We start from the raw sequence: 935752 nt of genomic DNA on the forward strand, positions 1-935752 counted from the left end.
TGTAAACATCTGTTCACACACACATTATGTAAATATGTTTGTCCATTCACACACCAACACAATATCAATGTACGTGTGTCCGTTCTAACACATACAATCTAAAAATCTGTCTATTCACTCAAAAATACGTGCAATGTGAACGTGTCTGTCCATTCACACAGACACATGCATTTGTCAGTCCATTCACACACACACTCGAACATGTGTCTATGCACTCCCACACAATACAAACATGTCTATTCACATAGACACATAATGTAAATATGTCTATCTATTCACACACAATATAAACGTGTCTCTTTACAGACAAATAAATAAATAAGTCGGTCCATTCATGTATAAGGGTCTGTTTGTCCATTCACAGAAAATATAACGGAAATATTTATCTGACCATTCACACAGACACCAAAAATTGTCAGTCCTTTCACCCACATAAAAAAAAGGATCTGTTTGTCCATTCACATAAAATATAACGGAAAAATTTATCTGACCATTCACACACACACCAAAATTTGTCAGTCCATTCACACACATAAAATAAAGGGTCGGTTTGTCTATTCACAGAAAATATAACAGAAGCATTTATCTGACCATTCACACAGACACCAAAATTTGTCAGTCCATTCACACACATAAAATAAAGGGTCTGTTTGTCCATTCACAGAAAATAGAACGGGAATATTTATCTTACCATTCAGACAGACGCCAAAATTTGTCAGTCCTTTCACACACATAAAATGAAGTGTCTGTCCATACACAGAAAATATAACAGAAACATTTATCTGACCGTTTACACAGACACCAAAATTTGTCAGTCCATTCACCCACATAAAATGAAGGGTCTGTTTGTCCATTCACAGAAAATATAACAGAAACATTTATCTGACCATTCACACAGAAACCAAAATTTGTCAGTCCATTCACCCACATAAAATAAAAGGATCTGTTTGTCCATTCACAGAAAATATAACAGAAACATTTATCTGACCATTCACACAGACACCAAAATTTGTCAGTCCATTCACACACACAAAATAAAGGGTCGGTTTGTCCATTCACAGAAAATATAACAGGAACATTTATCCGACCATTCACACAGACAACAACATTTGTCAGTCCATTCACACACATATAATAAAGGGTCTGTTTGTCCATTCACAGAAAATATTACGGAAACGAATATCTGACCATTCACACAGACATCAAAATTTGTCAGTCCATTCACACACATAAAATTAGCATCTGTTTATTCACACACAGAATATAAACATGACAGCCGCTGTCTTTCCATATATGCTTACAAATGAGCATCTGTCTGTCCACTCGCGTACATAAATATTTGTCAGTTCATTCACACATAAGCATATACTAACATGAATGTCTATCCTCTCACACACACACGCGCAACATAAACATGTTTGTCCATTCCCAGTCGCAAACAGACTTAACATGAACGTTCGTCTGTCCATTCTCATAACCTCCAAATGCTGGGATAGGCTAATTAAGACACCCTCTTGTTAGCACCCTCTTGTTTTTTCCACGATCCTTTCTTCAAAGGTAAGAATGACATCATTCTACACCATCACAACATTCTTCGAACATTACGTTTGCCTTTGACATGTCCAGTGACCAGGGTCCCGTCTTTAGGGGCGGTTGTCAATACCATGTGACTTCTGGTCGCTGAAGGATCAATAACAGTTTGGATGAAGCTGCCATACTTGTTGCACCGACTAGCGCCTCCAGCTGTTGGCTCGGGTGCCATGACAACTTACTTCTCCACAGTTCAATGGAAAGAACGCAAAAAGTCTATATTCAGTTGCAGCCAAAGGCTTTGTCGGATTTCAGGATTTTTGCCACCAGCTGCTTATAATGATCTGCCAAAAAATTCTGATGCAAATGTCCATTTCCGAAATTTCTCTTCATGCATTTTGTCCACTTCCAAGAGAGATTTTTTGCCAATAAAACCAAAACATTTCAAGTCAAAACCCAATACTTGACGACAGTACTGTAGTTCTGTCCATTCACATACATCCATGTCATGTCCATTCACATACACAAACGGTGTTTGTCTACTCACATACTATACACACCCAATGTGAACTTATCCATCTACGTATTCACATATACAGCATATACAGCACACTAAAGTACACAATTCAAATATATGTCCCTTCAATTACATATTCAATGTATACATGTTTGTCCATTCACATACACACATATAACCCAAACACATCATATGTGCTTATCACTTACTTCTCCACAGTTCAATGGAAAGAACGCAAAAGTTGCAGCCAAAGGCTTTGTCGGATTTCAGGATTTTTGCCACCAGCTGCTTATAATGATCTGCCAAGAAATTCTGATGCAAATGTCCATTTCCGAAATTTCTCTTCATGCATTTTGTCCACTTCCAAGAGAGATTTTTTGCCAATAAAACCAAAACATTTCAAGTCAAAACCCCAATACTCGACCCCAGTACTGTAGTTCTGTCCATTCACATACATCCATGTCATGTCCATTCACATACACAAACGGTGTTTGTCAACTCACATACTGCACACACCCAATATGAACTTATCCATCTACGTATTCACATATACAGCATATACAGCACACTAAAGTACACAATTCTAATATATGTCCCTTCAATTACATATTCAATGTATACATGTTTGTCCATTCACATACACACATATAACACATGATCTAGAACTCATGTGTGCTCATCATTTACTTCTCCACAGTTCAATGGAAAGAACGCAAAAAGTCTATATTCAGTTGCAGCCAAAGGCTTTGTCAGATTTCAGGATTTTTGCCACCAGCTGCTTATAATGATCTGCCAAGAAATTCCGATGCAAATGTCCATTTCTGCTACCATTTTTGTCCACTTCCAAGAGAGATTTTTGCAAATAAAACCCAAACTTTTTAAGTCAAAACCCCAATACTTGACCCCAGTACTGTAGTTCTGTCCATTCACATACACTTAAGATGAACATGTGTCTGTCCTTTCACACACTGGTGCAGAGAAATATCTGTGCTAGCGTGTGGTCCATACAGTATGAATACCAAAGACATTTTGGTTGACATTTTTTGCAAGAGGCTTTCTCCGCGTTTGAAGCGGCTGGTTGGCGTAGTCGTGTGTGATCGTGCTCCAAAGCGGACGACCGCCTGTACAAAACAAGACAAATTTAGCCTTAGCCTTTTTGTATGTGTGTGTGTGTGTGCAGGAAGCAGATGGTTATGGAATAATGTTGACGAAAAGCGCCGCTGATGACTGCACCAGCATTCAGCCCACTCGCCATCGCTGCTCATCCTCCAAACACCAAAACATAATGGCTCCTTTTTGGGCGCACTCCACACTTTTAATGCCGCCACTATTCTCTCTCTTTCTCTATTTTATTGCGCTCATCCCTTCAGCTCCGCGCTAATCCTGCGCTTGGCACGGTCCGAAAAAAACGTCTATACGCAGTCCAGTCGAGATTTGACTTACCGCGGCTGCGGCGCTTTTAATCTGTAAACAAGACAGATGTTGTCACACTGAAACGTCCAAGGATCACGCGGCTTTAACTGGTCACTTCCTGTGCTTTCACGCCACTGATGGCGGAAACATTGGAGGAGATTTTGGCCTGAATTCCCGAAAAAAAACGGCGAGCACATTGTGCTCTGCCTGACCAGAAGATGGCACTATTTCTTTCTAAGTGGTGGTTCGTAAACTCAATTTACCTGGGGGCCACTGGAGCTGGGTCTGGGTGAGACTGGGCCGCATCAGGTTTTCCACAAAAAAAAAACAAACAAAATAAATGAATTTTTATTAATTTTTATTCTTTTTTATTAAAAACAGAAAAATATACAAAATTTTCAGTGCTTTGGTTCCGATTTTCTACAATAAAAGCTTTGATAAAACATTCCACTGTTCTCAAATATCTTAATTTTTATTTTTCTGCACAAAATAAGATGAAAAATGATAAATAAACAAATCAAGAATAAAGAAAATCAATCAGTAATAAATAAATATAATAATAATAATAAAAACTTAAGAAACCACATATAGTTGGTGGGTAGAAAAATTATTTTTTTCAGATTAAAATGAACAAAGCATTATTAGAGCCCTGTAGACATGACAAAACACGACTATAGTCACATTTATACTCTTTTTATTTACAACATATTGCGCAACTGCAGGGTCTTGAGACACATGCTAACTCGCAAACTAGAGAGCTAGCGACCTAAACGGTAGCCTCCAAGTTATTTCCTTTAAACTTAAAAAAGCCAAAAACTTACCACTTCCACACGGATAGGGAGGATAACTATTAACAGTTATTTAACCTTTAACATGAACATTAATCAAACGTAATAATTTTTTCTGGGTACATGATACCATACAGCATCCATATCAAACTTGCGCGGGCCGCACTAACAAACTAGGGGCCTCAAACTAGTGTCCTGCGGGCCACATTTGGCCCGCGGGCCGCATGTTTGAGACCCCTGGTTTAACATAATAAAAATAATGTTACATGACAGTCGCGTTGACTTTTCCTGTTCTCTTTCTTTTCCCAAATGTGGATTTATATTGAATGCAGAGCAACAACTCTCGTAACTAATGTATATACATTGTCATAATCTTTATGCTTAAGTGTATGCATGCTGTATACACACAATGTAAAGAGTTCTTGAACAATGCAAAAGTATAAATATGCATACATTGCACCTTGGGGCTAATGTTCACTTTGCTAAATAAGTATATGAATAATGACGGAATCTGCCTAGCAACAATGACATCACCAAAAACAAAATAGTCAAAACAATGTGAGCTATTCCGTCAGATCCTCGTTGCCGCGAGCTCCATTTTTTTGTCGCAATTGTGCCGTTTAATAATGAACGATGTATTTATTTTTTGTCTCTGCCATTTATTCAAAGGCAGTAAGCCACAGAAGCGATACAGTGAACGCACCACCGTTTGCTTTTTAGTGGCTTCACGGAGTCGCTGCAGCTGCAGAAGGCGGCTCGTCTTTGACTTTCACACAGAAGGAGGATCAACACACACACACACACACACACAGGAATGGTACGAACCATGTGACATAACAGTGGAGGCTCATGGGAATTGGGGGGTGGGAGGGTGTGAGGAGGTTGCGCTCCTGTGCAGTGACAGCAGCCTCATTTGCTGCATGATTATTGACTGGCCTGTTGAGACTGAGGGGAGAGGCTGCCTTCACACACATACACACACACACACACACACACACAAAAGCCAATCATGCAGGCTAGTAACCTGCCATATGGCTTCTGCTCGCTGTGTTTTAGATGTCATTAGAAGATTAAGTCACATCTTTTTTTTTTTTATCTTCAGCTTGCACTTTCTTGCCAAAGATTTAGTCACATGACCATGTATGTAAATTGCACAACACAGCGGCAACAGAAGCAATATTGTGAAAAATATTATAGCAGATGGCAACAATACAAACAACAATAGCAATATTTTTAAAGCGCACGCAGAGTTAGATAAATGTGCTGTGGAAGCATCAGGAGGTCGCCTACAGCCGTATTAGCTAATTACAGACGCCGGCGGTTATCTGTCGACCGCACACACTTGTTGACTGCTTAATTAAATAGAGGTGGCAATCGCATCGTTTCATTTGATGGACAATAAAAGCACGCAATTTGCTTTTCTTTTGTACAAATGTGTGTTGCATTGAGGAGAAAACTGCATATTTCTTATGGAATTAAAAAAAGAAAAAAAAATACTTTATATAATTATATTTAGGAAAGCAGGAAGTGAACAAATGTTAAAATAAAATTAAAAAAATTCAAAAATAAAAAAAAATAAAAGTTAAAAAAAAAACAAAAAAAAAACCTTAAACAATATTAGGAAAGCAGGAAGTGAACAAATGTAACAGTTACTGATTGTAAAAGTACCAGATGGAGGGGTAGGATTTAATAAGCTTTGCTTCTTCCTACTCCTTTTGGACATGTGGAACTGGGAACTGATTATGGGATGCATTCAATTGTAATCTGATGCATGTTCAAATGAAATTCAACCATTACCAATTAACATAGCATGTTTTTGGAATGTGGGAGGAAACCGGAGTAAAAATAAAATAAATTAAAATTAAAATAATAGTAAAAATAAAATAAAATAAATAAAAATAAAAAAGTTTTTAAAAAAAACGTAAACTATTTTAAGAAAGCAGGAAGTGAACAAATGTAAGAGTTACTGATTGTAAAAGTACCAGATGGAGGGGTAGGATTTAATAAGCTTTGCTTCTTCCTACTCCTTTTGGACATGTGGAACTGGGAACTGATTATGGGATGCATTCAATTGTAATCTGATGCATGTTCAAATGAAATTAAACCATTACCATTACCAATTAACATAGCATGTTAAAAAATAAAATAAAATAAATAAAAATAAAAATAGTAGTAAAAAAAAATTAAAAATTAAATTAAAAAATTAAACAAAATAAAAGTTAAAAAAAATAAAACAAAAAACAAAAAAAACACCTTAAACTATATTATGAAAGCAGGAAGTGAACAAATGTAACAGTTACTGATTCTAAAAGTACCAGATGGAGGGGTAGGATTTAATAAGCTCTCACTTATTTTCTGTCATGCCTCCCCCCAACCCCCATATTGAGTACCCTAAATGTGTACATGTTGGTAGGTCTGACAGCATCTCACTCCCCCCCTCCCCCCTGACATTGATATCATTATGAACAACTTTATTCCAATCCTCCTTTGGTACAGTATCCCCCTGCACAGTAGAATACGTGTACTACTACTAATACTGTTGGTTTAGTACAGTAGACCAAACAAGCAAACAAACAAACATTATTGTGTATTATTCCACCTGTGCAGACCTCATCCGGAAAGCGAGTCAGGGGAAATAACGGCGGTCAGGATGGTGACAAGACAAGTAAATCTTGTTAATGGATCGCCTCCTCTGTGAAACAACAAACTACTGTATATATGTGTGTACTTTTGGGGGGTCGGGGGGGGGAGATTCATTGTTTGTGTTAGCTCTAAGCTCCAGTATGAGCAGTTTTCACTGAGAAATATGCAAATGGTGGACATTTTTCCTGTATAAATATTTAATTGCCCATTTTTTCTAGGAAACATTGCAGGGAGAAAGGGGGCGGAGTCAAACCCAATGTGTTCTGAGGGGTTGTGCCAAAAGTGACGAAAAGGGAACTGATTTTTCACCATAAGTCAGCTGGGATAGGCTCCAGCATGCCCCTGTCACCCAATTGAGGATAACAGAAGATAGATGGAATTTTTTTATTCAATTTATTCTTATTTTAAGTCATAATTTTACAGGAATAACATAATATCATAGGCAGAAAAAAAATGTAATTTTAGTGGCTTAATGGTAATACAAGGGAAAAATACTTTTTAAAAAGTATGTATGAAGTTGGAAGTCAAAATATTCTCGGGCAAAAAAAGCCATAATTACAAGTTTTAATTTAAATTTTAATTTGTATTTTTATGGGATTTTTATGGGGATGGTGATCTCTTTTAAATTAAAATTAAATTTAAAAAAATACATAATATATAGTAACATGTGTTTAATATGACATTGAATTGCGTTATTTTGTGTTTTTTTATAATGATTGAATACATATAAATTATTATTGTAGTTGCTAGTGATTTTTATGGTTGACAGTATGGGTTTGATATTTTCTGTATTTGATCATACTGTATTATTTATTTAAAATGAATTAATTCAAATGATTAAATAATTATAATATTTCTTATGTAATAATAATAACTAATAATAAATAATACAAAATAATTAACTAAGTAATTAATAAGTAAATAATTGAAATTGATACATTTCATTCTAATTAAAATATTGTAAATTTAATAAATTTAATTAATTTTAATAATTATATTTTTTACCATTTTTTTATGACATGGAAGATACTTTTACTACTATTTTTTAAATTATTTATTAAATTATACAATTATTTAAGAAATGTATTCACAATTTTTTTATTATTTTAATTTAATTTAAAATGAATTAATTCAAATAATTAAATAATTATAATAACTTTTTATGTAATAATAATAATAACTAATGATAAATAAACATTTATTAACTAAGGAATTAATAATTAAATAATTTAAATTGATACATTTCATTATAATTAAAATATTATATATTAAATACATTTAATTATTTTTTATAATTATATTTTTTACTAATGCTTTTTATTCTTTGAATTATTTATTAAATTATACAATTATTTAAGAAATGTATTAAATATTTTTTTATTATTTTAATTTCATTTAAAATGAATTAATTCAAATAATTAAATAATTATAATAACTGTTTGTGTAGTAATCATAACAAATATTAAATAATAATAAAAAATTATTAAGTACTAAGTAATTAATAATTAAATAATTTAAATTGATACATTTCAATATAATTAAAATATTATATATTAAATAAATTTAATTATTTTTTATAATTATATTTTTTACTAATGCTTTTTATTCTTTGAATTATTTATTAAATTATAAAATTATTTAAGAAATGTATTAAATATTTTTTTATTATTTAAATTTCATTTTTTCGTCATGTAGTTTGCTGTGTTGTAACAAAATTATTACAAAGACAAAATGAAACACAATTGAGGTCAAATCCCCAAGCTGATATTACACAATGCACACATCTTTGACACCAGATTTTAACCTTTATTTTGTTTTATTTTTTATTTTTTCAGCCATAACTGAGGTCACATACGTTAAGCCTTGGAGCAGGAACAGTGCCCTCTGCTGTTGTCTGGTGTGTACTACACTTTGCTGCATGCAACACAAAGCCAAGAGCATCCAGGTAGACATTGAATAATTAAAGTTATTTTAAATAATTTGTCATTGAATCAACACTGTGGGTCAGGCGGGCGTGTTGATGACAGGACACGGCTTGTGGGGCGTTAGTACACACACACACACACACACACACACATATATATATATATATATATATATACTGTATATATATACAGTACATATGTCTGCATGAAACAGTTGTGTGCTGTTAATAGCAGTCTGGCCCACTTTCCACATCCTGCCTTTTTCCTTCCCTTCCAACTCGCCACGTCTGTCTCCTACTTCCTCACTCCTCCTCCCTTCTCTGTCCGTGTTTTACGACTATTTTGTCACAAAACACTAAATGTGCCGTGATGTATGCTTGTACTTTTATTAGAACTGCTTTGTCAGGACAAAAAAAGCCACAAAGTATGAAAGCGACTTTGTTGATGTGTTTGCATTTGCGCTGTTAGCTGTGATTTATTACGATTAGCATTATTTTTCCTGGTCATGTTCATATGCAGACACTTGTTGCCGGGCAGATTACATTTCGTGTTATGCTAACCTTGTTATTTAGTTTAGTTTGTTTTATTTGTATATGCACATATGTATAGGTATATTTTTCATCTATTTATGTTCAAAATAACTTCAAGTTGTGAATGGATTGTTGTGAAAATTTCAGGAATTGCCATAAAGGGGATATGGAAGAACGTGTGATGTGGATCCGGGGATTTTTTTTTTTTTTACATTGTGAGTTAGTGCCATTTTTGTCATTAATGCGTATAACTCCACAAATATTAGTCAGAGTACTTGGAAAAAAATACAGAAATTCTACCAAATATCAAAGACCCATACAGATACTGAAATAATAATTCCAGATACTATGATCCAGATTATGCAACAAAAATAGGACAACTTTGGAAATTTCATCATAGGAAGACAACAATTTCCTCTGTTGCCCCACACAACATATTGGGACGGACAGGGACAGTTGGCAGGAACGTCAGATATAATTCTTAAGAAATTTACCTTAAAACAAAATTTAAACAAATTTAAAAAAATTTAAACAAATTTTTTTAATGCCACAATTTTAAGTAATTTTCATTTATTCTGCTTTTCATGTAAAATTATTTTTTCTCTTTTTATTGGTAACAACTAGCCAACCTTAACAGCATTGACAGCTCATGCAACCGTCTTCCTTCGAGGTTAAAATGTCCGAGGCTTTTCAAAGGCTGCGTCATGTCGAAGTGTGACTTCCAGGCATTTAATCAATACTACCAAGAATGGAGTATTGTTTCCCATCCAAATAACACGGTTACACTTAAGACAACAAGACTCCATGACGTTGTCCTTTTATGTTTTTTTTAGGCTGGATATACTTTGATGGAAATCCTTACTATGTTTGCTTTTTAATCAACATGACAGAGGAGAGTTCCCAGCTGTGATTACATGACCCAAAGAAAGCAATGACATTTTGGAGAAAGAGCCGTGTGGGAAAGGTGAAATAAGCAATCGATATGTAATTAGTATGCTGCCTCACTTCACTCCACTTTGGAACCCGACATACATACGTACTTTTATACACCTTATTTTATTCATATGTATTATGTATTATGTTGGTCTATGCTGGTCTCCAAATTTATGGACCTGATCTCCTTCCAAGACAAAACTGGCAAAATCCAATTAATCTAATTAATCTAATTAATCTAATTAATCTAATTGATAAAATGAACTAATGATAGGGGCGGTCAAATGGTTAGCGCGGTCAAGTGGTTAGCTCCTCACAGCTAGGAGACCAGGGTTCAATTCCACCCTCGGCCATCTGTGTGTGGAGTTTGCATGTTCTCCCCGTACATGCGTGGGTTTATCTCCGGGTACTCCGTTTTTTCCTCCCACATTCCAAAAACATGCTAGGTTAATTTGCGACTCCAAATTGTCCATAGGTATGAATGTGAGTGTGAATGGTTGTTTGTCTATATGTGCCTTGTGATAGACTCCAGCAACAGTACCCCCACCCCCACCCCACCCCACCCCGCGACCCTCATGAGGATAAGCGGCACAAAATGAATGAATGAATATAAAAAGGACATACCACACTATGGAGTGTTGTTCCATTTCAGCACCACATTCAGCACCACATATGTGGACAGCTCCTGTGCTATCCAGTGTAGATGACATCTCCCCCAACTGGAGACGAGACATTCATTCATTTTCTACCGCTTTTCCTCACGAGGATCTCAGGGGGTGCTGGAGCCTATCCCAGCTGTCTTCGGGCGAGAGGCGGGGTACACCCTGGACTGGTGGCCAGCCAATCACAGGGCACATATAGGCAAACAACCATTCACACTCACATTCATACCTATGGACAATTTGGAGTCGCTAATTAACCTAGCATGTTTTTGGAATGTGGGAGGAAAAACCGGAGTACTCGGAGAAAACCCACGCATGCACGGGGAGAACATGCAAACTCCACACAGAGATGGCCAAGGGTGGAATTGAACCCTGGTCTCCTAGCTGTGAGGAGCTAACAACTTGACCGCGCTAACCACTTGACCGCCGTGCCGCCCCTATCATTAGTTCATTTTATCAATTAGATTAATTAGATTAATTAGATTAATTAGGACCTATGGACCTAGGACCTTAATTAGGACCTATGGACAATTTGGAGTCGCCAATTAACCTTGGAATGTTTTTGGAATGTGGGAGGAAACCGGAGAAAACCCACGCATGCACGGGGAGAACATGCAAACTCCACACAGAGATGGCCGAGGGTGGAATTGAACCTTAGTCTCCTAGCTGTGACATCTGCGTGCTAACCACTCGACCTCCGTGCCGCCCGGAGACGAGACAGCTCTTTTAAAAAAATTCTTCCTGGTTGTAAAATCCGCATAAAAGTCCAACACGTGGATATCCTGTTATTACCTCCACCAAGGATATCTTTGGTTCTTTGAACATTTGAGGAACACATGCTAACATTAGCGTATCCTGACCTGACAGAACAATTTCTATATAAGTGCAAATAAGAGTGTGGTAGGGGTTCAGGAGGTAGAGCAGGTCATCCAGAAACCAGAAGGTTGGCTGGTCGATCCTTGCTCTTCCACCCAGTGACTGTGTCTTTGGGCAAGACACGCCTTGCCTCGGGTGCTGCTCACACTGGAGTATGAATGCAAATGAATGTTTGGTGGTGGTCGGAGAGGCCTCAGGCATGAAGTACTAAAGATGTAGAATAATGGCTTCAAAGGCGCTATGTAAAATCAAATCCATTATATTATTATTACTATACTAATACACATCTGCAAGTTCATATATTATGTGCGGAGTTCCCCAGGGGTCAATACTGGAGCCAAAATTGTTCAACTTTTACATCAATGATATCTCCAAAGTTATGAAAGACTTAAAGCTGGTATTATTTGTGGATGATACCACTGCTTTTTGTTCCGGGGGGAGTACAGACTAAATCATTAGAAAGGTCAGAGAAGAAATGGTCACTAAAAAGATAGTTTGATTATAATAGATCAGGGGTGGGCAAACTTTTTGACTCGCGGGCCGCATTGATATAACAAAATTTCCGGGGGGGGGGGGCAGACTATATATTTTACACGTAACAGTCCGCCTGGTATTATTGTATCTGTAAAATTGTCATGCAATCTGCTATTATTATTTATTATTTTATATTTATATTTAAATATTTTCAGAATAATAAAATATTATAATAATTAAAATAAACTTAAAATAATAATTATTATATTATTATTATGTAAAATATGCAAATATAACAATATTATTATATATAATTAATATAATAATTAGCATTAATATAATAAATATAATAATCATTCATTCATTCATTCATTCATTTTCTACCGCTTTTTCCTCACGAGGGTCGCGGGGGTGCTGGAGCCTATCCCAGCTGTCTTCGGGCGTAAGGCGGGGTACACCCTGGACTGGTCGCCAGCCAATCACAGGGCACATATAGACAAACAACCATTCACACTCACATTCATACCTATGGACAATTTGGAGTGGCCAAATATAATAATCATAATAGTTATAATAATAATATAATAATTATTATTTTAATTTTTATTATTATTATGTGCTTGTGTCTCTTTTTTCAGGAGCACTTTGTAAACAACAGACCATGTCAAACAACGAAATTGATACAACCATCAAAAGGTTGGCTCAGGCCATGATGCCAGGTTGTATGTTGAGTTTAAATTAAATACTTTGGAAAGATTGGGCGGGCCGTATTCAAACACTTGGCGGGCCGGATGTGGCCCCCGGGCCGTAGTTTGCCCACCCCTGTAATAGATTGTCCTTGAACCTAAATAAAACTAAAATCATGCTGTTTGGTAACAGCAGAAAGGACAGTGTAGACATTAAAAGGGTGAACAAAAATATATTTCTAGGGATCACAATAGATGGAAATATGAGCTGGAAACCTCATATTACAAATATACAACATAAGGTGGACAGAAATATTTCAATATTGAACAAAGCAAAAATTTGTTCTCAATCAGAAATCACTCCACACTCTTTATTGCTCTCTGGTTCTACCATATCTTATTTATTGTGTGGAAATATGGGCTATAAAATAACTATAAAAGCAATCTTCACTCGCTAAATGTACTGCAAAAAAAGGTCAGTAAGGATAATTCATAATGCCGCCTATACAGAACATTATTGACACTTACTTATGGTACCCATTATGTCATTGGATGCTCATATCACCTCGTACTTTGGTACATGACAAAATAAAAAATAAAAAATAAAAAATAAAAAATAAAAAATAAAAAATAAAAAAATTAAAATTTAAAAAAATACATATTACCACACATATAACATATAAAATAAAAATATATTAAAAAAATATTAAATTAAGACTTAAACTATATTAGGAAAGCAGGAAGTGAACAAATGTAACAGTTACTGATTGTAAAAGTACAAAAATAAAATAAAAAACTGTTAATGATTTTTTTTAATTTAAAAAAGAATATTTTTTATTAATTAATTAATTATTAATTAAAATAAATTTAAAAAATGTAAAAAAAAAAACTTAAATTATATTATGAAAGCAGGAAGTGAACAAATGTAACAGTTACTGATTGTAAAAGTACCAGATGGAGGGGTAGGATTTAATAAGCTTTGCTTCTTCCTACTCCTTTTGGACATGTGGAACTGGGAACTGATTATGTGATGCATTCAATTGTAATCTGATGCATGTTCAAATGAAATTATTACCATTACTATTGGATGGATGGGTGGATGCTTTATTCATCTCCGATAGAAATTCACAGAGAAAACACAGGGGGATGGGAATGCTAAAAAACAAGGGAATGGTCCAATATAAAGTAGTAAAATAAAATAAGAAAATAAAATAAGTTACAAATAGCAAATACAGTAGAGCAAAAATATAATAGCAAAGCAAACATAATATAATGCAAAAAAAAAAAAAAGTTCAACAAGTGGCACAGACTTATATAAGCTGCACTTTGCCCTCAGTCTCCTCTTGGATAAAATGTAGGCGGTGAATGCTTCTGCTTCATTGTTTGTTAGCTCATTCCGACTGAGCCTACAACAAAGAAATCATCACTCGGACATTTCTTTACCATGAAAAAACTGTTTTGTGGACTCCCACCAGCATCCAACACAATGAAAAAAAAAAAAAAAGACTTGTGATATAATTACCCTTGAGAAGGTCCTGCATTACTTCAAATAGCTTGGCTCCGGGCGAGGATCTACCTCTTTCTCCGTCTCTCTCTCACGCTTTCTTTCTTTTTTTTCCCTTCAATCGCTCAACGTCTGCCTCCATCACCGCCACGTCCATCAAGCCTTACTTCTTTATCTCTCGGGTTAACTGCACACAAAAAAAAGAAGAGAGGAAAAAAAAAACGGCTATAAAGGGATTTAATTTTATGGCTCACTTCAGAGGACTTCATTTGAGTCTGGGCGCTTGATTGAGAAGAGAATCTATAACTGCTGAGGAGCAGCCAGCTGAAATGGAGGCGCCTTCTAGACCGCATGTCATCGTGAAATATGGTCAAAACACAAGTAGATAGCATGATGTATGTGCGGACCTTCTTATCTTCACACCGCATACATCTTGCCTCCAGGGGAGAAGCTTTTTAATGAGTGACTACAGCGAAGAGCACACAATAAACGAGGAGCTGCATCCAGCTATTAGAGGTGCGGCGGTAATTTATGGCACAACAAGAGATGACAGATAGCCCAGTGTTTGGTCAGAGTGGTGTTGTTTGGGTAATGACCTTTTTTTTTGTTACACTCAACAGCAATTATAACCAGGGGAAAAAAAAGGTAAATGACCGTTTAAACCAGGGGTCTCAAACATGCGGCCCGCGGGCCAAATGTGGCCCGCAGGACACTAGTTTGAGGCCCCCGCCTTGATATGAAAGTTTAATGTTAGTGCGGCCCGCGCAAGTTTGACTTGTTAATAGTTATCCTCTCTATCCGTGTGGAAGTGGTAAGTTTTTGGCTATTTAAGTTTAAAGGAAACATTAGTGCGGCCCGCGCAAGTTTGATATGGATGCTGTATGGTATCATGTACCCAGAAAAAATTATTACGTTTGATTAATGTTCATGTTAAAGGTTAAATAACTGTTAATAGTTATCCTCCCTATCCGTGTGGAAGTGGTAAGTTTTTGGCTATTTAAGTTGAAAGGAAATAACTTGGAGGCTACCGTTTAGGTCGCTAGCTCTCTAGTTTGCGAGTTAGCATGTGTCTCAAGACCCTGCAGTTGCGCAATATGTTGTAAATAAAAAGAGTATAAATTGAGTAAATTGGGTAAATTGGCCAAATTTGGGGAGGGAATAAACTATTTCCCATGACGGGCCCAAAGAAGCAGAAATCTGAAGTGAACACCCGACAAATTGCTGCTTATTGTAGAGCAGGGGTCTCAAACACGCGGCCCGCGGGCCAAAAGTGGCCCGCAGGACACTAGTTTGAGGCCCCCGCCTTGATATGAAAGTTTAATGTTAGTGCGGCCCGCGCAAGTTTGAATTGTTAATAGTTATCCTCTCTATCCGTGTGGAAGTGGTAAGTTTTTGGCTATTTAAGTTTAAAGGAAATAACTTGAAGGCTACCGTTTAGGTCGCTAGCTCTCTAGTTTGCGAGTTAGCATGTGTCTCAAGACCCTGCAGTTGCGCAATATGTTGTAAATAAAAAGAGTATAAATTGAGTAAATTGGGTAAATTGGCCAAATTTGGGGAGGGAATAAACTATTTCCCATGACGGGCCCAAAGAAGCAGAAATCTGAAGTGAACACCCGACAAATTGCTGCTTATTGTAGAGCAGGGGTCTCAAACACGCGGCCCGCGGGCCAAAAGTGGCCCGCAGGACACTAGTTTGAGGCCCCCGCCTTGATATGAAAGTTTAATGTTAGTGCGGCCCGCGCAAGTTTGAATTGTTAATAGTTATCCTCTCTATCCGTGTGGAAGTGGTAAGTTTTTGGCTATTTAAGTTTAAAGGAAATAACTTGAAGGCTACCGTTTAGGTCGCTAGCTCTCTAGTTTGCGAGTTAGCATGTGTCTCAAGACCCTGCAGTTGCGCAATATGTTGTAAATAAAAAGAGTATAAATTGGGTAAATTGGCCAAATTTGGGGAGGGAATAAACTATTTCCCATGACGGGCCCAAAGAAGCAGACATCTGAAGTGAACACCTGACAAATTGCTGCTTATTGTAGAGCAGGGGTCTCAAACACGCGGCCCGCGGGCCACACTAGTTTGATGCCCCCGCCTTGATATGAAAGTGTAACGTTAGTGCGTCCCGCGCAAGTTTGATATGGATGCTGTATGGTATCATGTACCCAGAAAAAATTATTACGTTTGATTAATGTTCATGTTAAAGGTTAAATAACTGTTAGTAGTTATCCTCCCTATCCGTGTGGAAGTGGTAAGTTTTTGGCTATTTAAGTTGAAAGGAAATAACTTGAAGGCTACCGTTTAGGTCGCTAGCTCTCTAGTTTGCGTGGTTTATTTATGAATATTTCCCCCTGAAGTTAATCCATTCATTAATTTTTCCCCATTTAAAATACTTTTTTTGTGTAATCCAGCAGCCTCTTATATTATATTGGCTCTCAAAGTGTATTGAAAAAGAAGATGCATGTTCACCTTTAGTTTCCATGTTGGTCCTGCTGTGTGCGGAAATGAAGTGTGTGTATCGCCAGTGGCATTTAAAGAAAGTGTGATTGCGATGGCGCCGACTGTCTGCAATAATCGCTTTGTGGTCTTTTTTGTTTGGAAGCCACGTAAACACGACCGCCAAGAGTAATAATCACAGGTTCTGCTGTTCCTGACATTGTAATGTTTGCTTTTAGTGTCACTTTCACCACTCGCCACATTTAGAGGCTTGGCTTCTTCCTGTTGGAAGGCGGTTGGACGGCAATCAGTATGGCCATTTAAGAGGACACATCAACGCCACTTTTTACGGAAATGTACAACAATGCTTTTTTTTTTTTGTCATTCTGACTTCTTTGTCTCACACAGTGGATTCTTCCAGCGCTTTATATGGTAACGTGATTCATCGCTCATCTTTCATGACGGTTATGTTTTTATCCTCACAATTTACTGTGTAACTTTCTTATTTGTTGCAAGTGGAAAGAAAAAAAAAGTCAAAGATCCTCTATATGACAGGACCTATCTGCTGTTTTTCAGGAACTGCGGTCAAAGATCCTCTTTATGATGGAAACACTTTTCTCTTTCAGGATTTACTGCAACAAGACTAGTCAAAGATCCTCTATATGACAGGACCTGTCTGCTGTTTTTAAGGATGTACTGCAAAAACGCTAGACAGAGATCCTTTATATGACAGGGGGACACTGTTGTTTTTAAGAACACCAAGTCAAAGATCCTCTATTGCATTTTTTAAAGAACTTACTGCAACAATGCTTGTCAAAGATCCTTTATGTGACAGGAATGTCCTGTTCTTTGAAGGACATACTGTACTGCAGAAAACACGAGTCAAAGATCCTCTATGTGACATTTTTTTAAAGAACCTTCTACAACAATGCTTGTCAAAGATCTTCTTTAAGACGAGTGATTTTTTTGTTTAAGAACCCCCTGAAAAACATTGGTCAAAGATCCTCTATGTGACAGGAATGCTCTGTTGTTTGAAGGACATCCTGTAGTGAAAAACGTGCTCGTCAAAGATCCTCTATGTGACATTTTTTTAAAGAACCTTGTCAAAGATCTTCTTTAAGACAAGTGATTTTTTTGTTTAAGAACCCCCTGAAACACTAGTCAAACACTAGTCAAAGATCCTCTATTTGACAGGAATGTTCTGTTGTTAGGATATACTGTACTGCAAAAAGCGGTAGTGAAAGATCCTCTGTGACATTTTTTTTTAAAAGAACCTACTGCAACAATACTTGTCAAAGATCTTCTTTAAGACAAGAGTGTTTTTTTTGTTTAAGGACCCCCTGCAAAAACACTAGTCAAAGATCCTCTATGTGACAAGAATACTTTGTTGTTAGGATATACTGTACTGCAAAAAGTGCTAGCCAAAGATCCTCTATGTGACATTTTTTTAAAGAACCTATTGCAACGATGCTTGTCAAAGATCTTCTTTAAGATAAGAGTGTTTTTTTGTTGTTTAAGAAGCCCCTGCAAAAACACTAGTCAAAGATCCTCTATATTTCAAGAGCTCCCTGCTATTTGAAATAACTTACTTCAACAACATGTCTAAAGATCCTCAACATGACAGCAAAGTGGCCCCTAATTGTTTTTTGTGTTTCAGGAAAGCCAAAGAACAAGCAAAACAATCCTCGTTGTCCGGTGGCGCTGTTGTATATTCCAAATTAAAAAGATGTCGGCCCCAACGGTGACAACACACGTGGTCATAAATATCCGGGTAAGAGCGGGAGAGAGGGCGGCTTTGACAGCATTAGTGGGCCTATCACTTCCTCCTCGTCTTATGTGCCGTTCCTTGAATGCGGACAAATGCTTGAGTCCAAGGCTAGCCCCGAGGCACCCAATCCTTCTAATCCCTAATCCAAGGTCTGAGGCAGATTAAATAGGAACCCTCGTGAGTGCATCCCTTCAGGGAGGACAGCGGTGGAAAAACACATGATTGTGGCGGATTGGGGGGGGGGTGAATGTGATTGTGATGTCACAATGGGTTATGGGTAATTCTTGTTTTGTTATCATTATGGCTAAAATTAAGATAGCCATATCTTAATATTATGATTCATTATTCGCTAATTGGGACATGTACGTTACATTATGTACAATGTATTATCAAAGTATGGTTATAGTTCATATAATAGAGGGTGGTATGTCCATGAGGAAGGTTTTTCCATTCATGGTGTTATGTCATAACTTCAAAAGCAAGCATTTGAACGTCTCTCAAAAGTAAAAAATAAATAAATAAATAAAAAAATGAATGAAAAAAATGAGACATTTTACTTCGAACTTCATAAAAAAGTACATTTTACATAAAAGTGGACCTTTACGGTAAAGTAGCAGTCAAATGTATTATTGAATGAAAAGGTGGCTGCACGGTGTAGAAGTGGTTAGCGCGCACGCCTCACAGCTCGGAGACCCGAGATCAATTCCACCCTCGGCCATCTCTGTGTGAAGTTTACATGTTCTCCCTGTGCATGCGTCAAAGATCTTCTTTAATAAAAGAGTGTTTTTTTGTTTAAGAACCCCCTGCAAAAACACTAGTCCAGGGGCCTCAAACACGCACCCCGCGGGCCAAATGTGGCCCGCAGGACACTAGTTTGAGGCCCCCGCCTTGGTATGAAAGTTTAATGTTAGTGCGCCCCGCGCAAGTTTGATATGGATGCTGTATGGTATCATGTACCCAGAAAAAATTATTACGTTTGATTCATGTTCATGTTAAAGGTTAAATAACTGTTAATAGTTATCCTCCCTATCCGTGTGGAAGTGGTAAGTTTTTGGCTATTTAAGTTTAAAGGAAATAACTTGAAGGCTACCGTTTAGGTCGCTAGCTCTCTAGTTTGCGAGTTAGCATGTGTCTCGAGACCCTGCAGTTGCGCAATATAGGGGTACACCCTGGACTGGTGGCCAGCCAATCACAGGGCACATATAGACAAACAACCATTCACACTCACATTCATACCTATGGACAATTTGGAGTCGCCAATTAACCTAGCATGTTTTTGGAATGTGGGAGAAAACCGGAGTACCCGGAGAAAACCCACGCATGCACGTGGGGGACATGCAAACTCCACACAGAGATGGCCGAGGGTGGAATTGAACCCGGGTCTTCTAGCTGTGAGGTCTGTGCGCTAACCACTCGACCACTGTGCAGCCTGTATTCATTCATTCATTCATTTTCTACCGCTTATCCTCACGATGGTCGCGGGGGTGCTGGAGCCTATCCCAGCTGTCTTCTACACCCTGGACTGGTCGCCAGCCAATCACAGGGCACATATAGACAAACAACCATTCACACTCACATTCATACCTATGGACAATTTGGAGTCGCTAATTAACCTAGCATGTTTTTGGAATGTGGGAGGAAACCGGAGTACCCGGAAAAAAAACGTGTAGAACATGCAAACTCCACACAGAGATGGCTGAGTGTGGAATTGAACCCGGGTCTTCTAGCTGTGAGGTCTGTGCGCTAACCACTCGTCCACCGTGCAGCCAGTCCTATTGTGCTTCTCTTCATCAAGTCAAGCCAGACAGACCTCCCCTCTCTCTCTCTCTCTCTCTCTCTGTCTCTCTCTCGCTCGCTCGCTCTCTCCTTCCCACTCGCTCTCTCCTCCACACACACATTCACACACAATCAGGAACACCTCCTCTTTCCCCCTTCCTGCGTGCACGCCGGGCTTAGCGCGAGTACCCGCATACAGAGTGCGACTGACTGAGGCTGTGTGCGCATCCTCATCATCCTCATCATCCTCATCAGTGAAGACATCCTCTTCTGGGTTTGGGATTTTGGGAATATGCTACCTCTGGTTTTCTTTCGGGACTAAGAAGTGGAAGTGACTACCGGGGGAGAATCATCCTCGCCAAATGGGAACCATGGAAGTTTTGCTCCGTTGAGGCTCCTGTTGGATTGTGTTGTGTTGTGTGTGTGTAGGGGGGGGGGGCAACTGCAATAAAGCGTGATTATATAGCAGGGAGCTGAATGTTTCAGCATTGCCATCGCAGGCTTGCAGATTTCTCCCTCCTCCTCCTCCTCCTCTCTCCTCCTCCTCTTTTTGCTTATCCGCTCGGATGCTGCTCGCCGTCTGCGGCTTTCGCGCCTCTCCTCTCGGACACAATATGATTTAACCCAAGGAGGGAGCACTTATCCCCCTTTTAGACTCCTCTTCTGTACTGTAGTGAGGAATTAGATGGACTAAAAAAAAAAAAAAAAAAAAAAGAAGATTCCCTCTTTTTTTCTTGGATCTGCTTTTTTTTTTCCCCAACAGGGAGGAGACTATATCCAGTATCTTATTTTGGACAACATGAGAGTTGTTTGGGCTATGTTGCTTATGGCTGGCATTTGGAGCCAGGAGTGGAAGTGTGCGCTTTCGGACTCCATCATCCATATCGGTGAGTTCTTTCATTTTTTTTTATTTTTTATTTTTTTTTGTTGCAATATTTCGCCGACATGTCTGTTGTACTTTGAATAGAACTTAATATGCAGGAGTTCCATTCAATGCATTGACTGGTCAATACCAGCCCTGCAGGGTGCGACGCATCCAAAAAAAAAAAAAAAAAAAAATCTGTAGTGAACAATGGTGTACATGACTAATGAAAAAATGCTTTATTATTATTATTATTATAATTTGTGTAAGTAGTAAAGAAATAAAAGGAGAACTCCCACTCCCACTTTGCACCCATCGCCTTCCTCTGCAGTGCCAGCACAGAAAAAGGAATAAATCTTTGCTGCCTCCCGCCACCACTCGCAAAGTGTGGCACTGTTGACTGTGATGGGCGCAGTTAGGGAGGTAGAGGTGGTGCGCACATTGTGATGACACAACTTTAATGGCCTTGAATCATAACGACCAGCACCGGTTCACTGCAAAAAAAAAAAATGGCATCTCCGCATGAAGTGGCTTATTCCCATTGAAAATTGTGAAACCAATTTAGTGCACTGCAGTTTTCCAGAATCAGTGTAAAGGTCCTGTCGCCTAATTTGGGGACAATCTTTGGATTGGACTGACCAGCAATTCTCACAAAGAATCGCACGCCTCACCGGTGCGACTCGTCGTCGTCATCGTCGTCGTCTCACAGCACAGACTCACATGTGGAAAAGTGTTCGAGCTCCTTTTGAAGAGACATGTTTCTTTATAAGGCGAAGAATGAAAAAGCAGGCCAAGGTCGTCTGAATGTGTGCATCATATGGATTGGTGGAAGAGGGGGGTTGGTTCAGCCCTGTGGCGCTCCTAAATGTGGGGGCAACTAGTGGTGCTACAACCTCTTAGGTGAGCTACACACTAGGGAAAAATTTTTTTTTTTTTTTTTAAGTATTTAAAATAGATGCCAGGTTTCCAGGAAAGAAAGGACAGGAGAAGTCGGCAGGAGACATATAAACACACATGCACACACAAACTACAGAAGTTACTAAAAATATCACAATTATCATTATTATAGTGCACTTATCTTCATTAATGCAATTATTTTGCTAATAATGTAATCGGACAATACTAAATATACTCAAATATAAGACAACCATAAATATAAGACCATAGTTTCATTACCTGTTTGTATTTTTAAATCATGTTTTGTATCAGTATCATATATTAATGTCACTATTGTATGTATATAATACAAGCCCGAATATAAGACTATCCTTTCATTAGGAAATGTCGACTTATATACGGGATATAAAGATTTATACACGGAAACCAATATGTGGCACCATATGGCTTTATGTATCGTACTAACCCAAATATAAGAATAACAATAATATGTTTTTCCTAGAAAAAATGTGTCTTATATGCGGAAGTAAAGAGTTATACACGCAAACTAATAAGTGGCACTAAATGACTATTCTTTCTGTCACTCACTCACACACACTCTTATGTACTATACTAACCCGAATATAAGACTATCCTTTTCCTAGAAAATGTCGTCTTATGTACGGGATGTCAAGATTTTACATGCAAACTAATCAGTGGCACCAAATGACTATTTTTTCTGTCACTCACTAACACACATCCATATATACCGTACTAACCCGAATATAAGACTATCCTTTTCTTAGAAAATGTCGTCTTATGTACGGGATGTCAAGATTTATACACGCAAAGTAATAAGTGGCACCAAATGACTATTTTTTCTGTCACTCACTAACACACATCCTTATGTAACGTACTAACCCGAATATAAGACTATCCTTTTCTTAGAAAATGTCGTCTTATGTACGGGATGTCAAGATATTACACGCAAACTAATAAGTGGCTACAAATGACTGTTCTTTCTGTCACTCACTAACACACATCCTTATATACCGTACTAAACCGAATATAAGACTATCCTTTTCTTAAAAAATGTTGTCTTATGTGCGGGATGTCAAGATTTTACACGAAAACTAATATGTGGCACCAAATGACTATTCTTTCTGTCACTCACTAACACACATCCTTATGTAACGTATTAACCCGAATATAAGACTATGCTTTTCTTAGAAATTGTCGTCTTATGTACGGGATGTCAAGATTTATACACACACACTAATATGCAACACCTAATGACTATTTTTTCTGTCACTCACTAACACACATCCATATATACCATACTAACACGAATATAAGACTATCCTTTTCCTAGAAAATGTCGTCTTATATACGGGATGTCAAGATTTTACATGCACACTAATCAGTGGCACCAAATGACTATTCTTTCTGTCACTCACTTACACACATCCTTATATACCGTACTAACCCGAATATAAGACTATCCTTTTCTTAGAAAATGTCGTCTTATGTACGGGATGTCAAGATTTTACATGCAAACTAATAAGTGGCACCAAATGACTATTATTTCTGTCACTCACTAACACACATCCATATATACCGTACTAACCCGAATATAAGACTATCCTTTTTTCTAGAAAATGTCGTCTTATGTACGGGATGTCAAGATTTATACACACACACTAATATACAGCACCAAATGACTATTCTTTCTGTCACTCACTAACACACATGCTTATGTACCATACTATCCCGAATATAAGACTATACTTTTCCTAGAAAATGTCGTCTTATATACGGGATGTCAAGATTTTACATGCAAACTAATCAGTGGCACCAAATGACTATTCTTTCTGTCACTCACTAACACACATCCTTATATACCGTACTAACCCGAATATAAGACTATGCTTTTCTTAGAAATTGTCGTCTTATGTACGGGATGTCAAGATTTATACACACACACTAATATGCAACACCTAATGACTATTTTTTCTGTCACTCACTAACACACATCCATATATACCGTACTAACACGAATATAAGACTATCCTTTTCCTAGAAAATGTCGTCTTATATACGGGATGTCAAGATTTTACATGCAAACTAATCAGTGGCACCAAATGACTATTCTTTCTGTCACTCACTAACACACATCCTTATATACCGTACTAACCCGAATATAAGACTATCCTTTTCTTAGAAAATGTCGTCTTATGTACGGGATGTCAAGATTTTACATGCAAACTAATAAGTGGCACCAAATGACTATTATTTCTGTCACTCATGAACACACATCCTTATGTACCATACTAACCCGAATATAAGACTATCCTTTTCCTAGAAAATCGTCTTATGTACAGGATGTCAAGATTTATACATGCACACTAATATGCAGCACCAAATGACTATTTTTTCTGTCACTCACTAACACATCCTTATATACCGTACTCACCCGAATATAAGACTATCCTTTTCTTAAAAAATGTTGTCTTATGTGCGGGATGTCAAGATTTTACATTCAAACTACTCAGTGGAGCCAAATGACTATTCTTTTTGTCACTCACACACATCCATATATACCATACTAACCCGAATATAAAACTATCCTTTTCCTAGAAATTGTCGTCTTATGTACGGAATGCCCAGATTTATACACACACACTAATATGTGGCACCAAATGACCTTGTATAATGATCCTTATATACGGTACTAACCCGAATCATTTTCCTTGCATTAATTTCCACTTTATTTCCAAGTCATTTGAAGCAGTGCATTATGGGACTTGCTGTTCCTCCTCTCTTGCCTAAATAATGAATGGTATCAAGTGCATATGTATGTGTGTGTGTGGACAAAGGCAACTTTTTTTAAACTCCTTTTGGCCGTATTCCACTTCCTCCCATGTAATCAATAGTGTATTTCCCTGCTTTGAATCCCAACAAAAGGTTATCACTCCCCTCCCTGTAAAAAGAAAAGGTAACACTGTCTCTCTCCTTGCCTTGCCAATCCATCTTGTCTTGCTTGGTCAGCACAGCACCTATCAGCCACATCTTATGCGCCACTACCATGAGGGCAAGGCACGCACAGTTAGCAGGAAGTGTTTCAAGGAAGCGGACGTGACATTGAGGAGCATGTGAGGATTTAGCATGGACCTCCGTGTCTTTGTGTGTGTCGTTCGCATGAGAAAGAAGAGGTTAAAAAAAAAAAAAAAAGTAGCCAGCAGGCACATCACATTGACATGTCAGAAGTAATCCCTCTTTAATCTCTTTGTTGCTGCTAAAGACGGAATGAGGGAAAGGGAAGCCAAAGAGATGTGTATCAACGAGGATGCAGGACAGAAAGTAAAAAAAAAAAAAAAAAAATGCTGTTATTTTTATGATATGTGGACAGCGTGATGCGTTAAAACGCTTAAATATGAGCCATAAGAGGACATCAGAGATCAGTTCAAACCTTGGAATGAACGTTTTTGCAGCAAAAGTACAGAAGATAAAGGTTATTCAAAGGTTAAATAACTGTTAATAGTTATCCTCCCTATCCGTGTGGAAGTGGTAAGTTTTTGGCTATTCAAGTTGAAAGGAAATAACTTGAAGGCTACCGTTTAGGTCGCTAGCTTTCTAGTTTGCGAGTTAGCATGTGTCTCAAGACCCTGCAGTTGTGCAATATAGGGGTACACCCTGGACTGGTCGCCAGCCAATCACAGGGCACATATAGACAAACAACCATTCACACTCACATTCATACCTATGGACAATTTGGAGTCGCTAATTAACCTAGCATGTTTTTGGAATGTGGGAGAAAACCATGCAATGCACGGGGAGAACACGCAAACTCCACACAGAGATAGCCTTGAGTGGGATTGAACCCTGGTCTCCTAGCTGTGAGGTCTGCGCGTAATTTGGAGTTGCCAATTAACCTAGCATGTTTTTTTTGAAATGTGGGAGGAAACCGGAGTACCCGGAGAAAACCCACACATGCACGGGGAGAACATGCAAACTCCACACAGAGATAGCCTTGAGTGGGATTGAACCCTGGTCTCCTAGCTGTGAAGTCTGCGCGCCAACCACTATGGACAATTTGGAGTCGCGAATTAACCTAGCATGTTTTTTTTGGAATATGGGAGGAAACCGGAGTACCCGGAGAAAACCCACACATGCACGGGGAGAACATGCAAACTCCACACAGAGATGGTCAAGGGTGGAATTGAACTCGGGTTTTCGAGCTGCGAGGCCTTTGCGCTAACCACTCGTCCACTATGCAGTCCCAGGGGCTAGACTTATTTAAAAAAAAACACAGAATATCAAATAATTACAAATAATTTCCCCCCCCCCACTGATTCGGTGAAGTGAATTCTTAAGGTTTGAGGGGGCCTTGCATTGACGCACATGAACTAAAGATGTGTCCGCCTATGCCTGCCTAAAAAAGTGATGTGAGCAGCTGGGGTGGGGGGGGGTGGGGGCTGGCCATCTCTCTCTCTTGGTGATCAGCATGCAGAAGGAGGAGGAGGAAGGGGTGGAATGGACTCGCCTGGTGTCCCTGTGTGCATCGTGTGCTGCATGGCAATGCTGCCCCCCCCGCCCCCCCCCCCCCCCCCCCCCCCCGTGCCCCCCTTTTCCTTTTGCTTTATGGGGGCCGCTGGTATTGACACACAGCAGACAGACAGAGAGCGGCGCTTGTGTTGCTTCTTGATTAGTTACACTGGAGTGTGTGCTGATTTATGCAGACACATTAAATCCTCACTACAGAGTCAACAACACCCCCCCCCCCCAACCGATGGTGGTCATGCATTGGATAACAGAGTGCCATCTATAGAGCCCTCACATGCACAGCAATAACATTTAAATGCAAAGTGTTGCATCATTCATCCCAGCCTGTACATCCGGCTGAACATCCCATCATGGTTTATTCCCAAAATGCCAAGTGCACAGAATATTCAAATGAGATGGCTGGAGTGGGGAGCTGCGTATGAGAGGTAGTGCTCTCTTCCTGCTACTGAATTCCCATCCTTTGATCAACCCATCTATTCAATTTCTCCACCATCCATCCTGATCAGTGTCATCAGGAAGTTGGAACATGTCCTCGGTGAGACCCCTGAACTGATCACCTAGAAACCTATTTTACTCTTGATTTAGAGCAGGGGTCTCAAACATGTGGCCCGTGGGCCAAATGTGGCCCGCAGGACACTACTTTGAGGCCCCCGCCTTGATATGAAAGTTTAATGTTAGTGCGGCCCGCGCAAGTTTGATATGGATGCTGTATGGTATCATGTACCCAGAAAAAAATTATTACGTTTGATTCATGTTCATGTTAAAGGTTAAATAACTGTTAATAGTTATCCTCCCTATCCGTGTGGAAGTGGTAAGGATAAGCGGTAGAAAATGAATGAATGAATGATATTGTCCATAGTTATAAATGTGAGTGTGAATGGTTGTTTGTCTATATGTGCCCTGTGATTGGCTGGCCACCAGTCCAGGGTGTAGTCCAGTCCTCTAACCCGAAGACAGCTGGGATAGGCTCCAGCATCCGCCGTGTTTGATGTGGTATGATGTTTAAAGTGCTCCTGAAAAAAGGGACATGATAACAAAATAAAAATTAATAAAATAAATATAAATTTAAAAAATTAAATTAGACAAATAATACATTATAATAATAATAATAAAAAATAATAAATTAAAATTAAAATTAAAATTAAAATTAAAATTAAAATTAAAATTAAAATTAAAATTAAAATTAAAATTAAAATTAAAATTAAAATTAAAATTAAAATTAAAATTAAAACAATTACAATGAAAACAATTACAATTAAAACAATTACAATTAAAACATTACAATTAAAACAATTACAGTTAAAACAATTAAAATTAAAACAATTAAAATTAAAATTAAAACAATTAAAATTAAAACAATTAAAATTAAAATTATAAGCATAATATATTGTGTGTGTGTTAAATATATATTCTGGCCCCCTGGACAATTTTGTTAACTCAATGCGGCCCATGAGTCAAAATATTTTCCCACCCCTGATGCAGTACAACAACAAGTGTCCAATATGAATGCGTTTTCATTGAAAGTCCAGTGTCCAAAGTGGAGCCTTTTCCGGCCCACCGCTTAAAAAAAGTTAATAATAAGCTAATAATAACGCACTGTTTTGTCTTCTTAAGACATAAAAAATGTGTACAAAAATGATTTTGGTGGAAATGTTTGGACACACCTGAGACTGACAATGACAAACTATGTGCAAAGAACAGCTCTAAACATGGAAATCCACGAGGCAATGAGGCGGTGTTTCACCATTAAGACGAGGTGCGCAGGGCATGCCGCCTGAAGTCAAGGTTCCCGAAACCCTAACATAGCTTAATGCACCTTTCCGTCGGAGTTTCCAGTTCACAGTTCTTCGTTAGCGTCTGCTCCACACATGTGAATCAATGCTTTTGTCCGCAACTTCCCATCTGTCAACGCCAATGTTGTAAATTTCCTTCTGCAGCTTATGCCCCCAACGTGAGAGGCGGCTGCCCAGCCACTGTGTATTAAATATGTCACGTTCTTTTGAGTTATGCATCTGTGAGTGCTGACAGATGCGCTGGTCCATGCTATCTTTGACTGGCAAGATTTAGCACCTCATATCGCTCAATGCTTGTACACCATTCCGTTATTTTTTTTTTTTTTATGTGTGCACGCGATTCACAGAGGTGAAAAATGTGTCGGCTTTGCGTATCGTCACGCGGTTTGCTGCCAAGCGACAGCACTGTCTGTACCTGGTCACTCAGGCACATCTCTGAAGCGGAGGAAGAGACACAGTGTGTGTGTGTTTTTTTTTGAGGATGAGGCGCTCTGACGTGAAGTACGAGTACACCTGTAGTCGTCTCCTTCCCGACCAAGGTGCTCCATCTTCATGCAACGGTCGCTGGTGCAGGTGGATGAGCCCAGAAGGCCGGGGAAGGACCACACAGGCTCTTTGTGTGTGTGTGTGTGTGTGTGTATGTGTGTGTGTGTGTGAGCTTTCACACACACATATATACACAAAAGTGAGACAGTCCAGAGTGTTGTCATTCTTTTTATAGAGACTGACTCAAGGCACGCAACTAAAGCTACAAAACGTCACATTCAGGCTGCAGTAATGGTAATGGTAATGGTAATGGTTTTATTTCATTTGAACATGCATCAGATTACAATTGAATGCATCACATAATCAGTTCCCAGTTCCACATGTCCAAAAGGAGTAGGAAGAAGCAAAGCTTATTAAATCCTACCCCTCCATCTGGTACTTTTACAATCAGTAACTGTTACATTTGTTCACTTCCTGCTTTCCAAATATAGTTTTATTTTTTATTTTTTATTTTTTATTTTTTATTTTTTATTTTTTATTTTTTATTTTTTATTTTTTATTTTTTATTTTTTATTTTTTATTTTTTATTTTTTATTTTTTATTTTTTATTTTTTATTTTTTATTTTTTATTTTTTTCTATTTTCTATTATTCATTTTCTATTATTTATTTTCTATTTTTTATTTTTATTTTTATTTTTATTTTTATTTTTATTTTTATTTTTATTTTTATTTTTATTTTTATTTTTATTTTTATTTTTATTTTTATTTTTATTTTTATTTTTATTTTTATTTTTATTTTTATTTTTATTTTTATTTTTATTTTTATTTTTATTTTTATTTTTATTTTTATTTTAAGTAATGTAAAAACAAGTAATGTTAAAAACAACACAGCAACCACACCTATCATATAGAGGATCTTTGACAAGTTTTTGCAGTAGTACTGCACAGTACTTCACAGCAATACACATATACCAAGCCATTACAGGAAGAAGAAGTAGAACACAAACGTGGTGTAGCTGCATTAGCATAATGTAAATGTGAGCTGAGTGTCATTTGCATTAGTTTTTAGGCTATACTTGACTTGCAAACACAGAAATGAGCAGCTACTCATGATATGCTAAGTCTGTAGTAATCATCCATCTATCCATTTTCTATGTCGCTTATCCTCACGAGGGTCGCGGGGGTGCTGGAGCCTATCCCAGCTGTCTTCGGGCGAGAGGCGGGGTACACCCTGGAGTGGTCGCCAGCCAATCACAGGGCACATATAGACAAACAACCATTCACACTCACATTCATACCTATGGACAATTTGGAGTCGCTAATTAACCTAGCATGTTTTTGAAATGTGGGAGGAAACCGGGTACTCCGAACATGCAAACTCCACACAGAGATGGCTGAGGGTGGAATCGAACCTGAGTTTCCTAGCTGTGTGGCCTGTATGGTAACCACTCATCCACCGTGCAGCCTTAAAATTCAATTTCAATTAAAAGTCATTTAAAACCAAGACTGCTTTGCTTCCGGAACAAAAGTAGTGACATTTTTCTTGGTTTAGGTCATTGGTTTAGGGTACACCCTAGACTGGTGGCCAGCCAATCACAGGGCACATATAGACAAACAACCATTCACACTCACATTCATACCTATGGACACTTTGGAGTCGCTAATTAACCTAGCATGTTTTTGGAATGTGGAAGGAAAACGGAGTACCCGGAGAAAACCCACGCATGCACGGGGAGAACATGCAAACTCCACACAGAAATGGCCGAGGGTGGAATCGAACACGGGTTTCCTAGCTGTGTGGCCTGTGTGGTAACCACTCGTGCAGCCCCCAGTTTATTTACTTTATTCTAAATTTAAGAAAGGTTTAAAAAGGAGTGTCAAGAAAAACAAAGAAGCTAAAAAAAAAAAACACCACTTCCACACGGAAGGGGAGGATCAAACTCTCAGTGTTCTTCAGCGTGAAAATTGTCGTACTCGTGTCCCTTTTAGCGCACATCTATGTCCTATGTGTCTTTGTCTGCTGCTCATCCATTCTTTATCATGCTACATTTGCACTAACAGGATGAATATTTACAGCTGCTGGCTTTGCAGGAACAAAGGGGCGTCAAACAGGAACAAGGCAGCCAAAGGGTGCCCTGATTGTGCATTAAGTGGGTTTCATGTATGGCCCTTATACGTATATGCCAGTGTCTCAGTCATGCATGTGCACCAGAGAGCCCGTCCATGCATTAAGCATGGCAAGCTCTTAAAACGCTCTCTCTGCAGGCGTACTGTAAGCGTACTACAGGTTGGGCTCATGCCGGCCTGTGTGGGTGTAGGCGACCTCACGCATGTGTTTTTTCGAGGCTAATTGTGTAACATGCTGGCAGCGCCTCGCAAGCCACTGAATTATTTCCACAAGAGCCAATCACGGACTGTATACAGTGAGTGACTTTCTTAATAGTGTCTCCATGTGTGTATTCATTGGAAAGGACCAAATGGGATTGCCAGGGAACATTTTTCGAGTGTTGCTGACACACGCATATCTTGTCCTGCGTAATATTAATCCCATTTTTTGTTTTAATTCAACACAAAACATCATTCATCCCCTCCAATCAGATATTGCATATTAATCCCTTAAAATAAATACACTTTCTAAAACAATAAAGCTTCTAATGTGGTTATGGGGTGGACACAGTATAGCAATTATCGTCAAAGATAGATGGCAATTAATTATTAATGCTGCCACGGGGCAAATAATCATACTTAGATAAAGCAGAATTTATTTATTTTTTGTATTTTATGACATTGTAATTATGTAGATTTTTTTTAAACCTAAATTCAGTTGTATAATATGTATAAATTGTGGACTGCTTATGTAACATTGAAAATCACATTTAGGGTAATTGTTCAAACATAACAAATATGTCATTTTAGAAATAATTAAAAAATACAATAATTATTATAAGTAATTATTTTATCTTCTTTTTTTAACTTTTGAGTATGATTATTCAAATGTATTTAATTAATTTCTCTATTATTTTAATTTTAATTTTAATTTTAATTTTAATTTTAATTTTAATTTTAATTTTAATTTTAATTTTAATTTTAATTTTAATTTTAATTTTAATTTTAATTTTAATTTTAATTTTAATTTTAATTTTAATTTTTGTCTATGTCTATGTCTATGTCTATGTCTATGTCAATTTTAATTTTAATTTTAATTTTAATTTTAATTTTAATTTTAATTTTAATTTTAATTTTAATTTTAATTTTAATTTTAATTTTAATTTTAATTTTAATTTTAATTTTAATTTTAATTTTAATTTTAATTTTAATTTTAATTTTTGCATTATATAAATTTTGTATTTAATATTGTATTTTTAATAATGTTATTTAAATATAATATATTTAAGAATATAATAAATATAAATCAATAGTAATATATACAATATACTATAAATAATGAAAATAATATTTAAAAATTAAAATTATATTATTTACTTATTTATACATTTTGCTAGTCCTTTAAGCATTATGAATATGTACATTTTCACAGAAAAAAATCTACATAAATGAATTAATGCGCCTATGCTTTAAGATTTAGAACGCTTATATAGTACACTGGTTTGATTTATGTACTGTATTTGTATATATGCGTCTGTAGCATATTGAGGTCACACCACTGACTTGGTTATGACCGCTCGTTCGACCCCCTCAGTGTTGGGAGATGAGAGCAACTTGGTGGTGCTGTTGCTCAATGTTGCTGTCGCCAGGGAGGAGGCCAATAGATGTGAGCAAAAAACCTTCATTTCCATATTACACAACACAATTATCTCTTGACTGATACACGCTGTGACTCTGCTATTTCCGCGCATCGAGGAGGGAGACGCTGCAGCAAGCGTCGGGCGTCGTCACAATGGTGCAGCAGCATTGTGTCGAGGCAGGAATCTCGATATTCCTCTCCATACCATCACCCCCCAAATCCCATCCCTCCCTCCTCTTTTGCTATGAACTGTGAGGCGGCGTTAAACACTTGGCTAATCAGCGGGATGGGATGTCGACATGTTTGTTTCTTTCTTTCTGACACACTTGGCAACATGTCTCAAAGCTGCTCGCATGCGCCCATCTGGATTGCGGCTTTGGAGCCAGAACACATTTGTGCTCCTTGAGGACGACAAGAAACTTGAACATGGATTAAGCAAAGATGAATCGTTTGGCATGGTGTAATGTAATGAAATGACTTCCTATTGAAGTGCTTTGAGAGTTGATGCTTGCTTTGTATACATTATGTACGGTACTTATGATGCTGTATGTATGTCAAGCATGTGATTACAATGAAGTTGAATGACATTACAGCACATTTATTACAGTATATCTTCTCAAGGGACAATACCAATATGAAGTTTGATATATATAGGCTTGTCTGTGGAGAACATATACTGTACAGTCCTCTCAATAGTTTTCAAAAATTAATAACCGTAATTAAAAAAATTATTGCTGTTTTGTCGTTGACGATGACATATTAGGCATATTATTAGTCAAAAATATCAAAAAGGTACATGTAGTATTCTGGTCACAAGGCTTCATTAATGTTCCATTACTGAGGATTAGATTATATTAGATTACATTTGATTACTGTCAGCATCACTTCCTGTCAGCCATGACATGCACGAGACTACACAGTGAAGAAAAGTTATCCTCCCCTTCCATGTGGAAGTGGTGTTTTTTTTTTGCTTCTTTGTTTTTCTTGCCACTCCTTTTTAAACCTTTCTTAGAATTAGAATATATATGTCTATATGTGCCCTGTGATTGGCTGGCCACCAGTCCAGGGTGTACCCCGCCTCACAGCCGAAGACAGCTGGGATAGGTTCCAGCACCCCTGCGACCCTCGTGAGGAAAAAGCGGTAGAGTAATGCGGTAATGTTCCATTACTGAGTCATAGCATTAGATTACTGTCAGCATCACTTACTGTCAGCCATGACATGCACCAGACTACAGAGTGAAAAGAAGTTATCCTCCCCTTCCATGTGGAAGTGGTGTTTTTTTTAGCTTCTTTGTTTTTCTTGCCACTCCTTTTTAAACCTTTCTTAAATTTTATAATAAAGTAAATAAACTGGGGCTGCACGGCGGTCGAGTGGTTAGCGCGCGGACTTCACAGTTAGGAGACCATGGTTCGATTCCACCCTCGGGCATCTCTGTGTGGAGTTTGCATGTTCCCCCTGTGCCATGTGTGGGTTTTCTCCGGGTACTCCGGTTTCCTCCCACATTCCAAAAACATGCTAAGTTAATTAGCGACTCCAAATTGTCCATAGGTATGAATGTGAGTGTGAATTTGTTTGTCTATATGTGCCCTGTGATTGGCTGGCCACCAGTCCAGGGTGTACCCCGCCTCTCGCCCCAAGACAGCTGGAATAGGCTCCCGCAACCCTCGTGAGGAAAAGCGTTAGAAAATGAATGAATGAATAAATGTAAATAAACTGGAGGCTAACTAATTAGCTTGTTAGCTTGCTAACTGTTAATGTCATGGCCGTCTCTTGTCTCACTCTAGTAATCCCGTAATAATAGGAGTGTAAATGTAATTAAGGGGGTGTTATTTGATGTCTAGGGCTGCACGGTGAATCAAGTGGTTAGTGCGCAGGCCTCACAGCTAGGAGACCCGAGTTCGATTCCACCCTCGGACATCTCTGTGTGGAGTTTGCATGTTCTCCCTGTGCATGGGTGGGTTTTCTCCGGTTTCCACCCACATTCCAAAACTGGTGACTCCAAATTGTCCATAGGTATGAATGTGAGTGTGAATGGTTGTTTGTCTTTATATGCCCTGTAATTGGCTGGCGACCAGGGAGGGTGGACCCTCGTGAGGATAAGCGGTAGAAAATGAATGAATGAATGAATGAATGAATGAAATGTGTGGGCTGTAGTCCATTTAGTATATTTTTTTTCCATTTTTTTTGGGGGGGGGGTACAGCCGAAAAAAATGTTAGCATACAAAAAGGCATAAAAATAGATTTTCTTTAAACTTTTTAATGGCTTCAAAGTGCATACTGCCACATCATTTCCCATTCCCCGGGACCCCGTATTGATTTGTGAGTGAAGTATTAACGCTGGCCACTTTAAATATGTATCGTGCATTGCGGTCCAGTTCTAAAGAAACACATCAGACATCAGAAAAAAACACAACACCACCCGATGGTAACAACAATCCCCAGTGCTGTCTGGACTTGTGTGCCTGCAGTAATTAAAGCTCCAAGCCTTTTTGAAGCTGGCCACCGTAAGTCTTACAGCAAGTGTGTGATCAGCTTAAAACTGCAACCATAATCAATATGCCCGCCTCTTTGCCTGCACTCCCCGTGGCATCCATTCTTGTAAATAACAATGAAGTTTTAAATCGACCTGCTGGGGCATGCACATTTGTAAGCCATTATGGCGCTCTTCATCATGTCACATGGGAAGGCGGCGCGTGGAGATCTATTGGAGTATTATACGCAAGGTGGCGTGTATGACCAAATACTGCACAGCATCATGGTGTGGTAATTGTGATGCTATGTATTACAGGACATCAGTACATCATATATATTACATACAGTAGAGCAGGGGGCGTCCATACTGTTTCCAGGGAAAAAAATGAACTTTAATACATTTTAATACATTCGAGATGCTTAAACCAATCCAATCAAAGTCGATATAAACGATCCTAAGCTATTCCAACATCCACGGCTTTACTTTCTGTTAAAGCAGGGGTCTCAAACACGCGGCCCGCAGGCCAAATGTGGCCCGCAGGACACCAGTTTGAGGCCCCCGCCTTGATATGAAAGTTTGATATGAAAGTTTAATGTTTGATATGGATGCTGTATGGTATCATGTACCCAGAAAAAAAAATATTACATTTGATTCATGTTCATGTTAAAGGTTAAATATCTGTTAATAGTTTTCCTCCCTATCCGTGTGGAAGTGGTACGTTTTTGGTTATTTAAATTCAAAGGAAATAACTTGAAGGCAACCGTTTAGGTCGCTAGCTCTCTAGTTTGCGAGTTAGCATGTGTCTCAAGACCCTGCAGTTGCGCAATATGTTGTAAATAATTATTATATATATATATATTTATATATTATATATATAATATTTTCATCTTATTTTGTGCAGAAAAATAAAAAAATTCTGATATTTGAGAACAGTGGCAATGTTTTATCAGAGCTTTTATTGTGAAAATCGGAACCAAAGCACTGAAAAAGTTTGTATATTTTTCTGTTTTTAATAAATGCGCTTTTTTTTTTTTTGGAAAACCTGATGTGGGCCAGCCTTGCCCAGACCCTAGCTCCAGTGGTCCCCAGGTAAATTGAGTTTGAGACCCCTGTGTTAAAGCAAAAAAAAAAAAAAAAGCTGTGTGTCAAAAGTGCCCCCCTGACCACAATTTGGACACACCTGCATAATACATGCTCTCTTCTGCCATGGCATTAGCTACGCTTGTACATGTCAACATTGCTAGCGGCTAATTAGCTGGGTCTGCGCAGATGTGAATTATTTATTTATTTGTGTATTTTTTGCACAACCAAGGCTGACTCCAAAAGAAGGAGAGGCCAAGTTTCCCATAACTTGAACTTCTGAATGGATTTGGATTACATTTTCAGGAATATTCCGAAATGGGATATGGAAAAACTGATCAAATTCTGGCGGTGAGCCAGATCATCGTCTGGTTCCAGGAATTTTTGAAAGGATTCTTTAACATTGTGAGATAGGACCATTTCATTCATTTATTCATTTTTGACTGGTGGCCAGCCAATCACAAGGCACATATAGACAAACAACCATTCACACTCACATTCATACCTATGGACAATTTGGAGTCGCTAATTAACCTAGCATGTTTTTGGAATGTGGGAGGAAATCGGTGTACCCGGAGAACATGCAAACTCCACACAGAGATGGCCAAGGGTGGAATTGAACTGAGGTCTCCTAGCTGTGAGGTCTGTGCACTAACCACTTACCCACCGTGCAGCCAAATTTGTGTAGAACATCATAAAAATGCTCATAGCATAGTCAAAAAAATATAGCATTATTATTTTGGTGTGAAGCAAAATCCTCATGAGGTTCACACGGGTGCTGGAGCCTATCCCAGCTGTCTTCGGGCGAGAGGCAGGGTACACCCTGGACTGGTGGCCAGCCAATCACAGGGCACATATAGACAAACAACCATTCACACTCACATTCATACCTATGGACAATTTGGAGTCGCTAATTAACCTAGCATGTTTTTGGAATGTGGGAGGAAATCGGAGTACCCGGAGAACATGCAAACTCCACACAGAGATGGCCGAGGGTGGAATTGAACTCGGGTCTCCTAGCTGTGAGGCCTGCGCACTAACCACTCCTACACCGTGCAGCATTTGTGCCACCATAATAAAGCTCAGAGCACTGACTGAGTCAAAAAATGTAGCATTATTATTTTGGGTCACAGGGGTGCTGGAGCCTATCCCAGCAGTCTTGGGGCGAGAGGCAGGGTACACCCTGGACTGGTGGCCAGCCAATCATAGGGCACATATAGACAAACAACCATTCACACTCACATTCATACCTATGGACAATTTGGAGTCGCTAATTAACCTAGCATGTTTTTGGAATGTGGGAGGAAACCGGAGTACCCGGAGAACATGCAAACTCCACACAGAGAGGATGGAATCGAACTCGGGTCTCCTAGCTGTGTGGCCTGCGCGCGAACCACTTTTCCACCGTGCAGCCCCCAAAGCAAAATTAAGAACAGTGGCCAGTACTGGGGTTGAACCCGTGACCTTGGCATTATTAGCACCACGCTCTGACCAACTGAGCTAACCGCCCATGCATATGATTCACTACAGTAAAAATATAGCTTTAATTTGTTAGGTAGCACAATATCAAAACAATATATTAGGAATCAAATATCCTGCATTATTATTTTTATTATTATGTACAGTACATTATATATACATGGTTTAAACCAGGCGGCATCCACGTGTTCCTCATGAATAAACCACTTGTGATACCGTTACGGTGTTCTCTACTGTACTCACTGTACTGTTTGTTCCGTGGCAGGATGATGCAGAGGTTACATCTCTCTCTCTGTGAAATATGGAGGAGTGTTACTTTTTCTGAGCTTACACACTGCTTGTGCTGCCTCCTCACCCCTTTATCTTAGTCACCATGGAAGCTGTCTGCAGCTTGACTCTGTTAAATGCGGACATTGTATACAAAAGATCCAATACGCTGGAGCCTTTGTTTGTGTTCATGTTCAGGCAATGTGATTAATTTGTCATATTTATTATTTGTCATGACCAAGAAACATCATTTTTTTTTTTGGAAGGTGTAATTAATTCTGGTTTTTTTTTTGTTTTTTTTGCTCTCCTCACGCTGCTTATCCTTACCCCCCCTCCCTGCCCGTCTAGTCTTCACTGAAGAAAGTGTCTCATTGGTGTATATATTAAATCAAAAGCAACAGCACATTAATCCGTATGTAAATGTCTTATTCAATTACACTGTGCTACTGAGCATAAGTCTTGTAGCTAAATCTTAAAAAGTTAAGCTGCAAATCCTCTTTTAGTCTGCACCCCCCCCCCCCCCCCCATCCCCCCAGCTCTAATAATCAGGATATTGTTGTTTTTTGGTTCTATGAATTCCACAGATTTCCGGTGACCTTTTGCATAAGAGAGAGCGAGAGTGTGTGTGTGTGTTTCCGTGGGTGTGAGGGATTGGAGTGGGTGTTTTGTTTTTGTTTTTTTTTTTAAACCCATCACATAAAAGCTCTTAAGAAAAGGTCACGTGGATTGGTCTTCTATTATCAAATTAGGCAACAACAATGCATGCTAAAATACAAACACTGATAATGGTTTCCAGACCATAATGCATGCCGTTAAAGTCATCCCGGCATGGTTCATGAAAGGGCAACATATCCTGTATGCCTTAGTTCCACAAATTAATTTTAAATTGATTAAATTTTATGATTATTGTATGGTATTCACATGAAAGCGTCACAATTTTAATTCAGTTAAATGGTATCAAAAAGTGTTTGCATGTCTGTTCGCACTTAAATATTTCAGATCACCAAACAAATTGAATTAGTCAATGACAACACAACTGAACATAAACTGCAGTTTTTATATGACATTTTTTATTATTAAGGGAGACAAATCCAAAACAATATGGCACTTTGTGAATACATGATTGTTTCACACCATTATAACATTCATTCATTCATTTTCTACCACTTTTTCCTCACGAGGGTTGTGGGGGGTGCTGGAGCCTATCCCAGCTGTCTTCGGGCGAGAGGCGGGGTACACCCTGGACTGGTGGCCAGCCAATCACAGGGCACATATAGACAAACAACCATTCACACTCACATTCATACCTATGGACAATTTGAAGTCGCTTATTAACCTAGCATGTTTTTGGAATGTGGGAGGAAACCAGAGTACCCGGAGAAAACCCACGCATGCACGGGGAGAACATGCAAACTCCACACAGAGATGGCCGAGGGTGGGAATTGAACCCTGGTCTCCTAGCTGTGAGGTCTGAGCGCTAACCACTCAATCACCGTGCCGCCCACCATTATAACATAACTGAGATTAAATAAAATCTATCAGTATGGAAAAGGCTATACAGGCATTTCTAAAGCGTTGGGACTCCTGCAGACCACAGTGAGAGCCATTATGCACAAAGGGCAAAAACATGGAACAGTGGTGAACCTTACCAGGAGTTGCCGGCCAACCAAAATGACCCCATGATTACAGCGACGACTTATACAAGAGGTCACAAAAGACCCCACAACATCATTTGCCTCAGTAGAGGGCACTGTTCACTGTTTGTGACTCCACTCCATGAGAAAGGCACTGGGCAAAAACTGCTGACAGGCCAAAACCCACTGCTGAAAAAAAATAACATTTAGTCTCTTCTTCATTTTGGCAGAAAACATACTGATATTGAAAACATATCAACATTTAGGAAAGTGTGGTGTAAAAGTAACATCAGAAAAAGAACATCACACCAACAGTAAAATGTGGTGGTGGTAGTGTGATGGTCTGGGGTTGTTGTGTTGCTGCAGGAAGACTTGCTGTGATAAATGGAACCATAGATTCTGCTGTCTGGCAAAATAATGTAGCCACTTTTATTTGCGGCTGCACGGTGGATGAGTGGTTTGCCTCACAGCTAGGAGACCCAAGTTCAATTCCGACTTCGGTTTCCTCCCACATTCCAAAAACATGCTAGGTTAATTGGCGACGCCAAGTTGTCCATAGGTATGAATGTGAGTGTGAATGGTTGTTTGTCTATATGTGCCCTGTGATTGGCTGGCCACCAGTCCAGGGTGTACCCCGCCTTTTTGTCCAAAGACAGCTGGGATAGGCTCCAGCACCCCCGCAACCCTTGTGAGGATAAGCAGTAGAAAATGAATGAATGAATGATATTGTCCATAGGTATGAATGTGAGTGTGACTGGTTGTTTGTCTATATGTGCCCTGTGATTGGCTAGAGACCAGTCCAGGGTGTACCCCACTCACCCGCCTCTCGCCCGAAGACAGCTGGGATAGGCTCCAGCACCCCATAGTGTGTGTACTATGATACTAGCATCCGAGTGGCTTTTTAAAGGTATTGCTGGAGTAAATACATGTTGTGTAGTATGTGTGTTTAAAGTTGTTGTTGCTGTTTTACGTTATATTACAATTTGTTTAATTCAAGTTGCGACTACCATCCTAATGTGTTTGGCTACTTAAAGTAGGAATATGTGGCAATTTTCAATTCTAAAGATCATGTTGACGACACACCGCCTTGCTATAGCAGCTTCCACATTCCATTCAAAGTCTATAATATTGCTTAGAATGCAAATGAGTTATGATTTGTGTGTAATTTAAGTGTCACATTATTTATCATTCCGGGCACAGCCTTAATCACTAAGTCGGTATAAGTACAGTCAGTACTTTCACAAAACTGAGGCAGCCAGCCCCATCTTTTACTAATGCAGACAAGCACACAATTCAGCAACTACACTGCGCTTCCAACTGCAGGCTGCACTTTCTGGCTGCACATCTCAACAGAGAAAGCGAATATGAGGACGGACAAGTCTTATTTTTCCTTCTCTGTGTTGCTGCCGAGGGTTATTCACACTGGACAGCCGTCTAACACACTGCATTACTGTGCAGTCAAATCAAATCAGCTGTGCATGCAAGCTCATACTGTATGTGAGGATATACAGGGGTCTGCAAAGGTTACGTCAGTACACACACTGCTGTGTTAAAGGGTGTTGGAAGATGTGTCTCTGTGAGTTAACCTGCCATAAATGTCAGGAACTTGTGTGTGCTCTGTGCCAAACTGTGTGTTTTGATGATAATAATAATAATAATAATTCAAAAAATGATACAAATTGGAATGAACAGTCGATATTTAAAATTGATAGCTTATATTTACCGTATGTCTGTGAAAGCAGCAGTGGAATATTACTGTTGCTACAGTAACCTCTGCTATCTATACTCTTGCAGTTCAGTTAAACGGAACATGTAGTCTCAAATTACCGGTGTAAAAACACCATGAATTGCCAGGCAGGAATGTGGGTGGCAATTACAGTGAAATAATAAACCAGTTTTATATATTAATGAACGCTAATGCACTGTACTACAATGCAATCGTGACGATTTAATTTACGGGATGCGTGTGAACTCAGCACTATGTTACCTTTGCTGACCTACGAGATTCAACTATTAGGTGAAAATAGATACATTATCAAGAAATACAGATATAAGAAGTTGGGTAGTGTACGGTAAAATGTCAGGTTAGAGGGTAGGAGTGTTATTAGAAAAAATAAATTCACTCGTTTCATGTGCTAAAGTCATGATTGGGTGGGGAAAATATAATTTACGTTGTTCAAGTGAAAGCAGCACGGGGGTGGGAACATTCCCGAGTGCTTTACTTGCACTTACTACCTGCAAACTCGAACATTTTATTATACATAACAGTGCAAAAAACTAATCTTGACAGCTTTAGTCGGTGACGGTGATGTAAAAACTTTACTTTTTACATTACTTTAAAAATTACTTGATTGTTGCTGAGTTGCTTCTTGAGCAGGTGTGTTGCATTAGGCCATTGATTAGTCGCCATTTTTAAAAGACACAGGAAGCAAGATGGTGTACTTTTTGCTGCAGGCTACTCTTAACTGTCTAGCTAGGCATGTGGACTGGACTGTCAGGGGTCTGGAATGTTATATCCCTACCTGAGCTGCCTTGGAATTCCCAGAATTTGACCAGAAATTCCACAAGAAATGTCATGTATTTTGCTTGTGCCTATGACCTCGAGACGCCACAGAAATAAGGTAAGAACAACGAGCCTTCCTTGTGTTTAATGTGGCTGCTAGCCTATTTAGTTTTTTTTTAGGATATTAATAATGTCTAGGATGTCAATATTCTGTCAACATATTTCATGCTTGGCAAACGTTCAACTGAGTCATGCACAAGTTTCCTGTGGAGGAACATCACACAGGAAACTCCCAGCAGATGCCAAAAAGGCATTAGCTTTATAACAGGAAATAGCTAGCCCCTGTCGGAGGTGAGTAATGCCGGTTTTAAACGCTTCATTGAACACCTCGAACCTTGCTATACTCTATCATGCCTAACTGTCGCTACATTGTGGATAAAAGTACACCTCACGTTCATTAAGGAGTAAATGGGTGACTTTTTCTCTGAGTCATAAAAGACGGTAATGCCTTTTCTAACATCCCGCACTTCAAAATAAAAGCATGCACTGTATGATTCATGTTGATATTGCATCAATATGCCGGTATTCAAGGGTATTGATCCAGACCGCGATGCTTATAAATATACTAACTAAATACTAACTATAAATAAGACATATATTTATTTTGGCCTTTTAAATATGGTTAACATGATTAGAGCCCCCTAGACATGAAATAACACCCCTATAGTCAGCTTTACACTCCTATTACCCAATATAGTTGACATAAGAGAGACTAAGACATAGAAAAGCAGTTTATGGCCTTCTAAATATGCTTTTTAACATGATTAGAGCCCTCTAGATATGAAATAACACCCCTATAGTCAGCTTTACACTCCTATTACCAAATATAGTTGACATAAGAGAGACTAAGACATAGAAAAGCAGTTTATGGCCTTCTAAATATGCTTTTAACATGATTAGAGCCCTCTAGACATGAAATAACACCCCTATAGTCAGCTTTACACTCCTATTACCCAATATAGTTGACATAAGAGAGACTAGGACATAGAAAAGCAGTTTATGGCCTTTTAAATATGCTTTTTTAACATGATTAGAGCCCTCTAGACATGAAATAACACCCCTATAGTCAGCTTTACACTCCTATGACCCAATATAGTTGACATAAGAGAGACTAAGACATAGAAAAGCAGTTTATGGCCTTCTAAATATGGTTTTTAACATTAGAGCCCTCTAGACATGAAATAACACCCCTATAGTCAGCTTTACACTCCTATTACCCAATATAGTTGACATAAGAGAGACTAAGACATAGAAAAGCAGTTTATGGCCTTCTAAATGTTTTTTTAACATGATTAGAGCCCTCTAGACATGAAATAACACCCCTAGAGTCAGCTTTACACTCCTATTACCCAATATAGTTGACATAAGAGAGACTAAGACATAGAAAAGCAGTTTATGGCCTTCTAAATATGTTTTTTTTAAAACATGATTAGAGCCCTCTAGACATGAAATAACACCCCTATAGTCAGCTTTACACTCATATTACCCAATATAGTTGACATAAGAGAGACTAAGACATGGAAAACCAGTTTATGGCCTTCTAAATATGGTTTTTAAACATGATTAGAGCCCTCTAGACATGAAAGAACACCCCTATAGTCAGCTTTACACTCCTATTACCCAATACAGTTGACATGAGAGAGACTAAGACATAGAAAAGCAGTTCATGGCCTTCTAAATATGCTTTTAAACATGATTAGAGCCCTCTAGACATGAAATAACACCCCTATAGTCAGCTTTACACTCCTATTACCCAATATAATTGACATAAGAGAAACTAAGACATAGAAAAGCAGTTTATGGCCTTCTAAATATGGTTTTTAACATGATTAGAGCCCTCTAGACATGAAATAACACCCCTATAGTCAGCTTTACACTCCTATTACCCAATATAGTTGACACAAGAGAGACTAAGACATATAAAAGCAGTTTATGGCCTTCTAAATATGTTTTTTTTAACATTAGAGCCCTCTAGACATGAAATAACACCCCTATAGTCAGCTTTACACTCATATTACCCAATATAGTTGACTAAGTGACTTTTTCTCTGAGTCATAAAAGACGGTAATGCCTTTTCTAACATCCCACACTTCAAAATAAAAGCATGCACTGTATGATTCATGTTGATATTGATATCAATATGCCGATATTCAAGGGTATCGATCCGGACCACGATGCTTATAAATATACTGTAAATCCAGGCACACATTTCGGTTAGCCGACCTCATCTCCGCCACGTCCCTGAGGGCAGATCTTCCAGTCCCCAACTGTCAAATGTCATGTTCCACCTGTGATATGAAATGTGGAGTCATGTCACAAAGCATCCGGTGTAGTTCCTGCGACTGCCAGCTCAGGGCTAGTGTTCTTTTTTCCAGCCCCTGATAGATATCACATTGTGTCACATTTTTGAAGGAACCTCTGTCCAACAGCTGGTGAGAGGCCACGTTTTCAGGTCATCTTTGTACTCTCGAGGCAGGAACAGAAAAAATTAGGCTGATTTGATTTTGATAAAGCCTTGAGGACCCAGCCTGTGTTATTCGCTTAACACGCATTTAGCCTGAAATGAGATTAAATAATGGCTATGGATGTCCTGCCACCCTCCATGTTTTCAGGCAGAAGAATAATCAAGCCAGTTGTTAGCTTTACACTGCAGGATGAGCTTTGAGGCAAATACCTTGAAATTGGGGGCGGGGGATCATAGCTGACACATCATAATGTTGTACAGGATTAGTGGTAGGCCTGTTGTACATTATTTGAATATAGAACAAACATAATAGACATAGGGCTGCACGGCGGTCGAGTGGTTACCGCGCAGACCTCACAGCTAGGAGAACAGAGTTCAATCCCATTCTCGGCCATCTCTGTGTGGAGTTTGCATGTTCTCCCCGTGCATGCGTGGGTTTTCTCCGGGGACTCCGGTTTCCTCCCACATTCCAAAAACCCTGACATTCGCTCGAAGACAGCTGGAATAGGCTCCAGCACCCTCGTGAGGATAGGCGGTAGAAAATGAAAGAATGGATAATAGACATAATGGCATATGGTTCCTACTTGAAAAAGTCAAGTCAAATACATGAGGTTTTACCTGGGTCATGGGGCTATGCTGGAGCCTATCCCAGCTGACTTCGGGCAAAAGCTGGGTTACAAATTCGACAGGGGCTTGTACATTGATGTGGAAAATTTGTCTAAATGAACTACAGTTCCCATGATGCTTAGAGTCACAGCTTCGGATGCTAATACAGCGATTGTGTTTTGGTTCGGAAAGCTAACAGCTTTTGTTTAGATTGTTGGCCACCAGTCCAGGGTGTACCCCGCCTCTCGCTCGAAGACAGCTGGGATAGGCTCCAGCACCCCCGTGAACCTCGTGAGGATAGCCAGTAGAAAATGAATGAATAATAGACATAATGGCATATGGTTACTTGAAAAAGTCAAGTCAAATACATAAGATTTTACCTGGGTCATGGTTATATGCTAGAGTCTATCCCAGCTGACTTTGGGCAAGAGGTGGGGTACAAATTGGACAGGGGCTTGTACATTGATGTGGTAAATTAATGTCTAAATGAACTACAGTTCCCATGATGCTTAGAGTCACAGCTTCAGACGCTAATACAGCGATCGTGTTTTGGTTCGGAAAATTAACAGCTTTTGTTTAGACTGCTCGGATTGCCAGTAGATTTTGAAAGCCTGGGCTACAGCGTGATGGAAAGGACAGCTGAGGGTAGCAGGGTTAATTTGCTTGAGATGAGGGAGACAGACAACGTGTGTGTCAAAGGAATTATGAGGCTGTTGAATTGTGATGCTGAAGAAAACTGCTTTAAAAACTCTGTTATTAGTCAAAGGCAAATTTCAGGTTTACAGCAGCAAAAGTATCATAGCACATCATAATTCAAAATGTATATACTGGTTGACCAAGTCACAGGTTTATTGCACAGTTTATTGCACGGTTATTGTACAGGATTCTTGGAGCAGTTTATATTAGTCTGCCAGCTTGGATGCATCTTCCACTCACTAATGGAACTCCTAAGTGCAGTGGGTGTTTGTTTGAGGGGGTGGGAGTCTTTGTTCATCATGGAGGACCGCTTGGCTGTCATCCTCCTCATGCCCACCTCCTCCACCTGTTTTAGAGGACATCCCAGTACAGAGCTTGCCTTCTTTATTAGTTTATCCCAGCCTTTTCCTGTCATGGCAGAGGCCATCACAGAGTCATGAAAGGTCATCAGGAGTGACCTCGGCTTTCTGAGCAGATCCAGTCCAGGTTATGGTTCTATGTGTTATGAACACCCATGTACTCACCATCTCAATGTCCCTTCTCCAGATGTTCACTAGTGATTGGGGGGGTAACAACAGTCCACAACCAGTTGCTTGGTCTTGCTGGCATTTAGGAGGAGGTGGTCATCCCCATCTGTGATGAATCCAACAATGGCAGAGACGTCAGAATTTCTGGAGGTGGCAGGCAGTTGACAGTAGTTCGAGTTCCCAGGACAAGGATAGGGATGGCGACTGATTTTTCAGTTGGGGCTACTGTTACATACTGTTTTATTTATTCAATAAATGGTCAAAGTAGATGTTTTGTGTACTAAATATCTGAAGCTTATGGACTGGTGCAATCTAATGATATGTGCACATTTTTTTTATCAGGTCTGATATGAAAGATTTCATCAAGTGGTATTACTCAGATAATTATAGTCTGCAACAGTAAGTATGAGGAAATACTGACCCATTTACTTGATGCATTTTATCGACAATAGGCGTAATTTAACTCGATGTGCTCAATAAAGCAGACATTCTTCATCTCCGACAAGGTCTGACTCCTTTCTGACATGTCGCTATCCTGTGGGAAATACTCCCGCTTTGCAAATGTGTCAAACAGCGGTGGGTGTTTTCAGGAAGCCCCGGTGTTGCAAAAAAATGCCTTTTTTGGGACTTGAATGAAAAAATACTGCTACATGATGACATTGCTAAACATGCTAGCACATGCTGTTGTGATCACGTCATAAAAATGCATTGCGATTGATTGGTCCACTTCTTTAGGGGAATGATAAGTACATAAAATCTGTAAAATCGGAGCAAGTTTTGCTGGGGAAAAACATGACAGCCATCAAGCCAAACATCAGACTTTGCAACTAATTAGCCATAAGTCATTGACCATTTGTTTAATGGTTATAAAGCTTTGTGGATGTCTTACAAATAATTGACCACAGCCTGTCCTTTGCAATAAAGTGAAAAATGAGCACTGACAGTGGAACACCTCCTTTTTATTAGTTTCTTAAAGAATTTGCCAATTTTTTTCTCTTCGTTCTGTTGCGATAAGACGCAGGATTTATGACATGAGCTGGAGTTCTGTGATAATACTATAAAAACATGTTAGTGTTATTTTTTTTTTTTTTAAAGATAATAATCTTTTTCTTTCTTTTAATCAAACTTTTTCTTGTCTTCCGCAAAACACCCACGTGGCAACTTGCACAGAAGATATTCATGGTTGCATTAATAAATCAAGCAGTGAAAGTCAGCCGGCAGTTGAAGGGGAAGGAAATGAAACCACAAAGGCGAGGGGAATGTAAAAGAGAATGGCAACAAGAGAGATTAGGACTTTGCTGATGCCGAGCTCGTCATGCACATAAGATGAGCTGTCACATCCGATAGCGCACAAGTCCGTCACGATGCATAATTTCACCCCTCCCAAAAAAAAAAAAAAAGTGGTGTTGCAGTCCGATGACACAGCTCATGAAGTGAAAACAGCTACGGGGCAGAACGAGAAGGTGGAGTGCTCACTGGCGTGGTTTCCATTCTTGGTCAAGTTTAACGGAGAGTAATATTATGACTGACAAAGCCGGAAACTTTAAAGCAAAAAAAAAAAAAAAAAAGCACATGCCGTCCTCTTTAAAAACTCCAGAGAGTACTTTTAATATATGAACAAAGAAACCCAACCTTTGCATTGTGTGTGCACTTTTCCCATGTACAACATTGGGGGGGTTGCATCAGAAAGGGCATCTGGTGTAAAAACTAAGCGAAAACCACAGCCGTCTGGCCCGTTTATATGCAATACAGGCAGATGCGATGTGCGCCATGGCCTACAGGGGTCACCAATATCTTGACACACAGCATTTTAAGACCCTCAGGTGCAGTAACGTTTCTGGGTCTAACACTCAACCTATTCATTCTATAACCTTCAGGATCTTCTAAGTTTCAGTTGGCTCTCACAGCAGCAATGGTGCACTGCGGTGGCCTGGACTGTGCAACTCAACAATCCAAGAGAGAAAGCTTTTTTTTGCCTTTGCCATGAAGGAATATTTGAAAATTTTTGGCAAGATTTTAAAGGCTGTGGTCTTAAACGTTTAATCAGCTCCTCAAAATGGCCGCATGGTGGGCTAGTGCAGGGGCCGCCACCGGGTCGTGCCCTGTGGGGCCGAATCGAGCTTCAGAAAACTTTCAGGCGCAATTAAAATATTTTCAGTAACTAAGTACATAGACTCCAAATTGTCCATAGCTATGAATGTGAGTGTGAATGGTTGTTTGTCTACATGTGCCCTGTGATTGGCTGGCCACCAAAATCCAATGTGATTTTTTTTTTTTAATTTCCTCAGCCAATGAAAGCAGACATATTATCATTCTGTTTTAGGCTAAACAATATATTCACACACACATACACATGTGATCTTTGACATTGTGATTGACATTTTTGCCTCTTTTTTATTGATATGCTGGAAACCAACTCACTAACTGTTTGCCTTTGGTCTTTCTTGATATCAAGTTCGACTCCACTCTCTGCCATTTCTGTGTGGAGTTTGCATGTTTTTCCCCGTGCATGCGTGGGTTTACTCCGGGTACTCCGGTTTCCTCCCAAATTCCAAAAACATGCTAGGTTAATTGGCGACTCCAAATTATCCATAGGTATGAATGTGAGTGTGAATGGTTGTTTGTCTATATGTGCCCTGTGATTGGCTGGCCACCAGTCCAAGGTTGTACCCCGCCTCTCGCCCGAAGACAGCTGGGATAGGCTCCAGCACCCCCAAGACCCTCGTGAGAAAAAAGCAGTAGAAAATGAATGAAATAAGTACATAAAATGTTATCTCCATCCTAATATTTATATGTTTATATTTATTTACGTATATATTTTCCCAAATTGTTTATTCTATAATTACTACTTTAAAAAATGTCTCTTGTTCAATGTGATTTTTAGAATGTGTCGAGAACCGACATTCATTCATTCATTAATTTTCTACCGCTTACCCTCATGAGGGGCGCTGATGTGCTGGAGCCTATTCCAGCTGTCTTCGGGCGGCGAGAGGCGGGGTACACCCTAGACTGGTGGCCAGCCAATCACAGGGCACATATAGACAAACAACCATTCACACTCACATTCATACCTATGGACAATTTGGAGTCGCCAATTAACCTAGCATGTTTTTGGAATGTGGAAGGAAACCTTGCAATGCACGGGGAGAATATGCAAACTCAACACAGAAATGGCCGAGCGTGGAATCGAACTCGATATCAATATAGACCAAAGGCAAACAGAGTTGGTTTCGAGCATATCAACAAAAAGAGGAAAAAATGTAAAATGTTTTTTTCTTTTTAAAGAAAATTTAATCGGCTACCACAAGTTGTCTTAATTAGATAATTAATCACTTTTAACTGTTACAGCTCTACTGATGCACATCTATCGCCAGAGTGTGGGAAAAATATGGAATTTTGAACTGTCAAATCTGGGGGACATTAGTTGTACATTTAATCTTTTAATCTAATATTTCGCTAGCTGTCAATGACCTAGTCAGAAAAACACTCCCTGTCTCCTCAATATTAGCTCATGCTAATATCAGCCAACACTCACATGAAAGAGGTTGCAACCAAAATAATGAAGAGAACCTCTAGTGCAAGTGTGCAGGAGTGTGCAGGGCATTTAAGCATCTGGTGTCAACGTGGGGTAAATTGGCCAAATTTTGGGGGGAATAAACTGTCTCTCTGGAATCTGAAGTGAACACCAGACAAATTGTCGCTTATTGTAGAGCTCCAATGGTCGTTAATTAGCAATAAAATCAACATTGTACAGTTAACAGTCTTATTGTATTTAAAATTGAACTATTCTAAACCTTCAATATGTCCCGCTCCAGCGTGCTTCCGTAGAGTTTACATAACAAGATTTTACACATTATCAGCAATCCTGACTCAAGACTTGCGAGGAAGGTGCTGGCGGATGAACCCAATTAAGCGGAGAGTAATTGCCTGTAAAGGACACTCTGGAGGTAAAGTGCGTGCGCCTTCGTTTAATTGGTCAACGGCATACCGGGCACCGTGCCGGCCGCGCAGCGTTGACAGAATTATTGTGCAGAAATATGTGCAGAGCAAAAAAAAAGCATCCAGATGTTAACCTATCATGAGGGCCGTGCACTTAAAAAAAAAAAAAAAAAAAAAAAGAATTTAATCCTGCTTGTTGAATCCTCCCCACTGTGTCCCAACAACATCAAACAAATCTACTGGACCACTGGTTATTATAATTGTGCAAAAAGGAATAACTTTGGAGATATTACATTCTTCCAGTTCATCGTAGCCATAAGATAAATTGCCATTAGATTTGCTCGTCCATTTGCATCAGGGGTGGGCAAATATTTTGACTTTTGTCCGGCGGGCCAGAACATATTTAACACACACACTTACTATGTTTTGCTTATAATTTTCCTTGAATTATTTTGTCTAATTTTATCTGTAAAAGTATTATGTTATATACTGTATATGTTAAAAGGTTAGTACGTATCCCATAAATATGATATCCACTTCCTGGTGGGACAAAAACAAGCTTCCAACTAACTGCATTGCTTGTTTGTTTTTAAAAACAAAATGTAACTGTGGTAAAAAAGTCTCCAAACTGCGGCTCGCATCTTAGCGTTTCACATCAAAACATGACTTTCAGGGCTATATAGGGTCACGCTAGAGTCAGACGTAATCTGTACTTTATACAAAAAAAGCAATCCACACAACACAACACATTCATTCATTTTCTATCGTATACCCTCACGAGGGTCGTGGGGGTTGCTGGAGCCTATCCCAGCTGTCTTTGGTATATACCATCCCAAGAATGCAATAGTGTGCATTGTGTCTGAAAGTGGCAAACCGTCGTCCCTCGCTACAACTAACATCACCCCTCCCACTATCGTGGTTTTTCAAACAATTGATCGCTGTTTCGTGGTTTACTATAGCCTATTCATTTGTTCAGGGTCACGGTCACATTCATACCTATGGACAATTTGGAGTCGCTAATTAACCTAGCATGTTTTTGGAATGTGGGAGGAAACCTGAGTACCCGGAGAAAACCCACGTATGCACGGGGAGAACATGCAAACTCCACACAGAGATGGCCGAGGGTGGAATCAAACCCTGGTCTCCTAGCTCTGAGGTCTGCATGCTAAGCACTTGACCACTGTGCCGCCACAGTTTAAGTTTAGAGTAAGTAGGTTCTGGAGCCTATCCCAGCTGTCTTTGGGCGAGAGAGGCAGGGTACACCCTGGTCGCCAGCCAATCACAGGGCACATGTAGACAAACAACCATTCACACTCACATTCATACCTATGGACAATTTGGACAATTAACCTAGCATGTTTTTGGAATGTGGGAGGAAACCGGAGTACCCGGAGAAAACCCACGCTTGCACGGGGAGAACATGAAAACTCCGCACAGAGATAGCAGAGGGTGGAATTGAACCCGAGGTCTGCGTGCTCAACACTCGTCCGCCGTACAGCCCAATTCATTTTAACAGTTGTTGTTCGTTTACTAAATAAGACATGCAACTTGCAAGTCATGTTTGTATGTTAAAAGTCGAAATACTGAAAAATCAACTGGCGGGCCAGATTCAAACGCTTGGTGGGCCGCATGTGGCCCCTGTGCCGTAGATTTGCATAGCGCAACTTGGGACTCAACCGTAGTGCTTTGTTGTGTTGTTGTCAGGGCAATATGAAGCAGCCCATGCTAGTTTTTAAGAGGTGTCTAAATACTCTTTTGTGTGTGTGTGTTGAGGGCAGATATGCCAGTTGCAGAGTAAAAAGTAATTCAATCCGACAGCTCTACCATGCATTGTTTTTTTTTTTTTTAAAGCTTTTTTATTTGTTGTTGATGCTGTCATAAAGTTTGTGTGTTGAGTGTTTGTGTTTTCCCCAGTTTTAAAATATAAACTCTGCTCTTTTTTTTTTTTTTTTTTTTGCATATTCGACATCAATGTGTTTGTTTCCCCGAGCCAAATGCAGCACCTCTGTCATGTCCCCGCATCTGTTTTCTGTTCCCTTCCTCTGCGAGTCTCTGCTGTTTACTTTCCAAAGATTTCTGAGCGTCGTAATTTTTCAAAGCCAAGGTCGCCAGCTTTGGGGCAAACGGTGATGGTAAACAACATCAAAATTACTTTTTTTTTTTTTTGCTTTTTGTTCCCCTTAATATGAGATTCTTTGACATGAACTATGAAGCTTTAGAGAACACACTTAATCACTATGGACTAACGCTAGCGGGTTGATGATAAATGCAGACGAAATGTAAACACAACATTTGCTTACTTTATTTTTCCTCCAGTCTTAACCTGCTTTTTCGGTGCCTCTGTTCTTTGTCTTCCGTGCCCCTATATTATATTTCAGGCATTAGCTGTAAATTATTACTTGTGAGGTCTCATAGAGGGTTCACGTAAGCTTAGTCCGAGTTCAGAGCTCACCGTATCAAACAAAAAAAAAATTGTGATTGATTTGAATGCTTGGAGAAAATTGGTGTTGAAATCAAGAAGTAGATTTTGCTGCACGTTTGCATTCTGCCAACGTTGCATCACTTGAAATCGATTAAGAGTTTGGTACCGTCGGGTACAATTACACACCTACTGTTGCAGTCACACTGATGTTGACTTTGAAAACTGGCAACAGATGAAGTTACCTTGACTTGTGTGCGCAGGAACCTTGTTTGTGATATTGGTGTGTGTGTGTGTGTTTATGCCTCCATCGGGGTGGGGGAATGAAGGTTTTATATGGTCTTCAGTGCCCAGAGAGAATTGTAGTGACAGCAGATAATTCTTTCGGAGGAGTCAATTTAGAAAGGAAGCACAGAGGAATCAAACCTCGTCACAGCTTGGGGGTGGCTTGACTAAATATAGTCGTGCTAGAGACGCCCAACCAAAGGTGGACGATTCCAGCTACTCTGGCTTAAAGGTACATTTAGACCCCATCAGAAAACATTTTATGCTTGAGTTGCTTTTTTTTTGTTTGTTATACAGTAAACCTCGGATATATCGGATTCAATTGTTCCCACTGGTTTTGTCCGATATAAGCGAAATCCGTTATATGCGTATACCGGAAAATGTCCTTTTTACACATATATCGGATTTATATCCAGTATATGCGTAAATCGGATTTTATCAGTTATAAAAAGGCACTTCCTTGACTATGTTTCCAATGTACCTGGACGCGCAGGCAACGCTGCAAACGACGTCGTATAGCGGCCTGTCACGATTCGGCGAATCGGAGCGCCACGATGCGGCCATCCGATATATGTGAGGGAAATTTAATAGAAATGCATTGGAACGGGACTGGAGATTTTGTCCGAAATAGGCGAAATCCGTTATAAAAAATCCGATATATGCAATGAATTTTTATTGGAAATGCATTACAGAAAAATCGGTTCTTTTTTATCTGTCCATTGTGAGCGAATTTCCGATATATCCGAGTCCGATATATCTGAGGTGTACTGTACTTTACACTTATTTTACCGCCACATTGTGTTCTAACACACCCAAGCTAAATGAGCCCGGTCTGCCCACTTTTGTAAAATATCCTAAAATAGATCCCTGAGCTCTACCAACTGTCTGTCAGTCAGCTCCAGACATGGTAGTTGTACATTCGATAATTCTGTTTTTCTTCGGTAAATAGGCTAACGTAGCCCTGTACTCTCAGCAAATCCAGGAAAGTGACATATTCACAACAATAACAGTAGCCACGTTTACATGAGTTCCTCTCTTTCCGAATGGAATCTTTCTGAAAACAATGGTATACATGGAAAGGAATATTCCAATCTCTTGTCTACATGCGCCGCTATAATCCAACCAGAATAGTCAATGGGGCATGCGCAGTAAAACGTAAACATCAACATCACGTGATACCGACTTCCTCGAATTTTTCTTTCACTTGTTGGAATAACTCTCGTATTGCCAGTTTTTCCTTCGTCCGGTCTTGAAATTTAGTTTGGATTAAAAAACAAACTATCCGCAGCAGTCCAGTGCCGTTTGCTGGCCTCCATTTTTAAAACCAAAGAACGACTCAAGCTGCGTTTAACGTCATATCGGAGCATGCGCAGAAAGAACGCAACCGGGAAAAATGTAAAATTTTTTGCTAATATTTTGTAATTAAACTCCGTACATTTATTATATACGTAGATATAGATTTTCTGGACTTATGAATAATATATAGAAGGGTTTAGATTCTGTTCCACAGATGGCGCTAATGCACACGAAAGCTGCTTGCCAACCGCCAATAAACAACAGAAGAAGAAAAACACCACGAAGAAGAACTTTCGTTTGAGTGGGTACAAGATACCTCAATCGGATTGGGGAAAGGAATATTCCACCCCTGGGAATCCGATTATATATTCATTCGGAATGGCACTTTTTTTTTCGGAATGAGGTGTATACAAAGGTTCAATTCTTTCAGTTTCAGCAAATAAACCGAATGCAATTGGAATATTTGGGTCCATGTATACATGGCTACTGACATCTCAAAGCACACTGCAATATACGAGATATATATATCTAGCCCTGGCATGGAACCCCATACTATTATTCTAAGTTTCACAGCATAGATATCGTAGAAAAATATGGATTTACTTACTGAAACTGACAGATGGACTGCAAGAGACTAGTAGACGAATGACCAAGACATGTTTGGCAAGCAGTTCACATCAAACACTTTCCAGGCGGCAACCGTCACGGCCAAGCTAGTTCCGAATCAACACTTCATCAGCCCAGCAACTAGGCTGGGCTACTGTACAGAATATTAACAATAGTAGCAAACATCTCTATTGATGATCGATGTCCATGGTCGAATGTCTTGTGGGTGTCGGGCTGTTTGTTTTCCATTTGCATAGAAACAATGACTCTGTGAAGCCCCGTCCGATAACGGTTCTTAGTGGCGTTGCAGTGGTTGTCATTGGATAGAGACAATACCCTTTGTGTACTTCCTGGGTTTGCCGACTGCCTGTTTCTTTGCTCGTCAGTGCCGCGGGGTTGAACAGAGTTGGCAGCATCTCCATCTCATTACAGCACGTTTGACTTCACCACACTTGCCAAATGGGACAGGAAATGCAAGCAAAACAACATAGTAGTAATAATTAAAAACAATCTAAATATACTTTATGGCACATTCAGTCAATGTTTTTTTTTTTTTTTTTTTTTAAGATTGTTCGTAACTTGATGGGTCTTAATTGTTCAAAAACTCGGAATCTGTTTTTTCTCTTGGGGGGTGGGAAAAAAAAGCGTGGAGTCTGTTAATGCAGCACACAGCCGCAACCTTCAGGTCATACGTATTAGTCGGCACTCTTCAACCAGAAATTACTCTAACGTTACAGTGTGTGTGTGTGTGTTTGGGGGGGTGGGGGGGCGGTTCAGATTTACAGTCTGTGTGCTATCAAATCTTTAAATCCAGACATGGGGGCATAAACATCTGGAAGGTTAGCTGTCGGTCTTCGACCATAAAACTTGTATCTCAGCAAGATAGTTTGTTCACTTCCTGTGTTTAAATGTTTGTGTTACGATGTTCTTATATGGGCAAAAAGTGTTAATAATAAGTAATTCATTAAATCATATATTGTATAACACAACATTGAAATGAAGGGCTTTTTAAGTTAACCTCCAACATGATCTATGATGTTCATTCATTCATTTTCTACCACCAATATTTTGACTTGAGTTAACAAAATGGTCCGGGGGGCCAGAACATATATTTAACACACACACACACACACAATACTTTTACTTTTACTTTTTTAATTTTAATTTTAATTTTAATTTTAATTAAATTTTTTATTTTTTAAATTTATATTTAAATTTAATTTAAATTTTTATTTCTTATTTTTATTTTTTAAATTTATATTTAAATTTGTATTTCTTATTTTTTAAATTTATATTTAAATTTAATTAAAATTTTTATTTCTTATTTTTATTTTTTAATTTTATATTTATTTTATTAATTTTTATTGTCCCTTTTTTCAGGAGCACTTTAAACATCATACCACATCAAATTCATTCATTTTCTACCGCTAATCCTCATGAAGGTCGCGGCGGATGCTGGAGCCTATCCCAGCTGTCTTCGGGCAAGAGGCGGGGTACACCCTGGACTGGTGTCCAGCCAATCACAGGGCACATACAGACAAACAACCATTCACACTCTCATTCATACCTATGGACAATTTGGAGTCTCCAATTAACCTAGCATGTTTTTTGAACGTGTCTTGTGTCGAGGGTGCAATTGAACTCGGGTCTCCTTGCTGTGAGCCCTGCCTGCTAAACACTCAACCACTGTGCAGCCTTGATCTATGATGTATGAAATATTACTTGAAGGATGAAGAGAAAAGCCAAATTTTTGTTTTTTTGTTTGCACAGTCGCTGCCTTCAATTAGTCTCACAGTTCCTCCCTAAGAGTGAGTTGTTAATTCACTCTGCCAAAAGAGTCTAATCAACCAGGAGGCAATCAACGTTTCTATTAACATTCATGTTGCTCCCCCCCGAATAATCTTAGTGGATATATCTCAATGTTAAATGTTATTTTTGTTCAATCAGCATTGTTCATTCTTTGATTGGATATGAAACTAGCATTGAGGAATCAACAGCAACAATAAACAAATGTAGCAACATCTGATCAATCCATGTCAAATTCAGATTAAAAATAACAATATCTTGCCTCTAGAAAGGATTGGGAGTGGAATGGGCTTTTGTGGCGTCCATTGATTCGGGTTGTTAAGCATGACTTGGCAGGAAACCAAGCCTCTGCAGTCACATTTTGGATTGGGATAGCGCTAATTCTAACAAACGCGCCGATAGTCGGCCCAACTCCTGACCAGATGGTGCCATTCAGAGCTACCTAATGCTCTCACATGCACCATAATAATCCTCAGTCAACACAGCCAAAAATAATTGCCAGATGATGGGGAAAACCAAACAAGACAAGCATATATATATATATATATATATATATATATATATATATATATATTATTTATGCCATAACCTATAATGCAATACGATGACTTTAGACCAGGGGTCTCAAACACGCGGCCCGCGTGAAAAAAATAATTTGTCTACCCACCAACTATGTGTGGTTTCTTAAGTTTTTATTATTTGCCGTTTTATTATTATTATTATTATGGACTTGCTCAGTAGCAAGCCCCATAGACAGCTGCAAAGCAGCAGTCTATGTGGTTATAGGACAACCTTGGTCTAAGGCAGGGGTCAGCAACCCGCGGCTCCAGAGCCGCATGTGGCTCTCCAGCCTCTTTGTTGCGGCTCCCTTTGCAATGCTTGAATATTTTTTAGCACCCGTGTGGTGAAAATGCACGTCTTTGTTATGAGTTTACAAAAATCCAACTTTGTGTGAGACCATGAATGCATCCTGACTGAGTTCTGACTGGTGACTGAATGAGCAGACAGGATGCTATCCAGTTCTCTCTGACAGGTTAACATGAAGGGAAATGAGTAATACTTTGAGTTATTTGAGTTATTAATTATTATTAATGAGTTATTTGACGATTCTAAAAAATAAATTAGAGCTCATTTAAAAACAAAAGTTTATCTCCAGTACTAGCAAGAGTACTCCAACTCGTCTTTTTTTTCCCCTCCAATGTTGTTTTAAACATACAACGTTTTGCGGCTCCAGGCTATTTTTCTTTAGTGGGCAAGTGGGTGAAATGGCTCTTTTCATAGTAAAGGTTGCCGACCCCTGGTCTAAGGTTATAGGACAACCTTGGCACTTTCTAAACTTGAGGCTCTCTTGCTAGGTGCTAGCATGGTAGCCGTTAGCATGGTAGCATTTAAGCTAATTTACTCATGTCTACAGACAAATACACACATGGCATGATGTAGGGAGGTTATAGGACAACCTTGGCACTTTCTAAACTTGAGGCCCTCTTGCTAGGTGCTCGCATGGTAGCCGTTAGCATGTTAGCATTTAAGCTAATTTACTCATGTCTACAGGCAAATACACACATGGCATGATGTAGGGATGTTACAGGACAACCTTGGCAGTTTCTAAACTTGAGGCCCTCTTGCTAGGTGCTCGCATGGTAGCCGTTAGCATGTTAGCATTTAAGCTAATTTACTCATCTCTAAAGGCAAATACGTGGAATGATGTGGGGATGTTACAGGACAACCTTGGCACTTTCCAAAGTTGAGGTTCTCTTGCTAGGTGCTAGCATTACAACTGTTAGCATGCTTGCATTTTAGCTAATTTACTCATGTCTAAAGGCAAATGCACACATGGCATGATGTAGGGATGTTACAGGACAACCTTGGCACTTTCTCACCTTGAGGCTGTCTTGCTAGGTGCTAGCATGATGACTGTTAGCATGTTAGCATTTTAGCTAATTTACTCATGTCTAAAGCCAAATACACACGTGGCATGATATGGGGACACTATAGGACTGCCCCAAACTTTTCGTGACCTGAGGCTGTCTTGCTAGGTGCTAGCATTATGAGTGTTAGCATGTTAGCATTTTTGCTAATTTACTCATGTCTAAAGGCAAATACACATGTGGCATGATGTGGGGACACTATGGGACTGCCCCAAACTTTTCGGGACTTGAGGCTGTCTTGCTAGGTGCTAGCATGGTAGCCGTTAGCATGTTAGCATTTAAGCTAATTTACTCATGTCTACAGACAAATACACACATGGCATGATGTAGGGAGGTTATAGGACAACCTTGGCAGTTTCTAAACTTGAAGCCCTCTTGCTAGGTGCTAGCATGGTAGCCGTTAGCATGTTAGCATTTAAGCTAATTTACTCATGTCTACAGGCAAATACACACATGGCATGATGCAGGGAGGTTATAGGACAACCTTGGCAGTTTCTAAACTTGAGGCCCTCTTGCTAGGTGCTAGCACGGTAGCCGTTGGCACACCGGGCCCGAGGTTCACAGCACAGGTGGCAAGTCCATCAAAATTTCCGCGGGAATTTTCTAGTATTTATTACTGATTGATTGATTTTTCTTTATTCTTGATTTGTTTATTTATTTTTCATCTTAATTTGTGTGGAAAAATAAAAAGTAACAGTGTTTTATCAGAGCTTTTCTTGTAGAAAATTGGAACCAAGGCGAAGTTTTTTAAATTTTTTTGTTTTTAATAAATGCGTTTTTTTTTTTTTTTTTTTGGAAAACCTGATGTGGCCCCCAAGTAAATTGAGTTTTAGACCCCTGCTTTAGACGTTCCATAGTTATAAAATCTTCCTGAACATTGTTTGTCGACTGCAGATTTCCGTAGCAACGACAGCCTTATGTTCAGCATCCATGTCCTCGGAGAGAAGCTAAGCTACCAAACAACGTTTTTCATTCCAAAATGAAATACAAAAGAATGTGGAATGTGAAAAATCCTTTCATCAGGCTATTAATTTGTCTTCTGTTCCGGATAAATGAAACAAGGGAGATTGTCTGGCATTGTTTTAGGCTGTCGCTGGCATATACCGATACTGTTCTGTTTACTTTTTAATAGACTTTATAGTGCATTGAAGGCACTGTAAATCACTGGGATAATTTTATGACTGCTGATTGTTAGTCAACTGATTTTTAATTATGGTGGAAATTATACAGTAATACACAGCATGGGGCATTTTTATGTCTGTTTGTGTAAGCCAACTGTTCTTCTCCTGAACCACTTCACACACACAAGGGTGAACGTTTGTCACACACCCCTACGGTGTTACCTGTGCTATTTAATTTTTGGATAAATAGACCACACAGCCGGGCTGTTATTACGGCCCCAAAGTTTGACCCCATAAGTCTGCTTACACATGTCAGTGTGCTCTACAAAACACCCACTGTAACTTTAGAGTTTGTTTCCAAATCACCAAGGTACGTTTGAAATGTTTTCTACACTTTTGTTTGTGAAACTATTATTTGGTAATGGTTTCATTTCATTTAAACATGCATCAGATTACAATTGAATGCATCACATAATCAGTTCACAGTTCCACATGTCCAAAAGGAGTAGGAAGAAGCAAAGCTTATTAAATCCTACCCCTCCATCTGGTACTTTTACAATCAGTAACTGTTACATTTGTTCACTTCCTGCTTTCATAATATAGTTTAAGGTTTTTTTGTTTTGTTTTGGGGTTTTTTTTGTCCGAAGTACGAGGTGATATGACCATACAATGACATAATGGGTACCATAGTAACCGTCAATATAGTAATATATTCCATAGTTTGATTCCACATACTGAAATGCTATGGCTTTTTAACGTAGTCCTAGCATATAAGTGTTTCAAATGTAGTTCTTCCCTGAGATCATATTTCTCCTCTCTTGTAGAGAAGTATTGGATGACATTTTTAGCTAATTGGTTATTTTTAGCCTCATGCATTATTTTAGCTGTTTGAAGATGAACTATATCAGCAAGTTGAAGTATTTGTGATTTTAGAAATAAGGAGCTAGTATGTTCTCTGTGGGCGGCATTATGAATTATCCTTACTGACCTTTTTTGCAGAAGAGAAGTATTGGATGACATTTTTAGCTAATTGGTTATTTTTAGACTTATGCATTATTTTAGCTGTTTGAAGATTTGTGATTTTAGAAATGAGTTAGTATGTTCTCTGAATTATCCTTACTGACCTTTTTTGCAGTACATTTAGCGAGTGAAGATTGCTTTTATAGTTATTACCCCATATTTCCACACAATAAGTAAGATATGATAGAACCAAAGAGCATGATGAATTGCATGATTTCATCTAACGTTTCATATGAAATCCTAACAAGACGTTGTACATGAAGTGTGTGTATAATGAACACGGCATAGCTATTTTGACTGACATACTACTCCGGTTACGTACATAATTATTGCGAAATTAATGATAGCAACCATTTTGACATGTCAATTCAAACTTTGCACATACAATAAACAATGCTGAATTTCTAATGGACACTTCTGAATATGATATACAATATAGTTGTTGTACTCAATTAATTAAAGCAAATGTAGTTGCAAATTGAAAAATGCTTTGCAAACGTTGTTTTTTGCATGAAAATGGTGATAAATTCTTCAGAAAGGAGTAGAAAAATAGTCCTCTGAGTGATTCAGGCATGTCATGTCTGGATGTTGATTATAAAGAAGCCATTGAGATGTTGTTGAAGTGTGTGTGTGTGTGTGTGTTTGTGTGCCCCACACCTCAAGTTCAACAAAGCAGGCAGACCGTAAATCTGTATTGATTGTTTGCAAATTGTTTTGCACTTTAGCACACAAGGCGCACTCCCTCCCACTTGGTGCAGAAAATGACGCTTAAGGCAAAAAAAGGGTTGATAAAGTCAATAAACACAGTGAAAGCCCTGTATGCAGAAGATTGTTTTGTGTAGTCCGCCTCAAGAAAGCCAGAGCATTTAGGTATCAGGAGCGAAGAAAATGTCTGATCTGAAGTCGTATGTCATTTGCTTCTCAACGAAGCAACTTTTGATGTATTGCCTTCTCTGTGGCACGGCAACCATTTCTGTGAACTAATAAGATGCAATTATCAAAACCTCATGATGGCCTCCCTTAGTTAATGCTTTCAATCCCTTTCTGTACTGTTTTTTTTTTTTTTTAAATCTAGACCCTGATTAAATTATATTATGCTGCTTACTACCATAATCAGCCTGTATCTCGGAGCCTATCCCAGCTGTTTTCAGGCGAGAGGCGGGGTACACCCTGGACCAGTGGCCAGCCAATCACAGGGCACATATAGACAAACAACCATTCACACTCACATTCATACCTATGGACAATTTGGAGTCGCTAATTAACCTAGCATGTTTTTGGAATGTGGGAGGAAACCTTGCAATGCACGGGGAGAACATGCAAACTCGACACAGAGATGGCCGAGGCTGGGATTGAACTCGGGTCTCCCAGCTGTAAGGCCTGCACTAACCGCTTGGACACCGTGCATCCCAAGGTTTCATTGTTTATTTTTAATTCTATTGTTGCCATTTAGGTTTTTGTCTTTGGTGTATTAACTGCAATACTGTTGTGCCGAGGTATATACACACAAAAATGCTAAAGAAAAAAAAACCCAACTCAAAACCAGTTTGTCAAGACTTTTGAAGTATATTTTTCCAAAATGTAACCTAAAATTGCTGGGTTCCACCAGAGACATTTGCCATGACTGGAATAATTAGGTATCTGTACTGTCTAGGAAATCTCAGTCTTAATATTAAAGTCATTTAAAACCAAGACTGCATTGCTTCCGGAACAAAAGTAGTGACATTTTTCTTGGTTTAGGTCACTATTAAAGAAAAAGTAGGCGGGGTACACACTAGACCAGTGGCCAGCCAATCACAGGGCACATATAGACAAACAACCATTCACACTCACATTCATACCTATGGACAATTTGGAGTCGCCAATTAACCTAGCATGTTTTTGGAATGTGGGAGGAAACCTTGCAATGCACGGGGAGAACATGCAAACTCGGGTCTCCTAGCTGTGAGGCCTGCGTGCTAACCACTTTTCTACCGTGCAGCCCCAGGTTACATTATGTAACTGGAATATCGTTGTTTTTGTTCGAGGGATTTATAGGTGGAATAGGTGCCGTCCGATTATGTGCATTGTTAGCTCTCTCTTTAGCTGTTTTTATATCTTTATATCATGTCTCGCATAAGGATTGTGGATGATAGGCACATTTTTTAAAACCTTCAAATACAGTTTTTCAGATTTACATAGTTTGTATCATGCACTGTGAAAGTGAAAAATCCGACTTTTGAATCCACGTACCCTTCTTATGACCCACAGAGTGTGTTGTACACGAACATGTTTGGGACAACAAATGTCTCCCTGCCACTAAGTGGAGCACTTTTTTTTTTTCCAAGTAAGCTAATTATTTTGGAAGAACCATAAGAAGATTCACCAAATCTCTTCAAAGGAATGTCGTGATAAATGCTTTAGCGGTGCAGAATCTCCATCTCTGCGTGCCAGTCCCAGATTACACAGCCGTAGAGTGGAAACATAAGTGTCTGGAATTAGAGATGTAGTAATGACATAGTGGGGCATCTTCAAGCTTCAATGTGTTTGCTGCCAAAATGGAGCTGTTGTTCTTCGGCCTTCACCGAAAGTTAATTCCCTTGCTTTAAAGTCAATAAAACTTTGGTGTTGCCTTAAGATTTCCGAGGGAGAGTCTCTACCTCTGTTTTTATTTTCAATGCTTTTACTGTTAAATGAACCTACAGTAGGTGATATTTGCCAGAGATATTTATTTTTAGAATTGTCGAACTTCCTCAAAGGTCAAAGGTACACACAAACAACACATTTGTATGTACCTGCAAAAAAAAAAATCATATTCAAAACAATTTTTCATCCCACATTTATCTTAACGTAAACTAAGACAAACAGTTATGTCAAGATTGCTTTCAATTTGTATTTTGTATTTGTCCAACAGATGGCACTCCGTTTTCCCATTCAAAGAACGCAGCAAAGTTTCTCATAGTTTTTACTGCAACTGAAATGACAGATGTGCCACTTTTGTATTGACTGCTTTTTTTTTTTTTTTTTTAGTTTTAAATATGAAGGGTAAAAAAAATTTATGAAATATTGCTAGGCAGGATAATGTGTGTATTAAAAAAAAACAAACGCATTAAAGTGGGAAAACTATAGTTTTACTGCAGTTTTGGGAAGCTGATATGTTCTATTCATTAGAACGTTGTGTGTAAAAATCCATGGAAAAACAATTTTTTGCTAACATTCGTTCATTTTCTACCATTCTTATATTCTATACCCTTCCTCATGAGGGTCGCGGGGGGTGCTGGAGCCTATCCCAGCTGTCTTCGGGCGAGAGGCGGGGTACACCCTGGACTGGTGGCCAGCCAATCACAGGGCACATATAGTCAAACAACCATTCACACTCTCATTCATACCTATGGACAATTTGGAGTCGCTAATTAACCTAGCATGTTGTTGGAATGTGGGAGGAAACCGGAGTACCCGGAGAAAACCCACGCATGCACGGGGAGAACATGCAAACTCCACACAGACATGGCCGAGAGTGGAATTGAACTCGGGTCTCCGAGCTGTGAGGTCTATGCACTAACCACTCGTCCGCCGTGCAGAAATTTGTGCATAGAACACCATAAAAATGCTCAGTCAAAAAATGTAGCATTATTATTTTGGTGTGAAGCAAAATCCTCATGAGGATCACAGGGGTGCTGGAGCCTATCCCAGCTGTCTTCGGGCGAGAGGCGGGGTACACCCTGGACTGGTGGCCAGCCAATCACAGGGCACATATAGTCAAACAACCATTCACACTCACATTCATACCTATGGAGAATTTGGAGTCGCTAATTAACCTAGCATGTTTTTTGGAATGTGGGAGGGAACCATGCAATGCACGGGGAGAACGTGCAAACTTTACACAGAGATGGCAGAGGGTGGAATTGAACCCTGGTCTCCTAGCTGTATATTTTTTATATTATAATGCCGTTTATAGCATGACAAATGAGCACAAAATAGCTTAAAGACCAACACTGTTTGAATGGTTCCCGGTAAATAAAGTGACAATTTTTAAATGTTGTCAGTTACAAATAAAACGCACATCATTAACTGTTTTAATAGTGATGCAAGTTCGAGACCCCGGCAACCTGGACACTCCATTTATTCAAAGTTAATCTGCACCCGTCTCCACGGCGAATGCGACTATTCACAGGTTTATGTATTCAAGCCTGGTGCATGTAGATATTTTATTGTAAGTGAGATCCAAATGGAGACACCATACTGAATGGGACTCAAACCCACGTAACAGGCATATTGCACTGACACTCTGTGTATAGTCCTCTTTTGACTGAGCACAATGCCCCCGTTCTTTCTTTTGTGATGCTAATGCTTTTTTTAAATGTTTTTTTTTTTTTTCCTCTGACACTGCCATGTATGCATTTTTTTTTGTGTCCTCCGGGGGCTCTTCCTCAGCCTGAGATGTACTTTATAAAAGACAGAAAAAGCAAGGGGGGGGGGGGGGGTTAGACACACAAAAACAGTGGGAAAGAGAAAAACAACCTTGTTCTGTAGAACATCACAAGAACACAATACCCACAAACAAGGCTTATTGTTAACAGTGTTCCATGGCAGTAACAGAGAGGAGCTGTTAGGTCCTCCAAAGCATTTCTACCTAGGATACCCACCGAAAGAATTGCCGTGGCACCGGATGCCTAATGAAATTGCGCTCCTCCATCTGCAGTCTACTAGCTTTGATCATGGCTTCGCTTTTGACTGCAGCTCTGTGACTGGATTCTTTTTTTCTGTTTTATAATAGAAACACAAAGATGATGCATATTTTAACTAAAAAATGGGTCTTCTGGCTCTTAACAAAACAACATTTCTTATGTTTATGTGGTGGCAAAAAAAATAATAGTGACATTTTTCTTGGTTTAGGTCACTAATAAAAGAAAAAGTAGGCGGGGTACACACTAGACTGGTGGCCAGCCAATCACAGGGCACATATAGACAAACAACCATTCACACTCACATTCATACCTATGGACAATTTGGAGTCGCCAATTTACCTAGCATGTTTTTGGAATGTGGGAGGAAACCTTGCAATGCACAGGGAGAACATGCAAACTCCACACAGAGATGGCCGAGGCTGGGATTGAACTCGGGTCTCCCAGCTGTAAGGCATGCGCACTAACCGCTCGTACACCGTGCATCCCAAGGTTTCATTGTTTATTTTTAATTCTATTGTTGCCATTTAGGTTTTTGTCTTTGGTGTATTAACTGCAATACTGTTGTGCCGAAGTATACACACACAAAAATTCTAAAGAAAATTAACAAACAAAAAAAAAACCCAACTCAAAACCAGTTTGTCCCAACCAGGCCAGCCAATCACAGGGCACATATAGACAAACAACCATTCACACTCTCATTCATACCTATGGACAATTTGGAGTCGCCAATTAACCTAGCATGTTTTTGGAATGTGGGAGGAAACCGGAGTACCCGGAGAAAACCCACGCATGCACGGGGAGAACATGCAAACTCCACACAGAAGATGGCCGAGGGGGGAATTGAACGTGCTAACCACTCATCCACAATGCAAGTACCGTACCCGTTATCAGTCAAAAGTATGCCTGTTTAAGCAAACTGTACCGCATGTATTATTTGCCAATATTAAGCATTCTATACAGATACTACAAATGAACAAAGCATTATTAGAGCCCTGTAGACATGACAAAACACGACTATAGTCACATTTATACTCTTTTTATTTACAACATATTGCGCAACTGCAGGGTCTCGAGACACATGCTAACTCGCAAACTAGAGAGCTAGCGACCTAAACGGTAGCCTCCAAGTTATTTCCTTTAAACTTAAAAAAGCCAAAAACTTACCACTTCCACACGGATAGGGAGGATAACTATTAACAGTTATTTAACCTTTAACATGAACATTAATCAAACGTAATAATTTTTTCTGGGTACATGATACCATACAGCATCCATATCAAACTTGCGCGGGCCGCACTAATGTTAAACTTTCATATCAAGGCGGGGGCCTCAAACTAGTGTCCTGCGGGCCACATTTGGCCCGCGGGCCGTGTGTTTGAGACCCCTGGTTTAGAGCTAAAGTGAAATCAGCTTCAGCCTGTTGATAACATCAGTGAGTACTTTCATTTAATTTTTTGGCGTCATGAGTGCTTTAATGATTCGAGAACTTGAAGGATATTTGTATTCCATGGACATGAACGCGGCACCCATAGCACGTTTTCTGGAAATGTACCACTTCTCCACCGTCCCTGCTGGTCTATCTCAACCATTCACACCACCTCTGCAGTTCTTGCCTGTCTGCCTGTCTTTTCCACAGGTAGTTTTTCAATTTTGGACCCCCACAAGTTGTAAAAGTCCAATCAGGTTCCCTCTTTGCGAATGCATAAATCTAATCATCATAAACTCATGGCCATTGTGATATATAAACCTAATATATAGCGCTAGCTGCCAGGCCACCAATGATAGCAAAGGCATCTCGGTCTCACAGTGCTGGCGTTTTTTTAATTTGCCACCAAGAAGCGGGGCCGTAAACACGACACCACATTTCATTGTAATTGTTTTGAACAACGTAGATGTGGAGAATGATGAAATTAATCTCATCATAATAATGCACTTCTGTGTTTTGAAGTGTGTCACGAGCCAGATGACTACAATCTAGCAGGAGTTAACCACCCACGATAACAGCATACTTCGAAGTCCACACAGTCATGAGTTTGTCTTTGTTTTTTTTGTTTTTTTTGCAGTGTAGCATGTAATTACAGTCAAATAATATAAATCCAATTAATCTGTACCAGGAGCACACAGAACACATTTTTATAATTTTGCAATTATAGTTTTATACGTAGAAAATGATTAAAAATGCATATACTGCATATAAACCAGGGGTGTCAAACACGCGGCCCGCGGGCCAAATGTGGCCCGCAGGACACTAGTTTGAGGCCCCCGCCTTGATATGAAAGTTTAATGTTTAGTGCGGCCCGCGCACTAAACACTACGTTTGATTCATGTTCATGTTAAAGATTAAATAACTGTTAATAGTTATCCTCTCTATCCGTGTGGAAGTGGTAATTTTTTTTTGTTTTTTTTTCAAGTTTAAAGGAAATAACTTGAAGGCTACCGTTTAGGTCGCTAGCTCTCTAGTTTGCGAGTTAGCATGTGTCTCAAGACCCTGCAGTTGCGCAATATGTTGTAAATAAAAAGAGTATAAATGTGACTATAGTCGTGTTTTGTCATGTCTACAGGGCTCTAATAATGCTTTGTTCATTTTAATCTGAAAAAAATAATTTGTCTACCCACCAACTATATGTGGTTTCTTAAGTTTTTATTATTTGCCGTTTTATTATTATATTTATTTATTACTGATTGATTGATTTTCTTTTATTCTTTATGTTTATTTATTTTTCATCTTATTTTGTGTAGAAAAATAAATAAGATATAAGTAAGTAAGATATTTGAGAACAGTGGAATGTTTTATCAGAGCTTTTCTTGTAGAAAATCGGAACCAAAACACTGAAAAAGTTTGTATATTTTTCTGTTTTTTTTTTTTTTTTGGAAAACCGGCCTTACCCAGACCCTAGCTCCAGTGGCCCCCAGGTAAATTGAGTTTGAGACCCCTGATATAAACGATATTGAATTCAACAAAGCCCCTCCCCCTGCAGTCCCTACATGTCTGCATCACAGTTCAGCGCCATAGGCGGCGCTCATAAAGTTTAACGTTGACTCTAACAAGATATCAAGGTCATTCTGCTGCAGTGTTACAGCAAGCCAGTCTTTCTCTCAATAGGAAGTCATGAAACTCTGGTCATAGCTGAGAAAGCCCATTGTTCCTCTCTGAGGGTGAAACATTAAGACGATGGATTATTCACGGAAGCCCGCTGAAAGGTTTATCACTAAACAAAACAGGGATGGAGACCGTTTATATTGACTGTCTCGCGAATCCGTTTGGTGTCGCATCACTTTTATCGTGGAAAATAAAGCGGGACCACAATATGCGCTACATGTTGTTGTCCATAAAGTGAACACAAGCCTCCTAAGATATTCATTGGATACTTCATGAGACACACCTTCACTATTTAAAGTGCTGTATCAAAAATTCACAGACCTCTACAAGAGTCCCATATTCTATTATCCTTTACCGATAGTGTCGGAATTGTGTTGTCCAAAATCTAATTGTGCTGGGAATTTAAAGTTTAAATGCGATAGTGTGCGTTATCTACATCTGTAGCTAATTGGCAGAGCCTCAGGCTTTATTTTAAGACGCGTAGTGAGGGACTACATGTTACCACGTGTCGTCATGAAAAGCTCCAACTTCAAAAGCCAATCATTAGTCTCAAAACTGGAGTAAACAACCAAGGGAGCTTAAAAGATTTTACTCGTGTTTGGTGCTCATAAACGGGCTCTAGGGACACACATTACTGTTAGAACATCATTAAAAATCTTAGGGTACCTTTTAACTGATTTAGTGGTATTAATTCCAGTCACAACAAACACTAAACCCAATACAGGGGAGCATTGATTAGTGTCATTAATTAATTCCAGAGTTACTTAGTCATTACTAGTCGTTACACGGTCATGTTGAAGAGTCATAAGTGCAATCTGTACGTAACAATTTATTAGTGTTTATTTTGTGTAGGTAAACGGTTGTCTGTGTAGCATTATAGAGTGTGCAAACTACAAGCTCACTATAGACTTTTTCCAACACTGTCAATGGTCTACCCTGTTTTTTTTTGACACGGGTAGTCTCGCAAAACACATTTTGCCGATGTTGTCGAAAAAACCTACAGTACCACTCTTTGGGTTTATACACGGTGAGTCAGGGGTCTCCAACCAGTAGCTCTCCAAAGGGTTTATTCATTAATCAACTTCTATACCGACAAACCGGAGTGGGCCATGCATGTGTTTGCCTACTCTGAGATCTCTTAAATACGCCTCAAAGAAGCTTACAAAAATTTTTGTTGAAGAGTCAGAAGTGCAAGCTGTACGTAACAATTTATTCGTGTTTATTTTGTGTAAGTAAGCGGTTGTCTGTGTAGCATTATAGAGTGTGCAAACTACAAGCTCACTATCTGGTGTTGCTAATGGACTTTTTCCAACACTGTCAATGGTCTACCCGGGTTTTTTTTTGTGTAAGTAAGCGGTTGTCTGTGTAGCATTATAGTGTGTGCAAACTACAAGCTCACTATCTGGTGTTGCTAATAGACTTTTTCCAACACTGTCAATGGTCTACCCGGGTTTTTTTTTGTGTGACACGGGTAGTCTCGCAAAACACATTTTGCCGATGTTGACGAAAAAACCTACAGTACCACTCTTTGGGTTTATACACGGTGAGTCAAGGGTCTCCAAGCAGTAGCTCTCCAAAGGGTTTATTCATTAATCAACTTCTATACCGACAAACCGGAGTGGGCCATGCATGTGTGGGCCTACTCTGAGATCTCTAAAATACGCCTCAAAGAAGCTTACAAAAATTTTTGTTGAAGAGTCAGAAGTGCAAGCTGTACGTAACAATTTATTCGTGTTTATTTTGTGTAAGTAAGCGGTTGTCTGTGTAGCATTATAGAGTGTGCAAACTACAAGCTCACTATCTGGTGTTGCTAATGGACTTTTTCCAACACTGTCAATGGTCTACCCGGGTTTTTTTTTGTGTAAGTAAGCGGTTGTCTGTGTAGCATTATAGTGTGTGCAAACTACAAGCTCACTATCTGGTGTTGCTAATAGACTTTTTCCAACACTGTCAATGGTCTACCCGGGTTTTTTTTTGTGTGACACGGGTAGTCTCGCAAAACACATTTTGCCGATGTTGACGAAAAAACCTACAGTACCACTCTTTGGGTTTATACACGGTGAGTCAAGGGTCTCCAAGCAGTAGCTCTCCAAAGGGTTTATTCATTAATCAACTTCTATACCGACAAACCGGAGTGGGCCATGCATGTGTGGGCCTACTCTGAGATCTCTAAAATACGCCTCAAAGAAGCTTACAAAAATTTTTGTTGAAGAGTCAGAAGTGCAAGCTGTACGTAACAATTTATTCGTGTTTATTTTGTGTAAGTAAGCGGTTGTCTGTGTAGCATTATAGAGTGTGCAAACTACAAGCTCACTATCTGGTGTTGCTAATAGCCTTTTTCCACCACTGTCAATGGTCTACCCGGGGTTTTTTTGTGTGACACGGGTAGTCTCGCAAAACACATTTTGCCGATGTTGTCGAAAAAACCTACAGTACCACTCTTTGGGTTTATACACGGTGAGTCAAGGGTCTCCAACCAGTAGCTCTCCAAAGGGTTTATTCATTAATCAACTTCTATACCGACAAACCGGAGTAGGCCATGCATGTGTTGGCCTACTCTGAGATCATTAACACTGAACTCTTAAATACGCCTCAAAGAAGCTTAAGAAAATTATTGTTAAGTAAGCGGTTGTCTGTGTAGCATTATAGAGTGTGCAAACTACAAGCTCGCTATCTGGTGTTGCTAATAGACTTTTTCCACCACTGTCAATGGTCTACCCGGGTTTTTTTGTGTGACACGGGTAGTCTCGCAAAACACGTTAAATGACCACATTTTGCCGATGTTGTCGAAAAAACCTACAGTACCACTCTTTGGGTCTCCAACCAGTAGCTCTCCAAAGGGTTTATTCATTAATCAACTTCTATACCGACAAACAGGAGTAGGCCATGCATGTGTTGGCCTACTCTGAGATCATTAACACTGAACTCTAAGTTTCTTTGAGGCGTATTTAAAATATTGTTTTAAAAATGAAAAAAACATTTTTAGCCAACTTCCATTCAAAGTCTATCAGAGTTCACATATCAGCACATCACTGTTAGCTCAGTCGGTTTTAGGACTGTGGTGAATTATCATCAATAACCATTATATTGGTCTCGTCCTTGACTGTATTCGCAGGCAATTATTTCTTGTTTATTTTTTTTTAGTCGTCCAATAGATGCTCTGATATTTGTATGAATGATCCTTTGATGTATTCCATCTGTGAGTGGCATCCCTCTCCTTCCAATCTCATTTGCAGCCCCGTGTTGCCAACTTGGCCATTTTCTTTCCAAACCCTTTTGTGACTTATTATATAAGCAAGTATTGACAAATGTAGGGGGCTTATAGTTGGAGACTTGGTGAAAGCAATTTTTTTTTGCGAGACTAAGTGAAAGTACGTGAGAGGTCCGCCCCACCTCACAACAATTACATCAGAGGTCTCAAACACGCGGCCCGCGGGCCAAATGTGGCCCGCAAGACACTAGTTTGAGGCCCCCGCCTTGATATGAAAGTTTAATGTTAGTGCGGCCCGCGCAACTTTGATATGGATGCTGTATGGTATCATGTACCCAGAAAAAATTATTACGTTTGATTAATGTTCATGTTAAAGGTTAAATAACTGTTAATAGTTATCCTCCCTATCCGTGTGGAAGTGGTAAGTTTTTTGCTTTTTTAAGTTTAAAGGAAATAACTTGGAGGCTACCGTTTAGGTCGCTAGCTCTCTAGTTTGCGAGTTAGCATGTGTCTCAAGACCCTGCAGTTGCGCAATATGTTGTAAATAAAAAGAGTATAAATGTGACTATAGTCGTGTTTTGTCATGTCTACAGGGCTCTAATAATGCTTTGTTCATTTTAATCTGAAAAAAAAAAATATATGTGGTTTCTTAAGTTTTTATTTGCCATTTTATTGTCATTATTATATTTATTCATTTATTGCTGAGATTCATGGACCTACTGTGGGTCGGATATTTCAAATTCTTTATGAAAATAGACATTTGCCCTACTTGGGTGTAAAAAAATAAAATAAAAAAACAAATGACAGATTTAGTAGAGACTCAACTATTTTAGGCCGCCATTAAATTTACACAAGTACACACAATCTACACAGCAAAACCAGTGGACAGTGATCAATTATATAATAATCATTATTATATTATTAATTAGCCTATTATTATTACTATCATCCTGATTATGCTTCTGATTATTACTACTACTACTAGTGGTAGGAGTAGGCTAGTATTAGCTTGCCTATTAGCCTGTTTTGCCCTTTTTATATATGGTAATGGTTTAATTTCATTTGAACATGCATCAGATTACAATTGAATGCATCACATAATCAGTTCCCAGTTCCACATGTCCGAAAGGAGTAGGAAGAAGCAAAGCTTATTAAATCCTACCCTTGCATCTGGTACTTTTACAATCGGTAACTGTTACATTTGTTCACTTCTTCTTGTTCTGCTTTCCTAATATAGTTCCTAATATTTTTTTTGTATTTTTTGTTTTTTAATTTTTAAATTTTTTTTATTTTTTTGCTATGGTTTTTTAACGTAGTCCTAGCATATAAGTGTTTCACATTTAGTTCTTCTTTGCCAGATATTTTTTTGTAAAAAAAAAATCAATTAAAAATATCAAATTACTTAGGGGGGGGCCTAAGAACATTTTAGGGGGGGCTGAAGTCCCCCAAAAATAGGCCTAATGACTCCGCTGCTTTAAACCCCGTGTACCTGATGTTGTAGGTGAGTGTACATATATCCGTGCCAAGAAATTCTTCCAACAGGACACGTTCCAAGCTTGTTGGTCTCCTCAACCTTCATTTCCGAAAAAAAACAATACACTAATGTGCTCTGCGGGTCTACATTTGGAGGCCCGGAACATTTTGCCGACATCAGTTCAAATCGGACAGGCACTCGGGAGTGGGAGGAACTTGTCCGTGCATCTCTTAGAGAGATTAGTAGGCTTTGCTCGCAAGCTCCCTTGTTGTCCCTGCTGCTCTGATTGTTTTAATCAATAATCTTAATGGATGGGAAAAAAAAAAAAAAAAATCAAGTAAAGCGACCGAAAGGAAGAGAAAATCTTGACTGTGATCGCAGCACACAGCATGTTTGATGCCAAAGGTTAGAGGGGGAGGTTCACCTACACCAATCAAGAAGACCCAACATCCTCCCTACTTGTGTTCCCCCCCTCCCACCTTAAAGTCATTCCTCACTATCCAGCCCTCATCCCTCATTTACATACATGCTTCCCAGACGTTTCGCCTTACACGGAGCACATAAAGATGATGTAAGGCCTCATGGTAGACCACCACTGGATTCAGGGTTAATATGCAAAGTGGACTTGATTACTGTTCAGCAAGGGGGCCACAGTCATTCAGAAATAGCTTTAATTGCAGTGTATGTCCTAGAACAGGGGTCTCAAACTCAATTTACTTGGGGGGGCACTGGAGCTCGGGTCTGGGTGAGACTGGGCCGCATCAGGTTTTCCAAAAAAAAAAAAAAAAAAAAACTCATTTATTAAAAACAAAAAAATTTTAAAAACTGCTTTGGTTTAAATTTTCTACAAGAAAAGCTCTGATAAAACATTCCACTGTTCTCAAATATCTTACTTTTTATTTTTCTACACAAAATAAGATGAAAAATAAACAAATCAAGAATAAATCAATCATTAATAAATAAATAAATAAATACATATAATAATAACAAATTATTTTTTTCAGATTAAAATGAACAAAGCATTATTAGAGCCCTGTAGACATGACAAAACACGACTATAGTCACATTTATACTCTTTTTATTTACAACATATTGCGCAACTGCAGGGTCTTGAGACACATGCTAACTCGCAAACTAGAGAGCTAGCGACCTAAACGGTAGCCTTCAAGTTATTTCCTTTCAACTTAAATAGCCAAAAACTTACCACTTCCACACGGATAGGGAGGATAACTATTAACAGTTATTTAACCTTTAACATGAACATTAATCAAACGTAATAATTTTTTCTGGGTACATGATACCATACAGCATCCATATCAAACTTGCGCGGGCCGCACCAACATTAAACTTTCATATCAAGGCGGGGGCCTCAAAATAGTGTCCTGCGGGCCGCACGTTTGAGACCCCTGTCTTTGAATCTTATGATCCCAAGGCCTTCTTCAAATTATTGTTGATGGGGAAAATACTTGTTTCCCTGGTTTTATCCAGTGTGTTTGCAGTATCACTATAGTGTTAATGTCATGCCCTTATCTTACTCTATCTTATCTTACTGTATACTTGCTACTACAGCAGTGATATTCAGACAATATAAACACTCATCTCTGCTGCAATTAAATACAAATGGATTGCAATCATTTCCAATCTTCTGTGGCTTATTGGCGCTGTTGTTCAATGCCATTTGTAGGCGTTAACCATCACGAGGGTTTTGAACAATCATTTCAGTTCTGATACCGATACAGCTGCAGCACATAATCAATGCTGCTTCGGTCTGATTGGAATTTATACATCCTGTTCAGCCATCATTGCCCAATCGTGATAACATTCGTCACCATCTCATTTCAAGTGAGCTTTATTTGGTTGACCTGATTAGTCGTTTGCCGTTTATGTAGGACTCCCTCCCATGACCCCGATGTGATATCTGTGACTGTTGGATGTGTGCATTTACTTGAGGGCTTTTATATAACGGGTGCAAAACCAAGGACAAAGCAAGAACACGTGAAATATATGAATGGCAATACATGAAAATGACTTAGAACCCAAGAAGGTCATCGGCTAATATCGGCTATTGTTTGGCGAAACAAAGGCTATGCAGCTTGGCTTTCTTAGCATAATTGCCATTAGCCGAGGGTGTGTATAATGTTGTGACTGATATACTTAAGGGTGGGCGCTTTGTTATTGTGTATAATTGCATTTCACCAGATTATGTCTAATACGGATCGGGCTGCTAATTGAAAGACAGTTCTTTTGAGAGTTAAGACCTAATTTTTTTTTTATTGGCCAGAATGTCTTGAAGGTCACATACGCAAAGGCTTTATTGATAGGTTAAGTGTTTGTTTACCTAAACCGGCTGAAAGGACGGGGCTTGAATTGGAAGCAGGCGGCGGTATGGAGACCAGCTTGTTTTTAAACTGATTTGGAGTCCATGATGTAGTGGAAAGGACTACATGGTCATCTATTAACGGGTACAACAGTTCTTTTGTAAACAAACATTTTAAGGTGCATGCAGAGGTCGATAAAATGCTAATGATGATTTTTTTTGTTTTTTTTACTTATTCTCGTCGACCCAATCTCTTCTATCGTCTTACCGAGCATGACACCCCTATAAATTGTAACTGTTCCTGCTTGTTAACACACTGTACATTGCTTGCATGCCTTTCTCATTATTAACCTGTACATAGCATACTGTGAAAAGCTTCAATTTGCAGCAAAAAAACCTTAACTTGTCAGAATTGTCTGGATTCCGTAATGCTCCAATTCTTCCCGCGGATGTCTTCATATTATTCTCTCTATTCTCTAGTTTCCTTTCTGAAATACACAGTTTTTGGCTTGACAGTTTATTAGTACAGACGTCTGGGTTTCCTACCTTGCTGATAGTACATCCCATCCCAATACAAGGCAAGTCTTATACAGTTCGCTTTTACCGTTTGGTTTAGTTTGACAAAGCCTTTTTTTTTTTTTACTCTGCAGTGCAGTTTTGTATGCATTTTATTGAACTTCCTTAGCCTTCCCACTCTTAAGTACCCTTTAATTGGGATGATAGTCCTAGGGATGCATTCGGGTAGGCTTGTCCTTGCAGTCTGTCAACGTTTCGATGGAGATTTGTCTCCCTTTTTTCCGTGTTTAAATGGAAGAAACAAAACCATTCTGTTTACATAATAGATTTTGTTAAATGAACTGTACTACTTCAGGATGTTTTGCAGGCTCACCACAAAATTTGGTGCCGACCTTTTAAGGCAGGGGTCGGGAACCTTTTTGGTTCATGCATACAAATGTATGCATTTTTAGGCAACACCAAAACCTTACAGGATGTTTTGCAGACTCACCACAAAATTTGGTGCCGACCTTTTAAGGCAGGGGTCGGGAACCTTTTTGGTTCATGTATACAAATGTATGCATTTTTAGGCAACACCAACACTTTTCAGGATGTTTTGCAGGCTCACCACAAAATTTGGTGCCGACCTTTTAGGGCAGGGGTCGGGAACCTTTTTGGTGCATGCATACAAATGTATGCATTTTTAGGCAACACCAACACTTTTTAGGATGTTTTGCAGGCTCGCCACAAAATTTGGTGCCGACCTTTTAGGGCAGGGGTCGGGAACCTTTTTGGTGCATGCATACAAATGTATGCATTTTTAGGCAACACCAACACTTTTTAGGATGTTTTGCAGGCTCGCCACAAAATTTGGTGCCGACCTTTTAGGGCAGGGGTCGGGAACCTTTTTGGTTCATGCATACAAATGTGTGCCTTTTTTGGCAACGCCAACACTTTTCAGGATGTTTTGCTGGCTCACCACAAAATTTGGTGCCGACCTTTTAGGGCAGGGGTCGGGAACCTTTTTGGTTCATGCTTACAAATGTATGCATTTTTAGGCAAAACCAACACTTTTCAGGATGTTTAGCAGGCTCACCATAAAATTTGGTGCCGACCTTTTAGGGCAGGGGTCGGGAACCTTTTTGGTTCATGCATACAAATGTATGCATTTTTAGGCAACACCGACACTTTTTAGGATGTTTTGCAGGCTCGCCACAAAATTTGGTGCCGACCTTTTAGGGCAGGGGTCGGGAACCTTTTTGGTTCATGTATACAAATGTATGCATTTTTAAGCAACACCAACACTTTTCAGGATGTTTTGCAGGCTCGCCACAAAATTTGGTGCCGACCTTTTAGGGCAGGGGTCGGGAACCTTTTTGGTTCATGCTTACAAATGTATGCATTTTTAGGCAACACCAACACTTTGCAGGATGTTTTGCAGGCTCACCACAAAATTTGGTGCTGACCTTTTAGCGCTGGGGTCGGGAACCTTTTTGGTTCATGCATACAAATGTATGCATTTTTAGGCAACACCAACACTTTTTAGGATGTTTTGCAGGCTCACAACAAAATTTGGTGCCGACCTTTTAGGGCAGGGGTCGGGAACCTTTTTGGTTCATGCATACAAATGTATGCATTTTTAGGCAACACCGACACTTTTTAGGATGTTTTGCAGGCTCGCCACAAAATTTGGTGCCGACCTTTTAGGGCAGGGGTCGGGAACCTTTTTGGTTCATGCTTACAAATGTATGCATTTTTAGGCAACACCAACACTTTGCAGGATGTTTTGCAGGCTCACCACAAAATTTGGTGCTGACCTTGTAGCGCTGGGGTCGGGAACCTTTTTGGTTCATGCATACAAATGTATGCATTTTTAGGCAACACCAACACTTTTTAGGATGTTTTGCAGGCTCACAACAAAATTTGGTGCCGACCTTTTAGGGCAGGGGTCGGGAACCTTTTTGGTTCATGCATACAAATGTATGCATTTTTAGGCAACACCAACACTTTTCAGGATGTTTTGCAGGCTCGCCACAAAATTTGGTGCCGACCTTTTAGGGCAGGGGTCGGGAACCTTTTTGGTTCATGCATACAAATGTATGCATTTTTAAGCAACACCAACACTTTTCAGGATGTTTTGCAGACTCACCACAAAATTTGGTGCCGACCTTTAAGGGCAGGGGTCGGGAACCTTTTTGGTTGATGCATACAAATGTATGCATTTTTTAGGCAACACCAACACTTTTCAGGATGCTTTGCAGGCTCACCACAAAATTTGGTGCCGACCTTTTAGGGCAGGGGTCGGGAACCTTTTTGGTTCATGCTTACAAATGTATGCATTTTTAGGCAAAACCAACACTTTTCAGAATGTTTAGCAGGCTCACCATAAAATTTGGTGCCGACCTTTAAGGGCAGGGGTCAGGAACCTTTTTGGTTCATGCATACAAATGTATGCATTTTTAGGCAACACTTTTCAGGATGTTTTGCAGGCTCACCACAAAATTTGGTGCCGACTTTTTAGGGCAGGGGTCGGGAACCTTTTTGGTTCATGCATACAAATGTATGCATTTTTAGGCAACACTTTTCAGGATGTTTTGCAGACTCACCACAAAATTTGGTGCCGACTTTTTAGGGCAGGGGTCGGGAACCTTTTTGGTGCATGCATACAAATGTATGCATTTTTAGGCAACACCAACACTTTTCAGGATGTTTTGCAGGCTCACCACAAAATTTGGTGCCGACCTTTTAGCGCTGGGGTCGGGAACCTTTTTGGTTAATGCATGCAAATGTATGCATTTTTAGGAAACACCAACACTTTTCAGGATGTTTTGCAGGCTCATCATAAAATTTGGTGCCGACCTTTTAGGGCAGGGGTCGGGAACCTTTTTGGTTCATGCATACAAATGTATGCATTTTTAAGCAACACCAACACTTTTCAGGATGTTTTGCAGACTCACCACAAAATTTGGTGCCGACCTTTTAGGGCAGGGGTCGGGAACCTTTTTGGTTCATGTATACAAATGTATGCATTTTTTAGGCAACACCAACACTTTTCAGGATGTTTTGCAGGCTCACCACAAAATTTGGTGCCGACCTTTTAGGGCAGGGGTCGGGAACCTTTTTGGTTGATGCATACAAATGTATGCATTTTTTAGGCAACACCAACACTTTTCAGGAAGTTTTGCAGGCTTGCCACAAAATTTGGTGCCGACCTTTTAGGGCAGGGGTCGGGAACCTTTTCGGTTCATGTATACAAATGTATGCATTTTTAGGCAACACCAACACTTTTCAGGATGTTTTGCAGGCTCACCACAAAATTTGGTGCCGACCTTTTAGGGCAGGGGTCGGGAACCTTTTTTGGTTCATGCTTACAAATGTATGCATTTTTAGGCAACACCAAAACCTTACAGGATGTTTTGCAGACTCACCACAAAATTTGGTGCCGACCTTTTAGGGTAGGGGTCGGGAACCTTTTTGGTTGATGCATACAAATGCATGCATTTTTAAGCAACACCAACACTTTTCAGGATATTTTGCAGGCTCACCACAAAATTTGGTGCCGACCTTTTAGGGCAGGGGTCGGAAACTTTTTGGTTCATGCATGCAAATTTATGCATTTTTGGGCAACACCAACACTTTTTTAGGGCCGCGTGTTTGAGACCCCTGAAATCGGTGATGAGAGAGGAGTATAAAAGAAGGTTTTAACTTGTGAGCGAGGCAAAAAAAAGAAGTGACAAATTCACAAAGCGGTCTGCTTTGAGGCCACAGCCGGTTTCTGGAGTCACCTGCAACAGCGGCTGGGGGAGGCGAGTAGGAAGAAATGGAAAGCCTGCGGGGGGTCGTAGGTTAGGATCGGGTGCAGACTACCATGAAAATTGGAATTGAAAACACAAAGCAGGGATGTGGAAGTGTACAAAAAGGCTGTAGAAGAGGGCTGTGATTCAACATCAGATACAGCATAGGTGGTTCGGACTGGTTTTTGTTAAGGGTAAAGGTAGCACCATGGAAGTAACAAGAGGGAGGGCGAAGGGCAAACAAGGAGAATTGGAGTGCTACACCACAAGCCACGCTACATAATACATGTGGCGTGATTTGGTGCATGTAAACGCCCCGTGAATCTTTTATAGGATCAGCTTGACCTAGTGACACCGAGTGGGAGAAACCAAAAAAAAAAAAAAAAGATGAAAGTGGACACGGCAAAGTGCACGGCTGCTAAGATAAGAGCTCAAGAAAAGAGGAGCCATGTTTTATTAAGTGTGCTGCATTTGTTTGGAGACAGAGAGGTTTGTGATGTTGTGGTTTTGCTCCGTGAATGGCTGAAGGGGGTCCTTCCTATCTTACAAGCACAGCAAGATTGACTTGTTTTAAAATGTATTTTTTTTAACTAAGCCATCTTCAGAAACTTTCAACTCTGAATTAACTCAGCCTTTAAAAGATTAACAGCTTCTACGGGGTCGATTTGTCATTATTTTGGGACCTGCACATTTTCTTCTCTTTTATTCTATTTACCTAAAATCTACTTAAACATTAAAATAAATGATCAACTCCAAAAACAGAATCCCTCGTTTATTGCTGTTAATTGGTTCCAGCCTCGACTCCAAGAAGTGAATTTCCGTGAAGTAGGATTACTACTACTGGAATATTTTCATACATTATTAGAGACACCGAGACATGAAATAACATCCCTATAGCTTTACATTTATATTCATATGACCCAATATTCTGGAAATCTGAGAAAATAAGCCATTAAAGACTGAATCATTTAGACAGGAAGTTACGTTGGGGGTTTAGAGCTGGGTTTCAGCTTGTTGTGGGCTATGGCTGCTACAGTACACTATTACTATTACTATTACGATTGTTATTATTATTGTGCCCTGTTTTTGAGAATGTAAACCTGCAATAAAAGCCGATTCAAGTCTGGTGCTTTAGCGGGGATCTCACTGAATGGTAATGGTTTAATTTCATTTGAACATGCATCAGATTACAATTGAATGCATCACATAATCAGTTCACAGTTCCACATGTCCAAAAGGAGTAGGAAGAAGCAAAGCTTATTAAATCCTACCCCTCCATCTGGTACTTTTACAATCAGTAACTGTTACATTTGTTCACTTCCTGCTTTCATAATATAGTTTAAGGTTTTTTTGTTTGTTTTTTTTTTACTTATTTTTTTTAATTTTTTTTTATTTTATTTTATTTTTACTATTTTTATTTATTTTATTTGTACTCCGGTTTCCTCGCACATTCCAAAAACATTCTATGTTAATTGGTAATGGTTTAATTTCATTTGAACATGCATCAGATTACAATTGAATGCATCCCATAATCAGTTCCCAGTTCCACATGTCCAAAAGGTGTAGGAAGAAGCTAAGCTTATTAAATCCTACCCCTCCATCTGGTACTTTTACAATCAGTAACTGTTAAATTTGTTCACTTCCTGCTTTCCACCTATGCTTGAAAATGATCTGTTTGGGCAAACAATATGTACAATTTGCTTCTATATGCATATTTTTGGACCAATCGTAGGCTGTAGTGGGCTGCATGGTGGCCTCACAGCTAGGACACCAGAGTTCAATTCCATCCTCGGCCATCTCTGTGTGGAGTTTGCATGTTCTCCCCGTGCATATGTGGGTTTTCTCCCGGTACTCCGGTTTCCTCCCACATTCCAAAAACATGCTAGGTTAATTGGCGACTCCAAATTGTCCACAGGTATGAATGAGAGTGTGAATGGTTGTTTGTCTATATGTGCCCTGTGATTGGCTGGCCACCAGTCAAGGGTGCACCCCGCCTCTTACCCGAAGTCAGCTGGGATATGCTCCAGCAAATGTTAATTTCTACATTTTTCTGTTCTTTAGTAATCAGCTGTAGAAAATAGGGAAGTTTCAGCAAAATATCCGGGTCGAACAAAGGCTTTTTGATACAAATTTAGCCATATATATTTAGCCAAAATGTCAAAACAACAATACCACATCCTCCAACGCAAAACATTTTAGTTTTACATGAAAAATATATATATTTTCCAAATATAACACCATGAACTATTTACAATTTTCACATTTGCAACTGAACTGTGTATGCACAGTTGACAGCAGTTGTGGAAACCATGCCGATACATGCATAATGATTTTCAATTCCTCACACAAACACACACACACAGCTGGTGAAGGGTGTATTTGCATCAAAAAATGACTGCAGCAAACTCATTAGATATGATTTTATGTCAGCTTCATATTTATGCGAGCAACATGCTGGAGCAACGGTGGGCATTCAGAACTCCAAAGCACGTCTTTGGGAAGCCTAAAGAAAGTCATTCCTAGAAAAGGCACAGTAACAAGTGTACTAAAGGTGTGTGAAAACACACTAAACACAGGAAAAATACATCGACTTTGTTTTTGTCAGAGTGCATTGATCATAAATCAGTAAATAAGATCTGTATTGTTTCATGCTAGAAAATGTAATCCGTTCAAATCAATCAAAATACCCAAAATTTGACATTCATCGATGCGATACGTAACTCAATGATCGTATAAAATGACTACCGTTTCGGTACATTGTGGTTTATCATCTCTGATCGACTGGTCACGCCTAGGCATAAAGAAACCAGTAACATTTAAACGCATCAAATAAGCTTGGTAGTGGGACGATACAAAAGTTCGAGTTTTTTTGCTTCAGGGTTTTCATAGCTTGTCTTTTTACTGCCCGAAAATCCGTTGACGTTTCACACTCTTGGTCTTAAACTGTTGTCAAGCCAGCCTGAAATGGTTGAGGCCTCCTGTATCAAAACATTAAATCGCCGAGGGAAAGCTTGGAGGGCAAAAAAAAAAAAAAAAGATGAATGAATCATACTCTCCTGTGCAGCAGTGGTGTCCTTGAGTAAGTAAAGCACTTAAACCGTTGGCACCTCAGTGGCAAATGTAAAAAGACTTCGGCTTGATTCCGAATTTAGCGTGAATGCCTGTAACTAATTTTATTTTATTTTTATTCTTTGTGCGGATGTCTTATCTGCCCCACAGTTGAATCAGTAAGGCAAAGAAACGGTGAGTGCATATAGTACAGTACTTTTAGTTCATTAAAACTTGCATAGGCAAGCTAAAACTAGCAGGATTAAGGTTAGGACTTGTGGTCGACGATGGTTAATTGTGATTAATTTATCAAACAAACTCCTTGAATGACTGATACACAACAACAATGGAGGAGACTAAGCATGTGTACCCTGTATTACATTTTTCAGGACAACAAAAAACAGATCATAGTTTCTTCCAAAGCGAAGTCAAAGCAACAGACTAAGCGAATATTAGCTCGTATATTCCCTAGGCTTAATTTTAGACGCACAACTTGCTTTTGCCAATCGAGGAACACTCTTCTTTTGGAAAAATCAGGTAAAGACTTATTGATTCCGATCCTACATACTGTTTTTTAATCCCTCTTGACATACATCTCCTGCATAGGCATGCTAAAACTCACAGGATTTAGGTTAAGACTTGTGGTCGACGATGGTTAATTGTGATTAATTTATCAAACAAACTCCTTGAATGACTGATACACAACAACAATGGAGGAGACTAAGCATGTGTACCCTGTATTACATTTTTCAGGACAACAAAAAAACAGATCATAGTTTCTTCCAAAGCTAAGTCAAAGCAACAGACTAAGCAAATATTAGCTCGTATGTTCCCTCGGCTTATTTTTAGACGCACAACTTGCTTTTGCCAATCGAGTGACACTCTCCTTTTGGCAAAATCAGGTAAAGACATATTGCATCCGATACTACGTACAGTTTTTTTTAATCCCTCTTGACATACATCTCCTGCATAGCATGCTAAAACTCACAGGATTAAGGTTAAGACTTGTGGTCGACGATGGTTAATTGTGATTAATTTATCAAACAAACTCCTTGAATGACTGATACACAACAACAATGGAGGAGACTAAGCATGTGTACCCTGTATTACATTTTTCAGGACAACAAAAAAACAGATCATAGTTTCTTCCAAAGCTAAGTCAAAGCAACAGACTAAACAAATATTAGCTCGTATGTTCCCTCGGCTTATTTTTAGACACACCACTTGCCAATCGAGTGACACTCTCCTTTTGGCAAAATCAGGTAAAGACATATTGCATCCGATACTACATACTGTTTTTTTAATCCCTCTTGACATACGTCTCCTAGTATAAGGTTAAATAAAGCGCTATTCAGTTCTAAAGAATTAACAGCCATATACTGTACTATAGTTCTGTATGAGTACATACATGCTCACGTAAACGAAACCCCCGCTCTGTAAACACTTCATAAAGCAGGCTGATTGCCTGATGCTTCAAGGACAACTGTTAATGGGTTCAATCACAAAAAATATAGGTGCTGTACCGGCTGTCAACCTGCCCTCCATCTCCGTTATTAACACGCTCAATGGCGAGGGCACTTATACGTTGTTGTTGTTGTTCTGTGCCATGTTTTGTGCATATTACGACTATATGTACTGCATTTGCATATTTTATATCATATAGCGTTGGCCATGAAGTGGCACGGTTGAAGCAAACATAAAGGACATTGACGGAACACGACAAAAGGGGAAGAGGTTAAGGTCTATGTGGTGAAGGTCTACCCGGTCAAGACTGGGTAGATGATTCAAGTAATGATTGGCCGTATTTGAATTGCATTGTTCTTATTTTCCGACTCTTCAGGTTATGATGTGGACGGAACAGGAACGAAGCTTCCTCATGCATGAGTTGGTTCTGTAAGATGACAGAAAATCCGAGTTGGGTGGGTCAACATGGCGGTGGAATTTTGGTGGAAAATTTAGCATTGAGATGTCGTCTATTCTGCTTTGGATTGACTGACTGAGTGGGCATTTAAAGTGACCAAGTCAGAGTTGAGTGAGGGCTGGTCCCCATAGCGTCCCGCCCCGACTCAGCACATTTCCGAGGAGGGTCCATGCGGCGGTTATTCAAGCACCACAAGCAAGCGAAGAATGATGTTTATGCGTGCTAATTACGTTTGTACGCGTGCAAATTTTAGCACCAAATGGTGATGCCATAGCACCCAGATATAACGTCATAGTGCAAAAGTCCCCCGCATTGACAAGGAAAACCAGGGAAGTTCAACATGACCAATTCCATCGTGCATCCAAAGCAACGGCACGAAAAACAGCATGAGGATCCTTGAATCACAGCGCTCGATTTCTCCTGCCCGCCGTAGTGTTGTATGCCTTCAATTAAGTTCAATCAATACCTCAAAAGCATTCAATTCCACCCTCGGCCATCTCTGTGTGGAGTTTGTATGTTCTCCCCGTGCATTGCAAGGTTTCCTCCCACATTCCAAAAACATGCTAGGTTAATTGGTGACTCCAAATTGTCCATAGGTATGAATGTGAGTGTGAATGGTTGTTTGTCTATATGTGCCCTGTGATTGGCTGGCGACCATGGTGTACCCTGACATCCGTAGCGGCACCAAACGTCAACTGGGATAGGTTCCAGCTCAAGGGCGGTGGAGTGGTCAGCGCGCAGACCTCACAGCTAGAAGACCAGGGTTCAATTCCCCCCTCGGTCATGAAAAACGTGCAATGACTTTGTTCAAGGACCAATGACTATTTGCCCCCCCCCCCCCCCAAATGCATTTTAAAAAAATTGCAGAAAAATCAAGTATACAACTTTCTAAATACACTGTTTACCATTATTAGTGCCCTGGAGACATGAGATAGCACCCCTATAGTCATCTTTACACTCCTATTCTTTCCGTCAACTCTTACGTGTGAATTCAGTGACACAAGAGATGGTCACAGCTAGCATAGCAAGCTACCAAGCTAACCGGTTAGCCCCTTAAATTTACTTACCCTAAACTTAAACTGGGGCGGCACGGTGGACGAGTGGTCAGCGCACAGACCTCACAGCTAGGAGACCAGGGTTCAATTCCACCATCGGTCATCTCTGTGTGGAGTTTGCATGTTCTCCCCCGTACATTGCATGGTTTCCTCCCACATTCCAAAAACATGCTAGGTTAATTGGCGACTCCAAATTGTCCATAGGTATGAATGTGAGTGTGAATGGTTGTTTGTCTATATGTGCCCTGTGATTGGCTGGCGACCAGGGTGTACTATCCCTCTTGCCGTATCTGTACTTAGAGTTCCCTTTCACCGTGGATGCTGTATTTAGCTTTCCAATATTTTAATGCTTTCATTCATTCAAGCTTTAATTTTAGTTTCATGTGTATGCCATAACCGAATTTACCAGGGGTTGCTGACTGAGGCATTTTGATTTGATTTGCATAATTGGAAACGCCAGTTTGGACTGTTTTTGCATGTCATACCTAGTCAGTTTTGACGTGCACAGTGGCAATTGAGGAATCAACACTACAGCAGAGTATTTAAAACAAGGTAATCTGTCCATGGCAGGGGTCTCAAACTCAATTTACTTGGGGGCCACTGGAGCTAGGGTCTGGGTGAGACTGGGCCGCATCAGGTTTTCCAAAAACGCATTTATTAAAAACAGAAAAATATACAAACTTTTTCAGTGCTTTGGTTCCGATTTTCTACAATAAAAGCTCTGATAAAACATTCCACTGTTCTCAAATATCTTAATTTTTCTTTTTCTGCACAAAATAGGATGAAAAATAAACAAATCAAGAATAAAGAAAATCAATCAGTAATAAATAAATAAATATAATACTAATAAAACAGCAAATAATACAATTATTTTTATATATAAATATATTATTATATAATATATAAAATTATTTTTTTCAGATAAAAATTAACAAAGCATTATTAGAGCCCTGTAGACATGACAAAACACGACTATAGTCGCATTTATACTCTTTTTTTTTTTTTATTTACAACATATTGCGCAACTGCAGGGTCTTGAGACACATGCTAACTCTCAAACTAGACAGCTAGCGACCTAAACGGTAGCCTTCAAGTTATTTCCTTTCAACTTAAATAGCCAAAAACTTACCACTTCCACACGGATCGTGAGGATAACTATTAAGTTATTTAACCTTTAACATGAACATTAATCAAACGTAATAATTTGGCCCGCGGGCCACATGATTGAGACCCTTGGTCTATGGAGTATTGAATGGAGAAAAGGTTGACGTTGCATGGCATCATACACTGCGATTTGCTGCCTAACTGTTGGTATGAAATAGGCGGTGCTGCTAAAGTGTTCTGTCTTTTTTATTGAAGGAAATGCCACCAGATCTGAGTATGCAATTTTTTTTTTTTTTTTTTTTTATGTCACCTCGAGTATCTCAATTGCTGTTATGTTTCACTTCCAATTAATGTCGGTGAAAGCCCGGATCCTGTTAGGCCTAAAATAACTGCCCGCGGGGCTTTACCGAGGCGGCTGCTTAGTGAGACTCGCCCAGAGGGGACTTGTGCCGCTGTAATTGGCACATGATACAGCTGGATGCGCTTGACATTTTTTCCATATGAGAACGGACACAAGCAATAAAACGGCACACGTGAATATAAAAAAAAAAAAAAAAAAAAACTTGACATTTTTTTCAGTAGTTTACTTTGCAGCATTGCTATTTATGTTCCCTGCCTTTTTTTTTTTTTTTTTTTTAACTCGTCTGTCACAGAGACAATGAATTAATCACAAACTTTGACTCCTCATCTCGTATTCTGTCGGAATGATCTCATCATCTTCATGCCAGACTGTCATTTCTATCATGAATCCCTTAAGATTATCCTCATTTTCTTCTTCTTCTTTTGTCATGACACAGTCGGCGAAGAAGAGAGGTGATTAATAAATGCATGAAAACGCTGCAGAACTAACTCTTAACTACTACTTCTTCTCTTACTCATTTTGTCCGGTCCTCCATGCAGACTGGAGCGGTGCCCGACTTGGGACTCATTTTTGGCTATGTTGGTCGGAAAGGAAGGTGGCCATTATAGCTAAAATGGATGCTATTGTACACATTTGGCTTTTGTTTGGATATTTTAATTCAGATTTATTCTTTATTCCGCAATACTTATAGGTTCATTTGACCTCGACTCTCCTTTTTCTGTATAAACGGGTGAGTCTTAGTAACTCTGACGTGGGTATGCTGGTGGATGAAACACCACACATCCCCCCCCCCCCCCCCCCCCCGCCCCCCCCCTCTGTCTGCAGATGCTGTATGAGATCGGACAAGCCCAGTCAAAGCCGTACGGGATAAATTTAGCTCGTGCTAACACCCTTGGAGGCCTCTTAATAATTGAGAAGGCATCTGCTCCAATTAATGTGGCCCTCTAAATGGAATCCCTATTTAAATTTTTCGCTAACTGGGTCACTCGCTTTCCCCCTGTTTCTACTTGCTCGCTCTGCCTTTCTCTCTCTGTGGTGCAGTAAGGAAGAAAAAAAAAAGAGGGGGGGGGTGCCTTCTACTTTTTAAATGTTTTTGGGGTTGTTGAAACATCATCTGGGATGCTTTGCCGGAGGTCTCAGAGGAAGCTCTGACAGACTTCACGGCATCCTCATTGTCGGGTTCGAAAGCCCACACGGAGCGAGATCGGGAGCTCGGAAAATTTATGAACTTTTGTTTTGGTTTGGAGACTTAACCTGCAAAACCAAGAACTGGGAATGTTTGAATTTCGGATTATACTGTCATGTTAGAGACCGAGTTCAAGTATTGAGCTGAAGCAAGACTCTGTCACTCAATTGTTCTGAACTCCTGTTTCCATGCCCAGAGTCCTAGAGGGTCGTGGGGGGTGCTGGAGCCTATCCCAGCTGTCTTCGGGCGAGAGGCAGGGTACACCCTGGACTGGTGGCCAGCCAATCACAGGGCACATATAGACAAACAACCATTCACACTCACATTCATACCTATGGACAATTTGGAGTCGCCAATGAACCTAGCATGTTTTTGGAATGTGGGAGGAAACCATGCAATGCACGGTGAGAACGTGCAAACGCCACACAGAGATGGCCGAGGGTGGAATTGAACTCGGGTCTCCTAGCTGTGAGCCTACCAATTGTGTGCATGCAGCCCTTATCACTGTTTCAAAGTCAAAAGTCTTGTTTTGCCTCAAACACAAGAATAATAAATTAAAAAAAATCTAAATATTCACATTGAGAGGCTGAAATCAGATTATTTACATTTTTAAACAAAAAAAAGACAAATACCAAATTAGTTGTGGATTAATCGCTTAATCATCGATTAACTGTAGCTCAACAATACATAAAAAAAAAGGAAACCGGAGTACCCGGAGAACATGCAAACTCCACACAGAGATAGCCGAGGGTGGAATTGAACCCTGGTCTCGTAGCTGTGAGGTCTTCGCGCTGACCACTCGACCACCGTGCCGACCCAGTTTAAGTTTAGAGTAAGCCGGTTAGCTTGGTAGCTTGCTATGCTAACGGTGACCATCTCTTGTGTAAGAGTTGACAGAAATAATATGAGTGTAAAGGTGACTATAGGGGTGCTATCCCATGTCTCCAGGGCTCTGATAATGGTAAACAGTGTATGTAGAACGTTGTATACTTGTTTTTTCTGCAATTTTTTTAATGCAAATTTTGATTTTTTGGGGGGGGGGTGGGTCAAATAGTCATTGGTCCTTGAACAAAGTCATTGAAGGTTTTTCAACCTTCTCTGATCATGTTGCAAGCCAGTGTCGGGATGGTGGTTTTATTGAAAATGCAATATACTTGTTAATAAATGGGTCTTTCCGTTTCCATTATATTTTATATCCAATATCTTGTCGTTTTTCTTAGGCTTACAGTTTATGAACTAACTTGAGTTTTTTTATAAACATGACCGCCGTGACCTTGTCAATTCTGGCATTCTGTCAATGTTCTTAAATGCTGAAGGTCAAACATTATTCTCTTTTATATCTGCAGTTCAATACATTTTGCATATTTCGGAAAAAAAACTTTTCGAAAACTGCCCACTGAATTGTGAAATATTCACCATCTTTCACAGTCGAGTTTCTAGAAGCTGTCTTTTTTTCCGTTGCAACATACGCTAATTGGAACTTTTATCTCAGCCTGTCGCGGAATGAGCCGCTGTTGCCCTTGCGCTGACTCCCTTTCCTTCTTTGCTTTCCCGTTGCAGTTAAACACACTGAATAATTATGGCACCCTATTTCACCTTTATGGGAACAGCCGCAGTAGAAAATAAAAAAATAAAAACAACCGTTGCAAAATCCCATCAGGATTTCCAAGAATTGGGCGATCCCTGTCTTCATCATTTGTCTTTTTATGGTTAATTTTTTTTTTCAAGGTTATCCTTCAGGTTTTCAGGTGTCATGATTTGCAAGAAGCGTTCATTTGTGTGGGGGTTACACTGGATGTGTGATGCTAAGAATAGCTTTGTGGGTCATAGCAATATGTGTGCAGCTGAAAGCTGGCTCATCAACATGTGTAGCGTCTTCACCCACATCTTACCCTGGAACTGCTTCACTTGTCCATCTTGCTTGTATTTTTACAATTTGAGTGTAATCTTTTTTTTTTTTTCTTGATTTAGTGTGCAAAACTTGTCCTCGCTTCTTCGTTCGATCAATTTTGAGCTTTCATATCGTATCAGTGAGTGGAAAAATATTGCAGAATATTTTCTTTTACGCCTCTGTGTCTCATGAACAAAGGACGTTCTTGACCCCAGGGCACATATAGACAAACAACCATTCACACTCACATTCATACCTATGGACAATTTGGAGTCGCCAATTAATTAACCTAGCATGTTTTTGGAATGTGGGAGGAAACCTGAGTACCCGGAGAAAACCCACGCATGCACGGGGGAGAACATGCAACATACAGGGTGGAATTGAACTCGGGTCTCCTAGCTGTGAGCCTAACCAATTGTGTGCATGCAGCCTTTATCACTGTTTCAAAGTCAAATGTCTTGTTTTGCCTCAAACACACGAATAATAAATAAAAAAAAAAAATCTAAATATTCACATTGAAAGGCTGAAATCAGAATATTTACATATTAAACAAAAAAAAGACAAATACCAAATTAGTTGTGGATTAATCGCTCAATCATCGATTAACTGTTGCAGCTCAATAATACGAAAAAAAAAAGGAAACCGGAGTACCCGGAGAAAACCCACGCATGCACGGGGGAGAACATGCAACATACAGGGTGGAATTGAACTCGGGTCTCCAAGCTGTGAGCCTAACCAATTGTGTGCATGCAGCCCTTATCACTGTTTCAAAGTCAAATGTCTTGTTTTGCCTCAAACACAAGAATAATGAATTAAAAAAAAAATCAAAATATTCACATTGAAAGGCTGAAATCAGAATATTTACATTTTTAAACGAAAAAAACGACAAATACCAAATTAGTTGTGGATTAATCGCTTAATCATCGATTAACTGTTGCAGCTCAATAATACAAAAAAAAAAAACGGAAACCGGAGTACCCGGAGAACATGCAAATTCCACACAGAGATAGCCGAGGGTGGAATTGAACCCTGGTCTCCTCGCTGTGAGGTCTGCATGCTAACCACTCGCCCACCGTGCTGCCCCAGTTTAAGTTTATTCATTCATTCATTTTCTACCGCTTTTCCTCACGAGGGTCGCGGGGGTGCTGGAGCCTATCCCAAGCTGTCTTTGGGCGAGAGGCGGGGTACACCCTGGACTGGTGGCCAGCCAATCACAGGGCACATATAGACAAACAACCATTCACACTCACATTCATACCTATGGACAATTTGGAGTCGCCAATTAACCTAGCATGTTTTTGGAATGTGGGAGGAAACCGGAGTACCCGGAGAAAACCCACGCATGCACGGGGAGAACATGCAAACTCGAGGGTGGGAATTGAACCCTGTTCTCCTAGCTGTGAGGTCTGTGCGCTAACAACTGGACCGCCATGCCGCCCCCAGTTTAGGTTTAGAGTAAGTAAATTTAAGGGGCTAACCGGTTAGCTCGGTAGCTTGCTATGCTAACTGTGAATTTTCCCTTTTATACCCTGCACAAAACCATCAATGTGTCAAAACGGGTCTGGGAATCAATCACAAAGTTGGGGAAATTGTGTAGAAGTCCAGCGGTTCTCACCTAGTTCGGTTCGGGGGGGATGGGGTGCCACCATCACCCTTTAATTACAAGTGGCGACCAAATTAAACTTCTTTTTTTTCCTACTCATATCTGATATTTAGTGAAAAGACTGCAGTTTGAATTAAGGTAGTGCAAAATAACATTGTCAAGTTTAATGAACATTTCAGGGACAATGGATGTTTTATTTAAAAAACTCTTCAAATGATTTGAAGAAAAAGTATCTGAAGGTTTTTATTTATTACGTGACATATGATTCAACTCTTTATGCTAAGTGTCCACTGGGCTGGTTTGCGGCAATGCAATTTACTGTGGCGTCTAGTGGTCACCAATAAGGTGCCGAGGGGCGTGCAGTGGCTCAAACGGCTCATGGTGGCCCGTAACGGCGGCAAAATGAGTTTGACCGGCAAGAAAATTTATAATTTTTAAAATCTTTGTCACGCTAATTGCTTCAAGTGGCACTAAGTGAATGTCACAAACAATCCACCTATTGGAATCCACTGGAATGTAATGGCGCGAGCCAAGTTGCGGAAATGATGCTAGGAGTCCAATGTCCAATGATGCAAGGAGATGCTAGGAGTTAGTGGCTCGCTGTGGCAACATTCCGAGCGAACATTAATTTGGCGCCAAAACGAGCCACGATGAGCCAACCTTTGGCGCGAACTGGCACCAACTGGCACTGGCCCACTGGACTCCTGGCAATTAGATAAATGACTGCAATTCAAAAACATTGAAATCTACAAGTGATTCTTTTCTTAACCTGATAACCTGAAAGGGGGGGGGGCACCACTTGTAACACAGACATCTCACCCTTGTTGTAGTATGTCCGTCCTCCAAGGTAGCATGTTAGCTATTGTAGCTCAATGACCAATTCCGGGGTGTTGTCGTTAAGCCATGTTTCCAAGAGCATTCCCTCACAGTCCTTTGGGTGCATGTCAGAAGTCGTACACCAGGGGTCTCAAACACGCGGCCCGCCGGCCAAATGTGGCCCGCAGGACACTAGTTTGTGGCCCCCGCCTTGATATGAAAGTTTAATGTTAGTGCGGCCCTGCGCAAGTTTGATATGGATGCTCTATGGTATCATGTACCCAGAAAAAATTATTACGTTTGATTTATGTTCATGTTAAAGGTTAAATAACTGCTAATAGTTATCCTCCCTATCCGTGTGGAAGTGGTAAGTTTTTGGCTATTTAAGTTGAAAGGAAATAACTTGAAGGCTACCGTTTAGGTCGCTAGCTCTCTAGTTTGCGAGTTAGCATGTGTCTTAAGACCCTGCAGTTGCGCAATATGTTGTAAATAAAAAGAGTATAAATGTGACTATAGTCATGTTTTGTCATGTCTACAGGGCTCTAATAATGCTTTGTTCATTTTAATCTGAAAAAAATAATTTGTCTACCCACCAACTATATGTGGTTTCTTAAGTTTTTATTATTATTATTATTTTATTTATTTATTACTGATTGATTGATTTTCTTTATTCTTGATTTATTTATTTTTCATCTTTTTTTGTGTAGAAAAATACAAAGTAAGATATTTGAGAACAGTGGAATGTTTCATCATAGGTATGAATGTGAGTGTGAATGGTTGTTTGTCTATATATATATATTTGTTTGTCGATATAAAGTGCAAGATTGCCACAGATTCGCGACCCTTGGAAAACGGGTGCAGGTTGCATCCCACAAGTTGAGAATCGAGACCACAAGTCCTCGAGTTGAGACCGACTCCACAGCGCTTAAGTTGCTGGTTGTGGCCAAATCTTGTACACCATTTTGCTTCCGTTCCTTAAAGATCCTATTAACGTCATGACATGGTTCTCTGACATCCAGCACTTTTGAAGACAGGCGATGGAAAGAAGCAGAGGAGAGTGTGATTACAAATAAGACTCGGATGACTCAGATGTGAGGAGGGGAGGACGGGGTTTCGATGGATGAGAAAAGGTAACGAAAGAGACATTCACATGATACGGAGCTGATATTTGGAGCTCATATTTAGTCAACATGATGCTCTGAATGGTAGCAGCAGCCGTTGGAAGTCAACAAAAGCAGCAGCCAGCGAAATGAGAAGCAGCTTTTCTTTTTAAGAAGCGCTACACAGTTGAGCCTCGTGCAAACGTACAAAGCAGAATCTCATATTCGGGATTACGGAGAGCACCGGATGATACACCAATGCCACGTTTTCAGGTACTAGCGTTGAGGCTGCTTTGCTCAAAGTTTACACCGGGTTATTATATCTGACTGGCATTGGATTTATTGTCATGGGAGCGCCACTTATGAAGCATTATAGAACATAGAGTGCAACCTAATAGCTCCAATGAAACACCACTATTTGATTTCTTAGTCTCCAATAGTCAGTGTGTGCTCGACAGAAGCTACTAAAAAATTTTTCCATTAACGGGGGTGACGCTGGTGGCGATACCGAAAAAACGAAAGAGACAGGCGGTGTGTGTGTGTTCAGGGAATTGTGGGGTTCCAACACCTGAAGACGATAACTTTGGTTGTTTTAGTTCCCAGGAGGAGGGCAAGGACAGCAATGAATGGCTTTTCTGGGAGGCTACTGTTTAACTAGTCATTTTAAACACACCGTTTTTTTTGGGGGGGGGCATTTATTTTATCGGAAATTTATAAAATATATTTCTGTGTACTAAATATCCCATCTCATTTTCTACCGCTTATTCTCACGAGGGTGCTCTATCTTCGGGCGAGAGACGGGGAACACGCTGGACTGGTAGCCAACCAATCACAGGCCACATATAGACAAACAACCATTCACACTCACATTCATACTTATGGACAATTTGGAGTCACCAATTAACCTAGCATGTTTAGCATGTTTTTGGAATGTGGGAGGAAAGAGAAAAAAGCTATCCTCCCATTCGGTGTGGAAGTGGTATGCTTTTGATGTCTTTGTATGGACAATTTGGAGTTGCCAATTAACCTAGCATGTTTTTGGAATGTGGGAGGAAACCGGAGTACCCGGAGAAAACCCACGCATGCACGGGGAGAACATGCAAGCTCCACACAGAGATGGCCGAGGGTGGAATTGAACCCTGTTCTCCTAGCTGTGAGGTCTCGACCGCCGTGCCGCCCACTCTGCATCCAATAATGTTACATTATCCTTACAATGCATCGAATCAGCCATAGCATGACCGACACCATGCAGTGAAAAAAGCTATCCTCCCATTCGGTGTGGAAGTGGTACGCTTTTGATGTGTTTGTATGGACAATTTGGAGTCGCCAATTAACCTAGCATGTTTTTGGAATGTGGGAGGAAACCGGTGTACCCGGAGAAAACCCACGCATGCACGGGGAGAACATGCAAACTCCACACAGAGATGGCCGAGGGTGTAATTGAACCCTGTTCTCCTAGCTGTGAGGTCTCGACCGCCGTGCTGCGCACTCTGCATCCAATAATGTTACATTATCCTTACAATGCATCGAGTCAGCCATAGCATGACCGACACCAAACAGTGAAAAAAGCTATCCTCCCATTCGGTGTGGAAGTGGTATGCTTTTGATGTCTTTGTATGGACAATTTGGAGTCGCCAATTAACCTAGCATGTTTTTGGAATGTGGGAGGAAACCGGAGTACCCGGAGAAAACCCACGCATGCACGGGGAGAACATGCAAACTCCACACAGAGATGGCCGAGGGTAGAATTTTGAACCCTGTTCTCCTAGCTGTGAGGTCTGCGCGCTAACCACTCGACTGCCGTGCCGCCCACTCTGCATCCAATAATGTTACATTATCCTTACATAGCATGACTGACACCATCCAGTGAAAAAAGCTATCCTCTCATTCGGTGTGGAAGTGGTACGCTTTTGATGTCTTTGTATGGACGATTTGGCGTCACCAATTAACCTAGCATGTTTTTGGAATGTGGGAGGAAACCATGCAATGCACCGGGAGAACGTGCAAACTCCACACCAGAGATGGCCGAGAGTGGAATTGAACTCGGGTCTCCTAGCTGTGAGCCTACCACTTGTATGCATGCAGCCCTTATCACTTTTTCAAAGTCAAATTTCTTGTTTTGCCTCAAACACAAGAATAATAAATAAAAAAAAAAACAAAAAAGACAAATACCAAATTAGTTGTGGATTAATCGCTTAATCATCGATTAACTGTTGCAGCTCAATAATACACATCTGTTTACTGTGTCTGGAGAAAGTCTATGGAATTTTCCACATTCTGGCTGTGAGGCTTGTGCGCTAACCACTCGACCGCCGTGCAGCCCTGCTTCATTATGTAAAATAAAATAATACTACGATGTGTACAATGGGTTTATACATGTACAAACATTTTTTTGTACTTGATTAAATTCATAATGCATCCAAAAGATGTCCACTCCATTGTACTTTGTGTAGTGCTTCTCTTTCACATGACATATTTTTTATAAAATGAAACAACCTTTTATCAGAGGCGGACTTTGTAGTCTAAGGAGCAGCGCGTATTAATGATGCAAACATTCATACCTGTTCAGGCAAACAAGCTTTGATCACAATATGAACACACTGCACTCATTCTTCAGCAAAAGGCTGCATACAAATATTCCCGCTTCAAAGAAAGATGCATATGGTTGTTTTTTGGAGACGAGGCATGGCTGTACGGAACAATCTTTCCTTGTTTGTTTATGATTTCTGATTGACACTGCATCGACTTATAATGCTTTACATCAAGTGGGTCAAAAATGACCCGGTCAGGTTGTTTTCTTGAAATATCTTCGTAATGAAAAATTTTATCATTTCTTATTCCAGGTATTCCTCAAAAAACATGTTTTTGATATAATTCCATTCAAATTTTTAACTTACCTTTTATACATTTTAAGACATTTTATCAAGAATAAAGATAATCAATCAATCAGTAATGAATAAATAAATATAATAATAATAATAAAACGGCAAATAATAAAAACTTAAGAAACCACATATAGTTGGTGGGTAGACAAATTATTTTTTTCAGATTAAAATGAACAAAGCATTATTAGAGCCCTGTAGACATGACAAAACACGACTATACGTAGTCACATTTATACTTTTTTTTATTTACAACATATTGCGCAACTGCAGGGTCTTGAGACTAACTCGCAAACTAGAGAACTAGCGACCTAAACGGTAGCCTTCAAGTTATTTCCTTTAAACATAAATAGCCAAAAACTTACCACTTCCACACGGATAGGGAGGATAACTATTAACAGTTATTTAACCTTTAACATGAACATTAATCCAACGTAATAATTTTTTCTGGGTACATGATACCATACAGCATCCATATCAAACTTGCGCGGGCCGCACTAACATTAAACTTTCATATCAAGGCAGGGGCCTCAAACTAGTGTCCTGCGGGCCACATTTGGCCCGTGGGACACATGTTTGAGACCCTTCATCTAAGGGTTAAGTAAACAACCGTTCTGACAAATGGCATCTGTGGCCATAGACCTCAACCCAATTGACCGATTTTGGCATCTGAACCAAAGAATCAAATCGGCACCATTAAGGACCAACATTTCATAAGAATGTCTCTTTTGCCCCAAATCCCCTAAGAAAGAAACACGGTTTAGGATCACGATCCATTAACTCTTAACATATTATCTCCTTCAAAGCGTCTGTTCCACACCGCTAAATGTACGTCTTTTTGTGTAACCGCAACGACATCTGAACAGAATCTCTGTATTCATAATTGAAGACAACAGCTGCTGTGCTCTGTCTGAGGTATGTACCACCATCACTAAAGGGAAAACGCTACAAGCGATGCAAAGCTTTCTCATGTGCAGCTCTTTCTGCTCTGCATCACTGGACACACCGCTTCTTCTATTGCTGACTTTTCAATAGCTGTTGCTGTAATTCTGTTAACGGTCCCAGATTCTACTATTTTTTTTTTTTACAGATTTTAAATCTCATTCAGAGGTCCCATCATAATGTGCTGGGAACTAGTACTAGTACTGATGCTGGAATATAGACAAAAATTGCTGTTTCCTTAGCTTTAATGCTAATGAGCTGTGTTTGTCTACACCAGGGGTCTCAAACTCAATTTACCTGAGGGCCACTGGAGCTAGGGTCTGGGCAATTAAATTCAATCAATACCTCAAAGTGTTCAATTCCACCCTCGGCCATCTCTGTGTGGAGTTTGCATGTTCTCCCCGTGCATGCGTGGGTTTTCTCCGGGTACTCCGGTTTTCCTCCCACATTCCAAAAACATGCTAGGTTAATTGTCGACTCCAAATTGTTCATACACAGGGGTCTCAAACTCAATTTACCTGGGGGCCACTGGAGCTAGTGTCTGGGCAAGGCTGGGCCGCATCAGGTTTTCAAAAAAAACCCCAAAAAAACGCATTTATTAAAAACAGAAAAATATACAAACTTTGCGGGCCAAATGTGGCCCGCAGGACACTAGTTTGAGGCCCCCGCCTTGATATGAAAGTTTAATGTTAGTGCGGCCCGCGCAAGTTTGATATGGATGCTGTATGGTATCATGTACCCAGAAAAAATTATTACGTTTGATTAATGTTCATGTTAAAGGTTAAATAACTGTTAATAGTTATCCTCCCTATCCGTGTGGAAGTGGTAAGTTTTTTGGCTATTTAAGTTTAAAGGAAATAACTTGAAGGCTACCGTTTAGGTCGCTAGCTCTCTAGTTTGCGAGTTAGCATGTGTCTCAAGACCCTGCAGTTGCGCAATATGTTGTAAATAAAAAGAGTATAAATGTGACTATAGTCGTGTTTTGTCATGTCTACAGGGCTCTAATAATGCTTTGTTCATTTTAATCTGAAAAAAAATAATTTGTCTACCCACCAACTATATGTGGTTTCTTAAGTTTTTATTATTTGCGGTTTTATTATTATTTATTTATTACTGATTTATTCTTGATTTGTTTATTTATTTTTTTATCTTATTTTGTGTAGAAAAATAAAAATTAAGATATTTGAGAACAGTGGAATGTTTTATCAGAGCTTTTCTTGTAGTTTTTAAAATTTTTTTGTTTTTAATAAATGCGTTTTTTTTTTGGAAAACCTGATGCGGCCCAGTCTCACCCAGACCCGAGCTCCAGTGGCCCCCAAGTAAATTGAGTGTGAGACCCCTGGTTTAGTGTATTGAAGCCAATGAGGAGGGATTTGGCATCCTTAGACATTTGTGCCTCTTTTTGGAGTCGGTCCCAGTAGCAGCCAATGATATGTAAAAGCTTTATACACTTTATATGCACTATATAAAACAATGATAGCCAAAGTATAAAGAGTAATTGATGGACAATGCACGGTAGTTGCAGACCTCCATTAAGCAGCCTCACTGCTATCCCTGCTCAGTATTCCACGGATATTCCACATCAGCCCCGTGACTCATCTCCCATCCATGACCGTGTGTTTCATGTTGGCTGGGGCTTAGTGCTTGTCACGAGACAAGTTCAAGGGATAACATTTGGACTAAATCTGGTCCTCCTTTTGAGGAATATGTCAAGGATTTTATCAAAGCCTTAGGAAAATATCAACCCCCTGAACGCCATGGAGGATTTGCGCTTAAAACAGATGGTTAAAGCAAATTGCAGAGCCTCCTAAGCCAATTTGCATGTGATGCTCATCTTGTGGTTATTCCACAATAGCATGTCCGTTTGTTGCTGTAAAGATGCATTTCTGTTCATGTTTTACCAAAACAGTGGTTTGTGGTTTGACTCGTGCATACTTCACAGTAAGAAAAGTAGCTATTGGCTGTCCTAGAAGTCGCTAGATGATGTCAATGGCTAATAATTCGCTAATAGTAATGGTTTAATGTCATTTGAACATGCATCAGATTACAATTGAATGCATCACATAATCAGTTCCCAGTTCCACATGTCCAAAAGGAGTAGGAAGAAGCAAAGCTTATTAAATCCTACCCCTTCATCTGGTACTTTTACAATCAGTAACTGTTACATTTGTTCACTTCCTGCTTTCCTGATGATATAGTTTAATTTTTTTTTTTGCTAATTTTGCTAATTTTGCTAATTTTGATAATTTTGATAATTTTGATAATTTCGATAATTTTGAAAATTTTGATATTTTAAAATAATTTTTTAATAATTTTAATATTTTTATTAAATATATTAATTTATTAATGCTAATAATTTCAATAATTTCAATAGTTTCAATAGTTTCAATAGTTTCAATAGTTTAGTTTTAATAGTTTTAATAATTTAATTTTAATAATTTTAATAATTTAATTTTAATAATTTTAATATTAACAATTTAAAATTTTTTAACAAGTTTAAACATTTTAATCATTTTAATCATTTTAATCATCATGAAATTCTATGGCTTTTTAACGTAGCCCTAGCATATAAGTGTTTCAAATGTACTTCTTCCCTGAGATCATATTTCTCCTCTCTTGTAGAGAAGCAATGGATGACATTTTTAGCTAATTGGTTATTTTTAGTCTTATGCATTATTTTAGCTGTTTTGAAGATTAACTATAGGAAGATTAACTATAAGTTAATCTTCAAACAGCTAAAATGAATATGAAGTAACGGATGAAAAACGTGAGTTAAAACCACCTTCATTATGTTTAGAACTGAAATAACTTCTGGGTTTTTAATTTGCCAAATAAATAATTTTAATATTTATCTCTGCTAGCGCCTCTCAAAGCGTAGACAACGTAATGATGACATCCGGAATTTCTTCCAGCCCTCACCCTTTGTCTTGCAGTTAGGACTGCAAATGTTCTAGTATCACACGTTCTGACACCCTGACAGGTCAATGAACGACTCCGATTGAGGCTTGCGTGTAATGAGTACTAATTTAACGATTAAGAAACTTTTACGTTATAGATCCCGCTCTGTAAAACGGGGCAAGGCACGCATGCATGGGGGAGAACATGGAAACTCCACACGGAGATGGCCAAGGGTGGAATTGAACTCGGATGTCCTAGCTGTGAGGCCGTTATCACTGTTTATCAAAGTCAACTGTCTTGTTTTGCCTAAAACAGAAGAATAATACATTTTTACAAAATCAAAATATTCACATTCAGAGGCTGAAATCTGAATATTTTAATTTTTTAATTAATTTACATTTTTAAATAAATTTAAATACATGTAAATAATTTTACTAAAATTTAAATAACATTAATATAATATTAAAATAATAATTTAAATAAATAAATTTAAAATAATTTTTAAATAAATGGTGGATTAATTGCTTAATCAATGAATCAATGATACACATCTATTTACTGTGTCTGGAGAAAGTCTATGGAATTTTCCACATTCTGGCTGTGAGGCTTGTGCGCTTTTTATAAAATGAAACAACCTTTTATCAGAAATGTTTTAATTAATTTAAAATTTTTTAAATAAATTTAAATAATCTATGGAATTTTCCACATTCTGGCTGTGAGGCTTGTGCGCTTTTTTATAAAATGAAACAACCTTTTATCAGACATTTTTTAAGTAATTTAAATTTTTTTTAATAAATTTAAATAATCTATGGAATTTTCCACATTCTGGCTGTGAGGCTTGTGTGCTTTTTATAAAATGAAACAACCTTTTATCAGAAATGTTTTAAGTAATTTAACATTTTTTAAATAAATTTAAATAATCTATGGAATTTTCCACATTCTGGCTGTGAGGCTTGTGCGCTTTTTATAAAATGAAACAACCTTTTATCAGAAATGTTTTAATAAAATTTTTTTTAATACATTTAAATAGTCCATGGAATTTTCCACATTCTGGCTGTGAGGCTTGTGCGCTTTTTATAAAATGAAACAACCTTTTATCAGAAATGTTTTAATTAATTTAACAAAATTTAAATAAATTTAAATAATCTATGGAATTTTCCACATTCTGGCTGTGAGGCTTGTGCACTTTTTATAAAATGAAACAACCTTTTATCAGAATTTTTTTAATTAAATTTTTTTTAAATAAATTTAAATAATCTATGGAATTTTCCACATTCTGGCTGTGAGGCTTGTGCGCTTTTTATAAAATGAAACAACCTTTTATCAGAACTTTTTTAATTAATTTAATTTTTTTAAATAACTGTAAATAATTTTTAATAATATTAATATAATATTAAAATAATAATTTAAATACATAAATTTAAAATAATTTTTAAATAAATGGTGAATTAATTGCTTAATCAATGAATCAATGATACACATCTTTTTACTGTGTCTGGAGAAAGTCTATGGAATTTTCCACGTTCTGTATGGAGAGAGCTTACCTGAACATAAAGCCGAGAAAGCTACCACCTCCAGCTCTCGGATGCCTCCTCTTTGGGTGTTGAATTCATGGGGGCCACCCACCTCGCTGCAGCCATGAATAAAACAAAAGCCACTTGGAGCTGTGTGTGTGTGTGTGTGTGTGTGTGTGTGTGTGTGTGTGTGTGTGTGTGCATGGAGAGGTTCTGCTGACATGCTCACTTTCAAATGAACTCCTCTGGCTGACACTGTATGGCAGAGCTTGGTGGCCATGGCGGATATAAGCACCTCTTCTTCAAATTGTACATTGCAGCACGTGAGATAAAAACTGACTCCAAAAAAATAAATGGCAGTTGCAGCGGATGATCAGCCTCAACGGGCGGCTACATTCAGATGCATGAAATTAAGTAGCATTTGGCACTATTCATTGGAAAAGCTTTCAGAGACCCCCTATCCACCCCCACCCCCCTTCTGGTGGATTCTTCCTATTCTAGACTATACAGTATTTATCAGACTGCTTTTTATGGAAATGTGTAGAACAGGGGTCTCAAACTCACTGCCTGCAGGCCAAATGCGGCCCGTGGGACGCTAGTTTTATTTGTTTAATTTTTTAAATTTGTTTTTTGATTCTCTTATTCATTTTTCCATCTTATGTTGGGTCGAAAAATAAAAATTAACATTAAACATTTATTTAATAATTTAATAATAAATAAAAATTAATTTGTTTCATTTGTTTTTTTTTGATTCGCTTATTTATTTTTCCATCTTATTTTGTGTTGAAAAATAAAAATTAACATTCAACATTATTTAATAATAAAAATTCATTTGTTTTTTTGATTTGCTTATTTATTTTTCCATCTTATTTTGTGTCGGAAAATAAAAATTAACATTAAACATTATTTAATCATTTAATAATAAGTAAAAATTCATTTGTTTCATTTGTTTTTTTTGATTTGCTTATGTATTTTTTCATCTTATTTTGTGTCGAAAAATAAAAATTACCATTAAACATTTTTTAATAATTGAATAATGAATACAAATTAATGTATCATAATTTATAATAATTTAATGTTTTATCAGAGCTTTTCCAAAGAACCAAAGCACTGAAAAAGTGGAGGGTATAGCAGAAGCATTGAAGACTATATATATATATATATATTTTTTTTTTTTATTAATATTTAATACAATTAGTATTTATTATTTTTATTTTATTTTTATTTTTTTCTGGGAAAAGCCGGATCCCTTTCTTGTATTATGGTCTAATATTATGGCATTTGTTTTCCAACAGTCATTTTAAATGTCATTCAAAAGATTCATTGGTTTTATTTGAGCTGACCTTAGGACTGAAACCTGATTTGCTGTGTTGAACGGCTTTAATAGAATAGTATTGATCTGAATTTAAGACAACCCCACTCTTCAAAAGTTTTTTTTTTTGGGGGGGGGCAATCAAAGACCAAAAAAAAAAATCACATTTTCAAAATCAGTGAGCGGTCAAGTCTGAAGTCATAGGCATGAAATGTTTGAGTCCTTGAGTAATTACTTGGGGTGTCACAAGATCCCACTAGGCTTGTTATGATAATGACTACATTTATTAATCACATAAATTTTGCCCGTCCCAACATATTGCCATGTGTGTCCGTTTCCCCGTCTCTCCCCTCTGAACAGCTAGGAAGAGATTTCAATCTGGGCATTGGTTTCAGTACCTTGACGTATTTGTTCCATAAAACAGCATGAACGGATTCATATGGTCTCTTTGTCTCAGTGGGTAGAGGCGGGGCTGCTGGCATACACACAGAGTACAGAAGAGTGTACTGTTGTAGAAATTAAATTAGCAGTATGCAATATCCATCCATTTTCCTCCGCTTATCCGGGTCCGGGTCGCGGGGGCGGCAGTCTCAGAGGGAAGCCCAGACTTCCCAGTCCCCGGCCACCTCCTCCAGCTCCACCGGGAGAACACCAAGGCGTTCCCAGGCCAGCTGTGAGATGTAATCCTAGGTCTGCCCCGGGGTCTTTTTCCCGGCTGGGCATGCCCAGAACACCTCACCAGGGAGTTTAACTGAAATATCTTGTCACATATTTTAATTTTCTTCTCAAGCATTTTTAAGTCATCCAGACTAAATTCAGAGTCATTGATTTGAAAGTAGGGCGGCACGTCGCACGAGTGGTTAGCACGCAGACCTCACAGCTAAGAGACCAGGGTTCAATTCCACCCTCGGCCATCTCTGTGTGGAGTTTGCGCAACTGCAGGGTCTTGAGACACATGCTAACTCGCAAACTAGAGAGCTAGCGACCTAAACAGGTAGCCTTCAAGTTATTTCCTTTAAACTTAAATAGCCAAAAACTTACCACTTCCACACGGATAGGGAGGATAACTATTAACAGTTATTTAACCTTTAACATGAACATTAATCAAACGTAAAATTAAACTTTCATATCAAGGCGGGGGCCTCAAACTAGTGTCCTGCGGGCCACATTTGGCCCGCGGGCCGCGTGTTTGAGACCCCTGCTTTAAATCAACAGTCCAATGAAAGACAATTACTGCTGTGATCTTAGGGCGTGTTCACACTTTTTTTTAATTGTAAACCATCACGTTTCCATAATTCATCGATCATGTGATCGATCACCTGATTATTTTATATTTCATTTAGTTTTATTTAATACAATATTTTTTTTTAACATCACTGACATTAGACCAGGGTTCAATTCTACCCTCGGCCATCTCTGTGTGGAGTTTGCATGTTCATTGATAGAGCCCTGTAGACACAAAATAGCACCCCTATATTCACCTGTATACTCCTATTATTATTTCTTTACACCAAATTTCACAAATCCTAAGTACAGGCTGCAGGAATAAAAGAGGACGCTACTTTAAAGCATAACATGCTACCAAGCTAACTAGTTAGCCTCCAATGTATTTATTTTAAATCTAAGACAGGTTTTAAAATGGAATGGGGAAGTAAGAAGCCAAAAATGTACCATGGCTCTATGGCTCCAGCATCCCCCACGATATTTAATATCACTGGCGTTTCCATGGACTTCAGCGCTTTTAGGTGAGCGTCCCCAAGTGCCCGACTGCGTGACCCACTACCCCCCAAGACCGCCTATTGATATTTAACATACATTAGTAATGCGTGGCAGTGGGGAGCGAACTCAAAAGATGGCTGAAGTGCTCATGTTAAATGTCTTACATATACCCACGAGAAAGAAAATGAGGACGAATGAGCGGCATCTGTGTGGGTGAATTTAAGATGAGGGGGAAAAAAAACAGCCTAAATTTGTTAGACAAAGTTAATTTGAGGATGAAAACCAAATAGGACATTCAGCATATTAGCAATCATGCACAGGTGAATGTTATATTGATCCAATTGTGTATATTTCAAATCTAATAACTCTTCTGTCCATCAAGTACAGACAAGCTCATTATGAGAGATGTCGATGAGCCGTGCCTGTGTGGACGTATGCGTTTCTAATTGGGTTCCTTTTTTATTATAGTCGTACCTCGCCATGCTAATTTTTAAAAATAAATTGATAAATGATCTTTGTTTCGGGTTTTGACTACGGACTACTATTAGACAAAAAATATTGAAATTTAAGTCCTATGTAGTGTTCTGGTAATGTTCCAGTAATGAAATATTACCTTGCATTATATTACCTTCATATTGCATGGAAGTCAGTCCTCCCATGCCGTGCGGAAGTGGTACATTTATGTCTTCTTACTTCCCCATTCCATTTTAAAACCTTGTCTTAAATTTAAAATAAATACATTGGAGGCTAACTAGTTAGCTTGTTAGCATGTTATGCTTTAAAGTAGCAGCCTTTTATTCCTGCAGCCTGTACATAGGAATTGTGAAATTTGGTGTAAATAAATAATAGGAGTATACAGGTGACTATAGGGGTGCTATTTTGTGTCTACAGGGCTCTTTTTTTACCGCTTACCATTCACACTCACATTCATACCTATGGACAATTTGGAGTTGCTAATTAACCTAGCATGTTTTTGGAATGTGGGAAGAAACCATGCAATGCACGGGGAGAACGTGCAAACTCCACACAGAGATGGCCGAGGGCGGAATTGAACTCTGGTGTCGTAGCTGTGAGGTCTTTCGCGCTGACCACTCGACCACCGTGCCGCCCAAGTTTAAGTTTAGAGTAAGTAAATGTAAGGACGCCTCCTCAATCTGTAGTGATTGTACAGGGCACAGAAGACAAGAGCAGGGTGCTGCTGATGCGGGGGGGGACAAGAAGCCAGAGGGTGAGAGGACAAGGGGGATGAGTTGTGAATAGAAGGGTGTCACGGTTGGAGGGCCGCAGAGATGCAGGGTGAGAGGGTAAGTATGATGGCAGGATGATGATAGTCGGTTGTTAGAAGTACAATGGAAGGGGGATTTGAACGGGGAAATCTCCACGGATGGCTCACAAGACCTAAATACAGTGGGAACTTTAATATCTAAGTACTCTTACATTGGCAAAGTACCAACATTTTTTAGAAGAACACATGCACAAAATAACCATTTTTGTTTGAACAAATTACAATTTGCAACTAAACGGTGTGAAACTTGTGGCGCGACTTAAAACTGCACCAAATGTGCTGTCTTCTATTGTGGAGTTGCATCATCATCTATTTGTGCCTCTTGCCTCAAAAACTGGAAAAAGACGAATGAATATGTTGAAAATTACAAACATTTATGACACCCTTATTTTATTTATGCAGTAGTAGACTAGATGTGGCCAACAGGGCTTTTATTTTGAAGGCCATCAGTGTGTTGTGTGTGAATGCCCGATGGCTAGTGGTGGGCAAAACCGTTCATTTCAGTGAACCGGATTATTCCGGTTCATTCAGTAAAAAGATTTATTCGTGTTGTTGGCGTTCTTGGCGTTCATCGTGTTCATCGTGTTCTTGGCGTTCTTGGCGTTCTTGGCGTTAATCGTGTTCATCGTGTTCTTGGTGGTGTTCTTGGTGGTGTTCTTGGTGGTGTTCTTGGTGGTGTTCTTGGCGTTCTTGGAGGTCTTGGCGGTCTTGGCGTTCATCGTGTTCGTGTTCTTGGGGTTCTTGGGGTTCTTGGGGTTCTTCGTGTTCTTGGCGTTCTTGGCGTTCTTGCCGTTCTTGCCGTTCATCGTGTTCGTGTTCATCGTGTTCTTGGTGGTGTTCTTGGTGGTGTTCTTGGTGGTGTTCTTGGTGGTGTTCTTGGTGGTGTTCTTGGCGGTCTTGGAGGTCTTGGCGTTTTTGGCGTTCATCGTGTTCATCGTGTTCATCGTGTTCTTGGGGTTCTTGGCGTTCATCGTGTTCATCGTGTTCTTGGGGTTCTTGGGGTTCTTGGGGTTCTTCGTGTTCTTCGTGTTCTTGGCGATCTTGCCGTTCTTGGCGTTCTTGGCGTTCATCGTGTTCATCGTGTTCTTGGCGTTCTTGGCATTCTTGGCGTTCTTGGCTTCCTGGCGTTCTTGGCGTTCATCGTGTTCTTGGCGTTCATCGGGTTCTTGGGGTTCATCGGGTTCTTGGGGTTCATCGGGTTCATCGGGTTCTTGGGGTTCTTGGTGTTCTTCGCGTTCTTCATTTCGTTCAATTGGTCGTTAGCCTGTGATCTCCCCCTGTGCATAGACCCGGTCAGCCATGTCGAGTCAGTCCCGTTCACTCATGTTCACGTTCGTACCGACTCAACTGTCTGTCATGAATGAACTGGCCGACGAGTGTCGGTCAATCTCTCGGTCTCGGTCTTTCAGTAAGCTAACCCCACCCACCCACGGAGCGAGGCGCGACGATAGGATAAGACAGGCAAGCACGCAGATAGTCCAATCAAAAAAAGCATTTGCAGCTGAACGGGTATTTTAGGGGTGGTGAACTCGTTCATTCTGTTCACAAAAAATAACTCGTTCGTCAGTGGACATCGTGAAATGGTTTGTTAGTTACGGTAACCTGGTATTTCAGGTTCCTGTTTCGAGAGATTACACATTTAACGGTGGATTCCACCCCCGTGAAATCCCAGGTCCCAACAGCTGACCCTAAAAAGGATAAGATGTAAAAATCAATAGTTAACATCGTTTTACACTTGTCTTAGTCATTACAGTTTAAGGGACCGTATGCAAATTATTCCAAATGCCATTTTTCAACATTGTATATATATCCCATTGTATTGTCAAATTGAGGACTTGTGACAAAGTGTGGTGACGCTGATGGATGCTTCAGGCGAAAATCCTCAGTATTAATCAGGAATAAGGTGCTTATAACGCCTTACATGCTGCTGCAGGTTTTTAACGTTGGATTCCCGTGTGTTTTGCCCGAGTTACAGTGAAATAGCAATACAATTCTTCCACTCATGGAGAGCTAATCAAAAAATCCATGGCGGTGCTCTTAAATGTCTTATGTTCGCTCACAAGCCTTGCAACACCTCATCACATGCAGTCTATATTGCGTATGTCCATTATTGATGGGGGGTGCAAGCAGGTGGGAGGGGAGGCAAGGGATGTGCTTAACATAAATCAAGAGCAACTTCAGCAACATAAGTTAAGAGCACCACAATTATTTATTCTTTATGAACACCCGTGTCCTCCAGGCACTGGAATATTATAGAATTTTTCTTACTGGGAACATGCCGACTTGCCAGTGCTAATGAGCTTTGTTTATGCATGCCTATTTCCTGTCTCAACAAGTGCTATTGTGCACTTTATGCACTTTTACCTATACATTTGTGCAACATAATAGACGCCATATATTGCATACAATACTGGAGTCCATTTTAAGGCTGTCAGAGCCACTTTGATGACACTTTGATGCTTAATATAAACTGATTTTTGGTAGTTTTTTTTCTGTGTGTTGAGGTGCAATGCAGATCAAACCGTATCGAGACGCTCCCTCAGATTCCCAGCCCTGCATATATCGGTATTAGAACTAGGGATCGACCAATGTTTTTTTTTTTTTTACCGATTTTTTTTTTTTAGCCGATGGAAGATTTAGCTTGGGCCGATATTTGTGGCCCATACTGCTTTTGCTCCTTCCATTTATATGAAAAAATTACAATCATAACAAATATTCCAGGTCTCAAGTTGAAAAAACGTGCGTATCGGCCGATACCGATTAAAATAAAGAACGCAAATATCGGCATGTTATATCGGCCGGACGATTTATCGGGCCGATACAGATTCAAGTAAAGAACGCAAATATCGGCACGATATATCGGCCGGACGATTTATCGGGCCGATACCGATTCAAGTAAAGAACGCAAATATCGGCCCGATATATCGGCCGGATGATTTATCGGGCCGATACCGATTCAAGTAAAGAACGCAAATATCGGCACGATATATCGGCCGGACGATTTATCGGGTCGATACCGATTCAAGTAAAGAACGCAAATATCGGCACGATATATCGGCCGGACGATTTATCGGGTCGATACCGATTCAAGTAAAGAACGCAAATATCGGCACGATATATCGCCCGGCCGATTTATTGGGCCGATACCGATTCAAATAAAGAACGCAAATACTGCCACGATATATCGGCCGGCTGTTACAGATTCAAGTAAAGAACGCAAATATCGGCCGGCCCATTTATCGGGCTGATATTCAAGTAAAGATTGCAAATATCGGCATGATATATCGGCCGGCCCATTTATCGGGCCGATACCGATTCAAGTGAAGAACGGAAATATCGGCCGGACGATATATCGGGCCGATACCGATTCAAGTAAAGAACGCAAATATCGGCACGATATATCGGCCGGACGATTTTTTCGGGCCGATACCGATTCAAGTGAAGAACGCAAATATCGGCCGGCCGATTCATCAGGCCGATAATGATTCAAGTGAAGAACGCAAATATCGGCCGGCCGATTCATCGGGCCGATAATGATTCAAGCAAAGAACGCAAATATCGGCACGATATATCGGTCGGCCGATTTATCGGGCCGATACCGATTCAGGTAAAGAACGCAAATATGGGCACGATATATTGGCTGGCCGATTTATCGGGCAAAGAACGCAAATATCGGCACGATATATTGGCCGGCCGATTTATGGGGCCGATACAGATTCAAGTGAAGAACGCAAATATCGGCACGATATATATCGGCTGGACGATTTATCGGGACGATACTGATTCAAGTAAAGAACGCAAATATCGGCCGGCCGATTTATGGGGCCGATACCGATTCAAGTAAAGAACGCAAATATCGGCACGATATATATCGGCCGGACGATTTATCGGGCCGATACCGATTCAAGTAAAGAACGCAAATATCGGCACGATATATATTAGCCGGACAATTTATCGGGCCGATACCGATTCAAGTAAAGAACGCAAATATCGGCCCGATTTATCGGGCAGATGATTTATGAGGCCGATACTGATGCAAATAAAGAACACAAATATCGGCACAATATATCGACCGGCCGATTTATGGGGCCGATACCGATTCAAGTAAAGAACGCAAATATCGGCACAATATATCGACCGGCCGATTTATCGGTCGATCCTTAATTAGAACATCATTACATATGACATTTTGCGTACTAGGGCACCAAGTACAGGAAGTAGTGATCAGTTTACAGTGGCTGGGAAAACATAAAAGTTAAGGTCAAACATTGTGAGACCAGAAGTAACAATAGCAAAAAGAATGCTTAGTATGCTTGTTCTTTCTACCTTTTTCCCGACAGAACACATTTTTTGCCATGCAGCTACCCTTTTCTAAAGTAATATAGAAGCATGGATATGTGGCCAAATGACAGCATTAAGCCTGTACATCCCCCAGTGTATTAATAAAAAGATCCCCAAGGTAACCCGGCTGGTGCATGTGAAAAATCTCTCCTCCCTCAGCTTCTTTCATTATGGCTTCCTACATTAATTTGCCCCCGTCGTTAAGGAGGCTAGCGGCCACGAGAAATATGCAGTCATAGTTCACTTGCACTCGCTGGTCCTTTGTCACGCTGTCACACAAAGCTCCGCCAAGGTCGTCGCTATCACCGGAATGTCTTTTCTGCCGTTTTGAGTTAGGTCGCTTTTGCCCGCTAATGCTGATGGGCTTTGCTGATAGGCTTTGATTGTGGCATACTTTCCAGATCAGGGGTGTCCAGGCTAGTGACACAGAAAATGAATGCTAAGTTGTATATAGTTCAAGAAAAAACTGCACCTCAGCTTTGCGATATAAGTGGAAAAACCTTAGAATCAACTTGCTCTTTTAAAAAAAAAATTATATATATTTCAGTTTGCAGTAAATAATCACTGTATTTTTTTCTGTTATGACTTAATCCCCATGATATTTTGACTTTATTCCCATATTAACTATTTCTCCAAACTAAAACATTAAATATTTCAAGTCCATGGTACTAAAATCACATTTTTCCCCTCATATTCTGAGTTTATTGTCGTAAAATATAGTAACTATAGACTTAGTTTTGTCATGATTTGGAATACATTTTTAATTTTTTTTAAATTTTTGTTATTTTTTATATTCCTTTGACTTTAGTCCCCATACTAACTATTTCTCCAACCTTAAAACCTTTTAAGTGCATGGTACTGAAATCACATGTTTTTCCTCATATTCCGAGTTTATTGTCGTAAAATAGCAACTCTAGACTTAGATTTGTTATGATTTGGAATATATTTTTGGAAAGTCATTTAATTTTTCATTTTTTTTTTAATTCATTCATTCATTCATTTTCTACCGCTTTTTCCTCACGAGGGTCGCGGGGGGTTTTAATTTTTCTTATTTTTTGTATTCCTGTGACTTTATTCCCATATTAACTATTTCTCCAACCTTAAAACCTTTCAAGTGCATGGTACTGAAATCACATGTTTTTGCTCATATTACGAAATGATTGTCGTAAAATAGCAATTTACGACAATTTATTTTTGTCATGATTTGGAATACATTTTTGCGAAGTCTTTTAATTTTTCATTCATTTTTTCATTTTTTTATCAGATTTTTTTTTCTTATTTTTTGTATTCCTTTTTGACTTTATTCCCATATGAACTATTTCTCCAACCTTAAAACCTTTCAAGTGCATGGTACTGAAAAAGTTTTTCCTCATATTCTGATTTTATTGTCGTAAAATCGCAACTCTAGACTTAGTGTTGTCATGATTTGGAATACATTTTGGGAACTATTTCACTTTTTTTTTTATTCCTTTATGGCTTTATTCCCAGAATATTTTGACTCATTCTGTCATTTTTTTGCAACCTATTTTTTTAATGACAACTTTTAATTTTTTGTTTGTATTTTTTTGCTTTTCTTTTTTTTCTCCAATGGGTTTTTCCTTTTTCCTTGCCCGGGTTGGGGCTCAGATCAGGGGATGTTGTCTATCATCTACTGTTTACTGTCTACTTTTGCCTGCTTGAGGCCCTTTGAGGCTCTTTTGTGATTTGACTTGACTTGACTAATGACGGCAACTTCAACTTTATGGTACAAAAATGGCTATTCTCGTAAAATTGCAACTTTTTTCTGTATTTATTTTATTATTGCTGGTCTTGCCATGTTAGCTTTTTAAAATTTTTTGTTAAATCAGATTTTTAGTATATACCGTGGGCCATAAATGATATGAAATGAATTACGGTTTGGTTTTTCTGTATGGGTATAATGTTTGGACACCTTTGGTGTACTGTATGTAATATTACATTAATGACACTGTATCTTCCCTCTGGCTCCGTGCATCCGTCTTCCAAGACGGTACAGTGAGGACCAGGTATCATTTAATAGACAGAATTTCACCGAAGAACTGTTTTGTCTTGCTGTGAATTTCCTCTTCAGCTCACCTTCTCCTCTCTTATTCCCTCAATATGTCACCCCGCCTCCACCATTTAACCTTTTCTCTGATTTTCTTCCTCCCTCTCCACCTCGTTTTCTCTCTGCCTTTAATGCCTGGCCACCTCATCCTCGTTCTCATTTTTTTTTTCCCTGCTTCATAGTTCTCTTACATTTATTCATTTCTGTCCAGCAATCTCTTCCCGGGCCCTCATTTACCTTCAACAGGTTTTTCTCCTCCTCGTTCACCCTCAGCTTTTTATTTTTTATTTTTTGTTCCAATACGTAGCCCCACTTCACTTCCTCCCCCTCCTTTTCACAGTGTTATTTAGCCAAGCGTCATTCTTCTTCTCATTCTCCTCGCCCAAAGCTCTCATTCACCGTGACCGCAGCCATTCCTGCTCGTATGAGTTGTGCTTCAATGCGCATTTTATTCTGGTGGACGTCACATGGAAGAGGAGGTTTTGTGCTCATTTTTGGATTGTTTTAATGGGAAGGGAAAAAATGAAGCTTCTGCTTCTTTAGACTTGGCAAAAAACTTCCGGATTTGTCTCCTAGAAGCTTTTTAACTTGTCAATACACATTTTGGCCAAAAATATCATAAACTGGGAAGTAGGGATGCAACAATTAATCGATGACTTAATGATTGGTCTATTATCCAAATAATAATCAACGGAAACCTTGGTTAGTGTCCGTCTTGGTTAGCGTATGTTTTGGTTTAAGGCTGAAAATTGGTCTAGCAGCATACAGTCCCTTTTGCAGGAAAAATACGGTTTTTCGTTTTACAATGGAACCTTGGTTAGTGTTGGTCTTGGTTAGTGTATGTTTTGGTTTAAGGCTGAAATTTTGTCTATCAGCATACAGTCCCTTTTGCAGGAAAAATACGTTTTATGTTTTCACATTTTACAATGGAACTTTGGTTAGTGTTCGTCTTGGTTAGCGTATGTTTTGGTTTGAGGCTGAGAATTGGTCTATCAGCATACAGGCCCTTTTGCAGGAAAAATACGTTTTAGGTTTTACAATGGAACCTTGGTTAGTGTTGGTCTTGGTTAGCGTATGTTTTGGTTTAAGGCTAAAAATTGGTCTAGCAGCATACAGGCCCTTTTGCAGGAAAAATATGTTTTTCGTTTTTACATTGTACAATGGAACCTTGGTTAGTGTTTGTCTTGGTCAGCATATGTTTTTGGTTTAAGGCTGAAAATTGGTCTAGCAGCATACAGGCCCTTTTGCAGGAAAAATACGTTTTAGGTTTTACAATGGAACCTTGGTTAGTGTTGGTCTTGGTTAGAATATGTTTTGGTTTAAAGCTGAAAATTGGTCCAGCAGCATACAGTCCCTTTTTCAGGAAAAATAAGTTTTTACGTTTTACAATGGAACCTTGGTTAGTGTCCATCTTGGTTAGCGTATGTTTTGGTTTAAGGCTGAAAATTGGTCTAGCAGCATACAGTCCCTTTTTGCAGGAAAAATACGTTTTACGTTTTTGAATGGAACCTTGGTTAGTGGTCATCTTGGTTAGCGTATGTTTTAGTTTATGGCTGAAAATTGGTCTATCAGCATACAGGCCCTTTTGCAGGAAAAATACGTTTTAGGTTTTACAATGGAACCTTGGTTAGTGTTGGTCTTGGTTAGCGTATGTTTTGGTTTAAGGCTAAAAATTGGTCTAGCAGCATACAGGCCCTTTTGCAGGAAAAATAAGTTTTTATGTTTTACAATGGGACCTTGGTTAGTGTTGGTCTTGGTTAGCGTATGTTTTGGTTTAAGGCAGAAATTTGGTCTAGCAGCATACAGTCCCTTTTGCAGGAAAAATACGTTTTACAATGGAACCTTGGTTAGTGTTCATCTTGGTTAGCGTATGTTTTGGTTTGAGGCTGAGAATTGGTCTATCAGCATACAGTCCCTTTTGCAGTAAAAATACGTTTTACGTTTTTGAATGGAACCTTGGTTAGTGGTCATCTTGGTTAGCGTATGTTTTGGTTTAAGGCTGAAAATTGGTCTAGCACAGGGGTCGGCAACCTTTACTATGAAAAGAGCCATTTCACCCACTTGCCCACTAAAGAAAAATAGCCTGGAGCCGCAAAACGTTGTATGTTTAAAACAACATTGGAGGGAAAAAAAAAGACGAGTTGGAGTACTCTTGCTAGTACTGGAGATAAACTTTTGTTTTTAAATGAGCTCTAATTTATTTTTTAGAATCGTCAAATAACTCATTAATAATAATTAATAACTCAAATAACTCAAAGTATTACTCATTTCCCTTCATGTTAACCTGTCAGAGAGAACTGGATAGCATCCTGTCTGCTCATTCAGTCACCAGTCAGAACTCAGTCAGGATGCATTCATGGTCTCACACAAAGTTGGATTTTTGTAAACTCATAACAAAGACGTGCATTTTCACCACACGGGTGCTAAAAAATATTCAAGCATTGCAAAGGGAGCCGCAACAAAGAGGCTGGAGAGCCACATGCGGCTCTGGAGCCGCGGGTTGCTGACCCCTGGTCTAGCAGTATACAGTCCCTTTTTCAGGAAAAATAAGTTTTTACGTTTTACAATGGAACCTTGGTTAGTGTCCATCTTGGTTAGCGTATGTTTTGGTTTAAGGCTGAAAATTGGTCTAGCAGCATACAGTCCCTTTGTGCAGGAAAAATACGTTTTACGTTTTTGAATGGAACCTTGGTTAGTGGTCATCTTGGTTAGCGTATGTTTTAGTTTATGGCTGAAAATTGGTCTATCAGCATACAGGCCCTTTTGCAGGAAAAATACGTTTTAGGTTTTACAATGGAACCTTGGTTAGTGTTGGTCTTGGTTAGCGTATGTTTTGGTTTAAGGCTAAAAATTGGTCTAGCAGCATACAGGCCCTTTTGCAGGAAAAATACGTTTTACATTGGAACCTTGGCTAGTGTTGGTCTTGGTTAGTGTATGTTTTGGTTTAAGGCTGAAAATTGGTCTAACAGCATACATTCCCTTTTACAGGAAAAATACGTTTTTACGTTTTACAATGGAACCTTGGTTGGTGTTCGTCTTGGTTAGCGTATGTTTTGGTTTAAGGCTGAAAATTGGTCTAGCAGCATACAGTCCCTTTTGCAGGAAAAATAAGTTTTACGTTTTTACGTTTTACAATGGAACCTTGGTTAGTGTTCATCTTGGTTAGCGTATGTTTTGGTTTAAGGCTGAAAATTGATACCACAGCTTGTTTGCGTTAATTTTCTGGTTTGCATACAATATGGCACTGGTCTTGTCGTGTTATTAATACACAGTGTGACTCCATCTGTATTCTTAAAATGTACTTATATATTTTTTTTGTCTTGTTAGCATCCTTTTGGCTATCGAATAAGATTGCAGCCGGATATTATGTCACCTGTCATTAGCAGTTGACCAAAATGGTAACAGTCAGTGTCCCTTTCATTTCGAGTCGGCGTGTGGAATGAATTGACTAATCAAGGTTCCACAGTATTTCACCGTTTGACCCCCATGGGACGATAATGTCTTCTTGTTCATAACGCCTGCCACGCTGTCATCATCCCAATGAGACATTACCTCTGTGGTTCGGTCCAGCCTCGCCCCCCGTACCGCCGATAAGTCACCTCGCTGTGTGTGTCCATCATTGTTCCTGTCAGCTTGTCTGCCTTCTTAACATTTTACCATCATGGATGGATGCAAACTCAAAGGACGGATATTGCAGAGAAATCTCTAGTCGATGATGTATTCCCTCCTGTCCATGAGCGTCCTTGAGCAAAAGTGGAGAAAGCTTGAATGCCTCCAGACGGGTGGCTCGGCGTCAATGCCACGTGTGAATGTGGACAATTAAATGGAAGCAATATTACAAAGCACATTTGGGGGGAAGAATAAACGCTCCAAGATGGCGTATTTCTGTTATTTCTGACTCTAGTTGTCACAGAGGGGAGGCAATGATCAGTTGGTTGGACTGTAATGTTTATTGGCCTGTTTTATAATCCCCAGTTGCATGAACCCTATGACCCATGATGAAATTTGACCAGAACTGATGGATGACTTAGTCAGGCTAATTATTTCCGTGAAGTAACATTCAATATTAATACTTGGAAGATTTTCTTAGATCATAAAAAAAAACTTTCTAAATACAGTTTTTACCATGAAGACTCCTATTATTGTTTAAGCCGGCTACAGTATCACAAGTGCCGCTAGCATAGCAAGCTACAAGCTACCAATTCTCCAATTGACTACTACTGAACTTAGTGTCAAACAGAGTCGAGAAGGAGAACAAAGACATCAAAAGTGTACCACTTCCACACGGAATGGGAGGATAGCTTTTTTTCACAAGATGGTGTTGGTCATGCTATGACTGAATCGTAAGGATAATGTAACATTATTGGATGCAGAGTGGGGCGGCACGGCGGTCGAGTGGTTAGCGCGTAGACCTCACAGCTAAAAGACCAGGGTTCAATTCCACCCTCGGCCCCGTGGGTTTTCTCCGGGTACTCCGGTTTCCTCCCACATTCCAAAAACATGCTAGGTTAATTAGCGACTCCAAATTGTCCATAGGTATGAATGTGAGTGTGAATGGTTGTTTGTCTATATGTGCCCTGTGATTGGCTGGCCACCAGTCCAGGGTGTACCCCGCCTCTTGCTCGAAGACGGCTGGGATAGGCTCCGGCACCCCTGTGACCTTTGTGATGATAAGCGGTAGAAAATGAATGAATGTTTATCGTATGGCTGCACGGCGACCGAGTCCTGAGTTCGAGTCCAGCCTTGGCCATCTCTGTGTGGAGTTTGCATGTTCTCCCCGTGCATGCGTGGGTTTTCTCCGGGTACTCCGGTTTCCTCCCACATTTCAAAAACATGCTAAACATGCTAGGTTAATTAGCGACTCCCAATTGTTCATAGGTATGAATGTGAGTGTGAATGGTTGTTTGTCTATATGTGCCCTGTGATTGGCTGGCCACCAGTCCAGGGTGTACCCCGCCTCTTGCTCGAAGACAGCTGGGATAGGCTCCAGCACCCCCGTGACCCTTGTGATGATAAGCGGTAGAAAATGAATCAATGTTTATCGTATGGCTGCACGGCGACCGAGTGGTTAGCGCACAGGCCACACAGCTACGAGACCTGAGTTCGAGTCCAGCCTCGGCCATCTCTGTGTGGAGTTTGCATGTTCTCCCCGTGCATGCATGGGTTTTCTCTGGGTACTCCAGTTTCCTCCCACATTCCAAAAACATGCTAGGTTAATTAGCGACTCCAAATTGTCCATAGGTATGAATGTGAGTGTGAATGGTTGTTTGTCTATATGTGCCCTGTGATTGGCTGGCCACCAGTCCCGGGTGTACCCCGCCTCTCACCCGAAGACAGCTGGGATAGGCTCCAGCACCCCCTGCGACCCTCGTGACCTATGTACATTATTTGACCAATAATAACCAATATAGCGAGAGAGCGATGTTCTACCATAAGTGTAGCGAGATTGGACTTTCATTGAAAGTGAGCTTTTTTTTTCCTGTTCAAATCTTTCGCTGCCACTTAATATGATTCATATTTATTGAGTTATTCCTTTTTAGGAATTCATTAAAAACGAGTCCCCACTTGGAGGACAGATGGTTCTCTCTTGCCTCTTGTGAAACTAAACCAAAGACTTGTTTATACGTCTTTTTAAACAAAGGCAGCCATCTTGGACATGAAGCGAGTATGATGTTCATTAGTTATTTTTGATCAAGTCGTGTTTAACAATTATTTTTGCTAAATAAAGTGTAAAACAGCCTCTTTTGGCAATTACTGAAGGTGGAAATGAACATTCCCATTTCATTAAACGCAACCGGACTGTTCAGATTGTCTATATTTGTAAATAAATCAAATTGAATCATAATATCCACAAGCTGAGAGTTAAACATCCTTTGTTTTTATTTTGGTTTCAGGGTAGTTCAAGGACAATGGTAATATTTATGTCCAAAAACAAGCAAATTAATACCAAACACTTGAACATCAGCAGACATTTAAATCAATACAAACAATTTTGGATGCTGCCTCCATTGTTGCAGATGCTCTTGTTTTGGGAATAAACTGATTTATTTAATGCTGACTTCCCTGTATGCTGTGAATGTAAGCTTTTATTTACATTCATTGTCACGATTTACAAAGATTGATGTGCTATCGTCGTGTATTTGGTGCTCATCCATAAAATTGAGGCATTGTTGTTTCAGTGAAATGATGACTCATATTGATGCATGGAGCTCGCCATTGGCCTTTAACTCGTTTAATATCAGCCATTTTTCTAAAGACAAAACAAGGAAGGGCTTTTATATCAAAATAATGTATTGACAAATATAACACCACAAACATTTGGATTTGAACTGTTTGTGTGAAATTTATCTACAATATGTAACCTTCTGCATGTTGCGCTCCTCCACTAGCATGTGATTCTTCCAGTTATGTAATCTTTCTGCCACCTTGTGGATGTTTTTATGGGGTGAAATGCATTGGTGGAGAGTTGCATCATCAAGTCTTTTTGCTTCTCATGCAAAAAACCCCCCAAAAAACCTGAAAGTTGGAATTGGGTGTTCTGGTTTAAAAAAAAAAATGATGAGTGGTTAGCTTGCTGGCCTCACAGCTAGGAGACCCGAGTTCAATTCCACCCTCGGCCATCTCTGTGTAGAGTTTGCATGTTCTCCCCCGTGCATCCGTGGATTCTCTCCGGTTTCCTCCCACATTCCAAAAACATGCTAGGTTAATTAGCGACTCCGAATTGTCCATAGGTATGAATGTGAGTGTGAATGGTTGTTTGTCTATATGTGCCCTGTGATTGGCTGGCTGGCGACCAGTCCCTGGTGTACAGCTGGGATATAGAATAGAATGCTTAATATTGGCAAATAATACATGCGGTACAGTTTGCTTAAACAGGCATACTTTTGACTGATAACTGGCACGGTACTTGCATGGTGACTGAGTGGTTTGCACATTCAATTCCCCCCTCGGAATCTCTATGTGGAGTTTGCATGTTCTCCCCGTGCATGCGTGGGTTTTCTCCGGGTACTCCGGTTTCCTCCCACATTCCAAAAACATGCTAGGTTAATTAGCGACTCCAAATTGTCCATAGGTATGAATGTGAGTGTGAATGGTTGTTTGTCTATATGTGCCCTGTAACATGTTTAAAGGGACACATTATGCTCATTTTTTATATTTCAAGCATCTACACATGATAACCAGCACAAAAAGCTTTCTAGATCTTCCAGATTTTGCACCTCAAAAGTGGAAAAAAGGCATAATAGGTCTCCTTTAATGGAATTACCGCTACAGTGTCTCTACAGTGAGTGACAACATCCTGACTGCAAGGGTCAGTGCTATTGAAATTGAACTTGGATCCACTTTAGTCGGTGTACAGCCGGTATTGTGGCATAGATTCGCTAACCTCTGAAAATGAGCCAACGCGCAGCCATTATTTTCTGGCAACACCTCCAAGTGAAAATGTCCAAATTGTGTCCTTGGTGGGGCTATTTAGTAACGGCATCATTGTTATCCAGCACTGCCTTCATTCTCTTGGGCGTGGAATTGAACCGAGCTGCACTGATTGTTGCCGGAAACCTCCTCCACTCCTCCAGGATGTTCCACACCTTGCTCTCCTCCACTTTTCCTTCCACTTGAAGATGCCCCACAGGTGGCATGGACTCGGCGGACTCCGTCAACTTCACCATCTTCAGCATGATTGTCATATTGCGAATTATGTTGGAAAAATTTTCAGAGGGAGCGTGCAGACAACAAAGACATCAAAAGTGTACCACTTCCACACGGAATGGGAGGATAGCTTTTTTTCACTGGATGGTGTCGGTCATGCTACGGCTGACTCGATGCAGTGTAAGGATAATGTAACATTATTGGATTATTGGATTAGTGGGCGGCACGGCGGTCGAGTGGTTAGCGCGCAGACCTCACAGCTAGGAGACCAGGGTTCAATTCCACCCTCGGCCATTTCTGTGTGGAGTTTGCATGTTCTCCCCCGTGCATGCGTGGGTTTTCTCCGGGTACTCCGGTTTCCTCCCACATTCCAAAAACATGCTAGGTTAATTAGCGACTCCAAATTGTCCATAGGTATGAATGTGAGTGTGAATGGTTGTTTGTCTATATGTGCCCTGTGATTGGCTGGCCACCACCAGCTGCCTTCTACACGAAGGCAGCTGGGATAGGCTCCAGCACCCCCGTGACCCTCGTGAGGATAAGCGGTAGAAAATGAAAGAATGAATACAGGCTGCACAACGGTCAAGTGGTTAGCGCGCAGACCTCACAGCTAGGAGACCCAGGTTCAATTCCACCCTCGGCCATTTCTGTGTGGAGTTTGCATGTTCTACCCGGTTTTCTACGGGTACTCCGGTTTCCTCCCACATTCCAAAAACATGCTAGGTTAATTAGCGACTCCAAATTGTCCATAGGTATGAATGTGAGTGTGAATGGTTGTTTGTCTATATGTGCCCTGTGATTGGCTGGCTTTGCGACCAGTCCAGGGTGTACGTACCCCGCCTCTCGCCCCAAGACAGCTGGGATAGGCTCCAGCACCCCCCGCGACCCCACATTGAATGAATGAATGTGGGGATGTGCTTCAAAACGTCCAAGTTCCAAGTACATGTTGGATTCCTCCAAGCATCGCCATGTTTGAGGCCCAAAGTTGCAGTGCTTTCAAACAATAGTTTGACCTAGTTCAGAAAGTCCTCGGAAAACCACAACATACCACGAAAATCAGATGTGTATTCACACTATGGTGCCTCCTTTAAAGTTCTTTTTTTGCAGTTGGAGCCTTGACAGCCATGACAGGATAGTCGACCTTTTATGAGCATGTACAAACGGCACGGAACATGAGTTTGGACTTTTAATTAATGTTCTGTTAACGTGACATTTAAGGAGTTTTAAATAATCAATGACAACGAGCTGCAGTCCTTCTACTTTTTACAACTTTGGTTCGTTTTTTTTCCGAACAAAGCAATAGAATGAAGTCCGGTACGGTTTGAACAAGGTCGCCACAAGCTCATCCATATTGCATTGTTATTAAAAGAACAAATAGTCAATCAGAGCGGAGGGTGTTTACAGTTGCCAAATGTTAGACCGTTCCCGTTATTGAAGGATGCATATTTCATGAGGACTTGGTGATGAAGCAGCACTTGGCTCCAAGTTTACGGCCGCCTTCAAGCCGCAGTCACATTTCAAACTTGAGGTGTCCTTCTGAAGGTTAATTACATTTTGTGTTAGTGGAAAAGGATAAGGAAAACAATCCCTTACAGCAGGGGTGTCCAAAGTGTGGCGCACGTGCATGTTCATCATTTTGGTTCATTTTTTTTGGACTGATCTTTGATTAGCTAGCAGATTGGCTATGTTCTAGATCAGGGGTCTCAAACTCAATTTACCTGGGGGCCACTGGAGCTAGGGTCTGGGTGAGACTGGTTCCAAAAAAAAGGTTTTCCAAAAAAAAAAAACCCAAAAAATGCATTTATTAAAAACAAAAAAATGTAAAAACTTTGCTTTGGTTCCAATTTTCTACAAGAAAAGTTCTGATAAAACATTCCACTGTTCTCAAATATCTTACTTTTTTTTTCTACACAAAATAAGATGAAAAATAAATAAGCAAATCAAAAATAAAGAAAATCAATTAATCAGTAATAAATAAATAAATATAATAATAATAATAATAAAATGACAAATAATAAAAACTTAAGAAACCACATATAGTTGGTGGGTAGACAAATTATTTTTTTCAGATTAAAATGAACAAAGCATTATTAGAGCCCTGTAGACATGACAAAACACGACTATAGTCACATTTATACTCTTTTTATTTACAACATATTGCGCAACTGCAGGGTCTTGAGACACATGCTAACTCGCAAACTAGAGAGCTAGCGACCTAAACAGTAGCCTTCAAGTCATTTCCTTGAAACTTAAATAGCCAAAAACTTACCACTTCCACACGGATAGCGAGGATAACTATTAACAGTTATTTAACCTTTAACATGAACATTAATCAAACGTAATATTTTTTTCTGGGTACATGATACCATACAGCATCCATATCAAACTTGCGCGGGCCGCACTAACATTAAACTTTCATATCAACACGGGGGCCTCAAAGTAGGGTCCTGCGGGCCACATTTGGCCCGCGGGCCGCGTGTTTGAGACCCCTGTTCTAGATGTTGTAATAATAATTATAAGAAAAGAAAAATCCATTAATCATGTCCAAGATACGAATTATCCCCCAACCCTCTATGGGATTTCAGACCAATTTGCTCTGCAGTAATAGAACCGGACGCTTCTCCTTGAGCAATATAGCTGCAGCTTTGCCAACTTAATCAGCTACTCTAACCTTTCTGGTTATTAATGTAACCTGCCGTCAGTCGCACACACACACACACACACACACACACACTGTGTATGCCTAGAATCGCATCACTGCTCCTCATCGTCCACAATTAGTAGCCCAGTGGTTTCTGCTTTAGCGATGACTGTGTGTTAAAGATTGACCATGTTTAATTGAATATTATTCCGTGTATAGATCCAAAACCGGGTGGCACGGCGGTCGAGTGGTTAGCATTGTTTGCATGTTTTCTCCGGGTACTCCGGTTTCCTCCCACATTCCAAAAAAAACATGCTAGGTTAATTTAGCGACTCCAAATTGTCCATAGGTATGAATGTGAGTGTGAATGGTTGTTTGTCTATATGTGCCCTGTGATTGGATGGCTGGCGACCAGTCCAGGGTGACCCCGCCTCTTGCCCGAAGACAGCTGGGATAGGTTCCAGCACCCCCGCGACCCTCGTGAGGAAAAGCGGTAGAAAATGAATGAATGAATGAATGAATGAAAACCCCAACAGGTTGCACAGTGATCGAGTGGTTAGCACGTAGACCACACAGCTAGGAGACCACGGTTCAATTCCACCCTTGGCCATCTCTATGTGGAGTTTGCATTTTTTCCCCGTGCTTGCGTGGGTTGTGGAAAATAATGTGGAAAATTCCATAGACTTTCTCCTGACACAGTAAATAGATGTGTATCATTAGGCTGCAACATTGATGATTAAGCGATTAATCCGCAATTAATTTGGTATTTGTCTTTTTTTTTTGTTTAAAAATGCAAATATTCTGATTTCAGCCTCTTGAATGTGAATATTCAGATTTTTTAGAAATTTATTATTGTTGTGTTTTAGGCAAAACAAGACATTTGACTTTGATAAACAGTGATAAGGGCTGCACAAGTGGTAGGCACACAGGCCTCACAGCTAGGAGACCCGAGTTCAATTCCACCCTCGGCCATCTCTGTGTGGAGTTTGCATGTTCTCCCCGTGCTTGCGTTGGTTGTGGAAAAGAATGTGGAAAATTCCATAAACTTTCTCCTGCCACAGTAAATAGATGTGTATCATTGAGCTGCAACATTGGTGATTAAGCGATTAATCCACAATTAATTTGGTATTTGTCTTTTTTTTTTTGTTTAAAAATGCAAATATTCTGATTTCAGCCTCTTGAATGTGAATATTGTGTTTTAGGCAAAACAAGACATTTGACTTTGATAAACAGTGATAAGGGCTGCACGCACACAGGCCTCACAGCTAGGAGACCCGAGTTCAATTCCACCCTCGGCCATCTCTGTGTGGAGTTTGCATGTTCTCCCCGTGCATGCGTGTTTTTTTTTTCCGGGTACTCCGGTTTCCTCACACATTCCAAAAACATGCTAGGTTAATTAGCGACTCCAAATTGTCCATAGGTATGAATGTGAGTGTGAATGGTTGTTTGTCTATATGTGCCATGTGATTGGCTGGCCACCAGTCCAGGGTGTACCCCGCCTCTCGCCCGAAGACTTTGAGTATATCAGGTTGCCTACAGCCACAGCGGTTAATGACAATGTTTTTTGACCCTTGTCTTTTTTTGACCATTGTTTTTTTGACCCGCCCGAAGACAGCTGGGATAGGCTCCAGCACCCACCGTGACCCTCGTGGTCGAATGAATGAGAAAACCCCAACAGGAATCGAGACTAATGAATCTCAACTAACTTCATTTTGGCTTCAAGTGTTGATCAAATATTCCTTTCTTTTGTTTCCACAGGAGCCATATTTGATGAGTCGGCACGTAAGGACGACGAAGTGTTTCGCCTTGCGGTGGCGGACCTCAACCTGAATAACGAGATCCTGGAGACGGAGAAGATCACCATCTCTGTGGAATTCGTAGACGGGAACAACCCTTTCCAGGCCGTGCAAGAAGGTAGGACCGCATCGTTGTTGTTGACACTAATAAATTCATCAACACGCCGAAACCGTCTTTGTGATGTTAGCTTCTGGTGTTACATTCAAGTCAATGGATATTCCTTTTTTCCCAGCCCGGATGAAAAAATGATCATGTTTTTCCTTTTGCGGGTGCTGCTTCGTATGTCAGAATATCAACAATCCGTGGGAGAGACATGACAGCAAAATGTAACCACAAGTGTAGAAGGAGACTACAATAGTCTCCGCTTGCTCTTTGACCCATTCCTCTCAGCAAACAGCATGCTAGTCCCGTCAAAGCTCTGTGCAATATTTTTTTTGTCCTTATCGCCATTGCATTTAAAAATATATGTTACTGCTGTCCTCTCCATTTTTTTATTTATTTATTTTTTGTGTGTTTTATGGTGTAGCAGCCGCCACTTGCTAACTTTGCAAGGCAGATGGATACCAAGCACTCACACTTAACGTTCGGATTGGCTGGCCTCAGCTGTTAGGAAGTGGTGCATTTGGGTGCATATAAATAACGGGGATAATAACCCATAAAATGTGTCCAGGCAAAGATAGGTGAATAGAACGACCGTATTTGTCACACGGGTGCAACGAAAATGCCGTGGTAGCTTGGACAAGTCAACAATCCCATACTCAAAATGTCATAACAATAATAACCGTGCAACTTTTCAGCCTGATCATAGTGTTTTCAACAGTCCGGGTAGGTAACAAAGGTACAACGTTTCAAAGAAAACAACTGACAAAGTTTAAAAAAAAAAAAAAAAAGAGAAGCAGCAGCCCTTGAATAAAGGATACTGTTGGTCTGGCTGGTGAAAATTTGTCATGCTACCTTTGCCACCTAGCTTACAAATGACATGGCTTTTCTCCAGCTTTCCATTTTCCTTGTAAAATACAAAAAAGTTCCAAACTTTTGACAAGCTAACACAGTCATGGTAAGCTACGGAGTATACGTGACATTCATGCACAATCCTACAATGGAACACTGATTGGTCAAGTTTGTGGAAATACTTGATTTGCAGGGTTTTTTTTCCTGCTTTGTTATAATTTAGGGGCGGCACGGTGGATTAGTGGTTAGCGCACAGACCTCACAGCTAGGAGAACAGGGTTCGATTCCACCCTCGGCTATCTCTGTGTGGAGTGAAAGCAACATTGATAGAGATGGGTGTTATTAATGTGAGTGATATCTCCAATCAATGTCAGTTGTATTCATATACATATGTACGTACTTAAGGTACTTCAGAGCAAGGCGAGGCGAGGAAAAAACACACTCGAAGGAAGCAACCTCGAACAGAACCAACACTTTAAAAAAACACATATATAACAGTACATTTCTAAACTTTAATAATGATTTAGAGTGCATGAGAAAGCAGAAGAACAACAACAGCAACAGAACCTATGTTGTAAGTTGTCTTAAGGAGGCAGAAATGGAGGTACATAAAGTTCATCACGGGCGGCACGGCGGTCAAGTGGTTAGCGCGCAGACCTCACAGCTAGGAGACCAGGGTTCAATTCCACCCTCGGCCACATCTTTGCATGTTCTACCCGTGCATGCGTGGGTTTTCTCCGGGTACTCCGGTTTCCTCCCACATTAAAAAAAAAAACATGCTAGGTTAATTAGCGACTCCAAATTGTCCATAGGTATGAATGTGAGTGTGAATGGTTGTTTGTCTATATGTGCCCTGTGATTGGCTGGCCACCAGTCCAGGGTGTACCCCGCCTCTCGCCCGAAGACAGTACTCATACTTTACTCATAGTTCAGTTACTGCCACTTTGAGTATATCAGGTTGCCTACAGCCACAGTGGTTAATGGCAATGTTTTTTGACCCTTGGTTTTTTGACCCTTGTGAGGAAAAGCAGTAGAAAATGAATGAATGAATTGTGTTGTTGGAGTTTCTGTGATCCTTCATTCATGAGCCAGCCAATCACAGGGCACAAATGGACAAACAACCATTCACACTCACATTCATACCTATGGACAATTTGGAGTCGCTAATTAACCTAGCATGTTTTTGGAATGTGGGAGGAAACCGGAGTACCCGGAGAAAACCCACGCAAACTCCACACAGAGATGGCCGAGGGTGGAATTGAACTCGGGTTTCCTAGCTGCGAGCCCTGTGCAGCCGTGCAGCCCCCTTTTAAATAATACTGCAATTTATTTACAACTAGTCAGCATTGCTTTCCATCTAATCATACATTATTTGTATTTTTTTATTTATTTTGATTGTATTTTTTGACCCTGCATCTCCAAAATAAATAAGATTCAAACTCCAAGAGGTGTGAACCAATAGATCCGTTGCACTAATGTGAGTAATGAGAAATGGCACATCACAATAAACATAACAATGCACACCACATTACAATCGAGCCGCCCAACTGGATTTTAATTCCAAGAGAATTATCTCTTATCCAAATGATTTACTGCGTCTCTACCCTGAGGACTGTTCATTTGTGTGTGTGTGTGTGTGTATTTTGATATATGCCGGGATCTTTAAGGAGTATTTAAAGCCTCCTGGATGAAATCAAACGCCCTTTCTCCAACCCTCCCATCTTTCTCACTAACATGCTACCTAATTGTGGATCTGCTGCTGTCACTTTTATTTACATCTAACGTGTCTACAGCCTTCTTTCCTTCGCCTTATTGCCATAGTAACCCGCCCAGCCGTGACTCTGGGGGAGAAACAGGTGGAGCTGTGCATGTGTGAGTGTTGGTGCACACTCGCGTCGACATCGATTAACGCAATGAGGATCGACTAATTGGATAACTGGGCTATGGAAAGATGGTGGGGGGGGGGCAAATGATGAGCGAGGGGGGAGATCACGGAAGCGCAGGCAACTTGATAGTTTTTATCTCCATTTTGGATCCACACGCTAGTCTACCGCACATGTTAGCACACAAATACAGAACATTTTTGGGAAAGTACTTTTTATATATCGCAAATACCAGTATATAAGCTGCCCCCCCGCTACATTTTGAAATTTTAAATTGCAGCATGTATTTACTCACTATAGCAGTCTGACTCATGGTGTCATCTTACAAATGTTAAATTCATCACACAGCAATTTAACACACAATTACATGTTTTAAAATAACAGTATTAGTAGAACAGTATTTTAACATTCATTCATTTTCTACCGCTTATCCTTACAAGGGTCGCGGGGGTGCTGGAGCACATAAATACTGAACATTTTTGGGAAAGTGTTTTTATAAGTACTTTTTATATATATCGCAAATACCAGTATATAAGCTGCCCCCCCGCTACATTTTGAAATTTGAAATTGCAGCAGGTATTTACTCACTATAGCAGTCTGACTCATGGTGTCATCTTACAAACATTAAATTCATCACACAGCAATTTAACACACAATTACATGTTTTAAAATAATATTTTTAAATAACAGCATTATTAGAACAGTATTTTAACATTCATTCATTTTCTACCACGGGGGTGCCGGAGCCTGTCTTCGGGGGTACACCCTGGACTGGTGGCCAGCCAATCACAGGGCACATATAGACAAACAACCATTCACACTCACATTCATACCTATGGACAATTTGGAGTCGCTAATTGACCTAGCATGTTTTTGGAATGTGGGAGGAAACCATGCAATGCACGGGGAGAATGTGCAAACTCCACACAGAGATAGCTGAGGGTGGAATTGAACTCGGGTTTTTGAACTCGAGGTCTGCGCGCAAACCACTTGACCACCGTGCCGCCCAGTATTTCAACGTTTCACCCATAAATAAGATTGGAGGACAAGCATTGGATGGCGCTGCAATGCTGCCTATTAGTTTCACCCTTGAGCTGGAGCCTATCCCAGTTGACGTTTGAGTACATCCCGGAGTGGTTACCATCCAAATTACAGCATACAAAATCTTTTAAAACTTGGGTGCTGAAATAAAAACGTTAGCAAACATGTCGGAGATATGCCAAATCTTGCAAAAACGGTTGCCTCTTTGATCATTTTTCAAGCGGCAAATTGTCATATTGTCACTTGTTGATGTGATTTATAAAAAAAAAAAAAAACGATTGCGTCGAGGCAGTTTATGAAGCGCAAATCATCAAGGCGGCCTCAGACAAAATGTTTAAAAATGATAATACACTGTTTAATCTTCAAGTTAATTAAGTTTCAAAGGATTACGAGTTATGAAATATATACATAGTTAGTGAAATATATAAATGTGTGTATATATATATATATATATATACATTTCCACACATTTTAATCCGGAGCTCTTGCCATCTTTGTGGGTTTATCTGCTGTGACACTGGAACTTGAGAGGAATTATGTGCTTGTAGTGCTAAAGTCAGCATGAAGTGACTGCCTTCAGGCTGTGAGAAGAAACACTAGACTTCTTACATGAGCGTGATGTGAATAACTAAATCAGACTATGGCGCATTGATGAGTACACAGGCAGGCGTGCAATGCGTGCGGCTGGAAAATAAACTTTTTTTTTTGGTTTTTCCCCCAGCTAAATGTAAATGTAACCTTTTTACTTTCGGTATCACATTGTCTGCGGTTATTTATTAAAATCTCCTTTTTTGTTAAAAAAAAATATTTATTTCCAAAAAAGTACTTTTACACAACACTCTAATTACTCTAATAATAAGAAGTAGATTTTATACACAAACCAACATCAATGTTAACTTTAACTGCATCATGTATGATGTATGTTTATATGATATATGTTTTAGTGTATGTGCACAGAAGTTGGGAAGTTCTCGGTCACGTTTTTGGACTTTACATCCACAAACATTTACTATAAATTGGTATCAGTCCGATTGTTCAATCATCTGATACAAAATGCTGATATTCTAATTACTCGCCCAAGTTCCAACATAATAGCCATGTATACATGGACCCAAATATTCAAATTGCATTTGGTTTATTTTATTATTTATTATTATTTTATTTATTTATTTTTTATTTTTTATTTTTTATTTTTTATTTTTTATTTTTTATTTTTTATTTTTTATTTTTTATTTTTTATTTTTTATTTTTTATTTGCTCAAACGAAAAGAATCTAATCTTTGTATACACCTCATTGCCAATCCGAATGAACATATAATAGGATTCCCACGGGTGGAATATTCCTTTCCCCAATCTGATTGAGGTATCTTGTATTTGCTCGAACGGAAAACATGACGTCACCGATGTGAAATACTGTACATGTTTAAGAATAGTCACTTTAGCACTTGGCCTTTTGCTAAGAATGATATAAATGATTGTACTTTAGACTGTACAGTACTGTACTTTAGACTGTACTCCAATCTCGTTGTACATCTTGTATAATGACAATAAAGGCCATTCCATTCCACAGTGGTTACCTCAGTTAATGTCCACCCTAGTTTTCAATAAACATCCGAAATTGCATATGTGATTCAGAGGGCAGTGGATATAGCTGGAGGGACCCAGCAGAGGTGGATGAACCTACTTTTCATTTAGGTTTTCAGTTCATAATGTGAGAAGACTAGAAATAAATGAATTGTGAAATACAAAACGTGATTTGTGGATGTTAGCATTTTTGGTAAGGTTCTGGTAGAACGAGCAGATTGGCTTTTTTTTGGCTTGAAATTAGCTATGAAGATAAATGTTATCAAAATGCGTAGATTTTGGCTATCTCTTTGTATACACATCATTCCGAAAAGAAAAGTGCCAATCCGAATGAACATATAATAGGATTCCCAGGGGTGGAATATTCCTTTCCCCAATCCGATTGAGGTACAGTAAACCTCGGATATATCGGACTCGGATATATCGGAAATTCGCTCACAACGGACAGATAAAAAAGAACCGATTTTTCTGTAATGCATTTCCAATAAAAATTCATTGCATATACGTATCGGATTTTTCATAACTGATTTCGCCTATTTCGGACAAAATCTCCAGTCCCGTTCCAATGCATTTCCATTAAATTTCACTCGGATGGCCGCATCGTGGCGCTCCGATTCGCCGAATCGTGACAGGCCGCTATACGACGTCGTTTGCAGCGTTGCCTGCGCATCCAGGTACATTGGAAACATAGTCAAGGAAGTGCCTTTTTATAACGGATAAAATCCCATTTACGCATATACCGGATATAAATCCGATATATGCGTAAAACGGACATTTTCCGGTATACGCATATAACGGATTTCGCTTATATCGGACAAAACCAGTGGGAACAATTGAATCCGATATATCCGAGGTTTACTGTATCTTGTATTTTATCAAACGGGAAGTTGTCAGATTGCGTTCTTCTTTGTGGTGTTTTTCTTCTTCTGTTGTTTATTGGCGGTTAGCAAGCAGCTTTCGTGTGCATTAGCGCCATCTGTGGAACAGAATCTAAACACTTTGATACTTTATTTTAAGTCCAGTTTTATTTAAAAAAAAATACATATCTATATAAAACATGTCCCGAGTTTAATTATAAAATATTAGTAAGCTTAAATTTGATTTTTTCCGGTTTAAATTTATCCCGGGTGCATTCTAACACGTAACACGCAGTTCGAGATGTTCTTCAGTTTTAAAAATGGAGGCCAGCAATCGGCACTGGAATACTGCGGAAAATTGTTTTTTGATCCAAACTAAATTTCAAGACCGGACAAACGGAAAAACTGGTAATACGGAGTTATTCCAACAAGTGAAGGAAAAACTCGGAAGTCGGTATCACGTGATGTTGATGTTTACGTTTTACTGCGAATGCCCCATTGACTATTCTGTTGGATTATAGCGGCGCATGTAGACTATTCCTTTCCATGTATACTATTGTTTTCGGAAAAATTCCATTCTGAAAGAGGAAAAACTCGTCATGTAAACATGGCTAGTGTCTCTGCTCCATTCTTTCAGCAGATATAACAGTGAGCCTTTGTTTTGGCATCTTCTCAGCACCCCTTGTGAGGGTATTTTTGTTGTAATTCCTGCTCCGGGAATGACTGTCTTACACCTGACATTTGTGTACCTCTGCTGGCAAAGCTCGCTGTGCGCCACTTTAATATTCTCCTTTAGGCTGCTGTCGATGGACCTGGCGTTCTCAATCCCCTTGACGAGCATTTCTGAGATTACGGCCTTTCTTGCTGGGTTTCCTTCTGGGAACGGAACAGAGGAGTCATTGGTTGGAACATTTCCAATTGAAAACCAAAACCTCAACCTGTCATACGGGGGTAAAGTCACCCAGTATTCATCCATGCAGAATTATTCTGGGTATTGACAGTCGATTTGACTGTAAAATGTCTACCTCCGAGTGGCACGGTGGTCGAGTGGTTAGCGCGCAGACCTCACAGCTAGGAGACCACGGTTCAATTCCACCCTCTGTGTGGAGTTTGCACGTTCTCCCCGTGCATTGCAAGGTTTCCCCCCACATTCCAAAAACATGCTAGGTTAATTAGCGACTCCAAATTGTCCATAGGACAATTGAATATGAATGTGAGTGTGAATGGTTGTTTGTCTATATGTGCCCTGTGATTGGCTGGCCACCAGTCCAGGGTTCACACTCACATTCATACCTATGGACAATTTGGAGTCGCCAATTATGTCGCCTAGCATGTTTTTGGAATGTGGGAGGAAACCGGAGTACCCGTAGAAAACCCACGCGTGCACGGGGAGAACATTCAAAGATGTGGCCGAGGGTGGAATTGAACCCTGGTCTCCTAACCACTCGACCGCCGTGCCGCCCGTGATGAACTTTATGTACCTCTATTTTTGCCTCCTTAAGACAAATTACAACATAGGTTCTGTTGCTGTTGTTGTTGTTGTTCTTTCTGCTTTCTCATGCACTCTAGATTAATATTAAAGTTTAGAAATGTACTGTTATATATGTGTTTTTTTTTGTTTTTTTTAAGTGTTGGTTCTGTTCGAGGTTGCTTCCTTCGAGTGTGTTTTTTCCTCGCCTCGCCTTGCTCTGAAGTACCTTAAGTACTTACATATATGAATACAACTGACATTGATTGGAGATATCGCTCACATTAATAACACCCATCTCTATCAATGTTGTTTTCACGAGTTGCTTTCATTATCCTCCACCTGCCAGTCAGAATCGCACCCGTGCAGACTGGCATTCTGTCATGGCGGAGCAACCGCATGAGGGTTTCATGTCCGTGTCATGTTGACACATTGACAGGTGGAACAAGGGATCAGGCCACCACAGATTGACTGACTGACTGAGTCTGAGCTATGGATTTCTGGGCCATCAACAGTTTAATTTGTAATATAAACCGGTGAGCCACCGTGATTTGACATCCACACGGCGGCCATCTTGGTACTTGGTACTAAGTGTTTACTGCAGTCATTCGGTTCAGTTGTTTAGTGATGGGTTAGGATGAAGGAGCGATTGAGGCGGTTCCATGGTAACAACGTTTTTTGTTTTTTTTTTCTAAATAAAAGTTTTTGTGGTATTGTGGTGGAATCCAGCAGCTGACAGCTGGGAGGAAAACCAGTGGGACACTTTTTTTTTTGTTTTTTTGTTTTTTTCGGGAGCGTGTGCAGCCATGCGTGCACTCAATTTGGGGATGGTCTGTTGATGGTGAGAGTCTCATTTGAATATTTGAATAGCCGTGGTGGCGTCAAGTATAGCTCCATTGAGAAACGTTTCCTTCCTGCCCCTACTGAGCTTTGACAGCCCCCCCCCCCCCCCCCCCCCCCACTCTCTTTATTGCTTGGCTGCCAGCTTTCTATAATACACTGTGTCATCTTGTTTTTGCATGGACTCTTTTGTGACTGAAGACAATTTTTCTTCCACTTTGCTTTTAACTTGAATGGTGTCATGCAAGTTGCTCTTGATGGGACTTCTTGTGTTTTTAATGAGTTAAAATAGCTTTTTTTCACTGGATATAGCCTACTTCATATGCAATTTCTTTTAGCATGTCTTTTCCAAGGACACCCTCACGAGCCCACTTGGGACATTTTTTCACTTTCCTGGTAATCCTGTCAAGGCCGTGTCTTTAACAAGTTTGTCCATGCATGATGGCAACTGTCCTTCAAACGCAAACTAGCTAAGAATCAAAATACCAGAGCCAATCACGATAGCCGGAAACTTTGGTTAATGTAATCTTTTGATTGGATGAATAATGTTAACTGAGTCACAAAACAATGCATACATTTTCAAGATGGTTTTAACCCTTAGATGCATAAGTGGGTCAAAAATGACCCGGTCAGGTTGTTTTCTTGAAATATCTTCGAAATGAAAATTTTTAATTATTTCATATTTCAGGTATTCCTCAAAAAACATGTTTTTGCGATCATAAAATTCACATTTTTAACTTACCTTTTATACATTTTAAGAAATTTTAGTTTTTGTGTTACTACCCCAACCTTCCATAAGTGGGTCAAAAATGACCCGGTCAGGTTGTTTTCTTGAAATATCTTCGTAATGAAAATTTTTCATTATTTCATATTCCAGGTATTCCTCAAAAAACATGTTTTTGCTATCATACCATTTACATTTTTAACTTACATTTTATACATTTTAAGAAATTTTAGTTTTTGTGTTAGTGCCCCAACCTTCCATAAGTGGGTCAAAAATTACTTAAGTCAGGTTGTTTTCTTGAAATATCTTCATAATGAAAATTTTTCATTATTTCATATTCCAGGTATTCCTCAAAAAACATGTTTTTGCTATCATAAAATTCACATTTTTAACTTACTTTTCATAAATTTTAAGAAATTTTAGTTTTTGTGTTACTACCCCAACCTTCCATAAGTGGGTCAAAAATGACCCGGTCAGGTTGTTTTCTTGAAATATCTTTGTAATGAAAATTTTTCATTATTTCATATTCCAGGTATTCCTCAAAAAACATGTTTTTGCTATCATAAAATTCACATTTTTAACTTAGCTTTTATACATTTTAAGACATTTTAGTTTTTGTGTTACTACCCCAACCTTCCATAAGTGGGTCAAAAATTACTTAAGTCAGGTTGTTTTCTTGAAATATCTTCATAATGAAAATTTTTCATTATTTCATATTCCAGGTATTCCTCAAAAACATGTTTTTTCTATCATAAAATTCACATTTTTAACTTAGCTTTTATACATTTTAAGAAATTTTAGTTTTTGTGTTACTACCCCAACCTTCCATAAGTGGGTCAAAAATGACTTAAGTTGTTCCGACCAGTGGAAGTCCTGTGAACTTTAGCATACAAAAGCAACAAAACACACAACACAAAACCTTCCTGTCGCTTTTTAAAAAAGCCTGAATGTAATGAATGAGCAGTAACCTGGTCTCAATGACATTGCCACTTTTATTCATTGATTTACTAACATGAAAATATGTATCACGGTAATGACTTTAGTTCAATTCCAATAAAACAGCTCGTCAAAGAGTTGAGCACATCGTCAGGCTAGCCTGTCTCCGGCGTCACACGCTCGGTTGACTGTCAGTCGCCTCACTTGGTTGTCATGACGACTTGTCAAGGTACTCCTTCTCCTTGACAAATGCTTGACGGGCGTAAATCACCTGAGTGGACTTGTCAGCAGTTTAAGGACGGGGGGGGGGGGTGTGGATTGGATACGAGCGGCAGAGAATGTCACCTTCTTTGTGGCCATTATTGGAACTCGACAACACACACTCACATGCACACGTGCTAATAAGCCAAAAACGGCTAACCGGGATATGAAAAGGCCAAACTAAAATGGCATAGGCTGTTTTTATTTTTGGTTTTACTTTACAAGCTTAGATTTCACAAAAAGCTTCTAAAATGTTTTTTAAGGCGTTGTCGTCACACACAATTTTAAATTTTAAATTTTAAATTTTAAATTTTAAATTTTAAATTTTAAATTTAAAATTTTAAATTTTAAATTTTAAATTTTAAATTTTAAATTTTAAATTTTAAATTTTAAATTTTAAATTTTAAATTTTTAAAGCTTCTAAAATATGTTTTTGAAGGTGTTGTTGTCACACACAATTTAAAATTTTAAATTTAATAAAATAAAATAAAATAAATGTTACTTTTAAAAATAAAAGTAAATGCGGCATGGCGGTCGAGTGCTTAGCGCACTGACCTCACAGCTAGAAGACCAGGGTTCAATTCCACCCTCGGCCATCTCTGTGTGGAGTTTGCATGTTCTTCCCGTGCATGTGTGAGTCAGAACGAACGTGAATATGAGTGAACGGATCGACTCGACACGGCTGACTGTTGAACAGGGGGAGATCACAGGCTAACGACCAATTAACCGAAATGACCAAAACGAACGGATCTTTTTACTGAATGAACCGGTTCACTAAAATTAACGGTTTTACCCAACACTACCCGGCGTAGTTACGACTCAGTGTACCTGTGGCAGCTATTGAACAAACCTGTGAACGGAATGAACGAGGTCATTGGGTTAATCTCTCGGTCTTTCAGTTAGCTAACCCTACCCAACCACAGAGCGAGGTGCGGCGATAGGATAAGACGGGCAAGCATGGCGATAGTCCCGCCCCTGCAAAAGGAACGGTGAACTGACTCTCCAGCCAATCAAAAAAAACGGGTATTTTAAGGGCGGTGACCTCGTTCATTCCGTTCACAAAAAATAACGAGTTCTTTTGACCCGTTCGGCAGTCGACATCGTGAAATGGTTGGTTAGCTACGGTAAAAAGTAGTTCTTTTGACCCGTTCCTTCATGACCACTAACCGGGTATCTGATGTGGATGAATCCGAGTCTTGGGTATCTTCACTTGCGTGTAATTGCTTGATCCGTCACATCAAAAACTATAAAAAAGAAAATTTTTCTGCTTCTAAGTTGTTTACTTTCTCGTTCGATCCAGTTCATTTTATTAAGCCCCAAAGCGGACCTCAGGAGAATGTCTTTTATTGTGGAGGGGGAAAAAAAATCACGCCTCATACGATTATCTTGTATTTTATTGTTAGCCCTCAAGTGTCAATTTAGTGTCCAGAGGTTCTAAAGAAATTTGTTACACCCACTCATGGAACTCTTATTGTCTTTCTCATTCGATAATATTGCTTGGTTTCCTTTAGTAACCGACATCTGCAAGCACACTTGCTTTGGATTTTCACAGTGTCGAACAGGGAATATGTTATAGTTCGGGTAATTCACTTAACCACTTTTCAGATTCTGAAGTCATGTACAGGTGGTTCCTGGCACATTTTGGACTGTTGGATCTAAAGCAGGGGTCTCGAACTCAATTTACTTGGGGGCCACTGGAGCTAGGGTCTGGTGGGTGAGACTGGGCCGCATCAGGTTTTTCCAAAAAAAAAAACCCCAAAAAACGCATTTATTAAAAACAGAAAAATTAATAAACTTTGCTTTGGTTTTGATTTTCTACAATAAAATGATAAAATATTCCACTGTTCTCAAATATCTTACTTTTTTATTTTTCTACACAAAATAAGATGAAAAATAAATAAATAAATCAAGAATAAAGAAAATCCATCAGTAATAAATAAATATAATAATAATAATAAAACAGCAAATAATAAAAACTTAAGAAACCACATATAGTTGGTGGGTAGACAAATTATTTTTTTCAAATTAAAATTACCAAAGCATTATTACAGCCCCGTAGACATGACAAAACACGACTATAGTCACATTTATACTCTTTTTATTTACAACATATTGCGCAACTGCAGGGTCTTGAGACACATGCTAACTCGCAAACTAGAGAGCTAGCGACCTAAACAGGTAGCCTTCAAGTTATTTCCTTTAAACTTAAATCGCCAAAAACTTACCACTTCCACACGGATCGGGAGGATAACTATTAACAGTTATTTAACCTTTAACATGAACATTAATCAAACGTAATAATTCTGGGTATATGATACCATACAGCATCCGTATCAAACTTGCGCGGGCCGCACTGACATTAAACTTTCATATAAAGGCGGGGGCCTCAAAGTAGTGTCCTGCGGGCCGCATTTGGCCCGCGGGCCGCTTGTTTGAGACCCCTGATCTAAAGCATGTTCTGAGTAGAGGTTTAACATGCAAATATAGGAGTCCAACTATCAGCGTGTTTGCCCCCCAGCCATGGACCATAGTGTGGGTCCCTCCAGTTGGTCTTCCACCGATTCTTGTCTTTTTTCCTCCGCTTCGCTCCTCCTCCTCCTTGTATGTAAGGGGCAAATATAATGTGAAATATTGCGAGCGAGAGCAATTTTGTAGTTAATGAATCCCTCCAGACATCCCTCATCATTCCCATCCACTGCCAGTTGAAGCCCAGAGCCGTGCAGCCATAAAGGACATTGTTTATAGACGGAAGAAAGCACTTAGTTCCTACTTCACACCTTTTAGCCAGAAGGATGCATTCGCAGTCGGGAAGAATAAGAGACAAAGAGATAAGACAAGGGAGGATAAGAGTCGGGGGTCGAGGGGGTTACGGTACACATTGAGACGATGTGAGACGGACACGAGGGGGAGGAGTGGGGTTACATTCTGGAGGTGAGGAAATGAGGCCGACTGATAGATGACTGACACACGGGGCAGGAAAAGCCATGGATGGAATGAAGAGACTAATGTTAGCGAGGGAGATTGATGGGTTAAAAGGAGACGATGCTCAGGTTTAAATGAACTGGGACGGCCTGTTTTGCATTCATGGATGGTGGCCATTATGGAAGCATGCATTTCAGCAGCATGGGACGGTGGAAAAACGGTGGAAAAACAACATTGAGGCTTAGTAAGACCACATGTTGGACCAGTATCTGCTTCTAAACAGTTCAATACCTTCTAGAACCTTGGACACCATTATTGGAAGAGATTGTCCCTGCGTGATTTAGTTGCTGGGACGGATCGTTTTTTTGTCCCGAAGGGTACGTGTGAAAGGATAGAAAGTACAAACTTTCATATATTTACTTTATCATCCATATTTGAGAATCAGCAACTCTGAGTTCATGGTTCTCAGATCCGACGTGGTACCTTATACCTTTAGTACCTCACGGTCATATTCACAAATTCATGTGGCGTTTTCTGTGATGCGGATTTTGCATCGATATTTTTGGTGAAGGCGGAGCTGAGAGAATGGCAAAGCTCTCAATTTACCAGTCGATCTGCATTCCGACCCTCAACTACGGTAATGATCTTTAGTGACCAAAAGGAACAAAAGTACAAGGATCAAAGGATCAAAGCAGGACTCGACAATAACGATGTACCGATGGCCCGAGGCAAGTTTAAACAAAATTCGGGCAAGTAAATCCAATCAGTGATATTCCCGTCGGGCAAGTGCAAATCGTTTTTTTTTTTAAGCGGTTCTTCTTGGGTGTTGGTAAAAAAAAAACACGGACTGCGTAATTCCGGTGGTAATTTGCAAACCAATCCTTGCAAATCTTGAAATGGACCAATCAGAATCATTTATTTAGACAGCGGTCCATTTTACCCACATCCGTTCTTGTTCGCGATCAACCAATCAGAGATCGTCTGACTACAAAAACATCTATCATGGCGTCCCTGCCAACATGGTCGTAGTGAATTATCCACATTGTGACCGACGTATTAACATTTCTTTCAAAGAACCCCAGCTCCCCCGGTGAGAGGCAGCACTCGAAAATGAATCAACACACAGTCTAAATAGCTGGCAACATCTTGTGATGAACCCGTCCAAATTGTGGCCGATGTGTCAACGTTTACTTCAACAAACCGCAGCTCCCCAAGTCCTGACAGCACTCGTGCACCTAAATATGGCTACACAAGAGACTATACCTCAAAGTGAACATGTTCACATTGTGGCCAACGTGTCAATGTTTACTTCAACGAACCGCAGCTCCCCAAGTCCTGACAGCACACGTGCACCTAAATATGGCAACACGAGAGACTATACCTCAAAGTGAACATGTTCACATTGTGGCCAACGTGTCAATTTTTACTTCAACGAACCGCAGCTCCCCAAGTCCTGACAGCACTCGTGCACCTAAATATGGCAACACGAGAGACTCTACCTCAAAGTGAACATGTTCACATTGTGGCCAATGTGTCAACGTTTACTTCAACGAACCGCAGCTCCCCAAGTCCTGACAGCACTCGTGCACCTAAATATGGCAACACGAGAGACTATACCTCAAAGTGAACATGTTCACATTGTGGCCAATGTGTCAACGTTTACTTCAACGAACCGCAGCTCCCCAAGTCCTGACAGCACTCGTGCACCTAAATATGGCAACACGAGAGACTATACCTCAAAGTGAACATGTTCACATTGTGGCCAAAGTGTCAACGTTTACTTCAACGAACCGCAGCTCCCCAAGTCCTGACAGCACTCGTGCACCTAAATATGGCAACACGAGAGACTATACCTCAAAGTGAACATGTTCACATTGTGGCCAACGTGTCAATGTTTACTTCAACAAACCGCAGCTCCCCAAGTCCTGACAGCACTCGTGCACCTAAATATGGCAACACGAGAGACTATACCTCAAAGTGAACATGTTCACATTGTGGCCAAAGTGTCAACGTTTACTTCAACGAACCGCAGCTCCCCAAGTCCTGACAGCACTCGTGCACCTAAATATGGCAACACGAGAGACTATACCTCAAAGTGAACATGTTCACATTGTGGCCAATGTGTCAACGTTTACTTCAACGAACCGCAGCTCCCCAAGTCCTGACAGCACTCGTGCACCTAAATATGGCAACACGAGAGACTATACCTCAAAGTGAACATGTTCACATTGTGGCCAAAGTGTCAACGTTTACCTCCATGCAACGTCATGATCTATGTAGGAAAACTACCACAAGAAATGATAATAATTTAATATTTATTTGAGATTCTTATGTGATGCCACAAAAATTAGATGATATCATTATGGCAGTTTTTTTCATTTTACATGGGGCAAGTTTGGGCAAGTAGTTCTCACCTTAAGGATTCCCCATGAGCAAGTCATTTTTGTTTTTAATGTAGAGCTCTGCAAAGGTACTGGTGGCCAAAATGAGTTTTCTCCCGAGGACCATGACTGAAACATCATTTGTAACCCAAATCGTAACATTTTGTCTGATTTTGGCCGGACGGACAACAGTATCAACAACAAAACGGTGGCAGAAAAGGGAATATGATGAGGAAGGAAATATTGCCAAAGGAGGGATGAGAGACGCTGGAGAGGTTTGAGGATAAAATGTTTGACACGTATTATCGAGAGATCACAGTAGTTCGGCGTTCCGATGTGTTGCCGGTTCAACACTAATGGCTTTCCAGTTCCTCTTGAGTGTGCCATCTATCAAGCTTGGATTTTTATCACAAATGTCTTATGGGGGGAATGGGGGGGGGGGTGTAAACCCTCCTCAAAAGGCATCCCTTCGTCGGTCGGAGCAACTAATCCGTTCATATTTTTATCACCAGCCTGCAGAGACCGTGAGCACTTAATGGCGGAGCAATTTTCTGTGCCCACACAATACAGCAATCTCACAGGATGTCAGTCAAATTTAGCAGCTGTCCTCATCCATTTTGCATCGGAGCGCGCACAGATTTGATTTCCTGGCATGGCAGCACTGGAAGTGTGGTCATGTTCTGGAATTACGTTTTTTTTTTTTAGGAAAAGGAAAGTGGCTGATGAGGACATTTTTCCTTATTTGGACTTCCTTGATGACTTGCTAAACGGATTCAGTGAAAGGAGAGGCGAGCATTGGAAGTGAGAAATTAAAGGTCCTCTACTAGGGAAAATGGACTTGGACGGAATTTTTTGAGGTGGAAAATTCCGTAAAAAGTAGGCAGGTGCATAATTTGGGCACATTTGTTTTTTTGATTGGAATAACTTTAGTTTCTGCCTTTTAGGACATTCCAAACGTTATATGCTTTTCATCCATGGACAGCTCCCTGGTTTTCATGTTGTTTTCACCTCTAAATGTAGTCTAAACTGGTAAAACCTATCCTCCCTAATCTGAAACTGAGCGTCGATATTCAGTGCAATTTACGGACTGAATCAGCAACGCTGAAAAATGGCTGAATCCTGCCATTACCTGATAGCATCTCCCCATACTCAAAGCAGGAAGGCTATTCCCATGCAGCTGGAGGAATCCACAGAAAACTATTTTGAAAAGCACTCCGTGGGAATAGACTGAAGGCCTCTGCCAAGAAAAATCGGTGACCAATTTAGTCATTGATAAACAGCGTTTGCCTGCTATGGATCTTCCCTTTACTTGACACTTAAACTCCTGTCTCGAGAGATGGTGCATTCGAGGACACACAGATGCTGCCTTGTGAAACGTAACCTAAACAGGTGCCTTTTTGTCTGTGGTGCAGTACCTTGTTATCTGGCTCGATCTGCTTCCACACTAACTTTATCTCAGAATTAAAGTGGACTTCAGGAATGCAATCATGCTCCCTGGCTGTGAGCGCCCACAGCCTGATCACAGCATTAATTTTAGATCTAGACCTGTTGTGGACGATGCCTGCCACTCGAAATCAAAAGAAGCAGTGGGAGTGGGGCCCATCCGTTTCCTATGCTCTGCTGTCTTTTTGATAAAGGGGGCAGCGTGAACCGACTGCCTTTTGATCAAGCGTGCCCAGGGGCATCGCTGCATGCCGCTGTGGAACAATAGAAGCTTTGACAGAGTGAAGGCTACTGTATAGTCGGGAAGACCAAGTATCACTGTCTGGGGCCCGATGAAATACGTTTTATTTTTTCCCAAGGTCCATGTTTTCCATTTTTCATTGGTTAATTCTGTTTTTTTTTTTTTTAACGTTTACACTTATTTTACCAGCAGAGTATGGACTTTTTTGCCAGTAAATAAAATGTAATAATCCTTACATCAAATAAGAGGCTAACTTTCTAATTGGGGGTCAGCCTCTGCACACATTGCTACAAAAACTTTAATGACCTTGAGCGATGAAGGCATACTGTAAATGAGAAAAATCCACTTGTGAGTCCTAATCTCTCAAGCAAACCCAGCCATCATCATTATCATAAACACTACTCCCGCCTCCTCCGCTATTAGTAGTGTATTTTTTTTTACATTCTTGGTACCCCTCGTCACCATTAGTGGGGTTTTGAACACCCGTGATCAGAAGTACAACACAAAGTTTGTGATGGGAGTAAATTCACGTATGAAATTTGCATATTGTGACATCATCGGGGTAAAAATTGACTCCACGATACCCAAGAAGCTTATCAAAATGTCTGATTCACTCGTGAGTCCTAATCTCTCAAGCAAACCCAGCCATCATCATTATCATAAACACTACTCCCACCTCCTCTGCTATTTGTAGTGTATTTTTTTTTTACATTCTTGGTACCCCTCGTCACCATTAGTGGGGTTTTGAACACCCGTGATCAGAAATACAACACAAAGTTTGGGATGGGAGTAAATTCACTTATGAAATTTGCATATTGTGACATCACCGGGCTAAAAATTGACTCCACGATACCCAAAAAGTCTATCAAAATGTCTGATCCACTCATGAGTCCTAATCAAGTCAAGCAAACCCAGCCATCATCATCATCATGAACACTACTCCCGCCTCCTCTGCTATGAGTAGTGTATTTTTTTTTATATTCTTGGTACCCCTCGTCACCATTAGTGGTGTTTTGAACACCCGTGATCAGAAGTACAACACAAAGTTTGGGATGGGAGTAAATTCACGTATGAAATTTGCATATTGTGACGTCACCGGGCTAAAAATTGACTCCACGATACCCAAGAAGCTTATCAAAATGTCTGATTCACTCGTGAGTCCTAATCAAGTCAAGCAAACCCAGCCATCATCATCATCATCATAAAGACTACTCCCGCCTCCTCTGCTATTAGTAGTGTATTTTTTTTTACATTCTTGGTACCCCTCGTCACCATCAGTGGCGTTTTGAACACCTGTGATCCGTATGTCCGTGATTCCCTCCGTAATTCCATTTACGCAATACTTTCTACGATATCATGCTAGTCATTTAATTTTTTTATTTTACTTTAAAATAATTTTATTTTAAAAATAATTTAATTTTTTTTATTTTTTTTCCAAAAATTAAAAAAATCTAAATAAAAAAAAAAAAAAAAAAACTTAAACTCTATTATGGAAACAGTTACAGGGGTAGGATTTAATAAGCTTTGCTTCTGCCTACTCCTTTTGGACATGTGGAACTGGGAACTGATTATGTGATGCATTCAATTGTAATCTGATGCATGTTCAAATGAAATACAACCATTACCATTACCATTGTTTATGTACAAGGATGACTTGTAAAAGCCTCCCAGGGTACTTGGAATATGCAAAAAAAAAATGTTCATTTGTAATACAATCATGCAAAGGATAGAATGTACCAAATTACCATGATTGTTTGAGCAGAGGCATGAGAGCTCCCTGACTGCCTAATGAAGGCCAAATGAGAGACAAAGACGCTCGGTGGTACAAGTCAAGAGACAGGAGTGATGCGTTCAATCCCCCCTCTCATCTCATCTCTTTCAAAATGCCCCTGCTTCATCTCGGAGAGATGCGTTGCACGGCATAGCAATGAATTGGTCACACGACACCTCAAGCCAACGGAACGAGGGCCATTAAACTGGATTGAAACACAACAATGGCCGTGTTTGTGCGTATGTACTGTACTTGTGAGAGTGACCGAAATCAAAGTCTTTTTTTTTTTTTTTTCCTCCATTCTCTTGATTTTATCATTCATGCTTTTGCTACGAGCCCTGTGGCTCCCTCACGCCTCCTCACTCCTCCTTCATAACACAACACATCTATATCCATCCTTCCTCTCTTCAACCACCTCTTCATGATACTCATGTGTGTTTGAGAATTTTTTCCGTTTTCCACTCGCCGCACATTTCGGATGTTCGGATGTGAGTGTGGATTTAGGAGAAGACACTTGGCCATATTCTATTTTGATTTTTACGAGATTAAAAAAGGGGATTTCAGTTAAGCACTGGTTTGTCAGTATGATTTTATTTTAGAAGTCGACTTAGCACCAAACTGTGCAGCAGCTAAATGTTTAAAAAAAAAAAAAAAATACCATGTCTTTGTTTTTTCTTTGAATTTGTCTCAAAAATATTTTGTCCAAAAAAGTTTAATATGGATGCTGTATAGTATCATGTACCCAGAAAAAATTATTACGTTTAATTAATGTTCATGTTAAAGGTTAAATAACTGTTAATAGTTATCCTCCCTATCCGTGTGGAAGTGGTAAGTTTTTGGCTATTTAAGTTTAAAGGAAATAACTTGAAGGCTACCGTTTAGGTTGCTAGCTCTCTAGTTTGCGAGTTAGCATGTGTCTCAAGACCCTGCAGTTGCGCAATATGTTGTAAATAAAAAAATGGAATGTTTTATCAGAGCTTTTATTGTAGAAAATCGGAACCAAAGCACTGAAAAAGTTTGTATATTTTTCTGTTTTTAATAAATTTTATAAAATTTAAATAATAAATATATATATATATTTTTTGGAAAACCTAATTCGGCCCAGCCTTGCCCATACCCTAGCTCCATTAGCCCCCAGGTAAATTGAGTTTGAGACCCCTGATATAAGGAATATAAAAAAATAACAATGAAAGCCCACAGAGCATATAATAATAATAATAATAATAATAATAATAATGGCTTACATTTATATAGCGCCTTTCAAGGTACCCACAGTGCTTCACAGTAAAGTGAAGCCATTATTCATTCGCTCCTCATTTACATACCGGTCGTGCTAAGCTGATACTGTGCATCTACCCAGTACTCCGTTTGCACCAGACGTGATCGCCACAGTAGCAGACTTTTATTGCGTATTTTTATTGCTTATTTAATCATCATCATAATAACATGTGCTATACTGTTGCAGCTGTTTGAGCTTAAAACTCAACTCAAACTCAACTCCATGCAACCGGAACACATATGACGATCCCTAATCAGAAGTTATTAGATTTACATTTTACTGAGCTATTATTATTATTATATATCTACCAGTTTAGTGGAAGTGTTTTATTGTGTTGTCAAGGTTAAGCCCCTCCCTTTGGAATACGCATGAGAATCCTCTCCCGACAGTCAGCACTCATAATGAATAAAAAAAAATGAATGCTGCTCTTTTATAAAGTCGAAAAGCCAGCATTTCAAGAAATGCTGCAAATGTTTGACAGACAGTCTGGACTGCATGTGAGAAAGTATAAGTCACAAACGCCAATTCCGCAACTTTACACAAAGAAATATGATATTTATTGTGATTACGCAACTCCCAATGCGTCGGCAGAGCTCTCAAGATCATCCAGGACTGTTCCCACCCTGACGCACAATTGTTTCTGGGAGGCGATATAGATGTATCAGGGCACGGACAAACAGTTTCTTTCCTCGAGCCATCATTTCCCTCAACATGTAACCATGGCAACCAATCGTTCTCTTCAATGTAGACCCTTCGTTATTTATTATTTATTCTTCTAATTTCTATATTTTTGTACTGTCATATTGTCTTGCACTGAAAATGGAGCTGCTGCAATTTCATTCTACTATATGTAAAATGACAATAAAGGGCATTCTGATTATTAATACCGTATTTTCTGGACTATAAGTCGCTCCGGACTATAAATCGCACAAGGCCAAAAATGCATAATTAGGTAGAAAAACATACATAAGTCAAATTTTTTGCGGGTAATTTATTTGACAAACTATTTTTGTAAGATATGCTAACACAATGCTTATTCAGCTACACAAAAAATAAACCTAAACAGAAAAGATGTCCAGTGTTTATGTAACATAAACAGTTTTTTTTTTATTTATAAGTCGCTCTGGAGTATAAGTGGCAGGAACAGCCAACCTATGAAAAAAAGTGTGACTTATAGTCCGGAAAATACGGTATATGAAGTATTCTGGTCACGAGGCATCAGTAATGCGACATTGATGAGGTACTACTTTGATAGTGAAAACAAATTCTCTCATGCCGTGTGGAAGTGGTACGTTTTTGCGACTTATAGTCCGGAAAATGCGGTATATGAAGTATTCTGGTCACGAGGCATCAGTAATGCTACATTGATGAGGTACTACTTTGATAGTGAAAACAAATTCTCTCATGCTGTGTGGAAGTGGTACGTTTTTGCGACTTATAGTCCGGAAAATGCGGTATATGAAGTATTCTGGTCACGAGGCATCAGTAATGCTACATTGATGAGGTACTACTTTGATAGTGAAAACAAGTTCTCTCATGCCGTGTGGAAGTGGTACGTTTTTGCGACTTATAGTCCAGAAAATACGGTTTATATTATAATATTAGTGGTTCTATTTTGTTAGTTAGTTAATAAATAAAGTTATGTGTCCAAAACGCCACCAAACTCATTGAAGCGCACCGTTACATTTGTACCCGTGTACCTGCCCCCATGCCAGACTCCCGTCTTTTTCCGTAAAAGTAACTCATTGTTGCTCCTTCCATTGCTTCTCCCTTGCTCTGTCTCTTAATCATCACCATCTTGTCCTCGGTTTGCCTCTCTTATTTCCCTTCCCTTTTTGCAGCAGACATGATTAATTTTCTTTCATTTCCTCCCTCTGCTTAAATCTCCCTTCTGTAAAAGTAGTCCTGATTGTTAAAGCCGCGGTGATGCGCACCGCATCCACTCTCTTCTCTATAATCCTTCCTTTTCACGTTTTTTTCTTATCATTCTATCACGCGGTCATTGATGATGAATGATCACACAACAGCCCTCCCTGACTACACTGTGTGTGTCGAAGCTATATTTTGGGACCAATTCACTCCTATTGGTTAGTGGTATCACAGCTATTGGTTAATAGTACTTGCTGGTAGGAGAGTAATAACAATTCAGACGAAAAATAAGGTACAGTGTCAGCTGCTTTAAATGGGTTTTTTTTTGTCAAATGATAACATATCAAATGTCCTTGGCTCTTCACCCAAAATATACAAGAGGCTGCACGGTGGTCAAGTGGTTAGCACGCAGACCTCACAGCTAAGAGACCCGAGTTCAATCCCACCCTCGGCCATCTCTGTGTGGTGTTTGTATGTTCTCCCCGTTGGTGCATGGATGGGTTTTCTCCGGGTACTCCGGTTTCCTCCCACATTCCAAAAACAAAAAAATCAATCAATCAGTAATAAATAAATATAATAATAATAATAATAAAAAAACGGCAAATAATTTTTTTTCAGATTCAAATGAACAAAGCATTATTAGAGCCCTGTAGACATGACAAAACACGACTATAGTCACATTTATACTCTTTTTATTTACAACATATTGCGCAACTGCAGGGTCTTGAGACACATGCTAACTCGCAAACTAGAGCGCTAGCGACCTAAACGGTAGCCTTCAAGTTATTTCCTTTAAACTTAAATAGCCAAAAACTTACCACTTCCACACGGATAGGGAGGATAACTATTAACAGTTATTTAACCTTTAACATGAACATGAATCAAACGTAATATTTTTTTCTGGGTACATGATACCATACAGCATCCATATCAAACTAACATTAGGGGGCCTCAAGCTAGTGTCCTGCGGGCCACATTTGGCCCGCGGGCCGCGTGTTTGAGACCCCTGACTTAAAGTTTGGGAAATTTACATGCTGAATTCATCCAAAAGATGAAAGAGAAAAACGCTTGTGTATTCTCTCGTCAAACTCTGAGGTGTAGAATTCTCTTAACTAGGGCTTTTGCAAAATTACCGAAGGGTGAGGGGGGGCATCCTGTATAATCTTGCTTCAGCACAACTTTCATATCAAGGCGGGGGCCTCAAACAAGTGTCCTGCGCGCCACATTTGCCCCGCGGGCCGCGTGTTTGAGACCCCTGCTTTACAGGATACTCCCAGATGAGATGGCAAAGTTAACTTCCATTGGCAGTCACAGTCGCTAACAGTTTTCCACTCTGCGTGTTGCCAGTCTGGTTCCGTACTTATTTGGTTGGCGTGCTTGCTGTACTAGAATCTAGGGGGACCATCTTGAAGGAAAAAAACAAAAAACAAAAGATGTGGTCGGTAATGAAAACGACAAGTCTCTGCAAACCATGTCCTGAAGCGATGCGGTATAATTATGGCAGTGGTACCAGTTGCCAAGATACCACTTAAACATATTAGAGTGGGAGCCTTTGATTTATTTACCATCACACCCTTGGGTTGTGACCCACACGTAACCAACCTTGGAACACTATATACCTCATTTATTATTATTATTATTATTATTATTATTATTATTATTATTATATTGGGTACCGGGGGTCATCATTTTGAAACCAAATAGAACATGATTAAAAATTAGGATTCAATTTGGAGCCGTATTCTCCCAAGTAGGAGCTTTCCTAACTCGGAATGTGTAACTTAAGTTGGCAATTTGAGTTACCAGTTGCTAATAACATTTCTGCTGATTGGATTTGCTACGTTCATGGCTTTAATGTCTAAAGAACATGAGCGGATGATTAACAGTGAGTGTGAGCGTAGATGGTGGAAAGATTATGGATAAGATGGATGGGGACTTGGGGAAATTGAGATGTAGGCTGAAGTACAGTGCGACCAACCCAACCCAACCCCACACGAGTAAGCACTTTGGTGACGGAGCCAAGGCGAAACTCCAAGGGAAGAAACCACGAACAGAACCGATACTTGATGTCAATTATATCAACCAACATTGTCAGTCATCCAGCAGTCAGTACCTTCAAAAAGTCCAAATTCCTATTTTGTCATAGTCATAAGGTGCTCGAATATAGTCAACATCAGGGGTCTCAAACATGCGGCCTGTGGGCCAAATGTGGCCCGCAGGACACTAGTTTGAGGCCCCCGCCTTGATATGAAAGTATAATGTTTGATATGGATGCTGTATGGTATCATGTACCCAGAAAAAAATATTACGTTTGATTAATGTTCATGTTAAAGGTTAAATAACTGTTAATAGTTATTCTCCCTATCTGTGTGGAAGTGGTAAGTTGTTGGCTATTTAAGTTCAAAGGAAATAACTTGAAGGCTACCGTTTAGGTCGCTAGCTCTCTAGTTTGCGAGTTAGCATGTGTCTCGAGACCCTGCAGTTGCGCAATATGTTGTAAATAAAAAAAAAAAGTATAAATGTGACTATAGTCGTGTTTGTCAGGGTCACGGGCGTGCTGGAAGCTATGCCAGCTGACGTTTTGGGGCGAGCTCACTGTAGGGCAGGGGTCTCAAAAATGCGGCCCGCGGGCCAAATGTGGCCCGCAGGACACTAGTTTGAGGCCCCCGCCTTGATATGAAAGTTTAATGTTAGTGCGGCCCGCGCAAGTTTGATATGGATGCTGTATGGTATCATGTACCCAGAAAAAATTATTACGTTTGATTAATGTTCATGTTAAAAGTTAAATAACTGTTAATAGTTATCCTCCCTATCCATGTGGAAGTGGTAAGTTTTTGTCTATTTAAGTTTAAAGGAAATAACTTGAAGGCTACCGTTTAGGTCGCTAGCTCTCTAGTTTGCGAGTTAGCATGTGTCTCGAGACCCTGCAGTTGCGCAGTTTTCCTTGCAATCCCATCTTAACATCTTGCGCATACAGTAGGTCGGTGGTTGCGTTGCGTCGCGTCCTGCCAGCTTTGCTTACAAGATCGCCAATTGACGTGTGATAAATGTGCTTCCTCTTGCCTTCTCTAATCCGTTGTCCATTTCTCACTCATCTCATTAGCTAATTCACAAATCAATAACAATGAAAGCAGCTCTCGCAGGGCCTGTCGGTATTGCTTATTATGCATTTTGATGAGCGGTCCTTCCTAAAACAAATCAATATCACTTAGGAATACTTTTTTTTTTTTTTTTTTTTAAGCAGTCACAGTAAGTTGTTTACTTGCTGACTTTCTGGAAGACTCGATTTGGAACATTTCATTAGATTTTTTTAATATGCGAGTTCTTTTCTATGGAGTCCTTGAAGTGCCGTAATTAAATAAATAGAAGCCAAATAAAGATATAATTAAAATGGGTAAATAATCTTTTTATTAATTAAATTGTGAAATATCATCTTAAATTAAGTGGAACTATTTTTCATAATCTTTTTCATTCAAAAAATAATTTTAATTTATTTTATTACATTTTAAATGACTGTATGTAATTTCATTCATTCATTCATTTTCTACCGCTTTTTCCTGGTGCTGGAGCCTATCCCAGCTGTCTTCAGGCAAGAGGCGGGGTACACCCTGGACTGGTGGCCAGCCAATCACAGGGCACATATACACAAACAACCATTCACACTCAACATTCATACCTATGGACAATTAGGAGTCGCCAATTAACCTAGCATGCATGTTGTTGGAATAATTTTACTTTATCTTAGTTTTATTGTGTGAGAGACACATTGTTGTACTTTGTATGGAAAATGTAATAGAATTATTATTATCCGTTTTGTCCCCCCGAGTGCACATTCATTCATTTTCTACCATTTATCCTCATGAGGGCGGGGGTGCTGGAGCCTATACCAGCTGTCTTCGGGCGAGAGGCGGGGTACACCCTGGACTGGTGGTGGGCACATATCGACAAACAACCATTCAGCATGTTTTTGCAATGTAGGAGGAAACCGGAGTCATTTATTACATTGATAAAAGTAATTTTTATTTATTGATGTTTTATTGTATGGTCTTATTTTATGATGATGCAGCACATTGAAAAGCAACATGGATTAAATAAATCCGTCAAAGAACACCCATCAAAGAAATGGTTGGCGGGATCAATAATCATATTCATATATCGCATACTCATTCCCATACATGTCTCCTCACACAAGAAGACCGTACTCTAATTAAAGAACCGTTTTTTTTTCCTCTTCGGTTATCACACGTAATGCGGACTTGGCAGAACACCACAGATGGCGCAGTCATTGCCAGTTAGTCTCACAAAGGATGCTCATCTCCTAGAGTTCCCAAAGAAAAGACACTTTGTCTCGAGTGTGACAAGCTAAGCAGCTTGCGTAGCGCGAGGGTCTGTCAGATTGAGTCGTGGCATGCGAGGCATGCCAATGAAGCCCTTAATGGGCTGATAGAGCCGCTCTTGTCATCAACTGACACACGTATCATTGTTTATTAGTCGAGGTGTATCGGTACTTCGGGATCTCGGACGTCAGTTTGGTCTTTTTTGAGTACAGAATGCAAAAAAAAAAGCATCTTTACATAATCAATAAATACCAATTTAATATAATGTATAGATTTGTTGTTTTTTGTCATATTTTTTTACAAGGTTTTTTCCATATGTGTCTCATTAGCAGCATCACATGTTTGCATGAGGCCATGCGGAAGATGACCGTATGCGCCGATACGCTCAACCCACCATGTCCTCACACTTCATGCTGGTAATTTGCCAAGTAGAAGAAACCAGGACACCAGTATAATATACTTGTTATATCCAACAACCTCAAGTTCAACATCATTGTCATATGGCTCATCAGGTAGAATCCATTAAGTGTGTGGGTGAATGTTGCACAGTAAAAAAAAAAAAAATATTCAACCCAAGAAACAGTAACACTTCAATCCTACTCTATCACCTCCATGCAAAACCAGCTGCAGCACACAGCCAGCCCACATTTGACCATATGACTGCGTGCAAGGCCGAGATAAGCAAGCCGTCTTTTTGACCAATTCAACTTGCAACTTTTCAAGGCATTGAAAGCGCTTAAGTCTACAAAGTCAATGAAAAAGCCACCTTGAGTGGGTTTAAACTCTTGTGGAATCTGAAAATGCAGTTTTAAATCATATTTCCTATAATGCAATACTTGATGTTTAAATTCCCATATTGTACACTCCTGATTGAAACTCCGGTTGAAAAATTCCAAGAATTTACATTTTTTTTATTAAGGTGAAATAGGCTGATCAAAAATTTGATCCTGTGACCCTCGTGAGGATAAGCGATAGAAAATTCCAAATATTCATTCATTTTCTACCGCTTTTTCCTTACGAGGGTCGCGGGGGGCACATATAGACAAACAACCATTCACACTCACATTCATACCTATGGACAATTTGGAGTCGCTAATTAACCTAGCATGTTTTTGCAATGTGGGAGGAAACCGGAGTACCCGGAGAACATGCAAACTCCACACAGAGATGGCCGAGAGTGGAATTGAACTCGGGTCTCCTAGCTGTGAGGTCTGCACACTAACCACTTATCCACCGTGCAACCAAATTTGTGCATATAACACAATAAAAATGCATTATTATTTTGGTGTGAAGCAAAACCCTCATGAGGGTCACAGGGGGTGCTGGAGCCTATCCCAGCTGTCTTCGGGCGAGAGGCGTGGTACACCCTGGACTGGTGGCCAGCCAATCACAGGGCACATATAGACAAACAACCATTCACACTCACATTCATACCTATGGACAATTTGGAGTCGCTAATTAACCTAGCATGTTTTTGGAATGTGGGAGGAAACCGGAGAAAACCCACGCATGCACGGGAAGAACGTGCAAACTCCACACAGATGGCCGAGGGTGAAATTGAACCCTGGGGTCCTAGCTGTGAGGTCTGCGCGCTAACCACTGATTTCCAAATATTCTCTATTTTTTCTGTTGTTGAGCCTAACAATATTACTCAGTATTTAGCATCTTTTGCTCTGCCCTTATGAAGGAGTTCTGTGTTACTTGCCATTCCAGCTCATGGGCGTCTCGTCTGAACTCGTGGCTCACACTGATAGCCCTTCAGGTGGCCCAAGGCATTGTGGCATTCACAGGGTTGTCATCGTGTGGATTATGACAACGTTTGAAAATGTGGTCACAGATGCTGCAGCGTTGTCATCTGAGTGACAGGTCAAGGCTCTTGGCTACGATGTATGTTTTTTTTTTCTAATATGCACTTTCTGCTGCTGCTATTGTGGTTGGACGTCTTGTTATGTTAGTGGTTATATCGACTGTCATGACCCTTTGTGCTGTTGAAATGCATTTGTGATGTTTTGTTGGGTTGGAGAAGGGACACCCTTTGTCATCTTTCTGATGTTGGGCCTTTAGGAGTAACCTTGAGGGTTTCTAAACTATACGTCATGACATTATTTTAGAAAATGCTTATCGTGGTGGGACAGGATCCCAACTGACTTAAATATATTATACCATGCTTAACAAAATGTGGTGTAAACAAAAGAATAATAGGAGTGTAAAGGTGGATATAGGGGTGTTATTTCATGTATACAGGGCTCTAATAAGGGTTAAGATTCTATTTAGAAAGTCAAACTGTTTTTTTAAGATTTTGTATTTATTAATATTGAATTCTATTTCATTGAATTCTTTTCATGGCTAGTGGTTAGCGTGTAGACCTAACGGCTAGGAGACCCGAGTTCAAATCCACCCTCGGCCATCTCTGTGTGGAGTTTGCATGTTCTCCCCGTGCATGCGTGGGTTTTCTCCAAGGTTTCCTCCCACATTCCAAAAAACATGCTAGGTTAATTAGCGACTCCAAATTGTCCATAGGTATGAATGTGAGTGTGAATGGTTGTTTGTCTATATGTGCCCTGTGATTGGCTGGCGACCAGTCCAGGGTGTATGCCGCCTCTCACCCGAAGACAGCTGGGATAGGCTCCAGCACCCCCCACTACCCTCGTGAGGAAAAAGCGGTAGAAAATGAATGAATGATTGAATTCTACTTCATGGCTGCACGGCAGTCATGTGGTTAGCGCGGGTCTCACAGCTAGGTGACCCGAGTTCAAATCCACCCTCGGCCATCTCTGTGTGGAATTTGCATGTTCTCCCCGTGCTTGTGGAAAAGAATGTGGAAAATTCCATAGACTTTCTCCTGACACCGTAAATAGATGTGTATCATTGAGCTGCAACATTGGTGATTAAGCGATTAATCCACAACTAATTTGTTTTTTTTTTATGTAAATATTCTGATTTCAGCCTCTTGAATGTGAATATTCAAATTTTTTAAAACATTATTATTGTTGTGTTTTAGGCAAAACAAGACATTTGACTTTGATAAATAGTGATAAGGGCTGCACGCGCACAAGTGGTAGGCACGCAGGGCTCACAGCTAGGAGACCCGAGTTCAATTCCACCCTCAGCCATCTCTGTGTGGAGTTTGCATGTTTTCTCCGGTTGTTTACTCCGGTTTCCTCCCACATTCCAAAAACATGCTAGGTTAATTATCCACTCCAAATTGTCCATAGGTATGAATGTGAGTGTGAATGGTTGTTTGTCTATATGTGCCATGTGATTGGCCCCGCCTCTCGCCTGAGGACAGCTGGGATAGGATCCACCTCTTGTGAGGAAAATCGGTAGAAAATGAATGAATCCTACTTTGTGGAAATTCATTTATCGTTGTATTCTCAATACAATTGTCAAGTGTCAAAAAGTCAACTTTCACACTTGATTGCTACTCTGTATGCCCTCTCAATTTGTGATATTTTTTTCAAATGTTTGAAAAATAACAAGGACAAGATGGTTGCATATTGTGGTCGTTTGTTATGATTATTCCAATCTCCTCTTAAGGCTACCGCTCCAGTCTACTTCCCGAGGTTCAATTGTGAACACAAGTAGCTTTGCTGCCATTGAGATGGCTTCAGGATGCGGGTTAATTAAATTTGCTCTTGCCCGCAACAACCTTTCCTTTAATGCTGCTTGCACTTTTTGAACCTACTCTGTTTAAAGCAGATATTTATATGCTAAATTACCCCTACCATCACGCCAATGCTCCACTGCACTGAAGTATCCTAATCAGTCACTCATCCATCTCCTCCCTCGTATTTTTTTTCCCCTCTTCTCCATGAAATCCATATGCATTAAGAGGAGTACTGATTAGACGCAATGAACGCTAAAGAGGCCAGCTGCTCTTTCTAAGCAGCACACCAACATTAAAAACTTTTAACATAACAGTCTTTGGAGTGAAATTATGGCATCGCATGAGCAAGGAACTCTTGCATTTATATTTACTATTTTATTACATAAGGTACTATTTAGCTATTATAACATATTTTCGGGATATGTCATTTTTTAAGTTTGCCTGGTCTTGAAACTAAATAGTCGAGTGCCACATGAACTAGGAGTGAACATTATCAGAATGACAAGCAATGTGGGATGAGATCGGGAGCTTGGTGAACTTGCTCAGTAGTAACTTGCTGTCTTTTTCAGTTCATTTCGCCCATTCAGCCTCCATGTTCCTTATCCTAGTTGTCGATTAGCTGCTTATATGGTTTATTATAGTAACTCTCACATGTGCCAGTGCCCGGTTTTACGGTACACCACAATATGGTTTTGCTACCACTAAAATTGTGTGTCATACTGTTTGAAAGAAAGTGGAGGTCCAGTGCAGAAACTGGGCTTTGATGTGTTTCCAAAAGTCATTAGCTGCCTCGTTAGCATTGAGAGACGTCGGTCCGGCGTTGTTGGTCAACATAGTATTACTCACAACATCACCAAATGTGGAAATATGATTTAGAGCAGGGGTTTCGAACACACGTCCCGCGGGCCAAATGTGGCCCGCAGGACACTAGTTTGAGGCCCCCGTCTTGATATGAAAGTTTAATGTTAGTGCGGCCTGTGCAAGTTTGATATGGATTCTGTATGGTATCATGTACCCAGAAAAAATTATTACGTTTGATTAATGTTCATGTTAAAGGTTAAATAACTGTTAATAGTTATCCTCACTATCCGTGTGGAAGTGGTAAGTTTTTGGCTATTTAACTTTAAAGGAAATAACTTGAAGGCTACCATTTAGGTCGCTAACTCTCTAGTTTGCGAGTTAGCATGTGTCTCAAGACCCTGCAGTTGCGCAATATGTTGTAAATAAAAAGAGTATAAATGTGACTATAGTCGTGTTTTGTCATGTCTACAGGGCTCTAATAATGCTTTGTTCATTTTAATCTGAAAAAAAAAAGCATTTGTCTACCCACCAACTATATGTGGTTTCTTAAGTTTTTATTATTTGCCGTTTTATTATTATTATTATTATATTTATTTATTTATTGCTAATTGATTGATTTTCTTTATTCTTGATTTGTTTATTTTTCATCTTATTTTGTGCAGAAAAATAAAAAGTAAGATATTTGAGAACAGTGGAATGTTTTATCAGAGCTTTTCTTGTAGAAAATTGGAACCAAAGCAAAGTTTTTTACATTTTTTTGTTTTTAATAAATGCGTTTTTTGGGTTTTTTTTTTTTTTTTTTAAACCTGATGCGGCCCAGTCTCACCCAGACCCGAGCTCCAGTGGCCCCCAAGTAAATTGAGTTTGAGACCCCTGATTTAGAGCAACACATTTTTGTTTGTGTATCTTTGGCTTATGATGTTGTTAAACAGAGCATCATGGCCATGCCTGGCTGGTACTGGAAACCACATAGTGGTCTCAAAAACCCACACCCCCCCGGCCCCTGACCTTTCCTCACCACCTGGACGTAGCTCAGAGTGGCGTTTTGCGGCAGTCTGGCGTAGAATCAACTCAGCTCAGCTCAACCCTGATTCAGCTTCTGTCAGCCAATATTCTCACCCCGTGGTGGCCTTTATCCTCGCCAGGCTGTAGCTACAGGTTAGCACGGTTATCACTTCTCACAGTTTTTTGGCGTCTCTTATTTCTTTCTTCCCGTTTTAGCCTCTGCCAGCCTTTTTTTTTTTAAGTGAGGATTTGATGGCATTAGGAGACCATAAAGTAACACATGAAGGATTTTTCTTTATGTGCTCATATTCACTTTTGACACTCTTATTTTCCACCATGTTAAAGGTGCACTTTTGTGATTTACCACACACCATATAAGCTATATTTAGTCCTATCCTCAAGGTCTGTGAGTGTCACCCCAACTAAATGTAATTCTGCTCTATTTTTGGTCACAGTTTCTTCTTTTATGGCTTCATTTTCACTCTTGCAAGGAAAGAAGGAGGCACTCCACATGCTATTGTTATGCTAAATTGTTCCTTCTGCCGCAAAGGCCACGTCTTCTGGGATTGCCTTCTACATTTTTAGTGTGCATTTCAGTGTCGCTGTTGAACTCTGATACAGAGCTGTTGACACACTGTTGGCAAAACAAGATGTCAAAGTCCAATAGTTAATGCAAAAAATACTTTTCATGCACAGGAGCCGCTACAGGTAAGCATACGTACCGCCAATCCGAATGCAGTATTTCCCCCCAAAAAACTTGTACTCAAGTCTACAAATTTATATACACAAACCAACAAGTGGCGTCTGTTAAGAGATGATGGATGCTGGTATTCCATGATGAAAAGGTTTTTATTTCTTATAATATCAAGTACTGTACATTGGGTAATACAGCTGTAAAAATTTACTATGGGAGTATAAACCTCATATTACAAATATACAACATAAGGTGGCGAGAAATATTTCAATATTGAACAAAGCAAAATTTGTGGTATATATGGGGTAATAACTATAAAAGCAATCTTCACTTGCTAAATGTACTGCAAAAAAAAAAGGTCAGTAAGGATAATTCATAATGCCGCCTACAGGGAACATACTAACTCCTTATTTCTAAAATCACAAATACTTCAACTTGCTGATATAGTCTTATATATATAATCTTCAAACAGCTGAAATAATGATTATATGAAATTATTATATATGAAATAATGAAAAATTTAAAATTTAAAATTTAAAATTTAAAATTTAAAATTTAAAATTTAAAATTTAAAATTTAAAATTTAAAATTTAAAATTTAAAATTTAAAATTTAAATTTAATTTAAAATTAAAAAAAAATAAAAAATAAAAAATAAAAAAAAGTAATGAAAAAATAAAAGATAAAAAGTTAAACTATATTAAGAAAGCAGGAAGTGAACAAATGTAACAGTTACTGATCGTAAAAGTACCAGATGGAGGGGTAGGATTTAATAAGCTTTGCTTCTTCCTACTCCTTTTGGACATGTGGAACTGGGAACTGATTATGTGATGCATTCACTTGTAATCTGATGCATGTTCAAATGAAATTAAACCATTACCATTACCATTATTTCATGTCTAAATGAGTCTTAAACATGGTTTCTGTGCTCTAACTACGTAAATGTTTTCTTTATAAATGAGGAATCATTCATGGAAATTCACTTATTGCGCTTGTGGGTCTGGAACCAATGAACCGCGATAAACCGCAATTTATTACGCTCATCTCATTTTGAATATTGTGCGTTGGCAGTGATAATTCAACATTGGCGGCGTCTAACAATTTTGTTTTGTAATAATTGAGTCAAAAACGCTGGGATACATTGAATTAATAGTTGTTTTCTGGGTGCAGAATCGGGTCAGTTTTAGGTTTAAAGCAGGTCCGATGCTTGTGTATTAACTTTAACCACACATGTCGAGATGCCCCCGTGTCCGCTTTTATGTATGCTCTTACCTCAGTGACGTCTCTTTCCTGCAGTGATCAGGCTGTTCCATTGCCCTGTGCTTGGCTGCCTCATGTTGCCTACCTTAAACTTGGCAGGGTTTGTATGGTAACCTGCTTACCGAGGCTCTTGTTTTGGGATCTGGCAAAGCAGCTCTGGATTGGTGTCTGGCAGTGAGTGCTTAGTTTTTAACCCTGGTGTGGTGCCAAACTTTCGATGGAATTTGGGTTTTGGCGGGTAAACCCTGGAACGTTTTAGACAATTTACTCGGTAGACAATTAGGTTTCCAAGCATGTTTTTGAACTGGACGACAGTAAAAAAGTTCTCATTAATGAAGCTTATGTTGCCCCTGTACAGATTCGGGACCCTTGAAGGGGTCGATACATTATTTTTTATTTATATAATGCCAGATTTAAAACACAAGTTCACATTCAAGGTCCTCAGGTCAAAAATGGTCCGGTTTCCCAAAGCTGCTTTCAACATTTTTAGGAATATTTGCATTGTTTTGTTATTATTATTATTATTATTATTATTATTATTTCAGCCCATAGCTTTTCTATTAATGGGCCTGCTGGATATTCTAAAAATGTAACTTAATAAGGAAAATACAGCAGAAAGGTCAGTAGTAACTTTACGAAAGTGAGGTTAAAATAAAAATCAGCAGTAATTTTACAAGTATGAAGTGAAAATATTAAGATAAAGTTTAAATTAATTAAGAGAATTATTTTTTTAAGAAAAATAATATAAGGAAAAATGTCGGGTTAAGTATATTTTTTTTATATATATAATGCCAGATTTAAAACACAAGCTCACATTCAAGGTCCTCAGGCCAAAAATGGTCCGTTTTCTTAAAGCTGCTTTCAACATTTTTAGGAATATTTGCATTGTTTTGTTATTGTTGTTATTATTATTATTATTATTTTTTTTATTTTATTTTATTATTATTATTATTATTATTTCAGTCGGGGGGGTCCAATGGTTTTTTTTCAGCCCATAGCTTTTCTATTAATGGGCCTGCTGCATATTCTAAAAATGTAACTTAATCAGGAAAATACAGCAGAAAGGTCAGTAGTAACTTTATGAAATCAGCAGTAATTTTACAAGTATGAAGTGAAAATATTAAGATAAAGTTTAAATTAATTAAGAGAATTATTTTTTAAGAAAAATAATAACATGTCGGATTAAGTTTAAATATTAAAATATATATTTTAAAGTCATAATTGTGAAAACAGCTGTAATTTTTGTCAAGTTTTGGTCAAGAGATACTATAATTATTAGTTGTAGAATACATGATGGGAATAAAATCATAATTATGAGGAATATTTACAAGAAAAAAGTAAAAATAAAAAGAAGAAAAGATAATATGAGGACAAATGTCAGATTAAGTTTATTTTTTTATATAGATAATGCCAGATTTAAAACACAAGCTCACATTCAAGGTCCTCAGGCCAAAAATGGTCCGGTTTCTTAAAGCTGCTTTCAACATTTTTAGGAATATTTGCATTGTTTTGTTATTATTATTATTATCATTATTATTTCAGGCAATAATTAACAACAATATTGATTTTCAATTTTAAGATTTTTACTTTCAGATTTCCCAAAAAAAACTCACTCACCCTAGCTAGCTGTCTTGCTATTTGGCTATCGTGCTAGCTAGCTATTTTTCTTGGTCGAGGCCACTTTTCATGTTTTCTTACAAGCTGTCTATTTAGCTATCTTGCTATTTAGCCATTTTGATATCAAGCGAGCCATCTTTGTTTTTATTTTGTCATCCATCAAGCTACATATCTTGCTACATATCCGGCTTTTTAGCTATCATGCTATCATGCTATCATGCTAGCAGACTATTTTTCTTACCTGAGCTAGTTTTCTTTTTAGCTATGTTGCTGTCTATTTGTTCATTGTGGTCCTCTTGCCAAAAACTAAATATAAATATATATATACATATAAATATATAAATGTATCCCGCCTAAGCTAGTATGCTAAACACAGTCACACTGTTTATGTAGTACAACATGACTGAAGTTAAAATGGCTTCTCTGGGACTGTTTGTTTATAAGCCGCTGAATGCTAGTCATCTTATTCAGCCCAAAGGACGATTTCTCCTCAATTTAATTGTGAATAATATCGACATTTAATTTTTCAATCTGTTCTTTTAAACCGCTGATTGTAATTTTGAGCCTGTTGCAGACAGTCCCCTTTAACAAAGGATTGCATTAGTATATGGAAATATGGAGTCAAAATGTCATTTGCAATGCAACATTGTTTTGTCCCGAGGCGCAAAATGTCACTTGTAGCTTTGACCAAAAAACAAACAAAAAAACGGCTGAATTAGCTCATGTTTGCTTCCACTGTAGTAGAGCTGTCCTTTGTTTTGTGTCAGTGACCTAGAATATGAATTTGGAGCTTTTTATTTGAATAAATCAGCCTAAAATGCGGCTGTTTTTTCATTGGCCTGCTGCATATTCTAAAAAAATGTAACTTAACAAGGAAAATACAGCAGAAAGATCAGTAGTAACTTGACGAAAATGAAGTTAAAATAAAAAATAAAAAAGTAAAGTAATTTTACAAGTATGAAGTGAAAATATTAAGATAAAGTTCTAATTAATTGAGAAAATTATTTTTTAAGAAAAATTATAAAATGTCAATTTAAATGTTAAGTTTAAATATTAAAATACAGTGAAGAAAATAAGTATTTGAACACCCTGCTATTTTGCTATTTCTCCCACTTAGAAATCATGGAGGGGTCTGAAATTTTCATCGTAGGTGCATGTCCACTGTGAGAGAGATAAACTAAAAAGAAAAATCCAGAAATCACAATGCATGATTTTTTAACAATTTATTTGTGTGATACAGCTGCAAATAAGTATTTGAACACCTGTGTATCATCTAGAATTCTGACCCTGAAAGACCTGTTAGTCTGCCCATTAGAAGTCCACCTGCACTCCATGTATCATCCTGAATCAGATGCACCTGTTTGAGGTCGTTAGCTGCATAAAGACACCTGTCCACCCCATACAATCAGTAAGACTTTAACTTGTAACATGGCGAAGACCAAAGAGCTGTCCAAAGACACCAGAGACAAAATTGTACACCTCCACAAGGCTGGAAAGGGCTACGGAGCAATTACCAAGCAGCTTGGTGAAAAAAGGTCCACTGTTGGAGCTATCATTAGAAAATGGAAGAAGCTAAACATGACGGTCAATCTCAATCGGAGTGGAGCCCCATGCAAGATATCACCTCGTGGGGTCTCAATGATTCTAAGAAAGGTGAGGAATCAGCCCAGAACTACACGACAGGACTTGGTCAATGACCTGAAAAGAGCTGGGACCACCGTTTCCAAGGTTACTGTAGGTAATACACTAAGACGTCATGATGTGAAATCATGCATGGCACGAAAGGTTCCCCTGCTTAAACCAGCACATGTCAAGGCCCGTCTTAAGTTTGCATATGACCATTTGGATGATACAGAGGAGTCATGGGAGAAAGTTTTATGGTCAGATGAGACCAAAATAGAACTTTTTGGTCATAATTCCAATAAGCGTGTTTGGAGGAAGAAGAATGAAGAGTACAATCCGAAGAACACCATCCCTACTGTGAAGCATGGGGGTGGTAGCATCATGCTTTGGGGGTGTTTTTCTGCACATGGGACAGGACGAGTGCACTGCATTAAAGAGAGGATGACTGGGGCCGTGTATTGTGAGATTTTGGGGAACAACCTCCTTCCCTCTGTCAGAGCATTGAAGATGGGTCGTGGCTGGGTCTTCCAACACGACAACGACCCGAAGCACACAGCCAGGAAAACCAAGGAGTGGCTCCGTAAGAAGCATATCAAGGTTCTAGCATGGCCCAGCCAGTCTCCAGACCTGAACCCAATCGAAAATCTTTGGAGGGAGCTCAAACTCCGTGTTTCTCAGCGACAGCCCAGAAACCTGACTGATCTAGAGAAGATCTGTGTGGAGGAGTGGGCCAAGATCCCTCCTGCAGTGTGTGCAAACCTGGTGAAAAACTACAGGAAACGTTTGACCTCTGTAATAGCAAACAAAGGCTACTGTACCAAATATTAACATTCATTTTCTCAGGTGTTCAAATACTTATTTGCAGCTGTATCACACAAATAAATTGTTAAAAAATCATGCATTGTGATTTCTGGATTTTTCTTTTTAGTTTATCTCTCTCACAGTGGACATGCACCTACGATGAAAATTTCAGACCCCTCCATGATTTCTAAGTGGGAGAAATAGCAAAATAGCAGGGTGTTCAAATACTTATTTTCTTCACTGTATATTTTTAAAGTCCTAATTATGTGAAAACAACTGCAATTTTTGTCAAGTTTTGGTCAAGAGATGCTATAAATATTAGTTGTAGAATACATAATGGGAATAAAATCATAATTATGAGGAATATTTACAAGAAAAAAGTTGAAATAATAGTTGGAACATTTAAAAAAAAAAACAGCACATGGAAGAAACGGCTGTAATTTTGTGAAGATAAAGTCAAAATATTAAGACAGGGGGTCCAACGTTTTTTTTTTTTTTTTTCAGCCCATAGCTTTTCTATTAATGGGCCTGCTGCATATTCTAAAAATATAACTTAATAAGGAAAATACAGCAGAAAGATCAGTAGTAACTTTACGAAAATGAGGTTAAAATAAAAATCAGCAGTAATTTTACAAGTATGAAGTGAAAATATTAAGATCAAATTAATTGAGAAAATTATTTTTTAAGAAAAATAGTATGAGGAAAAATGTCGGATTAAGTTTAAATATTAAAATATATTTTTAAAGTCGGAATTTCGTGAAAACAGCTCTAATTTTTGTCAGGTTTTGGTCAAGAGATACTATAAATATTAGTTGTAGAATACATGATGGGAATAAAATTATAATTATGAGGAATATTTACAAGAAAAAAGTAAAAATAAAAAAAGATGGAAGAAACTGCTGTAATTTTGTGAAGATAAAGTCAAAATATTAAGACTGGGGGGGTCCAACATTTTTTTTTTCAGCTCATAGCTTTTTTATTATTGACCTGCTGCATAATCTTAAAAAAAAAAAAGAGCAAAAATAATTGACAATTTTTTACAAGAGTAAAGGCATAATTTTACGAGAAAAACCTGTGAAACTAATAGGAAAAAGTTTTATTAATGGATTTACGCCATGGCACTACGAAAAAAAGAGACAAAAATAAAGTTGAAATAAATAAAAAAACACTAAAAAAGGAAAACCAGAAAAACGAGTTCATACTAATATATGCTTTTTTTTTTAAGCTATATCACAAAGCTATATGTATTTTTTTTTGTTGAAACGTATATGATTTCCCAGCATATGTCGCTTTCCAAAACATCATGCTTCTTTTCATTTTTCACGATGTGGCTCTAGGTAGAAAAAAATTGACAAAAAAAAAGTTTCTGGCCCAACAAAAAAAAGGTTTCCTTGTGTTTTTTGTGATGCTGCCATCACTCAGCCCTCCCTCTGCTACGGTGCCGACTGTTTTGACAGCTTTTCCTGTGTGCCAGCGGTTTAAACACAGCCTGGTCTGGGGGAAGAGTTTGTGTTTGTGGGTCAGTGAGTACCGAGATGTGTGGACTTGTTACTTTGCTCTGTGCATTTTTCTCATCTGGTGCAGTATTTCTCATCTTTCTTGGTATGTCTCACTGGTATCCGTGACTTTTCCACTCAGAGTCTGCCTTTTTTTTTGTTATCTGATGTTCCTTCATCTGCATGGTTTGCATGTAAAATACATTTTTAAAAAAGTCCATAAATACATAGTCCAAGATAAATAAAAGGGGTTTTACAGCTCCACACCCACAGGCACACTGTCATAGTGTGTGTCTTTAGCAAGATGGAGGATGAGTCACTCCTTAGTGACAGTGATTCTTCTTCCCGATGAAACAGCACAAAAAAAACCTGCAAGGCCACATGACATCACATTCAGCAAAGCAGATACCGTAGAAACGATGGCATTTTGTAGCCTGACAGTTGGCCCACCAGAAGGCACTCACTCCTGCCTTTGGTTGTCATGGTAATGATATTGTACAGTAGTCTGCCCATTTTATTGTCTAGCACTTATTGACCAAATCGAGCTATCCATCTTGCTAACTTATATCCTATATCCTTTAGGTGTGTCACAAACTGTTGCAATAATAGATTAATTAAGCACACGGTAAATTAACTCGATCATTTTGCCAGCCTGCATATGTATCTTAAAGTCCCTAGTCTTCCATAGTCAAACAGACAGGAAGAGAGTTCATTCTGTGCATTATACATTATAGGTATTGAGCTATAATTAGAACGGTAGCCACGTTTACATGAGTTTTTCCTTTTTCCGATTGGACATGAATCTCTGTCAAAGAGTACTTTGGTTGTGGTTCACAATTTCGATAAAATAATAAAATGTTCAGTGAGTCAATAGCCATGTTTACATGAGTTTTCCACTTTCCGAATGCAATCTTTCTGAATGACTTTTCCGAAAACAATGGTATACATGGAAAGGAATATTCCAATCTTTTGTCTACATGCGCTGCTATAATCAACCAGAATAGTCAATAGGGCATGCCCAGTAAAACGTAAACATCAACATCACGTGATACCGACTTCCTGGAGTTTTTCTTCCACTTGTTGGAATAACTCCGTATTGACAGTTTTTTTGTTCATCCGGTCTTGAAATTTAGTTTGGAATAAAAAACAAACGTTCCGCAGTAGTCCAGTGCCGATTGCTCGCCTCCATTTTTAAAACCGAAGAACGTCTCGAGTACAAGATACCTCAATCGGATTGGGGAAAGGAATATTCCACCACTGGGAATCCCATTATATGTTCATTCGGATTGGCACTTTTCTTTGGGAATGAGGTGTAAACTGAAATAAACTGAAAGCAATTGGAATATTTGGGTCCATGTATACGTGGCTAATAATCACTAATTGTATTTGAGAGAAATATGCCTTTTGTATAAACATAGGAGTATAAACATTTGATATTTTGATGCTTTAATTCTCTCAATGGCTTACAGTCACACGATATTAATGTAAAAAACAAATTTGTTGGGGGTGTGTGATCACCCCCCTGATGATTGCGTTCCCTAGGGTCTGACCTCATGCATTTGGAAAATAGGTGTAACATAGCTTCCTCCTCTAAGACCCCAACTACCGCCCACATGCATTCAAATCATCTCATTTTCTGCCGTGACATCCACCACGCATTTGAGTACATTTGCATCTCATGTCATGACGGGTCGGGGAGGGTTGCTGGGCATTTGGAATTGAATGCTGCTCAAGTCTGAAGTTTTTTGCTTGCAGTGTGCACTCGGGCATTCATTTAGTATGTGCAACTTGACAAACTAGCGTAAACAAATCCGGATCGCGTGCAACACGTCACGACAAGTGTGCTAATTATGACATCCCAAAGCGTTGTTTCAATTTCCTGATTATTAAAGCGGCCATGTTTTAGTATTTTGCAATTTTAAATTTGTGCCAGAGGTCCCAAAAAAGTGTGTTGTCCAAAAAAAAAAAAAATTAAAAATGCTTTATTAAGCCCTATTGAGAACACACTTTTTTATGTGTAACAATTTATGTATATACACCAGTAGATAAAACCGTATTTACCAGATAAGGTAAGTGCTAATAACTTCAAAGATGCTTTCGCGGTCCTGTTGTAATAACTTCAAAGATGCTTTCATGGTCCTCTTCAATTCACTGCCCTTCATTAACTTAACAATACTAATATCAGTCATGTAGTGTTAAAACTAAAAAAAAAAAGGGGGGGGGGGGGTAAACCCAAAGAATTCTGCCCCATGGTACAATTTCCATACCTATGAGCTCAAACACAAAACATAGAAATTAGAGAGAAAATGAAATTCCACCCACTCACAAGAAAATCATTCAGCGTGGAAAAATGACATGACAATTATAGACAGGTTCTGTGTAATGTTCGAACCTACTACCAACCACATATGTCTGCGTGGCTAACAAGTGGCATAGCACCATCAACCCGCCGATCCCTACCAGTCATAGTCGTGATAATTGCGATTCAATTCGTGACAGTAAACACCATAGACACCAAACCAACCTCCCATCAACTGATGTTATACATCCCGAAATGACGGAAATGGTGACGACTGACACACCTAAGTTCGATCCACGTGTCTTGGTTAACTACAGACCAATATCCAAGCTTCTGATTTTGTCCAAGATCATTAAGAGTTACACAATTTCATTCCGAATAATCATTACGAGGTGTTTCGGTTAGGATTTAGGATGCACCGCAGCATAGAAACGGCACTGAGTGCTTTGGTTGTGGTTGACGACTTCGATAAAATAATAAAGTCCAGTGAGTCATTAGCCACGTTTACATGAGTTTTCCTTTATTCCGAATGGAATCTTTCTGAATGACCTTTCCGAAAACAATGGTATACATGGAAAGGAATATTCCAATCTCTGGTTTACATGCGGCGATATAATCCAACTGAATAGTCAATGGGGCATGCCCAGTAAAACATAAACATCAACATTACGTGATCCCGAGATTTTCTTTCATTTGTTCTTTCAACTAACTTCTTTATATTCCCATCTTTATACAAAAGGCATATTTCTATTATTATTTAGTAATTCATTAGCCACAAAGAAAATATACAGTAAACCTTGGATATATCGGACTCGGATATATCGGAAATTCGCTCACAACGGACCAATTTTTCTATAATGCATTTCCAATAAAAATTCATTGCATATATCGGATTTTTCATAACGGATTTCGCCTATTTCGGACAAAATCTCCAGTCCCGTTCCAATGCATTTCCATGAAATTTCCCTCGCATATATCGGATGGCCGCATCGTGGCGCTCCGATTCGCCGAATCGTGACAGGCCGCTATACGACGTCATTTGCAGCGTTTGCAGCGTTGCCTGCGCGTCCAGGTACATTGGAAACATAGTCAAGGAAGTGCCTTTTTATAACGGATAAAATCCGATTTACGCATATACCGGATATAAATCCGATATATGCGTAAAACGGACATTTTCCGGTATACGCATATAACGGATTTCGCTTATATCGGACAAAACCAGTGGGAACAATTGAATCCGATATATCCGAGGTTTACTGTATATCTATATAAAACATGTCCCGAGTTTAATTATAAAATATTAGCAAGATTGAATTTGATCTTTTCCTGTTTAAATTTATCCCGGGTGCATTCTTTCAGCGAATGCACAGATATGACGTAAAACGCAAATCGAGACTTTCTTCGGTTTTAAAAATGGAGGACACCAATCGGCACTGGACTACTGCGGAAAGTTTTTTGATCCAAACTAAATTTCAAGACTGGATGAAGGAAAAACTGGCAATACGGAGTTATGGAAAAACCCGAGGAAGTCGGTATTACGTGATGTTGATGTTAACGTTTTACTGCAAATGCCCCATTGACTATTCTGTTGGATTATAGTGCCGCATGTAGACAAGAGATTGGAATATTCCTTTCCATGTATACCATTTTTTTTTTTGGAAAAGTCATTCGGAAAGATTCCATTCCAAAACTCATGTAAACATAGCTACTGACTCACTGGACTTTATCCCATTTTATTGTTTTTATCGAAGTTGTCAACCACAACCAAAGTACTCTTTGACATAGGTTCATGTGTTCCTACCGACTTGTGTACTAATTTCCAAGACAGGTACTGTTATGGATGTATTTTGTATACAGTATACTGCATGTCTTCCAGTTTTTCTGGACACATTATAACTGCTCGCACCATTGTTGCCTGTCTGAGACCTTTGCTGTTGCCACATGGCTCCCTTGTGTCTTGTGGCCGCATGAAAGATTCCTGAAGGAAACTGCGTCTGCCTCAGCAACCTGACCTTTTTTTTTTTTTTTTTTTTGGTATGACTCTTCCTCCTCCTGGAGTTCTGTCACCTGCACAGTTGAGGTTCATTACTTTGCTTCAGTCCACATCCACTCACTTTGGTACGTCTATGCAATACGATGTCCGAATTTGGTCTTCATTCATTCATTCATTCATTCATTCATTTTCTACCGCTTTTTCCTCACGAGGGTCGCGGGGGGTGCTGGAGCCTATCCCAGCTGTCTTCGGGCGTAAGGCGGGGTACACCCTGGACTGGTGGCCAGCCAATCACAGGGCACATACAGACAAACAACCATTCACACTCACATTCATACCTATGGACAATTTGGAGTCGGCAATTAACCTAGCATGTTTTTGGAATGTGGGAGGAAACCGGAGTACCCGGAGAAAACCCACGCATGCACGGGGAGAACATGCAAACTCCACACAGAGATGCCCGAGGGTGGAATTGAACCCTGGTCTCCTAGCTGTGAGGTCTGTGCGCTAACCCCTAGACCACCGTGCCGCCCCGAATTTGGTCTTCATAAAGATAATTAGGAATTTTGACTAGAAATAACACATTTTTATCAACTCTTCTATTTTGATTAGATTATCCATTGGTTTCTGTTTCAATATAGGTAATCAAAGCATAAATGGCATACCTCAAATAACTGCCTCGGAAAAACTTCATACCTATGGATAATTTATTCATAGTCGCCAATTAACCTAACATGAATGTTTTTTGGAATGTGAGAGGAAACAGGAATACCGGGAGAAATTCGTACACGTACAACCATGTACCCTGAACAACAGACAGTGACGTTTACCGACAAATTTCTACATTGACTCAGGATCAGAAATAATCAGCTTCTTCTAGTAACTATAAAAAAGTAACAATACCCCAGATGTGTTAAAAAGTACTGTAATTTCCAGTTTAAAGTGTTGCACCGCTTTAAAGACCGCAAACCACTGCATGTACTTTTCATATAACTATAAAAGCGATCTTCACTCACTAAATGTACTGCAAAAAAAGGTCAGTCAGGATAATTCATAATGGCGCCTACAGAGAACATACTAACTCCTTATTTCTAAAATCACAAATACTTCAACTTGCTGATATAGTTCATCTTCAAACAGCTAAAATAATGCATAAGGCTAAAAATAACCAATTAGCTAAAAATGTCATCCAATACTTCTCTACAAGAGAGGAGAAATATGATCTCAGGGAAGAAGTACATTTGAAACACTTATATGCTAGGACTTCGTTAAAAAGCCATAGCATTTCAGTATGTGGAATCAAACTATGGAATGGATTGAGTAAGACCCTCGAACAATGCACAACGATAAGCCAATTCAAGAAACATAAATAAATATATAAATATAAAAAAAATTAATATAAAAACAATATAAAATGTAAAAAATATTTATAAAAATAAAAAATAAAAAATGAAAAATGAAAAATGAAAAATTGAAAAATTGAAAAATTGAAAAATAAAAAATAAAAAATAAAAAATAAAAAAATAAACTATATTAGGAAAGCAGGAAGTGAACAAATGTAACAGTTACTGATTGTAAAAGTACCAGATGGAGGGGTAGGATTTAATAAGCTTTGCTTCTTCCTACTCCTTTTGGACATGTGGAACTGTGAACTGATTATGTGATGCATTCAATTGTAATCTGATGCATGTTCAAATGAAATTAAACCATTACCATTACCATATAAATACTTAAATGAATGTGATAGATGTTTTTGTAGTCAAACGATCTTAATCACTCTAAAAAACTGGACATCTTTGGCATTTAATCAGGCCTCTTGTAACATTCCATAATATAATACAAGTAATAAAAGGGTGATGAACATTGATTGATATCAGTATCAGCCAATATTCAAGGCTGCAGTATTTAAAAATTCTATCATGACACCTCACATTTGCTTGTGCGAAGAAATAAGTAATACTAAAAAACTAAAACTTTATCCCTAAATCAGAAAAAAACCACCCCTTGATACTAAAATAGTAAATATAATACATCACAATGTCACCATTATGTGGAAAGCATCCTTGTAAAGTTAAGCATATTTAAGTGAAGTTCAGAAGTGTTGTGATAGTTTGGAGAATCACTGCCCCCCCCCACCCCCGTCCACAGAGGATACAATGACAAACGACCAATTTAAAGCTTGACACATACTTTTTTGTGTATTAAAGTGACTACACAAGCCAGCAGATGGTGCAAAGTGCTGCCATATTTGCTACACTTCTTTATCATCTTTACTCCGCTCTTTGTTTTTTTTTTTTTGTTTTTTTTTTAGACTCCCTTCTTTCCAACGGAGCACAGACAGTTGTAAACATTTAGATGGGCTGTTATCCTCACAGAGAGAAAAAATTTTCACAATGTCAACACACACAATAAACTTTAAAGCGCATCATCGCTCTCTTTTTTTTTTCTTTACATTTTCCAACATCTCTTTATGTGACTTTGAGATTGTTTTAATGATACGCCGTTTCTGTGCTGAAGCAATATTATACAGGATGCACCCCCCCCCACACACCCTCACTCTTCTGTAATGTTGCAAAAGCCCTAGTTAAGAGAATTCTACACCTCAGAGTTTGACGTGAGAATACACAAGCGTTTTTCTCTTTCATCTTTTGGATGAATTCAGCATGTAAATTACCCAAACTTTAAGTCAGGGGTCTCAAACATGCGGCCCACGGGCCAAATGTGGCCCACAGAAAACTAGTTTGAGGCCCCCGCCTTGATATGAAAGTTTAATGTTAGTTTGATATGGATGCTGTATGGTATCATGTACCCAGAAAAAATTATTACGTTTGATTAATGTTCATGTTAAAGGTTAAATAACTGTTAATAGTTATCCTCCCTATCCGTGTGGAAGTGGTAAGTTTTTGGCTATTTAAGTTTAAAGGAAATAACTTGAAGGCTACCTGTTTAGGTCGCTAGCTCTCTAGTTTGCGAGTTCTCAAGACCCTGCAGTTGCGCAATATGTTGTAAATAAAAAGAGTATAAATGTGACTATAGTCGTGTTTTGTCATGCCTACAGGGCTCTAATAATGCTTTGTTCATTTTAATCTGAAAAAAATAATTTGTCTACCCACCAACTATATGTGGTTTCTTAAGTTTTTATTATTTGACGTTTTATTATTATTATTATATTTATTTATTACTGATTGATTGATTTTCTTTATTCTTGATTTGTTTATTTATTTTTCATCTTATTTTGTGCAGAAAAATTAAAATTAAAATATTTGAGAACAGTGGAATGTTTTATCAGAGCTTTTATTGTAGAAAATCGGAACCAAAGCACTGAAAAAGTTTTTTTTTTTTTCAGTTTTTAATAAATGTGTTTTTTTTTTGGAAAACCTGATGCGGCCCAGCCTTGCCCAGACCCTAGCTTCAGTGGCCCCCAGGTAAATTAAGTTTGAGACCCCTGCTTTAAGAAACTGGCACACGCTATTTATTTGGAAAGAACTTCAGTGAGTATCCGTACATTATGCTATGTAGTACTATATTTTACTGATGTACTTTGTCATCCGTTTTATTCATGCGGTTCCGAGCATCGATCCGATGAGTGCTGTCAAAAATCATTTGATGCTGCCAAAGAGACACGATTAGCTGCAATCAATCATGATCACTAACAAAAAAGCTAACAGGGCTTGGCCTTGTCATGTTACGACATTCAGGATCCTTCAGCACCACTTAGAAGATTTAGTTGACAGTATACATTTCAGGCGTGTCATTCTGAGCCTGCTGTGTGAATTAGAGGGATTTCAGTGTTGTACCTCGTCTCTTTGTGGAGGCTTCACTCTTATCACGCTTTCTCAGAAATTATTTATTATAATTATTAAATTGTTTTATTATTTTAATGATTATTATTATTACATAATACAAATCATACATAATAATATATAATAATAGATTCAATATATTTAATATATTATTATTATTATATTATTATTATAATAATATTATTATTATATTATATATTATTATATTATGTAATAATAAAATCACTTATCACGCTTTCTCAGAAATTATTTCTTATTAATTATTTTTTTATTTTAATTATTATATTATATAATTAAAATAATCTATAATAATATATTTAATATATTATTATTATTGTTATATTAATATTGTTTTATTATTATTATTATAATTAGATATTAATATATAATACATATTCAATCATCAAAAATCACTTATCACGCTTTCTCAGAAATTATTTCTTATTAATTATTAAAATATATATATATTTTTAATTTTAATTATTAATATTATATAATACAAATATATAATAAAATATTGAATTTATTATTATTATTATATTAATATATAATACAATATAATATTCAATCATCAAAAATCACTCTTATCACGCTTTCTCAGAAATTATTTCTTATTATTAATTATTAAATTATTATTTTTTACTATTTTAATTATTATTATTATATAATACAAATAATATATAATAATATATTTTACATATATTATTATTTTATTATTATATTATTCTTATTCTTATTATTATATAATACAATATAATACATATTCAATCATCAAAAATCACGTATCATGCTTTCTCAGAAATTATTATTTCTTATTATTAATTATTAAATTATTATTTTATTATTGTAATTAATATTATTATATAATATAAATAATATATTTAATATATTACTGTTATTATATTGATATCATTATATTAATATTATATTAATATATAATACATATTTAATCATCAAAAAACGGTTAGGATTGAGTTCATATTGGACCTGGACCTCGACCGCCGATTCCTGCAATGTAATCCTGCATGCAATGTTTTCCACTCCGAGTTTTTTTAGAAACTTCTCCACGCATTGCACAAACACATTAGCAATTCCGCCTCGAACGCACTCTCACTTGTCACATCTTCCCGCCAACGAGCATCGTTTATCTCTCAAGACAGTCGCTGAGGGCCAAGTCATTTTTTAATGATCCCCCCCCCCCCCAACCCCACCTCCTCCACCTTCTTCCGCCCCCAAACAGCCCACCAACTTTAAGAGGATGACGCTACTTCTGAGCCAAAGTCACAGAGTCAATTAAATTTCTTTATCTTTTCAGCAATTTTTTTGGAACATACTGCAAGGTGGTAAAACTTCATTTTGGGGGGGATTATAATCTTCCCTGACATGACGTTGCCCTTTAAAAAAAAAAAAAAAAAATTGACAGCTCAGTCTTTCCGTGAGCATCCCGGACACACTTTGCCGATAGAGGCTAGGAATAACTCTAAATTCTGCAAAAAACAAAAACAAAAACTGAAGCCTAAACAAGATTAGTAACTTAAAATGGAGGTCGCACATTTTCTACTGTTGCAGCATTGCCGTTTTTCAATCGCAGTTTTTTCAAACAATACATGATTCCTGTTTTGTATGTAGTACTTTATGTAGTATTCTGGTCACTAGGCATCGGTAACGTGACATTGAGACATTGACATTTGAGACAATCAAACCTTAACTTGCAGCTAGTGCGACATGATATTTTGAAAAAAAAAATTCCTCCCATTAAGTGTGGAAGTGGTACATTTTTGGCTTTTTATTTTGCCCTTTTTTCCCCCTCAGACTCGGTTTCAAACCTATTCTAACTCATTATCTCTCAAAACATGAGACAAATACCCCTGCCTGATAGTGGCAAGCACTTTGCAGACAGAAGCAAGGAATAACTCTAAACTCTGCGAAAAAAAAAAAAAAACTGAAGCTTAAGCAAGATTAGTAACTTAAAATGGAGGTCACACATTTTCTACTGTTTTTCAATCATAACAGTTTTTCAAAAAATACATGATTCCTGTTTTGTATGTAGTATTTTATGTAGTATTCTGGTCACTAGGCATCGGTAACGTGACATTGAGACATTGACATTTGAGACAATCAAACCTTAACTTGCAGCTAGTGCGACATGATATTTTGAAAAAAAAAATCCTCCCATTAAGTGTGGAAGTGGTACATTTTTGGCTTTTTATTTTGCCCTTTTTTTCCCTCAGACTCGGTTTCAAACCTATTCTAACTCATTATCTCTCAAAACATGACACAATACCCCTGCCTGATAGTGGCAAGCACTTTGCCGACAGAGGCAAGGAATAACTCTAAATTCTGCAAAAAAAACAAAAAACAAAACTGAAGCCTTTGCAAGATTAGTAACTTAACATGGAGGTCACATATTTTCTACTGTTTTTCAATCATAACAGTTTTTAAAAAAAATACATGATTCCTGTTTTGTATGTAGTATTTTATGTAGTATTCTGGTCACTCGGCATCGGTAACGTGACATTGACATTTGAGACAATCAAACCTTAACTTGCAGCTAGTGCGACATGATATTTTGAAAGAAAAAAAAAATCCTCCCATTAAGTGTGGAAGTGGTACAATTTTGGCTTTTTATTTTGCCCTTTTTTTTCCCCTCAGACTCGGTTTCAAACCTATTCTAACTCATTATCTCTCAAAACATGAGACAATACCCCTGCCTGGTAGTGGCAAGCACTTTGCCGACAGAGGCAAGGAATAACTCTAAACTCTGCAAAAAAAAAAAAAAAAACTGAAGCTTAAGCAAGATTAGTAACTTAAAATGGAGGTCACACATTTTCTACTGTTTTTCAATCATAACAGTTTTTCAAAAAATACATGATTCCTGTTTTGTATGTAGTACTTTATGTAGTATTCTGGTCACTAGGCATCGGTAACGTGACATTGAGACATTGACATTTGAGACAATCAAACCTTAACTTGCAGCTAGTGCGACATGATATTTTGAAAAAAAAAAAAAGAATCCTCCCATTAAGTGTGGAAGTGGTACATTTTTGGCTTTTTATTTTGCCCTTTTGCCCCTTTTTTTTAAAAATGGCGGTCACATATTTTCTACTGTTTTTCAATCATAACAGTTTTTCAAAAAATACATGAGTCCTGTTTTGTATGTCGTAATTTACGTAGTATTCTGGTCACTAGGCATCGGTAACGTGACATTGAGACATTACACAATCAAATCGTAACTTGCAGCTAGTGCAACATGATATTTTGAAAAAGTTTTCCTCCCATTACGTGTGGAAGTGGTACTTTTTGGCTTTGTATTTTGCCCTTTTTTTCCCCCTCAGACTCGGTTTCAAACCTATTCTAACTCATTATCTCGAGAGCTTGCTATTGTTAAAGTGTCACTTCAGAGATCCCATAGCCTGAGCATAATGTTATGTATAATGTCGTGTAAACACAGATGCAAAGATCCAATATCGGTCAATGATATTATCAGCTGGACTGCTGATTATTTCTGCCTATTCCAGGCATAGGGAAAGAGACAAGTTAGTACCATATATAGAACATCATGTAATTTTGTACTGCCGCCAACAGAGGCCTTTCAGCAATGTGCATAATAAACATCCTTATCTCTCAATACATGAGACAATACCCCTGCATCGACACTGTGTCTTTACCAGCAGTCTGGTGAATAGCGTGCACCTGTGAATAGGCTGTTATAGACGCTGTAGGAAAGTTGAGACTGACTGAGAATTTGCATGGCTTTAAAGCACAAACGGTCCCTCGTGGTGTCTCGTCTTATCGTGGCATACATTTATGCATGCGCAATGTAGTGACAATGAAAGCGAGAAGGTTGCCGCTCGTCTTTACCCAAGATGCTTCTGTGCAGTATTAGAAGGGCTAAAGTGATTTTTACGGTTTAGAGCTATATCGGGTGTATTACTCTAAGAATGTCAGTCACGGTGCTTCACATGTTGCATGCGGCACAATAGCCACGTTTACATGAGTTTTTTTTCTCTTTTTGAATGACCTTTCCAAAAGCAATGGTATACATCAGGGGTCTCAAACTCAATTTATTTGGGGGCCACTGGAGCTAGGGTCTGGGTGAGACTGGGCCGCATCAGGTTTTCCAAAAAAATGCATTTATTAAAAACAGAAAAATGAATAAACTTTGCTTTGGTTTTGATTTTCTACAATAAAAGCTCTGATAAAACATTCCACTGTTCTCAAATATCTTACTTTTTATTTTTCTACACAAAATAAGATGAAAAATAAACAAATCAAGAATAAAGAAAATCAATCAATCAGTAATAAATAAATAAATATAATAATAATAATAAAACGGCAAATAATAAAAACTTAAGAAACCACATATAGTTGCTGGGTAGACAAATTATTTTTTCAGATTAAAATGAACAAAGCATTATTAGAGCCCTGTAGACATGACAAAACACGACTATAGTCACATTTATACTCTTTTTATTTACAACATATTGCGCAACTGCAGGGTCTTGAGACACATGCTAACTCGCAAACTAGAGAGCTAGCGACCTAAACGGTAGCCTTCAAGTTATTTCCTTCAAACTTAAATAGCCAAAAACTTACCACTTCCACACGGATAGGGAGGATAACTATTAACAGTTATTTAACCTTTAACATGAACATTAATCAAACGTAATAATTTTTTCTGGGTACATGATACCATACAGCATCCATATCAAACTTCAAGGCGGGGGCCTCAAACTAGTGTACTGCGGGCCACATTTGGCCCGCGGGCCGCATGTTTAAGTTTGATATGGTTGCTGTATGGTATCATGTACCCAGAAAAAATTATTACGTTTGATTAATGTTCATGTTCAAGGTTAAATAACTGTTAATAGTTATCCTCCCTATCCGTGTGGAAGTGGTAAGTTTTTGGCTATTTAAGTTGAAAGGAAATAACTTGAAGGCTACCGTTTAGGAATGAGGTGTATACAAAGGTTAGATTATTTCCGTTTGAGCAAATAAACCGAATGGAACTGGAATATTTGGGTCCATGTATACGTGGCTATTGTCTTTTTTTTCATTTTGTATTAAAGTCATAACTGGCAAAAGGTAATTGGTACTTTAAAACAATCTCATGTAGTTAGCTTTAGACATTAACGACAATGAGTCAATGGATTTATGACATTGCCGGGATGGGCTTCAAGGTCATACTTGAATTGCTCCACAATTTCCAGCCCCCTTTTCATTCACAATGGTACATCGTCCATCATGGCAAGGGGATGGTTTCTTACACTTATGAAGCTCGCTGATGTCTTTTCTCCCCCCCCACCCGGTCTTCCTATAGCTGATGCACCTTTAAAACGTATTGAGGTCACCGCGACAACCTTAATAAAGCGCACCTGGATGAAAACAAAATGAAGAAGTACTGAAGAGAAGTGGGCTTTCACGGCGATTGAGTCTCATAGACTTACTAACCAGCTACATGTCTCCACTGTCATTTTCTCGCTTTCTCTTATTTCCACTCGATGCATTTACGACAGGTCCCCACAGTGTCCTTCGGTTATGACTTACAGTTAAAAGGCAATTACCCGCTTTGACTGCAAGAGTCCGGATCAATAGACGTACACTTGGCCGGCCGACTGTATAGATCTCCTGGGAACATAAGAGTATTAATAAATAGTTACGCTGTTCTCCGGTTCGAGAGACTCTTATATGTGGAAATGAGCTCCAGTTTCAATTGTCAGGATTTTGGTACTTGCATTCATTTTCATTCCGTTGGCGTCAGATCCACGTGAATCCCAGAAGAAGAACGTCTGCTGTTTGTCGCTCGGGAAATGACAACATCTTAAAACGCTTTCGGTGTCAGTTTCAAAGCGAGTCTGTCAGGGAAATCCCTTGAATATATTTAAGGAAGTACTTGTCGGCCATGTGAGATGTTTATTCACAAAGACACTTACTAAAGAAGTATTGCCGATACCGTCGTTGTTAAAGGTCAACTATTTTGCTCCCGTCACTTTTGAATGATGTTCTAACAGTGATATATGTCAGCGGTCGCTTTAGAACAGGGGTCTCAAACACGCGGCCCGTGGGCCAAATGTGGCCCGCAGGACACTAGTTTGAGGCCCCCGCCTTGATATGAAAGTTTAATGTTAGTGCGTCTCCGCGCAAGTTTGATATGGATGCTGTATGGTATCATGTACCCAGAAAAAATTATTACGTTTGATTAATGTTCATGTTAAAGGTTAAATAACTGTTAATAGTTATCCTCCCTATCCGTGTGGAAGTGGTAAGTTTTTGGCTATTTAAGTTTAAAGGAAATAACTTGAAGGCTACCGTTTAGGTTGCTAGCTCTCTAGTTTGCGAGTTAGCATGTGTCTCAAAACCCTGCAGTTGCGCAATATGTTGTAAATAAATGTGACTATAGTCATGTTTTGTCAGGTCCAGTGGCCCCCAGGTAAATTGAGTTTGAGACCCCTGCTTTAGAAGCTATTAATGAGTTAATTTTGTTTCGTAGTTATGTACGTGCTTCCATAAATTCATTCATTCATTCATTTTCTACCGATTATCCTCGGTTGCGAAGGGTCGCCTATCCCAGCTCTCTTCGGGCGAGAGGCGGGGTACACCCTGGACTGGTGGCCAGCCAATCACACAGCACATATAGGCAAGGTAGATATATATAGGCAAAATTTTGGCAGAAATTTTTGGATGTTAACCAAAAAAAAACATGCTAACCGGGGCGGATGTTTACTGAGGTACGACTGTATCTTGACATTTCAACTACTGCATCACTACTAAAGAGATTATAGAGCAGACGGAGCCACTTGTACTGTATTCGGACACATGCCCTGACTGGTGGCCAGCCAATCACAGGGCACATATCGTCAAACAACCATTCACATTCATACAGACAATTTGGAGTCGCCAATTAACCTAGCATGTTTTTGGAATGTGGGAGGAAACCATGCAATGCATGGGAAGAACATGCAAACTCCACGCAGAGATTGCAGACGGTGGAATCTAACTCGGGTCTCCTAGCTGTGAGACCTGCGCGCTAACCACTCGTCCACCGTGCAGCCCTTCCAAAGATTCATTTAAAAAAATGTTTTGAAAACACCGGACTTGCTTTAACGAGTGTCAGCACGAGCAGCGAATTCATACAACGCCGCATGCTGCAAGGATGTGCCGTGTACTTGTCTCGCACACCACACATGAATACAGCCATTTTTGCCTCATTCAAAGCTAGTGAATAACAGCACTTTTGCTTCATTATGTCTCCCAAGCGAAGGCAGCCTTGTCGAGTATAAATATACCCGATAATATATAAATATCAGCATAAAAGTGAAAATGAAAATCACCCGCCAATCTTGACAGCACTTATGGTATTATATGTTGGATTATCACGATCATCTTTAAGGCAAATATATTTTTAACCGTATTCAAGCATCTGTTCTTATGAAAGGAACAGTAATAAGCGGCACAATGGTCTCATTATTTCATTTGTTCTCCTGCCTCTTCGACGTCCTCCTCCTGATAAGCCATTTGTATCGAGTTGTGGACTCCTATAGAGTAGCTACACACAATAACCTGCACAGAAAACTTTCTGGTTCTTCCAGTATCTGCACCTATTCAGTTGTATTGATTTGGATTTCGTGGGTCCCGAGAAAACAGTATGTTTTAATCTCGTCCCCACACAGCTCGCCTCCACGCCCACTACTACGCTGTGGTTGGTCACGCTCCTGAGTACTTTAAATGATGTCCGGTTTGTACCTCTAGTTGCGAATCCAACCTTATAGGAGTTGATGATAAACAGTAATATATCTTGTTTTTTTTTTTTAAAAAAAGGTTACTTCAACAAGTGTCACATCGGTAAGTAGCTTTAGCATCTTTAGCATCAGTACCGTCTAACGTGGCCACTAATTGTGGCGGGAAACGGCTATTAGCAACACAGTTAGGACAGTTAGGATTGCTAGCAACATAAACGTTGAGCTTGGGGAAGGGCAGAGAGTGTATATGGCTGACAGACAAGCCCATATAAGGACTTCTGCTCCTCTGTGACATCACAAAGGGGCAGTTTTACCACGCCTTCTGAAACAGAGTGTTTTGAGACATCTCAAACTTCTTTCAGAGCTCACGAACTTCATTATGTGAAACTTTGGCAATGTTTAACATGAGAATACAACAAATTAATTACATTTATAGGTCAGAAAAGTAGGTCAGATCCCCTTCAAAGCTACAGACAGGCTTACTAAAACTACACCAAACTTGCTAAATTCCAGCATCAAGACAAGATTTTTTGGACAAAACACTTCCATTACACTTGTTGGACCTCAGAGCCTTATTTTATGTTGCTGAAAAATTGAAGAATATAAGACTTTTCAAAGTAAACTTTGAAGTTAATGAGTGTTTATTTTGGCCTGGTGAATTCGGCACTCTCTGTTTTAAAGGGAAAAACTGGCAGACTGAAAAACTTAATACAGCTCATTGAGCACAATAAAAGATGGTTAATAAATTTGATTAAAGAAATAGCCGTGTAATTTCTACAAGTAGTAAAAACCAATGAGGCGATCCATTCGTGCCTATAACCTGAGCATACCCACAAAGGGAACGGGAAGCCATGTCATTGTTTGACTTCCCTTTTTTTTTGTGTTCAAGCTCCAATCCTGTTATCCCCTGTGAGAATTATGGCAATATTTGTGACAAAACCAAATGAACTCTACACAGCTCATTAAATAATCCTGCTTATTCGTTCCATAAAGTCTTTCAGGAAATGCGTAGCATTGTAATGTTTGATATAGCTAGTTCTTCACATACACGGGCAATTAATTGTTAGCACGATTCCTGAATATAAATAGCATGGTCGTAAGGACCAGGTATACTGTGGATTATTGGTTAATGATTTATCTTTAATTAAACTGAAAGACAGGCTGCACGGAGGTCGAGTGGTTAGCGCGTAGACCTCACAGCTAGGAACCCAGGGTTCAATTCCACCCTCGGCCATCTCTGTGTGGAGTTTGCGTGTTCTTCCGGTGCATTGCATGGTTTCCTCCCACATTCCAAAAACATGCTAGGTTAATTGGCGACTCCAAATTGTCTGTATGAATGTGAGTGTGAATGGTTGTTTGACGATATGTGCCCTGTGATTGGCTGGCCACCAGTCAGGGCATGTGTCCGAATACAGTACAAGTGGCTCCCTCTGCTCTATAATCTGTTTAGTAGTGATGCAGTAGTTGAAATGTCAAGCTACAGTGGTACCTCAGTTAACATCCGCCCCGGTTAGCATGTTTTTTTTTGGTTAACATCCAAAAATTTTAGCCAAAATTTTGCCTATATATATCTATATGAATGAATGTATGAATGTGAGTGTGAATGGTTGTTTGCCTATATGTGCCCTGTGATTGGCTGGCCACCAGTCCAGGGTGTACCCTGCCTCTCGCCCGAAGACAGCTGGGATAGGCTCCAGCACCCCCGCGACCCTCGTGAGGAAAAAGCGGTAGAAAATGAATGAATGAATGAATGAAAGAACTGAAAGACGGGCTGCACGGAGGTCAAGTGGTTTCGCTCGCAGACCTCACAGCTCGGACACCCGAGTTCAATCCCACCCTCGGCCATCTCTGTGTGGAGTTTGCATGTTCTCCGAGTACTCCGGTTTCCTCCCACATTCCAAAAAACATGCTAGGTTAATTAGCGACTCCAAATTGTCCATAGGTATGAATGTGAGTGTGAATGGTTGTTTGTCTATATGTGCCCTGTGATTGGCTGGCCACCAGTCCAGGGTGTACCCCGCCTCTCGCCCGAAGACAACTGGGAACTGCGAACCTTGTGAGGATAAGCGATAGAAAATGAATGAATGAAAAACCAACAATGGAATAAAGGAGTTACCAAAAAAAAGCAAACTATACAAAATGATAGAACTAATCAACATTTATTGACGTTTTTGGATGACACTCCCGATTAATTCTGCAAGACCGACGCAATCCTCCCTAAATACTTTCTCCGTAAGAATTGGCTATACTGCCTGAGGCATCACAGAGGCACCCCGGGTATTATAAACGTGGCGCAAAACCACATAGTAATCAGATGTGCGATGGCAGCTTTGCAATAAGGGATTTGTTGCAAAAACTCAATGAACATTATCATATAGGATGCCTGATGAGCGTTGTAATTAGCAGCAGTAATAAACCTTTGCGAGAGCGACAGTAAACTCATCTAAAGTGAGTGTTTCATTATCCAGACTCCTGGGGAAAGAAACACTTCCTACAAGTTTCTCAAAGCTTGAAGGGTAAATTATTTGTTTGTATATAAATACTGTATATATGCTGAGTATATATTGTATTAGTGTGTCAAAGCGGAGAAAACACAATTGGTATCTCCAACGCTTACTGGAGAACCGACTGTTTGTCAAAGCAGAGAAGTGTCTTTTCCACACTGAATCCGTGTCATTCCTGGGCTATGTTTTGGGAAAAGGCAGTGTCGGGGCAGACTTGGAGAAGATAAGGCAGTGACTGAGTGGCCCACACCTTAGACCAGAAAGGAGTTCCAACGTTTTCTGGGGTTTGCCAACTTTTATTCTCAGATTCATTCGCAATTTAAGCCGTGTCGCGGCGCCCCGATCTGCGCTAACAAGATTCGGTTCTGTTGGAACCATCAAGCTGAAGAAGCTTAAGCGGTTGTTTACCACCGCCCCATCCTGATCCAACCGGACCCTTCCAAGCAGTACATTGTTGAGGTGGATGCCTCGGACACGGGGGTCGGAGCGGCGCCCCTAAGACTCGGTTCTGTTGGAACCATCAAGCAGAAGAAGCGTTCCAGGAACTTATGCGGTTGTTTACCACCGCCCCCATCCTGATCCAACCGGACCCTTCCAAGCAGTACATTGTTGAGGTGGATGCCTCGGACACGGGGGTCGGAGCGGCGCCCCTAAGACTCGGTTCTGTTGGAACCATCAAGGAGAAGAAGCGTTCCAGGAACTTAAGCGGTTGTTTACCACCACCCCCGTCCTGATCCAACTGGTCTCTTCCAAGCAGTACATTGTTGAGGTGGATGCCTCGGACACGGGGGTCGGAGCGGTGCTAACATCAACTAAGACTCGGTTCTGTTGGAACCATCAAGCAGAAGAAGCATTCCAGGAACTTATGCGGTTGTTTCCCACCGCCCCAGTCCTGATCCAACCGGACCCTTCCAAGCAGTACATTGTTGAGGTGGATGCCTCGGACACGGGGGTCGGAGCGCCGCCCCTATCTGCGCTAACATCAACTAAGACTCGGTTCTGTTGGAACCATCAAGCAGAAGAAGCGTTCCAGGAACTTAAGCGGTTGTTTACCACCGCCCCCATCCTGATCCAACCGGACCCTTCCAAGCAGTACATTGTTGAGGTGGATGCCTCGGACACGGGGGTCGGAGCGGCGCCCATATCTGCGCTAACATCAACTAAGACTCGGTTCTGTTGGAACCATCAAGCAGAAGAAGCGTTCCAGGAACTTAAGCGGTTGTTTCCCACCACCCCCGTCCTGATCCAACCGGTCTCTTCCAAGCAGTACATTGTTGAGGTGGATGCCTCGGACACGGGGGTCGGAGCGGCGCTAACATCAACTAAGACTCGATTCTGTTGGAACCATCAAGCAGAAGAAGCATTCCAGGAACTTATGCGGTTGTTTCCCACCGCCCCAGTCCTGATCCAACCGAACCCTTCCAAGCAGTACATTGTTGAGGTGGATGCCTCGGACACGGGGGTCGGAGCGGCATCCCTTTCTGTGCTAACATCAACTAAGACTGGGTTCTGTTGGAACCATCAAGCAGAAGAAGCGTTCCAGGAACTTATGCGGTTGTTTTCCACCGCCCCCGTCCTGATCCAACCGGTCTCTTCCAAGCAGTACATTGTTGAGGTGGATGCCTCGGACACGGGGGTCGTAGCGGCGCCCCTATATGCGCTAACATCAACTAAGACTCGGTTCTGTTGGAACCATCAAGCAGAAGAAGCATTCCAGGAACTTATGCGGTTGTTTCCCACCGCCCCAGTCCTGATCCAACCGAACCCTTCCAAGCAGTACATTGTTGAGGTGGATGCCTCGGACACGGGGGTCGGAGCGGCATCCCTTTCTGTGCTAACATCAACTAAGACTGGGTTCTGTTGGAACCATCAAGCAGAAGAAGCGTTCCAGGAACTTATGCGGTTGTTTTCCACAGCCCCCGTCCTGATCCAACCGGTCTCTTCCAAGCAGTACATTGTTGAGGTGGATGCCTCGGACACGGGGGTCGTAGCGGCGCCCCTATATGCGCTAACATCAACTAAGACTCGGTTCTGTTGGAACCATCAAGCAGAAGAAGCATTCCAGGAACTTATGCGGTTGTTTCCCACCGCCCCAGTCCTGATCCAACCGAACCCTTCCAAGCAGTACATTGTTGAGGTGGATGCCTCGGACACGGGGGTCGGAGCGGCATCCCTTTCTGTGCTAACATCAACTAAGACTGGGTTCTGTTGGAACCATCAAGCAGAAGAAGCGTTCCAGGAACTTATGCGGTTGTTTTCCACCGCCCCCGTCCTGATCCAACCGGTCTCTTCCAAGCAGTACATTGTTGAGGTGGATGCCTCGGACACGGGGGTCGTAGCGGCGCCCCTATATGCGCTAACATCAACTAAGACTCGGTTCTGTTGGAACCATCAAGCAGAAGAAGCATTCCAGGAACTTATGCGGTTGTTTCCCACCGCCCCAGTCCTGATCCAACCGAACCCTTCCAAGCAGTACATTGTTGAGGTGGATGCCTCGGACACGGGGGTCGGAGCGGCATCCCTTTCTGTGCTAACATCAACTAAGACTGGGTTCTGTTGGAACCATCAAGCAGAAGAAGCGTTCCAGGAACTTATGCGGTTGTTTTCCACCGCCCCCGTCCTGATCCAACCGGTCTCTTCCAAGCAGTACATTGTTGAGGTGGATGCCTCGGACACGGGGGTCGTAGCGGCGCCCCTATATGCGCTAACATCAACTAAGACTCGGTTCTGTTGGAACCATCAAGCAGAAGAAGCATTCCAGGAACTTATGCGGTTGTTTCCCACCGCCCCAGTCCTGATCCAACCGAACCCTTCCAAGCAGTACATTGTTGAGGTGGATGCCTCGGACACGGGGGTCGGAGCGGCATCCCTTTCTGTGCTAACATCAACTAAGACTGGGTTCTGTTGGAACCATCAAGCAGAAGAAGCGTTCCAGGAACTTATGCGGTTGTTTTCCACCGCCCCCGTCCTGATCCAACCGGTCTCTTCCAAGCAGTACATTGTTGAGGTGGATGCCTCGGACACGGGGGTCGTAGCGGCGCCCCTATATGCGCTAACATCAACTAAGACTCGGTTCTGTTGGAACCATCAAGCAGAAGAAGCATTCCAGGAACTTATGCGGTTGTTTCCCACCGCCCCAGTCCTGATCCAACCGAACCCTTCCAAGCAGTACATTGTTGAGGTGGATGCCTCGGACACGGGGGTCGGAGCGGCATCCCTTTCTGTGCTAACATCAACTAAGACTGGGTTCTGTTGGAACCATCAAGCAGAAGAAGCGTTCCAGGAACTTATGCGGTTGTTTTCCACCGCCCCCGTCCTGATCCAACCGGTCTCTTCCAAGCAGTACATTGTTGAGGTGGATGCCTCGGACACGGGGGTCGTAGCGGCGCCCCTATATGCGCTAACATCAACTAAGACTCGGTTCTGTTGGAACCATCAAGCAGAAGAAGCGTTCCAGGAACTTATCCGGTTGTTTACCACCGCCCCCGTCCTGATACAACTGGACCCTTCCAAGCAGTACATTGTTGAGGTGGATGCCTCGGACACGGGGGTCGGAGCGGTGCCCCTATCTGCGCTGACATCAACTAAGACTCTGTTCTGTTGGAACCATCAAGCAGAAGAAGCGTTCCAGGAACTTAAGCGGTTGTTTACCACTGCCCCCATCCTGATCCAACTGGACCCTTCCAAGCAGTACATTGTTGAGGTGGATGCCTCGGACACGGGGGTCGGAGCAGTGTTGCCCAAAGGGCTGAGGATCAAAAATTGCACCCATGTGCTTTTTTTCCCAAATGCCTTTCCCCAGCAGAGAGGAATCATGTGGGCGACAAGGAGTTGCTGGCAGTCAAACTGTCCCTGGAGGAGTGGCGACACCTGCTGGATGGGACGGATTAACCATTTCTGGTATGGACAGACCACAAACCTGACAGCATGATCCTTTTTGCCTCCTGAATGGACCGCAGAAGGCCTCATGATATTTATCAATACCATTACGTTTAATTAAACATCTCACAAGACTCATTAAAAATCAAGTATGGCACATTATTAAACAATTACCTGTGTAATTATGGACGTGACATTTATCTCTGAAGACGGTCCCTGATGCAGAACAAGAGTAAAGAAGCTGAGAATGATTGGTATGTTCAACTTTTAAAATCATTCCTGAGAAGCTTTGGTCTTCTGAAGCTAAGGGTCTGGCCACACGGAAAGGTTTTCAGGACAGTAACATTTCCGTGTGGACGGGTCATCAGCCTACAAGAACCAAGTCCGGGTCTGGAGCAGAAAAAGGCACCTAGGGCATTCTGTGGTTTTACCGGCCTTTAAATAACCCCAAAAAACACTGTCAGGTTTCTTTGTATTATTTGTAGTACTGTACTACAGTATTTCGACAAACTGTGTTTTTAGCATCAGCAAATTAACTCGTAGACTTTAATTTTTCAGTGATGACCATTATGTCAAAATCAGAATCTGCATCTCTCTAGGTCACTGGTGAGTGTGTGAGTGACGGGAAGAAAAGCTCTGTTTCACTTGGGGCAGAACGCTATTTGCCCAAATATAAGACTTCTATTCAGGTGTTATTTGATAGGTATCAGAAATGAAGTGCTGGATAATATCGGACAGGCTGGAACCTACCCCAGCCGACTTCGGGTGAGAGGCGGGGTACGCTCTGGGCTGGTCGCCAGTCAATCGCGGGGCACCAATCAAACTCAAACCTATGGACAATTTTGAGTCGTTAATTAACCTAGCGGCGGCACGGCGGTCTAGTGGTTAGCGCGCAGACCTCACAACTAGGAGACCAGGGTTCAATTCTACCCTCGGTCATCTCTATGTGGAGTTTGCATGTTATCTCCGTGCATTGCATGGTTTCCTCCCACATTCCAAAAACATGCTCGGTTAATTGGCGACTCCAAATTGTCCAAATTAGGTATGAATGTGAGTGTGAATAGTTGTTTGGCTATATGTGCCCTGTGATTGGCTGGCCACCAGTCCAGGGTGTACCCCGCCTCTCGCCCGAAGACAGCTGGGATAGGCTCCAGCACCCCCGCGACCCTCGTGAGGAAAAGCGGTAGAAAATGAATGAATGAATGAATGTTGTACTCCAGGGGCTGCATGGCGGCGAGTGGTTAGAGTGCAGGCCACACATCAGAGACCCAAGTTCAATTCCACCCTCGGCCATCTCTGTGTGGAGTTTGTATGTTCTCCCCGTGCATTGCATGGTTTCCTCCCACATTCCAAAAACATGCTAGGTTAATTAGCCACTCCAAATTGAATCATGCAATGGCGCAATCACAAACTAGTATTCAGTTCTTGACTGTGCGGGCAATGTCCTAACCACTAGTCCACCATGCGTTCCTAATAGTATATCAGCGACTCGGGAATAACGCTAATGAGAATCACGGAATAAGTTGCAATGTAAAGTTGCTAAGACTCCCACCGTGAGGAGTCATGAACTCTACTTTAAAGTGCAAATAAATGGTCTTGTTGCATGTTTGAATCCTCGTAAATATACTCTTGGTGTCTCTGTTCTGCATTTTAATTCGTAGTAGCTCGCACGTTGAATTCTAAAGGCAACGGAAAGGCACAAAACGCTCATCCGTTTTGCAGTAGTTGCACAACAACTTTTTGTTCCGGCATGTTCCATTGTTTCGGAACGGAAGGCATCTCTTAACCAGGTAGTCAACGTGTGCATCAACGATAACGATTCTTTTTGACTAAGAACTGGCTATAAATAAAACAATGGTGCAGAGGGTATTGGGTAGACAGCTGAATCTTGGGATTAGAGTTGCCTTCCACCACAGACGATGCAATGGTAGCGAACACAAGACATCCATTGATACTGATAAAGCCGAATTCTGGATTACATGCGGTGTGTGACGTGTGAGGATTAGTCTAATTCAATGTCACAGACAGATCTCTCGAACAGAGGATTTGTCCATCATAGCCTTTAGAAATAAAACGAACATCGGAACGCCAGTATGTTTGGGAATGACGGGTTAATATGTGGACAGATTCTTTACGATTGTTGTTATTAAGGCATTGGAAGGGGTGTTGATGCCTTGTAACTCGGCTCTTATAGATGCCAGTTGGGGTGGCGATAATACAGACAATGGACTTTTTCCATTGTCTAGATATGGTAATGGTAATGGTTTAATTTCATTTGAACATGCATCAGATTACAATTGAATGCATCACATAATCAGTTCCCAGTTCCACATGTCCAAAAGGAGTAGGAAGAAGCAAAGCTTATTAAATCCTACCCCTCCATGTGGTACTTTTACAATCAGTAACTGTTACATTTGTTCACTTCCTGCTTTCCATAATACAGTTTAAGGTTTTTTTTTTTTTTTTTTTTTTTTAATAATGTACCTCGTACCGAAGTACGAGGTGATATGAGCATCCAATGACATAATGGGTACCATAGTAAGTGTCAATATAGTGATATATATAGCACATCATGACTGGTTCAAGACTCTTCATCCTTGTATTTAGCAAACATCAACTGCTTGTATTGTTTCTTGATTTGGCTCATCGTTGTGCATTGTTTGAGGGTCTTACTCAATATATTCCATAGTTTGATTCCACATACTGAAATGCTATGGCTTTTTAACGTAGTCATAGCATAGAAGTGTTTCAAATGTAGTTCTTCCCTGAGATCATATTTCTCATTTCTTCATAAGTATTGGATGACATTTTTAGCTAATTGGTTATTTTTAGCCTCATGCGTTATTTTAGCTGTTTGAAAATGAACTATATCAGCAAGTTGAAGTATTTGTGATTTTAGAAATAAGGAGTCAGTATGTTCTGTATAGGCAGCATTATGAATTATCCTGACAGTACATTTAGCGAGTGAAGATTGCTTTTATAGTTATTACCCCATATATACCGCAAATTTTGCTGTGTTCAATATTGAAATATTTCTCGCCACCTCATGTTGTATATGTGTAATATGAGGTTTATACTCCCATAGTAAATTTTTACAGCTGTATTACCCAATGTACAGTAGTTGACATTATAACAAATAAAAACCTTTTCATCATGGAATACCAACATCCATCATCTCCCAACAGATGCCACCTGTTGGTTTGTGTATATACATTTGTAGACTTGAGTATAAGACGACTGTTTTCCGGAGGGAAATACTAGTATATCAGCAAGTTGAAGTATTTGTGATTTTAGAAATAAGGAGTTAGTATGTTCTGTATAGGCGGCATTATGAATTATCCTTACTGACCTTTTTTTGCAGTACATTTAGCGAGTTAATATTGCTTTTATAGTTATTAACCCATATTTCCACACAATAAGTAAGATATAGTAGAACCAGAGAGTGATTTCTGATTGAGAATAAATTTTACTTTGTTAAATATACAAATATTCCCTGTCGATGGTCAACTATGTATAAGGTGGAAAACAGTGTTGAAAGATAGATACTCCCTCCACAACCATCTTTTTCTGAAGGCATTCATATATTTACCTTTTACATTTTCATACCGGTAGCCGGCAGGCATTAAGTGAATTATTCCACTGCTGACTTTGATCACTGCTTATAGGCCAATTGCACCAGGCGCTAGTCTTCTAAGATTACTCATGGTATTTAGGAACTGAAACGCAGAAGCATTCTGACTGACAATGTGACTGACGGACTACTTGAATGGATGCATGCATGCATGAAAGCTCCCTTGAGTGAACCCCCCCCCCCCACCCCCCCTCTCACCACCTGACTGTTTGACTCCAAGGCCAGAAGGTTAAGTGAGCAGTCGACCTACTCATAGAGCGGGTGCCTTGTCTGTATGAGTCAGTGGTGTAGCAAACACTGCCGACTGGAGTTATGTTGCAGTTACTCATCGGCAGGGTACACCCTGGACTGGTGGCCAGCCAATCACAGGGCACATATAGACAAACAACCATTCACACTCACATTCATACCTATGGACAATTTGGAGTCGCCAATTACCGTATTTTTGCTTCGGAGTAAGTCGCATAAGGCCAAAAATGCCTAATTAGGGCGAAAAAAAAAAGTCGCACTGGAGTATAAGTCACATAAAATATTATTTTATAATAAATAAAAAAAAGTAATAGGTGTAAGATATGCTAACACAATGCTTATTCAGCTACACAAAAAAATAAACATGAACAGAAAAGATGTCCAATGTTTATGTAACAAACACTTTTTTCATTTATAAGTCGCTCTGGAGTATAAGTCGCAGGAACAGCCAACCTATGAAAAAATGTATAGTCCGCAAAATACGGTAACCTAGCATATTTTTAGAATGTGGGAGAAAACCCACGCATGCACGGGAAGAATGTGCAAACTCCACACAGAAATGGCCGAGGGTGGAATTGAACTCGGGTTTCCGTACTGCGAGGCCTGCCCGCTAACCACTTGAGCACCGTGCAGCCCCTCTATTAGTAATAATGAATGAAAATCTATTATTCATTCATTCATTTTCTACCGCTTTTCCTCACAAGGGTTGCGGGGGTGCTGGAGCCTATCCCAGCCAATCACAGGGCACATATAGACAAACAACCATTCACACTCACATTCATACCTATGGACAATTTGGAGTCGCCAATTAACCTAGCATGTTTTTGGAATGTGGGAGGAAACCGGAGTACCCGGAGAAAACCCACGCATGCACGGGAAGAACGTGCAAACTCCATACAGAAATGGCCCAATGTGGAATTGAACTTGGGTTTCTGAGCTGCGAGACCTGCCCGCTAACCACTCGATCACCGTGCAGCCCCTCTATTAGTAATAATGAATGAAAATATATTATTCATTCATTAATTTTCTACCGCTTTTCCTCACGAGGGTCGCGGGGGTGCTGGAGCCTATCCCAGCCAATCACAGGGCACATATAGACAAACAACCATTCACACTCACATTCATACCTATGGACAATTTGGAGTTGCTAATTAACCTAGCATGTTTTTGGAATGTGGTAGGAAACCGCAGTCCCCGGAGAAAACCCACGCATGCACGGGAAGAACGTGCAAACTCCACACAGAAATGGCCGAGGTTGGAATTGAACTCTGGTTTCCGAGCTGTGAGGCTTGCCCGCTAACCACTTGATCACCGTGCAGCCCCTCTATTAGTAATTCATTCATTTTCAACTGCTTTTTCCTCACGAGGGTTGCGGGGGTGCTGGAGCCTATCCCAGCTGTTTTTGGGCGAGAGGCAGGGTACACCCTGGACTGGTGGCCAGCCAATCACAGGGCACATATAGACAAACAACCATTCACACTCACATTCATACCTATGGACAATTTGGAGTCGCTAATTAACCTAGCATGTTTTTGGAATGTGGGAGGAAACCGCAGTCCCCGGAGAAAACCCACGCATGCACGGGAAGAACGTGCGAACTCCATACAGAAATGGCCGAGCTGCGAGGCCTGTCTGCTAACCACTCATCCACCATGCAGCCCCTTTATTAGTAATAATGAATGAAAATCTATTATGCAAAAGTGATTTAGAAATAAAAACGACTTCCTACAGTATTGTGTCTTATCTTATCTCCCTTATATCCCTCGGGATAGGCTTCGCTACACATCTTAAATCAGCCTAACACGACAATGTTAAAATTGTCTCGCATAGCTATGTTACTGTCGCTAACATTTGTGGCTTACCGTCACCTTTCGTACATTTCTATGTTGACAACCCATAACTCGTATTTTCAGTTTCGGTTTCAAGTCCATGTAGCGCAGAACTCCCCCGGGGGGGGGGTGAGTTGGTGACAGAAAGACAGTGAGGTCATTAAGACGGGATTAGAAGAGACGAGTGATTTTGCTATTCACGTCTTGTCGGGTGTCTCGTCTCTTGAAGCTCGGGAGGACGAGTCATCCTGTTGCCGGTGGTGTCAAAAGGTTCTTGCAAGGATCACTGATATTGAAACCCAAATTATTTATGACCAGAAGGAGCGCTGACGTTGACGGCAGCCAACATCCTTGCAGTCTGCGTGTCTGTTTTCTGTGCCTTGACGGCCTTTGTATTTCTGCACCGCACATTGGAATGTCAGGTTTTCCAGTGTGCACAACACCTGAGGGAAGAAAAAAAAAATGGATGAAGCCTCTTGAAAAAGTTTGACTATGTCACTTTTATATAACTCTACTGTATTGTGTTGCAAAAAGGTTTTGATGGAATTCTAACTGTGCCGATTAATTATTAATGCAAACACTATCTCCAGGCATGATCACAGCACACATGTGGAATTCCATTGCATGCAGACTTAATTTTCCTTCCCCAAAAAAGTTAATTGTTTTAATTGCTATCAGACTTGTCATGAATATTCAGTGCAGATACTTCCTCCCCAAGGCGCGCGCACACACATCAGCATCAGCAATTACCTCTGTGAGTGATAAAAGGCAAATATTGCCCAAACTGAATGTTAAATAGGTGGAATGATGTAAAGTTGTGCATAGTTTTGTCGCTGTTCTACTTGTATGGGTTATCTGCAGTTGGAGGGTTTTAGCTATCGGGCTCTCCGTTTCCGGTTTGCATACGCCTTTAGTCTTGCACGGTAAACCATGACTTTCCATGGCGTATCGGCGATTGCAACCTATTGGGTTTATATCACTAAAACTGTGAACGTAGCCTTGTATGCATGCATGCATGCACCATATTTTAACTCTTCTGGGGCCAGTTATTTTCAATTTTTATATTCAAATTGCATTCAACATGAAAATAGTCCGAGATAAAGGCATACTGTAAATTAGAAAATATGATTACTTCACTTCCTCTACAGTATCGTGTACATGGGGATGCAACCCCTGCCATCTTCCTGGTGTAAAGTATTAACTACATTAGCCACGTTTATATGAGTTTTTCAAAAGCAATGGTATACATCAGGGGTCTCAAACTCAATTTACCTGGGGGCCACTGGAGCTAAGGTCTGGGCAAGGCTGGGCCGCATCAGGTTTTCCCAAAAAACAAAATGCGTTTATTAAAAACAGAAAAATATACAAACTTTTTCAGTGCTTTGGTTCCGATTTTCTACAATAAAAGCTCTGAAAATCAATCAATCAGTAATAAATAAATATAATAATAATAATAATAAAACAGCAAATAATAAAAACTTAAGAAACCACATATAGTTGGTGGGTAGACAAATTATTTTTTTCAGATTAAAATGAACAAAGCATTATTAGAGCCCTGTAGACATGACAAAACACGACTATAGTCACATTTATACTCTTTTTATTTACAACATATTGCGCAACCGCGGGGTCTTGAGACACATGCTAACTCGCAAACTCAAGAACTAGCGACCTAAATGGTAGCCTTCAAGTTATTTCCTTTAAACTTAAATAGCCAAAAACTTACCACTTCCACACGGATAGGGAGGATAACTATTAACAGTTATTTAACCTTTAACATGAACATTAATCAAACGTAATAATTTTTTCTGGGTACATGATACCATACAGCATCCGTATCAAACTTGCGCGGGTCGCACTAACATTAAACTTTCATATCAAGACGGGGGCCTCAAAGTAGCGTCCTGCGGGCCACATTTGGCCCGCGGGCCGCGTGTTTGAGACCCCTGGTTTAGATTATGTTCCACAGATGGCGCTAATGCACACAAACTTTCCGTTTGAGCGGGTACAAGATACCTCAATCTGATTGGGGAAAGGAATATTCCACCTCTGGGAATCCTATTATATATTCATTTGGAATGGCACTTTTCTTTGGGAATGAGGTGTATACAAAGGTAATAATTCTTTCTGTTTCAGCAAATAAACCCAATGGAATTGGACTATTTGTGTCCATGTATACGTGGCTATTGTTCCATTCATACATTCAGTAATGTTGCTTTGCGACTTTGGCGCTTAAAGGGCTAAAAAAATGAATGAGCTTAATGTTAATATTAATAATATGACCCGGAATAACGGGTCATAATCAAAGGAGTATTTAAAAGTGCGTGGTTATAGACGTTTATGTTGTGCTGCGCCGCCAAGTGATTAATGTGCGCTGTTTGACATCGTATGATGCTATTTCCATCTCCTCAACAGGCGGAGAAATGCTCTGCGTGCTCACCTTGACTTTCATTTAGCAATATGGACCGTTTGACGATGATTGATGATGGCGTCAATTTTCTCTTTTGCATCATGGTAATGAAGTACGGTATGGAACCATTGATGGGGGCGAGCGGGGATGGAGGATAGGGAACCTCAAAGAAATGGACACTGGCGATGGTAGATGTTTAGTTTATTTTGAACATGCTTAAAAATAATGACGTTGAATTACATCACATTTACACTTGCTATTCAACATGTTGAAAAAGGAGTAGGAAGAAGCAGAGCTCATTTGATCCTACCCCTGTTATGTGTCTCAGGAGGTACTGATTATTTGTTAGATCTGGCAGGAATTTTAGATAATATGTTTATCGTATGGCTGCACGGTGGACGAGTGGTTAGTGCTCAGACCTCACAGCTGGGAGACCAGGGTTCAATTCCACCCTCGGCCATCACTGTGTGGAGTTTGCATGTTCTCCCCGTGCATTGCATGGTTTCCTCCCACTTTCCAAAAGTGACTCCAAATTGTCCATAGGTATGAATGTGAGTGTGAATGGTTGTTTGTCTATATGTGCCCTGTGATTGGCTGGCCACCAGTCCAGGGTGTACCCCACCTCTTGTCTGAAGACAGCTGGGATAGGCTCCAGCACCCCTGCGACCAACGTGAGGAAAATCGGGAGTGAATGAATGAATGAATGAATGAATGAATTTTAAGGCTGCAAGGTGGAAGAGTGGTTACCACACAGGCCACACAGCTAGTTTGATTCCACCTTCGGCCATCTCTGTGTGGAGTTTGCATGTTCTCCCCGTGCATTGCATGGTTTTCTCCCACATTCCAAAAACATGCTAGGTTAATTAGCGACTCCAAATTGTCCATAGGTATGAATGTGAGTGTGAATGGTTGTTTGTCTATATGTGCCCTGTGATTGGCTGGCCACCAGTCCAGGGTGTACCCTACCTCTCGCCCGAAGACAGCTGGGATAGGCTCCAGCACCCCTGCGACCATCGTGAGGATAATCGGGAGAAAATGAATGAATGAATACATTTTAAGGCTGCAAGGTGGAAGAGTGGTTACCACACAGGCCACACAGCTAGTTTGATTCCACCTTCGGCCATCTCTGTGTGGAGTTTGCATGTTCTCCCCGTGCATTGCATGGTTTTCTCCCACATTCCAAAAACATGCTAGGTTAATTAGCGACTCCAAATTGTCCATAGGTATGAATGTGAGTGTGAATGGTTGTTTGTCTATATGTGCCCTGTGATTGGCTGGCCACCAGTCCAGGGTGTACCCTACCTCTCGCCCGAAGACAGCTGGGATAGGCTCCAGCACCCCTGCGACCATCGTGAGGATAATCGGGAGAAAATGAATGAATGAATACATTTTAAGGCTGCAAGGTGGTAGAGTGGTTACCACACAGGCCACACAGCTAGTTCGATTCCAACTTCGGCCATCTCTGTGTGGAGTTTGCATGTTCTTCCCGTGCATTGCATGTTTTCCTCCCACATTCCAAAAACATGCTAGGTTAATTGGCATTCATTAATTACTAATAGAGGGACTGCACGGTGGGCGAGTGGTTAGCAGGCAGGCCTTGCAGCTCGGAAACCCGAGTTCAATTTCGCCCTGGGTCATTTCTGAACGAATGATACTGTTATTGGGACCGTACCATTTGGCATTCTGGGTAATTGGGTAACTTGACTTTTTTTCCTATTTTTATCCTGATGTGCACCAAATTTAAATTTTATAACCGCCCATATGTCACCTATATCCAAATTTGTATAGAAATTGGTTTTGCATAATCCTCAATAACAATACCTCCCACCTTTGTGATTGGTTAATATATTTTAAACCTACGTGGAGTACGTTAAAATGATTAATGCACTTATTATTTCCATTATATCATAAAACAGTCTTTATTGCGCCACAAGCGGACGTGACCGAACTGATTTTATGGACACTACATGAGTACAAAGGAGTATTTCTAATGACTTTGTGTCGTATGGAAAAGCAGATTCACTCTGTTTAATAATTAACCTTTTACGCCTCTCTGAAGATGAGATTTGCCACTCCACCGTCCGCCGCTAAACGGCGTTAAGGGCGAGTCGGTCAGTTGTCGCAAACAACAGGAGAGCGTGATCAGAAATAATTGCTGTGGAAATAGCTTGGAAAAAGCTGGAAAAACACAGATTTGTTTACTTTTTAAGGCAGGGGTCTCAAAGTCAATTTACTTGGGGGCCACTGGAGCTCGGGTCTGGGTGAGACTGGGTCACATCAGGTTTTCCAAAAAAAAAAAAAAAAAACAGATTTATTAAAAACAGAAAAATATACAAACTTTTTCAGTGCTTTGGTTCCGACTTTTCACAATAAAAGCGCTGATAAAACATTCCACTGTTCTCAAATATTTTTATTTTTCTGCACAAAATAAGATAAAAATAAACAAATCAAGACTAAATAAAATCAATCAGTAATAAATAAATATAATAATAATAATAATAATAAAACAGCAAATAATAAAAACTCAAGAAACCACATATAGTTGGTGGGTAGACAAATGATTTTTTTCAGATTAAAATGAACAAAGCATTATTAGAGCCCTGTAGACATGACAAAACACGACTATAGTCACATTTATACTCTTTTTATTTACAACATATTGCGCAACTGCAGGGTCTTGAGACACATGCTAACTCGCAAACTAGAGAGCTAGCGACCAAAACGGTAGCCTCCAAGTTATTTCCTTTAAACTTAAAAAAAGCCAAAAACTTACCACTTCCACACGGATAGAGAGGATAACTATTAACAGTTATTTAACCTTTAACATGAACATTAATCAAACGTAATAATTTCATATCAAGGCGTGGGCCTCAAATTAGTGTCCTGCGTGCCACATTCGGCCCGCGGGCCGCATGTTTGAGACCCCTGTTTTAAGGATTTCTAATATGGAGAAGTAGAAACAAGAAGATAAGCAGAATGAGAGATTTATTGATTAATGCTGGCCGATCTATAGGCGGCGAGATACACGTTCCCAGGAAGAGTGTATTGATCCGAGGCCGGTATTGATCCTGACATCATAAACAAACGCCTCCTACACTTATACAAGCAGACTCAGCTGTAGCTGTAGGATGACATGTCCTTGGAGTGGCATCAGTTCTGGCGTTTTTTGGGGGGGTACTGAATCTTTTGTTTTCGACTCTTAATACAATAACGCATGTTTCATTCATTGAGACTTACAAGCTCGTTTCTCGCAGTTTTGTAAGATAGATTGCAATAATCCCGCAATCTCTCAGGAACACTTCTTCACATACTCGAATTACGTCGCTGTGTCGGATGTTCTGTTATTGCCCCTGATTTATTCAAAGACGGCGTCGGATCCCGCTGTGGTGCTTATCACTGATGCTCTAATGTCAACATGGTGTGATTCGCTCAATTCACAATAACATAGGACTCTCAGCTACGAATAAAGTTGACAATTCTAAAGCAAAATGAGAAGATACCTTGGGAAATAACCAAGCCTGACTCTTAATGTGCAAATCTTAAATAAATGTGGGAGAAAACCATGCAATGCACGGGGAGAACATGCAAACTCCACACAGAGATAGCCGAAAGTGGAATCGAACTAGCTGTGTGGCCTGTGTGGTAACCACTCTTCCACATTGCAGCCTTAAAATTCATTCATTCATTTATTTTCTCCTGATTATCCTCACGATGGTCGCGGGGTTGCTGGAGCGTATCCCAGCTGTACACCCTGGACTGGTGGCCAGCCAGCCAATCACAGGGCACATATAGACAAACAACCATTCACACTCACATTCATACCTATGGACAATTTGGAGTCGCTAATTAACCTAGCATGTTTTATTGGAATGCGGGAGGAAACCCACGCATTCACGGGGAGATGATGCAAACTCCACACAGACATGGCGAGGGTGGAATCGAACGTGGGTTTCCTAGCTGTGTGGCCTGTGTCGTAACCACTCTACCACCGTGCAGCCTTAAAAATTCATTAAAAAAAAAAGCGCCCTGATATAAACCATGCAAACTTCTATGACCATGCCTCTTAAAAGCATAAATGACGAAAAAAAATAATTCCCAAAGATCCATCCATGCATCCAGTAGCAGGTGATAAACACTGTACTTCCACTTGCGGCCCATGAATCATATTTCAGTGCACATCAGGACCCATCAGTGCCAAAGAGGACCTCTAGAATCATTAGTTCCCTGTAAAAAACGAGGATTTCAAGGAGTTTCATCATATCAAGGCAATCCCGGTGTGTGTGTGTGTGTGTTACAGTATGACAGTATGCAGAAGTTTTTTAAATACACCCTCAACATTTTGAAGCTCTGAGAAAGAAGCAGTGCATCATTCCAGTGGAACTAGGTCACATGGATTCTGTTGTTGTTGGCATCCCCCGTATTCATAGGAGTCACACCAAAAAAAGCCTGTTTGCATATTTTAACTGTCGCAAAAGAGGACGGTGAGGGGGTTAATTGGAAGCACGATACAGTCGTCCCTGCTACATTGTGTTTCCGACATCGATCCCTCGCTCTATCGCGGTTTTTAAAAAACAATTAATTACCGTTATGGACTATTAGTGGTCAAAAAACATTGAAAAAGACGTAAGATTCTGGCCACTCGGCCTTCACAATGCATGTAATCAGCTCTTTCTCCTCGTTTGTAGTGTGGAAGTGGTGGGATTTTGGTTTCTTACTCTGTCCGTCTTCTTTGACTTGACATTTAAAACATTTAAAACACTTCAAGTTGAAAATAAGTCAACTGGAGAGGTGAACTGATTAGCGAGGAAGGTTGCTATGCTAGCGGCGGCCATTTTTTGTGTTCCTGCAGTGATCCTGTAGCCTGCATTATAGATGAGCAATGCGTTCTAAACAAAGAATAATAGGAGTGTAAAGGTGACTATAGGGGTGTTGTTATTAGGTTCAGGGGGGGCTTAGACCCCTGGAGATGCACAGGATATGAATGATGTAGTAGACATTAAAAAAAAAATCAAAAAACAAATAACGAACAAGAAGCGGGGATATAACTTTTCCACTTTTGGACAGATTTAGTAGAGATACTCAATTGTTTTATGCCGCCATTAAATGTACACAAGTACACAAAATCTACACCGCAAAACCAGTGGACAGTGATCAATTATGTAATAATCATTATTATATTATGAATTTGCCTATTATTAGCCTATATGATTATTACTACTACTACTTCTAGTAGTAGGCTATTATTAGCCTGCTTATTGGCTTGCTTATTAGACTGCTTTTGCCCTATTATATAAAATTTGTCAGATTTTAAAAATATTACAAAAATATAATAAAAAAATATAAAAATATTAAATTTATCGATTTTGAATACTACTTGGCAGATATTAACTTATCGCAGTCAGGTCTGGAACCAATTAACCACAAACGACTTGGCTTGTTTATTAGCCTCCTTTTGCCCTATTATATGAAATTTGTCAGAGATTTTTTTTTGTAAAAAAAAATAAAAAATCACGAAAAAAAATCAAGAAAAAATATCAAATTATTTAGAATTGTGCGTGTCGCCGGAAATGTGTTCCATAGGGGAGCTGAATGATGGGAACCAGGAAGTCAGGAAGTCAGGGGTTCAGAGTTGAGTTTCAGCTTTGCAATGGCCTATAAATGCCAGTGAGTGATGAAATTTGTCATTCTCAGATTAAAAAAAAAAAAAATTAATTAATAAAAAAATATAAAAAAAATCTATAAAAATCTCAAATTATGTAGGGGGGCTTAAGAACATTTTAGGAGGGCAGCGAAAATATTAAATTTATCAATCTTGAATACTACTTGGCAGTTATTAACTTAACGCAGTCAGGTCTGGAACCAATTAACCACAAACGAAAGACGACTGTATTTAACTTAATTTTTCAAAATATAGTTATTTGCCTCTGTAGACCATGCACCTGGCGACTCTAACTCTATAACTCTCTATAACTCTCTATAACTCCTCACATAGAGTTAGTAATTGGACCATTTCCAGTCTTTCAGTTTCCCCATAGGAAATAATGTAAATACAAATAATCCAGAACACTGAAATACTTCAATTTACAGTAATCCCTTTTTTAATTGGTTCTAGACTCGACCGTGATTATTGAGTTTCTGCAAAGTAGGATTTTTAGTTATTTAGTTCTGGCACACACAAAAAAAAACATTCAAGTTCAAACATTATTAGACCCATTTAAACATGAAATAACACCAATTTAGTCACCTTTACATATGAAATACTAAATATAGTACATAACATGGTTAGAAAATAAGTCATTTAAGACTTAAATAAAAATTGTGCATGATGCGGGAATAGTGTTCCGTAGGGGAGCTGAATGATGGGAACCAGGAAGTTCAGAGTTGAGTTTCAGCTTTGCATGGGTAATGGCCAATAAATGCCCGTTCTGCCTATCAAGTCCAGTGCTTTTGTCACAATTACTGACTTTGTGACAAATGTAGAGTACTACATTCACAATTTGAATGCGTCTTCTTAATTCCTTGTATTTGTAAATTTGTTTTAATATGCATTGAAAAATAATATATATAAGTATTCAACAGATTTACCTGTCGTGATTGAAGCCAGAAATTTGATTAATGACCGTATTTGTATTTTTTATGGGCCTTAAAATGCCTATTTACAGTATTGCTACCGCTAGGTATTAAAAAAACATGCACCATGCTGTTGTTTTCTGCTACCCTGTTAATTGCATTAACTAAAAAAAAGCAGAGGTCAATTGGATGCGTCATCGGTGGACTGTTTTCAAGGTTTTCTCAGAACAAATTCTCTTTATGCAAACTCAAACTCATCACAACTCAACACACACACTCACTCGCTCTTGAATCAATTCTCTATGGCAGATTGCAGTATGCTAAGTGTCAGCAACACACTTGCAACACCAGCTCAGGCTTTGTACTGCATCTTCTTCAGCAAAGCCACTATCTCTGTCTGTGCATTCTGTCTGGGTTCTTTTTTTTTGTTTTTTTTTCTTTCTGCACACACGGAAACATGCGCACACCAGCACTCCGTAATCCCCTCTCTACTCTTAGCATTTGGCAGCGGCACTGAGAAAGTCTTTGTAACCAGATGTATGACCACGGAACACAACTTTTGGAATGTGCTACAATGTAATACCGCTTTTTTTTCTACTGTATCGCACCTACTCGACTTGTTATTGATGCTTTTCCAATGATGAAAGCCGGTACTCTGAGGTACTATTTGTAGTACGTGGTCATCTGGTGTTCCAAGCCTGTGTAGTTAATGCGGTTTGAGCACTCACTGGTTGTGCAGAGAGCTGGAAATAGCAACAAAAAAAAAAAATGGCTACTTAAACAGTAGCATACCGGAAAAGTAATTAATTACAGTTTTCATGCTTTTTCTGTAAACTAAAACCACTGAAGTTGTCTTCTTCAGTATTATAATTGAACTGCCTCATAATTCCTTCATCACACATTTTGTCAGTCTCTCTCTCTCGCTATAACAATTCATTCATTCATTCATTTTCTACCGCTTTTCCTCACGAGGGTCGCGGGGGGTGCTGGAGCCTATCCCAGCTGTCTTCGGGCGTAAGGCGGGGTACACCCTGGACTGGTCGCCAGCCAATCACAGGGCACATATAGACAAACAACCATTCACACTCACATTCATACCTATGGACAATTTGGAGTTGCCAATTAACCTAGCATGTTTTTGGAATGTGGGAGGAAACCGGAGTACCCGGAGAAAACCCACGCATGCACGGGGAGAACATGCAAACTCCACACAGAGATGCCCGAGGGTGGGATTGAACCCTGGTCTCCTAGCTGTGAGGTCTGCGCGCTAACCCCTAGACCACCGTATAATAATTTTAAATTTTAAATTTTAAATTTTAAATTTTAAATTTTAAATTTTAAATTTTAAATTTTAAATTTTTTATTTTTTATTTTTTATTTTTTATTTTTTATTTTTTATTTTTTATTTTTTATTTTTTATTTTTTATTTTTTATTTTTTATTTTTTATTTTTTGTGTCCTAAAGCAGCACTCTAAGCATCATGGGAAATGTTGTTTTTGGAGGGCATGACAGAAAATGGAGACAATGCTAGAACTGCGTTGTAGTAGAAACGAATCAGATATGAACAGGAAATTTTCAAATGGATTAATAGGAGCTCAGAGAAAGAATAATACAACAGCACACCTGCACTGGTTGCCAGCCAATCACAGGGCACATATAGACAAACAACCATTCACACTCACATTCATACCTATGGACAATTTGGAGTCGCTAATTAACCTAGCATGTTTTTGGAATGTGGGAGGAAAACCATGCAATGCACGGGGAGAACATGCAAACTCCACACAGAGATAGCCGAAGGTGGAATCGAACTGGTTGTGTGACCACTTCTCCACCTTGTAGCCTTAAAATTCATTCATTCATTCATTCATTCATTCATTCATTTTCTACCGTTTTTTCCTCACGAGGGTCGCGGGGGTGCTGGAGCGTATCCCGGCTGTATACCCTGGACTGGTGGCCAGCCAATCACAGGGCACATATAGACAAACAACCATTCACACTCACATTCATACCTATGGACAATTTGGAGTCGCTAATTAACCTAGCATGTTTTTGGAATGTGGGAGGAAACCCACGTATTCACGGGGAGATGATGCAAACTCCACACATAGATAGCCGAGGGTGGAATCGAACGTGGGTTTCCTAGCTGTGTGGCCTGTGTCGTAACCACTCGTCCACCGTGCAGCCTTAAAATTCATTTTAAAAAGAACTTTGTGGACAAGAATCCAATGAAAAATAGAGCTTTTTTTTTCTGAAAGTAACAACCCAAATCCCCTCTTTCCTCAATGAGCTCCGGCATTTACAACATGTATCATTACTCCTCAAACCCGTCTGCCGGCTTCCAAGGAGGTCAGACGGCGTAACAAAGCGAAGTAGACTTAAGAGAGATTAAAGAACGAAAGGATGAGAATGAAATGCCTCCACGTCGATGCGTCCAGGTGGCAGGGATGGGGAAAGAGCTTAAAGCTACTGTGGGCCTCATAACAGCTGCGCGTTGCTGGAAAGGTTTCACGTAAGCTGCGCTTGCAAAGCCCAGCCTTACTGCTCCACGTTGGATGTAATGATGACATTTAAAAACCACAAGCCACATCGCTCCACAGTCGCAATCTTTCCCTTCTAGTGCATTATCAGAGTGTTGGCAAAATGTATATATTCTATCAACCTGGCTCGACCTCGTGACCATCGCAGGAAATGAGCAATTATGCCACTCCATTGCATTAAGTCGGTGTGTCCATATCACCTTGTTCATCTGCTTCCTCGGACGTGCCTTTGAATTTCCTCTGCCATCATTCAGAGCAGGAAATTAACAATTATTCTGCTGATTCTGTGAGGGGCGGGGGCATCCCAAAACATGGTGCTATTTTTCTATGGTGTGCCTTAATTGACTCTTTCTGTGCTGTTTGCTTAAGAGCGCAAATGAGGGAAAACTGGATTTTCAGTTCAGGCATCGTATGTTTAGGCTATGTCTGCATATTGCTTTTATGGAAAACACTGCTTATTGGCTTACTTATTAGCCTGCTTTTGCCTTAATATATGAAATTTGTCAGATATTTTTTTTGTAAAAAAAAAAAAGTCAAGAAAAAAAGTCAAGAAAAAATATTAAATTATTTAGAATTGTGCGTGTCGCCAAAAATGTGTTCCGTGTTCCGTAGGGGAGCTGAATGATGGAAACCAGGAAGTGAAGTCGAGTTTCAGCTTTGCACGTGTAATGACCAATAAATGCCAATGAGTGATGAAATTTGAGATTTTTTTGGATTTTTTCTCTTTGATTAATTGTTTTTAAACAACAAAAAAATATCAAATTATTTTTAAAAAAATATCAAATTATTTTTAAAAAAATATCAAATTATTATTTTTAAAAATATCAAATTATTTAAAAAAAAATATCAAATTATTTTTTATTGATGCTTATTGCTTATTAGCCTGCTTTTGCCCTATTATATGAACTTTGTCGGAGATTTTTTTTGTAAAAAAAAAAATATATCAAGAAAAAATATCAAATTATTTAGAATTGTCCATGTCACAGGAAATGTGTTCCGTAGGGGAGCTGAATGATGGGAACCAGGAAGTGAAGTCAGGGGTTCAGAGTTGAGTTTCAGCTTTGCATGGGTAATGGCCAATAAATGCTAGTGAGTGAAGAATTTTGAGATTTTTTTGTAATTTTTTTATTAATTTGTTTTAATCTATAAAAAATAATTTGATATTTTTAAAAAAATATTTTGATATTTTTTCATTTATAAAAAAAGTCTCTGACAAATTTCATATAATAGCGCAAAAGCAGGTTAATAAGCAATAAGCATCAATAAAAAATAATTTGATATTTTTTTTAAAAATATTTTGATATAATTTGATATATATTTTTAATATTTTGATATTTTTTTATTGAATAATAATAATAATTATTATTTTCTTTCTAAATAAGATTTTTTCTTGATATATTTTTTTAACAAAAAATATCTGACAAATTTCATATAATAGGGCAAAAGCAGGCTAATAAGCAATAAGCATCAATTAAAAAATAATTTGATATTTTTTAAAAAATATTTTGATATAATATATTTAAAAAAAAATATTATGATATAATTTGATATTTTAAAAAAAATATTTTGATATTTTTTTATTGATGCTTATTGCTTATTAGCCTGCTTTTGCCCTATTATATGAAATTTGTCAGAGATTTTTTTTGTAAAAAAAAAATATATCAAGAAAAATTATCAAATTATTGAGAATTGTCCGTGTTGCTGAAAATGTGTTCCGTAGGGGAGCTGAATGATGGGAACCAGGAAGTGAAGTCAGGGGTTCAGAGTTGAGTTTCAGCTTTGCATGGGTAATGGCAAATAAATGCCAATGAGTGATGAAATTTGAGATTTTTTTGGAATTCTTTCTTTTTGATTAATCGTTTTTAAATCAATAAAAAAATATCAAATTATTTTGAAAAAATATCAAATTATTTTTTTTATTGATGCTTATTGCTTATTAGCCTGCTTTTGCCCTATTATATGAAATTTGTCTGATTTTTTTGTAAAAAAAAAAAAAAATCAAGAAAAAAATCAAGAAAAAATATCAAATTATTTACAATTGTCCGTGTCGCAGGAAATGTGTTCCAGGGGGGAGCTGAATGATGGGAACCAGGAAGTGAAGTCAGGGGTTTAGAGTTGAGTTTCAGCTTTGCATGGGTAATGGCCAATAAATGCCAGTGAGTGATGAAATTTGAGATTTTTTTGTAATTTTTTCTTTTTGATAATTTTTTTTAATCAATAAGAAAATATCAAATTATTTTTAAAAAATATCAAATTATTTAAAAAAAATATCAAATTATTTTTATTGATGCTTATTGCTTATTAGCCTGCTTTTGCCCTATTATATGAAATTTGTCAGATATTTTTTTGTAAAAAAAAAAATCAAGAAAAAAAAAACAAGAAAAAATATCAAATTATTTAGAATTGTGCGTGTCGCTGTAAATGTGTTCCGTAAGGGGAGCTGAATGATGGGAACCAGGAAGTGAAGTCAGGGGTTCAGAGTTGAGTTTCAGCTTTGCATGGGTCATGGTCAATAAATGCCAGTGAGTGATGAAATTTGTCCGAGTTTTTTTTTGTAAATGTAAAAAAAAAAATTTAAAAATCAATAAAAAGATTATTATTATTTATGGGGGCTTAAGAACATTTTAGGAGGGCTGCGAAAATATTAAATTCATCGATCTTGAATCCTACTTGTCAGATATTAACTCATCATAGTCGGGTCTGGAACCAATTAACCACAAACAGTAGCATATATTTGTATTAGGGATTATTATTCCCGCTGTGAGATCATTTAAAACTGCAAATAAGTACTGTACTTCCCACTGTACTTCACTAATGTATCCCTCTCTCTCTCTCTCTCTTCCATGTTTCCTGCCAATATGGATGCCACTTCTCCATTAAAGGTAAGACAAATATCTACTTTGCATGATTCCTGACTCCACCTCATGTGGCTTTCATTGTAACGAGTTGTTGGCGGGAATGTTTTTAGCGTTGCATCAGGTCGACCCCGAGCAGGAAAAAGGACATGGCTGAAAGGAAGGTCGTTCGGTGGTGGGTCGGTCCTGCCCCGCTTTCAACTCATTTGTTGCCCCCGAGTTACATCATCACAGTCGGTTAGGCCCGTATTGGTCTCCAGTGTCAGCGTGGTTCAGCTGTCAATCACCTTGCAGGCTCTGCCTTAAATCAGGGTTGTGACTCGGTGGGAGAGATGGCGTGGGATGTATGAAGTTGATGTTTTGTTGCATTTGCGTCAAGTTGGGAATGATAGAAGAAGTCGAAAGCACCAGGATAATTTTTTGTATGGAACAAAAAATTTATTCACTTCCATTTATAGTGCATAGCAGGTATGCATAATTACCTCAAAGTACTGCGTAAAACACGTTTTTTTGACCAGTGATTTCACTTACACATTTTTCCGCGATTTTTCCATTAACTCGGGAATCATAGGACCCTTGAAAAAAGTCTTTCTGTTTCGCATTGTAGCACAAAAAAGCGATGCTTATATTAAACTGACTACAAAAATGCAGGATTTTGTGGTGGAAAAGTGATGGAATCCTTTCGGAATCTCTAAATTTTCCAAGTTCTTCCATGCAAAGCACAGCCAACACTGAGGTACTTTTGCTAAAATAAAAACAGATACTTTCGACTCGCCCTCAGGGAAGGCGGTTTTGCATTCATGCGATATCGTCACCTAAGTTAGCAGCTCAACTCTTCCTCTCAATGACTTGCATCCAAACAAGGGATTTGGAAATGTCACGCCTCGGAAACATTTGGTTCCGTAAGTAAGTAAGTCCTTCCCTAATTTACCTTGAAAAGCAATCAAGAAGTCCTTATCGGTAGAAAAGTGTGCAGAATTGCATATCTTAGCTGTGTTTTCTGGGGTCTGGGGGCGGCGGCGTTATCTGTTTTGCTGCCGTCGTTTACGATGATTGAGGTAGTTAAAACGGCATCTCAGACATTTAAGCCTTTTTTTTTTTTTTTTTTTTTTTGCATTATCGGGTATTATTTATACAGTATGCGGAGGACGGGACGGTGAGTTTGCTGGAGCAAAAATGAAAGTATATTATTTATCCCTACAGCTACACTCATAAATAGCTCTGCAACGCTTGAAAAAATAGCCGGGGGAAGCTTTAAATCTACACGTTGACATCTCGCCTCCCCCTCCCGCCCCTCCTTCCCCCCTCCCACCACCACCACCACCATTCAGATGCCAGCATCGCAAACACGCGATTCAACACCCTCACGTAGTAAGACCTCATTACGTGTAATCACCGCCTGAGAGTTTTACTTAGTATTCTTTTTGGATATCTTGTTTTCTGCATGAGGGAGAACTGCCTCGGTGGAGTTACCGTGTTCATCAGGTTCATCACGTGTTCATGCGCAAATTACGTAAAAGTGACTTTTCCATGACATTCCAAACGTGATAATGACATAAAGACAAAAACCCTCGTTCCTCACTGACTGACATGACAGCGCCTCTAAACGTCCCACAGCTTTAGATGAACCCCTGCAACCGTTCATGCAGTGCCAGGATTGGAGCTTATGATATATAAAACACGTTTTTTTTAGGTTGGGACAAAACGTGCATGACAGCTGATGAATGTGACAGCTGGGAATATTTGGTTCAAACTTCACTCGTGAGAATGGAATTTTTTTTTTTCCATGTGAGTGGGGGAAAATGCCTTTTTTTTTCCCGTGTCCATTCATTCCTGTTTGAAATTTCAGCTTTCCGAATAAAGTTTTTTCCACGTAGTTGTTCGTTTCAATAAAGTGATCTTCAATTCCCGGGCGAAAATGATAATTATTTTATTTTATCCATTATTATTATTATTATTATTATTATTATTATTATTATTATTATTGTTATTGTTATTGTTATTGTTATTGTTATTGTTATTGTTATTGTTATTGTTATTGTTATTATTATTATTATTATTATTATTATCATCATTATTATTATCATCATTATTATATTATTATTATTATGTTACGATTATCATTATTATTATTATCATCATTATCATTATTAGAATTATTATTATTATATTACTATTATTACTATTACTATTATTATCATTTTATTATTATTATTATTATTATTATTATTTATCCAGTATTTTATTCATCCATTTTCTATACCGCTTATCTTCACTAGGGTCGCGGGTATGCTGGAGCCTATCCCAGCTGTCTTTGGGGTGACAGGCGGGGTACACCCTCGACTGGTTGCCAGCATACAACAATTTGGAGTCGCTAATTAACCTAATTTTTAGAATGTACGCACCACACAGAGATGCCCGCGTAGGGAAATGTGGGAGGAAACCGGAGTACCCGGAGAAAACCCACGCATGCACGGGGAGAACATGCAAACTCCACACAGAGATGGCCGAGGGTGGAATTGAACCCTGGTCTCCTAGCTGTGAGGTCTGCGCGCTAACCACTAGACCGCCGTGCCGCTGTATTGAAATTGTATTATGAAATTATCATACTTTTAATTATAAACCTGAAGAATGAACCCACGGGAATAGGAAAGAATATAAGTGACGTATGAGATCAAGATGATAGAAATGAGGTGAAGAGAAAAGGAAGAAAGCAAATATAGCATCGAGGTCAGGAGGTTAGTGTCTAAGCATGATTTTTGTACCAATTGCAAGAAAAAAAAACAACACACACACACACACAACCTCGTGCCAGCATAATAATATCTTCATCCATCAAACTGTATTATAACACATCCATCACGACCCGAGTACATCTGATGTCACGCCTACACATGCTTCATATTTGGAAGCGTGAACGTCGCAGTCATCATCACACCTCCAGCCGGATAATCATCAGCAGTTTGGCTTTATCTTACATCATGGACGGGCGTATTGCTGCACTGAGAAAAGATTTGAGGAATATCACAGAGGATCGTTTATAGATAGATGATCATTTCACATATTATCACACATACTAAAAGGAAATTGCGTTTTTTTTTTTTTGTTTCAGTAGAATTTTACACCAATTTTGAGATAATATTGTATATAATACACTTGGTTGCAAACAATATAAATCCAATACAATGCAAAGGACCGCTTGTTGCTAGGCAGATTTCATCAGGCTCGATGTTAACATCCCTGCAGGCTAGATGGAGCATCTTTAAGGTGAAGGAGTTTATTCTCTTAAGTGACGATTTTTATAGTATTTAACATGATGGATGAGTGGTTAGCCCGAAGGCCTCACAGCTAGGAGACCCGAGTTCAATCCCACCATCGGTCATCTCTGTGTGGAGTTTGCATGTTCTCCCCCCCCCCCCCGTGCATGCGTGGGTTTTCTCCGGGGACTCCGGTTTCCTCCCACATTCCAAAAACATGCTAGGTTAATTAGCGACTCCAAATGTGAGTGTGAATGGTTGTTTGTCTATATGTGCCCTGTGATTGGCTGGCGATCGAAGACAGCTGGGATAGGCTCCAGCACCCCCCACAACCGTAATGAGGAAAAGCGGTAGAAAATGAATGAATGATTACATAACATATGGTGATTAATAGCACAGACCTCACAGCTAGGAGGCCCAGGGTTCAATTCCACCCTCGGCCATCTCTGTGTGGAGTTTGCATGTTCAATGACGATATGACTTTTAGGAATTTTCTGGGTGATCAACGAGCCTATCCCAGCTGTCTTCGGGCGAGAGGCGGGGTACACCCTGGACTGGTGGCCAGCCAATCACAGGGCACATATAGACAAACAACCATTCACACTCACATTCATACCTATGGACAATTTGGAGTCGCTAATTAACCTAGCATGTTTTTGGAATGTGGGAGGAAACCGGAGTACCCGGAGAAAACCCACACATGTACGGGGAGACCATGCAAACTCCACACAGAAATGGCCAAGGGTGGAATTGAACTCGGGTCTCCAGCAAAAGAGTTGTGTAATGTCATAAATAATGAATTATAGGAGTGTATAAGTGACTATAGGGGTGCTACTTCATGTCTAGAGAGCTCTAATAATGTTAAAAAAAACACATTTAGAAGGTTCATTCATTCATTCATTTTCTAGCGCTTATCCTCACGAGGGTCGCGGAGATGCTGGAGCCTATCCCAGCTGTCTTCGGGCGAGAGGCGGGGTACACCCTGGACTGGTGGCCAGCCAATCACAGGGACAATTTGGAGTCGCCAATTAACCTAGCATGTTTTTGGAATGTGGGAGGAAACCGGAGTCCCCGGAGAAAACCCACGCATGCACGGGGAGAACATGCAAACTCCACACAGAGATGGCCGAGGGTGGAATTGGAACCCTGGTCTCCTCGCTGTGAGGTCTGCGCGCTAACCACTAGACCGCCGTGCCGGTTAGCTCAAGTCGTCTGGCAGGAAGTCAAACCCTGTGTTCGAGTACCCGTTGGTCCCAGGTGTCGACATTGAAATGAAACAATCATTTCATGATAAGTAAAGAAATTAGATTTCTAATATCCGAGTGAATTTCCGAAATAAAACATTCCGAGTGTGAAATGAATGCATTTCTTTTACTCCCAAACAGCTGCTGTGTTTGAATGAATGTCTATTTGCAAAGGCGCCTTATAAGCAGACGTGATTCAATTTGAATTGCAAAAAAAAAAAAAAAAACATCCATCCAATAATGTACACATCAAATGCATTGCATATCATTTAAGCGCACCTGCGCACCCTAATGAGCTGTACTACAAGAGCTGCATTGCATTTGCAAATATAATGAAAGTGGTGTTAAGCCGCACGTGTCCGAGTGCGTGTTTGCGTTGATTTTGAAGTGAGGCGGCGTACAATCAGCTCAGGGGGCTGCTCTTATTGCACAAAACTGCCTGGGAATTTTTTTTTTTTTTTTTTTTTTTTTTATGCTGCGCTCCCACAGGGTTGACACATACTACACTTTGGACTAATTAAAGTGATATTTCACTTCCTTGTAACATTTGCAGTTTGGGCCTGGCTATTTCTTGCATGTTGTAAGTTCTGTAGAAAATTAACATGGACTCTCATGCTTGGTTTTTTTTCCCCTTCATACTTTTGCTTAATGTGAATTAAAATGTGCATTACTTGTAAGAACTTGGCAAGGATGCTTATTCTAATTGGCAGTGTTTGATTTGGAATTTCGTCATATCTTACCAGTACCAAACGTTTAAAAACATTAAAGATTCCCCACTGGGTGCTCTCTTTGGTGTTGGCTTCCTTCGTGCTCACAGTGCTATTTCTGTCAAGGGTGCCCATGCTGTGAGGTAAAGAACACAAGGACTTCATCTGCAAGCTCTCGTGACACATTATGTGATGTGACTAAAATATTCCATTCCAAAATGTCCTCTGCTGCTTTTTTGTGATCATCTGGATGAAGAAAGTCACAAAGACTTCAACAACAAATGACAGTAACTCAGCCACGGCCACCCCCTGGCCACCCCAATGAAAAATGTCTGTCTTCGCCACTGGTAGCTATGCTAAGATGTTACATACAGCTTTGTGATACACAATACGTGAAAACAAAAGCAGCAGTATTTAATTTTTGTTGATTTCTTATTGTTTTTAAACTTTCTTTTGGAATCATATTTGTAAAAATTTCCTTTCGGAACATTATGACTTTATTCCCAGAATTTTTTCCACACTCTAATTTTCCAAAAAAATACATCTAAAATTTTCTGGGTTTTTTTTCACTTTCAAAACATAGTATATTTACTGTTGATTTTTATCGTATTTAGTATTTCAACGCTTCAATTATCTTCCCTCACAATATTAAATTACTTAATATTAAATCACTTTTACATTAAGTACTTTCTCCCATTTCTACTTTATTCTTGTAAATTTTTGGTTCCCATAAAATTTTGACTTTTCTGTAACATTTTAACCATGACATTATTGTAACATAACATGACGTTATCTTTATTCCCAGAATTTCACAACTTTTTCCCAATCTAAATTTTCCCAAAAAATACATCTAAAATTTTCTGGGGTTTTTTTCACTTTTTTTTTTTTTTTTAGTTTTTTTTCCACTTTCAAAACATATATTCACTGTTGATTTTTATCGTATTTAGTATTTCAACGCTTCAATTATGTTTCTTCACAATATTAAATTACTTAATATTAAATCACTTTTACATAAGAGTACTTTCTCCCATTTCTACTTTATTCTTGTAAATTTTCTTCTTGTGATTGTGATTTAGTTAAAAAAAATGTTTTTGTCTTTTTTGCCTTTTTCGACAACTTAATTTTCCACAACTTAAAACTTGTTTTGTTTGAACTTTTCTGTAACATTTTAACCTTCCGTCACTAACATGACGTTATTTTAACATAACATGGCGTTATCTTTATTCGCAGAATTTCACAACTTTTTCCCCAATCTAATTTTCCAAAAAAAATACAGCTAAAGTTTTCTGTTTTTTTTACTTTTTTAGTTTTTTTTTCACTTTCAAAACATAGTATATTTACTGTTGATTTTTATCGTATTTAGTATTTCAACGCTTCAATTATGTTTCCTCACAATATTAAATTATTCTTGTATTTTTTCTTATTGTGATTTTTTATTTTGTATTTTCACTTTTACATAAGAGTAGTTTCTACTTTATTCTTATAAATTTTCTTCTTGTGATTATGATTTAGTTAAAAAAAAAATTTTTAGTCTTTTTTGCCTTTTTCGGTAACCTAATTTTCCACAACTTAAAACTTGTTTTAAGTCCATAAAATTTGGACTTTTGAACATTTTAACCTTCCGTCACTAACATGACGTTATTTTCTCTCAAATGAAATTATTTTCGGAAAATTACGACTTCTTTAGATTCAAATTTTGACCTGATTTTTCTTTTTTTTTTTTTTTCTTTTTTTTTGTGGTTTTATTAAATTTTTGGGGAAGGACCAATGACATTTTTCTGCTGTTAATTTCACACAACTTTCTGTCTTTGGTCCGTGTAGCTTTCACATTTGACCTGAAGGTGTGCACCATAGTTCAGTATTCGAGTGTACGGAGACCAAGTTCACAATCTGCTTGTTTGGACTAAAGAAACCTCTCTAGCACTGTCTTTGTTCTAACCAAAGCTCCTTCCAAATAACAGTGATGATAAAATGATAAAACACACAAAAAAGGAACAATGGAGAGCTTTTGTGTTCTTTGAAACGCTAACCACGAGTGTTCATGTGTTCAGCTCTGACAGCCGCACTGTTTAAATACAAACAGATTGTAGCAGATTGTGTAGCTTGACACGAGTTGCTGAGCTCACAGCTGAGTGATGAACCTCGCCAGGTGATTAAACAGCACATAAAAGCTTCGGGTTAAGTTGTGCAGAAATTAGCGCAACGATCCCACTCGTTCCTGTTTGGTGGTGGTTGTTTGCGACCGCCTACGTTTATGACTCTTCTGTTTTCTGTTGGTCTTGGTGCATCATATTCCGATGTTCTCAGTACGAATGTAATCATCATAAGTGTACAGATAACTTAGGTCTACTCCATTGTATTTTTTACTGTTCCCCATTCGTTGTGTTGAGTGAGGAATGCTTATTCCGAGTGGAGCACGGCAGAGGTAGTAATCTGCCACTGAAACTGCTAATTTTTTGGGAGATAATTGTGTGTATGGGATGATGCTGGTTGTCCATGAGCCTCCTTCGGTGTATTTTCCTCTGCCGCAGACGACGGACTATCCAGCTCGTTGCCGATGACGGTGCCTGCCTTCCTCACCAGTGTGTGTTTATGTCCAAAAACATTTAAAACGTCTCACAGGTTGTTTTTTTTTGGCTTAAATTCCAACAAATTATCAATATATGATATATTATGATGCTACTATCATGGAAAAGTAAAGCTAATCGTGTTTTCACAATGTGTGTATCATGCTTGGAACATAACTTGAGCATCGAACATTCATCCAAAATGCTTATCTTGTAAATCTAACGGCAAGGCTGCTTTTATTTTTGCTTTCACAGCACACACACACACACACATTTAGTCACACAGAGAGCACACAACCACATTTACACTCGCAGGCAAAAAGTCTTGCCCTGCTTTGTTCTGCCTGACATGTCGGTAGAAAGACTGTACCATCAGCTGAAAGTCAAATGTGCTCATTGTGTTTGCTTACAGCTTCTATTTTTGTATGTGTGATCTTAATGCATCTTTCATATACAGTTACAAATTGTGACATGTGTTTGCAGAGTTTCCCATGAGATTTTTTTTTTGAAGCTGTGGTGGTAGGCTTCATAGGAAGCGGACTTTTGTGAAGATATGCTCAAAGTTTGGTCGATTTTAGACAAACGGTCAGTGATTTGGGCCAATTACTGTATTTTCCGGACTATAAATCACACTTTTTTGCATAGGTTGGCTGTTCCTGGGACTTATACTCCAGAGCGACGTTTATAAATGAAAAAAACTGTTTGTTACATAAACACTGGACACTGTACAATATATTATAATACAGTATTTACCGGTATTATAATATATACCGGTCGCACTTTTTTCATAGGTTAGCTGTTCCTGTGACTTATACTCCAGAGCGACTTATAAATGAAAAAACTGGACATCTTTTCTGTTCATGTTTATTTTTTGTGTAGCTGAATTAGCATTGTGTTAGCATATCTTACACCTATTCAGCCTGTTCTGTATTGTTTTATTAATGTTAGAACTTGCCTTCCAAGATGACGTAATGTCTGTTTTGGTCAAGTAGTTTGGAAAATAAATTACTCGTAAAAATGCGACTTATACTCCAGTGCGACTTATGTATGTTTTTTTCTAGCTAATTATGCATTTTTGATATTCTGCGACTTATACCCCAGTGCGACTTATGTATGTTTTTTTTCTACTTAATTATGCATTTTTGAGCTTCTGCGACTTATACTCCAGTGCGACTTATGTATGTTTTTTTCAACCTAATTATGCATTTTTGACCTTGTGCGACTTATACTCCAGTGCGACTTATGTATGTTTTTTTCTACCTAATTATGCATTTTTTACCTTTGTGACTTGTACTCCAGTGCGACTTATGTATGTTTTTTCTACCTAATTATGCATTTTTGACCTTGTGCGACTTATACTCCAGTGCGACTTATGTATGTTTTTTTCTACTTAATTATGCATTTTTGACCTTGTGCGACTTATACTCCAGTGCGACTTATGTATGTTTTTTTCTACCTAATTATGCATTTTTGACCTTGTGCGACTTATACTCCAGTGCGACTTATGTATGTTTTTTTTTTCGACCTAATTATGCATTTTTGACCTTGTGCGACTTATACTCCAGTGCGACTTATGTATGTTTTTTCTTCGACCTAATTATGCATTTTTGACCTTCTGCGACTTATACTCCAGTGCGACTTATCTATGTTTTTTTCTACTTAATTATGCATTTTTGGCCTTGTGCGACTTATACTCCGGAGCGACTTATAGTCCAAAAAATCCAGTAGTTGTCCCTGTGAAGACATTTTTCTTGATGGCAGCCGTATTTTACAATGAATCTTTCTTAGTTTTTACACACGCATGCTTGTTAGTGCCCTAAAGACGTACATACATACTAAAGTTATAGTCAGTGTTTTGTCAAGCGCATTGAGCTGTGTGGGAGAAATTTCAAGTCAGTCCCAATTATGGGGTTTGATAACAGTGCTACCATGCGGGGTGGCAGGTTCAAACTCCTGTGACACTTGTAAAAAACACTTAAATGCAGAAATACAAAAGAGACAGACAATAATATTCAAAGTTACTCGCAGCGAGGAGAGTGAAACCACATACCCAGTGACACTCCTCTCTTTCGGGGGTTCCTACTACATAGTCGTACAACTCAAAGGGGGGGGGGGGCAGTTGCACGAGCTGTATTTGTTTGTCTATCTGTGTGTGTATATGTGAGAGTCATTACTTTTATTGTTTTATGAGTTCTTATCTTGACACATTCTTGCAGGATTAACATGAACATTTGCAGGGTTGCCGTTGGTGCATGCAGGCACCTCCAGGACCTGTGGGTTACTGGGGGTCTCTGATCAGGGTCACGGGAACAGTCCTTCTTCAGCACATTCAAACACTTTCTATTGTCTAAGCAAATGGATATAAGGGTGATAACTAACGTTATATTCATTCTATCTACATTATTCTAACAGTGGGGCAACACAGATTTATTTTTTTTATTATTGTGGCATCCTTCTTCTATGAGCATATGTGTGTGCAGCAGAAGAGCATAAACGATTCATTCAAATGTATTTTTTGGTAAAAAAAGAGTCTGTGTTCTATGTTCCACACTAGGTACAGTGTAATACAAATGTGTTTGGTGCAAAGACGCCCGATAAAGGCCTGCTAGGGATTGTGGGATGGCATTATCTCCTTTTTCCTGTCATAGAAGGTCGCCCTGCGCAGTCGCAGATAAGAGAGTGGACAGTGACCTTAGAGAATTTAGACCCCTCGTGTCAAATCTTGCTGAATATGTTTTCGTATTCAGTCACAGCTTGCCACTAAGAAAGCATATCACCTCATATTAACAGTTGTTGGCAATTTTGTCTATGCAATGGGATGTGTTACACTGTCTGAATTGCTTTCGACTGCAGAATGTGTACAGTATACAGTAAATGCACAGGGTGTTGACTTGCATCCATTTTTCTATGTGGCTTATCCTCCAATGGATGCTTTGCTTGGATCAAATGCATTACGGGGAAACTATATTATTACATTACTACATTATTTCTAATTCTTTTTTTATTGTTCTTTTGTAATAATTTTTGTAAATTATGTCAACACAAATATAAATTATAAATATCTGTAAATATTGTGACTTTATTCCCATAATTTTATAACTTTTTTCGCAACCTGATTTTCCACTTTTTTTTTGCACTTTTCAAAACATTAAGTATTTTTACTGTTGATTTTTATCGTATTTAGTTTTTTAACTCTTCAATTATCTCTTCTCACAATATTCAATTATTATTTTTTATCCTTATTAATAATACTTTCTTCCATTTCTACTTTATGATTATGATTTTGTTCTCAATTTTTTGCCTTGCCTTGATGTTGTCACATCACTTTTTCGGTAACCTAATTTTCCACAACTTGGTTCCCATAAATTTTGGACTTTTCTGTAACATTTTAACCTCCTGTCACAAACATGACATGTTATTTTCCTTCAAATGACATTATTTTTAGAAAATTATGACTTCTTTACATTAAAATTTTGACCTGACTTTTCATTTTTGTGTTTTTTTTAAGGGTATTTACATTTCTTGGGCATATTTTGAGTGTTAAGTTGCTGTGTGATGAGTTTAGCTCTCTTGGTAAGATGAGACAGTGAGTCTAAAGGACTAATGTTATTTTGATCTCTTACAATTTCCAATGGGTTGTATTTTTTTCTCTCCTTATTAATAGTACTTTCTTCCATTTCTACTTTATTCTTGAAAGTTTTCTTCTTGTGATTATGATTTTGTTCTCAATTTTTTTGCCTTTATTGTTGTTACATCACTTTTTCGGTAACCTAATTTTCCACAAACTTGTTTTGTTTGGTTCCCATAAATTTTGGGCTTTTCTGTAACATTTTAACCTCCTGTCATAAACATGACATGTTATTTTCCTTCAAATTACATTTTTTTTTAAATTACGACTGCTTTACATTAAAATTTTGACCTGACTATTCATTTTTGTGTTTTTTTTAAGGGTATTTACATTTCATGGGCATATTTTGAGTGTTAAGTTGCTGTGTGATGAGTTTAGCCCTCTTGGTAAGATGAGACAGTGAGTCTAAAGGACTAATGTTATTTTGATCTCTTACAATTTCCAACGGGTTGTATTTTTTTCTCTACTTATTAATAGTACTTTCTTCCATTTCTACTTTATTCTTGAAAGTTTTCTTCTTGCGATTATGATTTTGTTCTCAATTTTTTTTGCCTTTATTGTTGTCACATCACTTTTTCGGTAACCTAATTTTCCACAACTTGGAACTTGTTTTGTTTGGTTCCCATAAATTTCGGACTTTTTTGGAACATTTTAACCTCCTGTCATAAACATGACATGTTATTTTCCTTCAAATTACATTTTTTTTTAAAATTACGACTGCTTTACATTAAAATTTTGACCTGACTATTCATTTTTGTGTTTTTTTTAAGGGTATTTACATTTCTTGGGCATATTTTGAGTGTTAAGTTGCTGTGTGATGAGTTTAGCTCTCTTGGTAAGATGAGACAGTGAGTCTAAAGGACTAATGTTATTTTGATCTCTTACAATTTCCAATGGGTTGTATTTTTTTCTCTCCTTATTAATAGTACTTTCTTCCGTTTCTACTTTATTCTTGAAAGTTTTCTTCTTGTGATTATGATTTTGTTCTCAAGTTTTTTGCCTTTATTGTTGTCACATCACTTTTTTGGTAACCTAATTTTCCACAACTTGGTTCCCATAAATTTCGGACTTTTTAAATAAAATTTTAACCTCCTGTCACTAACATGACATGTTATTTTCCTTCAAATAACATTTTTGGGGGGAAAATTACGACTTCTTTACATAAAAATTTTGACCTGACTTTTCTTTTTTGTGTGTTTTTTTAAGGGTATTTACATTTCTTGGGCATATTTTGAGTGTTAAGTTGCTGTGTGATGAATTTAGCTCTCTTGGTAAGATGAGACAGTGAGTCTAAAGGACTAATGTTATTTTGATCTCTTACAATTTCCAATGGGTTGTATTTTTTTCCTCTCCTTATTAATAGTACTTTCTTCCATTTCTACTTTATTCTTGAAAGTTTTCTTCTTGCGATTATGATTTTGTTCTCAATTTTTTGCCTTTATTGTTGTCACATCACTTTTTCGGTAACCTAATTTTCCACAACTTGAAACTTGTTTTGTTTGGTTCCCATAAATTTCGGACTTTTTTGTAACATTTTAACCTCCTGTCATAAACATAACATGTTATTTTCCCTCAAATTACATTATTTTCGGAAAATTACGACTTCTTTACATTAAAATTTGGATTTTTTTAAGGGTATTTACATTTCTTGGGCATATTTTGAGTGTTAAGTTGCTGTGTGATGAGTTTAGCTCTCTGGTAAGATAAGACAGTGAGTCGGACTAATGTTATTTTGACCTCTTACAATTTCCAATGGGTTGAATTGTGAGTTTTTTCCATAACTCAAAGCTCATACGTGGCATAATATGACAATTTTTCATTTTACGTGGTGGACTCCTCTGGTATATAGTCCCATGCGGCTTGTATACGTACTGTTTTTTTCTCTCTAAATTTAGTGGGTGCTAAATTCATAACACTGGAAATGACGCTATGCTAAATTCAGTGTTATCATCACAATGTCAACACTGCATAGTTTTGTGTGTAAACACTCGAACCGGGCTATTTCTGTGTTGTGTAATAAGAAACATAAAGAAGCAGCACAGACAAAAGAAAGGTACCGCACGAGCGCTTGAGGTCCAACAAATCTGCTTAATGCCCACCCTCGCCACACACACACACACTTAAACATTTGCAACGCAGATTTATTATTTTATAACCGGCATTAATTATTTATCTGGGTGTCATTGAGGCGCGCCACGCTTTGCCGGGTTATTGTTATATCTCCCGGTGGTTTTTACATGCACTTGTAAATCTTTGTAATCGTCAAGAAGTATCTCGCAGCGCTTTGCACCGTGTCGCCCGTGAGCATGTGCGAGAACACAACTGTAGCGTTCCCGGGGCACAAACTCCAAAGGGTATCTTTAATTATGTGTACAAGCTTCACACTGGATTATTTCCACACTTATTTGGAACACTCGGTGCACTAGAATTCTAATGACAACATTTAGACCTTTATTTTTTTTTTTATTATTATTATTTTTTTTTTTAGAGTTCTCAGGGGTTTCTGCAGGACAGCTGTTAAAAATGCCACAAACAAGTTGAGGTTGCCTGCCAGAAAGATTTAAAAGAAAACAAACATTATGGGAGAGATGCTGCAGTGATTCAACAGGCCAAATGCCTCTTTAGTGTGGACTCGGTGCCGCTGAAGAGTGCAAAGATGTTTATACTTGATGGGTTTTGACATCACTGAAGGAAATAGCACACACACACACACACACACACACACACAAACCCCACAAGCATCGTGTCAAGTTGCTCTCAAGAGAAACCACTGTCACTACTCACGGACCCGAGTCAGCGTATTTTTTTTTTTTTTTTTTTTTTTTTGGAAGAGCATCAGCGTTTGTTCATACTCAGGCACATGTGAATATTTAGAATGTGATTCAGAACGTATAAACAAAGAATAATACAAGTGTAAATGTAATTATAGGGGTGCTAGTTCATGTCGACTGGGCTCTAATATTGGTTCGTGCAGCTGCACTACATACTCTTTATTGATATTTGTCTTTTTGCACAGTTGTGCAGCGTTTTCCTGTCCTTGTTAGACCCAGTTTGTGCTGCTCTCTGAAGGGCGTAGTAGTAGTCGAGATTTTAGTTTTAGTTTAGATTTTTACATGCCTTTTCTAATCATGTATTAGCCTTATAAAATAATGATAGTAGGTCTCTATGCAAAAATGTAGATCATAATTTTAATTGTTTGTGAAATGGAAAAAAAATGTTTGTGAAATGCATGAAAATATGTTTTTTCTTTGGAAAACAAAGAAAATTGCAGTGATCCCAAACTTTTGAGCGGTAGTGTATGTACAGATTCAGATATTTGTCTTTTTTGCACAATTGTGCAGCGTTTTTCTGTCCTTGTTAGACCCAGTTTGTGCTGCTCTCTGAAGGGAGTAGTAGTAGTAGAGATTTGTTTTAGTTTAGATTTTTACATGGGTTTTCTAATCATGTATTAGCCTCATAAAATAATGATAGTAGGTCTCTATGCAAAAATGTAGATCATAATTTTAATTGTTTGTGAAATGGAAAAAAGATTTTTTTGTGAAATGCATGAAAATGTGTTTGACTGATTGATATATACTTTGTCGTCCTTTTCCACAAAGAATAATGTAAATGTAAGTGTAAATGTAATTATAGGGGTGCTAGTTCATGTCGACTGGGCTCTAATATTTTGTTTCATGCAGCTGCCAGATGACGACCTGTGAGGCATCTGTCTTAAACTACATACTCTTTATTGATATTTGTCTTTTTGCACAGTTGTGCAGCGTTTTTCTGTCCTTGTTAGACCCAGTTTGTGCTGCTCTCTGAAGGGAGTAGTAGTAGTAGAGATTTTAGTTTTAGTTTAGATTTTTACATGCCTTTTCTAATCATGTATTAGCCTTATAAAATAATGATAGTAGGTCTCTATGCAAAAATGTACATCATAATTGTAATTGTTTGTGAAATGGAAAAAAAAAAATTGTGAAATGCATGAAAATGTGTTTTTTCTTTGGAAAACAAAGAAAATTGCAGTGATCCCAAACTTTTGAGCGGTAGTGTATGTGCAGATTCAGATATTTGTCTTTTTTGCACAGTTGTGCAGCGTTTTTCTGTCCTTGTTAGACCCAGTTTGTTCTGCTCTCTGAAGGGAGTAGTAGTAGTAGAGATTTTAGTTTTAGTTTAGATTTTTACATGGGTTTTCTAATCATGTATTAGCCTCATAAAATAATGATAGTAGGTCTCTATGCAAAAATGTAGATCATAATTTTAATTGTTTGTGAAATGGAAAAAAGATTTTTTTGTGAAATGCATGAAAATGTGTTTGACTGATTGATATATACTTTGTCGTCCTTTTCCACAAAGAATAATGTAAATGTAAGTGTAAATGTAATTATAGGGGTGCTAGTTCATGTTGACTGGGCTCTAATATTTTGGTTCGTGCAGCTGCCAGATGACGACCTGTGAGGCATCTGTCTTAAACTACATACTCTTTATTGATATTTGTCTTTTTTGCACAGTTGTGCAGCGTTTTTCTGTCCTTGTTAGACCCAGTTTGTGCTGCTCTCTCAAGGGAGTAGTAGTAGTAGAGATTTTAGTTTTAGTTTAGATTTTTACATGGGTTTTCTAATCACGTATTAGCCTCATAAAATAATGATAGTAGGTCTCTATGCAAAAATGTAGATCATAATTTTAATTGTTTGTGAAATGGAAAAAAATGTTTGTGAAATGCATGAAAATGTGTTTGACTGATTGATATATACTTTGTCGTCCTTTTCCACAAAGAATAATGTAAATGTAAGTGTAAATGTAATTATAGGGGTGCTAGTTCATGTCGACTGGGCTCTAATATTTTGGTTCGTGCAGCTGCCAGGTGACGACCTGTGAGGCGTCATTGTCTTAAACTACATACTCTTTATTGATATTTGTCTTTTTGCACAGTTGTGCAGCGTTTTTCTGTCCTTGTTAGACCCAGTTTGTGCTGCTCTCTGAAGGGAGTAGTAGTAGTAGAGATTTTAGTTGTAGTTTAGATTTTTACATGGGTTTTCTAATCATGTATTAGCCTCGTAAAATAATGATAGTAGGTCTCTATGCAAAAATGTAGATCATAATTTTAATTGTTTGTGAAATGGAAAAAAAATTGTTTGTGAAATGCATGAAAAAGTGTTTTTCTTTGTAAAACAAAGAAAATTGCAGTGATCCCAAACTTTTGAGCGGTAGTGTATGTGCAGATTCAGATATTTGTCTTTTTTGCACAGTTGTGCAGCGTTTTTCTGTCCTTGTTAGACCCAGTTTGTGCTGCTCTCTGAAGGGAGGAGTAGTAGTAGAAATTTTAGTATTAGTTTAGATTTTTAGATGGCTTTTCTAATCATGTATTAGCCTTATAAAATAATGATAGTAGGTCTCTATGCAAAAATGTAGATCATAATTTTAATTGGTCGTGAAATGGAAAAAAAAAATTTGTGAAATGCATGAAAATGTGTTTTTTCTTTGGAATAATCTAATAATCTATTAGCCTAATAAAATAATGAACTTGGATTAGCAGCCATACCAGAAAATTGATGCAGAGGACTGACTTGTTGATAGTAGGCCTCTATGCAAAAATGTAGATCGTAATTTTATTTGTTTTTGAAATTGATAAAAATGTTTGTGAAATGAAAAAAAATGTTTGTGAAATGCATGAAAATGTGTTTTTTCTTTGGAAAACAAAGAAAATTGCAGTGATCCCAAACTTTTGAGCGGTAGTGTATGTACAGATTCAGATATTTGTCTTTTTTGCACAGTTGTGCAGCGTTTTTCTGTCCTTGTTAGACCCAGTTTGTGCTGCTCTCTGAAGGGAGTAGTAGTAGTAGAGATTTTAGTTTTAGTTTAGATTTCTAGATGGGTTTTCTAATAATATATTAGGCTTATAAAATAATGAACTTGGATTAGCAGCCAATACCAGGAAATTGATTTGACTTGTTGATAGTAGGCCTCTATGCAAAAATGTAGATCATAATTTTAATTGTTTGTGAAATTGATAAAAATGTTTGTAAAATGGAAAAAAAAATGTTTGAAATGCATGAAAATGTTTGAAAAAACATGAAAATTGCAGTGATCCCAAAATTTTGCGCAGTAGTGTATATACACATTCAGAAAGTACAATACTACAGTTACTATGTATGTTATCACTATTTTTTTTTCCACTCAAGCACAGGGAGCCTCATCTGCTTTGCAAAAGGCCCATCCTTTGAGGTTTCCTATTTTATCGCGTCTTATTTCCTAGAGACTTTAGATACCATCAATTCTACATATGCTTTTCCTATTGCCATGGAAACGGCAGCTGTTGCACAGAGCCAACAGTGCATACACAGATGCACACACACACACCCCTGTTTTGTCCATGTTGCTTCAGGTCAACAGACAAAAAACACTCAATTAATATACGGTTGATTTGCATTAAAAGTGATATGAGCGTCGTTTTTTGTGTAAGCAAAAATGGTTTTTTAGTCATTCAACTACAGATGAGAGCTGATTGTTTAGTTTTTATTTGGTGTAAAATGCACTGAATGGGACTTGCTTTGACGTTGCTAATACAATTGAAAGTGTAACTAAAGGGTCTTAATCCAGGACTAGTTAACTTTATTGGCTATTTGGCTAGTTGATGCTTCCAGGACAATTCAACCATACTGCGTTGATGACTTTGGGTGCTTCACATCCATCCATCACATTGCCACGTATACATGCATAATGCATCTTTTTTTTTTTTTACCCCCCCCCCACACGTGTTGCAGATATCGCTTAGCCACCCACGAGTGTTGTCGTCTCTTTCACTGCTTATGTATATCACAGACGACCTTCCCCTTTAGTGCCGTACTGAGCCGGTGGCTCTCGCTGTCATCGGCGAGGAATGCTACATTAGTCACCAGACACGACACAGCTGGGAGGTTGCGATGCCTCCTGCTCATTACACTCGGCTCTCCTGTGCGCCTTTTAGCAAGCCCCCATTATATACGCCATTAAAGTCCAACGGATGTGTGTGTGTGTGTGTGTGTGTGTGCAACGTGGTCACATATCACTCAAAGCGTTTCTCAATCCTCGGGTAGATTGGGACATCTGTTGGATCACGTTGTCATTGATTGGGGGTGCCATACTTATGAAGACAAAGGGTGGAATTGATCGGTGAATAAGTCGCTACGAACAAACACAACACGGTATCAGTGGATGACATTTTCAATCTAATATCAGAGCTATTGTGTACACTAGAAATATGCCTTTAGAAAGACATAATCCATATGTTGGGGTTTTAATATGTGGTTGAAAAAAATATAGGGCGGCACGGTGGTCTAGTGATTAGCACGCAGACCTCACAGGAGACCAGGGATTCAGTTCCACCCTTGGCCATCTCTGTGTGGAGTTTGCATGTTCTCCCCCATGTTCTCCCCGGGTACTCCGGTTTCCTCCCACATTCCAAAAACATGCTAGGTTAATTGGCGACTCCAAATTGTCCATAGGTATGAATGTGAGTGTGAATGGTTGTTTGTCTATATGTGCCCTGTGATTGGCTGGCCACCAGTCCAGGGTGTACCCCGCCTCTCGCCCGAAGACAGCTGGGATAGGCTCGAGCACCCCACGCAACCCTTGTGAGGATAAGCGCTAGAAAATGAATGAACTTTCTAAATGTGTTTTTTTTTAACATTATAAGAGCTCTCTAGACATGAAGTAGCACCCCTATAGTCACTTATACACTCCTATAATTCATTATTTATGACATTACACAACTATTTTGCTGGAGACCCGAGTTCAATTCCACCCTCGGCCATCTCTGTGTGGAGTTTGCACGTTCTCCCCGTGCATTGCATGGTTTTTTTCCCAAATTCCAAAAACATGCTAGGTTAATTAGCGACTCCAAATTGTCCATAGGTATGAATGTGAGTGTGAATGGTTGTTTGTCTATATGTGCCCTGTGATTGGCTGGCCACCAGTCCAGGGTGTACCCCGCCTCTCGCCCGAAGACAGCCGGGATAGGCTCCGGCACCCCCGCGACCCTCGTGAGGATAAGTGCTAGAAAATGAATGAATGAATGAACCTTCTAAATGTGTTTTTTTTAACATTATTAGAGCTCTCTAGACATGAAGTAGCACCCCTATAGTCACTTATACACTCCTATAATTCATTATTTATGACATTACACAACTCTTTTGCTGGAGACCCGAGTTCAATTCCACCCTCGGCCATCTCTGTGTGGAGTTTGCACGTTCTTCCCGTGCATTGCATGTTTTTTTTTCCCAAATTCCAAAAACATGCTAGGTTAATTAGCGACTCCAAATTGTCCATAGGTATAAATGTGAGTGTGAATGGTTGTTTGTCTATATGTGCCCTGTGATTGGCTGGCCACCAGTCCACGGTCTCGCTCGAAGACAGCTGGGATAGGCTCCAGCACCCCCCGCATCCCTTGTGAGGATAAGCGGTCGAAAATGAATGAATGAATGAATTCTGAACTCCGATTGGTGTTTGTATACTTCTTAGCCGCCCTTTGAGTGTTAAGTTGTTGTGTGATGATTTTACCGTTCTTTGTGAGGAAAAGCGGTAGAACATGAATGAATGAAAAAAATATATGTATATATACATATTGCTACAATAATAATAAAATACCTTGTATTATACAGGGTGACACAAAAAAAATGGAATTTTTGAATTGCGAATCGGCATACATGAGTAAGTTAACACACCGCCATTTTAATAACCATGAATCAGTGGAACGGGCAACAACATACATACGTCTTTTTAACATCAGTGGGTAGAGGCGGGGCTGTTATCGTACACACGGAGTGCAGAAGAGTGTAACGTAGTAGATATGAAATTAGTTTGCTATATCTTGTTTTCATTCATTCATTGTCTACCGCAAGGGGGTGCTGGAGCCTATCCCAGCTGTCTTGGGGTGAGAGGCGGGGTACACCCTGGACTGGTGGCCAGCCAATCACAGGGCACATATAGACAAACAACCATTCACACTCACACCTATGGACAATTTGGAGTCGCCAAATAACCTAGCATGTTTTTGGAATGTGGGACGAAACCGGAGTACCCGGGGAAAACCCACACATGCACGGGGAGAACATGCAAACTCCACACAGAGATGGCCGATGGTGGAATTGAACCCTAGTCTCCTAGCTGTGAGGTCTGCGCGCTAACAACCAATTGACCGAAATTAACAAAATGAACTGATCTTTTTACTGAATTAATCGGAATGATCCGGTTCACTGAAATGAAAACTGAACAGTTTTGCTCACCACTACATGATTCCTGTCGCTCACTGGACTAACAATGCTGGCCTTTTTTCTTGTTTTTGGAATATGGGAGGAAAACCATGCAATGCACAGGGAGAACATGCAAACTAGCATGTTTTTTTTGTAAATGTGGGAGGAAACCCATGCATGCACGGGGAGAACATGCAAACTCCACACAGAAATGGACGAGGGTGGGATTGAACTCGGGTGGGATTGAACTTGGGTCTCCTAGCTGTGATGTCTGCGCGCTAACCACCCGACCACCGTGCAGCCCGATTTGGAGGAAACTGGAGTACCCGGAAAAAACCCACACATGCACGGGGAGAACATGCAAACTCCACACAGAGCTAGCCGGGGGTGGAATTGAACTGTGAGGCCTGCGCACTAACCACTCGTCCACCATGTCATTTAAAAATTTTTTTTTTTTTTTTCATTGTACTTTTCTTAAAAGTAATATTCTCATGTCTGGTCTTGTGAAGTCTTATTGTGACACCCCCCAAAAAAAACATCTAAAAAAAAAAAGAAATGTCAAGCATTTTTTTCAGCGTGATGCACAGTGCAGCCTATTATCTGTCCTGGAGCTCATTTTCTGGTTCCCACACTGCTGCCCGATCCGCATCTGCCGGGATTGGGCGGTGTCACGGCCTTAATCCTAATAAACTGTTTGAGCGAGTCACCAGTGGAATTAGCCAAAGATAAACAAGCACAGTCTGAGGAGAGAGGAGGGAAGGGAGTGAAAGATAAAGCTTCAGAAAAAAAAAAAAAGGGACGTGACTAAGTAATGATGTGGATTCTTTCAAAGTAAAATGAAGAATGGTGGTGTCACTTTCTCTCTCCATCTCTGTGGCCTCGTTTGCCTCTCAGGGTTTATTGATGACGCTTACATCTGACGCTTCTGTCTTCGTGGCAGCTTGTGCTCTGTGAACGCCTCAGTGCTGATTTGTTCTTAAAGCAACACATTATTTTCATATTAATGTCCATTTCTTATGTATTTCTTATGTATATTATTAGTCCAAAAAGTATCATTAATGTTCTTTCACACACTGCATGGAGACTGTCGACTGAACCGGCAGAGCCGAACCAAGGTGCCATGTCTGAGGGAGAATGTTTCTCCTCTCATTCAGTGTGGAAGTGGTTTTTAGCTACTACAGCTTGTGCTCTGTGAACGCCTCAGTGCTGATTCGTTCTTAAAGCAACACATTATTTTCATATTAATGTCAATTTCTTATGTATTTCTTATGTATATTATTAGTCCAAAAAGTATCAGTAATGTTCTTTCACACACTGCATGGAGACTGTTGACTGAACCGGCAGAGCCGAACCAATGTGTCATGTCAGAGGGAAAATGTTTCTCCTCTCATTCAGTGTGGAAGTGGTTTTTAGCTACTACAGCTTGTGCTCTGTGAATGCCTCAGTGCTGATTTGTTCTTAAAGCAACACATTATTTTCATATTAATGTCCATTTCTTATGTATTTCAGTGTGGAAGTGGTTTTTAGCTACTCATACTTTGAACCTTGTGGCTTGTACAGTGATACCGCTAATTCATTCATTCATTCATTTTCTACCGCTTTTTCCTCACTAGGGTCGCGGGGGTGCTGGAGCCTATCCCAGCTGTCTTCGGGCGAGAGGCGGGGTACACCCTGGACTGGTCGCCAGCCAATCACAGGGCACATATGTATAGACAAACAACCATTCACACTCACATTCATACCTATGGACAATTTGGAGTCGCCAATTAACCTAGCATGTTTTTGGAATGTGGGAGGAAACCGCGCTAACCACTCGACCACCGTGCCGCCCTGATAACGCTAATTTATGATTCAAAGTACCATTCCCTTGATACTTTGTGTGCTGCTTCAGGGAGTACTGAAGAGGATGCTAATATGCTATTTTGAAGTCCGACGCAGCCATCGTGTTTTGATGTGACAAATTGTGACAAAGTTGGATCAAGTGTAGAATTACTACAGCTTCTGGTCTTGGACTGCTACGACTGGCAGCCATCACTACTGTAACAGTCTCATATAAAGGCTCAAGGGATAAGATGATGATGAGATGTAGAGAGGAACTAAGAAATAGAGGGGGGCTGACAACGTGTGTGACAAAGGAATTCTGAGACTGTTGTTAAACGGGTACTATTTCGTGCAGCTGCCAGGTGACGACCTATGAGGCGTCTTTGTCTACATACAACTACATACTCTCAGATATCTGTCTTTTTGCACAGTTGTGCATCGTTTTTCTGTCCTTGTTAGACCCAGTTTGTGCTTGTGACAAAGTTGGATCAAGTGTAGAATTACTACAGCTTCTGGACTTGGACTGCTACGACTGGCATCCATCACTACTGTAACACTACCATATAAAGGCTCAAGGGATAAGATGATAATAAGATGTAGAGAGGAACTAAGAAAAATCGGGGGGCTGACAACATGTGTGACAAAGGAATTATGAGGCTGGTCAATTTGCGATGATGAAAAAGACGAATTTAGTGGTTTTAGTTCAACAGGTGCGGCCTTGTGGCTTGTACAGTGATACTCTCAGATATCTGTCTTTTTGCACAGTTGTGCATCGTTCTACTACTGTAACACTCTCATATAAAGGCGATTGTTGCTATGATATGCTGTGATCACATTTACTATTGAATACATGGAGCCAACACGTCAACGAGTGACCTCTACATTTGAACAACAAAAACATTATCACCTGCGGGTTTCAAAAGACTGGAGAACTCAAGGGATAAGATGATAATAAGATGTAGAGAGGAACTAAGAAAAATCGGGGGGCTGACAACATGTGTGACAAAGACAAATTTAGTGGTTTTAGTTCAACAGGTGCGGCCCTGCAGTGGTCCATAGCCTGTGTAATATGGTATAAACAAAGAATAATACAAATGTAAATGTAATTATAGGGTTGTTAGTTCATGTCGACTGGGCTCTAATATTGGTAAAAGTCATAATATGATTTCTACGCTTCGATGCGCCTTTTGGAAAAAAATTGGATTGAATAAATTCCTATTGTGGAAATGCACCCGACAAACAAGGGATGACTTTATACTGAATCTGCTTCATTGATCACCATGATATGTAAATGAGCATCATATCTCACAATGTATGAATCTATACAACCAAAATATTCAACCGTTATTTAGGGAACTTTATATTGGTCTCAGTACGGTTTTACTTACGGGAATCCAAAGAAACCTGAGAGTATTGCGTCGTTGTTTTACACTCAAAGCTCCAGCGATGGTTCTCTTTATGTCACATTGACAGTTCCTCCGTCTGATTGCTTTCTGTATCACCGTATTTATCACTATTTCTCACTTTGTGTCTCCATTGTTGTCACTAATAACATCGACCTGGGGTCAGCCTGTCATTATTGCCAGCCTTGTCATAAATGGGGATGGTAGGGGGGGGGGCAAACAATGAGGCAATTGAAGTGTCGACTAAAATGGGCTCCATCTCAGAAGACCGTGAGTTGATTTGTGGTATTTCTTTGAGGCTCAAACTCTTTTGCCGTCGATGCCACACGCGGCATCCGCTTTCAGTGAAGACATCTGTTACCGAACGTCCGCACCGATATTCATGCTGTAAGTGTGAACAACCTACACACAAAATATTATCGGTGATAACCGAATGCTTCAACCTGTTGCGTCAATGTGTAGAAATTTGCAAAAGAGGACTGTGCCTGTCTTGTTTACAGTTTCAGTCCCCATTCATTCATTATTATTATTATATTATCATTATTGGTCATCAGTTTTCTGGGCAAAAATTTCGTTTTTTTGATGGCACAGATCAGAGTACAACAGTCAACCGAGTTGAAGCAATGTACGCCGTGAACTCAAATAACCTTTTATTACAAGCAAGAGCATCTTTTTGAACACCCAACACATGAATCACAGGATGTCACCCACATCCGAGCAGGAAATTAAGGCTACAATTCACCAGTCTGCAAGAAAAAAAAAATGGACGATAGAAGAATAGAAAATACATTTTTTTTTCAACGGATCTTTTTGATCCGCATACTGATTTTGTTGTGGCTTTAAATTCCGGATGCCGTTCCCGACGAATACTAGTGGAGATTCAAAGTCTTTTTTTCTCATATTGCATGTACCGATGATTATCCATGAACCCCTGACACATTCAGCTGTTGTTTTTAATGCTAATATAATGGTAATACATGTACATTGATCGTGATTAATAGTTCTCTATTATTTTATTAATGTTAGAACTTATGTCTTTTTTTGGTCAAGTAGTTTGTCAAATAAATTACCCGCAAAAAAATGCGACTTAACTCCATATATGTTTTTTTGACCTAATTCTGCATTTTTGGCCTTGTGCGACTTATCATCCGGAGCGACTTATAGTCCAGAAAATACGATTTTTCGAGTAACAATAAGCCATAGTTAAACACGGAACAACGATCATCACCAGAATACTTTTACAGAATACTATTTTTTTTCATAGGTTGGCTTTTCCTGCGACTTATACTCCAGAGCGACTTATGTATGTTTTTTTTCGACCTAATTATGCATTTTTGGCCTTGTGCGACTTATCATCCGGAGTGACTTATAGTCCAGAAAATATGATAACTTGTTTTTTAATAATTTTTCGAGTAATAATAAGCCATAGTCAAACACGGAACAGTGATCATCACCAGAATACTTTTACAAAATAGTATTTTCCGGACTATAAGTCGCACTTTTTTTCATAGGTTGGCTGTTCCTGTGACTTATACTCCAGAGCGACTTATGTATGTTTTTTTTTCGACCTAATTATGCATTTTTGGCCTTGTGCAATTTATCATCCGGAGTGACTTATAGTCCAGAAAATACGATAACTTGTTTTTCAATAATTTTTCGAGTAACAATAAGCCATAGTCAAACACGGAACAGCGATCATCACCAGAATACTTTTACAAAATAGTATTTTCCGGACTATAAGTCGCACTATTTTTCATAGGTTGGCTGTTCCTGCAACTTATACTCCAGTGCAACTTATGTATGTTTTTTTCTACTTAATTATGCATTTTTGACCTTGTGCGACTTATACTCCAGTGCGACTTATGTATGTTTTTTTCTACCTAATTATGCATTTTTGGCCTTGTGCGACTCATACTCCAGTGCGACTTACGTATGTTTTTTTCTACCTAATTATGCATTTTTGGCCTTGTGCGACTTATACTCCAGTGCGACTTATGTATGTTTTTTTGACTTAATTATGCATTTTTGACCTTGTGCGACTTATACTCCAGTGCGACTTATGTATGTTTTTTTCTACTTAATTATTCATTTTTGACGTTGTGCGACTTATACCCCAGTGCGACTTATGTATGTTTTTTTTCTACTTAATTATGCATTTTTGACCTTGTGCGAATTATACTCCAGTGCGACTTATGTATGTTTTTTTTCTACTTAATTATGCATTTTTGACCTTGTGCGAATTATACTCCAGTGCGACTTATGTACGTTTTTTTCTACTTAATTATGCATTTTTGACATTGTGCGACTTATACTCCAGTGCGACTTATGTACGTTTTTTTCTACTTAATTATGCATTTTTGACCTTGTGCGAATTATACTCCAGTGCGACTTATGTATGTTTTTTTCAACCTAGTTATGCATTTTTGGCCTTGTGCAACTTATACTCCGGAGCAACTTATAGTCCAGAAAATGCGGTAACTTGTTTTTCAATAATTTTTCGAGTAATAATAAGCCATAGTCAAACATAGAACAGCGATCATGTATTAATTTTTGATAGAAAAAAAACATGATAAAGCGAGGGAGCGATATTTGAACCACAATGTATGCACATTTCATAGGAGAAAACATCCTAAAAAGGTCAAGTGACAATGATTCAAATATCTGGTGGTTACTCTCATTCAGAGGGATGAGCTTGATGGACAGCCTCTTTCCATCCTCCAGTTCATAGCCTACAGAATATTACCTCCAGGAGACCTGGGGTCCGCTCCAGGCAGGCCTCCCAGTGACGCATGTCTGAAATGCCTCTAATGGGACATGTCCTGGAGGCATTTCTGCTCCTATGCTTGGAACAGCCTTGAGGAGATGAAGTTTTAAGTCTTAGCGGATGTCTCAAGGCTTCCACCTTTATGTCTTCGATGTGTCGGGTCAAATTCCAGAACACTGTACTTTATACATTTGGGATAAAAAAAAAATGGCATACAGTATTTTGCCTCTTTGAAGATTTCAAAGGCGATTATTATATCTGAGATCTTTCATGTCATCTGTGATTTGCACCTCAGCAATAATCAAATAAAAAGAAACCGTTTCTGATGACTTATGTCTACATATATAATGGTTTTAATATAGACTAGATGAAAAAGACCACCATATTTGAGCGGCTCTTTATTGCAAATATGAGCGTCATCTCAAGCCCTTTAATAGTCTCTCAATGTCTCGCCGTCTCGTTTATCACATTTGTCCGTCACGACTCACCACTTCAATTTCATTCCACATGACCAAAGGAAACAAAAAAAAAAAAAAATGTTATTTTGCGTGATGTCTATTCATTGAAAATGACTGCAATTCAGCCGCTAGTTGTGGTCAAGGTTTCTTCCTTTTAAGCACCATACATTAGATACAGCGTTACCTTTGACATTAAACTATTATGGACTTAGTTGAACACTTTTTTATCGGTAGTCCATCATTTGGATTTGCCTTTAATGCACCTAATTGGAGGAATGATGTATTCCTAGGGCATCGGTCGTGGCAACAACTGTTGGTCACTCATTGGTCGAATAGACTTTTGATTTGTCATCCACTTAGCCATCTTCCGGTCACAGTGACAGCAGCCTAAACAGGAAATCCCGGATTTTTGTCTCGCCTACTACTTTGTTCAGCTCCTCCTGACAGATGCCGAGGCGTTCCCTCAACGTGGGAACGTTTGGTGAATTCTGGATTTTAAAAAACAGATTGTGTAATATGACAGAAGCCTTAACAGGAAATCCCAGACTTTTCTCTCGCCTACTACTTTGTCCAGCTCCTCCTGACAGATGCCGAGGCGTTCCTTCAACGTGTCCAACCGATTGTGTTTTTGGTACGGATTGCATAGTGACAGGACTGAATGCCCAGAGAAATTAGATTTGGCTGAATTCTGGATTTAATAAAAATTTGGGATCTTACATCGTGTAATTTATGCTTTTTATGCTACAACAAGACAGGATAAATACAACCTTAGGGGAAACTTCAATTTAAAAGATTTGTATGCATGCACAACACTTAACAACTTTTAGCATATTAGTATGCAGAATTCAATTATGCAACAGATTGTGTAATATGACAGCAGTCTTAACAGGAAATCACAGACTTTTCTCTCGCCTACGACTTTGTCCAGCTCCTCTTGACAGATGCCGAAGCGTTCCCTCAACATCAACCGATCGTGTTTTTGGTACGGATTGCATAGTGACAGGACTGAATGCCCAGATAAATTATATTTGGCTGAATTCTGGATTTAAAAAAAAATTTGGGATCTTACATCATGTAATTTTTGTCCTTTTTATGCTTTTTAGGGGTAACTTCAATTTAACATATTTGTATGCATGCACAACACTTAACAACGTTTAGCATATTAGTATGCAGAATTCAATTATGCAACAGATTGTGTAATATCACAAAAAAAAAAAATCCAGGACTTTTCTCTCGACTACTACTTTGTTCAACTCCTCCTGACAGATGCCGAGGCGTTCCCTCAACGTGTCCAACCAGTCGTGTTTTTGGTACGGATTGCATAGTGACAGGACTGAATGCCCAGAGAAATTATATTTGGCTGAATTCTGGATTAAAAAAAAAAATTGGGATCTTACATCGAGTATTTTTTTTTCTTTTTATGCTCTTTATGCTACAACAAGACAGGATAAATACAACCTTAGGGGAAACTTCAATTTAAAACCTTTGCATGCATGCACAACACTAACAACTTTTAGCATATTAGTATGCAGAATTCAATTATGCAACAGATTGTGTAATATGACAGAAGCCTACTTTGTCCAACTCCTCCTGACAGATGCCGAGGCGTTCTGTCAACATGTCCAACCGATTGTGTTTTTGGTACGGATTGCATAGTGACAGGACTGAATGCCCAGAGAAATTATATTTGGATTAAAAAATAATTCTGGATTTAAAAAAAAAATGGGATCTTACATCGAGTATTTTTTTTTTCTTTTTATGCTACAACAAGACAAGATAAATACAAACAAAAATACAAACTTCAATTTCAAACATTTGCATGCATGCACAACATTAACAACTTTTAGCACATTAGTATGCGGAATTGGGCGAAAATTGTTTTTGTTTTTCATCGATTTTGATAATAAATACTTGACCTAGCGTTGCATCCAACCTTGCATCATATGTCTGCTCAATATTTCTACTGGATGTCGAACTCCGGTGGCCTTACTTGCTTTGTGCCTCCATATAAATTAACCTTTTATGGACTATTTTCTGACGCACCACAGTTGTCTCTTTGCCACTTTGCTTTATCCGTGGCATTTAGCAAAGTGATAGAGAGCTATGCACAAGTGGCCAGATCCTGAATACAAATGCTCGTTTTTTTTGTATTCGCACTGCGCTCAGGTGTTGGACACAGTTGTCTTTTTAATATAATGATGTTATTTAAGAAGGATTATGTTTGTGTTTATGCACATGAAGCACTTCCAGTTGCTTCCTCTTGACCTTTTTCACTGCAATATTCTCAAATGTCATTAGACGATAACCTGGAATATTGGTGAAAAGCGTCCATGACTCTCGGTCTTTTAATATTATGTGATGTTTTCTCAGCGATGGGCTGATGTTAAGGTTAAGGGTGTCAGTTAATTACTTTCTTTACAGTAAACAATTGGTTTTTGTTGTTTAATTTATATTTTGTGATGGTTTTGTAGTGATTCCTTCTGCTGATCTCAGTAGGCTGAGGTTGGGTTAGGGCCAGTTGGTTGCGTTTGTGACATTTTCCCATCATTGTTATCTTGGTGGGGACTGTGAAATGTGGATTTATGAGGTAAAATTGACTCATAGGAACGTTATTAATGGGAAAAAATGGAAAAAAGGGATGGCGCAACTGTGTGAAAGATGATGTAAGACAGGGGGAGAGAAGGTGAAAGAGGTATATGATGTGGGTGGGGGAGACAGACGAGTCAACTCAAACATTGACGCCGTCGTGAGGCACAAGCTGATGCAACAAGCAAACCAGTCCTGCAGGGTTGGAATAGCGGCTCTTGGCGTCCACCATCTCTTTCCTACACATTCTATTCAGCTCCCAAATCTGTGAAAGGCGACAGACGGGGGGAGATGGTGGACTCTACTCTGTCAGTCTGGGTGCACACATTCGTCATCTGGCAGACGCTTTGCATCGATGCAAAAGGCTGCGGTTGTTGTTGTCGCTCGCTTGCAGATGAGCGTAAGCTTGGCACGGTCGCTTCACAACGCCATTTCCCTCTAAATTTCAATTACAGCTAGTTACTGTGCGGCTGGAAGCCATGAAACTTTGCAGATGGGGTGACATAGAGGCCTTAACGTCTGGATGCTAGGGAACAACTTATTTTTTTTTGGAGTCTACTTGATATGGGTAGAAGTGCAGATGCAGCTACGGTTAAAGAAAAGATTAATGTTTGTCATATACATTAGCTAATATATTATTATACCATAGTTTATGAAATAAATACATTTCAGCTTTGTGATATTGGTGAACAAGTGTATTATTACCATGGACGTTGGTCTTTGCTCTTGTTTTTGCCTTTTAAATTTAATTTAATTTAATTTAATTTAATTTAATTTAATTTAATTTAATTTAATTTAATTTAATTTAATTTAATTTAATTTAATTTAATTTAATTTAATTTAATTTAATTTAATTTAATTTAATTTAATTTAATTTAATTTAATTTTATTTTATTTTATTTTATTTTATTTTATTTTATTTTTTTATTATTCCCATAGTAGCCTTCTCCCATACTAATTTCACCCCCCCCCCCAAAAAAAAAACAACTTAATCATGTTTCTTTCCCCTCGTTTTTGACTATTAAATATTCCATCCATCCGTTTTCTATCACAGGTATGCTGGAACCTATCCCAGCTGTTTTCGGGCGAGAGGCGGGGTACACCCTGGACTGGTGGCCAGCCAATCACAGGGCACATAGAGACAAACAACCATTCACACTCACATTCATACCTAATACCAATACTTAATTTAATTCAATTCAATTCAATTCCATTCCATTTAATTTCATTTTTCCCAAAGTACCTAATATATACCTAATAATACTTAATTTAATTTAATTTAATTTTCGCTTACATCTTCACTTGGGTCACAGGTATGCTGGAGCCTATCCCAGCTGTCTTCGGGCGAGAGGCGGGGTACACCCTGGACTGGTCGCCAGCCAATTGCAGGCTATTAAATATTTTTTTCCATATTGTATGATGAGGTAAATTAGGAGACATTACTTTTTATTTCAATATTTTGACTTTATTTTTGTAAAATTATGTATTTTTTTTAGCTGTTTTTGTCTCCCAAATATTTCAACTTTTTTCTTCTTTTTTTGTAATTCTGATTATGTTCTCATAACATTCTCAAAATAATTTTATCATGACTAAGTTTCCAAAAATTATAACTTTGTTGATTAGTTAGTTTTTCTTATTACACTAGTAAGAAAATGCATTTTTTTCTTGAATATTTCAAATTTTTGCTTCTGAAATTTTTTTTCGTCATAATACAGTGAGCTTATTCTTGACTTTTTTTTTTGTTTTCTTTGACACATGAGTATCAGTGCCATGTTTAAAAATCGAGTCGTACCAACGTGGACGCCTACAGCACAATTGCTGTCAATCATCGAAGACACTGCTGGTCTTTGACTTGTGGTCGAAAAACAATCCATTCTTTCATAGTGCATCCTATCTCCCAGTTGGTCTGCGTCCAACCAGGCATTTCTGTGCTGAATCAACGATGAATCAACGACACTCTGATCTTTTGGCATGGTCTCCAAAGAGGACTTCCCTTGCAGCTTTTAGGAATTATGGTTTACAAGTGACCCCGGCTGCACCTCTCTCACGGCCATCATTGATCCACTTTCCTTTCGCCTTTCATCCTGGAGCATTAGAAGCATTGGCACCATTTCTTTCCCTCCTTTCATCATTCTCCTCATCTCCCTCAACTGGAGGGAATACGAGAGGGAAGAAGGGGACACTGTGAGAGCGGGATAAAGACGGGCGATACGAGGAGAAACCCGAGCTCAGCAGTCATTCCCTGGCATTAATTGGTGAACAATAACCCACTTTCAAGCAGCCCAACATAATCTGGGCCCTTTGGCTAGCCTGCTCTTGATTGGCTAGATGCTCACCCGGTGTCCTGAGAGCGTCACGGTTTGATGATCCAATTTAATTTATTTCTATCTTATCCTGCATCCCCCCCCTCCCCGTCCCTCCTCCTCCCATCCTATAAGCTCTTTCTTTCTCTTCTCAGCAATTTGTCGTTCTGCTCACTTCCTCTCTTTGAGTCTGTAAATTAGGCACCCAATAAGCCATGACATTAGACCAGGGGGAATTGCGGGTACCGGAGTTTATTGGGGGTCACAGTCGGATAGTGAGAGCAAATTAAATAGTGAGGCAAATTTAATACCGGAGACCTTATTACACGTGTGTTTGACAGACAGCTCCGTGATTGACTTAAGTCTGCATTTAAATAAGGAAAAATACTTTTAATAATTTATGATGTATAGGCCACTACTTTGTTGTTTACTACTTTGAACCTTGCAGCTTATACAGCGGTGCGGCTAATTTCTTCAAATTTTCGTGGCATCCCCTTTACTTCAGGACCACAAAGCTCTTTGACAGGAGCCAATCATGAGCTATGAAAAAACTCCCGGCAAGCTTGTCAACCCATTGGAAATTGCACTAAAATCATCACACAACAACTTAACACTCAGGGTGGCTAAGAAGTATACAAACACCAATCGGAGTTCAGAATTCATTCATTCATTCATTTTCTACCGCTTATCCTCACGAGGGTTGCTGGAGCCTATCCCAGCTGTCTTCGGGCGAGAGGCGGGGTACACCCTGGACTGGTGGCCAGCCAATCACAGGGCACATATAGACAAACAACCATTCACACTCGCATTCATACCTATGGCCAATTTGGAGTCGCGTGTTTAGCATGTTTTTGGAATGTCGGAGAAAACCCACACATGCACGGGCAGAACTCGGGTCTCCTAGCTGTGAGGTGTGCGTGTTAACCACTTGTCCACCGTGCAGCCGCATATATATATATATATATATATATATATATATATATATATATATATATATGCATTTGTCCCAGCAATGCATTGCATTGGTTTTGCCTGCGATTATGTCAGCCTCCCTCAGGGCTCTTCTGGCTCCTTCTGTTGGACATTTTACCACTACAGCAGCGGTTCAATTCGGATGAAAAAAAAAAAAAAAGCAACCACCAAGGGACGAATAGCATTGGGAACACAGATGTAGGTTGCATTGCAAGGTTTATAGTGTGCACAGCAAAGTATAAGTTCTCAACAAAAAAATGTATTAATGTTATTCATTTATTTATTTATTATCCTCACGAGAGTCGCAGGGGGTGCTGGAGCCTATCCCAGCTGTCTTCGGGCGAGAGGCGGGTGTACACCCTGGACTGGTGGCCAGCCAATCACAGGGCACATATAGTCAAACAACCATTCACACTCACATTCATACTTATGGACAATTTGGAGTCGTGTGTTTAGCATGTTTTGGTAATGTCGGAGAAAACCCCCACATGCACGGGCAGAAATCGGGTCTCCTAGCTGTGAGGTGTGCGTGTTAACCACTTGTCCACCGCGCAGCCGCATATATATATATATATATATATATATATGTGTATATATATGTATATGTATATATATGTATATATATATGTGTATATATATGTATATGTATATATATGTATATATATGTATATGTATGTATATGTATATATATGTATATGTATATATATATATATATATATATATATATATGTATATGTATGTATATATATATATATGTATATATATGTATATGTATATATATATATATATATATATATATATGTATATATATTGTATGTATATATATTGTATGTATATATATTATGCATTTGTTCCAGCAAAGAATTGCATTGGTTTTGCCTGCGATGATGTCAGCCTCCTTCTTGGCTCCTCTGGCTCCCTCTGTTGGACAGAGACATTGCAGCGTCTTAGCATGCATAACCAATGCATTGGGTTTGAAAAAAAATTATAAATACTGGAGCCTATCCCACCTGTCTTCGGGCGAGAGGCGGGGTACACCCTGGACTGGTGGCCAGCCAATCACAGTGCACATATAGACAAACAACCATTCACACTCACATTCATACCTATGGACAATTTGGAGTCGCTAATTAACCTAGTATGTTTTTGGAATGTGGGAGGAAACCGGAGTACCCGGAGAAAACCCAATTAGATTGTCAAACTTTGTAACTTTGGGGCTAAATAACAACACTGCCATATGGAGAATTACTGAGTTCCACATTTCTGCATGCCAAGTTCAGAAGGAGAGTATATGACAACTGAAAAAGCCGCTGGGGGAGTAATGGTATATGTGTTTTGCTGTACAGGGAAAAATCAAATATATGTTCTTGTTTAGTGAATCCACATTTTTAGTAGCCTCTAGGGTTGGACTCCTTTTAATGAGTACATTGTGAGGAATTACTGTAGTTGTTAGCCTTTGCCCCTTGCAAAGATATTCTAGTCGATGGCTGACATGTTTTGTGATCAATCTCGCTGGGACTCAGACTTTTGCATGGCGCTCTCCTCAGGCAACAAGTACAAGATGTGGTCACGATGGAGAAAAATAAAGAGAGAAATAACTTATAACTTATCCTCACTATGCTGGAGCCTATCCCAGCTGTCTTTGGTTAAGAGCCAGGGTACGCTAACCAATGGCAGGCCACTTTAACTCTTGTCAATTCCACTCAAAAAAAGAGCCAATAACTTTAGGGATTAGAACAGTTCCACTATGGGGCAGACTGCTTAGAAAAGTAATTCCACAGTGCACACAATGGAGATGCATGCTGCGGTTCAGAGGCAGAAGAGATTACCAATTTAGAAGCTGGTAGGAGAGTAATATGAAAGTATTACACAGATATTGCTTTAAACCCTTTAACAGTCAATGAGAGTATGGCCATAATAAAGTAGAGGTCTATTACGGAGTATATGGGCTGCATAAAGCCTTTGCCTAAAAAGCATTTGTGTATATGTACAGTACATCGATCGGCGACACGGCCATGCAAGATGTCAAACGGCTCATTAGGATCAATTAAAACCTTGTTTAAACGTCTACAACAAAGTCTTCTGTCTTAAAGCAGCAGTTTCACGCTCTGAAAAATTTTCAAGCCCGGTTTCGGCTTTGCTCACCGAGGCATGCTTTCCACGGATATACAAAAAATGCAAATTTGGGAAAGCAATTTCCTTCTCATCAATCGTCAATAATTTTAATCCACGAATAGTGTCCATGAAGTGAGCATGAATGAGTGTCACTCCATAATATGAGGCACAGGACACACACACTTTCCACATGTGACGATACGTATATACGTACACTGCAAAGAAAACAAACTGTGAACCTTGCGGACAATTTATTGATAAACTTCTAATATTCTGACATCTCATCATCATTTAAATACAAGTCAGTGAGGAAAAACGATATCCAATCGGTGAACTCATGATGAACTTGTCTCATTGTAAGTCATAGGAAGTAATTACTCAGTGTGTCACTTTAATTTTCAAAAGGTAGCTAAGAAATATACAAAACAAAATACGATTTGAACATTAAAAAAAGCAACTTTTAATGTTTTCTCATAATTCATTGTGTCAAAGCAAAGTATTCATTGGTGCTGCGATGATATCAGCCTCCTCCCTTACGAAAAGAAAATATATTACTTTAAATATATTGTATTATATTATAATATATTATTTTTCCATTATATTTTCCAATACGTTATATATTATAAATACATGGAATAATATATTTTTGTACATATATTATACAATATATTCATGTAATATATGGCAATATATTGCAGAATATACAAATGATTGCCGCTTTCAATATATCAAAATATATTAAATCCAAATATATAATATATGAGTTCATATATCCTAAATTATATGCAATTTTATACATGTAAAATTATAGTCCTTTTTTGGTTTTCATCGCAAGATATTTTTTATATGTATCAATATATACACATATATGATCTATGCATATATTGCAATATATTGGAAAATATAAACATAAGATCCCATATATGGAAATATATTTCCTAATACATTGCATTATATTTGCAAAGTGTGAAACTGGAGTAATACAATCAGTGACGTTATAAACTGATTATAGATGGGTCGTTTTTTTTTTTCCTTTGCAAATAATTGCATTTAATCCAAACAAATCAGGGGTGAACCAACTTCCTGAAAAGCCGACACCGAGAAATTGAGTTATTTCCCTCCACAACTGAAAACGCTGACTGTGGTGTCGTCTATTTGCCCAAGGAGTCGCTTCTGATTGACGCCGCAGGCACGTGGCGCCATTACAAACGCATGCATTGTTGATGCGGCAGTGTTACAAAATGGTGACTTGTGGTCGGTCACACAACCTTGAATGGATTCAGGACATGCGACCGAGCATTAACACGTCTTTGCGTTGATAAACGTCACTTATCGAAAAAGAGCTGTCGTTCATTAGCAGCAACACAAGAGGGTTAATCCAATAATGATTATGGACCAATTAGGCCTGGGCTCTACACGTTTTAATACAACGGTTCACAGTGGAAATAATTTAGCGGTGTGGCGGCGGACGAGCTGCGAGTTAACAGCTGGTCATTTAAAACTGATTACAATGGATCGATGCGCAACCCGCAGCACAGAGCAATCAATGGGACTTTGAACATGGGGAAGCGGGGCCTACATTTTATTTATTTATTTGCATTGATTTGGCAGACTCTGGTGCTTGTTTTTCTGCTGTTATTTGACATTAAACCTTACTTTTTTGTTAATTTTTTGTCTTTTTCCTTCTTGGATTTGACTCTATTATTAAATCTGCTGATCAAAAGTCTAAGACCACAGACTGGAAAAGCCAAAATCTTTTGGATTCAATGTAGCCCTTTTGGAATTTGAATGAGAACAACAAACATGGGACATTGAAGGGTGGAAAAAGTTGTATTAATTGATGGGAAACAATGTAACCTGGACTTTCCTGATGGCTTGCAAGCTGATCAAAAGTCCAAGACCACAGCCTGGAAAAGCCAAAATCTTTTGGATTCAATGTAGCCCTTTTGGAATTTGAATGAGAACAATAAACATGGGACATTGAAGGGTGGAAAAAGTTGTATTATTTGATGGGAAACAATGTAACCTTGACTTTCCTGATGGCTTGCAAGCTGATCAAAAGTCTAAGACCACAGCCCGGAAAAGCCAAAATCTTTTGGATTCAATGTAGCCTTTTTGGAATTTGAATGAGAACAACAAACATGGGACATTGAAGGGTGGAAAAAGTTGTATTATTTGATGGGAAACAATGTAACATTGAGTTTCCTGATGGCTTTCAAGCTGATCAAAAGTCCAAGACCACAGCCTGGAAAAGCCAAAATCTTTTGGATTCAATGTAGCCCTTTTGGAATTTGAATGAGAACAACAAACATGGGACATTGAAGGGTGGAAAAAGTTGTATTATTTGATGGGAAATGTTGTAATCTTGACTTTCCTGATGGGTTTACAAGGAGATCCCACCTGAGATGTTTTTTTTTCCCATCATGATTTAGGGGTGTGGTTTTCCTTCAATGGAGCAATGGAGCTTCAGTTTGTGCATGGGCGTCAAACGACAACTAGCTATCTGGAAGTGTTACGTTACTCTTTTTGGCCATCCTATCCTACCCTATTTTATTCTATCCGATTGACAACATTTGGGGGACGGATGACAGGGGACGACAAGCCATCTCTTTTTGAGTTACGTTCTTATTCTTATTCTCAAATTTGGATCAGGAGTGTATATGATTACATTCTAAATGTATTATAATGGCAGCTACATCACTTTTCTAAGAGCTTTAACAAAAAAAAAACTGAGACATAACTACTAGAGCCTTTAGTCTGCAACACACAGGTAGTCAGCCATTTTTTTTCTCAGTGTAGTTGAATTTTATCTTCTGGGTCAAGTACTTTCCGGGTCGCAAATGCCCCCTTGTCCACACCGCCCAATTGATCTGAGTTAATAGCAAGATAATTTAAATGCACCGACACAGGCATGCAAAGAGCCACAGGTCCTTTCATTTCAGAGCTGCCTTTGCATTTTAAAAGGCACATTTTCATTCATTACAACTGTTTGTGTCAGTTGTATCCATGTTATATTCTGTGTTAATCGATTCATTACACATCGCTTCTGCCAGTTTTACTCCTGCACTTTGTTGAATATTTATATTCTGCACTTGCTTGCTGTGATATAATTTATTTTCTAAAATAAGCATGTGTAAAAAACATAAAAATAAAATATAAATATAAACAATATTACTTGGAAATAAACTAAACCATTACCATCACACACTCAATAACATCCTATATATCGCTCCCCATTGCCTGGAAACCCATAAAATTCACACTTTTCATTTATATTCCTCGTCCACGTATGGACTAGGAGTCTATCTGCTCCCGCTTACAAGGAATTGCATGCAGTGCATGTCTGCAGTTGTGCTTCACATTTGACCTTGGTGGAGACATACCTACAGTACTGAAGAACTATGCAACATACTTGTCCATCAAAAACATCAGCAATGAACCAGTTTTCCCATTAAGGGGGAAAAAAATGTAACACATGCCAAGACTTCGCCCCGACATTCAAAACTTGGTGGAAAACAGAAATACTAATGGAATAGCACAAAATGGTGTGCACTCACAGAATGTTTACTTTGCCGCTCTTACATACAGTTGAAAAGCCAGCATTTCGGGAAATGCTGCAAATGTTTGACAGTACAAATTACTCGTGAGAAAATACAAACCACAATTCCAAATGAAAGATGGCACATTATTGGAAATATTGCATTTTTAGGATGGGTATGCAGTATATAATTATGTTTTATCATAACCTTGCTGAATCATTTGGTCTCAAAATAATTTTGACAAAATTGTTTGTATGATAAATTATTAATAATAATAATTTTCCTTTCATTTTTCATGGGTGTCCAAGACCAAGCCTTTTTTTAGTCAGTAGTCAGTTTTAAAAATAATAAGTCAAAATAAATAAATTAAATACTTGAAAAATGCATTTATAATAACAATAACAATTATTTTTATTAATATTATTTTTATTATTATTAGGGCTGCACAGCGGTTGCGTGGGTTTAATCCCACCCTTTCATACAGTTGAAAAGCCAGCATTTCGGGAAATGCTGCAAATGTTTAACAGTACCAATTACTAGTGAGAAAGTACAAACCACAATTTTTTTTTAAAGTATTTCATTTATTTATTTGGACTTATTTAATTTTATTTTTAGACTGTGCCATTGACCAAAAAAAAGACAAAAAAGTAAAAGAGTCGGGTTTGGACACATGATAAATGAAAGGAATTGTACTAGAATTGTGTATAACATTATTTGGCAATTGTATATATATTGGCCTCTGTCTCATCATAATTTGATTAGCATTTATTCACTTTTGTTTGATTGTTTTTGTGTGACTTGCGTGTTACCGTGTACTGCAAGTTGTACACCTTCATGTATATTTAAACCATTTCAAAGAGCTTCCGCGTTGGAGAGGTTGCAGGTGCTGCAGTAATGGGACCAAATGGGATTTTATTCATATAGTGCATCTGCACTGTTATCATGGAGATGGATGCGTGTGAATTGGACAAACCGGCAACCAACAGATGCCGCAGACGTACACAGCCTGTCCAGACAGAATGGTGCAGCTTGAGGCGGTTGAATTATTCAATAAACTCACAGGAAGAAATGTCAAAACCGATTCCACCAAACAAGTTTTTCATTGACTCTTCAGGTTGACTTTTTTTTTTTTTTTTTTTACATATAAATAAGACTTTTTCACAAGTATTTTCAGTACAATGTAGACACATTTATTTGATGTATAAAATTCCAAACGTTCTCTTGAATTTATATTTACCTTGACAGGTGGCCACCTGTTGCTGAAATGGGATTCTGCGATATTTACTCTGCAGTTTAAATTGTTTTATCATTTGAGATCCTAACAAAGTAACAGTTTCTATTTTATGTAAGTATTATTTAGTACCAATCAGTAGCCAATCATGAGCTATGAAAAAACAAGCTTGTCAACCCATTGGACATCACCAGTAGTCATTATTCAACATAACAGTCTGACTCACAGTGTCATCTTATAAAGAACCCTAAACTCATCACACAGCAACTTAACACTCAAAAGTTAGCGAAGAAATCTACAAGTACCAATATGAAAGTGATTTTTTTTTTTTTTTCCCATCTGCATTTTGTCCCCGTAAAGTAAAGTATTTCATTGGACACGGCTGCCAAGCGAAAGCCCCAAGGGAGGCTCCTCTGGCTCAATCTGGAGAACAGAGGCAGCTGGTCAATCATTGCAGCGCCCCTACAGCCAATGTCCAATGTAATGCTTTGCTGGGACGAAATACATGATGGGAAACTTTTAAAACATAATTTGTTTTATTTATTTTAAGTTCATATTGGTGCCTATTTGTGTATTTCTTAGCTATATTTTGAGTGTTAGGTTGCTGTGTGATGATTTTATAGTCTTTTGACTCTAAACTGTTTTGATTAGCGTCAGAAAAGTGCAACCTAGAAATTGTATTAGTAGATTGAAATGTATGTTCATATTTATTTTCAATAATAATAAATACTAAATAAACTACAGTTTGTATTTCTATAAGCATGGCCCACATTGGAACGATACTGTATGTTGGCCGGTGGCTCCAGCAATCTTTTACTAACGCGGGATCAGCTCACACGGAGCAAAATGGCACACGAAAAGGGCAAAGTACCAAAATAGCAAAGTAGGTTAGACAGCACAGCTAGGGCTAACATAAACTCACCATGGGAGGTGGAAACAAGAATGCCCCCGAGAAGCGGAAGAACACCAGGGGACAAACGGCTAACAAAGGGGCAATGCTTTTTAACTTTGTAAAGTATTTTGTGTGTTTTTTTAATGTATGAAGGCACATTCTGAAGTTTTATTTGATAGTCCGCTTATCCTCAGGAAGGTCGCGGGGGTGCTGGGGTCTATCCCAGTGGTCTATGGACGACTGCGGGGTACACAGGGCACATATTAACCTAGCATGTTTTTGGAATGTGGGCGGAAACCGGAGTCCCCGGAGTAAACCCACGCATGCACGGGGAGCCGTGCAGCTTTACTACTATTATTCATTCATTTTCTACCGCTTTTCCTTACAAGGGTCCCAGCTGTCTTCGGGCGAGAGGCGGGGTACACCCTGGACTGGTGGCCAGCCAATCACAGGGCACATATAGACAAACAACCATTCACACTCACATTCATACCTATGGACAATTTGGAGTTGCCAATTAACCTAGCATGTTTTTGGAATGTGGGAGGAAACCGGAGTACCCGGAGAAAACCCACACATGCACCAGGGGGCACATGCAAACTCCACACAGAGATGGCCGAGGGTGGGATTGAACTGACGTCTGCATGCTAACCACTTGACCGCCGTGCAGCCCTTCCCAAAACTTCATTCATTCATTCATTCATTTTCTACCGCATATCACGCATCTCACAAGGGTCGCGGGGGGGGGCGTGGGGTGCTGGAGCCTATCCCAGCTGTCTTCGGGCGAGAGGCGGCGTACACCCTGGACTGGTCGCCAGCCAATCACAGAGCACATATAGACAAGCAAGAGGCAAGGTAGACCGAGGCAAAATTTTGGCAAAAATTTTTGGATGTTAACCAAAAAAAACGTGCTAACCGGGGCGGATGATAGCTGAGGTTGCCGTGCAACCTTACTACTATTATTCATTCATTCATTTTCTACCGCTTTTCCTCATGAGGGTCGCGAGGGTGCTGGAGCCTATCCCAGCTGTCTTCAGGCAAGAGGCAGGGTACACCCTGGACTGGTCGCCAGCCAATCACAGGGCACATATAGACAAGCGAGAGGCAAGGTAGACCGAGGCAAAATTTTGGCAAGAATTTTTGGATGTTAACCAAAAAAAAACGTGCTAACCGGGGCGGATGATAACTGAGGTAGCCGTGCAACCTTACTACTATTATTCATTCATTCATTTTCTACCGCTTTTCTTCACGAGGGTCGCAAGGGTGCTGGAGCCTATCCCAGCTGTCTTCGGGCAAGAGGTGGCGTACACCCTGGACTGGTCGCCAGCCAATCACAGAGCACATATAGACAAGCGAGAGGCAAGGTAGACCGAGGCAAAATTTTGGCAAAAATTTTTCGATGTAAACCAAAAAAAAACGTGCTAACCGGGGCGGATGATAACTGAGGTTGCCGTGCAACCTTACTACTATTATTCATTCATTCATTTTCTACCACATATCCTCACAAGGGTCCCGGGGGGGGGGGTTGCCGGAGCCTATCCCAGCTGTCTTCGGGCGAGAGGCGGCGTACACCCTGGACTGGTCGCCAGCCAATCACAGAGCACATATAGACAAGCAAGAGGCAAGGTAGACCGAGGCAAAATTTTGGCAAATTTTTTGGGATGTTAACCAAAAAAAACGTGCTAACCGGGGCGGATGATAACTGAGGTAGCCGTGTAGCCTTACTACTATTATGATGATGATAATTCCAGTAAAATCGCTCTCGACTTGTATTTGACTACTGCACTCTGAGTTCACTATCACAGGGATAACTGGCTGGTGGAGACCAAGCGTTCATAGCGACGTCGCTTGTTGATACTTCGATGTCTTCTCTTCCTGTTATTGTGAAACAGATTTCAACCAAGCGTTGCATTGTTCACCCACTAATAGGGAATGTGATACTATTACTTTTACCTTACTGATGATATGTCGTTGCAACAGTATTTATGTAGTACAGTATTTCTATAGTGCAATAATATTACCTCAATATTTTTTTTGGGTGTGATAAACTTTACTGAAAAAGTTTCATGTGCAAACTGCATGTCTTCTGGCTCTCATGTTCAGTACATGTTTTTTTTTGGGGGGGGGGCTCAGCACTCAGATTGCTGCCATGTTACAATACACTGAAAACATGTACAATACAGCCATTGTTGTGTTATACACTGGAAGCTAACCTTGAGGAATACAGCAGATGAGGCATTCAGGGAACAATGAGAATGTACGACGTACATCTCAATGCAATAGAACACAGTCAATCGTGTTTTTTTTTGTGGAAATACGGATATTTCCAAGCATGTATACATTGGTACAACCTGTGGTGTAAAAGCAATCCAGTTTAATTAGCACCTAAATATTTAATGGTAGGCTCCAGTATATTCCCTAATGAGGATAAGCGTTATAGAAAACAGATGGATGGATGAATGGATGGATGTTTAATAGCTCTCACTTTATCGGCAGGGGTGTGCATGTTATCCCTTTCTTCCTAAAGAATGTACTTTGCTCCGCATCACGGACTGCATGACTTAGCGGGAGTGCCGATACCTGCCGAGAGCAGACAGGCTGATGGGAAGATAGCAGCGGGAAAACGTCGCACACGTTCACCGAGGCTAACAGCCTTGGGTAACTGATTTGCCCCCCCGACTCTTCGATAAAGAAGCTTGCTTCCTCCATTTTTTTTTTTTTTTTTACGCCTGTAATTTAATTCTTATCTTGTCACTTTCTCTTTCTTTGTTGATTTTTTTTCCCACTGCTGTCCTCACAGCCTTATCAACTTAAAAAAAAAAAAAAAAGATAATTCATTAAACTGCAATGCAAATGTGTAGGTAGGATGTGCAATTCACGTCAGGTCATTTGTGATATTTTAGACAAAAAAAGTGCGACTCCCATCCCCGATAAGCTGTGATTAAAGTGTGATGCGGCGATAGCGGCGGGAATCACAGGAGAATCATAGCAGCTAAAATCAAATTACTTGCTACATGTCAGAGCCCAGAGGAGACAGCAGCCTGAGCCAAGGTTGAATTATCGCCAGAAAAAGCCTATTTATTTAAAGTAATGGTCTCCCTGTTGAAATACTGATAAAGTGTGAGGACTGCACGGTACAGATATTTATTTGATACAACGATGAGAATTGGGGTCTGTTCATAAAGTTAGAAAGGAAGGGAAATTATGCTTAATTAAGTTAAATTAAATTATGTTGGTCAATTGTATTTGAGGTTCTGGAATGGTGGATTGTTCTTCTTGTCCTTCTTGTTCTTGTTCTTCTTCTTGTTCTTCTTCTTGTTGTTCTTCTTGTTCTTCTTCTTGTTCTTCCTCTTGTTCTTGTTGTTCTTCCTCTTGTTCTTGTTGTTCTTCCTCTTGTTCTTGTTCTTCTTCCTCTTGTTCTTGTTCTTCTTCCTCTTGTTCTTGTTCTTCTTCCTCTTGTTCTTCCTCTTGTTCTTGTTCTTCTTCCTCTTGTTCTTCTTCTTGTTCTTCTTCTTGTTCTTCCTCTTGTTCTTGTTGTTCTTCCTCTTGTTCTTGTTGTTCTTCCTCTTGTTCTTGTTCTTCTTCTTGTTCTTGTTCTTCTTCCTCTTGTTCTTCTTCTTATTATTATTATTATTAGTGCATGTTTTGGGATCGTTTACTGACAACTACTGACACCTAGTTACAATGTGGAATACTGTATTCACAAATTGGTGGTCTTAATGGCTTCTACTGGTTTCATATTTTTGTTTATGAAGCCTTTTAATATTAGAAAGTGCTTAATTTTGGAAAAATAAATACAACTAAAATCACAAACTAAAAATAAATTGAGGTAAAATGACGCAGTGGTTCTGAAATGGTGGGTTGACCCAAAAATGGGTCGAGAATGTTTGCTTGGGAACAAAACAACAACAACAACCCAATGTCAGTGAATGCACCTCATGTTTCTGGGCGACTGAAGGTTGATCGGAGACTGACATACAGCTGCAGATATCTGCTAGAGAAGAACGCTCCGAGATCCGGTGTTGAGTTTAAATTTTTTTTAGGGCCATTATTATTATTATTATTTTATTATTATTATTATTTTATTATTATTATTATTATTATTATTATTATTATTATTATTATTGTTGTTGTTGTTGTTGTTGTTGTTCTTGTTCTTGTTCTTGTTCTTGTTCTTGTTCTTCTTCTTGTTCTTCTTCTTGTTCTTCTTGTTCTTCTTCTTCTTCTTCTTCTTCTTCTTCTTCTTCTTCTTCTTGTTCTTCTTGTTCTTCTTGTTCTTCTTGTTCTTCTTGTTCTTCTTGTTCTTCTTGTTCTTCTTCTTCTTCTTGTTCTTCTTCTTCTTCTTCTTCTTCTTCTTCTTCTTCTTCTTCTTCTTCTTCTTCTTCTTCTTCTTCTTCTTCTTCTTCTTCTTCTTCTTATTCTTATTCTTATTCTTATTCTTATTCTTATTCTTATTCTTATTCTTATTCTTATTCTTATTCTTATTCTTATTCTTATTCTTATTCTTCTTCTTCTTCTTCTTCTTATTATTATTATTATTATTATTATTATTATTATTATTATTATTATTATTATTATTATTATTATTATTATTATTAGTGCATGTTTTGGGATCGTTTAAACCCGTAAAAAAAAACCAGCGGGGGTCGCAACCAACAGTTACTGACACCTAGTTACAACGTGGACTTACTGAATTCACAAATTGGTGGTCTTAATGGCTTATACTGGTTTCATATTTTTTGTTTATGAAGCCTTTTAATATTTGAAAGTGCTTAATTTTGGAAAAATAAATACAACTAAAATCACAAACTAAAAAGAAAGGAAGGGAAATTATGCTTAATTAGACGGTTGGTTAATTGTATTTGAGGCAAAATGACGCAGTGGTTCTGAAATGGTGGGTTGGGACCCAAAAATGGATCGAGAATGTTTGCTTGGGAACAAAACAACAACAACAACCCAATGTCAGTGAATGCACCTCATGTGTCTGGGTGACTGAAGGTTGATCGGACACACAGCTGCAGATATCTGCTAGAGAAGAACGCTCCACCAATGTCGTAGATCCGGTGTTGAGTTAAAAAATTTTTAGGGCCATTATTATTATTATAATTTTTATTATTATTATTATTATTATTCTTGTTCTTGTTCTTCTTGTTTTTGTTCTTCTTCCTCTTGTTCCTGTTCTTCCTCTTTTTATTATTTTTATTTTATTTTTTTCTTATTATTTTTATTTGTTGTTCCACCAACGTCGGGGATCCAGTGTTGAGTTTAAAATTTTTGAGGGCCATTATTATTATTATTATTATTATTATTATTATTATTATTATTATTATTATTATTATTATTATTATTATTATTATTATTATTATTATTATTATTATTATTATTATTAGTGCATGTTTTGAGATCGTTCCACTAAGAGACTAAGCCCTTTTGATGGCGATGGGGACGTAGGGGATCTGGTGTTGAGTTAAAAAATTTTTGAGGGTCATTATTATTATTATTATTATTATAACCAATTGGAACCAATTAACCGTAATAAGAGGGATTATATAAAAAGTTTTTGGGAGTCCCACGGTTGGAGACAGGCGTAGACAAGACATGATCCCAGTACATAAGCACTTTTAAACTAAACATTCCAGCACCAATTCTCCAATACACTATTGTGGAAAAATAATATAAGATGGGAATGTTATTCTCTGATAAATAGGCGATTAATGCAGATTAATTCAGCGGTGTTGAGATTCCTCATGCAACACGTTTGTACTTGTTAGTGTCTGGAGTTCTTGTCAGAAAAAGATTATAAGGAGAGTTTGACGGCCTCACCAATGATGCTAACGTACGCAGCAATTATTTAGTAAGAAATCAGGCAGTTTGGTGAAACGAATGAGCTCGGTACAGAAATGAGACGCGCCTCATGTATATTTCATGAGACGAGCTGGTATACCATTGAAACCCACTTCAGTTTAGATCAAGAGCACGTCGTTGCAGACCCCGTTTTTTTTTTTTCAGTCGCGGGGACGAATCTTGCCGCTTGTGCAGTTAAGAGAAAGGATGTTTAAGTGCTGCCACCCGGGTCAACAGGGATGTTGCCGCTAATGGAGAGCCGTCCAATAGCTGTTAGTGTGATCACAGAGGCGGGTTTCGGAGCCGTGACGGGGGGCCAATGAGGGTACCGGGTCGAGGCGTGACCTCATGAATATGAATGGCGCACGCCGTCGGAAGGACGGGATTTTGACGGGCTGAATGCAAATTTATGTGACTCGCCTTGTCTGGGAAGATATCCCGTGCATCGTGTTAAGATGTCGGCGAGAGGCGGCATTGAAGGAGATGATGGGCGGGGGAGGTCTTAGGTGCTGAGGTTGATGATTAACATTAACCCAGGAAGGAATGAATGACTCTTGTTATGCAAATGCTTGATTACTTGGACTTTGTTGTCTCTCTCTTATATTGAAGGCCTTTTTGGATTGCATTGTATTAGCCATCCTTCTACTTTTAAACCACTGCACACAACATTTAAGTCAACACATGTCCGAGCATTTTACGGACAAAAATACTACTCATTGCACCCCGCCATTCGGAAAGACTTGAAATTTCTCACACAGCTCAATGCATTCCAAAAAATTCCACTGTAACTTTATGTTTTGTCACACCTGTCAGCCAGCAAAACACGGACACCATCTTTGCATGGGCAGTTTTTGACAACTGACTGTCCATAAGTCATTAGTAATGGTTTAATTTCATTTGAACATGCATCAGATTACAATTGAATGCATCCCATAATCAGTTCCCAGTTCCACATGTCCAAAAAGTGGAGGAAGAAGCAAAGCTTATTAAATCCTACCCCTCCATCTGGTACTTTTACAATCAGTAACTGTTACATTTGTTCACTTCCTGCTTTCCTAATATATATTTTTTTTTACAAAATTATTTATATATATATATATATATAATATTTTTTTAATGATTATTGTATGTCGTGTGAGTCATTCAATCTTGGAAAAAGGAATGGTTCAAATTAAATCATTCACTTCCTGCTTTCCTAATATAGTTGACATTTTTTAATTAATTTTTTTTTTATATTTTAATTTTTTAAATTTTTTAAAAAATTTTAAATTTTTTTAATTTTTTACATTTTTTATTTTTTTTTGTAATTTTTTTTTATTTTTGTCACGTACGCAGGACTGTTCGAACTTTATCCAGCGAGAGGCAAATAGTGGAAAAGGAAAGGGTGCAAGGGCCGCTTTGATATTTGATATATAATATTTGATATATATTTGATATATGAGGCAACACGTGTAGGTATGCAAAGAAGATATATATATATATATATATATATATATATATATATATATATATATATATATATATATATATATTTCAAGAAAAAAAACTGCATATGGGCTTTGATATAGATGAGCATCGACTTCACACTTTACTATTTATTTTTTTTTTTACCATTTTTGCTGTTTTTTTTCCATATATTGCAACTTTTATATTAATTGTGTATACATTTTCTTATATTAATATGATTTTTTTTTATTCCCATACTATAACTTTATCCTAATGTTAATGTTAAAAAAATTACAGCTTTATTTGGTGTCATTTGTTCCTTATATTTTGATTGTAAAAAAATAAAAAAATATATATTTCAACTCAAAAAATGTAACTTTTTTCCTCAAGTTTATTCTTGGCAAATTGTGGATTTTTTTTTTCTTGTCAAATGACTTTTTTGTGTTAATATTTTTACTTTATTCATCATTTTTTTGTTCTTGCATTTTGTTCTTGACTTTGTTGCCGTAATTTTTTTCTTTATTTTGTGTTTTTCATAATAAAACAACTAAAAAGTATTATTTTTCATCATATTACAACGCTATTCTATTAAAATTATGACTTTTTTTCACAGTTTTGTGTTAAAATTATATTTTTAGAATGTACCAACAGACCCTAAGAAAACAGCAGTAGGCCAAAAAAAAGGCCCCTTGGCCACACCTTGGACGCCCCTGGTCTGGTGACTATCATCACTTCAGCATCACTTACGTAATTATGATGTTTCAAAGCCATTCCATTCCACACAGCGAAAGCTCCCGTCTGTGCATTGCGGCCCTCTTGTCTGCACGCTCTCCATGTTGTCTGTGAAGATATACAATATTGCAGAGGCGTACATTTCCTTTTCTAGCCTATCCCGGGTCTGGGTGGCATGCTGTGAACTTGATTGCCTGCAGAGAAGGCAGCACAGGAGATGGCGGGGGAGGGCCAGCATGGGAGCAGTGGTCAAGCAGCACGACTAGCCGCTAGCTGCCGCAGCTCTCTGACTGTCGACATATTCCCGGCGTCAATTCAGACATCGTCATGCTGAGTCTGCAGATTCTATTGGTAGTCTCTGTTAGAATTAGAGGTACCTGACTTTTTGTTTTCCTTAGTTACTACCTTTTAGTAAGTCTGCTTTAAGAATCAATTAGTTGGAATTAAATTGGTGTTCTCCCAGACCCTTTCGTGGAGCTAATTGTTGACCGGTTGTGTACAGTGTGGGTGAAATATTATAGAAAGAAACACAAAAACACTGTTGCCGTCTCTGTTGCAGCCTCTGGTGATCCGCAAGCTGTCATGATCATTCAGTGCATGGTCTGCTTCAGCTACCATGCAGCACCGAGCGTTGGACCATAGACACTCTTGTCTTTTAGCTTCCCCATTGGTTTGGCCCACTTCTGTCCACCCACCATGCCCAAAGCTTGCGCCGTGTACTTTCTGTCCGTGGCTGTTTTGCTTCTCGGCTTTTCTTCTGCGTGTGTAGGAGGTTCACCTCAATGGAAAAATGAACATACATTTCAAACATGTTCTTGAAGACATGGTCGGAATATGCCTTATGTTTTTTTCAGAATTAATTGTATTTAAAATTTGATTGACTGCCTGGATAGAATCGGTAGCGTCGGTCTTAACCGGATCACAACCGGACGTTTGACTTTTTTGTCCAAATGGCAACGTGTGGACAATTGTGTTGACCATATCAAACATGTTCTCGAAGACATGGTCCATGATGCGTCCGAATATGCCTTGTGTTTTTTCAGAATTAATTGTGTTTAAAATTAGCCTTCGATTGACTGCCTGGATAGACTCGGTAGCATCGGTCTTAACCGGATCACAACCGGACGTCCGACTTTTTTTTTTATTGTGTTGACCATTTCAAACATGTTCTTGAAGACATGGTCTATGACGCGTCCGAATATGACTTGTGTTTTTTCAGAATTAATTGTCTTAAAAATTAGCCTTCGATTGACTGCCTGGATAGACTCGGTAGCGTCGGTCTTAACCGGATCACAACCGGACGTCCGAATTTCTTGTCCAAATTAATTGTCTTAAAAATTAGCCTTTGATTGACTGCCTGGATAGAATCGGTAGCGTCGGTCTTAACCGGATCACAACCGGACGTCCGACTTTTTTGTCCAAATCGTAACGTGTAAAAACATAATTGTGTTGACCATTTCAAACATGTTCTTGAAGACATGGTCCATGACGCGTCCGGATATGACTTATGTCTTTTCAGAATTAATTGTCTTTGAAATTAGCCTTCGATTGACTGCCTGGATAGACTCGGTAGTGTCGGTCTTAACCGGATCACAACCGGACGTCCAACTTTTTTGTCCAAATCGTAACATAATTGTGTTGACCATTTCAATTATGTTATTGAGGACATGGTCCATGACACGTCCAGATATGCCTTATGTTTTTTTTCAGAATTAATAGTCTTTAAAATTAGCCTTCGATTGACTGCCTGGATCAGGGGTGCTCATTAAGTCGATCGCGAGCTACCGGTCGATCGCGGAGGTGGTACTGGTCGATCGCTGGTCGATCGCGGCGTGACATTAAAAAAATATCATCCGAGCATCAATGCCGTCACTTGATTGATATACAGGGCAGCCATTCAGATGACAACTGAATGTTGCCCTTCGGGCGACCAATCAAATCAAACAACGTCTCTAAGTGCAGCAGAACTTACGATGTCAGCCTATCATCCATCCCCGTTACTTGATTGACATACAGGACAACCAATCAGATGACAACTGAATTTTGACCTTTAGGTCACCGCTCATGCGTAAACAACGATGCAAAGTGCTAAGCTAGTCGGCGAATTGCGAGATTTTAAAGCCCTCGCTAAAGTTTATGGTCACTAAAATGAGTGAAGGAGCTGGACCAAGTAAAAAGGCAAAAACTGGACCAAGTAAAAAGGCAAAAAACATATCACTTCCATACGGATATGGAATATTATACGGATATTATGATACGGATATTATCCATGACTGATAAACATTTGGAAGTGTGCTTGAGGCTGGCTATCAGCAGCTACTGTCCGGACTATGCATCCCTGGCTGGTTCAATTCAGTGCAAGTCATCAAAGTAAACTCAGGTAATTACAAAAAATGTTAATAGTTAATTATGTGTGTTTTGCAATATTGGCTCATTTGGTTATGTAAGGTACATCAACATACATTGTACGTACAAATAATCCTCAATACATTTGAAAATAAATAGATGTTTTGCATTTTTGTAGTGGGTAGATCATTTTGACTCGGTCATTTTAAAAGTAGCTCGCATGCTGAAAAAGTGTGAGCACCCCTGGCCTGGATAGACTCGGTTAGCGTCGGTCTTAACCGGATCACAACCGGACGTCCGACTTTTTTTTTTATTGTGTTGACCATTTCAAACATGTTCGTGAAGACATGGTCCATGACGCGTCCGGATATGACTTATGTTTTTTCAGAATTAATTGTCTTTAAAATTAGCCTTCGATTGACTGCCTGGATAGACTCGGTAGCGTCGGTCTTAACCGGATCACAACCGGACGTCCAAATTTCTTGTCCAAATTAATTGTCTTAAAAATTAGCCTTTGATTGACTGCCTGGATAGACTCCGTAGCATCGGTCTTAACCGGATCACAACCGAACGTCCAACTTTTTTGTCCAAATCGCAACGTGTGGACAACATAATTGTGTTGACCATTTCAATCATGTTTTTGAAGACATGGTCCATGTCTGGATATGCTTTATGTTTTTTCAGAATTAATTGTCTTTAAAATTCGATTGACTGCCTGGATAGAATCGGTAGCGTCGGTCTTAATCGGATCACAACCGGACGTCCGACTTTTTTTAATTGTGTTGACCATTTCAAACATGTTCTTGAAGACATGGTCCATGACGCGTCCGAATATGCTTTGTTTTTTCAGAATTAATTGTCTTTAAAATTTGATTGACTGCCTGGATAGACTCGGTAGCGTCGGTCTTAACCGGATCACAACTGAACGTCCGACTTTTTTGTCCAAATCGTCTAGACAACATAATTGTGTTGACCATGGAGGGGTAAGATTTTGACAAGAATGCACGAATGTACCCAAACCTGACACCAGCAAAACGTACGCCCGACGTAAGAAGATGTTCAAAGTTTGTCCAAAAAAACGTAAGCACTTTGTGAGAAAGAACCTCCGCTGCCAGTCTACGACTCGGAAATCCTTGTGTTTCTTGCAATTTTTTTTTTTTTACAAATATACCTTCAGAGAAACCTGCGTAGCATGTACGGCTCTATCAACAACTCAATATGCCACGATCGTTTCACGTCAGTATCAAACAAAGCGATCCAAACGCACAAATGATCCCGGTGGCCGCACAAACGCGCTTAGTGGGTTTTATGCTGCTTTTGTGCACCGTTCATGCAGTCTCTGCCAATTTTCTGCACTCCCGTTTCTTCTCTCGTAGGTGCCAAGTCAAATCCACACCACTTCACATTGTAAAGTGGTGTAAGTGGGGATGTGACAGACGCCCGTTGTCGGTTGTTAAAGCCCGATAAAAGGTAAAATACAAAAATAGTCCAGGTGTTTGGTAGGTTAACCAAGACTCAAGCTCTGTTTGTGCAATAGTAAATAGCAAGTGGGGGGGAACGTTTAGTGTTTTTTTTTCCTTTGGGCTAAATGAACACTTTAACACCAGTCAGACTGCGGGGGTTGAGCGTAATTGGCAGAGGGCCAATTGACTTGATGGGCTAATTTGCTGCACTTTTTGTCTTGTAGATAGTGATCTGGATTGGCTGTACGGCTGTTTGATGGGCGGAAAAAAAAAAAAAAAAAACGGGTGATCATGACCGTATTCTGTCCTCTTGTAGGACCTTTTTTATGATGAGCAATTTCAGGAATATTTCCCCTGACCTTTTTCCAGCTGTCCGTTTTAATTGAATGTTCCCAATTATGACGGATCAAAACCTCTCTGATTGGAACACGTCTCTTTTAACGTTACTGCTTAATGAATTCACATCGTTAATACATTCATTTATACGTTCAGTTTTCTCACACTTATCAACTGCAGGGTGGGGTACACGCTGGATTGTCACCCAGTCAATCACGGGGCACTTAAAACCGTCACATACTGATTTTCGTTGTGTTATAAATACACTACATGAGACCAATTGTGGGTTCAGTTGTAAATGTGAAAATTCAATAATTCACGGTGTTCGTAAAAAAAAAAAAAAAAGTTATTTTTATGTAAGCAATCAAAATTTTATGTTGATGTTGTCATCGTTGTTTATACATTTACATTTTGTATAACATAACATTTATACAGGGCTGCACGGTGGTCGAGTGGTTAGCGCGTGTGTGACATTTGCATGTTATCCCCGTGCATGCGCGGGTTTACTCCCACATTCCCAAAAACATGCTAGGTTAATTGGCGACTCCAAATTGTCCATAGGTATGAATGTGAGTGTGAATGGTTGTTTGACTATATGTGCCCTGTGATTGGCTGGCCACCAGTCTACCCTGACATCCATAGCGTATCCGAATACAGTGCAAGTGGCTCCCTCTGCTCTATAATCTGCTTAGTAGTGATGCAGTAGTGGGAATGTCAAGATACAGTGGTACCTCGGTTAACATCCGCCCCGGTTAGCACGTTTTTTTTTTGGTTAACATCCAAAAATTTTTGCCTAAATTTTGCTTCGGTCTACCTTGCCTCTCGCTTGTCTATATGTGCTCTGTGATTGGTTGGCCATCACTCTAGGGTGTACCCCGCCTCTCGCCTGAAGACAGCTGGGATAGGCTCCAGCACCCCTGCGACCCTCATGAGGATAAGCAGTACAAAATGAATGAATGAAGTTTTAGGAAGGCCTGCACGGTGGTCAAGTGGTTAGCATGCAGACCATCTCTGTGTGGAGTTTGCATGTTCTCCCCGTGCATGTGTGGGTTTTCTCCGGGTACTCCGGTTTCCTCCCACATTCCAAAAACATGCTAGGTTAATTGGCGACTCCAAATTGTCCATAGGTATGAAGGTGAGTGTGAATGGTTGTTTGTCTATATGTGCCTTGTGATTGGCTAGCTGGCGACCAGTCTAGGGTGTACCCAACCTCTCGCATAAAGACAGCTGGGATAGGCTCCAGCACCCACCGCAACCCTTGTGAGGATAAGTGGTAGAAAATAATTGAATGAATAACATTAATACATTTTTTTTGTTGAGAACTGATACTTTGCTGTGCACACTATAAACCTTGCAATGCAACCTACCTCTGTGCTCCCAACGCTATTCGTCTTTTGGTGGTTGTTTTTTTTTTTTTTTATCGGAATTGAACCGCTGCTGTAGTGGTCAAATTTTTCAATCGATTCAATTTTAAAAATGCACTACTTTCCTGACTAATGTAGTTATTTTAATAACCGTCTTCTTTGCTGTTTAGACAGATAAACACTGTGGCTACATTGCAATACACCAATTGTGCGTAAACAGGAGTCCAGAACACCCATCTGTAATTCAGCTTAAGCAGATGTTGCTTTGTTCAGTTCATGTCGTTGGTTGATTGTCGACGGTAAGTTGTCTATGCGTGGTTCTAAGTCAAGCGTATAGTCGGCCATATTGTGTGTCGTTTATGCTGTGAGCTGCAGAAACACACTGTTTGTTTCTGTCCACACAGATAAGAGGAAGCCGCTTACATCCCCCTCTCTTATCGCTCTGCTCCGGGCTAATATCCCATTTTATTTCCCCTCTCTTTTCACTCATTGTCACCCCGGCCGGTTGGGAGTAGGTGTTGCGCCTCATCAGCCGTGCCTCCCTTCTCTTTCTCGTCCTTCAAACCATCATCTTTTTTTCCATTTATTCTCATCCCTAAAAGAGATCGTGTCTGTCCTAAAGCCATGGCAATTTATGGCTAAGATTGTGTTTAATCAGTTGCGTTTGGCATTAGAAGAAAGACCGTGCTGACGGAGTTTGAACACACACTTTTGTGAATATAATCTTATTCATGTGCCAAGATGGGATCAAGACGGAGGGGGGGATTTAACTCTCAGTAACTATCTTATTTCCTGCGTTGATGACTTTTCCTCCGCTCTGGATTGCACTTCTCTCTGTAATTCTCGGGGAGTTAAATTGATTTTTGTGGCCTCTTGTGATGCGCCACGCCTGTCCTCCCATCATGCAATGGATGCAAATTGGAGGCTCCGATGCCAAGTAAGGCATATTTTTAGCACATATTAGTACATTCTCGGTGCTCTCTGGCTGAGATGGCACATTAATAGTGACTTCGTATGGGCATAATCGCTGGTTTATTTATAGATCATTACGAAGTCTGTCAATCATGTGAAGTTGATTGTTGATTACACTTGTACCTTGCCCTTAATGATTTAATTTGAAGCATTCCTTTTTTCCAGGATTGAATGACTCACACGACATATAATAATCATTTTTAAAAAATTATTAAATTAATATAAAATAAAAAAAATTAAATATATTTTTTTAAACTTGCTAACCAAAGCTCCATTATTCTTATCCTTTTAATTCTTAAAAAATAGAATAAATTTTTATTATAATATTATTATATATTACAAATACTTCAACTTGCTGATATAGTTCATCTTCAAACAGCTAAAATAATGCATAAGGCTAAAAATAACCAATTAGTTAAAATTGTATCCAATACGTCAAAATAAAAATAAAAATAAAAATAAAAATAAAAATAAAAATAAAAATAAAAATAAAAATAAAAATAAAAATAAAAATAAAAATAAAAATAAAAATAAAAATAAAAATAAAAATAAATTAGGAAAGCAGGAAGTGAACAAATGTAACAGTTACTGATTGTAAAAGTACCAGATGGAGGGGTAGGATTTAATAAGCTTTGCTTCTTCCTACTCCTTTTGGACATGTGGAACTGGGAACTGATTATGTGATGCATTCAATTGTAATCTGATGCATGTTCAAATGAAATTAAACCATTACCATTAAAAAAGAAATAATTTAATTTATTCATTATTTAAGTGATCATGATTAACTGAAGCTGGCGGTTTCTCCTTGCCTACAAAAAAATGACTTGTTTGTTGTGTTTAAGGTAAAACTAAAACACACGAGTGGTTAGCACGCAGGCCTCACAGCCTGGAGACCCGAGTTCGATTCCACCATCGGTCATCTCTAGGTTTTGCATGCGTGCGTTTTCTCCGGGTACTCCGGTTTCCTCCCACATTCCAAAAACATGCTAGGTTAATTGGCGACTCCAAATTGTCCATAGGTATGAATGTGAGTGTGAATGGTTGTTTGTCTATATGTGCCCTATTTAAGCTGTTGCAAAACATGCTTCTGCCAAAGTCAAAATGATTCGACTCAAAAAAGGTTTTTAGTCAGGAACTGATATTTCCCTGAAACTTACGTATGTTTGACTGTTGATTACTAAAGAACATAAAAGGGCAGGAATGTTGTTTTTTTTCTGTATATATGTTTATCTAGCCATAGGACTGAATATAATCTGTGCCTTGTACTGCAGGGACTGTCAGTTGTGACACGCTTGTGTGCAAAAAAAAAAGTTTAAAATTAATTTGTAGATTACAAAGCTGTATTTTTTAATTCAATTGTATTTAAAGTTTAGGGGGAAAAATCTGTCATTTTATCACCCCAAAATCATGTTTTTCCATCACTTCATTTCAGTCCCCTCGCCCTCCTTTTTTTTTTTTTTTGCAGTATTTTATTTATTTTTTAATCTGTTCAGCATGACTTGAGCCTTAATCTTTCAGTAGCTTCATCAGTTCCTCGAATTGAAGGCGTGTCGTGTTAGGTATGTGCTAGTTTATGTTCCAGTGATCAATATCTTTGTGATGAATACTGTTATGACCCAAAGGAACATAATATATCTATCGAGGACAACCTGTGCCTGAAATGACAAATGAAAAGGTCCTGATGAGGCGGCCCAAACAAACAAAAGAAAGGCCAACCCTCCACAGGACCATCGTCCTGTCACCTCGCTGAAAAACCTAAAACCAGTACAAACTATAAAGGCTAGCAAAAAAACACAAAAATTTTAGTGTTTTAGTGATTTTAGACCGAAGTGTCACAGGAGTTTGAACCTGACAGTACAAGATACCTCAATCGGATTGGGGAAAGGAATGTTCCACCCCTGGGAATCCCATTATATGTTCATTCGGATTGGCACTTTTCTTTGGGAATGAGGTGTATACAAAGGTTACATTCTTTCCGTTTGAGCAAATAAACCAAATGCAATTGGAATATTCGGGTCCATGTATACGTGGCTAATGTTTCTTCACCCACTCGCCTGTCGCCTCCATGTCGTTTGATTGCTACTTCTGATTTTTTTAGTCGTTTAACTCAAAGTGATTTCTATGAAGAACATATTTTAAGGCACTTTCTGTTTCTTTAAAATCTACTTGTATAAGACACACAATTGATGAATGAATCACTCCATGAAACAGTAATCGTTGGTTTGGGTGCCATCATCATTAGCCCATCATTGGCCATTTTTTGTACTAAGCAATGATGGATGCAAGTGTTTCCTTGCTTGTAAACTTGGTGAACAAAGGAATAACAAAGGAATAACAAACTTCCAATCTGTTATTCTCACTCAATCGGGATGACTTTGTCCTTGTCAACACTTTCGTCCATGTTAATCAGATAATCCTGACCATGATGTCAGCAGGTCCTTCAGTTCATTGTCTTGACAGAGGGACATTCTGCAGTATATGCAAATCGTCATCATAAAAACCAAGGCAGACTTTTTGAAAATTTATATTCTTTGCAATTGTCACATAATTGTCAATTTGGCCCATAAGTGTACAGTAATTTTGTCATTAGTCAACATTTAGACTTGTTAAAACGTTCATAGGTTCCAAAAACACAGTTGACAACTGTTCCTGTCAAATAACTTTACTGACTGAAAATAGAGTGACCTCACTTTTTCTACACCGTTTGTTAACGACTCGGAAAATGTACGTTCTGTATTAAAATATTACATATGTTGTGTAGTTCATTTTGTCTTAATGCATTCCCTTTTGCTATTGTTGCTGGAAAAATAATAATTGTCCAGTTAATGGTCATTGCTGAATTGTTTCTATGATCGTACCAATGGTGCTAATCATTCTTCATTCAAAACCAGCAATGTAATCTTTGCAAATGTTAATATTAAATTATGCTTATACAGTGTGAAGATTACCACACATAATTGTTCCGTCATTTGACGGCAACAAGCCAAAAATTCAGTCGAAGTTTTCGAAAATTTTACCCAGTTTTCCAGAAGGTCATTTGTCTAAAGACTCCAAAAAAATATACCATAATTACCGATCTATAAGCCGCTACTTTTTTCGTAATCTTTGAACACTGTGGCTTTACTTCAGAACTACGAATCGTTTAAAAAACTGTGCCGCTTAACCCGCTTGTCAACCCGATTGGAAATTACAGCAGGTCAGTCAAAACAGTCAAGTCATTAATGACTACCTGGAATTTTCCAATGTGTTGACAACTCTGATCGTTTACTTTTTTTGTTGTATTTTCCCGTCAAATAACTTCACTGTCAATGGATAATTTGCATGATTTTAATGTTTGCATCATTGTTCGCTACTTTTTTCGTAATCTTTGAACCCTGCGGCTTTACTTCAGAACTACGAATCGTTTAAAAAACTGTGCCGCTCCGAGGAAACTGTAGTTTTCTTTGGTGGGAGCCAATCATGAGCTGTAAGTGAAGTCATGACGAACTTGTCAACCCCAATTGGAAATTACAGCAGGTCAGTCAAAACAGTCAAGTCATTAATGACTACCTGGAATTTTCCAATGTATTGACAACTCTGATCATTTACTTTTTTGTTGTATTTTCCTGTCAAATAACTTCACTGCCAATGGATAATTTGCATGATTTTAGTATTTGCATCATTGTTCTCAATGTGTCGCCTTCTACTCAGTATCAAGACGCCGCCCACAGCCTAATTTCATGGACCCTTCCTTGGGAGATTGACAATTATCCTGAAGAAATTGTGTGCAATCTGACAAAATGAAGACGCCATTACCGGTGTAATAGTTTTCATGTGATTGCAATAGAATTTCAAAAATGATGTGCATTGATGTATCACAGTTTGTTTCCATTTCTTTGCTCTTTTACCAACATAAATACCGATATACAAAGCAGCGCCATGAAAGCTTGGAATTATTTCCGAATAAGTTACATCATTCTTGAATACACACATGTATATGTGTGTGTGTACTGTATATATCTTCTCATCTTATATCACAGCTACATTTCTGAACAAAAGCCAAAAGTCTCTTCTTGTCCCCAAACCCTTCTTCTTTGTATATTGGCATAAAAAAAAAAAAAAAAAGCAGATGAATAACTCCTTGCAACATTTCATCCCTTAAGGTGTACTCACCAAAGAGAAAGCGGAAGAGACACGGAAGACAGAACTGCAAAGGAAGCCAATCCTATTCCCGGTCCACGTCTCTCGTGCAATCAGTATAAGGAGGCGTGTGACCGTAGGGACAAAAGAATATTTTTTCTTTTTTTTTCGTTCCTCCCCCTCGTCCTGCATGTAGGCACTCTCTTTTGTTTCAGTCGTGTTCTTTAGGTCGGCTAAGTGGTCTCGGGACTGGAAAATGAATGGTCCAAAGTGTCCCCGAGAGCACCGTGTGTTCAGTGACACACACACTGAGACAATGCGACTGAAGTGAGTTAAGCAAAAAAAAGTGTTCCAGTGTGTTGCAACTCTTGGGAGTCTTTGATCTCGCAGGCGCGGAAAATTCGGGATAATGGGTGGCGTAGCCACAGACGCTCTCTTTAAAAGTCCCGACGAAAGAGCAGACCTTAAACGCCATCCTTGAAATGCTGGAAATCAATCAAAACCATACTTAATGATCGTTTTGTCTCAATTGCACAATAACAATGGAGCCTTATGCTATTAGCTGTATAGTTATCATTGCAGAAGCCCTCAGTTTAATGCTAAGAGTCCACTTGGTCGGCGCCAGTTGGTGCCAGTTTGCGCCAATGCACTTTGCTCTGGTGCCTAGTGTCACCAAAAAGGTGCCCAGTGGCTCCAACTGTCTCGTGGTGGCCCGTAACGTTGGCAAAAACTGAGTTTAGCGGCGAGAAAATTTCAAAATGTTTAAAATCTTCGTCACGCCACTTGCATCAATCAAAGTGTCCACCAAGTGAAACCAAATTTTGCAAAGAATTGGAATCCACTGGAATGTAATGGCACGAGCCAAGTTGCGCCAATGATGCTAGGTGTCTACTGAGCCAGTGTCAGTTGGTGCCAGTTTGCGCCAATGCAATTTGCTGTGGTGCCTAGTGTCACCAAAATGGTGCCTAGTGGCTCAAACTGCCTCCCAACTGGTGGCTCGTAACGGTGGCAAAAATTTAGTTTAGCAGCAAAGAAAATTTCAAAATGTTTAAAATCTTCATCACGCCACTTGCATCAAGCAATCGGCACAAAGTGTCCACCAAGTGAAACCAAATGTTGCAAACAATTTGGAATCCACTGGAATGTAATGGCACGAGCCAAGTTGCGCCAATGATGCTAGGCGTCTACTGAGCCGGTGCCAGTTGGTGCCATTTTGCGCCAATGATGCTAGGTGTCAACTGAGCCAGTGCCAGTTTGCGCCAATGCAATTTTCTGTGGTGCCTAGTGGCTCAAACTGCCTCCCAACTAGCTTCTGGTGGCCCGTAACGGTGCCAAAAATTGAGTTTAGCGGCAAAAAAAATTCAAAAATGTTTAAAATCTTCGTGACGCCACTTGCATCAAGCAATCGCCGCAAAGTGAAACCAAATGTTGCAAACAATTGGAATCGACTGGAATGTAATGGCACGAGCCAAGTTGTGCCAATGATGCTAGGCGTCTACTGAGCCAGTGCCAGTTGGTGCCAGTTTGCATCAAGCAATCGGCGCAAAGTGTCCACCAAGTGAAACCAAATGTTGCAAACAATTTGGAATCCACTGGAATGTAATGGCGCGAGCCAAGTTGCGCCAATGATGCTAGGCGTCTACTGAGCCGGTGCCAGTTGGTGCCAGTTGGTGCCAGTTGGTGCCAGTTTGCGCCAATGCAATTTGCTGTGGCGCCTAGTGTCACCAAAATGGTGCCTAGTGGCTCAAACTGCCTCTCAACTGGCTCGTGGTGGCCCGTTTGTTATACGATCTACCAATGTGTGATTTTCAATCTATTTTAGTTCATTTGGTGTTAAAGAACCGCTGTCTTCCACAAATTCAGACATGTATTAAACAGGTTGGTATTATTTTACACAAACTGCATCTCTAGTGCCACCCACCCCACATATCGTTTTCTCATTTTTGGAGTAGTGTGCGCCGTTACCATGGTTTCTTTTAATTGGAAAACCTTCAATGCGTTGTCTTGTCGTGCTCAAGGATGTGCTGTAAAGAAGCTGAGCTCAATCGAGCCATCACAACCAAATGGCAGTTGTCGTCATGGTGACCGAGGTCATTGCCGCTGCTGCCACCACTCTCTGCAATACCTGGAGAAGAAAAAAAAACAAAAACAGATATGATACACAAAAATCTCTGTCAAGAAAGTAGTTCTATGTGGTCCGATGCTACATAGTGTGGTGGCGGTCCTTTGGCATTAAGGGGACTTGAACTGGCTGGAACTGGCTCAAAATTATTTTACATTTTTACATTTTTTTTTACATTATTATTATTTTTATTAAAAAAATAATAATTATTATTTTTTTAATCAAATAATATTAGACCACCGCCAGCTAGCATATGTTACCATTAGTTTATATTTTTCCACAATTACAAATAAAACTATTTGTAAAATGCATTTGTTTTTTATTCTGAAGCATCAGTCAATTCATTTGCATACGCGACACAATAGTAAACAAGGAAATTCATGGGAACGTACTGACTGACTGAAAATAGAGTGACCTGACTTTTTCTACACCAGGGGTCTCAAACACGCAGCCCGTGGGCCAAATGTGGCCCGCAGGACACTAGTTTGAGGCCCCCGCCTTGATATTAAAAGTTTAATGTTAATGCGGCCCGCGCAAGTTTGATATGGATGCTGTATGGTATCATGTACCCAGAAAAAATTATTACCTTTGATTAATGTTCATGTTAAAGGTTAAATAACTGTTAATAGTTATCCTCCCTATCTGTGTGGAAGTGGTAAGTTTTTGGCTATTTAAGTTTAAAGGAAATAACTTGAAGGCTACCGTTTAGGTCGCTAGCTCTCTAGTTTAGCGAGTTAGCATGTGTCTCAAGACCCTGCAGTTGCGCAATATGTTGTAAATAAAAAGAGTATAAATGTGACTATAGTCGTGTTTTGTCATGTCTACAGGGCTCTAATAATGCTTTGTTCATTTTAATCTGAAAAAAATAATTTGTCTACCCACCAACTATATGTGTTAAGTTTTATTATTTGCCATTTTATTATTATTAGCATTATTATATAGCAATATAACCTTTGCAAATGTTAACATTAAATTATGCTTATACAGTGTGAAGATTACCACACATAATTAGTCCGTTATTTGACGGCAACAAGCCAAAAATTCAGTGAAACTTCGAAGTTTTAGAAAATTTTCACCCAGTTTTCCAGAAGGTCATTTGTCCAAAGAAATACCCTTTTTGGTATTTCTTGACTCCAAAAAATATATAACATAATTACCGATCTATAAGCCGCTACTTTTTTCGTAATCTTTCGTAATCTTCAGAACTACGAATCATTTAAAAACTGTGCCGCTCCGGAGCTGTAAGTGAAGTCACAACGAGCTTGTCAACCCAATTGGAAATTACAGCAGGTCAGTCAAAACAAGTCAAGTCATTCATGACTCCCTGGAATTTTCCAATGTGTTGACAAGCTCGTTATGAGTTCTATTCATAGCTCACGGTCGGCTCCTGTCAATGAACGGTCGACCTGGTCCTCAAAGACTCTTTTATGATGTGGACACGTGTGGCTTATATATGTACAGTAAACCTCGGATATATCGGACTCGGATATATCGGAAATTCGCTCACAACGGACAGATAAAAAAAGAACCGATTTTTCTGTAATGCATTTCCAATAAAAATTCATTGCATATATCGGATTTTTTATAACGGATTTCGCCAATTTCGGTCAAAATCTCCAGTCCCGTTCCAATGCATTTCCATTCAATTTCCCTCGCATATATCGGATGGCCGCATCGTGGCGCTCCGATTCGACGAATCGTGACAGGCCGCTATACGACGTCATTTGCAGCATTTGCAGCGTTGCCTGCGCGTCCAGGTACATTGGAAACATAGTCAAGGAAGTGCCTTTTTATAACGGATAAAATCCAATTTACGCATATACCGGATATAAATCCGATATATGCGTAAAACGGACATTTTCCGGTATACGCATTTATCGGATTTCGCTTATATCGGACAAAACCAGTGGGAACAATTGAATCCGATATATCCGAGGTTTAGTGTACAAATCTTTTTAAATTTAGTGGGTGTGGCTTAAACATTGGTGCGTCTTATACTCTGGAAATTACGGTACCTTCTGCAGGATGTGAATTAGTTACCGTGACATCATAGCAACATGGCTTTCCCGTTTTTTGGGGTTTTTTTTTTTGGTTTTCCATTACATTTCTGACAAACCAAGCTGACCATTTTTTGTGGACCAATCAACAACTTACAACTGAAGTTGTTCCACTGATTGGTCACATCGATATCCTTTGATACCGTTTGTTTCTGTGCAATTAAAGGTAAATAACAAAACAAAAAAAATTGCAAAGTTGTTGTTTTGTCAGTTGAAAAAGAATCATGGATATAATTGTTTTTAATTAGAACTTTTTTTTTTCCAACGATCAGCTTTTGTCTTCATTGCATTGATTATGACTCTAAGGGTTTGAAATACGGTTTTGGCGGGTATTGGAGATGAAACATGGCATTCTGAAAAAGTCTGTTTTAGTTGCTGAACAACACGGTGTCCAAGATGGAAAGCAGTTTGTACCTAATCCAAATCATCATTAATTGGCATTATGGCATTATGAGACTTGTTGGTTTCATGTTGGTGCTGTGTGAAATCTGCATAAATTTGCATAATCATGCAAAACAAAAACAACCAAACTACCACCTTGTCGAAAATCATATCGGCTATATATGCATTTCATCGGTTAAGAAACTATCTAACATTTATTTCTTTTTCTTTTTCTCTCCCTGCCATGTCTCGCTACTTCCTGCTTGTGTGTCCTACATAAGGTAAGAGCTGTGTCTACACTAAACACTTATTAGTATTGACACTGGTGTTTTGCAGCGGTCCTGGTAATCGTCTAAAGCACTTAAAGGCTTCCATATGTTCCTCCATTTGTAAGGGATTCACAGACATTTTATAGGCTTTCCAAGAAATCAACAACAGGGCAGTTTCTTCATTTATTTGGGAGGAAAGACACTCTGCACCATGTGGCAGCTACTTAAATGTGCTGATGCAGCTTTCATATTGAAGCACAGACAATACTATGCATTGAGTTTTCGTGTTTCTGGTTCTGGCACTTTGCTGCGGTGGCTCCAGGAAAAATGTTTTCTTGTTATACTGACAGTCGATAGAAACGTTGAGGTGGAAAATGGATACATATTTCTACTTGTAGGAGGGTTGTAATTCTACCTTGTGGATTTATTGTTGACATAGTGCTAGGTGTAGTTGAGATAATGAGTTGTCATGTTGTCACGGTTCATTGCACATGGGTTGGTCTCAGATTGCACAATACTGAGTAGGTGTCTGCATTATTTGAGGATTGGTTTTGGAGGCGCAAAAAAAGGCCAGCATTGTTAGTCCAGTGAGCGACAGGCGTCATGTAGTGGTGAGCAAAACTGTTCATTTCAGTGAACCGGATCAGTTCATTTTGTTAATTTTGGTCAATTGGTTGTTGGTCTAGTGGTTACCGCGCAGATCTCACAGCTAGGAGACGAGGGTTCAAAACTCTGTGTGGAGTTTGCATGTTCTCCCCGTGCATGTGTTGGTTTTCCCCCGGGTACTCCGGTTTCCTCCCACATTCCTAAAACATGCTAGGTTAATTAGCGACTCCAAATTGTCCATAGGTATGAATGTGAGTGTGAATGGTTGTTTGTCTATATGTGCCCTGTGATTGGCCGGCGACCAGTCCAGGGTCTACCCCGCCTCTTGCCCGAAGACAGCTGGGATAGGCTCCAGCACCCCCGCGACCCTCGTGAGGAAAAGTGGTAGAAAATGAATGAATGAATGGTTTTGGAGGCCCAAAAAGGCCAGTATTGTTAGTCCAGTGACCGACAGGCGTCATGTAGTGATGAGCAAAACTGTTCATTTCAGTGAACCGGATCATTCCGGTTCATTCAGTAAAAAGATCAGTTCATTTTGTTAATTTCGGTCAATTGGTTGTTAGCCGCACGGCGGTCTAGTGGTTAGCGCGCAGACCTCACAGCTAGGAGACTAGGGTTCAATTCCACCCTCTGCCATCTCTGTGTGTGTTTGCATATTCTCCCCGTGCATGCGTGGATTTTCTCCGGGTACTCCGGTTTCCTCCTGCATTCCAAAAAAACATGCTAGTTTGATTAGCGACTCCAAATTGTCCATAGGTATGAATGTGAGTGTGAATGGTTGTTTGTCTATATGTGCCCTGTGATTGGCCGGCGACCAGTCCAGGGTGTACCCCGCACATGTGTGTTACTTTGAAGGAAGGTTGTTTGAAAAACATGGCCGTAACGTGCGGGACTTGGCACCTACTTGTCCATAATTCATTCATTTGTCTAATGCTACATGCATGCTAGCTCCCCACACTTTGAAACCAGAGTACAGAGTCAAGAAGTAGTTAATTTCACTAGAGCCAATGAGTGACGCTGGGAACACCGGGTGAAGTAGGATTGCAAGGTTTACAGTGTAATCGTTTTTTTGTAACTATCCCATGTTACAACGTGGACCGCTGTGGCTTATGAACAAGTACTTAATAGTCCGGAATTTGTTTTTCAAACAACTAAGGTTGTTTGAAAAACATGGCCGCCATCAAACAAAATTGCACGGTTACGTGCGGGACTTGGCACCTAATTGTCCATAATTATTTCATTTGTCTAATGCTACATGCATGCTAGCTCCCCACCCTTTGAAACCAGAGTCCAGAGTCAAGAAGTAGTTAATTTCACTAGAGCCAATGAGTGACGCTGGGAACACCGGGTGAAGTAGGATTGCAAGGTTTACAGTGTAATCGCTTTTTTTGTAACTATCCCATGTTACAACGTGGACAAGCATTGAAAGACCATTGTGTTCTTTGTTTGTACCCTTCTTGTCTTGGACTACTTGTCCAACGTTTTTTTGCCAACTGCAGTAAAAAAAACAAAACAGCGCAGATGGCATCAAACAGTTTGGTGTACACACTGCCCTGCTTTACTATCGCGCAGTGCTGCCAAGAACGTGGCTTTTAAGGTGCACATATGTTCTTATGACGCCTTTTAAGATCACAATACCCTCTGTTTTATTCCAGTAATGGCTTACTCTTGACACAGTATGTCCTTATTTAAGTTACAAAGTCAGTGTCCATGTAATTGCAACCGGTGCACAAAGCAAGTGTTGGAAATGACCACAGTAATCTTTTGGTAAGCAGAAAAGTTTTTTTTTGGGAGGAAAGCCAGGTCACATAAGTAAGTTGCAGTTTATTTTATTTTTTATTCTAAAAAAAAAAAAAAAGAGCTGAGCTTGCATGCAGGCACGAAAGCAAGCTACACTCATACATCAGCACGCACGGCGCTGCAAGTGGCAACGAAGCAGAGACAAAAAAAATAAAATAAAAAAATGGCAGTAGCTGAATAAGGTAGTGAGAATATGCAGAGAGTCCTTACATGAAATACAGTGAGTGAGGAACAGGAAGTGCGGTCACATGTCTACTCCATAAGCAAATACAGTGGCACCTTGGTTAGCGTCTGCTTTGCATGACTGTTGCAAATTTTGGTTAAAAATGTTGAATTCCCCGGTTAGCATACAGTATAGTACACGTCTTGTTGTGTAATACACTACTTAAGTCCAACTGAATTCTTAAAATATATCTTATAATCAGAAAACATGCTTCCTATTGAGCATCGTATGCGAGTGGAAAAAAAAAATCCCCAAAAAGTGTAGTATGTATTCATATAATATTTTTGCTTCATGTCAAATTAATAGTAAAACAATAAAAAACATGTTTTGTGTTAACATTATTGGCTTTCCGGAATGGATTAATTGGATTTACATTATTTCTTATGGGAAAAAATTGGTTTGGTTAGCATCCGTTTTGATGAGAGACAGACCTTTTGGAATTAACACTAACCAAAGTTTCACTGTATAGTGCTTCCCAGGCCTTGGAACAAATTAACACTAACCAAGGTTTCAGAGTATAGCGCTTCCCAGCCTTTGGAATGAATCAACACTAACCGAGGTTTCAGAGTATAGCACTTCCCAGCCTTTGGAACGAATTAACACTAACCGAGGTTTCACAGTATAGTGCTTCCCAGCCTTTGGAACAAATTAACACTAACCAAGGTTTCACAGTATAGTGCTTCCCCACCTTTGGAACGAATTAACACTAACCGAGGTTTCACTGTATAGTTCTTCCCAGCCTTTGGAATGAATTAACACTAAGTAAGGTTTCAGTGTATAGTGCTTCCCAGGCTTTGGAACGAATTAACACTAACCAAGGTTTCACTGTATAGTGCTTCCCAGCCTTTGGAACAAATTAACACTAACCGAGGTTTCACTGTATAGTGCTTCCCAGCCTTTGGAACGAATAAACACTAACCGAGGTTTCACTGTATAGCGCTTCCCAGCCTTGACAACAAATTAACACTAACCGAGGTTTCACTGTATAGCGCTTCCCAGGCTTTGGAACGAATGAACACTAACCGAGGTTTCACTGTATAGCGCTTCCCAGGCTTTGGAACGAATTAACACTAACCGAGGTTTCACTGTATATCACTGTATAGTGCTTCCCAGCCTTTAGAAAGAATTAACACTAACCGAGGTTTCACTGTATAGCGCTCTCCAGCCTTTGGAACGAATAAACAATAACCGAGGTTTCACAGTATAGTGCTTCCCAGCCTTGACAACAAATTAACACTAACCAAGGTTTCACTGTATAACGCTTCCCAGCCTTTAGAACGAATTAACACTAACTGAGGTTTCACTGTATATCAATGTATAGTGCTTCCCAGCCTTTAGAAAGAATTAGCACTAACCGAGGTTTCACTGTATAGCGCTCTCCAGCCTTTGGAACGAATTAACACTAACCGAGGTTTCACTGTATAGTGCTTCCCAGCCTTGACAACGAATTAACACTAACCAAGGTTTCACTGTATAGCGCTTCCCAGCCTTTAGAACGAATTAACACTAACCGAGGTTTCAGAGTATAGCGCTTCCCAGCCTTTAGAACGAATTAACACTAACCGAGGTTTCACTGTATATCAATGTATAGTGCTTCCCAGCCTTTAGAAAGAATTAGCACTAACCGAGGTTTCACTGTATAGCGCTCTCCAGCCTTTGGAACGAATTAACACTAACCGAGGTTTCACTGTATAGTGCTTTCCAGCCTTTACAACGAATTAACACTAACCGAGGTTTCACTGTATCACTGTATCACGCTTTCCAGCCTTTGGAACGAATTAACACTAACCAAGGTTTCACTGTATAGTGCTTCCCAGCCTTTGGAACGAATTAACACTAACCAAGGTTTCACTGTATAGTGCTTCCCAGCCTTTAGAACGAATTAACACTAACCGAGGTTTCACTGTATAGCGCTTCCCAGCCTTTAGAACGAATTAACACTAACTGAGGTTTCACTGTATATCAATGTATAGTGCTTCCCAGCCTTTAGAACGAATAAACACTAACCAAGGTTTCACTGTATAGCGCTTCCCAACCTCTGGAACGAATGAACACTAACCGAGGTTTCACTGTATAGTGCTTCCCAGCCTTGACAACGAATTAACACTAACCAAGGTTTCACTGTATAGCGCTTCCCAGCCTTTGGAACGAATTAACACTAACCGAGGTATCACTGTATCACGCTTCCCAGCCTTTGGAACAAATTAACACTAACCAAGGTTTCACTGTATATCAATGTATAGTGCTTCCCAGCCTTTAGAAAGAATTAGCACTAACCGAGGTTTCACTGTATAGCGCTCTCCAGCCTTTGGAACGAATTAACACTAACCGAGGTTTCACTGTATAGTGCTTTCCAGCCTTTACAACGAATTAACACTAACCGTGGTTTCACTGTATCACTGTATCACGCTTTCCAGCCTTTGGAACGAATGAACACTAACCAAGCTTTCACTGTATAGTGCTTCCCAGCCTTTGAAACGAATTAACACTAACCAAGGTTTCACTGTATAGTGCTTCCCCGCCTTTAGAACGAATTAACACTAACCGAGGTTTCACTGTATAGCGCTTCCCAGCCTTTAGAACGAATTAACACTAACTGAGGTTTCACTGTATATCAATGTATAGTGCTTCCCAGCCTTTAGAACGAATAAACACTAACCAAGGTTTCACTGTATAGCGCTTCCCAACCTTTGGAACGAATGAACACTAACCGAGGTTTCACTGTATAGTGCTTCCCAGCCTTGACAACGAATTAACACTAACCAAGGTTTCACTGTATAGCGCTTCCCAGCCTTTGGAACGAATTAACACTAACCGAGGTATCACTGTATCACGCTTCCCAGCCTTTGGAACAAATTAACACTAACCAAGGTTTCACTGTATAGTGCTCCCCAGCCTTTGGAACGAATCAACACTAACCGAGGTTTCACTGTATAGCGCTTCCCAGCCTTTGGAACAAATCTACACTAACCGAGGTTTCAGTGTATAGTGCTTCCCAGCCTTTGGAACGAATTAACACTAACCAAGGTTTCACTGTATGGTGCTTCCCAGCCTTTGGAACAAATTAACACTAACCGAGGTTTTACTGTATAGCGCTTCCCAGCCTTTGGAATGAATTAACACTAACCAAGGTTTCACTGTATAGCGCTTCCCAGGCTTTGGAATGAATTGACACTAACCAAGGTTTCACTGTATAGCGCTTCCCAGCCTTTGGAACGAATTAACACTAACCGAGGTTTCACTGTATAGTGCTTCCCAGCCTTTGGAACGAATTAACACTAACCGAGGTTTCACTGTATAGTGCTTCCCAGCCTTTAGAACGAATTAACACTAACCAAGGTTTCACTGTATAGTGCTTCCCAGCCTTTGGAACAAGCTAAGCATTTTCATTGTTTCCATGTTGTTCCCTTACTTGACCCAAAATGAACCAAACTGTCATCTTAAAAGCAAGCAACTGTGATTATGGTGTGGTATTAAACCTGTTTTATTTTGAAAGGATGGGCTCCGGTGGGGCCACGAAGCTGGCATAAGGTACACCACGCCCTGTCAGATCAGATCAGATCATCATCCTGACGAGCTGGCATTTACAGCTGATTTGTCAAATCGGGGAGCCCGGGGGACTTTATCCAATAATAAGCCTCCACCTGTGGTGATGAATCACCTGTGACACAGCTCGCCACACAGGGAGAGACTTGGCCACTGGCGGGCTTTGAGAGGAGACAGGATCAGACAAGAAGGAAGGGGGCGAGCGAGAGAAAGCAATGCTAAACATCAACGCTGAAAAAAGTTACACTGGTGTTCACCCAACGATACATCTAAAAACACTACATTTTGATGTTCAGCTAATTGCCTAAATATTTATTAATATGCACCATCACTGCTGATATATTAGGATATTATACACAATTAGGATTTGGACAGCACTACTTTTTGATGGGGGGTATTTCTTCCTAATTGGCAGACATTTAAGCATGTGAAAAAATTAATTCATTCATTTTCTACCACTTATCCTAAAGAGGGTGCCAGGGGGTGCTGGAGCCTATCCCAGCTGTCTTCAGGCGAGAGGCGGGTGTAGCATTTATTTACACTTTAAGTCATGGGTCTCAAACACGCGGCCCGCGGGCCGAATGTGGTCCGCAAGACACTAGTTTGAGGCCCCTGCCTTGATATGAGTTTAATGTTAGTGCGGCCCGCGCAAGTTTGATACGGATGCTGTATGGTATCATGTACCCAGAAAAAATTATTACGTTTGATTAATGTTCATGTTAAAGGTTAAATAACTGTTAATAGTTATCCTCCCTATCCGTGTGGAAGTGGTAAATTTTTGGCTATTTAAGTTGAAAGGAAATAACTTGAAGGCTACCGTTTAGGTCGCTAGCTCTCTAGTTTGCGAGTTAGCATGTGTCTGAAGACTTCGCAGTTGCGCAATATGTTGTAAATAAAAAAAGTATAAATGTGACTATAGTCGTGTTTTGTCATGTCTACAGGGCTCTAATAATGCTTTGTTCATTTTAATCTGAAAAAAATAATTTGTCTACCCACCAACTATATGTGGTTTCTTAAGTTTTTATTATTTTCCGTTTTATTATTATTATTATTATATTTATTTATTACTGATTGATTGATTTTCTTTATTCTTGATTTTTTTTCATCTTATTTTGTGCAGAAAAATAAAAATTAAGATATTTGAGAATTTTTATCAGAGCTTTTATTGTAGAAAATCGGAACCAAAGCACTGAAAAAGTTTGTATATTTTTCTGTTTTTAACAAATGTGTTTGTTTGTTTTTTTGGAAAACCTGATGTGGCCCAGCCTTGCCCAGACCCTAGCTCCAGTGGCCCCCTTGGTAAATTGAGTTTGAGACCCCTGCTTTAAGTTTTTACAGAGTGATACAGAATAACATAATGTTCTAATCAAATAAAAATGTTTTTAGTAAGTAATTAAGTTTTTCCAGGAAATAATTTTTAACTACAAGAAAAACAAAAAAAATATCGCATTGTTAACAGTATCGTGATATATGGTATTGTGAACCTAGTATTGTGATACATATCGTATCGCCAGATTCTTGCCAATACACACCCCTGGTTCACATGTAGCTTAAAAGTCTTCTTTCAGGTCTTTAAGTTCTCAAGAGATGAGTAACTTTTAATTCCTGTCCTTGTCTGCAATGAGGGACTAAACAAGTGCTTGGCCTCGGAAACTGAAAATAACCTCTAGGAAGTCTGGCTTCTCCCTCTCAGGCCCAACTGTCAAGCTGACCAGAACATTGTGTCACTCAAAACCAATAGGCCATACATAGATGGGATGTACAGGTGCACAGAGGACATGCACACACACACACACACACACACACACACACACACTCATAAGCAGTCCGAACTTCAAGAGACACCCTCCCAGACTCAGGCAAGCCTTCGCTAAGCTCAGTGCCTCGTCAGGCCTTCAGTGTTTTATTTTAAGTTGCGCTCATCAATAATGGATGTGCTGAAGGGAATAATTGATGGACACACAGTTCTCTCTAATGCTGCTTAGTTTGACGGATGAAGGGACAACAGGAACTCGAGAACTTGCACACACACACACACACACACACACACACTTAACAACCACACAGTCTGATGAAGCAGGGACTTTGCACTTGAATCTTCTTCAAGCTCTTTTGCAACCACCATTGTGAAGACAATATTCACACACCCAATAATGGTTTGTGCCATATGGTAATGGGAATGGTTTTATCAGATTACAATTGAATGCATCACATAATCAGTTCCCAGTTCGACATGTCCAAAAGGAGTAGGAAGAAGCAAAGCTTATTTAAATCCTACCCCTCCATCTGGTACTTTTACAATCAGTAACTGTTACATTTGTTCACTTCCTGCTTTCCTAATATAGTTTAAATTTTTTAAATTTTTTAAATTTTTTAAATTTTTTAAATTTTTTAAATTTTTTAATTTTTTAAAATTTTTAAATTTTTTTAAATTTTTAAATTTTTTTAAATTTTTATTTTTTAAATTTATTTGTAATTTTTATTTATTTTATTTATTTCTTTAATTTTATTAAAAAATGTATTTTATTATGCTTTATTTTTATTATGCTTTCATAATATAGTTTAAGTTGTTTTTTTTGTCACAGACCGAAGTACAAGGTGATATGACCATCCAATGACATAATGAGTACCATAGTAAGCCAGGAGACCAGGGTTCAATTCCACCCTCGGCCATCTCTGTGTGGAGTTTGCATGTTCTCCCCGTGCATGCGTGGGTTTTTTTCCGGGTACTCCGGTTTCCTCCCACATTCCAAAAACATGCTAGGTTAATTGGCGACTCCAAATTGTCCATAGGTATGAATGTGAGTGTGAATGGTTGTTTGTCTATATGTGCCCTGTGATTGGCTGGCCACCAGTCCAGGGTGTACCCCGCCTCTCGCCCGAAGACAGCTGGGATAGGCTCCAGCACCCATCCAGCATATATATAGATATATATTGATATTTGACATTATATTTTGATATTTTGACATAAAATGACTTCTTCCCCAACTTTATAATTTTATTATGACTTATGACTTAATTCCCATAATGTTTGGCGTATATCCTTGTAACATTTTAACTTTTGCCAACACCCCTAAATACCCAATAACATAATAAAGAGTGGTCAGACTGGTAATGAGGGAATGCACAAACTGGCCCTACATTCCCTCACACGTCGATGCCCCCTCGGCCATTTTTAAATAGCCTGTCAGGAGCTACTTGCATGTCACAGCGCATAACATCTCCAAAGGCGAGAGTAGCTCTTCCGGTGCTGAGAGAGCTGTTTCGTCCCAAACTGCAGAGGCCCGGCTACGGGTCATTAATAGGACATGGGTCCCTGGCCGCAGTGGTGGTGATCATATCCGATATCCGCCATTCACATTCATACCTATGGACAATTTGGAACATGCAAACTCCACACAGAGATGCCTGAGTGAGGGGTTCGAACCCGGGAACCCGCTGTGCGCTAACCACTCGTTCACCGTGCAGCCTACTGACTGAATATTCATTAATTTATTCATTTTCTACGAGGGTCGCGGGCCTATCCCAGCTGTCTTCGGGCGAGACTGGTGGGCCAGCCAATCACAGGGCACATATAGACAAACAACCATTCACACTCACATTCATACCTATGGACAATTTGGAGTCGCTAATTAACCTAGCATGTTTTTGGAATGTGGGAGGAAACCCGGAGAAAACCCACGCATGCACGGATAGAACATGCACGAGGGTGGAATTGAACCCTGGTCTCCTAGCTGTGAAGTCTGCGCACTAACCACTCGACCACCATGCAGCCCTAATCTTCATTCATTCATTTTCTACCACATTTTCCTCACAAGGGTCGCGGAGGGGTGCTGGAGCCTATCCCAGATGTCTTCAGATGGTCGCCAGCCAATCACAGGGCACATATAGACAAACAACCATTCACACTCACATTCATACCTATGGACAATTTGGAGTCGCTAATTAACCTAGCATGTTTTTGGAATGTGGGAAGAACCCGGAGTACCCATGCACACACGGGAAGAACATGCAAACTCCACACAGAGATGCCTGAGCAGGGGGATCGAACCCAGGTCTCTTAGCTGTGCGCTAACCACTCGTGCAGACTACTGACTGCATATTCATTCATTGATTTTTTACTGCTTATCCTCACAAGGGTTGCTGGAGCCTATCCCAGCTGTCTTTGGGCGAGAGAGGCGGGGTACACCCTGGACTGGTGGCCAGCCAATCACAGGGCACATATAGACAAACAACCATTCACACTCACATTCATACCTATGGACAATTTGGAGTCGCTAATTAACCTAGCATGTTTTTTTGGAATGTGGGAGGAAACCGGAGAACATGCAAACTCCACACAGAGATAGCCGAGGGTGGAATCGAACTCTGGTCTCCTAGCTGTGAGGCTGTGAGTGCTAACCACTCGTCCACCGTGCAGCCCAGAAAAAGACGTTTCAACAATAAATACATGTTTTATATTCCAAAATGTCATACATGATTCAGTGACATGTTTGGACTCTAACCCTTTGTCGTTGTTCGAGAAAACCCTCTGAGACTTATTTGAAATTGCGGTAAAACACTAAAATATCGGCCCTTGAAAGAAACCTGTTGACATCTGCTCCACCCCCTTTGAATAACTCCTGAGTTGTGTCGGAGCTCCTTTTTCCCGATGTTATTAAATAACACACCTGCCATGTGGCACGACGGCTTCCAATTATTTTTGCCACCGCGTGTTCCTGTTTAAAATAGGTAGGATTAGACTGGATCAGACGGATGCCCGTGACACAGGAATAGGCTCGGTGCTAAATGAGCAGCACACGGTGTATACGAGTGTACACAAGCTTTTTATATGCATACGTGTGTCAGAACATCCAACTGGCACACTTAGTACACTGTTAATGCATTTATGTTTACATCACCTACTGGTTATATAGTCCATATAGTAATATAAAACATGTATTTATTCATTCATTCATTTTCTACCGCTTTTTCCTCACGAGGGTCACGGAGGGTGCTGGAGCCTATCCCAGCTGTCTTCGGGCGAGAGGCGGGGTACACCCTGGACCGGAGTACCCGGAGAAAACCCACGCATGCACGGGGAGAACATGCAAACTCCACACAGAGATGCCCAAGGGTGGAATTGAACCCTGGTCTCCTAGCTGTGAGGTCTGCGCGCTAACCACTAGACCGCCGTGCCGCCTTAAAACATGTATTTATTGTTGAAATTTCTAATTTCTGGGCTGCACGGTGGACAAGTGGTTAGCACATGGACCTCGCAGCTAGATGACCTGAGTTCAATCCCCATCCTCGGCCATCTCTGTGTGGAGTTTACACTTTCTCCCCGTGCATGCGTGGGTTTTCTTTGGGTACTCCGGTTTCCTCCCACATTCCAAAAACATGCTAGGTTAATTAGCGACTCCAAATTGTCCATAGGTATGAATGTGAGTGTGAATGGTTGTTTGTCTAAATGTGCCCTGTGACACATTTGTAGGTTAAATAAAAGGCAAATAAAGTAAAGAAACTAAAAAGTGTACATATAATGCCATAATTTTTCATTATGTTTTCAAAATTAAATCAGTTCTGGCGGTCGAGTGGTTAGCGTGCAAACCCTGCAGCTAGGAGACTAGGGTTCAATTCCACCTTCGTCCATCTCTGTGTGGAGTTTGCATTTTCTGCCACTTTTTTTATTTATATTCTTATTCCTTATTTTATTTTTTTCCTTATTTTTTTTTATTTTTACTTTCTACAAAATGCACCGTGGAGTTGCGCTCAAATTTTGTTGTATGCAATAAAATGACAATAAAGGCGATTCTGATTCTGATTCAAGTGCGTTATAAATTAAATTTATTATTATTATTATTATTATTAAGACTCAAGTCTTTATGACAGGAGTGCTCAACTATTTTTTGGGATGCAAAAATAATGGACCCTTCTCAACTTGTGGGTGAGTCGTATTAGAGACGTGGACCACCAGTTGAACCTCCATGCTGCACACAAACTGACTGCATGTGTGTGTGTGTTTGTGTGAGATCCTCAGGGACACTTTGCGATGATTGTTAATGACACATTTGTTTATGCGCACTTTGATCGCAAGCGGCGGGCTTGTTATTAGCCGTAGGAGCAGCTGTTAGACGACTAAGCCATTTTGCATAATTAGGCAAATAAAAGCATCGTCATTGTATAAGCTGTGTGTGTGTGTGTGTGACCATATGGACTGTAATTAGTGTAAGAAGCTAAGGTCAGAAAAAAAAAAAACGAAAAAATGGCTCTTTGATGTGTTTGTGTGTGCTAGTGTTGCTCGTGTGCAGATTATATGCAGCCTGAAGCAAGAAGTGTACTTTTTCCAAAAATACAAATACATATTCCTGCCAAACCTGCACTGTGTAGGTTCTTGTGGGTAACCGTATTGTATTGTCCAGTAAAGCGTCAGGATGTGAGAACATGCCCGAGTGCCCACACCGATGTGATGCGCACACAAACAGGATTAAACTTTTTGTTTATGTGACGGAAGGATCAAGTGAGCTTAGAGCTGACTTCATTATGCTGTTCCGTATTTGGACACTATTTTTTTCTTACATTGTCTTTATCAGGCTGGTCCACATTACAATATATCAACAGGTTCGCTTCGCTAACTCACAGAATTTGTTTCGCAGTATGCATCCATGTCGCACTAAAGTAATGTATGATCATGATTATTTCATTTTGTTTATGATGGTTATTATTATTTAGTCATTTGGTATTGTCTTGATTTTTAAAATTTTATTTCATATAATTGTAAAGTTTATTGATTTAACGTCATTAATATTTAACATGTTTTCTAGTATTTTCCATGAAATTATGTTTTTTCTTTACCAGTAATTTCAGGGTAAATCAGATTTGCATGATATTTATTTTTTTTTTCAATTATTTTATTTGCCGGATATGGGTTTTGTTTCACCCATTAAAAACAATTTAAATAATTTTTTTATATAAATTTAAGAATTTATAATTTTAATAAATTACAAAAATTATAAATTTTATTTTTACATTTTATATGTATTTTTGTGAATATTTTTTTCAGTTTGAAAAAGACATCAATTTATTTTAAGTGAAGTTACCCTTCTATTGATATAATTAGTGCAATTAAAAACTACATGGGTAGTTATGCCTACCCATCCATATTTTATTTTAATTATATACTATTTTGTATGTTTCTTTCAATTATTTTATTTGCCGGATATGGGTTTGTTTCACCTATTTAAAAAAAAAATTAAATTTAAAAATTTATAATTTTAATACTTTAAAAATGTTATAAATTTTATTTTTAAATTGTGTATATATTCATGTGAATATTTTTTTTCAGTTTGAAAAAGACATTAAATAATTTTAAGTGAAGTTACCCTTCAATTGATATAATTAGTACAACTACATTTATATAGTTATGCCTACCCATCCATATTTTATTTTAAGTATATACTATTATTTTGTATTTTTTTTCAATTATTTTATTTGCCAGATATGGGTTTTGTTTCACCTATTTTAAGAAAGGTTTTTATAAATTTAAAAATTTATAATTTTAATACTTTATAAATTTTGTTATAAAATTTTATATGTATTTTTGTGAAAATCTTTTCAGTTTGAAAAAGACATTAAATTATTTTAACTGAAGTTACCCTTCAAGTGATATAATCAGTACAATTAAAAACTACATATTTATATAGTTATGCCTATCCGTCCATATTTTATTTTAATTTTATACTATTATTTTGTATGTGATTTTTTCAATTATTTTATTTGCCGGATATGGGTTTTGTTTCACTTATTTTAAAAAAAAAATTATAAATTTAAAAATTTTATAATTTTAATACTTTAAAAAATTTATAAATTTTATTTTTAATTTTTATATGTATTTTTGTGAATATTTTTTTCAGTTTGAAAAAGACATTAAATTATTTTAAGTGAAGTTACCCTTCAAGTACAATTAAAAACTACACATTTATACAGTTATGCCTACCCAAGCCATATCACGCCATGTAAGTGAAGTACATATGATTTATTCATTATTCCCTTTTCCATGCCCCCCCCCCATATAAAGAGCTGAATTGTCTTCATACTCTTCCTCAGTAAACAATGGCGCTCATCCAAACACCTGGCAACCACTTCCCAAAGAAGCAGTCTTGGCAAACAACCTCGGGAATCAGATGAGATTTTAGTCAAGTTGTTGTAATTCTAAAATATGTTGCACTACCAGTCAAGTTTTGGAGCAGTGGGAGGAAGTCGTTTATTTTAATTTGTCTGCTAATTTGCTCCAAGATGCAGCTAAATAGGCTGGAGTGTATTATGCACGGTGTTGGGTGGGGAGGTGCGGGGTGGGGAAGTAAATGTTACTTAAGGGGATATTATTGCGCTGAATGGGCATGCGTCCACGAATGTGGGCAAAGGCTTTGGCGGATGTGTGTGCGAGCGCAGTTGCTTGTGGGCCTTGTTGTCCTTGTTTTTTTTGTTTTTTGCTTTCCACTTTGCCACAATGACTGCAGGCTTTTTCGCTGTCTGCCTGCATGGCTCTCATGCAACACAACCAGTACGGAATGCATAGCTGTACACATAGCATCGCTCCCAGTAAAAATACGTAAAAAATACGTAAAAAATACGTAAAAAATACGTAAAAAATACGTAAAAAATACGTAAAAAATATGTTAAAAAATACGTAAAAAATATGTAAAAATATGTAAAAGTAAAAATAAAAATGATACTACCACGCCAGTTATTCAGGTACAATTACTACAATATAATCGTTCTTCACTCGTTCAAGGAGTGACTATTTTGGTCGTTAAGGAGAAATTGTGCAATTTTTTTTGTATTGTTCGCTAAATACCAATTTTTTTTTTCTGCAGAATATTTTAATTTACAGTATTTCATTTTTATGTTTTTTTTTTCATTTTGAACTTTAAGTATATAAGCATTATATATAGTACAAATATTATAGTATTATATATTATATAATATTATTAGATTATTATTAATATTATTAGATTATATTATTAGTAGTATTATATATAGTATATTATGGTATTATATAGCGGCACGGTGGTCTAGGGGTTAGCGCACAGACCTCACAGCTAGGAGACCAGGGTTCAATTCCACCCTCGGGCATCTCTGTGTGGAGTTTGCATGTTCTCCCCGTGCATGCGTGGGTTTTCTCCGGGTCCTCCCACATTCCAAAAACATGCTAGGTTAATTGGCGACTCCAAATTGTCCATAGGTATGAATGTGAGTGTGAATGGTTGTTTGTCTATATGTGCCCTGTGATTGGCTGGCCACCAGTCCAGGGTGTACCCCGCCTTATGCCCAAAGACAGCTGGGATAGGCTCCAGCACCCCCCGCGACCCTCGTGAGGAAAAGCGGTAGAAAATGAATGAATGAATGAATAGTATTATATTACAAATCCCCCAAAAAATACAGCTGGAATAGTGTTAGAATAAAATGTAGCTAGAATGAATATAATGTTAGTTATCACCCTTATATCCATAAAAAGTCAAAATAAAACTGCTACTACCACGCCAGTTATTCAGGTACAATTACTATAATATAATCGTTCTTCACTCGTTCATGGAGTGACTATTTTAGTCGTTTAACAGGATAAATAGTGCACATTTTTTTCTACGTATCTGCTCTTGCTAAGTATTGTCCGCTAAATACCAAATATTTTTATTTTATTTTATGCAGAATATTTTAATTTACAGTATTTGTCTTCATTTTAATGTTTTTTTGTTTTTTTTTTTCATTTGGACTTTAACTATATAAGCATTATATATAGTACAAATATTATAGTATTATATATTATATAATACTAATATTATTAGTATTATTATTTTTATATTATATTATTATTAGTAGTAGTATTATATATAGTACATTATAGTATTACAGTACAAATCCAAAAGAAATACAGCTGGAATATAGTGTTAGAATAAAATGTAGATAGAATTAATATAATGTTAGTTATCACCCTTATATCCATTTGCTTAGACAATAGAAAGTGTTTGAATGTATTAAAGAAGAAATGTTCCCGTGACCCTAATCAGAGACCCCCAGCGACCCCCAGCGACCCCCAGCCACCCCCAGGTCCTGGAGGTGCCAGGATGCAGCAACTCATAAAACAATAAAAGTAATTACTCTCACATACACACATAGACAAACAAATACAGCTCGTGCAACTGCCCCCCCCCCCCCCCCACCCTTAGAGTTGCACGACCATGTAGTAGGGACCCCCGAAAGAGAATAATGTCACTGGGTATGTGGTTTCACTCTCCTCGCTGCGAGTAACTTTGAATATTATGTGTAATAATAATAATATTAGTGTTTTTAAAAGTGTCACAGGAGTTTGAACCTGACAAATAGGTGCAGATTGTGGAAGATCTAGAAAGCTTTATGTGCTGGTTATGGTATGTTGTGCTCTACAGCTCAATACAAAGGGCAAAAAAATTTGCAAAAAAGGTCCACTTTGAAGAAATATTGTACCCTCAAGAACTGCATGGACCACTTGCAGTTTCCCCAGGGACCCACCAGTCGGAGACCCCGTTTAGCAATATGACGACTGTGTTAGGGGGTCAACATGGTTGGATCATGGCTGCCTTTTAAGAACAGGCTTGGGACTCGCAGTCACTCGTGTTGGCTTCATTAGATACCTTAAATGCATCACTGTGTGGCAACCTCTGTGTGGCATTCACTTACTCCAGATTGTTTACTTACTTCAGGCTTTTTCAAGTCAACATCAAGTTTCCACAAACACTATAATGTTGTCGACACACGTGAGGTTTCAACTAGGATTCACTTCATAATAAGTGAGACAATAGTTGACATTTTCAGTTTGTTTCCTTAATGGAAAAAAATATCATCCCTTGATGGGTTGTTTAAGAGTGATTTAAGGCCACTTCAAATGGGTTTCGTTACATTTTGCATCAGAGTTTCTGATTAAACAACCTATTTCGCAATCCTTCTCCAGCTTGAGAAAAAAAAAATAAAAAATCTGCAAGACTCGGGTAGCGGCAGATACATAAATCATCTCGCAGTTGCCCTGGGAAACAGACTGGGATCATAGTGAGGATTTTATACCAACTAAAGTGCTTTATCCCCATAGCCCTGTGATAGGCGGCTGCCATGGTAACCACCAAGTTAGGGTTGATGAGTGGTAGAGGTAATTCAGTCCCGTGTCGCTTTGATTAGACCGGTAGATTTGTATCGGTACTGGGTGGAGACGTAAGGATAAGTCAAAGTCAAAGAATGGATTTATAGTGAATACAGAGTTTGTACACACTCCAATTTGAATCACTAAAAACAATTCTAATAAACTCTACTAATACATTCCCATACTGGATTTAATTAGTGGCAAAATTTTTATGACCTACGTCCTCCCAGTTTTTATGTGATGTCGACCCACACTCCACCGTGCGCCTGAACGCAACCCCCGTGTCAAATGATCAAACAAAGCACAACATGCTGATGCTCGCCCTGTCTTGTGTAGTCAAGCTGTTGGTGTAAACACTGCAAACCTGGAACAAATAAACGCATAAAACACCCCCATTGCCACAAAAAACAGATACTGTCCAAACAACAAGTCACCAAGAGGGTACGACACCGCCTGCTGCAAAACTGGCAAAAACAAGCTTTGTTGTTGTTTTTTTCCCTCATTTCTTAAACTAAAAATACAGTGAATAGTACAAACTCTGATATAGCATATTTTTAATACAAAGAGGACACGCACCCAAGGGGAATCGAACCTGTTTTGCATGAGAAAAATATACATTTTTATCGGGTCGCAAGGGGTGCTGGAGCCTATCCCAGCTGTCTTCAGGCGAGAAGCGGCGTACACCCTGGACTGGTGGCCAGCCAATCACAGAGCACATATAGACAAACAACCATTCACACTCACATTCATACCTATGGACAATTTGGAGTCGCTAATTAACCTACCATGTTTTTTTTGGAATGTGGGAGGAAACCGGAGTACCCGGAAAAAACCCACTCATGCACAGGGAGAACATGCAAACTCCACACAGAGATGACCGAAGGTGGAATTGAACCCTAGTCACTGCACGCTAACCACTCGACCGCCGTGCAGCCCTACTGGATCTGCGTTGAAACGAAAATCAAGCGGCCGACCTCGCGTCGCCAGAACTGATTTAGTTTCTTTACTTAGTTTCTTTACTTTATTTGCCTTTTATTTAACCTACAAATGTGTCACAGGGCACATATAGACAAACAACCATTCACACTCACATTCATACCTATGGACAATTTGGAGTCGTTAATTAACCTAGCATGTTTTTGGAATGTGGGAGGAAACCGGAGTACCCGGAGAAAACCCACGCAAAACTCCACATAGCGATGGCCAAGGGTGGAATTGAACCCTAGTCTGCTAGCTGTAGGGTCTGCATGCTAACCACTCGATCACCGTGCATTGAAACGAAAATCAACCGACCGACCTCACACCACCAGAACTGATTTAATTTTGAAAACATAATGAAACATTATGTCATTATATGTACACTTTTTAGTTTCTTTACTTTATTTGCTTTTTATTTAACCTACAAATGTGTCACAGGGCACATATAGACAAACAACCATTCACACTCACATTCATACCTATGGACAATTTGGAGTCGCTAATTAACCTAGCATGTTTTTGGAATGTGGGAGGAAACCGGAGAACATGCAAACTCCACACAGAGATTGCCGAGGGTGGAATTGAACTCGGGTCTCCTAGCTGTGAGGTCAGCGTGCTAACCACTCGACCTCCAAATGGTCTATTCATGTATTATCATTCCTATAACGGCAAAATTAGAAAGTGGGACTCGGCAGTAGCCCAGAAGTCCTTGAGAGCACTTGGGAGTGTGACCAATCACAGCGGAGTGGGCATCCCCGAAGGCGGGCCGTGGGTAGAATAAATGAAAACAGATCGTTTTGGAAAAAACTAACGAAATACAGCTGGAATAGGTGTAGATTCTAGAAGATCTAGAAAGCATGTTATTGTGTGTAGCTGCTCTAAAGGAGTACACAACTCAATACAATCAATCGTGCAGCCCAGAAAATAGACATTTCAACAATAAATACATGTTTTATATTACAAAATGGGGCGACACGGTGGTCTAGGGGTTAGCGCACAGACCTCACAGCTAGGAGACCAGGGTTCAATCCCACCCTCGGGCATCTCTGTGTGGAGTTTGCATGTTCTCCCCGTGCATGCGTGGGTTTTCTCCGGGTACTCCGGTTTCCTCCCACATTCCAAAAACATGCTAGGTTAATTGGCGACTCCAAATTGTCCATAGGTATGAATGTGAGTGTGAATGGTTGTTTGTCTATATGTGCCCTGTGATTGGCTGGCCACCAGTCCAGGGTGTACCCCGCCTTACGCTCGAAGACAGCTGGGATAGGCTCCAGCACCCCCCGCAACCCTTGTGAGGAAAAGCGGTAGAAAATGAATGAATGAATGAATATTACAAAATGTCATACATGATTCAGTGACATGTTTGGACTCTAACCCTTTGTCGTTGTTCGTATTTGTCTATGGCATACAAGGCCAGACCTTTCCCATTTAACGATAGCCGATGAAGTAATGCCTCTTGAAGATGTCACTTCCTTCGAGTCCTTCCCAGGTTTCACCCCCTGACTCCCTGTGGCTGTTTGATTAATTGCTCATGATGCTATACAATAGAAATTCTACACTAACACCATTTAATCTTCAAGAACACATGCACCGCCCCCCACTCACCAGCCCCCCTTTATTAACACCTTGCTCCAAATGATTCTCCTCAAATGAGGCCCTGCAGCTCATCATCATCTTGTCATGTGACAATGCTGTCATCACCTCCTCGTTCCATTTGCACAATGACATTTGCATGAACTGATGGGTTGGGGTGCAAAAAAAAAAAAAAAAAAAAGCACACTGTTCCGGATTAAGTTGCATCCGGGAATGGATGATGTAATACACAAGGCAGACCGACAGCCATCCATCCATCTTGTACCTCTTATCCTAGGTCAGGTCGTTAGCAGGGACGCCCAGACTTATTTCTCCAGCTCCCTCGCGATGGACCCCTAGGCGTTCCCAGGCCAGTTGAGAGATGGTCTTTCCCGGGGGCCTTGGTCCGGGAGACATCCTGGCCTACGTTGGGCACTGTAAACGGACACACAGATAATCAATAACGCATATAACGCAACTATAAAAGCAATCTTCACTCGCTAAATGTACTGCAAAAAAAGGTCAGTAAGGATAATTCATAATGCCGCCTACAGAGAACATACTAGCTCCTTATTTCTAAAATCACAAATACTTCAACTTGCTTAAACTGTATGATGGAAAGCAGGAAGTGAACAAATGCATTCAATTGTAATCTGATGCATGTTCACATGAAATAAAACCATTACCATTACCAATTAACATAGCATGTTTTTGGAATGCGGGAGGAAACCGGAGTACAAATAAAAATAGTAGTAAAAATAAAACAAAAAAAATTAAAAATTAAAAAATTAAAAAATTAAAAAATTAAAAAATTAAAAAATGTAAACAACCCCCCCCCCAAAAAAAAACACTTAAACTATATTCGAAAGCAGGAAGTGAACAAATGTAACAGTTACTGATTGTAAAAGTACCAGACGGAGGGGTAGGATTTAATCAGCTTTGCTTCTTCCTACTCCTTTTGGACATGTACAACTGGAAACTGATTATGTGATGCATTCAATTGTAATCTGATGCATGTTCAAATGAAATAAAACCATTACCATTACCAACCATGAAGACACTTATTTTTTTCATTCATAATTGCACTAATGAATGAATGAATGAATGAATGAACAGGCGACAGAGGCAATACTATGAAATGATTCATCAACTTCATTAACATGAAAGCTGTAATTGTATGCATAAAAAAGTATTTAATAATCTTTTCCCTTCTCCATTTACAAGTTAGTTAATGTGACTGACCCACAGTTTTCTATCTCGATAAAAGTCGACCGACTCGTTATGCTTCATTTAACCGAATCGTCATTAGCCTTACAGTAACGACTGCAATTATATTCATGTACTAGCCTTCCACATATTTACCTTTTGTACTCTGGGTATCTGTGCATTGTCAAATGGCTAAAAGAGCACTATATTGTTTGAAGTAATAGTAGTTTTTTATTAGCCATAGATACTTGTGATGCTGTGCAGGTTGCACAGTGGTCTAGTGGTTAGCGCGCAGACCTCACAGCTAGGAAACTCGAGTTCAATCCCACCCACGGCCATCTCTGTGTGGAGTTTGCATGTTATCCCCGTGCATTGCAAGGTTTCCTCCCACATTCCAAAAACATGCTAGGTTAATTGGCGACTCCAAATTGTCCATAGTTATGAATGTGAGTGTGAATGGTTGTTTGTCTATATGTGCCCTGTGATTGGCTGGCGCCTCTTGCCCGAAGACGGCTGAGATAAATGAAAAGGTTTTTAGTTCTACTTTCTACTAAGGTCACTTTTACATAAGCATACGATTATTGGTGATTATTGGTTTTGCGTGGAAATGATTTGCAGTTGGTGATATTTTTTTTTGCCAAAAAAGGGGCTCCTATCGAAAAAAGATACATCTGGTGTTCGATTGACGTGAGCTGAGTAGAGTTTGGACTGAAGACATTACATTACATCAGGGGTCTCAAACTCAATTTACCTGGGGGCCACTGGAGCTAGGGTCTGGGCAAGGCTGGGCCACATCAGGTTTTCAAAAAAAAAACAAAAAACGTATTTATTAAAAACAGAAAAATATACAAACTTTTTCAGTGCTTTGGTTCCGATTTTCTACAATAAAAGCTCTGATAAAACATTCCACTGTTCTCAAATATCTTAATTTTTATTTTTCTGCACAAAATAAGATGAAAAATAAATAAACAAATCAAGAATAAAGAAAATCAATCAATCAGTAACAAATAAATATAATAATAAAAAGGCAAATAATAAAAATTTAAGAAACCACATATAGTTGGTGGGTAGACAAATTATTTTTTTCAGATTAAAATGAACAAAGCATTATTAGAGCCCTGTAGACATGACAAAACACGACTATAGTCTTTTTATTTACAACATATTGCGCAACTGCAGGGTCTTGAGACACATGCTAACTCGCAAACTAGAGAGCTAGCGACCTAAACGGTAGCCTTCAAGTTATTTCCTTTAAACTTAAATAGCCAAAAACTTACCACTTCCACACGGATAGGGAGGATAACTAGTAACAGTTATTTAACCTTTACATTAAACACTAGCATTAAACTTTCATATCAAGGCGGGGGCCTCAAACTAGTGTCCTGCGGGCCACATTTGGCCCGCGGGCCGCATGTTTTGACCCCTGCATTACATCATGCTTCATAATGCTTTGTGAGGTAGGCGGTTGGGGGGACACCAGAAGTCATTTTTATGTTATAATGGAGGAGCTGTAGTGTCCTGCGCAGTACAATATCTACAAATGGGATTGGATCGGCATATTACACATTTGTCTGTCCTGGACGGAGACATCCCTGATAGCTTCTAATATCCATGTGAAATGTATTTGGGAATATCCCTTTTTTTTTTTTTTTAAGCTCCACAGGGTTCTCTTCCAGCTTTCATAGAAATATCTGTGTGTGATGTTTTAAAAGCGCTCTTAAATTATGGCTTCCTCAGATTCAGTGGCAGACTTTTTTTTAATATCCGTTTGCACCCAACTTTGAAGAGGGTCTTTTTTTGAGTAATGTGAATTTTGTGTTGGATTTATTTATTTTTTGACATTTCGGATAGGCATAACGCTTTAAGAAATGTCATCACACACATCAGACGGCAGCTTAATATGAAGTAGGCAGATAAGAAATATACAAACAATTGCCAATAGGAGTGTCGAATAAAAAAAAATAATACATCTTATCTTAACATCTTAAGCAGTTCATTCAGTTGCAATGACGGCCTGTATCTAGTGGACGGATCCCCCGGCTCTCTCTACGGCCATCGAACCGCAATGCATGATGGGAAGAAGTTAAAATTGTAAATGGACTTTCACTTGTATAGCACCTTTCTACCCATTAAGTTACTCAAAGCGCTTTGACACTGTTACCACATTTTATCTACTAATGACGCAACTGGGGGTTCAATATCTAGGCCGTGGACATTCCAACAGGCTCATGGGAGGACGGGGGATCAAACCTGTAACCTTCAGCTTGGGAGACGATTACCGCCTGAGCCATGCCGCCTTAAAATAGTTCTTTTATTCTACACTCATATTCGTATTTGTCTTGTATAGTTCTTAACTGCCTTTTGTATTAAGTTGCTGTGTGATGATTTTAGCGTTCTTTCTTAGATAAGACCATGAGTTGGACTGTTATATGGTGTAATGACCTCCTGCAATTTCTGATGGGTATTGTCTTTTGAGAAGATACACTGTCATAAGAACACTTGCTGAAATGTGAGAGACTTTTGGGAGATGCCGTATATGCTACAGTGACCGTACGTCAGCCTTCACTATTTAATTAACAGTGGTAAATTCTTATCATTGCTTCCTTGTGGGAGTGGGGGGGATTATTTCTTGAGTGAGTTCCCAAAGGAGAGGTAGGCTGGGGGATGGAAGGAGATGGATCCGCAGTCATAATGTGCACGAGGAGGCACCAGAGAGACGAATGCAGGGTAGAAATTTGTCCCTCAAGGTTCCCCGTTTCCGCTCACTTTCTCGCAAAAAAACATTCTTTGGGGACCATACTGTACATACTATTCTGCATGCATTTTTTTTTAAATACATGCACACATATACTGTAATGCCAAGTAAGTAAGTAACTTCCGGTTCCACTTGCCATTTTCTTCGCTCGCTGAAAGTATTCGAGTCAGGAAATACATTTTCTGATTCGAAAAATATATTAAGAATTCAGTTGGACTTACAGTGTGTTAACAACAAGACAAGAGGAGCGCCATATTGTATGTTAACCGGAGAATGCATGCAAACCAAAGCAAAATTGTGGCGTACATGTTTTATGTTAACCAGGGCGGATGCTAACCAAAGCTCCATTATTCTAATCTTTTTAATTCTTAAAAAAAATAGAATAAAAAAATTAAAAATTAAATAGTACGTGACAAAAAAAAAAAATTAAATAATTTTTTTAATAAATGGAAAAAAATTAACAATAAATTAAAAAAAATAATAAAAATAATAAAAAAATTTAAAACATTTAAAAAATTTAAAAACTTAAAACTATGTTAGGAAAGCAGGAAGTGAACAAATGTAACAGTTACTGATTGTAAAAGTACCAGATGGAGGGGTAGGATTTAATAAGCTTTGCTTCTTCCTACTCCTTTCGGACATGTGGAACTGTGAACTGATTATGTGATGCATTCAATTGTAATCTGATGCATGTTCAAATGAAATTAAACCATTCTATTTCCATTACTAGAGATCCCTAGATGTTCCTGTAAGTCACGTGACGCTACATGGTCGAGGCTTGTTTTTTTTCATGTCCTCAGGCAACAACAGGAACGTATTTGTAAGGAATCCACCTTGAGTGAGGCTGCCATGTTTGCTTTACATTGACGTCTACTCACCAATAAAACCACATGTCACACAAAGGCTTACTTCCAGGCCTCCAGGTTTGAATTGTGTTTTTTCTTCGATACCCTTAAAAGCACCTTTCCATGCCCTGCAGGTATCTACTTCAAATCTCTTTAACACAGAGCACTGAGGTCACCTTGGGAGTTGCTATGGAATGCTTTATTTATTACTTTGGCCAAAGGCTTCTGAATATACCGTATATATTGTATATAGTAAAAAAATATAATGTAATAACAGACTGCTCTTTTGAACGGATAGTGTTCTTCAGGTCTTTCCTCCCTGACTCCTGCTTAATTTAGGAACCTGTCCCAGAGAACCCTTGATCCCATTAAAACTGCTCATTAACAATACAAATTTCCTGTCATTGTGCTGGGTGTATGGATATTAGTCACAATTGCACTGCAACGGAATGACCCATGGCACTTCATGACATTTAGGCCTGGTTTCCAACATGTAGTACTAACCAAGACAGTGGAACCTCTAAGCTCCATCATTCACTGTTGCAGGATAAGTGACTGATTGCCAGTTTGGCCAGGTATGATAGGTGCACTGTTTAGCTGTTAAAAAAACCGAAGTATCATTTTTGGAAGTAATTTTCCTTAAAGCAGAGGTCTCAAACACGCGGCCCGCGGGCCAAATGTGGCCCGCGCAAGTTTGATATGGATGCTGTATGGTATCATGTACCCAGAAAAAAATTATTACGTTTGATTAATGTTCATGTTAAAGGTTAAATAACTGTTAATAGTTATCCTCCCTATCCGTGTGGAAGTGGTAAGTTTTTGGCTATTTAAGTTGAAAGGAAATAACTTGAAGGCTACCGTTTAGGTCGCTAGCTCTCTAGTTTGCGAGTTAGCATGTGTCTCAAGACCCTGCAGTTGCGCAATATGTTGTAAATAAAAAGAGTATAAATGTGACTATAGTCGTGTTTTGTCATGTCTACAGGGCTCTAATAATGCTTTGTTCATTTTAATCTGAAAAAAATAATTTGTCTACCCACCAACTATATGTGGTTTCTTAAGTTTTTATTATTATTATTATATTTATTTATTACTGATTGATTGATTTTCTTTATTCTTGATTTGTTTATTTATTTTTCATCTTGTGCAGAAAAATAAAAATTAAGATATTTTGGAACAGTGGAATGTTTTATCAGAGCTTTTCTTGTAGAAAATCGGAACCAAAACACTGAAAAACTCTGTATATTTTTCCGTTTTTAATAAATGCATTTTTTGGTTGTTTTTTTTTTTGAAAACCTGATGCGGCCCAGCCTTGCCCAGACCCGGTTTTCCAATAGTATTAGCTTTTATTAGTATTATTATGTGACAATCCACTTCAGTTTGTTGATGTTTTAAGAGTTGAAACTTTAGATTCAACATTGGTTTTTTTTCTCGATCCAAACATTCTAAATCATTGAAAAGGTCACCGTTTCAAAACCACTAAAATGATGAATTGTGCTGGAAATATCCAAAAAAAATGATGACATATGCTTCCTAAGATTGATCAGTGTTCGGATCATTGAAAATTGTGACCTACTAGCAGGAATACAATGCACATACACACATGCATGCAGACCAGATATTGTGGAATACAAGGGCAAATGGGGATTAAAGGCAGATAACACCCACACAAAGCCACATAACTAGAGGCTAGCCAGCACAACCATTAGCAGCACAATTAGAGCATATTGTGCAAAATGGCTTTGCTCAAGGGTATCTTGGCTGACATTTCTAGAAGGATCTACAGTTCCATAAAAAAAGAGACGAGGCTCCGTTTTCATGATTGTAAAGGGACAGGCCACTGTGATAAGGACGAAAAAAGCGATGGGGGAATCTGACAATGGAATGGAATGTGCGGTGCTGCTTTGTGGCAAAAAGGCAAATGTTGCGTCTCATACAGTGGGGGGGTAGCTGTGTTACGTTTAGCTACTGATGCTCTATCGTAGTACCGTCTGTGGCGCCATTGTGCAAGTTTGAATGGGAGAAATGAGGACTGGGCGGATGGAAAGAGGTTGGCAATTGCACAGCGGGATGTGTATAAAGGCAAAAAAAAAAAAAGACTTTTGGTGTGTGAGCACTCTTCCTCTTTGTGAGTTTCTGGGTGAGAGAGATTATAGAAAATGGGAGGAGAATTGAGCTAAGAGAGTGGAGACGAGGGAGAAAAGAGAGGTGGATGTCAGGGAAGAGCAGAGGACGACATGCTGAGACAAAGACACCGTGACTTGCCGCCGATGGTGTTTGGCGGCATGAATAGCTCAGTGGGAACATGCTGGCTTCTATCAAGCCACAACATGAGAGGATAGATACAGTACTTGCACTATGGGACTATAAGAATACGCCTCACATTCTAGGCTTGTTATGCAGCCCCGCATTGGACAAGCGACTTGGGATTGGTGTGGGATGATTGAGCGGGTACGAGATACCTCAATCGGATTGGGGAAAGGAATATTCCACCCCTGTGAATCCGATCATATATTCATTCAGATTGAGGTGTATACAAAAGTTACATTCTTTCCGTTTGAGCAAATAACCCGAATGGAATTGGAATATTTGGGTCCATGTAAACGTGGCTACTGAATATCATGGGTTCCTATGACAAATGGACCCAGACCATTATGTTCTTATCAGCTTGTAGTCATGGGTAGCAAGTATGGTACGGTACATGAGACACGTTAGCAACACTAGCATGAGTAGGGCTAACATGAGACTGACACGTTAGCAACACTAACATGGGTAGGGCTAACATGAGACTAACACATTAGCAACACTAGCATGGGTAGGGCTAACATGAAACCGACACGTTAGCAACACTACCATGGGTAGGGCTAACATGAGACTGACACGTTAGCAACCCTAGCATGGGTAGGGCTAACATGAGACTGACACGTTAGCAACCCTTGCATGGGTAGGGCTAACATGAGACTGACACGTTAGCAACACTGGCATGGGTAGGGCTAACATGAGACTGACACGTTAGCAACCCTAGCATGGGTAGGGCTAACATGACACCGACACCAGCATGGGTAGGGCAAACATGACACTGACACGTTAGCAACACTAGCATGGGTAGGGCTAACATGAAACCGACACGTTAGCAACACTAGCATGGGTAGGGCTAACATGAAACCGACACGTTAGCAACACTAGCATGGGAAGGACTAACATGACACTGACACGTTAGCAACCCTAGCATGGGTAGGGCTAACATGAGACACGTTAGCAACACTAGCATGGATAGGGCTAACATGAAACCGACACGTTAGCAACACTAGCATGGTAGCTCTAACATGAGATTGACACATTAGCAACACTAGCATGGGTAGGGCTAACATGAGACTGATACGTTAGCAACAATAGCATGGGTAGGGCTAACATGAAACCGACATGTTAGCAACAATAGCATGGGTAGGGCTAACATGAGACTTACACGTTAGCAACACTAGCATGGGTAGGGCTAACATGAGACTGACACATTAGCAACCGGGCTAACATGAGACTGACACGTTAGCAACACTAGCATGGGTAGGGCTAACATGAGACTGACACGTTAGCAACACTAGCATGGGTAGGGCTAACATGAAACCGACACGTAAGCAACACTAGCATGGGTAGGGCTAACATGACACTGACACGTTAGCAACTGGGCTAACATGAGACTGACACATTAGCAACACTAGCATGGGTAGGGCTAACATGAAACCGACACGTTAGCAACACTAGCATGGGTAGGGCTAAAATGACACCGACGCGTTAGCAACACTGGCATGGGTAAGGCTAACATGACACCAACACTAAAAAAATACTTTTCTTTGATGTGAAAACCTTTACCTTTAATATAAAATGTATAGTTTTAATGTAATGTAATATTGTAATGTAATGAGTCTAATCCAAAGGAATTCTAATGACGTGTGTTTCTATGAAGAAAATACATGCATGGCAATTAATGGAGTTATTATGGCGCTTCGAGCAGTGTAAAGTCATTATAACTGTGTCTTGTAATTAAAACAATTCAGATGGATATTCAATGGGATGGTAGACATAATTGATTTTCATGCCTGGCTGACTAGAAACTACTTCTAGCCTTAAAACCATCTTCAGTCTTAATATGCAAATAACCGTTTCATCCACACATCTTGATGATGAGCTTGTGGTTTTCCCCAAAATTGCAAAACAAAGATAAGTGCCAGCCAGCGCACATGGCAGCATCCAATCTGCCCCGCATATCCCTTTTTTTTTTTTGGTGTGTTTGTTTTCTCTAATTAAGGCGCTTGTGTTTTAACTGATAATACAACCAATCAAGTGAGACGTTGTTAAGATTCAGCACATGTGGATGAAGCTTATGTGGCAACATCTGGAGAGGTGGGACTACAAAGACGCAGAAAACTGAAGATGAGTGCTTGCTTTTGCTTTGTCAACTCTTGTCTTTAACAGAGACAAAAAAAACATGTACAGAAGGTGCCTTTAAACTGCACTGCATCAACAAAAGTATTTGGCCATGTGACCAGAATTTAAATTGGAGCAAGGCAGAACACAAACATTAGCAACACCAGCATGGGTAGGGCTTACATGACACCGACACGTTAGCAACAAGAGCATGGGTAGGGCTAACATGACACTGACGTGTTAGCAACACTACAATGGGTAGGGCTAACATGACACCGACACATTAGCAACACTGGCTTGGGTAAGGCTAACATGACACCGACACGTTAGCAACACTAGCATGGGTAATGCTAACATGACACTGACACATTAGCAACACTAGCATGGGTAGGGCTAACATGACACTGATGCGTTAGCAACACTGGCATGGGTAAGGCTAACATGACATCGACATTAGCATGGGTAGGGCAAACATGACACTGACACATTAGCAACATTTCCATGGGTAAGGCTAACATGACACTGACGCATTAGCAACCCTAGCATGGGTAAGGCTAACATGAAACCGACACATAAGCAACACTAGCATGGGTAAGGCTAACATGAAACCAACACGTTAGCAACACTCGCATGGGTAAGGCTAACGTGACACTGACACGTTAGCAACACTAGCATGGTTAATGCTAACATGACCCCGACACGTTAGCAACACTAGCATGGGTAGGGCTAACATGACACCGACACGTTAGCAACCCTAGCATGGGTAGGGGTAGCATGACACTGACACGTTAGCAACACTAGCATGGGTAAGGCTAATATGACACTGACACGTTAGCAACACTAGAATGGGTAAGGCTAACATGACATTGATGTGTTTCCAACACTAGCATGGGTAAGGCTAACATGACACTGACGCATTAGCAACACTAGCATGGGTAAGGCTAACATGACACTGACATGTTAGCAACACTAGCATGGGTAGGTCTAACATGACACCGACACGTTAGCAACCCTAGCATGGGTAGGGCTAGCATGACACTGACACGTTAGCAACACTAGCATGGGTAGGGCTAACATGACATCGACATTAGCATGGGTAGGGCAAACATGACACTGACACATTAGCAACATTTCCATGGGTAAGGCTAACATGACACTGACGCATTAGCAACCCTAGCATGGGTAAGGCTAACATGAAACCGACACAGAAGCAACACTAGCATGGGTAAGGCTAACATGAAACCAACACATTAGCAACACTCGCATGGGTAAGGCTAACGTGACACTGACACGTTAGCAACACTAGCATGGTTAATGCTAACATGACCCCGACACGTTAGCAACACTAGCATGGGTAGGGCTAACATGACACCGACACGTTAGCAACCCTAGCATGGGTAGGGGTAGCATGACACTGACACGTTAGCAACACTAGCATGGGTAAGGCTAATATGACACTGACACGTTAGCAACACTAGAATGGGTAAGGCTAACATGACATTGATGTGTTTCCAACACTAGCATGGGTAAGGCTAACATGACACTGACGCATTAGCAACACTAGCATGGGTAAGGCTAACATGACACTGACATGTTAGCAACACTAGCATGGGTAGGTCTAACATGACACCGACACGTTAGCAACCCTAGCATGGGTAGGGGTAGCATGACACTGACACGTTAGCAACACTAGCATGGGTAGGGCTAACATGACATTGATATGTTAGCAACACTAGCATGGGTAAGGCTAACATGATATTGACATGTTAGCAAGACTAACATGGGTAAGGCTAACATGAGACTGACGCGTTAGCAACTCTAGCATGGGTAGGGCTAACATGACACTGACGCGTTAGCAACACTAGCATGGGTAAGGCTAACATGACACTGACGCGTTAGCAACACTAGCATGGGTAGTGCTAACATGACACTAACATTTAACAGCAACATCATGCTAGGTTAGCCTATCAACCTCAATGGCAGCCTAAGACTTGAATGAAGTCCTGTATAAAACTAAGGTTTCTGTAACTAAACATTGCTATATTTTTTTTGCAGGCTCTCCAGCTGTACACAAATAAATCTAACATAAGAAAGTGTGTGTGATGCCAGTCAGCATGCGATCACGTCGGTCTAATGGTCGATGCCTTGGAAAAAGTAAACCTATTCTTTCACAAAAGCAGATTGAAGTCAGTTCACAATTGATCCACCTCCAAGCTACCTTTAGCGTACAATCACACAGCAGCAGAACGCTTTGATAAAACTGCATTTGAAGTTTTGATGTAGCGGAGGATCTGGATCTAGGGAGGTATTTAGAGAGGCCCTGCCTGGCGTGTTAGTGCTTCCCCTCCGCTGCGAGCATTATCTGTGCCCATTTTACCACCGTTCCACTTGTCAACACTCCTCCGCTTCTCACCTTGTCAAAAAAAAAAAAAAAAAAATGCCTCCACCCCCTTACCCTTTGCAACCCAACTCTGTGTTATCTCCCCTCTTGTCCGTAAACAGACGCTGTGAGTCTTCCCCTTACAGCATCACTAAATATTGTACACCGGCCTCTCATTCCATCTCCTCCACCTGTTGTTTACCCTCATGGCAACACAAACTATCATTTTCCTTTTTCCCTGGTCTGGTATGATGATTTCCCATTCTCAGTCTTGACCACCAGCCAAAGAAAAACGAAGAAAAACTTGAATAAAATGCATCGGTAAGGAACCTCGAAAAGCAGATATGAATTAATCAGAATCCTGAAGAAAGCCTTTTGTGGAAAAGGCACAATAACAACAAAAGAGATTGGACTTATACAATGTGACACGGTCAAAGGATATATCCATTTTTTTTGTGTGTGAAAGTATCCAAAAATAAAACTGCCAGTGTGAATGCATCGATATGTCCCATCTAACCTCTAACGGCAAGGTCAGTACCAGCCTGCTCCCCTTCAGCATGTGTGGCCTCATCGGCAAATTCTGCATGCAATCTATAGACAGCCTACTTGTTCCACTACTATCTACTAACAGCTACGAGGGATGTGGGTGGCTGAGTTGCTTACTCACATGGCTGCCAGGTTGGAAACTTATACTTACACTGTGTGTGTGTGTGTGTGTGTGGACACCCTAAGGGAATCATCACTTGAATATGCTTGGACGACTTTGCTTGCATCGAAAGTTGCCACTCTGAATCTCATAACTGCTTGCACTTGTTAGATTCCTCACTAATACAATACACGATACACACACACTAGAACCTCAGTTTGCAACCTGGTTGTAAAATCAGAGAATTGATCCCATAGACCAGGGGTATCAAACTTTACTTGGGGGACACTGGAGACTGGACCGCATCAGGTTTTCCAAAAAAAACCCCAAAAAACGCATTTATTAAAAACAGAAAAATGAATAAACTTTGCTTTGGTTCCGATTTTCTACAAGAAAAGCTCTGATGAAACATTCCACTGTTCTCAAATATCTTAATTTTTATTTTTCTGCACAAAATTAGATGAAAAATAAATAAACAAATCAAGAATAAAGAAAATCAATCAACCTGTAATAAATTTAATAATAATAATAAAACGGTAAATAATAAAAAAAAACTTAAGAAACCACATATAGTTGGTGTGTAGACAAATTATTTTTTTTTCAGATTAAAATGAACAAAGCATTATTAGAGCCCTGTAGACATGACAAAACACGACTATAGTCACATTTATACTCTTTTTATTTACAACATATTGCGCAACTGCAGGGTCTTGAGACACATGCTAACTCGCAAACTAGACAGCTAGCGACCTAAACAGTAGCCTTCAAGTTATTTCCTTTCAACTTAAATAGCCCAAAACTTACCACTTCCACACGGATAGGGAGAATAACTATTAACAGTTATTTAACCTTTAACATGAACATTAATCAAATGTAATAATTTTTTCTGGGTACATGATACCATACAGCATCCATATCAAACTTGCGCGGGCCACACTAAAATTAAACTTTCATATCAAGGCGAGGGCCGCAAACTAGTGTGTGGCCCGCGGGCCGCGTGTTTGAGACCCCTGCCAAAAATCCTTTATAAGGAAAACCGCCTCAACAACCATTGCTTCTGATGCTCCTTCATGGCGTTCCGTGAAAGGATCTTCCGCTATAATTGCATGACAGAAATAACATTGTAAATGTGCTTTGAAGGTATAAAATCTGCTGTACAAACACAGTCCATTTAGTATACATGTCTCCATCTACACAGACAGTAGACTCTCTGGACATTAACACTGTATGCCCTCTGGTATGCTGAGCTTATAGCAAGTGAGAGGCAGGGTAATTATGTTCTTGCGTGATAGGCATACTACGTGATCGACCCACAATATGTTACAGGACACTACAACATCAACTACAAAGGTTCCCAGTGCTAACGTATGACTTATGTCTTATCGCTGTGTAAATTAGGTTATACGGTATAAATGTGACTATAGGGGTGTTATTCCAAACTCGGCCATCTCTGTGTGGAGTTTGCATGTTCTCTCCGTGCATTGCATGGTTTCCGGTGGCTGTGGCTACCTCCAAGTTTTTTTTTTAATTTTTTTTTTATTACAGCTGCCCTCCAAATTGTCCATAGGTATGAATGACCTCACAGCTAGGAAACCCTATTTCGATTCCACCCTTGGTCATCTCCGTGTGGAGTTTGCACGTTCTCCCCGTGCATTGCATGGTTTCCTCCCACATTCCAAAAACATGCTAGGTTAATTGGCGACTCCAAATTGTCCATAGGTATGAATGTGAGTGTGAATGGTTGTTTGTCTATATGTGCCCTGTGATTGGCTGGCCACCAGTGTACCTTTACCCTGCCTCTCACCCAAAGACAGCTGGGATAGGCTCCAGCACCCCCTGCGACCCTTGTGAGGATAAGCGTTACAAAATGAATGAGTATAAATGTGACTATAGGGGTGTTATTTCATGTCTACAGGGCTCTAAGAATGTTAAAAATATATATTTTTAGAAGGTCAAACAGGACAAACTATTACTCTATTTTCTTTTCACAAGATAAACAAAACAGGGACAGCATTCACGATATAACTTATTGTAACGCAATGTTTTTGAACTTACTTGACTTGCATTGGCGGCCGAGTGGCTAGCACGCAGGCCTCACAGCTAGGAGACACGAGTTCAATTCCACCCTTGGCCATCTCTGTGTGGAGTTTGCATGTTCTCCCCGTGCATTGCATGGTTTTCTCCCACATTCCAAAAACATGCTCGGTTAATTGGCGACTCCAAATTGTCCATAGGTATGAATGTGAGTGTGAATGGTTGTTTGTCTATATGACCCTCATGAGGATAAGCAGTAGAAAACGAATGAATGAATTAATCTTGAATGTGGAAATTAACTTTTTGCGATGGATTGTGGAATCAATTAACCGTGACAAACGGGGTCCGACTGTATTTTCATTCACTCCTTTCCGCCATCTCTACCTCCATCTTCTGTGGTTCATCCAAAGTGACGTGACATTATCTTTGAGTGTCTGAGCTCTAGCCAGTGTTAAGACAACTAGACCACTGTGTGTGAGTGTGTGTGTGTGTTTTCTGAAAAAAAAAAAAAAAAAAAAATCGACAGCTCCTCTGTTTACAGCCCAGAGGCGTTTACTGCTATTACGTTGTCAACTCCAATCTATTCCTTTCTCTTTTGCCCGCTTGTACATTCGCGTTCCGGTTTGCCTAGCCCCCCTCCCTCGGCCTTGTAACAGACTCTAATGTTAGCAACAAGGGAAGGCTGACTATTTACCAAACTGTTGCTTTGCTCAAGAATTCAGACCATCACCAATGATGAGGAGACGCTACACGACTCAATCAAAAGTTACTCCAATAAGCCCATGCAGCAAAGTCAGGCTGCCACAAATGCAGCAGAGGTTTGGAATGATTAGGCTAAAACGTAATTAAGTAGATGCATTAGTCTCACATACCGCCTTGCAAAGACAAAGATAACAACCTAATTCTCTCACCAAGGCCGATAAACAACATGCAATGTGTTCCATGCCACGGCGAATAAAAACCAGCAGCTAACTCATCACACTAATGCACATGCAAGCTCGCCAGTCGTTCATTTGCAGTATATCAGGAATTTACCCTCTTAACGACACTCTTAATCATCTCGCATATCCGAGAGAATGTGATGAGACGTGGGAAAAAAAGCTAAAGAAGTCGAGGCAAGAACTGTTCCACTGCTAAAGGTGTATGTTCCCCAAGTGTGTCTGTATGCACTCCCAACAGCATCTGAACTGCAAAAAGACGCTTATTTTAGTATTTATTTTTTCAACAATATTATATTACTCGAAATGATGCCAAGTCCTAATTGCTCCCCTACTTATGAGTAAATGAGAAAATTATTCTGTAGCATTTTTTTAAATCACGCTGTTGGTGTACAAAAAAAAACAATGGAGGTAATAACATCGAATAATATGATTAAACAAAACCAAATAATACATAATAAATATGATTATACAAAAAATATGGATAATGAACTTGAGCAATTTAGTATGTAAATATTTTTTTAAATTGCATGAAAATTGCATTATAAATTTGAATAATAAAATAAAAATAAATAAAAATAATAAAAAAATAATAAAAATAAAATTGTCTGCAAGCTTTTTCAAATTGTGAAATATGATAAATTCAAATAAAAATAATGTAAAAACAAATACAACTTTACATTGTCTAAGCCAGTGATTCCCAAAGTGTGTGCCACGGCCCCCTGGTGGCCCATGAGAGGTCATTAAAAATATGATTAATATTTGCAAATATTATTTTTTTTTATTATGTTTATTGTAAAATATTTATTGCATGATTTAAAAAATATACTTATAGGCCTAAGTAATAACCTTTTGAATGTTATTGACCTGTCACAATATTTTAGGAACCTGGCAGCGACGTTCCAATCATAAACAGTATATATGATTCGAAAGTCGCTAATAATATATATGTAATAATATTATATAATATATATTTTTAATATTTATTTTTTAATTTTTTAAATAATAATAATAATTATCATAATACATTATTTATAATAATAATAACAATATTATTATTATTATTATTATTATTATTTAAAAATAAATAAATAAAATCTAAAAATGCAAATAAAGGCTAAAATAAAAATGCAATAATAATAATAATAATAATTATTATTGTTATTATTATTATATTATTATTATTAATAATAAATTTGAATAAAAACATTTTTATTTTATAATAATAATAATAATTATTATTATTTTTGAAAATCTAAAAAAATGCAAATAAAGGCTAAAATAAAAATGTAATAATAATAATAATAATAATAAAAATTATTATTATTATTATTATTATATATTAATATATTATCTAATAATAATAATTATTATTATTATATATTAATATATTATCTAATAATAATAAAACAATTATTATTATAATTATTATTGTTATTATTATTATTATTGTTATTGCATTTTTATTTTAGCCTTTATTTGCATTTTTTAGATTTTCAAGTGAGCCCTGAGTTGGTAAAGTTTTGGAACCCCTGATCTAAGCTATGGAGGACTTGAAGGCATACACACACACACACGCACACACACACACAGCATAAGAAATGACAAAAACAAATTGATTAGTCGAGATCAGGAGCGACAAACAAAGTGATGAATAAAGCACTGCATTAATTTGCGATCAAATCCATGTGCATGCATCCGTACCAGTCTGCACACAGAGATTTAGTTGGCAGGAGGTTCACACTTCATTGAAAAAGAATGAAATAGCGCCCTAATGGGCATAAGCTACAAGATGACTCACTCCCGTTATGAAACACACACACACTGATGCATCGAGGAGGAGGAGGACGATGTTAATGTATGCATCCAGCTGCCCGTCGCTGCTTGTATCAAATTACAAATGCTGGTGTTGGCACGCAGTCACGGGGATGTGTAGCCCTCTTTCCTCCAGGCAAGAATCCAGCACATAACACATGCTGGCCAGGGTACCATGCTGGTGCACCGCTGACCCGGTCAACAGTCCTCCATTTTCCCTATCAATTATTCCCACTTCCAGCACCCGTCTGCGCATATAGGCTAAATAAAATGCGTGCGTGAATGCATCAGCTATATGCAAATGAATTGTAATATATGTTATATTCAGTCAAATGTACACACTTTATTTTGCTATGCTATGGAGCCAAGTGCAATCAATCATTATAACTACAAAAGGCCAAATACTCAATTCTGCTGTATTGGCAATGATCGTAGAAACGTACTATTTTAGAACGAGGTATTGAATGAGTCATTTGAGGACATAAGGCTAAAATAAAGCATATGACGAGAGGTGGGAATGCAAACAAGACGGCAGTGGGGTGCACGGATAGATAGCGGATGGGGAGAGAAAATGAGAATAATAGCGGCTGACACATAAAAAGGTGAGCTGAGAAGATAGATGTACACTAAAATGCAAAGGGACGGGAGACAGTGAAGGAGACGGCAAAGATGAGATTAAAGACCCGTGGCGTTGCAGACACATGGTGAGGACGAGAGGGGGGCAAGAAAGGACGAGAGATAACGAGGCCTTACATGATGCATTCAAATTATATTTGGGACACTTTTGGATTATATTTGGGACAATTTTGGAATGGCGTGGCTGTGACATTTATGTTAAAAAAAGAACATATTGGGTTGAACCGAACTAGCCGCAGTCATGGCCGCAACACGTTTAGGTCTAGCGCGCTGCATCGACAGGCTGCCAGGGAAACACGATGAAACAAAGTTTGGGACATTATCACCAAAAAAAATATCACTGTTTATGGGGCTATTTTTACACTTACAAAAATTTAACTCACCACACAGCAACTCAACACTCAAAGGTTATACCTCATTTTACAAGTTTAAAATGAACCAAAAAAAAGATTTCCCATAAAAAGCATAGACAATTCTAGATGGTACTCCACCAGAGGGAGCCAGGGGACCTTGATCCCAAAGCACGGAGGTAGGCTGACGTCATTGCAGCGCCCCAATTAATGTTTTGCTCAGACACAATACCTCATTTTACAATTTTAAAATGAAAAAAAGAGATTTCCCATAGAAAGCATAGATAATTCTGGATGGTACTCCACCAGAGGGAGCCAGGGGACCTTGAGCCCAAAGCACGTAGGTAGGCTGACGTCATTGCAGCGCCCCAATTAATGTTTTGCTCAGAATGCCTTACTTTAAAAATGTTATTGGCAAAAGTGTCAAAGCGCTTTGAGTTCCTTGGAGGAGGAAAAGCATTACACAAGTGAAAGACCATTTACCAAGTCATATTAAACCTATATTGGTACATTATTACACACCTAAAAGGTACACCTTTTAGGTGTTAAGTTATTGTGTGATGAATTTGGTGCTAGGAAAGTGTTCTCTGTTAAGTTGCTCATTCATTCATTTTCTACCGCTTGTCCTCACAAGGGTCGGGGGTGCTGGAGCCTATCCCAGCTGTCTTCGGACTGGTCGCCAGCCAATCACCGGATTATATACTAATAAAACTGAGCACCAGAATTTACGGTAGAAAAGCCGAACTCACAACAAATTTTACAAAATTACATTTATTGCAGGGCTCGAGTGGTTAGCGTGCAGACCTCACAGCTAGGAGACGAGGGTTCAATTCCACCCTCGGCCATCTGGAGTTTGCATGTTCTCCCCTTGCATGCATGGGTTTTCTCCGGGTACTCCGGTTTCCTCCCACATTCCAAAAACATGCTAGGTTAATTGGCGACTCCAAATTGTCCATAGGTATGAATGTGAGTGTGAATGGTTGTTTGTCTATATGTGCCCTGTGATTGGCTGGCGACCAGTTCAGGATGTACCCCGCCTCTCTCGCCCGAAGACAGCTGGGATAGGCTCCAGCACCCCCGTGACCCTTGTGAGGATAAGCGTTATTAAATTAATGATTGAAGGAATGAATATATCTCGGGCTGCATGGCGGACAAGTGGTTAGTGACTCACAGCTAGGAGACGCGAGTTCAATTCCACCCTCGGCCATCTCTGTGTGGAGTTTGCATGTTCTCCCTGTGCATGTGTGGGTTTTCTCCGGATACTCCAGTTTCCTCCCACATTCCAAAAACATGCTAGGTTAATTGGTGACTCCAAATTATATGAATGTGAGTGTGAATGGTTGTTTGTCTATATGTGCCCTGTGATTGGCTGGCCACCAGTTTAGGGTGTGAGGATAAGCGGTAGAAAATGAAGGAAGGGAGGGAGGGAAGGAAGGAAGGAAGGAAGGAAGGAAGGAAGGAAGGAAGGAAGGAAGGAAGGAAGGAAGGAAGGAAGGAAGGAAGGAAGGAAGGAAGGAAGGAAGGAAGGAAGGAAGGAAGGAAGGAAGGAAGGAAGGAAGGAAGGAAGGAAGGAAGGAAGGAAGGAAGGAAGGAAGGAAGGAAGGAAGGAAGGAAGGAAGGAAGGAAGGAAGGAAGGAAGGAAGGAAGGAAGGAAGGAAGGAAGGAAGGAAGGAAGGAAGGAAGGAAGGAAGGAAGGAACGAACGAACGAACGAACGAACGAACGAACGAACGAACGAACGAACGAACGAACGAACGAACGAACGAACGAACGAACGAACGAACGAACTTCATGTCAAAAAATCCCAACTATACCTTTAACCACTTCCACACTCTCAATCGCTAGGTTGCATCATCAACATTCTAACGACAGAGCAATAGAATTAAAATCTATCGTAGGCCAAATTGATTGTTTATATCGTTTATATCACCCAGTCCTACTAAGCTAATGAAGTGCGGTTACACAAACAATACACAGAAGAGTAAACACACACGCCAGAAAAGCAAAGTGAGATAAATCTAGCAGGGCATCTCCAGCTGGAGCCATGCCATCGCTTCTCCAGTCACTCGTCTCGCATCGGCCCGCTTGCCGTTTTTATGTTCTTCTAACAAGAATGAATGGGCTCCGGCAGGAACAAATACCGTGTATTGCGTGGCCCTGTGTGTGTTTGTAGGAGGAGTGCATGGTGTGCGCAGTCGTATGACAGATGGCGGGACCCCCTCGCTAAGAAGAGGAGCGGAGCGAGGGACTGATGTGTTTCAAGCCCAAATGTGACAGCGGAATCTGTTCAAAGTACTCAGAGAGGCCCCCGCTGCTGTCACTCGTAACGCGATGAGCAAATGTTTACAGCCAATCACACAGCATGACAACATTCACACACAAGCTTTGTGCCGCCTCGCTCTCTGTAGTTTGATAATCATCCATTTGCATCATTGACACTGCTGCTACTTTTGGCTTTAATGACGCATAAGCAAACGTGTGTGTAGAGCGTTGTGTTTGCTTGTTGGAGCGCTTGTTTGCATCGAGTCATGTCGACGCTTGTTGCCTCCTCTGGTCCCTTTTGGCCTTTTTCAGTGTCACGTTGTGCACTCTTGTCTTTATTCGGTTACAGTAGAACGTCAAATGTCAAACACAATTACTGCTTGACTCCTAAAGGGAGAAAAGATGTCAACTGATCTGCAACATTTTAGTGCAGGTATGAACTTTCACCATTGTCGAAAAATTTCTTATTATTACCTTTCATACACGTGAAAATATGGGGTGTAATATGTAAAAAAAAAAATCATAAAAAAATATCGTCTTTCACACATTGTTTGCACATTTGAAATTTTTTTTAATGAGAAATGTAAATAAAAAAGCTAAAATTAAATTTAAATATATATAAATATATATTATATATAATAGTATAAATCCTAAATATTAAATCTATGTACTGTATAAATGTTAAAAATAAATCTTAAATTGTTATCTAAATGATTCATTTAAATCTACATAATATATCTGGGGCTGCACGGTGGTTAAGTGGTTAGCGCCTCACAGCTAGAAGACCCAAGTTCAATTCCACCTCAACCATCTCTGTGTGGAGTTTGGGTTTTCTCCGGGTACTCCGGTTTCCTCCCACATTCCAAAAACATGCTAGGTTAATTACCGACTCCAAAATGTCCATAGGTATGAATGTGAGTGTGAATGGTTGTTTGTCTATATGTGCCCTGTGATTGGCTGGCCACCAGTCCAGGGTGTACCCCGCCTCTCGCCCGAAGACAGCTGGGATAGGCTCCAGCACCCCCGCGACACTCGTGAGGATAAGCGGTATAAAATTAATTTATGAACAACTTAACAGAGAACACTTTCCTAGCACCAAATTCATCACACAATAACTTAACACCTAAAAGGTGTACCTGACAAATATGTAATAATGTACCAATATAGGTTTAATATAAATTGGTAAATGGTCTTTCACTTGTGTAGTGATGAATGAATGAATATATCTCGGGCTGCATGGTAGAGCCTCACAGCTAGGAGACCCGAGTTCAATTCCAACCTCTGCCATCTCTGTGTGGAGTTTGCATGTTCTCCCCGTGCATGTGTGGGTTTTCTCCGGGTACCACGGTTTCCTCCCACATTCCAAAAACATGCTAGGTTAATTAGCGACTCCAAATTGTCCATAGGTATGAATGTGAGTGTGAATGGTTGTTTGTCTATATGTGCCCTGTGATTGGCTGGCCACCAGTCCAGGGTGTACCCCGCCTCTCGCCCGAAGACAGCTGGGATAGGCTCCAGCACCCCCGCGACACTCGTGAGGATAAGCGGTATGAAATTAATTTATGAACAACTTAACAGAGAACACTTTCCTAGCACCAAATTCATCACACAATAACTTAACACCTAAAAGGTGTACCTGACAAATATGTAATAATGTACCAATATAGGTTTAATATAAATTGGTAAATGGTCTTTCATTTGTGTAGTGATGAATGAATGAATATATCTAAGGCTGCATGGTAGAGCCTCACAGCTAGGAGACCCGAGTTCAATTCCAACCTCTGCCATCTCTGTGTGGAGTTTGCATGTTCTCCCCGTGCATGTGTGGGTTTTCTCCGGGTACCACGGTTTCCTCCCACATTCCAAAAACATGCTAGGTTAATTAGCGACTCCAAATTGTCCATAGGTATGAATGTGAGTGTGAATGGTTGTTTGTCTATATGTGCCCTGTGATTGGCTGGCCACCAGTCCAGGGTGTACCCCGCCTCTCGCCCGAAGACAGCTGGGATAGGCTCCAGCACCCCCACGACACTCGTGAGGATAAATGAATGAATTACCAACTTAATAGAGAACACTTTCCTAGCACCAAATTCATCACACAATAACTTAACACCTAAAAGGTGTACCTAACAAATATGTAATAATGTACCAATATAGGTTTAATATGAATTGGTAAATGGTCTTTCACTTGTGTAGTGATGAGTTCAATTCCACCCACGGCCATCTCTGTGTGGAGTTTGCATGTTCTCCCCGTGCATGCGTGGGTTTTTTTCCGGGTACTCCGGTTTCCTCCCACATTCCAAAAATATGCTAGGTTAATTCACCCGAAGACAGCTGGGATAGGCTCCAGCACACCCCGCGACCCTCGTGAGGATAAGCGGTAAAAAACAAATGAATTAATGTTAGCGTGATGTTTTCTACAGCATCGGTTGTCACAACACCAGGTCAATTTCATGCCCTGTTGCTTGTCCTTCAATGTGTCCTTGACTTTTGAGACATATTTTTACCCAACAGTGTGTTGAAATTGTGATTATTTTACGACACATCACTTCCTGTGGCTTGTATGTGCACAATCAAAGCAAAAACTAGCAAGACTGTGTATTTGTTTAGATTTAACATTGTGGAAACAATGCCATCTTTAAATAAATGCTAATGTTGTTAAATCCCCCTAAACATTCCCATCTCTTTGTTAAAGTGCAGCACGTATAACAAAAGATACGCGGGGGTGCGTGTGTGTGTGTGTGTGTGGTGAGCCCCGAGTGCTTAAAGTGTGCAAAAATGCATTTAAAGTGTTGCCAAATGAACATTATGATGTACAGTGTGTTGTTTGTTATGGCACTGTCTGGGAGACTTTAAGCAAAATGTCAGTTATGTAATTTTTTATCAAAAGGCAACCGTGCGATGACGCCGGCCTATTTTAGGGTTGTGTCTTTCAAAAAATAAGACCTCAAACTCTGCATTTAACAAGCAAACTAGTGGTGAGTCACAGCCACCCTTCACATCATTGTTTGTTATTTAGTGCAAATATATAAAAGTGTGCGGGTGTTACTGTATGCGGCATTCAAAGACACTTTTTGCATGCCTTGAACCAGATGCGAACCCTTGCATTTACCGCCAAAGAGGAACGTGGTGATGTATAGCAGACAGTGAGCAAGCCATGTGGAAAGCAGGTATTGAACGGGGAGTAAGAGCTCCTAACTGCTATTGAGCTGCTGCTGATGACCCCCCCCCCCCGGGCTGAACAAGGCCACTGTTTTCACTGTTTTGACTGATGTGTGCAGACGACATCCGTGATAAACATCAATAGGAAGAAAGCGACGGAGACACGGGTGACGGTGGCAACAGCTTTAATAAATATTTACATATTTACATAAGCCGGTACCAGTGGGAATCTATTATGCTCATTTTCAACCCTTTGTATTGAGTTGTGTACTCCTTTAGAGCAGCTACACACAATAACACGCTTTCTAGATCTTCCAGAATCTGCACCTATTCCAGCTGTATTTCCTTAGATTTCCAAAACAATTTGTTTTAATGTATTCCACCCACGACCCGCCTTCGGGCATGCCCACTCCGCTGTGATTGGTCACACTCGCAAGCGCTCTCAAGGACTTGTGAGTTACTGCCGAGCTCCACTTTCTAATTTTGCCGCTATAGGAATGATAATACATGAATAGACCATCTGGAGGTTGAGTTGTTAGCGCGCAGACCTCACAGCTAGGAGACCAGGGTTCAATTCCACCCTCAGCCATCTCTGTGCAGTGTTTGCATGTTCTCCCCGTGCATGCGTGGGTTTTCTCCGGGTACTCCGGTTTCCTCCCACATTCCAAAAACATGCTAGGTTAATTAGCGACTCCAGTAATTGACCTTACTTGACTTGCATTGGCAGGCGAGTGGCTAGCACGCAGGCCTCACAGCTAGGAGACACGAGTTCAATTCCAAACTCGGCCATCACTGTGTGGAGTTTGCATGTTCTCCCCGTGCATTGCATGGTTTCCTCCCACATTCCAAAAACATGCTAGGTTAATTAGCGACTCCAAATTGTCCATAGGTATGAATGTGAGTGTGAATGGTTGTTTGTCTATATGTGCCCTGTAATTGGCTGGCGACCAGTCCAGGGTGTACTCCGCCTCTCGCCCGAAGACAGCTGGTATAGGCCCCAGCATTTATACGATGTGATGACACAACTTCACAATATAATTTTTTTAAACTGTAAAAATGGCCACATGGTAGAATAAGTGCATTTTATAAGAACTTAGCATGCATCTTTCCCATGTGTTAAAGCGCTCTAAGTATGAGTAATAAAATGTGAAGTCAGAAATGTCACAGTGTGTCACAACATAATGTTGGAATGGAATGGAAGCAACGTAGAGGAAAGGATCTTTAATGAAGCACGAGCAGGCACAGGCACTTACAGGCATGTAAGAGACAAAAAGGCACCGTGGAAAAACATAAAATGGATAAAAAGTGAGTGGGGTGGAGAGAGTGGGGGGTGTAGCAGGGTCGCGGAGCGTTTCAGTGACAGCAGGAATGAATGAAACAGAACAATGAACCAGCAATGTTCCAACAACTATGCCGGGTTTAAGAACGCCACTGATTGGAAATTGCCGCCAGCTGCTGCACATTGCAACGCCGACGTCAAGCGGCTGCAAATTGCGTAGGGCAGGAACTCCAAAATAAAATTGCAGAACCGGAGTCCGAATATGACAAAAAAACTTGACAATCTTTTTGTATTTGTTTCACACAATAGAGTCTGAATGATTTGTTTAATTATTATTTCGTACATTAACTCATTCAATTTCAGGCATTTTTGCATTCAAAGTCTCCTCAAAACTACAAGACTCCGTGTCTTTTTACTTCCTGGTTGCTGTGCAGCGTTTATGTCTAAGGGAAAGTTGCACACCGAGTTGTTATAAAATGCACTTCTGCACCAAATGTTCTTTCCTTTATTGTAGAGTTGCATCATTACCTCTTTTTGCCTCTAGCGCCAAAACACGTGAAATTTCAATAAATGAGAGTGAGTGGTCGGGTTGAAAAAAAAAATTATATATATATATACCGTACTTTCCAGACTATAAGTCACACCTTTTTTCATAGGTTGGCTGTTCCTGCAACTTATACTCCAGAGCGACTTATAAATGAAAAAAACTGTTTATGTTACATAAACACTGGACATCTTTTCTGTTCATGTTTATTTTTGTGTAGCTGAATAAGCATTGTGTTAGCATATCTTACATCTATCAGACTGTTTTCTATTCTTTTATTAATGTTAGAACTTGCCTTCCAAGAGGACGTAATGTCTGTTTTGGTCAAGCAGTTTGGAAAATAAATTACCCGCAAAAAAATGCGACTTATACTCCAGTGCGACTTATGTATGTTTTTTTTTTCTACCTAATTATGCATTTTTGGTATTGTGCGACTTATACTCCGAAGCGACTTATAGTCCAGAAAACTCGGTAAATACATTTTTGGTAACGAATGAGTTAAGCCAGCAGGCGTGGGAATCTAAAAGCCGGTAAATTGGACCATGACAACGGCAAATGGAAACTTTAAAGATATCCAAAGTTTGGAGTGTCTAGCACCGTTTGTCAACATCTGTAAACAAGGTTTAAAAAAAATAATAATTAAAACATTCCATCTTTGTCTCTCAACACAGAATCGTTCAAGAGACTAGTCGGACAGAGCCTTTGGATGTTTTGTTTCGTTATTACAAGCTTATAATTATTATTTTAACAAGTGACTGTTTGCCTGACCTCTAATTGACTGTCAGGCAAACGGAACCAAAAAAAGAAAAAAATGTTGATTGCAAATATTGTGCTGAATCATCCCCTCTGGCACAACCAAAACAACAGATGTTATTACGTTTTCCCATTATTTTCATATTGTCTAAAACCCATTTGTCATTTTGTAAAATAAATAACAAAAAAAATTGCTTCTGGTGGAAAGTATGACAGTGGAATGACTTATTGTTATCGGAGTTGATGAGGACAATGTGGTAACAAAAAAAATTAAAACAAAGTCGCAGCTTCATTAACTCTCCATTGGCTGTGGACAATGAGGAAAACAAAAACATAATTTAACAAATCAAGCGGAAGCTTTGGACTTTTAGTATTGCTTGATACTAGCGACGAGTGTCACATCTCCTCTGGAGTGTGTCGACGACTTGTGATTTAAAAAAAAACAAGGCCTCCATCCCACCATTTTAGTCGCGTAACACTGCATACTTGTGGACAAAGTGTGGACAATTTCAACGTAACACAAAAAAAGCCATGGAACTTCTCATGTGATACACTTTGATGACAAGTTTTGATGATTAGAGATGGGTAAAAACGGTTATTTCAGTGAATCGGATCATTCCGGTTCATTCTGTAAAAAGATCCGTTCGTTTCTGTCATTTCGGTCAATTGGTCGTTAGTCTGTGATCTCCCCCTGTGCATAAACCCGATCAGCCGTGTTCGAGTCGATTCGTTCACTCATGTTCACGTTCGTTCCGACTCAACAGCGCAACAACACGTGATGACTAGTGGTGTGTCTGTCATGAACGAACGGGTTAAAAGCACTAGTTCTTTTTTGTGAACGGAATGAACAATGTCACCGACAGTGTCGGTCAATTTCTCGGTATCGGTCTTTCAGTCAGCTAACGCCACACACCCACTGACGATAGAATAAGAGATAGTCCCGTCTTGCGAAAGCAACGGTGAACTGACTCTCCAGCCAATCAAAAAAAAAAAGCATTTGCAACTGAACGGACTGAACGGGTATTTTAGGGGCGGTGACCTCGATCATTCCGTTCACGAAAAATAACTCATTCTTTTGGCCTTGATTCTTCATTAAGGCTGTAGGGGCCTATAAGATCTGTTTTGCCCCCCCCCCCAAAAAAAAAAAAAAAAATTGGGGGGTATTTTAGCTTGGGTGACTTTTCAACTCATTAAATTTATACGATTTTGACAGATCTTTCAAGGCAGACATACTATTGTGTTCTATGACTATATAAACATGGAATCTACCAAAAGAAAGACTAGACTCCGGTCTTTCATCAGAAAAAAAAAGTTCATTTCTACCTTTTTCGGTTCTTTAGTAATCAGACGTAGAACATAGGGAAGTTTCAGGAAAATATCGGTTCCTGACTAAAATAGGGAGATATCAAGCTTTTTGTGAAAACATAGAATATGTTGACTTGTCATGACAGCTTGAATATCTAAATCAGTGGTCTCAAACTCGCGGCTTGCAGGCCAAATGCGGCACATGGGACGCAAGTTTGAGGCCCCCGCCTTGATTTGAAAGTTTAATGTTAGTGCGGTTTGATATGGATGCTGTATGGTATCATGTACCCAGAAAAAAATATTAAGTTTGATTAATGTTCATGTTAAAGGTTAAATAACTGTTAATAGTTAACTTCCCTATCTGTGTGGAAGTGGTAAGTTTTTGGTTATTTAAGTTTAAAGGAAATAACTTGAAGGCTACCGTTGAGATCGCTAGCACTCTAGTTTGCGAGTTAGCATGTGTCTCAAGACCCTGCAGTTGCGCAATATGTTGTAAATAAAAAGAGTATAAATGTGACTACCTCCCTGGATGCTGAGGTTGAATTATTTCATTCGGTTGGATGTAAGCCCATCAGCCTCTTTGATACTTAGTACACCTCATCCTGCATCCGAGACACTGTGATCCAATTTAGGCCTGCTGGCATCTGCTCATACAAAACAGGACAGTATTTTATATTTTATTTTATATTTCATAAGGAATGATACCATAATTGTAAAAAAAAATGCATGATTATAAATAAGTATCCGCATGAGTGCTTGTGATGCTGATGACTATATGATGGCTGCATGATGCAATTCTTTCTCTCCCCGGGTACCTCTGTCAAGTTTCCAAATACGCCCCCGATGTCTGCATAATGCGTTTTACTTGTTGTCTGACTTTAATTGCAGATAAGCTTTTAGAGGATGACATAAAAACGCTACTTTGTGTCACCAAACATTAACCCAGTTAAGAGTGTGCAGCTCACAGGACCAAAAGTGTCCAAAATAATCCACTAGACAGAAATTCTTAAGGGATGAATACTAAAATATTCCCGTTGGAGTAAGGGGTAGTCAAAGTGTGGCTCGGGGGGTCCAAAAAATAAAATAAATTATTAGTGAGCTAGCTTCATATATAACACAAAGCTGTGGCTGTTTTGTTCCGATAGCATAACACAAGGGGGTTGGCAACCTTTCGATTCAAAAATTAGTCATTTGTAACTCATTCATTCATTCATTTTCTACCGCTTTTTTACGAGGGTCGCGGGGGTGCTGGAGCCTATCCCAGCTGTCTTCGAGCGAGAGGCAGGGTACACCCTGGACTGGTCGCCTGCCAATCACAGGGCACATATAGACAAACAACCATTCACACTCACATTCATACCTATGGACAATTTGGAGTCGCCAATTAACCTAGCATGTTTTTGGAATGTGGGAGGAAACCATGCAATGCACGGGGAGAACGTGCAAACTCCACACAGAGATGACCGAGGATTTTTTTCTACAGCTTAAGGGTCGTGGGACGGGGGTGCCGGAGCCTATCCTAGCTGTCTTCGGGCACCCTAGACTGGTGGCCAGCCAATCACAGGGCACATATAGACAAACAACCATTCACACTCACATTCATACCTATGGACAATTTGGAGTTGCTAATTAACCTAGCATGTTTTTGGAATGTGGGAGGAAACCGGAGTACCCTCGGCACGGGGGAGAACATGCCGAGGGTGGACTCGAACCCTGGTCCTTCTAGCTGTGAGGTCTGCACGCTAACCACTCGACCACCGTGCTGCCCTCATTTGTGACCGTTTCCACTAAATTAAAACCTATTTGCAACATACCAAATCTCACTTAATTTATTTTACCCGAAACTGTACAGCTTGTAGAATCTCATTCTTTATCATTATTATTTTTTCTGCAACATTTTATTACACAATAAGATGAATACTGTAGAAATAAAGTAGTAATACCACGTTCCCGTTTACACACTCCATTGCTTTTGGCTTATTTGGTTCTATTTAAGCTGCTTCCCCTGCGTGCCGAAGTGCCACCCAGCTCGCTACATGCATTATTTGACTTAATCAATGTTGTCATCCCTGCCTAGACTGCATAGTACAAGGGGTGAGGGAGGGGTAAAGATGCTCATGGACCAGGGCAGAACCAGGAACAGTGTGTCAAGTCAAACTAATCCAGGGCCTAAACTTGAGTTTAGTTCAACAACTTTATATGACTTTGTAACATTTTAATCACACAAAGTTTTTAGTAAGTTTAGTAAGTAAGTTTTAGTAAGTTTTTAATTTTGTTTAATTTTTTTTATTGTTTTTAATTTTTTTTATTGTTTTTAATTTTTTTTTGTTTTTTTATTTTTTTTCAAATTTTTAAAAAAAAATTTGTTTTTTAAATTCTTTTTAATTTTTTTTTTTCATTTTTAAATTTATTTTAAATTTTTAATTTTTATTTATTTATTTATTTATTTATTTTAAAAAAAGTATTTTTTTGTCACGTACCGAAGTACAAGGGGATAAGGAAGTGAGCCCTGAAAGAAGTTTGGGATGTCCCAAAACGCTGGGTTTCAGAAGGCGTGGTAAAGCTGTCCCTTTGTGATGTCACAGAAGGGTGGACGTCCTTATATGGTTCATAGTCATAAACATGATTATAGTTTAATAAATACTCGTCAACACGGGCTGTTTCAAAATTGTTACATAATCATATCATCGGGATAAATGAAGGGAAATTAGAGAAATACAAAACAATATGAGCCCACATGGTTATGGTTCGTGTCTAGAAGACAACACCGAAGTTTTCCTTAAGTGCCATTAAAGCTGCCAAGCAAAAATATGTCACACTCCTTTTCTCGCCTGCTTCAAGGTTGTGAGTTTTTTTTTCCTCTCGGGAGCTAAAATGTGTCATTCCGGGGCATACGAGGAATCATTTCCAGCGTGTTTTGCACAAGCCGACAAGAGGAGCCATCATTACGGCGGCAGCCATGCTCTAATTGCTGTTTGCTAAACAACATTTTTCCAATTTACTCTAATTGGAGCGGCGCCGGATTGAATTAACTTGCAGACTAATGTTCATGTTCATGGTAATGCTTTGATTTTATTTCAACATACATGCTTTTTACTTCGACGTACATCACAATTCCACATGTCCAAAAGTAATAATAAGAAGCAGCGCTTAGTGCACCCCCCCTCACCCCCTTCTCCTTCACATCAATTGCTAATACATGTGTTCATTTCCTATTCAACATGTGCTCTTTGCCAGTTCTGAAATAATAATTTCACTTCAGGATGACTCCGTTTCTGAGTGATTAGCCGCCGTCAGTCAACGGCTGGGAGAGATGGAAACACAAGAGAATAACGTAGCCATGCCAACATGCCGAGTGAAACTATGGGACATCTTCACTAAGGGACTCAATGTTCCAATATGAACAAACAGTACAAGATTATGGTGCTTGAAAAGGCACTGAAAACCACAGTAGACAAACAACCATTCACACTCACATTCATACCTATGGACAATTTGGAGTTGCTAATTAAACTAGCATGTTTTTGGAATGTGGGAGGAAACCGGAGTACCCGGAGAAAACCCCGCGCATGCACTGGGGAGAAAATGCAAACTCCACACAGAGATGGTGGAATCAAACCCGGGTCTCCTAGCTGTGTGGTCTGCGTGTTAACCACTAAATCACCCACCATGCAGGCCATGTCGGAGATCATTTATCACAAATTCATTATTTTTGTCCATCCATCCGTCCGCTTATCCGCTTGTCACTTATGCTCACTTGGGTGGTGAGTATGCTGGAGCCTATCCCAGCTGACTTTCTGGGGCGAAAATCAGGGTACACCTAATTTTTTTTAGAAATGTATAAATACGCCAGTAACTATCATAAATAAATGACCTATTAATGGTAATGGTAATGGTTTAATTTCATTTGAACATGCATCAGATTACAATTGAATGCATCCCATAATCAGTTCCAGTTCCACATGTCCGAAAGGAGTAGGAAGAAGCAAAGCTTATTAAATCCTACCCCTCCAACTGGTACTTTTACAATCAGTAACTGTTACATTTGTTCACTTCCTGCTTTCATAATATTGTTTTAATTTTTTTTTTTTTATTTTTAATTTTTATTTATTTTCTTTTAATTTATTTTTAATTTTTATTTATTTTCTTTTAATTTATTTTATTTAAAAAAAAATATTTAAAAAAATGTATTTTATTTTTGTCATGTACCGAAGTACGAGGTGATAAGGAAGTGAGCCCTGAAAGAAGTTTGGGATGGTCCAAAACGCTGGGTTTCAGAAGGCGTGGTAAAACTCTCCCTTTGTGATGTCACAGAAGGGTGGACGTCCTTATATGGTTCATAGTCGGGAAGCATGTGTCTAGCATTTATTCCAAATTCAACATGATTATAGTTTAATAAATCGTTTACTGTGAATATCCTGTGCTTTTTTACTCACTTGCAATGACTTTTTGAATCACCCAATTAATCAATTTAATCAATTCGATATGAGCGATTGTTATCGTTTCAAAATTGTTACATAATCATATCATCGGCATAAATGAAGGGAAATTAGAGAAATACAAAACAATGTGAGCCCACATGGTTATGGTTCCAAGACGTGCAACCACCTAATAAACCATATTTCCGATGTCTGTTCATAAATTGCATACAGTGTTTATATTGTGCATACACTGTACTGTGTATGCAATATTGACAGTAACAAATAACTTCAAAGAACCGGTCGATTAAATAAGCAACTAAATGATTTGTCACCTCTTTCTTCTCTCCAGCTTGCGAGCTGATGAACCGCGGCATCCTGGCCCTGGTCAGCTCCATCGGCTGCATGTCGGCCGGCAGCCTCCAGACTCTGGCCGACGCCATGCACATCCCCCACCTCTTCATTCAGCGCTCCACAGCGGGCACACCTCGCTCGGCCTGCCCGCCCACCAGCCGCAGCCACGGGGCCGACGACTACACGCTGATGGTGCGCCCGCCCGTTTATCTCAACGAGGTCATCATGCAGGTGGTGTCCGAGTACAGCTGGCAAAAGTTTGTGCTTTTCTACGACTCGCATTTTGGTAAGTAACTTTGTAGTACCAGTAGTATCTTTGGATATTAGTGAGCTACTTAGCTATATACTTAAATCAGGAAACCTGTCCTATTTCCTCATGGTGTCATGTGCGTGCCGTGCAGAATTAGCTATAGATAAGTTTTGCAGGATTTATAGCAGGGGTCTCAAACACGCGGCTCGCGGGCCAAATGTGGCCCGCAGGACACTACTTGAAAGTTTAATGTTAGTGCGGCCCGCGCAAGTTTGATATGGATGCTGTATGGTATCATGTACCCAGAAAAAATTATTACGTTTGATCAATGTTCATGTTAAAGGTTAAATAACTGTTAATAGTTATCCTCCCTATCCGTGTGGAAGTGGTAAGTTTTTGGCTATTTAAGTTTAAAGGAAATAACTTGAAGGCTACCGTTTAGGTCGCTAGCTCTCTAGTTTGCGAGTTAGCATGTGTCTCAAGACCCTGCAGTTGCGCAATATGTTGTAAATAAAAAAAGTATTATTGTGACTATAGTCGTGTTTTATTTTTTGTGTAGCTGAATAACCATTGGGGCTGCACAGCATTGACGATATAACTTATTGTAACGCAATGTTTTTGACCTTAGTTGACTTGCATTGGCGGTCGAGTGGTTAGCACGAAGGCCTCACAGTTTGGAGACACGAGTTCAATTCCACCCTCGGCCATCTCTGTGTGGAGTTTGCATGTTCTCCCCGTGCATGCGTGGGTTTTCTCCGGGTACTCCGGTTTCCTCCCACATTCCAAAAACATGCTAGGTTAATTAGCGACTCCAAATTGTCCATAGGTATGAATGTGAGTGTGAATGGTTGTTTGTCTATATGTGCGCTGTGATTGGCTGGCCACCAGTCCACCGATGCAACTGTGAAGAATCGTGAAGAAGCATCGCTATTTAGCAAGCGAGAAGGGTGTCATCATTAGGCGCAGTGTGGCTAGAAAATACACGTCGTCAACGCTGTTTTACAATATCACCCCTCCATTTTCCTTCATCTGCATCCTGGTGTGGGGGTAATTTAGCTGTGAGTCATACAGACAGGGAGGGGGATGATTGATGCATTGCTACTAATGGGCTCAACCTCAAAAGTATGTTTCTCTTTGAAAGCGTGGAGTAGTTTGTGTGGAAAACACCAGCTGTGACGGCATCCATCAGATGCGGTGGACAAGCTTGAGTCCATAAAGAGCTCTGTGATAGTTTCCTGCCTTTGGTGATTCACTCCTGAATGACTTTCTCGTGGCCTTAATGAGCTTTTGCATTGTACTCGATTAGACACAATGCAATGCGCGGTCGTCATCGATCTCCAATGGGAATGCTGCTAGGGTGGGATTTGTTTTTTTGAAATGCATCCCCAGTCAACTCATTAAAGCAGTTTATCAGCGCTCTAAATATTTCATAGGGAAAGCATCTTCAAATGAGTGAGCTGCAGGAAGCGGTTTATATACTGGATTAATATTGAATGGTGACTAATGCAGCCCTTGTGGAAAGGCTCGACCGCCATGGTTAAATCACCCACGTAAACTACATGGAAGTTGTGAACTGTGAACTTATCTTGCAGATGCGGGAAGCCTTGTAATGATTCTGCATCATAATGTGGCCGCAGACTGTAACAGTAAATTCCCACGACACCTGAACATAATGATCGTATCGAACTGAATACAACCAATTATTTGTATGATCCCCAGTAGATATGTTAGGACACAAGGGAACATACCATATAAATGAGGACACAGGAGGTGGAAACATCAAGTCAAGGTTCTGATGCATCGGCCCAAACAAACAAAACGGCAATGTTTGAGGAATGGTTTGTGGTGGCTTTTCTCCCCGTCACTCACTGAAAAATCCATGATCTCAAACCTAATCAAGAATTGCTAAACATTTCGCTCACTCGGTCTAGAAAGCTTTTGGAGCCAGGGTTGGATCAAAAATGGTAATGGTTTGGTTTTGAACATCAGATTACAATTGAATGCATCACATAATCAGTTCCACATGTCCGAAAGGAGTAGGAAGAAGCAGAGCTTATTAAATCCTACCCCTCCATCTGGTGCTTTTACAATCAGTAACTGTTACATTTGTTCACTTCCTGCTTTCATAATATAATTTAAGTTTTTTTTTTTTTGGTTTTATTTTTTTTTTACTTTAATTTTTTTTAATTTTTTAATTTTTATTTTTTTTTATTATTATTATTTTATTTTTACTGCTATTTTTATTATTTTTATTTGTACTCCGGTTTCCTCCCACATTCTAAAAACATGCTATGTTAAATGGTAATGGTAATGGTTTAATTTCATTTGAACATGCATCAGATTACAATTGAATGCATCACATAATCAGTTCCCAGTTCCACATGTCCAAAAGGAGTAGGAAGAAGCAAAGCTTATTAAATCCTACCCCTCCATCTGGTACTTTTACAATCAGTAACTGTTATATTTGTTCACTTCCTGCTTTCATAATATAGTTTAAGTTGTTTTTTTTTGGTTTTTGTTTTATTTTTTCTAACTTTTATTTTTTTTAATTTTTTTTTAATTTTAAAAATTTAAAAAAAAAATAATTTTTTAATTTTAGTTTTACTACTATTTTTATTTTATTTGTACTCCGGTTTCCTCCCACATTCCAAAAACATGCTATGTTAAATGGTAATGGTAATGGTTTAATTTCATTTGAACATGCATCAGATTACAATTGAATGCATCACATAATCAGTTCCCAGTTCCACATGTCCAAAAGGAGTAGGAAGAAGCAAAGCTTATTAAATCCTACCCCTCCATCTGGTACTTTTACAATCAGTAACTGTTATATTTGTTCACTTCCTGCTTTCATAATATAGTTTAAGTTGTTTTTTTTTTGGTTTTTGTTTTATTTTTTCTAACTTTTATTTTTTTAAATTTTTTTTTTATTTTAAAAATTAAAAAAAAAATTAATTTTTTAATTTTAGTTTTACTACTATTTTTATTTTATTTGTACTCCGGTTTCCTCCCACATTCCAAAAACATGCTATGTTAAATGGTAATGGTAATGGTTTAATTTCATTTGAACATGCATCAGATTACAATTGAATGCATCACATAATCAGTTCCCAGTTCCACATGTCCAAAAGGAGTAGGAAGAAGCAAAGCTTATTAAATCCTACCCCTCCATCTGGTACTTTTACAATCAGTAACTGTTATATTTGTTCACTTCCTGCTTTCATAATATAGTTTAAGTTGTTTTATTTGGTTTTTGTTTTATTTTTTCTAACTTTTTTTTTTTTTTAATTAAAAAAAAATGTAATTTTTAAAAATAATTTTATTTTTTTATTTTATTTTTACTACTATTTTTATTTTATTTGTACTCCGGTTTCCCCCCACATTCTAAAAACATGCTATGTTAAATGGTAATGGTAATGGTTTCATTTCATTTGAACATGCATCAGATTACAATTGAATGCATCACATAATCAGTTCCCAGTTCCACATGTCCAAAAGGAGTAGGAAGAAGCAAAGCTTATTAAATCCTACCCCTCCATCTGGTACTTTTACAATCAGTAACTGTTATATTTGTTCACTTCCTGCTTTCATAATATAGTTTAAGTTGTTTTTTTGGTTTTTGTTTTATTTTTTCTAACTTTAATTTTTTTAATTTTAATTTTTTTTAATTTTTTTTAATTTTTTATTTTTTTAATTTTTTAATTTTATTTTTACTACTATTTTTATTTTATTTGTACTCCGGTTTCCTCCCACATTCCAAAAACATGCTATGTTAAATGGTAATGGTAATGGTTTAATTTCATTTGAACATGCATCAGATTACAATTGAATGCATCACATAATCAGTTCCCAGTTCCACATGTCCAAAAGGAGTAGGAGGAAGCAAAGCTTATTAAATCCTACCCCTCCATCTGGTACTTTTACAATCAGCAACTGTTACATTTGTTCACTTCCTGCTTTCCTAATATAGTTTACTTTTTTTTTTTTGATTTTTTGTCAAGTACACTTGACCCAGTCTCACAAGCCCAAAATGTGTACCAAAATAATATAAACAAACCACAGTATGGATTTTTTTTGGTAGGTTTTTGTACACGATTGCACACAACAAACTACATTATTTGCGCTGTGCTGCATAATTCCGCAGAATCAATTGCCCAAACAAAATCACACCACACAAGTACAGCGATGTACTTTCCCATGAATCAATGCAAACAGTCACTCTGTGGTCCTGAATTAGATACGAGTGACATACTGTGTATACACTAGGTCCAAAGCACTAACTCGAAATGTAACCCCAAATGGTCAGGTTCAATACCCAATGGACACACAAATACATACATAACCCAAGAACCCATGTGTGATGCCCTCTGTGGCTTGTGGTCATCGGTTTACCACACAAATCCACTGAGGGTTTGGGCGAGCTGTTCAGCCAGCCACAGAAGACGCTCGTTTAAGCCATCACACTCGCTCCCGAGTGGCCTCACCCGTTGTCCGCGGAGAACGGGAAGCATCAGAAAAAAAGCTGGAAAAAGATGGCCTTTTAAGATGATACCAGTGCTCCCTGAAGGCGTCGCCTCTTTTAGAGAACAGACAGTTCTCTCAAATGTTTCCATGATGTAAGTGTCCACCTGCTTATTGTCAGTGTCAGTGAAAACACATGTTTTCTGTCACTTTTCTTTTTGACATTTATTTGTAGCTCTTATGCCATTTTTTTTATAAGCTTGCTCCCCTTGTGTAACAGCGGTTGAAAAGTTGATATATTTTGTTTTTGCCGTCAAGCCGCTGACGAGAAAAATGTTCATTATTGTTCCACCAAAGACTTTTAAAGCTGTAACAGGACTCCCACTCTCAAAGAGATTATCTGATCAGTTAAAAAAACCATCCAAGTCTGACATGATCAATCGAGTGACACCACAGTGGGTGGACATTCCTTCCTTCCTTCCTTCCTTCCTTCCTTCCTTCCTTCCTTCCTTCCTTCCTTCCTTCCTTCCTCCACAGCTCGGAGACCCAAGTTCAATTCCACTCTCAGCCATCTTTGTGTGGAGTCCTTCCTTCCTTCCTTCCTTCCTTCCTTCCTTCCTTCCTTCCTTCCTCCCTTCCTTCCTCCACAGCTCGGAGACCTGAGTTCAATTCCACTCTCAGCCATCTTTGTGTGGAGTCCTTCCTTCCTTCCTTCCTTCCTTCCTTCCTTCCTTCCTTCCTTCCTTCCTTCCTTCCTTCCTTCCTTCCTTCCTTCCTTCCTTCCTTCCTCCCTTCCTTCCCTCCTTTCCTTCCCTCCTTCCTTCCCTCCTTCCTTCCTTCCTTCCTTCCTTGCTTCCTTCCTTCCTTCCTTCCTTCCTTCCTCCACAGCTAGGAGAGCTGAGTTCAATTCCACTCTCGGCCATCTTTGTGTGGAGTCCTTCCTACCTCCCTTCCTTCCTTCCTTCCTTCCTTGCTTCCTTCCTTCCTTCCTTCCTTCCCTCCTTTCCTTCCCTCCTTCCTTCCTTCCTTCCTTCCTTCCTTCCTTCCTTCCTTGCTTCCTTCCTTGCTTCCTTCCTTCCTTCCTTCCTTCCTTCCTTCCTCCACAGCTAGGAGACCTGAGTTCAATTCCACTCTCGGCCATCTTTGTGTGGAGTCCTTCCTTCCTTCCTTCCTTCCTTCCTTCCTTTCCTTTCCTTCCCTCCTTCCGTCCCTCCTTCCTTCCCTCCTTCCTTCCTTCCTTCCTTCCTTCCTTCCTTCTTCCACAGCTAGGAGACCCGAGTTCAATTCCACTCTCGGCCATCTTTGTGTGGAGTCCTTATGTGGAGTCCTTCCTTCCTTCCTTCCTTGCTTCCTTCCTTTCTTGCTTCCTTCCTTGCTTCCGTCCTAGCTTCCTTCCTTCCTTCCTTCCTTGTTTCCTTCCTTCCTTGCTTCCTTCCTTGCTTCCTTCCTTCCTCCACAGCTAGGAGACCCGAGTTCAATTCCACTCTCGGCCATCTTTGTGTGGAGTCCTTGTGTGGAGTCCTTCCTTCCTTCCTTCCTTGCTTCCTTCCTTTCTTGCTTCCTTCCTTGCTTCCTTCCTTGCTTGCTTCCTTGCTTCCTTCCTTGCTTCCTTCCTTCCTTCCTCCACAGCTAGGAGACCCGAGTTCAATTCCACTCTCGGCCATCTTTGTGTGGAGTCCTTCCTTCCTTCCTTCATTCCTTCCTTCCTTCCTTCATTCCTTCCTTCCTTCCTTCCTTCCTTCCTTCTTTCCTTCCTTCCTTCCTTCCTTCCTTGCTTCCTTCCTCCACAGCTAGGAGACCCGAGTTCAATTCCACTCTCGGCCATCTTTGTGTGGAGTCCTTCCTTCCTTCCTTCCATCCTTGCTTCCTTCCTTGCTTCCTTCATTCATTCCTGCCTTCCTTGCTTCCTTGTTTCCTTCCTTCCTTGCTTCCTTGCTTCCTTCCTTGTTTCCTTGCTTCCTTCCTTCCTCCACAGCTAGGAGACCCGAGTTCAATTCCACTCTCGGCCATCTTTGTGTGGAGTCCTTCCTTCCTTCCTTCCTCCACAGCTAGGAGACCCGAGTTCAATTCCACTCTCGGCCATCTTTGTGTGGAGTTTGCATGTTCTCCCCGTGCATGTGTGGGTTTTCTCCGGGGGGGGGGACATGCTAGGTCAATTGGCTACTCCAAATTGACCGATAGACTTCCTTTATTTTCATTGCACAATAACACAGCAGTGAAATTGCCAACAAAATGTCGTTGCCTGGCTCCCGTATAATACAAAAGAAGATAAATAATAATAATAATGTGAGGCTGCACGGCGGTCGAGTGGTTAGCGCGCAGACCAAAAACATGCTAAGTTAATTGGCGACTCCAAATTGTCCATAGGTATGAATGTGAGTGTGAATGGTTGTTTGTCTATATGTGCCCTGTGATTGGCTGGCCACCAGTCCAGGGTGTACCCCGCCTCTCACCTAAAGACAGCTGGGATAGGCTCCAGCACCCCCTGTGGAAAAGCAGTAGAAAATGAATTAATAAAAAATTGGAGGCTGACGCACGGTGGATGAGTGGTTAGCATGTTAGTCACATATCCAGAAGTCCTTGGGAGCGCTTGAGAGTTTGACCAATCTGCAGAATCTAAAAGATCTAGAAGTCTTTCTGTGCTATGGTTATTGTGTGTAGCTGCTCTATCGGAGTCCACAGCTCAATACAAAGAGTCGAAAATGATCATAATAATAGGTCGGTTTTAAGTGCCCGGCAGCACTCATGCACCTACAGTCACTATACCTTGCTTCTCATTTGTGTTGCCAGATATTTAGACAATCACGGCGTTGTCAAAACAACACATACCGAGGTTCCACTATAGCAATACTAGAACAGAAAAATACATTTTTATGTGACAGTGGGTTATCAGACAAAAAAAAGGGCAAATAGCTAAAGTGTTGTAAAAATAATATTTTATCTTTCTAATGATGCGCTCATAGATCTTCAAGTACACGCTTGTAAGCCTCTCCAAGGAAAAAGGGAAAGCGTGTCCAGGATTAATAAAAATACTGTAGAGGCTTGAATTTAAGAAGCGGCTGACTAAACTAAAGTGAGAGTGGTGCTCTTGATCTCAGTGGACTTCATATAGAATCTAACAGCCTGGAAACCAAAGGCTGAGGAGGAGAGGCTACTTTGGGGATTTTTTCTTCTCCCTACTGGTTACACAGACAGGTTTGCTGCTTGGAAGAGCAATAGTTTTGCATCGTTAATGAATCCATAATTTTTTTCACAGTGAGGCAAAACCTCTCTACATATTTTAGGTTCATTATTATTATTATTATGCTGAGAAAAAAGGCTTTCAATGGTACTGGTTGGGCTACGATCATACCCTCAAATACCGTCATGAGCGTTGGGTAGTGACCAAATGGACAAAAATGGCCGAAATATGTTTTCTCTGTAAGGTTGCTGGGCCGATGAAATGAATGGATATTATTTTTATTTATTTGTCATTTCATGTGCTTTTTATTTGCTACTTCAGTTGCTTTTTACATAAAATTATAATCTCCTAAGATCTTGAAGGTCAATGACGGGAGTAATGTCCTTGAACGTTTCGCATATCAATCAAAACCTTATTAGTGTGAATATTAAACGTGCAAGGATGTTTTCATTAATTACAGGTCATTCGCCATTGAATTCGAATGAGTCGAATTCGCCATTGGGGACAATCCATGTAATATGACGGGGGTGTCCGCAGAGTTAGAGGCCCGCGGATTGACAAAAACAAAATATTAAAAATATTAAAATTAAAACCAGCTCATGGCAACAAAGTATGTACAATCGCTCCCTGACTCTGACATATTTTTTTTCTTCTAAAATTAATCATTGATCGCTGATTTGTGGTTTACTATGACCTATAATTAGTCCAAAGAAATATATATTTATGTAAATGTTGCATATTATTGGCCTAAATTAAACATTTTCAAGCATAAAAATCTATTCTAAATGAATTAAAATACACTTAAATAAATAAATATAATTAAATAAATACAAAACACCGATACAAGATGTTGATGAACTGTCTGCATTAGCCACTAAGTGTCACTATAAATAAGCACCATACGATAAGTGGCCTTAAATGGCTCTTAATAGGTCCTAAATGGCTTATTTTGTCTTATTATATTGACTATATTGGGTAATATGAGTGTAAAAATAACTATAGGGGTGTTATTTTATGTTTAGAGGGCTCTAATAATAATGTAAATTATATTTAGAAAGTCATAAACAGGTACAGTAACTATGAAAATATTCTGTTTATTGAATCCTACTTGGGCGGCACGGCGTTCTAGTGGTTAGCGCACAGACCTCACAGCTAGGAGGACCAGGGTTCAATTCCACCCTCGGCCATCTCTGTGTGGAGTTTGCATGTTCTCCCCGTGCATGCGTGGGTTTTCTCCGGGTACTCCGGTTTCCTCCCACATTCCACAAAAACATGCTAGGTTAATTAGCGACTCCAAATTGTCCATAGGTATGAATGTGAGTGTGAATGGTTGTTTGTCTATATGTGCCCTGTGATTGGTTGGCCACCAATCCACTGATGCAACTAATATAACTAATATTTTTATGCTTGAAAATGTATATTTCTTTGGACTAATTATAGGTCATAGTAAACCACAAATCAGTGATCAATGATTAATTTTAGAAAAAAAAATACGTCAGAGTGAGGGAGCGACTGTACATACTTTGTTGCCATGAGCTGGTTTTAATTTTAATATTTTGAATCTTTTTTTTGTCAGTCCGCATGCCTCTAACTCTGCGGACACCCCCGTCATATTACATGGATTCTCCCCAATGGTGAATTCCCATCACGGTGTCCCCGCCTTTCGCCTGAAGTCAGCTGGGATAGGCTCCAGCATATACCCCACAATCCTAGTGAGGATAAGCGGCATAGAAACTTACAAGAAAGTTGAAGTAGTTAACAGAACTGGAAAATCAGCTGAAATTTTGCAAGAATAAAGTCAAAATATTGAGAAAAAAATGATTTGATGAGAATAACTTTTGTTAATTTAAATATTTTATTTAAATATTTTTTAAATATTACGGCTCCAGCACCCCCCCGCGACCCTCGTGAGCAAAAGCGGTAGTACATGAATGAATGAATGAATATTTATAAAGTCATAAACAGGTACAGTAACTACGAAAATATTCTGTTTATTGAATTCACTTGGGGTTCAGAATAACCACCTCACAGTTTATTTTTGCATTTTTGTCCAATTATTTTTATTAGTAGCAGTAGTATTAGTATTGGTAGTATCAGTGCCTCGTCTGACGTGGACATGAAAGAGTTAACTGCTGGTCACTAACCAAAAAGAGCAGCACCTATAGAGGCACGCAAGTGTGGGTTCTTACAGCACGTTGTAAAACCCTGAAGTGAAATAAAAGCCAAAAGTGATGGGGTTGGGGGTGTTAGATGGTGGGATTACAAGATTTGGGATAATGGCTGAAGGTGATATATACTGCCAAGGTGCAAAGCCCTTTATAGAGAGTGCCATGTTTTGTTCGAAGTGTTGGTTCAGCTCCTTCGGGGCAACTCTCGAGAAGGATTTTTAAGAAAAATAAAGTCAAGGAAGAGGAGAAAGGAATAAAAGTACAGCGTAGTACTAGATCTAAAAGAATAGATAATCGTAAGCTTTTTTTGTTTGTTTTGTTTTTAGGAAACTTGTATGACTTGTAAGCTCCATGCATGATAGAAAAGGAACTCTGAGCTGACGTGCAGGAGGAAGGACAGCCAGAGGTGTAGGCCGTAGGAAAGTCAAAGCACACCAAGAAATGTCCGACAGCAGAACTAAAATGAGCGACTGTTATGCAAGAGGCAGCTGCACGCATTTGCTACACTGAGAATGGATTGTTTTTAAATTTAGAATCCTATTTTACCCAACTGCTGCAGAGTAGTAGCCCACATTATATTACATCATTTAGAATGTGTATTTAGCATTTTTTTTATACAAGAAGTAATTTTAAAAATCCAAGTTAAAAAATAGTAATAAAACTGAAAACACAGTTATTGGTAATAATCGTGATAATTTGGAATATTAATTAGGAGTGTCACAAGATTAAACCGTGACGATATTTCTTGTTTTGAGCTATGGCATCGCTGCAATAAGTGCACATTGGGTGCTTTATGCACACCATAAACCTTGCAATCCAACTTGTACTGCTTTTTCCATCGGAGTTCAACGTAATGGTAATGGTAATGGTAATGGTAATGGTAATGGTTTTATTTAATTTGAACGTACATCAGATTGCAATTGAATGCATCACATAATCAGTTCCCAGTTCCACGTGTCCAAAAGGAGTAGGAAGAAGCAAAGCTTATTAAATCCTACCCCTCCATCTGGTACTTTCACAATTAGTAACTGTTACATTTGTTCACTTCCTGCTTTCCTAATATAGTTTTAAGTTTTTTTATTAATTTTTTATAATATAATTAAATTAAAAAAAATTAATTTATTTAAATTTTTTTGTATTTGTGTATATTTTTTTGTATGTGTATTTATTTTTTTGTCATGTACCGAAGTACGAGGTGATATGACCATACAATGACATTATGAGTACCATAGTAACTGTCAATAAAGTGATGTCAATATATTGATATTTTGATCTGACAAATCTTAAGTACGTTTAATCAAATGTAGAATCGCTATATATGTATATATACACATTTGATTAAACGTACTTAAGATTTGTCAGATCAAAATATCACTATATTGACATCACTATATTGACAGTTACTATTAAGTACTCTTAAGTACGTTTAATCAAATGTAGAATCGCTATATATGTATATATACACATTTAATTAAACGTACTTAAGATTTGTCAGATCAAAACACGATCGCAGCATATGACTTGTATAAAAATATTTGATGCCATTTCGGAGATTCACTACTTCCTGGTACTGGACTCTAACCATCATGTGAAAAGAAAATGGAGTAATAGTAGAACCTAATAACACACCCCATGATGATGTTGTACTGAAATCACAGAAATCTGCTGTGCTAAATTTTGTGTTTGTGTTGTTCCCCAAAATCGCTGACATTTGCCACGTTGTGTCGTGTTTGAATATCCTTCCTGTCATCATCTTATTACCTCGTTAATCCTCCAAAATGGTTCATTAACATAAACACAGCATAACCCTCCCACCCACCATCCCCACCACCCCCGTCGTGTCTTCTTAAGTCCAATCAATCTCGCTAATTGCAATAGCATGACACCGGCAATGGTGGCAATGTCACCTGTTTTCATATCAAATACGTAACATCATTTAGCGGCTACTTTACATACCGCACACGCAGGCAAACGTATATACATTATTAGCGGGGGCGGTATCAAGCAAAGTATCTTCATTAAGATTACCTAGACTTGCATGCACCTTATTCATTGTCGAGGCACTCAAGTGTATCCCAGTTATGTTATATTCTGTAGATCATTACAATTCTATGGAACAACACTAAACAACTTCCTGTGTTGTAATGGTAATGGTTTAATTTCATTTGAACATGCATCAGATGACAATTGAATGCATCACATAATCAGTTCACAGTTCCACATGTCCGAAAGGAGTAGGAAGAAGCAAAGCTTATTAAATCCTACCCCTCCATCTGGTACTTTTACAATCAGTAACTGTTACATTTGTTCACTTCCTGCTTTCATAATATAGTTTGAGATTTTTTTTTCATTTATTCATTCATGTTCTACCGCTTTTTCCTCACGAGGGTCGCAGGGGGTGCTGGAGCCTATCCCAGCTGTCTTCGGGCGAAAGGCGGGGTACACCCTGGACTGGTCGCCAGCCAGTCACAGGGCACATATAGACAAACAACCATTCACACTCACATTCATACCTATGGACAATTTTTTACATTTTTTTAATTTTTAATTTTTTTTTAAATTAAAAAAAAAAAAAAAAATTATTATTTTTTAATTTTTAAATTATTTTTATTTTTTATTATTTTTTTTTGCAAATATGGAAAAATCTGCAGTCATTTTACCAGAATAAAGTCAAAATATTAAGATTTTTTTTTATCCAACAAAAAAGTAATTTAAAATAATTATAATAATTTAAAATCATTTAAAATTTAAAATGAGTTGTAAAATGTTGTAAAATTGAGAGAAAAAAATAAAATTTTAGTAGCACAACACTGAAACAATAAAGCAAAATAATATGAGAAACAAACAATGAATAAAGTTGTTTTTTGGGGGGAATTTTTGTGGATTTTTTGTGGAAAAAATGATGTGAGCAAAGTCAAAATATTATGTGACATTATTATATTGTATATGTTATTATATTATTATATTATGTGTCATTAAATTTATCAGAATAAAGTTCAGAAACCTGAACCTAAATGCATTCCTGGTCTTTGGCAGACATCCGCGGCATCGAGGACTTCCTGGACAGCGCCTCCCACCAGGGCATGGACGTGTCATTGCAGAAGGTGGAGTCCAACGTCAACATGATGATCACTAGCCTGTTCAGGACCATGCGAGTGGAGGAGCTGCATCGCTACCGGGACACGCTGCGTAGAGCCGTGCTCTTCATGAGCCCGGCCACCGCCAAGGCGTTCATCTCTGAGGTAAAGTGCTCTGCATTTTTCATGCTGAAGTTCGAACTTGGTGTATTTTTCATAGTACTTACAGTTCAAATTTCATAGCAAATTTTCACGCAGGGCTCACAGCTAGGAAACCCTATTTCAATTCCACCCTTGGCCATTTCTGTGTGGAGTTTGCACGTTCTCCCCGTGCATTGCATGGTTTCCTCCCACATTCCAAAAACATGCTAGGTTAATTAGCGACTCCAAATTGTCCATAGGTATGAATGTGAGTGTGAATGGTTGTTTGTCTATATGTGCCCTGTGATTGGCTGGCCACCAGTCCGGGGTGTACCCCGCCTCTCGCCTGAAGACAGCTGGGATAGGCTCCAGCACCCCCGTGACCCTCGTGAGGAAAAGCGGTAGAAAATGAATGAATGAATGAATTAATAAATCCTGCTGTTTCAAATGGATTATTTTCTCTTATTATATTTGCAATGGGCCGAGTGGTTAGCACACAGGCCTCGCAGCTAGGAGACCCTATTTCGATTCCGCCCTCGGTCATCTATGTGTGGAGTTTGCACGTTCTCCCCGTGCATTGCATGGTTTCCTCCCACATTCCAAAAACATGCTAGGTTAATTAGCGACTCCAAATTGTCCATAGGTATGAATGTGAGTGTGAATGGTTGTTTGTCTATATGTGACCTGTGATTGGCTGGCCACCAGTCCGGGGTGTACCCCGCCTCTCTCGCCTGAAGACAGCTGGGATAGGCTCCAGCACCCCCGCGACCCTCGTGAGGAAAAGCGGTAGAAAAAAAAATTCACGACTTCACTCTATTATGGTTTGTCAATTAATAAATCCTGTTGTTTCAAATGGCTTATTTTGTCTTATTATATTTACCATGGGCCGAGTGGTTAGCACGCAGGCCTCACAGCTTGGAGACCGTATTTCGATTCCACCCTCGGCCATTTCTGTGTGGAGTTTGCACGTTCTCCCCGTGCATTGCATGGTTTCCACATAGTCCCACATCATAGCTCCGTAGCTCGGACATTACATTTCAAATGTATTAATTGCATTATTAATGCATTAATTGCAATAAATCCTCATTATTGCCTTGCAGCTGAAGACTTAGGGTCATTTAGGGATTTCCATTTGCTCCAACGCATAAAGGATACAGAGGGTCATGCTTGAAAGCCGTGGGCTCTTTGCATTAATTCATCATTTGAGGGTGTGTTAGCGTGTGGCTTAATCCCATACGTCACGTTCTCATCTCTGTTTAATTAAAAGTGACCTCCATAAGTTCACAGTCACAGAGTCTAATTTGGATGATGGCGTGACGGGAGGACGGGGTGTGTTATTGTGTGTCTGTGTGAGTGTGACACAACACAAACAATACTTTACTTTTGTGTTCGTGTTAAAGTTAAAAGTCCAGATTAAATGAAGGGCAATGCATTTTAAAAGTCTCTTTGAAATCCCTCCAGAGATTATTTAAAGATGTTTTGAAGTGATTTGTTTCTGAAGTTGTTTTTTTAACCAAAAAGGAACACAAAACCGCGTCTTTTTCCTGTTCCTCTACAATGACTACAAGCTTATAAGGTCAAAGTTCTCGCTGATTCTTCTACAAAGCCGGACCCTCAAACAAGTGTTGGGTTACTTCAACTGAATGCCAATGCATGAGCCCTGCTGGATTCCTATACACCCTGCCCACCATAACTACCCCAAACCCGAAACACTGGTGAACCTTCCCACCAAAATGACCCCAAGAGTGCAGCAACAACTCATTCAAGAGGTCACAAAAGACCCCACAACAACATCCAAAGAACTGCTGGTATAACTGGCCTCAGTTAAGGTCAGTCAGTGTTCATGACTCCACCATAAGAAAGACATTGGACAGAGTTCCAAGACCAAAACTACTGCAGAACAACTAGAAAAAACCCCACTAAGGTTCATCTCAATTTTGTCAGAAAACATCTTGATTATCCCCAAGACTTTAGGAGAACACTCTGTGGTCTGACGAGACATAAATTGAACATTTTGGAAGGTGTGTGTCCCATTACATTTGACATAAGTAACAGAAAAAGAACATCATACCAACAGTAAAATACGGTGGAGGTAGTGCGATGGTCTGGGGCTGTTTTGCCTGCTGTGATAAATGGAACCATGAAAAACACTGAAGGAGAATATCCGGTCATCTGTTGGTGACCTCAATATGAAACCCACTTGGGTTCTTCAGCAGGAAAATGATCCAAAACACACCAGCAAGTCCACCTCTGAATGACTGAAGAAAAATCAAATGAAGACTTTGGACAAAAAGGCCTGCATTGCAGAGTTCCAAGACCAAAAACCCCACTAAGGTTCATCTCAATTTTGCCAGAAAACATTTTAATTATCCCCAAGACTTTAGGAGAACACTCTGTGGTCTGACGAGACATAAATTGAACATTTTGGAAGGCGTGTGTCCCATTACATTTGACATAAGTAACAGAAAAAGGACATCATACCAACAGTAAAATACGGTGGAGGTAGTGTGATGGTCTGGGGCTGTTTTGCCTGCTGTGATAAATGGAACCATGAAAAACACTGAAGGAGAATATCCGGCCATCTGTTGGTGACCTCAATTTGAAACCCACTTGGGTTCCGTAGCAGGACAATGATCCAAAACACACCATCAAGTCCACCTCTGAATGACTGAAGAAAAAACAAAGACCAAAGAAGACTTTGGACAAAAAGGCCTGCATTGCAGAGTTCCAAGACCAAAACCACTGCTGAACAACTAAAAAAAAACACTAAGGTTAATCTCAATTTTGCCAGAAAACATCTTGATTATCTCCAAGACTTTAGGAGAACACTCTGTGGTCTGACGAGATATAAATTGAACATTTTGGAAGGCGTCTGTCCCATTACATTTGACATGAAAGTAACATGGTAAAATATGGTGGAGGTAGTGTGATGGTCTGGGGCTGTTTTTGCCTGCTGTGATAAATGGAACCATGAAAAACACTGAAGGAGAATATCCGGCCATGTTTTAAAATACAAAAAAAAAAAAAAAAACATGCACTGAATTTGTGAGGTTATTTGTCACCGAGAGACACTGCCGTCATCCCGTCCAGAAGCATTAGACGCTAACTAACTGCCTGAAGGAATGACAACCCTAGACGAGGAGGGCGGTAGAAGAAAACAAAGTAAAACACTGACGGATCAACATTAACGTGCATGATTCATTATTGGTACAATTTGGAATGCGGCCCGTTGCGAAATGACTGCGCCGCAGACTGCTCGATGAGATGACATAAATAATTTGAAGGGCAATAACAAGTAGTTTGTCATCATTTTAACTGGAACTTCTGATAGAGCCTTTTAGAACTGAATAAAATAAACATTCCACTGTTCTCAAATATCTTACTTTTTATTTTTTTACACAAAATAAGATGAAAAATAAATAAACAAATCAAGAATAAAGAAAATCAATCAATCAGTAATAAATAAATAATAATAATAATAATAAAACGGCAAATAATAAAAACTTAAGAAACCACATATAGTTGGTGGGTAGACAAATGATTTTTTTCAGATTAAAATGAACAAAGCATTATTAGAGCCCTGTAGACATGACAAAACACGACTATAGTCACATTTATACTCTTTTTATTTACAACATATTGCGCAACTGCAGGGTTTTGTGACACATGCTAACTCGCAAACTAGAGAGCTAGCGACCTAAACGGTAGCCTTCAAGTTATTTCCTTTAAACTTAAAAACCCAAAACTTACCACTTCCACACAGATAGGGAGGATAACTATTAACAGTTATTTAACCTTTAACATGAACATTAATCAAACGTAATAATTTTTTCTGGGTACATGATACCATACAGCATCCATATCAAACTTGCGCGGGCCACACTAACATTAAACTTTCATATCAAGGCAGGGGCCTCAAACTAGTGTCTTGCGGGCCACATTTGGTTACACATCTCAGCTAATGTAGAGTACTCTCCCGATAAATCAGTGACTATTTTTCATTGTATAGTATCTATAATAATAATAATAGTTTAGTCATGCCAAAAGGTCGTGTTGCTGCTGGATGTTCACAGTTTCCGAGTGATAACTAGACCTTTTTTTTATTTTGCTCCAGATAAATCAATGACTATTTTTCATTGAAATAGTATAGTCATGCCAAAAGGTTGTGTTGCTGCTGGATGTTCACAGTTTCCGAGTGATAATTAGACATTTTTTTTTTAAATTTTGCTATTCAATAACAACAAGACAAGGAAGAACAAACCGCCATGTTTGCTTACCTGAGCAATATTACCCCAGTGATATCAGTTCCAGGAATGAGGCTGAGCTACGAGCTCGTTGGGGGGGAAGGACAGGAAGTGATGTCACAGCCATTAGTGGCATCATCGAAGTTACACATCTCAGCTAATGTAGAGTACGCCTCTCCAGATAAATCGGTGACTATTTTTCATTGAAATAGTATAGTCATGCCAAAAGGTTGTGTTGCTGCTGGATGTTCACAATTTCCGAGTGATAAGTAGACATTTTTTTTTAAATTTTGCTATTCAATAACAACAAGACAAGGAAGAACAAACTTATTTGGCTCAAATTATTATGTTATGTCTTGCTTCGATAATGTAGAGTACGCCTCTCCAGATAAATCAGTGACTATTTTACATTGAAATAGTATAGTCATGCCAAAAGGTCGTGTTGCTGCTGGATGTTCACAATTTCCGAGTGATAAGTAGACATTTTTTTTTTAAATTTTGCTATTCAATAACAACAAGACAAGGAAGAACAAACTTATTTGGCTCAAATTATTATGTTACTATGTTACACCGCCATGTTTGCTTATATTACCCCAGTGATATCAGTTCCGATGCAAGCTATTTGGGGGGAAGGACAGGGAAGGGCAAAGGCGTCCAACACGGTACAAATGTCCTGCTGTCAGTTTTTTTCCACAAATGCGGCTCTCCTGACATGGCCCTGATATTTCCCGTCTTCCACAACAACACACTTTGCATCCAATGTGCAACAAAGTGTGGAGTATAAATTTTGCTATTTGATATCAAAGAAACCTTTTAAAATATTCACAACAATGCCTTTTTTCCGGGACGACTTTCTCTTTAAGTGACTTGAAGAACCGTCAAGCGAGAGCCGACTCCACAGATGACACACATCACAAATTAAACATGAAGAAAAATACTCTGCGTAAGGCGACGATGAATAATGTATAGCATGGATACATCTGTCTACACTGCACTACTTTTGGCTTGTTTGTTTTTGTCTGAGTTTAAAAAAAAAAAAATGCTACCATCAGAGTCTTTTTCTAACTTTGATGACAGCGTGAGCTAACAAATCATACACTTAATGCAGGAGTGGGCAAACTACGGCACGGAGACCCTATTTCGATTCCAGCCTCGGCCATCTCTGTGTGGAGTTTGCACGTTCTCCCCGTGCATTGCATGGTTTCCTCCCACATTTCAAAAAACATGCTAGGTTAATTGGCGACTCCAAATTGTCCATTGTTATGAATGTGAGTGTGAATGGTTGTTTGTCTATATGTGCCCTGTGATTGGCTGGCCACCAGTCCATGGTGTACCCCGCCTCTCACTTGAAAACAGCTGGGATAGGCTCCAGCACTCCCATGGAAAAGCAGTAGAAAATTAATTAATGAAAATTGGAGGCTGACGCACGGTGGTTGAGTGGTTAGCATGTTGGTCACAAAATCAAGAGATCGGGAAGACTTGGGTTGGAATCTCCGCCTGGGCGTCTCTGTAATGGAGTTTGCATGTTTTCTCCGGGTATTCCGGTTTCCTCCCACATTCCAAAAACATGCTAGGTTAAATTATATTTACGATGGGCCGAGTGGTTAGTGCGCAGGCCTCACAGCTAGGAGACCCTATTTCGATTCCACCCTCGGCCATCTCTGTGTGGAGTTTGCACGTTCTCCCCGTGCATTGCATGGTTTCCTCCCACATTTAAAAAAACATGCTAGGTTAATTGGCGACTCCAAATTGTCCATAGGTATGAATGTGAGTGTGAATGGTTGTTTGTCTATATGTGCCCTGTGATTGGCTGGCCACCAGTCCAGGGTGTACCCTGCCTCTCGCCCGAAGACAGCTGGGATAGGCTCCAGCACCCCTGTGACCCTCATGAAGATTTTGCTTCACACCAAAATAATAATGCTACATTTTTTGACTGAGCATTTTTATGGTGTTCTCTGCACAAATTTCTGCACGGTGGACGAGTGGTTAGTGCATAGACCTCACAGCTCGGAGACCCGAGTTCAATTCCACTCTCGGCCATCTCTGTGTGGAGTTTGCATGTTCTCCCCGTGCATGCGTGGGTTTTCTCCGGGTACTCCGGTTTCCTCCCACATTCCAAAAACATGCTAGGTTAATTAGCGACTCCAAATTGTCCATAGGTATGAATGTGAGTGTGAATGGTTGTTTGTCTATATGTGCCCTGTGATTGGCTGGCCACCAGTCCAGGGTGTACCCTGCCTCTCGCCCGAAGACAGCTGGGATAGGCTCCAGCACCCCCCGCGACCCTCGTGAGAAAAAAGCAGTAGAAAATGAATGAATTAATGAATATTTACGATGGGCCGAGTGGTTAGCGTGCAGGCCTCACAGCTAGGAGACCCTATTTCGATTCCACCCTCGGCCATCTCTGTGTGGAGTTTGCATGTTCTCCTCGTGCATTGCATGGTTTCCTCCCACATTCCAAAAAACATGCTAGGTTAATTGGCGACTCCAAATTTAAGGTCAAACTCGTCGTGAAATGTAATATTTTGTATATATTTTGGTACCCGTGCATGTTATAATAACATACAATAAGTCAAAAATTCCTACTCTGCTTGCAACGTGCAGCATCTGCATGCCCCCACCCCCGAGAGACCTGATCACATTTGTAATTGAGGAGCCAAACAGATGCTCCTGTGCACCGACTACAGCTGCTTTAGTCTCATCACTGCTAATTCACTCCAGCATCAACCCTTCATCCTCTGACACTCATTTGACCCCCTTCTAGCTCGCTTGCTCGCTCGCTTTTTGGTTACAGCTCAATTTAGCATCTTCACTGACACGACGCATACTTGCCAACCTTCCAGAATTTTCCTGGGAGACTCCTGGATGTTATCCCCCTCCCTGTGTAAAATGGATCCCTTTTATTTTGCCAGTTCTTAGGATTTGCTGTGTTTGAGCTGGAAACACACGTACCGTAAATACTCTGGTTAATACCAATATTAAAGTAAAAGACGGGTTTTCTGTAGTTTTTATATTAGTATGTATAAACTACTGATGCAATAAAAAATAAAAAATAAAAAATAAAAAATAAAAAATAAAAAATAAAAAATAAAAAATAAAAAATAAAAAATAAAAAATAAAAAATAAAAAATAAAAAATAAAAAATAAAAAATAAAAAATAAAAAAAATAAACTACTGATGTCGGTTTTTGTTTTTATTGAATCTACAAGATGGCAGTAGCTGCAGTTTATGCGGTCTTAATGCTGGCAGCTCTAATTCATTCATTCATTCATTTTCTACCGCTTTTCCTCATGAGGGTCGCAGGGGGTGCTGGAGCCTATCCCAGTTGTCTTCGGGCGAGAGGCGGGGGTAACACCCTGGACTGGTGGCCAGCCAATCACAGGGCACATATAGACAAACAACCATTCACACTCACATTCATACCTATGGACAATTTGGAGTCGCCAATTAACCTAGCATGTTTTGGGAATGTGGGAGGAAACCATGCAATGCACGGGGAGTGTGAATGGATGAATGAATTAATGTATATTTACGATGGGCCGAGTGGTTAGTGCGCAGGCCTCACAGCTAGGAGACCCTATTTCGATTCCACTCTCGGCCATCTCTGTGTGGAGTTTGCACGTTTTCCCCGTGCATTGCATGGTTTCCTCCCACATTCCAAAAACATGCTAGGTTAATTGGCGACTCCAAATTGCCCATAGGTATGAATGTGAGTGTGAATGGTTGTTTGTCTATATGTGCCCTGTGATTGGCTGGCCACCAGTCCAGGGTGTACCCCGCCTCTCACTTGAAGACAGCTGGGATAGGCTCCAGCACCCCCGCGACCCTCGTGAGGAAAAAGCGGTAGAAAATGAATGAATGAATGAATGAATATTTACGATGGGCCGAGTGGTTAGCGCGCAGGCCTCACAGCTAGGAGACCCTATTTTGATTCCACCCTCGGCCATCTCTGTGTGGAGTTTGCACGTTCTCCCCGTGCATTGCATGGTTTCCTCCCACATTCCAAAAAACATGCTAGGTTAATTGGCGACTCCAAATTGTCCATAGGTATGAATGTGAGTGTGAATGGTTGTTTGTCTATATGTGCCCTGTGATTGGCTGGCCACTAGTCCAGGGTGAAACCCGCCTCTCACCTGATGATAGCTGGGATAGGCTCCAGCATACCCCTAGTCTGGGTTAGCGGTGAAATTATTATTAATTATTTTTACATTACATCATAGTACCAAATTTCTTGCCCGTTGTGTGTTTATTGTGCCATACATTCCCTTTCTATACATATACAGTGTATAAAGTGTGTGTAGAGTGTGAGGGATTGACATTTGTGAACATCAAGGTGTGTGTGTGTGTGTGTGGTGTCACGGACAGTTGACCTCTTGCCTGAAGGCACCATATAGTGTTGTCACCATGGTGACAGAGCGATAGACAGAGAGCGCAATAATGTTAAGAGAGTAGACCCGAGCCAAAGATGAGTGAACCCTTAGAAGCAAAACAATACCCATGCAGCATATACACACATACTCTTGGTATTTTTAAAGTCTTTCTACTTGTGTTCCACCATTTACATACGTCTCGCTCTTACACACACACACACATACAGTATATGTTTTTATAGCGAACCTCTCAGGTCATGTTCTTCTGACGATACGTGTCTATATCCCGCTGGAGGCTTGCAGGTTAAATCCTTTTAATTCACCTGCGTACTATCAGTGTTGACCCTCAGGACTTATATACTTGATATGTTTTTGGCTCGCCGAGCCTCATTGTAAAGACATTTTACAGCGAGCAATAAAAGGCAGTAATATAAAAATGATCGTGTGTGTTGCTTTGCCTCGTATGAAGTCAAATATAAGACGGGTAAACGACTTTATATTAGGAGTTATAGAAATATAGATGGATCTAAATAAAGTAACCGGTAGCCCTGCAATGGCTTATTGATATTGGTTTGTATTATTGTTTAAACATTTTTTTATAATATAAAAATATAATATATGCTAAATATAAACCCTGTATACCCTATATATAACCCTGTTGTCTTACTGTTGTTTACGATGAAATCATAAGCGGTCTTAATGCTGGTAGCTGTAATTCATTCATTCATTCATTTTCTACCGCTTTTCCTCACGAGGGTCGCGGGGGTGCTGGAGCCTATCCCAGCTGTCTTCGTGCGAGAGGCGGGGTACACCCTGGACTGGTGGCCAGCCAATCACAGGGCACATATAGACAAACAACCATTCACACTCACATTCATACTTATGGACAATTTGGAGTCGTTAATTAACATTAGCATGTTTTTGGAATGTGGGAGGAAACCATGCAATGCACGGGGAGAACGTGCAAACTCCACACAGAGATGACCAAGGGTGGAATCGAAATAGGGTTTCCTAGCTGTGAGGCCATTCATACCTATGGACAATTTGGAGTCGTTAATTAACATTAGTATGTTTTTGGAATGTGGGAGGAAACCATGCAATGCACGGGGAGAACGTGCAAACTCCACACAGAGATGACCAAGGGTGGAATCGAAATAGGGTTTCCTAGCTGTGAGGCCATTCATACCTATGGATAATTTGGAGGGCAGCTGTAATAAAAAAAAAATCTTTCTGTTTAATTTCAATTTTTTTTATAATATAAAAATATAATATACGCTAAATATAAACCCTAAGATGAAAGCATAAAATTGTGAATTTTTAGCAGCTATTATGTGTGTATTTTATGTAAGTAATGATTGATACAACAGATTCAGAGTCTACACACTAAAGCCACTTGACATTTTTCCATCCAAATCTGACTGCAAAAAAAATAAATAAAAAATTCCCGTCACGTCGCTGTTATCCCCTTTTAACAGCAGCTTTTGCTTTTGTAAACAAGTCAAGCACACACAAAGTTTGCAAAGCTTGTGGGAAGTGACAGCATGCATTGTCGAGCGTTCTGACAGCTGCTCACTCCCAAAAAAAATACCGAATAAAAAGACTGTATAGTGTGACTGACTGAGTGTAGGCAGGCCTGCAAACACGCTTGACTGTTGTTTGTCATATTTGATTCTTCATCTTGGCCGAGATGTGGTAAGGATGAGATAGAAAAAGGGTATGCAATTTGTACGCTAGAAAAACTCCAATCTAAGTCACATTAAATACCGTATTTTACAGACTATAAGTCGCACTTTTCCTGCAGGCGGCACGACGGTCGAGTGTTTAGCACGCAGACCTCACAGCTAGAAGACCAGGGTTCGATTCCACCCTCGGCCATCTCTGTGTGGAGTTTGCATGTTCTCCCCGTACATGCGTGGGTTTTCTCCGGCTACTCCGGTTTCCTCCCACATTCCACATTATATTTGTCTATATGTGCCCTGTGATTGGCTGGCCACCAGTCCAGGGTGTACCCCGCCTCTCACTTGAAGACAGTTGGGATAGGCTCCAGCACCCCGCTTTTTGTGAGGAAAAAGCGGTAGAAAATGAATGAATGAGTGAAGGAAGGAAGGAATGAGTGAAGGAAGGAAGGAATGAGTAAAGGAAGGAAGGAAAGAAGGAAAGAAGGAAGAAAGGAAGGAGGGAAGGAGGGAAGGAAGGAAGGAATGAGTGAAGGAAGGAAGGAATGAGTGAAGGAAGGAAGGAAGGAATGAGTGAAGGATGGAATGAGTGAAGGATGGAATGAGTGAAGGAAGGAAGGAAGGAATGAGGGAAGGAAGGAAGGAATGAGTGAAGGAAGGAATGAGTGAAGGAAGGAAGGAATGAGTGAAGGAAGGAATGAGTGAAGGAAGGAATGAGTGAAGGATGGAATGAATGAGTGAAGGAAGGAAGGAATGAGTGAAGGAAGGAAGGAAGGAAGGAAGGAAGGAAGGAAGGAAGGAAGGAAGGAAGGAAAGAAGGAGGGAAGGAAGGAATGAGTGAAGGAAGGAACGAGTGAAGGAAGGAACGAGTGAAGGAAGGAAGGAATGAGTGAAGGAAGTAAGGAATGAGTGAAGGAAGGAAGGAAGGAAGGAAGGAAGGAAGGAATGAGTGAAGGATGGAATGAGTGAAAGATGGAATGAGTGAAGGAAGGAAGGAAGGAATGAGTGAAGGAAGGAAGGAAGGAATGAGTGAAGGAAGGAAGGGTGGAATGAGTGAAGGAAGGAAGGAATGAGTGAAGGAAGGAATGAGTGAAGGAAGGAAGGAAGGAAGGAAGGAAGGAAGAAAGGAAGGATGGAATGAGTGAAGGAAGGAAGGAATGAGTGAAGGAAGGAGGGAATGAGTGAAGGAAGGAAGGAATGAGTGAAGGAAGGAAGGAAGGAAGGAAGGAAGGAAGTAAGGAAGTGTGTGGGTTTTCTCCGGGTACTCCGGTTTCCTCCCACATTCCAAAAACATGCTAGGTTAATTAGCGACTCCAAATTGTCCATAGGTATGAATGTGAGTGTGAATGGTTGTTTGTCTATATGTGCCCTGTGATTGGCTGACCAGTCCAGGGTGTACCCCGCCTCTCGTCCTTGTGAGGATAATCAGTAGAAAATGAATGAAGTTGTGCAGGATATAGTCAACAAGACAAAAACACAACCGATAGTCTTGGCAAGTAGCTAGCTTAGCGCTGCTGTCTCTTACATTCAGAAGGAAGCGGAGCATTCCAAAATAAGAGCGCAGGAATTTTTTGACACATTGTTTACTTTCAGACTATGAAGGCGTTTTTATGCGGTATTTTTATTCCAGGCATTGATCCGCTCATCCGTTCACAATACATGTGTATTTTTGTATGTGTGTACTGTATACATACATACATATATCTTCTGTTTGTGTTCTGCCTTCTCTCAGTAGATCTGCCAGTTGCGTGCATCCACTGTCCGATCAATAACCAAAAGGCCAACGAGCACACACACACACACACACACACATGTGCAGGAGTGCGATGCATGTTAGCCCCTGTTACCCTTTGCCTCCATAGAACATGCACATGCGGACCTTTGCTGTCTGAGCGGAGACGAACGTAAAAAAGAATAAAAGAAAACGACTCTGCTGCTGCTTGTCATCAAAAAGCAAGCGAATGATCGATAATGTCGATATTTGTACACGGAAAGCAGGGTGACAGTCTGTCACTGTGGTGCCTTGGTGGCGCTGTACACACACACACACACACACACACACACACACACATACATATGTGCACACGCACAGCAGATCATTGGTGTGTGACCACTGCTGGATCAGGCTAATTAAAGCAGCAGTAATGGCAGTGATTTCAAGTCATTAGCTGCAAGGAGGAAGCACACGGGCCTTTGACACCCCTGTGACTGGTGTCGTGGTATGCTCCATTGCTTTTGAAGCCAAAGACTTAATTACATCAACCTCTGTTTCCTGAACAAAATAGGCTTTACGCTTGGAAATGTAGGCTCACTTCGTCTTGCTGCGGGGCGGTTTCAAACATAATGTACGTCTTCGTGCACCGAACACGATTATTGACTGTAGTCTTCTCGTTCGTTTGTTTGTGATGGCGCCATGGTAACCGTAGAACAGTAAAGTTATTTTGATATATACCAGTGATACACATGTCGTGGCTGCTCAGTAAAATATGAACAACACAATTAACGGCAATATTCAGTGGCGATTGCTCTAAAACAGGGGTCTCAAACACGTGGCCCGCGGACCAACGTGTCTATGTGGAGGGCTGCACAGCGGAGGAGTGGGTAGTGCTCAGACCTCACAGCTAGGACACCCGGGTTCAATTCCACTCTCGGCTATCTCTGTGTGGAGTTTGCATGTTCTCTCCATGCATTGCAAGGTTTTCGCCCACATTCCAAAAAAAACTCTAACCAGCTAGTACCAGGGTACTATTTGTAGTGTCTGATCCATTGGGGCTTCCAAGCATGCCGATTTGATACCATATAAGTGCCCTCACTGTAATATTTGAGGATATAAGGCAGGGGTCTCAAACACGCGGCCTGCGGGCCAAGTGTGGCCCGCCGGACACTAGTTTGAGGCCCCCGCCTTGATATGAAAGTTTAATGTTAGTGCGGCCCGCGCAAGTTTGATATGGATGCTGTATGGTATCATGTACCCAGAAAAAATTATTACGTTTGATTAATGTTCATGTTAAAGGTTAAATAACTGTTAATAGTTATCCTCCCTATCCGTGTGGAAGTGGTAAGTTTTTGGCCATTTAAGTTTAAAGGAAATAACCTGAAGGCTACCGTTTGAGGCGTAATCCTTTTTTATTATTATTCTCCTTTTATTTTCCTTTTTTTCTTTTCTTTTTTCTTCTGTCAATCAATTAAAATCGTTAATCATGATTAATCAGACATGTCCACAGTTAACTTTGAATTAATCACATTTATTTCCAGATAAAAAATATATATTTTTATATAGAATTTATATCTTTTTACATAAAATTTGATGTCGTTATCATTGTAGTTGCACATTTCCTTTACTTATAGATAAAATATATATATAAAAATATATATTTTATATATATTTTTATATAATATATATATTTTATAGATAAAAAATATATTTAAAAAATATATATTTTTTATCTATAAATAAAGGAAATGTGCAACTACAATGATAACGACATCAAATTTTATGTTAAAAGATATAAATTCTATATAAAAATATATATTTTTTATCTGGAAATAAATGTGATTAATTCAAAGTTAATTAAATATATAAAAAATATATATTTTTATATAAATTTTTATATAATATATATATATATATTATAGATAAAAAAATATAAAAATATATATTTTGTATCTATAAGTAAAGGAAATGTGCAACTACAATGATAACGACATGAAATTTTATGTAATAAAAATTATAAATTCTGGAAATATCAAAATTTCTCAAAAAATTCAACGAGGCGCATCATAATCTGGTGCGCTTTATATGTCCAAAATCCATACAAATTTTCACATTTCACTTAAAAAAAAAGAAAAGCGTTGTATTTGTTGACTGTCTGCCACTCTGCGGAGCTTTTCTCCCCGTCACTCACACAGCCGATCACATAGTAGTAGCACACACAACAAATTATATACAACAAAATATATATTTTTATATATATTTTTTATCTATAAAAAATATATATATTATATAAAAATTTATATAAAAATATATTTTTTATATATTTAATTAACTTTGAATTAATCACATTTATTTCCAGAAAAAAAATATATTTTTATATAGAATTTATATCTTTTTACATAAAATTTTATGTCGTTATCATTGTAGTTGCACATTTCCTTTACTTATAGATAAAAAATATATATTTTATATCTCCGGAGCTTTTCTCCCCGTCACTCACACAGCCGATCACATAGTAGTAGCACACACAACAAATTAGCTTCCGCTAGTTGAATGACTAACAACCGCCACTGATCCGTAGTCTATGCTTTGTTACATACATACCGTATCGATATGCATGTAACCGATACTTTCTGATCAACTTTATGACTATTTTAATATTAAAAACGGGCTGAAGCTTTAGTTTGTACACATTTTGTCTGGGTTTTAATGGAGGTGTTAATCACGAGCCATTTGTTCAGCTTAAATTGGGAGCACTTTGATAATAACGTATGCCATTAGTCTCCCCTGGAAGTTTTACACTTCAGTGCCCCCCATTTTTGCTTTATTTTATTAGGTTCATTAGCACTTTCTTAAAATTGAGTGGAGCATTAAGTTTTGTCGTTATTGTGGGTGTGTTTTTTTTGTGTGGGTTTTTTTTTTTTTTTCCAGTGCCTTTTAATATAAAGTAGTATTTAGAGCAGCAAAATCCTAGCGTTGCCACACTAGGAGTTTGACTCCGGTCAACATCATGTACAACAAATAGTAACTAAGTTTTTTGTTAAAGGGGACCTAGTATGTTTTTTACACTTTTTTCTGACCAATAATTGTTGTTAGAATGTTGTACAGTAAACCTCGGATATATCGGATTCAATTGTTCCCACTGGTTTTGTCCGATATAAGCCAAATCCGTTATATGCGTATACCGGAAAATGTCCGTTTTACGCATATATCGGATTTATATCCGGTATATGCGTAAATCGGATTTTATCCGTTATAAAAAGGCACTTCCTTGACTATGTTTCCAATGTACCTGGACGCGCAGGCAACGCTGCAAACGCTGCAAATGACGTCGTATAGCGGCCTGTCACGATTCGGCGAATCGGAGCGCCACGATGCGGCCATCCAATATATGCGAGGGAAATTTAATGGAAATGCATTGGAACGGGACTGGAGATTTTGTCCGAAATAGGCGAAATCCGTTATAAAAAATTAGATTTTTTATTGGAAATGCATTACAGAAAAATCGGTTCTTTTTTATCTGTCCGTTGTGAGCGAATTTCCGATATATCCGAGTCCGATATATCCGAGGTTTACTGTATTATCGTGTTAAACGATGCCAACGTTTCAGAAAATTTTGTTTGCGCTATTGGAAGTTCGGGATGGCTCTGAACGCTCGGTTTTCGAAAGTGTTCACAAAATTTTGCCCCAAATTTTTAGAAATCCAAGGAAATACAGCTGGAATAGATAGTGAAAAACAGTTTGTGGGCGTCCCGCAGAGATCTGTTGCCTGCCCCCTTCTTGTCTCTGGATTGGTATAGCTCCTCTATGGAGGGCAGGTTGGTCTCCATGTTTTTCTGTATGGACCTGGTTGTCCGTTGTAGTCTGTTCTTGTCCAGTTGGGTCGCAGAGTCGAACCCCAAACTGTGATGGCGATGCAGAGAACAAAGTGTGTTATTCCATTATCCATTATGTGGAGGACTGCACGGTGGACGAGTGGTTAGTGTGCAGACCTCACAGCTAGACGACCCAGGTTCAATTCCACTCTCTGCTATCTCTGTGTGGAGTTTGCATGTTCTCCCCGTGCATTGCAAGGTTTTCGCCCGCATTCCAAAAACATGCTAGGTTAATTGTTGACTCCAAATTGTCCATAGGTATGAATGTGAGTGTGAATGGTTGTTTGACTATATGTGCCCTGTGATTGGCTGGCTACCAGTCCAGGGTGTGCCCCGCCTCTCGCCCGAAGACAGCTGGGATAGGCTCCAGCACCTCTGCTGAATGTTGTATTATCGTGTTAAAGGATGCCAACGTTTCAGAAAATTAGGTTTGCGCTATTGAAAGTGAGCCCTGAAAGAAGTTCTTGTCCAGTTGGGTCGCAGAGTCAAACCCCAAACTGTGATTTTGATGCCGAGAACATTATTCCATTATCCATTATATGGAGGACTGCACGGTGGACGAGTGGTTAGTGTGCAGACCTCACAGCTAGGAGACCCGGGTTCAATTCCACTCTCGGCTATCTCTGTGTGGAGTTTGCATGTTCTCCCCGTGCATTGCAAGGTTTTCGCCCGCATTCCAAAAACATGCTAGGTTAATTGTTGACTCCAAATTGTCCATAGGTATGAATGTGAGTGTGAATGGTTGTTTGACTATATGTGCCCTGTGATTGTCTGAAGTCCATTGTCATCTCCATAGTCTTAAGTGGATCATAAAATATGAAAAGATGTGCCACTTTGATATTTTCCATTTTTAAATTAACAACATAACAAGTGAAGTTAGTTTTATTTGCTCTACCGATTGAAACCTGGTTCGAGCCCGAGTGGTTGTGCAGTTGGTGTGTCAGCGCGGGGGAGTAGTCGGGATTATCCGTAATGGATAACAGCTTGTTCATCCTCCTCTTCCCCAGCACAGAATCAAAGGTAGTCCTCCAGCAGGAACAACATGCACTGGCAACAACCCACCGTTGAAGGATCTCAGCGACTTCTCCTTCAACTTTGATGGCGACTCTTCATGCTAGGTCACGCGTTGAGCCGAGTACGCAAGGCTGCTTGTGTATTCTCCGTCACCACCCTCTGAAGTCCGTTCGCAATCTCGGCATTTTTTTTTTTTTTCCCTTGCTGGCTTATCCTGCTCTTCCAGCAGTGGCTGCGGGATGTTGCAGTGAATGCACCAGGGAATTTATAGAAAAAGTAATTCTCCCACTGCGACCTATTCCATCCACATGCAAATGGGCTGTGATGCTGCAGCAGCAGGTATTATGGATGGCGCCAAGATGGACTCGCTTGGGATGAAGCAGCATGTTTTTTTTTGCTTTTCTCGCTGTTGGGAACCAGAAAGATTGTAAACGGAATACTTTCCATATTCGAGCCGCGATGGTAAAAGTTCCATCACTCTAGTTTTTTATTTAAAGCAAAAATATTTTTTTTTACACAAATTAATATTGATCATAATACAAGACATTTGAACAAGTTTGAAAAAGATAGGTTGTCTTATATTCAAAGTTTGGAAAGTTATACATGCAAACTGATAAGGTGACACCAACCGAGTCGGAGCCTTTCTTCCTGTCACAAAAAAATTTATTCTGGTTTTATTTGGGATTTTATTTATTTATTTATTTTTCTACATTGATCTTTATTCATGTCAACAGCTCATGCCTGGTGTGAAAATGGACGACAAAACCACTTCTCCCCAATCCGAGTGCAGAGCTTTTCTTCCTGTCACTCCATTTACTTATTTTATATGAATACGTTATTATTGTTTTTTTTTTTTTTGGGGGGGGGGGGGGGGATTTTATTTATTTATTTATTTTTCTACATTGATCTTTATTCATGTCAACAGCTCATGCCCGGTGTGAAAATGGGCGACAAAACCACTTCTCCCTAATCTGAGTGCAGAGCTTTTCTTCCTGTCACTCCATTTACTTATTTTATATAAATAAGTTATTATTGTTGTTTTTTTTATTTGTTGAGGCATTGTTAAAATTGCAAAGTACTCGAAAAAAAACACTTCTCCCCAATCCGAGTGCAGAGCTTTTCTTCCTGTCACTCCATTTACTTATTTTATATGAATAAGTTATTATTGTTTTTTTTGTTGGGATTTTATTTATTTTTCTACATTGATCTTTATTCATGTCAACAGCTCATGCCCGGTGTGAAAATGGGTGACAAAACCACTTCTCCCCAATCCGAGTGCAGAGCTTTTCTTCCTGTCACTCCATTTACTCATTTTATATAAATAAGTTATTATTGTTTTGTTTTTTTAATTTGTTTGAGGCATTGTTAAAATTGCAAAGTACTCGACAAAACCACTTCTCCCCAATCCGAGTGCAGAGCTTTTCTTCCTGTCACTCCATTTACTTATTTTATATGAATAAGTTATTATTGTTTTTTTGGGGGGGGATTTTATTTATTTATTTATTTTTCTACATTGATCTTTATTCATGTCAACAGCTCATGCCTAGTGTGAAAATGGACGACAAAACCACTTCTCCTCAATCCGAATGCAGAGCTTTTCTTCCTGTCACTCCATTTACTTATTTTATATAAATAAGTTATTATTGTTTTTTTTTTTTTTTTTGAGGCATTGTTAAAATTGCAACGTACACGACAAAACCACTTCTCCCTAATCCGAGTGCAGAGCTTTTCTTCCTGTCACTCCATTTACTTATTTTATATGAATAAGTTATTATTGTTGGTTTTTTTATTTGTTTGAGGCATTGTTAAAATTGCAAAGTACTCGACAAAACCAATTCTCCCCAATCCGAGTGCAGAGTTTTTCTTCTTGTCACTCCATTTACTTATTGTATATAAATAAGTTATTATTGTTGTTGTTTTTTTTATTTGTTTGAGGCATTGTTAAAATTGCAAAGTACTCGACAAAACCAATTCTCCCTAATCCGAGTGCAGAGCTTTTCTTCCTGTCCCTCCATTTACTTATTTTATATAAATAAGTTAGTAAGTTTTTTTTATTATTTGTTTGAGGCATTGTTAAAATTATTATTCAGGCACTTAAATTGCCTTTTGGGGCATTTAGCGTACTTTAAATTTCACAAAATTTTGCAAGCATATGTAGAGAAACGAAAAAAAAAGTTTAAATAGTTAGAAAAACAAAACAGCAGAAATTAAACATTTTTGGAGAAACAAATAAAATCAAATAAAGTTGTGATTTTTGGGGAGAAATTAGGTTTGGGAATAAAGTGATAACATTATGAGGAAAAAAATGAAGATTAAGAGGAAAGTTTAAACACAATTTGGATTTTTTTAAGTGCAATTTTGCATATTTAGTGTCTTCCGTCAGCTGCAAAGTGTTTGAACAGCATGTTCCAAATGATTAAAATGCAGTTTAGCAAAGTTGCAGCACTGCTAAATGTGTGTGATGTGTGCAAAGTACTCGTCACACAATGTTTACCGACCAGTCATGGATCCTGCTGGATATTAAACACACAAATGCACAAACATGAGACTTTGGGATCTTAGCAGCTGTCATATTACACCTCTTGGTTGTTTTTAGTGATGGTCTCTGTGTGTGTGTGTTTGTGTATTGAAGAGCTTCACCCCCCCGAGGAGTCAAGTGTATAGTGTTCTAAGAGTGTGTCCTTTCACTAATTAGCTGCAAACATCTGTCCAGGGCGGCTGCCAGTGGGAGATCATAATGGAATAACCGGAAACACTTGCACTGCAGCGTACATAAACAAACACAGCACATACAGTTTGGGGTCGCATTTGATTTATCATTCATCGTTATTGAACTTCTATTTTATTTAGTCATTATTTTATCATTTATTACTGAATAAGCATGTTAAAAAAAAACAAAACATTGTCACATACCCCAGTGTATGATCTTGTATGACAGGGGTCTTAAACTCAATTTACTTGGGGGCCACTGGAGCTAGGGTCTGGGTGAGACTGGGCCGCATCAGGTTCCCCCCCCCCCCCCCCCCCAAAAAAAAACGCATTTATTAAAAACAAAAAAATTAAAAAAAAACTTTGCCTTGGTTTTAATTTTCTACAAGAAAAGCTCTGATAAAACATTCCACAGTTATCAAATATTTAACTTTTTATTTTTCTACACAAAATAAGATGAAAAATAAATAAACAAATCAAGAATAAAGAAAATCAATCAATCAGTAATAAATAAATAAATATAATAATAATAATAATAAAACGGCAAATAATGAAAACTTAAGAAACCACATATAGTTGGTGGGTAGACAAATTATTTTTTTCAGATTAAAATGAACAAAGCATTATTAGAGCCCTGTAGACATGACAAAACACGACTATAGTCACATTTATACTCTTTTTATTTACAACATATTGCGCAACTGCAGGGTCTTGAGACACATGCTAACTCGCAAACTAGAGAGCTAGCGACCTAAACAGGTAGCCTTCAAGTTATTTCCTTTAAACTTAAATAGCCGAAAACTTACCACTTCCACACAGATAGGGAGGATAACTATTAACAGTTATTTAACCTTTAACATGAACATTAATCAAACGTAATAATTTTTTTCTGGGACTAACATTAAACTTTCATATCAAGGCGGGGGCCTCAAACTCGTGTCCTGCGGGCCACATTTGGCCCGCAGGCCGCATGTTTGAAACCCCTGTTAAAATTAAAGTCAATTTCTCGCCTTATAATTGTGAGTCATTATTCTCCATCGAGCCTCGTTTTTTTTATCCTCCATGTTTTGCGTCGACGGAATGTTTTATGTGCGACCGTCAGCGTTACTATGATGAAGTTTTATAGAGACACCGCAGAAGATTAAAGAACTATTAGCTACACTCCGTCACCTTCTCCAGCTGTTGCCTTTTGTTTATGGACCAAAAGTGTTATGAAACACGGGGCACGATCGGCACCTAGGCAATTTGAGCTAATAATATACGGGCAAGCTTGTTTTTTTGTTTTGTTTGTTTGGAGACATTGGGGGGGTCGGCTGCGGGACGTACCATCACCGCTCAATCACGACTTGTGACCAAAAGTGTGAGAATTTTCCAACTCTGACATTCGTTATATCTTCTATTTTGATCTTTTTATGGCATGCTCTTCTCCAGCAGATATTTACACAACCTCATGATTCCTTCATCACACACGTTGTCAGTCTCTTGGTGTCACTTATGTCTTGAGGTGAATTATGAACCATTTAGCTTGAGCTGTCCTCTTCATGATGTAGTAGTCCAGGCTTTAGAAACCTGTTGATGATAGTAAATGATTGGCAGGTTGAGCAGTCCATACAAAACCTATAGGAATTCTACATTTGATCAAATTAACTTCAAAGTAATGGTCATTTTATACGATGGACATTGAACCTACCAAAAGAAAGATTAAACCCTCATCTTTCATCAGGAAAAAAAAAAATAATTTTTTTCAATTTTCATTTCAACATAAGTAAGTTTCAGGAAAATTTCAGTTCCCGACTAAAATATAAAATATTTTTTCTTTGACGATAGCACAAATATCTAAACAACACAAAAAGAGGTGGGTTCACATCAAAATAATGTATCTACAAATTATGTATTTTGAATTTTCACATTCGGAATTGAACTATGTGTGCGCATGCGTTCAAATTCCGCTACAGCGCACCTTCTCCATGCTACACTCCCTTGCTTCCTCCTTCCAGTCGTGTGATTTTTCCATTCATATCCCTGCCGAGCTCATGTTTTTCTGCCCTCTTGTGGACGTTTTCATGGTTTAAAATTGAACTGTAGTAAAATGCATCAGTGGAGAGTTGCATCATCAAATATGTTTGCTTCAAATGCAAAAAAAAAAATAATAAAGATGAAAAAATACATTAAACTAGCATCTGTGCTAGTTTATTTTTGTATTTTTTTTTTACCTTGTTTTTACCAAAGTGGCTTAAAACTTAATTACAAATCAAACTTATATAGCTTCCCTGGAGTTAGTAATATGATTGTTGGTGTTATGAACAACATTATATCCACAATATGAACACAATCACAAGTGTGTGTTTTTATGCTAAAGGTGATGTTTTGTTGTGTTGCAGGTGGTGGAGACCAACTTGGTGGCGTTTGACTGCCACTGGATCCTCATCAATGAGGTGAGTGCATTCTGGTTATGTATAAATACTGTACAGTCCTATTCAGAAAAAAAATACATTTATTGATTTTCTACCGCTTATCTTCATGAGGGTCGAGGGGGTGCTGGAGCCTATCCCAGCTGTCTATTTCACATTTGCAAATTTTTCCACCCTTTCTATTAAGTTGCGGTCAACTGAATCGCGGTGCTTCCTAACTATGAACCATATAAGGAAAACTGCCCGCTGTGATGTCACAAAGGAACGGTTTTACCACGCCTTTTGAAACCGAGCGTTTTCAGTCATCCCAAATATCTTTCAGGGCTCACTTCCAAATGCGCAATGTCATTATCTGAAACTTTGGCATCATTTAACGCGAGAATACAACATTTTAATTACATTTGTAGGTCAGAAAAGTGAAAAAAAAAACACAATAGTTCCCTTTTAACTATACATTCTCAGAGTTCCTCAGGGTTAAATGTTTGTTTTAGTAACATTTCATCATTCATTCATTCATTTATTTTCTACTCACGAGGGTCGTGGGGGTGCTGGAGTCTATCCTAGCTGTCTATTTCACATTTGCAAATTTTTCCACCCTTTCTATTAAGTTTCTAAAAACTGCTTCCTAACTATGAACCATATAAGGAAGTCTGCCCGCTGTGATGTCACAAAGGAACAGTTTTACCACGCCTTTTGAAACCGAGCGTTTATAGTCATCCCGAATATCTACTCACGAGGGTCGCGGGGGTGCTGGAACCTATCCCAGCTGTCTTTGGGCGAGAGGCGGGGTACACCCTGGACTGGTGGCCAGCCAATCACAGGACACATATAGACAAACCATTCACACTCACATTCATACCTATGGACAATTTGGAGTCGCTAATTAACCTAGCATGTTTTTGGAATGTGGGAGGAAACCATGCAATGCACGGGGAGAACATGCAAACTCCACACAGAGACGGCCGAGGGTGGAATTGAACCCTGGTATTGAAATCAATACTTGTGTTTTATATGGTACCATATTTTCAATTCAACTAACATGAATTCCTTTCAAAAGTGCCCATCTTTGAACATTCCCTAAATCCCCAAGCGTTAACCTCCCATGAAAAGCGACATTTCCAAAAAAAAGGTTCCATCCCCAGGGAGCTTAAGACTATTTAAATTACTTCCCACTGAGGTGTTTTTACTCTTGTTGTTTGTGACCTCTGTGGAAATATTTTAATTGAGAAGAAGTTTTCCAATCAAAAATTAGCAAGGTGATTTAAATATTAATAAGACTTGGGAGGATGGAAATGAGATCATAAGTTCACTAAGTCACGATCTTAATCATAGTGGCAAACATTCCCATTTGTGGGCTAATTTTAATAAGACTTTCGGTCATGAGGCAGAAAAACATAATTGACTGATTTTCCTTTTTGAGAAATTTTGTTGATAAAATAACACATTGACCTGAATATAAAACGATTTTGAATATAGGATGATCTCAAGCCACTGGCGTGAGTGACAGGAGGAAAAACTCTGGAAAAACTCCTCTTTTTCAGACATTCATCCTGATGGCATCCCTCGGATTAAAAAATGTTATCATTTCATATTCCAGGTATTCCTCAAAAAAAATATTTTTGATATCATGCCATTCACATTTTTAGCTTACCTTTTATACATTTTAAGAATTTTTAGTTTTTGTGTTACTACCCCAACCTTCCATAAGTGGGTCAAAAATGACCCGGTCAGGTTGTTTTCTTGAAATATCTTCGTAATGAAAATTTTTCATTATTTCATATTCCAGGTATTCCTCAAAAAACATGTTTTTGATATCATGATATTCACATTTTTAGCTTACCTTTTATACGGCGGTCGAGTGGTTAGCACGCACACCTCACAGCTCAGAGACCAGGGTTCGATTCCACCCTCAGCCATCTCTGTGTGGAGTTTGCATGTTATCCCCGTGCATTGCAAGGTTTCCTCACACTTTGCAAAAACATGCTAGGTTAATTTAGCGACTCCAAATTGTCCATAGGTATGAATGTGAGTGTGAATGGTTGTTTGTCTATATGTGCCCTGTGATTGGCTGGCCACCAGTCCAGGGTGTACTCCGCCTCTCGCCCGAAGACAGCTGGGATAGGCTCCAGCACCCCCGCGACCCTTGTGAGGATAAGCGGTAGAAAATTAATGATTGAAGGAATTAATATATCTCGGGCTGCATGGTGGACAAGTGGTTAGTGCCTCACAGCTAGGAGACCCAAGTTCAATCCCACTCTCGGCCATCTCTGTGTGGAGTTTGCATGTTATCCCCGTGCATTGCAAGGTTTCCTCCCACATTCCAAAAACATGCTAGGTTAATTAGCGACTCCAAATTGTCCATAGGTATGAATGTGAGTGTGAATGGTTGTTTGTCTATATGTGCCCTGTGCATGCAGGCCTCGTGGGCAACCTTTGCAGCAACACCTGATGCATGTCACAAATCACTCATTGACGGCCGTGTGGCAGGCTGAGATATGCCCCAATTTTTTTTTTTTTTTTCATATAGTAACAGAAAACTTGTTACTTCAATATAAATGTGAGGAAACTACAGTTCAAAGGAAAGTAGGTCCTCTAAGATTAGTATTATGTCTATTGCATCAAAATTCATAGGCAGTAATATCTAATATAACGTATTACTTTCAAATGGCAGAAACTAGCACTATATATATATATACACATATATTTCATATATATTAAAATTTAGGAAAGTAGGCCATCCTGGTGTTGCTATGGTAACTGTACCAATACCGCTCTCCATATAACAAACCGGCGAACTGTCAACCGTTATGATATTGAATTTTTATCCCAGTATAATTAACATAGACCAGGGGTGGGCAAACTACGGCCCGGGGGCCACATCCGGCCCGCCAAGTGTTTCAATACGGCCCGCCCAATCTTTCCAAAGTATTTTATTTAAACTCAACATACAACCTGGCATCACGGCCTGAGCCAACCTTTTGATGGTTGTATCAATTTCGTTGTTTGACATGGTCTGTTGTTTACAAAGTGCTCCTGAAAAAAGGGACACAAGCACATAATAATAATAATAATTATTATTAGATTATTATAATTATTATTAGAACTATTATGATTATTATAATTATTATATTAATGCTAATTATTATATTAATTATATATAATATTATTGTTATATTTGCATATTTTACATAATAATAATATAATAATTATTATTTTAATTTTATTGTAATTATTATAATATTTTATTATTTTTAAAATATTGAAATATAAATATAAAATAATAATAGCAGATTGCATGACAATTTTACAGATACAATAATACCAGGTGGACTGTTACATGTAAAATATATAGTATATAATAAAATATATAGTATATAATATAATATATATATATATATATATATTATAACTATTATGATTATTATAATTATTATATTAATGCAAATTATTATATTAATTATATATAATATTATTGTTATATTTGCATATTTTACATAATAATATAATAATTATTATTTAGATTTTATTGTAATTATTATAATATTTTATTATTTTTAAAATATTGAAATATAAATATAAAATAATAAATAATAATAGCAGATTGCATGACAATTTCACAGATACAATATTACCAGGTGGACTGTTATGTGTAAAATATATAGTATATAATAAAATATATAGTATATAATATAATATATATATATTATAACTATTATGATTATTATAATTATTATATTAATGCTAATTATTATATTAATTATATATAATATTATTGTTATATTTGCATATTTTACATAATAATAATATAATAATTATTATTTTAATTTTATTGTAATTATTATAATATTTTATTATTTGTAAAATATTGAAATATAAATATAAAATAATAAATAATAGCAGATTGCATGACAATTTTACAGATACAATAATATCAGGTGTACTGTTACGTGTAAAATATATAGTCTGCCCCCCCCGACATAGACCCATTAAATGTTACAATGGAAAATCGCAAGCATTCTAACCGGACTGCACGATGTCCTACTTCCGCCTATCAAAACGCCAGACGAGAAGAATTTTGAATGTTCTAATACTAAAACAACAAGTCCATAAAGGAATATGTGAAGCCTTTATATTCAAAGAGACTGTTTAAGCAGATGAAGGCTTCAATATTCTCTTGTACTCCGGAGCATGAATACCGGAAGAGTGCGCTTTATTATGGATGAGGGGATAGTGTATGCTTGTCATAACTTTGCTTTATCTACAGCCAGCAGTTAGAGCATCCCACTGAGGCACAGTTCACACTTTATAATTGATCAGCCTGCCCTTCCTCATCGCCTCGGTTCTGCTCACGGTGCGAGGAAGAGGAGGAGGAATGATAAAGGGGATGCGCTACTTCCTTTTTTTTTTTTTTTTTTTTAAATTCCTTTTTTTCTCTTTAAGTTTTGCGGACTACTTTTTAATACATTATTGCACCATGTCCATGAAGCAGGATAGTCTCGGTTAAGTCTGCCGCACTTAGTTTGGCATTCATTCATTCATTCATTCATTCATTTTCTACCGCTTTTTCCTCACGAGGGTCGCGGGGGGTGCTGGAGCCTATCCCAGCTGTCTTCGGGCGAGAGGCGGGGCACACCCTGGACTGGTCGCCAGCCAATCACAGGGCACATATAGACAAACAACCATTCACACTCACATTCATACCTATGGACAATTTGGAGTCGCTAATTAACCTAGCATGTTTTTGGAATGTGGGAGGAAACCGGAGTACCCGGAGAAAGCCCACGCATGCACGGGGAGAACATGCAAACTCCACACAGAGATGTCCGAGGGTGGAATTGAACCCTGGTCTCCTAGCTGTGAGGTCTGCGCGCTAACCACTAGACCGCCGTGCCGCCCACTTAGTTTGGCATTTCATAAAAATTGAGGATTGTACCGAGATACTGTTCTGAACTCCTATTTACATGCCAGTGTAAAAATTGACTGACAATTCATATTACATTAAAGAGACATTACCTTGCATAACATGACCTTAACATCATGACCTGTCCGACATGACAAAGTGAAAACAAGTTCTCCCATTCCATGTGGAAGTGGTACATTTTTGGCTTCTCAACTCCATTTGAAACCCTTAGAATAAATTAATTGGAGGCCAACTATTTAGCTCAGTAGCTTGCTATGCTTAAATATGCTTAAATATGTGATCATGTAGCCTGCGTTTAAGAGTAATGGTAATGGTTTTATTTCATTTAAACATGCATCAGATTACAATTGAATGCATCCCATAATCAGTTCCCAGTTCCACATGTCCAAAAGGAGTAGGAAGAAGCAAACCTTATTAAATCCTACCCCTCCATCTGGTACTTTTACAATCAGTAACTGTTACATTTGTTCACTTCCTGCTTTCTATAATACAGTTTAGTTTTTTTTTTAAATAATGTACCTCGTAGACACATGCTAACTCGCAAACTAGACCGCTAGCGACCTAAACGGTAGCCTTCAAGTTATTTCCTTCAAACTTAAATAGCCAAAAACTTACCACTTCCACACGGATAGGGAGGATAACTATTAACAGTTATTTAACCTTTAACATGAACATGAATCAAACGTAATAATTTTTTCTGGGTACATGATACCATACAGCATCTGTATCAAACTTGCGCGGGCCGCACTGACATTAAACTTTCATATCAAGGCGGGGGCCTCAAATTAGTGTCCTGCGTGCCACATTTGGCCCGCGGGCCGCGTGTTTGAGACCCCTGATTTAGTTCAAATCAATGCAATCCGATACGATGCGATATGATGCAATTCAACATGAGTCAACCTTTTTTGCGTCATGGCTGTCCAGGTCCCCGGTGTGTGTTTGCGAGAGAGTGACAGGAAGAAAATCTCTGGCGTGAGGAGAAGTGGTTTAGGGCTGCCTTGTTGGTTTCCGCATATAAACGTCAAAGCCCCGAATATAAGTGTAGGTGTGAAAGCATATTCATAGTGGAAGAACACAGTCATAAAATCCTCTTTAGTTTTTCGTTTTTCTCCAACAACTAGACCAGGAAGAACTTGGAGGTGGGTGGACAGTGGAAATAGGTCAGAGAGAAAGGTCAGAAAAGAAATGAATAGTTTTCCTCTCTCAAGATGAAGGGATCTTACGTCTCTGGGGGAGGGGGGGGGGGGGCGGCTGCGAGGAAAGAGGGCAGAGGACAAAGTCTAATAAGGGATGAGCGATGTTTTCAAATCAAACACTGAAGGAAATATAAGGCTTGGGCGGTGGTTGGTGCCGGGGGGTCGGGGGTCCGGGGGCGGGGGGGTATGGAGACTTTTAAGGTTTATGGAGTAAACAAGGAGCTGCTGAATCGTGTACGTATTTTGCGGTGTATTGTTAAAGATGTGTGCTATTTTGTCGGATGTCTGACTTGGAAGATTGGTTGACAGGAAGTAGCCCGAGGCCAAAGACAGGAAGGGAAATTCACATCTGTGTGTCGTCATATGTTTGTTCATATGAGGGATATTTGTTTTCGCTCTCCGTATATATAGTAATATATATATAAATATATGAAGTTGGTGCCACAATATTTATTCATGACTCACATTTCAACAAGCATTTTATTATGGCTTCTTTTGAGGCGATCTTTATGTATATTTATATCAGTGATTCCCACATTGTGGGGGGGCCGCGGTGGTACTACAGGTGGGCCATGAGAGGTCATTAAAAATATGATTTTTTAAAAAATTATTTTTATTGAAAAATATTTATTGCATGATTAAAAAAAATATTTATAGGTCTAAGTAATAACCTTTTGAGTGTTATTGACCTGTCACAATATTTTAGGAACCTTATACAGTTTTTATTGGAACGTACCTCTTCTGGTCATCATGCCAGCCTTGAATATAATTATGAAAAGTATTAGAGAATTAATTAGATTAAAAATTTGGCCTTTCATTTCAATCCTGAATCTTTATAATAATAATAATAATAATGAGAATAATAATGGTAATAATAATAATAATAATAATAATGATGATGAGAATAATAATGGTAATAATAATAATGATAATAATAATAATAATAATAATGATGATAATAATAATAATAATAATGACAATAATAATAATAATAATAATAATGATGATGATAATAATAATAATAATAATAATGATAATAATAATGGTAATAATAATGATGATAATAATAATAATAATGATGATGATAATAATAATGATGATAATAATAATGGTAATAATAATAATAATGAGAATAATAATAATAATGAGAATAATAATGGTAATAATAATAATAATGAGAATAATAATGGTAATAATAATAATAATAATAATGATGAGAATAATAATGGTAATAATAATAATAATAATAATTAGCGACTCCAAATTGTCCATAGGTATGAATGTGAGTGTGAATGGTTGTTTGTCTATATGTGCCCTGTGATTGGCTGGCCACCAGTCCAGGGTGTACCCCGCCTCTCGCCCGAAGACAGCTGGGATAGGCTCCAGCACCCCCAGCAACCCTTTTGAGGATAAGCGGTAGTAAATGAATGAATGAATATTTTTATTATTATTGTTATTATTATTATTATTATTATTAAGTTAAGTGCTCTGAGAATGCACATTTTTTAGATTTTCAAGTGGGCCCTGAGTTGGTAACGTTTTTGAACCCCTGATCTATATTATTGTCTAAACAACTGGCAACACCATCGTTATCTAGCACTGCCTTAATCCTCTTGGGCATTGAATTCACCTTTTTACTTGAATCCTGTTCCACTCCTCCATGATGACATCACTGTTGGTGATGGATCTGGTGGATGTGAGACGCCTCGCACTCCTCCACCTTTCTGCTTGAGGATGCCCCGCAGGGACTCAATTGGGTTTCCGATGTGGAGGAGACAAACTTGGCAACTTCATCACCTTCACCTTTAGCTTCCTTAGCGGGACACTTGTCATCTCGGGGGTTTCTGTGCTCCTTATCATCTTGGAAAACTGCCATGGGGCGTCGTTTCTGCTTCAGGATGTCGCAGCACATTGATGTTTCCCTCAGTGAACCGGCAGCACTCGTGCAGCCCCAGACCTTGACTCTTACGGAGGGTATTCCATATATGAAGCTCTATTTTATGCTTAGGTACAACAAACAGTTTTTAATGTATGAATGCTACACCAAATGAAGCTCATTGGACCCAATTATCTCGCTGCTCACTTGTGTTGCCAGTTGTTGACTCATTTTCATCCATCCATTTTTTTTATACCGCTTGTCCTCACTGGGGTCGCAGGTATGGTGGACAATTTTGAGCAGGGGTCTCAAACTCAATTTACTTGGGGGCCACTGGAGATCGGGTCTGGGTGAGACTGGGCTGCATCAAGTTTTCCAAAACAAAAAACAAAAAAAAAACACATTTATTAAAAATAAATTTTATTAAATTTTATTAAATTTTATTAAATTTTATTAAATTTTATTAAAATTTATTAAATTTTATTAAAATTTATTAAAAATAAAAATTGAAAAAAATATATTTTTAAAATTTTTCTACACAAAATAAGATGGAAAAAAATAAACAAATCAAGAATAAAGAAAATCAATCAGTAATAAATAAATAAATATAATAATAATAATAATAATAATAATAATAATAATAAAACGGCAAATAATAAAAACTTAAGAAACCACATATAGTTGGTGGGTAGACAAATTAATTTTTTTCAGATTAAAATGAACAAAGCATTATTAGAGCCCTGTAGACATGACAAAACACGACTATAGTCACATTTATACTCTTTTTATTTACAACATATTGCGCAACTGCGGGGTCTTGAGCCACATGCTAACTCTCAAACTCGACAGCTAGCGACCTAAACGGTAGCCTTCAAGTTATTTCCTTTAAAATTCAATAACCAAAAAATTACCACTTCCACACGAATAGGGAGGATAACTATTAACAGTTATTTAACCTTCAACATGAACATTAATGAAACGTAATAATTTTTTCTGGGTACATGATACCATACAGCATCCATATCAAACTTGCGCGGGGACGCACGAACATTAAACTTTCATATCAAGGCGGGGGCCTCAAAAGTAGCGTCCTGCGGGCCACATTTGGCCCGCGGGCCGCAAGTTTGAGACCACTGATTTTGAGTATTCAGAGAGAAGCCATGCATGCAAACGCCACACAGAGAGGTCAGCGTCCTAACCATTAGACCACTGCGCAGGACCCCGACTCATTTTCAGTGAAGAGGAACTATACAAGCTGTACAGACAACTCGAAAATATATCATGTTTGGAGATACTGTGATAAATACGGTGCTAAAAGGCTAAGGTTAGTGTATAAAGCCAAATTTGTGTGTTAATGTGTGTTTTTTTTTTACTGCATTTATTTGTGCAACCTTAGCTTTTGAAGTTTCTCGGCACACGCCCTTGACTGGCTGCTGTGAATTTTAATTCTTCTTTGGCCAGCGGATCTTTGCTTTTATAGCAATTTCTCAGGCATGTTCCGTCTTCTCTATATTCCCCCATCTTTGTAATCCGTAGCCAGTGGGTAAGCTGTTTGGGATTTGTGCCACGTTTTAGCCCGCCGCGAACCGGATAGCTCACTTTTGCTGTTTAGAAACTTGAGACGACAAGACGTTCATACAAGGTTAAACCTGTTAAAGGCTCAATTGTGTTATGTTGTGTCTTTAACTCAGGTATGAATTTCAATTTGTTTACTTTCTATATCTTAATATTTTAAAGTGTTTGTAGATGTGACACTGATCCAGTTCTCTTCTTCTTCCGACCCTCTAAGGAGATCTCCGACTACGACCTACAGGACTTGGTGATGAAGTCGGTGGGCCGGTTGACGGTGGTGCGTCAGACGTTCCCCATGCCGCAGAATACGACCCAGCGCTGCGTCAAGCACAACCATCGGATTAATACGTCCCTCTGCGACCCCAAGAGCCCCAAGGCTCAGCAGCTGGAGGTGAGTGTTGTTATCTTAGTAGTGGAGTGTCAATTGATCAAATGACAACCTTGTTCTTTGAAATAAAAGGATAACCGGCAGTGGGAGATCAGTACTGATAGTAATGTTTTTTATAGAAATGTTTCAGATTCTGGTATCGATTCCAGATAGACAACTTTTTTTGTTTGTTTCGGGTTTGTTTTATTTTTACTGACTATGCTCAAACTCAATTTTCCACTGAAAAAAAACAAAAAAAAACACATTTATTAAAAATAGAAAAATTAATAAACTTTGCTTTAGTTCCGATTTTCTACAAGAAAAGCTCTGATAAAACATTCCACTGTTCTCAAATATCTTACTTTTTATTTTACTACACAAAATAAGATGAAAAATAATTAAACAAATCAAGAATAAAGAAAATCAATCAATCAGTAATAAATAAATATAATAATAATAATAAAAACTTAAGAAACCACATATAGTTGGTGGGTAGACAAATTATTGCGCAACTTCAGGGTCTTGAGACACATGCTAACTCGCAAACTAGAGAGCTAGCGACCTAAACGGTAGCCTTCAAGTTATTTCCTTTAAACTTAAATAGCCTAAAACTTACCACTTCCACACGGATGAGGAGGATAACTATTAACAGTTATTTAACCTTTAACATGAACATTAATCAAACGTAATATTTTTTTCTGGGTACATGATACCATACAGCATCCATATCAAACTAACATTAAACTTTCATATCAAGGCGGGGGCCTCAAACTCGTGTCCTGCGGGCCACATTCGGAGTCGTCAATTAACCTAGCATGTTTTTGGAATGTGGGAGGAAACCTTGCAATGCACGGGGAGAACATGCAAACTCCACACAGAGATGGCCGAGGGTGGAATTGAACTCGGGTTTCCTAGCTGTGAGGTCTGCGCGCTAACCACTCGACCACCGTGCAGCCTAAATATATTGTTGGCTTAGTATAATTTGTATAACTGAGTAACATTAGCATAAAATAACCAGTTTTTGGGTTTAATTTCATAACAGTATGACTATTGTTATTGGTATCAGTGATACCAAACTCCTGGTGTTATATGGGTAAGGGAATTGAAAATGTAATCACAACCAGAATATTGATTTGATATTACAGTCCATAAATCATTTTATTGCTTTTTTTTTCCTCAGTCCAATTTTCTACAAGGCAATAATTATTCCAAAATAATTACAATTGATTGAATATTAAATAAGAGATATGTTACAAAGAAGCTTTAACGGCGATTAACACTAATCATGTGTGTATCAGTTATATTGGCCAATCATACAAAGAGCGCTGTTTATAGTTCCAGGTGGCTTAACTTATTCTAATTAATCTTGTTTGGTTGTTTTACTGTCAGGCACACGGTGACTGTGCTTTCGTATATTTAGCAGCTTCTAACAATGATACGATACGATCCCCGTGGGGGGGCTTTTGCTCAACGACATAAATCAACAAGCAACATAGGTACAATTCAATAGGTTTTGTGTCGGGCATATAAATAAGAGAAGACGTGCTTTCCTTTTTGTGTCATTCGTTTGATGGCAGCTTGATGACTTGCCTGCACAAAATGAAAAAAAAAACAAACAAACAAACTAGGATTGTAATGACGTACATATTGTGGCCTTAGGCAGTATATTTAAAGCGAGGGAAGAAACACAAGAATATGTATGAATAGAAAAATATTTTTTTTCTCTAACTGCACCATGAGATGAATCGTGTGGTGGAAGATAAATGTAAAAAAAGATGCTAACTTAAATTCAAAATAGCTTCAAAGGAACGGAAACCATAATATCAGCTAAGCTACTATCATATATATACTCCAGCTAGCCTCACGTAGCAATGCAAGCTAATATAGCTGCTAATGCCTCAGGCCTGTAAAAAAAAACCCCAAAAAAAAACTATGCAATTTCATTCACAGTACTTATGTGAAACATGAACACATATTTCTTTCCCTTTTCTTTGTATTCTAGCTTGAGAAAATGAGTTAAAATGAGCTAGCTAACAACAACTGACATGGGACACTAAAGCCCTCACAAAAAAAAAAACTAAAAACATCACCAAGACTGTTCAATTTAAATAACTGACTTGTATGTGTTATTATTGTAGTGGCTAACACGAAAAACTACTTTTATCTCGCGGACAAAAACGCTGCGTCGCTAACCGCTAGTGCAGGGGTCAGCAACCCGCGGCTCCAGAGCCGCATGTGGCTCTCCAGCCTCTTTGTTGCGGCTCCCTTTGCAATGCTTTAATATTTTTTAGCACCCGTGTGGTGAAAATGCACGTCTTTGTTATGAGTTTACAAAAATCCAACTTTGTGTGAGACCATGAATGCATCCTGACTGAGTTCTGACTGGTGACTGAATGAGCAGACCGGATGCTATCCAGTTCTCTCTGACAGGTTAACATGAAGGGAAATGAGTAATACTTTGAGTTATTTGAGTTATTAATTATTATTAATGAGTTATTTGACGATTCTAAAAAATAAATTAGAGCTCATTTAAAAACAAAAGTTTATCTCCAGTACTAGCAAGAGTACTCCAACTCGTCTTTTTTTTTCCCCTCCAATGTTGTTTTAAACATACAACGTTTTGCGGCTCCAGGCTATTTTTCTTTAGTGGGCAAGTGGGTGAAATGGCTCTTTTCATAGTAAAGGTTGCCAACCCCTGCGCTAGTGTCAACATCAAGAGTGGATAGCTAGCTCGCCGTTCCGCTACAATGATTCAACAATATGCTTGTTTGTTGTCATAATTTTTTAACCTGACGGCTGGATAACACGTTAATAATAATAATAATAACAATAATAATAATAATAATTATTATTATTAACAATAATAATAATAATTATTATTATTATTAACAATAATAATAATAATAATTATTATTATTAACGTGTTCTCCAGCCTTATAATAATAGTAATAATAATTATTATTATTATTATTATTATTATTGTTATTATTTAAATAATAATAATAATTATTATTATTATTATAGTTTTTATTATTTTCATTATTATTAATATTATTATTATTATTATTATTATAAGGATGGAGAATAATAATAATTATTATTATTATTAATAATAATAATATTAATAATAATAATTATTATTATTATTATTATTATTATAGTTTTTATTATTTTTATTCATAATAATAATTATTATTATTATTATTATTATTATTATTGTTGTTGTTGTTTTTTATTATTACATAATAATAATAATAATAATTATTATTATTATTATTATTGTTATTATTATTATTATCATCATCATCTTATATCAATCATATTATCAAAGGTGCTGTTGATTCTGGTTTCCTCCCACATTCCAAAAACATGCTAGGTTAATTAGCGACTCCAAATTATCCATAGGTATGAATGTGAGTGTGAATGGTTGTTTGTCTATATGTGCCCTGTGATTGGCTGGCCACCAGTTCCGGGTGTACCCCGCCTCTCGCTCGAAGACAGCTGGGATAGGCTCCAGCACCCCCCGTGAGAATAAGCGGTAGAAAATGAATGAATATATGTATCTGATTACATGGCAAAAACATAAACATTAAAAAAAAACTGAGCCACTGGTCCATGTAGCGTTCAAGTGACTGAACCAAGACCCATATCTCAGGTTCGGATGACCGTGTTCGTTGAAGCAAGTCACACATAGAAGTAATACTGATCCGTTAGGATCCCCCACTGAGATTTTGATTAGATTTTTTTTTTTTTGCTTTAATTTCCAAAGAAAAGACACAGAGAAAAAGAGAGTGAGATTGGCTCCCAAATGACAAGAGTGAAAGTAAACCTCGAGAGAGCAGGTTTTTCTTTTATCTTATCTGCCTGATGTCTAACACAACACAAAAACCTTGACTTCAATGCATTGTTGACATCCGCGCCTTTTCAAAATGAATGATTCCGCGTTGTGTAGACATGACCTCTCTCCGATTTTGGGACAGCAAAGGATGGCTGCGAAATGAAAGATGGTTTTCTTTTTTTTTTTTTCCATGACATCATGCCTGGCTATGATGTGTTTGCACTTGCAAAAATGCCTGTAAATTCTCCATTTCAATACCGCTACAAAAACAAATAAGAACCGGGGTTCCAATTTAGCGTTGCATTGCATTGACAGCTGTGGCTGTAGGCAACCTCCTGATGAAATGACGATATTTGCATTGCGGTATCATGAGTGTCAAGCCTAAAATGTCAGTGATGCATGCCGTAGCCTACACCAGGGGTCTCAAACATGTGGTCCGCAGGCCATATGTGGCCCGCAGGACACGAGTTTGAGGCCCCCGCCTTGATATGAAAGTTTAAGTTTGATATGGATGCTGTATGGTATCATGTACCCAGAAAAAAATATTACGTTTGATTAATGTTCATGTTAAAGGTTAAATAACTGTTAATAGTTATCCTCACGATCTGTGTGGAAGTGGTAAGTTTTTGGCTATTTAAGTTTAAAGGAAATAACTTGAAGGCTACCGTTTAGGTCGCTAGCTCTCTAGTTTGCGAGTTAGCATGTGTCTCAAGACCCTGCAGTTGCGCAATATGTTGTAAATAAAAATGTGTATAAATGAGTATAAATGTGACTATAGTCGTGTTTTGTCATGTCTACAGGGCTCTAATAATGCTTTGTTCATTTTAATCTGAAAAAAAATAATTTGTGTACACACCAACTACATGTGGTTTCTTAAGTTTTTATTATTTGCCGTTTTATTATTATTATTATATTTATTTATTACTGATTGATTGATTTTCTTTATTCTTGATTTGTTTATTTTTCATCTTATTTTGTGCAGAAAAATAAAAAGTAAGATATTTGAGAACAGTGGAATTTTTTATCAGCGCTTTTATTGTAGAAAATCGGAACCAAAGCACTGAAAAAGTTGCTTAAAAAAATTTTTGCTGAAATTTTTTTTCTGTTTTTAATAAATGCTTTTTTTTTTTTTTGAAAACCTGATGCGTCCCAGTCTCACCCATACCCGAGCTCCAGTGGCCCCCAAGTAAATTGAGTTTGAGACCCCTATCCTACACAATGGAATAGCTTTGCACTCCATGTTATTGTCACGTAACACGTAACAAAGTGTTATTCTCGCACATGTTCAGTTACAGAAACAAATAAGCGCTATTCCGCATCTAAATAAAGCACCGCGACCGTGGCTGTGATTGTTTGTGTACGCTCGTGTCCAAAAATAGAGTTTTGATGTGTGAGCTGGTGTTGTGGATGATGTACTAGCTTGCACCTACGCGAAATAACTTCTTAATTAACATAAGGTGGCGCACATCACCTGCATTCGTTTGTATGCCAGCTGCCGGCTGTCGTCCATCTTTTCATTATCTTCTCATTACTTCTGGAAAAGAAGCATCGCAGTAAATCAGTGTCATCCATCACAGGTTGACGTACCTGCCCACCTTTTCCGCCGCATCACCAGGGGGTGAATGGACTTCATCGGCCAACGAGTCTCCTAATTGACTGATTTCCAGTAATGAATGATCTGATTTCCTGTGTCTTGATTTTAGATCACCAACCGCTACATTTATGACTCGGTGCTGCTGCTCGCCAACACTTTCCACAGGAAGTTGGAGGACAGGAAGTGGCACAGCATGGCCAGTCTCAGCTGTATCAGGAAAAACTCCAAACCCTGGCAAGGGGGGAAGAGCATGCTGGATACTGTCAAAAAGGTAATGGCATTAAAATATCAGCACCTCTTTAGTGCATCCCTTAGAGGGAGTTTTTCCTGGCCTCTGTCGTCAAACTGCATGTTTACAATATGTATGTTGGTATGGGTTAAGTTAGTTATGGGCTAACAGACTCTTGGTTCTGTTTCAAGTTTCTTCCTTCAAGGATGTACTGTATTTCCTTGCCTCTGTCACCAAAGTGCTTGTCTACATGGGGTTCAGTCAATTTTTCCGTCGCCGCAGTGCTTAGTCATTTGAGTTTGAGTCGGTTTTCCTTTCTAAGATGGAGTTTTTCCTTGCCTCTGTCGTCAAAGTGCAATATGGAGGTTGGTATGGGTTGAGTTACTCATGGGCTAATAGACTCTTGGTTCTGTTTCAAGTTTCTTCCTTCAAGGATGTACTGTATTTCCTTGCCTCTGTCACCAAAGTGCTTGTCTACATGGGGTTCAGTCCATTTTTACGTCGTCGAAGTGCTTACTCATTTGAGTTTGAGTCAGTTTTTTTTTCTTAGATGGAGTTTTTCCTTGCCTCTGTCATCAAACTGCATGTTTACAATATGTGGGTTGGTATGGGTTGAGTTAGTTATGGGTTAACAGACTCTTGGTTCTGTTTCAAGTTTCCTCCTTCAAGGATGTACTGTATTTCCTTGCCTCTGTCACCAAAGTACTTGTCTACATGAGGTTCGGTCAATTTTTCCGTCGCCTAAGTGCTTACTCATTTGAGTTTGAGTCGGTTTTCCTTTCTTACAGAGAGTTTTTCCTTGCCTCTATCGTCAAACTGCATGTTTACAATATGTGGGTTGATATGGGTTGAGTTAGTTGTGGGCTAACAGATTCTTGGTTCTGTTTCAAGTTTCTTCCTTCAAGGATGTACTGTATTTCCTTGCCTCTGTCACCAAAGCGCTTGTCTACATGAGGTTCGGTCAATTTTTCCGTCGCCCAAGTGCTTAATCATTTGAGTTTGAGTTGGTTTTCCTTTCTTAGAGGGAGTTTTTCCTTGCCTCTGTCGTTAAACTGCATGTTTACAATATGGGGGTTGGTATGGGTTGAGTTAGTTATGGGCTAACAGACTCTTGGTTCTGTTTAAAAGTTCTTCCTTCAAGGATGTACTGTATTTCCTTGCCTCTGTCACCAAAGTGCTTGTCTACAAGAGGTTCGGTCAATTTTTCCATCGCCTAAGTGCTTAGTCATTTGAGTTTGAGTCATTTTTAGTTATAGTTTCTTCCTTAGTTTTTCCTTGCCTCTGTCGTCACAAACAGCATGTTCGTCAACTGAAGCAGGCAGCCATGCAACACGGGAGTCTTGCTTGTGTTTGAGGTTCCTTCATTTGATGATGGTTTTTCCTTGCCTCTGTCGCCAGTGTGCTTGCCAGGGCTCGATTGCTTGTCTGATAAGACAGGTGGCCACCTGTCATTTTTAGTTATAGTTTCGTCTTTAGTTTTTCCTTGCCTCTGTTGTCACAAACGGCATGTTTGTCAACTGAAACTTGTCTCTTGTGTACCTGTTTTAGAGCTGGTTAAATTCATTTGGCACAGAGAGTGAAACATATTTCTTGTTAAATCATAAACTTTTGTTAGGATTTTTTTTTTTGTTGGCTGAGGAAGCTAGTTCTCTTTGCTCCAATCATTTTTTACAATATTGTGTCGCCGTACAAGTCCTCCCGGGATCAAGACTGACATGAGTGACATCCTAAGACGTTTGGTTGTGTTATTCTTGTTATTCTCTTCCCAACCTGTAGAAAGCCCATTGTTCTTAATTCCAAAAGTACATATTCCGGTAAAAGTTTCAGCATTTTCTCAACATGAAACAATCGTTGTTGAACGGCAAACGTCAAAAAAAGAACATAAGATTCAATTAACAACTTTTCAGCAGTTCCTGAAAAGTTCACTTTTTAAAAAATCCTGCAGCTATTATTTTTCCGAATCTGTTTTTGCATTTCACCTTGAGTGTCGTCTCGTATTTGCCGGAGTCCTTTCATCGCGCTTAAATCCAGTCAACGCACCCCCCCCCCCCCCCAAAAAAAAAAAAAATTCCACAAGAGGCGGCTGCACTGACTGACTGACGGCGCCAAGTGAAATGCTAATTTAGGATTAGCGAACAGACATTAATAAATGTAGCGCGGTGGCTTTGGTATCTATCGCTGCATTTCACCTTGAGATCCAGCCGCGTTTTTGGCGACGCTTTCATCAGCGGCCCGTGCGACTGATGAAGAAGGCGTCCTGATGGCGGTCTCCTCTGAGCTGATTTAAAGACCCCCGTCTACACATGACAGAGCTGACTTTTTAACAGCACGTATTTTTGTTCCATTTTAGGACGAGTGCGTGCCTGTGCCTTTTAATTAGCGCTTTGCTACGCAGGACCATCATGCTAATGATGCCGGTAACGATACCGGTAACGAGCTATTGCTGTGAGCATTGCATTTTAATACTCATCTTGGATTAATCCTTGAATTACTAGATATAAATGTCTAGAAAAACTAAATAAAATTAAATAATTGTTTTAATTGAACTAAATAACAATAAGTTATGGACCATCATGCTAATGATACACTAATTTTCAATATATTTTACCGGTAACGAGTTATTGCTGTGAGCATTGCATTTTATTGCTCATCTTGGATTAATCCTTGAATTAATAGATATAAATGTCTAGAAGAAACTAAATAAAATTAATTAATTTTTTTAATTGAACTAAATAACAATAAGTTATGGACCATCATGCTAATGATGCACTCATTTTCAATATATTTTTCCGGTAACGAGTTAATGCTGTGAGCATTGCATTTTATTGCTCATCTTGGATTAATCCTTGAATTAATAGATATAAATGTCTAGAAGAAACTAAATAAAATTAATTAATTTTTTTAATTGAACTAAATAACAATAAGTTATGGACCATCATGCTAATGATACACTCATTTTTAAATATATTTTACCGGTAACGAGTTATTGCTGTGAGCATTGCATTTTATTGCTCATTTGGATTAATCCTTGAATTAATAGATATAAATGTTGAGAAAAACGAACTAAAATGAAATAATTGTTTCAATTGAACTAAATAACAATAAGTTATGGACCATCATGCTAATGATACACTCATTTTCAATATATTTTACCGGTAACGAGTTATTGCTGTGAGCATTGCATTTTATTGCTCAGGTTGGATTAATCCTTGAATTAATAGATATAAATGTGTAGAAAAAACTAAATACAATGAAATTATTGTTTTAATTGAACTAAATAACAATAAGTTATGGACCATCATGCTTATGATACACTCATTTTTAAATATATTTTACCGGTAACGAGTTATTGCTGTGAGCACTGGATTTTATTGCTCATTTGGATTAATCCTTGAATTAATAGATATAAATGTCTAGAAAAATTAAATACAATGAAATTATTGTTTTAATTGAACTAAATAACAATAAGTTATGGACCATCATGCTAATGATGCACTGATTTTCAATATATTTTTCCGGTAACGAGTCATTGCTGTGAGCATTGCATTTTATTGCTCATCTTGGATTAATCTTTGAATTAATAGATATAAATGTTGAGAAAAACTAAATTAAATTAAATAATTGTTTTCATTGAATTAAATAACAATAAGTTATTATACATTGGATTATAATTGCATGATTTTACTGATCACTAGAATTGGAAATGCAGTTTAATTCTTTCCGAAATAGCATAGAAAAAAATAGCTTCTACAAAAGTTCTACAAAATTTTTTGGAAATATTGTTCTTGCAGCATATAATGCACCGTTATGATGTTTTTGCTAAATTTTTATAATCATCAAAATAGTTTTCACTTTCCCAAGCATCTCCCAAACACAACATAGCCCAGCCATTGTAACTTTGTGTTAGCATTTTCCTGCATGTTGCGTCGTCTGAGACCCGAAACCGGCTGACGTTGATGGCTGTGAGCTGATGGAAGATGAGGTGTTGACTCCGTGAAAGTTTTTTTATTTTAACGGCAGAGCAAAGCTGTCTTTCCTGACACTTTTGCTTTCTTTGCCTCTTGTCTCCAACACGAGCCAACACTTTGAATGGCTATAATGGTCTACCTGTCTTCTCTTGTTATGGGCCCCGTACTCACCATTATGATGCAATTTATGAGTCAGTGCAGTGAAATATGCTCAGCGTAATGGTACAAGAGGGTGGGCTAACTGCAGAAAGCTCTTAGATTACATCACTTCAAAGTTATTAAACTTCACGTCGTGTATTATTTAGCTTCCGACGACGTAAACGTACGCCTCACAGCTAACGTTCTTACATTTGTTACCAACGATACAACGCAAACAATATGGCACAATACAAGTTATGATACGGATGTGGTGCAATACAACACAATGGGATACAGTATGATACTACACAATACACTATGATAGTATAGTACATGACAATGCCATAGAATACATTATGGTGGAATACTATAGTACACTCGGCTACACAATAAGCTACGATATGGCAGTAATACCAGTATAGGACATGACAATGCCATATAATACATTATGGTGGAATACTATACATGCGGCCCCCGTGTGGAACCTTGGTTAGCATCCGCCTGGGTTAGAGCGTTTTTCAGTCAATGATCTAAAATGTACACCTAAATTTTGCCTCGGTTTGCATACATTGTGGCACAAGTCGTGTTGTTAGTTCACTGTGTGAGTCCTTAATGTATTTTTATCGTAAAGCAGCCTTCCTTGTTAGCATCCTATTAGCTAGCTAAACAAAATGGCCACCAGAATACCAATATACATATATAATACCAATATCAGATACTGGTCAGAAACGACTTTTCCCTCTGCATCTCATTTTGTGAGTATCCAATTTTGTACCGTGGAACCTTGGTTAGCATCCGTCTGGGTTAGAGTATTTTTCAGTCATGGTCTAAAATGTACACCAAAATTTTGCCTCGGTTTGCATACATTGTGGCACAAGTCGTGTTGTTAGTACACTGTGTGAGTCCTTAATGTATTTTTATCGCAAAACAGCCTTCCTTGTTAGCATCCTATTAGCTAGCTAAACAAAATGGCAACCAGAATACCTATATATAGTGTGTTGGCAGAAACAAATTTTCCCTCTGCATCTCATTTTGTGAGTATCCAATTTTGTACCGTGGAACCTTGGTTAGCATCCGTCTGGGTTAGAGTATTTTTCAGTCAATGTCTAAAATGTACACATAAAATTTTGCCTCGGTTTTTGTACATTTTTCAGTTCACATACAAAACGTCATATTTTTATTTTATTTTTTTTTATCACAAAACATCCTTAGCTTCAAAGAAAGAAGCTAGCTTGCGGTTGACTTTACCAAACTGCTGGCACTTGGAACTTTCCGTGGCTTCATCTTGGGGTCATTGAGGTGACTACTACTATAGTACACTCGGCTACCGTGCGGCCTTGTTGTAATACAATGTGGTACAATATGTCACCATCGCATACAATATTGTCTGATGCCATACAATGCAGTGTAAAGAACTGCTGTTTCTCGCTACTACATACGTATACTGTAGATCAGGGGTCTCAAACTCAATTTACTTGGGGGCCACTGGAGCTCAGGTCTGGGTGAGACTGGGCCGCATCAGGTTTTCAAAAAAAAACGCATTTATTAAAAACAAAAAAATTAAAAAAACTTCGCCTTGGTTCCAATTTTCTACAATAAAAGCTTTGATAAAACATTCCATTGTTCTCAAATATCTTACTTTTTATTTTTCTACACAAAATAAGATGAAAAATAAATAAACAAATCAAGAATAAAGAAAATCAATCAGTAATAAATAAATATAATAATAATAATAAAACGGCAAATAATAAAAACTTAAGAAACCACATATAGTTGGTGGGTAGACAAATTATTTTTTTCAGATTAAAATGAACAAAGCATTATTAGAGCCCTGTAGACATGACAAAACACGACTATAGTCACATTTATACTCTTTTTATTTACAACATATTGCGCAACTGCAGGGTCTTGAGACATAGGCACAGGCGTACTATTGAAATATTATGCGTGACACACATACACAATCTGTCAAGCTCACATTGAGTGAGCCACACAACAACATATCTCCTTCCCTAAAGCAGACGGAGTGTCACTTTCACTGCCAGACCATAAAACCAGGAGGCATGAACAAAAGGTTGCCGACTTTGCATGTGTGTGTGTGTTACAGACTGCAGTATGGACTTTATTTGTAGTGCACAACTGGAGCCAAATAAAACGCTCACTCTAAGTACTATACTGACAAAATGGTGAAATATGCAAATAAAAACACTAACGAGCAATAACCATTTGTTGCAGTTTGGAGTGAGCGGACTCACCAGTTTCCTGGAGTTCACCGACAACGGCACCAATCCCAACATCTTCTTTGAGATCCTGGGGACAAACTACGGAGAGGACAGAGGGCGGGGAGTCAGCAGGGTAAGTCCACACATCGTGCTATGCTAATCACATCCGAAGCTGATTTAGTCTAGCGACCGTGGCCCTTACCGTTTAATCTCATTTGCTTTCTTACGTGGAACCATTTTGCATTTTCAATTTTTGTCCTAGATTCAATGTCGTTTAACGGGCAGTTTAATTTGAGCTGCAAGTGGCAGTAATGTGTACTCATGGGTGAAATGGTCTATTTTTTTCCACCAACAAGCTTTTATTTTTACTTTTACACACATAAATAAGAAGCTTAAATAATAGACGTATTATTTATAATGTATTTTTATCGTAAAGCAGCCTTCCTTGTTAGCATCCTATTAGCAAGCTAAACAAAATGGCAACCAGAATACCAATATCGAATACTGGTCAGAAAAAACTTTTCCCTCTGCATCTCATTTTTTTAAGAATCCAATTTTGTACCTTGGAACCTTGGTTAGCATCCGCCTGGGTTAGAGTGTTTTTCAGTCAATGTCTAAAATGTACACCTAAATTTTGCCTCGGTTTACATACATTGTGGCACAAGTCGTGTTGTTAGTATGCTTTGTGAGTCCTTAATGTATTTTTATCGTAAAGCAGCCTTCCTTGTTAGCATCCTATTAGCTAGCTAAACAAAATGGCAACCAGAATACCAATATACTTATATAATACCAATATCGGATACTGGTCAGAAAAGACTTTTCCCTCTGCCTCTCATTTTGTGAGTATCCAATTTTGTACTGTGGAACCTTGGTTAGCATCCACCTTGGTTAGAGTGTTTTTCAGTCAATGTCTAAAATGTACACCTAAATTTTGCCTCGGTTTGCATACATTGTGGCACAAGTTGTGTTGTTAGTACACTGTGTGAGTCCTTAATGTATTTTTATCGAAAAGCAGCCTTCCTTGTTAGCATCCTATTAGCTAGCTAAACAAAATGGCAACCAGAATACCAATATACATATATAATACCAATATCGAATACTGGTCAGAAAAAACTTTTCCCTCTGCATCTCATTTTTTGAAGAATCCAATTTTGTACCGTGGAACCTTGGTTAGCATCCGCCTTGGTTAGAGTGTTTTGTCAGTCAATGTCTAAAATGTACACCTAAATTTTGCCTCGGTTTACATACATTGTGGCACAAGTCGTGTTGTTAGTACACTGTGTGAGTCCTTAATGTATTTTTATCGCAAACCAGCCTTCCTTGTTAGCATCCTATTAGCTAGCTAAACAAAATGGCAACCAGAATACCAATATACATATATAATACCAATATCGGATACTGGTCAGAAAAGACTTTTCCCTCTGCCTCTCATTTTGTGAGTATCCAATTTTGTACTGTGGAACCTTGGTTAGCATCCACCTTGGTTAGAGTGTTTTTCAGTCAATGTCTAAAATGTACACCTAAATTTTGCCTCGGTTTACATACATTGTGGCACAAGTCGTGTTGTTAGTACACTGTGTGAGTCCTTAATGTATTTTTATCGTGAAGCAGCCTTCCTTGTTAGCATCCTATTAGCTAGCTAAATAAAATGGCAACCAGAATACCAATATTGAATACTGGTCAGAAAAAACTTTTCCCTCTGCATCTCATTTTTTGAAGAATCCAATTTTGTACCTTGGAACCTTGGTTAGCATCCGCCTGGGTTAGAGTGTTTTTCAGTCAATGTCTAAAATGTACACCTAAATTTTGCCTCGGTTTGCATACATTGTGGCACAAGTTGTGTTGTTAGTACACTGTGTGAGTCCTTAATGTATTTTTATCGAAAAGCAGCCTTCCTTGTTAGCATCCTATTAGCTAGCTAAACAAAATGGCAACCAGAATACCAATATACATATATAATACCAATATCGAATACTGGTCAGAAAAAACTTTTCCCTCTGCATCTCATTTTTTGAAGAATCCAATTTTGTACCGTGGAACCTTGGTTAGCATCCGCCTTGGTTAGAGTGTTTTGTCAGTCAATGTCTAAAATGTACACCTAAATTTTGCCTCGGTTTACATACATTGTGGCACAAGTCGTGTTGTTAGTACACTGTGTGAGTCCTTAATGTATTTTTATCGCAAACCAGCCTTCCTTGTTAGCATCCTATTAGCTAGCTAAACAAAATGGCAACCAGAATACCAATATACATATATAATACCAATATCGAATACTGGTCAGAAAAGACTTTTCTCTCTGCATCTCATTTTGTGAGTATCCAATTTTGTACCATGGAACCTTGGTTAGCATCCGTCTGGGTTAGAGTGTAGCTGCAGGAGCCAATCACAAGCTATCAGTGCACTCACAAGCTTGTCAACCCAGTGGGAATCACAGGAGGTCATTATAAAAAAAAACAGTATAACAGTCAATCATCTTACAAATACCACCAAACTCATCACACAGCAACTTAACACTAAAAAGGTATACCTGATACATGTACAAACAATTACCAATACAAGTTTAAAGTGGAAAAAAAAATGCATTGCGTCTGAGTGACACATTCATTGAGGCACTGCAATGACGTCAGCCTCCCTCTGGACTATGTGCTTCTCTGGCTGGAGCTAACATTTCAGCGCCATCCAAATGAAATGCATTATGGTGAAACTTTAAAATGTTGTTGCATGTTTGTATATTTATCAAGTGTATCTTTTGAGTGTTAAGTTGATGTGTGATGAGTTTAGTGTTATTTTGAAGATGATACAGTGAGTCAGACTGTTGTTGCACTGTTGTATGTATAATGACCTAATCATGTCATTATATTACTTTTTTTTACATATTGTATGAAAATTAAGTATTTATTTCTATTAATATATCACACACACTGTATCATAAACAAATGTAAGCTACCCAATGGGATACGCTGTGGTCATCTACGGCCATACTTCTCCAAAGTGAGATGTTATCTCAGCTGAAGAAGCACACAGATAGCGTCCTCCATGACTGAAGTATGTGCTTATAAGTAAAGATGGTGTGTGGTGATTATGATCAAGCAGCGAGAAAAAAGCTTGCAATCACAGCCAAAATTAATCTTTACATCATACGGCATTATTATATTAGAGCCACAAATCCTTTTAATTAAAAGGCTTAATTACTTCTGTGGAAATCGAGGCACTTGTTAAAGAGTAAGCCTTCGTCTAATTTTGTTTTATAATACTAAGTGTGTGTGTGTATAAATTACACGGAAGCAGTCGACGACAGACTACAAAGCTGATATCGCTTTGAGAGAATGTCCTCATATTAACGTTTTTTTTTTTTTTTTTTTTTTTTTAAAGAGGCAAGTGAGAGTGTTTCCCTAATGGTGACACTTCCTGTGTGACACTTTTCCATACACAGCGTGTAATCTTTTTATTAGTCTAATGGCAGCCTTTCTAGCCATTTCTCCAAGTTAGTAAAGGGCAAAACTGTGTTGGAAAGTAGCGGGGGGGGGGGGGGGGCGATTCATTGTTCCCATAGGAAATAATGGAGGATTGATGTAATCTGTTCCAGGGTCAAGCTGTGGCATTAAATCATTTATTAACTGTACAGGCAATGTTTGAAGTAATTTTTTAGAGTGTAAAAAAAAAAAAAAGTTTTACTGAAGATGAGAACTAAGCTGCCATGCAAGTGTAAAAAGAAGTTCTGGTATACCTACATTTCTAAAATATGCCAAGGAGTTTGTTATTTTGACTATGCAGTGGATGTAGCTTACTATTACACAGTGGAACCTTGGTTAGCGTCGGCGCTGGTTAGCGATTGTTTTGGTTAATGTTGAAAATCTATGCCACAGTTTTGCCTCGGTTTACATACATTGTGGCACAAGTCGTGTTGTTAGTACACTGTGTGAGTCCTTAATGTATTTTTATCGCAAAGCAGCCTTCCTTGTTAGCATCCTATTAGCTAGCTAAACAAAATGGCAACCACAATATACGTATATAATACCAATATCGGATACTGGTCAGAAACGACTTTTCCCTCTGCATCTCATTTTGTGAGTCGTCCAAATTTGTACCGTGGAACCTTGGTTAGCATCCGCCTTGGTTAGAGTATTTTTCAGTCAATGTCTAAAATGTACACCTAAATTTTGCCTCAGTTTTTGTACATTTTTCAGTTAACATTTCTGCAACAGTTTAATCGGATATACATGATTCATTTTGGTCCATGTTGGACGTTATTTTTTCAGTCAATGTCTAAAATTTACACCAAAATTTTGCCTTGGTTTGCATACATTGTGGCACAAGTCGTGTTGTTAGTACACTGTGTGAGTCCTTAATGTATTTTTATCGCAAAGCAGCCTTCCTTGTTAGCATCATATTAGCTAGCTAAACAAAATGGCAACCAGAATACCAATATAAGTATATAATACCAATATCGGATACTGGTCAGAAACGACTTTTCCCTCTGCATCTCATTTTGTGAGTATCCACTTTTGTACCGTGGAACCTTGGTTAGCATCCGCCTTGGTTAGAGTGTTTTTCAGTCAATGTCTAAAATGTACACCTAAATTTTGCCTTGGTTTACATACATTGTGGCACAAGTCGTGTTCTTAGTACACTTTGTGAGTCCTTAATGTATTTTTATCGCAAAGCAGCCTTCCTTGTTAGCATCCTATTAGCTAGCTAAACAAAATGGCAACCAGAATACCAATATACGTATATAATAACAATATCGGATACTGGTCAGAAACGACTTTTCCTTCTGCATCTCATTTTGTGAGTATCCAATTTTGTACCGTGGACCCTTGGTTAGCATCCGCCTTGTACATTTTTCAGTTAACATTTCTGGAACAGATTAATCGGATGTACACGATTCAAATAACATCCGTTTTGGTCAGTCGGATCTTTTGTCAAATTATATTGAATTTGACAACCGTTAGTGGCAACTTTTTTTTTGTTTTTAATTCCCCAACTGATCGCTATCGGTATCATCTATACCAGGCTCGGTTTCTGCTTGACGTGGCACCGGTAAGAGCATTTATGGTGTCGCACCACACTAATGTCTTCTTTTTTTTCTTCTTTGCTCTTCTGCACATGTCAATCACCGAGCGCGCCGACACTTGTGGTGACATTTATCCCCGTCTTACTTCACTGACGTGCGTATGATAATGGCAGCCGACACCTGAGATCGGTCATAATTATTCACAGTACATTGTGCTAGAATTGGCTTTCTGCTCCATTTCTCTCACTCGGTTCAACACACGGCAACCTACAGTGTATGTACAGTGTGCGTATATATATATATATATATATATATATATATATATATATATATATATATATATATATATATATATTAATATATTCTTATATATTCTTATATATCTAACGAATTGCTTCGTTAGATATCCGTAACATCTTAAATGACGTGATGATGATTTGTACATGTGAAACAGAAGTAGTTAAGAAAAAGATGGAGGGGAAAGTGTTCGATTAAACCACGAGTTCGAGTCCTTTCCACGTTTTCCATCATTTGGAGAATCAATGACCGGAAAACTGCACGGTTTTTAATTGTGGTCATCTTCAGCGATCATGTGACATCCAAAGACATTACGGCAAGCCTTATTAGAAATGTTTTTATCCGTGTAAGAGCTAAGTTTTGCGGGTATTACCAGGAGGATTAAAAGATGTGGTTTATTTTGATGTTCCGCCTTAGGGCCATTTGAGGCCCACGGCTCATTTTTTTTTAATTTTACATACATTTTACAAAAGGATGGTGAAGGCTAAACTGAAACGACAACAAAATTTTTTAAATGATATTTGAATTTGAGCCATTATGATTCCTTGTTTCTATACCGGTTCCAAACGATTCTCGATTCCGATTCTTTTCAAAGTTTCTTGAATGAAACGTCTGATTGTCCATTCGTTCATTTGCTATGCTGCTTATCCTCATTCGGGACGCGGCGTATCTTCGGGCGAGAGGCGGGGTACATCCTAGACTGGTGGCCAGCCAATCACAGGGCACATATAGACAAACAACCATTCACACTCACATTCATACCTATGGACAATTTTTTAAATTTTTTAAATTTTTTAAATTTTTAAAAAAAATTTAATTTTTTTTTAAATTTTTTTTATTTTTTTTTAATTTTTTAAAAATGTTTTACTTTTTTATTTTTAAATTATTTTTATTTTTTATTATTATTTTTTTGCAAATATTAACCTAGCATGTTTTTGGAATGTGGGATTAAACCGGAGAAAACCCACGCATGCACGGGGAGAACATGCAAACTCCCACACAGGGGGGAATTGAACTCCGGTCTCCTAGCTGTGTGGCCTGCGTGCTAATCACTAATCCGCCATACAAGCCAATCTTTCACATATTATACACACATATATTTCTGAAAGGTTAGCTATTGTTTGATTGATTTTGAAACACTCTAAAAGTAGAGTTTCCAGCATAAAAAATATCAATATCTGCTTCTCAATCAATGTGACGCATGTTTCCGCTGAGGAAGTGAAATTATAATAACCAAAAAACATCAAACTTAAAGGGCAGATTGTGTTTTGTTTAACAACAGCGGTTGCTTACAGGTACCTTGGTCATTTTGATGGTGTTAAATTAATGCAGATTTTTGTAGAAAGTCAAGAATGTGGATAGTTCTCAGCAGCCTCCGGACTTGAACAACAAACAAAAGTGTGGTAGTGGTAATGGTATTTATTTAACGAGTTTTTTCCAAAATGTATTAATTCATGATCGCTGTTTTGTGGTTTACTATGACTCAAAAATTATTGACTGACAAGTCATATTACATTAAAGAGACATTACCTTACATGACATGACCTTAACATCATGACCTGTCCGACATGACAAAGTGAAAACAAGTTCTCCCATTCCATGTGGAAGTGGTATGTTTTTGTCTTCTCAACTCCATTTGAAACCTTTACAATAAATAAATTGGAGGCCAACTATTTCGCTCAGTAGCTTGCTATGCTTAAATATGCTTAAATATTTAATAAACAGGCTGATCCTGTAGCCTGCGTTTAAGGGTAATGGTAATGGTTTAATTTCATTTGAACATGCATCAGATTACAATTGAATGCATCACATAATCAGTTCCCAGTTCCATGTGTCCAAAAGGAGTAGGAAGAAGCAAAGCTTATTAAATCCTACCCCTCCATCTGGTACTTTTACAATCAGTAACTGTTACATTTGTTCACTTCCTGCTTTCATAATATAGTTTAATATAGTTTTTTAGGGTTTTTTTTGTTTTGTTTTGTTTTTTTTGTCCGAAGTACTGAAGTACAAGGTGATATGACCATACAATGACATAATGGGTACCATAGTAACCGTCAATATAGTAATATATTCCATAGTTCATCCAAGTATTGGATGACATTTTTAGCTAATTGGTTATTTTTAGCCGTATGCATTATTTTAGCTGTTTGAAGTTTAACTATATCAGAAAAGTATTTGTGATTTTAGAAATAAGGAGTTAGTATGTTCTCTGTATAGGCGGCATTATGAATTATCCTTACTGGCCTTTTTTGCAGTACATTTAACGAGTGTACATTGCTTTTATAGTTATTACCACATATTTCCAGTGATTTCTGATTGAGAACAAATTTTTGCTTTGTTTAATATTGAAATGTTTCTTTCCACCTTATGTTGTATATTTGTAATATGAGGTTTCCAGCTCATATTTTCAATTTATTTTCCTTAACACTTTTAGGGGGTGGGTAATGCAAGCACTAAAGGGTAAGTAACTCTGTTGTTTTGCTTCTTTTTTTAATCCGGGAGCTCATGACGGACAACGCAACTGATTATTCCCATTATGTAAAAATAAGTCCTGCAGGGTGACGAAAAAGGGGAAGGGAAAGTCACGCACAAAGCAAACAAATGTAAGAGAGGGATATACGTTACAGTCAGTTAGAGATGGTGCTCAGTAAATTCATCAGAGGGAGGAAAATATATGCAGGAAAAGATGAGCACAGAGAAATATACATTCACAGAAAGATCCATATTCCTCTCCGATGTTCCATCCTGTTAGGTAGATTTGCATGTATCTTTATTCAGGAGGCTGCTGCTAGGTTACATGGAAGAAGAAGAATCTAGTAAAAGATGCATGGATTAAAAAAAGAACACGAGTGCACGACCCAAGTCAAGAAAAGTCAAACTTTTTCTCTTTTTCCGTTTTATGCTTCATGACAGTTGAACCCTTACAGACCAATAAATTGTACACGGTTCCTAAGGTGCTAAGTTAAGGAACACTTATACAAGAACAACAACAAAAGTCTCAGGACAGCTAATTGTGTGTATGACCTCCATGTTGCCTGTATGCGTTCCCTGGGCACCCCCCTGAATGGTCTCCCCCGGGGATCACATTTCAACATGGCTGGAGGTCAATTTAAAGCAGGGGTCTCAAACTCAATTTATTTGGGGGCCACTGGAGCTCGGGTCTGGGTGAGACTGGGCCGCATCAGGTTTTCCCCCCCAAAAAAACGAAAAAAATGCATTTATTAAAAACAAAAAAATTAAAATTCCACTGTTCTCAAATATCTTAATTTTTTATTTTTCTGCACAAAATAGGATGAAAAATAAATAAACAAATCAAGAATAAAGAAAATCAATCAATCAGTAATAAATAAATATAATAATAATAATTAAACGGCAAATAATGAAAACTTAATAAAGCACATATAGTTGGTGGGTAGACAAATTATTTTTTTCAGATTAAAATGAACAAAGCATTATTAGAGCCCTGTAGACATGACAAAACACGACTATAGTCACAATTATACTTTTTTTATTTACAACATATTGCGCAACTGCAGGATCTCGAGACACATGCTAACTCGCAAACTAGAGAGCTCGCGACCTAAACGGTAGCCTTCAAGTTATTTCCTTTAAACTTAAATAGCCAAAAACTTACCACTTCCACACGGATAGGGAGGATAACTATTAACAGTTATTTAACCTTTAACATGAACATTAATCAAACGTAGAAATTTTTTCTGGGTTCATGATACCATACAGCATCCATATCAAACTTGCGCGGGCCGCACTAACATTAAATTTATTTATTTCTGCAGCATATTTTTAAAGAGTTTGTTGAACGTGAATCCTCATGAGAAGACTTTTGTCTGTGTTTTTTATACAGTGTGATACAAATGGAACACCTTTTAACAGGCACTCAGACTGACACCTGAAATCACTTTAGGAAAATGGTTTCCAGTACCAGCCTTGAAGAACGTGTCAGTGTGTTCCTGGTGTCAAACGTCTTTGTGGCGTCTTTTCCCCTCAACTGTGGGTTGAACTCTTTGAATACTACGACAGGTCTGTCGGTTGCTTCCTCTTTTTTTTTTTCTGCGGCTCGATTGATGTCAGCAATTTGTCGTTCCTGGAAGGTCGTGTCAGTCGCAAGTGAGCGACTGACCAGCAAGTTACATTCTCGTTGACCACACGACAGTTGGATGCTGATTGAAACTGACAAGGTGCCGCTGGTGTCCTTGGGACCTGCTTAAGTCTGGGAGCGCTTGCGGAGTTCCTTTTTGGGACACTTGTCAGATGGAAATCATACAATATTTTCCTGGGGTGATTGTTTGTTGTTTAAGTCATTCAATCCCAACTATTTTGCAAAAGACAGTATTAGTTTTAGGGCTATATAAACATGGTACCTACCAAAATAAAACACTAGACCGAAAAATTCTACTTTTTTCCATTCATTAATTCATTCATTTTCTACCGCTTTTCCTTACAAGGGAGTAAGGGGGTGCTGGAGCCTATCCCAGCTGTCTTCAGGCGAGAGGCGGGGTACACCCTGGACTGGTTGCCAGCCAATCACAGGGCACATATAGACAAACAACCATTCACACTCACATTCATACCTATGGACAATTTGGAGTCGCTAATTAACCTAGCATGTTTTTGGAATGTGGGAGGAAACCGGAGTACCCGGAGAAAACCCACACATGCATGTCTGGTTTCCTCTCCCAAACAGGAAGAAAGAGGGTCACTCTGTGTATTGGTTTCAGCACCTTGGCATATTTGTTCCATAGTAGAGATGGGATTTTTGGCTCTTTGAGCAGAGCCGGATCTTGGTGAGTCGTTCAATTCAAAGAGCCGTTCAAAAAACTGGCTCATTTTTATATTTACTAAGCACGGCGGTCGAGTGGTTAGTGCACAGACCCTCACAGCTAGGAGACCAGGGTTCAATTCCACCCTCGGCCATCTCTGTGTGGAGTTTGCATGTTATCCCCGTGCATTGCAAGGTTTCTTCCCACATTCCAAAAACATGCTAGGTTAATTAGCGACTCCAAATTGTCCATAGGTATGAATGTGAGTGTGAATGGTTGTTTGTCTAGTATGTATATGTGCCCTGTGATTGGCTGGCCACCAGTCCAGTGTATACCCCGCCTCTCGCCCCAAGACAGCTGGGATAGGCTCCAGCAACCCCCGCGACCCTCGTGAGGATAAGCGGTAGAAAATGAATGAATGAAGTTTTACGAAGCCAGCCTGTCCTTAACTCGTTTTATCATGGAAATAATAACTGGGAGGAATGCATTTCGATATCCCACTAATATGACTTTGAATTATTCCGGAATACTGATCTGGATTCATTGTAAATATTCCACAGAGTGGTCCTATAACACTCTGCTTTGTTTTGAATTACCCATTGTACAATTCCCAGCTACGACACATTGTAATGAGGCGTTCAAAAGAACCGATTCATCCGTGAACGTTTCAACACTTTTCCATAGAACAACGGCATGAACGGAGGGAGCCTTTTGGTCAGCCATATGGTCTCTTTGTCTCTCAATGGGTGGAAACAGGCACGTTAATAGCGTTGAGTACTACGACCAATCCCCGGGTACTAGTTGTTGGTACTGTATTGGTTCAAATGTGAAAGGTACCCAGCTAGATGCCCCAAAGAACATGTCTTGATTGTTCATGCAGACCTTCGAGCTGCAGAGAAAAATGTGTGTTTTGCCATTTTTGAAGACTTTCATGATGTGAACAACTGAGTGAGTCACAATTCAGTTCCTTGCAAACATCAACATTTCAAGTATTGTGATAAAAGTATTTGACGGGTTTAAGAAAATAATAGAATAGAATAGAAAAATACACAGAAGAGTGTGTGTGTGATTTTTTTTGTTGTTTTTTTTTTGGGCCTGTTGTCACGCAACCCCCCCTCCCTCCCTAGTGGGAAATTCATTGTGGCATCGAACACAAACAGCAGCGGTGTAAACAGTGTGAGTAACACCAAGCAAAGTCGCCTAGCAGTCACGAACTCTTCTCTCGGTGTTATGACAAGCTCGGAGAACTTTTATTCCCCAGATGCTCTCAATCCTGTCCCACGTCTCAGCCCAAGGCGCACTGCAGTGTGCAAAGTCAAGGCAATGATTGTAAGGAAAGGAAAAAAAAAAGTGTGAAGAAAGTCAGTCGGCGCCGTCAATCTCTGATATAAGCAGCTACTTTCACATATTCCTTGATTCTTATTACTTATTTCCTTCACCAGAAGGGTCTCAAACACGCGGCCCGTGGGCCAAATGTGGTCCGCAGGACACTAATTTGAGGCCCCCGCCTTGATATGAAAGTTTAATGTTAGCGCGGCCCGCGCAAGTTTGATATGGATGCTGTATGGTATCATGTACCCAGAAAAAAATATTACGTTTGATTCATGTTCATGTTAAAGGTTAAATAACTGTTAATAGTTATCCTCCCTATCCGTGTGGAAGTGGTTTTTGGCTATTTAAGTTGAAAGGAAATAACTTGAAGGCTACCGTTTAGGTCGCTAAGCTCTCTAGTTTGCGAGTTAGCATGTGTCTCAAGACCCTGCAGTTGCGCAATATGTTGTAAATAAAAAGAGTATAAATGTGACTATAGTCGTGTTTTGTCATGTCTACAGGGCTCTAATAATGCTTTGTTCATTTTAATCTGAAAAAAAATAATTTGTCTACCCACCAACTATATGTGGTTTCTTAAGTTTTTATTATTTGACGTTTTATTATGATTATTATATTTATTTATTTATTACTGATTGATTTTCTTTATTCTTGATTTGTTTATTTATTTTTAATCTTATTTTGTGTAGAAAAATAAAAAGTAAGATATTTGAGAACAGTGGAATGTTTTATCAGAGCTTTTCTTGTAGAAAATTCGAACCAAAGCGAAGTTTTTTAAATTTTTTTGTTTTTAATAAATGCGTTTTTTTTGGTTTTTTTTGGAAAACCTGATGCGGCCCAGTCTCGCCCAGACCCTAGCCCCAGTGGCCCCCCAAGTAAATTAAGTTTGAGACCCCTGCTATACATATTATATGTATAAATATATATTGATATAATATAATGACTTATATACATTTTTTAAAATTTGTAAAAGCGGATTTAAATGACAAAAGGCTCAAAGACATTAAAAGGGGTCATTGGATGTCAGAAGGAGAGGAAATGAATCAGAACTTGGATGTTTTTTTTTCAAGTCCTGTCATGTACAGGTGAATAAGTGATGGATGGACGATGAGGAAAAAAGACTAATAGGGAGATGGCGTCTTCCCAGAAGAGGGGAAGGATTGATGAACGAATGAAGAGGAGGGATGGGAAGATCAAGGCCTAATTGGCTGTGACCTGGCAGTAAACACCGCAGCTAGCGCGCGGCCGAACGAGGGAGTGATGAGCGAGAGAAATAAACGGAGAGAGAGCCAGCGGAGAGCAGTCGTATTTTACACCAAGGTTGTGTCCTCATGTTAAACACGCCATAGCTTTGTGGGCAGGGCTGGTCCGCCGAGAGGCGGGGGGGGCACTTACTATGGTACCCATTATGTCATTGGATGGTCATATCACCTTGTACTTTGGTACGTGATTTAAAAAAAAAAACACAAAAAAAACCTTAAACTATATTATGAAAGCAGGAAGTGAACAAATGTAACAGTTACTGATTGTAAAAGTACCAGATGGAGGGGTAGGATTTAATAAGCTTTGCTTCTTCCTACTCCTTTTGGACATGTGGAACTGGGAACTGATTATGTGATGCATTCAATTGTAATCTGATGCATGTTCAAATGAAATTAAACCATTACCATTACTCTTAAACGCAGGCTTTAAGCATATTTAAGCATAACAAGCTACTGAGCTAAATAGTTGGCCTCTAATTTATTTATTCTAAGGGTTTCAAATGGAGTTGAGAAGCCAAAAACGTACCACTTCCACATGGAATGGGAGAACTTGTTTTCGCTTTGTCATTTTCGGACAGGTCATGATGTTAAGGTCATATCATGTAAGGTAATGTCTCTTTAATGTAATATGACTTGTCAGTCGATAATTTTTTAATAATAGTAAACCACAAAACAGCGATCATTAATTAATACATTTTGCAAAAAAACACGTTTGAGACACGAAATGACTCAAAGGAAGTACTAGTGGACCGTGGACCATGGTGGTGGTCCACAACTCCTGTTTCAACCCCCTGACAGTAACCCAAGAATTACTAGAAATTTCTAAGCAATCAAGGAAGTATAATATTAAATCAATAATTATATTAACTCATATTAGCCCCGGGCTATTAAAAAAAAAAAAAAAACGACAGCCAATTATTCCCCCTCGTAATTACAAAGACCTTATTTTCACTTTAAAGATTTTTCATCCCACATACACTTACCATCATCATAAGAATCCCCATGCAGCTGATAACCCCTGAAGAGACACTATACTGGATGGATTTCATCAAGGAACCTATTTTACCCAATTACTCATCTTATAACCGTCAATAGGATAAGGACACCGTGCAGTGACTCTTCATTAGTACTACGTCCCCTACACATGCCAAAGATATGTCTTAAGTAAATGGGGAGGTCGGGGTGATGCATCTTCTTTTTTATCACAATACATGATGCTTCAGTCCACCGTTTTAACATTATTAGAGCCCTCTAGATGTGAACTAACAACCCCATACTCACCTAAAGCCCCTCATCTATTTATGTTAATTAATTCCAGCCCCATCCATAAGTGAATTTCCGTGAAGTGGGATATTTTCATAATTTTTGCATAGAAAACCTGTTTATGGCCTTCTAAATACTGTCTTTAATATTATTAGAGCCCTCTAGATGTGAAATAACAACCCTATACTCACCTCAAGCTGCCCCTTATCTATCATGGTTAATTGATTCCTGCCCCATCCTTAAGCGAATTTCTGTGAAGTGGGATATTTTAATAATTTTTGCATAGAAAACCTGTTTATGGCCTTCTAAATACAGTTTTTAACATTATTAGAGCCCTCTAGACATGAAATAACAACCCCATACTCACCTCAAGCCGCCCCTCATTTATCACGGTTAATTAATTCCAGCCCCATCCATAAGTGAATTCCTGCAAAGCAGCATATTTTCATATTTTTAGCATAGAAAACCTGTTTATGGCTTTCGAAATACTGTTTTTTTTAACATTATTAGAGCACTCTAGACGTGAAATACCAACCCCGTACTCACCTTAAGCCGCCCTTCATTTATCACGGTTAATTAATTCCGGCCCCATCCATAAGTGAATTTCCGCAAAGCGGAATATTTTTTATATTTTTAGCACAGAAAACCTGTTTATGGCCTTCTAAATACTGTCTTTAACATTATTAGAGCCCTCTAGATGTGAAATAACAACCCCATACTCACCTCAAGCTGCCCCTCATTTATCACGGTTAATTAATTCCGGCCCCATCCATAAGTGAATTTCCGTGAAGTGGGATATTTTCATAATTTTTGCATAGAAAACCTGTTTATGGCCTTCTAAGTACTGTTTTTAACATTATTAGAGCCCTCTAGATGTGAAATAACAACCCCATACTCACCTTAAGCCGCCCTTCATTTATCACGGTTAATTAATTCCGGACCCATCCATGAGCGAATTTCCGTGAAGTGGGATATTTTCATAATTTTTGCATAGAAAACCTGTTTATGGCCTTCTAAATACTGTCTTTAACATTATTAGAGCCCTCTAGATGTGAACTAACAACCCTATACTCACCTTAAGCTGCCCATCATTTGTCACGGTTAATTAATTCCGGCCCCATCCATAAGTGAATTCCCGCAAAGTGGCATATTTTTAGCATAGAAAACCTGTTTATGGCCTTCTAAGTACTGTTTTTAACATTATTAGAGCCCTCTAGACGTGAAATAACAACCCCGTACTCACCTTAAACCGGCCCTCATTTATCACGGTTCATTGATTCCGGCCCCATCCATAAGTGAATTCCTGCAAAGCGACATATTTTTATATTTTTACCATAGAAATCCTGTTTATGGCCTTCTAAATACTGTTTTTAACATTATTAGAGCACTCTAGATGTGAACTAACAACCCCGTAGTCACCTTAAGCCACCCCTCATTTATCACGGTTAATTGATTCCCGCCCCATCCACAAGTGAATTTCCACAAAGCGGCTTATTTTCATATTTTTGGCATAGAAAACCTGTTTATGGCTGTATTTCTAAATACTGTTTTTAAGATTATTAGAGCCCTCTAGATGTGAAATAACAACCCTATACTCACCTTTACATTGTATTACCCAATATAGTCAGTATATCAGAGAAAATAGGACATATGAGACATAATTAAATCACATCAGTCACACAGTAGCAGTGTTGTTGTTGACAGCGTACTTCCTGCAATGTCTATTGTCTCATCAGTGTATTATAATGGCGGCTGTCCATTGCTTTAAAACATTCATTCATTCATTTTCTACCGCTTATCCTCACGAGGGTTGCGGGGGTGCTGGAGCCTATCCCAGCTGTTTTGGGGGAGGACTGGTCGCCAGCCAATCACAGGGCACATATAGACAAACAACCATTCACACTCACATTCAATTAACCAATTAACCTAGCATGGGTGTACACAGGGAAAACCCACACATGCACGGGGAGAACATGCAAACTCCACACAGAGATGGCTGAGGGTGGAATTGAACTCCGGTCTCCTAGCTATGAGGTCCGCGCGCTAACCACTTGTCCACCGTGCAGCTGCTTTGAAACAAAATAAGAGTAAATAAGCCATTAAAGACCAAAGTAAAACCCATATTTTTGTGTGTCACAGTAAATGTGTTCCCTAGAGAACCTTAGTGACGGGGAGGCAGATTTGTGGAGAACAGGAAGTTCTTAATGACATTATGTTTTCTGTCCATTTGGACTTAGTTTCTGTTTTCTAAAGGAACACGATGGTCATCTTCTGCCATGCATTTGGTAGTTTTTGTCTCTATAACTTCTTAACCATCTGAAGGCTCGCGGGGCTCCTGAATACCAAACCTCATGGATCATCATGCCTTCATGCAGTAGAATCTCTGCTCGCCCTAATATGCAAACGCATTAAGGATTTGCACTCAGCGTGTACCCATGCCTCTCCCTGCCAGTGTGCGTGCGCGTGCGGTTCCACATATTAAAGTGATTACAGTTGAGGGAACATATTTGCATCGGTTTGATATGCCATCCATCGAGCTCACCCTGTTCCTCTTCTTGCATGGGTGCTCTCCTTTCATTCTCCTCTTCTCCATGTTTTGCTCAAGACTATATATCCAAAGTCATGTGGATACCTTTCTTACCTTCACACGTTATCGACATAAAAAAGGTTGTATTTACTGTACATGTCTATCATATGACCAATACCATTCATTCATTTTCTACCGCTTTTCCTCACAAAGGTCGCGGGGGTGCTGGAGCCTATCCCAGCTGTCTTCGGGCAAGAGGCGGGGTACACCCTGGACTGGTGACCAGCCAATCACAGGGCACATATAGACAAACAACCTTTCACACTCACATTCATACCTATGGACAATTTCGAGTCAACAATTAACCTAGCATGTTTTTTGGAATGTGGGAGGAAACCTTGCAATGCACGGGGATAACATGCAAACTCCACATAGAGATGGCCGAGGGTGGAATTGAACCCTGGTCTCCTCGCTGTGAGGTGCTAACCACTCGACTGCCGTGCCGCCGACCAATACCATATGAACACATATTTGTCACTTTAGCAATTAAGACATTTAGTACTGCGTGTAGCACGCTGAAACTGTATTACTATACAGCATTTTAAAAAAAAAACTATTAAAAAACTATACTATTAAAAAAAGAGCTTTTGATTGTTTATTTCGGCTTTTTCAGGGTTTCGGAGCAAAGCAAAAAATGTAAACAAAAGAGGGCAACAAACTAAAAACTAAAAAGTACTAAATAAAATACATAGGTTCATAATCCTAATTTACACCATAAATTACATCAGTTTATGCAAATAAGCAAATTAAAAATTTTATTGAAAAATGTAAAAATTTAATTGAAATGAAAAATGCTGGGTCGAGCGGTTAGTTAGCGCACAGACCTCACAGCTAGGAGACCTGAGTTCAATCCCACTCTCTGCCATGTCTGTGTGGATTTTGCATGTTCTCCCCGTGCATTGCATGGTTTCCTCCCACATTCCAAAAACATGCTAGGTTAATTGGCAACTCCTAATTGTCTATGTTGGTTATTAGGCTCCGTAGTTCCCCCTCACTGTGTTCCGACTACTATTAATATAATGTGTAAAAAATGTAAAAAAAAAAAAAAACCTGACATTGGTGCTGCACGGCAAATGAGTGGTTAGCCGGCAGACCTCACATCTAGGGGACCAGAGTTCAATTCCACCCTCGGCCATCTCTGGGTACTCCGGTTTCCTCCCACATTCCAAAAACATGCTAGGTTAATTAATTGGCGACTCCAAATTGTCCATAGGTATGAATGTGAGTGTGAATGGTTGTTTGCACTGGAGCAAAACAATGCAAACATTCAATCATAAAAAATGAATCCGCCCAAAATTTAATATACTAATAATGCAATCTCAGTGTAAAGCATCGTTCAGGCTATTTTAACAGAAGTACCAAAGTACTCGGTTGCACAGCGGTCGAGTGGTTAGCACACACACCTCACAGCTAGGAGACCAGGGTTCAATTCCACCCTCTGCCATGTCTGTATGGAGTTTGCATGTTATCCCCGTGCATTGCAAGGTTTCCTCCCACATTCCAAAAAACATGCTAGGTTAATTGTTGACTCCAAATTGTCCATAGGTATGAATGTGAGTGTGAATGGTTGTTTGTCTATATGTGCCCTGTGATTGGCTGGCAACCAGTCCAGGGTGTACCCCGCCTCTCGTCTGAAGACAGCTGGGATAGGCTCCAGCACCCTCTGCGACCCTTGTGAGGATAAGCAGTAGAAAATGAATGAATGAATGGATAAAAAATGGTGGTGTCAGAAGTGGGACCTGCCAGTTAGCAGGACCCCTTGGAGGAAGTTACATCATTAAAAACATTTTGGAAAATTTGGTTTTAGATGCTGACTGATCAGCCTCACAAGCTTTTGTGCCATGTAAGTAAAATTTTGGTGAAAAATGTTGCCGTCAATCAATCAAACTGGTATTATAATATTTGCTAAGGCAAAAAAAAACTGCATAACCTTCAATGGGATTTCTTTTAGTCGAATTTTCCCAGGGTTGTGGTCCCTTGTAGCCCCTCTCTCATGTCTCCTCCATGGTGTTCCTCCTCCTTCCCCTCCTTGCCCTTCCTCCCTGCCAGCGAGGCCTGCAGGGTTTTCAGTAGCATTACAGCATGTAAACCTCGGATTACAGCAGCCGAAGTCTGCCTAGGATTGCATGCCTCTGTGGATCACAAAATACACAAGCGTGCGGGATAACACACCCACCACCTACCCCCCGACACCACTTACACATTCCGCACATTTGCATACAGCAGTGGACACACACTAAGGAGTACACAAACACCGTGGGTACACAATCCACACACACACACATACACACACACACACTCGACAAGCTGATGCGGACCACGAAAACTCCCCAGAGGATTAGCTCTCATCTCTTCCTCCTGTTTGTGTGCTCATCCACTCTCTGCACTTTTGTGCGTGTCTTACTGGTACTTCAAGGACACCCATAAGGGAACCCTTGTTAAGGCTTCCGACAAGGTTATCACGTTCCATCTGTGCCCTGTAGAAATGACATTTTGATGACACTGTTAAAGGAGAATATTAAATGACTACAGATGCCAGATTGCAACACTCCTTAGAATAATAGCCCTGCGCTTGAAGTCGTTAAATCTGTGGGTTTTTTCACCCAAAAATGTTTTGACTCAATCTATCCATCCATTTTTCTCCGGTTATCCGGGTCCGGGTCGCGGGGGCAGCAGTCGCAGTAGGGAAGCCCAGACTTTCATGGTCCCCGGCCACCTCCTCCAGCTCCACTGGGAGGACACTAAGGCGTTCCAAGGCCAGCTGTGAGATATAATCCCTCCAGTGTGTCCTAGGTCTGCCCCGGGGGCCGTTTCCCGGCTGGGCATGCCCAGAACACCTCACCAGGGAGGCGTCCGGGAGGCATCCGGATTAGATTAGATTAGAGATTCACCTTCCAAGGCACCACTGTAAATGTCTGTTCTTGGTTTTCCAAATAAATGACTTCCAGGTGGCTATCCAGGTTGTGTTGTTCCCAAATACATTTATTAATTCAGGGCGCTAGAGCCTATCCCAGCTGGTTTTGTGCAAGAGACGGGGTACAACCTAAACTGGTGGCCAGCCAATCACAGGGCACATATAGACAAACAACCATTCACACTCACATTCATACCTATGGACAATTTGGAGTTGCTAATTAACCTAGCATGTTTTTGGAATGTGGGAGGAAACCGGAGTACCCGGAGGAAACCAACAAAAACATGCAACCTCCACACAAGTTGGCCGAAAGTGGGATTGATCTCCGGTCTTCTCGCTGTGACGTCTGCGCTCTAACCACTCGACCGCCATGCACGCGTTCTCAAATACAAAAAAGAGAAATATCACGTAAATCCGAGACCTCTAAGCATCCCACTTCGGACACCAATTTGTCATGGAAATGGGGTGAAGCCCCTCGATCGAACTCCAACCAGGAATTCAACCCAGATTGGACCTGGGTCTTCCGGATTGAAAAAAATAATAATAATTTTGTGTATTTTCCAAAATAAAAAATGAAAAATGCTGCACGGTGGATGAGTGGTTTGCACGCAGGCCTCACAGCTAGGATACCCGAGTTCAATTCCACCCTCTGCCATGTCTGTGTGGAGTTTGCATGTTCTCCCTGTGCATGTGTGGGTTTTCTCCGGGTACTCCGGTTTCCTCCCACATTCCAAAAACATGCTAGATTAATTGGCGACTCCAAATTGTCCATAGGTATGAAAGTGAGTGTGAATGGTTGTTTGTCTATATGTGCCCTGTGATTGGCTGGCCACCAGTCCTCGCCAAAAACAGCTGGGATAGGCTCCAACACCCCCCGCGACCCTCGTGAGGATAAGCGGTAGAAAATGAATGAATGAATGAAGTTTTAGGAAGGCCTGCACGGTGGTGAAGTGGTTAGCATGCAGACGTCAGTTCAATTCCACCCTCGGCCATCTCTGTGTGGAGTTTGCATGTGCTTCCCGGTGCATGTGTGGGTTTTCTCCGGGTACTCCGGTTTCCTCCCACATTCCAAAAACATGCTAGGTTAATTAGCAACTCCAAATTGTCCATAGGTATGAATGTGAGTGTGAATGGTTGTTTGTCTATATGTGCCCTGTGATTGGCTGGCCACCAGTCAACCCTGGTGAGGAAAAGCAGTAGAAAATGAATGAATGACATTTTCTTTTTTGTGTATTTGTTTTGTTTTTTTTCCTTTTCATGAGTGCCGTTGGAACAAAAGGTGAGGGAAAACAAAGAGAAGAGCAACATGTGCTCTGAATTTAATTCAGGCTCCATTTTGGATGTGAAAATGGAGATAAAGGTATGTGTTTGGGAACGCCGTGTTTTATATTCTGGTCAACCTTGGCTGACCTTAACTTCACTCCCATCACTCCCCCCATTTTGTATTTATCTAGTGAGGTCCTGCTGTGCAGGATTACACGTGAACTGCTATATTCCATGGATGGACGACGGGAATGCATTTCCACATGTAAACAAACACTTGGCATAGACTACAGGTCATCCAGCACTTTTTTTCCAAACTTTTTCCCAACTTAAGTGAACAGCTCACTGACTGACTGACTGATTGACACTTTGACAGACACGTGGATTAATAGCCTGGCTGCTGATGCCGCCTGTCTGTTCGACATTCTTAGCACAACTCCTGGATTCAGCCAATAAATCGAATGTGTTCACGTAGAGGCCATGTTTGTTGAGTGTCAAGATGATGCATTTAAATCTATCCGTATTTAAATGTAGATGTACATACTGTAAATATTTGGGTTTCCTGGCACTTGACTTTTTTGACTTTTTATGTCATTCCATGCAACAGTGGTGTCTAAACTCGGTACCAGTTTGGTATTTTAAATAAACAAATCAAGAATAAAGAAAATCAATCAGTAATAAATAAATATAATAATAATAATAAAACGACAAATAATAAAAACTTAAGAAACCACATATAGTTGGTGGGTAGACAAATTATTTTTTTCAGATTAAAATGAACAAAGCATTATTAGAGCCCTGTAGACATGACAAAACACGACTATAGTCACATTTATACTCTTTTTATTTACAACATATTGCGCAACTGCAGGGTCTTGAGACACATGCTAACTCGCAAACTAGAGAGCTAGCGACCTAAACGGTAGCCTTCAAGTTATTTCCTTTAAACTTAAATAGCCAAAAACTTACCACTTCCACACGGATAGGGAGGATAACTATTAACAGTTATTTAACCTTTAACATGAACATTAATCAAACGTGATAATTTTTTCTGGGTACATGATATCATACAGCATCCATACCATACAGAATCCATGTCTTGAGACACATGCTAACTCACAAACTAGAGAGCTAGTGACCTAAACGGTAGGCTTCAAGTTATTTCCTTTAAACTTAAATAACCAAAAACTTACCACTTCCACACGGATAGGGAGGGTACATGATACCATACAGCATCCATATCAAACTTGTGCGGGCCGCACTAACATTAAACTTTCATATCAAGGCGGGGGCCTCAAACTAGTGTCCTGCGGGCCACATTTGGCCCGCGGGCCGCGTGTTTGTCTTTCCATGTATACAATTGTTTTCGGAAAAGGTCATTCGGAAGATTCCATTCGGAAAGAGAAAAACTCCTCATGTAAACGTGGCTACTCTAAGCGAATCTCGTCCATTTTATTCATTCCAAATCCAATAGCAAGATTTGGAGTTAAACCATACCAGATATTAAAGTTGAAAATGTGGAAGAGAATGGTACAATCTTGATCGCATGACATTTTCATTTGATTTCACGGGTAAGATCGGTAGTTGAATCACATTTCTCCGAATCAAATCGTCCAATTTGTCGACACCCTAGTGCAGCAATACGATATATTAATAACATGACTTTGCAACTGTATCGCTTTGTAATCCAGCTTAGCGGTTTAAGACTGTGTGGTTACCGTTATTTTACATCTTCTACTGCCGAAACAAACGTGTCGTCAATTCAAGTGGAACTCCTCTGTTCTCCGTTCAATCTCGCCGTGTACGCGCTCATGTATTATTTCTGACTTCGCATGTATGCGCCTGTATTTTTGATAGACCCCACCGTCTGTTTAATGCCTTTTTAGATTATTCCTGCTGTGCAGCTTAACATCACTTAAAGAGTCCCGGTGGATTTACTCCTTCATCTCTTCATGCGTTTAGATGGCAGACCATGTGTGCCGCAGCATGTGCGTGCTTGCATTTTCCTGTGACGCATCAGTAAATAGAAACACCTCATACTCAGACATAGGTTTAAATATTTACTCATGTGCTGTATATGATCACACTGAGTCGCTATGAGTTATTGACTCATGTGTCTTATTTCAATGAGTTAAAGTTCATTCATTTTTACCGCTTTTTCCTCACGATGGTCGCGGGGGTGCTGGAGCCTATCCCAGCTGTCTTTGGGCGAGAGGCGAGGTACACCCTGGACTGGTCGCCAGCCAATCACAGGGCACATATAGACAAACAACCATTCACACTCACATTCATACCTATGGACAATTTGGAGTCGCTAATTAACCTAGCATGTTTTTGGAATGTGGGAGAAAACCATGCAATGCACGGTGAGAACATGCAAACTCCACACAGAGATGGCCGAGGGTGGAATTGAACCCTGGTCTCCTAGCTGTGATGTGTGTGTGCTAACCACTCGACCGCTGTGCAACCGAGTACTTTGGTACTTCTGTTAAAATAGCCTGAATGATGCTTTACACTGAGATTGCATTATTAGTATATTCAATTTTGGGCGTATTCATTTTTTTTTATGATTGAATGTTTGCATTGTTTTGCTCTAGTGCTTTTATAGGCAAACAACCATTCACACTCACATTCATACCTATGGACAATTTGGAGTCGCAATTTTTGGAATGTGGGAGGAAACCAGAGTACCCGGAGAAAACCCACGCATGCACGGTGACAACATGCAAACTCGAGGGTGGAATTGAACTCAGGTCTCCTAGCTGTGTGGTCTGCGCGCTAACCACTCATCCGCCGTGCCGCCCTGATTTAAAGTTACTATATTAAAAAGAAATGTCCCAATAAGTCTGAGGCATTGGTTGATATCATCATTTGCTTTGTTGCCCAATTAAAAATGGAACATTGAAATTAAATGATAACGCTGTTACGCATTATTGTTCCAGATTTGTGAATACTCTGCAAAATTGCATGAAATTGGAATATTGCAAGGCTTGAAAAGTGATTGAATATATTTAAATAACTACTTTTACTTTATAAAACATAACTTTTTTCATTTTCTGTGTGTCCACTTGGACTACAGTCACAATTTGTAAGCAAATTGTATTTACTATTTTTTATTAAATTAAGGATTTTTTAAGGATAAAAATGGCAAACTAACTATTCATTCATTTTCTACCACTTATCCCAGATGTCTTCGGGCGATAGGCTGGGTAGACCCTGGACTGGTCGCCAGCCAATCACAGGGCACATATAGACAAACAACCATTCACACTCACATTCATACCTATGGACAATTTGGAGTCGCTAATTAACCTAGCATGTTTTTGGAATGTGGGAGGAAACCACATATAGCTGGTGGTTAGACAAATTATTTTTTTTCAGATTAAAATGAACAAAGCATTATTAGAGCCCTGTAGACATGACAAAACACGACTATAGTCACATTTATACTCTTTTTATTTACAACATATTGCGCAACTGCAGGGTCTTGAGACACATGCTAACTCGCAAACTAGAGAGCTAGCGACCTAAACGGTAGCCTTCAAGTTATTTCCTTTCAACTTAAATAGCCAAAAACTTACCACTTCCACACGGATAGTGAGGATAACTATTAACAGTTATTTAACCTTTAACATGAACATGAATCAAACGTAATAATTTTTTCTGGGTACATGATACCATACAGCATCCATATCAAACTTGCACGGGCCGCACTAACATTAAACTTTCATATCAAGGCGGGGGCCTCAAACTAGTGTCCTGCGGGCCACATTTGGCCCGCGGGCCGCGTGTTTGAGACCCCTGGTTTAAGTGGTTTATTGTGTAAAGCCATTTAAACCCACATTACAATACATTGATGAGACAATAGCCACCACAGGAAGTATGCAATCCAGAAAAAAAACCCAAGGAACTGCAAACATATTATTTTCTCTCAATTATAAAGGTGACTATATGGATGTTATGTCATACCTAGAATAATGTTAAAAAATGTTTTTTCCATAACAAAAATATTCCATCTACATCGCAGAAATTCACTTATCGCAGTTGAATCTGGGAACCAATGAACCTTGATAAACGAGGGTTCGATTGTATTTGTGTAAATATGTGTTTAGCACTGTTTTGACCTTAAAAGTACTTAAAAAGTACTTAAAAAGTGTAACAGCGTTTAATTTAGTGCTGAGAAGGTTGTGAAGAGGGGAAAGTGTGCATGTGTAGTAGTTGTAGTAGTAGTTGTGAGAGCATTTCCCTTGACACACACACACACATGTACACACACACAGATCTTCCAAGTACTCCCAAGCAGGCAATAAAACAGCTTGCAGCTCATCTGGGAAATCAGAACAGAACTTGTTGTTGTCGCTTTCACAATAATCGTGTCGTGTGTGCGTGTGTGTGTGTGTGTGTGTGGTAACGGGGAGCGAATGAAAGGGTACGAGTGATCAGGCAGAACAAATTGTACAGCCTAATACTTCGGGTCCTGCACACGAAGCGCTTACCGTCAGTACACGACTGCTCTAATTGTAGACTTGTGTTTGTTTGCTCCTGCTTGTGTTTTTTTGTTTTTTTTTTTTGCTCCCAAATGTACTTGTATGCCGTGGAACAGCAATTATTTATTCACATGCGGCCCCATTCTGACGGGATGTGCGTCTTATTTAACTGTCAAATCAAATCATCGGGATGGCGCCTGCCTTTTTCTTGTAAATGACTGCTTTGATTTATTTTATTTGCATACTTTTAAGCAAGGAAGTTTGAAAAAAACAACAATCACATATTGACTTAAATGCACCATCGGAGGTGTTTTATTATCTTGGTAACCCTGGTGCAAGTCTCCCCATGCAAGACATTAACTTTTATTTATATTATTTGAAAGACATTTTGGCTGCATTTGCTGACAGATCATGTCTCATAACTGTGTCCCCTCGATGGAATTGAACCGGACCTGGAATATGTGGGAGAAAATAAGCGTACGAATGGACATTTCTGTTAAAAGTTCTCAAATAATTTAAAATGACATTATTAATTTAAGTCTGGCTGCACAGTGGTGAAGTGGTTAGCGTGCAGGCCTCACAGCTAGGAGACCCGAGTTCAATTCCACCCTTGGCCATCTGCAGGGACTCTGGTCTCCTCCCACATTCCAAAAAAAAAAAACATGCTAGGTTAATTGGCGACTCCAAATTGTCCATAGGTATGAATATGAGTGTGAATGGTTGTTTGTCTATATGTGTCCTGTGATTGGCTGGCCACCAGTCCAGGGTGTACCCCGCTTCTGGCCCGAAGACAGCTGGGATAGGCTCCAGCACCCCCCGTGAGGATAAGCGGTAGAAAATGAATGAATTATCAATTTCAGTCTGGCTGCACGGTGGATGAGTTGTTTACGTACAGGCCTCACAGCTAGGAGACCCGAGTTCAATTCCACCCTCAGCCATTTCCAGGGACTCCGGTTTTCTCCCACATTCCAAAAACATGCTAGGTTAATTAGCGACTCCAAATTGTCCATAGGTATGAATGTGAGTGTGAATGGTTGTTTGTCTATATGTGCCCTGTGATTGGCTGGCCACCAGTCCAGGGTGTACCCCGCCTCTCGCCCCAAGACAGCTGGGATAGGCTCCAGCACCCCCGCGACCCTCGTGAGGAAAAAGCGGTAGAAAATGAATGAATGAATGAATTTCAGTCCGGCTGAACAGTGGAGAGTGGTCAGTGTTCATGCCTCACAGCTAGGAGAGCCGAGTTCAATTCCACCCTCTGCCATTTCCAGGGACTCCGGTTTCCTCCCACATTCCAAAAACATGCTAGGTTAATTAGCGACTCCAAATTGTCCATAGGTATGAATGTGAGTGTGAATGGTTGTTTGCGTACAGGCCTCACAGTTAGGAGACCCGAGTTCAATTCCACCCTCGCTTTTCTTGTAGAAAATTGGAAGTTTTTAAAAAAAAATTGTTTTTAATAAATGCGGCCCAGTCTCACCCAGACCTGAGCTCCAGTGGCCCCCAAGTAAATTGAGTTTTAGACCCTTTCTGTACTGTATTGTACAGCACACAGAATCCTGACCCAGTTGGTCCAGAACCACTTTGGACACACAAGGAGCTAAGGAGCTGATGGCAAGAGGATTTGTCACTATTGCAGACTGGACTGCAAGCTGTGCTCACTCTGTTAGATGATGATGGGGGGGGGGGGGGGGTGATGCAGGGATAGGGTTGAATTTGAATCACAGAGGGAGGGGTAGAGAGGAATATATTTTGAAATAGAGGGACTTGGTGTTGGTGAGAAAGGATAGAGAAGACAGAAGGACGGCTTGGTGTGCAAGCTGTTAGGAGACTGCAGTGACACATGTTGCTCATCAGCGGGGGAGACCAAAAAAAAAAAAAGAGGGGGAGGGGGGTGAGTAGAGGAGGATGCTGGAGCAGTGAAATGGCTCAGCAGCTTGTCTGCTTTGCTACTGTCGCTCGTGCAACATTTGGCAGCCATGACAGAAGGAAGGCGAAGTAGTGGCACAAGCTTGGACAAGATGCAGCAGTGAGGGTTTGGCACATGAAAGAGAAGGAGAACTAGAATATGAATGAAGGCATGGAGCGCCACCAGGCTATTTTCTACCAGCTGTTAGAGAGCAGAGAGGAGAGTCACGGGGGTAGAACAACACCGCCAGAGTTTTTGCCTTTGACAGGAAAGCTGCTGCTGCTGTGCAAAAGGATCTTCCTTCACTCCGGTATCTTTTTTTTATATATACTAGCACTCCACAGACTTGTTTCCGCACTATTTACTCAAAACAACCGAGAATAAGGAGGTTTTTCCTTACCTCCATCACCAAAGTTCCATTGCCTCGAGTTACTATATCTACTGCTGGGAATTGGTGCTTGTGAAATAAAATGGACTTTATTCAGGTGGTTCTGTTCGAGTGAGTCTTTCCTTGCCTCCGTCATGCAGTGTTTGGGTAGTGTTCTACATGTACAAGGAGTGCGGTTCTAGACCTGCTCCATGACATGACATAATTTCTGACTTTAGTAAGATAGCTACCTCACACTAAATCTCTGAGGGAGGTCTTTCCTTACCTCCATCGCCAAAGTTCCACTGCCTTGAGTTACTATATCTTCTGCTGGGAATCGGTGCCTGTGAAATAAAATTGACTTTATTCAGATGGTTCTGTTCGAGTGAGTCTTTCCTTGCCTCCGTCATGCAGTGTTTGGATAGTGTTCTATATGTACAAGGAAAGCAGTTCTAGACCTGCTCCATAGTACGTCAAATGACATGACATAATTTCTGACTTTAGTAACGCTAAATCTCTAAGTGAAAGAGGTTTTTCCTTACCTCCATCGCCAAAGTTCCACTGCCTTGAGTTACTATATCTTCTGCTGGGAATCGGTGCCTGTGAAATAAAATGGACTTAATTCAGATGTTCTATGGTTCTGTTCGAGTGAGTCTTTCCTTGCCTCCGTCATGCAGTGTTTAGATAGTGTTCTATATGTACAAGGAGTGCGGTTCTAGACCTGCTCCATACATCAAATGACATGACATAATTTCCGACTTTAGTAACGCTAACGCTACATCTCTAAATGAGAGAGGTTTTTCCTTACCTCCATCGCCAAAGTTCCACCGCCTTGAGTTACTATATCTTCTGCTGGGAATTGGTGTTCGTGAAATAAAATGGACTTTATTCATATTCAGATGGTTGTGTTCGAGTGAGTTTTTCCTTGCCTCCGTCATGCAGTGTTTGGATAGTGTTCTATATGTACAAGGAGTGCGGTTCTAGACCTGCTCCATGACATGACATAATTTCTGACTTTTAATAAGATAGCTACCCCACACTAAATCTCTAAGGGAGGGAGGTTTTTCCTTACCTCCATCGCCAAAGTTCCACCGCCTTGATTTACTATATCTCCTGCTGGGAATCGGTGCCTGTGAAATAAAATGGACTTTATTCAGATGGTTCTGTTCGAGTGAGTCTTTCCTTGCCTCCGTCATGCAGTGTTTGGGTAGTGTTCTAGTGTTTAGTGTTACAAGGAGTGATGTTCTAGACCTGCTCCATATGTCAGATGACTTTAGTAAGATAGCCAACCCACGCTAAATCTCTAAGGCAGAGAGGTTTTTCCTTACCTCCATCGCCAACGTTCCACCGCCTTGAGTTACTATATCTTCTGCTGGGAATCGGTGCCTGTGAAATAAAATGGACTTTATTCATATTCAGATGGTTGTGTTTGAGTGAGTCTTTCCTTGCCTCCGTCATGCAGTGTTTGGATATTGTTCTATATGTACAAGTGGTGCCGTTCTAGACCTGATCAATACGTCAAATGACATGACATAATTTCTGACTTTAGTAAGATAGCCATCCCACGCTAAATCTTTAAGGGAGAGAGGTTTTTCCTTACCTCCATCGCCAACGTTCCACTGCCTCGAGTTACTATATCTTCTGCTGGGAATCGGTGCCTGTAAAATAAAATGGACTTTATTCAGATGGTTCTGTTCGAGTGAGTTTTTCCTTGCCTCCGTCATGCGGTGTTTAGTGTTCTATATGTACAAAGAGTGCGGTTCTAGACCTGTTCCATACGTCAAATGACATGACATAATTTCTGACTTTAGTAATGCTAACGCTACATCTCTAAATGAGAGAGGTTTTTCCTTACCTCCATCGCCAAAGTTCCACCGCCTTGAGTTACTATATCTTCTGCTGGGAATTGGTGTTCGTGAAATAAAATGGACTTTATTCATATTCAGATGGTTGTGTTCGAGTGAGTCTTTCCTTGCCTCCGTCGTGCAGTGTATGGATAGTGTTCTATATGTACAAGGAGTGCGGTTCTAGACCTGCTCCATGACATGACATAATTTCTGACTTTTAATAAGATAGCTACCCCACACTAAATCTCTAAGGGAGGGAGGTTTTTCCTTACCTCCATCGCCAAAGTTCCACCGCCTTGATTTACTATATCTCCTGCTGGGAATCGGTGCCTGTGAAATAAAATGGACTTTATTCAGATGGTTCTGTTCGAGTGAGTCTTTCCTTGCCTCCGTCATGCAGTGTTTGGGTAGTGTTCTAGTGTTTAGTGTTACAAGGAGTGATGTTCTAGACCTGCTCCATATGTCAGATGACTTTAGTAAGATAGCCAACCCACGCTAAATCTCTAAGGCAGAGAGGTTTTTCCTTACCTCCATCGCCAACGTTCCACCGCCTTGAGTTACTATATCTTCTGCTGGGAATCGGTGCCTGTGAAATAAAATGGACTTTATTCAGCTGGTTCTGTTCGAGTGAGTTTTTCCTTGCCTCTGTCATACAGTGTTTGGATAGTGTTCTATATGTACAAGGAGTGCGGTTCTAGACCTGCTCCATATGTCAAATGACATGACATAATTTCTAACTTTAGTAACGCTAACGCTAAATCTCTAAGTGAGGGAGGTTTTTCCTTACCTCCATCGCCAAAGTTCCACCGCCTTGAGTTACTATATCTTCTGCTGGGAATCGGTGCCTGTGAAATAAAATGGACTTTATTCAGCTAGTTCTGTTCAAGTGAGTTTTTCCTTGCCTCCATCATGCGGTGTTTAGTGTTCTATATGTACAAGGAGTGCGGTTCTCGACCTGCTCCATACGTCAAATGACATGACATAATTTCTGACTTTAGTAACGCTAAATCTCTAAGTGAGGGAGGTTTTTCCTTACCTCCATTGCCAAAGTTCCACCGCCTTGAGTTACTATATCTTCTGCTGGGAATCGGTGCCTGTGAAATAAAATGGACTTTATTCAGCTGGTTCTGTTCGAGTGAGTTTTTCCTTGCCTCCGTCATGCAGTGTTTGGATAGTGTTCTATATGTACAAGGAGTGCGGTTCTAGACCTGTTCTATACGTCAAATGACATGACATAATTTCTGACTTTAGTAATGCAAAATCTCCAAGTGAGAGAGGTCTTTCCTTACCTCCATTGCCAAAGTTCCACTGCCTTGAGTTACTATATCTTCTGCTGGGAATCGGTGCCTGTGAAATAAAATGGACTTAATTCAGATGGTTCTGTTCGAGTGAGTCTTTCCTTGCCTCCGTCATGCAGTGTTTGGATAGTGTACAAGGAGTGCGGTTCTAGACCTGTTCTATACGTCAAATGACATGACATAATTTTTGACTTTAGTAATGCAAAATCTCTAAGTGAGAGAGGTTTTTCCTTACCTCCATCACCAAAGTTCCACTGTCTTGAGTAACTATATCTACTGCTGGGAATTGGTGCTTGTGAAATAAAATGGACTTTATTCAGATGGTTCTGTTCGAGTGAGTTTTTCCTTGCCTCCGTCATGGGGTGTTTAGTGTTCTATATGTACAAGGAGTACGCTTCTAGACCTGCTCCATACGTCAAATGACATGACATAATTTCTGACTTTAGTAACGTTAAATCTCTAAGTGAGAGAGGTTTTTCCTTACCTCCATCGCCAAAGTTCCACCGCCTCGAGTTACTATATCTTCTGCTGGGAATCGGTGCCTGTGAAATAAAATGGACTTTATTCAGATGGTTCTGTTCGAGTGAATCTTTGTCAGTTCACATGTCATCAAGTGTAATGACATCAAGTGCAATGTAACGAAACAAAAATGTCGCCAGAACACGGCGCGAGAATGAGACACAATAATGTCCAACTTTGTGTCAAGCTATCATGCAAAGCTAATAAAGCGCTACATGAAACACAACATCTTGCTTGTCATTTGGCAGAAGCGTCCCGATGAATGATTGCACATAAATCACTGCTTATTCGTATCAAATAGTTTCCTCAATATTACAGACGCCACATTGATTTCCCTTGAGAATCCCACGGAACATTAAAGCGCTACTACTCCAATTGTCTTGCACTTTATTGCCATTGCATTAGACGCCACACGCGTCTAATGACAAAATAAAACACACACAAATGCGAGTAGTGAGGACATTTTTAATACTGAGCTGATGACTTTATAAAATGCATCAAGAGTTTTTGGACTATTTCAATTAAAAGTATACGTTTGTTAAATGCGCTTTAGTTTGTGTTGTGTGACTTTTTTGTTTGCTAAAACCGGAATAAGACCAGCACATGCAGGAAGCATAATCGCAAGAATGCTTTGAGTCCAACCCAGGAGATCAGGCAGGAGAACCATGTGATTCCTCTCGGCCAATCAGCAAAGAAAAGTCATTTATAGGCACTGTGAAAGAACTTTTAAGTTAAATATCAGCAAAAGTAATTGCAGTATAAAACATGATCAGGGGTAAGATAATATCAAAATAAAGTATACCAATAAGATTTACAATTTTTATGTTGGAAAAATAAGTTATATTATATAAATGTAATGGCAAAAAAAATAAAAATGAAAAATTATTATAAAAATTATGATAAATCTGACCTATTGTATTAAACAATGCCAAAGTTTCAGATAATGAGCTTATTATTATAATTAACAAAGCATTATTAGAGCCCTGTAGACATGACAAAACAAGACTATAGTCACATTTGTACTCTTTTTATTTACAACATATTGCGCAACTGCAGGGTCTTGAGACACATGCTAACTCGCAAACTAGAGAGCTAGCGACCTAAACTGTAGCCTTCAAGTTATTTCCTTTAAACTTAAATAGCCAAAAACCTACCACTTCCACACGGATAGGGAGGATAACTATTAACAGTTATTTAACCTTTAACATGAACATTAATCAAACGTGATAATTTTTTCTGGGTACATGATACCATACAGCATCCATATCAAACTAACATTAAACTTTCATCAAACTAGTGTCCTGCGGGCCACATTTGGCCCGCGGGCCGCGTGTTTGACACCCCTGGCTTAGCGCATTTGGAAGTATTTGGACTTCACAGTGAACCTTGTGAGAAATCAGCAGTTCCAGCCATCTGGTGACTTCCTTATATGGGCGTGTCGGGGTACAAGCTAAGTGGGACCAATCACTAAGTGGGCGTGTCCGGAGGCAGGTCGGTGGGTGGAATAAATTAAAATAGACCGTTTTGGAAAAATCAAGGCAATACAGCTGGAATAGGTGCATATTCTGGAAGATCTAGAAAGCTTTCTGTGCGGGTTATTGTATGTAGCTGCTCTATAGGAGTCCACAAATTGGGACATTTGTGGAAATGGGACATGCAACACTGCACAAACTGTAAATGAAAATCATTTTTAAGGCTAATGAATAGCATAAAGACGTTACCGTCGGCTACTAATAAATGTGTGAAGCAGTCAGTCCATAGGGTAAAACTGACGAGACACAATGACTCACCCGCTTAATATGTGCGCTCACACCCCCACAAATGCACATATATTTACCAGTGTTGCTGCTGAAATGAGGACTTAACAGGGGTTGCAGAGATAAGACACGCATGTCCTCATCAGAGTCAAAACAAGAGAAAAATACAGCAGACGCACAGCGTAGTATAATGTTCAGTAAAACAGACATTTCTGTGTTCTTGGATTTACTCTATTTGGCGATATATCACAAAATCCTATTTTAGAGATAACATTTTAAAGAAATTTAATATTTCGGCTCACAAACATTGACTATCGGAAACACCATTTGTGTTTTTAATGTGGAATTTTCAATGCACAGCTCAACCCTGCATATGTATTTTATTTTTTAATTACATCATTTTTCTTGTTCCTTACCTCCCTGCAGGGAAGCCGAGGGCGTTTGATCTGTGATGTCAAAAAGACGAAGAAAGTACGGTCGGGGAGCGCTTAAAAATTAATAAATAAATAAATAAATCACAGGTGCAGACGGAATTTGAGTATAAAAGGAAAAAGAATTTGACAAGATTGTACGCGCAGAAGTAGGCCATAATAGAAAGTAGGACAAGAGAAGATAAAATATTCAGGAGTTGGATATGTGTTTTTACTCTTTTCATTGATGTCTTCCAGACAATCTTTGTCATGTAATGTGTATCCCAATCGTTTCAATGCAAATAGATATATATATATACCTTATGTTTTCTGTGTGTTCATTTCAGCTGGCTACATGGGATCCGGTCCACGGCCTGAATGGCACTTTGACAGACAGGAAGTTGGAGAACAACATGCGAGGAGTGGTGCTGAGAGTCGTCACTGTCCTGGTGAGTACCGCTCTCACCACTCTTGACGTCTCAACTTGTCCCTAAAGCAGGGGTCTCAAACATGCGGCCCGCGGGCCAAATGTGGTCCGCAGGACACTAATTTGAGGCCCCCGCCTTGATATGAAAGTTTAATGTTAGTGCGGCCGGCGCAAGTTTGATATGGATGCTGTATGGTATCATGTACCCAGAAAAAATGATTACGTTTGATTAATGTTCATGTTAAAGGTTAAATAACTGTTAATAGTTATCCTCCCTATCCGTGTGGAAGTGGTAACTTTTTGGCTATTTAAGTTTAAAGGAAATAACTTGAAGGCTACCGTTTAGGTCGCTAGCTCTCTAGTTTGCGAGTTAGCATGTGTCTCAAGACCCTGCAGTTGCGCAATATGTTGTAAATAAAGAGTATAAATGTGACTATAGTCGTGTTTTGTCATGTCTACAGGGCTCTAATAATGCTTTGTTCATTTTAATCTGAAAAAAAATATTTGTCTACCCACCAACTATATGTGGTTTCTTAAGTTTTTATTATTTGCCGTATTATTATTATTATTATTATTATATTTATTACTGATTAATTTTCTTTATTCTTGATTTGTTTATTTATTTTTCATCTTATTTTGTGTAGAAAAATAAAAAGTAAGATATTTGAGAACAGTGGAATGTTTTATCCGAGCTTTTCTTGTAGAAAAGTTTTTTTTTTTTTTGTTTTTTTTTTTGTTTTTTGGAAAACCTGATGCAGCCCAGTCCCACCCAGACCCGAGCTCCAGTGGCCCCCAAGTAAATTGAGTTTGAGACCCCTGCCCTAAAGCAAAAGAAAACCGCCATGAGACAAAAACAAGATAATTTCAACAGGTTATTGTCGGCCACACAAGTGAGTAGGAAGATAATTGTGACTACATAATGTACGGAAGGGGGCTCAGGAACAGGCCCCTGGGGGACGCCACAGGAGTCCTCCTTATGCCGATCCCACGCTATATACCAAGAAATGTTCACCATTCCAAACAAAAACACTACATAGTTTTTTAAACTTCTATGTGAGGTGCATTGAGGGTCAGTTTGGAAAGTTTGGAGCGCGGAGTTGTGCAAAGTCAAAACACAAATAAGTCCGTAAGCTCACCTCCCTTATTTCTGACATTTAACATGCGCATAAAAGAAGTGAAGAGCGTGTCGTCGTTGCTCCTCGCTGCCTGCCTGTCTGTCTCCCCTGCAGCAGCAGCAGCAGCAGCAGCAGCCGCCGCCGTCATTTGAGAACATCCCACGTGTGCTTTAAAGATTCACCGCCGTAAATTCTTCATATCTCGTCTTTGAAGTGAGAGAAGCCGAGAAGAAAGCGATGATGCTCCACGTCTTTGTGGCTATCCCTTTTCTCTCGCTTTTATTTTTTTTATACACTCGTCAGATCATACCTTTAAAGGGAGAAGAAGATATTTTAGTCCACAATCATAGTAGGCATGCTACTATTGCTCATTAATGGTTTCATACTGTTTCAATGAGAATTTTCAATGTACAACAGGAAGTACTCCAACCCCTACGATACGATAGTCACACATTTCTAAATTAAGAAGGCACATTTTCACTAAACTGAAGCATTTATTTAGTATTTTTTGGAATAACATGAAGGGTAAATCTACTTCGATCTGCGCCAGCCACATCCCCACACGCATCACAGAAGCCCCCTAGAATCAACAGGATTAGTCTCCCACCAGTTATTAATGATAACCAAGAACTGTACTGTAAAGCATGCGTCATATCGTCAAAGAAAGAACATTTACCCTATGGTCACTAGGTTGAATCCATCCATCCATTTTCTATGCCACTTATTCTCACTAGGGCCGCAGGTATGCAGGAGCCTATCCCAGTTGTCTTCGGGCAAGAGGCGGGTTACACCCCAACCAAACCATTCCATCATGATCTGTGGTGCTTTTTCATTCAATGGAACACTGGTGCTTCAGGTGGTGCAGGGTCGTCAAACGGACGATTTAAATCCCATAGAGCAGTAATTCCCCTGGTGGGCCGTGGCAGTACTGCAGGTGCGCTGAGAGAGGTCATTAAAAATATGATTAATTTTTGCAAATATTCATTCATTCATTTTCTATCGCTTATAGGTGCTGGGGTCTATCCCAGCTGTCTTTGGGCGAGAGAGGCGGGGTACACCCTGGACTGGTGGCCAGCCAATCACAGGGCACATATAGACAAACAACCATTCACACTCACATTCATACCTATGGACAATTTGGAGTCGCCAATTAACCTAGCATGTTTTTGGAATGTGGGAGGAAACCGGAGTACCCGGAGAAAACCCACGCATGCACGGGGAGAACATGCAAACTCCACACAGAGATGGCCGAGGGTGGAATTGAACCCTGGTCTCCTAGCTGTGAGGTCTGCGCGCTAACCACTCGCCCTCCGTGCTGCCCCTTTTGCAAATATTATTTTTTTTAAATTATTTTTATTGTAAAATATTTATTGCACAATTTTAAAAATATATATTTATAGGCTTAAGTAAGAACCTATTGAGTGTTATTGAGCGGTCACAATATTTTAGGAACCTTATACAGTTTAGGATTTGAACGTAGCTCTTTGGCCATCATGCCAGGAGGTCATTAACGGAGGAGCATGTGGCGGGAAAAATGGAGCAGTGGCTTACAGGTGTAAAAAAAAATAAATAAATAAAACAAAAAAGAAAAATGTAGAGGACACTGTACAACCTGTCTGTCCGTAGTGCTCAGAGGTGGTGTCTAATGAAGATCTGAAACCTTGTAAGCTGCGCCGCCATCTGGAAAATAAACATGAAAAATATTCATCAAAGCCACAAGAATTTTTTGAAATTAAATTAAAGGAATATCAGAGCCAATAAAAAACAATTGAATCAACATGTGTCACTGGAAGTGACTACAAGAGAGTGGTGCAGCCATCATACCAAGTTGCAAATAATGGGAATAATAATAATAATTGAATAATAATAATAATAATGCTGAGAATGCAGTATTTCGTCTATGTACTGTTTATAGCACAAAAGTGGGCCACGGACATTTTTTTTTATTTTCAAGTGGGCCCCGAGTTAGAACCCCTGCCATAGAGAACATTTGGGGATGGATGGCAAGGGAAGTTTATAAAAATGGCCATCATTTCCAGACAGTTGATGCCCTTGGTGACGCCATCTTGGACCAAAGTTCCCACTAGCCTACTGGAAACACTCGCATCAAGCAAAACCATTTTTTAAGTCATTTAAAAAGAGGAGATACTCATGACTGAGTCCTCATTTTTTGAGTGATGGTCTTAAACGTTTGATCAGCTGATAAACAGCCTATTTCACTTTAAGTCTTGCGTTTTTTTTTTAATATCACACTCCCCTTCTTGCGTCTGCATATCGTAGCTCTACTTAAAACCTCATTAAGATCCAAATGTGTAAAAGGTAAATTCTAGCTATTTTTTATTTATTTATTTATTTATTAAGATTTCCATCATGGCTGTATTTAGTTGAATTCATTTAGCCATTTTTATGCTTGAAAATTATTAATTTAGTCCACAAATTCATACATTTTGCATATATCCATATGCATATTTTTGACAAATAATAGGTCATATTCCACTACGAGGCAGCATGATAGATGAGTGAAGGCGCAACATTTTAACTACAGTGACTTATGAATTGCTAAAACAACACATCTAATGCCAGACTAAGACTTTTGCACAGTACTGTCATCTTATTAAATATGTATATGTGCTAATGTGGTTGCATTTCAAAATAAAATGTATATTTTTTTGACCCGCGCAGAACTTCTTTTGACTCTCTCCCGCCAGTTGAAAATGCTGCTCTGCAGATAGCAGATTGTTTAGTGTTGCCTCGGGCTTTTTTCCGCAACTCTCGTGTAGCTGGTTTGTATTTGGAATAGAGCAATGCTCTCAAAAGGCACCATGCATGTTACGTCCCTGTGAAAGGGATGTGTTCATTCTGCGCCATTACCCCATTGTGTTGTTTAATGAGTTATTGATCTTTTCATGCGGGCTGAGATCACGCCACTATTAAGGCAAATCATTCTTAATCGATCCTATGGATTATCAGGGGGAATGTATTGATGAAATGGACGCTACCGTCGCAGTAATGATGTCTTTACGGCTTTCTCATTAGTGGAACCCTTCCCTCACCGATGAGAACTTTGATACTTTTGAGGCAAATGAGTTTCAGGCTTTTAAAACATTTCTTTTCGACAGAAACCTGATGGTACAGAATAGCTCAGACAGCCCGTCGTAAATTCCCTCAGTGACTCACCTCTCAGCTGCTTTTTGTCTTTTTTCCATCTCCACTCAAGTGACAGACTTGGCCGCGGGGATTATATTTTCATGTTGTCTGTCCTCCTTCATGATTTTTAGACTTTTCAAAGGGAACATCCTGGCGTCAATCCATGACACGTCGTTTAGAGGAAAGTTACGTAAAAGTATGTTGTGCTGCAACTTGGTTTGTTCATTTTTTTTTTAAAACTATAGGGTATAATGCATATGACATGAGCTCCGAACCTGCTGACTTACAACCTGGCAAGGGACTTCATTTAAAGCAATCCTCACCACATCGTAAAAAAAAAAAACATGTAAAAAGAGAACTGCATAATGTTAAGTTCATGAAAAATAGTGGCAAATAAAACCCTGCACTCACCGATGCACATTTGTCTGTCATAATAATTGTGATGATTGGACACCACATGATTATGATGGAGTAATCTGGCCCCAGTAATGTAGTTTTGCAGTTGGTGTGTTGGGGGAGAGCGGAGCACCTCATCCACACCAGAACTCCTGTCAGAGAGTGAGTCCGGTCACAGTAGCAGAACTTTGTGGCTTTTATTCCTTTACAGTCCAATTCTCCATCCAACAGGTTGATTTGTGAGTAGCATAATGTCTTGACGAGTCTGGTTTCTGTAATGAATGAATATTAGCATAAATGTAAGGAGCACATGCTAATTTACACACACACATAGGCTGTGTTCAAAACCCCATACTTACCGACTACTCATACTAACTATTTGAGGGAGAATGGGAGAAGTTGCCGGATGAATGTTGAAAAATGTTGAAATTACCAAGGATGCAATGCGATGTGACGTCACTGCGAAAAAAAACATTGGCTGAACACTGAGCAGCAGCATGGACCAAACGGCGGTGTCAAGCAGGATATATTGTGAGTTGGTTCGCTTCTTGTTTTCGAAGTAAAAGCAGTGATTTATCACTATGTTTTTTTTTGTATGAGAAAAGTAACGGGGTGTTTTATTTTGTGAAAATAACCTGAAGTGCGTTGCTAACTTCCGCTAGCTTAAATTTTGCCGAATTCATCCGAACGAAATTGTAAACGGTTAGTAATTGGACAAATAAAAGGCACACTCAGGATCTAAAGGGCCACTTTCTCGCCTGATTTAAAAAAAAATCTCAATAAAGTGATGTTTTTAAAGTGTTTAGAGCTAAAGTGAAATCAGCTTCAGCCTGTTGATTTCGGCTGGGTAAGGAGCGCAATGCATTGTGGGTTATGTAGTACGCTTGTAGTGTTCCGAAAACAGCCATACTGGATTTGGCTTCACGACGAAAAGGGCGCCAACAGGTTAGCTAGCACTTCAAATATTAGCATAACACACAGGCGCACACAAAACAACGGGTGATATTCGCCGCCTAATTTGCATATAAATACCATCGCGAACGATCGTTAACAGCCCATTAACTCACCTTTAGCACGAACGCAGACAGACGTATGTAGTACAAAAACAAGCTGGAATGGCTAAACTGGGGTCTTACTGAGGACCACTTAGTTGCCCCGCAAGGTGCCTGGTACAAAGCCAACATGAAGTCTGCCCTGAACAGCGCCTGTACTAAACATTACATTTATAACAAGGACATTTACAACACCCACAATATTTAAGGTCCGTGACAGCAGCAGATATGAAAGTAACATTTGTTATTGTTATTGGAATTCCAAAGTTCCTGTTCAGTTTCAATATTATCTGTACAGAACAGTAATTAATTTTACAGGATGCGATTACCGGTCATATCATAGCCATTCCAAAAAAATTCACATCAAAAGTTTCAAGAAGAAAACCAACTGGACTTTAAGTCGAGACAAATTGAAAATCTGCAAAATTTGAACAAATCTGCTGTCAACCAGCGTTTTACATCAGATTATGTTCAACCTAAGACGTTTAGGTTCATTAATTATAATGATTTAAAGGGACAGTACACCACACAACAGTAGGAGGCGCTTGGGATTACAGTTTTTTTTGGGGGGGGGGGGGTCCTCGCTGACGGAGGAGCCACTGTTTTTTACGGTTGACAAAAAAGAAGAATTGTCACCTTGATGGATGCAGGAGGGCGGATAGGAACCGCATCTCTGCTATACATTTCGGGGGAAAGTGTGGAAACGTGCCAAGCGGTATCTCACTGCTCGTGAGTGGCAGGGCAAAAAAGCGACTAAACTGGGCGATGCAGTTTTCCAGCCTGGAAAACATTGACTGGGTATTGATTGAGGCCGGCAATTTAAAGTGAGTGAAAGTTTTATGAGGATGATTAAATGACCCAGCGCTCCTGAAAACTTTTAACAAACTCTTAAAATCCGACATTATTGATTAAGCCTGCAACATCAGAGCCTTTTTTTTGTTCATTTTACTTGACATTTGTAGTTAAGAGGTAAGTTTTTAGAACAAAAACTGTATTGAGTCTTTTTTAGCTGAAAGTCTGCTTTGACCTTTGAACGCTCCCATGTATTGTCTCCTACTTGTCACTTTCTATACGGGTGCTGTAGATAAGAAACGGGTGACATTTTGATTTTCAAACATGTTAGCAAAGTTGTATGGTACAACCTTTCTTCGTTCTTTACACATTTTTTCTTATTATTCTTGTAATAGTATGACTTTTTTTTGGAACACACTTATTTTATGTATTGTTATTATACATGAAGTTTCTTTTAGTTTTAGGACTTTCATTCATTCATTCATTTTCTTGTCCTCACGAGGGTCATGGGCATGCTGGAGCCTATCCCAGCTGTCACCCTGTACACACTGCACTGGTTGCCAGCCAATCACAGGGCACATATAGACAAACAACCATTCACACTCACATTCATACCTATGGACAATTTGGAGTCGCTAATTAACCTAGCATGTTTTTGGAATGTGGGAGGAAACCGGAGTACCCGGAGAAAACCCACGCATGCACGGGGAGAACATGCAAACTCCACACAGAAATGGCCAAGGGTGGAATTGAACCCTGGCTGTGAGGTCTGCGCGCTAACCACTAGAACACCGTGCCGCCCTGTAGAGAGAGATAATGATACTAAATGTGTTATAAACAGGTTTGCTTTGCTGGAACTACAAAAATAATCCCTTTTTTACGAATAAGGAATAGGGTGGTCGAGTGGTTAGCGCTCAGGCCTCACAGCTAGGAGACAGCTAGTTCAATTCCACCCTCAGTCATCTATCTCTGTGTGGAGTTTGCATGTTTTCTCCGGGTTCTCTGGTTTCCTCCCACATTCCAAAAACATGCTAGGTTAATTAGCGACCCCAAATTGTCCATAGGTATGAATGTGAGTGTGAATGGTTGTTTGACTTTATGTGCCCAGTGATTGGCTGGCCACCAGTCTACCCTGACATCCGTAGCGGCACACTAGCTGCTGGTACGTGGTACAGTACAATAAGCGGCTCCCTCTATAATCTGCTTAGTAGTGATGCAGTAGTTGAAATGTCAAGATACAGTGGTACCTCAGTTAACATCCGCCCCGGTTAGCACGTTTTTTGGTTAACATCCAAAATTTTTTGCCAAAATTTTGCCTCGGTCTACTTTGTCTCTCGCACGAAGACAGCTGGGATAGGCTCCAGCAAAAATGAATGAATGAATATGCAGTCAGTAGGCTGCACGAGTGGTTATCGCACAGCTAAGAGACCCGAGTGCGATCCCCCTGCTCAGGCATCTCTGTGTGGAGTTTGCATGTTCTTCTCCGTGTGTGCGTGGGTTTTCCGGTTTCTTCCAACATTCCAAAAACATGCTAGGTTAATTCGCGACTCCAAATTGTCCATAGGTATGAATGTGAGTGTGAATGGTTGTTTGTCTATATGTGCCCTGTGATTGGCTGGCCACCAGTCCAGGGTGTACCCCGCCTCTTGCCCGAAGACAGCTGGGATAGGCTCCTCCCTTGTGAGGATAATCGGTAGAAAATGAATGAATAATGAAATCATAACATTGTGAGTTAAAGGTAGTAATGTTACAATAATGGTAGTATACTATTACATTATATACAAAAATAGTGTACAAAATTTACATGAAAAAAATCCTAAATCTTTTTTTCTTAATATTACAATGTATTTCACATAAAATGACAAATTTGTTCTAATTATTCTAAATAAAATCGTATTTTTTTTCTCATAGCATTGTGCATATATTCTCATTGTATTCAGACTTTTTTTCATTTGGAACTTTTATTATTTGGATGTTGCAACTTTCTTCCCACAACTCGTTACATCATTATGACTTAATTCTTCAAACATTTCCTTGTAGAATTACCACTTTATTCTCTTAATTTTACTTTTTTTTGTACATTTCACCTTCTTCGGGGTAGAGAAGTTCATTGAAGTCGAACTTCTTGTTTGATTTGAGTGGTTCAAAGAACATAATACGGAAATGAAATGAGTCCAACCTTATTGTTATCACTACTGTGTATGTGTGTATGGTAGTGGGTGTCCCTGCTTGGGTTGATGGATGCTTGTAGTGAGCGAGGGGCTTGGCATGCATGTCCACTCGCTGCCTAATAGCTTATTGAACGGCTGCAGCTAGCAGGGATTAGAAACCACCAAGCAACATAAGCCCAACATATTGTGTGTGCGTGTGTGTGTGTGTGTTGTGAGAAAAAGCATGGTTGTGTAGAATCTACTCAATAACACAGAGGCTTTCCATAAATCTGCCAGACACATTGGCCTTAAACATTTCACTCATCAATAGTGATGCTTGTGTGTGATGGAGGTAGAAAATTGTCTATAAGTATAAAATATTGAAGTCTGGGTTTTTTTGCTTTCATGCTTAAAATAGGTCTTATTAATAATAAGTCTTATTAAAATGTTTGCTGAATGTTTTTCATGTAAACAGACAGATCAGGTCAGGGGTCTCAAACTCAATTACCTGGGGGCCACTGGAGCTAGGGTCTGGGTGAGACTGGGCCGCATCAGGTTTTCCAAAAAAATTAAAAACAGAAAAATATACAAACTTTTTCAGTGCTTTGGTTCCGATTTTCTACAATAAAAGCTCTGATAAAACATTCCACTGTTCTCAAATATATACATTTTTATTTTTCTGCACAAAATAAGATGAAAAATAAATAAACAAATCAAGAATAAAGAAAACCAATCAATCAGTAATAAATAAATAAATATAATAATAATAATAATAATAAAACGTCAAATAATAAAAACTTAAGAAACCACATATAGTTGGTGGGTAGACAAATTATTTTTTTCAGATTAAAATGAACAAAGCATTATTAGAGCCCTGTAGACATGACAAAACACGACTATAGTCACATTTATACTTTTTTTTATTTACAACATATTGCGCAACTGCAGGGTCTTGAGACACATGCTAACTCGCAAACTAGAGAGCTAGCGACCTAAACGGTAGCCTTCAAGTTATTTCCTTTAAACTTAAATAGCCAAAAACTTACCACTTCCACACGGATAGGGAGGATAACTATTAACAGTTATTTAACCTTTAACATGAACATTAATCAAACGTAATAATTTTTTCTGGGTACATGATACCATACAGCATCCATATCAAACTTGCGCGGGCCGCACTAACATTAAACTTTCATATCAAAGCGGGGGCCTCAAACTAGCGTCCTGCGGGCCACATTTGGCCCGCGGGCCGCGTGTTTGAGGTCCCCTGCTTTAGGTGATTATTCAGGGTTAAATGGTGACAAATGTTAGCTGTCTCGCAAGAACAGGACATTCATTCGCAGGGGTGCTGGAGCCTATCCCAGTCCCATCACAGGGCGCATATAGACAAACAACCATTCACACTCACATTCATACCTATGGAAAATTGGGGTCGACAATTAACCTAGCATGTTTTTGGAATGTGGGAGGAAACCGGAGTACCCGGAGAAAACCCGTGGAGAACATGCAAACTCCACACAGAGATGGTGGAATCGAACTCGGATCTCCTTGCTGTGTGGCCTGCGCGCTAACCAGGACAGCTGGAAGCCAATCAGACTGTAAACAATGGCATCGCTACTATGAATAGCGGTGTGCTATAAGCCAACGTGTGCTTTTCCAACGAACACTGCTGGTGTTGAGTAATCGGTTAGCTTTGAACGACTCTTGTATCGACTCACTTGTCGAATTGTTTTTTGCTTTCTAGGAGGAGCCGTTCGTCATGGTCTCTGAGAACGTTCTGGGCAAACCCAAGAAGTATCAAGGCTTCTCCATCGACGTCCTGGACGCTCTGTCTAACTACTTGGGTTTCAAATACGAGATCTACATCGCGCCGGACCACAAGTATGGCAGCATGCAGCCTGACGGACAGTGGAACGGACTGATGGGGGAACTGGTTTTTAAGGTGACCAACAGACACAAATGGGTGCTTGTTTGTTATGTTGCAAAAAAACATCACATGCTATCGGCGTCACTTATGCTGAAGTACGGCTTCGGGTTCCCTCGGGGGGGACTCTGCACACATTTGTTGGTCCTCTTTTTACGAAAGTTACTCAAAAAAATTAATCATTTGAAATCCATCCAATAATAATAATTTGAAAACGGCAATGCTACATGACATTTATAAGAAAACGTGAGAATTTTTTTATTTATTTATTTATTTATTATTTTATTTATGACAATAAACTAATATATGAAGAAAAATAATGTCATTTTAGTAGCACTATTTTAGTAGTAGAGTAAAGAAATATAAAAAAAAAATATATAAAAAAATATATATAACTCCAGAAATCTTTACAAGAATAAAGTCAAAATATGATGAAAATAAAGTCATAATTCTGAGAAGAACATTTTCTAGTTGAATTGTTAGAAAATATGTAAAAAAATGTTTTTTTACAAGAGTAAAGTCAAAATATTGTGTGAAAAAGATGCTATTTATAAGAAAATGTGAGAATGTTATTTTTTTATTTATTATTTTATTTATGAGAATAAACTAATATAATGAAGAAAAATAATGTCATTTTAGTAGCACTATTTTAGTAGTAGAGTAAATAAATATTAAAATATATATATATATATATAAAAATATATATATATAACTCCAGAAATCTTTACAAGAATAAAGTCAAAATATGATGAAAATAAAGTCATAATTCTGAGAAGAAAATGTTCTTGTTGAATTGTTAGAAAATATGTAAAAAAAACATTTTTTTACAAGAGTAAAGTCAAAATATTGTGAGAAAAAGATGCTATTTATAAGAAAATGTGAGAATTTTATTTTTTTATTTATTATTTTATTTATGAGAATAAACTAATATAATGAAGAAAAATAATGTATTTTAGTAGCACTATTTTAGTAGTAGAGTAAAGAAATATTAAAAAATATATATATAAAAAAATATATATAACTCCAGAAATCTTTACAAGAATAAAGTCAAAATATGATGAAAATAAAGTCATAATTCTGAGAAGAAAACTTTCTAGTTGAATTGTTAGAAAATATGTAAATATATATTTTTTACAAGAGTTAAGTCAAAATATTGTGAGAAAAAGACGCTATTTATAAGAAAATGTGAGAATTTTATTTTTTTATTTATGAGAATAAACTAATATAATGAAGAAAAATAATGTCATTTTAGTAGCACTATTTTAGTAGTAGAGTTAAGAAATATTAAAAAAAATATAACTCCAGAAATGATGCTTTGCATATTAATATGCAGTGGCTGCAAATATATCGAACATGCAAATGTGTCAGCTATAATCTTTAACGCTCTGCTCAACAAAAAACACAAACTAAACAACTAATAAAGTTCTGATTTTTATAAAATTAGGGTGCAGAAAAAAGTTAGAATGTTACAAGAATAAAGTCAAAATATGATGAAAATGAAGTCATAATTCCGAGAAGAAATTTTTCTAGTTGAATTGTTAGAAAATATGTAAAAAAAACTTTTTTTTTACTGAGTAAAGTCAAAATATTGTGAGAAAAAGACGTTATTTATAAGAAAATGTGAGAATTTTATTTTTTTATTTATTATTTTATTCATGAGAATAAACTAATATAATGAAGAAAAATAATGTCATTTTAGTAGCACTATTTTAGTAGTAAAGAAATATTTAAAATATATATATATAAAAAAAAATATATATATATAACTCCAGAAATCTTTACAAGAATAAAGTCAAAATATGATGAAAATAAAGTCATAATTCTGAGAAGAAAATTTTCTTGTTGAATTGTTAGAAAATATGTAAAAAAAATTTTTTTACAAGAGTAAAGTCAAAATATTGTGAGAAAAAGACCCTATTTATAAGAAAATGTGAGAATTTTATTTATTTATTTATTATTTTATTTATGAGAATAAACTAACATAATGAAGAAAAATAATGTCATTTTAGTCGCACTATTTTAGTAGTAGAATAAAGAAATATTAAAAAAAATATATATTTATAACTCCAGAAATCTTTACAAGAATAAAGTCAAAATATGATGAAAATGAAGTCATAATTCCGAGAAGAAATTTTTCTAGTTGAATTGTTAGAAAATATGTAAAAAAAAATTTTTTTTACTAAAGTCAAAATATTGTGAGAAAAAGATGCTATTTATAAGAAAATGTGAGAATTTTATTATTTTATTCATGAGAATAAACTAATATAATGAAGAAAAATAATGTCATTTTAGTAGCACTATTTTAGTAGTAGAGTAAAGAAATATTAAAAAAATATACTCCAGAAATGATGCTTTGCGTATTAATGTGCAGTGGCTGCAAATATATCGAACATGCAAATGTGTCAGCTACAATCTTTAACGCACCCTGCTAGCATAAAATATTATACAGAACAACATTTTCAGCAACATTGGTTGAAAAACATGGCCGTCATCAAGCAGAATGTCTTTTCCGACGCGTCTAATTGTCCATATTTAATTTATCGTACTGTTTTGTTCTGCATTGCAGCGGGCCGACGTTGGACTCTCCGCCCTGACCATCACGCCGGAGCGCGAGAGCGTCGTGGACTTCACCACGCGCTACATGGACTACTCGGTGGGCGTCCTGCTGCGTAAGGCTGAGCGTACGGTGGACATGTTCGCCTGCCTGGCGCCCTTCGACCTGTCTCTGTGGGCGTGCATCGCGGGTACCGTGCTGCTGGTCGGCATCCTGGTCTACTTACTCAATTGGCTGAACCCGCCTCGGCTACCCATGGGGTCGGTGTCGTCCACCACGCTCTACAACTCCATGTGGTTTGTGTACGGATCCTTCGTACAGCAAGGTATGCATCTTTATTCCACTGTTTGATCCCCACTCTGAGATGGGACCAAATTGTGAAATTGATTGTCGATCAATTATGTCTTGAATCAACTGAGGCAAAATAGAGTGCATTGTCAATAACGGCAAATAGAAGCGAAAAAGCATGTGTGTCACCGGGATCGACCAACGAGGTAATGACCTCTTTATCTCTCCGAAGATTTACCGGAATCCAGCATTTGGTGCTCAGGTGTGGATGTCAAGGGAAGGATTTGATGCAGAGTCGGGAATTAGAACTGTGACCTTGAGAGGAGAGGGCACTGAGAATTCGTTTCGGCAACATGAGACCGAGTTCCCACGGTTGCTAAAGTATGCTAACCGTAAAATAGGATTCCTTATTTATAAATGGCGTATACGTTCATAGTTAGAGCATAGACAACCTGTTTATTAGAGCCCTGTAGACATGAACTAACACCCCTATACCTGATATAGTAGATATAATAAGAGTAAATAAGACATTTAAGCAATAAATAAGACTTGTGATGTTGTGTGTTGTTATAAATGTGAGAGCAGAGTTGAGTGGCAGACAGGAAATGACGTTGATGGTTCAGAGTTGACGTTTTGACAGTCACGTCTGGTGTCCGTGTGGCTCATCAAACATGACAGTAACTTGACTTACACCCAGTGGCGAGCGCTGAATGCTACGCCATTTATTAAATGTTTGTGTTTTAGTTCATTTTCAACCACAAAATACCATGATTTAATACAGTACATTTTTATATAATTTTAATATAATTTTAATATGATTTTAATGTGGTGGCACGGCGGTCGAGTGGTTAGCGCGCTGACCTCACAGCTAGGAGACCAGGGTTCAATTCCAGCCTCGGCCATCTCTGTTTGCATGTTTTCCCCGTGCACGCGTGGGTTTTCTCAGGGTACTCCGGTTTCCGCCGACATTCCAAAAACATGGAAATTGACCTTAGGTATGAATGTGAGTGTGAATGGTTGTTTGTCTATATGTGCCTGTGATTGGCTGGCCACCAGTCCAGGGTGTACCCCGCCTCTCGCCCAAAGACAGCTGGGATAGGATGAATGAATGAATGAATGAATAATTTTAATGTAATTTTAATATATATATATATATATATATTTTACATATTTTTATATAATTTATAAAAAATTTTTTATATAATTTTAATATATTTCTAATATTTTTTTACATAATTTAATATAATTTTAATATAATGTTAATATAATTTTTATATAATTTTTTATATATTTTTAATATAATTTTAATATAATGTTAATATAATTTTTATATAATTTTAATATAATGTTAATATAATGTTAATATACATTTTTATATAATTTTAATATAATAATATCATTTTAATATAATTTTAATATAATTCTAATATAATTTTAATATAATTTTAATATATTTTTAATATAATGTTAATATTATTTTAATATAATTTTAATATAATTTAAATATAATGTTAACATCATTTAAATATAATTTTAATATAATTCTAATATATTTTTACATAATTTATTATAATTTTAATATAATTTTAATATAATTTTAATATAATTTTAATATAATTTTAATATAATTTTAATATAATTTTAATATCTTTTGGCAAGGAACGACTGCACACTGTATCTCTGCACTCCAACATAACAGATGTCGTATATCACATACAATAATGTTACGTGATGGGGTGGGACGGGGGGGGGCTAAACATTTAGCACCACTCCCATAGCCAGCCATCATTACATTCACATTTCAACAGCAACATCATGCTAGGTTAGCATATTCAGTGCCTTTATTTTAAGATGTGTAGTGAAGCCTGCTATGTATTTTGACCTGTCCTCTTTGATGATTAGCTAGGGATGGGTCAGAGGCAGTATTGTGGTTTTAAACTTCCTGAAACTTCCTGAAACCTTCAACTTTTTGGAAATTGGAGCAAACATGTGAGCGAGCCGATGGATCGGTCTCATGTTTGATGCTCATAAACAGGCCGGAAGAACACATATTACAAAAAGTCCTTTAAAACGGACATTACAGGAATAATTCCATAAATAATAATAACATGTTGCTTTCTGCACAGGTGCAAAAACAGCAATTTTCCACTGAGGTCCTCCTCTTCTCCAGGCTTTTTGACTGTATTTCATTCCCAAGTTTTCCCTTTTGCCTGTGAAAGTCGGTGAATGAGACGCTGATGAGCGTTCCGCCCTCCGCTGAACAAGCCTCAATCTTCGCGCGGCGACGGCAGCTAATGGCGCTAATGATGATGCACGCTAATTGCTGTTTGATTTTGGCAATCATTTCTCTGTTTAGAGGTAATTAACATTTTAGTCATGACGTTGTTAGCGAGGAAAACGAGAGCGAGAGGGTGTCATTCCGAGCGTCTTGCGGCATGGAAATCAGTACGAGAGAGACGCGGGCGGTGATTTCGGTCACTGATTTGGCGGCCCAGAAACATCTCACTTAAAATCATTTGAATACATTTTCCATATCAGTGGCAGAAAATGCATGAATGACATAACGGATAAAGCAATCCCATTTTTTTTCCCTTCATAAAACTTGAATTATTAAGTAATAAGCAGTAGAACATGGGTAAATTCCAAGGAAATATCAGCTCCCAACAAAAAATATACATTTTAAGCACACAAATATTGTGCTTTTGTGACAGCTCAACTATTGAAACAACTAATATTTTCATAGTTAGAGCACCGAAAACCTGTTTACAACATCCTAAATACGTGTTTTAACATTATTAGAGCTCTCCAGACATGAAACAACACCCCTATACTCACGCTTACATTTGTATTACCCAATATAGTAGATATAATCAAAGAGGATATGCTATTTAAGGCTGCTGTGTTTTGGAATAAATGTCTTCCGGACGTGTCGGGGTTTCAGAGTTGCATTTTAGCTAGCTTACCATCATAATAGTAGCCCATTATTGTTATCATCTAGTGGCCAGGGTAGAATACTACATTAAATCCGTCTTTTAATGCCTTATACTGTGACCATTTTTAAACTTGAAATGCTTAATTTAGGGCAATAATACAAAAACCAGGGGTCTCAAACTCAATTTACTTGGGGGCCACTGGAGCTCGGGTCTGGGTGAGACTGGGCCGCATCAGGTTTTCCAAAAAAAAAAAAAAAACACATTTATTAAAAACAAAAAAATGTAAACTAGAGAGCTAGCGACCTAAACGGTAGCCTTCAAGTTATTTCCTTTCAACTTAAATAGCCAAAAACTTACCACTTCCACACGGATAGGGAGGATAACTATTAACAGTTATTTAACCTTTAACATGAACATTAATCAAACGTAATAATTTTTTCTGGGTACATGATACCATACAGCATCCATATCAAACTTGCATTAAACTTTCATATCAAGGCGGGGGCCTCAAACTAGTGTCCTGCGGGCCACATTTGGCCCGCGGGCCGCATGTTTGAGACCCCTGACGTAAACTTTGTCATTTATTCGTTTTTTTTTTAAACTGTTTGAAGCACAAAGTGGCGAGGGCCGACTGTATTCGTGTTTCAGTTCATTTATTTATTCGTATAGCCATTTTTGTGCTCGAAAATGCTTAATTTTGGCCTGAAATACACACACCTTTATGGAAGCCTGTTTCCGTCACTGGAAAAAATGTTTTATCCTAATGGTAAGTTGAAATAATGAGATAAAAAGTCGAAATTCTGAGACAGAAAGTCAAAATTATGCGATAAAAAGTCGAAATAACTAAATAAAAAAATAAAAACTATGAGATAAAAAGTCGAAATAAGATAAAAAGTCAAAATAACGAGATAAAAAAATCAAAACTATGAGATAAAAAGTTGAAATTTTGAGATAAGATAGTTTTAGTCTTTTTTTTTTTACATTTGATTGATACGATTTGTCATAAATGTGCTTAAGTAGTACATTTAAGCCACCAGTAGGCATCTTATTAGGAACCATATGTGCCTTCCTCAAGGGCACCTTAACTGAGGAGACAGGGGGTGTCGGGGGGGGGGTACCTTTTTCCTTATTCTTGACCACTGGCTGCAAGTGGCCAATGAATACATGAGTGGAAAATGTAATAGACTGTGTCAATGCAAACACTTGCCTTATTTACACTATGCTTCCCACCCTCTGTACAATAACCCTGTGTGTGTTTCACCTTGGAATTGTTCCCTTTGGGAAAGATGGGGAAGGAAGTGTGAGGTCTGGATGATGAGAGTGAACACAAACAACGAGGCCTGTGAATGTTGCTTTGGGCGTTTTCACTCCCGACTGTGAGTGAGAACAAGGAGCATGCTGAAACACTTGTAGCTTTTTTTTTCATTTTTATCTCCTTTTTCTCTGCCTTGGTTCCTTGATGTCTCGTGTTCTGTCTTTTCTTACACACGTTTAACATCTCCTTATTGCTTTTTCTTCTACACCATTGATGTAGTACCATTCTCCACAGTCTCTGCTTTGCTGCAGCAGCGTGTCTTCCTGCTATCCTCAGTCTCCTCTTGGATAAACGTTCATTCACTATCATATCACAAACATACAAACAATCAATAATATATCAAAACAATATGTGGCATTGGAGAATTGGTGATGAATACCCTTTATTTATACATTTGTACACCCAGTTAGCTTTTTATCTTCCAAAACATTACAAAAGTAAACACCAAACTACAACATTACAAAAAGGTAATTAATAAAAGGTAATTAATTGTCACTGAACATGCAGTAAACTCTAATGTATCACATTGAATTGGTTCCAGACTCGGTGGTGACAAGTAAATTTAATAGGATTCTTTTTTTTAGCATTATTAGAGCCTTCCAGACATGAAATAACACCCCTACATCCACTTTTACAATCGTATTACCCAACATAGTGGATAAATTAATGGAAAATAAGACTCATGCTTTCAGCATTGAGAGCGTACTTTCAATATAGATAATGTCTTATCAATATATCATGACTGATACGTACCTAGCGAGCTAGCAATATGTGCCCTGTGCTAGCATTGTGGAAAATAGCGAAGGTTTAGAATACTTAAGTATTATATAACATACATTCATTCATTTTCTACCGCTTATCTTCACAAGGGTCGCACGGGGCGGGGGGATGGGGGTGCTGGAGCCTATCCCAGCTGTCTTCGGGCGAGAGGCAGGGTACACCCTGGACTGGTCGCCAGCCAATCACAGAACACATATAGACAAGCGAGAGGGCAAGGTAGACCGAGGCAAAGTTTTGGCAAAAATTTTTGGATGTTAACCAAAAAAAACATGCTAACCGGGGCGGATGTTAACTGAGGTACCACTGTATCTTGACATTACAACTACTGCATAACTACTAAGCAGATTATAGAGCAGAGGGAGCCACTAGTGTGTCGCTACGGATGTCAGGGTAGACTGGTGGCCAGCCAATCACAGGGCACATAAAGTCAAACAACCATTCACACTCACATTCATACCTACGGACAATTTGGAGTCGCCAATTATAACCTAGCATGTTTTTGGAATGTGGGAGGAAACCGGAGTACCCGGAGAAAACCCACGCATGCACGGGGAGAACATGCAAACCCCACACAGAGATGGCAGAGGGTGGAATCGAACTCGGGTGTCCTAGTTTTGAGGTCTACACGCTAACCACTTGTACACCGTGCAGCCCCAAAATGTTGTCAAATTATTATTATTGTTATTATATCAGTAGTAGCAGCAATAATTTACATGTCAAATAAAATAATTAATTATGATTAATTAATCACAGTCATATTTACAGCATTTTTAATCATGTTTTAATGTATAAATTCACAGTTTTAGCTTTTTAAAATATTTTTTATGCATTGGGCTTCTTCCATTGTAGTTAAAATTATATTAAAATTATATTAAAATTATATTAAAATATATTAAAATTATATTAAAAAAATTTATAGCCTGTGTGCTAATCACTCGCCCAGCCGCTACATAATCTACTACATCTATTATTTGGATCTGTCATTTGGTCGATATTCGTCAACTGCAAAAAAGAGTGGATGATTGAATAGTAAAGGTATCTTGGAAAGAAAGAAAAACCAACAAAGAAGAACTCACAATGGCTTTTGAAGGATATTATGGGAAGGAAAAACATGTTCTTTGCTCACACAGTCAAGCACAGCCTATTTCAAATTCAACTCCTGGAAGGAAAAATCGAGAAAGAAAAAATAAGAGAGTACAGACTCAGAACTGCAAATTAGCAGCTGAAAAAACGGTACTACTGTACGATACTACTGTAATGCTGTTATTTGTTCTTAAAGGGATAGTTCACTTTTTTTTGATGATAGCCCGATTCTGGTCGGTTTTCCGTGACGAAGACCGCTTAGTTCCGCTTAGTTGCTGAGGCCATTTAAGCAAAACGGTACTCGTTGAAATCCGACCAGAACTGGGGTCATGTGACCAATCTGCAAGTAAGTCACTATTGATGTACTACACCGTTGAACCATCCCTTTATGAGCGAGATCATGCAATTTAATCGCATATGAAATGAACATTTGCACAGGAGCTGCTGTCGTTGACAACTCACCCCACTCTCACTTCCACTCTCCACAATGCTACCACTCAGCTAAAACCAGTCAACTAGCTAGTTGTAGCATTTCTACTACTTGTTGACTTATTGCTGATAGCTTTAGTATTTTAAACGCAAAGTGTTGGTTAACTTTGACACACAAAAAAAATGATTTAACTGTTGAAGCTCAGACAGTGGGACATTAAAATGAATGGATAATTTTCCATTGGGTGAACACATGGGAGTCCCTCAAGGATCAACCTGCAGTACATTACTTTTTCGACTCAGAACATTAAAACCCTCACAATTTTCAATACATTTCACACCTATTCCTCACAATTTTGCGGGTTTACCACATACACGGATTTGGAGAGTACTTCACTGAACAGCAGTACTCCATTAAGAAGGTAGCACAGCTCAAGAAGTACTATGATGTACTTTTCTTAGCATGAGTTGCTACTAAATGAGCTGAGTTTTTGGGAGCAAGGCAGGCATCATTAGCTATAGGAAATGCCATAAACTTTCTTAAAAGTCTTAAAAGTTCACGGTCAGCCTGTGGTGCCTTCAGGTGTGCCGAGTCCTCGCAACCTCTTAGCACCCGCAACTGATTCCTCTTGTATTGTTCCAAGTTTGAAAATGATCAGATCATCTGAAGGGCTTTTTTGACTGTAAAGATGGAAGGAAAAACCTCGAGGAGGAGGTTTGGTTACGTAAGAGCATTTTAATCCCATCTCCTGTTTGGATACCTTCCTGTCTCCTTGTGTCTGCCATCGCTCGCTTCCTTGCTTCCTCTCCGTCCTGACCGCGACTCGTCATCTTGAGCTAAAGTAGAAGAGTCAAAAACAAAACTCGAGTGTCATGTTGAATAATTGTCTCGCGCAAAATCTCTTTCCCAGGCGTTCTCTTTGTCTGACTTACTTGCATCTGCAGTTAGTATCTTTATTTTGTGTACATTAGCTTGGCTTGAATGCTACATGAAGGTAAATAGAAAGTATATACACACATTTTCATATTTAGATGGGCCAATACTTTAGAAAGTGAAGTTACTTTGCCTTCTCACTCAAAGTAACATACACCATAGTATATTATTATTATTATAGTATTTAGAGCAGGGGTCTCAAACACGCGGCACACGGGCCAAATGTGGCCCGCAGGACACTAGTTTGAGGCCCCCGCCTTGATATGAAAGTTTAATGTTAGTGCGGCCCGAGCAAGTTTGATATGGATGCTGTATGGTATCATGTACCCAGAAAAAATTATTACGTTTGATTAATGTTCATGTTAAAGGTTAAATAACTGTTAATAGTTATCCTCCCTATCCGTGTGGAAGTGGTAAATTTTGGGCTATTTAAGTTTAAAGGAAATAACTTGAAGGCTACCGTTTAGGTTGCTAGTTTGCGAGTTAGCATGTGTCTCAAGACCCTGCAGTTGCGCAATATGTATGTTGAGTATAAATGTGACTATAGTCGTGTTTTGTCATGTCTACAGGGCTCTAATAATGTTTTGTTCATTTTAATCTGAAAAAAATAATTTGTCTACCCACCAACTATATGTGGTTTCCTAAGTTTTTATTATGTGCCGTTTTATTATTATTATTATATTTATTTATTACTGATTGATTTTCTTTATTCTTGTTTTGTTTATTTATTTTTCATCTTATTTTGTGTAGAAAAATAAACATTAAAATATTTGAGAACAGTGGAATGTTTTATCAGAGCTTTTATTGTAGAAAATCGGAACCAAAGCACTGAAAAAGTTTTTTTTTTCTGTTTTTAATAAATGCGTTTTTTTTCATATGTCAATATGTCATAATATCTTATATTTTAATATGGGATCCTTCTTTGCGGAACTTCACTTATAACGTAAACGAGATTTATTCATTCATTTTCTACCCCTTATCCTCACAAGGGTCGTGCGGGGGGGGGGGTGCTGGAGCCTATCCCAGCTGTCTTCGGCGAGAGGCAGGGTACACCCTGGACTGGTGGCCAGCCAATCACAGGGCACATATAGACAAACAACCATTCACACTCACATTCATACGGAAAGGTGGTGTGTTGTCTAAATATCTGGCAACACAAGTGAGCAACAAGATCATTGTTTTTTTGTGTGGCGCTGATAGTGTCATGGTCTGGGGCTGCACAAGTGCTTCCCGGGAGAGAGGGAGATGCAGTTCACGGATGGGAAAGATGAATTCCAACATTGTGAGGCAAATCATGATACCCTCCCCTCCCTTGGGGAAACTTGTTTTCCAACTTGATACATACACAAGCCGAGTATGCACACACATTGAGTGGTTTTTCATGCAATAAACAGAAGTATTTTCCACACTTTCCTTAAACTTTAGGTCACTTTGACTTAATATATCCCCTGGCAAAAATCATCTTACCATTTCTGTGTGCCTTCCGAGACCCTTGGACCAACTTGCTGCATCATCACTTGTAAACATTCATTAAAACTGGCCGCCTTTTTTTTTTTTTTTTTAAGCCTCGGAGAGCTTTTCCTTGCTAGAATGAATGAAAGGGGAGGCAGCCAGGTTCCACGCACCGGCGGGCAAAGTGTGGAGACCGCTGATAAACACTGTCTTATAGGAGTGTGGATGTGTGAAGGGAACACACTCACTGGTCATTTCATTAGGCACACCTGCACGGTCTCTTGAGATCCAATACAAGATATTTATTCATTCATTTTTTTCCGCTTATCCCCACAAGGGTCGCAGGGGGTGCTGTGGGGGAGAGGCGGGGTACACCCTGGAGTGGTGGCCAGCCAATCACAGGGCATATATAGACAAACAACCATTCACACTCACATTCATACCTATGGACAATTTGGAGTCGCTAATTAACCTAGCATGTTTTTGGAATGTGGGAGGAAGCCGGAGTACCCGGAATCATGGAAACGAGATTCATTAATTCCTCACTAGGGTCGCAGAGGGTGCTGGAGCCTATCCCAGCTGTCTTCGGGCGAGAGGCGGGGTACACCCTGGACTGGTGGCCAGCCAATCACAGGGCACATATAGACAAACAACCATTCACACTCACATTCATACCTATGGACAATTTGGAGTCGCCAATTAACCTAGCATGTTTTTGGAATGTGGGAGGAAACCGGAATACCCGGAGAAAACCCACGCATGCACGGAGAGAACATGCAAACTCCACACAGAGGGTGGAATTGAACTCGGGTCTCCTAGCTTTAACCACTCCTCCACCGTGCAGCCCACAGTGGACATAAGATGTTAAAAGCACATATAGACAAACAACCATTCACACTCACATTCATACAATTTGGAGTCGCTAATTAACCTAGCATGTTTTTGGAATGTGGGAAAAGAAACGGAGTACCCGGAGAAAACCCACGCATGCACGGGGAGAACATGCAAACTCCACATAGAGGGTGGAATTGAACTCGGGTCTCCTAGCTTTAACCACTCGTCCACCGTGCAGCCCACAGTGGACATAGGATGTTAAAAGCACATATAGACAAACAACCATTCACACTCACATTCATACCTATGGACAATTTGGAGTCGGCAATTAACCTAGCATGTTTTTGGAATGTGGGAGGAAACCATGCAATGCACAGGGAGAACATGCAAACTCCACACAGAGGGTGGAATTGAACTCGGGGTCTCCTAGCTTTAACCACAGTGGACATTGAATGTTAAAAATATGATTTTTTTTTTTCGTTCATCCTTGCTGTCAGCTTGATCAGCACTTCTGCACTCGCTCTTCACACTTGAACGCAACATAAATACGACGCAGTCAGCAGAAAGCCTTCCCTTTATTTAAAAGCCGCTTGCCTCCATCTTACACAGAATATGGATCAATGCAATCTGTGTATTCTATAAGAGGAACAACAGCAACTTACATTCAAGGTTGCTTGGGTGTATCACTGTGTTCCGCTTCATGTGAAGGGTTACATTTTTTTATGTGTGTGTGTATCCAAGCATTTTTTTTTCCTAGGGGGGCAAAAGGGTCTTGCAGACTGGAAGAAAATAGTCTATTAGCCTTCATGGCGGCGTTAAAAAAAAAAAAAAAACAACCCAAGGTGGTGCTTGTTTTCAATTACATGCTCACCCGCACCATGCTGTTGAATCCCTGAGCCCATCTCGAAAGAATTGATTTCAAACAAAACATCGCACTTGTTTCTAACTTTTTACAACGAGAAAGGAAGCTGTGTGTGAGTCGGGAAAAATGACATTTACACTTAAAGGAGCGGAAATACTTTTTGTACATTTTGCCCACCAATGCATGCATATGAATAAAAATATTCAGAAAGCCACAGCCTGTGTGATAGTGGTGGGCAAAACCGTTCATTTCAGTGAACTGGATCATTCCGGTTCATTCAGTAAAAACATCAGTTCGTTTTGGTCATTTTGGTCATTTTGGTCATTTTGGTCATTTTGGTCATTTTGGTCATTTTGGTCATTTTGGTCATTTTGGTCATTTTGGTCATTTCGGTCATTTTGTTCATTTCGGTCATTTCGGTCATTTTTTTTATTTCAGTCATTTTGGTCATTTTGGTCATTTTGGTCATTTTGGTCATTTTGGTCATTTCGGTCATTTCGGTCATTTTGGTCATTTGTCATTTTGTTCATTTTGTTCATTTCGGTAATTTCGGTAATTTCGGTAATTTCGGTCATTTTGTTCATTTTGTTCATTTTGTTCATTTTGTTCATTTCGGTCATTTTGTTCATTTCGGTCATTCCGGTCATTTTTTTGCATTTCGGTCATTTTGTTCATTTGTCATTTTGGTCATTTCGGTCATTTTGTTCATTTCGGTCATTTTTTTTATTTCAGTCATTTTGGTCATTTTGGTCATTTCGGTCATTTCGGTCATTGGTCATTTTGGTCATTTCGGTAATTTCGGTAATTTCGGTCATTTTGTTCATTTCGGTCATTTTGTTCATTTCGGTCATTTCGGTCATTTTGGTCATTTTGGTCATTTTGGTCATTTCGGTCATTTTTTTCATTTCGGTCATTTCGGTCATTTCGGTCATTTTGTTCATTTTGTTCATTTGTCATTTTGGTCATTTCGGTCATTTCGGTCATTTTTTTCATTTCGGTCATTTTGGTCATTTTGGTCATTTTGTTCATTTCGGTAATTTTGTTCATTTTGTTCATTTTGTTCATTTTGTTCATTTTGTTCATTTCGGTCATTTCGGTCATTTCGGTCATTTTTTTCATTTCGGTCATTTTGTTCATTTGTCATTTTGTTCATTTCGGTCATTTTGTTCATTTTGTTCATTTTGTTCATTTTGTTCATTTTGTTCATTTCGGTCATTTCGGTCATTTCGGTCATTTCGGTCATTTTGTTCATTTTGTTCATTTTGTTCATTTTGTTCATTTTGTTCATTTTGTTCATTTCGGTCAATTGGTTGTTAGCCTGTGATCTCCCCCTGTGCATAGACCCAGTCAGCCATGTCGAGTCAGTCCATTCACTCATGTTCACGTTCGTTCCGACATCAACAGCGCAACAACATGTTATGACTAGTGGTGTGTCTGTCATGAACAAACAGGTCAAAAGAACTACTTTTTTTGTGAACGGAATGAACGTGGTTCTCGACCGTGTCGGTCAATCTCTCGGTCTCGGTCTTTCAGTAAGCTAACCCCACCCACCCACAGAGCGAGGCGCGACGATAGGATAAGACAGGCCAATCAAAAAAAAAACTGAACAGACTGAACGGGTATTTTAGGGGCGGTGACCTCGTTCATTCCGTTCACAAAAAAGAACTAGTTCTTTTGACCCGTTCGTTCATATCCGACATCCACGGACCCACCTAAATATGGCTACGAAAAAAGAACCAAGAGCGGGGGTGCAAGATGACTCATCGGTGGACCACAGGATAACAGACCATGAAACGGAATCGATGACGAATGAGATGATCAGCACAGCAGTCGACAAAGTAACACCAATGGCAGAACCCAAGCTGCAAAAGTGCATCCTGGCTAGAAAAATAACATTCTGAAAAAGCGTGTGAAAGAGCACATCAAAAGGGGACTTGCTCCGGCCACTACTTCCTTTAGAGGTGAGGCAAATCAGTCGAGTGAAGCCCGGTGGCGGGGCACTCAGCACAACCTGCAGGGTGTCAGAACCCCAGATGAAGCACACCTAGGAACAAATCTTTCAATGAACCTGAGTCCTTAACCCACCCAGCCGCAAGCAGCAGTTGAGGGAGGAAAGATTGATCTACAAAAACCTCTGATTGTGTGGCTTAAATCCTGACAGAAAAAAGAGCGCAAACCACCGACACGGACCCCATCCATTTTCTGCAAGGACTGGAAGGAAATATTATACGGAAACTGGAGAAGATGAAGAAAGATTTGGTGTAAAATCCAAAGTCCAGAAGACAGCGACTGGTTGAACGGAGGAAGATGCCTTAATGGTAGTGGTGGTGTGTCATAACTGTTATTAATAATTCATTCATGCTGGACTTCATCCTGGACTGGTGGCCAGCCAATCACAGGGCACATATAGACAAACAACCATTCACACTCACATTCATACCTATGGACAATTTGGAGTCGCTAATTAACCTAGCATGTTTTTGGAATGTGGGAGGAAACCGGAGTACCCGGAGAAAACCCACGCATGCACGGGGAGAACATGCAAATTCCACACAGAGATGGCCGAGGGTGGAATTTGAACCCTGGTCTCCTCGCTATGAGGTCTGCGCGCTAACCACTCGACCACCGTGCTGCTGTTCATAATAATAATAATAATAATAATAATGGTTTAATTTCATGTGAACATGCATCAGATTACAATTGAATGCATCCCATAATCAGTTCCCAGTTCCACATGTCCAAAAGGAGTAGGAAGAAGCAAAGCTTATTAAATCCTACCCCTCCATCTGGTACTTTTACAATCAATAACTGTTACATTTGTTCACTTCCTGCTTTCCTAATATAGTTTAAATTAATTCTACCGCTTTTTCCTCACGAGGGTCGCGGGGGGTGCTGGAGCCTATACCAGACATCTTCGGGAGAGAGGCGGGGTACACCCTGGACTGGTCGCCAGCCAATCACAGGGCACATATAGACAAACAACCATTCACACTCGCATTCATACCTATGGACAATTTGGAGTCGCTAATTAACCTAGCATGTTTTTGGAATGTGGGAGGAAACCGGAGTACCCGGAGAAAACCCACGCATGCACGGGGAGAACATGCAAACTCCACACAGAGATGGCCGAGGGTGGATTTGAACCCTGGTCTCCTCACTATGAGGTTAACCGTGCTGCTGTTAATCATAATAATAATAATAATAATAATGGTTTAATTTCATTTGAACATGCATCAGATTACAATTGAATGCATCACATAATCAGTTCCCAGTTCCACATGTCCGAAAGGAGTAGGAAGAAGCAAAGCTTATTAAATCCTAGCCCTCATTCTGGTACTTTTACAATCAGTAACTGTTACATTTGTTCACTTCCTGCTTTCATAGTATAGTTTAAGTTGGTTTTTTTGTTTTTTTTTTATCACTTACCGAAGTATGAGGTGATATGACCATACAATGACGCTTTACAAAGCGTTTTTCAGAGTACTCAAAGACGCTTTAGAGTGGTAAAAAAATAAAAATAGAGTTGAGTAAAAACAGAGTAAAAAGATGCATTAAAGATGCAGCAGTCAGGTATAAAAAGTTAGACATTAAAAAGGGATTTAAACAGGTGGTTTTTTGTTGTTTTTTGAAGGTGGGAAGGTCGGGGCAAGCATAGAGTGAATGGGGCAAGATGGAGAAGGGTCTGTCTCCCCAGGAGGTTGGAGTCCGAGGAGCGAAGGGGACGTGGGGGATTGTGTGGATGGAGGAGGTTTGTGAGATATGGAGGGGTCAGATCGTGGAGGGCTTTGTAGGTGATGAGAAGGACTTTGAAATGGATGCTTTGGGGGACGGGAAGCCAGTGGACGGTTTTAAGGACCGGGGTAATGTGTGGAGGTGAGGAGGCGGGCAGCTGAGTTCTGAATATATTGTAGTTTTTTGAGGGTTTTGGATGTTGTACCCTAAAGAATACTGTTGCAGTAGTCCATTCTGGATGTGATGAACACGTGGATCAGGGATTCAACGGCAGTGGACGGAGTCGGGCTATGTTCTTAAGATGAAAAATTTATGTCCGGGTTAATTGTTTGACGTGGGGTTCAAAAGAAAGGGTGGGATCTCGGAGGATGCCGAGGTTGCAGATGAGCGGGGATGGAATAAGGGTGGCGCTGTCGAGTTTGAGACAGAAGTTATGCATCAGATTACAATTGAATGCATCACATAATCAGTTCCCAGTTCCACATGTCCAAAAGGAGTAGGAAAAAGCAAAGCTTATTAAATCCTACCCCTCCATCTGGTACTTTTACAATCAGTAACTGTTACATTTGTTCACTTCCTGCTTTCATAATATAGTTTAAGTTGTTTTATTTTTTTTTATTTATTTTTTTATCACTTACCGAAGTACGAGGTGTTTGTTTTGATGGATGTTTTATTGTTTTGGTGGATGTTTTGATGTTTTTGGGACCAGTGATGATAATATCTGTTTTATCACTGTTAAGTGTGAGGATTTTGTTCCATCCTGGTTTTGATGCCAGTTAAGCAGTTGGGTTGCAATAGTTTGATATGGGACCTTATAATTACCAATTACCAGTACATACAATTCTATTTATCTTTGCAAATACTTATACAGTAAACCTCGGATATATCGGACTCGGATATATCGTAAATTCGCTCACAACGGACAGATATAAAAGAACCGATTTTTCTGTAATGCATTTCCAATAAAAATTCATTGCATATATCGGATTTTTTATAACGGATTTCGCCTATTTCGGACAAAATCTCCAGTCCTGTTCCAATGCATTTCCATTCAATTTCCCTCGCATATATCGGATGGCCGCATCGTGGCGCTCCGATTCGCCGAATCGTGACAGGCCGCTATACGACGTCATTTGCAGCGTTTGCAGCGTTGCCTGCGCGTCCAGGTACATTGGAAACATAGTCAAGGAAGTGCCTTTTTATAACGGATAAAATCCGATTTACGCATATACCGGATATAAATCCGATATATGCGTAAAACGGACATTTTCCGGTATACGCATATAACGGATTTCGCTTATATCGGACAAAACCAGTGGGAACAATTGAATCCGATATATCCGAGGTTTACTGTATTTACATTAAAAAAGCCAATCAAGAAGCAATGAAGTTTTTTTTTTTTACTTTGCACATCACTCAGAAGCCAACTGTGTTGCTATGGCAATGTTGTGTCTATCCGAGGCGCGGAGACTAAAGTAAATACAGCGTCTGTTCGCGACTCCCAGGTGACAGACGCCGGGTGGAAGACAATCAGCCAATTAAGTGTGCTTCACAGCAGTTTTGACGTGCATATTCACGGGTCATGCAAATTAACATTACGAACTGAAGACTGCAATTAGCTCAGAAGTAAAAGAGGGAAATGAATTGAGGTGTATAATAACACGGCTAACACAGCATGCAAATTGACCCCTGGATTGTAAGTGTAATAAAATGAATGAAGACATATACCGTGCAATATATTTCAAAAAAGTTGTTAACTCCTCTTCAAACTCCTGCGTGCATCTTATTTCTCGTTTTCACTGATGCGCTTCCATCCTGCAGTAGAAAGTGGCATTTAACAGCAGGCCCTTGCAGCTAAAGCAGCGTGAGTAAGCATTCAAGATGGAGAAAGGAAGCATATTAAACAGCGAGTGATAATCAACACATCCATTATGCCCTGACGCAGTGAACGCTAGCATGCTGGGTAATGGCGAGTGTGCAGAAATTAATATTGCACAAACATGGCCAGATTGCCCTTTGCAGCATTTTTTTCCACCGCTTTTTTATTATTATTCATTGTTAGAGCACCGATGCTCTGTGTTGTTATGGTATCATATTTGGCCGCAACAGGCTGATGCTGTTTTTGCTACTGAGCAACAAATACCAAATATGATTACCAGATACTAAAGATGGTTACCAGTTACCAAACACCGTCATTAACACAGACATTTACCAGTATCAAACACCAAATACCATTATATAAAATTACCACAGATATCAAACACCATTACCACAAGTCATTACCAGATACCAGTGTTATCAAATAATAATCACCATTCCCAGATAAACCCGATTACCAAATACCAAACATTAGGCACTACAGAAGGTCACTAGCAAAAATATGGCTGCCGTGCATGTCACGATGAGGGTAAGCTGCTGGGTTGCAAACACCAAAATACCATTACCAGTCACCAAATACCGCCATTACCAGATCGTGAACACCTTCAATAATCACGAATACCAACTACTGTCACCAGCACAAAGCAATTACCAGTTATTTTACGCATACCGCCATTACCAGATGGTGAATACCATTGTCAAAGATCCCAAACACCATTACCAGTTGCCAAAGACCAGCATCACATCATTCTAAATATCACAGTTACCAGATACCAACCACCATCACCATGCCAAATGCCACCAATACCAAATAACGTTACCATTTACCAAATACTATTACTAGTTACCAAACACTTCGGCATCTACCTAACACCGCCATTACCAGATACCAAATACCATTACCACAGACACCAAATACCATTACCAGTCACCAAAGTCATTAGCATTTACCAAACACCTTCAATAATCACGGATACCAAATACTGTCACCAGCACAAAGCAATTACCAGTTACCAAACACATTGGCATTTTACACATACCGCCGTTACCAGATGTTGAATACCATTGTCAAAGATCCCAAACACCATTACCAGTTGCCAAATACCAACATCATGCCAAATGCCACCAATACCAAATAACATTACCATTTACCAAATACCATGACTAGTTACCAAACACTTTGGCCTTTACCTAACACCACCATTACCAGATACCAAATACCATTATCACAGACACCAAATACCATTACCAGTCACCAAAGTCATTAGCATTGGCATTAGCATGCCAAATACCAACATCATGCCAGATACAAACCATCATCACCATGCGATAACGTTACCATATACCAAATACCATTACTCGTTACCAAACACCACCATTACCAGATACCAAATACCATTATCACAGACACCAAATACCATTACCATGACAAAATTACCAGTTACTTAACACCATTACCAGTTACCAAAAGGCATTAGCAGGTAACACTACAATAAGGTCACAGTAAAATCATAGTATTTAATGATGAACGAACCAATCTAACCCTAAACACTTTTCATTAGCTGTTAATTAGTTCCTCATTCGTTTCTCAGTAACTACTGTATTTTGTGTACTTTATTGTGAAGTGATATCACTTAGTATTTACCACATACCACCATGATCATATGGTGAATAGCATTATCACAGATCAAACAATGCACAACGATGAGCCAATTCAAGAAACAATACAAGCAGTTGATGTTTGCTAAATACAAGGATGAAGAGTCTTGAACCAGTCATGATGTGCTATATATATCACTATATTGACACTTACTATGGTACACATTATGGCATTGGATGCTCATATCACCTCGTACTTCGGTACGTGACAAAAATAAAATTCCAAAAAAAAAACAAAACTTAAACTATATTATGAAAGCAGGAAGTGAACAAATGTAACAGTTACTGATTGTAAAAGTACCTTCTTGCTTATTCCTACTCCTTTTGGACATGTGGAACTGGGAACTGATTATGTGATGCATTCAATTGTAATCTGATGCATGTTCAAATGAAATAAAACCATTTCCATTACAGATACCAAACACAATAACCAGTTACCGAACACCATTAACAGTTGTGAAATACCAGCATTACATTATTCCAAATATCATAGTTACCGGATACCAACCAGTTACCAAACACTAGTATTTACTAAATACCGCCATTACCACACAGAGAATATTGTTATGACGGATACCAAATACCATGACCAGATACCAAACACTAGTTACACTAGTTACCAAATACTGCATTACAAGAAAGCAAATAGTACTGTTAGAGTGGTGTATGAAGTACGGGCCATGTAAATTGATTTTATGAATGCAGTGCATGGACGAAGTGATGATCCATGACAAAGAGAACTTGTGAGTTGAATGTAATAGAACTGCTGGGAGACTTCCTCATCTCCCTACGGTGCAATCCGAATTCGAAGGCAGCGATGGACAGAAAGAACAAAAGAGATAGTCGAGGCTACTTCAGCAACAACATCTCTATGGCACCATAATGGAGGTGAACAAGTTGTTTTGAACAGAAAGAGAACGACGTGGAGAGGAGAGAGCGGGGATGCTATGATGATGCCGGCTTCCCAGCAGAGCGGAGGCAGGGCTAATAATGGACGGATGGGGGATGCAAACAGGTTTCATACACCAAGAAGGGGGGGGAGAGAAACACAACACAGAGGTCTCGGCCGTCCTTAGAATTTAAAAAAAGACAGTATTTCAAAATATATCCAGCTAGCTCGTTATTATGTTGGAAACGCAGTCTCCCAAGGGAGAGGGAATAATGCTGCCCTTCACAATGTCACAGTACATTCATATTTCCCCTAACTGCAGCCCCCCCCCCTCCCCGGACAGCACTCGTGCAGCCTCACTGCATGGCACCACCACGCTTGACTGTAAGGTACACTTACAGTATCTTACCTGCCAATTACGGCCATTACCAGTAGATCACAAGCTACAAAAGCTGTACACCGGGGGTCTCAAACTCAATTTACTTGGGGGCCACTGGAGCTAGGGTCTGAAAAAAAAAACGCATTTATTAAAAACAGAAAAAATAATTATCTTAATTTTTATTTTTCTACACAAAATAAGAAATAAATAAAATAAATAAACAAATCAAGAATAAAGAAAATCAATCAATCAGTAATAAATATAATAATAATAATAATAATAATAATAAACGGCAAATAATAAAAACTTAAGAAACCACATATAATTGGTGGTTAGACAAAAAAAAATTTTCAGATTAAAATTAACAAAACATTATTAGAGCCCTGTAGACATGACAAAACGTGACTATAGTCACATTTATACTCTTTTTATTTACAACATATTGCGCAACTGCAGGGTCTTGAGACACATGCTAACTCGCAAACTAGACAGCTAGCGACCTAAACGGTAGCCTCCAAGTTATTTCCTTTAAACTTAAAAAGCCAAAAACTTACCACTTCCACACGGCTAGGGAGGATAACTATTAACAGTTATTTAACCTTTAACATGAACATTAATCAAACGTAATATTTTTTCTGGGTACATGATACCATACAGCATCCATATCAAACATTAAACTTTCATATCAAGGCGGGGGCCTCAAACTAGTGTCCTGCGGGCCACATTTGGCCCACGGGCCGCGTGTTTGAGACCCCTGCTGTACACTGACTACTCCACAGGGTGCAGTCATATCTCAGTGAATATTTTGCATCTCAGTCTTTTTCATTTCTTTCTTATGAAATTGAGGCAAGTCCTATTCGCTTACGACAGTGTCTCCACAGCCCCCCAAGGACCAATCTTTGTAATTGTAATTTCCCTCCCCAATTCAAACTCAGATCCCCTAATACACACTCTGGCTTTCTGAACATGTTGACTCTGCAAAGATGAAGTTGGATATGAGACACGTTACACTCATCTCATGAATTGAATGAAGGGAATTAAAGAATCCTGCATGGAGACTTTTTAAAATGAACTCAATGTTTAACAAAAATACTTAAAGGATTTTTTTTCTTTTTGCCATCTTTCACATTTTTTCCACTTACCACTTTTCCCTTTAATGTAGGACTCAAGCAACAGACGTTGATACTTTTTAAATGAGTTAACAGAAGAGTCTGACTCCAAATAACGCTATATCCATCACACAGCAACTTAACACGTAACACATACACAGGACAACTACTACTGCCATAGGGGAGGATAAGCAACAGACGTCGATGCTTTTTAAATGAGTTAACAGAGGAGTCTGACTCCAAATAACGCTATATCCATCACACAGCAACTTAACACGTAACACATACACAGAACAACTACTACTGCCATAGTGGAGGATAAGCAACAGACATTGATACTTTTTAAATGAGTTAACAGAGGAGTCTGACTCCAAATCACGCTATATCCATCACACAGCAACTTAACACGTAAAACACATACACAGGACAACTACTACTGCCATAGGGGAGGATTAGCAACAGACGTTGATACTTTTTTAAATGAGTTAACACAGGAGTCTCACTCCAAATAAAGCTATATGCATCACACAGCAACTAAACACGTAAAACACATACACAGAACAACTACTACTGCCATAGGGGAGGATAAGCAACAGACGTTGATACTTTTTTAAATGAGTTAACAGAGGAGTCTGACTCCAAATAACGCTATATTCATCACACAGCAACTTAACACTTAACACATACACAGGACAACTACTACTACTACCATAGGGGAGGATAAGCAACAGACGTTGATACTTTTTTAAATGAGTTAACAGAGGAGTCTGACTCCAAATACTGACTCCAAATAACGCTATATCCATCACACAGCAACTTAACACATACACAGGACAACTACTACTGCCATAGGGGAGATTAAGCAACAGATGTCGATACTTTTTAAATGAGTTAACAGAGGAGTCTGACTCCAAATAACGCTATATCCATCACACAGCAACTTAACACGTAAAACACATACACAGGACAACTACTACTGCCATAGGGGAGATTAAGCAACAGATGTCGATACTTTTTTAAATGAGTTAACAGAGGAGTCTGACTCCAAATAACGCTATATTCATCACACAGCAACTTAACACGTAAAACACATACACAGGACAACTATTACTGTCATAGAGGAGGATAGTAAATAACATCTGGGTTAACTCTAAACAGGCAACCTTTAGCAACTTTTTTGGACAAAACAAGTGCCACAAAGCATGCTGGGAAGCCAGAAGCACCGTGAGCATGCTCTGTGTCATTTTGTCTTTAAATGTGTACAAATAAACACAAAGTATATGAGACGAGTAAACAAGCACTATACGAGCACGATATTCTTCATACATCAAGTCTGCACACGGTGAATGTTCTTGTCCAATTGTATGACATTTAATTTGTAAAAAAATACATTTGCAGATGAAGTAAGGTAATTTTAGTAAGGTAATTGTATTGCTTCTTCCTGTCACTCTCCTCTGTTGCTCCACTGTTGCTTTTGTTTCAGTTGGCTGGCAGCGGCTGTCTTGTTCATGCCCGTGCATGACCGAGCAAAGACATGGAGTGTGTCGTGTCAGTGTATTAAAGTTTTGGGCCCTTTCCAGTACATTACTTTGTCCAAAAAAGTAGGGGCGAGGGAGCAGGTGGCCGTGTTCTTTTTAAAGGATAACATCTGTTGCTAATGGTCCTGACTACATGCAGGCACGTATGATTTATCTCAAATAAAAAAAAATTGATATCATCACCACATGATCAAATATATGTCCTGTTTTTTTTTCCCCCTCTCGTGTTAAAATCGGGGTTTTCAGCTCCCTTTCATGCACACATCCTTTAAATGTTCCGCCTATTATCTAAAATGATTGAACAAGCTCTCCTGCTGTGCCCCTCTCCGCGGGAGGACTGCACTGTTTGTGTGTGAGATGCTCTGTGTACATTTTAGTTCATTTTCCCCACAAAACCTTAGGGTATCAAGCATGCGTGACGTCGAGCACTTAATTACATTTAACAACGAGACTATTTGCCGGAGTCGCCAACTCCACAAACATGGCAAATCCAACAGTAATGCACTCCACCAAGATGGCAGACATATTGTTACATCCATCATAATGGCAGCCCAAGGCTGTGGTACAGTGCTGTAAATATGCCAAAAAGCTGCCCTTAAGGGCACAAGCTATTGCTTCCTTGTTTTAGTCACAGTCTGACTTGGTTGGGTACTGCATTTGGAGGGGGGGGGGTAACTTTCAAACGTGCTGGAAGCATGATATCCCATTCTATGTTTGTTAGCTCTTCGGGCGAGAGGCAGAGTACACCCTGGACTGGTGGCCAGCCAATCACAGGGCACATATAGTCAAACAACCATTCACACTCACATTCATACCTATGGACAATTTGGAGTCGCCAATTAACCTCCTTGTCATAGACAAGCAAGAGGCAAGGTAGAACGAGGCAAAATTTTGGCAAAATTTTTTGGATGTTAACCAAAAAAAAACGTGCTAACCGGGGCGGATGTTAACTGAGGTACCACTGTATTTGACATTTCAACTACTGCATCACTACTAAGCAGATTACAGAGCAGAGAGGGAGCCACTTGTACTGTATTCGGACACTTGCCCTGAGCAGCCAGTGTGCCGCTACGGATGTCAGGATAGACTGGTGGCCAGCCAATCACAGGGCACATATAGACAAACAACCATTCACACTCACATTCATACCTAATGACAATTTGGAGTCGCTAATTAACCTAGCATGTTTTTGGAATGTGGGAGGAAACCGGAATACCCGGAGAAAACCCACGCATGCACAGGGAGAACATGCTAACTCTACACAGAAATGGCAGAGGGTGGAATTGAACTCGGGGTTCCTAGCCGTGGGGCCTGTGCGCCGTAGACAAGCGAGAGGCAAGGTACACCGAGGCAAAATTTTGGCAAAATTTTTTGGATGTTAACCAAAAAAAAACCGTGCTAACCGGGGCGGATGTTAACCGAGGTACCACTGTATCTTGACATTTCAACTACTGCATCACTACTAAGCAGATTATAGAGTCACTTGTACTGTATTCGGACACTTGCCCTGAGCAGCTAGTGTGCCGCTACGGATGTCAGGGTAGACTGGTGGCCAGCCAATCACAGGGCACATATAGTCAAACAACCATTCACACTCACATTCATACCTAATGACAATTTGGAGTCGCTAATTATAACCTAGCATGTTTTTGGAATGTGGGAGTTCCCGGAGAAAACCCACGCATGCACGGGGAGAACATGCAAACTCCACACAGGTGCCCGAGTTGTGAGGCCTGCGTGCTAACCACTTGTCCACCGTGCAGCCCCAAAATGTTGTCAAATTAGTATTATTGTTATTATATTATCATTACTATCAGTAGTAGCAGCAATAATTTACATGTCAAATAAAATAATTAATTATGATTAATTAATCGCAGCATTTTTAATCACGTTTTAATCTTTAAATTTGCCTTTTATTAGCTAGTTATTAGCCAGTTTTAGCCTTTAAAATATTTTTTTATGCATTTGGCTTCTTCTTTCATTGTAGTTGTGAGGGCAAGGTGAGGAGCGGGAGGAAAGTCGTCGTTTACATTTCAAAAACCGAGCGATATGCCTTTTTTGGGAGGCAGGAGTTTGTTTACCGAAGCCGAAGCAGCTCAAGTTTAGCCTACCACACCAATTAAAAGCGATATTAGCGATCATATAATTTTGGAATTTACTTAACTTATTCACAAATTCTAAAACTGCATTATGAAAGGTCAGGTAAATACGAGTGGCCTATTTAAATGGAAACCCCAGCCCTCATTGCCAGTTAGAATGTGCACCAAGCTTCGAAATTTTAATGCCATATACTTACTTTTTTTTTTTTTTTTTTAGTTGTCGCATTAAATTAGAGCACATGCTAGGTGCAGAGATACCATTAGGCACCTCTCGGAATCGTAAATTGGAAGCATCTTTGCTCCAAACCACATTACAGGCCCACTATAGTCCCTTAATGGTTGGATTTAAATAAAAAAAAATAATAATAAAAAAAAAACTTGCCAACCGCATGGAAAAGCTTCCTCAGCTTATCAGTAAAGGTATTAAAAAGGTGCTCGTGCACAATGGAAAGATTAAGGAGTGATGCATTCACTGTCATCTCAACTTTTTGCCCTCATTGCTACACATTTCCCCCTGCAGCTCATCTTAGCCCCGACTTCAGCCAAGCAATTGGATCCAAAACTGGTAGAAAAGTAAATAAATTCAGAAAGATTCCTGCAAGTCATCAAAAGAGAGAAGTGTGGGAATAATCTGAAAGCAGCGGAAAAGGTACCGAAATTCACACATTAAAAAAAAAACTGGATGTGCCCGAACGCTCCGGTGGCTTCAAAGCTGCTCTCATGTGGGGCTCCCTTAAACTGAACCATGTCAACAAGGACTATGTGTGTGTGTGTGTGTGTGTGTGTGTGTGTGTGATGACGGAGCATCCGACTCAGCTCAATTGTGTTTTTCCCGGAATAATGTTCCTGTGTACTCCACAACTGCGGGGAAAACAACACTTCCCGATTCTCGACTAATTTGTCATCTCTGTCCCGTGTTCCCTTCACTCTAAACAAATGATTAACAGAGCGGAGACGTGTTTATTTTTTTGCCGCAACATGTTTACCTTCTTTCATTTTTGGATTTGTTTAGGAAATCAATACATCTTGTCGTCAACAGCACAGATAACGACAAGTCAAGTCACTGCTGGGTTAACCTGAGTTCCAATTACTGGGGAAAAAGATGTTTATGATAAGCACACAGCTGGGTCATGTGATCAGGACGGTGCACTTTATCATAATTAAGCTTGTTATGGTGCTGGCTTATGTTCCTCCAATGCTGGAATTACATCAGAGCTGTACTGAAGATACAACGTTTTTGTGACATCACTATGTTCTTTAAGTGGACTCTGTCGTCACCGTTTTATAGAAATCATTATCAATATATTAGTAATAATAGTACGCTGTATTTTTAATGATCATGCTATGACACATGATAAATTATAACATTATTTTTTTTTTCGCAAAGGTTGTTTTTAAATAAGAAAAAATATATATTTGTTTTGCCAATATTTATTAAATAAATTTAAGTATGAAAAGTATTCATTTATTAAAATAATAATCATGGTTCATTTATATTATTTGAAGTAAGTTTTTATCTTTTTGTTTTTTTTTTCAATTTTTTAAATGTTAAAATAAATTTTTTAAAATGTAAAAAATATTTTTAAATGCCATTACAAATTATTATTAGTAATTTTAGCATTATAAAAAATGGATTGATTCAGTTATAAACTATTTATATAATATTATCTATACTCCTAAGAATAAAAAAAATATTTTATCACTGATATTGTTTCTAAATATTTTTAAATAGATAAATATTGAATTTTTATTAGTGATTATCATAATATATATATTTTTCTTTAATAATCATCAATGATAATATCAATAAAAATATATTTTATGAAGGATAAAATTATACTATATTAATATAGTATTTTTAAATAAGAAAATATATATTTGTTTTGCCAATATTTATTAAATAAATTTAAGTATGAAAATTATTCATTTATTAAAATAATAATCATGGTTCATTTATATTATTTGAATTAAATTTTCATCTTTTTGTTTTTTTTTCAATTTTTAAAATGTTAAAATTTAATTTTTAAAATGTAAAAAATATTTTTTAAATGCCATTACGAATTATTATTAATAATTTTTGCATTATTAAAAATGGATTGATTCAGTTATAAACTAATTATATAATCTAATGTATACTCCTAAGAATTAAAAAAACATTTTATCACTGATATTGTTTCTAAATATTTTTAAATAGATAAATATTGAATTTTTATTAGGATTATCATAACATATATATTTTTTCTTTAATAATCATCAATGATAATATCAATAAAAAACATATTTTATCACTGATATTGTTTCTAAATATTTTTAAATAGATAAATATAGAATTTTTATTAGGGATTATCATAATATATATATTTTTTCTTTAATAATCATTAATGATAATATCAATAAAAATACATTTTATGAAGGATAAAATTATACTATATTAATATAGTATTTTTATAGCATTATTATGAAACATATTTAATATTATTTCTATGTAAATTGATATTATTTGTATTCATTAAAAAGTGACAATGAATTTAGTGTCATTAATAATATAGAATAAATATTTTCATTATTTGTTATTATTAATGTTAATATCACAAAGTGTAAAAAGAAGTTAACCTATCCATCTTGACTTTACTAACAACGGAGAGCCGCTTGCCTTCCCCCCCGCCCAATCACACACTTTCTAAGAGGAATTAAAATAGTCGTCATTTTAGATAAGACACAAATTGCATCATTCCGTAGCGGAGATTGCGGCGACTCTCAGCAGGGAGCTGATATCAGCTGAATATCTTGCGCGCGTCGTCGCATCTTTGAAGAAGGCCCTTAATGAAGCGCTCTCATCGTTTCACTACTGAGAATAACTTCAGCGAACACTGTTGGCGGCGCCAATGTAGATTTTAAAGAAAGATTACAGAGCTTTTTTGATAGCGGAAGATTGGCACGAGCCTCCTCAAAGTTGGGGGGAAGTCAAACATATCGCGGCATATCTGAATTATCGAGCGTACTTGCAGATGTTTCAAGCTCCGATTCTTTTGGAAAAATGCAGAATGAAAACTTCGACGTAGTTTGGAGAGTGGAATACGGAAAGATGGAGGAGATTTTGGTGCAGAGAGGCCGGCCTCCTGCAGGCAGGAAGACCCAACCTTGCCCGAATAATAGAAAAATATAATAAAATATAATATAAATATAATATAAAAATATAATATAAAAATAATGTTAGCTTCAGGAACAATCAGGAAAACAGTATCAAGAAATTTTTCCAATAAATGCATTTTTTTTCTGGGTATGCTAACTTTTCTACTTCCTGTAACGTTAGGTTCAGGGGTGTCCAAAGTGTGGTGCTGGTGGCCCACGGCACATTCTAAGACAATTTGACAATGCAGGAAGTCATAGAAGTGGTTAGAATTATTTTTTTTTATTATTAAAAAATTATCAGTAATTTTACCAAAAAAAATTTATGAGGCAAAAATAACTTCGTTTCAGTTAAGTAGACTTGAAATATTAAAGAAAATCCATTTAAGTCATGATATTATGAGAATTAAAAAAAAAATATATATATATAATTTAGGAAATTTTAAATTGCGGAAAATGAAGAAAAGCGGAGAATAAAGTCAAAATATTATAAGAATAAAGTGAGATTTTTAAAGTTTAAAGTGAGAGTAAGTTGACAAGGAGGGTCGCGGGGCTTGCTGGAGCCTATCCCAGCTGCCTTCGGGCAAGAGGCGGGGTACACCCTGGACTGGTGGCCAGCCAATCACAGGGCACATATAGACAAACAACCATTCACACTCACATTCATACCTATGGACAATTCGCTAATTAACCTAGCATGTTTTTGGAATGTGGGAGGAAACCGGAGTACCCGGAGAAAACCCATGCATGCACGGGGAGAACATGCAAACTCCACACAAAGATGGCCGAGGGTGGAATTGAACCCTGGTCTCCTAGCTGTGGGGCCTGCATGCCGTAGACAAGCGAGAGGAAAGGTAGACCGAGGCAAAATTTTGGCAAAATTTTTTGGATGTTAACCAAAAAAACGTGCTAACCAGGGCGGATGTTAACTGAGGTACCACTGTATCTTGACATTTCAACTACTGCATCACTACTAAGCAGATTATAGAGCAGAGGGAGCCACTTGTACTGTATTCGGACACTTGCCCTGAGCAGCTAGTGTGCCGCTACGGATGTCAGGGTAGACTGGTGGCCAGCCAATCACAGGGCACATATAGTCAAACAACCATTCACACTCACATTCATACCTATGGACAATTTGGAGTCGCCAATTAACCTAGCATGTTTTTGGAATGTGGGAGGAAACCGGAGTACCCGGAGAAAACCCACGCATGCACGGGGAGAACATGCAAACTCCACACAGAGATAACCGAGGGTGGAATTGAACCCTGGTCTCCTAGCTGTGAGGTCTGCGCGCTAACCCGAGAGAAGTTTTTTTTTAGGAAAAAACATCTTATTTGTCTTTTTAAAATTTGCAACATTTCCTGTTTGGAATTTACACGAGCGCACCAACCACGGGACATTGAAAGTTTTATTCTCTAATGAGAAAAATGGGCCCTTGAAAGTCCTGATGGCTTCCAACGTTATTGGCAAGGAAGTCCCAGATGTTTCAGTGGGGGGGGGGGGGCGCTATCAATGTAGCTTTGTGCAGGGGTGTCAAATAGCAGCTGGCTACTAGCCTCCTGGAAACACTGGCATCAAGCTTGTCCAAAGCTATTTTGGAGGTGATTAAAAAGAGTGACACAGTTCCTCATTACTGGGTCCTATTTTTTTTTTATTTTTTGGGGGGGGAGGGGGGGTCTGTTGTAAAATGTCCCCAATAGACAGCCAATCACAGGGCACATATAGACAAACAACCATTCACACTCACATTCATACCTATGGACAATTTGGAGTCGCTAATTAACCTAGTATGTTTTTTGGAATGTGGGAGGAAACCATGCAATGCACGGGGAGTCTGCGCACTCACCACTCGACCGCCGTGCGCAATTAGCAATTCCTTTAAGATAAAACTACATAAGATGGTTATTTTCAGGCAATGGCAATTTTGACCTGGGGCTATTTCGAGTAGTCCAAATGATAGGAGACTTAGTTAACTGGAGCGACATATGAAATATAGTAAATATAATAAACATTTAAAAAAAGAACAGAATAAAAGATGCTCAATCCAACGTGTGCACCATTTAAATGAAGCACAATGTTTAATATTGCATTGCACTCTAAGAGTAGTTCAGGGCACCTTCTAAATGTTTTCCACATCCAGATGCAGGCACTCCCTGCTGTATTACATATTTCATAAAAGTTGCAAGTGTAGCCTGAAAATCACCATGAAAATTGTTCTTTGACGTGACAATAGTCTTTTTTTTTTTCCCCCCCTCTGCTTTAATTGAATGGCTCCTCTGTGTGGTTATTTCTAGTTTGAAAAACCCAAATCCCCAAATATCCTCTACGGTGGAATGAGTCACAAAGGTCATGTTATGGAAGCTATTGGAGTCTGAGGTGTAGCAGTCACGGCTTTGCATACATTTCAACATTATGAGGTGGAGAGAAAAAAAAAAAAAAAAAAAAAAAAGCACGTTTTTGCCTGCTGGTCCTGCATGGTTCTTTGAAAAAGGTTCCTGTTCCCGTTGGCAATATCAGGACATCATTTCTCATGAATACTTAATGCAGGAGCTTAATCAAAAAACACTATTTGTACATTTATTTAATTTTAATATACAACGCTGCAGGTGAAACATTTGTTTTTATTTATTGTAGCTTACAAATCCCAAAAGGGAATGCTGTTTTTGCACTGAACTACACAACTATGTTGCATCTTTTGTTTTTTTCCGCATCTTAAGGAGCTTCAAAGCTTCTAAGTAGAGCTTCAAAATGCAAAAATCTAAAATGGGAGTTTTTCTTGTTGAAAAAAACTAGTTATTACCACACAGACGAGGGCCTTTCATTATGAGGGATGCACCCTGCAATATCGCCAACGCCATTTGACACCCCTGCACAACCTGAAACCCAATTGTTCAATTGAAGGATCACGATGACAACCCGCAGTGTCCCATATTTGGTGCTCTTGACGATAAAAAATATATAATAATATAAAATGATTTATTATTATTATTAATTATTATTATTATTATTAGTAGTAGTAGTAGTATTACTACAAAAGATATATATATATATATTCTGCTTAGAATCTCCTTAAGACATACATATAAAGTTCATAGTCATAATAATAAATAAATGAATAAATAAATAAATATATATATATATATATATATATAACATTTATTTATATACAATATATAATAATATAAAATTATTATTTACATAACATAATATATAACATTTATTTAAATAAAAAATATATAATATAAAATTATTATTATTATTATTATTATTAGTAGTAGTAGTAGTAGTAGTAGTATTACTACAAAAAATATATATTCTGCTTAGAACCTCCTTAAGACATACATATAAAGTTCATAATAATAATAATAATAATATATAAATAATAAATAAATAAAAATATAACATTTATTTATATACAAATATATAATAATATAAAATTATTATTATTTGTATAACATAATATATAACATTTATATATATAATATAAAATTATTATTATTATTATTATTATTAGTAGTAGTATTACTACAAAAAATATATATATTCTGCTTAGAATCTCCTTAAGACATACATATAAAGTTCATAATAATAATAATAATAATAATATATAAATAATAAATAAATAAATAAATATATAACATTTATTTATATACAAATATATAATAATATAAAATCATTATTATTTATATAACATGATATACAACATTTATTTATATACAAATATATAATAATATAACATTTTTATTTATTATTATTTGTATAATATTATACATAACATTTATTTATATACAAATATATAATAATATAAAATTATATTTTATTATTATTATTTATATAACATAATATATAACATTATTTATATACAAATATAAAATTATTAATTATTATTATTTATATAACATAATATATAACATGTATTTATATAGAAATATATAATAATATACAATTATTAATTATTGTTATTAGTTATTAGTAGTAGTAGTAGTAGTAGGAGTAGTAGTATTAGTATTACTACAAAAAAATATATATAATAATGTGACATCCACCCGCATAATTCCATGTTCTCTTTATCTACTCCCTCTTTCCTTTCTCCGCCATATTGTTGCCCCCCCGCCCCCTTCTCCCCATTCCCCCTGAAGACTCGAGATGCATTGCTTCATACATTTGATTCAATTCAAATTTCTTATCAACCCCCCCCCCCCTTCCTCTGTGGGTTTCACATGCAGTAGTATCTCCTCCTGACAATACATTTTGCTGTTGACATCAAGTTTTCGAGGGAGCCTAAGGGCACCGCCATATGCGGAGCAGCGCTTGACAACATTTCAAACACTGCGGCTTCCTGTTACGGCGTATGACATCGTGCATTACAAATATACAGTCTTATGGATCCTGCTTGATTTTCCCTTTGGTGAATTCATTGCAAGCTCAGCCCACTTCCACAAAACGATAATACTCCATGATACTCCACAACATCAATTGGGCTGCAAGCTAAAGCTGTCCATCCATTTATCTTTTTTTTTTTTTTTTTAATGAATACATGATTGCTGTTTTCTGGTCTATTATTAGTCATAACATATTGAAATACAAGTGATATGAAGTATTCTGGTCATTAACTGGCAGTAATAACACAAAATTAAGATGTTACCTTACATGACATTACCTTAACACTGCATGGAGTCAATCATAACATGGTCTCCTCCCGTTCCTAGTGGAAGTGGTCCGTTTTTGCCTTTCTAAGTTTAGAACAAATGCGAAGACAGCTGGGATAGGCTCCAGAACCCCCGCGGCCCTCGTAGAAAATGAATAAATGAATGAATATTCAGTCAGTAGGCTGCACGGTGGACGAGTGGTTAGCGCACAGCGGGTTCCCAGGTTCGAACCCCCCACTCAGGCATCTCTGTGTGGAGTTTGCATGTTCCAAATTGTCCATAGGTATGAATGTGAGTGTGAATGGTTGTTTGTCTATATGTGCCCTGTGATTGGCTGGCCACCAGTCCAGGGTGGACCCCGCCTCTCGCTGATGTGACTTATGATGTGATGGTTTAAAGCTGTGACTCAGCCAGTGTGTGCAGGGAGCTTCGCACCTCCCAATATAGTAAATACTTGATCACCAACCCACCTTTCCAAACCAACACAAATTGAATTCTGTGTACTTTCTTCTTCTAGCTTCTCCTCTGATGTGACTGATGTGTCCTGGAAAAACAAGACGTGTTTGTGTTAAGATCTTGTGGTTTTTTTTTCCGTCTAGGTGGAGAGGTGCCTTACACCACCCTGGCAACACGAATGATGATGGGTGTTTGGTGGATGTTCGCTCTCATCGTCATCTCCTCCTACACAGCCAATCTAGCAGCCTTCCTGACCATCACGCGTATAGAGAACTCCATACAGTGAGTATCCAACAAATAATTACCGTTTTCAAGGCTCTTTCCCCATATTTTAGTCTAGCTTAATGAATCACGGGGATACTAAAGTAAGGGTGTTGTGGGCCAAATAAAGAAAAATGAAAGGATGCAAGGCCCACTTTGAAATTTTGTAATGTAGTTTTATTTTATTTTGTTTTATTTTATTTTATTTTAAAAACTTTATTTTGAAGGTCGTGAACAGGTTTTCGAGAAGGATGCAAGGCCCACTTTGAAATTTCTTAATGTAGCACATGTAGTTCTATATATTTCATGAAAAAATACACATCAGCTTTGTGATGATATTTTATTTTATTTTATTTTATTTTATTTTATTTTATTGATTTAAAAAAACTTTATTTTGAAGGTCGTGAACAGGTTTTCGAAAAGGATGCAAGGCCCACTTTGAAATTTTGTAATGTAGCACATGTAGTTGTATATATTTCATGAAAAAATGCATATCAGCTTCGTGATGATGATGTTATTTTATTTTATTTTATTTTATTTTATTTTATTTTATTTTATTTTATTTTATTTTATTTTATATTTTTATTACTTTTTTATTATTGATTTTTTTTTAATTACAAATAAAAATTCAATGACCAATTCGGGCGAGAGGCGGGGTATACCCTGGACTGGTAGCCAGCCAATCACAGGGCACATATAGACAAACAACCATTCACACTCACATTCATACCTATGGACAATTTGGAGTCGCTAATTAACCTAGCATGTTTTTGGAATGTGTGGGAGGAAACCATGCAATGCACGGGGAGAACATGCAAACTCCACACAGAGATAGCCGAGGGTGGAATTGAACCCTGGTCTCCTAGCTGTGAGGTCTTGTTTTGTTAGAGGAAAAACATATTATTTGTATTTTTAAACTCATTTCCTGTTTGGAATTTACACGAGCGCACCAAACATGGGACATTGAAAGGTTTATTCTCTAATGATAAAAATGGGCCCTTGAAAGTCCTAATGGCTTCTAATGTTATTGGCAAGAACAAGGAAGTCCCAGATGTTTCAGAGGGGGGGCGCTATCAATGTAGCTTCAGTTTGTGCAGGGGCGTCAAATAGCAGCTGGCTATCTTGAACCACCTGAAGCAACATTACCACTATTTTGGAGGTGATTAAAAAGTTCCTCATTACTGGGTCCTATTTTTTTGGGGGGGGGGGTCTGTTGTAAAATGTCCCCAAAAGACAAGCGTCCTCGCCAAGCTAGAAAGCTAACAACACACACTCGCTCTCTGTTTATGTATCCTTTGCGATAATGTGTGTTTTTCTCCAGTGTTCCTTTCCGGGTGGCACTCGGAAGCGTTCATCTCTCATTGGACTAATCAGAATTCCGTGGCATCCGTTATGCCCGCTAGTGTCCTCCCTCCTCCAGCTCCTCGACTCCGCTTCGGAATAAACATCATTTATTTTTTTTTTCCTCCATCTCGTCACACTGCGCGTGCCTCGTGATTTCAGTTTTTCTTTTCCAAACACCCCCATCACCCCCCACCCCCTTTTTCCGGTTGTGCCTCAGTATTTCCATTTACTTTAACTGAAGTCACCTTTCGCTCCATGTTGTTCCACCCACTCCTCCCTTTTAAATGTGCCGCCATTAACGAGTGCCTCTCAGCTTGCTGAGTGAATTAAGGATTTCCATAAATTTTCATGCATTATCTTTAATGTGTTTACTCTTCCGGGGTCATTAGAGGCGTAATTAGTACCTCTCGGGGCGCCACCCACACGCCTCTAAAGACGGTCACTGAAAGAAAAGACTGTGATGTTTGCAATTTGAGCGCTTTTTTAAGTTTATATTCACTATAGGCAGATAAACAACTAAATATCATATTTCCTATATGAAGCTACATTAGGAGGTTGCCCACAGCCACACCTGTTCATACCATGTTTCCGCAGTTAAATGTGACAATTTGAGAACTAATATGAAAATGATGAGAATGAGGTCATGATGTTCCTGTTGCTTTAAGAGGGCCAGCCAGTAGGACAAAGGGAGGTTTTTAACTATTAATGCCTTTTGTTTCACCCTGGAAATGAAATAACAAGCCAGCGTTCAGGGCTCCTCTCTGGTCAATTTCACGCTTGGATGTTTTTTCTCAATTTCGATCCTTTAGGAAAACAGCGCGAGGGTGGGCGAGGAAGGTGGGAAAGGAAGGATGAACATCACGGAGTGGTAACCGAGAGAGGAAGGATGTGGTCATGGAAGCAGATTGAGAGGACAAGGAGGAGGGAAAAGCTAACTTAAAGAAGAATTTTGTGCCTTCTTTGTATCCGTTTTCTATGCCGCTTATCCTCTCTTGAGCCAATCCGGCTTCACTCTATCATGTTTTTTTAAAAATGTATCTAGAAATTATCACTGCTAAACAATTAACTAAAATACAAATATAAAACAAAGCCACTGCAGGAAGTAACTGAAGCAGGAAATCCTAGCGTAAACATGACTATGTGGGTGCTAGTTTATGTCTAGAGAGCTCTACTGATTTTAAAAACCTTATTTTGAAGGTTGTGAACAGGTTTTCTAAAGCCTTACCACAAATATATCCCATTTATAAATAAGGAATCCTACTCCTTCCATGCCGTGTGGAAGTGGTAAATTTTTGTGGGTGTTAGTTTATGTCTAGTGGTCTCTAGTTATTTTAAAAACTTTTATTTTGAAGGTTGTGAACAGTTTTTCTAAACCCTTACCACAAATATATCCCATTTATAAATAAGGAATCCTACTTTGTGGAAATTCACATACATGACTGAGTAAAAAGAAATATCTCCTCCCATTCCGTGTGGAATTGGTAAATTTTTGTGGGTGTTAGTTTATGTCTAGAGGTCTCTAGTTATTTTAAAAACTTTTATTTTGAAGGTTGTGAACAGTTTTTCTAAACCCTTACCACAAATATATCCCATTTATAAATAAGGAATCCTACTTTGCGGAAATTCACATACATGACGGAGTAAAAAGAAATATCTCCTCCCATGCCGTGTGGAAGTGGTAAATTTTTATGGGTGTCAAACTTCATTTTGAAGGTCGTGAACAGGTTTTCGAAACCCTTACCACAAATATATCCCATTTATGAATAAGGAATCCTACTTTGCGGAAATTCACAATCATGACGGAGTAAAAAGAAATATCTCCTCCCATGCCGTGTGGAAGTGGTAAATTTTTGACTTCTTCGTTTGAAACACTTTTGAATAAATACATTGGAAGTTAACTACATGAAGTTATAGATATGTCATTTCATGTCTAGACCGCTCTAATAATAGTAAAAAAAAAATATATTTACAAAATCAAAAACATAATTTCTATGACAAAAATATTCAATTCATTCATATAAATAACTTAACTCCCAACTTTGCGGGAATTCACAATCATGAAAAAAAGAAAAGAAATATCTCCTCCCATGCCGTGTGGAAGTGGTAAATTTTTGTGGGTGTTGCCTTATGTCTAGAGGGCTCTAGTGATTTTAAAAACTTTTATTTTGAAGGTCGTGAACAGGTTTTCGAAACCCTTACCACAAATATATCCCTTTTATAAATAAGGAATCCTACTTTGCGGAAATTCACATGCATGACGGAGTAAAAAGAAATATCTCCTCCCATGCCATGTGGAAGTGGTAAATTTTTGTGGGTGTTAGTTTATGTCTAGAGGGCTCCAGTGATTTTAAAACCTTTATTTTGAAGGTCGTGAACAGGTTTTCTAAAGCCTTACCACAAATATATCCCGTTTATAAATAAGGAATCCTACTTTGCGGAAATTCACATACATGACGGAGTAAAAAGAAATATCTCCTCCCATTCCGTGTGGAAGTGGTAAATTTTTATGGGTGTCAAACTTTATTTTGAAGGTCGTGAACAGGTTTTCGAAACCCTTACCACAAATATATCCCATTTATAAATAAGGAATCCTACTTTGCGGAAATTCACATGCATGATGGAGTAAAAAGAAATATCTCCTCCCATTCCGTGTGGAAGTGGTACATTTTTGTGGGTGTTAGTGTATATCCCATTTATAAATAAGGAATCCTACTTTGCGGAAATTCACATACATGACGGAGTAAAAAGAAATATCTCCTCCCATGCAGTGTGGAAGTGGTAATTTTTTGACTTCTTTGTTTGAAACACTTTTGAATAAATACATTGGAATTTAACTACATGAAGTTCTAGAGATGTCATTTCATGTCTAGACCGCCCGGCTCGCTTGTCCTCGCTACTGTGCGCTATTAGTTCTGTCAAAGCTAGCACACACCAAGAAATAACAAGCTTAAGTCCACTGAAAGTATTCCACTAAAGGGAGAATCTCCGGTCAAAGAGCGCCTCTGACAGGCGCCACGTTTATTCCCCACACGACCACCATTAAAGCCAGTGATTAATCGACGGCAATAAAAAATTCATGTTAACATCAGAGTCCATTAAAATGTTCAAATGCATTTGTTTAGGCGGGTCAGGGAGACGACTGAAGAGAGGGTCAAGAAGGGAACCCGCAAAAGTCCCGACCTTCCATAAACGCTACAGTGTCTTCGTGAGTGAGTCAGCATCCATGTAATGAGGGCCCGCGCTGCCCTCCATCAATCAGTCTGGGCCCCGCTGTTAAATATGCTTGGAGCATTGTCAAGTACCACTCAATCAAATGAATAATACCAGTAGTATGTTCAATAGAAAATAATACATAGAAAATCAAACATGCATGTTGTCAATATTTTTGCAATATTTGGTCAAATACAATACAATGTAAAAAAAAATTAAATTTAAAATACAGTCCCGGTAGCGTTTTTTTTTATTACAAAATTACAAATTAGTGTAATGAAGTAATTTCAGTAGTATTTAATTTGATAATTATAATATAATATTTCTGTTTTATTTTTCAACATCTTTGTTACATGTAATTTTTATTTATTTTATTTTATTTTTTACAGTAAATTTTATACTTGTTTTTTTTAACGGATTTTTGCCATGAGCCTAAAGCAGCAGCGTCCAAAATTTTAACTGGAAATATAAATACATTTTTAAAAAACAGCAAAAATTAAGAACAATTAATTTGCAGTATTTCTGCAGTATTTTTGTGAGAATAAAGACAAACTATTAAGGAAATAAAGTTGTGTTCTAATGATACAATTATGAAAATTTTAAAGGAATAAACTCATTATTCCATGGGAGGAAAAAAATAATAATACATTTTATTTAAATGCGCTTTTCAAGAAACCAAGACACTTCACAATAATGAAGGCAAAAAATAAACCAGTAAGCTAAAAAAAACAACTAAACATGTGAGGAAATTGAAATATTAAACATTGAGAGCAAATTTTATGACATCGAGTTGAAATATTGAAAATATTTTTTTAAGAAAAAAATTATTTAAGTCATAATATCATGAGAAAAAAAACAAAAAAATAGATTATTTATAAATAAGGAATCCTACTTTGCGGAAATTCACATACATGACGGAGTAAAAAAAAATATCTCCTCCCATGCCGTGTGGAAGTGGTAATTTTTTGACTTCTTTGTTTGAAACACTTTTGAATAAATCCATTGGAAGTTAACTACATGAAGTTATAGAGATGTCATTTCATGTCTAGACCGCTCTAATAATAGTAAAAAAAATATTTACAAAATCAAAAACACAATTTCTATGACAAAAATATTCAATTCATTCATATAAATAACTTAACTCCCAACTTATCACAAATATTTTTTGAAGGAAAAAATTATTTAATTAAGTCATAATATCATGAGAAAAAAACAAAAAAAAGATTGGGGGAAAAGTTATATTATGGGAATAATATGGGACAATTTACAAAGAAAATTATTAATTTTTTTGGGGGGGGGGTACAACAGCAGCTTTAAACATAGCAATCCTAACTAGTTATCTTCCAGTTTATTTATTTTAAACTTAAGATTTCAAACTGAGTGAGGAAGAAGGACAACCAACAAGCCAAAAAATTACCACTACCACACTAAATGGGAGGGGGACTTGTTTATCTGCTCTGACTTATTATTTTTGGGCTTGATGAATATCTGGCTGACAATTTGACTTCATGAAAATATTGAAAATTAATTTTCAGGTACATGACTACAAATATGTCACCTCTCGTCATCCCAGGTCCCTCCAGGACTTGTCCAAGCAGACCGAGCTTCCTTACGGCACCGTGTTGGACTCTGCCGTGTACGACCAGGTGCGCTCCAAAGCCATGAACCCTTTCGAGAGAGACCCCATGTACTCACAGATGTGGCGCATGATCAACCGCACGGGGGGCGCCGAGAACAACGTGGAAGAGTCCAAGGAGGGCATCCGAAAGGTAAGAGTTGACGGTAGCGATGTGGTTTGGGGATGCATGAGTGCTGCTGGGCGCTGGGGAGCTGTGGTTTATTGAAGTGAAACGTGAATTCTTATAATATTGTATTCATTTGAATTTCACAATATCGTCACTACTGTATTGAATATAAAATAAATAGAAATAGGGAAACAGCGCCCTCTATTGTAACATGTGGTGCAATGCTCCATCCAGCCTTTTATTATCCACACAATAGCTGGTATTTTTCATAATATATGATTAACATTTGTCTTTTAATCAGTCAAAAACGGGGTTGGGTAAAAATAAACGAGGACCACCGCTGTAAATATTTGCTTTCCATTCTCATGCAAGCTAGCATGTTGTAATAAACGCCATATTTCACACATGCACATGCATTAATTTCATAATTACCCTGCAGCTCATCCTCGGTCTTTATGTAACAAATATCTAACGCCGCACAGGATTTTCTCTGTTGATGGAGGATAAAACTATGTAAATGACGATAATGGCCCGCGCATATACTACGCTATCTGCGCGGTTAAACGCTCAATTCCCTCCGCGATGCGTGACAGTGATTTGTACGCATCCCGCGTTCTGCTTGTGCCGGCCTTGGCTAGTTCCCCACTGGAAGGCTGCATGTTATCCCTGCCGCTGTGAGCGTGATGCATCCCACTTGAACTGCAGCCAGCAACCAAGGCCTTTGAAGGGCTGAAAGAAGTGATTAAAGAGGCGGACATTTTTTTTTAATTATTATTATTATTGGAAACGAAACTCACCAACAAGGACCACATAGTGAAAAACCAAAGGATGCAATGGCCACTTTCACTATTATTAATATATATTTTGGTCTTTAATTCTCTTTTTTATTTATTTATATTTCTTCATAAATAAGTTTTTTCATTTCCTTTTTTATTGTTGAATAATTCTTCTTAAATTTGGGATGGCTCTGAACGCTCGGTTTCCAGAGTTTTTTCTAACACCGAGACACTGTGATGTCACAGTGAGTCGGACTTCCTTATATGGGCGTGCTCTGGTACAAGCTATACATGATGTTAGCGGTACAAGTTGAGTGGAACCAATCACAGCAGAGTGGGCGTGGAATGAATTAGATGGTTTTGGAAATCCAAACATAGCAGGAGGTGCAGATTCTGGAAGATCTAGAAGGCTTTCAGTGCTGGTCATTGTGTGGAGCTGCTCTATAGGAGTCCACAACTCAATACAAAGGTCTGAAAAATGGTCCCCTTTAAAATTTAGACTTCATTATCTTAAAATTACAGCAGTTTTTTTTCATGTTTCAACTTGTAAATGTTCTTCTCGTAATTATGAGTTTATTTATTATGACTTTAAAAAAGAAATTAATAAAAATAATTAAAATTATTAATTATAAAATTATTTTTTAAATAATTAATGAAAAAATACAATTTTTTTCATAATAATATGTCTTTAAAAAATAAATTAATAAAATAATTAAAATTATTAATTATAAAATTATTTTTAAAAGAATTAATTAGAATTTCCAAAACTTTTTTTACAAAACTTTTCCCCCCTAATATTTGGACTTTATTCTTGTAAAATTACTGCTGAGTTTATTCCCATAAGAGTTTGACTTTGTTCTTGTAACATTATATAATATTTTAACAACAACATTTTTTTTAAATTACAATGTTATTCTTTTTTTCATAATATTATGACTTTAAAAAATAAATTAATAAAATAATTAAAATTATTAATTATAAAATTATTTTTAAAATAATTAATTAGAATTTCCGAAACTAAAATAGCATTCTTTTTTTTCTCCTAATACTAAAGCTTTCCCCCCTAATATTTGGACTTTATTCTTGTAAAATTACTGCTGATTTTTACATTTTTCCTGCCTTCTCGTAATTATGAGTTTATTCCCATAAGTTTGACTTTGTTTTTGCAACATTATATAATATTTTAACAACAGTTTTTTTTTAAATTACAATGTTTTCTTTTTTCCATAATATTATGACTTAAAAAAAGAAATTAATAAAATTATTTAAATTATTAATTATAAAATTATTTTTAAAATAATTTTTTTGAATTTCTGAAACTAAAATGGCATTCTTTTTTTCTCCTAATATTACAGGGTAATATATTGTGAATTTTCTCCTAATACTAAGGCTTTTTCCCCCTAATATTTGGACTTTATTCTTGTAAAATTACTGCTGATTTTTTAATTTTTCCTGTTTTTTTCATCTTCTTGTTAAGTTAATGGCCCCCGGGCCGCATTTTGGACACCCTTGCTTTACGGCTAATTTTTTAAATGGGTTATAATTTTATTACCTTCTTCCGCTGATTCAAAAAATATTGCTACATGTGGCTGTAGGCAACCTCTTGATTTTTTTTTTTATGTGTGATTAAACTCAATTTTATTATATTTGGAAAATAAATGTGGCCAAGGAGAAAAGGTCCTAGCGAATTGTGTGCACCACCAGGGAGAACCATATTGTCTTCAATGCAATGTAAATGAATGCAGGGGATTGAGGCATGGACACATAGCTTGAACACACAGTAACAGAGTACTGAGAAACAAAAAGAAGGGTGAATTTAAAAGACGACAGTACACACACACACACACACACACAAAACGCAGCAAACAAAAGGTGGTGCGCTGAAAGAGAGGCAAGGGAGAAAGCTACAAGGACGTCTGGAGAAGAAGAAAGCTGAATGAATTAAAGCCACCCACACACATACTGCAGTCTTCTGGCTGCACAAGCACTTTGTTGCTGCCACTCTGTGGTTGTCACTATTGTCATCAAGGATTCACTCCAGTCGGCTTCCAATTATGTTCACTTATTTGTGTTTTTTTTTTGGGGGGGGGGGGGGTTGTTTCATTTTCAACAAATATAATTTCCCTTTTCCGCATTTTGTTGTTAATGTGCCTACTTGGCAGACTACTTCTGCTATTTTTTTGCTTTTTTTTTTGCTATTGTTTTTGCTATTTTTTGCTATTTTTTTGCTTATTTTTTGCTTTTTTTTGCTTTTTTGCTACTTTTGCAGACTATTTTTTGGGGGGGGGGTGTTGTTTCATTTTCAACAAATATAATTTCCCTTTTCCGCATTTTGTTGTTAATGTGCCTACTGGGCAGACTACTTCTGCTATTTTTTTTGCTATTGTTTTTGCTATTTTTTTGCTAATTTTTTTTGCTTATTTTTTGCTTTTTTTGCTACTTTTGCAGACTATTTTTTGGGGGGGGTGTTGTTTCATTTTCAACAAATATAATTTCCTTTTTCCGCATTTTGTTGTTAATGTGCCTACTTGTCAGACTACTTCTGCTATTTTTTTTTGGCTATTTTTTTTATTTTTGCTACTTTTGCAGACTATTTTTTTGGGAGGGGGTTGTTGTTTCATTTTCAACAAATATAATTTCCCTTTTCCGCATTTTGTTGTTAATGTGCCTACTGGGCAGACTACTTCTGCTATTTTTTTTTTGCTTTTTTTTTTTTTGCTTTTTTTTGCTACTTTTGCAGACTATTTTTTGGGGGGGGTGTTGTTTCATTTTCAACAAATATAATTTCCTTTTTCCGCATTTTGTTGTTAATGTGCCTACTTGGCAGACTACTTCTGCTATTTTTTTTTTGCTATTTTTTTTTTGCTACTTTTGCAGACTATTTTTTTGGGGGGGTGTTGTTTCATTTTCAACAAATATAATTTCCCTTCTCCGCATTTTGTTGTCAATGTGCCTACTGGGCAGACTACTTTTGCTATTTTTTTTTGGCAATTTTTTTATTTTTGCTACTTTTGCAGACTATTTTTAGCATAGCACTATAGCACAAGCACAGCTCAGAGTTTGTTTTTTTTGTTTATCTGTTTGTTTGAGGTCAAAATAACTTGAAAAGTTCTGAATGGGGGTCAAGTGGTTAGCGCGCAGACCTCACAGCTAGGAGACCAGGGTTCAATTCCACCGTCAGCCATCTCTGTGTGGAGCTTGCACGTTTTCTCCGGGTACTCCAGTTTCCTCCCACATTCCAAAAACATGCTAGGTTAATTAGCGACTCCAAATTGTCCATAGGTATGAATGTGAGTGTGAATGGTTGTTTGTCTATATGTGCCCTGTGATTGGCTGGCTGGCGACCAGTCCAGGGTGTACCCCGCCTCTCGCCCCAAGACAGCTGGGATAGGCTCCAGCAACTCCCGGGACCCTCGTTAGGAAAAGCGGTAGAAAATGAATGAATTTTAGCATATTTCCACAGCATTTCAGTCAAGCTTCAGCTTCCGAAGATGGAATAATCTACAGTAGTTATTAAGTTTGAATTTTAGCATCCTCCGTGCAACTGCAGGAACCCACTAAACACAGTCCCGAATATGAACTGCAACATAAACGTCTAAATGCGATTGGTTTCCGTGTCACTGCCTCCTACCTTGAATCGTGCCTCCAGGCTGTGATGGACATCTCTGTGTCAGCTTTTTATATTTAGATGCGAGGGTCCAGGCTGTTTGTTATATTTGCGGTCGAGACCCTGATTCCCTTTCTCAGTGGTACACTCTCTCGGCTTTGGATTTTTTTCTCCCCCCCCCCATTCTTCCACAATAAACCTCTTACCTACTCTCTCCGTCACCGTTGTCTCCTGTGCTCGATGGATTTTTCCTCCCCTTTCACTTTCCATCCCCTGCAGCAAAATAATATTAAATGTCAGAATGGGTCAGTGTCTCAGCTGTCTCTAGGTGTTGCACACACACACACACACACACACACATTTTGATGTAACATTCCCATTCATAGACAAACACACAATTGAACGTGGAAGCAGACATCTGTAAGCGCTGTATGTTTTTTCAGCAGAAATATGCCTGCAGCATACAATATATAGACTATATACTCTAAGCTCATATGTCTGCCGCGTGTGTCAGTCAGTGGATCATCAAAATGATGTTTTACCTCTCGCTACAATACATTATGTCATGAAAGAAGAATGGAGGTTGCTTGTTTTTTTGTTGCCATGTCAGGCCCTGGAAGCTCTGCAGTTTAGGCTTCAATTTATTATTTAGAGTAGCTATCAATTATTTATCCCGGTAACGTTTACAACCTCAACACTGTTGCATTACTAATAGGAGATATCAAAGCTTTGAAGTACTGAAAATGCTAAATAAATGTGCTATTTGCAAGCGAGTATTCACGTGGATGCATGCATGCACATCCAAGGCGCAATGGCAAGGTTTATAGTGTGCTTTAAACACTTAATGTGGGATTCTAATCCTGCCTCGCGTGCTGCCACTTCCACGTTACGTGATGTCGCCGGTAGAGTTCTTGTATCCAGACCCGGAGAAGGTTGGTTCAATTCCTGATTTGAACTCAAACTGCTAATTTAGTTTCATTATACATTTTAGCAAGGTTTATAGTGTGCTTTAAGCACTTAATGTGGGGATTCTAATCCGGCCTCGCGCGCTGCCACTTCCACATTACATGATGTAGCCGGTAGAGTTCTTGTATCCAGACCCGGAGAACGTTGGTTCAATACCTGATTTGAACTCAAACTGCTAATTTAGTTTCATTATACATTTTAGCAAGGTTTATAGTGTGCTTTAAGCACTTAATATGGGATTCTAATCCTACCCCGCGTGCTGCCACTTCCACATTACGTGACGTAGCTGGTAGAGTGCTTGTATCCAGACCCAGAGAAGGTTGGTTCAATTCCTGATTTGAACTCAAAACTACTAATTTAGTTTCATTATACATTTTAGCAAGGTTTATAGTGTGCTTTAAGCACTTAATGTGGGGATTCTAATCCTGCCTCGCGCGATGCCACTTCCACAATATGTGATGTAGCTGGTAGAGTGCTTGTATCCAGACCCGGAGAAGGTTGGTTCAATTCCTGATTTGAACTCAAAACTACTAATTTAGTTTCATTATACATTTTAGCAAGGTTTATAGTGTGCTTTAAGCACTTAATGTGGGATTCTAATCCTACCCCGCGCGCTGCCACTTCCACATGACGTGATGTAGCTGGTAGAGTGCTTGTATCCAGACCCGGAGAACGTCGGTTCAATTCCTGATTTGAACTCAAAACTACTAATTTAGTTTCATTATACATTTTAGCAAGGTTTATAGTGTGCTTTAAACACTTAATGTGGGATTCTAATCCGGCCTCGCACGCTGCCACTTCCACAATACGTGATGTAGCTGGTAGAGTGCTTGTATCCAGACCCAGAGAACATTGGTTCAATTCCTGATTTGAACTCAAACTACTAATTTAGTTTCATGATACATTTTAGCAAGGTTTATAGTGTGCTTTAAGCACTTAATGTGGGGATTCTAATCCGGCCTCGCGTGCTGCCACTTCCACAATACGTGATGTAGCTGGTAGAGTGCTTGTATCCAGACCCGGAGAACGTTGGTTCAATACCTGATTTGAACTCAAACTGCTAATTTAGTTTCATTATACATTTTAGCAAGGTTTATAGTGTGCTTTAAGCACTTAATATGGGATTCTAATCCTACCCCGCGTGCTGCCACTTCCACAATACGTGATGTAGCTGGTAGAGTGCTTGTATCCAGACCCGGAGAACGTTGGTTCAATACCTGATTTGAACTCAAACTGCTAATTTAGTTTCATTATACATTTTAGCAAGGTTTATAGTGTGCTTTAAGCACTTAATATGGGATTCTAATCCTACCCCGCGTGCTGCCACTTCCACATTACGTGACGTAGCTGGTAGAGTGCTTGTATCCAGACCCAGAGAAGGTTGGTTCAATTCCTGATTTGAACTCAAAACTACTAATTTAGTTTCATTATACATTTTAGCAAGGTTTATAGTGTGCTTTAAGCACTTAATGTGGGGATTCTAATCCTGCCTCGCGCGATGCCACTTCCACATTACGTGATGTAGCCGGTAGAGTTCTTGTATCCAGACCCGGAGAACGTTGGTTCAATTCCTGATTTGAACTCAAAACTACTAATTTAGTTTCATTGTACATTTTTAGCATATTTCCACAGCATTTCAGTCAAGCTTCAGCTACCGAAGCTCTGCAGTTTCGGCTTCAATTTATTATTTAGACTACATTTTAGCATATTTCCACAGCATTTCAGTCAAGCTTCAGTGGATGCATGCATGCATGCATGTCCAAGGCGCAGTTGCCTTCATAGTTGTCCTTATCGCAGCCGCTGGTTAGATGCTAAAAGTCGCACTATTTGACAAGCGCTCTCAGTCCGGCCTGCGGAATCTCTGATGACGGCAGAGTGATTTTAGAATTGAGTGGATTGTCACTTTTAAGTGATTTTCTGTCCACATGACCTTCTGACGCGCCGAGTCAATCTTTCACTTTAGCGAGGTCGCCTTATCAACACTCGTGTGTTTTCAAATTAATTGCTAAGGTTAACCGATGGCTTGGCTTGGGATGGAAAAGGTCACGTTGCACAGTGACCCTTCTCGCTAGGATGAGGAGAAGCGGTTTGGAACGCTTTGGAAAGCTTTTGGCCAAAGGAAGTTGATTCTGAAATCTATCCAGGCGTACAAATGACAGCCAATCAGAGAAGAAGTGCAGAGACGGCGGAGGGTCGGTGTGTTGGATTGGAAACGATGTGCGAGTGTAACATTAAACACCTCATACATATGCGCATAATCAGTCAAAACCTCTTTTTTTTGCACTTTCTGTCTTTCGTTATGAAAAAAAAAATCAACCATTTACAGAGAAACTCTGTTATTGGAGAGGAATTTTCAAAATGAATCATACAAACGCATACATGGCTATAGTAAGCAGCAGGGTTTAGGTTTTTTCTAGCATTTTCTAGACTAGCATAGCTACAGTACGTGAGCTATAGTGCTAACATTACACTAGTGCTACACTACACTACGCTATGCTAGTGTTACTACTCTTCCCAACACTAGCATAGCTACAGTATGTGAGCTATAGTGCTAACATTACACTAGTGCTACGCTACACTACACTACACTATGCTAGTCTTGCTAGTGTTAGCAACACTAGCATAGCTACAGTATGTGAGCTATAGCGCTAACATTACACTAGTGCTACTCTACACTATGCTACACTACACTTCGCTATGCTAGTGTTGCTAGTGTAGCTAGTGTAGCTAGTGTTAGCAACACTAGCATAGCTACAGTATGTGATATATAGTGCTAACATTACACTAGTGCTATGCTAGACTATGCTACATTACACTTCGTTATGCTAGTGTTGCTAGTGTTAGCAATACTAGCATAGCTACAGTATGAGGGATGTTTTTATGAGGTCAGGGGAAACATCAAAAGCTTGTGTTTGAGCACCTTTTCTTTCAAATGCGCAGCAAACCACTCAGCTGGATAGGATTATTGTTATTATTGTTATGCCAAAGAACAAAAAACAATCTCATAAGGAATATAGATGACAAATTACATTTATTTGCAATGTCTAATCTATAATTACACTGGACTATCCCGCACTTCCCACGCTAACGTATCACTTTTTTTTTTTTTTAATTTGCTTAGCTCAAATCTTAGCCGTCTTAACACAGACAACAACAGTGTCATCACACAAGCAGAGGATTCTAACAGCGGGGGAAATATGTTTGCTGTTTGGGCTTGTTGTGTGGAATTCTAATGAGCTATCACACTCCTGCAGAAAAAAAAGAGCTTTCTCTCCTTTCTTTCTTCCAAACGCCTCCCGTCAGGGTGATTTGCACTTGTAGAAAATAGAAATGCCAAAAAGGCATTTGGTCTTAGCAGAGGCTGAATTATTGTGGTGGATATTGCCGCAGTCGTAATCAGGCACGGTGACAGATGTATATCAAGACGGCTTCTGTGGAGATTTCATTCCCATCCAATAAAATACAACACAAAGACACAAAAATACCATGCTCATTTTCATAAATCTAATCAAAGCACGCCCTTGATCCTCACATTCTCATAAGATATCAGATGTACAGTATATACTGTAGATGATGTATGTATGTATTTGTACGTTATATATCCTTTGGCTATGCTCTCATACGGAGAATGTCGACACAGCAACACAGATGGCCACCGCGCTCTGTAACCTTGGCAACTCGGACCAATGGCTAGTTGGCAGAGGTTGGTTTTAAAAGAACTGTGACACTATAGCATCTTTGTGGTGTGATAAAAACGAGGCGAGACGATAGACGAGATTTGGTCTCCATGAGGACGAGATGAGATTTGAATTAATTAATTTCGAAAAGGAAAAGGAAAAAACACTGGACAAACATTTTTTTTTTAATTTGGCCGAATTTACAAACTCAATTTACTTGGGGGCCACTGGTTTTCCAAAAAAAAAAAACGCATTTATTAAAAACAGAAAAATGAATAAACTTTGCTTTTGTTCCGATTTTCTACAAGAAAAGCTCTGATAAAACATTCCACTGTTTCCTATTTCCTTTAAACTTAAATAGCCAAAAACCACTTCCACACTGATAGGGAGGATAACTATTAACAGTTATTTAACCTTTAACATGAACATTAATCAAACGTAATAATTTTTTTCTGGGTACATGATACCATACAGCATCCATATCAAATTTGCGTGGGCCGCACTAACATTAAACTTTCATATCAAGGCGGGGGCCTCAAACTAGTGTCCTGCGGGCCACATTTGGCCCACGGGCCGCGTGTTTGAGAACCCTGCTGTAGTGGTCTCGGTGGTTTTCAGTCTGAAACTGTCGTTTGTTTGTTTTTTTCTTTCTCTGTGTATATAATTATGTCCAGAGTGCTTCAAGGGTAGCCTTCAAGTTATTTCCTTTAAACTTAAATAGCCAAAAACTTACCACTTCCACACGGATAGGGAGGATAACTATTAACAGTTATTTAACCTTTAACATGAACATTAATCAAACGTAATAATTTTTTCTGGGTACATGATACCATACAGCATCCATATCAAACTTGCGCGGGCCGCACTAACATTAAACTTTCATATCAAGGCGGGGGCCTCAAACTAGTGTCCCGCGGGCCACATTTGGCCCACGGGCCGCGTGTTTGAGAACCCTGCTGTAGTGGTCTCGGTGGTTTTCAGTCTGAAACTGTCGTTTGTTTTTTTTTTCCATTCTCTGTGTATATAATTGTGTCCAGAGTGCTTCAGCCCGAGCTACATGCTACAGCTACACCTCGATGCGAGGTACTTAGGCAACGGCGTGTGTCAACACCGTCCGTCTGTTAGCCTGTTAGCTTGCCTTTACGACGATCTTCGATTTAAACGGTAGCCTTCAAGTTATTTCCTTTAAACTTATATAGCCAAAAACTTACCACTTCCACACGGATCGTGAGGATAACTATTAACAGTTATTTAACCTTTAACATGAACATTAATCAAACTTAACAATTTTTTTCTGGGTACATGATACCATACAGCATCCATATCAAACTTGCACGGACCGCACTAACATTAAACTTTCATATCAAGGCGGGGGCCTCAAACTAGTGTCCTGCAGGCCACATTTGGGTACGTGATACCATTGAGCATCCATATCAAACTTTCATATCAAGGTGGGCGGCTAGCATGTTTTTGGAATGTGGGAGGAAACCGGAGTACCCGGAGAAAACCCACACATGCACAGGGGAGAACATGCAAACGCCACACAGATATGTCCGAGGGTGGAATTGAACCCTGGTCTCCTAGCTGTGAGGTCTGAGCGCTAACCACTCGACCACCGTGCTGCCCTGGAAATAATATAATATATATAAATGCAAAATTTTAGCAACTTCTAGAACAGCCAATAGCTGCTTTTCTTACTGAAAAGTTGAAGAGTGAAAATAAAAACTGCTGTACGTCGGCACATCACCGCCACCTACAGGACTGGTGGAGAACTGCACATCATTTTGAACATTTTTAGGATTGTTTGGCCTTGGAGAAGGTCTACACTCTCCTCTAAATTCGTGTCCTTACTTTGTTTTTAACTGGGTGGAAAAAGACGGACATTTAATGCATGATGGTCACTGAAGGACGTATAGGAGGACAAGTATTTTTTTTTTTTTTTTTTGTTAAATGGTTGCAACTCCACTAATGCACCCGGGAGTCCATTAAGCTAATAGGAAAATGAATTTATGTATTAGTAAAAACATCCAAATTAAAATCCACCAATATGTCTGCCCCGTCCTCCTCTTGGACCACCGCCGCACCATGCATTCCACTTCTCCGTGTTCCCACCTTTTTCCCTGTTTATCCCATCCCAGCAGCGGTGCGGAGGCGGGATTCAAACAATTCTTGGCGTATAGTATAATCTGCATAATCTTTATCATCATCACCGAAGTCATTATGGTAAATCGGCGAAGGCTAATAGTTTTACATTCCAACGTCCTAACTTGCAGTCTTCAAATTTATGTAGCAGAGGTAATGACATGATGGCATTTTTATCATAATTTCAGGAGTCATTATGCTAAATGGGCAGACGGTGACAAGGGGACATTATGGGATGGCAAATGGGCTCGTCACAAAATGAAGTTTAACACGGGACAAGTGAGGCCCACATCGCTAATGTTCTATGCAAAACGGGCGCGCGTGGAGGCGGACGGGGGGGGGATGGTGGAAATAATTGAACATAAGGTTGGCATTGTCATGGTGAAACAGGAGTACATTCTACTACAGTACAGTACAGTATATACCATATATATACATATATATATATATATATATATATACGCTTTATTAGGTACAGTCAGGGTTATGATGCCCTTAGAAACATAACCAGAAAGGCTGTTTCATATCATCTGCATGTACTCCATAAAAGCTCAACTACAGAGTGGTCCTGTCATATAGAGCATCTTTGGCTAGTGTTTTTACAGGAGGGACTTTGTTTGTTTGTTTTTACATAGAGGATCTTTGACTGGTGTTTTTGCAAACAGGACTTAAAAACAGCAGAGTGTTATTTTCTTATAGAGGATGTTTGATGCTCTTGTCTTGTAGAGGATCTTTGACTAGTGTTTTTGCAAACAGGACTTAAAAACAGCAGAGTGCTCTTGTCTTATAGAGGATCTTTGACTAGTGTTTTTGCAAACAGGACTTAAAAACAGCAGAGTGATATTGTCTTATAGAGGATCTTTGACACTCCTGTCTTATCGACAATCTTTGACTAGTGTTTTTTGGTGTTTTTGCAATCAGGACTTACAAACAGTAGAGTGCTCTCGTCTCATAGAGGATCTTTGAGTAGTGTTTTTGCAATCAGGACTTCAAAACAGCAGAGTGCTATTGTCTTATAGAGGATCTTTGACACTCCTGTCTTATCGACAATCTTTGACTAGTGTTTTTACAAACAGGACTCAAAAACAGCAGAGTGCTCTTGTCTTATAGAGGATCTTTGACTGGTGTTTTTGCAATCAGGACTTAAAAACAGCAGAGTGCTATTGTCTTATAGAGGATTTTTATCCTGTCTTATAGAGGATCTTTGACTAGCATTTTTGCAATCAGGACTCAAAAACAGCAGAGTGCTATTGTCTTATAGAGGATCTTTGACACTCCTGTCTTATCGACGATCTTTGACTAGTGTTTTTGCAATCAGGAATCAAAAACAGCAGAATGTTCTTGTCATATAGAGGATCTTTGACTGGCGTTCTTGCACTCAGGACTTAAAAACAGCAGAGTGATCTTGTCTTATAGAGGATCTTTGACTAGCGTTTTGCAAACGGGACTTAAAAACAGTAGAGTGCTCTTGTCTCATAGAGGATCTTTGACTAGCATTTTTGCAATCAGGACTCAAAAACAGCAGAGTGCTATTGTCTTATAGAGGATCTTTGACGCTCCTGTCTTATAGAGGATATTTGCCTAGTGTTTTTGCAAGCAGGACTTAAAAACAGCAGAGTGCTCTTGTCATATAGAGGATCTTTGACTGGTGTTTTTGCAAACAGGACTTCAAAACAGTAGAGTGCTCTTGTCTCATAGAGGATCTTTGACTGGTGTTTTTGCAAACAGGACTTAAAAACAGCAGAGTGCTCTTGTCTTATAGAGGATCTTTGACTAGCGTTTTTGCAATCAGGACATAAAACCAGCAGAGTGCTCTTGTCTTGGAGAGAATCTTTGAGGCTCTTGTCTTATAGAGGATCTTTGACTGGTGTTTTTGCAATCAGGACTTAAAAAGAGTAGAGTGCTCTTGTCTCATAGAGGATCTTTGACTAGCGTTTTTGCAATCAGGACATAAAAACAACAGAGTGCTCTTGTCTTGTAGAGAATCTTTGAGGCTCTTGTCTTATAGAGGATCTTTGACTGGTGTTTTTGCAATCAGGACTTAAAAAACAGTAGAGTGCTCTTGTCTCATAGAGGATCTTTGACTTGTGTTTTTGCAATCAGGCCTTAAAAAACAGTAGAGTACTTTTGTCGTATAGAGGATCTTTGACACTCCTGTCTTATCGACGATCTTTGACTAGTGTTTTTGCAATCAGGAATCAAAAACAGCAGAATGTTCTTGTCATATAGAGGATCTTTGACTAGCGTTCTTGCAATCAGGACTTAAAAACAGCAGAGTGATCTTTTCTTATAGAGGATCTTTGACGCTCCTGTCTTATAGAGGATCTTTGACTAGTGTTTTTGCAAGCAGGACTTAAAAACAGCAGAGTGCTCTTGTCTTATAGAGGATCTTTGACTGGTGTTTTTGCAAACAGGACTTCAAAACAGTAGAGTGCTCTTGTCTCATAGAGGATCTTTGACTAGTGTTTTTGCAAACAGAACTTCAAAACTTGTAGAGAATCTTTGAGGCTCTTGTCTTATAGAGGATCTTTGACTGGTGTTTTTGAAATCAGGACTCTAAAACAGTAGGGTACTCTCGTCTTATAGAGGATTTTTGACTAGCGTTTTTGCAATCAGGACTTAAAAACAGCAGAGTACTCTTGTCTTATAGAGGATCTTTGACTAGCGTTTTTGCAATCAAGAGTCAAAAACAGCAGAGTGCTATTTTCTTATAGAGGATCTTTGACACTCTTGTCTTATAGAGGATCTTTGACTAGTGTTTTTGTAATCAGGACTCAAAAACAGCACAGTGCTCTTGTCTTATAGAGGATCTTTGACGCTCTTGTCTTATAGAGGATCTTTGACTAGTGTTTTTGCGAACAGGACTCAAAAACAGCAGAGTGCTATTGTCTTATAGAGGATCTTTGACGCTCCTGTCTTATAGAGGATCTTTGACTGGTGTTTTTGCAAACAGGACTTAAAAACAGCTGAGTGCTCTTGTCTTATAGAGGATCTTTGACTAGTGTTTTTGCAATCAGGACTTAAAAACAGCAGAGTGCTATTGTCTTATAGAGGATCTTTGACTCGTGTTTTTGTAGTATGCATTAAAAAACAGCAGTGTTCCTGGGGATTTTTAATCTAAATTTTTGCAGTAAGTCCTGAAAAACAGTCGGATGCTTGTGTACATATATAGAGGATCTTTGACCATTTTTTTTTTGCTGTAGGGACTTAAAACAGCAAAGAGCTCCCGTCATGGCAGATATTTGATTTGCACCTTTGCAGTAAATCCTTAAAAACAGAGGAGTCCTTCTGTCATATAGAGCATCTTTGACGAGTGTTTTTACAATCGGGACTTAAAAACAGCAGAGTGCTGAGTCATGGAGGATCTTTGATTCACATTTTAGCAGTAAGCATTTTTACTTGTGTCATAAAGAGGATCTTTGACCAGTGATTTTGTTATAAGTTCTTAAAACCAGCAGAGTGCTCCTGTCATATAGAGGATCTTTTATTAGTGTTGGGATTATTTTTGACTCCCACCACCCCCCTGTACCCCCCACAACCAATAAGACAATCCATTGAAAACCTGGTGGAATTGTCTTTTCTCTAAGCTCTTATCAGGTCTAGTCGTATCTATTTTCAAATCTGGGACTCCTCCACAAACTTCTTCGACTTATTTTATTTTTTCATCTCTTTTTCACCGCCTCTCCTCATTTCTTGTCCATGTTCTTTTTTTTTTTTTTACGCTTTATTGTCTGCTGCTACACCTCCTACATTTGTAATACTTACAGCCGCTGACAAGCATATCTTTTGTAATTAATTAAGTGCAGGGTGAATATGTAGGCAGTGTGCATATGTTCAAGTGCTACACATTTTGGCTTTAAAAAAAAAAAAAAAAAGGCTTATCGGGAGACCATATAGCGTCGCTGAGATAAAAGCAAAATTGGAGAAAAGGTGTACTTCACAGATGATTTATTGGCGGAATGGCAAAGAATGCGTCGCACAATCAGAAAGGGAATATAAGGGCAGTGGAGTTTTTCTCTTACTATTTTTCTACAATAGAACATTTTTAGTTTCTTACAAAATTTCTTACATCAAATCGATCAGTTAACGTGTTTTATTTCTAGGAACATTTTAAGAAATAAATTCCCTGAATATTTGATAGCATCTATAAACCCTGTGTTGGCCCTGCTAATGGATGGCGCTCGGAGAACTGGCTCCCTTCCAAAACCTCCATATTCACCTTTGCTCTCTATGAAGAAGTTTTATTTCATAACAAGTCCGACGTCCAATAGCCTGTGAATGCTGAATGGAGATACAGAGAGTGGCGCAAAAAAGCGGGTAAGCACGATTAACAGGCACGAAAAAACGATGAGGAAAGTTATATCAAGTTCACATTTTTTGCAGCTTTTTTTGTGTATGTGTCACTGAGTAGGCGCCTTGAAAGGAGTGTTCAAATTTTTCCCTCCGTATTTACCATAGTAATGCATTTGGAAAAAAACATGATGACTAGTTTGCACAGTTTTGCACTAGTTTTGCACCAAATTTTGCACCAAATTTACCACCGTGACTTAAAGTTACAGTGGCGGTTATCTTGATCTGCATGAGAGATTTCAAGTCAGTCTCACTTACATGTTTAATAACAGCGCCGTCCTGTGGTATTGAGGTATAATCACGATAAAATTAATCTTTGTTTTTTTTTCCTGATTGATGATGTAATTGTAAATATTGGCGGGAAAAAAAAAAACCTGACAGGAATGTTTGCTTCTAACACACAACAGCGACATAGCAAGAAGCTAGGCTATAGTTGTGGTGTCCTATCATCATGATTGTTATCACTGGACTTTCAGTGAGTGCTGTTTTTTTTTTTACATGAAAAAAATAGAAAATATTATTATATTATATATTATAATATGATTATAATATTATAATATTATTAATATATTATTATTATTATTATTATTATTATTATTATTATTATATTAATAGTATTTTTTTATATTATTTTAAAATATTAAGAGATTTTGAGTGCTGGTTTTACTTTACTTTTTTACATGAAAAAATATTTTAATATTATTATATTATATATTATAATATTATTATAGTATTATAAATATTATTATAATATTAATATAATAATATTTTAATATTATTATATTATATATTATAATATTATTATAGTATTATTAATATTCTTATAATATTAATATGATTTTTAAAAAATATTATTTTAAAATATAAAGAGATATTTTTTAAGTCATAATGTATGAGAAGAGGCTGCATGGGGGTCGAGTGGTTAGCACGCAGGCCTCACAGCTAGGAGACCCGAGTTCCATTCCACCCTCGGTTATCTCTGTGTGGAGTTTGCATGTTCTCCCCATGCATTGCATGGTTTTCTCCCACATTCCAAAAACATGCTAGGTTAATTATCGACTCCAAATTGTCCATAGGTATGAATGTGAGTGTGAATGGTTGTTTGTTCTCATTGGGTGTGACCAAGATGGATAGGATCAGGAAGGGACATTACATGTTCGAGGTCTTGGAGATAAAGTCAGAGACAGCTAGGAGACCAGGGTTCAATTCCACCCTCTGACATCTCTGTGTGGAGTTTGCATGTTCTACCCGTTTTTTCCAGGTACTCCGGTTTCCTCCCACATTCCAAAAACATGCTAGGTTAATTAGCGACTCCAAATTGTCCATACGTATGAATGTGAGTGTGAATGGTTGTTTGTCCATATGTGCCCTGTGATTGGCTGGCCACCAGTCCAGGGTGTACCCCGCCTCTTGCCTGAAGACAGCTGGGATAGGCTCCATCAACCCCCGCGACCCTTGTGAGGAAAAAGCGGTAGAAAATGAATGAATGAATGAATATCGTTGTATGGACTACAAAAGACTACAAAAATGGAGGAAAAAAACAACATATATATATTACGCTGTTTGAGCTGAGATATATCATTTCTTACGCAACAAAATATCAATGTACAATATCATTTATCAAAAACGGTAGTGTCGTTTTTGCATAATCCTTTATGGAAAATCATAACAGCTCATTTTCCTTTGGCAAACAATTCTCCTATCCATGTTGTCCCTGCTCTTGAGCAACGACAATGGAGTCTTAAGATGATTTTTCACTGTTGGCAAGTGCAAGACTTGTCGGAGAGATTACACACTTGGATTGGCTCAGGGAAACAAGGCGGGGGGACGCACAAATGCAATTAGTCCAATAGCGTGCACAATGAGCCTCGTTGACAATGCTAGACAACAGGATTAATTGGCGAACCAATGCCCTCGTTGTACGATGGAAATCACACGTTTTATTCGCCTGCTCGCTGACCTAAAGCATTTGATAGCATCTTAATTCCCAAGATAAGAGTTTTTATAAAAAAAGGAAGATTTGTGGAAGAATTTCTGCATCCCCCGCCCGTGAAGTGTGAACAATGTTCTACACGGAAAAACTACCTTCTGCTCTCGTTTGTCTTCACTAGCGGCTTTTCTTGTCAATTTGATCTTTTGTGTTCTCCTCTCTCTTTTTCTTTTCATCATCTTCCCATTTACCGCCTCACACAGTGCCGGTCGGGCTCAGAGCCATCATGGTCAAGGTGTTCTTACAGTACATCCATCTTGGCCCCCCTTCACTCCCGTGCTCTCGTTTCCTTGCGGCTCACAGGGCAGCCATGCTATGCGTCTTTATCTCTGTCCGTAGAGGAGGTAACGGCCCAGTGCCAGCTACTAATGGACTTTTGGAAAAACACACATAGCTATACATCACAGAGAGGAGAGAAGCGACGGGGGAGAAGCATTCCGAGTCCCGGCTGAAGGGAGCCGGAGTCTTGGAAAAAAGTTTGCACAAAGACGTACAAGGGAAAGTCAGAGTGAAGGAAGAAACTATGACGGATTGTACCAAAATAAATTCATTCATTTTCTACCGCTTTTTCCTTACGAGGGTTGCGGGGGGGGTGCTGGAGCCTATCCCAGCTGTCTTTGGGCGAGAGGCGGGGTACACCCTGGACTGGTGGCCAGCCAATCACAGGGCACATATAGACAAACAACCATTCACACTCACATTCATACCTATGGACAATTTGGAGTCGCTAATTAACCTAGCATGTTTTTGGAATGTGGGAGGAAACCTTGCAATGCACGGCGAGAACATGCAAATTCCACACAGATGGCCGAGCGTGGGATTGAACTCAGGGTCTGCACACTAACCACTCGTCCACCGTGCAGCCCGGATGTTAATGTTCATTTTCCACATACTGGATCAAGGACAAACAACCATTCACACTCACATTCATACCTATGGACAATTTGGAGTGGCCAATTAACCTAGCATGTTTTTGGAATGTGGGAGGAAACCTTGCAATGCACGGCGAGAACATGCAAACTCCACGCAGAGATGGCCGAGGGTGGAATTGAACCCTGGTCTCCTAGCTGTGGTCTGCACACTAACCACTCGTCGTCCACCCACTCGTGCAGCCCGGATGTTAATGTTCATTTTACACATACTGGATCAAGGACAAACAACCATTCACACTCACATTCATACCCATGGACAATTTAAAGTCGCCAATTAGCCTAGCATGTTTTTGGAATGTGGGAGGAAACCGGAGTACCCGGAGAAAACCCACGCATGCACGGGGAGAACATGCAAACTCCACACAGAGATGGCCGAGGGTGGAATTGAACCCTGGTCTCCTAGCTGTGAGGTCTGCGCGCTAACCACTAGACCGCCGATTCACGAGTCAACAAAGTAGAAATATAACAAACCCAGCAAATCATCGCGACGTATTGTCGTATCCCGATATCAAAACGTTCAACTCCGGAATTGATTGACGCTCCGAACATACAAAAGAATGGAATTTCTCAACACATGGCACGCTACTGTGTTGCCCGTGCTATTATTTTTTATTACACCACATGGTGGCGCTGTTGTTAACTCATTTAATCCCAGATGATTTGAACTGATCTGTCAAGGAACACGCCAATGCAATTAGCTTACACGCCTAGTGTCACCAATAAGGTGCCTAGTGGCATGCAGTGGCTCAAACTGCCTCCCAACTGGCTCGTGGTGGCGTGTAACGGCTGCAAAAATTGAGTTTGGCGGCAAGAAAATTTAAAAATGTTTAAAATCTTTGTGGCACCAATTGCTTGATGCAAGTGGAACCAAGTGGAACCAAACGTCACAAACAATGCGCCTATTGGAATCCACTGGAATGTAACGGCGCGAGCCAAGTTGCGCCAGTAATGCTCAGAGTCCATTGGGCCGGCGCCAGTTGGAGACAGTTGACGCCAAAGATTATGCGATTGGAGTGTAGTGGCTCGCTGTGGCACCGAATAACGGCAACATGGCAACATGCCGAGCGAACATTAATTCGGCGCCACTGCACAATAATCGCCAACTGGCTCCAACTGGCGCCACAGGTCATTGCCCACTTGTGTAATGATCCATTTTCTATGCCGCTTATCCTCACTAGGGTCACGGGTATGCTGGAGCCTATCCCAGCTGTCTTCGTGCGAGAGGCGGGGTACACCCTGGACTGGTGGCCAGCCAATCACAGGGCACATATAGACAAACAACCATTCACACTCACATTCATACCTATGGACAATTTGGAGTCGCTAATTAACCTAGCATGTTTTTGGAATGTGGGAGGAAACCATGCAATGCACGGGGAGAACGTGCAAACTCCGATGGTGGGATTGAACTCGGGTCTCCTAGCTGTGAGGTCAGCACACTAGCCACTCGTCCACCGTGCAGCCCGGATGTTAATGTTCATTTTCCACATACTGGATCAAGGAAATGTAGTCAAATCCCTTCAACTTCTACCAAAAACCTGCTAAAAATATATATATATAAATCAAAAAGTACTGCAAGAAACATCCCAAAATCTGATGTGACAGCTTGGTTCTGTAGAAGCTCCTCTACAAATACAGCTTTAAACTTCATTAACCCCATTTGGGAAATATTAGCCAGACAACTCATCAAAGTTAGTTGAACTGAAAAAGCCCGTCCATCAAAATCCTCATCACACGAGGATTATGTCATCAGACAGGAAGAAGACGTGCAAAAAAATGTGGCGTCGCATCTTCTGTCAACTTGCACTAAGTTTGCACTATAAGTCTTCAAAGTCGACTAATTCTCTCGTTCCAATCATTATTGATACAACATTTACAAGGAGTATGAGAAGAGGCTGCATGGGGGTCGAGTGGTTAGCACGCAGGCCTCACAGCTAGGAGACCAGGGTTCAATTCCACCCTCGGCCATCTCTGTGTGGAGTTTGCATGTTCTCGCCGTGCATTGCAAGGTTTCCTCCCACATTCCAAAAACATGCTAGGTTGATTAGCGACTTCAAATTGTCCATAGGTATGAATGTGAGTGTGAATGGTTGTTTGTCTATATGTGCCCTGTGATTGGCTGGCCACCAGTCCAGGGTGTACCCCGCCTCTCGCCCGAAGACAGCTGGGATAGGCTCCAGCACCCCCGCGACCCTCGTGAGGAAAAAGCGGTAGAAAATGAATGAATGAATGAATGAATATTATAATAATATTATTATTATTAATATTATTTTAAATATTAAGACATTTTTGTAAAGTCATAATGTATGAGAAGAGGCTGCATGGGGTTCGAGTGGTTAGCACGCAGGCCTCACAGCTAGGAGACCAGGGTTCAATTCCACCCTCAGCCACCTCTGTGTGGAGTTTGCATGTTCTCGCCGTGCATTGCATGGTTTCCTCCCACATTCCAAAAAACATGCTAGGTTAATTAGCGACTTCAAATTGTCCATAGGTATGAATGTGAGTGTGAATGGTTGTTTGTCTATATGTGCCCTGTGATTGGCTGGCCACCAGTCTAGGGTGTACCCCGCCTCTCGCCCAAAGACAGCTGGGATAGGCTCCAGCACCCCTGCGACCCTCATGAGGATAAGCAGTAGAAAATGAATGAATGGGTTTTTTTTCCGGGTATTCCGGTTTCCTCCCACATTCCAAAAACATGCTAGGTTAATTAGCGACTCCAAATTGTCCATAGGTATGAATGTGAGTGTGAAACTGTGATGGGACCAGGGATGGGAAAAAACGGAAGTGGAACTGGAAGTAGCAGAGATAAGGATGCTGAGGTTTTCATTGGGTGTGACCAGGATGGATAGGATCAGGAAGGGACATTACATGTTCGAGGTTTTGGAGATAAAGTCAGAGAGGCCAGTACCCCGCCTTGACCGAAGACAACTGGGATAGGCTCCAGCATACCCGCGACCCTACTGAGTCGCATGTTCTCCCCGTGCATGCGTGGGTTTTCTCCGGGTACTCCGGTTTCCTCCCACATTCCAAAAAACATGCTAGGTTAATTAGCGACTCCAAATTGCCCATAGGTATGAATGTGAGTGTGAATGGTTGTTTGTTCTCATTGGGTGTGACCAAGATGGATAGGATCAGGAAGGGACATTACATGTTCGAGGTCTTGGAGATAAAGTCAGAGACAGCTAGGAGACCAGGGTTCAATTCCACCCACGGCCATCTCTGTGTGGAATTTCTTGCATGTTCTCCCCGTGCATTGCAAGGTTTCCTCCCACATTCCAAAAAACATGCTAGGTTAATTAGCGACTCCAAATTGCCCATAGGTATGAATGTGAGTGTGAATGGTTGTTTGTTCTCATTGGGTGTGACCAAGATGGATAGGATCAGGAAGGGACATTACATGTTCGAGGTCTTGGAGATAAAGTCAGAGACAGCTAGGAGACCAGGGTTCAATTCCACCCTCTGCCATCTCTGTGTGGAGTTTGCATGTTCTACCCGTTTTTTTCCGGGTACTCCGGTTTCCTCCCACATTCCAAAAAACATGCTAGGTTAATTAGCGACTCCAAATTGTCCATAGGTATGAATGTGAGTGTGATTGGCTGGCTGGCCACCAGTTCCAGGGTGGACTCCGCCTCTTGCCTGATAATTAGCATTGTTCCAGTTCACGCCTAGTGTCACCAATAAGGTGCCTAGTGGCATGCAGTGGCTAAAACTGCCTCCCAACTGGCTCGTTGTGGCCTGTAAAAAAATTATTTTGGCGGTAAGAAAATTAAAAAAAATGTAAATTCCGCACTATTGACTTGGCCGAGGTACTAATTTATCAGTAATGATCACCGAGCTCTAATATATGCTTGAGAGATTTAAGCTCCCACTAAAAGTATCTGTGGTCGTTAAATCAAACAGAGCGGAGTCTCCTGTCATTTTTTTGCGACTCTCCAAAAAGTCATCCACGCTTATTGAGGACTTAAGTGTGGACGTTTATGTAAATCGGGGGCCGGTTGCTAGAATGATGCCACTTTCCTCGTGCCCTTTGGCAAGACGCTGATTGCTAGTCGGCTGTATTCCGTGGTGCGTATTTGTTGGCCCTTCTTCAGTTAGTCAATAAGTGAGTGGAAAAACAATTCATTCCCCCCCCTTCAGGAACTAATAAAGCTTTTTCTTCTGCTTCCTCTGCTTTTCAATCCATAATAACCGCCCATGCAGGAGTGTTTAAAGCCCTCCAGAAATGGAGGGCTGTAGCTTAAGGAATAAAAACACGGATGGTGGGCGCACTTGTTCTGCTGACATGATTTTGTAAAACACACCAATGACCTCTAGTAGACCTCAACACAACAACAACAACACACACACACATACACACACACACACACACACATACGGTGTTATGGATTGCCGAGTGGCAAGGGAGCGTTTCATTTGCAAAGCCGCCTCGTCCCCTGGTTGCATGGTTGCATGGTCGCCGCCTGGAACTTCAATGGCCAAACTCATTTCTATCTCATATCACACAACACTGCATGCATCTATAAGTAGTCGTGTGCAGCTAGCCTGTTGTTATTCACCGTCACTCATACTAACATAGTTATACTTTGTTTTTTTTTAATTCATCACTATAATAGCAATGAATACCATATTGTGGCAAGTAAACAGAGAACAATAGGAATATAAAGTTGACTATAGGGGTGCTACTTCATGTCTAAAGAGCTCTAGTTAAGGTTAAAATTTGTTTTATTAATATTAAATTGGGGGTGGCACGGTGGATAAGTGGTTAGCGCGCAGACCTCACAGCTAGGAGACCAGGGTTCAATTCCACCCTCGGGCATCTCTGTGTGGAGTTTGCATGTTCTCCCCGTGCATGCGTGGGTTTTCTCCGGGAATTCTTCCCACATTCCAAAAACATGCTAGGTTAATTGGTATGAATGTGAGTGTGAATGGTTGTTTGTCTATATGTGCCCTGTGATTGGCTGGCCACCAGTCCAGGGTGTACCCCGCCTCTCGCCCGAAGACAGCTGGGATAGGCTCCAGCACCCCCGCGACCCTCGTGAGGAAAAGCAGTAGAAAATGAATGAATATTAAATTGAGGGCGGCACGGTGGTTAAGTGGTTAGCACGCAGACCTCACAGCTAGGAGACCAGGGTTCAATTCCACCCTCTGTGTGGAGTTTGCATGTTCTCCCGGTGCATGCGTGGGTTTTCTCCGGGTACTCCGGTTTCCTCCCACATTCCAAAAACATGCTAGGTTAATTAGCGACTCCAAATTGTCCATAGGTATGAATGTGAGTGTGAATGGTCGTTTGTTCTCATTGGGTGTGACCAAGATGGATAGGATCAGGAAGGGACATTACATGTTCGGGGTCTTGGAGATAAAGTCAGAGACAGCTAGGAGACCAGGGTTCAATTCCACCCTCTGCCATCTCTGTGTGGAGTTTGCATGTTCTCCCCGTGCATTGCAAGGTTTCCTCCCACATTCCAAAAACATGCTAGGTTAATTAGCGACTCCAAATTGTCCATAGGTATGAATGTGAGTGTGAATGGTTGTTTGTCTATATGTGCCCTGTGATTGGCTGGCAAGTCGTCCAAAATTTACCCCGCCTCTCGCTCAAAGACAGCTGGGATAGGCTCCAGCACCCCCCGCGACCCTTGTGAGGAAAAGCGGTAGAAAATGAATGAATGAATGATTGACACACATTATGTTTCAGATATTTTCCCAATGAGTCTAAGTTAGGTTGTATTATCGCTATATTCGGTAAAACGAGTATAAATGCTACTATAGGGGTGTTATTTCATGTCTACAGAGCTCTAATAATGAAAAAAAAACAGTAATTTTTCGAAGGTCATATACAGGTTTTCTATGATCTAACAATAAAAATATTACATTTATTAATACTGAATCTTACTTTGCAGAAATTTTCTCGTGGTCGGGACTGGGATAAACGAAGGTTTGACCGTACTGGATGATTTACAATAATATGTTCCATTACATCAAAAATGACAGCGATACGCTTGACCGAACCACAAAGTCGACATTTTAATTTACCGCTGATCTTTCTGACACTCAGCAAAAAGTTCAAGACACCCCCCCCCCCCCCCCCCCCCCCCCACTTCCTCTCCATCTGGTCTTATTTGCTTTGACACGGTGAACAGCTCTATAATCTGGGTCGACCTTGAAGTCGGTCACCGGCCCTTCTGTGTTGGGGAGTAATGAGATGACAGACACAGTTGGCACTTTTTTGTATGACTGAACGACTCAATGAATGACTGAACGACTCAATGAATGAATGAATGAATGAATGAGTGGGCGGAGTTAGCCAGCACAGACATTGAAGGGAAAAAAAAGGAAGTAGGATGAACAGAATTATTTCTTCAGCTGCATTAATTCATGTTTATATGATTATATAAGATTATATGCGAAGCCGTGCTGTGTTATGATGGTGTAGTTTATGGGGAGAGACGTCTAGACAGGAAATACGCTATTACTGCCTGGCCACCGCACATTAGGATGAGATTCTAATGAGACCCACAATTTGCATAAAAAAATGCTGCCCTTTTTTTTTTTTTTTTTAAAAGAAAAAGAGTGTAAATGTGCTCTCTGCTTCCGGAAACAGCATCAGACAAAGCGAAGTTAAACTCTTCTGTTTACTCTTATGATGTGATAGACTTAAAAGTAAAATATTACTGATAATTAATTTATTTTTCACTTGCAAAATCAGCTTGAGTCTGTCTCTGTTGTGTATATATATTCATAAGGAATTTTTCACCATAATGCAGAATTTTTTAAACATTTTTTACCACAGGAAATAATAGAAATACTGGCTAATAGAAATAAGACCTTTTTGAATATAAGACTCAATCATTACTTTAAATCAGGGGTCTCAAACATGCGGCCCGCGGGCCAAATGTAGTCCACAGGACACTACTTTGAGGCCCCCGCCTTGATATGAAAGTTTAATGTTAGTGCAGGCCCACGCAAGTTTGATATGGATGCTGTATGGTATCATGTACCCAGAAAAAAAATATTACGTTTGATTAATGTTCATGTTAAAGGTTAAATAACTGTTAATAGTTATCCTCCCTATCTGTGTGGAAGTGGTAAGTTTCGACCCCTGCTCTAAGACAAAAAAAAATACTTCTGTATGTACAGTTCATTGACTAAATACAAGCTAGAATCACTTAGCGTAGAGTGTTGTCCCGCCCATCGCCCGCCTTCTGCATGATGATTGGACGATCTGTCTGAGGCGGAATCCTTTTTTTTTTATTATTATTCTCTTCTTTTTTCCTTTTTTTTTCTTTTCGCTTTCTTTCTTCTGTCAATCGATTAAAATTGTTAATCATGATTAATCATATATATCCATAGTTAACTTTGAATTAATCACATTTATTTCCAGATAGATTTTTTTTTTTATCTATAAGTAAAGGAAATGTGCAACTACAACGATAACGACATAAAATTTTATGTAAAAAAAAAAAAAAATTCTGGAAATATTTAATTTTCTCAAAAAAATCAACGAGGCGCATCATAATCCGGTGCGCTTTATGTGTCCAAAATCCATAAAAAATTTTCACATTTCACTTTAAAAAAAAAAACGAAAAGCGTTGTATTTGTTGACTGTCTGCCACTCTGCGGAGCTTTTCTCCCCGTCACTCACACACAGCCGATCACTGAGTAGCACACACAACAAATTAGCTTCCGCTAGTTGAATGACGAACCCCTGGTCTAGGCCTATTGGCACCAGTTGAAAGTCGAAGAATGTATGACCTTTCAGGCGGTTCCAAATTAAATATGTGAGGCACATTTTCAAAAAATCATGATTTTTATACATTTTTCTCAGTGAGCGATACATTTTTGAGGGTATATAAACTTCAATGCTGCACCCAAATTAGTATTGTTTAGCATTGGCAGAGGTCTGCTCTCCGATGAGCGTCACTCTGTTGTTCCCTCCAGAGAAACACGACTCTTTTGAAAGTTCACTCCTAAATTGGAAGAACACATTTCACACAGGAGAAGTCTTGACCTTTTCTGTAGGCAAGCATCCCAGCTGAGCTCACAAACAACGGCATCAAAAGGCGCTCCAAATCACCTCGCAGGAGCTTCTTATTGGCCCATTTGGCCGCAGCAGCCAGTCAACACGGTCCAAGTTCATTTGCATTTTCATTACCACTTTAACACGCGCCAAGGTGTGCTGAGACGCTGCTCCGGCCAGAATCGAACGTGCGTAATCCGCCTCCCGGTTGGGTTTTAACTCAACACACCAACAAAAAGTGTTGGACGGGAAGATGGAATAAATAAATAAGCACAAACTCTTGTGCATGAATTTCAGATCGGGGAGTCTCTTTAATGATTTGAATGTTTGCCTGCTTCTCGCCTAAAGTCAGCTGGGATAGGCTCCAGCTTCCCAGTTTTCCGGAAGAGGATAAATGAATGAGTTTGTTAGGAGGCAATTAGTTCCAAAATGAGGCAGGCATCCAAGACCTCTCACACACACACACACACACACACAAGGGTTCCTATAAAATGAATTCCATAAGTTTTCCAGACTTTATATAGACATAGTAAATAGATTAATTCATTAGTTAATCAATCAATTGATGATTAATGGAAACTATTTTGGTATTTGATTAATCATTTTTAAACTTTTAAACATTTTTAAACGTAAATATCCTCGGATGTGCGTCACGGCGGCCGAGTGGTTAGCGCGCAGACCTCACAGCTAGGAGGACCAGGGTTCGATTCCACCCTCGGCTATCTCTGTGTGGAGTTTGCATGTTCTCCCCATGCATGTGTGGGTCTTTTTCCGGGTACTCCAGTTTCCTCCCAGATTCCAAAAAAACATGCTAGGTTAATTAGCGACTCCAAATTGTCCATAGGTATGAATGTGAGTGTGAATGGTTGTTTGTTCTCATTGAGTGTGACCAGGATGGATAGGATCAGGAAGGGGCATTACATGTTCGAGGTCTTGGAAATAAAGTCAGAGACAGCTAGGAGACCAGGGTTCAATTCCACCCTCAGTCATCTCTGTGTGGAGTTTGCATGTTCTCCCCGTGCATGCGTAGGTTTTTTTCCGGGTACTCCGGTTTCCTCCCAGATTCCAAAAACATGCTAGGTTAATTAGCGACTCCAAATTGTCCATAGGTATGAATGTGAGTGTGAATGGTTGTTTGTTCTCATTGAGTGTGACTAGGATGGATAGGATCAGGAAGGGGATCAGCTAGGAGACCAAGGTTCAATCCCACCCTTGGCCATCTTTGTGTGGAGTTTGCATGTTCTCCCCGTGCATTGCAAGGTTTCCTCCCACATTCCAAAAACATGCTAGGTTAATTGGCGACTCCAAATTGTCCATAGGTATGAATGTGAGTGTGAATGGTTGTTTGTCTATATGTGCCCTGTGATTGGCTGGCCACCAGTCCAGGGTGTACCCCGCCTCTCTCCCGAAGACAGCTGGGATAGGCTCCAGCACCCCCGCGACCCTCGTGAGGATAAGCGGTAGAAAATGAATGAATGAATTTTTAAACTTTTACACATTTTTAAACGTAAATATCCTCGGATGGGAGGCAAGGCGGTCGAGTGGTTAGCGCGCAGACCTCACAGCTCGGAGGACCAGGGTTCGATTCCACCCTGCATGTTAGAATAGAAACAACAAAATTAATCGTTTGTTTTTGACAGCGTACTTCCTGGTGGTTATTATGCACTTCAGTTGTCGTATTAACAAACAGAAGAACACATGCAGTGAACATTCACACAGGAGCTGCTGTCGGCCGCTCTCTACACTGTTAACCCGGTGCTAATACGTACTGTCGACTCTATTAACTGTAAAGTCACAGATACTGTATTACGCTTCATACTTCAGTATCACGTATTTTCATGTAAAGGTTTGGAGGAGGGTTAAAGGGCTAGCCATTTAAAAATGTCAATGTTGCCAGATGTTTTCCTTGACGTGCCGCCCACTCTGTGCTGTCAAACATCTTAGCTGCCCGAGAAAACGTCTTGGGAAAAAACATACACTCATTCATTTTCTATGCTGCTTATCCTCACTGGGGTTGCAGGGGTATGCTGGAGCCTATCCCAGCTGACCAGGGTACACTCTGGACCGATTAAGAGTCTAAATGTAATTACGCATTCTTTCAGAGGCAAGCAAATGTAACATTAAAAAAGTTGGAACATATGGAAAGAAAACCGAATATTAATTTTTTCCCTGCAAGATCCTCTTAAAGGTGCCATCTTTGCTCACTGATCCGTGGCGGCTGATCCATCTCTGCCACATCTGTCTCCAATTACTCCTCATTTCCGCTATCGCCACTATCACGTCTCTCATCAGCTTAACGGGCAAATATTTGCATATGATTTGCATACTGCTCGGCAATAGATGTGTTTTTTTTTCCATTCCTGAAGAAACAAAGGAGAGTAATGACAGCTGAGTGTAATTAAACATGAAAGAAAACAAAGATTGAAAGTGAGTGAAGAAGTTGTCCCATTGCATTTCAAGGAGAGCGCGGGGGGGGGCGATGTGGGGGGGTATAGGATGGCGACTACTCAAGCAAACAGTGAAACATGATGCCTTGGGAGGGATTGATTGCCACCTGCATGTGAAGCTGCAATTAGTCTAATTAATTCACAAAGAGTGTGAATGGTTGTTTGTCTATATGTGCCCTGTGATTGGCTGGCCACCAGTCCAGGGTGTACCCCGCCTCTCGCCCGAAGACAGCTGGGATAGGCTCCAGCACCCCCCAGCGACCCTCGTGAGGAAAAGCGGTAGAAAATGAATGAATGAAAGTTATGCAGAAAGGCTGCATGGTGGTTGAGTGGTTAACGCACAGGCATCACAGCTAGGAGACCAGGGTTCAATTCCACCCTCGGCCATCTCTGTGTGGAGTTTGCACGTTTTCCCGGTGCATGTGTGGGTTTTCTCCGGTTTCCTCCCACATTCCAAAAACATGCTAGGTTAATTAGCGACTCCAAATTGTCCATAGGTATGAATGTGAGTGTGAATGGTTGTTTGTCTATATGTGCCCTGTGATTGGCTGGCCACCAGTCCAGGGTGTACCCCGCCTGAAGACAGCTGGGATAGGCTCCAAGCGACCCTCGTGAGGAAAAGCGGTAGCAAATGAATGAATGAATGAATGAATGAAAGTTATGCAGGAAGGCTGCATGGTGGATGAGTGGTTAACACGCAGGCCTCACAGCTAGGAGACCCGAGTTCAATCCCACCCTCGGCCATCTCTGTGTGGCGTTTGCATAGGCTCTAGCACCGCCGCGACCCTCGTAAGGATAAGCGGTAAAAAAAGTAATGAATGAATGATGAGTGGTTAACGCGCAGGCCTCACAGCTAGGAGACCCGAGTTCAATCCCACCCTCGGCCATCTCTGTGTGGAGTTTGCATAGGCTCCAGCACCGCCGCGACCCTCGTGAGGATAAGCGGTAAAAAAAAGTAATGAATGAATGAATCTTATATAACACTTTTTTGAACTTCAATCATGAATCGGAGTGCATGAGAAAGTGGAAAATCTCTTTGACCATAGGATCATTTATCAACATATTGCATAACATAAGAATACAGTGTAACCCCGGTTAGCGTCATTAATCCCTTCCAGGTCAGACTCTAACCAAAACGTACTCTAACCAAAAATATTGTTTCCATAAGAAACAATACAAATCCAATTAATCAATCCCAAAAAGTTATACAAAACACATTTTTATAGTTTTGCATTCATTCATTCATTCATTCATTTTCTACCGCTTTTCCTCACGAGGGTAGCGGGGGTGCTGGAGCCTATCCCAGCTGTCTTCGGGCGTAAGGCGGGGTACACGCTGGACTGGTCGCCAGCCAATCACAGGGCACATATAGACAAACAACCATTCACACTCACATTCATACCTATGGACAATTTGGAGTCGCCAATTAAGTTAGCATTTTTTTGGAATGTGGGACGAAACCTTGCAATGCACGGGGAGAACATGCAAATTCCACACAGAGATGGCCGAGCGTGGGACTGGACTCAGGGTCTGCACACTAACCACTCGTCCACCGTGCAGCCCGGATGTTAATGTTCATTTTCCACATACTGGATCAAGGACAAACAACCATTCACACTCACATTCATACCTATGGACAATTTGGAGTCGCTAATTAACCTAGCATGTTTTTGGAATGTGGAGTACCCGGAGAAAACCCACGCATGCACGGGGAGAACATGCAAACTCCACACAGAGATGCCCGAGGGTGGAATTGAACCCTGGTCTCCTAGCTGTCAGGTCTGCGCGCTAACCCCTAGACCACCGTGCCGCCTATAGTTTTGCAATATAGTTGAAAACATTTCCATATTCTTACAAAAGAGGAACTAAAGGGACAAAGGGACACCAAAAAAATCTATAAGAAAATGAAAGTACTCACTTAAAGAATACTGCTCTTATGGATGAATCAACAACTATGCAATAGGAGTGAAATTAATTGGTGATTTTGACACATCACCCGGCGAGGTTTCTGAACAAACGCCATCTTGGCGCCACGCTCCGGGAACCAGATTCAAACAGCCCCTGCAGCCCTGAACTGAGCAGCAAAGCCAAGAAGGCACTTAATCACCACAATAACACGGTAATAAACCGATATTACCATGTGACAACTATGATATAACACAGATTGTTGTCTTTGACATCTCTATCTATGCACACTGGATAAAATAAAAACAAAGATTGGTAGAATCTTTACAGGAAGCAGCTGATTGGCCCCCCACCAATTTTACAGCTTCTAAATGAGTGCAGGTTTCTTCTGTCCGGTTTTCTTTGGGCATGGGAAGGTTTTTCTTTGGTAAACTTTGCCGACTTGCTTTTCCTCCCTCCTGATGATTACTCCTTATTTCATCCAAAAGATGTTTTTTACTTTTTTTTTGCGCAAGCGGCACAAAGAGATGATGATGTAACTCCACAATGGAAGAGAGCATGTTCGGCGCAATTTTAACACAAACGACAAACCATGTGCTATGTTGAATTAGGTATATGTTTTCAACATTAACCAAAGAACGCACTAACCGGGGCGTACTCTAACCAAGGATCCACTGTAATTGCATTAATCACAATTAATGCAATATTCACAATTGAGAGGCTGAAATCCAAGGACGTTTTTAAGTTTAAAAATGATCAATTAATTCATTCATTCATTCATTTTCTACCGCTTTTCCTCGCGAGGGTCGCGAGGGTGCTGGAGCCTATCCCAGCTGTCTTTGGGCGAGAGGCGGGGTCCACCCTGGACTGGTGGCCAGCCAATCACAGGGCACATATAGACAAACAACCATTCACACTCACATTCATACCTATGGACAATTTGGAGTCGCTAATTAACCTAGCATGTTTTTGGAATGTGGGAGGAAACCATGCAATGCACGGGGAGAACATGCGACTCAGTAGGGTCGCGGGTATGCTGGAGCCTATCCCAGCTGTCTTCGGTCAAGACGGGGTACTGGCCTCTTTGACTTTATCTCCAAGACCTCGAACATGTAATGTGCCTTCCTGATCCTATCTATCTTGGTCACACCCAATGAAAACAAACAACCATTCACACTCACATTCATACCTATGGATAATTTGGAGTCGCTAATTAACCTAGCATGTTTTTGGAATGTGGGAGGAAACCGGAATACCTGGAGAAAACTCACGCATGCACGGGGAGAACATGCAAACTTCACACAGAAATGGCCGAGGGTGGAATTGAACTCGGGTGCCCTAGTTGTGAGGTCAACACGCTAACCACTTGTACACCGTGCAGCCCCAAAATGTTGTCAAATTAGTATTATTGTTATTATATTATCATTACAATCAGTAGTAGCAGCAATAATTTACATGTCAAATAAAATAATTAATTATGTTTAATTAATCGCAGTCATATTTACAGCATTTTTAATCATGTTTTAATGTATAAATTCACAGTTTTAGTTTTTTAAAATATGTAATGTCCCTTCCTGATCCTATCCATCCTGGTCACACCCAATGAGAACCTCAGCATTCTTATCTCTGCTACTTCCAGTTCCGCTTCCGTTTTTTTCCATCGCTGGTCCCAGGACAGTTTCATGCAAAATTCACACAGAGATAGCCGAGGGTGGAATTGAACCCTGGTCTCTTAGCTGTGAGGTCGGCACGCTAACCACTCGACCACCGTGCAGCCAGGTTTTTTTTTTTGTTGTTGTTGTGAAAAAAGTAACAGTCAATGAGGCTGACCATTGTGTCGGTTGGCCTTATATTTTAATTCAAAGCACCACTCTCGTTTATTTGGTCCGTGTTGAGTCCAAGTGTATTAAAAGCAAAAAGCAAATCACAATGTTGACAACATTATCAGTATTGGATTTGTTTTGGAAATGTCACACGATGCGGCTGCTTTGCCTTAATGGATTTTGCTTACATCGAAGGTAATTTTTATTCAAATTTCTGCTGGATGCCAGTGAAGGCAAACTGGTGCAATATTTTACAAATGTTATGAAATGAGAATTAAACAAAAGCAGCAGAAGGCCACGAGGTGAAGGATATGCTGCAGGGTGAAAAAAAAAAGAAACATTTGATCTCCCACTGCATGTTTTGAATCACAAAAAGTCTGCTGCCAGACTTTTTGAGAGGCGGCGTCGCTGAAAAAATAAAGTCATATAAAATTGGTAGAAACTGCAATTATTCGGGAACGAAGCCGCAGTTGTTTGCCCGCTCGTGGACTGAAGATGTGAAGAGATCAAGATGTGAGTTCTGTCTCTGGGCGGTTGCTCTTTTCTTTTTACTTTTGCGAAGAATCTCATGCCTACTTTGCTCTTTATTTCTCTGAATCCCATAAATCAAAGTCAAAAGAGGAGCGATGCATGACGACAGACAAACAACCTTTGGGTGGCAAAATAAAGTTAAATAACTCAGACTCATGGTACTGTGATGTTATTGCTTCATTAAATAATTTCCACCGCTACCTCCTCACCCAGCCAATAAACATTTAAAATTGATAAACAAGACACTCTGTACGTAAACAGCAAAAAAAAAAAAAAAAAAAAACAGGATTGTGCTCATTTAACTCCTCCCCAGGCAGAGGGGATCAAAATGAAACAGCGGCACTTGTGATGAAAATGTGAGACGGATGGAGGTGACTTTAATTCAGTCATTACCGAGCCGGTTGTCATTCATGAGAGGCAAAAAAAAAAAAACAAAACAAAGTCTGATGCGGTGATTAGGATTCATGGGTAAAAAGATGGGAGCCATGTTGTTTTGGCTCACGAGTTTACCTCAATGCGACTCAAAAGTGGATCTGCTTCGGTGCCACAGTTTTAAATCCAACTGACCACTTTCATGCAAAGTTTACTTAAAAAAAACTTCTCTGCAATAAAGTGCTTAAAGCTCCCAAAATACTACCTTAAAGGCTCTGAGGTGCAAACATTAGCACGATAGAAATAGAAATTTAGGTATATATTTGATTATAAATATTACTGTATCCCCAGTAGCGTAGTTTAAAAATGTCAAATGTTTATACCCAAAACGCTGAATGAGAGCACATTTGGGGGTTTGGAGTTCATAATCACATTTGTTTTGTTTGGGGTTTGTTATATTAAGGTGGGATCAACACATCCACACACACACACACACACACAAACACACACACAAAGTAGCCCAGTAATAAATAAATAATAATAATAAAACGTCAAATAATAAAAACTTAAGAAACCACATATAGTTGGTGGGTAGACAAATTATTTTTTTCAGATTAAAATGAACAAAGCATTATTAGAGCCCTGTAGACATGACAAAACACGACTATAGTCACATTTATACTCTTTTTATTTACAACATATTGCGCAACTGCAGGGTCTTTAGACACATGCTAACTCGCTAAACTAGAGAGCTAGCGACCTAAACGGTAGCCTTTCAAGTTATTTCCTTTAAACTTAAATAGCCAAAAACTTACCACTTCCACACGGATAGGGAGGATAACTATTAACAGTTATTTAACCTTTAACATGAACATTAATCAAACGTAATAATTTTTTCTGGGTACATGATACCATACAGCATCCATATCAAACTTGCACGGGACGTACTAACATTAAACTTTCATATCAAGGCGGGGGCCTCAAACTAGTGTCGTGCGGGCCACATTTGGCCCGCGGGCCGCGTGTTTGAGACCCCTGGCTTAAATGATATACAGTATTCATTCATTCATTTTCTACCGTTTATCCTCACAAGGGTCATGACGGGTGCTGGAGCCTATCCCAGCTGTCTTGGGGGGAGAGGCGGGGTACACCCTGGACTGGTGGCCAGCCAGCCAATCACAGGGCACATATAGACAAACAACCATTCCCACTCACATTCATACCTATGGACAATTTGGAGTTGCCAATGCAAACTCCACACAGAGATGGCCGAGGGTGGAATTGAACCCTGGTCTCCTAGCTGTCTCTGACTTTATCTCCAAGACCTCGAACGTGTAATGTCCCTTCCTGATCCTATCCATCCTGGTCACACCCAATGAGAACAAACAACCATTCACACTCACATTCATACCTATGGACAATTTGGAGTCGCTAATTAACCTAGCATGTTTTTGGAATGTGGGAGGAAACCGGAGTACCCGGAGAAAACCCACGCATGCACAAAGAGAACATGCAAATTCCACACAGACATGGCCAAGGGTGGAATTGAACTGAGGTCTGCGCGCTAACCACTTGTCCGCCGTGCAGCCCTTTCTAAAACTTCATTCATTCATTCATTTTCTACCGCTTATCCTCACGAGGGGTGCTGGAGCCTATCCCAGCTGTCTTCAGATGAGAGGCGGGGTACGCCCTGGACTGGTGGCCAGCCAATCACAGGGCACATATAGACAAACAACCATTCACACTCAAAAAGGTTGGTGACCCCTGATATAGCACTTAATCTTTTTTTTCGTCCTAATTGAAAAACAATGAAAAGCTGTGAAATTATTCTTAAAACGCTTTTCCAGTCACTTTAAAGTTGCAAAGACTTGAATGAAGTCCACTGGAATCCCTGCAGTGAATTATTATAACACACACGCTCTGAACCACTAAACACACACATGCACACTTCACAGGACTACAGACTGTGAAATTACCCAATCAGAGCTTCTTGTCGGTTTTTTTCACATATCAGTCAGCACATATAGGCCAACTAAGGTGAAACGCGTACGCTCGGCGAAGACGAGAAGGTTTGAAAATTTCATAAAGCACCATTAAACTTCATGACACTCCAAGTGAAAGTAAAGGTTGTTTGGAGGAATGCTATCAGGTTTGTCACCGCTGACTTGTTTTTTTCTTTACTTTTCATTCCTCTGCATAAACATTACATGATGTTGCCAAGAGGCTATGAGAACATCGATCTTGACTTTTTATCGAGCAGGCCAATTCTAGCGATTCCGTTGATGCAAAAACCATATGACTCTAATAATAGTGCCATTTTTAAAAAATAAATAGACTCAAATAATCCACAAAGTCATAATCAGTGGCACACTCACTTCAATAAAAATATGTCCTTCCTCTAACACGCAATCATGTAGAGCAGGGGTCTCAAACATGCGGCTCATGGGCCAAATGTGGCCCGCAGGACACAAGTTTGAGGCCCCCGCCTTGATATGAAAGTTTAATGTTAGTGCGGCCCCCAGAAAAAATTATTACGTTTGATGTTATACTGAATCATGTTAACTCAAGGGTCTCAAACATGCGTCCCGCGGGACAAATGTGGCCCGCAGGACACTGGATGCTGTATGGTATCATGTACCCAGAAAGAATTATTATTATTCATTAATGTTCATGTTAAAGGTTAAATAACTGTTAATAGTTATCCTCCCTATCCGTGTGGAAGTGGTAAGTTTTTGGCTATTTAAGTTTAAAGGAAATAACTTGAAGGCTACCGTTTAGGTCGCTAGCTCTCTAGTTTGCGAGTTAGCATGTGTCTCGAGACCCTGCAGTTGCGCAATATGTTGTAAATAAAAAGAGTATAAATGTGACTATAGTCGTGTTTTGTCATGTCTACAGGGCTCTAATAATGCTTTGTTCATTTTAATCTGAAAAAAAAATAATTTGTCTACCCACCAACTATATGTGGTTTCTTAAGTTTTTATTATTTGCCTTTTTATTATTATTATTATTATTATATTTATTTATTACTGATTGATTTTCTTTATTCTTGATTTGTTTATTTATTTTTCATCTTATTTTGTGTAGAAAAATAAAAAATAAGATATTTGAGAACAGTATTGGAACCAAGGCAAAGTTTATTCATTTTTCTGTTAATAGTTATCCTCCCTATCCGTGTGGAAGTGGTACATTTTTGGCTATTTAAGTGTAAAGGAAATAACTTGAAGGCTACCGTTTAGGTCGCTAGCTCTCTAGCTTGCGAGTTAGCATGTGTCTCGAGACCCTGCAGTTGCGCAAACTTTATGACACTCCGAGTGAAAGTAAAGGTTGTTTGGAGGAATGCTATCAGGTTTGTCGCCGCCGAGTTGTTTTTTTTTCTTTACTTTTCATTCCTCTGCATAAACATTTACATGATGTTGCCAAGAGGCTATGAGAACATCGATCTTGACTTTTTATAGAGAAGATACTGATCATTAATTATGACTCGGGAACAGCATTAATCGTAGCAACCACAGAATATATTCAATGTACAGTATGGGGATAGAAACAGCCAGGAAGCCAATAACATTGCATCGCATTTGGAGTCAACAGGGAACGATAAGCAGTGAAGTTGCTTTTTCCCATTTAAATTTGCTATCTTAGAAAAGAAGAATAACCTTGCTGTGGTACTTGTACCCTGTTTATGAAGTATTGGCCGTGATGAATAAGTCAAGGGGGGGGGGGCATCATTTTTTCGCATGCATTCTAGTTCAGAACTGTCACCCCCCCCCCCCCACCGCATCGCATGCCAGTACCGTATAAAAAAAAATACCACTTCCACACGGATAGGGAGGATAACTATTAACAGTTATTTAACCTTTAACATGAACATTAATCAAACGTAATAATTTTTTTCTGGGTACATGATACCACGGGGGCCTCAAACTAGTGTCCTGCGGGCCACATTTGGCCCGCGGGCCGCGTGTTATAATTTGTCTACCCACCAACTATATGTGGTTTCTTAAGTTTTTTATTATTTGGAATGTGTGCTGAATGTATTCCGTCCTGTTCCAAGTGATCTGCACAAATGTTTCAATCACTCAGTCACAAAAAAAAGATACCCAATGTCTGCTGTGTGTGCTTTATTTCAGGTGAAGTACGGCCGTTTTGGTTTCGTGTGGGACGCAGCGGTGCTGGAGTATGTCGCCAACAACGACGAGGATTGCTCCTTCTACACGGTGGCCAGTAACGCACCGGATCGGGGCTACGGCATCGCTATGCAGCACGGAAGTCCCTATAGAGATATTTTCTCCCAGAGGTATACACTACACACCATTCCTACAGGCGGGGTTCAAGGGGGGGGCATCATTTTTTCGCATGCATTCTAGTTCAGAACTGTCACCCCCCCGCCGCATCGCATGCCAGTACCGTATAAAAATGAACAACCTCCCAGAAATTAATTCCCTCTATTTATTCTCTCCTTGTCAAAAGGTCATAGAGATTTTCTGTCAGCACTCTAAATTCAGTTCAGCAAAATAGAAAATGTCCACTCTCGTAAAAATTTCGCCCCTGTGCTTGAAAATCATCTCTCCGGGTCAGAGAGCAAGAAAATAGCAGATTAAATTGCATACTGTAAAGTATATCCATAACAGAGCGTGTGTTTCCAGCCTTTTTCAGCCTTTCTTAGCATTAGTTATTATTGTACTAGTACTAGAAAAACAGGAATAATAACTAATATCATTATTACTCATTGAAATGTTTTTTTCATGCCATAAAATGGTGATGTGCAGTTAATTGTTTAGTTTAAGTCAGGGGTCTCAAACTCAATTTACTTGGGGGGCCACTGGAGCTCTGGTCTGGGTGAGACTGGGTCGCATCAGGTTTTCAAAAAAAAAAAAAACACATTTGTTAAAAACAAAAAAATTTAAAAACTTCGCTTTGGTTCCAATTTTCTACAAGAAAAGCTTTTTATTTTTCTACACAAAATAAGATGAAAAATAAAGAAACAAATCAAGAATAAAGAAAATCAATCAATCAGTAATAAATAAATATAATAATAATAATAATAATAAAACGGCAAATAATAAAAACTTAAGAAACCACATATAGTTGGTGGGTAGACAAATTATTTTTTTCAGATTAAAATGAACAAAGCATTATTAGAGCCCTGTAGACATGACAAAACACGACTATAGTCACATTTATACTCTTTTTATTTACAACATATTGCGCAACTGCAGGGTCTTGAGACACATGCTAACTCGCAAACTAGAGAGCTAGCGACCTAAACGGTAGCCTTCAAGTTATTTCCTTTAAACTTAAATAGCCAAAAACTTACCACTTCCACACGGATAGGGAGGATAACCATTAACAGTTATTTAACCTTTAACATGAACATTAATCAAACGTAATAATTTTTCTGGGTACATGATACCATACAGCATCCATATCAAATTTGCGCGGGCCGCACTTACATTAAACACGCGGTATTTAAAGGTTAAATAACTGTTAATGGTTATCCTCCCTATCTGTGTGGAAGTGGTAAGTTTTTGGCTATAAAATATGTCCTTCCCTCTAGCTGAGTCACACGCAATCATGTAGAACAGGGTTCTCAAACACGCGGCCTTAATATGAAAGTTTAATGTTAGTGCGGCCCGCGCAAGTTTGTTTATTTTTCATCTTATTTTGTGCAGAAAAATAAAAATTAAGATATTTGAGAACAGTGGAACGTTTTATCAGAGCTTTTCTTGTAGAAAATCGGAACCAAAGCACTGAAAAAGTTTGTATATTTTTCTGTTTTTAATAAATGCATTTTTTTGGGGGGGGGGGGGGGGGGGGGGTTGGAAAACCTGATGCTGCCCAGCCTTGCCCAGACCCTAGCTCCAGTGTCCCCCAGGTAAATTGAATTTAAGACCCCTGATGTAGAGAGAGAAATTCCAAGTCATCATGTAAATAAGATACATCAAATAAGGTTTAGTTGCTCCCCACTAAAATAATAGAAGAGGAAACACTACAGAGCTTCTTTATAGGCAACTGGGGCTCTGACAAAATAAACTACTTATTCCTGATGAGAGGGGGCAGGGGGGTGGGCAGGGGGGCATATGAGCATTTTAGATGCCCACAGCTTGACTCGCACCCCCAGCTAGTTGCTCCCATGCAGTGAGTTCCATTAGACTGCCATTGTTTCAGCATGCAATCAGACTACACGAGATAACCTTGTTGATAGGAGCATTACATCAATCAAACTGCGCCTGATTGAGAGAGTCCTTAGCGCTTACTTATTGATCATGAATGAATCATGCTTATCCCAAGCGGGCACATTGCACATAAACATCTATCAATGCACTTTTTTTTTTTTTTCAATTTATTCACATTCTTTGTAGATAAATGTAAGTAAAGCAAGAATTATTTTGAAATATAAATAATTGCTTATTTTAGTTAATCAATTCATGAGCTCTTCAGTCAGGTCAGTCGTGGTTGTTTTTTTTTTTTTTTTTTGTCCTCAAATGCCTCGCAGCCCCGCATTGCAGCTGCAGTCATATAAAGCCAAGGGTTTCTCTGCGGCCTGCGTATGGAGTGCTCGCATCTTTATAGCACAGCTCTCTCTTTTAATGATGGACCACAAGGATCATTTCAAGAAGAGAAAGGGGAAATATAAAAAAAAAGTCTGTTGTCTTCACAGAACCTTCACACTCTTTTTTTTTTATTTTATTAAAATGTATTCATTAATTTATTTAGCCATTTTTCAAAAGACAATTTGGACTGATTTTTCAAGGCACACAGATTATTGTGTTCTAGGGATATATATACTTTGTACCTATCTCATCAAAATCATTCATTCATTCATTTTCTACCGCTTTTCCCTCACGAGGGTCGCGGGGGGTGCTGGAGCCTATCCCAGCTGGCGAGAGGCAGGGTACACCCTGGACTGGTGGCCAACCAGCCAATCACAGGGCACATATAGACAAACAACCATTCACACTCACATTCATACCTATGGACAATTTGGAGTCGCTAATTAAGCTAGCATGTTTTTGGAATGTGGGAGGAAACCTTGCAATGCACGGGGAGAACATGCAAACTCCACACAGAGATGGCCGAGGGTGGAATCGAACCCTGGTCTCCGAGCTGTCTCTGACTTTATCTCCAAGACCTTCCTGATCCTATCCATCCTGGTCACACCCAATGAGAACAAACAACCATTCCCACTCACATTCATACCTATGGACAATTTGGAGTCGCCAATTAACCTAGCATGTTTTTGGAATGTGGGAGGAAACCTTGCAATGCACGGGAAGAACATGCAAACTCCAGTGGGATTGAACCTTGGTCTCCTAGCTGTGAGGTCTGCGCGCTAACCACTAGACCGCCGTGCCGCCCTCATCAAAATCAGTTCTTTAGTAATCAGCAGTAATCAGCAAAGTATCTTCAGTTCCAGGCTGCACAGTGGTTAAGTGGTTAGCATGCAGGCCTCACAGCTAGGAGAGTGCCCTAGTGAGTCTTAGTATTACTCGTTACTATTGTTTGGAAGTACTTACCATATTGGAATTTTACAGTATTTACTTTTAATAAGCGGGCTGCACGGTGATCGAGTAGGCCTCACAGCTAGGAGACCCGAGTTCAATTCCACCCTCTGTGTGGAGTTTGCATGTTCTCCCCATACATTCCAAAAAAATGCTAGCTTAATTGGCGACTCCAAATTGTCCATAGGTATGAATGTGAGTGTGAATGGTTGTTTGTCTATATGTGCCCTGTGATTGGCTGGCGACCAGTCCAGGGTGTACCCCGCCTCTCGCCTCAAAGACAGCTGGGATAGGCTCCAGCACCCCCCGCGACCCTCATGAGGAAAAAGCGGTAGAAAATGAATGAATGAATGTTGTTTTTTGACTTGCAAGTCATGTTGCCAGTTTTGTTTAAAAGTCGAAATACTTCAAAAGCAACTAGTGGGCCGGATTCAAACGCTTAGTGGGCCGTATACTTAGCATGTTTTTGGAATGTGGGAGGAAACCGGAGTACCCGGAGAAAACATGCAACATGCAAACTCCACACAGAGATGGCCGAGTGTTGAAATGAACCCTGGTCTCCTAGCTGTGAGTTCTGCGCGCTAACCACTCGACCTCCGTGCAGCCTGACCACATCAAACTATGTAATTAAATTTTACAGTATTGTACTAGATCTTGAAAAAAAAAAAACGCTCTTACGGATAATATTCATATCATTATGAATCCAATTTCTAATGGTATTTTTTCATGGTCAATTAATCTCAATTTTATGTTAGTCACAACATGGGGAATGGGGGGGGGGGGTTATGGCGCTTAGTGGAGGTCTGCTCTCTTGAGTGCTTTTAGTTCAATCATGTCGTGTCTCGGTTTATTGTGTTTATGTATGATCGCCAAAGTAATTGCATTCTATACATATACGAGGAACCGTGTGTGACTATTATTGTGTGTGAGAAAGAGCGAGTCTTTACCGCAGTGAAATCCCTCGTTATGTTGCTCGTTATTGATTATGCGCCAGCTACTAATTAGACTGCAATGCATTCAATTGCTGTGTGTTATGTCAGGTTAAAGTCATGCACGCCAGATATTGATTGCTTTGATTTTCACTTTCGTCTGAACGCGGTGGCATCAATACGGGTTTTTATTGGAATAAAGCTCTTGACTACCAACGTTACTGCGTTGCAGCGCTGTACCACTTACCAGCAAATGGCAAAGATGCACAAGTGATTGGTACGCTCGCGAAAATGTCTATTTTTAACACAACTCACTCCTACCCTCCTGCTAGCTTGATGTTGATGTTCTGCTCCTATTTCAGATGAACTTTTGCAATAAAAGTGACTGTTCTGCTTTTGATAGAGAGCTCCAGAACACCCTTTATTTATTTTTATTTTTATTTTTATTTTTATTTTTATTTTTATTTTTATTTTTATTTTTATTTTTATTTTTATTTTTATTTTTATTTTTATTTTTATTTTTATTTTTATTTTTATTTTTATTTTTATTTTTATTTTTATTTTTATTTTTATTTTTATTTTTATTTTTATGCCACCTTGTGGTCGTTTTTTTCCCAGCTGTAAACTGCACCAAACATGCTCTCTTCTATTGTGGAGTTGCATCATCACCTCTTTGTACCTGTAGCCCCCCTGGCTGCTAATCCAAGTTCATTATTTTATAAGGCTAATAGATTATTAGAGAACCCATCTAAAAATTTTAACTAAAATTAAAATCTCCTACCATGCTGTTAACTCAGGGGTCTCAAACATGCGGCCTAGTTTGAGGCCCCCGCCTTGATATGAAAGTTTAATGTTAGTGCGGCCCGCGCAAGTTTGATATGGATGCTGTATGGTATCATGTACCCAGAAAAAATTATTACGTTTGATTAATGTTCATGTTAAAGGTTAAATAACTGTTAATAGTTATCCTCCCTATGCGTGTGGAAGTGGTAAGTTTTTGGCTATTTAAGTTTAAAGGAAATAACTTGAAGGTTACCGTTTAGGTCGCTAGCTCTCTAGTTTGCGAGTTAGCATGTGTCTCAAGACCCTGCAGTTGCGCAATATGTGGTAAATAAAAAAAGTATAAATGTGACTATAGTCGTGTTTTGTCATGTCTACAGGGCTCTAATAATGCTTTGTTCATTTTAATCTGAAAAAAATAATTTGTCTACCCACCAATTATATGTGGTTTCTTAAGTTTTTATTATTTGCCATTTTATTATTATTATTATTATATTTATTTAATACTGATTGATTGATTTTCTTTATTCTTGATTTGTTTATTTATTTTTCATCTTATTTCGTGCAGAAAAATAAAAATTAAGATATTTGAGAACAGTGGAATTTTTTATCGGAGCTTTTATTGTAGAAAATCGGAACCAAAGCACTGAAAAAGTTTGTATATTTTTCTGTTTTTAATAAATGCGTTTTTTTGTTTTTTTTTGTTTTTTTTTAAACCTGATGTGGCTCAGCCTTGCCCAAAAAAAATTCCAAGTGATCCCAAACTTTTGAGCGGTAGTGTATGTGCCGGTAATTTGTCAAGAAGATTCCCATCTTTTGTTTTATGTTTTGAATGATTCATTAAATATCTTGAAGGGTGTCCCTCAAGGGTCATAACCGGATCCCTTTTAGTTTAGCAATCACAGATATGATAGCTGAAATGCTTCTGTTTTGTGCCTACCTTTTGTGTTTTTTGATGAGATACTGAAAATAGAGCTCGATTAAGTCTTGGATATCAGTCTTGCAACTTAGTTAACAAGACGACAACTGAGATTAAACATGTAAATCACACATTATGTCCCCTTGGAGAAAGTAAAAGTAGGCCAGAAATATTAGCATCATGTGTATTGTCCATAATATAGACTGAATTACTTTTCCTTGAACAATTTTATATTAAGGTTTAATCAATATTTATCTTGCAAAAGAGACCTTGATCTAAAGAGACACCCGCATGAATCGTAATTATTCTTGTGTCAAGAAAGGAGAGCGAATGAAGCAATTAACGAGAATGCAAATTAGAAGACGGCACAGTGTATATTTGTAGCAGTATTTATCTTTTGCACTCGTTGCTTCTACCTGCGGGTCCGCAAGAGGTATTGTCGGAGATGAGAGAGGATTGATTGGCTTTGACACTGTTGGGAGAGCGGAGGCCATTGTCTTTTCAAATAGACAGGCTTCTCTAACTTCCTCATTTTCAACCACTTTGCTGTGAAGAAGACAATGCCAGAGGTCAGGTGAAGCTTCCTTGTGTGTGTGTGTGTGTGTGTGTGTGAGATGTGTGTGAATGCATCTTGGGTGTATTTGCTGCAGCTGGAGAACAAATACTGTGTGACTTTGTGTGTGTGTGTGTGATGTTGCTGGTTTCTGATTGCTGCAGACAGCCTGCAGATTTGCCAGAATCAAAAAGTCCAATATAAAAGCGTAGTCCACTAATTTAAAATGACAGCTACAGATGAGTTGTTCAGAAGTCTTGAAAGGGGAACCACTATAAACCTGTCTCACGGGCATATACACTTTCTCTTTTCTCAAAAGACTTTGTGGCCATTATTATTGGTTATGGATGAATCGTGGTTTGAAAAATAGACATTATATAGACGTTATTGTAATTAGATAAGCAAAACGATATATTTAAAGAAAAACTTTGTTACAGAACTACAGTATTAAATAGCATAAAAATTGCATTTGAAATACGTCTTTTTCAAACCGGACCTCCTTATATGGGCATGCCCAGATATGCAGTAGCCCTGCCCTGTTGTTGCAGTGGGAAATCTAAAGACGTCATCATCAGGCAGAAGTGGTTGGAGTTGTGACACAACTATAGTCACAACTATAGTCACATTTATACTTTTTTTTTACAACATATTGCGCAACTGCAGGGTCTTGAGACACATGCTAACTCGCAAACTAGAGAGCTAGCGACCTAAACGGTAGCCTTCAAGTTATTTCCTTTAAACTTAAATAGCCAAAAACTTACCACTTCCACACGGATAGGGAGGATAACTATTAACAGTTATTTAACCTTTAACATGAACATTAATCAAACGTAATAATTTTTTCTGGGTACATGATATCATACAGCATCCATATCAGACGTCACTGCAAACCGGACCTCCTTATATGGGCATGCCCAGATATGCAGTAGCCCCGCCCTGTCCCCCTCTCTGCTTAGCTCTGTTCACGGTGTTAGCAATGGCACGTATAGGAATGCTTTGTTGCGGTATAAGGGAAATCTAAATAGGCAATCATCATGCAGAAGTGGTTGGAGTTGTGACACAACTATAGTCACATTTATACTTTTTTTATTTACAACATATTGCGCAACTGCAGGGTCTTGAGACACATGCTAACTCGCAAACTAGAGAGCTAGCAACCTAAACGGTAGCCTTCAAGTTATCTCCTTTACACTTAAATAGCCAAAAACTTACCACTTCCACACGGATAGGGAGGATAACTATTAACAGTTGTTTAACCTTTAACATGAACATTAATCAAACGTAATAATTTTTTAGCTGAAATAGCTGAAATGCCTCTGTTTGGGACAAATGTGATAAAAATTGAGCTCGGCAGCTGTCCAGAAGTCTTCGGAAGTACCAAGAAAAAGCCATATCTCAGACTGGCCCAAAAAAAAATTTCCATGTGATCCCAAACTTTTGAGCGGTAGTGTATGTGCCGGTAATTTGGCAAGAAGATTCCCATCTTTTGTTTTATGTTATGAGTGATTCATTAAATATGTTGAAGGGTGTCCCTCAAGGGTCATAACCGGATCCCTTTTAGTTTAGCAATCACAGATATGATAGCTGAAATGGGATAGCTGTTTGGGACAAATTGAGCTCGGCAGCTGTCCAGAAGTCTTCGGGAGTGCCAAGAAAAAGCCATATCTCAGACTGGCCAAAAACTTTTTTCCATGTGATCCCAAACTTTTGAGCGGTAGTGTATGTGCCGGTAATTTTGGCAAGAAGATTCCCATGTTTTGTTTTATGTTATGAGTGATTCATTAAATATGTTAAAGGGTGTCCCTCAAGGGTCATAACCGGATCCCTTTTAGTTTAGCAATCACAGATATGATAGCTGAAATGCCTCTGTTTGGGACAAATGGGTTAAAAAATTGAGCTCGGCAGCTGTCCAGAAGTCTTCGGAAGTGCCAAGAAAAAGCCATATCTCAGACTGGCCAAAAAAAAATTCCATGTGATCCCAAACTTTTGAACGGTAGTGCATTTGCCGGTAATTTGGCAAGAAGATTTTCCATGTTTTGTTTTATGTTATGAGTGATTCATTAAATTTGTTAAAGGGTGTCCCTCAAGGGTCATAACCGGATCCCTTTTAGTTTAGCAATCACAGATATGATAGCTGAAATGGGATAGCTGTTTAGGACAAATGGGATAAAAATTGAGCTCGGCAGCTATCCAGAAGTCTTCGGGAGTGAGCGGGAAGGAAGAAATCCATGGAGACACTGCAGAAAGAGGTGCAGAATATGGAAGATCTCGAAAATTTTCAGTGCTGGTTATCGTGCGTAGCTGCTCGATAGTTCCCAACTCGATACAAAGGGTCGAAAATTAGCAAAATTTAACAATGAAATACGTTTCCTTTAAGCGAACAGTAGTAGCTACTCTTTTTATTTTTTTATTAAAATTTTCATTTTTGTATTTTTTTCTACATCCTGTGGTGTTCAAATTTGGAGGTTCGACAGCGTTTCAATTTAAAACCTATCTTGCTTTTGTCATTGTACCCTCTCCAGCTTCCATCCGCCCATGCTTTTATTCCAAACAATAAATTGAGGTTAAACTAAGTGTCCCATGTGTTGAAACAATTTCTACCACTAAAAGTTCTTCTCATATTGTATTAAAGTGCTGCAGGGAGCAATGAAAACAAAGTTAGCCGTACATGGCCCTTACAAACTGTTTTTCAATGCTTTTAGTATTCTGGCAGGCAGCACCCAGGGCTATAAATTTGTCAGAAATACATTATAGTCTTAAAAATCTATCGATGAACTGACTTGTGAAAGTTTTCTTATTACCGACCTTGGAAGACAAAAAAAAAAAAAAAAAAAACAATAAGCACCACCGTGTATTCCGTAAAGTGGATACAATAGAGATAAAGTGGAAGTGCACCTTAAATTGGTCATGTAAATCTTGCATTTGCGTCCCAGCAGAACGCTTGTAAACGCACCGCGCAGAAAGCCCTTGATGTATAACATCCATAATGTAATGTTTGCTTTCTGTCAATAGATGCCTCCAATAGATGACCACAGTCAAACTCAAACCCACACACTTAACACGTTCATTAAATCTTAATTATTCACAATTCATCATGTATCACGCTCAATGTGTTAATGACTGGTAATGAACATTTGACTTCTGTGTTGTTTATACTGCTGTAGCTTTTGATAATCTGCTCCACTTCACCCACACGCTCCGTCTTAATGATGTCTAATTGAAAACTTAGCTAGGATACTGAATCCTCCCAACACCTATTTGGAAGCTTTGCTCCGTTTGCTTGAGAGACAAAGAAGCTTTCATCTCACGTTTGCGGGGCTTCAGTATAAAAGACAGTAACAACAAAAACTTACCACTTCCACACGGATAGGGAGGATAACTATTAACAGTTATTTAACCTTTAACATGAACATTAATCAAACGTAATAATTTTTTCTGGGTACATGATACCATACAGCATCCATATCAAACTTGCGCGGGCGCACTAACATTAAACTTTCATATCAAGGCAGGGGCCTCAAAGTAGTGTCCTGCGGGCCACATATGGCCCGTGGACCGCGTGTTTGAGACCCCTGATGTAGTGGTCTCAGTGGTTTTCAGTCTGAAACTGTCGTTTTTTTTTCTTTCTCTGTGTATATAATTGTGTCCAGAGTGCTTCAAGGGTAGCCTTCAAGTTATTTCCTTTCAACTTAAATAGCCAAAAACTTACCACTTCCACACGGATAGTGAGGATAACTATTAACAGTTATTTAACCTTTAACATGAACATGAATCAAACGTAATAATTTTTTCTGGGTACATGATACCATACAGCATCCATATCAAACTTGCGCGGGCCGCACTAACATTAAACTTTCATATCAAGGCGGGGGCCTCAAACTAGTGTCCTGCGGGCCACATTTGGCCCGTGGGCCGCGTGTTTGAGACCTCTGCTGTAGTGGTCGTTTTTTTTTCCTTTCTCTGTGTATATAATTGTGTCCAGCTTGCTTCGGCCCGAGCTACATGCTACAGATACAGCTCGATACAAGATACTTAGGTAACGCCGTGTGTCAACACCATCCGTCTGTTAGCCTGTTAGCTTGCCTTTTCTACGGTCTTCGATATTTAATATTTTTTTGTTGTTATAGCGAATATTGTCTCTCACCACTCGATGTTACAACCCGGAATGTCCCCCACGAAGGTTCCGAGATGTTATGGAGGTTATGGAGGCTAAAAGAAGCCACCAGCTAACTAGCTAGCTAGCTAGCCTTGTAACGGCTGTCGACTTCTTACAGTTTGTTGATGCGGTGAGTTCAGACCTTGCTTGTCTTGAATTAAGATAAAGTTCTCAGCAGAGTCATTTGAGGTGCTGTCGGGAATTTTCCCAACAAAAACTTAAAAAATTCCGGGAGCAAAGTCATGCCGTTGATGCTATCTTCAACGAGAAAATATATAGTTGCCTATATATTGTGATTTACACCATAAATATTAGTCGTACTTACATTTGATCCACGTATTTCGATTCCTTGACCATAAAAACATACCATTAATTATGGAATATTACTTCCGCAATAGTGGTTTTCCTATGGATTTAGCGGCGTAGTTTTTGAAATAGCGGTAGTCAGATCGATCCAAATATCGATTATGCCGATGTTGGTATCAAAACTGATCGATACTGAAGTAAAAAGATTGCTAAAACCAACCACAAAAAGATGAATGTCGATGGGTGTCCCGCAAGGGCGACGATTAGATCCACTATTGTTCTGTTGATCTTATATACAATTTGGGATCACTTGCAAATTTTTTTTGCAAATTTTCATGCATATCACAAACAATTTTTTTCCATTGCACAAACAATTAAAATTAATCAGATGACTTATTTGTTTGATGGTATATTATTATTATTATTATTATTATTATTATTATTATTATTATTATTATTATTATTATTATTATTATTATTATTATTATTATTATTATTATTATTATTATTATTATTATTATTATTATTATTATTATTATGACCAATGCTGCTGCTCATTCATATAAGAACTGCTGGCATGAATGGCAACTGGTTTAATCGTAGGTATTGTGACTACACTTATGTTGAGAAGTTATCTGCTCAATTTTTGATGATTTTGATGAGGAAAACAAGACAACGGGGCCATTTTTGAAAAGCAGTAAAGTTCACCACTGTGCGATGATGGAGAGAGTCCACTAGATCCAGTCCATTACACCCCCCCCCCTCCATTGAGGATGTATGATATTGACTTACTCTGATTCATGCAGGTCACACCGCACAAAATATGGTCATCATAATTTAATAGTTAATCTCTTTCAAAGAAATAAGTGCCTTTATCTCTTTCTGATCTCAGCAGGCATGTCCATTACTGTTGTTGAAGGCTCTCAGCCATTTTGAGTATCTAAAATGCAATGTTTCCCGTTAAAAGGTCACTTTTATGCCTGTCTGCCTCCAGATACAATTGCAAATAAATCTGACATTCTCTATCTTAGATAATGGGAATTTTTTTCCATATGGTGAAAATATGACGGCGGATATTCTGACCCGGAAGCCGTGGGAATGCACCAAGCCACACGAGAGTCAACATTGTGTCGAAACAGTAAATGAGCTGTCCGTCCAGCGTTCTTCTCGGAGTAAACAAACTCATTTTAGCGAAACACGTCTCGATTTGGTGTTTATTTTTCTACCCGCACCTCGGCTTATTTTATTCTCATTCTGTCTTCTGTTTGTCCGTTTTATCCTTTTTGTCTTTCTTTCCTTTACTGCTTCATGTTGTTGTTGTCAAGCATCCATCGAGACTGAAGCGACTCTCATTTTCTCACTCAATTTTCCATCATGTTCAATGACTCACTCCAATCACTTCCCATCCACCTGTCACCTCCGCTTTCCCGGGCTAAAGAACAACCACCTGGAGGAATATTTTGCTGTTTGCAACATACCTCGACTTTCCGTTTCTGTCATTATTTGTATTTGATTAACAAGGAAATGCACGACGCAAGAAACACTTCATGTGTTTTCCCTTAATAATAGTTGGAGAGTGTCAATCTGAATCTGAATATCATAACATAACATGAAAAACTAACTTGATAAACCGTGATAAACACGTTACTTTTGTACCTGTGGCTAAATGCTAATTGCTAGCATGTTAGCATTTAAGCTACTCATGTCTAAAGGCAAATACACACGTGGCATGATATGGGGACACTATGGGACTGCCCCAAACTTTTCGAGACCTGAGGCTGTCTTGTTAGGTGCTAGCATTATGAGTGTTAGCATGTTAGCATTTTTGCTAATTTACTCATGTCTAAAGGCAAATACACATGTGGCATGATGTGGGGACACTATGGGACTGCCCCAAACTTCTCGGGACCTGAGGCTGTCTTGCTAGGTGCTAGCATGGTAGCCGTTAGCATGTTAGCATTTAAGCTAATTTACGAATGTCTACAGGCAAATACACACATGGCATGATGTAGGGAGGTTATAGGACAACCTTGGCACTTTCTAAACTTGAGGCTCTCTTGCTAGGTGCTAGCATGATGACTGTTAGCATGTTAGCATTTAAGCAAATTTACTCATGTCTACAGGCAAATACACACATGGCATGATGTAGGGAGGTTATCGGACAACCTTGGCACTTTCTAAACTTGAGGCCCTCTTGCTAGGTGCTAGCATGATGACTGTTAGCATGTTAGCATTTTAGCTAATTTACTCATGTCTAAAGGCAAATACACACATGGCATGATGTAGGGAGGTTATAGGACAACCTTGGCACTTTCTAAACTTGAGGCCCTCTTGCTAGGTGCTAGCATGATGACTGTTAGCATGTTAGCATTTAAGCTAATTTACTCATGTCTAAAGGCAAATACACACATGGCATGATGTAGGGAGGTTATAGGACAACCTTGGCACTTTCTAAACTTGAGGCTCTCTTGCTAGGTGCTAGCATGATGACTGTTAGCATGTTAGCATTTAAGCTAATTTACTCATGTCTAAAGGCAAATACACACATGGCATGATGCAGGGAGGTTATAGGACAACCTTGGCAGTTTCTAAACTTGAGGCCCTCTTGCTAGGTGCTAGCATGGTAGCCGTTAGCATGTTAGCATTTAAGCTAATTTACGAATGTCTACAGGCAAATACACACATGGCATGATGTAGGGAGGTTATAGGACAACCTTGGCACTTTCTAAACTTGAGGCCCTCTTGCTAGGTGCTAGCATGATGACTGTTAGCATGTTAGCATTTAAGCTAATTTACTCATGTCTAAAGGCAAATACACACATGGCATGATGTAGGGAGGTTATAGGACAACCTTGGCACTTTCTAAACTTGAGGCCCTCTTGCTAGGTGCTAGCATGATGACTGTTAGCATGTTAGCATTTAAGCTAATTTACTCATGTCTAAAGGCAAATACACACATGGCATGATGTAGGGAGGTTATAGGACAACCTTGGCACTTTCTAAACTTGAGGCTCTCTTGCTAGGTGCTAGCATGATGACTGTTAGCATGTTAGCATTTAAGCTAATTTACTCATGTCTAAAGGCAAATACACACATGGCATGATGTAGGGAGGTTATAGGACAACCTTGGCACTTTCTAAACTTGAGGCCCTCTTGCTAGGTGGTAGCATGATGACTGTTAGCATGTTAGCATTTAAGCTAATTTACTCATGTCTAAAGGCAAATACACACATGGCATGATGTAGGGAGGTTATAGGACAACCTTGGCACTTTCTAAACTTGAGGCTCTCTTGCTAGGTGCTAGCATGATGACTGTTAGCATGTTAGCATTTAAGCTAATTTACTCATGTCTAAAGGCAAATACACACATGGCATGATGTAGGGAGGTTATAGGACAACCTTGGCACTTTCTAAACTTGAGGCCCTCTTGCTAGGTGCTAGCATGATGACTGTTAGCATGTTAGCATTTTAGCTAATTTACTCATGTCTAAAGGCAAATACACACATGGCATGATGTAGGGAGGTTATAGGACAACCTTGGCACTTTCTAAACTTGAGGCCCTCTTGCTATGTGCTAGCATGATGACTGTTAGCATGTTAGCATTTTAGCTAATTTACGAATGTCTAAAGGCAAATACACACATGGCATGATGCATGGAGGTTATAGGACAACCTTGGCAGTTTCTAAACTTGAGGCCCTCTTGCTAGGTGCTAGCATGGTAGCCGTTAGCATGTTAGCATTTAAGCTAATTCACGAATGTCTACAGACAAATACACACATGGCATGATGTAGGGAGGTTATAGGACAACCTTGGCACTTTCTAAACTTGAGGCCCTCTTGCTAGGTGCTAGCATGATGACTGTTAGCATGTTAGCATTTAAGCTAATTTACTCATGTCTAAAGGCAAATACACACATGGCATGATGTAGGGAGGTTATAGGACAACCTTGGCACTTTCTAAACTTGAGGCCCTCTTGCTAGGTGCTAGCATGATGACTGTTAGCATGTTAGCATTTAAGCTAATTTACTCATGTCTAAAGGCAAATACACACATGGCATGATGTAGGGAGGTTATAGGACAACCTTGGCACTTTCTAAACTTGAGGCTCTCTTGCTAGGTGCTAGCATGATGACTGTTAGCATGTTAGCATTTAAGCTAATTTACTCATGTCTAAAGGCAAATACACACATGGCATGATGTAGGGAGGTTATAGGACAACCTTGGCTGCGTACACGTTGGCTGCGTTGATGCCTTCCGCCGTCAGTCTGAAATTACCAAAGTGCAGTTCAATAATCTTTTTCAGTTCCTTCGCAAAACTGGCAAGACTATCTTCATTAGTGGCCCTCTCTCACCTCACAACCGCGGGTATGGTATATTCAGTCGTATTCTCTCCCTCCACACCTGGCTCCAGTCTGCTACAAACTCCCTCTCTCTTAACTATATTGACAACTTCGATCTTTTTTGGGGCCGGAAATCCTTTTTTAATCCTGACGGCCTCCATCCTAGCAAGCTTGGCAGTCGGATTTTAACAGTACACTTACAACACGCTGTTCACAGTGCGTGACTATTTACATTTGGTCAGACACGCCCCCCTTTTTCTTTTTCTTCTTCCATATCCGGCTACAATTTTACCCACAGCTCCTCCTGCAGGCCACAGCGTTCACTGCACCCTGCTACTGCTTGCTCTACTTTTCAGCCTTTTCTTTCACCTACAAACAAGATCCCATCCCACTGGTCATACCGCCCGACTGGACTCCGCTATTACAACAATAAACATGCAAATTTAATAAATCTCCGCCCACTCTCCCGCAGCCAAGATCAAATGATGAACTCTTATAATCTCAAATTATCCCTCCTAAATGTCCGCTCTCTCAACAACAAGGCTCTCATTCTAAATGAATACATCACTGACAATAAACTGGACTTCCTCTGTTTGACAGAAACCTGGCACAAACCTTTGGACTATTTCTCCCTAAACCAAGCAACACCTCCTGGATTTACTTACCTTGAAAACGCCCGTCCCGACGGACGTGGCGGTGGCACAGCAGTCATATATAAAAAGGACATCAAAGTCACTCCAATATCCCTCCAAAATGTTCACTCCTTCGAATTCACTGCCTTCAAACTGTCCGGTCCATCCCCCCTTGTCACTGCTGTCATCTATCGCCCCCCAAAACCAAACTCTTCTTTCCTATCAGATTTTACGGACCTCATCACCCAATTAAATGCAATCTCATCATCCATCCTTCTGCTCGGTGATTTCAACCTTCATATTGACAATTCCAACTCCAAACCTGCGACAGAATTCCTTGATCTTCTCAGCTGTTTCTCCATCACTCAACAAGTTAACTTCCCCACCCACACCAGAGGACACATCCTGGATCTTGTCTGCACTACTGGTATCAATATTCACAACCTCACTAGCCATAACTTGCACATATCAGACCATCTGGCCATCACATTTGATTTACACACATCTCCTAGTGTCTCAAAAATCAAACGTCAAATAACCTTCAGGAATCTCAAATCCATCAACCCTCATGCCCTTACCTCACTTCTAACCACAAAATTTGCTATCTCCCCTCCCCCGCTGTCTGAGGACCCCTCTGAACTTGTCTCCTACTACAACAATACCCTTTCCTCCTGTCTTGATGAACTGGCCCCTAAAAAAACCAAACTGGTCTCCTTCTCCCACACTGCCCCCTGGTACACCCCTCAGCTCCATAATATGAAGACCCGTAAACGCCAGCTTGAGAGACTGTACAAGAAATCTGGCCTAACTGTTCATCTTCAAGCTTACACAGATTTTCTACAGCAATATAAAGATGCCTTAAACACTGCCCGCTCACGATACTACTCCAATCTGATTATATCTAGTTCCAACAATCCTAAATCCCTCTTTTCAACAATCAACACACTGCTAAAGCCAAATGACAACTCCTCCTCATCCTTCACCACCACCAAATGCAACAACTTCTTAACCTACTTCCAGTCCAAAATTACCAAAATATACAGCTCCCTAAACCCCCCCTCGACTCACTCGCTTCCTCCTGACCCTCCACTATCTGGCTCCACCCAACGACTCTCCAAATTTACACCTATCTCACCCGTGCAACTCACTAAAATACTAACCGGTATGAAGACTCCAACATGCTCCCTGGATCCTATCCCTTCTTCATTCATCAAACCCTGCCTCCACATCATCTCCCCGCTGATCACAAGTATCATTAACTCCTCCCTTATCACTGGATCCGTCCCACAGTCTCTCAAGCTGGCGGCAATCACCCCCACACTCAAAAAGTCTGGTCTCGATCCCAATAACCTCTCCAATTTCCGTCCCATATCCAACCTCCCCTTTCTGTCCAAAATCCTTGAACGTGTCATAGCTGCTCAACTTCAATCTCACCTCAACTCCAACAGCCTGTTTGAATCCTTCCAGTCCGGTTTCCGTCCCAAACACAGCACTGAAACAGCTCTTCTTAAAATCACCAATGATCTTCTTCTCTCCTCCGATTCCGGCCATCTTACCATCCTCATCCTCCTAGACCTCACCGCAGCCTTTGACACCATTAGCCACTCTATCCTCCTGTCCCGCCTCAAAACCAGCCTCAATATCACCGATTCTGCTCTGTCTTGGCTCCAATCATACCTCACCAACCGTCAACAGTTTGTGCACATAAATAGCTGCTCCTCCTCCATAGCCCCTTTACCTCAAGGTGTTCCCCAAGGTTCGGTGCTTGGTCCTCTTCTCTTCATCCTCTACATCCTTCCACTTGGCAATATCATCCGTCGACATGGCCTCAATTTCCACAGCTACGCTGATGATATTCAACTATACATTTCTACCACCTCCATCAACTCCAACATCTACTCCACCCTCACCAACTGCTTAGCTGATATCAAAACTTGGATGGAACAAAATTTTCTCAAACTTAATAGTGACAAAACAGATATTATCATCATCGGTCCCAAAAACACCACGGCGCCCACCCATAATTTCCATCTTCAATTTGACAGCGCCACCCTCACTCCATCCCCGCTCATCCGCAACCTTGGTATCCTCCTAGACCCCACCCTTTCATTTGAACCCCACATCAAACAGTTTGATCAAACGGACTGCATTCTTTCATCTTAAGAACATAGCCCGACTCCGTCCATCACTTACATTCTCTGCCGCTGAATCCCTAATCCATGCATTCATCACCTCCAGAATCGACTACTGCAACAGCATTCTCTACGGTACACCATCCAAAACCCTCAACAAACTACAATATATTCAGAACTCCGCTGCCCGCCTCCTTACCTCCACCCGCTCCCGTGAACACATTACCCCTGTCCTCCAAAACCTCCACTGGCTTCCCGTCCCCCAACGCATTCACTTCAAAATTCTTCTCATCACCTACAAAGCCCTCCACGATCTGACCCCCCCATATCTCACAGACCTCCTCCATCCACATAATCCCCCGCGTCCCCTTCGCTCCTCAGACTCCAACCTCCTGGCACTCCCCTGTAAGACCAAGCTCCGAACCTGGGGAGACAGAGCCTTCTCCATCGCTGCCCCCACTCTCTGGAACTCTTTGCCCCATTCACTCCGTGCTTGCCCTGACCTTCCCACCTTCAAAAAACAACTCAAAACCCACCTCTTTAAATCTGTTTTTAATGTCTAACCTTCTATATCTGACTGCTGTGCCCCGCCCCCGCTTTTTTAACTGTGTACTAACCAATGAATGTTGTATTTTGGTGTGTCTTTTATTCTGTTTACTTGCTCTATTCAACTTCATTCTTTTGTAAAGTGTCTTTGAGTATCTTGAAAAGCGCTATACAAATAAAATGTATTATTATTATTTATTATTATTATTGGCACTTTCTAAACTTGAAGCTCTCTTGCTAGGTGCTAGCATGATGACTGTTAGCATGTTAGCATTTAAGCTAATTTACTCATGTCTAAAGGCAAATACACACATGGCATGATGTAGGGAGGTTATAGGACAACCTTGGCACTTTCTAAACTTGAGGCCCTCTTGCTATGTGCTAGCATGATGACTGTTAGCATGTTAGCATTTTAGCTAATTTACTCATGTCTAAAGGCAAATACACACATGGCATGATGTAGGGAGGTTATAGGACAACCTTGGCACTTTCTAAACTTGAGGCCCTCTTGTTAGGTGCTAGCATGATGACTGTTAGCATGTTAGCATTTTAGCTAATTTACTCATGTCTAAAGGCAAATACACACATGGCATGATGTAGGGAGGTTATAGGACAACCTTGGCACTTTCTAAACTTGAGGCCCTCTTGCTAGGTGCTAGCATGATGACTGTTAGCATGTTAGCATTTAAGCTAATTTACTCATGTCTAAAGGCAAATACACACATGGCATGATGTAGGGAGGTTATAGGACAACCTTGGCACTTTCTAAACTTGAGGCCCTCTTGCTAGGTGCTAGCATGATGACTGTTAGCATGTTAGCATTTAAGCTAATTTACTCATGTCTAAAGGCAAATACACACATGGCATGATGTAGGGAGGTTATAGGACAACCTTGGCACTTTCAAAACTCGAGGCCCTCTTGCTAGGTGCTAGCATGATGACTGTTAGCATGTTAGCATTTAAGCTAATTTACTCATGTCTAAAGGCAAATACACACATGGCATGATGTAGGGAGGTTATAGGACAACCTTGGCACTTTCTAAACTTGAGGCCCTCTTGCTAGGTGCTAGCATGATGACTGTTAGCATGTTAGCATTTTAGCTAATTTACTCATTTCTAAAGGTAAATAGACACATGACATGATGTGGGGACACTATGGGACTGCATCAACCTTTTCGGTACTTGAGGCTGTCTTGCTAGGTGCTAGCACGGTAGCCGTTGGCACACCGGGCCCGAGGTTCACAGCACAGGTGGCAAGCCCATCAAAATTTCTGCGGGAATTTTCTAGTTTTTTTTTTTAATTATTTGTCAAATGTTTACTTTTTACTATTTTTTATTTTTTATAAAAAATAATATTTTTATATTTATATAATAATTTTTATATATAATATTTTTTTATATTTTTTTATTTTACATCAGACCACATTGAACTATGTGTTTTAATTTTACAGTTTTGTTGTTTGTTTTTTTACTAAATACGACATCCGACTTGCAAGCCATGTTGCCAGTTTGTATGTTAAAAGTATATAAATATATACTTTTAATAATGTATTGTTTTATTGCCCGTGCAAAAGGGGGTGTAAAGTCATAAACGGGGGCGGTAAACCATGAATTGTTTTTGCACAATTTCAGCAAAATTAACAAGTGTTGTCGCACACTGTCCGTGGTTGAAATGGATGAACACAAACGCTAACGCAAAACCGCAAATGAGCGCTTAGCGTAGGGCACGGCCTACAGCATATTATTACATTCTCATATAAGGAAGTCCGGCTCACAGTGACATCACAAAGCTCAGTGTTAGAATTAACTCTCTGAAACCGAGCATTCAGATCCATCCCAAACTTTTTCCAGGCCTCACTTCCAAATGCACACATCTCACTACCTGAAACTTTGGTATGTTTTAAGACGAGAATACAATATTCTAACAACATTTATAAGTCAAAAAAGTGCAAAAAGCATAACAAAATAGCTGCTTGTTATTTTGAAACCATGGAGACATTCCACATTGTTGGGAGTTGCACAGATTTCCCTCCTGCTGGGCTATCCGGGACACCGGGAATGTCCGGTAATGTCAGAGACCCTTCACAAGCCGGTTAGTTTCATTTTTGTTGTTGACGTTCGTAGAGTACAATTGCAAAGGCGTCAAAGATGTCCTGCTGTGTTGATCAGTTCCAATGATGAAAGATGAGGCGCCGAGATAAGCGAGTTCCCACCATCCCAAAAGATACTAGTCCTCTTCCCATCCCACCGGTGGTGCAGCAGCACAGCTTGAAGTCTTTAAAGCATCCGTTTCACTCCAGTAGGGATATCACTTATAACATTAGGGGTTGTTACGACTGGGTTGGTGCGATCCCTTTTAACTTATATGAAACAAATACGACCTGGTAGGAAGGCTTTCAGTTGGGAATGTGACTTGGGAACATGCTTTTAAGGCAAGGGGTCTTAAACTCAATTTACCTGGGGGCCACTGGAGCTAGGGTCTGGGTGAGGCTGGGTCGCATCTGGTTTTAAAAAAAAAATGCATTTATTAAAAATAAATAATTAATTAATTAATTAACTGTTTTCAATGCTTTTGCTTCTGCTATATCCTACACTTTTTCAGTGCTTTGGTTCCGGTTTTCCACAAGAAAAGCTCTGATATAACATGTTCTCAAATATTTTTACTAAAATTAAAAAAAATATTATTTTTTTTGTAATTTACCAAACTAAAAAATAAATAAATGAATAAATTAGTAATAAATAAATTAAATAATAATAAAACAGCAAATAAGAAAAACTAGAGAAATTATTTAATTCATTCATTAATTCATTCCATTTGTTACCGCTTATCTTCACAAGGGTCATGGGGCTGCTGGAGCCTATCCCAGCTGTCTTCGGACAAGAGGCGGATTACACCCTGGACTGGTGGCCAGCCAATCACAGGTCACATATAGACAAACAACCATTCACACTCACATTCATACCTATGGACAATTTGGAGTCGCTAATTAACCTAGCATGTTTTTGGAATGTGGGAGGAAACCATGCAATGCACGGGGAGAACGTGCAAAAATCCACACAGAGATGACCAAGGGTGGAATCGAAATAGGGTTTCCTAGCTATGAGGCCATTCATACCTATGGACAATTTGGAGTCGCTAATTAACCTAGCATGTTTTTGGAATGTGGGAAAAAAAAACGAAGTACCCGGAGAAAACCCACGCATGCACGGGGAGAACATGCAAACTCCACACAGAGATGACCGAGGTTGGAATTGAACTCCAGTCTCCTATCTGTGTGGTCTGTGCGCTAACCACTTGACCGCCGTGCAGCTGAGAAATTATTTATTAAGAACATACAGCTGATAATATAACACTTTTACGGATAAAATTTGACAAATAATTCAAGGAAAATTCATTAATTTTCTACACCTTATCCTCACGAGGGGTGCTGGAGCCTATCCCAGCTGTCTTCGAGCGAGAGGCGGGGTACACCCTGGACTGGTGGCCAGCCAATCACAGGGCACATATAGACAAACAACCATTCACACTCACATTCATACCTATGGACAATTTGGAGTCGCTAATTAACCTAGCATGTTTTTTTTTGGAATGTGGGAAAAAACGGTGGGAACAGGATTGTCAAAAACATTGACAATTCTGAACACGCACCATTTGACCGTTATTGCCTTCCTCCTCTGATTGTCCACATTTCCTTTTGTTGTCCCCACCCCCCTTTTCCCCCTTTATCCACCCCCCCATCCGCATCCCCACATCAACTAATAATGTGTGATCACACCACCATCAGGGCTGCTGCCCTAGAGTTGCCATGGAAACATCTAATCCACATACTGCAGATAGAGCGACGAGAACAGGGGACCCAAAGCGCAACACACACTGACTCACATATTGCCCCCCCCCTCCAACCCCCAATCCACCACCCCACCACCACTGCACGGGCGACCCTCTTCTCATTTGCTTTATCAGCCAGTGGGAGAGTTAAAGTCATTATCGATCTCCACAGTCAAAGTCAACGATTTTAAAGCAAGGCGACAATGTCTAATACACACACACATGGATGCAGTTGTTGCACCCCAGTTCAATTCCACCCTCGGCCATCTCTGTGTGGAGTTTGCATGTTCTCCCCGTGCACGCGTGGGTTTTCTACGGGTACTCCGGTTTCCTCCCACATTCCAAAAACATGCTAGGTTATTTAGCGACTCCAAATTGTCCATAGGTATGAATGTGAGTGTGAATGGTTGTTTGTCTATATGTGCCCTGTGATTGGCTGGCAAGTAGTAAAAATAAAACAAGGAATAACAATATAAATATAAAAGTGACAGGTGCTGTTCAAAATAAATTTAAATATATGTACATCAGGGCGGCACGAAGGTCGAGTGGTTAGCACGCAGATCTCACAGCTAGGAGACCAGGGTTCGATTCCACCCTCGGCCATCTCTGTGTGGAGTTTGCATGTTCTCCCCGTGCATTGCAAGGTTTCCTCCCACATTCCAAAAAAAAAAAACATGCTAGGTTAATTTTTGACTCCAAATTGTCCATAGGTATGAATGTGAGTGTGAATGGTTGTTTGTCTATATGTGCCCTGTGATTGGCTGGCCACCAGTCCAGGGTGTACCCCGCCTCTCGCCCGAAGACAGCTGGGATAGGCTCCAGCACCCCTGCGACACTCGTGAGGAAAAAGCGGTAGAAAATGAATGACTGAATGAATGTATTACTTTTGGGCTGCACGGTGGTCGAGTGGTTAGCATGTAGGCCTCGCAGCTAGGAGACCCAGGTTCAATTCCACCCTTGGTCATCTCTATTTGGAGTTTGCATGTTCTCCCCATTCATGCGTGGGTTTTCTTCTGTTTCCTCCCACATTCCAAAAACATGCTAGGTTAATTAGCGACTCCAAATTGTCCATAGGTATGAATGTGAGTGTGAATGGTTGTTTGTCTATATGTGCCCTGTGATTGGCTGGCCACTCGCCCAAAGACAGCTGGGATAGGCTCCAGCACACCCAGTAAGCTGTAAAAAATGAATGAATTAATGAATTTTCTTTGAATTATTTGTCTAATTTTATCTGTAAAAGTATTATATTATCAGTTGTATGTTCTCATGTCCCTTTTTTCAGGAGCACTTTAAACATTAGACCACATCAAACTATGTCATTTAATTTAATGTTTTAAGTTTTTTTTGTTTTTTTTTTACTAAATAAGACATCTGACTTGCAAGTCATGTTGCCGGTTTGTATGTTAAAAATTTAAATACTTAGAAAGCAACCGGCGGGCCGGATTCAAACGCTTGGTGTGCCACATGTGGCCCCCGGGCCGTAGTTTGCCAACCCTCGCTTTAATGCACGCAGCCCGCATTGACATTGAAACTAATGTTGGAACCGCAGCAAAACAGATTGTGGTACCTGTACTGCGTACTCAAAATGGAAGAATTGACACTGAACACCAACACGTTCTGATTAATTTATCGGACGATTAAGCACGTGCCACTTGCTGTTCTATCAGACTTTAAAAAAAAAAAGAAAAATATATTTTTTTCCCAAGGACATGACTCAAACGACATGATACTAAATAGTTATTGTTTTGCACAGTGTGTATTTCTGCATCCCTGCTGCTTGTGTATACATTTACATTCCTATTGTCACAGGTGACAAGTGTGACAGGGTATTTTGGGAGCTAAAGCACGTTTCAGTGAGCTGGCACCAGCCAAATTAGTGAACCAGACAGATGGCGTACTGCGGGAAACCTTTGACTCGAGCCACGTTTTTGTCAGTCTTTTATCCCGACTGTCAAGCACAGGCGCCGCAAAAATGAAGAACGTACTTTTGCCACTTTACAGGTGACTGAAAAAACATACAATAGCAAGCTAGCATAGCAATATATATGTTTGAGACCATGGACCAGGGGTCTCAAACACGCGGCCCGCGGGCCAAATGTGGCCCGCAGGACACTAGTATGAGGCCCCCGCCTTGACATGAAAGTTTAATGTTAATAAAAAATTATTACGTTTGATTAATGTTCATATGAAAGGTTAAATAACTGTTAATAGTTATCCTCCCTATCCGTGTGGAAGTGGTAAGTTTTTGGCTATTTAAGTTTAAAGGAAATAACTGGAAGGCTACCGTTTAGGTCGCTAGCTCTCTAGTTTGCGAGTTAGCATGTGTCTCAAGACCCTGCAGTTGCGCAATATGTTGTAACTAAAATATGTAAATATGTTGGGGTTTTTTTTTTGGAAAACCTGATGTGGCCCAGCCTTGCCCAGACCCTAGCTCCAGTGGCCCCCAGGTAACTTGAGTTTGAGACCCCTGCCATGGACAAATCAGAGGCTATGGTTCTCAGTCGGAAAAGGGTGGCGTGCTCCATCCAGGTTGGGAATGAGGTCCTGTCCCAGATGGAGGATTTCAAGTACCTCGAGGTCGATCAGATCGGAACCAGATCGCAGATGCAAATGGCTGAAATGAGTTTCCTGTGTGGGGTAGCTGGACTCCAGTCAGTCACTCACTCATGGCTCGGGTATCTAGTCCGGGTGCCTCTCTGGTGACGGGTTCCGAGATTCCCCATTTGGGAAAAGGCCCTTTGGCAGACCTAGGAAAATGCTGGAGGGATTACGTCTCACAGCTGGCCTGGGAACGCTTTGGTGTCTTCCCAATGGAGCTGGAGGAGGTGGCCGGGGACCGGGAAGTCTGGTCTGCCCCCGTGACCGGGACCCGGATAAACGAAGGAGGATGGAATGTTTATGGTTGAAAGCCAAAGAATGTCTTTGAAGTTCTGGCTTCTTGGGAGTGATCCATCCATCCCATTTTTTTGTCATTCATCCGAGGTTGCAGGGAAGCCCAAACTTCCGTCTACTGTCCAGCTTTTCCCAGCAGATCCTGAGGTGTTCCCAGGCCATTTGAGCAAGCTAGCATAGCAATATATCTGTTTGAGACCATGGACAAATCAGAGGCCATGGTTCTCAGTCGGAAAAGGGTGCTCCATCCAGGTTGGGAATGACGTCCTGTCCCAGATGGAGGATTTCAAGTACCTCGAGGTCGATAGGCGGATCGGCGCCTTGGTCAGATCAGATCGGAACCAGATCGCAGATGCAAATGGCTGAAATTAGTTTCCTCGTGGGGTAGCTGGACTCTGGTGACGGGTTCCGAGTTTCCCCATTCGGGAAAAGGCCCTGTGGCCGACCTAGGAAAATGCTGGAGGGATTATGTCTCATAGCTGGATTGGGAACGCTTTGGTGTCTTCCCGATGGAGCGGGGAACCGGGAAGTCTGGGCTGCCCCCTCGACCGGGACCCGGATAAACGAAGGAGGATGAAATTTTTCTGGTGAAAAGTTCTGGATGCTTGGGAGTGATCCATCCATCCCATTTTTTTTTTCATTCATCTGAGTCGCAGGGAAACCCAAACTTCCGTCTACTGTACAGCTCCCCCAAACAGATCCTGAGGTGTTCCCAGACCATTTGAGGGACATTTGTCGGTTTTTACAGAGCACCTCCTCAAGGAGGCATCCTGACTTCCCACCTTATCTCAAAGAAAGAACCCAGCCCAAACATCTCAGTCATAAAACTTGTTTTCATTGCTTGTTTAGCAACGCGCTTTTAACAACACAACGCGATTATGTTAAAAAGTCAAAGTAGTCATAAAGCGGACTTACGAGATGCAAGTTCCCCGTGATGCCATTGGTTAACACGTGTACATAAAAGCACATGAACTGAAACATGAACTCCATGTAAAGCTGTCACTCCTCGTCTTCCAAGCTATAGACTTTTGCACAGCGACCGTTTCCATCACATCACATGTTTATTCAAAGGCCAATCTGGGAAACAGCTTTAGGCATCACTCTTATAGGACAATTAGTGTCAAATGATGGATGATGAGCTCCACCGACAGACGGCATCCTAATAAACGGGAGAGCAAAAGCACTCCGTCCTGAATTGCAAATGCGCCCCCCCCCCCACCCCTCAAAGTTAACTGCAGCCTAGTCATAGCGCGTCTTCTCTCCGCGTTATCCATCAGCTTCTAATAAAAGGCTGAAGTGTGTTTTCGCTCTGATTTGTTTTGATCACGGGGGAGCCTTTTTAGTTATTCTTTGCTGTTTTGCAGACTTTTTTTTTATATGATTATTTCAAATACCAGCAGATTGACATGTATTATTAAGTATAGGCTTTCATCCTCAAATGGAACACAAATCACTAGCCGTATATTATGGGCGTGCCCAACCTATTGATGGGATTTTTTGATCATTTTGCCACATTCCAAAAACATGCACGTTCCGTTAATTTGTTCAATCTCAGCCATTTTTCAAAAGCTGTCCCTCTCAGTAATTTTTTTCTGTTTTTTCAAGGCACACATAGTATTCATAGTATTCCTGGGCTATATAATAGACTTGGTATACACCAAAGTAAAGATTAGACTCTCATCTTTCATCGGAATAAAGTTTGTTTCTACCTTTTTCCGTTCTTTAGTAATCAGCTGTTGAAGTAAGTCAGCAAAATATAAGGGTTTTTTGGGAAAAGATACATTTCAAGTATAACATTCATATATTTCATCAACATGTCCAAAACTACGATGCCACAACATTCATTCATTCATTTTCTACCGCTTATGGCCAGCCAATCACAGGGCACATATAGACAAACAACCATTCACACTCACATTCATACCTATGGACAATTTGGAGTCGCCAATTAACCTAGCATGTTTTTTGGAATGTGGGAGGAAACCAGAGTACCTGGAGAAAACCCACGCAGAGATGGCAGAGGGTGGAATAGGATGGGATAGTTACACAAAACGATTACACTGTAAACCTTGCAATCCTACTTCACCAGGTGTTCCCAGCGTCACTCATTGGCTCTAGTGAAATTAACTACTTTTTGACTCTGTACTCTGGTTTCAAAGTGTGGGGAGCTCGCATGCATGTAGCATTAGACAAATGAATGGACAATTAGGTGCCAAGTCCCGCACGTAACCGTGCAATTTTGTTTGATGACGGCCATGTTTTTCAAACAACCTTCCTTCAAAGTAACACACATGTGCGGGGTACACCCTGGACTGGTCGCCAGCCAATCACAGGGCACATATAGACAAACAACCATTCACACTCACATTCATACCTATGGACAATTTGGAGTCGCTAATTAACCTAGCATGTTTTTGGAATATGGGAGGAAACCATGCAATGCACGGGGAGAACGTGCAAACTCCACACAGAGATGGCCGAGAGTGGAATTGAACTCGGGTCTCCTAGCTGTGAGGCCTGCGCGCTAACCACTCGATCACCATGCAGCCCGCTTATTAAAAGTAAATGCTATAAAATTCTAATATGGTAACTACTTCCAAATGATAGTAACACTAAGTAATACTAACACTCGCTGGGGCACCGCGACACTTGCCCCTAATGCATGAGCCGCCTTCCATTCTATATGCTAGAATAATTGTCCTAATGAAGAGTATTCTTATGGTAATATTTCCCTTGTATGCATTTTTTACTATTTACAATTTTTACATTTGCGAATCAATGTGTGTGGAAATATGGGCTAATAACTATAAAAGCAATCTTCACTTGTTAAATGTACTGCAAAAAAGGCCAGTAAGGATAATTCATAATGCCGCCTATACAGAACATACTAACTCCTTATTTCTAAAATCACAAATACTTCAACTTTCTGATATAGTTCATCTTCAAACAGCTAAAATAATGCATAAGGCTAAAAATTAAACTAAAAAAATGAAAGCAGGAAGTGAACAAATGTAACAGTTACCGATTGTAAAAGTACCAGATGGAGGGGTAGGATTTAATAAGCTTTGCTTCTTTCTACTCCTTTTTGGACATGTGGAACTGTGAACTGATTATGTGATGCATTCAATTGTAATCTGATGCATGTTCAAATGAAATTCAACCATTACTATAACCTTCTTTGTGCAACACGGTTCGATGCCTTTTCACTTATTGGTTGCTGCGGAGTATGTATTTCAATGGGAAAGATGCGGGCCATGCACTTTTAACCCCTTGTGGCCATTTTTTTGGCCTAAAACTGCATGAAATGTGCTCTCTTTTATTGTGGAGTTACATCATCACTTCTATATGTAAATACATTGTATGGAATAGGCTCCAGCATACCACCGGCAACCCTTGTGTGAGTAAGGAGCATATTTTTTTTGAGGTTTCTGCTGAAGTTATCCTGGCATGTATGAAGAATTTTTTTCTTTTTTTTTTCAAGCTGCTGCACCTAACCACTACGCTATATGTCAAGGGCTAAGTAATATGACATGGAATTCAAACATTGCCTGGTGATGTCGGGGTTGGTGTTGTCGTTTTTTTTTTTTATCCGTGTGCGTTGGTCACATGGGTACAAGATGCTAATAAGCGAATATCCCTAAATGAAAGCGACACGGTTATAATGCAACGCCTGCTAAGCCTGTTTAGCCGATTCCCCCATTGAAATGGGGCCATGTTTCTGTAGCTATTGTGGGTGAAATTAATTACGTAAAAAAAAAAAAAACTGTCTGCCGGGCTCATTTGCATCTTTTGATGCTTGGCTATTTTGTGTCTGTGTCTTGTAAAGATGACGGATGACGCTTTGTGATCGATGTCAGTTGGCTGTCAGTGAAATTTGCAGAAGTGTGGAACATCTGTCCGAACGTGCATATACATTATGCGTGGTTTGCGACTATAACTTTGCGACTTTTCTGACCAGTTTGACTTTGTTTATAATGAGGATTCATGGAGCAGTGGTGTGCTGGTAATTTCTGTGTTGCTGCTGTGGGTTGTTTTTTGGGTTTTTTTTGCATTGCACAAACATTTTTGTCTCTTCACTATAGATCACCTATTTTAAACACCCAACTGAGAGCAAACACAGCTTTAGAATGCATATATATATATATATATATCTGCATATATATGCATGTATCTGCCTCGCAACCCAAAAGGAACGACCCACTTAAATCGTAAGCTGAAGGCTAACAGAGGGACCCCATCAACCTCTGAGCCGTATCCTCTCTGAAGCCATCAATCGCCGGACTAAAGCTGGGCTGCATAATGACATTGTGGCGGTGTACTCTCGCTGTGCTGCAAGACATATTAATGTTAGCCACAATGAGTTTGGCAGCCCAATATGCTTTGGCTTGGGCTTAAAGTGTAACAACACTGCCCCCATATGGAAGAGAGTCGCTACTGCAACTACAGAAATCTTTACCGTCACGTGTGTTTTTCTTCTTCCGTGTTTGAAGACCCGCCTTTTTTCCTCATTGTTTACTGTTAATTTACCTTTACTCTGTTTATCCGCACTCTTAGAATCTTGGAGCTTCAGCAGAACGGTGACATGGATATACTCAAACTGAAATGGTGGCCCAGGGACAGTCCGTGTGACCTGTACAGCTCGGTCCAGTCCCGGCAGCACAGCAGCGCTCTGGACATCCACAGCTTTGCCGGCGTCTTCTGCGTCCTGGCGGCCGGCGTGGTGCTGTCTTGTCTCATAGCCATGGTGGAAAGCTGGTGGTCTCGGAGGAAGGGATCCAGGGTCCCCTCCAAGGAGGTAAGCTGAATGGGCTTGACTTAAAAAAAGGGGGGGGTCAATTGAAGGTGGCGTCGTTAGGCCTATTTTAGGGGGGCTTCAGACTCCTTAAAATGTTCTTAAGCCCCCCTAAATAATTTGATATTTTTTATATCAAATCAAATCAACTTTATTTGTATAGCACTTTTCCTGCAAAGACATGCAACACAAAGTGCTTTACAGAATTAAAACCAAAAAAAACAAAGAAAAAAAATGATTTTTAAAAAAATTTTATTGTTTTTTTTTCCAAAAAATGTCATATAATAAGGCAAAAGCAGGCTAATATTAGCCTACTAGTAGTAGTAATAATCAGAAGAAGAATAATGATGATAATAATAGGCTAATTAATAATATTCATTCATTCATTCATTTATTACCTCTTATCCTCACGCGGGTCACAGGGGTGCTGGAGCCTATCCTAGCTGGAGGGGTACACCCTGGACTGGTGTCGTTGTCCCTCGAACATCGCATCCTCACTCTATTGCGTTTTTTAAACAAATTAATGGACTATTATTAGTAAAAAAATAAAATAAAAATATGGAGTATCCTGGTCACTACACATCAGTAATTAATGACATTAGGTTCGAGCACGGGTGGGCAAATATTTTGACTCGTTGGCCGCATTGAGACAAAATTGTCGGGGGGGGGCAGAACATATATTTAACATACACACACTATTTTATACTTATAATTTTCCTTGAATTATTTGTCTAATTTTATTTTTTTTAATTTGTATTTATTTTATAATTTTATTTTAATAAATTTATATTTATTTTATAATTTTATTTTAATAAATTTATATTTAATAAATACATTTTTATTTAAATTTAATAAATAAAAGAATTTTTATGTATTTATTTTTAAATTTATTTTTTATTTATTTTTAATTTTATTCTGTTCTCATGTCCCGAAAGCAACTCGCGGGCCGGATTCTAACGCTTGGTGGGCCGCATATGGCCCCCGGGCCGTAGTTTGCCCACCCCTGGGTTAGAGCATTCATTCATTTTCAACCGTTTATAAGGATAAGCGGTAGAAAATTAATTAATAAATGAATGTTATTATTATTGGTGGCTATTGTGAGATCAAATGACTTTTCCAGGGATCACGTCTGGCCTTTGTCTTTACTGAACACCGACATCTAGTGGCCAATGTAGAATATTACAATTAGTACAATTACAATGTCTTGGCAACACTAAATGTCTTACAATGTTCTTTTAACTTGAATTTGAGTCAATTTAGTTAGTTCATTTAGTCTTTGTTATGCTTTTATAAGTGAAGAATAAATGCAATTTGCATAAATATGCATTTTTTACTGATAATAGGCTGTATTCAACTACGAAACATTGATCATTTATTAATTACACTGTGAAAAAACCTGATGGCGAGTATATTTAAAATGAGCTAAGACCATCATTGACCACTTATTTACTTATGCTGCCCGAGGAAGAGTCCACAAAGCACCGACTCACAACATTAAACATGGATATTTACACCGCCAGCATTCTCCTCCAAAACAGTGGCACCTTGTAAATTAGCAGCAGCGCACTGTGAAATTTCCAATCAGCCCCTGCGCGCTTGATCACCTCAGCAGGCATATCAATTGAGGCAATCAAAGTGTTTTCTGGTAACGTTTTCATGATAGAAACCCTGCAGTCCCTGTAATGTGGATGCTTTTCTCAGCTCCGTCGGAGACAAACGCGAGTAAACAAAAAGTCCGATTGGCAACAGCTTTACTTGGTGTTCCATTAATAGATTAAAATCTCACAACCGTGGGTCATTTTTACCGCGCATTAGCATTCGTTGCATCCAATCTCTTAACCTTATTCAGTTAATCCAATCGTTCTGCACTCCCGAGTACAAAAGGGGCTAATGTTCGAATAGATAAGTTTAATCAAAGCCGCAAAAAGGCGATAAAGTGCTGCAAATTTGATAATCAACAACATGCTGCAGATGAACTGACCCGAATGCAATTATGGGGGAAGTCATCTTTACAGCAGGGGTCTCAAAATCTGGAGCTTGGGTAATGGGTGAGACTGGGCCGCATCAGGTTTTCCAAAAAAAAAAAACGCATTTATTAAAAACCAAAAAAATAAAAAAAAACTTCGCTTTGGTTCCAATTTTCTACAATAAAAGCTCTGATAAAACATTCCACCGTTCTCAAATATCTTACTTTATATTTTTCTACACAAAATAACATGAAAAATAAATAAACAAATCAAGAATAAAGAAAATCAATCAATCAGTAATAAATAAATAAATAGAATAATAATCATAATAATAAAACAGCAAATAATGAAAACTTAACAAACCACATATAGTTGGTGGGTAGACAAATTATTTTTTTCAGATTAAAATTAATTAATTAATAAATTAATTAAAAACAAAACACGACTATAGTCACATTTATACTCTTTTTATTTACAACATGTTGCGCAACTGCAGGGTCTTGAGACACATGCTAACTCGCAAACTAGAGAGCTAGCGACCTAAACGGTAGCCTTCAAGTTATTTCCTTTAAACTTACATAGCCAAAAACTTACCACTTGCACACGGATAGGGAGGCTAACTAATGTGTTACTAGCATGTTGGAAAGTGGCCCGAAGCAGCACATTTTAGTCGAAAAAATTTTTGCAAAGCACCTTTAAACTTAAAAAGTCAAAAACTTACCACTTCCACACGGATAGGGAGGATAACTATTAACAGTTATTTAACCTTTAACATGAACATGAATCAAACATAATAATTTTTTCTGGGTACATGATACCATACAGCATCCATATCAAACTTGCACGGGCCGCACTAACATTAAACTTTCATATCAAGGCGGGGGCCTCAAACTAGTGGCCGCATGTTTGAGACCCCTGCTTTACAGTCATGTTAGAGGCAGTTAAAAATGTGTTACTAGCATGTTGGAAAGTGGCCCGAAGCAGCACATTTTAGCCGAAAAAATGTTTGCAAAGCACCTTTAAACTTAAATAGCCAAAAACTTACCACTTCCACATGGATAGGGAGGATAACTATTAACAGTTATTTAACCTTTAACATGAACATTAATAAAAACGTAATAATTTTTTCTGGGTACATGATACCATACAGCATCCATATCAAACTTGCGCGGGCCGCACTAACATTAAACTTTCATTTTCACGTTTTAGTTGAAAAAAATTTTGCAAAGCACCCACTCGAAGATAAATGAAGGCTGACTCGCGGCCAGTTATTGTATGCGTGTTTTCATTTATGAGATTACAAAATAACTCTTGTAGTCAATAGCATCTCTGTAATTGTTACTTTTGTCGCTGATTGGTTGCTTTTACATGTCCGTTGACCTATTGAATTATGAAGCTTTACCTGACTCTACGTGCATCCCTCTATAGAAAAGTGTGCACTCTTCTGAATACACAAGTAGCATGTGAAGGACACAGCATAGTCCTACCAACTCAATGTCAGGTCCTTTTTGGCGAGATGCTCTTTCAAAGCGACAGTGAAAAAGAAAGGCAACATGTTTGACAGCAGTTGACTTGGCTTTCTATTACTGGTGTAATTTCATTATCCACTGTCTTATTGCTTGGCTAAATCAAGTTAAACAAATTAAATAATTACCTTGTGTGCCCCCCCCACTGCTCATTAGATAGGCATCCGGTGTGGCTGAGACACAAACATTATGTTCCATTTCAGCCACTTTGCTTTGATACAACAATGAAGGCACAAATTGTGACTGGATGAAAGATGGTGTAAATATTGTACAGTCGTCCCTCAAACATCGCGTTCTCGCTCTATTGTGTTTTTTTCACAAATTAATGGACTATGGATTATTATTATTCATAAAAAAATATATATATTGAGTATACTGGTCACTACGCATCAGTAATGTTACATTGATGAGACATTAATGACATTAGGTTAGAGCAGGGGTGGGCAAATATTTTGACTCGTTGGCCGCATTGAGTTAACAAAATTGTCGGAGGGGGGGCAGAACATATATTTAACACACACACTATTTTATACTTATAATTATTTGTCTAATTTTATTTTTTTAATTTGTATTTATTTTATAATTGTATTTTAATACAGTTATATTTAATAAATAAATTTATATTTATATTTAATAAATGAAATAATTTTTATGTATTTATTTTTATTTATTTATTTTATTTATTTTTATTATTATTAATAATAAATATATTTATTTATTTATTTGTCTTGGTTGCGAGACGCCAAATTGAATGTTAACCAAGCGGCGAACACAAACCAAAGCAAAATTTTGGATGTTAACCGAAAATTGCACTAACCGGGCGGATGTTAACCAAGGTTCTGTATTCCATTTCATGACCAGAGGCAGTATTATTTTTTTTTTTTTTTTCCAAGAGTGGAATTGAACTCGGGTTTCCAAGCTGTGGGGCCTGCAGGCCGTACTGTGCCCACCCCTGGGTTAGAGCATTCCTTCATTTTGTACCGTTTATACTCACAAGGGTCGCAATTGTGCTGGAGCCTATCCCAGCTGGAGGGGTACACCCTGGACTGGTGGCCAGCCAATCACAGGGCACATATAGACAAACAACCATTCACACTCACATTCATACCTATGGACAATTTGGAGTCGCTAATTAACCTAGCATGTTTAAGGCAAACTTAAGACTGCATAACAATCTAATTTTTTAACTTTTTAACAAAAATCGTGCAATCACGTTCAAGTATCAATAGATTTTGTCTTGGTTGCCAGATGCCAAATTGAATGTTAACCAAGCGGCGAACACAAACCAAAGCAAAATTTTGGATGTTAACCGAAAATTGCACTAACCGGGCGGATGTTAACCAAGGTTCTGTATTACATTTCATGACCAGAGGTAGTATTTATTTATTTTTTTTCCAAGGGTGGAATTGAACTCGGGTCTCCAAGCTGTGGGGCCTGCGCGCCATGGTTTTGGTTAGAGCATTTCTTCTTTTTCTACCGTTTATACTCACAAGGGTCGCGATTGTGCTGTAGCCTATCCCAGCTGGAGGGGTACACCCTGGACTGATCACCAGCCAATCACAGTCGGTTAGAGTAGTGCTTCTTAATTATCATTATTATAAATTATTTTAATTTAATTACATGTCTTTCATTATTTTTTACTCATAAAAGGCCGTAGTCAACCACATTTAACACGATATCGGGACGACCAAGTCATTTAATCAAACGCCCCCCCCCACTAGACAAGCCTACATTTAAAGCAGAGCCCTAATTGGTTTCTTATGAATAGTTTTGCTCATCACTCAGACCAGAACCACAGACCAGACCAGAACAGAACCCCGCCCCCCTTCCAAGCACCCTGCTCAGTTTCCAGCTTTCATCTGTCATTCAGACCGGTAGTCATGTGGGCCACTGAGCAGCCACAAAGACATCCGACCCTCGGATGAACTCAAAGTCATGTTAGGCACAGTGTGGTTCAGTCGCAGCAGGCACAAGCACACACCCCCGACATCTTCAATAACCCCCCCCCCCCCACCCCCAAAAAAGCAGCCAGTAGAATCAACCTTTCTGCTTATAATAACAATATGTGATTGTGATACACATTCCGCATGAATTATAATAGCAATCAACACCGCGATTCCAGCAAAATACTGACCTTTTATTATATCCCCTTTAGTGTTGCCAGGGCAAAGATGTGGTTAACTATTCAGCCATGGTTGTTTTTGATAGTTGACCCCTGACTTTTATCCTCCACCCTGCTGATGCTTTGCTCGGGGGTCGCGGTACTCATCCTGAGATTGATAACGCACGGCCCGCGGGCCAAATGTGGCCCGCAGGACACTAGTTTGAGGCCCCCGCCTTGATATGAAAGTTTAATGTTAGTGCGGATGCTGTATGGTATCATGTACCCAGAAAAAAATATTACGTTTTATTAATGTTCATGTTAAAGGTTAAATAACTGTTAATAGTTATCCTCCCTATCCGTGTGGAAGTGGTAATTTTTTGGCTATTTAAGTTGAAAGGAAATAACTTGAAGGCTACCTGTTTAGGTCGCTAGCTCTCTAGTTTGCGAGTTAGCATGTGTCTCAAGACCCTGCAGTTGCGCAATATGTTGTAAATAGAGTATAAATGTGACTATAGTCGTGTTTTGTCATGTCTACAGGGCTCTAATAATGCTTTGTTCATTTTAATCTGAAAAAAATAATTTGTCTACCCACCAACTATATGTGGTTTCTTAAGTTTTTATTATTTGCCGTTTTATTATTATTATTATATTTATTTATTTATTACTGATTGATTGATTGATTTTCTTTATTCTTGATTTGTTTATTTGTTTTTAATCTTATTTTGTGTAGAAAAATAAAAAGTAAGATATTTGCACAGCTTTTGTTTTTTTGGAACCAAATTTGGAACCAAAGCGAAAATTTTTTTATTTTTTTGTTTTTAATAAATGCGTTTTTTTTGTTGTTTTTTTTGAAAACCTGATGCGGCCCAGTCTCACCCAGACCCGCTCAAGTGGCCCCCAAGTAAATTGAGTTTGAGACCCTTGAAAATGAGACTGTCGATCGCTTAAGTTGAAAAATTTCTGATCATATTTTCAACAAGTCTTACAATATCATCTTGCATCGCTGTTGCTTGATAAATAAATCACATTACTTTTTATCTCCTTGGGAACGTTAGCATAAAATTTAGCCGGCGGAGTCATTCACGTTTGTTCAATGTCATCCAACCTCCTAAAGTTAAATGGCTACACGCACACAGTTTAAATGAAGACCTCATTGGCTTCCCGCAATCTCAATAAATTTTGAGTACACCATGCTTGCACATCCCTTTGAAAGCGTCACATAAAGAAGAAAGATCCAGTCACTCCCTCTTTATGTGTACGCCGGGAGAAGCGGGATTAGGAAGGTAATGTATATCGGCATCAGGAGTGAGGACACCGAACACAAGAACGACCTTGCTATGAACGACCATGCGGTGTGGCTGAGCTTTTGAAAATGATTTAGGTTAAGTATACTCTTAAGTATTTGGTACCTTTTAGGGTTATTTAAAACCTTGCCATGCGCTACAAACTGGTGCATTTTCTTCATTACTATGGGTTCAATGATGCGCTTTGGTACCTTTTAAGGTTATTTAATGTGGGATACCTTGCAAATACTCAAAAAAGTATCACTGAGTATTGAACTTGAGTGTTAAACCTTGCCATGCGCTACAAACTGGTGCATTTTCTTTATTACTATGAATTCCTGATTATAAGATAATACTTTTTTTTTTACATGCATTCAATTCTTTGGGTTCAGTGATGCGCTTTGGTACCTTTTAGGGTTATTTAATGTGGGATACCTTGCAAATACTGAAAAAAGTATCACTGAGTATTGAACCTGTGTGTTAAACCTTGCCATGCGCGACAATCTGGTGCATTTTCTTCATTACTATGAATTCCGGATTATAAGATAATACTTTTTTTTACATGCATTCAACTCTTTGGGTTCAATGATGCGGCTAATTTATGGCTAAATGAAGTCCAATTCCCATGATGCTTAGTGAATTGGCATGGTGAAGTGGATGCTAATATCACATTTTCAAGTGTTACGCAGTGATCCTGATTTGATCTGACAAAAATCTTAAGTAAGTTTGATCAAGTGTAGAATTACTACAGCTTCTAGTGTTCAGCTTTGATTGGGGAAAAAAATACATCTCACAAGTGACGCTGGGAACATAGAGGGTAAGTAGGATTGCAAGGTTTATAGTGTATCATGGTTCTAATCTTTCTGTGTAGGTATTCCATGTTACAATGCGGACAACTGCAAGTGCGGCCTCGTTTTGGGATAATATTCCATCCATGAACATAGATTTACAACGGCATGGACCTTAAGAGCATTAAAAGGTTTACAGTAGCATTAAAAAAAGGTTTTTGATGCAGACTGAACCAAAATGGGATAAATTACATTTGACAACTGATTTTTACTTGAAGGTTGCAATGTATGTAAAAAAAAATGCTAATATACACATACGCCATGGCTGCCTGACATTTATCTTCTCAGTCATCCTGGCTTGTTTTGCTCCAATGAATGCTCCAACATGTGTCAAGTATTCCATATATACATACTTCATAAATCCCTGACGATTCCAACTCATGTGTGCTCCATCCCTCTCCAGCGGTAATAATAATAAACCAGATTCGTCATCCTAGTCTATTCATCAATAAGACCACCAAATCCCATCACCCAAAAAAAAAAACATGACACGCACACGCAATGTACCTATCAAACGTCTACTAATCTGTGATTGTGCTTCTCTGCCTTCCTCTTCATTCTAAAACATTCATTTCTCTGTCTTTCTCTGCAATGTTATGCTCTTAACTGTGTCTTTGTTATGCTTGTGTGTTGTTGTGGAATGGCCGACATTGTCATCGACGAGGCTCTGTTTTTGATGTTAACATACACACAATGCATATAAACAACTCAAAAAAAAATGATGGGTTCACTTGTTGAATGTAATGCAATCCAATACATCAGCTCTGCCATGATTGTCAGTATTATGAATAAGAATGTCCTATAATATTGTCAAGGCAATGTTATCTTGCTATCTTTGTATGTTAGCAATCTGTAATTATTTCCAAGATTCACATTCGGATTGTAAATATGTGATTTGCAATGACTTAAAATTATTACTTTTTGGTTTTTGTACCTGAGTTATACATTTCAACCCGATTACTACGAAACAGGTACCGCCGAACACGCTTTCCAGCTACACATAGTGCCAAATAGGAAACAGAAAAAAAAACAAAAAAAACAAATAGGAAACAGAAAACCAAAATAAGAGTACAAAACAGGAAACGAACAAAAAAAACAGGAAACAAAAAAAAATGTTTTAAAAAGCCAATATGGAGCATGTGGAGTTGACATAGTTCACATAGCTGACGTCATGTTGTTGCCAACCCGTTAAGACTGAATCACCAGCGCCTACTCTGGCCGCCACCAGTATTACTCCCATGAGAAGAAATCCCAGTACAAAAATCCCAGGTCAACACTATTCATAGCTGTGATCAAACCACAGATTTATTGCACGTTTATTGCACGGTTTATCGCAGGATTTTTGGCCCAATTAAGACTTAATCACCAGCGCCTCCTCTGGCCGCCACCAGTATTACTCCCACGAGAAGAAATCCCAGTACAAAAATCCCAAGTCAACGCTATTTATAGCTGTGATCAAACCACAGATTTATTGCACGGTTTATACAGGATTTTTGGCCCAAATTAAGAATTAATCACCAGCGCCTCCTCTGGCCGCCACCAGTATTACTCCAACGAGAAGAAATCCCAGTACAAAAATCCCAAGTCAACACTATTTATAGCTGTGATCAAACCACAGATTTATTGCACGGTTTATTGCACGGTTTACACAGGATCTTTGGCCCAATTAAGACTTAATCACCAGCGCCTTCTCTGGCCGCCACGAGTATTACTCCCACGAGAAGAAATCCCAGTACAAAAATCCCAAGTCAACACTATAGCTGTGATCAAACCACAGATTTATTGCACAGTTTATTGCACGGTTTATACCAGTATTACTCCCACAAGAAGAAATCCCAATACAAAAATCCCAAGTCAACACTATTTATAGCTGTGATCAAACCAGAGATTTATTGCACGGTTTATTGCAGGATTTTTGGCCCAATTAAGACTTAATCACCAGCGCCTCCTCTGGCCGCCACCAGTATTACTCCAACGAGAAGAAATCCCAGTACAAAAATCCCAAGTCAACACTATTTATAGCTGTGATCAAACCACAGATTTATTGCACGGTTTATTGCACAGTTTATACAGGATTTTTGGCCCAATTAAGACTTAATCACTAGCGCCTCCTCTGGCCGCCACCAGTATTACTCCCACAAGAAGAAATCCCAGTACAAAAATCCCAAGTCAACACTATTTATAGCTGTGATCAAACCACAGATTTATTACACGGTTTATTGCACGGTTTATACAGGATTTTTGGCCCAATTAAGACTTAATCACCAGCGCCTCCTCTGGCCGCCACCAGTATTACTCCCACGAGAAGAAATCTCAGTACAAAAATCCCAAGTCAACACTATTTATAGCTGTGATCAAACCACAGATTTATTGCACGGTTTATTGCACAGTTTATACAGGATTTTTGGCCCAATTAAGACTTAATCACCAGCGCCTCCTCTGGCCGCCACGAGTATTACTCCCACGAGAAGAAATCCCAGTACAAAAATCCCAAGTCAACACTATAGCTGTGATCAAACCACAGATTTATTGCACGGTTTATTGCACGGTTTATACCAGTATTATTCCCACGAGAAGAAATCCCAATACAAAAATCCCAAGTCAACACTTTTTATAGCTGTGATCAAACCACAGGTTTATTGCTCGGTTTTTTGCACGGTTTATTGCAGGATTTTTGGCCCAATTAAGACTTAATCACCAGCGCCTCCTCTGGCCGCCACCAGTATTACTCCCACGAGAAGAAATCTCAGTACAAAAATCCCAAGTCAACACTATTTATAGCTGTGATCAAACCACAGATTTATTGCGTGGTTTATTGCACGGTTTATTGCACGGTTTACACAGGATTTTTGGCCCAATTAAGACTTAATCACCAGCGCCTCCTCTGGCCGCCACGAGTATTACTCCCACGAGAAGAAATCCCAGTACAAAAATCCCAAGTCAACACTATTTATAGCTGTGATCAAACCACAGATTTATTGCGTGGTTTATTGCACGGTTTATTGCACGGTTTACACAGGATTTTTGGCCCAATTAAGACTTAATCACCAGCGCCTCCTCTGGCCGCCACGAGTATTACTCCCACGAGAAGAAATCCCAGTACAAAAATCCCAAGTCAACGCTATTTATAGCTGTGATCAAACCACAGATTCATTGCACAGTTTATTGCACAGTTTATTGCACGGTTTATACCAGTATTACTCCCACGAGAAGAAATCCCAGTACAAAAATCCCAAGTCAACACTATTTATAGCTGTGATCAAACCACAGATTTATTGCACGGTTTATACAGGATTTTTTTTTGCCCCAATTTCTATTATAGATTACACCCACATAATCAATAGAATCCTTTACGATCAGTCAATAGATTAAGCCCGATTATAAGCAAAAGCGAATGGCTGAACTGTTGTATTGGTTGACATTATTTTTGCACATAATTAAGCATTTCGCTTATATCGACTTGTCAGTTTTTATGCAACATTTTGGGAAGGATTTCCTCGACATTTATTATGTTCTTATATGTATTCAGAAATGCTGTAAGTTTCATTTTTGTGAAGGGGTTTCATTTCATTCATAACCTGGCAGCTATTGTTTTATATATTTTTTTAGTCTTTAAATGTTCTTATATTTGGAAGTGTATTTTGGAAATGAAACATTTCATGTCGGAACTGCTTCATAATTTGTGATATTTCATATAGTCCATGTAGTGTAGCTTTAGCATGAGAAGAACGGGCATCCCTTGTATCCCATGTATCGATCGATTTTGGCCTATTTATTAAGTCGTTGTATTTTATTCCATGGGAATTGCCTGTCTACTCATGCTAACACTTTGCAACGGTGTGCGTCAATGTGGCTCAAAGCTCTCATATTGCTCTTTTTTTGTTTTGTTTTCTTAGATAAGTACTCTGTGTTGAGGGAGAGAGAGAGAAAGAGAGAGAGAGAGAGAGAGAGAAAGGGGGAGTGCAATACAAAATGGCATTTAAACGTCTCCCCTTTCCAGGTATATAACGACTGTGTGATTGTCTCTCTGAGGACACGACACAAGTCGACCTGCTTAACCGTGTGCGCTGACTGACTTGCCGTGTCTCTCTTCTCGTCTTCTCGTCTTCTCGCTCACCTCCCCACCTGTCTGTTTTTTTCTCCTATTGACTTCTCTTTGCCACCTTATCATCCTCCCATCTGCCTGATGTCATCCGTCACTCGTCCGGTGTGCTGCGTGTTGTTTGGACCTTTTTTTTTTTTTTTCGTTCCATCTCCTTTGCCCGACTCGCATGCAAAAAAACATTTATATCCGACTTTTTCCTCCTCGCCCCGCATCCTCGTCCTCTCCATCCCCCCCCCCCCCACCCCCACCCGAAAACCGCACGCATGCCACAACACACCAGAAACAACCAGATGGTCCATCTGTCAGGCAAGCTGCTGATCCCCGCCCCCCTCACAGCGCCCCCATCGAGCACCCCCTCGCCCTGGGCGCCCAGAACCAGACCTCCAACACCTCCAACGCCACGGCCCCCCCCGCCGCCGCCGCCACCACCACCACCCATTACCAACCCCCGGCATGCTGCGACATTCCCTGCGCCCTCATCGTGCAGCACTCGTACGAAGCCAACAACCCCTCGGAGCTCACCCCTAAAATGAGAATGACCACTTTCACCACCTCGCCCCCCACCCCAAGGTTATATATACAGTAGAACTCATAAGATAAGTACATTATCCTTGAAAAGACTCTTTTTTTGTTGTTAAAACATGCATTTTGCGTACTGCGTGTATAAATGAGGCCTTTCAGCCATTAGAAATGATGGTGAAAAATATTGGGTAAAAGTGCGCCATCTAGTGGACACATTTTGATATTACAATACTTGATTCACAAATGCCTTCACATTTGAATCCTTTAGAGGTGACTTGGGGATAAAGAAGTGTTTACTTTTGATATTATATTATTATAGCCAGTGCCCCCCCCCCTCCACCCCCCCCCCCCACACACACACACACTCTCAGAGTGGACAGATCGACTTCTCCTTCACGTTCCATTCATCATTTGTGAAGCATTAGCGGCCCCCAGTCCTCTCCTTCCTCCCGCTGTCCCCTTTTTTAGGCGGCAACCACATTGGGGGGGTGCCGCTGTTGGTCCCCTTCTGTTTTTCAGCTTCAAGCCTGAGTCCCTTCCAGAAAAAAAACCCTGCCCCCAAAAGGATACGGTCAGTAAATCTGTCTTGAAGACCCCTCACTTTCCTTTAACCTGAATTCAAGCCCCCGTCCCCGGTCCCCGGTCCCCAGTCCCCGTGTCCCCACCAACTCAACTCATTCATTGCAAAGCACCACCCTGTCAACTTGTCCGATAAGAGCATGGAACACCTCACTCAGTGTCACCATCTTTAGAGCTTATAAGTTATTGATGTGACTTTACTTGTTTTTAGTTTTATTTAAGGTATTATTTATTATGGATAATAAGCTGCAATGGAAGTGAATGGGATTTCACATGAAAATGAGACTCAATGGTCTCAATGGGAATTCCCTTTTATAGGAATATTTTTATTTTTAAAGTGATACTGTATTTGAATGGAATGGTGTTCCCTGGAATAGTAAAGCACACAGCACGATCGGTTGGTGTGTTTTCCCAAAGTATTCCAGGTTCTTTGTAGAAGTTTGTTTGTATGTTCCTTTTCTATCTTTGTCAATATCCTGACCACAGATATCCTTCCCGCCATCTTTCCCCCCCTTTCCTTTCTTTTGCCTTCTTCACTTCCTGTCATACACACATATTAAAAACACACACACACATGCATATGACTCATTACATCACTTTCACCCCCCCCCCCCCCCCCGACTAACCCTTCTGGAATCATCCCAAACCACGTTGGGGTTGTGTTGATGGCGTCTTGACCTCACGTTCTCCCGTTTCCTGTTTTCGCCATTTCTACTCGTCGTCAAAATGGATGACGTTCCGATGGATTACGCAATACCATCCCACTTCTTTTTCTAATTCTTCCTTTTCAACAACTTTACCTCCACTCCTTCCCTTCATTTTGCAATATTCCTTGACTTTCTCCACATCTTTGTTTCATTTCCTTAACTTTTCCGATTTTGGACCATTTTTTGCCATCACCTCCTTCTGTTCTCCATCCTCCTCCTCCTCCTCCTCCCCACGCCCTCCTTCTCTCCGCCTTGCAGGACGATAAGGAGATCGACCTGGAGCACCTACACCGCAGGGTTAACAGCCTGTGCACAGAGGATGAAAGCCCCCACAAGCAGTTCTCCACCTCTTCCGTCGATCTGACGCCCCTGGATATGGATGCCCTCCCGGCCGCCCGCCAGGCCTTGGAGCAGATAAGCGATTTCCGCAACACTCACATCACGACCACGACCTTCATCCCCGAGCAGATCCAGACCCTCAGCCGCAGCTTGTCCGCCAAAGCCGCCGCAGGGTTCTCGGCTGGTTTCGGTGTCGGCGGCGGAGGCGGACTACAGGACCACCGGACTGGCGGGGTCGGGCCTTTCAGGCAGAGGGCCCCCAACGGCGGCTTCTTCCGCAGCCCCATTAAAACAATGTCCTCCATTCCTTACCAGCCCACGGGCCCCGGACCCAACTTTGGATATGGCAACGACCCAGATAGGGGTACTTCCATATAAGTGGTTTGGAGGTTTCAGGGAAGAGTGGAAGTGGTTTTTGGTGGGCGTCGCAAAGTAAACAAAATGGCGGATAGACATCTGATCTGTGTACATAGGATCTTTTACTGTTTTAGTTTGCATTTTATATAAGAAATGGAGGACGGGTCCTGCTTGGACGTTTCTTGTCTTTCTTTTTTTTTTTTTTTTTTTTTTGCTTTATCGATGTTGTTATTGTGAGGAGATAATTTTGGGTGCGTGTGTGGTCTTTTTGCTTGCTAACACGAGGACCGACGTGAAAAACCACCCCTGAAGAACTCTTCGGTGCAGCCATGAAACTACAAAAATGATTCCCAAGCCTATATAGAATCTATAGTTTTGTTCGATTCCCCCCCATTTCCCACCTTCTGGAGCCAAGACCAGACAACTGGTGGTGCGTCAGAGGGTCTTAAGTCTTAACGATACTGTAGAAAAACCCGCCGGTATTGAACTGTTTCCGACGTTTTTGGTGCATCCGGCATCCGTATGGACTCGAAGAGAATTCCTTGAGAATTCCGCTGCACTGCACCAGTGCCCACAGACATGTAAGCGATTGTATGTAGACATGATTTTTTTTTTTTTTTCCTGCTTTTCCGAGTCACGGTGAGACCTTTCAATCGGACTCTTCGGATGCTACAAATTCAAAAGGGAAGATAACGGGAATAAGCGGACAACAAAACGTCAAAGGATTTCCAAGCAGAGGTTTATTATATGTCTTTTAATGAGATTCCGGAAAAAAAAAAAACATTTTACTGCGTGGAATGTGTTTTTTGGTCAGGAAAAAAAAAGAACCTTGTTCTCAAGCTGTTTAATTGTTTGAGCTGCTGTAAGTTGTTTTTTTTTTTTTCAAACTTATAATTTTCAAGATTTTCCAACGTCATATCATCTTTAAGTACGTTTATTCTCTTCATGTATGCATCGAGTGGATAAAACTGACGCCATTACCGAGTCGCTTTAACCCCACCACCACCAAAATATCCTATCAGCCGCTCTGCTTTTTTGGTGGAAAATGTCATATATTACTATTTCTTTTCTGTAATAAGTGTACTGTTTATATGACTTGATTTAAAGTGCCAATTAATTCCAATTAACCACCATTAAGGTGCATTTCCGCTGAGAAAAAAAAAAGTGGGAAGTATATTAAGAGCATTTTTTTTGGTGGTTTGGTTAAAAATGCAATCAAAGCTCTCATTGACATTTAATAATTAATAATGTTATAGTAATTTAGAGCAAGTTTTTTTTTTATTCTTAAGAACTAAAATGTTGTGCATTATAGAACACGAACACAAAAAGCATTATTAGATGTTCTTTTTTTTTTTAACGTGATTAGGATGCAGTATGGCCGCTGAATGGCGAATAGACATACATTTATAAAGGTTTTATTTAGTATAAATGAGATACATTATTAACAGAGGGGGAAAAAATGTATATTTTACATGTTAATGCTATTTTTGTTAAACAAAAAAAGGAAGAAGCTGTATCATAATGAGCTGTAGTGTTTAGTTGAGTTTATTTAAACACTCTTTTTTTTTTTTTGCTTTACGTCATCAGCATATTTTTGCTTCATTTTATGATTTAAGCTGGCTAAAAAAAAAAATAACAGACATTGGCAAGTTCTTTGATTAAAAAGAAGCATGCACAAACTTGCTCCTGTGCTATCTGTTGACATTTTCCTTTCATTTCCGCCAATAGAAATACAGGATTTACTTGATCATTTTCAACAACAACAATTAAAAAAAAAAAAAGAAAATATAATGTACAGTATTTAATATAGGCCTATTTTGTCGTATGTGTTGCATATTATTCAAATCTGAACAAACCGGAAGCCTCTGTTACAGGTGGCAAAGCTTTCTGTGTATAATTTGTCTAATAAACAGGTTTTCTACAGTGGGATAGTATTTGTTGTTTTTGCAAGAACACTTTTATCCTAACCCGGCATAATAAATGAAGCAATGTGAGGCTGTGGCCACTAGATGTCAGCAAAGGTAAGTATACGTTGAAAGCCATATACTCGTCCGTGTGTTTTGTGAATGTTTACAAAATTTTACTAATAATGATATATTATAAGAATAATTGTTATTCCATGTTTTCTTCTTGTGTAATGGTTTGTAATTGAAGAGCAAAATTATTATCTTAATAGGTTGTGATCGCCTGGAATCATACTCAAGCAAAAGAAGTAATACTGCAGTTTGCCTGTATGACCACACAGTGTCGCTGTTTCTTCCCAATATGTCAAGATCATCTCACACTACTTTGATTAGGTAAGTAATTATGGAAATCCTGATAATGTCCAATAGACTATTAGTGAAGTAAAGTAAACAAGTATTACAAGTATTACGTATACATATATTTTTGTTCTATATGTTGGGACTTTTTGACGACACAAGACAAAAGACTTCTGTCTGATCATGGTGACTTATAGTTCTCTAGACACAGTCCGGACTTGAGGTCCCTCTCGTGTCCCCCCTCACTCCAGCCTTGTGCCTGTCGCGTCCCGGTCTCCCGGGAGACGGGAATGAGGACAGGCAGCACGCAAGTCCCTCTCTCATCCTTCCTTCTATAGAGGAGGGGACGGGGGGGGGGGGGCGCACCGCCCTCCCACAGGCATGACCAATGGAACATAGAGTCTCCATTGTAGCCGCGACACTTTAATAATAGCCGGTTACAATATCCAACCTGTCGGTAGCCTCAGGAGCCCGGCCGGGGACGTTAGACGGGGTGGGGTTGGGTGTTGGGGGGGGGCTTGTAGGTGGAGAGAGGGGGCGAACGCTCGGCGCCAGACCTCTGGTCCCTGCGAGACGTCCTTGTGATGGATGGATGGATGGATGGATGGAGGCAGGCATTATAAATACATCCATGACAGTTGATTAACTGTTGCTGTTGTGCATATATTTGCATAATTTACAGTATAGCGGAAAAATAAGGGTATAACAGGTATACCCCCCCCCCCCCCCAATTAAGCCCAAACAGCCAATTTCCACCATGCACTTTAAAGCATCCATGACTCCTCCCTTCTTTACCACTACTTCCGGTCTGTGTGCATTGATTTGCATGATCATCACAAGTAACACTTGTGCATGTCTGCGTGTGGCAGGAGCGGATCTAGAATCCGGCTCACATTTCCTTTCCCCCTGTGAAGCCTCGAACACCGACAGGGCGTTCTGAGGCCCCGGATCAAAAGAGTTTGGAAGCACTGACAAAAGGCAACTGAAACTGGAGAGGATGGAAGAATGAAAGGATGGATGGATGGATGGATGGATGGAGGAGGAAAGAGCGCCCCAACCCACCCATCCTTTTTTTTTTTTTCCTAACACAAAACTTGAAGTCACTCAACCTCCGAGACTTTGATATGTTTGTCTTTCATTGAGAGTGTGAATGGTTGTTTGTCTATATGTGCCCTGTGATTGGCTGGCCACCAGTCCAGGGTGTACCCCACCTCTCTCGCCCGAAGTCAGCTGGGACAGGCTCCAGCATAAAATAATGAAAACAAACTATAATTCATTCACATCAAACCATAGGGCTCCAAATTGTGACTATTTTCTTAGTCGATTAATCGAGTTAAACTAAACTAAACTAATCACAACTATACGGACCAAATCAGTATGTGGTTTGGTTCGCAACATCTACAATCCTCATCACTTTCATTTTGATGTCAAAAAACAATTTAGCAAATATCAAAATAGTTGTCGATTAATGGGATAATAGATTAATAATTGATTAATTGTTGCACTTCTAATGATACACAGCATAACCCCGGCGACACTGATAACAAAGGTGGAAAAATCAACCTGTTTTTGTAAGGAACATATTCAAAATAATGAAAACAAACTATCATTCATTTACATCAACTTGTGATTATTTTCTTAGTCCATTAATCGAGTTATCTAAACTAATCACAACTATACGGACCAAATCAGTATGTGGTTTGGTTCGCAACATATCAGAAAAGAGGCCTTTTTGACATTTTCATGTCAAAAAACAATTTAGCAATTATCAAAATAGTTGTCGATTAATGGGATAATAGATTAATGATTGATTAATTGTTGCACTTCTAATGATACACAGCATAACCCGGCGACACTGATAACAAGGGTGGAAAAATCAACCTGTTTTTGTAAGGAACATATTCAAAATAATTAAAACAAACTATCATTCATTTACATCAACTTGTGATTATTTTCTTAGTCGATTAATCGAGTTATCTAAACTAATCACAACTATACAGACCAAATCAGTATGTGGTTTGGTTCGCAACATCTACAATCTTCATCGCTTTCATTTTGATGTCAAAAAACAATTTAGCAAATATCAAAATAGTTGTCGATTAATGGGATAATGGATTAATGATTGATTAATTGTTGCACTTCTAATGATACACAGCATAACCCCGGCGACACTGATAACAAGGGTGGAAAAATCAACCTGTTTTTGTAAGGAACATATTCAAAATAATGAAAACAAACTATCATTCATTTACATCAACTTGTGATTATTTTCTTAGTCGATTAATCGAGTTATCTAAACTAATCTCAACTACACGGACCAAATCAGTATGTGGTTTGGTTCGCAACATATCAGAAAAGAGGCCTTTTTTACATTTTCATGTCAAAAAAGAATTTAGCAAATACTAAAATAGTTGTCGATTAATGGGATAATTGATTAATAATTGATTAATTATTGCAGTTCTAATGATACACATGTACTTGCTGAGTCTGGAAAAAGTATGGACTTTTGAAAATGTCAAATCCAAACAGAGGCTGCACGTGCCCTGTGATTGGCTGGCCACCAGTCCAGGGTGTACCCCGCCTCTCGCCCGAAGTCAGCTGGGATAGGCTCCAGCATAACCCCTGATAACAAGGGTGGAAAAATCAACCTTTTTTTGTAAGGCACATATTCAAAATAATGAACACAAACTATCATTAATTTACATCAAACAATAGGGCTCCAACTTGTGATTATTTTCTTAGTCGATTAATCGAGTTATCTAAACTAATCTCAACTATACGGACCAAATCAGTATGTGGTTTGGTTCGCAACATATCAGAAAAGAGGCCTTTTTTTACATTTTCATGTCAAAGAAGAATTTAGCAAATACTAAAATAGTTGTCGATTAATGGGATAATCGATTAATGATTGATTAATTGTTGCAGTTCTAATTATCATCATCATATCTTACTACTTGTTTTACTGCTTATCGGCAACAATGACTCATTTTCAGTGGATAGTACATGACTATATGCTATATATTTACATTTAATTTTACTTAATAATAATAATAATTTTTTATGAATGCAGTTTTCTTGCCAAAATTGCTTAATAAATTAATCTAAAATGCACTTTTGATATGAAAAATTCACATTTGTGTGAATTTGACTTATAAGATGAAGACATAAGTAAATAAAAAAAATGACTTCATAAAAGTACATCTAACTTTGTTGTATTTAAAGTTTTGAAGTACAGTTTGTAATATATCACACGTGTGCAGGTACTGTCCGGTCCTGTGGGGGTCTCTCATTACGTCCCTAAACTCCCCTGCGTGGAAGGGGGTGGGGGGGGTCTAGGGTGGAGTACTACTGAGAGCAATGTTTTTATAAACTGTCTTGCACGCGGGGGTGTAGATCGTGTCCCCCGGGGTCTTCCCCAGTCTTCTCATTGGTCCACTACACGCGACCTGCGCGAGGAGGTGGGGGTGCTCTGCGGCGCGTGCCGCTGTTTTAAAGCGGACGTCGCGTCTCGAGACACACACACACGCGAGTCCCCGCACGCGACCGTGCTCGTCCCGCAGCGTGGAAAAAAAAAGTGACTACTGTGACTACTGCACGTTTTTATTTGTCCGGAGAAAAAACAAACATGGACGTCCTAAGCGTGGCAGACTGGTGTAATAAAGACCAAGACCCACGCGTGTGGCTCGCTCCCGTGCAGGCTTCCGGCACCTGCGAGACACGCGACTCTTCTACCGACTACCTGGACCACTCGCCTTGCTCCAGTACCGGATCTTACCACGGTGAGGATCCACTTCATGTATATCCGTGCAAATGTAACTTACATGCAAAAATGTCATTGCGTGAATTTTTTTTGAAATGTTACAGAAAGCGACTCCACGGGTCACCCCAGTCCTCCGAGTTACAGAAAAAACCCCAAGAGTCCACCCTGCTCCTCCACGCTCAAAGTCCGGGACCTATGCCGCCTGAAGGGTATGGTCACCGGAGCCGAGCAGGAGCAACCCACCCGGCACAGAGCCCCCTCCAGCAAGCCCACAAACGGCGTCCAGAGACAGCGACGCGTGGCTGCTAACGCCCGGGAAAGGCGACGCATGCACGGCTTGAATCACGCCTTCGACGAGCTCCGTAGCGTCATCCCGGCTCTGGACAACGACAAGAAACTATCCAAGTATGAAACCTTGCAAATGGCGCAGATTTACATCAACGCTTTGGCTGAGCTCCTGCAAGACCCGACTACGTCCCCCCCTTCCAAGAGCGACGAGACGCACCCGGAGCCCGCTACTGAGGGCCATCTGGCCGCGCACATCGACGCCATAACGCTGCGAACAGCCTTCGATGACGTCCCCTTTCCCGGCATGAGCTCGCCATCGTCGGCGTCCGGCACCCCCGGGGAGCGGTTGGAGTCACCCCGCAGCGATGGAGAGTTTTCCCCGCATTCGCACTTCAGTGACTCGGATGAGATGGTAGTGGAGGAGGACGAGCTCGCTGAACTGAACATCCCCACTCACCCGATTCCTCCTTTCTGAATCATATTTTTAATAAGATTTTTCATCTCATCATCAGTGTCAATCACCTTGCAGCCAGTTTGACTTCAAAAAAGTGGATTATTTTAATTTTTATTTTAATGTGGCAATTTGGTAATGCCAATATAGAAAGTAATTTGCAGTCACCATAGAAATGTGTCATTGCCATTTTATTTCCAAACCAAAAACAAAAAAGAAAAAATCTCTAAATGTCATGAAATTATGTATTTTGCAACTTCAAAAGTTCATGATGTGCACTTTAAATATTAATAATAATAATGTGTAGCCTATTCAAGCCAGGGGCTTGCAAGTGACTTCTTTTCTTTTGCTTTTTCTTTGTTTTCTATAGCATAGTACTGCCAATTCTACCGATAGCCTATTTAATGTATAGCCATTATTGATGCCTTTTTTTGTATTTCTTTCTTTTTTTTTTAATCTGGAAATGAACAAAAAGTGTGTCTTTTGCTTTCACTGGATGAGATTAATTGACATGTATTTATTGCTGATTTTGTTTTTGTTTTTTTAGTTAACTTTTCTGGAAGAGTTATCATTTTTTTGCCAGTCATTGTTAATTTTGGAAATAAAAATCACATGAAATTGACACGTTTATTCGTTTTCTATTTTCAACTAAAATCATATTAATTTTTTTTAATATATATTTTTTTAATGCATGCAGACATATAATACGAGCGCTTAGGCCTCAAAATCTAAACATACACATTTTTACACATTTTATATACTATATTTATTTTGTATTTGTTTTTTTCCTTCCATCTAGTCCTGTAATGGGAATTCCGGTTTTCCAGGCCCTAAACATAAAGCTGCAAAGCTTATTTCGTTGCGTTCAAGTGAGCACAGGCCCTAAACAAACCAATCTAGCTTTTGCAATCGCATTTAAAAATAAAAGCAGAGGCCCGAAATAAAACTTTGACATTCTCTGAATTTATTCATGTTTTTCATTTGTTTAACTAATTAATGAATAGCTGAACATGTTATTTCGTTGCATTTGCACATTCACAAATTGTATTTTAATCAATTTAACTAATCGGCGTATACACGATATGTAAAAATGTATTTTAATTGCCCCTTTTATTAAAGTGTATGGCAGTGGCACTGAATGTATTTTATATAAAAGTACAGACTATAAATAAAAGCTCTGTATAGGCCCCAAGCACATTTTTATGCCTGTTTGTTGAAGGGAGCTCAACATTACTATAGTGTGCAAACGCAACACGAGCTCGCTCGCCATATGTCGCGTGTGCGCACGCGCCCCTTTGTGTTTATGTTTGTCGTGTGCTGCGTCTTCCGGGTTCGGAAAAAATGCACATTTTAACGCTTTTGACTAACTCCTGCTTTGTTTTTTCTCTTTTTATTCGCTTAGAATAGCTGTTGCGATGTCGTGTACTGTTTAAGAGAGGAGAGTGTTTTGTTTTCGGAAGCTTTTTGTTACGCAAGACGAGGTGTTGGATGGCCAGAGTGGAGCACGTGCTGTCAGCTGGTAAGCGCTCGTGGGTCTCCTCGGGGACACGCACACCTCCACCTTCCTGCATGACACGCTCCCTTTCCTTTCTTTTTTTTCCATCTTTACAACTCGTAGCAAAGTTTCTAAAGGGTGTGGCACACTTAGACCAGCACACAACACAAACACCTCAAAAATAGTCCTGAATTATTCATGAGGTCTACCTGAAACTGGCCGTCATGCTCTCAGCCAATCACAGCACAGCAACCTATTTAATAATTCAACTGGATGCTATGCAGGAGAGTATTAGGCCATGATCACATCTGCAGTCTGCTTCTGTTACACAAGAGTTATATCATGTTTCTCAAAACATGATTAAATGATTAAAAGCCAGCTTTTTATAAAGCGGCTGAAGTCGACCTGGCATTTTTATACCATAAAAGTGGGATGGTATCTGTGTGAAAGGGGAATGGCCTGCACTCCCATCTTGTTAACAATCTCTTCTGGCTTTTATTGCAGGTTTGAATTCACTTGGGCACAATAACAACATAATAATCATTGTCATAATAATAATAATAATAACATGGGCCGGCCATTTTTCTGATTATATCTCTATTGAATAATATGAATGTAAAGGTGACTGTAGGGTTGTTATTGTATGTTGACAGGGCTCTAGTAATATTAAAAAACTGTATGTGGAAGGTTTGTTTAAACCAGGGGTCTCAAACTCAATTTACTTTGGGGCCACTGGAGCTCGGGTCTGGGTGAGACTGGGCCGCATCAGGTTTTCAAAAAAAAAAAACGCATTTATTAAAAACAAAAATTTAAAAAAATTATGATTTTTCCAATTTTCTACAAGAAAAGCTCTGATAAAACATTCCACTGTTCTCAAATATCTTACTTATTATTTTTCTACACAAAATAAGATGAAAAATAAATAAACAAATCAAGAATAAAGAAAAACAATCAATCAGTAATAAATAAATAAATATAATAATAATAATAATAAAACGGCAAATAATAAAAACTTAAGAAACCACATATAGTTGGTGGGTGGACAAATTATTTTTTTTCAGATTAAAATGAACAAAGCATTATTAGAGCCCTGTAGACATGACAAAACACGACTATAGTCACATTTATACTCTTTTTATTTACAACATATTGCGCAACTGCAGGGTCTTGAGACACATGCTAACTCGCAAACTAGAGAGCTAGCGACCTAAACAGGTAGCCTTCAAGTTATTTCCTTTAAAATTAAATAGCCAAAAACTTACCACTTCCACACGGATAGGGAGGATAACTATTAACAGTTATTTAACCTTTAACATGAACATTAATCTAAACTTTCATATCAAGGCGGGGGCCTCAAACTAGTGTCCTGCGCGCCACACTCGGCCCGCGGGCCGCTTGTTTGAGACCTGAATGCACCTGAACGCGGTCGTAGAAGGAGGGAAAAGAACAACAGGTGGGAGGCTGATCAGGTGGAGGTTACATACACACGCATGTATTATTCATGCATGGACGTTATGAAAAATAACACACGTTAAGTTAGAACCTGAGACGCGTCGTACGTAAAAGACCTCCATTGTCTGAGGCTTATTTTGTAGCGGATCATTGTTGTGCTATGTTTGGGTGTCTACGGTCAAGGGGCGTTCGCAACATGTGCTCATTTCAATACATATATTCACAATATCGGCATTCCAACGCTCGCCTTTTAACGAGAAAGAGAAAAGAAAGAGAAAGGCGCATGCATACGAGTCCAAAAAAGACACATACAGGTCTCTCTGGGGACCCCCGAGACAAAAGGCAGAACTGGGCCGTAGTCTCCATCTGCTGTCCAACGGAGAGGGAGGCGGAATAATGACAGTGAGTGGAAAACACTTTACTACTCTCTATAGGGATTCAAACCAGACTCATTTTCATACGTATTTCACTGTTGTCGCCATGACTTACACGTATCTGGATATGGAATAAGTACTTTGTTGTGAAAAGTTTGGGTCAAGTGTTCGAATACCGCCTGTTCTTTCTAAACTATTTCATGTAAACTCAACATACAACAAGCTGCACGGTGGTCGAGTGGTTAGCGCGGTTATCTTTGTGTGGAGTTTGCATGTTCTCCCCGTGCATGCGAGGGTTTTCTCCGGGTACTCGGGTTTCCTCCCACATTCCAAAAACATGCTAGGTTAATTAGCGACTCCAAATTGTCCATAGGTATGAATGTGAGTGTGAATGGTTGTTTGTTTATATGTGCCCTGTGATTGGCCGGCCACCAGTCCAGGGTATACCCCTCCAGCTGGGATAGGCTCCAGCACGATCGCGACCCTCGTGAGTATGAACGATTGAAAATGAATGAATGCTCGAAACCAGGGGTGGGCAAACTACGGCCCGGGGGCCACATGCGGCCCACCAAGCGTTAGAATTCGTCCCGCTAGTTGCTTTCGAAGTATTTCAACTTTTCACATACAAACTGGCAACATGATTTCCAAGTCCAAAAAAAAAAACAACAAAACTGTAAAATTAAATGACATAGTTTGATGTGGTCTGATGTTTAAAGTGCTCCTGAAAAAAGAGATATGAGAACAAAATAAAATTAAAATAAATAAAAATAAATGTAAAAATAAATAAATGAAAAAAAATATTTTAATAAAATAAAATAAGAATTGAAATAAACAAAAATAAATAAATACATAAAATGTGTGCATCTGAAAAAAGGTTTATACAGTAAACCTCGGATATATCGGATTCAATTGTTCCCACTGGTTTTGTCCGATATAAGCGAAATCCGTTATATGCATATACCGGAAAATGTCCGTTTTACGCATATATCGGATTTATATCCGGTATATGCGTAAATCGGATTTTATCCGTTATAAAAAGGCACTTCCTTGACTATGTTTCCAATGTACCTGGACGCGCAGGCAACGCTGCAAACGCTGCAAATGACGTCGTATAGCGGCCTGTCACGATTCGGCGAATCGGAGCGCCACGATGCGGCCATCCGATATATGCGAGGGAAATTGAATGGAAATGCATTGGAACGGGACTGGAGATTTTGTCCGAAATAGGCGAAATCCGTTATAAAAAATCTGATATATGCAATGAATTTTTATTGGAAATGCATTACAGAAAAATTGGTTCTTTTTTATCTGTCCGTTGTGAGCGAATTTCCGATATATCCGAGTCCGATATATCCGAGGTTTACTGTACGATATACAGGAATTTACGGCAACAATGGATTCTGAATCCTATCAACATGCTGAGAATTCCAAACCTGCAGTCCATTGGGAACATCATTCTTCAACAATCAGGAATTAGCTTAATTTTAAACACAGTTTTAACCGAAAACCTGATTACACAACAGCTTTTTTTTTTTTTTTTTAGGACAAAGATGATACTGTTTCCGCATCTTCTGGTCTCTACTGATCTACCACCAGAGCACCTCATGAACAATTCATAGCCTCATTGAATTGTGGACTTGTTGTGACGTGACAGGTGCTCATTGCATCACAGCTGCACTGTGTGATCACCAGTGGTTACGCTACACAACATAATGATACCAGGGTACGCTTGCTAATGACAGGTGAGGCTCTATTGAAGCAGTGAAGGGGGCAGTGAAGGGTTATACTGTTGGTTGCGGTGACATTCGGGATTATTTCACATGTCAAAATTGAATTGGTGGAGCTAAGTATGGAGCTGTGCTGACATCACATGATCAAACTAATGGAGTAGTAAACTGGAATGGGAATGGGATGCTTGCTTGATGTGTGGATAGTCACATTTGGATGTGTTGGCCAGCCAATCACAGGGCACATATAGACAAACAACCATTCACACTCACATTCATACCTATGGACAATTTGGAGTCGCTAATTAACCTAGCATGTTTTTGGAATGTGGGAGGAAACCGGAGTACCCGGAGAAAACCCTCGCATGCACGGGGAGAACATGCTAACTCCAAATAGAGATGGCTGAGGGTGGAATTGAACTCGGGTCTCCTAGCTGCGAGGCCTACATGCTAACCACTCGGTCACCGTGCAGCTTTATTTTATTTTCATTCATTCATTCATTTTCTACCGCTTTTTCCTCACGAGGGTCGCGGGGGTGCTGGAGCCTATCCCAGCTGTCTTCGGGCGAGAGGCGGGGTACACCCTGGACTGGTCGCCAGCCAATCCCAGGGCACATATAGACAAACAACCATTCACACTCACATTCATACCTATGGACAATTTGGAGTCGCTAATTAACCTAGCATGTTTTTGGAATGTGGGAGGAAACCGGAGTACCCGGAGAAAACCCACGCATGCACGGGGAGAACATGCTAACTCCAAATAGAGATGGCTGAGGGTGGAATTGAACTCGGGTCTCCTAGCTGCGAGGCCTACATGCTAACCACTCGACCACCGTGCAGCTTTATTTTATTTTAATAAAATAAATTTTATGTATTTATTTATTTTGTTTATTTCAATGTTTTTATTTTATTTTGATAAAATATTTTTATTTATTCATTTATTTTTGTTAATTTAATTTTTTTAATTTTATTTTAATAAAATATTTTTTTATTTTTATTTTTATTTTTTATTTTTTTATTTATTTTTGTTTATTTCATTTTTTTATTTTATTTTAATAAAATATTTTTATGTATTGATTTATTTTTAAATTTATTTTTTTTTTATTTTAATTTTATTTTGTTCTCATATCCTCATATTGTTCCCATATCAGACCACATTAAACTATGTCATTTAATTTTACAGTTTTGTTGTTGTTTTTTTTTTTTTTTTACTAAAAATACCACATCTGACTTGCAAGTCATGTTGCCAGTGTGTATGTTAAAAGTTGAAATACTTCGAAAGCAACTAGCGGGACGAATTCTAACGCTTGGTGGGCCGCATGTGGCCCCCGGGCCGTAGTTTGCCCACCCCTGGGTTCGAGCATTCATTCATTTTCAACCGTTTATACTCACGAGGGCCGCGATCCCTACCCAGACAACTAAACCGACCACCCAAACCAGGGGTCAACCTTTACTATCAAGAGAGCCATTTCCCCCCCCCCCATTTGCCCACTAAGGAAAAATAATCTGGAGCCACAAAATAATAATTAATTAATTAATTTTCTACCGCTTATCCTCATGAGGGTTGCGGGCGTGCTGGAGCCTATCCCAGCTGTCTTCGGGCGAGAGGCGGGGTACACCCTGAACTGGTAGCTAGCCGCCACAAAACATTTGTTTACGTCAGCCAGGATGCATTCAGGGTCTTACAATAAATCATGTATTGTATAACTGCGGTACATTTAGCTGTTACCAAACAGCATGATTTTAGTTTTATTTAAGTTCAAGGACAATCTATTAATATCAAACCATCTTTTTTTTTTGCATGGCAATTTCTTCTTTGACCTTTCTAATGATTTGGTCTGTACTCCCTCCAGAACTTGTTAATCGGGATTCAGACACCAGAGTATCCACTTGTGTCCACATCCAATCATTATTGTGCTTTTTTTTTTTTTTACAGTGGAGACAAAGCGGTGTCAAACCCCTGCTAAGGAAGTCTTGTATTGTAGCGAGCGTGTCCTCAGGCAGGAGGCTTTACATCTTCTAAAGAGTAGGTGTTAAACTATTTTGACCTCGTACATCCTGTGGTTTCCACAATGACAAGCCACCCATCCCTTCGGAGTCACCGGGAAGAGGATCGTTTATCCGCGCTCTTTCCCCCCGGTCTGTGGGCGAAGCAGAGTCAAGCCCAGGTCTTTGTTGCGGCTGCCGCTTTAGCTCTTTGTGCGCGCCACCTTCAAAGGAAACGTACATGGACTCTAACATGAGACTTCTTGGGTAACCGGCCCATTCAGGGGCAGCACAATGGCTCACAGCAATTATCCACAAAACTAGGTGCTCCTCTGGAATAAGTTACATGGCTTTGTGCTGGCGGTGTGTGTCGGGGATGTGTGTGGCGCGTGTTCAGGCATCATTGTAGGCGTAATGTCACCGGGATTTGGTTTTTTGGAGATACATGCTTTTCATTGCACGGCGACAATATGAGTATTATGCACTCAATAATGTATACTTAAATAAAACTAAAATCATGCACCAGCAAATACAAATAGACGGTGTAGACCAGGGGTCTCAAAGTCAATTTACTTGGGGGCCACTGGAGCTCGGGTCTGGGTGAGACTGGGCCGCATCAGGTTTTCCAAAAAAACAAAAAAAATGCATTTATTAAAATCAAAAATTTTTTTAAAACTTCGCTTTGGTTCCAATTTTCTATAAGAAAAACTCTGATAAAATATTCCACTGTTCTCAAATATCTTACTTTGACTTACGAAAAATAAATAAACAAATCAAGAATAAAGAAAATCAATCAGTAATAAATAAATAAATAAATATAATAATAATAATAAAACAGCAAATAATAAAAACTTAAGAAACCACATATAGTTGGTGGGTAGACAAATTATTTTTTTCAGATTAAAATGAACAAAGCATTATTAGAGCCCTGTAGACATGACAAAACACGACTATAGTCACATTTATACTCTTTTTATTTACAACATATTGCGCAACTGCAGGGTCTTGAGACACATGCTAACTCGCAAACTAGACAGCTAGCGACCTAAACGGTAGCCTTCAAGTTATTTCCTTTAAACTTAAATAACCAAAAACTTACCACTTCCACACGGATAGGGAGGATAACTATTAACAGTTATTTAACCTTTAACATGAACATTAATCAAACGTAATCATTTTTTCTGGGTACATGATACCATAAAGCATCCATATCAAACATTAAACTTTCATATCACCGCGGGGGCCTCAAACTAGTGTCCTGTGGGTCACATTTGGCCCGCAGGCCATGTGTTTGAGACCTCTGCACTACAGTACTGCGAGACCGAGGGGACTTACAGTGGTCCCTCGTTTATCGCGGTAAAATGACCCCAAACCTGACTGTGATAAGTGAATTTCCGCAATGTATGATTCAATATTTTTCATATAGCCAAAAACTTACCACTTCCACACGGATAGGGAGGATAACTATTAACAGTTATTTAACCTTTAACATGAACATTAATCAAACGTAATAATTTTTTCTGGGTACATGATACCATACAGTATCCATATCAAACATTAAACTTTCATATCAAGGCGGGGGCCTCAAAGTAGTGTCCTGCGGGCCACATTTGGCCCGCGGGCCGCGTGTTTGAGACCCCTGGTGTAGACATTGAAAGGGTGATTCCGGGGATCACAATAGATGAAAATATGACCTCTGAAATCCGGAATGATGGATACCCAATGTCCTCATATCATGCCTACTTAATTAATAAATCATAATTTTATTATATTGTATGAGGAAGGATGGCATTGAATGATATTTTCTATGTCGGATATGTTTGTGTATGTTGTAGCTTCCAATGGGAAACACTTAAACTGTAAGGCTATTGACTCCCTTTGACTTACTGTCTTCCAGCCGGGTCAGATTTCCAGGGCGTGCAGCCGCTCCCCCTCCTCCTCCTCCTCCTCAGCTGAAGAAGAAGAAGAAGAAGAAGAGAGCAAGTGATTCTGCCCACTTGAAAAGAAGAGCCGGAATCGTTCGGAAGTGATTTTGCTGCAGGTGCTTTTCCATCTTTTTCACACCTTGGAATATGAGAGCTATGCAAGAGGGTGCAGGAAAAATCAGCGCTTGTTCCAACATACGTGTGCTCCACCATCACCACAACACACCATGCAAACATGTCCATTCAATGGCACGGAGGAGAATGTAGTGATGGTGTTCTACCAGCAGCAGGGATGCATTGAAAATAAACACAAAGTGACATATTTTTTAATAAATCAACATTCATTCGAAAACTTCAGTTACAGAAATTTTATTTTTAATTTTATTCTTGTGATTGCTCGGCCACTTGTTGATAGGCAGCTTTCATGGACTCCATCAAAACTGCCACACTGACCATTTTTCTTCCAATATATTATTCACGATATCTTTTATTGCCAAATTGAAAATAATTCATTATTATAATCATGTAGAACCACTATATTTATTGGTTATTTTTATTCATTATCTCATTGTCAGTTTTATTAGAGATTTTTTTGAATCGTAACTGAACCCGTGTATCGAATTGTTTACCACAAAGAGATTTAAATCCCTAATTATTATACAGAAAAACATATTTGTTTCAGTGATTAATTGTGATTAATTACGTGTTAACTAGTGGAATTAATTGTGATTTTTTTTTTAAATTTTGAATGATTTTTTTTTGACATCCCTATTATTTTTTGGGCTTTATTAGATGGCATATGGTCATTGGCAATTTTTATATTCAACATATCATAATTCTGTCATAATCATATTGAATAATTATAATATTTATTTTATTTACAATTGTATTACTTATGGGCTTCACGGCGATCGAGTGGTTAGCATGTAGGCCTCGCAGCTAAGAGACCCGAGTTCAATTCCCCCCTCAGCCATCTCTATTTGGAGTTTGCATGTTCTCCCCGTGCATTGCATGGTTTCCTCCCACATTCCAAAAACATGCTAGGTTAATTAGCATCTATATGTGCCCTGTGATTGGCTGGCCACCAGTCCAGGGTGTACCCCGCCTCTCGCCCGAAGACAGCTGGGATAGGCTCCAGCACCCCTCTCCACGACCCTCGTGAGGATAAGCGGTAGAAAATGAATGAATGTATTACTTATGGGCTGCACGGTAGTCGAGTGGTTAGCATTTAGGCCTCGCAGCTTAGAGACCTGAGTTCAATTCCACCCTCGGTCATCTCTATTTGGAGGCATGTTCTCCCCATGCATTGCATGGTTTCCTCCCACATTCCAAAAACATGCTAGGTTAATTAGCGACTCCAAATTGTCCATAGGTATGAATGTGAGTGTGAATGGTTGTTTGCCTATATGTGCCCTGTGATTGGCTGGCCACCAGCCCAGGGTGTACAGCGCCTCTCACCTGAAGACAGCTGGGATAGACTCCAGCACCCATTTCTGTTGTTTTTTTTAACCAGGTGGTCACTCTTGTACCTTGAGGATGATATTTAGCATCAATGCATGAGCATCCTCCTGTCAACATGAGAAGAACATTGAGGGAATGAGTATGAGGAACAAGTGTTGCTTCTGAGGATCATGTCAGCCTCCTCTCTCCCTGCTCCTATTGTACAGTCCACCACCGCCCTCCTCTCCCTCCATGGATCTGCTTTCAGGTGAGGGATACAGTACATTGAGGCTTTTTGCTTGTCTTTGGTTCCCTTTCAGAGGGGGCTCAATGGCTGCACGGCCGCCACTCTGTCCGCATCCCAGGGGACCCCCGGTCTCTCTCAGGTTTGGCCTGGGTGGAGCGCCTCAGAGTGGGGCAAGGAAGGAACAGACAAGGGTATCACTTTCACACACCTGACCCCCCCCCCCCCCACCACCACCTTCAACCGACATTGACAGTATGAGCTTGACCATGTCCTTTTTGTATGCTCGTAACGTAACATTACAATATTATTTACTACATTTCCCATCACCCACATTTAGACTCTGACCCGGGTTGGATGTGGACCACAATGAGATCGCCAACAGACAAATGGGAGCAATTTTCGACTTACGGATGACACAGTTACAATGTTGGGGGACAAAATGCTTGGAGGACTCAGGTAGACCCACCACACACACACACACACACATTAACGGACCATAAAGCCAATATAAAAAATGTCCAAACGTTTTTTCCACCAAAAGTCACATGAAAAATTGGCATAGAGTTGAAATATTTTTTGAAGACACTGTTATTCATCATTATATCATAAGACACAAACAACCAGAATAATTTAATAATATATTTGGGGGGCAAAATGAGGGTGGTGTGGGTCAAAATATTCTGGAAATAAAGCCATAATATTATGAGAAGAATATTGAAATATGTGGAAAATATAAAAAAAACAAATAAATCCAATATTGACGTGGGATATTATGACCACGATCTAATTTCTTAACCTCATAACGACTTCTTTTTTTTTCGAGACCCTCATAATAATATTATAAAATTAAGAATTAAAACAATATTAAATATTAAGAATATTAAATGTTAATAATATAATTACATTATAATTATTATTAGTATTATTAATTATTTTAAATATTTTAAATATTTTAAATATAATTATAATTATATTAAATTTAAAAAATAAATTAAATTAAATTTAAAAATAATTATAATTAATAATTAAATATTAATAATATATTATTCATTCATTCATTCATTTTCTACCGCTTTTTCCTCACGAGGGTCGCGGGGGTGCTGGAGCCTATCCCAGATAATTATTAATTATAATAATAAATAAAATAAATAACATAGTAAATAAATATTAATATTTAAAAAAACATAAAAATAAAGAAATATATATTATAGTCCAACATATTTATTCAGTTTTGGGACTGGTATTGGATATCTCCAGTGGCTGTTCTGGTCGGGAATCTGCAATGAAGGCATAAGATAATTAAGTATGAATTGAAAAAAATAAAATAAAAAAAACTTAAATTAAATAATTAAAATTATAAAATTAAGAACAAAAAAATCCAGAATCTGACATTTCAGTTGTACACCTAATCATGACTAATTCCAACTAAAAAAAAAATCCGCTTCCACCTTCCGCACCATTAAGGCCGATCCACATCCTCTTCACTGAGGTTGGAGGGATCATCAGGGTTGTCCTCCCGTGGAGATCAGTGACGCCTCACTGACCACATCAATCAATCATTCCTCCCGCTGACTACCTCTGTCCCGCTGTCTTTTGTCCTCTCTCTGTATGTTTCTGTCTCCAAATGTCCGTCTCGCCTGCCCAACTTTTCATTTCTGTGACCCTTTTTTTCCCACACATGACATGGGAATGACTCTGGAAAAACACTGGAAAAGTTATGTTAACTTCCTATAACGGAGGTCAGATGAAGCAAAACGCTTGGACAGTAGACCTCAGTTGTTGCGTCCACTCCCTGGATGCTAGTAAAACACTTTTGTTACAGCATTGCCCTCATGGGACCGTGATGCACGGAGACACAGAATTGAACCCGCGCTCTGTACGAAGCGTCACAATACGTTGCAATCCTAGACGTCTTTTAAATAGAGCTGACGCTCGACTATTGGATGCTTATCAGGTCACGCTTAATGAATAGCGACGCTAGCGTCACTTCAAGCCGAAACAACGTTTTTTTACTTTGCTAAAAAAGGATCAGATGGGAACACACAAAAAAAAAATGTAAAAAAAATGATAATTCTGAATAAAAATGTTAAAATATGTAATAACATAAAGAAAAAAAAATTTTAAAAATAAACTTTAAAATACGAACGTTATAACCAAGTCAGAAACCGGAACAGGAAGTTAGGATTTTTTTTGTCTTTTTCACAACATAGCACCCTTCCTTCGCCCCCCGCACCTCCTGCGACTCGCCCCATCGGGAGGAACCTAATAGGAAATCAAAGTTTTTGCAGGAAGAATGGAGGTGGGCTTAGCGTTACCGTCCCCCGGGAGCTCTCTGCTGAAAGAGGAGTGTAGAAAAGACGGGACTATGCTAGCTGGCCGGCACTGTGGAGGCCGAGAGCTTTTAATGCAGCAGATAGTCTTTCCTCTTTCTGTTGATTCATTCTTTTCTTTTCTCTCTGAATCACACATGAAACTGCCCCCCCTCCATCTTTTTTTTGGACTCTTTTTTTTGCCTGCACATTCGCTATGCATGTCTATGCTGTGTTTTAACATGTAAACCAAGGGTCTCAAACTTGCGGCCCGTGGGCCAAATGTGGTCCGCGAGATGCTAGTTTGAGGCCCCCAACCTTGATACCAAAGTTTCATGTTGAAATGACAGCTTAAAGCTAATTAACATGATTTCGCCCCCACCCATACTGTTACGCTACCCTGTTACCCCGCCTTGTTTTGCTTTGGATTAGCAATGAAGCTAACGGCTTATGACGCTGGGTACAAATAAATGCAGGAAATGATTTGGAATAAAACGGTAAATACACGTCCACACAAGGGCCCTAGGGGGTGCTGGAGCCTATCCCAGCTGTCTTTGGGCGAGAGGCGGGGTACAACCTTGGACTGGTGGCCAGCCAATCACAGGGCACATATGGACAAACAACCATTCACACTCACATTCATACCTATGGACAATTTGGAGTCGCTAATTAACCTAGCATGTTTTTGGAATGTGGGAGGAAACCGGAGTACCCCAAGTCTTCCCAACCTCCTGATTTTGTGACCAACATGCTAACCACTCAACCACCGTGCATCAGCCTCCAATTTTCATTAATTAGTATTCTACTGCTTTTCCACGGGGGTGCTGGAGCCTATCCCAGGTGGTTGTTTATACATTATGCACACTCGCTATGCATGTCTATGCTGTGTTTTAACATGTAAACCAAGGGTCTCAAACTTGCGGCCCGCGGGCCAAATGCGGCACGTGAGGCGCTAGTTTGAGGCCCCCCACCTTGATACCAAAGTTTAATGTTGAAATGACAGCTTAAAGCTGTGTGCACACCGGACACAATTAACATGATTTTGCCCCGCCCATACTGTTACCCTAACCTGTTACCCCGCCCTGTTTTGCTTTGGATTAGCAATGAAGCTAACGACTTATGACACTGGGTAAAAATAAATGCAGGAAATGATTTGGAATAAAACGGTAAATACACGTCCACACAAGGGTCATAGGGGGTGCTGGAGCCTATCCCAGCTGTCTTCGGGCAAGAGGCGGGGTACACCCTGGACTGGTGGCCAGCCAATCACAGGGCACATATAGACAAACAACCATTCACACTCACATTCATACCTATGGACAATTTGGAGTCGCTAATTAACCTAGCATGTTTTTGGAATGTGGGAGGAAACCGGAAAACCCATGCATGCACGGGGAGAACATGCAAACTCCACACAGAGATGGCCGAGGGTGGAATTGAACTCGGGTCTCCTAGCTGTGAGGTCTACACGCTAACCACTCGGCCGCCGTGCAGCCCTATTATTATTATTATTATTGTTATATAATAATTATTGGCGGTCGAGTGGTTAGCGCGCAAACCTCACAGACCAGGGTTCAATTCCACCCTCGGTCATCTCTGTGTGGAGGTTGCATGTTCTCCCCGTGCATGCGCAGGTTTTCTCCGGGTACTCCGGTTTCCTGAGTGCACCAGCTACGTTATTCGGAGTCCAGAAGGATGAGGAGCAGAGGTTGGATGATGCTTTGCTCCTTCTCCTCACAGCACCAGCAGCAGCCACCCGCCCTCTGGACTCCCCCCCACAAACGATTCCTGGAAGGTGTTGGGTGTCCGCAGTGTCACAACTAAACAAAACCATTTGAAAACAAAGTGGGTGGGTGAATATGCCGCCGCAACCCGAGCCATGTCTCTTTGTGACCACAGCCTCTCAGAATCAAGGGGATGGAGTGGCAGGCACGGGGTGGGGAGACACGGCGATGCCGGGAGGGAGGGGCACACCATTTCAATCTACAGGTTGTCCCCTCCCGTGCACCCACCCTCCACCCACACCCTTAAGTGCACCCTTCAAAGGTGGGCAGGGAACTTGAAACAGTAGCATCTTTCTCAAAATGGGTGCATCAGACGAGCCGAAACCACATATAGTTGGTGGGTAGACAAATTATTTTTTTCAGATTAAAATTAACAAAGCATTATTAAACACGACTATAGTCACATTTATACTCTTTTTTTTTTTTATTTACAACATATTGCGCAACTGTAGGGTCTCGAGACACATGCTAACTCGCAAACTAGAGAGCTAGCGACCTCAACGGTAGCCTTCAAGTTATTTCCTTTCAACTTAAATAGCCCAAAACTTACCACTTCCACACGGATAGGGAGGATAACTATTAACAGTTATTTAACCTTTAACATGAACATTAATGAAACGTAATAATTTTTTCTGGGTACATGATACCATACAGCATCCATATCAAACTAACATTAAACTTTCATATCAAGGCGGGGGCCTTAATATAGTGTCCTGTGTGCCACATTTGGCCCGCGGGCCGCGTGTTTGAGACCCCTGCTTTACAGAATTCTTGAACATTTTCGGCAGTTGTGTCTATAACGCCGTATAAAAAGAATTCTTCGGATGCAAGGTGGAATATTGGTGGAACAAATCAGTCACATGACTAATCTGCGTCAGTCAGTCATTCCATATTTTCCCATACATTCCGTGTGTAACAGGAGATGAACGGAAACACAAATTGTTCCTGGTCACGTGGGTGAAAAAGCAGATTCTGATTGATTAATGAGGATGACCTAATTAATGTTAGACTCCTCTTGTCAGTGTTTACTGATGATGGGAAAGTAATGCCCTCTGTCTGTGTGTGTCTACAACTGTCTGTCAATCATGGCCAGACTTAATTATTTAGTCGCCCCGCTGGGTGTGAGTGTGTGTCAGGAACTCTGACCCAGAGACCTGGGGTTGGATGTATCACACACACACACACACACACACACACACACACACACACAAACACACACATACACAATTGTCCATCGGCCACCTGACGAATCACTTAGCTGGCTAGCATGTTTCTGATGTCATCAGTTCTCCAAGTAGAAATAATGATATGATGATTAATGATGATGTTTATGGATTACTTTTCCGGGATGGATTGACCAACAGTAGTAATGGCAAACATCAGAGGTGGCACTCTCAAGTCTCAAGTCAAGTAATCCCAAATCTCGAGGCAAGTCTTAAGTCAAGACATACAAGCCCATATCAAGTTTTGGGTCAAGGCATACAAGTCCAAGTCAGGTTTTAAGTCACGACATACTAGTCCAAGTCAAGACATACAAGTCCAAGTCAAGTCTTAAGTCAAGACACACAAGTCCAAGTCAAGTCTTAAGTCAAGACATACAACTCCAAGTCGAGACGTACAAGTCCAATTCAAGTCTTGAGTCAAGACACACAAGTCCAAGTCAAGTCTTGAAACAAGACATGCAAGCCAAGTCTTAAGTCAAGATATACAAGTCCAAGTCGAGAGACATACAAGTCCAAGTCAGGTCTTAAATCACGACATACAAGTCCAAGTCAAGTCTTAAGTCAAGACATACAACTCCAAGTCGAGACGTACAACTCCAAGTCGAGACGTACAACTCCAAGTCGAGACGTACAAGTCCAAGTCAAGACATATAAGTCCAAGTCATGTCTTTCTTCAAGACATACAAGCCAAGTCTTAAGTGAAGACATACAAGTCCAAGTCAAGTCTTGAGTCAAGACATACAAGTCCAAGTCAAGACATACAAGTCCAAGTCAAGTCTTAAGTCAAGACATACAACTCCAAGTTGAGACATCCAAGTCAGGTCTTGAGTCAAGATGTACAAGTCCAAGTGAAGTCTTGAGTCAAGACATACATGTCCAAGTCAAGTCCTGAGTCAAGACACACAAGTCCAAGTCAAGTCTTAAGACACACAAGTCCAAGTCAAGTCTTAAGACACACAAGTCCAAGTCAAGTCTGAAGACACACGAGTCCAAGTCAAGTCCTGAGTCAAGACACACAAGTCCAAGTCAAGTCTTAAGACGCACAAGTCCAAGTCAAGTCTTAAGACAAGAAGTACAAGTCCAAGCCAAGTCTTTAGTCAAGAAGTACAAATCCAAGTCAAATCTTGAGTGAAGATGTACAAGTCCAAGTCATGTCTTGAGTCAAGACATACGAGTCCAAGTCAAGTCTTGAGTCAAGAAGTACAAGTCCAAGTCAAGTCTTAAGTCAAGAAGTACAAGTCCAAGTCAAGTCTTAAGTCAAGAAGTACAAGTCCAAGTCAAGTCTTGAGTCAAGACATACGAGTCCAAGTCAAGTCTTGAGTCAAGAAGTACAAGTCCAAGTCAAGTCTTGAGTCAAGAAGTACAAGTCCAAGTCAAGTCTTAAGTCAAGAAGTACAAGTCCAAGTCAAGTCTTGAGTCAAGAAGTACAAGTCCAAGTCCAAGTCAAGTCTTGAGTCAAGACGCACAAGTCCAAGTCAAGTCTTGAGTCAAGATGTACAAGTCCAAGTCTTGAGTCAAGACATACATGTCCAAGTCAAGTCTTGAGTCAAGACATACATGTCCAAGTCAAGTCTTGAGTCAAGACATACATGTCCAAGTCAAGACACACAAGTCCAAGTCAAGTCTTGATTCAAGACACACAAGTCCAAGTCAAGTCTTGAGTCAAGACGTACAAGTCCAAGTCAAGTCTCGAGTCAAAACAAGTCCTTCCAAGTCATAAGCACTATTAAGTGTTTACTAAATAAAATACCAGGTGGGAAAATGTGGTGCCTCATGACTTAACGGTCACGTTACTCAACAATTTTACTCAAAATACTTACTGAAAATTTCAAGTATTTTCAAGTCATCAGACTAAAGAGTATTGTTAATGTTTACAAATACTAATTTGTCATGAAATGACTCAAGGAATTGCTTACATCACCAACGCTTACGTCGCCCATGCAGAGGATGAACAAGGAGTACACTTTTAAAAAGTCTACTTCATTATCATTTTGAATAGAATTTATACAAATTTTGTTCATTTTGGTTGACGGGTCTGATAATATAGAGCTCTATCTTATACAATTTTAGTCTTTGTTCTGATCCAAAGCGTAATATGGTGTTTATCCAACACACACACATACAAAACGTCAATAGTCGCTGTTCATATGAATAAATAATACAGAGCACATCTAAAATAAAAGTCTTTATTTCCCCACTGGAATCCAAATATAAAGGGTTGTACAATAAAGTGTCTGCCTCCATCCACTCCTTCAGCCACTTGTGAGCTAAATCAACAAAGAATGGACCAGCGCTGAAAATGAAAAAAGCTGTCACCTTGTTTTTGAAGATGAAAAAGAAAAATGCCAAGCGAGGTCTTATTAGGTTTGCCGTTCGCACAATCGCATCTGCGTGCCATAAATGCAATCGGGGAGCAATAACGTGTCAATTAAAGGTGGGCGCTGCTGTGGGAGTTGATGGGATTAGTCGGGTCTGGAGTGGCGAGGGAATGGAATGCATGATGAAAGGTAAGCACTGCAAAACCACATTTTGCCACATGTAATATCTGGTGTTGTTTCATTGTTGACATCAGTGGATGCAATTTGTAGCTCAGTGGTAAATATTAAAGGGTAACAATGTTCTCGGGTGGAGGATGGAGATATCTGGGAAAATCAAGCATCATGGGTCTCAAACACGCGGCCCGCGGGCCAAATGTGGCGCGCAGGACACTAGTTTGAGGCCCCCGCCTTGATATGAAAGTTTAATGTTAGTGCGGCCCGCGCAAGTTTGATATGGATGCTGTATGGTATCATGTACCCAGAAAAAATTATTACGTTTGATTAATGTTCATGTTAATGGTTAAATAACTGTTAATAGCTATCCTCCCTATCCGTGTGGAAGTGGTAAGTTTTTTACTTTTTAGGTCTAAAGGAAATAACTTGAAGGCTACCGTTTAGGTCGCTAGCTCTCTAGTTTGCGAGTTAGCAATTTTTTTGTTTCTAATAAAAAAATATTACGTTTGATTAATGTTCATGTTAAAGGTTAAATAACTGTTAATAGTTATCCTCCCTATCCGTGTGGAAGTGGTAAGTTTTTTACTTTTTAGGTCTAAAGGAAATAACTTGAAGGCTACCGTTTAGGTCGCTAGCTCTCTAGTTTGCGAGTTAGCAATTTTTTTGTTTTTAATAAAAAATTATTACGTTTGATTAATGTTCATGTTAAAGGTTAAATAACTGTTAATAGTTATCCTCCCTCTCCGTGTGGAAGTGGTAAGTTTTTGGCTATTTAAGTTTAAAGGAAATAACTTGAAGGCTACCGTTTAGGTCGCTAGCTCTCTAGTTTGCGAGTTAGCATGTGTCTCAAGACCCTGCAGTTGCGCAATATGTTGTAAATAAAAAAAGTATAAATGTGACTATAGTCGTGTTTTGTCATGTCTACAGGGCTCTAATAATGCTTTGTTCATTTTAATCTGAAAAAAATGTGGTTTCTTAAGTTTTTATTATTATAGTTATTTATTTATTTATTACTGATTGATTGATTTTCTTTATTCTTGATTTGTTTATTGGTTTTTCATCTTATTTTGTGCAGAAAAATAAATATTAAGATATTTGACAACAGTGGAATGTTTTATCAGAGCTTTTCTTGTAGAAAATCGGAACCAAGGTGAAGTTTTTTTATATTTTTTTGTTTTTAATAAAAAAATTATTACGTTTGATTTATGTTCATGTTCAAGGTTAAATAACTGTTAATAGTTATCCTCCCTATCCGTGTGGAAGTGGTAAGTTTTTGGCTATTTAAGTTCAAAGGAAATAACTTGAAGGCTACCGTTTAGGTCGCTAACTTTATTTATTTTTCATCTTATTTTGTGCAGAAAAATAAAAATGAAGATATTTGAGAACAGTGGAATGTTTTATCAGAGCTTTTATTGTAGAAAATCGGAACCAAAGCACTGAAAAAGTTTGTATATTTTTCTGTTTTTAATAAATGCGTTTTTTTGGGGGGGGGGGGGAACCTGATGCGGCCCAGCCTTACCCAGACCCTAGCTCCAGTGGCCCCCAGGTAAATTGAGTTTGAGACCCCTGCTCGAGATGAGACCCATGAAGAAACAATGGAGGAGACCGTGGGTCTTCTATATTTAGGCAAAGTGCGCAAAGTCGCAATTTTTATTATTTTGGACTCTGTTTGGACTTTGACATAAGTGACTTGGGACTCGGACTTTCGTGTTGTGACTTGAAAATACTTAACAAAATGTGTCCCCATTCAAATACTCCACTAACAGTTGAATTTGAACAGTTTTGGTATGGAAGAGCACCACGAAAAACACCTACACTGGAGATCCAGCAGGCCTTCTCCTATGCTGAACATCAGTGACCTCTGACCTCACCAGTCTATATTTTCTTGCATTTTAATCCAAGTCTTTTTGTCCATGTTGTCTTTCGTCCCCCTCCTAAACTAAGAAGGTCCTCTCTGATTTCCACCTGACAAATTGTCTTATCGTTCTGCCAGCCGATTGGGGCGAATGAAAACATGACCTCCTCAGACGGGGTGCACTGATGAGGAGGACTGATTTAAAAAAAAAAAAAAAAGAAGGAAGATGATAGTGGGCGCTCTCTCCCACACACAACCACACACACACACACACACACACACACTTGTGTGCAGATACGTACACTGATCAGTGGTGATAACACAGGAGGAGAATAAGGGAAAGCAGTGGAGTGGCAAACAAGCGCCATTAAGGCTTATTCTATTCATGCAGTCAGACAGACAGAGCAATGGCGGCACTTAAGTGGCCAACAAGACCCATTAGGATTCATTCATGTTTGCACATGAGAATTGACAGCACTGAGCATTGGATGTTACGTTAAAAATGGCCACAGAGGCTCTATGCATAATGAAGTTACTGGTTCCTATTATGAAAAATTAACTATTTAATGATGTTACAACAGTCATATCCTATTTCAGATTAAAATGAACAAAGCATTATTAGAGCCCTGTAGACATGACAAAACACGACTATAGTCACATTTATACTCTTTTTATTTACAACATATTGCGCAACTGCGGGGTCTTGAGACACATGCTAACTCGCAAACTAGAGAGCTAGCGACCTGAACGGTAGCCTTCAAGTTATTTCCTTTCAACTTAAATAGCCAAAAACTTACCACTTCCACACGGATAGGGAGGATAACTATTAACAGTTATTTAACCTTTAACATGAACATTAATCAAACGTAATAATTTTTTATTAAAAACAAAAAAATTGCTAACTCGCAAACTAGAGAGCTAGCGACCTAAACGGTAGCCTTCAAGTTATTTCCTTTAGACCTAAAAAGTAAAAAACTTACCACTTCCACACGGATAGGGAGGATAACTATTAACAGTTATTTAACCTTTAACATGAACATTAATCAAACGTAATAATTTTTTCTGGGTACATGATACCATACAGCATCCATATCAAACTTGCGCGGGCCGCACTAACATTAAAATTTCATATCAAGGCGGGGGCCTCAAACTAGTGTCCTGCGGGCCACATTTGGCCCGCGGGCCGCATGTTTGAGACCACTGATGTAAAGCAACACATGTACTGTAGATATGCTGTGATATGCTTTTATTTGTTTTGTTTGGTTTTCATGAAATTACAATTAAAAAAAAATAACTTTTGATACTAAAATTACTATTACAACATTCTTCCTATCAGGTATTTATTGTTGCAGAATTACAGCTGTTTTTTTCTTTTTTTTACTGATTTTTTACCTATTTCAACTTTCTTCTTCTTCTCGTAATTCTGACTTTTTTCCCATAATATTTTGACTTTATTCTCCTAATATTTTTCCATCAAATTTTCCAAAAACGACAACTTTATTCTCTCTCACACCAACTACCCTAATGTCCTCCTTCACTACATCCATAAACCTCCTATTTGGTTTTCCTCTACGCCTCCTAACTGGTAGCTCGAAACGAAGCATCCTTCTACCAATATCATCTCGGTCTGGCCTCTCTCTAACATGTAATGTCCCTCTTATGTACTCGTTCCTGATCCTATCCATCCCGGTCACTCCCAATGAGAACCTCAGCATCCTCATCCTTGCTACCACCAGTTCTGCTTCCTGTCTTTTCCTCAGTGGCACTGTCTCTAGACCAGGGGTCTCAAACACGCGGTCGACACTAGTTTGAGGCCCCCGCCTTGATATGAAAGAAAAAATTGTTTGATTAACGTTCATGTTAAAGGTTAAATAACTGTGAATAATTATCCTCCCTATCCGTGTGGAAGTGGTAAGTTTTTGGCTGTTTAAGTTTAAAGGAAATAACAAAAAACTGCTTTAAACTGTTTAAATTCCAGCATAAATGCTTATTAGAGACTTAGTACAATAGTACAACATGGTGATAATAATAATAATAATAATAATAATAATAATAATAATAATAATGGAATAGAATCACAACAATAGCAATTAATAATAGTGCATTTTCCCACAACAACAAGGAGAAGTGGAGTCAGAGAGCAACTGGGAATTTAACAAAATCCCAGTATGAGTCAGGAGGGTAAAGTGAGTAAAAGGGAGGTAAAGGTAAAAAAAAAAAAAAAAAGAAGGAGGGGTTAGGGGGGTTTTAGGGGGTGTGTTCTCAAGATAAACGGTCTCCCCCTTCTTTAGCCTACGCTTGGCTGCTTCAGGACAGGCCATGGAGGAGGGCGGCGGGTGGATAGAATGGAGGGTCACAGTAGACAGTGGGGGTCTTTGTGGGCGTTTTATCGGTGACTGGTGGCAAAAGAGGAGAGAACGGACAAGGATGGAGGTGAAGAAATGGGAAAAAATGGTCGGATCATACAAGAGCGGGGGACTGAAGATGGTGGAAATGGGCCAAATAGAGGATAGTAGTCCTCGGGTATGGAGGTGGGGGCGTGGGTGGGGGGTTGCCCACGCTGGCCCTCGTAGATCACTTTACCAAGTTGAATGCACCTTGAGGAGGGAGCGCAGAGCGAGAAAGGGTGAGGGAGACGACAAAGAGCGAGAAGGTCAAGGAGAGCCATTCGATACGGATGGGGGGGGGGGGGGCGGGGGGGACACGGGAGCAAGAGGACTTGAGAGCGATGGGTTACGCAGCGGGAGAAGTCCAGTGTCACGTCCATCAAAGTGCTTTTTTTTTTCTCTCTCACACACACACACTAATGTTTTTATGAGAATAACTCCGCCCCTTGGTCATGTGACCTCTACCTGGCCACTTGGAGCACCATTGCCGGATACCCCGTAAACCAGTTCAAAACATGGTATAATATTTCAGTCATGCATGCCCACTAGATTTGTCCAATAGCAAACTCGAGATGACCGCAGTTTGACTCTGTAACAGATCATTTCTCATTCCATTGTTTCTTAAGGGGGAAAATTGCTTCCATGTACTTTGCAACAACGGTGTTATTTTGCAACACAAACACACACACACTAACGCTAACAAGTTAACAGCAGCGCCCCAAGACGCTCCCCACCGAGCGGGGTCATGTCAGACATCAGCTCCCGTCGAGTCAGCTCTTTTTTTTTTTTTTCTCCCACAATTCAACACAGTCCGTCAGGCTGTCAGCACGCTAACCTCCACCAGGGGCCCCGGCAGACACCAGCATACCATTCACACTCACTTCACACACACACACTTTTACATGCACTGACTACACATACCTCCCGGCTGGCGTCCATCGGCGGGGGGGCGGGGGGGCTGCTCCGCTGCTGATATTAATGTTAAAGCTCATCTTGTTCTCGTGGAAATACATACACATTGCAATGCATTGTGTTTTTAATGACGTCAGTCTCCTTTTAAACTGTATTATACTCCAAATGTGGTTCATATAGAAAGAAATACATACACATTGCAATGCATTGTGTGTTTTTAATGATGTCAGTCTCCTTTTAAACTGTATTATACTCCAAATGTGGTTCATATAGAAAGAAATACATACACATTGCAATGCATTGTGTTTTTAATGACGTCAGTCTCCATTTAAACTGTATTATACTCCAAATGTGGTTCATATACGAAGAAATACATACACATTGCAATGCATTGTGTGTTTTTAATGACGTCAGTCTCCTTTTAAACTGTATTATACTCCAAATGTGGTTCATATAGAAAGAAATACATACACATTGCAATGCATTGTGTGTTTTTAATGACGTCAGTCTCCTTTTAAATTGTATTATACTCCAAATGTGGTTCATATAGAAAGAAATACATACACATTGCAATGCATTGTGTGTTTTTTAATGATGTCAAGTCTCCTTTTAAACTGTATTATACTCCAAATGTGGTTCATATAGAAAGAAATACATACACATTGCAATGCATTGTGTGTTTTTTAAGGATGTCAGTCTCCTTTTAAACTGTATTATACTCCAAATGTGGTTCATATAGAAAGAAATACATACACATTGCAATGCATTGTGTGTTTTTAATGACGTCAGTCCCCTTTTAAACTGTATTATACTCCAAATGTGGTTCCTATAGAAAGAAATACATACACATTGCAATGCATTGTGTGTTTTTAATGATGTCAGTCTCCATTTAAACTGTATTATACTCCAAATGTGGTTCATATAGAAAGAAATACATACACATTGCAATGCATTGTGTGTTTTTTAATGATGTCAGTCTCCTTTTAAACTGTATTATACTCCAAATGTGGTTCATATAGAAAGAAATAAATACACATTGCAATGTCGTGTGTGTATTTAATGGTGCCAAGTCTCCTTTTAAACTGTATTATACTCCAAATGTGGTTCATATAGAAAGAAATACATACACATTGCAATGTCATGTGTGTATTTAATGGTGCCAAGTCTCCTTTTAAACTGTATTATACTCCAAATGTGGTTCATATCGAAAGAAATACATACACATTGCAATGCATTGTGTGTTTTTAATGACGTCAGTCCCCTTTTAAACTGTATTATACTCCAAATGTGGGTCATAAAGAAAGAAATACATACACATTGCAATGCATTGTGTGTTTTTAATGATGTCAGTCTCCTTTTAAACTGTATTATACTCGAAATGTGGTTCATATAGAAAGAAATACATACACATTGCAATGCATTGTGTGTTTTTAATGATGTCAGTCTCCTTTTAAACTGTATTATACTCCAAATGTGGTTCATATAGAAAGAAATACATACACATTGCTTGGTTATATGTTGTGGTGATTGGGTCTCAGGCATCACAATTTGTGTGTAAACAATCGAGAAAAACCTTGTTTTTATACGATTACTGACCCAAAAGACTGGATTCTTACGAGTGCAGACAGGAAGACAAAGTAAAGACGCGTTTCTAAGGCCGCTCGATGTTAAGAACATTCTATTCGGCCGCCTGGGGTTCTGTCTTTGTCTTCGCTGTCCGTCTTCATGTCAACTTAATTAAAACACCGATGTTGTGACAGACTTATGCTAAGCTAACAAAGGCGTAAAACTCGCTTTTGGAATTCCCCAAAGCTGCAGTTTTGTCTTCGGAAGTGAAAGTTTAAGGATGAAAAAATAACTAGTATGATTTGATTTGAAGGGGCGGCCGACACAGGGAGCGGGACAAAAGCGAGGAGGAATGCACGGCTAACAAAGCGATGTTTGACGGATGTTCTGTAAGTCAGCCAGGAGGATCCGTCATTGTGTCTCGGTGATTGGTGGCTTGTCTCGGCTGCTCGGCGGCATCACCTCTTGCAAACATGGGAATTCTCCCCCTGCTGTTGCAACTCTTGGCCTACATGAAGGATGAACCAAACAGAGGTGGCACAAAAGAAGTGCGATTAATGTTTGATAAGTTATCGAACGATGACTTGAACTCAAAAGAAATTAAATTTGGAACAAGCATGTAGTTCACATAGTGTTACATGGAATAACCATGTAGTTCTATCGAACCCAGGAGACCCTAAAAGGAGACTGACATTATTAAAAACACACAATGCATTGCAATGTGTATGTATTTCTTTCTATATGAACCACATTTCCGGTATAATACAGTTTAAATGGAGACTGACATAATTAAAAACACACAGTGCATTGCAATGTGTATGTATTTCTTTCTATATGAACTACATTTGGAGTATAATACAGTTTAAATGGAGACTTGACATCATTAAAAACACACAATGCATTGCAATGTGTATGTATTTCTTTCTATATGAACCACATTTCGAGTATAATACAGTTTAAAAGGAGACTGACATCATTAAAAAACACAATGCATTGCAATGTGTATGTATTTCTTTCTATATGAACCACATTTGGAGTATAATACAGTTTAAAAGGAGACTGACATTAAAAAACACACAATGCATTGCAATGTGTATGTATTTCTTTCTATATGAACCACATTTGGAGTATAATACAGTTTAAAAGGAGACTGACATCATTAAAAACACACAATGCATTGCAATGTGTATGTATTTCTTTCCATATGAACCACATTTGGAGTATAATACAGTTTAAAAGGAGACTGACGTCATTAAAAACACACAATGCATTGCAATGTGTATGTATTTCTTTCTATATGAACCACATTTGGAGTATAATACAGTTTAAATGGAGACTGACATCATTAAAAACAATGCATTGCAATGTGTATGTATTTCTTTCCATATGAACCACATTTCGAGTATAATACAGTTTAAAAGGAGACTGACATCATTAAAAACACACAATGCATTGCAATGTGTATGTATTTCTTTCTATATGAACCACATTTTGAGTATAATACAGTTTAAAAGGAGACTGACATCATTAAAAACACACAATGCATTGCAATGTGTATGTATTTCTTTCTATATGAACCACATTTCAAGTATAATACAGTTTAAAAGGAGACTGACATCATTAAAAACACACAATGCATTGCAATGTGTATGTATTTCTTTCTATATGAACCACATTTCAAGTATAATACAGTTTAAAAGGAGACTGACATCATAAAAAACACACAATGCATTGCAATGTGTATGTATTTTTTTTCAATATGAACTACATTTCGAGTATAATACAGTTTCAAAAAGAGACTGACATCATTAAAAACACACAATGCATTGCAATGTGTATGTATTTCTTTCTATATGAACCACATTTGGAGACAAAATGCATGAACACATGACGGAACTTTGTCCGATTTGCTCAACTTTCCCGTGCATTTTGGCCATCAATCATCATTTTCGACGGTTTCGACTCAATTACGTCATGCTATCTTACACGATGTGATGTTACGTTATACGTTACAGAAGAGTCCCCTGCAAGCCGCAACGCCATCTGACCTTCGTCGGTCGTTTTCTTACAATAACTGTCATGTGCTCATTTAGGTATGTGTGCATGTGTATATTTTTCTCAGTGCGGGTGCAGGGTGTTACATCCCAGACAGGTTGCCATGGGGACAAGGTGGTCCCTGCCGCCGTCGGGTCTCGGCCAAGTTGGGCGCCATGGTGACTGGACTGGATGGTGACAGACTTTGTGACGAGTTTGCAAGGAGGGGGACCCGGTGGTTGGGTCAACAGACATGCACGTGCGTCATACATGTGCACACACACATTGTTGTACTTATACGTTATACGGTGTCATTATTCTGTACTTGAACGTACTAATGTACTCACATGCTAACAATATGTGTTCTTACAGTGTTTCCCATGGACACACTCCATTTCCAATCGTCTATGTGTATAGTAAGAAGAAAATCTTGACCAAGAGCTAAGGAGCCACAGTTTGAGCATCCTGCTGTGTGGGGTCGTGACCCCTATCAGATTCATTGTCACTCTGCCTATTGTTCCTCGAGTACACACACACACAATGTTATAACTTCTAGGGTCTCCATGACGATGATGGGGCGACAGTATGGCGACACAGTGGCGCTGCGCCGATGTGAGCATCAAGCACACCATCGTCATCATCACAATATACAGTATGTACTGTATGTCAAGTGCGTCCGCGTGTACATCTACTGTATGTACACCTCAATATGAATGTATAGTACACACACCTGGTGGTATTTGTGTATGACATTGACTTTGACCATGGAGACACGTAAATTAACGACCTTTATGCTTTACGATACCAATTCAACCTGAGGAAAATGGTGGTTCTCAAACTTTTTTTTATGGAAGCCGGTCTCTGAAACTGAAAAAAAATCCTCATGGGAAGTTGTAATTATGAGATAAAAAGTCATAATTATGAGATAAAAGGTCAGAATTCTGAGATTAAAAAGTCATGTTTATGAAATAGTGAGTGCATTGTTTTTATTCATGGAATTATTACTTTCTTATCTTTTCATTGTGGTGTTTTATCTAATAATTTAGACTTTTTTAGCTCATAATTGTGACTTTCCTATTTTGTAGGACTTTTTATCTTATGATTATGACTTTTTATCTCTTAATAATGACTTTCTTATGTTTTAATTATGACTTTTTGTCTCATTATGGCGTTTTATCTCTGAGTTATGACTGCCCTATGTCATAATTATTACTTTTTATCTTGTAATTTTGACTTTATATCTTGTCATTATGACTTGATTTCATAATTATGACTTTATCTTGTAATTGTAATTTTGACTTTTTATCTAATAATTGTTTTTATATTTGAATTATGACATTTTATCAGATTTAGTTTTAACTTTATCTTTAATCATAAATTAAAAATGTTTTGTGATTTTGCAGCCGTCCTTTTTACAGCATGTGCCACCTCAAAAATATTTTGCTTTACAAGAACATACAAGGGCCAGTGCGACATCTAGCGGACATCAGAGGCGATACAGCAATTACGATAAAGACATTTGTGACATTAACTTTTTTGACATAAGTGCGTGTTCGTGCTGAAATATTACTTTGATTATTACTTTATCAAATACACTTAATAAATAAATACACTTATTTATTACCGGTTACTATTTTACTTCCGGACGATAACAACTATGAATCCAATGCGGAAGTGAATAGCAGGGAATCATCTTGACTTATTTCCGAGTTCCCGCCTATCCGGTGTTTTGGCCAATGACAGCACGCGCCATGACAGACTCGTCACTCATTTGCATACTACGGAACAGCGGCTGCGTTCGCGGGAAACCGGCTGGCGTCGTAGGCCTCCAGCCGCCTCGTTTCATAATAAATCTATAGTTATTGTCGAACAGTTTAGTTTCAAATCTTAGCACTTTCTTTTAAAAGCATCCGACGTAGTTGTCTTTCTCGCACGGTCGTCAGTTTGAACTGTCGTCCGTGTTTTTACGTCGGCTAACACGCCGAGTTTCACGGCACAAGACAGCTTCTAACCAGGACAAAAGGCTTCCGCTGACAGGGATGAGATAGCACGGCAACATGAGCCACTTCAACTTGGAACGTTTTCGTTTTCACAAGACATCCGTCAAATTGCAGGAGCGCTGCTCCAAAAGCCCCGAGTCCGAGAAAGAGAACAAACCAGGTAAGCCATCTTGCCTGAGATGCTAGCCAGATGTGTGTAAACAATGCTACAATTAGCAGTAGTTCCCGGATGTATTGTTAGCATGCCTTGGGGCATTGTACGTTTAAATGACTGTGTTTTGGCACTCCAGGTGTTGAAAAAACTGATTAATTATGTGTTTGCTATGTCAACGACACATGTATAGACATATTGCCAGTGACGTAACAGTGTAGTGTTTGTGTTACATTGACGTTAGTTAACCCTCAACAGTGCTACACAGGTTTGCCCCATCCATACATGCATTTTCTATGCTGCTGGTGAGCTGGAGCCTATCCCAGTTGACTTTAGGGGCAAGAGGCGGGGCACACCCTGGACCAGTCGCCTGCCAATCACAGAGCACAAGAGGTTCTAAGTGTCTCTGTGGAAAAATTACATTGACAGGCAAATGTACCACCTTATAGTCATCCGGCTCTGTTAATACAAAGTCATATACTCGTATTTCTTGTCATGCAATTTTCATGCTGTTTTTGTTGCCTTCCAGGTAATATGAAACCTGCCAAAGCGTCATCAAAATCACATACCCGAGGGGTGGTTTTTGATGAGGTCATTGAGCTGTCTGACGACCACGACGATGATCAGGCAAAGAGACACTCCAGGTTGGCGTCAACTAAAATGGAGACATGATAGATGTTATTTTTACATATTTACCTGTATTGTGATTCTGCAGGGCACCTGTAGAAAAATCCTCTCAAAGCGTCACAAAGGATGAGCAAGACGAGGAAGAAAAAATATCAAAACTGACCGAGATATTCCCTCATTTTTCAAGGCAGAAGCTCTTGGAGGTGAGTTGAAAGATGCTTCCGTTTTTATTTACATTGACGTTTTGCATTGTCTTTATGTAGTATCAGATACGTGTTTAATAGAGGTGTGTATTGGCAAGAATTTGGCGATATATCACGATATTTTTTTTTTGTTTTTCTTGTAGTTAAAGATTATTTCCTGGAAAAACTGAATTACACCAGCAATATGCGCTTACTAAACACATTTTTATTCGATTACAACAGTATGTTATGCTGTATCACAAATTTTGTGTAGCATTTGGATGAATAAAGCTTTAACATTCAGCTTTAAATTTACAAAAAACCCCATAAAAAACAACTAAATTAAATTATGTCTCAAGTTCCTGCTCAAATGTTCACCATCAGAGTATTTTTGTGTAACAAAGTAACTAACATCAGTAAAAAGTCTTTTTAGTATGCTTGAAATAAGCATTATTTAACAAAATAGTGATATCAATTAGAAAAACAAAATACCTGCAATATCACAGTACTACTTTTTTAGTATACTAAAGGACCTTGGCTTTGCTTGCTAGCGTCAGGTCCTCATAGTGTCTCGCTAAGATTTGTCGTGTTTCCCGAATACTTTATTCAGGCACGACACATTGCAACAAAGTATCGCGATATATCGCCGATACAATATTTTCTAGTATCACCTAGTGTTTAATAATACTTCACCGTATTGTCAGGTCATTGGAAGTACCAGCACATTGGATGGAGCTGTTGCTGCGTGTCTGCTGATGCCTGGTCATAAAGGTATGAATCCAATGAAAAATGTAACTCTGTACAGTAGTCGGAGAGCCAGGTAATAAATCGGTCATCTTTTTCAGACCCGGGTTGTGTCAGGAAGAGAAAGCAGGATGGATCGGACAGCTCACAGAACAGCCCAGATGCTCAACCCATCAAAAAAAGGAGACACTCAGTGGTGAGATGTTGTAAAAGAACCACACAAAAAAAGGTTTAGCTGTTTAGAATCTGTCTCACTAATTTAGTTTTTTTCATGTATTTAAACCAAAAGGCATCTGATGATGTTGATGATGACTGCAAAGTGGATGAACCGAAGTGGGAGAAGAAGGAGTCAATGGTCAGAAAGCTGCAGAAGAGGTTTCCCGATCAGGACAAGGAGGTAGTAAAAGCAAGTGCACTTTGGAATGCCATACTGCGAAGAGTTTTTTTTTTTAAAGCGGTTCTTGTTGGGTGTTGGTAAAAAAAAAAAACACGGACTGCGTAATTCCGGTGGTAATTTGCAAACCAATCCTTGCAAATCTTGAAATGGACCAATCAGAATCGTTTATGTAGACCGCGGTCCGTAGTACACAGTCCGTGTTTTACACACACTTGTTTGCGATCAACCAATCAGCGATGGTTTGACTAGGAAAACATCAATCATGGCGTCCCTGCCAAATCATTCAATCAGTAATAAATAATAAAACGGCAAATAATAAAAACTTAAGAAACCACATATAGTTGGTGGGTAGACAAATTATTTTTTTTTAATTTAACAAAGCATTATTAGAGCCCTGTAGACATGACAAAACACAACTATAGTCACATTTATACTCTTTCTTTTTTATTTACAACATATTGCGCAACTGCAGGGTCTTGAGACACACGCTAACTCGCAAACTAGAGAGCTAGCGACCTAAACGGTAGCCTTCAAGTTATTTCCTTTAAACTTAAAAAAAAAAAAAAAAAAAACTTACCACTTCCACACGGATAGGGAGGATAACTATTAACAGTTATTTCACCTTTAACATGAACATTAATCAAACGTAATAATTTTTTTCTGGGACTAACATTAAACTTTCATATCAAGGCGGGGGGCCTCAAACTAGTGTCCTGCGGGCCACATTTGGCCCACGGGCCGCGTGTTTGAGACCACTGATGTATGATGATCTATGTAGGAAAACAACCACAAGAAATGATAATCATTTCATCTTTATTATTGAGATTCTTATGTGATGCGGCAAAAATTATATATCATAGATGTCCCTTCTCTTCCGTTCTGACCTGAAATGGTTAGTTCAGGTACCGTTCTACGAGCAGCAATGTCTAAAATGTTTGTCATATTTTGTGTTTAATGTAGGAGCTACGCATGGTTCTGCAGGAACATGACTGGAATGTCGATGAAGCGCTCCAGGTTCTGCTAATGTTCTCTGACCCAGGTTTCCATGTTTTCATACTCGTGTCTAAATATGTTTAGGTTCCTCTTATGCTCCTCTAATGCTGATTATCCGTAACCTTTGTGACCAACATGCAGATAGCGTCGGCTCACCTGACTACGTACCAAAGAATTCCCAGCAATCAAAGCGCAACCGAGACGAGTCGCAAACCAAATTGCACAAACACCGGAGTTCGGATAAAAGGAAAAACAAGACTGGTGCTAACAAATCCAAACACCTCAGGGATGTGAGCGAGTCTGAGGACCATTCAGGCGACGCAGTGGACAGTGATGAACATTCAGACCACAAAGACGAAGAACAGTCCACAAACAGAAGCTCTAATTCCCCCCTGTCCTCATGGTTAGTAAAAACAACCTCTACCTCTCAGAAGCCATCTTCTTCCACCTCCTCCGCTGCCCAAGTGCTGTCCAGGTTCACCAGCGCAACCAGCATGGCTCAGAAGCAAGCGGCTGAGAGAAAGAAACAAGCGCATACCTCCGACGAGTGCTTCAGTTCTGAGGATGAAGAGGACGACGAGAGCGACTTTGACAATTCCGACGAAGACTTGACAACATCTAAAAGCTCGGGAGATATGAAGGAGCAGGTTCTCCTGTTCTTCCAGGAATCCACCATCGACGAGCTGGCGCTGATTTCTGGGTGCTCCGTTAAGAAAGCCATGAAGATAGTGCAGCTGAGACCCTTTAAAAACTGGATAAGCCTGGTGAGAAACCTTCAGAACATGAACATTTTTCTTCTGCAAGACCAAATTTAAGTCACCTTGCACAATAAACACGGTAGCATATTTTGTATAAAGTATTAATTTTAATTGTTGACTGACCCATCAGTTGTTCAGCACAGACATTTTATTTTGAGAAATAGTTCTTCACAAAGTTCTTCATAAGATAACTTTTCCTTCACTCGTAGACCGAACTCATCCACAAGAACAACGGGCTCTCCGAGGACCTCCTGCTGGGCTGCAAAGTGGTTCTTAAGGAGCGCAGCATCGTGCGGCGACTCATGTCCAGTTGCGAGACCATTTCCTCCAAGATGGTGAAGCAGGTCACGGAGGTGATGAAGAACGGCACGGGAGCCGTGAAACAGCCCGGCTTTCTCAACGACCAGTCAGTGGCACGGATTTGTAATAGTAATAGATTATTCTCGTCATTGTTGTTCCTCACATATTTTTTTTTTTGCATTTGTCGTTCAGGCTCCAGTTGAAACCCTATCAGCTCATCGGTCTGAAGTGGCTGCTGCTTCTGCACGAGCACCAACTGAGCGGCATCCTCGCCGATGAAATGGTGAGAAGCTACACAAGGGAGGAGATTGCATAAATCTACTTCATCTCCGACTTGTATGCATTTTTTTTTTGTAATTCGCTTGAATACACTGTTACTATACAGCAGGGGTCTCGAACTCAATTTACATGGGGGCCACTGGAGCTAGGGTCTGGGCGAGACTGGGCCGCATCAGGTTTTCCAAAAAAAAACAAAAAAAAAACGCATTTATTAAAAACAGAAAAATTAATAAACTTTGCTTTGGTTTCGATTTTCTACAATAAAAGCTCTGATAAAACATTCCACTGTTCTCAAATATCTTAATTTTTATTTTTCTACACAAAATAAGATGACAAATAAATAAACAAATCAAGAATAAAGAAAATCAATCAGTAATAAATAAATAAATATAATAATAATAATAAAACGGCAAATAATAAAAACTTAAGAAACCACATATAGTTGGTGGGACAAATTATTTTTTTCAGATTAAAATTAACAAAGTATTATTAGAGCCCTGTAGACATGACAAAACACGACTATAGTCACATTTTATTTACAACATATTGCGCAACTGCAGGGTCTTGAGACACATGCTAACTCGCAAACTAGACCGCTAGCGACCTAAACGGTAGTCTTCAAGTTGTTTCCTTTAAACTTAAATAGCCAAAAAATTTACCACTTCCACACGGATAGGGAGGATAACGATTAACAGTTATTTAACCTTTAACATGAACATTAATCAAACGTAATAATTTTTTCTGGGTACATGATACCATACAGCATCCATATCAAACTTGCGCGGGCCGCACTAACATTAAACTTTGATATCAAGGCGGGGGCCTCAAACGAGTGTCCTGCGGGCCACATTTGTAACCTAACATGTTTTTGGAATGTGGGAGGAAACCGGAGTACCCGGAGAAAACCCACGCATGCACGGGGAGAACATGCAAACTCCACATGTGAGGCCTGCGCGGTAACCACTCGGCAGCCGTGAATGCCGTCTTCTCTAATTTAAACTAACATTTGCAATAAAAGTAGATGGCCGCACTTAAGGCAGGTGTCAGAAGTCACGAACCTCACTGGATGCCACTGGTTTCAACCCGCTAACAGTTGTGTTGGGTTTTTGACTTGGTCATAATGATAATCCAGCAGCCTCTCTCGGTAATCCTCCCCCCGTTTCTCTTCTCAGGGTTTGGGTAAAACCATCCAGGCTATTGCCTTCCTTGCCCAGTTACTCCAGAATGGAATAGAGGGTCCTCACCTCATCGCTGTGCCTGCTTCTACACTCGGTAAAACAACCCCACTCCCCCACTAAACAATGCACACAGAGATTATTTGTAAGGTTTCTGGTGTTTATTCTACCTCTTAATGTAACCAAATGGACAAAGTGTGACTTCTAAAATAAATGTATTGTTGAGAAGAAATTGTCCATAACGTATATCGCTTTCTCTTCTCCAGATAACTGGGTCAGAGAGCTGAAATTGTGGTGTCCGAGTCTTCAAGTCATAGTTTATTACGGTAGGATGCTTTATAGCCTTTTTCTTCTTTTTCTTATCCAAACACCAATTCACCAAGTATGTGCATGTGTACTCTGTAAAGCCAGGGGTCTCAAACTCAATTTACTTGGGGGCCACTGGAGCTCGGGTCTGGGCGAGGCTGGGCTGTATCAGGTTTTCCAAAAAAAACAAAAAAAAAAAACGCATTTATTAAAAACAGAAAAATGAATAAACTTTGCTTTGGTTTCGATTTTCTACAAGAAAAGCTCTGATAAAACATTCCACTGTTCTCAAATATCTTAATTTTTATTTTTCTGCACAAAATAAGATGAAAAATAAATACACAAATCAAGAATAAAGAAAATCAATCAGTAATAAATAAATATAATAATAATAATAATAAAAACTTAAGAAACCACACATAGTTGGTGGGTAGACAAATTATTTTTTTCAGATTAAAATTAAGATTAAAAATAAATAAATCAAGAATAAAGAAAATCAATCAATCAGTAATAAATAAATAAATATAATAATAATAATAAAACGGCAAATAATAAAAACTTAAGAAACCACATATAGTTGGTGGGTAGACAAATTTTTTTTTTCAGATTAAAATGAACAAAGCATTATTAGAGCCCTGTAGACATGACAAAACACGACTATAGTCACATTTATACTCTTTTTATTTACAACATATTGCGCAACTGCAGGGTCTTGAGACACATGCTAACTCGCAAACTAGAGAGCTAGCGACCTAAACGGTAGCCTTCAAGTTATTTCCTTTAAACTTAAATAGCCAAAAACTTACCACTTCCACACGGATAGGGAGGATAACTATTCACAGTTATTTAACCTTTAACATTAAACTTTCATATCAAGGCGGGGGCCCCAAACTGGCGTCCTGCGGGCCATATTTGGCCCGCGGGCCGCATGTTTGAGACCCCCGCTGTAAAGCATTGTCGCCATTTTGAGGCCTAAATGTGTCGTGTGTAGGCTCTGTGGAGGACCGCCGCTACCTCAAGCACGACATTCTCAACGGAGACGTTGAATTCAACGTCATTGTCACCACGTGAGCATCTCATCGGGCACATTCGATCCCCACCGTGCTTTTTGAGTCCGTTTCACCTCGTGTCTTCCCGTTGCCCCGTCTTACAGGTACAACTTTGTCATCGGGAACGACAGCGACCGCGGCCTGTTCCGCAAGCTGCACCTCACGTACGCCATCTTCGACGAAGGCCACATGCTGAAGAACATGAAAACGCTGCGCTACCGCCACCTCATGTCTATCAATGTGGGTTCAGTGATGTTTAGCATGATATGCCCGCCTTAGCTGCCATCATCACATGATGCTGTTCTCTTCTCCTTTCAGGCCAAGCATCGCTTGCTGCTTACTGGCACTCCTTTGCAGAACAACCTTTTGGAGCTCATGTCGCTCCTTAACTTCATCATGCCTTCGCTGTTCTCCAGCTCCACCACACAGCTCTCTAAAATGTTTTCTCTGGTATGTTTTTGTATGCGAGACATTGGAGCTTATGAGGCGGACCTGATTTGTTCCTGTTCAGAAAACACTGCACTTCAAAACACTTTGCAAAGATAGTGTGCATTTTAACATGAACTTGCATGGAAATAAGTTAACACTCACTAAAAATGAAGGCGCAGATTAAGTGCCGGTGAACGATAGCGTGATATTGTGCGCTAATACGTGTTCTCTGCAGAAATCGCAAGAGGAGCAGAGTCGTTTTGAGAAAGATCGCATCTCTCAGGCCAAACGCATCATGAAACCATTCATCCTCAGACGAGTCAAGAGCGAGGTCAGTCACTCATTTTTTTGCTTAGCATCCAAATCTACGGTGTTTTTTTTTTTTTTTTTTTTTGGTGTCCATCCATCCATCCGTATTCTTCCACTTATCCGCGGTCACGAGGGCAGCCCAGATTTCACGGTCCCTGGCCACTTTTTCCACTTCCACCCAGTCTAGTGCAAGGATGGGGAAACTTTTTGACTTTAACAAAATTGACTGGGGGGGCAGATATATTTTACACATATACAGTAAACCTCGGATATATCGGACTCGGATATATCGGAAATTCGCTCACAACGGACAGATAAAAAAAGAACCGATTTTTCTGTAATGCATTTCCAATAAAAATTCATTGCATATATCAGATTTTTTATAACGGATTTCGCCTATTTCGGATAAAAATCTCCAGTCCCGTTCCAATGCATTTCCATTAAATTTCCCTCGCATATATCGGATGGCCGCATCGTGGCGCTCCGATTCGCCGAATCGTGACAGGCCGCTATACGACGTCATTTGCAGCGTTGCCTGCGCGTCCAGGTACATTGGAAACATAGTCAAGGAAGTGCCTTTTTATAACGGATAAAATCCGATTTACGCATATACCGGATATAAATCCGATATATGCGTAAAATGGACATTTTCCGGTATACGCATATAACGGATTTCGCTTATATCGGAAAAAACCAGTGGGAACAATTGAATCCGATATATCCGAGGTTTACTGTAATTCAAACCGTCAATCTGGAATTATTATTATTATTATTATATCTGTAAAAGTGTCATGCAACCTGCTATATGTTCTTGTGTCACTTTTTTTCAGGAGCCTTTTTTTCAAATAACCAAATTGATAAATAAAATAAAAACCTAAAACCATCATTTTTAATGAAATACTTTGGAAACAACAGGCGTATTTAAACACTTGGCGGGGCCGGATGTGGCCCCCGGGCTGTAGTTTGCTCACCACTGGTCTAGAGTGACGTAAACGCTGAAGGTCACAGCCCAATGAGGCCATCAGGACCGCATGGTCTGCATAGCAGAGACGAGATCCTAAGGATGTTGAGACTGTCTTGGCTAACTTGTCTTTAGTATTGCATGGAAGACCAGAATGATGGTCCCCCTTTTCCAGGACACTGCTCAGCTTCCCTTGGAAAGTTGATTCCAGGGTGCTGGAGAGAATTTTTTTTTTCTTTCAGCGTCAGAAATAGGCTTCCATACAATGTTTTCATTGCAGTTGTACCATTTGCAGGTCCTCCAGCAGCTGCCTGCCAAGGAGGTGAAGGTGGAGTTCTGCCCCATGAGTGAGAAGCAGCAGGTTCTCTACCAGAGTCTCTTGAAAAAATTCAAGGCTTCCACCGGTGGCGAGAGTAAGCTATATTTACTGTGCGTTGTGTGGCAGAAGTTTAATAAAGTCATTTTTGTCCTTTGCAGAGCGGGAGTTGAATAATGTAATTATGCAGTTACGGAAGATGGCCAACCATCCACTGCTTCATCGACAATACTACACCACGGAGAAGCTCAGAGCCATGAGCAAACTCATGCTCAAGGTTAGTCAATGTTTTAGACGGTTGTCCCTCGCTACAACATGGATTCAGACATCACAGTAATTAATAATTGATTGCTGTTTAATGGTTGAATTCAGCCTATTGGGAAAAATATGCATACTTAAAGCAGCTTTTGTTATGGCTGAAAATGATAACAATAACAAAATGAACTAACATGAATTACCTAAAATACAAGAAAAGGCATTCTAATTGTGAACCTAGTACTGAGACAAACGCCAGGAAAAGGTTTAAATGATCTCATAACAGGCACAATAATTACATAATAATCATAACAATAACACGGGCTACTGTTGGGGCCGTAACCCAAGAGGAGCTAAAACAAAACTCTGAACCTCTGACATCACTTCCTGTTCTGTACACTTCCGTTAAGGTCTGCAAGCGAATACATTTACTGTGACAAAAATTTTTATTTATTTATTTATTTATTTTTATTATTAAAAACAGAAAAATATACAAACTTTTTCAGTGCTTTGGTTCTAATTTTCTACAATAAAAGCTCTGATAAAACATTCCACTGTTCTCAAATATCTTCATTTTGATTTTTCTGCACAAAATAAGATGAAAAATAAATAAACAAATCAAGAATAAAGAAAATCAATCAATCAGTAATAAATAAATATAATAATAATAATAATAAAAACTTAAGAAACCACATATAGTTGGCGGTTAGACAAATTATTTTTTTTCAGATTAAAATGAACAAAGCATTATTAGAGCCCTGTAGACATGACAAAACACGACTATAGTCACATTTATACTCTTTTTATTTACAACATATTGCGCAACTGCAGGGTCTTGAGACACATGCTAACTCGCAAACTAGAGAGCTAGCGACCTAAACGGTAGCCTTCAAGTTATTTCCTTTAAACTTAAATAGCCAAAAACTTACCACTTCCACACGAATAGGGAGGATAACTATTAACAGTTATTTAACCTTTAACATGAACATGAATCAAACGTAATAATTTTTTCTGGGTACATGATACCATACAGCATCCATATCAAACTTGCGCGGGGACGCACTAACATTAAACTTTCATATCAAGGCGGGGGCCTCAAAGTAGTGTCCTGCGTGCCACATTTGGCCCGCGGGCCGCGTGTTTGAGACCCCTGGTCTAAACAGTCTTTTGTTTAATGTTGAATCCTATTTCGACAAAAATCCACGTATGGAACCTCTTAACCACAATAAGCCAGGGATAACCTTATAGATCTTAGTTGAAGTTCTTATGTGTTTGACCTAATAATAAAATGTTCTTCTCCTTATTAGGAGCCAACTCACGTTGATGCGGACGCGGCGTTGATCCAGGAGGACATGGAGGTGATGTCAGACTTTGAGCTGCATCGTCTCTGCCAGCAGTACTTGTCCATCGGCTCCTACCAGTTAGAGAACCATCTGCTCCTTGACTCTGGGAAGTTCCACTGCCTCACAGAGATGCTGGCGTCGCTCAAAGAGAAGGTTAGCCGCAAAACGGCTGTTTGTCATTTCGGTTTCAGAGAATGACGTTTGTGTTATCCCTTGCAGGGTGATCGGGTTGTGCTGTTCAGTCAGTTCACCATGATGCTGGACATTGTGGAGGTACTGCTGAAGCATCTCAGTCATCGTTACGTTAGACTGGATGGATGCACGCCGATAGCGGACAGGTCAGTCCTTTATAAGTCCATATAAGTCCATAAGTCCATTTATAAGAATTTTTCATAGAATATATTTCTGATGCCTTTTGTCCCGCAGGATTGTTCTGATTGACGAGTTCAACACAGACAGCGATATATTTATATTTCTGCTGTCGACCCGTGCCGGCGGCCTCGGCATCAACCTCACGTCGGCCAATGTTGTTATTTTGCACGACATCGACTGGAACCCCTACAACGACAAGCAAGCCGAGGACCGGTGTCACCGCGTGGGTCAAACCAGGTACAGCGAAAAAAAAAATTTATTTTATTTTTTTTTGTTTTTTACACCCACAGACCAACACTAATTACGCTTGTTGCATTTGTGCCAGGACTGTGCAGGTCATTAAAATGATCAGCAATGGCAGCATCGAGGACGATATACTGCAGCTGGGCCAGAGGAAGCTCAAACTGGAGCAGGACATGACTGCTGCCGAACAGAGTAAGCATCCATTTTACATTTATTTTTTTACCAGCGTAGCGTGTCTTCTGCTTTTCGGGTTAGTGAATAAAATGGCCGTTCATTAAATACTGTTAAGCCACGATCGAGCCATCCGCTGGGGTTAATACTCCCCCACACTCACGGCGACAACTTTCATTAACATTATGTCAATTTCCACAAGATTCCGTGTTAAATTGTACATTTTTATTGTGATTTTTGTCGGTCATTCCGTGATCACGGAAATCATAGGGCCCTACGCTCAACATCAGCTGCTAGCATGTGAGCTAACGGTTGTGTTAACAACACATTCTTAAAGCTGCACACACTACGTGTTCATGTTCAACAACTTAAACACACAAACATAGCATTTTTGTTTCCGTCAGAGAGAGCCAGGCAAAATATGTAAACATAGATGCCAGAAAGTCAAATAAGTTTGAAACGTGAGCAATCACTCATTCTGATCGGACATTGATAAGTTTAGCCCGTGACGAGCTGTCGTCACTTGACTACACATTTTACAGACTATTTTTCATTCTCTTGATGATGAGGAGACTGATCTCGTACTTTTATCCGGACACATTTTCATGATATTTTTAAAATGATTTCAAAGTAATTGTGGTCAATATATGCATAACTAATAAACTACAGTAAACCTCGGATATATCGGACTCGGATATATCGGAAATTCGCTCACAATGGACAGATAAAAAAGAACCGATTTTTCTGTAATGCATTTCCGATAAAAATTAATTGCATATATCGGATTTTTTCATAACGGATTTCGGACAAAATCTCCAGTCCCGTTCCAATGCATTTCCATTAAATTTCCCTCGCATATATCGGATGGCCGCATCGTGGCGCTCCGATTCGCCGAATCGTGACAGGCCGCTATACGACGTCGTTTGCAGCGTTGCCTGCGCGTCCAGGTACATTGGAAACATAGTCAAGGAAGTGCCTTTTTATAACTGATAAAATCCGATTTACCCATATACCGGATATAAATCCGATATATGCGTAAAACGGACATTTTCCGGTGTACGCATATAACGGATTTCGCTTATATCGGACAAAACCAGTGGGAACAATTGAATCCGATATATCCGAGGTTTACTCTATAGTGCATACTGTATTTTCTGAAGTATAAGTCGCACAAGGCCCAAAATGCATATTTAGGTAAAAAAAAAAAAACATACATAAGTCGCACTGGAGTATCAGTCGCATTTTTGGCGGGTAATTTATTTTCCAAACTACTTGACCAAAACAGACATTACGCCATCTTGGAAGGCAAGTTCTAACAATAAGGTAAACAATAAAGGTGTCCAGTGTTTATGTAACATAAACAGTTTTTTTCATTTATAAGTCGCTCTGGACGCGCAGACCTCACAGCTAGGAGACCAGGGTTCAATTCCCACCCTCGACCATCTCTGTGTGGAGTTTGCATGTTCTCCCCGTGCATGCGTGGGTTTTCTCCGGGTACTCCGGTTTCCTCCCACATTCCAAAAACATGCTAGGTTAATTGGCGACTCCAAATTGTCCATAGGTATGAATGTGAGTGTGAATGGTTGTTTGTCTACATGTGCCCTGTGATTGGCTGGCGACCAGTCCAGGGTGTACCCCGCCTCTCGCCCGAAGACAGCTGGGATAGGCTCCAGCACCCCCCGCGACCCTCGTGAGGAAAAAGCGGTAGAAAATGAATGAATGAATGAAGTCGCTCTGGAGTATAAGTGGCAGGAACGGCCAACCTATGAAAAAAAAAGTGCGACTTATAGTCCGGAAAATACGGTATATGTACATCCATACAACATATTATTTAACGCTGTTTTCATTTTTTTTTTTTTTTTTGTGCTTGTATTTTGTCATGGCACCTGCTACTCTCTGCAGTTTAGTAAACACTGTAAATGCACCTGACGACTATTTGAGAAAATTTGCTATTGATAACAGATATAAAAAATGATCATAGCAATCAATGCTTATAATCATAAAATACATCTGTACCTATACAAAGACATACATATTTTACTCAGAAATATATAAAGATGAATATTTAATGTTTTTTAGGTGGTGAGGGGACCATACCTGAAGACATGGCATCTTTGCTCAAAGCTTCACTGGGACTGTGATATTCTTATTAACATGAGAAACTAAAGTACTTGAGTGGGTGAAAGGGGGGTGGGGGGGATTTTCCACTGACATCTCCAATCCTGGGAAGTCTTGAATTTAATTTTTTTTTTTTTGACAAAACTGACACTGACACCTTCTGCTGTATGATGAAGATCAGCAGTGTCGAAACACTGAACAAACAGTGTGCCTTTTCAGTGTTTTTCTCCTCAGAGCATAACGAGGGCCTCGAGCTTTCACTTTCAGACCTCAAACTGATGACTAAAAATTGCGGGAAACTGCGCTGAAACCTGATAAACGGCACAAACCGTCGCTTGGTGAGTTTGATTTCAGTCAAACATCAGTTAGACGTATGCAAGATACAAGTCACATGACAAAGAAAAGACTTCTAGGTGCCACCAGAGGGCATCATTTTGTTCAATGCTATTAGAAAAGAAGAGGAGATAACATAAGCAGCATGCTATAAGCATAGCAGAGAACCACCGCATCCGGTATTATTGTGAACTTGAACAAAGCAAAAGTTATGGGGGAAATTAATTTTTGCAGGTTTTTCTTCAACAAATTTAGTCTAACAAGCAGCTGCTACATGGACGTAGACGACTGTATGATTGGTTGACTAACGTGGTAAGTGTTACTCTTTTGTAAGGCATTTTTCAAATGTGAATGTTTCGTTGTGTTTGTTCGAGTTTTAATAAATAAAATTGTATCAAATTAATGCATATTGATACTTGTGTAACTATATATTCACCATAACAATCCAATCCAATAGCTTTATTAGGAGTTTTGAAAAAGAGAATTTAAGCATTCTAAATCAACTACAGTACAAGATAAGAAAAAAATTTTAATGGTCTTTTATCGGAATGATCATGTAAAAACAGGAAGTGCTTTGAAGTGGTGAGGTTTCATTCTATTTCAGGAAAAGCAACTACTTGTAGAAGAAGAAACTAGCATCAAGTCGGCTACTCGGCACTGGGGGAGTAGCGTCCACACCTGAAGCCTGTCAAGTGAGCGTCGCATTTAACGGCGTAGGAAAAGTACAGAACTCCTTTCTTCAGCTGGCAGCTCAGGGAATGAGTTCCTCGCTCGGGAAAGACGAGGCATCTGCCGGCCACGTCGTTGTACAGAACATCTCGATCCCACACTTCGAATCTCAATTCCCGCCCCAGCTCCACCGAACCAAAGTAGTACGTGGCGTTCCATACCGGGTCATTGTTGTCCATCACGGTGTCTGTCTCCTCATACATGCCGTTGTAGAAGATCTTCACATAAGCGTCTGTTTTGGTGAAGGTGTCTGCTCTGAGGCCGGCCGCTCGGTGGATTTCCAGTTTAAGTGTCCCTCGACCAGATCGCAGCGGGCAGCAGTTGTGGTCCAGGTTGGGAGTCGGAGAGCAGTTCTTGAAACCGAGGTGGTCCTCCTGCAGCCGGTTCTCCTGGATGTACTGTGAGATGGTCGCTCTCAGGTTTGTGCCGATCTGTGAATCCTCCACAAGATGGTGCAGTGGGAAAATTCCATAGGAAACCACATCTGGATTGTTTTGGAGGCTGTTCATCCAACTGTGGTACGCCTCAGAAGGGTCCTGCTGGTAGAGGATGTCCGGGAAGTACTTCTCCCCTCCGATAACCTCAATCTTATGTGTCATGAAGCCCTGGTAGAACCCCATGCTCATATTGCCCTTCAAGAGGTCGTCGCATTTGTTGGAGTAGGATGCATTAGCAGGGAGGAAACCCAAAGCCATGCGGAGTTCAGCATTCAGGCAGTTTTTGATCTCCGATTCGGAAAATCCTTTTAGTGTAGCCAGGCAGGTTCTGAAGGCCGTGATTCGCCTCACCTTGCCGCCAAGTTGAACCTCGGAATAAGAATCAAAAATTACCGAATTACTCATCAAAAGTCCATCCATCCATTTTCCTCCGCTTATCCGGGTCGCGGAAGCCCAGACTTCCCGGTCCCCGGCCACCTCCTCCAGCTCCAACCGGGAGGACACCAATGCGTTCCCAGGCCAGCTGTGAGACATAGTCCCTCCAGCGTGTCCTAGGTCTGCCCCCCGGGGCTTTTTCCCGGTTGGGCATGCCCGGAACACCTCACCAGGGAGGCGTCCGGGAGGCATCCGGACTAGATGCCCCGAGCCACCTCAACTGACTCCTCTCGATGTTGAAGGAGAAGCGGCTCTACTCTGAGCCCCTCCCGGATGATTGAGCTCCTCACCCTATCTCTTAGGGTGAGTCCGCCATCTTATTTTTTCGGTCATGATCCAAAGTTCATGACCATAGGTGAGCGTGGGAACGTAGATCCACCGCTAAATTGAGAACTTTGCCCTTCGGCTCAACTCTCTTTTCACCACGACGGTCCGATACAGCGACCGCATTACTGCCGAGGCTGCACCGATCCGTGAACAAGACCCCCGAGATACTTAAACTCCTCCACCTGGGGGAGGACCTCATTGCACTCCACCCTTTTTCCGACTGAGAACCATGATCAAAAGTACTTTTTACTCGTGAATCAACACAGTCCCAAGACCTCACATCGGAGTCTAACCTGGTGGATGTAGTGCGTTCCGTAGGTGTCGATCAGCCGTCTGTACAGGGCTCTGCTCTGGGTTGTGTTTATGTTCTGCGGGAGTCTCTTCAGATGTTTTGTGAACTCTGCGCTCAGCTGCGGGTGGTCGGCCACTCTGTAGCTGAAACGTTAAAAAAACATGTGGAGGTCAGCGTAGGTTGATTCTCTGATTATTGTGAGGCTGCACGGTGTTCGAGTGGTTAGCGCGCAGATCTCACAGCTAGGAGACCAGGGTTAAATTCCACCCTCGGCTATCTCTGTGTGGAGTTTGCATGTTCTCCCCGTGCATTGCAAGGTTTCCTCCCACATTCCAAAAACATGCTAGGTTAATTAGCGACTCCAAATTGTCCACAGGTATGAATGTGAGTGTGAATGGTTGTTTGTCTATATGTGCCCTGTGATTGGCTGGCCGCCAGTCCAGGGTGTACCCCGCCTCTCACTTGAAAACAGCTGGGATTGGCTCCAGCACCCCCCACGACCCTTGTGAGGATAATCGGTAGAAAATTAATGATTGAAGGAATGAATATATCTTGGGCTGCATGGCGGACAAGTGGTTAGTGACTCACAGCTAGGAGACCCAAGTTCAATCCCACTCTCAGCCATCTCTGTGTGGAGTTTGCATGTTCTCCCCGTGCATGTGTGGGTCTTCTCCGGGTACTCCGGTTTCCTCCCACATTCCGAAAACATGCTAGGTTAATTAGCGACTCCAAATTGTCCATAGGTATGAATGTGAGTGTGAATGGTTGTTTGTCTATATGTGCCCTGTGATTGGCTGGCAAGTAGTAAAAATAAAACAAGGAATAACAATATAAATATAAAAGTGACAGGTGCCGTTCAAAATAAATTTAAATATATGTACATCAGGGCGGCACGGTGGACGAGTGGTTAGCGTGCAGATCTCACAGCTAGGAGACCAGGGTTCGATTCCACCCTCGGCCATCTCTGTGTGGAGTTTGCATGTTCTCCCCGTGCATGCGTGGGTTTTTGAGTGTGAATGGTTGTTTGTCTATATGTGCCCTGTGATTGGCTGGCCACCAGTCCAGGGTGTACCCCGCCTCTCGCCCGAAGACAGCTGGGGTAGGCTCCAGCACCCCCCTGCGATCCATTCACATTTACCTGTAGTACGTACAACTGATTTCATGGATGGCAAAAGTGGCCTTGTCCACGCTGTGCTGCGATCGTGCAAACTTCGCCAACTCCGAGCGGCTTCCTCCCAAAAGCGCCTTTCCGATGTTATCGAGGCTCAAACCCACGCCCCAGTTGTTGCTGACCAGTGAGCTGGAGCTGCGTAACAGCGAGTCCACCGAGTGGTGTAGAGCGCTAGAAAGCTGCTTGCTGCATCGACTGAAGGTGCGCCAGTCAAGCACAGCAGCCGGGAGTCTCTGAATCTGAGGATAATAAAAATGTAATAGTAACATAATTTGGAAACAGGAGCTCAAAACAATTTGTTTTTTTACGTCACCTGTCCTTTGTGGAAGCGGTTTGGACACAGCGTGCATGTGTGGTTGTCCGTCAGATGAGCTTTGACGTTAATGACGTACGCGCCGGTTCGACGCATCCGCACCACATCAAAACCTTCCCCTGCCAGATTGTAGCCCGGAATGAAGGCGGATTTCTCGCACTCGGTCACAGAGCCAAGGCGACAGGCTCGGACTCTGCTGAACTCCAAAATGAGCGCCAACGCCAACAAGACAAAGCTGCTTGTGTGGGATCCTTTGGATGGCATGGTTACCTAGGAGTATTCAATGAAGTCTTTCTTCAGCTTGAAGAACTGGAGCATGTAATCCTTGAAACACTTGAAGGTACTGTCCACACCTACCTCAGATCTTATCCTTTCTTCAGTGAAAACGGTGCAGAAATCTCTCTGAAGTATCGAGGGCGTCACCCTCTGTGACTGTCCGAGATTCCTGCTGATGCCTTCACTTTTGTCTGTGGTCCGTTGTTTGAAAAACACCAAGGAGGGACTTCATGGCTCAGGGCTTTTTGTGTCTGTCCGTTCTCTCTCTCTCTCTCTCTCTCTCTCTCTCGCTCTCTCTCTTTCACCCCTCGAGGCTATTCCGATTTCTTCAGCATGAGCTGGTTTGTTTTCATGTTCAAGATCTCCGTCTAGTCCCTCACAGCTGTGTATGTGCACGAATGGGGGAGGGGGATTTTTTTTTATTATTAAAAGCACAAGATGGGTAACTGCACTTTTACCGGAATGTGTGTGTGTGTGTGTGTGTGTGTGTGTGCACGCCTTTGTTCATACAGTGTCTGAGCCCTTCTGTTTGTACTGATAGACATGGAGCTTATGGTTATGGTAAGGCTATTTTCTTAGCAAACCCACAGAAGATAAACATGTCTTTCCTCATTCATTCATTTTCTACCGCTTTTCCTCACAAGGGTTGCTGAGGGTACCTGTCTTCGGGCGAGAGGCGGGGTATACCCTGGACTGGTGGCCAGTCAATCACAGGGCACTTATATAGACAAACAACCATTCACACTCAACAAAATCCGTGCATGCGTACGAACACAGAGATGGCAGAGGGTGGAATTGAACCCTGGTCTCCTTTTTCTACACAAAATAAGATGAAAAATAAATCACGAATAAAGAAAATCAATCAGTAATAAATAAATAAATATAATAATAATAATAAAACGGCAAATAATAAAAACTTAAGAAACCACATATAGTTGGTGGGTAGACAAATTATTTTTTTCAGATTAAAATGAACAAAGCATTATTAGAGCCCTGTAGACATGACAAAACACGACTATAGTCACATTTATACTCTTTTTATTTACAACATATTGCGCAACTGCAGGGTCTTGAGACACATGCTAACTCGCAAACTAGAGAGCTAGCGACCTAAACGGTAGCCTTTCAAGTTATTTCCTTTAAACTTAAATAGCCAAAAACTTACCACTTCCACACGGATAGGGAGGATAACTATTAACAGTTATTTAACCTTTTAACATGAACATTAATCAAACGTAATAATTTTATTCTGGGTACATGATACCATACAGCATCCATATCAAACTTTCATATCAAGGCGGGGGGCCTCAAACTAGTCCGCAGGCTGCGTGTTTGAGACCCCTGCTTTACAGTCATGTTAGAACGCAGTTAAAAATGTGTTACTAGCATGTTGGAAAGTGGGCCAAAGCAGCACATTTTAGTCGGAAAATATTTTTGCAAAGCACCTTTAGCCAAAAACCAAAAACAAGCCAAAAACTTACCACTTCCACACGGATAGGGAGGATAACTATTAACAGTTATTTAACCTTTAACATGAACATTAATCAAACGTAATATTTTTTTTCTGGGTACATGATACCATACAGCATCCATATCAAACTTTCATATCAAGGCGGGGGCCTCAAACTAGTCCGCAGGCCGCGTGTTTGAGACCCCTGCTTTACAGTCATGTTAGAACGCAGTTACAAATGTGTTACTAGCATGTTGGAAAGTGGGCCAAAGCAGCATATTTTAGTCGAAAAAATCTTTGCAAAGCACCTTTAGCCAAAAACTAGCCAAAAACTTACCACTTCCACACGGATAGGGAGGATAACTATTAACAGTTATTTAACCTTTAACATGAACATTAATAAAAACGTAATAATTTTTTCTGGGTACATGATACCATACGGCATCCATATCAAACTTGCGAGGGCCGCACTAACATTAAACTTTCATATCAAGGCGGGGGCCTCAAATTCGTGTCCTGCGGGCCACATTTGGCCCGCGGGCCGCTTGTTTGAGACCCCTGATTTACACTGAAATTATACATTTGCTATCCAGAAACATATACAAGAAGAAAACAAGAAAAGAAATAAGAAAACAATATCTAAAAGGAAATGCCAGGCCACAAATGTCATTTATTATTTCAGGCATCCGCTACTAGTCCCTCGTCTTCTACACACTGAACCTCTTGGTGACATATTTCTGTGTAACCCCGCCTCCTCATCATCCCACACAGCTGTCATCTTCTCTTCACCAAGAACACCACTCCCACCAGCACCAGTGCCATCATGCCCATCACTCCAAATGCTACCCCTGCCTTTTCCCCACCGGACATCTCACTCTGGTCTGAGTTAAGACTTTTGAAAATCTTCTGAAAATCTTCCTGTTTGGCTAATTTCCATGTCTTGGTCTGTCCGACTCGAACCCAGCTTTTTTCACCCTCGGTCATCACCATGACTGTGTTAGTGGCTTGGAAGCTAACAAGCGGAGCTCTGGTGAAAGGAGGGAGGATGATTGGAAGCAACTGCCCACCTGTGAAGCGTCCGGACTGGACACAGTAGAGGACTTCGCAGCCGTCGCTGACTGCGGCGAGATGTTGACTGAACTTGGACGGGCACCGACGTTGTTGTCCGCTCATGGGGTTGCTTGACTGACAGCTGAAGAAGCCGCCGAACGGTACGGAATATTTGTTGGCGAGTTCGTAGTCCTTACTCACGCAGATCACTTGTCCGTCGGAGAGAAACTTTAGCGGAAGAAACTTTGACGGGCACGTTTTTGCGTTGGTGATGGGGTTCACTTGGGAGGGGTTGTAAACCCCTCCAAACAGATACCCGGAGTTCTCCGGGGCGTTGCCGTTAACCGAACACCAGAAGGTGTTTATATGAGCCGAACGTACATAAGTCTTGTCCTGACACACTTGGCGATGGCAGTGGGACAGGTGAAAGACCCCACATCGATATTTCTCATCGTGACATTCATACACGGTGTACGCTTGCTGTCTCACTTCTGATCTCAGTAAAGTGGCCGAGTACGGCGGTTGACAGGAAAACGCTCCGGTATCGGGATTTTTCTGAGCCAACGCATCACACAGCGGTTCTGTGTTTCGGGAGATGGGAATACACTCCTGGTAGATACCACCGAAAGTGAGATTTGTAGCGGGGCCCTCGCAGGAATCGTCGTCTATATTGGCTTGGAAGTTGAAATTCTGGGAGCCGACGTCAACGCAGCCGGGGCGAGTATTAACTTTGTAGTAGCGTTCGATGGCTTTACCGACCGATTTAGCCACCTTGTCAACAGTCGGCTGTGGCAAGTCGGGGAAAGCGTTTTCGTTTATGAAGTAGTGCAGAGCTAATCCTAAGCGGTCAATAGCGACCAAGTTATTTCTGGTGCTTTCCTGCCATTTCTGCAAAGTGATACCCGGATAGAAAGATGCTCCGCCGTGACTTTGAATAAGAGAATATTGAATATTTGACTGATACGCTTGAAGCGATGAGCTCTGTTGGGTGTTTTGGCTGCTTATGTCGAACTTGATTTTATCGTAAAAGTTCAGACCAGCTAACGCTTTTACGCTAGAAGCTTCCGAGACTCCATTCGACACATATGAGGAACGGAGGTAGTCCTCCTGCACCAAAGTCGCACCGGCGTCAACACTCGTGATGACATGCGTCCCGTAGTCCAGGACCATCTTCTCAGAGAGATAGTCTGCAGTTCGGGTTTGGTTGTTTTCTATTGCATCAGCTATTTCCCTGGCTTGCTGAGCAAAACGTGAGTCGAGGTTGAAATCCGGAAAAGCCTTAATGGTGTAGATGTGATTCCGAACCTTAAAGTCACGGAAAAGCATAAATTTACAATAACAAAAACAAGTCTATAATCTGTGTTATTTTACAAAGTCTTACCTGCACTCTGGTTGCGTTTGAAGAGTCTTGAACCTGATGGATCTTCACTCTCTGGTTCTCAGATGAGTATTTCCCATTCAGCATCGAGAAAAAAGAAGCTTCGGCGTTTATGCCGCGAGCCGTCGAGCTTTGCTGAAACTGCCAGGAGCTGATTATCTCAGAGTTGGTCTCCACTCCCGTTTCTTTGTGTGGTACAACAAAAACCTCATCCGGAATGAGATAGAGCCCATCTTCTGTGGTCTGGCAATGAAAGTAGCTGAGATTCATGACCCGACCCATATCGATGTTGCGTAGGTTATCCCAGCCGCCGCCTGGTAGCACTTCTAAGGCTGTGATGGAGAGGTTGGCGGAGGCTCGACATTGTCTCAACCAGTTGCCGGGACGGCTAACCGGAATAGATAAACAAAGATGAAGAGACAGCACCAGGAGAGTCACCGGTGCCTTCATTTTGTGTCTGAATTCAAGAGTTCCTCCCGTTCTATTTATCATATCCCAAAAGGGGAAGTTCTTATTGTGGAAACTTGTGCTTGGGATTTTTTTTTTTTTTCTTTAAAGTCCAATATAGTTTTAACACTACACATTCAGATTATGTGACCATTCTGGAATAACAATGAGTATAAAAGGTATTTAATCCAAAGTTTATTAAGGAAGCATTCATTACAAATGACTTCCTTTTACCTCTAAAAGCAGAAGTGAAAGTAAAGTGTGAAAGAACAGGAAGCATGTCAGCACGTCACGCAGGTGTCACGTGTGTTTTCTTACCACCAGGCCAAACCATAGAAATTCCCCAAACTAGCCCAGACCTGAATGTGAAAGCCAACATTGCATAAAGGTACCACAACATGCAATCATTCATTCATTCATTCATCATTGCTGGAGCCTATCCCAGCAAAGATATTAATATATTTGACACCAAAGATGTGTGTAACCTGAAAGTGCTCAGTCAAAAATGTTGCTTCCGTTATCCTGACAATTCAATCTTCCAGGCCAGGAATTCCCCCACTAGATGGCGATATTTAACCGCTAAGATGCGTCATCCAATGTTTCATCCAACATTCAGTGTAAATCAGGGGTCTCAAACACGCGGCCCGCGGGCCAAATTTGGCGCGCAGGACGCTACTTTGAGGCCCCCGCCTTTGATATGAAAGTTTAATGTTAGTGCGTCCCCGCGCAAGTTTGATATGGATGCTGTATGGTATCATGTACCCAGAAAAAATTATTACGTTTTATTAATGTTCATGTTAAAGGTTAAATAACTGTTAATAGTTATCCTCCTTATCCGTGTGGAAGTGGTAAGTTTTTTTTTTGGCTATTTAAGTTGAAAGGAAATAACTTGAAGGCTACCGTTTAGGTCGCTAGCTCTCTAGTTTGCGAGTTAGCATGTGTCTCGAGACCCTGCAGTTGCGCAATATGTTGTAAATAAAAAAGAGTATAAATGTGACTATAGTCGTGTTTTGTCATGTCTACAGGGCTCTAATAATGCTTTGTTCATTTTAATATGAAAAAAATAATTTGTCTATTCCAGGGGTGGGCAAACTTTTTGATTCGTGGGCCGTGTTGAGTTAACAAAATTGTCCGGGGGGGCCAGAATATATATTTCACACATACTATTTTACGCTTATAATTCTAACAGTCCACATTTGAATTTTATTTTAAGTGTCATACTATCAGTTATATGTTCTCAATTCCCTTTTTTTCAGGAGCACTTTAAACATCAAACATCAACAATTTGCCAAATTGAATTTTACATTAAAAAAAAAAATACTGAATAAGACAACCGACATGCAAGTCATGTTGCCAGCTTGGATGTTAAAGGAATAATACTGGCGAGCCGGATTCAAACGCTTGGCGGGCCACATGTGGCCCCCGGGCCGCAGTTTGCCCACCCCTGGTCTATACCCACCAACTATATGTGGTTTTGTAAGTTTTTATTATTTGCTGTTTTATTATTATTATTATTATATTTATTTATTACTGATTGATTTTCTTTATTATTGATTTGTTTATTTATTTTTCATCTTATTTTGTGTAGAAAAATAAAAATTAAGATATTTGAGAACAGTGGAATGTTTTATCAGAGCTTTTATTGTAGAAAATCGGAACCAAAGCAAAATTTTTTTTTAAAAATTTGTTTTTAATAAATGCGTTTTTTTTGCAAAACCTGATGTGGCCCCCAAGTAAATTGAGTTTGAGACCCCTGGTCTAAGACTTCCTTGGTGGAGGTCTGTTCTCAAGCAAACAATGCTACAATTGTAGTAAAATAATTTAAAATAAATGATTTGGGAATTAAAATGTTTTTATTGTTAACACAACATGGACATTAAAGAAAAAAGTGCTGAAACAGCAATATTGGTATTCCTTGTTATAGAAGGAAAGATAGCATATAGCTTTATTAATACATAGTCCATGTGCTTTCAAGGATCCCCGACCTTCCGGGGTCACTTTTAAAGCCTGCTCATCCTCCTCCTCCTCCTCCTACTGCGGGTCTTGGGTTGAGCACTCTTGCGTCTGGCCCTCCTGGTCTTCCTGGCTCTTCTTCTAGGGGCCTTTCTCCTTTTCCTCTTGGTTGACCTCTTTCTCGCAGGAGTGGCACTTCTGCGTCTCTTCCTGGAGCGACCCCTGCTGGGCCTTCTTCTCCCTGCTCTGGCTCTTCCTCTCTTCCTTCCTCTCTTCCTCCTTCTGCCCTTCCTCGCACCTTTGCGACCTGCGGGGAGTTTCCGGTTGATCTTGAAGGATCCAGACGCGCCTTTGCCCCTGGTGCGTCGGATGTATTTCTGCGTCACCAGCTTGCGGAGAGTGAGGCGGATCCTGGCTCTGTTCCTGGTCACGTTGTAGCCGCTGGCCTTCAGCACCTTCTTGAGGGCTACCAAGGAGACGCCGCGGGGCCCCCCGTAAGAGGAAATAGCGTTCAGGATGAGAGTGGACACAGTGGGGCCGTACCTCTTCCTGGATCTCCTTGGAGATAAGTGTGCATGCGTCCCCGACATTGTGGGGTGTGTGTGTGTGTGTGTGCCCCCCTGCGTTAAAATCAGGTGAGTGTTTTTTTTTTCAACTAAAAACTTGAAGCTTCGAGTCTTGAGTGATGTCTGAACCTTCTTGTGCAGGTAGTCTTTTTGAAGTCCTGATGAGAACCCTGTCGTTTGAGCTCCCAACACCACAACGCGTCTCTCTAAACTTCTTGCAGGTATGATATCCTTTTAAAATGGAATCATAAAATGTTGACTGTGTTTACAAAAGGCATTTCATAAGGTTTAGCCGGGGTCTCATCTCTCTGTACGTGCAGGTTTTAGAGAGACTTGCCGCTTTGGGTCAAAGTGTGATGCGTAATTACGCACCTGTACCTGTGACGCATAAATTGAGACGGCGTAACGTTCAACTCCAGTCGTCACCATTACGTTGCAGTACACATGTCACTGATTCATTCTTGTTCCGGGCGGTTCATTTTGAATGTGCGAATCGTTTTGAAATGTCCTTATTTTCCATCTGAACGCAAAGCATTCTGTGTATTCCAAACAAAACATTTTGATTGGTTAATTTTTGGCGCGAAACATGTTTCTGGGCTGTTCATTCTCGCGTCACGTGATCCCACTGTTTGGTATTTTTTATGAGGCGCTGCGTAAAATTAATTCGCACTAAACGTGCGTTGAATAAAGTCAAGAAATATGTCTATAAAAGTTTTATTATGCACACATTAGTTTGTAGGGAATATGATAATAATACAGGTGCTAGCATACATGATAGCGGTACAGGTGCTAGCATACATGATAGCGGTACAGGTGCTAGCATACATGATAGCGGTACAGGTGCTAGCATACATGATAGTACAGGTGCTAGCATACATGATAGCAGTACAGGTGCTAGCAAACATGATAGCAGTACAGGTTTATAGAAAAGCAAACTGAGTAAATATATGAGGAAACACAGGGAAGTCTTCAGAGCCTGCTCAGCCTCCTCCTCCTCCTCCTTCTCCTCCTCCTCCTGCGGGTGGACCTGCCCCTCCTGCGTCTGACCCTCCTCAGCCTGCGGCGACGCCTGGGGTACCTTCTTCTCCTTCTCCTCCTGACAGATCTCCGCCTTCTCCTGACAGATCTTCTCCTCCTCCTTCTCCTCCTCCCAGGAGTGGACCTCCTGCGTCTCCTCCTGTAGCGGCTCCTCCTGTACCTTCTCCTCCGCGTCCTTCTCCTCCTCCTCCTTCTGCGCCCCCTTCTTCTCCTCCTGCGCCTTCCATATCTCCTCCTCCTTCTCCGTCTCATTCTGTAGCGGCCACCTCGCCGGTACACGTTGAGCCTGAAGGCACCACGACCTCCTCGCGTGGTGCGGACGATGTACTTCCTGGCCACCAGTCTACGGAGAGCTAAGCGAATCCTGGTTCGGTTCCTGGGAACGTCGTAGCCATTGGCTTTCAGGACCCTCTTCAGGCCCAACAGCGTCACGCCCGACTGGCCTCCGTACGAGACAGCGTTCAGGATGAGGTTGGACACCACAACCGCTCCTCTTTTCCTGGATCTGGATCTCCTCCTCCGAGCCGGAGATTTCGTAGTGGACATTGTGCCTTGTCCTGGATTGGGGTGAGTTTCAGTCTTTTCTAGTTCTCCAGTGTCAAGTCCTCCTGAGAACCTTGGAGTCTGAACCCCGACACCCATGCCTGACCTCTCAAAAATTCTCCAGGCAAACTCCTTTAAAATGAACTCATAACTGCTCAGTAGATTTGGAGAAAAGCATTTCATAAAACGGAGCTGAATGTGACCTCCTCTGTACGTTCGGCTTTTTAGAGACATTTAAGCTTTGGGGTCAAAGTATGATGCGTAATTACGCGCAGACACCGGTGACGCGGAATTAGCTCTTTCGCCACGTCATCGGACTCTAATGTCTCTGAATATACCTGTACCAAGGTGACATTTATTTTTATCAATTGAATATAAATAAGGTCACGTGCTGTTGTCTAAAGAAAACGCTGATTGGTTGTCCTGCAATGCAAAGTCATTTGAACAAAGTGGGCGCTTTTAAAATGGCATAACGTTAATTCCCCTTCCTTTTATATACAATTTAAAAGAACATGAAATGTAAATGGTGTGTTTTTTTAATAGTTTTTTTCTATACTGAATTAAAAAAAAAACGAAGAAACAGAATGGCATTTCTACCTGCAAGGCATTGATCTCCAAAAGTCATGTCTTTACTTATGTAAATAAAAAAAAATGAATATAGATCCATAAAAGTGTCTCTCTACATGGATTTTCATGTAACATATGCGAGAAATGTATTAACAACAGCATTCAGCCATTTTAGAATAGTATTTTTGAATACAAAAAGTGAACTATAAATGTTCTATTATGAATATTACACAGTTTATTGCACATCATTTGTTTCAGCATGTCCAAGTTCTGTGGTTATCATCACACATCTCAGCTTTTTTTTCCTCCTTAAAATAAATTTTAGCTGCATGGTGGACGAGTGGTTAGCGCGCCGACCTCACAGCTAGGAGACCAGGGTTCAATTCCGCCCTCGGTTGTCTCTATGTGGAGTTTGCATGTTCTCCCCATGCATGCGTGGGTTTTCTCCGGGTACTCCGGTTTCCGCCCATATTCCAAAAAACATGCTAGGGAACACACACACACACACACACTGACACCTGCAAATACATGAGAACCTCTAAGGTCCAACGTGATATGTTCCAGGATTTGGTCATAATTCAAAACATTGCCATATAGGGAATAATGCAAACTATAATAGTCAGTTTCAGTGTCAAGCCACCACCATCATAAAAGTCATAAGTGTACTCACCATGTTTTAAGTCACATTTGGACATGTTTACCTTTTAATAAAGAAGTTAACAACTGCATGATTAAAAAAATATATGTACAAAACTATGCATTTTAATGTCTAGTACAACTAAAGGTACTTTTATTTGGACAGGTATATTGATTATGACAAAAATAGCTCCTGAGTTTCATTTGAGAGCTCCCTAGCAACTTGGTTTTCTTGATAATAACCCAAATCACGGGCTTCACGGGCTGCACGGTGGTCGAGTGGTTCACGCGCAGACATCACAGCTAGGAGACCCGAGTTCAATTCCACCCTCGTGCATCTCTGTGTGGAGTTTGCATGCGTGGGTTTTGTCCGGGTTTCCTCCCACATTCCAAAAACATGCTAGGTTAATTAGCGACTCCAAAATTGTCCATAGGTATGAATGTGAGTGTGAATGGTTGTTTGTCTATATGTGCCCTGTGATTGGCTGGCCACCAGTCCAGGGTGTACCCCGCCTCCAAGACAGCTGGGATAGGCTCCAGCACCCCCCTTTATTATGTGAAACTTTGGTATCGTTTAACATAAGAATACAAGATTCTAAATACATTTATAGGTTAAAAAAAAGTGGACAATTCATAACTCTGAGCTTGATGTATGTAATATAACATATTTTTATATGAAAAAATACAATTTTGGACTTCAAGCACCCTCACACGGGTCTAAACCCGCAACTCAGGTTCCATATTTTAGTATTTTGAATAGTAAATGAAACACGTTATGTTATATATCAAGGTCAGAGGTTAACAGGTTTAAAGAGGGGAGTCTCCAAACCCCCAAATATGTCCAATTTGGTGTTGAACCAACATTTTGCGAAGAAAATAAATTTGGACTCCGCCTGCATGCAGAGCAGATCTTGTCAGTAATGTGATGATAACCATAGAACTTAATGTAACTACACAAGTGCTGCATAAAACTGTATAAATTTTTTTCACTCTTGTGGTTTCAAGAGTCAAACAATTGAAGCCATGTTTGCCTATAATCATTTTTATTTTATGTTGCATTATTGTTTTTTTTGTTGTTTTTTTACAGTGGCATTTTACATGGTGTTAAACAGCAAGTTGATTAAAAACACACTCAATGAAGATCAAGAACGCACTGCAAAAAATATCAAATAGTCCAGCTTCTGGATGACTTGTGGAAGCTTATCGTCTCCTGCTGTATCTTCTCCTTCTCCTCCTCCTCCTGTACGACCTTGTCCTCCTCCTCCTGAGGGATCTGCTCCTCCTCCTCCTTCTCCTCCTTCTGGATCTGGTCCTCCTGCGCCTTCTGCGGTACCTCCTGATTCTCCTGATCCTCCTAGGGGCAATTCTTCTCCTCCTCCTCCTTCTCCTCCTCGTGGACCTTCTCCTTCTCCTCCGAGAGTAGGTTCTCCTGCGTCTTCTCCTGGAGCGGGCCCTCCTGTATCTCCTCCTCCGCCTCCTCCTGCCTCTTCTTCTTCTCCTTCTCCTCCTTCTTCTCCTCCTTCTCCTTCTCCTCCTCCTCCTCCGACCCACCCGCCTCCTCCTCCTCCTCCTGCGACCAGAGGCGTAGGTGTTGAGCTTGAACGAGGCCCTGACTCCTCTGCCTCTGGTGTGGATGATGTATTTCCTGAGCGCCAATCTCCGAACAGCGAGGCCGATCCTGCCTCGGTTGCTCACCACGTCGTAGCCACTGGCCTTCAGGATCTTCCTGACCCCGGCCACAGACACCCCTGTCGGCCCCCCGTACGAGGAGATGGCATTTAGAACCAGGCTGGACGCCATTTTCCTCTTTCTCCTCGGCGATGTGGATGCCATGACCATTGTAGGCTGGCCACGCCCTATCAGACGAGAGCGAGTGGATTCTCCAGGTGGGCTGTTGTTTGGCGGGAGCGTCTGTCGGAAGTGGAGACTGGATTTATAAGATTCTTCCCGCTTTTACCAGAGCTTCATTCTCAGAAACGTGCCTACTTCAGGGGCACGAGGGGCCTTCGGACAAAGTATGATGCGTAATTACGCACGGCGGCGGGTGACGTTATCATTACGACGTCTCCCATTCATTGAATTAAACGGCCCTTATTACAAACTAGCGCCTCTGGTCGGGATGCGGTTAACGCTTTAATGCAGACCAGTTAAAAACCATTATATAAGACGCCAAGAGTCTTTTAAAAGAGATTATTACACACCCAAAAGAGAAATCCAGCTTTGACTCACTGGCTGGTATTGCGCACGTACGGAAGAACAATCATACTTGGGGACACCTCTTGAAATGTTACGATTTTTCCCTCTCGACGCAACAATAGTGGATTTGAGCTGATTGTAGTGTAGATTTTCAGGTTAAATTTTATGCAAAATGCACCTCCATTTCCAAGTGTTTGGACAAAGAAGCAGAACATAACGGTAAATACACATAACTATCACTTCCGGGTTTAAAATAAATGGATCAATCAATTTAATTTATTTCAATTGTATCATTTTTTATTATTGATGCCAGTTTCCTCCACTAAAAAACATTATCCCAATGGTAAATTATCCCAATTAAATTACGAGATACAAAGTCGAAATTACGAAATAAATAATCGAAATTTTTAGATAAAGTCGAAATTATGAGATACCAACTGCGCATGTGCCAAAGGTGCCATCTTTTTTCCCAGTCGTCTTCGTCACTTGGCAAAATGGCGACAGTTGTAAACAGCCACGTCCCTTTTTATTATTTTATTTTTATTATTTATATCAAAATTCTTTAATATGCGTTTGTTTAGTACACTTCTATGTGAATTAACCAGCAAATGAAGTATTTCATTACTTGCAAAACCACACTTAAAGTACTCCTCAATATACTCATAATCCATGTCTGAACAGAGCTGCTGCTGCTGCTGTGAGTCTTCTACAAAGCTATCTCATTATTTCGACTTTTTATCTCATTATTCTGACTTTCTGTCTCAAAATGTCGACTTTTTATGTCGTTATTTCGACTTTTTATGTCGTTATTTCGACTTTTTATCTCATTATTTCGACTTACCATTGGGATATTTAGTGTTTTTAGTGGCGGAAACTTGCTTCCATATTTTTAGGCACATATTTTTAAAATAAATGTCATGTTTTCTGTTTCTTTAAAAACACATATTGCGTAAAAGTGCAACGAAATCGGTGATATCACATCAGCAACCCTCTATTCCCGCCTCCTGCACCAGTCCCCGCCCATAGGAGGTCATGTGACCTGGCGGCACTACAACACTGACTGACTGGAAACCTTGTGACCAATTTCAGGACGTGTGCCAGATCAACTGTCGAGCCACTGCGACCTGCCTGGGCTTCATCAGACAACATGGACTGCGGAATCATCACCTCTAAGACCGTCCTCCTCTTCCTCAGTCTGGTCTTCTGGGTAAGAGTCTTTATGTCCACTTTGTCCTTAAATGGTTACTTATGCTAACTTCGCTGCAGTGGTTCCTCAAATCACATCAATGCCTGGTTTGCTATTGTATCGTTTAAAGTCACCCTGCTCACTTTGCGGAAGTAGATAAAACTCGACATTTCCTCTTTTAAAAAAAAGTACATCCTACATATTATATATGAAATTCATTACAGTATTCTGTGGATTCATTAAAATCTCAAAAGGATATTCTTGGTTGGTTTGTTGCGTTGAAGTGTCGTCAGTTACCTGGCTGCTAGCCAAGCATGTGGTTATTTACTTTTTACCTCCTTTGACCTCGAAATGGCGACAATGTTATTGTCGGTTAACATTCACTTCCATTTGATAAGGGCAAGCGATACACAGCTGGTCATTGTTCTGTTGTGTGTTTGCAGTGGGGGGGGGGCACACAAACACATTTATCGCGATAATGCAATCAGTGTTGTTGTGATTTTTGCTTTATTGCCGTGCCTGTTCTTTGGCGCTTTTGATGCGTCATATTTTGCATATAAGAACAATTACTACTTATCTGAGTAATGTTTATTTACTTTTTTTGATTGAATTAGTTTTGTATGTTTTTCAGACTTGTTAAGGACTATTTCCGTGAAGAAATAACACACTTTTATGCAGGCAGATCTTTGGGCACCTAATACAGCTCAGTAATATATGATACAGTTTGAACGTCCGATTCATTAAAAAACAATTTTTGGAGCACATTTTCTGGAAATTGATTTTTTACAGTACAAGACAAGGTTTTGTCTCATGTTTTTGAATAAGAGGAGTAGTTTTAACACACTTTGACATGATGTGTTTAATTTTAACTGCAGAACAACAGATTAGCTTAAATTACCTTAAGCTTTCCAACACACTGTTACATATTGTTTGAAACCAGTGTAGGTCAAAAAGGCTTGAAGCCTTAAAAATGATCGGAACGGATACAAAATTGAAAGATTTTAACGCACATTCCATAGAAACTCCACTCGAATAGGTTCCTAGAGATTTTGTCACATTCCACATGGCTAGTGTGGTGTGTCTTTTTTTTTTTTTTAAAGCCTCTTTACTTCATCACTTCATAGGCACAAGATCAGACTTTCAAGGTGGATTACGGGGCGGGTGGTGGAGGAACGAGCCCCGTCCCGTGACTGGAGTGATTAGGAGACGTGAGTCATGCGGCCTCGCAAGAAAGACTGATGATGGCTGACTTCCACAAAAGACACAAAGATGTTTTCAGATCACTTGAAAAATGATGTTATTTTGGTGTTGATGCAGGCCTTGTCAAAGGTCAAAAGAACGAGTCGGGGTCAGTGATAATAATGTCTTTTGTCTGTTTTTACAATTAGCATGAGTTGAAACAAGCCTAAATCAATGCTGGTTTGAACAAAACACCATTTTAAGAGCGCTTGCTGCAGCGTCACATGCTTGGTCGGCTCAGTGGTGCGTATATTGAACAAAAAAAAAAAGTCACGATGATGAGTCCGTGCATGCTTAAAGGTTTATCTCTGTTCTAGATCACATGAAATCACAGCTGATGATATGCAGAACAAACCTTGTGCTGGTTCAACCCCGCCAGAAACAAGCCTGCTTCCTAGTTGTTGACAAGCCACGCTTTGGGTCATTTGTGCTGGCCCCCCATTCATAGTCCTCCACATTGCACTTTCTTGACTTTGCAGCTTATTTTGAGTCATTCTGTTGTGTGAGGTGGTGGTTATCCCCAATAACTGGCAAGTGGAGCAATCACATTCATTTAAGACAGGGGTCTCAAACTCAATTTACTTGGAGGCCACTGGAGCTCGGGTCTGGGTGAGACTGGGCCGCATCAGGTTTTCCACTGTTCTCAAATATCTTACTTTTTATTTTTCTACACAAAATAATATGAAAAATAAATAAACAAATCAAGAATAAAGAAAATCAATCAGTAATAAAAAAAATATAATAATAATAATAATAAAACAGCAAATAATAAAAACTTAAGAAACCACATATAGTTGGTGGGTAGACAAATTATTTTTTTCAGATTAAAACGAACAAAGCATTGTTAGAGCCCTGTAGACATGACAAAACACGACTATAGTCACATTTATACTCTTTTTATTTACAACATATTGCGCAACGGCAGGGTCTTGAGACACATGCTAACTCGCAAACTAGAGAGCTAGCGACCTAAACGGTAGCCTTCAAGTTATTTCCTTTAAACTTAAATAGCCAAAAACGTACCACTTCCACACGGATAGGGAGGATAACTATTAACAGTTATTTAACCTTTAACATGAACATGAATCAAACGTAATAATTTTTTCTGGGTACATGATACCATACAGCATCCATATCAAACTTGCGCGGGCCGCACTAACATTAAACTTTCATATCAAGGCGGGGGCCTCAAACTAGTGTCCTGCGGGCCACATTTGGCCCGCGGGCCGCGTGTTTGAGACCCCTGATTTAAGACAAAGATACAAGTAGTGTATAGGTATGTTTGGGCGAGTGTAACGTGAACCTTTTGGACTGGATAATTTCTATTTTCTATTGTGAATGCTGGTGGTTGTCATTTATAACTGGCAGGAGGAGCAATCATATAAATCAAATGTAAGGTGGTAACCATAGTGAAACTGGACATAGGAGGAGCTGAAAAGTAAAGCTCCCTGCAGTGGTACACAGTTTTGAATACATTGGTGGTGACTCAGACAACGATCTGCAAACAATGTTATTTTCTGTAGCCTCTTGTCGGCAATTCATTCTCCCACACTGTCAGTGCCTCCTTTTTTTTAAGTTTATGCCTTCTTGCTGCTCTTTCTGGATTCCCTTTTTGCTGCTGCAGGATAATAGCAGCGTCTTGTAAGGTCCCTTGCAAATTGAGGAATTAACGAAGCTGGGGTGATTGAGTTGTGCGGGAAGGTTTACATTTTGTGCCAATGTGTACTACAAGTTAAGTTTTTCAGTTAATCTATATGTAGTTTGTGTGGCGGTTGCATATTTTTGCTTAAATTTAAGCTTTGAATGGGTTTTTTTTTACCACCCGTAGGCCGCAGGGGCCGGTTTGGCCTACGTGGGCGCCCAGGTGTTCAGAAGCTATGGCACCTTCGAGAACTTCATCCAGGACAGGTACACACTCATTCCAGCCGCCGTCATCATCGGCATCAGCGTGGTGATGTTTATCTTTGGCCTGCTGGGATGCTGCGCCACCATGAGGGAGTCTAAAGTGGGCCTGAGCTTTGTGAGTTACCCCCGCACCCCGTCGGTCAACACCACCAATGATTGCGGCACTAATAATTGTTTTAATTTGGTCCAGTTCTTTATGATCATCATGCTGATGTTTGCAGCTGAGGTGGCCGCTCTGGTGCTCAGCTTCGTCTACCAAGGAAGGGTGGGTCATCTCCTTTTACTCATGTTACTCTGTTCCTCAGTCAACATTTGCTATTTTGCGACAACATTGTGTCTGAGTCCAGTGATCATCTAAACCATAAGAAGCAAAAGTACTCACAACACAAAAACTAAAATTTCTTAAAATGTATAAAAGGTAAGTTAAAAATGTGAATGGTATGATAGCAAAAGCATGTTTTTTGAGGAATACCTGGAATATGAAATAATGAAAAATTTTCATTATGAAGATATTTCAAGAAAACGACCTGACCGGGTCATTTTTGACCCACTTATGGAAGGTTGGGGTAGTAACGCAAAAACAAAAATTTCTTAAAATGTATAAAAGGTTAGTTTAAAATGTGATATGATAGCAAAAATATGTTTTTTGAGGAATACCTGGAATATGAAATGATGAAAAATTTTCATTACAAAAATATTTCAAGAAATCAACCTGACCGGGTCATTTTTGACCCACTTATGGAAGGTTGGGGTAGAAACACAAAAACTAAAATTTATTAAAATGTGTAAAAGGTAAGTTAAAAATGTGAATGGTATTATAGCAAAAACATGTTTTTTGAGAAATACCCGGAATATGAAATAATGAAAAATTTTCATTATGAAGATATTTCAAGAAAACAACCTGAGCAGGTCATTTTTGACGCACTTATGCATCTAAGGGTTAACAAAGTATTAGAATTAGGAAGCCATATATCTCCATTCAATGGCACTCACACTTAAACAAGAAAGTTGGCAGGATGGGAAAACCTGGAAGTGGATCCGGAATCGAACTTTTTCTTTCATTCATAAAATAAAATATTTCTAATACCTGATTTGATTGTACCCTTTTACACATAGATAAGCGGTGATCTGGAGCGCTCCATGAACATCATGTTTGCAAAGTATGATGGCGAAAACCCTGAGATGAAAGCCGTGGACTACCTCCAGACTGAAGTGGGTATTTAGACGCCGCACGTGTCAAAAAACTACATTGCATGCGAAATAACAGGAAATGATGTAATGAGCAGATTGGGTCAAAGTTTAAATTCCTCTTCTGTTTTCAGTTGCAGTGCTGCGGCGTGAAGAACTACACCAGCTGGTCCAACACCACGTGGTCCCGCAGCCACAACAACACTGTGCCACTGTCCTGCTGTAAAAATACCACCTCACAGTGCACCGGCAGGACGGACCAGTTGGACTTGCTGAAATTAGACGTAAGTTCATCTCCATTTCTTTTTTTTTTTAAGGTGCTTATAGTGGACCCTTGGTATTCAAAGGTCATTTTCTTTTGTTTTGTTTGTGCTTGAATGGCAGGTAAACTCCATTTTTGATTGGCATATTCTAAACATAATATGCATATGACTGAAACGAATTGGGTTTTTAATTTAGGGATGTCCGATCTGATTTTTTTTTTTTTTTGCCGATTTAGTAGCTCCACCACTGCATGTGTTCTACAGTCAGGGCACAGTGAGGGGTAACTACCTCTGTAGCTACAGAACCGAATATCCAATGTGGAACACCGCGGGCATGTCTGCATGGTGGTGTTGCGGTTTCTTCTTCTTGCGGGTGGCGACCAGATTTGCGCGTGGCACAGAGTTATGAACGTAATATGGCAACCGGATCGACCCAATCTTGTTGAGGAAGCTCATATTATCTGATCTACAAAAGATATTATTGGTACATTCCTTATTTTATACAGCGATATTAACTTTTTTTTTGTTTTTTTTAAGGGTTGTGAAGTCAAGCTAGAGCAGCTGCTGCACGGCATCCTGGGATACGCCATGCTGGTCGTTCTAGGCTTTGCTATCATCAAGGTACAGTCATTTTAGCACCGCCGCTAACTTTTGTTGACGCCCATGCGCTTGCGTCTCATTGGTCTCGCGTTTGTACCTTTGCAGTTCTTCGGGATGCTGAGCGTGTGCGTGATCACATGTCGAACTAACGGCCGGAGGAACGGCTACCAGCCTCTCTATGCTTGAAATCGTCACCGTATCATCACTGCCGCATGAATATAAAACTGGTATAGTACAGCAGCCAGCACCAATGTTACTCATTTTATTTCATTTTATTTCTGAATGTTGCATTCAGGTGACATTCCATGGTATCCTTTTTTGCCATTAATAGGAATGATTAAATAACCACACAGGTTTTTGAGTTGCTCATATATTGTAGTTGATAGTGTAAAAACATGACAAAATATTTTTTAAGTTGTCTTATTTATACTAGTGCTAGCCCACTGATTTGAATTGAATCTAAGCTGTATTTTAATGATGATGCTTTATTGTCAGTTTAAAATAATAAAAGGAGTGTTTCACATCAAGCGGACTCTAAGCGATGCTTTGTAAAATAATATTTCGTGTTTGACCGTGGATTATTGGAAGAATATTGAAAGACAAATTGATATGTAGTATTATTATGGCCACTAGGCGTCAGTAATGTTCCATAGATGAGACATGACATTAGCTTCAATATGTAGTATGGCCACTAACCGTATTAGCTTACCGTATTCAAGCCATGGCATGTCGGACATAAGTTATTATCCCATTCCGTGTGCAGGTAGGAAGGTTATGGCTTCTTACTTTGTCTTTTTTTCCCCACCTCGTTTTAAACCCCCTTTTTTTTAAAGTTTAGAAGTAAATTGTAGAGACTAGTTCGATAGCTTGGTGACTTGCTATGTAAGGTATCTCTTTTAGCTATGAAAACACGAATATATTCATATTGAATAACACTTATTAATTCATTTATTAATTAAATTAACTTTAACCATTCGGCGCGATAAGTCAGGGATGGAGGTCTTTTGTAATTCTTTATGTGGAGTGGAAAATAAAACGATTGACTGCAGTACCCAAAATAGCCTAACGGTGGTGCAATTGAGTCAAAATGGGAAGGCACAGGGTATACCCCAAATACATTCATTTTCGACCGCTTATCCTCACGAGGGTCACGGGGGGTGCTGGAGCCTATCCCAGCTGTCTTCAGGCAAGAAGCGGGGTACACCCTGGACTGGTGGCCAAGCCAATCACAGGGCACATATAGACAAACAACCATTCACACTCGCATTCATACCCATTGAATTACCATTTGGAGATGCACATTAATGCACATTATTCTAAAATTAAAAAGACATTACATGTCAGCCTTTTTACAATATTTCCCAAACAGAAATGACCTATTTTTGGAAAGAAAAATACTTTTATCCTCTCTGCTCTCATGTCTATTTTTGTGACTGTCATCTTTTTCTCGCCTCCCGTGTTTGTTTTGCACCTGAGGCGTGTTTGTGTGTCTGCTTCATGGTTGCCACATCTGCTCTCTTGCTCCCATACACAATATGGAGTTCCTTTTCGTTAGGGGCGGGGTTTTATTTATTAGTAAAGGACCACAGTTGGTCTTAGTCTCTGTTGGACAATCTCTGTGACCTCCTCGCACATACCAAAAACATGCATGTTGAGTCAAATTGGTGACTAAACATACATAGGTATGAATGTGAGAGTGTCTATATGTGCCATGTGATTTACTGGAGACCAATCCAGGGTGCCCAAAGTTGGCTGGGATTTGCACCAGCATTTTTCCCCAGCATAGAAGATAGATAGATGGACAAAACAATGAAACCAAAATTAGGTTGCAAAAAGTTGAGTGTGACAGTTGAGAATGTAATATATATAGTCACATTTATACTCTTTTTTTTTTAATTTTTATTTTTTATTTATTTTTTTTATTTACAACATATTACGCAACTGCAGGGTCTTGAGACACATGCTAACTCGCAAACTAGAGAGCTAGCGACCTAAACAGGTAGCCTTCAAGTTATTTCCTTTAAACTTAAATAGCCAAAAACTTACCACTTCCACACGGATAGGGAGGATAACTATTAACAGTATATATATTTTTTTCTGGGTATATGATACCATACAGCATTCATATCAAACTTGCGCTGTGACGCACTAACATTAAACTTTCATATCAAGGCTGGGGGCCTCAAACTAGTGTCCTGCGGGCCACATTTGGCCCGCGGGCCGCGTGTTTGAGACCCCCTGGATTATGGTATGCACTCAATTGTAATCTGATGCATGTTCAAATGAAATTAAACCATTACTATTACCATATTTTGTGTGTTTTAACGGATTTGGATACAAGCACTGACACCATTATGAGAATAAAGACTCTTTATTGGATGTTTTTATGGTATGTGAAAAATGTTTCAATTTCCTCTTGAACACATTCCTTTTGTAAACCTTTCATCTCTTAGCTACAACGTGTTGTGCAGAGAATATACAATATTAGTATTCTATTTTTTTTTTAGGTTTTTGTAGTTGCTATTGTGTTTTCATTCACATTTGCAAGCATTTCAGTGAAGAAGAAGAAGAAGAAGAAGGTTTATGAAGCAGCTCATGCTGATGATGCTGATGGGACTCCCAGACTGAGCAGATGGAATTGTGGGAAAAGATGAGATGTGAGACGGGTACTTCATCAGCTGCAGTGTGTGTGTGTGTGTGTGTGTGTGTGTGTGGCTCCCTCCCTCCCTCCCCCTCCCCACATCTCTGCTCCTCAGGGCGGCTACACAGCAGGCTGTCTCGGCTCCGTAGCAGCTCGGGCTGCTTTATCTCATATAGCGGATCGACTCCCAACGCCGACCCGCTGCTGACTGCCTGCCTCCCTGCCCTCCCTCCCACCTCCAACGGTATCATCTTTTGTTTCACACACACAAATCGAAATAGAAAAATGCTTTGTTTCATTGTACTTCTTTTCGCTATAGGAGAAGTGGGATCTTGTCTTTATTATCTTTTCTACAGATCTTTTGTCTGCAGACGGCAGGCTGGCGTGATGCTCCGGTGAGTCTGATGCTGTTTTTCCTCTCTTATTCTGTCCTTTGTTATTGTATTTCACAGCCACAAAGAACACATCATCACTTAGTGTTTGATACATCAATGTACTTTGTAGTATTAGTACACTTTTTATTCTTGCATTTTTGGGAACACACACACACACAGCTGCTGCATTAAGCCAATGTGCTGACACCTGCAAATACATGAAAACCTCTAAGGCAAAGGTCTCAAACACACGGCCCGCCGGCCAAATGTGGCCCGCAGCACACTAGTTTGAGGCCCCCGCCTTGATATGAAAGTTTAATGTTAGTGCTGGATAGATGCTGTATGGTATCATGTACCCAGAAAAAATTATTACATTTGATTAATGTTCATGTTAAAGGTTAAATAACTGTTAATAGTTATCCTCCCTATCCGTGTGGAAGTGGTAAGTTTTTTGATTATTTAAGTTTTTAAGGAAATAACTTGAAGGCTACCGTTTAGGTCGCTAGCTCTCTAGTTTAGCGAGTTAGCATGCGTCTCAAGACCCTGCAGTTGCGCAATATGTTGTAAATAAGAAAAGTATAAATGTGACTATAGTCGTGTTTTGTCATGTCTACAGGGCTCTAATAATGCTTTGTTCATTTTAATCTGAAAAAAATAATTTGTCTACCCACCAACTATATGTGGTTTCTTAAGTTTTTATTATTTGCCGTTTTATTATTATTATATTTATTTATTACTGATTGATTTTTCATAACTGTAGTGTCATACAAGTGTATAAATAAGTTAATAACCCGCATGAATGAATGAATGAAGGTGAGTCCCGTGAACTTATCACCAGATCCTGTAATACCTGCTAAATATGGTTATATTTGTGTCCTGTATTGTGATGGTCATTTTGGTAAATCAACTGAAGACGCTGTACTGTATTTTGTTGCATAAGCTGCAGAATAGCAGAGTGTTCAAACACACACACACACACACACACACACACAAAGCGTCGTCTCCAGTGGTGATGCATTATTTATAAAGTAAGTCCAGATCTGCACCTCCCACCCAGCACCGGTATCAGCAGCTCCTTCCTTTTCGCTCTTTCCACTCACTTTGCACTCTTACACAAACATGAAAGCGTGAAGGTGTTATGTCAGTGTGGCTGGATAAGTTTAACTTCTTGGTTACTGAATTCTATGGAAAAAAAATACTCATCTTATAATATTATATTATATATATATATATTATTATATATATATAGTATAATATTTTGCCAACCACAATAATAAATATACAAGCGTCCCTCCTTTATCGCTGTTGATTGGTTACAGGCTCAACCGTAATAAGTGAATCTCTGCGAAGTAGGATTCAATATTAATAAACAGCATAGAATACCTCTTTATGACTTTCTAAATATTGGTTGAAGACATATTATGTATCTATTCTTTGTTCACATTGCACATGCTACAGTATCACTGCAGGGACATACGAGACGGCCTCCACTAGCATAGCAAGCTACCGGGCTCTTAAAAGTGGCACTTAAAAGTGATTCAAAAGGAGAAATAAGAGCCAAAACTTACCACTTCCACACAGAATGAGAGGAGAACATGTCTCATGTCTCATACCTTTACTGATACTCAGTGACCACAATACTGCATATAACTTAATATTTTTGTGACTAATAATAGGCCACAGTCAACCACAATTTATTCAAGTCATTTATTATGTATTTTTTTAAAAGCAACATAATGAGGGCGTGATGTTGGAACTTTACAATATTAATATTAATATTGCTATATTAGTGACGGTGTTTGATACAGCTGTTATACTGAGTGTCATTAGATTGTGCAGGTTTACTTTATTTTTTTTACATTTTAGATTTTTTATGTGTGGGCTACATTTAGAATATTTTTTTTTTATTGGATTTAATTTAGATTTATTTTCAATTTTTTTTAAATTTAATATATGTTTAGATATTGTAATTGTTTTTAAATTATATTTAATATTTGTAGATTTCTTTTTTGTTTTATGTGCATTATATGAATTCTATTTTGAGCATTATTATTGTAATGATTTGTAATTTTATGTTATTAGAATGTATTTTCATGGTCTTATTGTTAAATATAATATAATAAATATGTACGAATTAGACATGGTGAAACAATTGCTATTTTATGAACATTTTTTTCAGTGGTAGATTTGTAGTGTTGATTTTATTTAATTTCTGTCTTTAATGTTATTGTTTCTGTATTTTTTATTGTTTTATTTTATTTGATGGTGTTTAAATTTTTTTGTCTTGTCTCTTATGGAGAGTCTTTGCAAAGCATCACATTAAAATAGATTACTATTAAAATAGATACTTTGTCAGCCATTTGTTACCATGTGACAGTAAATCTGTTGTAATTGAGACTCTGTTGCTGTGTGACTTTCATCTATCTTACTTTGCCAACACCCCCCCCCCCCCCCCCCCCCCCCAATCTCTCCTCCTGCTACAGCAGATGTTCCGGCCTGAGTGACGCAACTCATAGTGGGATGCAGAACCCCTCCCTTCCAAGTGTATAGACAACAGGAAGCAGATTGGCAAAGGGATTAAAGCACATTATGGATGCCGCACCATTGGTTGTCTATGGAGGTCACTAGCTACAGCTTTGCTGCCATGGATGAAGAGGAAGAGAATATCATTGAGTCTTACATGGTGCCTGACTCCGCCCACTTCCGTCTTCCCGACTCCCTGTACCGACAACGAAGCAACATGTCATGTGTTTACATCCGCCAGCAAGACGACATCTAACCCACGAAGCAACCATGGCCAGACATGACACCCCGCACTTCCTCCACGGCTTTGACCTCAGCGCCCACTTTGTTGACCTCCGACCCCTCGGCGTCGGAGGCACCGGGTTGGTCCTGTCGGCCGTAGACCAGCGTACGGGACGACGCGTGGCCATTAAGAAGTTACTGATGCGGGATGCTGTGACGGTGAAGCACGCCTTGAGGGAGGTCAAAATCATCCGCCGACTCCGCCATGAGAATGTAGTCCAAGTCCATGAGGTCCTGTCCCCCTATGGAAGACCCCCGACAAAGGATCCGGCCCAGCTTGGAGCCCTGTATGTGATCCAGGAGTGCATGGAGACGGATTTGGCTCGGTTGCTGGAGCAAGGAGCACTATCTACAGGTACTCGGATTCATGTTGTCATAATTTGTATGACAAGTATCGGTTTTTGTCCCGACATTGTGACATTAACCTTGTACACAGACAGTGTCCTGATTTGAGACGACGGAAATAGCTGGTCCTGTAAAATAGCCATGATAGCCAAAATTCAATGTCAATAGCGGAAGCGTTGGTTGTGCATTTTACACAGAACCAACAAAAAAGTCAACGCAGTTGTTTTCCCGACATTGTGACATTAACCTTGTACACAGGCAGTGTCCTGATTTGAGACGACGGAAATAGCTGGTCCTGTAAAATAGCCATGATAGCCAAAATTCAATGTCAATAGTGGAAGCGTTGGATGTGCATTTTACACAGAACCAACAAAAAAAAAGTCAACGCAGTTTTCCCGACATTGTGACATTAACCTTGTACACAGGCAGTGTCCCGATTTGAGACTACGGAAATAGCTGGTCCTGTAAAATAGCTATGATAGCCAAAATTCAATGTCAATAGCGGAAGCGTTGGTTGTGCATTTTACACAGAACCAAAAACAAAACAAAACAAAGTCAACGCAGTTGTAGATTTTTGATACGATTTTTGCACGTGGAAAATAGCACCTCTTTCACACAGAGGTCCCAAAATAGCCGTATTACAGCAGTAACAGACTATTTATCCACCTTTTACCTTTTACACAGAACCCAGGTTATTGCTGCAAGTATCTGTATGTTCACATCGAAATAAGATCATTACAATATAACAAGTGCCTTCAACTAGGGATGTTCCGATCAGGGTTTTATGATGCTGCCGATATTGATCCCGATAATCCATGTGTGAAATGGGCCGATACCAATTGCCGTCCTTTTTCACAGATCGATCAGAGCTCCCCTACTTTCAACACAACAGTAAGGGAGAAATGAGTGTCAGATGTTTGGTATTACGGAATTTTTGTACATACTTCTGAAAATAGCCGGACTGACGTTGTTGTTTGCAGTAAAATAGCTGTGGCTAAAATGTTTTCGCTAGTGCCTTTCATACATATCCCAGAAAAGCTAAATGTTGCCGTGCTAAATGTTTCATTGACTGCACCCGGCCTTCCTCTAGGTAGTAACGGTAGACGTCGGTTGACGGTTGACGTTGCCGTCAAATGACTCGATCAACGCCATCTCGCCTTTGCTGGTGCTTTTCATACAGAACAGTGACACAGAATAAAGTCATTAAAAGGTCGACATAAACCATAAATTCTGCTTAGTCACTTTAAGTTGTGATTTGACAGGCCACGCCACTCTGCTGTTCTACCAGCTGCTGAGGGGACTCAAGTTCATCCACTCGTCCAACGTGTTGCACAGAGACCTGAAGCCTGCCAACATATTCATCAACACCGACCAACTGCTGCTCAAGATCGGAGACTTTGGCCTGGCCAGGATAGTCGACCCTCACTATTCTCACAAGGTGAAGCTAAAAAAAAAACAGCAAGGAACAATCAAGAATAAAGAAAATCAATCAGTAATAAATAAATATAATAATAATAATAAAACGTCAAATAATAAAAACTTAAGAAACCACATATAGTTGGTGGGTAGACAAATTATTTTTTTCAGATTAAAATGAACAAAGCATTATTAGAGCCCTGTAGACATGACAAAACACGACTATAGTCACATTTATACTCTTTTTATTTACAACATATTGCGCAACTGCAGGGTCTTGAGACACATGCTAACTCGCAAACTAGAGAGCTAGCGACCTAAACGGTAGCCTTCAAGTTATTTCCTTTAAACTTAAATAGCCAAAAACTTACCACTTCCACACGGATGGGGAGGATAACTATTAACAGTTATTTAACCTTTAACATGAACATTAATCAAACGTAATAATTTTTTCTGGGCACATGATACCATACAGCAGGGGTGGGCAAACTACGGCCCGGGGGCCACATGCGGCCCACCAAGCGTTTGAATCCGGCCCGCCAGTTGCTTTCTAAGTAACTTCAACTTTTAACATACAAACTGGCAACATGACTTGCAAGTCGGATGTCTGATTTAGTAAAAAATAAACAACAAAACTGTAAATTTAAATGACATAGTTTGATGTGGTGTGATGTTTAAAGTGCTCCTAAAAAAGGGACATACAACTGATATAGGATAACACTTTTACAGATAAAATTAGACAAATAATTCAAGGAAAATGATAAGCATAAAATAGTGTGTGTGTGTTAAATATATGTTCTGGCCCCCCAGACAATTTTGTTAACTCAATGCGGCCCTCGAGTCCAAATATTTGCCCACCCCTGCCATACAGCATCCGTATCAAACTTGCGCGGGCCGCGCTAACGTTAAACTTTCATATCAAGGCGGGGGCCTCAAAATAGTGTCCTGCGGGCCACATTTGGGCCGCGTGTTTGAGACCCCTGCTATAGTGGAAAAGGGGGAACATTTACAAGACCAACAAGCTGTTTCACTAATTAACACCCAATGTCATGAGACCAGGGGTCTCAAACAAGCGGCCCGCGGACCAAATGTGGCCCGCAGGACACTAGTTTGAGGCCCCCGGTCTAAATCATCATGTCCTTCTCTTTCTCTCAAACCCTTGTTGTTCCCCACTCATCACTTGTTATCCGTCACACCGTGTGTGTGTGTGTGTGTGTGTGTGTGTGTGTGTGTGTGTGTGTGTGTGTGTGTGTGTGTGTGTGTGTGTGTGTGTGTGTGTGTGTGTGTGTGTGTGTGTGTGTGTGTGTGTGTGTGTGTGTGTGTGTGTGTGTGTGTGTGTGTGTGTGTGTGTGTGTGTGCACCCAGCTGATGTACTGTCTGATAAAGATCACTTTTCACAAGGGTTCTCCACATGCACACACACACACACACATCGGTCAACTCGTGTTACCGTATTGCTGGGGGATTGTTGACACTGAAGCAGCATCCGCATCAGATAGCACTAAACCTGATAATACTAAGTACTAAGTTTAGGCTAGTTTAGACAAGTAGAATCAGTAGAATTACTGATTTGCTTTGATATTATGTTATGTTTTATTTACCATGGCTATATTTGCTATGGTTGTGATCATAATATATGGCTTTTGTGATACTGTATGTTAGTGAGTGATAATTATTATTTTTTCGCCAGCCAATCACAGGGCACATATAGACAAACAACCATTCACACTCACATTCATACCTATGGACAATTTGGAGTGGCCAATTAACCTAGCATGTTTTTGGAATGTGGGAGGAAACCATGCAAACTCCACACAGAGATGGCCGAGGGTGGAATTGAACTCGGGTCTCCTAGCTGTGAAGTCTGCGTGCTAACCACTCGACCCACGTGCAGCCCCTGAGCAGTCATTTAATAATATATATTTTTAATATTATATTATTATTATTATTTGGGTATAATTTTATATTATATGTATACATATATATTTATATTATATTATTTTTAATATTTAATATTAAATTATATATTTAACTTATGTTGTGGTTTTAGTAAATTACATCTGTAATATTATATTATTTTAATATTATTATTATTATTTGGGGTATAATATTCTATTTATATTATATTATTTTTAATATTTAATATGAAATTATATATTTAATTTACGTTGTTGTTTTTGTAAATTACATCTGTAACGTACCCCCCAAAATTTTTTTTATTTTTTGTCACTCATCAGTATACAGGTAAATACTCATTTACTTTTATTTGACAAGTTAAGATATTATACTGACGGCTGTTTCCAGTATTGGAAATACTATTGTAGTATTTTTTCCTTATTTCTGATGCAGTGGCTGCTGTTACCACAGCAGACAGATAGATCGTTTTTTTTTTTTTTTAACTTGGTGTGAAAAAGCAATTTCTCACGCTGGTATTAAAAGACAAGTCACCTGGGCCCTCCTGAGTCCCTCGCTGTTGCACATGGAAATTTTAGCCCAGCAAATACCACAAGTACAAGATAATGGCAGTAATTGGTCGTGGTGAACAGGGAAGAAAACCGAATAATAACCGAGCAGGAAGAGGAGCGCCCATTTAAAACCACACATGCTCTTAGAGCTCAAACTAAATAATTAGTGTGAATAATGATGACAAATGTTGAAGAACCAAAATAGACTTTAGACCTTCCGTGTCTATATGCAGTATATCTATAGTCTAAGAAGACCTCATCCCCTCTTTCCTCAGGGCTATCTGTCCGAGGGTGTGGTCACTAAGTGGTACTGTTCCCCTCGTCTGCTGCTGTCCCCCAACAACTACACAAAGGCGATAGACATGTGGGCCGCAGGATGCATCCTGGCAGAAATGCTCACAGGATGCATGCTCTTTGCAGGTAACGGCAACACGTCCTATATGTTCTGCTGTATATATTGTGTGCGAGGAAAATGTTGTAATTAAATTTTAGAGGAATAAATTTGTAATATTAGATGGCAGGAATTTCATTTTCCGGTTTCATTGGGCTGCCGAGGTGCTGCAATGCTGCCTCTGTCCACCAGCCAGAAGAACCCAGAGGGAGGCTGACGTCATTGCAGCACCCTGGCAGGCATCAATGAACAAAATCCATTATGGGAAAAGACAAGGACAGACAGGATCATTAATAAAATAGTCGGGTTTATTTTTTCTTTACATTTTAAGCTTGTTTTGTCTATTTCCTAGCTACCTTTTAAGTATTAAGTTGCTGTGTGATGAATTGTGATGTGATGTGTGATGTTGTTTATGAGATGACACCGTGAGTCAGACTGTTCTACTTAATAATGACCTCCTGCGATTTTGCCTTGAGCGCACTCGTAGCTCGCGATTAGCTCCTGCCGTTTTCTCACTGACTCACAGGCGGCACAGTACTTAAAACGATTAGTCGTAGTCTCTTCCTGCCTTTCTAATATATTAGAAAGGGAGGAAGTGAAAAAATTTTTAAGAAATGCAAAATACAAAAAAAACCTAAATTATATATATAATTTTAGGTTTTTATTATTTATTTTTTTGTATTTTTATTTATTTTATTATATATTTTTTATATATTTTATTTATTATTATTTATAACATTATATATTATTCTTAATATTTTTATTTTATTTATTTTTTGTCACGTACCGTGTCAACAGGCTACTTCCCGGTTTATATGAATGAATGAAAAATTAATTTTTATTTCCATTTTCCACAAATTTGTGTTTTTGTTTTTTTTTTCATAATCCTACCAGTCAAACAACATGTAATGCCAACAGATTATGATAGAGCTGTTACATTTGTTCACTTCCTGCTTTCTTAATATAATGTAAGTTTTTTTTTTTTTTTTTTTTTTTTTAAATCACGTACCGAAGTAGGAGGTGATATGAGCATCCAATGCCATAATGGGCACTATAGTAAGTGTCAATATAGTGATATATAGTATAGCACATTATGACTTCCTTGTATTTAGCAAACATCAACTGCTTGTATTGTTTCTTGAATTGGCTCATCGTTGTGCATTGTTTGATTTCCTTACTCAATCCATTCCATAGTTTGATTCCACATACTGAAATGAAAAGAATACATTTGTAATGTTACAAGAATACATTTCTAATGCTACAATAATACAGGTGTCATATTACCAGAATGAAGTTGCAATGACAGTAGAATGAAACTGTAATAGCACAAGAAAAGTGTTGTAATATATCACAAAGCCAATTGAGAATAAATCTGTAATGTTATAAGAATAAAGTAGCAATTTTACAGGGAAAAAATGTTAATGTTAGTCGCATCATCCACTGACTATATTTCTGCTTGCAGTCAGTGCAGTCTCAGTGAATGCCTGAGCAGAATAACAAATGATTGTAGACAAAGTCTGGCTGTGTCAACTCCATTTTGTTCCTCCTCTACAAGCTTATTTGACCTCCACCTGTCTTCTAAACGCAATACTCCATGGAGGGAATTGACTCACTGCTACACAGCCGCACAGCCAGCCTTGGACGTGTTTGAGTTTCACTTTACTACCAAAGCAGCTGAGCAATCATTTTGTTATTGTCGTTATTTACCACAGGGAACACAATGTGCAGTACAGTACAGTACACTAGCGGAGTTATAGTATACTTGGCGTTGTTGTATAGCGTCACCTGCTGGTGTAGTGATATTACTGCATTAAATTGTATGCATGTTTTCATTCCAGGTGCTCATGAGTTGGAGCAGATGCAGCTCATCCTTGACACGGTGCCGGTGATCCGAGACGAGGACAGGCAGGATCTGTTACAGGTGCCAACATTAATCAAATCCATAACACATTGAGACACATTTTTATTTTTGTACTCCCGTTTTTTTTTTTTTTTTGTCCAGGTAATGCCTTCATATATTAATCATGGCTGGAACGTCAGGAAGCCCTTCTCTCAGCTGCTTCCTGAAGTGGATGCTGAAGGTGAGTGGATGGATGAATAACACGGTGGACGAGTGGACTAGCATGTAGGTCACAGAGTCAGGAGATCGGGAACACCTGGTTCGAATCTCCGCTTGGGCATCTCTGTGTGGCGTTTGCATGTTCTCCGTGTGCATGCGTGGGGTTTCTCCGGGTACTCCGGTTTCCTCCCACATTCCAAAAACATGCTAGGTTAATCGGCGACTCCAAATTGTCCATAGGTATGAATGTGAGTGTGAATGGTTGTTTGTCTATATGTGCCCTGTGATTGGCTGGCCACCAGTCCAGGGTGTACCCCGCCTCTCGCCTGAAGACAGCTGGGATAGGCTCCAGCACCCCCCACGACCCTTGTGAGGATAAGTGGTAGAAAATGAATGAACAACAACACTTTCCTAGCATCATATTCATCACACGATAACTTAACACCCAAAAGGTGTACCTGACATATATATAATAATGTACCAATATAGGTTTAATATGAATTGGTAAATGGTCTTTCACTTTAGTGATGAATGAATGAATATATCTCGGGCTGCACCGTAGAGCCTCACAGCTAGGAGACCCGAGTTCAATTCCACCCTCGGCCATCTCTGTGTGGAGTTTGCATGTTCTCCCCGTGCATGCGTGGGTTTTTTCCGAATACTCCGGTTTCCTCCCACATCCCAAAAACATGCTAGGTTAATTAGCGACTCCAAATTGTCCATAGGTATGAATGTGAGTGTGAATGGTTGTTTGTCTATATGTGCCCTGTGATTGGCTGGCCACCAGTCCAGGGTGTACCCCGTCTCCCACCAAATAACAGCTGGGATAGGCTCCGGCATACGACCACGACCCAAGTCAGGCAGCATAGAAAATGGATGTTCATTCATTCATTCATTTTCTACCGCTTATCCTCACAAGGGTCACAAGGGTGCTGGAGCCTATCCCAGCTAGAAGATGCATGTGTCTTATTAATTTATTCATATATTTTTTTATTTTTTAAAATGCTCAATAACTGTAAGGTATTATCATTGTTGCAATAATAAACCCCAACCATTAAAAACATTTAATAAAATAAACATTTGTAAAACCAAATCAATTGATTTTGCCCTGGGAATTTTGCCAAATATTTAATTAGTGATTAAATATGATTAATGTGTCAGACAACATGAAACTTATTCATTCATCGCAGGGGTGCTGGAGCCCATCCCAGCTGTCTTCGGGTGAGAGGCGGGGTGCACCCTGGACTGGTGGCCAGCCAATCACAGGGCACATATAGACAAACAACCATTCACACTCACATTCATACCTATGGACAATTTGGAGTCGCCAATTAACCTAGCATGTTTTTGGAATGTGGGAGGAAACCGGAGTACCCGGAGAAAACCCACGCATGCACGGGGAGGACATGCAAACTCCACACAGAGATGGCCGAGGGTGAAATTGAACCTTGGTCTCCTAGCTGTGAGGCCTCTGCGCTAACCACTCGACCACCGTGCAGCCCACAACATGAAACTAAATGTCTAAATAACGAAATAATTCAAAATATTTTTAACATTCATTCATTTTCTACCGCTTTTCCTCACGAGGGTTGCGGGGGTGCTGGAGCCTATCCAAGCTAGAGGATGTATGTGTCTTATTAATTAATTAATTAATTAATTGGGGAATTTTTCCAAATATTTAAAGGGTGACTTTGACAGATTAATGTTTTCAGACAACATGAGACTAAAATATTAACATATAACAGATCATGAAATATATAACTTGGTTTTGAAATAAATGGTTTGGATCATGGTTACAGTTGATTAAATATAGTTCACGAGTTAATTAGTTAATGCAGAATGTATATAATGTGGTGGTACCAAAATGTCCTGTTTTATAGTGTAATACCATACCTCAAATTTTACAACTGGTACTTTTGTCCTCCTGTCCTCCCAGCTGTGGACTTCCTGGAACAAATCCTGACCTTCAACCCCATGGATCGCTTAACAGCCGAGGCGGCGTTGTCCCATCCCTTCCTGCGTTTGTATTCCTGTCCGGATGACGAGCCCGTATCGTCGCATCCCTTCCATATCGAGGATGAGCTGGAGGACAGCATCATCATGGAGCAGAGCCTCAGCAACAGCCTCAGTCGGGCCTCCAGCATCCACCACTGGGACGGGTACCGTACGACGCTGGCATCCCATAATAACAATGTGTGTGTTAACCTCTGCGTTTGAACAGCTTATCAACAGACGTGTGCTGGCAGCAGTCAGGGGGGAAGTGTCGATGCATGCCCTCTGGTGGTCACATGATCTCTGATATGGAAGACACCACAGAGGAAGAGGAGGTCCAAAGAGACCCCAGAGCCAGCTGTGCCTCATTTTTAGAGGAGGCCCAGGTAGGGGCGTGTCTTGATGAAATACGATACTATGTTACACGTTATTGTTTTTACAATATTAATGATGGTATGTGTCAGCGATATCATATTTTATAGCAGTATTTTTAAATAGAGGAAATATACAGTATATGTTGATACCTCTTTTATTAGCATTAGAATTGATTGTCATGACATTCATTTTCTATATCTTAATTTTTATTTTTCTGCACAAAATAAGATGAAAAATAAATAAACAAATCAAGAATAAAGAAAATCAATCAGTAATAAATAAATATAATAATAATAATAAAACGGCAAATAATAAAAACTTAAGAAACCATATATAGTTGGTGGGTAGACAAATATTTTTTTTCAGATTAAAATGAACAAAGCATTATTAGAGCCCTGTAGACATGACAAAACACGACTATAGTCACATTTATACTCTTTTTATTTACAACATATTGCGCAACTGCAGGGTCTTGAGACACATGCTAACTCGCAAACTAGAGAGCTAGCATCCTAAACGGTAGCCTTCAAGTTATTTCCTTTCAACTTAAATAGCCAAAAACTTACCACTTCCACACGGATAGGGAGGATAACTATTAACAGTTATTTAACCTTTAACATGAACATTAATCAAACGTAATAATTTTTTCTGGGTACATGATACCATACAGCATCCATATCAAACTTGCGCGGGCCAAACTAACATTAAACTTTCATATCAAGGCGGGGGCCTCAAACTAGTGTCCTGCGGGCCACATTTGGCCCACGGGCCGCGTGTTTGAGACCCCTGCTTTAAGACAAAGATACAAGTAGTGTGTAGGCATGTTTGGGCGAGTGCAACGTGAACCTTTTGGACTGGATAATTTCTATTTTCTATTGTGAATGCTGGTGGTTGTCATTTATAACTGGCAGGAGGAGCAATACTATAAATCAAATGTAAGGTGGTAACCATAGTGAAACTGGATGTAGGTGGAGCAGAAAAGTAAAGCTCATTGCATTCTGGGGTGGTTTCTAGCGACCTAAACGGTAGCCTTCAAGTTAATTCCTTTCAAATTAAATAGCCAAAAACTTACCACTTCCACACGGATAGGGAGGATAACTATTAACAGTTATTTAACCTTTAATATGAACATGAATCAAACGTAATCATTTTTTCTGGGTACATGATACCATACAGCATCCATATCAAACTTTCATATCAAGGCGGGGGCCTCAAACTAGTGTCCTGCGGGCCACATTTGGCCTGCGGGCCGCGTGTTTGAGACCCCTGGGTTAGAGCATTTGTGGTATCAGCTGTGACTACTTAGCTTCACCCCAGAAAAGGAAAAACTGTGCACTAACATTCCCATTTCTTCCCATCCCTTCAAGGTGGACCCACGTAAATATTCCCACAGCAGCTCTGCTGAACGCTTCCTGGAACATTCCCACTCCTCTCTGGACCGGGCCTGTGGTTTGAGCTTCGGGGACTTGGACTGCGGCCGTTCGTGCGACTACAAAGTGGGCTCGCCATCCTACCTGGACAGAATCGCTTGGAGAGAGGGCAAGCCTCAGCACTACTCGGAGCCGAGGCTGATTCTGGATCTGTCTCACTGGAAGCGCAACACCACCAGCAACCCCCCCGTGTCCATCCAGCCCATCGGGGGCAGCGTGGAGGACGTGAGGGAGATCGTGCAAACCGAAACGGGGGATTTATTCCAGGAGATCTCCCACTGGGTTGAGAGCACCCAGTCCCGTCTGTACTCACCTAGTCCACCTTTGGAACCACAATCACCCTCCTGCTACACCTCCTCACCGCCTCTCCCTCTCTCCCCTACTGACCTCCAGACTCCGGTCTTCCACTACTCAGAACTTGAACCACAGCCTTTCCCGTGCGACTACGACGAGGACAGACTCAGCCCCTTTCCGCCCGTCACTCCCACTTCTCCTCTACCTCACAGCGAGTCCCCTGCTTCGTCTCCTCTGTTTCCTCCCTCTCAGCCGGAGCCTCTCTCCTCCTCATCCTCCTCCATGGCTCAATCCAGGGAGTCACTCCCCGTCAAGCAGAAGGAGCGTCTATTCGACTTGGATGTGTTTATCTCCCGTGCTTTGAAACTGTGCCGGCAGAATAAGGAGAAAGGAGATGGGAAAGGATGGAGGGAGGAGAGCAAAAACTGCAGGGTCTCCAGACCTCCTGAGCACAGGACGCCGCCACCACAGACCTGAAGTCCACTAAACAAAAAAAATGAGATTTTGAGTATTTTCATTCTCAATATATGGCTTGGTTTTAAGGCTAAGTATATCAAACTGGGCCATAATTTGATTTTAATTATTATTTTTGCTTACATTTTTTTACCTTCTGGGCTTGTTTGGTCCCACTGACTCATTATAATAATTTTGCCATGAGTACCTCACAGGTTCTCATGATAAAAATGTACAATTTGATCTGGTGAAAGTGGGAAATTTTTTATCTTTTTAATCACACTTTTAATGAGAGGGACTGTTTTGGGACCTAAAAGGGTTTTTTGGGCGTGAACTATATAGGAACCAAAACCAGATCTTGTGTCAGGTTGGAAATGAGCTCATTATAATGTCTCATTATAATGTCCTGGTTGTTCAGCGGAGTTACAGGTTTTTCATTTGAATGCAAAAATAGATTTAAAACTCAAATTTAATATTAATTTACAGTTTTACTTTTGTAAAAAAAAAAAAAAAAGTTGCAAACCAAACCACCCTTAAACCTGTACCTTGTTGGCCTTGGGGAAATACTACAAGGAGTTACAATGGAGTCCACCGATATGCCCCATGTGGTACTGCAACCAATACTTGCGACTGTTTACTCACTTGTAGCTGAGGCAACGCTGCGTTGGATACCACACAAACGGGATCAGTTTTGTATACAAGATCCTTATTTTACCAAATGTCTTCCACACACAGGAAGTTCCTATGAATGTACTGAATGAGGAATACCATATATACTGTATGTACTGGACAAAAACACAGCATATAGTCATCGTTTCAGACCCGACCGTGGTAAGTGAATTGCCGCAATGTAGGAATCAATGTTAATAAATTTAACATTTTTGTAGTTGGAGCATAAAAAAAACATGTTTGTGATTTTCTAAACAAAATAAGAAATCCAAAAATTACCACTTCCACATGGAATAGGAGGTTCATGTCTGTAAGTGAATTGCTGCAATGTAGGAATCAATGTTAATAAATTGAACATTTTTGTAGTTGGAGCATAAAAAAACATGTTTGTGATTTTCTTAACAAAATAAGAAATCCAAAAATTACCACTTCCACATGGAATAGGAGGTTCATGTCTGTAAGTGAATTGCTGCAATGTAGGAATCAATGTTAATAAATTTAACATTTTTGTAGTTGGAGCATAAAAAAACATGTTTGTGATTTTCTTAACAAAATAAGAAATCCAAAAATTACCACTTCCACATGGAATAGGAGGTTCATGTCTGGCATGACTGACTGACTCCTTGAGTGTAACAGTAATCTCACGTCTCATCAATGTTTTGTGTCATTACTGACACCTAGTGGCCAGAATACTACATATCACTTGTATTTCACTCATTTTTTGAAAAAACGCTATCCAGCGAGGGACGACTGTACCGCATTGTGATGCTGCAACATGCCTTGTAAACTTGTATATAATGTATATTTACTCCGACTGTTCTTTGTGTGTTCAAAGTGGTCTTAAGTTGAAGCACATTTTATGCTAATTTGCAGTGTTTTTATTGTTTTTAACGTGCTATGCTGTATTTCCGGTACACAAACCGATACTACACACATTATCATTTTAATTTGAAACAGTCCTTTACACTTTTTTAAATAATAACTTGCATTTGCTGCCAAGATAACAATATGAATTATTATTTTCTGTAACTTTTGGTCTTCAAAACAATCATATTCAATGAAGCTGCCGTAAAAATGAACATTTTTTAGAATTAAAGAGCACATTTCCTGTACTCTATGCTTTTCCACTAAGACAGCAATAACTTCTCTGACAAATGACACAAATTTACATATGTTGTTATAGTTTTGGTTGAATGAAGCGATGCAGATAATGTGCCTCTCTACACCTCAATGCTTCCCGGCTTGCATTTGAATGTAACATAACCTCTTAACACCTTTCTGCATGCTTTGACTCTAATGCAAATTGCTTACAATAACTTTATAACACTTGACTATCTGTCAACGTCATTTCTTGCAGGCTTTTTTCTACTTTGGGGGAAAGCGGTGAGATTTTTAATGAAATGCTAATATGTGATGGTATCTATTTTGCACCTTTTTGTTGAAAGAAATAAAATAATCAGAGAAAAAATATTACTTTGTATTGGGTTTTGCTTACAACTTTTTTAGTGCAACCTCAAAATATTTTGCTTTATTTTAATAATAATAATAATAATACATTTTATTTGTATAGCGCTTTTCAAGATACTCAAAGACACTTTACAAAAGAATGAAGTTGAATAGAGCAAGTAAACAGAATAAAAGACACACCAAAATACAACATTCATTGGTTAGTACACAGTTAAAAAAGCGGGGGCGGGGCACAGCAGTCAGATATAGAAGGTTAGACATTAAAAACAGATTTAAAGAGGTGGGTTTTGAGTTGTTTTTTGAAGGTGGGAAGGTCAGGGCAAGCACGGAGTGAATGGGGCAAAGAGTTCCAGAGAGTGGGGGCAGCGATGGAGAAGGCTCTGTCTCCCCAGGTTCGGAGCTTGGTCTTACAGGGGAGTGCCAGGAGGTTGGAGTCTGAGGAGCGAAGGGGACGCGGGGGATTATGTGGATGGAGGAGGTCTGTGAGATATGGGGGGGTCAGATCGTGGAGGGCTTTGTAGGTGATGAGAAGAATTTTGAAGTGAATGCGTTGGGGGACGGGAAGCCAGTGGAGGTTTTGGAGGACAGGGGTAATGTGTTCACGGGAGCGGGTGGAGGTAAGGAGGCGGGCAGCGGAGTTCTGAATATATTGTAGTTTGTTGAGGGTTTTGGATGGTGTACCGTAGAGAATGCTGTTGCAGTAGTCGATTCTGGAGGTGATGAATGCATGGATTAGGGATTCAGCGGCAGAGAATGTAAGTGATGGACGGAGTCGGGCTATGTTCTTAAGATGAAAGAATGCAGTCCGTTTGATCAAACTGTTTGATGTGGGGTTCAAATGAAAGGGTGGGGTCTAGGAGGATACCAAGGTTGCGGATGAGCGGGGATGGAGTGAGGGTGGCGCTGTCAAATTGAAGATGGAAATTATGGGTGGGCGCCGTGGTGTTTTTGGGACCGATGATGATAATATCTGTTTTGTCACTATTAAGTTTGAGAAAATTTTGTTCCATCCAAGTTTTGATATCAGCTAAGCAGTTGGTGAGGGTGGAGTAGATGTTGGAGTTGATGGAGGTGGTAGAAATGTATAGTTGAATATCATCAGCGTAGCTGTGGAAATTGAGGCCATGTCGACGGATGATATTGCCAAGTGGAAGGATGTAGAGGATGAAGAGAAGAGGACCAAGCACCGAACCTTGGGGAACACCTTGAGGTAAAGGGGCTATGGAGGAGGAGCAGCTATTTATGTGCACAAACTGTTGACGGTTGGTGAGGTATGATTGGAGCCAAGACAGAGCAGAATCGGTGATATTGAGGCTGGTTTTGAGGCGGGACAGGAGGATAGAGTGGCTAATGGTGTCAAAGGCTGCGGTGAGGTCTAGGAGGATGAGGATGGTAAGATGGCCGGAATCGGAGGAGAGAAGAAGATCATTGGTGATTTTAAGAAGAGCTGTTTCAGTGCTGTGTTTGGGACGGAAACCGGACTGGAAGGATTCAAACAGGCTGTTGGAGTTGAGGTGAGATTGAAGTTGAGCAGCTATGACACGTTCAAGGATTTTGGACAGAAAGGGGAGGTTGGATATGGGACGGAAATTGGAGAGGTTATTGGGATCGAGACCAGACTTTTTGAGTGTGGGGGTGATTGCCGCCAGCTTGAGAGACTGTGGGACGGATCCAGTGATAAGGGAGGAGTTAATGATACTTGTGATCAGCGGGGAGATGATGTGGAGGCAGGGTTTGATGAATGAAGAAGGGATAGGATCCAGGGAGCATGTTGGAGTCTTCATACCTTCATTTTAGTCAATTAAAATCATTCATTCATTTTCTACCGCTTATTGTGGTGCTGGAGCCTATCCCAGCCAATCACATTATGTCATACTTATTTTATATATTTTCTAATCTGGTCTTCATAAGTGGTATGTATATATGTAAATAATTGTTAGATTATAGGTTCATGAAATTGCTCCTTTTCACAATAATTCACAATATTTATGAATAATTTATAGACATTTTTAATAATTTTACATTTTAATTAATTTATTTTGATTTAATTATCTTAATCTTCTTAAACCATCGTAAATAAGTCAAAATTTAAATGCCTTCCTCTTGCAGTCTTTACGGTAAAGTGACGTCACGCTAAAACCAGCATTTCGCACACCATTATTTACGGTAAAACCTTTGAAGGGGAATCCCGGCTTCTGATTGGCTGAGCGTCTACAGTCCTCTCGGCTGTGCTTGACCAGTCTTCTTCAAGCTCATCAGTGTGCGGTGTACTTGCCTGAAGGACGTCAAGAGCTGTCAAATCCGCTCGGAGAGACATAAACTATGTTTTTGAGGGATTAACTTCAAAGAAGAGCGACCATTACTAGCAGGTAAAAGCGAGGAAGTGTGTGAAATGAAGGCTCTTATCGGGAGGAGAGTTGAGAGTTTTTTTGGGGGGCAGGTTCGTCTGTGATGTTCTCGTAACCCTTTAAAAATACTAAATCCTTCTTGGTGTCATTACTGTATTATACGAGTAACACAAAAATGACTATTGGCACTTTTGTTGTTCAATAAATCTGTTTTAGTGGTTATTTTTACTATTGTTGTCGCGCGAGATAGCACGCTTAGCTAGCTATTTAGTGGTTATTTTTACTATTATTGGCCGCACGAGATAGCAGGCTTAGCTAGCTAATTAGCTAGAAGCTCAATTCATTTTCAATGGCAGCGTGAGCTTCCGGTTTATCTACTTTTATTGAGATATTTATGTACTATACTGTAAACATAGAGAAAATAGTCCTTATACCATACTGTAAATATAGAGAAAATAGTCCATCTACTATACTGTAAACATAGAGAAAATAGTCCCTATACTATACTGTAAACATCGAGAAAATAGTCCCTAAACAGTGACACTCGATGTATTTCATTGTGATTATGCTAGCTGTGTCATTTACACAGCTAGCAAATACACATCTCGAACACACAGGAAGATAATAACTAAATATTTGCCTGCAAAGCAGAAATTAGACTTATATTCAAATTTCAGCTACATGTCTCTTAAAGCAGGCCAGAAAAATCAATGGACATTTTTTTCTAAACAACCAGTAATGAAATATAACTATAGATATAACCTCAGGGTCAAGAGACAAACTACTTTAACAAGATTTCCAACTCTTGCTGCTAAAAAAAAACTCTATTGGCTGGACAAGAAAGCAAAATTAAATGAACATTGGTAACAATATTGTTTTTGTATTGTGGTTGTGTCATTCTGGATAAAAGTTAAAAAGTAACAGCATTGGAGGCGTCTGCCATTTTGTGTGTATGTAGAATGTTTTAATTATTTTTATGTGTTCTATCTTTAATATCACTGATATTATCTGAGGTCTGTAAGCAGTTTGACTGAGCAAAGCTGAAAAAGGTTTTAAAGTTAACACAATCCATGTGATTGTTAAAATGAATGGTCGCAGTGTGATACTGATACGGATGCTGATTCACGCCTGACCTCATAAAACTACCACACTTTATGCGAGAGAGAATGATAAATGTCAATAAAAAGAGCGAGTTGTTTCTTTATCTTTACTTCCATTTCTGCAGTGACTCATTTGATGTAAAAATCCTAACTGTCACCATTAAAAAATGTCAAGTTATATTTCAATCGTAATATGAAAATAAGTCAAGCACTGTTATTGTTATGGGGTAAACACAATAAAAACCTCACATTTTTTTTTATTTTATTCATGAATATTTAGTATTCTTAAGTTGAACACAACTGCAAGACGGTCATGCTGGACTGGAATCTTACTGGTTTCACTTTAGTCAGATTCCCACTTGTACAACCTCAGGGTGTCATTTTAAAAATTGGTTCATGACATTTTTTGTGTCTTAGATGCAAACTAAATGTTGGCAATAATAGTTTTTTTTTAATCAAATGGTGTGTTTATAGTTGCATATCTTATCTCCACTTATACTATATTGTGCTTTATCGTAGGGAGAGTCATACAAAGGTTATCACTGCACGTAACACAACATTGTTAAGGGTACTACTGTTGGGTGTAGGCCAGACATAATGTTGAAGTTAGCGTGAAACTCGGTTTAGAATGTTCTGAGTCATTTTACAAAACGGACAGGAAGTGCAATCCATTGCTCCAGACTTGAAATTTGCTTACAAGACTATTTAGTATTTCCTTTGGGTGACATTTAGGCGCTGTGTGTCATCTTCTCAGTTGTCCTTCCTCATGTGAAGGATTATGTCGATCCCTTCAAAGCTTTGTTATTTCTTTTCCAATCACGCACACCAAATCACTGACGTTTACATGCAGATTAATGACCTCAGTGGTTCTAATCCTTTAGTGTGGATCGTCTCTTTTTAGTGTTGGTCTTTGTTGGTGCCTTGCTGATGTTGTGCTGAGGATGCCGGATGCTGACCATTCTTGATACTTCAAACGCAGCTACTGTCGTCTTGTGGGGTTGATAAAAACTAAAACTACACCGGGAGGCTGGCTACAGCCGCAGTAGTTAATTGGAGACCCTAGTGCAGGGGTCTCAAACTCAATTTACTTGGGGGCCACTGGAGCTAGGGTCTGGGTGAGACTGGGTCGCATCAGGTTTTCAAAAAAAACAAAAAAAACGCATTTATTAAAAACCAAAAAATTTGGTTCCAATTTTCTACGAGAAAAACTGTGATAAAACATTCCACTGTTCTCAAATATCTTAATTTATATTTTTCTACACAAAATAAGATGAAAAATAAATAAACAAATCAAGAATAAAGAAAATCAATCAGTAATAAATAAATATAATAATAATAACAAAACAGCAAATAATAAAAACTTGAGACACATGCTAACTCGCAAACTAGAGAGCTAGCATCCTAAACGGTAGCCTTCAAGTTATTTCCTTTCAACTTAAATAGCCAAAAACTTACCACTTCCACACGGATAGGGAGGATAACTATTAACAGTTATTTAACCTTTAACATGAACATCCATGTGAAACTTGCGCGGGCCGCACTAACATTAAACTTTCATATCAAGGCGGGGCCTCAAACTAGTGTCCTGCGGGCCACATTTGGCCCGCGGGCCGCGTGTTTGAGACCCCTGCCCTAGTGATTATTTGCTTTTATAGACCACGCCCACAGCAATAATAATTGAATAGAAGCGTTGATTGGAGCATTTAGGGTACATGACATAATACTACAAGGCTGTTTTTTTTTCTCTCTCAGTTTTCCAGCCTCACACCTTCCAGAGAGTCCACCATGCTGTCCAGGCTAAGGAGTACCATTTCCTGGAGGCCGGTGTGTGTGTCTGCCTGCAGATGGGCCCACACCAAAGAGAAGGGGAAGCCGCTCATGCTCAACCCCCGCACTAACAAAGTAAATCATGTTTGACCTCGTTATGAACTCTGCTAGTGAGCCTATGCAAAACATATGCATGTATGTATGTACAGTATTTATGTTATATCTAAACAAGGTTAATGCCTTAGTCAGGTATAATTAGTATTGCTAGTATAATTAGTATTTTTGCTTATACAGTATGGTGGCCACATTTAACTACTGAACTGCAGAAAGTACTGCAGTTTAATAATAATGTTAAAGTGTCTATTCTAATCATTTTATATTAAAAATAATATAGTAATAAATCCAACAAATATATATATTTGATCGTATATCTGATTTACATGCTTATGCATGCACTTATGACAATAAATCCACTAAAAGCTTTCTGCCTTCATCCTTCCATGCAGCAAATCAAATCTCAGAACATCAATCAGACTGTCTGGCCAAAGCCACCCAACGTTCTGCACACTCACCACCTGCATACGTAATACTTTCCCACAGCAGAACTGCTCCCATTCGGAATTGCTGCATTTTCTTCACTGTGGCACAGATGAGCTTTAGAACCCAACTCTTCCAAACTTAGACGTCAGCAGAAGTGTTGTCATGCTATAAATAGTACATTCCAACCTTCCATGTAAACTGTTCCCTCACCAACCGTCCGCTGTGCTGTGAATCATCACACAATAACCTCAAATCGTCATTTCACTCCACTGACTAAAGTGTTCCATCAGCATGACTCTGCACTTTACAGGGTGAGCCTACCTGCCTTGTATCTTAACATTGTTGAAACATGAGGAGGCTCAGATGCTATACATTAGTTCCCCATTCATATGTGACTGTACAGTACACCCCAACCTCATTTGTATTGTATTGTATTGTATTCCTTCCTTCCTTCCTTCCTTCCTTCCTTCCTTCCTTTTACCAACTGCTTTCACGTGCTCTTTTCTCTCAGCTGGCAGCTTCTCCCTGAGATAGGTCGCCTTCCTTTCTTCCTTCCTTCCTTCCTTCCTTCCTTCCTTCCTTCCTTCCTTCCTTCCTTCCTTCCTTCCTTCCTTCCTTCCTTCCTTCCTTCCTTCCTTCCTTCCTTCCTTCCTTCCTTCCTTCCTTCCTTCCTTCCTTCCTTCCTTCCTTCCTTCCTTCCTTTCTTTCTTTCTTTCTTTCTTTCTTTCTTTCCTTCATTCCTTCATTCCTTCTTTCCTTTTTCCTTCATTCCTTCTTTCCTTCTTTCCTTCCTTCCTTTTTTACCAACTGCTTTCACGTGCTCTTTTCTCTCAGCTGGCAGCTTCTCCCTGAGATAGGTCTCCTTCTTTCCTTCCTTCCTTCCTTCCTTCCTTCCTTCCTTCCTTCCTTCCTTCCTTCCTTCCTTCCTTCCTTCCTTCCTTCCTTCCTTTCTTTCTTTCTTTCTTTCTTTCTTTCTTTCTTTCTTTTACCAACTTTCTTTTATCATTTTAGCGATGTATTTTTTTTACACATTAATAATAATATTCATGCAGGATTCAGCCAAATTTTGCCTAAAACACCCAAAACTTAATTTAACGAGGATAAAGTCAAAATATTATGAGAAAAATTTTGTATTTTAATGAGAAGTTTTTTTTTTTACAAGAATTAAAAACTAAAAAATGTTCTTAATTAGGATAAAACAGTTGAAATAATTGGAAAATTTCCCCAAAACGCTCAAAACTTAATTTAACGAGAATAAAATCTAAATATTATGAGAAAAAAAATGTATTTTAATGAGAATTTTTTTTTTTACAAGAATTAAAAACTAAAAAAAGTTCTTAACTCATTTCAACATGTCAGAATGGAAAGCTATATTTCAGTTGTATTTCAGATGAGTTAATTAGGGTTGCACCATGATTTTCCAAGATGGAACTTTTTCACAATATAGACACAGAATTTTTGTTTCTCATTAAATGTAATCCATATTCACCATGCTTGCTATTTTTGCTAGACTCTACTGATCTCCATTTTCTTGTCTCTTTATGTTTTCCACAGGGAATGGCCTTTTCTTTACAGGAGCGACAAATGTTGGGCATACACGGCCTGCTGCCCCCTAAAGTAGAAACCCAAGACCTCCAGGCCATGCGCTTCCAGAACAACCTGAAGAAAATGACAGATCCCCTTGAAAAGTAAATGTTGTATCAAACATTGACGCAACGTCTTCGATGGTTTAAATTCTGTGTTTTTTTCCTCCTGTTCAGGTACATCTACCTGATGGGCATCCAGGAAAGGAACGAGAGGCTCTTCTACAGAGTCTTGATGGGGGACATCGAGGAGCTGATGCCAATTGTTTACACTCCCACTGTGGGCTTGGCCTGCACACAGTATGGACACATCTTTAGAAGGCCCAAGTAAGGAATCGATCACTGCTATTTTTGACAAAAAGTGATAACTTTTAATGTTGAATTGTTTCTCTGAACAGAGGCTTGTTCATTTCCATTTTGGATAAAGGACACATCCGCTCCATCCTGGACAACTGGCCAGAGACCAATGTGGCTGTGAGTACGCTCTTCAAAATCAGTACGCTAACTCTTGACCTAGCTTTCTTTCTGACTGCAGGCCGTAGTAGTGACTGACGGAGAGCGTATTCTAGGCCTTGGGGATCTGGGAGTTTACGGCATGGGAATCCCTGTCGGAAAACTCTGCCTGTACACCGCCTGTGCCGGCATCCGACCTGAGAAGTGTCTCCCCGTGGTGATCGACGTGGGCACGGACAACAAGGTGGCGAGATGCTGCACGTGGAGAGGGAAAAAAAAAAAAAACATAAAATCCCATCATTCCTGATGTATCTGTTCCGGTTTTCCGTTCAGACTCTCCTTAAAGATCCACTCTACATGGGCCTGTACCAGAAGAGAGACCGCTCCCAAGCGTATGATGACCTCATTGATGAGTTCATGGAGGCCGTGGTGGACAAATACGGGCAAGACACCTTGATACAGTTTGAAGACTTCGGGAATCACAACGCCTTCCGCTTCCTGAGGAAGTACAGGGAAAAGTACTGCACCTTTAACGACGATATTCAAGGTTTATTCAATTACATACATTGATTGTTGGCTAATTTTCTGTATTTTAATGTGTATTTTCTTGATGACAGGCACTGCATCAGTCGCCCTTGCTGGTCTGCTGGCAGCTCAGAGAGCCACAGGGAAGCCGATCACGGAACACCGGGTGCTTTTCCTGGGAGCGGGAGAGGTAATGTAATGGTTCATTTCATTCATCCCTTCATTTTTTACCGCTTTTTCCTCATGAGGGTCGCAGGGGGGTGCTGGAGCCTATCCCAGCTGTCTTCAAGTGAGAGGCGGGGTACACCCTGGACCAAGCCAATCACAGGGCACATATAGAACAACCATTCACACTCACATTCATACTTACGGACAATTTGGAGTCGCTAATTAACCTAGCATGTTTTTGGAATGTGGGAAGAAACCATGCAATGCACGGGGAGAACGTGCAAACTCCACACGGAAATGGCCGAGGGTGGAATTGAACCCTGGTCTCCGAGCTGTGAGGTCTGCGCGCTAACCACTTGTCCACCGTGCCGCCCTGGTTCATTCATTCATTCATTCATTTTCTACCGCTTTTTCCTCACGAGGGTCGCGGGGGTGCTGGAGCCTATCCCAGCCGTCTTCGGGCAAGAGGCAGGGTACACCCTGGACTGGTGGCCAGCCAATCACAGGGCACATATAGACAAACAACCATTCACACTCACATTAATACTTATGGACAATTTGGAGTGGCTAATTAACCTAGCATGTTTTTGGAATATGGGAAGAAACCATGCAATGCACGGGGAGAACGTGCAAACTCCACACGGAAATGGCCGAGGGTGGAATTGAACCCTGGTCTCCGAGCTGTGAGGTCTGCGTGCTAACCACTTGTCCACCGTGCCGCCCTGGTTCATTCATTCATTCATTCATTTTCTACCGCTTTTTCCTCACGAGGGTCACGGGGTGCTGGAGCCTATCCCAGCTGTTTTCAGGCGCGAGGCGGGGTACACCCTGGACTGGTGGCCAGCCAATCACAGGGCACATATAGACAAACAACCATTCACACTCACATTCATACCTATGGACAATTTGGAGTCGCTAATTAACCTAGCATGTTTTTGGAATGTGGGAAGAAACCATGCAATGCACGGGGAGAACGTGCAAACTCCACACCGAGATGGCCGAGGGTGGAATTGAACCCTGGTCTGTGCGCTAACCACTAAACCGCCATGTCGCCCTGGTTCATCTCTAAAAAAAAAAAAAAAAAATACTTTTAATGAAGTTTGAAACATGACTGCATATGTAATTTTGTACTTCCTGTCCTGTCCACAGGCTGCTCTCGGCATCGCAAACCTGATTGTCATGGCCATGATGGAATTGGGAATGTCGCAGGCGGAGGCCAGGGAGAAGATCTGGCTGTTTGACAAAGATGGCTTACTTGTAAAGGTCAGTGAATGGGACACGGAATAGATTATAAGGAGACAAGTTGTCTGCGTGGCTTCCTCCAGACTGCTTCAATGAAGTTATCCTGCTCAACGGTACATCGACAGTTGTTGGTTTGACGCTATCAGTTACCAATTTGTGTCTCCAGGGAAGAACGCAGACGATGGACACGAACCAAGAAGCGTTTGTTCACGACAGTCCGGGTGACGTTCACAACTTCCTGGATGCTGTCAACACCATCAAACCTACAGCTATTATCGGTAAGACAGGAATATTTAGACGGAGTTGATGCATGTTGAACTGGTTTGTCGACATTCCTGACATTCCTGGTTGATAGACGCAGTCATCGACATAACTAAAAATATAAGCTATAGCTTGCACGTTTAGTTGGGACTTTATTTATTTATATTTTTGTCACCTGACCGCAGGAGTAGCCGGAGCCGGCCGACTGTTCAGCCATGATGTCATAAAGGCCATGGGGACCCTGAATGAGCGGCCAATCATCTTCGCCCTGAGTAACCCCACAGCCAAGGCAGAGTGCACAGCAGAGGACGCCTACACACTCACTGATGTACACTTAAAAAAAAAAACGAATTCATGGATTTATTGATTTATCATTTAATTTTTGCTCTATTCTACTCCACACATAAAGGGGCGATGTCTTTTCGCCAGCGGTAGCCCATTTGGTCCAGTAACTCTGACTAATGGACGAGTCTTCACCCCCGGACAAGGAAACAACGCTTACATCTTCCCAGGTGAGAACTTAGAGGCCATTAGATTGGAGCTCCTGTATGTTTAAAGCCGTTGTTGTCGTTTGTGTGACAGGCGTGGCTCTGGCTGTGATCCTGAGTGGAGTACGACACATCAGTGACACCGTGTTCTTGGAAGCGGCTAAGGTTCTATGTACCTTTTTCTCATTTAAGAACCTTGATGCGATGTCTCGGGCCGCGCGGTGGACTAGTGTGTGTGTGGCGTTTGCATGTTAGCTTAATCGGAGACTCATGAATGTGAGCGAGAATGGTTGTTTGTTAGCGATTAGCTGGTGACCCTGGCCACTCCTCCAAGCTAGAGATGGGATAGGCTGCAGTTTACACCACGTGCGGGGGTGCTGGAGTCTATCCCAGCTGTCTTTGAGCGGGAGGCGGGGTACACCCTGGACTGGTGGCCAGCCAATCACAGGGCACATATAGACAAACAACCATTCACACTCACATTCATACCTATGGACGATTTGGAGTCGCCAGTTAACCTAGCATGTTTTTGGAATGTGGGAGGAAACCTTGCAATGCACGGAGAGAACATGCCAACTCCACACAGAGATGGCCGAGGGTGGAATTGAACCCTGGTCTCTTAGCTGTGAGGTCTGCACGCTAGTGGCATGTTCTTGTCATATTACAACTTTATTCACATAACAGTAAAATAATGATTTATTGTGTATAATGTGTATAATGTATAATGATTTTTATTGTTTTTGTAACTATTGACTGATTTTTTATGATATTATGACTTTATTATGACTTAAGTCTTGAAATATTTTCTTTGTTACCCACTCATAACATGGCAACTTGTACTTATTTCCCTGTAATATTACAACTTTTTTCTCAGTATAAAAAAAAAATTGTGTTTTTTCTTGCTAATTTTCTGCGCAACATCACATATTCAGGGCTGCACGGCGGTCGACCTCACAGCTAGGAGACCCGAGTTCAATCCCACCCTCGGCCATCTCTGTGTGGAGTTTGCATGTTCTCCCCGTGCATTGCAAGGTTTCCTCCCACATTCCAAAAACATGCTAGGTTAATTAACAACTCCAAATTGTCCATAGGTATGAATGTGAGTGTGAATGGTTGTTTGTCTATTATTAATTAAATAATTTCTCTAGTTTTTCTTATTTGCTATATATATATATAGATATGTTCTATCTTTTTAGCTTATACCCTTGTCATGCTTCATATAATATGTATGATCTTCCAGACACTGGCAGAACAGCTAACTGATAAAGAGCTGGAGGAAGGCCGCCTGTATCCGCCTCTCTCCAACATCAGAGAGGTTTCCCTCCAGATGGCCGCCAAGGTAAGACATGTATTCCAAACTGCTCAAACGCTCCCATTACTTGCTAGCTAACCTTTCATGACTGCAGGTGGTGGAGTACGTGTACGCTAAAGGCATGGCGTTTCGCTACCCAGAGCCAGTGGACAAGAACGCCTTTGTGCGTGCAACCGCGTGGAACACCGACTATGACTCCTTCCTGCCGGATACTTACGACTGGCCTGGGGTCAGCTTCAGCCCCAAAACTACCTAAGGAGGTAACTGCGCTGTGCTGCTTTTAGAACAATGTCTGTCAAACTTGTTTGCCCTCTAGTGGTGGAAATCAGCAGTGTGAAAATACTGTTTTAGTACTAAATGCTTTGCAAATTTACCTCTTAAAAGCACTCCAAATAGAAGAATCATCACGCAGCAGCTGAACCAATATCCACTCCACCCAGTATTATCTGATTTGTGGCAGCTGTAGGAGTTGTTTACTATTGTTGGTGATTCACAGCACATTGTTGATTTGTTTTGTATTGCTGTCTCAAAATTGTGTGTAAATTAGTGATGCTACAATGATCCGCCACCGATGAGTATCGGACAATTCCATGATGAGCGCTTTGCCTTGCTGTCACTGGCGGTAGCTAGCTAGTAAGATCGCTAGAGTTAATCTGCCTAGCTTGACTTTTTTCCCCATTACACATTCTGTTTTTAAAACAAAAAAAATGTGGTTTAGTTTGGAGCTCGTTTTTGCCCCACATGAAAGTGGATATCACATTCATGCGGTATGTACTAACTTTTTCAAGTGTCACTGAACAATTTTTTCTCATTATGTCTTGTCCTCAAAATATTCTCCCTTGTAGCGTAGAAGGTGTAAAAAATATACGTGGTCTCAAGCTGCTGTGCCTTCTTCCCTCCATGTTGTTCAACCAGAAGTTACTGATTAAGATGCCATGAATGCATCATATTCTCCTAATGGATTTAAATCTAGATGTTTTTAGACTTGGAAAGTACACAGTCACCGACTTGGATTCTATATTTTAATAGAAAAACTCTGGAATCAAAGTCAGTTTCTTCTAGTTTCTAACTAGACAAGCTCACGTCATCATCTAAATCAAGACAATATTTTTATGTTATTGATATTTTTATAGTGCATAGTCATTTTTGCACCACGTTCTTGTAAGAATGAGACAAACATAAATATGAGCAGTTTTCTAGGTCTATTTTTCTAATTTGCCGCCGTTTTAAGACTTTTTGTACACAAAAAGCATTGTTGACCTCACACACTGGAAAACTAATTAATTAACCTCATTACCTACTAACTAGCCTATTACTTTTAATTACATTTATTTGAACCATGCATCCATTTTCAAATAAAATAAATGCTTTTTGTAGTAATATTCGAACTGCGGTGAAATGTTACTGTCATATATTTATTTAAAGAAAACCTCCATGAAGTTGCTGCGTCCTACTGTGTCTCATGTTGTTGTGGTGTCAGTACTAAACATGAAAAAAATGGCCTTACCCTGTTTGCAAAGAACAGAATGTTGATGCTGCGTATTAATACACATTGTGAAAAGTGATTAAAAACCTTTTTTCAAAATATACGTATTGGTCTGATCATTAACTGCTTGTGTTTAGTTTTGTTGAATACATGTTGATAAATAAATGAACGATCGACACAATACAGGAAACTGCTACTATGTTGTGTTATTGAATGCGCCACAGTCCAGGTATACGTCATCACTACGCGACGACTGTTATCATACAGCTTCCCGCGCCCTCCGATTCTTTAGTTTTAAGAGGCAGCGGCCATGACTATGGACGTGACTTTTCTGGGGACAGGCTCGGCGTACCCGTCTCCTCACCGCGGAGCCTCGGCTCTGGTGCTGCGGAACGAAGGCGACTGTTGGCTGTTTGACTGCGGGGAAGGGACGCAGACTCAGCTAATGAAGAGCCAGCTGCGAGCCGGTCAGTGTTCCTAATATTAATTAAAAAAAACTATATATATAACTTGAATTATCGTATTAATTACTCAAAAATACGAGAAAGGTTTAATTCCAGTCAAGTTAGGAGTTAAAACACTTGTTTTGAATACACTTCCTGCTCACATTGGACACGTGACTAAGTGCCCGGATGGTGGGCTTTATTGGATTGGCGTAATGTTAATGGAATTGAAAATGACAACTAATAAAACAAAATGGTCGCAAATTTCCTTAATATTTTAAATATTTTCCATATATTTGACCAACCTTTTGCAACTAAATGTGATATAAATAAAATAACATTCCATTCACATTGTGTCATGACCCCAGGTCGAATCAGCAAGGTTTTCATCTCTCACCTGCATGGAGATCACCTGTTTGGTCTGCCTGGTCTCCTCTGCACCGTCAGCCTCAACTTGACCTCTGACCCCCAACGCAGCGTCAAGTGTGTGGACATTTACGGGCCCCGGGGCCTCCGCCATTTTCTCAGGGTTACGCTCGGCCTTACGGGCTCGCAGCTGCTCTTCCCCTACGCTGGTGAGAACACAAATCTATATGAGCGTGTTTTTAATAAAGAACCTTTTTTTAAAAAAAAATGTATTGCATTTTGTAGTCCACGAATTGGAGCCCACACAGGACCAAAGTCCAGAAGAAGGTCAGCTGAGCGTGGAGGTTTGTCCTCGTTTTACTTTGCATGACTACAAAATGGCTACCACAGCTTCATGACAAGTTGTGTTTCCAGCTGACCAGAGAGTGCGGCCCCCTGCTGTCTCAGGAGCAGCCCGGTGCAAACATCTCTCTGGACGTCTCCTCTGACTGCTACTTCCTGTTTGAAGACGACAAGTTCACCGTGAAGGCCTTCAGGTTGTTTCACCGCATTCCCTCATTTGGATTTTGTGTTCAGGAACGCCATCGACCCGGGAGACTGAAAACCGAACTATTGAAAGAACTTGGTGAGGCCACTTGACGCCTATTTAGATGTTGGGTCATAAAAATCAATTCAAATGGGGAATTAAATAAAATGATTATCAGATTTTTTTTACATAGAAATAATGACAGAACAAGCCTAAAATAATTGAAGGATTTGAGGGTTTAAAAATTATATTTAAGAGTGGTAAAACTATGGTAACTTAGCGCTTAACATGCTTGTGTGTGTGTATATATATGTGTGTGTATATGTGTGTGTATATATGTGTGTATATATATATGTGTATATATATATGTGTATATATATATGTGTGTGTATATATATATATATATATATATATATATATATATATATATATATATATGTGTGTATATATATATATATATATTAGGGTGGCCCTCTGTAAGGGGGTGAAATTTCAAACGAATAATGTCTATGCTCCAAACCCGGATTCTTGTTCCTTTTGACCCAGAAACATGCTGTGCAAAGTTTCGTTGAAATCGGAATATATTTAACCGGTGCTCAACGACTCTGAAATTTTACTCAGCGAACGCTAGTCACAAGCACTCCGGGTCCCCCTCCCACGTTGCTCTCGTGGGAGTATTAGCCGCTTTCCTCTCCTGGCGGGGTTTATGTGGCTGCTAGCCACTCATTGTCGCCCGGTCTGTGCAAGCGTTCCCTTCCTGGTGTCCGGGAACTGGCGCCGATGGTCCGCGACGACCTGGACGAGGAACTGCAGTTGTTCTTCGTCCTTCGTCAGGAGCCGGTTATATTCCTGAATCAGGGCGACGCCTCGTTCCGCGTGGTCATTGGTGACCGACAGCTTCCCCAGCGCTTTGCACACCTTGCCGTACGCCTCATCCTTCTTCCAGTCTGCCGGTTCCAACTCCAGGAATCCCTTGTCGATGGACATCTTGTTGAAGAACGAGGACGTATTGGAGGTCACAAAGTCCTCAAGGCTGCAGCCGCTGATCGCTGAAGCGGGAATGGTCACTCGCTTCTGGGCTGTGTCGTTGCCATCCTTCTCCTCAATCGCCGCTACCATGTTCTTCTTTGTTTCTGATGAAACCCGGTCGTCAAAGAACGCCAGGGCTACCAGCTCTTCCGAGAGGTACCAGAGGTGGCCGAGGAGCTTGTTTGTCGCGGCCTTGGAGACCTCCGCGTCTTCGTACCCGTCCAGTGCCTGAAGCAGCTGAAGATCCTTGAGCGGAGCCGCGACAGCAAGTGGGGCTTGCGTCCAGGCTTTGCTGTAGAGGCGGGCGGAGAACATGGCCACCCTCAACAGTCCGCGCTCCTCCTTCGGCGTCACTTTGAACTGTCCCCTGAACAGCCACACCTTGAGCGAGTACAGCACCTTGCTCATCCACCGAGCGTGGTGCATGGGGCCAGGGGCACGGAAGCGGATTCCGCGGGGAGGTACGCCGCCGAGAAAGATGACGGTTAGTTCCAGAAGTTCCCGGTAGTCGTCCCGAAGGTCTGTCCGCTCTTTCAGGGCCTGAAGGAACCACTCGATGTCGACCTCTCCTGCTCCATCCTCGATCGGCTGGAACTCGCCTTGGTTGATGAAGGGCCACCTCTCCTGGAAACGCTTGAACAGCAGGACAGCAGGCCCTGTAGTTGGCCCCATCACCGACGTGAAGACCGCCTCGATCACGAGCTCGAGAATGTGATGCCGGCAGGCGAGGTAGAGGAGGTCGCTCTTCAGCTGCCGCTCAATCATGGTACACGCCCCGGTGTGCCGACCCATGTTGGCGGCGGTGGTGTCAAAGGACATCCCCACGACCCGGTCAGCGACGCTCCACTTCTCCAACGCCTCCACAACGGCCTTCGCTGCATTCGCCCGCATGCTCGCAATGCGTATCACGAGTGTTTTCACGAGTTTATTGACTGAGTATGAGCACATAAAGTATGTGTGGTATTTACATGATTAATAAGGGCAATGGAGGGAAGAGTTTCAATAAATTAAAAGAGGAATTCCTTCTCAATCAGAACGCACTCCAGAAACATGCAAACACGTTGAAAAAGTACTGCCAAGCACTAGACAAATCCTAGACAGAGGAAAAGGAGCACTAGACGAGAGTTGCCACACACAGTCCTTGGTCCATAGTCCACCAACGAGAGCACCTGAGAACAGAGCCGCTGCATTTGTCACCGACAAAGCCCCTGTATCGTTGAATGTGAAAATGATCTTATATAGTAAAACTTTAAGGTCGTTGAGCACCGGGTAAATATTATTCGATTTAAAAAAAAAATTACTCGCATGGTTTTCTCATGGAGTGGAACAAGAATCTGGGTTTGGAGACTGAATTTTCAAACTTTCGAAAATAAGGGCCACCCTAATATATATGCATGTGTGTATATACGCATATGTATATATGCATGTGTATGTATATACGCGTATGTATATACGCATGTGTATGTATATACGCATGTGTATGTATATACGCATGTGTATGTATATACGCATGTGTATGTATATACGCATGTGTATATACGCATGTGTATGTATATACGCATATGTATATACGCATGTGTATGTATATACGCATATGTATATACGCATGTGTATGTATATACGCATATGTATGTATATACGCATGTGTATATATACGCATGTGTATGTATATACGCATGTGTATATATACGCATGTGTATGTATATACGCATGTGTATATATACGCATGTGTATGTATATACGCATGTGTATATATATGCATGTGTATGTATATACGCATATGCATATATGCATGTGTATGTATACATATATATGTATATATGCGTGTGTGTGTGTATATATATATGTGTATATATATATATATATGTATATATATGCATATGTATATATGCATGTGTATGTATATACGCATATGCATATGTATATATGCATGTGTATGTATATACGCATATGTATATACATATATGCATGTGTGTGTGTATATATGTGCATATATATATGCAAATGTATATATGCATGTGTATGTATATACGCATATGTATATATGCATGTGTATGTATATACGCATATGTATATATATGCATGTGTATGTATATACGCATATGCATATATGCATGTGTATGTATATACGCATATGCATATATGCATGTGTATGTATATACGCATATGCATATATGCATGTGTATGTATATACGCATATGCATATATGCATGTGTATGTATATGCGCATATGCATATATGCATGTGTATGTATATGCGCATATGCATATATGCATGTGTATGTATATGCGCATATGCATATATGCATGTGTATGTATATGCGCATATGCATATATGCATGTGTGTATGTATATGTGCATATATATGCATATATGCATGTGTGTATGTATATGTGCATATATATGCATATATGCATGTGTGTATATATATGTGCATATATATGCATATATGCATGTGTGTATATGTGCATATATATGCATATGTATATATGCATGTGTATATGTGCATATATATGCATGTGTGTATATATGTGCATATATATGCGTGTGTATATATGTGCATATATATATGCGTGTATATATATGTGCATATATATATGCATGTGTGTATATATGTGCGTATATATATGCATGTGTGTATATGCATGTGCGTATATATATGCATGTGTGTATATGCATGTGCGTATATATGTGCATATATATATGCATGTGTGTATATATGTGCATATATATATGCATGTGTGCATATATATGCATATGTATATATATGCATGTGTGCGTATATACGCATATGTATATATATGCATGTGTATGTATATACGCATATGTATATATATGCATGTGTATGTATATACGCATATGTATATATGCATGTGTATGTATATATGTGCATATATATGCATATGTATATATGCATGTGTATGTATATACGCATATGCATATATGCATGTGTATGTATATACGCATATGTATATATGCATGTATATATATGCATGTGTGTATATATATGTGCATATATATGCATATGTATATATGCATGTGTATGTATATACGCATATGCATATATGCATGTGTATGTATATACGCATATGTATATATGCATGTGTATGTATATACGCATATGTATATACGCACGTGTATGTATATACGCACGTGTATGTATATACGCATGTGTATGTATATATGCATGTGTATGTATATACGCATGTGCATATATATGCATATGTATATATGCATGTGTATGTATACGCATGTGCATATATATGCATGTGTATGTATATACGCATGTGTATATATACGCATGTGTGTATATATGCATGTGTATGTATATACGCATATGCATATATGCATGTGTATGTATATACGCATATGCATATATGCATGTGTATGTATATACGCATATGCATATATGCATGTGTATGTATATACGCATATGCATATATATATGCATGTGTATATATATACGCATATGCATATATATATATGCATGTGCGTATATATATACGCATATGCATATATATATGCATGTGTGTATATATATGTGCATATATATGCATATATGCATGTGTGTATATATGTGCATATATATGCATATGTATATATGCATGTGTGTGTATATATGTGCATATATATGCATATGTATATATGCATGTGTGTATATGTGCATATATACATGCATGTGTGTATATATATGTGCATATATATATGCATGTGTGTATATGCGTGTATATATATGTGCATATATATGCATGTGTGTATATATATGTGCATATATATATGCGTGTATATATATGTGCATATATGTATGCATGTGTGTATATGCGTGTGTGTATATATGCTTGTGTATATATGTGCATATATATGCATGTGTATATATGTGCATATATATGCATGTGCGTATATATGTGCATATATGTGCATGTGTGTATATATGTGCATATATATGCATGTGTGTATATATGTGCATATGTATATATGCATGTGTATATATATATATATATATGTGTGTATATATATGTGTATATTACATATATGCATATGTAAATGTGCGTGTATATAAATATATATGTATATGTAAATGTGCAAATGTTTATATGCATATGTGCATATATAGGCATATGTATTTATACATTTATAGGCATACATCCGTATGTGTGTGACACTTAAAGGGTGTCTTGTCCTCTTCAGGCCTGAGACCAGGTCCCTCCTACGGGCGTCTGAAAGCGGGTCACCCAGTGACCCTGGAGAGTGGCCGTTTGCTTTTACCCAGCGAGGTCCTAGAAGAAAGCATCCCCGGGAGGAAAGTGTGCATTCTGGGAGACTGCAGCTCGGTGCTGGGTGAAGGACCCGTGAGGGTCTGCCAGAGTGCCGACCTTTTGGTGCACGAGGCCACACTGGGGGACGAGCACAGGGACAAGGCGGTGGAGCACGGACATAGCACGCCTCAGATGGCAGCAGTGTTTGCGCGGGCCTGCTGTGCTAGAAGATTGGCGTTGTACCATTTTAGCCAGAGGTATAAACCCAGCTCACTGGAGCGCCATGAAGACGATGAAGATGTCTCTGAACTCCAACATCAGGCTGAACAAGTCCTACAGGATGATGATGATCATCGGGTAGAAGTCATTCTGGCTGAGGACTTTCTCACCATCCCGATTCCTCTGCACAAAAACATATAATTGCTCATACGGGGACAGAGTGTTCTATTTTTATAGTTTCATGCTCCAACATGATTGTATTGTTGATTGTTGACCTTTGCTGCAAAGCGTAAAAATAAATCAATAAAGGTAATATATATTTGTTTAAATATATATATATGTATTCATTTATGTATATATGCACGTTATATATGTGACACATACATATAGTGTATATACATATACATACACATACTATGTGTACTGTATATATGTATGAGAACTTGCTACTCCAGAAGACAGCACCAGTGAGCGGTGAAGAACAACATAAAAGCACGTAAGATGTCTCTAAAGAGCAGTGAGCATGTAGTACTGGCAGATGTACATCGTCCAGAAAAGAACCTGACTAATGCTAAAGCTAAAGAATAGCATAAAATCAGTGCAACTGTGCAACCACAAGGCGTAGCAGCCCTCAGAAGAGCCACAATCAGGCCAAAGAAGAGAAGAGAATCGTGTCTGGAAGTCTCAGAGAGGACAGCCATCAGTTCTCAGAACAGACTTCCTGCGTAGCTGTGAGGCTGCGATGTCTCAGATCAGAGGTCTTGAGGTACTTCATGACTGCAAGGGAAGACAGAAAATACTCTCTAAGCTTCCAGATTGGTTGACTTCAAGGTGGAATAGGAAAGTCATAAAAAATAGAAGAGAAAACTCACATCAGCTGGTTTGTCACTGAAGCCGGAAGGTTCCAGACAAGGACGGAAAGAGCAGAGGTCCTGGAGCAAAGAACGAAAACTGAAACACTTCTATGCTAGGACAAGGTTAAAAAGCCATAGCATTTCAGTATGTGGAATCAAACTATGGAATGGATTGAGTAAGGAAATCAAACAATGCACAACGATGAGCCAATTCAAGAAACAATACAAGCAGTTGATGTTTGCTAAATACAAGGATGAAGAGTCTTGAACCAGTCATGATGTGCTATATATATCACTATATTGACACTTATTACTTACTATATCACCTTGTACTAAAAAAAACATTTTTACAAAATTAAAAAATATTAAATAAAATTAAAAAAATAAAAATGTATTAAAAAATAATAAAAATTAATAAAATGAAGTAAAAAAAACTTAAATTATATTAGGAAAGCAGGAAGTGAACAAATGTAACAGTTACTGACTGTAAAAGTACCAGATGGAGGGGTAGGATTTAATAAGTTTTGCTTCTTCCTACTCCTTTTGGACATGTGGAACTGGGAACTGATTATGTGATGCATTCAATTGTAATCTGATGCATGTTCAAATGAAATTAAACCATTACCATTACTGTCCATGTGTACCTGTACTTCTGCTATATAGGTTGTACAAGTATTAGTATATAGTATTTCCATTCTAAATGATTGAACCTACCAGAGTCGATTATGCTTTTTGGGTTACGTAACGCTGAGAATGAAGCAGGTTGTTCTTTCCGAGCGTAAAGTGGGAGCCTTATCAAACTGATATGAGTCCTCCTGGCCTTTAAAAACACACAACATCTAAGACAGGTGAGAAACAAGACACCAAGACCACAGGTAAGACCTGCTAGGTATCACATACAGCTATTTTACCTTTTCTTTGCCAGGACATTGCTGTGACTAATATTACGGCATGACATTATGACGGCAGAATGGTCATGTCATTTAAAAAAAAAAAAATCAAAAGTAGAAAACAAACTAAACTGATCTGAATTTTTTTCCTTTTTTCTTAATTGTTGCCCAACTTGCTTTTTGTCGTCAGAATCAGAATTTGCTTTATTGGCCAAGTATGCTTAAACAAACAAGGAACTAGGTTTAGACTTTGGTTGTATTAGCTCTCACAGTACATATGCAAAGACAATAAATACATAATTTAGTAGTTATTATAGAGTTTTTCAATATGCTTCAATCTGCAAATCTCAGTGAACAATGTATTTATAAAGAATATATCAGGAAGTTATCCCGTTAGCTCGCTGTTTAATCAACAAAAGTTAGCACAAACAATATAAAAAAGTCAATATTAAAAGTGTAGTAAGCCTACAGTGGAACCAGGTCAGTGTGTTGTTGTGTTACTAATACACAATCAACCATCAACCTGGATGGATTTCAGTAGCTGTATTTGTTTGATGTGAGCCTATCCCAGCTGTCTATGGGCGAGAGGCGGTGGCCAGCCAATCACAGGGCACATATAGACAAACAACCATTCACACTCACATTCATACCTATGGACAATTTGGAGTCGTTAATTAACCTAGCATGTTTTTGGAATGTGGGCGGAAACCGGAGGAGAACGGGGAGAACATGCAAACTCGGTGGAATTGAACCCTGGTCTCCTAACTGTGAGGTCTGCGCGCTAACCACTAGACCGCCTGAACCTGTGGAAAATATAAGTGGTAAATGATAAAAGTAGGGGCCCCAGGAGGGAGTCCTGAGGCACACCTGTCGTGTAAGCCAAAAAGCCACTCACTCTCTCAGGTCTCACCTGCATATGAACAAGAAATCCACAAATGAAATATTAAAAAGGTTTGAATCTCATTGAAAATCTATTTATAATTCAGCTAAATTGACAAATGTTTATTATTTATTATTATTCTTGTTTTTTTATAATGACAACTGCATTACTCGACTTTTTGAAACATGACTAAATAATAAAATAAAATATTCAATATGATGAAGACTTGTCTAAACTAAGTGTTTAATTGTTACGCCCACTTCCTTTACAGCCATGGCCTGTTCCCGTCTGTCCCTGCTGCTTCTGGTGCTGGCTTCCCTGACCGTGGCTCAGGCCCAGATCAGGCTGTATAGGCTGCGTGCCTCCAACCTCCAAGCTGACATGGGGACCGTTGACGGCTACGTCAAGGTGTTTTGTGGCTCTGCCTATTTGGGTAAAACAGCAGCCCATTATAACAATGTTAGTCCTTGGTGGGGGGAAGAGTTCTCCTACTTCAAGGCCAAGAAAAACGATGTCTTGAGGCTGGAGGTTTATAACCAAAATGCTCCCTTTGACGACCTGCTGGGAGTTTGCCAGACGCGACTTCGACTCGGAACCCACGGATATGCCTGCAACCTGAAGAAAGGTGGAACCCTCATTTATAACTACACTCTCAGCACCAGCCATCAATAAGCATCTAGTCTCTTTTGCAAAGCACCAGCCATACCTTACAGTATTCAGTTCTCGTTGTACTGCATTGTACTACTACTCTTTGTATCTGTCTGGAAGAACAATTCCAACATACGTTGTGTTGTCAAAAGGAAATAAAATCAGTTGCAACACTAATTTTTGTAATGTGATGTGAACGTTTTTGCTGTATATTGAATGATCAATACATGATACATGAACACATCTTTCTCTTTTCTGTGCGGTTCTGCAGATACTGTATGAATATGATCCAAAGACACAGATATTAAAACGCTCCCAACAAGGTTTTATGGTTCTATATACAGTACCATGTAGTAACAGGTACATTCATGACAACATTCATTCATTTTCTACCGCTTTTCCTCACAAGGGGCTATCTTGGGGCGAGAGGCGGGATACACCCTGGACTCTCAGCCAATCACAGGGCACATTTAGACAAACAACCATTCACACTCACATTCATACCTATGGACAATTTGGAGTCAATTAACCTAGCATGTTTTTGGAATGTGGGAGGGAAACGGGGAGAACATGCAAACTCCACACAGAGATGGCCGAGGGTGGGATTGAACCCTGGTCTCCTAGCTGTTAGGTCTGCACACTAACCACTCGATCGCCGTGCCGACTCATGACAACATGTATTATAATATTTTGTCATATTTTGGTCATTTTAAGCATTAAAACTTCCTATCCGGGTGCATTGATTTCAGTTTTGTTCAGAAGGTGGAATAAATGTTTCCCATTATATGCATTCTTAGTGCCATCTTTTTATCTGTTTGTATATCTTCACAATGCACAGAAAAGAGAAAGACATGTGCTTATGTCTCACGAAAGGATTGAGCATGATAAGCATTTTTTTAAAAAATTCAAGTCCTGCTTCTAAAGTTCTTCAAAACACTGACATTTCAGTATACAAATGTAATGTAAACGTCTGTTTAGGGTGGTGGATGGTGATGGGCGGGACAACGTCCACCTAAATAAATAGCTTGACCCCCCCCAAGCAACATTTCAGAAGTGAAAACTCCACCCATCGCTAGTGTTGGGCATTGTTTTAATTTGAGTGATTCGTGTTTCAATTCCTTGGTGTGATTATTGTTATTATTGGTTATGGTATTAAAATGGTTATTATTACATGTAATTTTTCTGTCTCCTGCAAGTTGAGAGTTTGTTTCAAATTAATTGTGATGGTGTTTAAAAGGCATAACCACAACAATCACATGTCCTTCACTGTCCATGTGTACCTGTACTTCTGCTTTCCAAGTCTGTATAGGTTGTACAAGTATTTGTATATAGTATTTCCATTCTAAATGATTGAACCTACCAGAGCCGATTATGCTTTTGGGTTACGTAACGCTGAGAATGAAGCAGGCTGTGCTTTCCGAGTGTAAAGTGGGAGCGTTATCAAACTGATATGAGTCCCGCTGGTCTTTAAAAACACACAACATCTAACACAGGTGAGAAACAAGACACCAAGACCACAGGTAAGACCTGCTAGGTATCACATAAAGCTTGCCTGCACTGATGCAGATATTAATGTGAGCAATGTTATATGACTGCAGAATGATTATAGATTTTTTTTAAGATTGAAATATAGGTGGAACACTAAAACTAAATTCTGGGCGTCACTAGACCTGATACTGTACTGGGGCACAAATAATTCATGAGAGCGTGCAAAGTGCGCAAGAGAATTCAACACTTATTTATCATCGAGGAACATATATAAACTATTAAATCATATCAGACTATGTTGTTGTCTAGATATTTGATATTTGAACCACCTGAAATGTACTGCAGTAATGCATTTGGCCTACTTGTGCACTTTACTCTAGACTTCTAAACCATTACAGGGAATAATTTTTGGGAAGTAAACTGTAACTGTCTTGTTTTCATTTTTGCAAAGTGGTCAATCACTTGGAAAGTTCCTCACTCTCCACTGACATGATGGCAAAATGGTGAAGCCTATCCTGCCCCATTGTGCTTCTCAGCCAAGTGTGGAGCCGTTTTAAGTGAAATAAACTTGAATGGTTTCAAAATGTGGCTCACGACTTCATCTTAGGGGAAAATGTTTTTCTACCTGAAGATAGACCATTTAAGGACCACTGAATCCATAGGCTACATGTGTCAACTAACATTAGCTTACTCAAAGTCATCATTGATAACTCAGGATGCTGGTTCCTGAGCAGAACCAGCACCAACATTGTGTTACAAGTTGATAAAACCAACTGCAAGTTCCCCCGACAGCTCATACAGCAAATTAATGTAGTTGTCTTGATACAAGGAATGTTAGCTAACTTAGCTTCTTCTGTTGCCTAGCTAGCTAGGACTTACGAGGACACTTACTTCTCTCATTCCTCGCTGCTTTGTCCCTGCTGCGGGCGAATAACCTTCTGATATCCATCTAGGAGTTACAGTTAGAGTCAAATCCAAAACAAATTAGTATATTATAGTATATTTAACAAGTTGGCGTCGGCTAACATTACCTACCTCACGCAGTGATTCTCGTCGCCTGTCTCTCTCGCGCGCTCTCTCTCGCGCGCGCGCTCTCTCTCTCTCTCTCTCTCGCGCTCTCTCGCGCGCTCTCTCTCTCTCGCGCGCTCTCTCTCGACTTCCAGTTGACACAAGTATTATCAGCTGAAGTCGCTACACATGAATAAATTACCATATTAATTAGCCATGTGCGTATTGTTTATGTGGAGTGAATACAACAGCAATGAATTACCATACTAAGTATGTGCCTTAGACTTAAAACTCTGAAGTATTTTTTTTTAATGGTGACATTTTTACTGGGGCACTGCAGATCAATACTGGGGTGAACCCCAGTGAAATCTCTACTAGAGCATCAAAATATATGCACTGGACTTTAATAGTAAAATACAGTCAATATAGTAAAAAAAAATCCTCAGCTGTCTTTTCCTCTCTATGGAAGGACAGCAGTGACAATGACCTTCAAGTTCACGCACTCCGGACCCCTTCAGGATGAATGGGTACTTTGAGTGTTCTTTGTATTTTACCATTGTTTAGAACAGGGGTCTCAAACATGTGGACCGCGGGCCAAATGTGGCCCGCAGGACACTAGTTTGAGGCCCCTGCCTTGATATGAAAGTTTAATGTTAGTGCGGCCCGCGCAAGTTTGATATGCTGATGCTGTATGGTATCATGTACCCAGAAAAAATTATTACGTTTGATTCATGTTCATGTTAAAGGTTAAATAACTGTTAATAGTTATCCTCCCTATCCGTGTGGAAGTGGTAAGTTGTCATATAAAGTGTTTAATTGTTACGCCCACTTCCTTTACAGCCATGGCCTGTTCCCGTCTGTCCCTTCTGCTTCTGGTGCTGGCTTCCCTGACTGTGGCTCAGGCCCAGATCATGCTGTCTAACCTGCGTGCCAGCAATCTGCCCTCTGACATTTTGGGGACCACAGACGGCTACGTGAAGGTGTTTTGCGGCTCTGCCTCTTTGGGTAAAACAGCAGTCCGTAATAACAACATTAATCCCTGGTGGGGGGAAGAGTTCTCCTACTTCAAGGCCCAGGAAAATGACGTGTTGAGGCTGGAGGTTTACGACAGAGATATTCTCTTTGACGACCTGCTGGGAGTGTGCCAGAGACAGCTCCGACCTGGAACACATGAGCATGACTGCTTCCTGAAGAAAGGTGGAACCCTCCATTATGTCTATACCCTCGGTAGCGGCCGTCAATAAGCATACTAATGTTTCCGTTTTACAAAGTCCAAGCCATTCCTGAGTGCTTTGGAAAAAAACATTTGATATGATTCAGTTCTCATGTTGTCACAAGGAAATAAAATCAGTCCAACCAGAAGAAAAAGTGTAATATTTTTGTACTGTGCCATGTAAGGCCTTTATGAATTCCGAATAAGATGCAGATAATTACCACTTCCTATTTGAACAGTTCCTATTCACCTCAACTTGAACTCATAATTACTACCACAAATGATTACACTTACTATATATGACAAGTCCACACTGAGTGGCATCAATGGACGGATGGAGGATTCATCAATTCAACAGCAACACAAATGCAAATAATTCTGCAGCAACACATGGATGAATCTGACATCCATAAAAACAGCTTATAAACAGAAAAACGAGGCGCAATTATTTTATGTCTATTTAATCCCAGGATTCAGGCTGCACAAATGGGATCTCAACGACAATTATTTTGATTCGTCTGCACTTTTGCCCATCATCCGGCCACAAACATACACTTCGTAAAAGCAGCTTTTACACCATGAACACAATAAACAACTGTGACAAAATAGACATGATGTTCCAGTTATTTGAAATAAATAACTGGCGAGGACCTCCTACCACATCCCAAATAATAAGCATGCCACAAGCAAGTAAAGAAAATGTCTGGATGGATGAGTATCAGTCATTATTTACCAGTGGGCCAATATTTTGCTCTACCAAGACAGTGTTTTGTATGCAGGGTCTTACTCGATAGCTTAATTATGTTCTTGGTGAATTTAACTTTCTTGGAGAAACAAATAAGTACAAATAATCAGCAAAAATGACAACTTTTCTCAAAAGGTATCAGTCAATAAAGAATTTAAAAAAAAATATTGATTTATTGCAGTTATAATTGAATGTGTGTTTCTCCAAAACATTCTACGAATCGACATTTTAATAACAAAAGTAACTGGTGGAATAACAATACAATATATTGAATGGATTAAAAGCCATCTCGCTTTTAATGTTCTACTTAGAAATAAATTAAATGTGGGCTGATTCCCATGCAAATTTAAAATATCCACACCAGGGAAAAAAAATAACACCAAAGTACTATATTCAAATGAAGTACATTTAAAACACTATTTCTCTATAGAAGATAAAAAGTTTTACTCCAACACTTGGTGCATGCTGCTCTGTCCTGCTGCTCCTTCAGCCATCTTAGGTGTTCATGCTCTCATCGTACGAAGGAGGAGCCTCTGAAATGGAAATCATGACATTGGGTGTTAATTAGTGAAACGCCTTGTTGGTCTTGCAAATGTTCCCTCTTTTCCGCTATAGCAGGGGTCTCAAACAAGCGGCCCGCGGGCCAAATGTGGCCCGCAGGACACTACTTTGAGGCCCCCACCTTGATATGAAAGTTTAATGTTAGTGCAGCCCGCGCAAGTTTGAAAGTTCCTGTTCATGTTAAAGGTTAAATAACTGTTAATAGTTATCCTCCCTCTCCGTGTGGAAGTGGTAAGTTTTTGGCTATTTAAGTTTAAAGGAAATAACTGGAAGGCTACCGTTTAGGTCGCTAGCTCTCTAGTTTGCGAGTTAGCATGTGTCTCAAGACCCTGCAGTTGCGCAATATGTTGTAAATAAAAAGAGTATAAATGTGACTATAGTCGTGTTTTGTCATGTCTACAGGGCTCTAATAATGCTTTGTTCATTTTAATCTGAAAAAAATAATTTGTCTACCCACCAACTATATGTGGTTTCTTAAGTTTTTATCATTTGCCGTTTTATTATTATTATTATTATATTTATTTATTACTGATTGATTTTCTTTATTCTTGATTTGTTTATTTATTTTTCATCTTATTTTGTGCAGAAAAATAAAAATTAAGATATTTGAGAACAGTGGAATGTTTTATCAGAGCTTTTCTTGTAGAAAATTGGAACCAAAGCACTGAAAAAGTTTGTATATTTTTCTGTTTTTAATAATAATCAGGAAAACCTGATGCAGCCCAGCCTTGCCCAGATCCTAGCTCCAGTGGCCCCCAGGTAAATTGAGTTTGAGACCCCTGCACTATAGAGTGGTTTGTTTGGTCTTAAAAATGCTATTTTGCATCAATTCATAGCACAAAAAACATTAAAAAATACACTTCCATTGGTTTTGTGACTCAGTTCAATAAAAAAAAAACATGTTTGTTTGTGCAGTCACATTCTCTCATTGTATAAAAAAAGTTGACATTTTGTCTAGTTCTTGTAAACCCATCTTGGGAGTTGGGTGTCTTATGACGCCCGTATTAAACATACAAGCAAGCGCAGCCTCGACAGACACATTACATTCATACAAGAAGACATTCCAACTAACCTTGTGGGTATTCTGAGCTCCCGTAGTCTGGAGGCATGGTTTGTGGGCTTATCATTGGGCTAGCACTGTTCATATTGGGAAGAGGAGTCGAAGTCGCTGAGGAAGCAATGGTAATTTCCCGATTTGTGCCAGGCTGGTTGTGACGGCTGTCGGACAAAGACTGGCCCAGAGTATAACTGAATCGGCTGGTTGACACGAGTTGAGAATGCCGATCCATCAAGCTGCCATTGATAGGTTTACCACCCTCGGCTCTCTGATTGGCTTCGGCCGGGGGAGCGGTGGGAGAATGTAATCTCGATCGAGGAGTAGGACGAGGGGCGGGACGAGGAGGTAATGCTGGAGCAGTGACAGGAGCTGAACTGAGGTTTTTGTCCAGGGAGACATTCCCGATGTACAGGGGTAACGTCAACAGGACATTCGGAGACTTCAGGCTGACCTGGTAACACAAAGATAACACACATAAAAAATCCTCAATGGCCAGAATTTATGTTGTCTATATGCTAATTTGCTATCAAGCCTTTTTCAAAACCACTGCATTTCTAAAATGTACAAGAAACTACTATAGAGAAACTATCTTATTGCTCACATTGAATGAACTCATGACTAAAGAAACCAAAATTTCAGATGGAATTTTATATGATCCCATTGCTTTGTCTTGGGTTATATCAATTTGTGCTATAAATAAGCTTCCTGTTATGTAAGGGAGTACCGAGCCATTATTCACAATCCTTATGTGAAACTTTTCTGTGCATTATAACACATGAAAACGAGTTAATATGAGCTAGTTTACAATGCACATCATTGGGATACCACTATTTTGACTATGAAACCCTCTAAAAAAACAAACCCTCTAACAACATTGCATAGTTTGATATTCATCATAAAAATTTTGATGATTTAAAACTAAAACATTTTTCCTCGGTGCATTGATACTTATGCTAAGAGTTCACAGTTGGTGCCAGTTCACACCAATGCAATTTGCTGTGGCGCCCAGTGTCACCAATAAGGTGCCTAGTGGCATGCAGTGGCTCAAACTGCCACTCGTAGTGGCCCGTAACGGCGGCAAGAACATTTCAAAATGTTTAAAATCTACGTCACGCCACTTGCATCAAGCAATCGTCACGAAGTGTCCACCAAGTGGAACCAAATGTGGCAGACAATCCGCCTATTGGAATCCGCTGGAATATATTGGCGTGAGCCAAGTTGCGGCAATGATGCTAGGAGTCTACTGGGCTGGTGCCAATTGGAGCCAGTTCGCGCCAAAGATTATGTGACTGGCGCATAGTGGATTGCTGTGGCGCCGAATGACGGCAACATGCCAAGCGAACATTATTATTATTATATTTATTTATTACTGATTGATTGATTTCCTTTATTCTTGATTTGTTTATTTATTTTTCATCGTATTTTGAGCAGAAAAATGAAAAATTAAGATATTTGAGAACAGTGGAATGTTTTATCAGAGCTTTTATTGTAAAAAATCGGAACCAAATATTTTTCTGTTTTTAATAAATGCGTTTTTGGTTTTTTTTGGAAAACCTGATGCGGCCCAAACTTGCTCAGACACTAGCTCCAGTGGCCCCCAGGTAAACTGAGTTTGAGACCCCTGCTCTACTTGTACCGATATCGGTATACCAATACTTGTATTGGTACGTATAATGATTAGTTTTCTTACTTTAACATAGTAATTTATCTTTATCAGGTCGCAGCCCCCAAGGGAGGATTGAGGAAGAGGAGGAACAATGATCTGCTCCTTCCACTCCATCTCCCTGCCAGCCTTAACTCGACCACCCTCCACCTCGGCTATGGTCCTCTCGTCATGGATGGGTCTCTTTGTCTCGTAGGTCACCCTCTGGAAAAAAAAAAAAAGGATTCAGTAAGTGACTATATAGTATCTCACCAGGTATCCCCATATGTTTACTGTATGAAATACATACAGTATGTACCTTTACTTTCTTCTTGATGTAATTAAGCACGTGGGTAAGAGCTTCCCATTTGATAATTGCCGCATGGATGATTAATTATGTTTTAACGTGAAGGAAAAATAACTATACTTAAGTGAAATTTTACCTGCATTAGGCTAGCATTGATGTTGCCTGTACTCTTGTCAGACCTGTTCTGGACGGTGGCAGACAGGTGTATAATCTGCCCAGGTATATAACCCTTCATTTCAGTTTGGGCTTTCAGGAACACCGTGCCGGTTTTTAATAGCATGTAGGTGAACTCCTGGGTCACTGAAGATGAGCAGGCTCCCTGCAGAGAAATGGACATATATAAAACCATTAAATACCGACCATACTAAACATAAAAGGTACATTTATTACAGGTAATAAAACGGCAAATAATAAAAACTTAAGAAACCACATATAGTTGGTGGGTAGACAAATTATTTTTTTCAGATTAAAATGAACAAAGCATTATTAGAGCCCTGTAGACATGACAAAACACGACTATAGTCACATTTATACTCTTTTTATTTACAACATATTGCGCAACTGCAGGGTTTTGAGACACATGCTAACTCGCAAACTAGAGAGCTAGCGACCTAAACGGTAGCCTTCCAGTTATTTCCTTTAAACTTAAATAGCCAAAAACTTACCACTTCCACACGGAGAGGGAGGATAACTATTAACAGTTATTTGACCTTTAACATGAACATTAATCAAACTTAATCATTTTTTTCTGGGTACATGAGTCCATATCAAACACAAAGGCGGGGGCCTCAAACCAGTGTCCTGCGGGCCACATTTGGCCCGCGGGCCACATGTTTGAGACCCCTGATTTAAACACTAGTGCACACGGAAGTGAAGGCAAGTGGTTGAAATGTCTCGTCCAAATGCGTACATCTCCAGTAAAATGGAAAACAATGAAAAATATACTTAATGCCTCACCCATATATCCGGAATTTTGTTCAGGTTGAGGGGGTCCAGCAGGTAGAACGCTTTCTCTGTGCTGTAATCTTTGGTGAAGCGTGGCGTGTCAATGAAAGCTCTCACTCTGTACCCAATCCGACCATAGTTGCCCTCAAAAGATGTTGGAGCAGTGCCTGAAAGTTGGAAAGGTATACTGATTTTTTTTTTTTTATTACTGTATAATTCACAATATCAGTAAATAAACATTCAGATATACAGAAAAATAACATTGTAAAATTTGCACTGTTGGATGATAAGGGGGTTGTAAACAGAGCTTCAAACTGCAAAAAGAAGAAATCATATTTGATGCACTTTTAAGCTGAAAAAACATGCCTTTTATAATGGAGCATGGATAGCATGGATCTCTCCCATTGAAATCGTTTTAACAATGCACACAATTCAATTGCGAAAATTGATGTGAAAATTGTATAATTGTAGTTCATATTGTTGTATTTGTAAAAAAAAAATGTTGTGGAATAGATGTTTAGACATTTTGGCTTGAGTTAATGAGTTCATGTTTGAAATCATTCAATCTAGTCGCTCCCATACAAAGAGGCCATTGAGTGGGTTTCCCCGAGTGGGGTACAATGATTGCATTGTAGGCAAAAGCCACAATACGTAGGTTTCATGAATACCCCTCAGGTACTACTGTGTCTATCTAAATACTTGGAATACCTGGAATGCGAAACTGGAAGGCAAAGGTATGATTTCCTTGTTTCAGTGTTCCTGTGGAGGACAGAGTTAGGTCAGAAAAATAAACATAATCACAATTTATAGTCATTGAGGGGGGTTGTAAAAGTAGATGTTTTCATAAAAACATAACAATGAACATAAAAGTGAAAGAACAGAAAGTTACCTTTGTCTGCAACAGAGATTGTGTTGTTGAAGTACTGTTCTTCAACTGTCCACGATGTGTCATTGACTTTATTGGTGAGGCCACAGAAGCCATGACAGTTCACCTTAACCGCTGCAAAGCAAAAAAAAAACATCTGCACTCAATCGTTTTCTAAAGAATATGTCAAAGTAGTGTGGATTATGTAGACCCCGTCTTGGAGAAACCCCGTCTTGAAGCTATAAACCACTGAAGCTGCCGTATAGTGATATGGAGGGTACCAGCTGCGGTCCTGCTCCAGAACTTGCAGCACTTCTAACCAGCAGTATTGGATCCAGCATGCAGAGAGGACATCTAACTCCGAAAAAAAGTGTAAAACCCGCCATGTCCATGTCTCCCGTGGTGGCACAGAACCAGGAAGTTCAACACAACCAACGCCATCGCACATCCAAAGCAGCACCACAAAAAACATCACTTGATCAACATTCCACACTACTAAATAATTCATAAAAGTACAGAAATGGTTTTATTTCATTTGAACATGCATCAGATTACAATTGAATGCATCACATCATCAGTTCCCACTTCCACATGTCCAAAAGGAGTAGGAAGAAGCAAAGCTTATTAAATCCTACCCCTCCATCTGGTACTTTTACAATCAGTAACTGTTACATTTGTTCACTTCCTGCTTTCATAATATAGTTTAACTTTTTTTTTAACTTTATTTTATAAATTTTTATTTAGTGGAACCTCGATGAATGAAAATGACAAATGAACAGTCAAGGTTACATAAAGTTTATTACTTTTGATACAGTGTATTCACATTAGTATGCTATTACATTTACATTAAAAATAATAATGTTACCGGCGGCACGGCGGTCTGGTGGTTAGTGCGCAGACCTCACAGCTAGGAGACCAGGGTTCGGTCCCCGCCCTCGGCCATCTCTGTGTGGAGTTTGCATGTTCTCCCTGTGCATGCGTGGGTTTTCTCCGGGTACTCCGGGTAGGTTAATTGGCCACTCCAAATTGTCCATAGGTATGAATGCGAGTGTGAATGGTTGTTTGTCTATATGTGCCCTGTGATTGGCTGGCGACCAGTCCAGGGTGTACCCCGCCTCTCGCCCGAAGACAGCTGGGATAGGCTCCAGCACCCCCCGCGACCCTCGTGAGGAAAAAAGCGGTAGAAAATGAATGAATGAATGAATGAATAATAATGTTACCAATATTGTTTATCGACAATAATTTGTAGGAAATTTGTAATCATGATGGCCATATGTTTATATAGTTTAAACAATTCTAAATGTATATAAATACCTCATGAAAGGGATAAATGAACAATTAAGGCGACTTTTATCTTTACCGAAGACAAGATTATTGATGTGACTGTGACCCGGAGACACCATGTGGCAACAAGCTGGCACATGATGTCTTTGGGAAAACACATCAAGAATCTCGTGATTTAGAACATATCGCTATTGTTTTGTTTTTTTAAAACAAACTAGGCTCTTCAACGCAATAGTAATTTAGAGCGGCACTTCCCACGGGGACATCTCTGCATGTTAATGTTGCGCTTCCTTCTTCATGCGGGTGGCGGGGATGCCGGTGTGAAACCCTTTGTTATGAACACAATGGGGCAACCGGATCGAAAAATCTGCAATATCAGTCTTGTCAAGTGTCTAAGCATACAGACAAATGACCTGAGCACCATCAGAATACTACTACTACTACTTCTATTCTCCACTAGTACCACACCTGTCCAAACCTGAGAACTTGAGGTAGTCCAACATCTACATAAGTGGGTTCAAAAGTCAGCAAACAATGGCGCTTTCTTTTTGTCCACCTCAGACAAAAACAAATCTCATTCAATTCGTAATCTGAATCTTGTACGAAAACACCAACAATTTGATTTTCCATTTCTTCTCTATCTTCTTTTTTTTTTTTTTACCATTTACAGTATGTTGTTAATCATGGATACTTTTTATGTCCTTATTTATTTTCTGTTTTGCACCATTTGGTGCCAATTTATTTGAAAGTGATGCCACATTTGCTGTATATGTTTTTGTCTAAATAAAAAATGAAAAAAAAAAACATCACTAACTCGACACAGTATGACTTCTTGTGTTCGTCATTCATAAAAGAAAGAAATCTGACCCGTATTCAACTCTTGTTCTTCTGTTCCCACATTCTCCGACAGCCAGTCCACCTTAAAATACCCTTTTTTAACTTTAGTATGGTGAGTGGAATTTACAGGTCAGGATGGATTATATTTTGTTGCACAGCAAGGATTTCGTCTGCCCAGAGAACACAAGATCAGTGTGTGATTGCTTTGAGACAATGTTGACTGGGACACTTGTGTTTACTATTCAAATAAAGAATAATGTAATGTAAGACTATATTTACTTGTTCTGGAACACAACTATAAAGTAATGACAAACCCAAACCAAATCTACTGCTCTCCAAAATAACAACCATGTGATAGTATGCATGGGGAAAACACAACATATATACATAATATATGTGTGTGTATGAAAGGAAAAGACAGAATAAAAGTCCAGTTCTTCTAGTTGTCCTAAGTTAAAGATTAATAATGTTTATATTTCTTATGTGTAACAAAGAAATTGAATATTAAAAAGAATATGTGAAAAACATTGACTTTTAATAACAATACACAGTGACGGACATTGTGAAGAGTGCAAAAATATTTACAGAAACTTATGTACTAACTAGAAGAGTTAATGTTACATGACGTAATGTACAACAAAGAATAACTAATGTGAGTGACCCACATATCATTATGCAAGATGTACCATTTGGCACAAGTCGCTTTTCGAGCCGGGCAAGAACCAGAAAAACCAGCTCTTGCTGGGCGCCCTCGTGGCGCTTTGATAACTACCCCAAACGCACACATCAGCTTTGACTTAGCAAAACTGTGATCACCATTTTTGTATTGGTAGTCTAAATTAATAGAAAGACAAACAATAACAAGTGGATACTCGTATTGCCCACTTTGTAACTCTTAATGCGGAAGTATAATTTGCTGTATTTACAGTAAGTGTGCTCAGAAATTCAAGAAAATACCCTGAAAACATGAATTTGGAATTTGAATGCAACCCCTTATTGTTCATAACAACATGATGTGATTTAAATGTCTGGTTTCTATTAAATAAACAACTGTTTATTTTCAGACATGCACCATCTTTTAGCTTGATTTAAAAGTTTCACTTCAATTGGAGCAGTTAAGACGTGCAAATATATATAATCCTGCCTTGTCATTTGTCTGCCTTTGTGTAAATAAAATAAGCTAAAAAATTCAATAATTTAGTCTCTTCTAAAGACTAAATGATAAATAAAAGCTACCTTGGTCCCAGGAATGTCCATTTAGTCCGTTTAGTTTGAGTCTAGGGGACCTATTATGCTTATTTTTGGACCTTTGTATTGAGTTATGGACTCCAATAGAGCAGCTATACACAATAACCCGCACAGTAAGCTTTCTAGATCTTCCGGAGTCTGCGCCTATTCCAGCTGTATGTCTTTGGCTTTCCAAAATGTCTTTTTTAATTCATTCCATACCCACTCCACTTGTGGGTCCAAAAAGTCCGGCTCCCTGTGACATCACAGTGAGCCAGTGTAAAAAAATTTTTTTTTTTTTTTTTACACAATAATTTCAGTGCTCACTTCCAAATGAGCAAACCTCATTATCTGAAACTTTGAGTTCATTTAACAATACAACATTCTAACAACATTTATATGTCAGAAAAGTGGTAAAAAGCAAATTAGGTCCCCTTTAATTAGCTCCAAGTAGAGTGTGACACAAACAGGGGTCCAATTCCGGCCTCATTAAAATGTCTCCACAGTTGGTTTCACAATCCGTGAGCCACGTTTGTGCTTTAATGGCGGCTCAAAGAATATCAGCAAATGTAGCCAAAAAGAGTATCAGCAAACACGGCCTTTTCAGTCGCACGTCAAACACACACTTGGCTCCTAATGATGTGTTCACAGTCATCACAAACTCTTAGCACTATGTTAATGTGTGGAAAAACAGTTTCCTAATATTCTTCTAGCTACTTTTGCAGATATTCTTTTGGCATGGCTCCATTTTGGCTTCTTTTGCAGCTGTGATCAAATGAAAAGCACATACTTGAGAGGAGACCAGCGTTCAATTCCACCCTCGGCCATCTCTGTGTGGAGTTTGCATGTTCTCCCCGTGCATGTGTGGGTTTCTCCGGGTTTACTCCGGTTTCCTCCCACATTCCAAAAACATGCTAGGTTAATTGGCGACTCCAAATTGTCCATAGGTATGAATGTGAGTGTGAATGGTTGTTTGTCTATATGTGCCCTGTGATTGGCTGGCGACCAGTTCAGGGTGTACCCCGCCTTCAGCACCCCCTGCGACCCTCGTGAGGACAAAGTGGAAGAAAATGAATGATTGAATGTTGATCTTACTCATTCATATGCACTTTTCATTGCTTTCTGGATGTAAAACTATCATTGTAAAACTATACAATAATACATATGTTGTGTTAACATTTTTGGATGCCTGGAATGGATTTGATTTACTTTATTTCTTAGGGGGAAAACGGATTGTGTTAGAGTTGGACCTTCTGGAAAGAATTCATGACGCTAACCAATGTTCAACTGTATTCCGTATTACGTAAAAGGACATATGCGACAGAGCATCAAGACTTTGTTGACTAGAGTGAGTTATGGAGTGAATGAGCGGTGATTCATATCAATAACACGTTATTTATTTAATTACCGTTCCACAATGATTACGTTCAACAGCACAAATAAACTTCCTCATACATACCTCCACTCTAATAAAGCAGTGATGTACGTTTCAAATACGACAGCAACATTATGGTATCAATGGGAAAAAAAAGAGCTGTACGTCACACAAACAGTCAGTAACAAGAGTAACAAGAATACTTCCATTTAATCCACAAATAATGAGTGGTTGCTTGAATTGAATGTGAAATACTATTTTTTTTCTTATTTTTTCGAAAAATAAAAATAAAAAATTTAACTAAAATATATGTATTCTAATTAGATATATTTTATATAACATAATTTTAGATATTAAATCACTAGAAAGAAGATATAGAACAGAAACAGGAAGTATTTTTTCACCTGTTCAACTAGTGTTTGTTTGTGAGTGTGTGGCCCTTCAGGAGAGGGGAGCAGAATTTGATGATAAACCTACGGTCAAGGAGTGAAAATGTAATAATAATTCTAAATAAACACCGCAAAAGCAAAAAAATATATATTAAACCGACTGTTAAGTGAATTACAGCAAACACAAGTTGTGTTGAATCGTGAAAGATAAACAAGTTTTCACTTCCTGGTTCGACGACGCCACTTTCAACACAAAACTGAATAAAAGCTCTTTTCTTACCTTTACATGGTATCTTCTGCCCCACTGTGACCGTCACGGTTCCCGAGATAGTTTCACCGGGAATAAATACTTCTTTACTTTTGTCGAACCTGATGTCAAACGCTTCAATTTTACCCATCTTTGTCCCGATATCACAAGACCGCGACGGGCACCTGTGCTGCAAACCTGTTGTAAGCCCCGCCCCCCTGTACACGTCATGACATCATCAAACCTTCTTTCATAGCATCTACATCAGGGGTCTCAAACTCAAGAATAAAGAAAATCAATCAATCAGTAATAAATAAATATAATAATAATAATAATAATAAAACAACAAATAATAAACACTTAAGAAACCACATATAGTTGGTGGGTAGACAAATTATTTTTTTCAGATTAAAATGAACAAAGCATTATTAGAGCCCTGTAGACATGACAAAACACGACTATAGTCACATTTATACTCTTTTTATTTACAACATATTGCGCAACTGCAGGGTCTTGAGACACATGCTAACTCGCAAACTAGAGAGCTAGCGACCTAAACGGTAGCCTTCAAGTTATTTCCTTTAAACTTAAATAGCCAAAAAACTTACCACTTCCACACGGATAGGGAGGATAGCTATTAACAGTTATTTAACCTTTAACATGAACATTAATCAAACGTAATATTTTTTTCTGGATACATGATACCATACAGCATCCATATCAAACATTAAACTTTCATATCAAGGCGGGGGCCTTAAACTAGTGTCCTGCGGGCCACATCTGGCCCGCGGGCCGCATGTGTGAGACCCCTGATCTACATAGCATAGAGTCCAGACAGTATCCAGGGGGCGGTTCTAGCTCGTATGACACTCTGGGCACAAATGTGTATAAGCATTAATAGAACATTTATCTAAAAATAGAATGATTTAAATTCTTAAATAAAAGATATAAGTGACCTGTGATTGGCTGGCGACCAGTGCAGGGTGTACCTAAGCCTAAGCCCTACCGCCTCTCGCCAGAAGACAGCTGGGATAGGCTCCAGCACACCCGTGACCCTCGTGAGGATAAGCGGTAGAAAATGAATGAATGAATAAAAAATATGATAAATAAAATACAATATCTTGTAGAGAAGTATTGGATGACATTTTTAGCTAATTGGTTATTTTTAGCCTTATGCATTATTTTAGCTCTTTGAAGATATATAGAACTATAGTTTAAGTAAGTTGAAGTATTTGTGATTTTAGAAATAAGGAGTTAGTATGTTCTCTGTATAGGCGGCATTATGAATTATCCTTACTGGCCTTTTTTGCAGTACATTTAGCCAGTGAAGATTGCCTTTATAGTTATTAGCCCATATTTCCACACAATAAGTGATTTCTGATTGAGAACAAATTTTGCTTTGTTCAATATTGAAATATTTCTTGCCACCTTATGTTGTATATTTGTAATACTATATATATATATATATATATATATATATATATATATATATATATGTTGAACAACAAACAAATTAATACAATAAATCATAAACAAATATTTATTTTTTTAAGTGTATTTATTACAAATATCCCCTTCTCCCCTCAAAAAAAAAACTTTTATAATGATTGGTAACTCAACCACTACACACAATATAACAACAATATCTAAAGCGGCTTCTGGAGTGTCAACAAGAGGTGAGCGGTTGAAAATGAAGTACATGAAAAATTGACGTTTTCTTTCACTAATAAATAAAGAAGTGAGGAACATTCACAACCTCAATATATTCCAAGTTCATGACATAGAAAATGTGAAAAAGAAATAAGGAAGCGGATGAGCAGACTCTTCATTGGTGCCGCTGGTGTATGATGGTTGGGGGTGCGAGCAGGTTTGTCATGTTCTTCCACATCACACTTTCGTAAACTACAGACGAAAAAAAAAAATGTCCTTGGTTTTGAAATACTATCTCGGTTGTTGTAGGGTTAAACAACGCATCCCCATATTGGTGATTCTGAAGAAAGCTTAGAGGTGGGACACTATCAACAGATGGGACACTATCAACAGATTCCGGCTAGCAAATAATTTTTTTGTGAATCGAAAAAAAGAAACAAAAAAAAAGCAACATAGCAGAAAGTGTGTGTGTAAAAATGATTGTACAATAAAGTTCAAGAGAGCGCTAACCGTCCACTGTTTCAACTTTGTAACGGACAAGAATGAAAAAGTGTCCGTGTGGTTCTTCGATTTACACCCCTGTAAATGTTCCCTCATTTCAGTCCGCATTTGCATTGTTTCCTGGATGTAAAAGTAGAATTATTCACTGTAAAATGTTTTTTTTGGTTCATATTTTTGGATATCTGGAATGAAGTAATTACATTTCCATGATTAACCATGGAAAAAAATAGCTTCGGTTTTTATTGGCCCTTTTGGAACACATTAAGGACGACCGAGGTTCCACTTTAATAGACACACAGTGACGTCGTCAAAGCAGGATTCCCCCATCACACGGACTATTCAGAGTTCATCGTGACGCAGTGGGTCCTGGCTCGGCTGGATGAAGACGCCTTCCATGACTCTCCACCAGTTATGCTGGTTGGGTGAGGTCATACCATGTACTTCCCGTTGGCCGCGGATGGGGTGGCCGTACTGCTCTCCCGTCACACTCAGGAAAACATCGGTGCCGATATGTTTGAAGCGCACAGCATCATTGCGTTCCCAAAGGATGCCGTCGCACTGCACTGTCCAAACGTCCAAGTCATCGCCCTCGCCATTTTCCCCAAATGCACTGACCTCCTGTAGATAGAACAAACGCATCAACTGTACAGCATCTCTAAATCTCGAAAACAGCAAAATAAAAAGCAGAAATTTGGAAATAACTCCATCTCTGTGGAGCACGTCATTGCTTGAGCGCTAATATTATTAAAATAAAATGATGCAAAATCTAATTTTTATGCCAATATATACAGTCTATATCAATATATATTTGCCTATATCGGACATCCCTTGTATCATTTATTCAAATTTAGAAGTTGTGTAGTATATTGTATGTAGTATACTGAGAACCATGCAATATTTACTTGGCTATGTCATGACAATTTATGTAGTATTGTAGTGTAGTGTAGTGTAGTGTACCATATTGGTAATAAGATGTAAAGATGACCACAAGGGTGTTATTTCATGTCTAGAGGAATCTAATAATGTTAAAAATCATATTTCATAAAATGGTGTACAGGTTTTCTATGATCCAACTAAAAAAAAAATCACTTTGCAAAACTTCCCTTATTGCCTTATTGGGTCTGGAGCCAATTAATTGAAATTGATTGTTGTATTATTAGACATTAATATACAAACCTGATTATTAGACAAGGGTGAGGTGAAGTGATGCGTATGAAGATTACGACCAGTCTTCATGTGTGTGAAGCGTATAGCTTGACCACATTTAATCGCCGTCCCGCGCTGGCATGGGTGATCGGGCTTTCCTCGTATCTGCCAATAGCTGTTGCCGTCATCTGCGCTTTCCACTCCAGTTACAGACTGTTGGCCGCTCCCTACACACACACACACACACAAAATACACATTTCTCCAGGTAATGTATTAACCATTAAGCTACAGTAGAAGACAATATGGCTTGCATGATGGATGCTCTGGGAAGGGTTCAATGCACTGTCGAGGTCCTAGGAGCACAGACAATCTAAAATGTCAGCCGGCTAACCACTGATAATAATAATAATAAAAAATATATAATAATAATAATAACATTAATGGCTGATTGTAGTTTCTCACAGCTCACTTCATCATATGTAAACTCAGTCACATGTGCACATTTACATGAGATGTGAATTAACCTTGCAGGACCAGACCCTGCGATAGTCTCAGGGTTTCCATTTTTTATCATAATTGATTGTGGTGCACCGACATGGCAAAATTAAAGTCGCACATTAAAAATGTGTTGTTTTTTTTTTTAACTTAAAAAACTTTTAAGTAATATAATGTATGAATGGCTATATACAGTTTAACATTTTACACACATATTGACCACAATTAGTTGGAAAACAAGTTAAAATATCATTTCAAAATAAAATTCTCTGCCCTTTATTTTGATGAAGATACACTAGAATCACCTGACTGCCCTGTTGGTGGTTGCATTACATGTGTTGACGTTCACTTTGTTGCTTTTTTTTTTTAATCAAGCAAACGAAAAATAGTGTGTAAAATGTCACAGGCTAAGCCCATGTGTGTGATTCCTCATGTTTCAAACCCACTCGACTTTCTGGCATTTTTGTTTACATATTTTGCCTGGCTGGCAGCAGCTAGCTAGCTAGCTCCTTTTTGTCCAAAGGCGAGCTACAAGTGTCTATCTTACTTTTTTTAAATGTCACTTAATCTTGCTCTCACTATCAATACTTATGGCTTGTCTTCAAAACATTAGTTGTGTGTCTAAGTTGTTCAACATAAACACAGCTTTAAGATAGTGATGCTATCACAGGTAGCTTGTAAGCTAGCAGTACTTCACTGATGTTGAGTACTCCACCATGGAATATTTGCTTATTTTCCAAACATGTCACCTGTATATGAACAATTAATTTCTGATGTATTCGTATTACTCTAAACCAAGCATCTCTTTAATGTCTCTTTGAAATCAGACTAATAATATTATAAAGGTTCGGAGGGTCATAATTCACTGATCACATCATTATTTTGAAAGAGAAGAAAAGGATGTGCTGTTATTTTGAAGGCCGGAAGTGTGTGTGTTTAGCTTGTTAGAAATGAGCAGAGAGACGAGCGGCGACAATAAACGTGTCTTCTGCATTCCTCCTCTTGTGCTTTTGTTCCCATTGCGTTTCTACACCACTGGAGGCAATCTTAACTTGTTCGGTTACAGGAGATATACAGTTTTTTATAATTTTATTTTGAAATGGCCCCAAATATCGCTTTACCGTAATACAGACAAAAGACTGCCGCTTCCTGTTACTGAGCTTGCTTCACTTTGATATAAAACCGAACAGCAAACAAAATATTCGTAATTTGCTGTGACAATATAGGAAATCACATACATTTTAAGGCGGCGCAAGCCATTACGCCATGTAATTATAATCAATTTCATTTATTACATGCATTAGTGTTTGGTAGGTCAGAATATATGATTTACCTGAGCCGTATTTCACATCGTGGGAATGCAGGCGGACGTTGTGTCTGGTGTTTAGGAGCTTCACTAGAGACCCGCAGGTGACATCTTTAAACTCCGACTCTTTTCCTTCATAGTGTGACCACGACAGAAAAAACACCACCACTTTGACAAAAAGCCCCTGGCTTATCTCCATCGTTAGGAGTCTGCTCTGCTTCGATAAATCAAGAAAGTAGGAACGATAGTCTTTGGTAGGACCACGCACGGCTTACGTCATAGCTTGTTTCAGCCAATGACTCTGTGACATGTGCAAAAACAAGGAAGTAAAGTGTCGTTTTTTTCTCTAAAACTTTATTAGCAGGTACAAAATCTTGACAAATGTGGCAGTCCGTGAATCAAAACCAATGTCTTAAATTATCCCCACACAGCATTATTTTAGGGTTAGGGTTAGCTTGTTATTTATAACTTTAGATGCCATATTGAAATAACATTGTAATACTATGCGCTTGGCACAAACACCAGCCTTTTTAAAATTGAATTCCACAAAGCACCACAATTCCTCACACTAGCTGCTGTCATGACCGCAACCCACGCCAAACTACCTTTTTTTGTACAGCCAACTCCAACATGGGGTTCTCTTCCGTCACTTCCTGTCCGTTCCCCTTTTCCTCCCCTACCCGGAACACATCTTTTCACGGTAACGCACGAGCACACAGCACAATACAGAACACTCCTCAGTGTCATTACAAAATTTTATTCCATTAAAGGGTTTGATTAATTTTTGTTGGTGTCGAATTTCTCGTTTTAGCAAGTCAGCAATCAAGATACATTTTTTGTACAGCCAACTCCAACGTGGGGTTCTCTTCCATCACTTCCTGTCCGTTCCCCTTTTTCCTCCCCCTACCCGGAACACATCTTTTCATGTAAACGCATGAGCACACAGCACAAGACAGAACACTCCTAAGTGTCATTACAATATTTTATTCTATTAAAGGGTTTAATTAATTTTTGTTGGTGTTGAATTTCTCGTTTTAGCAAGTTAGCAATCAAGATACATTTTTTTGTACAGCCAACTCCAACATAGGGTTCTCTTCCGTCACTTCCTGTCCGTTCCCCTTTTTCCTCCCCAATCCCGGAACACATCTTTTCATGTAAACGCATGAGCACACAGCACAATACAGAACACTCAGCAAGTAAGCAATCAAGATACATATAACTAGAAATGATTAATTGCAATATTTATAAAAAATAATTTACTTCATCATTCTTAACCTGTCCGCTTCGCCGCTCCAGCCCAGCAGATGGGAGTAAAGCTTTGCCAAGCAACATGGCGAGTGACGACTGGCAGTCAAATTAGAAGAAGAAGAAGAAAACAACCACAAATGCAAAGCAGTCTTTTCTTACCGATTTACAACCAGTTTTATTTTACATAGTTTCGTTTACGCAGAGGACTACAAAATGAAGACAGTCTTGATGGTGGCAGAAAAACCTTCCCTGGCTCAGTCAATATCCAGAATTCTCTCCAAAGGTCTGTATCTACTGATAATTCGTACTGTGACTGTAGTTTCTTATTTGGCATGAACATAAACATTCTAGTTAGCCCACAGTCATCACAAATCATTGTGGTTTTTAGTAACGAAGGCGGAACCAGGTAGGTGTGAATTGTGTGTGCAGAGCAACTGCAAAACAAAAGGAGATACTTCACTAACAATGATGTATTATTTAATATTGAAGTGATTTGTTGTAGTCCCTGAATCGGTTATGATTAGGCATACCAGTAAGTAAGTAGCTATACTAAATATTACAATCAAAATCACCCATCTTTGTATTTTTTTTAATTTAGGAATGTCTTACAGCTTTTTCATTGTTGCAATTTTTAAACGCATTGTGACACATGCAGGCATTGTTTTATATTATTTTATGGGACGGTATGGGGGTTCTCAAATATCTTAATTTTTATTTTTCTGCACAAAATAAGATGAAAAATAAATAAACAAATCAAGAATAAAGAAAATCAATCAATCAGTAATAAATAAATATAATAATAATAATAATAATAAAAACTTAAGAAACCACATATAGTTGGTGGGTAGACAAATTATTTTTTTCAGATTAAAATGAACAAAGCATTATTAGAGCCCTGTAGACATGACAAAACACGACTATAGTCACATTTATACTCTTTACTCACTTTATTTACAACATATTGCGCAACTGCAGGGTCTTGAGACACATGCTAACTCGCAAACTAGAGAGCTAGCGACCTAAACAGGTAGCCTTCAAGTTATTTCCTCGAAACTTAAATAGCCAAAAACTTACCACTTCCACACGGATAGGGAGTATAACTATTAACAGTTATTTAACCTTTAACATGAACATTAATCAAACGTAATAATTTTTTCTGGGTACATGATACCGTACAGCATCCATATCAAACATTAAACTTTCATATCAAGGCGGGGGCCTCAAACTAGTGTCCTGCGGGCCACATTTGGCCCGCGGGCCGCGTGTTTTAATACTTTTTTCTTTTAATACTGACTTCAGATGAAAACATATTGTGTCATGTTACATATATCAGTATCGGAAATTGAGAATTGGACAATATCGGCACATCGGACATCCCAAAAAAACAAGGCATTTATTTGAGCCAAGGATTTTATTTGTCAACTAAACGACACCTGGTAACGAATTCCTGCGAAGCACATATTATAGAGGCAAGAGACATAGCGGCCTTAATTACTCCTCAGTAGTCGGAATAACATGTACAGTATTAAATAATTAAAATAAAATCATGACAATTGCCTTTTGTGATGCATCACAGCCAACACTTTCCCTTGCTAAAATGTCTTCTTAGCTGTGCCTGGAAATAACACACATACATGCTATGGTGATGAGTTCAAACTCCATGGAGTAGCTTGCTGTGGGGAAACAACCGGGGTTCTTCTTGAGGACGGGCATCCTCAGGGACAGAGGTATGGTTTCCAGACCGAAAGCATTGTCGAGGCCTCTGCAGGAATGGCTTGTGTGACAGCTGGCCTCATGTATAACCTGAGGGACGCGGTTTAAGTCGATGTTCTCGCTGTACATAAGGAGCAGAGAAAGATCAGAGACAGTCAGCGTGTACGGGGAGAACATGCAAACTCCACACAGAGATGGCCGAGGGTATGAAATTAAATGACGTTAGGTTTGCAATTTGGATGAAATGTTTTATGATTATTGCTGTATGTTTTAGATATTTTCATTTGTACATTTCATGAAGGAAAGGTGCATTGAGGCAATTATTTAATAATAATCCTTTCTGAATGTTCCTAAATAGGCTTTTTACTAACAAACAATTTAAAAGCAGTATCAAAAATAAAAAAATCTTATTTTGAGTTGACACAAATAAAAACATGTTAGTGTGAGAGGTCTCACTTGCTCACACTTTGTATTTGCTGAGCATTTGTGGGCGAGTTTATGAGCTAATAGGCTAATAATAAAGAAAAACAGTATTACTAAAATATGCCTGTTGACTGTATTTTTAAAACATAATGGCACAAAGTTCCCAAATTGATATCCCTTTACATAAAATTTGATGTAATTATCGTTGTAGTTGCACATCAAATCGATTTTCCCTACTTATTATACATAAAAACTTGTTTCCATTTGCGATTAAATGCGATGCATTGTGAGTTAACTAAGGACAAAAAATGTGATTAATCACGATCAAATAATTTAATCGCTTGACAGTCTATTCCTATTTCCATGTATTACCAAACTAATGTTGTTTACCAGGATGTTTTGTGATTAAAAATACAGTTGGATTCACACAACACGTGTGCGATTAAATGCGATGAATTGTGAGTTAACTAAGGACAAAAAATGTGATTAATCACGACCAAATATTTTAATCGATTGACAGCCTATTCCTATTTCCATGTATTGCCAAACTAATGTTGTTTACAAGGATGTTTTGTGATTAAAAATACACAAAGAACCCAGTTGGATTCACACAACACGTGTGCGATTAAATGCGATGAATTGTGAGTTAACTAAGGACAAAAAATGTGATTAATCACGATCAAATATTTTAATCGATTGACGGCCTATTCCTATTTCCATGTATTACCAAACTAATGTTGTTTACAAGGATGTTTTGTGATTAAAAATGCATGAAGAAGCCAGTTGGATTCACACAACACATGTGCGATTAAATGCGATGAATTGTGAGTTAACTAAGGACAAAAATTTAATTTGTTATTCATCCTCTTGTGTGTTTTTTTTTTTAATATAAATGTTATGTCATGTAGATTGCAGAACATAATTGTAATTGAAAGAGTAACAATTTGTGGTAAACCAAAGCTCCCAAAGTATTTCTTTGTGTCCCTGCTGATGAGACAGTACTCACATGTAACTCCAGGGGGCAATACTGCGCTCATTGATGTGACTGGGCATGTTGATCATCTGGCTGTAGTAATCCTGCAAACTGTATGTACAGATTGACTCGTCGATACACTGGCTCTGCAGTGGTATAGCCAGGCACAGGGGGGCAGCCAGCTGGCACAGCATCAGGACACGTAGCAGCTGGACATACACAAAAAAATATATATTTATGGTATTTCTTTGGGACATAAATTTGGAGTGCAGTGTTGTCAGCTTCAAAAATCACACCCCCTATTGTCCAATGCTATTGTACCATCGCTCTAGCTCCATGCAATACGCTAAAACAGGGGTCTCAAACATGCGGCCCGCGGGCCAAATGTGGCCCACAGGACACTAGTTTGAGGCCCCCGCCTTGATATGAAAGTTTAATGTTAGTGCGGCCCCGCGCAAGTTTGATATGGATGCTGTATGGTATCATGTACCCGGAAAAAATTATTACGTTTGATTCATGTTCATGTTAAAGGTTAAATAACTGTTAATAGTTATCCTCCCTATCCGTGTGGAAGTGGTAAGTTTTTGGCTATTTAAGTTGAAAGGAAATAACTTGAAGGCTACCTGTTGAGGTCGCTAGCTCTCTAGTTTGCGAGTTAGCATGTGTCTCAAGACCCTGCAGTTGCGCAATATGTTGTAAATAAAAAGAGTATAAATGTGACTATAGTCGTGTTTTGTCATGTCTACAGGGCTCTAATAATGCTTTGTTCATTTTAATCTGAAAAAAATAATTTGTCTACCCACCAACTATATGTGGTTTCTTAAGTTTTTATTATTTGCCGTTTTATTATTATTATTATTATTATTATATTTATTTATTACTGATTGATTGATTTTCTTTATTCTTGATTTATTTATTTTTCATGTTATTTTGTGTAGAAAAATAAAAATTAAGATATTTGAGAACAGTGGAATGTTTTATCAGAGCTTTTCTTGTAGAAAATCGGAACTAAAGCAAAGTTTATTCATTTTTCTGTTTTTAATAAATGCGTTTTTTTTTTTTTTTGGAAAACCTGATGCGCCCCAGTCTCACCCAGACCCTAGCTCAAGTGGCCCCCAAGTAAATTGAGTTTGAGACCCCTGCTCTAAACAATATATGACGTAAACTCGAGTCATCCACTGTGTCAAAAGCGGATATTCAATCTAAAAAGAACTGCAATGACTCCACACACAAACTACAACAAGGTACATTACAAGGTAAATGGGAATGTTACTTACCTGAATCTTATCCATGAATGATGATCAAGCGTAGGGAAAGACACTGGAATGGTAGTAATGCCTTCTTTATCCTTCAATGTGCTTCTGTGTTTTGGCTGCTATTTTCGATGTGACCCTTTTTATTTGCCCTGTTCCTCTCAGAATTGTCATTGTGTGTGTGTGTGTGTGTTTACCTGTACATGTACACAAATTGGACTTTTAGTCATATTCGTGAGTCATTGTCATTTACATATTTGTATGGGGACACACAATGGTCACTCTGTTTCACATTCATATTTCCTTATGTCATTAGTAATCAACCTTGACTCAATCATTCATCCACAGAGGATGCAATAATGCAAAAAAAAAAAGGTAATGAAGGGAGCACTTATTACTTATTAAGGGACATATCTATTCAACAGCCTGGCATACAGTAGGCCTTGGGTAGTTATGATTATGGATGAATTTATGGATATTCATTCAGGCGAGAGGCGGGGTACACCCTGGACTGGTGGCCAGCCAGCCAATCACAGGACACATATAGACAAACAACCATTCACACTCACATTCATACCTATGGACAATTTGGAGTCGCTAATTAACCTAGCATGTTTTTGGAATGTGGGAGGAAACCGGAGTACCCGGAGAAAACCCACGCATGCACGGGGGAGAACATGCAAACTCCACACAGAGATGGCCGAGAGTGGAATTGAACCCTGGTCTCCTAGCTGTGAGGTCTGCATGCTAACCACTTGACCACCGTAAATTTATGGATATAATATATTTAATGTATGGATGAAGTCGTCAAAGAAATTAGGCATGTTCTTGAAGTATTTTCAAACTTCTTCTGTAGGTTGTGCATGGTGGACGAGTGGTTAGCGTGTAGGCCTCACAGCTAGGAGACCCAAATTCAATTCCACCCTTGGCCATCTCTGTGTGGAGTTTGCATGTTCTCCCCGTGCATGCGTGGGTTTTCTCCGGGTACTCCGGTTTCCTCCCACATTCCAAAAACATGCTAGGTTAATTGGCGACTCCAAATTGTCCATAGGTATGAATGTGAGTGTGAATGGTTGTTTGTCTATATGTGCCCTGTGATTGGCTGGCCACCAGTCCAGGATGTACCCCGTACCCCCATGGTCGTGCAACTCTAAAGGGGGGGGGGGCAGTTGCACAAGCTGTATTTGTTTGTTTATGTGTATGTATATGTGAGAGTCATTACTTTTATTGTTTTATGAGTTCTTATCTTGACACATTCTTGCAGGATTAACATGAACATCTGCAGGGTTGCTGTTGGCGCATCCAGGCACCTCCAGGACCTGGGGGTCGCTCGGGGTCTCTAACCAGGGTCACGGGAATATTTCTTCTTCAGCACATTCAAAAACTTTCTATTGTCTAAGCAAATGGATATAAGGGTGATAACTAACATTATATTTATTCTATCTACATTTTATTCTAACATGTTGTCTGTTTGGTAGAGAGAGAGAAGAAAACAAAAACACTTACACATGTCAATATATTGAGGCCGGCAAAATGAGAAATTTCATTTTTATTTATTGTGCAATTTATTGAGTTATTGATTATTGTTACAGGCCAAGATGTGAGATACAACAATGCATAAATATGCAATAAAAAAAATCAATTTTAAACCAAAAGACTGATACTTAATTGGTTTCAATTCATGTGTTTAGGAAATTGTACAAGCCGAAAGGGGCTGAATGGATCGTGTTCGGTCCACGAATACACCGGCAACTTTCATGGACAAACCGCACACTATAAGATGACTTCAGTATGCGGACATGTGATGAGTCTCGATTTCATTGGTGGGTATGGAGATTTTTTTTTGTGTGTTTAGAAGTTTGTTTGGGAAAAAGTACAATAAAAGTACAATAAAATTTTATCTTTTTATTTATTTATTGAATTTTAATTTTATGCAGTCATTCAAAAATAGTTGCAAAAAGTTCTATAGATGAAAAAAATGAATGTCCATTCTGCAAGCCATTTTGTAAAGATATTTACATATTTTGCTGAGATCGGATTGATATAAGGCATTCCATTGCTTGGTGCTCGGGCCCAAATAACAATAAATCCAAATTAGGCAAAAGTATGAATAATATGGACTTAACTGTATTTTGTTTAGTGCTACAACCCGCATCAAAATCGAAAAAAAAGCAATCAATGCAGTGACAGTATCCCAGGACTAATAAGTTAACATGTTTTTTGTTTTTTTCAAGGTAAGTACAACAACTGGGATCAGGTGGACCCTGCAGAACTCTTCAGCAAAGCTCCGACAGAAAAGAAGGAGGTCAACCCCAAACTCAACATGGTCAAATTCCTACAAGTATGTTGAGTCTAAGGCTGTCCATATGTACACTGTTGACACTGTTGCCCTAAATTGACATATAAGTGCATATTTTAGTCTTTACACAGGTCAAATATGAAACAAAGCACTACATAAATCTGTGTGTGTGTGTTTTATTGAAGTGTCGCAGTACTCCCTGTATCCCAGAGTGCTTTGCTGTACAATTTTTGTAAAAAAAAAAAAAAAAAAATCCTGGAAAACATATTGTCAGCGCTCACATAGTAGTTGGTTAATATTCTGCATTATGCGTTGATAGTGTATTATCTGCTTTTATCCACCTATTGTGTTGCTGTGTGTGTGTGAGTATGAACTCCCATGGTTACGTCATGTGTTTTGTGTCTTTAATGTGTTCCTAAATGTTTTTTTTTCAGGTTGAGGCCAGAGGCTGTGATTATTTGGTGCTATGGTTGGACTGTGATAAAGAAGGCGAGAACATCTGTTTTGAGGTCAGAAAAACTTTTTCAAATTTAGTTTTTTTTTCCCACTTTGTTGTTTTTTAGGGTAGGGGGTTACTGTATCATTCTTATTTAAACATAATTTATTTTATGTAAACTTTTTTGGGGAATTTTACCCATCATCCATAATCATTATGTGAGACAAGGACACATTTCTTTGCCTTTTTGTGTGTGTTGTAAATAATGGAAAATGCTAGCACGGGGCAGCTAATAAAGCATGCATTATTATTACATATTAAAACTGACTTCTTCCAGAACATTCTGACATACGAGGTTAAAAAAATGACTTATTTCTTCACATTTGTGTGTTTAATGTGAAGTCATAGTCCACTTATAAGCATTTTATACAGTACTATGTTGTTGTTTTTTTCTTTCTTCATGACGCAGCCTTTGACAACTTATTCTGTGGAGCAACCGAAAAGCATACATTGTGCAGTTTTGTTGTCCACCCATCAATTGTATGTTTTTGCAGTTGGATGCTTGGTGTATTCTGTTTCTTGAGATGAGACATAATGTAATTTCTTATTTTTCAGTGGCGGTTCATCTGTGTGGCTAACAGTGATGCTATCATTAAGTCACTTTGCAAACCATTCACTCACTTGTCTTATTGTTTGGGGTGGGGTAGGAGGGTGGGCGGTTATCTACAGTTATCCTATTTACAGTTGTGCCCAAAATAATTTTTTTTTGGCCTTTTCTCAGAAAATATGATTATAAAACTCATTAATGGTTAGTGGTTGTGTGAAAACATCTATTGAATTTTTTTTTCCACGCCTTTTAAATCATAATTACAACAGAAATGTCAAAAATGACCCTGTCCAAATGTTGACACTCCCTAGTTTTTAACACCTTGCATTTCCCTCTTTATCATCAATGACGACTTGAAGTCTTTTGTGGTCGTTGTGGATGAGTGGATGGTCTTTATTTTCTCGGATTGCTAAAACTGCTCATTCTTCTTGGTAAAAAAAACTTCCAGGTCCTGGAAATTCTTGGTCTGTCTAGCATGAACTGCACATTTGAGATCTCCCCGAAGTGGCTCAATGATATGGAGGTCTGGAGACTGAGAAGGTCAATTTAAAACCTTGACTTTCTTGAGTTTCTGTTGTCATTATGATTTAAAAGGAGTAAAATGTATATTTTGTTAATAAATGTCTTCACACAACCACTAAACATGAGTGACAGAAAGGATTTTGTGTTATCATTTATATTTTCTGAGAAAAGAAGACCATTTAAATTCTGCATAGGGTTGTAAACTTTTGGGTACAACTGTATGTCTACATATTTATGTCATTGTTTTGACCGAGCCATAACATTTGTCTATAAGTTGAATGGCTTGAATAATGCGTCTTTTTAAAATGTTTTTCATAGGTTATTGATGCTGTACAGCCCGTCATGAAGGGGAGCGGCAGAGAGAGGAGCGTTTACCGTGCCAGGTTCAGTTCCATTACTGACACTGACATCTGGAACGCTATGAACCACCTTGGAGAGCCCAACCTCAATGAATCCCGTTCTGTGGATGCACGGCAGGAACTGGATCTACGTATCGGCTGTGCCTTTACCCGGTACAGTTTTTCAATTGTAACTGCTTTCCTCTATATCCCACATATCGTATACATTTTGCCATATTACTTCCCCCTCTTTACACCTGTTCCACTATTTGAATTTTTGCCTTTGCTTTATATAATAGGGCAGAAATACTGTACACTTATAGCAAACCTCTATGAATCTCTTTACGGGTAGAACATGCAAACTCCACACAGAGATGGCACAGGGTAGAATCGAACTTGGGTCTCCCAGCTGTGTGGCGTGCGTGCTAACCACTCTACAGCCGTGCAGCCGACCTTCAAGATGTGCGTTCCTTATTTGTACTTGGGGCCATTTTCACTTTTCTGTCTGAATTGGTCATTTGATTTTAGCCCAAAAATTATAAGGCTGATCTCACACTGTTCTTTTCATTCTTCTAAAACAGGGGTCTCAAACACGCGGCCCGCGGGCCAAATGTGGCCCGCAGGACACTAGTTTGAGGCCCCCGCCTTGATATGAAAGTTTAATGTTAGTTTGATATGGATGCTGTATGGTATCATGTACCCAGAAAAAAATATTACGTTTGATTAATGTTCATGTTAAAGGTTAAATAACTGGTAATAGTTATCCTCCCTATCCGTGTGGAAGTGGTAAGTTTTTGGCTATTTAAGTTGAAAGGAAATAACTTGAAGGCTACCGTTTAGGTCGCTAGCTCTCAAGTTTGCGAGTTAGCATGTCCCAGACTTGCCCAGACCCTAGCTCCAGTGGCCCCCAGGTCAGGTCCTCAAACTGAGCCTGAAGTATTTCTGGGTACATGATACCATACAGCATTCATATCAAACTCGCGCGGGCCGCACTAATATTAAAATTTCACATCAAGGCGGGGTCCTCAAACTAGTGTCCCATGGGCCGTGAGTTTGAGACCCCTGCTCTAAACTGTTTGAGGACTGCTGATCTGCATGTCGATAATATTACGCTTAAGTTATGAAATTCTTTTCAGGTTCCAAACCAAATATTTCCAAGGAAAATATGGAAATCTGGACTCGTCTTTGATATCATTTGGACCTTGCCAGACTCCAACTCTTGGTTTCTGTGTGGAACGTCACGATAAAATCCAGTCCTTCAAACCAGAGAACTACTGGGTTATACATGTAAAGGTAAATTCACCCACCCCCCCTATTGTGGCATTTGTATTATTTTGGTGGTACATTAACAGGCATGTTTTATCAGGTGTTCCGTGGGAAGGACACCCCACTTACTCTTGATTGGAATCGGGGTAAAGTCTTTGACAAAGATGTGGGGCAGATGTTTGTCAGCCTGGTTAAGACATCCAAGGAAGCTCAGGTAAATAAATACATTTGGTACTTTTTAGGGCTGTTAAAGTTAATTAACGTGCACTCCTCCTGTTTGACCTTGGGCCCCCACCGTAGTTTGATTGAATTATCAAATATCAATCAAATATTGATGGGAAATGGAGAAAGAAAAGAGTATTTAGATTGGTAAAGTTAGCTTCAAAGCCCTGGCAGATGGCTCTTGTAGCAAGACCAAAGTTATTTATATCTACTGTCGCCTTTTACATCTCTCTGATGATTTTGGCATTGAACTGCCAGCGAAATTGCAATTCCAGCTGCTATTGACGGGCTGTCAATGTGATGACCGTGGCTGAAGTCCAGTGTTGTGCTAGCGTTAGCGATTTAGCGTTAGCGATTTAGCGTCTAACTACCACAATGATGCACATTAGCACTCAAAGTCATCAAATCTTACCTTTATGCATTCCCACATAGTTCCCACATTCCCACTTCCCACATTCGGGAGCAAATATAGGGTGAAAGAAAAAGAGGGAAAAATACATCCATACAGCCATCTTTGCATCGGACATCGGTGCGTTCAATGACCGTCGAAAAAGTAGGACAAATTGCATTACACATTCAAAAACAGTGGAAATAGTTACAGTATTGTAATAAAATAATATTTACTGTAATATAATGATTAATTTCTATGTATTTTAATGTGTTTTAAAAAAGAAAAGTTTGCAATTTGGATGAAATGTTTTATGACTATTGCCCTATGTCAATTCTTTAATAATAATCCTTTCTGAATGTTCCTAAATAGGCTTTTTACTCACAAATATTTAGAATTTAAAACCAGTATCACAAATAAAAAAAACATGTTAGTGTGAAAGGTGTCACTTGCTCTTATTTTGTATTTGCTGAACATTTGTGGGCGAGTTTATGAGCTAATATGCTAATAATAAAGACAAATAGTAATACAAGAATATGCTTGCTGACTGTATTTTTTTTAAATAATGCCTCAAAGTTCCCAAATTCATATCCCTTTACATAAAATTTGATGTAATTATGATTGTAGTTGCATTTGGAATAGTTTCCCCTACTTATTATGAACAAAAACGTATTTCCATCTGTGATTAAATGCGATTAATTGTGAGTTAACTAAGGACAAAATGCAATTAATTGCGATCAAATATTTTAATCGGTTGACAACCCTAGTACTTTTTTTTGATAACTTGCATTGCATATTGTAGTATTTGTCTTATTGTTGTTATTTTTTTCTATAAAGAAAGTTTGGTATTGCATCATGTTTATCTCCTGTCTTAATGTACTTCTTTACTGTATGTTGAGCCAATTTGTACCTTGTATTTCAACCTCTTTGACAAAAATAATGTGCACTTCTATCGCAGGTGGAGTCAGTGACTAAGAAGGAGAAGAGTAAGCAGAGACCCGAGGCTTTAAACACAGTAGAGATGTTGAGAGTGGCAAGCTCTGCCTTGGGTATGTTGTACTTGATAAAATGACATTCATTTTACATATAGAGAATATAACAAGTACTAATAGTAATGTGAAAAGGTCTTTGCCTCTTTCCTGATTTTATTTTTTTCAAATCAAATCAAATCAAATCAAAATAGTCAACACAAAATGCTGTTTTTAAATGAACCTTTATTATGACCCTCAGTCCCACTGTAATTATTCAACTTATTTATACATTTCAACATTCAGTCTGCATTTTTACTTTGCGACATTTCAAATTTGACCAAATTTTAAGATGCAAAAATGTTTGCTGGTTTGATCCCCAGTCCTCGACAATTATTCTCCATTTTCACATTCCAACATTTCAATTTCAGTCATTTTTATTGTCCACTAACTCCTCCCACATTTCCCACATCAACTTAAAATCATTCCAACATCAAAAATGTAATCTCTTTTCCATAAATTCCCACATTTACGGTAAGTAAATATTTTTGTGACATATTGTAATTGACAATTGTAATTGGGATTCACACATTTTCAAGAAGCATTATACTTTAACTCATCTCTCTCATCCCTCATGGAACTGAAATAAACAATCTTTATTTATGTCTCCAGGCTTGGGTCCTCAGTATACAATGCAGATTGCCGAGCGTTTGTACACGCAGGGTTTCATAAGCTATCCTCGTACTGAAACCTCCCACTATCCAGAAAACTTTGACCTGAAGGGAACACTGAAGCAGCAGACCAATTGTCCTTTGTGGGCAGAGGAGGTTGGTGTACTTTTAACAGATGAATTCCTCCATGCATTCAATGAATTCCTGACCTATGTTGCCAGAACATTTATCCAGATAAAACAATTAGTGTGTGTGCTTGCTCTGTTCAGTTCTTCATTAGCTTATATACAGATATTAAACATTGGTCATTTGTAAAATGTGGTAATGTGGTAAACTGTGCTGCGCCGAGATGGGCTTGGCGGCGCACCAGGGGGAGGTGTCTACATTTTCAGGTTGGCACGGTGAAAATTTTTGTGACAAAACAGTGCGTTGAACGTGCGCTGAAAGCTTGCCAGCTCCGACCTGGTCTATTCTTGGTGCAGGTGAAGCGCACCCGGCGCAGTGGTAGATTGGATGACAGGCGCACAGTGCACACACGTCACCAAAACCTCAGGCAGATTTAGAGTGTTAGACACATTTCAATGCAATAAGCAATGACAGCAACCGCTATTTAATGCAGCTGATTACATACAGAAAAATAGCCACTGAAATAAAATAGTATATTCTATTTTTTTAATAAATATAAGAGATAATTTTCAATCTTCAGTGCAATCACGCCGCACTCATGTTAGTCTCTGCTCCTGTAGCGCTTCCATCTCACGTTCTCCATGACGACAGACGGTAAACATGGTTGATGCCGTCTTTATACAGCAGCCTTTATACTGTCTTTTTCGCTGGTCACTTCCGCTATGCAGCCTCTCCAACTCCGAATTACAGCAAGGATAAACCCGATCGTTCGCCGTAGCGAAGGGATGCTCAAAGCTAACAGCTGCTCCTGAGTGTCAAAAATGGCGGAAACCTACAAAGGTAATCAAGTAGCTTGGACTCGGGTGGCTCCATTTTGAAACATAAGACATCCGCATCAAATCCAGTCTCTATCCAGATAAACAATATGATTGTTTTGATATCGTGCTGAAAATAATTTTTTTATTTAATGTTGATATATTGCCTGGGAGTCCCTACGTCCCGGAGGCGTGGGTGCGCCTGACTGCGCCGCTTATGAAAATTGCAAAGTGTGCTAGCCACACTCTGTTGGCATAGGCATTGCGGAAGGTAAGGGCGCCATTCTGTGTCTATCCTGCGAACGCCTCGGGGTCCTCTGGGAGGAACTGGACCAAGTAGTCGGGTAGAGGGAAGTCTGGTCTTAGGCTGCTGTACACCCATCCTGATGTTATATAAGAGGAAGATGATGGATGGATGGATGGATGGATGGATGACTGTAAATGGAAAATTTAACACAAATTGTATTTTGCTTGGGCGGAACAGTGGTCGAGTGGTTAGCGTGCAGACCTCACAGCTAGGAGGACCAGGGTTCGATTCCACCCTCGGCCATCTCTATGTTGTCCCCGTGCATGCATGGGTTTTCTCCGGGAATTCCTCCCACATTCCAAAAACATGGTAGGTTAATTGGCGACTCCAAATTGTCCATAGGTATGAATGTGAGTGTGAATGGTTGTTTGTCTATATGTGCCCTGTGATTGGCTGGCCATCAGTCCAGGGTGTACCCCGTCTCTCGCCCGAAGACAGCTGGGATAGGCTCCAGCACCCCCGCGACCCTTGTGAGGAAAAAGCGGTAGAAAATGAATGAATGAATGAATAAATGAATGTATTTTGCTCTGTTTTTAAGGTGAAAACTCTACTTTCAAATGGCATAAATCATCCCAGGAAAGGAGTTGATGCTGGGGACCATCCACCCATTACTCCCACACGTGCAGCCTCAGAAGAAGAACTAGGTGGGTCTTGGAACTAGTTGCTGTGGGAAGTATGCATAGGTGTCCTAGACTGTGAGGCACTATATAGTCAGAGTTCCTTCAATTGCACACCATCAAATAATAACATTGTTGTTCTGCTTTTTTTTTTTTTTTTTTTCATAGGAAGTGATGGCTGGCGGCTTTATGAGTACATCACAAGACATTTCATAGCCACGGTCAGTCACGACTGCAAATACCTACAGACCGTTATTACCTTCAATATTGGCAGTGAAATGTTCACATGTAGTGGCAAAACCCCCATATCATCAGGTAAATAAACTATTTGTTTTAGATCACCTGCAAATGTATAGACTTGACAATGACCGTAGCACTTTGTATTTGGGTGTAACCAGGATGACGTGTGTTTTATTCCCAGGTTATACGGCTGTGATGCCGTGGCAGGGTATCCCTTTGGAGGAAGCCCTGCCTGTCTGTCAGAGTGGAGACATTTTTACAGTAGACGAGATCAAGCTGGTGGAAAAGCAGACAACCCCTCCAGACTTCTTGACCGAGGCTGAACTCATCACTCTTATGGAGAAGCATGGCATTGGTACGCCACATTAGTGTATAGCTAACATTAGTCACTAAAGCTATCAATAGCTGACAACAAACATATTTATTGTGAATGTGTGTGTGTTATTTGGAGCGTAGTTTGCAATGTCATAGCAGAAAGAGGGTGGAATGTACACTTTGAAAGTTCGCATTTATAATTTATAATAATAATACCACGATATATTTTTACTTGACTATTAAGACCCAGGTAGGCCCGCACGGTGGTCGAGTGGTTAGCACGTGGGTCTCACAGCTAGAAGACCTGGGTTCAAGTACCCCGCGACGCTCGTGAGGATAAGCGGTAGAAAATGAATGAATGAATATTAAGACCCAGTTAGGCCTGCACGGTGGTCGAGTGGTTAGCACACAGGCCTCACAGCTAGAAGACCTGGGTTCAAGTCCACCCTCGGCCATGTCTGTGTGGAGTTTGCATGTTCTCCCCGTGCATGCGTGTGTTTTCTGCGGGTACTCCGGTTTCCTCCCACATTCCAAAAACATGCTAGGTTAATTAGCGACTCCAAATTGTCCATAGGTATGAATGTGAGTGTGAATGGTTGTTTGTCTACATGTGCCCTGTGATTGGCTGGCCACCAGTCCAGGGTGTACCCCGCCTCTCGGCCGAAGACAGCTGGGATAGGCTCCAGCACCCCCCTCAACCCTTGTGAGGATAAGCGGTAGAAAATGAATGAATATTAAGACCCTGCACGGTGGTCGAGTGGTTAGCACGCAGGCCTCACAGCTAGGAGACCAGGGTTCAAGTCCACCCTCGGCCATGTCTGTGTGGAGTTTGCATGTTCTCCCCGTGCATGCGTGTGTTTTCTGCGGGTACTCCGGTTTCCTCCCACATTCCAAAAACATGCTAGGTTAATTAGCGACTCCAAATTGTCCATAGGTATGAATGTGAGTGTGAATGGTTGTTTGTCTATATGTGCCCTGTGATTGGCTGGCCAACAGTCGAGGGTGTACCCCACCTCTCACACGAAGACAGCTGGGGTAGGCTCCAGCACCCCCGCGACCCTCGTGAGGATAAGCGGTAGAAAATTAATGAATGAATATTAAGACGCTGCACGGTGTTCGAGTGGTTAGCACACAGGCCTCACAGCAAGGAGACCTGGGTTCAAGTCCACCCTCGGCCATCTCTGTGTGGAGTTTGCATGTTGGCCCCGTGCATGCGCGGGTTTTCTTCGGGAATTCCTCCCACATTCCAAAAACATGCTAGGTTAATTGGCGACTCCAAATTGTCCATAGGTATGAATGTGAGTGTGAATGGTTGTTTGTCTATATGTGCCCTGTGATTGGCTGGCCACCAGTCCAGGGTGTACCCCGCCTCTCGCCCGAAGACAGCTGGGATAGGCTCCAGCACGCCAGTGACTCTCATGTGGATAAGCGGTAGACAATGAATGAATGAATATTAAGACGCTGCACGGTGTTCGAGTGGTTAGCACGCAGGCCTCACAGCTAGGAGACCTGGGTTCAAGTCCACCCTCGGCCATGTCTGTGTGGAGTTTGTATGTTCTCCCTGTGCATGCGTGGGTTTTCTCCGGGTACTCCGGTTTCCTCCCACATTCCAAAAACATGCTAGGTTAATTAGCGACTCCAAATTGTCCATAGGTATGAATGTGAGTGTGAATGGTTGTTTGTCTATATGTGCCCTGTGATTGGCTGGCCAACCAGTCCAGGGTGTACCCCGCCTCTCGCCCGAAGACAGCTGGGATAGGCTCCAGCACCCCCCGCAACCCTTGTGAGGATAAGCGGTAGAAAATGAATTAATATTAAGACCCTGCACGGTGGTCGAGTGGGTAGCACGCAGGCCTCACAGCTAGGAGACCTGGGTTCAAGTCCACCCTCGGCCATGTCTGTGTGGAGTTTGCATGTTCTCCCCGTGCATGTGTGGGTTTTCTCCGGGTACTCCGGTTTCCTCCCACATTCCAAAAACATGCTAGGTTAATTAGCGACTCCAAATTGTCCACAGGTATGAATGGCCTCACAGCTAGGAAACCCTATTTCGATTCCACCCTTGGTCATCTCTGTGTGGAGTTTGCACGTTCTCCCTGTGCATTGCATGGTTTCCTCCTACATTCCAAAAACATGCTAGGTTAATTAGCGACTCCAAATTGTCCATAGGTATGAATGTGAGTGTGAATGGTTGTTTGTCTATATGTGCCCTGTGATTGGCTGGCCACCAGGTGTACCCCGCCTCTCGCCCGAAGACAGCTGGGATAGGCTCCAGCACCCCCCGCGACCCTTGTGAGGAAAAGCGGTAGAAAATAAATGAATGAATATTAAGACCCAGGTAGGCCTGCACGGCGGTCGAGTGGTTAGCACGCAGACCTCACAGCTAGGAGACCTGGGTTCAAGTCCACCCTCGGCGTACTAAGCTGTAGAAAATGAATGAATGAACTAAGACGTGTTAAGATGTGTGCATTTTCTTACTGCTTTCCTTTTATGTCAATGGGAAGGCTGTGAAAAGAATTGTGGACAATAGCCATGTTGTTTTGGTCCTGCAGGTACTGATGCCAGCATCCCTGTCCACATTAACAACATCTGCCAAAGGAACTATGTGACGGTAGAGAATGGACGCAAGTTGAAGCCAACCAACCTGGGCATAGTCCTTGTACACGGCTACTACAAGATTGGTATATTTTCTCCTAATAATGCATATGTCATTAGTGGTCTCTGTCTTTATACCACTGTGTTGTGGTACATGTAATGCAGTGTTTCCACTTATTCTGTTGTAAGATGGAGTTCGTCAGTTTCATGATTTGAAATGTGAGCCGTGCGTGTGTGTGTGTCTGTTTTCAGATGCAGAGCTGGTCCTGCCCACCATTCGCAGTGCCGTTGAAAAGCAACTTAATCTCATTGCACTTGGGAAGGCCAACTTCCAGCAAGTGCTGCAGCATGCGTTGGACATTTTCAAGAGAAAGTTTCACTATTTTGTGGATTATGTTTCTGGTAAGTTTGCATCAACTGGGCAGGGGGTTTCTGATTAGATAGTTGAATGCTAAGTACATTTTACTGCATCCCAGAAAATTCACTCAAAATGTGAATTTCTCTTAAATGACATGGTGTTATTGAACGCAACTCCTCATTGCTCATAATAAAACAGATCAAGTCTGATTCAAATAGCCATCCTTACATCCATTTTCTATGCGCTTATCCTCAAAAATAATTAATAAATAATAAAATAAAAAAAATTTAATTAAAAAAATAATTTGTCTACCCACCAACTATATGTGATTTCTTAAGTTTTTATTATTTGCCGTTTTATTATTATTATTATTATTATATTTATTTATTTATTACTGATTGATTTTCTTTATTCTTGATTTGTTTATTTATTTTTCATCTTATTTTGTGCAGAAAAATAAAAAATATTTGAGAACAGTGGAATGTTTTATCAGAGCTTTTATTGTAGAAAATAGGAACCAAAGCACTGAAAAAGTTTGTAAATTTTTCTGTTTTTAATAAATGCGTTTTTTTTTTTTTTTTTTTGAAAACTTGCCGAGACCCTAGCTCCAGTGGCCCCCGGTTAAATTGAGTTTGAGACCCCTGATCTAGAAAGCTTTTTGTGCCGGTTATTGTGTGCAGCTGCTCTATAAGAGTCCACAGTTCAATACAAAGGGCCTGAAATGACTAAGTAGAGTTCCATGGGGTTGAGAAAACAGTGAAAATTCTTGCAGTTCAACTGGTGTTAAAATGTTGTTAGAAATATTAGCTGTATTGTGTTTACTTTGCTGTGCCCACCCCCCCCCCCCCCCCCCTCCCCGCTTTTACTCATGTTTTAACTGTGTATTAACCAATGAATGTAGTATTTTGGTGTGTCTTCTACTCTGTTTACTTGCTTTATTCAACTCCATTCTTCAGTGTCTTTGAGTATTTTGAAAAGCGCTACACAAATAAAATGTATTATTATTTATTATTATTATTAACAATGATGGAAAGCCAAAATGTGTCACATGTCTTCATGCGCTTGCAAATGAAAGCCAAGGCTTTAACTTTATCCAACTTTCACAGGAGTACATCTTAACTAGGACTGTTAGGGTTCTCCTTTCCTATGTGTTGTCTGGTCCATTTAGTTTTCCCTTGTGCAAAGCCAGTAGGTTTGGATCCACATGTTATATAATATCTCTGCTCTGGGTTTGCAGGTATGGATCAATTGATGGAGGTCTCATTTTCCCCAATTGCTGCAGCCGGAAAGCCGTTGTCTCGCTGTGGCAAATGCCATCGGTTCATGAAATTCATCCAGGTAAGCACAATTACACTCTTAAAGGGGACCTATTATGCTTCTTCCTCTTTTCTGATCTATAAATGTTAGAATGTTGCAATGTTGCACAAGTTTGGGATGGGTCTGAACGCTCACTGTGACATCAGAGCGACCCAGGCTTCCTTATATGGCCGATCCCAGGTACAAGTTGTAGGTGTGTAAGGCCCCCGCCTTGATATGAAAGTTTAATGTTAGTGCGGCCCGTGCAAGTTTGATATGGATGCTGTATGGTATCATGTACCCAGAAAAAATTATTACGTTTGATTCATGTTACTACTGAGGAGTAATTAAGGCCGCTGTGTCTCTTGCCTCTACAATATGCGCTTCGCAGGAATTCGTTACCAGGTGTCGTTTAGTTGACAAATAAAATCCTTGGCTCAAATAAATGCCTCGTTTTTTTCCAGCAGGATGTCCGATGTGCCGATATTGTCCAATTCTCAATTTCCGATACTGATATATGTAACATGACACAATATGTTTTCATCTGAAGTCAGTATTAAAAGAAAAAAGTATTAAAACACGCGGCCCGCGGGCCAAATGTGGCCCGCACGACACTAGTTTGAGGCCCCCGCCTTGATATGAAAGTTTAATGTTTGATACGGATGCTGTATGGTATCATGTACCCAGAAAAAAATATTACGTTTGATTAATGTTCATGTTAAAGGTTAAATAACTGTTAATAGTTATCCTCCCTATCCGTGTGGAAGTGGTAAGTTTTTGGCTATTTAAGTTGAAAGGAAATAACTTGAAGGCTACCGTTTAGGTCGCTAGCTCTCTAGTTTGCGAGTTAGCATGTGTCTCAAGACCCTGCAGTTGCGCAATATGTTGTAAATAAAAAGAGTATAAATGTGACTATAGTCGTGTTTTGTCATGTCTACAGGGCTCTAATAATGCTTTGTTCATTTTAATCTGAAAAAAATAATTTGTCTACCCACCAACTATATGTGGTTTCTTAAGTTTTTATTATTTGCCGTTTTATTATTATTATTATTATTATATTTATTTATTTATTACTTATTTTGTGTAGAAAAATAAAAAGTAAGATATTTGAGAACAGTGGAATGTTTTATCAGAGCTTTTCTTGTAGAAAATTGGAACCAAAGCAACGTTTTTAAAAAAATTTAGTTTTTAATAAATGCGTTTTTTTTTTTGAAAACCTGTCTCACCCAGACCCAGCTCCAGTGGCCCCCAAGTAAATTGAGTTTGAGACCCCTGTTTTAGATTGATAGATGCGCTTTGTCTTTCACCTCATATTTGCAGGGCTTAAAGTATTCCGGCACCGTCCCGGATCTCTCCGTCACGGTGTGGAACTAGCATTATGCATGCATCCATTGAAACGATGTGCTGAGGCCAAACCACTTCATGCACATTTCCATATGAATGACACGGAAACATGACTTTTGATGGAATTAATTCATGAATGAATTTTATGAATGAATTCATTCAGTTTGACTGGAAGTACCTTTAGTCGTCATTAATTGACATGTTCAGAATGAATGACTCATTTCTTCTTTAGTGAGGCTCTTCAGTATCAAGGACCTCGAAGCCAGGTGAAAGAAAACGGAACGGAACTTTCTACACAAAATAAGATGAAAAATAAATAAACAAATCAAGAATAAAGAAAATCAATCAGTAATAAATAAATAAATATAATAATCATAATAAAACGGCAAATAATAAAAACTTAAGAAACCACATATGGGTGGGTAGACAAATTATTTTTTTCACATTAAAATGAACAAAGCATTATTAGAGCCCTGTAGACATGACAAAACACGACTATAGTCACATTTATACTCTTTTTATTTACAACATATTGCGCAACTGCAGGGTCTTGAGACACATGCTAACTCGCAAACTAGAGCGCTAGCGACCTAAACGGTAGCCTTCAAGTTACTTCCTTTAAACTTAAATAGCCAAAAACTTACCACTTCCACACAAATAGGGAGGATAACTATTAACAGTTATTTAACCTTTAACATGAACATGAATCAAACGTAATAATTTTTTCTGGGTACATGATACCATACAGCATCCATATCAAACATTAAACTTTCATATCAAGGCGGGGGGCCTCAAACTAGTGTCCTGCGGGCCACATTTGGCCCGCGGGAACGCATGTTTGAGACCACTGATGTAAGAAATGCACTGTAATGTTTCATATGCAGGCCAAGCCCAGTCGGCTGCACTGCTCCCATTGTGACGAGACGTATAGTCTCCCCCAGAATGGAGCCATCAAGTTGTACAAGGAACTTCGCTGTCCTCTGGATGACTTTGAGCTGGTGCTGTGGACCTCCGGGACCCGAGGCAAAAGTTATCCACTGTGCCCCTACTGTTTCAGCAAACCACCTTTCAGGGATATGAAAAAAAGTGAGAATTTATACTCAATAAGCTGATATGAACTAATAGTTGTCATTCTTCTGTATCGTTGATGGACACGAACATCTCCACGTCATCCATGTCATGTTGTTTTTCATTGATTCTCCTAGATGTAGGATGCAACGAGTGCACCCATCCCTCCTGCCAGCACTCCATGAACGCTTTAGGTATTGGACAGTGTGTGGAGTGCGGTGGCGGAGTCTTGGTGCTGGATCCAACATCCGGGCCCAAATGGAAGATGTCCTGTAATAGATGCAATGTAGTCGTTCACTTCTTTGAACATGCGCATAGAGTACAGGTAAGATCACCGCTAATTATTTGTTTTCAGTATAGCTGTCGAAGTTAATTTGTTGATGACATTTTTTTTTTTTTATGCGCGATTAACGTGCGCTCCTGTGGGAAATGGAGAAAGAAAAGAGTATTTAGATTTGTAATGTTAGTTTCAATGCCCTGGCAGATGGCTCTTGTAGCAAGACAAAAGTTATTTATATCTACTGTTACTCTGTTTGACTTATCATGGATTCCATGGCCTGCAGGCATTGTTTTTATTGTCATATACAGTGCTACCTTAGCATAAGAGTGGCCCAACTTTTTCACAACGATTAATTAACTACCAAAATAGTTCTCAAAAATAGATTAATTGAACAATTGATCAATAATTGACTCATTATTGCAACCCTATTTGAGTCTTCATTATAGTTTTTAACTTTTCCCCTTCCAAAGCTTAAGCACACAACATTGTTTTTTTTTTTTTTCCGTAGGTTGCTCAAGGGACTTGCAATGCATGCGAGGCTTCCCTGGTCACAGTGGACTTCAATAAGGCCCGCACGCCACTTCCTGCTGGTGAGACCCAGCACAATGGCTGTGTTTTCTGTGATCCGGTCTTCCAGGATCTTGTGGAGATTAAACACGCTACCATGAGGCACCCCATGCACCGAGGCGGGGGCGTAAGAAGAGGACGCGGGCGAGGTAAAGGGCGGCGTGGCCTCCCTAAAAAACCCAAGGACAAAATGGATGAATTAGCCGCATACTTTGTGTAGTGTATTACTTTTTGTCCATATCTGTCAACACACATTCTACATTTGAAGGACTATAAGTCACACTTTTTTATAGATAATTTCACAGACAGCCACAAAAGGGCACTATATAGAACAGGGGTCTCAAACTCAATTTACCTGGGGGCCACTGGAGCTAGGGTCTGGGCAAGGCTGGACCGCATCAGGTTTTCAAAAAAAAAAACAAACGCATTTATTAAAAACAGAAAAATATACAAACTTTTTCAGTGCTTTGGTTCCGATTTTCTACAATAAAAGCTCTGATAAAACATTCCACTGTTCTCAAATATCTTAATTTTTATTTTTCTGCACAAAATAAGATAAATAAATGAACAAATCAAGAATAAAGAAAATCAATCAGTAATAAATAAATATAATAATAATAATAAAACGGCAAATAATAGTTACCACTTCCACACGGATAGGGAGGATAACTATTAACAGTTATTTAACCTTTAACATGAACATTAATCAAATGTAATAATTTTTTCTGGGTACATGATACCATACAGCATCCATATCAAACTTGCGCGGGCCGCACTAATATTAAACTTTCATATCAAGACGGGGGCCTCAAACTAGCGTCCTGCGTGCCACATTTGGCCCGCGGGCCGCGTGTTTGAGACCCCTGATATAGACTTTCACACCGATATCACCTACTCCTGAACAATTCAATATTTAAACAGTAGACATTAGCATTAGCATTAGAAAATTGATGACAAATTGAAGAGACGGATAGTTGGAATTGTATCCAAAGAGCCCAGAACAACCACCAAAGAAATTAAAGGTGAACTCCAAGATGTCAGATGGCACCATTGTTGTTCATCGTTGTTTTGAGTCAAAGTGGACTTCATGGGAGACGACCGAGGAGGACACCACTGTTGAAAACTAATCATAAAAAAAAGCGAGACTGGAGTTTGCGGAAAATGCATGTTGACAAGCCGCAGAGCTTCTGGGAGAATGTTCTATGGACAGATGAGTCAAAACTGGACTTTTTTTTGGTAAGGCACATCAACTGTATGTTCATAAACTGAAAAATCAAGCCGATGAAGAAAAGAACAATGTCCCTTGGTCTCATGGCTCTTTCAACAGGACAACGATCCAAAACACACTGTGTATGTGCGAGTGTGTGTGTGTTGTCTTTATTTTTTTTTAACATGAAAAGCACTTTTTGCTACATTCTATGTATGAAAAGTGCTCTACAAATAAAGTTTCATTGATTGATTTGGCTTTCTAACCTTTCCAAGACTGATCAATCTCAATTCATCTCATTTATGTCTAAACAAAACCATGACTTTTTCACACAGGGCCATGTGGGATTGGATTTTTTTCATAAAAAAATTCATTTTCTTCATAAAAAATTTCTTTTAAAAACGACATTTTGTGTTCAGTGGTGTTGTTGTTAACTATATTTACATTTGTTTGATGATCTGAAACATTTAAGCGTGTCAAACATGCAAAAAAAATTAATGGGAAAACATTTTCACACCATAAATAAATTAGAAAAATTAAATTAAAATAATAAATAATAAAAATTCTAATAGTTGAGTACAGCCTATTGTTAGTCAAAAGATATTAATATTTAAGCAAAATTCATGTATTTTTCTGCCTACATTAAACATTTGTTTATAATACACACGACTTCTGAGCTCAGTGTGGAAAACGGTTGGACTCCCCTGCATCCTGTCGGCGAATATCCGTGCTGTTATTTTGAAGGACACCCAAACCGGATGCACAGTGTTTGCGTGAATGAGCTCAATTGATGTGTGTGGATTTGGAAAGGACTGGTCTTGCTAAGAAGTGGACGTGCATCAGGATCCACTATGGCACCCACTGGACTCAAAGCCGTTGTTGGAGAGAGTAAGAAGTATTTTATTGTATTTTTTTCTCTTTTATTCCACGCCCTTTATTGTTTTTAGAGTCTTTTATATCGCAAGTGTGGCTAAAGAGTTAATAAAACATTGACAATCTACATTAACGTGCAACAATAATAATGTGCTTGATGATATTGACATAAATTTTACAGGAATTGTAGTTAATTGTAGTTAAATGGAGATTCAGAGTGAGTTTAGGTAAAATGTAGATTGAATTAATGATTTTTTTTTTAATTTAGCTAACGAGAGATAGCATATTCAACATATACAATCAATGCTAGCCGGCGCCGTGACGTCACAGATGCTCCAAATATCACTCCTTCAGTCCAAACAAGATGTGTGCAACTATTTTCCAGACTTCTAGAATGTGAATGATGGGTGCTGTTTGCCTGGGATGTGCGCTGGAACAGCAATGGCGAGCGTTGTGGTGACTATAAGAGGATTTGGAGCAGATTAGAGGCAGGGATTGCATTTGGCCTGATCCTCCAGGAGGACAGACTGGATTGTTAAATCCCAGTGATGGAAAACTGGGACACCGCTTGATACGCTGCTCATCCACATATTTCTGCACACAATTTCTTATTTTTTTGACTTTTTATTACAGATTTATAGCTACAGACTGATACACGCAGCTGATGTGGGTTCGATTCCTATACCGGGTTGTGTCAAAAGGGCATTTGGTGTAAATACAAAGCCAAAAGCAGTCATGAATTGACAGCTGAACAAAAACTACAGATGTCGGTGTGTTTTGGGGTTTATATTGCATATTTCCATTGCATATTGACTAGCTTAATATCAGATAATCAATCCAATAATTGTGGTGCACCCCAAGGAAATAATTATTGGCCCGATACGTTGTACTAATTATGTCATACGGATGAAAACAGGTCGTTTTGGAAATCCAAGGAAATACAGCTGGAATATGTGTGGATTCTGGAAGAGCTTTGTGTGTGTTTTGTTATTATGTGTAGCTGCTCTATAGGAGTCCACAACTCAATACAAAGTTAGCAGTAAAACATGCTAACTGCGGGAATATGCAAACCAAGGTTCCACTGTGCATTAAAAATTGCTTAAATGTTAGCTAAAATATCAAATTATGAACTGTGCAGGCATTAATATTTTCTCACATTTTTTCTTTTGTTTTAAGATTCTCAAGTTCAAATTATGTATCGTCATGTAAACGTAAACTGGAACATATCAATCCACATAGAATGTAACAGTAAATTTATGAATTTCTAACAATATTTCTACTATTTTACAGAGATAATGAATGGCGTCATCAAGAAGGCAAGAGAAAAGGGAAAATGGAAAGTATGTGCACATTTGTTGAATTTTGCAGATATGATATTGATAATCCCCCCCCCTGCTCTAAAGAGGCTTGTCCGACTTTGTTTTTAGGTGCTTGTTGTGGACAAACTGAGCATGAGGATGATTTCCTCATGTTGTAAGATGACAGACATCATGTCCGAGGGAATCACCAGTGAGTACCGCCTCACTTCACGACATCCGCTTGGTTGTAACGTACAGACTTACTACGGACCTCATTTAAAGTATGCAAACTTTTATGAACGATGAACGAAACGAAATTCAAACGATTTTTTTTTTTCGTGGCGCAGCATGGCGCAGCCCATGCAGTGGTCATTTAGTCCAGCGCCCCACTCTGCGCAGCCACTTTGTTCATTTGGGGAGGTGTCCACATTTAACAATTTCGTGACAAAATAGCGCACCACCTCCGACCTGGTGTATTCTTGGCACAGGCGAAGCGCACCCTGCGCAGTGCACACACCTCAAAACCTCACAGGTGAATGGAGTGTCGCACACATTTCAGTGGAAAAAAACGATGACACCAACCAGTATTTCATGTAAACTTTAATTTTTGTATTAATTGTTCCATAAATAGCTTGTCCGCCCCAAATCCACATTGAAAACTCAGAATGGGTGAAAACCCATTAAATTAGTTGACCAACTAATAATTAACAACAAAAAAACAAACATTAATATAAAGTTGGATATTGTAAGATATATTTTTTTACTGTTCATTTTTTTTCTCAAGGATGATGAGGAGGGGCGGCACGGTGGTCTAGTGGTTAGCGCGCAGACCTCACAGCTAGGAGACCCGGGTTCGATTCCACCCTCGGCCATCTCTGTGTGGAGTTTGCATGTTCTCCCCGTGCATGCGTGGGTTTTCTCCGGGTACTCCGGTTTCCTCCCACATTCCAAAAAAACATGCTAGGTTAATTAGCGACTCCAAATTGTCCATAGGTATGAATGTGAGTGTGAATGGTTGTTTGTCTATATGTACCCTGTGATTGGCTGGCCATCAGTTCAGGGTGTACCCCGCCTCTCACAATAGTGTGAAAGCTGGGTTTATTATTAATGTTGATGTACTGTATATTTCCTTATTTGGAGTACTGGGAGACATTATAAGCCCAAATACCCAAAAATGGAAGCTAGCTCCTATGTCTAATTATAAGCAATAAATCTGATGAATTGCTCAATAAAAGTATGTTATTTTTCTCAGTTGTAGAAGACATAACCAAGTGCCGGGAACCTCTTCCAAGCATGGAGGCCATCTATCTGATAAGCCCTTCAGATGAGGTAATACGACATGTAATATAATGCATATAATGTTCAATGATAATAAAACAAACAAATATAGATTTTGCAGCATCTGTTCATATGGAAACTGTTTGCCTATTGACAGTCCGTTGAGGGTCTGATTGATGACTTTAGGGATCCAAGCTCTCCGAAGTACAGAGCAGCCCATGTCTTCTTCACTGACAGTGAGTAACACTTTTTTTTTTTTAATTTTGTAATGTTCAAATGAATTCAGTCTTCATTTTATTGGCTAAAATAAAATATCAACACCATTTTATTTTTGTTTGTAAACTGGTGAGAGATGGGCTTTCATTCAAAAAGATGTAAGAAAGATTGAACAAATGCCAGATTTTTCAATGCTGTTGTAAAGTCCCATTATATTCTAACACTATTTATATGTGTATTTGTACACATACAAATTGAAAAGGCAACGTCACGCTGATTCACGTCAACATTTAACATCTATATCGACACAACAAATAGACGGTGTGGACATTGAAAGGGTGAACGAAAATATATTTCTGGGGATCATAATAGATGAAAATATGAGCTGGAAACCTCATATTACAAATATACAACATAAGGTAGCCGGACATATTTCAGTATTGAACAAAGCAAAATTTGTTCTCAATCAGAAATCACTATATATACGTATATATATATTCTATATGAAATATGGGGTAATAACTATCAAAGCAATCTTCACTCGCTCAATGTACTGCAAAAAAGGCCAGTAAGGATAATTCATAATGCCGCCTACAGAGAACATACTAACTTCTTATTTCTAAAATCACAAATACTTCAAATTACTTAAACTATAGTTAATCTTCAAACAGCTAAAATAATGCATAAGGCTAAAAATAACCAATTAGCTAAAAATGTCATCCAATACTTCTCTACAAGAGAGGAGAAATATGATCTCGGGGAAGAAGTACATTTGGATGCTCATATCACCTTGTACTTCGGTACGTGACAAAAAAAACCCGAAAAAAAAAAAAAACTATATTATGAAAGCAGGAAGTGAACAAATGTAACAGTTACTGATTGTAAAAGTACCAGATGGAGGGGTAGGATTTAATAAGCTTTGCTTCTTCCTACTCCTTTTGGACATGTGGAACTGTGAACTGATTATGGGATGCATTCAATTGTAATCTGATGCATGTTCAAATGAAATAAAACCATTACCATTACCATTACCAATAAATCTAAATATGAGAAACAGTCCAAAACAACCCTAATTTCCACTTTTTTCTGCCCACACACGTGAAAAGATTTCATTGCATAACTCTTGCTGAATATGCATTGAATTTAATTATGAACTTTTCATTCATGACAGCAATTCCAGACTCCATGTTTGGCCTCTTGACCAAATCTCGAGCCTCCAAAGCCATGAAGGCCTTGACAGAGATCCATGTCGCCTTTCTACCCTATGAATCTCAAGTAAGATTGTATTTACTTATCCACAGCGCCTACTTATACTAATCATCATTTTTATGATCTATTTATTACTGCTAACTACAGCCAAGTGTAAAGTGAAATGGCGACAAGGACAATATTTGTACTAGCATTTGTATGTAGCGTATAGATTACAGTACGGGAACCACGACACATTTGGGTCTGGCATCCTGTCCCACCATCCAATCCAAAGAGCAGTCAGGACCCTTTCACCGACCCAAAGGCTTGAGCAAATGACCCTCTTTTTACTGGGAATAACCAACATGGAGGCATGAGCCAGGGCTCTGTTATACATTCTAACATTATTAGAGCCCTCCAGACATGACATAACACCCCTATAGTCAACTTTACATTCCTATTACACAATATCTAGATGACATAAAAGCGAAAATAAGACATAATATAGACCAGGGATCTCAAACTTGCGGCCCGTGGGCCAAATGCGGCCCGCGAGACGCTAGTTTGAGGCCCCCACCTTGATACTAAAGTTTAATGTTGAAATGCACACCGGACACAATTAACATGATTTTGCCCCCGCCCATACTGTTACCCTACCCTGTTACCCCTGCCCTATTTTGCTATTGGATTAGCAATGAAGCTAACGGCTTATGACGCTGGGTACAAAATAAATGCAGGAAATGATTTGGAATAAAACGGAAAATACACGTCAAGATGAAGCATGTTGTTGAAGTTGCGACGCTGCTCCCAGATGGAACTGAGTACGATGCTAACTTGCTAATTGGGTAAAATTATTAAGTTTCATTAATGTTCATGTTAAAGGTTAAATAACTGTTAATACTGTGCATTTGAATCTGAAAAAAATAATTTCTCTACCAACTCTATGTGGTTTCTTATGTTTTTTCTTATTTGCTGTTCTTATTATTTTACTTATTTATTACTGATTGATTGATTTATTGTGTTTATTCTTAATTTGTTTATTTTTTTAATCTTATTTTGTGTATAGAAAAATTAAAATTAAGATATTTGAGAACAGTGGAATGTTTTATCAGATATTTTGGTATGGAAAACCGGAACCAAAGTACTGAAAAAGTGTAGCAGAAGAAAAGCATTGAAGATAGTTTTTATTGATTTTTTTCCAGTTTTTAATAAATGCGTTTTGGGGTTTTTTTTTTTTTAAACCTGATGCGGCCCAGCTTTACCCAGAACCTAGCTTCGGTGCCCCCCAGGTAAATTGAGTTTGAGACCCCTGATAACTGAGACTAACCTGTTGCATTGCGAGAGTTTATAGTTATTTTTTTACTTAATGTTCTTTACAGTACTTCCTGTGCTGGCTATTATTTCATCAATGTTACATGCTGGTGACCAGTGTCGAATACTACAAATCAATCAGGGTATTTTTTGCTGCCGATGTCGATCCCGATAATCCAGGAGTGAAATCACTGATACCAATACACATTTTTGTCTTGTGAGCTGGTCCAGAATGCGAATCAGGGCGTGAACAAAAATGTTTATTAAACAAAAAGAGTTCACATAAGGAAAAGTACAAAAAAAAAGTAGCCCAATTGTCTAAAAGTTTTCCATTTATAATAAGTGTAGGTCAATATTACTGCACTACTGCAATAACTAATTAACTCCAAATAGGTACTACATTGTTTAATTTAACGTCACATTTTCCTTCCTTGGTCCAGGTCTTCTCCTTGGATAAAGTGGACGCCTTTCAGGACTTCTACAGCCCCTTCAAAGCTGACGTGAAGAACAACATGCTGGAGGCTTGTGCTGAACAGATTGCCACCCTCTGTGCTACTCTCAAAGAATATCCTGGAATCCGATACAGAGGGTGAGCCCATCAGTAGTTCTCCATTTTGCCATCAGGGTTTTTGGCAAACGTTACTAATATAACATCAACGGTGACAAAAGGACAAAAAGGAATAATAAATATGAATACATCCTTTGAACACTATTATGAATATATCAGTGAAAATGGCTGAATTGTACTTGATCAGATTTCCTGATCAAGTACAGGGAAGAAACCGAAGGTGAGGCCACAAATTGCATTCTGAGCACAACAAATTTATACATAATATTAATACTAATACAAATATTAATACTAATATCCTTCCAGCCTCTCACGCCACCCCTGACAGTTCACCGCACCCCCAGGGGATCCCGCCCCACCATTTGAGAAGCACTGACCGAGAGTGGAGGCCTGCATTGCAGTGCATGCCCATAAAAATAGATGTAAAGAATAGATATAAAGAATAAATATTGAGGAATATTAACATGGGCTGCGGGTGGCACAGTGGTCGAGTGGTTAACGCGCAGACCTCACAGCTAGGAGACCAGGGTTCGATTCCACCATCGGCCATCTCCCCGTGCATGCGTGGGTTTTCTCCGGGTACTCCGGTTTCCTCCCACAAAAACAACAATATAACAAAACAAAAACATGCTAGGTTAATTAGCGACTCCAAATTGTCCATAGGTATGAATGTGAGTGTGAATGGTTGTTTGTCTATATGGGCCCTGTGATTGGCTGGCCACCAGTCCAGGATGTACATCGCCTCTCGCCCGAAGACAGCTGGGATAGGCTCCAGCACCCCCGTGACCCTCGTGAGGAAAAGCGGTAGAAAATGAATGAATGAATGAATGAATCTTGATGTCGTATCTAACAGTAATAAAGCTAATGTATATGATATTTTTTGTGTCATCCAGGGAGTACAAAGACTGTGTTGTTCTGGCCCAGATGCTGCAGGACAAGCTGGATGGATACAAGGCTGATGACCCCAATATGGGAGAGGTGGGAACTTAATGAACAAACTCACTGCTTATGGATAATAAAAAAAGGATAAAAATACATTGAGAACACAGTTGTCCTCATACAGTGTATTAATATCAATACATATGCTAACTGATGTTAGCATATGTGCCCAATGGTTGAACAGTGTTTAACTTGGTGGTTGTTGGTAATAGCTGCAAGTATAATTTCAGTGCACAGTGGACTTGCTGTGTCCTTTCCAAAGCAGGAATTTGTGTGCAGGCCTCAGTTTTTCTTCGATATTTTGTGGCAATAGTTACAAATGCTCAACAGCATATTAACATACTTTTTGTAGTCACTCTCTGCACGTGTTGTTAATTCCTTCAGGGCCCAGATAAGTGCCGCAGTCAACTCATCATCCTGGACCGAGGATTTGACCCTGTATCACCTCTTCTACATGAGCTCACGCTGCAGGCAATGGCCTACGACCTGCTCGGCGTTGAGAATGATGTCTACAAGTATACCCGCACACACACACACACAGACACATTATACACACACATTATTTACAACATATTGCGCAACCGCAGGGTCTCGAGACACAAGCTAACTCGCAAAACTAGAGAGCTAGCGACCTAAACGGTAGCCTTCAAGTTATTTCCTTTCAACTTAAATAGCCAAGAACTTACCACTTCCACACGGATAGGGAGGATAACTATTAACAGTTATTTAACCTTTAACATGAACATTAATCAAACGTAATAATTTTTTCTGGGTACATGATACCATACAGCATCCATATCAAACATTGAACTTTCATATCAAGGCGGGGGCCTCAAAGTAGTGTCCTGCGGGCCACATTTGGCCCGCGGGCCGCATGTTTGAGACCGATGGTTTATCCCAATCCTTATACAGTCATGTACCCCTTCACATAGTTAAACCATGTACCCCTTACTCCTGCACACTTGGGTGTGTCTTTGTGCACCAGTAATACTTGCTATTTACTGTATCTGTGCCAGGTTTGAAACCAGTGGGATGGGGGAGACCAGGACAAAGGAGGTATTGCTGGATGAGGATGATGATCTGTGGCTGACTCTGAGACATAAACATATCGCAGAAGTTTCAACGTGAGTGGATTGTTTTCACATTTTCCACATGAGGAAATGTTGTTTTTGTAGTTACATTGGAACCTCAGTGAACCATGCCATAATTAGTGTGTTTTTCAGTTTATGTTGAAAATTTAAGCCAAATTTTTGCCTTAGTTTGCCTACATTTTCCGCTTACCGTGTATTGTTACTGTGTAATTAATACACTGCATTAGTCCAACTGTGTTCTTAATATATTTTTTGTCAGAAAACATATTCAGCATCCTATTATCTCACCCCTTGCCGCTGTCACAACCTGGCTCTTAGGCGGAGGGAGACCTGGAGTAGTTGGTTTCAGTACGTGACAAAAAATTAATAAAAAAAAAAAAATTATATTATGAAAGCAGGAAGTGAACAAATGTAACAGTTACTGAACAATAATAAATGAGTGTGATTTGTGGTTGACTATAACCTATTATTAGCATTAGAGGGATCTAATATGATGTAAAGAAAACATCACAAAAAAGATTTCCATGCTCTAACCACTAAAATATTGTATTTAAGGAATCCTACTTCACGGAAATTGACTTGTCGCAAGCGGGTCAAGAACCAATTAACCAACTAAACAAGGGATTACTATACAGGGAATCAAGTCAGCGCTGTCACCAATCCGTGAGTCAGTTGCAATCGACTGCAGTTCTTTGGTGACCAACACAGTTACGACACAATTTTCAAAGATGTTAACACAAAACCCATTTCACATTAGTACTTCAGTCATAAAACAATTCTAAATTAAATGTAAAGGATGTATTAAAGGCATAATCTTGTTATTTTTTTAATTGAATAGTGTTTCTCGCCTTATTTATTAAAAAAAGTTGCAATATTTTTTGCACAATTTGAGGTTATTTTGCAGCCAAGATAAAAAAAAAGCAAAAACCTGAGTTGAGAAACAACTCATAGCTCATAGAAAATCACCATAGTTGTTCCCGTGTTGATCTCGCAACCACTATGTATCTTTGGCAGTCACAGTGAAGGTAAAAGTAACTTTCAATATTCATGAATCCCTTTCATTCACCATTTAGAAGTATTTGGAATTGTAAAACTATAATTGTAAAATGAAAAAAACGTATTATGTGTTAACATTTTAGGCTTTGTAGAACAGATGAATTGGATTTGCATTATTTGTTATGGGAAAAATGGATTTGGTCGGACCTGCTGCATCTGCGTAAAACTCCCTTTGCACAGTATATTGATACTATTTTTGAGTCATTTTATTTCTCAACTAATATTAATGTTGATTTTTGCTTGCCCAGGGCTGTGACTCGATCTTTAAAAGAATTTTCTGCCAGCAAAAAAATGAACACTGGAGAAAAGGTACTGTCATTTCAAAGATAAATGAGTAACTTTATTGAGATGGTGAAACATCTCGGGAAGGAGGAAGAGGGCAATTACTGCACCGTATTATTTACACTCATTATTTACATGATAATAATATCTCTTTCCTGTTTTTCCAGACCACAATGAAGGAATTGTCACAGATGCTGAAGAAAATGCCTCAGTATCAAAAAGAACTAAGCAAGGTAGGAAGAAATATTGTGTATTCTTGATAAAACTATGTTATTATGTCAATGTTTACACTCTGAAATTTCATCTTGTCAGTATTCAACCCATCTTCACTTGGCTGAGGATTGTATGAACCGCTACCAGGGGACCGTTGACAAACTCTGCCGTGTCGAACAAGTAAGTAAGACTTCTTGTACATTATGAAGTCGTACAATGAGACAAACCGCTTAGCTGCATTAAGTGTTATTAATATTATTCTGATTATTGTGGTTAGCGTATTTTCCGCACCGTATTATAAGACGGCTGATAAAACATACAGCCAAAGAATGGGAGTCTGAGCTAAGGGGTGACCCTAAAATGGAACAAAATGCTTCTTCTTACTGCCTGAACCCTCAACTTGAATAGTTCCAGAGTGAATGACTGTATGTACCAACCCCCTAGCACTACACAGTCAAAAAATTAATTAATTTTAAAATTAATCTTCACCCACAAATCAATCAAAGTCCTCATTTTCTGTATCTGAATTAAACAGCTGGGCAATTTCACCATCAAACATGTCGGGTTCCCTCTCATCATTGTCGGAGTCAGTTTCGTAGTCAGGTGGCTTGTTCAGCAATGATGCCCGGACAGTTTTTTTTTCTTTTTTTTCTTTTCTATTATGTTTTTATGACTCTATTTGCAAACAGAGAAAAGATGAACAATTAACTAAGAATTAATAACAAATTAATCACAGCGGTCAAATTAATTAGTCACGATTAATCACCATTTGCAACTATGAGTGAAATACAATTTACTGTAGTTTTTAAAATATTTTTTTTGCAAGTTGCTGCCTCCCAGTCTTAGTAAAGGTGTGTTCGCCGTTTTTCATCCATCGCTCTCACGCCGCTCGCAACTTCACTTTGAACACCATGTTTACACCAAAGTCCAGCGGTTTGAGTTTTTTTGTTAATCCTCCTGGAATGATGGCAAGATCCCAATTCATTTGTTTCACTTGTTTTCACAATAGCGGAGAGATGGGTGAAATGTTTTTTTGCAGCCCGGGAGGCATGGTAGATTTTTGTGTGGAAAATATGCCGCTAACCAGGGTACCACTGTATTTACAATCTGAAGGCCAGGCCACAGAACTGTGAAAACTTGCGTAACTGCAACTCTGAAGAGGAAAAGCAGTGGGAATTGGATGTACAGTATGGGATGTGCAGCCTGATACTCTCTTTTCTTCTTTTGTGAAAGGACCTAGCAATGGGCACAGACGCAGAGGGAGAAAAGATTAAGGATCCCATGAGGCTTATTGTCCCTATTTTACTGGATGCCAACGTCAGTGTCACTGACAAAATCCGCATCATTCTGCTTTACATCTTCCTCAAGAATGGTATGTTAACTGTATTTATTTGATTTGTCATGTTTGTACTATTGTAGCATAAAAATATAACTACTTGTATTGACATGTACATGTCAGGTGTGACTGAAGAAAACCTTTGCAAGTTGCTGCAGCATGCCAACATCCCACCGGAGGACAGTGACATCATTTCCAACATGGCCCACATGGGTGTGCCTATTGTCTCTGAGGTAGTAACCTGTGCCTATGAAACACTACGTACATCAGTTTGCTGCACGATTGGAAAAGTGTTTGTCAGGGGCTTCATTTGGGTTGGCCCAACCAAAGGTTTCTTCTCAGCAGCAATGAATGGAATTCATTTAGAACCCTTAATGATTCCATGATGGAATGATTGTACATGATATTTTGAAGTATTGGTTCAATGGCTTGCAGCCTCTCAGACACAAGATTGAGGGTTTGAATATTTACATGTTCTAAATGCATATAAATGAACATTTAAGGTTACCTACAAGGGTATCTCATATCGTGGAGGGGCCATGATAATATTTTTGTCCCCCAACGGGGGGACATGACTGAAAATAATTGACAACCACTGCATGTGTGCAATTGTGTATGAATTTTAGTGTAAATTTGAGGTTAACTGAAAACACTCTACAAAAATACGCTTTCATTGTACTTACATGAACAATTCCGTAGTAACTGTATGTAAGTAAATGACTTATGAAATCATTGCAGGGCACTGCCAAGAAAACCAAAAAGCCTGACCGTAAGGAGCGAATCAGTGAGCAGACCTACCAACTCTCAAGATGGACGCCACTTGTCAAGGATCTCATTGAGGTACAGAATATAAATATGCAAATTTTGTGGATTTATTGCCTAAATGATAAATTTTCAAGCCTTAGTCTAGCTTCAACTACTTTTTCCCATAATTTCTTTGTATGGCTTATTAGCTTTGAATAATACTAAATAGGATCACAATATCACATATTATCTGAATACCTTTGACTTGTATTTGACTTAATGTAGACCAGGGGTCTCAAACTCAATTTACCTGGGGGGCCACTGGAGCTAGGGTCTGGGCAAGGCTGGGCCGCATCAGGTTTTCCAAAAAAAAAACAAAAAAAAAAACGCATTTATTAAAAACAGAAAAATATACAAACTTTTTCAGTGCTTTGGTTCCGATTTTCAACAAGAAAAGCTCTGATAAAACATTCCACTGTTCTCAAATATCTTCATTTTTATTTTTCTGCACAAAATAACATGAAAAATAAATAAACAAATCAAGAATAAAGAAAATCAATCAGTAATAAATAAATATAATAATAATAATAAAACAGCAAATAATAAAAACTTAAGAAAGCACATATAGTTGGTGGGTAGACAAATTATTTTTTTCAGATTAAAATGAACAAAGCATTATTAGAGCCCTGTAGACATGACAAAACACGACTATAGTCACATTTATACTTTTTTTATTTACAACATATTGCGCAACTGCAGGGTCTTGAGACACATGCTAACTCGCAAACTAGAGAGCTAGCGACCTAAACGGTAGCCTTCAAGTTATTTCCTTTCAACTTAAAAAGCCAAAAACTTACCACTTCCACACGGATAGGGAGGATAACTATTAACAGTTATTTAACCTTTAACATGAACATTAATCAAACGTAATATTTTTTTCTGGGCACATGATACCATACAGCATCCATATCAAACTTGCGCCGGCCGCACTAACATTAAACTTTCATATCAAGACGGGGGCCTCAAAGTAGTGTCCTGCGGGCCACATTTGGCCCGCGGGCCGCGTGTTTGAGACCCCTGATGTAGACATTTTTATGCTCGAGAATGTTTCATTTAGGCAATAAATGTGCAACATTTTTATTATTATATTTTTGTGCTTCTATTTTTAATATGCGGATGTTTATGCTTTGTTCTTTGTCTAGGATGCCATTGAGGATAAACTTGACATGAAGCAATACCCGTACATTTCCCAGAGACAAGCGGCAGCCAAAGCCAGTGCTCCATCAAGGTTAGGTTATCACAGTTAAACCAGAATGGAGGGATGGATGATTTTAACACACGATATTTGTTTGTTTTTTCCAGTGCTCGCTATGGTAACTGGCACAAAAACCGAGGTCCCACAGAGGTGAAGACCGGGCCGAGGGTCATTGTCTTCATTATTGGAGGCATGACCTACAGTGAGATGCGCTGTGTTTATGAGGTTACGCAAGCCAATGGCAAGTGGGAGGCCCTGATTGGTGAGCCTTTAGCTTTTCACTGCTGTTGGACTTATATTTTTATATGATGATAACTTTTTTTTTATTGTTCATAAATGTAGAAATTAACTTCTAAGAGTGAGCAAGCTTATTTTGGGCTGTGTTTCTCACATGACCCAGAAAGCCAAGGTAACCGTGATATCAAAATTAAAATTTAAAATCAAGGCGGGGGCCTCAAACTAGTGTCCTGCGGGCCACATTTGGCCCGCGGGCCGCATGTTTGAGACCCCTGAGCTAAATCAATCAATTGGTTTTGGTGCCATCCTACCATTTTTGTGCTAAGCAATGATGACTTGCAGGTTAACTATGGTTAACTGATGAAAACAAAGATTAGGGGTTAGGGAACCAGGGGTTAGGGACCCTTGTTTTAAGTCAAACAATGTTAGAACTCAACATATGATAATGATAATGATATTAAATGTGATGACGATATTGAAGGAATAACAGACAATCACATGATGTGACTTCATTTTAATGTGTATATTATTGTTCAAGTATTTATTAGTAATACAGTGAAAAATGAGAGGAAATGGAATTAATTCATCAATTAATTGTTACAGCACTAATTCAAATGACTACTGCTTTGCACATCATTTAAACACTAACGGCTTGTATTTGTTTGAGCTTACGTATTTTTCCTCTGCAGGTTCCACTCACATCCTTACGCCTCCCAAGTATCTGAAAGAACTACAGCACCCGGATTTCCTCGACCCCAATGCAGCACCTGAAGGCAGCGTTGAGCCGTCAGCAGAGTGACGGATGCCGAGGAAGACACCAGATCGGTAATAAAGTAATACAGTAAATATCTGTTCACCCATCTAAATGATCTGTAATGGGCGGGGCATAAACTGAAAGTGGGTGTGGTTTAACCAGAAATGGGCGGTGCTTCAATCAGCACTTTATTTAAAGTCTAAAATTGACATGGATTGATGAGACGTTGCTATATGTATTATTCTGTATTATTCAGCTATATTGTACTGTACTTAATTATTTTAATGCTTTATTCATTCATTCATTTTCTACCGCTTTTTTCCTCACGAGGGTCGCGGAGGGGTGGGGGGTGCTGGAGCCTATCCCAACTGGTGGCCAGCCAATCACAGGGCACATATAGACAAACAACCATTCACACTCACATTCATACCTATGGACAATTTGGAGTCGCTAATTAACCTAGCATGTTTTTGGAATGTGGGAGGAAACCGGAGTACCCGGAGAAAACCCACGCATGCATGGGGAGAACATGCAAACTCCACACAGAGATGGCCGAGGCTGGAATTGAACCCTGGTCTCCTAGCTGTGAGGTCCGCGCGCTAACCACTCGACCGCCGTGCCCCTTTCAATTAGTTTAATTAGTTTGGTAAAAATTGCCATATTTCAGAGTGTGACATGGTGATTAATCATGATTAATGAATTTCCAAACCATGATTAATCTGAATAAAAATTGTAATCATTTGACAGCCCTAATTTTGGTCATAAAATACATTAAGAACTTAAGTGATTTTTTGGTTATTATCAAGATAACCAAGGTAATAGCTAGATATACGCTCATAAATTATATGAGCATATGATTATATTTGTAAAAAAACTAATGTACTTTTAGTTGTACCAGGCATTAAAGTTTAAAATTTAAAAAAAAAATTCTGGAGCCTATTCCAGCTGTCTTTTGGGAGAGAGGCGGGGTAAAAGAATGTTTTTTTTTTATGTATTTTTTTTTACTAATAATACGCCATATTCAACCATGAACAGCATGGTGGATTAATTCCCTTCAAAGAAATCATTCAAACTCTAAACAAAACAAAAATCTAAAACTACAGAAAATCAAGAAAATAAAAATAATGCTAATCAAATGATAAATTATAAAAAAAATAAAAAATACCGATACTGTAAAATGTTTTGGAGGTATTGTAGTGTCAATGACTGTGGGTATTGTGTCTGTTGTGTATTGTCTTTCAGAATCTACTGAAATGGCTACACTTTTCAATATTCTAAAAACTCCCGAGGACTTCAGGACAATCTGACACAAAGACCGAAAGAGCAAGCCCCAAATTTGTCATCTTCACCCGTGACAAATATCATTTAACTGTGTATAGATATAGCACTAGCTAAACTTGCTTGTGTGTGGCTTACTCAATATCAATGCTTTTGTCATACCCCCACCCCCCCCAAGGGACAGACATTTTTCCCACCCCCCCAATTTGAAATACTACAGATAATATTTATTCATTTATCTGCACTACTTCAAAACTTTAAAAAGAAACAAGAAAAATGCATGCAACAAAATGGAGAGCAAAGCATTTTCAGGAGTACTATAAATGTGTACATGTTGGCAGGTCTAAAATGAAAGGGTCCCCGCCCCACTATTGGAGAAGCACTGCTCTATATGAACCTTAAGTGTTTGGTTAGTGGCTACTGCTTTGGTATATTATGTGCTGTATTTATTGTACTGTGTGTTTATTTCTACTGTATGACTAATACTATACTGTAATACTTTAGATTTAGCAAGTGTGTACCTCATCGAGCAAAGAACACGTTGCATGAAATTCATATAAGAAGTGAATTTAAATCACATAAATATCATTTAATACCAATCCAGACCGACACCATGCACTCTCACCGAGAGGGAATTGAATAGAAATATGTTTTATTTTTATTTTTTTTATTTTTTTTCCTTCTTGTCATCTCTTTTTTTTCTTTTTTTTTTTTAGTAGGAAGAAAAAAAAAATATATGTTTTATTGTAATGTTTTCTACAATGTTGCTGGGCGAGTTTAGTTATACGTTCCATAAAAAAATCTAAGTGAATTAGTAGTCCAAATAAATGTGATTAGTAACTAGAGAAAGTAATTATTGTGTTAATATTTTTGCAAAAGCTTCAATTGTGTAAAATAAAAAGGATTTTGTATTGTGACTTAAGTGTTGATATAGTATTGACATAGATATTGATACATAATACATTTCAAACGTTGTTATTTTCAACATGAAAAACAACAAATTTCATTGATTTGATCCAAATTCCACTTCCACTTTTTGTGAATATTTTGTTTTTGTCTTAGTGTGACTTACTTGCAGTTACGCTGTCTAGCTTTATTTGTCATGCTTCCACTATCCCTTTGCCATATTCTCTCATAATGTAGATCTTTCTGATGGAAACGTCTGTGCTGCCATTACTAAAAGTAAGTGATTGGTTTAATTAACTGGTGTTATTATTATGAAATCAACCATTTCTGTCTCTTATTTTAATCTTGGTCTTTGGTTTGCCTCCGAGATGAGCGTGTGCGTGCAATTCTGTGCCGAAATGCCAGGGACAAACGTCAAGACGGCATTCCTGATAAGACTAGCTCAAAAAAAGCCAATTGAGTGTAGCTCCGGTATATTACAGTACATATTAAAATATGAAATATGAGGATAAAAATCAATACAAAGTCACTCAGTATCTTTTTAATGTGTAAAACAGGGGTCTGAAACTCAATTTACTTGGGGGCCACTGGAGCCCGGGTCTGGGTGAGAATGGGCCGCATCAGGTTTTCCAAAAAAAAACAAAAAAACGCATTTATTAAAAACAAAAAAATTAAAAAAAACTTCGCTTCGGTTCCAATTTTCTACAATAAAAGCTTTGATAAAACATTCCACTGTTCTCAAATATCTTACTTTTTATTTTTCTACACAAAATAAGATGAAAAATAAATAAACAAATCAAGAATAAAAAAAATCAATCAATCAGTAATAAATAAATAAATATAATAATAATAATAATAAAAACTTAAGAAACCACATATAGTTGGTGGGTAGACAAATTATTTTTTTCAGATTAAAATGAACAAAGCATTATTAGAGCCCTGTAGACATGACAAAACACGACTATAGTCACATTTATACTCTTTTTATTTACAACATATTGCGCAACTGCAGGGTCTTGAGACACATGCTAACTCGCAAACTAGAGAGCTAGCGACCTAAACAGGTAGCCTTCAAGTTATTTCCTTTCAACTTAAATAGCCAAAAACTTACCACTTCCACACGGATAGGGAGGATAACTATTAACAGTTATTGAACCTTTAACATGAACATAATAATTTTTTCTGGGTACATGATACCATACAGCATCCATATCAAACTTAAACATTAAACTTTCATATCAAGGCGGGGGCCTCAAACTAGTGTCCTGCGGGCCACATTTGGCCCGCGGGCCGCGTGTTTGAGACCCCGGGTGTAAAACATTCAAAAGTCAGATCTTTGTGTAAAGTTCTCATTCTCCCTCGTGGCAAAGTTGCTCGGGAAGATCCCGATTTTTCCTGCACAGTGTCCTTCCAGCCACTCTTCATTAACTATAAAGAGACCATACAGAGAGTTAGGTTGCAGTGGTTGGTGTAATGATTCACCAATGTGGCTGATATACTGGAACTGACCTGCACCCAGAATGTCAATGGTGTCGCCTTCACTGAACTCCAAATCCTCCGGACCTTGAGCAGAATAATCATACAGGGCCACCATTTGGTAGAGGATGGTGTGGTTAAGCAGGGGATTTTCTGCCTGAAAAAGGAGCATAAGTGTGGTCGGAATGTGCATCCCTTTACATCAGGGGTCTCAAACACGCGGCCCGCGGGCCAAATGTGGCCCGCAGGACACTAGTTTGAGGCCCCCACCTTGATATGAAAGTTTAATGTTAGTGCGGCCCGCGCAAGTTTGATATGGATGCTGTATGGTATCATGTACCCAGAAAAAGGTTAAAGGTTAAATAACTGTTAATAGTTATCCTCCCTATCCATGTGGAAGTGGTAAGTTTTTGGCTATTTAAGTTGAAAGGAAATAACTTGAAGGCTACCGTTTAGGTCGCTAGCTCTCTAGTTTGCGAGTTAGCATGTGTCTCAAGACCCTGCAGTTGCGCAATATGTTGTAAATAAAAAAAGTATAAATGTGACTATAGTCGTGTTTTGTCATGTCTACAGGGCTCTAATAATGCTTTGTTCATTTTAATCTATTATTTGATGTTTTATTATTATTATTATTATATTTATTTATTTATTACTGATTGACACACAGAGATGGCCGAGAGTGGAATTGAACCCTTGGTCTCCTAGCTGTGAGGTCTGCGCGCTAACCACTCGACCGCCGTGCCGCCCCCTGCCCCTTTCAATAAGTTTGGTAAAAATTGCCATATTTCAGAGTGTGACATGGTGATTAATCATGATTAATTAATTCCAAAACATGATTAATCTGAATACAAATTTTAATCATTTGACAGCCCTAATTTTGATCATAAAATACATTAAGAACTTAAGTGATTTTTGGTTATTATCAAGAATGTTTTGGTTTTCATCCTTTTGGAAGGAATCAATCATGAAAACCGAGGCGCCACCGTTTGTTCCCAGTTCAAATCCCAATTTGCGTCAATGTTTTATTGTGAAATGAATGTGATGGCGAGTTGACATCCTTACTGTACCTGGCACCACAGAGTCGCTCTTCCAGCCTCGGAAACCTCCTGCAGGGACCTGCCTGTCTCTAATTCCCAATCAAGAGGGACCAGCAAGCGGGAGCCGTGCTTCCGATATCTGGGGAGAGTTTTGTTGGGATTGGAAGCATTAGTTTAGTCAGTGGATGGTAGACTTTAAAAACTCATCTACTGTTGCTGTATCTTTTTACAGTGGAACCCATTGAAGTCAACATCTCTCAGATTTGCTGACATAATATAATGTCATATAATATAATATAATATGACAAATAGCCATTATTTTGAATGGGGGCAATAATAAAGGACTTTTAAACCGATTGGGTTTTGTTGACATTGTTTTCCTCCAAGGCCGTTTAAAAGGACATTTAAAAACCAGTAAAAGAATCTTAAAATCCATCCTAAAGCGGATCTAAGGTGAATGTTTACCAAAAGCCATCATTGAAATAAATATTGAAATACAAATATTGAAATGTGACCTGAGGCGTAGAGAAGATGCTGGTTGCTCCAACTTCTGGGCAATTTCTTCCTTCAGTTCATGGTATGAAATATTGCTTGGCATCTCCAGCGCCATGGTGTATATGTAATGAACCTTCACCATGACGGACTCCGCTTCTGTTTCCTGGACCATGTTGACATTCTGGAAGTGAAAAAGACAAAAAAAATAAACGCAATGTACAATACAATGTCCCAGCGCTGCGCACCCACGCCTCCGTCCCTCCCATCGCGCAAATGGAAAAGCAGGAGAAGAGAAGGATTTAAATGTCGTGTCGTGCCCAGTGTGGTTCATAACCTTCTCGACGTTGAGGCCCATTAAATATGGACACTATACATCAGGGGTCTCAAACACACGGCCCGCGGGCCAAGTGTGGCCCGCAGGACACTAGTTTGAGGCCCCCGCCTTGATATGAAAGTTTCATGTTAGCGCCAGACCCTAGCTCCAGTGGCCCCCAGGTAAATTGAGTTTGAGACCCCTGCTATACATTTTATTGATCGTATTCATTTGTTTTCAATAATAAATCAAATCCACTCACAGTTTAACAAGCTAACAAGCTAAAAACCTGAATACATTTTAATGAATAATAAAATGATAAAATGTGATCATCACAAAAAATTTTATGAAGTTTACCTTAACTTTTTTCTAATAATTAATGGAACAAATCAAGCAAGGAAAATATGTAAAGTCATAAAAAATTAATAAATTATTAATAATAATTAGTAATTAATTAATTAATTTTTTGGTAAATTATTAATTAATTAATTATTCATTAATGTTTTGTTAATTTTAGTAAATTTTAGTACATTTTAGTAAATTTTAGTAAATTTTAGTTTAATTAATAATTAATAATTAATAATTAATAATTAATAATTAATAATTAATAATTAATAATTAATAATTAATAATTAATAATTAATAATTAATAATTAATAATTAATAATTAATAATTAATAATTAATAATTAATAACACACTCCGAATTGTCCATTGGTATGAATGTGAGTGTGAATGGTTGTTTGTCTATATGTGCCCTGTGATTGGCTGGCCACCAGTCCAAGGTGTACCCCGCCTCTCGCCCGAAGACAGCTGGGATAGGCTCCAGCACCCCCCGCGACCCTCATGAGGAAAAGCGGTAGAAAATGAATGAATGAATTAATTAATATGAATTAATTCTTATTATTATTATGATAATTAAAATGAATACAAATCAATCAATACAAAAGTTAGTTATAAAAAGCCGTTCTTGATGCAGTCAGAATTGTACTGTAAAAATTTTGTTTTCGGGGGGGTACTGGGACAATTTTTCTTCATTTTAAAAACATCTCCATTCCTAAGTGTATTTCAATGTCTTATTCTGATCTTCTGTGAGATTGTTAAAAACAACTGACTGACTACACAACTACAACTACACAACTACACAACCACACTACAAGTCCAAAGCTTCCACACGGCCCCTCCCCCAATGTGGGCGTGGCCGCACACCTGAATGGAGTTTTTATAATCAGCAGTACCGTTATTTGAAACAAAAATAGCAACAACAAACAATTCAAATAAATATTACCATTTCTGATTTCAAACAATATTTAAGGGGTTGCATCATTGCATCAATAACAAAAACTATAAATTCTATAATTAATTGGCTCACACAACCTCTGCTTGTCTTTTTCCACTTGCTAAATCAATGTTAAATTGATTAATTAACAGTATTAAAGTAAAAGTTAACTCGCCTTTTCAGGTAAGGATGCTACTGGCTTGCTGGTTGCATTGGGTGCTGCAACGGAAGGTGCTGCGGCCAGCTGTTGAACATGGGTGGCGGTGGTGTAGGACGGTGGCGGCGTGTCCGAGGTCAGTTGTTCTGCTCAGAAATACAAGGTCAGCTGCACGCCTTCATTTTCTATACAAATCATATTACCCCAAGTAGGGACTGCAGAACTGGGCCGAGAACGTGGACGAGTGGGTGGCTTCAGTCCCGGAGGGAGGGGGATTCCAGTCGGAAGTGTCTGCGAAAAAAATGTAAAAATGTTATTCTGTTCAACCTAAAAAAAAATAATAATAATAATAACATACACGTTAACAGTATCCTAATGCTTGTTTATATATTAATATTTTATTATTATATTTGAATCAGCCAACTTTCTGGACTGTGCCCAAAGCCATTTCATGAACAATAATAAATCATTGTGTAATATGAACAAAACATTTTTGCACAAATACATCTTTATAGTTACAGTGCAACCTTGGTTAGCATACCTTTTTGTAGGTTTTTTTGGTTAACGTCACCGACATTTTACCTTGGTTTGCAAACTTTTTCAGCTTGTTGTTATTAATACACTGCATAAGTCCATTAATTCATTCATTCATTTTCTACCGCTTTTCCTCATAAGGGTCGCGGGGATGCTGGAGCCTATCCCAGCTGTCTTTGGTCCAATCACAGGGCACATATAGACAAACAACCATATAAACAACAAACAACCAAAATTATGATCAAAATTAGGGCTATCAAATGATTAAAATTTTTATTCAGATTAATCACAGTTTTGAAATTCATTAATCATGATTAATCACCATGTCGCACTTTGTCTGAAATATGGCAATTTTTTTTTTTTTACCAAACTAATTAAACTAATTGAAAGGGGCAGGATGTATATTATGGGATGTATTAACAGCGCCGAATTAACTGAAGATTAAAATGTAGTTAGTCTGAAAATCTATTTAGCTAACGTTGGTTTATTTAACTCAAATCAGCTGGGATAGGCTCCAGTGAACCTAGTGAGGATAAGCGGCATAGAAAATGGCTGGATGGTTTCTTTAATAGCAGGTTATTTCAATCAGAACATTCACAAATGATTTACATGATCACTTTTGCTTTTGGTCATCTGTATATCTGCAGGCTTGAGCAGGGATGCCGGCACAATTCCTCTCTGGAAAAAAAAAGGTTGCAAAAGATTACAAAATCAATCATGAATGAAAGCAAACAATAGAGTACAATATTGTCATAGATTGAAATATATTCATTAGTATATTCTAGATACATTACATACATGGACATGGACATAGATTTATTTATTTAATTTATGTTTATATTTTGATTCAGATTGTGTTTTTTGCACAGTAGTTTTATTTATTGAAAGAAAGTTTAATTTATTATTTTGTTATTTTAGGATTCCATTGTGCACTTTATTGTTTATTATTATTTATTTATTATTGTTTATTTATTATTTATTGAATATTCATTTTTTAACTTGTTAATAAAAATATATTGTTTTTAATCATTTTAATCAATCAATGTTTTTAATTAGCTTGAATTGCTATATATGTCAAATTTTGGGGAGATAATCGATAGTCCAATAGAAATTGAATCAAATCTGTTTTAAAAATGAATCGTTAGATTAATCGATGCATCGAAAAACGATGTTTCGAGATTAATCGATTACAAAAATAATCATTTAACCCAACCCTAGTCTAGAGACAGTACCACTGAGGAAAATACAGGAACTGGAGGTAGCAGTCCTGGTCACTCTCAGTGAGAGTGACCAGGATGGATAGGATCAAGGAACGAGTACATCAGAGGGACATTCCATGTTAGAGACCTTGGAGATGAAGTCCTTTAGGCCAAACTGAGATGATTGGTACATGTCCAGAGGAAAGATAGTAAATATATTGGTAGAAGGATGCTGCCAGGTAGGAGGCGTAGAGGAGGACCAAAGAGGAGGTTTATGGATGCAGTGAAGGAGGTTACATACTGTCCATTGTACATTACCTGTCCATCATATATGACAGTTGCCATCCCATGCTTGTCCTCTTCCTCAAATAAAAAGACTTTGGCACCTCCTGGCACAGTCAACTGTCCTGGACCCCGAGCCATATAAGGGGCACTTATACACATGTAGCGAGAATCCCTGAAACAGTGACACCCCCCCCCCCCCCCGGAATTGTATAATCACTGCTTGAGAGGTTCCCCAAAATGTGCGTCCATAGTGTTTCCTCATAGTACTCACTGAGCCCCATCCACCTTAGGCTGGTAGAAACCAGGTTTCTGTTGACAAGACATGGGAACTATTACAAAGGAAGTGGATGATAGCATTTTTGAAAAAGTAGAATGAGGAAGTCCACTCTTACCTGCACCCTCAGAGGTTCAAACCCCCCAAAATCATCATTGGGTATCATGGAGGAAATCACCTTCAAATAGAAAGAAGCATTATAGGGCTGTCAATCGATTTAATTTTTTGATCATAATTAATCACATTTTGCAAGTTAACTCAAATTAATCACATTTAATCGCAGAAGTTAGGGGTTTATAAAAGCATGTCAGAGTGACCGCAAAATGTTTTTTTAATTCCTGTGCAGAATTTTTGGAAGTCGATTAATCGGGTTAACTTACTGCACATTCAAAACATTCATTCATTCATTCATTTTCTACCGCTTTTTCCTCACGAGGGTCGCAGGGGGTGCTGGAGCCTATCCCAGCTGTCACCCTGTACACCCTGGACTGGTGGCCAGCCAATCACAGGGCACATATAGACAAACAACCATTCACACTCACATTCATACCTATGGACAATTTGGAGTGGCTAATTAACCTAGCATGTTTTTGGAATGTGGGAGGAATACCGGAGTACCCGGAGAAAACCGCACAGGTTTGCAACATTTAAACTCCACACAGAGATAGCCGAGGGTGGAATCGAACCCTGGTCCTTTTAGCTGTGAGGTCTGCGCGCTACATTCAAAACATGATTTGCAAAATGAATAAAACATTTAATAATTAAATTACATTAATTATAATCAGATATAAATCTCAGTGTATACAAAGTACTTTGTATGTACTATCCAAAGTACTTTTTCCAGTGAAAAAAGTGAAGAGGCAGGTGTGTGGTCTAGTAAATATATTAGCATAAACAGTGTTGCATACGTACTTTGGCTTTCCCGAGGAAGTCTCTCTGCTGGAGCTGGTCCAGGTCCTTCTTCCTGGGCCGGAATAATATACCCTCAGGTACCAGGAGAGGTGCAAGGACTTCATTTCTCTGAATTTCAAAAGATTTCAAAAATTATTGTCTACCTACCTTACTACCATATCAACAAATAAGTGACAACTTTCCGTTTGAGTGGGTACAAGATACCTCAATCGGATTGGGGAAAGGAATATTCCACCCCTGGGAATCCCATTATATATTCATTGGGATTGGCACTTTTCTTTGGGAATGAGGTGTATACAAAGGTTACATTCTTTCCGTTTGAGCAAATAACCTGAATGGAATTGGAATATTTGGGTCCATGTATACGTGGCTATTGGAATATTTGGGTCCATGTATACGTGGATATTGGAATATTTGGGTCCATGTATACGTGGATATTGGAATATTTGGGTCCATGTATACGTGGATATTGGAATATTTGGGTCCATGTATACGTGGCTATTGGAATATTTGGGTCCATGTATATGTGGATATTGGAATATTTGGGTCCATGTATACGTACGTGGATATTGGAATATTTGGGTCCATGTATACGTACGTGGATATTGGAATATTTGGATCCATGTATACGTGGATATTGGAATATTTGGGTCCATGTATACGTGGATATTGGAATATTTGGGTCCATGTATACATGGCTATTGGAATATTTGGGTCCATGTATATGTGGCTAATGTTTAACAGTAAGATGGATGGCACTCACCAGGATTGCGTCCAAAGCCATCTCTAGATTCCCGCCATTATTTTCCGACAACAGAACATCTCTGGCTTGCTCCCACTGACCCATTCGACAGTACGCAGTGGCTGCATTATGTAACACCTACAAGACATAGCGACACTTACTTACAGTATGTGTGAAAAGTAGCTGAGCCCATGTTAGATCTCCCAGCTGTATAAAAATTAATAAAGTTTTCATATGCGTGAAAAGTAGCTGAGCCGACCTGCCAGCTGTACAGCTTGTAGCGCAGCCCAAGTTGCCTGTAGTCAATCACGTTGTTTCCTCTCAGGTGTTTCTGTGCCCAGACGCAGTCAGATAGAGCCTGATCCAACCTGCAGACAAAACAACAATATATTGTCAATATATAACACAATAAATATAATCATTATATGAAAGTTTAATGTTGTTTGATATGGATGCTGTATGGTATCATGTACCCAGAAAAAAATATTAAGTTTGATTAACGTTCATGTTAAAGGTTAAATAACTGTTAATAGTTATCCTCCCTATCCGTGTGGAAGTGGTAAGTTTTTTTGGCTATTTAAGTTTAAAGGAAATAACTTGAAGGCTACCGTTTAGGTCGCTAGCTCTCTAGTTTGCGAGTTAGCATGTGTCTCAAGACCCCGCAGTTGCGCAATATGTTGTAAATAAAAAAGAGTATAAATGTGACTATAGTCGTGTTTTATCATAATCTAATAATGCTTTGTTCATTTTAATCTGAAAAAAATAATTTGTCTACCCACCAACTATATGTGGTTTCTTAAGTTTTTATTATTTGCCGTTTTATTATTATTATTATTATTATTATATTTATTTATTACTGATTGATTTTCTTTATTCTTGATTTGTTTATTTATTTTTCATCTTATTTTGTGTAGAAAAATAGTTTTTCTTGTAGAAAATTGGAACCAAAGCGAAATTTTTTTTATTTTTTTGTTTTTAATAAATGCGTTTTGTTTTGTTTTTTGTTTTTTTAAACCTGATGCGGCCCAGTCTCACCCTGACCCTAGCTCCAGTGGCCCCCAAGTAAATTGAGTTTGAGACCCCTGTTCATGAGTGTCATAATATCTACTATGTGTGCTTACCATCTGTTACTTTTACATTTGTTCACTTCCTGCTTTCCTGGTATGATTTTTTTTAACTGTAACAATATTGTAATCAATAATGATATATGTGTAATAACTAGGGCTGTCAAAGTGTCCTTTAACGGCGGTCATTTTTTTGACCCGCGATTAACTTGCGCTCGTCCTGATTGACCTTTGACCCCCACCATAGTTTAATTGAAGCACGGTAACTCCGTAGCCCCAAGCTGGAACAAATATTGATGGGAAATGGAGAATTTTAGATTGGTAAAGTTAGCTTCAAAGCCCTGGCAGATGGCTCTTGTAGCAAGACAATTTGGACAGTAGATCCAAATAACTTTTGGCCTGCCAGATACTGGAGCAGTGCAGGCATTGTTTTTATTGTCATATACAGTGCTACCTTAGCATAAGAGTGGCCCAACTAACCAGTGTTTTTTTTTACATTTTTACATCTCTATGATGTTTTTTGATGTAATGCTAATGATGTGTGCTATACAATATGAGCTATGAATAAAAAAACATTGATATTGACTACCATGGGTGACATGGTTGTCTGTATCGCTGCATGTGAAAAGCTATTGGTCTACATCGACTCCAAGCAACCGGCAAGCCGGATTTAAACGCTTGGCGGGCCGTATGTGGCCCCCGGGCCGTAGTTTGCCCATCGCTGTTGTATTACCTGTTAAGCTGAATCATTACGGCTGCTCTCTGGAAGAACGCAACAGAGAGCCGTGGATCCCTGGCAATTGCCAGATCTAATGCCTAATAAGACACATGTAGAAATTAGCATTAGCACAGTGTGGTAAAGTATTGCAAACATAAGTGGTATTTGTATTATAGTAAATATTTTTATACAGTGGAACCTTGGTTAGCATGTTCCCTAGTTAGTACCTTTGTGTTAGTATGCATACATTTTACAGTTAGTGATAATATACTGCACATTGTTGTGTTATTAATGTTAATTACTGTGTTATAATGTATTTTTTACTCACAAAACATCCTTTTTAGCATCCTATCAGCTTACTAATTCAGCGCTGTCGCACATCTATGATGTCATTAGTGGTTGACTATGTAGTTATTTGCTAAATTACACAGTTATGCCTCATGTATCAAAAAATTGAACACAAAACACTTTTATAATAGTAATTTTACATGCATAAAACAATACTAAATGTATATAAATGACATCACCTTGATGTGATTTCTATTTTCTATTTCTTTTCTATTTATTTCAGACATGCATACTGTGTTACAATATTCTTTCTCACATATACACTTACAATATCTATTTATATATATGTATATATATACATATACATACACACATATCTACATATATATATACACATACATATATGCACACACACACAACACCTCATTACTGCACATGTCTGAAAAGGAGCAGGAAGAAGCAAAGCTTATTTTATTTTATTTTTTTTCATTTTTATTTATTTAATTATTTTTATTAAATCCTACCCCTTCTCCACGCCATAGCAGTTACCAATTCAATATGATTTTTTTATTTTTTTTTCCACATATATAATCACAGAATCTTACATAAGACAAAACAACAAAATATATTATATTTCATTAAGTTACTTCTAGAGTGTCTATTTATCATTTGTATACATTTAGAATTATTTCATGCATGTAAAACTATAGTTTTTTTGTTTGTCTCTGTCTTTCAAGAGAAATTAATTAGGTTTTTATTATTTCGATGGATTTGGTTAGAGTATGTTACGGTTCAAGATGGACATTGATGCTAACCGAGGTTCCACTTCAATTACTCTCAATTGTCCAACACCATTCAATAAATATAATTCTTTGTCTTTGACCAATAAACAACCATCTGTTAAAATGGAAATAAGCATGCAAATTATGTATTTTTTTTAAAATACAAAAAACGAGAAACAAACCTTGAGGGCAGAATCCAGCTGTCCCAAACAGATGTGTGCTGAAGCCGCATTGAAAAGTGTACCAGATGTTGGTTCAGTGATCTGGTCCAGTTTTGCCAGACCTCCTTGCCAGTCCTTCTTATCCATTGCCTGAACCGACTCGTTCCAAAGCTGCAGTAAATCCGTGTAAAGCATTCTGGCAGTTGACAGCAAAAAATATATTCCATTAGTTCTTAGTCAAAAATGACAGGTCTCAATTTTAGCGCATTTTAAACAGATTTTATATGCTCTATGAAAATATTTTTCAAAAAATGCTGGTATGAATGTGAGTGTGAATGGTTGTTTGTCTATACGTATGTGCCCTGTGATTGGCTGGCCACCAGTCCAGGGTGTTCCCCGCCTCTCGCCCCAAGACAGCTGGGATAGCACCCCAGCACCCATGCGACACTCGTGAGGAAAAAAGCGGTAGAAAATGAATGAATGATTGAATGTTTTGAATGTGCTGTAAATTAACCCGATTAATCGACTTCCAAAAATTCTGAACAGGAATTAAAAAAACATAGCGACTTTGCGTTCACTCTGACATGCTTTTATAAACACCTAACTTCTGCGATTAATGTGATTAATTTGAGTTAACATGCAAAATGTGATTAATTATGATCAATTTTTTTTAATCGATTGACAGCCCTATGATGCTTCTTTCTATTTGAAGGTGATTTCCTCCATGATACCCAATGATGATTTTGGGGGGTTTGAACCTCTCAGGGTGCAGGTAAGAGTGGACTTCCTCATTATACTTTTTCAAAAAATGCTGTTATGAATGTGAGTGTGAATGGTTGTTTGTCTATATGTGCCCTGTGATTGGCTGGCCACCAGTCCAGGGCGTACCCCGCCTCTCGCCCCAAGACAGCTGGGATAGGCTCCAGCACCCCTGCGACCCTCGTGAGGAAAAAAGCGGTAGAAAATGAATGAATGATTGAATGTTTTGAATGTGCAGTAAGTTAACCCGATTAATCGACTTCCAAAAATTCTGCACAGGAATTAAAAAACATAGCGACTTTGCGTTCACTCTGACATGCTTTTATAAACCCCTAACTTCTGCGATTAAATGTGATTAATTTGAGTTAACATGTAAAAAATGTGATTAATTATGATCAATTTTTTTAAAACCCTATGATGCTTCTTTCTATTTGAAGGTGATTTCCTCCATGATACCCAATGGTGATTTTGGGGGGTTTGAACCTCTCAGGGTGCAGGTAAGAGTGGACTTCCTCATTATACTTTTTCAAAAAATGCTGGTATGAATGTGAGTGTGAATGGTTGTTTGTCTATATGTGCCCTGTGATTGGCTGGCCACCAGTCCAGGGTGTACCCTGCCTCTCGCCCGAAGACAGCTGGGATAAGCTCCAGCACCCCTGAGACCCTTGTGAGGAAAAAAGCGATAGAAAATGAATGAATGATTGAATGTTTTGAATGTGCAGTAAGTTAACCCGATTAATCGACTTCCAAAAATTCTGCACAGGAATTAAAAAACATAGCGACTTTGCGTTCACTCTGACATGCTTTTATAAACCCCAAACTTCTGCGATTAAATGTGATTAATTTGAGTTAACACGCAAAAATGCGATTAATCATGATCAATGATCAAAGTTTGATTGAAATGTGTTGAAGTGTGTCCCTTTCCTGAAATGGGGGTTGAATAATTTTGAACGTAAAAGCATTTTATAAAAATGTCCACACTGTGACCGAGTGGTTAGGATGTCGACCACGCATCGGGAAGACCTCAGTTCAATTCTCCAATTGGGTATCTCTGTGTGGAGTTTGCATATTCTCCCATGGGTTTCTCTGGTTTCCTCCCACATTGCAATGTCGCATGTCAGGTTAATTAGCAACTCCAAATCGGTAGTATGAATGTGAGTGTGAATGGTTGTTTGATATATGCTAAGGGTGTGGAACATAATGGATAATAATTGATGCATCAATTCGCATGCATCATTCACTGGGTATGGATGCAATTGACGGGTGAAATCAAGATTCATTGCGATGCATTTGTGGGTATCGGTAAAATATAAACCCCATATGCTGTTCCCCAGGTTCATTGAATGCACCATCATTATTTGGCCTTTTGTATTGAATACGGACGGAAGCCGTGAGGCACATACAACTAGTAGTAAAACAGCATGGACGTTCGTAGCAAGCAGTGAGGAAGTTTCTATATTTAACCCCCCCCCCCCCCCCCCCCCCCCCCACAGCGTTATTGCTTCAAAATCAGTTGGAATCAGTGCAAGTACTACAGTACTGTAGTACTGCTGTACAGCTGACAAACCAATCACATTAAACAGAGATGACATGATTGTTTGAATTTTTTTTTACCTTGTGCTGTGAAGAGGTTGAATTCTGGGTCAACGCGGCCTTGCTGCCTCCTGATTTCTCCTGATTTCCTCGTGCGTGCAAACCGGGAAGTGAGCCGGTGAAAAGGTTTTACAACTCCGAGTCTCCACCCAGCAGCTTACAAGGAAGTCATTGAACCACATTCCTCAAAGGGCACCTGCAGTGGAAAAAAAGCTCTGGAATTCACCTGTCCACATGATTCCACACAAAGACTATTACAACATCCTCCAGCTCGGCAAAACGGTGCTCAACCTGTTCATCTTGAACATCTTGAACATCTTGAACATCTGCATACTGATCAGTGTCATTGTTTGCTACATTTGCATGTGTGCTTCTTTATTCTGATCACGAATTCAGTAAAAAATACATATTCATACTTTTTTGTGTGTGTCCTGTCCAGCAATTGGTCTCAAACATGCGGCCCGAGGGCCAAATGTGGCCCGCAGGACACTAGTTTGAGGCCCCCGCCTTGATATGAAAGTTTAATATTAGTGCGGCCCGCGCAAGTTTGATATGGATGCTGTATGGTATCATGTACCCAGAAAAAATTATTACGTTTGATTCATGTTCATGTTAAAGGTTAAATAACTGTTAATAGTTATCCTCCCTATCCGTGTGGAAGTGGTAAGTTTTTGGCTATTTAAGTTTAAAGGAAATAACTTGAAGGCTACCGTTTAAATCGAAGATCGTCGTAAAGGCAAGCTAACAGGCTAACAGACGGACGGTGTTGACACACGGCGTTGCCTAAGTACCTCGCATCGAGGTGTAGCTGTAGCATGTAGCTCGGGCCGAAGCACTCTGGACACAATTATATACACAGAGAAAGAAAAAAAAAAACCCGACAGTTTCAGACTGAAAACCACCAAGACCACTACAGCAGGGTTCTCAAACACGCGGCCCGTGGGCCAAATGTGGCCCGCAGGACACTAGTTTGAGGCCCCCGCCTTGATATGAAAGTTTAATGTTAGCGCGGCCCGCGCAAGTTTGGTATGGATGCTGTATGGTATCATGTACCTAGAAAAAATTATTACGTTTGATTAATGTTCATGTTAAAGGTTAAATAACTGTTAATAGTTATCCTCCCTATCCGTGTGGAAGTGGTAAGTTTTTGGCTATTTAAGTTTAAAGGAAATAACTTGAAGGCTACCGTTTAGGTCGCTAGCTCTCTAGTTTGCGAGTTAGCATGTGTCTCAAGACCCTGCAGTTGCGCAATATGTTGTAAATAAAAAAGAGTATAAATGTGACTATAGTCGTGTTTTGTCATGTCTACAGGGCTCTAATAATGCTTTGTTCATTTTAATCTGAAAAAAATAATTTGTCTACCCACCAACTATATGTGCTTTCTTAAGTTTTTATTATTATTATTATTATAATTATTTATTACTGATTGATTGATTTTCTTTATTCTTGATTTGTTTATTTATTTTTCATGTTATTTTGTGTAGAAAAATACGTCTCAAATACAAAAACCATCATCTGCGTTCTTTCTCCTCAGACTCATCGGACTCATCTCTGATGGCGACTTGACCATCTGGCAACTTGGTGCAACCAGAACAACCTGGAGCTCAACGCTCTAAAAACAGTGGAGATGGTTGTGGACAACAGGAAGAACTCAGGAAGAACTCAATGATGGTGCACTTCTACACCTCACACCTCCATCATTGAGTCCATCCTCATCCCCTCCATCACCATCTGGTACGCTGCTGCTGCTGTCATTCGATCTGATTTGTGATTGGGATTAAGTTATGTGAAATGGTCTGACTCTCATTTGACTTTTCCTACTTGTGTTTTTTTTTTATCATTGTGGACACCCCCACCCCCCACCCTCTTTCGTTCAGACTGTTGCTGTTTGTTGACATCCAGCTTGGTTGTCTGTCCTCCACTCCCTTATTTCCCTTTGCTTCTCAGTCAGTCACACCAGGGAACATTCAAAACAGGAAAATACTGCTCACCCTGTCACATATTTGGACACGACTGGTAACACAGAGTTTAAGGTAAGATGGAGTGTTTTTTTTTTTTCGTTATTCATAAATGTGTTTTTGGGGAACAACATAACATAAGAAATGTCAATGCAGTTAACAGAATATGACTTGTAACAAAAAGAGAAACTGACTTTAATGAGTATTTTATTATTTTATTATTCATTCATTCATGCATTTTCTACCGGGGGTGCTGGAGCCTATCCCAGCTGTCTTGGGGCGAGAGGCCGGGTACACCCTGGACTGGTGGCCAGCCAATCACAGGGCACATATAGACAAACAACCATTCACACTCACATTCATACCAGCATTTTTTGAAAAAGTATAATGAGGAAGTCCACTCTTACCTGCACCCTGAGAGGTTCAAACCCCCCAAAATCATCATTGGGTATCATGGAGGAAATCACCTTCAAATAGAAAGAAGCATCATAGGGCTGTCAATCGATTAAAAAATTTGATCATAATTAATCACATTTTTGCATGTTAACTCAAATTAATCACATTTAATTGCAGAAGTTAGGGGTTTATAAAAGCATGTCAGAGTGAACGCAAAGTCGTTATGTTTTTTAATTCCTGTGAAGAATTTTTGGAAGTCGATTAATCGGGTTAACTTACTGCACATTCAAAATATTCAATCATTCATTCATTTTTTACCGCTTTTTTCTCACGAGGGTCGCAGGGGTGCTGGAGTCTATCCCAGCTGTCTTCAGGCGAGAGGCCGGGTACACCCTGGACTGGTGGCCAGCCAATCACAGGGCACATATAGACAAACAACCATTCACACTCTCATTCATACCAGCATTTTTGAAAAAGTATAATGAGGAAGTCCACTCTTACCTGCACCCTGAGAGGTTCGAACCCCCCAAAATCATCATTGGGTATCATGGAGGGAATCACCTTCAAATAGAAAGAAGCATCATAGGGCTGTCAATCGATTAAATTTTTTGATCATAATTAATCGCATTTTGCATGTTAACTCAAATTAATCACATTTAATCACAGCAGTTAGGGGTTTATAAAAGCATGTCAGAGTGAACGCAAAGTCGCTATGTTTTTTAATTCCTGTGCAGAATTTTTGGAAGTCGATTAATCGGGTTAACTTACTGCACATTCAAAACATTCAATCATTCATTCATTTTCTACCACTTTTTCCTCACGAGGGTCGCAGGGGTGCTGGAGCCTATCCCAGCTGTCTTCAAGCGAGAGGCGGGGTACGCCCTGGACTGGTGGCCAGCCAATCACAGGGCACATATAGACAAACAACCATTCACACTCACATTCATACCTATGGACAATTTGGAGTCGCTAATTAACCTAGCATGTTTTTGGAATGTGGGAGGAAACAATGCACGGGGAGAACATGCAAACTCCACACAGAGAAGGCCGAGGGTGGAATCAAACTCGGGTCTTCTAGCTGTGTGGCCAGCACGCTAACCACTCATCCACCGTGCAGACAGTATTTTATTATGAACCGGCTTAATGTTAAGTTAAAAATGTTCCATTGACTTTGATATGAATTGATGGTAATAGTGATGCTGCATTAAGGAACATCACGATTATGTTTGCACAATTCAACATGTCAGAAGCTGATTTGTGTAACAATAGATGGCTTATGCAGAAATGAAGGGGGGAACATTTAAACTATTATTATTATTATTAAAAATAAACAGACTTCTAGTACTTCCTCAATGTTGCGTTTTTTGTTTTGACTCACCTTATGTAGTAGAATCAGAATCAGAATCGCCTTTATTGTCATTGTATTGCATACAACGAAATTTTGTAGAAGGTAAAAATAAGAATAACGAAAAAGAAAAAAATAACACAAGGAATAATAATATAAATATCAAAGTGGCAGGTGCTGTTCAAAATAAGTGTAAATATATGTACATCAAAAACAATAACCTTTACGGTAACAAAATTTAAATTTAAAGTTGAAGTGGCGCCCGAAGTCCCAGGTACCCGTATGCTCGTCGCTCGGTGTCACCATATCAAACAGGATTGTGATGTAAACACGAAGGCATCAAACGCAGCGACCTTTGTGTCCTCCAGGAAGGATGGATCGATCATGTGCAAACTGCTTGAAAACTCTCATGATATTTCTCAACTTCCTGTGTTGGGTAGGTTGCTTGAAATGCCAAATTTTGTACAATAATTCATCAATTCAGCAAAGTTGTACTAACGTTTGTCTTGTCTGTGCTGTGGAGCTATGTGGTGCGTTTGTGGTCGCCTTTGGCATTTTCCAGAGTATGCATTCCAGGTTCGCCTCACTCGTCACAACCTTCTGGCCCATCTACCCGGCTAACACCCTGGTGGTCACTGGCACCATTGTTACCTGTGTGTGTTATTTGGGGGTGTTTGGAGCCATGAAGGAGAACCGCTGCCTCCTCATCAGTGTGAGTATAAATTATGATCATATACCTTCACTATCCAACATATAAGGTACTTGCAGTACTTTTGACTTTTCTGTGTAGTAATCGTCATAATTGAGCCACATAGTAGGGTTTTCCCGCATGGAAGTTGTCCCTCTTGCTCTCGCTCACCCTGAATGCGGTCCATCGTCAACAGAGCCTCAAACTGGCCTCCACCATAGCCGCTGCCCGGAGACATTGTTCAAGTGATAAACTTTGCATGACGCCGTTCACTGGACTAGCAATGCTGGCCTTTTGGAGGCCTTTATATAGGCCTCAAAAACAAATCCTCAAAATTATGTACTCGTAGACACCTACTAAGTATTGACCGATGTGTATTTGGACCAATCCATGTGTAATGAACGGTGACAACATGACGACTCATCATTGTTCAAGTGATTAACGTTGCATGACGCCGTTCACTGGACTAGCAATGCTGGCCTTTTGGGGGCCTTTATATAGGCCTCAAAAACCAATACTCAAATTATGTACTAGTAGACACCAACTAAGTATTGACCGATGTGTATTTGGACTAATCCATGTGCAATGAACGGTGACAACATGACGACTCATTATTGTTCAAGTGATAAACGTTGCATGACGCCGTTCACTGGACTAGCAATACTGGCCTTTTGGAGGCCTTTATATAGGCCTCTAAAACAAATCATCAAATTATGTACTAGTAGACACCTACTGAGTATTGACCAATGTGTATTTGGACTAATCCATGTGCAATGAACGGTGACAACATGACAACTCATCATTGTTCAAGTGATTAACTTTGCATGACGCCGTTCACTGGACTAGCAATACTGGCCTTTTGGAGGCCTTTACGTATATAGGCCTGTAAAACAAATCCTCAAATTATGTACTAGTAGACACCTACTGAATATTGACCAATGTGAATTTGGACCAATCCATGTGCAATGTGAATAGAATAGAGTGAATAGAATGATAGCAAAAGGCTACTAGCTGCTGGGAAGAGAGAGACAAAACAAAGTAAGACAACAGGTACAGTATATGATGAAAAGGCTCGTTTAAAAAAGGAATTCACTGAAATTCTGATCAATTTCAATGTGACTGTTCCTCAATTACAGTTCTTTCTCCTGCTCTTCATCCTGATGCTGGTGGAGCTGGCCATGGCCTGTGTGTTCCTGGTGTACAGCAGAGTGGTACAGTAGACTTTTTCATGACAAAACAGTAAACTGACAGTAAACATCCAACTATATTTTCTATACCCCTTATCATCATGATAGCAAACAATAGCCTTTTAAACATTACATACATTATCATTGGTTGTGGTTGGTTGTGGCAGTAGATCAGGGGTCTCAAACATGCGGTCCGCGGGCCAAATGCGGCCCGCAGGACACTAGTTTGAGGCCCCCGCCTTGATATGAAAGTTTAATGTTAGTGCGGCCCCCAGAAAAAATTATTACGTTTGATTAATGTTCATGTTAAAGGTTAAATAACTGTTAATAGTTATCCTCCCTATCCGTGTGGAAGTGGTAAGTTTGTGGCTATTTAATTTTAAAGGAAATAACTTGAAGGCTACCTGTTTAGGTCGCTAGCTCTCTAGTTTGCGAGTTAGCATGTGTCTCAAGACCCTGCAGTTGCGCAATATGTTGTAAATAAAAAAAGTATAAATGTGACTATAGTCGTGTTTTGTCATGTCTACAGGGCTCTAATAATGCTTTGTTCATTTTAATCTGAAAAAAAATAATTTGTCTACCCACCAACTATATGTGGTTTCTTAAGTTTTTATTATTATTATTATTATATTTATTTATTACTGATTGATTGATTTTCTTTATTCTTGATTTGCCGTTTTATTATTATTATAATATTTATTTATTTATTACTGATTGATGGATTTAATCATTTGATCCCTTTCTGTCTACATTGCAGATTGACACATACTTTGAGAAAGACCTCATGAAAAGTTTGCAGATCTACAGAGAGTCAGGTCCAGAGGAGAACAAGACCATCAAAGATGATTTTGATGCTGTCCAGCATCTGGTAAATGATACTGTTCAACACACTTAAAATATATACAAATGCATGATTCATTCATTCATTCATTTTCTACCGCTTATCCTCACGAGGGTCGCGGGGGGTGCTGGAGCCTATCCCAGCTGTCTTCGGGCGAGAGGCGGGGTACACCCTGGACTGGTGGCTAGCCAATCACAGGGCACATATAGACAAAGAACCATTCACACTCACATTCATGCCTGGTACAGGGCATGCTTCGGTATGTGTCAAAACAAATAAATAAAATAATAATAATAATAATAATAAAGAAATAAAAGCAAACGATAAAAAATATATTAGAAAAAAAACTTAAATTATATTATGAAAGCAGGAAGTGAACAAATGTAACAGTTACTAATTGTAAAAGTACCAGATGGAGGGGTAGGATTTAATAAGCTTTGCTTCTTCCTACTCCTTTTGGACATGCGGAACTGGGAACTGATTATGTGATGCATTCAATTGTAATCTGATGCATGTTCAAATGAAATAAAACCATTACCATTACCATTTAGATATAAAGTTCCCTCTGTTTAAATCATTGCTCTTTTCTCTGTCCAGTTTAGGTGTTGTGGTGTTCATGGAGAAGCAGACTGGATGGGTGACACCCCCATCTCCTGTTGTAACCAGGATCCCTGCAACTCCTCCGTCCATGCCAACTGGCAAGAGGTCATCCATCCATTCACTTTGTACTGCTTATTGCGTTCATGCTCATAGGGACGCTAGAGCTTATCACAGCTGACTTTGAATAGTCATTTGAATCATGCAGACTTAATGGTAATCATTTACAGCACAGTGGAACCTCAGTCTGTGTTTTGGCGTCTGACTCAATTCAATTGCAACCATTTTTGATGATTGAGGCACACCGGATATTGTGTTAAAAGGCGATATAAACATGGTACCTACCAAAAGAATGAGAAAAAATAGCAGTAGAACAGGGGTGGGCAAACTACGGCCCGGGGGCCACATCCGGCCCGCCAAGTGTTTGAATACGGTCCGTCCGTTCTTTCCAAAGTATTTCATTTAAACTCAACATACGAACTGGCATCATGGCTTGAGCCAACCTTTTGATGGTTGTATCAATTTTGTTATTTGATGTGGTCTGTTGTTTACAAAGTGCTCCTGGAAAAAGGGACACAAGCATAATGATGATGATAATAATAATAATAATAATAATAATAAAAATAATAATAAAATTTAAAATATTTAAATATAAAATATTTAAATATAAAATATTTAAATAAAAATATTTAAATAAAAATATTTAAATATAAAATATTTAAATAAAAATATTTAAATAAAAATATTTAAATATAAAATATTTAAATATAAATATAAAATAATAAATAATAATAATAGCAGATTGCATGACACTTTTACAGATACAATAATACCAGGTGGACTGTTACGTGTAAAATATATAGTCTGCCCCCCCCCCCGTTTTGTTAAATCAATGCGGCCCGCGAGTCAAAAAGTTTGCCCACCCCTGCAGTAGAACATAGGTAGGTTTCACCCAAAAATCAGTTCCTAACAAAAAAAAAGGAAGAAAAACAGCTTAACTTTCACTTTGACATATACAGTGACGGTCATAAGTATTTACACCCCTGCGATTTTGCAAGTTCTCCCACATAGAAAATAGTAAGATATCTGCAATTTTCATCATAGATGCATTTCCACTCTTAGAGACATAATCTGAAAAAAAACATCCAAAAATCACATTGTATGATTTTTTAAATAATTTATTTGTAAATTACTATGGTTCATACGAATGAAGTAGTATGAATGTGAATGCTTGTTGATGTTTTTGTCTTCTTTCAGGGTTGTGTCATTAAACTGAGGAACTGGTTTGCAGGAAACTATCGTTCCACCGGGGCTGGTGTCGTCACAATGTTTATAATACAGGTAAAGTCATTTTTAGCTTGTTATTCACAATTAATTAATTAATAGTTAATTGGTTCCAGACTTTACTGTAGTAAATGAATTTCTGCACACTAGGGTTTAGTGTTATACATACATGGGATATTTTCATAGTTAGTAAATACAGTATGTTTATGACTCTCTAAATACGTTTTTTTTTAACATGATTAGAGCCACATAGACATAAAATAACACCCCTATAGTCACCTTTACACTTCTATTATTCTCTGTTTACACTACATTGCTAATGTGCAAGAGAAATTTATATCCAGCAGCTCTGCAAAAAAGGTAATAATGAACTTATTCACAAAATAAAACAACCAAGCCAAGACATGAGAGATAACAAAAATAAGAAAATAAAATGAGAATAAACAAATATATATATATATATATAAATACTGAACGGATCACGTCAAATTTGTAGTGCAATAATAATAATAATAACACATAATGAGGTAATAGATCCAGTCTTGTGTGTGTGTTTTTATCGCTTCCCCGTATTTTTAATGGTTGCTAAACTCGATGCTAACTACTAGCATAACATGTACTATGTCAAATTGATGCTACGTAATCTGCATGAAATGCTATTATGTCAATGAACCAAAATATGAATTAATCATATCATGATCTTTATTGCCATATTGAGCTGAAGTGTGAATTATTCAAAACTTGTTTACCTGTAAAGTTTTTGACAATATTAAATATTTTTTTCCAAAAAAAAACCTTATACCTTAACTTAAGTAAAAGCTGTGAATTTCTGTTTATTAATTCATTAGTTTTTGACTGGCTGTTTAATTGTTATATTTTGTCCCTTTTCCAAAATATTTATAATATACCATTTCATTTAAATTTAATCTTTATTTGCCTGCTTCATTCACACCAGTTAAACTCCCTCAAGAACTGTTTGCTCAGTCAAATTGCAATCCATATATATAGTATGGTATATATAGTATATTATATATACATACACACATGTATGTATGTATAGTAATAAAAATAACCACCAATTACACTGTGCACGATGTCCATTTAAGAAATAAAAAATAACTAAATACATAAATTAAAAATTAAAAATTAAAAATTAAAAATTAAAAATTAAAAATTAAAAATTAAAAATTAAAAATTAAAAATTAAAAATTAAAAATTAAAAATTAAAAATTAAAAATTAAAAATTAAAAATTAAAAATTAAAAATTAAAAATTAAAAATTAAAAATTAAACTCTATGCTCTCTGTTGCTCTTTCACCAAGCAAAAATATTTTTTGTTTATGATTACTTGATTAATCGACAAAAAATTCACTAGAATACTCCATCCATCCATCCATTTTCTATACCACTTATCCTCACTAGGCTTGCAGGCATGCTGGAGCCTATCCCAATTTGTTGATTGTTTGATATCATCTAATCATATATTTTGTGTCTCCTTTGCTTGCAGTTCACGTGTCTCTGTTTCACCGTACCTCTCTTTTGCCACTTCAGTCGAAATGGACTTGGTTACTTGTGAAAAGGACCCAATATCAAGGTCACAGTGACCTCCTCCATTTTATCTGATTGTTGGTATTTCATTTCTAGATAACATAAGAGGTTGATGGTAGGCTAGAGGTTAGCATGTCTGCTGTGCAAACAAGAGATTGGTGTTCAAATCTCTGTGTGGAGTTTGCATGTTATAGGGGTTTTCTCTGGGTCCTTCGGCCTCCTCTCACATCCTATTTTATGCTCAATGGAGACTCATTTTTTTTTTTAATTTTTATGTCCATTAAGAAAGGTGGGCATTATCATTAAAGGGGATCTATTATGCTTTTTTTTCAGCCCTTTGTATCAAAATATGGTCACTCTAGATAATAGGACTTGTACAAAAACGTAGACCATTAAAAAAACGAATTATTGTAACTGTGAAATTAATAAAATTGCTTGTAAATTGCATGAAAATGTGCATTGTGCAACTAGAACTTGATTGATGGCTGTTCGTACAAATAACTTCTCTTTATATTTTTCGTTTAAGCCAGAAAAAATTACGACACCATTTATTTGACTGGCTTGACTTTTTTTTTTTTTTACTTTTTAATTTTCTTAAGTTAGTCAGCACTCTTGTTTTGGTCACTGACTAACAGTGGTGCCTGAACATTGTTGCCAGGTGGAAAAATGACCACTTTTGGTATCAGATTGTGATTCAAATTAAAATTATACTTTGAGGGAAATTATCTACATGTCGTATTTACTTTGCCTTACAGTAAAACATCACCACAGACGGTGTATTGTATAGTTAATATTGTTTTAACCTTTAAATAAACTACAAAACAGAAAAAAACAGCAAAGAGGTACGTTTTGTTTGCTAAGAAAAAAAGACTAATCGATGGGTGAAAGTGTCGTTAAAATACAATATTTATAATACACCTGGCAATCCAGTGCCTGCACTTCTTCGGCTGTTTGCACGGTACGCACGGCGCATGCTCCGTGTCTTCTTCTGTGGTAAGACAACAGCGCTTCTTCCTGGTTGGCGGTATGTACTACATTGTTTTCAGTCATTGGAAGAGTTGGCAACACTAGTGAGAGCCTGTGTGAACAGAGAACTTTTCTCATACTATAAATAGAAAAACCTTTTCGATTCCTTGTGGACCGGGTGGAAGTCTAAACCGAAAACCAGGCAGCCAAATGTCAAGGTCTTCTTTTGTGGCTGTGAGCGGAAGTGCACAACAGAGTCCGCCCTCTGCTTTCGAAGTATCATTTGACGAGAAAAGTTGGCATGATATTGACAAATTGCCCTTAAAACATAAATCGCTTAATGTTTGCTAAAGCTACTGACGTTTGCAGTTGAATCGCAGTACAGCTTTAACGCAAACTACGTGAAGATTGTATTTCAAACTGTATTTTTACTGCGCCTGTTGAAATCGACTGGCATTTTACTTATCTGGTAATTGTAAAACCAGTTATTAATTTCGGTGCGTTCCTTTTATTATTTGCATCTAAGTTGCATAGCCAACCGGCTTTGAACGTATCACCAAGAGAAGCATGGATGACAAGGGACCCGCTGAAGATTCTGGTCCAGATAGAGGTTCCTTCAGTGATTTAGGGACAAGCGTCGCAGCCAAGTTTCAACAAAATGACAGACGAGATAAGGCAACTCCGTTTCACATCGTCAGTGATCCAGGATTTCATCGCAGCAAACGACTTGGGAGCTCATCTGTCAACAAAATAGGGACTTCCGCTCGCCTGCTTCTTTGTACATCTGGGGATCTTAGTGTCCAATGTATTCAGAAGAAAGTGGCTACAGCATCCATGGGAGACCAAAAACCAAGTACTGGACCCAATCAGACCACCTCAATTGAAAAAACAAGTCCACTTGGAGTTGAGGTAAGAATAATCCACTAATGATTATTTAAACAAAGTTTAACAAAACCTAAAAGTGTTGCAAAGTTAGCCAGATTGTTACCAATAAGAATACCTTTAGCACTAATTATTGGAAATATCACTGACCCTGGGCCTACATCAGGGGTCTCAAACTCAATTTACCTGGGGGCCACTGGAGATAGGGTCTGGGCAAGGCTGGGCCGCATCAGGTTTAAAAAAAAAAACAAACGCATTTATTAAAAACAGAAAAATATACAAACTTTTTTATTGCTTTGGTTCCGATTTTCTACAATAAAAGCTCTGATAAAACATTCCACTGTTCTCAAATATCTTAATTTTTATTTTTCTGCACTAAATAGCATGAAAAATAAATAAACAAATCAAGAATAAAGAAAATCAATCAATCAGTAATAAATAAATATAATAATAATAATAAAACAACAAATAATAAAAACTTAAGAAACCACATATAGTTGGTGGGTAGACAAATTATTTTTTTCAGATTAAAATGAACAAAGCATTATTAGAGCCCTGTAGACATGACAAAACACGACTATAGTCACATTTATACTCTTTTTATTTACAACATATTGCGCAACTGCAGGGTTTTGAGACACATGCTAACTCGCAAACTAGAGAGCTAGCGACCTAAACCTAAACCTTCAAGTTATTTCCTTTCAACTTAAATAGCCAAAAAATTACCACTTCCACACGGATAGGGAGGATAACTATTAACAGTTATTTAACCTTTAACATGAACATTAATCAAACGTAATAATTTTTTTCTGGGTACATGATACCATACAGCATCCATATCAAACTTGCGCGGGGCGCACTAACATTAAACTTTCATATCAAGACGGGGGCCTCAAACTAGTGTCCTGCGGGCCACATTTGGCCCGCGGGCCGCTTTTAATTCATGCTACTCTTTGCCTAGCTGGCCGCGAGGAAAGCGGCTAAGTTGGATCTAAGTATGGATACCTGTGCACCACCTCAGATGACGGAGCTTGAAGATAGTGAAAGAAGAGACGCCTTCACCTCCACCAAACCTCACTCAGGTAAGGATGTTTTTTACGCTCATATGTTCTTTCTGTGGGCGGCATGGCGGTCGAGTGGTTAGCACGCAGACCTCACAGCTAGGAGACCAGGGTTCAATTCCACCCTCGGCCATCTCTGTGTGGAGTTTGCATGTTCTCCATCGTGCATGCATGTTTTTTCTCCGTTTACTCCGGTTTCCTCCCACATTCCAAAAACATGCTAGGTTAATTGCCGACTCCAAATTGTCCATAATTTTATTCACCTTTTAAGTAGCTGATGATTGGACTGCACATGACACGTTTCTTTGTGTGCATGCTGTATATGGTTTTCCTCAGCAACCAAGAGGAAGAAAAGGAAGATGGGACTGTACAACCTTGTACCGAAGAAGAAGGCAAAACCCCTTAAAAAGCAGGAACAGGTTTGTGTATGTCCCTGCTCATTACCATCCATTGTGGTACCTGTTAATTGCATTCATATGTATTCATTCTGAAGAACTACAGTCATGGTCAAAAGTTGGGGAGTGACTTAGTTTGTTCTTCATTAACAGTAGGAATAGCAACATCTGGGGCAATGACAAGTGCAATGACAAATAGTCACATATTGCGCAACTGCAGGGTCTCGAGACACATGCTAACTCGCAAACTAGAGAGCTAGCGACCTAAACGGTAGCCTTCAAGTTATTTCCTTTAAACTTAAATAGCCCAAAACTTACCACTTCCACACGGATAGGGAGGATAACTATTAACAGTTATTTAACCTTTAACATGAACATTAATCAAACGTAATATTTTTTTCTGGGTACATGATACCATACAGCATTCAAATTCAAACTTGCGCGGGCCGCACTAACATTAAACTTTCATATCAAGGCGGGGGCCTCAAACTAGTGTCCTGTGGGCCACAATTGGCCTGCGGGCCGCGTGTTTTAGATGAACAGTACAATTGAAGAACTTCGGCAAAAAGATGGTAGGAAACATCACTGAACTGCTGTATTATCCGACCAAGAGGTAGGATATACAGTAAAAACAGAATGGGGCCCAGGACTGAGCCCTGGGGGACACCACACAGTACATTTCCGGGCTCTGACATTATATGGTTGGTTGGCAGACACACTGAAGCTTCTGCCAGTCAAGTATGATGTAAACCAGCAAAGGACTGGACCTGACTTACTAACCAGGAAGTACTTTTGCATTAGAAATATGAGAAATATTTGTAATATTTCAAAGCATTTCATCTGGAAAAATCTATCTTACTCAATGTGAAACTAACTGAGTGTCGACATTCAGTACTTTTGCTCGCATGAAAAATGGAGTGGAGTCAAGGGTAGAAAACCTATGGCTCGGGGGCCAGGTGTGATGTCTGTGTTGTTTTATACTTACATGTCTAACTTAATAGTTAAAACATGGTATTTTTTTAGAATTACTGTGCTTGTTCAGTGTCAGTTGACTTTTCCACAGTATCTGGAGTTTTTTATTTTTATTTTTCAGCCCTTTATATATATATATATATATATAACATAATCACGGCTATGCTAATTAACATGTTATCTATTTTCCACCTGGAGGATGATTCTCAAAATGTGCAGAGGAACCACGTTGCAGCCGATGGGATGATATCCAACATGGCAAAATCCGGAGAAGCCTCAATTACTACAAATACTTTAGCGACGGAAATACAACCGGGAGAAGCAAGCCATGTTGAATACACGGAGCTGAATTTGGACTGCCTCGATCTAAAAGCTCAGGAAAAGCTGCTACTACCACACTCAACAGGTAACTATTAAGATATATATTAATATATATACAGCTGTATACATATATTATGTCAGTTATTGTATTTTTGCGCACCTTGAACAGCGCCTGCTGAGGTAACTGAAACAGACCTGACCGAGGAGTTACCATTGTGCTGCTGTCGTATGGAGACGCCTCCCAGTGGAGGTGTGTTGACCGCTCTGGATCAGACCTGCATGGCCATGGAGATCACAGATGGAATGGTAAAATTCAATAACTACATTAAAAGAAACATTTGCGGTTTGTTTTGAACTTTATTTTTAAACATTATTACCTCATTATAATTATTTTGTTATTGTTATACATGAAAAATGGACGCTATTGTCTGTTTTTTATGGGCACTGCAATATGAAACTACACATAAATACAGAAAAAAACAATAACTGGATATTCTTATCAATTGATTCCTAACTCTTAATGTGGAAGTACCATTTGCTGAATTTATAGGGGACCTATTATGCTCATTTTCAGCGCTTTGTATTGGTCTCCAGGGTTCAATTCCACCCTCGGCCATCTCTGTGTGGAGTTTGCACGTTCTCCCCGTGCATGCGTGGGTTTTCTCCGGGTACTCCAGTTTCCTCCCACATTCCAAAAACATGCTAGGTTAATTGGCGACTCCAAATTGTCCATAGGTATGAATGTGAGTGTGAATGGTTGTTTGTCTATATGTGCCCTGTGATTGGCTGGCGACCGAAGACAGCTGGGATAGGCTCCAGCACCCCCGCGACCCTCGTGAGGAAAATCGGTAGAAAATGAATGAATGAATGAATGTATCGGTCTCCCATAGAGCACCTCCACATGATAACCAGCACAGAAAGCTTTCTAGATCTTCCAGAATCACGCCTATTTCAGCTGTAGTTCCTTTCTTTAAACGGTCTGTTTATTCCACCCACAGCCCACTTCTGGGCACGCTCACTCCGCTGTGATTGGTCACACTCTCAAACTCACCTGATGACTTCTGGATTACTGCCGAACCCCACGTCCTAATTTTGTCTGTACAGGAGTTGATATTAAATGAAAAAATCCCTGAGAGCTACTTTCCGTGTAAGATTCCGTGAGTGAATCTTGACACATCAAGAAAATTTAGCCGGACTACCCGTGTTTTAAAAAAAACTCAGGTAGATCCACCAATTGTGGTGGCTATTAGCAACTCCAGAAATTGTTGAGCTTGTCGTTTGCATGCATGCAGGTAAGACATCCCAAACTTCTTTCAGGGTTCACTTCCAAATGCGCGGACATCTGAAACTTTGGCATAGTTTAACATGGCAATGCAACATTCTAACAACATTTATAGGTCAGAAAAGCACAATAGGTCCCCTTTAAGTACGTCCGGAAATCCCAGAAAATACACACAAAGCGTGAATTCAACTTAAATTATGTGGTGTTAAAATTGTGATTCAAATGTTCTGCTACTATTAAAGAAGCGAGTGTTCGTCAAATAGATTTTCAGCGTGCTTTCATTTAGCTTAAAGTAAATGAGGGGAGGATTTTTTTTTTCCCTTTTCTGTTTGTTCTAAATAGAGGAAAAGTGCTTGCAAAAGACAGCTAATAATGCACGTAATGGGATATTCACCTTTGCACTCTGCTATTGTTGTTATCGTTTAGCTTTTGTCTGTCCTATGTGCCATCCAGTCCAGCCAGAATTTTCCTTGCTGCACATCCTGTCTCTCCGTTTGAGTTTAATTTGCCTTTTTGCCCGAGTATACGTTTTGCCTTAAGAAGAAGTTCAGGTATTAGTAAAAATGACCAAAGTACATGTTATCATAAATGTGCCTGTTACAGCACAATTACAGCATGTACTGTATATAAAATGTTGAAGGATTTTGGACATTTTTCTAGAGGGCTTTATAGGTGAAATCGGTCAATCCCATTATGTGCATTTTTAACTGCCTCATGCTTGCAGTTGTTTACTATCAGTGAAAAGCGCAAAGAAAATGGAAAATGTGTTCTTCATTCATTTTCTACCGCTTTTTCCTCACGAGGGTCGCGGGGGTGCTGGAGCCTATCCCAGCTGTCTTCGGGCGTGAGGCGGGGTACACCCTGGACTGGTCGCCAGCCAATCACAGGGCACATATAGACAAACAACCATTCACACTCACATTCATACCTATGGACAATTTGGAGTCGCCAATTAACCTAGCATGTTTTTGGAATGTGGGAGGAAACCGGAGTACCCGGAGAAAACCCACGCATGCACGGGGAGAACATGCAAACTCCACACAGAGATGGCCGAGGGTGGGAATTGAACCCTGGTCTCCTAGCTGTGAGGTCTGCGCGCTAACCACTCGACCGCCGTGCCGCCCAAAAATGTGTTCTTTGTATCACATAACAAATATGAACGATCGGCAAAATGTTTTTCAAAACTGTAGTTTTTCTTTAATTTAAATTTTCATTTCATTTGGGACAGTTATACATCCAAATATATACAATCCTGTCCAGGTTAGTTTTTTTCCCTGTTCTGAGAAGGCTGTTATAAACTACTGAAGCTGACATTTCTGTGATCAAACGTTTTTGTAATGAACGTCATGTTTCCTCTCCAAAGGTGAGTCGTTGCCAGAAACGGGTGATGAAGCACGAAATGATGAGACCCTCCAATATGGTCCATTTGTTGCTTCTGTGTGAGAATCACAGAACCAGCATGGTTAAACACCAATGCTGTCCTGGCTGTGGGCTCTTCTGTAGTGCGGTGAGGGCAAACACATGCAAATAGTAGCTATCATCGCTTGACTTATTTTGATGCTGTTGCTGCTTACCTGCAATTCATTGTTGTGCTGGTCTTCCCTTAGGGTACCTTCATAGAGTGCCAGCCGTATGGCAGCATTTCCCATCGGTTCCACAGGGATTGTGCTTCCATATTGAAGGGTCACAGATTTTGCCCTCACTGTGGAGAGGATGCCAGTAGCGCAAAGGAGGTCACAGTACCGAAGAACAATACCTTGCCTACATCGCACCCAGGACCATCGCTTCCAGCTGTGCCACCCGGTCCCCCTACTCAGCCACTCAGAGCTAAAAAGACCAGTGAGCCACATAAGAGTAGAGAGCTCAACCTTGGCAGGTGAAATGGAATTGATGTTTTCTTTTCAAAATATTCTCAAGAATTGTAACGGCGAAACAAATTTCAGGCGTTATTCAACATATTTTTAAAAGGGACCTACTATGTTCATTTTTGACCCTTTTGTATTGAGTTGAGGACTCCTGTAGATCAGCTACACACAATAACCCGCACAGAAAACTATAGAATCTGCACCTATTCCAGCTGCATTTGCTTGGATTTGTGCTTCCAGCCAAAACTGTCCCGCCTCCTGGCACGCCCACTCCTCTGTGATTGGTCACATTCCCAAAGTATTCCCAGAGTATTTCAGAGTGTCGAATTTGGGAAAAAACGTTATTTTTCTTCGCTACGTGAGACATGAAAGCCCCCATCTCGCAACCACAACAGGAAGCGGAAAAACCCCCCGTTCCACTCGCCCAACCCCTCCCCTATCGATCGTTCCGGGGTGAATTATGTCCCGGTAACCTACCACTACACAAGCCCCCCCCCTCCAGAATTCACCCATGGCCGTGTGTGCACGGCTTGCGGCAGGGGAGAAGGGTGTGGTGAAGGGGACGGGATCGTCCACGTGGGGGTCGGCATGCCTGGTACGGCAGGGGGCGCCTTGCCGGGGGAGCGGGGGCCTACCAGTGTCAGGGGTTGGGTGTCGTCCACCAGCGCAACCTTCAGCCGGTCCACCGAGACAGTCTGTCGGCCGCCCATGTCCAAAACAAAATACGGACAAAACACAAAACGCGCCGTTCCCAGGGCAAATAGTACTACAGAGTGTTATCCACACATAATATTATAATATAATATAATATTAATAGACAATGCCCCAGAAAAATCAGAATTCACTGCCTTCATAACACATGTTCAATTCCTACAGGGACGAGGCGGCGTGTACTGCTGACAGACCAGCCAAAGAATCACTAGAGAGTATACTGATGAGACTAGATGATGAAAAGTAAGGTTGATTTCGAAATACTGCATCATTTTGGGAAAAAACATCATAAATAATCAGACTTTTTTTTTTCCAGTCTAAAACCACCTGAAGTGAATTCCTCTACCAGACAGCTCTACCTTTCTGCAAAACAAGGAGATCTTCAGAGGGTCATTCATCTTTTGGGTATTTGAAGTATTTTCTTTCAACTACTATGTCTATGGAAATACTAAATACTGGAAATGTTATGCATTGCTTTGATACCGCAGTTGACGGAAAGGATCCCAACTTTTTGATGGATGGACAAAACAAATGCTCACCCCTGCATGCTGCTGCAGCTGAAGGTCATCAGGAGATTTGCCATGTGTTGATCCAGGTTTCTATGCTTTACTTACATTTGCTGAGTCTATCCATTCATGACTTTGGGAATTTTGCTTCCACAGTTGGAAAACAAATATAATGCAAACTCAAACCAACTCATTTCATTAATTACGTCAATTATTTTTTCAAGTTATTGCATGGACATAATTGCAAGCCACACCTCTGTTTTATGACTCCAGATGAAGGTACAGTGTAGCGTCCCTATGGAGTCTGCTTACTACCAATTACTACCAATTACTACCAAACTACCAGTCAATTACTACCACATCAAATAAAAAAAATCATTTCAGGTGTAATTCAATCCATTCAAAGCGAAGGATGCCAACATTCGAGAGGATTAAGAGATATGTAGGATGATTACTTATCTACAGTAAACCTCGGATATATCGGACTCGGATATATCGGAAATTCGCTCACAACGGACAGATAAAAAAGAACCAATTTTTCTGTAATGCATTTCCAATAAAAATTCATTGCATATATCGGATTTTTTATAACGGATTTCGCCTATTTCAGACAAAATCTCCAGTCCCGTTCCAATGCATTTCCATTCAATTTCCCTCGCATATATCGGATGGCCGCATCGTGGCGCTCCGATTCGCCGAATCGTGACAGGCCGCTATACGACGTCGTTTGCAGCGTTGCCTGCGCGCCCAGGTACATTGGAAACATAGTCAAGGAAGTGCCTTTTTATAACGGATAAAATCCGATTTACGCATATACCGGATATAAATCCGATATATGCGTAAAACGGACATTTTCCGGTATACGCATATAACGGATTTCGCTTATATCGGACAAAACCAGTGGGAACAATTGAATCCGATATATCCGAGGTTTACTGTATATATCAGTGCTCATGTCAAATTCGGAATGACATTATTATTATTTACCCGGAATTACGATAAAATGATAGATTTTTATTAAATGTTTTATGACTATAAATAAAATAACTAAATACACCCTGGAGTGGTCTATATATATATTTCAAATATAAAAGAAATAGTCTTGTTAAGTATTTATTTTAACAAAACTTGACTTTCACATTCGGCTTTAATTTTGTATAAACTCCCTCTGTGGAAAAAATATTAGGATATACAGTATATCATATGTCGATATTAGACCTCAATATTTCGGGATATGAGTTTTTGGGCCATATCCCCCAGCTCTAGCTGTAAGATGGACATAGTGCATAGTGTAAGTGCTGATGAAGGTAAGACAACAAAAACATAAGCCAATGACACCACTAGTCACTCAGTCAGGCAATAATAAATGAACAAATAAGTCCAAAATTAAGTCCAAAAATATGTCTCACAAATGTCTCACTCAAGTGGCGCTTTAAAAATCTTCAGAGGTTTAAGGGCAAGCATTAGGCATGTATGGTGTATGGTGAGTTTTCGAGGTTCATAATGTGATCATCTGTTGGGCAGCGGCTATAAAGCCTTGGTCACAACCGAATAGACGCCATTGTATCTCATCCCGTTATTCATTCATTTTGGGAGTGATCGTATGTATATGTGTTTGTAGGCTGGAGCTCACCTGGACATGTTTGATGAAAATCAGAAAACACCCCTGATGACTGCTTGTGAAAATAATCATTTGGACACAGTCAAGTACCTGATCAGGGCCGGTGCAGCCATTAATCACAAGGTGAGTTCTTATATAAAGTATATATATATGTATATGTATAGGACAAATTGCAGCTCACATTAAACATTCAAAAACTGTTGGATTTCTAATGAATAGTTAGAGCACGAATAAGCCTAAAAACATTACAAAAATCTAAAGAATGTGGGGGCTTAGAACTGCCAAATTTCTCCAATTACTTCCTGGCAAATAGGCTACAGTATATCTTAAAATGGATAAAACCTAACCCCTTGGATCAGTTATGGCTAGACATTGAACAATCATTTAGCCAAGAAATCCCCATCTTTAACTTACCTTTCATAAGTCAAATCCTTAGGAAACACGATTGTTTTAAAAGCATAAATATTAAAACCACTCTGACAGCTTGGTGGGAATTTTTAAAAATAACCAGGTCCTCGCTCAATCCTTGCCAGTACACTCCGATCTGGAATAACCCTGATATATTGCTTAAAAAAAAACCCTTGGATTTTACAACATGGCATGACAAAGGAATAAGTTGCTTGGAAAATATCATAAGGGGGGGAAAGTTTGTGTCATTCACTTACCTTGTTACACAGTATGGGTTAAGCCAGAATACATTTCTTGAATACTCACAAATTAAATCCATAATTAGAGCTAGGTTTCGTAACATATCTTGGGAAAGCTATCCCACCATTGACCAATTCTTAAACATATCCGCTCCCCAAACATTATCCAAGTTGTACATTCTTTTGTCAAAGTGTGACAACACTGTTGGGGTTCCAGTCTCCAAATGGAACCTAGATTTATCTACAAGCTGTGACCCTGAGTTCTGGAAGCAAATATGCCTTAATTCGTTCCGTTTAATAAAAAATCCCAACCTACAGTTGGTTCAGTTCAAAACCATTCATAGAGTACACTACACAGGGCAGAGAATGTTTAAAATGGGTCTAACCGACTCCAACATCTGTGTATACTGCCCAGATCATGTAGTAGATGATTATTTACACTCCATGTGGGCATGTGCCCCCATTAGTAATTTCTGGCAAGCAGTGTGCGAGGACCTTTCTTTGGCACTTGGGACCTCTATTCCTTCCTCACCTGTATTATGCTTGTTGGGTGATCTTTCTACAGTCAACGTAGAAACAAATCACACACAACTCCTCATCACAGCGTTAAGCATTGCCAAGAAAACCATTCTTATCAATTGGAAATCCAAAAAAAAACTGAACATAGCCTTTTACAAAAATCTTCTGTTAGATCATATAGCAATTGAGAGAATGTCTGCTGAATCCAAAGAACAACTGTCAGAATTTCAATCTATATGGGCTCCAATAATTAATCTCTTAAATTAATCTCTTTTTGTAATTCTCGAAGGGCTGAGTGTGCCTGTCTCTGCCCCTGGCGGTCTCGTTCCTCTGGCTTGGGGCATGGTCTTGGTCGCCGGGTTGCCCTGGCGTCTGGGGGGTGAGCGGGTGGGTGCCGTGTATCTCTGTCCCTTCCTGCTGGGCTGACCCCCTGGAGGTTCAGGTGGGGGTTGGTGGGGGGCTGTCCGGATCTGGGGATGGGGCGTGGGTGGGGTGGTGGTGGTCGTCCCGGGGGTGGTGCAGGCCGTCCCTCGGGGTGGTGGGTAGACGGGGAGCCGCATCCTGTGGGTGGTGGGCGCCTGCTGCTGCTGGGGGGGGCCTGTGTGCGTCCGGTGGCGCTGGTTCCTCCGCGGCCTCCCTCGCCCCTGGGGGTGGGCCGGGTTTGCCCTGGGTGCTCTGGCCTGGCTACTGTGTGGGACCGTGGGGTGTGGGCATGGGAGGCTTTGGCCCTGCCCTTGGTGTGGGCACGGGTGGTTATACCCCGCTGCCCTTGCAGAGCCTTCCCTCTTAGGTATGTACATGGCTATATATGTGTGTGTGTAGGTATGCATGTATATATTTATTATTATCATATCTAAAATAGTTAAAAGATCTAAATTATTAGAAAATATATTTTATATAAATTATTATATATTAAGTATCAATAGTAGTATCATTATTATACATACATAACTATCAATAAATATTATTATTATTATTACTATTATTGTTATTACTATTATTGTATTATTATTATTATTGTTATTATTATTATTATTGTTATTATTATTATTGTTATTATTATTATTATTATTACTACTATTATTATTATGGTTACTATTATTATTATTATTATTATCAATTACTTTACTTTATTTTTATTTATTTATTTATTTATTATTATTATTTTTTTTATTATTTTTATTCTCAATTTTAATTTTTGTGTATGGTAGGTGTATGCCCCCGGGTGGGGCGCCTGGTAAGCTCATACGGGAGGGGGGGTCTCGTTTGTGCAGCTTGGGCTCTGGGTGGGGAGGTGCGGTGCTGGGGTGGGGCATTACCTGCTTCCCTCCCTTCGGTGGAGGGATGGCTGGGTTGTGGTGGATGTGGGGCGGGCGGGTGGGGGGCTGGCTGTGGGTGCGTGGGTAGCGGGGCGGATAGCGGTGGGGGTGGTGCTCTGCGCGGCGTGGGCCGGGATTAGCGGGGGGCTTGCTTGGGGGGCGGGGTGGTGGGCTCTGGGTCGTGGGGGGGCCTCGACCAAGGGTTGGGGGGTGGGGCTGGCCGGTGGCTCACGGGCGGCCCCTGCTATTTGCCGGTGTCTGGTTGGCCCCTTCTGTCTCCGGTCTGGTGGCGATCTTCCCGCCTCCGGGGTGTCCTACTTGGCGGGTCCGTGGGTGGATGGGAGATGTGGTGGAGACGGGTCGGCGCTGTGGTGGAGGGTGGGACTGGGGGGGGCATTCACTTTTTGCGGCTGTTGGGGTATCGTCTGCCTGGTGGGCTCTGCTGCCTGGTGTGTGTGTCTCTGTCCTGCCCTGGCACTCTTGGCTCACGAGCCCGGGGGGTGGGGTTGGGCTCTTCCCCATGCGGGTCCCGGTTCTCCTGCGGTCTCTGTGGTGTCACTCCCTGGGCTGCCATGGTGACGGATGTGTTGCCGGGGCGCGGTTCCTGCTGTTCTGGTGGTTGTAGGAGCAGCCTCGGGGCGTGTGGTTTGTCCGCGGCTCCTGGTGGTCCGGGGGTGGCATAGCTGGCTCAATCTCTGGTGGGGCCCTCCGGGGGGGAGCTGGCAGGCCGGACTGGCCGCCACGATGGGCTGGGTGGGGCCCGTGGTTGGTCCTGTGGCCCAGGGCTTGCTCCGGGCGGCTGGCTTGCCCGGCTCGGTTGGCCGGTAGTGCGGGGTGGGCGTGTGTGGGGCCCCGATCCTCCCTGCTGCACTGCACCACCTCACATACATGTAGGACTTTGGGGGGTGGCCTGCAACTGGTTTTGCCGGGGGCGAAGGGTTTCCTTGCGGATGCCCTTTTGTCCTCGGCATTCCTCTGGCTGGTCACCCTTCAATTTTAACCGCACCTTAGACACTCAGTTCTGGGGGGGGTCTGGGCAGGCAGGGGACCCACCATTGCTCAGCTTCCTTCCACACACACACACACACACACATACACATACACCACACACATAGGTCAGCCCTATGGGACAGGCCTATTTTTAATTGCACTATCTACACAATACCATCTTCACACACACAGGTGTAGCGGGCTGGACCGGAGAGCCTACTGCCTACCCCCGCGATTGGCCCGCTGGCTGCTGGGGCTTGGCGGCTCGCTCGGGGTGCCCTGGGCTGCAGGATATTTTGGTCTGGTCTGCCTGGCCTTCCTGGGGGTCCCGCTGGAACCAGCTGACGCCGGGGCTTGCCCTGGTGTCATGGTTGGCGCTACCTCCCTGGATCTGTCCTGGGTCGCGGGCGCCAACGTGCCCTTGGGGGGGCGTTCACCGGCCTCCAGGCAGTGGGGTCCGCGCTGCTGGTGGCCTGAAGTCTACGGTGGTGGCTTGGGGTTGTTGCGCTGTGGTGGCTGCTGCGGGGACCGGGCTGTGTGTTGGGAGGGGACCTGATCCTGCTCGTGGGTACGGGGGCCTGGGTGGCGTGTGGGGATGGGGAGCATGCTCCTCGGGGTGGGGCCTGCTGGGGGGGCGGTGCTCTTTCGGGCGTTTGGGTGTCTGCTGCCACTGGTCCTATGCTCTGCCGCATCGCTGTCCCTGTCTTTGCCCATCCCCAGTCTTGCCTTAGGGCTCGTCGGGGATGGTTCTCCGGTACGTGGGCGGAGCGCTGCTGGTTCTGGGGGCGGGGGGAGGCTGGCCCTCCCGGTGGATGGTGGGGTCCTTCGGGGGCCTTGCGCTGGTCTTAACTCCTCGGCTCTGGTGCGTGGCCTCCCCGTGACTTGGAGCTATGGCTCTCCCTCACGGGGGTGAGCTGCCCGGTGGATGTCGGCCGGCGCAGTGGAGCGCCTCACCACTCGCCTGCTCGCCCCCTCCGCTTGCTCATGTGCGGGCCTCCTCCCCTCGCCCGCTCCTTTGTCTGCCACACTGCAGTGGCCCTGATGCCGTGGTCGAGGGGAGTCTGGGGGTGCTATGCCTTGGCGGTCCGTACCTCCCTGGGCTCGGGGCCTGGTTGTGGGTCTGGGACCCCTGGGTCCCCCACCCTGTGATGCCCCGGACGCCCCACCCGGGGACGTCCACAGCATGTGTGTGTATTGAGTGGATGGGGTGTGCATGTGTCTGAGTTTATTTTATGTATTTATTGTTTTAAATACTTAGATAATTAATGATTAGTTTTATTATAATTATATATATATGTATATATATATATGTATATGTGTGGATGTGTATGTGGGTATATGGCCATGTAGATATACGGGGGGGGGGGGGGCTCTGCGGGGGTCTGGCGTAGGGTGTTCCATCTCAACCGCCCGGTCCTCCATGGGGCAGTGTGCCCGGGCCTCTTCTGTCCTGGCCGAGGCGGTCCTATGTCGGTGGTCGGGCCTGGGGTTACCTGGGGCGGGCCGGGTTCTGCTTCCTGGGGGTGTGTGGGGGGCGGGAGGCGGTGCCTCCGGCCGTGGACGGGCTCCCTTCCGGCCGGCAGGGGCGCCCCTGTGCCCACGGGTGTGTGGCCTTCGATGCCCTTCTGCCCTAGTAGGGTATGGTCTCCCGCTGGTCTCGGGGGTGCGGCTCTCCTCCGGCCTGCTGGCGCCCTGTTGCCGGTTGGGATTGCTCCTCCATGGCCTCTTGCTGGTCTCTTCGGGGAGTTGCTTCGGGGGCGGGTCTTGGGGAGTCGGCCCTGGCTTTGCCCACACCCACGGGGCCGGAGGATCTCTGGCGGTGGGGGCTTGACCTGGCTGCGCGGGGCGGGGTTTGCTGGGTGGTAGAAGGCAGTCTCTCTCCTTTTGTCATTCTCAGTGACAATTACACATTCACACACTCGCATTCACATACACAACACACCTCCATATGGGCACTCACAGCACATGGGTGCTTCTCTATACAATCTACTCTCTTATCCCTGATGTTTATATAGTATTGGTATGCTATTATTACAGTAATAATGATGTCAAGCAATGAGATTTTAATTACTGTAACTGTATGGTTGCAATTGTGTTTACTATCATGGGTCATGTCCTCATTGTTACTATTGCTATTGGTAAGTTGGACTGTTTCATTCCACTGATATCATCTCCAGTGTGACCCTTAGCCATCATTGACATTTAACTGTTCTGTTTGTCACTGTTGTTGTTTTGGGAATTCTTGTTGCTGCTGTTTTTGTCTCTCCCTCTACTGCCCCCCCCCCCCCCGACCCCACCTTTCTCTTCTCTCTTCTTCTTTTCTGTTCTTCTTCTTGCTCCGGTCCGGTCGTCCCAAATGGCATAACAAAGACATCAAATAACGGCAAATAAAATTTCATGGTACAGGGAAGTTGTAGCCAACACCTTTCCTGACACAGAGCAAATCTGTCTAGCATGTAAGGGCATTTAGATCAACAATACTATCTGCCCCAATGGCTGGACGGGACAAAAAAAAAAAAAAAAAAATAATGAATAGTTAGAGTATTGTAATAATATTTACTGTAAAATAATATTACTGTAATATAATGATTAATTTCTCTGTATTTTAATGTGTTTCAAAAGAGAAATTAAATGAAATTGAGTTTGCAAATTTTATTAAATGTTTTATTACTATTTATTACTATGTTTTAGGTATTTTCATTTGTCTTTTTCATGAAGGAAATAGGCTTTTTTTACTCTCCAACATTTACATTTACAAACATAAATCGCTCACTCGCTCACATTTTTAAGTCTAGTTTTTCTATCTACAATTAAATGCGATTACTTTTGAGTTAACCGTGGACTAAATGTGGTTAATAAAATAAATAATACTGTAGGTACTGTGATACTGTAGTCTCTCTTTCAGTAACAATGTCCTATATTTCATACCAGGATGTAATGGGGTTCACCTGTCTGCATCTGGCTTCCAAACTGGGACATTATGACATCGTGCAGCATCTACTCTCCAGGACATCCAAGTACCTGAACTCTCAGGTAGAAATATATGAGTTTTGAAATACTGATGTTAATTAGTGAAATCATTTTATCAGTGCATTTAAGTCAATAATCTAACTTGCGTGAGCAGGATGATGGTGGATGGACCCCCATCAGCTGGGCAATCGAGCATAAACACAAGAACGTGTTCTACCTATTGCTGTCCGAAGGGGCTGACGTTAACATCCGAGACAAGGTCAGCAACATGACATACTTGAAACATGAACACATATGTATTTATTTCCTTTTTTGTGCATTTGAACTTGAGAAAACGACGTAGTATGAGCTAGCTAACAATGCAAGTCATTAGGATGTACCTATTGATTACAAAGCCGTTTAAAAATCCTCTAAAAATGTTTCATCATTTGATATACATGCTGTGATTAATCAACAAGTAGAAAAAAAAAATAAGGAACAAGAACCAGGATATAACTTTCCCACTTTTAGACAGATTTAGTGGCGATACTCCATTAAATGTACACAAGTACACACAATCTACACTGCAAAACCGCTGCTTAAGCTCTGCAACCATTTTTAATCAAGTGGACAGTGATCAATTATATAGTAATCATTATTATATTATTCATTAGCCTATTATTATTACTATCATCATTATTATTTTTCTGATTATTATTACAACTATTGGCTAGCTAATTAGCATATGCAGTGTTCCTTTATGGGTGGAAGCTGTTGGGGAAACTTGATTTTTAGAGTACATTTTGGTTAGAGTCAGACTCACTGGAACGGATTCTAAATGCTAACCAAGGTTCCGCCGTACTTATCGCTTGTATCGATAATTGAGAATAGCAGTTGATATTTGAAATCATGTACTTGTACAGGAACAGAACGTCTGCTTGCACTGGGCAGCCTTATCAGGGTGTGCTGATGTTGCCCAGGCGCTTCTGGATTCCCAGTGTGACTTGAATGCCACCAATGTACACGGAGACCTGCCGATTCATGTGGCTGCCAGAGAAGACCACTTGGAATGTGTGATGTGAGTATACGTTTCAGCTTTATTTGGTTTGACATAATTCAAGTCATAGGATATAATGAAAGTATGTTTGGTGGAGACATTACCAGAGGAGATTACCAGACCTTCCTGAATATTTGTGATTCATTGATAAAGCCTATGATCTATGGCTGTAGGGGACAATCAAAGACGCTCACACCGTTGATATGAAAGTTTAATGTTAGTGCGGCTCGCGCAAGTTTGATATGGATGCTGTATGGTATCATGTACCCAGAAAAAATTATTACGTTTGATTCATGTTCATGTTAAAGGTTAAATAACTGTTAATAGTTATCCTCCCTATCCGTGTGGAAGTGGTAAGTTTTTGGCTATTTAAGTTGAAAGGAAATAACTTGAAGGCTACCGTTTAGGTCGCTAGCTCTCTAGTTTGCGAGTTAGCAATTTTTTGTTTTTAATAAAAAAAATATTACGTTTGATTAATGTTCATGTTAAAGGTTAAATAACTGTTAATAGTTATCCTCCCTGTCCGTGTGGAAGTGGTAAGTTTTTGGCTATTTAAGTTTAAAGGAAATAACTTGAAGGCTACCGTTTAGGTCGCTAGCTCTCTAGTTTGCGAGTTAGCATGTGTCTCGAGACCCTGCAGTTGCGCAATATGTTGTAAATAAAAAGAGTATAAATGTGACTATAGTCGTGTTTTGTCATGTCTACAGGGCTCTAATAATGCTTTGTTCATTTTAATCTGAAAAAAATAATTTGTCTACCCACCAACTATATGTGGTTTCTTAAGTTTTTATTATTTGCCGTTTTATTATTATTACTATATTTATTTATTAATTACTGATTGATTGATTTTCTTTATTGTTGATTTGTTTATTTATTTTTCGTCTTATTTTGTGTAGAAAAATAAAAAGTAAGATATTTGAGAACTGTGGAATGTTTTATCGGAGAAAATTGGAACCAAGGCGAAGTTTTCAATTTTTTTTTGTTTTTTTGCAGAGAGCTTATCTTCTTACAGACACGGCCATATAAGGAAGTCCGCCCCTCTGTGACGTCACAGAGGAACAGTTTTGAGACGCCTTTTACTGTTCATATATATATTTTTTTACATTCTGGTTTCATTTGCAGGTTGTTTTTGTCTCGTGGAGTTGACCTCCGTCAGAAGAACAGGGAAGGACAAACTGCTTTGGACTGCTGCACGAACGGCTCAAATGTATGGATGGCCCTCAACACAAGCAAAAAGCTGACAGATACCAGAAGGAACAGGGACTGTCTTGGAGAGCAGCTGCTCAGCAGGTTTGTTTGCACGTGTCTGTGAACTGAAAGTAATGTAATGGTTTAATTTCATTTGAACATGCATCAGGTTACAATTGAATGCATCACATAATCAGTTCCCAGTTCCACATGTCCAAAAAGGAGTAGGAAGAAGCAAAGCTTATTAAATCCTACCCCTCCATCTGGTACTTTTACAATCACTAACTGTTACATTTGTTCACTTCCTGCTTTCATAATATAGTTTTTTTTTTTATTTATTATTATTATTTTTTTGTCCTGTACCGAAGTACAAGGTGATATGAGCATCCAATGACATAATGTGTACCATAGTAAGTATCAATATAGTGATATATATAGCACATCATGACTGGTTCAAGACTCTTCATCCTTGTATTTAGCAAACATCAACTGCTTGTATTGTTTCTTGAATTGGCTCATCGTTGTGCATTGTTTGATTCCCTTACTCAATCCATTCCATAGTTTGATTCCACATACTGAAATGCTATGGCTAGCATAACGTAGTCCTAGCATAGAAGTGTTTCAAATGTACTTCTTCCCTGAGATCATATTTCTCCTCTCTTGTAGAGAAGTATTGGATGACATTTTTAGCTAATTGGTTATTTTTTAGCCTTATGCATTATTTTAGCTGTTTGAAGATTAAGTATATAAGCAAGTTGAAGTATTTGTGATTTTAGAAATAAGGAGTTAGTATGTTCTCTGTAGGCGGCATTATGAATTATCCTTACTGACTTTTTTTGCAGTACATTTAGCGAGTGACGATTGTTTTTATAGTTATTAGCCCATATTTCCACACAATAAGTAAGATATGGTAGAACCAGAGAGCAATAAAGAGTGTGGAGTGATTTCTGATTGAGAACAAATTTTGTTCAATATTGAAATATCCTTGAGTAACTTTAATTATTACTAGTTCTAGTTACTTATTATGATTGTGAAAAATTACCATTATAAAACTATGTGATTATACTTCCTTACACTTCTTTATGTATTAAAATTTCACATCTGGAATACCAGAAATGTGATAAATAAGTAATTGCGATAGACACACATGTGGGGGTAGGATTTAATACGTTTTGCTTCTTTGTACCCCTTTTGGACATGTGGAACTGTGAATTGAGTTATGTTATGTATTCCCCGTAACTTGATGTAAATAATGTTTTTTTTTTTTCTTCTGTCAGGGATATTTCTCGTGGATATGAAGCAGTTCCCATAACCTGTGTCAATGGAGTTGACAGCGAACCAAGCCCTGGAAACTTTAAATATTTACCAGACAACTGTGTCACTTCTCCACTCAACATTGACAAGGACATCACTCACCTGCAGGTACGTTTTGAGCTCTGAATGTATGGAGAGGATTTTCTCTAGCCAAAAAGTATCACTGAAGGACTGTTGTCGTCAACCACGCCATTTGACTTGCAAAAACCCTGAAAAGATGCACGCCTAACCAATGTGTATTGAAATAGGACGGATGGAGTATCCACAAGTACCTGGACATGTTATGCTATTGAGACCCAAAATAGTGTTGGGCTGGTTTTTCACCATTTGAATATTTTTACCTTTGCCGACATTGTATGTTCAAAATAACTTGAAAATTAGTGACCTTTTTAGGAATTGCCTTTGGTGCAAAGCTAATTAATTTGCTCAAATGTGACTTGTATCTCATTTTTAATGCCAATATGAACAGTATGTCCTGGTATCCGTTAATGACGCTAACCAAGGTTCGACTGTAATTGAATCTTAAGTGCAAAAACAGGTTGCTGACTTTTGTTAAAGAGATGTTACAGATTCAACATAACTGTTTTTTTTTCCCATGTAGCACTGCAGTTGCACAGATGACTGCTCATCCAGTACCTGCATGTGTGGTCAGCTCAGTCTACGATGTTGGTATGACAATGTAAGACTCGAAGTCGACTCCAGCGACATAATTATTAATTCGTTTTTGCATTCGTCTGAGCCATTTTGCTTTGATCTCAGTCGTAATTGTAAGACACTTGTCTTTTGTGTTTGCAGGAGGGCCGGCTACCACCAGACTTTTGTCAGCAAGATCCTCCGGTTCTCTTTGAGTGCAACCATGCCTGCTCGTGTTGGAGAACATGCAAAAATCGAATCGTGCAAAATGGATTGAGGTAAGACAATATTTTCAAGCAAATGCGTTACTCTTCCGGGAGGAACAGTGTGGGTCTGCAAAGCCAGGGTGTGATGTTTAACGTAATGTCTGTCTTGGTCAAGTAGTTTGTAAACAACTTATGCGACTTGTGCGACTTATGTATGTTTTTTTCTACCTAATTATGCATTTTTGGCCTTGTGTGACTTACACTCCGGAGCGACTTATAGTCCAGAAAATATGGTAAGTTGCTCACGGTTGGTTTCATTTCATGCAGTGGTAGACATGCATGCAATACGAGCAATTAAGAAAACACAATCATGTTGTCTCGTGGGCTCCATCTCAGTGATTTTAAACATAATGTACTCTTGAACAGAGACGTACATGAGCAAGTCAGTTGTTGTATGTTCTAAGTCAGGGGTCTCAAACTCAATTTACTTGGGGGGCCACTGGAGCTAGGGTCTGGGTGACCCAAAAAAAAGAAAAAAACGCATTTATTAAAAACAGAAAAATGAATAAACTTTGCTTTGGTTCCGATTTTCTACAAGAAAAGCTCCAATAAAACATTCCACTGTTCTCAAATATCTTACTTTTTATTTTTCTACACAAAATAAGATGAAAAATAAATAAACAAATCAAGAATAAAGAAAATCAATTAGTATTAAATACATAAATATAATAATAATACTAAAACGGCAAATAATAAAAACTTAAGAAACCACATATAGTTGGTGGGTAGACAAATTATTTTTTTCAGATTAAAATGAACAAAGCATTATTAGAGCCCTGTAGACATGACAAAACACGACTATAGTCACATTTATACTCTTTTTATTTACAACATATTGCGCAACTGCAGGGTCTTGAGACACATGCTAACTCGCAAACTAGAGAGCTAGCGACCTAAACGGTAGCCTTCAAGTTATTTCCTTTAAACTTAAATAGCCAAAAACTTACCACTTCCACACGGATAGGGAGGATAACTATTAACAGTTATTTAACCTTTAACATGAACATTAATCAAACGTAATAATTATTCAGTTTGTTGATAAAATAGTTGAGTTTTTCTCCTTATTGCTCCCCAGGGTGCGACTACAGCTCTTTAGAACACAGAAAATGGGCTGGGGTGTTAGAGTCATGCAAGATGTCCCTCAAGGAACATTTATTTGCGAGTGAGTATAATCATTGTCAAGAAATGTCAGTGCTTATTTGCTGTATAATGCATTACATTAATTATAATATATATTAATTTTCCCCCAGATATGTTGGTGAGATTATCACTGACACAGAAGCAAACAAAAGAGAGAACGACTCGTTCCTCTTTACTCTTGACAATAAGGTGGGTCGACACAGACACACAGTTCCACTTTCAAATGTACACATCACTGCTTGCTCCTTCCTTTCTTCCTTTCTTTCTTCCTTCCTTCCTTCCTTTCTTCCTTCGTGAGGATAAGCGGTTGAAAATGAATGAATGAATGCCTTCCTTCCTTCCTTCCTTCTTTCCTTCCTTCCTTCCTTCCTTCCTTCTTTCCTTCCTTCCTTCCTTCCTTCCTTTCTTCCTTCGTGAGGATAAGCGGTAGAAAATGAATGAATGAATGTCTTCCTTCTTTCCTTCTTTCCTTCTTTCCTTCTTTCCTTCTTTCCTTCTTTCCTTCTTTCCTTCTTTCCTTCTTTCCTTCTTTGCTTTTTTCCTTCTTTCCTTTTTTCCTTCTTTCCTTCTTTCCTTCCCTCCTTCCTTCCTTCCTTCCTTTCTTCCTTCGTGAAGATAAGCGGTTGAAAATGAATGAATGAATGCCTTCCTTCTTTCCTTCCTTCTTTCCTTCCTTCTTTCCTTCCTTCTTTCCTTCCTTCTTTCCTTCCTTCCTTCCTTCCTTTCTTTCTTCCTTCGTGAGGATAAGCGGTAGAAAATGAATGAATGAATTTCTTCCTTCTTTCCTTCTTTCCTTCTTTCCTTCTTTCCTTCTTTCCTTCTTTCCTTCTTTCCTTCTTTCCTTCTTTCCTTCTTTCCTTCTTTCCTTCTTTCCTTCTTTCCTTCTTTCCGTCCTTCCTTCTTTCCGTCCTTCCTTCTTTCCGTCCTTCCTTCTTTCCGTCCTTCCTTCCTTTCTTCCTTTGTGAGGATATGCGGTTGAAAATGAATGAATGAATGCCTTCTTTCCTTCCTTCTTTCTTTCCTTCCTTCCTTCCTTTCTTTGTTCCTTCCTTCCTTTCTTCCTTTGTGAGGATAAGCGGTAGAATGAATGAATGCCTTCCTTCCTTCCTTCCTTCCTTCCTTCTTTCTTTCCTTCCTTCCTTCCTTTCTTCGTTCCTTCCTTCCTTCCTTCTTCTTTTCTTCCTTCCTTCCTTTGTGACGATAAGCGATAAGAAAATGAATGAATGAATGCCTTCCTCCTTTCCTTCCTTCCTTCCTTCCTTCCTTCCTTCCTTCCTTTCTTCCTTTCTTCCTTCGTGAGGATAAGCGGTAGAAAATGAATGAATGAATGCCTTCCTTCTTTCCTTCCCTCCTTCCTTCCTTCCTTTTTTCCTTCGTGAGGATAAGCGGTCGAAAATGAATGCCTTCCTTCCTTTCTTCCTTTCTTCCTTCCTTCCTTTGTGAGGATAAGCGGTTGAAAATGAATTAATGAATGCCTTCCTTCTTTCCTTCCTTCCTTCTTTCTTTCCTTCCTTCCTTCCTTCCTTCCTTGCTTCCTTCCTTTCTTCCTTCCTTCCTTCCTTCCTTCCTTCCTTTCTTCCTTCGTGAGGATAAGCGGTAGAAAATGAATGAATGAATGCCTTCCTTTCTTCTTTCCTTCCTTCCTTCCTTCCTTCCTTTCTTCCTTCATGAGGATAAGCGGTCGAAAATGAATGCCTTCCTTCCTTTCTTCCGTTCTTCCTTTCTTCCTTCCTTCCTTCCTTCCTTCCTTCCTTCCTTCCTTTCTTCCTTTTGTGAAGATAAGCGGTCGAAAATGAATGAATGAATGAACCGACATCACTTCTTTTCCAAGATGGATGTTTGTCACACTACGAACTTTAAATGTAATTTTGACAGATTTACCGTATGCTTTCTAAAAACGGACAACGTAGATCATAACTCCAAAAATGACAGAACACATTTAAGCAAAGTTGGCAAATCATGCCAGTGACCCTTTAAATATGCGTTTTACTTGATTTGGTAAACCTGCATAGAATACATTGTTGTCATTTAAGGCTTGTCGTACTCGTCATCCTGTCCAGGTGGGTGACGTTCACTGCATCGATGCAAGGCTTTTTGGCAACATCGGCCGCTTCATTAACCATCTTTGTGAGCCCAACCTGTTGGCTGTGAAGGTGTTCACCATGCACCAGGATTTGCGCTTTCCAAGGATTGCCTTCTTCTCCAGCAGGCCGATCAAAGCCGGAGAGCAGATTGGGTCAGTATATATGAGGAATCTTTTGGTCAAGTATTGAATAATTTTGACAAAATAAAAATGTCAACAACAAAATCCTGATATACAGTATACAAAATGTACCGCAAAACAATATTTTTATTTTAAGATATCATTATCTCTCTTCATCAGGTTTGATTATGGTGACGACTACTGGACGGTGAAGAGGAAATACTTCAGCTGTGAGTGTGGGTCAGTGAAGTGTCGCTACTTCTCCAGGACATAGACCTTGGTGACCACAGAGAAAGTTTTGTGGGAGTTAATATCTATATGTATGTGTTTCTTAAGCTGTTCAACAATTATTAAATGAGATTGGCCCCAACTAACAGGAACATCAGTTATTTAAGGAGGACACAGGAAAAGTTACCAAAGTTTATTAATGTAGAAACAAAGAAAAAGAAAGAAAAACCACTCCCTTGCCCAAAGAAACAAAAGGACGGTGAGGTGAACAGGTCAACTTTGTACAGAGCTGTCGTACTGTCACCGCACCACTATCCTTAAATAAGAAAAAAAAAAACACAACAAAACCGAAAACAGGACCGCCAGTCACACCAGTTCACACAAGAACTAAAAAGTCATAGAAAAGACACAAAACCTGCTACTCAGGACCATACCGAGGTGGAACCAAGTCTGCCACCAACGGAGGCAGCATTCAGAGTGGAAGGTGGAGGGCGGAGAGCCAGAGAGAGTCCCTGCCCTGAGGCCTCCATGGGTCCTTCAGCTGCTTCCTGCAAAAAACAAGACCTTTCAATTAACAAAATAAAAAAGTGGTCAAACATAACACCATCGTTCATTAGCAACATAAGCTAACAAGTTAAATGTACAATCCAGGTTTAATCCCTAAATATGCCTCAAACACTTATTATTAAACATATTTAAAGTATAAAATGTATAGCTAGTCATCACTAATGAATGACAATGTAAGATGACAATGACTATTCATGAACTCACGAGTCCCATTCACAGCACACATGGTGCATTCAAGGACCACCAAACTTGTGAAAAAAGTGTGAAATCTCTGGGTGAAAGCATTATAAATGAAAATGAAACTGAAGACACAAATATGTAAACAATGTGGGGTTTTTGTGGTACAACAGTGGTACCTGTGGTACAACAGTGGTACATGTATGGTCTACATTTGACCAGTGTTATCACCTGATGCATTTCAGATTAAATGTGAAATAAATAAAAAAAGAAACATTGAAACAAAGGAATAAATACATCATTTTTTTGTGATTTGTAATTTTTTGTGCAGAATATATTTACATATTTCACTCGGAATATAAGGAGGGAAAGTAAAGGATGGAAAGTAATGTTATCTCCAACTGGAGGGCCTGCAAAATAAGTTTGGGAACCTGTGAAATAGTGTATCAATAAATCATGTTGGACAAGGATGGGGTTTTTTTCTCCAGAATTAGCTTTATTCTTTATCTGTCATACATGTTACCACATTTTTTCATTTTTATAAGGCGTTTTGTTGACTAGTGATTGAAACATTGAGACAATCAATTCCACCGGAAACGTCTTCGCTATTTTATTTTGGAAATCAATGCCATTGGAAAGGTTAAGGTATTTTATTTTGGCATTTCCTATACCGGTCGTGGAGGCGGGATGAACGTGTTTGCTGCACCGGAAGTGACTTTCACAGTGGAGGACTTGGTATCGTCGCTTTTTGAACATGACTGACAAGAAGTTGACTTTATTAACAATAATATTATTAAACTTTGTATCCACCGAACATGTACAAGCTTTGCCGCAAAGCCGATTTCAGGTAAGTGAGTTTTATTTTGTTTTTTTGTATTCATTGGCGCAGTCTCATGGGGTATATGGGGTATATATCATGTGACTGCCTGCTAAACAATCGCTAAATGATAGATAACAGGTTATGTTGTTAACGTTCGATTATTCGGGGAGGTTACTTCAACTCTTTCCACGCATATTAATTCCGCTTTTGCTGTCTTTATTGTCATTTTGTCATTCAAACCAAAAACGCCATAAAACGTAAACCATAAAACGCATGCAAAGCAAAAATAATCACGTGAAATCACGTGAAATAATGCAGAATGAAAAACAACAAAAGCCATCAAGAAGCAAACCCAAAAACCCCAAAGAACTGCATAATTATTATTTATTTTCAATGTTTTTCCAATTTTACTTACACTTGTGTTATACTTATCACTATATATTGTGTGCTCTTTGTGTCAGTGACTAATGTAACTTGAATAAATGTAAACATATTTACATGAATTGATCTTAATTATTTACTTAACACAACATTGGACAATTTTGGCCAGTATTTCAGAAACAGATGTTGTTCAAGACTCTTCTTCCTTGTATTCTGTCGTCTTGGTACATTGTTTACGTTCCTTACTCAACCCATAACATTAAAAAAATACATACATTGGTGCAACAACATTATTTTTCATTTTCAAATACAGTATGTCTGTTTTGTATAGCGGTGACCACTAGGTGGCAGTGATGATGTGTATTGTAAATATTAACTCATTCAACTCATTAACTCATTCAACCCCAGCCATTTTAGCACAGGCCATTTTGAATGATTTTGATAGATTTTTCAAGGCACACAGATTATTGTGTTGTATAGACACGGTAAAAGATTAGAAAGTGTGTTTCTACATTTTTATGTTCTTTACTAAGCAGCGGTAGAACATGGCTAAGTTTCAGGAAAATATCAGCTCCCAACAAAAATAGGGAGGGGAAAAAAGGCTTTTTGTTAAAAATTAAATTTCACTTTGACACAAATTACGCCATGTATACTTCATCTAAACAACGATGTCACAACATAAACATAAAAGTAAGCATTTTTTACAGATATAACACCATGAACTAGTCAGCCAGATAATTGTAACTGAGTCACTGTTTGGTTTAGGAGTTTGAGTCCAACTTGAATGAGACGATGTTGAAAATGAGAGTTAAAAGCAACACAACATGAAAGTGATGGTTGAAGTTCATGCAATCCACTAATGTGATGTGCTTCTAATAGACAGGAATACATGGATCCCAGCCACGGGCCACTTTCAAAGAGAAGTATTTTCTACAGAGTCTTGACCACTTCAACTTCAACGCCATGGGGAATGGGACCTTCCTGCAGCGATACCTAATCACTGGTGAATCGAGTGGCAGTTTTTATGTTGCAACAACCAAGACAAGGTTTATGTGACATTGTTTTTTTGTTTTTTTTCTCTTCCCCGTGTAGATGAGTATTGGAAGACTGGATATGGGCCCATTTTTTTCTACACTGGAAATGAAGGGGATATCTGGGAGTTTGCCCTTAACACGGGATTTCTTATCGAATTGGCCGCTCAGCAGGATGCCCTGGTCGTATTTGCTGAACATGTAATGTAACATGTAATATAACATGTGTGATGTCTTTGTTTGGTGAAATGTACAACTGGCCAAGTAGCATGACAGCATGTCATCCTCATCATCTGAAGTTCATTTATACTGCACTAGACAATGGAGTATTGCAGTATGGTTAAGAGCACCAGAAGGTTAGGTCCTCACGTCAAAGTACCCTTGGAATACTATGTTTACAAGCACAAAAACATTTGTTATTGTAGTAATTTGGTTGAAAGCAGCTTTTTAGAAGGTATTTAAAGGGATAGTTTAGATCAGGGGTCTCAAAGTCAATTTACTTGGGGGCCACTGGAGCTAGGGTCTGGGTGAGACTGGGCTGCATCAGGTTTTCAAAAAAAACAACAAAAAAAACGCATTTATTAAAAACAAAAAAATTAAAAAAAACTTCGCTTTGGTTCCAATTTTCTACAAGAAAAGCTCTGATAAAATATTCCACTGTTCTCAAATATCTTAATTTTTATTTTTCTACACAAAATAAGATGAAAAACAATCAAACAAATAAATAAATATAATAATAATAATAAAACGGCAAATAATAAAAACTTAAGAAACCACATATAGTTGGTGGGTAGACAAATTATTATTTTTCAGATTAAAATGAACAAAGCATTATTAGAGCCCTGTAGACATGACAAAACACGACTATAGTCACATTTATACTCTTTTTATTTACAACATATTGCGCAACTGCAGGGTCTTGAGACACATGCTAACTCGCAAACTAGAGCGCTAGCGACCTAAACTGTAGCCTTCAAGTTATTTCCTTTAAACTTAAATAGCCAAAAACTTACCACTTCCACACGGATAGGGAGGATAACTATTAACAGTTATTTAACCTTTAACATGAACATGAATCAAACGTAATAATTTTTTCTGGGTACATGATACCATACAGCAGGGGTGTCAAACTCATTTCGCATCGTGGGCCACATACGGCCTAGGGAGATGTCAAGTGGGCCGGACCATTAAAATTATACCATACTCTGCTATAAATAACCAAAATATCATGTCTTTCCTTTGTTTTGGTGTAAAGAAGCACAAGAACATTAGGAAAATATTGAAATTTAATGAACTATCCTTTTACAAAACATTTCATGAAACACCTCATATTTCCTTAGACAAATGTGCAATTTACTTTTATCATTCACAAATATGCATTGCAACTGATCCCACTGATTGTACAAAGGCACACAACTTTAATTGGTACTGAAAAATATAGTAATGCACTTTAAGATTAAATGAGACTTTTAAAGAAAGGGATTTTTAAACCACTTACACATACGCATATAAAATCTAAATGTAATCCCTGCGTACACCTTACAAACTAAGGAGAGTGATTTTAAATGTGTAATGAAGAAAGTGTTCGCCTGTCCTGTAAATCTGTAAACTTCATACATGAAACATACATACACATACAATATATACTGAACATTTATGGAGTTGTATGAACAGTAGAATTCCATCACACAACTTTTGTTTTGAAGCTGCTGACTAACATTAAAGTGCACATTTTTTAAATCACCACAGTAAGGATTCATCTTCACAGAGCTGTATTCTTTCAATGCAAACAGTAAGCCGTCATATTTTTCGCTGTGATGAGTCTCGTAGTGGCGTCGAATATTATATTCCTTCAATACCGAAACTTGTTGCAAACACACCAAGCACAAAGGTTTTCCGTGCATGTCTGTAAATAAATAGGACGTGGTCCATTTTTCTTTGAAAATTCTACACTCCTTATCTACTTTTCTCCGTTTGGATAACGACATTTTGGCTAATGAGGGTGTAGCGGAGAGGTAGAGACCAAGGTATTAACAACGTCGTAACAAGCAGCAGATGGCGCATTGATACCGTCTGCTGTTTTCAGTCTGTCTCAGTGATGCGGCTTGTCTTCTACTCTGATGGAAAGAGTGCGCCCCTTAGCGGATAATCCATGAATTGCAGCGAATTAAAAATATTAATTCCATGTCTTTTATGCATTTTTTTCCACTTTCAAATTATCCTGCGGGCCTGATCGAACCTCCTTGGGGGCCAGTTCCGGCCCGCGGGCCGTATGTTTGACACCCCTGCCATACAGCATCCATATCAAACTTGCGCGGGCCGCACTAACATTAAACTTTCATATCAAGGCGGGGGCCTCAAACTAGTGTCCCGCGGGCCACATTTGGCCTGCGGGCTGCGTGTTTGAGACCCCTGGTTTAGAGAGTTTTGGACATGAAGTTGTATGATGTCCCCATTAGCAGTGAAGTGCATCAACTGTGACTTTCCCCGCACTTTGTCATGTTAGCTGAGTTGTGTAGAGGAAAGTAGTTCCGGTTGACGAAGGTCCACAGTTGTCTTCTTTCAATATGCGTGCTATGATTGTGTTGTCCACCTTTCACCCAAAGTCAGCTGGGATAGGCTCCACTTCCCCATGACCTTGAACAGTATTTGTTAAATCTTGACCTCTGCAATGAAGTACATGTTTGTAGCACTGACACATGTTACTTTCACCCTCATCGAGTTTGAATTTTCGTCTTTTCACAGAGGTACTACGGCAAGTCTCTCCCTTTCGGCAACAACTCCTTCAACCTCGACAAGGTCGGCCTGTTGACAGTGGAACAGGCAATCGCCGATTATGCCGTCATGATCAGTACATTGAAACACGAGCTGGCAGCCACAGATTGCCCTGTCATCGTGTTTGGTGGGAGGTAAGACGCATGGTGGTACATCTCCATCGATGTGGTTTGTCTGCTTCTGCTTAACGCCTGCTATTGTGCTTTGAATCATTTTCACAACAACCATTAATCTAGCTAGCACAACGGTATGCCAGTAAATAGATGAGTGGATTTTTTAATGTAAAAACATTGCGAGCAGACAAGTCCTAACAAGCCCTTGAAAAATACGCTATGGCAGTGAGATTCAGTACGGGCCTGCAACATCTTGTGAGAAGACGAGGTCAGATCGGAAGCACGTCTGCCATGAATCCGGCCTGAAGTCAGTCTTCTGGTGTAACATTGTGTACATGTAACTTTATGTAACAATGATAACACCTAGTTACCAGTGTAGAATACTGCATGTCAAAAATGTGTATTTTAGTGCATTTAACCATTATTATGCTTGAAAATGCTTTATTTAGGCCACAAATACAGAATAATTGCTGATATTTTATATGTTTGGCTACAAATAGGCCATATTTAACCAGAAAAAAAGAGAACTATTCTCTTCCTTTTTTTGTCATCCTCTTATTGAGCAACCTGTGCTAACATAAAAAAACACTCCAAAGACTATTAAGGCCATGCTTGAAACTGATATCTTACTCCTTCCTGGGACACAGCATCTGCGATTCATTCATGTTTTCAATGAATAATGTGAAACGACACACAGAACATACCTCTGTGACCATCCTTCAAAATAAGAGTGCCATTTGCCCCACGTCTGCATAAACAAAACAAGAGTATCCTAAAAAAATATATGTTCCATATGCAGTTGGAATGGCATGGGTGACTACATCTTCATCATAAGTCTGACATCCCATTAGAAAAGTTTGCCAGATTGTTACCAATAAATACATGTAAATACATACATGCTTTACAATTTGAGACAAGGGTATTTCATAATATGGCTTAAGGGTCGGAGCTTTTTATACAAGACTCTGCTGAATTTAATCCAAATAATTTAAATATAAATGTAATATACATTTTATATCGTTTAATATTGTTGTATCGTGGATACATCCAAGAAATATTGTATAAAAATGTAAAAAAAAATATTAAAATGTACTGGTCTAACACTAATTTTTTTAATAGTAGTAGAATATTTAGTAGCACTTTAAATTGTGTTATGATTAAAATACTTTAGATTTAGATTTTCGCATTTACTACTGTATTTCAAAGTAAATTCACTCTTCTAATTTGCAATTTATGACGTCACCATACTCCGAAATGATCAGATCTCTGTCTCCACGATCAAGCTTATTTATTCTTCCTCATCTCTCATGCAAACAGCCATCATCATCATAATAATTTCCTTCTGTCCCCAGTTATGGCGGCATGCTGTCTGTCTATATGAGGATGAAGTATCCAAACCTGGTGGCAGGAGCTCTGGCTGCCAGTGCTCCCATTCTGTCAGTTGCTGGGCTGGGGGATCCTGCACAGTTCTTCCGAGATGTCACAAGTGTAAGTTGGATGGATGTCTGCTTTTTGCTCATTAATATTCCGTCATCCTGGTCGTGGGTTAGCTGGAGCCGATCCCATTTGACTTGAGGCCAGTGGATGGATGGGTACACCCTGGGACTTGTTGCCAGTCAGTCACATGAAAGCCATCCCATGTTTTGCACTACTACATTTTCAGACCGCATGCTACTTTTAAAAGATATCATTCAATAATTCACAATTAGATTATTAAAAAGATAATAATGTCCAGTGAGCATTTGCATTCCGAAAATGAAGAAATTTGCCTGCCGGCTCATGTTTCAACATACTGATCATGGCAGCGTAATCTGCAATTGCCTGTTCCACTGTCAAACATGGAACCTACCAAAAAAAAAGGCTAGACTCATCTAATTTTTTCTGGACTTTAGTAACTAGCAGTTGAACATAGGTAAGTTTTAGGAAAATATCAGTTCCTAACAAAAAAAGAAATAAAAACAGGTTTATGTGAAAGATCATTTTCAAGCATAACTTTCACTTTGACACAAATTCGACGTAAATACACATTCTCCACAAAACCAGAGCGTCGTAAAAATATCTTCCATATGCAGTTGGTATGCATGGGTGACTCCATCTTCCTTAATTACAACCTATGAAAAGCCTATGTTCATGTCATTTGTATTTGTTTAATTTTTAATACATTGGCAACAATAAAAAAAATCACATTGCCGTTATGGGGTGTTGTATGTAGAATGTTTGAGGAAATGTGCCCCCTGTCAGCAACTTTGGCGCGCTGTATTGTCACGAAATTGTCACTGCGCCAAGCTGAAAATGTGCACACCTCCCCTGGTGCACCGCCACGCCCGTCTCGGCGCAGCCCGGTCTACCAAATTAGATTAGATTAGATTAGATTAGATTAGATTCAACTTTATTGTTATTGCTCATGTCACTGGTACAGGGCAACAAAATGCAGTTAGCATCCAACCAGAAGTGCAATTTTATAAGTACATTAGTAGTAAGTATGGACAGATATATGTAAATAAAACTATACAGGCTATGACTATGATACAGTGAGAATATGCACAGGGGTATAAATGACTATAATATGGCTATTGTAGATAATACAGATTATAAACAGTATGGATATGACAATATATAATAACAGTAATATGTACAGTATTGCAGTGAAGTGACTAGAGTAGAGTATGGTTATTGCGGATTATATAAATTATAAACAGTATGATCAATGAATCAACAAGATAGTATATGTACAATAGTGCAATAGTACAATAGTACAATAGTGCAATGAAGTGATGGGGGGGGGGGCATAGATCAGCGGGGGGATGTAAGTAGTGGAAGGGGTGGGCAATGGGGGGCAGAGTTCAGCAAGGAGACAGCTGCTGGGAAAAAGCTGTTCCTGAACCTGGTGGTTCGTGTCCGTAAACTCCTGTAGCGCCTCCCTGAGGGTAGGAGGGCAAACAGTCTGTGTGCTGGGTGGTATGAGTCTTTGGCAATTTGTGATGCCCTCCTGAGACAACGCTTCCTGTAGATGTCCCCGATGGCAGGAAGTGGGGCTCCGGCAGTGCGTTGGGCAGATTTGACTACTCTCTGCAATGCCTTCCGGTCCGCGACAGAGCAGTTCCCATACCAGGCTGTGATGCAACTGGTTGGGATGCTCTCGATTGTGCATCTGTAGAAGTTCACCAGGATGTCTGAAGAGAAGTGGTTCTTCTTCAGATATGTGAATGGAACACTGTTGGTGTTTTTTATAAGGGCTTTAGTGTTGTTTTCTCCCGTTAGAAAGCACAGAAAAGGGAATTAAATATGTGTTCATGTTTCACATATGGATTGTGAATGATGGGCAAAATTCCCAAAAAGTGCAGTGTTCCTTTAAAGCAGACCGACGCCATACAGCATCTCCAAAGTGGTGTTCATGACATGGGCAACACATGTGATCGACCTTCCAAATTGATGTGTTTTTATTTTCATGGCACCCAAAATGATGCTGCTGTGTGTATGAAAGGCAGAAACAATCAAATATTAACATAGACTGGAATTTCACTTTCTTCAGAATATGAAATTTTAATTTCTTTACTGTATTTTAAATGATGAAATGTTGAACTGTTTTAAAAGTCCTGACTGTAAACGTTTTTTCTTTTGTTTTCTCTTAAAACAGGATTTTGAGAGCATTGTTCCTGAATGCAGGGATGCTGTAAAAGGAGCTTTCCATCATCTTAAGGAATTAGGTGAATTACAAGGTAAATGCTTGTTTTTTTCCCACGCCTACTCCAGTAAATAAGGTTCAAGTAGTAGTTTTCAAAGTGTGACTCCTAATTGAAACAATTGAACGTGGTTATGTCTAAATATGAAACCGCACATCATTTTCTCTTGTTTACTTTATTAGATTACTTGAAAATTCAGTCGGCATTCACCCTGTGTAAGCGTCCATCATCTGATCAGGACATCCAGCAGCTAAATGGGCTGCTTAGGAACGCATTCACGCTGATGGCCATGTTGGATTATCCTTACAGCACTCACTTCATGGGCGACATGCCTGCCAACCCTGTCAAGGTATCATATGCATTTTGTTTGCTGGAGTCGCTTTTTTAATGTTAAAGTAGCGGAGGTGTCATTTGATTGTGTGTATACAGTAAAATTGAAAATAGCCCCCCCCCCCCCCCCCCCCGCCTGAGAAAAATAATAAGTAAATAAAATAAAAATACTATAAATAATAAAAGTAGTAATAGTAGTAGTAGTAATAAAAAGTAATAAAATAAAAAGTAGTAATAAAAATACTACTAATAATAATTACAATAATAATAATTAGGAATAAATAGACTGACATTTTTTTTCATAAATCCACCAATGAACCTATAAAGAATAAATAATAATAATAATAACAGCCATAACCTCATTGATGGCTGAACCAAAAACTAAAACTGGGCTTCCCTACTGATAATAATAATTAGGAATAAATAGACTGACTTTTTTTTCATAAATCCACCAATGAACCTATAAAGAATTATTAATAATAATAATAATAACAGCCATAACCTCATTGATGGCTGAACCAAAAACTAAAACTGGGCTTCCCTACTGATAATAATAATTAGGAATAAATAGACTGACTTTTTTTTCATAAATCCACCAATGAACCTATAAAGAATTATTAATAATAATAATAATAACAGCCATAACCTCATTGATGGCTGAACCTAAAACTGGGCTTCCCTACTGATAATAATAATTACAATAATAATATTTAGGAATAAATAGACTGACATTTTTTTTTCATAAATCCACCAATGAACCTATAAAGAATAAATAATAATAATAACAGCCATAACCTCATTGATGGCTGAACCAAAAACTAAAACTGGGCTTCACTACTGATAATAATAATTACAATAATAATAATTAGGAATAAATAGACTGACATTTTTTTCATAAATCCACCAATGAACCTATAAAGAATAAATAATAATAATAATAACAGCAATAACCTCATTGATGGCTGAACCAAAAACTAAAACTGGGCTTCCCTACTGAGACCCATACCCAGAAAAGCAGATGAATGGAATAGAATGAAATGGAAAAAATACATTGAAATGATCAATAAATAAAAGGAGGTCAACTGAATACACACTACCAGTGTGTATTCCTACCTGTTAGAAGAATTGTACATAAAGTTATTCTATTTTTACTATATTCTTATGACCTATTTTTACTATATTCTTATGACCTATTTTCTTATGACCTACAAGCATTTCATATCACTCACGTGGCAAAAGTAAGATTAATGCTGTGACGCTTGCACATTTGGTGTATATCATGATTAGAGAAAACAGAACGTGACAGAACATTCTCTCAACAGATAGTTCCATCATACCCTCGTGGAGAGGAAATAGCTACATGTGACCCAGAATGTATATGTGTGTGTGTGTGAGTGTCTCCGGAAGATCACATGCCAAAGAGGAGATACCCACACACTATGATAACATGTTGTACGAAAGAACCGGTTTCAACTTGTTTAGTTAAACCCCCCTCCCCTTAGAAATTGAAATCTTGTGTAACTAGGGCATTCCTGATTCAATAAATAGCGAGGAGAAAGGTGACTGTTTCAGAGTTGGTAGGAGGATTGTAACTGTGCAGTCTCCATCACTCTCCTTGCAAGTAAAAAGAAACTCACCTCTCTGTGTCTTCCTTTGTACAGGCTGTGTTTTTTACAAGTGTCGGGGTTTAAACCTGACACTACCTCACATTTACACATAAGTGTGTAAATAAATCAAACATATTAAATAAGTATATTTTCTCTAACACTTTTGATTATTGGCAGGTTGCTTGTGACACCATGCTTCGTGGAGCTGACCTTTTGGCCAACTTGAGAGATAGTGCAGGTACACTGAATATGAAATTAATATAGAGTTTTTTGCATAGATGGTTATGTAAGGCTATGTGATTGTTTATGATGATTTTTCACCATTTTTGATGGTGAATTCAACAGGGATCGTGTATAACTCCAGCGGCTCGCTGACTTGTTTCGATTTGAACAAGTTGTTTGTTCAGTGTGCTGATCCCACTGGCTGTGGACTTGGCTTTAACAGCCTGGCCTGGGACTACCAGGTATTTCCTTCCATCAATACAAACACGTACACACAATGTATAGCTTTGGATCGCACACACAGATTTCCACTCATTAAAAATGCATTATTATCATTTTTGTTGTCGTATTATGATGCACAGACTGTAGTCCTAAGAAAACTTTATGCTTTCATTCATTCATTTTCTATCGCTTCGGGTCATGGGGGAGTGCTGGACGCGGGGTCCACCCTGGACCGGTGGCTAGCCAATCACAGGGCACATATAGACAAACAACCATTCACACTCACATTCATACCTATGGACAATTTGGAGTCGCTAATTAATCTAGCATGTTTTTGGAATGTGGGAGGAAACCGGAGAAAACCCACACATGCACGGAGAGAACATGCAAACTCCACACAGAGATGGCCGAGGGTGGGGAAAAATTAATAATTAATAATTGTCCTTCTGTTTGCAACCAACGTTACCTAGAAAATGAGTGTTGAAATTCCAGTTTCCTCTAACTTTTGGGGAGTATTGATGTGTATTCAGTTGCTTCATCCTTCTAACATTTGCTGTCCTTTGCTGTCCTCGCAGGCGTGCACGGAAATAAATCTCTGTTATGAGAGCAACAACATGACCGACATGTTTCCTGCGATGACCTTTACAGAGAAAGAACGCGTGGAATACTGCTCCAAACGCTGGGGTGTGATCCCGCGAGCCGACTGGCTAAAAATTCAGTTTTGGGGGAATGGTGAGAGCTGCAAAGATACAGACAAAATGTCTATTTTAGTGCTGTCGAGAGATTTAAAAAATAGATTAATTATGATCTGTAATTTACTGACCTAAATATCTTTTAATCTCACCTAAAGTTGCTGCGAAAACCTCTCACTTGAGATATTATTGAAATGAATGCTATTATTTTATTCATTGGCATATCAAAACACTGATATATAACACAAAGGTCATTTACTGTGTTTAACAGACTAAAAAATAACACTAAATATGACTTAGATTATTTGAAATGAATGTTTTAATTTAATACGCTCAATTTTTGGACACCCCCCTGCATACATGTGATATGGTCTCTGCTTTTCTTTAGCTCTTTCCACAGCCAGCAACATCATTTTCTCCAATGGAGATCTGGACCCATGGGCAAACGGAGGGGTAAATTATTTTTAAAAATACGCGACTTGAATGGATTCTTAAAAATGAGCTTTCCATGTGTTTCTTTCCAAAGGTGCGTACGTCGTTGAGTTCATCGCTGATAGCTATCAACATTCCTGGGGGAGCCCATCATTTAGATTTAAGGTATGGCAAACTTTCTGAATGTTTTATTTATTCATTTCAATGTCATCCATCAAAATATAAAGTGTTTTTTTTTCGATAATCATAGAGGGTCCAATGATGCTGATCCGCCGTCGGTAATCAAAGCCAGGAGGACTGAGGCAGACTTCATCACACGGTGGGTGCAGACCGAGAGGACAATGACAACCAAACAACATTTGTTGTGATACGTTGATGTTGACGTTGATTCTGAAAATTAAAACCAGTTTGAGTCAAACACAGGAGAAAAAACACAGACATCAGGGATAAATAAAACTAAAAAACAGGCTTTCTAAATTGTATACTAAGCTAATGAAATGACTGAAAAACAACAAAAATGAATTCTGCCACACTGAAAAGTTAGGAAATAACAGTAAAAAAAGAATAGAAGTCTTGAACTACACAGCATAGGAAGCATGTGGTTTTGTGGTCTTCAGAGTCCTGTCCTGTAGGAGCCATTTATGCTGCCTTTGGGTTTTATGCACCGGGTTTGTTTTGGTAGTAATCGAACCACTGGTGGCGGTATGGAGGTGTTGGGTATAAAGGGACGGAAGTGATGATGCATGGATTTGGGTTTTTACCACTCAAGCACACTATTGCACTTTTCCTTATTTACCCTTATTAGATTAATCTGTCATGATATTCGCCACTTTGGATACGTTTTACATTTTTTTGTTGACTTGTACACAATAAAGAATGTTAATCTCAACGTGATCATCTGATCATCAACAACCATGATGACTTGTGTCTTTCTGGGATTTCATCTGGATTGAACTAAAAGATGATTGACTGCCAATATGAGACTAAGACTTATTTACAAACACAAACTAATAAGACAAAGTAAGCATTCACAAACTATGTACAAAAGAAATATTCCTTAAAATAATACATTACTTTTAAATACATTCATTCATTCATTTTCTAACGCTTTTTCCTGGAGCCTATCCCAGCTGTCTTCGGGCGAGAGGCGGGGTACACCCTGGACTGGTGGCCAGCCAGCCAATCACAGGGCACATATAGACAAACAACCATTCACACTCGCATTCATACCTATGGACAATTTGGAGTCGCTAATTAACCTAGCATGTTTTTGGAATGTGGGAGGAAACCATGCAATGCACGGGGAGAACATGCAAACTCCACACAGAGATAACCGTGGGTGGACTTGAACTCCAAAAGGTCTCCTAGTTGTGACGTCTGCGCACTAACCACTCTACCACCATGCAACCCTTAAATGAAGAATATAATAATAGTAAATTAAAACAAAACATAACTTCATATCCAAACATCTTAATGCCAAAATCTCCATAAAAAAAGCCAATTAAAAAAACACAAAGTTGTACAAATGGGATAAAAGCTAGAACTAATAAAGTAGTTAATATAATTATGGTGTAGAAATACGCTCTTTTCTTTCCAGTAGCACATAATCACAAAATAATAATAATAAATCACAATAATAATAATAATAAAACACACTATTATTTACTGTCTAGTCTCCCAATTTGTTTCTCTGCGGACTTGACAGCTTATGAAAGAAGCGGGAGGGTGTGACCACGTGACAAAACCAGGAAGTGTTATGAAGAAAGTCCCAATTCACATCTCTCTCGCCGGGACTAGAGGACTCATAAAGACGCAGCCTTCGTAGGCCGCATAGACTGAGTCCTTTGAAGGATACAAACCCCGAATTGGATTACAAATGTTTAGAAAGAGCTACAGACCGGATATGGACTATAGTGTTCGGGAAGTGACAGCAACCAAGGAGACTGGCGAACGACTGTTTTCACCTTTTACGTTTTACATTAAAAACAGTTATGTAGATTCGCAACGAATAGCTCAAATGTTCGTTTTTTCTAAAGTCCACTAAACATAAGTTGGATTTGGAGCACTGGAGCGCTATCTGAAGTGAAGTTTAAAGACATGATGGAAGATGAAGCATCCTAAGATGGCGACGTCCAGTCAGAGAGAAAGTGGAAGAGCATCAGCGTCATTTGCCAGCAAATCATCAATGGAGAAAAGGGTCAAAGGTGAGTGAGATCAAGTTCACAACAACGTTTTTGAGGCTATCTTGAACCCTGAAAAAAGTTATTTAGGACAATTCGTCTCAGGCTATGTTTTTTTTTTAACATTATTTTTACAATAACGTTGATCAGCATTATAAAGAATGTATCAGGCGATACCATACCATGATTTTCCATGTTTGAGACATTTCAGATACAATTGAAAAGTTTTTCAAATAAATTGTCTTTGGAGCTTTTTGATATTTTGATTTATGGAAGTAGACATGATGCCGATATATTGCTATTATTCATTTTAGTGTCATTAATTATGTCAACATGAGGGTCAGACAGACAATTCCTAACCCTGAAATAATATGATATATGATATATGTATCAATTTGGAAATACACAAACAGACAAGACACTACATTCATTCATAGAAGAAAGTGTGTCATGAGTTCCAGGAGAAACATCTGAAGAAACATGTGTTCTTTTTGTTTTGCAGACGTCCAACAGCTGATTGGTTGTCCCACTCAGCTACAGTGTGGGAGTTCCACTTTGAAGCCAGACGGTCCACAACCCCCCTTTGTCAAAGAGGAAAAGAAGGAACCCTTGATCACGAATGAGGGAGAGCATCTTCTAGGGATGAAGGAGGATGATCTCACCAAGTTGCCACTGACTGCTGTGTCTGTGAAGACCGAAGACCATGACGACAAACCACCTGAGTCATTTTGTTGGGTTTGTCCTTCATATGCCCGACAGGTGATTGTTTGTCTGCAGGAAGGGAGCTCCATTTTGAAGCAGGAGGACCCACAGCCACCCCACATTGAAGAAGAAGAGGAGGAACCTTGGACCACTCAGTGTCTTCTTGGGCCAGAAAGGGTTGATATCACCATGTTGCCACTGACTGGTGTCTCTGTCAAGACTGAAGACAGCGAAGACACACTTCCCAAGGCCCGAGGGGCGGAGCCTCCCAGTGACAGCTCACCACAACACATGACAACAGAAGCCGATGGAGACCACTGTGGAGGATCCCGAGCAGACAACCTCTTAGCTCCGCTATCAGATAGTGACGACACGTCACTGCCACCTGAGGATGAAGACTGGGATGACACCCAAGAACCAAATTGGGAAGGTGATATGAGTTTGTACACTGAGCGCTCTGAATGCTCCAAAAAGACGACAGGTAAAAAACAAAAAGTTTGTGATAAAAGATTCTCTGATAGGTCGAGTATGGTATCACACATGAGAACACACACGGCAGAAAAACCTTTTAGTTGCTCAGTCTGTGCTCAAAGATTTTCTCAAAAGGCACATGTGGTATCGCACATGAGAATGCACACAGGAGAGAAACCCTTTAGTTGCTCAGTTTGTTGTAAAAGATTCTTCCGTAAAGAAGCGATGGTCAGACACACGAGAACACACACAGGAGAAAAACCTTTTATTTGTTCTGATTGTGGACAAAGATTCACTCGAAAGTTAAGTATGGTATCACACATGAGGTCACACACCGGAGAAAAACCTGTTGGTTGTTCTGTTTGTGGGCAAAGATTCTCCCGAAAGTCCGATATGGTGCGACACTTGAGAACGCACACAGGACACAAACCCTTTAGTTGCTCGCTTTGTGATAAAAAATTCATTCAGAAAGGCGACATAGCGCGACACATGAGAACACACACAAGAGAAAAACCTTTTGGTTGTTCCGTGTGCGGTCAAAGGTTCTCTCGAAAGTCTACTGTGGTATTGCACAAGAGAACGCACACAGGAGAAAAACCTTTTAGTTGCTCGGTTTGTGGTCAAGGATTCTCTCAAAATGCAACTATGGTATCGCACATGAGGACACACACGGGACGCAAACCTTTTAGTTGCTCAGCTTGCGGAGAAAGTTATTCTTGTAAGAAAAGATTGACAACACACGTGCAGACACACAACGTACAATAAACAATGTCACACTTGGTCATCTGCTGAGTGCGTGATACCCAATTCCCTCATGAGTTGGTCTGCTGTTCATGGCAGCTTCCTTGCTCGTGAACTGGATTATGGACATTAAGGACATTAAGGACATTAAGGACATTAAGGACACTAGACTGCATGCGAACTGAATTTCATGTGTTGTCAAAAGAGTGTATTATATTGTATATGATTCTTCAGGTTATACCTATTTATACTAGTTCCAAGTATCTATATGTATTTATTCACGCCCTGAGGCTCCAGTAGTTGGACCAACTTCTGAAAGTGCTCTACTCAGTCAGTCCTTAGCCCGAGTAGTACGTTAAAAACCATTCTTCTTCTACTGCTGCTCTCCTCAATAGTTGGCTCTGTGTGCTGCAAAGGTACACACGCTGCAACGCGCTGTAGGGAAAATATGGACTGGATTATCAGTGATGTGGGCGTACTCTATAATGGCCAAGTGGAATGGGCTGGGTAATGATGCAATGAAAGGGTGTCTCTACCTTACACCATGAAATAAAGGGAAATTGACAGATTTATGATTAGAAATTAATGACAGGTAATGTGAATATTTGTTTTAACTCATATTATTGCACTATTATATAAAATGTGTCACATTTTTTTGTAAAAAAAAAAATCCAATTGTTTCAATGGGCTTTAGAGCATTTTAGGAGGTCTAAAATAGGCCTAATGACGCCACTGAGTTGCATAATAGGTCTCATTTAAAAACAAGGTCAGTAATTCATTCTAACTTTTCATCTTAAAAAATGTTAATGAAAAGATGTTAAATGTAACAATTCAAATTAGTGAAATATGAACTATATGTGAACTATTCACATTGATACTGTGTGAATGGATTTTGAACTTGTTCGTCGAGGTATGAACTTACAAAACCCTGGGAGTGTGTATCCTAGTGTGTATCCTAAAAGTGAGTATTTGGGTTACCCACAATCCCACATCCGACAATGTGAGAGCTCTCTTGGCTATGTTATGTGCGCTTTCATTCTGCTTCTATTCAAGTGGGCACTAGAATCCAACAGAAGTCTACAAGAGCAGCTCTCTGAAGTCAATAAAGTAAAAAAATGAAGTAATCTCAGCATGTTTCTTTTGCATTTGAGCTCTTCATAGTTGCAAATAACTGCAGTACTAATATGCTCATAAAGGTTACATTTATTTCGCACATTCATCCACTTTATATTGAAATACTTCATGTAACAATTCACAATTCCACATGTCCAAAAAAGCCAACTATTAATTTCACATCAATCGCTAATACATTTGTCCACTTCCTGTATGCATCATGTACTAATGCACTATTTCTATTTGACTTTTTATGTCTTTTAATACACTCCTTGACATCAAAATGGAAATGGTCTTATTTCTACAATGCAACCTTTGTAAAAGATCTGCGGAATGCTGCCAAATGTCTTTGTTTATTAGGAAAATTCCATATTCACAAATCCAGAGTCATGTTATGCAAGCCAAATATTCACCGCTTTTCTTCTGAACTGAAAATATTATATATGAATCACTGAAGTTGATATTCAAAAAAACAGAAAAGCACTGAAAACCTTTTAATACACCGGAGAACGTTCTAAAAAACAATTCATACAAAGAACAAGCTTAAGTGACATGTTTTCTGTTTTTATTTTGTTGTTCTTATTTTCAAGCAATATCCCTCCGCACATTCCTTTCTTTGTTATTTATTTTTTTTATTTATGTTGATATTGTTATTGCTTATATTGTTTTTGTTTTGTACAATTGAAGCTTGTAATAAAAATATAATAATAATAAAAAAAAAAATTCCATATATTAGCGACTTCCGGGTTGCCTTCGACCCTCGTGAGGTTAAACGGCATACTCGGTCTCATTGCTCTGACAGTAGCTTCGACATTTCGGGCTCATTTTACCATCTCTAATAAAAACAAATGCATCAAGTGCTCTTTTTTAAAACCTACGAAGGAACGACGGAAGTGAGCGAGGAGGTGTTTTTCCGAGGTGAACACAGAAGACGCCATAGAAGATGAACCACTGCTATGCCAAGATGGCGGCGTCCAGTCAAAGAGAAGGAGGAAGAGAATCATCAACGGAGAAAAAGCCCCAAACTGCAGATAGCGGTGAGCGAATTGAGGTTTCTAACAACGTGTCTTAAACCATAAAAACTGTTGAAGTGAGTAGAAATTAGCTGAGCGATTGTAAAAAAAAAAAAAAAAAACGCCATGATTGTTAGCTTAAACGAAGGCAGCGGGATTCCAGTCAAACTACAATAAATAGAAAAGTCAAATATTTGTTGTTGTGACGGTGGACATAAAGGGACTGTATGCAACCAAATTACATTAATTGAAAATCCAAAATATAAGAAAAAAATGCTTTTACTGATGTTTCATGAGACATTACCAATTGATTTAGCATAATGCAGTTATAGATTTGACAACAGAGGGACACTCTTACATAGATTTTAGCATTAAACTTCATTTAACAGAGCAGTATAACAATATTACTGTGATTTAACAGGATTATGTCAAACTGTAATTAATTAGTATGTGATATAATAGTGTTCCATAGAAGTAGAAGTGTTAACAGAGTGTGTTTAATATAATTACATATCAGAAGTGTTTAGTGATTTAGTAATCATATACGTAATAAAATCAAAATAAGTTATCTATAAAGTCAATTATTACAAGTAGCCTGTAGGAATAATGCGTTATTAACTGTTGTAATAAAATAAAAAGAGCAACTGTTGAGTCAAAGGTCATGCAAGAATAGTGTAAGCACACTGATGACACAAAAACAACAACAAACGGCATTATGCTAACTATTGGTACATGTCCCTTAATTGATGAGATCCACACTGGCTGCATGGCACGTCACGGATGCCAGGAGCGAACCCTGCACAGACCGCTTGGGCGGACATCTTAGTAGCAGCCACTGATGCTCGATGAGTACAAAAACTGCAAGATAATACGTACTTTTACTGAAAGTCACCACATAGCAGAAAAGTAGCTACGTTTGTTGCTGGTTGCTTTTGATAAAAATGTTGCTATGCCAGAAAAGTAGTGATACACGTTGGTGTTAGCACCTACTATAACTATATTACTGTAGCTTGGTTAATACACAGGTTATTTTATGTAAATGGAACATACAGTAAACCTCGGATATATCGGATTCAATTGTTCCCACTGGTTTTGTCCGATATAAGCGAAATCCGTTATATGCGTATACCGGAAAATGTCCGTTTTACGCATATATCGGATTTATATCCGGTATATGCGTAAATGGGATTTTATCCGTTATAAAAAGGCACTTCCTTGACTATGTTTCCAATGTACCTGGACGCGCAGGCAACGCTGCAAACGCTGCAAACGACGTCGTATAGCGGCCTGTCACGATTCGGCGAATCGGAGCGCCACGATGCGGCCATCCGATATATGCGAGGGAAATTGAATGGAAATGCATTGGAACGGGACTGGAGATTTTGTCCGAAATAGGCGAAATCCGTTATAAAAAATCCGATATATGCAATGAATTTTTATTGGAAATGCATTACAGAAAAATTGGTTCTTTTTTATCTGTCCGTTGTGAGCGAATTTCCGATATATCCGAGTCCGATATATCCGAGGTTTACTGTAGTTGGCGTTTTGGGATTTTTATTTAAGGTGTGTCTTCACATAACAATTGTGGATGATGTGCAGAATTTGTAAAAAAACAAAAAACAAAAAAAAACACAGAGACAACTATTGACTAGAGCAGCAGTAGGAGATAAAAAAGTCGAGCTTCCCTATCGGTGTGCAATATCGATTCTTGGCAGAACTGACGGTTTGAGGCAGTAATGTGGTGACAAAATTGAGCAGTCAGCACCAAATGTCTGCTGTTTTATAAAAAAATGGCTTCAGGAAGCATAAGGAAAGCACATTAACTTTACATTAAGCCATGTAGTAGGAGTCACATGTGAAGATGAATAAATGCGGAACTGTTATAAAGTCACAAAAAACATGAAGTATTGTCAGAATTAAAAGTTTTTTCTGTTGGTTTCACTTCTGAAAAAGCAAAAAAAAAACCAAAACACTGCTCTTCTTTGTTTTGTGCACTCTACTTTCCAAACTCAAACACTATTCCAATGTGACCAAAATGCAAAACAATGAAAAAGAAAGTTGTCCTTTGGAGCCCGCCTCTCGCCCCAAGACAGCTGGGATAGGCTCCAGCACCCCTGCAACCCTCATGAGGATAAGCGGCAGAAAATGAATGAATGAATATAAAAAGTAACTATCAATATGTAAATAATGTAAATAGAATTGTGTCCTGCAGACATCAAGCAGCTGATTGGTCACCAAGAAGAAAGTCCCCCTCTTCCAAAGGGGCGGAGCTTCACTTGGAAGCAGGAGGACCGACAAACCCCCCACGTTAAAGAGGAAGAGGAAAAACTTTGGATCACTCAGGAGAGAGAGTGTCTTCTAGAGCCAGAGGAGCCTGATCTCGCCAAGTCGCCACTGACTGGTGTCTCTGTGAAGACTGAAGACCATGAAAACGTTAAAGAGGAAGAGGACGAAGTCTGGATCACTCAGGAGGGTGAGTGTCTTCTTGGGACAGACGGGGCCGATTTCACCAAGTTGCCGCTGACTGTTGTCTGTGTGAAGACCGAAGACCATGACGACGAACCACCTGAGTCCTCACAGCTTCATCACAGTCCAAGTGAGGAGAACCGAGGCAGCAGCTCACCACAACACATGACAACAGAAGCTGATGGAGACCAAGCAGACAACCTCTTAGCTCCGCTATCAGATAGCGATGACGCAACATCACACTCTCCTGAGGATGAAGACTGGGATAACACCCAAGAACCTTTGAGCAGCGATACAGACTGGGAAGGTGATACGAGGACTCAAACTGGCAACAAATGCTCTGAAAAGACGACAGGAACGAACCATTTCACCTGCCCAGTTTGTGCTAAGATGTTTCCTTATAAGCGTGAGTTAACTGTACACATGCGACAACACACAGGAGAGAAACCGTTTGATTGTTCTGTTTGTGGACAAACATTCTCTTATAAGTCAAATATGGTACGACACACGAGGATGCACACGGGAGAAAAACCATTTTGTTGCTCAGTTTGCGGTAAAAGATTCATTCACAAGTCCGATATGGCATCGCACATGAGAAGGCACACGGGAGAAAAACCCTTTAGTTGCTCAGTTTGTGGTAAAAGCTTTTCTCACAACTACAGTTTGACGTATCACATGCTGAAACACATGGGAGATCACATGCTGCAAAACCGAGGAGAAAAACCGTTTGCTTGTTCCGTTTGTGGTCACAGGTTCTCTCAAAATGGTACTCTCGTATTACACATGAGAACACACACAGGGGAAAGACCTTTTAGTTGCTCGGTTTGTGGTAAAAGATTCTCTCGCCATCAAAATATGGACGTACACATGAGAACGCACACAGGAGAAAAACCTTATAGTTGTTCTATTTGTGGTCAAAGATTCGCCCTGAAGTCTGTTTTGGTGTCACACACAAGAACGCATACAGGAGAAAAACCTTTTGGTTGTTCTGTTTGCGATCAGAGATTTTCTCAAAAGTCTGCTATGTTATCACACATGAGAAGACACACGGAAGAAAAACGTTTTAGTTGCTCCGTTTGTGGCCAAAGATTCTCTCATAAGTCGAGTGTGAAACCGCACATGAGGACGCACACCGGAGAAAAACCTTTTAGTTGTTCAGTTTGCGGTCAAAGATTCTCTCAAAATGCGGCGATGGTCATACACATGAGTACACACACTGGAGTCAAACTTTTTAGCTGCTCAGTCTGCGGTAAAGGTTATTGTTATAAGAAAAGGTTGACGACACACATGCAGACACACAATGGAGAATAAAAACGGTTTGTGCTAAAAGATGCTAAAGTGTAATATCACATGTGAGAAGCTTGCATAGAAAGATGATCTGCTGTGTGTATGATATCAGATTCCCTCATGAGTTAATGTGCTGTTCATAAGGGCAGCGACACAAACCTGATTGGTTGAGAGCAACTTGGAGTTTCTCCACATTTTCCTTCTGTCGGACTCCAGAAAAGTACATCAGTGATCATGAAGTTTTGTTTGTGTTGCATAACGTTGCACCGGTGTTTGAATAGCGGCTTCTGTCGGCAGTGGAGGCGTGTCCTAATACATGCTTTTCTTTTTAACTGTTTCATTTTAGAACATAAGTGTCATGTCTTACATCAGGATAGTGGATGATAGGGCAAAATGACCCAAAATTGCACTTTTCCTTTTAAGGAAGAATGTCTTAAACGGCCATGATCTGGTGTACATTTTCCTTCAATGGAAAAACAGGGTTTAAGGTTGTGCAGGGGTGTCAAACGGTAGTGGTTATGTGAGAGCGAGAGAGGGTGGGGGTTTTAGTATTTATATTGTTTGTATTTGTGACAAAAGGCAATGCAGTGTGTGTGTTTTTACTTAAAAAGAACTTGATATTTAATATTTTTATACTGCACTCTCAAGTGAGATTATTCATATACATGGTTAAAAAGGTCCTATTTTAGGACTTTCAAGTTTGTGTGTGTATACAATTTCAATTTAAAGCCAAGAGTGAATATAGCTGTACCACTAGCCACGTATACATGGACCCAAATATTCCAATTCCATTCGGTTTATTTACCTTTGTATACACCTCATTCCCAAAGAAAAGTGCCAATCCGAATGAATATATAATGGGATTCCCAGGGGTGGAATATTCCTTTCCACAATCTGATTGAGGTATCTTGTATTTGTCCAAATATTGAAAATGCATATTGTAGCAATTGGTCTTAAGATTTTTGATCAGGTCTGTACGTTGCCAGATGTTGAATATGTTGCATATGGCGTGTGTTAAAGATTAATAAATATATATTTAGAGTAATCTGTTGGCCTGGGCAATACATATTATTTTGAGTCAACTAAAATGTGAGAAGTACAGTTAGGTTATACATAAATGAATTAACTGGTGTCGTTGTAAACATGTTCATTCGGTTCAAATAAATAAACGAGCTTGGTTCAATTCCAGTGGATCAGTAACCATCCATCCATCCGTTTTCTATACCGGCAAAAGGCAAAAAACGAAGGTTGGTTCACTAAATTTAGAAATAAATATAAAATAAGAGGTCACTAAATTTATAAATAAATATTTATAAATAAATCACAAAATTTATAAATAAATATAAAATAAGCAGGTCACAAAATTTATAAATAAATATTTATAAACAAGTCACTAAATTTATAAATAAATATTTATAAATAAGTCACTAAATTTATAAATAAATATAAAATAAGCAGGTCACAAAATTTATAAATAAATATTTATAAATAAGTCACAAAATTTATAAATAAATGTAAAATAAGCAGGTCACTAAATTTATAAATAAATATTTTAAAATAAGTCACTCAATTTATAAATAAATATAAAATAAGCAGGTCACAAAATTTATAAATAAATATTTATAAATAAGTCACAAAATTTATAAATAAATGTAAAATAAGCAGGTCACTAAATTTATAAATAAATATTTTAAAATAAGTCACTCAATTTATAAATAAATATAAAATAAGCAGGTCACTAAATTTTATAAATAAATATTTATAAATAAGTCACTAAATATATAAATAAATATAAAATAAGCAGGTCACTAAATTTTATAAATAAATATTTATAAATAAGTCACTAAATTTATAAATAAATATAAAATAAGCAGGTCACTAAATTTATAAATAAATATTTATAAATAAGTCACAAAATTTATAAGTAAATATAAAATAGGCAGGTCACTAAATTTATAAATAAATATTTAAAAATAAGTCACAAAATTTATAAATAAATATAAAATAAGCAGGTCACTAAATTTTATAAATAAATATTTATAAATAAGTCACAAAATTTATAAGTAAATATAAAATAAGCAGGTCACTAAATTTAGAAATAAATATTTATAAATAAGTCACTAAATTTATAATTAATATAAAATAAGCAGGTCACTAAATTTAGAAATAAATATTTATAAATAAGAAGTCACTAAGTTTAGTTTCTATGAAGTCATATATTTTAGATGTGATATCTTCATTTATTTTAGTTTAATTGAGTTATACCTTTTCACTGTACATAGTACACGTATAGCTGATTAATAATAAATTACATAGCAATATCTCATCAATCTGTGTTCATTTTAAATTTCAAATAATGTAGCGATTTAAGCCCGCCTTTTTCACTTTAACCACTTTCGGTTTATTGAGATGAGTGCTGCCATTTTTTCTCCTCTCTGGGATGCCGAGGGCACAGAAGAGAAAGGTCGGCTGCATCCGTTGAAGAGGGGGGGTGATCGAAACAGAGGTTCCGGCTGTTTGGAACTCACCCTGACAGAATGGGACAAGAGCCGAGGAGGTCTACGTCTTAGAGGGGCTGCCACAGAGGGCCCCACTTTGGCTCATGATCATCCCAAGACCCACGGCTGAGCAGCTCCCCCCTTCGTCCATTGTTGTGTGAGGAGGGTTACGTTCCTACACGGGCAGGACAGAGGTAAGAACTCGCTAATTGATATTTTTAGTAAGCATTTTTGTGATGAAAATGTATGATGCTTTTGAGAAGCCAAACTCTTTAATTAACTGTCCACAGAAACTAGCTGGAACTACTTTCCTCAGCACCGGAATCCGACCAGAATTCGGCTCAGGACTTCACTGCTTATGGGGGTGTCATACAACTTCATGCCCCAAAATAATGTAAGTCACACAAGAGCAAAAATGCATAATTAGGTATAAAAGTCGCATTTTTTTGCAGGGTAATTTATTTTCCAAACTACTTGACCAAAACAGACATTACGTCATCTTGGAAGGCAAGTTCTAACAATAATAAAAGAATAAAGAACAGCCTGAAAAGGTGTAAGATATGCTAACACAATGCTTATTTAGCTACACGAAAAATAAACATGAACAGAAAAGGTGTCCAGTGTTTATGTAACATAAACAGTTGTTTTGTCAACACACAGACGATGACAGCCACTACGCCAGGGTGGGTAAGACCAGACCAATCGTACACAGAACTGACATCTTCAAATGTGACAGATTACATCATTTGAGCTAAACAAGCAGTGACCTCTCTGAGAAAGGGTATTAGCGATAAAAGCTACTTTTAGCAACGGTGCTAAAAGGCCTACCTCAATTCATACAACACAGACCAAGTCTAAAAGCAACATGCAACAAGCTAAGAATGTTGGACATTATGCCAAATTTAGGAGGTTAACCGTCGCTATGACGACCTGTTATGGATGTGGAAAACACAGGCATTTTGCAAGAGTTTGTCACCAAAAAGGAGCAGCCAAAAAGATCCAAACATCCATGTTTCGCTTTATTAGTGAGGCATGAAAGCAGGACTCTTTTCCCCAGAAAACATATTTTGTAAAGCAAAACATGCGTAGATATGCAATTAAGTTATATGTATTTTTCCAGTAAAAAAAAAACAAACGCATCTCATCTTTGTGGTATTGGTGAAAAAGTGTATTATTAGCATGAATTTCAGTCTTTGGTCTAATAATTGTAAATTTTCTTACTTTCTTTGGGTGTATTTTGCGGATTTTTTAAATAGCAAATAAAGCAGATTTAATAATTAAATTTTTAATTATTATTTTTTTCTTAATATAATTGTACAGTGTGTACCTACATATAGATATATATATAATATATTTTTTTAATTGTTTATTTATTTGAAATAAGCGTGTGACTTCATTCCCATATTATTATTAACTTTTTGGCCCAAACTAATTTTCCACAATGTTTTGGTTTTGTTTCTCATATTACGACATAACAAAAGTCATTACTCTCTCGTGGAATTGCGACTCTTTTCTCTTAATATTTTTGCAAATTACACTTTTTTTCCATTTCTGATGTCATTTTCCAACAAATTCAGCTCTATACTAGTAAATTGTCATAATTATGAATTTATTCCTAAATTTAACTTTAACTTTAAATTTATAATGTTAACTTGAACTTTTCCTACAACTAATTGCTACTAAAATGACATTCTTTTTTCTCATATTATATTCTCGTAAAATGTCTTGTTAGACTACTTTTGACTGATTTTTTTTTTCTCTATTGTTTTTCATATTTAACTTAGTAGCTTCCTAAATTATTAATTGAGAATGCTGGTTGGTTCAACTACACTGATGGGTCGCACAATTGCCTAGCAATTAGCATGTTGGCCACACAGCCAGAATTCCGGGTTTGTATCACCCTCGGCCATTTCTGTGTGGAGTTTGCATGTTCTCCCCGTGCATGCGTGGGTTTTCTCCTGGTACTCCGGTTTCCTCCCACATTCCAAAAACATGCTAGGTTAATTAGCGACTCCAAATTCAGTATGAATGTGAGTGTGAATGGTTGTTTGACTATATGTGCCCTGTGATTGGCTGGCCACCAGTCCAGGTTGTTTGCCCAGATCATTCAATTGTATCACCTGGTCTCAGAAGAAGTATATTTTAAAGACACAGCAGACCATAATAGTCCAAATATTTACAAATACAAACAATAAAAACAGACTTGGGGAGACATAAACATTATCACAACACAAACACAATTTTGTGTGAAAAGCCATGATGTTCTCAATCAATGATAGTTGTATAATAGCTCAGCACGTTCTTGGGACTTATGAGGATCATAAAACTTTATTGATATGACAGTTCTTTGGCACCAACTGGACAAGAAATCCTTTATCTGCTGCTGTGTGTCTGCATGTGTACGTTCAAACTGATCTTATGCGAATAACTTTTACCACAAACTGAGCAGCTAAAAGGTTTTTCTCCAGTGTGTATTCTCAAGTGCGCTACCATATTTGACTTTCGAGAGAACCTTTGACCACAAATGGAACAACTAACGTGGCGTTCTTCTGTGTGTATTGTCATGTGCGATACCAGCGCTGAATTGGAACACAATCTGCGACCGCAAACTGAGCAACTAAAAGGTTTTTCTCCTGTGTGTGTTCTCATGTGTACTACCATAGTCGTATTCCGGGAGAAGCTTTGACCGCAAACTGAGCAAGCAAACGGTTTCTCTCCTGTGTGTATTCTCATGTGCAATACCAGGCCGCACCTTTGAGAGAATCTTTGCCCGCAAACAGAGCAAGCAAACGGTTTTTCTCCTTTGTGTTTCAGCATGTGATAATTCAAACTGTTCCTGTGAGAAAAGCTTTGGCTGCAAACTGAGCAACTAAAGGGTTTCTCTCCAGTGTGCCTTCTCATGTGGGATACCATAGCTGTATTGCGATTAAATCTTTTACCGCACACTGAGCAACAAAAAGGTTTCTCTCCTGTGTGTACCCGCATGTGTTGTGTCAATTTATACTTTGCGGAAAAGTTTTTAGCGCAAACTGAGCAGCTAACAGGAAACGTCTGTTCAGAGCAGTCAGCGGGTTTATTGTCACCTTCCCAGTCTTCATCATCAGGAGAGTGTGATGTTGCGTCATCGCTATCTGATAGCGGAGCTAAGAGGTTGTCTGCTTGGGATCCTCCACAGTGGTCTCCATCGGCTTCTGTTGTCATGTGTTGTGGCTCCGCCCCTCTGTTCTCCTCACTTGGACTGTGATGAAGCTGTGAGGACTCAGGTGGTTCGTCTTCATGGTCTTCGGTCTTCACACAAACAACAGTGAGTGGCAACTTGCTGAGATCAGCCTCCTTCGGACGGAGAAGACTCTCTCCCTCCTGAGTGATCCAAAGGTCCTCCTCTTCTTCTTTAACTTGGGAGGGCTGTTGATTCTCCTGCTTCAAAGTGGGGCGCTGCCCCAGGAGCTGAAGACGAGATCCTTCTTGATGACCAATCAGCTGCTCCATATCTGCAGGCCACAATTCAGGTATTGAAATCCTTATGTGAAACAAGAACACATTTATTTCCCTTTTCTGTGAATTATAACGACAAATTAGTTGATGAACATGAGCTAGCTAACAATGCACATCATTGGGACATCTTAGTGCTATTGGCCGGGGAGAAAGTTAGCACAATTCCAATGCCCCCCCCCCCAACTGTGAAGGGACCCAAAACTGCACACAAAGATGCCCAATGGAAATTCCAACCCAGGTCTAACTGTGAGGCCAACATGCAAACCACTAGACCACCGTGCGGACCCTCCACCTAAACAGCATTTTAAAAAATTGGCTCTCATTACAGGCAAAAAAAAACCTGATACTGGTATCTACAGATATCACATTATTATGACAATAAAAATAATATATATATAATATTTAAAAAAATTTAAAAATCTTAGCCGCTCATAAATGTCATGATGCCTTTTTGCGCTATTTTCCCACTTTTGCTGGGTTTGAGCCACGTTCCACAGACGGCCCCTGCACAACATGTTGAACACCAATGTGTGTTTCACCAGGAAAGCAACAAAGTGGTGTGTTCAAGCTCTGCCCTCTTGGTTGTGTTGCATTGTGGAGGGGTTTACGCAGCTTTTTTACGCAGCGGGACGGAGGTGGCGTTTCACTCCCACTCACCTGTGCAGTAGAAACTTCACTTCCTGTCTTACACTTTTTAACGCTCTTTAAGAGGTCAGGATTCAACGCTTTCAGCACATTGGAGAGCGCCAGCGTTCCGACCTAATAAGGGGACATTGGGGTTTTTACACTTTTCTGAATGTTACAATGTTGTATTATAAATCTACGTATACAGTTAAGCCTATATATATGCCATATACAGGGGTCTCCAACCTGTAGCTCCGAGCACCTAGCACCATCAAGTACGTCTCCAAAGAGTTTATTCGAATATTATTATTAACTCCTACACTGACAAAATTAGAAAGTGGGGTTTCGGCAGTAGTCCGGAAGTCCTCGGGAAAGCGTGCATACAGTGGAGAGGGCGTGTCCAGACTTGGCGAGCCAAGTTTAGCTACTAGTTGAATGTACAGCCCAGGGGTCGACCCCCTCTTAAATAAAATGTTGGGAGCCACAAAATATTACACTACTTATTAACTTGTAAAAAAAATGTTACCTGTCAAAAAAATATATTTTTAAATTTTTTATTATGTCATAATGATGTCTGCACATCATTATTGTTTGCTCAAGAGCGTTTATGCTGGTTCTGAATTGCCAACAAATGCTTGACTGTCTTTTTTTGGAATAATTTACCACAAAAATTACATAAATTTTATAAATGAATAAAAATAAATAATAATAAATCACAATAAATATAAACCCATGTAGTACTATCCGTTCTTTCAAGACAGTATTGTTAACAAATGCTAGCCGGTGGTGGTGTTTTTAGATTTTATCCTTTCGGATATTTTGAGGGAGTTGCATATCCACTTTATTTTTAGTAGGGAACACAAATTGGCACAAATTGATTCGTCTTATTACTAACTTGTCAGCCCCAATCAGAGTAAACATGGCGATGCTTATTGTTGTTTATTACCTCCGGTCCTCTGCACGTTGACGTAAGGAAGTTTCCCAGCCTTTCTTGCCTGCTCGATGATCAGCAACAGTTTATTCTTCTCCTCCGGATCGTGTGGTGGAATAGCAGCCTTGAAAATGCCTTTTTTCTGCTCTTCCGGCTTCTTTATTTGACTTTCACGTTCCACGTCCGCTGCCTTCGTCGCCATTTTAAGGTAGCAATGTTCCATCTTCTATAAATCCTCAATCTACACTTTAAATAGCACTCCAAATTCAACTTCCGCTTTCCGGTTCTTACAAAAGATCGATCTTTGATTTGTTCATTGCTAGATTTGATGTGAATCTATAAAAACTCTCGCTGAGGGAAAAACACAGCCGTTCAGACCGCCATCTTGGTGCACGAATTTCGCTTGCTTTCTTCTTCGTTTTATTTTAAGGCGTAAAAGGCGCATTACCGCCACCTACTGCATCCCAATGGGATCTATCTGCAGATATCATGATAACAAAAACAGGTAGTAACCAACAATACAACAACTTCCATGTTTGTTGACAATAACCAAAATCACTTAAGCTCTTACATAAATATTTATAGCATTGGACTGACAAAAAATGGAACAAATATGAGCTATTTTTGTCATTGTTATATTTGTATCATAAGGTATATGATAGCAATTACCTTTAATTCCTATCCTGCTATCCAGTCCACCCTGGCTGGGACCCTACACAGGTGCTAACATTCCGGACCAGATGATGAGGTACTCTCACTCTCCTTTTACGGTCATGCCCAGGACCCAGTCCCAACAGTTTCCCAACAGTCCAAAAGTCCCCCGTTACTGTAGGATTCTTGACACAATATCTATGGTTCAATAATTCTATGATACAAAGAATAAATTCATTCATTCATTTTCTACCGCTTTTCCTCACGAGGGTCGTGTGGGGTGCTGGAGCCTATCCCAACTGTATTCGGGCAAGAGGCGGGGTACACCCTGGACTGGTGGCCAGCCAATCACAGGGCACATATAGACAAACAACCATTCACACTCACATTCATACCTATGGACAATTTGGAGTCGCTAATTAACTTAGCATTTTTTTGGAATGTGGGAGGAAAAGGTGGAATTGAACCCTGGTCTCCTAGCTGTGAGGTCTGCGCACCAACCACTCTACCGCCGTGCCGCCCGGAATACAATATGACATTTGTAAATCAATGTAATACCACCAGACTGCACGGTGGTCGAGTGGTTAACACGCAGGCCTCACAGCTAGGAGACCTGAGTTCGAGCCCACCTCAGCCATCTCTGTGTGGAGTTTGCATGTTCTCCGGGTACTCCGGTTTCCTCCTACAGTCCAAAAACATGCTAGGTTAATTGGCGACTCCAAATTGTCCATAGGTATGAATGTGAGTGTGAATGGTTGTTTGTCTAGATGTGCCCTGTGATTGGCTGTTAAGTTTAAGTTAAGTTTATAAATCATAACAGTGACCCTTTAACCATAATAGACTCTCAGTGACTTTGGACGTGTTTGTTCAAACAGGACTTTGCATCGCTACAATTGGAGCAGGTAAATGGTTTTTCTTCCGAGTGTGTTCCCATGTGTGATACCATAGCTCCCTTTTTAGTGAAGCGTTTCAAACAGATTGAGCAACAGAAAGGTTTTTCTCCTGTGTGTGTTCTCCTATGTGAGATCATTTGAACCTTTTGAGTGAAACCTTTACGACAGTAAGAGCAAGTAAAAGGTTTTTCTCCCGTGTGCGTTCTCATGTGGTTTACCAGAGTTACCTTTTGAGTGAAGCTTCGACCACATTCAGAGCAGGTAAAAGGTTTTTCTCCTGTGTGTATTCTCATGTGTGATACCACGGTTGCCTTTCGAGTGAAGGTTTTACCACAGTCGGAGCAACTAAAGGGTTTTCCTCCCGTGTGCGTCCTCATGTGATTTACCAAAGTTGTCATTTCAGTGAAACTTTTTCCACATTCAGAGCAAGTACAAGATTTTCCTCCCGTGTGTCTTCGCATGTGATTTACCAAAGTTGCCTTTCGGGTGAAACTTTTATCACACTCCGAGCAACGAAAAGGTGTTTCTCCAGAGTGTGTCCTCATGTGTCGAGTCAAACTAGTCTTCCAAGAAAATCTTTTATCACAAACCGGGCAGTTAAAATGTTTACTTAACGATTCTTGATTGGAGTCGCTGTCGTCATCCTCAGGAGAGTGTGATGTTACGTCATCGCTATCTGATAGCGGAGCTAAGAGGTTGTCTGCTTGGGATCCTCCACAGTGGTCTCCATCAGCTTCTGTTGTCATGTGTTGTGGCTCCGCCCCTCTGTTCTCCTCACTTGGACTGTGATGAAGCTGCGAGGACTCGGGTGGTTCGTTTTCATGGTCTTCGGTCTTCACAGAGACCAGAATCAGTGGCAACCTGGTGAGATCAGCTTCTGCTGGACCCACAAGAAGCTCTTCTTCTTCCTTTTTAACATAGAAGGGATGTGGCTCCTCCTTTTCCTCTTTAATGTGAGGAGGATGTGGCTCCTCCTTTTCCTCTTTAATGTAAGGGGGCTGTGGCTCCTTCTGCTCCAAAGTGGAGTCCCCCCCCTTTGCCTGAGGGTGACGTTCTTCTTGACGATCAATCATCTGTTGGATGTCTGCCAGACACAAACAGGAATTATTATGGAAGCTTATTATGGACAGTAAGAAAAATAATGTTCATCCATTTTCCATGTCGCGAGGGTCGCAGGTATGCTGGAGCCTATCCCAGCTGTCTTTAGGCGACAGGCAGGGTACACTCTGGACTGGTCGCCAGCCAATCACAGGGCACATATATATTTACAGATTTACAGATATATTTACAAATGCACACAGACATTATTAAGCCCTTTTTGTGATGTTCGGCGTGTCCCTGAATGCATCTCACGTTCTTGTAAAAAGAGAATGAGAACGGACGAACAAAGCACAAATCCAAGGAAATACAGCTGGAAATAGGTGCAGATTCTGGAAGATCTAAAATGTTTTCTGTGCAGGTTATTGTGTGCAGCTGCTCTATAGGAGTCCACAACTCAATACAAAGGGTGGAAAAATGAGCAACTTTTGAACTTTTGAACCCCCCCCCCCCAAGGGCTGGGGTTTGCCGTGGGCCCTCAAATGACTAAATACGCCCCTGGCTGTGAGACGTGTCTTTACATAAGTTAATTGTTGTTTTGGTCTTCTTTGGTTTCTTCACTTGTCTTTCTTGAACTCACTTACCGTTATCTGCAGTTAGGGGTTTTTTCTCCGTGGTTGGCGGTGATGATTCTCTTCCTCCTTCTCTTTGACCGGACGTCGCCATCTTAGCATAGCAGCGGTTCGTCTTCTATCTTCACTTCAGATAAAACTCCAATGCTACACCCTAGGCTTAAGAAAAAAAACAAGTTCTTGGGGTAATTGTTGTTAAAAAAATAGAAGCTATAATCGTTTTATCGTAAACTACCAATAACTAGTCGCCACCGTTGTTTTCTTTCTCTTGCTAGCTTACTTCTTCTTCTTGGTCGTTTAACCGCGGATGCACTACCGCCACCTTCCGGATTTTAATTATCCGGAGGTCTCAAAATATCTGTTAGAATTTCTAAAATCCACCAAACTTATAATAATATATGTTTATTTGTAGACATATTTGATATATTAATATTTATTATTGATATATTATTGATATAACCGACAAAAAAGCAGCATACAAATGCCTGCAACCCTGAGGTAGTATTCGCATCCATCCAGAGGGGGCGGTAGTGTGCTAATATAGTCTGCATTCAAACTACAAACAACAACAAGAAGAAGAAATGTCATGGATTCTCACCCATTTCTAGAATCAGACGGGACTTAGGGCGAATGTTTGAAGTTAAAAAAAATCTTTACAGCAAATACAGCAAATGTATAAATAGACTCGTCTTTTATATAATCCACGAAGCAGAAATTGAGCGTGGAGTTTTATCCGAAGCGAAGATAAAAGATGAACCGCTGCTATGCTAAGATGGCGACGTCCGGTCGAAGAGAAGGAGGAAAAGAATCATCGCCGACAACCACGGAGAAAAAGCCCCAAACTGCAGATAACGGTGAGCGGATTCTAACAATGTCAATGTTAGCAGACGTCATGTCACGTGACTACTAAGCCTGTTGCCTTCTCATATGATATATAATATTTGCTCATATGATAATATTTACTGGAGGAATAAGCACTTGGGCGTCAATGCACTAACAAAATAAACATAATGGCTCACCCTGTGAGCGGAAGTAGAAATAACATATAATAATATGACGTCATTATAAGTGCAGACTGTTGGAAATGACATTTCACTCCCCCTTGCATGTTTAAAATGTCCAATTATGAGAACAAAAGAAGACCATCCATCCCTTTTTTATGCCGCTTATCCTCACCAGGGTCGCTGGAGCCTATCCCAGCTGACTTTGGATGAGAGGTGGGGTACTCATACACGTCGGCCCGCCATCTTCTTCTTTGGAGTTACTGTCAACTACAGCCGTGCCTCCTTTATAACTTTATTGGTTCCAGACCTGAATACATTTCCACTCCAAAAACATGCTAGGTTAATTAGCGACTCCAAATTGTCCATAGGTATGAATGTGAGTGTGAATGGTTGTTTGTCTTATATGTGCCCTGTGATTGGCTGGCCACTAGTCCAGGGTCGAGACGGCCTCTTACAAGCTAACCAGCTAGTCTCAAATTTATGTTAAACTTACCACTTCCACACGGGATGGGAGGACTCATAGACGTTAACTCTAACCCTACTTTTAACCTACCCTGTATTGTACATACAAGAGAATGTCTGAGCTAAAGTGTGTTTGTGCTGTTTGTGTCCCCCGCCTCTCGCCTGAAGACAGCTGGGATAGGCTCCAGCACCCCCTGCGACCCTCGTGAGGAAAATGAATGAATTAATTTTTATGTGCCCTGTGATTGGCTGGCCACCAGTCCAGGGTCGAGACGGCCTCTTAGAAGCTAACCAGCTAGTCTCAAATTTATGTTAAACTTACCACTTCCACACGGGATGGGAGGACTCATAGGTGTTAACTCTAACCCTACTTTTGACCTACACTGTATTGTACATACAAGAGACTGTCTCAGCTAAAGTGTGTTTGTGCTGTTTGTGTCCTGTAGAAGAGGATGGTAGCTCCAGTTGGATGCAGGAGGAACCGCAGCACCCCAAAAGTGTAAAAGAGGAAGCGGAGGAACTCTGGACCACTCAGAATGGAGAGTATCTTCTAGGTCTGGAGGTGGCTGATCTCACCAAGTCGCCACTGACCGGTGTCTTAGTGAAGACTGAAGACCTTGAAGACAGACGTTTGAATGTCCAGCAGTTGATTGGTTGTCAAGAAGAGCATTCCCATCAGCTCCAGCGGGGGAGGTCCAATTTGAAGGAGGAAGATCCACCACCATGTCACGTTAAAAAGGAGTGTCTTCTTGGGTCGGAGGAGGCTGATCTCACCAAGTTTCCACTGAATGTTGTCTCTGTGAAGACCGAAGACCATGAAGATGAACCAATTGAGTCCTCACAGCTTCATCACAGTCCAAGTGAGGAGAACAGAGACAGCATCTCACCACAACACATGACAACAGAAACCGATGGAGACCACTGTGGAGGATCCCAAGCAGACAACCTCTTAGCTCCGCTATCAGATAGCGACGACGCAACATCACACTCTCCTCAGGATGAAGACTGTGATCACACCCGAGAACCTTTGAGCAGCGATACAGACTGGGAAGTTGATATGAGGACTCAAACTGACGACAAACACTCTGAATGCTCTAAAAAGCGGACAGGTAAAAAACGTTTCATCTGCTCAGTTTGCGCTAAAAGCTTCCCTTGTAAGAGTAATTTGACCCAACACATGAGAACACACACAGGAGAAAAACCTTTTGTTTGCTCCGTTTGCGGTCAACAATTCTCCTTTCAGTCCGGTATGGTACGACACATGACGAGACACACCGGAGAAAAACCATTTATTTGTTCCGTTTGTGGTCAAAAATTCTCCTTTCAGTCCGGAATGGCGCGACACATGAGAACGCACAGGGGAGAAAAACCATTCGGTTGTTCTGTTTGCGGTCAAAGATTCACACGGAAGTTAAGTATGGCATCACACGCGAGAACGCACACAGGAGAAAAACCTTTCGCTTGCTCTGTTTGCGGCGAACGATTCACTCGGAAGTTCAGTATGGTGTCGCACATGAAGGCGCACTCGGAAGAGAAATCCTTTGGTTGTTCCGTTTGCGGGCAAGGATTCTCCCGAAAGTCGGCTATGGTGCAACACATGAGGACGCACACGGGACTCAAACCTTTTAGTTGCTCGCTTTGCGGTAAAAGATTCATTCGGAAGGGAGACATAGTCAGACACATGAGTACACACACGGGACATAAACCTTTTAGCTGCTCGGTTTGCGGTAAAAGTTATTCTTGTAAGAACAGATTGACAACACACATGCAGACACACAACATACAATAAATATTGTGTTACGTCACCAGTGGGAAACCTCTAGAAAGTGCTGATTGGCTGTGTGTGTATCATATATTATCATCATTCTTGATGATTTGCTGTTCATAACCTTGTTGGTTGGAGTTTTTCCTCAACTTCCTTTTTTGCCAGGAAGTGAAAGTCAATGATTGTGAAATTGTGTTTTTGTTGTGATCATGTTCTATGATAGTGTTGTACATGTTCACAGAGTAACAGAGCATTACCAAGTGTCCCCTGGCATGGTTCATCAACTTTATAAAAAAAAATATATTCATTCATTCATTCATTTTCTACCGCTTTTCCTCACGAGGGTCGCAGGGGGGTGCTGGAGCCTATCCCAGCTGTCTTCGGGCATGAGGCGGGGGACACAAACAGCACAAACACACTTTAGCTCAGACATTCTCTTGTATGTACAATACAGGGTAGGTTAAAAGTAGGGTTAGAGTTAACGTCTATGAGTCCTCCCATCCTGTGTGGAAGTGGTAAGTTTAACATAAATTTGAGACTAGCTGGTTAGCTTGTAAGAGGCCGTCTCGACCCTGGACTGGTGGCCAGCCAATCACAAGGCACATAAAAATTAATTAATTCATTTTCCTCACGAGGGTCGCAGGGGGTGCTGGAGCCTATCCCAGCTGTCTTCAGGCGAGAGGCGGGGGACACAAACAGCACAAACACACTTTAGCTCAGACATTCTCTTGTATGTACAATACAGGGTAGGTTAAAAGTAGGGTTAGAGTTAACGCCTATGACTCCTCCCATCCTGTGTGGAAGTGGTAAGTTTAACATAAATTTGAGACTAGCTGGTTAGCTTCTAAGAGGCCGTCTCGACTCGCACCGTCTGGACTGGTGGCCAGCCAATCACAGGGCACATATAGACAAACAACCATTCACACTCACATTCATACCTATGGACAATTTGGAGTCGCTAATTAACCTAGCATGTTTTTTGGAATGTGGGAGGAAACCGGAGTACCCGGAGAAAACCCACGCATGCACGGGGGAGAACATGCAAACTCCACACAGAGATGGCCGAGGGTGGAATTGAACCCTGGTCTCCTAGCTGTGAGGTCTGCGCGCTAACCACTAGACCACCGTGCCGCCCCGAGTTGGTAAAAATGACATTTATAATTCATGGTGCCAGCCATGACAAAGTAGTTCATATTTGGAAGTGAAGTACAGTGAGTAGCATCGCTCGGCTAATGCTAAGTAAACAAACATTGTCGAGATAGCGTATGGACTTGGTTTTCTTTCATAAAAATAGTACCCATGTCGAAATGTTGTTACTGCTGGATGTGCACCGTCTCCCAGTGATACATTTGTTTTCTTCTCCGAAACACGAAGATTTAAGACAACAATGGATGAAGCACATGCAGAGAACAAAAAAAAATGGACGCCAACTTCCTGTTCTGTCCTTTGCAGCGATTGTTTCACTCAGGACTGCTTGAATGCAACACCATTTGTAAGTAAGTCATGTCTTGTTTACATCATGTCTTCTAAGCATGATGTCTATTCCACTATAGCGACAAGGCTGGTAGGCATTATTCATGTCATATTAACATGTTTTGACAGTGATATTTTCGGTTTGGGGCGGCACGGTGGTCTAGGGGTTAGCGCACAGACCTCACAGCTAGGAGACCAGGGTTCAATCCCACCCTCGGGCATCTCTGTGTGGAGTTTGCATGTTCTCCCCGTGCATGCGTGGGTTTTCTCCGGGTACTCCGGTTTCCTCCCACATTCCAAAAACATGCTAGGTTAATTAGCGACTCCAAATTGTCCATAGGTATGAATGTGAGTGTGAATGGTTGTTTGTCTATATGTGCCCTGTGATTGGCTGGCGACCAGTCCAGGGTGTACCCCGCCTTACGCCCGAAGACAGCTGGGATAGGCTCCAGCACCCCCCCGCGACCCTTGTGAGGAAAAGCGGTAGAAAATGAATGAATGAATTTTCGGTTTGGGGGGGGTGTTGGTGGCATTGAGGTCACATGTACATGAAAACAGGCAAACAAAAATCCCTTCACGCTCATTAAGAAGCCAATTTTTCATAATAATTGAAGGATATGTATTCATCATTCTGTGTTTTGAAGGTGTCTTAAGGTTTAAGTCTATCTCCAAATGTTTTTTCCTTCTCTAAAACTATGCACAAATGTTGCCTATAAGCAACGTAAACATCCTCTGTCGGGTATAGCGCTATGTTTATGTAGCTAAACATATTACCCCATACAAAACATCCTAATATGAAATATATATGCAATGAAGCTGAGCTGCCACAACTGATTTGTCCTTACTGCGCCATATTGTTCCAAAAATTGAACAATATAGAGTATAATTACAAAAGATATATACGTATATATATATTTATATATGTATGTAAGCAACATTGATGAATCATGTCAGGGAACCCTTCCAAACCGATGTCTGGTATTCAGGTTGTTGTGGAGAATTCCCATAAGGAAATAAAGTACTCAAAGACAAGTGTGTCCTTTATCATATTTGTACTGCCCAGAGGAAGACGGACGGTCTGCTGCAAGTGGAAGGACAGAAGCAGTAGTACAAACTTAGCAGGACTTCATCAGGCACAAGAACGTACTCGTAGTTAAATCCCAACTGTTGGAGAAACCTCTTTTGGAAGCAGGAGACGTCCACCCTTGATCAGATAGTCAGTCATAAGAAAGCAAATCAATATGTATATTAGCAGAAATGCTGTTTTTATTAGGGCGGTACACACAAAAAGCACAAATGGCGGCATCTAGGCAGCTTTTTAAGTCACTCAACCGGTGGGTCGTGACCCAAACGTGGGTCACAAAAACAACCCGATGTCCATGAATGCGTTTTGCGTTCTTGTGTGTGTCTGTGCCATGTTCATGGGCGAGAAGGCCGTCGACTGGGGGCTTAACGTACAGGAAATGGACACGGGTGCGCCAAGGGTGCGCTAGAGAAAGAGAGAGCGTCTCACCGCTGGAGCTGTGTTGAAATGAGGATATGCTGTCCACCAATGGCGGAGCCAGAAATTTTCATTAGGGTGGCCAAGGTGAGACCATTAACTTGCAATAGGGGTGGTAATAAGTTGGTACTTGAAATGTCTAGGTGACCGGGGTGGCCAAGGTGAGACCATTAACTTGCAACAGGGGTGGCAATAAGTCGGTACTTGAAATGTCTAGGTGACCGGGGTGGCCAAGGTGAGACCATTAACTTGCAACCGAGGTGGCAAAAAGTTGGTACTTGAAATGTCTAGGTGACCGGGGTGGCCAAGGTGAGACCATTAACTTGCAACAGGGGTGGTACTAAGTCGGTACTTGAAATGTCTAGGTGACCGGGGTGGCCAAGGTGAGACCATTAACTTGCAACAGGGGTGGCAATAAGTCGGTACTTGAAATGTCTAGGTGACCGGGGTGGCCAAGGTGAGACCATTAACTTGCAATAGGGGTGGCAATAAGTCGGTACTTGAAATGTCTAGGTGACCGGGGTGGCCAAGGTGAGACCATTAACTTGCAACAGGGGTGGTAATAAGTCGGTACTTGAAATGTCTAGGTGACCGGGGTGGCCAAGGTGAGACCATTAACTTGCAATAGGGGTGGCAATAAGTCGGTACTTGAAATGTCTAGGTGACCGGGGTGGCCAAGGTGAGACCATTAACTTGCAATAGGGGTGGCAATAAGTCGGTACTTGAAATGTCTAGGTGACCGGGGTGGCCAAGGTGAGACCATTAACTTGCAACCGAGGTGGCAAAAAGTCGGTACTTGAAATGTCTAGGTGACCGGGGTGGCCAAGGTGAGACCATTAACTTGCAACAGGGGTGGCAATAAGTCGGTACTTGAAATGTCTAGGTGACCGGGGTGGCCAAGGTGAGACCATTAACTTGCAATAGGGGTGGCAATAAGTCGGTACTTGAAATGTCTAGGTGACCGGGGTGGCCAAGGTGAGACCATTAACTTGCAATAGGGGTGGCAATAAGTCGGTACTTGAAATGTCTAGGTGACCGGGGTGGCCAAGGTGAGACCATTAACTTGCAATAGGGGTGGCAATAAGTCGGTACTTGAAATGTCTAGGTGACCGGGGTGGCCAAGGTGAGACCATTAACTTGCAACAGGGGTGGCAATAAGTCGGTACTTGAAATGTCTAGGTGACCGGGGTGGCCAAGGTGAGACCATTAACTTGCAATAGGGGTGGCAATAAGTCGGTACTTGAAATGTCTAGGTGACCGGGGTGGCCAAGGTGAGACCATTAACTTGCAATAGGGGTGGCAATAAGTCGGTACTTGAAATGTCTAGGTGACCGGGGTGGCCAAGGTGAGACCATTAACTTGCAATAGGGGTGGCAATAAGTCGGTACTTGAAATGTTTAGGTAACCGGGGTGGCCACGGGCACCACTGGCCACCCCATAGTTCCGCAACTGTCGCCCAGAATTGAGGTCCACGTTGGAAAAAAATGACTAAAAGCCTGTAAATTGACTACTTTTTTTTTCTCATAAACGCAAGAAGAATTGTTTATATTTTTTCGGCATTAGTAACAAAACAAAACCAAAACAACTTAAGGCATTCTAACTGGCAACAAATTTCGGACTGTAGATAAATAAAGTCCATTAAATCTGCTATTGTGTGCGGAAGAAAGTGTGACGAGATCCAGGGGAAGCATCGCTTGAAATAAAGAGTTTGTGTTTTTTTGTATCCTGCAGGCAGCCAGCAGCTGATTGGTTGTCAACAAGAACGTTCCACTCAACCACGGGGGTTGAGCTTCAATTGGAAGCAACAGGATCCACATCTCCCCCACGTAAAAGAGGAGGAACTATGTACCATTCAGCAGGGACAGTGTCTTCAAGGTCTGGAGACGACTGATCTCACCAAGTTGCTACTGACTGATGTCTCTGTGAAGACCGAAGACCATGAAAACGAACCAATTGAGTCCTCACAGCTTCATCACAGTCCAAGTGAGGAGAACACCACACCACAACACATGACAACAGAAGCCGATGGAGACCACTGTGGAGGATCCCAAGCAGACCACCTCTTAGCTCCGCTATCAGATAGCGACGACACAACATCACACTCTCCTGAGGATGAAGACCGGGACCGCAACCAAGAACCTTTGAGCAGCGATACAGACTGGGAAGGTGATATGAGGACTCAAACTGGCTTTGCTTGTTCTGTTTGTGGTCAAAGGTTCTCTCGAAAGTCCAACATGGCATCGCATGTGAGAACGCACACAGGAGAACAACCTTTTGCTTGTTCCGTTTGCGCTCAAAGGTTCTCTAATCAGTCGAGTATGGCGCGACACATGAGAACGCACACGGGGGAAAGACCTTTTAGTTGCTCAGTTTGCGATAAAAGCTTCTCTCGAAAGTCCAACATGGCGTCACACATGAGAACGCATACGGGGGAAAAACCTTTTGCTTGTTCTCTTTGCGGTCGGAGATTCTCTGATCAGTCCACGATGATACGGCACGTGAGAATGCACACAGGAGAAAAACCATTTAGTTGCTCAGTTTGTGATAAAAGATTCACTCAAAGGTCTACTGTGGTGTCACACATGAGAACACACAAACGAGAGGAATCTAATGTTTGCGGTCAAAGGTTCTCTGATCAGTCAAGTGTGGTATCACGTACAACAAAGCCCACAGAAGAGAAAACCATTAGTTGCTCCGTTTGTTGTAAAAGATTCACTCGGAAAAGAGAGATGGTCAGACACATGAGAACGCACACAGGAGAAAAACCTTTTAGTTGTTCTGTTTGCGGCCAAAGATTCTCTCGAAAGTCGAATATGGTATCACACATGAAAATACACACAGGACAAAAAAGTTTTTGTTGCACGGTTTGCGGTGAACGTTACACTCACAGACCCAGTTTGACTCGCCACATGCTGAAACACACAGCAGAAAAACCTTTTAGTTGCTCCGTGTGTCGCAAAAGATTCTCTCACAGAGACACAATGGTCAGGCACATGAGAACACACCCAGGAGAGAAACCTTTTAGTTGCTCAGTTTGCGCGCATAGATTCTCTCAAAAGGCACACGTGGTATCACACATGAGGGTGCACACCGGAGAGAAACCCTTTAGTTGCTCAGTTTGCGATAAAAGATTCACTCGGAAAGCAGAGATGGTCAGACACATGAGAACGCACACGGGAGAAAAACCTTTTGGTTGTTCTGATTGCGGTCAAAGATTCACTAGAAAGTCAAGTATGGTCACACACATGGGTACACACATGGGACAGAAACCATTCTGTTGCTCAGTTTGCCGTGAAGGTTTCTCTTGTAAGAAAAGACTGGCAACACACATGCAGACACACATTCTACTGGCCACAAAAGTGTAACGTCACATGAGCGAAGCTTCTAGAAAGTGTTAATTTACTGTGTGTATGATGTTCGATTCCCTCATGATAGTGTGCTGTTCATCCCGGCAGAGACAGGACAACTTTTTCCTCATCTTCCTTCTTACTATAAATGTAGTCCTGTGTATTTCACATAATATATTTGGTCAAACATATTAAACAAAAATGTGTCTACTGATTTCGTGGCAATTGTTTACGTTCCTTTCATACAACAATATTTGCAATTTTTAACTAACAAGCAGTCAGCGGACTTCCTGCTTCCCAGCATGCTTTGCTTCAGAGTTGACTCTGTGAGGGACTTTGTCAAGCTGTGTTCCAGTGGGGAGTACTCCTAGTATGGGGTACCAGACCCCCAAATTCAGGGGGTTCACTCCCAGTATGACTAATGACTAATATGACTAATAAATCAATTTTTTTTTCAGTTGGACTCTGCCAGGGCTTCTTACCTTTGTCACCGATTGTTTTTGGTGAATTTGTAGGCACAGCACCAGGATTGGGTTTCTGCCTTTTGGAGAAAAGCTCCAGATCTTCATGACCAAGCAAGAAAGGCAAAACTGGCCTTCTTCAACGTGCCGAGGGTTGGAGGTAATGAGGAATAATTCACTGTGAAATCATTAATTCATTAGTTTTCTACCGCTTATCCTCATGAGGGTCGTGGGCGTGCTGGAGCCTATCCCAGTTGTCTTCGGGCGAGAGGCGGGGTACACCCTGGACTGGTCAGAGTTGGGCAATATCAGTAAAAAAGCCTTATCGGACATCCCTAGTATCTTCTAGTCATGGACCTGATGTTTGTTTTCAAGTTTGACAGCGCTTGTTATTATTAGTCTCCTTTGTGTCCTGCAGATGTCCAGCAGATGATTGGTCATCAAGAAGAATACCAGGATGGGCTGGAGGAGGATGATCTGACCAAGTTGCCACTGACCGGTGTCTCTGATTGAGGGGCCGTGGAGGAGAAGTTTCACTTAAAAACAGGAGGATCGACAGCCCAACCATGTTAAAGAGGAAGCGGAGGTTGATCTCACCGAGTTGCAGCTGTGCAGTCTGGGAAGGTGATATGAGGACTCACACTGGCATCGAACGCTCTGACTGCTCAGAAAAGAAAACAGGTATATTTCACCTGCTCAATTTGTGGAGTTGACTGTACACATTCCAAAACACACAGAGAAAAACCGTTTGCTTGTTCTGTTTATGGTCAAAGCTTCCCTTATACGTCAAGTCTAGTACCACACTAGAAGGCACACAAGAGGAAAACCTTTTGGTTGTTCTGTCGGTGGGCAACTGTTGTCTGGAACGTCACATACATTAGCACACATGACAACGCACACAGGCCACAAAACCTTTAGTTGTTCACTTTGTGGTTTGTGAAACACACCGCTGGGGAAACCTTTTAGCTGCTCAGTTTGTGTTAAAAGGTATTCACGTGAGGAACACATGACAGGAAATAAAGCTTTCCATTGGAGAAGTGTCATGAAAGCGATGAGTCGCTGTGTGTGGGCAGCTAGCATGCTGCTACACAACCTTGATTGATTGAGGTTTTTTGTCTTCCTCGTTTTGGTCAGGAAGACCTGGGTTCGAATCTCCGCTTGGGCAACTCAAGGTGTTTGCATACTTTGGCAGACATCTGCCATTATTATTACTCATGTATTTACTCTCATTAGTATCATGGAAGTTTAACCGGGGCTTTTCTCTCGTATATTTACAATTTTTTAATATTTTTTTTTCATACATCTATGACTTTATTCTTGTAAATTGACATCTTTATTCTCAAAATCGCTAATCGCTGTCGTAAAATACAACATGTAAACATACCTTGAATGGGTAGCACAACATAAGTCGTGCAATCCGCTAGCTGTCACTCAGTCTCCTCGTTTTTTTGAGAAACTTCCTCCTTGGAAAAAAAAAACCTGCAAAAATATAAAAATCTGCAGTAATTTTACAATAAAGCAGGAAAAAGCCATAAATTTATGAAAATAGTGTCATATTAGCATTTATTCATTTAAATTGTAAAAAAAAAAGACTCAGAGACAAAACAATAAAGGGATAATATTACAATATAATAATATTACAATAATAAAATTTACAAGAAAAACTGCAGAAATTAGGGGTAAAACGTGCATTTTTCTGAAAATAAAATAAAACTATTACAATTCCAATATATATATATATATATATATATATATATTGTGATATCTAAATAAACAAAAAGGAAAAACCACATATTTAGACAAGGCATGTTTGTTTATTTATAGAAGGTGACCACTATGAGACTTGAAGTGCTATAGCACGCCCTAATCCACTACAGTACATAACATTAAGTGTGAAGACTATAAAGATGTCATCCTCCCCAAAGGAAACACGGTTGTAGCTGCTAAATGCAAGACAGGAAGCTGGCATAAAACTATCTATAAATAATACTCCGAAGTAAATACAACACCAACAAATACAAATACAGTCAAATGTTCTAAGTTCTAAGGTGGCACACACACCGCCTGCACGGAAGTCAAGAAGAAGACCATCAGTGATTCTGCATGTGTCTATTCAAAGAGGACTTGCAGGAAAATTTCTCGCCACAAATAAAGCAGCTGAAAGGTTTTTCTCCCGTGTGTTTCCGCATATGTCGAGTCAAATCTGAGTTTTTCAGAAAACCTTTTCCACAAACTGAACAAGCGACAGGTTTTTCTCCCGTATGTGTCCGAAAGTGTGTTTGCATGTTACTTGTCGAAGAGAATCTTTTACCACAAACAGAACAGCTGAAAGGTTTTTCTCCTGTGTGCGTTCTCATGTGTAACATCAGCTTTCCACTTTCAGAAAACGTTTTACCGCAGTCGGAGCAAATGAAAGGTTTTTCTCCCGTGTGCGTCCGCATGTGTCGAGTCAAATCGGAGTTTTGGAAAAAGCCTTTTGTGCAAACTGAGCAACTAAAAGGTTTTTCTACTGCATGGGTTTTCATGTGAAGTTGCATATTTCGTTTGGAAAAGAATCTTTTAGCACAAACTGAGCAACTAAAAGGTTTTTCTCCTGTGTGAGTTCTCATGTGTGATTGTATGTAACGGTTGCAAGAGTATCTTTTACCACAAATTGAACAACTAAAAGGTTTTTCTCCCGTGTGCGATCTCATGTGTGACAGCATCTTTCCCCTTCGAGAAAATGTTTTCCCACAGTGAGAGCAACTGAAATGTTTCCCTCGTGTGTGCGTCCGCATGTGTCGAGTCAAATCAGAGTTTTTTAAAAAGCCTTTTGCACAAAGCGAGCAACTAAAGGGTTTTTCTTCTGTATGTTTCCTAATGTGGGACTGCATGTTACCTTTGGAAGTGAATCTGGTACCACAAGTTGAACAACTAAAAGGTTTTTCTCCCGTGTGGGTTCTCATGTGACACACCATCTTGCCTTTTTCAGAAAATTTTTTACCACAATCTGAGCAACTGAAGGGTTTTTCTCCTGTGTGCGTCCGCATGTGTCGCGTCAAAACACAGTTTTGAGAAAAGCCTTTTGCGCAAACAGAACAACTAAAAGGTTTTTCTCCGGTGTGCGTTCTCATGTGATTCTTTAAGGTGTACTTCCGGGAAAATAAATTACCACACAATGAGCAACTAAAAGATTTTGAAGCGGTCACATTGTCATGTGACGTGGTTTCGTCACTATCTGATAGCGGAGCTAAGAGGTCTGCTTGTGATCCTCCACTGTGGTCTCCATCGGCTTCTGACTCGGGTGGTTTGTCTTCATGGTCTTCAGTCTTCACAGTGACAACAGTGAGTGGCAACTGGGTGAGTTCGGACTCCTCCGGTGCTTGAGTGATCCAGAGATCCTCCTCTTCCTCTTTAACGTGTGGAGGCTGTGGCTCCTCCTGCGGCTGAAGGTTCTGTTCTTCTCGACCAGTCATGAGCTCCTGGACATCTGCAAGACACGTAGGAATCAATGTGGAAGAAGGTTGTGTTCAGTAGGTGATGAGTGGAACAGTGTGCTAGTTTCCATCTGTTTTCCTTATTTTCACCCCTACCCTGAATGGAAACCTGTTATAGGCCATCGTATTAGAAGTTATCTGTTCTCCTCACTTGGATTGTGATGGAGCTGTGGTTTATCTTCATGGTCTTCGGTCTTCACACAGACAACAGTCAGTGGCAACCTGGTGACATCAGGCTCCTCTGGACCTGAAAGACACCCTCCCTCATGATTGGTCCATAGTTCCTCGTCTTCCTCTTTAATGTGTGGATCATCTTGATCCAAAGATGAGCTCCCCACATGTGGTTGAGAGAGACCAATCAGATGCTGCATGTCTGCAGGACACAAAGAATGTTTTAGGATTAAAAACGGTGTATGTACTGCATGTATTACGTATTTGTGATGCTATCACAGGCTCATGCTAGCTTTAGCTCCCCAGCTGATAGTAAGTACTTCATATTACTTTTCATTTTAGTGAAAAAATAGGACAGATTTTTACAACACAAACTTTTATTTTGAAAATTGCATTCTGGATTAAAAATAACATTATCGCGGTTATGCTGGAGCCTATCCCAGCTGTCTTTAGGCGAGAGGCGGGGTGCACACATAGAAAACAACCATTCATACATACGGCCATGAGAACATGCAAGAGAGATTCAAACCTTGGCCTACATGCTAACCACTCGTCCACCGTGAAGCCATCCCATGGTACCGTTTGACTAAATAGGTCATGTGACACAGCACAGCCATGTCAACCCGACCTGGGAACAGTTATCACGGTGTTTATATGTTAATGTTTATATTGGCCGCCATCTTGGATGAGATAAGTAAATAAACTCGTCCACGCAGTCTCCTTCCATTCAAAGTATGATGACACGATTGGATAAAACACGCAAACATACCTTGGATGTTAAGCACATCGGAGGTCGTGCAAATCTCCAGTTGTTGTCGCTCCTTCTCGTCTTTTGTTCGAGGAAGTTGATCCCCGCCCGACGCCATTTTTTTTTCGAAACAGGCCAGAAATGTCGTCAGCAGTCGTAAAATGTCTTTGAATGGATTTCCATCCGATCACTTGGATCCGATTGCCATTTCCCTCGCGGAGTCTCTCTGCCTGACTGCTGCGTTCACTTCCACCTTTTGCCTTCCTCTTTTGGTTTATCGGCTCTCAAAGTGCACACCGCCATCTACTGTTTCAGAGTGGTACATGTCTTTTATTCCACAGTTGGAACTGCATAACTTTGGACTGAATGTTTGGCTGTCCTACCGAGTAGTTCTTACAATATATGAATGGGGGGGGGGGGGGGGGGGTTGCTTCTCGATGTCCATCCACTGGAAATATATATCATTTATAAATATTGTTGGATTTATTTAAACTTGTTGTTGTTTTTGTTTACCTTGCATGGTGTATTTGGTGCAGTTACAATGTAGTTATTTTTATTCACGTTTTAATAAGGACGTGTATTGTAAAATAATTGAAAATAATACATTGTATATTTTGATATTATATTATAATTTTAATAATATTTAAAAAATAATATTTAAATTTAAATAATGTAAATACAATTTAAATAATATAAATTTCCCCACTGAGGGACGAATAAAGGCATATCTTATATATTATATAATATATATAATATTATATTATATAATATTTTATTATTATATAATATATATTATAATTGTATTATATTATAATACAAATATATATATATAATATAAAACGTGGTGTTTTTGGCGACATTGGCTAAGCATAAACATTAGCGAAACATTAGCTAAACTCCGCTAAAGTCGTATGGTCCTTTAGTTATTTTTTTTAATTTTTAATTGGTTTTATTTTTTTATACTTTTATTGCTTTGCTTCTTGTTTTTAATATTTAATATCTATTTTACTATTTTATTTCTTAAATGATCTTTTAGTTTTGGATTAAATTCAATTTGTACCTTTATTTATTGTATTTTATTTATACTTTTTATTTTACTAGTCTGTGCAACACTTTGGAAACTCTGTTCATAAAATGTGTTCTATAAATAAAGTGGATTTGATTGGATAAACTATTTCCCGCATTTTGCCCCCAAGAGGTTTAAATATAAGACTTTATTCACACTCCACTTCAGACGGTGGCGCTAATGCACACCCAAAGTTGCTTCCCAGCCGCCAATAACCAACAAAGAACAGAAGAAGAACAACAAAATGGCGCTGACCGGATGTTGTTTTCCGGAGAACTCCCACCAGAAATAACAAATTACGTTTACATAGATTCACGCCAAATTTAGCAAGTAATACCAAATCAATTTAATTTATAAAGCTCACCAAACGGTTGTACGTTGGAGTTTTATCCGAAGTGAACATAGAAGACGAACCGCTGCTATGCCAAGATGGCGGCGTCCGGTCAAAGAGAAGCAGGAAGAGAATCAACAAGGGAGAAAAAGCCCCAAAGTGCAGATAACGGTGAGCGAATTGTTATTAACTTTATTTTGTATGCTATCTGAATGTTATTATCTTATTATCTTATTTAATAGGCTTTTATTGAATGACCCTGGGGTTCTCATACACACATACTAGCACACAAATGCTTTATACTCGTCGTTAAACGTCAAATGCAAACAATGTCGGTGTACTGTCGTCCCCCTGTACATGTAAATGTAATATTTGTATTTCTTAGACGTAACCAGCATCCTTATATGTTGTTAATATTATTATCCAGGTGTGTTAATTGCATCCTGTGACGACCTGCTGGTCCAACAAGCCAACCAATAGCAGTCAGGGTCATCAGGAAAAGTGTCCTTGATGTTCTTGAAGTGGTCGACTTCATGGGGACGACAGACTGCAGTTGGCGGGGCTTGAAGATGGTGTACATAGTGTGTACATACTGTGTACATCAGGGGTGCTCACACTTTTTCAGCATGCGAGCTACTTTTAAAATGACCGAGTCAAAATGATCTACCCACTACAAAAATGCAAAACATCTATTTATTTTCAAATGTATTGAGGATTATTTGTACGTACAATGTATGTTGATGTACCTTACATAACCAAATGAGCCAATATTGCAAAACACACATAATTAACTATTAATTTTTTTTGTAATTACCTGAGTTTACTTTGGTGACTTGCACTGAATTGAACCAGCCAGGGATGCATAGTCCGGACAGTAGCTGCTGATAGCCAGCCTCACGCACACTTCCAAATGTTCATGTACATTGTGAAAAAAAAAGTCCACCTCCCATTCCGTATGGAAGTGATATGTTTTTGCCTTTTTACTTGGTCCAGCTCCTTCACTCATTTTAGTGACCATAAACTTTAGCGAGGGCTTAAAATCTCGCAATTCGCCGACTAGCTTAGCACTTTGCATCGTTGTTTACGCATGAGCGGTGACCTAAAGGTCAAAATTCAGGTGTCATCTGACTGGTTGTCCTGTATGTCAATCAAGTAACGGGGATGGATGATAGGCTGACATCGTAAGTTCTGCTGCACTTAGAGACGTTGTTTGATTTGATTGGTCGCCCGAAGGGCAACATTCTGTTGTCATCTGAATGGCTGCCCTGTATATCAATCAAGTGACGGCATTGATGCGAGGATGATATTTTTTTAATGTCACGCCGCGATCGACCAGCGATCGACCAGTACCACCTCCGCGATCGACCGGTAGATCGCGATCGACTTAATGAGCACCCCTGGTGTACATAGTGTATACAAAAAGTGTATAAGCAGTTGCAGGAGAAACATGTATAAGCTGAAGTGTGTTTGTGTCCTGCAGGCATCCAGCAGCGGATCGGTCATGAAGAAGAAGAATGTCTTCCTCAGTCGCAGTGGGGCAGCTCCATTTTGAAGCCTGAGAATCCGCAGCCCCCCCACATAAAGGAGGAAGAGTGTCTTCTTGGGGCGGAGGAGGCTGATCTCATCAAGTTGCAGCTGACTGGTGTCTCTGTGAAGACCGAAGAACACGAAGACAAACCACCTGAGTCATCATGTCGATTGTGTCCTTCAGCTATCCAGCTATTGATTGCTAATGAAGAAGAACGTCCTCCTCATCCACAGGAGGGGAGGTCCACTTTGAAGCAGGAGGATCCACAGCCCCCCCACGTTAAAGAAGAGCAGGAGGAACTCTGGATCACTCAGGAAGGAGAATGTCTTCTAGGGCCCGAGGAGCCTGATTTAACCAAGCTGCCACTGACTGTTGTCTGCGTGAAGACCGAAGACCATGAAGAAGAACCACAAGTACACCGCCTCTTAGCTCCACTGTCAGATAGTGACGACATGTCCCCCTCTCCTGAGGACACCCAGGAACCGTTGAGCAGCGATACAGACCGTGGAGGTCATGTGAGGACTCACGCTGACAAATGCTCTAAGAAGAAGACACGTAAAAAACATTTGACTTGCACAGTTTGTGCCAAAGCGTTCAGTCAAAAGGGTCATTTGACTCAACACATGCGAACGCACACAGGAGAAAAACCATTTAGTTGTTCAGTTTGTGAGAAAAGATTCTCAGTCAAAAGCAATATGGTATCACACATGAGAACGCACACAGGAGAAAAACCTTTCTGTTGCTCGGTGTGTAGTAAAAGATTCTCTCACAAAGGCGCCATGTTAATACACACGAGAACACACACAGGAAAAACACCTTTTTGTTGCTCCGTTTGTGGCGAAAGCTTTTGTCACAACAACAGTTTGAGTCGACACATGTCCAAACACACGGGAGAGAAACCTTTTATTTGCTCGGTTTGTGGGAAAAGGTTCACTCAAAAGCCGCACATGATATCACACATGAGAACCCACACTGGAGAAAAACCTTATAGTTGCTCAGTTTGTGGTAAAATATTCTCTCACGATACAACATTGCGATCCCACATGAGAACACACACCGGAGAGCAACCGTTTAGTTGCTCTGTTTGTGGTAAAAGATTCTCTCAAAAGCCGCACATGACGTCACACATGAGAACGCACACGGGAGAAAAACCCTTCAGTTGTTCGGTTTGTGAGAAAATCTTCTCTCACGATGCAGCTTTACGATCGCACATGAGAACGCACACAGGAGAAAAACCCTTTAGTTGCTCTGTTTGTGGGAAAACATTCTCCCAAAAGCCGCACATGATCACACACTTGAGAACACACACAGGAGAAAAACCGTTCAGCTGCTCAGTTTGTGGGAAAACATTCTCTCAAAAATCAAATATGGTGTCACACAGGAGAAAACACAGTAGAGAAAAAGCTTCTCAAATTGGTCCGGCGTCAGCCTCAGATGAAAAGAAAATCAGATGATGAGCAGCTACATGATAACCAGCACAGAAAGCTTTCTAGGTCTTTCAGAATCTGCACCTATTCCAGCTGTATTTCTTTGGATTTCATGCTTCCCACAAAAATTCATTCATTCATTTTCTACCGCTTTTTCCTCACGAGGGTCGCGGGGGGTGCTGGAGCCTATCCCAGCTGTCTTTGGGCCGGAGGCGGGGTCCACTCTGGACTGGTGGCCAGCCAATCACAGGGCACATATAGACAAACAACCATTCACACTCACATTCATACCTATGGACAATTTGGAGTCGCTAATTAACCTAGCATGTTTTTGGAATGCGGGAGCAAATCGGAGTACCCGGAGAACTGGAATTGAACCCTGGTCTCCTAGCTGTGAGGTCTGCACGCTAACCACTCGACCGCCGTGCCGCCCTCCCACAAAAATGGTCTGTTTTGATTTCTTCCACCCATGGCTCGCCTCGTTGTGGGTCATACTCCCAAGGACAGGCCTAGTCGTCCCTCACCACATCTTACATACCAACATAAACTGTATTGATAAATCATTCTGTTTTGTGCTTGAGTACGACCTATTATTCATTCATTCATTTTCTACCGCTTTTTCCTCACGAGGGTCGCGGGGGGTGCTGGAGCCTATCCCAGCTGTCTTCGGGCGAGAGGCGGGGTACACCCTGGACTGGTGGCCAGCCAATCACAGGGCACATATAGACAAACAACCATTCACACTCACATTCATACCTATGGACAATTTGGAGTCGCTAATTAACCTAGCATGTTTTTGGAATGTGGGAGGAAACCGGAGTACCCGGAGAAAACCCACGCATGCACGGGGAGAACATGCAAACTCCACACAGAGATGGCCGAGGGCGGGGACCGAACCCTGGTCTCCTAGCTGTGAGGTCTGCGCACTAACCACCAGACCGCCGTGCCGCCCCCGGCCTATTATTACAAAATTAAAATACATATAGAAGCAAATGATATGTATTTTTTGCCTGAACTAAGCATTTCCGGGAATAATAATGGCTAAATGAACTAAAATAGAAATGTAAGCCATTAAGACGGGGTATCCAAATCCGGCCTGGGAGCCATTTACAAGACTAAAATCCAAATATGCAAATTAAAAGGTGTAATCTTATTAAAGTTTTCATTTAATGAGAATATGGTGTACCCTCGTCTATTGCAACGGATGGGTTCCCAAAATCCGAAAAGAGCCCATAATAAGTTCAATCCTTAAAGTAGCCAACTTTATTTTTATTTTTTGCAATTTTCACCACACACTTTATTTGTTTCTCAGATAAGCGTTAGCATTTTCTCACATTTCTCTCTTGTTTAAATACTCTCAAAGTTCTTTTTTTATTATTTTAATAAACAACCGACTTGGTTGGACCTAAATTATTAAATGACTCAGGCGTATTTCACTCCTTTTCATCCTGGCTGTAGCATTTTTGAATCCTTGTTAAAACATATTTCTCCTCTCCTGGCATTTTCCTCACAAACCTTCTTCTGTTTTTTTAATGTTTTACAGTATTGACGACTAGCAAGCAGCTCGCACAGTTAGCTAGTTTGGTAGCCGTGACCACATATGTCTACTCTATTGGGTAAGACGAGTGTAAAGGTGACTATGTGGGTGTTATTTTATGTGTAGAGGGCTCTAACACTGCAGTAAGTGAATGATTGCTGTATCATTATTTACATTTGATTTGACTTATTAAAAAAAAAAGAAATGAATGAAACGTGTATTAAGTATAAAAAATAAGATGCATTTTTCAATGAATTAACTGCTGTTCTAATTATGACCACTGGATGGTGCTATAGTATTTGTGTCAATGCTGTATAATTATACATTGACTAATTCTTTGCCCTGATCCGTTCTTTTAGGATTCTTTTAGGGGCTTCAAACTGGTACACAGGATTTAATATAATAATAATATAAATATTTTACAACTACATTCATTACATGTTCTTTACAGTTGTTTATTTTCCCCTCTAATGAAAACAGGACTTATAAATAGATTTTTAGAGTAGGTCCGATTCGGTTCCACACCCCTATTCAGAAGGTGGCAGTAACGCTCACCTAAATGCTGCTTGCCAACCGCCAATACACCATAGAAGAAGAAAATCGCCGAGTGACACTCAGTCTAAACAACCGAAGAAGAAAGAGTTCTAAGCGACTGTGGCTTCCCGAAGTTTAAAATAACGATAAAACAATATGGATAGAGATTTACATTAACTATAGTTAGGAATATCTCAACAGTTTATTTTTCTATCGCCAAGGAAACTAAAGTTAAAGTGAGGATTAAAGAGGGAATAGAAGACGAACCACTGCTATGCTAACATGGCGACGTCCAGTCAAAGAGAAGCAGGAAGAGAATCATCGTCACCAACTCCCAGAAAATTATTAACGGAGAAAAAGCCCCAAACTGCAGATAACGGTGAGCGAATTTACAATTATATATTTTTTTGAAGCTATGTTCTATTTCTGGAAAGAGAGTTGATAAGAGTTTAGCCGACTACGCTGAACAAGTTAAACAAGGAGCCGCCATGATTGTTAGCATCACATTGAATGTGAAAAACACAACTCGTGATTTTTTTTCTTATTTTTACGTTGTAAAGCAAATTGTTTTGTATTGGTGGAATGTTAGAAGCTTAAATATATAGTCGAAAGAATGTTGCAAATGGAAAATATATTAATTGTATGTTTATACTAGAAACGTATTCTTCAGATCACGTGATCACGTCTTTATGGGTTATGATAATATTCAGCTCATAATACATCTTTCCTTCCATAAAGTGCATACATTTCTACATGGTTTTCCAGGTTGTATAGCCTATCCCAGCTATCTTCGGGGCCGGTGGCCAGCCAATCACAGGGCACATATAGACAAACAACCATTCACACTCACATTCATACCTAAGGATTTGGAGTCGTTAAATTAACCTAGCATGTTTTTGGAATGTGGGAGGAAACCGGAGTACCCGGAGAAAACCCACACCCACACATTTGACTTTTCCTGGAATTGTTCTGGAATGCTGTGTGCTGACTTTAAAAAAATACATGGACATGGTTAGATTCCAAAAGCTGGATAATAGATATAGATGTGTAGATAATGTGGTGTGCTGTCCACATACAAATATATATGTAATATATATACATAGTAAACATATTTTTATCTATATATATCTATGTATATATATACTATGTTTGTTTTTTACTGTGCACATCAAGCTTCCACAATAATTCCTGTTTGTGTTCTGCAGACATCAAGCAGCTGATGGATCGTCTCCCTCAGCCACAGTGTGGGAGCTCCACTGAGGAGCAAGAGGAGCCACAGCCCCTTCACTTTAAAGAGGAAGAGGAGGAGCCACATCCCCCCTATGTTAAAGAAGAAGAGGCAGAACTCTCGATCGCTCAGGTTCAAGAGCGTCTTCCAGGGCCATCGCAGGCTGATCTTGTCAGATTTCCACTGACTGTTGTCTCTGTGAAGACTGAAGACCGCAAACACGAACCACTTCAGTTCTCACAGCTTCATCACAGTCCAAGCTCGCCACAACACATGACAACAGAAGCCGATGGAGACCACTGTGGAGGATCACCAGCAGACAACCTCTTAGCTCCGCTATCAGATAGCGACGACATAACATCACACTCTACCGAGGATGAAGACTGGGACCGCAACCAAGAACCTTTGAGCACTGATACAGGCTGTGAAGGTGATGCGACTACTCACACGGACAATAAACACTCGTGCTCTAAAAAGAAGCCAGGTAAACATTTTAACTGCTCAGTTTGTGATAAAAGATTTTCCCGAAAGAGCAATTTGACTCAACATATTAGAATACATAGAGCAGAAAAATCTTTTAGTTGCTCAGAATGTGGTAAAGGTTTCACTCACAAGGCAACTTTGGTAAAACACATGAGAACACACACGGGAGAAAAACCTTTTTATTGCTCAAAATGTTCTAAAAGTTTCACACAAAGGGTGTCTTTGGTCAACCACATGCGAACACACACGGGAGAAAAACCTTTTAATTGCTCAGAATGCGGTAAAAGTTTCACTCTCAAGCAAACTCTGGTAAAACACATGAGAACACACACAGGAGAAAAACCTTATCGTTGCCCAGACTGTGGCAAAAGTTACCCCGAAAGGGCAGGCATGGTATCACACATGAGAACACACACAGGAGAAAAACCTTTTAATTGTTCTGAATGTGGTAGTAGTTTCTCTCACAGAGCAACTTTGATAAACCACATGAGAACACACACAGGAGAAAAACCTTTCACTTGCTCAACATGTTCTAAGAGTTTCACACAAAAGGGACCGTTGGATTCACACATGAAAACACACACAGGAGAAAAACCTTTTTGTTGTTCAAACTGTTCTAAACGTTTTACTAAAAAGGTACATATGGTGTTACACATGAGAACGCACACTGGAGAGAAACCTTTTACTTGCTCAAAATGTTGTAAAAGTTTTGCACAAAAGGGACATTTGATTTCGCACGTGAAAACACACACAGGAGAAAAACCTTTTTGTTGTTCAAAATGTTTTAAATGTTTTACTAAAAAGGAAAATTTGGCTTCACACGTGAAAACACACACGGGAGAAAAACCTTTTTCTTGCTCAGACTGTGGTCAAAGCTTCACCACTAAATCAAATGTGGTGAAACACATGACAACACACAGGGGGGAAACCTTTTATTTGCTCTAATTGTATTGAAAGGCCTCTTTGAACACACGCAGAGTCTTACTTATTGATTTATAAACATATTACATTTATGGTGACAAATGAATTAACTAATACAAACTATTTTTGTCAGGTGTTTTACTCTGATTATAATCATGATCAACAAATTAACAGCAAAATGACTAATTAATTATTCCTTTTTAATTAAAAATTCAATTTGAAAGTATATTTTGTCTGATGCTGTATTTGTTGTGGGCTTTGAATGCAACACCCAATAGGTCGTCAACAGGATTCCTATGCTCTAACCATGTTAATATTCCATTTTTAGAACTAAGGAATCATACAGTCATTCACTTACGATTCTGTAACCAACAAATCACAAAAACGAGGGATTGATTTATTCAAGACTGGCAGGTCTTTGCATCCTGCAGACATCCAGAAACTGATTTTTCGGCCCTTTGTATTGAGTTGTGGCTCATATAGAGCCGCTACACACAATAACCGCGACACAAAGCTTTCTAGTTCTTCCAAAATCTGCACCTATTCAGCTGTATTTCTTTAGATTTTGTGCTTCCGGCAAAAATGGTTTCGCCCGCCTCCTGGCATGCACACTCCACTGTGATTGGCCACATTACCGAGTCCTTAAAAGGACTTAGTAAATAGTGATTTATCTATTTAAGATGTCGCATTTTAACATACAGCCATATAGGAGAGTGCTCGGGAATACTGCAAGCCAAAAAGGAAGTCAGATCCTCCAAGTTGAAACTTCCAGTGTATTTCAAAATAAAATCAGTCTGAAAAACACTGTAGGAAAGGTAATGACATCATTACCGCTAAGGCGGGGTTGTAAAAAGTATATTCAACAATGGACGACGAATTACATACATACATTAAATACACTTTTGGTAAACATTTTATTGTTGCATCGTCATAACTACGGTTATTTACTTTCATATTTTAGTACAAGTAACTGAGTATATGCTATTATTCTAAATTGGTGTGAATGAAGGTGTGTCTCTATCAGCCATTCACCGAGATCATTCGTTCCTGCCAGGTCACACTGCCGGCTGGACTGTTGAAGTATGTCGTGTAAGCCTGCCTATTGACATACGCCGGGCCCGCAGCCCGGTGCCCGCCAAGGTTCCTGGCCTGTGGCATGCCCCCGCCCCTTTCTTCAGCCTCCTCCAGCATCCTGATATTGTCATTTGGTGAAAGTAAAAAGTTATGCAGAATGCACGCTGCGACAACAAGTGTGTCCACGTGGTTTGGGTGCAAGTTGATATCTCTCAACATGATCCTCCATCTTGCTGAGAGGATCCCAAAGGCACACTCCACCACCGTGCGCGCCCGCGATAATCTATAATTGAAAATTCTCTTGTCGTGATGAAGATCTTTGGCGGGGTAGGGCCTCAGCAGATACGTCTTGAGTGGGAAAGCTACATCTCCAACCATGACGTGTGGTAGTGGACCCAGCTCAGGAGCACCAGGCAGAGTGGCACTTGGGGGCACATGTAGCGTTCCGGTCTCCAGCCCCTTCCCCAGATCCGATGAAGCAAACACACCACCGTTACTCATCCTCCCAAAGTCTCCGACTTGAACGGCTCTGAATCTGTAGTCCGCATCCACTAGAGCCAAGAGCACAATGGAGAAGTTTCGCTTGTCATCACGGCTCTGGGATTTGGAGTGAGCCGGTGTCCGTATGTTCACCTTTTTGCCTTCAATAGCTCCCAGACAGTTTGGAAAGTTCCACTTGTCCCAGAAACCACGGGCCACCTCCTTCCACGACTCTTGTGTTGGTCTGGGTAGGAAGTCCTCCATCATCAGTTTCTCGATGGCGGCGTAGACCATGTGAACTGACTGTATGACAGTGGAGTGGCCCAGTCGGTAGCTGAACGCCAGGCTGATCAAGGAGTCACCCGATGCCAAATATCTGAGAAACAAACAAAACATGTCATTATTTCATATTTAGAACAAACGGTTTGTATTTTTAATGTTATAATAACTTTACATACTGCGAAAACTATTTCCAAGACCAAAACTACCGCTGAAGAAACAATAAGGCCCGTGTCAATTTTGCCAGAAGACATCTTGATGATCTTGATGATCCCTAAGACCTTTGGGAAAATACCCTGTGGTCTGACAAGTCGAGAAGTTGAACTTTTGGAAGATATGTATCACCACATTTCAGAAAAAGAACATCATAGCAACAGTAAAATATGGTGGTGGTAGTGTGATGGTCTTTAAGGCTTGTCTTAATTTTCCCCAGAAAACATCTTGACGATCCCTAAGACCTTTGGGAAAATAGTGTGTGTCCCATTACATCTGGCGTAAAAGTAACGCCGCATATCAGAAGAAGAACATCATAGCAACAGTAAAATATGGTGGAGGTAGTGTGATGGTCTTTATGGCTTGTCTTAAAACATCTTGATGAAAATACTTTGGGAAAATAGTGTGTGTCCCATTATATCTGGCGTAAAAGTAACGCCGCATTTCAGAAGAAGAACATCACAGCAACAGTAAAATATGGTGGAGGTAGTGTGATGGTCTTTAAGGCTTGTCTTAATTTTCCCCAGAAAACATCTTGACGATCCCTAGGACCTTTGGGAAAATAGTGTGTGTCCCATTATATCTGGCGTAAAAATAACGCCGCATTTCAGAAGAAGAACATCATAGCAACAGTAAAATATGGTGGAGGTAGTGTGATGGTCTTTAAGACTTGTCTTAATTTTCCCCAGAAAACATCTTGATGATCCCTAAGACCTTTGGGAAAATACTTTGGGGAAAATAGTGTGCGTCCCATTACATCTGGCGTAAAAGTAACGCCGCATTTCAGAAGAAGAACATCATAGCAACAGTAAAATATGGTGGAGGTAGTGTGATGGTCTTTATGACTTGTCTTAAAACATCTTGATGAAAATACTTTGGGAAAATAGTGTGTGTCCCATTATATCTGGCGCAAAAGTAACGCCGCATTTCAGAAGAAGAACATCATAGCAACAGTAAAATATGGTGGAGGTAGTGTGATGGTCTGGGGCAATTTTGCTGCTAATAGCGTTTTTTTCTAATAGCGTTTGTGTGAATAAGTTCTTTATTTACCTCAACGCAACAGCCAGTCGTTGTTTGGGCTCAATAGAAGCTCTGAAGTTAGTCGACTGCCTGGTCAGTTCGTGACCGATCAGGGAAAGAAGATGGTCCATCTGCTCAGCGCTCATCCGGAAGTAGCGCTGATGTCGGCGTTTGTCCAGCCTCAGCTCTGCCACAAGGTTGAAATAATCTCCTTCTTCTCGCCTTTGTTGATTGATGGGGCGAACCCAAACGCGTCTTCTGCTTCTGGCCCTCTCCTCGTCTTCTTCAAGCTGTGCAAGAAGAATGGCGGCAGCGAGTACCTTTCTTGAGCTGACTGAATGCACAGACAAAAAATATGTTACATTACGATAGGAAAACATTTGTACATTTTTTCCGTGTCTGATCCTGAAGCATCCCAAATGGTTGTTTTGCCAGACGGATTGGTGCCAGCGTCTCCAAAGATATGTCTTCATCATTCCTTGACGTTAACAAAGCTTGTACGATGCACACAAAATGATAAAATGGCACCTCTACTGTCGTGGTGTCCAGAACAGTACAGTACAGTACATACAACACTACCAAGTATGTCCTGCTTAGGGTACTTTTAACAGTTTTTTATTCAATTGCTGGTTAATACTGCATTATTTCTTATGGGTTACTTGAAATACTCAACAAAAAAATCCGTATTTTGTCTTATTTTGATGATGTATAACATTACCGGAAGTCTTACCTCAGTGTATTGATTTCATTGAACCCATTGACCCACGCTTAGCCTTTTCACTAAGTGCTCGAAATAATAATAAAAAAAAATAGGAAAAAAATGTGAAATTTCTTAGCTAAGACAATTTATTACAATATTGTTAAACTCAAACAACGTACATGTACACACGCATAAGCTAACGGTAAAGTGTTTTCATCCATTTTTATGGTTTGACGGTTAGCTAGCTTGTGAACAATCATGGCGGTTCTTTAACTTATTCAGAATGGTTCGGCGAATTTCCAAGTAATATCACGCCCCCCCCCACAAAAAAAAATTAATCCCACTCACCGTTAACTGTAATTTGGGGGTTCTCATCCCTTGGTGATTTTCTGGGAGTTGGTAGCGCTGATTTTCTTCCTCCTTCTCTTCGACTGGACGTCGCCATCTTAGCATAGCAGTGGTTCGTCTTCTATTACGTCTTCTATCTTCACTTCAGATAGCAGGTCAGACGAGTCTTGGAGATATTTGTTGCTGTCAATCTATATACATGTTTTATCGTCATTTCAAACCCCGAGAACTCCACATTTTGTTTTTTTTCAGCGTCTTCTTCTACTTCTTCTTTGTCGTTTCACGGCGGGTGCAGACTATGTTAGCACACTACCGCCACCATGCGGATGCCAAGATCCCTACGGCTTACATGCTTTGTCAACACTAAAAACATTTGTATTTTTTTAAGGGAAAAAAGTCAATACGAATAAAAATAGATTATCTATATAGATCTAAAAATATATTTTGTGACGTCATATTCTAATGATTTACTGAGGATACATAGTTTAGGCCCAATGTCTCTCTCACGGCCACAATTTTCCTCTTCATATTTCAGCGAGACCTGGACTGGTGGCCAGTCAATCACAGGGCACATATACATAAACAACCAATCACACCACACTCACATTCATACCTATGGACAATTTGGAGTCGTTAATTAACCTAGCATGACCTTATGAGCTGTGACCCTCATCTTTACACAAGCCGTTGTTTATAGTTTCTGTATTTATCTTTCATTCTTCTATTCTGACTTGATCTCCTGCCTTCGTCAAGCTAACAATCATGGCTGCTCTAAAATAAACTCTCCCAAGGACATTGTAGGAAACTTAATCCCACTCACCGCCATCTGGAAAATCTCAGAAAAATCTAACCTTCAACTCAAACGGGGACAGCACTGATCGGAGAAGAAGCCCATAGGTCCAGGATGACCTGCAGAGCTCAGGTGGAGGAAACTGTCCATGAGTCAACTCTTAGTCGTCACTGCCCACAAAGAAGTTTATCATCAGAAGCCAATAACGCATGGAAGACGTGAAATCAGTAACAGTATACCCCCCCCATCAATGATTAATTTTTAAACACAATTATTCAACCCACAAACGACAAAGCCAAACTAACTGCGATTGACTTTTTACAGTTGCCTTTATTCGTCCCACAAGAGGAAATACCAGGTTTACAGAAACAAAAGTGCAAAATCAAGGTAATACAAAGTAATATATACAAGGTAATTCAAATCAAAGTATTTACAGCTGTTGTACATGTGTACAGGGGTGTCATTTCACTATTTACTTATCCATTCTTTCTACTGCTCTGTTGTATGTCTGTTTTTATGCTCTGTGAAGCTCAAACCTAGTTATTATTATTATAATTATTGTTATTATAATAAGAGATTAGATTTTATATCACTTTTCAAGGCACCCAAAGCGCTTCACAATGAAATTAAGCCATTATTCATTCACTCTTCAGTCGCACACTGGTAGTGAGTGGTAATGTACACCTGTAGTTACAAGTGCCCTGGGGTTAGACTGACGGAAACATGGCTGCCAGTTTGTGGACAACCTGCTCTACCTCCTGAGTCAAGTAGCAGCTTAACTCTAAAGTGGAATAATTATTGCATCATCATCGATGGCATCCCTTAGAACCCTTATCCCAATCACAAGAGCACTCGGCCCCGTCATATTATTCATATTATTATATGCATAACACGGGCCCATTACACTTTGACTCGTATTTGCGTGTGTCTTGTCATGTGCGATACCATCTGTGACTTTTGAGAAAATCCTTTGTCACAAACCTCACAACGAAAAGGTTTCCCTCGAGTGTGCGTCAGCATGTGTCGACTTAAAGAATGGTTAAAAGAAAAGCTTTTAGAGCAAACCGAGCAACTAAAGGGTTTTTCTCCGGTGTGCTTTCTCATGTGCGATACCATGTGTGACTTTTTAGGAAATCCTTTACCACAAACAGAACAACTAAACGGTTTCTTGTCCTTGTGCGTCGTCATGTGATACCTCAAACCTTTCTGACATGTGTAGTTCCTATTACAAACTGAGCAACTAAAGGGTTTTTCTCCTGTGTGCTTTCTCAGGTGCGATGCCATGTGTGACTGTTTTAGAAAACCTTTACCGCAAACAGAGCAACTAAACGGTTTTTCTTCTGTGTGCGTCATCATGTGATATTCCATACTATTCTTAGAAGAATAGTTTCTACCGCAAATTGAGCAACTAAAGGCTTTTTCTCCAGTGTGCTTTCTCCTGTGTGATACCATATGCGACTTTGTAAGAAAACCTTGACCGCAAACAGAACAACTGAAAGGTTTTTCTTCTTTATGCGTCATCATGTGATATGCCAAACTATTCTTAGAAGAATAGTCCCTACCGCAAATTGAGCAACTGAATGGTTTTTCTCCTGTGTGTTTCCTCATGTGTAAAAGCATTTTGGACTTTTTAGGAAATCCTTTACCGCAAACAGAACAACTAATAGGTTTCTCACCCGTGTGTGTCAGCATGTGATACGTCAAACTACTCCTACAAGAGTAGTTCCTGCCACAAATTGAGCAACTAAAGTGTTTTTCTCCTCGGTGTGTTCTCATGTGCGATACCATTTGTGACTTTCCAAGTAACACTTGACCGCAAACAGAACAATCGAGTGGTGTCTCATCCGTGTGTGTCAGCATGTGTTGATTTAAAGTACGCTGACAAGATAAGCTTTTACCGCAAACCGAGCAGCTCAATGCTCCTGTGTGTATTTTCATGTGTGATAACATGTCGAACTTTCGAGAGAATCGCTTGTCACAAACGGCACAACTAAAAGGTTTCTGACCTTCGTGTATACTTTGTGTGTGCTGGGTCAAAGTGGACTTTTTTGTAAATGTCTTAGCACAAATCGAGCAAGTCACATTTTTTTTACCGGCCTTCTCTTTAGGGCATTCTGAGTGTTTGTTGTCAGCGTCAGTCCTCATGTAGTCCCTGTCTTCATCCTCAGTAGAGTGAGATGTTACGTCATCGCTATCTGATAGCGGAGCTAAGAGGTGGTCTGCTTGGGATCCTCCACAGTGGTCTCCATCAGCTTCTGTTGTCATGTGTTGTGGTGAGATGCTGCTGCTGCCTTTGTTCTCCTCATTGTGATGAAGCTGTGAGGACTCAGGTGGTTTGTCTTCATGGTCTTCAGTCTTCACAGAGACACCAGTCAGCAGCAACTTGGAGCTATCAGCCTCCTCTGGCGCAAGAAGATACTTCTCCTCCTTAATGTGGGGGAACTGTTGCGCCTCCTCTTCTTCTTTAACATGTGCGGGCTGTGGATCTTCCAGCTTCAAAGTGGAGCTCTCGCTCTGTCGCTGAGGGGGATGTTGTTCTTGGTGACCAATCAGCTGCTGGACTGAAGGACACGACCAACGTAAGGACTCAGGTGGTTTGTCTTCATGCGCTTCGGTCTTCACAGAGACACCAGTCAGTGGTAACTTGGTGAGATCATCCTCCTTTGGTTCTAGAAGACACTCTCTCTCCTGAGTGATCAAGAGTACTTCCTCTTCCTCCTTAATGTGGGGACACTGTGGCTCCTCCTCTTCCTCTTTAACACGGGTGGGCTGTGGATCCTCCTGCTTCAAAGTGGAGTTCCGCCCCTGCAGCTGAGGGAGGCATTGTGCTTGCTGACCAGCTAGCTGCTGGACGTCTGCAGGACACAAACCCAGTTAAAGGTGAAATAATTATTATTATTAAATATTATTATTATTATTATTGAAAACTTTTACATAAACTATTTAAAGCCAGTATCCTCGACAATGTGTGATTTTAATTTCCATAATAAAATCACAGATCACTGCAGCCCTTGGGTCATTTATGACAGTATTCAGACATTACGGTGATAGGAACAAGCACCCGGACCTTCTTGGCTGGCTGTGGGGTCGCTTCTTTAGCGCTACAGCCACCTTGGTAAGCGTTCAAAACACCGTCAGAGCAATGCTGGCATTCCAGGTGGGTTTCAGGTTTGATTCTTTAGGGCTGCAGCTATCAGATGTTTTAGTGACATTTTTGTCAATTATTCCAGTAATCAGAAAATATAATATAATATATATTATAATATTAAACAGCAATAATACATTCACAAGAAATACATTAACATTTGATTGGTTTAATTTTTAGATAAGCAAGTGTTTTATTTCTTAAAGGGGAACTATTCATCTCCTATAGAGCAGCTACACGCAATACACAAATAGATCTTCCAGAATCTGCACCTATTCCAGCCTATTTTCTATTTTCTTGGATTTGTGCTTCCTGCCAAAACAGTCTGTTTTAATGTATTCCACCCACGCCCCGCCTCCAGGCACGCCCACTCCGCTGCGGTTGGTCACACTAGCAAGTACTTAAAAGGAGTTCTGGTTTGCGCCGCTAGCTAACGGCACAGGCGTTGATAATAAACCACCGTGTATCTTTTTAAAATGTGGCTTTTTAATATAAAACCATATGTGTTGGATCCCGACAGTCCCAAGTTTCTCAAGACCCAGGTAGGCCTGCACGGTGTTCGAGTGGTTAGCACGCAGACGTCACAGCTAGGAGACCTGCGTTCAAGTCCACCCTCGGCCATCTCTGTGTGGAGTTTGCATGTTCTCCCCGTGCATGCGTGGGTTTTCTCCGGGTATTCCGGTTTCCTCCCACATTCCAAAAAAAAACATGCTAGGTTAATTAGCGACTCCAAATTGTCCATAGGTATGAATGTGAGTGTGAATGGTTGTTTGTCTATATGTGCCCTGTGATTGGCTGGCCACCAGTCCAGGGTGGACCCCGCCTCTTGCCTGAAGACAGCTGGGATAGGCTCCAGCACCCCCCGCAACCCTAATGAGGATAAGCGGCATAGAAAATAGATAGATGGATGGTTTGGCAATGATCTTAAAGTATAGATCAGCTGACAAACAGCCTATTTTAATTTGTTTTCAATAAATTACTTTTTTAAGTGTTTTTGTCACCCCCCCCCCCCCCCCATATTGTAGCTCTACTTAAAAACTTATATTTAGAATATATTTATCAAGCCCGAGTCAACCAACCACACAAGCTAACCCTGCTTGCTAGCTAGCAGTCTAGGCCTGGGTGAAAATGAGGATGACGAAAGACCTTCTGGAGCTTATGGAGCTTAGCACTTTGTCTTCGAAGCGCACATGAACGCACCGCCTTAAGTCAGACGTGGTGTTGCTCCACAGTGAGAAAGAAGTTCACGTTGTTTCGTCAAGCTAACCATCATGGCGGCTCTTTGTTTAACTTGCTCCGCGCGGTGGGCTCATATGGCATCTCTTTTCATTGTTCAAGATAGCCTCCAAAAAGACGTTATTGGAAAATTGATCCTACTCACCGTTGTATGTAGTTTGGGGATTTTCCTCCGTTGATTTTCCGGGAGTTGGTGGCGCTGATTCTGTTTGACTGGACGTCGCCATCTTAGCATAGCAGTGGTTCATCTTCACGTCCGGTAGCACTCCAATGCTACACACTTTACTTCCGTTTGGTGGGATTCACAAAAGATAAATCTTTGAGGTAGTTGTTCCCCTCTTTGCGGTTAATCTATATACATTTTATCGTAAACCTCTCTCCGGAGCTTCTTCTTCTTTGTAGTGTTTTCATCTTGTTTATGACGGGTATCTACCAACATTGTAGCTGCATACCGCCACCTACTGTATCGGAGTCTGTACAAGCAGGAAGTGGACTTTGGTTACAGACAATACAATACAATATTATATATAATATAATACAATACAATACAAATAAAATACCCTGTACTCTTAAGGTAGTGTTGTCACCCTTTTAAATTCCAGCCCCCACCAACAGTTAGGTCCATGTCCATAAATATTTGGTGTTTCATTCCCAGAAATTCCTCTGCAGCCTCGACTACTGTTGTAATCCTTCTCTGCTTGCATTGCGACATAGAATTATTGCCTTCTGGACTATTGTGGCATTCAATATTTATGTTTGCTTTACTTTTTTTGCTCGTATTCTTCGACAAAAATATACAATTATTCATTAAAAAATACACAAATATATTCATTTTTCCCAATGTAATACAAATATTACATTAGTATTTATTTAAATTTATTTTTCATATATTTACAGTGTTTTATTTCAATTTTATTTTTAATTATGGAATGATTTTGTAATTAACGTAGCTAATGTATATTTTTCAATTAATTTAGTATTGTTTCAAATTTGTATATTTAATTTTTGTTTCAAATTATTTAAATTAAATTAATTTAACTTCATTCACATGATTAAATCATTCATTCCATACCTTTTGCTTACATGAACAGCAATTTTAAGTATGTATTTAATGCATAATATATTTGTGTGCTAATTCGATAATATATTTTAGCTTTACTTCATTTTTGTTTATTTAATGTTACATTTTTAATTCATGTACTATTTCTATTTTTATTAAATGTATTTACGTAATTACGTTTTTTTTTAAATATTGTGTTTATTTGATGATTTATTTGTCTATTTGTGTATTTCCTATTCAATATTATGACAGGAAGTAAAAGTTTAAGTTGACTATTACAAGCCTTTCAAAAGTGAAAGTTGTGCCACGTAGCTGTCAACATTTGCATCATAAAGTCATTTGCACAAATTACCCGACACTTTGCAATTTTCGTGAGCAACACAGTGTGGCGCACATGGGTTTTGGCTCATTTGCATACTAACACTGATTGGATAAAGCAGCATGTAGCACTGCCACGGAGATAAGCAATGAGCGGAGCTGGTCTTGTGCTTTTTCTGGTGGAGTTTTCACTTCTAAAATGTTGATTTATATAGGCGGGCATAGCTTTAGCCTTCCTAGCCGCTGTCATACCCTCGCAGCTATCACTCACAGGGGTTACACTCCAAGTGTCAAGCAGGTCAAAAAATCATCCAAGAGTTACATTTACTAGCTTTTATTCCTGAGAACATGACTTTTTATACCTTTTGAAACTTATCACCACCCATATTAGAGTGTAACCTTCTTCTTTTGCTATTTTGTGTCACACTGAAATAACATTGCTACAACACATATACATCCCTGCCTATATATAGCCATGCATTAAAAAAATAATGTTATACAACAGAGATCCCCCACTGTACTAACACCTGTACATACTATATCGGGGATGTCGAACTAGATTCAGCTCCTAATTACATACCAGCGTTGCCCAATCCAGTGAAGTTAAAGAAAGTGTATTAAAAAGGTTACAGCAGGTCATATAGTACATAAAGAAATATCATAAAAATGAATGGATGTGATACACAACAGTCCCAAAAACAACAACCTAATAATCATATGTTTGCTTCACAACACAGTTCCTATTTCTGTATAAAAGAAGATCCCAAGAGGTATAACCGCATGGTGTAGAATACTAAACAAGGGGAAATTCATAAGCTTCCAAGAACTACAACAAATATACGACATGGGCGAAAACAATTATTTTAGATACATACAATTGAAAATAAAATGCTTGATGAATAGAAGATGAATGAATGAGATGAATGTCTGCCTATAAATCAAAACCTACCCAGATAGTATCCATACTATATAAACATTTAATGGAGGGAAATATTAAAGAAAAATGGGAAAGAGAGCTCAAAACAAACATTACAGAAACAAAAATGTCTTAAAGTTGTCAGTGTGGTACAGTCAATGTCAACCATTCACGTGTTTTGGTTCTGCCCAAATATCACCAATTTTTGGAAGAGGGCATGTAAAACTATGGAGAGGCTTTTGGGTTACAGTGTGACTTTTTCATGCGAGACCTTGTGTTAAGGGAAGATATTTATATTTATATAAAATCATGTTGGTAGCACGTAAAACAGCCATTACAAAAAATAATTGGCTTAATCCAAGACTCCCGGTACTGGAGGACTGGCTTTGTGTGATGAACACAATACACGATATGGAACTATTAACATAGATTAACATAGATTAAAGACTGAAGAAGACGTGTGGAGAAAATTGGGTGAAATGGACACTGTTCATGGACAAAAATGACTCAAATTTTTGTTTTGAGTTTGTTTGCATTTGAAGGAAAAATTGAAAAAATAAAGTATATCTATATAAAAAAAAAAAGATGTTAGGTTAGAGACCATTTGACGCACATTGCCACAACACAAACACAATGTCATGATCATTGGCAAGGGGAGAGGCGGAGAATTTTGGGCCTCATAAAAAAACAATGAAAAGAAAATGTTAAAAAAAAAAATCTAAGCGTCACTCTGGTAATGTGTTCAGTTTTGAAAAGTTAATGCTAGGTTATAAATCATGCCTTTGCACGTGAATTTTTGAAGGTTCTGGCAATAAGCTGAAAAGTTGGTCAACTTTGAGATTCCACGTGCGACCAAACTAGCAAACATCTAGGAAGGAAAGACATTCCGGTCATGTTTTAAATCCTCAAAATACGCCAAGATACTGAAAGTATTACATGTTATCATCAATGTACTTGTTCTTCCATTAGAGTTTTTTTTTTTTGGCTTCGAAATGTGTGTGTCCCAATGTTTTCTGGCATCACAGAAGAGGGAAAGAATGTGTTCATGTTTCACATAAGGATTGCAAATTCCAAAAAGTTCCCCATTTTCTGTGCAATGCAACATAAAAGTTAATATGAGCTAGCTAACAATGAGACACACCTATTATTTACTATGAATCCCTCTAAAAAAAAAAAAAAAAACGCTCTTTCAAAGTTGCATCTGATATACATGCTGTGGTTACGCATTTACTCGTACACTGATAACATGTAATACCAAACAGAACAGCTGAATGGTTTTTCCACTGTATGTGTTCTCATTGTGAACAGAGATAATCTTCAAGCACAAAGTGAAAAAACAAAAGGTTTTTCTCCTGTGTGTTCCAGCATGTGATTCGTTAAACTGCTCCTGTTGGAAAAGCTTTGACTGCAAACTGAGCAACATAAAGGATCTTCTCCAGTGTGGGTTTTCATGTGTGCTACCACCCGTTCACGTACAGAGAATCCTTTAGCACAAACTGAGCAACTGAAAGGTTTTTTCCCGATGTGTTTTGGCATGTGGTACCTCAAACTGTTCCTATTTGAAAAGCTTTTGCCGCAAACCGAGCAAACAAATGGTTTTTCACCCGTGTGTCTTCTCATGTGCGACTCCATAACTACACGCTGAGAGAATTTTTTGCCACAAACAGAACAACTGAAAGGTTTTTCTCCGGTGTGCACCCTCATGTGTAATACCATATGTCCACGCTGAGAGAATGTTTTGTCGCAAACTGAGCAACTGAAAGGTTTTTCCCCCGTGTGTGTTCGCAGGTGTTGTACCAAAGTTGACTTGTGGGAAAAGCTATTGCTACAAACTGAGCAGCAAAATGGTTTTTCTCCCGTGTGCCTTCTCATGTGTGATACCATAAATCCTCTCCGGGAGAATTTTTTATCACAAACGGTACAACTGAAAGGTTTTTCCCCTGTATGCATTTTCATGTGTGTTACCATGTATCCTCTCCGAGAGAATTTTTTATCACAAACAGAACAGCTGAAAGGTTTCTCCCCTGTGTGCGTTCTCATGTGTGCTTCCACGGCTGACTTTTTTTTACAATTTTTACCACACACGGAACAACAATAAGGGTTTTTTGGCATCGTCTTATCACCTTCACAGCCTGTATTGTTGCTCAAGGGTTCTTGGGTGTCGTCATCATCAGGTGATTGCTCACTATCTGATAGTGGGGCTAAAAGGTTCTCTGCTAGTCTCTCATCTTCATCTTTAATCGCCGCAGACACACCAGTGAAGGCCGACTTGGTGAGATCATCGTCCTTATGTCCGTGAAGACGCTCTCCCTCTTGAATGCTCCAGTGATCCTCGTCTTCCTCTTTTACATGGGGGGGCTGTGGATCCTCCTGCTTCAATGTGGAGCTCCCTCCCTGTGACAGAGGGGGACATTCTTCTTGATGACCGATCAGCTGCTGGGCGTCTGAAGGACACAACCAACGTGGTTTGTCTTCATGGTCTTCCGTCTTCACAGTGACAACAGTCAGGGCCAACTTGGTGAGATCATCCTCCCTTGAATCTCCCTCCTGTTTAATATTCAGTTTCTCCTCTTCCTCTTTGACATGGGGGGGCTGTAGATCCTCCTGCTTCCAATTGGAGCTCACATCCTGTGGTTGAGTGGGATGGTCTTCCTGACAACCAGTCAGCTGCTGGACGTCTACAAGACACAAACAACTCGTTACTTTCTTCTATTGTGGAAAATAATGGATATTAATCCATACATCGATCGGCTCATTCATTCAATCTAGATTCATCACGATGCATTTGTGGGTATCGGTAAAATCCGATGCAAGCGCCGTTTTATTAAGGTTCAACTTCCCTCCATATGCTGTTCCCCGGGTGCCATGAATGCACCATCATTATTTGGCCTTTTGTATTGAATACGGATGGAAGCCGTGAGGCACATACAACTACTAATAAAACAGCATAGACGATATGGATATGGAACCCGATATATTTAGGTTGAATATCCATATGCTATATATATATTCCCTTATATTTCCACAAAGTGAGTTTTGACAAAATCAAAGCCAAATATTAAAATAAATAAATATCATTTTTATTAAAAAAAATAATGCTAAATCTGATCTAAAAATAGCCACTACAATAAAGTGGGCTATTCTTTTTTAAATAAATATAATCTTTTTATAACAAAACTTCAGCTATGCTCACATCCTCATTGAATAACAAAAGAACAAAATATGAAGGAGTGCCTGGTTTACATTTTAAAATGTAATCCACTCAAAAATAGAAATTATACAGTAGTATTTTTTAGTATATTTTCTTCATTTTGTGGTAGGAATACCAATGTGTCAACTGCATCAGGCCGAGCAGCTGTTTGTCTACCTTCTAGTACATTTGTGATCGAGCTTGTCGTGTAAATAACTGACTTGAAGTCCATCATTTTCAGAGTTGCATCAGGGTCCATATGTGATAACAATAACAACAACAAAAATTACTTTGACGTGCTTACAAAACTTGTCAACATGTCTGCTTGACCAGCTTCCTGGGAAAACTTGTTAAAGGGGTTGCTCCCAATTCTAGCCCCCTCAATATTAATTCATTTTCTACCGCTTTTTCCTCACGAGGGTCGCGGGGGTGCTGGAGCCTATCCCAGCTGTCTTTGGGCGAGAGGCGGGGTACACCCTGGACTGGTGGCCAGCCAATCACAGGGCACATATAGACAAACAACCATTCACACTCACATTCATACCTATGGACAATTTGGAGTCGCTAATTAACCTAGCATGTTTTTTTTTGGAATGTGGGAGGAAACCGGAGTACCCGGAGAAAACCCACGCATGCACGGGGGGAACATGCAAACTCCACACAGAGATGGCCGAGGGTGGACTTGAACGCAGGTCTCCTAGCTGTGAGGTCTGCGTGCTAACCACTCGAACGCCGTGCAGGCCTACCTGGGTCTTGAGAAACTTGGGACTGTCGGGATCCAACACATATGGCTTTATATTAAAAAGCCACATTTTAAAAAGATACACGGTGGTTTATTATCAAAGCCTGTGCCGTTAGCTAGCGGCGCAAACCGGAACTCCTTTTAAGTACTTGCTAGTGTGACCAACCACAGTGGAGTGGGCGTGCCTGGAAGCCGTCCGTGGGTGGAATACATTAAAACAGACTGTTTTGGCAGGAAGCACAAATGCAAGAAAATAGGCTGGAATAGGTACAGATTCTGGAAGATCTATTTGTGTATTGTGTGTAGCTGCTCTATAGGAGATGAATAGTTCCCCTTTAAGAAAACACTTGCTTATCTAAAAATTAATCAAACAACCATTCACACTCACATTCATACCTATGGACAATTTGGAGTCGCCAATTAACCTAGCATGTTTTTGGAATGTGGGAGAAAACCCAAGAAATATTAATATCAGACATAAAAATATACATATATTGTAACATTTAATCATCCATAACATTTTTGTAACATATTATAAAATAACTAAATAATCTAATTTTATTTTACCACATGAGCTGTGACCCTTGTTGTAGTTTTGCTCTTCCGGTTTATTGGTTTGTTTCACATTCTTTGTTCTACTCGAGCCTTTGTCAATCATGGCGGTTCTTTAACTTGCTCTGCGTGGACTGCTAACTTCTCATCTTCTCCCAAATAGCCTCTAAAAGGACGTTGCTCACTCACCTTTATCGGCAATTTGGGGCTTTTCCTCCGTTGATTCTCTTCCTCGTTCTTTTTGACTGGACGTCGCCATCTTAGCATAGCAGTGGTTCGTCTTTTTTCTATCTTCTATCTTCACCTCGGAGAGCAATCTAATGCTCAACTTCCGTTTCGTTGCCTTTACAGACGAGTCTTTGAGATATTCGTTTTTATCTTTGCTGTGAATCCAAAAAAGTGTTTTATCGTAATTTTTAAAATTCTGTCGGGAGCTCGAGAAGGCCACATTCAGGCCGCCGCCATCTTGTTTTCTTCTTCGGCTTCTTCTTTTATGTTTTAAGCGGGAATGCAGAATTTGTTTATGTACTACCGCCACCATCCGGATGTCAAGACAATTTTGAATTGGGAAACTTTTATTATTTCCTCCACGCTGACATTTTAAAGTAATCGTTCCAGAAAACACCGTATTAAAAAAAAACTTCAAAATATAAAACATTATCATGTATTGAAACCATCTTCTGTCCATTGCCATGACATTAATAGTCCAGTCCAATGGACGAATGGCAATAGTCCAAATTTAGCAAGAAGACAACATGCAGCAAACTTCATCACAGAGCATAAAGAATGAATAGTGAGTACAATATCCAATGAGGGTTTTTTTTTTTAAAAACAAACTTTATTGCTAACAACTACACAATAGTATACATATAAGGATTTATTTTACGGATATAATAATTGACAGCTGTACTTGTTTTAATACTCTTTTAATAAAAAAAATGCATTATCCATAATATACTCGTTTATAACGAGTATTCGGCTCATCCCTAATCTGAACTATCCCTTTAAGATTGATGTCATTTTGAGTTTTAAAGTAGGTAAACAGGACCTGTTACCTACATTAACAGTAGAACAGCAACACAAAATAACCCACACAGAAAGCTTTCTTGATCTTCCAGACTTTGCACCTCTCCCTGCAATATTTTTATGGATTCCCTGCCTCTTGCAAGTAAACGGGCTGTGTAATTTACACCATCCCAAGCACTCCCACAAGCCCACCCACAGAGATGGATATACTATTAAGGAAGAGTAGGCACCCCCAACTATATTCATGTATAATTATGTAAGCATACTAAACAAATAACGGAACAAACAAGAAAGCCATTTTAATACTCGATTAGAAGGTGCAGAAGCGGAGTTGTTACATTTCTGCTGTTACATATTTATGTATATATATATATATATATATACATTTACACAGGCATATATAGACATAACATTCATCCATCTTATCAGTGTCCTAGGTCCTATAGTCATGCATAACACTGGCTTGTTATACAATAGAGCCCCCTCCGGTACTGACCAAGTCATCATTACATTAAGCATACTTTATACTAAGAATTTATACAAAAAGTATGTTTGGAAAATGTTACAGCAGAAGGTCATGGTCATTTTTTGTTGTATTCATCCAACAAAAAATAGTCCCAGTCATTGTCTCCGTAATCTAATGTTTGCTTCATTAAAGCCGATACCAAGTGTAAAGTTAGTACATGTAGAACATTATTACAGAACATCGTCACAACACAAACGCAACTTAATGATCACCGATGGGTGCGGCCAGGAATTCTGGGCCTCATAAAAAATAACTAAAAAACAAAAAGCAAGGTTACGGAAAGTCTACAAAATGATACAGAAGCAGAAGATAAGGAAGGAAAATGAAAAACACAACAAATCAACACACTAACCCAAAAGGATAACTTGTATCATACGCAAAGTGGAGCATTTCTCACCTGTGACATGACATCTTTCGTTTTAAAATCTTTCCACACACACACACACACACACACACACACACACACACACAGACCATGACGACATTTATTCACCATCGTGCGTCTGAATGTGAACTGCCAAACTTTTCATATGAGAAAAACTTTCCTCACAAACGGAACATCTCAAACTTTTCTCATTTTTGTGTGTGCGTTCATGTTGAATCAAATGACTCTTAAAGACAAACGCTTCAGCACAAACCAAACAAATAAACGCCTTTTCTCCGGTGTGGGTGTGTGTGTGACAAGTCAATCTCCTCCTGCTGGAAAAGCTTTCGCCGCAAACCGAGCAAGTAAACGGTTTTTCTCCTGTGTGCATTCCCATGTGAGACACCATATGTTCTCTTCTCGTGAACGTTTTATCGCAAACCGAGCAAGTGAAAGGTTTTTCACCGGTGTGCATCCTCATGTGTGATATAACGTACGACTTTCGAGCAAATCTTTGTGCACAAACAGAACAACTAAAAGGTTTTTCTCCTGTATGCGTTCTCGTGTGCGTCACCAAGTGGGCACGCTGAGAGAATCTTTTAGCGCAAACTGAGCACTCAAAGGGTTTTTCTCCAGTGTGTTTCTGCATGTGATGTGTCAAACTGTAGCTGTAAGAAAAGCTTTCGCTACAAACGGAGCAACTGAACGGCTTCTCTCCCGTATGCGTTCTCATGTGTGATAACATGTGCGCACGCATTGGGAAGGTTTTGCTACAGACGGAACAAGCAAAGGCTCTTCTTCCCGTGTGTTTCAGTTTATGATAAGTTAAACTGCTCTTGTTGGAAAAGCTTTCCTCGCAAACTGAGCAACTGTAAGGTTTTTCACCTGTGTGCATTCTCATGTGCGATACCAAGGTTGACTGGTGAGCAAATCTTTTGTTACAAACAGAACAGCTAAACGGTTTTTCTCCCGTGTGCCTTCTCATGTGTGATTCCATGTGCGCACGCAGAGAGAATCTTTTCGTACAAACGGAACAAGCAAAAGGTTTCTTTTCTTTGTGTTTCAGCTTGTGATAAGATAAACTGCTCTTGTTGGAAAAGCTTTCGTCGCAAACAGAGCAGCTGAAAAGTTTCTCCCCCGAGTGCGTTTCCATGTGTGATTCCAAAGCCGACTTCCCATCAAATAATTGACAACACACGGAACAACAAAAAGGTTTTTCTCTGGTATGGCTTCTCATATGTGACACCATGTGTGCACGCTGAGAGAATCTTGTGTCGCACACTGAGCAACTGAAAGGTTTTTCTTCTGTGTGCGTTCTCGTGTGCAATATCAAAGCAGACTTACGGGAGAATCTTTGACCGCAAACCGAACAACTAAAAGGTTTTTTTCTAGTCTGGGTCTGCGTGTGTGGAGTTATACTCGAGTGGTACTCGTCAGAAAAGCCTTGAGCGCAAACTTCAGCCGCCCTCTCGTCAGTGGGCATGCCCATATCATCTTCAGAGTCGGTGTTGCTGCTCAAAGCTTCTTGGTCGTCATCCTCGGGGCAGTATGACGTGTCGTCACTATCGGATAGTGGGGCCAAAAGGTCGACTTGTGTCTCCTCTTCGTCTTTAATCTTCACAAACACGGTCAGTGGCAACTTGGTGAGATCATCCTCGAGAAGATACTCCTCCTCTTCAGTGATTTTGAGTTCCTCCTCTTCCTCTTTACAGTGGGAGGGCTGTGGATTCTCTTTTGTCAAAGTGGAGCTCCCCTCCTGCGACTGAGGGGGACATTCTCCGTCATGACCAATCATCTGCTGGACGTCTGAAGGACACAACAAATTTGTCATGTCTTCATGGTCTTCAATCTTCACAGAGACAACAGTGAGCTTGGTGAGATCATCCTCCTGCTCCTCTTCCTCTTTAACATGGGGGGGCTGTAGATCCTCCTCACCCCCCTGTGGCTGTGTGGGATGTTCTTCTTGACAGCCAGTCAGCTGCTGGACGTCTGCAGGACACAACACAGACAACTTTAGATGTTTCTCCTGGAACTTTCTTTACTGTGTGTGTGTGTAGTGTTTCCTGGACATTGATTGAGAGTCTGACAGAATGATGGATAACTGTTTACTATTATTATTATTATTATTATTATTATTATGATTATGATTATTATGATTATGATTATGATTATGATTATGATTATGATTATTATGATTATTATTATTATTATTATTATTATTATTATTATTATTAGTAGTAGTAGTAGTAGTATTATTAGTATTATTAGTATTAGTATTATTATTAGTATTATTATTAGTATTATTATTATTATTATTATTATTATTATTATTATTATTATTATTATTATTATTAGGAGTAGGGCTGCCACAAACCATCATTTTTTTGGTCAATTGTAACACTTAAAAATGAATTTTAGTTTTAGCATTTTAGTGGTTTATTTTCATAGCTTTACAGATATCATTTATGTACAAGTTGAACAGTTTTGGCTCCGGTACTGAACCCTGGGGTACACCACATGATATATTTAAGCTTGCAGGTGTATATTCTCAGAGCGGAAATAAAGCTAAGTGATTTTGCTATCTCATTAATGACCTTTTTCATTGTTCCCATGCAGATTCCATATGTTTGTTGCTTATGTATAATGTCAATCTTTTAGTCTTTTTTTTTCACACCGGTGAGGAACTTCAAGTTAGGATTCCTGTGTATACTTTCAGGTTTGGTCCAATATTTAAAAAAGTATTTATTGAACATTTCAACCACCTCGTTTATAGTATAATTTTTATTATAATCAAATATTGAGGGCTAATTATACTGTTTAAGATGCCCCATCTTATTTTTATTCTTGTCTAAACTTTCCTATAATATTTTCTCTTATATACTCTTAAAACATAATATAATAAATCTACTTTATGATGTGTTTTTCTTATTACAAGCATTTTGGGGACCCTTTTGTCATGCACGGTTTAATACTCTTGTTTATTAGACAATTCTCTCAATGGACAATCATAGAGGTTCATATAACTATTTAGAAATTGTTTGTATGCTTCATTTTTTTTACTTTATTCTTCCAGATCTTTCTTAAAAGTAATAATACTTTCCTATGTTGTCTTGTTTTCCACCTCGCTTATTGTTGTATTGTTCCTCTGTATAATAATAGCATTTGTTTATAAGTATCTCGATCTATATCTATATCCAAGATGTGGGTAATAAGGTCCAATGTTGTTTATTTGTCTATGGTTAGTTAGGCTGGATGTATTTGATGTTTGATATGCTGAGTATGCTAAATTCGCTCTGGATGTGAACACACGTAACTTTTTGGAAGGTGTGTGTGTCCCATTACATTTGGTGTAAAAGTAAATTACATCCCAACAACAGTAAAATATGGTGGTGGTAGTGTGATGGTCAGGGGCTGCTTTGCTGCCTGGAAGATTTGTTGCGATAAGGAACCGTGAATTCAAAATTGGTCGATACGGACCAATTTTTTGTCTCCCAAAAAAAATACTAGCCTGCTGTCAACGTTAGCATGCTAGCTTGTTATTGTCGAATGAATGAAGCCTAACCAGAGTCGCTACCCTCCCCTTCTTGTTTGTTTATATGGCAGCAAAGTAGTTTCATTGTAATTGTATATTACGTGCTAACAATGTATATTGTAGAAATATATAATGACATGTTTTCTTATTGTGATTTAAGATATCTTACATATAGCAATATAGTTTAAGCCCTTAACATTCAACCATTCAAAGCATATGCTGTTCTGTTGTTTTGTAACATAATAATTAACAGAAAATTTGTTTACTTTGGTAACGTTCTTTTACCATAAGAACTATGATCAGAGCGAACTGGGCACCTACTTAAGGACCCCCATGGAGGCTAGGACCGCCCCTGGCTATCATCCTCGTCTTTTCACAAGCGCTTGTTTTGCTATTCCAGTTTCTGAATTTGTCTTTCATATTATTTGTCTACTCTGACTTGAATTCCGCTGCCTTCGTCAAGCTAACAATCATGGCGGCTCTTTGTTTCACTTGCTCTGCGTGGTCGGCTCATGTCCAAATCAAATAAACCCCCCTTTTCGCGGTTTAAGCTTCCAAAAAGACGTTGTTGGAAATATCAACTCACTGTTATCTGTTGTCCGGGGGGGTTTCTCCGTTGATGATTTTCCGGGAGTTGGTGGCGATGATTCTCTTCCTCCTTCTCTTTGACTGGACGTCGCCATCTTAGCATAGCAGTGGTTCATCTTCTATGACTCCGATACGCCAAAGTTCGCTTTTGTGGGCTTTTGTCTCTGTGTTATTTGTTGTTGTATTTACTGTTAATCTATTTAACTGCTGTCTCCTAATTTCCAACTTCTGTCCGGGCTCTAAAAACCACAGCACGCCACGTTGTTTTTCTTCCTTTTCTCCGTATAGCTAGGTTTCAACCACGTGACCCGGAAGCTGTATCCGGAATGACGTTGCAAGTTGTTGAAATGATTTCCTCATATTGTGTGATTGGCCATGCTGGGATGCATGAAGACATGAAAACAGGGCGATAATAAAGTATCTTCAGCGTCAGACAATGAAAATAATACTTGTGACGTGTCCGTGACGTATCTATTTGCGTTCTTACATCACATCCGGGTATAGACGAATTAGTGTGGAATGGTTCCGGGAGCAGATATAACTATATTCATGAATTGACTGAAAGTTGGTTCTTTAACGTTGCAACACTCCGCCACTTCACAAGGTGGCGGTAACGCACACCGATCTCCCTTAAATAATAGAAGAAGAAGAAAAAAGATGGCGAACTGAACGGCTTTACTTTTCAGGGCTTCCCGACAAAAGTTTCCAAAATACAATAAAGCAGTTATTTAGATTCACAGCAAAGACAGTAACGGATACCTTAATAATTCGCCTTTTCTAAAGCCCACAAAATGGACGTTTAGTGTAGAGCGTTGCAGTGCTAGCTATCTGAAGACGTCACAGAAGACGAACCACTGCTATGCTAAGATGGCGACGTCCAGCCAAAGAGAAGGAGGAAGAGAATCAACGCCACCAACTCCCAGAAAATCACCAACGGAGAAAAAGCCCCAAAGTGCAGATAACGGTGAGCGAGTTGACGTTTATAACAACCCTGAAACGAGAAATGATTTGAATTGGATGTTAGCCGAATGTGCTGAGCAAGGTAAACAAAGAGCCGCCATGATTGTTTTGAGTTCAAATCTCACAACTCAAAATAAAAATCCTCAGTCCGTATACAACATTTTAGATCATTTTAATCATATGCATGTAGTCCAGCTATCCAAACTACTACACATTAAAAGATTAGTGTAAACGCTGTAGACAGTTATAGTTCCCATTAGATGTTAGCTTCGTCTTTCACACGCAAATCCATTCAATGACCAACAGCGCCCTCTGGTGTTGTTTTACATTTTTGCAGAAGATTAAAAAACAGTAAATGTAATTCGCTGCACTCTCCTTTGCATTTTGTCACCAAAACAAACTTTACTTGTCCTTAATTGTCCTACAAACCGTTGCCAATAACCAACATCATTATTACATACAAACTATTATTTGAGACCCCTTTGTTATAATACACAATATGCATGTAATATTGTCATTGTTATTTCAAGACCATTTTATCATGAATATAATGATGATATGGCATAAGCTTTATTTTCTCAAGCATATCTAACATTGTAACTGAGCATTTAAATACATTAAAGGGGGTCTATTATGCTAATTTTCAGGCCTTTGATTTGAGTTCTGGACTCCTCCTCCAGGGTGTGTTCATTAAAAAAAAACTAGACTCTACAAAAAGTAGACACTAAAGTTACAATTTAATATTTTTATGACATTTCTTCATTTGCATATGTTGGTATGACATCATCATTCGGTCCATACCAACATGCATAGCATAGTTTTCATTCGTTTCCCGGTGGGCAAAATTTAAGGAAAAGTCCTAAACTTTGATGCAAAATGAGAATTTTGATTCTTCTAGGCTGCGATCCATAATAAAAATCTCTAAATCTCCGTGGCAGCCGTAGCCCGTGCCCACCTGAAGCTCTGATGTCGCGTTCTGTCCACCCGCCACTCAAATCCCAGAGGAACACATTTACAGCATCACACATTAGCGTGAGTCTTAATTATGTCTTACACCGCGCATTTACTCTTATTATATGTTCTATGTTGTAATAAGACTGTAAATGTGAGTATAGGGGTGTTATTTCATATCTAGAGGGCTCTATTTGTGTTGTAAAATGTATTGAGAAGCTTGTAAACTTGTTTCTATGCTCTAACTATGAAAATATTCCGGTTCGGAGCCAATAAATTGGGAAAAAATATGGATTACTGTACTCATCACACTCACGGTTGGCAGGCCTGAAAGTCTTTGTGTCCTGCAGACTTCCCGAAACTGATCTCTCGTCAAGAAGATAATCCCACTTTGAAGCAAGAGAATGCCCAGCCCCCCAACATTAACGAGGAAGAGGAGGACCTCTCGACCACCCGGGAGGTGAGAGAGAAGGAAGAGGCTGATCTCACCAAGTTGCCACTGACTGGTGTCTCTGTGAAGACTGAAGACCATGAAGACAAACCACCTCGGTCCTCATGTTGGGGGAGTCCTTCAGATGTCCAGCAGCTGATGGCTCAACAAGAACAAATTCCCACTCGGCCGCAGGGGGGGGGCTGCACTCTGAAGCAAGAAGAACCACCACTCCTCTATGTTAAAGAGGAAGAGGACGAAGTCTGGATCACTCAGGAAGTAGACTGTCTTCCAGGGCTGGAGGAGGCTGATCTCACCAAGTTGCCACTCACTGTTGTCTGTGTGAAGACCGAAGACCATGACGACGAACCACCTGAGTCCTCGCAGCTTCATCACAGTCCAAGTGAGGAGAACAGAGGCAGCAACTGTGGAGGATCCCAAGCAGACGACCTCTTAGCTCCGCTATCAGATAGCGATGACGTAACATCACACTCTCCTGAGAATGAAGACTGGGACCGCAACCAAGAACCTTTGAGCAGTGATACAGACTGGGAAGGAGATATAGGGACTCAAACTGTCAACAAACACTCTGAAAAGGGTAAAAAATGTATGACCTGCTCAGTTTGTGATAAGAGTTTTATATATAAGAGTGATTTGACGAAACACATGAGAAGGCACACTGGAGAAAAACCTTTTAGTTGCTCTGATTGTGCGAAAAGCTTTTTTTCTAAGAGTGATTTGAGTCGACACATGATAACGCACACAGGGGAAAAACCTTTTGGTTGCTCAGTTTGCGCAAAAAGCTTTTCTCTTAAGGGGATTCTGACTCAACACATGCTGACTCACACGGGAGAAAAACCCTTTAGTTGCTCGGTTTGTGGAAAAAGCTTCACTTACCAGAGAGACGTGACTCAACACATGAGAACTCACACAGGAGAAAAACCTTTTAGTTGCTCAGTTTGCGGTAAATTATTCTCTCAGAGGTCGAGTGTGGTATCACACATGAGAACCCACACTGGAGAAAAACCTTTCTGTTGCTCAGTTTGTGGTCAGAGGTTCTCCCAGAGGACAAATTTGGTATCCCACATGAGAATGCACACAGGACAGAAACCTTTTTCCTGCTCTATTTGTGGTGAAAGTTACTATTCCAAATCCAGTATTACTTACCACATGCTGAAACACACGGGGGATAAAGGCTTTAGTTGTTCTGTGTGTGGGAAACGCTTTCTTCAGAAAGATTCCATGCCAAGACACATGAGAACGCACACAGGAGAAAAACCCTTCAGTTGCTCAGTTTGTGGCAAACAATTCGCCAACAAATCAAGTATTAACTCACACATGAAAACACACAAAGGAGGAACACCTTTTAGCTGCTCAGTTTATAGTAAAGTTTGACAGTTGACACGCTGACACCCAACGGAGAATAAAAATGGTACAGTCCAGGTTGTACTAAAACGTTGAAAGTGATGAGCTGCTTAATCTTAAACTAACTCCTGAGTTAGTGTTCTGCTAATAATAAAAAAAAATAATGAAATTGTGTTTGTGATGGGACAATGTTCAATAATAGTTATGGCGATAATGACATTTTTACTATATTTCTATGTCGATATTTGTACTGTGATTTTTTTGCAAAAATATACTTAATAAGAAGAAGTCCAGGAGAACTAGTTGGGCGTTCTGTATGTAATTTGGTGAGGGGGGGCAAGTCAAAATCAGAGTCATATATAATAGAACATGATGAAAGCGGAATATGTATTTAAAGTAACAACAACTAGCTGTATTCTTTTTCTATAAATAATAAATCAAACATTTCCCAATGCAGTCTACCGTGGTTAATCTTGCAATTAATTAAAGTGACACGTCCCTAACACACAGGCATGGTGCTCATGGTAGTGGTTTGGCAAAGTTTAGCTACAAATCTTAGCGATCATTGAATGTATAACAGCAATCTCTCCAAATTGTTGGCCACAGCTTTATATTATAAATATCTTCATACAAATATGAAAATGTGAATGTTTGCTTGTCCATAAATGCATCCAGGATTTTTATTTTTTTTTATTTTTAAAAATTAGCCCCTACCACCAGTTTCATGCATCGTCACGAAATTTAGTGGAGATGTCAATCATGGTAGGGCGCACAAAAAAGTCTCAAGAAACCATATTCCAAAACAAACAGAAAGTCGTCCATTTTGGGGTTTCTGCAAACTTGTCCAAGGGAATTTGAAGCTCCTATGTGGACTTTGCTAAACCTTCGTTGGCATTAAGGTGTCACAAGATCTTGACAAGTTTTCTTGTTAAAAAAATTGGTAATTAATAAAAAAAAATCGATAATTTTGCCGGCCTTTTGTGCTTAACAGCATAAACGGAGTGAGCCCTTTTATCAGTTATAAAGTCTCTGTCTCGGTGGGTGGAGGCGGGGCATGTAACATACACACAGAGTGCAGAAGAGTGTAAAATGGTAGAAATTAAATTAATTATTTGCAATATATTGTCATGTGTTTATAATTTATTATTGTACTTTTAATAAAATATCATCCCGTCTAATTTGTGAGGTATTTTGCAGTGCAAGAGTTTTACTCTTTTGAATGCATATTGTTTTGAAAACTCCTTACTCGTGTAACCCTATAGCGGACTGCATGAAACTACACTGAAATCCATCCAGAACTGGACTTAAGGGACCAAGTGGGAGGTAAGTCACTGTTGATGGACTACACCACTGATGGGAATGTCATACAACTTCATGTCAAAAACGCCAAACTATCCCTTTAACAGTTATGTTTATGGATATAATAAACAGTTTAAAAGTGTCAATATTCTTTAAGAAGACATTTTTAATATGTAACATGAATGTATGAACACCTAGCCATGGACAGAGTTATAAAACATTTTTACATTCACAGTTAGACAGTGGTTCATATAGCATAACTTCGGTTGTTTATTTCTTTTTTCCGTTTTTTAATGTAACGTTATACAATTATCGCCAATTTTAATATGCTCCAGTAGGTGGCGGTATCCGCCTTGACAATCATGGCTGCAACCCGCCATTAATCCAAAGGAAGAAGAATCAAAGGCGGAAGAGTAAAGCGGACATAGGGACTATGGCTACCGACTAAAGCTTCTAAAATACAACAAAGCAGCTATTCGGAGTCACATCAAATATAGAAATGATGACATCAGAGGTTCGTTTTTTGTAAAGACCACAAAACGGAAGTCTAATGTTAAGCATTGGAGTTTTATTTGAAGCGAAGATAGAAGACGAACCACTGCTATGCTAAGATGGCGGCGTCCAGTCAAAGAGAAGGAGGAAGAGAATCGGTGCCACCAACTCCCGGAAAATCATCAACGGAGAAAAAGCCTAGAGAACACGGTAAGTTTCTAACAACGTCTTTTTTTTAGGGGGGGGGGGGGGGGTTGTATCCAAAACCCCTAAAAGAGTTATCCCACCATGCTGAGCAAGTTTAAAGAGGTCGCCGTCATTGTTAGCTTGAAGGAGGCATAAAGTGTGAAAGACAAACAGCCGCTTATGTCGGGTAAAAGGGTAAAATTGTAAAAGAAAGTTACCAAAGCAAATTCAAATGTGTTTTTTTTGTTGTTTTGGTCGGTTAAAAATATTGTTTAAAGAAAAGCAGCCTTTCTATATTGCAAAGGGAAAACATGTCACGTGTCATTTTTACAAAAAAACAAAAACAAATGTGGGCTCTTATCCACCCCCAGACAAGGTACAACAGTACATTGTTTACCTTTTAGTAAGATCTCTGCATGAGAAGTCCAGCGTGTACTGAGACTCTTTTTCCGAAGTCCGCTGGGATAGGCTCCAGCCTACCCCCGCTACCCTGGTAAGGATAAGCGGTAAAGAAAATGGATGAATACTCATTTTGAGCACCATAATTACTATTATTATAATTATGCCCACAAACTGATATTTATATGTTATTATGTCACTGGGTCCGGATACGGACCGAGGTCCACCATTTGGCGATGGTTAAGTACATTCATTCATTCATTCATTTTTACCGCTTTTTCCTCACAAGGGTCGCGGCAGGTGCTGGAGCCTATCCCAGCTGTCTTGGGGCGAGAGGCAGGATACACCCTGGACTGGTGGCCAGCCAATCACAGGGCACATATAGACAAACAACCATTCACACTCACATTCATACCTATGGACAATTTGGAGTCGCTAATTAACCTAGCATGTTTTTGGAATGTGGGAGGAAACCGGAGTACCCGGAGAAAACCCACACATGCACAGGGAGAACATGCAAACTCCACACAGAGATAGCCGAGGGTGGAATTGAACCCCGGTCTCCTAGCTGTGAAGTCTGCACGCTAACCACTAGACCGCCGTGCCGCCTGGTTAAATACAAACCACATGAATTCTCTCATTGGTTGTGTCTTTCAGACATCCAGCAGCTGATTGGTCATCAAAAAGAACATCCCTCTCAGCCACAAGTATGGACCTCCACTTTGAAGCAGGAAGATCCAATGCCGACCCAATTTAAAGAGGAAGAAGAAGAACTTTGGATCTCTCAGAGTGGAGAGATTCTTCTCGGGTCGAAGGAGGCTGATCTCAGCAAGTTGCCACTGAGTGATGTCTCTGTGAAGACTGAAGACCAAGATGAAAAACCACCCGAGTCCTCGCAGCTTCATCACAGTCCAAGTGAGGAGAACGGAGGGGCGGAGCCTCCGAGCAGCAGCTCACTACAACACATAAAAACAGAAGCTGATGGAGGATCCCAAGCAGACAACCTCTTAGCTCCGCTATCAGATAGCGACGACGTAACATCACACTCTCCTGAGGATGAAGAATGTGACGACACCCAAGAACCTTTGAGCAGCGATACAGACTGCGAAGGTGATATGAGGACTCAAACCGCCGACAAACATTTTAAATGCTCTAAAAAGAAAACGGGTAAAAAATGTGTTTCCTGCTCAGTTTGTGCTAAAAGTTTTCTTTTTAAAAGCCATTTGACTCGACACATGCCGAAACACACAAGAGAAAGACCTTTTGCTTGCTCGCTTTGCGATAAAACCTATTCTTACCGACGCGGCTTGACTTATCACATGCTGACGCACACAGAAGAAAAACCCTTTGGTTGTTCTGTTTGCGGACGCAGATTCTTTCAAAAGTCACTTCTGGTAACACACATGAGGAAGCACACCGGGGAAAAACCTTTTAGTTGCTCAGTATGCGCTAAGACGTTTTCTTATAAACCTAATTTGACTCATCACATGCTGAAACACGCGGGAGTAAAACGATTTGGTTGTTCGGTTTGCGGTCAAAGATTCCACAGTAAGTCAAGCATGGTGTCACACATGACGACACATACGAGAGAAAAACGCTTTAGTTGCTCCGTTTGTGGGAAGATCTATTCCTATAAACGTAGTTTGACTTATCACATGGCCACGCACACAGCAGAAAAACCTTTTGGTTGTTCTGTTTGTGGTCACAGATTCTCTCATAAGTCCGTTTTGGTATCGCACATGAGAATGCACACAGGAGAAAAACCTTTCGGGTGTTCTGTTTGTGGTCAAAGATTCCCTAGAAAGTCACGTATAGTATCTCACATGACAACACACACAGGACAAAAACCCTTCAGTTGCGCTATTTGTGGTAAGAACTATTCTTATAAACATCTTTTGAATGCTCACATGGTGAAGCACAAAGACGAAAAACCTTTTGGTTGTTCTGTTTGTGGTGAAAGATTCTTGCAAAAATCACACATGGTATCACATAGGAGAACACACTCGAGGGAATACGATTGTCAAGAAGGGTCCGCGTCAGCCTCAGATAGTCAGCCAAAACATTATTGGAACCAAAAAGGCTTTGAATGGTCTTTCTGACGTTCATCCATGCCCACTCCAAAACATATAGAACGTTTTCTCTGGAATGAAAACATGCATTCAACCTGACCTCCTTTAGTGCCTTGTTGGAGTCTTTCTCCAGAGAGATCCAGGATCCTGAGCATTATGGGACAAAAAGGGTCAAACAGACAAGGAGCATTAAACATGGGACATCGAAAGGTGGGAATAAATGATGGCTTCCCTCATGATCTGGGGTGGTTTTTCATTCAGTGGAACACTGGTGCTTCAGAGGGTGCAGGGTCGTCAAACGGCAGCCGGTTGGGTGCACATGTTGCAGCGGGCATCCCTCATGACGAGGGTCCTGGTCTGTGTGGTAGAGGCTGGGTTTGTCAACAGGACAACGCTGCAAGTTCCCTTCTTCACCACTTGGAGCAATCATCCCAATAGCCTCCTGGAAACACTCGCATAAGTAATTTTATTTAATTTTAATTTTTTAGAGCAATGGTCTTAACCTTTTGATCAGCTGATAAACAGCCGATTTCTATCAAATTGTTTTCAATACATTACTTTTTCAAAGTGCTTTTCTTACCATCTGTCAGTCTATCCAACAGAAATGACATCATAGGCGTAAATTGGGCAAAGGATGTAAAACCAGATACTGTATGTTGTGTACAGTGGCGGCTCCTAACTTCAATGGCGAGACCCCCCTATCGGCGTCCACCACGTGTAGTGTATGTTGCTCAAATGGCTGAATTGCGATGGACTGAACAATATAGTACAGCGCTTAGCAACATGGGTCTGTCTATTGTTAGGAATTGAATATTTTCTACTCTGTTTTATATATACAGTCTCTCCAGTGCTGGCATTGCATTTCCTTTGTATTTACTCCTGTTTGAATTAAATTGTAAACTGTCCTTGAGGCTCCTAGACTCATTTGACAGCTGGTAGAATAAAAGAACCCCTGAGATCATTAGCTAATTGCTTATTTTTAGCCTTATGCATTATTTTAGCTGTTTAAAGATGAACTATATCAGCAAGTTGAAGTATTTGTGATTTTACAAATAAGAAGTACATGTGTTGGAAGATAACATTCAATGTTATGTTATTTTCAGATATATTTTTTCATTTCTAAAGAAACCCCGGCTTCTAAAGAGATTACAAATCGGTCAGATTCTGTTTCCCACCCCCAGTCAGAAGGTGGCGGTAATGCAAACCTAAAAGCTTCTTGCCCGCCGCCAATAAACAACAGAAGAAGAAAACCAGGAACTGACTAGTCTGACGTCAGGAGTGCAGATAACCTCACGAAAGTAGTAAGTGGAAATAGTTCAGTCCAAATATTTTAATAATAATAATAATAATAATAATATGTTTCGATAATAAGACTAAATAAATAAAAAAATAAATGTAGTCATTCAAGGAGGCTTTTCGTTATGAAGCTAGTGGCTATTAGCATCCTTATTGTTGCATTCAAGGGCAGTGGCCTGTGTGGTTTTAATCAAATATGATGTGTATATTTAAATACTACTTTAACTGGTAATGTATACGCTGAATTAAAATGTAAAAGTTATAAACTTAATGTGTTTTTTTTTTGACGACGCTAAGGTTAGCTACCGGTTGGGTTTAAAGCGGTATTAACCTCATATGAAACTGTTTATCCACGGATTGTGTGTTTTTGCTATGTGTTTTAGCTTCACAGTAGCTCCCCACTGAGGAATAAAAGTGACTGTGTAGCATCGGAGGGAAGATAGAAGACGAACCACTGCTATGCTAAGATGGCGACGTCCAGTCAAAGAGAAGGAAAAAGAGAATCAGCGCCACCAACTCCCAGAAAATCATCAACGGAGAAAAAGCCCCAAACTGCAGATAACGGTGAGCAGAGGCGGGGTACACCCTGGACTGGTGGCCAGCCAATCACAGGGCACATATAGACAAACAACCATTCACACTCACATTCATACCTATGGACAATTTGGAGTGGCCAATTAACCTAGCATGTTTTTGGAATGTGGGAGGAAACCGGAGTACCCGGAGAAAAACCCACGCATGCACGGGGAGAACATGCAAACTCCACACAGAGATGGCCGAGGGTGGAATCGAACCCGGGTCTCTTAGCTGTGAGGCCTGCACGCTAACCACTATGTTTCTGATTGGTCACTTTCCTTACTGTCTGTACGTTGACAAAAAAGAGAAATACAACGAGTGTTCGAAGTTCCAGGAGAAACATCTCAAGGATCACACCTGAGCTAAGTTTGTTTGTGTCCTGCAGATGTCCACCAGCTGATTGGTCACAACAAAGAAGAATGTTCCAATGATCCACAGGGTCGGCGCTCCACTTGGAAGCAGCGAGATCCAAAGCCTACCCAGGTTAAAGAGGAAGATGAGGAACTCTGCATCACTCAGGAGAAAGAACATCTTCCTGGGCTGGAGGAGGCTGATCTCACCAAGTTTCCACTGACTGGTGTCTCTGTGAAGACTGAAGACCATGAAGACAAACCACCTGAGTCCTTACGTTGGTTGTGTCCTTCAGACGTCGAGCAGATGATTGGTCATCAAGAAGAATGTCCCACTCAATGGTGGAGCTCCACTTTGAAGCAGGAGCATCCACAGTCCCTCCACGTTAAAGAGGAAGAGAATGAACTCTGGATCACTCAGAAGGGAGAGTTCCTTCTCCAACCGGAGGAGGCTGATCTCACCAAGTTGCCACTCACTGTTGTCTCTGTGAAGACCGAAGACCATGAAGACAAACCACCTGAGTCCTCCTCACAACACATGACAACAGAAGATGATGGAGACCACTGTGGAGGATCCCAAGCAGACAACCTCTTAGCTCCACTATCAGATAGTGACGACACAACATCACACTCTGCTGAGGATGAAGACTGGCACGACACCCAAGAACCTTTGAGCAGCGATACAGACTGTGAAGGTGATATGAGGACTCAAACTGGCGACAAACACTCTGAATGCTCCAAGAAGAAGACGAGTAAAACGTGTTTTATCTGTTCTTTTTGTGGTAAAAGATGTTCTCGTAAAGGACATTTGACTTGTCACTTGCTGAAACACACAGGGGAGAAACCATTTAGCTGTACTATTTGCGCTAAAGGCTTTGCTTACAAAACTAGTCTGACTCATCACATGCTGAAACACACGGGAGAAAAACCTTTCACTTGCTCAATCTGCGCTAAAAACTTCACTTACAAAGCCAGTTTGACTCATCACATGCTGAAACACACGGAAAAACCCTTTTGTTGCTCCGTTTGTGCTAAAAACTTCACTTATAAAGTTAAATTGAATCAACACATGCTGAAACACACGGGAGAAAAACCCTACAGTTGCTCGGTTTGCGGCAAAAAGTTTTCTTATAAGGGTAGTTTGACTCATCACATGCTGAAACACACCGGAGAAAAACCTTTAGTTTATTCTGTCGTTGGTGAAAGACCCCCGATAAAGACAGATAGGGTCTCTCACAAGATGACACAGACAGAAGAAAAACTCTTCAGTTGCTCAATGTGTGGGAAGAAGTATTCTTATAAATACCTTTTGGACGTTCACATGATAATGCACTCAAAGGAAAGTGCTTGTCACGAAGGGGCGGGGTCAGCCTCAGATCAGCCGAAACATTACTGGAACCAAAAAGGCTTTGAATGGTCTTTCTGATATTCATCTTTAAACCATAAATAAGCAATGCAATCAATATTAAATATGTATTCTAATCTGATCATGTGGGATGTGAGTTGAAATGTGGCATTTAAGAGGTTGTTATTAACAGAATAAATATGGCGCCGAGGTTATAAAGCCTGTTCTGTTGCATCCATTCATCCATTTTCTTTGCCGCTTATCGTCAGTAGAGTCTGCTCTGTTGCTAGGAAACAAAATGGAAAAGTAAGATGTAGTCTTATTGGAACAACACAACATGTTTACCAAGGAAACAGCAGTCATTTTACAAGAATAGAGTCAAAATATTAGGAGAAAAAATTTTGAAAAGGCATCATTTTATGAGAATAATATGTAAACAATAAACAATATGTCCTATCAGAAAATAAGTTGAAATCCATAGGGAAAAAAAAACTTTAAAAAATATGTAATATGAGAAATAAAACAAAGATCCAAGTAACTTTGGGAAAGTTGTTTTATGAAAATAATATGGTAAAGTTGTCATTTATCATCAGATATGTCATAAATATGCAGTATATATCATAATTACTTGAATATTATTTGATCTTGCTTCAAGTTAGAAAGGAATTCATCACATAATTCAGTTCACGGTTCCAAATGTTCCAAAAATCTATTGCAGCACATTTATTTACTTCCTGTATTCCATATGTAATTTTTTAATACATAAAGAAGTAATTACGAATGTTCCATCGATTTAAACTTTCTTTTTGTACATTATTTCTGCTAATCACATGACCATTTTATGTTTGTATTTCTTTATTAAATTATAAATGCATTCCCTGTTTTGTTTTCATAATATTACGACTTTAAAACATTTTTATATATGACCTTTATGCTCCTAAAATGACATAATTTTCTTCATAATATTACATTTTTCTCAATTTTCTCCTTTTCCTTTAAAGTTGTTTTGTTTTTTATTATTGTAGTTTTAGAATTTGTTGCGGGACAATTGAAAAAAAAACAGCTCCAAGCAACACTTTGGACACGTCTATTGTAGACAATATTCTAGAGTAGATGTTCCTATGATATACTCCCATACAGTAGGTGGCGGTATCCACCTTTACAGTCAAAGCTGCAACACATTATTCATCCAAGAAAAGACGAAGAAGAAGACTTTCGCTTTAGCTGACTGGAGCTCCTGACAGAAGTTTCACTATTACGATGAAACAATTACACAGATGATCAGCAAATATAGCAAAACTAACCTCAGAGATCGCATAGTCTTTTCTAAAGGAACGCTGAGTGTGTAACTTTGGAGTTTTATCCGAAGTGAAGATATAAGATGAACCGCTGCTATGCTAAGATGGCGACGTCCAGTCAAAGAGAAGGAGGAAGAGAACCATCGCCACCAACTCCAGGGCAACCATTAACGGAGAAAAAGCACCAAACCTCAGATAACGGTGAGCGAGATGAAATTCTAAAAGGTTTGACGAGAAGTGTTGTTCCTGCGTGTCTCATCAGAAGTTAGCCGACCTTGCCGATCAAGGTAAACAAAGAGCCGCCATGATTGTTAGCTTAACGAAGGCAGTAGGGGGAGATTGGACGGGCATCGGAGCCTTCATCCCGACTGTCAATGCTTACTGAGACGTTTCGTTGGTAATATGAATTTAAAAAACAGTCCATCATGGTGCACAGACTTTAAAAAAGCCCCTCTATAAGCTAACATGGCACAAAATGGCGTCAATTTTAAACAACATACAAACACAAGTACACTATACTTGACCACCATCTGGTGGTTGAAATGTGAATTACACCTCTCATGATAATAATGAAAAAAAGCCTCCAAAAATGTACACGATAATATTGATTATCAACAATAATTTGTAGCACAATTATCAACCAGCAAAATGTGTTATTGTGTTATGTTTTGTGATCCATCATTGTGTCAACACACGAGACACACACGCTTTACATAGAAGAACATAGAAGAACACGTCTGAGCTAAAGTGTCTTGGTGTTCTTTGTGTCCTGCAGACATCCAGAAGCTATTTGGTCATCATAAAGAACGTCCCAATGAGCCACATGGGTGGAGCTCCACATGGAAGCAGCCCCCCCATGTTAAAGAGCAAGACATGGAACTCAAAATCACACACGACGGAGAACGTCATTCAAGGCCAGAAGAAGCTGATCTCAGCACGTTTCCACTGACTGGTGTCTCTGTGAAGACTGAAGACCATGAAGACAAACCACCAGAGTCCTTACGTTGGTTGTGTCCTTCAGACGTCGAGCAGCTGACTGGTTTTCAAAAAGAATATCCCCCTCGGCCACAGTGTGGGACCTCCACTTTGAAGCAGGAAGTTCCACAGCCCCTCCAGGTTAAAGAGGAAGAGGAGGAACTTTGGATCACTCAGGAGGGAGAGTGTTTTATAGGGTTGAAGGAAACTGATGTCACCAAGTTGCCACTGACTGTAGTCTCTGTGAAGACCGAAGACCATGAAGACGAACCACTTGAGTCCTCAAGTGAGGAGAACATGACAACAGAAGCTGATGGAGACCACTGTGGAGGATCCCAAGCAGACAACCTCTTAGCTCCGCTATCGGATAGCGACGACACAACGTCACACTCCGCGGACGACACCCAAGAACCTTTGAGCAGCGACACAGACTGGGAAGGCGACATGAGGACTCAAACTGACGACAATCGCTCCAAGAAGAAGACGGGGACGAAGCATTTCACTTGCTCGGTTTGCGCTAAAACGTTTTCACGTCAGAGTAATCTGACGCAACACATGCTGATGCACACGGGGGAGAGACCTTTTGCTTGCTCACTCTGCGGCAAAAGCTACTCTTACCGAAAGAGCTTGACTTATCACATGCTCACGCACACGGCGGAGAAACCGTTGAGCTGTTCTCTTTGCGGTCACAGATTCACGCAGAAGTCGAGTATGATTTCACACATGAGAAGGCACACGATAGAGAAACCTTTCGGTTGTTCCGTTTGTGGTAAAAGATTCCCTACAAAGACGCGTCTGGTCGCTCACAAGAAAACACATCGGGGACAAACGCTCTTCAGTTGCTCCGTTTGTGGGAAGAACTACACTTACAAATACCTTTCCAAGTTTCACATGATAATGCACTCGAAGGAAGACGCTTGTCAAGAAGAAGAAGAAGAAGAGGAGTCGGCCTCAGATAATCAGCCGAAACATTACTGGAACCAAAAAGGCTTTGAATGGTCGTTCTGATATTCATCCTGTGGGATGTTAGTTGAAATGGGCCATCAAGAGGGTCAAAGTAGTACACGCCTGTGTTATGTGTACAACTACTGGCTTTCATGTGACGTGGAATATTGTGAAAATATCATTTTCACAAGAAAAAAGGTGTTTTTTTTTTCTACAGTAGAAGAAAAATATCGTACTCGAACAAGAAAAGGCCTCATTTACATGAGAATGACGTAATATGAGGACAAGTAATGTGATTTTAGAAGCATATTTCATTGTTCGGCCCTTTGTGTTGAGTTATGGACTCCTATAGAGCAGCTCCACACAATAACCAGCACACAAAGCTTTCTAGATCTTCCAGATTCTGCACCTATTCAGCTGCATTTCTTTGGATGTCATGCTCAGTCTGTATTAATGTATTCCAGGCACGCAAACTCCGCTGTGGTTGGTCACTCCCGAGTGCTTACGAGGACTTCCAGATAGCTGCCGAACCCAACTTTATAGGAGTTGATAATAAACGGTGATTCATCTTTTTTAAAATGTGTTGGATCCCGAATCTGATCCGAAAGTAGAGACTGAACAGTCTAAAGTTTCTCAACAAAAAAATGTTACTTCAAGACGTCTCATAATGGTAAGTAGCTTTAGCATTTTAGCATTTTCTACAGCATTGGTAATGTACACGTTTTATGCAGGACTACCCGTGTTTAAAAAAAAAAAAACTTGGGTTGACCCCAAGTGGTTTGTGGTGGGAAAGGCTATTAGCAACCCCGCTCCCTGTATGCACACTCTATAATGCTACACAGACAAGCGCTTTTGCTCCATGACTTACACAAAATAAGGACACTGATAAACTCTTACTTACTCAGAATGTCATGAGAATAATAATAAGTAGTAATAATAAGAATAATAAGAAGTCATAATATTGCACTAGGACAAATATCCAAAGATTATTTATGAAGAAATATGTAGAAAATGTAAAGAAAACAATCTGATATGACTAATACAGCTTTTCACCTATATCACAAAGCTGAGATGCATTTTTTTATAATAAATGTTAGGAACTTGCATATACTGTATTTTGCCTAAAAAAGCCTATAATTAGTATAAAAAAACATTTACTTTTTGCTCTTTTTGCCCAATACTTCAATTTTCTTCTAAAATTAATATTTGCCAAACCTAATTTATGCACATTATATTTGGATTTTAAACGTTTTAAACTTTTTCTCAACCTAGGCTTTAGGGAAATACAGACAAACAGGCTTAGAAGAAATTAATTAGTTTAGCATTAATGTTATTATATTTTATTTCAATTATTTTTAGTGTTTTTTATGATTGAATTTGAATCGAGTGTTTTTTTAGCGTCTCCACCCACACTCCTGACCAAAAGATGGCGGTAATGTACACCAGAAGGTGCTTTGCCAACCGCCAATAAAAACGAAGAAGAAGAAGCAGCAGCGGAAGCTGGCCAACATGTTTGTGTTTTTCCGGAGCTCCCGACACAAGTTTCAAATTCACAGTTAAACACTTGTATAGATTCACAGCAGATACAGCAAACAATACATTAAAGAATCACCTTTCGTAAAACACACCACACCAACCGGAAGTGAGAGTTTTATCCGAAGCGAAGATAGAAGACGAACCACTGCTATGCTAAGATGGCGACGTCCAGTCAAAGAGAAGGAGGAAGAGAATCATCGCCACCAACTCCCAGAAAATCATCAACGGAGAAAAAGCCCCAAAGTGCAGATAACGGTGAGTGGGATGAAATATTTTTGGAGGATTTTAGTTGATGCAAACGGACCATGCGAAATAAGTTAAACAAAGAGCCGCCATGATTGTTAGCTTGACTGAGGCAACACAGTTGAAGTCAGAGTAGAAGCAAATTTAAAGCATTTGCAGTTGTGTGTTATTTGTTGTTATATTACAAAGCTAAATCTATTTTGGGTGGTTGAATAAATAAGATAGAGTTTCAGACGAGGGAATAAGTAGATAAGTAGAACACCAGGACGAAAATGAAATATGTAACGTTAGCAATGTTAGCAAAAGTGAACGTGCGAGTACCAAGCCTGTTAGTATTCTTACATGGATAATATATTTACTGGATGTATAAATACCCTGAAGCGTCAATCAACAGCATTAAAACATTAATGTTATTATAAAAAGAAAGAAAATTCGAAAACACGTCAAAGTCAAAACACTGCCATCTCGTGGTCACAGCGAGACACAGCAGATTAAAATACATTTCATGAACCTATAACATCAAAAAACAAAGTATTTATTTTTTAAATGGATAAGTCTTAATATCAAAAAGTTGTGCATTATTGATAAATGAAAATACTAGACTAATAAACTGTATTTATTTGTTCATCTAGAACATTTCTATGCTTGAAAATACTTTATTTTGCCCCATAATACAAAACATTTGCATAAATATTCTTTTTTGGACTCATAATAGGCTTTAGTTTACCATAAAACAGAACTAATGAACTAATTAATGTCCTGCAGACATCCAGCAGATGATACAACGTGAAGAAGAAGATCCTCCTAAGCTGCAGGGGCAGAAATCCACTTTGAAGCAGGAGGATCCACAGCCCCCCCAAGTCAAAGAGGAAGAAGAGGAACTCTGCATCACTCTCAGGCCGGAGGAGGCTGATCTCACCAAGTTGCCACTGACTGTTGTTTCTGTGAAGACTGAAGACCATAAAGAGGAACCATCTGAGTCCTTCCATTGTTGGGGTCCGTTAGATGTCCAGATCGGTCATCCCCCTCAGTCTCAAGAGGGGAGCTCCATTTTGAAGCAGGAGAATCCACAGCCCCCTCATATTAAAGAGGAAGAGGAGGAACTTGTCTCTGTGAAGACTGAAGACCCTGAAGACGGACCATCTGAGTCCTTTCATCGGTTTTGTCCTTCAGATGTCCAGCAGCTGACTGGTCACCCACTTCACTCGCGGGGGGAGAGCTCCACTTTGAAGGGGGAGGATCCACACCCCTCCAACTTTAAAGAGGACCACAAGGAACTCTGGACCACCCAGGTGGGAGAGCATCATCCCGATGTCCAGAAGACCTGCTCCGTTTGCGCTAAAAGCTTTTCTAATAACTACGATTTGACTCAACACATGCCGACACACACTGGGGAAAAACCGATTGGTTGTCCGGTTTGTCGTAAACGATTCTCTCACAAGTCAAGCTTGGTCTCACACATGAGAACGCACACAGGAGAAAAACCTTTTAGCTGCCCCGTTTGTGGCGAAAGCTTCTCCCGCAGAAACAGTTTGACTTATCACAAGCTGAAACACACAGGAGAGAAACCTTTCAGTTGTTCTGTTTGTGGTCAAGGATTCCTTCTCAAGTCAATGATGCTGACACACATGAGAACACACACGGGAGAAACACCCTTCCGTTGCTCGGTGTGTGGCGAAAGTTTTTCTCACAGATACAGTTACAGTTGTCACATGTTGAAACACACGGGAGAAAAACCGTTTGCTTGTTCTGTTTGTGGTCAAGGATTCTATAAAAAGTATAGCTTTGTGTCACACATGAGAATGCACACAGGAGAAAAACCATTTAGCTGTTCAGTCTGTAATAAAAGATTCTCACAAAAGTTGGTTATGGCCGCACACCTGAGAACGCACACGGGAGAGAAACCTTTTTGTTGTTCCGTTTGTGGTAAAGCTTATGCTAATAAGTGTAACGTGGTGTCTCACATGAGAATGCACACAGGAGAAAAACCTTTTAGTTGTTCGGTTTGTGATAAAAGATTCTGTCAAAAGTCAGTTATGGTCGCACACCTGAGAACGCACACAGGAGAGAAACCTTTCTGTTGTTCTGTTTGCGGGAAAACATTCTCTCAAAAGTCAGCTATGGTACGACACATGAGAACGCACACCCAGGAGGAAAAACCTTTTCGTTGTTGAGTTTGTCATAACAGATTCTCGCGAGTCGATGATATGACTATATTTTTGGGATCAGACTGCTTTATTATATTTAATTGTACATATACATTATGGATGATAACTTGCTGTAACCTTTGTAAAATCTACTTCCTCTGACTCCTCTAGATATAGAAATTAAATAACAGTGTCATGTGATAAGGAGGTAAGTGAATTAGTTTCTCATTTCTGTGGCCCTGATGTAGTGACGCCTCGGTTAGTAGTACGAGTATTAGTATTAGTACTAGTGTAGCGGTTCTATTGCATGTAACACATGCTTATATAAGTACAAGGATGGATATGTGCATTGTAAATGTAACACCAATATTTACCATACTGACAATTTGATATGTTTATGTATTATATAAATCGCTAATAAAAAAAAAAGGACCCTCAGAGAGTCGGTTCTTCTGCAGAATAACTTTTGTCTGTGGAATAAAAACTATTGGATACTTTTTTTTTTATTTACCTCATTTCTGTCTTGACTCTTGAAATCGAGTGAAAATATGTTTTCCTCCCAATCAGTGTGGAAGTGGTAATGTTTTTTGGGGGGGTTTCTTTGTTTGTCTTGCCCACTCTCTGTTTTAAACCCTTTCTTAAGTTTAGTAATACAGTAAATAAATTGAAAGGCTAACTAGTTAACTCAAGGTGCTTGAAGCTGAAGCAATGTAGTGTGAAGAAAGAGTAATCAGAGTGTATTTCACATCTGCAGGGCTCAAATAATGGTAAAGATTGTATTTTAGAAAGTCACTTATTATTTGTCTGGCACTAATTACCCACCATAAGCAAGCAATGACTTTTTAGAATATTTTCATATTAAATAATATTATATTATATTTGCATATTATATATTATATATATATTCTTACACTCATCTATGTTCTATGTGATACCAATTGGTATTGTGGTGAAGTGTTCAGGTAATATAACTTACTATTGCATTCAGATAACATCACCTGGCCGCCGTCGCTCCTTTGTGACATCACAAACGAACAGTTCTGCAACGCCCTCTGAAAGCGAGCGTTTTGAGCCACCCCAAACTTCTTTCAGTTTCACTTCCTAATGTGCAAACCTCATTATCTGAAACTTTGGCATGAGAATATAACATTCTAACTCCATTTGCAGGTCAGAAAAGTGGAAAATAATATAATATGTCCACTTTAAAATGAGTTTTTCCACACTAAAATAAATCACTGAATTATCCAGTGATTTTTTATATACAAAAGGGAATACATATTTATATGAACATCTTACAACAAGCAGGACAATAAATCATATCAATGACCCTTTAAGTACTCAATGACTTTTCTGAAGGTATGGTGCTGGACTGCTTGGGCCACCATTGACTTTGGACCAACAGTTTCTGAGAGCACGTCAGTTGAGAGTTTCAAATGTTCAGCTTCCTTTTGTTACCTGACCTCTTTAGTCCAATGGTACTCTGTAACTAGTACAAAAGTCAATTTAATTTGAGGCCTGTTTTAGAGTAATACGAATATTTGGGAAATTAATTGATCAATCATTTTTGGTAAAAAATAACGCATATTTTTTTTTAAAGAAAAATGCGTCCTGTATAAACTATATTCAGAGTCCAGGGTCATGATAGCACAAAGTAGTTTCAGTAATGATACAAGATGGCATCATAACCTTCCACTGTCAATTTATACTCTTTATACAGATTTCAAAACCAAAAATGTTAGAAATTATTATTTATTATTATAATTATCACCAATCGACATCAGCTGACATCAGCAAAAAAAGCACAATTTCAATATCGGCCGTTACTTGCCCTGATGCAGCATTTAGAATAAGCGTGTCTACCGTGTGGGACTTCCTGTCTTTGTGAGAGTGATAGAAGTTGTGCCTTTCTGAACGAGGAAACCGGGAGATTGCTCCATCCCTTTTATTTAACAGAACAAAATTCATAAACAGGGTGCCCGAAAGACACAAATTACCAACCTTGATACCCAAAGATCAAATAGAACAATTTTAGCATAGCTCATTAACTGCCTTTATAATATTTTTTTTTAAATTGTAAAGTGATCCTGAACATCTCGTATATTTAACAACAGGTCATATGGTAGAGACATTTGCAAAGTAATAGTCTCTCTGTATTATTGTACAGATAAAAGTGACACTCACATGTCATATTTCTATATATGATACCAATTGCATTGATGATCTATTGTTAGAAAGACCATTCAAAGTCTGCTTGGTTGCAAAAAGGTTTCTGAAGCGGACCCCAACCGTGCTTGACAACCTTTTGAGTGCTTTATCAATGCTTGTCTCCCAGAGAAACCTTTACCGCAAACTGCGCAACTCAAGGGCTTTTTAGCTTTGTGTTTCTGCATGTGGTAAGTCAGACGCTTCTTCTGAGAAAAGCTTTCACCGCAAACCGAGCAACCAAAGGGTCTCTCTCCGGTGTGTACTCTCATGTGTGCCACCATATTTTCACGTCTCGAGAAGCTTGTACCGCAGACAGAGCAACTGAAAGGTCTTTCTCCTGTGTGCTTCCGCATGTGCACTAACATACGTGACTTTTTAGCGAATCCTTTGCCACAAACGGAGCAACTAATATGTTTATTTTGTTTGTGCTTCACCATGTGATACGTCAGACTACATTTGTTAGAATACGATTCACCACAAACCGAGCAACTGTACGGTGTTTCCCCTGAGTGCGTTTTCATATGCGATGTCATTTGTGACTTCTCCAGGAAGCTTTGCCCACAAACAGAACAACCAAAAGGTTTTTCATCTTTGTGGGTTGTCATGTGATAATTAAAGCTATTCCTGAAATGATAGCTCTTACCGCATATTGAGCAACAATAAGGTTTTTCTTCTGTGTGCTGTCTCATATGAGACACCATTTGTGACTTTTTAAGGAAGCCTTGACCACAAACGGAACAATTATAAGGTTTTTCTTCTTTGTGCTTTAGCATGTGATAAGTCAAACTGCTTCTGATAACATAGCTTGCGCTACAAACTGAGCAACGAAAGGGTTTTTCTCCCGTGTGCTTTCTCATATGTGATACCATTTGTGACTTTTGAAGGAAGCCTTGACCACAAACGGAACAACTAAATGGTTTTTCTCCTGTGTGTGTCAGCACGTGTTGAGTCAAATAATATCTAGTAGAAAAGCTTTCAGTGCAAACTGAGCAACTAAATGGTTTTTCTCCTGTGTGTGTTATCATGTGTTGAGTCAAATAATATCTAGTAGAAAAGCTTTCAGTGCAAACTGAGCAACTAAATGGTTTTTCTCCTGTGTGTTTTGCCATGTGTAACGCCACATATGACTTTTGAGAGAATCGTTTGTTACAAACTGCACAACTGAACGGTTTTTCTCCTTTGTGTGTACTTTCTGTGTGCTGAGTCAAAGTGGACCTTTGAGGAAACGTCTCAGCGGGAATCGAGCTTATATAACATTTTTGACCTGTCTTTCTTTTTAAACGTTTAGAGTGTTTGTTGTCAGTGGGAGTCCTCGCATCTTGGGTGTTGTCCGTTTCTGCATCTTCAGGAGAGTGTGATGTTACGTCATCGCTATCTGATAGCGGAGCTAAGAGGTTGTCTGCTTGGGATCCTCCACAGTGGTCTTCATCAGCTTCTGTTGTCATGTGTTGTGGCTCCGCCCCTCTGTTCTCCTCACTTGGACTGTGATGAAGCTGTGAGGACTCAGGTGGTTTGTCTTCATGGTCTTCGGTCTTCACAGAGACTACAGTCAGTGGCAACTTAGTGAGATCAGCCTCCTCCGGTCGGAGAAGGAACTCTCCCTTCTGAGTGATCCAGAGTTCATCCTCTTCCTCTTTAATGTGGGGGGACTGTGGATCTTCCTGCTTCAAAGTGGAGCTCCACCATTGAGTGGGACATTCTTCTTGATGACCAATCATCTCCTCGATGTCTGAAGGACACAACCAATGTGAAGACTCACCTGGTTTGTCTTCAAGGTCTTCGGTCTTCACAGAGACACCAGTCAGTGGCAACTTAGTGACATCAGCCTCCTCCGGCTCAAGAAGACACTCCCGTTCCTGAATGATCCAGAGTTCCTCTTCTTCTTCTCTAACATGCGGGGGCTGTGTTTTTTCCTGCTTGAAAGCGGAGCTCCAAACGCGCTGCTGAGTGGGAAGTTCGTATTGATGACCGATTGGCTGCTGGACGTCTACAAGACACAACATAAACACACGTTGATGTGATCCTTGAGATGTTTCTCCCGGAACTCCTTACATTCTTTGGTTCAATGGCTATCGGGAACAAAGCATCCCATCAATCACAATCAACACCGACATGTTGACGTTAGCAGGATCTCTCTTGATGTTAGCAATGTTAGCAGCAGTTTCTTCTCCCAGGTCCAACATTTCCTGGAACGTTTGCTTTTCAACCATATTGAAAGGTTGCATTTCTTTTGGAGTGAGCGTGCACCATTTTTGGCCCGTTTTGTCCATTTTAAATTTTGCGTACCAAACGTCTGAGTAACCGTTGACTGTCGGGACAAAGGCGCCACTCCTCCTCCATCGGTAGTTGGGAATTTGGAAATACCCGGTGGGCCGGATTAAGATATATTGGTGAGCCTGATGTGGCCCATGGGCCGTACTTTGCTCACCCCTGGTTTAAAATACTGTAAGATATACAAAACACTTAAGCACATACTGTACATGGGCCATAGTCAATTCTACTGTTACGTATTAGATATTTGTACGGGCAAGTTTAAAATGAATGGTTGTGATTGAAAATGTGGAGGCATGACCGGAAACGAGTCCTAATTCACGTAGTTTTACGAGCTGTCGCAAAAATTCGTCGTCTTTTTAAAAAATTATTAACCCATAATTTTCTCTACATCTCCCACAGGGGCTGCAGAACAAAGAACACAAATAACAAATGGTGTAAATTCGGTTTGGTAACTTTGTTTTTCTATATATGCTATGACAAGGCATTCCGCCTTCATCAAGCTAACAATCATGGCGGCTCCTTGTTTTCTTGCCAAGCAAAGATGCTTATTTCCACTACGCTACATTCAACAATCTTTTTGGGGGCTTAAATATGGCATTGAAAAGGAAAGGAAAGTTGTAAAGTTCAGCTTTCTCACCATTATCTGCAGTTTGGGGCTTTTTGGATTTGCTGGGAGTTAGCAGCGCTGATTCACTTCCGCATTCTCGTTTAGTGAACGTCGCCATCTTAGCATAGCTTAGCTTCCTGGTTCCTCTTCGCGCTTTCTCTTCAGATATCACTCCAAGCTCAGCTTCCGGTTCATGGACTTTAGAAAATAAGAGTCTGTGAGGTTATTACTAGATTTGTAACGAATCTATATAACTGTTCAATCGTAAACTTAAAGCTTCTGGTCGGAGCTACAGAATGCCACTGCAGTTGCTCTGCACGACTTTTTTTGTCATTATTTCTTCTTTTGGATTCATTACTGTAAGGCGCATACCGCCCCCTACTGTGTCGGAGTATTTAATATGGACCGTAGTATTATATAGCTGTTTATAACTGCTCCCCGTTTGTCTTTAACCTTCTCCTGCTGTTCATAAAATCCCTTCAATATTGTATTCCCTTTTTGTTGTTCTTTTTTTAATCTTCAAGATGAAAAACTTTTAATGCACATCCTCATCATCAAATGTATTTATTTATTCATGTAACACACAACAATGACTAACTTGATGCTGTCACCTTTATCTGCACTATATTAACTGCTGTGGCATTCAAGAGCATTATGTAAGTATCAGTGTTGCCCAAGAATGTAGTAAGTCTTTTTTAATTTCTTTTCACGTATCCCTTACGGCAATCTGCATTTTTTTTTTGAAAGTCATATGATCAACCCACATTATCTTCCATATACTACTAGGACTACCACAATGGTAACGTGTGATGTATGTTTTATTACTTATCATACCGGCTGTGTTGGGTAATGACTGTAAATATAATTATGGGGGCTATTTCATGTCTGGAGGGCTCTAATAATAGTGAAACAGGTTTAAAACAGTTTTTTTAAATTTTATAAATTATTTATTAGTATTGACTCATACTTTGCAGAAAGTCTTTAATATTTGATGAACAAAAAAAAGGTGATTTTCTCTTCAAATATGTTGTTGAATTTCCATTCGATTGCACTCATCAACCTCACGCAGTCATTTCAAGTGAGAAATCTCCTATGGATTAGTAATCCATTGGATTAATATAAAATATATACAATTTTAAAATGTATTTTGTATGCTGTTTGGCAAGACAGTAAATGGTGATTTTACATGTACTACCACTGTTGGAAAGACCATGACAGGTGTTTCAGCTGCGACGTTGGGACTTCTATGTAAAAGGAACAGGTTTCTCCTGTTGCTGCTCAGCTTTTTATTGACATCTACGTGTACAGTAATGTCATATTTGCGCGGTACAATGGATTCTTACAGACGTTAATGATCATCAAACAAATTAAAATATGAATCACTTAAATAGGACCTGTCTGACATTCATGAAATAGTGGTGAACCAGCGACGACTCACCCAAGAGGTCACAAAAGACCCCACAACAACATCCAAAGAACCGCATGCCTCGCTTGCCTGTTAAAGTCAGTGTTCATGACTCCACCATAAAACAGAAACTAGGCAAAAAAAGGCCTGCATGGCAGGAGTTCCAAGATCAAAACCACTGCTAACAAAAATAACATAAAAGGTTGTCTCAGTTCTGTCAAAAAATATCTTTATGATCCACAATATTTTTTAGGAAAATACACTGTGGTTTGATGAGACAAAAGTTTAACCTTGTGGAAGGTGTGTGTCCCATTACACTTCGCATAAAAATAACGCCACATTTCAGAAAAAAGAACATCATACCAACAGTAAAATATGGTGGTGGTAGTGTAATGGACTGGAGCTGTTTTGGTGCTGAATCTGGATAATTGCCGTGATAAATGGAACACTGAATTCTGCTGTCTGCCAAAACATCCTGAAGGAGAATCCGGCCATCTGCTTGTGACCTCAAGGTTCTAATCATTCGTAATAATCTACCATGCGATATGAATTTCATTCTGACATCATTCATTTTCTATTAGATTTCACTGTACACATAACCTACGATCAGATGATACCGATTGCATTAATGCCGTGTTGTCAGAAAGTCCATTCAAAGCCTTCTTGGTTCCAATAATGTTTCGGCTTACTATCTGAGGCTGCCCCCAACCGTTCTCGACAAGCTTTAGTGTGATGTATACTCGCTTGCCTCCCACTGAAACTTTTACCACAAATCGAGCAGCTAAAGGGTTTTTCCCCTTTGTGTTTCTGCATGTGATACGTCAAACGGTGTCTCTGAGAAAAGCCTTCGCCACAAACCGAGCAAGTAAAAGGTTCTCCCGTGTGTGTTCTCATGTGGTCTTCCATACTTGACGTGGAATAGAATTTTTTATCGCAAACTGAGCAACTAAAAGGTTTTTCTCCGGTGTGTTTCTGCATGTGATAAGTCAAATACTGTTTGGTACAAAAGTTCTTACCGCAAACTGAGCAAGCGAACGGTGTTTCTCCTGTGTGCTTTCTCATGTGCGTTACCAGTCGTGAGTTCAGAGGGAATTTTTGACCACACACGGAGCAACCGAAAGGTGTTTCTCCAGTGTGTTTCCTCATGTGATAAGTCAAACTGGATTTATAAGGAAAGTGTTGACCACAAACTGAGCAACTAAAGGGTTTTTCTCCTGTGTGTTTTCTCATGTGCGCTACCAGTCGGGACTTTTGAGGGAATCGTTGACCACATACAGAACAACCAAAAGGTGTTTCCCCTGTGTGTTTCATCATGTGAAAAGTCAAATATTGTTTGGAGCAAAAGTTTTTACCACAAATTGAGCAACCAAACGGGTGTTCTCCTGTGTGCTTCATCATATGTGATACCATTTGTGACTTGAGAGGGAACCTCTGACCACAAACGGAACAACTGAAAGGATTCTCCGAGTGCTTCAGCATGTGATAACCCAAACTGTTTTTGTGGGAATACCTTTTACCGCAAACTGAACAACTGAAGGGTTTCTCTCCTGTGTGCATTCTCATGTGCGATAACATATAAGACTTTTGAGTAAATCTTTGACCACAAACGTAACAGGCAAAAGGTTTCTCTCCTGTGTGCGTCCGCATGTGTCGAGTCAAATCAGACTTATCGGTAAAGCTTTTATGACAAACTGAGCAAGCAAAAGGTTTTTCTCCTGTGTGCGTCCGCATGTGTTGTGTCAAATAGCACTTAAAACTAAATCTTTTACCACAAACTGAGCAGGTAAAACGTTTTTTACCCGTCTTCTTTTTAGAGCATTCGGAGTGTTTGCTGTCAGTCTTAGTCGTCGTATCGCCTTCCCAGTCGGTATCACTGCTCAAAGATTCTTGTGTATCTTCATCGTCTTCATCCTCAGGAGAGTGTGATGTTGTGTCGTCGCTATCTGATAGCGGAGCTAAGAGGTTGTCTGCTTGGGATCCTCCACAGTGGTCTCCATCAGCTTCTGTTGTCATGTGTTGTGGTGAGTTCTCCTCACTTGGACTGTGATGAAGCTGTGAGGACTCGAGTGGTTTGTCTTCATGGTCTTCGGTCTTCACAGAGACAGTCGGCGGCAACTTGGTGAGATCAGCCTCTCCCTTCTGAGTTGTCCCGAGTTCCTCCTCTTCCTTTTTAATGTGGGAGGGCTGTGGGTCCTCCTGCTTCAATGTGGAGCTCCCCTGCTGCAGCTGACACGACCAATTTAAGGACTTCGGTGGTTTGTCTTCATGGTCTTCAGTCTTCACAGAGACACCAGTCAGTGGTAACTTGTTGAGACCAGCTTCCTCCGGCCCGAGAAGATGTGCTCCCTCCTCGGTGATACATTGTTCCTCCTCTTCCTCTTTAATGTGGGGGGGCTGTGGATTTTCCTGCTTCAAAGTGGAGCTCAACTCCTGTGGCTGAGGAGGAAGTTCTTCTTGGTGACCAATCAGCTGCTGGACATCTGAAGGACACAAACACAGATAAGCTCTTATGTTCTTCTATGCAATGCATGAGTGTTTTATGCATGGCCCAATCCGATGTTGATATCGTGATAATATCAGGAAAAAAAAACAATATCTAAAATCTTCTATATTGGCACTGCAATTAATTCACCTACTCATGAAGCGGCATCACTCAAAAAAAGCTTTGAAATGCTTACTTGTCGCTAAGCCTGTCACGATAACAGATAAATCCACTTATCGAACGATAAAAAAAACAACAACCAGGTGGATCATTATGACGTTCTGGATAAAGTGATACAAAAAAACATACACACATACAGGCATCTTCAGTGTCTAACTAATGTCTCACACAGGTACACTAATGCAAATATGAATGACACCTCTCATGACTAAAATTAATGAAAAAATGTCTACAAATGTTGCAATAATATTGAATATAGACAATATTTTGTAGCACAATTATCGAGCAGCAGGCCTACTTGATATTGAGTGTGAGCTCACGTCCAGCAACAACTAGCATAAGCTAGCTAGGTTAGCTTACCCTAGCGTGTGTGCCACTAAAGTTGTCCGAGTCGTTCTTTAGTGCTTGTTAATGTAAGGTATGTTAATGTAAGGATTGCAGCTGACTTCCTGGAAGTTGTGTGTGAAACGAGGATGACAACCGAGGCTGCATGAGGCCCTCGGGTAGCCATCTTACTTAGCAATAACAGCAAAACACATTTTCAACACTTCATAACACAAGCCTTCAAACCAAGAGTCTAATAGCGGTCATGAAAAACGGCTTAAATTAATAAAGCTATTACACCATGTTTACAAAAACACACAGTATGTGGTGAGAAAATAAGTATAAACAAGGATTTAGATCATCCTTAAAGGGGTACACGTAATGCCGCTCCCTTGGATAAGCTAACAAACATGGCGGCTCTTTGTTTAACTCGATCAGCATGGATGGATCATTTCAACCAAAGTAAATTAACTTCGCGGGGTTTAAAATAGCCTCCAAAAAGACGCCGTGGGAAACCTCAACTCGCTCACCGTTATCTGCAGTTTGGGGCTTTTTCTCCGTGGGTGATTTTCTGGGATTTGGTGACGCTGATTCTCTTCCTCCTTCTCCTTGACTGGACGTCGCCATCTTAGCATAGCAGTGGTTCGTCTTCTGTCACGTCTTCAATGTTCGGCTAAGATAGCTTTCCAATGCTACATACAGAAAAGACTGGGGTTGCTATTGCTGTATTTGTAGTGAAACTACATAACTGTTTAATCTAAGTTTTAAAAGTAGGCCTGGACCTCCGGAAAGCCGCAGCTGCTCAGGCCGCCTTCCACTGGGCGGTCCTTATCGAGGACTATAAAATCGTAAGGACGTCATTCAAACACCAACAGCGTGTAGTACTCCAGGGACGTAAAGGATAGCAACCAAGAGATTGTAAAATATATTTACTAATGAAAACCCGAGCAGAACTTTGTCCTTCTTTATTTTTTTTTGTTCCCAATGCTGAACAAAAACATACAAAACAATTTAGTGTGGGACTCGTATAAACAAACAACCATTCACACTCACATTCATAATGATCTGGAATCTAAACAGATTTTTTAGATTCTGATTAGGGAACAGGTCGATGACGTTGCACATGCGTAGTACAAGCCGACCGGATGTAGACACATTCTGCACATGCGCACAAGGGACACAGGCACCGATCCGACCGCAGAGTGAAAAGCGGTCTGAGCTGCCGTGGCTTTCCATGGCTCCAGACAGTTTAAAATTAGTTTAAAATAGCAACATTAGAGATTCAGCTTTTGTAACGCCAACCAAACGGAAGTTGAGTTAGTAGCATTGGAGTGCTTATCTGCAGTCAAGATTGAAGACGTGACAGAAGACGAACCACTGCTATGCTAAGATGGCGGCTACATCCAGTCAAAGAGAAGGAGGAAGAGAATCAGCGCCACCAACTCCCAGAAATTCATCAACGGAGAAAAAGAAGCAAACTGCAGATAACGGTGAGTGGGATGAAGTTTCCAACAATGCCTCACTTAAACCCGGAAATAAGAGCTGACGTTAGCCGACCATGCTAAGCAAGGTAAACAAAGAGCCGCCATGATGGTTAGCTTGACTAAAGCAGCGGAGTTCAAGTCAGAGTAGAAAGGAGAGCGAACGTTACCAAAGCAAAATGTTACCATTCGGTGGATAATCCGGCAACCTAAGTCACAACACCATGAAGTAGTTTTTTTGTAAAACCAAATCCAAATAAACTTAGTGGCTCAGCGTTAGTGATATGTCGTTAGCATGTCGGATGCTAATGAAGCTTTGTGTCTTTCAGACGTCCAACAGCTGTTTGCTTGTCAAGAACGTCCCCCTAGGCCGCAGGGGAGGAGCTCAACTTTGAAGCAGCCCCCCCTCATTAAAAAGGAAGAGGAGGAACTCCAGATCACTCAGGAAGGAGCATGTCTTCTCGGACCGGAGGAGGCTGATCTCACCAGGTTGCCACTGACTGGTGTCTCAGTGAAGACTGAAGACCTTGAATACAAACCACCGGAGTCCTCACATTTGTTGTGTCCTTCAGACACCCAGAAGGTCATTAAAGACATTAAAGAGGAAGAACTCTGGAACACTCAGGAGAGAGAATATCTTCTAGGGCCAGAGGAGGCTGATCCCACTTGGTTGCCACTGACTGCTGTCTGTGTGAAGACCGAAAACCATGAAGACGAACCACCTGACGACCACAGTCCAAGTGAGGAGAACAGAGGCAGCAGCAGCTCACCACAACACATGACAACAGAAGCCGATGGAGACCACTGTGGAGGATCCCAAGCAGACAACCTCTTAGCTCCGCTATCAGATAGCGATGACGTAACATCACACTCTCCTGAGGATGAAGACTGGGAGGACATCCCAGAACCTTTGAGCAGCGATGCAGATTGTAAAAATGACACGAGGACTCACAGTGAAAACAAACACAACGAATGCTCTAAAAAGAAGAAGTTTAAAAAACATTTCACTTGTTCAATTTGTGATAAAAGATTTACTTTTATGTCCTATTTGACACAACACATGCGGACACACACAGGAGAGAAACCTTTTGCCTGTTATGTTTGTGGTCAAAGATTTACTCAAAAGTCTTATATGTTATCGCACATGAGAAAGCACACAGGAGAGAAACCCTTCAGTTGTTCAGTTTGCGGTAAAAGGTATTCTCACAAAAAAAGTTTAGTGTATCACATGCGGAAACACTCCGAGAATCCTTTCGGTTGTTCCGTTTGTGGTCAAAGGTTCCCTCTCAAGTCACAAATGGTATCACATATGATGAAGCACACAGGAGAACACCCCTTTGGTTGCTCAATTTGTGGTAAAAACCTTTGCTCCAAACAATATTTGACTTTTCACATGATGAAACACACAGGGGAAACACCTTTTGGTTGCTCCGTGTGTGGGCAACGCTTCCTACAAAGGTCGACACTGGCAGCACACAGGAGAAAGCATACGGGAGAAAAACCCTTTCATTGCTCAGTTTGCGGTAAAAATCTTCATTACAAATCCAGTTTGACTTATCACATGAGGAAACACACTGGAGAAACACCTTTTGGTTGCTCCGTTTGTGGTCAAAGGTTCCATCTGAACTCACTACTGGTAACACACATGAGAAAGCACACAGGAGAAACACCATTCGCTTGCTCAGTTTGTGGTAAGAACTTTTGTACCAAACAGTATTTGACTGTTCACATGCTGAAACACACCGGAGAAAAACCTTTTAGTTGCTCAGTTTGTGATAAAAAATTCTATTCCACTTCAAGTATGGAAGACCACATGAGAACACACACGGGAGAGCCTTTTACTTGCTCAGTTTGTGGTGAAGGCTTTTCTCAGCGACACCGTTTGACTTATCACATGCAGAAACACAAAGGGGAAAAACCCTTTAGCTGCTCAGTTTGTGGTAAAAGTTTCTCTGGGAGGCAAGCTAGTCAATATCACTCTAAAACTTGCCAAGTAGGAGTGGGGTCAGATAGTAAGCCGAAACATTATTGGAACCAAGAAGGCTTTGAATGGTCTTTCTGACAGTATCAGTATCAAACATTATCTCATTAATGTGGCATTAGTGTGCAACAGCACACAACACAGGAGGAGAAACCATTTTTGGAAAGCTGTTTGAAAATGTCATCATAAATAAAGATGTCAGAATGGTCCATGGCTTGGTAGATGATTGCATATGGCTAGAATTGATTGTATGCATATTGTAAGATGATTGCAGGCCGCAGATCAGCTGGGGAGGAACACAAGGCGGACGGCACCCAAGAACCTTTGAGCAACGCTCTAGCCTGGGAAGGTGATGTGAGGACTAACATCGAAAGCAAATTAGCTAAAATGCTAACATGCTAAGAGCTAGCTTGGTAGCATCTAGCAAGGAGGCACTAGATCCCAAAAGTGTTCAGGCAGTCCCATAGCGTCGCCACGTCATGCCATGTGTGTATTTGCCTTTTGAGAGCAGCAAATTAGCTAAAATGCTAACATGCTAAGAGCTAGCTTGGTAGCATCTAGCAAGGAGGCACCATGTCCCAAAAGTGTTCAGGCAGTCCCATAGCGTCCCCACATCATGCCATGTGTGTATTTGCCTTTAGAGAGCAGCAAATTAGCTAAAATGCTAACATGCTAAGAGCTAGCTTGGTTGCATTTAGCAAGAAGGTCCCAGGTCCCAAAAGTGTTCAGGCAGTCCCATAGCGTCGCCACGTCATGCAATGTGCGTATTTACCTTTAGACAGCAGCAAATTAGCTAAAATGCTAACATGCTAAGAGCTAGCTTGGTTGCATTTAGCAAGGAGGCACCAGGTCCCAAAAGTGTTCAGGCAGTCCCATAGCGTCCCCACATCATGCCATGTGTGTATTTGCCTTTAGAGAGCAGCAAATTAGCTAAAATGCTAACATGCTAAGAGCTAGCTTGGTTGCATTTAGCAAGAAGGTCCCAGGTCCCAAAAGTGTTCAGGCAGTCCCATAGCGTCGCCACGTCATGCAATGTGCGTATTTACCTTTAGACAGCAGCAAATTAGCTAAAATGCTAACATGCTAAGAGCTAGCTTGGTTGCATTTAGCAAGGAGGCACCAGGTCCCAAAAGTGTTCAGGCAGTCCCATAGCGTCGCCACGTCATGCCATGTGTGTATTTGCCTTTAGACAGCAGCATATGAGCTAAAATGCTAACATGCTAAGAGCTGCTCAACATTGGTGAGTATTCACATGAGAGATACTGATGGCCTCATTGTTGTCATGGAGGGTGTTTCCATAGGAAGACACTGAAGCATACACACACACACACAAAGTCAAATGTAAAGTTTCATTTTTTTTATTCTTTTAAAATGCTTTCTAAACTACTGAGATGCTGGTTTTGGGTGGACATCCGCCCTCCTCTGCTACTATGCGTTGCAAAAGTCAGATTTGCAGCAATTAGCGTCCCTTCCAAAATACTTGCAGTCGTCATCAGACATGCACATCTTTCGCACTAACAAAGAAAGGAAAACAACTTCAGTATTATTACATTATGAATAATGAAGTATTGGGACGACCAAGAGTACACTATTTCATGGATTGACCAACATGAACAGTCAATCATGCTGAGTGACTCCAGTACAAAAATATTTTCTTGTAGTAAACGTACCTCCGTATCCGCCGTACACTGTAGCACAGTTTGGTAGAAAAGGTGGACACGGACGATCCTCACATCTTTGACCCTCACAATGTTGGCAGATCAGGGCTTCACCTAAGGGGGCAATAATATGGTAATTACTTTAACAACACCCTTTCTTGTCATTTTGTGTTTTTTTTTTTTCTGGTGCGATACTGAAGGTGACAGATCAACCACGGCAAACTCACCAGCCGTGAAGAGCACAGCGGCGCTTAAAGCCAAGAGCAACAACTTCATTGCGTTGTTCATCATATCAACCTGTGACAGAGAACGTTACATTGATGTGGAATTTAAATGTACAAATGCAATATGGTGTCGTTTTTATACGCCTGGCAACAAAGACATTTGTTTTTTTTTTTTTGCATTAGCATGCTAACTCCGCACGGTGGAGGTCCTCAGTCGGAAGTGTAAGTCGGAACTTTGGCCCATTTGTCCTCTTGTTGAAATTGTGCACCTGATAGCTTTGACTTTGTCTTTTCTATGTTATGTTGACACAAATAAGCAGCACTTTTATCATCTCCGACCCTCAATATTTTTATTTTATTTTATTTTATTTTATTTTATTTTATTTTATTTTATTTTATTTTATTTTATTTTATTTTTTTATTTTTTTATTTTATTTTATTTTATTTTTGTATTATTTTATTTTATTTTATTTTATTAATTTATTTTATTTCATTTCATTTCATTTCATTTCATTTCATTTCATTTCATTTCATTTCATTTCATTTTATTTTATTTTATTTTATTTTATTTTATTTTATTTTATTTTATTTTATTTTATTTTATTTTATTTTATTTTTTATTTATTTTCCATTATTTATTATTATTTATTTTATTTTAATTTTTATTTATTTATTTGTTTTTTTGGCAATTACTCAAGCTACATTTTTTCCTTGTACTTGTAACCTGAGGGCTAAGGTCCCAGCATACCTATTTGGTTCCATTCAGTAGATTTTTGCTCACGTTTGGGGGCGTGAGTGTCACGCCTGTAGCGGGTGAGGATTTGGGGAGTTGAGCATTATTAAATTAAGAGTTTTTTTTTTCTTTTCTGCTCCACGCCGCCCCCCCCTGGAGAAGGCCGCCCTGGATAAGGCCGCCTTGGGCATTTGCCTATGTGGCCCATAACTAGAACCGCCACTGCTTAGAATGGCTTGAAAGAGTTTCAACAAAAGGTACAACACCCTTAAAGAAAAGTACTTTTAGCAAAACGATGACATAAACATGAAATCACGTCTATGTAATGTAAACACGAACCATGAAAAGAACACCAGATTGAATACAAAGTACACACCTCTTACATTTGTAAAGTAAACTTACTTATACACATGTGTATATGTGTAATCATGTGATCATATCTACACCTTCCCACTTACATACATACAAAACCTGCAAGCATAGAGCATGCATGCATAGAGCATATGAAGAAATGACAAGCATAAGTAGATGCATAAGAACAAAAAACCTAGTCTACAACAAAGTAGTACATCTTCCATGTGTACATACCTCTTGTCGGAGGACTTGTAGGATTCTGTAAGGCGATGAGATCAATTGGTCGCAGCTCCTACTTTTATAGCTGCCCTTTTATTTGCTCACTTGCTGTACATCCACCCTTTTGTCCTGCAGCACCTCATTAGAATATGCCTTTGTTAATAATATTAGATGAATATTATTAATCATACTCACTCGAGGCAAATGATCAGTGTAATAGTCCTATGGATCCAAATTGCGACGCAATATCACAAATTCCGATATTTTTGTGACTTCTTTATTCTTGCAAACTTCAAAACTCGTACTCTAAGGCAGGGGTTTCAAACTCAATTTACCTGGGGGGCCACTGGAGCTAAGGTCTGGGCAAGGCTGGGCCGCATCAGGTTTTCCAAAAAAATTTATTAAAAATTTCAATTTTCTACAATAAAAGCTCTGATAAAACATTCCACTGTTCTCAAATATCTTACTTTTTATTTTTTTACACAAAATAAGATGATAAATAAATAAACAAATCAAGAATGAAGAAAACCAATCAATCAGTAATAAATAAATAAATATAATAATAATAATAAAAACCTAAGAAACCACATATAGTTGGTGGGTAGACAAATTATTTTTTTCAGATTAAAATGAACAAAGCATTATTAGAGCCCTGTAGACATGACAAAACACGACTATAGTCACATTTATACTCTTTTTATTTACAACATATTGCGCAACTGCAGGGTCTTGAGACACATGCTAACTCGCAAACTATAGTGCTAGCGACCTAAACGGTATACCTTCAAGTTATTTCCTTTAAACTTAAATAGCCTTAAAGTTACCACTTCCACACGGATAGGGAGGATAACTATTAACAGTTATTTAACCTTTAACATGAACATTAATCAAACGTAATAATTTTTTCTGGGTACATGATACCATACAGCATCCATATCAAACTTGCGCGGGGCCGCACTAACATTAAACTTTCATATCAAGGCGGGGGCCTCAAACTAGTGTCCTGCGGGCCACATTTGGCCCGCGGGCCGCGTGTTTGAGACCCCTGTCTCACATACGGAATGTGAATGATGGCCAAAAATTCCCCCCAAAAGTGTAGTTTTTGTTTAATGATTAGATTACAAATTTGTAAGTTAGCGAGAATAAAGTAAATATTCTAATATAACGTGATTATTACATTGATAATATTTCTAATAATATTTATTGCGTAAAGGACATATTCTGGTAAGGTGCTGCAGGGCAAAGGGTGGATGTACAGCAAGAGGGCAAATAAAAGGCAGAAGTTGTGACTTACTGCTCATAAAAATAACGACTTTTTCATGGCTTTGTCATTTTATCATTTGTTTGTGTTTTTTTGTATAAAATGTATATTTGAATATTCTTGTTTGATCAATTCATTGTTTCTTCCACCCAGTCCTCAGGGCCTCTGAAGGAGGGGGGACGGCGATTTCATTCCCCAATTTCATCCACTGGGCTGCACGGCGGACGAGTGGTTAGCGTGCAGACCTCACAGCTAGGAGACCAGGGTTCAATTCCACCCTCAACCATCTCTGTGTGGAGTTTGCATGTTCTCCCCGTGCATGCGTGGGTTTTCTCCGGGTACTCCGGTTTCCTCCCACATTCCAAAAACATGCTAGGTTAATTGGCGACTCCAAATTGTCCATAGGTATGAATGTGAGTGTGAATGGTTGTTTGTCTATATGTGCCCTGTGATTGGCTGGCCACCAGTCCAGGGTGTACCCCGCCTCTTGCATGAAGACAGCTGGGATAGGCTCCAGCACCCCCGCGACCCTTGTGAGGAAAAGCGGTAGAAAATGAATGAATGTCGCTCCGCTGCTGCCTGCTGCTGTTTTCCTTGCAGCGCTCCTGCACACATCTGATTCCTATCATCCCATTTGGCTACTAAAGCCCTGCTCACAGCTCTGCTAGTTGCCAGATTGTCGCTCAAGCTTGCACAGTCCAGTCAGCTGCTTGTCTAACGTCACATGCATGTACCTCTTGTTCAGGGGTCTCAAACTCAATTTATTTGTGGGCCACTGGAGCTCAGGTCTGGGTGAGACTGGGCCGCATCAGGTTTTCAAAAAAAAACCAAAAAACGCATTTATTAAAAACAGAAAAATTTAAAAAACTTTGTTTTGGTTCCAATTTTCTACAAGAAAAGCTCTGATAAAACATTCCACTGTTCTCAAATATCTTACTTTTTATTTTTCTACACAAAATAAGATGAAAAATAAATAAACAAATCAAGAATAAAGACAATCAATCAGTAATAAATAAATAAATATAATAATAATAATAAAACGGCAAATAATAAAAACTTAAGAAACCACATATAGTTGGTGGGTAGACAAATTATTTTTTTCAGATTAAAATGAACAAAGCATTATTAGAGCCCTGTAGACATGACAAAACACGACTATAGTCACATTTATACTCTTTTTATTTACAACATATTGCGCAACTGCAGGGTCTTGCTAACTCGCAAACTAGAGAGCTAGCGACCTAAACGGTAGCCTTCAAGTTATTTCCTTTAAACTTAAATAGCCAAAAACTTACCACTTCCACACGGATAGGGAGGATAACTATTAACAGTTATTTAACCTTTAACATGAACATTAATCAAAGTTTCATATCAAGGCGGGGGCCTCAAACTAGTGTCCTGTGGGCCACATTTGGCCCGCGGGCCGCATGTTTGAGACCCCTTGCTCTTTTGCTTTGGATAGCGTTTGTTGATAGTTTGGAGGGTTTGGTTACTACGGTTACGTTAGTGACAGAAGATATTGAGCCACCTAGAAAGAGGAACATTTTGACTTGATCGGTCCGAATAAGTAAGCATTTCAAAAGCTGTATTTTCACTCTTTCTCATTGTTATTGAAACGTGAAGTGCTTATTGTGCTTCAAGGAGTTGCGTTACAATAATAACACCTCATCCATGTTAAGGCATTACCGTGCCTTTCATGAACATAAAGATGAAGCTGGACCTTCAACCATCCATGGTTAAGGAATGAGGCACAGCTCAGCTCCTCTTTGGATGCCGCCGTCTGGGGAGAGGAGGTTGCTGTGGCTGACTGGCCAATCACAGAGCGTGAAGAGTGAATACATATTCAAATTAGGGATTACTGCATTTTTGCTTGAGTATAAAACGAGTAGATTTAGTTATTATCCGTATTTGTATTCGTATCCATTTAGAAAAAATTCCAAAATTTCCACATTTCCATATACAAATAATGTAATTTATAGCGGTAAATGTCTCTCCTGAAGGCATACTTTTCCAAATCCAACTGGATATGATGTGACTTCAGGGTTGTTTGACTTTGGGGTTGAACTTGTCATTTGTGAGGACAAAATACATATTCTGAAAAAGTGCTGCAGGAAAAAAATGTGTCTGTAAACAGCAAGTGAGCAAATAAAAAGTGGTTATAAAAGTATGAGCATCAACAAATTGATGTCATTTCCTTGCAGAATCTTACAAGTCAACAAGGTACGTAGACGGGAAAGATGTAGTTTGTATTGAGTCTTGTTTTTTATAGAAATACTTTTTTTTTTTTGCAGGACCTTGCTAAAACTACTTTCTTTTAGGGTGTGGTCTGGCTCACTCTTGCTTAAAGGTCTATGCATGTATGACCAGCATCATTCCCATGCTGGTCTATGCTGGTGGACCAGCACCAGCAAGGTCTCAATCATGATACTTGTGGGTGGTTCACCAGCAAGTATTGCTTTTTCCATTTTTCTGACCTAAAATGTAGTTAGAATGTTGCATTCCCCCAAACTGTTGCTGAAATCCGATGGCTTTCCGATATTAGTTGGTAACGAAATAAATGAAAACAGACCATGTTGGAAAGCCAAGGAAATACATCAGGAATAGGTGCAGATTCTGGAAGATCTACAAAACCTTCTCTGCGGGTTATTGTGTGCAGCCGCTCTATAGGAGTTCGCATCTGAAAACAATGGGAGGGGACCTATTATGCACATTTTTGGATTGAGTTGTGGACTCCTATAGAGCAGCTAAAAAAAATAACCTGCACAGACAACTTTCTCAATGTTAATCTGCATCTATTCCAGCTGTATTTCCTTCGATTTCCACCTGTTTCATATAACATGTATAAAAGGTAAGTTAAAAATGTGAATGGCATGATATCAAAAAGATGTTTTTTGAGGAATACCTGGAATATGAAATGATAAAAAATGTTCATTACAAAGATATACACATAAATAACACATAAACAAAAATTTCTTAAAATGTATAAAAGGTAAGTTAAAAATGTGAATGGCATGATATCAAAAACGTGTTGCATTCCCCCAAACTGTTGCTGAAATCCGATGTATTTCCGATGTTACTTGGTCAAGAGTCAGAAGAGCTTGGAGGCAGGCCATGGGCGAAATAAATGAAAACATACAATGTTGGAAAGCCAAGGAAATATATCTGGAATAGGTGCAGATTCTGGAAGATCTACAAAACCTTCGCTGCGGGTTATTGTGTGCAGCTGCTCTATAGGAGTTCACATCTCAATACACACACAAAACACAAAAAGTGGTTACATAGGCACCGCCGGTGCAGTGGAGCTGAGGAGAAGCTGGATGCTGCCTGACCGACGAGGAGCACTCATTGTCGGACACACTTTGTCAGAGCTCTGCGGAACATTGTGGAGCCCAGAAGCCGCACGTGAGGGCGCTACTAACTGCAGACAATCTTGGTACATCGGTAGTGGAAATGTGATCATTACACGTCTCTCACAGCATGCCTACAGGCACGCCCATAAGGAAGCCCGCTCCTCTGTGACATCACAAAAGAACAGTTTTGCAACGCCCTCTGAAACCGAGCGTTTCAAACTTCTTTCAGGGCTCACTTCTAAATGCGCAAACCTCATTATCTGAAACTTTGGCATCATTTAACACGAGAATACAACATTCTAAGTACATTTATAGGTCAGAAAAGTGGAAAAAGCATAATAGGTCCCCTTTAACCCTTAAATCCATGAATGACTGGACCCTACACTTTTCCATAAGTGGGTCAAAAATGACCCATGCTAGAATCAATGCATTTTTATGCCAATTTTGCCATTTTGGTTAGGAATAATCACTATGATATTTAGTATTATATTTATGAGTTGATAAGTTGATAAGAATCAAAGGTTCCTATTGGATTCCATATAGAAAATGCATGCAGGTCATTTTTGACCCACTTATGGAAGGTTGGGGTAGTAACACAAAAACTAAAATTTCTTAAAATGTATAAAAGGTAAGTTAAAAATGCGAATGGCATGATATCAAAAACATGTTTTTTGAGGAATACCTGGAATATGAAATGATAAAAAAATTTCATTACAATAATATTTCAAGAAAACAACCTGACCGGTCATTTTTGACCCACTTATGGAAGGTTGGGGTAGTAACACAATAACAAAAATTTCTTAAAATGTATAAAAGGTAAGTTAAAAATGTGGCATGATATCAAAAACATGTTTTTTGAGGAATACCTGTAATATGAAATCATAAAAATAAATTATTACAAAAATATTTCAAGAAAACAACCTGACCGGGTCATTTTTGACCCACTTATGTAAGGTTGGGGTGGTAACACAAAAACAAAAATGTCTTAAAATGTATAAAAGGTAAGTTACAAATGTGAATGGCATGATATCAAAAACGTGTTTTTTGAAGAATACCTGTAATATGAAATCATTAAAAAAATTTCATTACAAATATATTTCAAGAAAACAACCTGACCGGGTCATTTTTGACCCACTTATGCATCTCAGGGTCTAACGGAAGAAGTCACAGACGTCGTCACATATTGCTACAATGGGACTTTTTGTCCCAAATACAGAGTCAGGCATATTTGCACACACACAAAAATTCCTTTGTGCATTTCAATCCCAATAAATGTACCATTCTCTGTCGCAGGTTGCTGTGTTGAACAACACAATGAAGTTGCTGATCTTTTCTTTAAGCATCGCCCTGCTCTTAACGGCTGGTGAGTGCGCTTCTGCAAGGCTATCAGCACAAGGACAAGTTAAAGGGTGTTGTTAAATGAAACACAATAAAACAGAAGTAATGACTACATTTTTACTTCCTCAGGTGAAGCGCTGAGGTGCGGAACGTGTGCTTTTTATCCTGCAGTTGGAGATACGTGTTATTCTTCTCAGAAAGAGTGTAACTCAGAGGAACAAAACTGTTTGGAATACCAATACCTAGAAACAAGTGAGTTTATTATATCATCTTTTCACTCAGATGTCACTCAGCATTTTTTTTTACTGTTCATAAATCCGAATTCTGGCCATTCTTGTCCAAAAGTCAACCAAAAATCCCAAACTAGAACTGAGTATGCTGTATGTCTCGCATCATAGCAGTATTGCTATTAAGGATAATGCAATAATGCTGTTTTTTTTTTCTCTGTAAGCCCCAGTAGTGCGTAAATGCGCATCTGACAAACTGTGCAACCTGATGGAAAGGTTTGCTTTCAAAAGCAAACCCTGCTGCAAACAAGACCTTTGCAATTACAACTAGCAGAAGACGGTTGATGTCCATGAATTTGGTTTTAAGCCAAACAACTCCTCCAAACAGCAGACCAGAGACTTAAAAAGATTAACCTTCAAAAATTTAAAAATGAATAAAAAAAATATATAAAACCTTAATATTTGGATGTGTGTTTGTGTGTAATGCTACAGCTTCTTCCAGCAGAAACATCCTTCATTTGAATCAGCTTTATTGGCCAAGTCAGCTTACACAAACAAGGAATTTGACTATGGTCAAATTAGCGGTCACTGTACATTTACACTGGCACTTAAGAAATAAGTAAATAATTAAATTTGCACACTGAAATTCAAGTAATTGGTGTGTGATTAACAAAACGGGACATATAAGCATTTATACAAAAATGCAATATTTACATTAAAAAATAAACAGGATTAATAATAAGAATGAAGCCGTCACAATTTTTTCACTTTTATCAACCTTTTCATTTGAATGATTCATTTCATCCATTTTCTATATTGTTTTTTGGAGTCATGGGTCATCAGCTGGAGTCCATCCTTACTGCTGTCTTAAAACCATCAAAACCATTCAAACCCAATCCTATTCTGCCAAATCATTTGAGGGCGCCACAGACATTAGACTGTTTTAAAAAAAAGTTTTAAAAACATATCTTTTTAGAAAAGCTTTTACATAGCTTGCCTATTGTAATGCATATTTAATGTCTTTGGTTCACTGTGTGTGTTAGTTTGGCTTTGGTCATTTCCACCTCCACTGCTCTACTTATTGTAGATGTTCTTATTCTGTTCTTGTGATTCTTGCTGTTAACTTTTATTTGTATTTATTTATTTATTTAATTTTTGTAAATTTTTAATTTTTTTAAAAAATTTTTAAAATCTTTTTTTAAATGTTGTTTTATTTTTTTTATTGTACGTGTCGCACTTTGGGATCATTCATTTGATGTAAAGTGCGTTATAAATTAAATTTATTATTATTGTTATTATTACACTCCCGATCAAAATTTTAAGACCAGTGTTGGATCTTAAAGACATTTTAGTAAAACTGCAAAGAGAAGCAATGGGAGTGACCAGAAAGTTTTTTTGGGGGTAATCAAACAACAATTCAAGTTATAGGCTGTTCATTCGTTTATCAATTTTTTAAGATCATACCAGAACTCTGGGGGGGCAATGAGCTCGCCAGGATCAGGTTTTTGGCTTGAAGCAATGAAAAAGGAGATGAAGAAAATGATGATATGATGATCATGATACATTATGATGATGAATGAATGATACATTTACACAGTAAAAGAAGGTTTCATGTATCTAAAAAAACAAAAAAACAGTAAAATTTAATTTTGTTATTTGATGTGGCCTCATAAAAGTGCTCCTGGAAAAAAAAGCAAAAAAGCATGTCTAAAAGTTTTCCCACCCGGGATATAAACAATTGAAAAACATAAACATCCCATTTCTGACTCCACTGATTGAAACATTGAGATGGAAAAAAACCCTCCAAAGAATATGCTCATATTTGAGTTTCATATCAACAAATATGGATTTAACCAGATGCCATCATTTTATTGACTTTTTATTTTCCATGTCCATCTGAATTGTAAATATCATTCATCATATTCATTTTCCTGGAGGAAAGTACATATTGTGATGAATTGCTGCAGGAAAAAGGGTGGATGCGTATTTGCAAAACAATCTGAGAATGAGTGAGTAATTCCTCATTTTAGAATGATTACTAGGGCTGTCAATTGATTAAAATATTTGATTGTGATTAATCGCATTTTGTCTGTAGTTAACTCACAAGTAATCGCATTTAATCGTAGATATAAATACGTTTTTAAGTCGGGGAAATCTATTTGTAGTAAACGATTCGATGTGCAGTTAAACTTACATCAAATTTTATGTAAAAAATATACATTTCATAACTAGGGGCATTATTTAAAACAATACAGCCAGCAAGCATATTTTTGTATTACTATTTTTCTTTATTGTTAGCATATTAGCTCTTAAAGTCCCACACACAAGCGAGTGAGACCTCTCACACAAACACAAACATTCATTCATTTTCTACCGCTTATACTCACGATGGTCACGGGGGTGCTGGAGCCTATCCCAGCTGTCTTCATGCAAGAGGCAGGGTACACCCTGGACTGGTGGCCAGCCAATCACAGGGCACATATAGACAAACAACCATTCACACTCAAATTCATACCTATGGACAATTTGGAGTCGCTAATTAACCTAGCATGCATGTTGCTGGAATAATTTTACTTTTATTTTATTTTAGTTTTATTGTGTGCGAGATTCATTGCTGTATGCCCCCCCCCCCAAGTGCACATTCATTCATTTTCTACCGCTTATACTCAATGTCATTTCATTTCTCTTTTAAAAGACATTAAAATACATAGAAATTAATATTTATATTACAGTAAATACTATTTTTATGACAATACTGTATTAATTCGAAATCCCACAGTTGTGTGTTGAATGTTTAATGCGAGCTGTAATATATCTCCTACTTTTTTGACGGTCATCGAACGCAGTGATGCAACAACAACAACAACCGTCATCGGTGTATTTGTATTTGTATTCGAGTAAAATTTAAACTAGCCCCAACCCGGGGAAAAAATAAAAAATAAAATAAAATATAAATAATAATAATACAATATTAATACATGGGAATAAATTGACCAATGTCTTTTTTCATGAATCCACCAGTGAACGTGCAGGGAAAAAAACAAAATAAAAGCCCAATTTTTTCATTTATTTTCTAGTGTAATTATAACAGAGTTGTGAGTTTAGGCACCAGTTGAGCTGGGATAGGCTCCAGCTCACACGTGACCCCAGAAAAAAAACTAAAAGTTGATGAAAGTCAGTGTTCACACTAAGCCAACGGCCTTATAAGAAAGACTGTACTAGTTATCATGAATGGTGTTTCTGCAGGAAGAACACACACACACAGTGAAGTATAAAGTTCATATATTTGTATTTTTTATTTTGAAATGTTTTCTACGAGCTGGTCAGCCGTTTGGATTGAACCCAAATTGGTTGGAGATCAACTCTGTCCTGCGTTGCACAGGTCTTCTTGGCAGCAGGGTTTGCTGTAGAAGCCATGCTTGGTGTACACCTCGCACTCTTTATCAGACAGGCAACTTCGCCTTATTGGACCTGATAAATGACATTATTATTAGAGCAATTATGAATCCTGAGTGACTCATAAATGAAAAAAAAAATGATGTCATAAACTCACGTCTATTTGTGAGTTGGTATTCCCCACAGTTTTGTTGAGATGGCCCACACTCCTCCTCTGTGGGATAACAGTATTGCTCGAGTCCAACATCAAAGGCACACTTTCGACACTTCAGGGCTTCACCTGAGGAAAGCAAAAATGGCGTCATTGATCCTGTTTTATTGTGTTTTCCATTTCCTGTTCCTGTCTGTTGCACCCTGAAGGTCAATCGCAGCACACTCACCAGCCGTGAAGACCAGGGCGATGCTTAAAGCCAAAAGAAACACCTTCATTGTGTTTTTCAGTACAGCAACCTGTGACAGAGAACGGTACATTTATTTGGATTTCAAACTTACGCTTCTTAATGCGCCCGCTTCTATGTTTGGGACTCACCAATCAAATTGTTGCTTTGACACAATGAACAGACAAAAAGTTAACTAAAATTAAAAAAAAAGTTGTGTGGTCCTTCTTCCTTTTGTTTTATTTTAGTTTTATTTTTTTTAAATTTATTCTTCCACTATTTTTCTTTTTGTGCAGAACTAATCATTTATGGGATTTTGCCATAACTATGAAATGTAAAATGTAACGCCAGGGGGTGCTGGAGCCTATCCCAGCTGTCTTCGGGCGAGAGGCGGGGTACACCCTGGACTGGTGGCCAGCCAGCCAATCAGAGGGCACATATAGGCAAACAACCATTCACACTCACATTCATACCTATGGACAATTTGGAGTCGACCAATTAACCTAGCATGCATGTTGTTGGAATAATTTGTACTTTTATTTTATTTTAGTTTTATTGTGTGCGAGATTCATTGCTGTATGCCCCCCCAAGTATTTTATTTTATTTTATTTTATTTTATTTTATTTTATTTTATTTTATTTTATTTTATTTTATTTTATTTTATTTTGTTTTATTTTGTTTTATTTTATTTTATTTTATTTTATTTTCTACCGCTTTTTCCTCACGAGGGTCGCGGAGGGTGCTGGAGCCTATCCCAGCAGTCTTCGGGCGAGAGGCGGGGTACACCCTGGACTGGTGGCCAGCCAATCACAGGGCACATATAGGCAAACAACCATTCACACTCACATTCATACCTATGGACAATTTGGAGTCGCTAATTAACCTAGCATGTTTTTGGAATGTGGGAGGAAACCGGAGTACCCGGAGAAAACCGGGGAGAACATGCAAACTCCACACAGAGATGGCCGAGGGTGGAATTGAACCCTGGTCTCCTAACTGTGAGGACACAATAGCTAACCACTCGACCACGTGTGACTATTTATTCTTCGGGTGTGGATGCTGTTCCTGGACTTCAGCTCAGCATTCAACACGATCATCCCCCAGGACCTGGTACGCAAGTTGGAGCCACTGGGCCTCAAGACCTCCCTGTGCAACTGGCTGCTTGACTTCCTCACAGATAGAACCCAGTATGTCAGAGTGGGCGACAACACATCCAGTGTCATCTCCCTGAACACCGGCTCACCCCAGGGATGTGTTCTGAGCCCCCTGTTGTTTACCCTAATGACCCATGACTGTCGCCCCAAGTACAGCAGCAACCATATCCTGAAGTACGCGGACGACACAACAGTTGTGGGCCTCATTCAGGACAACAACGAGCTGGCTTACAGGGAGGAAGTGCGACACCTTGTGGATTGGTGCAAGGCGAACAACCTGATCCTGAACGTTGACAAAACAAAGGAGATCATCGTCGACTTCAGGAGATCCAGACCCAGCCACACTCCACTCAGCATCAACGACACAGCCGTAGAAGTTGTGAACACAACCAAGTACTTGGGGGTGCATATCACGGACAACCTCGGCTGGTCACTCCACACCTCCGCTCTGGCGAAGAAGGCACAGCAGCGACTGCACTTCCTGCGGCGGATGAAAAGAGCCTCCCTCTCCCCTCCTATCCTTACCACCTTCTACAGAGGGACCATCGAGAGCCTGCTGACCAACTGCATCTCCGTCTGGTCTGGGAGCTGCAAGGCCTCGGACTGGACGTTACTGCAGAGAGTGGTGAGGACAGCGGAGAAGATCATCGGGACCCAGCTCCCCCCCATTAAGGACATAGCAAACAGCCGGTGTGTATCTAGAGCCCATCGGATCTGCTCTGACCCCACACACCCCCAGCATGGACTGTTCTCTCGCCTGGCATCGGGGAGAAGGCTCTGCAGCATCCGCTGTAGGACGACCAGGTTCAGAGACAGCTACTTCCCCCTGGCCATCAGACTGCTCAATGCCAAATAAGCCCCTCTATCTTACTTACATTATTATTATTATTTATTTAATTATTTAAATTATTTGGGCAATTTACTGTTCACGCTGCACTTTACATTACGTTGTTCATATTTGGTGTCTATTCTATCTATTTATTCTCCACATTATTATTATTATTATTATTTATTATTACTTATCTTCTTTTGTGTCTGTTATTATATGGGAGCCAGGCAACAACATTTCGTTGGCAATTTCACTACTGTGTTTTTGTGCAATGACAATAAAGGGAGTCTATCTATCTATCTTTTGTTTTATTTTAGTTTTATTTATTTTTAATTTATTTTTCCACTGACCGTACATAACAAGTTCTATTTTTCATTTTGTGCAGAAGTAATCATTTATGGGAGTTTGACATAACTACATCAATCCACAATCATGGAAACACAACACAATTGAATATAAGTTCCATCTTGAATATCCACGTACCTTAGTGACTTGTTGAAGCAGGATTCTGCAAATGCAGTATCGCCGTTTGGTTGATCGTACTTTTATAGCTGTTTTTTTTTTATTTGCTGATCTGCTGTAAGTAAAACTTTTTTCCTGCAGCACTTTTTCTGATTAAATATTTGCAGAGATGGAAATTCTTCACCATTTTTCCAAAGGACATATTCAACCTCATATTAAGGTCAGCCATAAAGTTGGGCTTGGAAAAGTATGTCTTAAAGGTAGAACCACGGTGATTGTAGAGTAATCAAATGCAGTAATTTTATATCTCAAAGTTACAGCATAATGTAAAAATTCCAACCCGTGACCGTGGTGAGGATAAGCGGCATAAAAAATGGATGGATGGATAAAAATTCCCACGTTTCTCTCATACAACTGTGTATATATATATATATATATATATATATATATATATATATATATATATATATATATATATATATATATATATATATATATATATATATATATATATATATATATATATATATATATATATTTGTAATATATATGTACTATATATTGTATATATACGTAATAATATGTAATATATATGTATGTATGTGTATTCTCAAATATATAAGTACTTATATATACATTTATATATCTACATATATATTGTGTATATATATTCGATTTATTTAATTATTTATTTAATTTGTATATTTGATGCATATATAGCAAATTTGCATATATGCATATATATGGAATTTGTATATATATATATATTATATATATACGTAATAATATGAAATATATATGTATGTAATATATATATATATATATTACACATACGTAGGTCAGACTCCCAAGTACTTATATATACATATATATGTATACATATATTTGTGTGTGTATATATATATATATATATGTATATGTATGTATATATTATATATATACGTAACAATATGTAATATATATGTACGTATGTATGTGTATTCTCAAATATAGTACTTATATATATACATTTATATATCTATATATATATTGTGTATATATATATATATATATATTAGATTTATTTAATTATTTATTTATTATTATTTATTTAATTTGTATATTTGATGCATATATAGCAAATTTATAAATTTTAATAAATTTATGCATATATATAGAATTTGTATATACGTATATATATAAATATATTATATATATACGTAATAATATGAAATATATATGTATGTAATATATATATAAATATATAATAGGGTGCATCAAATTTGTATATTTGATGCATATATAGCAAATTTGCATATATAGAGAATTCTGGGGACCGGGTGGGAAAAGCCAACATATTAATTGATCAAACAAGAATATAAAATATAAATTTCTCTGGTCTTGTAGCCGACATTTTTATGAGAAGTACATTAATATTACTATACAATATTATTATACAACTTCTTTTTATTTGCTCACTTGCTGTAAATCCACCCTTTGCCCTGCAGCACCTTACCAGAATGAATATTATTAATCATATTTGGGCTACTGAAATTATCAATATAATAATCAGGTGCTGCTGTGCTTTTATTTTTGAAAAAGTCAATGCTAGGTGTTGCTGTAGGTTGCTATGTTGCCATGTGAATTCAATGCGGCCGGGATGAAAGTTCAGGTAACGCTTAAAAGGACCAAAATACAGCAAAAATACTGTGAGTCTTACATGTTATCATGAATATTACTACATGGTCACGGCATGTATTTAAAAACCTAAAACATTGTTGGAGGTTTTTGGAGGTGTTTTAATAGTGGGCTTTGTCGGTGGGGTAGTTGTTTCCCATTAAGCACGGTAATGAGCTGTCTACTTTTATCTGTTTTTATGTCTTTCGAATGCCCACGAAAGAGAAAGAGTTTGTTCATGTTTTACATAAAAATATTGGGATTTGTTATATAAAGCCAGGGTTCAATTCCACCCTCAGCCATTTCTGTGTGGAGTTTGCATGTTGCATTCCAAAAACATGCTAGGTTAATTAGCGACTCCAAATTGTCCATAGGTATGAATGTGAGTGTGAATGGTTGTTTGTCTATATGTGCCCTGTGATTGGCTGGCTGGCCACCAGTCCAGGGTGTACTCTCGCCCGAAGACAGCTGGGATAGGCTCTAGCACCCCCCCGCGACCCTCGTGAGGAACAGCGGTAGAAAATGAATGAATGAATAATAAAGTTCTGATATACTCAAGTGTTTGAGTTTATGAACTAAAAAAAAAAATGTGGCAACTGATTGCCTCACTTTTTTTTGAGTTCTGCTAACTTATTCGGGTTTACAGTAATTTTTATCTATTTTCTGTACCATTTGTCTCTATTGGGCTCATGGGTGAGCTGGAGCCTATCCCAGCTCAACTGCGCTCCCAAAATCATAAAAGCTCTAAAGAGTCTTTACAGTGTTTTCTCCGGGTACTCCGGTTTCCTCCCACATTCCAAAAACATGCTAGGTTAATTGGCGACTCCAAATTGTCCATAGGTATGAATGTGAGTGTGAATGGTTGTTTGTCTATATGCGCCCTGTGATTGGCTGGCCACCAGTCCAGGGAACAAATAATAACGGCCTCACTGTTATCATGAAGGGTTTTTCTGCAGGAAGCTGAAGCATTACACACACACACACACACACACACACATAGTCAAATTTACAGTTTGTGTATTTTTTTATTCTTTTTGAGATGCATTCTAACATAACTTAACTACTAAGAACACATACATACATTACACTTTCTAATGTTTTTCTATTATTTTATTATTTTTCAAATGCTTTCTCAACTACTGAGAAGCGCGCGTGCCAGGAGGGGATCTTTGGCGGAAAACCCCGAGGCGTCCACCATCCTTTAAAGTTAGGTGCATTGCACATGTCAGATTTGCAGCAGGTACCAAGGTCTCCCCAAAAGTTGCACTCCTTATCAGACATGCACATCTTTAATTCTGTCAAAGAGAGCAAAACAGCATTATTACATTATTATTATTATTATTAAGAGCGACACTGCTATGATGTGACAGTAGTGATGTGCGATACTGCTATATTTGGTATCGACCCGATACCAAGTACATACAGGGCCTGTATTGTCGATACCGATACTTTAAAATTTTTTTTAACAAAAATGACTTTTTTAATGACTTTTTAGTGATTTGCCTTTTGGATTATTAATCAGTTAAAATGAATATTAATGATATTAATTATCATATTAAATCTAAAATACTTTTATTTGAAAGCAACACAAAACACAAAATCACTTTTACATCTCAAATAAACAAAGCTTACAAAATGATCACTCCACAACAAATATTATAAAAGATTCAAAACTAATTCTTTGTTCAAGTTACATGGATATTTTTATCAATATAACAATTTCAATATTTCAACCCTTCATTGTTCAAAGTCTTCAACATTTTCATGCTACAACAAATATTACAAAAGATATACAGCAAATTCTTTGTTCAGACAGTAAGTCATAGTAACACTTACTATGGTACCCATTATGTCATTGGATGCTCACATCACCTCGTACTTCGGTATGTGACAAAAAATTAAAACAATTAAAAAATTGTAAAAAAATTAAAAAATTCCAAATTTAAAAAATTACAATTTTTAATTTTTTTTAATTAAAAATTTTTAAAAAATTTAAAACAATTGAAAAATTTAACTATATTAGGAAAGCAGGAAGTGAACAAATGTAACAGTTACTGATTGTAAAAGCACCAGATGGAGGGGTAGGATTTAATAAGCTTTGCTTCTTCCTACTCCTTTTGGACATGTGGAACTGGGAACTGATTATGGGATGCATTCAATTGTAATCTGATGCATGTTCAAATGAAATAAAACCATTACCATTACCATTACCATTACCATTACCATTACCATTACCATTACCATTACCATTACCATTACCATTACCATTACCATTACGATACTTTAGGCTCACACGAGCTCCATGCAGAAAAAATGGAAAGAATCCATTCTGGTTCTAACTTTTTTGGGGGGGCGCCACGGACATCACAGATGCCTGAGTACTCAATGTAATAATACCAAACATGAAAAAAGATCTGTTTTTATACTTACTCATTGTATGAAGTCAAAAGCCACCAAAAAAAACTGTAATAAACTTACCTGCTTGTTCGAGATCGACCACAGCACAGTTTTCCTCAAATGGTGCACACTTCATTGGGAAACATCTTCCATCATCACAGTATAGGCAACGCAGGGCTTCACCTGAAGAAGCAAAAATATCGTAATTACTCCTGTTTATGTTTTCTCTAACTGGTGCTCGGTGAATTTGACCGATCAACCATGACACTCACCAGCCGTGAAGAGCACAGCGACGCTTAAAGCCAAGAGCAACAACTTCATTGTGTTGTTCAACACAGAAACCTGTGGCACAGAATGGTACATTAGCCACGTATACATGGACCCAAGTATTAAAATTGTATTTGCTTTATTTGCTCAAACGTAAATAATTGAACCTTTGTATACAACTCATTCCGAAAAAACATATAATTATATGTTGCATATTTGTAATATGAAGTTTCCAGCTCATATTTAGTAATGTTTTTAAGTGTGACATTATTTTTTTGCTAACTGGACAATAAAAGAGATAGAAATGACCGTTTCTTTGGGTGATCAGTTGAATTGATCATAAGTCAGTGATGATGATGATGAGGCTATAATGTTGCCAAATGTATTAACAATGCCACTATGAAAATCTAATCTAAAAAAAAATTAATGTTACATTGCATAATTTCTTGGAGTTAATTAAAATTAAAATTAGATTTAAAAAATATTTACTTTTCAAAGTAAACAAATTAAGATAAGACATTAATAAAAAAATAATTAAAATTACTTACTAAGAACTAAGAAGTGATTTGTGTATAATTATGTATAAACATTGATTTGAGAAAAAAATATTTTTAATAAAAAAAAAAAAAAAAAAGTAATTTTTGGCCTCACCAGCCATGGACTGCATTGCATGTTGCTGTTAAAAAATAAATAAATAAAAAAAAAACATTCACATTGTTTTTCCTCAGTCTAGTAACGATCCACGATGCATTCTTCCGTGGTACTCACCTAACTAGTTTTCTTTTTTTCCAGTATTAGTATGACTGGCATCATGAAAAAAAATCTTGCTCTAATCATCTGATGATATCAAAGATGACTTAGGAATGCGCCATCTAAACCTTCCCAATTACATATATTACATACATAAACTGGAGGCCATCTGCACAAAGCATCATAAAGTAGATTTGAAAGATTTAAGCATTCCACAAATCCAGAAGAAAACATGGTCAACAACAAACTACATCCATACTACATCCATGTGTACGTACCTGGTCAAAGTATAAGATCATGCAAGGCGATGACATCAATTTGTTGCAGCTTGTACTTTTATAGCTGCCTTTTATATGCTCACTTGCTGTACATCCACCCTTTAACCTGCAGCACCTTTTCAGAATACGTAGTTCCTCCAGGCAAATTCTCAATGTACATAATAATCATATGACTCCAAATTACTGCGTTATATGTGACATTCATTCATTCATATTTTACCATGTATCCTCACGAGGGTCGCGGGGGTGCTGGAGCCGATCCCAGCTGTCTTCGGGCGAGAGGCGGGGGCCAATCACAGGGCACATATAGACAAACAACCATTCACACTCACATTCATACCTATGGACAATTTGTACAGTACCACAAGAGCGGCATCAAGCATCTTCCCCTCTCGATGTGTTTCAGTCTGCACTTTGCAATATTTAACTTTTTCTGTAAAGCGTCTTTGAGTATTTTGAAAAGCGCTATACAAATAAAATGTATTATTATTATTAACGTGTTTCATAAATTACAGTATTTTTAACCAGACAGCCGGCACAATCGTGCATCAGTCACTGACTGTGTTTTTTTTCTGTCTGCTTGTTTTGGATGGTGGCTGGTGATACTGGTAATACTAATACTTTTAAGAAAAATACAGTAAGCAAAGCTGACACATTATTGTTATGTTTATTACCATGTTTGCATGAATCACCAACTTCACAGAAATTTAATTCATTACCTTAATTAAAGGATTTTATTCTTCAAAAGCCCTGGGGACCAGGTGGGAAAAGCCAACATATTAATTGATCAAACAAGAATATAAAATATAAATTTCTCCGGTCTTGGAGCCGAAATTTTTACGAGAAGTACATTAATATTACTATACAATATTATGATACAACTTCTTTTTATTTGCTCACTTGCTGTACATCCACCCTTTGCCCTGCAGCACCTTACCAGAATATGTCCTTGTCCTTCACGCAAATGAATATTATTAATCATATTTGGGCTACTGAGATTAAAAACACTTTACTAGTACACAAATGTGTCTAATCAATAATAATCATTTAATAATCATTTCAACTTTATTTGAGATTCTCATGTGATGCCACAAAAATGAGATGATATCATTATGGCAGTCTTTTTATTTTACATGGGGCAAGTTTCGGGCAAGTAGTTCTCATCTTAAGGATTCCCCATGGGCAAGTCATTTTTGTTTTTAATGTAGAGCCCTGTACATATACATATGTCTACATATGATCAATATTATATTTATCGCTGCTGTGAATACATATATGTATACCATACCCATGTTATCTACGGCACACGTCATGTCATTTTTACCGTTAGCATGCTAATATTTGGATACAGGAAGAACCTGAAGCATTAAACACACAGTCCCATATCAAGTTGATATATATATTTTTTTATTATTTTTCAAATGCTTTCTAAACTACTGAGAAGGTGGTTTGCCAGGAGGGGCTCTTTGGCGGAAAACCCCAGTCTTCCACCATCCTTTAAAGTTAGGTGCATTGCACATGTCAGATTTGCAGCAAGTAGCACTGCCTCCCCAAAAGTTGCACTCCGCATCTGACATGCACCTCTTTTGTTCTGTCGAAGAGAGCAAAACAGCATTATTACATTATTATTATTATTATTATTATTAAGAGTGACACTGCTATGATGTGACAGTAGCGGTGTGCGATACTGCTATATTTGGTATCGACCCGATACCAAGTACATACAGGGCCAATATTGTCAATATTAATACTTAAAAAAAAATCAGAAAAATGACTTTTTTGTGATTTCCCTTTTGGATTATTAATCAGTTCAAATGAATATTAATGATATCAAATATTTATTTAAAACATTTAAAAATTTTAAAAAATTTAAAAAATTTAAACATTTAAAAAATGTAAAATTTTAAAAAAACATTTAAAAAATTAAAAATTTAAAAAATTTAAAAATTTTTAAAAAAAATTTAAATTTAAAACATTTAAAACATTTAAAAAATTTTAAAAATTAAAACTTAAACTATATTAGGAAAGCAGGAAGTGAACAAATGTAACAGTTACTGATTGTAAAAATACCAGATGGGGGGGGGGGGGTAGGATTTAATAAGCTTTGCTTCTTCCTACTCCTTTTGGACATGTGGAACTGGGAACTGATTATGGGATGCACTCAATTGTAATCTGATGCATGTTCAAATAAAATTAAACCATTACCATTACCATTACCATTACCATTATCATTACCATTACCATACTGTAGGATCACACAAGCTCCGAGCGGAAAAAATGGAAAGAATCCGTTCTGGTTCTAACTTTTTTGGGGGGGCGCCACAGACGTCACAGATGCCTGAGCACTCAATGTAATAATACCAAACATGAAAAAATATGGGTTGTTATACTTACTCATTGTATGAAGTCAAAAAAACAAAAACAGAAATCTACGACACCGTGGCTGTGCAGGCAAATACGGCTATTGTCTAAGAACTTCCTGTATACAAGGCTAGTTATCGCGTGAACATGCACGGCCAAAGCGGACACTGTAGGCCACAGTGCCTACCGTAGTCAATAATCCAGCGTGAACCCGGGCTAAGTCCACGAGGTTGGACTACCAAGAGTACACCGTAACTTGTGGATTGACCAACATTTGGCATGTTGAACAGTAAAGAGTGCTGAAAGACGACTGAATGAAAAAAAATGTAATAAACTTACCTAATCCTGTGACATGGACATCAGCACAGTTTTCCTCAGATGGTACACACTTCATTTTGAAACAAGTTCCACCATCACAGTATAGGCAACGCATGGCTTCCCCTGAACAAGCAAAAATATCGTAATTACTCCTGTTTATGTTTTCTCTAACTGGTACTCGGTGAATTTGACCGATCAACCATGACACTCACCAACCGTGAAGAGCACAGCGACGCTTAAAGCCAAGAGCAACAACTTCATTGTGTTGTTCAACACAGAAACCTGTGGCAGAGAATGGTACATTAGCCACGTATACATGGACCCAAGTATTACAATTGTATTCGCTTTATTTGCTCAGACATAAAGAATTGAACCTTTGTATACACCTCATTCTGAAAGAACATATAATTCTATGTTGTATATTTGTAATATGAAGTTTCCATATTAAGTATATAGCGTGACTTTCTACAGCGTGGGTAATGTTTTTAAGTGTGACATAATTTTTTTGCTAATTGGACAATAAAAAAGATAGAAATGATCGTTACTTTGGGTGATCAGTTGAATTGATCATAAATCAGTTATGATGATGATTTAGGCTTTAATGTTGCCAAATGTATTAACAATGCCAATATGAAAATCTAATCCAAAAAAAAAACAACTAATGTTACATTGCGTAATTACTTGGAGTTAAAAAAAAAAAAAAAAAATAATAATAATAATAATAAAAAAATAAAAATTAAAATTAAAATTAAAATTAAAATTAAAATTAAAATTAAAATTAAAATTAAAATTAAAATTAAAATTAAAATTAAAATTAAAATTAAAATTAAAATTAAAATACTTTTCAAAATAAACAAATCAAGATAAGACCACATTAATTTAAAAAAATAATTAATTAATTAATTTAAATTACTTACTAAGAACTAAGAAGTGATTTGTGTATAATTATGTATAAACATTGATTTGAGAAAAAATGATTTTTAACAAAAAAAAAATCTAAAGTAATTTTTGGCCTCACCAGCCATGGACTGCATTGCATGTCACTGCTAAAAAAAAAAAAAAAAAAAGTATTTTCCAGTATTAGTGTGACTGGCATTATGAAAAAAATCTTGCTCTAATCATCTGATGATATCAAAGATGACTTAGGAATGCGCCATCTAAACCTTCCCAATTACATACAGTACATACATAAAGCATCAAAAAGTAGATTTGAAAGATTTAAGCATTCCACAAATCCAGAAGAAAACATGGTCAACAACAAACTACATCTTCCCTGCGTACGTACCTCGTCAAATTATAAGATCATGCAAGGCGATGACATCAATTTGTCGCAGCTTGTACTTTTATAGCTGCCTTTTATATGCTCACTTGCTGTACATCCACCCTTTAACCTAGCATGTTTTTGGAATGTGGGAGGAAACCGGAGTACCCGGAGAAAACCCACGCATGCACGGGGAGAACATGCAAACTCCACACAGAGATGGCCGAGGGTGGAATTGAACCCTGGCTTTATGTAACAAATCCCAATATTTTTATGTAAAACATGACCAAACTCTTTCTCTTTCGTGGGCATTCGAAAGACATAAAAACAGATAAAAGTAGACAGCTCATTACCGTGCTTAATGGGAAACAGCTACCCCACCGACAAAGCCCACTATTAAAACACCTCTAAAAACCTCCAATAAGGTTTTAGGGTTTTAAATACATGTAGTAAGATTCATGATAACATGCAAGACTCACAGTATTTTTGCAGTATTTTGGTCATTTTAAGCATTACCTGAACTTTCGTCCTGGCTGCATTGAATTCACATGATTAGAGAATAAATCATTAGCAAAAATATTGGAATTTGTTATATTACAATGTAGTTTCAAGACCTGATTATTATATTGACAATTTCAGTAGTATTAATATTAATTTGCGTGAAGGACAAGGACATATTCTGGTAAGGTGCTGCAGGGCAAAGGGTGGATGTACAGCAAGTGAGCAAATAAAAAGAAGTTGTGACTAGTCTTGTAATATTAATAATGTACTTCTCATTAAAATTACGACTTGCTGCACGGCTGTAAAACCAGAGAAATTTATATTTTATATTCTTATTTGATGAATTAATGTGCTGGCTTTTTCCACCCGGTCCCCAGGACTTTTGAAGAATAAAATACTTTAATTAATTTAATGAATTAAATTTCTGTGAAGTTGGTGATTCGTGCAAACATGGTAATAAACATAACAATAATGTGTCAGCTTTATTGTTAGGGACAGGTGTGACGAGGCAAAGCAGGAAGTTACCTACAAAATAAGAGTGCCCAAACAGAAACTAAAGCCCAAGAAGGTGACATAAACAAACTGTCACGCGGGAACCTACACAGGGCGTGACAGCGATGATTCAGAATACGGATAATGATGAAATAATTGTTTATAACGAGCAGGGATGAGCCTTATACTCGTTATAACACATTTACAGTTAAACCACACCCACTTTCGATTTATACAACACCCACTCCGAGTACAGATACAGATACAAATACTTTTGACGGGTGAACAGATACAGATTATGGTTTAAACAGAAGTGGGCGGGGTTTAAACCTGTACATTTAAGTGTGAAATTGACACAAAGATTGATTATTCATTCATTCATTTTCTACGGCTTTTCCTGTGCTGGAGCCTATCCCAGCTGTCTTCAGGCGAGAGGCGGGGTACACCCTGGACTGGTGGCCAGCCAATCACAGGGCGCATATAGACAAACAACCATTCACACTCACATTCATACCTATGGACAATTTGGAGTCGCTAATTAACCTAGCATGTTTTTGGAATGTGGGAGGAAACCGGAGTACCCGGAGAAAACACTGTAAAGACTCTTTAGAGCTTTTATGATTTTGGGAGCGCAGTTGAGCTGGGATAGGCTCCAGCTCAACCATGAGCCTAAAACTCAAGCCAACGCCTTCATAAGAAATAATAACGGCCTCATTGTTATCATGAAGGGTTTTTCTGCAGGAAGCTGAAGCATTACACACACACATAGTCAAATTTACAGATTGTGTATGTTTTTATTATTTTTTAGATGCATTCTAACATAACTTAACTACTAAGAAGCTGGTGGAAGTTCATAGACGTCAACACTCTTCTGCTATTTTTCATTGCTGTCATTGCAGAGGTCCTCTTTGCAGCAGGGTTTGCTCTTGAAAGCATAGCGTCCATGCAGCTTGCACTCAAAATCAGACAAGCATTCCCGAATTACGAGGCCTGGCAGAGGAATGAAAACAGCATCAGCATTATTACATTATTACATTATTATATTATTACTAATATGATTATATTATTACTAACTGCCATTGTCATTTGGAATTTTTGGATGACTTTTGGACCATGTAGCTGTACTTCCAAGAGGTTGACTACAAAGTGAAAGTATACAATAGCCACGTTTACATGAGGACTTTTTCTCTTTCCGAATGACCTTTCCGAAAGCAATGGTATACATGGAAAGGAATATTCCAATGGCGTGTCTACATGCGCCGCTATAATCAACCAGAATAGTCAATAGGGCATGCCCAGTAAAACCTAAACATCAACATCACGTGATACCGACTTCCTGGAGTTTTTCTTTCACTTGTTGGAATAACTCCGTATTGTCAGTTTTTTCCTTCGTCCAGTCTTGAAATTTAGTTGGAATCCAAAACAAACTTTCCTTAGCAGTCCAGTGCCGATTGCTCGCCTCCATTTTTTTTTTAAATGGAAGAACATCTGGAGCTGCGTGTTACGTCATATCTCAGCATTCGCTGAAAGAACGCACCCGGGAACAGGAAAAGATAAAGTTCAATCTTGCTAATATTTTATAATTAAGCTCGGCACATTTTTTATATAGATATATATTTTCTTTTTTAATAAAACCGGACTTGTGAATGGCGTATAGAAGGGTTTAGATTGTGTTCCACAGATGGCGCTAATGCACACGAAAGCTGCTTGTCAACCACCAATAAACAACAGAAGAAGAAAAACACCACGAAGAAGAACGCAGTCTGACAACAACAACGCTATAATCAAACAGAATCGTCAATGGGTAAAACAACGTAAACAACATCACATGATTCATCAAAGATGGCGGACGAGAGTGTGATTGCCACGATTGTTGGGACAGTTGCTACGCTTTTTCGCAGTTGCGAGTTTTTCGGCCGTCCAGTCTTACAATTACGTTCAATTCTTTTAAAGTTTGTATCAAAAACGAACTTTCCGACTGCTCGTCGCCATTTTCAAAACCTGAGAGACGTCTGCGTGCTACGTCACAGCTGAGCGTGCGCTGAAAGAACGCACCCTGACAACTTTCCGTTTGAGTGGGTACAAGATACCTCAATCGGATTGGGGAAAGGAATATTCCACCCCTGTGAATCCCATTATATATTCATTCTGATTGGCACTTTTCTTTGGGAATGAGGTGTATACAAAGGTTACATTCTTTCCGTTTGAGCAAATAACCCGAATGGAATTGGAATATTTGGGTCCATGTATACTTGGCTAATGTCGTTGGGGTACTGACCAACATAGCAGATTCAGTAAAAACTGCTGAGTGACTCCAGAAAGAAAAGATGATGTAATAAACTTACTGTCCTCTGTGCTTTGGTATTCACCACAGTTTTGCTGAAATGAGCCACACACCCTCTCAAAGCCATGACAGTCTGTTTGGTATCCAGGATCAAAAACACAGTGCCCGCACTTCAGGGCTTCGCCTGAGGAAGTAAAAAAAATGAGTAAATGCTCCCGTTTTATTTTGTTTTCTTTAACAATGCCTTTTTTGTCCTTTTGAAGTGTGGCACACTCACCAGCCGTGAAGAGCAGGGCAACACTTACAGCCAAGAGCAACAATTGCATTGTGTTGTTAAGTGCAGCAACCTGTGACAGAAAACATTATATTCATTATTTCATTGTGTGTGAAAAAAATTGTGTGAAACTAATTTTGTACTATTTGACACATTTTTATTTAAAAAATGTATTAATTCATAAATAATTGTTTTTTTGTGGTTGAATATAGCTTATTATTAGTCCCAAAAAAATTGCAAAAAATAAGCAAATTGTACTTATTTCTGCTTAAATTAAGCATTTTCAAGCATTCATTAATTCATTCATTTTTTACCGCTTATCTTCAAGAGGGTAGCGGGAGGTGCTGGAGCCTATCCCAGCTGTCTTCGGGCAAGAGGCGGGGTACACCCTGGACTGGTGGCCAGCCAATCACAGGGCACATATAGACAAACAACCATTCACACTCACATTCATACCTATGGACAATTTGGAGTCGCTAATTAACCTAGCATGTTTTTCAAAACCCACGCATGCACGAGGAGAACATGCAAACTCCACCGAGGGTGGAATTGAACCGTGGTTTCCTAGCTGTGAGGTCTGCGCGCTAACCACTCGACCGCCATGCAGCCGAGCTAACCTGTTGTCCCAGAAAAAGCCCTGCAAAGAGCGAGTGTGTTGACGGATTTAAAGCAAGCAGTGGCTGGTTAGAAAAACAAACAAACAAAAAAACACCATATAGAGCATCGTCAGGCATGACAAGTTTATCCAGAAAAACGTGCCTCCAAACTTCGCAATCCACGCAAGGTTCAAGATGTTAAATGTTAATTTCTCAATTTCATAACTCATGTTTGTGGCGTTTTTATTTAAATGTACCGAGATTGGATGAATGGATGTCAACTGTGCATGTTAAAAAGCCTTGATCATGTGTACAGACTTTTGTGTGCAAAAATCTAAAGTCTAAAACTACATCTTTCATGTCTACGTACCTTATTGACTTTGAAGATTCTGCAAGGCGATGGCGTTTTGTTGCTGCTCGTACTTTTACACATGCCTTTTATTTGCTTACTTGATGCGTATATGTCCACCCTTTTCCCTGCAGCACTTTTTTTTACAATGGGCCCTCCATGCTAATGAAGATTGTTAATCACATTTACATTTTTGATATATTGTTTGTGTTGCAAGGTGCTCACTAAAAAGGGTTACATCTATTTAAAATTGATTTACAATGAACTCTGAATCAGTTAATCGGGGATCGATTGTCTATGTCTGCTAAAACCGAAAGGGGGAGCTCTTGGCCGCGGCACTCCATTTTGGATGAGGATGCCAGAGGGAGACATCATGTCCGGCCATTCTTATTCATATATTTCCCCTTTTTCAGGTATGTCACGGACATTATATGTACTCGTTGCTGTGCTGCAACTTGTGAGCATTTTTGTGAGCATGTTTGGTGCCTTTTGGAAACTTTTTGAGACATAGTTTGGTACGAAGTTGTAGATGTTACATGGTAGCTGTAAGCTAGCTAACCGACGTCTGTTAGGAGGGTAATGTAATGGCACTGTTTATGTTTAATGTATGTATTTGTTTATGTAGACATGGACAGTATATGTTCTTTCTTTAGATGTTTAAAATAACATGCAAATGCTTTGTGTTTGAGTTGTCTGAAAAAGTAGAAAGGGACACTGTTGTTTTGTTGATTGGAATTTGTTATATTACAATGTAGTTTCGAGACCTGATTTTTATATTGACAATTTCAGTAGTATTAATATTAATTTGCGTGAAGGACAAGGACATATTCTGGTAAGGTGCTGCAGGGCAAAGGGTGGATGTACAGCAAGTGAGCAAATAAAAAGAAGTTGTGACTAGTCTTGTAATATTAATAATGTACTTCTCATTAAAATTACGACTTGCTGCACGGCTGTAAAACCAGAGAAATTTATATTTTATATTCTTGTTTGATCAGTCCTTTAATTAAGTCCTTTAATTAATTTAATGAATTAAATTTCTGTGAAGTTGGTGATTCATGCAAACATGGCAATAAACATAACAATAATGTGTCAGCTTTATTGTTAGGGACAGGTGTGACGAGGCAAAGCAGGAAGTTACCTACAAAATAAGAGTGCCCAAACAGAAACTAAAGCCCAAGAAGGTGACATAAACAAACTGTCACGCGGGAACCTACACAGGGCGTGACAGCGATGATTCAGAATACGGATAATGATGAAATAATTGTTTATAACGAGCAGGGATGAGCCTTATACTCGTTATAACACATTTACAGTTAAACCACACCCACTTTCGATTTATACAACGCCCACTCCGAGTACAGATACAGATACAAATACTTTTGATGGGTGAACAGATACAGATTATGGTTTAAACAGAAGTGGGCGGGGTTTAAACCTGTACATTTAAGTGTGAAATTGACACAAAGATTGATTATTCATTCATTCATTTTCTACCGCTTTTCCTGTGCTGGAGCCTATCCCAGCTGTCTTCAGGCGAGAGGCGGGGTACACCCTGGACTGGTGGCCAGCCAATCACAGGGCACATATAGACAAACAACCATTCACACTCACAGTCGCGAATTAACCTAGCATGTTTTTGGAATGTGGGATGAAACCGGAGTACCCGGAGAAAACACTGTAAAGACTCTTTAGAGCTTTTATGATTTTGGGAGCGCAGTTGAGCTGGGATAGGCTCCAGCTCACCCACGAGCCTAATAGAGACAAATGGTACAGAAAATAAAAAATTAAGTATTCAAATGCAAAAACTGATGAAAGTCAAAGCCTAAAACTCGAGCCAACGCCTTCATAAGAAATAATAACGGCCTCATTGTTATCATGAAGGGTTTTTCTGCAGGAAGCGGAAGCATTACACAGTTTGTGTATGTTTTTATTATTTTTGAGATGCATTCTAACATAACTTAACTACTAAGAAGCTGGTCTGCCAGGTGGAAGTTCATAGACGTCAACACTCTTGTGCTATTTTTCATCGTTGACATTGCAGAGGTCCTCTTTGCAGCATGGTTTGCTCTTGAAAGAATAGCGTGTATGCAGCTTGCACTCGAAATCAGACAAGCATGCCCGAATTACTGGGGCTGGCAGAGGAATGAAAACAGCATCAGTATTATTACATTATTATATTACAGTAAACCTTGGATATATCGGATTCAATTGTTCCCACTGGTTTTGTCCGATATAAGCGAAATCCGTTATATGCGTATACCGGAAAATGTCTGTTTTACGCATATATCGGATTTATATCCGGTATATGCGTAAATCGGATTTTATCCGTTATAAAAAGGCACTTCCTTGACTATGTTTCCAATGTACCTGGACTGGGCAATGAAAAAAGACGTAAGGTAATGAGAATTTAACTTTATTGGACTCTGAGCATAACAAATTGTTAATTAAGCTAGGCCCTGTTACGCCCGTCAGGCCTACGTTATTTCCAATAGTGAGGTTAAGATCTCATTCACTGCTGTGCTAGTATTATTGACGTCACTCACTTTTATATTTGTCCGAAATCTGGAGCCAGGAGAAAGACAATAGCCAGTGACATCAACAAGATTAGCATAACGATGCGGCCATCCGATATATGCGAGGGAAATTTAATGGAAATGCATTGGAACGGGACTGGAGATTTTGTCCGAAATAGGCGAAATCTGTTATAAAAAATCCGATATATGCAATGAATTTTTATTGGAAATGCATTACAGAAAAATCGGTTCTTTTTTATCTGTCCGTTGTGAGCGAATTTCCGATATATCCGAGTCCGATATATCCGAGGTTTACTGTATTTTCTTTTTTAATAAAACCGGACTTGTGAATGGCGTATAGAAGGGTTTAGATTCTGTTCCACAGATGGCGCTAATGCACACGAAAGCTGCTTGTCAACCGCCAACAAACAACAGAAGAAGAAAAACACCACAAAGAAGAACGCAGTCTGACAACTTTCCGAGTATAAGTTTCCGGTTACAAGATACCTCAATCGGATTGGGGAAAGGAATATTCCACCTCTGGGAATCCTATTATATATTCACTCGGATTGGCACTTTTCTTTGGGAATGAGGTGTATACAAAGGTTACATTCTTTCCGTTTGAGCAAATAACCCGAATGGAATTGGAATATTTGGGTCCATGTATACTTGGCTAATGTCGTTGGGGTACTGACCAACATAGCAGATTCAGTAAAAACTGCTGAGTGACTCCAGAAAGAAAAGATGATGTAATAAACTTACTGTCCTCTGTGCTTTGGTATTCACCACAGTTTTGCTCAAATGAGGCACACACCCTCTCAAAGCCATTACAGAGTGTTTGGTATCCAGGATAAAAAACACAGTGCCCGCACTTCAGGGCTTCGCCTGAGGAAGTAAAAAAATGAGTAAATGCTCCTGTTTTATTTTGGGTTTTTTTAACAAGGTGAAGTGTGGCACACTCACCAGCCGTGAAGAGCAGGGCAACACTTACAGCCAAGAGCAACAATTGCATTGTGTTGTTAAGTGCAGCAACCTGTGACAGAAAACATTATATTCATTATTTCATTGTGTGAAAAAAATTGTGTGAAACAAATTTTGTACTATTTGACACATTTTTATTTAAAAAATGTATTAATTCATGAATAATTGTTGTTTTGTGGTTGAATATAGCCTATTGTTAGTCCCAAAAAATTGCAAAAAATAAGCAAATTGTACTTATTTCTGCTTAAATTAAGCATTTTCAAGCATTCATTAATTCATTCATTTTTTACCGCTTATCTTCAAGAGGGTAGCGGGAGGTGCTGGAGCCTATCCCAGCTGTCTTCGGGCAAGAGGCGGGGTACACCCTGGACTGGTGGCCAGCCAATCACAGGGCACATATAGACAAACAACCATTCACACTCACATTCATACCTATAGACAATTTGGAGTCGCCAATTAACCTAGCATGTTTTTCAAAACCCACGCATGCACGAGGAGAACATGCAAACTCCACCGAGGGTGGAATTGAACCGTGGTTTCCTAGCTGTGAGGTCTGCGCGCTAACCACTCGACCGCCATGCAGCCGAGCTAACCTGTTGTCCCAGAAAAAGCCCTGCAAAGAGCGAGTGTGTTGACGGATTTAAAGCAAGCAGTGGCTGGTTAGAAAAACAAACCAACAAAAAAACACCATATAGAGCATCGTCAGGCATGACAAGTTTATCCAGAAAAACGTGCCTCCAAACTTCGCAATCCACGCAAGGTTCAAGATGTTAAATGTTAATTTCTCAATTTCATATGTCATGTTTGTGGCATTTTTATTTAAATGTACAGAGAATGGATGAATGGATGTCAACTGTGCATGTTAAAAAGCCTTGATCATGTGTGCAGACTTTTGTGTGCAAAAATCTAAAGTCTAAAACTACATCTTTCATGTCTACGTACCTTATTGACTTTGAAGATTCTGCAAGGCGATGGCGTTTTGTTGCTGCTCGTACTTTTACACATGCCTTTTATTTGCTTACTTGATACGTATATGTCCACCCTTTTCCCTGCAGCACTTTTTTACAATGGGCCCTCCATGCTAATGATGATTGTTAATCACATTTACATTTTTGATATATTGTTTGTGTTGCAAGGTGCTCACTAAAAAGGGTTACATCTATTTAAAATTGATTTACAATGAACTCTGAATCAGTTAATCGGGGATCGATTGTGTATGTCTGCTAAAACCGAAAGGGGGAGCTCTTGGCCGCGGCACTCCATTCTGGATGAGGATGCCAGAGGGAGACATCATGTCCGGCCATTCTTATTCATATATTTCCCCTTTTTCAGGTATGTGACGGACATTATATGTACTCGTTGCTGTGCTGCAACATGTGAGCATTTTTGTGAGCATGTTTGGTGCATCTTGGAAACTTTTTCAGACATAGTTTGGTACGAAGTTGTAGATGCTACATGGTACTATAAGCTAGCTAACCGACGTCTGTTAGGAGGTAATGTAATGGCACTGTTTATGTTTAATGTATGTATTTGTTTATGTAGACATGGACAGTATATGTTCTTTCTTTAGATGTTTAAAATAACATGCAAATGCTTTGTGTTTGAGTTGTCTGAAAAAGTAGAAAGGGACACCGTTTGTTGTTTTGTTGATTGGAATTTGTTATATTACAATGTAGTTTCGAGACCTGATTTTTATATTGACAATTTCAGTAGTATTAATATTAATTTGCGTGAAGGACAAGGACATATTCTGGTAAGGTGCTGCAAGGCAAAGGGTGGATGTACAGCAAGTGAGCAAATAAAAAGAAGTTGTGGCTAGTCTTGTAATATTAATTATGTACTTCTCATTAAAATTACGACTTGCTACACGGCTGTAAAACCAGAGAAATTTATATTTTATATTCTTATTTGATGAATTAATGTGCTGGCTTTTTCCACCCGGTCCCCAGGACTTTTGAAGAATAAAATCCTTTAATTAATTTAATGAATTAAAGCTCTGTGAAGTTGGTGATTCATGCAAACATGGCAATAAACATAACAATAATGTGTCAGCTTTATTGTTAGGGACAGGTGTGACGAGGCAAAGCAGGAAGTTACCTACAAAATAAGAGTGCCCAAACAGAAACTAAAGCCCAAGAAGGTGACATAAACAAACTGTCACGCGGGAACCTACACAGGGCGTGACGGCGATGATTCAGAATACGGATAATGATGAAATAATTGTTTATAACGAGCAGGGATGAGCCTTATACTCGTTATAACACATTTACAGTTAAACCACACCCACTTTCGATTTATACAACGCCCACTCCGAGTACAGATACAGATACAAATACTTTTGACGGGTGAACAGATATAGACTATGGTTTAAACAGAAGTGGGCGGGGTTTAAACCTGTACATTTAAGTGTGAAATTGACACAAAGATTGATTATTCATTCATTCATTTTCTACCGCTTTTCCTGTGCTGGAGCCTATCCCAGCTGTCTTCAGGCGAGAGGCGGGGTACACCCTGGACTGGTGGCCAGCCAATCACAGGGCACATATAGACAAACAACCATTCACACTCACAGTCGCTAATTAACCTAGCATGTTTTTGGAATGTGGGATGAAACCGGAGTACCCGGAGAAAACACTGTAAAGACTCTTTAGAGCTTTTATGATTTTGGGAGCGCAGTTGAGCTGGGATAGGCTCCAGCTCACCCACGAGCCTAATAGAGACAAATGGTACAGAAAATAGATAAAAATTAAGTATTCAAATGCAAAAACTGATGAAAGTCAAAGCCTAAAACTCGAGCCGACGCCTTCATAAGAAATAATAACGGCCTCATTGTTATCATGAAGGGTTTTTCTGCAGGAAGCGGAAGCATTACACAGTTTGTGTATGTTTTTATTATTTTTGAGATGCATTCTAACATAACTTAACTACTAAGAAGCTGGTCTGCCAGGTGGAAATTCATAGACGTCAACACTCTTGTGCTATTTTTCATCGTTGACATTGCAGAGGTCCTCTTTGCAGCAGGGTTTGCTCTTGAAAGAATAGCGTGTATGCAGCTTGCACTCGAAATCAGACAAGCATGCCCGAATTACTGGGGCTGGCAGAGGAATGAAAACAGCATCAGTATTATTACATTATTATATTACAGTAAACCTCGGATATATCGGATTCAATTGTTCCCACTGGTTTTGTCCGATATAAGCAAAATCCGTTATATGCGTATACCGGAAAATGTCCGTTTTACGCATATATCGGATTTATATCCGGTATATGCCTAAATCGGATTTTATCCGTTATAAAAAGGCACTTCCTTGACTATGTTTCCAATGTACCTGGACTGGGCAATGAAAAGAGACGTAAGGTAATGAGAATTTAACTTTATTGGACTCTGAGCATAACAAATTGTTAATTAAGCTAGGCCCTGTTACGCCCGTCAGGCCTACGTTATTTCCAATAGTGAGGTTAAGATCTCATTCACTGCTGTGCTAGTATTATTGACGTCACTCACTTTTATATTTGTCCGAAATCTGGAGCCAGGAGAAAGACAATAGCCAGTGACATCAACAAGATTAGCATAACGATGCGGCCATCCGATATATGCCAGGGAAATTTAATGGAAATGCATTGGAACGGGACTGGAGATTTTGTCCGAAATAGGCGAAATCTGTTATAAAAAATCCGATATATGCAATGAATTTTTATTGGAAATGCATTACAGAAAAATTGGTTCTTTTTTATCTGTCCGTTGTGAGCGAATTTCTGATATATCCGAGTCCGATATATCCGAGGTTTACTGTATTTTCTTTTTTAATAAAACCGGACTTGTGAATGGCGTATAGAAGGGTTTAGATTCTGTTCCACAGATGGCGCTAATGCACACGAAAGCTGCTTGTCAACCGCCAACAAACAACAGAAGAAGAAAAACACCACAAAGAAGAACGCAGTCTGACAACTTTCCGAGTATAAGTTTCCGGTTACAAGATACCTCAATCGGATTGGGGAAAGGAATATTCCACCTCTGGGAATCCTATTATATATTCACTCGGATTGGCACTTTTCTTTGGGAATGAGTTGTATACAAAGGTTACATTCTTTCCGTTTGAGCAAATAACCCGAATGGAATTGGAATATTTGGGTCCATGTATACGTGGCTAATGTCGTTGGGGTACTGACCAACATAGCAGATTCAGTAAAAACTGCTGAGTGACTCCAGAAAGAAAAGATGATGGAATAAACTTACTGTCCTCTGTGCTTTGGTATTCACCACAGTTTTGCTCAGATGAGCTACACACCCTCTCAACGCCATTACAGAGTGTTTGGTATCCAGGATAAAAAACACAGTGCCCGCACTTCAGGGCTTCGCCTGAGGAAGTAAAAAAATGAGTAAATGCTCCTGTTTTATTTTGGGTTTTTTTTAACAAGGTGAAGTGTGGCACACTCACCAGCCGTGAAGAGCAGGGCAACACTTACAGCCAAGAGCAACAATTGCATTGTGTTGTTAAGTGCAGCAACCTGTGACAGAAAACATTATATTCATTATTTCATTGTGTGAAAAAAATTGTGTGAAACAAATTTTGTACTATTTGACACATTTTTATTTAAAAAATGTATTAATTCATAAATAATTGTTGTTTTGTGGTTGAATATAGCCTATTGTTAGTCCCAAAAAATTGCAAAAAATAAGCAAATTGTACTTATTTCTGCTTAAATTAAGCATTTTCAAGCATTCATTAATTCATTCAATTTTTACCGCTTATCTTCACGAGGGTAGCGGGAGGTGCTGGAGCCTATCCCAGCTGTCTTCGGGCAAGAGGCGGGGTACACCCTGGACTGGCAGCCAGCCAATCACAGGGCACATATAGACAATCAACCATTCACACTCACATTCATACCTATGGACAATTTGGAGTCGCTAATTAAGCTAGCATGTTTTTGGAATGTGGGAGGAAACCGGAGTACCCGGAGAAAACCCACGCGCTAACACACCGTGCAGCCGAGCTAACCTGTTGTCACAGAAAAAGCCCTGCAAAGAGCAAGTGTGTTGACGGATTTGGTTAGAAAACCAAACAAACAAAAAAACACCATATAGAGCATCGTCAGGCATGACAAGTTTATCCAGAAAAACGTAACTCCAAACTTCGCAATCCGCGCAAGGTTCAAGATGTTAAATGTTAATTTCTCAATTTCATAACTCATGTTTGTGGCGTTTTTATTTAAATGTACAGAGAATGGATGAATGGATGTCAACTGTGCATGTTAAAAAGCCTTGATCATGTGTACAGACTTTTGTGAGCAAAAATCTAAAGTCTAAAACTACATCTTTCATGTCTACGTACCTTATTGACTTTGAAGATTCTGCAAGGCGATGGCGTTTTGTTGCTGCTCGTACTTTTACACATGCCTTTTATTTGCTTACTTGATACGTATATGTCCACCCTTTTCCCTGCAGCACTTTTTTTTACAATGGGCCCTCCATGCTAATGAAGATTGTTAATCACATTTACATTTTAAATGAACAAGTTCAACCCCAAAATCAAACACCCATGAAGTGCTATCATATAAAGCCATAATAAAGTTGGGGGTGAAAAAGTATGCTGCTGGCGCCAAGTCTATTGTGTGTTTTTATTTTGAAAAATGACTTGATAAACTCAAATGTATAACAGATTTTAACAATTTAGTTTAACAATTGTAAGACAAATTGTAACAAACAATTAAAATAGAAATAAAAAAGAAATAAAATTAATTAATTAAAAATAAATTCAATTAAAAACAAAAAAACTTAAACTGTAAAAAATTTTTTTAAAATTTTAAAAATTTTACAAAAAATGTAAATTTGTAAAAATGTTAAAATTTAAAAAATCAAACTTTAACTATATTAAGTAAGCAGGAAGTGAACAAATGTAACAGTTACTGATTGTAAAAGTACCAGACGGAGGGGTAGGATTTAATAAGCTTTGCTTCTTCCTACTCCTTTTGGACATGTGGAACTGGGAACTGATTATGTGATGCATTCAATTGTAATCTGATGCATGTTCAAATGAAATTAAACCATTACCATTACCAAATCACAGTATTGACCGAGTTTACTGTGTGGCCTACATGCTAACCACTCGTTGGGAACCGGCTAGTAGCTAATCGTTGTGGTATGGCTAACTATTGATGCGCTAGTAATGTAATTTGATCGCATAACAATGTCAATAATAATTACAATGTCGTTGTAGCATGGATAATATGGACATCACTATGCATCCATCAAATTTCTATGCCGCTTTTACTCATTAGGGTCGTAGGTGTATGCTGGAGCCTATGCCAGCTGACTTGCACTTTACATAAAATGTAAATAGTGTGATTTTTTTTGCATTTTGGCGACTTTCAGATGATAAATTCCTCCCATTCATGCAGTATTCATCTGTGTCTTTTGATCAGAATGCACAGAAAAGAAAAAGACTTGTGTTGCTGTCTGACATAAGGATCATGGATGATGGGCAAAATTCCAAAAATGTGCAGTTTTCCTTAAGGGAATACTTTTCCAAACCCAACTTTATGGCAAAACTCGACTTCAGGGATGTTTGACTTTGAGCTTGAACTTGTCCATTTAAAATGTAAATGTGGTTAACAATCCTCATTTGCATGGAGGACAAGTACGTATTCTAAAAAGAGCTGCATAAAAAAACTTGGACATATAGCAAGTGAGCAAATATTAAAAAAAGAAAACGCTATAAAAGTATGAGCAGCAACAAACTGATCTCATCCAATTTCAGAATCCTACAAGTCAATAAGGTGCGTAGACATGAAAGATGGAGTTTTTATTCAGTCGTGTTAGTTTTTGGAATTACTTTGTTGTGCAGGACTTAAAAGTATTTTTTTGAGGGTATATTCTGTCAGGAAGGACAGAACTTTTCTTTTTTTTTTTTTACCTGACCTTTTGTCCCTTCACTTATTCAAAGCAATTAGGGATGGTTGCTTAAACCACCATCACCCATCTAAATTATCTGTACCTGTACTCGGAATGGGTGGGGCATAAACCGGAAGTGGGTGTGTGATATATTGTTTGTGTTGCAAGGTGCTCACTAAAAAGGGTTACATCTATTTAAAATTGATTTCCAATGCACTCTGAATCAGTTAATCGGGGATCGATTGTGTATGTCTGCTAAGGCCGAAAGGGGGAGCTCTTGGCCGCGGCACTCCATTTTGGATGAGGATGCCAGAGGGAGACATCATGTCCGGCCATTCTTATTCATATATTTCCCCTTTTTCAGGTATGTCACGGACATTATATGTACTCGTTGCTGTGCTGCAACATGTGAGCATTTTTGTGAGCATGTTTGGTGCCTTCTGGAAACTTTTTGAGACAGTTTGGTACGAAGTTGTAGATGCTACATGGTAGCTGTAAGCTAGCTAACCGATGTCTGTTAGGAGGTAATGTAATGGCACGGTTTATGGTTAATGTATGTATTTGTTTATGTAGACATGGACAGTATATGTTCTTTCTTTAGATGTTTAAAATAACATGCAAATGCTTTGTGTTTGAGTTGGTTGAAAAATTAGAAAGGGACACCGTTTGTGGTTTGTTGATTTGGTGTCTACTTGTGGGAAACAAAATGGCGGCTGTGTGCTTGACATACATGGTTTTTTTTTGGTGTGTGAAATAAATTTTAAAAATAACCATTCTGGATGAGGATGCCAGAGGGAGACATCGTGTCCGGCCATCCTTATTCACATATTTACCCCTTTTTGGGTGGAAAACGGGTGTGGCTAACCTGAAATTGTGTACATTATTTTCAGTCTGAAATTAACATGGGCATTTATTAAGCAGCTTTGGACATCCACGGTTTACAAGGTGTACACTCATTAGGTTGATGTGCGCTTCGGCAGCAATCCTCTTGTGAGGATTAGACAGTTTGCATGACGAAAGAAACACTTGATTATTTGTGAAAGATACTCGTTTAGAACAATTATCTGGCTCATCCCTAAAAGGCAGGCTCATGTAGATGCACAACATTAACATTTTAATTAAATGTACCATTCTTTTTAACAGGTTAACGTGCTGAACAACACCATGAAGTTGTTGCTCTTGACTTTAAGCGTCACCCTCCTTTTCACGACTGGTGAGTGTGCCATGGTTGACAGACAGGCAGAAGCACAACAAGACAAGATAGGGCGTTACTTACTGCACTTACTGCATTCTTACATCCTCAGGTGAAGCCCTGAGATGCAGCCACTGCCTTTATCAGCCTGGACAAGAAGAAAACTGTCATGGCCGTGAGACACTGTGTGACCCATATGATCAGAACTGTGGTGAATACCAATACAGAGACAGTGAGTTTATTACATCGTCTTTTCATTCAGTTAGCATTCTTTACTGGTCATCATATGCCAAAAGTGGCTTGCTTGAATTAACTTGATGTAATTCATGAAATAAATTAGTTACCGCCTTTCTATTTCCAAGAGCCCAAACAATAATGTAATAATGCTGATGTTGTTTTCGTTTCTCTGTCAGGTCCGGTATTCCGGAGGTGCATGTCTGATGAGAAGTGCAGGCGGCTTACAAAGCTTGGTTACATGAGAAAACCCTGCTGCAAAGATGACATGTGCAATGCATAATAGCCAGGGTGGGTTGATGTTAATGGGTTCAGGCCAAACATCATAGTTTAGTTAGCTTAGAAAGCATTTCAAAAAGAATAAAAATATATATATAAACTTTAGATTGACTCCATGTGTGCCTGTGTGTGTAATGCTTCAGCTTGGACCTGCTTGCATAAGACCATTGGCTTGATGTGAAGCATTCACTTGCTGTGTCTAAATCCGGGGTCTGCAGCCAACAAGGCCAGTGGCCTCCCAAGTCGACGAAGGCCAGACGCCGAAACCAGCGCTGGTGAATTCAGGTGGTCCATTTTTTTTCTCACACATCCTGGTAATGACTTGCCCTCAATGTGTTGAGTGCGACACAAACGTTCAGGAGAAAAACACAATTACGGACCAATATTTTTTTTGTTTGTTTGTTTTTTTTTTTTACATTAGAGTGCTTTAGAAGACAAGGTGACCTGTTCTTGAGGCTCTAAACAGCTGTAGACAGGTAAGGCTGATCTCACTGGTACGGGTCCGATAAGTGCAAAACACATTGACATCACATATGCATCACGTAACTCCTGGGACACAAGTTGCTGCTGCATTCAGGGACAATTGTAAATCACAGCAAACAAACCCACACATGCACATGCAGCCCAAAGTAGGTGAGATTTAGGCTTGCGTTACATCAGTCACTTATGGGGTCATTATCAGGGGTAACCGATTGACTGCCACAACATTAGGTACACCTGCGCAGTGACTGCATTGAACACTATGGTCAAATATTACAATGAATCCCTTTGAAATTGAACTCAACCTGATGCTTTCAATGAGTCAGATTCTGTTGCCATCAATGTGAAAGTCCAATTCGAGTTCAAGGTCTTTGATGATATCGTCATCAATATTATGACTTGAGTCCGTACGATAACCAAGACAGAACATTTGTATAACAGCTTTCAACTCTGAATCAATGAAATGCCAAAAAAAATTTAAAAAGTAAAAAAAAAAAATAAAGCACACTTGTGGAGATACTTAGATGTTTAGGAGCATTTGACTTTGACAGGTTGAACCTGTCCTCTTAAAGTGTAAATGCGTTTAATATTCTTCATTTATGAGAAAGAAAGTACATATTGTGATGAGGTGCTGCGGGATAAATTCTCATAAAAACAAACTCAGAACTTGAAAACATTCCGAGTGTGTAAACAAGAGTAGCGAGTAAGCAGATAAAAGGCAGCTATAAAAGTACGAAGAGCAACACACTGATCTTGCCTTGCAGAATACTACAAGTCAAGAAGGTATGTAAACATCCAAGGTGGAGGTTGTTTTCAGTTGGGTTGTGTTTTTCCATGATTTCGTGGTTATGTAAGCACGTTTCTTGTGCAGGACTTTGCTTAAAGTACTTTTTTTGACGGGTGTGGTCTGCCTCGCACTAAAATGCAGTACACAAGTGTGTACTGTGCAGTAGATTGGGGCGGTGAGGGAGCATTTTAAACTATTGACAACTAAAAAAAAAACCCAGAAAAATACTTTTTGTACGAGTGAGGTTTTGCATTACATTTTGTGGTTAACACGCAGAAAATAGAACTAGTTATACGTATACGTCTAGCAGAAGTATACGTCGTGACACATCGCTACATTGAGGAAGGACAATGAAACTTTTTTTAAGTTCGCTTTTTTTGCTCCTTCATGGTAATGGTAATGGTTTTATTTCATTTGCACATGCATCAGATTACAACTGAATGCATCACATAATCAGTTCACAGTTCCACATGTCCGAAAGGAGTAGGAAGAAGCAAAGCTTATTAAATCCTACCCCTCCATCTGGTACTTTTACAATCAGTAACTGTTACATTTGTTCACTTCCTGCTTTCCTAATATAATTTAAGTTATTTTTATTTTTATTAAATGTAGTTCTTCCCTGAGATCATATTTCTCTATTGGATCAAATTTTAACTAATTGGTTATTTTTAGCCTTATGCATTATTTTAGCTGTTTGAAGATGAACTATATCAGCAAGTTTAAGTATTTGTCATTTTAGAAATAAAGAGTTAGTATGTTCTTTGTAGGCGGCATTATGAATTATCCTTACTAGCCTTTTTTTGCACATTGCTTCATTGAGTCAAAGCAGTGTGTTTGTGGAGTCTCAAAGAAAAGTAAGCATAAAAAGATACACAACAATACCTTTGTATATTTGTAATCCAAATAAATGTAATGTTTTCTGTCACAGGTTTTTGTGCGAAACAACACAATGAAGTTGTTTCTCTTCGCTGTGAGTGTCGCCCTGCTCTTCACCGTTGGTGAGTGTGCCGCAGTTGACCTGTGACCTCTTACGGCACAACAGACAGAATCAAATAAGGACAAGAAAGGGCATTTTTGAAGAAAGCACAATAAAATAGGAACAATGACAACATTTTTACATTCTCAGGTGAAGGTCTGGAGTGCATGCATTGTGCTTACCCGCCTGGACAAGAACAACACTGTTATGACTACAACAAGGTGTGTAAGCAAGGTGATCAAAACTGTGGCGAATACCAAACCAGACAAAATGGTAAGTTTAGTACAGCATCAAGTACCTCAGTATCGTACCCTCGGCAGTCTAGCCTCTTGGAACGTAATAATGCTGCTTTCCTTTCTCCGTCAGGCCTAGTAATTCGGGGGTGTCTGTCTGATGATGATTGCACAAGATACACGGCGGCTGGATTGATCAAAAAACCCTGCTGCAAAGATAACCTATGCAATTCCAGCTAGGTGTCGATGTCCATGAATTTGTGCTTGAAAAAAACAAACAGATGCAGACCAGCTTATTAGGAGTTAAGTTATTTTAGAGAGCATTTTAAAAACAATAAAAAAAATCTAACCATTATTTTGGTGTGTGTGATGCATGCGTTTCTTTCTGCAGAAACACCTTTCATGATAACAGTCAAGGAATCCTTCACAATAAGGTCTGCTAGGGCCTCATCCAAATCTTTCTGGCTTCCTGTCAAAGAACAAGAAAAAAAGACAGTTCACTGTAAACCCGGATAAGTTGAATTTACTTTAGAAATTAGAGGAAACCGGTTGTCCTAAAAAAATGGAAGTAATGAAATGATAACTTGAGTGAGTTCAAATCAAAGACTTGAAGTACTGAATTTGGTTTTTGATTTAAAAAAAAAAAAATGGTTTTTGAAGTACAATGCACTAAAAGCTCAAGTTCATTCAACTTAAAATAATATATAATTTTACAAATATAAATTACTTTGCACAACCATTAAACTTAATATCTTAAATTCATAGAATCAACATCAAGTTGATTTAACTTGCAATTTTTTGTAAAGTAAATGGTTTTGTACAATTATTTAACTTAATATCTTAAGTTCATCACAATAAATGTCAAGTTTATTCAACATGTAATTAGTAGTGACTTTTAATTATAATAAAAAATGTAAGTAATGAAATGATAACTCGAGTGAGTTCAAATTAAAAACTTGAAGGTACTGAATTTGGTTTTGGATGATTTCCAAAAAAAGAATTTGGTTTTTGAAGTTCATTTAACTTAAAATAATATATAATGTTACAAATATAACACACAAATATAAATTACTTCGTACAACCATGAAACTTAATATCTTAAATTCATTAGAATCAACATCAAGTTGATTTAACTTACAATTGTTTGTAAAGTAAATTGTTTTGTACAATCATTTAACTTAATATATTAAGTTCATCACAATAAACCTTGTCAACTTTATTCAACATGTAATTAGTGGTGACTTTAATTATAATAAAAAAAGAAAGCAAATGACAAAAATGCATTGAAATTCTTTTACTTCTGCCCACAAGAGTCAGGCAGCATAATGATCGCTTGGAAACGGGTCCCTGAACATTTCACATAGAAGTGAAAAGAAGTCTTATATTTATGTAAAATAATTTAAGTAAAATAAATTAATAAATCAATAATAAAATTACATCACAAATCATACAATGAGATGGATGAATCCTATGGCTAGCTAGTTAAAGCTACTGCTACGTCTTTGAGGTATTTAAATCCAAATGACATTATCCATTTACCAATGAGTTAAAATGTTGACCAATTTCACATTTTCATTGTACATAAGAACCAATATTTGCTAATTGATGGAGTAAAAGTCTTACATCTTCTCTGAATGCCACGTCTTTCGGCGATCATCTAGTCGAGTCTTAATCTGTGACGTCATGTAGGTCGTTGTTGGGTCATTATCGTTTTTATGTTGGACATGCTAGTGAGTGCTATTGCATAGCATCGTTAATAAATACATTTTTACCTGCAATTGCGTCTGGGACCGCAGAAAAGGGAAAGACATATTCAGTCATATGTTCTTGTGTCACATAAGGATTGTGGATGATGGGCAAATTTAAAGCATACTTTTCAAACTTTATGGCTAAACTTGACTTGAGGGGTGTTTGACTTTGGGGTTGAACGTGTCCATTTAAAATGTAGATGTAATAATACTTCATTTGCGTGGCAGACAAGTACATATTCTGAAAAAGTGCTGCAGGAAAAAAGGTGGACATACAGCAAAGAAGTAAATAAAAGGCAGCTATAAAGGTACGAGCAGCAACAAACTGATACCGAATCGCCTTGCAGAATCGTCAACAAGTCAACAAGGTATGAAGACAGATGTAGTTTGTATTCAGTCGTGTTGTGTTGTCATGATTGCGGGTTTATGTAATGGTAATGGCAATGGTAATGGTAATGGTAATGGTAATGGTAATGGTAATGGTAATGGTTTAATTTCATTTGAACATGCATCAGATTACAATTGAATGCATCCCATAATCAGTTCCCAGTTCCACATGTCCAAAAGGAGTAGGAAGAAGCAAAGCTTATTAAATCCTACCCCTCCATCTGGTACTTTTACAATCAGTAACTGTTACATTTGTTCACTTCCTGCTTTCATAATATAGTTTAAGTTGAAATTTTTAAATTAAAAAAAAAATTAAATGTTAAAATTTTTAAATTTTTAAAAATGTTTAAAAAATTTAAATTTTTTTACATTTTTAATTTTTTCTAATTTTTTTACATTTTTATAATTTTTTGTCACGTACCGAAGTACAAAGGGATATGACCATACAATGATGTAATGTCCTAGCATAGAAGTGTTTCAAATGTACTTCTTCCCTGAGATCATATTTCTCCTCTCTTGTAGAGAAGTATTGGATGACATTTTTAGCTAATTGGTTATTTTTAGCCTTATGCATTATTTTAGCTGTTTGAAGATGAACTATAGCAGCAAGTTGTGCAATTTGTGATTTTAGAAATAAGGAGTTAGTATGTTCTCTGTAGGCGGCATTATGAATTATCCTTACTGGCCTTTTTTGCAGTACATTTAGCCAGTGAAGATTGCTTTTATAGTTATTAGCCCATATTTCCACACATTAAGTAAGATATGGTAGAACTAGAGAGCAATAAAGGTGTGGAGTGATTTCTGATTGAGAACAAGTTCTCTGTAGGCGGCATTATGAATTATCCTTACTGACCTTTTTTGCACATTGCTTCATTGAGTCAAATCAATGTGATTGTGGATTCTTAAACAAAAACATGACAATACCTTTGTACATTTGTAATACATTAATTCATTCATTTTCAGTTGCGGGGTACACCCTGGACTGATGGCCAGCCAATCACAGGGCACATATAGACAAACAACCATTCACACTCACATTCATACCTATGGACAATTTGGAGTCGCTAATTAACCTAGCATGTTTTTGGAATGTGGGAGGAAACCGGAGTACCCGGAGAAAACCGGGGAGAACATGCAAACTCCACACAGAGATGGCCGACGGTGGAATTGAACCCTGGTCTCTAACCACTCGACCACCGTGCAGCCCCCTTTGAATACATCTGAAATGAAAATAAATGAAACGTTCTCTGTCGCAGGTTGCTGTGTTGAACAACACCATGAAGTTTTTGCTTTTGGCTTTAAGCTTGACGCTGCTCTTCGCGGCCGGTGAGTGTGCTGTCGTTGACCAACTCTACGACTTTCACGACGCAACAGACAGAAGCACGAAAGCACAAGAACGAACGTGAATGAAAACACAATAAAACAGAAGCAATGACTACATTTTTACTTCCCCCAGGTGAAGCCCTGTATTGCGCCCACTGCGCTTATCGGCCTGGAGTTAGACACTTCTGTGATGGCTCTGGTATAGAGTGCGGCCCACGGGACCAAAACTGTGGTGTATACCAATTTACCGACTACCGTGAGTTTATCTTTTTTTAACATCTTTTATTTCGGGAGGCACTCGGCATTCTTTAATGTTCATCATACCAAATGAATGCATGAACTTCAGTGTACACTTGGTAGTCCGACCACTTGGAATTAAATAAAATGTGAAGTAAAATAAGTCATCCAAACATTGTATTGCATCCAAATATATGCTGACTTTAATAATAATGTACTAATACTGAGACTGTTCTTCTTTTTCTGTCAGGACCAATACTGCGGAGGTGCATGTCTGATGAAAAGTGCAAGGACTTTGAAGAACTTGGATACATGAAAGAACCTTGCTGTAAAGACGACATGTGCAATGCTTTATAGCGGGGGGGGGTTGATGTCTATGAAATTGGGTTCAATCCAAACACCTCCTCCTGGCAGACCGGCTTCTTAGTAGTTTAGCTATCTTAGAAAGCATTTCAAAAATAATAAAAAAAATATATTTTAACTCTGTATTTGACTCTGTGTGTGGAATGCTTCAGCTTCTTTCTGCAGAAACATTCATTCATTTATTCATTTTCTACTTCTTTTCCTCACGAGGGTCATAGGTACGTATGCTGGAGCCTATCCCAGCTGTCTTTGTTATAGACAAACAACCATTCACACTCACATTCATACCTACGGACAATTATTTCTAGTCTTCTCACATTATGAAATGAAAACCTCAATGAAAAGTAGGTTTATCCGCCTCTGCCGGGTCCCTCCAGCTACATCCACTGCCCTCTGAAGCGCAGATGCAATTTCGGATGTTTATTAAAATTAGGGTGGACATTTACTGAGGTACCACTGTACAGTTTAAAGTACAATCAATTATATGATTCTTAGCAAAAGGCCAAGTGCTACAGTGACTATTCTTAAACATGTACAGTATTTCACATCGGTGACGTCATGTTTTTTTTCCCATTTTTTCCCATTATTTCCAGTTGGATAGCCCCTCAATTTGTCTTTTAACTTTATCTGTCTCTGGGAGGTGAGTATCCACTTTGGTCGTGGAAGTTTTCTTTGGAAGTGTTATTAATACTTTTTTCATTTGCATGGAGGAAAGTACATATTGTGATGAGGTGCTGCAGGAAAAAGGGTGGTTGTCTTGACAAAAACAACCTATTAGAGTAAATCATGTGTATTTTAGTGTAAATAAGAATAGCAAGTGTTACTTCCTCCAGCTAAAAAAATGAGCACACCAAGATGTTTTTTTAGCAACAGGTTCAGCACAAATACAGAAAATATGACAAAATATGTTTATGACAAACAAACAAAAACAACAAAAAATCCCATGAATGTTCCCGTTTAGGATGGCACAGGCTTAGAATAGTAAACTCATGATATTCAAAAAAATGAAATACTTTGTAGAAGCATAAAAGTTTAAATATTAAAGAAAAAATATTATTAAAAAATATACATTTTATTTTCCAAAGTGAAAATATTATGATAAACAAAACAAAACAAATAATGAAGTTACAAATATTGGAAAAATAGGTTGGAAAAAAATAATGACATTAGAAAAATGAAGTAAGTTGTCATCTTCTAGTAGTACTAAAGGACAAAAGCTTAAAGTGTAAATATAACATTTTTAAAGGGGTTATTGAGAGGATTATTGTTTTTGACTTTTCCTTTTGAAGTTTAAATATCATGAATAATCCTCATTTGCGTGGAGTACATATTCTGATAAAATGCTGATGGGAAAAAATGAGCAAATAAAGTGCGGCTATAAAAGTATTTTAAAATGCAAGCGCCATTAAACGGATCTCATCACCTTGCAGAATCCTACAAGTCAACAAGGTAACATGGGTATAAAATATTTTTACAATTCTATTATTCAATCAAATTATGTTTTTATGGGTTTCGGTTATGTAATGACTTTGTTGTGCAAAACTACTACGTTATGTGAGGGTGTCATCAGTCATGTTGTAAAAACTTTACAACATGCTGTGCGTGTGTGAGTACTGTAGAGTAGTTGGTCGTGTTGTTCTTCTTCAGTCCTGTAGGTGTCACTAATAAGCATTTTACATTATAAACAAATCAAAAAGAAAAAGACAAAAAGTGTTAGGATAATCCATGTTACATTAGTTACGATGTACTACTATTAATTATTAATTGTGAACAAATGGAAAAAGAGAACTCGTTAGGTGCGTGTACTAGAAGAATATGTAGTCACAGTGTGGAACTATAAAAGCAATCTTCACTCGCTAAATGTACTGCAAAAAAAGGTCAGTAAGGATAATTCATAATGGCGCCTACAGAGAACATACTAACTCCTTATTTCTGAAATCACAAATACTTCAACTTGCTGATATAGTTCATCTTCAAACAGCTAAAATAATGCATAAGGCTAATAAGTAAATAAATTTAAAAAATTTAAACAATTTAAAAAATAAAAAAAAATTAAAAATTTAAAAATTTTTTAAAATTTTTAAAAAATTAAAAAATTAAAAAAAACTTAAACTATATTAGGAAAGCAGGAAGTGAACAAATGTTTTCTCCACTCAAACTAACGTTCCAAGTTGTAGCACGGAGACTGAGGACCTCCTCCTGTATTTGGAGTCAGCATGCTAATGCTAAAGCTAAGCTAAAGCTACGTATGTGTTTGCCGCATCCCAACCATAAAGACACATATACATTTAAAATCCAAATAAATGTAAAGTTCTCTGTCACAGGTTGCTTTGCTGAACAACACAATGAAGTTGTTGCTGTTGGCTTTAAGCCTCGCCCTGGTCTTCACGGCTGGTGAGTGTTGCACGGTTCAACTATGACCTTCAAAAAAAAAAAACATGAGCATTCACTAAATTTTTTTGCTTCCTTAGGAAGCGCACAGCGCTTGCTGATGTGCGAACAGTGTGTTCTTCTGCCCGGGCAGAACAGCTGCCAAGGCATGGTGGAGTTGTGTGAAGGATTCCAGCAAAAATGTGGTCAATACCAAACAAGTGAGTTCATGACAGCATCCTTCATCCTTTACTGCTCATTGTGACAAATTTGGTCCATCCAAGAACTAGTGTACTCTTGGGGGGTCCAAGCTCTTGGAACTATAGAGCACTACAGAATTTTTTTAAAAAACATTAAAGACTTTTTAATCAGGTTTTTAACTAATATTTTATTTTTTTTTAAACTTTTTAGTCCTATTTTATGCTCTTAGTCTTTAGCTTTTAACTCCAGTGTTTCCTCAAGAGGGGTCCTCCACACTGTCGGGTCTGCTGAGGGGGTGCCGTCCTTGGGTCCCTTCGACCCGGCCGGCTGGGGGTTCCTCCCTTTTAATGTGGGGGTCCACCCACCCGTCTGTCGGAGTCGGGGGGCCCGGGTGCTGGTCCCCTGCGGCTCCTCCCAGTGTGGACGGCCCCAAATGTGGCGTTTCCTTGATCCTCAGTGCCATGCCATGTCTCACTATT

The 935752-nt window shown here is 39.4% G+C and overlaps 41 protein-coding genes and 4 long non-coding RNA genes across 73 annotated transcripts; 25 read left to right on the forward strand and 20 right to left on the reverse strand.

Moving 5' to 3' along the window:
- Positions 1-20583: 20583 nt before the first annotated feature.
- grid2 (glutamate receptor, ionotropic, delta 2) lies at positions 20584-549533 on the forward strand. 6 transcript variants are annotated; one of them, XR_009129664.1, is made up of 17 exons: positions 20584-21337; positions 125133-125288; positions 323285-323572; positions 336383-336588; positions 358548-358601; positions 368360-368533; positions 374051-374212; positions 380512-380631; positions 414144-414245; positions 424620-424817; positions 427366-427678; positions 459927-460065; positions 466172-466367; positions 504003-504169; positions 533945-534185; positions 546296-547108; positions 548082-548211. XR_009129664.1 is itself a non-coding variant. In XM_058071482.1 (16 exons), the coding sequence occupies exons 1-16, from the start codon at positions 21250-21252 to the stop codon at positions 548538-548540; spliced, it is 3063 nt and encodes a 1020-aa protein (XP_057927465.1). In that variant the 5' UTR covers positions 20584-21249; the 3' UTR covers positions 548541-549533. The 6 variants fall into 6 exon arrangements, 4 of the variants coding, with proteins under 4 accessions (XP_057927465.1, XP_057927466.1, XP_057927469.1 ...); XR_009129665.1 differs by lacking the exon at positions 548082-548211 and adding an exon at positions 545807-545910 and having other exon boundaries at positions 546296-546318; XM_058071482.1 differs by lacking the exon at positions 546296-547108 and having other exon boundaries at positions 548082-549533.
- Positions 394804-408567, reverse strand: LOC131128557 (uncharacterized). Of its 2 annotated transcripts, none has more exons than XR_009129671.1 (3): positions 408252-408311; positions 395685-395744; positions 394804-394868 (listed from the first exon to the last, which is right to left on the reverse strand). It is a non-coding gene; the product is annotated as an uncharacterized LOC131128557 (long non-coding RNA). The 2 variants fall into 2 exon arrangements; XR_009129672.1 differs by lacking the exons at positions 394804-394868; positions 395685-395744 and adding exons at positions 398965-399505; positions 408508-408567 and having other exon boundaries at positions 408252-408309.
- LOC131128555 (uncharacterized) lies at positions 411594-420087 on the reverse strand. 3 transcript variants are annotated; one of them, XR_009129667.1, is made up of 7 exons: positions 419949-420087; positions 419241-419340; positions 418897-419153; positions 416951-417018; positions 416015-416277; positions 415360-415648; positions 411594-411652 (listed from the first exon to the last, which is right to left on the reverse strand). It is a non-coding gene; the product is annotated as an uncharacterized LOC131128555 (long non-coding RNA). The 3 variants fall into 3 exon arrangements; XR_009129666.1 differs by lacking the exon at positions 411594-411652 and having other exon boundaries at positions 414773-415648; positions 419949-420086; XR_009129668.1 differs by lacking the exons at positions 411594-411652; positions 415360-415648 and adding an exon at positions 415674-415918 and having other exon boundaries at positions 419949-420086.
- Positions 549534-554405: 4872 nt separating the features above from the next.
- Positions 554406-555505, forward strand: atoh1a (atonal bHLH transcription factor 1a). The gene is made up of 2 exons (XM_058071497.1): positions 554406-554559; positions 554645-555505. The coding sequence occupies exons 1-2, from the start codon at positions 554406-554408 to the stop codon at positions 555301-555303; spliced, it is 813 nt and encodes a 270-aa protein (XP_057927480.1). The 3' UTR covers positions 555304-555505.
- A 1085-nt stretch (positions 555506-556590) lies between these two features.
- LOC131128556 (uncharacterized) lies at positions 556591-568316 on the forward strand. 2 transcript variants are annotated; one of them, XR_009129669.1, is made up of 5 exons: positions 556591-556798; positions 564214-564357; positions 565755-565949; positions 566266-566384; positions 568139-568316. It is a non-coding gene; the product is annotated as an uncharacterized LOC131128556 (long non-coding RNA). The 2 variants fall into 2 exon arrangements; XR_009129670.1 differs by lacking the exon at positions 568139-568316 and having other exon boundaries at positions 566266-566547.
- A 15934-nt stretch (positions 568317-584250) lies between these two features.
- smarcad1a (SWI/SNF-related, matrix-associated actin-dependent regulator of chromatin, subfamily a, containing DEAD/H box 1 a) lies at positions 584251-598707 on the forward strand. The gene is made up of 23 exons (XM_058071481.1): positions 584251-584650; positions 585171-585285; positions 585357-585471; positions 586155-586221; positions 586296-586390; positions 586484-586591; positions 587552-587630; positions 587726-588348; positions 588552-588748; positions 588835-588925; positions 590094-590193; positions 590363-590422; positions 591394-591469; positions 591556-591691; positions 591770-591901; positions 592116-592211; positions 593446-593563; positions 593628-593743; positions 595029-595217; positions 595284-595402; positions 595491-595673; positions 595762-595871; positions 597930-598707. Exons 1-23 carry the CDS (start codon positions 584548-584550, stop codon positions 597989-597991), a joined length of 3090 nt encoding a protein of 1029 aa, XP_057927464.1. The 5' UTR covers positions 584251-584547; the 3' UTR covers positions 597992-598707.
- Positions 598708-598810: 103 nt separating this feature from the next.
- prf1.5 (perforin 1.5) lies at positions 598811-602685 on the reverse strand. 2 transcript variants are annotated; one of them, XM_058071492.1, is made up of 5 exons: positions 602363-602685; positions 602006-602275; positions 601660-601931; positions 600523-600664; positions 598811-599836 (listed from the first exon to the last, which is right to left on the reverse strand). In XM_058071492.1, exons 2-5 carry the CDS (start codon positions 602267-602269, stop codon positions 598949-598951), a joined length of 1566 nt encoding a protein of 521 aa, XP_057927475.1. In that variant the 5' UTR covers positions 602270-602275; positions 602363-602685; the 3' UTR covers positions 598811-598948. The 2 variants fall into 2 exon arrangements, with proteins under 2 accessions (XP_057927475.1, XP_057927477.1); XM_058071494.1 differs by lacking the exon at positions 602363-602685 and having other exon boundaries at positions 602006-602340.
- Positions 602686-603242: 557 nt separating this feature from the next.
- mpeg1.1 (macrophage expressed 1, tandem duplicate 1) lies at positions 603243-606609 on the reverse strand. Its single transcript, XM_058071491.1, has 2 exons — positions 606163-606609; positions 603243-606086 (listed from the first exon to the last, which is right to left on the reverse strand). Exons 1-2 carry the CDS (start codon positions 606607-606609, stop codon positions 604506-604508), a joined length of 2028 nt encoding a protein of 675 aa, XP_057927474.1. The 3' UTR covers positions 603243-604505.
- Positions 606610-608518: 1909 nt separating this feature from the next.
- Positions 608519-609554, reverse strand: LOC131127789 (protamine-like protein). Its single transcript, XM_058070028.1, has 2 exons — positions 609498-609554; positions 608519-609356 (listed from the first exon to the last, which is right to left on the reverse strand). The coding sequence occupies exons 1-2, from the start codon at positions 609552-609554 to the stop codon at positions 608607-608609; spliced, it is 807 nt and encodes a 268-aa protein (XP_057926011.1). The 3' UTR covers positions 608519-608606.
- Positions 609555-609852: 298 nt separating this feature from the next.
- On the reverse strand, positions 609853-610913 carry LOC131128552 (protamine-like protein). The gene has a single exon (XM_058071496.1). It carries the CDS (start codon positions 610887-610889, stop codon positions 610095-610097), a length of 795 nt encoding a protein of 264 aa, XP_057927479.1. The 5' UTR covers positions 610890-610913; the 3' UTR covers positions 609853-610094.
- A 2031-nt stretch (positions 610914-612944) lies between these two features.
- On the reverse strand, positions 612945-613908 carry LOC131128554 (protamine-like protein). The gene has a single exon (XM_058071498.1). It carries the CDS (start codon positions 613746-613748, stop codon positions 613110-613112), a length of 639 nt encoding a protein of 212 aa, XP_057927481.1. The 5' UTR covers positions 613749-613908; the 3' UTR covers positions 612945-613109.
- Positions 613909-615194: 1286 nt separating this feature from the next.
- On the forward strand, positions 615195-620908 carry tspan36 (tetraspanin 36). The gene is made up of 7 exons (XM_058071495.1): positions 615195-615312; positions 618359-618550; positions 618626-618700; positions 619552-619647; positions 619758-619907; positions 620424-620507; positions 620592-620908. The coding sequence occupies exons 1-7, from the start codon at positions 615253-615255 to the stop codon at positions 620670-620672; spliced, it is 738 nt and encodes a 245-aa protein (XP_057927478.1). The 5' UTR covers positions 615195-615252; the 3' UTR covers positions 620673-620908.
- Positions 620909-621176: 268 nt separating this feature from the next.
- On the forward strand, positions 621177-639650 carry mapk4 (mitogen-activated protein kinase 4). 4 transcript variants are annotated; one of them, XM_058071490.1, is made up of 11 exons: positions 621177-623371; positions 623447-623522; positions 625985-626184; positions 626266-626661; positions 627914-628089; positions 630808-630952; positions 632762-632844; positions 632926-633004; positions 634919-635141; positions 635204-635360; positions 636717-639650. In XM_058071490.1, the coding sequence occupies exons 4-11, from the start codon at positions 626295-626297 to the stop codon at positions 637548-637550; spliced, it is 2064 nt and encodes a 687-aa protein (XP_057927473.1). In that variant the 5' UTR covers positions 621177-623371; positions 623447-623522; positions 625985-626184; positions 626266-626294; the 3' UTR covers positions 637551-639650. The 4 variants fall into 4 exon arrangements, with proteins under 4 accessions (XP_057927473.1, XP_057927470.1, XP_057927472.1 ...); XM_058071487.1 differs by having other exon boundaries at positions 625985-626661; XM_058071489.1 differs by having other exon boundaries at positions 625988-626661.
- Positions 639651-641887: 2237 nt separating this feature from the next.
- Positions 641888-653034, forward strand: me2 (malic enzyme 2, NAD(+)-dependent, mitochondrial). Its single transcript, XM_058070523.1, has 15 exons — positions 641888-642031; positions 644863-645012; positions 646972-647105; positions 647178-647327; positions 647399-647474; positions 647536-647697; positions 647787-648000; positions 648071-648168; positions 649296-649409; positions 649555-649666; positions 649835-649977; positions 650059-650161; positions 650232-650302; positions 651378-651476; positions 651544-653034. Exons 2-15 carry the CDS (start codon positions 644896-644898, stop codon positions 651703-651705), a joined length of 1755 nt encoding a protein of 584 aa, XP_057926506.1. The 5' UTR covers positions 641888-642031; positions 644863-644895; the 3' UTR covers positions 651706-653034.
- A 75-nt stretch (positions 653035-653109) lies between these two features.
- Positions 653110-660099, forward strand: elac1 (elaC ribonuclease Z 1). Its single transcript, XM_058070525.1, has 5 exons — positions 653110-653402; positions 653747-653953; positions 654030-654088; positions 654159-654369; positions 659487-660099. Exons 1-5 carry the CDS (start codon positions 653246-653248, stop codon positions 659972-659974), a joined length of 1122 nt encoding a protein of 373 aa, XP_057926508.1. The 5' UTR covers positions 653110-653245; the 3' UTR covers positions 659975-660099.
- LOC131128043 (uncharacterized) lies at positions 659199-665655 on the reverse strand. 2 transcript variants are annotated; one of them, XR_009129590.1, is made up of 5 exons: positions 665569-665655; positions 665425-665482; positions 660646-660705; positions 659798-660550; positions 659199-659692 (listed from the first exon to the last, which is right to left on the reverse strand). It is a non-coding gene; the product is annotated as an uncharacterized LOC131128043 (long non-coding RNA). The 2 variants fall into 2 exon arrangements; XR_009129589.1 differs by having other exon boundaries at positions 659199-660550.
- LOC131128042 (perforin-1-like) lies at positions 661475-663211 on the forward strand. The gene is made up of 2 exons (XM_058070529.1): positions 661475-661502; positions 662669-663211. Exon 2 carries the CDS (start codon positions 662671-662673, stop codon positions 663067-663069), a length of 399 nt encoding a protein of 132 aa, XP_057926512.1. The 5' UTR covers positions 661475-661502; positions 662669-662670; the 3' UTR covers positions 663070-663211.
- On the forward strand, positions 664520-666909 carry LOC131128041 (perforin-1-like). 2 transcript variants are annotated; one of them, XM_058070527.1, is made up of 2 exons: positions 664520-664565; positions 666382-666909. In XM_058070527.1, the coding sequence occupies exon 2, from the start codon at positions 666384-666386 to the stop codon at positions 666783-666785; it is 402 nt and encodes a 133-aa protein (XP_057926510.1). In that variant the 5' UTR covers positions 664520-664565; positions 666382-666383; the 3' UTR covers positions 666786-666909. The 2 variants fall into 2 exon arrangements, with proteins under 2 accessions (XP_057926510.1, XP_057926509.1); XM_058070526.1 differs by lacking the exon at positions 664520-664565 and adding an exon at positions 666017-666068.
- Positions 666910-667195: 286 nt separating this feature from the next.
- arrdc1a (arrestin domain containing 1a) lies at positions 667196-678458 on the reverse strand. The gene is made up of 8 exons (XM_058070524.1): positions 678269-678458; positions 672901-673011; positions 672720-672770; positions 672024-672178; positions 671203-671385; positions 670808-670984; positions 669133-669568; positions 667196-668032 (listed from the first exon to the last, which is right to left on the reverse strand). The coding sequence occupies exons 1-8, from the start codon at positions 678384-678386 to the stop codon at positions 667995-667997; spliced, it is 1269 nt and encodes a 422-aa protein (XP_057926507.1). The 5' UTR covers positions 678387-678458; the 3' UTR covers positions 667196-667994.
- A 1339-nt stretch (positions 678459-679797) lies between these two features.
- sdf2l1 (stromal cell-derived factor 2-like 1) lies at positions 679798-683672 on the reverse strand. The gene is made up of 3 exons (XM_058071613.1): positions 683362-683672; positions 681563-681759; positions 679798-681004 (listed from the first exon to the last, which is right to left on the reverse strand). The coding sequence occupies exons 1-3, from the start codon at positions 683531-683533 to the stop codon at positions 680726-680728; spliced, it is 648 nt and encodes a 215-aa protein (XP_057927596.1). The 5' UTR covers positions 683534-683672; the 3' UTR covers positions 679798-680725.
- An 803-nt stretch (positions 683673-684475) lies between these two features.
- top3b (DNA topoisomerase III beta) lies at positions 684476-707983 on the forward strand. 2 transcript variants are annotated; one of them, XM_058071612.1, is made up of 19 exons: positions 684476-684530; positions 684631-684865; positions 690636-690767; positions 691179-691285; positions 691678-691752; positions 693127-693320; positions 694283-694439; positions 694513-694626; positions 695981-696071; positions 696663-696817; positions 698448-698553; positions 698695-698841; positions 698948-699121; positions 701631-701759; positions 701926-702075; positions 703269-703369; positions 705556-705757; positions 705877-706064; positions 706528-707983. In XM_058071612.1, the coding sequence occupies exons 2-19, from the start codon at positions 684796-684798 to the stop codon at positions 706804-706806; spliced, it is 2571 nt and encodes an 856-aa protein (XP_057927595.1). In that variant the 5' UTR covers positions 684476-684530; positions 684631-684795; the 3' UTR covers positions 706807-707983. The 2 variants fall into 2 exon arrangements, with proteins under 2 accessions (XP_057927595.1, XP_057927594.1); XM_058071611.1 differs by having other exon boundaries at positions 684484-684865.
- LOC131128608 (interleukin-25-like) lies at positions 685766-695134 on the reverse strand. Of its 2 annotated transcripts, none has more exons than XM_058071614.1 (3): positions 695047-695134; positions 687725-687900; positions 685766-686416 (listed from the first exon to the last, which is right to left on the reverse strand). In XM_058071614.1, exons 1-3 carry the CDS (start codon positions 695062-695064, stop codon positions 686188-686190), a joined length of 423 nt encoding a protein of 140 aa, XP_057927597.1. In that variant the 5' UTR covers positions 695065-695134; the 3' UTR covers positions 685766-686187. The 2 variants fall into 2 exon arrangements, with proteins under 2 accessions (XP_057927597.1, XP_057927598.1); XM_058071615.1 differs by lacking the exon at positions 695047-695134 and adding an exon at positions 688969-689051.
- A 589-nt stretch (positions 707984-708572) lies between the features above and the next one.
- stxbp1b (syntaxin binding protein 1b) lies at positions 708573-724937 on the forward strand. 2 transcript variants are annotated; one of them, XM_058071155.1, is made up of 20 exons: positions 708573-708681; positions 709957-710006; positions 710094-710175; positions 711217-711293; positions 711400-711478; positions 712630-712733; positions 714398-714546; positions 715419-715503; positions 715849-715979; positions 716481-716588; positions 717860-717920; positions 718061-718126; positions 718206-718286; positions 719340-719478; positions 719566-719675; positions 720181-720282; positions 721389-721474; positions 721549-721703; positions 722368-722503; positions 723675-724937. In XM_058071155.1, the coding sequence occupies exons 1-19, from the start codon at positions 708645-708647 to the stop codon at positions 722475-722477; spliced, it is 1812 nt and encodes a 603-aa protein (XP_057927138.1). In that variant the 5' UTR covers positions 708573-708644; the 3' UTR covers positions 722478-722503; positions 723675-724937. The 2 variants fall into 2 exon arrangements, with proteins under 2 accessions (XP_057927138.1, XP_057927139.1); XM_058071156.1 differs by lacking the exons at positions 708573-708681; positions 709957-710006 and having other exon boundaries at positions 710137-710175; positions 711429-711478.
- A 646-nt stretch (positions 724938-725583) lies between these two features.
- Positions 725584-738851, reverse strand: noxa1 (NADPH oxidase activator 1). 2 transcript variants are annotated; one of them, XM_058071157.1, is made up of 16 exons: positions 738705-738851; positions 736353-736527; positions 735116-735198; positions 733578-733686; positions 733340-733456; positions 732577-732684; positions 731783-731842; positions 731662-731699; positions 731424-731562; positions 730516-730584; positions 729576-729663; positions 729391-729518; positions 727645-727805; positions 727160-727268; positions 726126-726249; positions 725584-726044 (listed from the first exon to the last, which is right to left on the reverse strand). In XM_058071157.1, exons 2-16 carry the CDS (start codon positions 736524-736526, stop codon positions 725938-725940), a joined length of 1614 nt encoding a protein of 537 aa, XP_057927140.1. In that variant the 5' UTR covers position 736527; positions 738705-738851; the 3' UTR covers positions 725584-725937. The 2 variants fall into 2 exon arrangements, with proteins under 2 accessions (XP_057927140.1, XP_057927141.1); XM_058071158.1 differs by lacking the exon at positions 735116-735198.
- A 1726-nt stretch (positions 738852-740577) lies between these two features.
- On the forward strand, positions 740578-749488 carry LOC131128278 (leukocyte surface antigen CD53-like). The gene is made up of 8 exons (XM_058070976.1): positions 740578-740716; positions 742751-742818; positions 742906-743094; positions 744207-744281; positions 745015-745125; positions 745696-745803; positions 746953-747036; positions 748486-749488. Exons 2-8 carry the CDS (start codon positions 742756-742758, stop codon positions 748552-748554), a joined length of 699 nt encoding a protein of 232 aa, XP_057926959.1. The 5' UTR covers positions 740578-740716; positions 742751-742755; the 3' UTR covers positions 748555-749488.
- Positions 749489-749557: 69 nt separating this feature from the next.
- LOC131128277 (histone-lysine N-methyltransferase EHMT1-like) lies at positions 749558-774515 on the forward strand. 2 transcript variants are annotated; one of them, XM_058070975.1, is made up of 22 exons: positions 749558-750401; positions 751396-751456; positions 751772-751854; positions 753001-753208; positions 753293-753429; positions 755769-755912; positions 756013-756281; positions 757147-757224; positions 757298-757386; positions 757470-757576; positions 759109-759231; positions 765515-765616; positions 765708-765812; positions 766456-766610; positions 767712-767879; positions 769055-769199; positions 769693-769770; positions 769887-770002; positions 771066-771152; positions 771241-771319; positions 773191-773366; positions 773514-774515. In XM_058070975.1, exons 1-22 carry the CDS (start codon positions 750060-750062, stop codon positions 773605-773607), a joined length of 2946 nt encoding a protein of 981 aa, XP_057926958.1. In that variant the 5' UTR covers positions 749558-750059; the 3' UTR covers positions 773608-774515. The 2 variants fall into 2 exon arrangements, with proteins under 2 accessions (XP_057926958.1, XP_057926957.1); XM_058070974.1 differs by having other exon boundaries at positions 751336-751456; positions 773514-774513.
- Positions 774516-774996: 481 nt separating this feature from the next.
- dpp7 (dipeptidyl-peptidase 7) lies at positions 774997-787508 on the forward strand. Its single transcript, XM_058070515.1, has 13 exons — positions 774997-775152; positions 776386-776509; positions 776599-776738; positions 779283-779446; positions 780778-780913; positions 783063-783144; positions 783291-783457; positions 785223-785283; positions 785391-785509; positions 786065-786221; positions 786570-786634; positions 786708-786778; positions 786864-787508. Exons 1-13 carry the CDS (start codon positions 775060-775062, stop codon positions 786979-786981), a joined length of 1497 nt encoding a protein of 498 aa, XP_057926498.1. The 5' UTR covers positions 774997-775059; the 3' UTR covers positions 786982-787508.
- An 869-nt stretch (positions 787509-788377) lies between these two features.
- Positions 788378-792413, forward strand: LOC131128108 (oocyte zinc finger protein XlCOF22-like). Its single transcript, XM_058070684.1, has 2 exons — positions 788378-788817; positions 789296-792413. The coding sequence occupies exons 1-2, from the start codon at positions 788721-788723 to the stop codon at positions 790729-790731; spliced, it is 1533 nt and encodes a 510-aa protein (XP_057926667.1). The 5' UTR covers positions 788378-788720; the 3' UTR covers positions 790732-792413.
- Positions 792414-792577: 164 nt separating this feature from the next.
- LOC131128102 (zinc finger protein OZF-like) lies at positions 792578-797631 on the forward strand. The gene is made up of 2 exons (XM_058070678.1): positions 792578-792857; positions 795046-797631. Exons 1-2 carry the CDS (start codon positions 792764-792766, stop codon positions 796608-796610), a joined length of 1659 nt encoding a protein of 552 aa, XP_057926661.1. The 5' UTR covers positions 792578-792763; the 3' UTR covers positions 796611-797631.
- A 1911-nt stretch (positions 797632-799542) lies between these two features.
- On the reverse strand, positions 799543-805167 carry LOC131128119 (zinc finger protein OZF-like). The gene is made up of 2 exons (XM_058070703.1): positions 804150-805167; positions 799543-802575 (listed from the first exon to the last, which is right to left on the reverse strand). The coding sequence occupies exons 1-2, from the start codon at positions 804355-804357 to the stop codon at positions 801458-801460; spliced, it is 1326 nt and encodes a 441-aa protein (XP_057926686.1). The 5' UTR covers positions 804358-805167; the 3' UTR covers positions 799543-801457.
- A 371-nt stretch (positions 805168-805538) lies between these two features.
- LOC131128124 (oocyte zinc finger protein XlCOF6.1-like) lies at positions 805539-807633 on the reverse strand. The gene is made up of 2 exons (XM_058070708.1): positions 807361-807633; positions 805539-806762 (listed from the first exon to the last, which is right to left on the reverse strand). The coding sequence occupies exons 1-2, from the start codon at positions 807440-807442 to the stop codon at positions 805630-805632; spliced, it is 1215 nt and encodes a 404-aa protein (XP_057926691.1). The 5' UTR covers positions 807443-807633; the 3' UTR covers positions 805539-805629.
- A 297-nt stretch (positions 807634-807930) lies between these two features.
- Positions 807931-817108, forward strand: LOC131128086 (zinc finger protein ZFP2-like). The gene is made up of 3 exons (XM_058070648.1): positions 807931-808202; positions 809261-809923; positions 815285-817108. Exons 1-3 carry the CDS (start codon positions 808100-808102, stop codon positions 816916-816918), a joined length of 2400 nt encoding a protein of 799 aa, XP_057926631.1. The 5' UTR covers positions 807931-808099; the 3' UTR covers positions 816919-817108.
- Positions 817109-819079: 1971 nt separating this feature from the next.
- LOC131128101 (gastrula zinc finger protein XlCGF57.1-like) lies at positions 819080-822003 on the reverse strand. Of its 2 annotated transcripts, XM_058070676.1 has the most exons (3): positions 821778-822003; positions 820989-821210; positions 819080-820830 (listed from the first exon to the last, which is right to left on the reverse strand). In XM_058070676.1, the coding sequence occupies exons 1-3, from the start codon at positions 821872-821874 to the stop codon at positions 819452-819454; spliced, it is 1698 nt and encodes a 565-aa protein (XP_057926659.1). In that variant the 5' UTR covers positions 821875-822003; the 3' UTR covers positions 819080-819451. The 2 variants fall into 2 exon arrangements, with proteins under 2 accessions (XP_057926659.1, XP_057926660.1); XM_058070677.1 differs by lacking the exon at positions 821778-822003 and having other exon boundaries at positions 820934-821009.
- Positions 822004-823048: 1045 nt separating this feature from the next.
- Positions 823049-827048, forward strand: LOC131128103 (zinc finger protein OZF-like). The gene is made up of 2 exons (XM_058070679.1): positions 823049-823324; positions 824634-827048. The coding sequence occupies exons 1-2, from the start codon at positions 823252-823254 to the stop codon at positions 826133-826135; spliced, it is 1575 nt and encodes a 524-aa protein (XP_057926662.1). The 5' UTR covers positions 823049-823251; the 3' UTR covers positions 826136-827048.
- Positions 827049-828253: 1205 nt separating this feature from the next.
- Positions 828254-830988, forward strand: LOC131128105 (gastrula zinc finger protein XlCGF57.1-like). Its single transcript, XM_058070682.1, has 2 exons — positions 828254-828558; positions 829385-830988. Exons 1-2 carry the CDS (start codon positions 828462-828464, stop codon positions 830833-830835), a joined length of 1548 nt encoding a protein of 515 aa, XP_057926665.1. The 5' UTR covers positions 828254-828461; the 3' UTR covers positions 830836-830988.
- On the reverse strand, positions 829991-835230 carry LOC131128123 (uncharacterized). The gene is made up of 3 exons (XM_058070706.1): positions 834926-835230; positions 833908-834211; positions 829991-832741 (listed from the first exon to the last, which is right to left on the reverse strand). Exons 1-3 carry the CDS (start codon positions 835020-835022, stop codon positions 831832-831834), a joined length of 1311 nt encoding a protein of 436 aa, XP_057926689.1. The 5' UTR covers positions 835023-835230; the 3' UTR covers positions 829991-831831.
- Positions 835231-836044: 814 nt separating this feature from the next.
- On the reverse strand, positions 836045-840489 carry LOC131128090 (oocyte zinc finger protein XlCOF6-like). Its single transcript, XM_058070652.1, has 2 exons — positions 840242-840489; positions 836045-838570 (listed from the first exon to the last, which is right to left on the reverse strand). Exons 1-2 carry the CDS (start codon positions 840342-840344, stop codon positions 836616-836618), a joined length of 2058 nt encoding a protein of 685 aa, XP_057926635.1. The 5' UTR covers positions 840345-840489; the 3' UTR covers positions 836045-836615.
- Positions 840490-841807: 1318 nt separating this feature from the next.
- LOC131128114 (gastrula zinc finger protein XlCGF57.1-like) lies at positions 841808-847356 on the reverse strand. The gene is made up of 2 exons (XM_058070692.1): positions 847064-847356; positions 841808-845068 (listed from the first exon to the last, which is right to left on the reverse strand). The coding sequence occupies exons 1-2, from the start codon at positions 847131-847133 to the stop codon at positions 843708-843710; spliced, it is 1431 nt and encodes a 476-aa protein (XP_057926675.1). The 5' UTR covers positions 847134-847356; the 3' UTR covers positions 841808-843707.
- Positions 847357-847630: 274 nt separating this feature from the next.
- On the reverse strand, positions 847631-882082 carry LOC131128093 (gastrula zinc finger protein XlCGF57.1-like). Of its 3 annotated transcripts, none has more exons than XM_058070658.1 (2): positions 881780-882082; positions 847631-850779 (listed from the first exon to the last, which is right to left on the reverse strand). In XM_058070658.1, exons 1-2 carry the CDS (start codon positions 881874-881876, stop codon positions 848912-848914), a joined length of 1965 nt encoding a protein of 654 aa, XP_057926641.1. In that variant the 5' UTR covers positions 881877-882082; the 3' UTR covers positions 847631-848911. The 3 variants fall into 3 exon arrangements, with proteins under 3 accessions (XP_057926641.1, XP_057926640.1, XP_057926642.1); XM_058070657.1 differs by lacking the exon at positions 881780-882082 and adding an exon at positions 852909-853760; XM_058070659.1 differs by lacking the exon at positions 847631-850779 and adding an exon at positions 878130-880743.
- On the forward strand, positions 850557-884908 carry LOC131128097 (gastrula zinc finger protein XlCGF57.1-like). 5 transcript variants are annotated; one of them, XM_058070664.1, is made up of 3 exons: positions 850557-850664; positions 855172-855669; positions 883486-884908. In XM_058070664.1, the coding sequence occupies exons 1-3, from the start codon at positions 850628-850630 to the stop codon at positions 884790-884792; spliced, it is 1842 nt and encodes a 613-aa protein (XP_057926647.1). In that variant the 5' UTR covers positions 850557-850627; the 3' UTR covers positions 884793-884908. The 5 variants fall into 5 exon arrangements, with proteins under 5 accessions (XP_057926647.1, XP_057926646.1, XP_057926650.1 ...); XM_058070663.1 differs by lacking the exon at positions 850557-850664 and adding an exon at positions 852989-853874 and having other exon boundaries at positions 883486-884907; XM_058070668.1 differs by lacking the exon at positions 850557-850664 and adding an exon at positions 854790-854902.
- On the forward strand, positions 858294-862005 carry LOC131128106 (zinc finger protein OZF-like). Its single transcript, XM_058070683.1, has 2 exons — positions 858294-858617; positions 859650-862005. Exons 1-2 carry the CDS (start codon positions 858527-858529, stop codon positions 861089-861091), a joined length of 1533 nt encoding a protein of 510 aa, XP_057926666.1. The 5' UTR covers positions 858294-858526; the 3' UTR covers positions 861092-862005.
- LOC131128091 (zinc finger protein ZFP2-like) lies at positions 859167-877226 on the reverse strand. Of its 2 annotated transcripts, XM_058070655.1 has the most exons (3): positions 876889-877226; positions 875737-875964; positions 859167-861418 (listed from the first exon to the last, which is right to left on the reverse strand). In XM_058070655.1, the coding sequence occupies exons 1-3, from the start codon at positions 876974-876976 to the stop codon at positions 861315-861317; spliced, it is 420 nt and encodes a 139-aa protein (XP_057926638.1). In that variant the 5' UTR covers positions 876977-877226; the 3' UTR covers positions 859167-861314. The 2 variants fall into 2 exon arrangements, with proteins under 2 accessions (XP_057926638.1, XP_057926637.1); XM_058070654.1 differs by lacking the exon at positions 859167-861418 and having other exon boundaries at positions 870579-875964; positions 876889-877225.
- Positions 862274-864879, forward strand: LOC131128111 (zinc finger protein OZF-like). The gene is made up of 3 exons (XM_058070688.1): positions 862274-862362; positions 862741-862921; positions 863319-864879. Exons 2-3 carry the CDS (start codon positions 862825-862827, stop codon positions 864707-864709), a joined length of 1488 nt encoding a protein of 495 aa, XP_057926671.1. The 5' UTR covers positions 862274-862362; positions 862741-862824; the 3' UTR covers positions 864710-864879.
- Positions 865791-868419, forward strand: LOC131128121 (zinc finger and SCAN domain-containing protein 12-like). Its single transcript, XM_058070704.1, has 2 exons — positions 865791-866127; positions 866702-868419. Exons 1-2 carry the CDS (start codon positions 866010-866012, stop codon positions 867907-867909), a joined length of 1326 nt encoding a protein of 441 aa, XP_057926687.1. The 5' UTR covers positions 865791-866009; the 3' UTR covers positions 867910-868419.
- LOC131128110 (zinc finger protein OZF-like) lies at positions 869324-872378 on the forward strand. The gene is made up of 2 exons (XM_058070686.1): positions 869324-869637; positions 870391-872378. The coding sequence occupies exons 1-2, from the start codon at positions 869541-869543 to the stop codon at positions 871797-871799; spliced, it is 1506 nt and encodes a 501-aa protein (XP_057926669.1). The 5' UTR covers positions 869324-869540; the 3' UTR covers positions 871800-872378.
- Positions 884909-935752: the final 50844 nt, after the last annotated feature.

Source organism: Doryrhamphus excisus, chromosome 4 (assembly GCF_030265055.1).
Source record: "Doryrhamphus excisus isolate RoL2022-K1 chromosome 4, RoL_Dexc_1.0, whole genome shotgun sequence".
NCBI classification, from domain to species: domain Eukaryota; kingdom Metazoa; phylum Chordata; class Actinopteri; order Syngnathiformes; family Syngnathidae; genus Doryrhamphus; species Doryrhamphus excisus.

Bases quoted from the DNA above. Each gene is read 5' to 3' on its own strand.
- LOC131128103 (XM_058070679.1), top strand. From the start codon at position 823,252: ATGGCGGCGTCCGGTCAAAGAGAAGCAGGAAGAGAATCAACAAGGGAG. The intron at 823,325-824,633 runs GTGAGCGAATTG...TGTGTCCTGCAG, and splicing joins GCCCCAAAGTGCAGATAACG to GCATCCAGCAGCGGATCGGT.
- tspan36 (XM_058071495.1), top strand. From the start codon at position 615,253: ATGGACTGCGGAATCATCACCTCTAAGACCGTCCTCCTCTTCCTCAGT. The intron at 615,313-618,358 runs GTAAGAGTCTTT...TACCACCCGTAG, and splicing joins TCCTCAGTCTGGTCTTCTGG to GCCGCAGGGGCCGGTTTGGC. The intron at 618,701-619,551 runs GTGGGTCATCTC...TTTTACACATAG, and splicing joins GCTTCGTCTACCAAGGAAGG to ATAAGCGGTGATCTGGAGCG.
- LOC131128552 (XM_058071496.1), bottom strand. From the start codon at position 610,889: ATGAAATGCTTTTCTCCAAATCTACTGAGCAGTTATGAGTTCATTTTA.
- smarcad1a (XM_058071481.1), top strand. From the start codon at position 584,548: ATGAGCCACTTCAACTTGGAACGTTTTCGTTTTCACAAGACATCCGTC. The intron at 586,222-586,295 runs GTATGAATCCAA...CATCTTTTTCAG, and splicing joins GCTGATGCCTGGTCATAAAG to ACCCGGGTTGTGTCAGGAAG. The intron at 592,212-593,445 runs GTCAGTCACTCA...TACCATTTGCAG, and splicing joins TCAGACGAGTCAAGAGCGAG to GTCCTCCAGCAGCTGCCTGC.
- prf1.5 (XM_058071492.1), bottom strand. From the start codon at position 602,269: ATGCCATCCAAAGGATCCCACACAAGCAGCTTTGTCTTGTTGGCGTTG. The intron at 601,932-602,005 runs GTGACGTAAAAA...TATTATCCTCAG, and splicing joins ACCGCTTCCACAAAGGACAG to ATTCAGAGACTCCCGGCTGC. The intron at 600,665-601,659 runs GTAAATGTGAAT...TTAACGTTTCAG, and splicing joins ATCAGTTGTACGTACTACAG to CTACAGAGTGGCCGACCACC.
- sdf2l1 (XM_058071613.1), bottom strand. From the start codon at position 683,533: ATGGAGATAAGCCAGGGGCTTTTTGTCAAAGTGGTGGTGTTTTTTCTG. The intron at 681,760-683,361 runs GTAAATCATATA...GTGTGTGTGTAG, and splicing joins CGATGTGAAATACGGCTCAG to GGAGCGGCCAACAGTCTGTA. The intron at 681,005-681,562 runs GTTTGTATATTA...TTCTATCTACAG, and splicing joins CACCCTTGTCTAATAATCAG to GAGGTCAGTGCATTTGGGGA.
- mapk4 (XM_058071487.1), top strand. From the start codon at position 626,247: ATGTGTTTACATCCGCCAGCAAGACGACATCTAACCCACGAAGCAACC. The intron at 626,662-627,913 runs GTACTCGGATTC...GTGATTTGACAG, and splicing joins GCAAGGAGCACTATCTACAG to GCCACGCCACTCTGCTGTTC. The intron at 635,361-636,716 runs GTAGGGGCGTGT...CATCCCTTCAAG, and splicing joins CATTTTTAGAGGAGGCCCAG to GTGGACCCACGTAAATATTC.
- LOC131128123 (XM_058070706.1), bottom strand. From the start codon at position 835,022: ATGGCGACGTCCAGTCGAAGAGAAGGAGGAAGAAAATCAGCGCTACCA. The intron at 834,212-834,925 runs GTGAGTGGGATT...CTGTGCATTCAG, and splicing joins CCCCCAAATTACAGTTAACG to TCAGCTCAAGAAAGGTACTC. The intron at 832,742-833,907 runs GTAAATAAAGAA...TTTGTTTCTCAG, and splicing joins CGACTGGCTGTTGCGTTGAG to ATATTTGGCATCGGGTGACT.
- LOC131128108 (XM_058070684.1), top strand. From the start codon at position 788,721: ATGAAGCATCCTAAGATGGCGACGTCCAGTCAGAGAGAAAGTGGAAGA. The intron at 788,818-789,295 runs GTGAGTGAGATC...TTTGTTTTGCAG, and splicing joins AATGGAGAAAAGGGTCAAAG to ACGTCCAACAGCTGATTGGT.
- LOC131128091 (XM_058070654.1), bottom strand. From the start codon at position 876,976: ATGGCGACGTTCACTAAACGAGAATGCGGAAGTGAATCAGCGCTGCTA. The intron at 875,965-876,888 runs GTGAGAAAGCTG...TGTGTCTTGTAG, and splicing joins GCCCCAAACTGCAGATAATG to ACGTCCAGCAGCCAATCGGT.
- noxa1 (XM_058071157.1), bottom strand. From the start codon at position 736,526: ATGCTTTACACGGATTTACTGCAGCTTTGGAACGAGTCGGTTCAGGCA. The intron at 729,664-730,515 runs GTAAATCATTTG...TTTTTTTCGCAG, and splicing joins CCAAAAGCAAAAGTGATCAT to ACACTTCCGACTGGAATCCC. The intron at 727,269-727,644 runs GTCACATTTCAA...AACTCTCCCCAG, and splicing joins GCATCTTCTCTACGCCTCAG to ATATCGGAAGCACGGCTCCC.
- LOC131128106 (XM_058070683.1), top strand. From the start codon at position 858,527: ATGGCGGCGTCCAGTCAAAGAGAAGGAGGAAGAGAATCGGTGCCACCA. The intron at 858,618-859,649 runs GTAAGTTTCTAA...TGTGTCTTTCAG, and splicing joins GAAAAAGCCTAGAGAACACG to ACATCCAGCAGCTGATTGGT.
- LOC131128110 (XM_058070686.1), top strand. From the start codon at position 869,541: ATGGCGACGTCCAGTCAAAGAGAAGGAGGAAGAGAATCATCGCCACCA. The intron at 869,638-870,390 runs GTGAGTGGGATG...AATGTCCTGCAG, and splicing joins GCCCCAAAGTGCAGATAACG to ACATCCAGCAGATGATACAA.
- mpeg1.1 (XM_058071491.1), bottom strand. From the start codon at position 606,609: ATGAAGGCACCGGTGACTCTCCTGGTGCTGTCTCTTCATCTTTGTTTA. The intron at 606,087-606,162 runs GTAAGACTTTGT...CGTGACTTTAAG, and splicing joins CAAACGCAACCAGAGTGCAG to GTTCGGAATCACATCTACAC.
- LOC131128124 (XM_058070708.1), bottom strand. From the start codon at position 807,442: ATGGCGACGTCCGGTCAAAGAGAAGGAGGAAGAGAATCATCACCGCCA. The intron at 806,763-807,360 runs GTAAGTGAGTTC...TGTGTCTGGCAG, and splicing joins ACCCCTAACTGCAGATAACG to ACATCCAACAGATGATTGAT.
- LOC131128105 (XM_058070682.1), top strand. From the start codon at position 828,462: ATGGCGACGTCCAGTCAAAGAGAAGCAGGAAGAGAATCATCGTCACCA. The intron at 828,559-829,384 runs GTGAGCGAATTT...TGTGTTCTGCAG, and splicing joins GCCCCAAACTGCAGATAACG to ACATCAAGCAGCTGATGGAT.
- LOC131128608 (XM_058071614.1), bottom strand. The intron at 686,417-687,724 runs GTGAGTACTGTC...CCTTATGTACAG, and splicing joins ATTGCCCCCTGGAGTTACAT to CGAGAACATCGACTTAAACC.
- LOC131128102 (XM_058070678.1), top strand. From the start codon at position 792,764: ATGAACCACTGCTATGCCAAGATGGCGGCGTCCAGTCAAAGAGAAGGA. The intron at 792,858-795,045 runs GTGAGCGAATTG...TGTGTCCTGCAG, and splicing joins GCCCCAAACTGCAGATAGCG to ACATCAAGCAGCTGATTGGT.
- LOC131127789 (XM_058070028.1), bottom strand. From the start codon at position 609,554: ATGGTGACGACTGGAGTTGAACGTTACGCCGTCTCAATTTATGCGTCA. The intron at 609,357-609,497 runs GTGCGTAATTAC...CCATTTTAAAAG, and splicing joins TTTATGCGTCACAGGTACAG to GATATCATACCTGCAAGAAG.
- LOC131128101 (XM_058070676.1), bottom strand. From the start codon at position 821,874: ATGGCGTCGGGCGGGGATCAACTTCCTCGAACAAAAGACGAGAAGGAG. The intron at 821,211-821,777 runs GTATGTTTGCGT...TGTGTCCTGCAG, and splicing joins CGATGTGCTTAACATCCAAG to ACATGCAGCATCTGATTGGT. The intron at 820,831-820,988 runs GTGAGGAGAACA...CGTGTCTTGCAG, and splicing joins ACAGCTCCATCACAATCCAA to ATGTCCAGGAGCTCATGACT.
- LOC131128097 (XM_058070663.1), top strand. From the start codon at position 853,778: ATGGCGACGTCCAGCCAAAGAGAAGGAGGAAGAGAATCAACGCCACCA. The intron at 853,875-855,171 runs GTGAGCGAGTTG...TGTGTCCTGCAG, and splicing joins GCCCCAAAGTGCAGATAACG to ACTTCCCGAAACTGATCTCT. The intron at 855,670-883,485 runs GCAGCAACTGTG...AGGAGAACAGAG, and splicing joins TCCAAGTGAGGAGAACAGAG to GCAGCAGCAGCTCACCACAA.
- LOC131128114 (XM_058070692.1), bottom strand. From the start codon at position 847,133: ATGGCGACGTCCAGTCAAAAAGAACGAGGAAGAGAATCAACGGAGGAA. The intron at 845,069-847,063 runs GTGAGTGAGCAA...TGTGTCTTGTAG, and splicing joins GCCCCAAATTGCCGATAAAG to ACGTCCAGCAGCTGACTGGT.
- LOC131128086 (XM_058070648.1), top strand. From the start codon at position 808,100: ATGAACCGCTGCTATGCTAAGATGGCGACGTCCGGTCGAAGAGAAGGA. The intron at 808,203-809,260 runs GTGAGCGGATTC...TGTGTCCTGTAG, and splicing joins GCCCCAAACTGCAGATAACG to AAGAGGATGGTAGCTCCAGT. The intron at 809,924-815,284 runs GTAAAAAACGTT...TGTATCCTGCAG, and splicing joins ATGCTCTAAAAAGCGGACAG to GCAGCCAGCAGCTGATTGGT.
- dpp7 (XM_058070515.1), top strand. From the start codon at position 775,060: ATGACTGACAAGAAGTTGACTTTATTAACAATAATATTATTAAACTTT. The intron at 783,458-785,222 runs GTATCATATGCA...GATTATTGGCAG, and splicing joins TGCCTGCCAACCCTGTCAAG to GTTGCTTGTGACACCATGCT. The intron at 786,779-786,863 runs GTATGGCAAACT...CGATAATCATAG, and splicing joins GCCCATCATTTAGATTTAAG to AGGGTCCAATGATGCTGATC.
- elac1 (XM_058070525.1), top strand. From the start codon at position 653,246: ATGACTATGGACGTGACTTTTCTGGGGACAGGCTCGGCGTACCCGTCT. The intron at 654,089-654,158 runs GTTTGTCCTCGT...TTGTGTTTCCAG, and splicing joins AAGGTCAGCTGAGCGTGGAG to CTGACCAGAGAGTGCGGCCC. The intron at 654,370-659,486 runs GTGAGGCCACTT...TGTCCTCTTCAG, and splicing joins CGAACTATTGAAAGAACTTG to GCCTGAGACCAGGTCCCTCC.
- top3b (XM_058071612.1), top strand. From the start codon at position 684,796: ATGAAGACAGTCTTGATGGTGGCAGAAAAACCTTCCCTGGCTCAGTCA. The intron at 691,286-691,677 runs GTATGTTGAGTC...TTTTTTTTTCAG, and splicing joins ACATGGTCAAATTCCTACAA to GTTGAGGCCAGAGGCTGTGA. The intron at 694,627-695,980 runs GTAAATAAATAC...CTTCTATCGCAG, and splicing joins AGACATCCAAGGAAGCTCAG to GTGGAGTCAGTGACTAAGAA.
- LOC131128090 (XM_058070652.1), bottom strand. From the start codon at position 840,344: ATGAACCACTGCTATGCTAAGATGGCGACGTCCAGTCAAACAGAATCA. The intron at 838,571-840,241 runs GTGAGTAGGATC...TGTGTCCTGCAG, and splicing joins TCCCCAAACTACATACAACG to ACGTCCAGCAGCTAGCTGGT.
- LOC131128042 (XM_058070529.1), top strand. From the start codon at position 662,671: ATGGCCTGTTCCCGTCTGTCCCTGCTGCTTCTGGTGCTGGCTTCCCTG.
- grid2 (XM_058071482.1), top strand. From the start codon at position 21,250: ATGAGAGTTGTTTGGGCTATGTTGCTTATGGCTGGCATTTGGAGCCAG. The intron at 125,289-323,284 runs GTAGGACCGCAT...TCTTCTCTCCAG, and splicing joins TTTCCAGGCCGTGCAAGAAG to CTTGCGAGCTGATGAACCGC. The intron at 368,534-374,050 runs GTGAGTGTTGTT...TCTTGATTTTAG, and splicing joins CCAAGGCTCAGCAGCTGGAG to ATCACCAACCGCTACATTTA.
- stxbp1b (XM_058071155.1), top strand. From the start codon at position 708,645: ATGGCACCCACTGGACTCAAAGCCGTTGTTGGAGAGA. The intron at 710,176-711,216 runs GTGAGTACCGCC...TATTTTTCTCAG, and splicing joins CATGTCCGAGGGAATCACCA to TTGTAGAAGACATAACCAAG. The intron at 719,676-720,180 runs GTAGTAACCTGT...AAATCATTGCAG, and splicing joins GTGTGCCTATTGTCTCTGAG to GGCACTGCCAAGAAAACCAA.
- LOC131128554 (XM_058071498.1), bottom strand. From the start codon at position 613,748: ATGGTCATGGCATCCACATCGCCGAGGAGAAAGAGGAAAATGGCGTCC.
- LOC131128119 (XM_058070703.1), bottom strand. From the start codon at position 804,357: ATGGAACATTGCTACCTTAAAATGGCGACGAAGGCAGCGGACGTGGAA. The intron at 802,576-804,149 runs GTAATAAACAAC...TGTGGCCTGCAG, and splicing joins CAACGTGCAGAGGACCGGAG to ATATGGAGCAGCTGATTGGT.
- arrdc1a (XM_058070524.1), bottom strand. From the start codon at position 678,386: ATGGGTAAAATTGAAGCGTTTGACATCAGGTTCGACAAAAGTAAAGAA. The intron at 672,179-672,719 runs GTATTCCAAGTA...TCCAACTTTCAG, and splicing joins CTTCCAGTTTCGCATTCCAG to GCACTGCTCCAACATCTTTT. The intron at 670,985-671,202 runs GTAAAATTTCAC...TTTTTTTTCCAG, and splicing joins TCAATGCTAGCCTAATGCAG to AGGGTGACCTACGAGACAAA.
- atoh1a (XM_058071497.1), top strand. From the start codon at position 554,406: ATGGACGTCCTAAGCGTGGCAGACTGGTGTAATAAAGACCAAGACCCA. The intron at 554,560-554,644 runs GTGAGGATCCAC...GAAATGTTACAG, and splicing joins CAGTACCGGATCTTACCACG to AAAGCGACTCCACGGGTCAC.
- me2 (XM_058070523.1), top strand. From the start codon at position 644,896: ATGCTGTCCAGGCTAAGGAGTACCATTTCCTGGAGGCCGGTGTGTGTG. The intron at 645,013-646,971 runs GTAAATCATGTT...TGTTTTCCACAG, and splicing joins TCAACCCCCGCACTAACAAA to GGAATGGCCTTTTCTTTACA. The intron at 647,328-647,398 runs GTAAGGAATCGA...TTCTCTGAACAG, and splicing joins CACATCTTTAGAAGGCCCAA to AGGCTTGTTCATTTCCATTT.
- LOC131128278 (XM_058070976.1), top strand. From the start codon at position 742,756: ATGGATCGATCATGTGCAAACTGCTTGAAAACTCTCATGATATTTCTC. The intron at 742,819-742,905 runs GTAGGTTGCTTG...TGTGCTGTGGAG, and splicing joins TTCTCAACTTCCTGTGTTGG to CTATGTGGTGCGTTTGTGGT. The intron at 743,095-744,206 runs GTGAGTATAAAT...CCTCAATTACAG, and splicing joins ACCGCTGCCTCCTCATCAGT to TTCTTTCTCCTGCTCTTCAT.
- LOC131128277 (XM_058070974.1), top strand. From the start codon at position 750,060: ATGGATGACAAGGGACCCGCTGAAGATTCTGGTCCAGATAGAGGTTCC. The intron at 751,457-751,771 runs GTAAGGATGTTT...GGTTTTCCTCAG, and splicing joins CTCCACCAAACCTCACTCAG to CAACCAAGAGGAAGAAAAGG. The intron at 767,880-769,054 runs GTTTGTTTGCAC...TTCTTCTGTCAG, and splicing joins GGAGAGCAGCTGCTCAGCAG to GGATATTTCTCGTGGATATG.
- LOC131128093 (XM_058070657.1), bottom strand. From the start codon at position 853,026: ATGAACCACTGCTATGCTAAGATGGCGACGTCCAGTCAAAGAGAAGGA. The intron at 850,780-852,908 runs GTGAGTTGATAT...TGTGTCCTGCAG, and splicing joins CCCCCGGACAACAGATAACA to ACGTCCAGCAGCTGACTGGC.
- LOC131128121 (XM_058070704.1), top strand. From the start codon at position 866,010: ATGAACCGCTGCTATGCTAAGATGGCGACGTCCAGTCAAAGAGAAGGA. The intron at 866,128-866,701 runs GTGAGCGAGATG...TGTGTCCTGCAG, and splicing joins GCACCAAACCTCAGATAACG to ACATCCAGAAGCTATTTGGT.
- LOC131128111 (XM_058070688.1), top strand. From the start codon at position 862,825: ATGGCGACGTCCAGTCAAAGAGAAGGAAAAAGAGAATCAGCGCCACCA. The intron at 862,922-863,318 runs GTGAGCAGAGGC...TGTGTCCTGCAG, and splicing joins GCCCCAAACTGCAGATAACG to ATGTCCACCAGCTGATTGGT.